This window comes from Furipterus horrens, unplaced genomic scaffold, assembly GCF_987537825.1.
Source record: "Furipterus horrens unplaced genomic scaffold, mFurHor1.1.pri manual_scaffold_3, whole genome shotgun sequence".
Classification (NCBI taxonomy): Eukaryota; Metazoa; Chordata; class Mammalia; order Chiroptera; family Furipteridae; genus Furipterus; species Furipterus horrens.
In genome coordinates this window covers 52,074,546-53,227,978 of record NW_028327173.1, presented here as the reverse complement: position 1 = coordinate 53,227,978, position 1,153,433 = coordinate 52,074,546, and the positions used below count along the sequence as shown (strand labels likewise).

General features: G+C 34.5%; 2 protein-coding genes, 1 long non-coding RNA gene and 2 pseudogenes across 3 annotated transcripts; 3 read left to right on the top strand and 2 right to left on the bottom strand.

The window, feature by feature from the left end:
* Nucleotides 1–221,646: 221,646 nt before the first annotated feature.
* LOC150015096 (uncharacterized) lies at nucleotides 221,647–270,727 on the bottom strand. Its single transcript, XR_016509961.1, has 4 exons — nucleotides 270,668–270,727; nucleotides 224,770–224,856; nucleotides 223,576–223,681; nucleotides 221,647–221,808 (listed from the first exon to the last, which is right to left on the bottom strand). It is a non-coding gene; the product is annotated as an uncharacterized LOC150015096 (long non-coding RNA).
* A 16,922-nt stretch (nucleotides 270,728–287,649) lies between these two features.
* Nucleotides 287,650–1,145,013, top strand: NEGR1 (neuronal growth regulator 1). Its single transcript, XM_090271677.1, has 7 exons — nucleotides 287,650–287,954; nucleotides 638,691–638,923; nucleotides 784,385–784,510; nucleotides 858,238–858,369; nucleotides 941,991–942,111; nucleotides 964,254–964,405; nucleotides 1,144,103–1,145,013. The coding sequence occupies exons 1-7, from the start codon at nucleotides 287,779–287,781 to the stop codon at nucleotides 1,144,225–1,144,227; spliced, it is 1,065 nt and encodes a 354-aa protein (XP_090127803.1). The 5' UTR covers nucleotides 287,650–287,778; the 3' UTR covers nucleotides 1,144,228–1,145,013.
* Nucleotides 388,714–388,889, top strand: LOC150015095 (U2 spliceosomal RNA; annotated as a pseudogene).
* Nucleotides 1,087,972–1,088,448, top strand: LOC150015094 (developmental pluripotency-associated protein 3-like). The gene has a single exon (XM_090271676.1). It carries the CDS (start codon nucleotides 1,087,972–1,087,974, stop codon nucleotides 1,088,446–1,088,448), a length of 477 nt encoding a protein of 158 aa, XP_090127802.1.
* On the bottom strand, nucleotides 1,106,131–1,106,695 carry LOC150015093 (glycine cleavage system H protein, mitochondrial pseudogene; annotated as a pseudogene).
* Nucleotides 1,145,014–1,153,433: the final 8,420 nt, after the last annotated feature.

Below are 1,153,433 nucleotides of genomic sequence, written 5' to 3'. Positions count from 1 at the left end.
AGTGGAAAAAGAACTATAGGTATGGGGAACATACTGGGGGGAGGTCAGCAGGGGGGAATGGGGGAGTGGGAGGGATATAGTACAGAGAGTAAGAAGCATAGTAGGAGGGAATGGAATAGACAGGAAGAGGTTGAGAAGAACTATATGCACAACCAATGGACATGGACTAAAAAGGAGGGACAACTGGAGGGAGGGGGGTCACTGGGTGGAGGGGAGCAGAGGGAAGGGAAATTGGGACAACTGTAACAGTATAATCAGCAAAACATTTAAAAAAAAATTTTATAAGAAGCTAAAATACAAACTACCAAAAAATTCTGGTATTTGAGCTTAATCCTAACATTAATATTCTGAATGTACAGTGCCTTACATTTGGTATACACTCAATAAGTCTCTATTGAAGGAACATAAGAAAAATGCCCATTTAAATACCAGTAAACCTTAAATTTGTATTTATTTTGTTGTCATTGATATTGAGTTTCAGAATACATTTATGCTAACAATTTTATTTTGATATAATCTAATAGAGGTTGAACCTAAGTTTTTATTCATTATAATAGTAAGATATATTAAAATATTGGAGTAATTTTTAAAATGAAAAATATGAAAAAAATTAATCAACAGCTCTGGCCAGTGTAGCTCATTTGGTTGGAGCATCATCCTGTAAAATGAAAGGCTGCGGGTTAAATTCCAGGTCCAGGTACACACCTGGGTTGCAGGTTCAGTCTCTGGTCTGGGTGCATGTGAGAGGCAATCAATTAATGTTTCTCTCACATATTGATGTTTTTCTCCCTCTCTCTCTCTCTCCTCCTTCCCCTCACTCTAAAATCAATAAACATGTCTTCAGGTGAGGATTTAAAACAGTGAAATTTAATCAACATATTTTAAATGTTTTGTTGGAGGTCTTTGAGGTCTAGTGCTGTGTTAAATTTATTTCATTAACTAAAGATAAAATATGGATTAAAACACCAATGGCTATAGGGATAAGAGTTATGTAATGTTTAGATTAATTTAATTACTCATAAATCATAAAAGCATAATTTTTAGAAAAACTTGATATATAATAAATTTTAATAAATTAAAAGATGAATCATTTTAAACAACTTTAACAGAAAATTGTATGATAAAGGGGATAGGAACATAAAATGGAGTAAAAATAGCCTCTTCAATAATTGCTGTTGGGAAATCTGGACAGGTACATGCAAAAAAAATGAAACTAGACCACCAATTTACACCATATATCATAATAAACTCAAGATGGGTAAAAGAGTTAAGTGTAAGCCATGACAATATAATTTCAGATATTTCACTCAGCAATATTTTCACTGATATATCTCCTAGGCCAAGGGAAATAAAGGAAGAATAAATAAACATGACTACAACAACTAAGAAGCTTATGTTATGCTAAAGAATAACAACAGCAAAATGAAAAGGGAACCAACCATATGAGACAACGTATTTTTCAATAATACCTCAGATAAGAGACTGATCTCTAAAGTATATAAAGAACTATACAACTCAATAACAGGAAGACAAATAATCTGATTTAAAATGGGCAAAGTACCTGAACAGACACTTCTGCAAGGAGGACATACAGAAGGCCCATAGATGTATGAGAGGATGCTCAACATCACTAGCCATCAGAGGGATGTAAATAAACACCACAATGAGATACCACCTCATAGTAGTCAGAATGACCATCATCAACAAACAAGTGTTGGCAAAGATGTGGAGAAAAGGGAACCCTAGTGCACTGTTGGTGAGAATGTTGACTGGTGCAGCCACTATGGAAAGCAGTATGGAATTTCCTCAAAAAACTAAAAATGAAACTGTCTTTTAAACCAGCAATTCCACTGCTGGAATTATACCCTAAGAATCCTTCAACAGCAATTCAAAAGAACATATGCACGCCTATGTTCATAGCAGTGCTATTTACAATAGCCAAGTGCTGGAAACAGCCTAAGTGCCCATCTGTAGATGGTGAATCAACCAATTGTGGTACATTTACACAATGGAGTACTAGGTGACAGAAAGAAAGAAGGAAAGTTCTACCTTTCACAACAACATGGATGGAACTGGAGAAACTTATGCTAAGTAAAATAAGCCAGGCAGTGAAAGACAAATACCATACGATCTTACCTAATACAGGAACCTAATGAACAAAAAAACACAAATGAGTGAAATAGAACCAGGGTCATGGAAACAAGGAACAGACTGACAGTGACCAGAGAGGAGAAGGAAGAGATGGAATGGGGAAAAGATGGGGTAGAGTCTAGTCACGGAGCATGTATAAATGACCCACGGACATGGACTACAGGGAGGGAATTGATTGGGAGCAGGGATAAGGGGCAGTAGATAGTAACAGTGAAAAGATTGGGACAACTGTAATAGAAGAGAAAAAAAAAAGAAACAAACAAACAAAAAAAAATTGTAAGCACAACTTCTATCACAAATACTCTGTCCAAAGGAGAGATAATTAACTTTTCTGGAGGGCAAACTTTTTACTAAATAATATTCTAGATATTTTATGAGTTAACTCTTAATTCTTACAACAATCCCAGGCATTTGTTCCATTTTATAAGGAAGGGGAAAACTGTTCTCCATGTTGAACCCCAACCAATCTGACTTCAGTTTCTGTGTAACTACTCTAAACTGTTCCTGGTTATTTAACTTTATAAGGGGCAGGAGAAACGTCAAGGTCTAAACTTCTATATTTTTTGGCAGAGATTGTTTTCACACATTTTAAACTTTTCAGTGGATAAAAACAAAAAGCTATTTTTTTCCCAATGCAATTCCTGTATAATACCTCCATAGTTCAATATTCCTATAATGTATAATTTCAGGCATTTTAGAAAACATTATTAAGTGTTATTACTGTAATTCAGTTTGAGGCACAGTGATATTTTTTGTAGCATCTCTGGGAGATATCATGTGCTCATTAGAAGGGAAATATTCTGACATCAATACCTTTAGGCAGTTTGGTAGAGAAAGAAATGCATTTGAATATAAGTCCCATAATATAGACAATCATAGCTACATTGCAAGTTCAGAAAGAGGAAACGGTGCTGATCCTAAATAAAAATAGATATTTGTTAGAAGGTTTAAAAATTCATTTTCATATAAGCTATAATTTTCAGAAAACTAGAAAAATAACCTGCTATAATACAAATAAAGAACCCTATCTGTCATATAACCTTTAATTATAATATGGCAACTGTAATTTCACCTAATTAGAAAAGGTGAATCCAATTTTAATTGCAAATTATCCTTGTTATGAAAGCTCAGAGTAAAGCATCATCAAACTGACAGACTCAGTCAGTATGGACTTAGGTGCCCTATAATGCAACATTTTTTATTAATTGGTGAGTCATTCCAAAAGGCTCTTACATGAAACCATTCAGTGGTTTTAATGCTAGTAGATATAGCTTTATAATTAAGACTTGTAATATAATATGTGAAAATGAACACTCTACCCTTCTTCAATCTCCTTAAATGTCCATTTTCTAATTTGTAAATGGGGATAAAAATAGCCACAGTCCTATGGAATAACAAGGATTAAATGAGAAAACATGGAAAAAATAAAAGGGCATTTAATGTGTTCAACTGAATTTAACTGCAATTACCTTAGGATTATATACTTTGAGAGATATACAATTCTACAAAGAGTAGAGACAAATATTCATTACAAATAAAATCTTATATCAGGTTCTAGTTTTAGGATCTACAAAGCCGGAAATTCTATTGGTTGACTATGTGATTTAGCTCAATAAAAAAAAAAAGAGAGAGAGAAAGAAGTGTTAAATTTATAAGATATTTAAAATGACCAGATTAATTTTGATTGGACAAAATAATGTGTTAAAATATGTATGTAAATAAAGTGCCAGTGTTCTATTCAGAGTAGAAAGTATGGAACATCTTCAAAAAAGAATTCCCTATAAATTACATACACAATTCTATATACTAAAGAAAAGAGTCTAGGCTTCAGGTTTAAGTCACTCCAAAAATCTATAAAAAAACTAATGTCCTAAAATCAAAATTAGTTATTAAAAATAGTACTAATCAAATTCTTAGAATCTCTGACAAATAACACAAGTCAAGTTATTATAAAAATAATATAAAAGCATCTTTTATAGTCTACCAACACAACATAAAAGAAGGTGAGTTATTTTTTTTTCTCTACTGGTTTAGAAATGACTTTAAACATTTTTAAGTTCTTGGATTTTGATACACCTAAATAACACAGAGAAGTGAATCTCACTAGGAGTTGTTATTTTATAATATATTATGTTTTATGGTTTTATATTTAGTAAGAATGACTTATAATGCAAACAACAAGTTACCAAGCAGAGATCAATTCCAAAGTTTCCTACCAGAGGTCCCAAGAGAATAGAGGGCAGTACTAGAGAAAAAAAACTTTAAGTATTGGTCAGAGTTCTTCATCAATGTATTATTTTAAATATAATTTCAAGAGAATTATATAAAGTTCTCACCAATGTTGTGAAAGGCATCTTGTAGAAAAATTTACCAGCATAGAATGTGCAAAGGAAATTGTGTACATTTTAATATTCAAGGAATGTTTCAACTTTTGGATTTTCTGATTTATAAAGGCTGGAATTTAAACAAATAAAATATATATAGTTTATTTATTCTCTAATGAAATGAGAAAGTTTTAAAAGCTGAAGCTTGAGGAACTACCAAGAGATCCATTAAACTGTAACAGATACATGAATATTACACAGGATGCAAATAATCAAAATAATGTAGGAATCAAGAGTTCTAAATGAGTATAGAATAATAGTAGTTTTACAAATTATAGCTAAGAATTTTAGCAATCTAGGGAAATAGTTGTAATGTGCATAAGAACATGTTTCAAGAGCTACCTATGTGCATGAACTGTTTCTGTTCTTCTAAATATTTACAATGAAACTTTAAAGTACTAAAAGAAGTCAGTTATTATTAAGGTTTTATAACTACAGGATGTATGCATTTAAATCAGATCCAAAAGTGAATGGGAAAATGTAAACTTTTTTTTATAAGTATATTTTATTGATTATATTGTTACAATAGTTCCAATTTTTCCTCTTTGCTCCCCTCTGCCCAGCACCCCCCTCCCTCAGCAATCTCCCCTCCCCAAGTTCATGCCCATGGGTCATACATACAAGCTCTCCTGCCTCATTCTTTCATATATTCTTCTTCTTTTTTAATAATTAATTAATTAATTATTTTAATAATAAAAAATAGCAATCCCTCCCTCTCAGACTTAAGACCATTTATCATCTTATAAAGGACAATGTGCGAAGGTCTCGAGCTCCTCTAGCTGCTTCAAGCTGGACATGGTTGTCGTCCTACCTACCCTTGAGTCCAGAAATCCCTACTAAGAGTGTAGGTGTGGAGCCAGGGGTGGCCTTCCCACATGGGGAAGGATCATGCAGACTCCAGGTCAGTTGGCTGTCCCCAGACAATGGCATGCTTGATTTAACAGGCCGGCATCCTTGTTGTATTCTGGAAGCAACAGACTTGGCAACAGGGTTAAAAGACATCATTCAATCCAAAACCATTAGATGACAAAAGGCAGGTATTAATTTTTCAATGTCCCACATTAGGAAAAAGAAGAACTTCTTTGGAGGAAGGTGTGGCAGGTACATCTCACCTGTCCAAAACCCTTTAGCCCATTATACTTAGTTTGAGCTGAGGGAAATAGTTTAGGTTTCCCCCCTCTCAGACCTCTGGGCTCTTTCTGTCTAAGCCATTAGGACAGAAAAGAGAAACCAGTTTTAAAGTGAAGCCCACAGACCACCTCGTTCTTCACCAACCCAGCCACTTAGTTCAGCCAAACCATTGAGTGTCAGGAGGCAGCGATGCAGACAGGGTTAAGTGAGGCCTATACGTACATACAATCACTCAGGTAGTGAGATCATAGGCTTATGCCCTTTGAAAACAGAAAACACATGTTAATTTATGTAACATAACCCACATACAAGTCTCTAAATCTGTAGGACTGTCTTATCAGAAAGACATCTAGTTGCAAGGCATTTGACATTCTTCTTGCCTGTAAATTAAACGTCTTTGATAATAACACAGACATAGTTTAACTTTCAAATGAAAACAAACTTTAAATGAAGATAAACTTTAAAGATGGTTAGCTGCACTACTTTATAGTCCACCACTGAGCATTGTGATTTTCCTTGAATCACGATTTTACTCCTTAAGATTACCATCCTTGTCATTAAAGGGACTGCACTAAGTCCATTTTTAATTTATCCTGTTCATTTGCATAAACACAACAAGAGAAGAACATTATCACTTGTGATCTTTAGTTCTGCTTTGCTGGAACTTACGCAAAGAATATTTAGGGTGACCTTCAGTCTGCCCTTCAGGGCACAGAAGCAGAACCACATACCTGGCATTCAGCCTTGCCTGTAAACACCTGTCTTTTCCAAGTTCTTCTGGTTTTCATTGTGCCTTAAGGTCCCTTCTAGCCATCTTTCAGGAAAACAATCTTCATTCCTTCCCTGGAAGAATTGCCATGGAACGCACATCCAACCAAGGTACCAGGCCTTTTATCTCGTGGGCTTTTATTACCTTTGAAAGTCAATCCCAGTTCCCTAGGGCATTTTGGTAACAACCAGAGCCCAAGCATGTCTCCTTTATGTATGACAGTCCAGTCAAAGTCTTGGTCAAAAAAACCCTCTATTAACAACTGCTCTTATTAGTTTTATGCAAAGAAACTTATATCATTACTTACTTGTTTAGAATGCCAAACTCTGGAGGGATCAGATAGGGAGAAAAATATATAGTGTGAAGAAAAATCCTTGTCCTTCTAATATTCAGTAAACTGACATTTCCATTCTTTATATTTTCATTTTTCCCCCACTAAAGAATTTTTTTGTTTGTTTTTCCATTACAGTTGTCCCACTTTCTTCCCCCTCTTGCTTCCCTGCATTCTGCCAACCCTTCTCCCACATTCAGTCCCCACCCAGTTGTCCATGTCCGTGGGTCATTTATACATGTTCTTTGACTAGATCCTTCCTCTTATTACTCCCTTCGCTCCCTCCCATCTCTCCCTTTGTTACTGTTAGTTTTTTCCTTGTTTACATACATCTGGTTCAATTTTGCTCATTTGTTTGTGTTGTTCATTAGTTTCCCATAATAGGTGATATAATAAGGTATTTTTCTTTCATTGCCTAGCTTATTTCGCTAAGCATAATTCTCTCTAGTTCCATCCATGTTGTTGCAAATGGTATAAGTTTATTCTCTCTTTCAGTACTTATTCATTGTCATTTTCCCCCTTTGTACTCGTGTTCCTCTCTTTCTCTCTTTGTTTCTTCATCTTCTTAAAGCAGACCCTTTAGGATCTCTTCCAATGCTGGTTTGATGTAGATGTATTCTTTTAGCCTTCTTTTGTCTTGGAAACTCCTTATTTCACTTTCCATTTTGAATGAGAGTCTTGCTGGATAGAGTATTCTTGGTTGTAGGCCTTTGTTTTTCATTGCTTGGAATATTTTTTCCTATTCTCTTCTGGCTTGTAGTGTTTCTGCTGAGAAATCTGATGATAGCCTTATTGGAGCTCCCTTGTATGTTATTAGTTGTTTCTCTCTTGCTGCTTTTAGGATTCTCTCTTTGTCTTTGAATGTTGCCATTTTAATTATGATGTGTCTTGAAGTGGGCCTGTTGGGGTTCATCTTCATTGGGGCCCCCTGTGCTTCCTGGACTTGTGTGACTCTTTCTCTCCTCATGTTAGGGAAGTTCTCTGTCATTAGTTTTTCAAAGAGGTTTTCTATCCCTTGCTCTTCTTCTTCTCCTTCTGGAATTCCTACGATACGGATATTATTATGCTTCATGTTGTCCTCCAACTGTCTTAGAACTTCTTCAGTCTTTTTTCAATTTATTGCACTGTTTGGGAGTTTTTGTATAAGTTGTCCTCCAGCTTGCTGATCCGATCTTCTGCTTCCTCTAGCCTGCTTTTAATTCCTTCTACTGTGTTCTTCAATTCAGAGATCATATTCTTCATTTCCTCCTGGCTCTTATTGATAGCTTCCATGTCTTTTTTCATGCTGGTGTAATTCTCAGTAAGTTCCTTGTAGTTTCCCTGGAGTTCTTTGTAGTTTCCGCTGAGCTCATTGAGCTTCTCCATAATCCATGCTTTCAATTCCTTATGTGATAGTTGGCTCCCCTCTATTTCATTTAGCACTCTTTCTGGGGACTTTACCTTTCCTTTCGATGGGGGGTTGTTTCTCTGTCTCCCCATTTTTGTGACTCCTATTGTTTATTGGAGCTTCTTAGAATGATCTGCACTTCCTGGATCTGGCCCTGGTGGCGTCAGATACTGTACCAGTCTGGGCCTAGGCAGCCTGTTGGAGACTTCCAGGGATCTACTGCCTTTGTTTGACTTCTTTAGTTGTTAATCTATTCAATCTGTGATTAGCCATCAGGCTTAAGGACCATGGGTGTGGCAGCTTAATTCCTGTAGGCAGGGTTTTTGCTTCCCCTCAGGCTGATGCCACTTGGACGGGGTGGGGGGTGGGGGGTGGGGGTGGGAAGGTCTGCCTGCGGTACTGGAGATGAGTCAGCACTGGGACCTGGTCAGCCGTTTTCCCCATTCTCCCCTCTAAGCCACCACACCAAACCCTCCCCAAGCATATCCAGTCCTCTCTGCCTTCCTTCTGCTTGAGCCCAGGGTAAGTGGGGGCCAAAATATTTTTGTATGTGATCCGCTTAAGAGTTCTTTTTCTCCAACTTTTGCTCCCCAGCTAGCAAGAAACCCTGTGGCATTTTGCTTTTCACAGCTGGATATTATTTTACTTTCCACTCTGTTGATGTAGGCTGGGAAACTCAGCTGGGGATTTAGACCCTGCCCTTCTCAGGGGGAACCCCCAGCTGCTGAGCTGTTTCTCAGTCCCTTCAGCTGCCACCTGTGTGAGCCCAGCCAGCCCTTCTGAATCTCTGCACTCCCTACCGGTCACGTTGTGATGTAGCGGCCTTTTCTGTCTCTCTGTGGTTATAAGACTTCTCTCCAGCTAGTGTTCAGTTGCTTATTCCAGATGATTTTTCAAAAATTAAGTTGTAAATCCAGACTAGTTCTGGAAGGAGGTTAGTGTAGCTTCCATTTAACTCTTCCACCATCCTGTTTTCTCCTCACCGAGTCTTATGAGGGTGAAAGTGTTTATAGTAAAATCTAATTTGCAATTCATACAAAGTCACAGTATAAAACTGCATATTGATCCAAACTGTATTTTAAGGTATATAAAGAGCTCAGCAGTCATAACAGTCATGACTTTCATCAGGATCAGTCTGATATTTATTTTAGTTCTGTAAGATACATAATAAATCCACAATGAATTAAACTAGCTAGATGAATGTGTGTGTGTTGTATGTGTATAATGTAATACTAGTACATTTCAAACCAAAGTTATATATCTTTTGTGATGTTCAGATTTCTTCTTTGTAATACTTGTTATTCCTTTTTATCTAACAACATAAGTGTGTGTCTTATCCTAAATCTAGGGTTCTCTGTATCTTGAATAAATCTATACTATAAGAATTTTCAACCTATGATTCAACATATTTGACATAAATTCCAAAACATGGAAATGATCCATTTGGATTCCTCTCCTTGTTTTCAAAATATTATAATTAGGATTTTCAATATTATAGTGTACAGATTAAGTTTATTCATTTCTACACAAACAAATTTTACCCAGTTCCATTTGAGTAGGTCTATGAGATACTGGGTAATGAAAATGGAATATGAAAATAATTACTACTGGGAAAGTTTTGCTTTCACAGTACACAATATAATTGTTCATACATGTCATTCTCTTGCTACTAATATCATAAGAAAACTTTACTGCAGTATAAAAATTCTTGAACAAACTCTTAAAAAATAAAACTACTCTATCTTATTCTGGACTTTAAAAAGTTCTCGGTGAATTAATTATCCAAATATTAAGTGAAATATCAAATATATATGTGGTAAATGAAATGGAAGACAGACTGAAAAATAAAAGAATAAAGAGCAATAACGGTGAAAATAAAATAACTACATTGGAACTTATTAAAATCAGCCTCTACTTTACAAAATTAGTATGTTGGTTATTTCTATAAAGATATTGTGCTACACATTTTTAGGTGAGATAATATATACAACTCTAGTATTTACTTGTTTTAAATCCTCTTTACATGGCATCATCCTTCCAATTGCAAGTGTCTTTTAAATTAATTTACTCAGCATTCTTTTTATGAATAGTTTTAATAGCTATTTGGTGATTTTGCTACCCAGCCTCTATTCACTTTGGGTTCAGTCATATCATTTTAAACACTTTCTGAGAAAATATTTCTTCCCCAATCTATACCTGTATATGTGCTTTGAGAGGGGCTCTAGCCCTCTCTTCATAAATAGAGTATATAACCTACATTCATTCTGGCCACATTTATTGGTTTAGGATGAGCACATAGTAGTTTGTGCCACTAATGCAGTATGGATATATTTGTTTATTTTTTAACTTTAAATATTTCACTTAAAACTAAAAAAGCATTTATTCACCAATAAGCCTATATATGACAAATGCACTACCAAATTGATCTCTCTTGAATACTATTCCTCAAATACACCAAAACTTTTTAAAAATATTTTATTTATTTATTTTAGAGATACGAGAAGAGGGGGAGAAAGGGAGGGGCACACTGATGTGTGAGAGATACATTAGTTGATTGCCTCTTGAGCACCCACAACTGGGGACCTGGCCCACAACCCGGGCATATGCCCTGACTGGGAATCTAACCTGTGACACTTCACAGGCTGGCCCTCAGTCCACTGAGCCACACCAGCCAGGGCACACCAACAATTTTATTTCTTTAAAGTGAAGGAGAAGCAAAGAATACTGTAATTTGATTGAATACATAATTCTTCCACAGTGAATTGATTTTGGTAATGTTCCCGATTTGTTAATGCCTCCTCCATCCTCATGGACTCTGACCTTGGCCATGTGAAGTCCTTCAGCTAGTGGGATAGTAACAAACATGAGAAAAGCATACTTTAAAAGCATACTTAAAAAGCATTTGTACATGAGGTCTTACTCTCATGCTGCTCTTGAAAACTTGCTGTTATGATGGTAAATGGGTCAGCAGCACCTTATAACAAGTCATCACAAATGTATTGGTTTAAGATGATAGAAATGCATTATCTTATACATTTGGGAGAAGTCCCAAATCAGTGTTCCCGGTCAGAAATCAAGGTTTCAACGGGGCTGCAGTCCTCCTGTGGCTCTAGGGAGAATCTGCTTCTTGTTTCTTCTAATTCTGGTGGCTAGAGCACTCCAGTCTCTGACTCTGCATTCACATTGCCTCCTCCTCTCTGGTAGGAAAGTTCCCTCTGTCCTAAAGAATTTATATTTTCATTTAAGGTCCACCCATAAAATCCAGGATAAACTCCCACCTTGAGTTTTATTTATTTTTTTAAACTTAATCACATATGTAAAGTGTCTGACACATAAGATAACATTTACAGGATCCAGGGACTAAGGTGTGGACATTGGTAGGGTTCATTTTAGAGTTTACCACAGCATCCTTCTCCCATTACCAACTTCAAGAAAAAGAAAGGCTTTCATACTATTTGTATACTTGGTATTGCTATATATATATGTAATATACATAGCTATATATATATATGTGTGTGTGTGTGTGTGTGTGTGTGTGTGTATGTGTATATATTTCAAATCTCCATTTTATAATAATTATAAGGTTTCTATTCCCAGTTTGTAAAAAGTTTTTGTCTGAATGGGTTTTGAATTTTATTAAATAATTTTCCACTTCTATTAAGACAATCACTTGATTTTTCACTTTCAATCTATTTTTGTGCTGATCAGCATTGATTGAGTTTCTAATGTTAAGCCACCCTAGCATTCATGGAAAAATACCAATAATTCAAGTTGCACTTTCTTTTATATATGTCTATATTTGATTTGCTAGTATTTTATGTCGGAGTTCTTAATTATTTTGTGAAATACTAGTTCGCAATTCTCCTCTCTTGTAATGTTGGGAAACTTTTGATACCAAGGTCTTGATGTGCATATTAAAAGGATTGAGAAATCCTTTTACTTTGTCTTTTGGAAGAATTTGTGTGAGTTTGGTATGATTGTTTTCCTCAAGTATTTGTAAGATTATACATAAAACCAATATGGAGAATTTTCTCTGTGAAAATCACTTATGATAAAAAATATCAATAACAGACAAATAATTTCAAATATTTAAAAAAATCCATTACTTCTTCTTTTGGTAAATCCAAATAAATTTTCAAAAAAAGTACATATCTCTAAAATTTCAAGTTTAACAAAACATAATTGTTATAAAATGGTCTAATTATCTTCTTAATTCCATATACATATGGAATTTGTATTTTTCTTTTTTTTCTTGTCAAATAACCAACTTTAGCTATAAAGATTTAAAATATGTTCCATTTCCTTGGTTTTTACTCTTATCTTTAATTACTTATTTACTTCTATTTTCTTTAGAATGAGTTTGTACATCTTTTTTATCATATTGAGCTAAAACCTTAGGTCTTTTAGTTTAATTTTTTTTTTTCTAATTCATGCATTTGAAGCCAAACATTTCCATCAAAACACTTTTCTAGCTTTATCCCCTATGTCTGAGATGACATTACCTTATGATCCTTCAGTTCAAAGCATATTCTAATGTATGTTGTGAATTATTAATTACCCAGTTGTTGTTTTTACATTATTGATTTCAGCTTATCTTATTTGGACAGTTAATCTATTTACATTTATTATAACTACATAATTTTTGTTTACCATTTTGTTTTTGTTTAAAATACTGTTCTATATTTTATTTTTTTTTATTTGTTACATTATTTTGGATTTTCCAAATAGTTTTCTAAATTATTTTTCTTTTTCTAACACATTATTTATACATTCTAGCACTTCTAATGGCTATAATAGAGATGGGAACTTAAATCCTCAGTGTATTTCAACTTAGTAAAAATATTTTTAATCAGTGTTCAGATAATATCAGACCTTGGATCTAATTTCCTATCTGTCTTTTATTTTTGACACAATTTAAAAAATATTCATTCTAAATATTTAAACTCCATAAGAAATTATTATTATTACTTAGTATGGTCAACATTTATTTATATTTGTCATACGAATTTGTATCCATTCTTTTACTCTTTAACTTTACTTAAACTTTGTGTTTCCTTTTGGGATTACTGACTTCCTGAACTTTAACATTTCTCTAGTTCTGCTGCTTTAACAGTAATTTCTGTTATGTTTTTAAAATGTCTCCATTTAATCTTCTTTCTCTTAATTATCTTTTATGTAAATTCTATTTTTCAGTTCTCCTCCTCCACTGGCACTTAGATACCATTCCATTGTTTAGTACTCTTCAGAGTTTCTGTTGAAATGTTAGGTATCATTGTCATCGTTGTTACATGAATAAAATGTATCTTTCTTTTCTGACTGCTTTTAAGATAATGTTTTATCTTTGTGTATTATCAGTTTTGCAATAAGATATAAAAATGTATTTGTCTTATATTTATGTTGTTTTTATCCTGCTTTTGTTTTATAGAATTTTAATAGTGAGCTGATTGATATTGTTAATCTATTTTAGTATTCCAGATAACAATCTTGAAATATCAGTTCAGCCTCACTCTCACCTCTTCTTTTCTGGAACTAAATCACACATATTATTAACTTTTAAATGTTTCTCACATGTCCCTTTTCTTCTTCTCTAATTTAAATATTTTTCTGGATTTTAGTTGAAAATATGCAACATAACTACTATGAATAATGCAAAACAAATAAGTGTGAATGCATATAATCCCAACCTGTATTTAGAATTCTAAACTCTCACATTTAATACAATTATGTATTTCTTACCATATTTAAGGCATTTCTATTTAAATAATTTACTATCCCTTCAAACAATTAAAATTATTAATTTTTTTATTTTAATTATTTTTAAAAGGCTGGGTCAAGCCATTTGTAATGCTGGTATAAAGCACCTAGACAGTGTTTAGTCAGAGTGAACATTTTAATTCAGCAGTGAGGAAAGGGAGTCAGTAGAGCAGGATTGTATACCACGTCTGTAGGTTAAGGCAATGGTTTAAATGTGAATTGCCACTATGGGATCTTAAAGTCAGAAAATCTTTTTAGTTTTAACAAATGCTGAGAATAGGAGTGATATTTGGTGTAGATTGTGCTACTTTCCTCCATTTAGAACAAGACTTATGCCAAGGTTATTTCAGTATACATTCTTCTGACATTGACATAGAAATTATATATGTACATAATGTACTCATACATACACACTCAGTCTTACTATATTCTACTACTGTGGATGAGTTTTTCAGGCACATTTCTAAAGGCTGCCCCTCTGTTCGCTCCCTAGATACAAACCCATTTCACTTGTTCTGGAAATTGTCTCTCCTTCCTTCTGCACATCTCCCTTTTTTCTCTCTCCCCTCTCTTCTGTATTATCAGGTTTACACCCCACACTGTATTATTCCTAACCACAAAGAAACATGCAGCTATAGGTTATATTACAAAAAAAAATATTTACTACCATGACTTAATTTTTCTAAATAGTTTCTACTTACAATAAGTTGTCTGGGGTTAAGCATGTGGGAGATTGTGATTAAAAATTAATATCTTGAGAGTTTTCGAGATGAAACTATTTTGCATTTTAATAATAATGAGTTCACAAGTATATATTACACTAAAAGTCATACAGTGCTTACCAAATATTATTTATTGTACATTTATGTAAAACATAAACATTTCAATCAATAATAGCACCACATCAACCATTAGTGTAATCTACTAGATAACAAAGAATGCAAATTATAAATGAAAATCATAAATAGTAGAAGATGTTTTTAAATTCCAAATGTGTTAAGAGGATGTAATGTCTTTCAATCACTGACAGTTAGAGAAATTGGGGTGTTTATACCTTTTATATTTACTGTAATTACTTTCTTATGATTAGGTCAAATCTACTTTGTTATTTACTATAGGTTGCTTTTTCCTTTTACTTTCTTTTGTTGTTGTTGTTGTTCTTCTTCTGACCATTTTGGATTAACTGATTTTTTTTTTTTTATGAAGGAGCTGCTGTAGTTCCTTTGTTGATTTAATAAATGTTACTCTATTTTTGTTTTTGTTCTTTTGAGATCGCTTTAGGATTTATATTATAATTGTACTTATATCTGTCTACTTTAAACAATATCAATTTACTTTATATATTGCATACAACTTCACAATTTCAATTTTTCTACTTTTATATCTGAGCCATTGCTGTCATAAAATTTACATTTGTACACTATAAACTTTGTAATTTATTGCTATATTTTACATTCAATATTCACATCTCTTCTAGAGTAAGTTTTTTAATTAAAAGAAGTCTTACATTTACATCTGGTGTTACTGTTTCTAGAGCTCCTTATTTCTCTGTGGAGATTCAGGTGCCCATTTGTCCTATTGCACTAACACTTTAAGTAATTCCTTTAATATTTCTTGTATTATAAGACATCTGTTGATGAATCCCAGTATTGCACCTGAAAAATTATTTATCTCCCTTTCACTTTTGAAAGAAATTTGTGCCTGCTTTAGCATTCTAGGCTGACATATATTTTTCTCTTTCTGTACTTTAAATGTTATTCTATTTTCCTCTCACTTGCATTGTTTCCAATGAGAAAGATGCTGTCATACTTTGGTTCTATATACATAATGTCTATTACCTGACTTCTTTTAAGATATTCTCTTTATAACTTGTTTTAAGCAATGTGAATATGATGCATTTGCAGTTATTTCCCCTTCTAGTGCTTTGGGGGGTTCGTTTGTTTGTTTGTTCAACTTCTCTGATGGGGTGTTCTGAATTCCATGCAATATGAATTGTCTTCAACCATAATTTCTTCAAATATTTTTAGTTTCACCTTTTACTCCTCTCCTTTAGGGACTACAGTTACAGACTTATTTGGCCTCTTGAAATTGCTCCACAGTTTATTGGGAGTTACTTTTCTGAAGTCTTTTTTTATCTCTACTTCATTTTGAATAATTTCTATTGCTATGTCTTCATGTACACTAATCTTTTCTTCTGCACTGTCAAATCAGCTGACAATGCCATCTACTATGATTTTAATCTCAGGCATTAGAATTTTTATCTCAAAAATTTCCATTTCATAATGCCATGTATATTCCCTGTTTCCTCTCATTATTTTTACCTTACCTCTAGGCTTTTGACCACAAGGGGTAGAGTTACAATAACTTAATTTTCTTCTCTACCAATAGTATCAGTGTCAATTCTGGAACTGTTTTGATTGACTTTTCTCTTCTTTATATATTTTCTTCATACTTAGTAACTTTACTAGATGCCAGTCATTATGAATTACATTTTGTGTCTTGAATATTTTCATGTTCTATATTCTTCTGCTTTGTTTGGGGATGAATATATCTTCAAAATAGTTTGTCCCTTTTAACACTTATTTTCTCAATTTCTTTTTGCCAACTTCCAAGGCACTCAAACCAATCCCTCATGAACTCTGAGGTCTTCCAGTTTGGCTGCAGGGAATGGGCACTCTTTCCAGCCCTCGAGTAGAAAAGCACTGCAGACACAGTTTCCCATAATCATTTCAAGCAGTTCTTTTTAGGCTTAAATAGTTTTTCCACATGCATCAACTGTTTGGTATTCAACTAAATATCAAGAGGAAGCCTCCACAGATCTCCAGAATTTCTCTCTCGGATGTAGTTCTCTTCAGTCTGCTGCTCTGGCCTTCAAACTCGAGTGTCTTTGGTTTCTCAAGAATCCAGATCTATTTCCTCAAATCAAGGGGACTGCTGGGCTCTAACTGGGTTCCTCTTCTTGCACTACAACTAAGAATCTTTCTCCAGGCATTAAAACTGTATCACTCTTATGGCCTTATCTGTCATTTGCTTCTTCACTACCTCACAGCAAACATTTTGAGTACCATTGTTTCACATATACTATAGGTTTTAGAGTTGTTTAAGATGCAAGAATAAAAGTAGTCTCTTTTAGCCTATCAACTAAAATATATGTATATTAACTAGAAACTATATATACATTTTAAGTGATAAAACTATATATAACTTAGAATTAGTTGAGTATAATATATCAACTTTATTTAAAATATAAGTGTGTTTACATGTTTCTGTGTATATATTATACTAATGTTTATAATGCTTATTTAACTTTGGATGGTGGATGATATTTCTTTGTTTTCTTTAATGTTCAGAATTTTCTACAATGAACATATACTATCTTTATGATTATAATGCAACTATATTATGTTTTGATTATAATACCACTATACTATGTTTTACTAATAATTAGAGCTATGAAACTGTTTAGACATAAAGTGCAGTTATAAGAGCAGTTTAAAGAGGTTTTCTTGGCATGTCTTACAATCAAAGTGCTGTCAGCTCATTAGGAATACATGCTGCTAAACAGGTTAAGTAAACTGATGGATCACCTTTCTGCTTATTGTCATTTGTTTTCTTGATTCATTGTTGCATAATGATTTTTAAATATCCATGTATATATTAAAATATGACTGGTGTATTTAGTACACTAAAAGCAATAAAAATCAGTAATAACAAGAAGGATAGTCTGTCTTCTTTACTGATAATTAATATAAATTTGGCTCCATAATTATTTTATTGTTGTTTTCATTTTAACTACTATTAATTTCAATTTCTAAATATTTGAATATCACTTTATGGTCTCAATTATATAAAATGGTCAGTATGACTGCTTTCAAAAATATTACCAATCCATTCAGTCTATTTGAGTGTGTAGCCATCTATTTTCATTACTAAAATCTTCACAGGAAAGATATTAAACCTTGCTCTTATACTTTATCAACTGGAGCTCAGGAATACAATTGGGTTAATATCAACACAACCTCATGGTATCAATGCTTTAACAGATTGGTTTTTCTACATGTAATTTTTCTTCTCACTTTTATATCCATCTTTTAAAATTTTATTTTTAAAAATTAGTCTGTATTCAAACTAGTCAAGGAACTGCAGTTAAAAAGAAAAATAAGACTTATTTTTGTGGCCTAGTAAGGGCCACAAACCCTGGCTGGTTTGGCTCAGTGGATTGAGCGTCGGCCTGCAAGCTAAGTGTCGCTGGTTCGATCTTCCAGTCAGGGCACATCAGAGAAGGAAAACTCTGACTCCAAAAAACCTCCGCTGCCTTGCGGCATACCTCTTCAGGGGAAAGGCTAAGGGAGTAAACCCCGACAGAAAATCCGGAGCCGGAGTCCCTAAGGCGGTTTGACATTGTAGTCAATACCGGCAACTCCTGCGGCGCACCTGAAGCCAAGCTGTATTGACTCCGTCTTTCCCTTGGACCCTTCAGCTGTGAAGAGAGGGGGGGGTCTGCTGCATGGGCAACAGCAGACCCTCCATATCACCCTGCCCAGGCTCTGTAGCTTCAGCTTCACTGGAGAGGACACTCCAGCGTCATCACAAGATGTCGATTCAACACGGGAGGAGAGAGATACCGTGTCACTCCCGAGTCGGACTGCACAGCCATTCTCGGCGGTGCAGATAGACTCTTAAGGAGCTACACCATCGTCTCTCCAGACGGACGGCTGCCGACGAGTAAAGGGAGAGAAAAACTACTAGATTACTAAAAATCAATGTGTTTTATGTTATTATTCCTTTTCAAACTAGTATGGCAGAGTATATTTAATTTTCTTTTTATTTATTAATTTTTATTTATTTTATTGTTTCTCTATTATAGTTGTCCCATTTTCCCCCATTGTTCTCCCCTGCGCCACCCACCTCCCCCATCTCCCACCAAATCCCCATAATCAATTCACATTTATACATAATGGCCTAGTATTAAACAATTCTAAAGGACAGTTGGTCTGCGTCTGTGGTTTACCTAAGGTGGGATTTTCACAGTCTGATCTTACAAAAATTGCAATTTCAGTGGCCGGTTTTCTTTCTAAGGCTGTTACTTGAGATGTACTCTCACACACAAAGTGAAGCGGAAAATTGAGACAATTCTTTAGACAATCAAGGTTGTTATTTAGTATTGTATTACTCAGAAAATTGTCTTAAATCTTTTATTTTTCATGTGTTAACTGGTATAGAAGTTGTGTATGTGTATGTACAGTAAGTAGTCCCTCTCTATATTGTGGTTCACTTATCGTGGTCTCACTGTATAGCAGGATTTTTAAAAATATTATATTTAATTTTTTATCGTGGATTTTTCACTATATCGCAGGATTTTGCGGTACTATATATAGATGTTGTTAAAGTTATGTAAGTTTAAGAGTAGAATAAATGTAAGGTTCCTACTTCATGGGGGGGGGGGTCTGGAACATAATGCCCGTAATAAGTGAGGGAATACTGTACTCATGTGTGTTTAAAATAGTCTGCTAATATGAGATATAAGCTTTGGTAAGCCTGTTTAATGATTTTTAAAACACACAAGAGAGTTTAATCTTGTATCTCATTTTAAATTCTGGTAATGTCATTACCAATGACATATTTGATGTTGACATGTTCAGATCTTCATTCATTTTTTTAAGAACTGACCTATTATTTTCTGTCAAAAAAATCAAATTTTGAAAAAAATAGATTACTAAAAACTAATAATGTTTATATACTGAAAACCTTAACAGTCTATCATTACACTAATTCTGAGTCTCCATTTGAAAGTTATATTATACATGTGAAATATTCCAAAACATACAAATAAAGGACTGCATTATCAAATTAAAGATTAAAAATGAGAGTATTTCCTACAGAAATATTTCTCACCTTGAATCATGCATGAAGTAAAAATCAATGAAATTATGTGAGACAACCGTGCAAGTCTTCTTTTAATAATTGCATCTTAATAGATATTAATTAAAAACCTTCATTCAAATATATACACCTTCACCATGCCACTTTACTCTGATTAGAAAACTTCACTTTACTAAAGCATGAAAAACAAATGTGAGGGGAACAGACTACTAAAATGTTGGTTACTGTCTGTAAATTATATTTTAATTCTGTTTTGTAATATCTAAAAATTAGGGGAATATTTTTGTGGCTTTAAATTTTATTTAGACTTGTTTTAAAATTTTGATTTTGCTTCATGCCCAATAAATATAAATAACAAATATATAACAATATACATGATATAATATCATCAACAATATAAAGTAATAGATATATAATAATATCATATTATGCATATATAAATCTCAACCTTTGAGAGTTCTTCTTTTTTAGGAACTAAATAATAAAAACCATTATCTTATATAAAAGATGTATATATGTACATATTTGTATTGCAATATATCTACATGTGTGTATAGTTTCATTATTTAGTTTTTTACTTGGTTTATTTTGAGATTCTTATGGAGAAAAATAATCTTAGATTATAATAAAATAAGACATTTAATCTCTAGATTCCTGGCTTCCATGTCAGGATATTTTTATTGTTATTTAAAAGTTTTTAAAGCAATAATAGACAAAAATACATTTCTAAATTTCTGAAATAATTGTGCAATTTGCTATTTATTATTGTCAGCAATAAAGAAATTATCTTGCAAAGTGGAAGGCAAAATAAAATCAATTCAAAAACATAAACAATGTATTATTACTAAATTTACAACTCGTCATGGATTTTTATTAATTTTAGGTGATTTTTATAGCAAAATATTTCTTTAAAATAAAAAATATATATGATAGAAAAGATTTACAAAGTGCTGCCATTGCTAAGATTGATTCTCATTTAAAATAAATTCAGATTGTGGTCTTTTAATTTAAAGATTACTCTCGGAGGAATTAAAATTCAAAATCTGCAAGAGACAGAAAACAAATGTAAAAAAAAAAAATTCAGCCATGTAGTATAAGAATAAAAGAAATATAATGATTTAAGTGGAAAATTATAGAATTCAAGCTCTACCTGAAGACATTTAATTTGAGAAAAGAAACAAAACACTCATAAACGTATCAAACCACACCATGAACTTGGCTAATACTCACACAGCAATCCTTGCATCCAACACCTCTAGGGATAAAGAAATTAGGAAAAGATAGAGTAGGGTTGGAATATTAAACTCAGAATTAAAGACTTGTGTTACAACTCCATGGAGTATCATAAAATAGTGCAAAATAGAATTTCCCTGTGCAAATAATTCACAAATAAATAAGCAAACCTTGTATACTAATTAGTTAGGAAAACAGTGAACTCTCTGAACATATTTAATATATTAACTCATTAATAAGTACTTTTTAAAACATTTATATTATTAATAAATAAAATTTCCCTAAATAATGTAATCATTAATGAAGATTCTCCTTGACCTATCACAATACCAAGAAATTATGCTTTTGAAACACTTACTTACAACCTCATGTTTATGTTTTTGTTGGGGTTATGAACAAGCATTGTTACCAAAAAATTAAAGGACTAATTTTTTAAATCTAAAATTATAAATAAAAATAATGATTGGATCTTTTTATAAGTTGTTATGGTTATTTTTTAGAGTATTTCTCATTAATATATTCTATTTATGATTAAATTTAGCTAGTAATTATTTAGAATTAAATTATGCTCTTAGTTCTGAGATAGCACAAAATTTTTTTATGTAGTTACAACAATGCCAAAACAGTAAAAATACAAATATATAAGTAATTAACTTGAGAGGTGCACTAAAGAAATTTATAATAGATAATACATGTTTTTCATTTCTGGTTATTAATTCAACATAAAATATTATACTGAGTATCAATAATAACAGAAGTTAGAAAAATAAGTCAAGACCATGTTCTTAAGGAGCTTCCTAATATTTTAGATGATAAAGAATGTTGTAAAGAAAATAAAACTAGGTAACATTAAGGAGGAAAGAGGTTGTTACTTTAGACTAATTTGTCTGACAAAGTGCTGTTCATAAAGAACAGAATAAAATGAGGAAGATTAAGATGGGATTATTTGGCATGAGATTATTCTAGCCAGAGAGAAAAGTAAATACATTGATGTTTTGCATAATTTTGAAATACTCATATAGCAAGGAGTGTGATTAAGATGTAGTAGAATGAATGACAGGGAGAGTGTTGGAAATATGTTCATAGAGGTAGCCAAGGGTCCACCTATATACTCAGAGAAGCACTCTGACAACTGTGGAAGAAATTACAGAATAACAGTGGAAGCAAAGAGATCAACCAAGAGATAGTTGACATGATCAAAAAGAAAAACGAAGGTCATTTGAACTTATTAAAGTTTATTTTGTGGCCTAACATGTCTGTCTTGGACAAAATTCCTTGAGCAGTAGAGAAGAATGTATATTGTGTTGTTGTTAGGTTTAATTTCTATAAATGTTAGGTGTATTTGATTTATAATGTTGTTCACATGTTCTGTCCTTTGCTGATCTTACGCCTTGTTGTTGTATCCATTATTCAACATAGGTCTTGAAATCCCCAACTATTATTTTCAATTTGACTATCTCTTTTATCTGTTTGCTTTTTCTTCATGTATTATGAACTTTGTTAAGAGCAAATATATTTGCATTTATTACCATCAAGTGCACTTTGTCTCTAGCAACATTTTGTCTTAAATTCTGTTGTCTATTATAGCTACTGCAGATCACTTTTAGTCACTATTTGCATGAAATATATTACCCTATTCTTTTTATTATTTTTTTTATTTTTTTATTTTTCAATTACAGTTGACATACTGTATTATTATTACATTATTTTTAGGTGTACTTCCCAGTAATTAGAAATTAAATAACTTGGTAAGTGATTATCCTGATAAGGCTCACATCCATAAGACACCATATTTAATTAGAATATTGACTATGCTGTACTTTATATCCCCATGACTATTCTGTAATAATCAGTTTGTACATCTTAATCTCTTCACCTTTTTCACTCATTCTCCCAACACCCTTTAATTTAGCAACCATCAATTTACTTTCAACCTATTTGTATGTTTCAATCTAGAGCATGTCTCTTTTACACAAAAAAGCTTTGTTGTTTTTTAACCCATTCCTACAATCTCTCTCTTTTGATTGTAATTTTTAGTCCATTTACATTTATTATAATGAGTGACAATATATTATTGATCTCTTATATTTTGACATATTTATATGTCCTGTCTTCCTTCTGTTTCTCTATTCCTGTAGTGCAGCCTTCTTTAGTGTTAAATAGACATGTTATAGTCACCATTTTAATTTCTGTTGTTTCTTTTCTTTTTTCAGGCATGCTCTTGGCATATTATTTGTATATCATAATGACCATATTAACTAAAAATTACTGCAGAATTATAACATAGTCAATTAAATAAATTATAAATGTTTTCTTCAATATGTGTACATTCACTCCCACCCTTCTATGCTATTATTGTCATATCAATTATATAATTATATCTCTGCATTATAAATTAATCAATTCTGTTTTATGATGACTTTATGCAAGGGTCTTTTAAATAACAAAGAGTAAGAATAGTAGAATGTGTACAGATAAATCACTTTGTATTTATACTACACAGAATTCATTGAGTATTTTGGATGTACAGATTAATGTTTTTCATCAAATTTAGGAATTTATGTTCAATATTTCACCAAATATTTATTCTACTCCTTTCATTCTCTTCTGTTTTAAATTTTCTATTATGTATATATTGATATGCTTGAGGATGACCCACACGTTTTTGAGATTCTGTTCATTTTTGTGCAGTTCTTTCTCTGTTTATTAAACTTGATAATATTCACTAACTTCTCTTCAATATAGAAGTTTTATATGTGTGTCTAGTGCAAACTCTACATATGCTCAGAAAGAGTTTTCTCAATTAAAATTTCAAAAATATTTACTCATACTTTCCAATACAACTTTTGTTATATTTTTACCTTAAATATTTGATCCATTTTGGAATTTAGTTGTATGTGGAATAAGGAAAGGATAAAGTTGTACCTTGTTTTCAAATAAATAATAATGTTTCTATTATGGATCATTGAATAGTTTAACCTCTTCCCCCAGTTTAATGCAAAAAGAAATTAGAATGTGATAGCTAAGTATTTAAAATCTATGTATGACAACAATTTGTAAAATTCATTACCATGGTAATTAAATAAAACATCAATTGGATGTAGTAAAATATAGTAAATAATATAGATAATATTGTTAATTGTTAAACAGTATAGTACTCAAATATCTAATAATGACACTTGTATAATATACATTATATCTAACACTAGAGACTTATTAAATTAGTTATTATAAATCTAATTTTCACTTGATAAAACAGGTATTAAAGAAACTATTAGCTTTCCATAAAACCATTCTCTTCTTTTTAGGCATATAGATTGTATTTTCTAGAATCTCTTTTAGGTAGGTATACTCATGTGACTGCATCCTATTCCACAGTATGTAAGGAGAATTATTATGTAGCATTTTCAGATATGGCCTAGAAAAATTTACCCCGATACTCTTAACCCACACAGCTTATTGAAATAGTGTCAATAATGAAACTACATGTTTAAGGTGGCAGAGATGTCATTAAACCAAGTCTCAACAGAACTTCTAGTAGGAATGTGTTCCCCTTCCACCATGTTCTGGGACTGTCCTTAATTTATGAGGAGGAAATATACTCCTATTTTACTTAACCATTAATTTCATTGTCTGTTTTGAGACTATAAAGTAGAATGCTGATGTAAAACTTATGTAAAATATATGGTATTGCCTTACTATTAAGAAGAAAACAGCAAATAAAAATAAATTACAGGCTACATCTGGAGACCTATTTCATGCAGTGGCAAGGTATTTTGTAAAACTGCCACCTGTGAAAAAATAAATGTCAGTCAATGTACCTAGAGCTCTAGGAAAAATGGTTGGAAAATGCCAATTGTTGATAAGTATTGATACTCTTACTGCTTTTAACATGGTATTACAAGACAGAGATGAGTTCAGGGAAACAATTATTCATTGCTAAAGCTAAGATTAAGGCTATAAAAATGTAGAAAACAATTGATTCTGGACCCTAAAGGGTATAAAATAAAGCTGAAAAAGTCTCTGAACAACAAAGCCCCATAAGACTTTTTAAGGTACATATAGATATAAAATAAAGGATTTATAGTCCCACTTAAGACTAATTTTCTGAGATGATCTCATGGTAGTTATCATTAAGTACAGAGCATGAGAAAGTGATGGGGTCAAGAAAAACTAAAAATAAAGAAGCTTAAAAGCTATGTTTAGGTGAGAACTTTGTGTATAGTTTCCAGTACATGGAACTGCCTACTAAGAAATATAACAGCAGTCTATCATGATTTTTATAATATATATATATATATATATATATATATATATATATTTATTTATTTATTTATTTATTTATTTTTAGAAAGAGGGGTAAAGAGGGAGAAAGAGAGGGAGAGAAGCATCAGTGTGTGAGAGATATATCAATCAGCTGCCTCTCACACACTCCCAACGGGCCCTGACTGGGAATTGAACTGGCAACCTTTTGGTTTGCAGGCCAGCACTCAATCCCCTAAACCACACCAGCCAGGGCATATCATGATTTTTTAGGGAAATTATATTCTCAAGGAAATAAGAAGGTATCCATAATAAATGTCTTCAATTATCTCAGCTGTAAATAAACCCTGGGCTTCCAAGGTTGCACCAGCAGGAAGAGAGAATGAAAGTATACTAGCCCTTATGCAAATCAGATATTCAACATTCACTGCAGAAGTGAGCATGGGGACTAATAAGCAAGGAATAAGTTCCAGAGGGGCAAAGTTGGAGCCAATTGAGAACACCAAGGTTTTCCTTGAAAAAACATTCAGTTTCTAATCAAAGAATTTCCTTTCCTTCATTGCCAGAAAATGATTATTCACAATGCCTCCCTACAGGATACTATTCGTTTTCTTCATCCTTGCAATTTCAATGCTTCCCTTTTCCTACTTTTCCAATTTAACTGGTTTGTATGGATATCTTTTCTCCAATCAACTCTTGTATACCGAGTTCAAAAGTACAGATGACTTGTCTGTTGAGTTTACAGGTTTTAAAACCAGAAGTAACCACACCCTAACCTAACCAGAAGACTATACATCACACAGAGATTTTGCACATTGTGATGGGTGTTGTTCTTTGCTTCCCTCAAAGTTTGCTGCAGTCATTTAAATGATATGTAGTCGCTGAAATGTAATCAGAAGTGATACATGTCATGCAGAAGCTTAGATTGTAAAAAGTTCCTTATGTGCTTGTTTTTCTTGCTGGCTACTTGGAACAGTGATCTCCAGAGCAAGACAAAGTAACTAATTTGAATTTGTAAATTTTTTATATTACTTGAAATAGTCATTTACAGTACTAAATTTACAAATTTTTTTATTAACATTTAGGAAATTTTATTTTGTATTATGAGCTAAGTCCTTCAGAATGGAAAAATAGTTATATGGGAAAATGTTTTTGTTGTTTGTTTTGGTGTGTCTATATTTTAATTATCCTATTTGAGAAAAATGCTATATTAGATGTCTTTAAAATGATACATTTTGGGTTGTCATTATCTGGGCTACAACTGTTTCCTTTTGGAAAATTCACACTAAACTATTGTACTGTTTTTTCACTGATATGTATGACTCTAAAAGGTTTCCTGTGACTATCATTGTGGGCCTTAATTATCATCATGGATATTTTTCTTTCCATGGACTTAAAATATGAGAAATTGGTAGTTAAAATATTAAAACCATAAGAAAAAGTTCTGAAAGGAACATTCAAGTTAACTTATTTCACCTCTTTTCAATGCCTTAAAACATCCTTCTGACCATGAAGTTTTTCAGAGAAGATGAATTTTCAAATCAAATAAACCCTACATTTAAATAGTTTTACATTGTTATTTTACTTCCCTGTCATAAGTAGAGATGCAAGCTGCCTTTTATAACACAATCCTGCATACAGGTAAAAAAATTCTTTATGTGGCTATCTTTAAGAAATTTCACTATGTGAAATAAAATAGATGAGGTGAGCAAAATGTATAGAATCGCAAACACATTATCCTTCTGTAGTATACACAGTTACTTTTTTAGTGGTCTATATTTCTTTATTCCTTTCCTTTCCAATCCTTTTCTGCCGTAATTGTGCAGAGCAAGACTGACAAATATTGGCTAAGAATATTACCAGGTAGATAAATATCCTGATATCTGCCTATTAGGAGGCACAGAATAACAGAGAGAAAATCACTTTTTAATGGCACAATGCAATATAAACCCAACACATTGGAAGTTAAAACTGATGGCCTCTTACTTCCTTGGATAATGTCATTGTTCAGAAATTTTTCCTCAAAGGAACTAAAGTCACCACCATAAGTAATACTTTAATACAATCAAGTAAACCAGATATACACATTTTAGTCATTCATAAAATTCATATTATAGTCTTATCACATAAAATATTAATATATTTAGCATAATAAATTATATCAAGTTTTGGCAAAGGCCTCTTTTGTGTGCATTAGAAACATTATCATTGATGACATTTAAAGCATTCTATGGCAAAATAACTTTCACTTATGTGACTATAACACAAATAAGCTAACTTCATCCCCATTTTATGCATATGTTTGAGTTTTTCCTAAATATCTTAATTCTAACAAGACATTTACAAAATGCTTTACTACTGATTAGGCTGAATTTGTTAAAAGCCAGACTCCTCTTACCCACTTATCTCACAAGATTATTAATGGACCTGAATATTTTTTAAAACTAGATAATAAATTGTATTAAGAATGTGCTACAAATCTTGAATTTTTAAAATAAATTTAACTTATTATTTTTAAACACTTTCTGAAAAACAATACTTTAGGCTAGAAAATTGGATTTATGCAGATAAGTTCTTCCTTGAAAATTATATAACTTTAAAAGGAAAAGAAGAATGAGATTAATTGGTGCTATACACCCCTCACCTCTAAATCCATCAAGAAATACCAAAAATCCCCTAGATGATTTTTAAATTAATAAATCACAATTAGGACATGAATGAATGGCTTTGCCTCTATGTGATATTTTATTTAAATGGAAAACCACATTTCTGATTTAACCCAATCAGTATTTCCTTCTGATTGTAACCATTCTGGTGGAAACTAAATTAAAATAGAAACTCAACTTTTGAAATTAATGTTTCCTGTTCAATACAGTATGAAAGTATTGGAAAGGATGAAATGTATGATGATCTAAAGAGTCATAAAAGACATAAAAAGAGAAAGAAAGAAAAGGGAAGAATTAGAGGAAAGGTCAAGTTTCATAGGTGCTGTGCAAATTCTCTGCCCCAGATATTATACTTAGTGCTTTTCCATAAGCAATCTCAATTAATTCTAACCACCTGAGGCAGGCATGTGTTATTCATACTGTTTTTAAATGGCAGTACTCAGACTAACAGTAATAGAATAGAAGCCCTCTTACGCAAGATCATAAAGGTATTGCTGCTGATAGAAGTCAGCCACAATCATGAAACTAGGATATATAGAATATACATGCATTAAATATTTATTTTAACTGAAAACATAGTAGGGTATATTCATTATTGGGGAAAAAGACTTCTTTAGAGCATTGGTCTACTGATATTAACTTCTTCAAGTTCTGCCTCACAAAGACAATTAGAACACAATGTCATGATTTTTACTTTAGCATTTAAAATTCAGAATCCTGACTTTTCATTATTTGCCTCAAATCTTTTTACTCTTCTTGGTCATATTTAATTCAAAATTAATATTTACAGACATCTCATCTAGGTGCCTTCCAAAGCGTTACTTTCGTAAAACAGTATTTCTTTCCAAAGAAATAATAAATAAATTTACACTAACTTTAAGTAGATTATCCAATTACATGGCATACGAATATTTGGGAAATAAAAAAAGACTCTTGATTTTCTTATAGCTGAGGTTGTGGCAGCAGAGTGAGTGTTTTAGAGAAAAATCTAATATTTTTAAATGTTCAGCATGCAAAAGGCAAGAGTAAATGGAGAAGAACAGTGAAAGTTTGTTATGAGAACTTCTGTGGTAATAATAATAATAGCTATTTATTTACTTACCTAATGAGTGTTAAGTCCTTAATACATATTGTGTTTGTAATAGTCACAACTTTATGGGATAAGTGTATCACACACATTTAAAAGATGTAGGAATGGAAGCAAAAGTATCCTGTCCAGGTTGTTGTCAAATGGCATAGAATGGTTAGGTAATTGCTCAAAGACACACAGGTAGAAAATTGACAGCTAGGATTGAATCACATATCAGTTTGATTCCAAAAATTCATTACTACAACTAAGCAAGGAAAAAGGGTGATTTTTTTTGCCCTGGCTGCTGTGGCTCAGTGGATTGAGTGTCGGCCTGCGAGCCAAGTGTCGCTGGTTCAATTCCCAGTCAGAGCACATAACTAGGTTGCACGTCAGGTTCCCAGTTGGGGGCGTGAGTGTGAGGCAACCACACAGTGATGTTTCTCTTCCTCTCTTTATCCTTTCCCCTCACTCTAAAAATAAATAAATAAACAGACAAATAAATAAATAAATTATTAAAAAAAAAAAAGAGGGTGATTTTTTTTTAATAAACAGGGCATCCTCAGTGAGATGACCACGACATCTACCTCTCAGATTCCCTCACTGAGTTCTGGTACAAGCTGAAACCCATTTCCTAATTTACACCAAAGCCATGCTTTCCCCAGGCTGCTCTCACCCAATGACTATACAGGATACTAGAGAAACTAAGGCAGGCTCATTGTTGGGAGATATAGGACTCACAAAATGGAGGACTTTGATCCTACAACTATTTTTCAAGGTTTGTCCCAACATTCTTAGAGCTGTTCTGTGGTTTCTGATTTTCCACCTTCATGCCTTCCCTTTCTTCTTCACATGATTGTTTTTGCAGACTCATGATTTTCCCAGGCTCCTCCAGCTGCTGCCCCGTTTTCCTGTAGTATATCCTCCAATAAATCTTTTGCATGTATAATTTCATTTTAGTTTTTGTTTCTTGAAAAATCCAGGCTAATATATAGCATAACCCTTACATCTAAGAATGAGGAGAAGACTGCTGTTAGGGTCTCCCAAGATACCTGCCTGTGCTCAGCATGGCCTTCCTTAGGATGAACACCTTTAACCGCTAACACACTCATACAAGTTACTCTATGTAAAGACCAGCATGTAATACATGCTTGCTTTCACTGTGATTCTCATTAAGTCTGGATTACATTGAGCCTAGTTAATTCTGTTCTACTGTATCTTGTTTTTCTGTATCCCACTTTTAGAAGTTGAATTAAATGTGATGCGCCTATTTTATAAAATGGATATTTTAGGTAAAATGATAAAATGGATGCTCTCTGAAAGTGTTTAAAATCAACCATATAAATACTAGTTCATCTGAATGCCTTTGCTACAGTATGTATAGATGCATTCAATGTCTCAGTTCTTCATTAAAATAAGTATACTTTCCAGTAATAAAATATCACTGGAGGAATATAGATGCTTTCCTAAGTGGCAAAATAAGTGAAGAAAAGAATGGTAATATAAGTCCCATATATACAGTTTGGAATTATGTAAACTGCTCTCCAAAGTACAGAATGTATTAGTCTTAAAAATGCATATTGTGAGCAGAGGGAGCCGGGACAGCATGGTGTTGAACAGAGGGGATTTTGAAGTCACATGTTTTTGTTAAAGGGCCAGATTTACCTATTTAGGCATGTGATTTCTCTGTACCTCCATTTCCTCATAAAATGTTTTAATAATAGGATTTACTTTATAGATTTTTTATAATCCTTGAATAACATAACCTATCTAGATTGCTAAAAATGATGTTTACCTTATCAATGGTATTTAATATTATTTCCAATCCCTTGCTCAGGTTAGAGAATAAGAAAAATGGGATGAATCTCAATTACACGTGAAATAGTAAGGATGATAATAGCTGGCATCTTCTTCATGCTATATATAGATGCTTTATAAATGCTGTTCATGTGATTGAAAAAAATATTCTATGTGAATAGCATTATTATCTTGCTTTTGCAGACAAAAAAATCTGAGTGTCATAAAAGTGAAGCCCAGAGTCAATTGACAAATTAACACTGAAGGGGAGTAAAAGTAAAACCTGGTGTAGCTGATTCTGAAGCCCATATTCATAACCTTAACAATATATCTGCTACAGAAGACTGAGGCAGGCTTAGAGAAAGCTATAGAGGCTGTCCTAATTGTGCATTTATTAGAAGTTCTGAAAAAAGAGAGTAAAAATGGAGTATGCTGCCCCACAGGAGCTTTTACAAACCACACACAAGGAGCTAGTGCTCCCCAGGGAGAAGAGTCATCTAAAAATGCTTCCCTTCTGTCCATCAGCCCACAGTTATCATTTGTCAACGTGCTGATTTCTTCACAGCTCAGTGGCTTGGGATAGCTGGACTTCTTATGTTTCAAGCTCTGGCTCCAAGGGCAAATGTACCAAGAACCATGAAATAAAGCTGTTAGTCTAGCCAGGTCTGAGCCAGAAAATCGGCACACTACCACTTCTACTACATTTATTGGTTAAACAATTACAGAGCCAGCCACAATTCCAGAAGAGGGGAACATAGACCCAACCTCTCTGTGAATAGAAATCCAAGAAGAATGTCTAAAAATTTGTGGGTATTTTTAGTCTGCCTATTATACTAAGTATCATTCCATAGATATTTTCTTTGGAATGTGTGAGGATATATTTGGTTATGTTATATGTTTCTTTCAGCAAGTAAATTTCAAAAAAAACCTTAAAGCCACTGAAATCCCACCTTTATATCAATTGTATTCAGTACTCCTCCTTGATTTTACTTTATTCCAAAAATATACAACTTAAGTTATTCTATCTGATTTGTATTCCTCTTCCAAAACAAGCAAATAAAAGTATTACATAGTCCCAAAATGTGTATACAGCATCCATTTAGGTATATTGAAATTTTCTAAATGAGAAATAATGCAATAATTGTTATTCTAAGTGCACTTATTTCATAACATTTCCCGATTCTCTTCAAATGTTATCTAATACTTATACATTAGAGATAAATATTGTAGGTTATATTTTTCTCTTACAAATGTGGGATGTAAAGGGTAGATGGCTAGAATATAAAAACATAAAATGATATATATGAAATAATAAATCAATGCCATTTGTGAAGCAATTACTCTAATAAGTAACTTACTTGCAAATCTCTTTTATATAGATATTAATTATACCCATTTTGCAGAGAAACATAAAGCTTGATAAATGAAATATCTAACTGAAATCACTCAGCTGATCAGTAGAATTGAAAATTTACACAATACAAAATTGAAACAGAGGCATATAAACAAGGAACAGGCTAACAGTTACCAGGGAAGAGGGGTGGAGGGATAAGAGGGGGGTGAGTAGGGGAAGGGTTAGGAAAGGAACTAGTATAAATAACCCATGGACATGGACAACGGGTTGGAGATTGACTATGGGAGAGGGGATGGGCTGGGGGGGAGAGACGGGGGAAAAGGTGAGACAACTGTAATAGAAGAACAGTAAATAAATCAAAATTTAAAAAGAAGAATTTCTACACAACTATATATTATGCCAATGACATGGTCATAAAAAGTATGCTATGTTATATTCTAAAGGATTTTTGAATTTCAGATTAGCAAATTATTTTTCCATCTGAACTTTGTTTAAGATTGTATAGATCAAGCATACAAAACACTATTGATGTTACTAAAAAATTATTGTACTTTTTACATTCTAAAATATTAGAAAAGCATTAGCAGGATGTTTGCAGTGTTCTTACAGAACTAAAAGAGAAATTCCTAAAGCTAAGGGCACACTAAGAGTGTTCATTTAATCACCTCTCTTCAAATTAAATGAATATATGTATTACCAATTTTGCTTTAAATATTTACAGGAGAAATGTCATAAATTTTAGTAATCATTTTAATATCATATGATTTAAAAATGTATTTATACCTAAATTGATTCATTTTTGTAGCTTTTCTTTTAAGTTTAACAGAAGGAAAAATGAGTCAATCTCTTAAGTAGTACTCTTTTGTAGGTAGTATTAATGAATTTCTATTAATGAGAAATAACTTTGACCAAAAACTCCTTAAGGGGGTTTTAGTATTTAATATAAAAGACTGTGTGTGTGTGTGTGTGTGTGTGTGTGTGTAAAACAGATATGCATAAACAAATGTTTTTGTAAAGTAGCTAATATCTATATTGTTCACAGCATTTTATTCAAACTGTAAACATTTAGAACAAGAAACCATGATAATAAGCTTGTGCAGCATACAGGTGAAAAGGATATTTATTTAATGAAAGGTAGCTTAAATAATTAAGTTATTGGCAAAGAATTGAAGTTTATTATCTGTCTCCACTTATTAAAATGGGTTTATCCTTGCGTTAACTTTTTTTACTGATGTTTAGAAATTACAAAATGTAATGGCTTAAAACAATAGCATTTATTATTTCACACTTTTTAAGCATTGGGAGTCGATTAGCTGGGTCTTCAGTTAGAGTCTGACCAGACTGAAATCACCATGTCAACCAGGGATATGACTCTAACCTCGGGCTCAGGGTCTTCTAAGTTTACTGCTTGTAAGCACAATTCATTCCTTTCAAGTTGCTTTCTTGCTGTCTGTTAGTGAATGATTACTCTTGATTCAAACAGGCTGTCCACGTTTCCTTGCCACTAGGCTCCTGTAGGCAGTTCACAGCATGACTATTTTCATTGAGGTCACCTGGAGTGAATCTGTCTTCCTATATCTATCTCTTCAGTCTGCTAAGTCATAGTGTTTGTAATATAATCATGGGAATGATTATCATCATATTCACAAGTTCTACCCATACTCATGGGTACCAGATTATACAAGGGGTATGTAAGAGGGAGTAGAAGTATTGGGGGCCATGTTAGAATTCTGTCCTCTACAATCCTGTATTATTTTGTAATTAGTAAATATTTCTTTGTAACATTTACTAATTATGTGTCATGATTTAACATTTATTAATTTGTTTATAATATGATTGGGCTACATGATAGGCACTCTGGGTGAAAAGTCAAGTAAAATATGATTTATATTCTTCCTAAAGCATTCACTCAAGTGAAGCAGATGACTAAGTTAACTATTAGCCTGATAAATGATATGACTGAGGCATAGTCCAGGTGCACTGAGATCATAAAAGAGAGTTCTATAATTTGGACAGCAGTGTAAGGAAGTCATTATAAATTGATATTTGAATTAAGTTTTAAAGAACTTGTAGGAACTTGATGAGTGAGTATGTGGATTAAAGGAATTCCAGAAAGAGAAAAACCTATGTAAGAAGAATGATAAATACTACATGAAATGTTCAAGAAGTACAAATAGTTTAATATATCTTGAGGTGAGAGTGCCCATCACATGAATGTAGCCTTAGCTATAATCTGAATGCTAACAGAATTTATATTGATATAGTTAGAATTGGGATGAACTATTTTAAATTAATTAGAGCTAGATCACTGATGTAAGAGTTATATTGCAACTAATGTTAATGGCTAAAATCATTAACTCGTACAGTAAACAACTTTAATGTTTCTTAGAATAATTTTTAAAATTTCTTTAAAGTATATTTATAAGGCATAAGATATACTTTACTTCAAACATTGACTATAATAATTTTTATATTATATGATAAACTATTGTAGAGAAATTTCAAGCATTAATATAACATGTAAAAGAAGTTACATAAATAAAGTTGTATTAATCAGATGCTATAGGCAATATTAATCATAAAAATGTCTAATATTCACAGTAAAGTGCAGTATCCAAAAAACAAGAAAATTAATTAATTAAAATAAATTTAAATGCCTTTTAGTCTGTTGAGATCAGGAAACTGCCATTATCACCAAAAGAGTAAATAACTTTGAATGCCTTCCATTATCATAATGAAGTTCCTTTGTCACTTTTCTATTTCAAACAATTATTCCTCTATTTTACCGTTAGTGTTTTTTGGCCCTCTAAAATTACATAATTTGTATTTATATAATGTTATATTCAAAAGCAGAAAAGTCTGGTATAAGTGTCTTTGATATCAGAAAGACAAATTATAAAGATTATGTCTTTATTTCATAGTTAAGGTGAGGCAGTATATCACTGTGGTTAAAAGCTGGAATGCCAGAGGCAGGCTGTTGGAGTTTGAATTCCTTCTTTGTTTCTTATTAGCTAAGTGACCTTGGGATAATTACTTAATCTCTCGATAATAACTCACAAGCTGTTTGTAGGTATTAAATTAGTTAATGTATGTAAAGCACTTGGCACTGAGCCTGGCTCAACAAGTTTTAGCTCTTTGTTACTAGTAGACTGCGGGATGTAACGAAATATCCATATGGAAAACAAAGAAACTGGGAGCCGCTGGCTCTTATGTTGGGTGGGAACTCCCCTGTCAACCTCTGTTAAAGTTTTCTTCAGAGTCAGACCTAGTTCTGAACATGACTGTTTCCCATGGAGCAGAAGCCTCAAATCATGTTGTGGTCAAAACCGAAAAAGTCCATGTTATATCAGATATGGTATATTACACTAGGGCTCTAAGGTGGTAATGACCACTATCGGAACAGGTCTTGGGATTGATAACTTAATGAATATTGGTTAAGGGTGCAGATTAAAAAAAAATTATTAAAATATCTTAGGTATAATAATTTACCTTAAATAAGTGTCTTTGTTGGTGGTGGGGAAGGGGTGGTGGTGGTAATAGATTTTATTTATTTATTTTTTTCTTTTATTTTTTGGTTTTTCAGTTACAGTTGTCCCATTTTTCCCCCATTGCTCCCCCCTACCCAGCCCACCCCTTCTCCCAGAATCATATCCCTCCCCGTTGTCCATGTCCATGAGTCATTTATACACGTTCCTTGACTAGACCCTTCCCTTACTTATCTCCCTTCTCCCCCCCCCCATTGACTGTAATTCTGCTCTTTGTCCTATTCGTTTGTTTGTGTTGTTCTTTAGTTTTCTGTATTAGGTGATATCATATGGTATTTTTCTTTCTTTGCCTGGCTTATTTCACTAAGCATAATTCTCTAGTTCCATTCATGTTGTCTCAATTGGCAGGAGTTCCTTCTTTCTCTCTGCTACAAAGTATTCCATTGTGTAAATGTACCACAGTTTTTTGATCCACTCATCTACAGATGGGCACTTAGGCTGTTTCCAGTACTTAGCTATTGTAAACAGGGCTGCTATGAACATAGGGGTGCATAAGTTTTTTTGAATTAGGGTTTTAGGATCTTTCAGGTATAATCCTAGCAGTGGGATTGCTGGCTCGAAAGGCAGTTCCATTTTTAGTTTTTTTGAGGTAATTCCATACTGTTTTCCATAGTGGCTGCATTAGTCTGCATTCCCACCAACAGTGCAGTAGGGTTCCCATTTCTCTACATCCTCACCAGAATTTGTTGTTTGTTGATTTGTTGATGATGGCCATTCTGACAGGTGTAAAGTGGTATCTCGTTGTGGTTTTAATTTGCATCTCCCTGATGGCCAATGATGTTGAGCATTTTTTCATGTGTCTATGGACCTTCTGTATGTCCTCTTCAGAGAAGTGTTTGTTCAGGTTCTTTGTCCATTTTTTAATTGGGTTGTTTGTTTTCTTGATGTTGAGTCATATAAGCTCTTTGTATATTTTGGAGATCAGTCCCCTGTCTGTGATATCACTGGCAAATATATTTTCCCATATGGTTGGTTTCCTTTTCATCTTGCTGATGTTTTCTTTTGTTGAGCAGAAAGTTTTTAGTTTGATGTAGTCCCATTTGTTTATTTTTTCCTTTATTCCTCTTGCCTTAGGAGATGTATCCATGAAGATATTGTTATGTGGGATATCTGAAATTTTTCTGCCTATGTTTTCCTCTAGGACTTTTATGGTGTCATGGCTTACATTTAAATCTTTGATCCACCTTGAGTTTATTCTTGTGTGTGGTGTATGTTGGTGGTCTAGTTTCATTTTTTTGCACATCCCTATCCAGTTCTCCCAGCACCATTTGTTGAAGAGGCTCTTCTCACTCCATTTTATGTTCCTTCCTCCTTTATCAAATATTAGTTGACCATAGAGGCCTGCTTTTATTTCTGGACTCTCTATTCTATTCCACTGATCTATATGTCTGTTCTTATGCCAGTACCAGACTGTTTTGATCACAGAGGCTTTGTAATATTGTTTGATGTCTGGTATCATGATTCCTTCTGCTATGTTCTTCTGTTTCAAGATTGCTTTTGCTATTGGGGGTCTTTTTTGGTTCCATATGAATTTTTGTAGTATTTGTTCTAGGTCAGTGAAATATGTCATTGCTATTTTAATAAGGATTGCATTGAATCTGTAAATTGCTTTGGGTAGTATGGCCATTTTGATGATGTTGATTCTTCCCATCCAAGAACATGGTATTTGCTTCCATTTATTTGTATCTTCCTTAATTTCTTTCTTCAATGTTGCGTAATTTTCAGTGTACAGGTCTTTTATCTCTTTGGTTAAGTTTATTCCTAGGTACTTTATTTTTCTTGTTGCTATAGTAAATGGTATTTTCTTTTTTGTCTGTCTGTCTCTGATATTTTATTGTTGGTATACAGAAATGCTTTAAATTTCTGTATATTTATTTTGTTCCCTGCTATTTTGCCAAATTCACTCATTATATTGAGTAGTCTTTCAGTGGAGTTTATAGAGTTTTCTAGGTATACTATCATGTCATTTGCATATAATGATAGTTTTATTTCTTCTTTCCCAATTTGGATGCCTTTTATTTCTTTTTCTTGTCTGATTGCCATGGCTAGGACTTCCAACACTATTTTGAATAGGAGTGGAGAGAGTGGACAGCTTTGTCTAGTTCCTGATTTCAGGGGAAATGCTTTCAGTTTTTGTCCATTGAGTATGATGTTGGCTTCAGGCTTCTCATATATAGCCTTAATTATGTTAAGGTATGCTCCCTCTATTCCCATTTTGCTGAGTGTTTTCATCATAAATGGGTGTTGCACTTTATCAAATGCTTTTTCTGCATCTATTAATATGATCATGTGATTTTTGTTTTTCATTTTGTTTAGTGATGTATTATATTTATTGATTTGCGAATATTAAACCATCCTTGCATCCCTGGGATGAATCCCACTTGATCGTGGTGTATGATCTTTTTGGTGTATTGCTGGATCCTGTTTGCCAATATTTTATTAAGGATTTTAGCATCTATGTTCATCAGTGATATTAGCCTGTAGTTTTCTTTCTTTGTTGTGTCTTGACCTGGTTTTCGGATTAGGGTAATACTGGCTTCATCGAAAGAGTTTGGGATCTTTCCCTCTTCACTGATTTTTTGGAATAGTTTGAGGAGGGTAGGAATTAGTTCTTCCCTAAATGTTTTGTAAAATTCGCCTGTGAAGCCATCCGGTCCAGGGCTTTTGTGTGCTGGGAGATTTTTGATTACTGTTTCAATTTCCTTCTTTGTTATTGGTCTGTTGAGACTTTTTACTTCTTGATTCAGTTTTGGAAGGGTATATGTTTCTAGAAATTTGTCCATTTCTTCTAGGTTGTCAAATTGCTTGCCATACAGTTGTTTGTAGTAATTTCTTACTATCGCTTGTATTTCTGTGGTATCAGTCGTGATTTCCCCTCCTTCATTTCTGATTTTGTTTATTTGGGTCTTCTTTCTTTTTTTCTTGATGAACCTGGCTAGAGGCTTGTTGATTTTGTTTATTTTTTCAGAGAACCAGCTCCTAGTTTTGTTCATTTTTTGGATTGTTTGTTTAGTTTCTATGTCATTTAATTCTGCTCTGATCTTGATGATTTCCTTCCTTCTTCTTGCCCTAGGCTTTGTTTGTTGTTGTTCTAGTTCTTGTAGCTTTAGGGTTAGATTTTTTATTTGAGATTCTTCTATCCTTTTCAGATATGCCTGTATTGCTATGAACTTCCCTCTTAGGACTGCTTTTGCTGTGTCCCATAGGTTTTGGGCTGTTGTGTGTTCATTGTCATTAGTTTCTAGAAATTTCTTGATTTCTCTTTGATGTCATGTTAACCCCTTCATTATTTAATAGCATGTTATTCAATCTCCATGAGTTTGGGTGTCTTTGATTTTTTTCTCTGAGGTTGATTTTTAGTTTCAAGGCATTGTGGTATGAAAAGATGCTTGATATGATTTCAATTTTCTTGAATTTGTTGAGGTTTGTTTTGTTTCATATTATGTGGTCTATCTTTGAAAATGTCCCATGTGCATTTGAAAAGAATGTATATTTTGCTTCTTTGGGGTGAAAAGTTCTATATATATCAGTTAAGTCCATGTGGTTTTGTGTGTTGTTCAATTCCTGTATATCCTTGGTGTTTCTTTGCTTCAAAGATCAGTCTATTGTTGATAATGGAGAGTTGAAGTCCCCTACTGTGAGTGTGTTGTTGTTGATATCCTTCTTGTGGTCTTCTAGTATTTGCTTTATGTATTTGGGTGCTCCTATGTTGGGTGCATATATGTTTATCAGTGTTATATCTTCTTAATGGATTGTTCCTTTACATATTATGAAATGTCCTTCTTTGTCTCTTTATATTGCCCTTGCTTTGAAATCCGTTTTGTCTGATATGAGGACTGCTATCTCAGCTTTTTTTTCATGTCCATTTGCTTGGAATATTTTTTTATATCCCTTTATTTTCAGTCTATGTAAATCTTTTGTTTTGAGGTGTGTTTCTTGTAGACAGCAAATATGTGGGTCCTGTTTTATTATCCATTCAGTTACCCTATGTCTTTTAATTGGAGCATTTAATTCATTTACATTTAAGGTTATTATTGACATGTATTTATTCACTTCCCTTTGTACCTCTGTTCCTCTACTCTTTTTTTTTTTTTTTTTCTCTTCTTTTTTCTTAGAAAATTCCCTTTAGCATCTCTTGCAACGCTGGTTTGGTGGAGATGTATTCTTTTAGTCTTCCTTTGTCTGAGAAACTCCTTATTTCACCTTCCATTTTGAATGAGAGCCTTGCTTGGTAGAGTGTTCTTGGTTGGAGGCCTTTGTTTCTCATTGCTGGAAATATTTTTGACCATTCCCTTCTGGCTTGTAGTTTTTCTGTTGAGAAATTCTTCGATAGCTTATCAGAGCTCCCTTGTATGTTATTTCTCTTGCTGCTTTTAGGATTCTCTCTTGTCTTGGAATGTTGCCATTTTAACTATGATGTGCCTTGGAGTGGGTTTTTTGGGGTTCCTCTTTATTGGAACTCTCTGTGCTTCCTGGACTTGCATAACTTTTACTCTCATCAGGTTGGGAAATTTTTCTGTCACTATTTCTCCTATCAGTTTATCTATTCCTTGTTCTTCTGATCCCTCTTTAATTCCAATGACTCTGATATTGTTCTTTCTTATGCTATTCTGTAATTCCCTTACCTCTTCTTCATACTTTTTCAATCTTCTTTCATTTTGCTGTATCATCTGGGAATTTTTTTTCTACATTATCTTCTAACTTACTAATTCAATCCTCTGCTTCATTTAGTCTGCTTTTGACTGATTCTACTGTGTTTTCCAGTTCAGAGACTGCATTCTTCATTTCTTCCTGGTTCTTGTTGATAGTTTCTATGTCTTTTTTTATGCTGGTGTAGTTCTCTGCAAGTTTCTAACAATTTTCTTGGAGCTGTTGGCAACTTCCTTGGAGATTGTCAGAGTTGTTTTTGAGGTTGTCAAGTATTTGGGTTTCTTCACCACCATTGTTTTGTATCCCGTGTCTGACATTTGGGCTATGTCTATTCCATCTACCTCTCTTTCTGGGGATTCCTCTTTTCTTTTCATTGAGAAGTTGTTTCTGCATCTTATGTTCAATTTTTCTTGTTTATGTTTGTTTTTTGGGTTTGTCTTCTTTGACTTCCCACCTTTGTGGTATGAGCTTCTTTATAGGAGATCTGGGAGTTTCAGTGGTGCAGTCTCTTTGATCTCCTGAGCCTGATGTTCTTGGGTTACCCTTTATGTCATCTGTTTATGCTGTCTGGTTATATTTCAGATGCTCTTTGTTAGGATCTTCCTTCTGGCTAGTTGATTGAGAGTCACTCTATCCACTTTGTCTTGAGTTCTTTTGTGGAGATGCTGTTAAAAACATAAACACACAGCCCAGGCAGGAAACCCGCACCCTCAAAAATATCTCCCACCCTCTATCCCGCTATCGTCAGCCAATGAGCCAGTATCAGTATAAATGTAGAGAGATTAGAGCTTTTGTACTATAGGCAGAATAGATAAGAGTTATTTTTAGGGAGGAAAAATATAACGTTTGAGAGCAGGGATGATAGATTAATAATTGTTGAGACTGTGCAAGACAGTAGGTAATATTTACATTATATGTTAATAACTATAAAAGAAAAGGAGGGAACAATATAGTAGGAAAGTGGGATTGTATAGTATTGGATTTATATAGTAGTTGTATTCTATTTATTTAGAGTGAAAGGGAGGCTAAACTAGACACACGAACAAATAAAGAACAATTAAAGAAGAAGGATGAGAAGGAGAAATTGTTGGAGACAAATTAGAGATATAGTTTTTGTTTTTTTTTGTTTTTTCCTCCCATCTTTTCTTTCTCCTCTTCCAACTCTTTTTTTACTCAGTTCAGCCTTTGTGTGTTGTCTTGTTTTTCTGTGTCCACAGCTGATCTAATGAGGATAGTCAGAGGTTCCTGTTCCTTCCAGCAGTGGTGTGTGCCCCCACAGCGTGCTCCTTTGGCGCCTGTTGGAGCTAGCCGAGGTGCCCTTGCACACACGCCTGTGCACCCACAAGGCGGCCCGAGAGCTTGCCTCAGGCCTGCTGCACTGCATTCCAGGAGTTGGTCTCTCGCCTCTTAGGGCGGGGCCCCAGACACTTGGGCACAGTGGAAGTGGGTGATTGGTGCCTATTGAAGCTGGGCCGAGGTGCTTTTATGTTTGTGCACCCGTGCACCCGCAAGGCGGCGTGAGAGCTAGCCTCAGTCCTGCCAAGCCACGCTCTGGGAGTTAGTTTCTCACCTCTTAGGGCAGGGCCCCGGACACTTGTGCTCAGTAGAAGTGAGTGTCTGTGAGTCACTGCTGCCGGCTCTTTCCGTGCAGCAGCTGCCCGCCCACTATTCTGGTGCCGCAGTCACCCACTGTTCCTGCACCCGCCTGGGCGGGCACAAGCAGAGCCTGAACAAGTGCTCTGCACTCCGGCCTGGTGCCCACTGGAGCTGGCCGGGGGCAACTGCATACAGTCTTCTGCGTGTCCAGTGTGCCCTCCCTGCACCAGTTGGGGCACTGATCTTATGTCTGTTGGGGAGTGTCCAAGGGGCACCTGGACTCACGGCCCCATGCACCTGGTCCAGTGAATGAGGGCACTTCCCTATGCGCGCCCGCGTGACCCAAGGGGAGGGTTGGGGAGTGGGTGAGCTCACTTCTGCGCCTGCGCTCCTCAAGAATGTCCTATCACCCCCAAACTTTCTTCCCCTCTCTGCAGTTCACAAGAGATAAATACAAAGGAAAAATTATGTTTTCACTTGCACAGCAGCACGCTGTCTCCCGTCTTCCAGGGCCAATGCCACCTGGTCGAGTCCTGTCTCTGCCAGCAGGTAGAGATCCGCTTTCCTCCTGACTTCCCTCTGGGAAAGCCTGTGGTCACCAAAGAGCCTTTGTGTCCTTCCAGCCACAGCTCAGGCAGCCACCCCAGTTAGGAATCCTGTTTGGTCCCTTTTTCCTCCACTATCCTCACTAAACAGGTTGTTCCCAGATGGATTTTCTCTAATCCAGCAGTGCCAAGGCTCGACTCCTGCCAGTGTCCAGCTGCACACTGAGATGTTCTGTCTGCAATTAGTTCAAACTACAGACGGGTCTCGGGAGCCTGAGAGCACAGTCTCCCCTCACTCTTCTGCCATCTTCCTCTCTCTGGTAATAGATTTTAAATGGTATTGTTACCAGTGAGTCAACTGAGTTAGATTAAGCAGTGAAGAAAAGAAAAATCATAAGAAATAAAATAAAAATTGATGGAAATGATGACATTTCATTCACCTAAGTGTGGACAAAAAAAAAAAAAAAAAAAAAAAAAAAAAAAAAAAAAATTGATTCTATGGAAAGTAACCTCACAGGGTAATATGATCATAAATTTCAAACTGCGCAGGTCCCAGTGGGTATCCATGCCTCTGCATATAACTTTTTTTAGTAAAAGGCTTATCTTTGCCTTAGGCAAGCCCTGTCTATTATTTCTGTGCATATAGATCAATATACCTTTGAAATGTGCCCTTTCAAGACATCCCCTGTAATTAATACCTGATCACCCTTTCAGACCCCTCCTTCTGACACATGCAAGAGGTGATCCAATTTCCACCTCGCTTTCTCCCACCTTCACATTATCATCTTTATTGTCCCCTCATTAGTCTGAAATGCTTAAAAGAGACTGGAAACTGTTACTCTGTAAAGCATTTAACTCATTTTGTTGAGATTATGCTTCTAGGTATATTCTCTGGCTCACAAAGAAATTTATAAAAATTCTCTACAGGTTTGTACATTCTTATGTCAACATCAGGTTAAATTCATAATCCATAGTTTATAACCCCCTTTGGCCAGTAACAATGACAAAAGTCATTATCAGAGCTTTTCACCTTACTTTTCTCAGTGCTCTATGCCTGCTAAGCATGCACAATTGCTTCACACATAGAGTTGCCCTGTATGACATATTCCAGCCTATCCCCCTAATTGAAATGTGTAATAGCTTTAAAAAGGAAGAACACAGAAGTAATGCTCTTTATGGCAGTAAAATGTGGTCTTGATCCTCACAGGTTGCGCTGCCACCCAAAAACTACCCTATGTTTTACAAGCTCATTATAGGGGACAATCCAATGCTATCTCAGTAACAGACAATATTTCACAAGACTGGGGCACCTTTTCTTGTTTTTGCATAAGTCTCCCAAAGCAATTAAAATTTTTGAAATTGTACCTTTAAAAAAAAAGAAAATAAATAGTTTTGAAATATCATTGAAGAGGATTAAAGTGAACTATATCCTCTTTTTCTCATATTTATGTTCAGAATTTTAATGGCAGTTGGTTGACTCTAAAATCATTCCAGTAAAGCGGAAAATTAATATTTTAATATGTCTACCATTCCAGCAAGTAGAAATAAGTAAAATGGAATAAGTAATAGAGAAGGAAATGTTTTAGTATTAACTATATTTATGAATATTTATCACCTCTACCCATCAGGTATCTGCTTTTCGGTATGCCCATTCACTTCTACACACAGTAAATCATTGCAGAACAAACACAGCAATTGTTTTACATTTAGTAAAAAATGGGGGTGACGATTTCCTTTTAATATTTTCGGTTAAATTTTGTCATAATTTCTTACTGAGTGAATCCAAAATAGTGAAGCAGAACTAATATAAAAACATTTTCCAATAAGTTTTTCATAGAATACCATTCTTATCAGTTTTTCTCCAATTAGATGGGGTTGGCAGAGAAACAGGAAGAAATAAAATGTCATAAAATGGCTTTGCTGTCTGTGATACTGTCTGAAAATCTGTTTTGCTTCAAGGACAAGACTTGTAAAAATTTGACCCATATGGCTCTGTTTTGTTTATTATGTGTGTTGGTTTATTTGTGGAAGGATCAGACTGACCAAGTGATTCATTAAATCAAAAAGCAATAAAACAGCAAAAGCAAATTATTACTAGTAAATGAATCTTTATAGTATACAAATGTAATTAGAATTTGTTTTTATCCATGTGCACAATTAGTTATGCCATCAACAGAAGAGTTACCGCGGTATCAATGACCAGATGATCATTCTTATTACAATTTACGTGAAATGCTTCTAAATATTATAAATAAAGACCTCATTGGTATAGGTTTTGACAGGCACCTTTTAGTTATCTATTCTTCCTTGGCAACAACTTTACCCCAAAGAGTGTTGCCATAATTAAAATACAAAACTGACCAAACCTTATCTCCAAGAGAACAACTAGATAATTAATTAAAACATAGTAGATAAGTAAATTAGCAGAATGTGACTTTATTCTCCACCAGATGATTCTGATAAAACATAGAATATATAAGATAATTTATATATTGTACCTAGAGCTACTGCTGCTATGAACTACACATTAAAGAAATATTAGCCTATTTTGATAGTTATATCGTTATCACTGTATTTATCTAGTTTAATTCCAGAGTTACTACCTTTCAAAAATGTAGTCAAAATAGCTCCCACTGCTGCTGAAAGAAATATATACATATGTAGTTAAAGGAAAAATATCTGTACTTTTTATCTTTGAAAACAAAAAGCATGAAAATTCTTATATTTGATGTTAATGCTAGCACTTCATTTTTGTTCTTTTTGGGGGGGGGTTGAAAAGGAGAAGTGCTTCATTCACTATGAATGCAGAAAAGCTGGGCCAAGACACTATAGATTAGAAGCTAGTTTGTCAACATACTCAAATATTAGAACTTTTTATAAATATATTCTTTATAAAAAGCAAAGTTGCCTGTTTATGTCCATAAAATATTCCCTGTTTAAAAGGGCAATCTCTAAATTACTGTGTTCCAAAAGCTGTTGTTTTTTTTTTTTTTTTTTGCAAATGACACCACAGCCAGAAATGACCTCAATTAATGCTAGTTTTGAATCTCATAGAAGTAATACAATTTAAAAAGAGAAACAGTAACTTAGAGATTTAATACTTAGAAAGATTAATTCACAGTTGAAAGTGTAAGATGTCTTTTAAAAAGAAGTTTTTTAGAGATTAATTTAGAAGTGACTACAGGAGGCAGTAAGTGATACTGAAAGATCACAATTCTACATCCTCAGGATGAAAAAATAATGAAGAAATTTTCCTCATGCTATGTAAATGATATCCCATGACTTACTTGGTATAAAATCCCCATTGGTTCAAAAAGTTTTATATCTCAAATAAGCTAGACAGAAATAAAAAAGAGTTTTAAAGTTTGATGGTTATTTACATTTCTAGAGGTCATGAAGACAGCAAGTTTGAAGGTATATGATATGGTTTGAAATCATTATTAATGAGTTGTGAGAGTGAAAAATGTAACTTTTCTTCTTCTTTTTTTTTTAAGCTCATAAGATGTTGTAAATACTTAGACTTATACCAAAAAGACAACCAATGGCATGCAAGGCAAGACCTCTAACATCAAGAAACTTACAACATATTGCAGGTAAGACAAGAGTAAACCACCCATAAAACAACACAGCTTCTAAAGGCTGCAATTAGCTAAAAATGTGATCAGTTAAGAGTGGAAGAGTCACATACAATTTTGTGGAACTCGTAAGATGCGCTTGAACTGAATCCTGACAGGTTGGCAAAGTGTACAGGTAAGAATTTCCAGGCAAGAGCTTCATTATAAACCAAGTCATAGAAAAAGGATTCAGCTTTACATATTTGCAGGAACAATGAGGCCACTAGTTTGAAAAGCATTTTACCAAATATGAGATCTAAAATTGTATATAAATCAGCAAGCTGGTACTTGAGAAAATCTGGTTAAGAAAAATTAGTCTACTTCAAAATGCTAGATGATAAGACTGCAAACAGGAAAAACTTACAGGAGGCTGTAATAACCTATAAAGACAAAGATAATGAGGGACAGAGGGTTTGGGCATGGGTGGTTCCAGAGAAATAAAAATAAAAAAGCAGTAATAAGAGAGTCTGAAAGAAGATGAGCAAGACATATTAATTGCTATGGGAAAACATCAGTGTCTAATGGGGAAAAATGATTCCAAGGTTAAGCCTGGATGCTTGAAAAGAACCATGGGTCCCAACAGAAATGGAGTCCAAAACTATAGAGAATGGTCCAAGAAGAGAGAAGTCAGATGAAAATCACATCAAACAGGTTGAGACATGGGTGTACCTGTGGAAACATTTAGGAACGGAGCAGATGTGAGCACCACCAACCCTGATGTATGTGGAAGCCATCAGAGTAGAAGGCATCTAGAGAGTCAGAGGGCAAGGATAACTTTTCTAAACTAATTTGAAATGTTATATGTAATGCTTATGTAATGCTTATGTAATTAAGTTAGATATTATAAATATATGCTTAAATTATGAAATGTATTTATATAAAATATATCTTTATGGAAAATAGTTTACAGCTAGTGGGGGGAGAGACTAGGGGGTAGAGGGATTGAGCAAAAAGGAAAAAGGACACCTGAACATGGACACAGTGTGATGACTGCTGGGCAAGAGGGTATAAGGAGACTAAACAGTAATGAAAAGAAAAAAAGGAAGTAAGTCAGGCTAAGAAATGTAGACTTTATTTTTCAGGCAAAAGTTTCTGAATCTGGGTTTGTACATAATTTTCAAAAGATCTATAAAACTCCTTAAAATAACATATAAAATATATGTTTATATATCCTTGCTACATAAAATCTATGTTCGGTTGACTAGTCACAATTAGGGATCAGATTATCTTATATATGAGCACATTAAATACTTTAAAGCATATGTAACTAAACTTGACATCAATGACAACATTTAATAGAAATATACTGGAATCCTCCAGTACTTCTATCATAGGCAATCATTTAATTTTCAAAATGATGACCTCTCCTGGTGCCATCACTATTTGGATTATAATCTTGTCATGGTTTGTAAAATGGAAGTAGAATATAGATCTAATTTAATTTTACATCTTCTAAAAAATAGTGAATATATAACATTCTTCAAATACAAAAGAGGGATTCTAGGAATTCTAGGGAAATGAGAAAGGAATAGCCCAAATGTGAATCATTTTTTCCCCTTTTGCTCTACTACTATCCATACTAAACTGTATATATGATATTCTTCTCATATTCCCAAGCAGACACATCAGTCACAGGTCATGGATACACTGTATAAAGGCATTTTCTGATCATAGTTGTTTCGTATACTTACGAAATATTATTGAAGTTTACTACAAGAGCGAAAAGCTTTAAGGCTTGATCATTCTTCTCTCTGGTAGCCAGGAAACTAGACTCTCAAAAAGAGATCTTCCTGATCTATCTGTTAGAGAGTGACAGGTGGAGATACAAGCAGAGATTTTAAAGGTAGAGAGACCTGAATTAAAATATTGTCTCAATCAATTCTCAATGTAACAATGGGTGAGGTATTTAACTTCTTTTATAAAATAATCCAGTAACACCAATGACACATAATTGTGGTGGGAACCAAAGTTAATAAACAAGTATTTATTAAAATATCTACTATTTGTCAGCTACGATGCCTGGTACAAGTAAAATATAACTATAGGGAGAAAAAGAAGAGTAGGTGAGAAGAGAAAAAATGAAAACAAATACAATAGCTACTCATGCAGAGTTTGTAGTCTATTAGGAAGGACAAAGTTGAAACAATGGCATAAAATGTGATAATGTGAAAAGCACTTTTTTAAGGGAACGTCCCTGCATTTTAAAGGGCATTATTTAGAGAACAGTCTTAGATTGGGTTTAGTGAAAGGAGGCAAGGACTTCAGTGCATGCCATTAATTTCAGATGTGATCCCTGTAAGTACACATGAGAAAGTGGGAAAGTAAGCCAGCAAAGCAATAAAGGTTGGGCATTAATGAGAGAGGTACTGCTACAAATAATTGCAGCTCGGTCTCACTGAGGAGTCTTGAGAAACCATGTCAAGACAGACAATAGGAAAGTAAGTGATTTGTCCATTGATTGTTACTCCCCATTGGGTAAAAACTCTTCTCTATTTCCAGGTTGCACCTGGCTTATGACTGGCTGAGCAACTTCCTTAATATCATCTGGTAGAAAATAAATGGAGGTGTCTAAGATTTTTTTCTGTTTACAGGGAACTGTCCTTCACAGCTTTGGAGAATTCAGGTGGGCAAAGGGCTCTTGACTAGAATTTCAATAGCATCTGCTTCAAGATAGTGTTGAGATACTGTATCCATCAAAATTGAGTGTTTCACTCTTTTGTCCCGACAGCTCTCATCATCAAACATATTTCATTTATAATAGTTTGCTTTGATTCTACACCCAACTAAAACAAAACTTGTTACATGCCTTAGGGTCAATGTCCAACTTAGTTGATCATGTAGAGGAGTTTAGGGACAATATAAGCTCTTAGTTTCTCATTCAGGCAGCTTTTGCTCAGCTCTAAACTAGTTCCACCAAATCTATAAGACATTCAACCAGTTTCCTTTCATTCAGCTGTTGTTGTCCATTAGCTTTCACAGAGTTCTGCCGTTAGCCCATCCCACACAGAAAAATAGCTCTCCTATCTTCTCCTGTAGTATCCAAAGACAAGCAAGAACGTTTTTTGTATTTTTAAGGTACTACTGATCACTCAATGAAATGTGAAAAATATATATATTTTTAATGCCCACCTAATAGCAAACATTTACAAAGTCCTTCAGTTTCAGAATGTGAAAAAAAGCAAGGCATTTTGAGTGATATCTATTGTTTTATTTATTTTTAACTTTCTTTACTCCTGCTTTCTCTAAGTATTTTATTCTAAGATATTGACTTATCCCTTATAGACTCAGTAAAATCAGTGAGATTCCAATAACATATCATTGGTAAAATAGAGATACTATCAATTTTCTTTTAGTGATGTAGTAAAAAGTAGTGAAACAACTTACATAAAACTTATGTTCCTACTTTAATGACAAGAATGACAAGTAAATATGACACATTCAATAACAATTATCATTGTTAACAGCAATCATTTAAAAAATAAAGATGACATTGACAAATCCTACTGAAAATTATACATTAGTTAGATGATAAAAACTATTATAATATCCCTGAAACATAAATATAGTTACTTTTACAATTTACTTACAACTCCACACTTCATTTCTTCTATTTATTATGTGTGAACACCATAGGGTTTGAAGAAAGAAAATAATCTTATGTAATACATCATAAGAAATTTAAACAAAACAAAGGGGTCCATATCTAAATTTCAACTGTGGTGGGTATGCTAAAAACAAGTCAACAAATATATATCTTAAATCCACCCAAAAGAAAGTACATTTTTCTGCACAACTAATATATTACTTATTAGTACTTTGTTCTAATATGCTATCACTGTTTTATGCCACTACTTTGAACTTTTAAATATGCATTTTATATCACCACTTTAAATTTTGCATCCTTAAAGTATATTCTGTGGCTAAGAGCAAGAAAAAAACAAGAAATAATATCTAAGCCCCTCTATAGGTGAAACAAGTTCATTTAACTGTTTAAACCAATGTTTCCCTCTCCTTTAGAGTATTTAAAACTCTCTGGTTCCTCTTTAAATACACACATGTGCACTTATCCTCCCTTTAAGATAAACCAGCAGTAACATATTTTTGTTATTGACCATAATTCTGATGATGATAGATATTAATATTTCCCAGTTAAATATTAATATTTCTCAGTTAATATTTCCCAAAACATTACAACTTTATTTACTTCTCATTGATCTACATCCAAAAGAAAAATATTAGAAATAGCACAGGTTTCTTAAAAATCAGTCATATTCTTCATGTCAATTCACAAAGAATGAATATTGGGAAGCATTGCGTCCTCCTTATTTGTGTCCAAGTTATCAAGTTTACTTATAAGAAGTTAGTTAAGATGTTATGCTGCTTGTGCTTCCAAATGTATTCTGAGGTTTTCTTAAGGGCAATAGTCCAGGATATTGATACCTTACTTATAAGGAGCATTTTTTTTCTTACACAAAATCTTGCAGATTGCACACCTGAACTGTATAACAAGAAAGAGGAAAATGATTGATGATTAAGGAAAACATTACCTACAGGCTGACAGTACCAGAGAATAAGACTTTACACTAAATTGGAGTGAAAAATGCCTTACCACTAAGAAAAGATAGCAAGTGGCCTACCTCATACAGCAAAGAGAAGAGATCTTAAGTAATTTGGAAATAAAAGCATAGATTCATGCTATCCTATCATTTATGTGTTAAGAACCTATTATCTAAAAATATTTTTATATGTTGTGAGGATTTAATTGTAAATAAGAAAAGGCTCTTGTTCTATAGGAGAAATCACAAACATATGATGTCTGTCCAGAAAGTATACTGCTATGTACTATGAAAAATGGAGATATTTATTGAAGAAGATACAAGATACAAGAAATATTGTACATAGAATAATGATGCCTCAGTTTCCTTCAAAGTAGGCACCTTGGGACCTCACACAAGTCTCCCAATTGCCATCAGCTGTCCCATCATAATTTTCTGAATCTCACTGATGGTCTGAAATATCTTCCCTTTCAAAGGAGATTTTAGTTTTTTGGGGACAAGCCAGAGGTCACAGGGCACCAAATCTAGGCTGTAGAGGGTCTGAGTCACCTGGGTGATTTGATGTTTCGCCAAAAATTCTGCATGAGACATGATGCATGAGCAGGCACATTGTCATGATGAAGCTGCCAAACACCAGTTGCTCATAGCTGTGGCCTTCTGGATTATCTAAATAATTTTCACAGAGAAATATTCATGCTTAATGCAAAATTTGAAGCAGATTTGTTACTCCACAGAGTAACTCCATGATGTGACTGCCACAGAGTACACATTGCTCACTCAATGGAATCTACTGCCCCACTGATTAATACAGTGAAGTCATCATTGTTCACCCATGTGCATTCTGGTCTACTCCCCTTGGGTTCCAGGTTACATAGATGTTGCACAAACTGTTCTCATTATATAAACAATGGCTGGACTTCTTCTGGACAGATGCTGTGTACATATATCACCATAGATTTTGAGTGAAAAGTTGAAAGCTCCCCACTTTTGACTCATAGTTAAACAGAATTTCTCACTCATTTATAGAATATAAAAAAATTATTTGTAATTTCTCATAGTTTTACTTTTCCTACCAAGTATTTGATGAGTAAAATTAGAAAGTCACATTATTTCTTGGTTCTTTTGAAGTCTAATCACTCTTTATTTTTACCCCTTGTATGTTTTAATATGTCTAATTGTTTGATCTACCCTGGCTGGTTTGGCTCAGTGGATTGAGCGTCGGCCTGCGAGCTAAGTGTCGCTGGTTTGATCTTCCAGTCAGGGCACATCAGAGAAGGAAAACTCTGACTCCAAAAAACCTCCGGTGCCTTGCGGCATACCTCTTCAGGGGAAAGGCTAAGGGAGTAAACCCCGACAGAAAATCCGGAGCCGGAGTCCCTAAGGCGGTTTGACGTTGTAGTCAACACCGGCAACTCCTGCGGCGCACCTGAAGCCAAGCTGTATTGACTCCGTCTTTCCCTTGGACCCTTTAGCTGCGAAGAGAGGGGGGGGGTCTGCTGCATGGGCAACAGCAGACCCTCCATATCACCCTGCCCAGGCTCTGTAGCTTCAGCTTCACTGGAGAGGACACTCCAGCGTCATCACAAGATGTCGATTCAACACGGGAGGAGACAGATACCGTGTCACTCCCGAGTTGGGCTGCACAGCCATTCTTGGCGGTGCAGATAGACTCTTAAGAAGCTACACCATCGTCTCTCGAGACGGACGGCTGCCGACGGACGACGGAATTGTTTGATCAGTATGCACCTCACAATAGATAGTGAAATTCTCCTAATATCTTTGTATGTCTTTACTTCCTCCTTCAAATATATCTATGTTATATATTCCTGGTAGTAACGTAATTTAGGACATAATTATGACATGATTATTTTTAATGCATAATTTGTTGTATATTCCTAACTTTTAGTTCTTAGTGTCAACAATATTGGTGAACAAAATGCCAAAAAAAGAATCTCTACCTACATGGGATGAAAGTGCTAGTAGAAAAGAGTAATTACAAACAAAATATAATTAATATCTAATAATTGGTACATTCTTTGCAATATCGTTTGGTAAGCAACATAAAATTTATATGTAATGTATGACATACTGTCAGGTATATAAAGTGATAATGCTTTGAACAAGAAATATTGCCAAATAAAGGATTTGAAGTTGACTAGATTGGGAGTGCTGGGGACTTACTTTCATAGGTAACATTTGAATAAAATTCAGAATGAAATGAAATAATGAGCCATGCTGATTATTAGGGCAAGAGTGTTCCAGACCAAATGACCAGCTGGTTCAAAGGACCTATTTTATGTGTATACTTATCATATTGAAGAAACAATAAGGAGATAGTTAAAGCCCAGTAAGTCAGAGGGGTACAGAAGATGTGGGAAATACTTAGGACTGTATTTTTTAAATCAGGGGTCCCCAACCCCCAGGGGGTAGGCCTAGGGATCGTACTGTCCATGACATGTTAGGAACACCGCTGTGAGGAAAGCTCACCTGAGCTCTGTTTCCTATCTCTGCCCCCCACACCACCCCCTGCAGGAGGTGGGCAGTTTCGGGCAAGTGAAGCTCACTTGAGCTCTGCCTTCTGCCCCCTCCCCCAGAGCTCCACCATCTGTCCCCTGCCCCCTCGCCCGCCCCATCCCTGGTGCCAAAAATATTAGGGACTGTTGCTTTAAATGTAATAAAAAGCAAAGGATTGCGTTCTTTAAATGTCATGAAAAGCTTCTAGATAGTTTTTGGCACAGAAATGATACACTATCATTTATGTTTGAAAGGGTTCATTGTCTATTGTAGTAAGGAAAAGAGTTAATGCAGAGTGCAAGTTGACAAGGCTATTACTACACATCAGGCCACATGATATTGGCTTAGCTTTTTCTGAGTTTTGTTTAGTTTAGTTTCTAAATAAAGGGAGCTCTTGGAGTGTAAGGAATATGGCATTTATCTATTTTTCTAATGTATAGAAGAGGGCATGCCATAAAGTAGGCACTCAAAAAATGTCTCATATGTGAACAAAACAGTGATGACTTGACTAGAAATTTAGTTCTAGAAAGGAAGAAACTTAAAGAATGCCATTGTCCTTTAATATTTGTGTTTTATTTTGTTTTACAATATAATAGTACCTCAACAATATAATAAACTTTAATGCATAATCTGTAGAGTATTCAATTTTCTCAATAAATCACACCATGTAAAACATGGAAGTTCTTAAAAGTGGAGATCTTACCTCTAATAAACTTTAGTATGTCAGTTAATATTAAGAGTAATAACCAAAGCCAAAAGTATTATTGAGGCAGAATAATTAATATGGACCATATTTTAATTGGTCTTTTATTCATAAGGATCTCTTGTAACGAGGTATGTTACAAGTAGCCCAGAGATAAAGTTAATTTCTAATACTCTATCCAACTGAGTGACCTTCAACAAAAGTTTGAGTTTCCTTAGTTACAGATTGGGACCAACATTTTATTTGTGCTACCTCACTCAGAAGGTTATTATGAGAAACCAATATGGTGAAATATTTAAAAGCAAGGTGATAACTTCAATTTACTATAAATTTATCAAATATTATTATGCTAACAAATTATTTAAAGTTAATTAACACGGCACATGCAAAGGTGAGTTTATTTCACTTTTACCTCCTATTACTTTATTATTGTCCTACATACTGGAACACTAAGTGTATGCATCTGGAGATTATATATATATATATATCCAGTGATTCCCAAACTTGACCATAGATCAGCATCATGTGAAGAACTCAGTCAAACTTAGATTTCTGGGTCTCAAACCCAGAGATCCTGAATTAGTGGTTCTAGATAAAGTCTGAGAATTTTCATAGTAGTGCTACTATTCTGGGAACCAGACTTTGAGAACTACTGCTTATGGAGATAATAACTATTTAATAGAGTCCATGGAAAATACTTATTTTCTTGTATTGAATTGAACAGTCTCAGTCAATACAGAATTTCTTTGAAACTATATAAAAACCAAAAGTTAATAAATAAATAAACACTTCAAATGGGGAAAAAACCTTAAAGTAATCGCAAATTTGAACATTTTGATGATACTCCTAAATGAGCCAAAAGACATGAATCTAAATTTAATGTAGTAGAAGAAAATCTATCTCTTACTAGAGTTGAGTGTCAAAATTACATATCTATTATTCATTATATTAAAATCACTGAGGTGAAAAATTATAGGTGCAGCATCAAGCACTATGTATTATTTCTTTATTCAGAATAGTCAAAACTTTTTGCATGCAACTATATTTTTGATAATAATATTCTTTACTATGTTAGATGTGACCAAAGAATGAATTAATTATTTTTAAAGCAGATGAAGAATCTATTGTAAATATAAGAAATGTTCTACCAAAATGTTTTCAAAGAAGTTTTACAGTCACCATAAAGACAAAAAATAAAAAAACAGAGATACGTACATTATTTCTTTTGGTCCATCCTCTAAATTTTAGAAAATAAAAGTTACTTAATGGAATACAAGTTAAAGTTGAACCAGTTTTTACTTCTAAAACATCTATTCAAATGATATATGCCTTTGTCTCCATCTTTCTTGTGTATTATGTTGCCATAAGTGAGTATTAACAACTACCTTATCTTTACTATATAAACATGAAACTGTCCTTTGCTGGCTTCAAGTGGGTTTTCACATATTCACATGTAAGGGAAAAGTGAGTATTAACAACTACCTTATCTTTACTATATAAACATGAAACTGTCCTTTGCTGGCTTCAAGTGGGTTTTCACATATTCACATGTAAGGGAAAAAAACTATTCTTAACCTACTCCTGAGACAAACTCAGATAAATAAGTAAAGGCCAGTGATATTTTATTTTCTCTGACACCCAAATATGTTTATAGAACTTTTGCCTCTATAAATATGGGTGCTGCATTCCAGAGAAAACTTGACCATTTTTAGCCCCAAATAGTTAATAATTTCCTAAGTTCATTTAATTTTTTATTATGATACAATTATATTGACAGTATACCAAGTTCAAGACTTTAACAAATGAATAGGGAAAAATACAAAATGGTTGAGCAAGGAACAGAAAATTCCATTCCATTGCTAAAGAGGGAAAAATTGAGTTAAATACTGATATGAAAAGTTCTACACTTTCTATGCTTGTTTGTCAATTTGGGGCTATGGGTATTTAGCTTTAGTCTTGAATCAGGATCAAAAGACATTTTAACAGATGACACAATTTTAGATAGAATGTTATTCCTGCTTTAAACACATACATCTCTTTCTTTTGGATGCATTGGTGTTACCTCGATGCTAGGATTTCTTAATGCACATAAAACAGTGAAGTTTCAGAGCCCTCACGATGGCTCCTTAGCTAACTTCCTAAAAGGAATGTTTTAAAAGTATCTTTTTATGAAGAAATTCTTAACATTATGCTCTTCTGGAAATCCTGCATAATAATGAAAAACAGCTTTCATATGCTAGAGTCTCTTTCAGCATGATTTGCTTCAGTGGAGTTGTCATATTAACTTGGGCCTCCTTTGAGAGTCCTCCCCTCAACTGCTAACATCAGGGTTTCCATTCTGGGCATGTCAGTTCCATTCATTCAATTTCATTTTGTGGCCACAGGTATAATGTACAATACTCTGGTGCCTGAAGAGGGGGGAGGGTCTACTGAAGCTTGAACATCCACAATTCAGTAGAGGCCAGAATGACTATTCTCAGTACTACTTATTCAGAGTTAGTTTTCCACAGGAGACAAACTATGTGTCAGCAGAGACTTCAGAGCTCTGATATCTGCTTCTGAATGCTTCACAGACTACTTGTGAATTCATCTATAAAGATGTGCTCACCTACAATAAAAACAAGTTTTATATTTTAAAACTAAGGTAACATTTCCTTAATAAATCTCTAACCATCTACTCACTATTGTTTAAATAAACAACCAGTAAAGAGTAAAGGGGACCAAATATAGGTGATAGAAGATAATTTGACTTTGGATGATGGGTACACAATGTAATATACAGATCATGTATAATAGAAATGTACACTAGAAACTTCTATGACCCTACTAATCAATGTCACCCAATAAATTTAATTTAAAAAGAAACAACCAATAAAGCATAGTACATTCATTAAAGGAGACACTTCTTAAAGTAGTTTAACAATGTGTATGCAAAGAAATATTTGTGAAGAGAATGTGCCAATTGTTTAGCCTCTCCTATCCCAAAATAAGTAAGTTCTATAGTTTTATAAATTGCTATAAAAAGTATCAATATAATGTATGATTTCAAAAGCTTATCCTGGCATCTAAAACTCTATTCACATTTTTAGTAGAAAACAGAAACTTTTATTGATCCAGAGTCTCCTTGGGAAATCCTGAGTTTGTAGACCAAGACTCTTAGCCATTAGCCATGTGTCTGCCCTCTTCCCTCAGAGAAAGAACAAGCTTCATAACTTTTCACTAGTGTTTCTGCATCACTGAAATCATAAGTAGTTTTATTCCAAAAAGATAATTTATACAAGATACAGTAATGAAGAACATGAAAGCACAGACTGTACTAGAAAACTCTTGTATCTCTTTTGCTCTGTATTAAAGTATTGTGCTCACTCACTATTTCATAATAATTCTGTTAAAAACTAGATGGTGAGTTTCTCAGGATCCCAACTAACAAAAAGCATTGTGATTTGATGCCATTCCTGTGTCAACTGCTCAATTTTAAGCCAAAATAGTCAAACAATATTAAATAGCTTGTGCCTATGGATCTTAATAATGGGAAACTTTTTCCTTGTTTTCCCACCAAAAAGTTGGATGGTGTGGGGTGGAGTATGGGATATGGTGCATGCAGTGTGCATGTGCTGAGTGATTAGGCTCCTCTCCTATTAAGATTTCTAAAATAAATGAAAGAAATCTTCATGGTGGTAAATGTTAAGAAAACAGGAGAATTACATTTAAATGCTGCTTAATAAGGAGAAGTTCAAGATATGTAACAGTATCTTGAACACTTTTAAAAATAAAAATTTTTTGACTGTCATTTGAGTTTCATTCTTATACTTGTTCCTTTACATAAAAAAAATAATTAATTTAGGATCCAGCAAAGGTAAGTGTCCATTGTAGTTACTCATGCTGTATAACAAATCACTTGCAAAAGAGTGTCTAAAAATATGAAGCATCATTTATTTTGCTCAAGACTTGGAAATAACTGCTCATCAGTTATTGTTTAGATTCTTCCATGGAGTAATCTTCACACCACTTTAATTGCATACCTGGCACCTGGTCTAGAAAGATTTCAATATGTAGCACTGGAAAAGCTGGGGCTGCTCTGGAACCTCTACCCCCACACCCAGGTGTGTGTGTGTGTGTGTATGTGTGTGTGTGTTTCTGTATGTGTTCTTTCCAAAGACAGCTTTATGGTAACTGGGCCTCCATAATGACTGAAGAAACACACAGAAGCAGTGTTTAAAGAGCTACTGGAAAACTTGCATGGGCTTTACTAACAAAGCCTTAGAAACCATGCAGTGTTATTTCTATGTTCTGTTCATTTAGGTTGTTTCAAAGGCAGGCCCATTTTCAAGGAGGAGAAACATTGAATCCTCTTTTTGAAGGGAAGAGTGTATCAGAATTTATAGACACATGAATAATAAATGGATCAAAAATTTAAAAAAATTAAAAACTTCTTGAGAAAAATGAAAACTGGAACACAAATAACAAGACATGAAATTAAACAAAACTAGTTCTATGAGGGAAGTTTATAGCAAAAAATGCATACATCTAGAAAAATAAAAAAATTATTTCAAATAAATAGTCTAATTTTGTACCTTGAGGAATAGAAAAGAACTAACTAAACCTAAAGTTACCTGAAGAAAATAAATAATAATAATAAGAGCATAAATAAATGAAATAGACTAAAGCAAAACAATAGAGGAGATTAACAAAACCAAGAGTCAGCTAGTTCTCTAAAAAGATAAATAAAATAAATTTTAGCTGGACTAACCAAAAAAGAAAAGAAAAGAAATGAGAACCCAAATAAATTAAATTACAAATGAAAGAGGAGATATTAAAACTGACACCACGGAAATAAAAAGAATCATTGAAAGCTATGATAAACCAAAAAATTGGAAAAACTAGAAGAAATGAATAAATTTCTAGAAACATATATTATACCTAAATTAATCAGAAAGAACTAGAAAATCTGAACAGACCAATTACAAGTAAGAAGATCTAATCAGTAATCAAAAACTTCCCAATGAAGTAAAACCCAGGACCACATAATATTTCTGGTGAATTCTACCAAAGATGTAAAGATAAATCAATGCCAATCCTCCTCAGACACTTCCCAAAAATTGAAGTAGAAGACATACTCCCAAATTCATTTTAGAAGTCCAGCATTACTCTGACCTCAGAGCCAGAAAAGGACAGTACTAGAAGAGAAGTCTATAGCCAATATCCCTCATGAATATAGATGCAAAAATTCTCAAAAAAATGCTAGCAAACTGAAATCAGCAATGCATTAAAGGGATCATATACCATAATTAAGCGGGATTTATTCCTGGGCTATAATGATAGTTCAATAGATGCAAATCAGGAGACATGATAGAGCATATTAATAGAACGAAAGATCAAGATCATGTGACTATCACAATAGAGGGAAAAAAAAACAGTTTAGACAAATTCATGATCCACTCATGATTTAAAAAACTCAACAAATTGGGGATAGAAGGAACATACTTCAACATAATATAGCCCACAGAAAATGTACTCAGTGGTGAAAGGTTGAGAGTTTCCATTTAAGGCCAGGAATGAGACAAGGGTGCTGATTCTCATCATTCTTATTCAACATAGTCCTGGAAATCCTAGCCAAAGAAATCAGGGAAAAACAAAAGAAAATAGAAAATAGAAATAAAGGCATCTGAATCAGAAAGGAAGAAGTAAAATTATCTCTGTTTCAGAAAGCATGATCTTATATATTAAAAAAAATCCCAAAGAGTCCACCAAATAACTGTTGAACTAATTAAAAATTCAGTAATGTTGTAGGATACTGGATCAACATTCAAAAATTAGTTGCATCTATATGTTAACAATGAGGTACTTGAAAAAACAGAGCCTTTTAAATTGAATGTATTAGGTGACATTGGTTAATAAAATTATATAGTCTTTCCAACAAATTGTGCTATAACAACAAGATGTTCAAATATAAATAATAGTTAGACACAGATCATATACCCTTCATAAAAGTTAACACAAATTGGATCACAGACATAAATGTAAAATTTTTAAATTTCCAAATGACCTTTGGTTCAAGAGTGAGTTTTTGGATATAACACCAAATCTATGAAAGAAAGAATTCATAAACTGGACTTCTAAAATTAAAATTTTCTTCCCTGGCTGGGATGACTCAGTGGATTGAGGGCAAACCTATGAAACAAATGGTTACCAGCTCAATTTTCAGTCAGGGCACATGCCTGCCTGGGTTGAGGGCTGGGTTCCCAGTTGGGGGCATGTGAGAGGCAACCAATTGATGTACCTCTCACACATCAATGTTTCTCTCCCTCTCTTTCTCCCTCCCTTCCCCTCTCTCTAAAAATAAATAAATAAAGTCTAAAAAGAATAAATTAAAATGTCTGCCTTACAAAAGTTGCTGTAAAGATAATGCAAAGACAATACAGGGACTGGGAGATAATATTTACAAAAGACATATCTGAAAAACTACTATTATCAAAATATACAAAAAATTCTTCCACTCAACAATAAAAAACCAACAAATTAACAAATGGGTAAAAGACCAGACCTTATACTTTACCAAAAAATGATATACAGATGGTAAATAATCATATGACAGTATGCTTCAAAGTATATGTTATCAGGCAATTCAAAATATAACAGCAGTGAGATACCACTACATACCTATTAGCATGATAAAAATTGAGAACACTGACAACACCAAATGCTGGTGAGGATGTGAAGCAATCAAAGCTCTCGTTTATTACTGGTGGTAATGCAAATGGTACAGCCACTTGGGAAGACAATTACAAAATTAAATAAACATGTACCATAAAATCCAGGAATAACATCCCTCAGTATTGACCCAAATGTGTTAAAAACTTATGTCCAGAGAAAAATTCATGACTTTTATAGCAGTTTCAGTCATAATTGTCAAAACCTAGAAACCTCCACAATGTCCTTCCATTTGTCATTGAATAAATTAACTGTGGCACATCCAGGCAATGGAATATTATTCAGCATTAAAACAAAACCTTGGCAACCCATTAAAAAACATAGAGATAACATAAATGAATTTTTCTAAAGAAAGCCAATCTGAAAAGGCTACATAGTATATGATTTCAACTATATGACATTCTGGAAAAAGAAATATATGGATACAGCAAAAAGATCAGTGGTGGACAGGGATTAGGAAGAGGGAGGGAAAACTGGGTAGAGCATAGATTATTTTTAGGGTAATGAGACTGCTCTGTGTGATTCTGTAATGGTGAAGACATCATTATATATTTTTCCAAACCCTTAGAATATATAGCACCAACAATGAACTGCATTGTTAACTATGAATTTTGAGTGATAATGATGTATTGATACAGGTTTATCAATTGTAACAAATGTACCACCCTGGGGAATGATGATAATTAGGAACACTATATATGTGGTATGGGACAAGAGATTTTATAGGAAATCTCTGAGCCTTATGCTTAATTTTGATGTGAATCTAAAATTGTGCCAATAAAGTCTATCAAAATAATAGTTTTAAATGATTCTAAATTATAATGCATATTAAAATTAATTAATATATGTTTTTGCTTTACTCTTCTTGCATAATCTATCATTAATTATTATATGTTATTGAAATTTATTTTTAAATATACCAAAAATAGACATGGTGGTTTAAAAAAATTGATTAGTTGATCAAAAATTGTGTTATGCATTTTCTAGGATAGACCACATGTAAGGACACGAAACAAGTCTCAATAAACTTAAGAAGACTGAAATTATATCAAACATCTTCTCTGACCACAATGCTATGAAACCTGAAATCAATCACAAGAACACTGTAAAACATGTAAATACATGGAATCTAAATAACATGTTATTAGACAATGAATGGGTCAACAATAAGATCAAAGAAGAAATCAAAATATATCTTGAAACAAGTGAAAATGAGGATTTAACAATCCAAAATCTGAGGGACACAAGGAAAGCAATCCTGAGGGGAAATTTATAGTAATACAGCCTATCTGGAAAAAGAAAGAAAGAAAGAAAAAGAAAAAGCTTAAATAAAGAATCTAACTTGACACTTAAAGAACTTGAAAATGAACAACAAACAAAGCCCTAAGTGAGTAGAAGGAAATAATAAAGATCAGAGCAGAAGTAAGCAAAATAGAGACTACAAAATATACAAAAAATAAATAAATTCAAGAGCAGGTTTTTTTGAAAAGATAAACAAGATTGACAAACCTTTAGCCAGACTCATCAAGAAAAACAAAAAATAAGACCCAAATAAGTAATATCTGAAATGAAAGAGGAAAAATAACAAAGGATTATAAGAAAATATTATGAACAACTATATGCCAACAAACTGGACAACCTGAATGAAAGAGATAAATTCCTAAAAACATACAATCTTCCAAAATTAAATCAGGATGAATCAGAGAATCTGATTAGACAGATTATACCTAGTAAAATTGAAGCAGTAATATAAAAATTACCAACAAGCAAAGGTTTTTTACTGGATGGCTTCACAGGGGAACTTTACCAAACATTCCAAGAAGAACTAATACCTGTCCTTCTCAATCAATTTCAAAAAATTCAAGAGGAGCTCCAAAGCTTATTTTATGAGGCCAGCATTATCCTAATTCCAAACCATAAAAATACTACAAAAAAAGGAAATTATAGGCCAAATATAATGAACAAAGACACTAAAATCCTCAATGAAATATTAGCAAACTGAGTACGACAATGCATCAAAGAAGATCCTACACCATGATCAAGTGGAATTTATTCCAGAAATGCAAGGTTGGCACAACATTTGCAAATCAATAAATGTGATTCACCACATAAACAAAATTAAGGATAAAAACCACATGATCATATCAATAGATGATGAAAAAGCATTTGATAAAATCCAGTATCCATTCATGATAAAAACTCTCAGCAAAGTGAAATTAAGGGAACATACCTAAACATAATAAAGGTTTATATGACAAACCACTGCCAGTATCATACACAATGGACAAAAACTATAAGCATTCCCCTTAAGATCAGGAACAAGACAACACTTCTACTCTCATTCAACATAGTACTGGAAGTCCTAGCCACAGAAATCAGACAAGAAGAAATAAGTGACATTCAAATTGGGAAGGAAGAAGTAAAGCTGTCTTTATTTGTAGATGATGTGACACTGTATATAGAGAACTCTAAAGATTTCAAGACACTACTAAAACTGATAAATAAATTCAGCAAAGTAGTAGTGTGAGGAAAATGGAGTCTAGTCTGGCTTCCTCACCCTGGATGCCCAGGCGTGGGCTTCCTAGAAATAATATTAGATATGTATGTGCAGCACACTCACAGTTATATAAGCATTGATGTCATATTTTGGCTAGTAGCTGGCTTTGTCTATGCATAATATAAAAGGGGCAGGAACCCCCGTGGGAGTGTTCATGTTCAGGTTGGTGCAATGAGCAGGTTCACAGGGAGCATGGCTGGTGGCTGGCTGGTGCTCCAGCACAAGCCCAAGGGCAGAGGGCAAATGTGGATGCTGCAGTGTCTGCAACAAAGGAACTGTCAGAGACCCCAACTTTGCCTTGCATATTCTTTTGATTGCCAGACAAAAAGAAAAAAAGCATTGGGGTTCCCCAACAAGCAGGATACAAAATTAATATCCAGATATCAGTTGCATTTATATATGCCAATAATGAACAGAAAGGAAAATTAAGAAAACAATCCCATTCACAATTGCTTCAAAAAGATTAAAATACCTAAGAATAAACTTACCCAAGGATGTAAAAGACCTATACATGAAAAATTATAAGACACCAAAGAAAGAAATTGAAGAATATACAAATAGGTAGAAACACATACTGTGTTCATGGAAGAATTAATGTCATTAAAACATCTAGGTACCCAAGAAATCTATAAATTCAATGCAATTTCTATTAAGATTCCAATGCTGTATTTCACAGAATTAGAACACTTATTTCAAAAACTTATATGGAACCACAAAAGGCCCCACATAGCAACAGCAATCCTGAGAAAAAAGAACAAAGTTGGTGGAATCGTGCTACCTAATATCAAAATATATTATAAGGCCATAGTAATCAAAACAGCATGGTACTGGCATGAAAACAGACACATATATCAATGTAACAGAATAAAGAGGCCAGTAATAAACCCACACTTTTATAGCCAATTAATATTTGACAGTGGAAGCAAACACATACAAGGGACTAAAGATAGTTTATCAAATAAGTGATGTTGGGAAAATAGGACAGATATGTGCAGAAAAATGAAACTAGACCATATTCTTGTATCACACACAAGAATAAATTCAAAATGAATTAAAGACTTAAATGTGATGCCTGAAACCATAAAAACCCTAGAAGAAAACACAGGCAGCAAAATTTTGGACACTTTTCACAGTAATGTATTATTGGATATATCTCCTCAGGCAAGGGAAGGAAGAGAAAAAAATAAACAAATGGGACTACATCAAACTAAAGTTTTTTGCACAGCAAAGGACAACATGAACAAAATAGAAATACAATTCACAGAATGGGAAATCATATTTGCTGATGCATCTGACATGAGGTTAATATTCAAAATTTATAAAGAACTTACAAAACTCAGCACCAAAAAAACAAATACCCAATTAAAAAATGGACAAAGGGCCTGAATAGACACATCTCCAAAGAGGTCAGACAGATGGCCCATAGACATATGAAAATATATTGGACACCACTTATCATTATAAAAATTCAAATTAAAACCACAATGAGATATCATCAATAAATCAACAGCAAGGGCTAGCGAGGATGTGGAGAAGGGGGAACCTAGGCACTGTTGGTGGGGATGCAGACTGGTGCAGCCACCTGGAAAGCAGCGTGGAGATACCTCAAATAATTAAAAATGGATCTTTCTTTTGACCCAGCAGTTCCACTTCTGGGAATTTTTCTGAAGAAACCCAAAACACTAATTCAAAAGACCATAAGCAAACCCTATGCTCACTGCAGTGTTATTTATAATTGCCAAGATATGGAAGCAGCTCAAATGTCCATCAGTAGATAAGTGGATAAAACAACTATGGGACATTTACACAATGGAATACTACTCAGCTATAAAAAATAAGAAAACTTTACCTTTTATAACAGCATGGATGGATCTGGAGAACATTATGCTAAGTGAAATAAGCCTGTCAGAAAAAGACAAATACCATATGATTTCACTCATATGTGGAACCCAACGAACAAACTGAACCAACAAGAAAACAGAGACAGACTTATAAATAGAGAGCAGGTGACACCTAAGGGGGAGATGTTAGAGGGTGGAGGGAGTGAGTAAAAAGGAGAAAGGACTTGGGTATATGGACAACACTGTGGTGATTGCAGTGGGGGAAAGCAGTATAAGGGGACTAAATGGTAATGGAAGAAATACAATGAAAAAAATTTAAACTGTTCTATAAGCAAAATGAAACTACATGTGTTTGTACTGAAATTTTAATCATGATGCACATTAAATTTATATAAATATATCTAAATACACAAAACATTGTTTTGATAGGAAAAATATCTTAGTTATAAAAGGTTCATAATTGAGTTATTGGAAGTTTACAATTGCTAGATAAAACAAAAATTGCAAAAAAATAAAAGGTAAAAATTTAAGTGAAATATATTTTATATCCAACAAATACTAAAGTGAGATTTTATAACTTAGAGGATATAAATAACTTGGATGCCAAACTCCATATTTATATTGAATACCCTGTAGGAGTGAATATAAACAATAATGAAACTTCAGAGTTTACCACAGAAAACTTTTCTATATTCATACAATTAAGTAGTGTGCCAGAAAATTATATATATATATATATATATATATATATATATATACACACACACACACACATATATATAATTGAATATAAATATGTATAATATTGAATATGATTTGGGTCACTTAAGGGCCTATTTGAACTCTCTATTGCTTCAAAAACAACCATTTATAAATCTAAATTCAAAATCCTTTAAGAAATATATATTTTATAGATTTCTTGTTGATATGATGTGTATTTTCCACTGCAAAAGCCCTGTAAACCTTTATAAACTTATTTTTCAACACTGTTCAGTAAAATAGGCTGCTATGGAATGTGCTAAAATCTTCATTTCTCTTTTCCTGTGCAGTCCTTCACGACTACCAAGTTTCTCTCTGTATTCACCCAACCTGTCAGCACTGCTTATTCAACAACCCCTTGCCCTACACTAATACCAAAATTCAGGTTCTAAAAAATGACTGTGCCTGCAAAACACAGTCCTCTCAAATTGTGGCCCCTCTCTTTCTCATAGCTCCTCTCACAGGGAGAAACCCACACCTGGTATTTTGTTAACTACATTTCTCCACCTTGTTACAGTTCGAGATAGCCCAGGATCACTGTCCTGATTTTTAATATTATATATTAACATTATAAACAAATTTAATAATATTCGATAAATGAATTATGTGTCCTTTGAATTATCAGATTGTTATCTAACATTTTTTAAATCACTGAAGTTAAAAGTTTACCTGTATAAAACTATAATTTATGTAGAATATGCATAGTGTGTTGGATAATTTGTCATCAAACTAAGTGAATGTCATTCTATAAACATACATTTTAAAAAGAATTCGAATATAACCATATGTATAGTAAACCCATGATGCTCACTCAGAGTTTTAAACTCATGTCTTCTTATGAAAATATAAAATCCACATTTTCTCTAATTTTTGTAAGAAAAAAATGGTATATGTATTTTTTCTAATATAAATCATATCCTAATATTTGCATATTATATTCTAATAAGTCTCTGTGGGTGAACTAGGACTTCAGAGGAGAACTTAAATTCTATGTTTAACCTTATTATGAATTGTAGTTTAAAATACACAAAACACTTATATACATATTACTTCATTTGTTCTGAAGCAATGAACCATGTCTTCAAGGAATTACCATATTTTTCCCTCCATAAGATGCCCTTTTTTCCCCCCAAAAGTTGGGGGAAATGTCTGTATGTCTTATGGAGCAAATATTGCATCACAGACTGTGATGTGTATTACCTGACCTGTCAGCGGTGGTAACAGCTGTTAGAAGATGATGCGGTGGGCCCACGTGAAACCCCTGGGGATGCTTAAATGTCCCATTTTACTGCTGAATATCAGGGCATCTGGTCAGTTGCCATCTGCCTCTGCCCATCACCCGGGACCTCAGAGAGTGCAGAGAGCCACCTGATATTCCCGGCTACAACCGCTAACCTGTCGAATCAGCTGAGATTAATAACAGGGTATGAAGCACAGTGCCAATTGCCAATTGTCTTTGACACTGGGTGGGGTTTGTGTCAGTAGAACCGTCTCCAATCACCAACCACTGTGTCTTAAGCTCTGCCAATCACAAGAGGCAGATGGGGGGAGATGAAGTAATATGTGCTCAGCTGGCTCCTGGCTCCATTAGATGCTACAACTCCTTGTCTACCTCCACACTGTTTCCAGTGCACACCAGATTTCTGTGTGAGGAGGCCAGCAGTAACTGGGTGAGCAGCCATAAATGCTGAAGTTTGTAGTATATAAAGGGAGTTACGGTGGGGTCACTATTCTAGTAGTAACACAGGCAATGAGGGGATTAAGGGGTATCACTAGCCATAACAGGCACTGGGGGCAGTCCGCCAGAACCTATAACTAGGACAGTGATACTCTCAGTGACTGTTACAACTGGTGATACTTCTTAACTCCCTCAATGCCTGCTATTAAAAGCCCTCATAAATTCTGACACTAGCAATGATGAGTTCTTTGGTTTCCCAGAAGTCTAGAAGAGTACTTGAACCTTAAAGTCTCTCCTCATTTGTTAATGACAGTCATGATGGTTCTTAATACTGCTGTTGACTGCTGTTCACTTTACATGGTTGAAATGTTATTCTGTTTTATTAAATATTTTAATACACCATTTGGTTCAGAATATTTTTTTTCTTGTTTTTCTCCTCTAAACGTAGGTGTGTCTTAGGGTCAGGTGCATCTTATAGTGCAAAAAATATGGTAAATGGCAATTGCTTAAGTTGACAGAGGTAAAAAAGGTTAAAGTCAGGATTCTTATTCCTAAATGTGTGCACTTTTTATTATTCCTTTAAAAAATGTTCATAAATGTATTCTGACCTTTTTAGTGCATTATACAAAACATCAGAGCAAGTTACCACAACTACCTCTGGGTGCTTCTATTTTTTCATTTAATTTTGGGGAATGAACGGTTTCTAAGAATTTTAATGAAAGTTATTTACACCCAAGTATTGTACCAGCATTTTATATGTTAATATGTTTACTAAGCATACTATTGTTGAGTTTTTTAGGTTTCTTCATCTAGTAAGATAACATACTTTATAGACCATTTTTGTTAGTTTATCTGTTAAATATTTAAGTCCCCATAGTCTCAAATTTATTCTGTATTTTATTAGTCTACAAAATCATTTAATTTAACCTAAAATGTACCTTTTCAAACATCGGCATCTATATTTGAATACACACTTTTCAGTTGGCTGTTAAAACCCAGCATCATTTAATTCATGCAGATCTCACAGAACGTAACAACTAACCAGATATTTTTCCTTTGATAATAGCTATTTTTCTTTGTGTCCTCCTTTGTTATAGGACACCGTACGCAGTTACCTGATCTGTTTATATCAACAATGAAAATGTTCTAACGAAGGTCCTTTTCAATGTAGTGGGGTAATAAGGGAAAACTGGAGCATTGAAATAAATACAATTCTCATAATTTATGACTCCAAACATTTAGATTGACATTATTTTTGGATTCAGATGCCAAAAGTTAGCCAAAAACAAGTGTCAGATCTAACTCAATAAAAAATTGTGTTCCCCAGTGATTGGTATGGAGACATAGCTCTTCCTCTTAACTTATGAGGTAAGATTAATCTGAAAGCTTTTCAAGAAGTTTTTAGTAAGTCTCAATTAGCCATTTCAAGGGAAGAGCAGTCTCATTTTTTGCCTCTCAGTTCAAGAGGCTCTGCTTGACCAGTAAGTTCCCATTGTTACTATACACGACTAGATGCTACCTGCTTCCCTTTCTTATAAATACATAATGATTTAGGAGGATGGGATTTCCAGGCAGGATCCTGTCTTATTCTCAAACATGTTTGGCCTAAGTACACTTCTCTGTGGAATAATGAAAGCTCAGGAGATTGGGTATATTCTATATATTTTTAAAATTAACCCTAGTTTACATTCACACTACATGACAATATGCCAGTTTCATCTCTATAGGACAGTTTAGATGTTGTAAAGCTAAATATCCAGAACAATACATGACATGCCTGCCACATTAAGGAAGTTTGTCTATAAAATAAATTTGAGATAAGAGAACAAAGACAGATGTTATGGACCAAATGTTCATTTTCCTCCTCTCAAATCAGCTGTTAAAGTATTGATCCAAAAGTTAGGGCTTTTAGGGGGTGGCTAGGTTCACATGATGTCATGAGTTTAGAGATCCCATTATGAGATTAGTGTCCTTAAAATAATAAGTTGGGACATTGAGCTTCCTCTTTCCTCCATGTGAGGACATAGCCTCATGATATTGCTCAACTAACTGCAAAAGTCACCCTGAAATAGCAAAGATATCACTGAGAGAAACTTTTCTCCTTTTTCTTCTTTCAGATAATAGCCTCTTTGACCTTTAGTCATATATCCAGAAAAACAGCAAATCTAGAATAACCAACAACAATCAACCTTGTAACTGCAGACAAAAATTTGAGGGGAAAAAATATATAGATAGATATAAATATAGATATAGATATAGCTTTCAATTGTTACAAATATCAACTCAACAAGACTCTTAAAAATCACTTAGAAATTTTAAATTATTTCTAAAATAAATTTGCTTTCCTATTTCCCACAATTACTATCTCGCATTTCCAGGTCCGTCAAATTCCTAATATCACCTGTGCTGTAATTCTCAGATTCTGGCTTTGCCTTTTACTTTAGAAAAATTAAAAACCAAAAGATATGGACTGCGTAATCTCATCAAAACCAAAATACCAAAGTTATTGTTTTTATAATCTTCTCTTTTTCCCAGTCCCATTATAATAATGAAACTGTATCGCTCCTAACAAAATTTGTCTCTCCATCAGCATTGAAACAAATGAGTTCTTACTACTCTTTTTACAAAATTAAATAAAGTCCTAACAATAATGAAAAGAAAAATCCTCTAAAGTCACAACCTTCCTCAATTATAGCTCATCTCTACTTCATTTTTAAAACAAACTTTAAATAGAATTCTCTAACACACTATGTCATTTTGTCTAATCTCTTACCAGCCAATTTAATTAATTTTCCTGTTTCAAATTATTTTTCTTAGAAATAAACTTTAATGGCAAAATCAAAAGCCATTTTTATGCTTTTCCCAATTTCATTGTTTTTTTAACTCTTCTCAGAGGCATCCATTATCCTAACATTTTTGTGGATCACTTCCAGACTATATGTTTATAGTTGCACTACACACCCTACATACACACAAACACATAGCTTTTTACACGTTATTAAAATTTTTATTTATTGTATATTATTATAAGTTTTGGGCAAATTGATTGAAATCTTTTTTAGATCTATCTATGTTGGAGAGTTTACTGACTCCTTACATATTGTCAGCCAGTATCTTGGCTTTTAAATACTATGTATATTCTAAAAATTTGCAAACTTACATTTCCGTTCCCAGTGCCTCCTTGAAATCAACTTGGATACAAACAATTGTGTACTTGACATCTACCTTAAATGTGGAATAAGTCTCTCAAACTTAAATTCAAATATAAAATTTTAATGACCTTTCAAATCTATTGTCCCCTGAGTATTTCCTATGTTTGTAAATGCCAACTCAATTCTTCCATTTATTCAGGTCAGATACCATAGAATCATGGGGACAGGTTTTCTTAAATACTGTATTTTTATTAACTACATGCTCGTTTTCAGGACTACATGTCCTCCACTGGAGTCTCCCTGGTCTCAAGACATGACCTTCTATCCTCCAGCTTCAAGTCTTTTAGTGAACAAAGGCATCTTTTAAAATGTATGCTCGTTCACACCATGTCTCTTCATCCTGCATCAATATCTTGCCCCCAGCCCTCAGGCTACCTAGTGCCTTTCTTCATGCTCTAGACACACCACCAGCTTCTTTTCCAGTCATTTTCTGGACCCAGGAACTTTACACAGATTTCCAGAGAGACATAACTGCTTGTTCCTACAGTCGCACCCGATTCCCTATAATTGTAAAACTTCACATATGACCTTAAATGTTATTTTGAAGGAAATTTGTTGTTACACCCTTATCCTTTATCAGTATCCATGTTATATGTATTCAAAGCATCCCGTACTTTTTTTCTTATACAACTTTTTATATTCTGGCAGTTTTATACATATAGATAGTCACAAGTATATAGTTTGATTAATCACAGTTCTTGGCTCATGAAACTCTTATGAATTTTATCCACACATGACTCTCTTCCATGGGCATATACCTATTTATAATACAAATGAACAAACAAACATTAATCTGACACTAGAGTAAATCCTTATTTTTTAAGAATGAATTATTTTATTTACCTTACATTTATTTAAAATTCCTCCCCCAATTGTTTCTTAAATTTCCCTCTAGAGGCAACTGTTTTCTTAAATTATGTTTAGTATTCTATTTTTTTAATTTTATACATTTAGTTTTAATTTAATTTAATTTTAATTTAACTCAATTTTTTACTCTTCAGTGTTATATTGTTCAAATGCATCCATACTATAGTTTGTAGCTATAGTTCATTAATTTTAAATTCAATATATTTTATTGTGTGAATTTATTTACGTGTGCATTTTATTTCTGTTTAAAACTTTTTTTTGTATATTCTAAATTACAGTTTACATTCAACATTATTTTGTGTTAGTTTCAGGTGCATAACATAGTGGTTAGAGAATCACATTTAGTTAAGTATTTGGGTTGTTTCTAGTTTTTCATTCTTGCCAACAAAGATACCATGAAGATACTTACACAAATGTTCTAGTTTGCATGTGTGTTACGTAGAGTTTGTCTTTAGTGATCTTTGCCCCTTGGTGATAGTCCCATAACATGGGGGGATATGTTGTGTTACTGGCAAAAGGGTTACTAATTAATATTAGTAGTCAGCTGAACTTAAGTTAAAAAGAATATCTTGTGTTATGTGGGTGTGCCTAATGTAATCACATGCACCTTTCAAAGCAGGAATCCTTGGCTGGTAGAAGAAGTCAGAGATTTGAAACACAAGGAGGATTCAATTGTTGTTGGCTTGAAGATAAAGTGGCCATACCATTCCAAATAATTGAATTATTTCAACAGTCTGAATGAGCTTGAAAATGAAATCCTAATCAGAGCTTCCAAAGAAAGGCTCAGCATGCCGATATTTTAATTTTGGTCTGGAAAAGCCCTTAAAAGAGGACTCCATTGAATCAGGTTATGCCTGAACTTGTACCAAACTGTGAGATAATATATGAGTGTTCTAAGTTATTAAATCTGTAATAATATCTTAAAAGAGCAATAGAAAACTAATACAACATGTTTAAGTGTTTCTCTTGAAATGTAATTGCTCCATGGTTGCAGAGGGTACATCTATAATGCTCATTAGTAAATTCTTAGCGTCTAACATAGTGTCTGGTTCATTTTAAAAATTGAATACATGTTAGTGGATTAAATCAATAAACAAAACTGAAGCTTATACATGTTTAAGAACTTAAGAGGCAAGTAGGATATGAAATAGAAACAAAAATTATAAGAATTATCTGCAGTGCCAAAGCTATAAAAATGGTATTTTAAAAGTTTATTGCAAAGACAGGTTTGTTAGCATTCCAACCACATTTTCACAAGGAAATGGTATTATGGGGTGCGAATAGATTTTCATTATCACCTAAAAGCACCAGATTAATCCATAACTCAATCATTTCCATGAATGGTACAAAAGAAAGAATTTTTAAGCCATTTTAATAGTAAAATATATATATATATATATATATATCAGCAAATGGCCAATGTATGCTTGGAGAGTGAAGCCAGAAAATTCAAAGAGGATGATTATATTTGAAACAATTGAAAATTATTGCATTTTGTAAGAGATATTGTTGTAATAAAACAATAGTTTTGTCCGAAAATATTGTAGTGTTTATGGAGTGGACAACAGACCAGAAGCAAGGGCATTATTAAGATTTTTGCATTTAATTCAACCATGAATGAAATAAGAATAGACTTATGTTGTGACAGTCAAAATGGAGATATCTCAAAGATCGCCTGCCTAGAGCTTGATTTTGAATTGGATATAAAGATTGAAAGGTGGAGACATGAAGCTTATTATGAATTTTCATTAGAGGTTAAGGGTATATTGAAGACTTAGAATATTTTTTATCCTAAACTTGTAATTTTCTGAAAAGACCAGGTCATTCTCTATTGTGTTCCACACAAAGTAATCTTGACAGCTTGATTACATGCAAGAATAATTTCACTGATTGTCTAAACATATTTTTAAAATTTTCCCATTATTTCTAGTCTGCAGATTTTTTATTTGAGCTATATAATTCTAGATCAGGTTCATAATTTGTTTTATTTAGTATATTATTCTATGCTGGTATACAATTATTCTGACAAACTGATCAAACTTCATTGTTTTTGCCTTCATTTGGTTAGACAGCTCATATTCCAGTTTGATGGTGACTAAATAGTTTATGTAAACAAGAGCATGGTTTTTGCTGCATGATCAATGGGTGTGTCATTTAAATCCAAAATTTCCCCCAGCTGCTTACTAGGTTAAGCTAACACTGCATTATTCGCAATACCATAATAAAATTAATATTTAATGTAATTATTTTTGTTTCAGCTTGCTTTCTAATTCTAAATAATTACTTTATTTCTTTTCTCTTTCTCTACTTTATATATTCAATTTTGTATTTAAGTAGTTTTTTTTTAATCAGCTTTTATCCACCATTAATAAAACGCAATAGCAGTGGATATTTTGCATTTACACATGAGAATCTAAAGCTTTATATTTTGTCATACTTACATCACAATTAAAAAATAATCTCAAATTCTTTTATTCTTATATGTATTATTTATTCCTTAACTATATATTCTTAAAGAATTTTGACATTTTAATACAATATGGACTTTTCACAAACTATGGTTTCAAATATATATATATAAATTACAGCAGAAAAAAAATTAAAAAGCAGATGTAACGTTTCAAATTCACTGTTTTCTATCTTTTCAATTTAATAGCATTAAATTGATTAAAAATGTGCTTAATTAAGGACGGTCCACCAAACTATTCTCCAGCAGAACAGATATAATTATGACCTCAAAAAAACAATACTGGCTTGCATATGCTCCATTCTAAAGATTGGAAAATACTGCTTATTGCAATCATTTATCATTAAATTTAAACTTCATAGTAACTGTCGTCGCCATCGGCAGCCGTCCATCTCGAGAGACGGTGGTGTAGCTTCTTAAGAGTCTATCTGCACCGCTGAAAATGTCTGTGCAGTCCGACTCGGGAGTGACACGGTATCTGTCTCCTCCCATGTTGAATCGACATCTTGCGATGACGCTGGAGTGTCCTCTCCAGTGAAGCTGAAGCTACAGAGCCTGGGCAGGGTGATATGGAGGGTCTGCTGTTGCCCATGCAGCAGACCCCCCCTCTCTTCGCAGCTGAAGTGTCCAAGGGAAAGACGGAGTCAATACAGCTTGGCTTCAGGTGCGCCGCAGGAGTTGCCAGTGTTGACTACAACGTCAAACCGCCTTAGGGACTCCGGCTCCGGATTTTCTGTCGGGGTTTACTCCCTTAGCCTTTCCCCTGAAGAGGTATGCCGCAAGGCAGCGGAGGTTTTTTGGAGTCAGAGTTTTCCTTCTCTGATGTGCCCTGACTGGAAGATCGAACCAGCGAGACTTAGCTTGCAGGCCGACGCTCAATCCACTGAGCCAAACCAGCCAGGGCAACATAGTAACTGTACATTGTCCATATTATATATAATATATATATCTTTTGCTCCATTATATTCATAAAACCTAATACCAAACCTATATTTTATATACATTTATTTAATGAGTGCATTAAAGGGTCCTAACATAAAATAGTCATTACCTAACTTACTATTTCTCTGCAAGGGCACTACAATACCTGAAGGAAGTGTTTTGAAAGAGACAAATTAAAGTAAGGATAAACTATATTGATAATCTTAGCAATTAGGACTGTTGAAAATTGTTGCTGCCATATTTAAGTGTTACAGTGTTAGAATTTAATAATATTTGCAATAACATCCTCAAGAGAAGAGTAGCAGGGAAATTGTTCTTACATGTTAAATGACTTCAATATGTCTTTTAAAATGGTATTAACTTGGGCCTGGATGGGTGGCTTATTTGGTTGGAGCAACACCCCAATATGTCAAGGTTGCCATTTGGATCTCTGTTCAGGGCACATATTAAAATCAGTAAATGAATGCATAAATGAGTGGAACAACAAGTCTATGTCTTTTCTTTTCTCTTTCCCTCTTCTTCTCTCTCTAAAAAAATTAATTAAAAAATAATATTCATCTGAAAAAAATGAACCCTGGACCTTAAAAGAAGCAATATGTTAGAAATTTAATTAGAAATTGATTGTGGAATTAAGGTAAAATATAATAAGTTAAACTTCTAGAAATGATTATAGGACAATATCCTCATGACTTTGAGGTTGGTACACATTTCTTAAACAGTACACAAAAAAGAATCACTGATCATAAAAGGTTGACAGATATTATTTTATAAAAAATAAAAACTTTTGTTTATTAAAAGATATTTTAAGAGACTCAAAAAGCAAATCCCCAAAAGGAGAAAATATTTGTCATACATATATTCATAAAAGAATTCCTATTCAATGAATCCTATAAATTAATTAGAAAATTAACTTCCTAAAGAAATGAGTAAAAAACTTGAGCAATCTTTTCACAAGAAGATATCAAAATAGCCAATAAGCATATTAAAAATTCCCAATGTTATAAATCTTCAGGGAAATGCACATTATATCCACAATGAGATATGGTTACATGTCTGCCAGAATAGTACAATTTAAAGAAACTCAGAATATCAATTCTGGGCACTTAGATGGGTCAACTGTTCTCTTATACTTCTGGTGGTATAAATTAGTACACATTTGTGAAACTGTTGGCAATATTTTCTGTAAGTAAATGTTTGAATATCCTATGACCAAAGCAATTCATATGCAGCATAGACATGTACAAGAATGTTAATTAAGCACAATTCACTACATGTAAAAAGCCCTGGCTGGTTTGGCTCAGTGGATTGAGCGTCGGCCTGCGAGCTAAGTGTCGCTGGTTCGATCTTCCAGTCAGGGCACATCAGAGAAGGAAAACTCTGATTCCAAAAAACCTCCGCTGCCTTGCGGCATACCTCTTCAGGGGAAAGGCTAAGGGAGTAAACCCCGACAGAAAATCCGGAGCCGGAGTCCCTAAGGCGGTTTGACGTTGTAGTCAACACCGGCAACTCTTGCGGCGCACCTGAAGCCAAGCTGTATTGACTCCGTCTTTCCCTTGGACCCTTCAGCTGCGAAGAGAGGGGGGGTCTGCTGCATGGGCAACAGCAGACCCTCCATATCACCCTGCCCAGGCTCTGTAGCTTCAGCTTCACTGGAGAGGACACTCCAGCGTCATCGCAAGATGTCGATTCAACACGGGAGGAGACAGATACCGTGTCACTCCTGAGTCGGACTGCACAACCATTCTCGGCGGTGCAGATAGACTCTTAAGAAGCTACATCATCGTCTCTCGAGACAGACGGCTGCCGACGACGACTACATGTAAAAATTAAAAACAACCACCATCATAGTAAAATAAAAATATGTGTGTTATATAGTAGAAAAGACAATATTTCAAGCAATTATATATGTAAATGTTATAGACTCACACTGAGCCAAAGAACCTCAAACTCAAATAGCATATACCACCTCATTTCATGTGTAAAAAGCACAGAATCATTTGAAACCAATCTGTAGTGATAAAAGTAGAATAGTGGTTCACTATGGGGGTGCACAATGGCTGGGGAGCAGAAAAAAGAAAGACTTATGCAGTGCTTATAATGCTCTATACCATGAACTTGGCACTGATTACCCTGGTGTGTTCACTTTATAAAAAATTATTAACCTGTAAACTTAAGATTTATGACTTCATTGCATATATTTTGCTCTTCGATAAAAAGTTTTCCAAAATAATTATATAACATAATACAAATATCAGTGCAGGTATATATAATGACTTCTCTTAACTAGATCAAACCACTTTGTAGATGGTTGGTGCAACGTTTAATTCAATAATTAGTGTCCAAATTATTATATTAACCAAGATTGATGCTATATTTTGAAATAGTCAGTTTCAGTTCATAAATAAGACAATTTGTAAAACTCCATCTTCTTAGCTTTCCCTTCATAGTTATAGTAAGTTTATAATCTTAATGAATTTATGCCTTTTTCAATTTTAATAAAGACCCAAATAGTCTTAATATTTGTTTTGTCAGTTGATTTATCTGTATTATTAAGAAAAAAATCTATTAACTACCATATCACTCTTTTATATTTATGTATGTATTTTAAGCTTATGTATTCTTTATAGCTGGTAATAATAATAATAATAATATTAATAATAAAATGCATCTATAGAGAGTTTATTATGGACTGTAAACTATAGTGAACGCTTTATTCAAATATCTCATCTAAAAATCATGACACTCTATAAAACAATTCTATTTTGTCCTATGTATGCATAAGGAAACTGAGTCTTGAAGAAGAACCTTGCCCAGGATGATACATCTGCCAGGTGCTTGTACTTGGGTTCAAACCCAAGCTGTCACTATGGAAGCTCAGGAGCATAACTAATTATCTCAGTGCTAAGGAACTAGTCCTTAGAGTGTCGGCCTTATTGAATTCCAGAGATGTAGCAGTTAAAGATCAATTGTAGCATCTCGATGTTGTCTTTACATAGCTTTCTCCTTATTTACTTAAGTGGTCTCAATTTGTTTCTTATGCATTTAAGTGCTCAATTATGTTAATGGTGTTCCCAGGTGATTTACTCTTCCCTTTTCTGCTTTTCATTCAAGAGATCCCAGAGGCTTCCTTTATTAAAATAGGGGCTAAACTTTTCACCTTGATGAATTTATCATACTAAGTTTGGGGGGGGCTGTATTCTCTAATACTGCTTTTCATTATAACGTCGGCAGCCGTCCGTCTCGAGAGACGATGGCGTAGCTTCTTGAGAGTCTATCTGCACCGCCGAGAATGGCTGTGCAGTCCGACTCGGGAGTGACAATCCCTGCCACACTTGTTACAGGTGAAGGCAGATGGCCGTTGTTGCTGCTGTTGACGCTGCTTCTGCCTCGATCTTTTCTGGACTGCCTCCTCATTGCGCGCAGCCTCCGCACGTGACGTACCTTGCCTGACCGCGAGCCTCCAGGCTAGGCGGTCGTCTGCTTGAACTTCCCACGTGTTGAGATTGATGGAGCATTGTGTCATGTCCTTTTTGCAGATGTCTTTGAACCGCAGTTTTGGGCGCCCTGTCATCCTCTTGCCTTCTGCTAGCTCGCCGTAGAGGAGGTCTTTGGGGATACGGCCTGCATCCATTCTTTTGACATGGCCGAGCCACCTGAGGCGTCTCTCGCTAAGAACTGCATGCAAACTGCTCATATTGACTCGCTTCAGCACCTCGGTGTTGGGAACCTTATCCTGCCAGGCGACATGCAGGACGCGTCGCAGGCACCTCATGTGGAAGCTGTTGAGTTTCCTTTCGTGCCTTGCGTAGGTGGTCCACGTCTCGCTGCCATAGAGGAGAGTGGTGAGTACGCAGGCTTGGTAGATGCACAGTCTGGTTTTCTCAGTGAGGCTGGAATTGTTCCACGCTCGCCGGTTCAGTCTGGCCATAACTGTGGCTGCCCTGGCGATTCTCCGGTTGACCTCCAAGCCGACTGACAGAGAGCTCGAGATGGTGGACCCGAGGTAAGTGAAGTCGTTGACAACCTCCAGGGTGTATCCGTCGATGGTGATGCATGGGGGAGTCCCCGTGCCTTGAGCCATAACATTCGTCTTCGTCAGGCTGATGGCTAGTCCGAACTCCTTGCATGCGTGGGAAAGGCAAGTGACTAGCTGCTGGAGTCCCTCTTCGGAGTGTGATGTCAAAGCTGCGTCGTCGGCGAAGAGCATCTCACGGATGAGCACCTCTTTGACTTTGGTCTTGGCTCGTAGACGGGCCAGGTTGTAGAGCTTGCCATCGGATCTGGTGTGAATGAAGACACCCTCGCTGCAGTCCTTAAAGGCGTATTGGAGGAGCATGGAGAAGAAGATTCCGAACAGCGTAGGCGCGAGGACGCAGCCCTGCTTTACTCCGCTGCTGACTGGGAAGGCCTCAGAAGTTGCGCCGTTGTAGGACACTGTGCTGTGCATGTTGTCGTGAAAGGACATGACCACAGCAAGCAGATGTGGTGGACAGCCAATCTTCCGTAGCAAGCTGAAGAGTCCGCTTCGACTGACCAGATCAAACGCCTTCGTGAGGTCAATAAAGGCGAGGTAGAGTGGTTTATGCTGCTCGTGACACTTCTCCTGCAGCTGGCGTAGGGAGAAGATCATGTCCACTGTTGATCGGCCAGCTCTGAAGCCACACTGGGACTCTGGGTAGACGCGGGAAGCAAGGGTCTGCAGGCGGGCAAGAGCGACCCGGGCGAATACTTTGCCGACGACGCTGAGGAGAGAGATGCCCCGGTAGTTGTTGCAGTTGCTGCGGTCTCCTTTGTTCTTGAACATGGTGATAATGTTGGCGTCTCTCATATCCTGGGGGATGTAACCCTCCTTCCAGCAGAGACAGAGTAGATGGTGGAGCGGCTGTAGCAGGACTGGTTTCCCGCTCTTTAGGATTTCTGGAGGGATTCCGTCGCTTCCTGGTGCTTTCCCGCAAGCGAGGCGGTCGATGGCTTTGCCGAGCTCTGCCGCAGTAGGTGGGGTGTCTAGATCCTCCATGACTGGTAGGTCTGGGATGGCTTTAAGAGCAGTGTCTGTTACGGTGTTCTTCGTTGCGTACAGCTCGAGGTAGTGCTCGGTCCACCGCCGCATTTGCTGTTCCTGGTCAGTGATGACCTCACCTGTCTTGGACTTAAGGGGGGCGATCTTGGAGGGGATTGGGCCTGTTGCCTTCTTGATACCCTCATACATTCCTCGTGCGTTGCCTATATCGGCGGCTTCCTGAATGCTTCTGCACAGGTTTAGCCAATAGGTGTTGGCACAGTGGCGGGCAGTCTTCTGGACTTTGTTCCTGGCAGCCCGTAGAGCTTGAAGTGTACTGGGAGTGGGCGTGACCTTGTAAGCCAGTAGGGCCTTCCTCTTAGCCTCGATCACGGGTTCCATTTCTTCCCAGTGAGCCTCGTACCAGTCAGCGTTCTTCCGCTCTTTCTTCCCGTAAGCAATAATGGCGGAGTTGTATATGGCGTCGCGGAGACGTGGCCAATTGGATTCGATAATGTCATCTGCCGCCACTCCCTCGCCGAGTGCATCTTCCATCTTGTTGATGAATTGCTGGGTCTTAACTGGGTTGCTGGCACAACTGGTGTTGATGCGTGGGCGACCCTTCATCTTGGAGTGGTGCAACCTCTTCGGCATTATGCGCACCTTGCTTACCACGAGGGCATGGTCCGTGTCGCAGTCTGCACTGTGGTAGCTGCGGGTGAGGAGGGTGCTGCCAATATCCGTTCTTCTGGTGATGACGAGGTCAAGCTGGTGCCAATGGCGGGAGCGGGGGTGCCTCCATGACACCTGGTGGATCTCTTTGCACTTGAAGAATGTGTTTGTCACGCACAGACCGTGGTGACACAAAAGCTCAAGCAGTCGCTGACCATTCTCATTGATCTTTCCTCTCCCAAAGTTTCCAAGGCAGGTGGGCCAGGCCATGTGGTCGGCTCCTACTCTTGCGTTGAAGTCTCCAAGGAGATAGAGAGCGTTACTTCTGGGGATCTTGGATAACGCTTCGTCCAGTGCATGGTAGAACTGTTCTTTCTCTTCGGTGGTGGCGCAGAGGGTTGGAGCATACGCGCTAAGAATGCTGACTGGGCCGAAAGTTGTTGACAATCGGAGGGTAAGTAATCTCTCTGTGCCTCCTGTGGGTGGCTCTATGGAGTTAACAAGCGTGTTCTTCACAGCGAACCCAACACCGTGCTGTCTTGGTTGGTCCGGAGACTTCCCTTGCCAGTAGAAGGTGTAGTTGGTTTCTCTGATAGTTCCGTTGTCGGCCAACTGGGTCTCCTGTAGAGCCGCAATGTCGATGTTTAGTCGTGCCAGTTCCCTGTCGATGACAGCGGTTTTCCTGGTAACAGACATTGAGATATAGGTATCTCCACATTTTAGAAAATGTAGTGGTTCATTTACAGAATGCTTAGTAAGCAATGCATCTGGTTGAAAAGAGAAGAATTGAAATGGGGTGCAGAGCGGGGTCCCCTGAAAATAGAAGAAAGTCCCAAAAAACCTGGATTGGGGTAAGTGGAAGTAGACAATATGGCATTTAATGTACTTTGCATAACAATGGCAAGTTAATAGCAGTGTCTTTCCTGAAGGGAAGCAGGATGTTGCCTGGGATGAAAGGTATACCTGACTGTAAGAGCATATAGTGACTGTGACATAGCCAGAGGAGGTGGATGCCCATGTGTCATGGGGAACTCTTGCCCTGACTAAAGATGGCAGCTGAAAGAAGGTAAAAGATATGGGGGAACTGGCAAAAAGCCACATATGAGGTCACATAGGAAGTTCCAGGCCAAACTTTTAAAATAAGGGCAGGCTAAAAGAGAAAGAAGTAGAAGCCACATGGGCTGACAGGGTGAAGATGGGAGTTGGTTACAGAGACTGGAGTAAGCAGGAGAAGATGGTGACAGAGCTGATGGAGCTGTGCAGGGCCCTGCCTAACCAAGCATGGATTTGTGGGAGATGCTTGCAGCTGAACTGGGAATGCTGAAGCTGCAGACTTGTGCTTCTCTGAAGTACAAATGGAGAAGCCACTCTCTTGGTACATGTGCCTCCCTGGACTCCACCATGATCCAGTGTAACATAGCACATGTTTCCCTGAACCACTATATGGAGGCTGAGAACAGCGTACCCCAGATCCTGAAGGAAAGAGCTGCTGTGAGAGGATGGTGACTCTGAAACCCACAAGTACACAGTCAAAGAAGGTGAAGAGCTGTTTGCACAGCTGGCTTAAGAACAGATAAGGATATGGGGAACTTCTGGCTGTGGTTTTGGCTTATAGTCTTTTGAGGAGCAAGGGAAGTGCTGGGTTTCATGAGAGAGAAGATGTCTGAGCAGGAGTGCTCTCAGCCCCCTGAGTTTGGAATCCGGTTAATAAAAACCTGTTCCCCTTCAACACTAATTGTTGGGTCATATGTCAAGGTGCCACTTGGCCAAGCCCCAGTTTGCTCGATTACAGGATGGGTGATGTTGTTGACATATATTGATGGTTTTAACTTTGCTTCTACAGATGTTGCTATAATGTTCAGCCTACTTAAGTCTTTTGAGCAACATATGTCATCAGTATTTAGAAAAACTGTACTACCATTTAGGAAGTGTTCAGTTTCTAAGTTCTCAGGGAAGATTTATCCATTGTTTGTTTCTTATAGTTTAGACTGATAATGTTTGACTGAATTTTAAAATATATAAAATGCTGAAGGTATTTCACACTAAAGAGTTAATGCCAGCCTTGGGTGTCTGACTGCTCACTTGTTTGCACAGCAGGCATGTGCCACCTATTCAGGGTGGATACTCTATCTTTCATATGGGTGTAGTGCTGAAACTGAAAATATAGGTGCCAACTCTGAAAAGAGCAAAGAAACCTTTCTCTTTTTACTCTGCAACTTAAGCAGTGACCATGGAATACACCAGCTTCAAAAATTAAAATAATTACAGATTTGATTATATTTCAAATATTTTATCCCACTCACGATGTCCACTGCCATCCTATATCAATTGCCAAAAATGTTGGTATGTCTTTTTAAAACTAGAGACAATTAGATTCACTCTGTGTCTATAGCTAGAATATAACATCCTCAAAAATAAAAACTATACATTTTAATCTCACCATCATTTCAAATTTAGTTTAGTTTAGGTACATTGTGGATGATATTAACAATAATGTCCCTTAATTAAATGGCAGATGCATAATATGCCCTAGCATGAGGCCCTGTATGGTGAACACAGCTGCTACTTGATATATATCCGTGATTTCTCCTTCCTTCATGCCTTTAAAAACTGTCATTTCTTATTAGCCTGAATATCACAGTGTCACATACTTTAAGCTATGACCCAGTCAAGTGATCCACACTGAGGAGTACCCCGACAGCTAAGTGACTCAGTTTTTTGAGAATATCCGATGAATTAGCACTGGAGTCTGGACAGCCAAGCAAGCAGTTTGTATTAAGGTTCTCCTGGCAGGTGACAGGGACTTAGCCTCTAGTTTAGGTTTTAAATAGTAAAGATGGGTGAGAACTGAGCAGAAAGAGAGCATGTAAAGAAAGATTATATTATTTTGATAATAAAATGACAAGTAGACACTGAGGCAGATCACACAGACAATAGCAAAAGACACAGGAATAATAACTGGAAAAATAAAGTCCTAAGTGGGGCAGAGGAGTCGAGTGGCAGAGAAAAGGCAGAAACAGTCATCAGGATGGGGTACCAGCAGAGAATCAAATCACAATGAGGGTACCTTGATATCATTCCATAAGTGCTGGCGTATATTTTCAAATGACCCTCAAATACAACTCAGGAGAGGTAATACAGCAGGGCAGAGCTAAGTCTAAATGTTAAGGCCAAGAGATCACAGCCCTAGAGAAACTGATTCAGGACTGGGAAAAAGTGCTGAAAAAAGTAAAAAATACTTATTTTCGTTTCTTCCCAAAGACACGTTATTTTCCAAAGTTCCATAAACTCCAAGAAAAAAAAAAAAAAAAAAAAAACCTCAGACATAGAAAAAGACAAAATTTAGAAACTGTAGATTCATTTTATCTTTGATATCAATTTCATATATTAACTAGATGAAAGGTGCTGTACTGTTTCTTATCTATTGACATATTTATCTGGGTCTGATTATAAAGCCAGGGTGAATTCATGTCAGGGCTTTATTACCAACATCTTTAACATTTCCTCACTGTTTCATCTTGCATTCCGAAATCTTGATGGTGCATTTTATTCATATATCAATCATCATACAACCATTTGCTATGTAAAGAGTGATGGCAATCCCAAACTTAAATAATTTGGTATTTTGAGATATTTTATAATATCTGGAGGCTAGATAATCTACCTTCTAATGATATTGCTCTGAAATCTATTTATGAGATATTCCCTACAAAATTTGGCTTTTTAACACTCAACTTTTTAGTGAAAATGTAAACACACTGTCTTAATCTGACAAGTACTAGAGTATTTGAGATTCTAATTGTATGAAATGTTTTATCCTTTACATCTGGAACAATGGGGCAATTGATTAATTAATTTGATTAATTTATAATATTTAAGTATATCAATAACCATAACTTAATTCTTGCTTTATGTCTATTCATTAGACAGTCATTGACAATAATTTAACTATAATAATATGTCATATTTCTGTTATAAGTTTAATTAAGTGACAGCTCTGCACCTCCAAATTTCACTAAATAAAACAAACAAGAATGTGGCCTTACCTAACAGTGTCAAAACCATAGGTGTTGATGAACAACACACTTAAACTCATTGTCACATTCAATTAATTTCTAAATTGCACCAAATTGTTTGAAATATAACAGAAATTTAAAAATTTTGCCCTCATTAAAAATATTCTCGAGTACGTATACTGATGTTGTTGTCTACATCAGCAATTTATAAAAATGAGTTATTAGAAATGTAATGCATGCCATAAATGTAATGTTATAAACCTTATTTAAGTTTTACATCAAATTAATAAATACTGAAATTCTAAATCAGAGCATGCACCACATTTAAATAGTTGTGTGATTATGAATAAATATTAAATGTGTATTTATCAAAACAGTGCCTTTTTTTTGAAGGGATTAAAAGCAATTGGAACTTCCCCAAGAGTATTTTAATTGTCCCTGATATGATACACACTGAAGCTAGGGCAGAAAGATGTGTTTAAAAAAACTAGGAGCAAAGTTTAATACCTTTTACTTGGTTGCCTAAGAATGTAGTCAAACAAGGGTAAAAATGTGTGTAGTATTCCTAGGCTAAAACCTCTTTAAATTTTTCTGTATTAAAGAAGGCCTTAACTATAAGATGTGAGAAGAATCCAGATGCATGTCTCTTGACTGTTAGTTTTCCTTTTATGTATAATTTTATTCAAATAACCTTTCTTACCTTCTAGACATGAGCATAGATACTTTATCAGCTACATTCTAGTTACCAAATATGGGTGATTCATTTTTGCAGTGAATGTGAATTGTTTATTAAGAGACTTGCTGACTGCAAACCCCAATTTTGTGAACAAATTCTACTGATGGCAGTTGTAAACAAACCATTCCATTCCTTAACTATAGGTAATCAACAATTCTGACTGATTGAATTCACTTATTATGTGATTGTTCTGAATGTAATTCAAGGATATAGATTTACAATGGCACACAGCTGCAGTAACCAGTTTCCATGAATTAATAGAACAACTGGTTTATATTTTATGCAATGCAGATATACATTTTTAGTATTTTAAACAAATTCTGAAAACAAAATAATGATAAACTCTAAACCAGTTCCACTTTTTTAAAAAAGTTACAAATTTTCATAGTACAAATTGGTTTGTACCAGCCATACATGTGAGGATGAAGCAAGGATATTAGTATTTAAGAATGTTATTAAAAGTTACAGTATTCAAAATTATGTCTCAATCATAAATAGGTTGCCTAAGTTAGTCATCTGGTTCACATTAATGGTAGGAATTACATCTGTCCCTAGGGATTTCTCAAAGGTTAAAGTTTCCAGAAATGTGTGGGGAAAAGTCTTAAAAAAAGAAACGAATCATTGCTGAACCTTTTGAACTGAAACTTTAGTGAGCACGAGATTGTTCTGGAGGGTTCGAAATAGGCATTTCTTGATTCCACCCCCAAGAGTTTCTTTGTCAGTAAATCAAGAATGTAGTCCAATAATTTGCATTTCTAACAAGTTTCCCAAGGGATATTATACTGCTGTGCTGGACCACAATTTGAGAACCATTGGCTTAAACAAATCAAGATACGCTCTACTCCAAATCCTAGAGTATGATAGAAAAAATATTAGATTTTTAAAAAATCAATAATTTATAACCCACAAAGAAATGAAAGGTATAGATAGGATAACTTTGGGGCTAGACAATTGTGGGTATGGGTAATAATGATGTAATTACTCTGTTTTCTTAATATCAGCAATTTTCCTGGGATGATCTGCTTTTCTTCAAATGGTGATGGGTGTTAATATACATTGTTACAAATTCAGTAGAAATTGCCCTTATATAACAATCTATATTTTGAACTAACATTTTTGAAAAATAAATTTCTACCAAACTGTTTCCATAGATTATAATGTTTCTTTTAATAGAAAAAATAAATAACTTTAAATGTATGAAGTGGGATAATTTTAAGCCAAGACAAAATCATGTAACTGCAAGCATGGTCAGATGGGAAAATCTGCCTCAAAATATCTATCTGGAATCAGCAGGATTTTTAACTGCATGGCTATAATCATTTTATCCATTTGACAAAAGTCCCCACAGCTATTTTCTCAGTTCCTGTGTTGACTTCTCAACAATCACGGTAAGCTACTGAACAGCTATCGGATTAGGGCAGGGAAGAGCCTGCTGAATTATAGAAAATAACATGCATTATGCAATTCCCTATGACGTAAAACCTCAGTGTTGGGTAGTGTGCTTTAAGTTTCTTCCCTATTTCATATTTCTCCATCTCTCCTCATATTTCTTAATATCCTTCTTCCTCCTTTCTCAAAAAGGAAGATGAATACATGCTGCAATCCCCACCCTCCACTAGACAGTTTCTTCAAGTCTCTGCCTTTTCCATGTCGCTGCTTTCTTTCATTATCTTGCTCTCGTCTTTGCATTTCCCAGGGGCCAGCAGCTGTTTCTAAAGAACGTAATGGTTTATCGTACTTTCATGATTGGGCAGTCAATCAACAGAGGCAATTAAAACTCTACTTTGATATTTATCTCTGTATATGTGCCTTTAATGGATTTTCCAAGGGGAAGCTGAATCGCAAAGTGGTGGGTGTGTATGAAAGCATATCTTTATGTGCATTAATATCTTTCAGGATATATATGTGTGTGAGCACTCACACACCTGTGTGCATGCAGCTAACAACCCTTTATTCCCATGATTAGCTAAGTTGCTGATTTTCTTATATTTAGTTTCTTCAAAATAAAGTTAACTTTATTTAAATGTTTTATATGATAAATAAATAAAATATCAGTCATTTGCATTTGTCCTAATTTTATTCTTTATGCTAAAGGATTGGCTTTATGATTTCAAAAACAGTAATAGATGGATGAGACCTGTTATCCCAACTCTTCCAGTTCTTTCAGTGTCCCCTGTCACTAGGTTGGGTATCTACTCTAATTTTTTATTTTCTTTATTTTTTTCTTTTTTCTTCCTTCCCTGTCATACATTCCTTGATACTCAAAGTATAGTCAGTAGAAGGCAACTATTGGCCTCACTTGGAAGTTTGTTAAGAATACAGAATTCTAGGCTCCTCCTCAAACCTAGTGAACAAAAATCTGCATATTACTAAAATCCTCAGGCAACTCCTGTATGCATTGGAGTGGGAGCAGCACTGACCTATTATACAATATCACCCTTGAGCAGACATGCAGAGGTGTTACACAGGCCAGACATGGCCCACAGACAGTGTACCACTTACTTTATACTGTAATTTAAAGCGTTTTCACTATTTGGATACACATAAAAATTATGAAGAGTCAGTTGAAATGTGAATCTCCAGATTCTATTGAAAAACTAGAAGATCTAGCTAACCTAGGCTCACATTTCCACATGAAAAAATCTGTTCAAATATTCAAATTTGTTCCTATTTGATTTTCTACATAAAGTACTGGAAGCCCAGTTTGAGTTTCAGATAAACTAAGAACACTCTTAGTGATATGATATACCCAATATTGCATGCAGCATGCATAAAAATTTTTTAAATATTCAGTTTCTATCTGAAATCCAAATTTGACATCCTCTTTTGTATTTTATTTTGCTTAAATATGGGAACCCTACACTCTATTGATCAGCATATGATCATGAAAGAATATTAAACCACTTGATATACAAGTGGAAATAAATTACCTTGCACATAATAAGAAATTAATAAAGGTTAATTATCTTTCCTTTTCCTATATAGATTTTCTAATATTCAACTTTTGAACATACAAACATCAATTCATATGAGTTGATCTAAGAAATTGAGATACATTCAAGAATCAACTGCAATATGCCATTAATAATACCTTAAAATGTTTACAGAACATGATAAAATGTTTAGATCATACTATTCAACCAGAAAAAATGTAAAAAGAAAAGCTAAATATTTAGGAAGACTTCTATTTTTGTGGTAGGATTCACTGGTGAGTACATTAAATTTGTTCTTTAAAATTTTTGCAACTTTCCACATTTTTATTATTATTTCTTTTGTAATCATAAAAGTAAAAAGTTTTTATTTTTTTATTTTTAAGGGCATATATTTATAGTGGTGACAGCACTGGCTCAAGATCAAAATAAAAGAAAGTAGCCACATACTGCTGGTCTCTGATGGTCTCTGATCATCTCTACCTCATTCCAGAAACAGAGGTTTGCAAAAGATAAGTGTTATTACTTCACATATGGAGAAACTTTAAGAAAAGCCTTTCCAAAAGCCCTGAGGCAAGACCACAGTTTGCTGTACAATGGGCTGAGACTCTTTTGTCCCTTTAAAGTCTATTCGAGTATTAAACACATATGTGAGACTCACAAGGTTTTCCTGATCTGATTCATTTCTAATCTATGTGGAATTCAAGGGGAAATATATGGTTACCCATACAATGTAGTTAGTGGTACAGCAGTTCCTCCTCTTTGTACTTTCATTTCAGAGGAACTTTATAGATGTGTGTACATACTGACAGATCGTGAATAGAGTGTCTAAAAGTCCTATATAAGTTATCTAATAGGGAACTTTATTCTTAGACTCCCCAGTGACCTTATTTTATTATGCGGATTTTACCAAGTAATCTACATCTTTACATGTAAGAGTGTTCTCAAAAAAGAAAATATGATCTTATTTTAGCTCACTCTGAATTCATATAACATCTTTATATCTTCGTATTAACATTCTCATATTTTGTTTTACAGCAATATATTTACATAGAATAATACAACTTTCTCTTGGCATGAATTTCACTCATTATTTAATAGATGTGTTTCTTTTAATATGAATCACTTTACTTTTTAATTTTTTTTATTGTTGTTTTATTACAGTTGCCCCAAATTTCCCCCCATTGCTCTCCCCTGCCCTGTTCCCCTCTCCCACAGTCAATCTCCACCCTGTTGTCCATGCCCTTGGGTCACTTATATTAGTTCCTTGACTAGACCCATTCCCTTCCTTCCCTCTTTTTCCCCTCCTGCCTCCCCTCTGGTCACTGTCAGTCTGTTCCTTGTCTCCATGCCTCTAGTTCTATTTTGCTCATTTGTTTGTTTTTTTCCTTAGGTTTCTGTATCAGGTGAGATCATATGGCATTTGTCTTTCACTGCCTGACTTGTTTCACTAAGCATAATACTCTTCAGTTCCATCCATGTTGTCACAAAGGGTAGGAGTTCCTTCTTTCTTTCTGCTGTGTAGTATTCCATTGCGTAAATGTACCACAATTGGTTGAGCCACTCATCTATAGATGGGCACTTAGGCTGTTTCTAGCACTTGGCTATTGTAAATAGTGCTGCTATGAAAGTAGAGGTATATAGGTTCTTTTGATTGGTGTTTCAGGATTCTTTGGGTATAATCCCAGCAGTAAACTTGCTGGATCAAAAGGCAGTTCCATTTTTAGTTTTTTAAGGAAATTCCACACTGTTTTTCACAATGGATGCACCAGTCTGCATTCCTACAAACAGTGCACTAGAGTTTTTTTGACAGATTTCAGCTTTAAATATTTTATTCTAAATTTTTTTCATTCTTTTTCTTAAATTCTTTTGGAAAAGCTAACACTTCTTCCTTTATTGTTTCTTTTAAATATATTATACCTAGTTAGGTCACTTACTTTTAAATGCTTTGTTTATTTTAAGCTTCAAACAACTCTAAATGTAAGAATACATTGTAAATCTTGTTTTACAACTGGGTAAACTAAGCAATAAAGTGATTTTCTTGAGATTCATATATTAAAAATTTACCACTGTAATCCTAACCTTTGTCTCATTATAGTAAATGCTTAATAAGTAGTTGTTGAATTAATAATGTTATAGTGTACACAAGTCAAAGGTTTTCTATTTCAGGTTGTGTACAATTTAGTATTTTTATTCATTCATTCATTAATTTTATGCAACATTCATTAAATAGGTCTCCAAAAAGTACTCAAGATATAAATCAAACCACAAATTCAAAAATCAACTGCACAGAGCAAACTGTATGCTATCTTTCAAAATGATAATGTTAAGAGAGATGTACAGAGGCAAAAAGTTATGCTTTAATTGAGTAAGTACAATCAAATCAAGAGCAATTTATGAAGGTAGAGATATTGCCAAGGGGTTGACCAAAAAGTTTGTTTTTTTTTTTCATAAGATGACTCTAGTAGTTTTTAGTTGCCTTTAACTTCATTTTAAATAATTTTGCTAGATTGGATTGTGATAGCTGTCACATAAGCTGCATTTAAAAAAATTATCAAAATTGGAAACATTTTTGTAGCTGTTTTAATATTGAAGATGGAAGAAAATAAGCAACATTTTTGTCATAATATGCTTTCTTATTTCAAGAAATGTAAAAACATAACTGAAACGCAAATGTGTGTGCATATATATATGCAATGTATGGAGACATTACTGTGACTCATCAAATATATCAAAAGTGGTCTGTGAAGTTTTGTGCTATAGATTTCTCACTGGACAATGCTCCACATTTGGGTAGACCAGTTGAAGTTTACAGCAATCAAATCAAGACATTAATGAGAAAATCCAACATTACTCCATGTGGGAAATAGCAGATATACTCAAAATACCCAAATGAATAAAGTTATTGGTGAAAATAAAAAATGCATCTTCTATTTTACAGAAAACACTAAACAGACCTTTTGCCCAACCCAATAAAATACAGTCTTACATGGCAAAGTGCTTGAGTGGTATAAAAATAGATAAGAGGCCCAGAAAATTTTTCACTGAAAAGGTATCCAGCGATAAGAACAAACATTAGACTCCAGGCAATGTGGACACTTATTGGAAAACTTCGATAATTAATTAATGGGAAAAAAATTAGTACCTTAATGGAAAATGCATTGTTATTTTTGTTTCTTTTTTATTGTTATTTTTAAGAGAAGATATTTATAAGCCAAGAAAATACACATTACTGATTTTACTCACTGTAATTGAGTCAATTTTACATAAAAGTAGATAGCTTATGAGGAAAATTTAAATCTTTAGTTGTTCTATGAGATTTATCCATAGTAAAATACGGCAGACAAACTTAAACATTTGATCTCAACAGTGACAGGAATAATAAAGAATTATTATGAATATATTTGTGTATTTCAGACACAGAATGAGGATCTAACAAAAATATCACAGTCAAGTGAGAAAGTGCAAAAGAAATTATAACATAGACTGAATGTCCTTAATATATAAAGAGTACTAGTAAATAATTAAATATTAAAACCCCTTTTTAAAATAGATAAATAACACAAGCAGATAATTTTAAAGATATTTAAAATATGAAGATATTTAGCCTCATTTACAACCACTGATATATAAAATAAAATGAGACCGCTTTACTTTTATAATCAAAATATTAATAATTTAACTTTTTAAAAGATTTAATTTTATTTCCAGTTAGTTTGTAGAAAACATTTACTTGTCATTCCCTTTTGAATAATAAGATTTTTTTTATATTTTATTGATTATGCCGTTACAGATGTCCCAATTTCTTTTCCTTTTTCTCCCCTCCACCCTGTGACACTCCCTCCCTTCAGTTGCCTCCCGCCCCCTTAGTCCATGTCCATTGGTTGTGCATATAGTTCTTCTCAACATCTTCCTGTCTACTCCATTCCCTCCTACTAGCTTCTTAATTCCTACATCATCCCCTTCCCTTTTCCCCCTTCCCCCTCCCTGCTGACCTCCCCCCAATATGTTCCCCATACCTATAGTTCTTTTTCCACTCTCATTGCCTATTTAGTTTGCCTTTGTTTGAATTCCCTAGCTTCTGTTGTTGGTTGTTGTGATAGTTTTAATTTTAATAGTCATTGTTTTGATCTTCTTTCTTCTAAACAATTCCCTTTAACATTTCATATAACAGTGGTTTGGATCTAATACACTCCTTCAGTTTTACTTTGTCCTGGAAGCACTTTCTCTGCCCTTCTATTCTGAATGACAGCTTTGCTGGATAGAGTAATTGTGGCTGTAGGTTTTTGATTTTTATTACTTTGGATATTTATTGCCAGTCCCTTCTTGCCTTCAGAGTCTCTTTTGAGAATCAGCTGATAGTCTAATTGGGACCCCTTTGTACATAATTCTTTTCTTCTCTCTTGCTGCTTTTAAGATTCTCTCTTTAGCCTTAATTTTTGACATTTTGATTATAATGTGTCTTGGTGTGGTCCTCCCTGGGTCCAGCCTATCCAGAACTCTCTATGCTTCCTGGACCTGTAAGTCTATTTCCTCCTCCAAGTTAAAAAAGTTCTGCTTCATTATTTTTTCACATACTTTTTCAATTTCTAGTTCTTCTTCTTCACCCTTTGATAATCCTGTAATTCAAATGTTCATTTGCTTATAGCTCTCCCAGAGGTTTCTGAGCCTCTCCTCATATTCCTCGCTTTTTGTTTCCTCTTTCTGCACTGGTTGACTGTTTGTTCCATCCTTATGTTCCAACTTGTTGATTTGATCCCTGGTTTTCCTTTCTTCACCACTTGTCTCGTATATATTTTTGCTTATTTCAGCAGTACTAGCTTTCATTCCTTCCCCATATTGATTAAGTCCTGTGGTTAGGTCTGTAAGCTGCCTTATGACTATAGCTCTGAACTGAGCCTCAGAAAGATTTTCTATTTGTTCATTGGTTAATTCACATATTTGCTTTTTGGTGAGCTGTGTGGTTGGTATTTCAATCACTAATCTTTCCATCCTGACCATTTTCGTTTACCTTTCCTTCTTGGGCAGGGCTGTCACCCCTCCTACGCTATCAGGGGTAGAACCCTGTGTACTTGTCACTACCAGGCAACCCTTCTCACCACACTGTGGCGCTTTGTGTGGGGCAGGTGTCCAAGATGGATTCCTGCCATTTGCTCTCCACTGAGAGACTGGGAGCCTCCTCCTCCATCCCCATGCCCTCTGGACCTCACAGTCCAAGACAATGGGGGTCTGCCTTCGCCAGCATTGGAATCACGAACTGATGGGTCTGGTCTGCAGCCAGGGTTGGTTCCCGGGCATTTCTCTCCTCCCCTTAAATAAGGGTGTCTGTGCTTACTGGGTCCTGCTGCTCATCACTGCAGCTATCGGATCCAGCACGGCTTGATCTTTCTGCTATGGCTTCACCCCTCTTACCCATGCAGATGAGCACCACTTGTTTATAACTTCATACGTTGGACTTCCATGTAGCTTTATTTTCTGGAACTTCTGGTTATTTCTGGTTTTGCAGTATTTGTAGTCCTTCTTAGGTGTGGAAGGTGACGGAGAGTGTTGGTCTAGGCCTCCATCTTGGCCGGAAGTCCAAAAATGTTTTTCAACACAGTCTTATAATAAGCACTCTCCAAAATAATAAATTTACATACACTTATATAATTTTCTGCAGGGAAACTTAACAATATACACCAGTAACAATAAAATATAAATAAATGTTTCTTGTAATAGTTTTCTTCATCTCTATTGCTCTCTGAAAAGAAGTCTGCAAAAATTTATATGCATGGGTGTTCACCACAGTTTTATTTACAAAAAATATGATTAAGTAAAATATGGAATGTCCACATTTTAGAATATGTCCTCTGTATTTGACATATATGTTTTTATATTTTGAATGTCCACTATAAGCATAAAGCAATTTATAAAGACATAGATGTATATTTATTGACATGGAAATAAGAGCACAGTATATTGCTTTGTGAAAAAAATTATATTCAAAGCAATATTTACAATATTTTTCATTTTCATAAAAGCCATCTATACTAGAAAATACATTTGGAAGCACAGACCCCAAGTCATAAGCAATGATTATTTTTAATCATTATTATAAGCATTTTTTCCTATATTCACCTATTTGTTGTGAATTTTTATTAAGATTTTTTTCAATAACTAAGGACAAGCAAGCCTGCTTCCACTTGAGAGAAATGAAAATTAAACTCTCCATTATTTTATAATACTTTCATCAGTATCTTTTATTATCTCTTTTCTATGATCAAAACAAAAAGGTATGATTACCTCTGTAATTCATACAGAACACTCAACATCCATTAAAATAGCTGTGTTGGAATTTGTGAGCAGAAGAATAGTCATGTTACCCTATCATCTCACCTTTGTTAAAGGATTAGTTTATGTATGGGATTGAGTTCTTATTGTTAGAAATAGGATGGTTGATCTTATGGTAATTAATTATTTTCAATAGAGAATTATGAATTGGTAAGAAAATACTGACCCAGTATTGCTCTACTTTAATGTTTATAAATTTTACATTTGCCTGAGATCATTTTCATCAAATTTATTTTGAAAAATTCCTCTTATCCAGTGATGTGTTGCTTAATGATGGGGATACGTTCAGAGAAATATGTCCTTAGGTGATTTCATCATTGTGCTATCATAGAGTGCACGTACACAAAGCTAGATGTAGCCTACTGTACACCTGGGATATATGCTATAGCTTATTGCTTCTAAGCTCCAAGCCTGTACATCAATTGTATTAAATACTGCTTAACACAATGGTATGTATTTGTATGTCTAAGCATACAGAAGATACAGTAAAAATGTGGTATAAAATTTTTTTAAATGGTACATTTGTATAGTGCAGTTATTATGAATAAAACTTGCAGATCTGGAAGTTTCTCTGGGTAAGTCAGTGAGTAGTGAGTGAATATGAAGGCCTAGAACACTGCTGTACATGCCATAAGCTTCATAAACACTGCTGCACAAGCTACTTCCTTCTAACAGAGTCATAAATAGAACATCAAAGCTGTCAATACTGCTCCATGAACAGGGATGTGGGCTAAATTCATTGGAAATATTGAGGAGAAATTGGAAGGGTATGTATAGACCACCATAATAGGGAATGTCTAGAGGGAGTGAAGTGTGGCCAGAGGATCAGTAGGAATAAGAAATTAAGGTGGAGAGATAAAGGAACATAAGGATCATCTTGACAATGTCATTTTAGCTATTGCATGTTGGAGCAGTAGTAAGATTAAGCAACTTTGTGGTATTGATTTTTTTAATGGGGATTTTTAACGTTGAGAGGAGATGGAACTCAGGACTCCATACAGTATTTTGACTTTGGAGATTTGTTTTTGGTTCCATTGATCCTATCTGGTACAAACGGTTTTCTCTGGCATTGAACTGGTAGAAAAAATAAACCTTGTCTATGCGTTACATCATTGAAGCCTGAAAATAGTTCCCAAGTACAGGGACAAGCTGGCTCCATGCTACCACAGAAAGCTTTTACTAAGGTGGCAATGGCTATTAATACCTGCTAAGGTAGCTCCTGCAGACCTGTATCCTTGTACAGGATCTTAGGTCCTCAACAAAGAATTCATAGCCATGAACTCTGAAGACCATCAGGCTAGATCTGGGAGGGCTGTGTCACCCTTGAATATATAGTGCAGGGGGGGCAGGCTCCTCTGTGCTCAACAGGTAAGTGGTGACTGATTGGGATGTAATCTGTGCACTCAAGATTGAGGTGCTGTGAGTGAGAGGGAATCTATTGCAAAATCCCACAGATATTGCTCTCAGCAAATAAAAAAAATTCCTCTTGAACCGCAGAGCCTCCCATTTCTTACAGAAAATTCAACTCCATTATAACCTTAAGGGACTACCATCATATATGTAGTCCATCATTGGCAAAACATCATTATGTGGCACATGACTGTACAGTAACAGTCAATAAGCTGTCACATTTTTGTCTAGAATTACATAAAATGTTATGTTAACATTTCACAATTAATGGCCTTTCAGCAGTCTTATTATGAACAGCTCTAAAGCAAAGCTGTCATAATAAAATAAGTATCACCGGCAAATCATTTAAAAACAGTGTTATTTAGAAGGTTTATAGCAAGACATCTCTTATACATCAGATGACTTTCAAAATGATTAGCTGCATTGTTACTAGCTAATGATGTCTTAGGAGGAAATATTTTTCTTCCTAAATTTACATTTTATTGAGGAGATTTCCACACGACTCTACACATGACAGGATGACTAAGGGTTGAAGTTACATCTTTGGTCTCTCCATCTATACCCATTTACTCACAATTTCCCGAGACAGAATAGCTGATCCACACTTACTAGACATTGGACCACACTTCTAATGCTCAGAACCAGGATTTTCTAGTGCCCTATTGTTGTTGCTGCTTCCTGTGTCACTCTGACCAGGACTCATCAAAATGAGTCAAGTACCTGGGCTTCTAATAGCTGTTCCTAAGCTGCTTCAGCTCCAAGGGAACATATGAGTGTACATATCTCAAGGTTTAGTTTGGGGAAGTAGAGGAAGATCTAACACCAGTCTAGCCTTTTACCCAAGAGCTCTGCTTTTAGAGTGTTGCTAGTTAAGTCACCTATTCTCTCACTGACGTCTTCAAATATCACTCTCTCATCTCTCAGTCCTTGCTAGATCATCAACTTAAAAAAGATGTTTTCAGTGTGGGTAGAGACATTACCAGGATATTCTCATCGTTTGCTTTTCTTTCTGGAGATAAAAAAAAAAGAGGTCTTCTTTGCTCCTTCCCCATCGCTTTCTATTTTCCTTAATTTGCTTTATTACTTTTTTTTATTGAATTTACCATACATGACTCAAAAAAATGTTATATGTACCACAATTCAATTGTTTGTTAAAATATCAATCAAATGAGTTAATGAAGAGATATTGACTCATCATTAATAAATAAGGTAGTTTGTTCTATGTTTGTTCTCTGGCTTATCTATAAGCCCTGTAAGTAGACCTCTGGGAAATTTTTGAAGTCTAGGCTCCAAGGACCATACAGAGGGAAATAAGAAAAAGACTGCAGGCTTCAGTTAGGTACTGGCTTCCTAAAAATATATATTTCTTTATAGAGAACCTCAGGGAAGAGAGATTGAGATGACTAGCAGAAACAGTAGGTGCTTTTGTATTCAGATGTCATAGACTTCACATCTCTTACCTTCCTGTTTCTATATATCTCAAAGGATAGTGCTAAGATATACCTTTTGTTCCAAAAAGCAAAATAGATGAGAAAAGAATTATATGTTTATTAAGCAAATACTGTTTTATAGTGAAGAAGACCAGAAGCTAAACTGTACTATATTTAATTGAGAAGATAAGAAACCAATATGAAAAGCAAATAAAATATTGCAAGTGAATAGCTGGGTTGGCTTAAAAAGAGAATGGAAATGGCGGAGGGTAAAGGAACATGAGAGACCCATATCTAAATGTCCAAGGAAGCAATAATGCCTCAAATGCCATGGATTTCTAAGAACATGATAACATGTTGTAAAAATAAAAATCTTAATTGTAGACTTTTCCAAATAGTTAAGAGGCATGTTCTATAGACATTGCAGAAACTAAAGAGGATCCCGGTAGGGCTAAAACTTTACTTTCAGGATTATTTTTCTCTTTTTTTCCTCATATAATGCTGTTTGTTCCTGGTGTATAAAAGCAATACTGACCCAGCTTGGAAATATAATTTGTTTGGAATATATGATTGTATTTGGAATAATAGATGAACTTAAAAAAAAAGTATTATGATTTTTAAATGTTGTTTGAATGATGAACTTTCTCTGATGTCTTTTTTGCACCCTACCTCTGAAAATTAGAAAACATGGTAATTTAAGGCTGAAGTAATTAAAATTTGGAAGTTGTTAAGGAAACCGTTTTCATTCAATTAGAAAAAAATAATGATTGATCTTTAGTCCCGAGAGGAAAAAATTACATTTGAACTAAAGGGAGAATAAACATTAAGCCACTTACTTATATGCTTATCTATTCAGTAATTCATTTTTTCAAAAAGTATGTTCAAGACAAACAGAGAAGAATGAAACAGGCTCTTAAAGCACATAATCAAGGTTTGTACCTGTGACTTATGGATACAGAACTCCACTGTGAGAAAATGTCTCTTTACTGGTCTTCTAAAAAAGGAATTATCAATGGATAAGAGAGAGACAAAAGGTATAGTAAAAGAAGTCTACATATGACACATCCAAATACAATGACATCTACCAAAGTTGCTGTTGACCTAAAAAGAACAGTAGCCAAGGGGGGTTTATTAGTTTTTCTATGGCTGCTGTAACAAATTACCACAAATCTAGTGGCTTACAGCACCACAAATTTATGATCTTTCTTTTCTACAGTTCAGAATAATTCCAAAATAAGTCTCACTCTGCTAAAATAAAGGTGCTGGAAAGGCTACATTTTTAGACTCTGGAGGAAAATCCATTTCCTTTCCTGTCCAGACTCTAAAGTCTTGCCTGCGTTCCTTGGTTCATGCCCCTGTTCCGCCATCTTCAAAGGCTAGAACGGCTGGTTCAGCCTTTATCGAATTCATTCCGATGCTGTTCCTAGTCACATCTCTTTGACTCCCTCTTGTAATTACACTGGACTCACCTGGATAATACATGACTAACTCCCAAAAGTCAACAGCTAATTACTGATCTTATTTTCATCTGCAATCTTAATTCTACTTTGTCACATAACATGATATAGTCACAGGTTCCAGGGATCAGAATTGTGGTGACAACAGAAAGTTGGTTCATACTGGGGGCAGGGGGGATGTCAAGTGGATTTGTATGCTTATCAGTAAGACCAAGTAGAAATACCTCTTCCTGTTTGCGAGATAATATAATGTCGTTAGGAAAGGAATGAGCTAAGTAAGGCACCCCAGTGATTCAGGCAGGCTTGGAAAAATAATCAGTATTGAATTTTGCTGTAATAAATTACTATGTAAATAACCTTTTGAATTGGCCGGGGAATAAAGAATTATACAGGCTTCTATATTTTTTAGCCTAATAAATTCTTAAACTTGACCTCAGTATTTCAGAATATAATTTAATAAAAGAACCAAAACAGAAAAGAAAAAGCAAATAATGATGCTACAAGACAAACTAGTTTTAAAAAGGAAAAAATACAAAAACATTCTGGAGCATTTAGAGGGTAAGATTGTATTTCAATGGTGGGATCAGCGTGATTAAGAACAATTTTAAAGGGGTAATTCTAAGTAACTTGGTTGTGTCATTTTATTAGTCCAATCAAAGACTGAGACTCAGTATATTTTAGTGGGAAGAGCAGAGACTTTGAAGTCTCGAGGAAAAGTTGAGAACTGAAACCTCAGTTACTTATTCTAGTTTTGCCTAATTTCTAATGACCCTTTATCTCTCCAAGCCTCAATTCACTTTATATAAAATCAGAAAAATAATATCTAATCTCCAGGATTGTTTTTAGATGATATTAAAGATTTGGCATTTACAGCATCTATCATGCTTCTGGCGCCAGAAGAGATTTCCCACTGAGAGGTAACTATTATTTTAAGCTGCAGTCTGAACCAGTTGTAATGGTTTTTAGTCACACACTTTGAAAACATGTATGTCTTCCACAGACACTCTTTATTATTTTATCTTCTAATTTCCATTTTATTAATTACATATGCCTGACATCTTTACTAAAAATATAATATTTTTTAAAACTGAAGTGTTGTTTTAGGTATAAAATCTCAAAAAATACCAGATTCCTTTTAACGGCATATTGCTTTAAGGTTATTTTGTATTTATATGTTCAAGATACAAGTATTCACAGGAAAGCAAAATTATCACTACAGTTGTGACTTTGGAATATTTAACCAGTACAATAATTTTAAATATATGAGGTCATTCCATGTCGATGAACTAATTCTAAAATGTAACATTAAAAAGATTTATATTAGGAGAAAGTAAAAGTGAATGATAACACAGAATTAGAATTGGCACATGCCCAGCTTCAGTAGGGTGGTTGTCTCTGAATCTTCTGGGCTACTGGTAGCGCCTGAAACACCTAGATGCCTAAAAAAATAGGTTTGTGGAATTAAAGCCAGAGTTTCCATCATGTTCATTAGCTTTCCTTATATTGTATTGGCATTAATTGATGTGTGACAAGGATTGTGGGTATTGTAACTAAACTGAGTCAGATTTGATACTTATATTTAACTATTGGCCTTTATACTCTTGTTCACAGCTTGTCTGATTCTAACCCACTAATAATCTTTTATCATTGTTTTTCAACATATATGTTTCGTTAGTATACCTGAAATCCTATGTGGGATTAAACTAATTCCTAAACAAATGAACTTTTGGGTATTTATTAAAGTAAAGCTTAATTTCCATAATGCTTTTGTTAAATAAGAGCATAACAAAATTAATAATATTTTATGTTTTTATGCAACTTTTATGTTCAAATAAGGTGACCCATTTCCTGTAGGCATGAGTATTCTGTCTCTGACACAAAGGAACTAGTAAATAATGATTTAATGGTTTCATTAGCACCATTAATAGGTTGTAGTATCACCTCTATGACTCCGTACTCTTAGTCTTTTTTGACACACTCATGGGAAAAGTGTATGTAGATTCCTCTTAGCTCTTCAGCATCCAAACAAGATTATATGAACAAATAATCTCTTCATGCAATGGAGTATAATTTATGTAGATTTTGGACATTTTCTAATTTTACTTTCTAGTCATGTTTTTTATCCTTGGTTGCTTTTGAATTAGAAGGCTTTCCAATAATTTTCTCTCATCCCCCTATACATAGCTTTGAACCATGTAGTGGCTAATTTGTGGAGCAGGAAAAACAGGTGGCCTATCTGAGTTTGGGCTTTGAAGTGGTTTAGTGAGAAAGAGGGCAAGCCAAACAACTGCATTGAGACTTGGATTGGGAGAAACCAGTTCAGACAAGAAAGCTATCTGCAAAAGTCATTAAGCAGCTCTCTAAAAAGTTCTTTCCATTAAGAGACAGAGTGTTCTTGTTTGTGGCATGTAAACTTAAATTTATATAATTATGTATTATCAAGTTGAATCATGTTTCAAAGCAACTAAGCCTTCGAATTATCATTAATTCATTTATTCATTCAATAATTCACTCAATACATATTTATATACATGATACATATTGTTCTAGCACCTGGGATATCACACAGACTTGCACAAAACAAATATACCTACATCAAGGAAGTTTTTATTCTAGTGGAAAAGCAGAAAATAAGCAAATATAATATAAGTAATAATTAAGGTTATAAGGAAACATAGCACTGGACAAGTAGGTAGAATTTGTGGCTGACATTTTAGATACAGTGGTCAGGAAAGTTTATTGTCTTTTGTATACAACTGAGAAGAAATGTCTAACTTTAATCGTATCTATTTTCCAATGACTACTAATATAATTTCTGTTAATAATTCTTAAGAATTTTGGAAACCTGATAATGTCAATCCTATTATTATGTATTAGCTTACTGGGGAAAATTAGCATTCCTCATACAATTGTGTAGACTATTTGGCATAAAGTACATTATTCTATTTTTCCAGTGGTCCACGGAGTTGGCAATTCAGCAGCTGACTAACAGTGGAGGAGACAGAAGGGATGGTGTTCTTGGAAGGAAACAGGTGGAAAGGTGAAAAAAACTTTGGACTAATTTGGCAAGGGTTTTCAACCTGGTCTTTTGGAGTACCCTAATCTCTTATGTCTTGCCATCCACTCACTGCCTCTGCCTTTCTGAGACTCTCTCGTATTATGAGACACCCCAGTCAGTGAAACTGAATTGTGGGCTTTGGGTTCCCAGTGTCTTGGAAATGTGGGATTGATGAGAAAGAGCATTTTTATCAGGAGCATTGGGTCAGGACATGGTCCTATAATTCCAGATTGGGACTTGGAAACCATATTCCAGTAGAGATACTATTATTAAAGATACTTGAGGTTGTGGTAATAATATGTGCCAACTTTTTATTTGTTTTAATAATTTTATAATTAGTTTATATAATTTCATATATTATTAATTTTTTTTGCCTAGATATGTGTTCTCTTTGGATCCCCAAAACTTAAAAAAATAGTGAAGACCAACCTGGGAAACAACTTTAAACCACTATACATGATCTTATTTACATGGTGAAAGGAGCATTCCATTCCAAACAAGTGATTTAAGAATGTACCCAGAGACTCCAACATATTTGTTAGGCTGGAAACTGCTTTAGAATGAATCTTCTGAATAGAATTATTCTCAGAACTATAAAGAATGTTTAGGAACATAATTACACATAAAGCTCACACAAATACAACATAATTTTTTACAAAGAAGAAACAAGAAAATGACTGAATGATTTCGCTCCAAACAAGTAAAAAATGACAGACCATCAAAAGCTGCTTCCTTACTTTCTACCTTTTTAAAATTTGTTTAAAACTGTAATATCAGGGATAAAATATCTCATAAAAACTTTAATATCATGAGTTAGTTCATATAACGGAAATTAATTCACAGATATTATCAAATGAAAGTCCTGAATGGTAAAGCTCTTTCTGGAAAAGGTTATTTGTAATGACCAAATTTGTCACTGTTTGGAATCTTGTAAAGGTCACAATGGAAGGTTTTTGCTTGTTTTAAATAAAATTCTATATTTTAAAAGTAAATATACTTTCCTTCCATTTCATAGAAATATCAATGTTGTTTGTACTATAATTTACTTTTTGAGCTTTTGACATTTACCCAGCTGACTGTCTTTGGAGAACAATCTCTTGACTCAAAAGCACTCTAGGTAGGAAAACTGTCAATTACAAATTACTGTTTGATGCACTGCAAAGTGCACGAACTCTTCAAATTTAAAAAGTGACCTTGTAAAATATTTTTGTGTCTACTATCTCTAATTTAAATTTTAAGCAGAGCCTTTGTATAAATGCTGAGGAACTTGACTAACAAAGATATCATCAAAAAAGAGGAACAGCTCAATTAAAATAACGATCGTGCTATAATAAAGTATTTCTAAGTTCATAAAATGTTAAATCAGGCTTCAAATATTTCGAAAGCCTCAGTTTTATAGGCTTATTTTTCACCTTGAAGGTGAGAGTAATTAAAAATCATGAATTAGAATAATATGATTTATATATATATATATATATATGTAATTGGAACTAAGAGTGAAACTGATACTATTTTTAATGATGTAACAAGACTGAATACATAATTTATTAAGGTTTATGTTTTATATTTATTCTAAAAATATTTAATACATATGCTACATCAACAAGATATATTATCCAAAAATAAAGTGCATATTTTCTAAGAGTAATTCAAAATAATAGTTCATAAAAAAATGAAGCTAATGAACATAACTTGATTGCCAAAGATGTGTTTTTTTCCTCTTGTAATTGGAAGCAGTCTAAATTATGTACTTACGATGTATGGTATAATATGTAAATTCAATGTGTGCATATAGTATCATGTATACTCATATATACCAAGTACATCTCCAATGTGCTTTCTTCAAAATATTAGATATTTTATATTCAAGATCATAAGTTTTTCTCAAAAAACATCATCTTCAATGTAAGCTCAAGAATGAATGTTCTGCAAATATTTTTATACTCACACAGCAATCCTTTCCAAAGGGGGAAAGAAATTATTTAATCATGGTTAAAGGTAAGTTAAATGGGTTGCTTGGATTAAATAAAATAATAATTTAGTTATAAAATGTGTATCATTTAAGATTTCTATCTTTTATTTTAGAATAAATTAAAATATTGTTCAATGTGTTTTTATTTTTATAGAGTTTATATAAATATAATTTTATTCTGGATGTCTATGTCCAAAAGAATAGATATATCATAAGTCTTTTGAGTATAATAAATGCTAATATTGTGGAGATGTTGATGAAAAAATATTTATAACATATATTGCAAACTATTTACATCATTTATCAGTACCATTTTTGCCTAATTCAATACCACCTACCATCTGCTTCCCATTGCTGCTAATCCCTTACAACCTCATTTAAAAGCCATAAATTATTGGAAGCCTCCTTTAAACCCCCTATATATCTGCCAAGATTTATGGAAAATACAGAAAATAATATGTATATATAAAAAACATAAATATATGTAAGTTTGTATATCCTAAAGAGCTCAACTCATTGTTCCTTTGGCATTTTTATATTCAATGGATGAATGCATTTTGATCAGTTTTTATATAGTCAATTAAATGTTTCTTTTCAACTCTATCACATACCATAAAATAACTTATTAGTTTAGAACTTATTTCAAATATGACTTTACAAATTATGGCTGCTTTGCATAATACATTCAGACATTTATTTATAGACCTTCATTAATATATTCATTCAAAAATGTCACGTTGGGTGATAAACTCAGGCTACAACTTCAGATAGGGCAACAGTTCGGTCCTCTAATAGGCCATAACCTCACTGAGGTAAGCAAGTCAATAGGCAATTTAAATACCACGTAAGAAGTGATTCAGAAAGAAAAGGTGAAGTTAGGGGAGATGGCAGAGATGCAGTTGTAGGGGTTTAAGGAGGCTTCCAATAATGTATGACTTCTAAATTAGACCAGAAATGAAATAAGCATATTATGGGTTAAATTAGACAGAAGTGCTATAGACAGGTGACATTAATAGTCATACAAAAAAAAAGGGGGAGGAAGGGCAAGTCAAATACAAAGAAATATGTCATTTTCACATTTACAATTCTCTCGTTTCCAAAGTATTTCACATTGATAGCTAACCAAGTCTAAAGTTTTTATCTAAAGTTGGTGGATTTTAGACAACACTTTCCATGTCTAGACTTCAATGATTTCTTCAGACTCAGGCATTGGCTTGTTTGTTTCTCCTTGAGCAAGTGAAACTTTTAATAACAGATTTAGTGTTTGGCTTCCCTATTCAAGGAAATAGGAATTCTCAACTAGCATGAAATATTATAAAAAAACAATTCAGGTTATTATTTAAATAACACAAATTCTTAAAATCAAGATGCTGCTTTTTAGTGGTAAGTATATTGTGGTGCTGCTGAGATTAGCAAGTTAAAAATTAGACTTTCTTTTCCTCTGGACCTAGTTTTATATACGGCATCCTGATTCTGAGCACATGACTCATACCTACAATGTGCTGTGATAAAAACTTGGTCTTCTTTCATCAGTTTGTTCTTCCTCGTTATTTCTTGGAACTTTCACTAGCATATAAGGCATCCTTACTAAAATGCTTATCAAACAGATTTCATCACTGCCTATGTTAATAAAAATCATATTAAGCATTCTTTTATAAGCATGACAGGGAACTGCTCATCTACCATGAGTGTTTCACTAAGTGACCCAGAACCATGCGCTCTAGGAACACTGCCAGATATTTTATAAAAATATGGTGTCATGGAGCCACTTTTATTTCAATATCTACTCAGTTTGTAGAGTTACTTGTCTGTGTTTCTTCACAGCATCCCTAGCCACACAAAATTCAGTCACGTTGATTCAGATTCTTTGAATGGATAACTTGAAAAAATGCTCTGTTCAGCAACCTGTCCTTGTCACCCAAAAATAGGCAAAGAGAAAATAAGATAAGTCTCCAAAGTTTCAGTTAAAATACCTTCTACAAGATACTTTATAAGCATTAACTTTTTTCTATTATAATTTGATTTTTAAGCAAATGTTCATATGTTTTTTAAAAAATTTATAAGCCAAAAGGGGTTACTCTGACCAGTTTAACCAAAATCTGTATCTTGAATTATATCAAGTATTAGAAAGGAGTCACTCAGAAGGCCATTAAGACGTGACAAGCAGGAAAAAAGTTTACAGGGAATCAGCAAGCGGGGAGGGAGCCCTGCCATGGGTGATCAGGACTCTACCTTTCTAGGAGAGAAGGAGGTTTTTTTTTATAGAGGGAGAGCATAGAGGGTTTTTTTTTTTTTTTTTTTTTTTTTTTGTGAGGCTTGTTAGCGGTCTGGCCTTCTGGCAGTTGCGGGTGCGACGAGCTTAATAAAGTAGAACGCGGTTTTGTTTATTTTCAGTTTGAAGCACCCTGTTTTCTCGTAGGCAGCTGCAGGCGGGGGGGTGGGGTTGGGAGGTTGGGGGGCATGGGAACCGGGGATGTCATCAAGAGGTCCATTTAAACATCTATGTATTACCTGATGGTAGAGTTACATGAGTTGCACAATGAGATTAATACTATCCTTTTGCTCTTCCATCAGTCTGGCTGATGTTTCAGACTGCATTGGCCACATAATGCTGAAATAGAGTCCTTCTGTTCTGGCTCACCCCAAATTATATGCAGATTGCTTGGCACATCTTTCTCAACCCAAGGAGAAGCAGACAAAAACCTCAAGAATGTCTAATGTTGTCACTTCCTAACGAGATTTTTCTCCCATAAAAAACTTTTCATTCTGGTCTTGGGGTGGGTTCATTCTGGTCTTGGGGTGGGAAGGGGAAAGGTTGAAAAATACTGGCTGTGACTGGTATTGTTATGCACCAGGTAACCTGTATTATTTGGGAACTCAAAATAATAATAATAATCATGATCATCATCATAATAATACAATTTTTAAATAAAGCAAACTGTGTCTATACTCTTAAAAGCAACACTAATCATATCTGTAATTTTTAGAGAATTCTTTTGGGTTGAAATAAATAAAATGTTTTTCCCTCTCCAGTCACTGATGGGAAATTGACCATATTGAACCCACAAGTGAAGCTCACAGCATGTTCCCCATTGGTTTTACTTTAAGTAACAAGATCATCCCTCCCTGCATGTTGCACACCATTTTGGATATGCTCTGGTTGTAACACTACTGTTATTCTGGAGACAAATCCTCATCCTAGGATATCCTGATAGAAAGCTAGTGTTTGAGAGGTAGTTCTTCCATGGACAGAGCAGCTGACAGCACAATCTGAGACAAAAGCAATCTTACTGAAACTATTAAGACATATATGTCACTTGTATCTGCTACTTGCAGGCTTGGAATATGGCCAGGAAAAAGTGTTTCATTTACATCTGGATTAAGTCATTAGCCTGGGCAACATAAAGACATGTTTGTTCCCATCTAGCACCCGTCTCAGCCTCCAACACCAATCCTAAAATTCTCATGAGGGTTCCAAGTTATTTCTAGACCAATGCTTTTGTTTTTGCCTTTAACCTTTCTAGTGCCAGATTAGGAAGGAGATATCAACAAGGTGGCTGGATAAAGCCTGGTCCTTGGAAGCAAATATCCCAGTAAATAAATGTCTCTACTCTTTATCTATGTTTGGACAAAAAAGGGGCACTATTATAAATCTAAACAAAAGTAAACTCACAAGGTGATCTGATAATAAACTACTAATTTATTATAGTAGGTAGTCACACCTCATGTACATAACTTCTTTAGTAAGAGGTTTATTTTTGCCTTAATCGTGCCCTGTCCATTGTTTTCTTGTGTATATAGATTAACACACCTTTGAAATAGTTCCTTTTTTAGACCCTTTGGAAGTATAACCACCCTCGGGTAGAATGAAATCTTATTAACTCTCTTGTAATCTAATCCCTGCCTTGTTTTCTCCCACCTGCACGTGATTTTTCTTATGTTCTCTCCTTAATTCTAAATATGTAACAAATTGCAAACTGTCATTTTCTGGCACATTTGAGATCTTGCTTCCCAGCATGACATCACTGTGACTCAATAAAATCTTATAAAATTTTTCTACAGGTTTCGACATTCTTACATCAGCATGCGGATGATCAATTCCTCAGAGATGGTGGCCATGTGTCTTTAATCTCTGTGTCTGCAGCTCCAAGCTAAGAAACTGGGACATCACACTGGGTATGTAAATACTTAGCAAATAAATGCAGTATGCCAGAGGCCAGCAGATATTCATTTAAAGAAGATTTAGTCTACAAAGTTTATAGTTTTGCCCCAAAGGCAGACAAGTAAACTGATGCTTACAGTTATAAAGTATGTCACTGTGGTTTATTGTCAAGTACTTAGAGAAACTGGGGCACCCAGAATCAGTATTCTGGAGGAGGTGACATTTGAACTGAGAATATTCAGTTTAATTTGGAAATTTTTTTTTGAAAAATAAGCAGGAACTAGGTGAATACAAGGAGGGGCTTTGCCTGGAAGTACAAACAGAATATATGAATGACCAGAGAAAGAAAACAAAAACACATGAAGAATTTGGGATGTGATATGCCATTGCATATAGCTGGAGCGAGAGGTTATGTGTGTGTTTCTGTAAATGGCTTTAACTAAAGTTGAAATGATAGACAGCTCTGCCCAGATCATGAAGAACCAGTTTTTATCTGAAGACATCGGGGGTCTTAATTCTGAATTGCTAAGAGAAAATCAAAGAACCTGAACAAAGAAAAAGACCGAGTCTGATTAACATTTAGAAAAACCACTCTGGCTGCAAAAAAGGATAGAGCTTTGATATAGCCAGACTGGAGGCAACAGGGCCAGTCAGGAGATTAGTGTTACTTTATAGTTATATATGGAATAAGTGCTTTTTGCTCATTTTTCAATTTTGATTGTTTAATATAATTTTAGTGATGTTTTCATTAAAATGTTTATTATAAAATCAACCTGGCATTTTTCTTAGTATTTCCTGGAACCCATCCTGTGATAAGTTCCTTTTTAATTAGTGAAATTTACACTCATTTTTGTCTTAAAGATGCAATGTTATATTTAAAAATTTAGTTAGAAATGCTGAGTAGTATAGTGTACAATTTAGATATTAGATAGACTAAAGGAGATAAAATTTGTGACCTTGACCAGAGCCCTGCCATACTTCTGAATTTTTTTCCAAAGCAAGTGTAAACCTTTCTTTCAAATTTCTCCCATCAGTGACTTTTAATTAGTGATTAGCAGTTATTGCTGGTGGTGTCTGCTTCTCCTCTATTACTAAAAGGTCACAAATTAGTGATTACTTTAAAATGTGTTAAAATAAATCATCCTTAATAAATAACTTTCTGTTACTATTGTATGCATGCTGCTCTCAAAAACAAGACAGGGGTAAGCTAGGAGAGGGAAAAATTTATTTATAAAAGCCAAACCCCAAAGGTATGCCAATACTAGCTTTTCAATTCCAAAAATTTGGGATTTAATAGTGTCAAATGTAAGTAATTAGTCAATTCGGGTCAGTCTAAAAGGGACAACAAAATGACACTGCAATTTCAACAAAACCTTAATCAGATGTTGTAATAAATGAGTTGAAGAAAAATATTTTATATTCCTCAATCCAAAAGAAAATCAGTTCTCATAACTTTGTTCAAAAGGCACAGAAAACAATATGAAAATAATCATGAACACAGTTGAAATGAACATAAATATGTTGTTCTAAGTTACAGATTTTACTCTATCTTTGTTTTTCTTCAAATATAATTCAATAATGAGCAATAATACATATATACATTTTTTAGATAACTTAATATAATTTAACTATTTGTTGAACTCTTACTATGGAGCTCGTCATGTAGTCATTCGTTCACCAAACATTTATTGACTGACTGTTCTGCATGAGGATGTGTTCTAGATAATGGGGATTTATTTCCAAGAAAAGAAAAAACTTGTTACTGCACTTGGGATAAAAGAAAATATTAATGAAACAATCTCAATACAAAAGTAAATTGACAACTCTTTTAAGTTATATGAAAGAAAAGCTATTCCACTCATATATGAGGGTTATTCTAGTAAGAAAGATCAAGGCAATCTTCTTTGAGGAAGTTGTACTTTCATTTGGGGGGGGGTGACATTGGTTGACAAATTATATAGGTTTCATGTGTACAGTTCTATAATACATTATCTGTATATTGCATTTGTGTCTATCACCCAAAATTAAATATCCTTCCATCACCATATATTTGACCACTTTTATCCTTTACTGCCTTCCTTTTCCCAACTTTCTCTCTGGTAATCACTATTCTGTTGTCTTTGCCTATGAGTTTTTATTTGTCTTATTCATTCATTTATTGCTTTCAGTTTTATATCCCAAATATGCGTGAAATCATATGGTTCTTGACTTTTCCTGTCTATTTTGCACTGCAAGATATTCTCAAGATCCATCCACGTTATCACAGTAACAGTATTTCATCTTTTCTTATGTCTGAGTAGTATTCCATTGTATATGTGTACCATGTCTTTATCCAATCATCTATGGAAAGACTCTTCAGTTGTTTTCATGTCTTGGCCATTGTGACTCGTGCTGCCATGAACATAAGAGTACATATAATTTTGCAAACAAATGTTTTCAAATTTTTTAAGAGGAAGTTGTACTTTAATTGACATATGATGCTCGCTGACAACCAAAGTCCCTGAGTTGGACTTAAGTTAAAGAAGTAAGGAAGAGCATCTAAGGCAAATGAAACAGAATTTGTAAATGTCTTGTAGTTAGAAGGAATCATGATGATAGAAGATTACTACGAATCCATAAGGCGATGGTGATTGGAATGATGAGTTCAGACTGGGAAATTCTCAATAGGAAAATATTGAAAAATGTTAAGCATGAGTGGGAGAATTTGGGAGAGAGAGCCTTAAAAGATAATATCAAATTTTTACTTTGAGAATATCTAACTACCATGTGGAAAGTGGAGTAAGACACACAATAGCAGGTCTAACTCAGCAGTGAATCTGAGGTAGAGATGAATATTGGTGGTGATAAAATCCCTTAGGGTGGTTGAAATTACATAGTAAGAGAATATCAAGTGAGAATGGAGAATGTTTTGGACTGAGTCTTGAGAAACTCTAAATGTATTGGCTAGGTAGAGGAGAATGAGAATACAAAAGAGAAAAGGGAGGAGTAGCCAGAGGGTTATAGGGAACTAGGAGAAAGTCATGTCATGAAAATGAAGGGAGGGAGAATGTTTTAAGACAGTGGTTAATTGCACTAAATGCTATAAAAATGGAAAATAAGAAAACAGTTTAAAATATCCATTATTTTTATCAACATGTAGTTATTGGTAATATTGATGAAACTTATGTCACGGAATCATGAGGATTAAAGTTATGCTAGTATGAGTTGAACAATAAGTAGGAGACGTTAGGCGTAGGCCACTTACTGGCTACAAAGGAAAGAAGAGAGGAGAACTTGTAACTGGAGAGGAATGAAGAGGAGAATAAAGCTTGGTTTTGCATTTTTATTTATTTAACTGATTAAAGAAATGTGACAATGTTGAGGATCTCTGGGACAACTAGAAGAAGAAATTTAATATGTAAGAGAAAGGATAGGCTTGTCAGAGAAGAATATAGGGCCCGTGAGCAGAGAAGTAGTTGGGATCCACATACGGGTGAGATTTTCTGTAGAGAGAAGTATTCAGAACAACTCTTCTGGTGGGAGGATATGTGTATATATGCAGATCAGATAGATTCCATTTGGTGGCTTCTAATTTTTTTTTCCCCTAGAGTAGATGAACACAGAAAAGATGTGTTATTTATTCATCGAAGGTTGGATTTAAAATAAAGACAAAAATTCCATAGGGGATATAAAGAATGTGAAGAGTGACACGAAGTTCAAACTAATGAACAGGGAGAGTTGAAAAGATTGAGACGAGGTAGAGGGATGAGTGGAAGGAAAGAAGCAGTGATTAGATTGAAGAATAGCTGTGGTGAGACTAGTTGAGTAAGTGCTCTGCAAGGAGAAAGGTAACAAGGAGCCTGTAACCGTCTATAAACAGAAAATTGTTTCAAAAGATAAAGCAATACTTGCAGAGTTCAAAGGAGAAAAATTTGCAAAAGAAGTCAGTGCAGCATTTATGAAGCTGAAGAATTGTACTTGTGGCGCTTTAATAGCCGGCACCAGTGCTTGAGATGAAGATAAGAGTGAATTGTTAGGGGTGAGGAAAATTCCAGTGAAGGGAAGCTCAGGAAAGAAGAAACAGTAACAAATTTTCTTAGAGAATGATAATCAATTCAGTTGAGCTAAATCAGAAAACATGTGAAGGGAGCAGTAAAATGAAGTTTGGAAAGATAGCTTGGGATGCAGATTGGGTAGGGTTTTCAAGAAAGTTAGAAAGCAAATGTAAATATTGCACTCTAAACGCTTCTATGGTAAAAATCAAAGAAAGCAGGAGTCTCCAAAAAATATGTGAACAACAGTAGACCCAAAATAGAATGTATTTAGCCAGATATTTGCTTGATTAAAAAAGGCCATCTGTGGGTCTGCCAATAAAAAAAATGATCAAGTGCCACAATAAAAATATCAGCATAGCTACACTTTGCTTCATTAAACTCTGATTACCACTGACAAGTGAACCAAAATATTGGCCTTTCCAAATGGCATGTTGTATAAAATTTTTCAAGCAAAATCAGAAATTTGATCTTTAATGCAAAATCAGATATATAAAAGGCATCTGCTAGTTTTAGTATTTTGTCGCAGGAACAGAATAAGGGGCTGTTTTCGAAATAGAAAACTGACATTTGCAAAGTACTTTTAACCATGGAAATTATCGAAGTCCTGAGTGAAATTAGTGATTTTATTTCTCTTTAACATCCAGAGGATGTCAGAAACATGAAAAGGTGAAATGGCTGAAAGTAACTCCAAAATCTTTCAGATTTTGTCCTTAATCTGGATGTAAGGAGAAAGAAATTCAAGTTGCAAATCAGAGCAGGAAACTGCTACTTTTGTTTTCTCTGGCAAAATGCTTTTGAGAAAAGAAATTGAAACCAAGATTAAAATGAGTCCTTGATAATTCTAAATTGACTGTTTCTGACAGGATACAGAAGATGAATTGGCAGAGTAAATGCAAGCCATGTTTTTTTTCCCTCTCCATATCCAGAGAATGCCATTTTATCTCGGGTTTGGAAAGACATTGAAGGTCATATCATATAATAATGGAAGGTGAATCTATCTGTGTTTCATCCTCTTTCATCTAAAATAGTTTCCTTTTAAATGGGCTTTTAAACATGACCATGCTGTAACATCTGTACGGAGGAATCTATTTTCTTTTTATGATTGATATATTATTTATAGAGATATCCCAATAGACTCTAAAGTACAGAAATTTAATTTTTGTAATATTTTTAGAATTCATTACCAAATTTATTTTTGCATTGTCTTTGATAAACTATCTGTGTATTAAATTAACATATATAATAAGCTAGAGCATAAACCTACTTTAAAAAGACATTTCTTTCTAGAGGTTTAGAATTATCATTTACTTATAAACAGAAAAAGTGCTCAGTTCAAATGACCCTTATGCATGTGGTGAAAAAGCGTTTGAAGTACCTTAAATTTGCAATACTTTATTGGTCATTAGCTTGCATCACAGTATGTACTTAAGCATATATCAACTCTTTAAAATCTATTTGTAAAATTTAATTTCAATCTCTTAAAAATGTTTTAGAGTTTATAAATTTAATAAATTCAATATAGCTACACTTCCAAATTAAATTATTTGGTTCATTTTTATTGTATCATACAGCAAAAAATTTATATTCACTAATGTTAACTTCAAAATTTGACTATTCTTTTGAAGTGGCTTATAAAATGACAGCTTTAAAATGATCATTTCAGATGAAGTAATATTCAATGACAATCTTAATTTAATCATTGTACAAAGTCAAATAAATGCTTGAGGTCATTTTATTCCTTTGACCAACATACACATTTAATAAATTGAAATCAAAGTTGGAGTTTAATGAAGGAAGCCATTTACATGTAAACACTAGCTTCATTTTCATGTCTCAGGATCTGAGCAGTAGTCTATCATGCAAAGCCAAGGAAATGCTGAAAACCACATAGCTGTCTGTGGCCCCAAGGAACTGAAATAGTACAGAAACTTGACACAGAAGCCTGCTGCCCAGAGTTGCGAGCAGAGAAAACTGAAATCCACCTTACCTTACAGTACTATCAAACCTTTCAAACGTGTCCTCATGTTGACCAGTTATCTCTGACAGGTATGAGGAGAAAAACTATAAAATCTCATTAACAATTTCACAAATATATAACTATTCAGGAAATGATAAGTAATCTGAACTCATTTACCCACTGGGCATATTTACATCTGAATAGGCCATTCAAAGAATTATGTTTACATCTTCAGCATATGGAAGTTCCTGTCAGAATAAAGCAATTACTACACTATACTTTTTAAAAACCTGCCTTGGGCAACAAAAATAGCATAAGTTAAGGAGAAACAGGCACTGAAAAAAACAAACATACTGAGATTTCTTAGAAAAATTATTCAATATAAAACAAAACATTGAAAAAATTATCTACTTTGCATTTTAGATATTCTGAAAAAATTTAGTCATTTAAAATGTCATGAACATAAGAAATCCTTGCTTTAAAATACTTGATTATTTTTCATTTCTTTTTTCTTTCTTGGATTCTAGAGTCAAATTGCTTTGTAAAACCCAGCTCAAATTTGATGTCAAAGAATACGCCTTCTGAGAAGCAAAAGGGAATTGAGAGAGGAGAATTTAATACATCAAATTGTAGAAGAGACATTTCTGTATACAATACTGAGAAATTAAGATCATAAGGCATACATAAATTATATTAGTCACTAATGCATAGTATGTTCTTATGTATATGAATATTTTTTTCTTCAAATATCTTAGACGACAAGTGTATACAACACACACACACATCCATATACTTATTGTACTTTAGAAAGTGAGATATTGATTATGTTTTTGATTAAAATATAAATTTATTCTATACTGTGATTAAGACCTTTTAATTTTCAACCTTACTTGACCACTCAGAGAATGAAAGCTAGAAAGTCTCAGAGCTTTTGGGTATTAGAGGTAGAGATAGAGAGATGAACATTGAGGGAGAAAAAATGTCTGTATGTTATTTTACTATCTACTGTTCATATCTGTGGAATGCTGCTGAGATGTTAGGTAATACGGAGATGGTGCAAAGTCCTTTAAAATTGAAACATGGTGAAAGCTATTGATAATTTTGAGGCAAATATATTAGGTCTTATCGAGGTTTGAGAGCTTAAGTGGAGAAATTTCTTTAGAGGGAGATGCGGATGGGAGTTAAAGGAGTTTTTGTCTTTTGAATTGGAAGAAATTAATTTGCCTGTGCTTAAATGATGATTGAAATGATGGAGATAAAGATATTAATGACATTAAATATAACTGGAGAATGGAAGAGTTTGTGAAGGAAAGTGTAGGAGGGTTAGGTTAAAACTACAAATGAAAGATCTAGAACATCCATTGTAACAACATAGAAGAAAAAAAATGACAGGATTATAGGTGGAAAGTTGAGGGGAATATTCTGTATTTGATGGCTTCTATTTTCTAAATGATGTATAAAGTTACGGCATTAGCTTAGAATGAAAGGAGAAGGTCCAAAGTGTTTGAGGGAGAAGAGCTTAGTGTTTCCTCCCTGCTTTTATAACCAAAGGGAAGAGTGTGCATGGCTGGCTGACAGCATCCTGTCTCTTCCTACCTCTCCAGCCTCAGCTTACATCAATCTTTCCCAGGACCACAAAGCTCCAGCCACACTGATTTTCCTTCTGTATTTTCTTTCTGTCTTTGGATAGGCATGATTTTCTCCAATTCAAGGCTTTGGAAAACTGATCTTTAAAAAAAAAAAAGTTCTACCAAACTCCACAATTTAGGTCTCAGCAAAAAATGTTTCCTCATCAAGGAGGAATTGTAGAATGTTTATAAATCTCCCCCAACCTGGCTTTCTATATCATTGCCCTACTTTATTATTTTTGTGATGTTATGCCTGACAGATAAGTAAGTGCTCAGTACCTATTTGTTCAGTGAATAAATAAGCCTTTAGTATGATCTTTTATTTCCTGAATGTTTATTTCTTTATTCAAGTTTTTTTCATTCTTTCTAGATCCTAATGGAATATAAGCTACATAAAAACAAAATATGCTTTGACTATTTTACTCATAACTCTAGCAGCTAGGACACCTTCTGGTACATAGTTTACCAATGCATATCCGTTGAATAAATGAGCGATACTTGGAAGAATGCTGGTCCATTTCACAACAGTTATGCTAAATTTAGAGTGATACCAGTTAGTTTAAGCTAATCATGTGATTTTCTCCAACAAAATATAGTTTTCCAGGTGCAAGAGTCATCCAAGACTGGGAAATTACCACATGAGTGAGACAGAGAAGGAGGCAAGTGAGATCATAATATTAGTAGTGAATTCATTATAACGACTGGGATATAGTTATCAAGAGAAAAGTAGCTGGTAAAAAGTGAAAAACAGTGTGGCTAATGTATTGGCAAGGTCAAAGTAAGCAAACAATTGTGTTGTTAAAGGTAATTAAACAGTGACTCAAAGGAATAGAAAAATATTGTTGGAAAGCAAATTATTTAAAATAAATAATTCAGAAGTGGCACAATTTCTGCTAATGATAAGGTCAGAGCATAGCTTGAATCATAGGAAGTGAATGACTGAAACGAAGTTAAAGAAATATCTGTTGGAGGTAAAGAAGTAACAGAATCAAGAATATAAAAATTTGGAAATTTCACTTACCTAAATATTAAAGTCATGAGAATGAAAACAGGAGTAAAGATGCAGAGAGACTATAATTAATAAATTAAAATTTTCACTTAACATAGAGAATGAATAAGAGATCAAAATAAAAAAGTAAAAAAGAGGAAGTAATGGGCAACTAAGGTGAATTACATGAGTTTCAAAACAATAAGACTTGTGCTGCCATTATTGTTTTGATTTTTACAAGTTTATTTCATAAAATGGATAAAATAAATTTGGAAGTTGCATTTGTGAGCAAGCAGGACAAAATACTTGTCTCATTAACTTATGAGAAATAGGAAGTTAGAACAAAAGCATAAATGAAAAACAGCCTCCACAGAAAAGACTGCAGTAGAAATGGCAAGAAGGAGCCATATTAAGACAATACTTGAGAGGAGATGGTGTAGGCAAGATTGCTGTGGAACATAACAGTGTGAGAATTGGGTTTTGAATGAAGACTATCATCACCCATTCTTGGGTGGAGCTAAACTAATTTGCTTTATTTATGAAAGCACTGAACACAAAAGAGAAAGTTGGTGTCCATCAGTATTTGTATACCCTCAAATCTAGACATTACAAGTCAAGAATAGGAGAACAATTGGCATTTCTGAGTCAAAAGTTGGTTACTCTGTTCTTGTTTGCTACCTATCTATGTCCTGCTCAAAGCAGAAAATATGATTGCTAGGCACATGGCCAGGTATCAATAAGTATGTGTTCAATGAATAAATAGCTTTTAACAACTTCTGCTATTTCTTGGTTATTCATTCCTTTACTTTCATATACCACTGGAGGGGAAAAACATGCACATTTTCCCAACTAGTCCCAAAATATAGTTTTTCAGCTATTTTCATACACCAATAACTCCTTATCATGTAACAGATGCTGTTTCTGCTTTGTGATATATCTGCCTAATTCTGCTAAAATTGCTATCCATCATCAATTCTAGCAGCCCCATGGCATCCTGTGACATTTGGAGATCAATTACTACTGGAGTCAATTATGAAAAGCTTTGTTTTAATGGACCTATAATTGATATTGGTATTTTCTATTTTCAGAACTTACTCAGAATACCCATGCTCATGTTTTTCAGTCACAATTTATATGTTAGTCTAGATCTAGTCTCAGAGAACTGTTCAAATGACTATTTTCAAATAATTTTTTCTTTTTTATGATTTGGAAAAATCTGAAAATTGGGAACTATGGATTATTCTTTTGTTGAGTACAAATGGGAAAAAAATCTACTCAGTTCCTTTCTAATGTTTTATCATTTAAAATCTTCTTTCTCATTGAAATAAGCTCCAAGAATGACAGTCCACATTATTATTTAACATTATTTTGTGTCTTTCAAAAAATTGGACTAGTGGAACTTTTGTTCATAGAATGATTCTCTGAATTATATTTGTTGTGCAGAAGTCAATTGAACCCAAAATATAATCATTCAGAGGTCTTGTTATGATACGACATCCTAGTCTTTGTTAAGAACTAAAGAGTATTTTTTTGTATTTAGAATATTCACATTTACTAAATGCAAACTTTGTTTTTTGATTTAGATGCAATATGGCATAGTGAAAAATGGAAGTAGTGAGGTTTGAATATTGATACATGATTTCATTTTTGTATCAAATATTGTTTCACTACCAGGCATTATCTTAAAAGTGTAGTGACACAGTGTAGAAAAATGGAGATATGGTTACTGCCAGGAGGAATTTACAGTTTGTGAAAGGACAAAAATGAATAACAAAGAAATAAAATATCAACTGTAATATAATAAATGATGTGAGTAGGTGTTAAGGTTGCCAGGCATATTATAATATAAGCTTTCCAGTTAAGTTTCAATTTCAGATGAGCAATGAGTATATTTTTTTAGTATAAATATGTCCCAAATATTGTATGGGAGACATACAAAATAGGCTAAATCAGACCAACTTAGTGTATCTGAAAATGGCTCCAAGCTAAACTTCTTATGTAAGGAAGCCTTCACCAAGGGTATGCCATCTAAGTGGAGAAGAAAATAGCCACGCGATGAATGAGAATTGTAAGTAGAGGGAACAGCACAGTGAAAGGCCAGAGGGTAATGAAAGTAGAGTGCATTTGGGGGACTATAATAAGTTCAGTAGAAGTGCGAGGACAGCAGAGAGACAGGAAATTGAACACTAGGATGGGCTCTATCGTGCAGACTAATAACTATGGTAAACGCATTTTTATTCATTCACATATAACTTTTTAAATCTGTTTTCTTACAATTTTACTTGGTGTACAAGGTGTAATATAAGTTTAATTTGGGAGGGTAAGAGAAAAATCTGGAGTCTTTGTATAACACACATAAAAATGATCGTGTAAACAGGAGAGGTAGCAGTAAAATGAGAGTAAACAATAGAGAAGTGAGCAAATTCAGAATCCATTTCAGAGTTATCAATGGGATTTTGTAATTGATAATATGAGGGAATAAGGTTGAGTGAAGAGTTAGGGATAACCCCTAGATTTTTAAGTTTTCATATAGAAATGCTGAGGTTAAATTCTCTGAGCCAGGGAATATATTAGGAAAAATATGCTTCAGTGGGGCATTGTGATGTGGGAAGTTTTTCAAGGTATGAGGAGCATTTGCAACAACCAAGAGGAAATTTCTAGTAGGTAGTTGATTATATGTCAGTGAACCCTAGATGAGAAATATGGGCTTCAGCAATAAATTGGGATACTGTCAGTTTGTAGATAAAATGTTCCTCGAATTGTAGTTGCAAATGACTTGTATCACTATCACCATGGGTTCGTGCTAAAATTCCTGTGCCCCAACCAAACCTACCACATCTAACTTTATCACAGGCACCCAGATGATTCTTACACACAGTGAAGTTTGATAATCCTTGAAAGACATGATGGATGAAGGGGTGCCCCTGGAGGGGATCATCCGAGCAATGTATAATGGATCAAGAGCACATTGTTTAGAATGGTATGGAATACTACCAAAATAAATGGAGTCCCTAGGGAAACTTAGAAGGAGCTACCAGACAAATCGCAAAAAGTCAGATAAAGATAGTGTTAGGAAAACCAAGGTTAAATTGAGTCAGATTTATATGTTTCAAACTAAACCTTATAAAATACAGTGTACTGAAAAGTTGCTTTTTACTTTGGTTTTATGCTACATGTTTCAGGGACTAGTTGTGTAACCTCTAAGTCTGCAGTGCTGAACACTTAAGATGTATTCAATTTTCTTTTTTTGTTTAATGAATACATTAAAATGTTCAAGCTTTAATAATGACAAACTGTACTACTGCCATAAATAATACTCTGCCAGATGGAATCTCTTCTGAGAGAGGAGAACATTATAAAAATAACTTTGTAAAGTTTTATATTAAATGTCTGAGATTAATATCACTGTCTAACTTTAAGTTTTGTTTACATGTAAATATCCTAGAGAAGATGACTTTGTGCATATACACACTTGAACTAAGATTCTCATAGCATTTGGACTGGCAAAAATTGTCATGCATTTTCACTAAAATGGAACAAGTTTCTTTATAATTGAGCACAATAAGAGATTATTTAATTAGATGCTAATATAACTCCTTTAAATGATTTATCTCTACAATTTAGAAATTACCCTCAACTCTTTGATTTCCTCTGTGTTATAAACCTCCACATGGGAGATAAGTGTAGCAGATTTTCAGGTATGCATTCAATGAGTTGCCATACATAACCTGAGGTTCTCTATTTTATAACATCACTTACCATGGTTGAATTTTTAAAGAATAGAAAAAGCATGTATAAAATAGCTCTATATGTTATATCTCTGCCAATATATTAATGCACTTAGCTTTTCAGTATTTTCTATTTTAATTGTGATTTGATCACTCAGTGCCATTTAATTCACCACTTCCATTTTTAAATTTTCACACACCCTTCCAATGCCACTGAAAGTTTAATTTGTATTTATCTTCATTATTTAGCACATAAAATTGTAGCATAAAATGATGAAGCAAATACAAAGAGGTAATAAAATTATTGCAATAAATATTCTAGATATCACAAGAAAAGACCTCCTGTACTGAGATGAAATATTCATGTAAATGAAATGTCCCTATGTATTAGTATTTTAGTCATAAGAAATGACTTCCTCTCCATTCAGGTACAAAGTCTGAATCTGCATTTAAATGAAAAGAAGAATTCTATTTCAGATTTCAGCTACTGGAATCAACTGAAATAAATCAGATGGTGGCTGAAAAGTTGCTTTTAAAGTTGTATTAAATTATACATATATAAACATTTAGATCTAATTAAATATCAAATGCATCAGATTAATTCTCTCAATAAAATTTTTAGCTCATCTCTAATTTAGTCATCAAATACCTATCCCCCCAAATAGCTTAAATGTTCACCTAGTAGTTCAGTCTAGTCTCATTATTAATATTTATTTTTGATTCCATGGTACAAAGAAAACAATGTGTCCTTAAAATAGTCTTCTCTGTGGTATAGAATTTTGGGTATTATTGTATTTTTATAACGCTGTCCACTGAAAAGCCATCTTCTGGAAACCAGTAAAAGAGTAATAAAAATCTACACTTGAAGGGCCCCATATAATATGACCTCATGTCTGTTTGTGCTATCAGTATGCCTATTTCAAACTCAAACCAGCTGTCATCAATTTAGAAATTATCTGCAACTCATGAAACTTCCACAAGCATAAAATTCATGAGAACTGGGATGCCGCCTGTCTTGTGTACCACTTTATCTCTTGTTCCGATAAGAGAATTCAGCATTTCGGAAGCATTCTATCAAACTAAGTTTTGGACAAATAAATTAAGTAATAGCTAGCTCAGAATTTTCCCAGAATTCAAACCGTTGAAATTAACATTGACTGGTAACTCACAATGTATTAGGAAACAAAAAGTAGAAGGAACCTTGAGAATCATATTGGTTGACCAAGTGCCTCTCTCACAAGTATCAGAAGTGTCTTTATAACAGGGGCTATATTTTATTAAACTCCATGTCCTCTCTTCCTCCTACAAAATGCTGAGCGCATGTGTAGTGCTCAATATTTCCTGACTGAATTACAGCGGGCATTAGTGACTGCCTCTTCTGAGCTCCCACTTGTATAACAATATTACATAATGATGCTTTCACAATCTTCCTGCATGCTGTTCCCTCTCTCTGCAATGTCCTGTCCTCTGCTCTTCACTTGGTAAATACCTCATCATCTTATGTCACTCTGTGTCCTTTGGCAGAGACTGTGTGTGTGTGTTGTGTTTGTTTTTTGCCTGGACAGAAATACTTCTTTATTTCAAACGATATTCGTGAGTCCTCACCATGTTCTAGTGATGAATAGGACACAGAGCTTCAGCTGTCACAGTGCCTCCATTCTAGGAGAGAACATTGCAGAACACTGGAAGCGAACACAGTCCATCACTTCAGACAGTGATGAGTGTCATGGAAAACTCAGTTTAGGTAACAGAAAGATGGAGATGGGCGTGGCAGTGTTGGTGTGATGTGGAAGATACCTTTCTAAGGAGCTGGCGTTTGTTCTGAGAAATTACTGAGGAAGAAGAGTCAGCTGGAGAGAGCTGTGGAGGAAGAGCATTCCAGGCAGAGGGAACAGTGTGCAGAGACGATATACAATTGCTGTTCTTTTTTCATAGTGCAGACTTGATGCTAAGAAGGGAATGGCCCCCAGCTTTTACATTTGCCAGCCCCATTTGAATCGATGTTAGGTACTGTGTGACTCATACACAACAGACTGATGATGTCACTTCTTTCTGATGAAGTGCTTAAAGGTGAGGAGATATGCACCCCCACACGTAGGATGCATTTAGAAGATCTGAGCGCTTAGGTAATTGCAAGGCCACAAGAAGAAAGGTTCTCATCTGAGTGTGAGCCACCCACCAATCAGAAAACACCATTTACGTTTTATGTGTTCAAGAAATGTGTTCACTGTGTAAAGTCTTTATACACTTTCATACTGTCATAGCAGCTAGTGCTACCTTAACTGATGAATATGCCTTCTTAGAAAATCGTGTCAAGTCCCTTCTATTAAAGGAAATTGACCTACATAGATCTAGCAGACCCTTAAGCAGAGTGTTAATCTACAAAAGCACTATGCATCACTGGAATTGCCTCAAGTGGAATAAAACCTCCTCTCAGGAAAAGGACTTATGAGAGTGGAAAGAAAATTTTGTTTAAGCGTCTTTGGGTGGAGGTGGCCAAGGGGCGGTAATGGACAGTATGCACAAGTAGTAAAGTACCTAAACCGTCGTCGTCGTCATCGGCAGCCGTCCGTCTCGAGAGACGATGGTGTAGCTTCCCAAGAGTCTATCTGCACCGCCGAGAATGGTTGTGCAGTCCGACTCGGGAGTGACACGGTATCTGTCTCCTCCCGTGTTGAATCGACATCTTACGATGACGCTGGAGTGTCCTCTCCAGTGAAGCTGAAGCTACAGAGCCTGGGCAGGGTGATATGGAGGGTCTGCTGTTGCCCATGCAGCAGACCCCCCCTCTCTTCGCAGCTGAAGGGTCCAAGGGAAAGACGGAGTCAATACAGCTTGGCTTCAGGTGCGCCGCAGGAGTTGCCGGTGTTGACTACAACGTCAAACCGCCTTAGGGACTCCGGCTCCGGATTTTCTGTCGGGGTTTACTCCCTTAGCCTTTCCCCTGAAGAGGTATGCCGCAAGGCAGCGGAGGTTTTTTGGAGTCAGAGTTTTCCTTCTCTGTACCTAAACCAGCCTGTAAGAATAATAGGTCTGCTTGATTTTTTGTTTGTTTTTTTTTTTTTTCTTTTCCTGTTTTGTTGGAGAATGCAAATTTGGGATTAGAGCTGCTCAAGGTAATGCAGAGAACAAATGTTTCTCCAAGCAGTTCTCCCCAGACTGGTCCTGGGTAGCACTCAGTCTCAAAATATAACTTATATACTGAATCAATATTCTGCTATCATCAGTTTGAAGCTGTGTCAATTTTTTTGCCTGGCAAAGGATTCACTTGACTAATTGTGGCCTTAGTTCTGATGTACTATATACTACATCCATCATAATACTATTACACAAACACAAATGCATTTTCTAACTGTGTAAGAAACAAATTTAGAATTAGCATGTAGCACATTTTCTGGAACATAGTGGTTTCTGAAGTAATGTAATATAGGGCTTAAGCAGTTGGCCTTGAGAACAATAGACTTTTTCTTTGCCCTGTTCCCACCTATTGTTATCTGAGACCTTGAGGAAATTGCATACATCCTCATTTTCTTCACTTCATAATAAGAATAATAATACTTGCCTCACAGTGTTTAATAAGATTCAAATGAGGTAATTTAAGTGCTTGACGTATTGAATGCTATTTTATAAACTACTAATAAATATTAGCCATAATTAGTACTATTTTCTGAAGATAACTTATGGATTTAAAATTAAACTGTACATTGAAAAGATTTCTGTAGTTGAAATATACATTTAAAACCCTTAGTCTTTTCCCCTTAGGTGTAATTATATATATTAACATGAAAATGATATAAATTTATAAAATGAGTTTTATTGACCCTCACAATATGTAAACTCAATTTCATTGGTTTTCATGATGTTCTCAAGGTTCTCTTCTGAATAAAATTAGAAATGAAGATAACACTCCTGTTATAGTGACCTATGCTAAAATAGAGGGGCTACAAACTTTTGTCATCGAATTTCTAACCATATTTGGGCAAATTACTTAATCTCCCTGAAGAAGTTTGCACCTCCAAAAAATGGCAATCTGAGAAATAATTCTCCTCAAAATTTGGCTTAAAAGAGAGACTAATATGAATGATTTTATAGTATTTTTTTAATATAAAATGTAATGTTCAGGTATCAAGAAAAGACAACTTTTACAGGTGTATGTTTTGATTTCTAATCATTACCTGCTACAGTGATTATCAAAATATAATTTGATTGATTAATTGATTAATCACTTTCTTACATTAATAAAGTGGGAAAATATGGTCTACTTTATCTCCTAAAAGACATTGCATCAAATCTTCCTTTACTTTACAGTGTAAAGTGTGCTTATATTAAAGTGCCTCATTTATGAATAAAATAGCTCCCTGCCAAAAAAAGAAGTGATGTGACATAATTACTCTTGGCTGGGAAGCCTATTAGTTTATTCAATGACTTTCCCAGATGCTGCTGGGAGAATTTGACACAAACATTTTCGTTAGAAGAAGCATCTTTCACCTTATGTCAAATAGACACAGAAGAAAAATATGAATGGAGAAAATAAGCCTACACATAATAGTGACAAACTACTTGCCATATGTATTAGTTAGGTTTCAAGTTCCTGGTTCTATTTTTGGGTTGCAAGTGGTATACAATACCGCCATACTTTCTTAGATAGAAATCAGTGGATCTCCTCTGCTAAATTATAAAGCCAGTTACCCAGCTATTCAGACCTACTCAACTAGGACAAGAAAAGGGTACCCCCCTCAAGAGAGGAGCATGTTAGGATGTTGAATTAAGTCAACATTTAGAGTGTTGCATTTTCAGTAGAAGATGAGAGTGTGAGAAATGCTCACAATAAAAACCAAGACACAGGACTTGAGCAGCAAAGCAAGGCATTTATTCACGAGTCTACAGAGTCCGGCACACCCTCAACCTGGAGAATGTGTGTGCCAAGTAGACAAAGAAAACTGGTTTATAGTAATGCGATTAGCTTCCCCTCCCCTCTCCTTCCTCCCCGTTTCTTCATTACTGGTTACTCTGGAGTTACAATCTAATGGGATTATCTAAATGCCCCGTTTGTGATTTGTAAATATGCTAATGCTGTCAACTTCCTTCTCAGAGATCCTCTAATTACATTTGCCCTTGAAACCCTCTAATTACATTTGCCCTTAAGACCCTCTAATTACATTTGTCCTTTGTTACTAATGATTTTCTACTGGTTTGGGAATCACTATTTCCTTGTTTTTTACAAGAGTAAAATACCTAAAAACAGTTTCAAAACAGCAAAAGCAAGAAGTATGTCAGCATGAGATTCCTATGGATTCTTGATAGGCAGGAATCTACTAACTTGGAAGTTAATGGTTCATATCTGTGCAAGTTTCATACCCCTTCTTGGAGGCAGTATAAACTAATTAACATTTTAGATTTAGGGATCACATAGTCACCTTCCAATTGGTTTAAATCCTGTTTTATCACTTGCTAATAATGACTTTAAGCAATTGAGTTAACCTCCCCAAGTTGTGTTTTCTTTATCTGTAAAAAAATAATAGAACATCATTCTTGAGTTATGAGAATTAAATGATAAAACTGTCTCATGAGGATGGTATATAGCAATGCTCAACACATCATTTTTACTGATGTATAATCATTTTTATCAGGACAGATAAGACACAGAGCACATACTGGTGGTTGTTCATATAGATGAGTTAATGATAAAGTTCACTGGGACGTCAAATGAAACCTGCAATAGTGCCTTAAAGACTGGCAAGTGCAAAAGAGAACCATTTGGTTTATCAAAGCAGAGACTAGAGTTTGATTGAACACAGCTGAAGGCCAGCTATTGGAGGTGTAGTCATGTTTACAAGGCAGACAAGTGAAAAGCTGATTTACAAGCATAAGATTCCAATGATGTAAGAGGTGCCAAATCTTTATTTCATTTTTCTTTTTTGGACGAAAAAAATAGTATGGTACAGAAATGTAATTGACTTGTCCATAATTATAAAGTAAATATTGGACTCAGGGTTCCCAACTATCCAAAGAATATATTCCTAACTTCTGTGTTATACTGCCCACGATGATTAATGGTAAAACTAAGAAACCATAGTTATGGAAATTAGAGGGATAACACATATAACACAAATTGAGCGTGGGAATAAATGTGACTGTTCAATAATTTCTGCTTGGAGTGGAACATACACTTAAGAGTTTTAGTCATCTGGAAACTCAAAAATTGCAAAGAATGATGTATATTAAACAAGAAAATAGTAACAAAAACTACCTCTACTAGTATTACTACACCTGCAGCAGCAGATTACTAATAATACTAATACTACCAATAACAATGTGACTGGTACATTAATAAAAGTTAATTGCCAAAAACTGGAGGATGTTATTCCTAAGTACTCCAAATTGCATGATGGCTAAAAGTTGATTACCATTATAGTGAAACACATATTATATATTACTTAGAGAAGACAATATGAGCATAATTTTTGAAGCATTGAAAAAATGAACAAGAATTTAACCTGTCTGTTTTACTTCAAGTGGGAAATCTAGGAATAATAGGTCAAAGCTAAGGGAACAAAGTATTGGAATTAGTCTAAATAAGAGTATTCCTTTAATAAAGTGTTTCTGAAAAATATAAATAATAATTTAAAAACTTACTAGTAGTATATAAACTTTGATTTCAGTTTTTCAAATTGACAGTACAAGATCACCTGGCATGCCGATAGTCTTTTGGAGGGGAGGGAGGATGATATAAAGAAGATTCAAACAGATTTCACTTTATGACCTTTTTCTAAATTTGATGATCATTCCCTAATTTAACTAACCTGACTTATCTACCTAAATCGCTAATATTACGGAAACACAAAAGAGCTCATTTTTGCCATCAATTTAAAATGAAACTGATTAGAAAATACATACATATATAATAAATCAGTAATATTGAGACGGGATACTGAGAAGGTAGGAAAATAGAATAGGGAAACTGAGATAGCTGGACACAATGGCTGAGTAATCTACAACCAGGTGCAGAAGGTCACCAGGGCGGAAGTTCCCTGGTGCCTGGCAGGGGACAAAACTGGGAAAACAAGGACCTGGCCTCCAGGGTAACCTTTCTTCCCCTGGCGCTTTCTCCCTGGAGATAACATCTAGACCTCAGTTGTATTTCAGCTCCAGGGCCATAAAATATAATGTGAATTATTTTGCTTACACAGAAAAATATTTTAAAAGATTCTACAAGGTGCCTTACAACAACAGCTTGGAGAAGCACACTGGAGTCCTAGATGATCAATTTCTTGATCAGAATCACTGACTTCAGTTGCTTTCAGGAAGTTATGTGCTCTGGATTATCTTTTTGCTCACTGTCTGCTTCATTTTGTGTCTTTTGCTGGAATCTTTTCCTCTTCCTGAATTCTATATTTTGGGGTCCCCAAAACCTTAATTTTATTTTTATGTCTATATATACCTACCTATACACAAGTGACTTCCTCTGTTCAAAGCTTTAATTTTTATCATGCACGGATGGTTCCAAGCATATGACCAGGTCCCCCTTCTCCTGTGAACCTATTTGACAGTGAGAAAGAAGCATTTCAAAAACAACATTTCCAAAACAGAAACCTTTATTTCTTTTTCCCCAGACCTCGCCATTGTCTCCCAGTTTTTTCCATTCTGAAATGGCTTCACTGTACGCTCAGTTTATCTGGCACAAAAATTCAGGTATTATTCTGTATCCCTCTCTATAATCACTACATCTAATCCACTGACAAGTCCTTTTGACTCTAGCTTCAACTTATACCCTGACAACAAGTACGCCTGACATCTCGATCATCAACCTGGTCAAGTCACTGTCATCTCTCTCACTGATCATTGCAGCAGATTTTTATCTCTTGCTTTAATTTTTAGCCCCTATTGCCAATTTTACAGACAGCAACCAGAATGATCTATAAAAATAAATAGATCAGATTATGTCCATCTCCTGCTCAAAAACTCCCATGACTGAGAAGAGAATCTGAACTCTTTATCACCTGCTATGTATAAGACCCCTTGTGATCTAGTTACTGCTTGTTTCCCTAACCTTTCCCCATGACACTTTTTATCTTATTCTGTCCTCACCACACTTGTCCTTAGTCTGCTCTATCTGCTTGCAACACAGTTCATTCACTTAGACCTTCAAAAGGCTCACTCCTTTCCTTCACTCATACCTTTGCTCTGAGTCACCACTCCAGAGAAGCCATCTGTTGATTCTTTAAAATAACACACCATTACCAAACTCCACGTTGTAGCCCTCTATCACCTTATCCTTCTTTACCTCCTTGATAGCACTTACTATTGCCCAAATGCATTTAGTTATAAGTTGGTTGTTCTCTATCTCTTCCACTGGGACAGTAAAATAGAAACCCCATTAAAACAGAAAGAATTCAAAGAGGGAGGTGGAGACTGTTTGAAAGAAGGTGAAGGGATTAGTCAAAGAACATATATGAAGGACCCATGGATATGGCCAACAGTGTGGGTATTGATTGTGAATGTGGGGGTTGTCTGGGTGAAGAGGGCAGAAGGGGCAAAAATTGGGACAACTCTAACAGCATAAACAATAAAACATTTAAAAAAGAGAAAAAAACAGAAAGAATTTTCTTCTTGTTTGTTTTAAACCCTATTGTATGTCCAAACGTTAGAACAGTATTTGGGATATGGTAAGAATAAACAAAGGAATTAGAAAGTAAAACAAAATTTGATATTACACAGACTCAAAGGGCTTATATTAATAAAAAATTAGGATAGAGAAAGCATCATCTTTACCCATAAGTAGTTTCTTAGCATACTTCAGAGGATTGCATTAGTGTGAGAATTTGAAAAAATAGCCTCTGAGAATCAGAGAAAGTGAAGACCCTTTCTAACAATCAGATAATGCCATTTTCAACAGAACACGAACAATGCTCAGAACATAACACAAGCCCAAACACATGAAAGCCCTTTCCTTGACTTCCCTGAGAGGATCCCAAGATTTCTCTGAGACACACCTTCTCTTGCCCAAGTTGTTTTTTTTTTTTTTTTAGTACAGTATGTTTCTGCTAATCTTTGGATGTTGGGCTTCAACAAAAGTGGAAATTTCACCAAAGCTCAGAAAAGACACCTGTCATTGCACACTAGGGCGTACAACCCAGGAGCAGTGTGCTCATCTAACATTTACATAGAATCTACCTGTTAAAGGCTAAATTGTCTGAGACTCAAAATAATTTTGCAGTGAATTTGATCTACAGAAAATTTTAGTCAGTCCTATAACTTTATATATATTTTTAAACTTTTAGTTATTGAATTTTAAACATGTTTTACTTTTTACCTTGAAAATTTTGACTTAAAACATTCCTTCTACTGTCCATCTGCTTGTACAGTTTCTCAAGTTTTGTTTTTTGTGCAGTAGCCCCACCTTCACCCACAGTTTCTCTTTCTGCAGTTCCAGTTACCCAGTCTTCCACAATCTGAAAATATTAAGTGGAAAATTTCAGAAATAAATAATTCGTAAGTGTTAAATTGTGGGTTGTTCTGAGTAGCATGAGGAAATCTCATATCATCCCACTTGGACTATGAATCATCCCTCTTTCCAGGGTATCCACACTGTATTTGCTACCTACATGTATTTATTACCTACCCATTAATCACTTAGTAGACAACTAAGTTAGCAATAGGTTATGAGAGAGAGAGAGAGAGAGAGAGAGAGAGAGAGAGAGAGAGAGAGAGAGAGGAGCAAGCATATTCAAACAATTTTTATGGCAGTATATTCTTATAGTTGTTCTATTAGTTGTTAATCTCTTACTGGGCCCAATTTAGAAATTAAACTTTATGATATGTGTGTACGTATAGGAAAAACATACTATATATAGAGTGTTTGGTACCATCAGCAGTTTCAGGTATTCAGTGGTGGTGGTGGTGGTGGTGGTGGTGGGTGGGGTCTTGGATGGTATCCTCCACAGATATGAGGGGATTACTGCAAAAAGAAGTCAATAGTAAATGGATAGACATATGGCCAATAAGTTTCATCCTAGAGTTAGATCAGTGCATTTCATTAGAGTGGTGCACTGTACACCAACCTGACCCCTGTGTCATCTTTCAACATCTTCTAAGATCTTTCCTCAGTCTTGCCTTTGTGTCCATTAGAAATACCATGAGTTTTGTTTTGCTAATTCTTGCATTCCTCTCCACTAAATGTGGTAATTTCACTTTAGTGAAAGACAATTTCAAATTCCTGTGGGCACTTTTTGGAACTTTTAAATATTAACAGGAATATTTATTCATTTGGAAGAAACGTTAGAACAAAAAGGAATGAAATCCTGACTATTCAATGGCCTGCATTCCTTAACCAGTAGGAGGTGGCTTTCAAATATGATCTGAACAGAAATATTCCTTCCCTAAAAGACTCCCTAGAAAGGATCGAGGTAAGAGTCAAATTTAGTTCTACCTTTCCTATTTGTATTCCATCTTTCTCTTACCTCCACTTCCTTCAACTACAAATTTAATTCAATCCAATAACTTTTTAATCTTCCATCCTCCCTTTCTTCTGAAATATTCATTAAAAATTTAAGCTGTCACTGAAAAAGATCCCTGGAGCATGGACTTCAAGCCCCAATCATGTGCATATCTCTGTGACATTGTTAAGGACTTCCCATATTTCCAGACAGAAAGAAAAAAAGTTTTATTAAAATGTTTAGACTTGCCTTGAGTCCATACGCTTGAGGCTTCCCTGATTTCTATCCATTAGTGTATCTTTCTGTGGAGCCAGAGGATGCAAAATCTTTCCTCGGAAAGGCTAATTACAGAACACTGAGAAGGACCTGAAGGTTCATGAAGTAGACTTGACTGAAATGGAATATCTAAGGGTCCATAAGTTAGGACAACCTATTTTAAGAACTATACCCAAGGTCTGGCTAAAATAATATAAACCTTAGTTTAATCTTACAAACAGCAAAACAAAGAATCCAAAGAAGACTTCAGAGATAAATTAATTAGTGTCTTTAGATAACATTCAGAATTGGGCCTGACTGCTAACATTTCCACAACCCTTTCCAACACATTTTTATTTAAGATGGCCTGAAACCAGAAATTGCTGATCTGATATGCAAAAAAAGATTAAACAGCAGATCATTCCATTATAAGTCTTTAGCAGAATGCATTGAAGAATAGTTAAACAGAAAAAAAAAAAAAGAACACAAACTAAAAGTATGAATTTTAAAATAAGCAGATGAATGGAGAATTGCCACACCCTTAATAAACATTAAAACGCTTTTAATAAGACATTTATTGGTTTTGTAGACAAAAAGACCAATGCGAAATGGATTGTGCCATCTGAATTTTAAAAAGCAAATAACTAGAGGTCCCTGTTGGTTAGGAAGTGGTTCAGAGGAAGACTATAGCACGCAATTTCCATCAATTCTTTTAAACCATCAAAGGGAAACATATTTAATAGAAGGACAGAAACAAAACCGTCTAAAGGCAGAAAGGCTGTTCTGTCAATGATAAACCCTACCACTATTTGTACACTTCTCTAGGAATCCTCAGCCTTCTAAAGCGGTAGATTTTTCAAGCACCTCTCATACTCTTCCCTAATCCAATATGTAAAAATAATTCTTAGCTTTCTTGTGGGTCAAACTGCTTCTTGGTGAAAACACAAACCAATTTATTATTCAGAGATTCATTTCAAATGTAACTATCAAGTCAATTGTTTTTCAGATGGACTGTTTCCTGAAATACCTTATATCTTTTGTATGCAACATACACTAATAGTTTTCAAATAAATGTTTGTTTTTCAATTGTGTGTACTTAAACCAGTCTCAACCTGGGGAATTACTTGAGGTCCCCAATTGCCCCTAGGTCAAGAAATCTACTGATAACTTAAAAATATTGTGGGCTCATCTATTTAAGTAATAAATAGCTCACCCAAGCCTTTACCCAATCTTGCTCAATATCCTTTAAAGCCATAAAGCAAGATATAGACTGGTACTACTGCAGAATAATTGCCAAAAAGTGTCCCTTTTGTTCCAAGTACTAGCACCTGTAATACTCTTGCATTTCTTTTAAAAATACTAATATGCATAAGTATATATTTGTTAAAGATCTTAGCATTATAAATAAAATGTGATATACTATTTTCTACTAGTTCCAAATCCACATATCACTTTGATCTCAGTACTACTAAAACCATCGAGTTTACTATTGTGTACTTATGCTATTTTCTTTTACTAGTCCTCTAGATGTCAACAGTCAATATTCATTTGTCTTGTCATGGAAAAATCAACAACATGCCAGGACTATTACTACACAGCAATGATTTACAGAAGCCCTCTTCTACTTAAGACCTAAAATTTATAAAATTTCCTATGACTTCCTTTTTATACAATGTGTAGAAAAAAAATTGTAAAGGCCAAAATACAAAGTTTAAAAATTGTTTCTATCTATCTATTAAATGCATTAATCCAGAAGAGATATAAATCCTCCAAAGAGAAATTGCAATTCTACCAACAAGTACATTATTGAGAATATAATATATCCCAAGAAGGTAAATCTCTAAATTTCTATGAGAGTACACATTCTAGAATTTTTCTGGATCAATTCCAAAAGCAACTCTGGAAAATTATAGCATTAGTATTGAAGGTGTTGGGTGCTATTTTTTTCTGAGTTTACATTACAGTCATGTAATTTATAGTTCCAAGCCCTGAATTTTTTCTGGAGAAGGGGACATAAAAAAGCTTTTGGTAAGTGTGTTTTGAATATTGTCAACCATCCTATCAACTTACCATTATATAAAGAGCCTCTCACAGAATTTAATTCAGCTCAAATGGCTGAGTTGATCACTCTTCCTTAGATTTTCCAGCCATATTTTAAAAATATTTATAAGCACTTTACTGACTTACCCTCACACTAATCCCAAGAGAAATCCTAAGATTTTAAGTTAGGAACCTATAGTTTGTCTTATTATTACCACACTCCTTTCATCCACTCCTTTATGCAGTCAACAATATTTCTTGAGCATCTTCTCTGTACCTTTGTTGAAAGCTTCAGAATTTCTATGAAGGGGGAACTTAGGTTTATTTTATTTCCAGACTTAAGACACAAATGAAATGCAACTTTGTATAAGTTTATAGTATGCAGCATAATGATTTGTTATATGTATAGTTTACAACATGATAACCACAGTCAGTTTAGTTAACATCCATCATCTCATATAGTTAGATTTATTTTTTTTGCTTGTGAAGAGAACTTTTAAGAACTTAGAAAATTTTAAACATGCAATACACTATTAACTATAGTCATCATGCTACAATCATATCCCTAGAACTTATTTATCTTAAAACTAGAAATTTGACCATTAAGACAACATTTACCCAATTTCCCTCTCCCACTCCACCTCTGGATCACCAATCTGATCTACATTTCTATGAGTTGGTTTTTCTATTTTCTACATATAAGTGGGATCATACAGTATTTGTTATTATTTCCCTTAGCATAATGCTTTCAAAGTCCACCCATGTTGTCATAAATAGCAGAATTTCTTTTTTTTAATGGATGAATAGTATTCAGTTTTGCATACATAAGTGTATATATATAATATATTTTTTATTATGTTATGTATTTCCTCATTCACCCATCAACAGAAAATTAGGTTATTTCCATATCTTGGTTATTGTAAAGAATGTGCAAAGAAAGAACATGGGGGTATAATATACCTTCAGGACAGTGATTTTGTTTCTTTTAGATGTATACCCAGAAGTGAAATTGCTGTGGAAAATTAGGTTTAACTAACTGTCTTGAAGAAATGTTTGCTTGTCAAAGATGCTAGTTTTACTAAAGAGGTATGTTTATTTGGGTTGGTTGGAATCATCTAATGGCAAATCACTGAGGAGATGATGTAGGTACTAAATTTTATCCCCATTCCACTCATCTTTGCCAACACTATGTGCAATTCTGAAATAAGTTTAGAAAGGTGAACCCATCATAAATGGCACAGGCCCACAGGGAATTTACAGAGATAGTTTCAAGTCTTCAGGAATGTTGACCAACCTGGAGAATATAGGAACTCCCCAATCTGAAAATGATATTGTTATCATAGTACTGGTCAGTACTATCCCCAGCCAGCCTCTTGGCCTTGCTCAGTACACCATGATCAATCATGAGAGCCTGAGTATCAGCTATGTTTTCTGTAAACACCTCAGGATAAATTCTAGATAAAATGCCAATGTTTGTTCATCCCTGGGTATATACCCCAACACTACTCCAGTTACTTTCCATTGGGCCTCTCCTAAGCATAGAATCAATACATCTTCAAGAATATTTCATGAGTACATTTTTACAAATTTATATTTTTCACTATTCTGTGAATTTTACATACTGAATTTTTAGCTAAATAGAAATATTCCTCACTGAACATTAGAAGTGAACAATTAGAGTAAAATAATTACTTAAGAAGTCATTTTGACTTTTAAAAATGTGGTAAGTACACTATTTTACAAGTGCATTTTACATTAATTCTAAATAAAAATGGAATAAAACTGGCTATAATGAATCCAACCTTAATTTAGAACTATCTGCATGTACTTACATTATTCTAGAAGTATCTAATATTAACTGAATGCCAGAATCAAAACAAAGCCTTCATTTGAAACTGAGAAGTGCAATCTGAAGTCCAAAATATTTGCTTATAAAATACACCTTTATAATCATCTAAACAAAGGAGCTGAAGAACATGGTGAAATAAACCTATAGTCGTATGCATGGTATTCTATGAGCATAGTAGGAACTTGCATATTTTCCTTTTTTATTTCCATCTTTGGAAAAAATAACTTTGTCATTTAGTCAGTATCAGTAAAAACAGATCCGTATTAATTTTAATAGAGCCAATAATAAGAACATTTGTACATTTCAGCTATAGGAAATAATTGTTGCTAAAATTTGTTTTAGGATGGGCTGAGCGTCTCCACCAAAGATTGCTTATATTAGGAAGATACTTTTTTGGCATACACTGAGTGACAGATTGCTAAGTGGCTCAAGTATAATCTACATTCAGCATTCAAAGTGTTACTAAAGTTATTATTGAAATTATATATGTAGGAACTTCATGCTAACAAAGAGAATGGAGGAATTTCAATTATCCCAGGACATAAAACAGCAGAGACTGTTTTTTCTTTAATCATCTGTGAAAGCAAAATAAAGAGAAGGATAAGGGATTGAAAATTTTTGCTTAATTGTGTGAGAATTGTATAAAGTTATATGCAATATGAGTAAAAGCATTGAAACAAGTATAGTGTTTAATAGAGGTTAAATGCCTCATTTTCCCTACTTTTGCTGAGAGATTACTAAACTGGGTTTCCAAGATTTTTTTTCTAGTTCAGAATATGATTGTACAGCTTTACCTAATAAAAAGGAAAAAATGAGGTTAAAAAACACCTGTTTTCTTCCCTCAGAGCATAATAGATCTTTAAATGTTTGCAATTTAATATAGTTCTCCCCCTTTCATTTCATAACTAGAGAGTGGCTTGCAGTAGTGTTTAGTCTTATTGGACACAATTTTTCCAAGAAATAGTTAAAATATTATCTGTTTATAAGGACATTTTCAACTACAGATATATTTATGTTAACATATATTTATATCAGACTTCCAGTCAAGATGGAGGCATAAATACATGTGCTGCTTCTCCTTACAACTAAGAAGAAATTTACAACCACTTCAAAACTAAAAAAAAAAAAAAAATCAGAAAATCCAAAAAAATCAAAACTACAGGGAAGTTCAGCAAGAAATAAAGAAGAAGTAATCAACCAGAAAGGTAGGAAGGGTGGAGCTGGGATGGAGAGGAAGAGGAATGGAGCAGCAGCTGCGGGGGCAGTGCTTGGTGGCAGCACGGCACGCCACGGGAGAGCGGCAGGGGGGCCTGGCTAGCAGCAGACCTGACAAAACACACAGTCATACTGTTTAAACCCGAGAAATGATATCAGCCCCAAACTAGAACACACAGCTTGCACTTCCAGAGCCTGGGAAAATAGAGCCGCATTGCTTCTGACTGTGCAAGCAAGTGGGGGCTGAGGCGGAGGAAGAAGCTGCCAGTCTTGAAAAGGAGACAACTTGCTTAGTATGGGAAGGGGAAGAAGTGCCTGGAAAAGTGGCAACAAATGGCACTTTTTCCTCTCAAACCCCTCCCCCACATACAGCACCAAAATGGGGTGAACCGGTTGCTAGCACTAATGAATACCTAAGGCTCTGTCCCCTATAACATAAGGGCTGTGACAGCCCTTGCCCAAATCACAGAGGCAAACACAGAAAGATGAGGAGACAGAGAAGTACAACCCAAAAGTGGGGGCGGGTCAAGGTCCCAGTGGCACAACTAAGCAATGAGCAGATAGCACGCCTAATGGACGAGGAGATAGACAGCTTAACAGATGCACATTTAAGGCACTGGTGATTAGGATGCTCGCAGATTTTACAGCAAAGATTAAATAGAATGGGGAAATAATGAAAGCTATCCTGGCTGAAATAAAGAAAAATCCATATGAAACAAGTGGTGAAAGAAAGGGAACCAGGGTTCAAATCAACAAATTGGAACATAATGAAGAAACAGTCACCCAGTACAGAAGAAGGAAATGAGAATTTTAAAAAATGTAGAGAGGTTTAGAAACCTCTGGGACAGCTATAAACATACCAACATCCAAATTATAGGGTTGCTAGAAGGTGAAGAGGGAGATCAAGAAATTGAAAAATTATGTGAAAAAATAATAAAGGAAAAATTCCCTAATCTGGGGAAGGAAATGGACATACAGGTCCAGGAAGCACAGAGAGTTCCAAACAAACTAGGCCCAGGGAGGACCACAGTGAGACACATCATAATCAAAATGCCAAAGGTTAAGGATAAAGAAAGAATCTTAAAAGAAGCAAGAGAGAAGAGGAGAATTACCTACAAATGGGTGCCTATAAGACTATCAGCTGATTTCTTGAAAGAAACTTTGCAGGCAAAAGGGATTGGCAGGAAATGTTCAAAGTGATGAAAAGCAAGGCCCTACAACCAAGATTGCTCTATCCAGCAAAGCTGTCATTCAGAATGGAAGGGCAGATGAAGTGCTTCCAAGACAAAGTAAAGCTGAAGGAGTTCGTCATCACCAAGCCGTAATTATATGAAATGTTAAAGGGACTTATTTAAGAAAAAGAAGATCAAAACTAAGAACATTAAAATGACAACAGTATCACAACTATCAACAGCAGAAGCTAGGGAATGGAAACAAAGGCAAACTAAGCAGACAACCAGAGTGGGATCAGAATCATAGGTATGGAGACTATGTGGGGGGAGGTCAGCTGGGAGGGGGTTGGGGGGAGAGGGAGGAAAATGGTGCAGGAATTAAGAAGTATAGTAGGAGGGTGCAGAATGGACAGGGGGATGTTGAGAAGAGCTTTATACACAACCCATGGACATGGACTAAGGGTGGGGGACTGCTGGAGGGAGGGGTGTTGCTGGGTGGGGGGCAGCAAAAGGAAAAGAAATCAGGACAACTGTAACAGCATAATCAATAAAACATACCAAAAAAAGAATTAAAAAAACCCATTTATATCAATAGTCCCAACTTTGTAAATGCCTAACTTCCACAGATGTCTACAGTCTCTTTGCTTTCTCAGTTACACAGATATCCCTGGTTAATATTAAAGCCAGATAATTAATTTATAATCTATTTTTCAAAATATGTTGTTGCTCCATAAGCATGGTAAAAATGTATGCTGAACTACTATTGCCCTTCATTTGATGGGAAATTTTTCTTTTACTCTAACTAAATGAGCTTCTTTAGGTAGAAAATTATTTTTCTGTTCATTTAATTTTAAGCGGGACAAAAGTTTACACAGACACATGGCTGTTTTCTCTTGAAGATCACTGTCATATTATAATTCCAAAGATATTTTTCCTCCCTGATGGATTAGTCCAGATGTGCTCCAAACATGTCACAAATCAGAAAAAGGTTAAAGATAATGTAATTTCTGTGTTGGACCCTCTGTCAAGTCATGTTTACTGTCACCAAAAGGTTAGGCTAGAGAAGAAAAAAAATCAGGCTGATGAAGAAGGCAGAATGCGTGTCAGTGAAACGAAGGAGGTACCATGCACCTGTTTTCAGCAGTTTAAAGCCGTCCAGATTTTGCCCTGTCACTTTTAGTTTTTCGGAAGTACACTGCATTTACATCTGGATTCTGAACATGCCTTAGGCACTTGGACCTTAGAAACAGATAATTCATTAATATGTTGCCTCCCAGTTCTTTGCACATGTGGGCCTTTGCTTTTGTTGATACCTCCTCCTCATTTCACTAGATGTTACTTCTCCAAAGGTTTCTGAGTGAGCAGCTACAATTATCTTGGGTTTTTTAAAAAGAAGATGGTAGTAATGGCAAACAGTGACATTTATTAATGTTCATATGTAAATATGCTCTAATATAGAGGTCTTTTAAATACAAACCAACGTACAATCTGACTTTCAGCTTTGTATATCTTGGTTAAGAATTTTTGCAAAACAAAAAGGTAGAAATGCCTACAACAGGAGAACACATTTTTGTTGTACAGTTGTAAGTAAGTACAGAGTGAAATCAGGAATTTAAAGCTATGGAATTTCTGACTGAGCTGAACCCATTCCCATGCGATGAAAGAGAAAATGGATTGTGATGTCTGTACTCCAGTCTTAAGAAAACCTTAAAATGTCTCAATAGTTACAGGTGATTTTGGCCAAAGATAAAGGTTAATTTTCCCTAACCTCTAGGAGTGATCTTAAGTCAATCTGAGTGACTAACAGGTGCAGCAGCAAATAGTGCAGTAGTTAGGAATACAACTTTCTTTTTCCCGCCCTCTAAAGAAATGTGCTTTCCCTCTGAGTGCCTGCCCTTAACTGCATTTCTCTTTATGCTCTTCCTAGGATTTTGGAGACAGTTACATCAAATATCAAGGTATAGATAATATGCACATTTATTTATTTAGGATTTAACCCTTCTCTTGAATTCACTAGACCATATGCCATTCAAAAGTTGTTTTATTTAGCTAGTACAGGTCCTAGTATAGTTCCAGGGTAATAGAGTCTTTGAGTAGGCAACAGATTCTGAGCCAGTGTCCTGCTGAGAGTTTAATCCAAGCTGAAAACAAATGCATGGATAAAATTAAGACCTATCATAAAACTGGAAAATAAAGCAGAGCAGAGATTTTGGCTGATTAGGGATTATAAACAGAACTTCTACTTAATTATCAATAGGCAGGAAGAGGACAGAAGAACAACAAGACTTTGGAAAGGTTTGCTGATAGGGGCTCTTGGGTGTCCCATGCCTTCCAATCATTGGACCAGGGAAGGCACAGTTAATTCACTGAGTTTCTGAGCAAAGTGGTTTTACTATTGAATGTCCACTTTCTCTTTCTGCAAGAGAGGAGTGGCACTCTAAAGAGCTGAAGTAACTTAAAAAGTTTTAAAATACTACCATGTATTATACTGTAGTGAGGATTTTAATGCTAGTATATCTGACCCCAATGTCAATTCAATTTCTTACCATATATAAATAGTCCTCATATACAGTCCTCCGACCATCATCATCACCATCATTACTTAGGAAATTGGAGAAACACAAATTCTCAGACCTCACCTGTCACGGACCTCTGTCCAGCGGGGTGCATGGCGTTGTGGATGAAATGAATAAATGCACACAGACTGCAAGCATCCTGTGGAGAAGAGGGGACAAAACTGGCCACTCTCTAAAGGATAAAGCGCGCTTTGCCCCTGCCTTAACAGGCTTTTATTAACTCTTCAGGTGGATTATATCCAAGAAAGTTATAAATCATTGTGCCAATAATTGCCTTATATGATTACCACTTTTATATAACATAGAAAACAATGTTACACATGCATGCATAGATAACTCATCTAGCCACATCCTGTCCTTGAAAATCAGTCCAGAATAGACCCCGAGAAACTGCTTCAAGGTTACACGCTGAACATCAGTTTTTCTCAGCCCAGGAAGAGGGAATCTTTAGCAGAAAGCAAGCTTTTAAGCTATTATAGAAACAGGCCTGGTTCCCCACAGGGAAACCGGTGTGTGAAGTGGGTCCTGTGTGCCGCCACGCTCCCAGTGGTTTTCCAAATCTGGGGCTGAGCTACTTCTGCCACCAGCAAGCACCCCAGCTTCCCGTGCTCACCACTGACCTACTACTCAAGAAATCTAGGGGCATAACCTAGGGACCTGTTTTTTTAAACAACCTTTCCTGGTGGTTCTATGTATATTGATATTTGAGAACCAAAACATTGAATGGGGCTGCTTCGAATACTCATTGAGGGCCTTCCAGTGCTTAGAATACTAAGATAAATGCCAGGAAGTGTTAGGGGTCATCAAAGAAAGAAAATATAAAATAATAAATTTAATAGTCACTTCCATTAATTGAGTGTTTACTATGTGCCAGTTGTACTTGGGAAATATTATTATAGTCTCATATGATAGATGAGAAAACTAAAGTGCAAGTAGTGTCAAGATAAAAATAAAAATAAATAACTGGTGTGAAGCCGAGCTGAGACTCAAAAAAATAAAAAAAAATAAAAAATGGCAACAAAAAAGAAAACTGAACTGCAATAACAAAATATGCCACCCAGCTTCACAAAAATGGTAATAGAAATCAGAATCCTTATTATTTGTTTCATATTGAAATGGGATTTAAATAGAATCTAACACCAGATCAGGGAACAACTTAAACATCTTTAATATACGTGATAGTTGAAGGTTATGCAACATAAATGTCATATATTGTAACAGGTTTTTACTTCTCCACCACCCCCCACCATTTATTTAGTGCTAATCTGAAGCAATGTTTGATTTCAAAGCTAAGCATTAAAATCAAATTATACTGCCTCTTGTTCAAAAGGATTTGAAAAAGATTTATGGATAACCTAGTGTTTGAAATGAAATTTTTTGTAGGTTAGTTCTTACAAATTTAACATAAGCATTTTTTCATAATTTTCAGATTATTTCATCCACATAAAAGAAAGTTACATTCTTAGAAAAATCAAAGCCTGAATAATTGGGTAAATTCAGGGTCAAGTAAAGTAAAAAATTAATATTATGAATCAGGTTGTGGGTAATTTCAAAGTTGTTAATTCTAAAATGCCATGTAAAAGAAATCTTTTGACTTTTTAAAAAAGTGCATTTATTATGAGAAAAATAATACCGGTTTTGATTTACACTATTTAAATATAAATTCTGTTATACACCCCTTTTAACTATATATGTTAGTTAATATTTTAAAAGATTGTCTATTATTTTAAGTTATTCTATATATACATAAAACAAAAAATATTCTTAGTTATATTTATTATAGACTATAATATTTAGGTGCAATGTAACCCTATTGAGATCTAATTAAAACAACACTTTCAGAGCTTCTTTAATTTGGATATTGTCATATTCACATAAAATTTTATTGGTAATGGATAAATAATAATATATATATATATATATATAAAACATTTCTACATATAGTTATACAAAATGAACTATAAAGGATGTATCCACCTCCTATTTTAAAAGATCCCAATAATTGGGTTGTATTATGACCTTAGAAACACTTCTGAATCTGGATATTCTCCTATATTGTACTGGTGAATCTGATTTCCCTAAAATATCTTCTTTTTTACCCATGGTTCCTGTTTCCTACTAACTGCTCTCTTGGTACTAAGTCTTTACTTACTAATATTTTATGGAAAGATTGGTTCTCCAATAATATAGCCTTAAGTATGCTAGTTATGATTATGTAACATTACTATCCTCTATTTCTATAACTTAGACATTCTATGGCTTTCTTTTTTTTTTTTTTTTTTTTTTTTTGTTCTGATGACTGGATAATTTCGAATGACCTATACTGAAGTTCACTGATTCTTTGGCAGGATTAAGTCTGCTGGTGAAGCTCTATTATAATAGAATTTTCTTCAGTTTTTTATTATATTCTTCAGCTCCAGAATTCTGTTGTTCCTTTTCATATTTTCTCTCTTTTAGTTGATATTCTCATTTTGTTCATGTATCATTTTCCTGAGTTTGTTTACCTGTCTCTCTGTGCTCTCTCAGGGCTGAAGAAGCTTCAGGTTACTCAGCTTCCATGATTTTCATTTTTTTCACTTGTCAAATAGAAAAAAATTGCAAGTCGTCGTGAGGATTCATTGATGTAACCAGTGTGTAATGTCTACTGATAACAACTTCTCACAATCCCTCCCATTTTTATGGCTTCCAGCTTTATAAAGAGATAATCCAAGACCTCTGGAGAGCAACTTCCTAAGGGAGCTATAGCTCTGGAACCAGAATGTCTGGGCATGAATTCCAAGTTCAAGGCCTGCTGGCCTTGTGATTCTGTCCTCATCTCCTATGACTGTATGAGGGTTAATGCAAAAATAAAGGGCTTAGTGCAAAGCTGGCATATATAAAGAGTACTTCGATATTAGCTATTCTTACCATTGCATTATTTGTGTCTTCCCTGAAACATACGCCCGGTCTTGTAGCTTAGGGAAATAGTTATAGTTGCTCTATTATTAGGTGTTTTATTCACAATGTTGACTGTCAAAAGTGTTATGAGTGTCACTGTTAACAAATATAGCTAGCTACACATTAAGTGTATTATTTTCACCTGAAAGAATTACTTGGTGTGTCTTTCAATCTCTCCTTCTCAGAACCCATAGTTTGAAAAGCTAGGTTTTTAAAGTTGTTAGGTATTTGAATGCCTCAATTCACAAAAAAAAAAAAAAAAAATCAGCATGTTATCCGTTGCTATAGATAAAATCTATCCCTTCCTTCCTCTCTTCTTTCTTTCCTTCCTTCCTCCCCCCTTTCCTTCCTTCCTTCCTTCCTTTTTTTCTTTTTCTTCCCTTCTTTATTCACACATCCATTCATTCATATCACAAACTTTTTCATGTGGACTGTGGGGCAGGGGGTGCCCAGGGTTTAAATCCTGGCTCTAACATAATTAATTTTGTGACCCTGAATAAGTTACTTAACCTCTCTAAGCCTCAAGCCTTCCTTTGCCAACTTTAGATAATAGTAGCATCTACCTCTAGGGACTGTTTTAACAACTAACTGAGATAATGTAAATTTCTTCACACAGTGTCTGGCATAAAAAGCTCAAACAATATAAGCTATTGTAATCATTATTTTTATTATTAGATAACTTGATTATTCCTCCTCCTGGCCCACCTTCTCCTCCCATGACTTCGTCTCTAGTTCTACTTGCCAGCACTCTACTAGATGCTGCATCTACACTGCAAAAACAGACAGAAAATAATTGTCCATATCCCAATGGAATGCACATTCTGTGAGTAAACATAATATACAAAGAAATACAATTTTAAACACAGAATTATAATTTTTGAGAATATTGGAAAATACTTTGGGAGGATTATTGATAATAACTGGAGAGGGCTAACTTAGGATGTTTGGGAAGGCCCTCTGTACATTTTGTGGAAGTTGAACTTAAGCCCAAACCTGATGAGAAGCCACAAATATGAAGAACAGATGAACATGGATGTGTGAGGCAGTGAAAGCAAATTCAGTAGGCAGAATGTGAGGTAGAGTGTAGGATCTCAGACAACACAGACTTTGTACTGAGGGAGAAAAGTTGAATTTCATTTGAAGTACTTATTTGAAGTATTTTTCTTTATTCTGAAAGCACTCTGTGTCTGTTGTTGATATTATAGATTTTGTTCTATTTTTATAGTCTTTAAACCTACTGAAGTGTTTATAAGACATTCTACTATACTGAACATGTACAGAATATTATACCTATCCTGAGAAAAGAAAGATAAATATACCAAATAAACAATCTTAAAATCTTCAAATTATGCAGTTAAGATTTTAATTTACTAAAGCTGTCTGCTTAATTCTGTAGGCTTTATTCACAGATGGCAATATTTAAATTATGGAGTTAACAGAAAGTGATAAAAGAAAAAGATCTTGGTGGTGTGATGTAGCCAGTAAACCAGAACTGTGCAAATTCACCAATTAAATCTGACAACTCCTTAAAAGATTTAATCCCACAGATGCAATACGACAGTCCCAAAGTGGGAGCAGTACATGAAATATCACATCCTGCTCATTCACTGAACTGTTCTTAAGTAGGCACAATCCGAATGGCATGTAAGGAGCAGGCAGTGGAAAATGCAGTCAGTACACGGACACCAGATACAAACCTCATCTTTGTCACTCAGAGGATGCACATGAAAATTTTTGGATCTTAGACACTTCCCAGTAGATTGATTTTATTTCTTCTTGCCATTCTTTTGTTCATGCTAACACGTGGCAGCAATAAGATTCTAATCCCTCCAAATGACTTAGCAAATTGTTATATTTCCTTTTTTTCTGGAAATAAGTTCTTAAAATGGAATTAAAAGGAAACATAATTGTGTTTTGCTGTTAATGGACAGTAATCTCTGTATTTGAGAGGCTCCTTAATTTGGCCCTAGGGTTTAAATTAAACTTTCTAATAGCAGTGGTTTTACATTCTTTTCATGTAGACACATTGTTCAGTGCTGTGATTAATTGAGCAAGCCTGATTCCTTATATTTAGAGCCCACTTGTAAGTGGAAGTGAGAAATGAATTGTGCCAAGAGCCTTCAGTTCTATTTTTATTAATAGAGTAGATTACATAGATCATGAAAACAATTTTCTAATTTATAAGTGTCAATCTAATACCATGTTAAACAAGAGTTATTATTATTGAGCTTAAACTATTGAAGTGTGTTATACCAAAGGGCCACTTCCCACACTGAAGAACACTGCTGTGAACACTAGCATGTTAACCACATGCTAATGGGCTCTCGGCCGCCTGATAAATTATTGATTATCTCAGCTGACATAATTCATATCGAAGAGGCAGTGTAGTTAACTGGAATTAAGTTCTTCCTTTTTGCAACTTGAAACAGACTCACATGCTCATCAGTCACTTTATTCAGGGCCATGGTAATAGACAGAAGGCTTTGTCCACAGGTAGATGGTTCTTTCAGAAAGGAGCTGTGCTGAACACCATTAAATTCAGGTCCAGAAAATTTCAACTGCTATTGTACCTATTAATCTAAACAGTAACTGAAATTCCAGATGGAAGAACAGTTCAAAGCCGCTTGGTATTGTTCTCTTGATAATGTGAATGGTAAAATTATACTGAATTTTGTATTTTGTTCATTTTTTCCAAGACTGGTCTGAAATGGGAAAGGATAAAGAGTATATGAGTTTATAAAAGGCTATGTTTTAAAAAAAAGTATTCACCTGGTAACAGTCAGCCGTATTATTTTAAAGCATTTCTATAGAAAAGATTTTCTATTGTAAATTTACTTAAACATATGCAAAATGCAATTGCACAGGAGATTTTTTTTCTCACACAAAGTTGTGTCATTGTGGTTTGTTATGTTCACTGGAAATTGGGACCCTTACAATAAGTGCTTAAGCTGACACTTTTCTCTGCATGTTACTGGTTTTTAAATGAGAAGACAAATGCATGTTAAAAATTGTAAAAGGAAATAAAATAGCTCTTAATTAAAGAAATATCTTGTTTTGAAGTAATGTAAGCATTGTAAACTGGTAAGATTTTATGACACATTGCTATGTCTATTTATTTGTGGAAATGTTTGAGATTGCTCAAAGGGTTTAGTTTCCTGTTTTGGAGGAATGGCCAAGTTTAGTGTGACAGTTTGTTAACAGAGGAATAGAACAGGATTTGTGTTCTCTTGGTAAGTAATTCACCTTTGAATAGTCATTTTTCCCAGACATATTTAAATAATAGAATATTTTACCAAATAGAAGATAAAATTTCAATTGCAGTCACTTATAACAACCAGGTGAGTAAAGTCTCACCTGACATTACTCACTAATATCAGCCAAGAGTGGCTTGGTCAATTGTTTATTAAAGAGAAAAAACACAGGCTCAGTGTGACATCACTTGTGCTAAAGCCCATGATACCAAACCTTGACTTAATTCTTATTTTTTTAATTAATTAATTTGTTGTTAGAGAGCGGGGAAGGGAGAAAGAGGGCAAGAGTAACATCAATGTACGGTTGCCTCTTGCACACCCCCAACTGGGGACCTGGCCTGCAACCTAAGCATGTGCCCTGACTGGGAATCCAACTGGCAACTCTTTTGGTTTGCAGGCAATCCACTGAGTCACACCAGCCAGGGCTGACTTAATTCTTGACCTAATTGCAGTTCCATCTTTTACCAGAAATGTAATCTTTATCAATCAGTCTGGTATTTTCTGGTCAATATCAATAAGGTTATCTGTCACATGGGCTCTGCCTCCACCTATAGAAAGACGCAGCAATCTGTGTAATGAAAACCTTGCCACAATTCCATTCTTCTCAAATGAGATGTCCTAACCTAAAGTAGTCCTTTCTTTTCTTTTGCTAATGGCTCCCTTGCCCTACCCTTCTTCCTATAAAATCCTGCCATTTTGTACAGCCGTTTGAATAGCCCTTCTAGTTGCTAGATGGGATGCTGCCAGGTTCATGATCTGCTTAATAGAGCCAATTAGATCTTCAATTTACTCGGTTGAATTTTATTTTTTAACAGCTTTGATCAAAAACTTCCTTGCTTTCATCTACGTTACTATAATAGCAGTCACAAAAATTATTGTGAAATGTGTAAATTGTTAAAGTGGAAGCCTGTCTGAAATAACAAGCAACTTAAAATAATAAGCATAATGGTTAAGAGTATGGGCTTGGCAGTCAGAAATGTCTGGATGAAATACCTGCAGTATGACCTTCCTTCCTAACTCCTTCCTTCCTTCCTTCCTTCCTTCCTCCCTTCCTTCTTTCCTTCCTTCCTTCCTTCCTTCCTTCCTTCCTTCCTTCCTTCCTTCCTTCCTTCCTTCCTTCCTTCCTTTCTTCCTTTCTTCCTTCCTTTTCCTTCAAAAGACAATTTAAAGGCAGTGAGTAAGTTCTATGATAAAATAATGACATGTAGATAGGTTTCTTAGCCAAGTCTCAGGGGTTTAGGAAAGGTTTCTGGACAAAAAGATCCGTAAAGTAAATTCTGGAAAGTAAGTGGAGGTTTGCCAGTAAGGAGGGGAGGAAGAGAAGAATATTCCAGTAATAAGGGAAAAGTGTGATCACAGAGAACAGCACTCTTCGGAACTTCAGATAGTTCAGTATGTTGGGAACTTTATTAAGTAGAGTGCACAATGATCTAGTTAAACTGATGAGCGGGAGTCAGACAATGCAGGTCCTTATAACCCCTGGTGCATAAAACTAAATTAATTATACAAAAAGTAGTGTGAATGGATGCAGAGAGAGGAGGTTTTCTGCACCAAAGTAAGATATCATATTAGTGATTATAAAGATTATCTAGTAGCAGTTTTAGAAAGTGGATTGAGGCAAACTTTGTGGGCATGGAGATAAGTTAGATGACTGGAATACTTTGAAAAAGTAAAATGATTTTAAACTAAATATTTGTTTAGAATTAGTGGTGGATTTAGGTGTGGTTTCCTAGAGATTTTATGGTATAATACAAAGAGCATGGGAGTCATGAAGTCCTGCATTTCTAAAGAAGCTATAGAGAGAAACAATGTCCAAATGAGAAAAAATACATTATTATTATTAATCATGTTAGCAAAGCACTCATCAACCAGGATACAATATTCTTTAGTCTCACATATTTATTTAGTCAACACATTTTTATTAAATGTTTACCAGGTTTCAGACACCATATTAAATTTGGGGACACAGCAGTGCATGAAACATTGACCCTCTCTTTTCATGAAAACTGTATTGTAGTGGAAGATACAACCAAAATTAAATAAATAAGTGAATATAGAGTTGTGAGTTGTGGTGTGTTCAATTAATTTGTTTCCAGGATTTTGTAAAGCTATCTTATTAACTGTAAAAGTTTGTACATTGATTAGAATTTTCTATGTTCTGAATCACATTATCTGCAAACATGACAAAACTATTTTTAGGTTTTAGAGATTATTCTAAAATTACATTACAATTTTTCAATCTAGTGATTACTACCTTTTTCAAGAAAAATATCAGTTTTTACTTGTTTTTTTCTGAACACAGAACAACAATACTAGGCCCAGAGTCCTTACAGGACATGGAACCATGTGGCTGAGTTTTCTCCAAGGCAATGAGAGTGGAAATTATTCAAGACTGTGGCTAGTAAGTAAATGGTGTGATAAATGTCTTTTTCTCCTTGTGATATCTATATGCAGATAATGATAAATTCTCAGAAGATGGATAATCTTCAAAATAAAAAATAATAATAATTCCGATCCCCTGTACGACCTGATAGAGGAAATCTTCCCCATCTATTTTGGGAACTTCTTTGACTTCTAAGTTATTAAAAAATAAATTTCTATATTATTAGAGATATTATATATTTTGGACAGAGAAGGAAAACTCTGACTCCAAAAAACCTCCGCTGCCTTGCGGCATACCTCTTCAGGGGAAAGGCTAAGGGAGTAAACCCCGACAGAAAATCCGGAGCCGGAGTCCCTAAGGCGGTTTGATGTTGTAGTCAACACCGGCAACTCCTGCGGCGCACCTGAAGCCAAGCTGTATTGACTCTGTCTTTCCCTTGGACCCTTCAGCTGCGAAGAGAGGGGGGGTCTGCTGCATGGGCAACAGCAGACCCTCCATATCACCCTGCCCAGGCTCTGTAGCTTCAGCTTCACTGGAGAGGACACTCCAGCGTCATCACAAGATGTCGATGCAACACGGGAGGAGACAGATACCGTGTCACTCCCGAGTTGGACTGCACAGCCATTCTTGGCGGTGCAGATAGACTCTTAAGAAGCTACACCATCGTCTCTGGAGACAGATGGCTGCCGACGGTATATATTTTGGAATATACTTGTTATAGCAATTTGTTTTACTCTTACTAATAAAATTTTTAAATCTTAAATTGAGTTGTTGCCATAACTAAAGGTAAATATGGTATCTGTGTCATTGTTTCAGCAATTCAACGAAAGACTGTGAAGTAACAAACCAACAGTTAGGAAACTTGGGTATCTGTGATTTTCTAGGAAGTCATTAGGTAAGATTGTAGCACTTCAGGGAAAAATATATCAGACTTAGTATACATTGTTTGCTGTGTAATCAAGGTTTGGAGAGAAACATAGTAAAGGAAAAACAATAATGGCCAGTTTACAGGCAGAAAAAATGCATATATGGAATACTGATTTTTAAATCTATTCTTCTTATATCTCTTACTTCTGTTTACTTTTACCAGTAGCATGATGTTATTTCACTTCTCAATGAATCACACTCCCACTGTTACATGGAGAGTAGACTGGAGGGGTCTAGAGTGGGAAGTAGAGAGATCATTGAAAGAGGATTATAGAAATTAAGATTAGAGAACTTTATCACTTAGAATAATTGGATACAGAGCAGTAAAGAAATCAGTTGATTTGATATATAGGGTGGAGCAAAAGTAAGTTTACAGTTGTGAGTATATAAAACAGTGTTATCCTTGCATTATTATTTATTAATTATTGCATTATTTTCCATACAAACAACTATACACCTGCTTTTGCCCTACCCTGTATACTAAGGGAGTCTATTCTACAATGTAAGGCTCATAGGTGAATTAAATATAAAGAAAAGAGGGAGGGAGCAGGAGATTTAAGATTGTTGCCAAGATTCTTATGAGCAACTGGATTATTAGCAGTATCATTTTCTGAAAAAAATTACAGAAAATATATATACACATAAATGAGGAAGAAAATAAGAGTTCAGTTTTGGTTTACATATGTTCTAAATTCCCTTAAATCTCAAGCCAAATTTTGTTATCATGCCACCTTCTAGCTGTCTGTATGATATGGGAATCCAAATCATGGAATATCATGTTAACACCAATGATATCATTCCTAGCCATGCAGAGGGATTGGGCCCATTAGTGCATAGAAGCCAATCAATAGCCTGGACTCTGCTCCATGGGAATTATGATTTATTTTTGGTGAAGAAAGAAATGATAGAGTTATCTTAAGTGGGTGAGCAGAGAGGCAGGCAGAAATATCTCCTTTGCTATGAAACCTAGAATATTTAGGATAGATTGATTGGATTTTAAGGATAAGAGAAGAAGGGAAGATAGTCAAGTTTCACTCTGGGCCAGTATTTGGGTGAGGGGTGCCAGACTGAAGGGCAGAGGAGGCCAACAGGAAGTATAGTGGCAGGGTGAAGATGAAGGATTTATTTTAGAATAGGCCTCAGGCTATCAAGTGAAACTGTCAATGGACTTCTCAACTGGAACTCTGATCTAGTTCTTAGATATAACTATTTTAGCTCAGCATATAAATAATAATTGAGATCTAATATATTTAAGGGGTGGGAAGAGGGAAAATAACCTGCAAAAAAAGTGAGTTGGTAGAGAAGAAAGATAACAGGGGTCTGTGGTGTCATGACAACAGGGGAATGGAGACTTTGAAGGAGAGATGAGCAACATTTAAATATAAACATCAGAAAAAGGAGAGATTAGCAATTACAATCTTTTTATATTCTGGGTATGATAAACACCATGCAATGCCTTTTGCCTTTAGCAAAGTTAGAATCATATATAGTGACCTTAGTAGAAACAGCTTTAGTGGTGGTCTGGGAGTTACAGCCAGGTTTTAATAGCCTAGTGATTTTAGAGTATCTAAAAAAATTACAAAAACATTACTCTTTGTTCCTCTCTTTTAGGGAGTAATAATGCTTGGAGTTGGTGGGAGAAGAATTTTTCCCATTCACTTTAGCTCCAGACCCTTCCATAACCCAGTGGTTCCAGTTCTGCAGATGAGAGCAAAAGTTTGAAAGGGAAAAACACATGGCTGTTTTCCTCAATACTTAAGTAAGTTTTAATAAAGTGATAACTTTAAAATCACATAACAGATTAAAATTTATTTAAAATATTATATTTTAATCAAAAAATCTCATCCCTTCTTTTGAAATCATTTTGTTAAAAAATATTTGATTCACATTGGAAATCGCATGAGTTACATTTATGTCTATATCTGTTTATTGCTTTCCCACGCAAGCACAAAAATAACCCAGCTGTGATACATATGACTGACTTTATAAGTTGCAAATCTGCTCCCTAAAAATTTCTGGCATAACTCCAAGGAAACATGTATACACTCTGAATTATTTTTATTAAAGACACTTTATATCATACATACAGGCTGTACTAGGGTTAGCTGAGGATGAGAAATTTAAAGTCAGCACAATATGTCTCTAAGGGCTTTATGGAAGATAATAGCTCAAACAACCTTATAGCATTCCATTAACTATATTCTTTGGGATAAATTTTTTAAGCCATCGTGTTTTCTTATAGGCACTTAACATCTACGTAAAAATAAGAAAAAAAACTTCTTTTTTGCTTCATCTGACTATGTATAATTTAATTTTAAGATGCATCTTTTATCATAGAACTTTTTCAGGAAGTAATTTATAAGTCTGAACTAGCTCAAATCAGCACTTTTTATCAATTTACTGGCATTAAAAAAAAATATTTTCATGACTTTATGTTTTCCTGAACTACCTAAGTAGATTTAACATAACATATAATGTGTCCTTTTCTTTTTAAATCTGAATAACAACCATCTGATTTCAAGATGTTCCTTTTTTATGAGGCATATAATCTACTTTTTTTTCTCCTTTAACCTTATTAACACCAGGACACTTAACAGCTTTCCGTGTTGGCAGAACCTTTCAGCTACATAAGGAGAAAATCAGAGCTATCTGCACTTCTTCCAGGGCAATGAGCCTGGAAACACAGGATATATTTTGACTCAGAAAAGCTTTTTGTTTTTTAAATTTATTTAACAACAATGTAAAATTTGACTTCCTAGCTAACTGTAGAACAGATTTGAATGTGACATTTACTTGATGATTCCAAACCTTTTATGCTTTTGCCCATTCACTTATTTTTGCTTTTACTATGGACATTTTGTGACCATTCACTGAAAAATTTGGAACCCTTTAGACATACTGCTTAATTACTCTTACTCTTTCTTGGCACCTATTAATTCTATATGCCAACAGAAGCTCCTGAACTTCTGGTATTTTTATGGAATGTTTTATGAACTAAAACAAAATATATAGATTATATGACCTCTATTGTTAGTTTTCATGACTTTTTCTTATGAGATATGGATTTATCTTAAGCTATTAATAATCAAATGTCTTTTAACACTCTTTATCATTTGGCCACTTGAAACAAGATATGTGGATAAATCTTATTTGAATTTTGGTCTTTATTTATCACTCACTACTTTCTCCTTCTGTCTTCTAACCTTCTGTCCAACCTGTTTCAGTCTTCTGCTTTGTTTTCTCAATAATTTCTAATTAGAGGCATTGTTCAAGAATCTTCACCTAGTCCCCTCCTCATTTTTCTTATATTCTCTATAGATAATTGCATCCACATCAATGATTTGATTGACAATCATTTCTTAATTATAATTCTAGCCTCCCCTCACCCTTTTTTATTTCACATTCTCACTAAAGTACAGGGTACATGGGCTCATCTTAGAATCCTATCTGTACATATCTGCTAAGCCTTCTGTGTTCCTGGTCTATATACTTCAAAACCTTGTAGAAAAAAATATATATTAGAAATGCATTAAGAAGCTATGGAGACATGGTAAGCCTCAATTTTATCTCAAAAATATAACTTTAATGATCTTTCACCTTCAAGTCTCAATTGTTGGCCATGCTTATTATTTTACTGAAAAATAGAAACAGCTTTTAAAAACTATCATTTTCTCACCACTAGATATATCAAAAACCATCTGTATTCATATATCCTGCCATCTTTACTAGTTCAGTGCACCAGTTATCGGAGTTTCTATTTAAGATCAACCCTCTAGCTTGTATTTTGGATTCCATCTGTTATCACCAATTCAGAAACTTTGCCTCTGCTGTTCATTGTATCAGTTCTATCAGTCCATGGAAACATTCACATCTTAGAAAGGATTCAACTCACTTGATACCATGTTACTCTATAACTACCTCCTAATGCTGTCTTCCCCTTTAGAACAGAATTCCAGAGTCGTCCCCTGCGCGCTCCATCGGCTCCCTTGCCTCCAGATCCCCTTTCAGTCAATCACTCCTCTACAGCTTTCACTCCTCCCCATACACGTCATTGATACCCCTTTTTCCAATATGCTAATGAATCCATCCTGTTGAAGCTACCTTTTGAAGAATCCTCTATCCTCATTTTACTTGAACTCTCAACAATTTTCAATGACCAACCCTTCCTTCTCAAAACAACTTTTCTCTGAAAATACAACACAAACTCCTGATTTTGCTGTTTCACTAAGCGCTCCTTTTATTCACTTTTATTGCCTCGTCCATTTTTTTCCTGACTTTGATATATAAGAACTTCCCAGGGTTTTGTGTTCTTTTTTTCTTTCTGTCTATACTTACTATAGTCTCATCTACTCTCATGATTTTAATCATCATTCATCAATAATAATAATAACCACAACAACAATGCCTCAGTGGACATTGTGATAAGAAAATGAATCGATTAACCGATCCTCAGGACAAAATTTCACTTTGCAGGTGATAAAACTGAGTACTAGAGAAGTATAGTGTCTTGGCCGAATTTACACGGCAAGTATGTAGTACTAACAGTTCAGGGATTAAAATTCTGGCAACTTGGCTCCTGAGCTCCTAACACTACCAACTACTCTGACATCTTTGTTGTGCTCCGCAGTCATATTCCCCACTTCTTACACAACATCTACATTTGAAAACTTCACACACACCTAAAAAGTGAACATATAGAAAACTGATCTTTGCTTTGCTCCCAAGTCCACTTCACTCATCTTCCCCATCTGCATGATAGAGCCTGTTTCTCTGAACTCATCTGCTGCTGTTTCCAGGAACAGGAGCCTTCAGACTGTAATTCTGAGTTATTCCCAAATCAGGTTCTTTGTCCCTCCTCTTTCCTTCTCCAGAAATGTTCTTCCTCAAGACCTTTCATAACTTATACTCTCACTTTATCTAGGTTTGTGCTCAAACGCAACTTCCTCCAAATAACACTCCAGGAGTAAAATAGCCATCTTACTTTCCATTTTTACCCAGTCTTTCTCTTCCTGGCTGATTTTATTTTTCTTCATAACAGTTATCACCATCCATAATTAAGCATTTGTATTTAGTTGCTTAATTTTATCTCTCCATTAAAATGAAAGCTTTTCTAAAAAAAGACATCAAGTAATTCTCCTGCTTCTGCAACATGTATTGTTGGCCTGTTTTTAAACCCACTTTACACTTTTTGGCCTCTTTCCTCCACTCTCAAGTTCTTCCTTTCAATATAGTATTTATTTGTGGGGGTCTAACAGAAATGATGTAATGATATTTTTGCTGTGAATCTATCCATAATTCCACCACTTAAAATTTATTATTGTATTTTTAAAAGAATCCTCTTTTTCAACTTCTATCATATTCTGTTTAGTGGTCTACATGCCAATGTTTCTCTCCTTTATGAAATTGTGTTTGATTTCTATACCAATGAACAGACATTTGTTGACACATTCAGGACTACTTTATGTGCCAACAATATCTTATCATTTTTATATCTTCCAAAGGCCTGACATAGTAACTTACATGTGGCAACCACTCAATAAATATTTATGAAATCGGTGAATCTTTACAATCCTGAAAAAAATACATTCATTTAATTTAATTGAATCATACAATATGGTTACTATAAAATTTCATTATTTTGAAAAAATATGCCATTAATATATGAATATATGGCAATACTAATGCTCTCTTTATTTATTTTATATATACATACATATTTTTATATATGCATATCTAATTTATATATAAAATATATTTAATCTGTATTTGCTTTTTCTACAGAAGAAAATGCCTGTAACTCTTGCTAACTTCCTACCATCTGCCTTCTCTACTTTTCCAGGTATATTGCCTATGGTAAATTGAAAACTAGAAGATATGTACTCCCCTCTGAGGTTACATTAGTTGAGTTGAGCTCCTATATTGAGTCGGTCAGATTCACAATTACTGTATAAACCAAGTGACGCCAAGGAAGCAGCTGTCCCTGTGCCTTTAGCACCCCATTTTCCAACCTTCTTTTCTTGTGCAAGGACAGGCAGGCAACCGGGAGATCTTCTTTGTCCTTTGGAGTTGAATTTCTTACACTGACAGATTAGTGTCACAGATTAGTTTGGAATAACTAACAGTTGATTTAGCCTTTTGTGATATAATTTTTAACAAACTATCTGATGTCTTATCTAAGAGTCAGGATGGAGAAAACAACATCAGAAGAAATTTCATTTGTTGAACTAGTAGAATTTAGGAGTTGTGTATAATCTGAAAATATCTGTCAGAAATATAAAGTGTTTGTTTGCTTACAGAAAACAGTAATTTTTTCTTTCTAGATTTATCATATGTAACTAAATCTCAAAAAGGGAACACTACAATTACTATAGTTTATTAAATCTAGATACATACCTTCCATTCTTTGTTTAACACAATAAAAAACAGCTACGGATTCAAAATAACACAACTATTGGTTATACATTTTTATCCAATTATCCAAATTATATCCCTGTCACTGTTTGTTTTGTTGAGAAGTAGATGAAAGAAACTGTAAAATGCCCCAAGTTATTTCTCTATTGAAAAATAAAACTCTTTAGGGTTTTGGTTCTCTGTAATCTGTCACCTCGGGAGGAAGTTCCTCATATTCTATCACTGCAGCTTTAAACGGCAGGTTATTTTGGCAGTGGTGTTGCACTGCTGGCTGTCACTAAAGGTGAGAGCCTGTAAACCCTGGGTGTGCGTGTGTCTTTTTCTTTCAACAGTTGTCCAGTCAGATTTTCATAAATGATTCTTAGGCGATTGATTGTTTTAACCTAAACTCAAGACTCTGCTCAGTTTGGTCTATCATACCAGGCAACCAAAGAATGGTGAAATTTAATATCACCTAATGGAATGGCCATCATTTTATATAACAAGGGTAGCTTCCACTTAGAACTTACAAAATGCAAACGGGGCAGGACACAGGATGTAAGATTTGAGAAACCCTCTGTACTGATAATATGATGATATGTACTTGGATTACTGCAAGGGCAGCCAACAGACTTCCTTGTACCCTGTTCTTGATCCCTTATGGCCTATTTTCAGTCCTGCATCATAGTGACACAGGTATAGTAACAGATCATGGCACTTCTCATTCTTATTAAAATGGTAATGCTTTATCCTACTTAGTTATCTGATCTAGAAGAAATCATTTATGCTTGGTACTGCTTGCTGTTGACCCAGGCTGACTCCCAGTGAATACTTATTGTTTGTTAGTATCTTTGTTTTTAGTTTCCTAGAATCGTAATAAATTTTCCACATTTGTTTATAAAACTTGAAAAATCTAAAAAGTACATGAAAGAGTAAAATGTATTTCTATCTATCAAAATCAATCTAGATATAGTTCTCCCACATCTTTTACATAATATATAGTACAAATGTTGTATAATATATGAGGATATTATAATAATACCATATGTAGTTGACTAAATAGCATCTACTACCAGTAGTGTCCACCTGAACTCATAATGTAACCTTATTCAGAAATAGAGTCTTTTCAGGTATTATTAAAGATCTAGATATAAAGTCATCCTGGATATAGAGTGAATCCTAAATCTAATGACTGGTGTCCTTACTAGGAATGGACACAGAGAGATGAACAACAAAGTCCATGTAAATACAGGACATAGATGGGAGTTATGTTGTCACAAGTCAAGGAATATCTGGGGCTACCAGAAGCTGAAAGAGGCATAAAAACATTTTTCCCTTAAAGCCTTTGGAGGGAGAAGAGCTCTGCTCACACTTTCATTTCAGATTTCTGGACTCCAGTATTCTAAGAGCATAAATTTCTGTTGTTTAAAGCGCCATGTTTACAGTAATTCATTACAGCAGCTCTAGGAAACTAATATATCATAGAAATACTTTTATGTTAAATTATTGTTTTTCATGTGTGCAATATTACGTTCATTTGTGTTATGTTGTGTTGTGTTCTCTAACTTTCATTCCCAAATACATTACTTTCAAAGCCTACAAAGTATTACAAAATATAAAGGTACTAAGTGATTTTAAAACTCAAAATGTAAAAAATTTAAACTGTTTATTTCTTTATTTTTTTATGCTTCAATAACGCTATAATGAACACCTTTGTGAGTCATTTTTCCACATAACATTAGGATAATATCTAGAAGTGAAAATATTGAGCTGATTTAGTCTATTTCTTTTTATTTATCAATTATTTATTGAGTACTAGAGTATAGAATTTTGCTTATGTGATGAAACAAAGTAAAAAAGCAAAACAAAACAAAGCTTGTAGGTAAAGACAATGAATCAAGGAGACTTTAATGAGACATAAGAACAGGAAAGATGAAATAGTATTTTCTTATATAAAACATATTAAAAAACTACCATTTTAATTATATTCATCATCTCTTGTATGAAAACTGTCAAAGCCTTCAAACTAGTCTCCTTGCAAGCACCCTTGCTTCCCAACAATAGATTCTTTTTTTATATAAGATTTTATTTCTTTACTTTTAGAGAGAGAGGAAGGGAGGAAGAAAGAAAGGGAGAGAAACATCAGTGTGTGAGACGTACATCAATAGGTTGCCCTTTACAGTCCCCAACTGGGGACCTGGCCTGCAACTCAGGCACGTGCCCTGATGGGGAATCAAACAGAGACCTTTGAATTGGTCCACAGGTGGGCACTCAGTCTGCTGAGCCACACCAGCCAGGGCCCAATAGATCCTTGACAAAGTAAACAGAAAATTTATGCCAGATAGAAGCCATAAAATACCTTCCATGTACTTAAAATCTCCTTTACTCAGCATTTCATTCAGAGTTAAAGACAAAGTTTCCCCAAGCCCTGCATGACCTAGCCCCTTATTACTTTTATGACCATGTTTTCTACTATTCTCCCTTGCTCATTGTGTTTTAGTGGCCTCCCTGGTATCTGTCAAAGTCGGCCAGCATCGTCCTGCCCTGAGATCTTTGCAGAGGCTCTTTGTTTGGCTGGGGTAATTCTCTTCCATATAGACACCAGTATCATTACATCACCTCCTTCATGGCTCTACTAAAAAAGTCACCTGCACACTGAAGCCTCACTGACAATCTCACCTGAAACAGTAAACACCCCTACCTCAAATAGCCATTCCCCAAAGGGGCAGCCTTTTCCTCCGTTCTTCAGTTCTTATCATTTTAAAGCACACTATATAATTTAGTAATAATTTTAGTGTACCCTCCCATAAAGACAAGGATATTTGTCTACTGTGCTCAATATATATTTCTTTGGCTAAGTGGGATAAATATACGTGAATGAATTCCAGTAATGTTTATAAAATTTTGGAGGTATGGGAGATCACCTCATGTGTCTTATATTTCACTGTTATAAATAGTAACAAAAAATAGCTTGTATTGAGGCTTGTAATATGCCTAGTCTTACACTAAGTTTGTCACGTACATTAACTTTAACCACTGATGGCAAAAACCTATTCGTGAATATTTTCCTTGTTCTGAAGATGCAGAAACAGGCCTGGAGCATGGTTTTATTTTTGTTACTTCCTCAATGTGAATTAACATGCAATAGCTTGCTTATTTTTATAGGTAAATAATTAGGGGCATTTTTTGTGATATATTTATAAGTTAATATTCATGCTTAGCTTTTTTAAAGTAATAATTAAAATATTCAGATAATTTAAGATTATATCAGGACCGGGGATTTGTGGATTATAGATTACAAATCCTTTCCTAGTTGAAAACCATGTTATTGTATTGGAAGCAGATAGATTGATTTAGAAGTTGAGGTTTCCTACTTTATTTTGTGAATTAATATAAAATAAAATGTGAATTATGTTTATTATTTAATACCAAAGCCATTGTCTCTTGATCCTGTGCTCTTCATTTAAGATTTATCACTTTGAAAAAGTAAAAGAAAAATAATGAATTCTGGAAAAATCAAGTGTAGGAGCATCATTTTAGATTTGGTGTGGTCAAATTGAACTATGTAAGTTGCTTCCAGAAAAAAAAAATCTTCTCTGTAAATATATAAGGTAAATGAGTACCCTGTGAGATAATCTATGCAAACATCTTTCATGTTTAAATAACATTGAGAAAATTCTACTGTCTCTCCCCTCTTGAAGGCCCTCAGTACATTCCTATATCCTGGAATAAGTAAACCTGTTTTAGGTTTTATAGTGCAATAACAACCAAAATCTAATAAGTTATTTTATTTTCTTCCCACAGAAAACCTATCTGTAATTCCCCAGAGATAATATTTCTGAGAAATTAGCTTCAGAAAATGCTGGTTTGTCTATGTGAAATCTTCTGACTGAATTTAAAATGCAGGCTAATCTATTTTACATTAAAATCAACGAAAATACGTATATCATTTATTCTTTCAGATTCTAGTTCTACCTTGGGCTTATATGTAATTCATAGGGAGAGTGTTTTAAATATGAGCATGTAAAAGCTGTCACACATGCAGCTTTAGATTTCACCTTTGTATAGACAGTGGTTGCTTCTTCAAAAGGAAAAAAGGAAAGTGTGAACCCTCAAAAAGGTAAATTTCAAATAGTTCCTGGCATGTAATTGACAAAATCCAGCATTTAGCATTTGAACCCTTTTTAGAGTGTATATTTCTTCCTATTATTCACATAGAAATTGTCCAGTTTTCTCAACTTTAAGACAACCAAAAAGTTTAGCAATAATTTTCAGATATCAGAGTATCTTCTCAAATTACCTTGCAGATCCTAAAGAGCTTCTCCCTCAAACCAAAATGAATCAGAACATTGTATAGCTAATACATTACAATGGGCAGCTGTGTAGAAACTACAAAAATAAAATAATGCCTGGACTTTTAGGCATAATTACATTTATATAGAGCAAAGGATTTTAAATCAGGAACCCCAGATGCAGAATCTAGCTCTGCCAAATATTAGCTGACAAAATTTGGACAACTTATCTTTTCAGGGCCTTGATTTTCTAATAAGCAGGATGGGCTGGTAAACAAATAACAATGTGACCATGCTTATGTTTGAGATAAACTTAAAGATGGCATTTAAGAAAAAAAAACTATCAACTATAAAGCTCCATTCAAGTTGAGCTATTTATTATGCATTTATTTTCTTAAGTGGGAAATATTGTTATTTATAAAAGTTAACACATTTTACACCAAAAAAATAAGCCTTTCCATCCTTAATGTTTGACCATATCATTGATTTAATCTATTAGATAAAATCACATTATTTCAATCAAAAATAAAATGTGTTGGAGTCTTTTGTTTCTTACCAAATGAACGATCAAGAGAGAGAGAGAGAGAAAGACAGGCCATTCAACACTATTCAAGTATAAAAGATATATGGTCCTTCTAAGCCTGCCAACATCCATATGTGGCATAATAATCAAAATGAGGAATTCAGGCAAAATAATAGTGCAGAAAGTTTTAAATGATGTGAGGATAATTGCCTAGTACGTAAATATTATTTTCAATCAACAGGGGGTTTATTACTTATTTTTCTGATGTAAATATATTCTGGCTATAAAACAGGTTATTCTAGCAGGAAAGGAATTTATATCTAGCAGTAAAATAGTCTAAAAACACAGGAAGACTGGAAATAAGAAAGGCATCTGATCTAATGGGAACAAAATTAAAATTGCAAGGGTTTAGTGGTTGGTCCTCAAGGATGTTAATTTCTTTTTGTTTAATGTCTTCTGTTTACCAAAGTCATGTAAAATAATTTCATGATCCATCTTTGAGTCTTCATTATAAAAGAATACACTTTGCTTTGTTTCCTCCCTTCAATTAATTTATAATATACATACAAGTAAAGAAAAGTTTCAGTAAAAAGCAAATTATTTACTGAATTGGGCTGGCACATAATTAAAAAAATTATTCAAGAGTTGGTGCAAGAAAAAAAAAGACTTCTAGATTATTTTAACTGTAGCAATCTTAAACCCCAGATTCCTTTTAGAACACTATGCTTCTAAACATTTTACTTTACTCTTTATAAAAATGCACTAATCACCAAATATGAGGTTAATATAATGCGTTCACCAAAGGCAAAAAATAAAATAAAATAAAATAAAGGCTTAACAGTGCTGTTAACTTTATTGTACGACTTTCGGCAAGTCTCTTGACCTTCATTTTTAGCATCTTTAAAATGACAAATATGTTTCATTTTGGGTTCTAGCTCTGATTCCTTGGAGTGTGTCCAGAGTACTGTGTTGAAGAATCCAAGAACTTCCCTAGGAAAAGGCAAAAGTCTGCTGCTATTGTAAGTTCCAGAAAAGAAAAGAAAACAAAAGTAGAGCTGCAGCAGAAATATCACATAATTGCCAAACAAAATGTCTTAAGATGCATGTTACAACAATTTTTACAATGATGAGGTTATGGGTCAATGCATGTTTTTTTCACTTACACATGTATAGTTTATTTCAAGAAAAAATCATAAAGGAAAAATAATTAATGCCCTTCAACAAATTTAATTTTAAAAATCCGTGTTCAAAATTACATCTCTCTTGTGCCACTATCTCTACCAATTTCACCTTTATATGTAAGAGAATAGAGTATTTTAGTTTACATTATACATATTAGGGAAAATATGCCCATTTAGATCCAACCCCAGTTGAATTATCCTTCCCAACATCTCTAAATTACCCAGTTTCTCAAATATCAATTTAAAACTGACCTTTCTATAATTATAATCTATTAGTCAGATATCTTAGTTATTTTACAGGTATTTTTTTGCCTTCTTGCATCCTCCCATCTATTGATTACTTTAACTTTTCTCAATCTTTTAGCCTGGTTCCATATTTTTCATGTACATTTTGCTCTTTGACTCAGGTCAAATCTTAGGCTAGACATTGACCACATTTTCTTCTGTGAAATCCAGGATGCAGGAAAAAAAATCACACAACCATACATGTTAGTCACAATATAACTTTATGCTTTAAACTTCAACTGGGTCTTTTGGCAGGGCCTGTCTCCTTTATCAGTGTGCTTTCTGAACTCTTCTCAAATCCATATGCCATTACTTCACCTCTACCTTTTCTAAGCAGTTGATCACATCTTTCACTTTAAAAATAAAAATAGGAGACATAAGATGGGAAATTATAGGACTTCTAACTACATATATATTTTTTTATCCATGCTTTTCCATCATCACTTTCATTTATTTTCTAAGGCCACTACCTTTATCTAGAATGCACTTCTTAAATCATCACTACTTTTCCCTTAAAACTTGTTAGATACCATCTCATTAGAGATGTACTGAGTATAAAATAATCATCACTATTTTGAACTTCCATAATATCCTGTTTGGCAGGGTAACACTTTCCAAGAACTTGCTGATTGAGTTAGTGTGTGTATGTGTTTGCTTTTGACATATCTCCCAACATGTGCACATGCACACACACACACACACACACACACACACACACACACATTCCTCCCAACATGTGCACATGCACACTCACACACACACACTCCTCCCAACATGTGCACATGCACACACACACACACACACATACACACACACACACACTAGTCTATATTCATTTTGAACATAGGAATTGTGGTTTCATTATCTTCCTTTCCCTTGGACTTAACACAATACCTGCCACATACTAGAAACTTAATAAATATTTGTTAAATGACTAAATGCATGAATTTTTCTCTATGAACATTCTTAATTTCTCCATATCTGAGACAAGCTCAATGTTGTAATGATTATTTTTATAAACAATGTTTAGTTCCTTCTCTTCTTTCAGAGTGTCTTGAAAAGCCGTGCTATTTACACCTTGGTTGTCTTCTCACCTTTGTTGACATTACCTGGGAACTTGTTATAAATGCAGAACATCAACCTCCCTCTTATTTGATCAAATGAATCTCATTTTAATAGACATGATTCATATATACATCAAATATTGAAAAACACTGCTCCAAAATGTATTTGGAAATCAAAGCCACATTGGAATACCTAGAAAACAGGGAGTTTATGAGAGTTGAGTGAAAAGCCAAAACCATTGCTGAGACTATTTATTCAACAATGGCGTTATTTTACAGTATCAGATACTATTTATTAATTAATTTAGTCAGTATATATTTTGCAGAATAGAACAAAAAGTCTGAATAAGAGATAATTTGCTCTTTCTGTCCAACGGTCTTTGAGCTGGGGCATTGGTCTTTCCTGCCTTCAGACTCAGACTTTGACTGAGACTATAATATTGTTCCTCCTGAGTCTTCAGTTTGCCAACTGCAGAATGTGGGACTTCCCAGCCTCCCTTACTACTGCATGAGACAATTATATGGATATAGATATGAATATGGGTATGGAGATAGATAGATATCTTATTGTTTAATTTTTCCCAAAAATCCAGATTAATAATATACCAGGTAACCATGGTTAAGTCGTTTTCACAGAGCATATTGAATTACAATAATAAAAATTTGGTCAGCTAACTATCTGACAACCATTTGAATGATATTAAACTATGAAGACCATTGCCTTTCAGTTCTTTCTGTCACTGTTGCAATGTATCTATGAAATAAAGCAATTCATGGTGAGTGGGACAAAGAAGACTTTATAATCAAATAAACAATGTTGATCACATTATTCAGAGAATTTAAATCTATAATGTCTAATATGGTAGTCATTAAATTTATGTGAACATTCAGATTGGTATTTAAATTAATACAAATCAATAAAATTAAAAATTTAGTACCTTCATTGTACCAGTCACGATTCAAGTGCTCAACAGCTATCTGTGGCCAGTAGCTGTCGTATGGAACACTGGCACTATAAAACATTTCCATCATTGGGTAAAATTCTTCTTAAAAGTTGGGGTCTAAATCATCTATGGGATTATGCACATCAACAGCTTTCTAAGGGAATGTTCTGTGGATTAAAATATGAAGAACAATAAGTACCCCCAAAATTATTCGGTATGTTATATAGGGAAAGTAAAATATCTCTAAATGATTTTCACTTTAAAAACTGAAAAGTAAAAGCAAATTATGTAATTTAAGTTGAACTGTTTTTGAGTGACCTGGTTACTCCTTACCAATTGCTCACGTATTGACATCATTTTTTTTTACAATTGTATCAAAAGTTATTGAAAGAGTAGATATTAAAATTGTAAATATAATTACTAACAATATTACTTATGAATGTGATTTTTTTTCATTGCTTTTAGAGAGAGGCAGAGGGAGAAAGAGAGAGAAAAACACCAATGTGAGAATGGAACACTGGTTACCTCCCATACACACTCTGAGCAGAGATTGAACCCGCAACTTACGTATGTGCCCTGACCAAGGATCAAACCCGCAATCTTTGGTTTGCGGTATGACACTCCCGCCAACTGAACCACACCAGCCAGGACTGTAAGTGGAATATTTAATTATTAAGAAGACTTGGTAGTTTTTAAAGAATTCTTTAAACAATGGTGGTCATTGTGTTTCAATGAACAAAAACAATCTCAATGATCTCTCACCTTTTTTAAATTAAATTTGTTGGGGTGACATTGGTTAATGAAAGTATATAGACTTCATGTGTACAATTCATTAATACATCATTTGTGTGTCCACCACCCAAAGTCAAATCTGCTTTTTTCACCATATATTTGACACCATTTACCTTTTACTACCCCTGCACCCTCCTTTCCTCTGGTAACCATCACAGTGTTGTCTGTGTCAATGAGTTTTTGTGTGGCTATTATCAACAAGACGAGTAATAATGAGTGTTGGAGAGACTGTGCAGAGAAAGGAACCCTCAGTCACTGCTGGTGGGGATGTAAACTGATACAGCAACTATGGAAAACAGTATGGAGGCCTCTCAAAAAATCAAGAATAGAGTAACCAACCATATGGTACAGCAACCCCTCTTCCAGGTATCTACCCCAATACTTTGAAAGTATTTATTTGCAAAGATATACGTCCCTGTGTTCACTGAAGCATTATTCTTGGTGGCCAGAACATGGAAACAACAGACGTGTCTTTTGATAGAAGATTGGGTAAAGAAGAGTGGTACATATATACAATGGAAAACTACTCAGACATAAGAAAAGATGGAATACTACCATTTGGGACAGCATGGATGGATCTTGAGAATATTAAGCTAAAAGAAATAAGTCAGAGAGAAAAAGTCAAAAAGCACCTTAAGAATATAATGTTAAGTGCAGTAAGTCAGACAGAAAAAGTCAAGAACCATTCAAATTCACTCATATATGATGTATAAAGCTGAAAGCAACAAACAGACTAACAAGAAAACGAACAATATTCCCTCCTTTCTTGATCCTGCAGTGCAAATATTAGAATTACCCCCTTCAAACTTCAAGGCTTATAAAGTAAGTTACAGAATTTGGTCAAAGGTAAAACAAAAGAGAACTTGTGTAATAAATTATAATTTTGGAAGGAAAGTTTAAAAGGTCTTTCTTAACTGTAGCATAAGTCCTCCCTAAACTTTGGAAGACATGAATGTAAATACTATATGGACTCTTTAAAAACTATTTGTAAATTATTTTTCTTTTATTGTATTTTAACAAATTCTGATGCTTTATTCTGAAAAATTTAAATGATGCTAGCAGGAAAATGTTTTCTAATTGAAGGTTTGTTAATTTGTGAATACACTGATGATTCATCATTAGAACTTTATTTTTTTAAGTGCAAAGCAATTCAGTGAAACTCCATTTATTCTTTCTTTTTGAGTATGAATAGATATCAACAATTATAATTTTAATAACTTTTTAGTAGTTTCTCTACCTAGGTAGTTCCTATTGCAATTTAGCAGAATTTCTTTCCATAAATTTTGGGTAACAAATTTTCCATTCCCTATTATACAAAGCATAGTTGCAATTCTTAGAGCCATTCATTATAGATTCATTACCATTGGCCTCTATTAGTCTAGACACTTAAATGCTTATGCATTCTTCTGCTGCATTTCTCAAGACATTTAGTACATTTCTTTTATTTGTTTGGTACATTGATTTTGGTTCTGCTCCTCACTTCCAGGTTCTGCTCCTCACTTCCAGGTTCTGCCTTTTTATTATCTAATCTAGCTGGAACAGAAGGAAGACTGACAACTTTCATTTAACTGTCAGGTCCTTCTGGGGGTCCTCTAGCTGCTTAAAATTAATCTACATTTTATTTAATGAACCATGAGGATGGAGAGACCAATTAAAAAAAATTTATGTCCTTAGAGCAAGAGGCTAGTCTAATCTTCTATTAAAGCTGTTTAATAGCCCCAACAACCACCAGACATGGGGGAAAAGGTGGCATGGCCATGCAGCTCAGCTACTCAGCTCCCATAATGAAGCATCTGTTCAAAAAATACAATGCTCTCTCCTTCCAAGAACTCACAAGGAAAGGTGAACCAAGTAGTTAAATAGAGACCGAATCAAATAATACATCTCCAAATTACAATAAGAGAGGAAAAGTAGGTTAGAAAGAAATAGAAAAGTGATGGGAAATATTCAGCAATTTAAATACTGTTCATTTCATTAGTGAGAATAAGAAGAAGTACACAGCCTACCTACTGTTACAGCAATTAAGTTCCACACAATTTGGCAGGAATAATATTAAGCAGTAGATGGATTTTCTGTTTGTTTTGTATACACAATAAAATTCCTGTATTATTTTTACGTGATATTGGAGTTTGACCTCTCTCCCAGAAATTATATTATCTTCCCTATGTTTAAAAACATTGTCTGTTAGTTTAAAAGAGAGAGAAAAATGATTAGTAAGAAAGCAGTTAGCGTGATTGTGCTTTATAAACACAGACATACTCTTTTTTTCCAGAAATACTTCTAATATCTTAGATTCACTTCAAGTTTTCATGGTTTTGTTCACTTCATTTTAAAGCTAAAATAAAGGGGTTATTGATTTCCTTATACCAAAAAATAAAAGGACGAATTAATATATATTCAGCTTTATCTATGTATGTTTTAATAGATACAACAGTAACTGATAACTAGTAACCCTACAGCATCCACAAATCTATAAAAATTGACACATTGACCTACTTTAGTAATTAAATTACACTACTGATAGGGTTGGTTTTTTAGATTATTGAAGTAAGTTTCCAGAAGTCACCTGCTCAAATGCTTCTACTTTCAGGTGATATAATTCATCAATTTAAGCTATCACCACACAAGGATATTTTTCAAAAGTAAATTTCAAAAAATTATGGGGTTTTTATGTAGAAAACAAATGTAAATTATAGAAAAATGTTAAAAAAAAGACCATCATTGACCTGACAAATGGAAGGCTTGGGTGGGGTTCTGGTCATAATTGACATCTTAACCAGGTGCCCAGATGCAGAGCACAACCCACACAACCTGGAATCATAGGTGGTATACCCATGTGAATGGACTGGTTTATAGCTTGAGGTACTTCTAGATAAACCGAATAGAAGTAGAAGAGCTTCAAATAGGGTTACAAAGATGTCAGGCCTTACTAATGACAGGGAACTGGTACTAAAAATCATCTTCTTTCAGTGGAATGCAGAACAACAAATGTGAGAATTAATTTGGTATATAAGGAGATACAAAGGTTGATTTGTTTTGTTTTGTTTTAATTTATGTCAGTTTTGCCTAGACCTCACATTGTGGATAAGTTTTTTGTTTTCCTGTATAGTTTTTACTTGGGGGGATGTAGCTAGAGGAGCTTTAAAGCATATTACCATCTTTTAAAATAATAGTATGCAGAATATGCAGAGCATATAAATACTAACAATAACTTGTTATTAATTTGAGTAAATGCATTTTAATCAAACTAATCAAAGTTTTTCTTTTCATTCTTATAAAAATGCCTGTGAAGTATCTGCTTTTAGCTTGCCAAAACATATGAAAGACATCTGTTAATTTGCTTGTAAGAAAAAAGTTAATGTTTGGGGCTGCATACATCTCTCCATTTGTATTATAAGCTTACATTAAAGGAATTTTCTTCTTGGAGGGTGAGAATTGATTATCACTTAAAAACGGAAAAAAAAAGGTAAATTTGTATGGCCTATAATTAATCTTTTAAATATGTACCCAGAGATTCTGTGGTTTATGCTGTTTGTGACAGGAGTTTATCAATTCATAAAAGATAAGACTGACTGGTGCCTTAATAAAAAGAGATCTGATTCAAAATTCATATAGTCATCTAAAAATCCAGTACACTTAAAATATCCTTTTAGCTTTTGGTTTGTATTATACAAAATGTTTTATTGGCCTCTACCTATATAAATATAGACAATATTATTTGCCTTTAAAATTCTTAACAAGAAAACCATTCATCTACTTTATACTGAATCATTGTACAATAGGCTTAGTATATAATCATTAGCTAGTGCCACGATAAATAGCTACTGTGTATTCATCAGAAGTTATTATTAATCTTCAGTTTCTTATAATGGCAATGCTTATGTCTTTCTAACAGTTTCATTCTGTCAAAGAAGTTATTGTGAACTGAGCTAAGAATTTCATTAAGTGCCAGTTTCTTAGAAGGAAGACTTTTGTGAAGAACATGCAGACATATGCATGTAGGCAACACATAATTGCTTTATTATTTCATTGCCATAATTCTATTTTAGAGCTGGCTTTAGATATACATCTTTTAAATTAACCACACTCCAGAAATCTGGAGGTTTATTCTTTTTTAAAGGGCATCAAAATATTATATTATATAAAAAAATTTTAAAGGCTTATCAGAACACTAATTCTGCTTTAATTTGATTTTCAGTCTTTATCCCTTTTTGTTGTATGCAAGAAGGAAATTGATGGGAAGGATGTGGATGCCTACCAATCATTTTTAACCAGTGAATTAATAAAGCCAATGGAGATAAGATTGTAAAAGAAAAATATGTCTTGTGTATATTAATGGGATAAATTTTGATAGGTACAAATAAGTTTATTTCACTGATTTTAGTCATACCTTTTGGTAAATACAGAAATGGCATTTCAGAAATCACTTCTTGTGTATACTAAATAACAACTATATTCCACATCATGATAAATATTGTTTGAAAGAATGGAAAAGTATATAATCTAAGTTGTTCCTCAAAAACTAATTTTCAACTAAAAATAAGTGTCTAGATAACATAAGAATAAGTTTTTGTTCATTTTCTAAATTTAGAAATAAAGCTAATGGTATGAAATTTTTGAAGAAATGTAAGATCAGTGAGTTTGGAATAATTGGGAATGGTGGGTGTATGGAATAATAGACCATTGATTAATAAATAGCATTTAGATGGATATAATAAAAAGGGCTAGTCACTAGCAAATATTCAGAAATGGGAGTCCTTCTGAGATAAAGTGCTGTGAGGGACAATGAGATGATTGGCCAGATCTAAAAGTAGTTTAGCCATTGCAGACTTATCCTAGGAAGTTGTGGAACTATCACACAAATGGGCAGAATCCACACTACCAAAAAGAAAGGGGAGGGGGAGCATTAAAACCCAAACTCTCTGTGTGTTTAGTCACATCCTAATTTTAAAAATTAATTAAATTAATTAAAAGTAAAATTAATTAAATTAATTAAAAATTATATATATATATATATATATATATATATATATATATAATGAGGGACACTAGTAAGAAAATACTTAATTGACTTTTACTTCTAACAACACATTATTTGAGTCATTTTCCTACTTTTCCAGTGACTTCTTTATTAGTTTCTGACTTCTTCTTTAATAACTTATACAGTTTTTTAAAATTTGATCCTTGATGCTCTTGCTTTTTGTACTCACACTTTCTTCCTAAGACAACCCAACTGTGATTACTCCTTAACTGTTCATTTCTATTCTCTTTTACTTATGATTCTCTACATGTTTTTTGCAATAAAATATTTTTATTTTATATGTTAATGTATGTTTTTTCATTTTTTATAATGAACCTCTAATTACGTATCTTCATTCAAGCTCTAATCTAAATGCTTATTCTCTGGATATTTTAATTGAATAGAATGCTCCCATTTGGATAGGCTAATTTTTTCTGTAATTCACCAGTTACAAAATCAAAATTATTCTATTTCCCAACTAAATTCAGCAGCTCAACCGGTATGTTTTTTTTTTTTAGTGTATTTTATTGATTATGTTGTTACAGTAGTCCCAACTTTTCCCCTTTTGCTCCCCTCTGCCCAGTACCCTCCTTTCCTCTAGCAATCCCACCCCCCTTAGTTCATGTCCACGGGTCGTGCATATAAGTTCTTTGGCTTCACCCTTTCCTATATTATTCTTAACTTCCCCCTGTCTATTTTGTACCAACCGATTATGCTTCCTAATTCCTGCACCATTTCCCCATTTCTCCCTCTTCCCCTTCCCAGCTGATAACCCTCCAAATGATTCCTATACCTATGATTCTGTTCCCATTCTGATTTGTTTAGTTGGATTTTGTTTTTATTTTTTAGATTCAGTTGTTGAGAGTTGTGAGATTGTTGTCATTTTAATGTTCATAATTTTGATCTTCTTTTTCTTAAGTTAGTCCCTTTGACATTTCATATAATAATAGCTTGGTGATGATGAACTCCTTTAGCTTTACATTGTCTGGAAAGCACTTCATCTGCCCTTCCATTCTAAATGACAGCTTTGCTGGATAGAGTAATCTTGGTTGTAAGTCCTTGTTTTTGATTACCTTGAATACTTCTCACCAGTCTCTTCTTGCCTGCAAAGTTTCTTCTGAGAAATCAGCTTATAGTCTTATAGGAACCCTTTTGTAGGTAACTCTGCTTTTCTCTTGCTGCTTTTAAGATTCTTTCTTTGTTTTAATTATCATGTGTCTTGGTGTGGTTCTTTTTGGGTCTAGCTTGTATAGGACTCTCTGTTCTTCCTGGACTTTACATCTATTTCCTTTGCCAAATTTTGGGAGTTTTTTTCCATTATTTTCTCATATAAGTTTTCAATTTCTTGCTCTTCCTCTTCTTTTTCTGGCACCCCTATGACTCGAATGTTGGCATGTTTAAAGTTGTCCCAGAAGTTCCAAAGTCTCTGCCCATTTTTTTCAATTCTTGTTCCTCATTCTGTACTGGTTGACTGCTTATTTCTTCCTTAAGTCCCAAATTATTGATTTGAATCCCAGTTTCCTTCCTTTCACCATTGGTTTTGTGTGGATTTTTCATTTCATTTAGCATAACCTCCACTTCTTCCCTTATGCGTTTCCTATAGTTAAGCATATCTGTCAAGCCTGTGAGCATCTTTATCACCAGTGTTTTGAACTCTGTATCTGTTAGGTTGGCTATCTCCTCGTTTGTTAGGTTGGTTATCTCCTCATTGCTTAGTTCTCTCACTGAAACTTTGATTCTTTTTTTTTTTTTTTTTTTTTTTGTGCCATACTTCTCTGTCTCCTCATCTTGACAGGTTCCTGTGTTTGTCTCTGTGTCTTAGGTAGAGCTGTCACTCCTGTTATGTTGTAAGGGGCAGAGCCTTAGGTATTCATCACTACAGGGCGACCCATTTCACCATGTTGTGGCACTGTGTGTGGGGGAGGGTCCCGAGAGGGAACAATGCTGCCTGCTTAGCACTCGCCTCTTTTTCAGGCACCTCTCCCACTTCCACATGGGACTGGCGCCTCTCTAGCTGTTGCCCTGGCGGTCATTCCCAGAGTGGGTGTGTCTGCGGATGTTCTAGGTCTGTGGGGCCCTTTAAACAAGCAGACTCTGTTGAGAGACTGGCAGTTTCTTCCTCCACCCCAACCCCCACTGTTTTGCACAGTCAGAAGCAATGAGGCTTTATTTTCTCCAGCACTGGGACTGTGAGCTGCACAGTCTGGTCTGGTGCTGGGAGCATTCCCCAGGTATTCCTTCCGACTTTTTATAATGTGTGACTGCACTTTCCACCAGTCTGCTGCTGCCACCGTTGCTGCCACCACCACACTGCATCCTCTGCACCCCAGCTCCATCCCTCCTACTTGTCTAGATGAGTATTGCTTCTTTATATCTTTGTTGGACTTCCATGGAGCTCAATTTTCTGGCACTTCTGGTTGTCTCTAGTTCTGAGGTAGTTGTATTCCTTCTTAGTTGTGGAGGGAGATGCAGTGTGTCTGTCTCAACCTGTATGGTTTTGTAAAATTCTTTGATATTTTATTTTGGTTTTCTCCTTGCATTTGTAGAATCATTTTTTCTTGAGCATTGTGTCACCAGTTAATCAATTATACACATCCTGGTCTAGACCTGCCAAACACTAGTTCTACACCAACAACCGTGCATACTCGCAAGATTGTATATAATAATGGTAATATGACCACTTATTAAACTGTATTAAATTTTTTTATCAACAAGAAAATATAAAAACGTGAGATTAACATTTTTAAAGCTTTTTTTTTTTTTAATGTCAATGACTGGTTTGAATACAAATTGTGATGGAGAAAACAGCTTTGAAAGAAGTCAGATCCCATAACTGACAATGTTACATTCATATAGACTGTCAATTAGAGATACTCATAAATTTTTAAAAAAATTGACTGAAATTAATTTTTTACACTTGGAAAATAGTTTGGTACCTTTTTAGATTATGATATCTACACATTTAAAATATAATTCTCATAGTTGATAAACAGTGGATCAATCATAGTTAATATCACAAACTATTTCAAAATATTAAAACATTTACGTCATGACCAAGTCTCAATACTTTATATGCTTGCAGAAAATCAATTTTCCAAATTTTACCAGACTGTTTTGAGGATATTCCTACACACTAACCAATGTGCTGTCAAAGAAACAGGTGTGAGAGTCATTCAAATTTAGCTTAAGTTACCACCATTTCTTCTTGCATGTAGCACTAACTAATGCGATTTTGTAACACTAGTTCTTAGATTTTGGTCTTATTTTAGATTTGAGTAATTGGTACTCACATTATGTTAATAATTTTCTATGTTTTCAAATCAAAATAGGGTCCCTGCTTAGAGAAAATTGGAGTCTATTAATATATTTTACAATCGCAGGAGAAATTTTAAAAATCAAAAGAAAAAAATATTGATAATTTTTCTTCTCTTCTGTTATTTTTTTTATTTGTTTTGTTTTGTTTTGTTTTATTTGCCAATAAGAATCTCAAATGACACCTAAATAACTTTGCTGTTTGTGACTGTGTGAACACTTTGGCGATTATAAAGAATTATTAACCTATTTTGAAAGTGAAAGTGAAAATTCATCTTGAATTTGCTATGAATCAAACACTACAGCAATTCAAAATGGTATGACTCTTTGAAGGTTCTATAGTTTAAGAGAAAATTTTGGCATATTGTCCATTTTTCTCATGCGATGAAAGTGAGAAAGGATTACTTCATTTTTCCCAGGAGAAAAAACTTAAAGTGGAAGCTGAATACTGAAAAGCATTAGTATACGAAAGGTTAGCCAAGAGCAGAGAAAATATTTGATAATAAAGAAATGAATAGAGACCACAACCAAACAGTTCACTGAAGTAACATGGTTTCCTACTTATGATCATCCAGACTTCTCTCATATTTTCATACACCTGGAAAACACATATGTATACATACAAGTCCTTAATTTCTTTTATGTTGGATATGTTACCTCTTTGAAAAATGACAATTCATAAAACAATATCCACTATAGGTTTTAAAGCTTTGAGGCAAATTAAGCCTTTGGACAAATGTGTACGACTTTACAATGTAAGATACTCCATGAGATAAATGACTTTTTGTTATTACATGATCTAACAAAAGGGTGATAAGTGAGTTTCAGGCCTCAAGTAATCTTAAACCCTTTAACCAAATGTGCACAGTGAACAAATCATATTATATTTTTATCAAAGGACTGGGAAATCCTTAGTAATGAATAGAAACTTGACAGTTTACAAAGCTTATCAGGAAACAATGGCCAATGCCCCAGCGGGAAGAGTAGCCATTTGAACTTAATATAATGTGGGAATAAAGCATCTTCCAAATGAAACAAACTATTCATTTTTTTTTAAGCTGGAGACATGACTCCCTAACCCATGAAACAAGTCTAAACATTAAACTATACATAGAAAACATTTTTATTATAAAATTATTAATATTAAAATACAAAAAAAAGAAGAAACTCAAGGATATGTGATTAGAGAATGTAGCATTTCTGTTAATGGTTTTTTATTTCAATATTTAACAATAGTATTGTGAAAATATTTAGATCATGAAATAGGATACCCTGAAAGAGTATTCACTATTTATTTCCAAATTTAAAAAAGGATTAAATTAATATTCTACAGATAAATAAAGTTAGATTAATTTTTAGATAATTTTTAACATCCCAGAACTTCATTTCGACACTACCCTTGGTGAATACTATTTCCTTGCACATAATTAACTGCCCTCAAAGTAAAGGAGGAGAAAAAATGCAAAGAAAATTCTTGTCCTAACACATTGATTTATTAATCTCTATAACCTCTCCTATCCTTACTTTTGTATAAGTATTACTATAATAGATTATATACTACTTTGTATTCTACTTTTTTATTTTTTCAATTATAGACTTCTTATTATACTATGTTCTGATACATATTTAATACCTACTTATTATATATAATATACAAGACTATACCAATAATTATTAATAGTCTGGGAAGATATCCTCAATTTTTTTCTCTCTCACCATGGCACATAAATCTATCACTTAAGTTTTTCTCCTTTTCTTTCCCCTTTTATTATTGTTCAATTACAGTTGTCCCAAATTTTCCTGCATTGCTCTCCCCTGCCCCACCAACCCTCCATCCCCAACTACTACAGTCAATTCCCACCTTGTTGTCCATGTTTGTGGGTCCTTTATATTTATTCCTTGATTAGACCCTTCCCCTTCTTTCCTTGTTATCTCCCTTACCAGTCTCCTCTGGTGGCTGTCAGTCTGTTCCTTGTTTCCATGTCACTGGTTATATTTTGCTCGTTTATTTGTTTTGTTCATTAGGTTCCTTTTATAAGTGAGATGATGTGGTATTTGTCTTTTGCTGCCTGGCTTATTTCACTTAGCATAATACTCTTCAGTTACATCCATGCTGTCATGAAAGTTAGTAGTCCCATCTTTCTTTCTGCTGCATAGTATTTCATTGTGTAAATGTACCACAATTTTCTGATTCACTTATTTACTGACAGGCACTTAGACTGTTTCCAGCACTTGGCTATTGTATATAGCACTGCTTTGAACATTGGGATGCATAGGCTCCTTTGAACTGGTGTTTCAGGATTATTTTCTATATAGCTCTCTCAGATTTTGCTTGTCCTGTTCATCCTTACCCACAGTTATTCCTATTTAGGCTCATAATAATCTGTCACTAAAAGTATTCCAGGAGTTTCTTAACTGCATTTTCTTTTATCTCCAGTCTCATCAACCCCTCAAAACCATCCTTTGTACAGATACTGAAAATACTGTTTATTTCATAACATCTAAAATGACATAGAGTATAAATAAAAATGTTACCATGAGGAACAAATATAGTTAAAAAATGTTGCTGCTTTTAAATTCTTAAATACTCAAAAATGTTTTTATTAGTGACATTGCTAAAGATTTAGAGATTTATATAGGATACTTGTGCAGACATAAAAGTCTTTGATGGTTTCTCATAAAAATGGTTTAACATATAGAATAGAATAGACTGGTTTATAATACAAAATTAAATAATTAGTGACTCAGTATTAAACCAGATAGCTGCTGAGGTTTTACCATTTCAGTAAAAATTAAAAACTGGAGAAATAAAAATCAACAAATCAAAACTTCATCTTGAAATATTTCTGTAGAATGCTATTTAGTGTTAAGATGTTGGCTCTGTGGCCAACCTATCTAGCTTTGATACTTTGTGTTTTCCATTCTGACTCTAAGAATATTAATGGTCAGACTATGAGTAATAAATGTTAACATGTATTTCTTCCAATTTAGAGGTTATATTAAAAATATTATTTTGCAATTCCTCCTCCACAATTCCACCCACAATGACTCAATAGGCTAATATGCTCATTATTTTTTTCACCATTAAGATATAATTATCTGTAATCATGGAAATCCTGTATTCTCTCCCACATCTTTTCTATCAAATTTTATTTTCAAAATCCTTAAAAAGAAATCTAACTGAGCTATACTAATGACTTAAAATGCTATGTTGTATTAAAATTTGAGAGTTATACTGAGTTTCTCCATTTCCTATCACTTGAAAAAAACCACCCATCAATCATTTCCATTCTAAAAGAAAAAAGGAAAAAAGGAAACTATCACTGTATATTTAAACTATCTTAAATTATAAGTTATTTGACATGTGCCAACAGGTTAAAATTTAAGGATGGTATGTCAGCCTTCTTCACTGTTATGTTTTGCCATTTATAATATAACTGATAGAGATGACATTAAATGAGTATGTCCTTTCTTAATACAAAGGACAAACTTCATCCAGAATAATCACAAATTGGAATCATGACACAGCTTTATTATAAACTCTATATTTTCACATTGTGCTTTTCTTGATCATTTATCATATTATATACTATACTATAATTTTACTGTTCATATGTCTTTGATATTAAATAATTAAATTATTTAAATTATTTTTATCAGTGTGTTATCTTCTGTAAAGTCAATATTTGGTAAATATTTGTTGAAGAAACAAGATATATTATGTTTGTATTAATATAGGATGACAAGTTACAAACTAAACTATTTGTTCCTTGAGCGAGGGAACTGAACATTTATATAATGTAACCCTGGCATCTCAGAGACTGCAACAGAAAGATGTACAATGATTTGTTTTTCAGAATAAATGTTTTGGTGGGAATAAAACAGAGGATAATTTTAAAGTATTCGTGAGAGCTAAAGTTCAATGAGTAATTGGATAAATGTCGAAGAGGTATTTAAATCTCACATAAAGTTTATAAAGTTAGAATTGTAGATACTAATTAATATTTCTGTTATGATGCTTCATGGACATATTAGTATAATAACCACTTCACTTCTATGAGCGTTAATTTTTTCCATTAAAATGAAGACTAAAATAACATGTTTGGCCATATGTTTAAAGTACATAATACCAGAAGTTATTTCTAAATAGGCACCAACCTCAGCATTCAACAGGTTGATTCCACTTTGAGGTTATTGGGCATGTGCTAAGACTAGTGAATACTCTTGGCATGAGTATCTTTACCTATTATCTGGCCTGTAAAGTTTGTTTTCTAATCATATATAATGTATGTGAGATAAAAGACTAGCACTTAAAGGATTATCTAAATCTGTGAAGGTTGGTGTTGATAGATGTGCTTCCGGCTATTCTTATAAGTAAAAAGTGCTGCTTAAGCATGGTGGAAAGTATTAAAAATAATCAACCTTTTCTAAACAGATGCCTGGACTCCTGGAGAATAAATAAGTATCGGGGACTCAGATCAGCTTTATTATTGGGGAAAGTCTATATCATCAAGTGCATATAGTCTCAATCATGGCCATTGTGTTCATGGACTCATTTCATAAGAGATAAGACTTGGGAAAAAACTACTCTGTTTTTCACTGGATGGATCATCTTGTCTACCAAAATGTTGACACTTTCAACCAAATCAAAGATTTTCCTAATGGAAAATTAGATAGAAAATGTATATCTCCATACTATGTCCATTCTAAAAAGTCTTTCTTTTTCTTTTTTCTTCCTTCCTTCCTTCTTCCCTTCCTTCCATTCTCTTTCTTTTTCCTTCCTTCCTTCCTTCCTTCCTTCCTTCCTTCCTTCCTTCCTTCCTTCTTTCCTTTCTTCCTTCTTTTTCTACCTGTTTAAAAGATTCATTAAATTTGTTGGGGTGACATTGGTTAATAAAGTTATATAGGTGTCACATATACAATTCTATACTACATCAATCTGTATATGGTATTGTATGTTCACTATGGAAAATCAAGTCACCTTCTGTCATCACTTATCTTTCCTTTACTCTCTTCTACCTCTCCCCATCCCTGTTTCCCTCTAGTTATCACCATACAGTTGTCTGTGAGGTTATTCTTTTGCTCAATCCCTTCACCTTTTCATCTAGTCCCTAACATCCCTCCCCTCTAAAAACTGTCAATATTTTCTGTGTAAATGACTTTGTTTCAATTTTGTTTGTTTATTTTGATCATTAGATTTCACATATGAGTGAAATCAGATGGTATTTGTCTTTTTCTGACTCACTTATTTCACTTAACATAAAACTCTCCAGGTCCATCCATGTTTTTGCAAAAATGAAAATTTCTTTCTTTCTTTCTTTCTTTCTTTCTTTTTAGCTGAGAAGTATTAACTTGTAAAATGTACCACAGAATTTTATCCACTCACCTATTGATGAGCACTTGGGTTGCTTCCAAATGTTGGTATTGTATATCGTCGGCAGCCGTCTGTCTCGAGAGACGATGGTGTAGCTTCTTAAGAGTCTATCTGCACCGCCGAGAATGGCTGTGCAGTCCAACTCGGGAGTGACGCGGTATCTGTCTCCTCCCGTGTTAAATCGACATCTTGCGATGACGCTGGAGTGTCCTCTCCAGTGAAGCTGAAGCTACAGAGCCTGGGCAGGGTGATATGGAGGGTCTGCTGTTGCCCATGCAGCAGACCCCCCCTCTCTTCGCAGCTGAAGGGTCCAAGGGAAAGACGGAGTCAATACAGCTTGGCTTCAGGTGCGCCGCAGGAGTTGCCGGTGTTGACTACAACGTCAAACCGCCTTAGGGACTCCGGCTCCGGATTTTCTGTCGGGGTTTACTCCCTTAGCCTTTCCCCTGAAGAGGTATGCCGCAAGGCAGCGGAGGTTTTTTGGAGTCAGAGTTTTCCTTCTCTGATGTGCCCTGACTGGAAGATCGAACCAGCGACACTTAGCTCGCAGGCCAACGCTCAATCCACTGAGCCAAACCAGCCAGGGGCGAGTATTGTATATAGTTCTGCAATAAAGAGAGGGGTGCATGTATTTTTTCAAATCAGTGTTTCGGGTTTCTTCAGATATATTCTCAGTAATGGAATTGCTAGGTCATAAGACAGTTCAATTTTTATTCCACATTGATTTCCATAATGGCTACACCAGTCTGCATTCCCACTAACAGTGCATGAGGGTTCCCCTTTTCTTCACATCCTTGTCAGCATTTATTGTTTGTTGATTTATTGATGAGATCATTATAACGGATGTGAGGTGATATCTCTTTGTGGTGTTAATTTTCATTTCTTTAATGATTAGTGATATTGAGGATCTTTTTTCTATGTCTATTGGCCATCTCTATGTCCTCTTTGGAGAAATGTCTATTCAGGTCATTTTCCCATTTTTAAATTAGATTGTGTGTGCGTGTGCGTGTGTGTGTGTATGTGTGTGTGTGTTGAGTTGTGTAATTTCTTTACAGATTTTGGATATTAACACCTTATCAGATGTGTCATTGGCTACTATGATCTCTCATTCAGTGGGTCATCTTTTTATTTTGTTGATGGTTTTCTTTGCTTGAGAAGACAGATTAGGAAAAATACTGCTACAAGAAATGTTGGAGATTTTACTGCCTATATTTTCTTCTAAGAATTTTATTATTTTGAGTCAAACATTTAATTATTTAATACATTTTGAGTTTATACTTGTGTATGGTATAAAAAGGTGGTCATGTTTTTGCACATAACTGTCTAGTTTTCCCAGTACCATTTATTGAATAGATTGTTGTATGTTTCTGCCTTCTTTGTCAATTATTAAAATGTGAGTTTTTTTTTTCTTTTCTTTTTTTACTGGACTCTCTATTCTGTTCAATTGATTTATATATCTGTTTTTATTCCAGTACTTTGCTCTTTTGATCACTGTGGCCTTGTAGTATACTTCGATATCAGATAGGGTGATTTCTCCAACTTCGTTCATATTTATCAAGATTGCTATGTTTATTTGGGGTATTTTGTGGTTCCCTACACAATTTTTGGAATATTTGTTCTAGTTTTCCCCTACAATGACTGTATCACTATCAATCTCTCCCTTTCAGTCCATCAAGATTTACCTTATATATTTAGGTGATCTTATGTTGGGTGAAAATTGTTTAAAATTGTTATATCTTCTTTTTGGATTGATTCCTTTAGCAATATATAGTATGTTTGTCTCTTATCACATTTTTTGAAATCTATTTTGTTTGATATAAGTAGTGCTAACCCCAGCTTGTTTTCCCATTTCTACTTGTATGAAATATATATTTCCATCCCTTTATTTTGCAGATCTTCTTGTAGAATATCCCTGCCTTCTTTTTCCTAGCTAATTCATTAGCCACTCATCATAAATCACTACAAATGCATATTGCTGGCCATCTCTCCTTCTAGCAGAACTGTAACATCAAAAATATTTCATTTCATTTGTGTTTTAAGGGCTGTCACTGAGTGCAACTGTAAGTAGTGGCAGACTACTTTCAGCCAATACAGTATAACTTGGAAATCTAACAACAACAACAACAACAACAAAGACTCATTTTCCTTACTCCATTAACTGTTCATGGGAAACTCCACATGAGGTCATAGTTACAGTTGAGGGAGAGTCAGTGAAGCAGTAGGAGCAAGTACCATGGGACTCTAAGCCATCTGTTTATACAGTTTATTTGTGCCTTCCCAGATCTATGTGGTTAAGTTTAATTTCATTTTACAATAAAATGTACTGTGCACATCCTATTTTATGGTTCAGTGGATCAGATCATACTATTCATGACGTGTAATACAAATTGCATAGCTGTGGTATCCCATGAACAGGTGTTCTCTCTACAAACTCCCACTATCAAGGCAGAGCTACATATTAAGTGGAAAATAGTTATTGGTAGATAAATGTATGGCTTAACAAGTCTATGTTCTTATCTTTCACGATAGCTTTCCATAAATTTTACACAATTGTCCCATCTACCACAATACTTCCAATATGATTGGGTCTGCTAGGTCATAAAGCCCAAGTGACTGGCTATTTTAACTACAACCTAGAATGGGAGCAGAATCTTTTCCTACTTAGAGATCAATTTAGTGCTGAGTCTTATAAGTAAATCAGTAAATGAATCAGAGAACATTCCCAAACATGATATATGTTATATTCAAAATGTGAGGCACATCAGACTTATACCTCTTTTTCTCAGGTGTACAAGGTGCAGCAATGAATTTTGTGATTTAAAGAAGATTTTCCTATTCCAAAATAACTAAACAAGATAACTAGACTAGAAATGTGACCTAAAGTTCTTGCTACTTTCTGTTCAGTAGGTCCTATTAGCATAATGTTATCAGTGTAATGGATGAACATGATGTTTTGTGAGTATTGTGTAGTTTCACATCACCATAGCCTATGTTATGACTTTTACCTTGTACAAGGCAAGACTGTTTTTCCAACCATTACCAGTAATTATCTGTTCTCTTAAGGCTAAGAAGAAACAGCATTGTTTCCAGGTCAGAAACTGGGTAATGAACACGAGGGTCTATGTTTATTTGCTCTTATCAAAACATCACATTTGCAACTGGAGCTGTGATTGGCATTACCATCTGATTGCACTGGGTTATTCCCCAAGACATACTTGGTCTCTTCATGGGCCAAATATAAGGATAAAATGGAAATGAGAGATGGATCACCATGTTTGCATTTTTATTTGATTTTTTTACCCATCCCCTACTCCCTCCCATTTAGCAAACATTAATTGGTTCTCTATATCTAGGTTTTTTTTTTTTACTGTTTTGGTTTGTTTATTCATATATATATATATATATATATATATATATATATTTAGATTTCATGTATAAGTAAAATCATACTGTATTTGTCTTCCTCTGACTTATTTCATTTAACATAATAACCTCTAAGTTTAACATATCTCATAGAAAATATTTTACTTTTTTTTCTGATTAATATTGCATTGTATATTGATGGACACTTACGTTGCTTCCATATTATGCCTACTGTAAATAATATTATGATTAATATAAGGGTATATATATCCTTCTTAATTAGTGGTTTATTTATTTTTTTACTTTAAATATATTTTTTATTTTTTAAATACACTTGACATAGAATATTATATTAGTTTCAGGTGTCCAACACAGGGATTAGGTATTATATAATTTACTAGGTGATCATCCTGATAAATCTTGTACCCATCTGACACCATACATAATTATAACAGTATTATCAACTATACTCTCTAAGTTGTACTTTACATCCTCATGATTATTCTGTAACTACCAATCTGTACTGCTTAGTCTTTTCAACTTTTTCACCCTTCTCCCCAAACCTCCTTCCACCTGGCAACCATTAAAATGTTTTCTTTATCCGTGAGTCTGTTTCCCTTCTGCCTATTTATCTATTTTGTTTTTTAAATGCAATTGTTGAGATAAGTATTTATCGCCATTTTATTATTCATAACTTTTATCATTTGTTTTCTTATTTTTAAAGAAGACTTTTTAACATGTAATGAGATACTGATTGGATGATGATCAACTCATTTAGCTTTTTCTTGTTTGGGGAGTTCTTTATCTATCCTTTGATTCTAAATGATAACTTTGCTGGGTAGAGTACTCTTGTCAGTCCATTCTGGCCTCAAAGTTTTTGTTTAGAAATCAGCTAGAAGTCTTATGGGAGCTCTGCTATAAGTAGCCAACTGCTTTTCTCTTACTGCTTTTAAGATTCTCTTTGTCTTTAACATTTGGCATTTTAATTATTAGTATTTTTATGTGGGTGTTTTTGAGTTTATCTTGTCAGGGACTCCCTACACTTATTTGAATTGTATATCTATTCCCTTCACCAGGTTAGGGAAGTTCTCCATAATAATTTTTGTACATAGGTTTTCAATTCCTTGCTCATTAGTGTCTCTTCTAGCACCTCCTTTATGCAAATGTTGGTATGCTTGAAGTTGTCCCAGTGATTCCTTATACTATTCTCATTTTGGGGGAGATTCTTGCTGTTCTGATTGGGTGTTCTTTGCTTCTTTACCTTCTAAATCTCTGATTTGATCCTGTAGTCCACTGTTGACTTGCTATAATGTATTCTTCATTTATGATTGCCTCTTTTTATGTTTCCTATATCTTTATTGAAGTTCTCATTAGGCTCATATACACTTCCCATAAATTCATTGAGCTTCCTTATAATCAGTGTTTTGAACTGTGCATCTATTAGATTGCTTATCTCCATTTTATTTAGTTCTTTTTCTGGAATTTTATTTTGTTCTTTCATTTGGGACACATTTCCTTGTTTCCTCATTTTGGCTGTTTCCCTCTATTTGTTTCCTGTGTATTAAGTAAAGCTGCTATGTCTCTTGGGCTTGGTAGAATGGAATTATGTAGTAGGTGTTCTGTAGGGTTCATTAGCACAGCCTCCCCATTCACCTGAAATGAGCATTCACCTGTGTGAGCTGTGTACACCTATTGTAGTTGAGGTTTAGTTACTGTTGGTCAGTCAATGGGAGGTATTTACCCCAGGCCAACCAATTGCAAGTACTGGCATGAACTACTACAGAGGATTAGTTGTGCACCAATTACACACACACACAAGCAGAACTTACCTTAGCAAGGCTGTGGTGCCTGCTAGTGTCCCCCTTAATTGTGTTGGTTGTAGACGTAGCTTGGGGATGCTTCAACATAGTCTGAGGTTGTTGCTGGTTGTGCTAGTTCTGGGCATTCTGGGAGGTGCAGGCTAAAGTTGGCAGCTACCTGTACCCTGAGCAGGGCCACCCACAAGACCTACAAAGCAATCTTCAGAAGGCTGCTACTTGTGCTGGGCTTCCAGATTCCCAGGAAAGGCAGTGCTGCAAACAAAGGCCAGATGTCTACTGCTAGGCCTGAGGCCACATAATGAAAAGTACAGGGCATGCTAAGGTCAGATGCAGGTTGTCTGAGAGATTTTAAGAAAGTCTGAAGCATGAGGTAAGACAGGGCTTTCATATGATTTTGTTCACCATGTGATCTGAAGCCATATTAGATCACATTAATATTTGCAAGTTCCATTTGAATTGGTAATCAGATCTTCAGGAGGAGTCACACAGATAAAATAAAGCATTTTTATATAATAGATATCAGGTTGAACACAAAACATAGCATTTTAAAAATAGTTGGGAAAATGAAAGGATTTAGCTTAGGGTGGATTTAAGCATTGTTTTAAAATACTTGAAGAGCTATCTGTTGGACAAAGAAAAATCAGTAATAAATTCAGTAGGCTATGAGTCAGTCAAGGATAGGTACAACTATTTTCTTTTTCCTTACTCTGTCTAATGATATTGTTTCATGTAGTACTTAAATATAACATATTTGCTAAAATATCCTAATTAAATAATTGAGGGGATATATTTGGAATTTAATATAAAATTGAATTTTCAATAATTTTAGCAGCTTGTTGAAACAAACTACTGTTCTCAGAGAGTTGTTCTTGTCACTGTATATTTTCAAGGAAATAATTACTTATTAGAGATATTATGGAATATATGCCTATACTTGGTAATATGTATACTAGATGATGTAAAAGCCCCTATAGATAGTAGACTTTCTACACTGGTACTACTGAAAATTTGTGGGATGATTGTTGGAGGAATCTTATAATGAAAAAATCCTACATGCTTCACATCCCTATTATCTTGTTCACAATCCAGATTATGTGGATGTATGGTCATCCAACCTCATCTGTTTCAATCTTTCTACTGATGTATGTGTTCTATATTCTCACATAACATTACATTGATTACCCAAATATGTCACTAAAATTTCTCTATTCCCTTGACTAAAATAGAACAAATTTTCTATGAAAGTGACAATGAGTTAAATACATAGCATCACCTACACTGTTTCCCAGATGAAATTCTGAATTATTTGATTCATTCATACCCTTTACCAACAAATTAGTCATCAAGTTTTATCTGATTCCTTTCTAAATATCTGTGGATACCATTCTTATCTACCCCCGCCCCCCCAAATCACTAGTTCAGTGCACCATCATTTCTTACTTGAATTTAGTGCAAGATCCTTGGAAGTCATCTCTCTATATCTAGTTTTGCATTAAAAATGGGGGAAAAAAACCTCTAAAGTGTATTTCTTTCAGAAATGACTTAGATATGTATGTCAATTTGACAATGGTTATACTGTAAATTTTTGGTAATCTTACCTATGATAAATTTTAAAAACAAATGCTCTTTAAACAACTGTATGAGGTATAGTTGGTATACAATAAACTGTACATATATAATGTGTACAGTTTGACAACCTGGACATATGTACCATCTCAACTATAAACATTTTACTATATTCATCACACTTAAAATATGCATGCTTCTTTATAACTTTAACCACAAGTACCTCTCTGCTATCACACTCCCACCATGGCATGACAACTACTGATCATTTATGTCATTCTCAATTACTTTGAATTTTCTCAAGTTTTGCATAAGTAATAACATACATCAGTACTTCTATCATAGTGGTATTTTCACAAAAAAGAAATAGTTTGAGATATATGCATGCTGTTATGTATATCCATAGTTTATTCCCTTTTATTGCTGAATGATTGTCCAATGTGTAAATCTATGATGGTTTGCTTGTCCATTCCCCTGTACGTAGGCATTTGAATTGCTGCTGATTTGGGCTATTACAAATAAAGTTTCTGTGGATATTAATGTAGAGCCTTGGTATGAGCATATTCTTTCATTTCTATTAGCTAAATATGTAAGAGTAAAAGGGTGGATCATAGAGTAGAAATTTATTTCTCTCATAAGAATCTGGTCAATTTTTTTCTAAAGTCATATTATCATTTTTATTCTCACCAGCAGTGCATGAGAGTTCCAATGTTCCACATTCTCTCCAACACTTGATATGTTCATACATTTAAAATAAGTCTTGAAATCATGTACTTTTAGTTCTCTCATTGTGCTATTATTTTGTAAAGTTGTTCTGCTTAACCTAATATTTTTGCATATAAATTTTAAAATTTATATTAACATTGTTTTGTAGTTTTGAAAGTGTAAATTTTGCACTTCTTTAATTAAATTTATTCTTATGTATTTTTCTACCTTTGATGCTATTATGAAAGCAATTGCTTTCTTAATTTTATTTTTGGGTTGTTTATATTTTTGTGTACAAAAATATTATTAAATTTTGTAAATTGATCTTGTATGTAGATCATGTATCCTGTAATCTCGTACAACCTATATAAAAATATAAAAGCCTAATGAATTCATTAAAAAATTAATTGATAATAAACAAGTTTCAGCACATTTACTCTGATGTGTCTGCATTTTGATCTCATCCCATTTATCCTAGTTAGAATTTGTTGAAATATTGGAAGTATAGATTAATATTTTTCAACAAATTTAGAAAGTGTTCTATTTTTCTTTTCCTTTCTATTCTCTGTCTGGTACTCCTATTACCTGTATTTTGGTACTCTTAACTGTGCACCACATTTCATTAAGTTCTGCTCATTTTTCATTCTTTTACTTTCTCTAGTCTTTAGGTTGCATAGTTTCAATCTTCAACTTCACTACTTTATCAGCCATTCCAAATCTAGAGCTGAGTCCCTCTAGTGAAATATTTATTCACCATTCAAGTACTTTTGAACTCCAGAATTTCCATTCAGACCTTTTAAATTATTTATCTTTATTGATATTCTTTATTTGATAAGACAATGTCATCATGCCTCCCTTTCCTTCTTCAAGCATGGTTTCCTTTAGTTCTTTGAATAATTTACAATGACTCCTTTGAAATATAAGGGGGGGCCCAGAAAATCTAGAATTATCTTCTAGAGGGTGGACCTGTTGTAGTACAGGTTCCCCCTTCTAGATGAATGTTCTAGGAACTCATCTGTATCAGTGTATGAGCTGGCATTGTTCTTAGATGCTGTGTTCAGCTTAAGTGAATTATTTTTAAGGACTCTTTCAATGGGTTTGCCCATTCATGACGAGTGATTTATGAGCATGCTTACCCACATCTCATCCAGTGTTCCGCAGCTTTTGACGAAAAATGACATGACCCCTGTGCCACCCCCTCCCTATTTACCCAATCACCAAAAGGGATTTTTTTTTTCCCAGATGAGAAAACAGCCCCAAAGGAAAATGTTTTGCTGATGTGGAAGAGGTGAAACAAACAAACAAAACAACTGTAAAAGTACTAAAAAGCATCAAAATTGATGAGTCAAAAACTTTTGAGCAGTGACAAATAGTCTTGATAGGTGTATGTATTGCATCAAATGGAGAATGTTTTGAAAATGAATGAAGTTTAAACATGTAAGAATAAATGCACAATTAAAAAATAAATTCCAGTGTTTTTTTAGGGGGGGTTCTCCACTCATATATTCTAATATCTGGGCCCTCTCACGTTCAGTTTCTATTGCTTTCCTTTTGCCCTGTGCATGGATTACACTTTCTTCTATCTAAAAAGTCACCATCAAATCCAAAGTCACCTAGATGGTCTCTTACACTATCTTTTAGGAGTTTTGTATCTTGCCTTTTTAAATTTAGGTCTATGATTGATTACAAGTAAATTTTTGTAAAGAATGTAAAGTCTGATACTAGTTTCTTTTCTGGGTGGGAGGGGGGAGCATCATGTGGATGTCCAGTTGTTTCAGTGCCATTTCTTGTAAACTTTATTATTTCTCCACTAAATAATTCTGGCTCTGATATAAAAAATTTAGTTTACTATATTTGTGTGAGTCTATTTCTGGGATCCATTTGTCTGTCTTGCATCTCTCAATGATGACTGTCATTCATTATCTAATATCTGATTTCTTAAAAAAACATTGTTTTAAATTTTTTTTTTTATTTACTGATTTGAGAGAGAAAAACATCAGTTTGTTTTTCCACTTGTTTATGCATTCATTGGTTGATACTCATATGTACCCTGACCAGGGATCAAAACTGCAACCTGGTGTATTGGGAGAAGACTCTAACCAACTGAGTAGGTCAGGGCTGTTTCATGTTATCTATTTTTGTTTCAGACAGGAAGATTAATTTAGTCACATCTTGTACAGAAGCAAAAAATGCAAACATTTTAATTGAAATTTTATAGAGTGATAAATTTATTAGTGAACTCATGGAGCCAACTTAACTGCTTGATTAATTTCCTATTAAGTACTATTAATCAATTTTCATTTTTCTTTTTATTTTACCAAAATATACTTTGTTATTTTCTATGGAATCATAATTAAGATTTGATTTATCAATAATTCTATTCTACCCCACATTAGCTATAATAGTTTCTTTCAATATGTTTTATTTTGTGCTATTATTTATATCAAGTCAAATTTTTGGATATTAAATTAGGTTATAAAAATTTAATACCTTAATCACTTTTTTACTTATTACTGAATTTGATTAGTTCTATTATAGCCATTGAGAGATTTTCATTTGTAATTTCAGTAACATGTATCATAATCTAGATTAATGACTGATCATCTATAACTACTCTTTTAACTTATTCATTAGGATACTGTCAACAACTCTTGGGAGAGGAAAAAAAGTGATAAAGGCCAAAAGACAGAGGAACCACGAGGAAGGCACCATAAGAGAGAAAAATAAATATGGAAAGAAAAATTATATTGGATATAGAGTATTCACTGATAAATTCTAAAATGCAAACAGAAGTTATATCTTTGGCCTCAGAGTAGCTGAGGCAACATATCTAGCTTTGGATTAAAATTCTACATTCTTGTCCATTGATCTAAATATAAGGTCCAAATCTTAAAATGATCTGCATCATATTTCCTTCAATCTCTACTCTGATTCCATACTCTTCACCAAATAATTTGAGTATACCTAAATATGATAGCTCACATAGTAGGCCTTGCCTATGGTATATTTTTTACTTAGGACATTCTCTCCTATCTCTCATTTTTTGTTGATGTTTCTGTTTATTCCACATATCTCCATTTAAAGTAATTTCCTCTGGGAAATTACCCTTTACCACTCTCTACTCACAAGACTGGTTTAAATGTCTCCGGTATATGCTGTCACATAACTTGCACTTTCTTATAATATTAGGCACATTATATTGTGTACTAAATGGTTATTTGTTGTTTTCTTTTTTAGATTTTAGGATCTAAAAGGGCATAAACTTTTCATCTTTGTCATAGAACAGTTAGCACCCAATGCAGCAACAAGCCTAGTACAATGTTTTATAATATTTATTTAATTAAAATTGCTTCCCATTCTCACATTCCATGACACCATGATTCTAAGACTAAACTAATATCTCAATACTAGGATAACATTTCATTATCACTCAAGTTCTCCTAATTAAACTAGGTAAAATAACATAAAGATTTGTACACAGAAAATCTGTGTGTCAAAAAAACACCTAACTTGTTAAAGGGAAGAAATAGTTCATGTTGTTTTAATTAGTATGTCTTTTCCAGATAGCAAAGTGATCTATTAGAAGAATATAAAGTATGGATTTGAATCAAACAGCATTTCCAAGGACTCTTCCCTTTGGCACATATTTATTAGGTTAATCACTGTTCCAAAAAACAAAACAAAACAAAACAAAACAAAACATAACAAAAAATGCACGTATCTAAGACTGTGCCATTGCTTTTTCCCCAGAGGTTTTTAACACTAATGAGTATTGATGACATCAATGTATGATTCACAAAGAAGCTGGTAATTTAAGCTCTAAATATACAGAAGGAAAAGCCAATGTGATTAAACAGAAAGATTTTCCAATGTCTCTGAAGCCTTTAAGTATGCTTCCGTTTGTTTCTCAATAAACTTCATTTATACACGCCCATAATTCTGTTACAATTATTCATGAAATAATAGAGATGCAAAATCAGTCTTCTGAATGGAGAATTAGAGAATCAGAAAGTATTTTTTCTTCAGGTATTCAAAGTACATTTAACTGGACTGAATCACAGTATTGCCAACATACATTGAACCCAAGTCCTTAACATGTCAAAGACCTTGGCGTTTCTCTAATACTCTCTGTTGAAAATACCCCTTAAGAAAGAATCTGTGATTAAATATTTACAGCTAAAAGCTGATGATGTGTTGTTTGTTTGTTTTAAATTTGTAGGTATAGTTTCTCTCATTTTCACTTATATGTATGATCAAAACCTTAGTAAACTAAAAATAAAGTTTTGATGAAGGAAGTCCAGGGACCAGTCAACATATAAACATTATTTTGTGAGGGGAAGTGTGGACACTGAAATTTCCTAGTACCCTTAATGCCACTTCTCCAAATCAGTAATAGTCCTTCAATACACATAATACTGGCCTTTCTGGAATTAGCACCATGAACATTTTCTTCTAAATATTGAATTTTATGTTTATCTGTTTTACTTAATGGCTGAGGTCTGACATCTGGAAAATAAAAGCAGTGTTGCTGCATCCTCAATACTTACAAACTATTTTTATTATGATATTTCTGGCAACACACACTGCATGCATATTCATGGATTTGAAAATGCTTCCTATTTCTTTAGATTCCTTCCTCGTTTGCAGGTGTGATTATAGATTCATGAATGCAGAAAATCACTTGTAATATGTACAAAAATCCAGTCACTGCATTGAAATTTCCCTTGATAGTTTGATGAAGCTATGGCCTTGAAGGAAGCTCCATGAATTAAATAGTCCACAGTAGCCTTGAGGAATAGTGAAAGTGGAACATACAAGTTGGTTCATTTGGAGTTTAATACTGATTACATTTGAGAAGGACTCAAGAACTTTCTTTTATACATCCACTGACGTCACCGCACTCAAAGAAGCATATACACCCCTACAATTTCATACCTCCTACATCTCCCTTCTTTAAAAAAAGAAGGGACAGCCCTGTTTCTTCTACCTAAAACTGGTATCTCCTTCATTTGAGGAACAATAGAACATTTTATCTTTCTTGGGTTGACTAAAATTTGGACTCTGTTTCCATAAAGTAAAGTTAAGCCATTACAAGATATGTGTAAAATCATGATCTCAATTTATGTTTATTTCTTAATTTTGTAAAAAAATTGAAATTTACCTTTCTTCTCTCTTCTGATCAATATGGAGAATAAGTTTGATTTGGTGAGAGCATCAATATCAGTATCTCAATAAAGGGGCAGTGCACAGATAATTTTTCCCTTTTCTCCATGTTACACATTAGAATCTTTGAAATATTTTAAACTTTTAGAATAAAATGTACCCCAGCAAGTTAGAAATTGGTGCTCTTGTGTGAAAAGAAAATGAAAGAATCCATGTGATTGTATGACTTTATGACACTACAATGAACCTCCTGTTAGGTACTGGGCAGCATCTCATAGTAATGCTGCCAGAAGAGTCACAGACACCCCAGACTCCAGCCTCATTAAAAGTAGCTTGAAGCAAGATATGTCAGTCTTCATAATTAAATGGCTCCAGTGTTTGCTTCCCAGGTGCAGTTTCCAGTCATCTCACCTGCTCAACCTGGCTTCTGTTTCTGGCTGTTTTTTGACATGTCCCTTGATCAAACCACACACGTCCATGGTTTGTCCTTGCATCTATGCCTTTCAAATTTTAGTGTTTCCTCAATTCTTCTCTGTATACTTGTCTAATTTCAATCTTATCACATCCCATATCATGCCAGACATGACACATCTAATACAAAAATCCCATACAAAGAAACAGAAAGATTATATGCATGGATTTGTAGCCTTTTTTATTTCTCTCTATATAATCCCATCTATTTTGACACAATTGTTGATGTTGTCATTTATGGTGTGATTTTCTCATTTTTCCTATGTTCCTGGCACTTAGAAAAGCCCAAATATTGTTAGTATCATTATTATTGCCATTACTACTATTTTGAGATGAGAAAACTGGAACCAAAAAGGTAATTGCCTCAGAGCAACACAACTAAAAATGACAGAGCCAAGACATGACTCCAAAGACTGATACTACATCTTTTCATTCAATATATTTTTTGTGAACTAAAGTCTGCTGAGTTAGCCAGAGTATGCCAATAAGAAATAAAGGAGTGGATGCTACTTATAAAGGAAGGATGGTAAGCAGGAAGCTCCACCAAACTCTTCCAGCAAGTCATCAGATTCAATCACCAGGCTATAATTACATATCAGAATCATTATTTCTGGGTTGGGGTGCTGGGAAAATTTAAACTAGCTTCTAGTCTGTTGCAATCTACATGCCAAGCAGACCAATAAAGGGACTCATGTACAAAGGGAAAAATGAGGTATATATTAAATTTTCTAAATAAGGATGAGGTAAAGTCTACTCAAGTCAAAAGTCTACTTAGTGATGAGTCCTATAGGTTTGATATAAATTTCTTTGAGCTCTTGTGCCTCAGACCAGGATTTGTCATTGGAACCAGAAAGAATGAGATTGATTGTGGAGAAAGGAGAGTTGAAAACATTATTAACAAAATTATTTTGTACAATGTTAATAGAGATTATCCATAAGTAATACCAGACCTACTAGCTAGAATCTGGGCTCCTTTGAGATAACAACAGTCTCCAATTCACCTTTATATCAGTCAGAACTCTTAGTTCAGAATTTTGTTCATGAGTAGTTTGGAATGATTGAAAACTTGACTAAATGCCCAAAAACCTGTGGCATTAATTTACTTGGCACATTTTTGAAACATATCACAGGATGCATTTTTTGTCCTTTTATTTTGGAAATTGGGAGCATCTTGTAATGCTTATTTCCATGATGTCTAAGTGATAAGATAGAGGTGAAGCACTTAGACCATACATGACTTCTAAAGGCAGATTCACATAGCAGATGTGAGTATGGACTGAAAAAAAATAGATTGCCTGGGTTAAGATCATGGCTTAACATTTATTAACATTAATATGACTTTGGGAAAATTATTTGAGATTGCATCTCCCAGTTTCCACAATTGTAAAGTGGAAGTACTATAAGTATTTACATAATGGGTATTTCTCTGAAGATTAAATACAGTACGTGTCACATAGAAAGAGGTCAGTAAACATCTGTTACTACAATAGGCATAAATAAATATCAGTGTGCTTACAACCTCCCATCTTTGTATGCAAAGATAAGTTGTAGAAAACCTCTATAAATAGACATATACAAATGAAAAGAATAATATTTTCTTGAGGGATAATAAAGTCACTTGTCTTTCTTATGACCATTTAAAATGCTAATTTCTTATGTTGTATATTGAACATCCCCCTGGCTGGTTTGGCTCAGTGGATTGAGCATCGGCCTGCGAGCTAAGTGTCGCTGGTTCGATCTTCCAGTCAGGGCACATCAGAGAAGGAAAACTCTGACTCCAAAAAACCTCCGCTGCCTTGCGGCATACCTCTTCAGGGGAAAGGCTAAGGGAGTAAACCCCGACAGAAAATCCGGAGCCGGAGTCCCTAAGGCGGTTTGACGTTGTAGTCAACACCGGCAACTCCTGCGGCGCACCTGAAGCCAAGCTGTATTGACTCCGTCTTTCCCTTGGACCCTTCAGCTGCGAAGAGAGGGGGGGGTCTGCTGCATGGGCAACAGCAGACCCTCCATATCACCCTGCCCAGGCTCTGTAGCTTCAGCTTCACTGGAGAGGACACTCCAGCGTCATCGCAAGATGTCGATTCAACACGGGAGGAGACAGATACCGTGTCACTCCCGAGTCGGACTGCACAGCCATTCTCGGCGGTGCAGATAGACTCTTAAGAAGCTACACCATCGTCTCTCGAGATGGACGGCTGCCAATGAATGAATATTGAACATGATAGAAGCCTATAGAAAAACAAAAAAATTTCATTTCTTGAGAAAATTGATGAAGATGTCCTCTTTTCTCTGCTGTATGAACAATGCAACCAACTTTTGTAAGATCTCCACAAAAATGGCACTATGGAAAAATAAAACCTTTTACATTGTTTGGCTTTCAATGTAGGGAAGAATAACTATTTAATAAAGTAGCCATGATAGACTTCTGGTCAAGGTAGCGTAGTAAGAAAACACTGTGCTTGCTTCCTCCCACAACCACATCAAAAGTACACTATACTACAGAATAATTGTCACTGAGAACCACCTGAAGTCCAGCTGAATGGGAATTCAATAACTAAGGATGCACAGAAAAAGCCACATCGAGCCTCATAGGAGGGGCAGAGATGCAAAATAGGCTGATCTCATACCTATGTGTAGCAATTGAGAATTCTAAGGCATATCTCAGCTGCAGAAGTCATGCATGAAAAGTGAGGGGCCCTTGCCCACACCAGGCTCCCCAGCAAGAGTTCCAGTGCTTGGGAGAGGATTCCTCATAACTTCTGGCTGAGGGAATTTGTGGCTTAGTGACACAGAGGGCTACTGAAGATTCAGCCATTCTTTTTAAAGCCCATGCAGAGACTTATTTACTCTGAGCTCCAGAGCTGGGTAAGCAGCTCAAAAATTTCTAGGAACATACAGGGAAGAAATGAGTTGTCTGACTTCAGAGCCAGAGTTGGAGGGGCAGCTTTCTCCCAGACAAAGTGCTGGCAGATGCAATGGCTCCTTTGTTGGGCCCTTCTCCCATTCAGCATGCAGGTGAAGGTGGGCTCCAAGTCCAAGTCTCCAACAACCTGTTCAACACCTTTCATCTCAGACTGGGGATTCCTTGAGACCCTATGCCGCTCAAATTGAGGACCCACCCAATACCCTAACAATGTTGTTTTCATACAAAAACATCTTCATTTGTGCTATAGGCTTTCCTAAATTTCTCAAAAGTTTGCAAGCCCCTAACCAGCAACATCTGGCCTTGGCACACACTGTACCTCTTGCTAAGCAGCCTCAAGCCTAGGACAAGTGGTAGCCAGCCTTGGTTTATAGCTTATTTTCTACTAAGCCCCTCTAAGCCCAACACAAGCAGCAACCTTCTGCAGATCATTTTGCAGCAGCTGACCTTCATCTATACCAGAGCCCCTAGCAAAAGGCCTCAGAGCCAACATCTTCAGCTCCCATCAGACCCCACCCAACCACTTCCACAAACAACACACCCAAAGGAATGACTCAGCAGGCTCAGAGCATTGTTAAAGTGAGTCCTGCTCTACAGGGCTAGCCCCTGCACAGCAGACCCTCTATTGTAGACAGGGTCAGTCCTAACAAAATGAAGATCATTCCTGCCTACTGAGGTACCAACAGGCAGAGATACACTTAGACAACCTGGCACATGTGACTATGGGCACTGCGCCACTGGGCCCCACAGGACACCTACTACATAAGGCCACTCAAACAAGACTGGAAGATGTAGCAGCTCTTCCCAATATATAGAACCAAAAACATGTCCCTAGTGAAAAAAACAAAACAGAACAGAACAAAACACCAAAAAATGGACCAAATAAAATGGAGGCAATCTATTAGATGCAGAGTTCAAAACAATGATTATAATGATGCTGAGTAAACTTAGGGGAAGAGTAGATAAACTCAGTGAGAATTTTAATGAAGAGAACAGGAAATATAAAAATTGAAATAGAAAACATAAAAAGAGATGAGTCATAAATGAAAAATAAAGTAAATGAAATAAAAAATAAATTAGAGGGAATCAATAGTAAATATGATGAAGCAGAGGATCAAAGCAGCAATTTGGAATACAAGTGAGCTAAAACACCCAATCAGAATAGAAAAAAAAAAAGAATACAAAAAATGAGGCTATTTTAAGGGTTTTTTATGATACCATAAAACATATAAACAATCACATAATTTAACAGCTATTTCAAGGAATAATAATGGAAAACTTCCCTAAAGTAACTGTGCAGAAACCTTATTTTCATTGATCAGACTTTTTCTTTTTGTTTTTATCCTTAGACTCAAACTGTCCTCACCCAGCACCCTGATTTATTTTTTTTTCCCTTGCCTAATCAGTAAACATTCAGTAGTCTTGGGAACAAGGTTTTTGGTCTACTGACCACAAGGACGGAGTTTTCAATCAAACTAAAAATATATTGGTCTCATTTCCAGACCATGGAAAGCAAAATGAACCAGGTGAAGCAATGCCATGGCTGACATCAGGACCAGATACAATAATAATTACCCTCTAACCTAGCACCAACTCCTTTACTCGTCAAGATTAATGACTCTTTACTTATTTAGTCCACCCCATGGAAGTCGTGGGGAACCAGGTCTTTGAACTAGCTTATCCATGACCCCAGATGAGATACCACTTTCTCAACTAAGAAGCTTCTAGTTTCTTGGTTACAAACTCTTATTCATGTCTTATTGGGCTTTGATTCATGCAGGCTCATGGACCCTTTCACTAAACTGGTGAAGGAAATAGACATACAAGTCCAGGAAGTACAGAGAACCCCAAACAAGATGAACCCAATGAATTCCTCACCAAAACCCATCATAATTGAAATGCCAAAATTAAAGACAAAAAGAAACCTTAAAATCAGCAAGAGAAAAGTCATTAGTTACTTACAAGGGAGGCCCCATAAGACTATCAGCTGATCTCTTAACAGAAACATTGTAGTCTGGAGGGGACTGGCATGAAATATTCAAAGTGATGAGAAGCAATAACCTATAATTAAGATTACTCTACCAAGCAAGACTCATTGGGACAACTGTAATAGCATATTCAATAAAATATAATATAACTTTAAAAAATAATAAATAGATTTGAAGGACAGATAATGAGCTGCCAAGACCAAAAACAAACAAACACAAAATGAGTTCATTACCAAAAAAACATTATTACAGATCATGTTAAGAAGACTTCTTTAAGAAAAAGAATGGAAAAAAATTATCAAACATGAATAATAAAAGGGCAATAACTATATAACTATCAACAATTAAATGTAATTGGATTAAATGATTTGATCAAAAGACATAGGGTGGCTAACTGGATTAAAAAGCAAGACCCATACATATGCTGCCTACAAGAGACTCATTTCAGATTGAAAGACATATACCTTGAAAATAAAAGGATAGAAAAAGATATTCTATGCAAACATACATTTAAAAAAAAGCTAGAGTAGCAATAGTTATATTAGAAAAAAATTGACTTTAAGCAAAGATTATAACAAGACACAAAGAAGGACTTTGCAATTCCACTTCTGGGTATGTATATGTAGAAGCCCAAAACACTAAAGTTCATTGTAGCATTGTCCAATGGCCAACATATGGAAGCAATCTAAGTGTTTCTCAATGGAAAAATGAATAAAGATGAAGTACATACATCAATACATATATACAACGAAATATCACTTAGCCATAAAAAGAATAAATGTTACCATCTGCCACAATGTGGATTGACCTAGAGGGTATTATGCTAAAAAATAATGAGTCAAGTAGAGAAAGACACATGCTATATGATTTCATTTATATGTGAAATCTAAAAAATAAATAAACAAATTAAATGCAAGTAAATTCATAGGTACAAAGAACATTTTGTTGGTTGCTAAATGGGAGGGGAATTGGGGAGATGGATTAAAAGGGGTAAGGGATTAAGACCTGAAAATTTCCAGTTATGAAAACACTCATGGGGATGTAAGATACAAAATGGGAAATACAGTCAATAATATTATAATAAGCATGTATGGTACCAGATGGGTACTAGACTCATCAGGTTGATCATTGCATTGGTTATATAAATGTTTAAGCAATACATTGTATTCTTGAAACTAATATAATATTGTAGGTCAATGGTAATTTAAAAAAATTTAAAAGTTATTGAAAAATGTATCCATATAATTTAAACAAAAGAAAGAGATGATTATTTTAATGTTATAAAACTTGAAGTAATGTTTTTAGAAATATAATACCAACTACATATAATTCCCATATTTCATTCCAGTTTTTCAAAGGCTAAAAATACTATTAACCTCTACAATGTTTATGGATAATTTAATTATTATATTAAATTTTTGACTAAATTTGTTGCTTTGTCTTTCAAACAAATAAATGCCAATCCTTACAAAAGTTTAACAACAAACAAATAAACATAAATTAATTAGTATAAATTAAAATATTTAAAAACAATAAAGTGATCTAGGTAATTCTAAAAATTCAAAGCACATTTTAAACCAACTTTATGAAATAGAAAAATATAAATATCTGTTTGAAATTTAAAACTTCTAATTCAATTTTTTTAAAAATGTGAAACCCCTTCTATGTGCATACCTTTCTGCATTAGTCAAAATGACATGAGCTCCCTCTGCCCAAGCATGTACACATTCTAACTGCTGGAACCTATGAATGTGTTACATTACAGGACAACAGGACCTTTGCAGATGTGATTGATTTAAAAATTCTAAGATGAAGAAATTGCCCTGGGTGAGCCTGATATAATTACAAAGGCCCTCTTGTGACGTAAGAAGGAGGAACAAATTCAGAAAAGGTGATGTCACAGTGGACAATAGACCAAGTGATGCAACAGTTGAAATGGGACCATGAGCAAAAGAATGTGGGCAGCCTCTAGAAGCTGGAAAATGAAAATAATAATAATAATAATAATAATAATAATAATAATTCCCTGGAGTCTCCAAAAGGAGCACAGCTCTCCTGAAAACCTGATTTTACCCCATTTAGACTTTTTGCTCCAGAACTGTTAAGTAAATAAAGTTGTATTTTTAAGCCACCAAGTTTGTGGTAATTTGTTACAGCATTAGGAGAAAACTAACATATTCTCCAATGGCATGGTTCATGTTCATCAGGAACAGATGGTGTGAAAAGAGTTGTGCACATGTGGAATTATAGTACTTACTACAAGGCAGAAAGTGAAAGTCATCTTTATTCAAATTCTAGGAATGGAATGAAATATGTTATAATGGTCAATAAAGGGTAGATCAATCCTGTGTCAAATCACCAAGAAACATTCAAGGTAGATTAAAATGCAATGCAGATATAAAAACTGAATCCCTGAGAACTGGGGATCTCTGTAAAACTTAGATTTATCATTCTAAAATCTAATCCAAAATTTAATAAAACCCTCAGTTTACAAAACTAAAGAATAGCTACTGATTAGTATGTTAATATGCATTTTTCCAAAATTAATTTTAATAATCAAATATGTCCCTTTTATGTTGAAATGTGCATAGTTAGATGCAACTGTCTATGCTATTTCTACCACATATTATAATTAAATTTGTTTAAAACACTCTTGATTGCAATACACTTCTCCAAATCCTTAAACCAATTGACAACTAAAAAATTCACCTTTATTTTAAATAAGATCTTCACACAAACTTACAAAATCTATATTAACTTATTTTCTCAGGAAGGATCCTTTCCAGTCAACTAAGATGATTTGTTGAAAACCAAATCTCTTTGAAAAAAAATCAATTTTTAACTTGTAGTGTGACTGAAACACACACATATATATTTGGCACCAAATTGATTCCTAGTCAGGTAAGATCAATGAGAATACTTGGCAAATTAAACTGGATCATCAATTTGAGTCATTGCATAATTTCTTAACTGATAGATCTGCTCAGTTCATGAATTGTTGACTTGCAGAAAGTACACCATATGAAGTCACTAATAAAACTGATGGTTTGGGCAATGAAAGCACCCACAATAGATGAGAACAGAAAGAAAGAAAAAATGAGTCTGTCCCTGCACCAAAGGGAAATGTACATAAATCAGAGCTGTATATTTAAGATCAGATGTTGGCTACATTTTCTACTCTCATTAGCAGTAGGATTAGGGTTGCAGAGAATACGTTTCTACTACTATCTTCACCCATTTCCAGAAACCTCAACTAAGCATGCTTTAACGAGTCCTTTTGCTTCCTTAGTCTTCAGGACACTGTAAAAAAGTCTGAGCTAAGAGAAGGTTGAAAATAACCTACTCATTTTCTTTATATTAGATAAAGGGTAAAAATCATTAGTTTTCATACTGCCAGAAGTCATGAGATAGCATTCAGCTATGATATAAATGTGGATCAAACACGGATGCTTCCTTGCCCACAAGTTTTGAAAGTAAGCTTTGTTTTCACTCATTCTCTAAAAGGAAATTCCTTTAAACTCATTACTTAGACTTCAATTTTGAATTTTCAGACACTACCCATAGTAATAGTTGTCATCTCTAGTAAATGACTTGCATTGTTGAAGGCCTCACACATTCACATATTGTTGCAGGAGTAAAATACCCAGTGAACATTGAAAACCACCCAAAGTCATGCTTCTGAGACACAGAAAATATCATAGAAATTTTGTAATTCTAAAATTTATTTTCATCAAATTTTGCTTTTTCACTAATAAACTGTGTTTACACTGCCTGATAGAGTTGTGCTTAAAGATAATAAATTACTAACTATAGCTAGTTAGTAGTTCAAGCATAATTCTGTACTGGAAATCCAGACTGCTAAAATGTAAACCACTGGAATTTTCATATGAATAGACCTGGTCATCCTAGATATATATCCTCCAAGCCTTTGCCTAGTTTATATAGATAATCATAACATGAGCTAAATTTTTAAATGGTTTTTCATACATAGTTGTGGATTTTAAATCTCAAAGTTGTATAAGTATCTAGGATACGTTAAGAAACCCAAGGCTAGTAGCTTCTATGATCTTTTAAACTGCAATGTCCTTGACATTTTAATATCCTCAGGTGTCATGAGTAACACCATGGGTATAAAGTCAGTACCTTATTTGTATAACATTTACCATATTTTCATTTACTTCAACATACTCCTAAAATTGGTAGTAAAATATATCCCTTTCCCATAGATATATAAATTATGTAATTTTTACACATAAGAATGAGAGACCAAAATAATGATTGAAATTCAAGATTCTTTGAATTCATTACATTGTTGACGTAAATAACAAGTTGGTGTAACTCATTAAAAAGAATGCAGTCGATCACTAAAAAGAATGCAGTAGATCACTAAAATCCTCCCAACATTTATCCATTTACAGATAGATCCATCTGTACTGACAGTCATTCAGCTACATATTTTTCCATCAACATGTGTAAATGTAACAAGATTTAAATTATTTCTTTACAGTGATAACACAATTTTGTTCTAGTTTCCTAATTATTATCATATTCTTTCTGAAAATTTGTGTCTGGTCCTTGGAGTGGTAATTGGCATTCATCTCTCTTGTGTTGTTTCATCATGTTCCTTTCTCCTGGCACTGAATTTCACTATGGAAATACCAGATTCTTAGCATTCAGTATTCATATTTTGGTGATGATAATCTTGGAGGCATGTTAATTTGAATTTAATATGTATGTCTTATGTCTTGACCTAAGCAGTTATTTGTGTTACCTCAACAGTTAACACAAGAGATTTTTTGAAATTTCTTTGAGATAAGTGAGGATAGCATTATTAATATTGCCATTTAAAGAAGAATACAGCCACATGAAAAGAGAAGGTATCATCACAGGCTAGAAAAAGAAATAGAATAAAATCTGCATTTTTAATGGATGTTATGATTTGACCACAAGACCATTTTGTCCTTGCACAGATGACATAACACAGCAATATCAATCCTCCAGCTTTGCAAATAAATTACGATCAGTGAATGAAAGAATATATTTGTCTGCTTCTAACATGGGAAACAATGAGGTCTGATAGCAGCTCATTATTTAAATAGAAGAGTCAAATTAATTAAAGATAAACATTATGACATATTTTTGAAAAGGAAAAAATAAGTTTTCTCAAGATTTTAATGTTGGCATATATGTGAGAAATGAGGAAACAGAGGACATTAATAAGTAGTCAGTATAGCAAACACAATGGTAACAAAACTACAAGTTATGATGGAAAATCCTAAATTGATATTGAAGGATTATAAACTAACCCTGAACATGATTATCTTGTAAAATTTGAGGAAAAATTTAACTGCTTAGTAGAAAATATATTGGGTAATAAAAGTTAAAATGGTGTCCCTCTCTTCCAAAAACTATGTAATACTTGTAGTTGTATTACACTATGCAGTAGCTCACCTAAGCTTTTGAAAACAAATTCTAAGTATAATTCATTTTTAAAATTTTTTCATGACTTACACTACTGCCTTTAAGAACAGAAGGCACAAGGTATAATTATTGATTAAGTAAATATATGAATAAATAATGTCAAGGAGAAATATTTTCATCCACTATTTATTCCCTAAGTCATAAAATTTCATAATACATTACTCTCTAGTTCACAACTCTCTTATAAACATATTTTTAAAATGTACATGATTGTATTTGCATAGCTAAAAATACTAATTTCCTCTAAGTAGCTATATAGCAAAATGACTAAGTGTATGGCCTCTGGAGAGAGACAAACCTGAATTTAAAGTTACTACTTGAAAGTTGTAGAAATTAGGTATGATGTTTATCCTCTGAGTTTAAGTTTTGTGTTGATAAAATAGAAATTAATATAATAGGAACAGTTTCATATGACAATATGATAATTAAATGAGAATTATTAAGTCAAATGTTTAGTATAATGCCTAGCACACATTAGGCACATAATAAATAGTAATAATTATTGTTTTCACTTGATTTTTTGTTTATTTCACAACTTCCATTCAGCAGTACATTGAGGGTTCAGTGAAGAAGGGAAAAAAATAGAAACAAATATTACCCAGAGTGGAAAGGATGAAAGTAAAACTGTTCTCTTCATACATGTCATTACACTGTAAAAACCTAATCAAAGAATTCCACAGAGAAACTGCTATAACAAATAAACATGTGTAGCCAAATCACATGATAAGGGATCATTGCACATTACTTGAATTTCTACATTTTACCAATAAAATATTTAGAAATATATTTAATGCAAAAGTCAAATTTAATACCTTTAAGACTACCAAACATTACCTGGAAAAAAATTAAAAAGACAAATGAACAGAAATATCACCCATATTCATGAATAGGGAGACAATATTGTTAAGATAGTATTCCCAGTTGATACACAGATTTAGCACAAATGCTGTCGAAATCTCAGTTGACATTTTGAAAATTTTTTTGAAGAAATTGAGAAGTTGATCTTTAAATTTCTATGAAAATTTAAAGTATCCAAGAATATCAAATAGCTCTTGAATAGAAGAACAAAGTTGGAGGACATATAGTTCTCAATTTCAAAACTTACTACAGAACTGTAATAATGAAGAAAGAGAAGTACTGACAAGAATTACCATTGACTCAATGAATAGACCTGAAAACAAAAATTTGTATACAAAAGATAAACTTACCTTTATCTCACACAATGCACAGGACTCATGGTCACGGACAACAGTGATTGGGGAGGGGTGTGTATCAGGGGACTAAATGGTAATGGAAAAAACAATAAAAATAAAAATTAAAAAAGATATATGTCAAAAAAGGATCACAGACTTCAACATAAGAATAAATTTAAAATTCTTGAAAGAAAACATAGAAGTAAATATCGTGACCTTGTGTTTCTTAGATAGTTTTTAGGTATGACTTTTAAATATAGAATAAATTAGACATAAAAATGTAAAATGACCATGGTTTAAAAGAGACCACTAAAAAATGAAAATATAAGTCCAAGATGGGGAGAAAATATTTGTGATTTATATTTTCAGAATATGTTACTCTTACAACTCAATAAGATAAGTACACGACTTTAAAAAGGACAAAGATAAAATAAACATTTTAACAAACAATATACAAATCTCCAATAAACACTTAAAATATGATTAATGGCATTAGTAATTATGGTGATGAATAGAAAAACTAGTGATATACTACTCCATACCTACTAGGAAGTATACAACAAAAAAGACAAGCAATAGGGAGTGCTGGTAAGAATGTGAAGAAACTAGATCACTAATATGTTATTAGTGGGAATAAAAATGGTTCAGTCACTTGGCAAAACAGGTTGGCAATTTCATATATATATATATATAATTTTACTATACTGTATAATCTAGTAATTTAAAAATTCTCTATGAACAAAAGTGAAAGAAACAAGCAATATTTTATATCATGGGTAACTATATAAGTAGATACTAATATTCAAAATTTTGGTAATATTTTGGAAATTTTCAAGTAATATGCATTTTTATCCTGAAATCAATTTTTATAAATTTAAGAACTGCTTTATTTTATGATTCCCTGAATCCTTAAATACTACACATCCCTCGGTACATATTCCATAAATATTAATGTTTTTCTGAAAAAAAGTTATAAAGCCTCATTATAACAATATTGAAAAATAATAAAATGTTAGAAACAACCAAAATGTAAACTAACAGGGGATCAGTTAAATTATACATATACTGCAATATTATACAATCATTAAAATCAATCAGGTGGGTCTATATGTGTGTATGAATTAATGATAAAATCCAGTTGGTATTATAAATTTTCACCTGTTGTCTAATTCAGAAGTCATGAAGGAAACTGTTGAAACAGTTTAAATTTTATTTTATTTTTTAAAGTATATTTTATTGATTATATTGTTACAATAGTTCCAATGTTTTCTCCTTTGCTCCCCTCCGTCCAGCACCCCCCTCCCCCAGCAATCCCCCTCCCCCAAAGTCTATGCCCATGGGTCATACATACAAGCTCTCCCACTTCACCCTTTCATATATTCTTCTTCTTCTTTTTAAAATAAATAAGTAAACAAACAAATAAATAAATAAATAAATATTTTAACAATAAAAAATAACAATTCCTCCCTCTCAGACATTAAGACCCTTTGTAATCTTGTAAAGGACAATGGGCGAAAGTCTCGAGCTCCTCTAGCTGCTTCAAGCTGGACATAGTTGTTGTCCTACCTACCGTTGGGTCCAGAAATCCCTAATAAGAGTGGGAGTGTGGAGGGGAGGGTGGCCTTCCCACATGGGGAAGGATTGTACAGACTCCAGGTCAGTTGGCTGTCCCCGGACAGTGGTGTGCTTGATTTTAAATTTTATTTTTAATTAAATATTTTATTGTTGTTCTGTTACAGTTGTCCCAAAATCCCCACTTTGATTTCCTCCACCCAGACCAATCCTCACTCCCACAGTCAATCTCCATCCTGTGTTCATATCCATGGGTCATTCATACATGTTCCTTCTCTAGTTCCTTCCTCTTCTTTCCACCCTTATCGTCTCTGGTTCTGTTTTGCTCATTTGTTTGTTTTGTTCATTAGGTCCCTCTCATAGGTGATATCATATGTTATTTGTCTTTTGCTGCCTGGCTTATTTCACTAAGCATAATACTCTCCAGTTCCATCCATGCTGTCACAAAAGGTAGGGGGTTCCTTCTTTCTTTCTGCTGCATAGTATTCCACTGTGTAAATGTACCACAGTTTTTTGATCCACTCATCTCCAGACTTGGCCATCGTAAATAGCACTGCTATAAACATTGGGGAGGTTAAGTGCTTTTGAACGGGTGATTCAGGATTCTTAGTGTATAATCCCAGCAGTGGAATCCCTGTGTCAAAAGGCAGTTCCATGTTTAGTTTTTTGAGGAAATTCCATACTGTTTTAAAGAAAGTTTCTCTCTGAATCTCTCCTGGATGGCGCTGGGAAGAGTCCCGCAAAAATCCTATAACAGAGGGTAGTGGTGGGCTCCTCTCGCCACTCCTCCCAGTGACCCTCAGCCTGGTGTGGGCCTGCTTCCGCCATGATGTTTCTGCAGTCGGCGCTGCCCTGGCCGTGTCGTTCTGCCTGCAGAGCTCATGGTTCCTGAGCTGAACCTCAGCCTCCTCAGTCAGATCCTGTCCTGGCTGTGGTTCTCATGGTGCCCGAGGTCAGGGGAGCAACAGCCCCACCCCCAGTACACATGGCAGTTCCGGGTCCTGGCTCCTGACAGCCAAAGAGTGCACAGTCCTGCTGCAGGCAGAGGGAACAGAGACACATGTGGGCTCCGAGGTGTGGGATTCCAGAGGCTTTTCTCTAGGAAGGTATTTTAAAATCCTCAAAATGGCTCCTCCCCCAAATCTGCACAGCCGGAGCGCCAGGTTGGGTAGCGGTGGTGGCAGCTGCTCCGCTAGGAGAGCCAGGTCACCCATCCCCAAGTGTCCTGCAGGCAGGCAGGCTCTTGCCCATTCACACGTATGCCCTGCACGCTCATCCGTGTACACACACACACACACTCTCTCTCTCTCTTTCTCTTGCTCTCTCAGCTGGATTTTTGAAATGATTCCTCTGTGGTTAGGCTGCAAGACCAGTCCAGGCCTGTGAGCAAGTGGACAGAGATTCCGGCTACTTTGCAGCCATACTGGATCCCTTCTGTAGAGTTTAAATTTTAAAATAACATATGACAATAAACATACACATAAACTCAAATATATTCATATATACACCAAATTCTCTCTCTGAAAGAAAAAAACAAAAACATAGGAATAAAACATGAGTAACTAATGGTGATAAACATATATGCAGAAAATATTAAATACTCCGTGTTTACTAACAGTGTTATTTAAAAGCAATAGAACGTGTAGATCCTATCAAGATGACATAAATTTTAGATGTCTGAATTTTTCTTCCCCCTAGTTTGCTAACTTTTCTATTCTTTCTGGTGTGAAACTATCATCTGGACAGGCACAATAGCAGAAACCTGGACAGTTAAATAAACAGGTCTACTACAACTTCAGGGAGACAAATAAATAAAAAAATAGGTTGTCCCCTTCTAATCCTGGTAGGATCTGAGGGTCTTGAAGCAGAGAGGATCCTTATCTAGCTTTGAGACCACAGACAAAGCTATAAACAGGGCCCCTGTTATTGCATGTAGGGTCTTGTTAATTAGAAAAAAGCCAGTTACACTCCTTCCTTCTTGGGTTTGTGGCTTAATCAGAAGAGCATAAGCTTATTTTCAGCCCCTACTCATCCCCAAAGAGGTCATTTTTATTCAGTGTGACTCTAGTATAACCATAGATGGTGCTTCTGGACATGGATTTATTGAAAAAGCTCAGGAGACAACAGAACACTGTCAATTACACTGAAGAGGCCTTACTTGGCTTGTTTCCCTAACATGTTCAAATGTGATTCAGGAACAACCTGTTCCTGATTGTCATGAGCACCCTTGGAGGCTCTCTCAAACCCTTCCTTAGGAAGGAGGTCGCGTTACAGTCTTTCTTATAAGTCACCCGGTCAACCACTTGGCGAGCTGCCTGCGGAGCCACCCAGCACCAAAGAATAAACAAGAGTCACACACAGTAACCATGCTATTCACTCAGCATTTATTAAATGCAGGTTCACTCAAAGTAGAACATCAACATACATTAATATCCTACCCATACTCTAACAATCTAGGAGGAATATAACACACAGCCGTCAATGGCAGAAAACAAACCCAAGCCCGAGTCTCAGCCAAAGGATCCGGGTAAGGCAGGGGAGCCACCAGTGTCTTGCAAGGCAGAGGCTCTCGGAGACTGGTCAGCAGCAGAGCAAACAAAGGCCTCAGTCCAGCAAGAGGAGCCTCAGGTGGCAGGGAAGTCAGGAGATCAGCACAGCATGGAGCAGCACCTCGGTGTGTGGCGCTCAGCTGTCTCAGCAATGGTGTTTGAGGTCCTCACTTCTTATACCCTTGATGGTGGTATACTCTACCCTTCTGAGTCTCTCAACAAATGTCTTGAGACCTCGGAGAATTTGTGGTGGGCTTATCCTGGGGTACTCTATCTCTACAGGTGTGTCTGTTCAGGTCACGGGTACAGATATCTTGAACATTCCATACTACCAGATGTGTCTGTCATGGCTTAGGTAGTTTCATTCTTGAACTGGACTCTACTGCATATGCTCTAAATACAGCCGACTTGGCAGTCATCTTCTTTGACTGGACTGATGCTGATTTAACAGTCTCGCTCTCCATGCCATTGACTTGTGAACACCTGGAGAGGGATCACTGGTAGTCTGAGTTCAGTCTCCATGGTTCATCACCAGCCACCAGCCCACAAGTTTAGAAATTGCTGGCCCCCAATCACTAACAACCTGGCTTTCCAGGTGAGACCACACAAAACATAGGCAAGCAAAGAGAAATGCAGTAACTTCTTAAGACAATAGAGAACCAGAGAAAGGAAGGACAAGTTCAACACAGAATAACTAAATAAAACTGATCGAGGACTTAGGTGAGATTAAAAAGCAGAAAAAGAACTCAAGATTTTCAAGTAAAGAATAAGATGCTTATGATTTTTTAAATCTTCACCCAAGAATATATTTATTGATTTGAGAGAAGGAAAGAGACAGTGATGTGAGAGATAAACACAATTGGCTGCCTCCCATGCTCACCTCAACTGGTGATCAAACTGGCAGCATTTTGGTGTATGAGATGATGCTCCAACCAACTGAGCAACCCAGCCATGGCAAATGATTATGATGTATTTTTAAAATAATTTTATAATATAAAATTTAAACAACAAACTAAAAAAAAAAAGATGATAAATATTGAGAATTACTGGATTAGAATGCTCAGTGCAAAGCCAAAACATATGACCAAGTAAAGGAAAAAAAAAACTTAATAAAGGGAAAGATGAGAAACCTGGATACTAACTTCAAAAGATATATACCTCTATATATATATATATATATCTTGACATTCCAGAATGAACAAAATGAGTAGAATAAAATGTAACAAATAATCAAATAATAAAGGATTATTTATTAAAAATTAAAGCTAGGTTCTTTATAATGAAAGGTATCATTGAGACTCAAGCAAGATTAATTTAAAAAAAAAAGACCTAGACAGATGCTTTTGAAATTCTAAAAAAACAAACAAACAATATAATAAGAAAGTATTACAAACTTCCCAACAGAAAGAACAAGTGTTTTTATAATAAAATAATGATCATATTTTTATGTCTGGTACAGTAGACAAGAAGATAATCAAATAATGTCTAGTCTACTGAGAGAAAATGATTTGCCTTTCAAGAATCCTGTAGCCAGACAAGGTACCATTCACCCATCAAAATAAAGAAAGATAGCATTATGCAAATTTTAGAGATTGTCAGAGCATACTTGATACAGGTTTTTAACAGAGTAAAAAATTGAATAAGAATATGGATCTTAAAAATGGGAAAAATAACAATAAATAAATATATATATATATATATCGGCAGCCGTCCGTCTTGAGAGACGATGGTGTAGCTTCTTAAGAGTCTATCTGCACCGCCGAGAATGGTTGTGCAGTCCGACTCGGGAGTGACACGGTATCTGTCTCCTCCCGTGTTGAATCGACATCTTGCGATGATGCTGGAGTGTCCTCTCCAGTAAAGCTGAAGCTACAGAGCCTGGGCAGGGTAATATGGAGGGTCTGCTGTTGCCCATGCAGCAGACCCCCCCTCTCTTCGCAGCTGAAGGGTCCAAGGGAAAGACGGAGTCAATACAGCTTGGCTCCAGGTGCACTGCAGGAGTTGCCGGTGTTGACTACAACGTCAAACCGCCTTAGGGACTCCAGCTCCGGATTTTCTGTCGGGGTTTACTCCCTTAGCCTTCCCCTGAAGAGGTATGCCGCAAGGCAGCGGAGGTTTTTTGGAGTCAGAGTTTTCCTTCTCTCTCTCTCTCTCTCTATATATATATATACATATGTATGAGTGTGTGTGTGTGTGTGTGTGTGAATAAGATAAGTATTAAAAAATAATTTTTGACTCTCTTTTAAATACTCCATCACCTTAGGATGAGCTCAGTAACCTTAGTGACAGTAAGGAGTAGAGGCAGAATTCAAAGTAGCAAGCAGCCATGTGGCTAACAAAGCAAGTTCAGTCACCAAATCAACTACTCTCAGTCTAGGGTTGTTGTTTTTTGATGTTTGTTTGTTTGTTTTTAATACCTGTAAGTACAGCAGCAGTTGTTCATTTACAATGATTTGAAACATACTATGTGAGATTCAATAATTCTGCAATAATAAGGAAATTTTGAAGCTCCCAGGCTTAAAAAAATCCTATTAGTTATGGTCCCCAAGCACTTCCTGATACATTCCATTGACTGAAGCTCTCCCACACTTTTCAACAGAATTAGTCTTAGGTGGTGGTAAGTGAAATCACCAATTTACCACAATTACAGCCCATGGTGGCTTTTAGTGAAACTTTCCTCAACAAACTATCATTAGCTTAAGAAAGAACTTGCACCCAAGACCACTTGGAGTGGGACCTGCACTTAGACTTCTTGTTCCATTTGCATGAATTCTATGTTCTTGACCCACAGTTTTATGGGTGAAAGATTGTAAACCAGTGCGGTATCCTCCCCATTAAACTCTGTTTTTTCCTAATGTCTCCATATTTACAATATGTAAACCTATTTCTTTTCTCCATAAGAAAAATAACTTATCCTTCTGATTTCTATTTTCTTACAAATATGTTATACAACTATACAGACATGAGATAAATGGAAAATAATATTCCCTGAAGCTAAAACTTTAAAATTATTTCAAGAAATGAAGAATTAAGAAGGGTGGGAAGGTAAAGCAAGCCAGTGTTATGTGTTTCCATCATTTCCTTTGAGCACAAACAAGTAAAGACATTATTTTCCAGACTTCCTTGCAGTAAGGGTGGGGCCATGTGACTAAATCAGGATGGTGGTATGTGACTGGTAGTGAAGGGTATACATGCATTGTTTGAAGCTTCAACTTTCTTTTCCTCTACCACAAACACTGGGGACTATGTGTTGAGATGGTTGAGTCAAGAGATAAAAACACTTTAGATCACTGGATTCCCCACTCAGAGGGAGTATCCCTTCAAAGATGCTAATGCTCCCACAAACACTGCAAAAGTGAAAAACTTTAATGTGCTAAGAAACAAATATTTGGAGATTTTGCCCCACAAAGCACAGCATTCTTTATTCTGAATAATGCAGGAGGCAAAAAAAAAAAAACAAAAAAAAAAACAAGAAGTGGGGAATTTAATGTGTTCTAAAGTTTTTATCTTAGATTGCCAATTGCTTTGATTAATATAACAAAGAAAAAAGATATATTAAATTCTGACTCTTAGAAATGGAAAGTATCACCATATTGAAAAGCATAGTAGAATGTAATTAGCAAGGCAAAAAAGGAAGTAATATAAGTATAATAAAGCCAGCAAAATAATAAAGAAGAAGACAGCAAAGTAAAATAAATAGCCAACATAAAATAAAATGCAAGTAATAAAAACAATTATAGCATTTATAACAATAAATGTGAAATGCTGAATTTTTTGACTAGAGACAGATCGTTGTTAGAATGGGTGAAAAACTAAATCTAAATCTACACATATGTTGTTTAGCAAAAATATTAAAATAAAATAAAGTGATAAAAACAACTTCAGAATAAGGATGAACAAAAGATTCCCAGACAACTATAAACAACAAAAAAGTTTTGGCAGTGTTTCCAGCACAGTGAAATCTATGAAAAAAGTGTTCACAGGGACAAAAGACACAATATATATAACTTCTTAAAGTTTAAATTTTCTAAAACATTCAGTTGACTTAAACCTTCATATATTGAATAAGATAACACACATATATATAAAACAAATTTTATTTTTATCTTTTCAATAATATTTATTATTTACTTATTATAATGTAAAACTATTAGAAATAAACATTGAATAGATATTTTTTATTATGGTAAGAATGTGAGATATATCTTCTTAAGTGCAGTACAGAATTGTTAACTATAGGCACAATGTTGTACAACAGATCTTTAGAATTATTCACCTCATATAACAGACATTTATCCCAATTGAAGATCAGCTCCCCATTTTCCCCTTCTGCTAGCCCCTGGCAACTGCCATTCTAAGTCTCTCTTCCTATAAATTTGACTATTTTAGATACCCTATATAGATAGAATCATGCAGTATTTATCCTTCTATGACTGGTTTATTTTATTTAGCATAGTGTCCACCAGATTCATTCATGATGTCACATATGATACTAGTTCCTTCTTTTTAAAACTATGAATAATATTTCATTTCATGTTTATGACACATAAATTGCAGCATTATTCACAATATCCAAGATATAGGAAACAACCCAAATGTCCTTTAACAGATGGATGAATAAAACAAACTTTTCAAAGATGATTTATTTCTGAAAAAATAATTATAATTGGGAGAGTTTAATGTCTCTTTTAATTCTGATAAATCTTATTTATTAAAATAGAATAGCTATAATGGAGTTGAATATTCTACCAAGAAGCTTAAATATTGTCACAAATGGAACAATTACAAGTACGCATATTTATGGAATAAATTCTTACATCCATGGAAAAATTATGAAAAGTAAATCATCTACTTGACCATGAAAAAGAACTTTATTTTCTTTTAAATAAAGAATTCAAAGGCTATATTCTCTGCTCATCATATATAATATTAAAATGAAATATTAAAATATAACCCCAAAAAGTTTAACTTCTAGAAAATACTGTCCAAGTAACCCTTGTGTGAATATGGTGAAAAATTATGAATTAATTAAAAAGTTCTAAGGAAAAGTACAGATTAAAGCAAAACTTAGGGCTTGCATATTTTATTTATTTAAATAGAAGACTTACAATAATAATAACTAATAAAATCTCTTATTTACTATGTGTCAGGTACTATTCTCAAAACTTACAAGTACTATTAACTTTTACCCAAAACTATTACTGTTCCCATTGTACATGAGGATATTGAGACACAGAGTGGTTAAAAAAGGTATGCAGCATCACAAAGTTAGCAAGTTGCAAAACAAGCATTCAAACCTATGTGATCTGGCTCCAGGTCCATGCTCATAAATATTATGTTACAGTAAATAGTAATCTTGAGAAATTAGGGAGGACCATAGAGAGAAAAAAAATAGACTGATAGAAGGTACATAATGATTTTCAAAACTGAAATTCATAACTGAGACAGAGAAACAAAAAAGCTTACACAACAAAGCTGGGATTTGGGGCAAGAGTGATGAAATAGAGAAACCATTAGAAACCCAAATACCCATCCACATTTTAGAAGGGCATATTTGTGATTAATTAATTATATTCCTAGGCACTGATGATAACTGCATAGTGGAGCAATTTTAGCAATTGTATGCACCTCCAGGATCCTTCATAATTAAAAATACTGGCAACAGTTCAGAATAGCCAAGTGCTGGAAACAGCCTGAGTGCCCATCTGTAGATGAGTGGATTAAAAAAAACTGTGGTATATTTACACAGTGGAATACTATACAGCAGAAAAAAAGAAGGAACTCCTGTCATTTGCGACAACATGGATGGAACTAGAGAGAATTATGTTTAGTGAAATAAGCCAGGCAATGAAAAAAAAAATAACATGATATCATCTCATACAGAAGACTAATGGATAACACAAACAAATGAAAAAAATGGAACAAGGAACAGAATAACAGTTAACAGGGGGAAGGGGAGAGGGTGAGAAGAGGGGTAAGTAGGGTAAGGGTCTAATCAAAGAACATGTATAAATGATGCATGGACATAGACAACGGGTTGGGAATGACTGTGGGAGAAGGAGTGGGCTGGGTGGGGGGGAGCAATGGGCGAAAAATGGGACAACTATAATAGAAAAACAATAAAAATAAAGAAGTAAATAAATAAATAAATAAAAATACTGGCAACAATTTGAATGTCCATAATTTGAAAACTGGTTACAGCAGTGCTATCACAGCAATACAATGGAATACTTGGCACAGATATTACATGATAATATAAAGTTATTGCCATGAAAACGCATCCACAATTTTAAAAATAAATTGATAGGTTACAATCATGTAAAATGTGATCATTTAATAACCCCTATGTTCATCTAAGAAATACCTAAAAGGATTTAGCTGATAGAATTTTTAGTGATTCTGTTTTGCTACTTTAATATTCCATTTAGGATTTAGATTGCTTTCTGTTGTTAATATTGCTTTTACAATGAGAAAAAAAAAACTTTTCACTTTGAAAAAAAATCATGAATTTTGGACATTTTTAGCAAATGAACACACAGAGAAGTCACAAATATTTTGAAATTATATGTTCATCACATTTTTATATAATCAAGCCCTAGGAAATACAGAAAGGCTAAATTTAGACTCGAAATCATTAGATGAGACACTAGACAAAACTTTTTGCTTCATAGCAAGTTTAGCTCATTATCTACCTGTAACAAATGCAAAAAAGAGGCACATACCTGGTTCTTTGCAGAATAACAATTAGTCGTCGTCGGCAGCCGTCCATCTCGAGAGACGATGGTGTAGCTTCTTAAGAGTCTATCTGCACCGCCGAGAATGGTTGTGCAGTCCGACTCGGGAGTGACACGGTATCTGTCTCCTCCTGTGTTGAATCGACATCTTGCGATGACGCTGGAGTGTCCTCTCCAGTGAAGCTGAAGCTTCAGAGCCTGGGCAGGGTGATATGGAGGGTCTGCTGTTGCCCATGCAGCAGACCCCCCCTCTCTTCGCAGCTGAAGGATCCAAGGGAAAGACGGAGTCAATACAGCTTGGCTTCAGGTGCGCCGCAGGAGTTGCCGGTGTTGACTACAACGTCAAACCGCCTTAGGGACTCCAGCTCCGGATTTTCTGTCGGGGTTTACTCCCTTAGCCTTTCCCCTGAAGAGGTATGCCGCAAGGCAGCGGAGGTTTTTTGGAGTCAGAGTTTTCCTTCTCTGATAACAATTAGTAGCTTCCTAATAATTAAGCTTGGCTTACCAAGCAGAGCTTAGAACGTAATTTAACTTTGATTCACTCAGAACTTTTTTCACTTCTTACATATTTCTCACCTTATTTCCATGAGATAAGTTTTAGCACCTTTTAATATTTCATATTAATATGTAGGCATATTTTGCAAAAATAGAATTCATATTAATTCATATTTTAAGCCAATTTATGATTTTAGAAAGATACATTTAAATACAATGAGATTGTCAAGGTAATCTGATGGGTTTAAATATATAGAAACAGTTGGCTGATAGACAAGGCTAATTAAAATTTACTTATCTTCCATATATGGGGACTTCATTTCTGAAGTCATTGTGAGCAAGAGGCACAGTTTTTGCTTTTCCTGATACAAAGATAGCCCTAATTCAGAATGATCTCTATATACTATTTGAAAAACTATTTTAACATTATATATCTCTCAATTAATCTTTAATTTAAACTATTTTGACCTATCCTTAATAAATGTGACAATAAAAACCCTTTCTTGGAGGGAAGACAGTAAAAATCATAAGTAAAAATCTGACTCTCAATTGAATGTTAATCGAGTCAATCTAAATATATTGAGGTCCTAAAAATACCTATCTTTGTCCTGAGCATTGAGAATACAAAAGGCAATAAATTACTGTACCTTTCCTTCAAACAGTCTAGTAGAAACACTAATGTGGAGAATAATGTGGAGAATAATGTGGTATGTATTATTGTAAGAAGAGAGTAGAAAATTTTGTAAAAATATATTTTAATATAAAACTCCAATAAAATGTTATTAAGTGAATATATTTAAAACCGGGATATATGTCTCTGCCAAGCAAAGTATACAATCCATCTGAAATTTAAAACAAACAGTTAACTCATGAAAATGGGGCTTCAGATTCAATAATTGAATAGTTGGCTTCTATCAGACATGGGGGCCTATCACTTTTAAGGATCACTTAGCTCTTCCAGGCATATGTCACATCAGTGGAAGATTTACATATCTCAAATAATTCATTTTATTTTATTTTTTAATGTCTTTTATTGATTATAATGTTACATTTGTCCCAATTTCCCTTCCCTCTGCTCCCCTCCACCCGGTGGCCCCCCTCCCTCCAGTTGTCCCCCCCTTTTTGACCATGTCCATTAGTTGTGCATATAGTTCTTCTCAACCTCTGTCTATTCCATTTCCTCCTACCATGATCCTTAATTCCTATATCATCTCCCTCCCTCTCCCCATTCCCCCTCCCTGTTGACCTCCCCCCAATATGTTCCCCATACCTATAGTTCTTTTTCCACTCTCGTTGCCTGTTTAGTTTGCCTTTGTTTCAATTCCCTAGCTTCTGTTGTTTCTTGTGATGCAGTTTTCATTTTAGATTTCATAGTTTTGATCCTCCTTTTTCTAAACCAGTCCCTTTAACATCTCATATAACAGTGGTTTGGATCTAATGAACTCTTTCAGTTTTGTTTTGTCCTGGAAACACTTTCTCTGCCCTTCTATTCTGAATGACAATTTCGCTGGATAGAGTATTCGTGGTTGTAGGTTTTGGATCTTCATTACTTTGAATATTTCTTGCCAGTCCCTTCTTGCCTGCAGGATCTCCCTTGAGAAGTCAGCTGATAGTCTAATTGGGACCCCTTTGTACATGTTTCTTTTCTTCTCTCTTGCCGCTTTTAAGATTCTCTCTTTATCTTTAATTTTTGACATTTTGATTATAATGTGTCTTGGAGTGGTTCTCCCTGGGTCCAGTTTTTTTGGAACTCTCTGTGCTTCCTGGACCTGTAAGTCTATTTCCTTCCCCAAATCTGGGAAGTTCTCCTTTATTATATTTTCACTCAATTTTTCAAGTTCTAGTTCATCTTCTTCGCCCTCTGGCAAACCAATGATTCTTATGTTGGGCCTTTTATAGCTGTCCCAGAGGTTTCTGATCCTCTCATCCTTGCTTCCCGTTTTTTCTCTCTGCACTGGTTGACTGTTTGTTCCTTCTCTATGTTCTGGTTTGTTGATAGGAACTTTGGATTTTATTTCCTCACCATCTGTCTAGTATGTGGTTTTGTTCCTTTCAGTATGAGTGTTTTTTGATTCTTTCTCATCTTTTTCCAGATCTTTTGTTAATTCTGTAAGCCACCTGATAACAATGGCCCTGAACTGAGCCTCTGACAGGTTTCTTATTTGTTCATCTGTCAGATTCTTCATCTGTTGCCTGGTGAGCTGCGCCACCGGGATTTCTATAGTTGTCTGCCTCATTTTGACAGATGCGTTTTGTTTTCTTGGGCCGGCTGTCGGGGGCAGTGCCTGTGTACTCGTCACGACCCAGCGACCGGCGGCAATCCGCAACCTTTTTCGCTGTGCCGTGGCCCTTTGTAGTCACACAACCCAGCGACCAGCGCCGTTCTGCAACCTATTTCGCAGCCCTGTGGCGCTTTGTGTGGGGGCGGGGTTCCAAGATGGATTCACACAGTTATTCTGCGAGGAGACCGGGATCCGTCCTCCCGCCCTGTGGGCCTCACTGTTCAAGGCAATGTGGTGGCTGCTTTCCCCAGCGTTGGGGTTGCAAGCTGCCGAGGGTTCGACTGCAGCCGGGGGTTCGACTGCAGCCGGGAATGTTCTCCCTGCCGCTGTCCCTGGTGCCACCGCAAACAGCTCCGCCCCCTTTCGCTCTTCCTACCTGCCCAAAGGGCGCCGCTGGTTTATAACTTCATACATTGGGCTTCCATGTAGTTTTATTTTCTGGAATTTCTAGTTATCTTTTGTTTTGAAGTAGTTGTATTCCTCTCTAGTTGTAGAGGAAGACTGAGCGTGTCCGTCTAAGCCTCCATCTTGGCCGGAATTTTCTGTATTAATACATTTTAAGTAATTAATAAATAAGTGTTTTTAAAAAAAGAATAAAAATTCCACCTTCTTGGTTTACAAATTTCTCCTTTCAACTCCTATCATTTACAGGTTAGTGGAGAAGAAGTATATGGAAAACAAATATTATCATGTAGTGTTCACTGTGGTAGTCAGCAAGCCCCAGTCCCCACCCCAAGGAGGTCTAGAACCTCTGAATGCATTGCCTTAGATTATATGGCAAAGGTGAATTTAGCTGACCATAAAACAGAGATATTGTCCTTGATTATTTCAGTAAGCCAATTTGACAGGACTTCTTAAAAGTGGAAAAGGGAGTCAGAAAGGGTGTGTGACAAAGAGATGTGATAAAGGAAAGGAAGGAAGGAGGAAAAGGAAAAAAGGAGGGAGAGAAAGAGGGAAAAAATAAAGCAGAAAGAAGGAAACAGGAAGGGGTAACCACGGATTCTAAAAGCTTTTGCTTTAGACTACCTTCACGTTCCACCTTGATTTATTAGTAATTCATCTTCAGTTCAAGCACAGCACCTAACGTATGGCCACTGTGATTTTATATTTAGGAAGTTGTTTCCTCCTTTAATTAATATGGATGAATAATGGCCACAGCAACAGGAAGGCAAAAGGTGTATATAAAAGGAGATCCTGAATGTTAGAGGAAATGAAGAGCAAATGGAAATTTTAAAGTATACAAAATACTAATATTCCCTTATTTACTTGAATTAGGTCACTGACTAGATTTAAAAATGTGTTTAATCAGATTTGTGTCCCAGTGTTATTTATAGCAATATATTTTAAGTGGTATAAGGAAAAATATTTATAATAGCAAATCTCTTTCTATTTCTCATAATTTTCCCAAACTCACATGGCATTTCTTCTTTTTTTAAGTCCACTTTTGAAGCTATGTTGACTCCTTCTCTGATTTTGTACCATTTTTGGTACAATGGATTGTTAACTGAGACTTTGTATCATTGTGGTACAAAGTCTCAGTTAATCCATTTCATGAATATCAGAATTATGAGCATTAGTTGAAAAAATCAGGGTGCTGAACTGGTTGATACACATTTTACAAAACTTAAATTTTTCCATAGAGCACAAGTTTTCTTAACTTTAAACCCACTGATATTTAGATAAGTCTAAAACATTGTGATAGCTTTGTGAGTTTATTTTCAAAGCATTATTGAGATCATTTCTTTTAAAAAGTGATTTCAATCATTAAAGCACTTTTTGATCTTATATCAAAAATAAAATTTATCAGGTAAAAAATCTTTACAATATACCACTATCACCTTAAAATAACAAATAAATACATACACAATATTCTATACAGTATACTGTATTTAAGTATACTATTTGGTATGTGGCTTGTATATGTATGTAAACTATTTTAAAATAAGTAATGAAATATTAGGGAATCATGATTCTGAAATTATGACATGTGGAAATATCTAAGCAAATCCTTACCTTTACTATAAACTTGTTTGATTGTTTGATGTATTGATCAAAAGTTACTGAATTCATGGTTATTTATGTATAAAATTTTTCAGAATCTAATTATAATAATTAAGTGGCATTTTACTAAAACACTTTTTCTAAATGAGTTGTTGCTGTTTCACATTAACTGGCTCATTTAGATTATTCCATATTATTTGCATCCATGATATCATGCATAGTGGGAATTGTCTTAGGTTCTGAATTTTAATAAGTCCTGTACAGCTGTTCACTGAACACCAAGTACTGATAAACAAACACTAGCTAATGTGGCTTATGAATCAAATATTAAGCTGCATTTTTAAATTACTATTTTCTAAATGCATGTGAACTGCAAATATTAAAGTTAGTCTCTTATATTCAAAAGTAGTTCAGCCTAAATATATTTTAAAATAATAAGTCCCTTTGAAGACTTCAATAATTAATCTTTCATTCTATGATCTTACTTACATGAAATATCTTTCCATATAATCCAAAATCTCCTAATTACTCAGTGCATTGTTATTCCAATTAAATGAGTGTTTGCAACCTCTCTCTTTCCATACTCTCTCTTGAATTAGAAAAACACTTAAAGGATAAATTTTTGATGGTGTTGCTATGGATTTCTCTATTACTGTGTATACACATATGTTGTACACATATAGGTAAATAAACATTTAAGTACATACACATATAGGTAAAAAATATGCAGGTTTTTCACCACTATCCAGAAGTAGAGTTTTTCTATAAAACGTAAACTGGAATGGCATAAAACAAACAAGCAATTACCATTAATTTATATGGAATAAATTTTTGAGCATTCCTACACCTAAAAATCATACCAAATTTGAACTACAAATCACACCAAATAACAAATAAAACCTAAAAACCACTAACATAGAGAAAAAGCAGGAATAATATGCTAATTACACAGCCTATATAAAATTGAAATAATGTATGTCTAGTGTAATTTTAATGATTAAAAAGATTGACTGATTCCTCCTTGAGTATAAGATAACTCAACAGGACACATGACTTTGTACAGTGCACCCTTCATTCCACTGAAGGAACGAATAAGGGGTAGGAATAAAGGAGAAATGTTAAAGAGGTAGTGGTAATCTCAATTAAATAGATATTTAGACCTATTATAAAGAATTTGGTATTTATTAAGTGAAAAAGAAAAAAACTCAGACTTTTCAGCAGAAGAGTGAGATTATCCGATTTTTGTTAGGATGTTTCTTGCATTTTGTGGAGAAAGTTGTGGGATTGAAAAAATATATAAAATGATGAAAAATCAATTAGGATGACTACATGTGAAGAAAATACAAGTTCAGTCAAGAATGGCTTCTAAATCCCTGGCTGGTGTGGCTCAGTGGTTGAGCGCTGGCCTGCAAACAAAGTGTCAGTGGTTTTATTCCCAGTCAGGGAACATAACGAGGTTGCACATCAGGTCCCCCGTTGGGGGCGCGAGTGAGAGGCAACCACACGGTGTGAAAAAAATAAAATAAAAAAGAATGGCTCCTAAGGCTATGACCTGACACTGGAAGAACAGAAATGTTATTTCTTAAAATTGCTAATTATGCAAGAGGAGAAATTGTGGTTGTGCTGGTAGTTGATGAGTGTGGGGAATCAGAAATTCAGAAATTCAATTATGGATGACATTTTCTTTACACATTCAAATGGCGCTTTGAAAGATAATTTAATATGAATCTGAAATCCAGAGGGAAGTTCTAAGATGGTTTTATTTATTTCAAACTCCTCACTGCCATGTATATAAGATACTTGAAGCCATAAGAATAAAGAAGAAAGGGGAGAAGGTATGTGAACTGAACCTTGAAGCATTCTGATCTGGTAAAAGTAAAGGAAAAGAGAGAAAATTAGTCAAGGAGATTACAGGACTTACCCTTTAGTTGGAAGAAAATATATACTGTGGTACCATTGTATCACAAGTATTTGCCTGAGTATCATATTTGTACTTCTTTTTCCCTTAGCTCTCTCACTTCTACTTTTAGGGTCAATTTATTTCCTCAACTCACATGGAAGTAGAAAAAAAATTTTAATGTGAAAAAAGAAGAGATGAAGACTCCTCTTATAGATGCATAATTGTAGGGTTTGGTTGTCTCTTTTTTAAAACAAACTAAGACTTAATCTGGGAAGTAGAAGAGATGAAAGGCTTTTCTACAGAGTACTCCAAATGAAAGCCAAAGGAATACTCAGAACAGAAGGAATTCAAAAAGCTTGTCCTTCAGTAGTCCTGAACATATCTAAGTCCTACAGAATATTTGATAGTAGATCTAGATATACTGTATAAAGATGAGAGAGGAGAGAGACATGAAAAAACAAAATTATTTCATACATGTGGAAAGCATTCATCAATGTGAACTGGAACAGAACTAGAGCTCTATAAGGGAGAAGCAAGGTTAAACCAATTTTAAGAGGCAATCAGAAGACAGATCACATTAAGATACAAAAAAATAAAATAAAATTCTTAATATTTTAGCTCAAGAAGTTTTCCATTCTGGTTAGTGAGTAAAAACCACCCGAAATTTTAGTTGTTTAATTCAGAATATATTACTATCTCTCATGCTCTTATGGATTAGCTGATCTCAGGCTGGAAGTTATTCTTGGGGTCCAATATGCTATTTAAGCCAGATGTCAGTGGTACCTGAAGTTCTTTGACGTTTCAGTTGTGCTGGGCTTTTAACGCCATTCACACATGGTTGATAGTTGATTTTGGCTTTTCGTCTCAAAGTTGCACTGGGGCTATCAACTAGAATGCCTGTACTTGGCCATTCCATGTGGTTTGGGTTTCTCACAGCAAGGACACTGGGTTCTGAAAAGAAACAATTCACAATGGGAAGTCTGAAGCAAGGGTCCCAAAAGGGTCCGGTAGAAGCTGCAAGCTTTTTATGAAATTAACTCTAATGTCACAAAGCATCACTTGTACAACATTGTATTGGTCAAAAGCAAATCACGGAATAAACCCAGATACATGAACAATTAAACTCATTTTAAATTTATCCTTTGATTTATAAATATTGTTTCTCTTATTATGAAAGAATACAAAACCCACATCCTCTAGAAAATTTAGAGAATATTGACAAAAATGAAGAATATAAATTTATTAGTTAAGAATAATTCAGACATAATAAGTGGCTAAAAATGTTCAATTAATAAATTAACAAATTAATTAACACTAGAATTTGTGTAACTTTGAAATCAAGGATGATAATATTTAGACTTTTTAATCTTGTCTTTTTGCTAAAATTATACCATAAGTATATTTTTATTTCATTAAATATTGTACTATACAATCCATTTTAATATTATAGTACATGTATCCCTGCTTTTTTAAAGTTTGTGTTACATCACTTTGCTTTTATGAAAGACCTACATTAATTATTACGTGTTTTCACTAACTGAAAAAAAATTAGAAGACTTTTCCTTTTACAAAAAAAAAAAAAAAAAAAAAAAGGCGAAAAGCAAAAATGACATTCAGCTAATTGCCTCTTCACTTTATGCCACTTTGGCTTACAAAAGTTTTCATATATAGAAATGCTCTACTTTTAGCCCTGGGCAGTGTATCTCAATTGGTTGGAGCTTTGTCTCATAAATGAAAGGCTGTGTGTTTGATTCCCAGTCTGGGCACATATGTAAGTTGCTGGTTTGCTCCCTGGACCAGGGGTGTACAGGAAAGCAACCAATAGATGCTCCTCCTCACATTGATGTTGCCCTCTCCCTTCCTCTCTCCCTCCCCCTCTCTAAAAGTAATGAAAAAATGCCCCTGAGTAAGAATTTAAAAAAACACAAAACTCTACTTTCGGTACTTTAAAATGGGGGACCGGGGGAGGGAGACTGTATTATATTATATGGAGTAGCCCTAATTATTAATTTCTTATTGATACTCAAATTTCAGTGGCCTCCAAAATGTTCCTATTATCTTTTTTTTTCTTTTTAAATAAAGAAACTAACATCCTAGTGGTTAAACTATACTGTTATAATAAATTTCAATTAAAATAAAAGGTGATAATTTTAAGATTTAAAAAAATATGTGCTATGAATTTTTTTCTAAAATGCTAAGACTATTTACACTACCATTAGAACTGTTTGTAGTTTTCATTTCCCCACACCCAACCACCAAAAACACTTTCAATATGGAAATTAGAGGGATTTTATTTTTTACTTGAGATTGGATTTATTTTCAATTTCTCAATTACTTGTTATATTTTACAAATTTCTATCTGCTTAGAGGATTTTTGTGGTTTTTTTGTGATTTTTTTTCTCTTCAGGGCCTTTATTATTTTTCCATTAAAAGATGCATATATAAGAAAGTTTTCGGTACCACATAATATAGTTTTAAATGTCATGAGAAAATGGATAAAATAAAGATTTCTAAGGATTTCTTCAACATTTCCATTTCCATTTCCATACTACGTGGTAATGCTGGTTTTATTACTTACAAGACTGTGAATCAGCGGAAAATGCCAACTTCATCATTTAAGAGACACTCTCATATTTTGTCCTGGCCGGTGTGGCTTGGTTGGAGCATTGTCCTATAAACCGAAAGGTCGTGGGTTTGATTCTCTGTCATGTAACATACCTGGGTTGCGGGCTCTGTTCCTGGTCAGGAGCACGATGTTTCTCTCTCACATGTTTCTCTCCCTCTCTCTTCCTCCCTCCCCTCTCTTACAATCAATAAGCACATCCTTGGGTGAGGATTTAAAAAATAAAAGACAGCATTTTATAACTGGTTTTAACAGACATCTAGTCTCTCTCACTGATTTCTGTCACATACGGAAATTTCTAAATATTATTGTCTGAATTACATTTCTGACTGGCTTCATAAACCAGCACCTAAAAATACTCATAATACTCAGAAATAGACCTAGAGAATAATTATTGTCAGTTTACTTGTGGACCAATTCTTTTTTTCTCCCTTTATCATTTATATATTTTATGGTATAATTATTATCACCAAAACTATTAAAAGACTAGAGAAGTAATTCATATCTTGGATTCCATATAGTGTCTGCTAAACTGCAGGAAAAGTTACATGGTTATAACCAAGCAATTAGATGACAGCTCAGAAGTATGCACTGATTTAATGTGGGAAAAAAATCTACCGACTACACCAATATTACACCCAGAATAAAATAAAGTTTTCAGTTTTCTAATAATCTGTGTTGTGTTTCATGCCAAGCATGGCTCAGTCATTAAATAAATGGCTATAAAAAATGTAATGTTCCTTTAGAACCACTTCATGCCCTGCTTAAAACCAATAGTTATCACTAATGAGAGACATCAGAATTATCATTATCAAAAACTAATACAAAAATATAACTAAATACCATATTATCTAATAAAATAAATGTTCACATTCCATCAATTCACTCTTCAATCACAGCATAAAAATAGAATATAGTTATTATTTCCTAGGGAAGTATTACTGTCATGCCTGTGACTACAGTTCTATGAAGAAATTAAGATAACTGCATCTTTTAGTTACCACATGGTTTTATAAAATACTCTCAAATTTTTCTAACATTCTACATGTTAAAGCCATTTTATGCCCCCCCCATAATTATATAACAAATAATTTCTGCTTCAGAATCTGACAATTCATGTATGTAGCCACCTATATATTACCTAAGGATAAAATTCAATTATAAAGTATATTGTCCTATTATATAATTAGGGAGTGGAGTACAAGTGGTTAAAGAATCAAAGTAGGCAACATATTAGTGAAGAAACCAGAAGCCACAGTATTCTGACCAAGAACAGACACTGTACTCACTCATTTCATGTCAGTTCTAGTCCTTACTTGCTTCTGAGATCTGGTTGCCAAAGCCACAGCAACAATTCCTTGCTCTCCCAAGATGGTCTGTTCAAAGAAACAATAGTTTACACACCTTCTTAAAATGCTCCCCCCAAGACTATAAGATCAGGTATGCTTGTTATAGAGTTATGGACTGCTTCTCTTTATTAATTCTCCCTCTCTACCTGTTTTATTCTTATATTTTCCTTATTCTTTGTTCCTGGGGTGTGTTTGCACATAAGATGTTTGCCTACAGGCTGTCACTAAACTGAGTCTTCTAGAAACTTCAGGCTAAAATAGGTTCACCCAGAAGAGTCCCAAGCTACAAGGGGTTGAAGGGATCCAGAAATACAAAAGGGATATTAAAAAAAAAAAAAAAAAAAAAAGGATTGTGGACCCTCTCTTGACAGAGGATTGCAGTCTTAGGAATAACAGCAACAAAAAATAAAGTGAGTATGTGCTCCCATTCTATGGGTTGTCTTTTTATTTTGTTGATTTTTTTTTTTGCCTGTGCATAAAGTCTTTTAGTTTGATGTAGTCACATTTGTTAATTTTTATTTTTGTTTCCCTTGTCTGGGAAGATGTATTCAATAAAAACTTCTATGAGCAATATCTGAGAATTTACAGCCTATGTTTTCTTCTATGATTTTTATGGTTTTGGGTCTAACATTCAAGTCTTTGATCCACTTGGAATTTATTTTTCTGTGAGGTGTAAGAAGGTGTTCTAGTTGCATTTTTCTGCATGTATCTGTCCATTTTTCCCAACATCATTTATTGAATAAAGTATATTTAGCCTATTGTACATGCTGGCTTCCTCTGTTGAATATTAATTGACTATAAAGTTGTGGGTTTATTTCTGGGCTCTCTATTTTGTTCCATTGATCTACGTGTCCATTTTTATGCCAGTACCAGTACAAGTTGAGATTGTATTACTTTTTTTTGATCCATACTCAACTGATTTTATACATGGGAGTTTAATTTGTACAGTTGATACGGTGTTCCATGCAGTCAAGTGCAAAAAGAGTATGTGTGTAAAAGTCTTCTAAAGGTTTATTAACTACAGTGATGATGTTTCCCCACGGTATACTGTCTGTGGTATTATTATGAGATTCTAATGGTTAAACTTTTTAGTTATTTGAAAATGTTTTTAGTGGCAAGTCATTTCGGTATAGAATTTTAGGGCCCCAGGATAGGCTAGATACAAAGATACAAGTTTAAAATATTTCTCATTAGTGCAACAATTTTCTGTCAGGAGGCTTTATACATACAATATGGCCTGTGGAATCAGGCAGACCAGGATTTGAGTCCAGCTCTACAATTTAATAGCCAGTAACCTCAGCCAGGTTTCTCAGTCTCTCTCTCTCTCTCTCTCTCTCTCTCTCTCTCTCTCTCTCTCTCTATCGTCGTCGTCGTCGGCAGCCGTCCGTCTCGAGAGACGATGGTGTAGCTTCTTAAGAGTCTATCTGCACCGCCGAGAATGGCTGTGCAGTCCGACTCGGGAGTGACACGGTATCTGTCTCCTCCCGTGTTGAATCGACATCTTGCGATGACGCTGGAGTGTCCTCTCCAGTGAAGCTGAAGCTACAGAGCCTGGGCAGGGTGATATGGAGGGTCTGCTGTTGCCCATGCAGCAGACCCCCCCTCTCTTTGCAGCTGAAGGGTCCAAGGGAAAGACGGAGTCAATACAGCTTGGCTTCAGGTGCGCCGCAGGAGTTGCCGGTGTTGACTACAACGTCAAACCGCCTTAGGGACTCCGGCTCCGGATTTTCTGTCGGGGTTTACTCCCTTAGCCTTTCCCCTGAAGAGGTATGCCGCAAGGCAGCGGAGGTTTTTTGGAGTCAGAGTTTCCTTCTCTGATGTGCCCTGACTGGAAGATCGAACCAGCGACACTTAGCTCGCAGGCCGACGCTCAATCCACTGAGCCAAACCAGCCAGGGAGTCTCTCTCTCTCTATATATATGTATATATATGTATATATATGTGTGTGTGTGTGTATATATATATAGTGTGTGTGTGTGTGTATATATATAGTGTGTGTGTGTATTTTTATTTATTTAATTTAGATAGATGTATAGACATTAGTGTGTATACACATGTACATATACATATACACTATATGTGTGTGTATATATACTTACTATATATAGTATATATGCTCTTTTTTTACTATAAAAGGGAGATATAATAGTACTTCTTAGAAATTGTTGTAAAGATTTGGTGAGATGATGATGATGATAGAAAATATTTGTATAGTCTTTACTGTGTGCAAGATACTGATCTACGTACAATACATCTTTAAGTCATCAGCCCCTCACTACTACATTTTGCAGTGTTGGTAACTGTTGTATCTGGCATTAACTATTAGCAAAGAATGCCAACAAGAACTATGACAAAGAAGTCAGAGTGTTCTTAACCACAATCTGGTGATGATAAACTGTATTGAAAATACTACTGTTTTCTGTTAAATCTTAAATTCACATTTGAATTGTAAATTATACTTAAAGATTTTAAAATTGTTTAGCTTTTCTATTTTGCTTTCTGAAAATATTGTTATTTCAATTAAAACTCAGAACGAAAATCTAATGATCATCTGTGAATAAGGCTACACCATTCTTTAGACAAATTAAATTTTATTACATTTTTTAGCCAAAGGTTAAACAGTATAAAAGTATGGCAATAGATGGGCAGACAATTGAAATAACTGACACTCTCATTGGCTATTTGAATTTATCAAGGGCCTGCATTATTCTCTTTGCTTTTGGTGAAGGGAGCATATTTGTAAAAGTAGCTCCGTAGATCCACAGAAGGATAGATTCAGAAACATGAGGAAGCTTGCCTATTATCTAAGCTAAAATAATCAATGTAAAGAAAACATCAGCAAGATGAAAAGGAAACCAACCATATGGGAAAACATATTTGCCAATGACATCACAGACAGGGGACTGATTTCGAAAATATATAAAGAGCTGATACGACTAAACATCAAGAAAACAAACAACCCAATTAAAAAATGGGCAAGGGACCTGAACAAACACTTCTCCGAAGAGGACATACAGAAGGTCCATAGACACATGAAAAAATGCTCAACATCATTAGCCATCAGGGAGATGCAAATAAAAACCACAATGAGATACCACCTTACACCAGTCAGAATGGCCATCATCAACAAATCAACAAGCAACAAGTGCTGGCGAGGATGTGGAGAAACGGGAACCCTACTGCACTGTTGGTGGGAATGCAGACTGGTGCAGCCACTATGGAGAACAGTATGGAATTACCTCAAAAGATTAAAAATGGAACTGCCTTTTGAACCAGCGACTCCACTACTAGGATTATACCCGAAGAATCTTGAAACACCAATTCAAAAGAACTTATGCACTCCTATGTTCATAGCAGCACTGTTTACAATAGCTAAGTGCTGGAAACAACCTAAGTGCCCATCTGTAGATGAGTGGATCAAAAAACTGTGGTACATTTACACAATGGAATACTATGTAGCAGAAAGAAAGAAGGAACTCCTACCATTTGCAACAACATGGATGGAACTAGAGAGAATTATGCTTAGTGAAATAAGCCAGGCAAAGAAAGAAAAATACCATATGATATCACCTAATACAGGAAACTAAAGAACAACACAAACAAAGGAACTAAATAGAACAAAGAGCAGAATAGCAGTAAATAGGGGGGAGGGGAGAGGGAGAGAAGGGGGATAAGTAAGGGAAGGGATTAGTCAAAGAACCTATATAAAAGACTCATGGACATGGACAACGGGGAGGGATATGATTGCGGGAGAGGGGGTGGGTTGGGTGGGGGAGAGAAATTAGGGGAAAAGGGGACAACTGTAATTGAAAAACCAAAATAAAAAAAATAAAAAAAATAAAATAATCAATGTAAGTGACTTTCACTGTTTTTTCTCTCAGCTGAGAGACTGTGAAGCAGAAGACAATGAAAAAGCCTTAGAAAATAGTTATGCTCTTTTTTTCCACCTTAGCCCATAAAATGTATTGCTTTTTTGATTTTTTCAATTTTTATACCAAATACTCCAAACATGCTTTGGGAAAATTCACAAGATAGCTATAAAATATATACAAGCTCTGTGGCTTGGGTACTTGACTTCCAATCTCCCATACCACAATGACAGCTTATACTGGGAGACAAGAAGGAGTTTTGCTAGAGTTCTAGAGAGTGACAGATATTCTCGAAGAGTACTTGAGCTGTTACCAGGCAGAATAAAATACCTGCAGCTTAAGGTAAAAAGAACTTTGTGAAAACTATGAAACATACAAATTTAATATTTGAACCATAATGCCTATGAGTGGGGACCCAAAAAAACTGGAATTATCTTCTGGAAGTTTGGTGCCTTGTAGTACAGCCTTCCCCTGCTAACTGAGTGTTCTAGGAACCCATCTGTATCAGTGTACAAGCTGGTGGTGTTGTGAGAGGCTGCATTCAGCTTCAGTAGATTTTTTTTGAAGACTCTTTCATGATGGGTGTTTTATGAGTGCACCTGCCCACACTGCAGTGAGTGTTCAGCAGTGTTTTACCAAAAACGACATGACCCCTGTGCACCACCCTCCCTGGTCTGTTTCGCCAGATGAACAAGTCCTCAAAGGGAAACGTTTTGCCAGTGTGTAAGAAGTGAAACAAAAAATGGCAGAAGTGCTAAAAGGGACCAAAATCAACAAGTTCAAAAACTGTTTTGAGCAGTGGGAAACACGTCAATAGGTGCATTTCATCAAATGGAGAGTAATTTGAAGGTGACTGACATTAAAACATGTAAGAATAAACACACAATATTTTATAAATAACTTCCAGTCTTTTTGCCCACCCCTTCATATATGTATTAAAACCTAATTATTATAAAACTCTCAAGCCCCCAAATACAATATAGCCTCACTTATCACAGGTATTACATTCTAGATTCCCCCATAGGTGAACATCCACGAAGTAGGAACCTTACATTTATTTTAGTGTTTATATATATTTTAAGGCTTTATAAACCCTTCCCACACACTTATAAACCGTTCCCAGTCCCTTATTAACCTTTTCCACACTTTTATAAACACTACTTATATTCTTAAAACATATTCTACACTCTTAAATCTACGTAACTTTAACAACATACCTATACAGTACAGCAAAATCCCGCGATATAGAGGAAAATCCGCGATAAATAATTAAATATAATATTTTTTTAAATCTCGCGATACAGTGAGGCCACGATAAGTGAACCACGATATAGAGAGGGACTACTGTACTCTAAATGTACAAATGTTAAATATCATATCTAAGGTCAACCAAACAACTAGCAATATTGATAACGATAAAGCTAGACTACATTATTAATATTATTAAATGCAAGAATAGCACCAATGGCCAACTCAATACTAAAGAAGCACTAAAACCTCCCTTCACAAACTAGTAGGAGTTTCAACTATCCATGTATAGTGAGAGCTCTGCAATGAGCCAATGTGGTGGCCAGATCTAGTAGAATACAGAATTAATTGATCCTCAGTAAATATCATACTAAAAAATGTTTAGCATGTAGCATATAAATGACTCCATAACTTGGCAACTTAGTAAGTCATTTAGTAGGTTACTAATAAGGAGCCTTGAAAGTAAAAGTGAAAGTTAATAGCATGGTGCATTATTTGCCAGTAAATATTCCTCATTGACAGAGAAGGAAAACTCTGACTCCCAAAAAAAAAAACCTCCGCTGCCTTGCGGCATACCTCTTCAGGGGAAAGGCTAAGGGAGTAAACCCCGACAGAAAGTCCAGAGCCGGAGTCCCTAAGGCGGTTTGACGTTGTAGTCAACACCGGCAACTCCTGCGGCGCACCTGAAGCCAAGCTGTATTGACTCTGTCTTTCCCTTGGACCCTTCAGCTGCGAAGAGAGGGGGGGTCTGCTGCATGGGCAACAGCAGACCCTCCATATCACCCTGCCCAGGCTCTGTAGCTTCAGCTTCACTGGAGAGAACACTCCAGCGTCATCGTAAGATGTCGATTCAACACGGGAGGAGACAGATACCGTGTCACTCCCGAGTTGGACTGCACAGCCATTCTCGGCGGTGCAGATAGACTCTTAAGAAGCTACACCATCGTCTCTCGAGACGGACGGCTGCCGACGACGACGACCAGACTGTTTTGATTACTATGGCCTTAAAGTGTACTTTGATATTAGGTGGCATGATTCCTCCCATTTTGTTCTTCTTTTTCAGGATTGCTGTTGCTATGTAGGGCCTTTTGTGGTTCCATATAAATTTTTGAAATATTTGTTCTAGTCCTGTGAAATACGTCAATGGAATCTTGATCGGTGTTGTATTGAGTCTATAGATTGCTTTGGGTAATATGGACACATTTGCTGGTACATCTGATAAGGGTTTAACATCGAAAAATTATAAAGTACTTACAAAACTCAACACCCAAAAAACAAACAACCCAACTTAAAAATGGACAAAATACCTGAATAGATACTTCCCCAAAGAAGACATACAGATAGCCAATAGATACATGAAAAGATGCTCAAAGTCACAAATCATCAGAGATATGCAAATGAAAACCACAATGAGATATCATCTCACACCTGTCAGAAAGGCTATCATCAATAAATTAACAAACAAGTGCTGGGGAGGATGTGGAGAAAGGGGAACCCTTTTGCACTGTTGTTGAGAATGCAGACTGGTGCAGACACTGTAGAAAGCAATATGGAGATAAACAGAAAATTTGAAATGAATCTGCCTTATGACCCAGTGATCCCACATCTCAGAACTTACCCAAAGGAACCCAAAACACCAATTTGAAACAACATAAACACTCCTATGTTTATTGCAGCATTATTTACAATTGCCAAGATATGGAAGCAGCTCAAGTGTCCATCAATAGATGAGTGGATAAAACAACTAAGGGACATTTATACAATGGAATTATACTCAGTCATAAAAAGATGAAAATTTTAACCATTTGCAATGGTATGGATGGACCTAGAGAACATTATACCAAGTGAAATAAGCCAGTCAGAGAAGGACATATACCATATGGTTTCACTCTTATGTAGAATCTAAAGAACAAACTGAACTAGTAACAAAACAGAGACAGACTAATAGATGGAGAACAGGATGACAGCTAGTGGGGGAGGTTAGAGGGTGGAGGGGTTGAGAAAAATGGAAAAAGGACTCATGGATATGGACAAAAGTGCAGTGATTGCTGGAGAGAGAGGGTATAAGGGAGCTAAATGGTAATGGAAAAAATACAATAAAGATTAAGTTTTTTAAAAGCAGCAACATCTTTAAAACTATAAGAATAAAAAGTGACTACATGAAATAAAGAAGAAAAGAGCAAGTGAATGGCATATGGTGCAATGGAGGAGAGCTCAGGGGTGAAATTCAATCTTTACCATCAGCTGGCTATGCTATCTAAAGAAAGTCAACAGATTGAGCTTTAAATGCAGTATTATTAGTATAGTCAGTTTAAACTTCCTCTTGGGATTATTGTGATGATCAAATAAAAACACCTAGTCTATGTAAAAATTTTTTTGTTAATAGGAATAATTTTAAAAAATTTGGTCTAAGGAGAAGGCTCATTGTGTTCAGAGTCATACAAGCCTACACAGATATGGCAGGGACACATCTGCTAACAGATCCTGTTTTTTATTTTTTTTTGTAATTATGATGACATTGCTTATGGGTATTTTTTCTATTTCAATATACTAAAGTAATTTGTAAACCATCCAATATTTTCAAAGTGATTGCCATGTTTATATCTGCTTTAAGTTTGGCCAGACATTTCCCTACAATTTAAATTCAAAGATTTATTTTATTTTATTTTATTTTTCTAGTTTGTTACAATTAGAATAGTGTATATTTTCCATATTCAGTTGAAGATGTAATTTACTATATTCTTCCTTTCTATGTATTACTCCTTAACTTTGCACTTTCCCATTGTTCTCTTCAACAACTCTATAGAAAATGTGAAAACATGGCTTATCTGAAAGATATTAATATGAACTCAACATTTTATACTAATATCTTTTTTGTTTGTTTCAAGAGGGGAAATATCCTGATGAACAGGTGCTATAGTATATAAAAATTTTTGGGGGGGGGGATGGTGATGGTGTAAAGTATAATTGCCAAGGACAATTACAGAAAAGAAACACTGTGATCCTTTCCAGTAAGTTAAGTTTCAGTGTGGCATATTATTTACAAGTATGGTTGGTCAGGGTACATCAGAGAAGGAAAACTCTGACTCCAAAAAACCTCTGCTGCCTTGCGGCATACCTCTTCAGGGGAAAGGCTAAGGGAGTAAACCCCGACAGAAAATCCGGAGCCGGAGTCCCTAAGGCGGTTTGATGTTGTGGTCAACACCGGCAACTCCTGCGGCGCACCTGAAGCCAAGCTGTATTGACTCCGTCTTTCCCTTGGATCCTTCAGCTGCGAAGAGAGGGGGGGTCTGCTACATGGGCAACAGCAGACCCTCCATATTACCCTGCCCAGGCTCTGTAGCTTCAGCGTCATCGCAAGATGTCGATTCAACACGGGAGGGGACAGATACCATGTCACTCCCGAGTCGGACTGCACAGCCATTCTCGGCGGTGCAGATGGACTCTTAAGAAGCTACACCATCATCTCTCGAGACGGACGGCTGCCGACGACATGAAATAAATCATGTAGTAATTGTTAGTATTGCTCCATCTTGGTTTTATTCCTACAACAAATTCTGGTCAAATTTGTGATTGTTGTTTTGCAAACTGGCACACAACCACAGAGAGCAGCAAGAGGCTGAAAAAAGAGGGAGACGATGCCAGATTGGTAGGTGGTAGGCTTAATAAGCATGGGAACTTACATATGGAGTTTGTCAGAGGTATTCACAGGACAAGTAAATCTCTGCACCTGCCTTTCAAAATGTTAAAAGTTTATATGATGGGCTTAACTGAGTTCAGCCATGTATTTGGTTCAGATCGTCTCAACAACACCTGACTCTTTCAAGGCTGCATTTTTGAAAATGGCTTCAACTTGGCAATGGTGCTCTAAACTTACATTAAAAGAACAGGGGAGGGGAGAAAAGCCTCCCATTACCTAGGTTAAGGTCATGGGCCAACTCACAGTGACAACATCTGATTACCTCCTCAAACACAGTTAAATCCTTGCTTTAAAACTGTGGCCTGAGTGCTACAGTTTTGACTTTACCTGGGAAGTACAGAATCTCAGGCCCCTCCTCAAACATGCTGAATCCGTCCTGCATTTTGTTAAGATTTGCCGGTGATTCATATGCACACTGAAGTTTGGAGAACGTTGCATTACACAGAGAAGGTTAACTTTGAGCACTGCACATAAACAAGTTAATTTCTTAAACGGTGCTATGGTTATTGTCTCCAAGGAGCAAAACGTTGGTTGAGTAAGGAGTTCGGGGGGTGGGGGGGAACTAATACTGAGTACTTACACTAGGTTAGGTATTTTGTGAACTTGAGGAGTTCACAAATGTTTTTATCTTTAATATTACCACAAAAATTCAATGGTGCAATATTACAACCCTTACTTCGCTGATAAGTAAACCAAGGTTAAATGACTTATCAGAGATTACACACTTAAGCTCTGGCTGGTGTGGTTTAGTGGACTGAGTACCAGCCTGCAAACCACAGGGTCTCCTGATTGATTCCCAGTCAGGACACATGCCTGGGTTGTCGGCCAGGTCCCCAGTAGGCGGTGTGTGAGAGGCAACCACACACTCTTGTTTCTCTCCCTCTCTTTCTCCCACCCTTCCCCTCTTTCTAAAAATAAATAAAAAACATTTTTTTAAAAGAATTATACACTTAATAAATCTTGGCCAAGTATTTCTGCACCCAGAAGTTATCACAGTCTTCTATAACTAAAGTTCAGAGCACATGAAAAAGTTAAAAACAATTTATGAGAAAACTGAGGTACATGTGGCAGAGCTTTTGAATTATAAAAGTGATTATAAGAGAGTATTATTATTGTGTGTTTGTCTACTAAAAATAAAATTCATGGAGGGTTGGATTAAAAAATGGTAAAAGGTTTTGGATAATGAAAAAATAAGAGTAAAAATGTATTTTATTTAAGAACATGAGCTATATATCTAGCACCATGCTTAGCATTTTACACCCATTATCTGATTCTTATGCCAGCCTCATTAAGTACAAAATATTTTTCAATTTAGAGACGAAAAACTAGAAACTCAATGAGCTTAAGAAATAAAACCTAGTTCATAGGTCAAATAAGGAACAGTGTTGTGAACTCAGAATATAAACCTTTGATTTTCAAAAATACCATTGGGAGTAAAAACAAATGTTTATTTTAAGGTGGCAGAGGACTCAACTTTTAGCTTTATTTTAGATTGTAATAGTTTTAACAGGTAATCATAAGCAACACACATTAATCTTATTGATATTACATTAAGGTATTTCTAAATAGAAAGTCCATTTTTCTTACAAATTTCAGTCTTCTCCCTACTCTTGCTTCCATTAAATTGGAACTGATGACTTTAAATATTTCCTTTCTTTCAAATAATTTTCTGGTTCTTTCTGAGATAGAAAAAAGAAATAATAATTGAATACAAAAAAAGATATAACCTTTAAAATCACATGTAACTTATCTTCCAAGTATAAAATTATATTATCGCATGCTTAATAACATGGGAAAAATAAAATAAGTACAGCTTCCTTAGGGATAAATCAACATTACTATAAAGTTACATTATTTTTTCCATTATGTCAAAGAGTATCACACTGGTCTTCAAAATAGTATCATTTTCTTGCTGTTTAATAATACCAGGCAACTAGTAATCCAATAAAAAACAAATCAGCAGGGCTATTTGATGTCACATACAACTCCAAGAGAGACCATTTCAATGAATCTACAACCTACACTCTAAGGAATAAGAATGTTTCATTGTATTTTTCAGTACCTTGCAGAGTCCCATTAAATATTTACTGAAAAGAATTTAATTGGTAACAATGCCAGAAGTCTGTTAGTAAATGTGCATATGTAGATGTATTAATTTCTACATAATTTATCTCTGCACTCTCTATTCTATTTTTACAGCAACAAAGATAAAATTATTGATTGATATATAGCACCTGTGAGAAGCAATGGAGAGAATGCTAAAAAAAGAAATTCAAGGAGTGATGATAAATATATATAATTGTTTTATTAAACATTGATATATAGCTTATATTCATAGACATAGGATATAAAGCTCTTATGTTCATACACAGAATATCATATATTATCCAGCCCAACTTCCCATTTATACATTCATTTATCCATGTTTACTTACTAATTAAGCTATATATTTATTTATACATGCATTCATTTAAAATCCCTAATGCTTATTTTCCTTGATGAAAGTAGCTATAAATAGTACTTTCCTTATAGAGTTTTCATAAATATTCAATGAAATAATCAATGCTAAGGTTACAACATATTGTCTGATAAATGGTGTACATTAATATTACTATAACTAAATTAAGGACATTTATGAGAGTCTGTTATGAGCAAGGCTTTGTGATGCAATACAACAAATGAAGCATGTAACCAACACTGTAGTTACATCTTGTAGATAAATTAAGAAATATTCACATATAATATTTAACAAGGAATATGATGTTAGGTTCAGGAAGAAAACGTTCTGTGAGGTGGCAGAGATTTCCAAAGACAGAAGTCCTCCCTTCTACAGTAAATGTGACAAGAGCTTTAAAATTTCTTTTGGCAGTTTTTTACTTGCTCACTAGGCAGACACTCTATTTTTGGAGATATTTAATTATTAACAATTATATTCACTTATTCCATTAGGAAATTTACTTCAGTACATATCAAAATATTTTTTCATTTTATTTCTAATCTCCATCAGGTGAATGTCAAGCAAATGCAAATCAAATGGGGAGAATGCAAAATAATTTTCTTCAATTTTTTTTTTTTACACAGAAACTAGTGAGCGGTGAGTGAATTATTCTATATACAATGCTATTGTTTTATTTCTGCTGACTTTTAAATAAACTTGCCTAGCCAAAAGGATGAATAACAGACTGACCAGGCCACATGTTGCCAATATATTCTTAAAGTGTGCTGTATTTCCTTTGGGAAGAAATTACCCTGCTCTTTCCTTTACATATTTTATATCAATAGATGTCTGAATTTCACTGGAGCCACAGGAGAGAGCTAAAAGAATAAAACTTGACAAAGCAGGGTTCAACTAATGAGAGGTAAGGGAGCTCAGAGAGGCTTGAGTTTTGCCATGAACTCTGGTTTTCATGATAGTATTTGGGGAAGCAGGATATATCAAGGAGAGGGAATAAATTGGATGGGAAAGAAAGGGTGAACACGAACAGATTTTACGTATAAAAAGATGCATTGGAAAATATGCTGTCAAAATCTGACACGTTCGGTTTTTCAATTTAGGCAATACTGTTTCCTCAAATAAGATCTTTTTAAAGTATTTATCAGTTTGTATTTTCCAATTTGAGCAAAATAATTGAACTGGTTGTTGACATTATTTGTTACTAGGAATGAGAGATATAAATATGATATCTGCCTTCGAATGTTCATTCTCATATTTTGCTCTTGTGATGTCACAATTTACCTGCCTACATTTGGTGCTGCTTATTACTGCAGGCAGTAAGAGACATGCCCATGTCAAACTGCCTCTATCTAGCAAATATATTGCTGGGAGACATAATGTTTTAAACAGGAAACACAGGGCAATCTGTCGACAACTGATAAAATATTTATACTGTACCTCCAGCACAAGAAGTTGAAAAGAAAGTCCTTGCTAGTTACACTCTGCTGCATGTATTAAAAAACTAATAATCACACACAAAAACAGTCCTTAGTTTTCTAAAACCAAGTTTAACAAAGATTTAGGTTAAAGGCAAATGTGTTGTCAAAATTATTAAATGTGAATTTAAATCTCCTTTTTGTCAGTCAATGAATGTTTTAATACATATATAATATGTAGTTAATATTATTTCCATTATAGACTCGTCATCGTCGGCAGCCGTCCGTCTCGAGAGACGATGGTGTAGCTTCTTAAGAGTCTATCTGCACCGCCGAGAATGGCTGTGCAGTCCGACTCGGGAGTGACACGGTATCTGTCTCCTCCCGTGTTGAATCGACATTTTACGATGACGCTGGAGTGTCCTCTCCAGTGAAGCTGAAGCTACAGAGCCTGGGCAGGGTGATATGGAGGGTCTGCTGTTGCCCATGCAGCAGACCCCCCCCCCCTCTCTTCGCAGCTGAAGGGTCCAAGGGAAAGACGGAGTCAATACAGCTTGGCTTCAGGTGCGCCGCAGGAGTTGCCGGTGTTGACTACAACGTCAAACCGCTTTAGGGACTCCGGCTCCGGATTTTCTGTCGGGGTTTACTCCCTTAGCCTTTCCCCTGAAGAGGTATGCCGCAAGGCAGCGGAGGTTTTTTGGAGTCAGAGTTTTCCTTCTCTGATGTGCCCTGACTGGAAGATCGAACCAGCGACACTTAGCTCGCAGGCCGACGCTCAATCCACTGAGCCAAACCAGCCAGGGCTTTGGATTGGAGTATCAGAAGCATAACCCATGATCAAGGAAATATGGGAAATAAAAGCTCCTGGCATTGTGAATAACTTTCTATTAACACCAGTATAGTCTATAATGACCCTGGCTGGTTTGGCTCAGTGGATTGAGCGTCGGCCTCCGAGCTAAGTGTCGCTGGTTCGATCTTCCAGTCAGGGCACATCAGAGAAGGAAAACTCTGACTCCAAAAAACCTCCGCTGCCTTGCGGCATACCCCTTCAGGGGAAAGGCTAAGGGAGTAAACCCCGACAGAAAATCCGGAGCCGGAGTCCCTAAGGCGGTTTGACGTTGTAGTCAACACTGGCAACTCCTGCGGCGCACCTGAAGCCAAGCTGTATTGACTCCGTCTTTCCCTTGGACCCTTCAGCTGCGAAGAGAGGGGGGGGGGTCTGCTGCATGGGCAACAGCAGACCCTCCATATCACCCTGCCCAGGCTCTGTAGCTTCAGCTTCACCGGAGAGGACACTCCAGCGTCATCGCAAGATGTCGATTCAACACGGGAGGAGACAGATACCGTGTCACTCCCGAGTCGGACTGCACAACCATTCTTGGCGGTGCAGATAGACACTTAAGAAGCTACACCATCGTCTCTCGAGATGGACGGCTGCCGCCGCCGACGAGGACGACGACTCCAATCCAAAAAAGAAAAATAAAAAAGAAAAATAACTATCAAAGAACTTGTTTACAATGACTTCCAATTTAAATTAATAACATCTTAACTACACTCAAAATGTAACCTAATTTAAAACTCTCAAGAACCAATGATATTAAATGGTATTTGAAATAGAAACATTTTACAAGCAGTATTCTTAAATGTGAATGAGATTTCCCTACTAAGATAGGTAACTATCACTTTGTGCATAGCAAAGTCAGTTATCCTGCTAGGATGACAATTTCTAGCTGATAACCTAAATTAGAAATTATATGTTCTAGTTTAACTTGAAGAAAGTATAGAACAACAAGTATTAAGATGTACATTGCATGTATTTATACTTTAATAATATTAGTAATAAGAGTACTTGTTTAAGTTTAAGAGAGAATATATGATTTTCCTACTATATCTCTTTATTTTAGACTATCTGATGAAGATGTACTTACAACTTTTAAAATAAAGAATGACAAATTTTGTATATGGAAGCTTTGTCTAAGCTCCAATTGTAAAATGGCACTGAAAGAGAACCAAGTATGTTAAGTTGGGTTCCCCAGAAACAGACCTTGAGACAAATATTTGAAGCAATCCCAGAAAGCTATCACTAGGGTAGTGGTGTTAGAAGACCAAAATATAAATAAATAAAACTAATATAAGGTCTTAATAAGCAAGGTATTACTTTCAGCAACTAAGGCTCAGTCCAACTGGGAACATCTGGGAGATTGTATATAACATACCCTTCTCGAGTTAAGAGTTATTCCACTTTAGTGCCCAGGAAGTAGGCGTATCTATTTGCCAACTCTCATTCAGCATGGTTTGAGAGCTGCTCCTGGGTGTATTCTATCCCTGTACTTTCACATGCTCTATGCCAAGGGCTGAGCACACTCCTGCTATAAGAGAAGGCAGTATGGTACCCACTAATGGTGTGCCAAGGTAACATGGGTGAAGCGTGGACTGTGTCTGCTTCTGAAGGAAGTAAAAATCACATTCTACCTTGCTGAATTTACTAACTAGTCATACAACTGGAGATCCAGAAATAAGAATAAAGATAAAAGCAGCCCTTAATCCAGGGAACTATAATTCTATGGTTGTACATTGGAATAGTTAATGTTAAGTTAAAACAAACAAGCACAAGTCTCAATCTAAAGGACCAGGACTTTGGAACTGTAAGAATGTAAATGAAATGAGCAGAGCAAACAGAGTTAGCCAGCTAGCCTCTCCTGAGCTTTGGTATGCATTACATGTGTTTGCAGAAACAATGCTATAAGACCTACGCAATGGTGAAGGAGCAAATGGAGAAGTTTTATTAGCTGAGATCTTAAAATTATAATGAAATAGTGATGCAGAAGTTAATTCATATAAAGGGATTTATTATAAAGCTACATGAAAGAAAAGGAACCCAAGCAAGTATCTTGGCAGGAAAATTAGATCAGTAGGCTCTGCCACTCAGGACGCAGCAGTATATCTGAAGCACCAATATTAGCCTTAGTGGCTTTGTTCGTCTTGTCTTTCCCTCAACAGAGAACATCTAGTAGCCCTACTCTAGGGACTCTGCAACACAATTTCCCTTCTTTCTGCACTTATGTCTCTATAGCTACTGTTTCCTTCTGTTGACTCTTACTATGAGTCCCTCTTTCTCTCGCCATTCATTGGTCACTCTCTAGTTTGAGGCAACACTATGGAGCAGCACAGGAATGATTGTCTCTGCTAGTGTGCAGGTCCCAGGCCAATACCTTCCATCATGGGAGTCCAGTTGGGAGACAAAAAACCTGACCACTTGTGAAAAGGACCCTGTTTCTGTGTATTTGGTCACTTTTCTCAAAAGAGGAATTGAGTATTCCAGGTACTTAGTTTTTCCCGAAATCTACCAGGGAAAGGAGAACATATGGTTAGGTTTCCACTGAACACTCAAAGAATAAATACTGGTTCTTGAAATGGGTTAATAGATTTATGTGTGAAACCATCAGGTAATGTTTATTACATTAGATAGTTTCTTAATAGAGAAAACTCTGAACAGGTAAGACACAAATAGGGTAACCTTGATAGTGATATGCAAATTAGATGCAAATATGACACAGGAACCAGAGACTGGCCCAAGGAGAGAAACAATTAGGGCTTGTACCTGAGAACAAATGCATATGTTTCCATAGTGGCAACTGGAGCCTTTTGGCCTTTCTAGTCAGTTCACAATTTTGCTTAAGGCAAGCCCTAACAGTTAGAAATATTAATTCCTTGTTATTTATTCAATATTCAGGACATCATTTTCCTATTTTAAAATGAAATAGTAAGGCAATGTTTTCAAAAAGATACTCTTCATGCAAATTAATGATACAGGTTTTTTACATAGGCAGATTTTAAAGTAATTCCAGATTTAGTTGTGTTTTATAAATGAAAAACAAAAGGTCTTATGACATTATCATTATCTGTGGTTTAACTAACGTAATTGAAAGTGACCATGTACCAACTCATCACAATGAATACATTTTAAACACCTTGAATTGGCATAGAACCTATGATTAGTTTGCTTAATAAAGCTTCAAAAGAAAGCCACAGCAAATTTTTTTTAAAAATTAAGACATGGCTTCAGCTACAAGGCAACTCTGATTTAAGGGAAACTTTAATTGTTAATATTTCTGATAAGTATATAAACTTCCTTTCATTTGGCCCTCAATAACAAAAGCTCCTACGGCAAATGTATTTGTTAATACTCTAATTACTTTATCTGTTAGCAGTTTGTTTTAAAAAACTGACAATGTCACAGCTAATAATGGAGTTGGCTGGTGAATCATAATGCTGTATGTCTTGACATGGAGCATGGATGTCTCAATAATTGGCTTTGGATGAGTACAGAAGAGTGAAGAGATTTCACAGAAGATAATTCTTCCATATCATGTCAGAAAGCTGAAGGGAAATACAAATATTTCAAATAAAAATATATAGTTAGCATTCTCTCTCCTGGCCTTGTGCCAGGGGCTGTGGGTAAAACACAAGGAAAAATAAAACACAGTTCCTGATTCCTGATACATTAAAATGTATGGGAAGTTAAGTAACTTTCAATAACAGTTAAGATAACAAAAGAAATTGACATAGTGGCTCACGATTAATATAATCTACATAGAGAATGATTGCATTAAGTGCTTTGTACATGATGACTTCACATTAGTAAAGTTAAATTGAAAAGCACACTGAATATGCTTAAGTTTAGATTAAATTGAGATATAGATATAAGCTATTTTTTAAAATTTTGGTTTGAATAGATATTGACTTAGAAAAAATTTTATACTCAGAATACACATGAAAATATTTAAATCTCTAATATTGATGAACCAAATCAGTTAAAATAAGAACTAACAAACCCAATCAAACTCTAACAGAGAATTATCTGTGACCACCAGAACTACTTGTGGTGAACAGAAGCAAAGAGATTCAAAGATGTACGTAAAGAGGACTAAGGTAAGACTGAAGCCTTGACAAAATGTGGGGATACTTGCTTATCTGTGTATAACTTGCTTATCTGGATGATACTCCATGACAATATACCCTGTCTGTGATATTCACAAACTACTAGAAAACACTACAGCCATCAAGTCATGGTCCAACGTGGCCATTATAGGTTGTCTGTCCACTGCATCCATCATGAGGGACAGATGTTACCATCTGCTTCTTTTCATTTTTTTCTCAATTATACTTAATGAACTTCTTTCCCATTATTTTCAGTGTCTCCTATAGTATGCTCAAATTGGCCTGTTGTGCATGGGGAAGGAGAGGAGAGTGGGTAAGTAGAAATGTTATCTCTTGTTATGCCCTAATTGTTTAGGTTGTTCTCAATCAAGGTCATTTGGAAATGTGGGGGCAATTTAAGTTATCACTGGCCTGCACTGAGCGGGAGATATAGATGTTAAGTGTCCTACAATATTTGTGAGAGCCTTGCACGGTAAAGAATTTTCACACATAGTGTGCTCACAGAGACTTAGATTGAGTTTGAAAGAGAAAACCACTGCTTTAAATTTAATAGGTATTTGGGAAAGTAGATTTGCTTACTGTCTATAATATATATGACCCTAAGCTAGCCTACATTTTGTACCTTGGGAGTCCTAGTGAACATATATAAATTTTTTTTTAAATGTAGTAAACTCTGCTCTGACTGGTGTGGCTCAATGGGTTTGGGCAATAGTCCCACTAACCAAAAGGTCAACAGTTCAATTCCCAGTCAGGGCCTGGGTTGCTGCCAAGTTCACAATTTAGGGGCATGAAAGAGGCACCTGATTGGTATTTCTCTCTCACACCAATATTTCTCTCCCTATCTTTCTTCCTCCCTCCCTCTCTCTCTAAAAATTAATAAATACAATTTTTAAAATTGTAGTAAACTCTGTTGGGGATTCCAATATTTTCTCACTGCTATTTCAGTCTCGCCAAATTACTATAGTAAAATTTATTCACCAAAACTATTTGCAAAGATTGTTTTCCATCTAATCAGGAGATAAGATTCCAAGGAAATTACTATATATTATTTACAATCATTAAATCATAATAAAAATGCTCATTTATATGATTTCAAAGCATGCAAGCTGCATGTTCTTGCTAAGGAGGGAGATTTATAGGCATGATCATGAAAATTTATCTGATACGATGTGAAAAACTATGAACATTTCAAATAGAGAGAACATATTTTTGTGACACCAATTAAATAATCCTGTTCACATTTTGTGTACAGAATGTGTGTGTGTGTTGTTGTTGTTGTTTCATGCATTATCCAGCTGAGGCAGTTTTAGGATGAGATTAAGAATACAGTTTAGGAAACAGAATGCTTGGGTTTTCAAATTCCAGTTCTGCTACTTGCTAGTGGAATGAGCTTGAGCAAATTAATTAGACCCTTTCTACCTTTGCTTCTTCATTTTTAAATTAGATGTGAATAGTGCTCTTATAAATGTTAGATATTTTAATATTTTGTGCTAAACCTAAAAAGTGTATTTTTACTTTTGATTGTTTTAAATTATTTTTTAAAAATAACTATGGCCATGCTGTTCAAACCATTTTTTTCATCCTCATTCTTAATGTAGCTCAAAACAGGAAAGCCTTGTGGAGGAAAGTTCATTAAATGTGCAATATTATTAATAATTTTAGCTCACAAAAGATGGAAGCCACAAAGGAGTTTCCATTAATTAAATAAAAACTATCAGGATAAAATTGGCAAACAATTAAAATAATTAAAAGGGCACTCTTAGGAAAATTGACCTTATATTTGTTTTTAAAAACTAAGAAAACCATAGGAATAATCTACTCAGGACTGCTTTTGACCAGATGAAACATGCTTTTCCAAGTAGGGAGTTATTACACAACAGAAAGATAAGGGGTATAATAACAATAGGAGGTAGAAATTTTGGGGGGTATAACAAGATTTTTTTTTTACAATTTTAACTTGAAGTGACCAAATGCAAGCCTTTGACCTTCCTTTCTAACCATGCATATTTCTTTCCCAAATACCACCAACGACCATTATGCTTTTCAAGCTAGAAACTGAAGTCATCATTCTGGTTTCTTCCTTTTCCTCATTCCTCACAAAAACTCATCAGAAAATACTGTCTCAAAAATATATCTTTATTTGTTTCCTTCCCATCATTTCTGCACCCATCACCTTATCTGAAATATTCTTCATATCTCATCTAGACAAGTCCTTCATAAATTCTAATGGGTATGCAAACAATCTGAGGATCTTGTTAAAATATATTATATATTATATATTTTGTTTTACTAGTTTCATGTAAGGCCTAAGATTTGTCATTTTTTACAAGTGCCTGGGAGAATTAATTCTGCTACTTTCATGGACCACCCATTAAATAGCAAGGCCTAGATTACCCGCAGGGCCACCTGACTTGTCTTGTGGGTTTAATCTCATTTTGTTGTCATCTATTCTTCACCAAGTAGAGTGATCTTTAGAAAATATAAATCTGGTCACGTTCCTTCTCAAATAAAAAAGTAATTTGTACCAGGATTTTAAATGATAAATTTACTCTTAAGTTACAGTAGAATCTCCAAATCTTAGAAAATAGGTAGCAAGTATCCCAACAGTTTCTAGAAATAATTTCCTTCATTTTTACAACATCCTTTTTCAATACCTAAGTCCAGTTTATGTAAGAGAAAGCTAGAGGTTAACAAGAATTCCTCCTGGCTTTCTCCTCCTTTTTGCATGGGAAAGAGTAAGAAATTCTACATTTCCTGGTAAGGTGAAGGGGATCCAAAACAATTATTCACAGAAATTGAAGGTGCATCTGAAATGTTGTAATATTTATATATAAAAAATGACCAAAATTTCTCAGATATATTTGGTCTTCCATAACAGTTCCTGGCTCACAGCTCCCAAATCCCTTGAAATTCCCCAAGTGATGTGAATAAGGATGCTATTTCTTGTTATTTTAATGAACTAATTTTGGGACCCAATAGGAGCCAACAATGTCATTAAAGCAGCAATTTTCAACCTTTTTGATCTCATGGCACACATAAACTAATCACTAAAATGCTTCAGCACACTAAAAAATAAATTATACTTTTTCCTGATGTGACAAAAAATAGCTTTAATTGTGATGGATTTACAAAAATAATAATGATGATGATAGTAATTACTTACCCTTTTTGCTCCAAAGTGACTTTAAAAATAATAAAGTGGCTATACATGTACATAAGGATTTCTGGTACCAAGAGTTGACCAATCAGACACAACATTATTATGTTGTCATGACCAATAAGATGTAACTCTACTATATAATCTCTCTGTCTATGGTTCAAGACAGGGCATTCATACGAGAAGGCTATTTTTGTGGCTGTTGTCATTTTATTTTTATTTGACGATGGAAGGGAAAAGAAATCAGTGCCTCTGACTAAACAGTCAGGTATTGCATGTTTTAAAAATTCTTGATGATCATTGTTTGAAAATTGCTGAGTTAAAGGATTGGAACCTTCAGTCTCAACCCAATTTCCAAGGGGAGAAGAGGGGCTTGAAGTTGAATTAATCACCAACCGATGACTTAATCTATCATCAATGTGTAATGAAGCCTCTATAAAAACATAAAAGATCAGCTCATAAAGCCTTTTTGTGGCGTTCCCATGCTGGGGAACCGGAACACTTCCACATGCCACCTAGCCGCACCCCAAGCTCCAAGAGAATGTAAGGTCCTTTGTTCAGAACCTTGCTCTATGTCGCTTTTCATCTAGTGATTTTTATAATTTAATATCACATTATAGTAAATTGGTAATCTAGTGAGTAAACAGGTTTTCTTGAATTCTGTGAACAGTTCTACCAAATAATCACATTCATGGAGGGAATCGTGAGGAACTCTGATTGATAGCCACTTGGTCAGAGGCATAGGTAACAACCTGGGCTTTCAACTGGTGTCTGAAGTGAAGGGCAGTCTTGTGGACTAGGCCCTTTAACTGTGAAATCTAATTCTATCAAGGGGCAGGTAGTGCCAGAAGTGAGTTGAATTGTTACATCCCCTGCTAGTGTCTAAAAATTGCTTGTTAAACTGGGGAAGCCTCCACACACACATTGGAATTTGGTCAAGGGAAACTTTTCAGCCTCTGAGCAGAAAACACAACCTCCACATTCTTATTTACATTAGGGTATACTCAGAGTATAGAATAGTGAGACAATTCCTAGAAATGTTGTCATGTGTCCTCTGGAGTTTGTAGCATTCATGATCACAAAAAAAAAAAAAAAAAAAAAAAAAAAAAAAGATGGCTGCTTCTCATCTGGATAAATCAGAAGGTAGAGATTACATCATCTTTCAAACTAATATTACCATTTGGCAGAAAAAGAATGCTTTCTTACCCATGAGCTTGGAAAGGCAAGTAGACTTGGGTCACTTAAAAACACCTCATCTTCACTCTCAAATCTACCTGCCTTTATCCCCAGCCTAATACTTAGAGGACCCAGAAGTAGCTTACTCAGAGGAGAATGTGGATAGAAAGATCAAGGTGAAGCAAGGCCATGCTTTGTGCTTTCTATTCACAAATAGTAAATTACTACAAATTTAACAGCTTAAAGCAATACCTATTTATTAATTTAAGGCATTGTGGGTCAAAAGGCTGACATGAAATACATTTGTCTCTGCTTAAGGTATCACAAGGCTGAAATAAGTGTGTTAGCAGGACTTAGTTCTCATTTGGAGGCTCTGGAAAAAACTCTCCTCATGCTTAGTTCATTTTTGTCGCAAGAATTCATTGTCTTGTAGTTTTAGGACTGAGGTCCCTATTTACTTCATGGCTATTGAGTGTGAATTCCTCCTAACTCCTAGGTGTCACTCTGAAATCCTTTTCATATGCCCCCTTCCACAGTCAAGCCATCAAGGCGCACTGAATGCCCCTCCATGCTTCAAACCTCTGATTTTATTTCATGAAATCAGCCAAAGAAAAATATTTCTTAAAAGGCATATTCGATAAGCTCAGACCCACACAAATAATCTCCCTATCTCAAAGTCTTAAATTACATTTGAAAAACCCCTTGATAGCAGGATCTACATTAATGTTAGTGAACAATCAGGGGCTGAGAATCTTAAGGGGCCATCTTAGAATTCTGCCTAGCACACTGCTTTTACGGTAGGAAATTGTGAAAAGGAATGGATCATCATGGTTTACTGTGTCTCTCACAAAGTTCTCTGTTTTGTCCTTTCAGGTACTTAACTTTGCTGCTCCATCGAGATCATTCAGGGTTTTAGCTATTTTTCTCTCAATAAACGGCCACCCTTGAGCCCTCCATAAATTGTCTGACACTTGCCTTTAATTCTTTTATTTTTCCAACCAGCCAAATGAAATGTGATGATTCAATAATTTACACTGACATTTTTTAAGTGCCCATAAATACATATCCCTTTACTAGAGAAATATTTATAATACTTTAGTAATGTCTGCATATCTCTTAGCATCTTTCTTCCTAGATCATAGATTGAAACATACTAAGAAAGGTTATACCATTCCCTGTATGCAGAGACATGACTATTTGGCCTGCCTGCCTTCCTTTATCAGTAACTCACCCAAAAATAAATAACTAAAAAGCAATATTTGAAAAAAAGTATTTCAACATTCTCCAACTTTATACTAGGTATTGTTGAGAGGATTTTGTTGTAGTTGTTGTTTTTGGTAGGGGTGACAGAAATAGTGGTCTGTAAGGTAACTGCTAACCTTATATGAAGTAAATGCTTTATCTCAGAACTCTAAAAGTGAATATGTTAAAGCCAGTGAAAGTTAGCTCATAAATCTGAGTAGTCCAACAAGTACTATGTCAAACTTTATACATGTACATGTACTGTCATTTGCTTGGATTCTTAAACTAGAAGACAGCTTAAGGATACGACCAAGGTTAACTGTAAATTCTCCTTCAAGGATCATTTTTATATTTGAACCAGGGAAAAATTCATAAAATGTTTCAGATATGTATACAATTCTAGCCAGGTTCAGTGTAAAATGGTTTGCTAGAAACATGTTAGCTCTTGTAGCTAATAACATATCTACTTACTACATATAGAAAATAAACATAAAAAGAAGAGCAACCCTAACTTCAGATGACAACAAAAATAGAGGGCATTTGTATTGTGTTTTGTTTTCCAAAACTTTGTTTATTTTGATATTTACATCTTCTCATTTAGAGTAGAATAGTTATTTCTAAATTAGGACCTGACAGTTTACTTCTTTGTGTTTAATTTTTCTTTGCAGGAGTTAATGTTGGAATATAAATAGCTGTCCTAATTCTTATTTGTATTTATCACATTCAATATAACACAAATATAGAAGGGAAATTTTTTAAAATTCAGGAATGTTGATTTGAAAAATCCTACCACAGGCAAATTTCTATTCATCATGTATTTAATTATCCTGTTCTGCCTTGTGCAGTTAGTCCAACTGTGGTATGTAGTTCACCAAAAATGCTATGCAGATATAGATGGAACAAACTATTTTAATGAGAAATCCTTCACGACATACTCATAGCAATGCATGTCCCTATTTAATACTCTATGTAAGCAGTGGGGGAAAGCTGCCCTTTTCTCCATCGTGGCCAAATCTCACAATACTTTATGCAAAGACATGCAGTGTTTTAAAGAACTTTACTTACTATCAGCAGTATTAAATACTATTCATAAAAATGCCACTATTTCTAGGCTATTATGGTTTTCCCCATTGATAGTAAAGCCTAATGGTAATAACATTGCCTTTGAAATCAGACTGACTAGATTTGAATCTTAATCTTGTGAATTACTACTAGATATACAAAGTTACCAATGTTATTTAATTTCTGGGAGTTTCAATTTCTTCTTCTGTAGAATGCCGGTAACTATTCCATTAATTCAAAACCATGATGCTTAAATAAAGGGAGTGTGCCATGTCTAAGAGCATGTCCTGTGCATTATATACACTGCCAATAAAGGTGTTGTCATGACTATATCAATGTTTATGCTGAACATTTATTGATTATTTCCCTAAGCAGTATCTCCATTTTCTCTTATATCATATCAATTTCCAAAAGAAAGAAAGAAAAAGGAAGGACTAAAGGAAGGAAAGAAAGAAGGAAATTAAGGAGCAGATAGCTGGTAAACTATTATATTAGTTAGCATTATTAGTTTGAAGTCACAAAAATCCAATTCAATTTACCTTAAGCAAAAATAAGGAAAATTTATTGTCTCCTTAATGTCAAAGGGGTAGAATTGGCTAAAGGAATATTCAACCAATGTCCTGGGGATTCGTCTGTATATCACTCTGCTCTGTGTTCTCTATGTTAAGTACCATCTCAAAAGATCTTCCACTGTGGACAAATACCATGTTTTCACAGTATTTACAACCGTAGAAGGAGAGACTCCCAAAACCTACTTTTAGTTTGATGTTGTCCTACATGTGTATTTCTGCATTTTCTGTTTTTGCTTTTGGTGTCAATTTTTAAAAAGTCATTGCTTGGACTGGTGTCAGGGAGCATAGCCCTAATGTTTTCTTTTAGCAGTTCTATCATAAAGTCTTATAACCAAGTCTTCAATCCATTTTGAGTGATTTTTTTGCATATAGAACAAAATAGGGGGTCCAGTTTATTCTTTGGGATGTGGTTCTCCTGTTTTTCCAACACCATTTATTAAAGAAATTATCCTTTCCTCACATATATTATTAACTCCTTTGTTATAAATTAAATGATCATATATTGTGGGTTTATTCATGGGCTCTCTATTGTGTTCCATTGATTTCTGTGTTAATGTTTATGCCAATATACTGTTTTGATTACTATAGACTTGGAATATAGTTTTACATCAGAAAATGTTATGACTCTTATTTGTTCTCTTTCTCAAGATTGCTTTGGCTATTTGAGGTCTTTGTGGTTGTATACAACTCTTGGTATTGTTTGTTCAATATCTGTAAAAAAATCACTGGAATATTAAGGAGGTTTGCGTTAAATCTGTAGATAACTTTCAGTAGCATAGGCATTTTAATAACATTAATTATTCCAGTCCATGAGCATGGAACATCTTTCCATTTATTTTTATTTCCCCAATTTCTTTAATTAATATTTTATAGTTTTAGGACACAGGTTTTTCAATTGCTTAGTTAAACTTATTCCTAGGTATTTTATTTTTTTTTAATGTAAATGTGATTGTTTTGTAAATTTTTCTTTCTGATAGTTTGTTGTTAGTGTATAGAAACATAATTGATTTTTGTACACTAATTTCATATCCTGAAAATTTACTGAATTTCCTTAGTAGTTCTAACAGTTTTTTAGACATTAAGGTTTCTTATATAGAACACCATGCCAGCAGCAAATAGAGACAGTTTTACTTCTTCCCTTCTGATTTAGATGTATTTCATTTATTTTTCCTACTGAATTGCTCTGTCTAGGACTTCTAGTACTTTGTTGAGTAAAAATGGTAACAGTAGGCATGTTGTCTTCTTCCTGGTCTTAGGGCAAAAGATCAAGAACAAGATCCACTTCCCACCATTGAGTATATCAGCTCTGAGCTTGTTATATATGGCTTTTATTATGTTGAAGTAATTTTCTTTATGACTAGTTTGTTAAGAATTTTATCATGAATGGATACTAAATTTTGTGAAATGCTTTTCTGTATGTATTATCATATGACTTTTATTCTTCATATTGTTATATGATATATCACAGTGCTTGATATGAGAATGTTGAACCATCCTTTCATCCCTTGAATAAATCACCCTTTTGTCAGGCTTATGATTCTTTTAGTGTTTTAATTGATCTTTTTAATTGTTGAATTCAGTTTGCTAATATTTGAGGATTTTCACATCTATATTATGAGGAATATTGTCCTGTAATTTTTCTCTTCATTGAGTGCCTTTGTTTAGTTTTGGTATCAGGTAATGTTAGCTGCATAAAATGAGTTTGGAAATATTCCTTCCTTATCTACTATTTTGAAAGAGTTTGATAAGAATTGGAAATACTTCTTCTTCAAATTTTTGATAGAATTCACCAGTGAAGGCATTTGGTTTTATAATTTTGTTTGTTGGGAGGTTTTTGATTACTGATTCAATCTCCTTACTAGTAATTGGTCTGTTCAGATTTTCTTTCTTTTTTTCTTTTTGTGATTCAGTCTTGGTAGGTTGTATGTTTCTAGAAATTATCCAATGTGTTAGTGTATAATTGTTTAAAGTACAGTTTACCTTTAACCAATGTGAGAGTAAGGAGTACTAAGCCCCTTACAGTCAAAAATCCATATATAACTTTGCACTCCTCTAAAACTTAGATTGTCCTACAATATCCATGGGCCATTGATTCCAAGATTCCCCAGGGGCACCAAAATCTGTGGATGCTCAATTCTTTTATATAAAATGGCAAAGATAAACGTATAGAGTCAGTCCTGTGCATCTGTGGACTCCCAACTATAGATCAAAAACAATACAGGTATTTATTGAAAAATATCCCACCTGTGTTGTTCAAGGGTTAACTGTAGTCTTCAATAATTTATTGTATTTCTGTAGCATCAGTTCAAGTGTCTCCTCTTTTGTTTCTGAATGTATTTGATTCCTCTCTTTCTTTCTAACGAGTTTAAATAGTTATGAATTTTGTTTATCTTTAAAAAAAAGCTTTAAGTTTAATTGATTTTTTCTCTTTTCTTTTTGATTTCTATGTCATTTATTTCCACTTTTATTTTTAATATTTCCTCTGTATACTATATTTAGACTTCGTTTATTCTTTTATCCTAATTTCATGAGGTCTCAAGTTAGGTTGTTTATTTAAGATCTCATTTTTCTTAATGTAGGCCTTCATTGCTATGAATTTTCCTCCGAGAACTGCCTTATCTGCATTTCATAAATTTTGGTACATTTCTACTTTTATTTCTCTTAAGTTTATTTATTTCTCTTTTGATTTCTTATTTGATACAGTTGGTCAGTAGCATGTTGTTTAATTTCCACATATTTGTGAAATTTACAGTTTTCTTCTTCTAATTAATATAGTTTCATATCATTGTGGTAAAATTTTTTGATATGATTTTAATATTCTTAAATTTAGGAACACTTTTTTGGGGCCTAATACATGTTTTATATTGTAGAATGTTTCATATGGGTTTGAGAAGAATGTGCATTCTGATGCTGTTAAAGTCTATTATATCCATTTGGCCTAGTATGTAATTTAAGTCCAATGTTTCCTTATTTATTTTCCTTCTGGATGAACCATTCATTGTTGTCAGTGGGGTATTGAATTTCCCTACTATAAATTATTGCCCTTTATTTCCCCTTTCAGATCTGTTAATATCTGCCCTTAATCTTTCTCTACTCTTTTTCATTCTTTTTCTTTTTGCTCCTCTAATTGGATGAATGCCACTGCCCTATCTTCAAGTTTTTTTTATCTTTTCTTCCCTTTTATCTAGTGTTATTTAACTTATTTATTGACTTTTTTAGTTGTTATTATATTCCTCAGCTATATGATTTTTGTTAGTTATTTTAAAAATATTTTTATCTCTTTGTTGAAATCATTACTTGTTCATACATTGTTCTCCTGTCTTCTGTGACCATCTTTATGACATAATTTTTAACTGTTATTAGGTATGTCATATATGCCATTTAGTTATGGTCTTAGTCATTTCCAGTTCATGTTGTTCCCTATGTCCTTAAAGGAAAGAAAAAAGAGAGAGAGAGTTTATTTTCATCCTTCCTACGGCATTTTCTTTTTTCTTTACTTTCTTCTTTCACTGTTTTATAAAACAATATTTTAGGTGAATTTTAAATTTCTTCCACATGTGAATATCAGTTTTAATATAGTATTTTTATGCATAGGTTAAAATATTGTTTGATCTTTTCCCCCAGAAATCTTGAGGCTTATATAAGTCCAAATTTATTTATTGCTATTCTTGCATTGTGGTAATTTCATGAAAAGTCTTTAGGGTAAATATACTGTGTTCAAAAGGTGACTTTTTGTTGTTTCCTTGTTTAGTCAACCTACTAGCATTACTATTAACAAAAGATAAATGTGCTTAGTTCAAATTCTAGACAAATTCAATGCATTGGTAAAATAATCAGCTTAATTTGGGATGAGAGGTGGGCAATGAAATGTATTTAGAAATGAATATAGTTACTGAAATAGTATCGCCCTCTTTCTAAAATGCATCATTTCTTTCTTGTTTGTATTATTACTGGTAGTATTATGAACTTATAAATAATTATTAGTAAATACTATCTTAATTGTTATATTATCACTATAATCATTACCAAAGCTATTAGTGGACATAGACAACAGGGTGGGGATTGAATGTGGGCGAAGGGTGGGGTCGACGGGGCAGAGGAGATCAACAGGGGGAAATGGGGCAAATATAACAACAATAAAAAAAGAAAATTAAAAAATAATAATACAAAATACATAGGGTCCTTCATTTTTTAAAGCTATATACTAAATATTTTAAGTTCTCACAAAACTCTATTTTCCACTTTACAAATAAAAAGAACTAATGCAAAGAAATTATAACAGAAAATAGAACTAAGAGTAGAAACCTAAGCTCTAACCATTACACTGTTACAAATTTCTACTATAAATCTTCATTACAATTTTTGCTGAATAGATTTATGTACTAAGAAAAATAAATAAGACTACTAATTTTTGTTTAGAAAAGATATAGATATGTGTGTGTATATATATGTATACTCATATATATACACACAAAACTTATGAATCTGATTCTATGAATAAGTAAAATTAATCACTTGAATAAAAAAAAAACCCTCCCATAAAATTAGCCTTGCTATAATGATAGGCACACTATTAAAGAACATGACTTAGTTTTTAATATAAAACTTTTTTTTAGGTAACATTGTATGTAGATTTTAAGGCTCACAGAATCATTACATAGGAAAATAAAAGCTTACAGACTTAAAAAGTATCTACCATTTGCTGGGGCTTTATTTTTCCTGAAAAGTATTTTAGTGTTCTCTTTAGCAATAATATTTGCATCCATAAACAAGCACTCTAATGGGAATGGATAAATCAGAAGTGAACATATTGAGTCAACCAGGGTCAGCAAACCTTGCAAGTCATTATCATAAATGCCTGTCAGCAAGCATACATAAAAGTGTAGATGTCATTGCTCTGCAGTTAATAGAGAGGCATCTATACCACTGTCTCACTTTCACTACAGCTGGCACCCCTGACTTCACTTCGCAATGGCAAATATGTGCTGACCTCAGCAAAGGCAAAGACAAGATGGAACCAGCATGGAATTACACAGGGTGCAAATATTATTAAAACATTATTGTTTACTGAGCTCCCATCTGTCAGGAAAGCTCAAGTGATTACACACAAGTTATCTTCCTGGACATGCTCTTTGCTCTTCCCTTGTCTAGCCCAAATTTACTTTACTTCTGTAAAATGATTCTATGTTTTCATACAGAAAATGATCCAGCTGCTGTTTAAAGCAACATACTCCACTTTTGCAAAATGAAGCAAAACAATTTCTATATCATTAAAATGTACACACATACACACTTTGAAAAAAAATAGCTAAGGATGCAAGCAGATTTTTGGATCTAGGACAGGTTTTCTTAAATAATCTTTAAATCTTAGGCTCTGAATGGTTAATGAGCTGTCTGAAATTACAGCAAAGTATTTGATATGTACATATGTTGTAGAGAAGTTAGATTGCTATTTTCATAAAAGATGTCTTCTCCCGTTCCAATAAAGCATTCCCCTTCCTACAAGAACAAGTCCTACATGTTTTGTTTGTATAACCTCAGGCATGGCTAGAGTTGTTTGCATCATGACTGAATTCTTTATCTGAACTGGAACTGTTCAGATTCTCTTTATCAGTAATTTGGAATTAGGATTTAGTGACAGCAAGTAAGTGGCTATAGATATATATGTTACAAAATGCAACATATATACATATGTACTTTATACAACCAAATTTCACAAAGTGAATAAAAAGAGAAATCTATTCCACCATATCAAAGAGGCTGAGATAGAGTGGATTTATGTATACTTTTCATATCCTAATTGAGTCCCTCTGGTTGCATTCTGGCTTCATTCCAGTGCTTCATTTCTGTGAGATACCCCAATATATAATTTACAAATTCTTCATATTCTTAAGCTGCTTCAGTTATGTACAGAAAGTCATAAAATGTGCATCATTATAAAAGAAAAACCGTTTGTGACAGGCCATTGTTTTTAGTCCATAAGCCATTTTTAAAACTCTACAAGGATAAAGGTCTGGCTTTGGGATATTGCATTACTCTCAGTCAACTAGGCAAACCCTGGTACACAGCCTCCTTAGCCTTGCAAAATGCAGTGATTCTCTTGTGTTCCTCTATAGAGAAAATAAGATAATGCTTCACTATGAAAATAAACACATGCTCTTAAAATAAGATATTAAAAATAAAAAAAAAATTTAGCCCTGGCTGCTGTGGCTCAGTGGATTGAGCGTCGGCCTGCGAGCCAAGTGTCGCTGGTTCAATTCCCAGTCAGGGTACATTACTAGGTTGCACGTCAGGTCCCCAGTCAGGGGCATGAGTGAGAGGTAACCACACAGTGATGTTTCTCTCCTGTTTCTCCTTTCTCCTCTCTCTAACAAACAAACAAACAAATAAATTTAAAAATAAATAAATAAATTTACTTGGGTAAAACCTACTTTGGGAATTTGGACCAGATCTGCCTTTCACCATTTCTTTTTTTTTTCTTTTTGCTGCCGTCTAGGCAGGAAGCAATCAGTTCCCCTAGATTTATCATTCCTGAGACAGATGTTTCAGAATTAGAGGAAAATCCAGTTAATCCAAGGTATAGAAGTCAGCATGTCACGTGTAAAGAGAATACATTTTTTGAGTTAGATGGCTCCGGATTCAAATTCCAAATATTTCATTAACTACATGCATGATATTGGACAAGTTAATTTATCACTCTGAGTTATACTTTTCTCCTCTGAAAAACAGGACAAATGGGGCAGTCTGAGAAATTAATTAAATGAGATAGCACTTGTCATGTAGCTTGAATCGTGCCTGATACAATATATAGTAAGTGCACAGAGCTTTTAATTCACTTCCCTTCCACCCACATTTGACAACCCTTAGTTTTAATTCAGGATATGACACTAATACACAATCAACTTCATAGGGCCCATCAGTGGTGACATGAGTCCCACATGTTAACATTCCTTAATATTCTGTTACCATAAATCCCATTGGTGCTATTACCACCAAATGAAGAGCCATTTTATTCATTCTAGAATCAATTTTCAATATGTATCTATGTATAAAATTCCTGAAAACAATAATAAATGTTAGTTATTGATATAATTAGGTAGTAATCAACTATGCATTCTATGATTTACCACATTAAGTATTCACACCAATACTCTGAGTTAGCAATTGCTATCCATATTTTAATACTATGAAATCTGAGGTTTATAGAGGTTAACTTTCTTGCAAAATAATTCAAAACCAACTTTGTTTGGTTCCAAAGTAAATATTATATCCAGCTTCTTTTATATTCAGCTCATTAAAGTAATTGTTGCTGATTCTTCAGAATTTGACGGGAACCCAGGAGAGTAATAGGTTTAAAAAATAAAGCTGGAAATTCTACCAACCAGTATTTGAATAAAAAAAAGTTACAGTTTATATGCCTACTTTTTTTCTCTCATCTGTTACTTCATAATGTCAACTTGTGATAGTTTCCAATTTCAAAATTGTATCAGCAGTTATTTTATTTAGATTTTGCTAAGCTATTCTTTTTGTTTTATATTGTTTCCTTCCTTCATTCTTTCCTTCCTTTCTTTAGCAACTCCAACACATTTGAATAAAGAAAATAGTTACATATGAGCTAGCATTACTTTTTAACACTTTACTATTTTAGTCTTTGTATTAACATAAAAAGGTAGAAAGCAATTTAGGTTATTGTGTTTAAAATTTATTCAAATGTTTGAATATTGAAAGGTTACAAAATTATTCATTTGCTCAGCAAATATTTATTAAATGTCTACCTTGTGGCAAGCTCTGTTATATACTGGAAATGCAGTAGTAAACAAAATAAAGTCCCTGCTCTAAGGGCAAAATAAACAATAAACAAATCTATAATCATATTAAGGAATGATCAATGTTACTTAAAAAGTAAATCATGCTGCTTCTCTATAGAGGCTGGATCTAAGGGATGATCTGACTAGCTCCATATCTGTTTGGTCTTCTTAAATTCAGGTCCTTTTAATCAATCTGGCCTACTCTGTCAAAATTACCACAATGTTCTGGGAGGGCCCCTGATGTCTTTCTATTTTGATCTCTTGTTTGTTTTGTTCATTAGGCTCCTTTTATAGGTGAGGTCATATGGTATTTGTCTTTTGCTGCCTGGATTATTTCACTTAGCATAATATTTTCCAATTTCATTCAACCTGGATAGTTTTCCTCCATTGTTACAAACCCTTTCCCTTTTATTTTTTGAATCTCTCCAACCTACCACACACCTATCACTTACTATAAAATATATAGCCTTGGTTGGAGAATCTAGCATTGTAAAATTGCTCCTGAAAACATACTGCCACATGTCAGTTTATGTTGTTTCACCATTTCCTACAAGGTATATATCAATTACCATACTTACAGTCAATTTTCTAATTCCGTGAGTTGAAGTATTTGCAATTTATCAGAAATGTACAGTTTTCTGTGCAATGTTTTCTTCCTTTGCTGGATTTTTCTCACTTCACTGTACCCTCTGTTTTCTTCTTTTCTACTTTACAATCTCTCATGCTAATACCACATAGTTCCTTAGCAAAATACTTTACTTTCAGGTGATTCAAATTTTCAGAAAAATAAAATATAGGCATGGGCTGCAGTTTTCTATGCACCATCTGAGAGATGGCTCACCAACAAAATCACCAATATTTATATTCCAAGATTTTGTGTGATGTAACGTTTGTTTTCTCCATTTTTTTTACTCAGTCTTTTCTTTCCAGTTCAAAAAAAAAAAAAAAAAAAGAATCTCAAAACATTTTCTAAAATAGTTTCAATCTAAGTGTCATTTAGCCATTTGTTTATCGGTGTTTTATGCTTTACATCAACATTTGCAAGCCTGTCTCCTACGGTGTTTCCCGTGCAATAAGCCATGGTAGAGATTGCCATATCCTATGGTTTCAGCAGCAGTTTGTTAAGCTGTTTAGTAAACATAACTCAGCATGTTTAAATCACTAGTTAAGTTTTTTTGTTTTTATTAATATTATGTTAATAATGCAATTAATATAAAATTATAATAATTATTACTGTATTTAATATTTTGTTGAATTTGAAATCAAAAACAAATTAAGACTCTGAATCATTTCATTTGTAAAGATTGAGTTGCTCCAATATTATTTAGGGTCAATCTGAAAACAAAAGTTAAAGACTTCAGAAATTTCTCTATTTTCCACTAATACCACTGCTCCCCATACCTTCCACAAACAGAAACAGCACATATGTGCTCCAGAAACACTATCACAGTTCACATGGGAATAACTAAAAAGGGAGAAGGAAGATGACTCAGGAAGTAGAAAGTATATAATAATGCTGTTTCTTGGACAGAATGTGTATTTGTTCTGAATATTCTTAAATAAGCCTGAGAAATCTGATGGGCCTCATTGGTAGATACTAAACCAAATAAGTGAATAGTTTGGTGAAATCAGAGGTCATTATTATCCCCTTTGCTTCACTTGGGAGTTAATCAACCAAGGTCTTTAATTCTAATTTGTGTTTATTTTGATATACGATATAATAGCTGAGAGCCTAGATTCTCTATCCCAGGTTTACAAATCTACAACCAGGGTACAGATCCTGTTATCTACTCCCTAGATTTGGTGTCTCTCCACCATTCTTCTTTATTCTCTGAGTTGACAACCTTAACATATTTTTGTTTTTGTTGTTCAGTTTGGAAAATTTTTTTGCAGGTTTTCTGCCACCTAAACTTAACATTTTGAGCTAACATTTTCCTCTATAAATGACCTCAGGGAGATTACATAAGTGATTACACATACACATATAATCTACATATGTATATGTGATGTGATTTATAATAAATACATATTTGGTATTTGTCTTTGTTTCTGGCACAGAGTTTCTATAACTTTTGGAATTTTATAAGTGATAAGAGCTATATGGGTATATTTGATATTCTTAGCAAGCCCTTTTCAACCACTCCTGAGTATATGTTAATGAGGTGACTTTTGGAATGCCTCTTAAGTGGAGGCTTGTTGCCAGGGGAAGCAATAACAACATGATTTATAATTTTATTCCCATTCCTCTAACCTTTAAGTAGGAGAGGAGCCTGAATGTTGAATTAGTAGTCAATGACCAATGTGTAAATCAATCATACTGATGTAATAAATCCTCCATAAAAAGCCAAAGGGACTGCATTCAGAAAGCTTCGAAGTTGGTGAACACATTGAAATTTGGCGAGAATGGTGTCAGAACAAGGAGGCAGTTGGAATGCACACCTGGACTTTTGGTATATGCAAATCAACCTGACCTTGGACATAGCCACTCCCAAAGGATATGCTGATGGATTTAGCTGTTTCCAAAGGATATGTTGATGGACTAAACCAGTTCCCAGGGGAAATGGTAATGGACCTAGCCCATGGTGTGGGAGGGGAAGCAATGAGATGTAAATGATCTACCATATATGTTGATAAGAAACTCACCTTCACCAAAATGTGTGGTTGACAAGTACAAAAAAGGTGCCTGCAGAAGTGCAAGTGGGACTTCTACGGGCCCATGAGGAGGACTGGGAGTCCCCATTCCCCATTCTCTTGCTCCCTATTCCACTTGCTCCTATAGATGCTTCAGTTGTTTGAGGAGTTGCCTCTACCCTCCACCCCCTCCCCCTTTTACCCTCAATAAACCCATTGCATAATCCCACAGTGGTCTCTGGGTGATTTCTCAGAGCAAGGCTGCCCTGAAAAATGGCACATACTGAAAACATTGAAGCTCCACACCCCTTTCAATTATTCTTTGCCCTAGGCATCTCTCTCATATGGCTATCCCTGAGTTACATCCTTTCATAATAAACTAGTAATCTAGTGGACTTCCGGCCAAGATGGAGGCTTAGACGGACATGCTCGGCCTCCCTCTACAACTAGAGAGGAATACAACTACTTCAAAATGAAAGATAACTAGAAATTCCAGAAAATAAAACTACACAGAAGCTCAACGTATGAAGTTATAAACCAGTGGCGCTCTTTGGGCAGGTAGGAAGAGCGAAAGTGGGTGGTGCTGTTTGCGGTCGCACCAGGGACAGCGGCAGGGAGAACAATCCCAGTGGCAGGGAGGACAATCCTGGCTGCAGTCAAACCCTGGCGGCTCATGACCCCAACGCTGGGAGAAGCAGCCACCACATCGCCTCGAACAGTGAGGCCCAGGGGGCGGGAGGATGGATCCCGGTCTCCTAGCAGAATAACTGTGTGAATCCATCTTGAACCCCCGCCCCCACACAAAGCGCCACAGGGCTGCGAAATAGGTTGCGGACAGGCGCCGGTCGCTGGGCAGTGACAACAAAGCGCCGGCGAGAAAGGCTGCAGATCAGCGCCGGTCGCTGGGTTGTGACAAGTACACAGGCACTGCCCCCTACAGCCGGCCCAAGAAAACAAAACGCATCTGTCAAAATGAGGCAGACAACCATAGAAATCCCGGTGGCACAGCTCACCAGGCAACAGATGAAGAATCTGACAGATGAACAAATAAGAAACCTGTCAGAGGCTCAGTTCAGGGCCATTGTTATCAGGTGGCTTACAGAATTAACAAAAGATCTGGAAAAAGATGAGAAAGAATCGAAAAACACTCATACTGAAAGGAACAAAACCACATACGAGACAGATGGTGAGGAAATAAAATCCAGAGTTCAAATCAACAAACCAGAACACAGAGAAGGAACAAACAGTCAACCAGTGCAGAGAGAAAAAACGGGAAGCAAGGAAAATGATGAGAGGATCAGAAACCTCTGGGACAGCTATAAAAGGCCCAACATAAGAATCATTGGTTTGCCAGAGGGCGAAGATGAACTAGAAATTGAAAAATTAAGTGAAAATATAATAAAGCAGGACTTCCCAAACTTGGGGAAGGAAATAGACTTACAGGTCCAGGAAGCACAGAGAATTCAAAAAAAAAAAAAAAAACTGGACCCAGGGAAAACCACTCCAAGACACATTATAATCAAAATGTCAAAAGTTAAAGATAAAGAGAGAATCTTAAAAGCAGCAAGAGAGAAGAAAAGAATCATGTACAAAGGGGTCCCAATTAGACTATCAGCTGACTTCTCAAGGGAGACCCTGCAGGCAAGAAGGGACTGGCAAGAAATATTCAAAGTAATGAAAATCCAAAACCTACAACCACAAATACTCTATCCAGTGAAACTGTCATTCAGAATAGAAGGGCAGAGAAAGTGTTTCCAGGACAAAATAAAACTGAAAGAGTTCATTATATCCAAACCACTGTTATATGAGATGTTAAAGGGACTGGTTTAGAAAAAGGAGGATCAAAACTATGAACACTAAAATGAAAACTGCATCACAAGAACCAACAACAGAAGCTAGGGAATTGAAACAAAGGCAAACTAAACAGGCAACGAGAGTGGAAAAAGAACTATAGGTATGGGGAGCATATTGGGGGGAGATCAGCAGGGAGGGGGAAGGGGGAGAGGGAGGGAGATGATATAGGAATTAAGGAGCATGGTAGGAGGGAATGGAATAGACAGAGATAGGTTGAGAAGAACTATATGCACAACTAATGGACATGGTCAAAAAGGGGGGGACAACTGGAGGAAGGGGGGCCACCGGGTGGAGGGAGAAGAGGGAAGGGAAATTGGGACGAATGTAACATTACAATCAATAAAACACATTTAAAAAAATAAATAAACCAGTAATCTAGTAAGGAGAATGGTACTCCAAATTCTGTGAGCCCTTCTAGAAAATTAATACTAGCCATGGGGTTGGGGTAATGGGAACCTCTGATCTATAGCAGGTTGGTGAGAAGCACAGGTGATAATCTGGACTTGAGATTGGAGTCTCAAGTGGAAGTGCAGGCAGTTTTGTGGGACTAAGTGCCTAACCTTTGAGACAGGTAATAGTGTCCCATGTAGATAATGTCAGAATTGAGTTGAATTGTAGGACACCAGCTGGTATAGGGATTACTTGGTGTGGAAAAAATATACAGTAGTCCCTCTCTATATTGGGGTCCACTTATTGCGGCCTCACTGTATCATGGGATTTTAAAAAATATTATATTTAATTATTTATCATGAATTTTTCCCTATATCGTGGGATTTTGAGGTACTGTATACATATGTTGTTAAAGTTATGTAGGTTTTAAGAGTGTAGAATATGTTTAAGAACATAAATAAGTGGGAAAGGTTAATAAGGGACTGGGAATGGTTTATAAGTGTGTTGAAAGGGTTTATAAAGCCTTAAAATATATATAAACACTAAAATAAATGTAAGGTTTCTACTTTGTGGATTTTCACTTATCATAGGGGTGTCTAGAATGTAATACCAGTGATAAGTGAGAGAATACTGTAGACATATTGGAGTACAGTTACAAATAATTTTTTCACTTCATGATTATCCCATAAAATAGTCCAACCCCACAAATAATAATGTTGCCTAGTTTTTAAATAAGAGGGAACTTTATTAGAGAGTGTTGTGGATAGAAGTTATGTGAAGGTATGGAGGGGCTCCAACAAGCTAAGAATTTTTCCCTCTAGTCTTTCATTACCCTTTTACTTTTCTATCCAAACAGAAAAATCATATCACTAATTACTTATAAAACTAGGCATTTTTACATAAATTATTCAATTTTAGTGCTCATAAAAACCTTATAAATTTTATTATAAAATTTTACAAATGAAGAGCATAAGTATCATAAGCTATTACAAACTGACCAAGGACTTCAGTTCAGAAACAGGATTCTATACTCTGTCTGACTTTAGAAAGAATGATATAATTGGGAAATATTTTAATTACAATATATTTTCATGCAACATTTCCAAAGGGGAATTTCAATTTGTATTCTTTCTCACTAAACTAACAAACAAAAGAAAAAATGAAGTCATGCCCCAGTGATAAAGAATGGACAAGACAGAGAAGGGCATGATTTCAAAGATTTTTGAAATTTTTCATTTAAATAATTTAAAAAATATGTCAGTATACCTGGAGGTTTTCATATTTCATTTATATTTAGACAGCCTGGGTTTCTGCCATGGCTCCTCACATACTAGCTATGTGACCTAAGAATAATTACTTTACAACACTCTAATCATAGGTGTTCCATATTTGTAAAATGGGACTAGTAGTTGTTTGTCTTTACTGAGTTGTGCTGAGAATTAAATAAGGTGATGTATGTGAATTGCTGGCATAGTGCTTCTCCCAAAATAAATAACAAATATTACTTATTGATATTTTGCTGCATACTAAAGCCATTATTATTTTACTAATCCATCATTTTTATTACCAAAGCAAGTGAAAGAGCATTTTCATGACCACTTGAGCATTCTATAGAAGACATACACTTTGTTTTAAACCCCTCTAGCCAGTCTAGTATTTTCAGAGTGGGAGGGAATTCGTTTTTGATTCACACTTCTAGATTGAGTTCTTTCTTGTGATTCCTGAATCTTGCCTTATACTTCTAGTGTGAAGAATTGTATATGATTTCTTGAATCTTAATCTCTCATAAATTGGTAATTTTTTCATTATTAGCATATTTTACAGTCAGTCCATATAGTTTGGTAGTACATGTAATAGGGAAGTTTATAAAGATTCTTTTTGTTCAGTTTTTGTTAATTTAAGGAAACTTTCCCATTCTACTTATATATTTATTATTAAAAACTGCAAAATTAAATATAAAGGTGGGATGCAAAAGATAGAGTTTGTATTACTACCACTCACATTTAAATATTATTAGCATTAGACTGTATTTTCTAAGGTTATTGCTTTACATTTTATACAAGTGTTATAATAAATATAAAATATATACATCCTTCTTTCTTTTAAAATGTTTTTCTAGCATTCAACATATATCATGCACACTCAAAACCTAATCTATTTTTAGACAATTTTTATTATGAGAACACAGAGAAAAGTAAATAGTTTAAATAAACATTATAAGTTCAACATCAACTGAACTACTCCTCAGGTGAAGGAGCAGAACACTGGCCATGCACCAAAAACTTCACTGAGTACTTCCTCCTCACCAAATCCTTCTTGATTTCCTCTTCCAGAGACAGCCTCATATTGAATTTTGTGCTAGACACTTTCTTGATTTTCCTTATATTTTTATTTCCTTACATGTATGCAACAAGGACAGTGCCAGGAATAGAGAACTATCTTCTTAATTTTTTTTCATTTCTTGCAAGTTAAGATAGAATGTCATATTTGCATGGATGCTGGCAAATGACATGAATGCTGTGTCAGAGAACAGTACAGCTTACTAATCACAGCAATAGCCTTAGCCAGAGAATTGGCATGTGTATGTTTCCCAAATGCCCTTTCCGAAAGGGAAATTTGAAAGGGGCCAAATGACATCCACAATGCAAACGAGTCCATTATAAGAGAGGAACTCTCAGCTTCAAGAATCTATATTTGTTATAATGAGAAGGAAGTACACTTAGATTTAGTCCCATAAGACATTATGTTAATATATGGGGCAGTAAAGAAACCTGTCTTTCATGGGGTGTTAGGAATTAGTTAAAAGTTGTCTCTAACTTTCAACTCGGTTATACAAAATTCCTTGAAAAGGTAGCCTAAACCAAAGGCAGACAGTGATTCTGTGTAAAAGACAGGCAGAAAAATATGAAAGACTTGTAGATAATTGCCACCCAATAGCCAGCACCATTGATGAAAAGTCAACGCTTTCTTTAACTTCTTGTAAGTATATGAAGGCCATATATCAAGCATCTATCTGTCTTGCATATCTTCTTGGATCAATTTTGTGCTGTTGTTTTATTTATCTATCCCACAGAATTATCACACTATCTTAATTATTACATCTTTTTCAAAACAATCAATTTTTAACAATGGCCTGTTTGTTTTAAGAGATATTTATTACATTTTATAAGGTAGCACCTTATCAACTTCATTATTCTTACATTTAATTTTTAAGATTTTTTTTAGAGAACTTTAGGGTTAAAACAAAATTGAGAGAAAGGTACAGAGATTTCCATTATACCCTCTGTCTTCACACAGGCACAGCCCTCACAAGTATCAATATCACTCACCAAAGTGGAAATTTTCTACTAAGAATGAACCTACATTGGCACATCATAATCACCCAAGTTCCATAGTTTACCTTACGGTTTACTCTTGGTGTCATAAATTCATTTGTTTTGACATACATAACAAAGTATTTACCTATATACATGAGATTTGTGCACTTGCTGTATGTAACATACACCTCAAAATTAGAGAATTGACAGGAAGTAGATAATTAGAGAAAACCTAAATAGGTCATTTTCTGAAAATGAAATGCTTTAATCAATAAAATTATAATACCTTTAATTAATTTATATTTTGTGCTAATAGGTAGTTACTAGCCATGTGTAGCTCTTTAAATTTAAATTATATAAAAGTAAAATTATTTCCTAAGTTACTCTTGCCATAAATTAAGTGTTCAGTAATCACATGTGGCTAACAAACAAGAATTTAAGTAACATAGATTTTAAAATACTTTTATCCTTGAAGAAAGTGAAATTTAGACATTTGCCTACAGCCTTTGTGATCCTTGATATGCAGGAGAGGAAACAAAAACACCTGTATTTCTGTATACATGTGAGCTATGCATTGAAATAAATTAATGAATAATGATTTCTTAATTTTCTGAACTTACAATAAATAAAATAACTATATCATTTTATTCTATGTTCTGGAAGAGTGTTTTCATTTGGTCCTCAATGTTACCAAACTACTCTTAGACTTTATTGGTTTTAACATATAACTTCTTAAATGTAAATTTAAATATTAATGCTTTCTTATTTGTTTCCTTGCAATTCTTCAGAATAGTTATCTTTTTGCTGTCTTTTGTAATCCTGCTTTATTTTATTTTTATATAATCCTGCTTTGTTTTGTTTACTTTTATCTCAACCTATTCTTTCATTATGGAATTCTGATTCTATTTCATGTAAGTATTGATATCTTCCACTTCTATTTAATTGAAGAAAGCCTATAGTATTCAAAAATTTTCTCCGGATCCAGCAGCAGTTTTGTTATTGTTGTTCATTTGTTTAAATGTATGTTTTTCTATCAGTAGGTTTTCAGAATATTTTATCATTGCTATCTAGTCTCCTTAAATTTACAAACAAGCATTGATTTGTAAGAATAATTACCAAGCCAATTCCACTTTTCTACTTGACATTCACCTGATAACAGCCACTGTTATGTACTGAGGCATCTCAATACTTAACTTTTTGGAACGCTCAGAATATATAAAATTACCTTTTCCAGGAAGCACTTCTATGATATTATTCCTTTTGTGAATATCACTTCAAACATCAAATCTTTAATCTAGTAGGCTATATAATCAGAATATATTGATTTGTAAGTTTCTACTCAGTCTTCTCCAATCCTCCCTTCCATCAACATACTCACCCAAGTCCAGAAATCAATACAATAGAATGGATATAAAATTTGTGATTGATTGAGAGAGTCAGAGATTTTGAGGAGAGACATAATTTTACTGACTCACGTATAAAGTAATACTGTTGGGCTCTTAACATTCTAACTGGACTTCATAAAATTAGGCAATGATATTTTAGCCCTGGCTGGTGGGGCTCATTGGGTTGGGTGTCATTCACATACCGAAAGGTCACCTGTTCAGTTTCCAGTTGAGGCAAATACCTGATTTGTGGGCCAGGTCTCTGGTTGGAGACACGAGAAAGGCAACTGATCAACGTTGTCTCTCACATCGATGTTTCTTTCTCCTTCTCCCTCACTTCCCCTCTCTATAAAAATAAACATAGATCTTCCAAACAAAGAATTAATAAGGATATTGTGGCACTGAATGACACTCTAGATCAAATGGCCTTAATTGATAGATGCAGGACCTTCCACCCCAAAGAAGCAAAATATAGATTCTCTTCAAATGCACATGGAACATTTTCAAAAATAGACTACATGGCAGGACACAAAATAAGCTTCAACAAATTCAAGAAAACTGAAATCATATCGAGCATCTACTTGGATCACAACAGCTTGAAACTCAAAAACAACATCAAGGAAAAATTTCAAAAGCATTCAAAGACATGAAGACTCAATAACATGTTATTAAATGAAGACTGGGTTGACAATAAGATCAAGGAAAAATAAAACAGTATCTTAAACAAATGAAAATGAACATACAACAACCCCAAACCTATGGACACAGTGAAGGCAGTACTGAGAGGGAAGTTCATAGCAATACAGTCTTACCTAAAAAAAGAAAGAAAAATATCAAATAAACAATGTAACCCTACATCTAAAAGAACTAGAGGAACAACAATGAACAATGCCCATAGCAAGTAAAAGGAGGGAATTAATCAAGATCAGGGCAGATTTAAATGACGTAGAGACTAAAAAAACAATTCAAAGGATTAATGAATCCAGGATCTGGCTCTTTGAAAAGATAAACAAAAATACAAAGCTTTAACCAGACTCATCAAGAAAAAAAGAGAAGGGACATAAATAAAATCAGAAACAAAAGAGGAGAAGTTACAACCAATATCACAGAAATACAAAGGATTGTAAGAAATTACTATGAACATCTATATGCCAAGACATTGGACAACCTGGGTGAAATGGACAAATTACTAGAAACATACAATCTTCCAAAACTAAATCAAGAAGAAACAGAAAGCCTGAATAGACTGATAACAACTAATAAAATTGAAGCAGTAATCAAAAAACCTCCTGGCACAGAAAAGCCCTGGACTGGATCACTTCACAGGTGAACTTTACCAAGCATTTAAAGAAGAACTAACTGCTATCCTTTTCAAACTATTCCGAAAAATACAAGAAGAGGGAAGACTCTTTTTACGAGGCCAGTATTATCCTAATTCCAAAACCCAGATAAAGACACAGCAAAAAAGGAAACTACAGGCCAATATCGCTGATGAACAGAGATGTTAAAATTGCCAACAAAATAATGGTAATTCAGGTTCATAAATACATTAAAAAGATCATACACCATGATCAAGTGGGATCCATCCCAAGGTTGCCAGGATGGTATAATATTTGCAAATCAATAAACATAATATACCAAATAAACAAAATGGACAAAAATCACATGATCACATCAATAGATGCATAAAAAACATTTGATAAAATCCAGTACCCATTTATGATAAAAACACTAAGCAAAGTGAGAATAGTGGAAGTGTACCTCAATATAAAAAAAGCCATATACAAGAAACCTACAACCAACATTATACTCAATGGACAAAAGCTAAAAGCTTTCCCCTTAAGATCAGGAACAAGACAAGGGTGTCTGCTTTCACTACTCTTATTCAACATAGTACTGGGAGTTCTAGCCACAGTGATCAAACACAAAAATAAATAAATAAAGGGCATCCAAATTATAAATGAGGAAGTAAAACTGTCATTATTCGCAGACATGATAGTGTACATAGAAAACTCTATAGTCTCCACCAAAAAATTGCTCAACCTAGTAAGTGAATTTGGCAAAATAGTGGGATACAAAGTCAATATTCAGAAATGGATGGCAATTCTGTACACCAACAAGAAACACCAGAATGAGAAACTAGGGGGGAAATTCCCATTTACTATAGCAGCAAGAAAAATAAAGTACCTAGGAATAAATTTAACCAAGGAGTTAAAAGATCTGTATTCAGAAAACTACAGAACACTGAAGAAAGAAATAAATGAAGATACAAGTAAATGGAAGCTTATATCATGTCCATGGATTGGAAGAATTAACATCATTAAAATGTCCATATTACTCAAAGCAATCTGTAGAGTCAACACAATTCCTATTAAATACCAATGGAATATTTCACAGATCTAGAACAAATATTTCAAAAATTTATATGGAACCAAAAGAGACCCCAAATAGCCTCAGAAATCTTGAGAAAGAAGAACAAAGTAGGAGGGATCACAATACCTACTATCAAACTATACTACAAGGCCACTGTCATCAAAACAGTCTGGTACTGGCATAAGAACAGACACATAGATCAATGGAAGAATATATAGTTCAGAAATAAACCAAAGTCTCTACAGTCAATTAATATTTGACAAAGAGGATGTGAGCATAAAATGGAGTAAAGATAGCCTCTTCAATAAATGGTATTGGGAGAAATGGACTACTACATTCAAAAAAAAAGAACAAGAAACTAGATTATCAACTTACACCACACACTAGAATAAACTCAAAAGGGATAAAATATTTAAATATAATTCATGAGACCATAAAAGTCCTAGAGGAAAACATAGGCAGGAAAATTTCAGATATTCCACATAGCAATATTTTTGCCAATATATCTCCTAGGGCAAGGGAAATAAAGGAAAACAAAAACAAAAAACAAATAGGACTACTTCAAAATAAAATGCTCCTGCAGAGCTAAAGAAACCATCATCAAAATGAAAAGGGAACTGACTATATGAGAGAACAGATTTGCCAATGATACATCGGACAAGGGTTCGATCTCCAAAGTATTTAAAGAACTCATACAACTCAACACCAGGATCATTTTTTTAATGAACCAATTAAAAAACATGCAAAAGACCTGGATAGACACTTCTCTGAGGAAGGCATACAAAGGGTCCATAGACATATGAAAAGATGTTCAAGATTACTAGCCATCAGGGATATGCAAATTAAAACCACAATAAGAAACCACCTCACATGGGTCAGAATGGCCATCATTAAATCAACAAACAAGAGCTGATGAGGAGGCAGAGAAAAGGGAATCCTAGTGTACTGTTGGTGGGAATGCAGACTGGTGCAGCAATTGTGGAAAACAGTAAGGACTTCCCTTAAAAAACTAAAAATAGAACTGCCTTTTGATGCAGCCATTCTGCTCTTCAGAATATACCCTAAGAATCCCAAATTACCAATTCAAAAGAACCTCTTCACCCCTATGTTCATAGCAGCACTATTTATAATAGCCAAGTGCTGTAAATAGCCTAATTACCCATCAGTAAATAAGTGGATCAAAAAACATTGGCACTTTTACTAAATGGAATACTACGCAGCAGAAAAAAGAAGGAACACCTACCTTTTGTAACAGCATAGATGGAACTGGAGAATATTATGCTAAGTGAAATAAGCCAGCCTGTGAAAGACAAATACCATATGATTTCAACTATAAGAGGAATCTAATGAACGAAATAGAACCATAGGCATGGAAACAGGGAACAGACCGAAAGTGACAGAGGAGAGTGAGGAGAGGGATAATGGTGTAAAGAAAGAGAGAGGACTAGACAAAGAACATGTATGAATGACACACGGACATGAACACAGTATGGAAATTGTGGGAGTCGGGTGTGAGATGGGCAAAGGAGGGCACAGGGGGAAAAATTGGGACAATTTTAATAGAATAATAATAAAAATTATTTGATTAATAAAAATAAATAAATAAGTAAAATATTTTAAAAATAATAGTATTTTAGATATACTAGTAATGACAAGATATCAGTCATGAATAAACTTCAGAAAATATTTAAAGCCGTATCTGTTGGGGAGTATGTGGGTGATATGGAAGGATTAAGCCAATAAAAAAGAAAAGAAACAAACAAACAAAAAACCTCATGGACATGAACAACAGTATGGTAATAGCCAGGGGGAGAGAAGGTGGAGGGAACTTTAGGAGGGTATGAGGGGATAACTCTTTTAACCAGTTTCATCCCAATAATTCAATTAAAAATTATGATACACTGGTACAGTGTTAGAAAGGGAAATGAAGACATATCTAGGTGTGTAAAAACTAGTATTTTAGGTCAATACTTGACAAATAGGAATTTATAAAAGAGAATGGAGCAAAACCAAAAAGATTAATTCCTTCATGTCATTGAAAATCACCAAAAAGCTTCATGCATTCATATATTAAGAGATCCAAAATCAAACTATAGTAATATAAATTATAATGCAAATTTCTATTCATATATTATTTCATGAGCTAAAGACAAAAATACTATTTTTTATATTCAATGTCAATGGAATGGAAGATGCATTACTGTTAATTGACAGGTCTCTCAAAATTAATTTATACCTTCAATAAATTGCAATAAAAACCCTATCAAATTATTTTGTTGATATTGCCAAACTGATTCTCAAGTTTAGATTAAAAGTAAAGACATACAGTGGTTAGCACAATACTGAAAAATGGAACAAAATTGGAGGATTCACACTACCTGATTCCATGACTTACTATAAGGCTATAGTTAACAAGACAGGGTGGTATTGTTAAAAAAAGTATATATATATATATATATATATATATATATATATATATATATATATATATCAATGAAGCAAAAATAGATTCCAGAAATAGACCCACACTGGTCTTTGACAAATGGGCAAAGGCAATTCAATGAAGAAAAAAGGCCTTTTCAACAAATGGTGCTGGAACAATCAGACATTATATATAGTAAAAAGAAAGAATGAAAGAAATTAAACTCAACCCCTATATCTATCACAAAAATGAATTCAAAATAGATCATACACCTAAATACAAAATGGAAGATTATACAAGTTTAGAAGATAATATAGAAAATCTAAGTGACCATGTGTTTGGTCGTGGATTTTCAAATAAAGCTGAAAGCATAATCCATAAAAGAAAAAATTAAAGTTAGACTTTATTAATTTTTTTTGCTCTGCCAAATACACTATATAGAGAATAAAAACATAAGTCTTAAGATGTGAGAAAATGTTTATGAAACACTTATATGATAAAGTGGTTATATCTAAATTAAATGAAAGTCACTAACACTCAACAATAAGAAAATAAACAACCGAATTCAAATAGGGCAAAAATGTCTGACTAGACATCCCACCAGAGAGATCAACAGATAAAAAATAATCATATGAAAATATGTTCAACACCACTTGTAACTAGGGAATTAGAAATTTAAACAATGAGATACCACTTTATACCTATCCGAATGGCTAAAATCCAAAGAAATTAACAATGCCATATGCTGGCAAGGATGCAGAGCCACAGGAACTCTAATTCATTGCTGGTGGAAATACAAAATGGTACAACAGCTTCAGAAGACAGCTTGGCAGTTTCTTACAAAGCTAAACATAGTCTTAAATACCAACCAGCAATCCTGCTTCTAAATATTTACTCATTGAATTAAAAGTTTATGTTCACGTGGAAACCTGCACACAGTTTATAAAGATTTATATAAAATCACTTACAAGCAACAAAAATGTCCTTCAATAGGTAAATGGATAAACTGTGGTGTATCCATATAATGCCATATTATAATAAGAAATGAGTTATTCAACCATAAGAAGACATGCATCAACCTTCAAAACACGTTGCTACATGGAACAAGCAGTATGATAAAGCTATATACTATAAGACTCCAATTACATAACATTTTGGAGATAGAAAAACTACAGAGACAGTGAACAGATCAATGGTGGCGAGGGGTTTGGGAGTGGGTTAAATAGGTGACATATGGGAATTTTTAGAGGAATAAAACTGTTCTGCATGATACTATAATTGTGGATATATGACATTATGCATTGGTCAAGATCTATGAGCTTTACAGCACAAAAAGTGAAAGTTAATGTATGCAAATTTTATTTTTAAATCTCATTTAAGATATCAAAGGATCCCAGAATCAAAAGTAGACAGTAATGAAAGACTTTGCTCTTTCAAATGTATGAAACAACCTTACTGAAGTGGGTGGGCAGAAAATATGCTGACCTAAGTAACTGGAAATTAGTAAAATTATAAGACTAAAGTCAAAAGTACCATACATAACCCCCATATTCCAGTTAATAAAGTAGTTTTCCATGGAGAAATGGGCTAACAATTCTGATACTACTATACATATAAAATTGAATAATTAAGTAGCTGGATGGCATATAGTTGGAAATAGATTTCTCACTATTAGGAGTGGAAATTACAAGATAATTAAGAGGAATAGGTTAGAATGATCCATTTTTTAATATATTACAGTTGGAAATATCAACATTAACTCATGTTTAGCTTAATACAGATACAGACAATTAAATGTAGGAATATTTATACATGTATATCATACACAGGTTAGCATATACATATATTTCTTTGCTCCACCAGCTGACAGGGTCTAGAAACAATGATGCCCTGGTAGAAATAAACAAACATACCTAGTATTCATATTTTGGTTCCTCATACCATTATCTAATTACAAAAAGAATTTGAAAAGTTACCATGGAGAATTCCTGTCTCTAGAACTGATGCAGAAAATGCAGAAGATAAACATGGAGGTCTGGAGCTTCACGTAGTGCCAAAATGTAAGGAAATTAAACACAAAAGCTACAAAAAAACAGAGATTGACAGGGACATATCAAAGGATCCACTGAAAGAGCCTCCCAATGTCCTAAGTTCAAACAACTTGAGTAATCAATTAAGTACTATTGGATAGTACTATAACACACATATCAATGTGCCCACAATAATATAAATTAAAATGATTGAATAAATAAAAAATATGGGAGATAAATCAAATCTCCCATGCAGAGGATTTACAAAACTTCAATGTAGATATTTCACCTTCAAGGAAAGGAGGTATAACTCCTCATTGTTAACATGTGGGCTGCACAAAGTAAAAAAAGAGAGAGAAACTTTATGGTGGAGAATCCTAAAAAACATCACTTTGCCAGGTGATCAGGGGCAACATCCACAGTAATAAATCATTTTGATAGCATGTATCCTTGACATGGTGCAATGAAAATAGCACTTTGTCTATGAAGTCTTTTTCTTAAAAACCTATAACCCCACCTAACCATAAAAGAGACATCAGAAGAATTCCAATAAAAGAACATTCTACAAAATACCTGATCAGTACTCCTGAAAACTGAACAGGTCATCAAAAACAAGGAAAAGCTGAGAAACTGTCACAGCCAAGAGGATCCTTAGATGTGACAACTAAAGGTAATGTGGATCCTAACAGGATTCTGCAACAGAAAAAGGACATGAGGTCAACACTGAAGAAATATGACTAAAGTATGGACTTTAATGATAATGCATTAACAATGATTCATTAATTATAACAAATGTATCATACAAATGTAAGGTTTTAATATAGGGGAAACATTCTCAATATTCTGTAAAGCTAACTGTTCCAATAATGAAGTCTGTTAGAAAACAATATTTATAGTTTTAACATAATGTACTCTTAAAATTCATTGAAAAAGAAAAAAAATAAATCTATGCATAGATATACCTATCTATGCAGGGTGGGGCAAAAGTAGAGTCTACAGTTGTTTGTATGAAAAATAATATAATAATTAATAAATAATAGTACAAGAATAAACTGTTTCATGTACTCACAACTGCAAATGTACTTTGCCCCACCCTGTATATAGCCATATGCAAGTTCTAAAATATGAATCACCAATGAGGTTATAAATGAATTTCAGCAGAATTAGTAATCATAGACACATTAATTAAATCCAAAGCAAGACTATTAATTGATTTTCAAATTAAAAAACATACACAATACACAATTCTCTGCTAATAGAAAAAAATTGAAAATTATTTTGAGACCTATTTTCAATAAATCCACGCTTATCATTTAGGCTTGTGCCATTGGAAAAATTCCAATACATTTTAAAGATCCATATTAATCTCTGTGTAAAGATTTAGTACTAAATTTTAAACTAAAACTAAATTTTCTCATTGGTCATTTTAACATGGCAAAAATAAAATAACCTAAATGTTCCAATAGGAGATGTGTTTAAAAAAATTATAGCTACACAATTGCACATAGCTACACAATGAGATATTATTTTTGAATTAAATATGTTTAGAAGTATATTAATTACCTAAAAGTGGGCCAAATTAAAATATATTTACATATTTAAAAAACATTTGTAATATGATCTTAATATTATAAAGTCAAATAAATGTATAGAGTTGTCAGCCTCTATGATGGCTCTCAGAATGATCTGGGACTTCCAGCCAAGATGGAGGCGTAGACAGACACGCTGTGTCTTCCTCCACAACTAAGAAGGAATACAACTACCTCAAAACTAGAAAGAACCAGAAGTTCCAGAAAATCAAACTGCATGAAAGTCCAGCAAACAAAGATATAAAGAAGAAATATTCATCCAGACAGGTAGGAGGAACACAGCTGGGACAGAGAGGATGTGGTGTGGTGGCGGCAGCAGCAGGCAAGCAGAAAGCACAGTCACACGTTTTAAAGGCAGGAGGGACACCTGGGGAGCGTTGCCAGCACCTCACAGGACCTCGTAGCTCACAGTCCCAGCACTGGGGAAAATCAAGCCTCATTGCTTATGACTATGCAGACCAGTGGGGGTTGGGGTGGGAGCTGAAACTGGTGGTTTCTCAGCAGAATCTGCTTGTTTAAGGGCCCCCACGGTCCTAGAACATCCGTAGACCCACCCACTCTGGGAACGATGGCCAGGGCAGCAGCTAGAGGGGCACCAGTCCGGTGCAGAAATGGGAGAGGTGCCTGGAAAAGGAGTGAGTGCTGGGCAGGCGGCATTGTTCCCTCTTGTACCCCTCCCCCCCATACAGTGCCATAATGTGATGAAACAGGTCGCCTTGTACTAATGAATCCCTAAGGCCCTGCCCTTTACAATGTAACAGGAACGACAGCTCTACTTGGGATGCGGAGGCAAGCACACACAGGAGCTGTCAGAATGAGGAGACAGAGAAGTATGGCCCAAAAGGGGAAACGGATCAAGGTTCCAGTGGGGTAACTCAGTGACGAGGAGATAGACAACCTAACAGATGAGGAGATAGACAACCTAACAGACACAGAATTCAAAACACTGGTGATAAAGATGTTCATAGGCTTGACAGATATGCTTGAGTATGGCAAACACCTAAGAGAAGAAGTGAAGGCTATGCTAAGTGAAACTAAGAAAAATTCACATAAAACCAATGATGAAGGGAAGGAAACCAGGGTTCAAATCAATGATTTGAACATAAGGTAGAAAAAAAGTCAATCAGTGCAGAATGAGGAAGCAAGAATTGAAATAAATGAGGAAACCTTCCCAAATTTTGTGAAGGAGATGGACATACAGGTCTGGGAACCACGGAGGGTTCCAAGTGAGCTGGACCCAGAGGGGACCACACCAGGACTCATCATGATTGAGATACCGAGAGTTCTGGGGGCAGCAAGAGAGAGGCAGAGAGTTGCCTACAGGGGGTGCCTATAGGACTATCAGCTGATTTCTCAGAGGACACTTTGCAGGCAGGAAGAGACTAGCAAGTAGTATTCAACATGATGAAACCTTCAACCAGGACTACTCTATCCAGCAAGGCTATCAGTTGGAATGGAAGGGCATATGAAGTGCTTCCCAGACAAGGTAAAGCTGAAGGAGTTCATCATAACCAAGCCATTATTATATGAAATGTCAAAGGGACTTACTTAAGAAAAAGATCAAAACTATGAACACTAAAATGACAACAAACTCACAACTATCAACAACTGAACCTAAAAAATAAAAACAAAATCCAACTATGCAAACCAGAATAGGAACAGAATCATAGGTATGGGATCATTTGGAGGGTTATCAGCTGGGAGGGGAGAGAGGGAGAAATGGGGAAGTGGTGCAGGGATTAAGAAGCATAATCAGTTGGTACAAAATAGACAGGGGAATGTTAGGAATAATATAGGAAAGGGTGAAGCTGAAGAACTATATGCATGACCCATGGACACAAACTAAAGGGGATGGGATTGCTGGAGGGAAGTGGGTATTGGGCAGAGGGGAGCAAAAGAGAAAAAAATTGGAATTACTGTAACAACATAATCCATAAAATATACTTAAAAAAAAAAGATCCATCTCTTGGTGTTCAAAGAGTACCCTCACACACTGCATCATCACAGATAGATTGTACGACAGTTTGTATATGACAGCATTATGATGCATGACTTCCAAGGCTAGGTCATAGAAGGAGAGAAACTAGTTCATGTACCCTACAGACTGTATTAAGGATTTGGTTATTTTCCACATGACAATGTGAAGCCATAAAATAGTATAAGAAGAGCGGTGACATGTTAATTTTTTGGTGTTTTAGAAAAATTATTCTGAAATATGAGGTTGTAGGTGAGCAAAGAGAATGTTGGAGACCAGTTATTTAGTAAGAAATTATTATCATTTTATTGTGAGAAGATATGAAGAATTTTCAATTATATTTTGCTGATAAATGGCAAACAATGGATAAAATGTTTTATTCCTCTAAGTAAATATATAGGCTCAATAAAAGCAATTTTAAGTAATATTTTGGTCTTAAATATTAATTTGGAGATATAGCAAGGGTTTTAATGATGAAAAATATAATGATGACTAATTTATTATACTTACCTAAAATAAAGAGAAAAGAGTATTGTTATAAAAAGATATTGGAACAAAAAATTCTGTTGCTTGATTTATATATTAATGATTTAATATCATTAACAAATATTTTAAAGTAAATGTATGTACATCTGTTTTTATATTCAGTTTGTTTTCTAAAGTAATATACATATAATAAAAAATATATACCAAATAATAAATAAAATGAGATAATGAAAAAAACATTGCATTTGGCAAGTAAGTTCTCAGTGAATGTTTGTGGTGGGTTTTATATTATGATTTTTTCAGACATTATACCTGTTTTGTCTTAAATTTTTTGACTTGGCTGCTGGATTGCTTCTTAAACTTGACAGTAATACTGGTTCCCAAGTCAGAGGATAATTTGGAGAATTCACTAATCATCTGGAACAAAAATAGTTTTGAAATAAATACATTTGTAAGGTGGAATCATGATAAATATAAGTAGCAATTATTTGAGAATATGAGAAATATTAATCCACTATCATTCCATACTGCTGCTTCCATTTTGCAGTGAAAATTGTGTGGAAGTTAGAAAATCAGTCCTAATGAAATAAAGTTGGTTTCAGTTTCCAAAGCTATGTGATCCTGCACTGAAAAATAACATACTCATTATATATAAATAATCCAGATAAATTAGTCACTTGGGAATGCCAAAATTGGATTCTGAATGGAGATATGGCTAACAGAAAAAGCATTTGGAAAAAATGAGCTAATCAGACTATAAGAAATTTTGCTACTGTCTGGCCACAATCCTTCTCTTCTTTCTCAAAGGAGTCAGGACTGTATATTATTAAGAGTTCCAGACAGTATGTAGGTTTGCTTTTTGGATTATGGAGTATTAGATCATAAATGTGATCACAAACAAATCTAATCTTATAAATCTCATTAAAATTGACAAGTGTAAATGTAGTCCCTAGATTATAATTCAGAAACAGAGCATCATTTTATTTATTCTAAGACAAAATTATTTACATGCCTCATGTAGAAATTGTGGGGAGGTGGGCAAATATTCTCTAAACAGAAGAGCTGTCTCGGTTATAAGACTACTTCCATGAGTTCTATTAAAGTGTTCTTAAAATCAATGTCAATCTCTTAAATATATTGCATTATTAATAGTGTTTGTGCACCTGCTCTTGAATGTGCACACCATGAAGGTATATGTACCAAGATAAAATGACAGCATTTACTTTCCTACCAAAATTACATGCCTAGAGAAATTCTACTTCCTTCAAACCTGTAAGTCCAGCTTTGACTCTGTATCCATTATTCATTACTCTTTTTGTGTACAAGTCCCCACGTCATAGTACAAATAAATTCATCTCTTGCACTCCAAGAAACAAATAACTTAATTGAGTTTATATGTCACTTTTATTTAGTGATGCATTTTAAAAATTATATTATTAAAATAACAATAAAACAGAAACTAATTGTCTGGACAGCTCTTGTTAGTCATCATATCTAGAGGAACTGAAAGATGGAATGTAAGCATTAAGTGCACAGGGGGACTGAGATGCCCTGTGATCAGGTGGCATTACCTACACTGGTCAATCAGAACACATACATAGTTGATCACATTATTCTGGAAGGAACCTTAGAGATTACACATTATTCCAACCCCTCTGCCTTTCAGGAGCTGGAATGGAGTCCAAGAAAAGATTTGTCTTTCATTCTTCACCACCTAGTGGCTAAAACTTGACAAAAATTAAGGTGTCTATTTCAGTTTTCTCTCCAGTTATAATTATTATGTAACTTAAAAATACTGATTTAAGATTAGCTACATCCATAACAACTTTGACTTTCTTTTATTTTATACCATAAGGTCTTTCTACTATATATAAACATCTTCACATTTACTTACATTGTCATAAAGTTTTATATAGACAATCAACAATGGGGAAAGAACCACAAAATATAGATTGATAGAAACAGCCATTTCAGTGGTATTGTATAAACACAGCATGTATGTCTTGAAATATTTACTTAGTCAGTGAAGTTCTGTTATTAAGAAAGTTTATTATACACTAAAGCCTTCTTTAAAATTTTATGTTTCCCTAGTAGACATTAGTTACATTATATTCTATAGTAGTAATAAACAAACCCAGTTCAAGTAGCATTCTAAGAAGAAATGAAAACCTAGGTTGAGGTTACCAGAAAAATCAAATTTATAATTCAAAAAAAATTAAAAGCATTATGTATTGGGAAAGATGGATTAGATGCACTTTTCTGTGTTCTTTCCACCAAGTGTACTAAAAACACTGATACTCTATTATATGTAAAACAAACACAAGATAACTCAGACTGGCTGGGGACCTGAGGACCTGGGGAGCGACATGGCTACATGTTCCCTGGGTTTTCCTTTTACTTCACGTAGTATGCCAGACTGAATGCTAGAGAAACTGGCAACTCAGAAATACCAACAGGCATAGACCAAAAAAAAAAAAAAAAAAAAAAAAAATCCCCACCCAAAGCCTGTTCTTTCTAGCCAAAGTACCAGAGAAGGGCCATCCTAGCAAGAAGAAAACTTTTTGAAGATAATTGCTCTGTCCAGCCAAATATCACCAAAAAAATTGCAGCCACACCTCACCTTCACAAGCAAAGACCCATTTGGAAACTGAACTTCTATTCTCACTAGGCTGCACAAAGCTTCCCAAACCTCCTTTCCTACTAGGGTTAGGGGTGCAGGTGAGGGACAGTGTGGTGGTATTAAAAAGATTAAGTTGAATTGACAGGATTTTCATCCTTATCAGGCATTGATGACACCCTGCTATGTCAAATGAGGTTTAATGGTGAATCAGAAATTTCATTACCACTTATAAGTAAGACCACTCCTCCCACAATTGTGTCCATAGAGACCATGTGGGGAGCAATAAGGTATTGCTCCACTCCCAGCCAGGGTAGTATCAATAGAGACCTACTGGAAATCTGAATTTTTATACCAGCCTATCAATGACATGAAACCATCCCTCCATGAGTGGGAACATAGACTTTTATCCTGGTATGGCACCAGAGAGGTGTTATACACTTCCCCAGCAGAAAGCTGTGAGATGAATACTACTAAGACAGATGATTTAAATAATTTCCAGAGTCTCATAAGATAATACCAAAATAAATAATCTTTAATAAAATATTCATTCATCATATCATGAACTAGTAAAATTTCAACCTGAATTAGAACATGACATCCACAGATATCAACACCAAGATGACACAGATGTTAGAATTATCTGAAAAGGATTTTAAAGCAGCTATCATAGAAATGTTTCACTGACCAATGAAGAACATGCTGGAAACAAATTTTAAAAAAGGTTCCAAACAAAGTATTAGCAAAGAAAAAGTCTCAACAAAAAAATTAATAGAAGACATAAAAAAAAATACAAAAATTTAGAACAGAAAAATAGAATAATCAAAAAAACTCAAAAAATGTGATCAACAATAGAATGGAGAGGACAGAATAAAGAATCAGTAAATGCAAAGATAGAATAGAAAGCACATAGTCTAAACAACAGAGAAAATAGACTGTAAAACAAATCAGATCTTCAGAGACTTGTGAGACTAACAAAAGACCTAACATTTATGCCATTGGAATCTCAGAAGGAAAAAATAAAGAGAGTGGGACCGAAAAAGCATTTGAAAGCAATGACCAATAATATCCCAGATATGTTTGCTGAGCTCTCACCCAGGCAACAGTTTAGGGAGAAGCTTGAATTAAGCTGCCTGCCTCCTGCACGAAACTTAACTGCCTGTCTGCACTTTATTCCTGCAGTCTGAGCCAGTCCTGATAAACAATCTCCTGAGATTCTATTTTAAGCAATAGGAGGGAGACTTACCATGTCTAACGAGAGTTGTGTAGTTATGTCCCGTTAGCATCTTCACCAGCCAATCAGAGTGGTTCAATTTTGACCAATCAAAAGAATGCTTATTGGGCTAATCGAACTGTGAGGATTTGGCGTCTCATTTGCATGAGGGTGGACCAATGAGGGACAAAGGGTGGGGACCTCTCTATATATAAATCAATTCTCCTATGGCTCAGAGAGTGCACTTCCACCAAAACCTAAAGACTGTTTCCTGGGCTCGACCTAAAACAGAAACACCAAATATGTCTAGCAGAACCAGAGAGGAACAGAAAAGACAGGACTAGGAAAGAGCAGAGCAGAGCATGTAGGCAGATCAAATTGGAGCAGTACAAAGCAAAGTAGTCCACATTGTAGCAAAGCACAGTTGTCCGACTGCATAGGCAACTCACCCAAGGGAGACCTCCCTGAGATCCACCTATCCCAGGGCCGCTTTTCCCCAGGGTTGCTTCATAACCATACTGTTCCAAAGCCCTTCTGATCTATAGCTGTGCTGTCTCGTAAGGGAGCTGTAACACTATCGAGTTGTTCCTCAGTAGTGCTGCTCTGCAACTGTGCTGTACCATACATAATTAAGCTTTTGCACTGAATCAGGTTTATTTCTTCACCATTCCTCAAATTAGGAATTCCTGTTGGTGTTAAATTGGCACCAATAACCTTTCGTTGACGGACCTTAACAGACTCCTCATGAAAGACGTTGTACAGATGGCAAGTAAGCATAAGAAAATATTCTCCACATCACAGGTCATCAGAGAAATGTAAAGGAAAACAACAGGATAGTGCATATATATTAGAATGCTCAAAATTCAGCATTGATGATACCAAATGCTGGTGAAGATGTGGAACAACAAGAACTCTCTAATACATTGCTGAGGTAAATGCAAAATAATACAGCCACTTTGGAAGACTATTTGGCAGTTTCTTACAAAACTTAATGTACTCTTACCATATGATCTAGCATCAGGTTTCTTGGTATTTAACAAAAAGTTGAAAACTTACATTCACACAAAAACCTGCATATGGATGTTTGAGGGAGCTTTATTCATAATTGCCAAAGCTTGGAAACAACCACTCACATTTATTACAAGACTTCTCTTTCTGTTTGAAATTTTTAGGGCCATTGTATGAAATGGTTTGAATAGCTTTGAAAATAACATAGATATCCCTGTACCCTGTCCACCTCCAAAACAAAACAAACAAACAAAAAACTTCTTACTTCTTTGCATATTATCTACATTTAATAGATGCGGTGATATATTCAAAAATGGTAAATGAATGAGTATATGATTTTTACATAGAGTTATTTAACAGGGAAATGACTTTATTTTCCCTCTCTTTATTTAACAGTTATTTCCTGACTGTGTACCTTGTAGCTGTCACTATATAAAGATACAAAGGTTTACCTTCTTGCCAGAAAGCTCATCATCGACTTACACTTTTATTCAAACAACCACAACATAACAATTTCATTTAAAATGAAGACTGTTACTTCCATCTGGCTTAAATAAAAGAACTCCCACAGATAAATCATAGAAAAACATTTATGATCAGCCATTAAATTCATAACATCCTTGTTAACCTGGGTCAATAATCACATGGCAGGTAAATGTAGATATTTAATTGGTGATGATGAGGAGCTACTTTTGTAGTTATAGAATTCAAATAAAACTTTCTATTTTACTACAAATCTATTTTATTATTTTATTTGAAACGCACAAGATGGTATATTTTTAGAAATGTAATCTATAATAGAGTAGTTTTCAACCTTAGGCAATTTGGACCTCTCTCCCCTAATCCATAGACATTTAGCCAACATCTGGTGAAATTCTGGTTATAACAACTATTAGTATCTACTAGTACTATTGCCATCTAGTGAGTAAAGGCATGGGATGCTGCTAAACATTTTCCAATACACGAGGAAGTACGGTCCCAAAATGTCTCAAGTGCATGGGTTGAAAAGCTTTTCTATAAAGGAAATTTTCCACCACCAACAAATTCCCTGGATTTCTTGGTTCTCACAGTGACCTGCAAATCATCACTATAGCTCAGTTAAATTTGATAAGGTGCTCCAAGCTTAAAGTAGCTTGATTCAAATAGAGGATCAATGATGACCCAAGTTAGGGAACTATTATTATTCATATGTCCTGTTTATAAGAGCATTCTCACTGACTCAGGAATTACAACGTTATATCATTAACCCTTTCCATTAGATCCTAGGACCTATTTTGCCTAAAATTTTTCATGCCTAGACAGTAATAGCATGAAACATGTATCAGAAGACAAGTGTGAATTTACATTCTATAATTTCCCTAATAATAATCTTATTTACACTGTCAAATAAAAATCAAACTTATTAAACTAAGGAAGTTTAAGAAGCATCCTTATAACATTATCTTTCCAAGAACCCTGAGGTGATAGGGCATGAAAAACAAGGGTGTAAACCAATCTACATAATATCATAATCAGTTACCACAGTCAAGCTCCATCTTTCTCCTTCCCATCACATTTCCTCAGATATTAGAAGTCAAGCTTTGAAAACAAAATAAAGTACATTTTGACCAAGGTATTATCCTATTACACCCACTAAAAAGTTCAATGTTGTCACCTATTCTTGATACTTAAACACAACTTCTCCTAAGAAACTATGCGCTGTCTGAGTTATGAATAATCCTTTTCTTTCATTTTTTGGTTTTTTTTTTTTTTTTTCATTCTGGTTTTCCCCTAGGAGACAAGATTACCAGGATTTAAGTCTGCTGGGAAAAAAATCTAGAACCTCAAAAACATGGGAAACCCTGTAAAATCCTCTCAAATATATGCCCTTAGAAAGGTTGAGGGGAAAGGAAATCATAAAAGTTTTTAAAATAATCTTCCTTCCTAGTCAAAAGAACAGCAAAAGTACTGTAGTTATAGGAGTTGCTCCATGTATATGTAAATAATATCTCCAACAGTCCACACATCTATAAACTAGGGTTAGTTATTGCTTCCTTTTGGATGGGTTTTGTGAAAGTTAAGTACTTTGTGATTGGTGAATGGGAGTTGAGATGAAAACCAGAAATAAAGAAAATAAACTCTTTGCCTTTAAATAGAAGTGGTTCCAGTTTCCTTTTACCAGCCTGAGGGGTTGTAGTACATATTAAAACTGCTGCATAGCTCCATCCCTGGTCACAGAAACCCCACTTCCCTCCTCCCCTCCTCACTGAAGATGTCAGATCTCTGGGAAACAGCAGTTACAAAAGGATGCTTTTCATGGCTTGTACTAGCAAATGCTGGTACCCCATCCCTGCATAAAATAGCGTTAAACTGAGTCACAGTTCTGAAGCTGTGCCTTCTGCTTCTCCTCAAATGGAACTAGATCATTTCTAGAGAAAATGATAAATAACGCTGTATAGAGTTTTGTCCATGTATATGACATGTCGGTTTTTTTCTAATCCCCGGTTTGCCCTAGATAATTTTAAGGTTTATCCATCAGTATACCATACGAGAAAGAAAAACACAGTTAACAAGATGACGGTGTTATCTAGGTATTTGGCATCAATATTACCAGGAGTCTGTCATTTGACGAGTATTTCCTAGCATACCAGACGGTAAAGAAAATGTTTTCATTCATCCACAAATGACTAACATTTTATTGATGTTTCAAAACGCGGTTGAATACTATTACACTCTCAATTTCCAAGCCGGGTTTGAGAGTTAGGCTTGAATACTAATACCACCAGTAACTCCTGCTGCAAACGTCTCAGTTAATTGCCAAGCCTTGGAGTGTCAGTTCAGCAGCGAGGTGACGCTGGTTACGGGCTCTTCGATCAGTCAGTGTGGTTGTCACAGGTGATGGGAACCCTCCGCTTTCACCACATATCCTCACGAAGGGCGATAAAAATCACTCTGAGCACCGCTACCGCCAAGCAAAACGACTCCCCGCCTGCCTCGTAAAGAGCTCAGTCTGGGGAGGCAGCCGGATGCTGACCCCTGCAGAGATTATTGCTTCTGCGCGCTTTGCCAAAGGACCCTGCTAGCATTACGGAAAACGAGTTTAGGATGTATGAGGTTTTGTTTTATTTATTTCCTCCAAGGGAAGGACTGGGGTCAGGCGAAGAAAATCTTTATAAAGACTGCTTGAGGAGGGTAGGGGTGGAGGAAGGGAAGAATGAATGGAAGTGGTGAGCATATTTTTAAATTACTGTACTTGCTTCTCCTTCACTTCCCGGCTTTGCTTTCCAAACTCCTCACTGAACAACATTGATTGGCATAACTGCTATTGACTCCAGCCTCGGTTCTTGCATTGATCTGCAAACGGCCCGGAATATCTAAAGGTTCTTAAATCTGGAAATGAGTTTAAGAAGCAGAAGATGAAGGGGGCGGCCCTACGCCCAGCACCCAGCTCTGCAAGGGGCCAAGAGAGCGGCTTGCAGCCGCGGGGCAAGCAGCTAAGAGGCTGCGGCATGGGAGGCAGGGTAGCGGTTTTGCACCACCGAGCAGGAAGGAAGCCTGTCCACCCTGGTTTGGAGACTGTTAAAAAATATAACACTGTGACTCGTTGACCCCGATAACCCTGCCTTGCCTAAACACGGATGCGCTGATCATTCAGCCTAATAGGCTCAAATGGGTTAAAGTGCCTCTTACATAACAGGACGGCCTGGCTCTACACAATTAAAACACTTGATTGCAGTCTCTCCGACTCTGCACCCGGCACTGCCCGCCCCATCCCTCCCAGTGCGCCTGCGTGCGGCGCGCACGGTCGCGCGCATGCACGTGCGCGCGCATACTATATACTCTCACGTGCGTTCACGCACGCTGCACTTTGACCATACCTCACACACATACACCGCCCCCACCCCAAACAATTTTGTGTCAACACGCACGGGGAAGGGAGGCGCCCTCTTAAGTCATACTGACTGATCCTATAGACACTCCAGCTGCTCTCCTGCAAGGCCTTGTATGCACTCCCCCGTTCTGGCCCCTAAAAAAGCAGCCTCAGCCACTGTCCCTACCTATTCCCCCCCAAAAAGGTAAATAGTGAACTAGTTGGCCGCTGGTTAACTGTAGCACAACCACCCAGGAGAGAATGTAAGCAGATAAAAAAATAGGCAACAAAACCTCACAGTCCCCGGCATCACGATGGCGCCGACCACAATTTGGAGTACTTAAAGTTACGGTGCCTCAAGAGGTAAAGCTCACGGGAGAGGGAAAGCAAAGCGACCCTCTGCTCTCTTTACCTCAGCCCGACTCGGAGACTTTTCTAGCAAAGCATCACTCCAGTGCCCATGACAGGAAGGGAAGCGTTCTGTTTACGATGCATCTCTCTTTCCTCCGCAGTTTGCATAATTGCGATATACCTCCTCCTGATATATATTTTTCGTTTTCTTTCTTTTCTTTCTTTTCTTTCCCCTTCATTTACCCCCTCCCTGCTGCATCCCCATTCCCCGGGCAGGGTTGCTAAGGAAACGGCCGCTTGGCAACGCGCGCGAGCCCCGGGCCGCCGCTGCGCCCCGCGCTGCTTCTGTTGCTGCTGCTGCGGCTGCTGCTGCTGCTGTTGCGATTGCAGCCGCCGCTGCTGCTGCTCGCCCTGCCTCCGCCACCGCGCCTCCTCCCTCACTCGCCGGCGCGCTCGCCTTCTCGCTAGATGGTGTGCTAGCCGCCCGAGAATTAGACACACTCCGGACTCGGCCAAAAGCAACCGAGAGGAGGTGTAGTGTGGTGCCAGGGGGTGGGAGGGGAGGGAGGGAGGGACAGTACAGAGGAGGAGGAGGGGAGGCCAAAAAAGAGAGAGAAACAACATCCAACAACTAGGAGGGAAAAAAAGAAAGAAAGAAAAGAAACCCACCCACCCACCAAAAAAAAAGGGGAAAAAAAAAATAAAAAAAGAAATCCTGTGGCGCGCCGCCTGGTTCCCGGGAAGACTCGCCAGCACCAGGGGGTGGGGGAGTGCGAGCTGAAAGCTTCTGGAGAGTGAGCAGCCCTAGCAGGGATGGACATGATGCTGTTGGTGCAGGGCGCTTGTTGCTCGAACCAGTGGCTGGCAGCGGTGCTGCTCAGCCTTTGCTGCCTGCTGCCCTCCTGCCTCCCGGCTGGACAGAGTGTGGACTTCCCCTGGGCGGCCGTGGACAACATGATGGTCAGAAAAGGGGACACGGCGGTGCTTAGGTAGGAAGAACGGCGTGCCTTTCCTACTTGTCTGTCTATCGTTCCGTCTGTCTTTCCACTTTTTTTTTTCTTTCTTTCTCTTTAAACCGAGTAATGATGCTGGTGGCGATCACTGTCCAAAGACCACGTCTCAAGACATCCAGGTGCTGATTCCGCCCCAGCCCTGATCCCTTTATGCTGGGGCAGGTAGCAAGCTGGACTCGTGATGCTAAAGCACTTTGCCCGAACGCCAAGTAGCCCCGGGATGAGTGAAGTGTGCGGGTTAGGAGGGGCAGGTGGCACTTTGAAACTCAATTCACAAGGTCTCTGTTTTACTGTCATTGGGTACTCTTGGAGAGTCTGACAAGTTGATCAGGTTTGTTTCCGTTTTACTCTAGTCTAACTGACTTTTTCAAACTGCTGGCTCCCTGCTCCCATTTCTTTTCCCTCTCAGTTGGACACTTAGGCTCAATTCCTTCCCTTCAGCTTTCTTTCTTTCCTCTATCGCTTTCCCCCTTTCCTCCCTTCTCTTTCTTTTCCCCCATCCCCCCTTCTTACTCTCTTTTCCGTCCATTGCCTCTTTCCCCTCCTTTACTATTTTCTATTCTTTCTTCTCTTTTCTATTTTATCCTCGATTTTCTTTTTTTAAATCACCACCACTTTAATTTTTGACCCTCTTATGTAAACCCCTTTCCTCCACTCTTCACTCCTCACTTTTGTTCCTCATTAATGTCCCTATTCTGTGGTCTTTCCATCCCTTTTTTATTTTTTGCTGTCACGTTCAGCATCTCTCTCCCTATCCCTGTCACATACACATGCATGTTCCCTCGCACACCCTTCTATACCGTTTTTCCACACTCACTAATCTCTTTCTTAAACACACTCCTGCACATGCCCTGTGTCACATCCTCACGCATGTTGGATCTTCCGTGCTCTCACACCCACTTTCACATTCAGATTCTCTTTTACTGTTTCAAAGGCACACACTTCTTCACTGTTCCACACACTGTCACTCACACATGTGTCCAGGATCCAGCTCTCCCCCTCTCCCTGCCCTGCTCTGTTTTCTCTGTTCCCCCTTTCTTCCCACCTCCCTCCCTCTTCCATCTTCAGTTTTACTTCTTTTTTTCACTCTCCTTTCTTCCCCTTTCCACCCTAAGCGTGAGCATTGACACGTTTTGTCATTAGTGAATATCCATAGCCTGATGTTACCCCTGAGTAGCACTGCAGAGTGAGCTTCTGGAAACATTTTCTCTCCCTTGAAAATATAAATTGATGATCAGCGTACTTAGATCTAAACAAGACTAAATGCCCTTATTCTTTTATTTTCCATTGCCCTTCCTTTTCCCCATGACACCTCCACCTGATGTACACCTCAAATTTCCCTGAAAGATCTTCTTTCTCTCCACTGGGTGGTAGTTGGCTTATAAGTGTGGATTGAACAAAATCGGTACACATGGCATGTCTAAGCTGAAGGAGCGAGATATGTTTCTGTTTAGATCACATAACATTTTAAATTGAATGATCTGAGATCTGGGTGTGGTATATGACTTATACCTTCTGAAACATGCTTATGAGCCCAAATGTGTGGGGAATATACTTGCAGTATCTAATATACACTAATGGTATGTTTTTATAATATACTTTGTTATTTTTTGCTGTAATCACAAATGCCACTGGATGTATACAAAAATAATGAATAATTGTTATAACTTAGTAAAATACCTTTTTATTGTTGCCCAAAGTGATGAACTCTTTGTCACACAGAGGCTATAAATTAAGACCACGTTTATGTTCTTTATATTAAGTTTGTTTTAAAAGTTTGAACAATGATGGTAAGGATGAAGCACTATTTTCAGAGGCTGTAAACAAATATCATGGGAAGTGCAATCTATTATATGTTTGTGGCAGCATATTGCTTATTTGTAATGAGCATTAATATTTTCAATCTGAAGGATTGATAGACTGCTTGTCTTTTTATGATATATCTTGACATTTTGTTTCTAATGGACAATCTAATTAATATAATAGCTAATTGAAATAGCTGAACCCACATTTTGCTTCTAGGAGACCTACGGATAGTTCACTCATTGCTTTCAATACTAAAGCCCTACTAACTAGTGGGGACAGTATTTCCAGTGTTGGTTTGGTGTTGTCCTTGTATACTTGTATGCACTGTACCTCACTTTTTTTTTTTTTTTTTTTTTGCTATATTCTGAGTTTTGTAATATCTTATTTTAAGGGGCTTTTGACTTAAAAAAATTTTAAATAGAATAGAATTTCTGTCTCTTCTAAATGATCTTTCTAACCATTTACAATGTTTTTATAATAAAGAAATCTTTTGTCATATGCAAGAGAAATCTGATATGTATTACTTTTTACTCTAAGTAATTTGCTGATAATAATTCAAGAATTTCATAGAGAGTAGCCCACTTTTTGCCTTAATACAAATTATCTACGGGTTTCTAACTATTTTAACACACACACACACACACATACACACACACACACAGAGGAAATTTTCAGTTATTTTTCTTAACTCTTGTCCTACAACTGCTATTAACTCTGTATACATAGAACAGTACAGACAGAACTTAAAAACTAATTGAATATGACTCAAGTGACATTTTTTTGTCAAAAGAAATGTCACAGAGTTGTATTTTATGTTTTTGCTTTGGATATTTAGAATTATATTTGATGTATTTTGTAACTCGTTAGAAAACAAAACAAATTTACCCTTAACCTTACCCTGCCTCATTAAAGTACCTAAATCTGGTGTGAATACTTTACTGATTATTTATTAAGCTCTACACAATATACTCTACTTTTAATTTAACACATTCCTCAGGGTGTCTAATAAAGAGCAAATAGTAGCATAACAGTTATCAAATAACTTTAAGTGCTAAAGGCCTGAAAGTAACTTGTGGTTACATTAATGAAACAGAAGTTTAAAGGTCAAATGATACTTTTTTTATCTCTTATGTGCTACAATGTTTGTTTTATAGAAAATAATAAAAAAACTGGTTTATAATACAAAAGAAAAATGTATTCTATGATCTACTAACTATATCTCTCATTTGTAAACCATCTTCTTTGTTTAACTTAAATAGAGGACTTATCATGAAATTTCATTTTATAATTTCAACATTCTTACCATTTTAACTTTGTCTTTTAAGGTTAGTGAAGCAATATATTAAATGTCAAAATATTCCTTTCTTCTAATAATGTTATTCACTGATAAATCTCTGAAGGATTCACTTGAGCTATTTGGACCTTCTTGATAAAGTATTTAAAGATGCATCTACTCAATAAAGTAACATTTGGTACTTCCCCTACTTAAACTTTGGATTCATATAAGTGCATGAATGTCTAGTATATTGTAATTTGATACAAACACGGACTAACATAATCATGAAATTATTAAAAAGTGATGATTGTAACTACATTTAATATGTACTAATATTTTATACTTAACAAAACTTGTTAAACTGTATATGGAGGAATTAACTTTTTCTCAAGTCTTCAAATTGCATTTTGCATTATGTGGAAGGTCTGAGTCAATGTTTCATGAATGATGTAGCAAAGAACAGGAGATGCTAGAACCACATCGATAACACTTCAGGACCTGGCATTTCTAGATGTGGAAAATCAAGGGGAACATAACTCAGTTCTGATCAATACATAAATTTCAGATGAATTTTTAAAATATAGTTTTAGTGACTTTAAGGTGAATCAATTGTTTTATTCTTACCTTATTAACAAACACAGTTGTGTTAACATGTCCAAAATGTCTATAATGTTCTCTGGAAACAATACAAGGAATATCCTCATTTCCACCCTCCCAATATCTGAACATTTTTAAAAACACATTTTATTTTTATGCTAATTATTTCAATCTGTTTCTAATTCGACTCTTCTGCATACATTTTGTATACTTTAAGCCACCTTCCTGATACAAATTCAAAATATTCTATTCTATGTTTGTCATGCTTTCATCAAAGGAAGGGAGATTCTTTTCTTGTAGATGATATCTTTTACCTTAACAAAGTTGAACACAACTCTGTTATTTTAATACAGTAGATTTGAATGGAACTTATATGATATTGTAATAAGAAGACTTTTGATTGAAACATAAAACATAGAGCATATTGCCACAGAATATATTTTCATTGGAAGACACAAAACTTGTTTAAGTGGATTTATAAATGGATATGACAAGTATTTATTACTTCTCAGCCCATTTGTCCAATACATTTGCCTTCTGATTAGACTACATCAATTAGTTAAGTTTGAATACAAGAGAGTAAATGATTTATTTATGAGAATGAAGAATTACCAGTAGCAATAGAAATCAGTTATGCTACACTTCAGGAATATAATTAAAGAGTCTTATATTGTCTGTTGAGTCATTTCTACACAGCGATGCATCTCAGATCCCAGATAAACTGTTCAGGTGTATAGATATTTTCAATTTTGAACATTAAGACACTATTTAAAAACTTGTATGTTTATTATATAGTGCCATTGAACAAATATATTTATAATTCTGATTTTTACCTTTCTTTAAAAAAGAGAGGGTGATAGATTGTTATGCTGAGTCAATTTGGAAAAATGTGTTTCAAAATATGGAATAAAATGCTACAATATTACCTGTAGTGATTTTCTCAAGCTGTTCTTAGCATAACTTACTATATGGTATATTAATGTTCAATTATTTATTATATTGAAGAACAATAGTATTTTTTAAATTCATAGATAAATCTTCTCTTGCCCAGTCTTTTTAGATAGGAAGAATGTGTAAGTGGATGTGGTTGTATAAACCTTTGAACACAAACATTAAAGAAGTGCTTATTTTAAATAAATTGGCTTTGCAATTAAACAGCTCCATGAAATAAGTTAATTCTGTAACACCAATTTCTGAAGAGTTTAGATAGATGTACACATTCTATATGCAACTGTTCCAGGTCTGATGGTATTGGAGGTAGATGGAGGAACTAACCCCTCAGCCTCATTTCCCAGTCAGCCATGACTTTAGGCTGTGGTTGGCCAATAATAGGTAGTTTTGAAGAATGGAGGAGTTAGAGGCCAGGTGTTTGTTTCTTCCCTCCTTCATTGCTTTGGGTAATATCCAGCAGTGTCTCCATCTCCCAAGGATCCTCTTTGTTCTATTTTCCACCCCATAACTGGCTCTTGGTTCTGTTTATGCTTCATCCATTTGTTCTTTCATCCTAGGAGCAGTAATGCTTTCCTGCTGTTCTAATTGCTGGGTTTGACTCTCAGCTTTCCCATCCCTTTGTAATCAGTTCCCTCCATTAAATTCCCTCTCTTTCAAATATCCAGAATATTTTAAGATTTGCTGGTAGAGTCCTAATTAATACAAGGTGAAAAGTAATAGTTTCAGTGATTTTAACGATATTTGATTAAATTACTACTCTGCCCACGGCACCATAATGTTGCTTGTTAGCATTGGAAAGCAACATTGGGGGATGTTGCAAACAAGAAATATAGATATCCAAAGAGTTTTCAGTTTCTTATGAACTATATGACCATAACAATGTTCATTTTTTCAGGTGTTGAAGTATTTAACTGTAGAAATTAGTGTCCCAAACCATTTGAATCTCTTGATTAGAAATCAAATCACTGGAATACTACTCGGTCATAAAAAATATAAAATAAATAAATAAATAAATAAAGGAAGAAGAAGAAGAACATTTTACCTTTTGGGACAGCATGAATTGACCTAGAGAACATTATGAAAGCCAGTCAGAGAAAGATAAGTACCATATGATTTCACTTTTATGTTGCATCTAATAAACAAACTGAACTAACAAGCAAAATAGAGACAGACTCATAGAGAACAGGATGATAGCTATAGAAAGGGAGGGGCAGTTAGAGGGTAGAGGGTTTTAGCATAAAAGGAAAAAATCTTGTGGACATGCAAAACAGGGTGGTGATTGTGGGTGGAGGGATGCATAAGGGAGATAAATAATAATGGAAAATACAATAAAAATAAGTAAAAAACAAATTATTTTTATCATATCTGTTCAAATTAGCATAAATTAAGATATTATGGCACCACATACATAGAATAGTTAAGGGAATCTTCATTAGTAAGTATTGTTTGTTTGTATGCTTTCAATTTACTCTTTCTCTTAACTGACTATTAGATGATGTAGTGACCTTCCCTCTAATTTCTTCAAAAAACTTTCTGAGAGACATTTGTTTAAGTGTCTGGCTTCTGTATAAATGAGCAGTCATCATAAAGTCCTACTTTTGGTACATTTCTCCACATGTTCACAGGAAAGATGTTAATTTAAGAACCATTAATGAACTGGCCCTCAAAGATGATCAAGAGAGGATTTCTGAATTGGGAGGGCAGTTGCTTGTTAATCTCTGCCATTCTGTGTTTCTTAAAGTTTTGTTGATCTATTACAGATTGTCATTGATGCTTTACTTTATAAGAAAAAGTAAAAATTTAGTGTTGTATTTTCCCCTCAGAGCATAACATTACCTGCCTTTTAGCTTTTGTAAAGGAAATTTTAAACTGGGTTATATGCTCTTTTATCAGGTATTTTATGTGTTTCAAATTCACCAGTAGAAACAAGAACCTCCCAGACTCCTAGGGAATAAAATATAAGATTTTTCTATATGGCTATAATCATTATCAGATTGGATTTTAATTAAGTCACCATTATCTAAAAATGTGGTTAATGATATTGAAGAAATTTAATAATAGTACTACTTTTGAACCTTTGTTAAAGTGTGCTTGTGCTTTCTGTTCTTTGCTGTATTAATTTTTATTGGCAAAACACCTGGGTTTGTAAGCTCCACAACTGTTGTTCTTCTATCCCTATGGCCTTAACAAAAACTCTATATATCTCAGGCTAACATCCACTATTTTTTATTAATGAATCCACAGGAGGATAAACAAAAAATAAATATATTTGTTCTTTAGTTTATTGTTTCAGATTTTAATAATTGTAATATCTTTTATACTCTGTTGGATCTACATGCTTACAGTGATTAAGTACTTTTTTATTAAATCTATATGAATAGCCCTGGCATAAAGTAATTCCTGCAAAGTCCTAATGGGTTAAGATACATTGGAATCATTTAGTGTCATTAAATTGCAGGATACAACTTACAGTGTGTCTTGAAGAAAAAGTATTGGATACTAAAAGTATTTTTTAAATAAAGAGTATTATAATAGGGTGGAAGACATACATAAGAAAGGTAAGTAAAGTATTGTTTGATTAAACTTTTATTGTGTGTGTACTATGTCAAGATTTTAGATATGTTTCTTACTGTGGGTTTCAGAAGAAAAAGTTTGAAGTGCAATGGTATACTTACTGTAAGATTTTGAGATGTAGTTATAATTTTAAGAAGACCCAAGATTTTAAATTACATAGGAAGGCTTTTGCTATGTACAATTATAATCAGCAGATAACAGGAACAGTTCAAAATAGCAAACTTTTTTTTCTGTCTCTACCTCAGCTCCTGGAGCCTCCTCTTCCTTTCTCCAAAGGTTTCAATTAAATAAAATCAATAAAAGTAAAGAGGTAGAGAGAATTGGCTATTTGCTATGGATGAATAACTCTCAATTGTGAAAAGTATTGTAGCTACACAACCCAAACCAGGGCAGAACTTTAGTATCATTCTAAATGTCTTCCAGAGTTAGGTCAACAGTACTTTATAAACCACAGGGTATTGATACAACTGATAGAATTTTAATGTGGTCATCTGTCTTTGATTTATAATGCTGGGGAGGTTATCTATTAGCATTGCGGTTTCTAAGCCATATCAAGTTCTGAATCCTGAGAGAGGACCTTTGATGCTCTTATGCATCCAGCTGGCATGGGGACTGGTGTTTTAATCACTTTTTCTAGGAAAAGGGGAATATAAGAAAGCAGGAATTTGGCAGTGTTGCCAACATTAAGTGTTGTTCTTTTGAACAGAAGCCAATATATTATACTTTCCGGATAGCTGGTAATTTGTTCAATTTAAGAGAGATGTTTATAACCCTTTTCAGTCTAGGACTAAATTATTCTTTACTGTATTTTACTAAGTCATTTGGACACAGGTCCAGGGCCTATGCTCATGCTACAAAATAGGGTTTCTTTAAAGCTATAGCTCCTGCCATAAAGTATTGAAAGGTTTTGGCTGATTTAAAGGGCTATGGGAAAAATGTGTTCTGTTGTCTTCAGAAACTCTTTTCCTTTCCTGAACTAAATTAAATTTAGAGATATTAAAAGGATTTAGGAGATATTGTGAACATAAGAGCTGTAATCAGAAGGTAAGAGAGTAATGCCTGTATTTTCTCTCTAGTAACATTACATACTATTGCATTGGGATATTAAGTAAATAAATCAAATGGATCATAAGGTTTTTCTAATCTTATAGATATAATATTTCTTATAGGAGACCATACTTAGATATGTTTGATTTGTGAAAAACCTATTTTCAAATTAATGTCTTGGTAATTGATCAACTGGCTAGAAAATGACATCCATACTGCTTGACATAGTGCTTGACACATTAGTGCTCGAAACCTGAATGTTGAGTGTAGGAATTGAAGACAAGAAGGAAGAAAGGAAAAAGGGAGGAAGAAAGAGATAAAGGTATGTTATGCTGTATGAGTAATTTCTAATAAAATTACCTAAAATTTTAGATTACTGGGATGACATAAATTAAAGCCCACAAATTTTACTATATGAAAGAATCATAATAGAAAGTAATGAATTTCCATTTATATAATTCATTAAATAATTGGAATAATGTTAAACCTACATCCTTCCCATGATGAAGTAATATACATTGCACAAATCAAAGTTTTGAGATCATATTTTACACTCACGTGTATGTCTGCCTCCCAGATTACTAGTGCATTTATGTTTATGTTAAAAGATAATAGCTCTGTACTTTGGAATGCACTGGGGTCAGAGACCAACGAATGTTTTGTAATATGTTCATAAAATGAAATTATATATAAATCTTGGAATAGCTCATTTGTCTTCATGAGAATATGCCATTGATTGATTTTTTGCTCATACATCATTAATATGAAATAGATATAAAGAATTACTTTTGCTTACACACAGAGCTTATCTTTTATTTTAATTGTTTAGTTGCATTGAAAAAACCCATCATGCTTTGAGGTATCTAGAATAAGAGTGATGAGAGTTTGAGTTTCTATTTCTCTATTTACTGGCTATGTAGCCTTACCCTCACTTAGTACCTCATAGCAAAATGACATGGATGATATGAGATAATGCTTATAAAATGCTAACACAATATCTACTATATAGTAAACATTAAGTTTATATTAGCTAGCAATTTTTTGCAGGCTTTTCCTGATATCAGTCTGAATTTGTTGACACTATTTAATTACTGACATGCATATATTTTCCCCCAATTAAATTGCTGTGCCAATTCTATGTTAAAACATTATACAGTATTTGTTGAATATATATGTTTTTGTGATTTTTTTGAAATAATATCTGATACCTTGGGGGTATCAGATATTGAGCCCTGGTTCAATACAAGACTACAAAAGAAATTGAAGTAGAGAAGTTTACTATTTACAGGTCCTGGAAGAGGTCAATTTCATGCCTCCTGGGGCCACACGGGGAGTTCTAGGCAAGATGTACGCAGAGAAAGCGACAAGACCTGAAACATGTGCCTTTTAAGGTCCCTGGGTAGGGTGCTTTAAGCTGGATTTAACCAAGGATGAATTGGTCAATTCAAACCATAAAGAATGTATTTGGAAGATGATTATCTAAGAGAAGAACAAAAAGACGCAGGGAGGTTACTCACACGGACTGCTAGGGAAGTGATAACAGGAACTTAAATTTAGTTGTGACTCATCAGGCTATTATCTAGGGTACAGACTGAAGGAGGGGCTGATGTCAGTTCAAAGTCCCTGCTTGCCTTTTGGCCACACACAGTGGATGCTAAGGCAGCAACAGCATTGTAATAATTTAGCTAAACTCATGACATTTTATATTTTAAAGGTACTATTTAATGAACAACTTGTATTCAATAAGCAAGTTGAATGACTTTAAATCTGAAAATCAAAATACACCAAAAGAGGTTTAAGTTACTAAGGTACAGACCCAGAGCACTCAATAGCACTAGAACCATACATGTTATGCTCAACAGACTGATGATTTGATTCACTTACTAAAAGTAAAAGATCACTTTAACTGGATGGCCCCATGAAATATCAAGGACAGATGAATAAATGAGAACAGACAGAAGAGAAGATATAAGAAGGGTTAGAAAATATAATGTGATAGCAGTGGAGGATTTAGAGGGTGAAGATTAACATTTGTGAGAGTTTAGAAATGGAAGAGGTGACAACATTGGAATGGCCAATTAAAGGGCTAGATTTTTTTTTTTTAACAGCCAACTGTGTATTCTTGATGGAGAACCAAATAGTTAATCAGGGTTAAATATGCCTTTGTGGATCCTTACCACATCTACGTATTATGCTGAAGGCAGTACAGTTTAGAAGCAGTCCGTATGGGCAAGAATTTTCTGTCTATATTGTTATTTTATCCATAGACATTAAAATCACAAGAATCTCAAAAAATATGAATGCTTACTCTAATTCAGCATATTTGCTAAATGTACAGCAGAATGATTTAAGTTCATAATAATAATAGAACCATCAACATCATGATTCAGATTCACCTCTCACTGGGTACCTACTATGTATGACATACTATCACAACAGTATGCAGTAAAGTATTGCTTTCCTGGTTTTGTAGTCAAGTAAACACAAGCTGAGAAAAATAAGGTAATCTCCTCTGGTAAAAAAGGTAATTGCTGAGCCAGAATTCAAATCTAGGTTCTTTTATCCCAAGCCTCCTGAATTTTCTACTATCTGTGTCTCTCACGAAAACTAGATCAAAACAAAGGGTAAATTTATTGTTTATTTAGTTATTAACATTTATTAAGCACCCACTGAATTTTAACTACTGCTGAGTTGACAGTGATAAAAAAAAATCAAGAAGATGTATTATATATTTGAGGAAACATGTTAAATTATTTTAAACGAGAAAGTACTTAGCATGTATTAGATACTAAAAAGAATTTACCAAGAATATTACTTTATCCAAAATTATTTCATTCCTAATGAAAGTTACTGATAATATTAGAGAAAAATAAACAACTTTTGAACATCATTTATAGTTAGGCATTTTACATTGGTTACTTCACTGAATTCTCACAGCAACCTACAATTTCTTGCTACTTTTTAAGTGGAGAAACAAACTCATAGAAGATGAATAACTTTCTGAACTTTAATACAGGTAATAAACAATATAACCAGGATTTGGTCCCAGGCCTATGTGTCTCCAAAGCCCATGCTTATTTGTTTTTTAAGGCACAGTATTTCCTGGGGCTTTCTGCATACTCTAATCCTTAATAAAAAGGAAAAGCTGTAGTTGCTTGTTGTAGTTTTCCAAGTCTTCACTTTAATCATTTGAATGCTAATTCTGGTGTAACTTTAAAGAGTGAATCAAACTAATTTAGAACTCTCTTTAAAAAGGAAATGAAACATATTGAAATTAGATAGTTGCCTTTTTCCACTAGCTGGTAGAAGAGGATATAAATACATATACTTGATAGCCTAATCAAATGAAAACTTGTTCTATGTAATTTAAGAATCTTCCTTCATGTGTTTTCATTGTCACCTTCTACAGATTTTTACACTTACCCTAAAAGATGGGTAAGTGTCCTGATGTTTTATTCCTTGGTTATCTAAAGCTTTCCTAATCTGAAGTCCTATTTTTGTCTCATATCATACAAGAATTTTTCAACACTCTCTAGTCCAATTCTAACTCCTATTTCCTCAATTTTGATTTCTACACCTTTCCATTTTATAATGTTTATCCTATCAATTTTATATTACAATATATTGTTATCTATTTTTATTCTACAAAGAAATATAACAGGCATTATCTTATATAAAAGTATTTCACTTAAATTATCGCATATCATTCACAGAACTTTACATATTGATATTTGTATAGGATTTGTTTATTGAATTCTAGAATACTTAAATTTATTTTTCATTTTTTCCTTCATTTCAGGAATTTATTTTATATTTTTATCTCATTGTGTAGCCCCCTCCTCTAACACAGGGAATGTGTTCTAAAAGAGCTTCACCATTTTTCAGCATATATATATATTGAGTCATTGTCATATACTAGGCACTTTTTATAAGTTTGAGACACAACAATAGTAAGAGATAAGGTCCTTTCTATTGAATGTATATTGTAGTTCAATCTGTGTTCTTAAACAGTGTTGTACAGAGTAAGGAACAACTTAGGTTTAACATTCTACTTTACCATCTATTAGCTCTTTGGTCACAAGCAAGCTATTTGGTTTTTCTGAGACTCAGTTTTATTGTTGGTAAAATAGATATACTGATAGCTACTCCTATACTATACTTATTGTGAATCCTGGTAATAACATATGAGAATATGTCCTAAGCATTATTCACCGCACAGCTGACTCTCATGTCAGTGTCTTTTCTCTCTACCTTCCTCATTCTTCCTTGCACATAGCTGTAATTTATGGCCAGAACTACCTGGTTAAAGGACTAAAAGCATTCAAATTCTAGAGTGAATGGTGCTGTAGTGTTTTTCCTCTATTCCTTATTTAAGTAGAGGATATACAATAGTATATCATAAGTTGGGAGGGATAATTCAGTACCAATCTGATAGGGCCAATCAAATAAATTTCACAGTTATAGAATTGTGATGAATATTGAATCAGGACAATGAAGATAGTGCTTATGATTTTTATAGCCTGATAAGAAAATAATTTTTAAATTTATAAAATTAAGGATGCAGCTCATTGGAAGTTTTCTGAAAATCATATAAGTCTCTAATGGGTATAATTAATATTATATGCCTTATGAATTTAAAAAGTGTCCTTAGTTTGGTTTTAAAGGTAAAGGACTTTTGGTTTCCAATGCCTGCTGTATATATTACCAAACATTTAGTGGGACATTCAATAAATAATCAACTGATTGTTTGGCATTTCTTTAAATTAATTTAAGCATTGACATGTTATTTCTTAGTAAATTAGAGATATTCTTTAGAATCGAAATTAATTCCTAATTGTTAAATTAAATTGCAGTGTTTTATGTCAATTATTTTCTGTATAGAAAATTCAAAAGAGGAAATTTGGTACATTCTAATAATACATGGCAATATGAAAACTGATGGATGTTAATGCCACAAAGTTAAAATTAAAGGCTAACAAAAACTATCCTTTTAAACAGAGTTAATTTATTATCTATTTTATATTATTTTCATTTGGAAGTAGCAGGTGTGTTGGTGTTCAAAGAGGCAAACAACTATCATTAGTCATGCATACCTGAAATAAAAAAAACTATCTAAAAGTTTCAAGTTAATATAGCACAGCAAAAAATGTGATTATAGAGTGTACATAAATTGGTAGTAATAGAGTTATACAATATCTGATCAAGAAAAATGTTATATTATGTACAGTTATTGAACTATTTAATGAATAAATGATGACTACATATTTCCAGTTCATTTGGTAAAATAATATAAATTATAAATTTATTATATTAACATATATAATCTTAAAATAGACAAATATATAAAATACATTTTTGTAATGGTTTTCCATCTATAGAAAAATTAGACTTTGTTATATTTTCTTTCAATTATTCTTCATGTTTAGAAAGAGAGTTAGTTTTCTAATAAGAAATAAAATATTGGCATTTTGAATGATGGTTATGTCATCATCAAATAAATCCATACATTATTAAATGTTTTATGGATGTCATTAATGGCTATAATTTATTAAAATAAGTCATAAAAGTTATAAAAATTAAATAGTTTGAAAAATTTAAACAACAACATAAAACAACTTGGTCCCAATATATATTATCTTACTTTGAAAATAAACAATAAAGGACATGTAGGAAAATGGAAATCAAAAACAAAAATGACAATTTATAAAATATAATTAATCATTTTTATTATTAATTATTCTGTACTTAAAAGCCTTCAATAGAGTCTCTTGCTATTTACTAATAGGCTTAAGTAATTCCACTAAAGTAGAAATCAAGGTATGTTATAAATGTATCTTATAAATATTGAATTAAATTTAAATTTATATTTCTTTTATAATTACAAAATTATAATTATATCTTAAATACATTGTTTATGTCATCTTACTTAAATATCACACTATTCTTATGAGGAAAGCAGAACAAATGTTGAAATTCCAATTTTTCAAACAAATAAGCACAGGCTTAAATTTATAAATGAACCTTAGACTGGAACTTAGTTTGAGTTCTTGTTTAATACACTTTTCTTTGTGTAACTGATTATAAAGCCATAAACTTCTCAGAGTGACAGATTTTATTTTATTTTCCAGGAGCTTTAGAACAGTTGGTTTCATTTTGGTCTCCATATTGAATATACCTCTCATAACCAGTGATACCTCTGATTTCCAGGGCCACTGTATCTTATTTGGTGCTTCATTTGTCATCACACTTTACCCATTTCCCCTGAATAAATGTGCATAGAGTAAATAGTGGAAAAATCTAAGAAGAAAGGAAGTCACTAAAGAAAACGAACATTAGGAAAGCAATAATGAAGTGAAAATTACTTAATCTTTTCTCACTGTTACACTATTGCCATTTTTTTTCATTGACATTTTTTTTTCCTTTTTTGCCTTAGTGCATTTTTTATTTCACTCTCTATCTCAAAACAAGGAATTACCAGGCAGGATGAATATCTATTAATGCTGTTTTTTAGTCAATAACACAATGGAGAAGTTATGTTACCACCTCAGTTAGGAAGTCAGAAGGAGAGAATTCTTTGCAGAAAGGAGAACTTACATAGCAGTCATGGAGAAATATAGAAGAATATTCAAGTAAATACAACTTTGTTTTGTTTTGACTGGCTATAGTCATCAAAAGTTTTAATTGAAAAATATTTAAGGTTTTTTTTATTAGCATATAATATTTAACTTTGGTGACATATTTTTCTTCTCTTTTCTATTAAAAAAAAAAACTATTTAAATGTAAAAAACACCAAACATCCCCTTTGGAAAAATAAAACTTTAAATTTGTGTAATTTCCACTAATAAAATAATAAAGCATTTGGATCACTCTTGATCAGCATTTTCCCAAATGGTGTTATGGTGTTAATCTATACAACGTTAATACAAAAGAAGCTCTTTTAACTGACCTATATTTTAAAAGCATTTATCTTTAAATCTTTTCTTTAAAATAAATTTAAACTGGTGCCCATATCCTGCAATACATTTCTCTTTTAAATGTACATGACATTTCTTCCTGTCAGTTGAATTTTGAAATGAGCAGAATCAGTTAAAATATGCACTTTATAAAAAAGAAATTAGTTTCTACAAAAACACCGTTGAAGGCTTGAAATGTTGATAAAGGTAATCATTAAAAGTAATTATGTTTAATTAAACGTAGATGAAGTAACTGTAAAATAGTTGTAGGAAACTAAAATCTAGATGTATTCTACACTTGGAATGCTCCACAAATGTTTTAAAATTCTCATTCCACTTCGAAGAACTAGAAACTAAAAATCTGGTAATCTTAATTGGAGCATTATATGGTACAAGAAAGACAGAATGGAACTTTAGTCAGTAGTCATATTTGTTAACAACAGAAGTTACCTCAATTTTTAAGACTGGCATATGAATACATGTTTAAGTCAAAAAAATATTTGGGGTTTACACAGTTTTTATTATTTATTTATTTTTGTTGTTTTTCTATTGTGGTTGTCCCATTGCTCTCTCTTACCCTGCCCACCCTGCTCCTACAGTCAATCCCTACCCTGTTGTCCATGTCCATGAGTCATTTATACTCACTATAATTTACTTTTTGATTAAATGCCCAATATGATCATTATCTTATTAGGTGTTCCTAAAGAGCATACTATGGAGAAATTTTTAGAAAGCTAATGCCTTCAGATAATGTACCTCTATCTACTAAGCACCTTTACTCCACATTCATAGAGAACACTTAAAATTACATTTAAAACTACTAGTTATAAAGGGTAGAAGAAACTACACTTTGCTCTTTGAAGCAGGTGACATTTATTTATTAATACTTGTTGAATACTTAATATATAAGGGCATTATTCTAGGTTCTTGGTTGCCAATAAGACAAAAATAAAAATTCCCTGTTCTCAAGGAGTTTATAATCTGACAGGTAAATCTATACAGGTAGGAAAACAAAATAACTAGAGATGAAATCAAGGTTCCTACTATGGAAGCAGGTAACTATTCTTTGCCCAGAATGTTCCATCTGGATGTTTCCTCAGGCTACAAAAATGTAAATGAAATTTTGCCTGACAGGACTACAAAAAAAGAACAGTTTTATTTGTACTTCATTGTGGTCAAAGAACATTTATTGGGCTTGCTCATGTTTGCCCTCTTGAAGAGGTCCATTAAATAGACAAAATACATACCCTTTAGAAGGATATAATGAGATGTATTCTATGAATAAGTTACATTTCTATAATAGGTTTGCTATGTTGAAAAATTGCACCATGTTCCAGTGGAATATAATAAAATAGTAAACCTTTCTCCTCTTATTACAGATGAGATGAAACTCTCCCTCTATTGCAAACTTCAGCTTGATTTGGCCTAGTCATGAAACAATGTATTTTGTCTTGTCATGTTTCAGATCACATGATGCAAACCCAGAATATTTATATTTATATAAAAACAGTGGTGATAATGTTACCTTTTATTGTTTACTATTTGTAATGAACTGTGTAAATCAACTTAAAGATATATTTATTCTTTCATTTACTACTTACCCAACCTTGTAAGTTAAGAAATGTTATTATGATCTTATCCATTTGTCTAAAGAAAATACAGTTAAAGAAATTAAACCACAGAATTCAGTTTATGTTTAAATAAGGATTTGGTTTACTCTAGAATGTATTGTGTTAACTACTTCAATGCATAGATTTTATATGCATTCCACTTTCATTATATTCATTTTTAATATAAATTGAAATTTCATAGTTAAGCTATATTATCAAGCTAATTAAGTAAACAAAATATGATTAAACTAGTAAACAACACTAAAATTTTTGTTTATGCACAGAATATATATTTTAGTTTTTACATAAAACTTAGCTCATTATTTCTTTTCTTCTTCTGTGAACTGCAATAATGAAATAGATGTTAGGGAACAAGTACCACTATATTTGATATGTACAAAGTAATGTAGTTGCATGGTTAGAGTACTTGTAATTCATAATTCAATTTTAATTTTAAATGAATATTTTTACCTCTTCATCAATTTAAACTAGATAAATTAGATAAACAAACAAGCGAAAAGCAAAGTCTTGTTTTCTTCTGTTTAAAGTGGTAAAGAAAAGGATCTGAACAGCTGGTGCAGAGTTGAAATTTACAGTGAGTGGCAGTGAAAACAGACTTGTTTGGAATCTCCAGCTGTATGAACATTGTGTCAACACTTTTGTGATATTTCTTGATGATATCATGTTAGCCTGAAGAGCATTTAGCAGATACTAATTATTATCTGGTGAACACTTGTCAGTTGAAAAGGTGAAAATCTATTCAGTATGCACAATGCATGCTCAATTGTTACCCTAACCTGCAAATTACTAAGACCTAATGTTTTGACAATAGTATAGGTGAAAACAAAATAGACACTGTGCATTATTTTATAAAATATTTTTTTCACTCATTGCGTTTCAATTTATATTATTTTTATTAATGAGTGGGTTAACCACCATATAAACTCCTAGACTGCTCTCCAGTATAGTTTTCAGATACTATTTAATTTGATGAAAAAAGTTATAAGTATTCACTAAATAAGCATGCAAATTTAATGTTTTCAAATTAATATGTATTTTTTGATAAATCATAGTAGATATTCAAAAATGAGCAAATTTTAAATACCATACATGAATCAGATGGTACATTCACATCCACAGCAAGTTAAGATGGTGTCCTGATGTTTTTATTATATTCTGGAAAGTAATGTATTCATTCAAAAAATATATATAATACCTACTATGTACCAGCCATTTAACTGTCATTTTTCTGAATATAAAACAATGTATTTTCATTAATTTGATGGAATTACCATTTGTGCTATTTTATTCAAATCATCTGTAAGTGAATTCAATTACTTCAACCTTAACTAAAATTCTATTCATAATGATGTGCATGTCAGATTAGTGCACAAGGGGAGCATTCAACTTACCTGTTCTTTCTAGGCAAAAATGAACCTGATCACAAGTTTTTCATATAATTGTGATGAATCATAAACAGAATGAACACATATAGTGAAAGATAGTTTGAGCATTTGAGAAAATAGAAAACCTAATGTGGATCATGAGAAAAGATAAAAATATATAAAATGTTGCTAGCAATATAAGCATTTTACTGAATTTACGGGTTTGGATATATAAGTCTTCTAAGGAGTTGTTTTAAGAAACAAGAATGGCCCATATTTGTGAGAAAATTCACTAGGAAAAGTATTTTAAAAAATAGTTCAATGGAAAAATAAAACAACACTTTATATAAAATGTTTCAACATTTTAATGGCTATTAAAACATGGTGATCCATATGTTAAATAAATTTTTTTTTATGTATACAAGAAGTAGGAGCCAACATATCATTTTTGAAAACACAAAAGCTTTCAGAACTTTAACTTTTTAAATTTAATCTTTATTGTACTTTCTTTGCATTACCATTTAGTCCCTTTATATCCCCTCCCCCTAGCAATCACCACATGGCTTGAAAGACAGCAGTGTTCCTTCTTCATTCATCTCATCCAAGCTGCAAGCATTTTTAAAGTGCCTCCTAAATACACACAGTTCTACTAAGTATTAAGGGAACATTATAAAGATATTGTCTATTGGAAGAATATTTTTAAAAATTGATTGATTGATTTGAGAGAGAAAGAGAGATCTAATTGTCTTTCTGCTTATTTATGCATTTATTGGTCGATTCTTGTATGTGCCTTAACCAGGGATTGAACCCATAATCTTGGCATAGAGGGACAATGCTTTAACCAACTAAGCTACTTGGCCAAGGCCATTAGGAGAAGCTTTGATTGTAGCAATAAGAAATTACATCCATGAAAGCCTACATAGCAAATAAAAAATAATACATGATACTTAAATTGAGAGAAAAGGGAGGATATGTGTTATTAGAAACCTAGAAGTGAAGTGGTACACAATTTGGGTTAGGAAAGAACATAGATTAGTCTTCGTTCTGTTAGAAAATGTCATCTAATTCTTAATTGGGAAATATATTTGGTTTAGAGAAATTCAGGTTTTCATTTATCTTTAAAATGACACAGTTATAAATTCTATCATTCAATATTTCCATAATGATGATATTGTGTCTATTGCTAATATCCTGATCCCAAATAATATTTCTGTTGATTGCAACTAAAGATATATATGAGTATATTGAATGAACTGTCCTGTATTTATTTTTTATATCTGTTCAATTTAGACTGATTTTGAAATCTGTTATAGATATCTTCTTTTTATTTGTACTGGTAACACAATGTTCTAGCCTTTGTTTCTTCCTTTGTGAACACTTTTTTATTCCTGCGTGAACACTTCCTGTATACCACTTCTTCCTATGTTATTATTATTATTATTATTATTTTGTCTCCATGCTAGCTGAATGGAAGAGACCTGTGCTTGGCTATGTCTCAAGATATGGCAGAAAGAATAATGTATTGGAGTGAAGATGAGCGTTGCTTTATTATTTAATCCCTCTTCAGTCTTATTGTCACTCCATAAAAGTATTCTGATTTTATGACTTGATCTGAAATATATTGTATGATTTCATTTCTAAATGTCTGGGCACCAAGCCTAATGAGATGTAAGGATTTCCTAGAGAGTCCTCAAAGCATCCTAACATGAACTTTTCAATTCTTCAAGTATTCTCAAAAGAGATAGAATGAAAATGGAACTATTAGAGATTCTTTGTTGACAATGAGAAAAAGATGATGGATGTGGTAGTGGAGAATTATAGCTCAATATCTTAAACAAAACAAACAAGCAAACAAACAAAAACCACTGTCCAACAAATTCAGTATAAATTCTAAATGTACATTTTCAGGTAATTTAAAAAATCTCCACAATTTGGTCCTGTAAGAGTCAATGCACCCAATTACATAAAACTTCCCCAGTATTTATGCTTGCCTAACTATTGCTTGAGGTTAAAAAAAAAAAAAAGGATCCTTTAGAACAAAAACAAGCATAACAGCAACAATGAAAGAACTGCAAATGTATACCCATTTTAGGCCAGCACTGCTAATTTACTGTTTCTTAGCAATTAATTGAATTCTAAATTTAGAAAAAAATATTTTGCCCTAAATGCAACCATTTATAATCAAAGGTCTGAACTCTATGGCATAAGGTTATATACTATATATCAGCAATTTTCAACTGATGTGCTGCAAGAATTTTTAAAACATGCAATACCTGATTATTAAGTCAGGGGCACTGATCTCTTTACCTTTAGATTGTCAAATTTTAAAAAACTGACAACAGACAAGACAACAATAGCTGTATATCTGTCCATTATGAATGAATCAAAATTATATGTATTTTTTGTTAGATTGCCAAAAAACGTGGTATATTTTTGATGTGCTGCAGAATTCTAATAATTAGTTTATGTGTGCATGAAATGAAAGAGGTTGGAAATTCTTGTTATATATTATAGATTTTATACTACCTTTAGAGAGTTCTATCTGTAGGGTCCCAAATGAGTATTCATTATGATTAATTTGGAGTACCTAAAGAAACGCTATATTAAAACCATGTTCTCTCTCTCCCCTCTCACGCACACACATAAACACACACACACACACAAACACACAGACACACACTCCTCACAATTTTTTAAAGGTAATTTAATAATATTATTTAAATTATAGAGTTAATTTTACATGGGAATTTTAAAGTAACAGAACTTAATTATGGAAGAAAAGAAATCAACAAATGTATTACAGGCATGTGCTAGAATTGCTGAGACTTGAGTTTATAAAACCCAAGTCATGGCTCTAGAGTTTGGTACACTAATGTTCAAAATGGCTTTTGAACCCTGGGAGAGACTTGTCATAAGACTACAGTGGTAAAAGAATTCTTGAATAAATTCACTGGCTTTCTTAGACAAACAGCTTAAGAGTTTAGGGTGCACATTTTTATGTAAAAATTCACAAGTGGATGCTCTGGGAAGACAAAATGAGAAAATATGCTGTTATACTTAGTCAAATATATGTAGCCAAAAACCATGATATCTACAAAATACAAAATAATGTGGTGAAACTTTTCTAAATAAAACTTTCTTCTGTAATCAATTTGTTGAGGAAATAATAAGTTCAGCCAGATTGTATTTTCTAGGGCAAAGGAAAAAAAATTTGAATATATATTTTAAGAAAATGTTTCATTGTAAGGATATAATTATATCATTCAAACAAATAGTAGGTATTTTTATTAGTCCTTTATTTTTGTGTTATTTTTGAATATATATGTCTGTGAAGTAAATATTTTACAATTATTATCTATTAATATATTGCTAATCAGACCTTTATGAAAAAATAATTCATAGGTAGAATAAGATCTACATAATGCATAAAGATTCTTTAGTTTAAAATAATTCCTTGCTTCAAAAAACCAACGTAAAACTGATAAAGAAAAGGTACAGTGTTCAGCGATACATTATATGCCCCCTTTTAAGATATAGTACAACCTAGCAAGATACAATATGGTCCTGGACTACTCTTTGTTGTACACATTCACAAGAGAATTTCTAGTAAATAGGAGTCAATTTTAATGTCCCATTACTCTTTCTACATATTTCCTATTTTACCAAAGGATCCTCATGTAGGCATATGAAATCCTCTGGTGAATTTGGGGTTCCATAAAGGAAAAGAATTCATGAGTTCATAAATCTTTCAGTCCCTTCAATTTATCTGGAGAGTTATAGATAGCATGCTGAGTAGCAGTCATGAAACAGATCATCTTGAAAAATAATGCTATCTCCATAACAAGGAGGTTGTTATTGCCCAGTGTGGGTGAATTGTTTTGACTGTATTGATATGGCCCTATTGTAGATTGCTGCTGGTAGGGAAAATTATGTTCTTGGTTTCCATATTGCTTTGAATATATTTCAGCACCTGAGACTTCAATTATGTAAAAAAACATATGTAATCACTGTAAAAGTTCTGAAAAAGAGGACAGAATAAAGGAATTTCAGAGTTAACTTTATTTTTCTATTATTTAAGCTCCCCAATGTGTAAAGATATTACAGGATTTTGAGTTTATTAAAGAATATTTTATGCTAGATTTACTGTATCTTTAGATACAATGACAAGTACAGAAGTTGATAGTCTTCATTGACTTGTATTTCATATTTCCTTTTAATTTGATTATTTGTTATTTAAAGGTGTGGATTTGTTTTATTGTCCCTAATTAAACAAAATATCAGCTACATTTCTAAACAAGCATTTGTTTCTAGCAAGCAATCATTTCTCTCGTATGAATGTCACAATATGCATATGTATGTCAAGTCTTAAAAATAATTTTCTTCTTTCTAGTTTGAGAAAAAAATAATTACTTTCAAATTAAAGGTAGTTTGTTAGAGTTCTACAGAGGAAAAGAATCAATAGGATGCACATATATGTGTATATCCTCTTTCTGTGTGTATACTCTGTGTATCTATCATCTATCCATTTACCTACCTATCATCTATCCATCCATCTATTCATTTATCCATCAGATGAGGGAAAGAAGGGGGGGCAAGCTTGATTTATTTTCAGGAATTGTCTTATGGGATTGTGAGGGTTGGCAAGTCAGAAATTTGTAATGCAACCTGGCAGGCTAGAGACTCAGGTAGGGTTTCTGTGTTGCAGTTTTGAGAACAATTCTTTCTTCTTTGTGAAACTGCAACCTTTGCTCTTAATGCCTTCAACTAATTGGATGAGGACCACTCTTGTTATGGGGGGGTCATCTGCTTTAATTAAAGTCTATTGATTTAAATGTTAATCACACCTGAAAAGTACCTTCACAGAAAATCTAGACTGGTATTTGAATGACTGGGAACAATAGCTTAGCCAAGGGGACACATAAAATTAAGCAATACAGGTAGTATTAATAAGAACCAAGTTTTTGTCATTTCTGATATCAATATGTATTCCCCCAGATTCTGGATAGAAAATTTGGGGCATTTGTAACAAAAAGGAATCGCATATCAAAATAAAACTGAGTCTTTTTAAAGCAGTGTGGTATATTATTCCATTTTTTTAAACTTATTATTTTCCTGCAACCACATTTCTCCTCTCCTTTCTCTTCCCCTATTTAAACTGAATCTACATTAAACATTTTGGTCCTTACCTGCTGTCCATTTAAAAAAATAGTATATCTTGTATTTCACATGATATTGTATAAACTTCTTTGGATGAGAGGCTCTGCTTTACATTTCTTTTATAGAATTTAGACTGCCTCACTCGATCGATCGGCAGCCGTCCGTCTTGAGAGACGATGGTGTAGCTTCTTAAGAGTCTATCTGCACCGCCGAGAATGGCTGTGCAGTCCGACTCGGGAGTGACACGGTATCTGTCTCCTCCCGTGTTGAATCGACATCTTGCGATGACGCTGGAGTGTCCTCTCCAGTGAAGCTGAAGCTACAGAGCCTGAGCAGGGTGATATGGAGGGTCTGCTGTTGCCCATGCAGCAGACCCCCCCCTCTCTTCGCAGCTGAAGGATCCAAGGGAAAGACGGAGTCAATACAGCTTGGCTTCAGGTGCGCCGCAAGAGTTGCCGGTGTTGACTACAACGTCAAACCGCCTTAGGGACTCCGGCTCCGGATTTTCTGTCGGGGTTTACTCCCTTAGCCTTTCCCCTGAAGAGGTATGCCGCAAGGCAGCGGAGGTTTTTTGGAGTCAGAGTTTTCCTTCTCTGATGTGCCCTGACTGGAAGATCGAACCAGCGACACTTAGCTCGCAGGCCGACGCTCAATCCACTGAGCCAAACCAGCCAGGGTCAACTGCCTCACTAATATTAAGCTTCTAATTAGCTATCAGTAAATATGTGTGAAGATACTGAGTTCATACCATATTTTCACCTTTTAAGGATGGTAGGACATATCATAAGAATATTCATCGCATTGAATCTGTTCTTTCTTTTTTTCTCTTAAAGAAATAATCAAGTGAATTTAATGTCTTTCCAGATAGAAAATGTGATTTTGATTCTATTCCATACTTAAATAATGAACCATCTTGGTTCTATTCTAATTTCCAACATTATGTGCCAATACTACCAAAACAAAGCATTGTCTTCAGGATATTTCCATACATATTTCCTAATTCTTATCTTTCATTTTCTCTACATGTGTCTTAGAATCCATATCATGCCTCACTCTCTTTCAAGAAACTTCCACTTCATGCTCCAGCTCACACTACTATTTCCCTCACATTTGTTCTTACAGCAATTCCACATTGTTTTATTTTTAAAATTCCATAATACATCCTCTGTATATTGTGTTGTGTGTTCACCACCCTCTCTTACCTCCCCCACTCTCCTTCCTCTTTGGTAATCACCATATTGTTTTTGGTCTCTGAGGTTTTTCTTCTCTTTTATTTTCTTTATTTAATCTCATTACTTTTTTCACTCTGTCCCTCCTACAGCTGTCAGTCTGTTCTCTGTGTCATGAGTCTGTTTCCATTTTGTTTGTTAGTTTTTTTGTTCATTTGATTGCACATATAAGTGAAATCATATGGTTATTTGTCTTAGACTGGCTTATTTAACTTAGCATGCTTCCCTCCAGGTCCATCCATATTTTAATACTATTCTGTTGTGTAAATTTAATGAATCACAGCTTTCTTTCTTTCTTTCTTTCTTTCTTTTAAATCTACTCATCTACTGGTGGACACTTGGGCTGCTTCCAAATCTTAGATATTGTAAATAATGCTGCAATGAACATAGGGATGCATATATTCTTTTGACTTAGTGATTCAGGTCTCTTCAAATATATCTGTAGAAGTGGAATCACTGGATCATAAAGCAGTTCTACTTTTAATTTTATAAGGTAACTCCATACTGCTTTCCATAGTGGCTGTGAAACAGAACCCATGGGCTGCTCAGATTGAAATAGAACCCACAGGCTGTTCAGTTATGAGGGGCTCAATTGCCCACCACTAAAAAGCATAACTTTTAATACCAGAGTTTTGTGAAAAGGAAAGGAATCATTTATTTAAAGGTTATAAAGATTTAGATTAATAGTGGATTTATGCCATTAAGTCTTACTTTCTTTAAAACACCCACAAACACATAGTTCTGCCCCCCCCCATGTAGAATTTTATGCATGCTCCATTAGCTTTTTGTCACCATTCTACAGTCAAAGCCCTTTCCATCTCCTTGGTGTGTGGAATGACCATAGCTCTTTATATATTAAGAAACTAATTATCTCTCAGGAAAATGGCTGTGCTCCACTGAATCTCATCTTCCATTTCCCAAACTACAGTTGTACCAATCTGCATTCCCACCAACATTGTACAAGAGAATTGACATTCTCAACAGAACTAGTTCTTTGTTGATTTATTGATGCTAGTCATTTTGACAGGTGTGAGGTGATATCTCATTATGATTTTAATTTGCATTTCTCTGATGATTAGTGACATTGAACATCTTTTTATATGTCTATTGGCCATCTGTATGTTCTCTTTGGAGAAGTGTCTATTTAGGTCCTTTTTCCATTTTTAATTAGATTGTTTTTTTTTTGTTATTAATTTTACTCATATGCGGGATATAAAATTGAAACCCATATACACAGACAACAGTATGGTGGTTACAAGAAGAAAGGGAGGTGAGGGATTAGTAAAGGGTGAAAGGAGCCAAATACATGGTGATGGAGGATGGTTTGACTGGGTGGTGGGCACACAATGCAATATATGGATAATGTATCACAGAAATCTATACTTGAAACTTATATAATTTTATTAACTAATGTCACCTTACTAAATTTAATAAAATAAAAATAAAGCTGGAAATAAAAAAGAGCATGAGTCCTGGAGTGGAGCCACTTGATTTGATTCTGGCTCTGCAGATACTGGCCAAGTAATTTTGGGAAAGTATTTTATTTATTTATTTTTTAACTTCTGTGTCTTCATTTTATTTGTTTGTAGTAAGGATGGAAAAAATAACACCTATATTGTTTCATGCCATTAAGATTAAATGAATCAATACAGAAAATATGTAGAAGCGTGCCCAGCTAATAAAAGCATCCTTTGTTAGCTGTAATCTACTCTATATTTGAATGCAATTAATTTCTACTTTAACACAATGTTTCAAGTCTTTTCAAAGTAAATGATATATAAATTAAATTTTTTAAAAAGTTTGAGATATTTTAGTTAGTAATATTTAATGAACGTCTCATTAAATGTTTAATACTTTCAATTTGAGTTGATAATATGTTTAATAAAAATATTTCCCTATTTTCTTTTATTACTAATAAATCTTTATTGAGTGAAGAGTTATCACACTACTGTTGTATTCTGTATTAAGCCAGATTGACAGTGAATGTGAAGTTGACAAGGGTCTTTTAAGTTTCATTTTGTCATTCTGCATATATTTATTAATCATCTACTTTGTGATAAGCACTGTGCTAGTATTCAAGTTATAAAATAAATAATACAAAATAAATAATATTAAATAATAACACCCTTAAGTCTTTTGGAAACTTACTTCTGTATGATAAAGACAACAACAAATAGATATGAAGTGTTCTAAAGTGAAAAATGATCAACACATTTCTCAAGGTGGTCGGGTAAAGATTCAGAGTGAAAGCAGTGCTTGAGCTGATTTTTAAATAAGAATTCTTTAGGTAGCATAAAGGAAAATGAATTCTAAGACAAGGATGAAAGGCATGGAGACATAAAACAGTGTGGTTTGTAGTGAATTAAAGCTATTGCATTATTGTTAGTGATAATATGCAGAGGAAACATAGCAAGAGGTGGTACTTAAAAACCACACAAGGAGTTCTGACTGGTGTGACTCAGTTGTTTGGGCATTGTCCCTCAAGTGAAAGGTCACCAGTTTGATTCCCAGTCAGGGCGTATGCCTGGTTAGTGGGCTGATGTGCGAGAGGCAACCGATTGATGTTTCTCTCACACATTAATGTATTTCTTCCTTTTTTTCTCCCTCCTTTCCCCTCTCTCTAAAAATAATTAAATAAAATCTTAAGAAACTAGACCTGGACATTATTATAGAGTGATTTTTTAAACTGGCAATCATATGGATTTTATTTTGTTGTCTATGAATTGTTTCAAGCATCTGAATGGTCTAGTCAGGATTATATTTTAGAAAAGTAATTGATAGAAGAGAGCAAAAGACTGAAAGTAGGATCAGTTTAGGTTACTGCAAATAGGCAATGGATAGATCAAATCAATTTGATTTTGTTGAATGGGATTAAATACTTTTATGATAAGATAATTAACTGTAATTCATTTCATTGTAAAAATGGAATTTAATAATTCAAGGGAGCACTTTATGACAAATACTGGTAACAATATTCATAGGGTATTGAATAATTAATATTTTTATTTCTAGTTTTAAAACTTGTATTTAATTTGCATAAACTATAAATTTACCTCAATTCGGGATTTAGTTTTTATACATAGTTATGTGTCAATAATATTTTGAAACTTAGGTTGAGAGTATTAAGTTTTAAAAACTTAGTTTTCAAAACATGTATTAGAAGTCTAGAATTTAAGGCTTGTTTTTAGATTAATGAAATTTGTACTTAGCAATTTTGTTTAAATGAAATATCAATGATATATTCCATCACTGTATATGCAGAGAACTTTATGCCAAGTTAAAATGTTTCATTCATTTGTATGTATTTCTTCTATATTTAAAATTAATGTTTGAGTCTTCTAAATGAGTAGCAAAAAATATTTTCTTTTCTAAGAGATAATAATATTATTCTTTCATATTAATTTTAAATTATATGATTTAAAAGATAATGCCTATTTGACTTTTTGAAAAATCTGTCTAAACTGTTAAAGTATAAACTTATGCCATATCACATTAAAATGTGCTGCAATCTTCCATGAATTATTAATGCTGCCATGACTGTACTGTTGACTCAAAAGTTGAGTAGTACTTGTGACATTGAAGAATCTCCTTTCCTGATGGAACTCTGAATATTTCAATCAAAATAGTATTATAAGCCCTTTAGTCCTATATATTGCTCTAATAAATTTTGGTTGATTTACTAAATACACTATTTAAAATCTGTTCTAATCACTTCTTAATTAGAAAATGTTTTTTGGCTAGAGGACTCAGCATGAAAATTCTAACATACAGTTGATTCTCATTATTTGCAGATTACATATTTGCAAATTTGTTATGATTTATTTGCAAACCCAAATCAATATTGGAGCATTTTACAGTCATTTGTGCATATGCATAGAGTAGCAAAAAAATTGAGTGGTGTCAGATAGGTGATACTATCACTTTCTTCAGCTCATACTGTAAATATCTTAAACAAGTCATTTTTGCAGTATATTTAAGGCTACATTTTTTGCTCTTTTTGCTTTCTGTTTGTGATTTCACTGTTTAAAATAGTACCCGTGCATAGTGCTGAAGTGCTGCATAGTTTTCCTTACTACAAAGACTGGGATGTGTCTTAAGGAGAAAACACATGGGTTAGGTAAGTTTTATTATGGCATGAGTTATAGCACTGTTGGCTTTGAGTTCAATGAGTTAATGAGGCCTTAACTCATGTTGACATCATGATTTTTAATGTCTTAAAGGTTAAGGCAATTTTAAACAGAAACACACATAAAACAAGGTTATGTATTGATCAGGTGACAAAAATATTGTAACCAGAGGCTCCCAAGAACCTAATTCTTTCTTTCCCCCAGGAGCAATGGTTCAGTATTTGCTGATTCGGTGGTTGCAGCAACTTAATAGAACATAAGTACCTCACATAAAGAGAATTGACTGTATTTGCAGTTCCCACGTGGTAACTTGGCAACATGAGATAGAAGATACATAGACAAGAGTTGAAAATGTGTATAATTCATGTTTTTGGGTAGAAAATTCTTGAATTACATATCTTGTTGTACAAAGTAGATAAAACAGATTTATAAAATCTAACATCTAAAATTTCTTACTCTCTTGGATATTTAGAAAATGTTATGTCAGAGACAGAAAGTTCTTAAAAGGTATACATCTTGAAATTAATACCAAAATGCTAAGGCATTTGTAATAGCCTGGATACAGTAACCCTCTCTGGCATTCTGGAATATATATTCTGATTATGAGTAAATAAGGAATTCACCCACATGTACATGGAAAGCTCCATACTACATATTCTTAGCAAAACAAAAGAATGCTAAATAAAAAATTGTTAATGAGATGGAGATTTAACTTGGGATCAGGGACTAAATATGGTGTACTGGAAAATCAGATTAAAATGCTATACTTAGATAAATCTGAAAGGATAAATCTAGCTTTCTCTATAAATCTCTTATTAACCTAAAACAAAGAAAATTTAATTTTTAAATCAGATTTAAATTAAAACCTTTGAGCAAGTATATACTATCAGACAATGGGTATTTATCTAGACTTCATGTCACACAGAAGTTAATATAATTATTTTTAGAAATAATATCAAGTGGCATAAAAGAGCACTATAACTAATGTAATATTTAAAATACTTAGTGCATGTAATGGTCATAGTGGATATAATCCACTAAATATACACACTTCACACACCTTGTTGTTATTATTACTATAATAATTGTAGTCAATCTTTGGGGTTTGAATTTTGTATCACTTATAGGAAAAATAAGTTATATTTTTAACATAAGAAAAGTACCTAGTATCAAGTGTGCTTGAACAGCAACACAGATAGATGACTTTGATAGACTGTCTCAGATCCCAGTGGTGAAAACAGATGGATAAACCATTCTTAAAATTCTGGATTATTTACCATTTAATCTTCAAACAACCGCATAAGACATATACCATTTTTCTCTTACTAAATTAAAGCTATCCATCCTCCTAAGATACTTATTCCTCTAAAGAACGAAGTATGCTTTTTAATTTTATCATCTGTAAGGACATGTTCAGCATCTATATGGACATTTTATTGGCTAAAGGTATAATTTTTTTGGTGTAGAAATAATTTAATATAATTTGTATGACATCTTGAATAATAAGCTGAATCATTCTCCATCATTCTTAATATTATTACAGTCATATTAGAGATCTAGAACATGTTATTGAAAATTATTTTAAGATATGTAAATAAAACATTTTATTTATTTTTTATTCTTTTCATTGTACTTTTAATTTGTAACTCAACACCTTGACCTGTTATAATGGCATGATGAATATGAGTATAATTAACATTACTTGTAGTAATATTACATGGTGATCTTTGATTATAATAATATAAAGCAATCTTGTTTTTGTAGAGATTTTTTCTTACTTTATATAAGCATAACATGATATTCTGTGAACTTAATAACATGCTATAGGAATATTTACATACATTTTTAAAAAAAGTTTGCCCCTAGGCCTTCTATCATTTTGGGTTAGAGGGACACCAAAAAGGGGTAAAATTTACTTGTATTCAGCAAAACAAAACATAACAGAATAAAAAGTTTAATGAGGAAAGTCTGACTTTTTCTCTCTATAATCCACAAAAGTGTTACAACAAAAGAATTGAGATGAAAACTCAGCTATGTTAATTTTATAAAAATCTCAGGATAGCAGAGATTATATAGGTTCTGTTTTTAGCACTATCTCTAGGGCTAAGTCACACATAGTATTCATTAATTATCTCTTGACTAATTTTATGTCCATTTGATAAGAACTTTCACTCATTTATTAAATATCTCTTTAGTAAACCTCTCATGGATTTATTAATATCTGTTAATATTAGCTAATCATTTTCTAATTATACTGTATATAAAATATACTTATAATAAGCATTCTTCATATTATACAAGCATTTATATACAAGACTGTTTTAGTATATTGAATGGATTCTTTAATTTAATCTCTACCACAAAACTATAAAATACTTTATTTCCATTTTTCTGATGAGAAAAATCAAAGAACAGATGGGTTAGTTGCATTGTCCAAGGGTTCTAAATTAGTAAATGATAAAGGTGAGATTCCAACTCAATTTTATTTCTGTACCTTCTGTACCTTATTACAAAGAGAAGGCTATTGGGAAATTTTCCCCTTTAATTTATTTTTTGTCATTGATTTTGAGGAACTTTGCAAATATTATTGAAGAAAAATTATGTAGCTTCACTTCAGATTTTCTTTTCAGATTTTAATGTTGAAATAGTACTTATCTACTCAAAATAATAGAAATTTGTGCAAACAAGAAAATTAAGTAGCACAAAAAATTGATAAATCACTGTTGAAATACTTACAAGGTGATTTATCTCTTAAGTTTTTCTAAATTCAAACAAAACAAACTAAAGTACCATCAAAATAAGCATAAGAGGTCACTGTTTTCAGGTTGAATTTTAGGAAATAATTTTGACTGAAAATAAATTATTCAGTGGTTAATCATTGAACATTATGTCATTGTCCTGAGTGCAGAATTGACTGCTTTCATTTGCATTTTGATATACTTAAGGGTAAAACATCATTTATTATGGAAAAGGGTTAAATATTAGGAGTATATTCTCCTCATATCAAAATTAAGTTTCCATAAAATAGAATGACCGGTTAACATTGCTGTATTTCAATTTGTTACCTTTCTTCTTAGTTGAGAATTAGAGTAATTATTTCTAGAAAGATTATTTCCTAGACTTGAAAGTCCAGGTGAAGCAAATTTTTTCTCAATTGCTCAGAGAACTTTATAATAAGGTACATTACACCCATGAACAATGTAAAGGAAGAGAATGTAATGTAGATCTTTTAGGAAAAGTGTTTTACTGAGAAGTGTCTTTTTTCTCTAAATCACCAAGATCCATGATACGAAGTACACTAAATTATTCTTCTGCCCCATGGGCTTTATGTCATGCATTTTGTGTATGTTTTGGAAGACAGGAAACTTGCTGTACTGTACCATGTCAGGCGTTTATGAAGAGTGAAAGGAGGACATACTGAAGCCTATGAGTGATTATCCCAGATGAAATGTATAAGATTACATCATCGAAGGAATGAGGACTGTGGGACTCAGGGCTCTCTATCATAAGTCACAATGCTAAATCAGGAGTACTCTACTGATAGTTCTGTGTTGGGAGCTGCTTGACTTTCATTATGGTTCCTGAAACTACTTGTTCTTGTAGTTCCCTTAATTTGTTTTCTTAATTTTATTAGCTTAACAAATAGCAGGTAATAAGCAAATCAATTTGATATGGATATTTAGCATGGTTTAAAGAATACACAGTAAAATTAAAGAGTGGGGTTAAATTCTTCATGCATTTAAATGTTTATTTATTCAATTATATTTTAACTATTTGTTTAAATGTCTATACCTCCTACTGGAGGCTGAGATTCTTAAGGGAAGGGACCATATGCTGTTTATCTTAATTGTGTTGACATCTACCACAGTGCCAAGGAAATGATGGTTGTTTGATAAAGGAGGACAGAGGATGTGAGGGATTCCTCATTGAGTCCTTGCTGAATGGGTTGCACAATAAAGGTAGAGGCTTTATGTTTGTCAGAGCTTTTGACAGAAATTAACAAATTACAAATTATCTGGCATATAAAACATAAATAAAAACTAATTTTACATAGTAAGGCAAGAAATGAACTATGGTTTTCAATGTGGGAGAGAAGAAAGTAGTAAGGAAAACAACAACTATTGAGCACCTACTGTAAACCAGGTGCTGTACTGGAACTTTCCTGAATTATCATTTAATGCTTACAGCAACCCCACATAAAGAAACTATTAACTTCATCACACATATTATTTGTATGTAATTTGCCTATGGCTGTGTTACTAGTATATACCATATCAGAATGAGAACACAGGACTTTAAGCCTTCCAAATTTATCTGTAGCATCCAGCCTCCTTAATAAAGTACTTTGGAAAGAAAGGTCTAACATAAGAACATTGAACACATTTCACTTTCACACTTTTAATAATTGCAAACTCAGTAAAATGCCTCCAATTTTATAGTATTTTGCAACATTTGATAATCAAGTTTCTTTAACCTGGCTGATATTTAATTGGTATTGATTTTATTTATTATTCTCTACAGGAAGGATTTCTTTAATTACTTCACTTTAGAATAAAGTATTAAGGTTAAAAATGACATTAAAAAAGTTTTAGAAATGTTTTAAAATTTTGTTAAATTTATTGGGGTGACAGTGGTTAATAAAATTACATAAGTTTTAAATCTAATATTCTATAATATATCATCTGTATATATTACATTTTGTACTTACCACGAAAAACTCAAATATCCTTTGATTCTCTCAGTTTAGAATCCCCACCAGTTCACAGCTAATCTATAAACAAATCTTCATATATAATATAGTATCGTTCACTTCTTAGAGAAAGCATGGATCCCATAGTAGATTATCAAATCACACTTGCCTTAAATGATTTATAATTCTGTAATTTACATTGGTTTTGCATATGTAGACCTTGTCTGTTAGAAATTAAGGTATACGTTATAACTTTCTTTAACATTCATGTGTATCTATTCTTTATATTCTCACATACCTTCTTTTTGGGTATGGCATAGGACTCTGATGAATCTATATGCTGCTAAGACTTTTCCTCATTTTAACATTCATAATTTTTGAAAACAGAAGAAAGGTGATACATTAAATATGATAAAATATAAATAATAAGGTTGGAATATTTTATTTTCTAATTAAAGTCAGAAATGTATATTTTATTAGGAAAAATTAGCATGGCATGGAGACATCTTTTAACTATCTTGAGCAACAAAAACTGGAATTATAAGAAAATATTTTAATTCTGGGTTAGAATCCCCAGCTGCATAGCACACAGTGTCACTTGAATCTTAATAGTTCTTTGTTCATAACGTAAATCTTTCTAGATTATTTTGTATATAAAAGATAGTACTTTGAAATATTAGAGTAAAACTTATCATATCAGAAAAGGCCTAAGCAAGCTGAAAGTGACTTATTCAGATATCCAGTGAAAAGAGAACCCAAAGAGGAACTTGTTGATATCCCTCATTCCTTAGTTCTCTTTTACTACATGGAGAGCACCTTTTCAGAGAGAAAAAGCCATAATAGTTGATATTGAAATTCTAAAATTATAACATGTGTATGATTGAACACACAAAAGAGATTCAATTATTGATTATTTTCAATGATGGACTAGGTGCTAGTATAAGTATTTCAAAATTGTATTTAATTCAAAACTTCAAAAAAAATTTTAATTCTCCATAATCTTGCTTCAAAATATTGATCTTCATAAATATGTTTTGCTTTAAGATTATTCCCTGGTGTTAATTGTTTCAGTGGTTGTTACTCAACATGTAATCATGTCACTTCATGTACAGGAAGTGGCTTCCTGTTATCAGTGAAATTTGTAGTGGATGTCATGAGCATATATTCATGATATAGTCTTTCCTATGAGTCAGCTGAGCATCTGCTCAGCTACCTGCCTGCTGAGCAGCCCAGCACCAAGGAATAGACAAGAGTCACACACAGTAACTATACTATTAACTCAGTTTTTATTGAATTCAGGTTCACTCAAAGTAGAACATCGACATGCATTAATATCTTACACTGTAACAATCTAAGAGAATTATAATACACACATGCACACACACACACACACACACACACACACACACACACACACACAGAAATCAGTGGGCAATAATGAACCCAAGTCCTAGAGTCTCAGTCTGCAGTCTGCAGGTCCAGGAGACGCACAGTGGACAGAGGAGTTGTCAGCATCTTGGAAGAAAGGACCTCTGGAACCAGGTGGGCAGCAGGGCAGACAAAGTCCTCAGTCCAGCAGGGCAGAGCCTCTGGCGGCTGATGCCAAAGGAGATCAGCATGACATGGAGCAGCACTGGTGTGTGGAGCTCAGCTATCTCAGTAATGGTCTGGAACATGCCTCAGTTATATGTGGAAAGTGGAGCACTCCACCCTTCTGGGTCTTTTCAATAAATGTTTTGGCACCCTGATGCCAAATGTGAAATTGGTCCAGGAGCCTATGGGTGGTACATGGCTGTTCTGCTTGACACCCCTGCTGGCAAGTGTGGAATTTCCCCAGGAGCCTATCTGTAGGTCGTCCTGCTCTGCAGACATGGCTGTTCTCATCACATGTGCTGATACCTTAGCCATGTCTTCTTGTCAGACACATGTCTGCTCTGACCATGTGGGCAGATGTCTTAAGTATGTCCCTTTGCCAGATGTGTCTAGAGTGATTTAGAAAGTTTCCTTCTTGAATCAAAGTGCCATGGTTGACTGACAGCCATTTTGGTTGACAGGAGTGACTCCACTTTGTTTTATATACTTTATGCTATCTTGACTGGACCTATGCCATTTTATGGGTCCTGCTCTCCACAGTGAACTCGTTAGAGCTTTATTCACCTTCCCCATTATTCCTTATTAAGAATGACATTCTATTCTTAATAAAAGATTATCTTTAATATTCAAAATACTATATTTTCTGTCTTCATATTTCAGACTTTTTGCTCCTTCATGAAAATAATAATACTATTTTTCATGTGCTTTGTATTTCATATTTTACTAATTGTTTTTAAAATATGATTGTTTCATATCTCTTTGTTATTCTTTAATTTATTCTTCATGTACCAACCTTCACTTGATATTTCAACCACCCTATATGCTGATATACACCAAGTACATCTTATGTTTTCCCAATCTGCACCTAGCCCACAATTTTCTGCTGAACTCTACAAAATACCTTTCTTTCTCCATCCTGTTCCCATGATATTTATATTCAATACATTCTTTAAGGCCACAAAGAAACATGACTTTCTTCCTATGTAAAAGTTTCCCTGATAAGGACAACAATAACATATTGCTACTTCTTCCTTGAGACTGTCTTTGCTTTAATACTTTGCTTTAAACAGGAAATGCACCTTGATATATATTTATGTATGTGCCAATATCTCTTCATAGATTTTCAAATTTTTGAAGATAGAAGCTATATTATATATCCCAATATTTTAGTATATGTATATTCTTCTGTATATAGTTTTATTATAAATGCATGTTAAATTTAGTGAAAACAAATGGAAATATGTTTACCCCATAACTATCTGGATTGAGAAATGAAAGCCTAGCTACATAACCAGCGAGCTATTTTTCAAGACTGTTGTGTACACCTTTTAATTTAATTTTTTCTCCCTTGCTCAGCCCCAAAGAATGAAGTGTATTTTCTTTATCCTTCTAGATATACAAAAACACTTCATAAAAGTAAAAAAATAAATTAAATAGGGCCCTATGATACAATTGAAACCATTTTCTTTTACTCTGAGGGAAAAAAAGTATTACTTAAAAATATATCACAGCACAGTTTTACAGTCATTGTTTTTCAAGACCAGGCTATAACACAGTTATGGCCATGGTAATGGTTGGTAGCACAGCTCATTCAGCTACCTAAAGAGGTTCTTCTCTCTCACCTTTTAAGGAAGCTGAATGTTCTTACCCAAATGAACTAAAATGTAGCATGGGCACAATTTATGTACTTGTCTGTGAATTAAAATTACCTTAAAAGCTTGTTAAAATATTGACTCTAAGGCCACTATAAGAGATCTTGATCGGTAGCTGTTAGTATGTTCTATTTATAGTTTTAAAAAATGCCCTTTCCTCATATGATCCAAATACAGGTGACTCACGGAGCAATGTTTAGTAAATTTCTTCTGCATCTGTATGAATGAGGCTGTGGATTGGTGAATTATCTCAGGACCTTACCAAGTTTATGCTATAAAGCAAGACCAAAATTTTATCTTTTTTACAAAGTTTTTCCCTATTTATTCCTTCATTTGTTTTAATTGCCAGTCTTCCTTAAAATAAAATTAATTATTTAAGGATTAACTATGTTCAGAAGATCACCTCATTAATGTAACATGGCTCCTGCTCTCTAGTTATTCACAGGATAGGTAGAGAACAACACAAATTAACAAGCAAAATTATTACAATGTTATAGTAGATATATGCAAAGCCATTTGGGAAGAAACATGATAAAGTAGTAAGTTCTGTGAAGGTGGACAAAACTCACATAACATCAATGATTTTAACAAGAATAACAATAGCAAACACTCACATACTATTTATAATAGTTGTAAGTCCTTTTTATACATTAACTTATTTAATTTTTAGAACAATTCAGAGATTATTTCCATGTCAAGTGTGAGGAAATTAATGCAAAACGGTTTAATGTACTTGTCCAAGATCTCAATCTTGAATGATGGAGCAAAAACAATATCCAAGCAATCTTGATTCAGAACTTGTGCTTTTAATCAAAATGATTTATGGAAGAGGCAATGTTTCAGCACATAGTACTGGAAATGAAAATCACTTTACAAAAAGAAAAGAAAGACAGAAGGGTAATATGAAAAGAAGCTCTGGAAGTTGTTGGCAGGACAGTACCAGAGTTAGTCTGAATTGTGAGACGTGAAATGGGTATAAATATAGTGACTACTAATCACTTTTATCACCCTACTCTCCTTGTTTTTCCCCTAACCCACAGTTTCATGCATTTATTCAAAATGACTTGCTGTTGTTATTCCGGTCAGAGCATGACTCAGGAATGAGGATCCCAAGTTCTTTAGAGATCACAGAAAAAACTTTTAGAAATACTAATGATTATTAGCAAAATGCACATGGTTTAGAATAACTTAGCAATGTATATTTGTGAATGTCTCAGTGTTGACCTGGAAGTCTATATAAATCTTAGATGGTAGGATGTAATTCCAGGATCAGTATTATTTCATATAACTTACTACTCAGTAGGCTAAAATAATAACATGCTAATTAAGTTTCAGATGACAGGAAGTGGGGCACAGCTGATAGAATCTAGATACTGTAAGATTAGAATTTGAGTTAACTTTGAAAATTAAAGAAATATTTAGCTTTATAGTAGATGAATAGGACTAATTCAGATTGGATATAAGATAAAAAAGATTGAAAATGAACAGGTAAGAGTAATATTTTATAAAGAAATTGGAGATTCAAGGACCAGCCATGGACTGTTATTGCTTTGATTATAATAATTCAGCAGAAGTCTAGATTTTTGTTTGTAATAAAGAACACTTTAATTTGATTCACATATTTGATGACATATAAAATGCATTTGAAACATGTCTGGGATTATCTTAAATTACCAAATCAGTTTTATCAATAAAGCTATACAAATAGCTTTGCTTGACATTTGGACCAATTAATACTACATTATTTTTAAAAGTTAGGTATATACAAATAATTTTTCAAATCAAATATATCACTATGCCAAGAAATACTTATGAAGAAGGAAGGCAACTTCGTTCTTAAAGTGCAGATTTTAACTTTTGGTGGAAACTTTCGATTGCTTGCTTTCCTAGAATTAGTTTCACAAATAATTTATCTATGAGATTTCCAGCAGTGAAATCTGTAAAGTATTCTACCCAATGTGGTTGCTTAAACAGTTAACTCCTCTGCAATCAGCAAATTCCCACTAAACTAGTGATTATCTGTATGATTTATTCTAATATACTGAGCAACTGTGTAAAGATCATATGGATTGATTGTTCATTTTACTAACTTCTTAAAGGGATTGAGCGGAAAAAATTACACAGTGTACTCTTCATTGTACAAAATCTGCTTTTGATAAAAGCAGAATGTTTTAGAAGAATGTGGAATTTAGAAATGTAATTTTCATTACATGTTGGAACAGATTTTATTATTTGGGAAAACATTTTTGAAATCAGAGGGCGAATCTAATCCTCTAAACAAATTTTAATTTACAGGCATCTTGGAATACATTAGATACTGTCATCATTAGTTCTCTTTAAAAATCAACCTTAAAAATAAAAGAATAAAATATATTGATTAACATGATATAACACTAAAGAATTTAACAATTAGTTTAAGTATATCTTCTAGATTGTAATTTTACTTTTCTCAGATTTCACTACTGCTTTTGCAATGACTAATTAAAACTCTCAATGGATAAATATATCTGTGAAAATATAGGTTTTTTACTTTGGAAAATATGAAACGCATTACATAATTCTGGACTCTTTAAAAATATTAAATGATAGAGCCTACTCTTGATAACTAAAATGTCATTTACAATCAGAATAACTGTAATGTATATGTGTGTGTAATTATCTGACTATAAAGTAAAAATTCCAATAAGAGCTAATGCTGTAGATTCTAGTATTGACTTGTTTAAGGATTGTAATAGCATGGGACGATACTATTTATGTCAAGACTCTATGAGTTTTCTTACAAATGGAGCTTGAAAAATAGTTTTGGTAATGAATTTTTAAAACTATAGTTGATGATTTAATGACCTACACAGATGGAAATGTAAGCCTCAACATTTGTTCATTCAATTAGAAGTTTAATTTTACTGAATGCCTGCATTGTACTTGGGAGAGGGAGAGATGGATTAAAGCTGAATACTAATCAGACCCTTATTTGAAAAACTTTTTAAAAATTCTGGTAGTGGAGACATATTAACAATAAATTGTGACAACTGTAATAGAATAACAATAAAAAATAAATTAAAAAAAACAATACAGTGGCAACAGTGAAATTTTGTGATAATTTCCTTACTGTTTTATTTTTTGTCATCCTAATTATGACCTTCATTTTAAAATGCTAAATTGTGAGGCACAAAACTTTATTAAAATGCCATAGAATAGACTGTTTCATTTTCCTCAAAGGAATACAGCTAAATGAAGACATGAGAGCTTTACTATTTAAAAGTCTGATCAACTTTTGGTCCATAGGTGTCTCAAGCCTTTGTCTTGGGAACCTTAAATGTCTTTATATCATTCAGCATATTTTACATCATAATATTATAATAATACTTACTGATGGAAAGTCAGTTGGCCCTTTCTTCCTAACAGTAGCCTGTATTTAAAGCCAAGCATTATTTTAAGAGCATGACATGTTAACCCATTAATGACTACAATATAATTAGTCAGGCACTGCTATAGTTGCTATCATTACAGTGCGGAAAGTGAGGCACAGAGAGGTTTAGTAACCTGCCCACGCACACAAAATAGTAAGAGAAGCCAATGTTCTAACGTAAGCAGTTTGTCTGCTTTGTCTGGAATCTTATTCACTTGTGTTCTGGATAATGCTGGATGAAATTACAGGTTCATATACTATAAAATTCAAAACTTTCCTCGATACTCTGTGAATTCACAATAATAGTCTTGTTTAATACTCACTTCTTATTTGAAAATATGCAATCACTTATTTATACCACATTAATAAGTGTCTCTTCCTTGATTCCCACAAGGGAAAGACCCCTATTTATAACAAAGGATTTGTTTTGCTAAAGGAAAGGACTAAACATAATTTAGCAAAGCAAACATTTCAAATGTAACATAAATATTCACATTCTCAGAAGCTTTTAAAAAAGTGTTCTTTCACTACAAGACATGTTCAGTGCCTGTTCTCTGACAGTCTCCAGATTCGTTATACCCTGATTTTCTTGGCCCTTTCCTCTTGGAAGTAAAATGATTCTTCCTGTTTTGTGCAAACAGGTTTCTTCCCAACCTTTCCATTCATGCTCTCTGTTGTTGCCTTGCCTCCAGATGGCACTTTTTACCTCAATCCGTCGAACTTTAAGATATTTCTCCATACAAGTACTTCACATCCTTAGAGGACTCTGGTAATAGCAGTCATAATGATATAATTTAAAAACCTTTCTCTATCATTTATTAGGTGCTCATTATTTATGAGGCACTGTTTTATAATATTGCTTCTCATTCTTTTGACTTTCCCAAGAGGTAAGCTTTCATCATTCTCATTTTAGATATGAAGAAACTAAGTTCCAACAAAATTAATCACTTGCCCAAAGTTTTGAAACCATTAAGTGCAACAGTGTGTGTCCCAACTGATTTCAAAGTTAAAACTCTTTCCAAGGCTCTCTTTCCTCAGGTCATGAACATTATTAAATACATTATTTGACCATAGTATATTGTGATTAAATGTTTTGCATGCATATATGTTATATTTTCCTCTGAAGAAGATCAATTTGGTAGCTATTCCATGAAAATAAATGGATGGTCACTTTGCCTACTCTAATATAGCAATAACTGTGCCCTCATAGTTCTTAGTATTGTTTTTAAAGTTACAAAATAGGAGTGATAGAAAGGGTGCTTCATTTTGTTTCCTTTCTTTTTTTTTTATTTTTTTCTTTTATTTTTTGGTTTTTCAATTACAGTTGTCCCATTTTTCCCCCATTGCTCCCCCCACCCAGCCCATCCCTTCTCCCACAATCATATCCCTCCCCATTGTCCATGTCCATGAGTCATTCATACACGTTCCTTGACTAGACCCTTCCCTTACTTATCCCCCTTCTCTCCCTCCCCCTTCCCCCCTACTGACTACTATTGTTTCCTTTCTATAGAACTCATACATATAATATAAAAGTAAGTACACATAAAAAAGATAATTTAGTTTCTGAATCACTCTCTTACCTGAATTTCAAAAGGCATTATGAATATAAATATCATGATTTTATAAAGAAATAAAGAACATTTTAAGGATATATTGTGAACATATTGGTAAATATTTGTTTATAATAGCTATATATAAGTGATAAATATAATTGGTTATGATCAAAGGCCAAATCAATCTTCCAATGTAACTTGAGAATTTCTGAATATATGAATTTATGTATGGAGTCAACTGTAAACTCTCTCTAGAAAATTGGGAATAAAAGGTCATAACATTTACAATTCAGAAGATAATTATTGTCTATCTATTCAATAAAGTCTATGCTATGTGACACTGATGATTCATAAAGCAGGTATATTCCCTCTATAATGTGTATTAGAACACAAAGGGGGGCCATATGTGTCACTTATAAAATGTAAGTTTTTGATACTTATGTTTCTGACTGCTCTCACATTTGTATAGGCTTTTATTACTGCTATTCTTTTTTTCAAAATCTGATAGTAAAATAACATTTTGTAATAGGTGTGCAACTTTCTGTTTTAACAATAAAGTTGCCTTTTAAATAAAAATTTCATAATTTGTAATTACATTTTAGTGATATCTAGATAAATATACATTCTATAAAAGTCTATGTTTCATTAATCCAGTAGACATTTTGAAGATTTTTTATTCTTTCATTGACACTCAAGCAATTACTATGACTATTTAGATTATGATACATTTAATCCATAAATGTTTTCTAAACTTCACTTTCTTATATCTTTTATTAAACAATATAATTTTTCTTCCTAAGTCAGTTCCTTGAAATATGTACTTATATTTTAATATACCTTTATAAATCTTAATATATTATCTTTCATAGTAATTAATATTTAAGCAGAACTGGGAATAATCAGGGTTAAATTTGCTACCAATTATTGTGAAGAGTAATTGTATTACTTAAGAGAGTTTAATTTAATTTTCTCCTGTGTCTTACTAACTACCTGAAGCTTTTTTAGAAATAATAAATTCTAAAATAAATATAAATTACTAACAATAAGAGACTATTTATTAAAATTTATCTAGACCATTTCAATAAAAAACAAATTCTATATGCCCATTAATGATTTTATAAATGACAAATACTTATGATTAGTCTTAGTTTTATAGTTATATACTTTTCTTAGTATTAGTCCCTATTAACTATTTCTATTTAAAGAAATAATCTGCATAGCACAGAGTTTTAATACTAAGAGAAGTTTGGCGAAGAAGTTCTTTTATAAATTCTATATTTCATAAGAGATTGAAAACCAATTTTTATTGTTAAGAAATATAAAAACTACCAAGATAATTGTCATATATAGTACTATTACAAAACTCATTTAAATAAAATTATGTGCTTTACAGTTTAGATGTGACAATTATAAATTAACTTTATTATTAAAAACATGCTTAATTTAACCCAGCTTTGAAAAGAAATGAGAGACAGTGTGATGTGGGTATTATTTCAGTCTCTTGAATCAGATAATTGTGAGTTCAAATAAAGTTCTGTCACTTACTCATGAGGGAACTTTTAGTAAGTTACTTTTCTGGTCTTCAGTTTACTCATCTATAAATAATAATAAACACTTCCATAAGTTTGTTGTGAGAATTATATAAAGTATATACATGGCACCTGGCAATTTTAATAATATTGAATCAGTAATTCTAACATAGCTAATTTTTTGAGATATTATCTTAATAAAAACCCATTTATTTTCTTCTTAAATTATTTTAATGAATAGTTTTTAAAATGTATTGTCAATTTACTTAGTAAACAAAATATATTAAAATATTTTTAAATTTCTGGACATAGAATTATTACCAAGAATATTATTGACTCTTATATTTATCTCATGAACAAGAGCAGAAAAGAGAATTCTTAAAAAAGAATGAATAATGCTCTTCTTGTTTAAATTGTAAGCAGTAGTTTTCTTGACTATAAGGTATAGATTCTAGATTGAAGGCCTCAGCCAGTACCACCGGTATGTGTTTAAGAGCATGGGGATTCACTGAGTGCATATCTGTTAGATTTCTGCTGTCTAGTAGAGAGAAAAACAAAGGAAAATATGATTCAGATTGTAATCAAATTTTTTCTTGATATTCAGATGTCTTCATTTACTCCCTTATACAAGATTATTAAGAAGATGCAATATAAATTGATGAAGTTTAAAAGCCATTAACAAAAGTATAGCCTAGAACATAAACTATGATGTTAATTAAATTAATAGTTATAATAATCATTTATGTCTTTGCATATGCTGTTTACTTAACTAATCTTGGATATATTAACTCAAACCTAGAAACAAACCATCTTTAGACCATACCAGAAGAAAATAAATTATCAAGTGTATTTCCAATGTACTCTTGAGCTGTTCTGTCTCTGTCTCTATTTCTCTCTGTCCATCTTGTCTCTCTCTGTCAACTATTAGAGGAAACATAGTTTTGTGGTTAATAGTATGAGCACTCTAAAAAGAAACATCTTTAAATTCAGATTGCAGTAGACTACCTATATAATATTAGGCAAGTTGCAAGTTACTTAATTGTGTAAGTATGAATTTATTCATACATTGAATAACAATAATAATAGGACCTACCTCATACGGAGGTTATAAGAATGATATAAAATATACATGTAAAGCTTACATAATTCAATATATTTGCATTTCTGTATTCCCTGCATGGAACTGTTTTTATAGGAATTCAAGGTACTTCAATAGAAAAACTTTAAATAGCATCCTCTACTTTTCCACCTCCTTTTATTACATCTTAAATAACCTGGCCATAAATTAGGAAAAAAAGGTCAATGAATTTGATGGTTTCCGAACCAGTTTTCTTTACAGGGCCATCTACTTACACAGTTGTCAAGATAAACGTTATTAAAGAGGAAACTCCTTTTCAAAACTTAGAAAATGTTGAATGCATACAACAAACACTAAAAGCCAGAGTCCTTGGGATACAGAAACTTTGGTAGTCCATACAATAGTCTTATCTGTATCAAAAATACTTGTAAGTAAAGCAGTATCAGCCTAATGAGTTTTAACTGAAGGCCCACTCTTACTGGGAGAATGAACTTATTAAGTGATGGGTCTGTACTGGTAAAAGTTAGTCAGAAAAGTGCAGTGGTGTAAATTGGTATCTTGGTCTTGAGACTGTCCTTGGGGAATCTAAACCATAGCAAAGTTTTCAAGGGGCTGGGGAATGGATATATTGCTGATTTGTGTTTCTAATTTATTCTGGTACTTTACCTTATATACTGAATACACCAGAAATGAAAAAGATATTTTACTTACTAAATTATATTGAAGTATTAATTAGTAAGCTAATCGTGTCATTTGTTGAGGGATGGAAACTCCCAACAAATGAATGCCCTGTACCAGATGGCTACCAGGTGAATTTTACCAAACATTCCAAGAAGAACTAACATTCCTCCTTCTCAAACTGTTTGATAAAATTCAAGAAGGGGGAAGGTTCCCAAAATCATTTTACAAGGACACTATTATCCTAATTCCAAAACCAGATAAAGACACTACAGAGAAAGAAAATTATAGGCGAATATCCCTGATGAACATAGATGCTAAAATCCTCAACAAAATATTAGCAAATCAAATATAACAATGCATCAAAAAGATCATACACCATGATCAAGTGGGATTTATTCAAGAATACAATGATGGTACAACATTCACAAATCAATAAATGTGATTCACCACACAAACACAATGAAGGATAAAAATCACATAAACATATCAATAAATGCAGAAAAAGCATTTAATTAAATCCAGCACCCATTTATACTCAAAACTCTCAGCAAAGTGGAAATAGAGGGAACATACCTAAATATAATAAAGCCCATATATGACAAACCCACTACCAGCATCATACTCAATGGGCAAAAACTATAAGCATTCCCCTTATGATTGGGAACAAGACAGAGATATCCATTTTCACGTCTCCTATTCAACATAGTATTGGAAGTCCAAGCCATAGCAATAAGACCAGAAAAAATAAAAGACATTAAAAATGGAAAGGAAAAGTAAATTGCCTTTATTTGCAGATGACATGATACATAGAGAACCCCAAAGATTTCACCAAGAAACTACTAGAATGACAAATGAATTCAGCAGTGTAATAGGTACAAAATTATTATCCAGAAATTAGTTGTATTTTTATATGCCAATAATGAACTAACAGAAAGGGAAATTAAGGAAACAATCCCATTCACAACTGCTTCAAAAAGAATAAAATACCTAGGAATAAACCTATTCAAGGATGTAAAATACCTGTACACAGAAAATTATAAGGCACTGAGGAAAGAAATTGAAGAAGATACAGATACAAATAAATGGAAGTGTATACCATGTTCATGAACAGAAAAAAATAACATTATTAAAATGTCCATACCCTCCAAAGCAATCTACAGAGTCAATACAATCCCTATTACAATACCAACAGCATATTTCACAGTACTAGAAAAAATATTTCAAAAATTTATATGGATCCAGAAAAGACTCCTAATAGCCTCAGTCATCTTGAGAAAGAAGAACAAAGTAGGAAGAATCACAATATCTATTGTCAAACTATACTATAAGGCTACTGTAACCAAAACAGTCTGGTACTGGCATAAGAACACGCACATAGATCAATGAAACTGAGTAGAGAGTCCAAAAATAAACCCACCCCTTTATAGTCAATTAATACTTAACAGAGGAAACAAATACATACAATGGGCTAAAGATAGTTTTTTCAATAAATGGTGTTGGAAAAATTGGAAAGATATGTGCAGAAAAATGAACAACTTAAATGTTAGACCTGAAAAAATAAAAATCCTAGAAGAAAACATAGGCAGCAAAATCTCAGATATTGTTCATAAGATTTTTTTATCAGATATATCTCCCCACAGTGAAACAAAAGAAAAAATAAACAAATGGAACTATATCAAACTTAAAAGATTTTTGCATAGCAAAGGAAATCTTCAACAAAATAAAAAGACAATCCACAGAATTGGAGAATATATTCACCAATATATCTGACACAGAGTTAATATCCAAAATTTACATAGCACTTACAACATTCAACACCAAAAAACCAAACAACTCAATTAAAAAAGTGGGCAAAATACCTGAATAGACACTTCTCCAAAGAGGCATATAAATGGTCAATAGCCGTATGAAAAGATACTCAATGTCACTAATCATCAGAGACATGCAAATTAAAACCACAGTGAGATACCATTTTAGGCCTGTCAGAATGATTATCATCAATAAATAAACAAACAACTAGGGCTGGCAAGGATGTGGAGAAAGGGGAACCCTTCTACACTGTTTGTGCGAACAGATTGGTGCAGCCACTGTGGAAAGCAGTATGGAGATACCTTAAAAAATTAAAAATAGAACTGACTTTTAACCTAATGATTCCACTTCTGGTACCATATCCAAAGGAACCCAAAACACAAATTCAAAAGAACATAAGTGTCCCTATGTGCATTGCAGTGTTTTTTACAATGCTTGAGATATGGAAGTGGCCCAAGCGTCCATCAATAGATAAGTGGATAAAACAACTGATACATTTACACAATGGAATACTACTCAGCATTAAAAAAGAACAACTTTACCTTTTGCAACAGTATGGATGGGCATGGAGAACATTATGCTAAGTGAAATAAGTCATTCAGAGAAAGACAAGTACCATATGATTTCACTCATATGTGGAATCTAATGAACAAACTGAACTAACAAGCAAAACAGAGACAGACTCATAGATGGAGAGCACATGACAGCTAGTGAAGGGGGTGTTTAGAGGGTGGAGGGATTGAGCAAAATGGAAAAGAGACCCATGGAAATGGATTATAGTATGGTGATTGCTGGGGGATGGGGGTATAAGTGAACTAAATGTTAATGGAAATAATACAATAAAGATTAAACAAACAAAAAAGAAAATATTTGGGAAATAACAAGATATCCTTGGTACCATAATGTAAAATAAATTACTATATATAACATTACTGTTATATATGAAGAATTAGATAAAATACATTGTATAATATGACAATTATAATAAATATCACTTTTAGTTAACAGTTTAAAACATAGAAAAATGCTATCATTGGCCATAAGTATTTATTAACTCTGGCAAGAAATACAAGCTAGACATATTTTATTTGTTTGAAGATTTTTTTTGGTAATGATTTTACAGCCCTGGCAAGTCACTATTCACTCAATAAAAAAGTTGTTGGATACCTACTGCCAACCCCCGATCTGAATGCAATCCTCAAGGGCATCACAGTATATGAAAATAAGTACTTGTGCAACTTCAATCTAGTATGATAAGCTCTGTATTAGAGATAAGCAAGGGTGCTTTGTGAGTGTGAGGAAGACATTGGGTGTGAAGAAGATGAGGCTTCACTCAGGAGACTGCTATCTCCAGTCCTGATGTTTGTATTTATTTATGTGCATTTGTGAATTTGATACGTCATTACAATTGGATTTCCTCTTTGTGGTGACAGGGACATTTCTTTATCTGTAGAATTGTAGAAGTTTGTGAAAATACAAATTACTTCATGATTAGGTTTTATTAGGAACTATTTGTCTCTTTGAAAATTAACATTTTTCATATAACATGAGAACACATATTTTTATTTTATTAAGTAAAATATGGCATTATATAAACAATATTTGAAAATTTCTGGATTAGTACTCTTTATTGCTGTTTGGACTATTTCTTTTTCAGTATTTCTTCCCCCCTGTATTATAATCTAACTGGATACTTTCTGATAGAAAGATGATTTAGTAGGTGATACTACTGATGTGATTATAAATAAAAGTATTTCCTTTATAAATTATATGCATGGATGTCTTAATGCCTAATATAAAATTTTTATTAAAGACTTTTATAAACTGAAAAATTTATCACCATGTCAGATCCATGTGCTTTTTTTGTTCTTGGAAAGAACAGAAATAACAACAAAATGATCTTAGAAGCATATGGGAAGACTGAGTCAACCTTGCAAATGTTTTACAAAAATAAACAGGAAAAACGTTTCTGGTTTCATAAATACTGAATTTGGCTTCATTCATTCTTGTTAATTACACCTTGCTTCTACAAATGCTCAGCCTGTCTTCTGTTTCCCCATTAAATTACCTGAAAAGAATACAAATATTTTCCTGAATTTAGTAGCTTTAGAATTTTAAAACATCATTGAAGTAAATAGTATGGTCAAAAAGATGCAAAGTGTATATCTTTTTATCAGAATTATTCTTATTTCTATGCCTTTGGCTATGCCTCGCAAGTGTAAACCTCCTTTTGCCCCATCCTGTATTAATTTCCTTCCACACAGTTTCCAAGTGGACATTGACTATTTTAATCATCATCTCATTTTTGTTTTACCTGCTTAGAGAAAAATTATAAACGAATGTTCAGAATGTAAGTGATACTTATAGGTGAGTGTTATATAGTGATCTAGATTACAACAATCTCTTCAGAAATTGAACATTTGTGTCTTTTGACTAATTTTGTTTGGATTGCAGTTGGGTTTTTGATAATTTTGGTGTCCAGCTGCCTACCACAAAGCTTGGCTCCCTGAGAAAAGTTCGAGCCAAATGTTTTAATTCGGTCCTGTCCATTTCAGGCACCTAACCTAGGAGCCATCTGCCACACTGGGTATAAGAATTACTGAGAAAAATTATTTCAAATCACAACATGATGGAAAGGCAACAATAGCTTTTGGTGTATTATTTGGGAAAAATTATCATTTAATAAAGCTAAAATTATTCTGAAAAAAACTTTCTTTATGACCCTGCTACAAAAATCAAACATGAAGTTATTGTTTGTGGTATACATTTATTTTCAGAAAATTAATTAATCCAAAAAATATTTTGGAGTTTTATTATAAGATATTATAAACCTAATGTAAAATAAAATTACGCATATCAAAAGTACTTAGAATACGGGTTCTTTGACTAATCCCTTCCCTTACTTATTCCCCTTCTCTCCCTCTCCCCTCCCCCCTATTTACTGCTATTCTGCTCTTCGTTCTATTTAGTTCCTTTGTTTGTGTTGTTCTTTAGTTTCCTGTATTAGGTGATATCATATGGTATTTTTCTTTCTTTGCCTGGCTTATTTCACTAAGCATAATTCTCTCTAGTTCCATCCATGTTGTTGCAAATGGCAGGACTTCCTTCTTTCTTTCTGCTGCGACAACTGTAATTGAAAAACCAAAAAAAAAAAAAAACTACTTAGAATAGAAAAAAGATACTTTTTATGTGGGTTATGTCTATCACTTTATCATATAAAAATTAAAGTTGAGAAATTTAAACATATTTATCATAAGTTCATTTATAACAACCAAAACCATTACATGTTAATGCAAATATATATGAAATGAGTGACACTGTCTTACATTTTTCACATATCTCATTATTATCTGCCTTAATAGAAGACATATCTTCTCATTCTGATTCTGCATTCAGTCTGTGACAATACAATATTTAAATGAGCATTGGAAGAAAATTAACCTCATCAAATATAGAGTTGAAAGAGGATCAGTACATTAATAGCCTTTACAGAAAGTTGTGGTATTCTTCTTTATACTACACCAAAACTCAATGAGTGGTGTTTTCAAAATGATTAATTGCAATGTGAAATTTCAAACCACACCAATAAAACTTTGTGCACTGTTACTTTAAAAGCCATTAGTTTTTTCCTGCACATTAATACATCTTTACCCATGTTTGAATTTGTAAGGTTATTCATTGATAAATTAGAATAAATTGGCTCACTGAATTAATATATTATATAATAATATATTCTCCAGTTATATTAAATAATCTCAGAAAAAGAATCATATTTGTTAATACTGCCACCATTACCAACTAAAAAATAGTACAAGAACTGGAAAACTCCCAGGCTCTTGGTGGCAGAATCATGATGTCAGAAATTTTTAATTTTGCTGGTTTACAACTTGTAACACAAACTTTCATGAAGGACAGTGCTTTATTTCCAAACAACTGTCTGTCAAAACTTGACTCTGAATAACTTTAATTTTGTTCATCATTTATTCCTTCAAATAAAAATGGTGTTCCCTGAATAATGTGACTAATTCAGTTTGCATCTCTTTCACCCAAGTGCTTTTTTTGAGACAACCCTTGTAATTCAAAATGCAATGGAAGTCCTGTGTGTGTTTGTTATATTTTATTACTAGAAAAACAAAAACATGTGTACTCAAGGTTTTAGGATTTTCTTCAGTTTAGCACCACACACCATGTCACTGAGTTAATTATTGTTAAAGTTCCAGGTGTTTTATCAACCATGGATTTTGCAACATCATTGCAAACATCAACATAGCAAAACAGGCAACCAATATCTCATAATTACTATAAAAATAGTTTTTAATTATAAAATAAATGAGACTGGGGGACTTCTAGTTGTCTGGGAACCATAGTTTGAGAACTGTTACACTAAAGAACAAAAAAATACACTCTTCTTGTTACTGTAAATTTAGGAATGCCTTCCAAAGTCTAGTTCATTCTTCTGTCACCTCAAATTTTTTATATTGAATAATGGGCCTAAATGATCAAATGTAAATCAGTAAATATTAAATTTCTGTAGTTTGATTAGTACAAAGAAATGCCATAAAATAATAATTGTCATTCTTTTAATTATACCTACCATTTATTAAATACTTAGTATATGTCTGACACATAGATCTAGTTGTTATAAAATACAGTAATTTCTTACAATAACCTATCAAGTTAGTACTAACATTATTTTTCTTTTATAAGTAAGAAAACTGAGGCAGAAGACATGAAAAATTTGCCTTTAACTTTAGTGCTTTCAATATTTACTTAGAAAACCATTAAAAAAAGAAAAGGTACTAAATAAGAGAAAAATATTTCTAAATCCCCGTTTGTATTGAACAGATATATCTTCACAAACTTGCCGGAAAATAAGAGTGCCCAATTACTTAAAAATAAGTGCATCTATTTTATATTTGATTTTCTATCTTCACAAGATAAATGCAAAGGTAAAATTTTCAAATTTATTAGAAACAGTATACTTATAATCGTGTTGTGGGGGTAAAGAAGATAATTAACTTACACTTTTTTTTCTGTTGTTGCTAATTGATATTTTTAACTGATGAATCAATCATTGTTTTTAAAATTCCAGCAATCTGCTTTATAAAAGTAAGAACTTGACTGCTTAATTTTCTATCTTGTAATCAATCATACACAGTGAATTATTTTTTAGTGTCATTGCATTATAAAATTGCTCTATTTTGTTAGAATGTATAAACAATTAAAATAGCCTAAATAAAAAAAAAAACTTTCAAACCATTACATAATTGTCAAAAGAAAATAATGATACATTTCTACTTGAAATAAGGTTGACTCAGGTAGCTGGTATAGACTATAAGGAAAAAAATGTTTTCTCATTACTGAATTGCCATATTTTATAGGTGGTTCTCTTTAATTATTAATATACTTTATTGTTATATGCCTATCATTTTATTTTATTTTAATAATTCTTATTTTTCAATTACAGTTGATTTACATTAATTAATTAATTAATAGTTAATTTATATTAATTTCAGGTTACAACCCAGTGATTAGACATTTATATAACTGACAAAGTGATCACCCCTATGAAGCTAGTACTTATGGCTGTTATTTTAAAATACCCAATTCTTGTCTTTCTATATAAGTCTTATTAAAGATTAGATTTTCAAGTCTTTCTACACAAACATTATGTGGGAAGAAAGAAGATCTGCAAATTTCTGTGGAACTGTAAAATGCCTTTAAAATATTTGTACAAGTACTACAAATAGTGTATCAATTTAATATAAATGAATTCTTAATTTGTCTAGTTTATAAATGATAAGCTTTATAAAAATGTGTTTACTATTTCTGATTGCTTTATCCATAAAAGCTCTTCTAAATCTTTATTCTCTAGCTTTCCTAAATTTTCCCCATTTCTTTTCTCTTAAAAAAACGACTTCAATTGTTATTTTAATTAGAAAATCAATGCCTTCAACCTCTTTACTATATGTTTCATCTCTGTCCTAGTCCTTTTCTTCTATTTTCTGGTGTACTCTGTGAGTGTGTACTTCATTTTATTTGCTTCTTGATTCATTTAAGTTTTCTTATTTACTTTATTATAAGCATGCTCAAGGAGTCTATATAATGACTTTAATATAGTTGTTTTGGTTTGCCTTTTGCTCTCTTGAAACTTACAGCATTTTTCTTTTGTCTTTTGCATCCACTTATATCATATTTTCAACCATTGTCTTTGTTCTTCATCTTTTGGTTCTGAACACCTTCTAATAACATGTGATCTAATTCTTCACAGACCTGACACTTACTAGGAATAACTGGTTTTTCTTACCCTAACATATACATGTAATATCTAGATTTTTATATATAAATATATTTATACATTATGAGGTCTGTCCAGAAGACGTCTACCCACTGTTAATATAATGAGAACTGTTTACATGACACTGATGTAAACCAGAAGCCAAGGAGTGTGGACTGGAATACTCATGTGTGAACAATGATGACTTCACTGTACTACTCAGTGGGGGAGGTAGATGCTGTTGAGTGAGCATGTGTACTGTGTGGCCATCACATTCAAAGTGAGTGAGTGAGTAGAGCAAAAGATCTGCATCAAATTTTGCGTTAAGCTTGAACATACCTCCATGGAAACTACTTGGGTGATTCAGAAGGCCACAGCTATAGGCAAATGGTAATTGGCAGCTTCATCATGACAACATGCCTGCTCATGCATCATGTCCCCTGCAGAGTTTTTTGACAAAACATCAAATCTCCTAGGTGACTCAGGCCCCCAACAATCCAGATTTGCAGCCCTATGACTTCTGGTTTTTCCCAAAACTAAAATCACCTTTGAAAGGGAAGAAATTTCAGACCATCAGTAGTATTGAGGAAAATACGACAATGTAGCTGATGGCAATTGAGAGAACTATATGAGGTCCCGAGGTGCCTACTTTGAATGGGGCTGAGGTGTCATTGTCCTATGTACAATGCTTCTTGTATCTTGTATCTTTTTCAATAAATGTCTCTATTGGACAGATATATGTGTGTGTGTTTCTATATATCCTTTGTTAGTATTTATGATTCATTTTTCCACTTCTATCTATTTTCCAACTTGAATCTTTTTGTTGTTGTTTTCCATTTATGCTGTTGGTTGTTTTTCTGTTCCTCACATATTAAAATACTCAATACATCTCCAAATTTCCTTCCTTAGATTTCTTTTGACCTCTCAGAAATTTTAGTACTTTAAAGTTCACTTTTGTATAGAAGTTTAGCAAATCTTCATCTCCAGCCATTATCTTTTTGGGATTCCAATGCTTAATTCCAAGTGAATGGTATCCTAACAACTTAATTGCAAATACCAATTATGTAATTAAATTGACTTATTTGTGGAAGTATTTAATTGCTTACTAATGAGTTAAAGGTTTATATTAAAATATAAATATAAAACATTTCTTAATATTATATATAAGAGAATGAAAGCAAGTGCAACTTTTCCATAATCTTAGTGGTATATATGTACAACCTAAAACTGGCATTGAATTTAAACATTTTTTAAAAGATTTTATAGATACATTCACTTAGAAATATATACTTTTTGAATTTTTTGTTTTGGCTTTAGAACTTCTGGTTAATATAAATGGGGCCTATTTGTATGTTATTCTTTGTTAATTATTGAAATTATTGTATTTATATATTGTTATTAAAGCATTAGTGTCTTTAAAATATTTCTTTAATGTTTTCTATATAGTTACAATTTTTGAAATAATGTACATAAATGTAAATATAATGTGCATTTCATGATTTTATTTTTTTAGTTATTAATTTTCAACCTGTGTGAAGCTCACTTTACATTATAATGTATATGCCTATTTTTACACCTGATCTAATATATTAAAATATTTAAAAATGGGTGAGGACACTATACATCATCAGGAAAGAGGACTAATAAGATTTATCCTGAGATCTTCATGCAATTAAAAGGGGGACAAATTCAGAAGCAAATATTTTAAGTTCTTTGTACTGACAACAAGATAAAGATAAGCTACTTTTAAATGCTAGCTGTAGTATTATGCCCTCATGAATGAAAATGAAAATTAGATTTTATGTCATAAAATGTAGCATAACTTGTTTCCCCTCTTCTCTTTTAATGGTTGTTTAAACTGTGAGGACCCAGCCTCTTTGGTCTCTAACTCATTACTCATCCCCATGTATGGAAATACATCAATTTGCAGAGTGAGAGCAAAGTAAAATGTCAAGGTTAGTTCATTGAAAGGTATGGCTCTATAATAAGTTCAAGATTATAAATGCAAAAAGATAGCAAGTCATGTAAACAGCAGCATCAAATTATAAGGCACTGTAACAGCCCCTACTAATTTAGTGTTATTGTGTACTTGTGTGTAATGTACTTTAGGACACTGGTATTTCTTAAATATTCAGTGTTACTATTGGTTCAGATAATTTAATAAATCTTGAAGTTATTTGTGTTTTATTTTTATATCATGCCACGTTTTCAAAAATAGAATTGCACCAAGACTCAAGTATAAGCATCCTGTAATAATATGCATTAGATGCTTTTAAAAATAGCATTTCCCATACACACTCAAAAGTTACCTGACCTTCCTCCTCTGCAGAATTACCGGTAATCATGCCACCTGTACTCACAATGTACTTAATCATACTTCTAATATAATATTTTACACATCATATTATATGGGTTATGTGTTATCTTTTTGTCTTTTCTACCAAGCAATGTGCTCAGGGGAATAGAGCTATCCCATTCATCTCCGTATTCCCAGCATCTGGCATCATGTCTCATACATACTGGATATTCAATAGGAAATATTTGCATTGTTTTGAAAAGTAATGAATGAAAGTACTTTCTAATTAAGAAAAATCACCTGTTACATAGCACTCCTGGGTATAAGCTTAAATTGTTAAAAAGTAACAAAGGATTGTGAATGTAAAAAACATTAGATCAGGAACATTCATGTTCTGATTCCAGTTTAGTAGAAATATAACTAGGATTGAACATGCCCTTTTATCATTTGCTTGATCCAATGTCATCTTCAATGCAATTATCTAAGTAGATGAAGGCTAAAGAGGTGACTGTCCCTCATTCTTCTGGCTTTTAGAGTTTTGCTGTGAATGTAAACTCAATGTGGTTTTCTCATACCTGGAAATTCAAATAGGTAGTAATTTTAGTGTGAGAGAACTTTTGATATCAATATGTGGGTTCTGTTAGAACGGCAAAATAATACAAAGTCAAAGAACCTGGTCACTAGAAGTTGAGCCATAGAATTTTAATTTAAAAGCACTTTCAGATTACATATTCACAATTTAATTTGATGATTTTTTCTCCTAAAGCATATTTTTGTTTTCTTTCCATTTATGACCCTATGAGATGAAAATCCTATATTCTCATTATGATAAGAGTTTCTCTACACTCCAGACACTTTGCTTTACCTACAATCAATACTCTTATATTTGCTTGTTTTATTTTATATTCCACAAGGGCATACATTTTTATTTTAAGCATTGTCACATGTCCCTACAGATATGACAACTTGATTTTAATTTGACATGACAAGTTATATAAGGGACATTGGAAACATTTTTAGAGTTTCTCACAAATCAAAATTAGGGGTTATAACCTAATATCTTTAATTACATAACATTTTATTCTCAGTATAAAATTAAATATAAGTTAATTATTCTACATAATGACTTTAAAGTAGGAATGAGAATCGGTATATATATATATATATATATATATATATATATATATATATATATGTGTGTGTGTGTGTGTGTGTGTGTGTTTGTGTGTGTGTGTATATATGTATATATATAGTCATTGACTCTGATTCAATTATTTTTATAAAGATTTGTTTGTGTGCATGTGTGCTTATAACCCAAACTGAAACAATACTGGAAAGAAGTCAGCCTGTAATTAGTTTGGATATATGAAAAACAGATTGCATTGTTTTGCATGCTGTGAATTGGGAGTGACTCACCAAGCTGCAAAAGATAGCAAGGATCAACAGTTTCCTGGTGCCTGAAATCTCAACATTCTTGACTTCTTTACACATCACTGCTTGGGGAACTGAAAAAAAACATAGGGTCTACTGATATGATGGCTATTGACTGAGATGGCTAGATTGGTTAGCATTTATTGGCTTGTGGCTTACTTCTCTAAAGATTATTTTATTCTTAAAATCGATTTTGACCTTATTTGGAGCTTGCATGTCTGTGGGGGAATAAAATGGTGAAGAAGGAGGAAAGATGATGTTTTTTTCTTATTAAATGGCAAGTTTAAATGATTTAAATATCTTTTACAAGTAACCTATTGAATGATCTTTGTGATAACAGTCAAGAAAAACATTAAGTGGTCATTTACATCATTCAAACTGTCACAAAGTTATTGCTCTGTAACTTTTTTTTTAATGCTCTTTTAGCCTTCTGGTATTTTTAGTTGGTGTCCTGATACTTCTTTGGTAGAATTAGGCCAGAATCATAGTAAGTGGAGTCCTTGGTGGTTATAATTAGCCAATTTTAATTTACCATGCTTTTCTACTAAGAGTAAATGTTTAAGAGGAATTTAATCGATGTTTAAGCATAAAGTAACAATTTAGTAAATATACATACCCTGCAGTTCACTGATTCTAAGATACTTCCTTCACCTCTCCCATGTTTCAATATCATTGAAATCATGATACATTTCAAAATCCTCAGAATCTTATACTTGTGGTCCATCAGGAAGTAGTAATGACATAGTTGTTCTTGTATGTGCATGTACATACTTCATCCAAGAGATTCATATTTTTATGATTTCATGTGAGTTATGTGCTTTGTTAAGAGTACAAGGTTGGAGTTTAGTTGACACTTAAAATGTCTTTAACTATTGCACTAATGTGTAATTTAAAGTGAAAGTATGAATATTATTTTCTCAGAAGGCATGGAAAAAGAACAAAGGGTATACATTTGATATTATTGGAACAAACATTCAAAGTAGAGAAATTAATATGCTTTCTTTCAAAGCTATAACTAAGTATTTTATAAGATCTAACAAAGGAAGATATAATTAATGAAAGATGTGTTGTTACTGAAATATCTATAATAAAATTGTCATTCCCCTCAGTATAAATGAAGGCAATGGACATTGGCAGATTCTTTGTAGAGCTACTATTAAAAACATATATTAATTATAACGATTATCAAATCATTTTATAATGGGACATAGAAAGACTTTTTATCAGTAGTAGTATATAAAGGATGTTTCCATCCAAGATTAAAGGGAACTTTGAATTGGTGGACTATGTAAGTGCTAAAATAAAGCACACTCTACATGAACAAATTCTTTATTGAAAAATTAGTTTGAAAGACTATGTAAGTCAAAGTAGTAGTCTTTTAATTTTACAATTATGTCAAAATTCTCAGCTGCTTTTAACTTCCAAATATTTGTATTTTGTACTTAATATTACATCCTTGATTAAGTATAAGTCGACAATGTCATTCATCACTTCTGTTGCACTTGCTGACCAGCAGTTCCCTGAAGTTGGAAAAATTATTTTCTCAGCTGATATTATCTGTTTAACCTTTCTAGTTGTTTTTCTAGTCAAAGACAAGCTAAGTTAGAAAAAGATAAAAGAAGAAAATGATAAACCAGAAAACAATCAAATTGAGTATTCCCTTTTGAGTCAGGAGTAGACTTGAATAGAAGTGATAGAAAACACTAAATAATAATTGTTAAACAAATGAGAACTGATTTCTGTCACACATTAATTTCCAGTGGTAGGTAGTTCAGAGCTAGTGTAGTGTTCCTGATTATCACAGAACCAGGCTGTTTCTGTCTGTTAGTAAGGATTGCATCTTCTCTATCCCCAGAGAGGCTTAGAGTCTCTAAAGTTCCATATCACATCTCATTCCAGCCAGCAGTAAAAAGGACAGGAAAGGAGAAAGTCATTCATTCACTTTCACAGTTTGCCAGACAAATTATCATTTTCCTTTCCCCCACTTCCAGTTTTTAGGCCAGAACTTAAACAGATACATACCCCTAGTTACAAAAGGAGGCTGAGAATTGTCCTTATTTTGGTCAGCCATCTAAAAAGTGTAGGTACTTTATAGCTAAAGAATAGAACTGCTAGGAAAATGCCAGCAGCCTCTGCCTCATCCTACCACCAGTTACAGGAGATCTTTGGGGAACCAGTAGAGCAATGGCACATTATATACTCTCCAAAGACAGGTGAACTTTTGTCTTATTTTGCCAAAATTATTTGTGATAAATAAAATATCAATTTACCACCAGAGCCTAGTTATTCCTTACATGTTTTTATTGTTTTTTTAATTTAATAAATATTTACGAGTTATAAATTTTGTGTTTGATACTTAAAATACCACTTTTTAAACAGTCCCTGAGTTACCATTCAAATTGAATGTAATATGAATGATCGACATAGAGCTGTGCAATGCAGTGGCCTTACCACTTTAAAACAAAGAAGGCAAATCTAAATACTAAACTGAATTTTAACTGCTTTCATCTAAATGTTCTTTTGATATAAATAATCTAAATTTACTCTTTTTAAATCTGTAGCTATGGAAACTTTTATTTTGTTTTTAGGTCATAGACTCTTAGCAAATGTAGAAGTGTCTCACATCGCTTTTTAAGAAAAAAAAAATATTTTCTTTTTTCCACTACCATTTACCCCCTTATATCCCCCTCCCTGCTGTAATCACCACATGGCTGAGCACTACATTTAAACTTACTCCTTTGCTGTGGGCTTTTATTCTTAGATCTGTAGGTTGGGAATCCAAATGATTTTCCTTGCTGGAAAGTTCTGTAAAAGACAATTTTTCTTATAGATGAAACTAGAGAAAGTTTTAGCATTTAGAAGATAACATTGCCAAGTGTTGGACTGTGGGCTGACTCTGTTCCAGTGAATGAAGTGGCATGTTTATAACTACATATTGTTAATCAGTGTATGGATAATTACTATGAAGAAGCTCATCTAAAAGAATTTAATCTTCAGTCTACAATAATCAATTCTCATGAACATGGCTGAGTTAAATGATTGATTAAAACATTATTTTAAAGTTCAATATGTAAAATATGCTATTTTGAACCTTAAAGGCAAAATAGTTAAAGTAGTACTTCTATTGATTAAGGTTTTATTTTTAATCATACAATTTTGCAAAATAAGATTCAATAAATTAAGATGCTATATGCAATTTTCTGGTATTGTTTTTAAGGTTTTTTAATCTCTGGTTGTTATTTTTATTATTATAATAATTGAACTTAATTTGAGAACTTTTTTTTGTATCTTGGCATTATATCATTTTGAGAGGAGCAATACAATATTGATGGTTGGTGGAACATGAAAGACCCATATTGTGTAGATTTTTTAATACTCTTCAAGTTTCTATGACTCAGCTAACATTACTAAAAATTTTAGACAATTTTAATTGCAAAAACTAAGCAATGTCTTGTAATATCTTACTGAGAAATAAATTTGATGGTAACTAATTTCTATGATAATTGTTCCAAATTCTATGTTGTTTTAAAATCTACTTGCTTCTGCTGTATAGAACACAATGAGTTAATAAAAAGTTATTAAATTTTAATTTTAATCTGTTTTTACAATGACTTCATATGTAACTATGTCTCATTATCTTAATTTTCTAGAGCTGTTTATTATATTAGTTACAAGTATGTCATTTTCTCTCCTTCAGTGATTATTTGTCTAAATACATTTTACTTTTTCCTTTAATTTTCATATAGGTGCATACTTTAGCCAGTAGTTCAGCATTTATTGAGATAAATAAATAAATAAATAAATAATATATATATATATATAACATTATTAAGAATTTTCTATGGTATCCTTAACTGCCTTCTTAAATGCATCCTTCATTGGCATAACAAAAACATTTAGATTATATTTTGCTCTTAGTAACCACCTATTTTATATTATTGGAAGAAGGAAAAGGAGGGAGTAGGGGAACCTAAAGAGGGGAAACAATACTAATTTACTGAAAGCTAATGAAGAAAATACTTTTGGCTTTTACCTACATAACTGCTCTTAGTTTTTCTCAAACTTAAATCATCACAATAATAATAATAAAAAGGACATAGTATGTAACACCTTATAATTTAATGCCCACATAAGATATGCAATATTTTACAATTTATAGATGAAAGGAATCAGTCATTATAAATTCTATTTGCATTTCTTATAATTTTAATTATTATGATACAGTTATAAAACTGTGTGGGTATTAGGCCTCCCTTCTTCCACCAGAAAAGGGAAGTTCTTTGACTATATTTTGCAGGACATCTCCAAAACATACAATCAAATATTTTGTAGGATTTTGTTCATTTTTTCCTATAATTACATTATTTTTTTCTCTAAAACTTAAGTACTCGTGTCTCTTTGGTTGCTAGTTCTTAACTAATAAGAGAAAAATTTAATTATTACATCATAGAAGAATAATTTTAATTACATTTAACATATATTTTTAAATAATTTTATGCTTGGAAACTTCTACTAAAATGTAGAATCAGTTTATTAGGCCTAGCATCCCCTAGAAAAATAAATTTTTCTGAATTGTGTACTGGAAATTAGAAATGGGTTGTTAAAGTCAAAAGTAGTAAAATTTGAAATTATTAGGAAATAATGAATAAACAGAACTGAGAGAAGTAACTGTTCACTCTCAAAACATATATATTCACATCTCTAAAGTACCTTTGTAGTGGCTGTTTCACAATGTTATAATGAGCTTCCTTCAATTAGGTCATTAGCTTATTACAAAGATTAAGCTTGGATATTAAAGGAGTACTACAAATGTATCCTTGATAAATCCCTGTGGCTTATTGTCATGATGGAACAGTGATATATTTAACAGAAGGATGCCATCAAATACTTGCACGGGAAAGAGGTCCCTTTACATTCAAGATACAACAAACTGTGTCACTGCACCTATGTCATATGCCCATGTAGATCACTCCACACGGCAGATGACATACAGGCATTTTCCCCATTGGTGACCCATCTGCATGCCCATCCACAACATGGGAAAGAGCTGGGACCAATTAAAACATATGATAGAACATGAAGATCCAATTAGGAACTCTGGGAAACTCTTGTTACCATTCTCATGACATGTAGTCATGAAACCAGATTTTTTTTCCACAAGAAAGAGAACCAAGTAAAATTTAAAAAAAAAAAAAAGAAAAGAAAAGAAAGAAAGAACCTTTGTGTGAAAGGTATGGGGAGATTAATGGTCAATTTTTCTGTTTACTATCACCCTGGATGGCCAGTGTGTAAGCCTGCTTGTTGTCTATTTCTGAGACTTATAATTGATTTTTGTGCTTTTGAGAGAACCAGCTAGGGAATCTTGAAAACTTCCCTGAACATCTTTGCTCTGGACTTTGATTCTAACAGGGATTACTTCTTGATAATTGCTTTCTCTACTTTTGAGATGTGAAGTTAAATGGCAATAAAATATTTATTTAGGATAGCGTGTTACCACTAAGAATAAAAACTTCTCATTTACTTCTTCCTGTTGCTTAGTACTTTATACAAAATAAGCATACAAAACTATTTAGCTCTCTTCCCTTTATCATTCTGATATATGTGCATGTGTGTGTGTGTGTGTGTGTGTATACACATGTATGCACATAGTAAGAGCAAGGCTTTGTACCTCTGTAAAATTTACCTTCATCTAGTAAAGAAATAGGTCCTTGTTCTCATACATATGGAAACATTGTAAGAGAAATAAACTTTTGGAAAAATATTAATGCCTTTTATTTTGCTCAAATACTTCTTTTTGTAAGTTAAAGTGATGGCTTGAAATCCTGGTGATTTTAATAGATTTGCCAGTTCTGCACTGTTCAAATTTTTATAATATTAAAATGTATATTTTATGTATTATTTTATGTTGTATAGGGGTGATTGTCATTGAATTAGTGTAATAAAGTAATACCTTAGACAAATATCATTAATAAATTTGATATGATCTTTATATATTTTTATTTCCTAGGTATGACATTATATTATGATGATAATATAATCATAATTGATATATAGGGCTAGTCTCAAAGAATTAAAATGGTATGGTAGATATGCTTTCAGGGTTATAATTTAACCTGGAATGTATTTGTGTATGATACAAAAAAATTGATTTTACAAATATACATATAGTTTCCTATAATAAAAGAGTAGCATATAGTCTAAGAATAAAGTGATGTATAACATGAAAAAAATCATAACCCTGAGACTGAGTCAGAGATTGAATTAAATGACATCTCTGGCCTTAAAACATGTTTTTACCTTTTAACCATTTTGTGTGTATAATTCTTTGCTGCCAATAATCTCAACAATATGAATGTTCAGGAAGAGTGACAGAATAATAGAGTTCCTAACATTTCTTTCTTTCATTTTTTTTTTTTGAGTCACAAAGATACCAATACTGAAGAGATATTATAGATTGCATGCATGTTTTACTGACACTTCATGTCGCATTATGTTTGTATTGATTTTTAGAACTTTGATGTACTGTAACTTTTATGACTATTCTGTATGAAATTATTGCAAATATGGACAAGGAAAATGAGTTTTGTTTTGCTTTTCAATTATAAGGCATCTAATATCAGTGTTACCTTGGTGACACAGACAAATTAAAACCTATTCATGTTCAGAGATCTGAAAAATCAGATAAAAATTAATATATCTGTTTTCTTATAGAAGTTCTTGCTTCTTTTAGCGAAGGCACAGAAAGTTTATGTATATACTTAAAGCCCAAAGTTAGAAAGTGGTTCTATCATTCATTAGCTCCATGACTTTAGAGAAAAAGATATTTCTCACCCTCTATATAGAGTTCGAAAGCCATAGCCTAAAAATGAATGCACTTTTCCTTAAAAAATGTGTTAATTATTATTGATGTACTGAATAAGAATAATAAGCAAGAAAGACATAATCAGGTCATCATCAATAACATTACACATAGAAAAAGAGTATAAAGATCAGGATCTCAAGCTGAGGAGAAACTACCCTACCATCCAATGCTAGTGTCACCAGACATTTATTAAAATCTGGACATGCTAAACCCTATAATCCATAAACTATAACCTGGTAAGTCAAAGTAGCATTCAAAAAACCCATAATTCTAATCTGTCAATACTCAATTTGATTTAATAGTGGTAATACATGGAATGTTTGAAGCTTAATTACCATTTTAGTTACATAAGTGAAATATATTCCTTTTACTAATTCATTGCTAAGAATATGTCTCACAAACACGTATGCACATGGCCTGCTAGACTGTAATTTACATTTTTAATATTTGTAATTAAGACTATACTTTCAGGGATCATTTCATCATTTCTATAATTTACAATTAACACTCTCATTTTCTTTTTGTTTGGGAACATATACTGAATCAGTACTCTTTAAATTTTAAGAAAAAAATTCATGTTTTTTAATGTTCTTTCTAGAGTATATTATACTGTGATGTATTTTACTATCTGCCAAAACTGCTCCTTTTTACAGCAGAAGATAAATTGTTCTTTATCTCTAAACACTGCCTTTTCACCATAGCCAGTGGGATTCAGTACCACTGATTCTTTTTACAATCTTGGTTTAGAAGATTAAAGAACCTCAAGTAGCACTGCTGCAATTCATTTATGGCTAATACATCTTGTCTCGCATGACTGAGGACAAGTGCCCTCCAGATTAAATTTTGCTGCTCAGCATTCTGCATTTTCATAAAATATAGTCCTCACATAGCTCTATGAATTTACCAAGCATGTGGTTTAATTTAAACCAACATGTTTGAGTCACCCATTTAAATAAAATGTTTGTAACGTTCCAAAACTATTTTATAAATGCACCTTTTAAAATTAGAACAAGCAAACACTATAATTTCAAGTGAGATAAAATATCTATACTTAGTGGTAAGCAGAAAGATCTTCAGGGAGGATTACCTGAGTAACCTTAGGGACTGGACACTTGTTTCTAAATATTTATTTGTGAAAGAGGAAAGTCACACTGCAAGCTGGTGCTGCAAGGCACTGTATGTAAGTGCTGGATCCACTCACCCTGCTTCCCTATCCCCTGACCAAAGGAACAGAGATAAAGTTAACATGAATGGCCTAGCAAAATGTTACCCTTTCCTGCAGTGTCCTGTTTAAGCTGTATGCTGCTCCATTTTTAATCACAGTTGAAAAGTGGTTTTTGATATGAATTTTGATACAATTAACTTATAAAATGATTATGTATGTGAGTTTGGTAAGGGTAAATATGAGAAAAAGTGATTTGAGAATGTACCAAACAGTCTCCATTAGGAAATTATTTATTGTGTTCTACACGCATGCCATTGAGATGGTTTTTATTTTAAGAAACATAGCTTGAAGCCTAAGGAAACATTTTGGGTTTTGATGTGCTTATAAAAACAAAAAAACAATTGAAGTAAGCAGCTGATGCTACACGTTTCTCTTCCATGTGTGTGCACATGTGTGGGTTTTCTGGTTTCAACTTAATTCACTTAATCCATCAGATGAAGCCTCAAAATACTAAAAATTAACTTTAGGAACCACCCATGTGACTTTTAACACCGTGGAAACAATGACAAGATCAAAGGAACCTAAACTTTTAAAGAGAACCAGTTTACGTTCTAAAGATATGTGTACACATTTACTAATATTCTATAACTCAGTTGTAGGGACAATGTGATCTCTAATTATTGAGAGTATGTTCATGCATTAGTTTTCACCCGTGTGCCACAAAAAATTTTAAAACATCCAGCTATCTGACTATTTAGTCAGGTGTACTAACCTCTTTCCTCTTAGGTTGTCAAATAAAATATTACAAGAGCCAACAAAACAATAGCTGTCTAGTATGAATGAATTAAAAGTATACCTATTTTTTTTGTCAGATCAAAAAATGTATTTTTTGGTGTTCTGCAGAATTTTAATCATTAGTTTATGCATGCCATGAGATTGATAAGTGTAATATCACATACAGTTACCTGTATGTGTGGTGGTAGTTTTAGTAAATCACATTGAATTATTTGTATGAATAGGAATTCATAGTTACTGAATATCATGTAAATCTTTAAGTAAACCTTTTACTAACATGGAAAAAAAACCTATAAAACTAATTGATTTACTGTTTGCACATATAAGAATATCAAAAGCCAGCAAATTGAAAAAGAACAATAGGTGGCAGAATCTATATGACATAAAATCTAACAAATAAATGCAGAATAATTTAATGGGTTAAAGTGCTTTAATCATTGTCTGTTGTGTATTGTCATATATCAGTATTTTAAATGAATTTTTATAAAAATAACAAGAACAATTAAGGAGTTATATTGCACATGAAAGGATTGGCAGGTAATTTATATCCAAAGAGCAGTTTGGTGACTCTAGCTATTTTCATTATTAATCATTATTGGCTATTCAGTTACATTAGCAGACATATACTTTCTTTCCTGTATAAAATTTTAACTAAAATGTTAATTGTATGACACAAAATTTTATTGATATGTTATATTAACATAATAGGAAACAAAATTAAACAGAAACAAATGTTTAAGAACACTTTTTTTTGTTGGCAAGAAGTCAAAATATGTGATTATTTTGCATGTGAATTACCAAAACTGTTTTTTAAACTTCAATACAATAAAAATAAGTATCTGAATAAATATTCAGAAATGTAAGGCCATATTTCTATTTAAGTTGCTCAGGTCAACATAATTCATTAGTAACTATGCAAGAATTTTTTTTTATATTTAGCATTTATCAAGTCGTTTCATGTAAATGATATCCAAATTCTCACAAAAACCTGTATACAGTTATTATATTCTATAGAACTGAACATACACAAACACATGCACACACCCCCACATATACATTGCTGAAATTAAAAGGGTTTAATTAACTTTATCAAAATGTACGTGATGATACTTGGCATACCTACATCATGTGTTTATATATTCTGACTCTACTTCTATATTATACTTAATATAGCTATATATGACCAGTTAAACTAACATTTCCCAATCATGTATGATTTATATTGGCTAAAGCATCAATATTTTTCTTTATTAATAAAAAATTTAAAAATTTTATTAATTTGAGACAAAAGTTCTAAGTCAATGACTTATTAATGCTGTGAATTAAAGAAATTAGTAAATGAGGGTTGAGAAAAGGAAAAAAAAGGAAAAAAGAAATGAAAACACAGGCATTGTATATTATCACTTGACAGTAAAGACCAATATCGTGTTTGAAAATCAGACAGATCTGACCGAATTCTTTCTGTACTTCTTAATAACTATATGTTTTTCAGCAGGTGACCTCTGGAATATAGTCTTGTGTTATGAATATCATAATGACAGTTGTTCTTACTAAATGACTTTTATTATTGTATTTATTTATGTTGTAGAAAGAAAATATATAAAACATAAAATTATTGGGTTGGCCAAAATGTTCCTTTATTTTATCTGTAAGATGTCTCTAGTAGTGTTTAGTTGTCTTTAACTTCATTCAAATCAGTTTTGTTAGATTGTATTGCGAAAGCTATCATATCAGCGTGCGTTTAAAAAAAAAAAAAAACATCAAAACTGGTGAATTTTTATGTAGCTATTTTAATATTGTAAATGGAAGAAAATACACAGAATTTTCAGAATGTTATGCTTTATTATTTCAAGAAAGGTAAAAACCACAACTGATATGCAAAAAAAAAAAAAAAAAGAATTGTGCGGTGTATAGAGAACGTGTTGTGACTGATAGAGGAAAGTGTCAAAAGTGGTTTGCAAAGTTTCATTCAGGAGGTTTCTTGGTGGATGATGCTCCAAGGTTGGGTAGATCAGTTGAAGTTGATAGCGATCAAATCAAGACATTACTTGAGAACAATCAATATTTTACCATTTAGGAGATAGCCAACATATTCAAACCAAGTCAAAAAATTTATTGGTGAAAATGAAAACATGTCTTTTATTTTACAGAAAAATTAAATGAATATTTTGACCAACCCAATATATATCTGTCAAGCAATGTAACATCTACTTATACAGGTTATAGTTTATGGTTTCACTAATTCAATCACTGAACAAACATCACTTCTCCAAGGCTTGTTTGGACTTCAATATACTAATCGCTCAAGATACAAAGATAAATAAAATGCATTTAAGCATTTGAGAGCGCATTGTCAAGAGTGAAAAGCATGTACACAGTGAGGGAAGTATAAGATGACACTGTTTTGAGAGTCCGGAACAGGGGTACATACTACAGCATAGGAGAGCCAAGACAACTTTAAAATTATGATTACTGATTTGAGCTTTAAAAGATAAATTGAAACTCTTTGATGCTGAGGGAAGGAGTATGAGATTAGTATGAGAAAATCTAACGTGGTGAGAAATAGCCTGATATTTCAAGCACATCAGTTATATTTTATAGTAAATGAAGTGTAAGGGAGAAGTAAGGGAAGAATCACTACATTGAGCAGCTTTTGGGAAAGAACATTCCAAGAATGAGTATATAGCTCAAAAACATAAATATGTAGTTAAAGGAAAGATACACAAATAGAATTCTAAAATGTGGCAAAAAGAACAATTTATCATTTGAACACAGATACTGTTTTTTGGAGCTAAAAAAATGAGATAGTGGAAATCAAGCTTGCAGTTGGCAAACTATTAAAAGTGCATTTGCAAATGTGTTACATTTATAAAATATTATATTTTCATGTTGGAAATTTTGTGGAGAACATTCTTTGCCTGATGACATATATTTATGGATCTAAGAGCAGATATTGAAGAAAGAGTATGTGTTAAGAATTAATTCCTTTCTAGTTTTGTTTCTGACTGTTATCTGGGGCTAGCACTAAACCCTTCAAGACTGAACTGCCTATCCTGACTTGATGGACTATTATTTAAACAAAATAAAAATAATCAGTTAATTCTGATTGTAACAGTAGAAATATGGAGTTCAGAAAATAATTAATAAAGCAAAATTTAATACCACTATGAAGCAGAAGCAGGTGACAGCTAAGTTTAATACATCAATGGCTGTTCTTTGTGATTTTTGTGTCTCATGTGCAAACAGTGTACGATTTGCAAGCATTTCCTAGGATGATGTGTAATAATAATTGTATAAGGCTCCTCTTGTTTAGGCAGGAAGCTACAAACATTCTCTCAGATATTCAATAGAATTCAATTCCATTGACTTTGAAGCAGCTAGAGGAGCTTGAGACCTTCGCCCATTGTCCTTTACAAGATTACAAAGGGTCCTAATATTTGAGAGGGGGGGATAGTTAATTTTTATGAACCAGGGGTATGGACTTGGGGGGGATTGCTGGGGGAGGGGGTGCTGGGTGGAGGGGAGCAAGGGGGAGAAAATTGGAACTGTTGTAACAATATAATCAATAAAAAACATTAAAAAAAAAAAGAAAGTCAATGAAAAACCCGTTTTTTAAAGCACAGGATCTAAAAGGAAGAATATGATTCATTTTACTCCATTTAATGAACTATTGCCAAGCATTAAGCAATGCCAAGTCCATAAGAGAAGAAACATGGAGACAGCTAAAGTATTAAATATAAAGAGTGTGGAGTTTTAAAGGAGATGTGCCATTGCTGATCACATTGAAAGAGACATTTATGTCCAGAATAATGAAGAAAAATTCCAAACTTTTTGATCCCTCTAAGTTCATAATTTACTAAATAAACCAAACATTTTGGAAGATTCATCTTTATAAAATAGTTTAGCTTTGAAATTTATGCTATTTTAAGCACAGGTAAAGCTACAGCTAGAGAATAACATAAAGCAGCTACTATGAGTCTCTTCATAATCATTCCTAAGAGAAAATATATGAGCATTTAGCATCAATTTAACTTTTCTTTGGCTCCAGAAACCAAACTGTTCTAAGCCTTAGAATGATTCTTAAACGCTTGGTAGTATTAAACTCTTCTGTATGCATTGTTAAAAATACTACTTAACCTAACAGGATTGTGATGAAAATTAAATATAATCATGCATGGAAAGCTCTTAGTGTTCTACCTGGCCTGTGGTTCAGTAAATGTTAGTTGTTGTTGTTGTTCTTCTTTTTAAATAAACTAGCTTTGTGTGATGTGGGGCTAAAAAATATTAATACTTTTCCCCCCATCTTCTAAGTTCTTCTGGCTGAGCTAATTTCCAAATTAACAGAGACAGATTGACAGGAGAAAAATAAAAGTTTAACACATGTACACATATGAAAGTTTCCAAAGACAGTGAGGCAACATTGGGCATATAAGACATTTTAGACAAAGGAGAAAGAGGGGATAATAAAGTATTAGATTTCAGAAGTGAGAATGGGTGATTTACAGGTCGCTGAGGAAGAGTTGAATACACATGGCAGAAAAATCTTTCCATGTGACTCAGAACAATGAGACACAGGGAGTATCTAGCTAACAGACACCTGCCTGAAGCACTCTACTTACTTACCAAACTTAATTCAATTTAGGCTAAGGCAGCCGTTCTTAAATATCTTTCCTGAAGCAGGTTTCTCAGTCTGAATGTCTTGGGCAAAAAACTAGGAGGGTCAAGGTTTCGTAGTCTTTTGTTTCTTTTTTTGTTTGTTTTTTTTTTAGTCTTCATTGAGGATATGTTTATTGATTTTAGAGACAGAGGAAGGAAGAGAAAGAGATGGGGTGGGGGTGAGGGGAGAGAAGGGGAGAAAGAAACATCCATGTAAGAGAGAAACATTGAAAAGTTGCTTCCCATACATGCCACAACCAGAGATCAAACCTGCAACCTAGGTAGGTGTCATGACAAGGGATTGAACCCAAACTTTTGGTGTACAGGACGTTGCTCCAACCAACTGAGCCAGGACATCCTTTGTTTGTTAAGAGCTTAAAAATAATATCCTAACAAGCAGATTCAGACTGGCAGTGTTATCAGTGGAAGTAGAGCTCTTGTAGTGTCTCGAGGAAAAGAATTTCCTGAGACCCACAAGAGGTTCTGTGGTAAACTTTATTGATGATGTGAAATTAAGGGGGTTCCCCTCCTGACTTCCCAATGTCCCATCTCTGTTTGTTTCACCATGGAAAAGGTTCAGTGTTGTCATCAGTAGGGCAAGAATAAAGGCCACTGCCTAGATTTTCTGCTCCGTTGTAAAGTACCGTCAGTCCAGCGTCTGGCCAGCTTAGTGTGTGTTTCCAGCTGAAGTCCATTGCTGTGCTTCTGTATTCAGGCTCCCTCCTGGAGCCTGTGTTTGGAGTCCACTTGGCCATTGGCCATGGATTTGCATGGGTCTGCAAATCCATGCAAGGTGTGAGTGCAGGGAGAGAGAGAGAGAGACAGAGAGAGAGAGAGAGAGAGAGAGAGAGATTTGTTGTTCCCCTGGGATTATATATTACTTAGGGTTTGGAGAAGACCAGAAGCTTTTTCAAACTCGCCAATGAACTTCCCAAGTTTTTGTGGATTTTTGATTGGCCCAGCTCTTACTTAGACTGACAGATTCTTTGGTCAAGCACCTCTTCCTTTATCCCCCCCAAAATTTGGTACCAGAGTGGGTGAATGGGGAAGTGTTAATCCCTTTGGTGGAGAAATGCTGTAATCCCCTCAGGTGTGAAACTGGAGCTTCCTGGTGAAGCAAACAGGCTCAGGCTCTTGAGTTTATTAAACCCAATGTCTAACTCCCTGTTACGCCCATTTTCTATCAATAATTAACAAAATATCAATGGTAGCAATAGGATTTTGAGCCCTTCAATTGTGGTTACATGACATGTTTTAAAAAATAATATTTGGGGTATTTTTTTGTCCTGGACATTAAATAAAGAATAAGAAGTAGAAGAAGCAGCTGAAAACCTTACAGCCTAAACCCAGGAAAACATAGTAAAACCTAGAATAGTTTGTATGATCAGTTGTAAGCTATGAGTACAACATTTGAAAAAGTTAATTGGTCAAGTCAAATAAATTGAGAATAAATTTCATTAATAAATTTTGAGTACTTGAGATGTTTTGAATACTGTGCTAAAAACTCTCCTATATTATTTTAATGAGTATTTTCTAGAAAAAAAATCTAATACAGATTAAACAAAAGTTACTTTCTCTTTTTAGACAAAAACTGTAGAGCTTGCTGATAAACTTCTAAAGGGTAAGAAACTTTATTATTAAAGGATGAGCTTTATAAAGGGGAGAAATCTCAACTGGTAAATTGCTAAGGGTGAGGATAAACCTCAAATAAAGAAAGCCTTCCTCCAGCTGAAGGGAAAAGCACTGGGAACCAGAACACCACTTCACTGGTCAAACGGAAAAATATATTTTCAGTGCATTGAGAACAGCCTTAAAATGACAGCATCCTAAGTCCAGAGTACTAAGCCACAATAGTGGTTGCCTTCAAAGCAATGAAAGAAAATAAAATCAGCCTAGATTTTTATTTTCCCTGTTGAGGAAAGTTGGCAAGCACTTGACCTACAAGAGAGAAAGAGGAGGAAAAATACTAATATGGGTAGCATTTCTCTCTAGTGGTGAATGAAGATCCCATAAAGTTATAAAGCACACCCCAAGCAGTACACCACTAGAGGATCCATGGCATTCTTTTGCAAAACATTTTACATTTTTCAAAGTTCTCAAATTTTATCTTATTGAATTCTCAAAAAAACCCTCCATGGTTTTATCATTCCTACTGTAAAGACGAGGAAGCAGATTATTAAGACAGAACCAGATGGAATTCTGAGAGTCGTCGGCAGCCGTCCGTCTCGAGAGATGATGGTGTAGCTTCTTAAGAGTCTATCTGCACCGCCGAGAATGGCTGTGCAGTCTGACTCGGGAGTGACACGGTATCTGTCTCCTCCCGTGTTGAATCGACATCTTGCGATGACGCTGGAGTGTCCTCTCCAGTGAAGCTGAAGCTACACAGCCTGGGCAGGGTGATATGGAGGGTCTGCTGTTGCCCATGCAGCAGACCCAATTCTGAGAGTAAAACATTGAAAATTGGGAAGTCAGATTAAGACCAGATTCTTACCACTAGTTCATTTTTTTGAGTTTCTTGAGTTTATGCAAATTAAGTGGAAGAGCCTCAGTAGTATTTTACAGCCCATTGTAGTGATAATATTACTTCAGCTTGTCTCAGTTCTCTGTGTAGTAAGTAGCTAAATTGAGACTTTAACTTTGGGAGAGTGTCATTCTGCCCAGTCCCTTCCATTCCGTGTTACTGATCTTCTTGAATGGCTTCAGACATATGTTATTTTAGTCAGGAATGAAAGCAATAGCTAAGATATACCATTCTTAAGGATACAAGCTCTCCAATAAAAGTCACTTGAATTCATTAGGGAAGAGAACAGAATGAGTGGGAAAGAGATTAATATTCAAGAATTCTCTTGAAAAGCATTTATAAATACTTTTCTATGACTAGGGAGAAACTTGTAGTAGAATTTGATTCTACTTAACTTTTCCCAAATCATGTAGGACATTGAAAAAATGATATGCTAAACTTTAACTAGCCTGGGACAGATCAACAGGTGGCAGAATGATCTAAACTTTGTTAGATGAGGGGTTCCAAGTTAGCTGTGAAGAAGAACAGCTCCTTCTAGAGAGATGTTATATTGCTGGGTGGATATAGATCTGTTATTTATTTATTTATTTTACTAAGACAAATCTCTGGGTTGACAAGTTACAGAATGAGTAATAACTAACCACATCTGATTATCTGGAAAGTGTAGCTAGCATTTATTAAAATTTTTAATCTAAAACTTCAATTTATATGAATTTCTGCATTTTGCATGCCTTCAGATCTAAGAATGAAAACATAGCATGCTCAAGTAGACCGCTAATTTTCTTATTTGTGTGTCTATGGTGGGTGTTAGCTGTTAAAATAATACAAAGATTTTACTACTTATCTCAGTAGGTTTGGGTACAGGACTTACCGTGAATGTGGGTTCTTCAGCATTTCTACATTTATTGTACAGTTGAGCAATATATTGGGAAGCACCCAAATATTATTTTAAGAATAATTTCCACCAGATGTGCTTTTCATCTCAGGTTTTAACTTAATAAAATATTAGGTTGTTTTTTATTATTATTATTATTTTTGTTTTCATATACTATTGCCCTTTCCCCAACCATGTTGGTGACATTAAATAGAAAATATAATGTTAATGGGTAGAAGGCCTTGTTTTAGTGCATGGAAACATCTCAGTGAATTCATTTCCTCCTGTAGTTTTTTTTCTACTTATTGTTCAGCCATTCTGTAGCTCTCCTGGGAAAATGGAGTTCTCAGACCCTGAGCAAGTAATTGCTAAGTTTATGAAGTCAGTCACAAGAGGTATATTCATATTTGATTGATTGCTTTGGAGAATTCAGCTCTCGGAATATACCATATTTTGTTGAACTATTATGTAGGGAAACTGACTTTCCCTAAAAGCTCCTTTCATCATCATCAGAAAACTGCCTTCTCTGTAAAGCCTGAGGTTCTTTCCTTAACCTGTTATGCAGAAGGAAGTATCTAAGATAATTAAGGGGAAGTTTAAGGAAATTCAATTAATTAAAATTTGCCTTTGATTTATCATATATGTGGTTTTTCATTATAGCTCAGTTTTTATCTTCTGAGAAGTAGCCATCAACCCAGGACTGGAAGCATATGCTTATAGAGGCAACACTGGAGAAGGGTAAAAGGGATTGGGTGGAAAAAGACCAAGAGAACCTTCAGACACTGACATAATTCCGACATTATTGGGAGGGGAAACAGAAGGAAGAGAGATCCAGGAAGAAGAGCCTCAGAGTATAGCACATGACCTTGCTAATGTGAAGTCCCTGAGTCAAGGTCAAAGCAGATCTCCAAGAGTAAGAAGTGGCCTAGCTTTAGTACCCCAACGCTTGGTCATTGACTGGAAGAACCTTGGGAAGTCTCAGTCTTAAATAAATACCATGTTGCATCTGAAGGTGCACAACTGGGATTTGTCAATTAACTAAACTCCCTGAAGCAGAATCTCTTAATGGGAGGTTTAAGTGCTTACCCTTTCCACCACCATGCAGTGCTTTAATAAGAACATTTATTTTTCAATCTCATTAATGGTTTAATGTATTAGAGGAGGTGGCATCTACCTTTAAAATAATTATGCCAATAATACTGAATGATGAAACAGAAGACCTAAATTTTGATCTTGCTTTCAAGTAATTAGTTGCATGACCACTATACCCTTGTATGCCAGAAACAACTTCTGTATAATATTGTATGAACATGCTTTGTTTCCATTTTGAGATAAAAATAAAGTGCCACAAAGAGGACTATTCTTTTCAACCACAGCAAGTTCCCTATTGGTATGACTGTTATTCTCAAAGTCATTCCAGTTCAGATCTTACACAACAAGATGTTAGTCTGAAAGCGTGTGTGGTACATTTAGAAATTGGGGTATAGATTCCTCTTGGGAAGTTGCTTCATTAGAAGTGCATTCTTCACTAGAATATTCAATTTATAAATAGAAATTATAATCTTACCTGTTGAGTGAAAATTAGAATGAATTATATAAATTATGTATCCCTTTGTACTTAACCAATTTCCAGAATTTTTATTAAATTTTATTGAATTTTTTGTGAAAACACCACTTTTATATTCTGGAAGGATACATGCAATGGATTAAATAATGAGTTCATACTTATTGAGCATATACTATGTACTAGGCTATTCTGAACATTTCACCAAGCATTTTACTCCCAACTATCCTGTTATGGTTAGTTATTGCCACAAAAGTTCAGTGTAGAAATTAACTGCAGAATCTCAGTGGAATTCAAGAATAAGTATATGTTTAGGCTGCACATCTCCAGAACAGTTTTTAATTTGTGACTACAGAGTCTTTTGATATATGAACCATTGTTTGGGTGTCATTTTGACTCATTCACAGAGCAGTGGTGGTTTAGAGGACACCTCTGATTCATGCACCTTTTAGTTTACTTCTGGGATCAGTGGTCTGGCCTGCACAAGATCTTCTCTTGGTTTCAAGTAGGTAAATGATTTGACTGAAGGTATTAGAACATCTAGTCTCAGAACTAGCACACTATAAACCTCATTTTATTGGTCAGCATAAGCCCAAAGTAGTCAAGACACAGGGAAGTAAGGCATGTCCACAGTGGGAGTGTTCTGCAATGTTACATTGTGGAGTATGTGACTACAGGGAGGAATGAATTCTTGAGACCAATAATGTGATATAATAAATATGCTAAGAGACAAACAATTGTCTTGTTACCATTTTACAGGTGAGACAAGTGAGGCAAAAAATGTTAAGAGCCTTCCTTAAATTTCAGGAAGCCTGTATCTGGTTGAAGGCATGACAGAAGTATAAACTCACATAAACAGAGCATGCAAGTACTATATAACTTTAAAAAAATAGAATTTTCAATTTGTTATTAAGCTGGTATTGTGGGATATAGAGTTTGAAGCAGGTTGTAAAACATGGCTAGAATTTGAATAATCTGAGAAAGTGGAAGGTGGAATTTGACATAAGATATATTGGGGCATAGACATGTATTATGCCATATCTTTGTAAGACAATGAATGTACCAGAGCCAATAATGTTTTGAAAAAGAGACAGAATATTTGATTGTAGAAATCAGAGCCAGTTATTAATCTGGCCTCTTGGAAAACATTGATTTTTGTGGCTTTAATTTTGAGAACCACCTTGATAGCTATTATTTTGCATAACCATAGTGCTAAGAAGCCCAAATTTAGGTTTTATTTTTAAAAATAAAAGAATTGTGTGGGACATATTGGGAATGAAGAGTAAATGGACTTTATTAACTTATCCCAGACCTGGAAAAATTCCTGGTCATAACTAAGTTTAACCACAAGGTTTTGTTCCTAAGCATAATGACACTATGCACACAAACAGGAATATTCGGGTGAGGGTCTGGGCTGGTGGGGAAAAAGATGTGAGTGTGGGTTTGGATATGTTGAGTTTTGATAATAATAGGATGATATAAAAATAGATTTGTCTAGCAGAGATTTAGAAATTATGATCTAGAGTTCATAAAGAGAGAAGGGTAGAAGATTCAGACATCATTTGCCATCAGGTGAGAATTAAAACTCAGATATAAATAGTGGAGGTTTGATATGTAGAAAAGAGATCTGGACATCAGGAACTAAGGCTTGAGAAACATCTGTATTTGGAAGAATAAGATAAAAAAGAATGACCCTAAAAGGAGCAGAGATATGATTCTCAGGAAACCAGGAACAGGATGATGCAGGAAACAGAAACTAAGAGCAAATAAAATATCTAAATATGTAATTGCCTATAATACTGCAAATACATCTGAAAAAATGTTTTGATTGACTTTTTGAGGGTATTGTTGACCTAAAATTTCATTGTTTCCAATAAATTCTAGATGTCTGTTTTGAAAGAATAAAAAAATAAATAGTGGCTGTGGAGGATATAAAGAAAAATAAAATAAACTATTCAGAAGTATAGAAATACATAAACTAGCACAGTGGTTTCCAGCATGAAGACTGGGGTCAGTAGTGTGTTCCAAGGGGAATGAGCATTTGAGCTTTTGCCCTGCTTTTACATCATTTGACATTGTTTTTGTGGTGAATGTATGTCAAAAATATTCAATTTTGTTCATTATAATCTTGTGCAAAAGAAAAGTTACCTTAACATATTATAATATGTATCATTATAGTGATAACAGAGAATGGATTTTAAATTTAATTGGGTCACATTTTATATCATGTATATTGGTTATCTTATCAAAAACTTTAAATATATTTCAGATAGTAATATGTCACAATGTTAATATTAAAATGGAATAAGTCAAGATTTCTTAAATTATATATAAAATGACCAGAAAAATATTCATGCAAATATTTTGCAGTTTTTATTAGTTTGCCTTTCAGTTATTCTTTACATAATTGAATCAATAAATATTGTCAAGTCCTGTTGTGGGTGCTGGAAATAAAACTGTGTATGAACCATCTCTTCCCCATGATTATTACATATGTGAAATATGTTTTACATACACACAAACAGATATAACTAGATATGCAAGTGATATTTTATTTAATTAATAGTGTTTATAATTTAAGTCACAGAATTATCTGCATACCATTTCATTGACTATATGTACAATGAATATATTTGAAGTAGATTAGTACTTGCAGAAGTTGTACCTTGCAATCTTTATGTGCATTTTGTCATTTAATTCTTGATACATTTTAAATAGTGAGGCAGCAGTCATTTCAACAACTAAAATGCTTTTAACTCAGCTCATGCATTATTAGTATGTAGACTTTCTGTTTTTTAACTTTTGAGCTAATACAGTTGAGATAATGATGATGATGATTGTAAAATACAATGCTAGACCCTTTCAGAAAATTTTATTTCGGATGCATTTTGACAGCATTCTCTGGTCTATTTTATGAGGTGTCTGAGTAACTCTTAAGCAGAATTTCAGTATATCTTGTCTCTGGCATGATAATAAAAAAAATGTAACCAACACATCTAATAAGCTGATAATTTTTAGCACTAGGAACTCTCCTAACACACAGCAGAAAATAAGTGTTACAAGGTTGGTAGACACAGTCTAAGCAAGAAGAGCTGTTAAGAGGCCTCAAGCCTCTGTGAGTCATTGGTGTCCTTATTTAGCCTACTTGTTCATGCAATCTGTCAAGTGGAATCTGCAGAGGGCAAGAGAAGTGCTGTGACAAGGTGCCACGAGAGGAGGGCTAATTGGGATTCCACAAGCTAATGATGTGTGAGGATCAGAGAAGTGGACTAGCTAATGAAATACTCAATCTGGAGGGACTGACCATGAAAATCAGAAACTACAATTGGCTATTGATCACAAATTCAATATCTTTAATTGTTTTAAATAAAATTAACTGTTGAGGATAAAACAGTAGAGAAATAAGTGGTCACTGTTTTAATTAACCTTGATAAATTGTCCCCTTTAAAAACCTGCCCTAAAATATGAACAAAAACAAAGTAGGAAATAGAAAATATGTGTCCAATATCCTTGACTCTAGTTTTATTCTATTAAATAAATCCTTTGTTGTCATAAAATAAACTCTTCTTTTGAAGTCTTCTGAGAACTAGGTCAATAATGTCCTCTTCATGTTTAAGATGCTGTTTCTAGAAAGGTATGGGCTTCTCAAAGCCCACAGTTAGGATCTAAAGAGCAGTAAGCTAAGCTTCACCTCAATGTCATGGCACGCTTCCCAACAGAGAGCTCCACGTCCCTCCTTGTACTCTATGTATTGTAGGTGTTCCCTAGTGATTGGAAAGTAACTGTGAATGCACTGACATTTTTAGAAGGCTTGGACAAAAAAAATAAAAGCTATGCTACAATTACATTAAAAGAGTGTTTTTGTGTGTGTGGGGGTGTGTGAAGAAATTATTTTTATACAATATATTATAGGTATTAAGAAGAAAATTGTAATTAATTTCAGTAAAGAAAATAATGTTTTTCATGTTTTATTTTATTTTATTATTATTTTTTTTATTATTGATTATGCTGTTACAGTTGTCTCAATTTCTTTCCCCCCTGCTCTCGCCTTCCCTCCAGTTGTCCCCCCTCTTAGTCCATGCCCATTGGTTGTGCATATAGTTCTTCTCGACATCTTCCTGCCTACTCCACTCCCTCCTATTATGCTTAATTCCTTTGAAAAATCCGCTGATAGTCTAATTGGGGCACCTTTGTAGATGATTCTTCTTTTCTCTCTTGCTGCTTTTAAGATTCTCTCTTTATCTTTAATTTTTGACATTCTGATGGTAATGTGTCTTGGTGTGGCCCTCCCTGGGTCCAGTCTATCTGGAACTCTCTGTGCTTCCTGGACCTATAAGTTCATTTCTTTTCCCAAGTTAGGGAAGTTCTGCTTCATTATTTTTTCACATAATTTTTGAATTTCTAGTTCTCCTTCTTCACCCTCTGGCAATCCGATAATTTGAGTGTTCAATTGCTTATAGCTGCCCCAGAGGTTTCTGAGCCTCTCATCATATTTCTCACTTTTTGCTTCCTCTTTCTGCACCCTTGACTGTTTTTTCCCTCCCTATGTTCTGATTTGTTAATTTGATCCATGGCTTTCCCTTCTTCACCACTTGTCTCGTATATATTTTTGTTCATTTCAACAGGACTAGTCTTCATTTCTTCCCTATCTTGATTCAGCCCTGCTGTTAGGTCTGTAAGTGGCCTTATGACTATAGCTCTGAACTGAGCCTCAGAAAGATTCTCTATTTGTTCATCGGTCAAGGCTTTTATTTGTTTTTTCATTAGCTGTGTGATTGGTATTTCAATCATTAATTCTGCCATTCTGACCGTTTTGTTTATCGTTCCTTCATGTGCGGGGCGCTGTCACACCTCCTACGCCATATTGGACAGAGCCCCGTGTGCTCGTCACAGCCTGGCGACCTTTCTCACCACACTGTGGCGCTTTGCGTGGGGGCGGGGGTCCAACATGGATTCCTGATGTTACTCTCTGCTGAGGAACAGGGCCACCTCCCAGTGGGGTCTGCCTTCCCGGGCGTTGGAATCTCGAGCCGGCGGATCTGGTCTGCAGCCGGGACCAGCTCCTAAGCACTTCTCTCCTCCCCCCAAAAACAGGTGTCTGCTTACTAGGTCCCGCTGTTTGCTGCTGCGGCTGCCACCTCCAGCACAGTTTGATCTTTCTCAGCCGCGGTTTTGCACTTCCTACCTGTCAGGACGGGCACCACTTGTTTATTACTTCATACGTTGGACTTCCATGTAGCTTTATTTTCAGGAACTTCATATTATTTTTAGTTTTGCAGTAGTTGTAATCCTTCTTAGTTGTAGAGGGAGACAGAGCATGTCAGTCTATGCCTCCATCTTGGCTGGAAGTCCAAGAAAATAATTCAACTCTGTAATCATGTATGTATAATGATATTCAATCTAGTATTATTTATAGTAATAAAATACAGAAAATAAATGAGGTGATATAAAATGGTTGAAGTGTGATATACACTAAAACACTAAAATGAGCTTCTCTCATTGCTTTTCAACTTTATTTGGAGGTCCTCATTCTAGTAAATTTAGCTAGAAACTAGGAGTTACGATTGACAGTTCTTATTTTCTTATCATATCATATCATATGTGCCTGGGTCTAAATCTTGACTCTGCCTGTTGTTAACTGTGTGTCATGAATATAAATGTATGTCCTCCATATCTCAGTTTCTTCTTTTATGAAATAAAAGGAGTACCTAACTCATTAGGTTAACCAAGATCATATAACTGTAGCACTTTAATCAGTGTGTAACAGACAATACTTCCTCAATAAATACATTTTCTCTATTGTGGAGATGATAAAATACTTTCTTTAGTCATTCTACTTTATATGCAGGATATTCATGAAATCCATCTTGAACTCACTTTTAACTATTCCCAAATTTTATTCTTTTCCCATTGAAATTCAGCTCCTATTTGTAGCCACTATACTATCTAAGTTCGAATATTTTATTACCCCGCTTAAAATTTATCAGTGGTCTTCCCTGTCCTATATGTCAAGGATGTAGGCTTCCCATGATTGTCCCTGCTTACACCTGCAAACTCATTTATTGTCACTATTCCTCCTATTTCATGTTTGAGCCACAATAAAGAGTTTATTCCCAGTTTAAACACCTATTTGAACAAAACCCTAGTTTTAATTCTTCAACATATTTTATCTCAGCAGTTGTGAATAATGGGACTACTTCCTAGCAAATTCCAACTAATCATGATGCTATCGCAGTAACAATTTCACACATTTACAAAGAGCAGAAGTAAACATTTTGCCACCTAGGCGACTTTAGGAAACCACAACTGTAAGCCCAGTTAGACTAGTCACTACCTAAACAGAGGCAAGAACAGGACAGACAAAGCATTGGTTAGAATCAGGAGGGCACGGGTAACTTCTAGATATCACTTCTCTCCTCTGTAGGTTAACTTTGGATAATAACTAGTTTCTGATCCAACTGTGTGCATTGCCTGAGTCAACTCATAGGCTGTTTCCATCTAATAATTACAATGGCTCATTATATTTAAAAGGACTTTATAATTTACTAAAGGATTTTAAATGCACCAACTTTGGACCTAGTCTACAGAGTTCTTAATGATTGAAAATATTATACGCACATTGCAGATAAGTTCTCAGAAAGTTTTAAAATCTTGCCAAAGCTGAATGAATTTTTGCTTTCTCACCTTATGCTTCTTTATTCAGTGTACCACAGCTCCCTCCTCTGCATCATGGCAATGCAATAACACATAGGTTTAAAGCTATAAAAGACTTTTTTTTCTATATGCTTTACATTTTAAGTAAAATTATTTCCTGGACTTTTGATTCATTGACATTAAGGTATGAACTTATTACATCATTTGGAAAGAGTAATATGTTTAAAATAAACTCACTTAACTTGGTAGGTTCAAAAGATCTTTGTTCTAATTTTATTCTAGACACTTGACTCCCTAGGTGGCTTGAGGCATGGCAGGGAATCTACATTCTGTTAATTCACCTTTAATATAATTTTAAAATGTTCAGTGGAGCAAAACAATGGGGGCAGTAAAAAGATCAATGGTTGCCAGGTGGTAAGGAGGGATGGAGAAATAAATAAGCAGAACAGAGAGAATATTTAGAACAGTGGAACTATTCTGAATGATATTGTAATGGTGGATACATATTATACACTTGCTAAAGCTCATAGAATGTATAACACTAAGAATTAGTTGTAATGTAAACTGGACTTTGAATGATAATGATGACTCTATGTATGATAATTCTTTATAACAAATGTACCACCTTGGTGCAGGATTTTCACAGTAGGAAGGCTCTATGTACTTAGAGTCAGGAAATGCATAGGAAACCTCCATGCTTAAGTTTTCTGGTGAACTTAAAACTGTTTTTAAAAAGTAAATTATGTGTTAAAAAATCAGAATTATAAATTTATACCAGTAAATGTAAAACCATAAATAAAATTGAAAATTTTCTTTAAAATAATGCTTAATGGGCCTATGTCAGAGGATTATTGTGAAATTGAATAAGAAAAAGAGAAAGTGCTTTGATAATTATAAAAAACTCCAGAAAGGTATAATTTCACTATCTATATTATTTTCAGTCAAAAAGATATAATGTGGTATGTAGCCAACATTTAAACGGAGGATAAAACCATTAGAAATTAGGTAGTCTAAACACTGAGGGAGAAGGGGAAAAAAAGGTGAATTAATTACTGTAGAAATATTTTTAAATTAACTTTCAATATCATACTTTAAGGAACATGTTCATGATATTCCCCTGAAAATTGGTAATAAAACATTAAATTGCATTGCATTAAAGTGAATTTAATACCCAGAATATGTGACTACATTAGTTTATGTGACAAAAGGGAGTTTTTAATATCAGATGGAACTAAAATAGTTAAATGGTTAACATTTTCAATAAAAAGATTATTTTGGATTATACCCATTATAATTAATATATTATTTATATTCAGGTATGAAATTTTGGTTATATATAGTTGGATATGAAGTTTTTAGTGTCTTTACCAGTTTCATTTTGGTATGCTAATTAGTGCTATCTTTTGTTCCCTTGAAAAAAGTAGTGCATTTTGGCAAATGGAAGTAAACACGATGATGGCATTTGAATACAACGACAAAACTATTTAAATGCTTCGTGGAAAAAGAACTAGTATAGTGATTTCATATACCTTTGTGATGTGGATTTAATGTGGAAAATAGTATTTAGAGTTATTTTATTGAAAAAAGTTATATTAGGGTCTATAAAAAAAATTGTTAACATTCTATAATCCTGGTGACTTCTCTACTCTGCCAACCACTGCTGATAATTATTTCACAATAATAAAATGCTTTGTTTCAAATACAACAGCTTTTCCCTTTAGTTTCCTAAGGTAACTTTACTTTCCAATATGGTCAGAATTTTCTTTCTAGAAGAGTTGATTGACATTACAAAAGTTTATTTATAAGAAATACTGGATTCAGAAGCAGATCGAATATTTAGTGACTTGATAAAAATATGTTTAGCTGTTGAAAAAAGTTTGGTATTTTAATATGCATTTCTCATATTTTAATATATTTTCTAAAACTTCACAAGAATATTAATATTCATAGGATAGTTCTTGGAAATACGTTATTTTCTTCTCTTTATTAGTTAGGAAGGCTGAAGTTGTTACTAAATACAAGTTTAGCAAAATTCAAGTGTTGAGGTTTTAATGAATAACTTCTTTTATCCTTTCAAAGTAGAATGCTTCTAGTGTTTTTCAAGAGTAAATTACAACAATAATCTATTTATGGTAAAAAAAAAATTACAATGCTTGGAAAGAAATAACTTAAAGTAATAACAGATAAAAAAATTGGAAGCAAACAGTAACTTCATTAATTTTCAGAAACTCCTACAGTCTCAGCCTACTTTTCTCGTAGGCAAACATTTAACTACCAATCCAATTTCTATCTGTCAGCGGCTTTTAAATTTGACTGTACTCAATGTTTCTTTGATAGAATAATTCTCATTGGATGCTAAAAAGGGCAGAGGATATATTTCAGTGTTTTTATACCCATGAACCACTGTAGGTTTTTGATACTCAGTGAGTACACCTAGATTTAGAGACATATAGCAGTTTAATAACTTTATACTGAAATTTTTGTAACTGAAGAAAATTTGTAGCAACTATTAGAGCCTGCTCTTGAATGGGCATATATTTTCTTTTAATATTATTCTTCCACATCAAATTATCTTTGAAAAAAAAAGCCCCCATTCTCTGGCAGGGGGAGAGGAACATAGCCATTTTGAAAAATACCCAGATGACTCTGCTCTTAACAATGCCTTCACTCAATGGAAACTATTTTGCCAGAGCTAACTGCGTGGGTTTTTACCAGAGCCTAACAGACCGGTGGGAATGGAAATATCCAACTTCTGTCCTCTCTAGTCTCTTTCTCATCTAAGGGTGGATACGGGGAGCAGAGGAATAAAAAGCACTTGCTAAGGTCACTGCCCTGGGGTGCAAGCTCATTAAAAGACTGAGACCTAATCATAGGAATATTGATTATTGTGTTTTATTTCCCAACCGCATCTCACCACCACATCAATAGGGCTCCTGTACAACAGCAGCTGAATAGAACTGAAAGAACTGCATATCTCAGATCTTTCTCAAGAATTCTCTATAAAATCTCAAAGATAACAGGTAATGCATAAACAAGGACACCAGAGGAAAGGTTAGCCTTCCATACCTACAACTATAGCACAGTAAATATCACAAATTGGTGAACTTGGGTAATTAACTGTAAAATTATAAACAATGAATCTTTTCTGTTGGCCATGAAAAGTAAACATATGACTATAAGAACTCAGTTTTAAAAAAGGTTACGTATTTTACTGGCTTTCTCACCTTTTAAAAGTTTCTAAGTTCCAAAAATTATCAAAGTTGTATTTATTGGCTTATTTCACATTTCATCTTGAAATCTTAGTGTGGGCTAAACTCTGGCATAGTTGTGGAGATCATAAGAGCTCAATACCTTGTCCTCAAAGAGCTTACGTTATAGCAGGGGAGAAAATTAATAGACAAATAAATGAGTAGATGGAAATAAGTTCTAAAAAATAAATTGGGGAGGAAATGAATGAGTTTGCAATTTCAAATAAGATATCCAAAAAAGAAAAAGGTCTTTAAAAAGTGTTATTTAAGAACAGATTTGGAATATAGATTCATATCAACTAAAAGTTACACATATATAGATGGAAATTTTATTTTTCAATTAAAAATTTTTTGAGTTAGACCCTGAGTACTTTGGGCAAGCACAGAATTACCAATGGCAGGAGAAACTCTTTCTAAACCCTTGGAGGGCTTATAACCTGTTAAGACATATACTTAGAATATTGCAATAAAAGTTTTAAAAAGGGTAGAAATAAAGGGATTTTGTATGAGTCTAAATAAAGTAACAGATAGATTATAAGAAAATGTAGATTTGAATTTTCTGATTAGCTACAAACTCCTAAAACTAGTATTAATGGTCCCACACTGTCATTACTTTTCAGAATGGTGATCTCAAGAGGTAGTGCTTATTCCTTTTCTGTTGGACATTTGTGTGTTGAGCCATTTGTTTTCCTATTCACCTCCAATTTGTCAGTGAACTTTTAGCTGACATTTGTTAAAGTTCACTAAATTTGGAAGAGATTCTCAAGGATTAGAAAGTGTCAGATATAATTCTACATTAAAATCAGTAGGTCAGAAGAAAAGCCTCATTAGTATAGATCTATTTAATGGAGAATTTGGCGTAAATTCCAGATCACATAAAAACCCTTGTAGAAAAAAAAAGCATATTTGCATAAGAATAAGCATTAGAGAGTTTATACTTTATTAACCTGTTGAATCTTGTAAAAGGTCAAAAGCAGAAATAATATTAAAAACTATAAAGAAGAATTCAGTAGAGGAAATATGCTTAATTCCTAAATTATAAAATTAGATATAAAGCCCAGGCCTGAACAAACTATTATATCTTAGAATATATAATTTATTTAAAAATCAGCATTAAAATGCTATGTAGTCATTTATCAATTATTAAATTAATATATAAAGTAAGTTGTTTATTAAGGACATTTTAAGCCATTTTGAGGTCCAATGGGATGAAGTTTAATAGAATATCCTAAAAGGTGCACCATGCTGATTTTCAGGGAAAATGTTTTTAAAGGTGATACAAAAATATGAATATGATTTTTGAAGGTCTGATTTACATTTAACACTTTGCTAATATAGATGTTATAAGAAATTTTTTCAACAACACTTAATATATTTTATATTAAGAGTTGATGATGTATGAATATCTGACTCTTTGCAACTTCTTACTAATTATATTGATTTTTTTGTTGTAAGGAATAACTAGTATATTTTTCTTATGACATTAAAAAAATTCAAAAACATTGTCATGTCTCTCTTTTTTTTTTTTCATTTCCCATTACTCTCAGTGCCACCCTAATTATTTCAGATACTATGCATTTGATAAAATTTCCAAACTTTCACCAAATTTATAACACTTTCTATACATCACCATTTCTGAAGATGGACGTTCCTTCTTGGCTATTACCTGGTAGAGCAGGATGCTTTCCTCCCCTGACCTGAAAAGATAATCACAAGAATTCTGCCTCAATCAGTGTTAACTCTTTTTGGCAGCCACAATGTTCAGATTCAAAAAAGTTCTTAAAAAGGAAGAAAATACCTCAATATACCTCCCTCAAAATTGTTTCTATATGTATACTTCTGTGTGTGCTTGGACAGAGAGAAAAAGAACAGAGGAGGTCCAGGAAGAAAAAAAGAGACTGACTTTGCTTATTACTTCATCAGTCTCTCTACAGTATCTCATGTAAACAGCTTCTGAATAATGGCTTTGTTTCTCTATTCCTTGCATAGAAGTCAGTGAGGAAAAGTGAGACAACTGTAATAGAAAAACAATAAATAAATTTTAAAAAAGTTTTTTAAAAACTTCATTTGTAAATTTGAAACAGTACATTAGAGATGAATTTATATAAACAAACCAGTATAGAATGACAAATTAAAGGGAAGCAATTGATTCAAAAGTGAGAGTAACATGGAATGCTTAAATTTCTTATAAGTATATTAAGCACAACTTTATCAAGGTTTATTTGTACTTTATTTTATAGATATCAGGTAAAACAAAGTATTTATGTGGCAAATAGAAGTTTTCTTGAAAAGATACAAGGAACCTTGAGTTAGAGACCATATTTACATTGACAATGAGAAGCACTAGAAAAAAATGTAATCGATCTTTCCCCCTTTTGCTTTAGATATTAATTTAATCATTTAACATACTAATTGTTATATATTGTATATCACTATATATGTAGCTTTTAACAATTTTATTTGGATGATTATAATTTAACTTAGAAAATACAGTAATATTATGTAAAATTATTTAATTTTCAATTGCTCATTTACTGACAATTTAATCATTTTTTTACTTAACTTTCCGGTATTATAAATAAGTGTGATTAAAATTTTTTCTCTATTTTGTGAGATTTTAATTACCCTTCCTACCATAAAGAGTGAAGCCTAAGGAAATCATACTCATAGAAAAGACTAAAAGGAGGCTTTATTTGTGATACAGTGATATAGTAAAAAAACATTGTAGTTTTGCCAGACAGAATTCCTTTCTTATTGTTTTGAATAACATCTTCTTGTTTTACTACCAGTATTGAGGAATGGCTTCCCACCTCAGGCTCACTATTGTCTCCTCTCTCTAGCCCAGGGATTGCCCAAGGGATTAGCTCCTGACATAGGGGAGGTCAGTCATAGCACCTGACCATTTCTGGCCATAAAGATAAATTCAGATGATAGTGATTTGAACCAAGTTATTCAAATTCTTATTTGGGATTTAACCTTTTTAACTTCACATTGGATAGTAAAAATCCCTTTCTTTTTTAGTGACGAAACTCAAGATGTGAGCCCAAAAGTTCCTTGACTCCCAATTTAAGAAGAAATCTCCATTTTGAGATTTTAAGTTTAAGAGAATAAGGCACACAGAGAAAAGGAGAGAAAAGAGAGAAGAAAGTGCCACTCTCGAATTCAGTCAACTCTAACTATATCATTATCCTTCCTAATTATACACTCTTTTGTCTAAGGTTGGTGAAGTTGAATTTCTGACTTTGGAAGCCATAAAAGTTCTGAATAAGACAGTTAAACAAACAAAAATATCATTTATTCACTCATATCTAATCAGAAGTTAATGTGATAGTTGGAAGGGGAGACAGATATTTAGAAATTACCCATAGTCTCTTTAAATAAAATTGTGTTTCACCATAACTCTATTTTCTCAACGTAAATGACCTTTCTAATTAAAATTTCTAAGGTTATATTTTATATAAAAGCTGGAGATAACTGTTCACATTCTGCTACTCCCCTTTTCAGTATTTTTATTTGTTAATAGTAATTTACCATAAGATACTATTATGATAAATCATAATTATTTACTATAATACCAATAATGATACATTAATATCATGAAATATATCAAGGCTCATACCTGCTGCTTCAACAATTCTATAGATGAGGAAATGGTAATGTTAATTAAGTTAAAATAAAATACCAAGAGTATGATTTTAAAGGTTGTTTGTGAGAACAAAGATAACTTCAGCTTTTTTTTTTTAGGAAGTTATTCAGAATGATACTTAGCATAAGCAAATAACATTTTAAAATATTCTGCTTCCCTATCAGAATTTTCAGTGATACATCCATTATTAGTCTAACCACAGCATTAGTTTAAATATCCCAAATACATGCACTTTGCCCTCTACATTGATTTTCTTTCTATAATGGTAAAGGAGGTAAGGGGGGGAAAACGGAGCAACAAAACAAAAACAGAGATCTGTGAATAAGAATACTTGAGACATTGACAATTTTGAAGATAATAAGCATTAGATTCTCTACAGAAAAGGTGCAAATTATAAAAACAAAGAAAATATTTAAATAGACCAAATTTCATGAGGTTTCAGTTGAATCTTAAAATATTTGTATAAATAAAACGACAAACATTTGGAAGCTGAAAAAGATAGATATCCTTAAAAAATCAGTTTACAAAATACAAAGTAGAATATGGGGGAAATATTTGAGCTGGTCTCAGATGCTTCTAAGACAGTGCTTGAGACATGCTGATCTCAAGAGTGAAGACAGCAGAAGGAGTCGATAAATATGGATGATAAACAGGTAACGATGCCTGGCCATAGATCACTCAAGGATACAGTATTCCTGTTTCTATCACACGCACACACCACACACATACATAGTTTTCAAGTCAGCCAGTTACATTCTTTTTTTAATTTTATTTTTTGGTTTTTCAATTACAGTTGTCGCATTTTTCCCCCATTGCTCCCCCTCCCAGCCCATCCCTTCTCCCACAATCATATCCCTCCCTGTTGTCCATGTCCATGAGTCATTCATATAGGTTCCTTGACTAGACCCTTCCCTTACTTATCCCCCTTCTCTTTCTCCCCCCTCCCACCTACTGACTACTATTCTAGTCTTTGCCTATTTAGTTCGTTTGTTTGTGTTGCTCTTTCGTTTCCTGTATTAGGTGATATCACATGGTATTTTGCTTTCTTTGTCTGGCTTATTTCACTAAGCATAATTCTCTCTAGTTCCATCCATGTTGTCACAAATGGCAGGAGTTCCTTCTTTCTCTCTGCTACAAAGTATTCCATTGTGTAAATGTACCACAGTTTTTTGATCCACTCATCTACAGTTGGGCACTTAGGCTGTTTCCAGTACTTAGCTATTGTAAACAGGGCTGCTATGAACATAGGGGTGCATAGGTTTTTCTGAATTAGGGTTTTAGGATTTTTTGGGTATAATCCTAGCAGTGGAATCGCTGGTTCAAAAGGCAGTTCCATTTTTAGTTTTTTGAGGTAATTCCATACTGCTTTCCACAGTGGCTGCGCCAGTCTGCATTCCCACCAACAGTGCAATAGGGTTCCCGTTTCTCCACATCCTCGCCAGCACTTGTTGCTTGTTGATTTGTTGATGGCCATTCTGACACGTGTAAGGTGATATCTCATTGTGGTTTTTATTTGCATCTCTCTGATGGCTAGTGATGTTAAGCATTTTTTCATGTGCCTATGGACCTCCTGTATGTCTTCTTCGGAGAAGTGTTTGTTCAGGTCCTTTGCCCATTTTTTAATTGGGTTGTTTGTTTTCTTGATGTTGAGTCATATAAGCTCTTTATATATTTTGGAGATCAGTCCCCTGTCTGTGATATCATTGGCAAATATGTTTTCCCATATGGTTGGTTTCCTTTTCATCTTGCTGATGTTTTCTTTTGCTGAACAGAAAGTTTTTAGTTTGATGTAGTCCCATTTGTTTATTTTTTCCTTTATTTCTCTTGCCTTAGGAGATGTATCCATGAAGATATTGTTACGTGGGATATCTGAAATTTTCCTGCCTATGTTTTCCTCTAGGACTTTTATGGTGTCACGGCTTATATTTAAGTCTTTAATCCATCTTGAGTTTATTCTCGTGTGTGGTGTAAGTTGGTGGTCTAGTTTCATTTTTTTGCACGTCCCCGTCCAGTTCTCACGGCACCATTTGTTAAAGAGGTTCTTCTCATTCCATTTTATGTTCCTTCCTCCTTTATCAAAGATTAGTTGGCCATAGAGGCCTGGGTTTATTTCTGGGCTTTCAATTCTGTTCCACTGATCTATATGTCTGTTCTTATGCCAGTACCAGACTGTTTTGATTACAGTGGCTTTGTAGTATTGTTTGATGTCTGGTATCGTGATTCCTCCTGCTGTGTTCTTCTGTTTCAAGATTGCTTTTGCTATTCGGGGTCTTTTTTGGTTCCATGTGAATTTTTGGAGGATTTGTTCTAGGTCAGTGAAATATGTCATTGGTATTTTAATAGGGATTGCATTGAATCTGTAAATTGCTTCAGGTAGTATGGCCATTTTGATGATGTTGATTCTTCCCATCCAAGAACATGGTATTTGCTTCCATTTATTTGTATCTTCCTTAATTTCTTTCTTCAATGTTGCATAATTTTCAGTGTACAGGTCTTTTGTCTCTTTGGTTAAGTTTATTTCTAGGTACTTTATTTTTCTTGTTGCTGTAGTAAATGGTATTTTCTTTTTTGCCTCTGTCTCTGATTTTTTATTGTTGGTGTACAGAAATGCCTTAGATTTCTGTATATTTATTTTGTACCCTGCTATTTTGCCAAATTCACTTATTATATCGAGTAGTCTTTTAGTGGAGTTTATAGGGTTTTCTAGGTATACTATCATGTCGTCTGCAAATAGTGATAGTTTTACTTCTTCTTTCCCAATTTGGATTCCTTTTATTTCTTTGTCTTGTCTGATTGCTGTGGCTAGGACTTCCAACACTATGTTGAATAGAAGTGGGGAGAGTGGACAGCCTTGTCTAGTTCCTGATTTCAGGGGGAATGCTTTCAGTTTTTGTCCATTGAGTATGATGTTGGCTTCAGGCTTCTCATACATAGCCTTAATTATGTTAAGGTATGCTCCCTCTATTCCCATTTTGCTGAGTGTTTTCATCATAAATGAGTGTTGTACTTTATCAAATGCTTTTTCTGCATCTATAGATATGATCATGTGATTTTTGTCTTTCATTTTGTTTAGGTGATGTATTATATTTATTGATTTGCAAATATTAAACCATCCTTGCATCCCTTGGATGAATCCCACTTGATCATGGTGTATGATCTTTTTGATGTATTGCTGGATCCTGTTTGCCAAAATTTCATTGAGGATTTTAGTATCTATGTTAATCAGTGATATTAGCCTGTAGTTTTCTTTCTTTACTGTGTCTTGACCTGGTTTTGGGATTAGGGTAATACTGGCTTCATAGAAAGGGTTTGGGATTTTACCCTCTTCTTGGATTTTTTGGAATAGTTTGTGGAGAGTAGGAGTTAGTTCTTCCCTAAATGTTTTGTAAAATTCGTCTTAAGCCATCCGGTCCGGGGCTTTTGTGTGCAGGGAGATTTTTGATTACTGTTTCAATTTCCTTCTTTGTTACTGGTCTGTTGAGACTTTCCACTTCTTCTTGATTCAGTTTTGGAAGGTTGTATGTTTCTAGAAATTTGTCCATTTGTTCTAGATTGTCAAATTTCTTGCCATACAGTTGTCTGTAGTAATTTCTAACTATCATTTGTATTTCTGTGGTATCAGTCGTGATTTCTCCTCTTTCATTTCTGATTTTGTTTATTTGGGTCGTCTCTCTTTTTTTCTTGATGAGCCTGGCTAGAGGCTTGTCAATTTTGTTTATTTTTTCAAAAAACCAGCTCCTAGTTTTGTTGATATTTTGGATTGTTCGTTTAGTTTCTATGTTGTTTAATTCTGTTTTGATCTTGATGATTTCCTTTCTTCTTTTTGCCCTAGGCTTTGTTTGTTGTTGTTGTTCTAGTTTTTGTAGCTTTAGGGTTAGATTTTTTATTTGAGATTCTTCTAGTCTTTTCAGATATGCCTGTATTGCTATGAACTTCCCTCTTAGGACTGCTTTTGCTGTGTCCTATAGGTTTTCCCCTGGCTGGTTTGGCTCAGTGGATTGAGCGTCGGCCTGCGAGCTAAGTGTCGCTGGTTCAATCTTCCAGTCAGGGCACATCAGAGAAGGAAAACTCTGATTCCAAAAAACCTCCGCTGCCTTGCGGCATACCTCTTCAGGGGAAAGGCTAAGGGAGTAAACCCCGACAGAAAATCGGGAGCCGGAGTCCCTAAGGCGGTTTGACGTTGTAGTCAACACTGGCAACTCCTGCGGCGCACCTGAAGCCAAGCTGTATTAACTCCATCTTTCCCTTGGACCCTTCAGCTGCGAAGAGAGGGGGGGTCTGCTGCATGGGCAACAGCAGACCCTCCATATCACCCTGCCCAGGCTGTGTAGCTTCAGCTTCACTGGAGAGGACACTCCAGCGTCATCGCAAGATGTCGATTCAACACGGGAGGAGACAGATACCGTGTCACTCCCGAGTCGGACTGCACAGCCATTCTCGGCGGTGCAGATAGACTCTTAAGAAGCTACACCATCGTTTCTCGAGGCTCTGTAGCTTCAGCTTCACTGGAGAGGACACTCCAGCGTCATCGTAAGATGTCGATTCAACACGGGAGGAGACAGATACCGTGTCACTCCCGAGTCGGACTGCACAACCATTCTCGGCGGTGCAGACAGACACTTAAGAAGCTACACCATCATCTCTCGAGACGGACGGCTGCCGACCGACCGATAGGTTTTAGGCTGTTGTGTGTTCATTGTCATTAGTTTCTAGAAATTTCTTGATTTCTTTTTTGATGTCATTGTTAACCCATTCATTATTTAATAGCGTGTTATTCATTCTCCATGAGTTTGTATGTCTTTGATTTTTTTCCCTGAAGTTGATTTTTAGTTTCAAGGCACTGTGGTCTGAAAAGATGCTTGATATGATTTCAATTTTCTTGAATTTGTTGAGGCTTGTTTTGTGTCCTATTATGTGGTCTATCTTTGAAAATGTCCCATGTGCCTTTGAAAAGAATGTATACTTTGCTTCTTTGGGGTGAAAAGTTCTATATATATCAGTTAAGTCCATGTGGTTTAGTGTGTTGTTCAATGCCTGTATATCTTTGGTGTTTCTTTGCTTGGATGATCTTGTCTATTGTTGATAATGGAGTGTTGAAGTCCCCTACTATGAGTGTGTTGTTGTTGATATCCTTCTTGTGGTCTTCTAGTATTTGCTTTATGTATTTGGGTGCTCCTATGTTGGGTGCATATATGTTTATCAGTGTTATATCTTCCTGGTGAATTGTTCCTTTAAGTATTATGAAATGTCCTTCTTTGTCTCTTTTTATTGCCCTTGCTTTGAAATCCGTTTTGCCTGATATGAGGATTGCTACCCCAGCTTTTTTTTCAGGTCCATTTCCTTGGAATATTTTTTTATATCCCTTTACTTTTAGTCTATGTAAATCTTTTGTTTTGAGGTGTGTTTCTTGTAGACAGCAAATATGTGGGTCCTGTTTTCTTATCCATTCCGTTACCCTATGTCTTTTAATGGGAGCATTTAATCCATTTACATTTGAGGTTATTATTGACATGTATTTATTCATTTCCCTTTTGTATCTCTGTTCCTCTACTCTTTTTTTTTTTTGTTTTTTCTCTTCTTTTTTTCTTAGAATATTCCCTTTAGCGTCTCTTGCAATGCTGGTTTGGTGGAGATGTATTCTTTTAATCTTCCTTTGTCTGAGAAACTCCTTATTTCACCTTCTATTTTGAATGAGAGCCTTGCTGGGTAGAGTATTCTTGGTTGTAGGCCTTTGTTTTTCATTGCTTGAAATATTTTTGACCATTCCCTTCTGGCTTGTAATGTTTCTGTTGAGAAATCGGTCGATAACCTTATCGGAGCTCCCTTGTAAGTTATTTGCTTTTTTTCTCTTGCTGCTTTTAGGATTCTCTCTTTGTCTTGGAATGTTGCCATTTTAACTATGATGTGCCTTGGAGTGGGTTTTTGGGGGTTCCTCTTGATTGGAACTCTCAGTGCTTCTTGGACTTGCATAGCTTTTTCTCTCATCAGGTTCGGAAAATTTTCTGTCTCTATTTCTCCTATCAGATTTTCAATTCCATGCTCCTTTTCTTCCCCCTCTCGTATTCCGATGATCCTTAAATTATTTTTTCTAATGCTATCCTGTAATTCCCTTACATCTTGTTCATATTTTTTCAATCTTTTTTCATTTTGCTGTATCGTTTGAGAATTATTTCCTACATTATACTCTAACTCACTAATATGATCCTCAGCTTCATTTAGTCTGCTTTTGACTGATTCTACTGTGTTTTTCAGTTCAGAGATTGCATTCTTCATTTTTTCCTGGTTCTTGTTGATAGTTTCTATGTCTTTTTTTATGCTGGTGTAGTTCTCTGCAAGTTCCCTGTAATTTTCTTGGAGCTGTTGGTAACTTCCTTAGAGGTTGTCATAGTTGTTTCTGAGGTTTTTGAGCATATTGAGCTTCTTCACCACCATTGTTTTGAATTCTGTGTCTGACATTTGGGCTATGTCTATTCCATCTACCTCTCTTTCTGGGGATTCCTCTTTTCTTTTCATTGAGAGGTTGTTTCTGCATCTTACCATGTTGGATTCTTCTTGTTTGTTTTTGTTATTTGGATTTGTCTGCTTTGCCTTCCCACCTTTGTGGTATGAGATTCTTTATGGTAGATCTGGGGGTTTCAGTGGTGCAGTCTCTTTGATCTCCTGAGCCTGATGTTCTTGGGGTAACTTTTATATCGTTTGTTTATGCTGTTTGGTTATATTTCAGATGCTTTTTGTTAGAATCTTTCTTCTGGCTAGTTGATTGAGAGTCACTCTATCCACTTTATCTTGAATTCTTTTGTGGAGATGTCACTTCAGCCTTTGTGTGTTGTCTTGTTTTTCTGTATCCACAGCTGGTCTAATGAGGTGGGTCAGAGGTTCCTGTTCCTTGCAGCAGTGGGCCCCCACACTGCGCTCTCCTTCAGTGTCTGTTGGAGCTAGCCAAGGTGTCCTTGCTGGCACGGCTGTGAGCGGGTAAGGTGGCCTGAGAGCCCGCCTCAGGCCTGTCCTGTAGCGCTCCGGGAGTTTCCCAAGGTGGCCAGGGAGTTATCCTCAGGTCTGCCGGACTGTGATGCAGGAGATGGTCTCTCGCCTGACAGTGCTGGACCCTATACAATCGTGTACAGTGGAAGTGAGCGGTTGGTGCCTATTGATGTCAGCGAGGTATTTTGGCACTCGCACGCCCCTGCTTGCCCAAGGCAGCTGGAGAGCTAGCCTCCATGCTGCACTCCGGGTGAGTGTCTTTGAGTCGCTGCTGCCTGCTGTTCCGGCGCCACAGCCACCCACCGTTCTGGCACCCGCCTGGGCGGGTACCCGCCAAGCCCAAGAGAATGCTCTGCATTCCGGCCTGGCACTCAGGCCTGGCTCCCACTGGAGCTGGCCAGGGGCAACTGTGCACAGTCTTCTGTGTATCCAGAGGTCCCTCCCTGCGACCATTTGGGCACTGACCTTATGTCTGTTGTGGTGTGTCCGAGGGGCCCCTGGACTCTCGGCCCTGTGCACCTGGGCCAGTGAATGATGGCACTTTCCTATGAGCGCCCGCGACCCAAGGGGAAGGTTGGGGAGTGAGCGCGTGCACCTCTGTGCCTGCGCTCCTCAAGAATGTACTTTCACCCCCAAACTTTCCCCCCTCTCCGTAGTTCACAAGAGAAAAATATAAAGAAAAAAATCACGATTTCACTTGTTCAGCAGCACGCTGTCTCCCGTCTTTCAGCGCCTATACCACCTGGTCGAGTCCTGTCTCTGCCGGCCGGCAGAGATCTGCTTTCCTCCTGACTTCCCTCTGGGGAAGCCTGTTGTCCCCAAAAAGCCTTTGTGTCCTTTCAGCCACGGCTCGGGCAGCCACCCCAGTTAGGAATCCCGTTTCGTCCCTTTTTCTTCTTTCACTATCTTCACTAAACAGGTTGTTTCCAGATGGTTTTTCTCTAATGCAGCAGTGCCAAGGCTCGACTCCTGCCAGTGTCCAGCTGCTCACTGAGATCGAGTTACATTCTTAATGTAAGCTATATTCTTACAGAAATCCATCAGGTCTTTAAAATGGTTCTTTAGGATGTCAGGGCAGCAATTCAATAAAAAGTAAGCTGTAGCTTGAGGGAAATCATAGGCTCCATGCAAGGCTCAAAGCGCCCTTAGGTCAGTGGTCTGCACACTTGTTGAACCTAACGGCAGCCTACCCTCACATCTGCCCTTTTGGTTTCTGGTTTTTAATGGTTTTATTTTTATTTATTTTAAAAAATGCTTGCCTGAAGATTTATATAAGTTACAATTATTTTATACTCTTCATGTCCTATGAGTATTTACTCCAGTGATATCTCCGAATGCCAAGCATAAACTTGTATTATAAGAATATATTCACTGTCCATGGTGCTGTTATTTTGCCTTTGTAATTGTTTATTTTTCAAAAATTCCTAGTAGGAAATATTACTCACAGAGCAATAATCAAACAGCACACTCTATTTATACTTTTTTTATGTTAAGAACTGAAAAAATAGTACATGTTTGAGTCAATTAGTATGGTGTATTATTTGCCTTGACATTTTTAAGAGAAGGACAAAAATTCATTTTGAGAAGTTTTGACTTGGATTTTATGAAGTATTTTATATTTTATAAATCAGACAAAATGATGTAACTACCTGAATCCTAGCTTAGAAACAAAATTATCCTAAAAAGACATCCTCATATTTCCATTTGGTTTATGTGGTCTTCAGGCTTCTAACTTGACTGTTTTTAGTAGCCTTTCTTTTTATTCATGTTTGTATTTTGTGGCATGGGAATGGTAGAAGGAAAGCAAGTAAAAGAAAAATTAGCATAGAAATTGACAAGAACATTTTTAAAGCATATAGTTATTAAACAAAGGCTAATGTTTCACTTTATGTCACAGGTTAGCAGTAGAGGCTCTTCAGGCTAAGGTAGGGCCTGGGCCTCATAAATTACTAGAAGATGACCTAAGGCAAGTTATATATGCTGAGTTTTTTCTGATATGTAAAGCAGGAAAAATAATAGTATCTGTTACAGGGATTAAATGACGATGTAATGATTGTTCAATATCTGTAATTATCTTCATATATTGATTGTAAAAGAAATATCCAGTAAACTGAACAGCATGGTAAAACTAGGTTGACACGATGATAGAATATGATAAGTACATTGCGATATTTTCGGTGAATCTTGTAAAATTGTTCTAATCCTGTTCCCAAGAAAAAGTGGTGTTTATACAATCTTATTATCTGGTTTTATGTCATAAATTGAAAATAAGTGAAAGATTATATAAATCTATATTTTCTAAACATCAATAATCTGTAACATTCATGAAAAATTGTCTAAGACATGGCATTCCTATCTTATTAGAAAACTGTACCTGCTCCCAAAAATATTTTCATTGATGATATTCTAATTAAATAGGGTCTACATTTTGAAATTGCTTTTTAATGTTACTTTCAAGGGCTTTTTAATATCACCTTCCAGGACATTTCTGTTTCAAACTGCTATATTTTTAGGGCTCAGGAATTGCTTATTATAGATATAGGTTCATAAGTATTTTTTATTGAATGAAAAATCACTTAAATGCTTCTAGTCTTTGCAGATTATATGAGGTCATGGAATGAGATCATAATAGCCCTTAGTGCCTAAATTATTAGTATTCAAGGCTCCACTGGTCTAACTGCTTCGAATTATCTCCTGGTGATTTATGGAGTGTCCCAGGGCTTATTTCATGTTTTTCTAAGAACAAATTTTTCATGTTGTTCTGATCTGGACTCCCATTTTCTTGCCTATGCTGCTGTGTTTGCTGTCACACAAGATATCATTGCTTTGCCAGACATAGCAGTTTTCATTGATGACTGTCTCTCTGGATGGGGCAGTGAGTGGAGCAATGTCTTTCCTTTATTTATCATTTTCTCGTGCACTCAGTATATATTAGTTTAACTGAGTTTAATTGTCTAAAACTAGTTGTGGTTATTAACTTTTCCATAATTTCTGACAGCACAATTAAGCCTAAACTGTAACTTTTAACATCAGTTTAAAGAACATTTAAGAGAAAGTACAAAACACAGAGCAGCATAACACCTGACCTGCATCTCGGGCTGGGTTTCACGACAGCTGGGGTATTGACATTTTGGACTGGATATCCTTTTAATATGTGGCTATCCTGTGTACAGTAGGGCATCTAGCAGCATCCCTGGCCTCAAAGTGATTAGTATTCTTCCAAGTCAGGGCAATAAAAAATGTCTCTATAGATTGCCAAATACCCACCCTGGGGCAGAACCCTTGGTTGAGATCCACTAATCTAGGGTTTGTGGACCAGCTTGCTACCTACCAAACCTAGAAATATACCAATTCATCACATATCTAAGAATCCAGACCTGAACTTCCACAAAGGATGTTGGAGAGGTTCCTCAAATAAGACTAATGACTACCACCTGGTTAAGTTCTTTGCTGCCCAGTTAATGGCCTCTTTCCAAAACACGGAGCCTTGTGCTCTCCAAGTCAATCTCTTTTCGAAATCTGTTCCAGAATATGGTAAAGGAATTCTCAGGGCCGCAGAACCCTTTGGCAGTGACTCTTTTCATTCTAACTCTGAATTTCCTGAAACAACTGCTCAAGGTAACAATTTACAGCTCAGTAAATATGTAATAAAAGTATTCACCTAATTACGTTACTAAACACAGCAGTTCTCTTTTTTTTTTTCTTCAGAGAATTCAATCTGCCATGAAACGTGGATAAATTCTTGATATGGAGTTCCTTAAATAATAGTTTGAACTGGGTGTTTTTGTTTGTTTGTTTGTTATCTAAGAACCAAAGGACTGACAAAAATAAAAATAAAAATTCAAGCCTTAGCATTAGGAGGCAGCAGCTACTTGCACATTTTTATATGGTGTTATACTACCTACAGGTAGTCTCAAACTCTAGCCTCAAAAGGAAAACTTGGATACATAAAGGACACTTTTTAACATTTTGAGAAAGCACCATTTATTTACAAGATTTTTTAACGACCTCCTCAGAAAAACAACACAAAATTTCAGTGTCATGATAGAATCAATGTATATATCATTGTAAATTGGGTTTATTTTTAATGTTCCAAATTTAGATTTTAATGCTTGGACTATCTGACTTATATTTGCTGCTTTGGAGGCATTTTTACTTTTGAAATTGATTTTTTTAATTTAAAAAATATCTTCATGTAAAGTGATAAGAAAAATAAAATTCCTGAAATGTAATATTCTTTTTAAAGTTGTAGTTCTCATAATTGCATATTGGATTTGTAAGGGGAAGGAGAGCTAATGAAACCACTGAGATGTTTTTAGACTTTTAAAATTTAATTTTCCTTCCCACTGGGGCACTTTAAGGAATTTAAAAGTATTTTGATATAATATTCCAGTGAGAAAAGTCATCACCAAACAGTCTGTTCTTTTTAGAGCTAATATTGTTCATGCATCAACACCTGCTTCTTCAGAGATGGTAGCAGCTGTTTGAGTTAGGAAAAGGAATGAAACCTTGATAGTTTCACACTCAGTACTGCTGTGTAATGAGCTAAGCCAGCTTTTGAAAATCAAACTTCTCTTTTGCAGGAAAGTGAGACATCGCTTGCAGGAACACTGGTTACTCACTCAAAAATGAATAGCGATAAAAAATATGAAGACAAGTTTCTAAAAATATATATTTTAGAAATAAATTGCATGAAGTCTATTGAATTTAACTAAGATTACACATTATTTTAGTGTCAAAGAGGCAGTAAAGTTGGAAGTTAGAGTACACCGTAATTAGGTTAGTTGATAGTAGGGATAGTTTGAGTTTGTTTTTATTCAAAAGCTAAATTAATTCAAATATATAAAATGTAAAGCCAAAAATCTTCCATCCATAATATCTGAGCATTTGCTCATCTGTGTCTTTCTTACAGTATCTCATTTAAATATAAATAATCTTCCCCAACCCCAAATATTCAAAACTTCTTAGAAAATATCCACAGCACCTAATAGCAAATTTTGTCAAATAAAACTGTGGCATCATGCACCAAAAAAGTTACAATATATAATACCTAAGTGAAATCGCTTCTTGGCCTTTTGGCTAAGATCAAGTTCATATACTTTTGATTAAGTATATATACTTAAGCAAAGCCCTACATTCTTTTGTTTTTTAAATTCACTGAGACCAAATTATTCAATTTGCGGAGCATGGGTATGTGACACTGCTTGCAGTATTTAATGTTTGAAGTTAGCCAGCAATTGTTTGTCTTACTGAAGTAGTCCTGGATTACTTTATACTTGGAGTTGTCCTTGAAGACCATGGGGAAGTTTTGTGTTGTGCAGAATTCAGTGATCCATTTACTTTAAAATGTGAACCCAATATTGCACTCATGCTTTGCAGTGCCTGTTTTACCCCTGAGTGATATTCAAGGTATTGTGTTTAATCAACCAAGACCTATATGGTTTGGTCTATTGTTTTCATATATATAAGTGTTTCTTCACACTTATGAAAGTTAGGAGCTATGGAAAAATGAAGAGACTATTGGAAAGAAAAACTCTTCTTAATCTTAAATACTCTGATTCACTGCCAGAAATAAGAGTTTACAGTTGGGAATATAACCTAAGTGATATTTTAAACCAAAGTATCAAACTTGGAAAGGCAGAAGAAAATGCTCAGTCTCACCTTTAGTAGACATTTAGGATCTATTACACTAATTTCACATTATCTAAGCAAAGTACTTACCACCTGCAGCCTCAGCAGATGTATTAGTCAGACTCATAAGGACGTTCTACCTGTGTTTGATTTCATTTTAGGTTCAGTTTAACATGCTGAATTAGATCCTTTTAGGTCTCATTTTTATTAACTGAATTCTTAGACAATTCATACCACAGAGTATTTACGATTTAGGGAAAAAGCTTTGTCTTCATTTCAATTCTGGTCATTATATTTTTAAAACTCAACCAAAGTATGACCTTGGGAAACTTGATCAACTAATATATAATGTAGATAAGTTTTGAGAATTCATTTTATATAATATCTCAGTTTATTGCACAAATGGTCTCCAATCTGGAATGTGGTGACCTAGAAAAAGGGCCTTCTTTTCATTTCTGCAGAGATAGCTCTATTTCAGTTCTATCTGATTTAAAATTACAATAAAAAATGTTATAAGTAAAAGCATCAGACAGGCAAAAACTATAGGGGAATATGGAACAGAAAAGGGCAGGGCTCATTAACTATGATGTCTATAAACTAATGGTACTAGCTGGGTCACTGTACCACCGTGCCAAATAAAAAGTATAAAACTATTTTCCACACTAGCTCCTTCAATGACGTCAGTGGCCCAGTGGGCCCTGCTGCCTGGGCCTACCAATTGGGCAGCTGGGCAAGAACTACACCAGAATTGGGAAGAGATTTTGCAGAATATCCTGCTTTCTGTACTACATCGTCTTTAAATCCTGCCAATAGTACAGAGATGTTAATAGAATATTTCCTCAGGATGTCTTTTGATCCTGGGCCAGCACCTCAGAGACTTTAAGTGCCCATTTTTCATCGATGAAAACATAGACATTCATTCTCTCATGTGGCAAAGAATGCCTGGCGCTAGTGTAGAGCTTTTCAAATGTGCTATTGGAGGAACCTTATAGAATTCTTGTTCCCTCCATAATCTCTGCATGCGTTTTCATGGGTTGGCCTATACTATGGCTTCAGGGAGCCCGTGTTCTATCTTCCATTTACTTGTGTGGATCATATGGTAAAATTATGAGAAATTTTCTCAAGCAACTAGTGTCAGATATTTGCTCTGAACAAGGTTACTTTCTCTCCTCTTAGATAGGGTAACATGTCTATGGCTTTGGTCTTAAGTAGGTTTGTGATAATGATAGCTTTGTCAGGTTGGCTTCTGTTCTTGACCTATAAAAGGGAATGGAAAAGTCTTCAGAGGGAGTCAAATAGCATGTATGTCCATGTTGATGATTGGCAGTCCTTGCAGTTGTTTTACATGAGATGTGGTGGTGCTGCCACATGATATGTTTTTATTATGGTGACCCAGCTGACATCATCATATCTGATAGAATGTTTAACCTAGTTTTGAAAATTTAACAAATACCCTTTTCACATGAAGAAGAGTGCTTTTATAATTGTGTACCTTCTGTAAGTGTAAAGAGCACAACCTTACATATGTACCTGTGTATAAGAAGTATACATGAATGTCATAACATGCAGAATCTGGACTTCATTGTCACAAAAGTAATCAAAATGCTAAAAATTCGGTTTTGAAATAGTATTTAGTGTTTTTGCAAAAATTATCATTTTTATGAATGAAAATATCTTTGTAGTTTGGAAGTGTGAGACACCGTTTGGAATAAAACAAGTAATCTAGAATCATATCACATAAAGTATAATATGTATAATGTATTTGTTCTCATCAAATTTTCAAAAAGGAGACAATATCAGACAAAATATTTTTTGTATTCAGAATAAAAAAGGAAATCGTTTGTCATTGTGTGTCTTCATTTTTGTGAAATTTTAACTTTTCATTTTTTTCTAGTCTATTACTGCTGCTAAATGGTCTATATTAGATGGAATTTATGAAGTGAAAGCAGGATATTTCAGAAACACTGTAGTGTCTTCGTTTAAAAAAATGTATAATAATAACAACAATGACAAAAACAGTAAAAAATGTAACTTTTGTAGTTATTAAAGAAATAGTCTCTGTGTAGAATCTGCCATAGATGTGGTACAAATCTGTCAAGAAAACTGTCTTTCACTGTGGGAAAGGAAGACTATTTTACTTAATAGCAAGTCCATTTGAAAGGTAAAACAATTTATATAAAAGGAATGAGATTATATTTTCCATTGCTTGCACTAATAATGGCTTTTGTTTTTATTTAACACCTATGTTGAGTAATTCCTTTGAAACCTCAAAAGAAAGTTGTTAGATAACTTTTTGTTCCCAAAGCCCCAATATATTGCTAAGTGCTGAAAAATGATTTTATATCAATTGGATATTTACTACAGGATCTGAAATATTGTTCATAATATAACAGTAAATATGAAAAAGAAAACTGAAACAGGTAAAGTCAGAATACATAACACATGAAAGTTTTTATTAAGTTGGCCAAAATCCATCTTTTTTTCCATAAAATAAAAGACACATTTTTTATTTTCACCAATGACTATTCATTTTGATATTTTGAGTATTTTGGCTACCTCCCATATGGTATAACATTGATTATCAATTGATATCTCAATTTCATCACTAGAAGTTGATACTTCAACTTTTCTGTCTGGCTGTGGAGCATGATTTAGCTAGAAATCTCCAGCACAAAGCTTCGTAAACCACTTTTGACATGTTTGATGAGTCACAGCACCTTCTCCATACACTACACAAATCTTTTTTTTTTTGCATTTCATTTACATTTTTACCTTCATTGCAATAATAATATGCCAAAAATGTTGCTTATTTTTTTCCCTCTTCAATATTAAAATGGCTACACAAAAATTCACCAATTTTGATAAGATTTTTTTTAACACACTCTGATTTGACAACTATTACAATACAATCTAACAAAATTGTTTCCAATGAAGTTAAAGACAACTAATCACTGTTAGAGACATCTTATGGGGAAAAAATAAAAAGCAAATGAACTTATTAGTCAACCAAAAAAATTGTATGTTAATTCATAAAACTACAGTATCATACCTTTCTCCCAGAAGGTTTATGTTATCTTCTTATGGGGGTAGCAGATCTTTTCCAAGGTTTGTTCAGATAATTTTCTTATGTGTGAAATTTCTTTATAAACAGGACCACCCTTATATCTAGACCTAGTAACCTGCAAAGGCTTTCTGTTTGTTTCTTTCACTTTACTTTGATTGCCTTACTTTGGCTTGGCTTGATTTGGTTATCTTGGTTTGTTTTGACAAGGATATGAACATTCCTTAGCACCAACAAAATAATTATCTTTTAAAGTTGTAAGAGCCATAGAGTCAAGGACTGTGTGTGTGTTGATAACAATTAGCACTATAAGCTTGACATAAAATAGGTATTTAAAATATATTTGTAAATGTTATTTAGTCCCTGTATCCCCATTGTATTTTTTGGAGGGGCCGGGCACGAGAACTCTATAGTTAATTGTCCAAGGGATATCACAATGGCCAGGAATAGCTAGAAGAAGTAAAATGGGAAATAGAGAAATATCAAAAGTAATTTAATGTTTGATGTTTCATATTAATAGATGCACACTATTGAATATTTTCTATGTATCAGGCATCAATGTTACATTACTTTCATTATCTTAACAGTGTCTATAAAATACTTGTTAATATTCTCATTTTACAGGTAAGGACTCTGAGTTTCAGATTTGATAAATAATTTATCCAAGTTCTATGCTTTTATTTCAACACAGTATTCTGACTATAAAGAACCCGAAAGCCTAAACTGGCTATATGAATACTAAAATAAATTATTACTGGCTCAGCAAATATGTTAAAATTATAGGAGAATAGAGACTTCCAGCCAAGATGGAGATGTAGACAGATACCCTGCATCTCCCTCCACAACTAAGAAGGAATACAACTACCTCAAAACTAGAAACAACCAGAAATTTCAAAAAATAAAAGTACATAGAAGTCCAGCAAACAAATATATAAAGAAATACTCATCCAAACAGGTAGGAGGGGTGGAGCCGGGGCAGAGAGGATGCTGTGTAGTGGTGGCAGCAGTGGCAGCAAAGACGGGCTGGCAGAAAGCACAGTCACACATTTTAAAAAGTCAGGAGGGACACCTGGGGAGTGTTTCCAGCTCCTCACTGGACCTTGCAGCCCACGGTCCCAGCACAGGGGAAAATCAAGCCTCATTGCTTCTGACTGTGCAGACCAGTGGGGGTTGGGGAGAAGTAGAAACTGCCAGTGTCAGCAGAGTTCGCTTGTTTAAAGGGCCCCATGGTCCTAGAACGTCCGCAGATGCAGCCACTCTGGGAACAACAACCAGGCAGCAGCTAGAGAGGCACCATTCGAGTGCAGAAGTGGGAGAAGTGCCTGGAAAAGGGGTGAGTGCTGGGCAGACAGCATTGTTCCCTCTCGGACCCCTCCCCCACATACAGTGCCACAAAGTGGTGAAACAGGTTGCCCCATACTGACGAATCCCTAAAGCTCCACCCCTTACAATGTAACAGGAGTGACAGCTCTACCTGGGATGTGGAGGCAAACAAACATAGGAGGCTGTCACAATGAGGAGACAGAGAAGTATGGCCCAAAAGGAGAAACAGATCAAGGTTCCAGTGGGAGGACTCCGTGACGAGGAGATAGCCAACCTAACTGATGAGGATTTAGACCAGATCAAGGTTCCAGTGGGAGGACTCCGTGACGAGGAGATAGCCAACCTAACTGATGAGGATTTAGACAACCTGACAGATGTAGAATTCAAAACACTGGTGATGAAGATGCTCACAGGCTTGACAGATATGCTTGAGTATGGCAAATGTGTAAGAGAAGAAGTGAAGGCTATGCTATGTGAAACAAAGGAAAATCCACACAAAACCAATGGTGAAGGGAAGAAAACCGGAGTTCAAATCAGTGATTTGGAACATAAGGAAGAAAAAAAAGTCAACCAATGAAGAATGAGGAAGCAAGAATTGAAAAAAATGAGGAAAACTTCCCTAATTTTGCGAAGGAGATGAACATACAGGTCTGGGAATACAGAGGATCCCAGGCAAGCTGGATTCAGAGAGGACAAAACCTGGACACATCATGACTGAGATGCCAAAGGTGAAAGATAAAGACAGAGTCCTGGGGGCAGCAAGAGAGAGCTGGAGAGTTGCCTACAGGGGTGTGCCTATAGGACTATTAGCTGATTTCTCAGAGGACACTTTGCAGGCAGGAAGGGACTGGCAAGTAGTATTCAATGTGATGAAAGGCAACCTGCAATCAGGATTACTCTATCAAGCAAAGCTATCATTTGGAATGGAAGGGCAGATGAAGTGCTTCCCAGACAAGGTGAAGCTAAAGGAACTCATCATCACCAAGCCATTATTGCATGAAATGTCAAAGGAACTTAGTTAAGAAAAAGAAGATCAAAACTATGAACATTAAAATGACAACAAACTCACAAGTATCAACAACTGAATCTAAAAAATAAAAATAAAATCCACCTAAGCAAACCAGAATAGGAACAGAATCATAAGTATGGGGATCATTTGGAGGATTATCAGTTGGGAGTGGGGAGGGGGTGAAATGGGGAAATGGTGCAGGGACTAAGAAGCATAATTAGTTGGTACAAAGTAGACAGGGGATGTTAAGAATAATATAGGAAAAGGTGAAGCCAAAGAACTTATATGCATGACCCATGGATATGAACTAAGGGGGCGTGGAATTGCTGGAGGGAAAAGGGTTACTAGGCAGAGGAGAGCAAAGCGGAAAAAATTGGGACTACTGTAACAACATAATCAATAAAATCGTCGGCAGCCGTCCGTCTTGAGAGACGATGGTGTAGCTTCTTCAGAGTCTATCTGCACCGCCAAGAATGGCTGTGCAGTCCGACTCGGGAGTGACATGGTATCTGTCTCCTCCCGTGTTGAATCGACATCTTGCAATGACGCTGAAGCTACAGAGCCTGGGCAGGGTAATATGGAGGGTCTGCTGTTGCCCATGCAGCAGACCCCCCCTCTCTTCGCAGCTGAAGGGTCCAAGGGAAAGACGGAGTCGATACAGCTTGGGTTCAGGTGCGCCGCAGGAGTTGCCGGTGTTGACTACAACGTCAAACCGCCTTAGGGACTCCGGCTCCGGATTTTCTGTCGGGGTTTACTCCCTTAGCCTTTCCCCTGAAGAGGTATGCCGCAAGGCAGCGGAGGTTTTTTGGAGTCAGAGTTTTCCTTCTCTGATGTACCCTGACTGGAAGATCGAACCAGCGACACTTAGCTCGCAGGCCGACGCTCAATCCACTGAGCTAAACCAGCCAGGGCAATCAATAAAATATACTTACAAATAAAATAACAAAATTATAGGAGAATTAAAATAAATATTTTATTTTCAATTAATAATCTTAGTAGATGAAAATACTCAAATCTTATGAATCACAATGTAGTTATCAATTTTTAAGAATTTGAGTTATGATAAAATGACTAACTATAAAGAATACTGTTCCTGCTAAACTGTTAATGATTTCAATATGGAAATCTGATGGTCGTTAGGATAATTGTCTAGGCCACCAGGTACGTGATTTATCTGCTTATGATATTTCTTTCCTTAAATTGTGATTTGGAAATATTACAAAGGATGGTCATTTTCCGCTGAACTTGAGAGTTAAATTTTCAGTGTCCTTTAACTGCTAACATTTGAAGGGAGCATTTTTATTACTAAAGATGCTCTGGGAAGCGCTGCTGGAATAAGAGTCATAGTGGTTGTTTCATCAATGATGAAAAGGTTAGAACAATTAGAAAGTACTCATGGCATAATTAAGATGTATGAATTTCTTGTACATTATGAAACTATTTTAATTGAAGAAAAAGTAAAGTTAAAGTAATAAAATTAAAGAACTACAAAGTTTATATAAGCATTGTTATTTTATACCATGTTTTATTTTTTCCTTAGGGGACAAATTTTCAGTGTTCTTCCCTAATATTTATTATTATTTATGTTATGTTTTATTTGTATTATATTCAAATAATAAAATTATAGCCATTCCTCTAAGAATAGTCTCATCTTCCATCTATTCTGTTGAAATATGGCATGCTGACATTCACTCTGAAGGATAATTTATTAATGTATTAATGTACCCAGTGACCTGTGGACATCTAATAACTTTCAAAACAGCAGGGCTTAGATTTTCCCTGTGAATCATGTGCAAAAGATACTACCCTAATGTTATGTACAATCTTAGGATATAACTCTGAGATATCATTATGAAGCTCTATATGTACATTTATATTCTGAGTGAAGAAAAACTTTCCTGAGGTTCCCAATTTCTGGCATTCTGTTAATGTTTGAACCAGTGCAAAATATTTCAGATTTGGTGAGTTTCTCCTTGAGTTGGGCATTCCTGTAATCTTCTCTGGTAGGAAGATATTTGTCATGCCCCTGCTTTAGAAATTAAAATAACCTCATTTAGACTTGAAGGAAACAGCTTTCTGAGCTAACTTGATGACAGAAATGCATTATGTGTAAGGCTCTGGAAAGATTGGCTTCAACAGCAATGAACTGATCATGGACTGAAGATAAGAAAATATTATTTGGGTCCTGAGTTTCAGTGTCAGTGAATTTGATTGAAACAAAATCCTTGCTTCTCAATGACTATGTCATTCCTTAAAATGTTTAATTCTGTCTTGAACCTCTACTTCTTTATTGCTTCATATTTATTGCTTCATATTCATTAGTATATATACATGCTCACCTCTTGTCAAACATTGAAAACAAGTAAATTCATCCACCAATCTCTCAAGCTAAATCAATTCTAGCTACTACAGTACCTCTGTCCACACATCTGGAAAGCTGTTTACACTTTTCCAGAACATCTGTTGACATCATTTATCTATTCTGCTGTGTCATTGTTACCAATTTCATGAATTATTTCTTTATAGCCTCATTTTTCTGACTGTTTAGTTTTCTTAGGTAAATGCTACTATGTGTTCTCACTTCTAAAGTTGGATATTCACGTTTATGTCTGTCATTCTTCTTTACTGAAATATTTATTTAAAGTTATGAATGTCCCTTTAAGTAATGCTTTCACTTCATTCTCCAACATTTAATATGTAGTATTTTTGTTATCATACAATTCTAAATATTTCAAAAATCACATTACGGTTTATTTTTTTTATTATACATTGCTCACATGTATATTGATTTCCAATCGTACAATTGTAATATTCTTTTATTTTTTTTAATTTAATTAAATTATGGTTACAGAACATAATTATTTGTCATTTCTTTAGATCAGTTCTATGCTTCATTCCTAGTATGTGGACTTTTTTGAAGTTGTCATATATAAGCTTGAGAAGGATGGGCATGCTCTATCTGATTCATATATGTCCATTAAACCTATGTTATTATGTTACTAAATTGTGTATATCTGTATTGCTTTTTTAACATGATGTATAAGTATTGGAAGAAGCACATTGACACCTCCTATTTTGGTGATTACTATATACATTTTCTTCTGGTTCTATAAATTTTTGCGTATAAAATTATTTTATTAAGTGTATGCATCCTTGGGATTATTATCTTACCAATGAATTAACCTTTTTTTGTTGTTGTTATATAATGCTGTGTTGTAATGTAACTTCATAATATTTTTATGATTTGACAGTTTTTCTTTTTAAAGAAATCAACACTTTCTGAGATCACAGTAACATTTTTCAATATTATCTAAGATGTGGCAATAGTGTTTATTTTTCTTTTGTAATTATTATACCTCCCATTTGATTCTTTAAAAAATAATAATTTATTTGTTTATTTTATTTTTAGAGGGAGGGGAAAGGAGAAAGAGAGGGAGAGAAATATCACTGTGTGGTTTCCTCTCACTTGCACCCCCAACTGGGGACCTGACGTGCAACCTAGTCATGTGCCATGAATGGGAATTGAACCAGCGACGCTTGGCTCACAGGCCGATGCTCAATCCACTGAGCCACAGCAGCCAGGGCTTCTCCCATTTGACTCTTAAGTTTTATTGTATTGACTGAAACTTCAACTATACTTTGTATAGTGGTAATAATAATAATGAATATTTTAAAATGTTGAACGTTAACTACAAAGTTTTTTCCATATTTTAACATAAAGTATCACACATATCTGAGTATATATGTGTATGTATGGTGTATGTGTTTATATATAGCTTTATGTACTGTGTTATTATTTCCTATTTATTTGTCCAAAAACCCACTGAGCTGTAAATTCTTTCAGGAGTATCTCCTTTGTTTTGGTAACCATTATAACTTTATTGTCTAACATAATGCTTAAAAAATGGTACATATTAAATATTAATTAAAAATGAGTAAATATATATAGTTAGAATCAAGTGTTCACGTACCAAAAAATTAATAATCAGAGAACCATTGTGCAAACCTCTGATCACTATTCTTTAGGGTATTTTTTTATCTTAATAAAATATTTCTCTGATATTTTATTTTTTAATTATATTTTATTGATTATGCTATTCTAGTTGTCCCAATTTTTTCACCTTTGCCCTTCTCCACCCAGCTCCCCTCCCCCATTAGTTGATGTCCATGGGTCATGCATACAAGTTCTTTGGCTACTCCATTTCCTATATTCTACCTTACATCCCCATGGTTATTCTGTAACTACCTATTTGTACCTCGTAATCCCCTCACTTTCTCATCCATTTCCCCCACACACTCCTCCCATCTGGCAGATATCAAAATGCTCTCTGTACTCATGATTCTGTCTCTGTTCTTGTTTGCTTAATTTATTTTTTAGAGTCAATTGTTGATAGATATGTATTTTTTGCCATTTTATTGTTCACAGTTTTGATCTTTTTCTTAAATAATTCCCATTAACATTTCATATAGTAATGATTTGGTGATGATGAAATCCTTTAGATTTTTTTCTCTGGGAAGCTCTTTATCTGACCTTTGATTCTAAATGATAGTTTTGTTGGGTAGAGCAATCTTGTCTGTAGGGCTCTGCCTTTTATAACTTTGAATATTTCTTGCCAATCCCTTCCAGTCTGCAAAGTTTCTATTGAGAAATCAGCTGACACTATAATGGGAACTCCCCTGTAGGTAACTAATGTTTTTCTCTTGCTGCTTTTAAGATTCTCTCTTTATCTTTAACCTTTGGCATTTTAATAATGATGTGTCTTGGAGTGGGCCTCTTTGCATCCCTCTTGTTTAGAACTCTCTGTGTTTTCTGGACCTGCATCTCTTATTTTCTTCACCAAATTAGGAAAGTTTCCTTTCATTACTTTTTTAAATAGATTTCCAATGTCTTGCTCTTCCTCTTTTCCTTCTGGCATCACTATGATACAAATGCTGGAAGGCTTGAAGTTGTCTCAGAGGCTGGTTACATTATTCACATTTTTTTTTATTTTATTTTTTTTTTCTTCTTCTTGTTCTGATTGCTTGCTTTTTGCTTCCTTATGTTCCAAATCATTTATTTGATTCTTGGCTTCATCCACTTTACTGTTGATTCCCTATAAATTGTTTTTATTTCAATTTCTGTATCCTTCATTTCTGACTAGATCTTTTATATGTTGTTGATTTTCTCACAGTTCCTTGAGCATCCTTACAACCATTATTTTTATCTCTGCATCTGATAGATTGCTTATTTCCATCTTGTTTAGTTCTTTTTACAGGAGTTTTGATCTGTTCTTTCATTTGGGCCATGTTTCCTTGTCTCCTTGTTTGGCATCCTCCATATTCTTGTCAGAGCTGCTTTGATTCCATGTCTTGGTAGTGTGGCCTAATATAGTAGGTGTCCTGTAGGGTCTAGAGGCACAGTCTTCCCTAACATGAAAGCTTGCTACTCAAAGTGCACTCTCTCGTAGCTGAACTTGATTGCTCTTAGCAAATCCATGGGAGAGATTTACCCAGACCATTCAGCAACGGGGAGTAGTTGTGACATTGACCACCAACCTCCTCCCACTGTGGAGGATCACTGCACAGGGGCATGGTAGTGGTGCTCTGACATGGTCTGTAGCTGTCCACTGGGTGTGCAAGCTCTGGGGTTTCCCTGGTGGTTCAGGCCAAGGTCAGCCCCGACCTGTGTTCTGCCTGGAGCTACCCAGCATGAGGCACAAAACATTATGCAGATGACTGCTACTTGTGCTGGTTTTGGAGGTTTTTGTTTGTTTGTTTGTTTGTTTGTTTTTTTTTAAACAAATATAATCTTTATTTTAATGAATATGAACATTTTAATAAATTCCAAGTATATCCGTTAGTTTCTAAAAATCACAGAGTGCATACAAATAAAATCAAGAAAAAGGTAAACTACTAATCAATGGCAGACATAGTCTTTAGAGAAGGCTATGCTTTTAGGTTTTTCAGTAATTAGGGTTTCATCTCCACAAGTACTTTAGAGGGGTCAATCTTAAAACAGACTTGTTCACTGTCCCACTTGCAAAAAGTTTTTATTAAAACAGATTTCATAAATTCTTAAAGCAATGCCAGGCTTTAGGCTGTAAACCTAGGCTTGCTATAACCAGTGCCTGACTGGGACCATTTATCAAGATATATGAGGCCTGGGGGCTAACTGAGGCTTGTTGTTGCTTGTTTGAAGGGATTTAGGAAGATGTGAAGAATGAACCAGGACCAGCTATTAATATGGAAAAGCCACTGTTAACAGTTTGGGTGGGCACATAAATCGAGTGGGATGGAACCTCAGGGAAACACCAGGGCAAGACAAACAATGTGAGCCAGTTTCTTGAAGTCTCAGATATGGCTCCCACCTCCTGGCTCTGTGGTTCTGGGTGGGGGGTGGGTGTGGGGTTCAGAAAAGAAATAATGGCCTCTGCCTGCTCTTCTGTCCAGAAAAAAGCTGTTTCCCAGCTCTCACTCCTGAGTACCTCTTTGTATGCCACTGGTGCACTTCAAGCAACCTCCACTGTGCTTGAGCTCAGACAAAGTGAATCTGAGTAAGTACATATGCAGGTCTTTAGAGAGAAACTGCTTGGAAATCCAGCAGTTTCTTCCATGAACTCAATCTCCACAGATTTTTAGAGTCAGAATTTATGGGGACTTATCTTCTTGGCACTGGACCCTGGGTTCTGGGTCCTGGTGTGGAACTGGGACCCCTCACACCTGAGATATCTCTCCTGAATTTTTATCTACCACACGTGTGTGTGGCCAGCCCATTCTGCATCTCCCTGACTCCTACTAGTGAGAAGCAGCCTGCATTTGTTTGTTTATTTCTGTAGTTGTCAGATTTCATTAAACTTTATTTCTGATGGTTCAGAGTAATGGTCATTTTATAATTTAGTTGTACTTTTGATGTGGTTGTGTGAGGAGGTGAGCCATGTTTACCTAGGCCTTAATCTTGACTGGAAGTCTCCCAGAAGGGTTTTTTCTGAATTTTTAGAAATAATTCTTTTACAAGAGAGATATTTACCTGTTTAGTAGTTTGTTCTTTTTATTTTATTTTTTTCCAATAACATTTGCTAAAGAGTCAGAGGACTTTTGATGGACCAAGAAATAAACTAAGCAACAAAAAGCAAGTGAGTCAGGAAGATGTCGATTATGTAAACTTTGTGTTGTTACTATATTTTTGTTGTTCAGATTATAGAGCAGCATTGCAAAAATTATCTAAATAATTAACATTCCCATTTTGGTCTCTATACACCCTCTAGAATTTTGTTTTGTGGCATAGACTTTAATGTGAATGTGCCTGTTATATTTTTTTTATTTTTTTTACAGAACCATGCTGCATTTGTTTTTTATTTATTTTATATTTTAATAGTTTATTTTTACTGTATTTTTTTCCATTTTCATTTATCCCCCTTATGTCCTCTTCTACCTCCATTCACCACCTTCCTACCCCCAATCACTACACCGTTGTCCATGTCCATGAATCCTTTTTGATTTTTGGCTCTATCCTTCCACCTACCAGCACCCCCCACCCTGAGCTGTCATCCTGTTCTCTATGAGTCTGTCTCTTATTTGCTTATTACTTCAGTTTGTTTAGATTCCACATATGAATAAAATCATATGGTTTTTGCCTTTCATTGATTGGTTTGTTTCCCTTTACATAATGTTCTCCAGGACCAACCATGCTGTTGCAAAGGGAAATATTTTCTCATTTTTTACAGCTGAGTCATATTCCATTGTATATAAGTACTCTAGTTGTTTTATCCACTCATTGCTTGATGGATACTTCAGCTGCTTCCAAGTCTTGGCTATAGTAAATAACACTGCAGTGAACATAGAGGTGCTTATATTCTTTCAAATTAGTGTTTTGGGTTTCTTCAGATAAATTCCCCAAAGTGGAATCACTCGGTCATAAGGCCATAATATGAAAACAGCAAGGCACTGGCATAAAAACAGACACATAGGTCAATGGAACAGAGTAGAGAGCCCAGGAATAAATGCATGATTTTATAGTCAATTAATATTTGACAAAGCAAGCAAGCACATACAATGGGCTAATGATAGTTTATTTGTTAAATGGTGTTGGGAAAATTGAACAGATGTGTGCAGAAAAATGAACTAAACCATGTTCTTATGACACACACAAGAATATTTTCAAAATGGATTTAAGACATAAATGTTATACTCGAAACAATAAAAATCCTGATAGAAAACAAAGGTAATAAAAACTTGGACATTGCTCATAGCATTTTTTCCCTGATATATCTCCTCAGTCAAGGGAAACAAATGGGTCTACATCAAACTAAAAAGTTTTTGCACAGCAAAAGAAACCATCAACAAAATAAAAAGACAACTCACTGAATGAGAGAACATATTTGCTGATACATCGAATAAAGGGTTAATATCCAAAATGTATAAAGAACTTATAAAACTCAACACCAAAAAATCCAATTTAAAAATATGGACAAAGACCTAAATAGACATTTCTCCAAAGAGAGCACACACACGGCCAATAGACATATGAAAAGATGCTCAATGTCACTAATCATCAGGGAGATGCAAATTAAAACCCCAATGATATATTACATCACACCTGTCAGAATGGCTATCATCAATGAATCAACAAACCACAGTGCTGGAGAGGATGTGGAGAAAGGGAACCTTTTTGTACTGTTGGTGGGAATGCAGACTGATGCAGCCACTATTGAGAGCCATATGGAGTTACCTCAAAAAATTAAAAGTGAATGTGCCTATTTTAAAAATATAAAGGGCATCATAAAATCTAAACTTGTTACCATTTTTTTTGGCCAGTTGTGGCTACAGAAGTCAAGGCTCATCCACAAAATCTAATCAACTATATTATAGAACGATTCATTTCACAAAGTGACTGCTAGCCAAATACCACAAAAAATATCTCTGTTCCAAAACGTAAGGTTTGAAATAGACATACTGAACTTTGATATATTGTCTTTGACATTGCTAAGGTTCCAAGTAAACTTACTTGGTTTTGTTTTATTTGCAATCATTAAATAATTTTTAGAAATGTTATCTTCAAATCTATGTCAGCTTATTTTTTAAATGATCATATTTACTCATGGTAGAAGCAAAAATTTCTATCATAGTCTTAAATTTAAGAAATCTCAACCAAGCTTCCTGCTTTAGTACACATTCCTTTTATTATTTTTTTTTTAAAGAAACAGTGAATGGCTTTTCCTTTCAAGTCAATGCATGTCAGTTACACATTCATAGCACCTTTGTAGTTTGAAACGCTTGTGCTTCATGACAGGTGTCAAGGCTGCTGGTGATTCAAATTAATGTTAGAGTGTAATAAATGAATAGTAGAAAATCTTCTCTGTGTAAGGCTCTCAGCTTTGGGACTTCAATGTCTATAAAAATGAGTTGCTCCTAGGCAGATTATGAGAGGATTCAGAGCAGTGATATGTGAAGAAAACAACACAAAGATATGTATGATAGCTTTCTCAATATAAATCTGATATTCAATTTATAAAATGGTCTTATAATTATTATATAAGGATATTAGTTCTTGGTATATTTTAAAATAACAATTTTGTAGGTAGAGTTAACTGTGTAATTATTTATTTTAAATTTAGTATATAAATAGCATATGGTCTAAACTCCCAAAGATATCAAAAACTTTTTGTGTTTTGCTTTATAATATTTTAGAAATCCTTTTAGTAAATATTGTATCAACAAAGATTCTTTTATTGAATTGATATATGTATGGCTAAAGGTGGACTTCTAAAAGAGTGTTTTTAGGCCCTGGCTGGGTAGTTCAGTCAGTTATAACATCCTCCCTGATACGTTATGGTTGTGGGTTTGATCTTTGGTCCAGTCACATACAAGAAAAAACCAATGGATGCATAAATAAGTGGAGCAACAAATCTCTCTCTCTCTCTCTCTCTCTTTCTCTCTGTCTCTCTCTGTCTCTCTCTCACCCTCTCTCTCAGAATCAATAAAAAAGAATGTTTTTATTGCCTAAATACAACATGCATTATGTATACAAGCATAAACATGCACAAAGTGCACATGCACAAACATACACACACACATTGGATGGCTTAGCTAAGTTAGCCATGACAAAATGCATCAATGAGAAGTAAAAGTCAATGAAGAGAGGACAATAAGTCCTTGTGGATTTGAAAGAAATTGCACATCATCATGTAGTAGGAAATTCTACTTTTCCCAGAATTTCACCATAGATTCTACTTATAAATGTAGTCTCTGAATTGTGCCACCTACCCGCTAGAGTTAAAATGGCAAATTAAACAGCTTTACAGATATAGTATTGCTATTGACACCATGAAAGAACTTGCTCTCTTATGAATAAAAATAGATTTGTGAAGACCTTTTATCCCACTCCCCAACACTAGCCAATAGAAAAAAGAAATGATGGGAATCACATAGCATCTAAAAAAACAAACAAACAAACCTCAGAACATTATAGTTCTTTAACTTTCAAATAAAGACATAAGTACTTCAATTTGAGAATGATAATATAAGTCATAGCAGGTGAATTTTTTTGTATTTCAGTAGAAAATAAAATTAGATATGAAAAATGGGTGGAATTAGTAAAAATAATCCCTAATTGATGTACCAATTACTAAGGAGAAAAATTCTTTAAAAGAAAAAATAGAATTATATTTTAGCAGAAAATAAATAAAGAAAAATAATGAGGGCGAAGAATAAAGATGTGAATGGAATCACATAGAAAAACACAAATGTGAAACAAAATATTCCTATGATTATCTATATCTTGTGAATTGTGTCTCATACCACCAAATGCGCATTTACCTAAGGAGAGACATAAAAGCAATTTTTATCTACTTAGCTCATAAAAACTGACCAATAAAACATCCTACTCCATAGGACAGGCAAACACAACATATATTTTAGACAAACATGATGCATGCATGCTCACCTGTCAACTTCAAGTTTGCACATGGTTGCTTCAGTGCCCTGTCCAAAACTCTGTTTCATACTACCTTGCAGACTCTATTTTCTGCTATCACATTTAGTGTTTACAGCTGACAAAAATGTTGCTCAACAACTTGATTCACTTGAAATGAACTCTCAAGGATGAATGTACCTTGAATGAAAATAAAACTACCTGGGCGTACCTTAATGAAAGTCAGAAGAACACACTAAATATAAATTTAAGTAGATGACTCTAGAGATGCCTTTTACTGAGCATGTCTTTACTTGAGAAGTATTAGTATTGTCTTACCCTAGATATTTAAAGAGGTTGTTAGGATAAGTTCTCAGGAATTTTTTGTTTTCTTCTTCTGAAGATCATGTAGACATTATTTTACTCACGCTTAATAAAACCCAAGATTCACTATTGTGAATTCTAAAATCTTCCATATAGGATCTTTGTTAAAAATAACAACAGCATAACTCTGATGTGCTTTAATAAAAAATCATTTAGGAGATACATGGGTGATATATACAGATTACATAAGGACAGTTCAAATTCTGGGGTTTAAGCTGCATACGTAGATTTGAAGACAGGACCAAGGTCAGGTTTTCCCTTGTGACTTTCTAAGTTAAGACAAATAAACAAATCAGAAAAAAAATAAATAACACTGCTTTTAAGGGTTGTGAGGGAACAGTCAGAGAAAGAAGAATATGTTTTAAAAGAAGGTAAATTCCTTCCTTCTAAAGTGTATGAATCAACAGGCCCTGTTCAATGATCTTACATCTGAAATATATATACATATTCTTATCAGAGGGGTGAGAAGCTGTCTGGGAGAAGCATTCAAACCTATGGGTTTTGGCTATCAATAGTGGAGTATTGAGGAGTACCAACTGTGGTAAACTCTAAAATATAATTATGTTGCTTCTTTTACATGTGAACTATGTGGATATATGATTGTTAAAAGAGTATGCTCCGTGCATAGACACTCTATGTCCTGAATTTCTAGTTTATATCCTATAGCAATCATACTTTATGTGCATATGTGTGGTTCAGTACTTAAACCATTTATAGCAGTGTTTCTTATAATTTTATGATTACATTCTCTTCACATTAGTAAAACATATCTCAAGTGCAAATAGTATTGAAAAATATAAGAATTATGTCTTTTCACTCACCATGGTACTCGCAGTTGAAGCCTCCTCATATCTTAGCACATGTCTGGATGTTCAATAATATATGTTTAATAAAAACAAATGAATGGAGTCCTGGCTGCTGTGGCTCAGTGGATTGAGCATCGGCGTGAGAGCCAAGTGTCGCTGGTTCGATTCCCAGTCAGGGCACATGACTAGGTTGCATGTCAGGTCCCCAGTTGGGGGTGTGAGTGAGAGGAAACCACACAGTGATGCTTCTCTCCCTCTCTTTCTCCTCTCTCTAAAAATAAATAAATAAATAAACGAATAAATAAATAAATTATAAAAATAAATTAAAAAAATATGAATGGATTAGATATAATTTATAATGAATTCAAGTCATATAGTTTGTATAAGTTAGAGTGAGCAGAAACATCATGTATGTTTGGAATTCTGGGCTCAGAATTAGTTATGTTCTTGTTTTTCAAAATCTTATGTACTTAATCAATGCTTTTTCTTTCTTTTTATAAAATTCTACTCCAAAACCTGAGAGATACAACACTTCTCCATTAAAAATGGAATTGATGCAAAAGCTAAAAGACATAGAGAAAATCCCAAGTTATTCTGATAAGTCCCTCACCTATTAAAAAAACACTAAATTGATGAATATGTGTATGTAAAACCATTTCCTTTGTTTTCAGTGCATTTTCATGGAATAAAACATGAGTGACCTCAATTTACAAAATAATGATACTAAAACATTGTCAATATTGCGGAAAATATGTACCTAGGACAATATTTTTTATTGAGGAAAATATGTACCTAGGAGAATATTTTTCTATTGCTTTTCATAATTATTTAGAATGTATTCACTCTTGGGTAGAAAAAAATGGCAGCTTTAAAATCACATTCTTTTGTGAATCAGAAAAAGTGAATATTTAATCATTAAATTTGTATCAGCATAATGCTTGCCTCATAAAATAAGTCAAGAAGTCTCTCCTCTTTTTAATTTTTTTAAAAGAATTCGAGGATTAGCATTAATTCTTTAAATGTTTGGTAGACTTCACCAGTGAAAACATCTGGTCCTGGTTGCGAGGGATGATATTCCATCTAGCTGTCTGAATGCTTATAACAATAAAATGTTTACTTTTATACAACCACCTGGTTTTACACCTCACCAAGTCACTCTCTCTTTATCATAAATGTAGCTAACTGACAGTATATATTTTCATTGTGTTATTATTTGGTAGAACTGATAAAACATCTGCAAATTGTATTCAACAAATACTGACAGAATGCCTTGTATATTCCGGACAAATGATATCCTTTCTATACTCATCTACTGAATTAATGAGTGTATTAACAAAACAAACTTTTAAACTATGAGATATCTATGAACACTTAAATGTGAGGTGCAAATAAACTAATTTCAATACCAATTTGAAAAACCTATCTCAGTGTTTGCTTATCACTACATTTAAGTGTGAGAAAAGTTTAGTTAGACTAAAATCTATATGTCACTAAAAAGTTTCAAAAAATCAAAGAAATGTAGTAAGTTTCATAGCATTGTGGATCCATAATTAGCTCTATATTTTTTCTGTTTATCAGTTGCTACTTGGAGATTAATAGTTTACAAGTGGAAATATATAATTTGAACCTTTTTGGACATACATTACCTTATTTTGTATGTACTGTGATTAAGTATTTATTTATTTGGCTGAATGTAAATTCTGCATAATAATGTAATCCTCACTACAATTATAAAATAGACTCTTTTACAAACCTCACTTTACACAGGAGAAATGGAGACACAAAATATGTTAATTAATTGGCATATATTACACCAGTTTTAGTGCTGGGTTATGAATCCAGTCAGTATGGTTATGGAGTCTCTAATCTTAACAAATATAATATTGCTTCTCAGTAAAACCTTTGTAAATAGTCATGGTAATGAATGATAATGATTTCCATCATTTTACTTCCTAGTCAATCTATGGTCTTTTACCCCATTCCCTAATAGATAATGAGGAAGTATTTGTTTCCAAATAATGAGCAGTATGTTAATGTTTTAGCACTTATATTCCTTAGATTGTATTTGTTCATGTACTTTTTACTAACTCACCAAGTGCTTCCAGCATAGTTGCCTCTGTGCTAAGCATTGAGCAGAACTGGAAGTTGCCTGAGTTTGATTATGTGAAGAGTGAGGAAAGGCTAAGGTTTATATAGAGAATTAGTTACTCATTTATTATTAAAAGCTAACAAAATTAAAATGATGTCATTTGTGGAATCTCATTTGATGTGGTACAGAAATAGCAAAATTTGTTAAATTTGTCTATTGTAGTGACCTCCATTCTGATTTCCCATAAATCATTACACAAATAGTTATGGAACACTTACTCTCCAGTCCCTGTACCAGGTGTAGAAATAAAACACATAAAAGATGTACATGCATTCCCACCAGCCATCTCTATCACCTGTCAACCATTCATTCTCCCCTGCCAGTGTTCTCTTTGACATGCATTGCTTTCTACACACACACTTATACACACATGCACACTCAGAGTGTATGAACCACTTTACATATCCCTTCATGACAGGGCAAAATCTACCTTCTGCGGGAATAGTAATTAATTTGAATGTGTTACTATAACTGTGCAAACTGAGGTTTGGCTATTTGGAGCCTTCATTCTACATGACTCAACAATTAGTGTTGAAGGAAAGAGGTTTTTATTAATAGGGTACCAATCTTGGGGGAGCTAAGTACACTTCTGCTCAGAGCCCACCTCTCCCATGAGACCCAGAACTTCCCTTGCTTCCCAAAAGACTGCAAGCTAAACCTATGCCCAGAAGTTCCCCATATCCTTATATATCAGCCAGTCATGCTAACAAATCTCCATCTTTTCTGCAGTGTACTTGTGGGTTTCAGAGTTGCTATCCTCTCTCAGCAGTTCTCTACTTTGGGATCTGGGGTGTACTGTTCTCAGCCTCCATGTAGAAGTTCAGGAAACCATGTGTTATGTTACACTGTTCCAGAGGGTGGTGCCCAGGGAGGGACACGTCTTTGGGAGGAACCCTGCCTGTAGGAGTGGGATCCCATCCTCTGCAGGGTCTAAGTCCCTGCTGGGCCCTGCATCTCCTGGTCCCACAAGTGCTCCCGTTTGTGCAAGGAGCTGGGCCAGAAGCCTTTAACATTCAAATGCCAAAGCCCAGAGGGAGAGAGCTTACACCAAGCTCTAAAAGTCCTGTACCAAAAATCATTGTACCAAGAGAGTGACTTCTCCATATGTCCTTCAGAGAACCAGAAGTCTGCAACTCAGCATTGCCAGTCAAAGTTCAGCTCCAAGCACCTCTCACATGCCTGTGTGCTTGGCCTGGCAGGTCCCTGCAGCTCCGTCAGCTCTGCCGCCATATTCCCAAGGCAGACCTCCTCTTCTCCCGTGGTCCCCTAATGTTTATATGCTCATCTCGGAACTTCCTATGTGACCTCATATCTGGCTCTTCCTATGGTGTATTAGTGTTCATCATTTTTGTCAACTTCACAGTGTCTTTGTCCACTTTTGGCTGCCATCTTTAGTCAGGGCAAGAGTTCCCAGTGACATACAGGCATCTGGGAGGGCATCTGCCCCCCATGGCTACATCACAAGTCACTGAACATTCTCACAGTCATGCACATAATTCGCCCTGAGCAGCAGCTTCTTCCTTTCAGGAGGCACAACTGTTAATTTGCCTTTGTTATGCAATGTGTCTTAAATGCTGTACTTCCTGCTCTGTGGACACCCTGACCCCAATCCTGGCAAAAGACAGGATTGTGGGGGTGGTTCCCCTATTTTCAGGGGACCTATGCTCTGTACCACATTACACTAGTGAGAAATATTCTTTGATATTGGATCCTCTCTTTTCTAGGTAACATGCATTTTAACTAACAGAACATGGTTTCATATAAAGATGATTGGACCCAAAATACCAAGCTTAAGGCTGAATGAGTGCTTGAGTCATGGATATTGTGATGTTGTTAGAATTAAATTAGATTGCATGTGTAAGGTTCTTGGTTCTTTTGTTTAAATGAGCCAAAATATATTAATCTATTTTTTAACAAAAAAAAACTCCCATCGTCTCTATTTCTCTAACTTTCCTTCCTTTCTTTCTTTTATCAGATTATTGTCATTAGTAATTGGCCTGTCTTGTTGCATAATTAAAATGACTCTGGTAAGGGGAAAATTTGTCTTTTATGATGAATCGTCAACATCATAGCAGGTTGTAGACCAAATGATTTGGTAGCATGAACTTCATTGTGTTCTAAAATTATATTCAATAAATGAAAATTGGGTCACTTATGTTGAAGATCAGTCTTACATTTTTCATATCTATGTGTCTGTTTCCGTGTGTCTCTGATAATCATTCAGAATTACCTTTTGCTTAGTAGGAAATTAAAAAATCACACTCTGACAGTGTGGAGCCTTCCTAACAAAGCATTAAATTATAAAATCTAAGTACCAATTACCTCCTGGGTCAGAAGAGCATGGAGTTGGAGTCATGAGAAGTAGAATGAATAATGAACTGTGGTCCCCTCCAGTTTCTGCTCTTTGATTTTCTGATATACAATTGCTTTGTTAAAGGGATTTATATATGATGATTGCATGGGTATAGTGTTAATGCAGTTACATCATTCCTTTTCTTTACTAGCTTCTGACTTTTTAATTATCATGCTTTTCCTTTTTGCTATAATAATTGTTAATTATTACTATGATAGCACTGGATAAAACTTCTATTAACTGTCATTGTTTGACCAGCAGTTATGGAGATTTACTTTTGTTACACATCTGCCATACTACTCAGCCATAAACCAAGGGTGACAGGGCATTAAAGAAAAGCTCTTCTCCTTTTGTAGGCCTCAGCCTAAGGGACTGTGTATGCTTCCAGGTTTATAAAACAACTATTTAATGAGGACCAATTGAGTTTGTCAAAGAGGTCTAGTTACCATCATTTAAAGAGTTCCACTAATCAAATCTAGAGAAGTATCTTGTAATTAATGTTACCCTTTGACTGATATTATTATCATTGATTTGCTAAAATAAAGATTAATAAAATTTCCTAATAAATTTAGTGGTGAGTCCGTTGCTTCCAGAATATTTTAACAAAGAATGACATATTCAAATTTTAATAAACAATTTCCAAATAAATTCAGGATAATGCATATCATAAGGGTAAATGGATAATTGTATTTATTGGATATATTACATTTTTAATCTTTTAATAGAATTCCCTGACATAAATTTATACGTCAATACTAGAAGATCTGGATAAAAATGTATGATTTCTATTTCCAGAATTTTTTGGAAATTACATATACAGAAATCTGCTTATTTCATGAAGTGTTCTTATATCTCCAAAAGATTGTTCCATGTGTTTCCAGTTGCATCTTTGGCATTAATGGCCTGAGCTTCTGTAGTATCGAACTTTTTGGATACATGAATTACATATAGACTACGTACTTGATCCCCTTTCCCTGGAAGGCCCCTCTTCTTACCCTTTTCCAATATATCATGATTAATTTAATAAGCTCTCAATCACTTTTTGAATTCTTCTGTGCTAGGATATATAACATTTATGTGCTATACATATAAATGGTATATATAATGGTATTGTCTATATATTTAATCTTTATATCCATATCATGAAGCAAATTATCGAGCACATATTAGGCATTCAACATTTCTTTGTTAAAAAAAATAAAAACTTTAACTTCCTCTCAAATCTAAATAGAAGCCCTCTTTAAAAGTTATACTGAAAAAATGAATAAGTGAAAAATGTTTTCTAACCATATCATATTAGTTATTAATAATGTCACATATAATTGATGATGCCCCAAAACTACAGTGTACCTTTGAACAACATGTATTTAAACTCCATGGGTCCATATAACATATAAAATATGTGTTAATAGATTTTCATATCATCCTTAAGGCTTCCAGCAATAGTAAGCTATTACTAGTTAAGTTTTGAGGTAATCAGAATTTACATGTGGATTTTTGACTGCTTGGGGATTATTAGCACACCTAACCTCCACATTGTTCAAGGGTTGACAATAATCGGTTATCATTTTTGTATCTATTGCATTGCATACATAGAATTTTGGTGATTTTTTTTACTAAAATTTAATAGAATATATTTTATTTTTCATGAGAGAAAATTAATTTAGATTGGAAATAATTGTCTAAGGAAAAGCAATTCTTATATTGTTCTATTAATTGGTATAAAACTAACACATCTATATTAAATTTACATGTATTTTAGAATGTCTCTAAAAATTTATTACTAAAAATATTTCTTTTTGGAATTAAAGTTATGTTTCTGTCTTAAAATTTAAGTCTGCCCAACTTTCTACTGAACTCATTTATTTTACCATAGGTTATATATGAAGTTCTTGAAAACAAAATAACAATCTAATCATTTATCACTTAAACAAGAGAAAATTTATTATTTTTAAGCAAAAATGTGCTTTTTAATAATTACCGTATAAACAAACTTTCAAAATATTAAAAATTTCCAGTTTCTTGATAAAGACAATAAACGGGTTCCTCAATAACTCCCTCTTCTAATTTTTTTAAAAAATACATTGTTGAAGTTATTTGAAGCTCAGACTACAGCTACATAAATAAATCAAGACTGGGAAATTCATAGGGTTACACATGCATTCAGATATTAAATCCTTCCTCCACAATTAGTTTATCTGTGTAGATCACTTCTTCATCACTTCTTTGGAACTACAGTGTCTCTCTCAAAATAATCTGACAATATTCACTTTAATAATTGGATACTTTGATAATGTGATGCTTCAAGAGACTCAAAAGGGAAAATGAGGTGGTTAAGTTAGCTATTGACTGGACTTCTTCAAGTATGAGGGGAAGTGTAAGACCAATTGTTACTACCAACACCAAACATCTAAAACAGGTTAGTGAAAGTTATAGGTTCAAACCTAGCTACTGTCAAAGAGGCATGGAAAACAGGAAAAATAATAATGTAATTGAGTTTACCTGATATATAATATATAACAAAGATAGGTTCTAAGGATATAAATACTCTTGTTTCATAATTTTTACTAGTACCAACTTTGCAGCTTTTATAATGTTTAAGCTCTATTACCTAAGATTGAAATGTTTATGAGAAAATAAAATATTAATTAAAAATATAAAAAATAGCATAAACATTCTACCCACCAAATATATTTAACAACTGCTGACACCTTGCAATATTTATTTTACATTCTTTGTTTTAAAAGAAATAAAATATAATACAGCAAAAAAAAAGTTATAAAGAATAAAATACTGTAAAGAAAACTAGGAACATTTCACTTCATCTAATTTTCTTTTCTCCTAACCTTGAGCAACTTGAAGTTAGAGTGCATCTGTGCCTTCTATATTTTTATATAGTTTATAACAAGAACTGTTTAATGCACATTTAAAAATAAATTGTACCATAAGGTATCTAAATTTTGGTCAGTTGCTTTTTTTCACTAACATGCCATTTTGGTCACTTATGCATACTTAAAATATGTATTTATTTCATTTATATGATCTGCTTTAAAGTATCATATGTTTTCCAGGCTCTTTTTTTTAATGAATGCTTTAATGTTTTGTTGTTGCCGTTGTGCCTTCAATCTAGTAAATTATTATTATCCTCTTCCTTTTCTCACAACAGTATTCAAAGGTGCATATTTCTGGTTTTATAGTAGTTATTCTTGGATTTTAAACAAGTATTCTCAACTTGACAATGCACAAAAGAGGTCAACAGCTCCATTCCCCCACCAAACATTCCAGGATATAGGAATGCTTGAATAGCGACAAGCCTTACATGAAATCCCTGTTATTATTCTATATTGTTTTGATTCTACCTGGTTTTAACTCACCATGGGAAATTATTGCTGTGATGCTTCTACAGATGATGCTTTCCATTGGTTTTTCTATCTCCCTCCCTCCTTCAGAATTGAACTTATTTCTTTGTTTTTGCATCCTTTATGGTACATTTGGCAAGAATATATAAAGAACATTTTATTTTATCAGAACATATCTTCACTTTGCCTTAAATTTTGAATGATGGTTCAGCTGGGTCTAGAGTTAAAGGTTCATAAATATTTGCCCTAGTCACTTTACACGTGCCCTTATTACATTATTTATTAATGTTGCTTAAAAGTCACTTATTAATCTAATTGTTGTTTCTCTACAAGTATTCTGAATCTTCTCTCTCTTTGTCTTTGGTGTTCTGCTATTTTTAGACTAGATGTTGTCTAGACGTAGATTTTTTTAAGTCTAGGTTTTGATTGATTATGCCTCTTCAATCTGAAAATTTAAACTTTAATCCTGGAAGATTCTCACTCATTAGCATTTCAGTATTGCCTTTCTCCATTCTGTCTTCACAATAATATACATAAATAGGGGCATTTCATCCTTTCTCTTACTTCTTAACTGTCCCTTTAATTTTTGCTGCTTCTTTACATGTATTTGCTGGAACATGGGTGATATCAGATAATTTCCAGATGACTAATCTTCCAGATTATTAATGTTGATCTACTGTTTAGTGGTTGTTTTTTTGTTTGTTTGTTTTTAGTTTTAAATATAGTGAATAAACTCATGTGAAACTTAAGGATGGGGATACATTCTGAGTAATTTGTCATTGTGCTAATATGATAATGTGTATTTGCATGAACTAGATGATATAGCATAGCAGCTATGGGGACACAGTAGGTTTATTTACAACAGCATCATTCCAAACACTTGAATAATTGTAGCTCAAACCCTGACACTTGGATGCTTTCTGTTTTTTGTTTTGTTTTGTTTTATTACCATATTGATGTCTCTTCGTCTTCTTACTCATTTTAAACATGACTCCTACCAGATTGTCACATTGTTTGATACTCAAGGTGCAAATTCTTCTAATTACTGTTTCTTGTCTTTTCCTCTTGCTAATTTGTTGACTCTTCTAACTTATAATTGTAGATTGTAACTGCATTGTAACCAGTATTTTGTTTTGTTTTGTTTTCATTTGCTTATTTCTTCACTTGTGTAATAAGAAAACTAATTTTAGACTGTATTAAAGGATAAAAAGCATTTATTTCAGCAAAATGGAGTTGCAGCCTAAGGCACACAGATTCAGGTAGCAACTTGGATTGTGCTCCAATTTGGCAAAGGGTAGGCAGTTATTTATAGCAAAAATTCCCATCCAAGTTATCAGTTAGGTCCATTTATATAAATGAGGTATGCAAATTGGGCATATCTGCACAGGGCAGGTCTCAGTCCAAGCTGAAACCAGGAATTCACTGCAGTGGCTGAGTCAGACTGAGATGCTATAAACAAGCAGGACATAGTGCAGGAAGCTAAGAGTTCAATCTGAGGTTCTTCCAGGCATATGGCATAAATGGTATATGGCCCCCGTCAGCAAATGGGAGCTGGACTCTTATTATTCATAAAGTTTGGGCCTTTGGTTGATCATAGAGAATCCATCTAAGCAGCTAAGTTCCATCTCAGAGTTCACATCTTCTCAGGGTTCACAATTGTGAGGACAGAGGAATTTTGAAGTATGTTTCAGAGACATTTGCAATGTAATTGTCCTCACACAGTGCCTACGTAGAAGAAAATGTCATAAATCCTTCTCTGGATAGGTAGAAGGAGCTTTTCTTGTTGCTTTCCTTTCCAAATGGAATAGTACTCTAACCCTGTCATCTTTAGAGAGTGGTCTCCATTCTAGCTCCACATCTTCGGACTACAGTAGTTCTTGCCTCCCATTCTTTGATGGGAATTACAAGTTAGTGGTCTATCCTTAGCATGTATATGCAGTTCCAGTACTCCATTAGCCCCTGCAAGTTAAGCACAATTTGAAAATTTTGCTCTAAATTGCGTTTTTGGCTTTAGGTAATTATCTTTTTTTATGTCTAATTTTTGGAAATTCTGTTGCTAAATTGTTTTATAAAACATGTATTTTAACTATTCTATATTTTTATAATATAGAAGGGCTCAATTTCAACTAAGCCGCTTTGTTGTCAGACGTGCTTGATAACATACTTAAGTTTTAATGTTGCTATTAGAAGCTGGGCTCTTGCACGAGGTTGTGACAAAAACATTTACATGGACCCACACATGGGAGATTGTGATGTGGCATAGTTGGGTGGAAATAGAAGGCTTCCCCTGTGTCCCACCTCTCTTCATCCTGCCATGGAAGAAGTCCATCTGTGTCTTCAGCAAGGCCAAAACAAAAGCCAGTGTCCAGAGTTCTGTTTCATATTAAATCTTGGTCCTTTGGAGCCCAGACAGCTGCTGAGTGGTCTCAGTCTACATCCAGGTAGCTTAGTGTTGTACCTAGCTGTTCTGCTACATTCAGGTCACTCGATTTGTTATATGGTAGGCTCATTCATGTAGATCTAAGCAATATAAAGCATATGTGATATTTCTAGTTCTGTCAACTAATTCTGTTAATATTCTAAGCTTGTCTTTAAAATCAGTTTATTAGATATGTGTGCTTTCTAATTTAAATAGTTTCTCTGGAAACAATAGGCCACTAAAAATCCCTATGATATTTCTTTTTGATGTTATAAAAATGAATTAATGTTATTTCTACAATTACTATTACTTTTCAAGTTAGCATTAAATTTAAAAGTACTTTATTTGAGAATGAAATTTTGCTGAGACTATTGCATGCTGGGCCATCTTTGTTTAGAAACTCCTAACCCCACTCAGTTGGAGTTTACTTCTTTATCTTAATTTTCCATTCTTACCTTGTATTCTATCTTCACTTATGTGTGCCTGTCTTGCTCCTCAATTATACTTTAGGATCCCAGGAGGAGGGTTTTCTTTCTCTTCTTGATTCATTTCTCTATATTAGACTGTCTGATATATCATAATAAATATATAATGCATATTTGTCAAATGTATATTATTAACTATATTCAATAATAAATGTATAAAGTAGATAAATTCTAAATATTAAAGTATACAGTTAATCTTATCAAGGAGCTTGATCAAGATTAAAGGGAAATATTTTAATAAGTTAATTAGGAGACTCAGGATACAGGATTTCTAATGTAAAAGTGTTTGCCGGTTAGATGGATATTAACATGCCCTAACAAATAGAGCAATAAAAAAATTGTTTTATGAAAATTAGATTCTTGTAAACAGATGATTCCCTATCAATAATTTCTTGTTATTTTAATTAATTAATTAATATATGTATGTATTTTTTTTCTTTCTCCTATTTCCCATCCATACAGCCAGTAAATATATATATTAAGAATATACTGATTGTTAGAAACTATTTTATGTGCTAAAGAGATAAATACTCCTGCCTTTTTGGAGTTCATATTCTATGAGGGGTGTGAGGCAGGGGCTTAGGTGTATTAAATCACCACTGAGATCAGAATAGCTGGAATAAACAAGAGGTTAATAGAAGATCAGGTCTCAGGTAATGAGGATGGAGGAGCATAGGCTTTGTCCACCATTGTAAGGAAATGTCTTTGTATCCAAATAAAATGAGAAGTACTGGATATTTTGAGCAGAGAATTTATAACAACTGGGTTACTTTTTAACGGAATCATTTTGGCAGCTGGATTGAGAAGAGGCTTTCAGGGTGAAACTATCAAAGCAAGGTACCAAATTTCAGGCAACTGCTGGAATCCAAGCAAGAGGAAATGGTTAATTGTTCCAGAGTGTTAGCAGTTCAGAAAGTGAAAAGGCATTACATTGTGAATATATTTTGAAGGCAGGGGTAGAAGTATTTTTTGAAAAATTGGATATGGGATGTGAGAACGAAAGGAAAGCTATTTTTTTCTGAGAAACTTGAGGTGGAATAGAACTGCCATTAACTGAGAGAGCAGTCAATATTATTAATATGTCCTTTGCTTTACATTTATTCTCTTAGACTTTGCAATTTGGTTGTACTCCAAACACTGAAAATGAATAGGACCTCCAAATGTTTTTCTGTTTGCTTACACTGCAGCATTTTACTACTCTAATCTCTCAGAAAATTATTTTACCCTTAACTTGTTAATTATCCTTGTTTGGCCAAAAAGGCTTTGCTCTACATTTCTTTCTCACTCCCTATTTGTGACCCAATTCCACTGATTTTGGTATACAAAAAGTAATTGACAAACCTATGTACTTATTAGTGAATAAGAATGCATTATAACTTAAATAGTAACTGGATGTGCTTTACTTTATTTTGCTATAATATACATTGTCATTAGCATAATTAAATATAGAAAAATAGATACATCCTGGTCAAACGACTAAATTATATATTAATCAAGAAATATAAATGGGACTTTAGAAATTCTTAGCCTTATACAAGAGGTGCAACAACAGCATTCAAAAGCATTGAACATACCAAAATCAGAGCAAATTAATAGAAAATGCTTACCACCTTTTTGTAAAATAATTTTACTTAAAACTATATAGAATTTTTAAAACTATTTCAGATTTAGCATGAATGGTCACATATATGATTACCATATGCACTCACATATATAAAAATCTTGTTTTATACAACATATGAATACTGTCTGTTATTGTTTCAATTTAAAGTTATTACTGATGGTTATGCTACTTTATGGCACCTCTCTTTATTAAACTTCACACTCAGGGAGCAGCTATTCATTTCTCAGATATACACTTTTTATTATTTATTGCTGCACTTTAGTAATACTTTCTGTCTCAATTGCCCAAATGTTTCACAGTTGTTCTTTGTAAATAATGTGTTTCTCTTAAAGCGAGTTAACACCATTGCAAACCCTTAATGTAATGCTTTACCATGATCCAATATGATTATATTGTATAATGCAATATTAGCTTGTTATATTTTTACACTTCTTGAGCTCTTAACAACCTATTTCCTGTAGCAAATGAAAAATATTTCATGGTTATTTGGTGTAGTCAACAAAGAGATAAAATTTTTATCCAGATAATTGTAGGCCGTATTAAATGTCTGTAAGATTCTGCTAAGCATGTATAAGATCACACTATTCCTGGAAATTATTTATATTCATTTGACTAATATAAATGCATGTTCTCATACCATTTGCTTTCTTCCTAAAATACCTCTTTAAAGCATGTTTGTTAGTTATTTTGTTTCTTGTTTTGTTTTGTTTTGTTTTTGTCCTTCAACCAGTTAGTGGTAACAACGTTTACTTTCTTTTTCTCTTTTGGGTTTTGAAAAAGATGATATAAGAATGTAATTTGTAATTGCATATAAATATATTTTCTTTGCTTTTTAGAATTACATACATTGTGAGTCAATTATTCCCTGATTGTTATTAATTATGTGTCTTTCAGATGCTGTTTTATCAGAGACTTGGGTGCACTAAAGATTGTCAACTGCTAATTGTTGATCTATTTATTTTATAGACGGTGCACTAAAGATCGTCAACTGCTAATTGTTTATCTATTTATTTTATAGACAAAATGCATACATTCAAAGTGCCAAGCTTTATTGAGGATTACTTTTAAAATCTGACTGTTTTATCTCCTTCAGAAGCTTTTAATTTTCAGCACTTCACTACACAAAAACTATTTTCAAAGAAAATTCCTAGTGGTGAAAACTAACATTATATAGCAAATTGCAATTTTTACATTTTTGAGTACCATTATTCATACATTATGGCTGGCAATAGTCACGGAGATGATATTACTTGTTGAGGGCTAATTCTCCATGGTATTTCTACACATTTTGTGACAACTTTTGTCCTGGACTCTCTTTCCATCGAAATTTCTGAAGCAAACACACTTGAAGGAGAGAAGTGGTATCTCCCTCCAGGGTAAAAGGTAGATTTGTTTGATTTCAAGAGCTCTGTCTGGGGTGAACACTGGGTGGGCTTGCTGGGAGCCTTTTTATAAGATTGGGGATTTCCTAAATTCAGAGAACTTCCACTGTGACATAAGCCCACTCTGCATCCTTCTCCTGGGGAATTTAACATTGCCCCATGTTTCTTGGGATGGAAAAGGAACTGATGAGAATATAAAGCTCAGAAAATGCGTGATAAAGTTTTCTTTTCTTTGACCCAAGAGTTTCATGTCTACTGCTAGCCTTTATGAAAGTGTGGGAGGCTGACATATTAGCTCACAAGTAGAATAAAATCTCTGCTCTTTGACAGTTGTTAACAATACCATTATTTTACAAAAAAAAAAAAAAAAGACTCAGGGTGGGTAAAAAAAAAAGATAACTTATGGCCTTAGAAACCGTTAGTGACAGGTAAACTTGAACTCTGTCCAGGCTTGTGTCATAACATGATGCTGTTTCTAGCAAATGGACGTTCAGCCCACATTTATTTATTTATTTATCTATCTATCTATCTATCTATCTGTCTATCTATCTATTTATTTTCACATCTTCTTTGTATTTTATTTCATTTTTATGGTTGAACAATAAATTCATTTACTTATTTTAATTGAATTTATTGGGGACATTGGTTAATAAAATTATAAAGTTTCAGGTGTACGATTCTGTAATACATCATCTGTGTATTGAATTGTGTGTTCACCACCCCGAGCCAAGTCCCCTTCCATTACCACTTATTTCCCCTGTACTTCTTCTGCCTCCCACCTCCCTTTCCCTCTGGTGATTTAAATTTATGATCTCTTGGGAAATAACTAAATCTAAATACAGTCAAGACTCATTCTGGAAGTACATTAAAATAGTGAAAACTTAATCAAGCATAAATAAAATAATATGTATTCATTACAATTCAGTTACATCTTCAATAAAGCTAACATTATAAGAACATTTAAACATCTAGTAACTATTGTCTCAGATTTTTGTAACTTTGGTTTTAAAACTGTAGCTTGACTTTTAAAAATATATTTTTGGAATGTGCAAAGATTAGGGACAGTGGAGATAGATATTAAACACTTTAATTTCCACCACTGCCTTTTTTTCACAAAATGCTCTCTTTCGCACACTCACATTCTCTCTCTCTCTCTCTCTCTCTCTCTCTCACACACACACACACACACACACATACACACTCAATTGCATTTTCTGTTGGCTTACAGGAGGGAATCACATCACATAGTACACTAACCCTAGTAGTTTTTCTGTAGGACTTACTCATTCACCATCATAAATTAGAATTATTTCAATCTTACCATCATGAATTAGAATTATTTCATTGTTGGGAAAACTCACTTTGGTGAACATCAAATGTAATTAAAATTCTGGATCCAAAGTCTGGACAGCGAGTTGTATTCTCACCTATGTCACCACCTGTATGATTATTGTTATGCCATTTAATTTTGATGCTACTTATTTTGTTGTGCTGTGGATAAAAGGTAGATTACTTTCATTAAGTTTGATAGGACTGTTTAATTATAACAGATAAAATTTCTTAATTCTGTGTGAGAAGTATAAAAGTTTTCAAAAGTGACATAGGTATATTATTCTAATATATTATTTCATACACGTTTGAATACAATAAGCATTCACTACTATATTTGGTCCTTTTAATACACTATCTGTGATCTGCGTATATCAACAATAGTAATATTTCATTGCTATTTTCATAAAATATAATAAAATGTCATTATATTTTAATACTGAAATTTTATAATTGATTTACAAATAATAGAAATTCAGTGTATACAATTCAACATACAGTGTATGGACTAAATTTAAATTTTATTTGGCTACACTTTGCATTGGGCTCTATGTCAGTACCTTTTTAAACATAAATATTAATGACAGCATATGGAAATGTATCATTATTATTGCTGTCTTAGAGGCCATGAATAAATATTAAAATAAAATATTTTAATCTTAAAATTAAGGTAACTGAAATATATATGCCTCTTATGTTCCCTTGTAGCCCTCTGTTTTGAACATTCAATTGTTCCTTGTAAGAATGAAGGCTTTTTATATTTTTTACACAATATTTCCTTTGCTTTGTTAGAGCAATAGAATATGAAATTTGAATGAGATGTAATCACAGGAATTCATTTAGCAATACCTGTTTTATACAGATGACACTCATATTAACCGGAAAGTTTACAGAGGTTGGGTTGTTACTGACATTTTACTGAGTGACATGTAAGAAATTAGAGTAACTTCTGACTTTAATATCAACCTTATATATTTTATCATCAATTATAAATATTTTAGTTAAGGAAAAATTAATACTTTAAAAAAATTAACTTATGTTAATCAACGAGGATATTGTAGTCCCTTAACCATTTAGTTGACTTTGTATTTTCAAATCAAATTATATGTCAATAATTTTATCAGTAAAAATGCTTGTTTGAGATTAATTCCATATTAAACCTCATATATTAGTAATTATTTTAAAAATCCAATGTAATTCTAAAAATAATCTGATGTCAAGAATGAGCTAACACTTATTATATTTAACACTTTCACAAAGGCAGTTATTAATATGCCATACTAGGTCCAATAGAAATAAGTTTATGATAATTTTTATATTGGTTCAGGAACCAGATTCATTTTAGTTAAAGTAATCCCAAATTGGTGAGCCATTTGGTTCCTTCCACTTACATAGACCTACTGTACCTGAATTTCCAGGTAAATGTATTTATCTTTTCTATCTCTCAAGATTTTATTGCTGTCATTTTGTTGTTTTATTTTATGTGTTTTTTTTTTCTATCCTGAATGTAAGGCTTAGGTCTTGCTCTAGCTACTCTTTTTTCTCCATTCTTTTTAACAGTACTCCAACAGTTACCCCAGAATTTGGGGGGTATCAAGCAGGGAAATTAGGATGACCATAATGACAAAAGGAAGTAATATAGAGAATTTATCTTGAAACTGTAGTTAGAATAGAAGGCACCAAATGCATAATTATTTAGGGCTGGGGAGGGTCATGGAAGTGATGGGGGAACTAAACCTCCTTCGTGATAGCTTAGAAATATTCCTATTTTTTTCTTTTGTCCTGTTATTTATCAATAAATCTAAAGGCAAGAAATTTGAAAGCCAGCAGTTTCTTTGGTTGAATATGAATGATGTTTCATTTCCTTTCCAATTCCTCAAGCATTACATCTCAGATTATATAAATATATAAATGATAAATTCCTAGTTTCAATAAAAGATCATTAATACAGAACATTAAAAGAACATGTATTTCTTAAAGTGGCTGAAGCAGTACTAATTGAGGCTGAAACATTCCCTTGGGCCAATGTTTGTATTTCACTTCCGTAATTTTGCATGTGCAGATAATACAAAATAAATCCATCTTCCCCTTATGTTTTTATGAGTGTGCAATTACTCACAACCTCATATGCAGTCATTAAAATAATCTTTTAAATCAATTATATTAAAAAAGTAACCTCCTCCTATTAGATAATGATTTGATTATATTTAAGCCTAATTTATTAGGCTGAGAATACAACCAAGATATGATTTCTTTGCCTTCATCATGTTCCTCTACAAGACTTTTTCTGTTGCTTGAAAGTTGTGAGAAGCTCTTTGCATATTTTAAATTTTACCTTTTTTTCTTAAACTTTGAGAAACTTAATATATTGTCTAGTGTTGAAGTCTTCATCCTTGCCCAAAACCTTTGCCTTTACTTCCACATGCATGTCTGCCTATAGTTAAAGTTGATCATTGCTATGATCCTAGAGTATTTTTAAAGCTCTTAATATTAGGTGACATGAAGCAAAAATATATTTTGGGGCCTGCTTACATGCTTCTAGGGAAATTTGGCCTTATTACTTGTTATATACACCTATATGAATTATACAAGAGAATTTCAGGATTATATAAAATAAATGTACTGTATGAATGGTTTTATTCATGATAAATTATTTGCTTATATGGCCAAAATCAGCTTGAAAAATAAAACACCCTTTTACTCTAACTGAAGATGCATGGAAATTTATAGGCAAATATAGAAGCAATTAAAACAAGTAGTAGGGTCTAAGATTCCAATTAAATATATCTTTTGTTTGTTTGTTTTGGGAGGAGTAATATTGAACAGAACTTTATTGAGATTTTGAAACAACTAAGTTTACCATAGATAATCTTAAAGTTTGAACAGACCAGATTGTGCTTGGAATAGGGTTTATATAATTTTGAGAATCTTTATAAGAAAAAGAATACAAAAAATATTTTACTTCTTCAGTTTTAAAAACATGTGACCACATATATATATATAGAATGTCAAGCCTCCTCAAGGCCTTACAAAGTCAGGATCCTGATATTTAAGCTTCATTAGCATTATGGTGAATCCACTTTGGGTCCCAGAAGTTTCTGGACTCAAACTTTGATACTTTGATTACTTGCATAGCTCCATAAAGAAATACTTGTTTATGTAAGGACTTTTGCATGAGATTGAATAATGCTTCAAAATAAACTTCTGACATAAGGCTTATTTCATATCATATACAATTAACAGGTCTTTTAAAAAATATTCTAGGATGTGTCATCTGTTTTCAAAGTATGTCTCACCTTTTTTAGATGTACTCAGAAAATGTCTAGAACCAACAAGTTGCCAGATTATTTTAAGATAATGCATTTCAGTGTAATCACAGTTTAATATTGGTACTGGAATTCATTATTTTCTCTTAGGGTAGTTATGGAATTACAGAGAAAAAGTGCACTCCAACAGGTTAAGGGTTAATGACATTTACTTCTGTAAATAGCTTCTGATTTTTATAATAGTACTTAAACCATCATGTCCTTTGAAAATTGCTTTAATATCAATGGACCACTCTACCCAATATAGTTCCACTCCATTTCATGGCATCCTAATATTTTCTACAATTAAAGAGCTCATTGTACAAGCCCTAGTACAAGTACTAGGTTATATATAATATATGATATATATATGCATAATGATATATAATCTATATATGTATTTATGTATAGTTACACACATATATGTATGTGTAGGTATACTTTTTTTCATAAACATGCCCAAGGTCACAAGTTTGTGTATGTTTGTTTATGTGAAAATGCATAAAGTTACTAAATGCATTGGGAATAATATTCAAAACTTTTCTGTCAAATATCAAACTACACGTTTGTGCATGTTCTTGCAAAGGCCATTTCTTTACAAATTGGGTCCCGGGGAATTGTAAACACTAGATGAAGCTTCCTGTTTGTTCAACAGCTCTGGGATTTCCCATTTGCCATCAGTACAAATGCATTGTATTATAAATTAGAACTGCTTGTTGAGAGTAGTAGTTTAATGTTTTCTGGAAATAGATGAAGACAGCATGTTCTGATATATTTGTAGTATAATTCAGTTAGGAGCTTATTCAGTATAGGGAGAATTTTTTTGAACAAGCATAGGAATATGTTCTTGTGGTGGCATTATTGATAATTATAAATTCTTCCTAAAGAAAGTAATTATTCATGCTTTAGAGGAAGCTTTCTTTTTAGGAAAGCAATTGGTATTCAACTTAGTATCTAGGTAAACAATATTTATATAAAATACTGAAAAGTTATTTGGATATGTATCTTAAGAATTCTGTGCATTGCCCCACAAAAAGAAGATAAAATAGTAATAATCTTTTAATAATCACAGATCAATTGGCAAACTATCCTTGTTCCTATTTATCTATCTTAGTAAATATCTAAATAATAATCTAAATAATAATCATTTAAATGCAAAATAGAGGGATGATATATGTCAACTATAGTTGATAAATAAATTAAAAATGGGGGAGGATAAAACAAAGTCCACTCAAACTGCCTACCAACATATTTTTCTTTCATATTTTTGCTTGTTTTACAATCCTAACCTGCACGTTTAGTGCTTAAGAGACATTTATTCACATCTTTAAGGAAAACTTAAGTTATAGTTTTTCTCCATTTTCTCATCGATAAAGATTATCTAGATGCTTAGATATAATATTTATTATAGTTATTAATCTATATCTTAAGTAGAAGCATGAATATGCTATGGAACACTTACACTTGTAGTACTGCCTTAAAAATTTGGGCTCAGTGTTTTATGTTATTATTGTTTTATTTTTAGCCATTTAAAAAATATCACATAAGTTTTGTTAGTTAATATTTTATAATATTTACCTTTGCTTTATGGTGTGTGGGTGTGTAGGTGTGTATGTGATTTGGGTGAGTGTGTATGGCTGTATGTGTGTGCGTGTGTGTGTAGTTGCAAATGCCAATTTAAGAGGTATATTGCAACACAATAATGAAATTATGGTTATGTCAGCACAAACCTGAACGTATTCAGTTTTAAATGGGACAAAGATCTGATTTATCCCAAATAATAGCAACATGTAATGAAAATATATAAAGAAATGTTTGAAAATAACTGTAATATGAAAAATTACTTTTTTGAACACCCCAAAATTTAAAATTTAAAAAGATAAGCCTAATCTTGGTATAGATGTGCACACATTTATTCTTTCCCAGTGAATTCTGTTTTGTCAAGTATAGTTGCCCCCATTATGTACATTTTTACAAAAGCATTGTGTGTTAATGTAACTATAGAGATATTTAAAATCATATAGCTTCAAAATGATATATGGATCACTGTAAATTACAAAGGGTAAGAAAAAATGGAATGCATTTTTAGTAAACATAATTTCTGCTTTTCTAGAATAGGTATTGTTAAACAAGCATCTTAACAAGTATTAAATTACGCAGAGATATATAAAACATTAATAGGATACTTGTATTGGGTAGCTTATTTCATCCCTAATTGCTGAGTTTATTTACAGGATTCATGATACCTTTCCAGTTTCTTATCTTTTCAGTCATACTCTTGAATCACATACACATTTTTCCTACGTGATTCAGCTTCATCGTCAAATTATTCCTTCTATCCATAAAATATATTGTGCAAATTGACCTTATCCTTTTGCAGTGCAGTCAAACTACATTTTGGATATTAATAAAATGTGTTTTTCTCTCCGTTTCTAATATTCTTTTTACTGTAATATACAGGAGTTGGCAAAAGTAGTTTTTCAATTGTATGTGAAACAGTTTACTTTTGTATTATTATTATTAGTGTACTAATTTTTGTATTATTTTCCATACAAACAACTGTATACATACTTTTGCTTTCCCCTATATTTATGTACAATATTAATTACTTTAAAGTTTAGCATTTTTAAATTATATCTAAAATACATATGAGATGGGAAAGTATACAAATCTGAAGTGTACAGCTTTGCAACTTTGTACATATAAGTATGAGCAACCAACACCTAGATTAAGATGCAAAATGCTTCTATCACCTCAGAAAATTCTCTTCTGACACGTTACCCACCCACCCAAGCATAAACACTCTTTCAATTCTATCAACATCAATTCATTTGCTTGTTCTAAATTTACTATAAATCAAATAAACATTTTTAAAATTTATTCCTTTGCTCAATACAATGTGCGTACCAGTAGTGCATTCTTTTTAAATAATTGTTTTGTATTCCACTATAGAAATGCATGATATATTAGTACATTACTCTCTTGATGATGGACATTTGAGTTGTTTTTAATTTTTGACTATAATGAATAAAGCTGCTAGAACATTCTTGTACATGTGTTCCCTCGGATATATATACTCATTTCTCTTGGCCAAATACATGAGGAATTGCTGAGTCAGAGTAGGTATTATGTCTAACTTCAATAGATACTGCCTAATAGTTTTCCACATTAAATTTGCACCAGTAATTGTATGAGAATCCCAGAATATGTGCCATATCCTTCCCAATATTCAGTATTTCCATTCTTTAAATTTTAGATTTCCAGTTGATATATAATAGTGTCTTGTAATTTTAATTTTCTTTTCCTAATGAACAATGATGATAACCACCTTTTCACATACTTATTAGTCATTTGGAGAGTTTCTTTTGTGTGGTACTTATCCAAGCCCTTTGACTTTAAAAACTTTGTTTCCTGTCTTTGATTTGTATGAGTTCTTAATGCATTCTGGGTATGAATCTTTGTTAGGTAAATACATACAGATAGATAGATAGATAGATTATAGATAGATAAATGAAAATATCCTAGTCCATGACATTCCTTTTCACTCTAATACTGATATTGTTAATAAACAAAAGTTTTTCATTTCAATAAAGCTTAATTATGTTATTATTCTTTTATGGTTATTGTCTTTCTACCTTGTTTAAGAAAATCTTTGCCTACTCCAAGATCATGAAGATATTCTTCTATATTTTTTGAAGTTTGATTATTTTAATTTTACATTTATATTTATAAGCCATCTTTAATTAATTTTTGTATATAGTGTTAGTGTAAGGTAAAAGTCAAATTTATGGGATTTTTACACACACACACACATATATATATATATATATATAAATAGTTCCAGACTTATATGTTGAAAAACAAACTCTCTTCCACAAATTGCATTGTCACCTTAGAGGGAGAATATTCGATATTTTACTAATAAATAAGTCAGCTGTAGTTTTTGGTTTTGTAGATATATTTTCTCCCCATTTTATTGATATGTAGTTGACATATAGAATTGTATTATCTTAAGATATATAACATAATAATTTGATATATGTATATATTGCAAAGTAATTAGCCCATTAAGTTTACTTAACATTCATCACTAAAAGATAATTTTTAAGATCAATCTCTTAGCACTTTCAGATATACAATACAGTTAATGGGTCTATTTGATTTAAATTATGTATAACCCTAAGGTTCTCACCTTGTGAGGTTATGACTCTGGATCATATTCATTTGAGTAATGTTTATTAATCATTTGTACATATTTATTTTAAACTCACCATAAGACCCAGTTAGCTAAGTTATTCTTCTCTAGCATATTTAACCATTTTAGTAGATGACCAGCTGAGACATTTTTCTGCATATTCACTATGAAAAGCCCTCTTTGAAGATATTCCATGGTTTCTCTGGGAACTGTATATTTAACAGCATTCACATCCTATACCCATTACATGCTGGCTGACAACACAAAATATCTCCAGATATTGCCAAACGTCCACTCTAAAGAGGGCAACGCAGAGAGGATGAAGTCATCCCTCACTGAGAACCACGGAGATATTTACAATACAAGTTCCACCTTTTGACTTATTTATCCCAATATGAGAACCGGAGCAGTTTTTTGTTTTGTTTTGTTTTGTTTGTTTGTTTGTTTGTTTGTTTTTGGTATCACACAAACAACATGGTTTTCTTCTCCCTCACTTGCTTTTTACCTTCATGACCCCTCCCCCTTTTTAATACTAAAGCATTCAAGTCTTACAATATTTCCATATATTTTTTATATTTTAAGGTAGGGTGGGTAGGCTTCTATCACATCTTAAATAAAATCTTGGAAGGTATTCATAAATTTTAATCTAAAGACCTTTAGTAATAAGCCTTTGTAATTTTTTGCCTGCTTAATAAATTTAGACAAGTTTTATTCTTACCAAAACAATGAATAATGGTACTTACTGAGAACATTAAATTTACTTGATATATATCTATTTCCATTTGTTCTGCATTCATTGCACTGTGAAGTTATAGTATGCAATATTATGCTGTTCCTTTAATTTGACATTTATACTCATAGCTTTTTTTATTCATGTGTGAAACCTCTATTCATCCTTCTAAACCCCATTGCTGTTCATTCTGATGAAGGCTTTCAAAACCCATTTTAGGGATAGAGATATGCTCCTAGAGCACTTTGTTCAAACATTTACAATTGCATTCATCACATAACATTGTGATTTATTACTCTCTACTAGGTGACTGTAATTATTATATACTAGAATGAAATATATCCTCACCATCTATTTATTCATTTAATAAAATAATTCATATATAATGTTCACTTTTCAACTGAAGATTAAATAATGTCAAATGGCAAATATCAAGCTTAATACCCTACATGACAGTTGTGTAAGGAATATCAACATCATTCTTGTAGCTGAAGTATGAAATCTGATGGATAGGATTATAGAGAAAAATCAAATAACCTTTATTTTTTTAAACTTTAGGACTATTTGAAATTTTGAGTAAATTAGCTATAATAAAAAATGAATAGGATCCCAAAATATAAACTCTAAATTAAGACTTTCACCAAGATTCATAAAAATTCAATTTTGTTTATTATGTAGGCTCTGATTTCGTATAAGTTGCTTAAGAAATAAATGTTTAATCATCACAACTACATTTATTTAAAATTTACTTTGAAATGGTTTCCAACACAGAAACAGAAATATAGAAATGTATGCACATGTGTATATATAATATATAATGTATATATTACATTTTATTTATACATTATGATTTAAGTAAATTTATATTAATAAATACGTATTTGTCAGGGTTCAGCTAAGGTTACAGAAACCACTATAGTCATTTTCAACTGAAAGGAATTCAGTTTAGTAACTCAGGTAATATAAATTGCTAGGACTTGAGAAAGAGGTTTAAGCTGATTCTGCTATAATGACTCACCGGGTAACATAACAGAATTCTTAGTTTACCACAATTATAAAGTAGGATAATCAGGATACAGATCTCCTGACTACCTACTCCAAGAAGATACCACCTAGCTACTGCCAGGATTACTGTCACCTGAGCCACAAAATACCTGCTCAGCCTCACTACTGAAATGAGTACAGGATGGCCAACCACCGTTCTTTCCACTTTCTGATTGACAGAACCTGTCACTGCTGGAGTCTAGTTGAAAAGGAGTACCAGAAATACTGTTTTTTAACTCAACATCCTCTGCGGTACAAAATGGCGCAAAAAATAAGAGGTTAGAAGAAAGACAGATGAAACCAATCTGGGTTCACCGTAGTTTGTAAGTGGCGGAGTAAGGATTCAACCACAAACAGTGCGATCCGAGGACCAGTGTTTTATAGTTCGACCTATTAAGGGGTTTAAAATACTATGCTGTGTTTTTAAATAAATTCCACACATTATTAAGTACACGCCACTGAGCTTAGAGTTGTAAAGACACAAGTCTTGGGGCTCCATGCCCTCACAAATTGTACCTAGCTCTGAGAAGCAGGAGGAGGAAACGGGTTTGCTCCTGAAGAGAATTCTCGGCAGTGCCCCAGGCTTCTCTGTCTGTCTCATCTCCAGCAGAGTGGTGCGGGGGACTTTCTATAGTTAGTAGCTGCAGTGTTTATATAGTCCTCTGTAGTCACAAGATTTCTTTGCCATACTTCATGCCACTTCTCTTAGATAACATTTGGCTGCAGTTTTCTAGAGCAGGTGGCACTTGAGAATTAAAAATACCCCGAGGCAAGTGAAAATCCCTCTGCTTACAGCCTGGCTTATATAAAGACTGTTAAACTAACAGGTGTCCACCCCGCGGAAGTATTCTGCTCACAAACCATTGTGGAATATATTTCAGGCTTTACAGCATTGGGGAACAGAGGAAAACTCCTGAAAGACTAACAGTGTTAGGGACACAGTGCGTGGAAGTTGACAGGCTGTTCCAAATTCCACTGTCCTCCTGCAGAGATGATATCTATCTAAGCACCATGGAATTTTCTTTTTATTCCCCCAGAAAACAAAGTCAGAAATGTCTTGCTAAATTGTTTTCTTTGTGCCTAGAATGTTAGCAGATTAAAGCACAGAAATATGTCATTGTTGCTAAATTCTGGGTAACATTAAAGCTATATTCTCAAACAGGTAATTTGCTGCTGTTTTCCGAATGATGTTAATATTAATAGAGTAACAAAATAGCCACTAAGTCTTGTTGTTGTTGCTTTTTGTTTGTTTATTTTTAGGGATCACTGAGGACAAAAGGAAGCCATTCAAAACATCTCTAGGTCTAATAAAAGTAACAAAAATAATTAGACACATCTTTAAAAACTACATAAATTATTCCAGGAATGTGCATTATAGAATGTGAAGAGAATGGAACTTCATTATTCCACACATTTTAATATTTGTTAGTAAAACTCATTAAGTAGATGAGAAGGTAGAATAGATTGATCTCAGCATAGTTTGCAATACCATCAATTGTTTTTTGAGTCAGCATTCACAAAAAACTGCTAAGCTTTCACTTGAGCTTTCTTTCACACCAGCAATAATAAGCTGGAATAAAATGCATTCTCAGAGGCATATGGAACTAAGTGATGAGTGAACTATTTAAATGTGCCCCTTATTAAAACATTTCAATTAATAATCTTATTATCAAGATCAGTGAATTAGTCTTTCTAAAACTTCCAATGAATGTAGACATTGGAAGCTGTGTTAGTGTTAGCAAATTGTTTCTAAAGAAATGCGTGGAAATAACTAATAAACATTTTCACAGACTTAATCAAATAAAGATTTATATTAATCTTTATTTATATAATTTAAATGTTTTAAGTGTTAATCTGCTATTTGAAAATATATTCTACTTAAAGCAAACCAATTAAAATATACTTTTATTGTAAATACACATTATTACCAAATAAAATGTGTGTAAGGAGGATGGCAGTCATGTTGGGATATTTTGTTTCTATGACATAGGGATTAAGTTAACTATAATTAAAACCACTTCTGACTTTTTATTTAATAAATATTTGTTGATTATCTTCTATATATACAAGAATATGCTAATGATTATCTACCTTAATTGTTAAGGCTGCATATGGCTTTAAGGAAAGCCAAAATGCTAAATCTGTGGTTGTAAATGAGATGTTATCATTCACAATTCAAAAAGATATGTGTTTTGCAAAGTAATTATTTTAAAATGCTATCACTAATGCACTTGCTGCTTTACAGATCATAGTTATTTTTGAAAGAGATTTGATGTATAGATGGATATATTTAAACTTAAAGTTTATGGCTTTATCTTCTTTCTGGATATCTTTTAATGTGCACAAAGTTATAAAAATAATGTATAGAATGGTATTACACATATTAAAAAATTAAAGTCTTTCAGCAACACACCTTCACTTCCACTGCATTCTCCAGAATGGAGTTTTAATTTACTATATGTTTTGAAAATGGAAATCTCTATTATCCTTCTACTAACCCTCCAAACTTAGTTGAGAATCATAATATAATACTGTCCAGAGTTATTTCTTTGATTTCTAGGTTTCTTATGTTTTAAAGAGGCTGATCAATATTTGCTTAATTTCAAATGTAGGCTACACATAAAAGACCATCTAAACTGTAACCCAAATCTTCTTAAATAACGTCCTATTACTGGTTGAACCCTTATTTCTGACTTGGTTTCAAGGGCCTATGTTTGTGTTTTCCAAACTCCTTTGCCACTCATCCCATCTTTGGGATGGCATGGCAGAAGGAGTTAGACCTGTACCTTCAATGCTCATAATCCAAATTTAGTTTCCTTTCCCTTCAGTGTGTACCCCGTAATTGATTTTAGGTTAGTCAGTGGTACTTGCTACCTATAGCAGGAGTAATTCTACTGCTGGCATGCCCATTAAATGCCTGGAGGCAGCCTTCTCCAGCTAAGTCGATCAAAAACACTACCCTTCCTTACCTCCCACACATGCACTTTCCAGGAGTTGTTCTCATTAGATATCCATGTACTTAGCCTACTTTATCAGGCTGCAATCTGCTCATGCCTGCTGTGTCCACAAGCCATGGAGTGCATCAGATTTTTTGGCACCAGTAATATTTCTTGCATCTCTGGTGTTAATGCCCCACTGGCCTTAGTAAGATTGCAGACCACATTACTGAAGCCAGGCTGAAACTTTGAATAAAACTTCTCATACAATTGAAGGGAAGAGAAGACAGTTCTAATGTGAATATATGTAAAACTTGCTCTTAGATATCATTATGAAACTTATTAGCAGCCACATTTTCTTGGGTCTATTCAGTATATCTGTCTCCCTAATTTATTTTTATTTTCATTGTTTATGCTGTCACAACTGTTCCCCACCTTCATCCAGCCTCACCCACTCCCCTCCCCAAGTGAATCCCATATTGTTGTCTGAGTTCATGGGCTGTGCATAAATGCTCTTGGTTAATCCCTTCCCCATCTTTCATCCTGTGTCCCCTGCCCTACCACCACCTTCTTTTCGGCAGCTGCCTGACTCTTTTTGATTTATGATTTATGGTGGGAATTCCCATTCTTTTCAACCCAGAGAAGTGTGAAATTATCTTATTTGCTCAATGAAAAAAAAATCATATAAAAATATAAAAGGCAAAAACCAATGCATTGTTCACAGCTTCTCAAGGACTCCTATCCCTGAGGAAGTTCTCTGATTAACAGAGCAAAACTCTGAACCAAAGGAATGCTCAGTCTCTATCTTCCATAAAACAAAAGCAGCTTCCAGGTTTGGAAAGCCAGCTTTTCAAAGATGCTACTGATCCCCCAAAACAATAGTGACATATATGATTCTACATTTTCTTACAAAAATTAACTTGGTCAAGCACTCAAACTTTGCATGAGTACTCTAACTTCTCTTTACTAAGAAACTACCAGTTTAGTGAATTAAAATGCAGCTCTTATAGGTAACCAGTTTGCTCTAAAAGAATATGTTTCTGTACCTGAGGATGGTGGGAAATAGACTAAACAGAATAAATAATGTTTTCATTTCTTTAAAAAACAAAAAAGAGCAAGATATTCTAGAATGCTTTCTCACAATTTTAAATATTATGAGGAACTGAAAAGATTCTTTCCAAAGAAGAATCAATTTTTGTTTATGTAACTATTCCAAGTCCTACTTTTAATGTTTTTAATGTTTACTGCATTACGACTATTGAGAGAACAAAATCAATAGGAGAGATCTATATATATTTCTACATCTCTATCAATATATCATATATAGATGTATGATATAAATATATCATAAATATATCTGGTCTGTCTTGGGGTGTGGAGGGTCCAGAATGCAGTTAAGAAGCTTGAAGGGCTGTAGGTGAAGTGTGAGTCCTGCTGAGTCCTGCAGTGGACTTCATCTGCACTTGTCTCTGTGTGTTCCTTGTGGCTCGGGGCATAGGTTCAGGAGGGAAATGGACCTCCTGCTGACTTGGGAAGCATGGAGCCCTGCTCTGGCCTAAATGACTCTTTCTACTTGTATGCTATATTGAAGTGATGGAGACTGGGTAACTGGACCAAATAATTTGTATATGTATGTGTGTGTATGTGAGAGAGAGAGAGAGAGAGAGAGAGAGAGAGAGAGAGAGAGAGAAGAGGGGGAGATGGCAAGAGAGAGGGAAGGAGAGAGTGGAGAGGAGGGAAAGAGAGACAGAGACAGAGAGAGATGGAGTTATTTTGATTTTAAGGAATTAGCGCACATGCTTGTCAGGGTTTGGCAGGTTTCAAATCTGCAGTCGGCCCAGGGAAAAGTTGAAGTTTGAGTCCAAAGTTAGTTTGCTGGAGAATTCCTTCTTATTCTTTGTTCTCTTAAGGTCTTCAGCTGATTGGATGGTGCATATCCATATTACAGAGGATAATCTGCTTTATTCAAAGTCAACTAATTTAAATGTTAATTTCATTTAAAAAATGCCTTCACAGCAAATTCTAAAATAATGTTTAACTAAATATCTGGGTACTATGGCCCAAGCAAATTGACACATAAAATTAACCATTGTACTTAATGTGTTGATCAATTCTGAAACTTTCAAGTATAAAATTACAACTCACATTGGGTTATAATTATTACATGATAACATGATATTATACAAATATTTTTACAAAGAAAAAAATAAAATAGAGGATATCACTAAATGGTCAAGGTATAAGCACAATATGACAGCAATAGTGCCCTGATAGATAAAGCAATCTATGTGATGCTGTCATACACAAGAGTTATATTCAGTTTTAAGTATTGGCAGAGGTTGTGCTGACTGTGAAACTGATTGACAGACTAATGGTATTTGAGGAAAATTAAAGCATCTAACTTTGAGAGGGTAGAAAATCCAGGATTAAGGAAAGATTACAGTCTGAATCTTCTCAGAAAAACTAATTTGAAATACCTCATTAAAGTAGATATGATTCCTCTGCTTTACTCATCTTTTACCACACTTTCCCCAAGCTCTTGCTTACTTTTCTACTTACTATTTTCTTTTTCTTTGACATCGCTTCATCTATTCATCCTTTTCTGAATACACACATACACTCACACACACACATTTTTCCTGTAACATCCTATTCCCACTTTCGCCTCTACTCACTAAAGATCGCAGCTATAAATCTGACTCCACCAATTCAGATTTGCATCAAATAAGTCTTGTTCACTTTCTCCATTTCCTATATGAATTTCTGATTTTGAGTCGCCATTCATTTGAGTTGGCTGTGAACTCAGTTTTGCTTCTGGCTTTCCAAACTCTGAAGCTGAGTCACAGCTTCAATCTTGTATAGCACTCTGACTTCAGCCATTGGCTCACACAGTTTGCTGGTAATGGTAAGTCCATAATCCTGGTGATCATGAAATCCTTGCAACTAGTGGCTCTCTGTGCCTCTCATACGCCAGGCTGGCAACATCACTGCATGCTTCCCTGGGGTCCAATCTTACTAGATGCTTCATGGGGCAAGGCTGAATATGTAATATTGACTTCCCAGTTTGCTAAAGAATAAATACATTCAAATTCAAATCACTTAGTGAAGTAGGTCAGAGACTCATTCTAAGACATTAACTTAGATGGCTTTTTGCCAAAAAAGAATGAAGTATTAGAGAAAATGTTGGTGGGTGGCATGGGGGTGATGCTAAAAAAAGAACTTGAGAAAGAAATAGGAAAGCAACACTAGAAAAAAGTAGGGATACAGAAGGTTTGGAGGAACCCCAAATCATTCAAAATAAAATTATTTAAGAGGTGAGCTGAAAGGATTACAAGCTATACCTTTGCCAAGGATGGTAGTGAGAGAGATGGTTGGAATAGGATGCTGATTCTCAATGAGGACATTACTTAAGTCCTAACAAATATATCACCCAAATGTACTAGAAGTAGTCTCAAAAGCTAAGATCCAATACCATTACACCTTTTCCAAAAAAAACATTCCTAGTTGGAAGACTTTTTTCAGATGGAGGACAGAGGAGGAAACAGGGGAGTGGATAAGAAAGGGAATGGGTCCCAGGATGTATAATTGACAATAAATTGAGAATTAGATATATTTTTTCATGGTTGTGACATTGCTCATTGCCATTTCTAATTCTGGGAAGATTCATTCTTTTTGATAACTTACAGACTACTTTCCCTTTGTCTTCTTTTCCCTCCAGCATGTCACTTAATCTATGTATGTCACTACATGTATGTATGTGGCCATTCTTATTGAATTACTCAATAGGCAGACCTCAAAATTATTACTAATTATCTCTGTCCAGATATAAATTAGACCTTACAAAACTAATGTTTTTTTGGATGCTCTTCTGTATATAGCTACCCTTTGATTACTTAAATGACAGAATTAGATGTTCTCAGAAGAAGAACTAAATTGGATTCCAACCAGTACAATTGAGGTGGTAGAGCCCCTGTTTTTTATGTACAGACATATCGTTGTTACTGTTTTTTATATCTGTAGTATTTTTTTCATTTCCTTTGCCACAGCCCTAGTTCAGGTTTTTAATTATTTAATTTAATAGTGTCCTTTTAAATAGATTACAAGTGTCTCCTTAGTTTATATTGTGATATTATTGGTATGTAACATATGTAAGTGTAATGTGTACAACATGCTGATTTAATACACGTATGTACTACAGTTACCTCAGTAAGTTAGTTAACATCTCTTTCCCTTCACAATATTGGCTTTGTGTGTGTGTAAGTGTGCTGATAACATGTAAGATCTCTGCTGACAACTTTCAGGTATATAATATGGCATTTTAAATTACAGTCACCATGCTATACAGTAAATCCTAAGAATTAATTAATATTATAGCTTAAAATTTAGGGGGAATTATTTTCAGGTCAGTAAATATTATCTCCCTTAATGTTTATGACCAAGACCCATGCTCCTTTAAATCAATGGCTTTCTGTTTTAAATAGTTATTAGCCACACCATACGAATAATATGTCAACTCCAATTAATTAACATTTGGATAACCCTGAGGGACTTTAGAAGGAAAAAAAAACCCAAAACACCTAGCATCTTGAACAATAAAACATAAAAACAGTGATTATATTATAAAAAGAAGTGATGAATTATGGACAAGATAATTAATATATTAACTAGAATGAAGATGTATTGAGAACACTCATTGTCACTTTGTATTTTCAGATAATTATGAGAAAAAAAGACAAAGAGATAGATTAAAAAGAGGTAATAAGATTCAGAGCCATTAATATTCTTAACATAAATAAAAATTGAAGAATTAGGTCTATTTTGTTAGTGTTCAAGTTGGAGAATGAAAATGGAAAAATAAAATAGACTTCCTTGTGTTATGGATAGACCATGAGATGTGGATAAAACAATTAATTTTAAATTTCACTTTGCTACTTAGCCACTCTGTGGCATTCTTCATATTAACAACTCTGAATCTCATTACCTTGTCTGTAAATAGTGCCTGTTCACTGAATTATTATTAAAATGTAATGATAATTATCAAAATGAAAGCAAAGAAGCATGTGGTAAGTGCTCAAGAAATACCTATTACCTTCTTGTGCTTAGCTCTTGTAGGAAGCCCAGGGATGTAAGTATGTGCAAGTTCCTTTCACAAACATCACAGGAACTTGGACAATAATTTTTACCATTCTCTGCATATCTTTGCTTGACTCTCAGAAGCTCCATTGCAAAGTCAGTTATTCTTTTATTCATATCAGTAAGGGGTTTATATGGAACAAAGGTCTTTCATGACTGCAAACTATGAGAACTTCCATAATTTTGATTACAAAAGAAAATGAGTTTTTTATGTTTATCATTACTCATGTGTTATGAGCATTCTTTATCTTTTAGTCTGCATTAAACTCTGATGTTGTGGCACATCCATGTTTTATCTTACTCATCTTTTCATACTGTACTATGTTTAATGCTGTGGCTAATATTAAAATAAGTTGACTTAATAACAGTACTTCTTACATGTTGTGTAATTATATTAATGAATCATTTTTCTCATAATATTAGGTTCATATTCTTCTATGCTTTGAGAAGTGAGAAAAAAATTGGAGCCAAATGGTTAATTTCTAGAAAACCTAGTATGGGAAGACAATGTAAATCTAATAATTGTAATTATAATAGCTAATATTTTTTAGCTCCATCTGTATACCAGAGATACTGTTCTATCTGCTTTTCATGGGTTACCTGATTTAATCCTCACAATGATTCAATAAGATAGGCACTGCTGTTACCCTCATCATAGAGATGAGAAAACTGAATCTTAAAAAGTTGAATAACCAATCCAAGGCCATGCAACTTGTGTTCAATATACACAGGAGCCTGAAAAGTCTGCATGTTGCTCTATACAATTATTAAATTTGTGGGACTAACTTTGACTTCTACTCAATAAGTCAAAACTAATCCAGAAAAACAAATAATGTATGCAACATAGTAGAATAACTTATTCATACATTGTATTTATATTTATTTTCAGATTTACAAAGATAATATCTATATTTCATTGACTATCTCTTGATTATGAAAATTACAAATAATAAATTATTGGAGGTAACATATGTAATGAAAAATCATGGATCAATACTTGCAATAAAAATGAAAACAAAATTAAAAGTTGTGAAAACCAAGTATGCAGTGTCTTATTTCTTAACATATTTATTGATAGATTAAACAGTAACATTATGTTTCCAAATTTATTGAAAAGTACTTTGAAGTAAATAATAGTTGATTATATAGCTTTTGATTGGTGGGAAAAAAAGCTGTTTCTGGTTTAGCATAGTTTTAAATTTTGCATCAACTGAATTTTTAAAAACAGTAAGGTCCAAAAAGTCGTTAATGATCAAAAATAACTTCTTCCCAGAGAGAGTATGGTTATCATAATAAAAAGTTAAACAAAACAGAAATATTCCCTTAATTTTCCACCCCTTTAATATCTTGCTTGCATGTTAGACCTAACAGTTTATCAAGTGCATTTAATTTAATGACTAGACATCTGTAATTATTCCAAGTGTCACAAGGTAGACATGTGAAATCTTTCTCACCACAGAAAACAAAGTTCTTGTGCTTTGTGTATAATTTTTATACACATGGGTCTTAAAACTGCTAAAGGAAATTATGTGCATAAAATATCACATTGTTATCCTCACACCAAAGTGAAAATTAATCTTCTAGTTTTTAGGGTTGCATTATCTCACTTGTTTCCCCAGCCAGAGAATGGACAAGTTCTGGAAGTATTCATTTTTTAAATCTTTGCATTCCTATCAGTTGATATAATGGAAATTCCATATGGTGGATTTCTAAGCAATAACATCAGTGTTTTCTTTCTTTTATATATTAGGTTGATAGGAAAATAATTGGGAAGAAATGGCTTTCTAATTACAATTTTAAGAATTTCTAATAATATATACTGGCTTTTATATATAGGCATAACACAGTCCAAAATGTTCTTCTTGTCCTAATTGTCGTATTTTCTTGTTTCAAAAACATGAAAACCATTATGTTTTTTAATGCAAATTTTAGGTGGGTTGTTTAAGCTAGTTAGGAGCTGACCACTTAAGTCAGTGTGTTTTCATTTTCTTTTTGTGGATCTTATCTTAGGAAAGAATTAAAGACATTTCTTCGTTTGCCACCTTCATACTAAGAACAATGAAATTTCCAAAGCAAATAGAAATGAAGAATAATATACATTTTTAATTTTGGAAGATAAAGAATTTGCAAGACAAACAGTGATTATAATACTTGTATCAAAATGACTTCATAGAGTCAATTGAAGGTTAATAAGTTTCTGTAGCCACTTATCAAGAAAAATTTTTATTAATAAAACTAATCTCTGTGAGTGTTAAAAAAAGAATTGGGTATGAGTGCATTGTACTTATCACATGTTGAAAATTAGATGAAGTATTTGTATTTATAACTTCCTTTTTTCCCTCTGATTCATTAACCTCACTCTTCCTTGAAATAAAAGACAAGATTCAAATGAAACAGTGAGTGAAATAATAACATAGATTATGAATTTTTTATCTTTTTGGAATAGTGTTTTAATATTTAACACAATTTAAAATATGTATTTAATATTATTACTCCTTTTTTAATAAACTTGTTATTCTGAGCTTGCTGCTGTAATATTAAGAAATTTGTCCAATCGGGTTATTAAATTGATTTGCGAGTTGTTTAGTTAGAAATATGTTTATGTAAAAATTATATGAAAGTAATAGAATGCCACCTGTTTTCTACACCATAATAATATTCTATTCTAGTTCTCATCTCTCATAATTATGCTTTTTTTTTGGAAAATAACTCTGTATATATTCTTGATTTCATAAAGCATTTTCTCTAAATTATCATGTATTTCTTCTTATAAACAACCCTTATATCTTTGCAATAATATTAAATACTTCTATTGCTAAAATTCTATAGGTAAAAATGAATTATATTGAATTATTCAATATATCCTCAGACTCTAGTCTTAACTTATAAACTGTAAATAGTACATTCTTTATCTAGTTCTAGAATGGTTCATCATATTGCATATAGATCATATTTACCAGTGTAATGGTATATTTCTGGAAGTATTTAAATGACTATAAGATGAAGTGTGGTAAATTACAAGTAGAAGGAAGACCTCACTGCGAATGCCTCTAATGAAATTAAGGAAGAATGTTAACCATTCATGGTATTAAAATAGTACTTAAATAAAGAATGAACACAATGATTAGTTGTAAAATTGAGGATAATCTTTCTGAATGTTTGTCATAATATCTGATATTTTGAGTGAATGTGTGTATGAAGGAGAAATATTATTTGGAATTAACCATTCAATTATTTTACTTACCTGTTAAGATACCTTAGCAATTATTTGGCTATAAAATTAATTATTTTTTCTTCAAAATTTTGGATTTTACTGATATTATTTCTTTTCTAGAAATCCCTATTGCACTTTTAAAAATTATGAGACTTATAATATTAGACATATCTAGCAGACTTGACCACAGATTTCAGGAAAAGAATGAAATATAATAGTATAATGGCTCAGCCTAATGCTACCATTGAGGAAAAAATGGCCTATAATTAGATGTGTGTGTTGATATAATTATATATTTAAATAAACTAAGTAAAATAGTTTTAGAGTAGAAAGACTAGTTTTAGAGAATGCTGTCAATAAGTAAACATGTTTTAAGTCCAAAGCACAATGAATATGACATCTTTTTGCCTAAAAAATATTAAATTTAGCTCTACTTTGGAATGAAAACAGAAACCCAGCCAAAGGAACCATATTACTCTTGGGCTTAAGTAGGTAAGAGTATTTAGCGTATTTTAAATTTTAATGTAAAAAGTTCTGAAAAATTACATTTATGTATCATACTTTTCACAGGCCAATTTTTTTTCACATTTTTCAATACAATATTTTTTCCAAACGGTAAGACTTGTTCTCTAGCAGTTCGATATGCTGAAATGTGTGTAGAATTTAAGTTTCTGAAAGATACCATTCAATTTCTAAGTATGGTTTCATAAATCTTTAGTATGGTAATTTTATGTAATGAAATTTATAATAGTCTTAATATAATTAGCTTCCTATGTTATCATTGAAAAGCAGTTCGCAATCAGTTGATTCATTGTAACCTATTTTTAAGATGCATGATTATTTCCCACCTTAATGATAATTCACTCAAATCATTGACCTAAAAGAAATTTTCTTATCTAAAAAAAATATTTCTTGAAGAAGTTGTATAAATCAAGCTTGAATCTTTTATAATTTGAATTTTCTTAGGTTGTTATACAAAGTGGTTGAATATTTCTTACTGAGACTATGATAGGAAATGGGAACAGTTGATATATCTAACTCCATATTTATATCTCTATTTTAATGACACTTTTGATTTTGATAGAAAGGGCACATTGAAAATACTGACTCCTAATTACACTTCATTCACAACTGTGTGTAAAGATTTATCCAAAATTTAGAATGTCAAAGTAGTAAAATTAATCTCTAAACTGCCATTGCTCTTGGTCATTTAATTTTTCTTTGTCAGAAAGTTTGATGAGCTTCTTATTCTAAGTGCATTGCTGTCTTCCTTAGTCATATTGTTATTTTACTTTTACTTTCAAAACAATGGAAATAAATTTGTAACCTGCCATTTAAGAGACAAAATCCAATCATTGTAGAAATCAAACCTTATTATCCAAGTCCACTTTTATCTCTTCTTAACTCCCATTTCATAATTGCATACCTGAAATTTAACATGAGTAACTTAAACTAACACAGTTAGTAATATCTTTCGAATTTTTCTGACATAATTAGGCATGCCTGTGAGCAAAGAACTTGGGGGAAGTAAGCAGTGAAATGTTCACACTGCGTGTTCCCGAGGTCACTGCCCCCTCAGATTGAATTTGAGTGCTCCAAGAACTCTCAACTTTTCATGCTCCAGAAAAGGTAACTGTGGGACTTCTGGCCAAGATGAAGACTTAGACTGACACGCTCGGTCACCCTCTACAACTGAGTAGGAATACAACTACCTCAAAACAAAAGATAACAAGAAATTCCAGAAAATAAAATCACATGGAAGTCCAATGTATGAAGTTATAAACCAGCGGTAGGAGGGGCGAGAAAATGCAGTGCTGTTCACGGTAGCAGCGGGGATAGTGGCAGGACTGAGAGAAATGTCAGAGGAGCAATTCTGGCTGCAGTCAAGTCCCAGCAGCTCGTGATCCCGATGCTGGGGAGGGCAGACCCCCATTGCCTCAGACAGAGAGGCACAGAGGGCGGGAGGCCAGATCCTGATCTCTCAGCAGAGAGTAACAGCAGGAATCCATCTTGGACTCCTGCCCCCACACAAAGCGCCACAGTGCAGGGAAAAAGCTCACCGATCACTGCCAGTCACCGGGTAGTGATGAGTGCACGGGGCTCTGCCCCTTATAGTCTGCCCAGGAAGCAAAGCTAAACACAAATCTGTCAGAATGAAGCAGACAACAATTGAAATCCTGGTGATGCAGCTCATCAGGCAGCAAATGCAGAACCTGACAGACGAACAAATAGGAAACCTTTCTGAGGCTTAGTTCAGAGCTATAGTTATAAGGTGGCTTACAGCATTAACAGAAGATTTGAAACAAGACAGGGAAGAAACAAAAGCCACTCATACTGAAACAAATGAAAACACATATAAGACAAGTGGTGAGGAAATAAAATCCAGAGATCAAATCAACAAACCGAAACATAGGGAAGGAACAGTCAACCAGTGCAGAAAGAGGAAACAAAAAGTAAGGAAAGTGAGGAGAGGATCAGAAACCTCTGGGACAGCTATAAGAGAATGAACATTCAAATTATAGGATTGCCAGAGGGTGAAGAAGAACTAGAAACTGAAAAATGATGTGAAAAAATAATGAAGCAGAACTTCCCAACTTGGGGAAGGAAATAGACATACAGGTCCAGGAAGCACAGAGAGTTCCAAAAAAACTGGACCCAGGGAGAACCACTCTAAGACACATTATAATCAAATTGTCAAAAATTAAAGATAAAGAGAGAATCTTAAAAGCAGCAAGAGAGAAGAAAAGATTCATGTACAAAGGAGTCCCAGTAAGACTATCAGCAGATTTCTCAAAGGAGACCCTGCAGGCAAGAAGGGATTGGCAAGAAATATACAAATTAATGGAAATCAAAAATCTACAACCATGAATACTCTATTCAGCACAGCTGTCATTCAGAATAGAAGGGCAGAGAAAGTGTTTCCAGGACAAAATAAAACTGAAGGAGTTCATTAGATTCAACCACTATTATATGAGATGTTACATGGACTGGTTTAGAAGGGGAATCAAAACCATGAACATTAAAATGAAAACTGCATCACAACAACCAACAACAGAAGCTAGGGAATCAAATCAAAGGCAAACTAAATAGGCAGCAAGAGTGGAAAAAGAACTATGGGTATGGGGAACATATTGGGGGGAGGTCAGCAGGGAGGGGGAAGGGGGAAAGGGAGGAAAATGGTACAGGAATTAAGAAGCATAGTGGGAGGGAATGGAGTAGACAGGAGGAGGTTGAGAAGAACTATATGCACAACCAATGAACATGGACTAAAGGGGGGGCAACTGGATGGAGGGGGTCCACCAAGTGGAGGGGAGCAGAGGGAAAAAAACTGGGACAACTGTAACAGCATAATCAATAAAACATATTTAAAAAAAGAAAAGGTAACTGTGAAATTTTAAATCTACCACTGAGATCAAATTCTTATTCCTTTTGTCTAGTGACTTTTTGATATTGTTTATAAGTAGGGAGTCTTTTTTACTCTGCTATTGTTACCTTTGTTAAATGTTCCTTAATTTTTCCATTACTGTTTCTTATAGCTTAAACTCGAAGTATTATCTAGTACTTATCTATACAGTTCTTTACATTTTTCTCAATAGAATGCAATAATTCTAAAACAGATCTAATTCTATTTCTGCTCAAAAACTGTATTTAGATCCTATTTTTCAAGGGTAGATACATTTTATCTTAGTTATTTCTGGATTTTCACTGTTTTCTGGAATATTTTATGTACCTCTCATTTTTTTCCATTAATTATTTCCAAAAATTTTCTACTCTCAGTCAACTTAACACTGCCTTTTCTTAGTTATTAAAGCAACTTTCTCTACTAAGGTAAAGTCCTTTAAAATGAACTTGATCAACTTTCTCCTTTCTTGGCTATGCTTTACCTCCATCCTCCCTCATTTTTCCAGTCCATACTTTCACCTATGTCCTAGTCCTTTATAGCTATTATTACTGTGTAATTTTCTATGTCTCTCTTTATGCTCATAAATAATCCCAAGTATTTTTACATCCCGAGGAAGATGTCAGCAAACCCTACTGATTCTTACATTTGTTTTTATTTTTCTATCAGTTTTTTTCTTCACTTCAAAACATCCTTGATGAAATAATCTGTCTTCTGCCAAAGTTTTCTCATTACTCATTCCTTGCAGTCAAACTCCTGCCTTGCTTTGAGATTGTTCTCAGAAATATCAGTGGTGACTTCATGATCACCACATACATCCAACCATCATCTTCAAAACATGTAACATTGATTGTGATTTTCTTCTGCTTAAAAATCTTTACCATTTAATTCTGTGACTTGTATGTAATACACTATTCTTCAGGACAAGTTAAATATAGTTTTAACAAAAGTTTACTTTGTACTCCCTCTATACTCAGTTGGCAGGCCTCTGCTATCCATAGTTATTAAACTACCCAGGTAATGGAGACTTCACACCTGGAACACAGAAGTACCATTGTGGTTCAGAGGAATGGACACTGAAGGTTGACTACTACCATTTTAATGCTGTAAACCAGGAAAATTACATGTCCCTTCTTACATAGTGCATTATCCAGAACAAGTCATGTGATACTATCTTTAAGGAAAAGTTTGGAAAGGCAGAGGAATGTTGATTGAGTCTCCCTGTTTCTGCCACACCTATGCCTTCTCTAAGGTTGCCCTCTTGACTCTTATTCATAATCTAAATCATTTAACTACCAATTCTATGGAGTAGACTTCCACCTTTTTATATCCAACTTTACCTCTTCAATATTTACTTGCTGAATGTATAGAACTCCTTCACCCCTTCAGTAAATTATGATTAATGGAATGATTCTTATCTTAGACATACCACTATATAAATACAAAATAATTTCTTGAATTTCACTTTTTTCTTGTTTCTTTATTGTCTGCAATAATTGTCCACTTTACTTCCTTTTTGATTTCTTCTGTCCACAACATAATTTAAGGATTTATTACTACTTGGTTGAACTATTAAGTGACCCAAAATATGTTTTTATTCCTTAAAAATCTCTTGACATCTTTTTGTCCTATAGAACAATGTCAACTTAATTATCTTAATACATATATATATATGCAAATGTGTATATATAGGTATATACATTTATATGTATATATATTAAAATTCTGTGTTGCTTCATTTTTCAATGAAAATATATAATTTTAAACTATCTATTAAATACTGTTTTAGTGTTGTTATAAGAAGACATTTATGAATATCCTGCTCATTCTTTACATCTAGGGAATATGTTTCTAAGTTAATTGCTTGATTGAAAACAAGGGTTTTTATTGTACTAATCTTACCAATTCTTGGTGCAATTCCAAATTCTGTTATATATTAGCCATAAATAAATAAAAAGAGTGAAACGACAAAAACTAAGAAAGGCACAATTGACAATATGAGTTCATAAGATTGTAATGTAAATTCAAATTGATAAAATATTTTTTTTGGTTCGAAAGTTAAAATTATATTGTGGAAGACCTATATACTCACATAGTCACTATATCTATCTCAAAAGAAGGAAATGTACACATAAGAGTTCTCAGTAATATAATAAGTGTTTTGTTGTTGTTTTTTAATAATTCAGTATATTATGTCTTAAGTGCATTGAGTTGGGCTAATTTTCCTATAAGATGAAATAAATCAAATCTGGACAAAAATGTTTTGTTTGTTCCCATGATTGAGATACCTTGGCTTTTGAGCTTATCTCACTTGAGTGCATAACATATCTTGAAAAGTAAATATTTTTAGGCAAAGAAACTACTACACATAATTTTAAAAATTTGTGCAGTAGTACATATTAAGTCTTGTGTAACCTATAATGAGCATGTATTTTTACAAGTAATACAATAATATTAATTAATACTAGTTCAGGGAGAAGTTAATATTGTCAGTTCAAAATGTACCTTTTTCTTATCTGGAAACTAAATATGAAGTGATAAAAATTAAATATACCTGTATTGAGAAGGTGTATAATTTTAAAATATCAGGAGCTATAATGATGATTTTCATTAATAAGTCTGTCTAACGTGTATATTTATTTAGGTTAACAGATTTTAATGAAATTTATCAAATATTTAGGTTAAATTAATCTAAATGTATTCATATTAACATATTTCTTGAAGAATATTGAGTGGTAAACACTTGAATAGACCCTGAGGGAAAATGTAAACAAAGCACAATTTCCAGCCTCAAGAACTCACTGTTTCTTTGAACATGAGAGGAAGTTCAGGAATACTGTGAAGTTAATAATGGACAATGATAGAAATGATTATAAAGTCGATACTTGCTAATGGTTCTAGGAGTAATCAGAGATATTCCCTGAAAAAGTGATGTCTAATATGAATTTTAAGTGGTAAGATATTAGCCTTAGAAATTTGTGAAATTAAAGGAAAAGGTAAATCAAGATATTCTTGGAAACACCAGAAATTGAGTAAGGCTGAAGCATACAGTGTTGGCAAGGGGTGGAGGTGGGGAGCTAGAGATGGGCTAAATGAGACGGAAGGACCACATCCTAAAAATCCATGCATGCTGATGCCAAGCAATCCAGTTTTTACTCTCAAAGTAGACTAGATGAATTTAAAGATGGAAATGACATAAAATCAAATATGGTTCTGGGGGTATGTAATATGGAAAATAGATCAGAGGTGAGAAAGATTGAATTCATTGTCTTTGGACATTATGGTAAAAAGTTAAAAAATGGAGAGATATGTACAACTTTGAATCTTCTTTATCATTATGCACTTATAACAAAAAGTATTGCAATAAACTTCCATTTACTCTATCCCTTGTATGAATGGAAGGGGTATAAGGGGCCTAAATGGTAATGAAAAAAATACAATAAATATTTAAAAATCAATTAAAAAACATACTGAGTAATGCCAAAGTAAAACAAAAGCCCACTCTGATAAGCTACTGAGATACAACTAGAACTTTTTATTCCTACTTGCTATCCTTAACTGTTTTTGTAATTAGGAAACTTAGTTTAATACTGTATTAAGCAATGCAATTGAAGGCAGATCTCAGAGGGGAGGGAGTGGGAGAGACTGGAGGAGGTTAGCCAAAGAAAATAGATGCATATATGTATACAGAACCCATAAACATAGAGAGCAATGTGCTGAGTTGGGGGGGGTGGCAGTTTGCAGGGGCTTGGTGGAGTGGGGTAATGTGAGACATCCCTAAGAGTGTCAACAATAAAAAATATTTTTTAATTAAATATTTTACTTCTTTATTTTTTTCTTTTATTTTTTGGTTTTTCAATTACAGTTCTCCCATTTTTCCCCCATTGCTCCCCCCACCCAGCCCACCCCTTCTCCCACAATCATATCCCTCCCCGTTGTCCATGTCCATGAGTCATTCATACACATTCCATGACTAGACCCTTCCTTTACTTATCCCCCTTCTCTCCCTGCCCCCTCCCCCCTACTAACTACTATTCTAGTCTTTGCCTATTTAGTTCATTTGTTTTTTGTTGCTCTTTAGTTTCCTATATTAGGTGATACCATATGGTATTTTGCTTTCTTTGCCTGGCTTATTTCACTAAGCATAATTCTTTCTAGTTCCATCCATGTTGTCGCAAATGGCAGGAGTTCCTTCTTTCTTTCTGCTACATAGTATTCCATTGTGTAAATGTACTACAGTTTTTTGATCCACTCATCTACAGGTGGGCACTTAGGCTGTTTCCAGCACTTAGCTATTGTAAACAGGGCTGCTATGAACATAGGGGTGCATAGGTTTTTTTGAATTAGGGTTTTAGGATTTTTCAGGTATAATCCTAGCAGTGGAATCGCTGGTTCAAAAGGCAGTTCCATTTTTAGTTTTTTGAGGTAATTCCATACTGTTTTCCATAGTGGCTGCACCAGTCTGCATTCCCACCAACAGTGCAGTAGGGTTCCCATTTCTCTACATCCTCACCAGAATTTGTTGTTTGTTGATTTGTTGGTGATGGCCATTCTGACAGGTGTAAAGTGGTATCTCATTGTGGTTTTTACTTGCATCTCTCTGATGGCTAGTGATGTTGAGCATTTTTTCATGTGCCTATGGACCTTCTGTATGTCCTTTTCAGATAAGTGTTTGTTCAGGTCCTTTGCCCATTTTTTAATTGGGTTGTTTGTTTTCTTGATGTTGAGTCATATAAGCTCTTTATATATTTTGGAGATCAGTCCCCTGTCTGTGATATCATTGGCAAATATGTTTTCCCATATGGTTGGTTTCCTTTTCTTCTTGCTGATGTTTTCTTTTGCTGAGCAGAAAGTTTTTAGTTTGATGTAGTCCCATTTGTTTATTTTTTCCTTTATTTCTCTTGCCTTAGGAGATGTATCCATGAAGATATTGTTACGTGGGATATCTGAAATTTTCCTGCCTATGTTTTCCTCTAGGACTTTTATGGTGTCATGGCTTAATAAAACTAAATGGAGTGAGGAATGCAAGGCTTTTAAAAGATCCTTTCGAATTAGGTGGGAATATGATAATTGTAGAAGAGTTTGTAAGAAAGAAATGTATTAATTTCCTAGTGTTGCCAAATGATATTACCAAAAATTAGTAACTTTAACCAAAATAAATGTATTATTTTACAGTTGTGGAGGTCAGAAGTCCATAATCAGTCTCAGTAGGCTACAGTGAGATTGTCAGCTTCAGAAAGCTCAAGGGTAGAATCTATGACTTGCCTTTTCCAAGTTTCAAAAGTTATCTATGTTCCTTGACTTATGGCCCTATTCCATCTTCATTTGGCAACATTTGGAACTCTGCTTCTATACTCACATCTCCTTCTCTGATTCTGAACTTCCTGTCCCCCTGTGATAAAGACCCTTTTAATTATATTGAGCACAATAAGATAAACCAAGATTATCTTCTAATCTCAAGATGCTTAATTTAGTTACATCTGAGAACTGTTCTTGTCATGTTAGGTAATATTATTAGGTTCTGGTGATTAACACATAAACATCTGTAAGGGAGGAACTGTTATTCAGTTTACCAGGGGAATACAGTCAAAATATATAAGTATTCTGCAGTCACAATCATATGTTCTCCCTAGAGGAATTCAAATGGCTAAAACAAAAGAGAGGCATATGGATGTGGTTTATAGAAAGGAAGGAAGGAAACAAAGGAAAGAAAAGAGAAAGGGAGGGAGGCCAGGAAGACCCAAAGTGATATCTTGTAGCATGGTCATAAGTCTCAAAAGCCTTGGTCCTCTACCACAACACACAAACAGGGGTGGGCAAAAGAAGGTTTACAGTTATGAGTATGCAAAGCATGAAACGTTTTTTTGTATTATTATTTATTATCATATTACTTAATGTTATTTTTGGCCTGCATTTGCCTGTTCCTATAGGTTGTAACTTAGAATCAAATGTATCACTTTAAATATATATTCCTGATTTTTTAAACTAACTCACAATGTCATCGTTTTAGCACCATTCCCTGTTGACTTATAATCATCTACTATATCTACAGAGAGTAAACTGTCTCAAAAAATAGTCCCCTGGAAGTAAACATGTTGCATTGTCACTCCTCTCCACATGCCACCTCCCTACCAGAGGGCTGCAGCAAAGGTTTTCAAGGGGTGACATGCAGTGTGAGCATAAGAGGAGGAGCATTAATCTAAAAAATAGTGAGAAGCTAACCATTCTCACATCCCACCACAAAATTCCAGCTTGAAGCAGCTTTGAGTCAAGGGAGGTCACTTAACAGTAATCCAGAATATTGAATAATATTTTGGACTTGACATTCTTAGCGATTTGAGATGGTGGCTCAATGATTGTCTATTATCCCTTCATTAGCAGAAAGTTATGAAGCATTCCGGATATTTCATCCACAAACAGGGAAAGATTTTTTCCATAAGTAAAGCATAAAGGATTTGGTGGGAACCAGAACGTAAAAGCCGTATTTTGATTACATAGTTCATTGTTTTTCAATTATGTCATTAGATCTGCTCTGTCAGAATACCATATTAGGAAAGGAGGGTCGGACCAAAAGAGAAATGAAGACTGTGTATTTAAAGTTTTTTTTCATTGAGTATCTTTACTCAAGGGATGCAATAGGGCATTAGTACAAAATGGGAAACAAGCTCATGGAGTTTCAATACCTAATAGTTAAGTGTCCATGATCAGTGGAGCTATTTAAACAACTTCATTTTACTTTGTAGGAAACATAAAAGACATAGTTTGATGTTGTATACTTAAAGAAGAGCATTTTCCATAAGGGAAAGACAAAAATAAATAAAAAATAACAATAATAGCAAGCAATAAATGGTAAGCACCATATAATGAGAAACAAGAGAGGATTAAGGAGTGGTCACTTATGTACCTTTTTACCTTTCTCTGATCAGTTTATTTTGATTGAAAGCAATTCTCACTCATCAAACATAGTGAAATCTTTTGGAAAAATTATTTCATATAGTGGGTCTGCTGCTGAAGTGGCTTGCCTTTTAATATTTCCAGTATTTATGCAGATGTGGATTTATTTGATTTCTTATATTATTGCTTCACCAATAAAATGAGCAATAATTAGGAAAAATCACTATAAGTGAGGGTAAATATATTCATAATTTTAAATATCAATGTAAAAATATATGTGTGCATATATATTAGTACATAACATTTTATTGCTTTGTGGAATAATGAGATGTGACACTTCAGTTTGCTATGGTAAGGATTCAGCTAGCAAAAACCTCGCTTTAAAAGCTTTTCAGTTACAGATTCATTAGAAGAAAGTTATATAGCTACCTTGTTTATACACCTGGGCTGTTTTTAGTATCTTCCAAATGTATATAGTTTGTTGCACTTAAATGCTATTTCCTTCCATTTTATGGGTGCAAGGTTACAGTTATAGCATAAAGTATTGCCTATAGCCAAGTTCCTTATAAAATAGCAAGAATGCAACTTTTATGAAAATTGGCACTTTTTTAAAATTTAGCATTTTAATTTTAAAGGTCACACTCGTAAAGACTATGGAAGCTTCTTCCCATGAGGCTTCTGAATTTTTTAGAGCATAATTGAATTATCTGAATGGTAGGGTAGAAGGGACACTGAAATACCATCTACATCATCTAACTCATCATATTCCACAAATATTTTTCATCATACTAATGGAACTTCTTGCAAGTATGCTATTTTCTTGAATTAGCTATATTGTTCTTTGTAAGGCACACTTTACTGAGAGTTGTTGAGTTACCTAAGTGTGTCTATTTTTCTCTCAAATAATTCATTTTTGCTGACTGTTGTCCCTAGTGATCAAATGTTGCTGTTAGAGATGCAGCCAGCATGGCATTTTTAGGTATGAGCCTTAGGAATAGATAAAAATGAAGAAATAGATGGACAGATGGTCAGATGACTGTTGAAACATATGTAAACATCTACCCTATATTTAAAATAGCAATATAGTGTTGTTAAACCTCAATGAATTAATTAATACAAAAATAGGCCTTTGAGAGGCAATGGATTGAATTAGGTCAAGAGAGTGGGGCTCTGGTGTGATGGTATTAGAGTCCTTACAAAAAGAGAGGGAGATACTGGAGCTCTCTCTGTAGGTGCACAGAGGAAAGGCCTTATGAAGGCACAGAGAGCAGGCGGCCAGCTGCAAGTCAGGAAGAGAGCCTTTAACAGAAACTGAATTTGCCAGCTCCTTGATCATAGATTTCTAGCCTCTATAACTGAGAAGAATAAATTCTGTTGCTTGAGTGACCCAGTCTGTACTGTATTGTTATGGCAGTTCAGGCAGCCTAATAAAAACATACAGTAGGATTATAATTATTATAATTGTAAAAATTTGGTGTTTAAGCCTTAGCTCATTTTGTACTCAGTAGATGAGGTTCCATGTCATAGAAACACAAAGGAAGCAATGCTAAATAAAAACAGATAATTTAAAATTGTTTATATATGTATATGATGGAAACCTGGCCATATACTTCCACAACTGGAGAGTATCAGTAAATAGCACTTAAAATTAATGTGGTTACAATAAGTCAAATTTAACCGTATACTAAAGTGACTGAGTTCTAGATAGGTACAAAAACTTTCAATTCTGCAGTACACTGTATAAATATGTAATTAATAAGATTCGGTGCTGGTATTTTATATAAGCAGAGAGATATAATGAGTTAATGGTTTGGGGTGATTTTAGTGTTAAAAAAGGGAAGAAGTACTGAAATCAGGTAAAATCGATTTTAAGTAAAAACAAGCACATTCATGGATGTGATTTTCTGCAGGAACTAGTATAGGAAGTTTTACTGCATTTCTAAAACTTTCCTTGTGGATGTTTTAAAATTAAGTATTGATTTGATTTCAAGTTATGCTTTTGGGCCCTTGGTGATAACAATAGTTCCACATTTGTCTCTTTATTCCTCAAAAATAGGGAATCAGTCAGGAAAAATATATAAATATATTTTAGCCTTTAGAAGACAATCAAAATATTTTATTTTTTCATGATAGTATTTAAATTTCAATTTAATCACTATTGATGTTTTATTTACATTTCAGTGGTCATACCATATTGAACATGAGAATATTTACCACTTAAGATCCAGTTCTACACTGTTACAGCTATAAAAATTTTAATTTTAATTTGTTTAAAATTATATCAATTAAAAGTATTTAATGATCAGTTGGCAGCAGACAAAATGAATTTGCATGTATAGTATTTAAAAGTAACATAGATGTTTTAGTTGTTCATCTGTAAAACAGCTTAGATGCTAACTATATATCAGCAAGAATTAATTCGGTGAGTAAAATTAAAGTTATAATGTATGAATGGCCAAATCATTGTGAAAAATAAGTGAAATATTAGACCTGTAAGGAGAAAGGTTTTTCACAAAGTTTACATACCAGGCCCAGCATCATTTTATGCATACTGTTAAAGAAGAAAATTCATGAATGTAAATAGTTTTATTTATTTGATAATGTTTCTTATCAACCATCTTTTATAGGTATGTTAATTTATTTATTTGAAACAACTTTTATTTTGTCATTTCCACTTAAGGAGAAAAAGAAATCACAACCTGAAAAATTTTACAAGTTCTAGTAGTGAATAAGACATGTTCTTTTTAGCATCTCATCACATTTAAGAAACAAAATACACTAAAATATACAATAAATGTTTGCTAGGTTAGAAGAAAACATTTTTAAGACTAAGCTGGACAATAAACCATTATGGTCCAGATATGATCAATCAGGATTTATCCAGTTGTTCGATTTGTTATGATCATAGGTAGATTTTTGAGGGAAAATGTTCTACATTCTCGTTCCTTTTGTTAAAAGATTGAGTATTCAACCATTTTGCAGGATACCTGCTGTGCAGAAGAATTTAAAAGTCAAGAGGTCACATTTGATCCTGCAACACAAACAAATACTAAAAGGATTATATTCAAATTTTTAAGCCAGGAGCCAAAATTTGCCCCAAATAAACCAAGAGGACAGATCACATTGTTAATGAAAATAGCCCACAGAAAGTGATGTGGGAGTGTTAGAAAAATTACCTGTATTCTTAATTCCTTTGAGAATCATTTTCGGTATGAACCTAATGATCTCAGACATCTCTCTGTAGCATGTGAGTATGACATTTCTCCCCTAAGAACGAGCTAGCTCATGAGGCCAGTATTATGAGCTCTGTCAAGAAATAGTCCAGCCATTGTTAATATGAGAATGGTTTGTGCGACATCTCGTGGACTGGAATAAGCATATGTGAACAATGATGACTTCATTGTACTTGTCAGTGGGGCAGTAGATTCCCTTGAGAGAACATGTGTACTGTGTGGCATTCAGAATTCAAAATGACTGAGCAATAGAATCATGAATCTGCATCAGATTTTGCATTTAGCTTGAACATTCCTCCATGAAAACTATTCGGGTGATTCAGAAGGCTTTTGGGATGATGCAATGAGTACAACACAAATATAAGTGTGGCACAAAAACTTCAAAGATGTTGAGAATATGTTGAAAGTGTTCCACGTTCTGGAAGGACTGCAACAAGCAGAACAGGATGTGAACATGTACGGGCTACAGTCAACAAAGATCAGTGACTGACAGTATGACAACTAGAAGCTGATCTAGGGATTCCAAAAACTATTGTGTCTGAGATTTTGATGCAGAATCTTGGCATGAAATGTGTCATGGCAAAATTTGTTCTGCAGCTTCTGCTACCAAAGGAGAAAGAACATCATGCTGAAGTTGATAATGACTTGATTCAGACTGCTACCAGACTTCCTCAAGAAGGCCATAATCAGAGATGAATCATAGGTCCATGGCTATAACCCAGAAATGAAGGGCCAGTCATCCCAGTGCAAGTTGCCTGGTTCTCCATGCCCAAAGAAGGTGTGGCAAAGTCACAGCAAGATCAAGGCCATGTTGACTCTGTTTTTTGATTGGGAAGGTGTTGTCTATCACAAGTACACTCCCTTAGACCAAACAATTAATAAGGAGTGTTACCTCAATGTTCCTCATTGGTTGAGAGATGCAATATAATGAAAACAGCCACAGTTATGGGCAACTGGTGATTGGCAGCTTCATCACAACAATGAGCCCATTCATGCATCACTTCTCCTGCAGAGATTTTTTGTAAAACATCAAATCACCCAGGGAACTCAGCCTTCCTACAGCCCAGATTTGCTGCCCTGTGACTTCTGGCTTTTCCAAAAACTAATATCAACTTTGAAAAGGAAGAGATATTGACCATCAATGAGATTCAGGAAAATACAACAGGGCAGCTGATGAAGAGTCCAAAAAAGGCTTTTGCAGAGTATTTTGAACAGTGGAAAAGACTCTGGGAGAACTGTGTGAGGTCCCAAGGTGCCTACTTTGAAAGGGACAGAGGCATTATGGTCCTATGTACAATGTTTCTTGTATTTTCTTGAATAAATTTCTCCATTTTTCATATTACATGACTGGATACTTTCCAGACAGACCTTATATATGTAAAGTAACTTTTTCAATTTCGTGGAACTCTCAGGCAAGACATTCTCTGGTCTAAGTGAAACTATCTGATTCTTCAACTATCCTCTGAACCAAAGCTTGTAAGACTCTTCCCCACTCTCTAGGGCTTTTCTAAAGCATTAAATGGGAATGTTTGGAGACAGAAAAAATAAAGTCCAAAATTTCCCTTCAGTGGCTAAAATTTTTTACTCAAATAAAGGTCCAGTTTACCTTTATTTTTATTAAACTGTTAAAGATTTCTTTGTTTAAAAAGGGAAACTGGTGGGCTGAACTGGACTCTGGAATAATTGGAGCCCCATGTAAAAAAGCAAAATAATGAGGCAGGGCAGAGTAAGCCTGGTGGTCCTATCACCATCTACATTATTAAATAATTTAGATAGCTTGATAATAATAGTTAATACTTATACTTAGTGTGGGTGTCTGACATAATAGCCATTTTTCATATATTACTTGATCCCCACAACAGCACTAAGATAAGGGCACTGTTATAATTCCCACCTTGCTGAGACAGAGTGAGGTTAAATCACTTCCAAATATCTGTTAGCTTAGTAAATGATGATGGTGGTGGTGGGTTTCAAATCCATCCTGAAGAGTCTTTAGTTCTAACCATTGTATAATACCACCTTTCAGATAATGGATGTGTTAATTAACTCATTTGGGAATCCTTTTACATTGCATATGTGCATCAGATCATCACATTTTTAGATTTTAAATTTATTACCATTTGATTTGTCACTTATACATCAATACAGTTAAAAAATAAAATGAAATAAAATGCCACCTCTTGTAAGACTTTAAGAGAAACTGAAAAAACTAAACAACCTATGCAAGATTTTATAAAATCTTATTTTACCTGAATATTCCATAGAAAGTATCTTAAAATATTTATCTAGTATTATGGATTTTTTTGAGATATATTAAAAGAAAACCTGAATTTTATGTTTACACATGAATGTGTTACTTTTCTAAATGAAGTAAACTCTAAAAATGTAACAAAGTGTTATTAATAGGTTATTTAGCAACTGAGTTTATGAATTTCTGATCTACATAAAAACTATATTTTAATATGATATTTTATATTAGGACACATTTAACTCCAATGTAAAGATTTTTTAAAGCTAGACAACACTTTACAGTTAACTTTTAAATTAGTCAGACCAAATTTTATTGAATTATCCAATTAATTCAATGAGTTATTCATATAGTGATATTCTATATTGATGTTTTATTATATAGGGAAATTATTTTAAATAATCTTTTGCTTCATTATCTTATCTGCTCAAGATTTTATTTACTCAAGTTCTGAGGGCTCCAGAAACCAAAGAATGAAATAAATGAAGCATTTGCCTTTCCAAGAACATTTAAAATGAAGTTCAGGTTCACCTTGAAACATCAAACATCATTTCTAATTATTTGGTGTTTTTTCATCCTTAATTGGAAAATTGATCATATAAGACTTGTAATTGAACTGTAGAGAAATGTGATCCATAGAGAAAAGAACAGTACTAAAAACTGGGCTTTAGGCCTTGTGAAAATCTTAGTAAGATGCTTAGTCATATTCTAAGAACATATAATTTGGATGAAAGTTTAAAGAAAAACAAATTTCTAATCCACTAATTTTATTATTGAAAGTAAACATCAGAGTGGGAGAAACAGAGATATGAGGTGGAAGGCAGAATTGAAAAAAAAAAAAAGAAAACTTTGATGGCTAACTTGGAAGAAAGAACAGTTTTATTGTTATTACAAATAAACCCTATAAACATTTATTTATGACCTGAGCTTCTCTTGGATAAAGTTTTGCTATAAAATGTCAGCAGCTTTGGAGTTTGTGGATTCTAAATTTTACAATCTATTGAATAATTATATTAGAAATATTTAAACAATATTTAGATAAAAAGGTAAAATAATTTCCTTTTTAAGTTTTAGATAAACAAATAATAATGTAAAACATTGACTTTGAGAACAGTGTGCTGAACTTGGCATTCACAAAAGAAAAGAAGTTAATCTAAATAAGTGTTTCTATCACAAGGAGCAACAAAGGCATTCAAGGAAAATTTACCACACTAATCAATTAACAGAAGTGTTCCTAAATCTTCACTTGATTCCTACAGTAAAAGATTTATACTGTTACAAATAGTATAATTTTGCTCAAAAACAAAAAGAATACCAAACAATTTCTTGGCAAAGTAAGAAGAATATGACTGTATTTTTTTAGACATCATATAATAGATTTAAAAAATATTTCAAAGTGATATTCATGTTTGAGTGGAAAATAAACATATGAATTATTACTGAGCTATTTGAAACATAGTATTCTAACCCAAAGTCATCATGAATCTATGTATTATGCTAATATGGAAGTTTTAATGGAGATTTATATAAATAATATAAAAGGCAAGCTTAAAAATTAGATGTTATTACATTTAATCTTATGTTTAGATAATACATCTCCTCTGATAGAATAATTTCTTTTGTGTATCGTGGTTGCTGGGAGAATGCTGAAATTTGTTATACTGAAATAGGAAAATCACAAGGTGAAGTTATATTTGACATTCATAGAGAATAATTTATTCATTTATTCAACTTATTTTGGGAGTTGTGATGCACTACCTACTTAAAATATTTTAAGGCACATATGCCCAATATTTTGCTTATTTTATCAATTTACTCATATTATTTTGGGCCCACTATATGTGACTATAAATATTTTTTATATTTCCTGCTAATAAGTTTCCAAACATTAGTTTTCTTTAAACGGTGGTCCTTTTCAAAGTATTAAAAGCTCAGAAATAATATAAGTAGAATCAATGAATCACCAAGGTAGCAATTAGTAAATGTTCATTGTTCACATACCAGAAAGACAGTTTGCAAACCAGGAGAAATTTAACCAAAACATGGAACAGGGCTCAGGGGTATATTGTTATAAAGCTCCTATATCATGAGAAAGCATTCTTTACAGCAACTGGTTATAGTATCATAATTTTCAGTGGTTACCTTATGTCAATCTTGGAAAATAGCTTTCAGTTTTGTTTATGATTTCCAGAGACATAAGCAAGAAATGACACAGACAGAACTAGTCTTGCAAAATAAGCTAATTTAAGATTTGTGTGACCAAACTGTTATTTCCCCTCAGGGAGTTTTCAAGGGTTGTCTTTGTTTTTGATTTTAACAAATGTTGTGCTTGATGAGGTAGTCATTCCTATGAAGACATTGCTATTTAATGTTTAGGCTCTATGGTTTGATTGGTTCCATTGATTTTTAAGTGTTTAGGCATACTCAGAAGAAACAAATAACTCCAAGTCCTTTTCAGAAGAAGCCCATTGGTTTTTTGGTTTTTTTTTTCTAATGTAAAAGTACTGAGAACATTAACTTGAATAAAGTGAATTTGTATGATTATTAAGCTACTTATGGAAAAATATTTGTGCTGAAAGGTGCAGGGGTGGGAAACCTAGGTGAGGAATATAACATTCTGTGAGGATTAGAAAAAAGTCGTTTTTGGAGTTACTCACTGCAATAGCTTGAAATCAAACAGTGGATATGTGTCCTAAGTGTGTCAGGTCTGAGGGAGAACCCTCTTTGGTTTTGATAGACAAGAAGAAAATATAAGAAAGGGAAGCACAGATAGCCATCCAAGAAACAGATGCTAAAATAAGTAGACAATTATGTACATAGAGTGAGTGCTAGGCACTTAACTACCACCTGATGATTAAATGCTCACAGCACAGATATTTTGGAAGAAGGGTAAGGATCCAGCTAGGAGGAAGCATAGAATTTGTTAGGAAGATGTATTGTTTCCTAGACTAGACTGCTGAGTTATCTGTGTCAGACAGCATTCCTCCAAGATTGAGTCCCAGTAGTCAATAAATATACCTGTCTTTCTAGGAAGCCTTAGGTTATTAATAATCACTTTCAGAACAGATTGTTTTAATGGAGAAAATGGGATTGGAAAACAGCCAATGACTTTCAGAGCTTCAATGGCAAAATATTTTTTTCTGGAGAAATTTTAAAACTGGAGGTATTCTGTGGCTAAAATGAGCAAGACGATTTAATTATTGAGAAAATCCAATATTTGATTAGCTTTAGCTTCTGCTCAAGTGCAACGGTCTTTCTTTTCTTCCCACCACTGAGTCAGCATTCTATCAGGTCCTCTTTTCTTAAAATTCATATCACCGATAAACAAACAACAAACCACCCAGGCAAAGTAATTGTGATGCCAGCCTAATAAATGTTGTCTGGGGCTTTCAGTTGTTGTAAACAAGGGTTACAACATACTTTCATAATGAAAATCGAGCTCCATAATTAATCAGTCCAGTTACTGCCGATTCACATTATGACAACGTACAGTGTATGTAAAGCTTCTGTACTCATTGAGAGAGAAAGAGCAGGAACATCATTTCTGATTCAGCTCAGGGCCTTTGTACAAGTTATTCCCTCTGCCTGGCATACTGTTTCGCATTCATTCCATGGATATACCTATTAATCCTTGAAATCTTATACTTTTTGGCACAATCCCCCACCAAGCATAAATTAATTCTCTCTTGCTATTTTCTCTTTTAACATGACCCTCTATTATTTTCCTTCATAAGGCTTTCCATATTTGTAATAATGAATTTGTGAGCTTATATTTTAAGTCAGTTCTTCCTATTTTTAAGCACTAGCAGAATATCAGACTTATGAATACTATTTTAAATTATATAAGGAATGTCTGATCTTTTAAGTGAGAAGTGACACTATTAATTATTAAATAGTAAGTAAATGGTAGGAAAAAGTCATAATTTTTATACCTGGATACCTACTGTTACTGACTTTTAAGCAACAAAATTCTTCAAAATTTATTATATTGTTCAATATTTTTAAAAAGATGAATTAATAGTATTTATGATTCCTTTTCTATTTTAAAGCTAGATGGTTGTCTTCTCAGAAATGCTAGAACATACGCTGGTTAAACAACAGCACAATAATTATCTAACATTTTCTATGATAAGAAGTTCATTAAGAAATCAGAACATTAAGTTGAGAATACTTACTGACAAGATTTATAAATTTGATCTAACCAAGCTGTGGTTTTAGTAAAATGCTGATCTATAAGTAATGATCTAAATGAGCTTCACTATTTTACAAATGTCTTTTTAGGTAGAGAAGCATATTACCAATATAATGCAATGTTGTTGTGTTCTCATATCTCATTAGGTTTTGAAATGTAAATATAGCTTTCCTTTAGAATAATAAATCCCTGACATCAGGAAAACATAATAGCCACAGGATAATATTGGCCATACACAATTTGTAAACTACTAGTAAGTGTGAATATTACTTTCAAATATTTTCTTCTTCAAATATATGAAGGATCAATTTTAAAAGTTTACTACGAGAGCATATATAATGTGAAATTGTTACACTCATTCCTAAAATATTTTACTTTTCAGGTTACCATTGGAGTCTTTTATTTTTAAGGAACTTTTTAGTAGATACAAGGCTTTCAGAATAGCCAAAATAAAATTAAAGACTCACAGTAATAATACACATTTGAGGAAATTATACACTGACGTCTAAGTAGTAGAAGAGCTCTGTTCTAATGTGCTCATTAGGGATTGGCGTTAAGGAAAAAGCATCATCGAATTTTACTTGTCAATTATGTCCTCTGTATTAAACAAAGTAGCATTTGATAAATTAAAATTACAAGGCAACACAGTTTTTAAAGTATCTTTATTTAAGAAAAACAACAATATATAATAAGTAAATATATTTCCGGTTCAGCTAGACATCTGCCCCAAATCCGTCTCCACCTGACAGTGTGTTATTAACAAGAATTGAAGTACATTGAGTCAGAAAACCTTTGCACTGGTTAGAGAGACAAAACAGACCAGACTGAAATTAGTTGGAAAACTTTGCTGAGGATCTTAACATAGTCCTATATTATGCCTCACTAATTAAGGGTTCCCTCCAGCCTGTTGAGGAGGGTTTTACAAACTAGTCTCTACCTCTCCTGTCTTTTTCCTCTAAATTCCATACATACTACTTCTACCCTAGTTGTATTGAACTTTTTATATTTCCCAGAACACAGAACCCCTTCTCACTCCACCACCCCAGTGGACATTGATGCAAAGTCCACCTTCTTGTTCATCATTGATATGGACTGAATGTGTCCTCCCAACATCTGTATGTTGAAACCCTAATCTCCAGTGTAACTGTATTTGGAGATAGGGGCTATAAGAAAATAGCTAAGGTTAAATGAGGTCATGAATGTGGGGACCCTCATATGATAGGATTGGTGTCCTTTTAAGAAAAACAGACCAGAGAGCCCCATCTGCCTGCTGGCATACATAGGAGAGGTCCTGGGAGCACACATCAAGATGGCAACTACCTACAGGCCAAGAGAAAAAAAACCAGCATGAAACCTACCTTGCCAGCACTATGATTTTGGATTTCTCAGCCTTTGTAACTATGAGAAAAATACATTTCTATTATCTGGACTACCCAGTCTATGTATTTTCAATGGCATCCCCAGCAGACTAATATAATGGACCTAATTATGTCTTTAGGGCTAAAATAAACTTTCTCAATAAAGCTTTGGAGTCTTTCCTATCTTCCCTACCATCCTGCCTGCTTCCCTTCACCCTGGGTAAACCAGAGAGCTCTGGGGCTTTGGGTAAAGTCACCTAGCTCTTCCCTGCTCTGTACTCTCATGAGTCTTGCATAAAGCTATAATATGAATCTATTATCTATTGTTGCAATTATTTATTTATTCTTGCCTGTCGCATGAGGTTGTGATGTCCTTGAATATGTCAAGCTCAGTCTCACATGGATGAAGGAAGGAAGGAGGATAGGATGGCATGAAAGAAGGGAAAAGGAAGAAAATAAAGAAAGGGGAAAAAAAGAAAGAAGAGAGGAGGGAAGGAAAAAGAAGAGATGGACGGAGGAAAAGAAAGAGGTGAAGAAAAATGAGAGGCATAATCTGGGAAATGGAAGCCTATGACATCATTGTCCTCATAGATATATAATAAGCGTTACAATGGATTCTTTAGTGTACCTGAGAGAATATGATTTTAAACATATAATATTCTTTTATTTGGGCAGGCTGTAGCTTTCCGCTATTTCTAATGAACCTTCTCTAGATTTCTAGAAGGATGGAAAAAAAGACAGTTGAAACCATCTTTTACAATTTTGGGGGTGGAGGATTATTCAGTTAATTTTGAATATTTTAATGTATCAGAGGCAGGTAATAATACATGTTTTTTAGTTTCCCAAAAAGCTCCATGGCTGGGTATTAAATTATTATAGATACTGAAAAACATTTAAATTATCTCCAAGAAAATTCTTGATTTTTTTAGGGATACGATGACATTTAATGATATATCAGCTTGATAGCATCTTGGAGAATAGCTCATTTCCTTATTTCTCACATGTGAAAACTAGAGCTAGGATGTTAGAAGACTTAACCACAACCCCACAGCTCTCTGGCTCACCAGGGAGAAGAAGGCAGGAAGGTAGGTGTTCTGACTTCCTGTGAGTGGGCCTGTTGCCCACTGCGAATGTGCTCATTTTAATTTTCATGAATCTGAAGTTGTTAGGCAAGCTTAGCAGCTTTGTTCAGTGAGCAAACTTGCTTCTTGTTAAAAAAAAAATATCCAAATTATCAGGTAGATGATCCTGGAGTTATTTTAATTAAAAGCAATGGAGATAAAAATTAGGCACTTAGATAGGTTTCTTGGACTCATAAAATTAAAGAGCCTCTTCTGTCAATATGTAGGTTAGAGGTAATTCCTGTAAATGTGAATGTAAATTAACTGTGTAAATTCCATGCATATTAATTACAAAATAAACTCACTAAACTATCCTTTATTTCCATGGTAGAAACCCTTATGTTTTAAGGAAAAAAAAAATTCTTCTGTAAACTGAAGTTGGAATATTTTCTATCTCTTTTTCTTTTGATCTTTTCTGCCTCCAGATATGCAGAACTATAATTACTCTTTGATGCACTTTTTGCCTGAGGTATTTTATTAATATAATGATTATGTACCTAAAGGACTCTAAGTGGCAACATCCTGGGGGAATGATTAAATCTCTAGGGACTCCTATTCCTATGTATATTTAAAGAAAAAATGCACACTAACCTCTTAGTATGAAAATGTGAGTTAGCTGAAGGCAGAAAATGCATCACATGTAACCCACAGAAAAATACACATTACATAAAGACCATATATATGAAGACTGAGCACATAAAGACTATTTACACATAATGTGAATTACTAATTTTTGTAGAGAAAATATAGGATTTGTCTTATTTACTTTTGACAACTTTTAAGAAGACAGAAAAGCAAGAAGACCTGTTGAGACTCTCAATAAAAGCTTTAAGGACTGTTAAAAAAAGAAAAGAATGTGAGAGATAGTTATTCAGAGCAGTCAGAAATGACTTTACATTTTTATTCATTTTTTTTTTTGATAGAGGTAAAGTCTAATGTTAAGCTATCGGTCATCTGGCAAATACGTAACTTCCACTTTTTAATTCCAATTTGACCATTTACATGATTAAAAAGACTCATAAAGTATAATAGTAAACATTCTTCTATTTAAGAAATTAGGAGAATCTCCAACTACAAATCCCTGAAGCTGGGTATGATTCAGGGTTTCTTATCTCAACTAAATTTGAAGTTAATCACTGGGTAATTAGTATATATATTTAATAGCCCTTGATTTAATCTTCTGTCTTCAGGTAAGAATTTATTTAAAGTGCCCCAAGTGGACATAGGCTGTAACTAATAAGATGGAATTAAAGAACAGAAAGGAAAAAAAAAAGACTAAGAAAAAAGAAACGTTTAGGTAGAAGTTATTGATACTGTCTTTGATGGGAACACTTTGATATGTAAACATCAAGAGTATATAACCTGAGCTAGCAGTCGAACAGTGTTTAATGAGAAATAAAACATTATTATTCTACTATTTTAAAAATTAGACTTCCGGCCAAGATGGAGGCCTAGACAGACATGCTGGGCCTCCCTCCACAACTAAGAAGGAATACAACTATCTCAGAACTAGAGACAACCAGAAGTTCCATAAAATCAAGCTGCATGGAAGTTCAACAAACAAAGATATAAAGAAGAAATACTCATCCAGACAGGTAGGAGGAGTGGAGCCGGGGCAGAGAGGACGCAGTGTGGTGGCGGCAGCAGTGGTGGCAGCAGCAGGCCAGTGGAAAGAGTAGTTACACATTTTAAAAGGTCGGGAGGGACACCTGGGGAACGTTACCAGCTCCTGACCAGACCCCGAAGCTCACAGTCTCAGCACCAAGGAAAATCAAGCCTCATTGCTTCTGACTGTGCAAACCAGTGGGGGTTGGGGTGGAGGAAAAAACTGCTGGTCTCTCAGCAAAGTCTGCTTGTTTAAAGGGCCCCCACAATCCTAGAACATCTACAGACCCACCCACTCTGGGAGCGACAGCCAGGGCAGCAGCTAGAGAGGAACCAGTCCCATACGAAAGTGGGAAAAGTGCCTGGAAAAGGGGCAAGTGCTGTGCAAGTGACATTGTTCCCTCTCTGACCCCTCCTCCACATATCGTGCCACAACATGGTGAAACAGGTCACCCTGTACTAATGAATACCTAAGGCTCTGCCACCTATAACATAAGTGGTGCGATAGCCCTCGCCCAAATCACAGAGGTAAACACAGAAAGATGAGGAGACAGAGAAGTACGACCCAGAAGAGGGGACAGATCAAGGTCCCAGTGGCACAACTAAACAATGAACAGACAAAATGCCTAACGGATGAGGAGATAGACAACTTAAGAGATGCATAGTTTAAGGCATTGGTGATTAGGATGCTCACAACTCTGACAACAAAGATTAAACAGGATGGGGAAATAATGAAGGCTATCCTGGCTGAAATGAAGGAAAATCCATATGAAACAAGTGGTGAAGGAAAGGAAACCAGGGTTCAGATCAACAAATTGGAACACAATGAAGAAACAAACAGTCACCCAGTATGGAAGGAAGAAACGAGAATTTTAAAAAATGAGGAGAGGCTTAGAAACATTGGGACAGCCATAAGCGTGCCAACAGCTGAATCATAAGGTTGCCGGAAGGTGAAGAGGGAGAGCAAGAAATTGAAAAAATATGTGAAAAAATAATGAAGGAAAACTTCCCTAATTTGGGGAAGGAAACAAATATACAAGTCCAGGAAGCACGGAGTCCCAAACAAACTAGACCCAGGGAGGACCACACCAAGACACATCATAATGCAAATGCCAAAGGTTAAGGTAAAGAGAGAATCTTAAAAGCAGCAATAGAGAAGAGGAGAATTACTTACAAAGGAGTACCTATAAGACTGTCAGCTGATTTCTCGAAAGAAACTTTTCAGGCAAGAAGGGACTGGCAGGAAATATTCAAAGTGATGAAAAGCAAGGACCTACAACCAAGATTACTCTATCCAGTAAAGATATCATTTAGAATGAAAGGGCAGATAAAGTGCCTACCAGACAAAGTAAAGGTGAAGGAGTTCATCATCACCAAGTCATTATTATATGAAATGTTAAAGGGACTTATTTAAGAAAAAGGATATCAAAACTATGAACATTAAAATGAAAACAGTATCACAACAACCAACAACAGGAGCTAGGGAATGGAACAAAGGTAAACTAAGCAGACAACTAGGATGGGAACAGAATCATAGGTATGGGAAGCATGTAGGAAGAGGGAAGCTGGGAGAGGGAAGGGGGAAAGGGAGGGAAATGGTGCAGGAATTAAGAAGCATGGCAAGGGGGAGGGGAATAGAGAGGGGGATGTTGAGAAGATCTTTATGCACAACCCATGGACATGGACTAAGAGTTGGAGAATACTGGAGGGAGAGGGGCTTCTGGGCAGAGGGGAGCAAAGGGAAAAAAAATTGAACAACTGTAACAGCATAATCAATAAAACATACAAAAAATTAGTCAATTTTTGTGAGATTGGCTGTTTCAAAAGCAATATTTATATCAAAACTATGAACATTAAAATGGCAAGAAACTCACAACTGTCAACAACTGAATCTTAAAAAACAAAAAGAAAATCCAACATAAGAAAGCAAACCAGAATAAGAAAAGAATCATAGGTATGGGAATCATTTGGAGGGCTAACAGCTGGGAGGCAGGAGGGGGAGAAATGGGGAAATGGTACAAGGACTAAGAAGCATAATCGGTTGGTACAAAATAGACAGGGGGATGTTAAGAATAATATAGGAAAGGGTGAAGCCAAAGAACTTATATGCATGACCCATGAACATGAAATGAGGGGGGGTGGGATTGCTGGAGGGAAGTGGGGTACTGGGCAGAGGGGAACAAAGGGGAAAAAATTGGAACTACTGTAACAACATAATCAATAAAATATACTTAAAAAACATATTTAAGAACTATATTATCTATTATTTTATATTCTTAACTGATAATTTATGTTTCATTATTTTAAAAGAAATTCAAGTTTCTTGGGATCAGCATCCTTAAAACAGTATGTAAATTCAAAGCTAACTTTTAAGTTATTGAACTTGGAATTATTACTTCAATATTCTTAATCTTGCTTTTTTAAAAGAAGGAATAGAGGTTATACATTTGGACAGTTTAAGGCATTCCTGGCTTCAACTAGTTCAGTTGTTGCTTGTTGATTGACAGCAGATTAACTAATCTTTTTTGTTTATTTCTTTCTTTTTTTATTTTTGCCTTTTTTAGAATTGTTATTTTATGGTTTTCCCAATTTTTCCCCATTGCTCTCCCTTGCCCTCCCTCCCACATTTACTCCCCACCCTGTTAAGATGAATCAGGCCAAATATATCTGAAATACACCATCTAAGCAGCTGCCTTCTTCATCTTCATAATGCCAGCCCACTCTGATAGCCTAAGTCTGTAATTCTTATAGTTTAGTGTTTATTAGAATCACTTTGTTACTTGTTGAACCTGAGTGTTGCTTCACTCTCCCAAAGTTTTGGATTTCAGGAGATCTGGGATGAAATATGAGATTCTGCATTTCTAACAAATTCAGAAGGGATGCTCTTACTACTGGTCTTGGGACCACACTAACACGTCCCTTTTCCTTCCCTCTGAGTTTGTTTATGTTGATTAACAACAGTTTCCCAAGTTAATTTAAGTAGCCATTAAAGAAGGCTATAGACCACACTAATCCCATTCTACACAAAACAGCTCTCAGTCTAGAAATTAGTCAATGAAGTGATTATTCCAAACTGGATAGTTTTATAACCCACTTAGTAAAAACTTCTTAGAAATTTGAGGAATACCTACTGTTTTGGACATAGATATTTTTTCTTTTTCTATTCAGTCAATTATTTTATTTATTCTGCCACAGAGGCCATTTCTTCCATAGTAAGTAAAAAGGTTCTTATAAGGTGGTAATTGTTTCTGCAAATAAGGTTCTGATTATTAAATACCATTCTCTTATTAATGTTTTGACTATAACACCTCTTCATGCATATGGCATTTCTTAATCTGAAGGTAAGCCAAATATTCAAAGTATTTGTAGAGTCAGAATGTTGAGACCTTTAGAATGTATATGTCCTGACCATTCATTTTAAAGGTGGATAAAATTTAGAGAGTCTTACCAACAACCACACAGCTCATCATAATATTGAATTATAATGAAATATAATTAAAAGAGATTTCTGAAACCCTAACCATGTGTTTTTATCATGTTATTATTTACTGTACTGAATAACAACTTATTTTCATTGCCATAAAAACTGTAACTATTTTTAGTTTAAAAGTTATTAAATATGCATAGAAATAACAATTACAATGTTACTATAGACTGGTTGACTGATAAAAGTTAAAAACAAATGAAAATATAATAAAAAGTGTTCATAATAAATATAACATAATCTTACATCAAAAATGGCTCTTATAAGTTCAAATGGGCCTGTGAACATATTCAAGTTTCCCTGAACAGACCTAATTATAAAGGAAACCAAGCCATCTAAAGTTATAGTAAAGAAAAAGAAAAGGAAAAAAATGTTTGTAGCACAAGTAGTGATAGCAATAAATCTGATAGACTATCTGAATTTATGCAGTAAACAAAATGTTCATGTTATTAAAAAAATTGGGTACTCTAGTCTAGAAAACAAGGAAGTGGTCTGGGAAAAAACTGAGCCCTCTTTTACTCTCTCTTTCTAATCAATACATCATTATTAAGCAAATATTATGTTCCAGATGATAATATAGACAAGTATCCTGGCCCTCACAGAACTCGCTTTCTAGTTAGTACAGGAATACAGATTATTTTAAAAAATAAGTAAATCATGTAGTATTTTTGTTAATGATAATTACAGTTTAAAATGATAAAGAAACAACACTAAGGCTTCTGAAAAGTGGTTTACAATTTCAGATAGAATGTCCAGAGAAAAACTCAACAATAAGATTTAAGTGAAGCACTGAGGAGGGAGCCATGTTGATATGTGCAAGTGTGAAAGTATGCCGAAAGCATGTGATGAACTCATTTACCTACAACATCAGGAGCTATCTTTAAAGATGGAAGTGGAAGTCAGTTCTTTCTATATCCAATGACTAAAATTTGGGATGGGTTAATTTCTCAAAGGAAACTAGAAATATTGTTGAAAAGGCTATAGACTGTATGATTCCAACTATACAGCATTCTGTAAAAGGTAAAACTATGAAGATACTAAAATGATAAGGTTTGGGGGGCGTAATAAATAGACCATATAGATAATTTTTATGGCAATGAAAATAATTTGTATGATATTAAAAGTGATAGATGTATGTCATCACACATTTGTCAAAACTTGTGCAACATACAAGACCAAGAGTAGACCCTCACATAAACTACAGACTTTTGGTGATAATGATGTATGGGTTCATCCATTATAACCAGTGTACAACTCTGGTGGTGTGTATTGAATGAAGGGAGCTAGGAATTCATAGGAAAAGATAATACGTGGAAACTCTGTACTTTGCATTCAATTTTGCTATGGATCTAAAATTGCTCTAAAAAATGAAATCTGTTTTTTTTAGGAAGTGTATCATAGCAAAACCCCTTCCTCCAAAAAATAATGCTAGAGAGAAAGGAGGGAACATTTGGCGGGAGACAATTAACAAGTTCTCTATTGATATTTACTATTACGAAAATAAAAATAGATATTTTTTTTAAAATCTGATTCTAATAGTTCCTTTTCTATACCTAACTTTTTAAATTTAAATTTTTAAAGACAAACATAGACTATATCACTTTCTTAATTTTTTCCTTGATTATAAATGATACTAAATGTTTTAATTATAAGCAGATATTATTGGAAGAGTTATCAATTAATTTTTATGATGCAGAAATATTGATTCAATATTTTAAAATTCTGAGGTAATTAATATTTTAATTGATTTTAACTCAATTTTTAAAGAAATTCATAACATACTTTGTTTTTGCATATATTGGTTGCTAAGTTACACATATGACTGACTTCTTATACTAGTAATAAACATATAATCTATAATTCCATATTCCAATATTAATGTATACATTTAAATCTTTAGCTAGTAGCTTGATTTCAAATGCCATTTCTATTGTTTTGAATGATAAAAATTAAGCTTTAAATGTATACAAAAACTGGTTAAAATTTTTTTAATTAAGCAATGTTTTATATGGCATTATAGCAACAAGGCACTAAATAAGATGTGAAGTCTTCCTTGGTATGATCCATTAGTTTTTTGTGTTGTTTTAGTTTTTGTTGTGTAAGCATAAAAATTTGTTATATACAGTAATGGTATTCATTCTTTTTAGTAAATAATCCAGGGAGACTTATTGCTAAGAAAACAAAATACCTGCTCCTGTGTTGTGGTAGAAACACCAGCATAACATATTGAAGGTTTCCTTTTATTTTTTATAGTTTTTTCTTTTGTGTGTCTTCAGACAATGCTGTGTTTTCTATTTGCAAGATAAAATTGTAGTTAAAAAGAATAACTAATATCTGTAGGTGGAATACTCATTCGTTTTTTTAGAGATTTTATTTATTTTTAGAGAGAGTGGAAGGGAGGGAGAAATAGAGGGAGAGAAACATCAATGTGCGGTTGCCTCTCACATGCCTCCAACTGGGGACCTGGCCCACAACCCAGGCACATGCCCTGATTGGGAATCAAACCAGCAACGCTTTGATTCACAGGCCAGCACTCAATCCACTGAGCCACACCAGACAGGGTGGAATACTCATTCTTATATGGACACAAGGAATAATAAATAACTTCTTGTACATAAGTTAATATATTCAACAAATGAAATTTGTATTACAATAACATTATTATTCCATCTGAATTTTTCATCCTCACCCAAGGATGTGTTTATTGATTTGAGAGTGAGAGAAAAAGAGAGAGGCAGGGAAAGAGAGAGAGAGAGAGAGAGAGAGAGAGAGAGAGAGAGAGAGAGAGAGAGAGAGAGAGAGAGAGAGAGAGAGAGAGAGAGAGAAACATCAGTGTGAAAAAGAAACATACTAGTAGATCAGGTAGATCAGTTAGTTGCCTCTTGTATGCGCCTGGACTGGGGATGGCCCAGCAACCTAAGTATGTGCCTTGACCTGGGATCAAACTCATAACCTTTTGGTGTATAAGACAATGCTTCAACCAACTAAGTCACCAGGCCAGGCCAGGGCTATCCCATTTCATTTTAGTATTATACTTTACTGTCATTTACTTAAGAATTATCAAATAGTTACTGAATAGTGAGCATGATATATCTGTCAATTTCCAAAGGGAAGACAACTAAGGATCTCTTTCCCTTCTTGTTTCTTGTTTTCCCTCTGTCAATTTATATTCTAGTCCTTGCTGTTTAGAGAACTCCTGTCCTGGAAGAATCAAAAAGTCTTGTGGGGTCTCATTCTCTAACTTTTATTTAGAAAATGGGTTCACATATTTATTTTATTTTTTATGATTACAGGATGGAGAATCTGAATGTAGTTCTAGGCAAAATTGTGAAATGGACCAAGGTGGGATTTAATACTGTCTTTCACCATTTACACTACTATACCCCTTATTAAAATCTCCAGATTCTAAGCTTCTGAGTCTGTCTGTTCTAAGGTAGAAAAACAGATTGGTACACTCATTCACACTAAGGTTTTAAAGAGACACCATAAGGTATTTTGAAGAAATACTTATTGCTAAAGAGGTATCAGGGAGAGGATATGGTAAACACTTGTAATGAAAGTAGGAGAGGGAAGTAGAATAGGAGTGAAGAGAGCTGCTTGTAAGTACAAATTCTATGTTAACAAGGGCAAAGCACCAAAACTCCCTTGGTATCAGTTTCCTGACCTATAATGCCTTTGTTCATTTATTCAGTCAATGGATTAATATTCACCTTCATGTGTCTGGCACTGTGCTTATTTCTTGGGATACAATGCTGAGCAAAAAGAACACATCACTTGTCTTATAATGATTATAGTTTAGTCAGAAGAGACAAGTAATTATACAGATACATAACTTTAAAATGTGTTAAGTGAAATGAAGAGAATTTACAGGGATCTATAACTGAAATTTTAGTGCAGTTTAGGGCTATATAACTTCTGAGGTGTCTATCAGATATAATTTCTTTTTTGGAATAATAATTGTAGAATTCTGGATTCAACGGGAGAGATATTTGAATGGTGTGTGGAGGAAGGGAAGCTTCATCGAGGTCCTCTTATTCCAGTCTAAAGTCAACCTTATTTTCTGCATTAAGGAAGGGTAAGGCTTGAGGAAGCCATCTTGTCTCAATTATTCTATAGTTTTCTTTGGCTTCTCCAGAATGTCCTAAATTTAGGGCTAATGATGACATTAATTTAGAACTAAGTCTTCTTCTTTAGATTCCCAGGAGAGACTTCCAATTTGAGCCCAAGTCCTGCCTATGTTTTTCTGAACAGTACAGCTGGAAACATCTGAGTAGCTAGAAACCTATCAACAGTGGATCTTTTCCTCTATGCTATATTAAAGCTTCATGCAACTACTATTGTTTCTTTGAAGCTGCTCTTTTATGTCTCTTTCCTTTTTGGTTTAACTAGTGTCTCAGTCTGAAATACTACCTCTCCCATTTAGATATCCATTTATTCTTTCATGTATACATTTATACATTTCTTTCAGGTATCATGCTGAGTGCCAGAGCCCAGGTTATTTACTAAAACTTCCTTGATTTTACTGGTGGAATTATTGAGTACTTTCTATGTATCAGCCTCTGTGCTAAGCATTCTTCATCCTTTCATTGACACCTCCCAACAAACCTATAAGGTACAACGCTATGAAGTGATTTTTTTCACTATTGTTTTTATTTCACAAATGAGGAAAATACAGCCTGTAGCTGGTACATGACCAGAGAAGAATATGACTCCAAGCGTATAATTCCAGAAGCTCAACAGTTAACCACCACACTATCCTTCTTCATTTCACAGCACTTGGTTTACCTCAGTGTAGTTCTTAATTTTAAATTCATTATAATTTCTAAATTTAAATATTTAGTCTTCACATTTAAATATAAAATCCTTTTAAGCAGGCTACCTTTTTTTTTTTTTTTTTAGTTTATTTTTCGATTACAGTTTTCCCAACTTTTCCCCTGTTGCTCTCCTCTGGCCCACTCACCACCCTGTTCCTACAGTCAATTCCCACCTTGATGTCCATGTCCATGCGTCCTTTATACTTATTCCTTAACTAGGCCCTTCCCTTTCTTTCCCCCATAACCCCCTTCTACCCTCCCCTCTGGTTACTGTCAGTCTTTTCCTTGTTTCCATGCCTCTGGTTCTATTTTGCTTGTTTCTTTGTTTTGTGCATTAGGTTCCTCTTATAGGTGAGATCTTATGATAGTTGTCTTTTGCCACTTGGCTTATTTCACTTAACATAATATTCTCCAGTTCTATCCATGTTGTCATGAAAGGTAGGAGTTCTTTCACTTTTTCTGCTGCATAGCATTCCACTATGTAAATATACCAGTTTTTTAATCCACTAATTTACTAATGGGCACTAAGGCTGTTTCCAGTACTTGGCTAGTAAATAACACTGCTATGAACATAGCAGTGCTTTGGTTCTTTTGAACTGGTGTCTCTGTGTATCATTTTTAATTATCCACAGCACTAAGGAGAGTGTATTTTATATGTACATAAATTAATTAATCATGTATGATATCTAAGAATCTGAAAATATGTTTAATCAATGCAATAAATTCTGAAAACATAATACTAGAATGAATCTTTATCTCAATAAGAAACTATCAGGTTGTTTGTACATAAATAGTTAATACATTCAAATACTGACCATTTATAAAGATACAAGCTTACTTTCAATGTGTCATGATATTAAACATTTTATTTAAATTTCAAAAACTTCTGAGGTTAGAACCTAGAAGAATTTCAACAAAATATATTTGTACCATCAAATCTTAGTTTTGAAGATTGACAATAATGGCACCAACATATAAATATTATAGACTTTAAACACTGTCAATAAATATCTTATTGGTACCTGTTAAAGTAGTTGGAAAGTTATTTACTCAAACAAGCTAATGGTCTCCATCTGGTTAAAAAAAAATCCATAGTAATTTTGGGGAGATATTTCTTCAAACTGACAAATACAGTCTTGGATGCTATTAAGACATCTGTGAGGTGAAATAGAGATCAAAAGCTTAGGTTTCTGATTCAGTGATCTTCAGTTTTTTAAAAAATAGTTCAAAGATAGGTACATAGATACACAGATATAGCTATGTAGATGGATGTAGATATATTTAAATGAAATCAAACAATTTCATTTTGAAACTATCAAAGATCGCTTTTAAAATACATGGGCATATATTTTCATGTTCAAAGCAGAGTTTGGGATTCTTTTTATACAGATGGAAAATTGTTGAAGTATATTTAGATATTTATTTTGTTTCTTAATTTCTCTAAATTCAAAAGTAATTTTATTGGCCCCAATTTTAATTATTTTGAAATAATTCATACATGTCCCATTTTATTTATATCTGCATCAACTGAATATTGAATGTTAAATACAAGTAAACACATATTTCTCAGAATGACTAGCATTATTTTAGTCATAAAGTTCTTAAGAAAAAATATGTATTTATCTGTAGTCAATTCTTTCTTTGCTTTTGTACTAAGATTTTTAAATAGCACTGATTTATGAGGTCTGTCCAGAAGGTATCTAGCCATGTAATATAAAACATAGAGACAGTTATTGAAGAAGATACAGGACACAAGAAACATTGTACATAAGACAAAGACACCTCAGTCCCCTTCAAAGCACGCACCTTGGGACCTCACGCAGTTCTCCCAAAGGCCATTGGCTGCCCCATCATATTTCCCCACAACTCATCAATGGTCTGAAATCTATTCTTTTTCAAATGTGATTTTAGTCTTGGGAAAAGCCAGAAGTTTCAGGGAGCCAAATCTGGGCTGTAGGGGGGCTGAGTCACCTGGGTGATTTAATGTTTTGCCTAAAAACTCTGCATGGGATGTGATATATTAACAGGATATTGTCCTGATGAAGTTGCTATGAAGTTGCCCATAGCTTCAGCCTTCTGAATTATCTGAATAGTTTCCATGGTGGAATGTTTAAGCTTAACACAAAATTTGATGCAGATTTGTTGCTCTTCTTGCTCATTTTGAATGCAATGACCACATGATACACGTGCTCACTCAACAGTGTCTACTGGCCCCACTGACTAGGACAGTGAAGTTGGCATTGTTCATGCATGAGCATTCTAGTCCACTCTCATTGGCTGCCATGTCACATCAGTGTTGCACAAACCATTCTTGTTATATTAATAATGGTTGGACTTTTCCCAGATAGACTTCAGATTTTTAATTCTGATGCTGTTTTTAATATTAAAAAATCAGGAAAAAATGTTTACCAGCTAGTTTAATATTTTCCTATGGGATTTTTATAACTAGGACAATGACTTAATTGGTATATTTCTGTTCCCACTGGTATACTGATTAGGTGAGATTTGCTGTAAATTAGAAGTGATGTGATGTTGTAGAATTATTTAAGAAAATAAAATATGATTATCAAGCAACCACGGCACTAAAAAATCACGTAGGGAGGTATATTATTGAATGAACAAACGAGTGTTAGGAACGCTGAAATTACTGTCATATTTTAACTTGAATTTGTATTACTTTAGTCATATGCATGTATACATCACACATGACATTTAACTTGGCAACATATTTTGTTAAAATATGTAATTGTATATGACATATATTAAACATGTTAATATGATTTAAATAATTACATAATTAACTTGTTCTAATTTATATGCATAATCATAACCTTATTTATAATTTGATATAATGTTATATTTAGAAACAAGAGTTGCAGATTGAATAGAAAATAAAATTAATATAATTATATAAATATGTGATGAAATAATACATGCATAGAAATATTTATATCTTTTTAATTTTAGTTTATAGTGACAGTAAATTTCACACTTATATAAGTTTATATTCATTCTACTAACATCACCAGAATTTATGAACACATATTCAGTGGAAAAATGAGATATATAGAATATCTAGTCTTCAAGGTTATGGTTTTTATATGTGTGTGAGTTTTTATACATGTGCTTTCCAGAGAACACTGAGTGAATTTTAATAAACTGTACTTAGCTCAAAAGTAAATGGTTGGAAGATATCAGTGGTGTTCAGATTACTTTGTCTAATTTTTGTGGTCTATATTAAACTCATTGAGGAATGGAAATGCTACAGCTGCATTCCAGTAAACTACATTTAATATCTTTGCTGTGTTTCATTTTGCTGTGACAGGGCTAGCTCTTTGGGTTAAATTAAGGAGTAATAAATTAGTACTCATAGTTGATTATGGATGAAAAGACAGGCTGTCCAGTGGACGAGATGTTAGAATTATACTCTTTTGAACCAAGACATTGTTAGTTCCAAGCTAATCAACAAAGAATATGCATCTTTTCATCAGGGTAGTCATTAGTTGTGCCAAATTTCCACTGTGTTCTGATTATTTATAATTATTTACTACAGTGTAATAAAGAAAGTCTGCAGAAAATGACTTAAATTATTAGATAATTTGTACTAATTTCTGGGGACTGTCTGCTGTTCATTTCTAGCATTTTATCTTTTAATTATTTGTGCTTGGTTTGAAAAAAGATCAGTTCTAAGAATAATCCTTCAATAAATGAGATTTAGCCTGAGATGGCAAGGGTTTGAATGTTGTTGTTGTTGTTGTTGTTGTTTGACTCTTTTTAGTAGAGGATTTATGTGGAGAAAATGAGACTTTAAGTGATGTAGTTTAATTAGCATCAGATAAAACTCCCTTCAGAACAGTGGCTCGTTCTTTTTTGTTTCACCATCTTCAACATATCTGACATCCCATTGTCCAATGTGGCAGCTCCAATTACAGACATCACATTCGTGTTCCATTAACAGGAGTAAAGGGTATGAAAAAAAAATCACACACTTCCTTTTATTTAACATTTGTGGAAGTTGAATACCAGTTGTGTGTATCTCACTCACCAGACTTTTGTTATATGACTACATTTAACTGCAAGGTATCCTGGGAAGTGTGGATGATATTTCAAAAATGAAAATCAGAAGTTTTTTGTTTTGTTTTGTTTTGTTTTTGTACTGTAGAAAAGGGGGGGGGATAAATAGTGGGAGGAAACTAGCAGTTTCTTCCACAGGGTATTATCGCTAGTGTCAAAAAGAAAACAAATCAGGAATTCGGTAAGGAGAAACTTTATTCAAAGGGATTATTTTGAGAAGGGTGAAAGGCACTATAGCAAAAAGGGGATGGGAACTTCTGCAATACATTTCAACCATGAGATCTGTAAGCATCTTAAAAGTTAGATAAAAATGGGCTTTTCTTTAGTAGGGAGGAGTCAACCAAGCTAGAGAAACTGAGCTGGGGAAGTGGGATGAAGGAGGATGGTGTGATAAAAACAGTAGAGGAGAGAATGTTTTACCTTTAGATCAGCCTATTCTCTGGAGTTTTAAGCTGGCTTGGGTTGAGGGTAGTCCAGAGTACAACACTCTGGGGGCGGTTTGCTTAACAAGGATTTTGTTCTTAATTATAGATCAGTGGGAACAATATGCTGGTAGTTCATGTAATTATTTGAGGCAAAGAATGAGAATTCTTCAGAGACTGTGTCCAGCCCTGTCATAGGTACACAAGGAGAACATCTGTGAGTCTTATCTAAATCGTGTGGGGAAAGATGTTTATTTGCAGTAAGCCTTTTTCTGGAGCACAGAAGTGGGGCAGGGGAGAGAGGTAATGGGGATGGTGGCAGATTTCTTTAACCCTCTCAGCTGACCTGAGATCACAAGTGTTAAGTAAAAAACAACACTGTCATGCAAATGAGAACAAAGGTAGCTCTGATTTGTAAATTTACTGACTTAGGAAAGGAAGTATCTTCACAGTGAGGATGTGTACCCAGTGATATTTCTCCTGAAAGCCACTGGTTCAGTCAATTCTTCTGAGGTACACTGGTATGGATTGTTGCCTAAATGGGGAAGACTTGTTATTCATGAAGTTGACAGGCATCAGCTTCAGACAAGGAAACTATATTTTTGAAGACAGAACTTGGGCATGAGTGGGAACTGTTTTCTCTCATTTTTATTACTCTTTCGTGTTTGGACATTCAGTTTAGACATTAACCTTTAGTAAAATTTAGATATGGTCTCACACTATAAATGCATGAGGAGGGGTAAGCCAAGCATGCTTAAATGAGCTTAATTTGAAACTGAATTAACCAGTAACACATTGCTTTCTCTGTGTATTGCTTTTTGTTACTTCCATACATAGTAAAGCTTTTTAAATGCACAAACCAATTTACCATGTTTAAGCTGCCACTGATATAATAAAGAGGTTACCATCGTGACAATTTTAGTAGTTTGGAAAGAACTTCAGCCATGATATCAAGCTGCTTTTCCCAACTGAAAGCTACCTCTGCTTTGTCATTATTGCTGATGAGGTAGGCTGTGGGTGAAAAGTTAGCTGCCTTACATGAGAATATTTTATTCATAGTGCTTAGCCAAAACATACTGATAGAATATATGATGGAGTCCAATAAGTATATTTTTAACCAATTGAAAAATGAAATGAAAACTAAAGTAAATGGAGTTCAAAATTACTGCCATGACCTAGGTTGTAGGACATAGTTTAGTGTGGATCAGAATAGGCTTGCTAACTCTTTATCTCCTTGGAACATTACTCAGGGATCTAGATGAAAGGGAAAAGGGAAGAATGAAATCCTCCATTGTTAGAAGTTTTAATAAATAAGGTTCACATAATCAAGGATGTGTAAGAATGTGTACCAATGGTTATTGGCCACCAACTTACTCTATCTCCATAATCAGAAAGGGCAGGGTCCTGCCCTTTTATCACACAACCCAAGTGCTCTCATAGTCACCTTGCTTTCTCACACAATGAAAGGTGATAGGTTGCATTATATACATTTTTTTGGACCCAGACCCTGGAACAAGCCATTATGTCCAAGGAATGCTGATTTCTCATAGTAAGAATTAAATTTAGAAATTATAACAGGATACTTGGGGTGGGTTTCTTTTTATGATTTATTTTATTCTTAATTTAAGTGTTCATGAATGAATGATACTTCAAGCTATGATTATATTTTTCTTGTTAGAAATTACTTTACTTTTAAATTATGTAACCATTTAAATAAATAAATGAGTAGCCATTATATAGCAGGCACATAACTCAAAATTGAATAAATGTTAATATTTGTCTTACCTGCTTTATATTTTATAGATAGAGTAAGATGTACAAAGTTAACCATTTGGACATTGATATGAATTATATATAATAGAATATGTGTCGGTGTGCTTTATATTTAAAATGTAGAGAAGTGGCATGATGAGGTGTGCATATTTTCTCAACTTCCCTTTTTAGTCAATATGTTATTTTTGAGACTTTCCTATGTTAATATGAAAATGTAGTTTGATTGCTTTATACTATTACATTGAATGGATATACAACAGATTAATTATTTACAATACTGTAACAAAGCATTCTACCTCATGTTCCCTTGTGATCAAGTACACAATTTTCTCTAGGCAAGATATCTACAAAAGGAGTTGCTGCCTTGGGAGATATCTATATATCCAGTGTTACTAAGTATTAATGAATTTCCTCTCCAAATTGGTTGCAAAAACTTACACTTCACCAGTATAGGTGTTTATATTACCTCAAGTCCTTATTAATATTTGGAATGATTAAACATTAATACCTATGGAGTAATAATATTTTATTTATATTTTCCTGAAAACCAGTAAAATTCTGTAGTTTTTCAGAAATCTATTTTGGTTTCTTTAGTTTTATTTATATTTGGCTCAGTGGATTGAGCGTCGGCCTGCGAGCTAAGTGTCGCTGGTTCGATCTTCCAGTCAGGGCACATCAGAGAAGGAAAACTCTGACTCCAAAAAACCTCCGCTGCCTTGCGGGCATACCTCTTCAGGGGAAAGGCTAAGGGAGTAAACCCTGACAGAAAATCCGGAGCCGGAGTCCCTAAGGCGGTTTGACGTTGTAGTCAACACCGGCAACTCCTGCGGCGCACCTGAAGCCAAGCTGTATTGACTCCGTCTTTCCCTTGGACCCTTCAGCTGCGAAGAGAGTGGGGGTCTGCTGCATGGGCAACAGCAGACCCTCCATATCACCCTGCCCAGGCTCTGTAGCTTCAGCTCCACTGGAGAGGACACTCCAGCGTCATCGCAAGATGTCGATTCAACACGGGAGGAGACAGATACCGTGTCACTCCCGAGTTGGACTGCACAGCCATTCTCGGCGGTGCAGATAGACTCTTGAGAAGCTACACCATCGTCTCTCGAGACGGACGGCTGCCGCCGCCGCCGACGACAATATTACATATATTGATAACATTTTTTTCAAGAGTATTGCCTAATTCATCTAACATTTTAGATTTTTCTTGCATAAATTAGTCCCATCCATTGTTTATGCCTTTTGAATATGGAAGTATTTTATGCATTTTTTCTGAATTTCTCTATTTTCTTTTTTCCAGCTTTTTTATTTTTTAGTATATTTTATTGAATATGCTATTACAGTTGTCCTAATTTTGTTCCCCTTTGCCCTCCTCTGGCCAGTATCTCCTTTCCTTCAAGCAACACCCACCCCCTTAGTTCATGTCCATGGGTCGTGCATATGAATTCTTTGGCTTCTCTATTTCCTTTACTATTCTTAATTACCTCCTGTCTATTTTGTAACTACCAGTTATGTTTCTAGATTCCTGTACCCTCTCTCCCATGCACCCCTTCCCCCCTCCCACTGATAACCCTCCATATAATCTCCATAACTATGGTTCTGTGCCTATTCTAATTGTTTGCTTAAGTTTCATTTTTGTTTGTTTGTTTTAAATTCATTTGTAGATTGTTGTGAGTTTGTTGTCATTTTACTCTTCACAGTTTTGATCTTCTTTTTCTTAAATGTGTCCCTTTAACATTTCATATAAAAAGGGCTTGGTGATGATGAACTTCTTTAGCTTTACTTTGTTTGGGAAGCACTTTATCTGCCTTTCCATTCTAAATGATAGCTTTGCTGGATAGAACAATCTTGGTTGTAGGTCCTCGCCTTTCATCACTTTGAATACTTCTTTCCAGTCCCTTCTTACCAGCAAAGTGTTTTTTAAGATATCAGCTGACAGTGTTATAGGAACTCCTTTGTAGGTAACTCTCTTCTTTTCTCTTGCTGCTTTTAAGATTCTTTATCTTTAACCTTTGACATTTTAATTATGATGTGTCTTCTTTGGGACTCCCTGTGCTTCCTGGTCTTGTATGTCTATTTCCTTTGCCAAATTAGCGAGGTTTTCTTTCATTATTTTTTCAAATAAGTTTTCAATTTCTTGCTCTCCCTCTTTTCCTTCTGGCATCCCTATGATTCAGATGATGGTATGTTTAAAGTTGTCCCAGAGGTTCCTAAGCCATTCCTCATTTTTTAAAATTCTCGTTCCCTCCTTCTGTACTGGTTGATTGTTTATTTCTTACTTATGTCCCAAACTGTTGATTTGAACCCTGGGTTCATTCCCTTGTCTATTGGTTTCACGTGGATTTTTCTTCATTTCACTTAGTATAGTAGTCCCTCTCTATATCGCAGTTCACTTACCGCAGCCTCACTGTACCACGGAAATTTTTAAAATATTATATTTAATTATTTATTGTGGATATTTTGCTATATCACAGGATTTTGCAGTACTGTATACAGATGTTGTTAAAGTTACGTAGGTTTAAGAGTGTAGAATAGATGTAAGGTTCCTACTTCATGGGGGTGGGGGGGTCTGGAACGTAATACCTGTGATAAATGAGGGAATACTGTATAGTCTGGCTGGTTTGGCTCAGTGGATTGAGCGTCGGCCTGCGAGCTAAGTGTCGCTGGTTCGATCTTCCAGTCAGGGCACATCAGAGAAGGAAAACTCTGACTCCAAAAAACCTCCGCTGCCTTGCGGCATACCTCTTCAGGGGAAAGGCTAAGGGAGTAAACCCCGACAGAAAATCCGGAGCCGGAGTCCCTAAGGCGGTTTGACATTGTAGTCAACACCGGCAACTCCTGCGGCGCACCTGAAGCCAAGCTGTATTGACTCCGTCTTTCCCTTGGACCCTTCAGCTGCAAAGAGAGGGGGGGTCTGCTGCATGGGCAACAGCAGACCCTCCATATCACCCTGCCCAGGCTCTGTAGCTTCAGCTTCACTGGAGAGGACACTCCAGCGCTATCGCAAGATGTCGATTCAACACGGGAGGAGACAGATACCGTGTCACTCCCGAGTCGGACTGCACAGCCATTCTCGGCGGTGCAGATAGACTCTTAAGAAGCTACACCATCGTCTCTCGAGACGGACGGCTGCCGCCGCCACCGACGACTGTATAGTCTTCACTTTTTCTTTATGTATTTGCCATACTCAAAGATATCTGTCAAGACTGTGAGTATCTTTATCACCAGTGTTTTGAATTCTTTATCTGTTAGGTTGGCTATCTCCTTGTCACTTAGTTCTCCCTCTGGAGCCTAGATATGCCACCTGTTTTGGGCCATACTTCTCTGTCTCCTCATCTTGACAGTCCCCTGTCTTTGGCTCTGTATTAGGTAGAGCTGTCACACCTGTTATGGTTATAAGGGGCGGAGCCTTAGGTATTCATTAGTGCTGGGCAACTGGTTTCACAGCCTTGTAGCACTGTACATAGGATGGGGGTCAGCGAGGGAACAATGCCATTTTCTCATTCCTCACCCCTTGTCCGGTCACTTCACTCACTTTCCATTTGTAACTGGTGCTCCTCCAGTGTTGCCCTGGTTGTGTTACCCAGAGTGAGTGGTTTTGTGTATGTTCTAGGACCATGAGGGCCCTCTAAACAGATTCTCCTGAGAAACTGGCAGTTTCTTCTGCCACTCCAACCCCTACTGTTTTTCACATTCAGAAGCAATGAGGCTTTATTTTCCTGGCACTAACACTGTGAGTTGCATGGTCTGGCCTGGGACTGGGATCACTCCCCAGGTGTCCCTCCAGGTTTTTATAATGTGTCACTGTTTGTTCCACTGGCCGGCTACAGGCAGTACCTTGCCACCGCTGCTGCCACACCACATCCTCTCCACCCAGGATCCCTGTCTCTTCCCCTCCTCCCTGTTTAGATGAGTATTACTTCTTCATGTCTTTGTTTGATGGGTTTCCATGCAGTTAGATTTTCTGGTAGTTCTGGTTGTTTTGTGTTTCGAGGTAGACGTAATCCTTCTTATGGTTGTACAAGGAGGCAAAACATGTCTACTTATGCCTCCATCTTGGCCAGAAGTTCTTCCAGCTTTTTTGAGATGTAACTGATGAATCTAGGTATTTTCACCATAAGCATTTTGCTTCCCATGTTTGCCGCGAGCATTGTTGCTGCTAACATTTTCAGAGCACAAATAAATGACTGTAAGATACTTTCTTCATAAAAAATAAAATAATGAAAAATAAAAAGAAGACACTAAAAGGGACATAATTAATCATAGAAAACCTATAAAAATTAAATACTATTGCAAAATATGAAAGACATTGTCTACAAAGTTATTCATTCATAGTATGAGACATCTTTTTGTTTATAGATTAATCTCCTTGTTCATCATTGCACCTTTTCTCTTTGTTTCAATTTCTTCTTTCGTTAAAAGAGGTATCAAGGGTTGAACAAGAAGGAAAAAGAAAACTCTTGGACATGGACAACAGTGTGGTGATTGATGGGGGGAGGAGGACGTAAGGGACTAAATGGTAATGAAAAAATACAATAAAGATTACATTTTAAAAAGAGAAGTATCAGTTTCTAACTACAGATTTGGTAATTAAACCTCTCCAAGACTGTTGTAAATTAGTAGCCACCTTTTTTGTATTTGTCATAGCTTGGTAAACTGGGTTTTGACAGGTGGGAGGGATGACTGCTCACTTAAGCATTTGTGAACTAATATGCTAGCATTTTCTAGTATAGTATGCAATATGGCTTTACATGAAAATTTGCAATCTGGCATTATACAGAGTTGTCATCATTCACTATTTTAAGACTACCACATTAACTCAACACTGCATAGACCATTATGAGGGCTAAGATTTGTGTAATATAAAATAGGAGTACTGCCAGAACTTTGTTAATGGAGAAATGAAACCAAACTGGTAACTAACTTAAATAAATTAAGTCTGCCCAATGAAGACAAAACTGCCAACCAGTTATTTTATCTTTTATGGCAAAATAGCTTTATAAACAATTAGTTTTTCAGTGAAAATGTTTGCTGTAAAAAAAATGCTTGCCACAACGATGTTTATAGAAAAGATGTTTATGGCAGATACCAGACTCAACAATCAACAAGACAGTGTATAAGTTTAAGGTATATAATGTGATGATTTAATACACATATGCATTGTAGAACCATTACCACAATAAGGTTAGTTGATGCACCATCACATCACAAAATATTTTTATTTTGTATTTATTTTTTGTTTTGTGGAAACATTTAGGATCTGTTGTCTTAGCAACCTTTGAGTATATAATACAGTAATGTTAACTATCGTCATCATGCTGACTATTAGATCCTCACAGCTATTTATTTTCTAACTGGACGTTGTACCCTTGGGCCAACATCTCACCATATCCCTCACTCTCTGGTCCCTGGCAACTACCACTTACTCTGTTCATATGAGTTTGGCTTTTTTCCTTACCCACTCACATATTCTTTATTCATTCATCCAACAATGGACACTTGTTTTCATGTCTTGGCTATTGTAATTAATGCTTCAGTGAACTTGAGTATATATGTATCTCTTTGAGACAGCTATTTCATTTTCTTCAGGTAAATACCCAGAAGTGAGATTGCTGGGTCATATGACAGTTCTATTTTTAACTTCTTGAGAAACCTGCATTCTGTTTTCCATAGTGGTTGCAGCAATTTACATTCCCACCAACATTGTACAAGGATTCCTTTTTCTCCATATTCGCAACAACATTTATTTTCTTTGCCTTTTTTTATATTAACCATTCTAACAGGTGTGAGGCATTATACCATTGTGGTTTGGATTTACATTTCCCTGATGATTAGAGTTGTTGAGCACTGATTTTGTGTACTTGGTGGCCATTTGTATGCCTTCCTCAGGAAAATAAAATATCTATTTGGGCCTTCTGCCCCATTTTTATTTAGATTTTTTGCTATTGAACTGTATAAGTTATTTATATATTTAGATATTAACCCATTATATGATAGATGGTTTGTAAATATTTTCTTTATTTTTCATAGGTTGCCACTTCATTTTGTTAATCATTCATGCTGATGAGCAGAAGCCTTTTCTTTAATGTATTCCCACTTGTTGATTCTTGCTTCTATTGCTTGTGCTTTTGGTGTTATATCCAAAATGATCATTTCCAAAACCAATGTCAGCAAGCTTTTTTGCTTTTTTCCTAGTTTTATGGTTTCAGATAGGCATTCTTTATTTTTTTAAATTAATCTTACAAAAGTATTTCAATGTTACTAGTCTTTATAACTAAACAGCTTCTGCTTCTATTTTATTGTGTTGTTTGAGTCAATTTTTATAACAGTTTGTCAAATTTGTTAACTGTGTATTATTATCTTATTAAAAGGTGAAGACCCTAAAGTTCAGATAGTTTGATATTTGCCATACACAATAATAAATGAACACAGAAAACAATGTTAAATTCTAACTCAAACCCAAATACTTTGAATCCAATCTTAGGTCTTTAAACTCTTTACCCATAACCAGGAGCTGACACTCTTTTTCATAGAATTTACAAAAACATAAGTTAATATGCAGAAAATAAATTTTATACAGAACAAACCCAGGCACATTTTCACTTTCCAGCATGTTGACAAATGACTTCCTAAGGATCAACCAAAATATATTTTTCTATAGCAGCAGGCATAACTTTAGCTTCTGTTGAAAGGACCTGGGTAGTCATCTGTAGTACTCATTCATCCAGATGGTCAGAACCATAAAAATTTGGATGAAAATTAGTATATGCAGATGAGCTGTAGATGCTTCACAGCTTGACACTGCAGAAATGATTTTTTTTAAATGTGCCTGAAAGCTCAGAGTTTTTTCTTAGTTTAAAAAAACAGCGAGAAAAATTATTTTTACACATCAATTGCTTTAATTCCATTATATCTTAATAATCATATTATTAGAGAATTATTGTTTTAAGCTTTTTTGTAACTCAGAATTTAGACTGAGTAATCTATCTTTATCAGACTGACTTGCCTATTTTCTGTAACTCTATAAACAACATGACAGAAAACAAAGTTCCTTGAAGAATTCATCAAACTTATACCACTTATTTGCTACCTAGGTAATTTTCTACTTTAATATTAATATCATGTGTTTCTTATTTAAAAAAATAAAATAGTTGCTAAGTCTCTGTATATCTATTTGGTAGCTTGAAATATTGTAATGTTTTCAAAAATTTTAAAAATTCTTTAAAAGTAACAGAAAAAAAATCTTAACTCATTTTATTCCATGATTCAAGTGTCATATCTGTGAGAGATAAAATTAATTAAAGCTACAATATTTCTAGTTTGAGATGATCTATATTTATATCCTTAAAGTTAAATTTTAAAATTCCAGGTAAAATATGTACTATATATACCTCTGAAAGATTTCCCACCTATTTAAGTTAGAAACATTAAGAAGAAGAAAGAGACTTGTTTAAAATAATTAAATCATACATTCAGAATAAAATATAGCAAAGCCAAAAAGGGAAAAGCATTGTTTTTTATAGTTTTAAAATATGATAATGGTAATCTATCTTATGTAACTACTACACTGCAGGAAAGCCGTTTGAAAATACAGAATGAAATAACAATAAATAAAATATTTCTTTATTCACAATTTTGTATAGATATTATAGAAGTTTATCATACCAATCTCAAATAAGAAAAATCAAATGTAGACCTTCCCTTTTATCAGAAAGCTGTTGCTCTTTTAATGTCATAAGGGTAGGGACATGGAAGTTCCTTTTCACTGTCAAAACCCAGAGGAAAGAATGATAGAGAAAGCCTTCCAGAACCTGGAACAGCAGTAGATGGGAATATGACTTTTTCTTTTCCCCACAATGTAGGTAATATATTTGCATATAAAATAATAATAATGTATTAATGGTAGTATAGTTAAACTACATAAATATATATGGGGCATATGGAAAACATAACAATTATTTCATATTAATTCAATGGAGGAAAATACCTTAAGTTATAATGAACTGGCCAACAAATAAACTTCAGGACTATAAGTTCAGTCATTCATAAATTTATTATTACCATTCAATTTATTATATTTATTTTTATCTTCCTGGAGCTAATACCATATTTTATCAAATATAAGATATCCTCTCTTGTAAGACATATTATTTTATATATCCCTATGAAATATGAAATCTAATTAAATGGCTTTCTATTCTAAATTTAATCCAAGTTTGAGAGGTGATAAAATGTGAAAGAATATATCTTAGAAGTGAGCATATATGATATCTTGTTTTAATATGCTGCCTGTTATGTTTAATCTTCAATATATCAGCCTCAAATCTTTTAAACACCTATATTTCAACATCAAATATTATGTCATTTTATGATATTAGTTTGTATATTTTGCAGTTTTGTATCATAAAATTCTACAATTATGCCATGATTTTCCATTTGGCCTTTTCATATTACTTCTTAGTTAATAAAATAAAGAATATATATATATATATATATATATGCATATATATATATATATATATAATTTTGTAACAGAAGCCATTTATTGATTCTTAAGGACATCTATTTCTGAAGTGTAACTTAGTAAAGTCTTAGTTGTATTAGCTATATTTAACAAAAACTTGGACCATTAATGACTTTATCTTGTAATAGTTTAAGAATGTTTAAGGTCTGTCTGAAAAAAAATCCATCCATTGTTAATATAACAAGAATAGTTTGTGCAACATTGATGTGACCTGGCAGTCAAGGAGAGTGGACTTGAATGCACATGCATGAATAATGACGACTCCACTGTACCAGTCAGTATGGGTGGTAGACACTGTTGAGTGAGCATGTGTACTGTGTGGCCATCACATTCAAAATGGCTGGGCAAGTAGAACAACAAATCTGCATCAAAATTTGTGTTAGACTTGAACATTCCTCTGTGGAAACTACTTGAATGATTCAGAAAGCCACAGCTATGGGCAACTGGTAATTGACAGCTTCATCACAACACACTCACTCATACATCTCATCTCGTGCAGTTTCCTGGTGAAACATCAAATCACCTGGGTGACTCAGCCCCCTGACAGCCCAGATTTGGTGCCCTGTTTCTTCTGGCTTTTCCCAAAACTTTGAAAGGGAAGAGATTTCAGACTGCCAATGAGATTCAGGAAATTATGATGGGCAGCTGATGGCAATTGGGAGAACTGGGTGAGGTCCCAAGGTGCCTACTTTGAAGGGGACTGGGGCTTCATTGTCATATATACAATGTCCCTTGTATCTTGTATCTTTTTCAATAAATGTCTATCTTTTATAGTACATGACTGGATACTCATATCCTTGTTATATTGAACATGGAATGTGTGCTGTTTGGTTAATTACTTAAGTGTCATTTAAGTTGATATGTACACCTCTTTTTCAAAGTCTTTATAATATTTCTAAGATTTTTAGCTATATATGTCTTCTTATATTGTGTTAATACTTTAAAACTGATAGTAACATAGATAGAAACATAGATACACTGAAAATGGGAGAAATAGGAACAGCATGAAAGTAAGTCAAAATTTAAAAGCTGGTTGATATACCACCCAGATCATTTTTAGGAATGAAAATTACTTTCCTAACTCCTGGAAATGCTGTTAAAGAAGTTGAGACATCCTTCTGTTGAAGCTGGAAACCAGTGATTGATCAGCACAGGACATATCAAGGGTTGATGCCCTTGACCCAATTGGGAAGCCCTATCACAGCTCCAGAGCTCTCAGTGGGGTTGTGTGATGTGTTCTTTGGAACTTATCACTGCTCAACACTGCCACCCACCCTTAGGTGTTTAATTCCAGGAGCACTTGCTAATAAATCTTTATCTAGGAGTCTGCTCCTTGGGAAGACTAGCCCAGATAACAAGTTGATGTAAATTTTACAATGAAATACATAAACATTTCTTTTCATCCAGGAGTACAAAACACAAGGTGGGCATATTTTGTTATTATTGGCTGCAAATGAAAGAAGAATCCAGGCATAGTTCTGCACAAGCTATGCAACAATATTTGAATGGCGCTGCTCTGGTAGGTCATGTCATTTGTAACTCCAGGGAATTCTCTTCATAAACTAGGGAATGAGGATTGCTGAGAAGTGAGCTCAGGTCAGTGCATTTGAGAACCAGATGAATAAAGGATTCAAGTGAAAACACAAAGTGAAGACACTCAGCCTTTGTTTTACCCAGAGACTGAAATCCAGTACCTTAGAAGCTAGATCAAACTCATTATTTCTTCTTAGTTTTTATTTTGAGGGGAGGATTATATGCATAGACAATGTTTGCTGTGAAAATGCTTCCAGCAAGTATGTTTATGACAAAGGTGCTAATGGTAAAAATACCTAGAACCATCAATTTTATCTCAGTAGAACTGGGAAAAAAGGATGGATACATAGATAAAAACATATCTGTATATATAAGATAAAAGTAACAAAAAATAAGTCATGAAGAAGGACATATAAAACATGAAAATTAATAAGAGAAGTCAATTTCCATGCTATGTAACTGAGATTAGTAAAAAAAATATGTTCATATAAAGGAGTTTGCTGTAAAGCTTCCTGGATGGGACTAACGAGAATAATAAGACAAGCTGAGGAGTATGGAATTTATTCTGAAATCCATAATAATCATCAAAAGTTTTTTTTAATAGTTTACTTTTTATTGTATATTTTCATTACCTTTTATTCCCTTGATATCCTATTCCACCTCCTCCCAACCCCTCTCCCTAGAATCACCACACTGTTGTCAGTTCCATGAGTTTTTTTCTTTTTTGCTCAATTTCTTTTACCCTCCAACGCCACACCCCTGCACTGCCAGAGCTGTCAGCCTGCTCTCTATCTATGAATCTGTCTCTATTTTGCTTATTAGTTCAGCTTATTCATTAGATTTCACATGAGTGAAATCATATAGTACTTGTATTTCTCTGACTGGCTTACTTCACTTAACACAATGTTCTCCAGGTCCATCCATGCTGTGACACAGTGTGAAATTTTCTTTTCTATGACTGAGTAATATTCCTTTGTGTAAATGTACCATAGCTGGTTATCCATTCATCTACCGATGGGCCATTTATAACATTGGTTGTAGAGAGAGGATTAACATTTCTAACTAGGAAAGTGATTGTGGAAATAGGAACAGACCCCTTTCAAAAAATATTTCAGTGGAAGATTGAAAAGGAATAGGAGACTAATTGAAATTAGACATAGTGAAAATAAAGAGAAAGAAGCAAATCGAAAGTGGTACTAAAGTGTTGTGTTGGGTTGACAGAGAATAATAGGGATCATCATCATAGGCAATGTGGGCACACAGAGTCTAATGGGGATGCTGAGACATAGGCAAAAAGAACAGCTAATTCAGCTTTTTTGCCTGAACTACATTGATTTGCAGCCTTAGATTATTGATATCTAAAACATGATTATTGAAATAAATAAATATATACTTATATACACACATCATCATCATCATCACACTAAGAAGAGTCATGTATAGCTATGTGAAAGATTAAATGCAGCCTATTTTAATAGAACCAAAAATAAATAAAGACCAAGATATTTGAAATTATCATCTGGATTTTGGAATCCCATAAAGAAAGAATTACATTGTCAAACTGCCAAGTTACATATCATGCAATTCTGAAAAGCCTTCCTCATTAGCGTGCCACAAGCATTCCTGCAGGTATGATCAGGGAGCGTTCAGAAATTCTTCCCAGAGCCGTTGCAGTGTTCACATTGTAGGATTTGATTACAGCTACAAAAGAAATTTATTTTAATAGGATATCATTTTCCTTGCCCTACAGAGTGTTATTTTAGTGGGAAATAGTTAGAAAGAGTACTGGAGAGAGAGAGAAAGAAAAAATAAGACAGAAAAATAGTGTGTGTGTGTGTGTGTGTGTGTGTGTGTGTGAGAGTGTGAGGGGTGGATTGAGAGAGGATGTTATTTATTTGGTAGGTAACAACAGTAGATTTATGACATGCATACATGTGATATAATCTTAAGATCCTTTCTTATAAAATAATAAGTTAGTTACTTTAATTGACTCAAAATATATATAATATATAGAAATTATTTTTGGTTAATTATTTAATTTTAAATTATTTAATTTTTAATTAAACTCTGAAAGTTTCTCTATTAGCTAAGACATGAATGAGAAAGCACGATGATTTTGCTAGGAAAAACAATAATGTTTTCAAGTGTTAATTGAACAACATATAACAGATTTAATATATTTTCCTAATAAGTATATATATTATTGACAATCAATTTTTAAAATGTGAATAGTTAAATATTCAGACACTAGTATATGCTTATCTATAAAAAATTACTCAAAAATAACTCCAGGTTGGAGTTTGAAGATGAGTAATTTAATAAAATTATTTTATAATTGCTAACAATAACTATAAATGTTACTTCAGGTATTTTCAGTCTATTCTATTAAAAGTTTGATTTTATAAAGTTGTATTTACTTTGAGAAGCTATGTTGCCTTATGCAACCTTTTCAAAAGCACTGACATAGAAGTGCACATGCTCAAATTATGAACTCCCCCTTCCTTCATTCTCTTACCCATTCATCTAACCATTCAAACTATGTAGTGTATTAAACAATAATCAGTGAAACTCTATTTATATTTTGTGAAGTAACTTAGAAGAGATTATCCTCTCTTGTAGTGCTGATTTTCCTGTGCACTGTGGTGCTAAAGAAAAACTTGTCAATAAGCATTTCACAGCTTAGATGTCAAAGCCTATACATATGATACAAAGTAACAATAATTTGGTTCGTTCTAGTTGGCATGTGTCTATCAAGTATTTTGTAATGAATACAGTCTTCAATAATAATGGATATTATACCCATTTCAACCTACTTTGAGAACAGATACCAGCTATTTCTTTCCATGTCTTAATAAGATAATAAATCCATTAAACATTTTAATTCCAATGATATATGTTTAATCTAAATATATATATAAATATAACTCACACACACACACACACACACACACACACACACATATATATTTACAAGTTTTCTCCCTGATTGCCATGTCTATTCAGAGCCACAAACCTGATATTATTATGCATCACTGACTATGTTTCTTGTTAGAGTGGACAACAAAATTGACAAGCTAGAACACAGATTAGGAAAATCAGTCAGTGTAAAACTACAGTTCAAGCAGGATTTGGAGCAAGTAAATTGTCTGTAAATTATAGTACTTTATCTTCAAAGTTTTATAAATTGAATAACTTGTACTTCCTAAAATTGGAATAGACACCCAGTCAATTTTTTGCTGTAGTAAGAAATGGTTGTGGTGTTAAAATATGCATTTTATCTTCTATTTGGTGCTTGACATATGTCAAGATGAATCTCTTCTTTATATAAAATCAAAATGCATTTCACACTGTGAACTTTTTGCAAACCTGTTTGAGCAGAACGCTCATTAAGAGTAATGGGAATTGAACATATACAGACACTGTTACACCACAACAAAATTTAAATCTCTAATGTACAGGATATTACCAAGCATGAAAGATTCATGAGTTGGGATGTTAAAATTAAAAGGTATATAATTTGGTTTACAAATCAAATCAATCTTTCCCATGTTTGCAGAACTTGTTATTTTGTCACCAATGTTGCTACAACTAGAAGGCTAGTTTTTTACTTCTTTAACTAGGTGCAATACACCTATTATGAAACACACATAAGGTAAATGAATATATGTGTGATCATGTTGGAACTTTATGGCAAGAATTAGAATGAGTACTGGGAAGGCTTAAAATGTATTTTTTCCTGCTTTGTGGCAGTAGCATGCTATCAAGTTTTTAAAATTCTTTTTCAGACCTTTTCTCTAATATCTAAGTGTTCTTTAGTTACCAGATTTACACAAGGCATTGACCACATCTTAGTCAGCTAGGGCTGCGATAATAAAATACCACAGACTGGGTGGCTAAGTAACTGGAATTTATTTCTTCATAGTTCTGGAGGCTGGAAGGCCAAGATCAAGGTGCCAGTAGGTTTGGCTTCTCTTGAGGCCTTTCAGCTTTGAAACAGAAATATTCTCACTGTATCCTCACAAGACCTTTCTTTGGCACATGCACCTCTCTTGTATTTCTTTCTCTTTCTTCTTATAAGGCCACCAGGCCTCTTGGGTTTATGACCTCATTTAACCTTAATTACCTTCCTAAAGGCCCCTTCTTCAATTATGGTCACACGGAGGGTTGGGCCTTCAACATGTGAATTGCAAAGGGACACAATTCAGTCAATAACATTCTATCACTTTTTTTCTTTTTCTTGTTACTCTAAAAGTTAAGATTTGGTTTCAGGTATGGGCTCCTGTGTGTATTAAACTAATTCTGCATATTTTGACCTTATTTTACACAATGATTTTCCTCATAGGAAATGAATAAATGAAAATAAATGTTATTGAGAAACAGTATGGTATGGTAGATATGCCCGCAGATCCAGGCCAGGCTGCCTGGGTTTAGGTTGTAGCCTCACCATGTATCAGCTGAGAGACCTTGGGCAAATGATATAACCTAAGTCTTCTTATGTGTAAAACTAGCATAAACAGTGTTTTAAAAGTAATTCACAAAGTATTAGAGAAACTCTGACAAATATAAATGTCTTATAAATATTATCTATTTTTATTATTGAAAATATTTTTCTATACATCCTGGTGTTTAAATGAATACTTTTATTATTTTTTAAAGTGAAGGAAAATTGCTTAAAAACTTCTTAATTGCAAGTTGATGACGTGTATTGGCTCTAGTGTCAGGTTCCCTTGGTTTGTCTCCTGGCTCTATCACTTCCTAGCATGATGTCCTCTGAGGAGAAGTCACTTAACCTCTTTAAGCATAATTTTTCTTGTGGGTGAAATGGTAGTTAAAAGGGGCACTTTATGGGAGTGTTGTGAGCATTAATTGCAGTAATATAGATAAGACATTTAGAGCATTGCTTGGCACAAAATAAGAATTAATTACTCTTATGATTTTTCACATACATAAATATTAATATAAAGATGAACATCTTAACCATTTACTAAAGGGGTGCTTCAAACTTTTTTCTTTTTAATTCACCCAAACCTGAATAATAGCCATTTTTTCCCAGTTGACAATTCAGTATTTTTCTTCTACGTTTGAAGACATTTCTGAGAAGGCAAATGGAGAAGGTGCTCAGCTTCCAAAGGGGTCTCTGCAAATTGATACTGTTTGTTCATTTGTTTGTCTGTGTGGTGTTTGGGTAGATAATGAGCAATGTCAGTGTTTTCTGTCTGAACTGGTAGGAAAGAACTAGTTAATTCACCCCATTTAGGGCTGTCCATTAAATGATGGGTACAGTAGAAGAAGTATCTCAGAGAAAATATAAAATTTTAAAGAAAAAATGGCAGGTCAACAGGCTGATTAGAATCCTTCTAATTGTACCCCTTCTTTGACTCAAAAGTTATACATCGTGTAACATAGCCCTTTAAAGTAATAGAACAAGGCTTAAAAATGTAAGTATGAAGATATCCATAAAAAGTGAAAAATATTGTTTATAACCTTGTATGATGATAGTTGTTTGTATGCTTGCTTTTACTGTGTATGCATATGAAAAATATACACATGTATACATCTACATCTTTATATACCAAAATAACATTGATTATCTTGGAATGCTTGGAATTTGTTTTCCTCTGGATGTTTGATATTTTTTATTTGATATGCAATTATACGTACAATCTTATAATACTAATAATGGTAAACAAGACCTGGAGTTAGCAGTAACTTACAATTCAGGTGCTGCAAGTCAATGCTGTAAGCCTAGATGAAGTGACATGCTCTGTTTCTCGGTTTCCTCGTTTATTTAAAGGATACAAGAAAACAGACCTCCAACTCATACGGTTGCTGTAGGACTAATACAAGATGAAAAGCATAAAGATGTTTTGCAATGTTGAAAGAACAACTTACACATCAGGAATTAGGGTTAGTGGTGGTAATAACTATATTGATGATTCGCATCCCAGATGAGTAAGGGATGCAGAGCATGTTTTACTTTTCCTGTAAAAATATATTCCTTGGAAATACAGATTGCATTATAAAGCTCATTCTGGGCAGACATTTAAACCGAATGTATCATCACTTGACATGAATGACTGTATTTGGACACCGCTAATAAAAGAACAGGGCCAGCAGAACAGAGGCCGTGGTGCTCAGGGCCACCGTGCTCTGGTTTGATCCCAGCTGGCTGAACCGCGGGGCTTTTGCACAGACACTATCGACATATTGCTTGTTCAAGGAGAGTTTATCTTGCTTCAGTTATTGGGGCACTAACAAAGCTGCAGAAGTAAAGGAGCCTCAGCTCCCCTACATGCCTGGAGAGAGGATTAGAGGGTTTCTTTTCTTTAGGTAACTGTGTCTGGTTTCTGTATTTGGAGGGCTTATTTTTAATAACTGAAGAGAAAAAGGTGAAGTGAATGTATTCTTTCTGAGAGACTGGAAAGGCAATACAATCCCTGATGAAAGCGTCCTTCTGTAAAATAAATGACACAAACTTAATTGCCTATCACTCCTCTGCATCCAATTTAAACCCTTGTTCTCTTGGCTAGCACAATTTTGAGTTTAATAAAATGCAAAAAGAAAGGAATTTCTTCTTTTTAAAATTTTTATATATTTATTTTTGCTCCAATATAGAAAAATTTATAAAATGCACCTCTTGAATTGTTCTTTAAGATGAACTTGAGTCTGAAACCATTTCATCACTGGGTATTATTTTACAGGATGGTGGCTGACAAAAAACTACATTAAACTTAACACATTGCACACTGCATCTTCAAAGGAGATTCTATGAGTGAGTAAAAGTCTTAGGAGGAGCATAGAGCCAGTGTAATTAATGCTGAAATCTCAGTTTTGTAGCTGGTTACTACATTGAGATCTAGCATTCATGATTCAAATTATGCATTTAGATTCATAGCGGGTTACTCCCTGGGTGCTACTTTTAGGATGGCATGAGAGATAGTTTTGTGTACTGCATGTTTAATCTACATATTTAAATCTACCTTGTTATACTTAGAAATCACATCATACATTCATTGTGTGCTAGAAATAAAAGTGGTTTTATAACATGTGACCCAAGTTCAGATTCTAGTTCTGTCATTTACCAAATATGACCTAGGATAAGTCAGTTAAATTATGTGAGTCCCAGAGTCCTTGTCTTACCCTCTCGGGAATTTTAAAGGATTAGAGAATATATATGAAAAACACAGTACCTATTAGCTGATTGGAATATTCAATTATTTGGAGAGAATATTTAGATTCAATACTTACAAATTTACCATATAAAATGATTTTTACTGATCCAGGTTAGGGACTTAACAGGTCTTAGTTGTTTCAAAATAAATATTGTACCCGTATTTATTATAGATTTCCAAAATAAATACATATTTAAAACTACAACATATGGAAAGGATTTTCTTGTTTGCCTTTCCTCCCACTCTTTAGTACCACTGATTAATAGTGTTCTGCTCCATTTATATACCAATGTGTGTATTTATGAATAGAGAAAGAAGAATGGAGTTCGAGATAAATTCTCTTTGGAAGTGGTTACCTATTTTTAATCTATTAATAAGATTCTGTGGATAGACCCTGGTTTCTCTTCCCAAAATAGTGCAAGCTATGTTAGGAAAACATACCCACTTGAGGCCAGATAGACCGAGACACCATGGTCATCTAAGTTAACAAGTTAGCTCCTGCTCCAGGTGTTGGAGAAACAGTTAGTCTGCATTCACTTTAAATGAAAACAGCTATATGCCAGCAAAGGGCTACTGAGACTAGTGCAGAGCCTCCATTTCCTGACACTTGGAATAAAAGATTACAAGAAGCCACACATGTCTGTTGGGAGTTAATCAGTTTAGTCACTAAGAAAAATATATGTATCCCCAATGTCCTTTGTAACCACTTTGTTTCATGCTCTACTTTTATTTATTGAACTCATTCTGCATCTTCACACTATTCTAAAAGCTAGGCATTTGAAGATGAATAAGTAGGGCCTTATCCCTTTCAGAAGAAGGAGACATAAATGCATGTAGTACAAGATATAATACCTAATAAATACTGCTAATATTGAATCTTCTTGGTGCTGTCATACAAAAACATAGCAAATATTATGGTACCACAGAATAAGGAGTGATTAATTCTGCCTGGAGGATTATGGAATGCTTCAAAGAATGGGTAATATTGGAGCTGGGCTTGCCAACTGAATACAGAGGACTGGAAACGTGGAAACATTTTGTAGACAGAAGAAACAAAATAAACAAAGGCTGAGAGAAAGGAAAATTTGTAATTCTTTGGAATACTCTTACGGGCAGACAGAAAGTATATGTTTTTAGAGTTGTAATTCAAGAAGATAAAGTTGGACTCATTTGGGAAAGGTCTTGAATGATGTGCTGAGTTGCTTGGACTTCATTCCTGAAACAATGATATGCTGGCTATTTAAAACTGTCATTAAGGAAAGGCATGGAGAAAACCATGTCACAGAAAATTATCTCCAGTAGCAATGTGGGATACAGCCTGGGGTTAGGGATTGGGCTAGGAAGATATGACAGGCAAGGAGTCCATTATAAGAATCATGAAATAATCTGACAAAGGAACACATAGGTCAGACATAGCTCACAATTCTCTGTCAGAGTGATGCAGTTCCTGCTTCATAAATGTGATCGTATTGACTGCAGAACATTAATTTAAGAATTTCCTGGAGACAAGAAAATTTATTTCAATAATGGAAATAATTTTAGGTAAGTTACTTGGATGAGACTAAAATTTCTGTTGAAAGTTTTTTAATGAAAGTTATGCATTTAAAAGTTATTCTCCTTTCCTTCTTGCTCTAGGTATATACATATTGGTGAGTGAGTAAAAGTTTTTTCATTCAACCACATGTTGCCTTCATTGATAAATCATTGTAGATTGCTTTCTTCTGTTAGATACTATGATAGGCACAGGATATTGAATGAAACACAACCTTTTTCTATGGGAATCTCACCATTAAGAGACTGATAAAAAAAAAATGATGTTAAAGAGACTGACAAAAAATGATGTTATCTGTTAGGAGATATCATAATGATTCTATGATTTGAAATTGTATGTGTGATGTGGGGGTTCTGCAAAAAATTCTCATTGAATGTCCAGAATAAATATTTGGGGACATGATTTCTCCATTCCATTTTTAGAAAATAATTGCACACTGTTGGTAGTGAAAAAAGATGACATTGTGCTAAATCATCGATACTGTGAGGGGTTAATCAGTTTACTGTGTTTCTGTATCTTAGACAGTTCAGTTCTGAACCAGAGAAAATATTTTTATTTTTACCTCTATAGTTCAATATGGATATGGTGGGTATTGATATACTTTTTCTTTCCTGTATTATTTTTTTAACATAAATCCTTCCTACAAGATAAAACTAGAGTGTCCACAGTAGTTATCAAACATTTCATTTTGGGTAAGGGAGTAGCTATGTCATCGATTCTAGCCCAGAGTGAGGGAATCCACAGTGATCATTTATTTCCATTTGAGACAGGGCATATTTACCATACCAAAGCCTTTGCTCAGCAGAACATATAGTTTAGGAGAAAGTGAGCATTTGAGATTGTGCTATGGAGAACATATAAGGTACACTTAATATAAAAGTTACAACAGTTCTGTTGCTGAGGGAAAAACAGAAACAAAACAAAACACCCTACCTTTAAAGGACTATTTATTAAATTAATTGTTTTTTTCCTCCAGTTTGTCAAAGAGGCTCTGCTTAATGGTCAGGAGTCTGGAGTTTACAGAATGGAATATAATAGACGACATTAATGTATCCATCTTAGCTAATTACATGGAAACTTTTGGGACTTGAATAATATTTATTGTTGATGTCCATCTCCTGCTGAGTGCTGCTTCAATTGAATGTCACAGAATTTTATTTATGCTCAATTTTAAAAGAATGTTCTGCAAGCTAGGAACTTATCATATTAACTCCTCCTCCAAACAAGGGCAGAGATGCAAATAAAGAGGTTATTAAAATCTCTTGTAAAAGGCATAGATCTTTCATTAAAAGTTTCTAGACAAGCAGAAACATATAAGCTTAACTCAAGGAGATTAACATGGTTAGGTTAGAGGCTAATTGTGTTTTGCATCTGAAATGTAATAAAAGTTTGTACCCTTCGGGGGCAAATACAGCTAAGGTTCATCAATTATTACCATCTTTAATTCTGCAAACCCTGGAAAACTAATTCAGAGCAATAGTACAGCTAGTTAAGATGATAAATCTCTAATTAAACAAAGAACTATCTTCTTAAGTGAATAATCTGTATCTAGATCTCAGTGTGTCCTAGCACATTTAACTGTGTGTGGGGGAGAAAAATCAAAGCAGGTTTATAATTTTCAAGGTAGAGAGCTTGAGGTATTTGAAAATGCTATTGACATGAGTGTAAATTATTAATAACATAATTTCCTAAAAGCAATTTTTGTCACTTCATGAATAGGAACTTTATGAAAATTTTATTATAATTTTTCCAGCCAATTACTTTGTCAGAGGACTGCAAGATGGATTCTTTAAAGCCTGAGTTTCCATCTAAATAATGTTGAAATCTGAAATGCTTCAGGCATTGTCATGGAAGGGACATATGTCTTATGTGTGAAACAAGAATTACAAATCAAGGAGGAATGTTTTGTTTTCCAAATGTAATTTTTCCTGTTTGCTTTTGTTCTTAAAATAGCCACTAGTAAACTGACATAAGATTTAACATGCATGATATATGAATTTATTAGAAGTACTTAATTTTATAATTATTAAAACATGTTTGTCATTATACCTCTTACATGAGCATCACCAACCAGAAGGGAAGATATTATTGTTTTACCATTACTTGTATATATTATGATTCAAGATATCTATTAAAATCCACGCATTATCAAAAAATAAGGTAGGCAAAGCTGCCACATACTTAAAATTGTGTATTGGATTTATAAAGTCAATAATGCTGAAAAATAAACAATTTTAAGCTTTAAACAGTTATTACTTTAAGGTGAAATGATTAAATCATATTTTATTTGAAAGAATATCTGATAAGCAGCAACGTGACCTGTTAAGGCAAAGAAACTTCTACCTCCTTGCCCTCCAAAAAGAATGAACGCTTGTGGGTCTAGAGATGAAAGGGGCTAAAAAAAGTGTAAGTCTACAATGTTACTGATGATTAGACCACTTATTGTGGAATTGCACTTTAGCAGAACTTAGTGGCTTTACGTGCATATAATCCTTACCCCCAGGCTTAAAATTTAAAAAATTGAAGACCCTAATAGAGAAGGCTTGAGTTGAAACTAAATGCTGTCCTCTACGTGGTTGCTTTGATGACACCTTGTCATGGTAAATTTACTAAAAACTTGAAGTGAGAGTAATGCAATAGGAAAAATGGGGGAAAAAATAAATGTATTGCAATAGGTCTTGGACCAATCTAAAAGACAACCTTCAGTTGTATTTCCAATGTGCCTTTTTCATTTTGTGATGCTGTAAAAGTAAGATCTTCATTAGTTACCTCTGGTGTTTACAGTCCCCACAATAGAAATAAAAAGGAAATGAGATGTTTCATTTTTAATATTGCACATACGATCATTTTAGAGTGTGGAGGTTAGTTCTCCCCACTAAAGTGCATGAAAGAAATTAAAGGAAACAATTTGAACATTTTAATTCTTTTTGTTCATTTCAAGGAGATGAATTAGACACCAAAGCACAAAACAACTATATGCGTAATTTAAAACACATATTGATATTTTTCTGAGCAATAGATAGACGATGACACTAAATATAAAGGTTACTTTACATAAATTAAACATTTCCCTACCTAATAACTCAAAACTAAAATGATATGTATAGCAGATGCCTAACACACCAAGATAATATTTGTAAAATAAAATGAATCCTAGTCATTGTTATTATAAGGAATGCATGAAACAAACCAGACATAGATGACAAAACTACTGCTTAACATTTCCTTCTAACCCCCTACTATTATATGAAATTTATCACTTTACTTCTAGACTACTTGAATTCTGAGACACCTTCAAAAGAATCAAGAGCCCCGAACCAAACCCTTCAACTTGTTGTTAATCAGATAGCATGCCAGATATCAGAGAATCTAATGGGAGCATGACCTGAATTCTAAAGTTAAATTATGAAGGAAACCTTTCTTTTGGTAATCTTTGCCAAGTTCCTCTAATGTTGGCACTCTCAAGTGCAAAAAGTTTGTGAACTCCATTTGTGATGATTCCTTCATTTCTTTCCAAGTTTCCAAACTGAGTCTGATTACATGCAAGGATCCATCATCTTATAGGGAGCAGGGTGCAGTTGTATGTGAAGGGAATGCCCAGATCCAGAAACCCAAAGGCAAATGTATTTTAAAAGAAAAATTGGATGTATGTCCTGTTATTTCAGTTGTGTTAAGCTGTGTCTGATTAAGTCAAGAAGTACTAGGGAAAGAAATGTAGAAGAAAGCCAGAAAGTGTATATGTGTTATGGACAGAATTGTGTCCTCCCAAATTCACATATTGAAGCCCCAAACCCCAAACTATAGACCCCCCAATGTGACTGTATTTGGTGATAGGACCTTTAGGAGGTAGTAATTGAGGCTAAATGAGGTGATAAGAGTGGGGCTCTAATCAGATCGAGCTAGTGCCTTTACAAGGAGAGGCAGAGATACCTGAGTGCTCTTTCTGCTGTGTGAGAAGACAGTAAGGAGGTAGCTGTCCATGAGCCAAGGAGAGCACATTTACAAGGCACTGACCCTACCGGCATCCTGATCTTTGGCTTTCAGTCTACAGAACATGAGAAAGTAAATTTCTGTTTTTTAGTCACCCAGTCTATAGTATTTTATTGTGGCAGACCGTGCTGACTACTGCAGTATATATTAGGGGGCAGGGGATTCCTATTCTAGAGTTGTGCAGAACTGAGGATTACATCTCATGCTTGTTCAGTCCAGATTTTCAGCCATATGCAGAAGCCAGGAAGTGAAGAATGTAGATCCCTACTTTTATCTGTTTGCCAAATCTTAAGCTAAGTGAATTTGGAAAATGTTCCTTACTTGTACCCATGACCTAAAAAAACTGTGAAACTATAATAACTATGACATTTGAATGTTTTTGTAGACCCCCACTACCTAGACTAGTAGAGAGTATTATCCATGGCAATTAAGGGTGTAGCAAACAAAATAAAGTCTTAAATATTGCTTGAATTTAATTGCATGAGTACTTCTATAATGTACAACCTGCAGTTTGTAGCCAGGAATTTAACAAGAGATTTATTTTTTCTAAAATTTAGACTCTGATAAGCAACTTTTGTAATATATTATTTTATCCACCTATTCTTCCACCCATTTAATAAATTATAACATGTATCAGCAATAATACTAAACACTTAGAGAACTGTTAAGACACTGCCACCAATTCAAGGAACTCTTAGCAAAGGGGATGGTAGTGGGAGGTAGAGTGGGGGGAGAGGATGCGGCTTTAAGAGAAAAGTGAAAACTGCTGAGATAGAAACTAAAATTAAGGGCTATGAGAGCACAAAGCAGAGAAGACTGGCTTTGCCTCCGTACAGGGTGGCATGACAAAGAATGTAACAACACGATCAAGTGTTAATAGACATGGAAGAACGTGTAATTTACCTGTGAGGAATCAGAAATATTGTTCAGAGGCAGTGTAAACAGAAACGGGTGGCTAAATGGACCTATTAGCATACAAGTAGAGTAAATATGGTTCAAACAGACTTCAAAACAAAGTTAACTTTTACACCCTTTTAGTTCTCACTTCAAACACTGCTATGTGTAATGAAAAGGAACTAATTCAATAAAAATGAATTACCGGCTACTCTTCTAGATTTTTAATGTAATCAGGGACATAGATCAGTGAAAACAGTATTATTAGTGAGCATTAGGGGACATTTGTTTCTTAAAATAGTAACAGTGAGAATCAATGATATTCTTATCACTTTGACTAGCTTCTTAAGCAACTCACTGTAATTTCAGCAAGAATTTCACTTGCCAGATAGATTATTGTAGTTTCAATTTCCGCCATAGAATCTAGAAGGGCATTGACAATACTAATTCTGAGAGGTTTTAAAGAAAAAGCTGTTCTCATATACTTATCCAGATCCAGTCAAGACTCTCACTTTTATCCTCTATGTCATTATTAACAAAGTAACTCTCGTACAACTGTCAGAAAGAAATTAATAAATGAATAATAAATTAATTACTCCTATTTTTGGCATGTACAAAATTGAGGTCTCTCTCAACTCAGTCTCCTCCTGAACCAAACAAGACCCATAAAAACAGAAAAATAAAGATTTGTTAACTCCTTAAGAGTAGTAGCTTATTAACCAAGATAAGAGCATCAGGAAGTATTATTGACTCATTATATGTCATGACATTTTTGGAAATGAGAGGTATTCAAATAATACATAATACATATTCAAATACCTCAAAGAGATAACGGACCTACCAGTGTGTTAAGAATAATAAATAAGAAGTAAATCAAGAAGAAAATATGCATTCACATCATAAAATCATAGAATTAACTAGTGTGTAAATAATAAAATCGGAAGCCAGAAAGATTAAGCAATTGACTCAATGTCACACAGCTCATTATTTATTGAACTAGTATTAGAAGCCAGATTTATAGGTATGAATTCTTCTTTTCTGTTTTTTTATGCTTTATATTTCCAAAGGGTTGAATAAGTGGGTTGTACAGATGACATGAATAATATGAATTTTATTTTACAAAATGATTTTTACCAAATAATACTTCATATTTTTCAAAATATATGTGAATTAATATTTATTTTTCCAAATCATTATATCTTTGTTCTAAGCATTTTACACATTGGGGAATAGGCTAGTATCTTATTTTCAAATAAATTTGTCAGTAAATACTATTTGGTATTTCTACTTGTTGAAATCAATGCATAATCTGTGTACCTGCATATTCACACATATTTTATTTTCCACTACAGCACTCCCTCACTTATCGCAGGTATTGCATTCTGAACGCCCCCGCAATAGGTGAAAATCCACATAGTAGGAACCTTACACTTATTTTAGTATTTATATATATTTTAAGGCTTTATAAACCCTTCCCACACACTTATTAACCATTCACAGTCCCGTATTAACCTTTCCCACTCCCTTATTAACCTCTTCCACACTTTTATAAACACTACTTATGTTCTTAAACATATTCTACACACTTAAACCTACGTAACTTTAACAACATATGTATACAGTACCGCAAAATCTTGTGATATAGAAAAAAATCTGCGATAAATAATTAAATGTAATATTTTAAAAATCCTGCAATACAGTGAGGCTGCGATAAGTGAACCGCGGTATAGAGAGGGACTACTGTATTTTGTTAATGAAGTTAAAATTTTTTATCTTCAAAGAATCAAAAGAAAGTGCACATTAAAAAAGCAGGGACTTCTATAATGGGCCAATGAATCAGCACTGATAATTACAGCAGTGACTATAGAGACAACAATAGAAGAAAGTAATTATTTGCTCAACGAAGGGTAAAAGAATTCAGTCCCATTGCGTTAAATGAAACTAACTGTAAATGCTTTGTTCAAAAGTCATGGTCTATGTCATTAAGGACAAAGATAATGTAAGCTTCATCTTTAATGTAAGTCTTTGTTAAGTGTTCTTATGTTCACAATGAGTAGAACAGATTAAAAATATATAGTATTTGTATCAGTGAGAAAATATGTACCCAGTTTACCATAAACAAGTCGTAATTTAAAAAAAGGAAAAAACGTGGTCCACATGTCATCTATTGAATGTGTAATCTTGCTAATACTTAATATTTGGAACAAAACTTTGAAGATGAAAAGTACCATATGTGTTAATATTATTTGATTACTAAAGCCTCCACAAATTAAATGTATTTGCAAATGAAATACCATTTCTTTGATCTCTAGGGATAATTAGTGGTTTCTGCCCTCTTCTAATTTTGTAAATTATAGCTTCTCAAATTTATATTATAATTCCAATTGCTAATATATAGAAAGAACTTTTTAAACTATGAATATTGAAGAGAAAGTTTTTATTTTATGTACAGATAAGGAAATGATGATGTATTCAAAGGTGATAAGCGGTATTTTAATTGTATGAATAGCATATATAGAAAGTCAAATACTGGGTGAACTCTTACAGAAAATTACTAATGAGAAACTTATGGTCAATACTACCCTGACATAGAAGAGACTGGAAGACTAATATTACAAAATAAATCTGTCATCAAAACAATTAAATAGATATTTATTGCTAAACAAGGTACCACAGTATTTGTAGATATGTTTGGGGGCACAGTTTTATTTTTAAAATAACATTTATTTTCAAAAATAAGTTTGAAATTATGTACCTTAGCTTGTAGAATTGAGCCAGTCAGGTTGAATAATAAACTATTTCAAAGAATCTATGGTCTAAAATTGAAGGTTCAAGAAAGGGTTCCAAAACAGTAAAACAAACAAAAAGCAGAGAAAGAACCCAAGCAGATGAAAAGTGCTATGAATAGGTAAATATTCAGAAAGTCAAATGCATCAGTCATTTGCTCAGTGATTGGGTTTCCCTGAACACTGGAGAGTTTCTGGCTTAACATGAAAAGCTCTGATTTACTTTACACTAGGTTAGAAAAGACATTTGCCTTACAATTTTATTTTTGCCACATATTCTATTTTTTATGCAGGAGTTATTTTGCTGTAATTTTCTCTAGCTAATGTACCTATTGTTTTAAAATTATTCCCCAGAGCTAATTAACTTCAACAGGTTTAGTTCTTATCATCTTACCTTATGGCTTTATATTCTCTTAATTGCTTGAACAAACCATTCTGTCAGAAGAGATAGTTTCATTCAGAATATTTAGAGTATTAATTAGCATCAACAAACATTTAATTGAGGTTCTAATATGTGTAAGTTAAAAATACCTTAAAGAAAATTAAAATATAAAAAGATGGTTGTACTGATTTTAGAGATAGAAATATTCTGTCTTTTGAATTAATATCATACTGAAAACTTTTGGTATGAAATTCTGTATAAACACAAAATATGAAATACTAGTATGGCACAAAGGGATTGAATACAAGTGTAGTATCTAAATAATTCAACATTTCTCATTTTCCCCTAAATTATATGAGTAATTTAGCTAATTACAAGTAGAATTTGGCTGGAGATATGTGCCCTTTGAGTTTAATGTTAATTACTTTACTGTGGTTTCTGTCAATTAATTTTAAAGAATGGATTAAATGAATTGCATCTAGAACAGCTTGTAATGTGAAAAAATGAAAGGTGATTTTTAAAAAATCTTCATGCTATAGAAAATTTTAATTTAATGGCAAAAGTTTAATCACTAAATTTTCATGTATAGATATTGTGTAAAGTTTTTTTTTAAATAACAGCTGGTATATATATACCAGAGAAGGAAAACTCTGATTCCAAAAAACCTCCGCTGCCTTGCGGCATACCTCTTCAGGGGAAAGGCTAAGGGAGTAAACCCCGACAGAAAATCCGGAGCCGGAGTCCCTAAGGCGGTTTGACGTTGTAGTCAACACCGGCAACTCCTGCGGCGCACCTGAAGCCAAGCTGTATTGACTCCGTCTTTCCCTTGGATCCTTCAGCTGCGAAGAGAGGGGGGGTCTGCTGCATGGGCAACAGCAGACCCTCCATATCACCCTGCCCAGGCTCTGTAGCTTCAGCTTCACTGGAGAGGACACTCCAGCGTCATCGCAAGATGTCGATTCAACACGGGAGGAGACAGATACCGTGTCACTCCCGAGTCGGACTGCACAACCATTCTCGGCGGTGCAGATAGACACTTAAGAAGCTACACCATCGTCTCTCGAGACGGACGGCTGCCGACGGATATATATATATAAAACCATCACGTAATTTGCTTATATGTGTTTGATCTTACCTAGTTATTGGGTGAATTTTCTTTACTAATAGTATAGAAGATGAAAATATCTTCCCATATAAAATCATTTGCCTTAAATACACAGGCTCCCAGGAGCGGGAAAAATCAAAAGAAAGGAAAAGTTGTATTTAGTTACATTTATTTGCTCATGAAATATTTTTGAGCACCTATCATTTGCAAGGCCATACTAATTAATGTGCACTGATGCAAATATGAATATATACTTCTTGTCCTGATAATATCACAATCTAGTGATTAAAAAAAAACTACAATAAAACATGATGGGCACCAAATAAGAACAAGAGTGTGATGTGACAAAAGTGAGTGGGAATGCTAACTCTGCCTAGAAAAGTCAAAGTAACCTCTGCCTGCTAGGTGACACTCATGGCTTTTCATTGCCGTGCTCATCAAATTCATTGAGAATATGATGAAATTAATGGCGGTCCGACACTGGAAAAGACAGATATAACCTAACTGCAAAATTGTTTATAAAATTTATGTAATTCACTCTTATGTACTTTATTCGTTTATCAAGCTAAATTATTCAAAAAATACAGCATTAGTTTTATATAAATGTTAATGGCACAATTCTATACATAGGAAAAAAAGAAAGAAATAAAAATTGTGTGCATTAAAAATAAACTAAACTTAACTCTGCTCGAAATTAATTTCCTTGACAAGGAGCTGCATGAATAACCTGAATATTCACTTAAGAAAATATTTTGTAAAACATGGTTATGTACACATCTTCTTTGATGTCCAGTGAGATTGCTCTTTCTATTGGAAATGTTTCAAACCTTGCCAGTAATATAAAAGAAGTCACAGCTCCTATAGTTAGCACAGTCCATTGAAGGTAAGCTATTTTTAATAATACCAGAGATCACCAGGATTTTTAATTTGATTCCATATGAACAAGTTGCTGGGGTAAGATTTGAACACATCTGCTTCTCTAATATTTTTAAAATCAATATCAGAATTATTCAATCTATGCTAAATTTAAAAGACATTTCAGCAAAACCAGTAAGCAAGAGTTCTCTTGTGATTCCAGAGAAATCTATTTCCTGGAGGAATTTTACAAGGTTTGGTCACTACCAAGTTAATCATAAATAAGTGCTTTTTATAACATTTAGAACTTTAGGTAGCTGTTCACCTCAAACTTCTCTTCTCTCCCCAATTGAACAAAATAATGTGCTTTATCATCACCATCAAAAACCATGTTACAAGGCCCTACATGAAAACGTTTATTCATTCTTATGGCGCTAAATAACCCCTAAGTAAGCCAAGCCATCAAGAAGCTCTGGAAAACTGTTGTAAGGATGAACTATCATTCTCTTGAACTTTTTACTCAAAGTTCAATCAAGGGCTTTGGAACGTGTGCTCTGAAAAGCTGGCAAACTTCAGTGTACTAGAGATGAACTTCGTCTTCTCTTTCCATCTTCCTGACATATTTCTTAAAAAGGCAGTAATTCAAGCCCCTGGCTCTGGTAAAGTTGACAACTTTTAGGACAGTAGACAAAAATTCTCTCAAGATTGCTGGCAGTGTGTTATTGCCAGTGTATGCCAACTGAGAAAGCAGTGAGTCACAGTCATGTGCGGAGCTCCTCTCTTCACCCAGGCAGCACAGCTGAGGATGCTGCCAAGCTGCACAGGTGCTCCGTCTGTGCTACAAGTTACCAGCTCTTCCTTTTCCCAAGCTAAGTTTATCTTGGCAAAGAAACTTCTCACATTTTCGAGGATGTCAGTGGCCCTTGTAATTTTCAAAGGGGGCCTAGGCCATAGGCAATTTTCTTTAATACTATAAAAAGTGTACATCACAATACAAATGCCAACAATTTTGTAGATATGGTGAAATACTTAATTTTGTTCCAAATCACAAATGAGCTAGATTTTTTTCCAGGGTTCACAGTATCATTCTGGTGAATCCAAAAGAAGCTTTTCTTGTTATGCTTGGCAATGTAATATTAAAACAAAGTTTTTTATATTGGAAAAATCCAGATTCAGTACAAACGCATCCTTTTCATATTAAGTTGTCCTCTCATGACAGTAATTTTGATCATACTGTGTATTTTCATGATGGACAAATGTAAGATGCTTCACCAAAACTTTTGGCCTCACACTTTCACTATAATTTTTTTGTGCATTAAACACTCATTATATGTTTTATGAAATTTTATGATGAATGCGTAGGCCTTAGCCAATCAGAGAAAGATGGGGCTTAAAATGCAACATGAATGTCACATGTAAAGGCAAAAAGCATAAAATGCCTCTGAGATTTTAAGGATAGTGGGTACTTTAATGGGGTGGAAACTTAGCTTATTCAGGTAATGAGGAGAGAATAATTCAGAATATGAGACTTAAGGGTCAATGAACAAGCACCCAAATTCCATGAACCAAGTACAAAAAAAGTATTTTTTTCTATTTCCTTATTTAACTAGGAAAAATAGTTTTTATGTGAAATGAAGACACATTTTGTATCACTATAAACAAATTTAGAATACCACAAATTGTTATTATTTAAGGTTAGATCTGAAGGACTGATTGGAAATGAAGGATATGATTCCAAGATGACTCACACAGGTGGGCAGCAAATTGTTGCTGGCTCTTGGAGACTTGACTTCTTCTCTGTGTAAGCCTCTTCATACTGCTGCTGGTGTGTCCACACAACACTAGTTTCCTCCAGAGTAGGCAATTCAAAAGAGCACAAGACAGAGCCCAGAATGTCTTCTATGACCCGGCCTCAGAAGTCACATATTGTCCTTTCCTAATAGTCTGTTGGTAATGCAGTCAAGTTTATACAGTGAGGGAAGGAACAGAGTATGAACACCAGGAGACCATAAATACCAGGAGGCAGATTATTGAAAGCTATTTTGGAAGCTGACTGTACCATCCAATAATAGACAGTCACTGTCATCATACAAATGAAATATCTGGAATAGTTATCAAGTGATAAGAGCAAAAATATCATTTATTTCTCTATGTCAGTTAGAATTGAAGTGGACAAAATAGTTAAAAGAATAACCCAGTTCTTTAAGAGAGTGGAGTAAGTCAACAAATGGACCCAGCAACTTAACTTTCAATTAAATGTGTACAGCCAGAACAAAACTAATTATTCATCCATTAGTTTGAAATTATATGGATCACACAATTTTGAGGCAATTATTTGTTCCAACTTGAGATTTTAAATCAATTTAAATAAAAAGCTATTTTTATAAAGAAATAAAAACCACCCTGATGTGTATGGCTCAGTGGGTTGGGCTCGTTCCACAAACAGGAAGTTCACTGGTTTGATTCCTGTCCAGGTACCTGGTTGGGGGTTTGTGAGAGGCAAATGATCGATCGCTGTTTCTCTCACACATTGATGTTTCTCTACATCTCTTTCTCCCTCCCCTCTGCTCTCTCTAAAAATAAATAAAAAAAATCTTTAAAATATAATGCCTTTCAATATCAGTGAGTCATTGTATATCAATTAATTTTTCTTAATATAATTTTAAGATTAATCATTATATATTTATATACTATGTTAGTTATTTTTAAATGTTCAGAATTTACTTTTTTACCTTTCCCTTTTTAGAATATATATATGTATATATATTTATATATGTATATATATTTATATATATTATATATATTTATATATATATATAAATCTTATCTAGTAAAGGACAATACTTCAACAAATTCAAATACTATAATGTAATTGAAATTTATTTTTACCCTATATTAGTATATATTTTTCTTCACAAAAATAGTCAATTATCAACACAATGTCTTTTTATCAAAAGTAGTACCAAAATATGTAAGTACTACTTTCCTTCACATTAGTGAAAGGCCAATTATATATTTATTTATATTGCTGTTATACTTGTTTTTAGGAAAGTTCAGCCATTTTGCACTATAGCCTAATAATTTATCAAGTCCAATAAAATGTAATACACCCACAATTTTGTTTTTATTAATTTCCTTCAATATGTTAATAATTGGAATACAGAGATGACTAAGAGACTGTTTTACCCACAAAAAAGTTGACCTGTTAGTAGAGGAAACTGACACGTCCATATTTAGCCTCCTCCCTGGTTCAAGTTGTGTGTATCATCCATGTGCACAATGATTGTGGGAGCAAAGGAGTGAGCTTGAGGCTAAATACTCTGTGCTGCGATGCTCTGCATCCAAATTGAAAATATGTGCAAACTGCCCTCTATTCTACGACTTTACGTGGTTATTTTGTTTTGTTTGAAACTATGGAGAAATTCAGTTTCTGATAGCTACAACTTGCTACCACCCAACATTATGTAAATCTATCTTTGCACTTACTATTTCCTCAGCTTTAAACTTCCTCAGATTCTTCCTGAGCTTGGTTCACGTTTTTTCCCATTCTCAATTTAAATGTTACCTTCTCAGGTAAATCTTAATGACCAGTTTATCTAAAGTGGGCTTCCAAATTATTTTCTATTTTATTATCTTATATGATTCCTCAGTAAAATTGCATTATCTTAATTTTCTCTTATTTCTGATTACTTTGCTGGCTCCATTATTAGCATAGAAGATCAGCATATGTAATTTGGGGCAGATGGTAAAGTGTACTGAGGAGAATCTGTAGTCTGAGAAGTTCTTTCTTGTTTATTTAAGATTGTTCAATTGTTTGATTTAATTTTTCAGAATGTCTCAAGAGTATGGTAAAGGCAGGAAAGAACTAACCTTCTGAATATACTTTCACTTTGGAGATGTCACAGGGTACAACACTGCAGTTTGGAGAAAAGACTAGAAAAGCATCTTTGAAATATTATTCCTCATCAGGTCCCTAGTACAATCAAGACTTATTCATGCCTGCCCTCCCCATTCCACCCCAATCATTAATTATTTAATGGTTGCCCTCTATAGAAAAGTTGCTGTGTAAATATATATTAATAAAATATGAAACTTGAAGGAGTTTTCAAATTTAAAGGAGTGATGAACTACATACAAATTATTCAAAATACAAGGTAGAAAGGGAGGTGAGCAAGTAGAAGGAATACAGTCCTTTTTTATTTTTTCCTCAATGATGTGCTCTTAAGCGATTCATTAAATAGACTTCAATTTTCCGATGTGCAAATAAAAAAGAACATGAGTCATGGGTGAAATGACACCTAAAGTTGCTTTAACTTTAACATACTATATAATAATATGAATTATAACAAAGAATAAGTCCCATGGGAATTCAGTGCTATTCATACCACTTCTGTCAGGATATCATAAAAATAAAACTTTGAGGGAAAAAAAAAAAGATGTGCTTAAGTGGAGTTCTCAAGGATGCATAAGTGGCTAGATTTTGAACACAGAGAGAAATGGAAGATGACAGATAAGGAAGGACATTGAAGGTAGATGGAAGCAACCAGCCAGGAAAAGCAGAAACCAGTCAAAGTAAAAACAAGTAGTTGTTCTATTCTGGCTGCCTCATAGGTTACATATAAGGCTGGATTCTGGAGGGCTTTGAGTACCTGGCTGAACACATTTTATTTTGTTTCCTTGCAAATGAAGAGTACGTATACACTTGTATACACTTGGTAGGTGTGCTATCTTTTTCTCTGAAAAATATTTCATCTGATCCAGGGGAGGAAAACCTAATGGTTATGATTAAATAATAAAAGTTAAAAAACATTGAATGTCAGTTGATAAAATGCTTATTTGGGTATTCATGGTAACCTTAGTTATTAAATTTCTCAAGTTGAAATTTTGATTTCTGTTTTTTCTGTCTTTAATAAGGATTGAATGATTACTTATAATAAGAATATTCTGTGTGCACTTAAAATAAGTACTGATCAAACTCAACTTATCAAAAATAATTCTGGAATCTATTTTTTGAGTCATACATTATTATGAAAGACTGGAAAGCTTTTATTGAGTTATAGAAAATTACTGACAATTTATGACATTCATATTTACTGTTATCTGAATGATGCATAATATCAAGCTATCATATTAATTATTCTGTATTAAAATGCCCATATTTCTTTTCGTTTTTCTTTTTTCTTTTTGGTTTTTCAATTACAGTTGTCCCCTTTTCTCCCAATTTCTCTCCCCCACGCAACCCACCCCCTCTCCCACAATCATATCTCTCCCCGTTGTCCATGTCCATGAGTCATTTATATACGTTCTTTGACTAAACCCTTCCCTTACTTATCCCCCTTCTCTCCCCCTCCCCTCCCCCCTATTGACTGCTATTCTGCTCTTTGTTCTATTTAGTTCTTTTGTTTGTGTTGTTCTTTAGTTTCCTGTATTAGGTGATATCATATGGTATTTTTCTTTCTTTGCCTGGCTTATTTCACTAAGCAAAATTCTTTCTAGTTCCATCCATGTTGTTGCAAATGGCAGGAGTTCCTTCTTTCTTTCTGCTACATAGTATTCCATTGCGTAAATGTACCACAGTTTTTTGATCCACTCATCTACAGATGGGCACTTAGGTTGTTTCCAGCACTTAGCTATTGTAAACAGGGCTGCTATGAACATAGGGGTGCATAAATTCTTTTGAATTGGTGTTCCAAGATTCTTCGAGTATAACCCTAGTAGTGGAGTCGCTGGTTCAAAAGGCAGTTCCATTTTTAATCTTCTGAGGTAATTCCATACTGTTCTCCATAGTGGCTGCACCAGTCTGCATTCCCACCAACAGTGCAGTAGTGTTCCCGTTTCTCCACATCCTCGCCAGCACTTGTTGTTTGTTGATTTGTTAATGATGGCCATAAAATGCCCATATTTCTTTATTTATCAATATATGTTATTTAAAAACCATGGATTAGATTTATTTAGGAAATAGGATTATCTAGCATAATTACTCATTAAAATCAAATGAACTTCCTTTAGATTTTTAACTCTACTTCTGCTTCAATTTTTTATTTACTTATATACTGGGTTACTCAATATATAAGAGGTACTCAGAGATAAATATTGAAATTGTTTTTGAGAGATTTAACTTTGAATATCTTATTAATATTAAATGTCACCTTTCCTCTGTGTGTTTGAAATGCTTGCTGAAATGGTTCAGTAGATATTTAGAAGGCTAAGAACAGATTGCTGGTATGTAGTGGAAAAAGAGAAAACAGCAAAAACTAATCTTTAAAATGGACTTGGACAGAGTCCAGAAATATGAGAATGCTCACTTTAAAGTTTTCAGAGCTTTTTTGATAGTAAGTGTGGGAGGGTGGTAAATCTTTTCTTGCAATCTGTCTACCATTCTGCCTATTTATACATTAGAAAGGGACGGATGTTTGTAGGTCACAGACAGCATGCCAGCTAGTCTGTCAAAGAACATTCCTATATTTTGCGTGAAACATTTTTCTTTGTTTCTCATTGTAAATCTTCTGATATATTTATTAGAATTCATTTGTTTAATATTGAGTTTATTTCTGGAATTTTTTTAAAATTGATATTTCCATTATCTAATGTCTGACATATTTGAACTGTTTTTATTCTGGTAAAATAAACCATACTACATATAAAACTGTTAAAGTTATAAAACTACTTATCTTTACCATTGGGGAAAGGTTTACCAAATGGTCAAAAGTTTTAAACAACTAAGGATTATTTTATTTACTGTTGAATAAATTGAATCATTTACATGCTTTAATCTATCCTAAAATAGATGCCTATTGCTTCAGGTAATTTTTCTGGCTATAATTTAGAATATATCATTTATTTATTATTTTTAAAGGTTGCAATGATCTAAACTCAATGTCATCAAATTAAATAAAATAATCATCTTTTCCTGAAGTCAGTTTATTGTTCCTTTTATATTTTTCCTCAAAAATTTCTTAAAATTGTAAAGATATATACTTACTCTCCTCAATACTTTGTTCTCCTGGCTTTTTCTCTTGATGCACCTCCAAAATATTCAATTTTCATCCTTTTACCATTTATCAAATTTATTTTCCTACAATTTCATTATTTATTTCCTTTCAAACTTTACTTTGTTCATTTATAAGGTATTTATATTTTTTGACTAAGACTAATAGTTATATATGTAGGAATGGACTTTGGGGTTGAATGACTTGTTTGACATTCAGAAATACAGATTTTTTCCACATTAATCTTCCATTTTTAAGACACTTTGAATCTTTCTGTCTCCATTTGCCCTATTAGATCATTATATTTTCCATTTATGCTTCTCTTTATAATCAAGTGTTTATTTCAGAATTGAACAGGTTTTATTATTTACCAAAGGAATTCATATTTAATGAAATCATATTTCCTCAAAGTTCTACAAAACACACTTGGACTTATGTTGTGATTGTAAGATACTACTTCACATCCTTTGTAGGTAGTTCCATACAGAAGTATATAAATTCCCTTCTAATCTTTGCTACACTACTCTCCTCTGAATCTTCCATTTGGGATATTGAATTTTACATGTTGCTGATAATAGAGAAACTTATGAAATATTAAATATTTGAATGTCTTAAAATTGACATGAAGATAGATGCTGACTTATCAATCATGTTCATTTCCAGTTTTAGATAGATTATTTGATGTAATATTAAGCACTTTTTCATAATAGTGTTTATCTCTATTCTACCAGGATGGACTATCAAGTAGTCAATAATACATTTTATTCTAAACCAATAGAGAGATTTTGAAAAGCTTCTTGTACCAATTATGAAAAGAATAGGAAATTTCAATTTTGCAGAATTCTAATGTAGTTATGATATGCTGTACAAGGTCAGAATTAGGTTAAAGTAAAAATTTTTTCAAATAGCATGTGATTGCAAACATGTAACAGTGTGGTTCAAAACAATGCTAACATAACTATGGTAACATTTTTGTTTTATAATATACAGTTCATTTTAGAGGGTTCTGTGTTTAGTTTTACCTTTATTTTTTTCTACTTGTGATAAATTGATATTTGATATTCATTATGAAGTTTTTTAAAAATTATAGTGTACGAGGAAACTCTACATTTACTTCAACTTTTTCCTTTAACATTTATATTTATATTATTATGTTTGTATATATTATGTAATTCAACGTTGTTGGGTGTATTGGTCAGGGCCCAGTCAGAAACAGAAGATTTGATTAAAGAAATAATTTACAATAGTATTGGAAAGACTTGAAAATCAAAATGGGGAATATGAGATAATCTAGAGATTACTAATTCCAGGGGGAAAACCTTGTGAAGAAAGCTCAGGAGTGAACTCAGGGCAGCTGTGCCCACTGACAGGCTGCAGAGGAGGACCATTTGTGACCTCAGCCAGGTTTGGTAATGTAGTGGACTGGACAGCTGATACTTGTTCTTAGAGATATGTCACCTGGTAGCTTGACCCTAATAAGAAGTGAGTGCAGATTCCTCTGTATATGATTATATATGCCTTGAAAAAATGAAACTCTCCAGAATACAGCACAAAACATTTTTATCCCCAACCCTATCCCTCATGCTGGTTTGAAACTGCTACAAGGACCAGGCATGTTTGGTGACACCCAGGATTGATTTTTTTTGTGTGTGTGTGTGTGAATTTTCTGGAATGTCTAAAGTAATAAAGTGTCCTGGTCATATTTAGTCAAAAATCATGTGTATTTTAGGACCTAATATGTCCACTACTAGACAAGTGACTTGGGCAAATATCCATATTTTATTTCTCTACTTTGGCCTGACTTGAACTTGTAGCCTACAGTGGGAAAGAGCATGTCAGGATTGACAGATGAATTTTATTTACTCTATTTTCTTGTCTAGTGCTTATGTGATTTCTGAACTTTCCAGAGTTGATGAGGAAGAGGGTGGGCTGAGGAGAGATAAGAAGCAAAAAAAGTTATTTTTTGACCTGTGCCATTGTGATCTGATATCAGCGTTCTCTGTTTTTGGCAGATGTTCAAAATTAATATTTTCTTGAATTTTTTTTTTCTGGCATATCTGCACTGGGAATATCCAACTGCATTTCCTCTTATGTGGATATGTGTTCTCTGGCTGGCTTTTTTAGACTTTCCCCCTCTTCTATAGTTTGTAGGTTCACCATGGCCCAAGAAGAAGTTTCCTTATGGAGAATGCTTCTAAGTCATCCCAGGCTTGCTTGTTCTGTATTATCATCTACAAATGGACAAAATAAGCATGCCCCCTGCTCTGACAAACCCAGGAAGTGTGAGAATTCCTTACATGGCCACCTAACCTTCCCCTGCTCTTTGAAGAACAAGGTAGACATAATATCTTGTCTTAGTGTCTATGGCTCAAAGCTACCACATACTATGAGCATTGAAGACTCTTTCACTTAATATGAGGTGAAGGAATATATCCATAGACCTGAATTCATTTCTAAAAAACAAATCCTCTACCAGACACTTCAACATCAGTCATATTATACCCTTAAGGAGGAATTGGTCTGGAATCACCGAATCAGTATTTGATTTCTCTCGGAAGCAATAGCATAGAGGTGACATTGGGATACTTTGCTATTCATATTTTAATTCTTCATCTTTGAATATGCACACAATTCAAGAAGGAAAACATCCCATTTTAATAGAATGTGCAATTTCGGGAGACAAAAAGAAAACTGTAGAAGAAATAGAAAATGTGGATTAGAAATAACAAATATTTGTAATGAAGAAAAAAATACTACAGGTATATATTAACTGTGTATTAAATATATAAAGAAGAAATCTAAATATTTGCAAAACTGCTGAAAGAGTACCTAAAGAGACACATGAAAAATATAAAGGACAAATGATTGGGACAATGGGGTTGGGATTCAATCTATTAGAAAAAAAAGTTTAAAAAATTGATGGCCAAACCTTAATTTATAAACTTGGAGTATGTTTTAAATTATTTTAATCTTAATTTAACTTTTGGGTTAAATATGTGCCACTTTGTAGTAAGAAATTAAAATTCTATGGTAAATGTCCCTTTTGTAGCAAATTCTGATAACTGGATGTTGACTACTTGAAACATACTGACATATGAATGAATCTAAACAGAAACCAGATTAATAGATTGATGGCCAGAGAATGGATAGACTGCTCTGAGTGGTTCATTAGTGGAGAGAAGAATGTTGGAGATTATAAAAATGATGTCTTGGAAATAGTTGCATAATGGTATCTGGGTTGGATTAAATATTTAACCAAAATCCAAGCGCTGCTCTTGACAGCTTCAATTGATGTTTTATTTTATATTTACTCAAACCTGCATGTATTTAGTCACATATTTTATTTGTTACAAGAACAGTCATCAGGTCTTTCTTCTTTCTTGCATGCATATGCACACACACACACACACACACACACACACACACACACACACACACACACACAATACTTTTCCTTTGAATAAGGTTCAGAGTTGATGGACCTGTTCTCTGCTTTTTTTGTCAGTGCTCTTACTGCATTTGCCAATTTAACTGCCGAGCGTTAGCAGGCTGACAAGTTCATCATAATCAGCATCTATTCCATTTCCATTTTATACTCAAGGTCTATTGTTGCCAATTCATTCAAGAAGGTGTTTTTATTTAAGTGGTGCTTAAGTGCTGGCTTCTGTGCACTGTGAATGCTGTACTCATAGGGAATGATTCTGTAGCATAGTTCAGTCTATGTGATTCTAGGCTACTGTGATGCTCTTGTCTATTTCAGATTCATGTGAGAACTTTCCCTCTAATGTAACAAGTATTTCTCTAGCTTGTATTATCCTCTAGCACTTTGTGAGCCTCTACGTGGATTTCAGAGGGAGACTTTGACAAAGCCTTTGCCAGGAAGGAGTTCCAAATATATTTTAGTCTTGACAATTATAATATGTTAAAGTGAATGTATAGATAAAAAATAGTTAAGTGTAAAAATATGTGGTATAAATTGTTAATTTTTCAGGAAATAAAATTATTGAAGGTCTTTGTGTGTATCTTCATACTTTATCTCTTTGCTGCTGCATATGTGTCTAACAATTATATCTCAGAGCTGTGTATATCGAATCCTTCTTTTCTTACCTCATGATATGCATTTCTGAGTTAAATGCTTACAGCCAGCATTTTATCTCACTGGAAACAATTCTTAAATATATTGCCAGGATTACCAACAATGATCTGTGTAAGTAAAAACTGAATAATTCTTTTCCCCTCTGATCATAAAAAATTCCATATTTCTGTGAATCTGAAGATCTCCTCTCTACATTCTCAAAATGCTGTTGGTGTTTGCACTTAACGTGAGAAGATAGTCCTTGAGTATTTATTCTTTGATATCATATTCATTCCTCTTATCAAGTTACTGAGAGTTTCTATTATGTTTTATATCCTTCAGGGATTCTGCATAGTAGAAAACCTAAAATCCTCTTTGTCCTCTTGATCACAATATTAAGCTGGTATCCGGGAACACAACGAATTTTGTTGTCATCATGGTTGTTAACTCTTTAACACTTACAAGAGTTATAACTGTTAAATGCAAAATACAATAATGTTGGAAAATTAGAAGCCAGAGTAATGTAATTTTTTATTATATAGTTTTAATAAGTTCCTACCTTTGAAGTATCTCATATTTTCTCTTGCTTAAGTTCCTGTTGTTTCTAGCATGATCTCTTACCTGGGCATCTGTGATAGCTACTCTGCATCCCTTAATCCACCCTTTATATTGCTTGTATGGTGTTCTCTTTGAAATGAAGAAATGCCCATGTCAGTTCCCTGATCAGAAACCTCCATGGCTTATTATTTGTACAGGAAAGAAGTTATCCTCCTTAGCATAACATTTACATTTCTTCAACATCAGACAATCACTGGTATCATCTACTGTCATATTAACATATACTGAACTATTATTCCATTGCACACTTTGAGGTTTTCTGAACTTTTCACAGTCTATTCTACCTCCATAGCTTAATTCATTCTGTTCTTCTTACCTACAATGGCTATTTTCTAGGTTGTTTTCTGATAATGTCTTAATTTTACAAAGCCTACATCAAATTCAACTGCCATCATTCCTTGGGAAAATTTCCTTTTCACATACTCACGCTTTATTTTATTTTAGTCATATTACAGAATTTTTTATAATCTAACTCATATGCTGGTTAAATCCACTATTCTTCTCCTCTGTTCAGTAGTGGAATCCTTGATGACCTGAATGTTGGATCTCTCAAAACTTAGCAGTGTCTTATATTCAGTGTTACATCTTTTTATTTTATTATAATATGTTGATCCATGGAGCATCTATATTTTTCTAGTGTTTCTTGGAACACAAAGATCTTTGCATGCTTTACTTCAATTATCATTGGTGTTCACCAATAAAGTGATTTTTTAAAAAAAGATTACAAGATTTTTGAAGACAGATATGATATTTTTGTTTTTGTACCCCAATGTTCTTTTTTTAGCAGAAATTATCTGCAGATGAATATATTTTGTGAAAGAGATTTTTAAAAAATATGCCTGAGTGTGTATACTCACAACACAGTATCTCAGCAAAGACTTCTGACTTATTGAATAGTTTTCTTGACCTTGAAAACTACCTTTTATTGAACCATCAAGGTATGCTGGAAGGAATATGAACTTCCCATGGAAAATTCCCAGCTCCAATCTCAGCTTAAAACTATTAATATATAACTTATTATTTAAATAAGTGTAATCAATTATGTATATAATGTTTTGTGACCTATTTTTATTTTTAAACACTGTTTCATAAGTATTTATTCTTCCCAGTATATGTAGAAGTAGCTCATCCTTATTTACAACCGTAGAACATTCAATACTATGGATGTAACAGATCTATTTAAAGATTTTTCTCAGGAGGTAGCCACTATAGTATAGTGGTTAACAGCTTTGGTTAGATTTAATTCATACATTAAACCTTTCAAATCTTGCTATATTTCTTACTAGTTATGTGACACCTTTGCCAAGTTCTGACTTGTGAGGACATGTTATTTAGAAAATGGCTAAGTATTACTAATGCTAGAAAATATTCTTAGCCAAAGGAGCTTTACCTCTTTCATAATGTGGTGGCAGCAACTTTGAGTGGTAATATAAACACCAAAAAATGAGGCTTTATTAGTTATAGATGATTCAGAGAGCTCCTAACAATAATAAATGACCTGAAAAATACTACATCCTGGAAGGACACCTATAATAGAATTGTGTTGTATTTTTATATATTCTATAGTATTATATAAAATGAATTCATATCTGTGCCACATATGATGAAAATACTTTCAGGTATTTGCAGTTGTCCAGATAGAATCAGCCTTTAAAACAGATAGGCATGAAATAGTTTATAGCTACATTTTAAATATAAAACCATTTTTCTGTGTATGATAATAAAGGTAGTTGAAAATGACAAATTATAACCATGGCAATTATAGTTGAAGCTTGAAAAGCAGAATGCTTTCCAAAAAACTCCTACAGCTTGGTTGCTTAACAAAGGGTCAAAAGATCCCTGATTCTGACATCTAATTATCTAGGCATATTCTCTGGCTCTTTCACTTATTAGACACATGACTTGAGTAAATGTAAGTTTTCTCACTGTGAAGTAAGAGTAACAATAATATTGACTTCATCATATTGTAAGGATTCAATGAGATCATTATAAAGTAAATTGTTAGTAGTACCGGAAATATAGTAAGTGCTCAATAAAACATAGCAGTTATCTTTTTCAAATATGATCTTAAACAGTTCTTTTCTATTAAATATCTAGCCTTAAGTCTTGGTAAAATCTGTTGTTCTCAAGTGAGTCTCAATGTTTTCTGCATTATTTTATGTTTAACATATCAGAGGTTATATATATAAAGAACACAAAGTCCAAGCACTCACATGTTCTATCAAATAGATCTAATGTGTGTCTGGAAAAGTAGCAATTTTCTTAGTGTGTAAAAAAAAAAAAAAAAACAAGATCTACATCACCCATTTTAAAGGCTCTAGTTTTATTGTTTTCCTCTAGCATGTTGCTACACACTTAAATTAATATATACTTAATTATGCCCCTCCTTTAAAAAAAATAGAACATTAACTGTTGTTGGTTATTTGCAGTTCTTGGGCCCATTTACATAATCCTTTAAAAATTTTATTGTATTTTCCATAACCACTTAGTCCCCTTACACCATGCTCTCCACCACAATCACCACACTGTTGTCCATGTCCGTGAGTCCTTTTTCCTTTTTGCTCAATCCCTCCACCCCTACCCCACCCCCCTTAGCTGTTAACCTGCTCTCTGGGAGTCTGTCTCTATTTTGCTTGTTATTTCAGTTTGTTCATTAGATTTCAGCATTTGAGTGAAATCATATGGTAGTTGTCTTTCTCTGATTGGCTTATTTCACTCAGCATAATGTCCTCCAGGTCCATCCATACCATCACAAAGGGTAAAACTTTCTTCTTTTTTATGGCAGAGTAGTATTCCACTGTGTAAATGTACCATAATGGTTTTATCCACTGATGGACACTTGGGCTGCTTCCATACCATGGCAATTGTAAATAATGTTGCAATGAACACAGAGGCGCTTATGTTCTTACAAATTAGTGTTTTGAGTTCCTTCAGATATATTCCCAGAAATGGGATTGCTGGTTTAAAAGGAAGATTCATTTTTAATTTTTTGAGATATCTCCATACTGCTTTCCACAGTGGCTGTACCAGTCTGCATACCCACCAACTGTGCACTAGGATTCCCCTTTCTCCACATCCTGCGTCCTCACCAGCTCTTGTTGTTTGTTGATTTATTGACAGTAATCATTCTGACAGGTGTGAGATGGTATCTCTTTGTGGTTTTAATTTGCATTTCTCTGAAGATTAGTGACTGAGCATCTTTTCATATATCAATTGGTCATTTGTATGTCCTCTATGGAGAATGTCTATTCAGGTCCTTTGTACATTTTTTAGTTGGGTTGTTTGTTTTTATGTGTGTTGAGTTTTGTAAGTTCTTTATAAATTTCGGATATTAACCTTTTATGCTATGTATCAGCCAATATGGCCTCTCATCCTGTGGCTTGCCTTTTTACTTCGTTGGTGATTTCCTTTGCTGTGCAAAAAAAACTTTTTTATTTTGATGTAGTCCCATTTGTTTAATTTTTCTTTTGTTTCCTTTGCCTGGGGAGATATGTGTGATAAAATATTGTTATTACTCAATATATGGTGTTGGGAAAATTGGACAGATACATGCAGAAAAATGAAACTATATCTCCTTTTTAAACTACAAACAATAATAAATTCAAAATGGATTAAAGTTAGACCCAAAACCATAAAAGTCATAGAAGAAAACACAGGCAGCAAAATCTTGGATATTGCTCATAGCAATATTTCATCAGATACATTATCCTTAATTTTCATGTTCTTATACTAAGCTTTATAGCCAAGAGAAACAGTTTAGAAATATATTTTCCTTTTGAACATCCTAATATAATAGAATAATAGAACACCAATTTAAATGAATATAAATATTTAATTTTCCATCTGTGTATTTTAATACAGTTTTTAATTGTCAATCTGCAGATGTGAATATTTTAATCTACCATAGCCTGGGAGGACACAGAACCATAGAAACATTTGTGACATTCACAAATATTAAATTATTATTTGGGAATGCTTTATACTTTCTGTTGATTTCCAGACAGCTCATTTCTATATAAATAAATACTTTATATAGGATATATTGTATAAATAATCAGTCTAGGAAGATAGATCTCTGTAAACAATTCTAACAGCATTGCATCAGGGTTCTATAAAATGTCCTTACACTAAATCAGAGTGTCATTTTAGAATCTGTGAATTGTTGACTAGGAATCTGAAAGAATCAAATATTTACACTATTTCAGAGAACCACTTTTGAATCATGCACCTTAATAAATTTCAACTCTAATGTAATTCCTTACATTTAAAGTTATTCCCAAATCTTCCCTTCTGTAATGTGTGAAGCTATTAAACAAACACTATTAAGACCCTGAGTGAGAAATTAGAGAAATATGAAACTATCCCAATTCTACTCAAGGACCATATGAGCTTTCTCATATTACTTGAACTTTCTGATAACTGTTTTCTTAATGTAAAATATGGGTTGTAAAAGGAACAAAGCTAATATAAGGTTTTAGTGGCAATTTAATGGAATAATAAAGTGCCAAGCACAGGATCCGGCTCAGACACCTTATTAATTTGTGGCAATGATTTTCATTTTTATATAATGCTTCAAATCTTCATATATTTTCTTTCTGACTACCCTTTTGCAACATTGCCACTGATATCCCTGCCACTCTCACCCACATATGTACAAAAGTAACTGTAGATGTAAATTCTAAAAAATAGGCTTTGGAGTCTGAACTTCCTGATTTATCAGTTGTATTCATTTAAGGAAAACGTTCAAACTTCCTGACCCTGTCTATATCTGTAAACAAAGTGAAATGATACTTCGTCCAGTGAGAGAGGGGGAGATGCAAATTTCAGTCCTGGTAATGTTGAGAAAACCATTTATAAGCTATCATCAGCTCTATGATTTCTTATCGTCATTCTACAAAATAAGGACTAGAAAAGGTAAACACTTTTCCTCCCCGATTAAGAGACCTTTGATTCAGGGAGGTAGCAGCAAATGTCCACCGATATTTCAGTTTCTTATGAACAAAAAACATTCCTTAACTGCTCTATGTAGTTGAAATTATGTTGAATAGAATAAGGATTTGTAAATGAGAAAGGAGAGGAATATATTACGCAGAAGAGAGAAACTGATAGGTAGAGGTTGAGATTTTTTCAAAATGGACCAACCAAGTTAATTAGTGGTGAGACAGGAAGTAAATTCTCAAAACACTTTTCCCTTTCCTTTCCTGCTCATCTAAAAGGAGTTACAATATATACCCCACAGTAGGTGAGCATACCTGTGTGCACAATAGAAACCCCTTCTGGTGTTTTGCAAAGGCTAAAGAAATAAAATGATACTACAAGGAAGTAACATGCCCATGTGCTTTTGGCTAGCACCACTGCATATTGTTAACTCACCAAATGTTCTCAAATAATTGTACTTTGTAGCTAATTTTTATGTGAAAAACCAAAAATAGTGTCATTTCTTTCTGCATGTGTTCAAGGGTGCCTCTGTTACTTGGCTGCAGTGCTATTTTCATTTTAAGAATGGAAACAGGAAAATAATATTGCTCAGGTTTGTTCCACCACCCAGGAACACATGAGTAGTTGAGATTTGCATTCTTTTACAAAAGGACAGCATTTTGTTGCTTTTCTCGTTCAAAGTCGTCGTCGGCAGCCGTCCGTCTCGAGAGACGATGGTGTAGCTTCTCAAGAGTCTATCTGCACCGCCGAGAATGGCTGTGCAGTCCGACTCGGGAGTGACACGGTATCTGTCTCCTCCCGTGTTGAATCGACATCTTGCGATGACGCTGGAGTGTCCTCTCCAGTGAAGCTGAAGCTACAGAGCCTGGGCAGGGTGATATGGAGGGTCTGCTGTTGCCCATGCAGCAGACCCCCCCTCTCTTCGCAGCTGAAGGGTCCAAGGGAAAGACGGAGTCAATACAGCTTGGCTTCAGGTGCGCCGCAGGAGTTGCCGGTGTTGACTACAACGTCAAACCGCCTTAGGGACTCCGGCTCTGGATTTTCTGTCGGGGTTTACTCCCTTAGCCTTTCCCCTGAAGAGGTATGCCGCAAGGCAGCGGAGGTTTTTTGGAGTCAGAGTTTTCCTTCTCTGATGTGCCCTGACTGGAAGATCGAACCAGCGACACTTAGCTCGCAGGCCGACGCTCAATCCACTGAGCCAAACCAGCCAGGGGAGGACATTAAATTACAAGTATGATAAATAAGAAAAGAATACATTAACTTAGAGTTATATATGAGGGGTGGGTGACAGAAAAGTATTCCAGGGGAAGGGAATGGTGTGTGTCAATAACTTGAGATGAGAGCCTATAGTGGGGGGGGGGGGGGCGAGAAAAAAAAAAAGGAGACAAGAGCCTGGAAAAAATAAAAAGACCAATGTGGTTGGAGTGCCGAGGGCTAGCGAAGCTGGGGAAAATGACAAGCCTGTGGAGGGTCTGGTCTCCGTGATAAGGAGCTTAAACTGTACTAAGTAAGCAAAGGGAAGCCACTGAAGGCATTCAAGCAGGGTAGCAACTTGCTCAGATTTTTATTTTAAAAATTACTGGGGTTGCAGTTTGGCAAATGAATCGGAATGAGCCAAGAACAGTTTTGTAGGACCTGGACGGTCGTTATTTGCAGTATTTCAAGCAAGAGATGAAGGTGGCTTAGAGTGAAGTGGGATGTGGAAAAGTGGCCGTAGGGATGGAAAGTGGCCACAATCCAACTTTTTAAGGCACACAGGTCTAGGTGATTCTGATGTGTGTCGGAGGCACGCTAGGTTTCTGGTTTAAACTGAGTAAATGAACAGGATGCCCTTTACTGACCCCAGGGCAATGGGAGGAAGGTTTTGGAGGGAATACAATATACAGTTTGAGTTTGACATGCCCGCCATCCAAATGATACTGTAGCAATGGCAGTTAGAAATATGAATCTAGAGTTCAAGAACAAGATCTAGATTTGAGTATGGGATGGAAGGTCTTCAGCAAAGGATACATGAAGTTACTGGAAGAGGATGAGACCACCTAGGAGAGTGTATATGGTGGGATTCAAGAAGAGGGCTCACCTCAGTGGGATTCCAATATTTAAGAGCTGCGTAAAGGAGGAGAAGCTGGTTGCTGAAGAGCAACCAGAGCCCTGGCCAGTGTGGCTCAGTTGGTTGGAGCATCCTTCCCTGGACCGAAAAGTTGTGGATTTCATTCCTGGTAGGGGCATATACCAGGGTTTCTGGTTCAATACTTGCAGGGAAGAAGGCAACCAATCAATGTCTGTCTGTGTGTCTGTCTGTCTCTCCCCCCCACCCCCCTTCTCTAAAAAGCAATGAAAATAAATGTCCTTGGGAGAAGATTTAGAACTTTGATATAAGAGCAGAGGGAAGAGCATATTTAGATGAGGGTGTGGCTAATAGTGTCAAATGCTAGAATAAAGTCTTATGATGACTGAAGTTTGCCTGTGACAAATGAGAGCTGCTTCAGGTGAATGGTAGCAACAGAAGCTAGACTGGAGAGGGTTAAGAAGTGCGACGTGAGAGAATGTCCATTGTGTAAGAGACAACTGGAATCACAGTTGGAGAGGGCTTTAAGGAGCGAAATCTTTTTAAAGAAATGAGAGACGTGTGTTAAAACACTAGACGGGAAAACCTGTAGAGTCGGAAAGGTTGAAAGTAACAGAAAGAAAGGTGGATATCCTTCAGCCCAAAGTCCGTTCAAAGTAAAAATGTAAAAATTAGTCAATAAATCATGGTAGGCCACTGTTTCGGCGTCATCACAGCATACCTTAGGGGGTATTGTAAAGAGTGAAACCTATGGCTTTGTCCTCTTCAGGGAAGTGTAATAATCCCCCGGGAAATCACTGTCTGGAATGTTGTATTAATATTATGAAATACCATTTATATATAAAAAGAAAACCATGTGAATCTATGCTTTTACTAGGTAGCATACACAGGGCAAGCATTAACAGAGTATAAAAATGCAGGTTCTAAATAGCTGTTTTGTTCATAAACCTAATTAGATGTCTCATACTGTTGGTGTCTCAAAAATTTGGTGAATTTCTTTAAAATAAATTAAATGATTAAAATTAGACAACCGATCATAAGATGATTGCCTATGTTACTATGGTTAAAATTAAAGGTGTATTAATTTATTTGAAAGTGAAATAGTGTAAAAGTTGATGATAAACGTTATATACTTTAAGAAATGGCAGCATTTATGGAACTATTTACATGGTATCAGAATAAAATTCTGACCTGTAAAATCCTCCCTTTTGACAGTGCTTTAAAAAGTCTTTCCTTATTGCCATCTAATAGCTTGACTGTAATGTTTGCTATTAAAGAGCAAGGGCCTGTACAAATATTAATCTTACATTATTACTGCTAAATATTCAACTGATTTGAATATTAAAATAGCCCAAAGGCTCTTCAATAAAATATGTGATTACTGAACTAGTGCAGACCCTTTTATCATGCCAGGCATATCCCATACATATATTAATAGATTTCATAATTGCTTAAGTAAATATATTAATTTATAATAGTGGCAAAACGTGAAGTTTAATTTTTTGCTTTCATAATGCTCTTTCCATTGTATTTAAACTTATCTAGTACATTGCATTAAACTTTTGATGCTGTGTGTAATAAAGTAGTTGAAATTTTGTACTATATATTTTTTTATTTTAGGAAACTTTTTAAGAATATCTTTTTAAATAATAATAATAATATCAAACACATTAGCAATTATTATATGCCAGGATGTGTCCTAAATACATGAGTTATTACATTTTTTAATCCTTGTAACAAACCTATAAGGTATTTATTTACTCTTTAAATGACAAAATTGAGTCTGAGAGTGTTTAAATAAACTGCACAAGGCCACACAGATAAGAAGTTATTCTGGTTAATGTGGTCAGATTTCACAGCCTGTGCCTTTACTTACTGAAATGTATTTAATGAAGAACATTAAATGAGCAAGATGCTTTTTAAAAAAATTAAAATATACAAATGTGAAAAATTCCTGGGTGAATAATAACATTTTGAAAACATTTTGTGCGTGTGAAATGACCTTTCCATTTTGAATGTGAATAAAGTGAAAGAAACTGATGAAAGTCAACTATGAACGTGAGTGTCGGTGTCCTATTTTAGAACATGCACATTATAGTCCAGACATGACTCATTAGTGCTAAGGAGAGCACATAAAGGCTGAAGAATTTACCAAAAGTCCTTTATCGCTAGCTTTCCCTCTGCCATTGCAAAACTAGAGAAACTATAAGCAAGGACAGATCAAGTATAATTTTGAAGCTGGAAAATATCGCTCTCAGTTTCTACTCTGGTCCTTCTTCTGTGCATTAAATTCTCCTCTGTTCTTTCTTTCTCTGTTCTGCAGCTTCTAGTCTTATGCAGTTGCATCACAATTATTTAGAATTTTTATGATGGCTTGATAGAAATTAACCCATACCCACAGAATCTAGATTTTAAGGTTTTAATGTTATCAAGCTCAGCTATCTTAAAATACTTGAATCTGTTATGAAAAACATATTTGAGAAACATGTAGTCTTCTGTATGCAGGGTATTGCTTAATGTAGATGAACAAGTGTTCTGAATTCAGACAATTCTGAGTTTACTTTCCAGTTCTGTTACCTTTTAGCTCTGTGATTTTGGATGAGTTACTTCATCAAGCTAAATCTGTTTTCTTATTTTTGTAATCAGAGGAAATAATATTTATCTCATTGTGCTATGGGGATTGACTTTTTTTTTTAAGTATATTTTATTGATTATGTTTTTACAGTTGTTCCAATTTTTCTCCCTTTACTCCCCTCTGCCCAGTACCCTCCTTCCCTCCAGGAATCCCACCCCCCCTTAGTTCATGACCATGGATTATGCATATAAGTTCTTTGGCTTCACCCTTTCCTATATTATTCCTAACATCCCCCTGTCTATTTTGTACCAACTGATTATGCTTCTTAGTCCCTGCACCATTTCCCCATTTCTCCCCCTCCCCCCTCCCAGCTGATAACCCTTGAAATATCACCATACCTATGATTCTGTTTCTATTCTGGTTTGCCTAGTTGGATTTTGTATTTACTTTTTTAGATTCAGTTGTTGATAGTTGTGAGTTTGTTGTCATTTTAGTGTTCACAGTTTTGATCTTCTTTTTCTTAAGTCCCTTTGACATTTCATATAATAATGGCTTGGTGATGATGAACTCCTTTAGCTTTACCTTGTCTGGGAAGCACTTCATCTGCCCTTCCATTCCAAATGATAACTTTGCTGGATAGAGTAATCCTGGTTGCAGGTTGCCTTTCATCACATTGAATACAGATTGCCAGTCCCTTCTTGCCTGCAAAGTGTCCTCTGAGAAATCAGCTAATAGTCCTATAGGCACACCCCTGTAGACAACTCTCCACCTATCTCTTGCTGATGCCAGGACTCTGTCTTTATCTTTCACCTTTGGCATCTCAATCATGATGCATCCTGGTGTGGTCCCCTCTGGGTCCAGCTCACCTGGGACCCTCCATGCTTCCCAGACCTGTATGTCCATCTCCTTTGCAACATTTGGGAAGTTTTTGTCATTTTTTTCAATTCTTGCTTCCTCATTCTGCCCTGGTTGACAGTTTTTTTCTTCCTTATGTTCCAAATCATTGATTTGAACCTCGGTTTCCTTCCCTTCACCATTGGTTTTGTGTGGATTTTCCTTAATTTCACTTAGCATAGCCTTCACTTCTTCTCTTATGCATTTGCCATACTCAAGCATATCTGTCAAGCCTGTGAACATCTTTACCACCAGTGTTTTGAATTCTGAGTCTGTTAGGTTGTCTATCTCCTCATCAGTTAGGCTGAATATCTCCTCCTTGCTTAGTTCTCCCACTGAAAATTTGATCCATTCTCCTTTTTGGGCCATACTTCTCTATCTCCTCACTCTGACAGGCTCCTGTGTTTGTTTGCCTCCGTGTCCCAGGTAGAGCTGTCACTGCTGTTACATTGTAAGGGGCGGAGCCTGAGGGATTCGTCAGTACAGGGCGACCTGTTTTACCATGTTGTGGCGCTGTATGTGGGGGAGTGTTCCGCGAGGGAACAATGCTGCCTGTCCAGCACTCACCCCTTTTCCAGGCACCTCTCCCACTTCCACACTGGACTGGTACCCCTCCAACTGCTGCCCTGGCTGTTGTTTCCAGAGTGGGTGGGTCTGCAGACATTCTAGAACCATGGGGGCCCTTTAAACAAGCATACTGTGCTGAGACCGACAGTTTCTGCCTCCACCCTAAACCTCACTGGTTTGCATAGTCAAAAGCAATGAGGCTTGATTTTCCCCAGAGCTGGGACCGTGAGCTGTGAGGTCCAGTGAGGAGCTGGGATCGCTCCCCAGGTGTCCCTCCTGACTTTTTAAAACGTGTGACTGTGCTTTGTGCTGGCCTCCTGCTGCCACCACTGCTGCCGCTGCTGCTGCTGCTGCTACCACACTGCATTCTCTCCGCCCTGGCTGTGCCGCTCCTACCTGTCTGATGAGTGTTTCTTCTTTATATTTTTCTTTGCTGAACTTCCATGTACTTTGATTTTCTGAAACTTCTGGTTGTTTCTAGTTTTGAGGTAGTTGTATTCCTTCTTAGTTGTGGAAGAAGACACAGCGTGTCTGTCCACACTTCATTTTATTTTTTTTTAATGCACACAAAGCATTTATCACATGGCAGGTACTCTATAAACAATGTTCCCCTTCCTCTTCTTGAATATTCCCAGTGGTAGAGAACATAAGATATTATGACACAATTCACTCTAAAGAATGCCCTTATATTGGGCTTCAGCCCTCCTCCCTTCAAACTATATCTGCCCTTTCCTGGTTCACTTTGGGATCCTGGGGAGTTTCTGACTCTTATACCTAATGCAATCCCCTAATCTCCCTGGACCTCAGCATTCTCACCTGAAAATGGAAGGATTTTATATAAGACATTTCAGCCTCTTCCCATCTAGAAAATTTGACAATACTTTGGTACTCTCAGGTTTAAGCTTTTCCCATTTTGCTACTCAATAACTATAAAGGTAGTGACAGTGTAAATATAACTTTCCTTCCCTCTAACTTGCCATTTTGGGGGCATAATTCTAAGGAGAGAATTCTGATAATAATGTTTAAGGCAGGAAATTTATTTTATTTTCAAGCAAATACTTACACTGAATTTTAATACCCGATACAATTACAAATGGAATAGTTCCTGAATAAAGTAGGGCTGAGTATAGCATGGACCTGCCTGCTTGGCCCCCTTGCCTTCTTGAGGTCAGATTTTTCTCACCACCACAAGTTCCCCTTCACCAGTGGCTGTGCAAGTAGTTCCACTGAGATGAGACTTTGAATTTTATGAAGCATAATTTTTAAACTACTTTTTTAAGTCAAGTGGCAGTTCCTTTGGTGGGTCTTTCAAGCACTCTGGCAAGTTGATGTAAGCTACCAATTCAACTGGGGCTTAAGATCCAGGAAAGATTTAATTTCCGAACACATCAAACTGCTGTTTTGTTTTGTTTTGTTTTTCTTTCTCCTATTTTATTTCTTAAAGGACTAGTTATCTTAATAGTTAATAGAAAAGCCTTTTAGAATAAATAGTCCAACTGCAATTGCTCCATTAAAATAACAAAGAAAACACCACTTAGAAAAATTTAGGACTCAATTTTAAAAACCAGTGCACAAAACCTGATTATTTCATGGGTGCTATGTGGAGAGTTTCTTTTCTTCGTTTGGTTTTTGTCCTGTGTCTGAGTTCATTGTCTTCTTTCCCAGGAATGTATGTAGAATCTTCAGCCATTGTTTGTGGTTCTTTTGACCATTCAAATATTTCTGTCAACCTTTCCAAGGGTATGGGATGTTAACCCCAAACACTTAAAAATGTCAATTATTCTAAATGCATTAATTGGTTGATCTGCTCTTCTCTTTAACCAGTCATTTGACACAATTTTCTTTGTCCTTGAATAATTTAAAGATATTCATGCTGTTTGATATTCTTAAACTTTAATTTTTATAAATGTTCAATTTTTGCATCTTTTACTTTATTTTCTTCATTTATTAAACATTTTTTTTGGTCATCTGACCCGAAGTTTGGAGTATAAAGCATGGTTCTTGCCTTCCAAGAGCTCATGACCTAATAAGGGAAATAAACATCACCCTTTCCAAGGGTATGGGGTGTTAACCCCAAACACTTGAAAATATTAATTATCCTAAGTGCATTTACTTTAGTTAATGTTCCCATGTGGTTTCAATTATATATACTATATATATAATTATATAATATATATATCTCTTTTAAAATTAAAATCTTTTTGTATTTATCATGTGTTGATTAAATTCGACAAGAACCCAAGTTGTTTTCTTTTATAGTTGGTAGGATTACTTTATCATGCCCTAAATAAAGCACCATAGATCATATACTATTGTACCTTTTAAATGACAAAATCATGTTTCTTCTAATAAGGCTCTTGTACACTAAGTATTAGTGTATGGTATTCTATCTGAAACATGCTTCCCCATAGACTACTGTCTGTAATATCCCTAGTTGTGACTTGACATGTGAGAACTTTTCAATGTAGATTTTCACTTATGCCAATGAGCTTTAAAAATATGGATTTGACATTTTTGCAGTTATATGAGGACTGGTTTTATATTTTCTACTATCTTTGCAAAGCTATAAGCATTTCTCCACATTGCAGCTCCTTTTTAACATTTCTTAAAACTTAGAATTTGTGGAAAGGAGAAAATTCAGTAACAATTTTTACAGCAGGACTATATTTTTTCAGTAAGAATATAATCTATTATATTCACATACTTTTTATACATAAATCTACTTCAATTGCCAAATTAGAGAAGACATAAAACTGAATATTGTCACTATATTGTGACTGTCTGACTTATTTATCTTTTAGATAGTATCATTCCCTTAATTAATCATGCATAAACATAATTTTCTGCATGTTATTGATGATCTCTTGAAATATGCTGTCATCCTTAAAATTATTCCATGCTATTCAAATACTTTCTCTTCCGTTTTGTTGCATATAACATTTATAACACAGAATATAAAATTTGATTTTTTTAAACTTGGCACATTGTTTTCTATTTAAAAACCCATATTTTTTCAATGACGTATGCTTAACATTCCATAGGAGATAGCATTACTTGTCAATAAACACATCGAAATGACTCTGTTATAGGCACACAATGCTTGATAGACTGTTAATGACCCATTCTATGAGTGACACAAACTTAATGATCCAGAAGCACCTGCTCATACAGTCATTCCAGTTGCTAACTAACCATGCTCCTTGCTTGCTTTTTTTTATATCTTCATTATCATACCAAGCAATACTAAAGTTACTTCCCTTTTCTTCCTTCTCTCTAAATAAACGCCTTTCTCATTTTGCTCCCGTTTTCTTTTACATTAGTTTATTTTCTATATCTTCAAATTATTTTTATGGAATCAATCTATGCACATCAATCTAAATAATTGGTTGATCTGCTATTCTCTTTAACCAGTCATTTGACACAATTTTCTTTGTCCTTTAACAATTTAAAGATATTCATGGTGTTTAATATTCTTAAATTTTCATTTTTATATTCAATTTTTTGCACTTTTTATTTTATTTCCTTCATTTATTAAACATTTTATTGATCATCTGACCCAAAGTTTGGAATGTAAAGCATGGTTCACGCCTTCCAAGAGCTCATGACTTAATAAAGGAAATAAACATTGAAACTTGCAATTTTCAATCTGTCATAATAAAGAGATATGTATGTTACAGAGGGGCTACAGATAACAGAACACAATAAAGTTTATTTGGAGAAGGTCAGAATTATTGACAAAGATAAAAATACTTGAGGACTCTTGAAGGTTGAAATAGGGGTATTATCAATTTAAAAGGGTGGGGCAAAGGCGTTCTACATAAATGTATAGATGTTTACAAAGACAGTGACATGAATAACTTAATGCTTCAGACCCAGTGTGACATGCTCAGGAAACTGCAATTTGTGCATGAAATGGTCAGTAGTTGTTTTTCTTTATTACACATAGTTATTTATTATACATTCACTTATCAGATCTCCTGATCAATAACATATTTTCATGTGGATTCTACTTATGCTTATGTGAAAATGGACATATTTGTGTGAAAGCCCTTAATCAGAGGAGTATAAATAAAATTCATGCCTTTGAAACACAATTCTAATATGGTGTGACAGACAGATTAGAACAGGATGACAGAGTTCATTTGAAAGCTTGAGATAGCTGAAATAACAGATGATGAAGGCTTAGATTGTTGCCATGCTGTGGTCAAGGAGGAAGAAAATGTTTGAGGACTGTTTAAGCTTTAAATAAATAGGATTCAAAAGATTAGATGTGTAGGGTGAAGAAGTCTCTGAGATAACAGGTTTGATTAGTTTAGTGGATTTGTGGAGCCAATTATTAGAAGAAAAACTTTAGGAGACAGAGTTGAAATCAGGTCAGGGAAAGAAATGTTGAATATATTGGAGGGACAGCTTTAAGAGTATGAAGTGTTGATAGAAAATTTAAGTACAATGCTTCTCAAAATTTAATATACACACAAATCACAGGGGAATCCTCTACACATGCAGGTTCTCGTTCAGTGGACCTGGGGTACGGCCTGAGATTTTGCAATTCTGACAAGCACCTGGGAGATGGCCATGATGTCTTTCTATGGAACATACTTTATACAGCAAGGATCTAGCAGATAGTTGGATTTAACACTCAACTAAGAGATATGAGCTAGAGATATAAACTCATAAGGCCTGAGCATATTGGTGGCAGATGAAGCCTGATAAAATCTTTAATAAATATGATAAAAATTAATTGGCAAGTGAGGGAACCCAAACTTTTAGACCAATAGTACTTGAATCTAAGAAGTATACATAAAATGAGAAGAGAAATGAAGACTAAGACTGATATCTGTTGAGCAAGAACATTTGAGGAGTGAGTAGAGAAAGAGAAACCAGCTAAGCAAATGAGGGGTTACTGGAGAAGAAATAAGGTCAGGAATTCTTCAGGTTCCTACAGTCAAAAGAAAAGTGGGTTTTGGGGAAGAATGGGTCAGCAATGTCATAAGCCATAGTCAATGAAATTAAGTAGGTTATAAATAACGTTCGTTATATTTAGAATATTTTCAGTTATACAGTTGGTGGTCATTTCCACCCAATTTCGGTAGAGCAGAAGTCAGAAGAAGCCAGATAACTGTGGTTCGAAGGTTGAATTGAGAGGTAAGGAATTATAAGGAATAAAGAGAAACTATTTTTTGTTTGCTTGCTTAAGAAATCTAATTGGGAACAGTATATTAAAAAATAGTTGATAAAATTTCATATATATATATATATATATATATATATATATATATATATAAGGTGATATTTTAATTTCAACATTCAACTTTGCTGGTGACTAGTTTTACTCCTTTTCTTTTCAGAGAATGCTGATACCTTAGGAAAATAAATAGGTTAGAAGTAGAGACAAGGGTATAAGTTGTAGTTTGCCATTAACAATCCACTTAATAGAACTGGAAAAATGACAGCTTAAGTCTATCAGTCCAAATTCCGTATTCCCATATCTTCACCCATCTTTCAATTTTTACTAGTAAATCAGTCACAATGAAAATGACTTCGTAGTGGAACAAAGATAATATTTTATTTGATCAATTGAACCATCTGCTTTAATTATGTCACTTCTGGGAAGTGGGGCTCTCTTCTCTAGGACTGCAACTTAGTTTTTGGCAGAAAGTTTAAAGAAGGACAAAAATTAACCTGCCTCTCATCAGCAATGCATCTAAATGCCGCTAAATGAAAATCAGAATTAATACATGATTCCAGGCAGATCTAGAAATTAAAACTTTGCTTTATTTTCTCAGTTTAAATATGAGCTTGTTTATCTTCTTCAGTTAGCTATTCTGTCTTGGTGCTACTCGCTAACTGGTTTGGGATTGATCATGAGCTGAAAGAATTTGGATGGTATTTTAACTTTTGATTCCCAGGGATTAGCACAGTGGCTGAAAACTTGAAAGATCTTCTCCAGATGTTTACTGAATCAATCAGTATATTTTATTACTTAATAAGAGCTTTAAAAACCATGATAAGCTAGGATCAAGCTAGTTAGAATACCCATTCTAATTTTAAGCATAGTGTAGCCAAAAGGCATTTTGGAAATACCTTATCTCCATTATGGTGAGAAAATTTTAAAGTTTAGTATCTATAAAATCCTTCTTATTTTTTAAATGTAGAAATGTAGTAAACAGAATTTGAGCAGCTTCTGACTTTTTTTGGAGGGTGGGGTAAATGTGAAGTTTCTACTATAAGAGATATAAAAACTTAGCAATATATCTTAAGAGTTATGTTTTGGTGTTTAGACTGAAAAGTGTTTCTTAGAAGTTTAATAGACTTTCTTGAATTTTGGGTCATAATTCATTTGTAGAAAAGTGAAATTGGATTGTTTCTATAACTCCCAAGTGGCAAATCATTTCAAGAGCTCTATAAATAGGTGCATGTGCACAATCTGATTGGCTACCCTAAAGGCAGAAGCAATTATATTATGCTAATGTGCATATTATGCTCAGAAATCTGAATTTACCGTTCTAATACATCAATGCATATTGTCTTTTTAAAGAGGTAAGCTTATAGTTGTCAAGTGTTGTGAAAAGAAATGTTTTAAAGCAATCGTCATGTTCAGGGAGCTTGAAGCATTCTTACATTTCATGATAATGATCAAATCTTTCCTTTGACAGTAAATAAAGAGCTGAAAATAGTGATAACCTTTATTAAGTACAACATGGCTGTGCGAACATCCTATAAAAGGCGTTTTACATCTTTATGTGGAGTTCATAACAACCTGAGGAAAATTATTTGGAAATTTGCTCATTAAGAGCTTGGCAGAAAAGCATTTTGTTTGCATTGCCTAATAAAATGGACCAGTGGATACATAATTTTTCTTAGGGTATGTAGTTTATGGTTGAAAATGTTATGATGCTTTTGTAACACCATTTACCATCAAGTTTTATTTATTTTATTTTATAGCTCATCAGAAGTTTTAATAGGAAGAATTTCCTATAAAATTGAGTTGCTTCAACTAAGAAACATGAGCTGATGCATACTACATACAGATTTTTAAAATCTTTATTTTAGATGGAGATAAAAATATAGTATGTAGAATTTTTCTCAAATAATTTCTGATATGTTCTTCAGTAATAAGTCATGTAGTCAGGTGGCTTCACATGAAAAATGACCTGTATAAGTCAAATATTTTATTCTAAATTTTAACAAGGGTGATTCTATGAATTAAAGAGAATTAATAACTTTTATATTGGATCTGGGTTATAAAAGCTTATTTTCTTTGAAATATGATTGTTCCTTTAAAGGTTATTACTAATATAATGAAGGTAAGAGTTGTAAGCAACCCACTGAGTTCACTGTCTTTGTCTATGACTATGATTATTCTTTTGTTTAAACAATACAGTATACCAAGACAAGAGAGCCTGACCTAATTTCACAGGAAAATATAATAAAATATAATGACATTTACTAGTCTCTAATTCTCCTACTATGTTATTTTGTTGGTTCATTAAACGGTTTTCTCTTTCACTTTAATGTTCATTGATCTCCAGTGAATATGAAAGCCTTTATATAGCTCAGCTCTTTAATTTGTTATTTGAGTAATTATTGTTCTTGTGTTTTTTGTTATAATCTATTTTTATGAAAATGTTTTAAATATGGAATGTAATCTATCAGGGAAGCATTATATTAACTTTAAAAATCCCTTGCTTTAATTTACAAAATATTTTCTAATCTCATTATGAGGGATTTAGCAACATAACTCTCATCATTTACACAAGAACAGGCCAATTGGCCTCTCTATGTGGGGAAATTTGTTTCTGCATTTTAAAACACTAAGCCTTTTTAATATCCCCTTGATAAATCAGCTTTTATGATTCATCCAGCAAATAGGTGTTGCAGAAACTGTAAACACTTAGCTAAGTGGTTACAGATATGCAAGCAATTAAAATGAGGTAATTTTATTCATGTAAGGGTTTGGACTTAATTTGAATCAGACAAGTGTCAAGAACTCTGCTCAGGTTCCAATATCACCACTGCCACTGTCACCACAAAAACTGTATAAACCCAATATCCTTTGCCCCGGGCAGACACAGGAAAAGAAAAAGTTAGGAGTTATGTCAGCTTTCTTTTCAAAAACTTCTACCACAAAAATGATAATGCTGATGACACTAAAATGCAATGAATTGAGGAAATGAAATACTCTTTAATAAAAGAAGTTGGATACAAACAAATGTTATTCTTCTTTTTGTGTTTTTGTTACTTCAGGGTATATTGTTTTACTGAAATGCAATTATTTGTGGAAATAAAATATCATTTAATAAAAGGAGTGAGATAACAAAAGTTTTATTGTTTCTGATTTGAGTCATTCTATCGTTTTATATTATGAGTCTTTGGCACCTAAAAAAAAATACAGTAAAATAAAGACCTTAACAATTGTCATTGTCTTTTAAGAACTTTTCAAAATCCAGTGGATTTATTATATTTGTTTTATCCTATTTAAAATATTAACTTTTAAATGTTAGCTTGTCAAATTTTAGTGGATACCTTATATTTTTGTTGTATATATTTTTAACGTTAAATATTCTAAATATGTACTTGTTACTACTTACAAAAAAGCAATTGTTTTCTATTATTTTGACTTTATATACACCAACCTTGCCAAACAATTACTAAGTTTAATTATGAATTTGTAAATTCTTTGTTGTCTCCATGTAGATAATTGTATCATTTGTCAATAATGACTAGTTATGCCACTTATTTTTTCAACTTGTCATATTGTACTGGCTAAAATACTTGTTAGATTTTAAAATGAAGTGATGATACAAAATATGTGTCCAGTTCTAAAAGAAATGCATTTAGCTTTTCACTATTGACAATACCTATTGTTGTCTTTACTATATACTCTTAATGAATTTAAAATTTCTTTGTATACATCCTTTTTCAGTTTTTAAAGCTTATTTTCTGATACTAACTTTAATGTATTTTTGGCATTGGCAACACAGTTCATTTATGACCATTATGCTAGTGTTAATTATAACTTTTTTACACCATCTGTACACTTTTCTAATATTTTTTTAAGTCTGAATGATCTAACCATTTCCAAAAGGTTGTTGTTAACAACACCTGCCACATTATAAAGATATGTTTATCATTTTCTTCTATTAACATGTCAAATATTTATTTAATTATTTTGTAGCTATAAGGCCACTTAAAATTAAACATTTATATATTTTGCTAAATTAAAACATATCAAATTGTGTGACTCATTATCTCTTTTTTTTTCCCACTGGTTTGTTTTAAGACTTTACCTTATGATTTGCTTTGCTATTAATATAATTATATCAGATCTCTTTTGTTTAGAATTTGCCTGATATACCTTTTTCTGTCCTTTGACTTTTAATTTCCAGTGTATTTATGTTTTACACATTTTGCTTGTAAATAGCATAAAGCTAAGCTATGTTTTCTTTTATCTAGTTTAACAATTTTTATCTGGTGTAAACTAGCAATTTTTCATACTTTTTGTTTTTTTTCTGGGAGGATTGCTTTTCCTGTTTTACTTACCAAGAGCGTTGCTTGTCAGAAGTCTCTTATTATGGGAGCTAATTATTTCAATCTTCCACCTTTTCTGGGCCCAGTGTTAGTCTATCACCTCCAAGAGTGTCCTAAGATATTCAAACGCGACCACTCATGATAAGAGAGTTTTTATGATTTACTTCTCTTTCTTCTTGCATATTTGTAATTTTTGCCCCTGAGGATTTTCTTTCCCTGAATTACCTGACACCTATATTTTTAGGTGGTCTGAATTGGGAAGATTTTCCTTGAAATCTATTATGCTTCATTGCAAGAAACAAAGGGAATTAAAAAAAAATAAAATATGCAGATTCAAAATCTTGGACAGCAGCCCGGCCCAATGTGGCTCAGTTTGTTGGGTGCTGTCCCACAAAGAGAAGGGTCACCAGTTGGATTCCCAGTCAGGGAGGCTGTGGCAAGTGTCAGAGGCATTTTATCACATTTTTATCTCTCTCCCTCTCTCCTTCCCTTCCCCTCTCTCTATAAATACATTTTTTAAAGTTTTTAAATGTATCATACCTAAAGCAAAATCTATCATAAGCAATGAAAAATAACAACAACAACCTTAGCAAAGAAAACTTTAGAAGTGCCCTAGCCAACTTTTTATTTATTTACTTCCTCAGTTTTATCATCTGAAAAACAGGAACTCTAATAAATGCTTTATAGTCTTATCTATTTTATTTATTTATTTTTTGAGATTTTATTTATTTTTCGAGAGCAGGGAAGGAAGGTAGAAAATAAGGGAGAGAAACATCAATGTGAGAGAGAAACATCGATCGGTTGCCTCTTGATCAGTTGCCTCTTGATTGGTTAACTCTTGCACGTGCCCATACTGGGGACTGAACCCACAACCTAGGCATGTGCCCTGACTGGCAATCGAACCAGTGACCTTTTGCTTTGTAGGATGACACCCAACTAACTGAGCCATGCACTGGTCAGGGCAGCATTAGTTCTTTTATTAAGAACTAGGATATATGAAACCCATGGCTCATTGATAACCACATACTCAGTAAATGGTAATTAATATTAATAGTCAAAGATTTATGTTAAAAAAGAGTATTTAAATGAGGCAAGCCTTTTAAAAGGAACTGGAGGTAATAAAATATGAATGGCTAATGACACTTGGAATGATTTGAGGTTAAAGCGTATAGCTTCAAATTTACAGTGATGCATGAGACATGAGGAAATATGATGTGGTATGGTAAATTAAGCGCAGTAATGAAGCTTTAACCATTATTCAGCTTTTATCAAATAAAAGTGGCAACTTCAAAATTAAGACAAAAGCAATTTCAAAATGCCTTTACTGTCTCAAGGTTTCTACTTGTTTGAAATGTATTTATTGATCCAATCAAGGTTTTATATATGTCATTGATGGTTCTTTCATTTTATTGGTTCTTCCTAGCTTTTAGGAACTCTTAAAGAGTTTTCAGATTCATAATGATTGAACCAGGGTACAGTCCAGCTGCATTATACTACAACATTGTCTTCTATTTTCTGTTATTCTGTCCTGTTTTCTAATGTGGAACAAGAAAAGGCTCCTTAGACTTAAGAGCATTTTACAGTTGTGCGTGTCTTATGCAAAAATGTACATTTTCTGTGTCTATGTGATTGGGACTATATACCTGTGGCATGGGATATATTATTTCACCATCCAATTTTAAGACATCAAGACCCATCTTTATCTTCTCAGTTGAATAGTAATAACTACACATAAGACTGCTGTTCACTTATTTGCTTGAGCTAAAAACCCTGGAATCATCCTTGACTTCCTCACACCATGTTCAATCCATGAAGGATATTCTCATTTCTAGCATGAACATCCATATTGAATCATATATCCTGATTCCCTGTGCTACCACCCACCCTAAAGCCACCATCATTTCTTGTGCTTCCTGACTTGTTCTCACCCTTCCACAGCATATTCTCTACAGAGTAGCCTGAAGGATGGCTGTGAAACCTACTCTCGATCATGTTACTTTTCACTAAGATTCCTCCAGTGTCCTTCCATCACACTTAAATGAAAGCATAGAATCCCCGAAGTGGCCTGTGACTATTCCCTTGACAAAAATTTATAATGCTTCTCTTTGCTTCAGTGCAGCAGACTGGCCTTCCTGTGGTTCCTGAAATGTTATTCCTTAAACATGTACATGGATTTCTGGAGAGCAGTCCCTACGGTTTTTTTCTTCGGCCTGCACTATTTCACTTCATAGCACTTATCACTGCCTGGCATTACATTTTATGTCTGTTTGTTTTGGATGTTCTTTACCCTAGCTGCATATCAACATTTTCTGAAAAGTTATCAACATTACAAATTACACATTAAAAATGCCAGACTTACCTAAAAGTGTTATATATATGAATCTCTTGGTGGGGTGGAAAAGGGGACACACCCTAGGCATTGGTAACTTTTAAAAACTACAGCCAAATGACTATCACTGTACATTCCTTTTGTTTTCTCTCCTCTCAGTAGACTATAAGCTCAAGAAAAGCAAGGATGTTATCTATTTTTTTCACTCTCCTTTTTTCTAGCTCTCAGAATAATACCTGGTGTGTAGTAAGCTTTCAATAAATATTTGTTCATAAACTAAAAAAAAAAAACTTTAGCTAGTCCTTTTTATCTAGAATATACAAGCAGATATGCAACACTGGCTCTAATTCAGTAAACTCTATACTCCACATTTCTTTATCAGTTTGTTCACTCCATTAAGAAATACTTATTCAGTTTGTTTAATGAAACAGATAGTATTCTAGGCTCTCCAATCAAGAGTAAAATAAATATATATTTCTGCCCTAGTGGAGCTTATATTCTCCTCAAGGAGTTACATTCTATAGATAATTGTAGTTTTAGAAATAAGAAAGTCTATGTTCTTTTAAAGAATTTTTCATTATCCAATGCATTTCCTTGAAAAAGCCCCTTAACTTCTTTGGGACTAGTCATAACATTATTTAAGGAATCCTTCTCCTTTAAGTCAATGTAATTGAAACTGTTATTTTTGTGCTGCTGTTTAAAACATCTTTCCAAAGTAATTTTAGAAGATTCTTTCTTTCTTAAACTATGACTAATTAAAAGAAAACCAGTTCTCTGCTAAAGAAAATAATTGGATTGTAACAGATTTACCAGACCTGCTCCATCTGTCTTAAGAAAAGCTCTTAGTTTTCAGAACAAAGCCAGCTAGAGTGATAGCTTTGGGATATCCTGGATGGCATAAGTGTTGGAATCATTTAAAAGTTCTTTTGAGTTTTGTACACACTGATCATTCATTTAATTTTTTATCCATCGATTCAACAAACATCTTCAGGTGCTAAATATTACTAGGTGGTTTGCCAAGTTATAAAGTTATAATACATGTACTTTGCTCTTAAGAAGCTCATTTTATCATACTACTTTTCTAAAGAAATAATAGCAAATACTATGTCAAAGACAATATAAAACAAGTAGTGCACATTGCAAGGAAGAACACAGAACTAAGCTTAGACCCTGTCTTCAGCTTGTTTGAGCCTGCCTTTATTTTAGTCCTTCATCTACTCATGTTGTAACAGAACCCCTGGGCTCTCCGATTGAAACAGAACCCACAGGCTGTTTTGTTAGAGGCCCGATTGCCCCGCCACCAGAATTATAACTCTCAATACCAGAGTTTAGTGAAAAGAAAAAATAATTGTTTATTTAATAGTTATATAGATTTATATTATTTGCGGATTTCTGCCGTTAAGTCTGGTTTTCTTTAAAACACCCGCAAACACATAGTTCTGCCTCCCCTTACCAAACCAGGCTAGTTTTAGAAAAGTTAAAGATACCATTTCCCTACTTCCTAAACATAGTTCAGCTTTACCGATAGCTGCCAATCATTTGATTCTGATTGGGGAGGCCTTATCTGTGTTATGGTGCCCGCCAACTTTTAATCCAGAACCACATGGATTTCCCAGCCTCCTTGTAAACTGCATGGAGTTCTCCCTTCTCAAAGTCGCATGGTGTACCTAGTTAAAATGTCTGCCACTTATTTTTAAATCCCTGATTGCGTCCTGTGACACAGTGGGCATGGTACCCAGTTCTGACCATTCACAGAACCTCACGCAGGCTCTATGTGCTCTTTCCATACCATCACATGGTCCAAGACCCCTCCCATCTTCTTGAGGCCTTGTAAGCTCAAAGCCATTTGTGTAACAAAGACACCAGCCACCAGTCACAGGCATGTGAAGGCATCCTGAAAGATGCTTCCTTTTCCCCATCCCCCAGCCTGCAGGCTCTGGGGACCCCCAAGCACCCCTGTTCTGTAACAATGTTACCCATTCTTTTAACTCCCTCCCTTTGGTTTATACATGTATGTTATACTTGCTTATGTGCATATTCCCATTGTATTGCAATCACTCTCTCTATATATATATTTTTTTAAATCAAATTATATAGAATGAATTAAAAGAATTGTAAGAGTTAGAGTCATAAAAGTCTAGAAAAAAGTCCAGTAAATCCAAAGGTACATCATACTCACAGGCTTTCGAAAGAGCTAAGTAACTGTGCTCAGGTATAAGACAAAAGAACCAGATGTTATAATTAACTGGATGCAAAACCAGAATCTCCAGAAAGATCAAAATGTTTATAGCATTGTAATGATTGTATATTGAACACACCTTGGTGACCATGTGCTGTCCCTCTGAGATAAGGGCAGAACGGTGGCTCTTAGAAGGAACACAAGCACCTGAGCGCTGGGAATGTGGGCTTTTATGAATGGCTGTGCATCTTCTTCCAGGCTTACAGGTTGGCATTTTTTCGTACACCTAGAAGAATGATCTCAACACTCAAGAGGGAAACATCTTGGGTTCAATTCTGTTAATTTCATCATAGAAATGTTTGAAGGAAATTCCAGGAATTTTATAAGTTTTTAAATTTATTGTGTACCTTTTTAACTCGGGTGGTTTTCTGGTCATTTTTATTTTCGGAGGCAGGTGAGTGTAGGAGACAGTATGTGGGCTCCAGAGTCATACAGGCCTGAATTTCCAAACTGGTTCACAATGACATCACATTGGAAAAATTAACTCTCTAATCCTCAGTTTCTCTGTCTGTAAAATAGTAACAGATTATAACTCACAGGTATTTTTGAATGATTACATTAGAAACTCTTTGTAAAGGATGGTAGGTAACAAATGTTAATTTATTCTAGCATCTTTCTTGCATGTTAAATCAATAACTTTGAGTTTAATCTCTTGTTCTCACTTGGGCCAGTCTTTATTATTGCTCCTCTAAGATTGGGTTCAAACCTATCAGTGATACAAGAAATTTATTTAATAAATAAAGGTCACTGAAATACAAAAAGTAAGATGACATTTCAGAATGACACAGTTTTTTATAAATGAGAAAATTTAGTTTTATATAAAAGTCACTGCAGTATTCTTGTTTTTCTCATTTATCTGTGGAGCAAAAAAAATGTCAGCCTAGATTTGTATTCAGTTTTAGAACTGACTGGATAACTTTTGGAAGCCTGTTTCTACTCTGATATTCTTTTTTTTTTTTTTTTTTTTTAGCAATTTGCTTGTTTTAAAAAAAGATTTTATTTATTTGTTTTTAGAGAGAGGGAAAAGAGAGGGAGAGAAACATCGATGAGTGGTTGCATCTCATGAGCTCCCAAAGGGGGCCTGGCACACAACCTAGGCATGTGCCCTGACTGGGAATTGAACCAGTGACAATTGGTTTGCAGGCCGACGCTCAATCCACTGAGCCACAACAGCCAGGCTACTCTGATATTCTTTGATATGATTTTGGCTATGGACACTGGAGTTAGTAGCAATTTACCTAAAGAACATTAATGGTCATTTTATCCATGGTAAAAATCTAAAAGGAAAAGACTCCAGATGACTTATAAGTTAACTATTTGTCTTCATAACAACTTTAATAGAATAGCATAGATGGATGCTCAAGTCCACAGGTCAATAATATGTGCATTTTTGTGACTGCAAAATTCTAATGTCTAAATAAATTTGCTTTTGAAGAAGATAAAAGGGCACACTATATACTCTGCATTAAAAAAATCATACAAGGCAGAATGGAGTAACCAATTTCCTTTATACTCATAAAATCACAAAGTGAAAAAGGCCTTTCATTCAGTATGTTTATTCTCTGTTTATATGGCAAATTCAAGGAGTTATTTTAATAAAGTATTTACTTTTTTCTAAATTTTGTTTTATAGTTTTATTCATATTAGTGTGCTCTCTAAAATGTTTCCTGGATGTTAGTAGTAATTGGAACAAATGAGATGTTAGCTGTAGCATTAAATGCAACACAGCTTTATTTACTTGCATTTCTTAAAATAGATCCTTAGAAAACAACACTGTGAAAAATAATAACATGTAATATAATATAATGACAACCAAATACCTGAACTTTTGGTGTATTACTTTATGATGAAATACCTTTATTTGGCATATTTCAGAGAACTCTTAATTGTTTCATTTCTGCTCACACTAAGAGCTGTGAATAATTGTTAGGAAAGAGACTGTCTTTGTTGTAATAAATAAATAAATAAGTATATCTGGCTTGATTTGGACATTGTAGTTAAATAAAGATCTTTAAATATTCAATATCTAAGCTGGTTTAATGAGAGTATAATATGTTTTATTGCATTTATAAGCTGGAAATAATTATTTAAACATTATTTAACTAAATCTTGGTATGTGAATATTATATTGCTAATATACTTTCTGGAAGTTCATTATTTTAAAGGTTTCAAAAATATTTAATTTTTATATATTATTCTACATACATGAATACATGCTGACTAATATAACTTAAAAATTTATTAAATAGCCTGAATTTTAAAGTGAGGATAGTAGTACCAGTACAACTGATAGTATTGGGAAATGTTATACCAAGTATCTCAGAAATAATTTTTCAAGTGAGTTTGGGTCGGGTCGGCAGCCGTCCGTCTCAAGAGACGATGGTGTAGCTTCTTAAGAGTCTGTCTGCACCGCTGAGAATGGCTGTGCAGTCCGACTCGGGAGTGACACGGTATCTGTCTCCTCCCGTGTTGAATCGACATCTTGCGATGACGCTGGAGTGTCCTCTCCAGTGAAGCTGAAGCTACAGAGCCTGGGCAGGGTGATATGGAGGGTCTGCTGTTGCCCATGCAGCAGACCCCCCCTCTCTTCGCAGCTGAAGGGTCCAAGGGAAAGACGGAGTCAATACAGCTTGGCTTCAGGTGCGCCGCAGGAGTTGCCGGTGTTGACTACAACGTCAAACCGCCTTAGGGACTCCGGCTCTGGATTTTCTGTCAGGGTTTACTCCCTTAGCCTTTCCCCTGAAGAGGTATGCCGCAAGGCAGCGGAGGTTTATTGGAGTCAGAGTTTTCCTTCTCTGATGTGCCATGACTAGAAGATCGAACCAGCGACACTTAGCTCGCAGGCCAACGCTCAATCCACTGAGCCAAACCAGCCAGGGTAAATTTTAAAAGTACATCTTCAAAAAACATATAAATATGCCCAATATAATTATGCTTCCAATTATTAAAATTTATCTGTTCTATAGACCAAACAGAAAATTACAAGAAAACATTTAAAAATTTTTATTCAAGCTAAAGAAATCATCTCATCCATTTTTAAGAAATTTAACATGTTCTCTTGTGAAGATTTTAAAAATTATATAAGGAAACTAGCACAGAGCCAGGCATGTAGCAACACATTAGACCCTTCTGGCTATTTTCTCTGGCTACTCAAAATTTTAAAACAAGGAATGTGGCGGTGTTAATCAAGTCTTTTTGTTCAAGGAACAAAATTTCTAAAAAAATGTTTAAATGTCAAGGCCTCCCAAAGTAAGACATTAGAACAGCATACTATCATCAGATGCTACAGTATTCCTTTACAAGTAACCAATTTGGGTTTATTTGAACAGGTGTTCTCATAAAATCCACATGCTTATCAAAATTCCTTCCATCCCAACCTGTGTCATATAGCTGTCCCAGGCTGGAAAATAATTTATTACTAATCCAATACAGTGATACACAGATCGTGCCATTCCAGTGACAGTACAGAACTATAGTCTGTACTGTCAAGTGAGTTTAAAAAACAAGTTTTTTGTACTAATGTGGTAATACATGATGTTTAAGCATATGACTTGTGGAACTCAACTCTTAAATTTAAGCTCTGTTCTGCCACCACTCCTCGGACTTCAGGCCGATTCCTCATGTTTGGGTTCCACATATTAGATAAGGTACAATAACCCCTAAATGACATTTGTAGTGTAAAATCTTGACAAAGAGTAAGAATTCAATAAATAATAGTACTATGATGATAATGTTAATAAGTATCACTTAATGTAAAAGGAGTTATATTGTTAAAGAAATTTTGGAAATGTTTCATACAAAAAGGTGAACAGCATTTTTAGCATTTCTTAGGGCTTTTAAGATGCTAATGTGCATTGCAAATCTCTTAAAATTTTACAGTTCCCAAGTTTAATTAACTATGAAGTCACATATTTTTTCCCCCACAGAGCATCTCCTGGGACTAGTGTTCTTCCCACACACTTTCCTAAATGATATCTTAGATAAACACCTACCTATTAATCTTAATTCATGTAAAATTCATATTTTTTAGGTCTTCAACTACTGCCTGCATTAAAAAAATTTAAATATTAAATGTCAAATGTCAGAATAGAGAATGTTTAAAAAACTTCTTTCATGAACTTGACAGTCTAATAACCAGAATTCTAAGAATAAAGTTTTCAACTGTACAAAAATTCGTCTTTTCATTTTACAATGCCCATAACCACCAAAGCATAGTATCCAAATAACACCTTCCATCATTAATAATTATTTATTGTTTGTGATATTATTTATTTAGTTATTTATGTTAGCATAACTATTACAGTGCTTGATATCATTTACTGTCACAATTCTATTTAAATTTCAACAACTTCCATTTTAAAGAAACAGATCATAAAAACAAAGAAGTGAAATGAGTATTATCTTCCTTTCAAAAAACTTCATAGGTGTCATATATAGTTTACTAAAAAAAAAAAACATGTTGGTTAAAAAGGTCAATAGTAATAAATAGACTTGACATTTGAGCCTTAGAAAGTGAAATGAGGTCTTAACCTTGTGTTACATTTATTTTAATTAGTCTGCCTCTCTACAGTTTGGAAAATGCAGCTTCTGTATTGTACCAGAGGGATACACTTTAACAAAAAACTGACTTGACTTTGCTTTCAGGATAACTCCCAGTACTTGAACATAGCACAAGACTCTCCAGCCTTGCACATGCCTGCTCCTCATCCCCACCGGAACACCTGCCATGCACTTCATCAATGTATGCTCTCTCACTACTTAGGTGTTTATAGGTTCCTGCATACTTTACCCTATTTTGTTTGTGTTCATGTTTGATTCTCTGCCTTTGTGTATATTTTCCTTATTGGCAGATAACCCCAACTCATTAAGATTCTACTTAAACATCACCAATTCTGGAAGCCATCTATAACCTCTCAATCAAAAACTGAATTTAATGCCAATTAAGTATATTCCCATTTCACACTATTACTATTATGTTTGCAGTATTTTAAAAACTTATTTGAATTCTTTTTTGTTTCTAAAAAATGTCACTTTTTGAAGGCTGATAGTGTGACTTATTAATTTCTAGCATCTCTATAATATTTTCTTCTGTCTGTGTTGTCATGTGTGATTGATCTGAGTATTAGAAAATGTTTCCATTTGACAAAATAACCTTAAAAATTTGTGAATCCCTCCAAATTTTCCATCTAGTATTTGGGAGTGTGTGATTTGCTAAGTCAGTATTTCCATGTGAATGCTATTTATTGTATAACATTGAAAAATTGTCCTTTCAAGTCCTAAACTTTCCTTTCCCAGAGATATCAGCTCACCCACTGATTTTCTGAATTATTCTAATACCAACTGCATCTTATTCAGGCACTCACTGCTAATGAACTTCTCAGACATGCTGAGCCCAGTAATATCCTTTGAATTCTCATGTTCTCTCTCAGCCCCGTCTCAGGGTAGAGTCTCAGAGTTCATCAGCCCCCATGGTGCCAAATTGGTCTTCATTGACATGACCAAAATCATGCAGAAGGTACTATATTAGATAATTTTTTAAAAAACAGGACCTTGAAAGGAATATTAGTTTTAAATACATACTTTTTTTTTCTCCTGTTACTTTATTCTTTAGCTTAAGTCAGTCATTCTCAGGGCATCATCTTTCTATTCTCTACTGTCAATGGCACCAAAATACTATATCTAGGGCCTCTGAGAACAAGAAATATCAGGACAAAGATACCAATGAAGGTTAAGGCACACACTGTTATAGTTGCCATGTGTATCTATTTTAAATTATCTTTAAAAATCTAACTGTGGTCATGATGACCTCCTATGCTCAAAGAACCGGCTCCCACCCACCCAATTTTCTCCCAAATTTTCATCAGCAAATGCATTCTTACCCTTGTGCCAACATGACCTCTCAGAGTTGTAGCCAAAGGCAAGTTTCCTTTCAGTTTCACACGTTTTTGCTCACAGAGAATGAATCCTTTCTTTCCATTGTCCCGGTGTGAGTGGGAGAGTGGGGAAGGGGGGGGGGGAGCAATATAAATATCCAGGAAAAAATACCTCAAAGCTTTAGTTGAACCTGGCAGTTATATAGAATTGTATACTGCACATAAGGCAAATGTTTCATTTTTAACCATTGTCATCCTATTTCTTTTGTGAACATAAGGAGGAAAAAGAAAGAGTGTGACTTTGTACTAATTAGAAGAGCAAAAATAAAAATGGACATTTTGAAATCGGGCACTTTATAAGCACCATTTTTCTCCCTTCTTTTTTATCCAGCACGGCTTTTCTTCTGCCTTCTTCCCCTACCTGTATCCTCACCTCATTTTATCATCTGTCTAGAGCTGCTTCCAATCTATCTCATGAGTATGGAATGTGGCAACCACAGGTATCAGCAGCTCTTCACAGCCTGCACAGCCATGCATGCACTTGATTTTCCCCCATTAAGAAGAAAAAGCCAAACCTTGCTTTTGACTCATTTCCCATATTTTCTCCAATTTCAAATTAAACTGACAAGCTGGCTGGACAGTGGCAGAGGGGACTTGATTTTTGGTCAAATTATTTTTCTCTTTTTTGCCAATATATTCTCTTTCTGTCGTTTCTTCCATGTGTTTTTGACAGCTGAAATTATGTTCATTGTACACCCCAGTCTCTGCATTTAATAGCTAGGACTTTTTTTCACTTCCCAGATTTAACTAGCTTAGAATGGCTGTCTGACTCCCATATTGAGCTATGTCCCCAAAGTTACAAATATCTACCCTGGTTTTCAATCATTTTCTAAGAACATGAATGCCTATGATATGCCACAGCTGCCAGGTATTGAGGCCAAAGATAAGAATAACATATGGTTTCTGTTATTGAATAGCTCAGCATGCAGTGGCCACTTTGATACTGAACATGTAAATACTGTATACTGCCAAGCTGTAGGGAGACAAACCTGGAATTCCTGAATGGGTAACCCCTTAGGTTACATGAAAACTGTCACAGAATAGTTGCTTCCCTAAACATGTTACTCGTATGTTTGTAGGTGGTAGTAGGATCTTTGAGGATGACTTAGTCCAAAGTATATATTTATCTAGAGGTCGTGCTTTTTATAAACAAACAAAAACCTTGCATTTAAAAGTAAAATGATTTATGAAACAAGGAAGAAAAACATAAGTTTGGAAAACTATGCTAATTGTGGATTTAAATGAAATCAAAATTAGAATATATAAGTATCCGTGAGGAACAGTCCCTGAAATGTAGAGGGAAATGGATGATTTGGGGAAAGTCCGGGGCAGTTTCTGCAGCTGACAAGAAAGAACCTCTGCTTATGTATGTTATAAAAGACAAAGAGGATACAGGAAGGAAATATCTGATTTATTGGCCATCTGCTATATAACATACTTTGACAAAAATATCATCAATCCATATTATACCATACCTTTTGCTCCAAGAGATGTACTTTTTTTCCTCAAAGTGGGGGAAATGTCTGTGCATCTTATGGAGAAAATATTGCATCACAGACCATGATGTATATTACCTGACCTGTCAGTGGTGATGACAGCTCTTTGCAGAGGAAGTGGTGGGCCCACATGAAACGCCTGGGCAATCCTTAAATTCCCACTTTATTGCTGAACCTCAGGCCATCTGGTCAGTTGCTGTCCACCTCTGTCCATCACCCAGGACATGGAAGAGTGCAGAGAGCCGCCTGACACTCCCAGCTACAACCGGTGACCTGTTGAATCAGCTGAGGCTAATAACGGGTATGAGACACAGTGCCAATTGCCAATTGTCTTTGACACTGGGTGGGGTCTGTGTCAGTAGAACCGCCTCCAATCACCAATCACTGTGTCTTAAGCTCTGCCAATCACAAGAGGCAGATGGGTGGAGCTGAAGTAACATGTGCTCAGCTGGTTACTGGCTCGGTTAGATGCTACAGCTGTCTCATCTACTTCCATACTGTTTCCAGTGCACACCAGATTTCTGTGTGAGGAGGCCAGCAGTAACTGGGTGAGCAGCCACAAATGCTGAATTTGTAGTATATAAAGGGAGTTATGGTGGGGTCACTATTCTAGTAGTAACACAGGCACTGAGGGGATTAAGGGGTATCACTAGCCATCACAGGGACTGGGGCTAGTCCGCCAGAATCTATAACTAGGATAATGATACTCTCAATGACTGTTACAACTAGTGATACCTCTTAACTCTCTCAATGCCTGTTATTAAATGCCCCCATAAATTATGACACTAGCAATGATGAGTTCTTGGGGTTCCCAGAAAACTAGAAGAGTACTTGAACCTTAAAGTCTCTCTTCATATGTTAATGACAGTGATGATAGTCCTTAATACCGCTGTTGACTGCTGTTCACTTTACATGGTTGAAATATTATTCTGTTATATTTTATTAATTATTTTAGTACACCTTTTGGTTCAGTTTTTTTTTTTTTTTCTTGTTTTCCTCCAAACGTAGGTGTGTCTTATGGTCAGGTGCATCTTATAGTGTGAAAAATATGATAATTCTATGAGGATTATATTATTAACACTATCACCCCTTTTTTCCCTTTTATCCCCCCCCCCTTTTTTTTAGATGAGAAGTTATTCGGATAGATTTAATGATTCTTAGCTCTGGTCTGTGCTAGGACCAGGTTTTAATGCAGATATATCTGACCTTACTTTCTTCACTAACATGGGTTCTGGAGAGGTTTCTGAAACATCAGTAGTATAACTCAAGAATGTGCATTTAACAGAGACTATAGGCAATTGTAAAGAAGATGGTATACAGTTGAAATACTGCTTGCACAATTTTGACTTATGTTTTGTATTACCATCACTTGTCATTCTGGACAAGGTATATTAAGCACTGCCTTGATCATGGGACTGTAAAAAAAGAATTATATAAATCAAGCCTCAAATTTCAGTGAGTGTATTATCAGATGTGATTGTGGAGATTCAGAATAATAACGTTTAGAATGTATGAGCATTTCATGTGTGTCAGGCGCTAGAGTGTTTCTCAAAGACTATCTCTTAATTCTTAAAACAGCCCAGTGATGTAGTTACTATTTCTATTCCCATTTGCAGATGAGAAATTTGAGCTTGGTATAGTAACACAACTTACACTGTATCTAGACTTGTGTATGGGAAAATCTAAATTTAGACTAGGGAAGTGAAATGATGCATACTGGTAGATTACAAATGGATGCAATGAATGCATTATTAGAGTAAAAATAAATTTCTTTATAGAAACAAAAACAGAGGCTTTTTAAAAGTAGATGTCTGGATTGGGGATCCTGGAAGCGAATGTCTAACCCTTCTTTGATTTATCTATTTATTAACTATGTGTCTTTGAGTACATCGTGTCTACTAAACTCAATTCTCTAATCTATTAAAATGTGGATAATAATCATTGACACCAATAAAAACCTCCAATGAATTGTATATTCACCTCATCATCATTTCTTCATCTTTCCAAAATAATGTTTATGTTTTCAAGTAAAATTATCCCCCAATATTTATCTAAACAAAATGTAATATTGAGATACACAGACTTACTATTTTAAAAATTCAAAATATTATCATAGCTCTTCTAATTCTACTTTATAGCTCAGAACCAGTCTCTCCTCATCAAATGCTTAATTATTACCCAATCATGAAATGACTCACTTGACATACTTTATTATTATTATTATTTTTTTTTTGAGAAACAAAGAAGATATAAGAATCAGTCCTTGGACAAAGTACTAATGTACTTAATGAAAAAATAAATAGTATTAATATATAGTAGAAAATGGTATTTATCAGGTATATTTTGAAGACTTAACTTATGTTTTCTTTAATCTTCTGAACTTAAAATGTGTAGCTTTGAATAAAACAAAATGATAGTAAATGCATTTTATCTAGTTCACTTTTACGTAGAAAACTGTAGTTTTGATTCTATAATCTTCTTTTTATACTAGCATCAATATTTGACTTTTGTATTGTCCCTTTCAGTATTTTGTTTTATTTTATTGTATTTTCCACTTATCCCTCCATAACCTCTTCTACTTCTACCCATCCCTCCCATCACCACTCTGTTGTCTATGTCGATAAGTTCTTTCTCTCCTTTTTTTCTTGTGTGGTTGATTTTTCTATGCCTTTTTCCAACTGATAGGCATAAGACAATTAGTGAGTTAGCATAGTAGCATAGTAGAGTCAGAAAAAAGTCACAGCCAGTGGAGCCCCTGTGCTTCACCTTCTGTCAATCAACTGAGCTCACAATGAGTTTGACCCAGAAAATTGGTCAAGTTAGATAGGAAAGGAGAAAATTTCTCCTTCTTCTTTTGCCTTATTGATTTTATTTTTATCCCCTTGAGTTCTAAAGAAAGAAGTTTTGAAAGAATTTAATGCCTGAATTCACTGGGGTGCTAATTTTAAAAATCACAGAAATGTGTGAGCAGTTATGAAAGAAATGGTCAGTCTTGTAAATGAGCCCAAAGACATTTATGATTGCAAGTGAATTCCTATCATCTTGTTTGCATCTAGGGAAAGCCCAAAATAGTTAGGTGACACCCTATTCTTATTTTTTAATTACCCTAATGTTAACCTTAACTCTTCTTTGTCATAAACAGAAGCAATTATTTATTTTTAGATAGAGAATTTTGACCTCTGAAAGGAAAAGACTTAGACCTCACTAATAGTAGAGATACGTGGAGAAAATCAGGTGTATTAAGACATACAAAAACAAACAAAAAATTTTACATCAACTTTGACCTTGATCCCTCCATTTACACTCATCAAAAAGTAGCTAACAATGTACTTAATCCCCCTGTGCTCTATAAGGGAGGTAAGGAAAAGGACTTGTTAAAGGCAGTCTAACCTTGTCTCTTTGCAAGTCATTTTATTTTTACTTAGCTTCTATTGCAGAAAATCATGACAATATTTAGAAATGGAGATTCTCCTCCACATTAGTTGGGTTGCTAGTATTATTATTTTTAGTGCAACCTTTTTGAAACACTTTTATTCTGATTTAATTGTCATGTCCTCCCTTATCATATTATGCAGTTAGGTACTTGGCTAATTGCTAGGTGCTTACTGTCAAAATTCATGATGTACCTGACTGAATTCATCTCTTCCCTTTCCAAAACTCTCAGCACCATTACACTGTGTACTGACGAGGAGATAATGTGAGTAGGACAGTTGGTTTGGTGGCACTGATACTTATAGAGGAAAATAATTATTCTGATAGAACACATATTACATTTTGTGGTGGAGAATTATGATTATAGACATTTAAAATGCATGGAATGTTTCTGCTATATCTCCGCGGTCTGGAAGGCCTTTTCTACACAAGGCTTATTTACTCTCAGAACTCTGAATTTACCATGTCGTTTTAACACATTCTTGGGGGCTGACAGAACTGGAGTTACTTTCATAGGCAAATGTAAGTGGACATACAGGAGTGCCAAAGTGCATTAGGAAAATGAAAATCCATTCTGCTTCACGGTTGAATTTACCCTTCTCCAGAGACTGAATTTATTTGCATATTTTATTTCAAATATATGTGAGTTACACCAAAGAAGATTTGAAATTAAATAAAGCCACGACTAAATGACAGACACAGCAATGGCAAACCTGGTAGCCAATCACAAATTTTTCTTTTCGTAAGAATTTAAGCCTGTGTTACTTTTTCATAAAAAATGATATCTCTTGAAAAAATGAGTAAAATTTTATTTAAAAAGATTAAGCACTGAAAGGTATATTTCATACTTATCATTTGTATTACTAATACGTGAATAGAATTAAAGGATGAATTGAATCAAAATACTGGTGATCATATAGTTGTTTTTCCTAAGTGGTTCCTTCTTCTAAATACTCTTTCCTGAATCATTGCTTGATTGCCTGCTGCTGAATATTTAAAATTATTGAAGTCACTGGAAACATTTTACAGATGATCAACTTACTACTCAAATAAAAGAAATATGGAAGCTGGATTTATTTTTTAAAAAACCTTAATGATCTTGTATTTGTTGTAACTCAACAAAACTCTTTAAGGCAATTTGAATCCAAGCTTCTAAAATTATCTTTTATACATTTTAAATAAATACACATCTAGATATGTTTAAATATAAAATGTACATGCTTAATTGAAAAATAACAGTTTTAATAGCTTATCATATTTTTAATAGTTATAACTTATAAGGATGTATATATACACATACAGGGTTGGGCAAAAGTAGGTTTACATTATTCATATTGAAAATAATAATTAATAAATAATAATACAAGAAAAATTTGTTTCATGTACTCAAAACTGTAATCCTCCTTTTGCTCACCCTGCATGTTTGTGTGTGTGTGTGTATTCTTGACTTGGGAAACAGGAAAGGAAGAATGAAATTGTGGCTTAAAGCAGAGGTTGATCATGGGAAATTTATTTACCCCTATTGCTGTGGATCAAATGTTTGCGTTCTACCCAAATCCATATTGAAGCCCTAATCCCTAATGTAATGATATTTGGAAGTGGGACTTTTGAGAGGTCTTTAGGTCATGACTATGGAGCCCTTAGATAGGATTAGTGCTTTTATAAGAAGAGACAAGAGAGAGCTTTCTTACTCTCCAAGTGAGAACACAACAAGGCGGCTTTTTGCAAACCAGGAAGAGAGCTCTCCCCAGACCCTGATGGTGCTGGCACCCTGATCTAAGACTTCTCAACCTCAAGGACTGGGAGAAATACGTTTCTGTTATTTAAGCTAACTCATCTATGATATTTGTTACAGCACCAGAACTAAGATACCTATTTTTTCTAAACTTCTTTCCTCTTCAACTAACAGAGCATGCTGATTGCACAACTAAAAGAAATGGCAGGAAAGTGTACCTTTATTTTTCCACCCATAAATCTCTCGATCATTTATCTATTAATCTCTCCTTTACTACATGGAAATGGCTCATGTAAATAAACTGTAATCCCTGGTATTATATTCACTATACAAAGCTATGGTTGCCAGTGGAAATGTGGTTCTTCCATGAGATCACAAGAAAAGCATTTTGGAGACCCATGCATGGGAGCATGAGGTGTAGTGGTGCAATATATTGGAGCTGGCGCAAACCCAGATGACTGTGCAGAGGTGCCCAGTGTCTCATCCACAACCAACTGCTTTGCTCAGTCCCACCGTGGAAGAAGCCCAGCTTGTCTTCCCAAGCCCAGAAGAAAGGCCAGGGTCCATAGATAGTGCACCATTATTCAGCACTGGCAGGCCATGTGAAGATGCCATAGTTCATTTTAGTCCATGTCAGAACTTAGTCCAGCTTAGTCTTTGTCCTTACCTGGCTAGTTTAATGTCTACCCTGGCTGTGCTCTGCCTGGCACTGCTCTGTATCACTCATACCCATACGTGGTGCCAAGCTTGGGCCTGTGCTACTGCCAGGCCAGCATGGCTGCTACAGAGAGAGAACACATGATTGGTGAACGTGTGCTACTGAGAGGGGCCTTTGTTAAGTTTTGATTATATCACCTCAAGCTTGGGAAAGGTAAGCTTTATTTTAAACTAACCAATCTCCTTGCTGATCCTTCCTGGACTTGTGCTGGGTCCTCCCCTATCCAATCCAGTCTTTTTATCAGCAGAGAAATATCCTCTTTATTGTTTTATCTCTCCCTCAGTAAGCCTGAATAATGTCCCATTGTCCCCTGGCAAGCCCACTTTGGGAATTAAGTCCCCACAGCAGAAGATGCGGTGGTCCCTGGAGAGCCTGTGAATTTTAGAGCTTCCTGGTAAGTCAGATTTAATGTCCAAGTTAGCCCCCGAGTTTATTAGAATTAATGTCTGATTCCATTTGCTCCCTTCTCTTGTTAGTATTAATGACCTACACTAACGCTATAACACAAATAAATAAATTATATACTTTATAAGGATTCTGAATTGAAATAACACATTTTAGTTCTGTTCATTCTGATCTACCAGGTTTACTTGTACTGAATTGGTCTACCAGAATAAATTCACTGTGTATTCCTTGAACTTGATGATTTCTAGTGAGATTTTATATCACTTTTTGTACCATATTTATTTATATAAGCACAATACAATATGAAAAGTCTATCAGGATAATTAATTTCAATTAACATGGTCTAAAAACAAGATTTAATCTTATTTTCCAATACTTTTATGCCTTTTTTCACGGCCTCCCACCTCCCACCCCCCAGGCCCATGTTTCCCATTTTCTACCTCATTGAAGTATGTGAATATTAGCTTTTTAGTTTTTTTAATGTCTTTGCTTTTGTAATGTCTTTCTTCTCCTCTTTCCTGTGTTTTCCTTTTCCACCAATATTTCCTCCTTGCTTATCTCACTTTCTAACTGATTTCTGCCAAGACCCTTTTAGAGTGACATGGAATGTTTGCTAGCAGGTTGTTTTTTTGCTGTGCTATTTCAGCCTAAGTGCAGGTACAAAAATGTTGATATTTACGAAGCATCATATAAAAATCAGTATTTTACCAAACAGAGTAGAACAGCAGCTGGGTTGTAAAGCCTACTGTGTAGTTCCAGCATTTTAGGTAGGGTTTCAAAGCATCAAAGTTAAAAAGATACCTTATGCATTTTAATAAGCCTAAGTGTCTATGGAGGTAAATACCTGCACATAGAATTGAATTCCTTTCTAGCTTTTCTCTAAATCTCTGTTTTTCAATTGTAATTTGCTGACCTTGAAAGTGTCCATCTGAATGTTGCCTAGCTTTAAATGCTACTTTCAAGCCACTTTACAGGTTAATAACAGGTGTAACCTCTCAAAACACTTTTACTCATAGGCTATTTAAATTGTAGCCCATTAGCAGAAATTATTTTTAGTAAGCTTGGAAACATGGAGCATTTTACATTTGATGGGTCCTTTGCATTGATCTAAAGAAAACCATGAAAGATCTCTGGTCAACTCTGGTGCAGTGTGTAAAGAATAATTAATGAATTGCTGAATTGCATTTTTGAAAGTTAGTATTGATTTACATTTAAGAGTTAGACAATCCATATGACAATATTGATTAGCAATAGGAATGCTAAGTTTTTTTTTAATATCATTTCCTCATGCTATATGGTTCCATTATTCCAACACTCTTCCACCCAATTTTTTAAACTCCAATTGAACATTTACCATATAGGCTATATAATAAGATTTTAAAAACAATTACATGCTCTCTTTTGTTGGCCTCTAAAGTTTATATCTATTATTCTATTGGACTGTAAGATCCTTGAGGCTGTGGGTTCTATCACACTGCTACTTTACACCAGGTGTTGAGCAGTTCCTGTTAGTTAGCTGACATTAGAGTCATCATTTTATTTGCCCAGGTAGCACTGTTGAGTTGCCATTTGCCCATTCTCTCTAGTGTGCTGTGTGCATGTGTGTGTGTGCGTGGTGGGGAGGGGGAAGTTTAAGGAAGTCAATGGAGTGAACTAAAGAAAAAATGTAGTTAGGAAAAAGGTAATACTATCACATTGCTGTACATCAAAAATTCTATTTTGTATTTTTCTGATTTTATAGAAATTTTCCACAGCCTTGTATGAAACTTTATCTAAAGTAAGAATACTAATAAGAATTAAAAGTGACTCCATTACTGACTCTTCACTTTTGCTTTTTACCCCCTATTTCATTATAGTACAAGTTAATGACAGAATGGTGTCAAATTAAGTTTTTTCTAAAGCATTTTAACAATTTTTACATATGATTAAAAACTGCTTATATTAAACTTTGAGATGGAGTGTGAAAAAGAAAAAAAAAAAGTCCAGAATTTTATTAATACCTCAGTTTCAAAGAAAGAAAAATATTGGATTAATATGGCTGCAAATTTATTTTAAATCCTAGGAAAACTCTACGATGAATTATCAAGTTAATTTTTGGGGATGCACTAAGGAAAAAAATATATGTTCATAGTTTATGTAGCACAAGAGGACAGTTTCCTTGAACCAAGATTGTAAGTGAATCAAGAATATATTCCTTTTAGGATAACCACTATGGAGTTGAAATCCTGTTACATTTTATTGGTAATCATTTTTCATTCTCTTCATCCCTCTGAAGTTCTGGCTAGTTTTTCTAACTACTATCCATAGAATTGCATGCAGTGTTTATAATGCTCTTCTTAATATCCCAGGGCTTGACTAATGCCTAGTTGTCTATTCATCACTCACTTGGTTTCTTTCTGTCTTTCTGGTTGGTGTCTGATGTTAATGCTTATATTTTAATTATCACCGAATGGTTATCTTGAGGCTGTGCCTGGAAAAGGCAAGTGAAATACATGTTCCAAGGACAGGGGAGGGGATGAGTAGCTTCCAATTGCCTGGGTCCAGCTCTCAGATTAGCTGGCATTCTTTTCTTCTAATGACTTCTCCCAAGATGTTATTATAAGAACTGAACAAAACCAGGTATACTTAGCTCACAATACAGTGACCAACAGAAAATAGAGGCTTATTATGGACACTACATTTATATTCCACATGTTTTCAGAGAACCAGGACCACTAGAACAAAGAGAAAATGAAGGAAGTTTACTTGGTGATAAAGTAAGCAAAACACTACAGCTAGCAAGGGCTAGGCTATAAGGCTGACACACTCAAAGCTCAAAAAGTATCATCAATAGTCTATGAACAAAACTAAAATACATATTTTCAGTGATTAAAAGTGATTGCATGGAAAACCAAAGCCCAGACATTAAAGGGGAAAAAAGTTGCCTTGGTGAAAATAGAAATACACTATTCCTTCACTTATCACAGGTATTCTATTCTAGACACCCCTGTGATAGGTGAAAATCTGAGAAGTAGGAACCTTACATGTATTTTAGTATTTATATATATTTTAAGGCTTTATAAACTGTTCCCACACACTTATGAACTGTTCCCAGTCCCTTATTAACCTTTCCCACGCCCTTATTAATGTTTTCCACACTTTTATAAACACTACTTATGTTCTTAGACCCTGGCTGGTTTAGCTCAGTGGATTGAGCGTCGGCCTGCGAGCTAAGTGTCGCTGGTTCGATCTTCCAGTCAGGGTACATCAGAGAAGGAAAACTCTGACTCCAAAAAACCTCCGCTGCCTTGCGGCATACCTCTTCAGGGGAAAGGCTAAGGGAGTAAACCCCGACAGAAAATCCGGAGCCGGAGTCCCTAAGGCGGTTCGACGTTGTAGTCAACACCGGCAACTCCTGCGGCGCACCTGAACCCAAGCTGTATTGACTCCGTCTTTCCCTTGGATCCTTCAGCTGCGAAGAGAGGGGGGGTCTGCTGCATGGGCAACAGCTGGCCCTCCATATCACCCTGCCCAGGCTCTGTAGCTTCAGCGTCATCGCAAGATGTCGATTCAACACGGGAGGAGACAGATACCATGTCACTCCCGAGTCGGACTGCACAGCCATTCTCGGCCGTGCAGATAGACTCTTAAGAAGCTACACCATCGTCTCTCGAGACGGACGGCTGCCGACGATGACGACGACTTATGTTCTTAAACATATTCTACACTCTTAAACCTACGTAACTTTAACAACATACATATACAGTACTGCAAAATCCTGTGATATAGAGAAAAATCTACAATAAATAATTAAATATAATATTTTTAAAAATCCCGTGATACAATAAGGCCGCGATAAGTAAACCACGATAGGGAGGGACTACTGTACATCAAATTTTTGGTATGGGAAAGAATGTATCTTAGAAGGAATTTTTCAGAAAGCAGAATCAACAATCCCAAATAAAAATAGATACTTGTAAATAAATGAGAAGCTTTAGTTCTGAAGCTAAGATCCACCTGTCATAGTTCTCACAATGTTATATTTAACTTTTTTCAAAATCTTCTGATGTTCTATCACCTTCTCAAACAGTAACAAAAAGAAATAGAGAAAACACAGTAATGCTTTAATTACCTTGAAAAGCAATCTCAAAACTATTTGTAAGAATTAATAGTGGACATTATTGCCCTGACTGGCATGGCTCAGTGGATTTGGGCATCATCCTGCAAACTGAATGGTCACTAGGTTGCAGGCCATGTCCCCAATCATTTTGATGTTTCTCTCCTTCTATTTCTCCCTCCCTCCTTTTCTCTTTAAAAATAAATAAGTAAAATCTTTTTTAGAAAAATAGTGGACATTTTTAAACATGAAAAGCTTTTTTGAAAAGGACAGGCTATGAAATCTTATTCAGTGCTGAAGTCTTTTAAAATAGAAGATATTTTCCTAAGTAATGATACCCTCATCAAAGCCTGGAGTGGGCATTGTTATATTCCTTTTCAGTCCTATAATTTTCTGATGTCGAATAATTGGGACTCAGAAAGTACATTTTAGAAATTGATATCTATCAGTGAGGCATTACTGAAAACCATTGTAAAACCTAGAGTTTGTATGTTTCACAGATCATAAAACAAAAATAACTCATTCAATTACACATTCACACATTTAAGAAAACTATATTGATCATTTAATATGCACCAGACACTGTGCTAAGGTACATGCCTCACAGAGCTTATAGAAAAGAAAATTATGTATCTGAATTATACTTCCAAATATGTGTTATATAAATTTGTTCATATATAACATATGTATACACACTTAAAATATATGTAGCCTTATATGTATATTTATATATTATTTTATATGTATATCTATATTTTTTCTAAAGACATCATATACAAAAATATATATGCAGATCTATGGGATTATAGCATCTAAAAATGTTGTGGAGAATTTAATATTCTTTTAAGCAGTATGTTTGGTTATAATAAGAATCTGTATAGAAACAGGAAGGGCATTGTAAGGAGAAGAAAAAACATAAGACTTAAAAGTATGTAAAATGCCTTTTCTTTGGCCTTAATATACTATGTGTGAGATAAGCAATGGAATTATAGGCTGCAATGATAGATTAGACCTCTACAATGGAAGGCACTGGATTCTCTTCCAGAAATTTTGGATTTTATTTTCTGAGTAGTGGGAAGCTATGTGAATTTTCTAAGTAGTAGAGAGCCATGATCATGACTGTGTATTAAAAGATTAATATGGCAACAATGAGAAGAGGTAAGATTGAAGTATTTAGAAAGTTATTTCAATAGTCCAGGTTAGAGATGAGAAGAGCCTTTATTGAGGTATTAGCAATAGAAATGGGAAACTGAGAGCTCAGTCATGGAAGCTCTCTTGAGTTTTAATAGAGATCTCTTCCCTTTAAAAATGAACGTTTGTTAAGCACAAGAAATAACAAAGTTTAAAGGAAACCATGTAGTTATTCTGACAGCTTTAGCTTATTTCGCTCATTAATACTATAATGACATACTATAAAAATGAGGGCTTTACTTAAATGACAAACCCAGAAGAAATTGCCAAAAAATAATTCCAGGGTATTCTTTGAAATTGGATTTTTATGAACTGGTCTATTTTATAGGTACATCATAAAATTATTTTTAATGAAACAGCCTCCTGCCTAGAAGATGAGGAGTAAGATGAAATTAATGAATAAAATATGAGTCAATTATTGAATTGTATGCCAACAATCATTGAAAACAATGTTTATGTATTATTTTGTTTTATCTATTAAAAAAAAGATTTTGTTTATTTATTTTTAGAGAGTGGGGAAAGGAGGGAGAAAGAAAGGAAGAGAAACATTGATGTGCAGGAGATACATGAACTGTTTGCCTCTTACACGGCCCCAACTGGGGACCTGGCCCATAATCCAGGCATGTGCCCTGACCACGAATCAAACCAGTGACCTTTCTGTTTGAAGGTAGACACTCAATCTACTGAGCACCAGCCAGGGTTGTTTTAAAAAAAGTTGTGATAAGTATTAATATTAGACCCATTTAGCAGATGAGTTCTTAGAAATTTAAAGAACTTAAGTAAAATATAAACACATGTTGTTTATTTAAAAGTCCTAGTGTTTTATCCCTTGTGTAGAGCCTTTTTGCCTTACTGTTTAAAATTATAACTCCTGAGAATTTTCTTTTTAGTTGGGGAAAAATTTCAAAAATACTTCAAAATTATTTATTTTTATAAACAAAAGATAAATACATTAAAGTTAAGAAATATAATGCTAAGATGACATTAATTATACCTGTATTAAAGAACAAAATTCAACAGAGTAAATTTGAATATATATTTGGGTCTTTAATGTATTCAAGGCACTATAATGGATTTTCAGGAAGGAACAAAAATCACATGGCTTCTGTCCTCAGGAAGTTCACAGGAGAGAACGTCAGGCTTATAACAGAAGATATAAAGTGGTGGACACAATTTATTAATTAAAAACAGTATTATTTCATGTATTAGACAATAATGCACAGGGAAAGAATATTTTTATTTAAATAATGAATAAGATTTGTACTGTAATTGGAGATATGTCGTCGTCGGCAGCCGTCCGTCTCGAGAGACGATGGTGTAGCTTCTTAAGTGTCTATCTGCACCGCCGAGAATGGCTGTGCAGTCCGACTCGGGAGTGACACGGTATCTGTCTCCTCCCGTGTTGGAGATATGACCTTAAACAAAATGCTTATAGTTTGGAATACAGAAATTGTTCAATTGTGTCTATAATTTAAGAAAAATAATGGGATGGTAGCAGTGGAATTTAGACTTGGGAAGGCAAATTGAAGTTAGATTACATAAAAACTGAAATAATATCTTAAGGAGTTTTGATTTTACCCCATTAAATAGTTTGACTGCATGGATTCATAGAAAATCATTAAATTCAGAGACACCAGATCAATGGCTTTGAAGATTAAGCTGTCAGTAGAAAGGGGATTCTTAATATGGGAGTAAATATTGGAGTTGGAAGAATTTTACATTAATTTAAGAAAGAAGTGACGAGATCCTAAAGTACAGATATAATGGGAAAATATAACAACAAAATATGTTATCTAACCGGTGTGTGGAATAGAAATCAGGAAAATTTCGAAGTTTTGAGGCTGGGTGGCTAGGATAATTGTGTTGATATTTAGAGACCCAGAACCATTAACTGTTGGAGAGGAAAAAAATCTTTTTCTACTATTCTAGGTTTTTGTCAAATTAACAGGAGAAAACACAGAATTTAATTAACATATGTACCTCATTTATACATGTAAGATACTGAGGGAAATTAACTCCCCAAAATCGCCCAAGCCATCATCTTAAATATTATCTCCACTTAAAGACAAAAGAAGATGTTGAGGGTGGGGGAGCCAGTTGTGGGAGGCTGGGGAGAGCTTGGGATAAACACAGTAAACTAAGGTAAGGTTTCTGTGCAGATGTAGATCCTTGCCTTCTTCATTTATAAGTTTCTAAAGATTTAGTCATTATTCTCTTCCAGTTACATAGAGGGACAAACCCCACTTACAATATTTCCCTTATAAATGTTAAATGTCCCTTACAAAAGGGTAAGTTCTACTCAATTTTCAGAGCTTCTCCCATGTCTATTTCTTTACCAAAATATATCTATTCGTATAAAAGAGGTATATTTTGGGTGGACAAATTTTGTTCCCCTTCAGAATCAAAAAAAATTTAAGGATAAAAGGAGAACATCACTTTTAGCCATGTGAAGTTTTAAATAATGGCAGTTTATTCAATAGGTAGTTTGAGTTCTAAGACTGAAGCTGAGACTAGAAATGAGGACTGGATATTTAATTTTAAGAGACATTAAATGATGTTGACATTAATGCCCTGAAATTTGTTGCTTATACATTGAGCTCATGAATTATGTTTCACTTTAGGTAGACATTTTAAAAATAAAACCATGCATATTTTTGGAGGATTCCTTAAGCAAGAAGCTGTTTATTCTTATGATTTGGAGGACATAGGACTCCTCAATGCCTATACGATGCTGCTGTAACCCCTGTCACACTGATGCCTGACAGGAAGGGTTAGGTTAAGAAAGGCTCAGTTACCAATGCTACCATGGAATTCAAGGTAAGGTGAAAGAAATGAGTTGTCATGCTTTCTGTCTCTGGAAGACTTTGACACTCTCAAAATAGGAACTTCACAGGGGAGTACCATGACTCTAGGTATTAAGCATTGAGATAAACACCCAGTCTAAGTTTACATGGTGTTGGGACTTCATTGACTGAGTCTCTGTCTTCCCTCCAAGGTTTCCAGGTGAAGCACATCTGGGAAATAAATAATGGTCCCCAAAATTTTATAAAAATTCTAATAATCTTTTACAACCTAACTTCTTGTCTCTGAAGAAGTAATACAATGATGAAGTTTAATTAATAAGTTATTGGCATTTGGATGTTTATTATGAATTTTTACAATATATTTTATGTCTTGTGACCTTTAGGCTCATAAGTCTAAAAGAAATGGTCGCTGTCTCATACATTTAATCTCTCTACATTAGCAAACTGAAGCCTGCCATTTTTGGAAGTAGTTTATAATACTTTAAATGGAAGGCCTCATTCATGTATTCATATAAGCCTTTAATGACAGAATCATGCTGGATGTTCTATCAGCTATTGGGAATATGAAGGCTATCTTTCTACTTCTTATAGACTTTTTAACATTGTAGGTAGTAGAAAGAATAGAGGAATTATTATGGGTAGTCCTGAGGGCCAAATTGAAGATGCCAAGATAGAAAAGAAGGGCTCCTAAGAAAGAGTTGGATTTGGAAAATGCTCTAAGTGACTATGGGTAGCTCTCAAATGCTAACTGTGGTTGACAGTATGGCATTGGCACTAGAGAGCTTACATTCCAAATCTACACTTAATAACTGCATGCCATGGAGGAAATTTCTTCTTCTTTTATCTCAGTTTATATATCTATAAATAGGTACAATAATAATGCCTGCTTTGTAGTGTAGCTTATGAAGAATAATTCAGATAATACATTTAGTACATTTTGTGGCACGTAGAAAGCACTTAACATGTGACTATTATCATTATTGTATTATTATTATTATTATTATTATTATTGGTATTGGTATTATTTCTTAAATGGTCTTCAATTTCCATTATTTGTTAGCAGAGACTGTCCATGCTTATCTTAATAAAACAATCAATTTTAATATAAAACTCTTTAGAGACATGAGCCTTATAGTTTACTTCTTTTCCAAGTAAATTCTGTCAGGGAAATAGATGAGGTGTTTTTTTCCCAAGGTTAGCCACGTGTAGAGTGAGGCACAGGGAGGGTAAACAGCTTACCTACACTGCCAGTCAGTAGGCCACTTGAGCCAGAAATGGGCTCCATTTACTCTCTTCTTTGTTTTCTGACCATTGTCTCATTCCCACTTGCTTAAAAGAATTATTTTGCTTCCTAAAAATTCTTTTCAACATCCTAAGAAAGTTGTTAGGGGAATATATAATATTCTAATAATTTGGAACTTGACTTAGGTCTATGACTAAGGAATGGGAACTATGAATCTTCATCCTCAGTTGAGAAGAGTGTGAACTGCCAACATTAGCCACACCAAATTGGGCCGTAAAGTAACCTGCTGAACAATTTTCTTCATATAATAAACCATGTAGTACTAGATTAAAAACTGCCTCAGGAAACCTCTGACAGAGGAAGCTGGCCCTCCGTAAGTTGCTTTCAAGTCTGCAATCAGTATGTTTTGTTCATTTGGTGGCTCTTATGGTAGTAACAGGGAAAGCCCAACTACCATGTCCTAAATCATTGTTATTTTCTAAGGGAAATATCTCTCCAGATTAATTCTTTGAAAGTAATTTAAACTTTAGTTCAGTCATAGTTATTCCTCAAAAAAACAAAACAAACAACAACAACAACAAAAAAAAAAGAAAAAAAAAGAAAACTAAGGTTTCTAGACTACTTCAGATTTTATTCGGAGCTGTAGATTGATTTCTCATGGAGTGAATTTAACCTCATAGCCCTGATAGGTTTAACAATACACTGGACACTAGGCATATGTGACTATTAAACACTTAGGTTGTGGCTATTTTGAATCAAAATGTGCTATAACTATAAAATTCACAACCTATTTTGAGAATTAGCATAAAATATTTGTATAATATCTCATCAAAGATTTTATACTGATTTCATTTAGAAATAATTTTTGATACATTAAACTAAATAAACTCTTAATACAAATAATTTCACATGTTTCCTTTCACTGTTTTCTTAAAGTGGCTACTATTGCTATTGGTCAGTGCTATTCTAGCGTGTAATTATAGATACCTTAAGAATAACATGCATTAATTATTTTTTCAAATATTTAAGTTTTTAGTAGTTCAAGATTTGGAGTTTTATAGTGTGTTGCATTTAAAGTATACTTTTTCTTTTTATATTTATTTTTATATATTCCTGAAATGTTGCTAGTAATTTAATTTCTATAGTAAATAAATGTATATATAATTCTAAATATTAATATTCATGATATTAATAACATTCTTTAAAAATAACACTTGTTATATTTATTGGTAATAGAAATAATATTAAACATTTAATAGTACCATACACTCATTTGTTTGTTGACTGACATCCCATGAAGACCTATAATATGTTACATTTGGAACATCAAGTTTGGTAATACTTGGTTCTTGTCCTCAAATAATTTATATTCTAGTAGATTAAAAAGGCAGATAAATACCAGTGTGTGTGGAAAGAAATGCATTTTGATATAAGTAAACTGAGTTGCTGTGAGAGTGCAGAAGGAAGAAAAGTGTCCCCAGAGTAGTAGCAGCTGTGTTGTAGAAGCTTTGTGGACCAATTAGTATTCAACAGATAAGAGGTAAGAACATTCCAGGAACAGCTTTAGCAAGGTACAGTGGTATGAAATGTGATCTATTTAGGAGATAAGTGTATTTTCTATGGCTTAAACAAAGGGTGTGTTTGTTATTGGTGGGAGGGGCTGAACGGGAAGTGAGTAGTGGCAAGGACTGAGATGGGGACAGATGATGCTAAAATATGTGACTCTAAAAATAAGAGATCCATTGTACAATAATAATGACTATGGATGAGGGGACATGGCAACCTGTGAGCTAACTCTGACAGAATGCCAGAAGATAGATTTCTGGTGGATAAAAATGAAGGTGAGGAAGTCAACTAGGAGGTTATTGCAAATAACCAGGCAAGAATTTATGATATGTAGAACAGGGAAATAAGATACAGACATCTAGGATATCACTCAGGTTTCTATCTTGGATTATAGGATATCATTTTCATTTTCAAAGGTAGGAACTACAAGGAAACATGCAAAATTGATACAGAGAAAAATTGTTCAGTTTTGAGCACATTGAATTTGAGGCATCTATGAACATCTAGTAATTCATTGTACATAGGGGCCTGGAGATATGAGAGTCATTACTTAAGAAATAGTTCTGTTAATGTGTTTGTGAGTTGAGCTTTCTCAGAAATGAAATGAGGAGAGACAAGGAAAGAGGCCCAGGGATTAGTTAAATCTTTTGATGAAAATTGAGAGATGCTAGAGATGATGCTAGAGAATATATATTATGTATTTTTCAAAATTAGTAATTTAATCAATGAATTTTATAGGCCAAGGCTATTCTAAAAGACAGATGTTTTATAATTTTACTGAATTATCATTTTACAGTGATAAATACGGGTACCCACACTATTATTCCTAATTATGTAAATAAAACATAAAAATATATTCCTTGGCATGCATTTTATAGTTAAGACCCACAATTTTTTCAACATAATGTGATTGATAGTAACATCACGTATTTAAGATGCACCTTAAAGCTGATTGTGAAGAGAAGATAGAATCATGGAAAGGGTATAAAAATATATAACCCTTGATTTTAATTGTCCCTTATAAAAATATTAATAAAAATTATATATATGTATACTGTAGAAAAGGGCAGTGATTTTGTTTACCAATATTAAATAATAATGAGAAGTTTCAGCAAATAAAACATTCTAAGGAATAGGAGGCTGTGGGAGATGGAATTCAACTTCTCTGTATAAGATCAATAACTTTTATAAATCTGACTTGATCTTTGTAGATTAAGTTATTGAAACTATTATATGACAAGCATTTGGATTCTTTGATGAAAGCGGTACTGCAGATACTGAAGACAATTTTCTACTGCTTTTCAATAGTTAATAAAAGTTCTCTTAGCACAAAGAAAAGGAGAATCTTTAATAATAAAATGACATAATGACTCCTGATCAAATGATGCATTCTCAGTGTACATTGTCCAAGTTAGATTATTTCATTTTAAGGCATAGTAGAGATCAAAAAGTTCAGTGAAAACAGCCAAGATATTTAGAAGTACATTAAGATTTACATATGATGAGTGATTTGAAAACAACAATTGCAATGATATATAAATGACAAAATCTAGACAAGTTTTGGTTGAGAGAGTTAGAAATGTGAAAGCTATAATAGTAAATTATCCCAATGTCTTTCTTTATTCCACTTTATATTTTTATAAAAGAAAAATAGAGGACTTTAGTTATTAAATTTGTTAGGAATATACTGACCAATACAATTTAACAGAAATATTTAGTACTAATTTCAATAATATACTTACTGATGTCACTTATGATGAGGCTTTATTTTCCCCAAATTTGCAGAACAAGTATACTGGAAGGATTTTTTAAAGATGGATTAAAATCACTAATAATGTTTGCAGTTATATAAGCTCATGCCATAAAACACCATTATCCATTTGTTCTCCTTAGGCAACACAAAATGCAGTCGCTTGATTGATCATGTCTGCAGCTGGATCACTTACTGGCTCATTCATTTTTATCATATATTGAGTATTCTGACCTGTTACATCAACTTTGAAAATAGCCACTTGTTTTCCTCTTTCCCTGGGCAAATAGCTACTGGATGCATTTTAAAAATGTTGATCTAATTTATTTTGTTCTCATTGAACATTTATGGGCGAGGACAGCTGGTAAACATGTTTTAGGTTTACATGTACTTTGGGATTCATATCACCTTTATATACAGTCCTGGAGAATCAGCTAGGCAAATTTGTTTCAATGCAAACAGGTCTTCAAGCATTTCACATATTTTCATTCCATTCTCCCTTCTCTTTCAGCATCCACCTCTAGGCGTTTAGATTTTACTCTTCCTGACATTTGGTGGTCCTAAGGATACAAAGTAATTTGGATGCTTGACATGAAAAAAACTTTGTAATGACATCCTTTTGCCTTCTTAGTCTTATGTACCTCCCCAAATCTTCCCCAGTGCATGGAAGGCTTTATTCTACTCAGTGTGATAGAGCCCAATGTCTTGTATTATGAATCTCCATCCCATATGTTCAGTCCCTCCTCCTTGAAAAGTCACAGGACAAAGAATGACAATTCTGTGTATATTGGGAACTCAAACTCCCTTATGGAGCATTTTTTTTTTCATGCTATTCCAGCCACTTCTATACTATTTTCCTTCCCAACCCCCATATTTTGTTTCTATTTCCCAAAGTAATTCACACTGAGTTGTACGTTCCTTAATATATGTGACAAGACTCTTAAGGAGTCCAAAGCATAACTCCAAAAAGGGCAGGGCTTAGCACAAAGAGATGACAGATGTGATTTCCAGTATCATTGAGAATCTGAGAGTAAGACGTGGATATGTGGATTTTCCTTGCATTCCAAATCATGTGTGTTCATATATGTTATAATTGCCATTTTATTTTTATCAAGCCACATAAAACCAAGCAATTTTTATTCTTTGTGATTTATCTAAGCCACATGGTTTTTTAAAACAAATGTTTAATTTATTAACTTATTGATTTTTTAAAATTTATTGACTTAGAACAGTTCTGGCCTTCAAAATCCATTGGTTATATTACTAATGTTGAAAAACACATAATATGTGTTTTGTAATGTCTCCCAATTTTCATCAAAAGACTTAACTAATACTTGGGCCTCTGTTCTTGTTACTCTGTGGTGGTTGATTCTTGTATGTATCCTGAATGGGGGTTGAACTTGCAACCTTGGTGTATTAAGATGGCACTCTAACCATTTGAGCTACTTAGCCAGAGCAAGCCATGTGGTTCTTTATAATAGACTTCCTTTCTTTCTTTGTGTGTATGCTATTGTAAAATCTCTGTTTCTGTCTCTCTCTTACTTTATCTATCTATCTATCTATCTATCTATCTATCTATCTATCTATCTATCTATCTATCTACCTATCTATCTATTATCTATATAATGATATATATATACATATACATATCGTCGGCAGCCGTCCGTCTTGAGAGATGATGGTGTAGCTTCTTAAGAGTCTATCTGCACCGCCGAGAATGGCTGTGCAGTCCGACTCGGGAGTGACACGGTATCTGTCTCCTCCCGTGTTGAATCGACATCTTGCGATGACGCTGGAGTGTCCTCTCCAGTGAAGCTGAAGCTACAGAGCCTGGGCAGGGTGATATGGAGGGTCTGCTGTTGCCCATGCAGCAGACCCCCCCCTCTCTTCGCAGCTGAAGGGTCCAAGGGAAAGACGGAGTCAATACAGCTTGGCTTCAGGTGCGCCGCAGGAGTTGCCGGTGTTGACTACAACGTCAAACCGCCTTAGGGACTCCGGCTCCGGATTTTCTGTCGGGGTTTACTCCCTTAGCCTTTCCCCTGAAGAGGTATGCCGCAAGGCAGCGGAGGTTTATTGGAGTCAGAGTTTTCCTTCTCTGATGTGCCCTGACTGGAAGATCGAACCAGCGACACTTAGCTCGCAGGCCGACGCTCAATCCACTGAGCCAAACCAGCCAGGGTAACATATACATATATATATATATACTGCTTCCTCTTTTATTTTATCTTCTTTAATTTTTGTACCTTCTTCCATTTTATAGTTTCCTCACCTGAAAAATGTATAACTCCCTCTTTCCTCTTTTTTTTTTTTCTTCTCTTACTCTTCATACCATCCCATGACTCCTTATTTTTTTATTCCTTTATTCTATGTCACTGGCTTCATCCTTTATGTGTATGTGTGTTTGGAGGGCAGACTCATCTCTCTTAGGGAATTTAGTGACCAGGAAGAACCTGACACACAGCGTGACTGCCATGGTGTGTCAGCGGTATCATGAACTCCCCAAGTATGAAAAGGGTAGTGGGCATAAGAGTCCAAGACCCCTCCTCTACATGCCCATCTGTGGCCTCAGTGTGGTCTTAGGGAATAAAAGACAGTATTTTTCTTTATTAGAGACTTAAAGCAGGGGAAGAATTTCCAAATGAGGTTTATATTAGCCCCCAAAGCATCATTTACGAATGACTGCTTTTTCAAATTCCATGTGGCAATGTTGTTTTACACTTACACATGTCCTTTCAGTGAGTTAATTGTATACAAAAAGAATTAAGAAGAGACTAAGAAATAAATGGCTTTAATAAAGCAGATTTTATAAAAATCTGATTTCCTCAATTTATAATAATATTCTAGAGATTCTCCTCTGGCCGTGTATAGATGTAATTTTCCCGATTGTGCCATAAATGGGGGTGTTTATTTTCTTGTTGCTCGACAGTAGCTGAACTGCCTTGGGGGGTGTGCTTCGGTGCTGTCTTCTCCAATGTGCTCTACCCCGTGCAGTCAAATAAATTGGATCATTGAAAACCATGAGGTACATTCCTGTTTCAGCCACAGTAAGTGCCAGGGTCAGCGTCTTGCATTCTGTTTCTGCCCCTGTCTTTCTTTACTCAGCAGTGTACTCTTTGGTCGACATTATTCAGTTTTATTTCTGCGCTGTCTCCCTGTTTGCCTACTCTTCCCATAGATCGCTGCCATGCCAGGGGTCTGTATTTCTCCCTGGTAGCTGGTGTTTCCCACTCTCTCTCCTGCCTGTCTCTTTATCTCTTTTCTGTGTGCAAGACCTGTAGCTGACACCAGGACTTGATTTAAACATTTGAGTAGCTCTTTCGCCACTTGCTGTTCCTACATCTTGTTTTTTATTTTATTTTTATCTGGATGCAGTATATGAAGGTTATAGAACATACAACATTAAGTAATTCTGGGATGGAAGTGGACGTTGACTCCTTAGGAATTCTACTGTCTGATAAGGCCATCCTGTTGAAAAAGCATGGTAGTTACTTTCTAAGTAGATGGATTCCCGAGGCAGCAAATAAATACCCCTTCCAAAAAAACTCTTGCTCATCAGACACTCGAAATCCTGTTTTTAAAGCACTGAACCCTTGAGTTAAATGCCTCTGCCTTAGGATATTAACATCAAGGTAGACATTGCAATTTTTGGCTTTCATAGGTCATTGTAATGATCTTAAGTTTTTGTAATTCCCTCCTGCAGAATTATCCTTTCCTTTCTGGTCTCAAGAACATTGCAATGGGAAAATGTCAAAGGACAGGAGGACTCTGAATAATCTCCAGCAGGGGAATTACTACAAAGCAGCATTTTAAAGACACTGGTGAGAGTGGGGTCTGAAAACCTGCAAATCTGACACAGTCTAACAAAGCTACCTGTGAAGGTCATGGTGTCAAGGGAGGGCCTATCATACAGTAGGTAACCCAGGGAGACCAGGCACTTAGAAATTATTTTGAAACATCAGTCTTCCTCTTAGATGACTTTTATTGCAGTGATCAATGTCATGAACCTTTGAATGTTTCTAAAATTTGGAATCCCTTCATGGTATATGTTCTTGGAGGAGAGAATAAAAGGTGTATGGGGACAATGAAGAGGACCAAGTGGGAAAGGCAGGAAAGTTGCAGAAAAGAATAGGGAAGAAGCATAGGATGAGGGATAGTCTGTAGGGCCAGGCCAGATGTGGCAGGGCATCTTAGCGTTACTGGGTTGCAGGGCCCCCAAAAAACTGGAAAATCAAGCTTTTAAACATTCACTCAGCCAAGAAAAATGTTTTTTTTTTAAATCTCATAATGCACCATCATACGAAATATATCTGGTAGATGAATTACCAGCTGTGGTTAATTTCTGGAGCTCAGTTTTAAGCTAGTGATAAATATATTGGATATGGAGGTTTAAATGTTTTTTAGTAGATGAGATTTATTTTATAAAATGATAAAAACAATTACTCTATCATGTACAGAATTCTCACACACTGAAAACAAATGTAATTAGCTATATCTTTTCAGATGAGGTTGGAGGACACATAAGTACAAATATAGATGAGCATTTTCAGTTTTATGTGTACTAAAGATTTTTGCCCCCATTTCTTTTTTACAATATTTTCTCAGCTAACATATTTCAAGTGCTCACTTTTACAATTTTCTTCTCATGAGCAAAGTTATCCTCATTTCAAACATGAGAAACCCTGGTGATTGAAGAAAATGATTTCATCAAGTTTAATGCATTTCCAAGTATGGTGAAGAAATGCAAGTTGTCTATCAATTAGGGAATGAATAAACAAGTCTATCAAATACCCTAATCTTATAGGTAGTCTGGAGAGTCACTGATGTAAAATAAATGGAATACATAATGGATGCAAATAGATAAAGTACTTTTGCTTCTTTTCTATGCATTACTCTATGGTATCATATATAGAAACCATAAAACTGTAGACATGTGTAATTTTATATATTTGTACATACATTTTCAAAGTTATTACATTAAAACCTAGGGCATGAATATGCTCTCTCCATTTCCTATAGAAACTGTAAAAAATAACATTTGGTTATGTGAACTCTAGTGTTAGGCTTCCCATCTTAAATCTTAATTGAGAGACTTATCTGTGACAACCTTGGGCAAGTAATTTAATCTCTCTCTATAATCCAGTTTCCTTGTATACAACAACCTTATGAAGATTAAAAGAATTATAACACATAAAGTGTTTACCACAATACTCTGAATAGTTTTATTATATAGAATTTTAGGGAAATGTTTTCATGACTTGAACGGTACAATAAAGGGAGAAGGTTGAAGAGAAATCCAGCCAATTTTCCTATGTTTACAGTATTCCAAAGACTTTAGCATATGTGATATTTCACAAATTATTATGAGTTATGTTGTTTTGTATTTAAGATTATGATTTTGACTATGAGGGAGAGATAATTTTTCTTAAAACATAAAAGAGTAATCTGAAGCTCACAGACATTAATGCAGTGCGACACAGAAGTTCAAAAGCTAGATCCTGGAGATAAATTGCCTGGTTCAAATTCTGGCACATGGTGCCATGTTCTGTCTGAGTAATCTCAGGTGATTAACCTCTCTGTGCCTCAGGTTTGTCATCTGTAAAATGGGGATAATAACAGTACTTTTTGCCAATGGTTGTTATGAGGACTAATTTAGATATAGATGTAGATATAGATATAGATATAGATGCCTTATAAAGTGCTTTTCTCCAATTAAGTTCTCTATATAATTTATCTTATTTTAATATCATTAGTGTTGTTATTAAAAAGTATACTTAAGTTTATACAACTAGAAAGAAATAAAGACTGACCAAGAATCTTGGTTTTGCAATTGACAATATTTGTTATTAGAACATCAATAATTTCTCTGAAAAATAATAATAAGACATTTACTGGGCTCTTACTATAGGCCAGGCATTCTTATATTCACTTTACATGATTCTGTCAATTATTTCTCACCATGACTATATGAAGTAAAACTTATTATACTGATTTAGTACATGATCCAGCTGAGAATAAGAGAAGTTAAATTATTTGCCAAAGGCCACTAGAATTAAAAAAAGAAAATGTAACTCTAAGCCTGAATAACATTATGCAAATTTTAATTTTATTATTTTTCTCTATGGTATCCAAATTTCAATAATAGACATGTTAGTTTTACAAGCAGAAAAATGGATATTTAAAGTTAATTCAACAGAATAACTATTCTGTTGAACAGTAGAACCCTGGGGGAATTGTACACAATAGGAGATGACTAAGTCATAGAACTAGTGGAAGTTAGGGTCACAGGCCATGCCTGAGCAAGAGGCGGTAAAAAGGAAAGAAATGGAGAGAGAGGAGAGATCCAAAATGTGGCATGGAGGTAACTAAATTCTCAAAGCTTTTATTCAGGGCTAAATTTGTATGGATAGAATGCAATGGCAAAAAGGTTTCAAAGCGACGCATTTTATCACACTTGGATTAATGGAAACATTGACACTCCCTTGACATCATGGTTTAATGACTCATAGAATTTCATGAATGTTTTAAATCATAATCATTAAAAGAACACTTGGCTATTTTTAGTGTAAAAAATGTGCTGAGTACATTTTAAAGTTATTGGTAAAAAACTAAACTAATGAATTATAATAAAAGTGAAGTTCACTCCAAATTCCTTTTTGTAAGCATGCTTACTATTGGAACCAGCTGGCTTCGTATTTGTGGACTCATTTGCTCCACTTGCACATGTATATACATATCCCTTTCTCTGACCTTCATTTATGAAACTCAGTCGTTTATTCTTCATAGGTCTTTTCTTTCTGTGATCTGGTTGTCCACAAAGCTGTCTGAAGAGAATTTGGAGAGGCATAAAGTGCATTTAATTTGATTCTACTTACTTAAAGTAAGACTGATGGAAGTTCAGCTCCTGTGGAGGGTGCAGAAATATTTGGAAGGTGGTGAACTATGCTGTGCTCTGCAAATGCAGGAAGTCACCCCTTTACATGGCCCAAAGGAGTAAGTTACGGTAGTTTAAAAAATCCCTTTTTATTTGTTATTGCCACTAGATTAAAAAATAATTACTTACTCTGATCTTTATCTTGGGGAAAGAAATGTGTTTTTATTATTTCATTTTTCATTATCATTATGTAAAATTATTCATATCATTAATACATATAAGTAAAATTGCTATATTAAATAGCAATTTTAATAAATTTTATAAGTTTTACAACTATTAATAATTTTAATAATTTGAGTTTAATTCTGAATCAGTGCTTTTTCTTAGCCTTTTTGGATATTGCTTACAATAGGCAAAATAATTTCCATTGCAAAGTGATTTTACTCATTGGCAAATGATTATGATTCATGCTGGTTTCTCTATGACAAAACTATTAAATATAATTTAAAATGGTTATTATTTTAAACTTAACTCCAGCTAGCATGTGCAGGGTTTTGTTTTATGTATTTACAGGATTCGTAAGAACTACAAAGATACAAAGTCACAGGAACATCAAAGAGAGCTCCTGAAGGAGAAATATTCCCAGAGAACTGTGCATATGTGACAGAATGCATTTGTCTTTCCATCTGTGCTGATACAAGGAAGATCATCACTTTCTTGATCTTGGGTGTTTAACCTTTAAGGATTTTTCTCCTTAGAACTAGACTTTTGCTTTCATTTGTAGTTTTGATATCCTCCTTAATTAATCTTTGTGACAGATACTATCTAATTGAACTCAGTTTAATGAAATAATTTTGCTTTGTCTGTTCCTCTGTCTGAGTATTGGAATCCAATTTAAGTTTTAAATATATCCAACACTGAAGCTTGCTTCAAGTTAATCAATCAGCATTTATTGAATCCCTGTTATATCTATTGCAATGAAAAAGGTATTGTGTAGTTGTTTTAAGGAAGTAATAGATGCAGTTTTTTACTTCATGAAACTGGGAAAGGACCTAGAAAACAGAACTCAGACATTTCTAAATGATTTGTTTCTTTGTGAGGAGTGATTTGAACTAAAATTGAAGGGGTGGTATTCTAGGTTGGCTGCACCGAGCCATCACAATGCTGTGTTTTTTGTGCTATGCCACCTATCAGGATAAATTAATCTTACCATTTGGAGCTGGGAGTTGGTAAAAACGAATGAGAGATTATTTTTTTGTGTGTGTGATATGTCAAAAGTGCTTAAAAGAGCCATGTAAATTCACATTACTATTCAATTAATATTGAACTTAGATGTTTAAGGGATTAAAATAAAGCCATATTTACATGTAGACTTTATTTTGATTATGTAAAGCCTAAAGAAAAATAGATTTTATTTTTGAAAATTAGGTTATTATACACTATTGTATCCTTTTACTAATTTATCTTTAAATTCTCATTTCTTCTATAAATTAAAAGAACCAGATAGTAACAATGTGACAAAGTGCTTGTTAATGGGACATTGCTCATTAGATGAAAAAAAAAAAAATAAAGTCATTAAACATTATTGTTACCTTCACAATGTATATAAGCCTCATATACTTGATATATTACTTCCAATGACAGCTGAATGGTTTTAATCTAGGTGTATATTTAAAATCCTTAAACAGTTCACATTATGCAAATAAACTGCAGAGCAAGTTTCATTTATTTCACTGTAAAACATGAAGCCTCTTATCTTCTCTAACTCTCCCACATCAGTAGATAATCTATTGATAATCTATCTCACTTCCTACTGACTGGGAATGCTGGAGACATCAAAGGTAAACCATACTCTTGTTATTCTTCACATGAAGAGATTGAAAACTTTGGACCCATAGTGACATCTCCTTCTCACTGACTTTGCATTTCCCACCTTGCAGAGCCTGTCACCTAATAGGTCTTCCATAATATTTCTTTGTTTTTCTCCACTGGTTTACATTGATACTTGCATAAATACATTTTAATAGTCTTATTTCCACCCCCCACTCCATTCACATAAACTGCACAGATATCATATACTTCTTCAAATACCAAGTTCTGCTCATGATATTCAAGTTCTTCCAAGCTCTGAAACTAAACCTCCACTCTGCACATTCATAAAAAGAGTTAATCTTTCTTGAAAGGAGACTTATATTTTCTGCTGTCATTGCTTAAGCCCTTCTGTTGTCCTCCACTGGGCATTTCATCCTCTGCTTTAATTATGTAATGAGCTTAACCAAAGCTTTTCTTTGGGGGGGTGGGGGGGCGGCGGCTCTGTAATATCTTCTTTATCCAAACTTTCAAAAACTGTTACTCATTTTTCATAGTAACTTTCAAGGTCTGTATAGAATTATAGCTTTCCAGGTAATTTTTCTATTTGTAACATTAGATTATGGGTTATTTTCGGTAGGAAATATTGTCATCCCTCCTCCTTTTGGAGATACAATGATGAACATGGAAAAATTTTTCTTACAGACAAAATATTAGGCATCTTCTGTGTAAGTGGTGAATTAGATAAGGATACTCTTCTTACAGATACACAGAAAGACATATACCTCAGATATATAACTCAACCTAGGAGGTTTGGAAAGCTTCTCGGAAAGGATTACAGGTAGTACACTGGATTATAAAGAATGAAAGAGATCGAACCAAATAAAAAATGATGAGAAAATGTTTTAGGCAGTGGGGATAACATGGGAAAACTGGAGCATTAAGACATGATTTCCCAGTAGAGACTACTTGGTATTAACAGAGCTGAGTATATAGGAGGTGGCAAACAACAAGCTAGAGAGTTTGAGCCTTGAGTTGATAGTATGTGGTCATAAGATTGCATATCTGTGATATTGAGATTGAGCCTTAGGTGATGTATGATATACTAAGGTGCTTAGACTTCATTTTGTAGATAAGAAGAAGCTATTGAAAGTTTTAAGGTGAAGATTGGTTATGATAAAAAGGCATTTAAAACAGATGCATTTTTATCCCATTTTTGCCACATGCTATGTGCTAGTGGGGACAGGATGGGGTGTTCCTTATCTGTAAAATGTATAGAATCCTATTTAACTTATTGTTGAAAGAATTAAATGAAATATTGTAGATACAACATCTTATGGAATACTACTTAGATACTTTTTTTTTTTTTTTTTTTTGCCAATTGCCTAGAATAAATCCTAGCACATGGAAAATTAAAAATCTTTACTGAATGAACTATAATGCTGTGCATAAGACAAAGGGTCTTATGTTGACACTGTTGCCAACTATTAATGGCTTCCATTAGAATTTTCTTAGTTGTGGTTTTAGATTAAATTTTATTTTTATTTATGTATTCATATTCATAGTATAAAATAAAAAAGTAATAGGGGGCTTCCCACTTCTGTTGGCTCCTAAGAAGCAACATCTTATAACCCTTGTAGCTATCTTCCAGCACCTACTTCCATTTTCTAAATAATATATGTATTCTGTTATTTGAGGGTTAGGGATATAAATAAGAAAAGTAAAATTTTAGCTTTCTTACATTCTTCTCACTTGTAGGTATTCTCTGATTTTTTTTTCACTTCCTTATAGTTGTATCACATATTGAGGTTTAATGAATAATCATTGATCACATAGCATGCATATAAAGATTGTTTACACCTGAACTACATAGTGTAACATGATTACTCCTTTTTTATTTACAGCTCAAAAAAAACACTGTATTAAATAAATGCATTTTTCCACTTGCATAATATTTTACATACTTATGTTTAAGCTGACAAAACACTCTCCATATTTAAACTAAGTGGTGGTTGTTGCTAACTCTCATATATTATTCAGGCATCACTTAGTTTGACCTACATCTCTCTCACTATCATAAAGAAGCCCTTCATTATGAAAGAAAAAACTCATAATTTACTAAATGGTATTACTCATATAAAAGAGACTTCATTGTCTCTTAAACACACCTTTAAAAACGTAGAGTTAGCCACTTGAGAAATGTTCATCACCAATAAGTTTAGTTTAGGAAGCTCTCTGGGCTAAATTCTTGGTACCCATTCCTCAAACTTGTCCTATCTTACTTGAAAAAAGAATTGTAGCAAGTGAGGAGGCACTGCTAGCAGCAGATTTATTCTGGTAGGTAGTAAAATTAAATATTGAATTGTAACTTTTAAGGATGGTGCTATCTCCTTTTTTTGACTGCTTCTTTCCTCTTTGTTCTGTTACATTTTTTACTTGTACCTGGTTACTATTTACCCTAGTATATTATGCATTATGATTTTTAGCAAAAAATGTCCTTGTAAAATTTTTAATAATTGCAATAATAAAATTATGCAACTGAGTTTATTCTTGCATTATTATTCATTATTTATTATTTTTCCACGAACAACTCTAAAGCTACTTTTCCCACCCCTGCATTTGTATATATGTATACATAGCATATCGTCGGCAGCCGTCCGTCTCGAGAGACGATGGTGTAGCTTCTTAAGAGTCTATCTGCACCGCCGAGAATGGCTGTGCAGTCCGACTCGGGAGTGACACGGTATCTGTCTCCTCCCGTGTTGAATCGACATCTTGTGATGACGCTGGAGTGTCCTCTCCAGTGATGCTGAAGCTACAGAGCCTGGGCAGGGTGATATGGAGGGTCTGCTGTTGCCCATGCAGCAGACCCCCCCCTCTTCGCAGCTGAAGGGTCCAAGGGAAAGATGGAGTCAATACAGCTTGGCTTCAGGTGCGCCACAGGAGTTGCCGGTGTTGACTACAAGGTCAAACCGCCTTAGGGACTCCGGCTCCGGATTTTCTGTTGGGGTTTACTCCCCTAGCCTTTCCCCTGAAGAGGTATGCCGCAAGGCAGCGGAGGTTTTTTGGAGTCAGAGTTTTCCTTCTCTGATGTGCCCTGACTGGAAGATCGAACCAGCGACACTTAGCTCGCAGGCCGACGCTCAATCCACTGAGCCAAACCAGCCAGGGAAGCATAGCATATATATATATATGTGTGTGTGTGTGTGTGTGTGTGTGTGTGTGTGTATGTATATGTATATATATACACACAGAGATGTCTGTATGTGTGTGCATATTTACAACATATGTATATATGCACACTATATATATTGCCATATATACACATACACATGTGTGTGTATTATATGATATTTAGTAAAGGGAGCTAAATAAAAATGAAAGTTACCTAGATTCAGGTCTTACAGAGTCTTTTAAGTGGTCATCAAATTAATTTTGAGGTAGACTCTTTGAATATTTTGAAAGTGCCTAGATTCCCTTCAGGTAGTGAAAGCATCTCAATGATAGCAAATAATAGCTTTAATATTTTAAAATCTTTGAAATCCAGGAATTAAATTAGTATTGTCTAGTTTTATCCTTTATACTGCATAATAATCAGCATTCTATAACAATTACACAAATTTTTCATATTTAATTTAACTTTAAAAATCTCTAAATAGTTTAAATACAGTAAAATGACAATAAGAAACAAAACTATCTGGATTAAATGTTTTCTTACTATTTTTAAACAATCTATGTGAGCTCTGCAATTAAGTCCACTGAAGAATATAATGAAAATATTTGTTTTTTTCTTGCTGACATTTTACTCATAACATATCTGTTGATTTTAAAGGCAGTGAGATTAAAGTGTTTAGAAAAAAACAGTTCTGCTCAAAAAGCCTTAGTGCAGAGACAAAAAACAAGTTGTAAAAAATAAATCTGAACAATAAAATTTCTTTTTGTTTTTATTACAAACTCAAAGTATTTTTAAGTAGCCTTTTAAAATGTTGTAATAACTCTCAAAAACTTAGAGATAATTGTCTACAGTTGAGATCACTCAAAGAAAATTCTACCAGTTCTTATAGCCACCAGCCAGTCTCCCTCAATCAGATTCACTTATTACATGTTAATATTAAATGGAATGGAAACTCTGTGGCTGAATCCAATATATTCCAAATTCACAGGAAATTTTTCAGTAAATCATAAAATAACACACTAGCACTGAAATTTCAGAGTAGTGTCAAAGGCACTCCCCTTATTACTCTTTCATCTCTTGGTTCATACACATATTACATAAACGATGAGATTGCCATTGCATCAGTGATTTACATTTAGGTAGAATCACATAACTGTGCTTCAAAGTTATGCTGTGATAATGTGAGTTCTTGAAGTAAAGAAAAAAACAAAAGCAAAACACATGAAAATATAAACTTTTCTTTGGGTAGTCTTATGTTGACATATTCTAGTTTGTATGCTTATGCATGAGTCTTAGATGTAAGCTACTTTATTTTTATAATGAGTAAGTGTGGTTATGGAGCCCAATGCTGCGACACTAGTAGGGACTCAATTTGTTAGGAACATATTTCTTGATCATCTATTGTATGCCAAACTTTGAGCAGGATGGTAACCACACAAGATAGTCAAAAACTATGCAAATATCAGGTAATTAAATTTATTGATATTCTCTTCCCAAAATGATAGGTGAATTTGGCTGTATAATAAAATGAATCTAATAATTAAAAGCTTTGAACTGGAAAGAATCTTAGAGATAAGCTATTCCAACTAAAGTCCTAGTTTTTTAGAGAAGTTGAGCCACAGAAAACATAAGGGACTTGCCTTCAGTCACTTGGCTAATAGGGATCTTCAATTAGGACTCACCCTAGTAAAGTGAAAAAGACCAGGCTCAGGGTCAGGCATATTTTCTTCTGCATAAAATATGTTACTTACCTAATATTATATCATGTCTGTGTTGATTTCATTGTACAGATCAAGGAGTTTTTGCAAAAACACTGTCAGACTTCACTTTAAAAATACTACTGATTTCTGAATTTTTCATTAAAAAGAGGACAGGAGAGCAGTTGAGAGTAATGATCTTTTGGTTAATACCATACTATTGCTCCTATTCCACATTCTTCTTATTCTAATTATCTGCATTTTACTAAATTGCAATAATTTTAAATTCTAAGACATAGCCTCAGTATATTAGACATGCTGTGAAGAATGGCAAAATAAATGTAAGAAGGCAAAATTAATGAGAAGAAATGTGCCAGAAATAACATAGCCACTTTCAACTATCCAACACCTCCCAAAAAATAAGCTTACATTGTTTTTTGTACTTCTACAATTACGGTGACTATATTCTGCCCTACTATATAAGTTCATTTAAAATCCTTCTTTATAGGGTTCTTAGACAAAGTATGAATTCCTCTTTGAAATGTGTAACAGTTGTTTAGTAAGTGATTCAACATGCACATAATGGAATATGTGCTTCTAAAATTCAGAACAACGACTGAAAAAGAGTTGATGAGCCCCCTCATAAAGTTAAGCTTTCCCACTAGACTCCTTTTAACATGATGTCTTTTTTTGTGAGTGCCAAACTGATCATGTAAGAACATTAGTGAAGGAAACATGGACAAAGGGTGAAACATTCAGTCTCAGTCTTGTGTTATTCTCAGGCTAATTAAAGCTTCTGTTAATATTAGTGGGAACATGAATAAAAGATGGTAGATAATCATGGTTAAGATATACCTGTATTATTTATTATGTCATATTTATGGAATAAGCAAGAGGGGATAATCTTTGATGTTGAGTAACTGAATTCAGATGTAGACATTGGCAAAAAATTAATATTTCATTATAAAATAGACTAATTTTAAAATAAAGAGAAGTATTAATCATATCCAATTCATAAACACCTTGCCCTTAAATATTTTAAAATATTTTTAGCAAATCAGGAGATATAATTATTACTATCATTAATTTTTAATGATTATTTCAATTAGCACTCAATTCAAAACTAGTGAGTGGTATATTTAATTATAATTTTATGCATCATAATTTATACCATATTTTATATTAAATAATTCTGATAAAATAGCTTAATTTAATAATCTATGAAAATCCCAAAGAAAGAAACCTCACATTTAATAATATATTCTAAAAACTGTAAAGAAATTTAATATCCCCACAGTGTAGAACCATGATTATTATTTTATTCATTTTATTTACTCAGATAAGAATACATATTATTAATCAGGGTGGAATCTATTTTGGCTGAACTATTATTAGTGTGAAAATAGATAGTGACCAATTTTATAGAGAAAATCAGCATGTCACAATCAATAGTGCTGAATATCCTGAGGCCATGCAGTTAATGCTCATGGATTTCTGAGGCAGTGGTTTGAGTATCTGCAGTGAGAAGATAAAGAGCTCCAGGTGAGTGGAGTTGACAGTTTTGCTAAGTAGCCTACTTCCTTGACCACTTTCTGCAAAAAATCAAATTCCTCTATTAAAATTGTCTTTACACAATGAAGGAACAGATGGAAATACAGAATGAACATGAGAATGGCCTCCCAAGGTACTCAAAACGTACGTAAATAAATAAAAGGAAAGAAAGAAGGAAATGAAGGAAAGAAGAAGGGAAGGAGGGAAGGAAGGAAGGAAGGAAGGAGGAAAGAAGAAAGAAGGAAAAAAGAAAAGGAAATGAAAAAAGAGAAAAAAAGGTCGTGCAGTTAACAGTGCAGGCACACGAAGCAACAGGCAATGCATCAGCCCTGGATCCAGGCAGTGTCTTTGGGCCATCCGTTTAGTTTCCAATACCTGTTCTTATGCTCTGTGCATATCTTACCAAAGAAAGGTGAAAATTGTGTAATTCATATTTTAACACATATTCAGCCTTATATTATCTGTGATATGCATTTTTTTAGCAATGGGAAAAAAGATAATGATCATTCCCATTTTTCCCCAAGTAATTTTATTTTTTTAATGTTTTACTTCTTTTTTTAAGTATATTTTATCGATTATATTGTTACAATAGTTCCAATTTTTTTCCTTTTTGATCCCCTCTGCCCAGCACCCCCCTGACAATCCCCCCCGAAGTCCATGCCCATGGGTCATACATACAAGCTCTCCTGCCTCACCCTTTCATATATTCTTCTTCTTCTTCTTTTAAATAAACAAATAATTAATTTAACAATAAAAAAGAACAATCCCTCCCTCTCAGATATTAAGACCCTTTGTAATCTTGTAAAGGACAATGGGCTAAGGTCTCTGGCTCCTCTAGCTGCTTCAAGCTGGACATGGTTGTCGTCCTACCTACCCGTGGGTCAAGAAATCCCTAATAAGAGTGGGGGTGTGGAGGGGAGGGTGGCCTTCCCACATGGGGAAGGATCGTGCAGACTCCAGGTCAGTTGGCTGTCCCCGGACAATGGCGTGCTTGGTTTAACAGGCTGGAATCCTTGTTGTATTCTGGGGGCAACAGATTTGGCAGCAGGGTTAAAGGACATCATTCAATCCATAACCACTAGATGACAAAAGACAGGCATTAATTTTTCAATGTACCACATTAGGGAAAAGAGGGGCTTCTTTGGAGGAAGGTATGCCAGGTACATCTCACCTGTCCAAAACCCTTTTGCCCATTATACTTAGTTTGGGCTGAGGAAAATATTTTAGGTTTTCCCCCTCTCAGGCCTCTGGGCTCTTTCTGTCCCATCCATTAGGACAGAAAAGAGAAACCAGTTTTAAAGTGAAGCCTACAGACCACCCTATATTTAACCACCCAGCCACTTAGTTCAGCCAAACCATTGAGTCTCAGGAGGCAGCAATGCAGACAGAATTAAGTGAGGCCTATACGTACAGACAATCACTCAGGTAATGAGATCATAGGCTTATGCCCTCTGAAAACAGAAAACACATGTTAATTTATCTAACATAACCCACATACAAGTCTCTAAATCTGTAGGACTGTCTTATCGGAAAGACATCCACTTGCAAGGCATTTGACATTCTTCTTGCCTATAAATTAAACATCTTTGATAATGCCAGAGACATAGTTTAACTTTCCAATGAAAACAAATTTTAAATGAAAAGAAACTTTAAAGACGGTTAGCTGCACTACTGTATAGTCTACCACTGGGCATTGTGATCTTCCTTGAATCTTGATTTTTCTCCCTAAGATTACCCTCCTTGTCATTAAAGGGACTGCATTAAGTCCATTTTTAATTTATCCTGTTCATTTGCATAAACACAACAAGAGCAGAAAATGATCACTTATGATTTTTAGTTCTGCTTTGCTGGAACTTACGCAAGGAACATTTAGGGTGACCTTCAGTCTGCCCTTCAGGGCACAGAAGCAGAACCACATACCTGGCATTCAGCCTTGCCTGTAAACACCTGTCTTTTCCAAGTCCTCCTGGTTTTCCATTGTGCCTTAAGGTCCTTTCTAGCTATCTTTCAGGAAAACAACTTTCATTCCTTCCCTGGAAAGATTGCCATGGACCGCACATTCAACCAAGGTACTAGGCTTTTTATCTTGTGGGCTTTTATTACCTTTGAAAGTCAATCCCAGTTCCTCAGGGATTTTTGGTAACAACCAGAGCCCAAGCATGTCTCCTTTAGGCATGACATTCCAGTCAAAGTCTTAAGTCAAAAAAAACCTCTATTAACAACTGCTCTTATTAGTTTTATGCAAAGAAACTTATGTCATTACTCACTTCTTTAGAATGCCAAACTCTGGAGGAATCAGATAGGGAGAAAAATATACAGTGTGAAGGAAAATTCTTGTCCTTCTAATATTCACTTAACTTGCTTTCTGTTCTTTATATTTTCATTTTTTCCCCAACTAAAAAATTTTTTGTTTATTTTTCCATTACAGTTGTCCCACTTTTTTCCCTATTGCTTCCCTGCACCCTGCCCCCCCTTCTCCCACATTCAGTCCCCACTCAGTTGTCCATGTCCATGGGTCATTTATACTTGTTCTTTGACTAGACTCTTTCCCTTCTTACCCCCTTCTCTCCCTCCCATCTCCCCCTTTGTTACTGTTAGTTTATCCCTTGTTTACATACCTCTGGTTCAATTTTGCTCATTTGTTTGTGTTGTTCATTAGTTTCTTGTAATAGGTGACAGCATAAGTATTTTTTGTTGTTGCCTAGCTTATTCCGCTAGGCATAATTCTCTCTAGTTCCATCCATGTTGTTGCAAATGGTAGACGTTCCTTCTTTCTTTCAGTACTTATTCATTTTCATTTTCCCCCTTTGTACTCGTGTTCCTCTCTGTCTCTCTCTGTTTCTTCATCTTCTTAAAACAGACCCTTTAGCATCTCTTGCAATGCTAGTTTGGTAGAGATGTATTCTTTTAGCCTTCTTTTGTCTTGGAAACTCCTTATTTCACCTTCCATTTTGAATGAAAGTCTTGCTGGGTAGAGTATTCTTGGTTGTAAGCCTTTGTTTTTCATTGCTTGGAATATTTTTTTGCCATTCCCTTCTGGCTTGTAGTGTTTCTGCTGAGAAATCTGATGATAGCCTTATTGGAGCTCCCTTGTATGTTATTAGTTGTTTCTCTCTTACTGCTTTTAGGATTCTCTCTTTGTCCTTGAATGTTACCACTTTAATTGTGATGTGTCTTGAAGTGGGCCTGTTGGGGTTCATCTTCATTGGGACCCTTTGTGCTTCCTAGACTTGCATGACCCTTTCTCTCCTCATGTTAGGGAAGTTTTCTGTCATTAGTTTTTAAATAGGTTTTCTATCCCTTGCTCTTCTTCTTCTCCTTCTGGAATTCTTATGTTATGGATATTATTATGTTTCATGTTGTCCTGCAGCTGTCTTAGAGTCTCTTCAGTCTTGTTCAGTCCTTTTTCATTTTGTTGCACTGTCTGGGAGTTTTTGTCTACATTGTCCTCCAGCTCGCTGATCTGATTTTCTGCTTCCTCTAGCCTGTTTTTAATTCCTTCTACTGTGTTCTTCAATTCAGAGATCGTATTCTTCATTTCCTCCTGGCTCTTATTGATAGCTTCCATGTCCTTTTTGATGCTGGTATAATTCTCAGTAAGTTCCTTATAGTTCTTCTGGAGTTCACTGTAGTTTTTCTGGAGTTCTTTGTAGTTTCCGCTGAGCTCATTGAGCTTCTCCATAGTACATGCTTTCAATTCCATATCTGATAGTTGGCTCCCCTCTATTTCATTTAGCACTCTTTCTGGGGACTCTACCTTCCCTTTCGATGGGGGGTTGTTTCTCTTTCTCCCCATTTTTGTGACTCCTGTTGTTTGTTGGTGCTTCTTAGAATGATCTGCACTTCATGGATCTGCCCCTGGTGGCATCAGATCCTGTACCAGTCTTGGCCTAGGCAGCCTGTTGGAGACTTCTAGGGATCTACAGCCTTTGTCTGTCTTCTTTAGTTGTTAATCTATTCAATCTGTGATTAGCCTTCAGGCTTAAGGACCATGGGTGTGGCAACTTAATTCCTGTAGGCAGGGCTTTTGCTTCCCCTCAGGCTGACGCCACTTGGCCGGGAATGGTCTGCCTGCAGTGTGGGGATGAGTCAGCACTGGGACTCAGTCGGCTGCCTCCCCAGTTCTCCCCTCAAAGCCGCCACACCAAACTCTCCCCAAGCGTCTCTAGTCCTCTCTACCTTCTCTCCACTAGAGCCCAGGGTAAGTGGAGGCCAAAATATTTTTGTATGTGATCTGCTTAAGAGCTCTTTTTCTCCTGTTGTTTCTCTCTGGCTAGCAGAAACCCTGTGGCTTTTTGCTTTTCACAACTGGATACTCTGTTGCTGTATGCTGGGAAGCCCAGCTGGGGGTTTAGACCCTGCCCTTCTTAGGGGGAACCTCTGGCTGCTGAGCTGTTTCTCAGTCCCTTCAGCTGCCACCCGTGTGAACCCAGCCAGCCCTTCAGCATCTCCGCACTCCCTACCACTCACGTTGTGATGTAGCGGCCTTTTCTGTCTCTCCGTAGTTATAAGACTTCTCTCCAGCTAGTGTTCGGTTGGTTATTCCAGATGATTTCTCCAAAATTAAGTTGTAAATCCAGACTATTTCTGGGAAGAGGTTAGTGCAGCTTCCACTTACTCTTCCGCCATCTTGTTTCTCTCCCCCAAGTAATTTTCAAACATTGCTTAAAGATAAATGTTTTAAATAAGTTAACTTTGTCCTTTTTGTTCTGTGTGGTAGATTAAAAAAAAAAAGGTACCCGGATTAAAATTAAAATCTACATTAATTGTCCAATTTAGTGGTTTAAAACAACAGAAATTTATTGCTCACAGCCTGGAGGCTGAAAGTCCAAGATGAAGGTGCAGAAGTCCGTACCTCTTCCCAAGGCTCTAAGGGAAATTTTGTCTCTTGTTGTTCCCAGATCTTGGTGCCTTCAGGTATTCCTTGGCTTGTGGAAGCACCACTCCAATTTCTGTGTTCATTATTACTCACCTCATCCTCCTCTGTCTGTCAAATCCCTTGTGTTTCACACTTATACTGACCATCATCCTTGGATTTAGGACCCCCTTGGATAATCCAGGATGATATCTTCATTTCAAAGTATGTTATTTAAGTATATCTGCAAGGAATTTTTTTCTCTAAATAATATAACATTATCAGATTCCAAGAATTAGGATATGAACATATTTGTGGAAGAATAGATTTTCTTTTGGTTATTTAAAAATCTTTACTTTGGTATGCAGTCCAATGAGATGCAATCAATATAACCATAGAAAACTAAAATGAAAGTACTGAGAAGATAAATTTCAGAGCCAGACAGACCTGAGTTTGAATTATAGCATCCATCACTTAGTAGCTATGTGACATTAGGTGACTATTTCAACAGTAGAAAAATATGTAGAAAATTCCAGGTGTCATGACAGTAGTTTGAAGGTTTCAAATATGGTACAAATATCCTTAGGGTGCATGATGACATTCTAAGGGTTAGGCAGGAGCATATAGTTTCCAGCAATTTCTTGTTCTTAAATATTCCTATGTACGGTATTGTTTCCTAAAAGTGTCCTGCCTGTGACTAGGCCAATGGTTGAGCTGATTCCAGGTCCTATCTCATGAAACTGTTTTTAAAATTTAAAAAGATAATGTAAAGAATTCTGGTTACCATATCTAAACACTAAAAGTAGTCAGTAAAATACACTTATAGCAGTTTTATAGTGCTAAAGACATATTATTAATATTTGAATTTATATGGACCCATTCAAATAGCTCAGTTTCTAATTTTGAGTGTATACCACTAGTATAACATAACTATTTATATTCTTTCACATGTAGTTTTGTAATTAGTTGATTATCAGTTTACAACAACAGCCATCTGCCTTCACCTGTAACAAGTGCGGCAGGGATTGTCACTCCCGAGTCGGACTGCACAGCCATTCTCGGCGGTGCAGATAGACTCTCAAGAAGCTACGCCATCGTCTCTCGAGACGGACGGCTGCCGATGATGAATCAAGTATTTAAAACTTGAAGATAATAAACCAATCAGCTGGGCAGTGTAGTTATGATACATATTTCTGCCTCTTGAAATGTTGGATTTTGCCAAGTGGGTTTTGTTATATGTTATATATTAAGTGATTTACTTTGTAAATATTTATAAAACACTATTCAAGGTATTATTTTAAATCCGTGCAAGATAGAAATGTAGATGAGACATATTCCCTTCTCTCAAGGAACTTATGAAAGATAATATGCATTAATACTGAGTAAAACAAAGTATGATTAGTGACAAAGAAGTACTACAGACATTAAATTACAAAAAGCTTTTTTTTTCAGTAGTTTATAGATTCTCAGAAAACTGACAGGCAGGAACAAAGATTTCCTGTGTACTTCTTGCCTCAGACATACATAATCGCTATTATCAACAAACCCCCCACTAGAGTGATCCATTTGTTATAACTGATGGACCTACATCGACATATTATTATCACCTAGTCTTTTGTTTGCATTAGAGTTCACTCTTTGCATTGTCATTCATGGGGTTTGGTCATGGTGTATTAATTCTTTTTATACATTATTGGATTTAATTTGCTAATACTTGGTTTAGGATTTGTGCATCTATTTTTATGAGAGATACGTTGTGCAGCTTTATTTTCTTGTACTGTCTTTTTCTGTTTTTGGTATTAAGATAATGCTGGCCTCATAAAATGAGTTAAGAAGTAGTTCCTCTAGTTTCTCCTTCTGAAAGAAACTAGGTAATTGCTATAACTTCCTAAATTTTTGGTAAAATTCAGCAGTGAATACATCTGAGCCCAATGTTTTATGTTTTGGGAGATTATTAATTATTTATTCTTTTACATTAATAGATGTAGCTTATTCATATTGTTATTTCTTTCTGTGTTTTGACATACTGTGTCTTTCAAACAGTTGGTCCATTTCATCTAAGTTATCAAATTTGTAGGCACAGAATTGTTTATAAAAATCTTTTATTATTCTTTTAACATTCCTGGGACCTGTAGTGATGGGCCCTCTTTTAGTTCTGATATTAGTAATTTGTTTTCTTTCTCTGCTTTTCTGAGTTAGCCTGGCTGATAAATTTTGTCAATATTTTTAAAGAACCAACTTTAGGTTTTATTGATTTTTGCTATTGATTTACTGTTTTCAATTATATTATTTCTGCTTTAATTGTTATTATTTTGATTCTTTTATTTATTTTAGGTTTAATTTGCTCTTCCTTTTCCAGTGCTTAAGGTGGAAACAAATTTTTTTTTAAATTTTTCTTTTTCTCATATATGATTTTAATGCTATACATTTCCCTCTAAACATTGCTTTTGCAGCATCTCACAGATTTTTATTAAGTTGTGTTATTTTCATTTAATTGAAACTATTTTAAATTTCTCTTTAGGTTTCTTCTTTGACTCATATAATATTTAGAAGTATATTGTTTAATCACTATGTATTTGGGGATGTTCCAGTTACCTTTCTTTACTAATTTTTATTTGAATACTATGGTGGTCTAAAAGCAGACATTGTAATATTTAAAAATAATTTTTTCTTAAAGTGTAATTTGTGTTTTAGAGTGTGATCTCTCTTGGTGAATGTTTTGTGTGAGCTTGAGAATGCGTATTCTACTTTTTGTTGGATGAAGTAGTCTTTAGATATTAATTATAACCAGGTATTGTTGGTACTGTTGAATTTAACTGTTATTACTGATTTTCTGCCTGCTGGATGTGTTCATTTCTGAGAAAGAGGTATTGACATTTCCAACAATGAGAGTGGATTTACCTATTTCTCCTTGCAGTTTTATCAGTTTTTCCTGCATGTAGTTTGTCGCTGTGTTGTTAAGCATACACGGAATAAGAACTGTTATGCCTTCTTGGAGAACTAATCCCTTTATCATTATGTAATGTCATCCTTTATTCTTTAAAAATTCCCCCTGTTTTTCACTATCCTGTTTGGTATTCTCTAAACTGTGGTTTTGTGTTAGAAATTCTCAAGTCATTACTGTTTCAAATAATTTTCTGTTCCTTTCTATATTTCTTTTTATTTTGTTATTTCAAATATGAAGATGTTCTACCTTTGCAGTTTTCCCATAACAATTTGGATATTCTGTTCTTTTTTTATCAGCTTTTGTTCTCTTTTTTGTTTTGTTTTAGAGATTTTTATTGATAGATCTTCAGGCTCAGGGATTCTTTCCTCAACCATGTTTACTCAACTAATGAGCCCATCAAAAGCATTCCTCATTTTGTCACAATTATATACTTTTATCTATAGCAGTCCTTTTTGGTTCTTCCATAGGACTTTCATCTCTCTGCTTACATTGTCCTTTTGTTCTTGCATGCTGCTGACCTTATCCATTAGATCCATGAGCATATTAAACACTGCCATTTTAAATTCCCTTTTTGATCATTTCTACACTGCTGTCATATCTGGATCTGATGCTTGTTCTACTCTTCAAAGTTTTTTTGGCTTTTAGTATTCCATATATACTCATATATAATCCAACATGGTGTACTGGGTAAAAGGAACTGCTTTAAGTAGGCTTTTAGTAATGTGGTGATGACATGTTGCTGGGCTGGGAAGTGTTCTCTAGTTCAAGAATTATGCCTGTTTTTTGTAGTAAACTTATGCCGCTGGACTTTAAATTTCACAGGTGCTCCTCAGTGTCTCCCTGTGTTCCTCCACCTCAGACAAGTGGGGCAGAATATCTAGAGTGACATGGAATCGAGTGTTTACTTTTTGCCATATAGAAGGCCAGAGTAGGAGACAACTGGGTATTTCCCTTCTCCTCTGTGGAAGACGAGGGCTAGTGGAGTTCCGTGTTTCCCTTACCCCAGCTCAGTCCGACTCTCATAGCACCACAGCAGGTTTTGTTCTGGCTAAATAATGTCTCCTGAGCGCAGACTTTGTTAAGAGTAGAGTGCTCAGGTGTACTGCAAAATGGTTCTTTTTTTTCTCTTCTCTTATTAAAGAAGCACAATGTTCTTTTTCTCTCCATATTTACTATGAGAATCTGGTTGGGGTTCTAGAGATAAGGTTCATAAAGGTGTGGGGAACACTCTATGACTGCATATTCCTGAAATTTTTAAGTGTCAGACTTGTCCACACTGAGCCTCTAGCAAATTCTGAAATATAGGTCAGGTTTCCCCACCTCAGTGATGGTTTCCACTCATGAGTTTTTGTTCTGGTAAATTGTGAATCGAGGGTTTTTGTTTTTTATTTTTGTCTTTCTAATCTTTGGAGAATCACTTTCCCCTATGTCCTCACTTCTCTTCCAGATCAAAGAATTGTTGATTTTCAGTCTGCTCAGCTTTTTATTCATTGTTATAATGGCATGGTGACTTCCAAACTCGTTACATGCAGAATTGGAGATTGGAAGTTCTACTAGAACACATTTTACATTTTTAAGCAAAGAAATATTAAATTCACTTAAAGGAAATATACTTAAATTTTATTTTAATTAAAGGTAATAATTTTAAAAAGTATTTTTGGAAAAAACACCTTTAATCCGTCGGCAGCCGTCTGTCTCGAGAGACGATGGTGTAGCTTCTTAAGAGTCTATCTGCACCGCCGAGAATGGCTGTGCAGTCCGACTCGGGAGTGACACGGTATCTGTCTCCTCCCGTGTTGAATCAACATCTTGCGATGACGCTGGGGTGTCCTCTCCAGTGAAGCTGAAGCTACAGAGCCTGGGCAGGGTGATATGGAGGGTCTGCTGTTGCCCATGCAGCAGACCCCCCCTCTCTTCACAGCTGAAGGGTCCAAGGGAAAGACAGAGTCAATACAGCTTGGCTTCAGGTGCGCCGCAGGAGTTGCCGGTGTTGACTACAACGTCAAACCGCCTTAGGGACTCTGGCTCCGGATTTTCTGTCGGGGTTTACTCCCTTAGCCTTTCCCCTGAAGAGGTATGCCGCAAGACAGCAGAGGTTTTTTGGAGTCAGAGTTTTCCTTCTCTGATTGTTGTCACCAAACACAGAGAAATTAAATTAAAACACCTTTAATATGTGATAGCTTTTGTGCCAACACTTGATTTATTAAAAATAAAAGTTTTGATGTTAATTTTCATAAATAAAACCTTTTCCAGAAGAAGCCACTTTTATTTTGGCACATAATTACTTATTTTTGTCCAAATAATAATCTAGTCAGAGGAATGAAATAGAAAGACAGTTTATAAGCAACCATGTAAGGACTATAGGGCAAAGTTAGGCAAACAAAATTAGTTAAAATGTTAACTTTGTGAATTTTTCACATTTTTTAATAATTTGAGAGAAAATTTATAATTTTTTAAATTTCCACTTATCTCTATTCTTAATACTTAAATCAAAGTGCTCCACTTTTATTTTATTTAAAAAATTTTTGTTTAATGATTTTAAAGGTGGGGAAGAGAGTCAATTTGTTGTTGCACTTATTTATATACTGATTGGTTGCTTCTTATATGTGCCCTGATTGGGGACTAAGCCCACAACTTTGGCATATGAGATGTTACTCTAATCAACTGAGTTACTTAGTCAGTGCTAGGTTACCTCTATTCTTTAATGTGTATGTATCTGTTCACTGACCTCTGCAAGTGAATCTTACATGAACTCCTAAAATGAAACTTTAGGGGAAACATCATGATTTAGTTTTACAATTTAAAAATGAGTTTCTATTTCCAACCAAATCACAACAATATAGTATAAAATGTATTTTAAAGTGAAGAAATATTACTGAAATCATCTATATTCAGTTCTATCTCATAAATTAGCTTTGAGTTATGCTGTGTCAATTAGAAATTTTATAGCATCTCAATCATAAATAAGGACTACTTGAATATACAGGGTGGGGCAAAAGTAGGTCTACAGTTGTTCATATGAAAAATAATATAATAATTAATAAATAACACAAAAATAAACTGTTTTACATACTCATAATTGTAAACTTACTTTTGCCCTGCCATGTATAGTAGTAGCTACAAAGCAGGAATAAGATTGTAGCTGTTTTGTAGAATTTTGAAGTTCCCTCTAGAGAGACAAATACTAATACTACCAGCCATTGGAGAGTGACCTTTTTCACATATTAAATAAGCAGCTCAATAAAACTTAAGATGTAAAAGAAGAGAAAAAACATATAGCTCGACTTAGGAATGCCCATATTTTTTCCTAAAGTGATATAAAATGAATTTAATCTGATAAAAGTATTTTTGGAAAATATAAGCAGAAAGATTTATTTTGTTTTTAGTTTCTGCTTTTCCTTTCTCTCTCTCTCTCTCTCTCTCTCTCTCTCTCCCTCTCTCCCTCTCTCCCTCTCTCTCTCCCTCCCTCTCTCTCTCTCTCTCTCTCTCTCGGAGGCAGGGATGGTAAATATCTACATCTTTATATATTTTATACTGTAATAAAGTGCTTCAGCATGGTGTCTATTTATATAACTGCCAGTCCTAATTGATAAGCTTTGTAATACACCAGTAATAAATGCATTCATACCACATCTTCTCTAATCACTATAGTGCCTGCACTGCTATTTGGCACTCATTAGCTGAAACTGCCGTTCACCTATAATTTATGACTAACACCCAATTATGTGTTATCGGTACTCCAAGTGATTACTACACTGCATTTCCTCAAATATGGTATGTAACACTCCATGATAAATTATACTGCAGTGCATAGTTCATTTCTGTCATTTACTCTATTATTTCTTTAAAACTATATTGAAATAATTATATTGAAATGTGAGTACCATCTTAAAGTAAGAATATTGGGTCAATGCTCTTTTTACATGAAAAGGAAAAACTGAATTCAGGGAAGGAAGCAGATTTAGTGTTAACAAAAAACATTTGAAAATATTTTGATAGAAATGAAATATGCAACTCTAAGGACAGGGATTAAAGTTTTTATAAAATGCACAATTTTTTGTGATTAAAGACAAAATGAGTAATTTGACAGCATTAGTAACCATTTTAATATAAAATATTATGGACTGTGGCATGGATAATTGAACAAAATCACAATGTAATTATCAATTAAGACATGATACTTTATGACTCAAAATATTTTAAACATTTCTGTTTTTGTAATAGTTTTAAGAACTAATATTCATTATTTAGTATGTGTCAAGAAAAAATCTGCTCTAAGTATTCCACAGGTATAATCTCATACAACCCACATAACAACCCTATAAATTAGGAAATGAGACAGTTGTGTAGTTTAGTCATTAGCACATCAAGAGTTCATGGTTATATTGTTTTCTAGGAATGCCATAACAAAATATCACAAACTGGGTTTCTTGAAAAAAGTTAAAAACAAAATTTATTATTCTTACAAAGTTCTGGAGCCTGGAAGTCCCAAATCTAATTACTGACAGGGCCAAGCTACCTTGGAAGTTTTGAAGAATACTTTCTTATTTCTTTTAGCTTTTAGTGGCCCCAAGCATTCCTGGGCTTCTAGTGACATAACTTCGAACTCTGCTCCTTTCCAATAGGTGCTACCCTGTGTATCTTTCTGTTCTTTCCTCTCCTAATAAGGACTCCAGTTGTTAGATTTAGCACACACACCCCCCCCATCTCCTCCACACACAGCAGTTCCAGATGATTTTATCTCTAGATCCTTAACTAATTACATCTGCAAGTCTCTATTTCCAAATAAGGTTACGTTCTGAAGTTTGAGTAGAACTGATCTTGGTGGTGGCAGGGGAAGGGAATCTAGGGAAGAAACTATTCACCTCACTCTGGTGGTGGATCCAGAGGCTCTATTTAAACATAAATATACTCGAGAGTCTTCTTCCATGTGTAAGGGTGTGCCAGGAACTGTGTTTGGTGCATAGTTTTAAAATACGTATTCTAATACTCTGGGTAGTTCTAGTATTCCTTTTACATGTAAGGATACCAAGGTCATGTGTCACAGAGCAGCAGCATTTAAATTTGGGGTGATATTTCTGAAACACAGATTATGCCATTACCCTGTGTGAAAATTCATTTTTACATTCTTATTAACTTTAGCATAAAAGCTGCATTCTTTAAAGCAATATTTAGAGTCCACCAGCATCTGGCCCCTGCCTTCTTCTTCAGCTCATGTTTACATCTCCCCTCCGAATACCCCATCTGGCCTTCAAGGTTTCCCCTATTGTTCCTTCCACCTGCAACTCTTTCTGCCACCCTTTTCCTTCTGCATGACCTTCTGGTATCACTTTGCCACTTCTGATGGGCTGTCCCTTCTGACACCCTAAAGGAAGTTTGAAGAATCTGCCCCAGGCTTGCATAGCCACAGAAGCAGCACCTCCCTACCCTGTTATGCCTGCTGTGCTTGCTTTTTTAGTTATCTGTGAGTTTGTGAGGGCAAGCCACACCACTGTATATTTTCAACTGCATCTTGAATATACTGACTGACACTTAAATGTTGTTGAAAAAAATAAATGAATGCAATATATGAAAAATTGTAAGCAGAACATCTTTATGCATGGGATAAAGCAGAGGCAGAAAACTGGCCTAGCAATTTATGACTCAATGTCTTCATCTTGTTCCAAAAAGGCTTATTCTGCCTTTTTGGTGAACTGCTCCTCAAGAAGGAAACACATCTGGGCTTCCAGAGAACAGATGACTCTTAAACAATGTGTCTGTAGTGTCATCACTCCTGCTCTTTCATCATGAATCTAGAACTTTCTGATCATCATCTAAGAATTCAAACAGAATATTTACATGTGTTATTTCATTTGCCCCCACTTCAATGGTGTTAAAATACACTGAGAAATGTATGAAACCAAGTAATGATTTTCATGATAGGACAGTAATGACTGGAAAGGCAATTGTGTTAGATGCGTGGTCATGGCCCTGCCTGTTGCCTGGGGTTGTACAAGCCTAGTGGAAATATATGCTTCCTCCAAAGTTCACCAGCCGCACAATGACGCAGGCAGTGAAATGCTGTATGATAGGATTTCACCTGAGGAATCTCAGTTGTTAGAATGTGATGGTATGTGTATATATATATATATATATATATATATATATATATATATATATATATACACGACCTACAGTATTAAACTAAGGTGGTAACATTTATATAGAATTCATGCAAAACATTTACCAGGAAGCCACCTCTTCTGATGACAGAGTGCACTATTTTGAAATCTCATAATATATGCAGTTCAGAAAGTAGTTTTCTATGAGAAAAACATTACCACCCACAAACATGGTCTCTGATCAATTTATTTCTTGCCAAAAAGAAAATAGCTTGCCATTACGTGGAGTGTCTCTACATCTATTATGTAATTTTATGCATAATACAACATAGATATTTTCAAAGAAAAAATAAAAGGTAATATCTATAAAAGGGGGACCTACCATTCTTTAAAAGAAAAAAAAAAAACTTTAGAATATTCAATCTTCATTTACCACTTCACTTTTGTAAAAGTTTTCCTATGCAAAATGTCGTAAATCCTATCTTCCTAGTAGCATTGTTAAAGCTCAGTAGAGCTTATTCTTCCTCTAATGAAAATTGAGAATTTGTAAACTGAATGTCAGTTTCATATGATTGTTATCTATTCTCTTCGCATAAGCACCACTTATCCCCAGTGTCTAAAACTCAGTGTTTCAATTAGGAATTCAATAAATATTTAAATAAACACACATATTTAGAAGAAATGCATTGTAGCTTTTACTCATTCACTTACCACACATATCTTATACCCCAAGATCATTTTATTACTTCTTAATTGTTCATGTTAAATTCAGAATCTATTGTTTATCATTTAAGTTAATCATTATGTATATCATTGTGGCTTAGTGTCTCATATGGCCTGAGGAGTGAGTCCCTTCCAAAGTTTTCCCTGCAGTGAAGGACCAAACGGCATATTGAAGTTACAATTCCATGTTTCCTTTTTCCATACAACTTGTACATTTTATTATAATTGTAGAAATTTAACTTCTAAAGGGAAAGTTGATAATGTTTCAGAATTGTTAGAGAGAGCAGAGAGTTGAAATAATTTGTTAGCAGGCTGAGGAGTGAATGTGATATCCTTTAAAGCATATCTGTTTAAAACATGACAATCTGAGAAATTTGCTTGGCTTCCTGGATGCTGTTCTCAGTAGTTACAATGAGGTGCAGTCTGGCTACTTGTCAAATCTTCTGTGTGACTAATCACCATACATTACTACAAAATGGTGCCCTACTTCAGCACATGAAACCATGAATAAAAAGATAGTTACTATGGAATATGAAGAATGTTGCACATAAGCATTGGACATACGCTTATGTAACTATTTCTTCTCTCCTATGGTTTTAAAAAATATACTATGTCACCATATATTTGCCTAACTCATATTATAAACAAATGTAGTACATATGGATTATTTTGAAGCAAAACATGAAAATGGAGAAGAAATAATGGCTAATACTATCCCCTGGGTACATTCATTCATTTTTATTTTATCTTGTTTTTGTCTCTTTTAGAATTTGCCAAACCAGATTTGTTGATTACATGGAAATACTCTTAATTTATTTTCTGTATAATTGTGATGGCAGATACATTTGCTTTGAGAAAAAAACTCTACATTTAAAAATTATAATAATGCATAATATTCAGCTATACAACTTGTTCATGTTGTTAAAAGATTCCCAAGTTAGATAGGATGATATTTCCTTAAAATTCAAGCTTACAATTTCTTCTTCTCTACAAAGGCCTGTGATGATATAAAATTTAAATGTACCATTGTCTGGGAGTACCACAGAAGAAAAATTAGTAGTGGCTTTGTATTGAATTGCTCTATTTTCTTTCCCTGCCAGCTTACTGTGAGTACAACACCCAGCATGGATTTTCCTCACTGTCATAATCCATTTATTACAGAGTTGTGGCATTTATTTGAATTTTGCAAGAATAATATCAGTTCTCCATTCATTATTTTTCCATAAGTGCATCTTAGTGTAATAATCCTCTGCTCTCTGCTCTCGTGTTTTTGTCAGAACCTATTACATCAGTGAAGAAATCTGTTTCTTTCTCAGCCTTAAACATATTAAGAGCTCATTTAGGCTTTCTAAAACTGAAACAAATGCAGCTAATTAGTCCCTGACCTGTATTAACAACCCAGCTGGTGGAACCCAGATTTAGCCTACTGAATATAAAATTATAATAAAATTGACTTGCACCCTTCTCCCAAGTTGTGAGCATGTTAAATATTATGAAGCGTTTTAAAAGCTGCTTATTTTCTTGTCCTTTAGGCATGATCAACCACTTCTCTATGGTCTCAAACCGTATGTTGCTTTTTTAACTCCTTTCAGAGCTGTTCCTCTGCCACAGAGCAGAAAATCAGAGGGGAGATGTTACCATCTGCATTGGCTGTCATCACCTGCAGGAATTTTTGACTTGCCTGCTGATATGACTGAGGCATGGTTGATTATCAGCTTTCTACAAAGGATGCCTTTTTGTTTCTGGGTTTTTTTTTTGTTTGTTTGTTTGTTTTTTTCACTGAAAACTCAGTATGTGGGATATTGTATGCACTTTAACTCTTTCAAAGGCCATTTATAACTCTTTTATATGTTAGTAACAATTAAAACCTTATCTTTGCTGTTTTCAAGAACACATAGAAAACCAAGTATAAGACCTATTTTAAAACCTGATTTTGAGAAATTTTGCAGAGGGCAAACTTCAATAGGCATAGGAAAAGAATATAGCTCCAATATGTATGGGTCACGCAAGCAGCTATCTACAAAGTTTGGTAGAAGAAACACTAGGGCTTAATCCACATTTTTGCCATGGTATGTGAAATGTTAATACTTAACACATTTTTGATCCATGGACATATTAAGAGAAAATTGTTGCTTTGGACAAAAGACATGTTAATTAGTTAATCTTAAAGACTTAACGTGAATGAGTTTGTCAGATTAACTAGCTGTCATTTGAAGAGTTAGTTATGCTATAATGAAATGAGGGATAATCTGCATTTGATGAACTGCTAAGAATCATGGGGTACAGTTATTTTTCAACTAAAAAAAGCATAGATATACTTTTAAATTTTGAGTCTGTGACATTATTACTAATAGCAAATGTTATAAAAATGAATGAGGGAATTATTGAACTTTTGGTGGCATAGTTATTAGCATTCTACATCAGTATTTTTGCACATGATTATTAAATCAATGAATGAATTAACAGACTCAATCATGTAATTGTTTCTAGATTGGCCACTTTTATGACATGCCATACTATACAAACCCAGAAAAAAATTGACATATTTATAACCTCTTAATCTCTAAATGTGCAAAATGAAAATTAGAGTTTTTTCCTCTTTATTGTTATTACCAGGATCAAATGAAGCTGATGTCTAAAAGGGAGAGAAATATTATTCTCCCCAAAATCTTTCCCAGGTGATTTAGATCTGAGTTCAATATTCATTTCCCAAGTGTAACTTTATAAATTCTAACTTATTATATTGGCTTCTATTAGAAAGGTTATTTTATTAATCAAAAATGAACCATTACATTCTAACATAAGAAATTATATATAAAATTACAAAATACAAGAGAGAATGAGTAGATGGCCAACCTAGGTTTTCTTTAACACTTTTTCATGAATAAATAATGCACATCACCTTGATCCTCACCAAATTTCTTCATAGCAGAAATCCTAGGTATAAGGATATATAATTGGTTGGGAAGAGCTTACAGAAAATTAGACACTCCTTTAGATGCTAAGAAAGAGACTCCCACGCTGTTTCCCAAAAGACATTTTTCAGACTACAATGTCTCTCTAAAAGAAAAATGTTGGGGGTTGGCAGTTAAATTAGCTTTGGAAACCCTGAAATACTTTATCCCCCAAGAAAGGTTTAGAATGCACATTGACAGGGTCACTCCACTACACAAATCCAATAGTATCATTCACATCATAGGTTATGAAGAATTCCCTAAGTGGCCACATGGGGCAGTAATTTTATCTAAACCCAGGGTAACATTCACAATACACTCACCTGCAGGCATAGAAAAACTTCACTTAAGTGGTTAAATTATACAGGCATATATTGTATTGCTTGAAATGGGAGATACATGATTCTAGGTTTTGTTTGGTGGATCGGTGATGCCATACCTATGCTTTGGTTCAAAACTTTTATAATTCCCCAGGCCTTAGCCTTATGTTTAGAAAATAGCCACCACTGCTTCCAGCATCAAGGCTCAAATCTTCATATAACAAAATTAAAAAGCACTAAGTTGGTGATTACACAGTGATCACAGCAGTACAATGAGCAGAACATGGACAAACAATTTTATGTATATCTTCTTGATTATTTTATCAGGGAAGGAAAATATTTCCCAGAACCCCTCCATTGGGTCTGATGGTCTCATTGGCCAAAATTTGGACACAGGCCCACTGCTAATCCAGTAACTAGCAAAGAAAATACAATTACCATGTTTGATTTAGACCAGTTATTTATAACCAACCAGGACTGTTGGGTAGACAAATTAGTCTAACAGTGTCCACTGCACTCAGTATTGTTTCAAACTGAGGAAAAACTTCTTTCACAAACTCCCAATCACAAAACATGCTTTAGAGAATATTTTATTTTGTTTTTATGTGAGTATATGTAAATGCAATAGGTACATATTTTTTTCTAACATTTACAACTATAAAAGAGCCGTTTGGTAATGTAGCTGTCTATTACTGCATAACAATACCACCCCAAATAGTAGCATAAAATAGCAACAATTGTAATTTGCCAACAGATTCTGAGAATCATGAATTTAGTCAGTTCGCGATGCGGTTGTTTATGTCTGCTCATAAATGTTTGGGTCCTTAGCTGGGAAGAACTGAATAGCTGGGTGTGACCTGAGTGACTGGAGGCTAGAATTATCTGGAGGCCTTTTCATTCATATGTCTGGCATCACTATTGGTAGTAATCGTAAGGTAGGTGCACCCAGGACCAGGTCATTTATGCATGACTTTTCCCTAGCAAATGGGAAACAAAACCAAAACACAACAAGACACAACAAAATAAAACATTCTAAGAGGAATAATCTAAGTCAGAATTATAAAATAATAGTAGAAACAATATGGCTTTCTTTGATATAGCCTCAAATTTCTTGACTCATCATTTCCACCACATTCTATTAATTAGTAGTTAATTACTAAGGCTAACACAATGTATGAGCAGGGGAGTTAGACTCCAATGGTTTATCAGAAATTGGCAGGCCTTAATGCAAATGAATACGTGAGGTGGAAAAAACTGTTTCTATCTTTGGAAAATACAATCTGCCACAAGTAGTATGAGGAAGGTGTAGAGAAATTAGGTAGAATTGGTAAAGACCCTATGATTGATCCTATTTTAAACTTTTCAGGTATAAACTTTGTACAATTTGAACTTTCAAGTCAAGGTAAACCTTGAGAAGAGAAGAAGGGAAACCACCCCTCATCATGTTGATATTTAATGAATCAGACTGTAGAATGAAGTCTGATGTAATATATAACCATAATTCCTGAACAACGTGACTATACAAATCACCAGAGAAATATATTGAATGTTATTTCATGGATCTCGGTTTCTACTTAACTACATCACAAATTCTAGTGATAAATTTCCACAAGTAACATTTGTGTAAAATATATAATATGGGTAATAAAAAGAGGAAATGATTACTAGATATGAGTAATCAGTAGTATTATGTTTGGATGCTTATAAGAAAAACATCTTAGATTTTTGAAATCATAGGTTCAACTAACCCAAAGAAAAAATATTTGGGAAAAATGGTATGTTGACAAGTACCAATAATGGTGATGTCTGTACTGAACATGCACAAACTTTTTTTTCTTGCTATTATTCTTTAAACAATAGAATATAGCAACTATTTACATAATGTTTACATTGTATTAAGTATTATAAGTAATGTATAGATTATTTAAAGTATATAGGAGAATGTACATAGGCTACATGCAAATACTAGGTCATTTTATATAAAGGACTTGAGCATCCATGGGAATTGCAGTCCACAAAGGTCCTGGAAGCAATCACCCATGAATACCAGGGGATGACTTGTATAAATCTTCAGACCCAGTCATGGAAATTCTAATTATTTTGGTTGGCAGTGCCCGGTCTCTCTCCCTCTACACACACAAACACATATATGTCGTCGTCGTCGGCAGCCGTCCGTCTCGAGAGACGATGGTGTAGCTTCTTAAGAGTCTATCTGCACCGCCGAGAATGGCTGTGCAGTCCGACTCGGGAGTGACACGGTATCTGTCTCCTCCCGTGTTGAATCGACATCTTGCGATGACGCTGGAGTGTCCTCTCCAGTGAAGCTGAAGCTACAGAGCCTGGGCAGGGTGATATGGAGGATCTGCTGTTGCCCATGCAGCAGACCCCCCCTCTCTTCGCAGCTGAAGGGTCCAAGGGAAAGACGGAGTCAATACAGCTTGGCTTCAGGTGCGCCGCAGGAGTTGCCGGTGTTGACTACAACGTCAAACCGCCTTAGGGACTCCGGCTCCGGATTTTCTGTCGGGGTTTACTCCCTTAGCCTTTCCCCTGAAGAGGTATGCCGCAAGGCAGCGGAGGTTTTTTGGAGTCAGAGTTTTCCTTCTCTAATGTACCCTGACTGGAAGATCGAACCAGCGACACTTAGCTCCCAGGCCGACGCTCAATCCACTGAGCCAAACCAGCCAGGGTGTGTGTGTATATATATATATATATGTATACATATATAAATATATATGTATACATATATATATGAATATATTCATTATAATATAAAAATATATAAAATATACCCACCAAAACAAGGATGATGGAAGTATTAACACAATATTTGAGAAGACAGTTTGGCAAAATTTAAGATTCATGTTGCCTTGAACATTTCTGTGAATTTGTGCTTTAGCTATAATTACATTGTTAATGTGAAAAGTCTATTTATTGCACCATTGGACTTGCAAAATATCTACTGGGAGATACTTAACAAAGCTTTACCTAAAACACATGAAAGTTAATGGTGCTTTGCATTTTCTTTGTAAAACAGAATGACTGTTTATGACCTCTCAAAGCTAGTAGGTTGCTTTCTCCTTAGTATCCCCCTCACTTTGATAAATAAAACTTCCAGAGCCTTTGCCTTTAAGTAGTTTGTGGGTAAATCTTCAAGCACTTATAAGGAGAATACATCTACATGTAGGCATTATATAAAAATATTTTAGATATACTGTAAAGGTAAGCAAAGTACTTATAGTATATTACATATAAGATGAACTTATACACGTATACAACAAGGCAGGGATAGACTGTGGGAGAAGGGGTTGGTGGGGTGGGGCAGAGCAATGGAGGAAAAAGTGGGACAACTGTAATAGAAAAAAAAACAGTAAATAAATTATTTAAAAATGTAGATTATAATAGTACTTACTTCATAGGATTGTTGTGAAGATCAAATAAAACAATTCATATAAAAAAAGATGAACTTAAGTTAAAAATTTTATAACACATATAGCCATAGGAAAATACTCTTATTTATATAATTCTGGAAAGACATGCAATAAGTAGTTAACAATTCCTTGAGAGAGTGATACTAAAACTTTTAGAATAAGCAGTGGCTCTTCCTATGTGAGTTTAAAAGAAATCATGGGCATTTGTTGTTTTTAAAATAAATGCTGGTATATTTTTGTTTAAAGTGATACAGAGGTGATTTTAATGTCCCTGTGGGGTTAAGAACAATGTCATTAATGTGACTCACTTTTTAGGTCAGAACAAGGAGAAAAAAATGTATACTTACAGAAAAATACTTTTAAATTTAGAAGAAATAGAGTAAAGGTCCAAGATTTTTGAATATAATCAATAGGAGACATTTTTGTTCTTCTAAATCAGCATTTGTAAATGTAATAATAAGATATGTTTTAACATGTCATTATCTAAAAGATAGGTGCATCTTAATTTATAAAGGATTTTTAAGTATATATTGTAGAAAAGAAGCAATAGGACAGATTTTCATTATAAAGTGATATTATACCAATGATTGCAGGCTAATTCCCCACTTATACCATCTAACCACTGACTATGCTAGTTCAAGAAGATTTAATTTCCTTTGTACACATTCATTCCTGCTCATTTTACTTGAGAGCAAGTAAAATGGTAGTTTAATAAGGGAAGAAATCATTTTTAAAGAGAGAAAATACAAAAGTAAAGGCTGTGGATTTTTGTCACAATAATTATACAGTTCCCTTTATTATCATTTCTGACATATCTCTGTAAAACCAAAAAGAAATCATGTTTTTGATTTGTTTCAAATGCTTTTTAAATGATGTTCACAAATGTATTGACCTCTGGGGTTGACAAGAGCACATTGAACTGTTGTCTTCAGAAATAGGTTGTAATAATATATTCCTTTCCTTTTGTCTTATCTGACATTTTGACATTCATCACTTTTTAAGAATGCATTGGATTTTTTTCATGAAAGCTTTATTTTATACTTGCCAACAATTGAATTTGTCTTTTGGTTTTCTCCATTCCTAAGAATTTCTTCAGAAGATTAATATTACCAAAATAGCAAATTTAGATACAGTATTCCCTCACTTATCATGGGTATTATGTTCTAGACCCCCCCGTGAAGTAGGAGCCTTACATTTATTCTACACTCTTAAACCTACGTAACTTTTAACAACACACATATACAGTACCGCAAAATCCTACAATATAGCAAAAAATCTGCGATAAATAATTAAATATAATATTTTAAAAAATCCCATGATACAGTGAGGCCACGATAAGTGAACCGCGATATAGAGAGGGACTATTGTATTGCCCCCTACCCCCCAGTTTAAGGTTATTTCATTGATTCTTTTAAATTAATGGATTCAGAGTTCTTTTACAGGCAAAAATAATTGGAGCTAAGAAAAGTTATGTAACTTTCCCAGCTCGCATAACTATTAAGTAGAAAAAGTGGTACTCTAACCTAGGTCTGTCTGACTCCAGATCTCTGCTGTGATCCACATTATACTTATAAAGATAATATCGTGGCAAAGTTGTTTACAATTTACCAAGTATTTTTATAGATGTCAACTCATTTGGTCATACAACACGCCAAAGCTCATTTTTAATATTCAAATGTTGCAGAAGTACAAAATGAAGGGTTGAGCGATGAAATGAGTGTCCAAGATAACAGAATTATTAAGTGACACTCCTGGAATTTGAATCCTGGCCTTTGATTCCCATGACTCTTTCCAGTGGGAATCACATGGCTTAATGATTTTATACCCATTATATCACCTAATTTAAGCCTCAGTATCACCTGTGTGGTCAGTAAATTTGTAATTTTGATTTTACAGGTGAGAATCCTGATATTCTTGGAGGTTAACTGACTAGAAATAGAAAGTGGCAGTGACAAGGGCTGGGTCTCATACCCACTGACTCCAAAGTCATTTCTCACAAGAATGCCTCTTATTTAAGCCTTATACTTTTGGGCTTTTACATAGTGAACAAAATTAGTGTTATCTATAAATGTAGAATTTTACTTTCAACCTTTGCTTTCAGTTAGGGACAAATAATATTCAATAGAATATGTATCAGACTTGATTCCAACATTCTACTTCAAGAGATAGAAAGGGAAAATGTGAGACTTGTTATTAGACACAAACTTTAATGATGAAATTAGTAAATAATGAGCACTTACTGGATTTGAGCATAGCCTTCTGATCACCCATAACTTAAGTTCAGCTCAATTTGTGGACTTCATAAAAGTTTAGTTCCTTTGGGATGCTATAACAAGAATAACATAGATTGAGTTGTTAATAAAGAAAACCCAGAAACTTCTCACAATGCTGGAAGTTGGGGAAATCCCAGATCAAGGTGTTGGAATAGTTGGTGTCTGATGAGCATCTATGTCCTAGTTCATAAATAGCCATCTTTTCATTGTGTCCTGACATGATAGAAAGAGTAAGCTCTCTAGGGGCTCTGTTATAAGGGAAGTCAATAATCACATTTTCTAAAGCCTTCACCTTCCAACACCATTACATGGGGAATTAGATTTTAACATATAAATTTTGGGGAGACATAAACATCCAGTCTATTGCAATGAGTGAATTATGCTTCTCAGTGAACTTAAATTTTAACATGGAATTTCTTAGGCAAAATGAGAATATGATAAAGTCCTCCCTTGTACGTGTTTGACAAAAGTCTGATATATGGGTAATGTTATAATTTGTTTATGGAAGAGTTGGGAGTCATCAAATTATACAAACCATGGAGTTAATATTATACCAGATGATACTTAAAAAATGTGTAATTTTATTTTTTATCCTAGCATTTAAGAAATTTTGTCTCCATAGGAACATTTTTGCATTTCCATAAAACATATAGTGTATTTTAATAAAAGGTAATTTTATGAGTTGTTTCCAGAATGAGTTGAATTTATTACTATGACCTAGGGAATAAAACTAACCAAAATTAGATTTTTGCTTATTTATAAGTCTGGGAAAAGCAGACCTTAATGATAGAACAAATGTTTAGCTCTGTGGATTAAATCTGAGCCTCCTAATGAGCCACTAATGTTATGGGAATGCTGGACAGAGTTTAGGAGGATACAAGAAATGAATGCCTAATAACAGTAAAATAATTAATTTGAGAATCTGCTCTGCCCATTAAAAATTCAACTGTAATAGGAAATGAAAGAAACTTACATTTTTATTTTATGCTATGATAATTTGCTAGACAGTATAAAATTCTTGTAAAATTATATCTAGTTTCTTTTTTATCAGATTCAGATTTGTGTGGCAATAAGTATTTCTTTAAAGGACCTACTTTATGAACAAATGCCATCTTGTAACTTTGACCATGTAATATAAAACAAAGTACAAAGAAACTATTAACATTATTTATATTAGGACAATTAGAAGAATATTTTTATTCAAAAACCAGTTTCAAAAGAAATTTGATAGAGCAAGCACAATGTTTTCTATATAGGAGGTAGTCAGTAAATGTCACTGAGTTAATTCAAAAGAGATGTTTGAGTTTTTTCAACATTTATATAAACATAAAAACATACTATAGAGTTTGTTGGAAAAATGTTTTAAAGTCTGTTTTGTTAATTTGAAATTATACCATCCATGAAAGTTAATGTCATCTTTTGATACATGTAAGAGTGATACATACTTGCCTTAGTCCTTACTTATGAAAATTATTTATTTGAGATTTGAGGAATAGAGGAATGTCTATATAAATTAACATTGTTATCATTTTTATGATGTGCAATTTTTGATATAGCTGGTAGAAAAAATATATAATGTAATTAATCTGGGCTAAATTTTTACCTCTTGATGATGCACTCTTTGGGGTTCTTATTTATCAAAATTACTTGTGGAACATATTGGGGAAAATGTTTTCATATGTGTAAAGATTTTCAATTCACAAAGTGTCAGTTAAAAATCAACAAACAACAAGTGCTGGCGAGGATGTGGAGAAAACGGAACCCTAGTGCACTGTTGGCGGGAATACAGACTGTTGCATCCACTATGGAAACAGTATGGAATTTCCTCAAAAAACTAAAAAGGGAACTACCTTTTGATCCAGTGATTCCATTGCTAAGAATACACCTGAATAATCCTGAAACATGAATTCAAAAGAACCTATGCACCCCTATGTTCACAGCAGCACTATTTACTATAGCCAAGTGCTGAAAACAGCCTAACTACCCATCAGTTGATGAGTGGATCAAAAAACTGGTACATTTACACAATAGAATACTGTGCAGCAGAAAGAAAGATGGAACTCCTACCCTTTGCAACAACATGGATGAAACTGGAGAGTATTATGCTTAGTGAAATAAGCCAGGGAGCGAAAGGTAAATACCATATAATATCACCTAACACAGGACACTAATGAACAACACAAACAAACAAGCAAAATAGAACCAGAGATGTGTAAACAAGGAACAGATTGACAGTGACCAAGGGGGAGGAGGGAATAGGAGAAAGAGGGTAAGAAGGGGAAAGGTCTAGTAAAAGAACTAATGTGAATGACTCATGGACATGAACAACAGGGTGGAGATTGAATGTGGGAGGAGTGTGGGAAGAGTAGCGGGGAGCCATGGTGGAAAAGTGGGAATACTGTAATAGAAAAACAATTTAAAAAATCTGCGCACCTGCATACATTGTTAAAAAGATGTTTTTGCTTGTAAAAATGTACGTATTGGATGACTTAAAGGAATACTGCTATAAAAATAATTAAAATAGAATTAGATATAAAGAAATAATTACGAGACTTAAAAGTACTGGGGTAACCTGAAAAACAAATTTTTGACAGTTAAGTTATTAGAAAATGCATATGTTCACAAAAGGATAAAATACTAAATATTCCTAGCCCTGGCTGCTGTGGTTCAGTGGATTGAGCGTCGGCCTAAGAGCCAAGTGTTGCTGGTTTGATTCCCAGTCAGGGCACATTACTAGGTTGCAGGTCAGGTCCCCACTTGGGGGCACGAGTGAGAGGCAACCACATAGAGAGATGTTTCTCTCCCTCTCTTTCTCCTTTCCCCTCTCTCTAAAAATAAACAAATAAACAAACAAGTAAATAGATAAATTATTTTTTTTAAATTAAATATTCCTTTAAATGTATTTAGGCTCAAAATAAATCAGACTCCAGAGGCACAAAAAACTGCATCTAACATGCCTTTATGTGAATATTGTACTTAAAATACTTTACTATGCATGTGTGTAAAACATTTCCTCAGCCAGTAAGAAACATTGACAAAGGGGGAGATATGTTGGGAAACAAAGATATTTTAAAAGTTTAGATTGACTAAAGCTTGTGATTTTTTTGATGTATACCAGAAAAAAAAAAAAAGTATTGTTTAACAGGGTGGATAGTGGTACCAGTTTGAAAAACAGTGAAAATAGGAAGAGATATAGGAAATAGGATAATAATTAGTTAATTTTAAACAAATTCAGTTTGAGATGTGGGTGCTTCACTCCAAAGGTCTGGAGTTTAAGGGAGAGATCTTGGATATATAAACAGATTTGGGAACCATCATGTTATAAAAGTGATAATGAAAGAGTGAAAGTGAGCTACATTACCCAGTGGAAGAAAATCAGTTATTTGTTTTTTTTTCATTCACATAATAAATGGATTGTAATAATGTAATAAAAATGATGAAGATAATATTAACCAAATATTAATATAACTAACAAATCTTTTTAGAAATATTTTAAATTTTATTTTTATTTACTATTTGTTTTAAAAGATTAATTAGATCTTATAGCTAATTTATCAAAATTATCTGATGGTACTAAAAGGAGAGAGATATTACCTGAGTTGGAGCCTCTGAAATTTTTGAGACTAATACTCTACTCATCAAAATTTTAAAATAATAAATTGATATGATATTCAAAGTTGGTCTTGGGAGTAGTTACGATTCCTGGAACTATAAGAAGTCTCATTTTCGTTGTTTTTTCTTTTTTTAAATCTCTTTTATTTCAGTGTTTTTACTTACATAGCATTATTAACATGAAAATGTCTGGTTAAGTTATAATATACTAATGCCTATAAATAAATAAATACATACACACACACACACACACACACACACAGGTATATATCCTTTTCTATTTTAGGGAACAGGGTTAGAAAATTGGAAGGTGTGGATGCTAAACAACAGATTGTCCTGAAGAGGGAAATGTAATAGAAATAGAAGGCTGGAGGCAGTAAATTTCATCTCACATGCTTTGTCATGAAAATGCTATAGTTATACTCAGGAGATGTGGACAAACAAAAAACTTTTAAAAAGTCCTTCATGACTTATGCTAACTGCACACATTTTAGTGAAAACTTTATTCATGTGACATGATAAGAAAAGAGAATTTCAAAGAGGAAAATTGTAATGTACAGTAAAGGATGAAAGAGGTTCTAAAATGAGTAAATGACATTTCAGACAAATTTATTGTTAATGGTGCAGTGTAATAAAATTATTTGTGGAAGAGAAAAGGAACTATGTTGTCTATAACACAATGCTTATATGGGAAGCTTCTAGGAGAATGGCTGAAAAGTAAATACATGTTATATTATAAAATATCTTTGGTTCCAGAATAATGGCTTTGGTCTTGATTCTGTGGTCAATGAAGAATTATTTGATGGTATCAAAGTTGCATAATCAAAAGTAGAATTTAAGGACAATTAATCAAATAATAGTGAACAGAATGGTCATAAGGTGGAAAGTTTATTCTATTAAGTTCATTGAGTCTCCCCTTGTACTTAGTAGTGTCAATTATAATTTTTCTCCATTTATTGATTTGTCAGCAATAATTTTTTTGTTTCTATGGACAGTCTATGTTAAACAGTTTTATAATACCAATAGATGGATAGATATGTTGAATTATTTCCAAAACTCTATTGACATAATAATATGATTATTATTTAAGAGTGATGTGATTGTTGAGAAGCATTTTGGTCTCAAAAGAAGACAAGATTTTACAAAAGAACTTACTTAGTATATACTTTATTCTTCTCAAATGCAGAGACTTAAGCATTCTCTTTATATAAATCTTCAAAAATTTATATTTACTGCTTAGGAATTATTATATTGATTTGTATTTATCTAAAAATTTCAATTAAATGCCTATTTGTTTTGATCAATTTTTATAGAGTGGACTACTTCTTTGTCTAGAATTGATTTGATGTAACTTTGATGTTTATAAACCTGGATTTTAGAGCTTCAGATTGCCCGAGTAGAGCAAACTATCTGAAGATATCATGCTTACTCTTGAATTTAATCTTAGTACTATGGCTTTTGACATTTAGTCTTCTGTTCTGTAGACTGAATTTCTAAATGAACAGAATAGGCAAAGTAAAACTTGTTGAAGTATGTCATCTTTTTCCCTCTGTGAAACATTAATTCTGTAAGATTAATCTTGGACAAGGTGTTAAGAAACAAATCAGTTTGGGAATACCTATGTAGGCTCTCTTTTTTGGACAGTCCTCATGGACATTAATATACTAAATGTTCTGAGAATTCTTGTAATAAATAAAAGTATTTTAATTTATTTATATGCACACAGAATGACATTTTGATGTTAACATCTCAAGAGAGTAGTTCCATGGAACCCACTTTGGAAAACACTAATCTCAATTCACAGATAAGGCAACCTGGGTCTACAGAGACTAATTTCTGAATAACAGATAGTTGTTAGCACAATATACCTAGAGTCAGAGTCTTCATATTCTATTTTTTATCCCTTTATGCTAGGTTGTGTTACCAAGAAGCCCACGTACTCTGCAGTTAGAATTTAGAGCAAGTGTATTTACGTGATCATTAAAATTTACAGAAAGTAAAATAGTAATATTTCTTGCTGTTATAACTGGCATACATTGACAGAAAATTTCACATTGTGTAGCTTTTAACATATCAGTTAAAAAATTGATTTTTCATTTCTCATTTTTACTTTAATGTTTTTATTAATCAAGCCGTAGGTTCATTATTTCTTATTACTTTGATTACATATGGAAAGCATTCTCCCACCTCCACTACTCCTGCAGCATTAGCAATGTATATATTTAAAAGAGAAACTTGAAAGTTAAGAATTTCATTTTTTAAGAATATGCTATTTCACCCTTATTTACTTTGGATGATTATGTGTTTTTTAAAAATCTCCTTTAATAAATGTGGATATGATATATTTTCATTTTATCATGCTGAAAGATGATTTGTTTAATACTTTATTAAAGAAATATTTGTTGAGCAGTTGGTAGATTTCAGACACTGTGCTAGGCTCTGAATCTATTAGCAGTAAGAAAATCCTTGAACTTAAGAAGTTGGTAATCAACTTTATGTATTGAAGCTATGTTTAGTGTTAAAATAAATCAGAGCAAATATATGTATTTGTTGGAGTATCCTTTGGTTGCCCAAACTACTCAATATTTGCTCTGCCTTCTTAAAATATTTACTTATATCTTGAGATATACCTGGTTTACAAGTAAAATCCAATGAAAAGAAATTGAATTTATCCATTTAATGCTGTTCAGCACATCTTCATCTTGAAAACAGAGTGTTCTTTATAGACAACATGTGAACATAAGGCTCCACACAGAAGTGTGATTTGTTTATAAGCCCATTCTCTGCTTGTCAACAGCATAGTGAACTGAACCCTGCTGAACTGTGGAAACTAAATTTCAAGGACTCAAGCCCAAAATCATGAAAGAGACTGACATCAAAAATGTGTATCATGATATGGGACACTGCTGACCTACAGCTGAGTTTTGGAGATTTTAGTAAACCTTCCACAAATAACTTTTAGTGCTAAACTTTTTTGGAAGAAAGTGAATGCAAAATTACAATCAATAGAACTAATAAAATGTCTTCATTTAATACTAAAACAGAAGACTGATCTAGAGCAACTCACAAATGACTGATATTGGTATATTGGAAAGAGGAGGAGTTGTGCTCTGTCCATGGTCCCTGGAGTACCAAAGTGAGAAAATAGCCTAAAGATTAATAAGACATAAGTGTAAGAGAATAGAGTCATTCTACTATTTCTTCCTTTGTTCTGCAAGGTGGCTTGCTTGACATTTGCTGCTCAAGTCTGTTTTTAAGGAGTTAGCAATCTGTCCTTTCAGAGGAAACCAGAGCCCTGAGTTCACTGCCTTTTATATCTGAATGCTAGGAAAAGAACAATATTAATATTCAAAATTTTAGCCACAACCCCTTAAGAGAATTACTTCCTGCACAATATCATTTGCCATTCTGTTCTGTTACTCTGTCATTGGGCCCACACAAGGTTTGACATAGGCCTACCAAAAAATATTATTTCCTGGACTCATGCAGATAGTATTCAGTAACATGCTGAGATGAAAAAGATTGCTCTCTGGCATATGGGTAAGTTGAAGTGTGCCTATGAAAACTGTAGATTTGTAATAGTTCAGCAAATGTGGTAGAATAGGTCAGGTATTTGGATTCAGTTGGACCTTGAGTTCAAAGTTCAACTCTATTTCTAGTTTGTAGCTTTGTACTATTAATTTCCTTGAGACAATATATTTTTACGTAAAATATAGGAACAGCAGCAGCTTTATAAAGTGTGTTACATGTGCCATTGAGTCATCTCTGACCTTTGGGGTCCCTATGAATGTGTGATATCCACAAGTCCTGTCCTCAACAGCTCTACTCTGCTCCTGATTACTCATGCCTATGTCTTCTTTATGGAGTCAAATCATCTCATACTTGGCTTTTCCTCTTTTCCTGCTGCCTGCATTTTTTCCAGCATTATTGTCTTTTCCAAAGAACCCTCCTGTCTCATGATATGCTTGAAGTAGCACAGCTTCAGTTTTGTCATTTTTGTCTCTAGTGATGTTTCAGGCTTCATTTGTTCTAGGACTCATTTGTTCATCTCTCTGCTGGCCAAGGGTATTTGTAGAGCTCGCCTCCAAAATAATATTTCAAATGAATTATTTTTCCCTTATTAGTCTTGTTCACTTTTCAACTTTAACATCCATACATAGTAATTAGGAATATGAGGGTGTGGATGATCTTTGCCTTGGTCTCTGATGACACGTCTTTGCCCTTAGTTTTTTTCCTAATCTTTCCATTGCTGCTCCTCCAAGTGTCAGCCTTTATAAAGTACTTTTGTACAGTAGATTAGTGGTTAATATATTACTAATGATGAAATTATGATAATCATTATTTGATTATTTACTGTGTGTGGTTGATAGATATAGGACTGCGATGCTTTTTATGAGGATTGATTTTATGTTTGGACTTTGTGTATTCTGCAATGTGCTTGTATGGATTTTTGTTTTGAATATTTTGATTCCTCCAATATCCTTTTGGGAAGACAGAAAAGCATGGGTCATTGGAAATGATGATGATTATTTTAACACTTTCCTCATCCTTAATTTAATGTTCATTAATTCTAGATTTATTATCTATGTGAAATATCATGGTAATTGCTTATGTCAGCAAGATTTTTGAGTTTTTCATTTTATTAAAGCTTATATCCAGCCAACTTTAAAATACCACTTTTAATTTTTCAAAGCCCAAATTTATGAACTGTAGTGTATGATCTTTCAGTAAGATAAGCTGGATTTATTATAATCAATATATAGAATATCAATTTATATGAAAGCCCTTTTCCTTAAAATTTCTCCCTTCCTTGGTTTGTCTTTGTTTAACAAAAATACTGAAGATAGTTGGCTATTAAATAATCATTTTTTATATCAACAAGAAACACAGACATATATTTTTAAGGATTAAAAATACTCCTCCACACACACTAATTGAAAATGTAATAATGAGAAAGAAATAAACAATCTAAGCATTATTCTTTTCTAAGGTCCTAAGTGAGTAACAAATGGTGTCAGACACTGTCTGGCATCTATACATTTAAAATTATTCAATAAGTCAAATGAAATGAAATAAAATATACAATAATTATATTATTTTGAGGACAGAAATATTGACTAGGCTCTAAAGAAAGTTGTACAAAAATGTTACTAGGCTGAAGAGAGACTTCGAATAAAATGTTTAAAATAGTATTGTTGGTAATTACATGATGCTTTTCAACTCAACAAGACCCATATATGAGTTTGAGATTTACGGTTTCAAAGACTACATGTAAGAGATGCCTTCTAATTAGTCAGATTTTCTCTAATTAAAGCTTGTTGTATATAAGTAATAAGTGAAATAAGAACACAGAGTGACATTAAAATGTACTATTTACAATAGCCAAGTGTTGGAAACAGCCTAAATGCCCATCTGTAGATGAGTGGATCAAAAAACTGTGGTACATTTACACAATGGAATACTATGCAGCAGAAAGAAAGAAGGAATAACTACCATTTGTGACAACATGGATGGAACTAGAGAGAATTATGCTTAGTGAAATAAGCCAGGTAAAGAAAGAAAAATACCATATGATATCACCTAATACAGGAGACTAATGAACAACACAAACAAATGAGCAAAACTGAACCAGAGGCACATAAACAAGGAGCAGACTAAGTTACCAAGGTGTGTGGTGGGAGGGAGAAGAGGGTAAGTAAGGGAAGGGTCTAGTCAAGGAACTAGTATAAATGACCCATGGACATAGACACCAGGGTGGGGATTGACTGTGGAAGAAGGGATGAGGTGGGGTTGGGGGGGAAGCAATGGGGGAAAAAGTGGGACAATTTAATAAAAAAACAATAAATAAATAATAGTGCAATGAGATTGAAAGGGAAGAGGCTTGAGAGAACTATCAAAAGTTTCTATTTTACATGTATCTAGTTTTTATAAGATAACTTATAGGTTTTTTTTTTTTTAGTTTTCTGTTGATCCTCCACTCCGTTAAAACCTGTTAAAATGCTTATGTCGTTACACTTTCACTCCACTGAAACTTCTCCTAATAATTGTCTAGTTAATGACATGCTTTCAGTCCTGCTGTGACTTCTCTGTGGTATTAGACATGTAAGGACATCTCTTCTTGTTAAAACTTCATCGTTTTCTTTTTTTTATTTTTTATTTTTCTACTATTCTTAATACCAAAATTAGTGGGATCTCTATGTTTCTGTTCTTGACACTCCTTTTTTATTTATAATGCCCAACAGCATGGTCATACTTACATCTATAGTGAATAATTTCCATATATGCCTATTTAGTAATGATTGCATTTATAATTACCTGTTGACCATCTCTTCCTGGTGATGCAACCTGTGCTTCAAATACAAAATGTTAAACAAAGAAACAAAAAACAAGTAATTAGTATCTCTGCCCTCAAATAAAGTCCTCTTTCTAATTTCCCAAAATTTAGGGAGTACTTGTATATTTCCAGATCTCCACATTCAAACAATTGAAAAAAAACTGCCATTTGTTCACTCTTGTTTGTACTAGACCACTTATCTCTTTTTGGACTGACAATTCCCCCTTGATCATGACTCTCCCATCTATCTTCTCCTTTGAATTTTCTCTGTTCACAAGCTAGACTAGGCTTTCATGAATGTCAGTGAAGATAATAGCTTCTAATTGAACATTTTGCCTGTTTTAAGAATCCTTACTATCTTAGCCAGTTAGCTCAGTTGGGGAGAACATCGTCCTGATATGCCAAGGTTGAGGGTTTGATCCCCAGTCAGGGCACATACAAGAAATAGCCAATGAATGCATAAATAGGTGGAACAAAAAAATCAGTACTTTTCTCTCTCTTCCTCTCTCTTACTAAAATCAACCAATTAAAAATAGAAAAATAAAAAACCTCACTTCAAGTCAGACTACACACGGATGATGTATGCTTTTCTTCCTTTATCTTTTCTTTGGGCTTTTTACCTACATACATCCCATATTTTTAGTCATTTTCCTAATTCTTCTAATGCAATGAAATATGTTCTCACTTTCACAAAGTTCTATAAACCAGTCTGTCTCTAATGGCAATTCTATCATGCGTAAATATTTTACACATCCTCCATTCATGACTGTAAACTTATTGAAAGTGAGGGAATTATTTTATTTGTCTTAATTTTCTAGTATACTTGCATAGATAGAACTCAGAAGAAAATTTCTTTAGGGGAATTGAAGTGGGAATTGACCTAGACTCTATCTCAAAATAACAATCTTGAATTTATTTTGAAGTATGATTATTTCTCAATGAGATTAGACAGATACCTTGTTTTCTGTATTTAAATACAAACTGGAGTTTAATTAGTAATACTATTGGTGATTTTTCTGCTACAGTTGCATGCCCATTAATAGCTTATAGAGATGACCAGCTCATTTCACAAGGGTCACTGAGCATCTGTTAGATAATGATGAGTTTCAGCCATTGCTAAAGATGAAAGATAAATGTTTCTCATTATTTGTAAGACAATATGAGCTTTGGCAAAATCAAAAGTATACATTGCCAAAAATGATTTTCTTTAATTATTGCACCAGTGTGTATTTCAAAGGAAATTTAATCCATTCATTTACTTGTAACTCAATAAAATGTCACCCTAAAGTCTATTAGCTCTTCATAAAAACCCATATTTATTTTTAAACTCATTTTTTTCCTTTTGTATTAAGTATATGAAAACTAACCTATGCTTTCAATGAATTATACAGTGTTGAATTAAAATCCTGAAATATACATATGATAAACTAAAGCTTTAGAGAAAACAAAAAGAAATATGATAGCTTTTTTTCAAGGATTCATAATTAGAAAGACCAATTAAAGAGAAAAAAGATGCATGTGTATATACAGTATGACATCCATGAAGTCCTTTTGAATCAGAAGTGAGTCATGAATTAAGGAGCTCAGGAGACAAGCAAGCCAGGAAACAATAGCCCTGTGTGTTCAGTATTGATTGCAAAGACTATTGTGAAATATTGGTAACAGAATAAAAGCTGAGGAAAGCGTGGCTGTATTTCTAACATGAATTTTACAAGGCAGTTTGTGCTTAACTAACTTGCTGGCCTGCTTGAAAATAATGCACTGTGAAAGATAAGAAAAGTGGATATAGCACACTTCGATTTTCATAAAAGATTTTGACAGCTTTCACGTGAGAGATTAATGGCTGAGGTAGAGAATTGTAGAGTAAATGGTAAAGAGTTCCTTACATAGGTAAGCAGCTCAGGAATAAAACAGAGTCTTTGAGAAGGAAAATATTTCAAGTAAAAAAAATTCAAATGTAATAACTCTTAGAATTTCAGGGGCACAACATTTTATAAGTTCTAATTTCAAAAAGCATTCAATTTCCATTCTTACTATTTTCTTCTCTAATTTACTATTACCATACATTTATTATGTTTAATTATGTTATCCAAATATGTATTATGTTAACTACAATTTACACTAAAATTAATTACTAGTGTGTTCAGCAAGAAAATGCAAATATTTTAAAGGCAATGAATTACAAATCTCTCTTTTGCTAAGAAATGAAGAACTTACTGTCACAAAGTATGAACTATGACCTAAATGACATAAATATTGATAATATTTTACCATGAACATGTTTGTACATTAACAAAAAAGTAATAACCTAAAAATATCATATTGTTCCAAATAAATTAAAACCAAATGAGGAAGGTTTTACATTTTTAAACAATATATTTATTCATTTATCAAGTAAGTTATTTTATGACTTTCTCTCCCACTCCTCATCTATTTATACTAGCTCTTGAGTTTTTCTTACATGTTCTAGAAATTTAGGAAAGCAAATACCACTTTTGTTTGTTTTTTTGAAATGAGTGGAGTTTGTTCTACTTTCAGTGCACCAAAGCTAGAATTTCACACCACTAAATTATTTTTTATAGTAAAACAAACAAGCAAACTCTGGAGAGAGTGGGCATACCCATTTGTTCCAAATGCTATATTCCAGTTTTTGAACCATGAAGGAAATCCAGTGATTTGTGGGTGTTCTTCAACTAAGGATAATCGGAAGTGAAGTACAATGGGAGTAAGGCTGAATGTCAGTGTTAACTCTGAGCTAAACCTACCGTGATCTGTTCCTACCCTATTCTTGTTTTTAACAGTTTGTAATTTCTTTTATGCGCCATTCTCATAGTACTTTATTTAGAGTTCTCATAGCATTAAAAATATTTTTAAGCACTATGTGACAGATAATGCACTCTTTACTGGGCATCACAATGAATACGTAAACAGTTAGGGTCATTTACAGTTTAGCATAGTTGATAAATGATCAAATAAATGATTTTGCAATGTGGGGTAATAAAGCATGATAGTTAATGTGCTGGGGCAATGCTGGCTGCAAGAAAGGTCCATTGAACCTGTCTAGGGGCACAGAAAAGAGATGTCAGGAAGAGCTTCACAAAGCAATGATATAACTAAGGTCTTAGTTCTTGTGCTTAGATCTTGCCTCATGTACATTTCAGTTAATCCTCAAAATAGCCCTTCAAGAACATATTACTTTCCTCATTTTAAAGAATCAAATGTGAAGACTTAGGAAAATTAAATAGTCCATAAATGTCTAAACCTAGTAAGAGTCAGAAAGAGTTGTGATTCAACCCCCTATTTTCTGAATTCTGGGTACACTTATCCTTGGAGAAACCACATCAACATTTCCCCAGATTCCAGTTCACCTAATTTTAGAGAACATTATAGTGATGATTTTCTTCTTTACTCTTCAGGATAACTTTTTTGAATGACTCAAGGAAATAACGACTAATATCACAGAATTCTGACCTTGAGAATTCAGCCATGGAGATAGGAAAATAAGCAACAATCTAGTAAGCAGAGGTCCAGCCAGAAATTCGCAGCTGAAATTTCAGCTTTTCATAAATCACAGTGGAATTTTACATCCCTTGGAGACACTTTCCTTCCCCAGCCAGCCAGGCACTGAGATATGACAGGTCCAGCTGTCCACTAGAGACTGCTGCTAGATGGTCCTCTAGCAAGAGATGCATTAGTGTTTGTGGAGGTTCTGGTACTTTCTGTGGGAAAGAACTCAGATATAATTAATATAAATTAAATGCATATTCAAGTTTTCCATCCTAGGAATTATATTCATTTTACTTCTTGTCAATTTTTGCATTTAATGTCTTCTCTCTCTCTCGCACCCACACAAACAGCTCTTGAAACCCACATATATCTGGAGACAGCAGAGATTTAACAATAACAAAAGAGTTGATCATATAGAAAAGGTGTGAATTTTAGATTTCTCACAGAGAAAAGAAAGTCAAGAGACTACCAATACATGTATTTAAAAATAAGTATTTAAAATCCATGGGTAAAGGCTTAAAATATTTGTGTTTAAATATTGAGTAAAAACAAATGAATATTCAGCTTATGGGATTTAGCAAAATTAAAATATTATTATTATTACTTTTAAGAGAGGAGATAATTATTTTTAATTTACATATATATGGACAATTATTATACAGCCTGTCTCACATAAGTTTTATTTTGTTTTTAACAAACTTGCAGCAACTTTAAACATAATCTTAAAACACAGTAGGAAGTGAAAAGACTTTTTGAAACAGCTGTTATTAAAAAGTACCCAATCTTTATATAAAGTATCTTTAGGGCACTAAAATTAATCTGTAAACTAATATTCTAATAATTCTTACACAAATTCAGTCTTTTCTTTTCCTTAGTTCTAGACAGAAGCTGACAGTTAAAAAGGTGAAAAATTGGAGACAAATATGCTGATAACTTTAAATAAAGAGTTCAATAGCTGAACAATAGAAAAAGTATTCCAGGTATCAAAAAGTTTTAAACTGTGTTATAAATACCTTAGGGGGTACAATGTCTTTCCAAAGCCTGTGCAGAAACAGAAAGTTTTTAAAAAGTCCTTGATCTTAAATTTTCATGTGTTCTTCCCTAAAAATGACCCGCCTGAGAGTAGAACTGTGGTTGGATTGGTTCCAGTTCATACCTGCTGCTTTTACAATCATCTTTCTCACAATCTTTGGGACGTGCAGAATCATGCTACAGATCATAGCCCAAAATATAAAACTTTCCCATAACAAAACATGGAGACTATTTCAAATATTGGTTTTGATGTTGAGACAATGAATAGACAATTTATGGCTTGCTTTCAACACATCTACAGGAAGTTATAGTAGGATTATAAATTGACAGAGCATTAGGAATGATTTCTTGGTGATAGACTACTGTATTTTCATAATTCTGATGGAGTTAAAGACTTGTGTAGTATCTCTATAACAGGACTCCCTTCATTTCTGCAGTCTAATGTAAGAAAGTTAGGTTTCTCAGACGTAATTCTGGACTCTATTTCATGTAAGCAAATAGTATAGTTAAGTGAACGAGAAAGTTTGTGTATCTAGATAAAACCACCTCATTAAGTCATCCAGCATTAATTATGTGAAATAAAATATGCATTTAATAATATTTATCAAAATATAACATATATAATTTAATCAATTGTATACCATTAAATTTGTAAAAAACTTTATCCAGAATATGTTTACACTTAAATTTCTATAATCACAATAGTTTTTATAGACAATTTATATATTTAATTTTATTTGCAAAGAAAGTAATGTATGAAGAAGAGATTTTAAATATAGAAGTTATATTAGAATGAAAATATATGGTGGAAATGGAATAAAAATATGAGTTTGTGGAGAAAAAGAAACAATATAGCATTTCCTTTAAAGTTTGTTCATGTTTTTTTTAAGTGGATGATAGTGAATATCAAATCACTATGTATTAGACATCATGGACATGTTTAAAAGTGAGAACTGACAGGTTTATTTTTAAATAACCATATGTATTAATAGTAACCATAAATTATAATTTTTCAAATAGCTTATAATAAACATTTTAGGTGGAAAATTAAAAAGTAGAAGGGTTTACACAGTGTAGAAAATCATTTCATTGGTTCCAAAAACAAAAGGAAACAAACTGATAACTGTTTACCTCATCCCACTGAGTTTGGGAAGATCACAGTGCTTATGCAATCTCCAAATGAAGATACAGAACCATGTCCTAGAGTTATGAGTAAAGTGAACTCATAAAACATTACACTACTTATAAATTTTTACATTTATATTTTGTTTTATAAGTTTACAAATATATCTCCTATGAACAGTCTCATTTGATCTTATCCCCAAAAAAGAGTTATTTAGTGCAGGTGATGCTATCTTCATTTTGCAAAATAAGTAACTAAAGCTTCAATAGAGATTGTTACTTGCCTCCCCCCCCCCCAAATTTCTACTAAATCAGGGATTTGGTTTCTAAACTTAAGTTCTTAGTATTGATACAAGTTTTACTAAGTTAGAAGTAATTTTAAATTTAAAATTTTTCAATTAGAGTTGACATACAATACTTGATTTATTTCAGATGAACAACATAGTGATTAGGCATTTATATAAAATTACAAAAAGCTCTCTTTTTCTACGTGTTCTGCTTATATGATAGGGAAGTAGAGAGGGGAAAAAAGCTTTTTTGGAAGTGATATCTCATTTATCTGCAAAATCATTTCTTATGAACCAGTCCTATGCTATGAAAATGTAGATAAAGAGTCTACAAATGTCTCACTTACTTTCTTCCAATTACATTTTATAGCACAGACCTTTTTTGTTGTTATGGGTGGTGGTGGTAGTTTGTTTTGTTTTGTTCTTAACAAAGTCAACCATAAGAAGGTAGGTTAATATCAGTTAACTTTAATTGCACACTTACTGGTACCTGGCACCATCCTGAACATGTTAAACCATTTTAATTTTCATAATAATATTATTAGGTTAATAATTTTATTAATTACATTACAGAGGTGAGAAAACTAAGTGAATTAAGTTGCTCCAGGTCCAAGGTATATAGTACAAAAGAAAGCTGACATTTGTACTCCAATATTAACTATAATTAGTTGTTACACTATGCTACCTCTCAAAGACAACTAAGTTGTCCATTTGATCTAGCTAAGAGTTAAATTTGAGACTATTTTTAACTTTTAACATGTTTTGAGAAAATATAATCAGTTCAAAATTTGTTTGTGGGAAGCACTTGAAAAACAAAACTGCATTATTTTATTCCCTCTGGGGTATGTTCCCCAATATATTTTAAGGCATAGCTCATATTGAAATATTGTTTAGTCAATTTTATCAGGAGGGAATAGATAAATATGGATTAATGGCTACTTTAATTGTAAGTCTGGCTTTAATTAATTGTACTATCCAGCCATTTTTTATTTATAAAATATTTTTTTATATTTTATTAGGGAAAATTGAAAGAAATATACATCTGTGGCCAGCAGAAAGTTTAAAGACCAATATAACTGGAGAGATAATAATTCCTATAATTTGTTTTTAAAATGCCGGTATTCACTGATGCTGTGAAGAAGTATATATTTTTCTGTATATCTATTTTTATATATCTTAGTTTATCATCTGTACATGTATGCAGATAGAATACTTTCTAATGACAAACACACTGATGGTTGATGTAAGGGAGTAGAGTTGCTGATATTATCTTACGTATAGAATTCCATGTTGTTTTTCCCCTTCTTTTGAGAACAAGGTGTCTGTACCTGGCTTCATCCCAAAGAGGACAGAACAGAGATGTTTGCCTGGAGTTTAGAGCTTTATCTCAGATCCTTTTCTGGGTCTGATTGTATTTTCCTTCTCTGATACGGTTATTTTAAACAACTCCATGCATTTTGAATGTACTTCTCATTCCCTTTATAGCTCCTGAGGTGAAAGTCCAACTTCTCTAGGAAGCATCTGCCAGGGATACAGCACTGCAGACAGAATTCTTCCCACAGCAGTTCCGAGCACCTGCTAGTTAACAGAAATCTTGAAGCCCTTCCAGATAGATCCACATATCTCACATTTAAGTTTATGTGGGAGAAAGCTAGCTGGTTTAGCTGAATTCAAAAACTAAAAAGTAGAAATGACAATAAATTTCCAATTTGATATTTTTTCCAATTTGATTCCTGATTAAAGTCAGTTGGACAAAACTAGTCCTAAACTGACTTCTTAAATATGGAACACCTCATCCTTTTTACAATCTCTGCCTCATTCATCAAGCTTGCATTCATGCATGCAACACTCTTAATGTGAAGACAATACCTACCTACCTCTTTAAAGGCTTTTGTGAGTGTGAAATGAGATCATATATTAAAGTGTTTCCTATTTCTCTTAACCCATGGTCATCATTCAGCAAATAAAATTTATTATTATTATCAAGAAAAAATGATAATTAGACTTCAGTAACAGGCCAAAAACAAAGTTATTTTACTATTCAGAATTTCCTATTTTCTTTGGTTATAATGTACCAGCTTTCTTTCATTCTATCCGTACTTATTTTTTTTATTAAATGCTAATTTATATGTTGAATAAGTTACAAATATTATTCATCCTAAATGTACAAATTCCTTGATTCTGCCCTTTCTAATTACAGATATTTTGCTTACAGAGAAGCTTAACTTAAATGAGCCCATGAAAAGAGTAACTTGTAGGATTCTAGAAAAGCATGGTTTAATTACAAGTTGAAATAAGTGATTTTGATGTTTGAAATTTAGTGATTAATCCAAAACCAAATATTAATAATTTTAAGGCTTTGAAAATGTTAGATTATAAATGTGATTTTTAATAAAGACTTACAGAATTTAAATTGTGCAATAAAGTAAGACTAAAATGTTTAAATTTACATAATCACTTGATTGTATTAACGTTTCTATCTTTTAGGAATTAGGTTTAGTTTTCATTTTAAAAAAGCAAGAAAAAATTATTGTTTTTAGGGTTTTTTTCACCTGATTTATAATATTAAAATAATTCAATTGTATGGGGATTTGTTCTTACAATTAGATAGCAGCTGATAGCTTTCAATCTCTTATCCAAGATATTTTTAATATAGCTTTATTATTTAAAGAAGTGCTAGAAGAAAATATACAGGAAATACATTTTATTCTCTTGGAAAATAAGAAATCTTTTTTTTTTTTTTGATACTACATGAGAAGTAACATATGACTAGCATACCATAATTTCCATTCTAAAAATAAGTGAACATGTGTCATTAATATTACTTAGGTACTTACACCTGGAGATTTAATTCAATTTTTTCATAATAAAGTTATTTTCATGCATTAGAAATTTCAATAAGAAAGTCATCTGTAAGTTACTTAGCCTCTTTGTACCTCAGTTTTCTTTCTATAAAATGGTCATTGTGATAATACTTGACAGTACCTATCTCAAAGGGTTGTTGTGAAGATTGAATGAGAAATATATGTAATGTCCATACAATAGCAATACAATAAATAATATTAGTATTATTTTCTACACAACAGTATTTAACTGTTATCTGCACAAGTGCATTTTTACATAGCTATTTTAAAAAATATAATTCTCATTATTTATGGGGCATGAGTACTTCATTAAGTAACTAAAACTCATTGGACAAATTGTTGATTGTGAGGTTTTCCTTGACAAAGTCTTATACCTCTTACACCTGCCAAAATAGAAAGATGATAATTGTTTCTACCACAGGTAAGCTTTTGACAAAGTAGTAGTAAAAGAAAACTTAAAATAGTAAATCAACTATAATATTACCTATAATTACATTATGATCTGTCAAACATTAAATATATAATCATAAAATTTATGTATGCCTATATACGTGTACACATGTCTATCTATATTTATATCCATACATATATCTATATCTATCTGTGATGGTATATAATGAAATATCAACATGAACAATATTAAAAAGGGAGTGACTTAAAAACAAATACAAGTGGTAGAGAGACAGAATTTTTGTTCCATTTAATCTTTGCTTTACTTCCCTTCCTTCACTGGGGCCTGGAAGTCAGGATATCAAAGCTCTCTTTGTGTGCAGAATTAACCTGAAGGTTGTATGGGGTTCTGAGTTTTTTTTTTTTTTTTTTTTTTTTTTTTTTTATGTGTTCTTTTGAAATTTCTGTCAAATTTAGAACTTTATGCTACAATGAAAAGAGAGCTGTGAAGGTAGCTAGCCAATTCCTTCACAGGAATATTGTTTTCACATGGTTTAGTTTTGAATACAGGGAAATTACACTTTTCTTCTTTTATTCATTAGTACCTTTAATAGAAACTTTCATTAATCAACATGTCTTGAGAAAAGCTGGTCTCTTTCCATAAAGCTGAATAAATCCTGCAGTGTGGGATATTGGTAATGGTACTAAGGTTTATATTTTTGGAAAGTGTTATAGGGCATTAGAGATAGGAAAGTGAAACAAATCATTCCCCAGTAGGCACAGGCTTCTTTTTACTAGTATAGCTTTAGAAAATAATAAATAACCTAAATATGCCAATTTCTACTAAACCCTCTGATGTTCAACTTTCATATTTAATCACCACAAGGAGAGTATTACAGATAGTGTCCGTTAAAATTATTCCAACATTAGTTTGATCAACTAGCATTTCACCAAATAGGATCTATACCCCCAAAATAGGGACCTGCCTAAAATGTTGTAATTCCGTTTATAAAGGAGCCCTTAAGAGAGTTCAGAAGTAAATGTAATCCTTATTAGAAAAGCGTTAACTATCTTAAGCCAAGGTTGATATAATTAACAACTGTGAAACACAATGGAATATTCAGGCTATTTTCTATATATCTCCAACAGCCAGATGTTTGGAATTCTGTATACAAAACATCCAGTGATCAACTGAAAATTGAAATATTTGTCATATATTTATCATTATATTAATAAAACTTATGCTAAGGAGGTGTATTTTTGAACTGCTTCACTCATCTCCTTATAAAGTAGGTAGTTTACCAGATTTTTTAAGAAAAATATAAAGACAACATTTTCAAGGTAACACATGGCATACTCAATTGAAGGATACATTCATTATTGAATCCCTCCTCACCATCCCTCACCCCTTCTCCTCTAGCAGCTGTCAGTCTGCTCCCTGTTTCCATGTCTCTGGTTCGGTTTTGTTCATTATTTTATTTTGTTCATTAAATTCCTCTTATAAGTTATATCATATGGTATTTGTCTTTCAGCAACTGGCTTATTTCACTTTGCATAATACTCTCCCGTTTCCATCTAGGTTGTCACAAAGGGTAGGAGTTCCGTCTTTCTTTCTGCTGCGTAGAATTCCATTGTGTGAATGTACCACAGATTTCTAATTCATTCATCTACTGATGGTACTTAGGCTGTTTCCAACACTTGGTTATTATAAATAGTGCTGCTATAACATCAGGGTGCATAAGTTTTTTTTAAATTCGTGTTTCAGGATATTGGGTATATTCCCAGCAGTGGAATCACTGGATCAAAAGGGATAGGCTGGGACGGGGGAGCAATGGAGGAAAAATGGGACAACTGTATTTGAAAAACCAAAAAAAAAAAAAATGGCAGATCCATTTTTAGCTTTCTGAGGAAATTCCATACTGTTTCAATAGTGGCTGCACCAGTCTGCATTCCCACCAACAGTGCAGTAGAGTTCCCTTTTCTCCGCATCCTCACCAGCACTTGTTGTTTGTTGATTTATTGATGATAGCTATTATGGCAGGTGTGAGGTGGTATCTCACTGTGGTTTTAATTAGCATCTCTCTCATGACTAGAGATGTTGAGCATTGTTTTCATATGTCTATGGGCCATCTGTAAGTCCTACTTGGAGAGGTGTCTCTTCAGGTCCTTTGTCCATTTTTTGATTGGATTATTTGTCTTTCTGGTGTTGAGTGTTGTGAGTTTTTTATATATTTTGGAGATCGAACCCTTGTCTGAGGTATCATTGGCAAATATGTTTTCCCATAAGGTCAGTTCTCTTTTCATTTTGATGATGGTTTCTTTAGCTATGCAGAAGATTTTTCATTTGATACCATACCATTTGTTTATTTTTTTCCTTCATTTCCCTTGCACTAGGAGATGTATTGTCAAAAATATTGCTATGTGGGATATCTGAAATTTTACTGTGTATGTTTTCCTCTAGGACTTTTATAGTGTCACAACTTATATTTAAGTTTTAAACATTTTGAGTTTATTCTGGCATATCATGTGCATTGGTGGTCTAGTTTCATTTTTTGCATAAACCATTCTGGTTTTCCCAACACCATTTATTAAAGACATTATTTTTACTCCATTATATGTTCATGCTTTCTTTGTCAAATATTAATTGACCATAGAGACCTGGGTTTACTTATGAGCTCTCCATTCTCTTCCATTGATCTGTGTGTCTGTTGGAAGTTCTAGGCACAGCGATTAGACAAGAAGAAGAAACAGAAAGCATCCAAATTGGAAAAGAGGAAGTAAAACTGTCATTATTTGCAGATGATATGATAGTCTACATGGAAAATTCTATAGGCTCCACCAAAAAGTACTTACCTAATAAGTGAATTAGGCAAAGTAGCAGGATATAAAGTTAATAGTCAGAAATCAATGGCATTTTTGTACACCAACTAAGAAAAAAATATGCCAGTTACAATACTAACAATAACAACAACAAGAAAAATAAAGTATCTAGGAATAACCATAATGAAGAGGATAAAAAACCTGTACTTAGAAAACTATCAAACTCTGAAGAAAGAAATTGAGGAAGATACAAATAAATGGAAGCATATATTCTGTTCATGGCTTGGAAGAATTAACATCATTACAATGTCCATCCTACCCAAAGCAATCTATAGATTTAATGCAATGCTCATTAAAATGCCAATGGCATATTTCATAGATCTAGAATAAATACCCCAAAAATTTATATGGAAACAAAAAAGACATGGAAGAGCTGCAGCAATCTTGAGAAAGAAGAACAAAGTTGGAGGGATCACAGTACCTAATATCTAACTATACTACAAGCCCACTGTAATCAAAACAATCTGGTACTGATTATTTTATTGTCTATACTTCCAGGGGATATAAGCTAGTAGCTCTTAAAATGTTCCATGTTGAAATCTAGAGGGGAAAAAAATCTTCGTTTGTTACCATAGAATTATTACTTCATTTTGCTCCCTTTAATGGCCTAATGTCTTGGCTTCACCAACCTCTCCCTTACACATGAATTCCCCCATCCTAAACAGAGAGAACTCCTCACCCTTGTGATTGTCTGATTTTAAGAGTGCATAACATAGTCTAGCACCATATTTAAAAGTTCAGGTTGACTGGCTTTGTTCAAGATACAATCTCAGTACCTTCATTTTTTCATCAGTAAATTGAAGATTACAGGTTCCAGCTCATAGGGTTATTGGAAGGTCTGTGTAAAGTGTCTAACAAAGTGTGTAGTACACAGTGAGCAGAATATTTAATATTTTTTTTAGAATATTTAATATTTTAAAGTGAGTCCTGAAGTATAGAGTTAAATGTTATAGTTTTTTGTTTTTTGTTTTTCTTATTTCAAGTAGCTCTGAGCCCAATCCCCCTCTCCCCACACTTACCACTTTACTCTGCTTGCTGAGCTTGGTCTACTGACTCAGAGCACTTATTTAGTTTACACTCTGTCTTATACAGCAGTTTTTGTTTGTGCCACAGATTTTTGCATTAAATTGTGTCTTAACATAATACAGACCTGACTTTGCCTTCCCAGCTAGGTTGCACTTTGGAATTTTGATATACTTTACCACATTATCCCTTCTTCCAAAAATGTCTTAACTTTTTGTCTTCACTTACCCATTCAACAAATATTTATATTTATTGTCCCTTAGGTGTAGGCCCTTGGAATATATAGAAGTAACCAAATAAACAGTCACTAGATCTTACTTTTAACAGGGAGAAACACAAAATAATCAATCAGGTAAATAGAAAAATGTCTAATTGAAGTGTTGAGAACATTTTTTGCTATTTAATACATTGCTAGGTAATTCAGTGAAGATGTAGAACAATAGGAAGAATTAATGCAGAATTCTGGGGGATGAGACTTTCACGTGGAAAAAACAGCAAGTACAAACTTTCTAGGGCAAAAGAATGCATGATTTGTTGGAAGCACAGCTAAAGGAACACTATGGAGAGTAGAGCACATACAGTCAGAAAAGCATCAAAGGACCAGATGACATAGGCTTATTGGTCATTTTCAGGAATTGAGTGTTTCTTATGGTGAAACAGGAAGGCTTGGAGTTGATGATCTGATTGAAACTCTAAAAAGTTTATTCTATTTGTTGTGGGGAGAATGGCCCTGGCTTAAGGGTCATGGGAAGAAGTTACAATAATCCAAGTATAACAATAACTTAATTATATTGACTAACTTCTGCATGATGGCTATTCATTTACATACTCTATCAACTTAGCTAAATTGTAAATTCTGTATGGGCCAGGATTACAAGAGATTTATATATTTAGACATTTAAGTTCTTATACACAGAAAAATGAATTTTTGTGCCTAAAGAGTACAAAATTAAATTATCACCACTTCTCATCCTTCTTCTACCTCCACCCCCATCCCATGATTACCTTCCTTCCCTCCAGAATTCCTTCTTAATACAGCTTACTCATGTAAGGCAGAATCCCTTTGTATTGTAAAGGGAAACCATAGGGTAAATGTGGAGGTAGAGACAGAGAAGACATAGGTCTTATTCTCAAAGAACCACAATTGTGTGTTGGCCTATTTTATATGATTATCTTATAGTTGACCTTACAATACATATACTCTATAAAAGTATTTTTTTTTTTTTTTTACAAAATAGAACACCTTGATACTCCTAATTTGTAAAATTCCATGTATGGCGTTTTGAGCTATTTAAGGTCTAACTTAGTAGTGTAAATTAAGAATAATTTTACACCAATTCAGGGAAATTAAAATACAAGGAAATAATACCAAAAAAGTTTTTTTTTTTTCTCTCTTGAGTCTCATTCAGGGATTTTCTAATGTATGTCTTAAAAAGCTTTGTGTTGGGACCAATACCAATTGTGAAGGATCATTATCTAACCCCAGAGAACATAAAAGGCTCTTTCTTTTTAAAAATTTTTATTTTATTTTCACAATACAGAAGTTAACGTCTGTTCTTCCTTGATGGTCCCTGATATGCCAGAACAGAGGAATGGTGCTTATGTTAAGACTAGACACTATAATCCAGATCAGATTTATGAAAGCTCTAGTGTCTAAAGGCTAATTAATCTCTGTGGTTCTCAAATACCTCCCTTCTGCCCCTCAACACTGCCAAACATACACATAAAGGGAAAGCTGCTTCTGCCTCTAAGGAAAGGGAAATACCAGGCAGAGTGTTTAAAATCAGACTTTCATGGTAAAATATCCATTAATAATTAATTTTCTGCTTCCTTTAGAATAGGACAGGTTAAGCAGTTGGTCACATTCAGTAAATAAGAAATTACTTGCAGTAATTTCTGCAACATTCTAATCATCTTCCTATTTCTGAAACCTATTTTAGAAGTATTTGATCTGCATTATGGTGTAAAGGACATTGGATGTAGAAATATTAAACTTGATTATAAAATCAACTATGCTACTCGCTACTAGTGTGGCTAGGGCAAGTCATGTAGCCTAAACATTCTGGTTATTTTCTGGTGGTGAGTTGGACATAGCAATCCATACCCCACAAGGTTGTTATAAGCACCAGATAGGATAACGTGTGAATACCATGAATTCAGAGGTCACACAAATAAACACTTCATGAATCCAGATAGTAAATGAGAACATCAGAATTATCTCAGCCCTAGTAGTGGTATTTTAGTGTTCTACCCTAATGTGATGTTGTGAAATGGTAAATGTCTCTCCTCAATCTTCTTTCTGCATATTATTAAGAATGGTGATATGATAAATTATTTAATTATATCATTAAAGTTGGTTTTATTTTCTTCATTAAATACATAAGGAAAATCTTTTCAATTAACAGTGACCTTCGTGACTTCTAGTTTGGATTCTGTAGATGGTGTAGCTGATTACAAATTAGATTCTGCAGTGTACCCTGTTCCTTATTTTTTTCACTCACTGATGAGTTTCATACAGTTGGCAGGAGCCTACCCTGTTGTATTCAGCTTGCAATTTTGCAGCAATCTCAAACACTGTGTTCAATCCCCCAAGGTGTTCTGTAGAAATGCTGTCAAACTATTTCGATGTATGTGTATTTTCATTCTGTAGCTGTGCTTTGTACTCATTTAAGAGAACCAGTCTTTAATTTGTATCAGAACATTTTCAAGATGAAAGAGAATTCTGGGTCTCAGCAAAATCACTGACATATGACCTCAGCTTTCTGTTTTAAAGCTTGAGTTGCCTAACTTCTATTAGATACAAAGCTATATTTTGAATCTTGTTATAGCATATAACTTTGAATAATGGCTTCAAATTTGGCCTTAAAATCTTCTAAATGTCATTATGCTTACCATCATCATCTGTTTCCAGTTTACCTTTCCAATTTCATCTTTCATCCCTCCCCCATTTCCATTCCTTGGAATGCCTGGTTCTTTCTCTCTCAACTTTCTCTGGTGTTGCCCACATATAATAGCTGTGTCTAGGAAGCCATGTCTTCCACTTCTCACCACTTTTTCTCAGGAATTTCCTATCCTATCCTAGAGATTTTTTTCTATACCCAAACACCCGTTCTGAGTCAAGTAACCCTCTTTTGTCTCTTATGAACCTTTAGTTTGAGTTAATAAAATTATTTTTCTCCATGTATGGTATTAAATGCATTACTTGGATGTTTTTGCTACTAGACTAAAAGTTTAGAAGAGCAAAGAAAATACTTTTTGAATTCCTAAGTAGTAGATGTTTCATCAATGTTTATTGGATAAATGAATGCTACCTGGAAAAATGTTAGTCAGTTTATTGAAAAGGCAGCAAGAATCTGCTACTAAAATTATTATATTAAATTTGCCACATTTAATTACAACAGCAATATTAACAATGAAATGCAGTTTATAGTTTCAGTGTGCAAACTTACCACTCTGCAAAGGCAGGTGATTTTAAAGATAACAGGTATATACTATGCTATGTTTTCCGCATCTGGTACATTATATTCAGGATCCGATTAGATTGAACAAGGCTGGCTCAGACTTTTCCTACTACTTATAATTTCAAAGAACAAAATGCGTTTTCATGTCGAAAATTTTATATGAACTAATTTAACCTTATTTTAATTTACTTGTCATCCAGAAAAGTGAAAACTGATTTTGACTGGGTTTGAATTAAAACACACAAACAAAACAAAACAAAACAAAACAACTGTATGCCGGTATTGTTTCACATTTGTATTGGGACTGGGAGATGTACCAGTGTATTCATGTCTCCTGTTTATGTCTAATGTTTGCATTTGATGAAGTGCTATAATTCAGCATATGAAAATACAGTCAGAACAAAAGTAATGTCTCTCATTTTCATTTTGATTAATAGTGTTCTGTCTCTGGTAATTTGTAGGTGTTATTTGGAAGACGGAGGTTCAAAGGGTGCCTGGCTGAACCGGTCAAGTATTATTTTTGCTGGAGGGGATAAGTGGTCAGTGGATCCTCGAGTTTCAATTTCAACATTGAATAAAAGGGACTACAGTCTCCAAATACAGAACGTAGATGTGACAGATGATGGCCCATACACGTGTTCTGTTCAGACTCAGCATACGCCGAGAACAATGCAGGTGCATCTAACTGTGCAAGGTACGCATTTCCATAACCGTTTTATTGTGAAGGACTATGGTTAGAAATGTTCAATATTTAGATATAAGAATGATTCAGAAGTAACTGACAATGTTGAAAGATACGTTGTCATTGTCTTCAGGGATTTATGTTCCTACATTCCATTAAGTGTAATGGCTATTATAATCATACAAATCTCCACTTACTAATATCAAAAATTGTTCATTAACACCACATTAAAATATTTTGTGTCTTATTCACTTTGTATCTTCATTTGATTTTCCCTTTCAATAAATCTTTGAGAACCCATGATTGATACATTAAAATAAATATTTGATAACCCATGACAGATACATTAAAATATTAGAACTTTTTGAAATATTGATAGTAACTCTTTAGAAGTGATTCTCCAGCTTTCCAACCCTCTGTCTCAATCCGGCTTCTGCAGTCACAATGAAAAGAAGCAGCCTTCTATAAATACTTAATTTAAATATAGAGTAATTGAAAAAACATGCTACACAATGTTTTATACTTTGATGTACTTTCAGTGGATCATTAATCATCTTAGCTAACTTGCAATCTCCAAATACAAAGAGAATCATTAAATTGTATTATTTTTTCTTGCATACTAAAATGTAAGAGCATATTTATCTTGAACACAAATACTTTTCAAGAAAATGAAATTAGAATGCTAATAGAATGGGAAATGTATATTTTTAGCCCTTTACATCATTTTCTTGTACATTTTAGATTAATCATGTGTTCATTGCATAGAAATATTATGCTGTAGAACTCAAAATGACATTGCAGCATTTCTATGAAAAATTAATAACAAATTATATGATAATATGGTGCAAGCGAATGCATGTTTTATTCTTAACTAGAATGCTGAGTAAGCAAGTAATTTGCATTACCTCTGAGTTTACCCTTCAAATAATTAACACTAAATGATAATTTATGTACATGGCTTATACCTGGAAAATATTGTTAATCTATACTTTTTTCATTGAGATTTATTTCCTTATAGAAATGCAAATCTGAAGTACAGCTTCAGTTATTAGTAAATATTTTAACTTTGTGATAAAAATTAAACTTATTAATTAAATAATTGATTTTATGGAAGAAAATATAAATTGAGGATTATATCAGTGAATTTCCTCAATGGCTTTTCTTATTGTAGATCACTGCAGACTGTAAAATGTCCCTCATTTAAAAGTATAGGAGAATATACTAGTTTTCACCAATGTCTCTCTTTATTTAGAGATTATCCAGAGATTCCAGAAGGCAGGAGTTTGTCCAGTTTCAAAAACTGACGTGATGTTACAAGTCCAAAACACATTTATTTTGTTATCCAGGCCTAATTCTAATCTATTGTTTAGTTCAGTGCCTTTTTACTTGAGTTTCTGCTCAGAGATTACAAAAAAATTTATTACATAAGAAAAAGTAAACTTGGACAATAATATATTTGAGTGATTTGAGATGCAGACTTTTTGCTTCTTGTAGAAGCACTCTAGACACTAAATATATACTTGTTTTCTTTTTTCTATTCTTTTTTGTTCCATGTTAGGCCCATATTTTTAAACCAGACTATGGATATATAAACCCTGGCCAGGCACTGTTTAATTTCCATAAGACTTCTTTTTTAACTTTATGTTACATAGATTGTTTTAACATTGTACACATTTTTAAAGCCATTACATGCCTTTCACTGGCACTTTTTGCTTGCTATTTGATGATGGTGAACTTTTGGGCACTATTTCATGGAATGCATGTTAGGAATCCACCTATTCAATGTTTTATCATATAATATTTTCTTCCTCTAGAAAAAGAAAATTATTTCTGTTAATGTTTTCAAAGTATGTAGTGGGGTCAAATTAAAAGCTAATTATTTTACAGTATTTATGAACATAATTACATATTAGAAGTTGATTGGCATGTGAGCAGTTTTCCAATTACATAAATAAAGTTCAGGAAATACATTAATAGGCTTGTCAGTCAATTCAAGAACTAAATAAATGTCATAAAAAGTCACCACCATTTAAGCTACATTTCCTCTCAAAGAACAAAAATAAACTGATAGGTTCATGTCTTCTGTCTCTAAATTTGTTCAGTTGTCTGGTACTCAGATGCACCAGGATAGTTTTGAAGTATATGTTCATTGCCTAACAATTTGTTAAGACTTTACTCATCAAGATAAAGAAACTTAGCAAATGAAAGAAGAGTATTAATCACTGATGCCAAACAAACATTGGCTGATAAAAATAAAGCTCATCTTTAATTGTTGCAACTATGTACTCGAAGGAGATACTTAAAAATAAAATCATTTTAGAAATGGGATAATAAAAAGGATATCGTGTCAAGGAAGACACTGTATGAGGGAAATATGTTGGTGCTCTCATTTTCTTAGCATTATTAATATCAATGATTAGAGCTATGAGGAAGAAAAAACAGTGGAATATGAGTTGGAAAACCTGGGTTCTAATTCTGAGATTTTCCTCATGAAATGAGTAATTATCAACTTTCTATATAAACTCAAATTTTCTCATTTGAAAGATGAAGACTCTTAAGGTTCACAGCAGTCAAAATAAAAAAAATAGATGATAAAGAAAAATCCACTGTGATATTCTGCTTTTGATTTGAAATGGTAAAAGTCATTTAAATTTAAAAATGGAAAAAATATTCCATAGCACTTGTATAACACATGTATTGTTCACTGTGAAAACTAGTTTTTACACAGTAGTGTCATCTATTTCCTCTGCAAATATGCTTTATTTATCTCCATGTTTTTCTTTCACCAACTGAGCAGAACAATGTATGTACTCAAGGAATTTGAAGAACCTGGTGAATTGAAGTTTTGCTTCAAGGGGATGGAAATTGGTTAATAGATTCATTGAAAAAATAACTTATATATAATATAATGCTGATAAATCAAGTTACCTAATTGTTCACTGTTTCAAACCATGTTGTCCAACATTACTCAGAGCAATCTTTCTTGTTCGTGGGTATAGTAATGTACAAGGCTGTAGCACTTGTTATGAAGTCAGAGATTTCTATTACAATATTGTAATAATCAGAAGCATGAAATGTAAATACTACCCACTCAAATATATGACAGGGATGGTTCTTATTTTGAATCCAGGTTTAAAGTCTAGGTTGTTTGCAGCACATACTAGACTCTGGTAGGTGGTGTATAATAACTAAACATATACACAACAGCCCCAGACAACACCTTGATGCAGCCCCTGAGACTATGAATGAGGACTTAGCTAAGACGTGACTGGACTGAAACTGAGATAATCAATATATGTTGTCTTAATATCCACCCATCCTGCAATACACAATATGTTAACTGTTCATCACTCAACTTGTGCCTTTTCAGGGAGATATATTTTAATTTTCTCTAGGTAGAGAGGAAGATTTGACTAGCACATAATTCTCTGGCCAAAATAACTTCTCAAGTATATTTAACTTCCCATGATTCACTAATTACTTCAGGGTATGTGACTTACATTGAATATTTGTAATAGATGGGGTGCTATGGGGTGCCGTGCTTTTCCAAGGATGGGCTTGTGAAGTGTCATCAGCAGACAGTATTTAGTGGTCAGCCCTTTCAAAAATAACCTGAGCTCTAGTCAACTCTGCCTAGAGCAACCAACAACTGATGACTGATTGAGGCAGGGATTCTAAAGGCCCCTCTGTTTCAGCCTAAGAAGGTAACTCTGATGGGACATTTGAGAGAGCTGAAGCTGTTAGCTTACCTTCTTGCTGTGTTCAAACTTATTTTCTTCTTTTTCCAGAGATTTATCATAAGGATATTTCATAATAAATATCTTACACTGTAAACTCCATCTTGTTTCAATGTTTGCTTCCCCAAAATCCTAAACTATGACAATGTTAGATCCTTGCCTCTGGCTTACTCATTGTTTTGAGAAAATCTCTGTAATGTAGAAAGACAACACATTCAACCACTATTTATTATATATTTTTATTTTTTTATTTATTTTGTTATTCAATTATAATTGTTCCAATTGTTCCCCCATTGTTCTGCCCTGCAACCACCATTTATTATTAACAGTATGTTTTATAATAGGAGGGACTTAAAGAAGTGTTTAGTACACTGAGATAAATAGGAGAATTCTGAAGAACCCATAGGTAAGAATAGTTGGATGGCATCAGAGGTGAGGTTAGATCATTAAATTTGTGACATGATTTCTATATGTGTTTTTAAATTAAATTTTATTGCTTATGCTATTACAGTTGTCCTAATTTTCCCCCATTTGCCCCCTCTATACAGCACCCCTGAATCCCTCAGGCAATGTCCATAAGTCATGCATCTATGTTCTTTGGCTACTCCATTTTCTATACTGTACTGTACATCCCCATGGCTATTCTGTAACTGCCTATTTGTACTGCTTAATCCCCTCACTTCCTCATCCATTCCTGCACACTCCCCTCCCATCTGGCAAACATCAAAATGCTCTCAGTATCCATGATTCTACTTCTGTTCTTCTTGTTTGCTTAGTTGTATATATATATTTTTTATTTAATTGTTGGTAGATATGTATTTTTTGCCATTTTATTGTTCATACTTTTGACCTTCTTATTTTCTTAAATAAGTTCCTTTAACATTCCATGCAATAATGGTTTGATGATAATGAACCCCTTTAGTTTTTTTCTTGCCTGGGAAGCTATTTATCTCCCCTTTGATTCTAAATGATAGCTTTGCTGGTAGAGCAGTCTTGGCTGTAGGTGCCTGCTTTTCATGACTTTGATTATTTCTTGCCAGTCCCTTCTAGCCTGCAAAGTTTCTTCTGAAAAATCAGCTAAGCCTTATGGGAACTCCCCTGTAGATAACTAGGTTATTTTCTCTTGCTGCCTTTAAGGTTCTTTTTGTCTTTAACCTTTGGCCTTTTAATTATGCTATGTCTTGGAGTGGGCCTGTTTGTATCTATCTTGTTTAGGACTCTGTGCTTGCAGGACTTGCATGTCTATTTCCCTCACCAAATTAGGAAAGTTTTCTTTCATTATTTTTTCAAATAAATTTTCAATTTCTTGCTCTTTCCCTTCTCTGTTTGGCACCCCTATGATGCAAATGTTGGACCTCTTAAAGTTGTCCCAGAAGCTGCTTATATTAATCTTGTTTTTTAAAAATTATTTTTTCTTCTTGTTTTTGTGATTGGTTGTTTTTGCTTCCTTATGTTCCATATCATTGATCTGATTCTCAGCTTCATCCACTCTACTGTTGTTTTTCTGTAAATTGTTCTTTATTTCAATTAGTGTATCCCTCATTTCTGACTGGGTCTTTTTTATGCTGTTGAGTTCCTCACTAACTTTCTTGAACATTATTATAACCAGTGTTTTGAACTCTGCACTAATAGATTGCTTATCTTTTTTGTTGTTGTTTTGTTTAGTTCCTTTACTGGAGTTTGATCTTTTCTTTCATTTGGGCCATGATTCTTTGTCTCCTCATTTAGGCAGCCTCCCTGTGTTTGTTTTTATGTATTAGACAGAGGTACTATGACTCCGTGTCTTGGTAACATGGCCTAATGTTAGTAGTCTTGTAGGGCTCAGTGGCACAGCCTCCCCTATCACCCCAGCTGGGTGGACTGAATGCATCTTCCTCTTGTAGTTGAACCTTGATATCTGTTAGTGGGTCAATGGAAGGAATTTATCCAGGGCAGTCAGCTTCAGGGACCAGTTGTGATCACTGACAATCAACCTCCACCCTCCATGGAGTATCATCTGTGCAGGAGCAGGGTGGTGGTGCTCTGACATGGTCTGTAGCTGTCCACTAGGTGTGCAGGCTCTGCAGTTCCCAGGTGGTGCAGGCCAAAGTCACCTCACACCTGTGTTCTGTTTAGGGTCATATATGCTTTTGAAACTTGGTAAAAAAATTGCTTCTACAATTTCTAGCAGCCAACATAGCAAGAAAAACAGGATCAGTTACTCATTTCATGGTCCATAAGGTTAAAACTTGTAGTTCTTATTACTTTGATCCTGTTACTCAGAGTGGAGAAGCACTTCTATGGAGCCATCTTAGAATATCACTGTGAGCTGTAAGGAACAGCTCAACAGTAAGTGTATAGCTCTCACAGCACTCATTCATAATATTGTTCCTTATAACACATTTCAATATAACCTGAACTTCAGGGAAGCTGAAAAAATAATTTAAAATTTAAAAATAAATGAAATAAGATACTAGTTCAATAATAACATAATAGATTTTTGATTATTACTTAATCTGTGAGTAAATTTTAGAACCTGTTTTTCCTGACTCAAATTTTTACAAATATTATTTCCCACAGTGGGTCTTTAAATAGAAATTTAGGTACAGATATTTCATAATTATACTTACCAATGAATATCTGGGGATTAACTATTCCATATGGCCACAGTAAAGAGCCGTATTCTTTAAAAAGAAACATATCTTAATATAAAGTTAACATCTTTATCATGAACACTAACACCATACTAAAAGAGGAAGACACTGTACTTTTGCTCCAAGTTGATCTTATGAGCAGTAACCCAGCATCACAAGACATAGGCCTGCCTTCCTCACCTAAAGAAGAAAAAAGCTATAACGCTCAGAAAAGCATGTCAAAATGCCACAAACCTTAGAAAATTCAACTCATTTTTCTGCAACAGTAAATATTTCAGACCTCCAACAAGCTACAAAATAAAATCAAAGAAAAATTATCAGCACTAAGAAAAGTTTTACAGAGATCATAGATGTCAAAATAGTCATTGCCTGAATGCAATGATGGCTCAGGTCTAGGCCCTTGGACTAGCTCCCCACTCTTCTTTATTCAATTTTTACTGTAGCTGTGGAGTGATTAAGATTATATGTAGAGACCCAATTCTGGACACGTTTTAAAACACAAAGAAATGGTAAAGACCCAAAACATATATCTTTAAATATTTTTAGCATGGAAACAAACAATAGCTCACCTAAAATGAATATGGTCCCTTATCATAATGCTATTTAATTAACCCAACCAAATAGCCTTTACCTGTAAGGAATGTAACTTTAGAGTATACCTATAGAATAAAATAGTTATAAAGTATATACTTTTAAAAATATTATTATTGAAATATAATTGACATATAACGTATTAGTTTCATGTGTACAATATAATAGTTTGATATTTGTATACACAGGGGTGGGAAAAAGTAGGTTTGTAGTTATAATACAAATATATTACACAATAATTAATAAGTAATAATATAAGAATAAATTCTGTGTTTTGCATACTCACAACTATAAAACTACTTTTTCCCACCCCTGTATTGTGAAATGATCAATAAGTCTAGTTAATACCCATCACCTTACATAGTTTAAATTTTGTTTTCTTGTGTTTAGAACTTTTATGATTAATTCTCTTAGCTATTATCAAATGTACACTACAATATTACTAACTGTAGTCACTGTTGCTTTGAAAGCTAGGGAGTTCCCCAGGTGAAATCTGAAACTGGCCTCAGTATGCAGTAGAAAATAAAAGACAAAAAAATAAATAAATAAAAGAGGCAGATCATTCCAGATTGGTAGGTAGCGGTTTAATAAGCAATGGGACTTACACACAAGGCTTGAGCTGGGCTGCAGCAAGACAAATAGCTTTCTACATCCATTTGCCATAATATTAAAAGTTTATATAGAGGTTCAGTTAAGAATGTTAATAAGCTTCAGTCATGTATTAAGTGCAGAGAGTCTCAATAACACCTTGTAAGAGCTCCTAGAATAGGAACAGTGAGTAGAACCAACATTCCAAGGACAGCAGAGGGGAAATGACCCTCAGATTGCCCAGGTCCAGCATGAAGGTCAATCTGTCATCACGTTCGCTGGATGACCTCCTCCAACAGTCACCATGCTGTATATTACATTCTTGCGACTTATTTATTTTGTAACTGTAAGTTTGTATTTTTAATACCTTTCATCCATTTCTACCCACTTCACATCTGGCAAATACATATCTGTTCTCTGTATTCATAAATTCAGTCTTTGTTTTTGTTTTAGAAAAAATGAAGAAGAACCTCTCCTAAAAGTGACTTAGTTTTCTGTATGATCTGTATCTTTATTATATTAACTTGATAACAGAGGTCAATTTCACCTTATATGGGACAATACACATATAGTACATCATTTACTCTCTAAAATTAGGTTGTAAAGGATATCAAATAATTGAGATAAAAATTACATGGATAAGGGTATACATACACATTATCATTCCCTCTTCAGGGATTTCCTACTTATTTTTCTATAAATAACTCTTTACTTACTACAATTCAATGAGGGCCGAAATATATTGAGCTCATACAGATTAACCAATACCTGAATATTGATTAGTGGGTCAAAGACCAGTTGAATACATTAAATGATGCAAATATGGTTGTTTAGTCCTACAAATTTTCCCCACAATGGTGTAGTAATAACACTGGAACCATACCTATAACCTCCCATTTTTCTATTTTTTTAAATCTTAAATGTCCATATTTTCAAGTAAGAAAGAAAGGAATATATAAAGCCCTTGGGGCATATGCCTCATTAACTAATAGAACTCTCATTGTATTCTCTAAATGCTTTATCCAATGGGAAACATTTAATCTGTTGAAATATATGAGGTAGTATTATTGACATCCAGACAAATAAAGGTCTGGCATATAAATAGTTTAGAACAATTTTGCCTAATTTGTGAAACCTGGGAAAAATAAGTTCTTCAGGATTTTTTTTTTTTTTTTTTTTGTAATCTAGACATCAATAAAATAATTTCCTCAAACATACCCTCACAACAAACTCAGGTCCACTAATTTGAACTTATATGAGATAGGCTTTCTTAAGCAGTGAAATATTGCATAATAATTTTTTTAAATTAATGCATTTTTTAGGTGCATTAAGTCAGTTATTTTCCCCCCGAAGATCTCAGACTAGCTACAATTGTCACAATAAGCTGTCAGGTTGGCTTCCAGGAAACCATTACTTTATTTTTATATGTGAGCTTGTTGACATTGATCAGGTTATTGATTTAGTTACTAGGAGCCGTGAGAAGTAAGGTTAATTGAACTAATTTTCAGCAAAATTCTCATTTTAATATTGGTACTTTTTCCAGGATAGACATTTTTCTTCCCTTCTAAATATTCTTGCTTTTAAAAAAATAATATAGCCATTAGAAAAGGCTGTAAGCCATTATACTTATGTGATTGAGATAAAAGCAGTAGCAGAAAGAGAAGTTAGATTTCAATGAATAGTATTTTATATAGAAAAAGATATTTTTAGGTGTAGTGATCATCTTTTCCTAACCAAAATTAGTATATGAAGTTTTAATACAGTCTAACGTAAGATCTTATATTAGAAAAGCACAGCACATCAAAACTATATAAAAATCCATAATGTACTGCCTCTATACACAGAGAGAATGAATAAGTTGATGGTATTTTCCTAACAACTTTCAATATGCTGTTATTTGCAAATAAAAGAGAGGTGGGAAAGAGCAAGAAAAATAATATTGACAGATACTGAAGTAATTATTCTTTTAAACAAAATTTGCTATCCTTTAAACATCCCTTCAGTGATTAATTAATACTTATTCTAGTTCTTGAAGCATTTAGTTTGATAAGTATCTCAAAGCTTAGACTGATCACATTTCTATTTTCTTGGTAGTTATTCTGAGTTTTGTTTTGTGTGTTGCATTTCAAAATAGTTGTATTTGTTGCTTGTCTTATGGTATCCTTATTTTTTCCTGAAAACAAACAAACAAACAAACAAAGAAAATAACTGTGTGAGTAATATATGTAAAATCCCAATGCAATGTACACTATCAGTATGAAAAATCTCTCTATAAATAAAAGATTACTAAGTTTTAGCTGGTCCACTTATTTTGAGAAACCCTACAAATATAATCTAAATCTGGTGAAATAATTTGTCTTCTCCGTGGAAATCATTGCAATAACATTTGATCTATAATATGTTTTTTCTCTTTTCTTCCCCAAGTTATATGTGTAGTTAAGAAATTAAAGCAATACAATTAAGATTTTGTGTTTTAATTAATTAAATTCCAAATGGCATGACTCTTGTAACTTTTATGTAAAGAAAAATATCAAATTTAGCAGAGGAAAAAATTTTTTAATCTGCTAATGATATTGTTTATCTTATGATTTATAGTAGAACAATAAGAATTATTATGTGTAGTGTCAAGTGGGAAATGGGCATAATTAAGATTGGTGGCAACGATAAATTTGCAGAAACAGAGTGACTCTATGTCCCAACATCTCTCTGCCCCATACCACTTCATTTCTCATACCTTCAGCATCTTCTAGCCAGTGATCTAGAGAGAGTGGTGGAGAGACTCAGGAAAGGTGGCCCATGCACCTGCATTTAGCTGTCAGAGCCTTCTAACATATATTGGTAGGTTTTCATCTAGACCAATGGTTCTTAAATATTTTGTGGTCATGAACCCATTTGAAAACCTGATGTAACTGGTAGACTTGGTCTCTAGAAAAATACATACACCCTTAACATTTTACAACATTTGTTTTTTTCATGTGAGCATAATGATCGTGAACTCCCTAAATCTATGCTTGGACTCCAAATAGGAACCCCACTGAACTCCTTTTAAATAAGACCTGGGTGTTAATGCTTTTTTGATTCCCAAACATCCAGGAAAGTTATTGACAATTGTTAGGGAGTCAGTAGAGGCTTATAGGTTGTATATATGTGCATAATTTTTCCTGGCATCATGCCAATCACTTTTGCTTAAGCTGTGACTTAATATATTGATGTTATCTTTAGGGCATAACACCAGGAATGCTGAAATAACAGGAAAATTTTTTTAATTAAAAAGATTAGTTTGGCATTCATGACTTAGGTTGCTTATTTTCATTTCAGGTCATAGCGTCCTTATCCTCTGCTAATCCCCATGTTTTCACAAATGCAGAGTAGTGATTGCATGCTGTAGTAAGGAAGTAATAGATGAAATACCAGAATTTTGCAAAAAAGTTTTTTCCTAGCAATTTTTTAGAGGAAATACACACACACACACACACACACACACACATATATATGTATATATGGGACAGTGTTAGCTACAAAGATCATGATCAATGGTTACTAATGCCCACACAAATAAAGGGTTACTATTTTTAAAAAGCCAGATACAATGCCATTTGAATTTTCTCTCACTATTATACTATTTCTTTCAGATTTTGATTTGAAAAAGTTAGTGAATGGGCTCATTTTAAAATGGCATGTTGAAAACTTAAGAAGGAATATATTTCCCAGCTCTTTATAAGTGCAGAGTAAGGCAAGACATATGTATTGTTTTTCCTGTGCTTATGACTCTTTCATTTAAAGAAGTAAATTTTAAAAGGAAACCTAAGATGAATTCAGTTTAATCCAAGAAATACCATGTAGGTATACTTTAATTCAGTATCTACCCTGTGCACATAACTTTGCTAAAAATTGCAGATGCATTCCATCTTGTAGTAAGCAGAATACCAGTATCCAAGGATGACTGTGGAACCCTATGTATATATTAAATTACATGGCAAAGGGGAATTAAGACTACAAATCACCTAATGTTATCAAGGGGCTAGCATTTTGGATTATTCAGGTGGGCCAATGAAATCACAAGGGAGATTAACAGTGGAAGAGAGAGCCAGAAGAAGGTAATCAGAGGGAGATATGGCTATGGAAGTAGGTCAGAGTGATGTAATGTAAGAAGACTCAATCCCCGATTAAACACAGAGGAAGGGGATCAAGAGCCAAGAGATATGAGTAGTCTTTACAGGATGAAAATGGTAAGAAAAAGAATTCTCTACTAGAGACATCAGAAGGGAACACAGGCCTGGAAACACTTCAGTTTTCAATGAGAGCTTATATTGGACACCTAACCTACAGACCATAAGATAAATTTGTGTTGTCTTAAGCTGCTAAATTTATAGCAATTTACGGCAACAAATAGAAAACTAATACATGCACACTCAAAAATAAAGATATTTTCATATACACCTAGGACAGGCATTCTCAACCTTGACACTATTGACATTTTGGACCATATAATCATTGTATATATCTGTGTGTGTTATAGAAGGGGAGGAAATGTCTTATATATTATAAGATGTTTAGGAGCATCTTTGACTGCTATAGGTTGAATGTTTGTGCCCCCCCCCCAATAATACATAGGTTGAAACATAACTCTCAATGTGATGGTGTTATAAGTTAGGGCCTTTGAGAAGTGCTTAGGTTGTGAGGGAAGAGCCCTCCTGAATGGGACTAGTGCTCTTATAAAAGAGATCCCACAAAGATTCCTCCCCCTTTCTATCATGTGAGCTTGTAAGAGTGAAAAAATGGCCATCTAAGAGTGGGTCTATACCAGATACAGAATCTGTGGGTGCCATGATCTTGGTCCTCCCAGGTTCCATAACTGTGAGAAATTAATACTTGTTCTTTATAATTCACCCAGTTTATGATATTTTGTGATAGCAGCCCAAATGAACTCAACATTATAGACACGAGTAGCATTTCTTGGATGTGACATCCCCAGGTATCTCTAGACACTGTCAAATGTCTGCTGGGGTAAATATCACCACAGGCTGAGAAGCACAGAACTAGTAGAAAAGATAGAGACATGTTTTAATGTGCCAGTGCATGGCAGGTTGTGACATGCACCACGAAAATATGGATCTTATCTGTCTTATTCCCCTGCCCTTAGTGAGTAGAACAAGGGCTGGCATGTAATAGGGAATAAAGTAAATATTTAATAAATGATACAATGAATGAATGAATGAAGTACCTTGAGAGTACAAGCTAGCCAATGACCAGATAAAATTCTTCTGCCTTTTTCTCATTTAATAATGAGCTGGGCATTTTCCCTTTGAAACTAATTAATACCACTGTTTTCCTTAGTAGTTTAGTATGATATGGGCATTGGATTGAGCTCAGGTGACTTCTAGCTCTGTTATTTATAAAAGACTATAAACTCAGTTAAGTATCTCTATTTCCTTAATGCTAATTTCCATTCTCCGAAAAGCAAAAAGTTATACTCAATTCTCTGGATTGCTGTGAAAACTTAGAAGAAAAATAGGTACATGAAAAATTTCTCCAAGTGTCTGATTCAGAGTAGGTATTCAGCAGATGTTATTATCTGTCTTTTCCTTGTGAGCTAATAATACACAGATAGATCCTTTCCTCTTTCTCTGTTTGAATTAAAATATGATGGAGATTGCGCTTATCGATTCTATTTTAGAATATAGATGATACAGATAATAGTAAAATATTAATAAAAGTAATTATTCTGCATGTAGAAAAGTTCCATGTGAAAAGATATAATAAATTTAGAGCAGTGTTAAGGTTTTAAGCTACAATAATTGAAAACACTTCTACATTTTTGGAAAACCAATTACTACGTAAAATTAAGGAGAAGATATAGGGGTAATTTGTTTGCCTATTGAATCTCAGAGCCATTCTTTGTACCTCTCTTACTATACTTTACATCATGGGACTGGCTCACCCCCTTGGGTGTGTTCCCAGGCTGCTGTGTTTTCTGGTTTCTGGCAGGATTCACCCAGTGGGAGACACTGGAAAAAGATCAGGGATAGAAGGGAAGGAGAAATCAGGCTATTTCCCCTTCCTTATTGCTACAGATAATGGCTCCTGCAATGACTTTCTTTCCATGCCTCTAGCTTCCCCTGGACAGCCCATCCTCTCTATGACCAGCTTACATTGGGCAGTGTCACGCTGCGGATATAGTTCCTCATGAACAGTCCCAACCTTTGGGCTCTGGTAATGATACCTCCTTGTAGGAGTTAGTGGCTCCTTGTCATTACAAATGTCTTCACTTTCACCATGTTTTGCCTTCTTGCCCTGGAGTACTTGGGCAAACAAGTCCCTGCTAAATCCCCTTTATTTGAAATACTTAAATTGGTTTCTATTTTCTAGACTGGATTCTGACTGTACAGCTTTTCTCCCCCTAAAATTTCAAGTGTTTTCTTGTTGTAGGTATTCAAAAGAAGTATGTTTTAAGCTCCCTCTCCCATATTGGTAACCATTTTATAAAATGATAATTCTCTGTTTATATTCTGGAAATATATATATCATTCCTGAATATATATCCTGAGTATAAAAATCAAATTTAAAAACAAATTTTAAAATTAATTACACATATATTGGGATCTCAGATTTACTAAACTAATTACCAGAAAGTAAGATAAATTCAAGACAAAAGATAAAAGTATGCATAATCATTAAATGCTGGCATTTATGTGAGCCCTGGGCTTCTCTTTATTAGCTATTTGAGTGCAATTATCATTAGCATTTCAGTTGCATCTTTAATGAATATTAGAGCTACACATACACAATGGCATGAGTGGAAACAGTAGTCTTTCATAATCCACACAGACTGTAACTTTAAGAGAAATAGCATACAAAGAGGCTGTGGAGTGCTGTTGTATGTTTATCCTTGAAACTGGGAACTGTCCAGCAATATCTGGACCTTGGTTTTTATAGCTGCACCTGTGCCTTGTGAGAAAACAAATAAAAAGCAATTTGGGACTCTTCTCCAATAAACCAGTTACCTGACTTTAAATCCACTAATAAGAATTAGCTTTTCCCTTTAAGGAATTTATAAACCAGTGGGGCAATACTGGCATGAGGCAAATAAGTGCACTCAAATTAGGTAGAATCTAGGACAGATGTCTATGCAGGGTAAGTACAGAGGAAGTAGTCCTCTTTTTATGGAGGGACATGCCCAACTTTTGCAGTAGAGTAATTGATTGGGAGAGGGGCTTGAGGTTTGCATACAAAGCAGGGACTACTTAGCAATAGGAAACTGCTTGGAAGTTACTGTTGTGTTCATAATAAATCATTTAGAGCTGAATGAGGAACTACTTCAAGATCCAGTGAGTGCTGAAGGAGCAGTTAGAAATATGATGTCACATTGTCTTGTTCTATCAAGTCGAATGAGGATTGGGGGTTGGGTGATTTGGGAACAGGACCAGCTCTTCAGATTGGGGTAATGGCTCCATTAGAACATTGCCATGGGGCATCTTTTAGAAGCGGTGCTGACAAAGATATGTTCAAATGTGCAACTCCTGAGAGATGAAGATGCTGTTGGAGGTTGCGGAGCAGCTGTGGGAGCTTGTAATTGCTGGGCTCAAGTGCTGAAGGGAGTCATTCATTGCTGAGCGGAGCAGCTGAGGAGAGTTGAAGCGGGGAGCCCTGAGGAGCTTCCTCAGACTAAGAAGCTGCCATGGAAGCAGTAGTCATGAGTATCATCGTATGGAAACTTCAGAGTTAGTCATCCAGCTCCATCATCTTGGCAGGAGGCAACGTTGGAAACATAGTCTTACATGTGTAAAAAATGATGAACAGTGGACAAGACAGACAAAAATCTTGTTTAAGATTTTTAACAAGTTTTCTCAAACTCTTTTTTGGCTAATAAAAAGCATGTTTTGTTTGTTTATTGAGGAACATTTTTATCCTAAAGAATGGCTGTTATACTAGCCAATACAAGGTGACTTTAAATTGATGAATAATTTAATCCTAAAACTCATGAGGGTATATATAAAATTTGGTATATTTTGATATTTCCTATGGGAAGAATGACTAAAATTTTTATTCTGTTATCAAAGTTCCCGATACTAAAACACTATGACATTTTCATTAAGAAGCCAGAAAAGGAGGTCAACCAATGGAAAACGTGGTAACATCTATCAACAATTTATCCACAAAAGGCATTGTTGTTTAACTAATGAATCTGTAATAACAATGTTAAGGACTATTGAGCATTACTATGAAACTGTCTTATTAAAATATAATGTGAAAAAATATATTTTATATGCATTAGTAATTTAATTTGGATCTTTTTGGATCAGCATAGGCTCAATTAAAAGGGAAGATAGAAGCAAAATAACAGATGACTTTTTTTCTTATTTGGGTGAAACAAAATATAATATAAGAACTTGCTAAAAAAAATCCAATTGGAAGAGTATTGTCATAATTCACACTTGAATGAGGCTGAGAACTAGTGTGGATACTGTGAAAATGGAAGAAATGGTGTGAAGGTAGAGATGTTGAACTTGTGAATGTGAGCACTTTAAGTTTTAAATTATAATATAACTAGTAATACTTTTGTTCTGCTTAAATATTATAATGTTGCTGATCTCTGTGAAAAATCACTCCATGTACAAAAATTCCATGTGGATTAAGCCAGATGAGAGTCAGTTACCCTGGCTTAATAGATACTTCATTGTTTTAATCGATAAACTTGACCTTCAATCTTTGTCTGTTATACAATCTGTGCTGAGCAAACAATGAAATAAAGTGAAGGGAGTCTGGTTTAGAGTATATTAGTGAATTGGGGTTTGAGTGACCAAGAATGAAACGTCAAAATAGCAACACAAATGAGAAGATTCAAAGTTTTAGGGTTGGCATGCGCATTGGTTTTTGGTTTTTGTTTTTTTAGATATAGCATATCATACTCTTTTAAAAAGACCATTTTAAATAGAAATTACTATGTGTATTTTTCAAAGTAACATAAATGTGCCCTTGAAGCTACTGACCTTCTAAAGACTCCTGGAGTTACTTTAAGTCTGTTCTAGACAAATAAAAATTGCTCTCAGAGGTATTTATTTAGCTAATGAAAATGCCTTGCAGAGCATTTGAGCAATTATTTGAAGGCAGAAAATATTCCACGGCTCATCCATCTCTCATGGAGAGTTGTGGGCTTTGCATACCTTGAAGTGTTTTTTTCCCATCTCCAAAGGAGACGCTGCCCCACTTTCTGAGACTTGGCGTGTGGCTGGGATTACTGCGAGGCTTTTGAGCTCGCAGTTCACACAGCCCACTTGTCTTTGACAGAATGATATGTTCCTCTTTTAAATTCTCAGTGCGCAGCAGTGAGGTCTCCCTTAAAGGCCAACCTAACTCAATCTCCACTTTGTGAAGTATGGTTTGTTATCCACTTTGGCTGCTGCCAAAATATGGTATGACTTACTTTTTGCATTTGCATGTAGTTAAAAAATCAGCACGGCCTTATGAAGATCAAAGGAAGGGAACATATGAGTCCCTGGTCCCTTGAATTCATATGTAAAGTTTAAAATACAGAGTTAATCAAATAGGAACAGCTATATATATCAGAAGCAAAATTATCTCCTGTCTTGTCCCTTTAAGATAAGTGAAGGGGTCAGCCTTCTGGTTCATCACATTCTGAAAGAATGGGAGTTATTTGTTCTACGTGTTACTAAAATATTATATTACTGTTCAAAGATAAGTAAATATACCAGTTTGATTTAATATGCTCCATAAATTTTCAGTTCTCTCCTTGTCCCACTGCAGTACTTAACATTCCAGATCATCACCACCATGATATTTATGAGCAGCCATAGGCATCAAGTGCTGTACAGTGCATTCTGCCAAGTGTGGCCTCAGTCCTCTCTTGACTACTACATAAAATAAAGAACACTGACACAGCTAGAGATGTAGAGGGCATATGCGTATATGTGAAATACCGAGAAGAAAATGTTACACCAACCTCTACCTTTCTCCCTTTCTCAGACTCCTATCATCGATCAAATATTCAAAAATTGCCCATCATATACAGCCCTATGGGAGCCCTTTGTTTGAGCCCAAACTGAAAATCTTGCAGGTGGCTGAATACAACACTCGGCATTTCTTCAGCATATGGAAATGTCTTGCACAGCATTTGAATGATTATTTGAAGGCAGAAAGCACTCCCTGGCTTATCCATCTCTCATGGAGGGTTGTCGGCTTTGAATACCTTGAAGTGTTTTTTCCCATCTCCAAAAGAGATGCTGCCCCACTTTCTGAGACTTGGTATGGAATAGTCTAATATAAAGAATATTATGTATTTGAAATTGAAAAATCTCTAGGATTTGGTATTTTGACCTGATGGTGGCTCTACATGTATCTTTACATTTTCAGTGTTTCATGATTAATGGGAAAATTTTAAAGGCTCTCCATACCACCTGGAACTCAGCCACAAGTTTGACTCTTACCTGACATCCTGGTGGTTAGTAAGAAAATGAAAAGGCATTTGTTGATAGTAAGATTCATTTTGATTTTTGCTTTGTACTTTATCTGATTTTTTAAATTATAATAAAAACCTATAGAATATCAAATAGTATATAATAGGCTTTTAAATAAATGATTAGAGTTTGAATCTCTCTCTATAAAAAGCAGCCTAGATAGAATGGCAAACAAACCCTTCACTGTCTGCTCCCTACCCTGTGCACAATCCTGCTTCCCTCTTCTCTGCTTTGCCCAACCTTTCCCTGTGGATGTACTGAACATAGTGCTGTTCCCTTAAAGAATCCTGGTGTTTCACATCTCTGCATTTTTGTTTTTTCTTGGACCCTCTCCTTTCTCTACTTAAAAATAATCACCTCTTCTCTGAGTCCTCTTTGGCCTTTCCACCCTTTTATCATAGTCCATTATTGGTTAACATATCTCTGTTTCAGGCTAAAATGTAAACCACATGAGTACAGGCAACATGTTGTACTTATACCTAATAAGTATTTTCATAATGAATTAACTTATTCTGGCATATAGTTACTATAAGTCAGCTAATAGAATCAAGTTTTGTAGAGAAAATGGCCTCTCTGAAATGATGATACCATTACACAGTTTACAGAGGTGAAAGAGCTAAAATATTATGCTAAGATACATCTGGACCTGGCTTTGGTTCTCCCACTGAGTAACTTTGTGAATTTGGGTTTGAGATACTTCATTGCTTTAGAGAATGTGGATAATGAAACCTATTTTATAGAATTACTTTTAAAATTAAGAGATGAAATGTTTTAAATAGTGGATACAGAGTCAGGACTTAATAAATGGTGCTATTATTATGTATAATGAAAGTGTTTTAATACATTTGTATGTATGTTCATAATCGTTGAAAAAAATCAGCAATTAATTTCAACACCTCAATTTCTTCTCTCCTTTGTCACCCTAACTTCTTATTTAATAAATATACTGAAGAGTACCTGTACAAATATTAAATGCTTGTTTCTTTAACTTTCAGTTAATTGTTTATTTATTTATTGGAGCAATGATGATAACATAACATAGAAAAATAAGTATGCCAAGCCAGTTTTCCACTTTGTAATGACAAAAAGATTTTTGTCAAACCTAATTTTGTTTAAATGCCACCCAGTAACTTTATTAGAAGTGATGAGATTTTTTTTTTTAATTTTGGTTTTTCAATTACAGTTGTCCCCTGTTCCCCTAATTTCTCTCCCCCACCCAACCCACCCCCTCTCCCGCAATCATATCCCTCCCCGTTGTCCATGTCCATGAGTCTTTTATATGGGTTCTTTGACTAAACCCTTCCCTTACTTATCCCCCTTCTCTCCCTCCCCCTCCCCCCTATTGACTGCTATTCTGCTCTTTGTTCTATTTAGTTCCTTTGTTTGTGTTGTTCTTTAGTTTCCTGTATTAGGTGATATCATATGGTATTTTTCTTTCTTTGCCTGGCTTATTTCACTAAGCATAATTCTCTCTAGTTCCATCCATGTTGTTGCAAATGGCAGGAGTTCCTTCTTTCTTTCTGCTACATAGTATTCCATTGTGTAAATGTACCACAGTTTTTTGATCCACTCATCTACAGATGGGCACTTAGGTTGTTTCCAGCACTTAGCTATTGTAAACAGTGCTGCAATGAACATAGGGGTGCATAAGTTCTTTTGAATTGGTGTTTCAAGATTCTTCGGGTATAATCCTAGTAGTGGAGTCGCTGGTTCAAAAGGCAGTTCCATTTTTAATCTTTTGAGGTAATTCCATACTGTTCTCCATAGTGGCTGCACCAGTCTGCATTCCCACCAACAGTGCAGTAGGGTTCCCGTTTCTCCACATCCTCGCCAGCACTTGTTGCTTGTTGATTTGTTGATGATGGCCATTCTGACTGGTGTGAGGTGGTATCTCATTGTGGTTTTTATTTGCATCTCCCTGATGGCTAATGATGTTGAGCATTTTTTCATGTGTCTATGGACCTTCTGTATGTCCTCTTCAGAGAAGTGTTTGTTCAGGTCCTTTGCCCATTTTTTAATTGAGTTGTTTGTTTTCTTGATGTTGAGTCGTATAAGCTCTTTATATATTTTGGAAATCAGTCCCCTGTCTGTGATGTCATTGGCAAATATGTTTTCCCATATGGTTGGTTTCCTTTTCTTCTTGCTGATGTTTTCTTTTGCTGAGCAGAAACTCTTTAGTTTGATGTAATCCCATTTATTTATTTTTTCCTTTATTTCTCTTGCTTTAGGAGATGTATCCATGAAAAGATTGTTACGTGAGATATCTGATATTTTCTTGCCTATGTTTTCCTCTAGGACTTTTATGCTGTCACAGCTTACATTTAAGTCTTTGATCCATCTTGAGTTTATTCTCGTGTGTGGTGTAAGTTGGTGGTCTAGTTTCATTTTTTTGCAGGTCCCTATCCAGTTCTCCCAGCACCATTTGTTAAAGAGGCTCTTCTCACTCCATTTTATGTTCCTTCCTCCTTTATCAAATATTAGTTGACCATAAAGGTCTGGGTTTATTTCTGGACTCTCTATTCTGTTCCACTGATCTATATGTCTGTTCTTATGCCAGTACCAGACTGTTTTGATTACAGTGGCTTTGTAGTATTGTTTGATATCTGGTGTTGTGATTCCTCCTGCTGTGTTCTTCTGTCTCAAGATTGCTTTTGCTATTCGGGGTCTTTTTTGGTTCCATATGAATTTATGGAGTATTTGTTCTAGGTCTGTGAAATATGTCATTGGTATTTTAATAGGGATTGCATTGAATCTGTAAATTGCTTTGGGTAGTATGGCCATTTTGATGATGTTGATTCTTCCCATCCAAGAACATGGTATTTGCTTCCATTTATTTGTTTCTTCCTTAATTTCTTTCTTCAATGTTATGTAATTTTCAGAGTACATGTCTTTTATCTCTTTGGTTAAGTTCACTCCTAGGTACTTTATTTTTCTTGTTGCTATAGTAAATGGTATTTTCTTTTTTGTCTCTGTCTCTGCTATTTTATTGTTGGTGTACAGAAATGCCTTAGATTTCTGTATATTTATTTTGTACCCTGTGATTTTGCCAAATTCACTTATTATATCGAGTAGTCTTTTAGTGGAGTTTATAGGATTTTCTAGGTACACTATCATGTCATCTACATATAATGAAAGTTTTACTTCCTCTTTCCCAATTTGGATGCCTTTTATTTCTTTTTCTTGTCTGATTGCTGTGGCTAGGACTTCCAACACTGTGATGAGATTTTTGCCAACCCTTTTATTTTAAACCAGTCATCTCGCAGCCTGACAAAACAATAAAATAAAAAAAAAAATAGATTTAATAATGTGGTCTCTAACTTCTGTAATAACATAGTAATTACAGATCATATTGTCAGAAGTACTTCTGATGCCAACTAAATGAGGAGAGAATACTTAATAGCAGCCAAAAGATTTTTATATACAAAATGGTAGTCACTACCAATAGCCAAAATAAACATGGAAGCAAATAAATCCACCTGTTAAAATAGGTAATAATAGGCTCAGAGTTTATACTAAAATGATGGCAGTGTGGGTCTCTATGTGGAGCTACTCAAACAGGAAGCAAACTATTTTCTTATTTTTTTTTTTTGATATTATGACATATATAACAAATAAAGAGAAAAAGAATGATAGTGAAAGAAAGAGAGACGGAGCCAATTACATGTGGTATTTCTGGCACCTATCTCCCATCAGAAGGCTATTTTCAAGGAAGAACCATATTTTTAAGCAGGACCAAATCCTGAAGTGCTGTAGTACTTGGTACTTGTGGGAAAATATAGGAGAAATCAAGTGACACCATGTGTTTCTATAGGAAAGACAGAGGGGGGTTAAGAGGCAGCACCAAATTAAAAATCATATGGAAGTTGGCATGATCAGATGAATGGTAATGATTTAAAGCATCTGGTCTTCGTTGCCGGGGCCTCTTCCATATCATTAGAGATGTCCCACATTCTTTGAGGGAGGGAGTTAATAGGGAAGAATGGAGCATAAAACCACAGTATAGTATTTTATTAATAGATATTTACTTAATTTATAATGATTCTGACCCTCTGTAGATTCATTCTGCATGAATTTCCAAAATTTTTGATTAGTGGGGAAATATATGTGACTTTATTTTTATGTTGGCTTGTTTGCTTGTTTTTTTAATTGTCATATTTTTTGTAAGTATTAATTTTATGTTCTTATCCCTCCTGAGAGCTAAACAACAGAAATGTTATGACTTTGTTGGCATGCTTTGAAATCCAGGAACAAGTGGTATTTCTGGTTAATCTATTCATTTACAGCAATAATGCTGTGCCTCATTCACCTCTTCTGTGAAATATGAACAGAAGTAAAAAATAAGGTTGATAATTCATTAATGTAAAAATTACTGACATTTTGATTGTTGAAGTAAAAGATGGATAAAGTCCATCTACACCGTAATTTGCCCCAGGGTCCTATGCTCATGGGTTCCCTGCCAGTGTCTTCTTATATCACAATACATAGATGATGTTGCAGATTGGTTCAGAAAGAGTTAAATCTCACTCAGGTTTGGTGTCTCAGTATTTTATTCTAGATTGACCATAACTTCTGGTCTCAAGGGTCAGAAATATCTCACAGTCTTTCACACTGTTGGAAGCGAAAGGTTTTTGTTTCAAAGTTAGCATTTGTTATGTTAATGAGAGAGGATGTTGATATTGTGATCAGCTCTTCACAGATTTTATGCCACAGAGTAATTAGAGACTTGCCCTAAAAATATTTGTCTTGCATATAACAAGGGTATACTTAGTTATGAGGTTTTCTTTTTCCTTTTTCCCTTTCCTTCAGAAGAAACACTTTATGTTACTAGAGTTTACAACCATGTGTTAATGACTGTAAAATAATGAAATTTGGGAATGGCAGCGTTATTTTTTTTGTGTGTGTGTACGTGCCATCCATTCCTTTGTTATAAAAGATTAAAAAGTGCTGAACAACTAGAAAGAAAATAATTGGAAACAAAATCAGGGTGAAATGAATAGAAAAAAAATTCTAATCAGCTGATGAAGGCATGTCATTTGGCATTGGTTCATTTTTCAGTTTCCACACATTGTCCCATTCTTCAGAATCTACTAATACTGAGAAATCCAAAAATAAGAACAACCTGGGAATAGTGCACAAAAATTTGGGTTTAGAAGTGAAAACATACAGGCTTCTTTTCTTTTCTTGTTCACTCTAAACAAGAGCAGATAGTGTAAAGAATGAATGGATTGTTTTCATATTTTAGTAAATATGTGAGACTAGAAATATATAAATTTAACATCTAATGTATACTTTTAAAATTCTTCAAACTGATAAGGATATCCTCCAGAGAATTGCATTGAATCACATGTATCAAATAATTATAATGACTGCTAAAGATAGTCAGATAAAAAAGAAATTATTTTAGATAGTGAAATTGGGAATTATTATAAGGCATATGAAAATAATCCGGTAATAAATTCATATATGTAAGTGAAATGTATACATATATTCATATATAAAATCATAGTTCATTATTAACAAATTTATTGGAGGAAATATGGTAGAATATATCATTTCTTAAAGTGTATAATTTGGAGCAATAGTTTTGAAAAATGATCTGCAATAAATGGGTCTCAAATAAGCTTAAAAACCTTGAGTACTATACTACTGTCCAAAATATACACATAGTAAATGCATATAAGATTTTTTAAAAGCCGTTATTTTAAATCATAGCATCTGTGGTAGTCAGAATAATGATCTCCAAAGATGTCCATCTCCTGACCCCTAGAGTCTGTGAATATGTTACTTTACTTGCAAAGGGAATTAAGGTTGCTTATTAGCTGAACTTAAAGTAGAAAGATTGTCCTACATTATCTGTGTAAGTTCAATGAAATGATAAAGACCCATATACATGGAAGGCAAAGATTGAAAGCGAGGTCAAAATGATGAGATATGAAGACTGGTCCAACATTGTACATGAAGAAAGAGACCATGAGCCAATGACTGCAGCCAGCCTCTAAAAGTTGGAAAAGGCAAGGAAGTACATTTACTCCTAGGGTTTCCTGAAAGGCACTTTGCTTTTATACCCATAAGAACAGTCTTGGACTTCTAAACTACAGAACTGTAAGATAATACTTTTTTGGTTATCTGAAACCACAGTTTCTGGTAATTTGTTGCAGTAGCTACAGATAACTAATGTCAGTTGTGTCTGTTTAAGTAATATGCCAGTAATATGCTAGATACCATGCAAAGAGCTTAATGTCCATTATATTATATTTAATCAACACAAATTGCAATAAAATGTAAATATTTTAATTGCTGCTATTTTATGGACAAGGAAATTTGGCAAAGGGAGCTCATGTAGGTTTAACAAAATAGGCAAAATAACACAAATAAGAGATATCAGAGCCAGGACGCAAATTATGACTACAAAATGTATGCTTAAATTTCTTATTTTCCAATTTAGCTTTTACCAAGCTTACCTGGCACTATTTTTTTCATTTCTATCCAAATTTACCTGCTTATTTTTTAGATTCAGTAGTATAGTGGAAAGAGACTATACTTAAGATTCTAACTCCAAATTTGGTACTAAATACCGATATAACCTGGCTAAACAATCTTGTGTTTCTTACCTTCAGTTCCTTCAGGTATGTATGTCCCCTGAATAGTCTCTGGTCTCATGGGACTTAGAGTCCATTTCCTAGGCTTATTCATGCCTAAAGTTAGTGTTTTGCATTTATGATTTAATTTGCATTATTTATAGCAATCCCCTAAGTTTCAATGAATGGATATTATTATTCCCATTTTATGCATATGAAAATTGAAGTGCAGGGATGTTTAGTTTTTTTTCTGTAAGTCAACGAGATAGTAAATAACAGTGCCAGGTCTTTAAAGGATGTCATCTACCTCTGAAGTAAACAGTACAATACAAAAATCTTACAAAATGCTTTATTTTTTTTCAAATCTAAGAATTGATAAAATTAATATATTGCCAATGTAGTAAAAACAAAAATGAAAGAACGTTATTGATTAATACACTGTCTTAGTTTCCTTTGTAATGTTTGATATATTTGTATATGGAAAGGACTTTCAATAAAAGAAAAACAGTAGAATGATATTTCTCTTACTAGGGTGGTACTAATACTTGGATATATTTTTTAAAACTTTACAGGGAATTCTGGCTGGAAGCGAAGGCTCTAGAAGAGCCTTAGACACAGTCACTTAAGCTATTCCAGTTTGTCGAATAAACTGAACATAAGTTTGAATGTAATTTCACTTATTAACTGATTAGAATGGTAGGCAAAGCTGTAAAACAGAAATAGAATAGAATTTTTGAGTCAAATAACATGAACTTCAGTTCCCACTCTACGGCGATTAACGTTGTTACCTTTAGCAAACAATTTCAAGTTATATAATCAGTAAGGGTCAGTTTAATCACCTTTAAAATGAGGACAATCAGCCCTGTCTTGTGGGGTTCTGGGTACCTAATAGGTATCCAAGTATTTAATTTCACTTTCCATACACCTTTAAAACTGGTTTGGACTAAGAGAATTTCTAAAGCATTCCAGTATTTAAATTCTCACACTTCAATTTTAGTTGTTTATTTGCTTATATATCCACTGGGTTCTCAGTGTCTTAAAGGTTGAGATGATGTGTTATTTAAAGTTTATCATCAGCATTTAGCATGGGGTCTGGCCTCCAATAGACACTTGTTAAATATTTGCTGAATGAATGAGAATCATTACAAAAAGTCCCTTGGCTAAATTATAATGTCTGATTTTGTGGGGTTACTTTTAAAATCAGTGGGGATGAAAGAACCTTTAAAAATAAAACTGAGATGAGCCCTGGTTGCTGTGGCTCAGTGGATTGAGTGTCGGCCTGTGAGCCAACTGTCGCTGGTTCGATTCCCAGTCAGGGCACATATCTAGGTTGCACGTCAGGTCCACAGTTGGGGGCACGAGTGAGAGGCAACCACACAGTGATGTTTCTCCTACTCTCTTTCTCCTTTCCCCTCTCTCTAAAAATAAATAAATAAATAAGTTATTAAAATAAAAATAAAAATAAAACTGAGAAGCATTGTCCTATTCCATCTGTCAATTTTAATTTTAAGTTTTTCTCTTTGCATCTAATCATATGACAGACTCTACTGAATCTGTAACATATTGAAGTAAATCTGTACACTATTTATGGAGTCTGCATAACTACAATTGATGACTTTGATTAAATATATTTAATATTTTTGGTGTAATATGTGCTGTCCTTTTGTGGCTAATATATCTTTCAAACACTTCATCAATATTAATATATTGATTCAGTATTTGTAATGTTTGTAAAGTCTAATTTATTTTTCAAATATGACCAAGAGAGACATACAGTTGGAACTAACAAGATAAATCTTACACAGATTTGTGTAAAGTGGAAAAAATAAATATTCAAAAGACTTCTAAAATCACATAAAAAACCCCTTTCCAGTTAAAACTGACAATGTATTACTCTTTTACATTTGGGTACTTGAGTGCAATGTCAGTTTTGGTTATAAAATTAATTCACTAATGTCAGCCACTGTTATCATCTTGTCCTAGTGCAGAACAAAAAGAGAAAGACAGAAGAAGAAAAAATTTTTTTAATTTAGAAGTGGTTTGGTGAGATTAATGAAACAATAACAAAGCAATCAAGTTCAAAAAACACAAAGAATGTTAAAAAGCTATGCTTTATTCCTGGATATATCTTTGAAGAAATATAACATTGTATCTTCAAAACCATGCCCAGGTTCTTCATACTCTTCCAATTCCAGTTCTATTTTGCCTGATCTTTGAAATACTTTATGAAAGAAAAATTAAAAGCCATTACAAATCGACTCCTGCCCTTGAACCATGTACAAGGCAGCATGAAGAAATGCCTTCTCTAAAGCCTACTATATGTAAATTGGTCATTGACTATTTCATCTTTAGGACTGTGACCACAGGGCTCTGTAGCATCGACTTAATTGTTTTGGAAACCTCACAAGCAATCCAAAGGGAATTCTATATGTATCTTGGTGGTAAGAGTCTTTAAACTTCAAATAATACTATTGGGAGTTTCAGATTTAAAAACTGGAGTGCTTCCAAATGATTTTCCCTTTGTCAACACTGTTAAACTTTGCACTACTTAAAAATATGTATGTATTTAACAAATAAGAGAACATAAGTTATTTTCTTAGATTTGAGAAAAAAAGGAAATAGAAATAGCCCAGAAATTATTTGGTGCCCACATTGGTTACAACAACAAAAATAACAAACGAATTAGGTTGGGATAGAGAAAAGTAATGATATATATGCTTTTCTGAGTAATTAATAACTGAGACAATTGATTACACAGACTTAAAATAACAGATTTTATACATATCTGTCTCAACTCCCAGATACAGCCACTAAGATCCACTGGAGGTGAATGATTTTTCTAGCTCATAGGGTAACACAAAGTCAAGTAGACCTAAATTTAAAATCTGTTTATGTTCCTTCCTATTTGGAGGACCTCTTGGAGCCTCCTTTCTTTAACCTTTTCAGGTGCATTGTCTATCTTCTGAGGATATTATATGAGTTCCAAAAACTTGAAGACACTTAAGTAGCTGACTGGGTTCCTGTCACACATGAAGTGTTCAACTCATGTTGACTCCTTTCCCTTTCTGCTCTTCTTTTTGTCTAGAGTTCTTTCAACTGTAGCAGATTTGCTAGGACTGGTATATGTTTGGATTAAGCTTTGCCATAATTCAGATTTATAATTGTGGTTAAACTTTTGGAAATGTTTGTATTAAGTTAGAATAAAAACTGTGCTACAAAATATTGTTGTACATAAGAGATCCAGGGTCTATTTAATATGGACATAACTGGTGTCTGTTTGTTTTTGTTTTTTTCAAATTCTCTGCCTGATAATTTTGCAACTATTCCAAATCATGTATTTTACGTGTATAACAATGGTTAATTCAATGTTTTGGCCAATTAAATTATCACAAATTGGAACCAATAAGTGCCATGTAGATTCCAGCCAACTATTACGGAGATATAGTAATGAAAACAGAGGTTATAACTATAAATTACTTTTAAATCTTAATAAAAGTGCTCTTTGGACCATGTTTTAAATCTGCATAAAATTAGAATGGTATTTACTTCTATAGATATTGATCATTACTTTTAGTTTAAACTTTCTTTTCACATAAAGTCAAGTGCAGGTGAAAAGTAAGAGGACTAACTATGACAGTCAACAGTCAAGACAAAATGATTGATCCATAATGCTTTTCCCCAGCTCTAACCAGAGTTAACCAGTAGACTGGTGGCAGTAACAACTAAAGCAAGAAAATTGTAGAGGTGAAAACAAAAGGATACTCTTCTGATTTGCAACTGACTTCCTTTACTAATTGTTTCTTAGGGCTAGGTAAGAGTTAAGTATAGCTAAGAGATCAAGGCTAGGTTTAGCTCTAGAAATTTCTTCTGAAATCCAAGTTACAGGATACAAAGTATAGATTTCACCTTATACTGTATTATGTTATTTAGTTAGTTTTTATTTTGGCAGAGGGAAAACGTTAATAGACCATATATATTTCTAGTGAGCCTCTAAAATGTCATTTTAACAAATTTGAAGTATATTTTAATTTCCCTGGTCTATTTGCCCAAAGGATAATGTGTTAAACCTCTTATCATATGTGGCTTCATTTCTTTGGAAAGCAATTATGACTGGATTCTTTTTTAACCATATTCTTTTTTTGTTAACTTTCTAATTCTTCCTATATTAGAGAAACTATCTCAAACTTATAATTAATGTGTCTCATATTATAAAACTTGATAAGTAGTCTTCATGATTTTGATTCTTATTGATTATATTTATATTGTTCTAAGAATTAGATTTTGGATATAAGGAAAATTACCACTACATAATCATTTTTTTGTATGAAAACTATATAAATGTAAATAAAATCATTTATCTAAAAATATAAGATACATTGGATTCATCAAGATATTATTTTAAAATGAATGAGCTATATCTAAACATAGCTTTTTAAGAAAAAGAGTTAACTTTATTTGTGTCTTTAGACAAGTAAGCATTAAAGACTGAATTGAAAAACAATCAAATAATAACATTATAATTGACATTGAGTATTTTTTCAAATATCTCAACCAGATTATTGGATCAAGTATCTTTATTCTTAAGACAGAGTTACACAATGAGAAAAAATAATTATATTATACAAAGATACCCCGATTAAAGAAGAAAAATATTTCACAATCCTTTGAAAGCATTCTAATTATTCAGAGAACTAAGGTGGCTCCTGTAGCATTCATTCAAAAGCTGTATTAGAGATGGATTGAATTACTATCTCTGTATTGGTAGCAAGGGCTCACATACAAGCCACAGTCTTGGTTATAACATGTACTGGAATCCACACTGCTGATTATAGGATCACACAATCTTGTTCCTTTGTGCAGATGTGTGTATTGATAGCAAAATTGTCAGATGCCACCATCTGTCTACATTTTGAGTTCTTTCTGGATACCAGATTGAGTGGATAGATACCAAAGGGCAAAAATACTAATAGACATGACCATTCTTTAGTGAATTTGCTTGCAGAAACAGGCAATTGTATAGGATTGGCTTATGCAAACACTAGTAAATTTGTTTCCAGCCACCTTTATGGAGACAGACATTACTTCTCTTTTTAAGAAGAGACTGCTGGTCTTGCCAAGTCCTATATTGGAAGAGACATAGAGATAAATCTTGAATGACAGTCTTTGAAAGCTTAAGGCACATTGCTACTACATTAAGTTTATATTATTTTATTAGACTTTATGTCTTGAGCATGGCGATTATATTATCTTTCATTTAAGAATGATAGAATTGTGTAGTATCATAAAGCAAACCTGATTATTTTTTAGAGATCACACCACAATTATCAAACATTGTTGTCCATTTATCCAGGATTGGCACATAAAAGTTATTAATCATGCTGTTATAAAATGTATATTTTCTTCATCAATATTATAAATTAACATTAGAAAGTAGTATTTATTTGAAATCACATTATTAATAAACATGCCCAAGCCCCCTCTTTCTCTCTTTGTGTAAAGTGCTGATAATACAGTTGCTGTCCTTAGCAATGGCATCACAGTTGCTTTTGTCCCCTGAGGCATTGCTTCTTACTGGATTTCATTTTGGGTAAATAAAAGATAGACTAAAGGATTTTAATATAATACAAAACAGAATGATGACATGGACTCATCACTATAAGCTCTTATATCATATAAATAGGAAAGCAAGGTAATAAATCAATTGTTATTAAATGAACAAATAAGATTGATACAAATTATAAGGCCAGAAATCTGTTTCTGCACATTAGCATTAAACTTAATAAATGATAGCATACCTATCATATGTCTGCCTAGTTATAGGAAAAGAAAATAATTATATCTATACATATATGCAATATATATATATATATATACATATATATATATATATACACACACACACACACACACACACACACATACATATATGGCATCCCTCAAAAAAGAGATAAATATATAATGGATATGTATTAAGATACATAACAAAATCCATAGACAATCACTCTTGTCATATGACTAAATATATCACCTTAGTCATGGTACTTTTAGGACATCTCTAGCTGAAAGATTGAGGTCACAATGGTGCTCTTTGACTGATTTAAAACTAACAAATTCTGACATATTAAATATCTTACTTGAAATGCTATCATCATATAAATTTTTTTTTGTCAAGTTTGGTTAATGCTTTATAGAGTGAAGTGCATAAAAATGGTATTGAAGATAAAAACTCTGCTTTAATATTTCAGGAGAGCAAAATAATTTTAAGCTAAATAAAATTTATTTCTTATTTAGTAAAATACTGAAGATATGAGAAGACATAAAAATGGTTAGCTATCATCACAGTGGTATCAAAAGTCAGTTGGTGTACAAAGGTGAATGAGGGCTTATGTAATAGCAATGTGAAGATAACTCAGTTTTCTAATTTTTCACCCATGGTCTCTGGAATCTTACATATTTTGTATTGTTTCTTCCTTTTTATTTGATCTAAAAATTCCAATGCTTAAGTGAAAAAAAATTCATAGATAAAAATAAGAATTCAAAAATGAATAAAACAATCATAATATTTCAATAATTTATTAGTGTATCCTAGTTTCAATAGATTTTTTCTGTTCCAATAACATAACTAATAAGTTTTATCATGAAAACACATGAAAATATAATATACAGATGAAGCTCACCCAGAAAAATAACTTTTTATATTTCAATATATATTTTAAAATACATTTTAGAATAAGCAATAACATCTTCTGTCCATATTATACATATAGACCAAATCATTTTATTTATTAATACAATGTGAAAATTGTATATTTTCTGGTAGAGCAGTTAACAATATTTTTAAAATCATTTGAGTTGTGAGGAAGACCTTATAAATATTGCATTAGAACATGAAAAGGAAAAATTTAATCTCTGAAGTGACAGATTTATATCTGAGGTAAAATAACAGGTTATAGTGTTTATTTGAAATGGGAACTGAAAAAAAAATGGATAGCTCTTAAATAGTACCAAATTTCTGAGCAGAAAAATATTGACTGTATTTGACTAAGCAAATCATTATATAGAATACCAATGCTACAAATATAGTAACAATGGTTTAATTTCTCATAAGACTGAATATTTCTGAATATGTAATATCATGTGAATTGAAATAAAATATATTTAGACCTATATATTCAAGTGTTGTTAATGTCTAGTTTTGGGGAGCAAGGACAGCAGTAAAATGCATAAACTGATAAATGCCTTTGTATTAAACAAGGCTTAATGAGTGCATGTCTTTGGATTCTTCAGAATTTATTAAATTTAAAAGCACATTGATCACATAATGCACATATATGTTATCATCTAGTAAACAAGTACTGGGACAATGGGTTCTGGGGCTATAATATCCCATCTCATCATTACCTTTGGATCCTTAAACTTCTGTGTGCTCTACACCTGCCTCTTCCAATTTCTACATCTGTAAAATAGAACTAAGAAGGCCTTTACTTTCTTAACTTCCCTGGGCATGCAAAATCTAAATATTTATGGATTTTGAAGAAAAATAAACACCATTTCTATTATATTTCCTTTCTATTTTTTGTGATAGTATTGTTAAAAATCAAGTATAAGTTGTATGTATCTTATTTCTAGGAAAAATGACTTTCAAAAGATACTCATCCAGTACTACAATGTTCACTGTGGTTAGGTGACAACTTTAACTGCACAGTCCCATCATGGTAGTGTTTTCATCTTCTGTAAACCAATTGCCTACACTATAAATCAATGAAATTGATTGTTCATTCAATATCAGTGTTCCCAGCACTTGGTTTGTACCATATACAATGCAGGAGCTGAGATTTGGCGGTATACAATACAGCCTCAGGAGACTTCTCTCATGGAGCCTGCCTTATAGTGAAGGAAGATGCACCATAAATAAGAAATGTATCAGATATTAATAATACTATCAATATGTAAAAAGTAGTTGATAAATGATACCTGCTATTATTAGTAGCAGCAGTCATAGCAGTAGTAATGATAGGCTCTTAGGGAAATATATATAAAAGTTATTCTTTGTTTTTGATCATTTTGTTTCTTCTTACTGCATCTCAAATTCAAACCTAATTTTCAGACTTTAGTTATGTATTGATAAAATGCTTTGGCCAAATCCTAAAATCAAAATATGGCTGCTTCACTGTTACCTCAACAAATACAGATTACAAAACTAAGATTAATGTCACCATAGATGATTTTAGTATAGAAAAAAATCAGCTTTAAGGTCAGGTGCATCTGTGTTGAAATAATTTACTTGTACATTATATAAACATTAATCAGGAAATATTTTATTGCTTTAATAGTATTTAGCTATGATGATGATGATAATGATGATGATGTTGATGATATATTTTCTTTCACCATTCTTTTTATTTATTTATTTATTTTAAATTAATTAATTATTTTGTTTGTTTATTTATTTGCCTCTCACTCGCGCCCCCAACTGAGGACCTGATGTGCAACCTAGTTATGTGCCCTGACTGGGAATTGAACCAGCGACACTTGGTTCGCATGCCGAGGCTTCTTTCACCATTCTTTATTTTGTACCTAAGCACAACTATAGCCTAATAACAAATCTTATTTCTGTTTCAAAGTCTCTTCACTTCAATGTATCTTTCCCCACACAAATTAATAGTAATTTAACACCTACATTTTGTATGGAATAATTCATACATATTGAGAGAAAAGGTAAGCAAATAAATGTGCTTTCCATCTTTAGCTTCTATAATTGTGTTTACAGCTTAAATCTTATGTTTCCTCTTAAAAGTTATTAAAACATGCAAACATTCTTTCCTCACATTAATTGCAGTCCTGCCCTCATTTTCCAGTACATAGTTGGCTACCCTGAAAGTTAAATAATTCTAATTATTAAGATTCAAAACATTACATGTATCAGTGAAGGCAATTAAGATGATTTGAATATTATTAAATGAAAATGAACTATTTCTATTTCAAGAAACTAAATAAATATGCTAGGGATTTTTACATTGTTAAATTGCCTCAAAAATAATTATACAATTCAATATAATAAAGTGAATGCAATAAATAATTTTAATTCATAACAATAAGTAATGTGCTTATTTGCATGACTGGGATAAAGAATGTATTGTACAAATACTAAACAGAGACTAATAGGGGAAAGCATAGGTTATTATACTTCGAAACCTCTAGTTCATAATTTATGACATTTTATAGTGATTAAATTTGGTCTAACACCACTGTGGAATCTCATATAAGAGTTCTTAATCCCTTTCCATTTATCATGTGAGGAAATCCCCATAAATCAGGTCAAAGAAACTGCATAGGACTTTCCTTAAGCAGGATTTCACACTCAATAGTATACTGTAATATTTGGTTGGAAATAGAGAAATGGAAAACTACCTCAGCAGATAATGCAATGGCAGGGTTTTTTGGTTGCATATAACTCAAATGTTTTCCTTCATTAGCTCTGTTTTCTCTGTAGCCCTTTCAAAAGACCTCAAGTACTCCAATAAACATCCAGAAAAGAATTAGCACCTGTGAGAGAGGATCCTCCATCAATGATATTGACATATGGACACTTGGTGAAAAAAAAAACAAACAACAAAAAAAAAAAACCCACAATAGTACATGTTTGATGACTCAGGAGGAAACTAAAAGGGAAATATATGGGAAATTTCAGACAAACATGAAGTCAGAAGAAATATGATGGTTTCTGCTCAGAATAGAGTAGTTCTAACTATGAATAATATGACCTTGAATTAAAGACATTCAAACACTAATAAAAATGTTTATACACATTAAATTAGATTATATTTAATTGAAATATAAATATTGCTTTTAATTTGGATAAATGAGACTATAGACAAGTACTGTAAAACTAAAATGAAATTGTGTCACTTTTTAACCGATTCAAGGAGTTGGAGGTCTTAGTATATTTGTGCTCTCAACAGTTTCTTCCAGCTCAGAGAATCTCAGGCTTTAATCCATGCCTTCTTTCCTTAACCTTTTTCTGTGGCCTAGTATCCAAGAATCTCTGTCCAGTATTTATTGACCAGGCCAGCCCCCATAGACTGTCTTGTTCTCACTATCTTCCTATTCACTCTCTCTTGGATCATCCTTTATACCCTGAAATTCGCAGGTCAGCTTAAATGAACATTGACTCCTCCCCTTTCCCAGCGTCTCAGTCTAAGATCTACATTCTGAACTATTATAGATCTATGTAGGCAGTTCAGAAAATGGTGACAAACAGTGATTTGACTATTTAGCAGGTGTCAATGCAGGAGACAATGATTTAATTTCTCAAACATCTTTACCACGGTAGTCCTAGACATATACGTAAAAGGTTTTCACTCAAGCAGAACTTTTGGATCTCATTTTTTCAAGGTGTGTTTTAAACTTCTAAAGTTTATTTAACCATTATATGAAATAAGCAAACTGTATGGGAGGATTATTTTTTCATTTTAATATACTGTTGATTTTGATATTTTAAATATTTTATGAGATAAATCCTTCTTAGCTAGAGGATAAAATGTATTAAAATGAGAAAGTAAAAAGACACAACCATACCACTGAGAAAGAACATACTAAGCTCTCTAAAGACCGCTATTACAAACACCAATCAGACTGACTTCAAGCTGTCATTGAGTGCCTTTAGCCAAATTTTAGAAGATAAATTATGTACTATTTACAAATTCTAGGTTATTCCTAGTTAATCGGTCTTCTTCCTTTATTAACCATGGCACACCAGTAATTATGGCATTTGAGAACTAAAAATTTATCAGTTCCAAAGAAAGAAAAACAATTCTAAGCTAAAAACCTCTACTGACTTTCTAAAAGAGCCAAAACTAATATTTTAAAATTTCTAAATTAGGAATGTTTTTCTTTTTCTGAGTTCATAAACATATTGTATTTTTTTCTTCTTTAAAATTCAATATAGATCAAAATTATTAGATAAATATATTGTACATTGAAACCTATAATTATAGATCAGAGCTCCCCAAATTTTTTACAGGTATCTAGTGGGACCAGGGAGATTGAGCAAATTCAGGATAATTTTTTAACCCTCAAGTTTTTATGACTTATCTTGTAGAATTACATTTTTTTTAAAATTGTAGAATCACCACATAACCCAGAAATTCTACTTTTAGGTATATATGCAAAAGAATAAAAACATACATCCAAATGCAAACTTGTACATAAATGTCCTTAACAGTCTTATTAATGATAACCAGAAAGCAAAAACAACCCACATGTCCATTAATTGAAAAAGAGATAAACAAATGTGATATATACATAGAATGGAATATTATTTGGCCACAAAAAGGAATAATTTACTGATAAGATATTATATCAGTACATTATATAATACTAAGTGAAAGAAGCCAGACACCAAAGACCTCATATAGGAAAGGTTCAGAATAGATAAATCCATGAAAGTGAAAAATAGTGGTTACTATGGGCTAGAAGGAAGGGAAAATGGGGAATGAATACTAATGGTCATGATATTTCTATGGGGGGATGACGAAAATATGGTGATGGTTGCATCATTTTGTGAATATATTTAAAACAACTCAAGTGTACATACAAAAGGGTGTCTTTTGTGGTATATTGATTGTCTTTTAATAGAAATGAAAGCAGTCCACTCAAAAGGATTATTGTGAGAATAAATGAGATAATATATGAAAAGTATCTACCAGATATTAAGTATTCATTAAGGTTAGATGGTAATGATGATGATAGTAATGACAAAAATTTAGTCCAATTGAGGAATATAAGTAGGAAGCACATTAGGACCCATAGTAAAACCTAACCGTGCTATTAGCCAAGTCTCTCCTATCCTTTGGCTTACAAAATGTGCTCTTGAGTTCACAATAGCAGTTAACTCCAGAATCTGGCAATAGGAGTACCTGAAAACTATTTATAGATCTTTATATATTTTAGTAAATTGTATATGATCTTTTTTCTAGTGTAGCTTCCTTTTTAAAATAAACCTAAGTAAATGACTTCAGGTTTTATTAAGAAAAGACATTTGCCATTAACCACTTAGCTAACTTAGTATCAGGACCCTCTAGTACAGGTTGAATGTCAAGCAGCATCTCAATAGGTATTTAACTTGTTTGATCTTATTTTCCTTATATGTAAACTGGGTATAGTAATTTATATATCTCAGTGTTGTTTTAAGAGAAAGTGGTACTTTGCATTCAACAAATTTATTACAGTGTTTTTTTCATGGTAACTGCTCAATAGATGGAAAATATTGTCATCATTGTTACTCATTCTAGAAAGATGCTTCAAAGAGCTCCTATTTCTATTTGAATGTACCTCCTCTTATTCTAGAACTATAAAGGATGCTTTAGTTCTGAACTTATTGTAGTGCTCAAGAAAATAGCAAAGATCTTATGTTCTGGACTTCCTCTTTCTTTTTCTAACCAGAGATGATTCTGATTTAAAACAATCAAATACTTGGGGCTAACCTCTACTCTGCGCCAATGGCAAAAGAAATTATGGGACTGTCAAGCTATTCAGATATATGTTTTCCATCCTTATATTATTGTTATTATTCATTTTAAAGTGGAAGAAGGGAAGGCAGAGAGAGAGAAACTGTGATTTGTTGTTCCTCTTATTTATGCATTCATTGGTTGAGTCTCATATGTGCCCTGACAGGGCATTAAACTCACACCTTGGTGTATTGGGACCATGCTCTAACCAGCTGAGCTACCCAGCCAGGGCTTTGCTTGTCATTCTTGAGGAGTGTAAATGGGTGGCCTTTCAAAAGTTAGAACTGCCCTGGCATTCACTGGTACTATCCAATGCAGCAAGATTGCAGCAACAAGTAACAAGTGAATTGGACTCCAGGTAAGGTTGGGGTCAGTTAGACTCTAAGGATTTCATGTAAAGAAGGTCATTTTCCACTTGACTTATACTTAGGTAACAAAGAAAAATACAGGGGAGCAAAAACCATGGCAATAAAAAAAGGGGTAGTAATAAAAAAAAGTTTTAAATTTTTAAAAGCTGTTACGTTTTTAGATAAATAAGTTAATATTTTGAATCCTGAATGGAATTTTGTTCTTAGCACTGGTCATTAAAAAAAGATAAATAAATGATAAGAGTAGTAAACACAACCTCTCCTATCTGCTCCCATCTTCACATGCTAGCACTGCTCTCTTCTCTGTTTCAGAAAACTATTAAATGTAAAAAATGTAAAAATATATTTACCCTTTGAGACAACATGGATGGACCTGGAGAATATTATGATGAGTGAAATAAGCCAGTCAGAGAAGGATAAATACCATGTGATTTCACTCATATGTGAAATCTAATGAACTGAACTAATAAGCAAAATAGAGACACACTCAAACAGAGGGCAGACTGACAGAAGGCGGAGGGATGGAGCCAAAAAGAAAAATGACTCATGGGCACGGACAGCAGTGTGGTGATTACTGGAGTAGGGGTTGGGTGGAGGTGAAAGAGAGTATAAGGGGAATAAATGGTAATGGAAAAATACAATAAAAATTTTAAAATATATACGTGGAAGAGGGTATGGGGGGATATATGGTGATGGAAAAAATAAAATAAAAATTCAAAAAACATACATGCAATAAGAGCCTCTCAAATAACACTGTATCTGATTTATGTTTACTGAAGATATTTCTCTTTTTTTTTTTTAAGGTAAGTTGAGGAGTAGGCGAATGATAAGAAGCTTTAGTGTGCCTCATACCATCTATATTACCATTTTAGAAGCTGGCTGATGTTAAAAAGTGAGGGTAAATCTATCACCCAAGACAGAACTAATTAGATGTGAAAAACTAAGGAATAATTTATTTGTACCCCCTATAATTCCTGCTTCCATCTGTCTCTTCCTTTCTTTATTTGTTCTATAAGCCTTGACTAAGTACGTACTCTACACAGACCTTGTAGTATGACCTGAGGCCACAAGGACACATAATATAATACACAGTAACCATGGGTTAATACCATGGAAGAAGAATGCAATATAAACTATAGGTCTTACTGTCCTTAGATTATTACTGCTAAAATAAACTCTAACATTTCACTTTACTATTTCTATTAATTTATAACGAATAATTATAATTCTCAAGGGAGAAGATGTTTTATAGGTTTTGACTTCACAAAACTTCCCTGGACTAGTCTAGACCCTTTTGCTACTATTTATAAACACCTGTTGTTCCTCTGTGTATTATTAGCAGCTCCTTTGAAAGCTTGCAAACATTAGTGTGTAAGCTTGTCATTAGGCCTATTAATGGCTGATAGTCTTGTCCCAGAAGTGAGTAAGTGAAAGAGCTGTTGTCTTTTTATATAGAAACTTCATCTCAAGATTTAATTAGCATGTTAAATATAAATCTTTTCAACTAAGTCTTCTGCCTACTTATTAAAAGCATGTCCATATCTTATTCATTTTATAAATTAAAGTATTTCTGTGAAAAAACATATAAATTTCCATGCTGTGTGTAAAGACCCCTTTGTTTTGTTATGAAAAATATCAGGTGAACCTAGAACAGATAAAAATTCAAAGAGAAACATACAGTATGTTACCAGATAGTTGGATAAATCATAATACTAATGTGTATAATCGAGGAAAAAATAATTCCCTACAATAGTGAATACAGTACTTCCATATTCTCTAGTGTTTCTGTGTTTATTAAAAACCATCTTCAGCATGATTAATTAATGGCTTGTGAGCTATTTCCTAGGAAGTTTTGAGGTTTTATTGCATATTTCATCTTTTATATGTAAATTTCATGTGTTTTTTTATCCTCTGGATCCTCTTCCTTATAGTTGCATTGTTAATGTTGTTCTTTACTATAGAAGTTTAAAAAAAGCTAATGTGAAATATGTTCCTTGTAATAAAAAATATGGTAAAAAAAATTATAAACACGTAGATTTTCTGCGAGTAACATTGCTGTGTGAGTCAGGTCTTCTGGGAGAATTGTAAGCTGGCGTTCTGCCCACTTGTACAGGGAGTCTTAATTTGTTCTACTATAAAATAATGTGAGTGTTCTCCCTAGCCATAAGTACCTCACTGGTTTGAAATGCAGAAAGTGTAATTAGACTTGAAGCTGAAAAGGAAGTTACCTTGGAGAGTCCTGGCCTCTTATTAGCTTTAGAGCTAGGGCCAAACAGATGCCACAGACTATATGAGGGCTGTTTCTTGGATGATACTAATTGTTTACTGTGCTCATTATTCTGTGACACCCTTAGAATCACCCAGGTGAGGAGATGTTGGGCTGAAATTACCAGTATCTGTACTAAGATAAACTCACCCTTCCACCATTGAACTCCATTTTGACCAAGGCTGAGGGATTCAAGAGCCATTGAAGTTTATGAATCAGTTTAAGAAAGCAGTTGACACTGGTCTTAGCTTGTCAAAGTGGGACTCAGTAAATTGTTTCAGATTCTTTCAATTCCTAGCTCAAATATATAGACAAAAAGGTTTACAAAGATAAATTATATCAAGATCAAGCCCAGCCTTTCTCCATGCGAATTTAAACCACCAACCAGGCAATTGCTTTGAATCATTGTATGTGATTGCCTATTGACATGCCTTCCAGTTTCATTCTGAATAATCATTAAATACTTCTTTAATATAACTTTGCTTTGTACTTATTAAGTGTATCATGTTGTTCTCAATTTTCCACATGCCAAGTATAGGTTTTTGCATACCATAGATGTAGAATGAGAAATACAATCCTCTTCTTGGGGAGAGAGACATGATGAAATTTTAGTTGGATCTAGAAGAATTTTTAGTTATATTTCAGTTTTCAAATTCTGTGATTTTAATCATGTGTTGATTTGGTTTGGTTGTTTAACTTACCACATAGAAGTGTTTATAGATTAATTGATTAAATATACTAATATTTGAATGATTTGCATGTGTAGTGGTTAGTTATGGTATACATTTAGCTGTGGGTGAGAGGGAGTGTGTGGGTAGGTGGGTGAGGATGAATAATAGGTGACTTGCAAAACAATTGAAATTCTTTGAAAACATTCATACCCCACTCTCGCAATTAATGAGGCAAACTCGTCGTCGTCGGCAGCCGTCCGTCTCGAGAGACGATGAAGAAAGACCCAACAATGAAATGCAAGATAAAAGCTTCTCACCACCCCAAGAGGGAAACAATAGCCGATTAAAGACAATGTTAAGAAAGATAGTGTTAGGAGGGGATGAATGAGATTATTTTAAGTAGACTTTAAGGGGCCCCATGGAGAGAAATTGCACATTTGATTGCACTGATTGAAGTTAAGCATAAAGACAGAACGGCATTATGCTAAGGACACAAGAGTCATAATACTAAAGAAAGTAAAGAAAATTATTTTAATTAGGCTGTTGTTAACTCTTCTGTTTACTCTTTACAGAAAAATTATCTCATTTAAACCTTTATTGTTTCTAACAATAGCACATAACTTGTGTCATGTGTGGTCATCAACTGAGTCAATTTTATCTTTAAGAAAAATATCTTCTTTGTTTTACTGAAAACTATATTTCAGTGTAATAATCTCTAATTATCACTGCTAGACAAAATTTATTTTTTGGGGAGTTTATCAAATGGTCAGATTTCTGTGTTGAATTATCTTTCTGTAATACAACTTCTAGTTGAATAAAAAGATAAGCCTTTTGATTTTTCTTTTATCTAACAAAAATTCTAAAGTTAGGCAACATTATAGCATATCAAATAACAGAAGTTAATGTATATAATGATTATATAGTTAATCAGATATTTCAATGAAGAGGAAGTTATGAAAATTACTTTCTTATTGCATATAATGTACAACATAAAATGAAGGTGGCAGTTTGAGATTCTAAATGGAATATCATTAAGGAAATATACTCTTGTGATGAATAAATCCTACCATAGTAGTATGATGAGGTATATTAATATGCGTAATTACATTTGTTAAAGTAATGCTTTATATATAGAAAACAACTGAGGGCCTCCAAAATTAATGTTCCAAGTCCAAACATCAACAAAGCTGAAGTTATACTTTTTGAGTTTACACATATTGAATTGAGTTAAACAGAAATAAATATTTTAGCATTTAACAAATGGGTATAAATTATTCAGTTAAGTACCTATCATATGTTAGGTATTTTAGATAAATTTTCTCTAATCTTTACAACCCTGTAAAGTAGATAATATGGCTCTCAGGTGAAATAACAGAGCATCAGAAGCAATCCAGCAATCACAGTTCTCGGTATCTACCCTCAGGAGTTGAAACCTGTGTAACTCGTGTCTACACAAAACCTGAACACAAATGTTTATCGCAGCTTTACTCATAATTGCCAAAACTCGGAAGCAACCAAGACATTCTTCAGTAAGTGATGGGTACAGAAACTGTGGTCCGTCCAGATAATGGAATATCATTCAGCGCTAAAAAAGAAATGAGCTCTCACACCATAAAGACATGGAAGACTCTTAAATGCATTTTACTAAGTAAAAGAAGTCAATCTGAAAAGGCTACCAACTGTATGCTCCCAGCTCTTTGACATTCTGGAAAAGGCAGAATTATGAAGACAATGAAAAGATCAGTGGTTGCCAAAGGCTAGAGTTTGAAGGAGGATGAACAGAGCGCAGAGGATTCTTAGGGTGGTGAAAATATTCTGTATGTTACTATAAAGGTGGACACATGTCATTACATATTTGTCCAGCCTCACAGAATGTATACCACCAAGACTGAACCCTAAGGTAAGCTATGGACTTTGGGTGACAATGATGTGCCAACGTAGGTTCATCAGTTGTAATGAATGTGCAACTCTGGTGCCAGATGTTGATAACCGGTAAGTCTATGTACATGTAGAAGCAGGAGGGATATGGGAAATCTCTATACCTTCCCTTCAATTTTGCTGTAAACCTAAAATTGCTCCAAGAAATAAATTATATTTTTAAAATTAAAAAAAAAAAGAAGGCAAAGAAAATTATCACATAGTAAAAGGTAGCAAAATGTATTCTTGTAACCTCTTCCATATCAAGACTGGGAACCATTGAAATTGAATTCTTGGGAAGTATTCGTTTCTTTTACCCTTAAAGAAGATGATTTTTTTTTAAATATGTGAGGCTGATAACCTGTTATGACAAGAAAACAGGGATACTAAAGATATATTCCTTTTTAGCCTTAATAAATTTTAGTGTCTGCTAATTTTTAAGGAACTAAAAACTTTACACATTGTGTTTGCAAGAATGTCAGCCATGAGAGATTCAGTGTTCTTATGGGAAACAGTCTCTTCCCTAAATGAAAAAATAAATTCTCTGGTAACTCTCCTGAAAGGTCTTCTAATTGAGGAAGTCCATTCTTTCTTCCAAGCACCTGGCCAGCTCCCATTAATAATAAAGCCTGTAGGGGGGAAAATAATTCCCTAAGATGCTATAAACTGCTCAAATAGGATGAAATCTTCTGCCAACGTTTATAATGACTCTCAGTTTTGATATAAGCAATTGACTGTGCCTTTCCCAGGACTTAGGAAATTTTTATCACCAGTTATACAACTAACTGAATTAAATGGAAAAGAGCAAATGTGAAAGTCAACAGATTTAAATTGCACCCTTTAACTATAAAACAAGTTTTGCATCTGTTTATTTACATGACAGTCCATCTTGGTGCCAGGCTTTAGGATTCAAGAACCTAGGAAAATGAGATAACAGTGCTCTTGAATTCCACAGGAAGGCAACATTTTAAGAGAGTATTTCCAAGTTGTATTTATATGAAAACATCTGTCAGTTACAGATTACTTTTCTTCACAGATTTTCTACCTTTGGAAACATCTGCAGCTGAAATGTATTTCTCTAAAAATGTAGATTATAGAGGTCAACTGGTTTATCAGCCATTCTAAGAACTGGCTGCTTTCTATACTACACCGATATAGCTGAAATGGCAAGATTAAGTGCATACCTTTAAAACTACAAGAGAAAAGCAGTTGGATGAAGAGGAAATACTTTCAAAAAGAAAATGCTAGTACTAAAATAATTCAGTTGGGAACTCACTTGTGGTCTGCCACATTGTTCAGTAGCTGGAAGTCACATTATACTCATTATAATCAAGAAATATTTGCACAGATCTTCTTTCCCACATACATTTTTATAGTAAAAACACATTCTTTCACATTTAATAATCAATAATCAAATGAAAATAGTGAAAACAAAAGCACTTTGCAGCATCTTTCTTTAAAATCATTTATTTATAGCTTTATACTTAAATAGTCTGTACACTTTAAAATACACATGCATTATAACAAGCTAGAAAAATGTAAATGTAGAAATCTGTGCAAAGGCCTAATTAAGGTGAACCTTGCCAAAAACTTAAGAGTTGTGATTTATTTTAGACTAAGATTTAAAACGCTTTAGGGAACTTGGATGCAAGCACCAGAAGGCTTGGTGATGTCACCAGAATGTAAGGAAGAAACTTTCAGTATTCTTATTAAAAAGATGAATTTGCTATAAAGTAAGTAGTTGCCTCTTTTAATAATCCTCCTTATCGTACTTCTTTTTTTTTTTTTTTATTCCATTCTACATCAGATTCTTATTGTCCCAAACAAAAGCTTTTCATAAAATATCTGCATATTTGGGGATCCTATTATCTACATAATTGTTACAGGAGAAATTCCCTTGAAGCTTGAAACATGCTGCACTGTAGGAAGGATCCTCATTGAACAGAACTCTCCTGAGAATTCTTTATAGGTAAAAAGTGTGAGTGAGATACTAAGGGGAGATAAGTCCATAAAATAAATTTCTTATGTCTGAGAGCACTATCTCTGTTTCACTATTTTGAGTACTTGTCATTGATATTATATTTACTGGATATGTTGCCTGTCACTCTAACAGAATTCCAAGAAGTTTAATTTCAGCTGGAAATCTAATATAAATTTTCATCAATATTAATAATTAAACATTAGTCCTCCTTCACTATTTATTCTTTATTGTGGCAAGGAGATGTGAGGTCTTAAGGAAAATTCTAGCAGCCAGAAGCATAGAGCCTTTGTCCAATGTTCTTAACCTTTTTTTTTATTTTTATTTTTTTTGATGTGATACACTTCTGGGTAAGAAGAAAAATATTTATGCATACAGCCAAAATTGAAGGCAGTTGCTTATCTTGGTAGGAAGCTGCAAAATAATATTTTACCAGAGGGCAGAAAAGTACTTAGAAAAACATTATTGAAACTTTAAGGTTTTCTATCTGTATCTAAGTGCTTGGAGCTCATTTCAAAGAGTACAAGAAGAAAAATCATTGTTTTCAAAAATAAAACTTATCTAGAACCAAAGATTGTCTTAAATTTGAACAGAAAACAACAAAAAACAAAAAAATCAGCAAAGAATCTCTTTGCTCTGCAAAACACTAGTTTGCCTGTGTTTTTAAAGAATTCACTTGGGTAATTAGGAACATCATTATTTTTATCTCTAGAAATGTACTTTTAACTAGATTAAAGTGATAGTTTTATTAACCTTGAAGATGGTACAAAATACACTCCAAAAACAACCATTTTTCTTTGAAATATGAACAATAAGTATTAGGAAAATATTGATAAAAATTAAATATTGTAAGATTCTCTGTATATAAAATAACATTATCAAAACATATTTTAAAAGCTTTCCACCTTGACACCTGGGGGTGTTTTGAAATATAAGGCCTTAAATGTCAATCTATTATGAAACTTTAAGGTTAAAAGTCAGAACAATATATTTCTAAAAATATTACTGGAAAGGAAATGAATTTTATACTATTAGCTATCTTGGTAATCTTGAAATATTTCAAAACAAGATACACTAAACATATTTGGCGGCTATGAAAAGATATAGCTTTCTACAGAACTTATATGAAAGTTTCTATTTCTGAAGCAAGTGCTGGAAATAATTTTATACTGAGGTGTATAGTCATCCATTTAATGTTTCTAAATTGGGCCATCAGAAAAGAAAATTGAATTTTAGTCTTTTTATACTTTGTCTTTGAATCAAACATTTTTATTTGAAAAAACATCTGAAAGTTTATTTAATACTCCATCTGAAGTTGAGGGGAAATTATATTGCCCCCCAAAATGTTGTGAATGCCATGCTAAAAACTTTGCATATCTAAGCTATCTGTGAAATGCTTTAGTAAAGAGAAAGTTAGGGTATTTTTCATAAAGAGAAAATTTTTTCAAAACCTTTGATAAACTAGAACTTTTTGCATGTTTAGGGATCTTAAACTCTTGAGCTAGAGGATTCGTTGTGTAATTATCATTTAATTTTCTCTCCATCCATAGTGTCAGCAGACACAGCATCAGAAAAGTCTACAATTCTGTAAATTCCTTCTGTGGTTGATTGGCCTCCCTAAAAATAGCTGGGCCTGATCCAACTAGCTGGTAAATCTTATCTTCTTAAAGGCAACCTTAGTTTCTTAAAACAATTATCTTGTCCTAGATACTAACTCCTCAAGGCTGTCAAAATATCTCCTTTCAGTACTCTTTTTATATTGATAAATGGGGTTGGTGAGAGCATCTTTAATCCTCACTGTGGCCCTTAGCTTCAATTTAAGCATGATAAGAAACAAGAGATACCTCACACCACTCATCATACTTTACCGTTATAACTTATTTGATGGCTAGTAGATATGACACGCTTATATTATAGCTGTAGCTGTTTCTAAGCTGCAGCATTGTGTTCTAAATCTTATACACTGTTATCTGGTAATGGAGACATTTATTTCATTGGCCTATCTATATATCTTAATATAGAAATACACTGAGAGTTATGAGATCAATCTTTTGCCATTTTCTTTTGTTGTTGTCCTCACATTAATGTGGCTGAGACCAAGGTGACACGTGGTCAAGCAACAAACATTTTAAATACGCACTGACTTCTTAGAGTTGTTCATCTCTTAAATTGGTTCTCTGTGGTGATAGCAGCAATTAATTTCATATCCTCTCAGATACCATGCATTTCATGATTATTTACATCAATTTCTCATCATTCATATTGGAGACTTAAATGATTTAATTTAATTAAAACTATATATTTTCATAATGGAAAATACTTTTTAAAAGTAAAATGACATAATTTGATTTTATAGTTACAAACATTACTGTAGAGCAGAGGTTTCCACAGAGTGGTTCCTGGGACCAGCAGTATTAAGATTATTGAGAACTTACTAAAAATGAAAAATTTCAGGCTCCACCACAGACTATAAGAAACTCAGGGTGGGACCCAGCAATCTGGTTTAACAAGACCTCCAAGTGATTCTAATCTTTACCAAAGTGAAGACCACTGCTGGGAAGCATAACGTAAGCTTCCCCAAAATTGAAAAAAAAAAAAAGCTTTATCCAGAAATTGATTATCTTTGCTGGGTACTTTATAGAGGAAGCAAATATAAATGTATATGTTCTAATTTTTTTTTTTTTTTTTGGTTTTTCAATTACAGTTGTCCCCTTTCCCCCCAATTTGTTCTAATATTTTTTTAAGTTAAAGAATACATTAATTACTGAAGATGTTCAGAATAGATTTTAGATTACTTATCAAATTTTAAAAATCACTCAACTATTTTTTTATCCTCTATCCACCAAATAAAAACAAAATTATAAGAGTAGACATTTTCTGTTGTTTAAAATTTTTATCAGGAGAGGATGATTTTGGAGTCTCTTCTAATATGAAACAGGAAAACCAAAACAGTAAGTTGTTACTGTGACATAACTATATGAAGTCTCAATAAAGTTCAGAGCATGATACTCTTTGTTATTCTTTAGTTATAGTGTGAAACTTATAAGATCACCTTCATCAAGGACTAAGAAGTTAGTCCTTATACCTTGGGCAGCTCAACAGAACATTCACATTATGTATGGACTATCTGCAGGGGCAAATACTTCCCTCTTTTTTATGATTTTCTTCTTATAAAAGTAATGCATAATATTGTAAAATGTATAGATATTAAACTAATATCACAGACAATTCCACTCTTGTATCTATTTTACTTTATTGGTTGTTAAGAGGAAATTGTGTTCCTTAACCAAACAATTATATGTTGAAGTCCTAAACCACTGTCTCTCTGTATCTCAAAATGTAACACCACAAGTTTGGTTCCAGACCACCGTAAATAAATAAATAAATAAATAAATAAATAAATAGAGCATGTATTGCAATCAGGAGAGTTAATCTTTTTTCTGGTGGAGAGTCTTGCTTTCCATTTGTCAAACATGCAACACATATGAAGTGCAATAAAGCATAGTGCAATAAAAGGAGGTATGTCCATATTTGGATCATTAAAATGGTAATTCAGGTTAAATGATGTTATGAGGGTGGGAAGTGCAATAAAGCATAGTGCAATAAAAGGAGGTATGTCCATATTTGGATCATTAAAATGGTAATTCAGGTTAAATGATGTTATGAGGGTGGACTCTAATCTCATATAACTGGTGTCCTTCAAAGAAAGAGATGATTAGGACCAGCACAAATATAGAGGAGAGACTGTGTAATGAGTGGAGATAGAAGATGACCATGTACAAGCCAAGAAAAGAGGCTTCCAAGGACCCCTTGCAAACCTGCTGGCACCTTGATCTCCACATTTCACCCTCCAGAATTGTGAGAGAGTTAATTTCTGTTATTTAAGCTATCCAATTGGTGGTGCTTAGTTTGGCAGCCATATCAAACTCATATAGTCAGTATTGATTGTTGTCCTTACTCCTTCTATGGCCATAGGTAGCTATTTCTGCTTCCCTGCTGGACTTTTCCCCATGTGAGCTGCTCCTTTTCCTTACTAGCAGAGTCTTTATTTGTTAGTTGTTTTTTCTGTCATGCTAGCATTGTTTTATGAGTGTTCTGATTCTTTTATCACTTGTCACCCTCACACTCTATCCCTTAACCTGCACTATCATTGTTGCTGGAGTTTTCTGTATTTCTATCATCATCATTACAGCTACAGTTCATTATCTCTTTTCTGAATTATTGCAAAATTCTTCCTATAAGGTAAACTTCTTTAAGTCTCTTCTCAATCTCTTCTGACCTCCAAAATGCAGGTACCATGTGTGTGTTAAAGCAGATGTCTGATTTATCCTATTCAATACCTCATTATCTCTATTTTCAAGCTTGTTTGGTTTAAAAGCAGTGCTTTATTCCCCATTTATACATGATAAATCCCAAATGTCCTCATGTGGAACTCTGACCTATAGCAATTTCATCGTTTTGCATTCCTTTGCATACTATGTATGGTCATGCAATTCAAATCTTGGAGCTTCTCGCTCCAGCTGGAATACACTCCTCATTCTTATTGTCTTTCCATGTAACTTTCAGACATCTCTAGGGCCCCTATATCAAGAGCTATGAATGAATAAATGGTCATCTCTACAAAATATAAAAGTAAAACTGTAGTGAAATACCCTTTAAAGTATAATTCAAGTTCCACTTTCTCCTAAGACCTTTCTTACCCACTGTTGCCTATGCTCCATCTTCTGAAATTCATTTAATATGTATTATTAACTTAGCAGTGGAAAGTGAATTTACTTGTGTCTCATGTTGCTAGCTTAGAATCAGAGAATACTAGCAGTATGGAATAGTGCTGGTCTTGTTCAAAGAAAAAAAAATTGTATTATATGGAAGAACTGCTTGCTTTTTAGGGTTACAATGCTTTTTAGGGTTACTCTGTTTAAGGATATTCTCCAGGCTTCTTGTTGCCTTTATTAGCTTAAATAATTGAGAACCATAGAGAATACCAACCTCTGGGGAGAAGAAGAGTATGACAGCCAAGGTGAGGAGAGATTGGGAAAAAATAGAAATATCTAATAGTAGTGTAACTATATTCACTTGATGGACAAGACTTCTGTATCAGGACATGTTCATGAAGATAATACAGAATGGTCTCATTAATGGTCTAAAGCAGAGACCTACTATTCAGCACAATTAAAGCAAATAAACACAGTAGAGAAGAGATGACAACTTCGGGCTAGGATTCATTTTTCTCCAGACTAATTATAAAATGGTATCTATTAGACTGTCATTTTAAAGGCTTACTGATTTATTCATATTTGTCTTTGTGCTTTAATAAAAGCTTATTTTATATAATAAATCAATGATATGGAAACCAAAAAGTTTCCTTGGTAATCAACATCTGGAGAACATTTTCCTGTGCAATTATGGTAATGAAAAAAAACCCAAGTTTTCTAGTGTTAACCGTCTTTCAGTTGAATACGCTTGGACCTGGCAGCTTCGACCCATTTCAGTAAAAGTAATATACATGCATTCAATCTTTTTTAGAACAAGTGAATTATAATATTAGGTTGGTGTATTTAAAAGGCATGGAATAATAATAAATAAGATATACCATAAGGCGGAAGAATCAGACAATGTTGGCTTGTAAGTATGAGACTGGCCAACAAGGTTGTGGTTAAAGAAAAAAGATCCACAAACCTAGCAGACAGGGAGATAAAATGAGAAACTGGTGGCTATAGAAGATAAAGATAATAATTATTTTACACTAAAACATAAAGATAAACTTATTTTATTTCCTACCTGGCACATCATTCCTGAACACAGTGTTCAAGTCTTCTATTTTACTCCATTAAAAATGTATTTCATAAAGTGCTTTGAGATTGTTATATGAGAGGTACTAGTTAAATTAATGTAATCTAAAAGCTATTTTAATGACTTCATATACAATAGTGGGATGGCTTGCAATTTAGTTCTAAATAGGTGTAAATCATTTCACATGAACAACCAAGTGAATTAATTGCAGAAGAATAGTTCAGCATGCACCAAATCTATTAAGCTACTTGAACACAGCTGCAACTCAGGATAAACTAGATTAGAATACTATTTGCAGAAAATAGCAAATAGAAGCACCCTTTGAGGCAATTAACAAAATTAGAACATCCTTTGAAGCAAATAACCATGAAAAATGCCTTTTTTACTCTGATTTTTCCAATTGCCTAATTTTGCTACTGTCTTGAGTGTCTTGGACTATGTTCAAAGCCCAACACAACAGCTTCTGTCATACAGATGAGATTTTGTTTTGATGTGAACTATTCAACCACAGCTGAATGCACATTTTCAACCACAGCAATGATGAATGTGAACAATTACAGTATCATCATTATGGCTTGACTCACTGGTGACATTACCCATCATATTCAACTTATATTTTTCCATCAATTGGGGGTAGAAGCATGAGAATATTGAGGAAATAATTAAAAAAAGTTATTACCAAAACAATAATAAAATATGATAATATTTGAATACATATTATGCACATTATTTGAAATACACACAATGTATTTATATATTTTATCTTAATTTTATATAACTACCACATGAATTAGTAAGGTTGGTGTCATTTTTCCATATGTTAAGGAGAAGGAAATTAACAGATGTGTGATCATATAGTGAGACAGTTGTATATCAGGGACTTAAAATTTTTATTCCCAAACTTTTCCACTAACCCATGCTACAATATAATTTCTCCTTCTAAACATCGTATAGTTATTTTTTCTTTGCAAAACAAATTTAAAATAATGTTTTACTATGGGTTATATATATTTTATATATTTATTTCCATATTTAAATGTACTTTCAAATCTGAAGCTCAAATTACTTTACAAATATAAATGCTATACTGTAGAGGTAGGTAAATGACTATTTACCTAAAACCAAACAAATAAAAACATTGAAATAGCCTATTTGGCTTTTCTACCTCTTCAGAAATGCATAAAGAATTGAAGGACAGGGCAAAAAAGATATGTCTGAGTCATAAAATGCTGGTAATTTTGTCTTTGAGTGTGAAAACTTGGTGAAGCCTAAGCATAGCCCAGCTTCCACTAGTCTTGTAAAACATTTTCAGGAAGAAAAATAAAGAAGAAATAAATTAGAAAAAGAGAAGCAACCATGTTCACATAGGAACAAGCAGGAATGAGGGCTAGTGGCAGTGTTGGTTTATTGTACTTTCAAAATTTTACATAGCATAACTTGTTGCCTACATTTGTTCCAGGTTCTGTACAAACTGCTTTCTCAGTATGTTACAGAAATTTGAACTGGATACAGCCTATATCTGTCAAAATAGGCTAAATAAATTACACTGCAATATTTTAACACTTTTAATTTTCAGTAGCTTAAAATAACTGCGTTCTATTTTTTTTATTCATATTCTATGTATGCTGTGCTAGATAGAGTAGTATTGTTCATAATAGACATTGAGAGATCCAGGGAAACAGAGGAGCCACCATCTTGAACACCACACTATGCTGGAGGGATAAGAGGATGCTTTGGAGGGTCTCCAACCAACTAGAAGGTGACACATATCATCTCTGGTGATAACACTTCCCTCTTGTGTTCATTATGCATCCTGGGCCCCTATAACTTACTTGCCACAGAAGTATTTGGTGAACAGCTCTAATGTCTGTAACACAACAAGTTTAGTTGTTAAAACAGTTCATAGAATCATGTCTTAGACAACCATAGAGCTTAAAATCACAAGTAGTTAATTTAGCAGACTGCATCAAAACCATCTCAGAAAATCACAATCTACCAGTTAAGCATAGCTATAAAGAAATATCATTGGATTGAGCATTGGCCTGCGAGCCAAGTGTCGCTGGTTCAATTCCTAGTCAGGGCACATTACTAGGTTGCATGTCACGTCCCCAGTCAGGGGCGCGAGTGAGAGGCAACCACACAGTGATGTTTCTCTCCCTCTCTTTCTCCTTTCCCCTCTCTCTAAAAATAAAATAAACCAAATAAATTATTTAAAAAAAAAAAAAAGAAATATCATTGTTTTTCTACATGTCACACATCTTCAAAGCAAGTTTTAGGCAATATTATATAATTACGATAATATTAATTCAGAAACTCTAACAGCTGAATATACTATAGTTTTTCACAAGTTTTGTGACACTTGCTATGATTGCCACCATTTATTTAAATTTATTTATTGTTTTTCTATTACAGTTGTCCCAATTTTTCCCCCATTGCTCCCCCCAACACTACCCACCCCTTTTCCCATGGTCAATCCCCATCCTGTTGCCCATGTCCATGGATTACTTATATGTTTCTTGACTAGACTCTTCTCCTTCTTTCCCCCCTTTCCTCCTCCCCCTGCCCCATGCCCACTGTCAATATAGAATCAGAGGCATGTTAACAAGCCACCATATATTTTTATTTCCACTGTATTATTTAGTTTGCCAGAGTACTAAAATTTTTAGGTTCCATACACAAAAGGTCCAAGGTTAATACCATGAAAATGTTTAATTCTGTGCAAGGAATATTAAGAGAATCTGCCATTACTAATATTTCACATAATTCTTTCCAGAAAGGATAAACTGATATCTAATTCTCAAACACAGATAGAACATTAGAGATCAAGTTAATGCAAAACTCAATTCATGAGTGAAACCTAGTGAAAATAAGAACTCTCAGTGGGTAGTATAGAAAATAAGTTCCCTCTAAAACAAATAAAAGCAACATATATCTAAATCTAAATTTAAAAAATAATTCTATTACCAGGAAAGAAGATAATGTGATTTAAAGTTTTTATTACAGGTTTCAAAGTCTGTTAGGTTCTTATTTGCCTATTACAAATCAGTTTAACTTGTCATGCACTGGCATTCCAATATAAAGCATATTGTTCAACAGCTGACAACAAATGTACAAGGTGTGTAAAATGTATGCCACTGAGAGGGCTGCTTAATATGTGTTTTGGACTTGGAATGAACCTAAGCAATGATAAAAAACAAACACCACATGAAAAAGTGTATAGTCCTAAATCAGTCACTTTTATTTTGACCTTTCTCATGATACTTAAAATGGTACCATTAGAGGTGACCTGACAAACCAAAATTATCTCAAAACATTGTAGTCCACATGTATAATCTACCAGAACTACTGTTCTATCAATTTAAAGTCTTAAGAACTTTTGGAATTTTTAGAGATCTAAAATTTAGATAAGACCTCCAAAAATTACTAGGTCACTCACTTCTGAGTCCATTCCTAGGGCTATCTGTCTTATGTCTCAGCATACTGTCACTACTTTCATAAGCCTATATAAGTAACACTTTACAAGATAGACTCTATACTCCCAAGTCACTGAAACATTGATGATAAATAGTAAAGTACTTGATATTCTTGACACATGTTGGAGAAAAAGCTCTAAGACAAAGGAGAACGTCTGTGTGACTCTTCTTAATGCAATTCTGCCATGGAGTTTAACTTCTATTAGATTTGCTTCTCACAGCGCTCTTATCCCCAGGTGTTCATATGAAAGCTGAGATTCTTACAAACAAAATATTCCAGGCTTCAGGGTGAATTTTTCAAGACCCTGCTTAGGCAAGGCACATACAGAATCTATTAGTTTATTGCATTTTGGTGAATGTTAGTTCTGCAGTGTTTTGAACATTCACCCCTTCAGGTTACCACATTCATTAAAAAAACATCACATGAGCGTGATATAAACTCAAATTTGAGCACACAGATTTGAATGAATAAAAAGGTACTTATAGAGCCAGGTAATAGTCACATTCATAGGCCTGTGATTTTTCAACCTAGCTCTAGGCCTACATAATTTCACAAGTGTAACAGAATGAACAGTAAAATTTTTACCTAATCTTTAAGACAGTACAATACCAAGTTCTGGATTTAAAAATATCAGGCAGCTATACTTAATTGCTATCTCCCCCTAGCAAAACTTTAATCATGGTACAAATAAAGCATGAATTTAGTTCAGGCCATTTTAATATATATGTATATATCTTTATCCAATTTCTGAATTTTAAGATGATTTTCTTTGACCACTGGTGATTTATGAAATCCAATATTTGCTCTTTTACCAAACTACAGGAGAAGACCTGTTGAATGTTTCTTTAACTATTAATTACAAAAGACCCTAATATAACTATGCATGAACTATTTTCATTTCTCATATTTAAATTAAACTTTTAGAATTGTAGCTTTTTGTAGTAGGTCTTTGTTAACATTTCATTTATGTGTCTGAAAATATTGTATTTTTCAGTTCTGATACATTCAGGATGCTCAATTTATGACAAATACTTTATAAAATTATACAAACAAGGCTAGGGAATCCATTAGTATATATTAAGACTACTGCTACAAATCATAGATTTTTGGGAAAAATGCTAATATTTCCTGCATATTAAATAAAATGGAAGAAAAAGGAAATTAAAATACTTTAGAGCTATTATATTCTTACAACTTCCATATATTCCTTATTTTTCAAATCATGTTTCAATATTTACCTATACAAATATTGTCCAGGAAAATCCCCTACCTATACTTTGTTTAGCTATTTTTTTAGACAATACTACTCTATTATCTGAAAATAATAAGTCTTACCTAGTGCTGTCAATGGTATCTAGCAGCCAGTACCATAATATTAAATAAATGTGAGACTAATTGCATTTCCCTTATGGACTGTCTGTCTTCCAGAATTTTGGTAAGGTTATCACTTTTGCCTGATACATTTTCCAGTAAGATTTATTTTTAGTCATAGTGCTATATTCTAGGACTTTTCTCTCTATTTCACAGATACTAATTTCTTCATCTTAAAATATCATCTGTATCACTTTCTCTATATATAAGTTCAAGATTTGCAGGACTTGTATCAATTGACTTAAATAATTAGTTTATCTAATTTCATCTAGAATTCTTCCTCTCTTCTATTTAGTCATTCATGAAATATTTACTTAACCACTATTTTGATCTGGAAACTCTTATTTGATACTAAATATTAATCTATAAACAAGACATAGATCCTGCCTTCATAAAAAGTAAAAATTGATGAAGGATACAAGTGATGAGGAAAGTTAATATCTATGCTAAAACATGGAGGCTGAGGAGGAATAAACCAGACAAAAGGCTGCCTTTTTGTGTGTGAGCATGTGTGTGTGAAAGAGAGAGAACACATGTGCATGTGTGGTAGGGTACAGGAGAGCAGAGAGGAGTGCAAAGTGAAGGTGGCTGTGGAAGGAAAGAGTAAAAGTGTTTTAGAAATAAGATATATACCTGGCTCAGTTGGTTGGAGCAGATTTGATCCCCAGTCAGAGCACATACCTAGATTGTGGGTTCCATCCCAGTTGGGACCCATGAAAGACAACACTGATCGATATTCTCTCTCACAATGATGACTCTCTCTCACTCTCTCTCTCTCTCTCTCTCTCTCTCATCTTTCTCTCCTTCAAATTAATAAAAACATATCTTCAGGTGAGGATTAAAAAATTATTAAAACATGCAAGTAGAATATAGTTTTCACTGAACTAGGAGCAGTTTGATACAGCTAAGATAATATTAGAAAATACCTACAACATTTCTTGGCAACAAAAGTAGATTTTCTGTGAAGATAGTGGAAGCTAAGCTTCAGGGGACCTGTTTTATAGAAGTGTCTTATAAGGCCGTGGGATAGTCTGTAGCCATGTGTTTACATATACATGAAACTTGTGAAGTTAAGCTATTTTACTTCAATTGACTAAGACCACTGTATATTTCTGCACTTTCCCCTGTGTCAGGAAACATTGGAATAACATCCAAAAGAAAATTAATTTGGGGATTTATTTTATTGAGGTATAGTGACATATTTTTATGTTATTCATGATCACTTCTGTTTAGTAGTTAATTTTAATTCTTCCCAGGAGAATATCCTCCAGGAATACTCTTACTAAGTAATGATGAGGAATGAATTAAAAATATACTTTGGTAAATATTTATCTTGCTGTTTAGAATTGAAATGATTGCATTGACAAAGATAATATAAAACTTTAAAATGAGGACATGGACCACTAATTCAAAGACCAAAGGCTTGATATCAAACAAATTATATGTAGTATAAAATCAATAGAGATTTTTATTTGATAACAATACTAAAACATTTTTAGTACAAAACCATTAATGAATTTGTATGCTGAAATGTATTTTCTTAAACTAATAATAATAAAATCGGTATTTAACACTTTTACTAAGGAGAAATTGCAAATAATATTTCTCTTCTCTTTATAAAAAATCATATTACAAAGGAATTGTCATTAAGAGGCAAAAATATCTAGTTACTTTGTAAAAAAATTTTGTAGAGGTGAGTCAGACAATTAAATAATAAAATTTAATTTTTCTGGGTTTGGATGTTTCTAATATTTGTCAGGTTGTTTTAATTTTGTAATTAACTTCTGTCTGAAATTTATTCTTCTAATTTTTTATTATTTTTCTTACAGAGGGACACAATATTGTATAAAGCTCTTCAAAATTCTGGATCTTTTCCTACCTAGCAAAAAATTGTGCTCAAACAGTGGTAGCTTTTACAAATTGAAGACCAGGACAATTTACCAAACCCATGAATTCTTTCCTCAGTATCTCAGCTTCAATGTCCTCTCCTTACTGAATTTCTATGCTATTTGTCTTTTATGTCACTAGTTTTGGCACTTACCTCTACCAATTTCTCATTGATGAATGATTGTGGCCTGTATGAACCTTGCACTTGTTAAATTATTTATTGACAGTAATAAACTTATAAACACAAATCTGGACTCTCTAAATAAAACAAAATTTGTATAACTCAAAATTTGCTTTCCTCACCACTGCTTTCTAATCTGACATTTCTCTGCTTAAAATTCTATTTCAGATTGGACTTCACCATCATTTATTTTCAAAGGGAATCTAAGCACTTCAGTTAACTTCAAATTCTCTTCTTATCTCTGCCTCATACTTCCAATAGACCACTGTTAACTGATGTAGAATTTTACTGCTTAAAGATGACATTTAGTTGGATTTTGGAAACCATATCTTCTAAGTCAAGGGTAGTGGTTTGTTTTGTTTAATTTTGTTTGGTTATATTTGTTTTTCAGTTTGTAAAGAGAGAATAGGCCTACCCAAATTATGTTTCTTTAAATCAATCTGTATGCTTTCCTTTATTTGCTTGTATGGAAAATAATTAATTGAAACTAAGATACAGAGTCTTGTGAAAAATTGAACAAATATTGCTATTTTGATACTATGTGTACATATTTGAAGATATCATACACTTTTAGAGTTGGAAGGAGGCTTAAATGTCCATACCTAATGGAATAATTCTTTCTTTTAAGCATGTGTGGCAGTTCCCCATTAACTGCTAATATGTCTTCATGGGTGGAAAGAGTATGACAGTTCTGATCAGGAGCTTCTTAATTAATGTATCAGCTCTGAAACACCAAAAGAGAAGTCTACCCCTTATTCTCTTTTACCAACTTTCAAATATTTTAAAGTAGTGATTAAATCACTCTTTAGTATTTTTTTCCTCTAATTTAAATGACCCCAATTTCTTCATCATTCTTCATATGACATAATAGTCAAACAATTTAGGATAATTCTATCCATTTCAGTAAATTTAAGTCCCTTTAAGGATAAGGATAATGTACCTCTCATTTTACTATTCTTACTTTCCAAAGTACAATAAAACTGATAGTTATCATTTATATGACACTTACGCCTCACAAATAACTTACACTTACACTGTCTTGTTTAATCATCATCATAAAAAGGAATTAGATAGATTCTCATTTTTCAGAGATGGAAACTGCAATTCAGAAAGGTTAAATAGTTTAGTAAATTCATAATTCTAGGTACAGAATTTTGATGAATCTTCTGACACTGCATCCAGAAAGCGTCCCATTATATTATCTCTCCTCAGCAAATTTATCTTTAAAATATACTATAGTTGTTAAAATATACTAAATTTTCTTCCATAAGTATTGTTTACTGACCATAAAATCAAGCACAAGCTAAGCATAAAAGTAACCCTCCCCTCTTGAGATGAATCTATAACCTACTAGTAACATTGGTGATGATTACTAGAGTACGGAATATTTAAAGAGTAAAAATATTGGAAGAGAATTTTTATGAAACAATTTAACATCTTAGCCATTTTAATTAAAATATGCAAAACTTGGTAGAGTCAGATATTTGTGTCATTATTTAAAGTACAGCTTACATTATTCGCAATAGCTATGGCCTTTTATCATTTTTTGAATATTGAATTATTAAAAGAATTAAATGGTTGGAAAAGTGTCTGTTCTTCATTATTATTTGATTAGCCTATTCTTACTGACATTATAATGGATGAACATGATATGTTGTAGAACATCATGTCAAAAACAATTCCAACTCTGCTTCTGAAGCCAAAATTTATTTTTCTAATAACTTCTAATGGTATAGTTAGCAGATATTTTACTGTTCTTCTCAATTTTTAAATTATTCAATTAGAGATTTTTTACATTATTCAAATAGATTTTTTTTACTCAGGAGAAATTACCATTGGCATTAAACTCACCTCCTTTCTCTCCTCATCATCTTTCCCTTTAAGTGAGGGGAGAGATTTCTGTTTGTAGCCTCATTTTTGTATGATCAAATGATAGAAAAGGAAAGTATTTCAAACTTGGGTCAGAAAAATTGTGGTATGTTTTAAATGTTGGTATTTTTAGAATAACAGCTTCAATACAAAAGAAGAACAATGGAATATAATACTATTATTCATAAGACACCTTTAACAGGTATATCTCTTTTTGTTCAGTACAGAAAACACTCAAACTATTTTAAACCCAATGGAATTTTTATGCAGGAGATGATCTAGTTATGTAATTGCTGGAGAAATGCTATCCCGAGCTTCCAGAAGTGGCTAGAAAAACATTTCAGATCTGATCTACCAGGAGACCGATGCTGAAAACATGGATCAGCAAGTGACCACTGGAAAACTCTGGTCATTTTATTCAACCTACTACTTTCCATGTTTTAATTCACCATGTTGCAGATTGTCAACGTTATGCAAGTATCCAAATCAGACCTGACCTTGAACTTCTTTGCAAAACCTACTAGAAACTGTACTTTCTAAGAAGAGGCCCACTAAACTGTTTTTATATAGTATATTGCTTTTCTTCATATGAAAGAGCCTATGCATTTCTCCTAAGTCAGAAGTCCTACAGGATACTTATTTATTTATTTATTTATTTATTTATTTATTTATTTATTGCTGTTATTCAACATAGGATATTAAGTCATGTGCACCTAGAGCACCATATAAATAATAAATAATAATATTTATATCCTTCAGGGAAGACTGAAACTTTTCTACTCTAATTGACTTCTTCTGTTTGTGCTTTTGATGTTTTATTTATTGTGTGCTTTGTAGGAGGTATTTTTCTGTTTATTGTTGTGGTTCCTCTTCTATTTCAGCATTGGAAATAGCTCCTGTCTTGTGTTGCCCTTTTCTTTGAAATTTTGTTTAATTTCTGTCAGATGAAGGTTCTTTGGAGGCTGGAGGGCACTTCTGTCGATAAATTAAGGAAATAAAAAATGCCATCTGCCACTTTTTCACCTCCTATACAACATTTATCAATGCATCAAGAAAAATTGCTTAAGTCACAATTTCCTCACAGAGAAATTTATTTTCTTGCTTTTCTCTGATGACCTTCTAATTTTTAGGTGTAATCAAATTGTCGTAAAATCCAGTACATTATACACATATCATTCCTACATTTAAATTCTATCCACTGCTACAACATTCAGGCCCTGCCATAGAAGGCATGAAGTGAGGATGGGACAAAACCTCCCTTTCTCAGTACTTCTCTGACCAAGAACTGCATGTAAGTATCCTTAATAATACATGCAGTCTCAATAATTGGAGATCACTTAGCATGAGTAATGCCATGGAATCTATGGACCAGGAGGCCTTTTGCTATTATAGCCCCCTGCCAAACATGTGAGCAATCCATTGGTGAATGCTGCTCACCATAACTGAGGGAAAAACCAGAAAGGAAATATAATTTAGTGTCATGTGAACAAACTTTCTTGTCAGAGAGCTATGAGGTAGTATCTGAGTTCTACTGTGTGACTTTGGTGATTTATTTACTTTATTAAGTTTCAGTTTCCTCATCTATAAAAGCATGAAAAAATACCATTTCAAAATGCTGTGTGGAGGACTGAGTAAGATAACATTAATAATGCGATTAGCACATAGTAATTGATAAGAAATTATATTTTGATATCCTATTAATAATGAACAGTTTTCTTGTTCATTATGTATAATAGTCATGTTGGTTAGGTGCCAGACCAAAGTTATACTCCCTGAAGGGACTGTAGAAGACATTTCATCTGCTTTGGGTACTTAATAAACATGATAGAACCTCTATTTGAAAAACAAACAAAAAGAAAAAGTATAGCCATTATTTTCTCAATCACCTATGTATTTAAATGCATCTATTGAGGATGTATCATATACTTAGCATTGTGCTACCTGTTGTGTACCTAAAGATGAAAAAAGGCACACTCCTCTTTTGAGCAACACACAGATATGTTATAGATTGATTTCAGTGCAATAAAATAAAAATTGTATGGGAAACTACACAGAATAGAGAAGAAAGCCACTGATCTTGAATAGAAGTGCAGAGCAGAGGAAACTATGGGCCACGCCAAGATTTTCCTCAGGATGCAGGTTGAGATGTTTTTGTAAAACCACTAGGTTAGAATGGTTCTGGGTAGGAGACATCTAGAAAAGAGAAAGTGAGGAAGGGAGAATAAGTTATCTCATGCTAATTTTTTAAAATGGGTGAATTATGACACATTAGGAATGAGAGTGAAATGGGAACTTAAGCAATATAAAGTTAGGAGTGTGAGGTATGAAGTCAGCACTTCTAGATTTGATTCTCTCTTTTGCCCTTTTCTAGCTGTGTCCTTAATCTCTTATTGTTCTTTATCTAATAAATTTGGCAGGGGCATTGTGAAAATTTTAAAAAGTGATTTTTTCATGGTCAACAGATGACTTACATATAATCATCATTCCAAAAAGCTGTTTTTCATATTGAAAAAAAAATTAAGCAAATTTTATGAATCACACATAATGAAGGAAAAACACAGAAAATGGTAAAAAAAAAAAAACACTAAAATATTAAAATAGGTTCTGTCTTTTAAGTAACTAAATTATTTCTCAGATTGTCACCTCTGTATGTGTAAAACCTACATTGTGTTGTAGAAAAGCTGGTAGGACTTTCATAAATGATGTCGTGGTAGAGACTACTTTATCAAAATACACAGTTTCACTTTTCATGGCATGAACTCTATTTCATTCAGTTCAACTCTGCTGAGTCAGACCTCTTAAATGGTTAAAAAGAAAAATGGAAACAGTGATAATTAATCACTAACTTGAATTAATGTGCCTACATTATGCCCTAATAACTGTAGTTTACTCATGTCTCCCCTGTAATAATCCAAAATTAATTTCATTTTATGCTTGCAAATAAGTTTATTTATAAATTTATAAAGGTCAGCCATCTTTCTTAGCAAAGCTATCCCTTTCTCATTACTTACTAGACTGTGCAAATTATCCAAGGCTAGAGATGCAGGCAGGTCTATTTCTCCTGCCCTTCAATGGCAAAAGGGGAAGGAAATATGTCTGCAGATAACTGAATTTGGGGCCTGGAAATCTGATTCCAGTCTCAGCTATTTTCAGTGCTGGTAGGCACTTCAGTGTTTCCTAGCATCACCAATGCAGGAGACCAAAAGAGTCCCTAGGGAAAAAGTAGGTAAGCACTCTGAACACTCCCAAGCAGCCATGTAGTCCACCCCCTTAGATTGCAATTAAGAGTGAATGGTCGGTCGCTATTGTACGATCGGCACTCTTCTAAGTGTTTTACCTTTAATTCTCACAATGACTCTAGGAAGTAGGTGCTGTTATCATCCTCATCTTATAGGTGGAGAAACTGAGTCACAAAGAGATTAAGAAGCCTGCTCGAGATCATGCAGATACTGGGTATTGAAACTAGTTCAAAGCCAAGTTGCTGGCTCCAGAGTCTGTGATCAGAAGCACTATGCTTTGTGGCTCCTCTAGTCATCTCTTTCCCTATTGTAAAGTGAATATAAACCATCGTTAAGAAGAGAGGAACCTCTTAGCTTTTAGTGGTTAGCAAACTAGCAATTGTGCTCTCTATGGCCTCTTCTTAATTTTGGTTTTATTACATGCTCCATTATTCTACTTTAAATTGATTATGCAAATATGCTATTCTATAAAATAACCTCCATGTCTTTTTAAAGTCCCTGTGTTCCTTTTTCCCAACCACAGAAATTCTTTATGACTTGTGAGATTGCTTATCCTTTCTGAGGCTCATTTTCTTCAACTGTACATGGAAGACAAAGGTGCCATTCAAACCTCTAAAGACTTTTCAACTCTAAAATGTTATCCTTCTGTAGTTATATAAGAATGTGATTGAAGCTGCATTTTGTTTTGCTTTGGGTACTTATCCATCCCTTCAAAACACATTCATTTTTTTGCATACAGTAAATTATAGTAAATCTTACTGTCCCACATTGTATTTGGTGATCATCTAAATTGTAATACGTGAGTTTAAAAAGAATTTTCAATCACAGTCTTATATTAACTACAGAAGGATAACATTTTAGAGTTGAAAAGTCTTTAGAGTTTAGTCAAGGAACTAATATAAATGACCGATGGACATTGGCATCAAGGTGGGGACTGACTGTGGGAGGGTAGGAGAGAGCAATGTGGGGAGGGTTGGGACAACTGTAATAGAAAAACAGTTAAGGAAAAATAATTCTATTCTCTTTAAAAAATAAAAATAAAAATTTTAATTAAATACTGGTGTTTAAGAATTACTCTAATATATCCACACAGTAAAGCTGAATTATAAGCCCTTAAATGTCAAGTATTCTAAAACGACCTGCCATTATGTTTAGACAATATTAGATGGTCTACAAGAGGCACTGGACAAAGACTGTGAATAGGCTGCCTAAGAAAGCACTATAAAGAGCAAGTAATAAAAAGAATGGTTGTACAATGAAATGATCTACCTTCTAAGAGATTTGTGAAGTCTTGTTTTCAAAAGTAAGTGTTAAAAAGAAAGAGATCAAAAGTCTATTGTCTCTCACAAACTCCCCCTCCCTGGATAGCTTATGAGTGAGTCGTTTTCTCCCCTAGCTACCCAGGAATATATATATACATATATATATATATATATATATATCCTAGGGCTACAAGCTTCTTGGTACACCCGTAATAAGAATAACAGGGTATTTTTGACCTGGATTGGCAGAATTTAGAAGGGAATACTCAGGCATATTGCAAGAATTTGCAGAGCAGTAGGGATCTGGAAACAGGCTGTTGGCAACCCTTCTTCCTTTATTAATCATTGTGAGGATGGCAGATGGTCCTTGTGTTATTTTCCATAAGAATTAGGAACATGGGTATAAAAAGAAAAGTCCTCCTATTCTACTGTCCTCATTTAAAATATGAGTTGTCACCTTAAGATTTAGGTGCATGAGTGAAAAACTTCTATTGAACAGTTCATTTGAGCATCACCTATGTTCTAAGTACTACCGTGGCGGTGGTGGTAGAGCAATGAACTAAACCCTTGTCCTCATGGGGTTTACATCCTAAATGTGGTAAAAAAAACAGATGATAGATAAAATAAGTAAAATATATATCATATTAAAGTTTAGCTAATTAGAGTCTATGAGCCAAATCTGCCCTACCTCTTGCTTTTGTAAATAAAGATTTATTAGAACACAGTCATGCTCTTTCATTTACCTGCTTCTGTGTGAGCATAGCATAGTTGCAACAAAAACAATATATATGTCCTGCATCTGTCCCTTAACAGAAAATGTCTATTAACCCTTGAATTCAATTCTAGTAAGTAGTATGGATAAAAATAAATCCAGAAAGGAGAAAAAAAAGAATAGGGTATCCTTTAGATAGAGTTATCAGAAGACAAGTAACTGATTAGATAAATCCATGGAAAGCACTGAGGATGTGAGAGAGGAAGCCATGCAGCTTTTAAGGAAGAGGCATACTGGGGTGAAACAACAGCAAGTTCATAGGCTCTGAATAAAAGGGTATTTGGATTCTAGAAAGAGCAGAAAGGCCAAGGTTGCTGGAGTGGAGTGAGAAAGGGAGGGAGAGCTAAGAGATCAAGTATTGGGGCAAAAAGGTGTCAAGTAAATCACGTAAAGTCTTGTAGGCCATCATAAGTCCTTCAGTTGTAGTCTGGGTGATTTTGGAAACCTTTGGAGGGTTTTGACCAGGTGACATCTGACAACCTTTTAACAGGATTTTCTCTGGCTGCCAAGGTGAAAGCACACTGATAGAAAATAAAGCCAGAGCAGGGAGAACTTACAGAAAATGTTGTAAGAACCAAGCATGAGAAGAGGGTGTCTGGGAAAATACATGAAGAGAGGAGGTGATAAAAAAAAGCAATTATAATAATAGAGACTTAATTTCCAATTAAATGTCATATTTATTTTTATTAGGGAAATAAAATGATGTCATTTTCAGTTTGAAAACAATAGTATTTCTTACTTTCATCCAAGTATGTTTGTGGCATATAAGTTTTCGTCCATATACATCTGTTAAGCTAGCCATAAGGTGTTTACTAATTAGGATTTAAAAGTGTTTTTGTTTGTTCATTTGTTTTCCATGAGGACGCTATAATTTGAATGTCCCATGTGAATATGCAGGCAGTCTGAAACAAGAGGAAAATATCATCTAAGGTCCTTTAGGTTCTCTTTCCTTTACTTTTCTTTAATTATCATTGAGAAATTAAGCTATCTAAAATAGGACCCTTTATCACCAACATGAATTACAAGGTCCCACTGTAATAATTTCCCATTAAAATCCATGAAGTTCAGGTTTTACAGAATGAGTTCAGAGATGGTTACACAGATGCATTGCTCCACAGGCAGTCTGTTTAATCTAATGTAAAAGCCATCATGGCTTTTTAAATTTACCTGCAAAAATAGCTGGAAACTTCAGTGTGAGCAACAGAATCCTAAGCTTTAGAAGAGCATTTTAAAAGAATAAAAACAAGAAGAGCATACTTCATTGTGAGCTTTAGATAAGTGTGTGAGAAGGAATCTGAATAGTAGCTCTCTAGGTTGTTGACCCAAAGGATCGACTAGTTAAAAATGTTTGTGCTGCTGCACAGTGACCATTGATGATTGCCACTTTGGCAAAACACTGGGGAAAATATGTTTAGAAAAATGGAAACTAGGATAAAAGAAAACGAAAGTCAAATTACAACACTTGGTTTTAGAGAGTGGAAGGGAAAAATGAAGCCTGACAAATTCAATGCCCTAGAGAATATTTTGAGGGAAAGGAAGTCCTGTAAGAATCTTTAGTTTTTCAAGAAAAAAAAAGAAAAAAATAAAATAAAAAGACTACAACAAGTTTTTAAGAATATTTGAGATAGATGGAAAATGTATATTTCGTTGAAACTAAGCTGGATAAAATTAATTTATCATAGCCAAGAGATAAGTAACAACACCATATATTTCTATAGAGTTTAACAATTCATAAAGCTTTTCCATATACATCCTCACACAAAACCAGGAAGGTCTGTAGGTCAGAATCTTTTTCAGGTGAGAAAAGTGTGGCTCAGTAAAAAATAAATGACAAAGAGTTTTGGAACCAGGATTTTAACCCAGTATTCAAAAAATTCTAACACAAGACATTTTAAAATACTCATGTTCTTTTTCACATCAACGTATTCTATATTGTTTTCAAAAACAATAATGGAATTTCATAATCACTGAAAAGTCGGATTAAATAATCATGACCCACCACCATTTGTAATGCACTTTCCTGTTTGCAAGCCCTGCCTGTACTCTTATTTGTTCTCAATTTTCAGATGAGAAAACTAAGTCTTAGATACATGCCCAAGTTCAAAACAGAAGTAATAATGGAAACCCAACTTTTTTTACTCCAAAGCAAGCTGATATGCAATAAATATGTAAATGTACAAAAGACCAAATGGATGGAAAGATGAATGATAGCTACAATAAGTCTGAAATTCCATTTATCTCACTATTGCTTCACTTCCACTTTGAAACCTTTTTATGCACTGCCCTGCCTAAGCCAAGAGCTGTTAGGTGCAAAACCTATCTGCATCCAAAATACAAGGTATATTATGTTGTGAGTTCCTCTAAACAGGAACTAAACCTTGCTAACCGCTGTACCTGGCACATGACAGAGAATACATATTTGTTCATGAAAGAGTAGTTCTATCTGGGATCATGTGCCTCCTCAGAAGAGAACTTCCTCTTTCATCAAGTTTTCCCTCACACTCACTTTCCCAAGCAGAGCTTTTTTCTTGTGATCTCTCAAGACTGCAGAGACGGCTCTTTACGAACCTGTGGCTCTTCATGTGTATATTACCTGTTTGGGCACTCAACTGGGTAGTTTCCTATCTTTTTATTAGACCACTTCCTCCTTGAAAACAGGCATTATTTCTTACTAATTATTTTGACCTCACTATTGTGGACACGTACTTTGTAAATATTTGCCTTTTTCTGCCTCATCCGTACTCTCACCCAAAGGGGCTTGTAAGGGTCGGCATATGAGAAAGTATAATCGTAACAAATACACCATCTGAAGACAGGCTTGTAAAAAGGCATCTTTGGGGTCAGGTGGGGGGGGGGTTCATGTGGAATGGCTAAAGACTAGAATGCACTGATATTTTTCTACTGGAATCATGATCCATAATTATATCTTTAAGAATGAAATATCCAACATAAGATAGTTTGAATACTTTGAATGTATTTTTGTTTTTGTATATTCAGAATTTTCTAATAGAATTAATTTTACCTTATTGCTACCCCAATCATCTATCAAAACAATGATTTTTTTCATCATAGCAAATATTAGCTATGTTCTCCAAAGTACTTTGAATATCTTGAAAAAAAGTATACTGCTAATTTAAAATAGCATTATTAATTTTAATATTTTGTTAAAAATATATAATTCAAAGCTATGGTTACTATGCCACAAGGACGGTTAAGCATAATCAAAATGAATTCATTTTCCTTAATACATTCTAAGTCTCAGTAGTAAACATTGTTCAGTTATTTTTCAACATCTTCTAAATGGCAATACCTTATAAAGGACTTACTACACTTCCTCTAGAGTTAAGTTGCTATGGCAGATTCCTCCAGAATTGGTTGCCCGTTTCTGCTTCATAAATCAACTGTTTCTCTCCTAGGATTGAGGGGGCCCTCAGATTCATTTATTCCATTTTAAAGGAAAACATATATCTATTATTAAGGGTCTTCTAAATGACCTCACTAATGGAAAAAAAAATGAAGTTTTTCAAGGTCCATCAGGGAAAACCAGAGATTATACAAATGTTATTTGTCAGCAAATCCATATTGATTGAATAAAAGTTGTTTTGCCTTCCAATTGCCATGTTTTGTTACCAGGAACTTGGCAGGTCAGGGATTTGAGTTTATTGAAAAAAAAAAAAAAAAAGAAAGAAACAGGTTGCCGTTTGACCTGACAGACTGCATATGGGGAAATATACAACATAGATACATTTTTTAGAAAGGGACTTGGGGCAATGAAAGTGATTTATAGAACTTCTACATGACTAAATGTGATATTCACGGGGGAGTATTTAATGATAAAAAGTGTGAAAGAGCTTAAATTCAAGAATAAAAACTCATAGGTCCAGAAAAGAGTAAACTCAAAGACTTATATAACAGACCTTGTTCTCTTGTAATATCCCACAGTTGCTTAGCTCCTATTTCAAAAGATAATGATTGTTACAACTCTTGGTTTGATACCTAAGATTTATGGTATTGAGATAAATCAACTTTTATTAAATCTTTCCTAAGTATCAGAGGATGTATTAGATATTGATGGTACTAAATATGCTCTTATTTTGTCATTCATTTACTCAACATGCATTTATTGAGAGCCTACTGTATTCTAAGCTATACTAGGAATATAGAGATAAATATGACTTGGGCCTGAAATATGTTAGGGGAAGTAATTCTACAGCTCACAGGGCAAGTATTTTCTAGTCAGCATGCTAAATGTAGATATAAAGGTATGTGAAAGCTACCCAATAAATTATTAGAAAGCGATTAAGGAAAGTGCAAAAAGAATATAGGACCTGTTATGGACTCCTTTGTTACTATTGTTGTTTGTTTGTCTGTTTCTTTTAGTATATTTTATTGAGTATGCTATCCACCAATCCCATCCCCCTTAGTTCATGTTCATGGGTCATTTATATAAGTTTTTTGGCTTCACTCTTTCCTGTGCTATTCTTAACATCTCACTGTCTATTTTGAGCTTACCAATTATGCTTCTTAATCCCTGCACCTTTTCCCCATTTCTTTCTCTTCCTCTCCCAGCTGATTACCCTCCAAATGATCTCCACATCTATGATTCTGTTCCTATTCTGATCTTTTGTTCAATTTAATTTTTGTTTCTATTTTTTAAATTCTGTTGTTGATAGTTGTGAGTTTGTTGTCATTTCAAAGTTTATAGTTTTGATCTTTTTCTTAAATGAGTCACTTTAACATTTCATATAAGGGATTGGGGACGATGAAGTTTTTTCACTTTTTCTTGTCCGGGAAGTACTTTTTTTCTGCCATTTCATTCTAAATGATAGCTTTGCTGGATAGAGTAGTCTTGGTTGTAGGTCCATGCTTTTTATCATTTAGAATACTTCTTGCCAGTCCCTTCTTGCCTGCAAAGTTTCTTTTGAAAAATCTGCTGGTAATCTTATAGGCACCCCTTTGTAGGTAACTCTCTTCTTTTGCTGCTTTTAAGATTCTCTCTATATCTTCAAACTTTAGCATTTTACTTATGATGTGTCTTGGTGTGGTCCTCTTGGGATCTAGCTTGTTTGGGACTCTCTGTGCTTCCTAGACTTGTATGGCTATTTCCTTTGCCAAATTAAGAAAGTTTTCCTTCATTTTTTTTTCCGCATACTTTATCATTTTCTTGCCCTTCCTCTTCTCCTTCTGACAATGCCTATGATTTGGATGTTGGCACATTTAAAGCTTTCCTAGAAGTTCCTAAGCCTCTCCTCATTTTTTTTTTTTTTTTCAATTCTTGTTTCCTCATCCTGTACTGGTTGACTGTTTATTTCTTCCTTATGTTTCAAATCATTTATTTGAACCCTGGTTTTCTTCCTTTCACCACTGGTTTTCTGGGGATTTTCCTTTGTTTCATTTAGTATAGCCTTTATCTCTTTCCTATCATACTTAATCTTGTCTGTCAAGTCTGTGAACATCATTATCACCAGCGTTTTGAACTGTGCATCAGTTAGGTTCACTATCTCTTCATCACTCAGTTCTCCCATTGGAACCTTGATCTGCTTCCTCTTGGGCCATACTTCTCTGTCTCTTCAACTTGACAGCCTCTTGTGTTTGCCTCTGTGTCTTAGGTAGAGCTGTCACACTTGTTACATTGTAAGGGGTGGAGCCTTAGGTATTTGTCAGTGTGCGGTGACCTGTTTCCCCATGTTGTGGCACTGTATGTAGGTGAGGAGTATGAGAGGAAACAATTCCCCCTGCTCAGCACTTGCCCCTTTTCGCTAAACACACAGACTCTGCTGAGGGACCAGCAGCTCCCTCTGCCAACCCAACTCCCACTGGTTTTCAAAGTCAGAAATAATGTGGCTTTATTTTCCTCCAGCAGTGGCACCATGAGCTTCCCAGTCTGCTCTGAGGCTGTGATAGTTCCTCAGGATTATTTTCTGACATTTTAAATGTGTTACTGCACTTCCCACTGACCAGCCTCAGTCACTGTGCTGCCACTGCCACCAGTGGCTCTGGTGCAGTTGCTATAGCTGCTGTTGGTGCTGCTCTGGATGTCATCAACCCAGTTCTGCTGCTGCTGGTGTCACCTCCCCAGCACTGCCAGCACTGCTATCAGTGTCGCCACCCAGGTGCCACCAGTACTGCCGCCACCACTGCCAGAGTGCCTCCCCACTTCCTCTCTGTCCTGACTCCACTTCTCCTGCCTGTCCAGATGAGTATTTCTTTTTTATTTCTTAGTTGGACTTCCCTTCTGTTTGATTTTATGGAACTTTTCATTAATTTTTATAGTTTTTGAGGTAGATGTAGTCCTTCTTGGTTGTGTAAGGAGATGCAGTGTGTCTATCTATGCCTTCATCTTGGCCAGAAATCCCTGTGATGGGATTTAATGAGAGAATAATATTCCAGATTGACAAGTAATAGGACAAAGCAGAATGAACAAATATCTAAAGGTGAAGAGATAAAATATTAGATTATTTTTTCAGAGAAAGCATTCTCAGTAAATAATCAAATTCTCAATAAAACAGAATACTGAATTAACAACTTCAGCTGGAAACTATTCTACCCTTTGGACTGAGGTCTAAAAAACACCAACCTCATCTCAAGTGTAGTAATTCATTTTGTACATTTCAAAACTACTCCATTTTGCAATTAGCTAAGCACATTTATATTTAAAAGAGCAATGCTAATAACAAAATGAGTACTGTTTCATAAATGTAATCCTTTCCCAGAGAAAGCACAAATTTTGATTTTTTTTTTTGTAAATAAATGTTGGTTTGTGATAACAAAAATCTTCTTTATTCTTCTGTCTACTTTCTTCCTCTATATCTTGACCCTTTTTGTATCAAGCCATTGTGAACAGAAAGCCTATAAATTTAGAGGCACAGAAGAGTAAACCAAAGAGAATCAAGATATATCTGTTCAGTTAGCCCTCAATTTTCTCTAGTGGGAACTTCTCATTTCTGCCTCTTTTCACTACTCTGAATGAATCAAGTCCATCGTGTACTCATAGAATTCTCAAGACAAAGACACAATTTGGTGGATTCTACTCCATTATACATGACACAATTGTCTCTGGAAATTTTAACATCTATCTTTTAATGGACTTCTAAACATAGCTTGGGATTCTTATAATTATCATTCAGCAAAGTCACATTAAATTTCTATACTTTACATGAAATAATTAACAAGAGCACTGTTATATCTGAGAATTCATTATGCTATGGATTTGAAAATAGCAAATTATTTTTTAATTGTTCAAAATTTATTAGCAGAGTCTCTGAAAATATGCCAGCATTCTAAAGGTTGATAAAATTTTTACATATAATCTCTATAATTTAATTTTAATAAACATTGAGGGCATACATACTCTTTGTGAAATGCTGGGATTAATTTCATCCTTGCCCTACAAGTTCACAGACTATTGTCACTGATTAGGATCTGCAAATATATCTGAAGGTCAGCATTCACTTTTACTGTGACTCATGAGAACTGGAAATTTCCTTACATTTAAAAATCCGAATTCAATATTATGTTCCAAATTGAAATCTCTGTGATCTCTAGTCATAATCTGATTTATCCCTTATCTCTTAAGTACACCAGTCATTCTTTAGTAACACAAATCTTTCTTTTTTCTTCTTTTCCTGATCAGTTATCAAAGTCCTCTTCATTATATTTTTGGAATAGCTTTCACATCAACTCTTTTCTGGCCATTTGTGCATTAACTTGACACTTTTTTACCTCTCACCTGTACTACTAAAAACTTTCTTTTTATATATTCCCAATCTTGTTCTTTCTTTGGTCAAATCTGCAAAATTCAGATATATAATAGTTCTAAAAACACATGTACCAACCCCTTACCTCATTAAAATACAACCAATAGTGACCCATTGTCCATAGAAGTCACAAATCCAAATGCCTAAAAGGGCCAGGTAGGTAACAAACTAAGTGGAGTGGGTAGAATAAATAGCAGGGAGTTATAAAAACTCAGGAATGGAGAGGCTCCCAATGAGAGACAGAACTAGTTGATTGTTTTCACTAGAAGAGCTCATCTCCACTGTGCTCTCATATCACTGCACCTGTATTTTTCTTATCTACCTTATGTTAAAATGCGCATACTGATATTACCTCTTTTACTAAGGAAAATCAGCATATTGTGATTATGCAAAGCCCCTTACTCCGAGTTGGAGTTTTATAAAATTGTCTTGAGTAAAATTAGAAATGCATGAACTGCAGGGTTTTTTTAATCCATTTCCTGACACAAAGAATGAGCTATGCCTAAATGTGAAGTAAAATTAAAAATTAAAAAGAAAGTGTTGTTTAAAAGAAAATTCATCTCTTGCTGGAAATGAATGGAAATCTTAGTTCAGTATAAGCTGTCAAAACCATTTATTAAATTATATAAAATTAGATCTAGGAGGCATTTGCTAAATATTAGGAGGAAAAACTCATTTGGTCAGGAAGTAAATTGCGGCTTCCGTGTGGGCGATAGTGTCAACATGTAAACCAATTCCCCTGGTAACACAGTGCATAAAAACATTTTGTTCAAACCATGGTGTCCTGCTGTGTTGTGTAGTTTCCTGCCAAAATATTCCTTTGCTGTCATGTAGATAGCCAAAGCTATTTGTTAGGAAAACTCCCTTCTCTACTCAAACAGCCCAGCTCAGCACTTTCAAAGGTTCGCAGGAAACACGCTACTCTCGGAACCATTAGATAAATACAGGTAGCCTGAAGTGACATAGTCCATGAGCCTAATCTCTCCTAAATAATGATTCAAAAGTGATTTCGAACTATAATCTTAGTTCTCAGGGAAGTCTCAGTCTGGAGTGCTTCAGCATTGAGCATTTAGGTATAATTTAATGAGGAAATTTACTAAAACAGTGTTGGTATCTTTGTAGGTAATTATGACATGCAGAGACAGTAATCTAGATCCCATTCTCTAGAAGCCCTATAATTTAATTAGAGCATCAACATGTATGACTTGATGCCAAGTGTTTCGTGCTTCACTGCTCTTTTTGCTGTGTTGACATGAAAAAATATATTATAAAATAAAAAATACTTAAGTAGTTAGAAATAATTTCTCATCATTCCACCCCAAAATAAATAAGATTTAAAAAAATAACATGTAAACACTCATATATACAGATTCACTGAGCAGGAATTATGATTGGTATGGCAGGAAATATTCCCAATAGGACTCTGTAGGACTATTTTGCACTACAATTAAGAAATTCTCAGTAACAGTTCAAATACTTAATACCAGCAGACTAAAGGAGATGTGATGAGACCTTATTCCCCACTGTAGTAAAATATTCTTAACCTTGATGTTATGATATTGAATTTGCAGTAGCCTTGGGTCAAACAGTTTATACTGAGGGATGAGAGGTTTTTCTTGGCAATATTTGTGAAGAGATGTAGTAATATGAAAAAAAAGGAAGAAGAATTCATTTTTTAAATTAAGGTATAGTCTAATAAGACATCATTGCATAAGATGTTTGAATTTATGCGGTGGTAAAAAAAAGAGTGGACAGCTAATGAGTAATATACATCGAATTGCTGAGTTCCTTTGGGTTGCAGAATGTAATGAGGCAGAAAAGAAGGTAGAATGTGGCCAATGACCAACTTTACTCTTTGCTCACTTTTCTTGTCCCAGAAAACTTACTCCAGAAACATGTTGGCTTTTAAATACTATGACCTACATTAGTGTGTCTGTGGGTGTGTATTTGAAGCTAGGAAGACCAATGGAGATAAACACATACAAGTAGTTAAGCCCTCTGGTTATTTTAGGTAGACATGACTAATAGTACTTTCTGGTACTTGGTGTTAAAAAAGCAATCAAATTTATACACTTCGGTATAAGATAAGCCTTGTTTAGCTGAGAGGGGACACTTGTCTTTCATTTATCCAAATTGTAAGGTCAACCTGACATCAGAGAAGACGGACATTTCTAGTTCCCAGATCCGTAGCAGAGAGAGTGGGACCCAGGGGTCAAACTACCTGGTGTGATTCTGGCTCTGCTGTCTTTTTGCTGTGTAAATTGGGTCAACTTTCACAATAATATCACCTATATATAAGATTGTTGAGAAAGTTGAGTTGATTGTTCAAGTGTATAGAATGAGGGGTAAAAGAGAGTAAGTGCTCAATATATATGATTATTCATTATCACTTTATTTTGTTACTTAGCTTTAGTGCTATTTGTGAAGAAAGTGAGAGGCCTTGCTCCCCGGGGTTAGAGAACAAAGTCTTTATGGAGTTCATTAGGTGAGACTTTATCTTTTCTCTTCTCCTCCTCTTCATTCTGGTTTTCTAAGTATAATAATTTCCATTTTAACTATTTATTAAACTGATTATTTTTTTTGCTTATACACTACAATTAATATTTTGTAAGTCATTGTTTATTATGAATAATTTCCACACAAAAATTTAGTGATGTCACTGACTGGTTTGAACACAAAAGGTTTATTTACATTATTCCTAACTTAAAAAAACAAACGAACAAACAAAAAACAACTCTAGTCTGACTTCAGATTGACATGTCAACTTTAGTTTAAATCTAGTAAAAGTTAAAGTAAACTTTTTAATAGATATTTCTCAAACCTCCAAAACTGGAAAACCATTTATGTCTGCAAATGTAAACTCTTACAGAAATATAATTTCTTGAGTTTCTTGAATATATCATGAATTTTTACCTCTGGCAGTCCTTCCCATTCTAAGAAATCCAGACAGTCTCTGTCCACCACCTGGCCATGTTATTGTTCTGACTTTGCTCATTGCTTTCATCTCCCAACTCTGCTGCCTTCTTCTATTAGGCTGAACTATTGGAAATTTCTGATGAGGGACTTTTTACTTGTTTTCAGGCCTGCAGACATAAATCCTGACTTGCATGCCGTTCTTGCTAGTCTACATTTAACAGTAAGGCAGAAAACTCAGAGTAGTTCAGAGATGTAAAAAGAATCAAGAACAGACCCCATTTACCACTGATTACAGGATCAGATTTCCCTAAAATACATCCTCTCACTTTAGCAGCTTCTTCAAAACCTGAAGGATCACCAACAAGGCTGAGATCATTAAGAAGGATTTCAAAATGCCTTATCACTGCAAAGCAAATGTGATTTTTTTTTCTTTCTTAATCATAAGTGGAACTGATTTTGATTCAGTCATTTAGTGTTCTCCTTTGGGGAACATTAAACTGATGTTGGGATCCGGATGCCCTGATTTGCACACTGTGGTGTGACTCAAACTCAGGTGTTTATGAGGAAAGACATACTTCGTAACATTCTTCCATTCAACTCCTCTCCCCATTGAGGCATTATGACTTTGTTAAGGGATGGTTACAGCCATAGTTCTCATTAGTTTGATTAATGGTATACCTCTAATAGAGGCCGCCGCCTGACATTTGGGAAAAAAGTACATGGCAGGTAATTTTTAAAAATGCAGAACCTGTCCTCTTAACCTAGTTTCATTCCCTCTGTTAAGGGTAGCAATTGGATGTGACACTCATCAGTGGGAGAGGTGTGATCTCCTCTCTTCCCTCCCTCTCCAGTTCAATGAAAAGAAAGATAGCCTGACTTTCTGAAGAAATGGAAGCAAATTTGGGGAGAGAGCTGTTAAATATCCTCAGCACAGTAAGTGCAGCCTATCACATCCACAAATTTTAAACTTTACATTTCCGGTCAACTAGACATGTTAAGATTTCACTAGAACACTGAATTAATGGAGTGATTCTTTCCCTAATAGATAATGGATCTCATGTGCCTTGCTTGTCTTTTCAATTAGAAAAACAATGCAGTGTAAAAATAGGCCAATTTCAAAGTTTTCAAATGCTGAACTAAAATTTATATTCAAAAATCTTTGCTCTGGAGTTGGCTATTGGTCTCACTAATGATATCACTTTCTTCTCTTTTGGTCTTTAGAATTATTACAATTGTTTCTCTAGTCTTGATCATTATTGACCATCCCTTCTAATAATGAATGTGACATTAATTTTATTCTAAGAGAAAGCATTCTTAACATTAGGAACATATATAGAGGCTACTAAACTGGCCTTTGACAAACCCTTGCCTAGTAGGCTTGCCTCCATCAACATGTAACCAAAAAAATCACTATTTTGACTTCCATTTCAGTGTACAAGAATCAATACTCCCAATTTCTGTTTTCTTATGGCTTAATGGGAAGTGGATTTATTTAAATTTGTCCAAACAAATTTGTTGTTTTTATTGGTTTGCTTTTCTAATTAATACTCTATTTCTATATCCATGTCTATTTCCCTCCAAAGATTACAGAGCCTGTTTTTCTGAGCCATTGTGAAGCCCTTCCCTGTCCCCTGTGCCACAAGCAGGGTGGTGCCTGGAAACTGATGACAGTGTCTCTCCTGGGGCATGGATGTTCTCTTTAATCTGAGTGTGTTCCCTAATGGGTGCTATACTTTGTTTGCCATTTAGATGTCCCTGATGTGCCCCTTGAGGCAATGTCTTGATTACTTTCCCTTAAAAAATGTAAAATAATTTTGCAAAATCAAAAAGGTATAAATATTGTCTAAAGAAGTTCAGTTTTAAAAAATAGCAATATTATCATGGATTTGCAAAAGTGCTGTAAGTTTTTATCTCACAAATAGAATGATTTTACATTTAACTTGGTAACAAAATTCTGTATTTGAGACTAACAGATCTATTGGTTACAAAAATCAGTCCATAGACTTCATAGCAGAGTTTCCCCAGTTAAGGAATAACAATTGTAATTTACTGATAACATTGTTAGGCAGATGTTAGAAATCAAATGTTTTACTCTCTTGAATTTGAAAAGTGTGTGATAATGAAGGAAATCCCTCTATCCTAGAGCTATGTTTAGATTACTCTTTTCAAGGTTTCTATTTACATGAGATTTCTAATACTACTATAACTAAAATGCACACAGGAAAGTACTCCATGAAAAGTTGAAACACATGTTAAACAATGTAGATGGGAACATCTCTGCATATTAGTAAAGTATTTATTAGCCATAATGGAAAACACTTTTTTTTTTTTTTTTAAAAGGGTTTTTTGTTGTTGTTGTTGTTGTTAAGATCACTGACCTGGAGCTCCGCAAGAATCTTCAAAACATACAAAACACGAATCTTTAGCCTCCTGGAATGAGGCATTGAAAGATAGATGCTGTTCATGACAAGTTTTGTATCTTGTCCAAGCATGATGAATGTAAAAATTAAGCTCAATAGATAGTGTATTTTCCCCTCAAAAAGAATCACCAGGGAAGATGCTTTCATAACTTTCTTTTTCACTCAGTTCCACTGTCTAACAAGCCATAACAGCCAGACTTCTAGCTCCCAAAGTGTGACAGAGCCAGATCATCAAGCAGTTTAAAAAGGAAATAAAAGGACAGATATTGTGATCAATGACAACTTCCCATGAGATTTGGGAACTAACAAATGCCTATTACCAATCATCTAATTGGCAGTGACAGTGAGTTGCAAAGCACAGTGAGCACAGTTCTGATTTAGACCTAAATTAAATGCTAACTCTACTGGTAAGTAGCTGTCTGTGATCTCCAGACTTACTGCTCACTGTGCCCTGGCTTTCTCATCCAAAAAAATGGGGAAAAGAATACCTGCTTTGAAGGAATTTTGTGAGAATTCTTTAAAAATATTTTAATATACCATAAACACACAATAATTAGTAAATATTATCTTCAGTCAGTTGACCACATTGAAAGTGCGAGCCAGGAGATGTGATGGGTGGGTTGGAACGTATACAAGCTACTGTTCTTGCTACTTAAAGAGGCTACAAGCAAGAATTGGATCCTGCATTGCAATGTCATCCTCGTGTTGGCCCTGTGAAGTAGGTATTGTTATTTGCTTTCTATAGATGAAGAACCAAAGGGTTTGACAGGTTACCTGACTTTCCATCACTGTGACCCCAGGATGGGTGCTCATAACCACATTATACTGAGTCACATGATAGTGTATTGTCTAAAGGAGCAAAGATATGTACAGATGTGTCTGTGAAAGAGAGTAAGTGGGGCATTGTTGTTACTAGACATAGGTAAGTGCTTGTCAGTCTCAGTCTTTCAAATTTGGGATTCGTCATCCCTTTTGTAAACTTAATTCTTGAATACTAGAATTATGAAAGCAGCCATACCATTTTTCTCATAAAAGCCTCAATATTTTTCCTGAAAATAAGGGTCAAATTTATATTTATATTTGAAATTTACATTTCCATACAACCCTGGCTGGTTTGGCTCAGTGGATTGAGCGTCGGCCTGAGAGCTAAGTGTTGCTGGTTCAATCTTCCAGTCAGGGCACATCAGAGAAGGAAAACTCTGATTCCAAAAAACCTCCGCTGCCTTGCGGCATACCTCTTCAGGGGAAAGGCTAAGGGAGTAAACCCCGACAGAAAATCCGGAGCCGGAGTCCCTAAGGCGGTTTGACGTTGTAGTCAACACCGGCAACTCCTGCGGCGCACCTGAAGCCAAGCTGTATTGACTCCGTCTTTCCCTTGGATCCTTCAGCTGCGAAGAGAGGAGGGGTCTGCTGCATGGGCAACAGCAGACCCTCCATATCACCCTGCCCAGGCTCTGTAGCTTCAGCTTCACTGGAGAGGACACTCCAGCGTCATCGCAAGATGTCGATTCAACACGGGAGGAGACAGATACCGTGTCACTCCCGAGTTGGACTGCACAGCCATTCTCGGCGGTGCAGATAGACTCTTAAGAAGCTACACCATCGTCTCTCAAGACGGACGGCTGCCGACGACGACATTTCCATACAGAAGCTAAAAAGACATTTATGTTTTTTATAATCCTCTTTGCCAAGGTTTTCTCATATAACCCTTGTTCCTTCTAGTGTGTGGGTACCTGATGGTCATACCTTCTGTTTGTGTTATCAAAGATTCCTCAGAGAAACAAAATTAATATGATGTATGCACTGTTGACCTTTAAACATACCAGTTTGAACCACATGGGTCTGCTCATATGGGGATTTTCTGAGTATGAATAGAGGGATGACTTAAGTTCTACATGGATTTTCCACTGCATGGATGACCAGCACCCCTCCTCCTCTGCCTTGTGTTGTTCAAGGGTCAACTGTACTATAGAGAGAGAGATTTATTTTAAGGAACTGGCAAATCCCAAATTTGCAGAGTAGGCCAGCAGGCTGGAGACCCAGGGAAAAATTCATATTGCAGTTCAAGTTGAAAGGCCTTCTGTTGTCAGAATTCTTTCTTGCTGAAAGAGGTCTGTCTTCTGTTTTGTTCAGACCTTCAACTGATTGGAGGAAGTTCATCTACATTATGGAGACCAATCTGCTTCACTCAAAGTCCACCAATTTTAATGTTAATCTCATTCCAAAGCAACCTAACTGAAATATGCTGAACAATGTTTGACAGAATATCTGAGTACTGGGACCAAGTCCAGTCGATACATAACACTGGGGAACACATTTTTTGTTGAGTTAGATCCAACATTTGTGTTTGACTAACTTTTGGCATCTGAATCCAAAAGTGACCCAGTTTTTCTCTATTACGTCAACTTTTTAAGGTACAGGATATCCTCTCTTTGTCCCAAAAACCATACAAAATGTACATACAAAGGAAAATTAAAAAAAAAAATTACCTGAATATACTATTTATTTAGAGTTATTTTATTCCTATAAAGTCTATATATTGTTACTGTAAGTCAAATTGTGTGAAAGTAGTAAAGTTCTGCTACCAAACATACATATTAAGGTATTTTATCTTTTCTAACAACAAGCTAGGAAATGCCAAAATGAGGTACTTGAAACAGTCTCTTTCAGCTGGCAAAGCTTTAACAAATTGCTTCATGAGACCCAGTTTTATGTGCAGAGGTGAGAATATAATGTTCTTTCTGCCAACAAGTGGTTTGTGTAGAATGTTTGGATCACCAGGCTTGAGGTCAGATCTTGGAGGCCAATTTGACTCCACCCAATGCTTCTCACGAGCTCTCCTGTCCCACATACACAGAAAACAGGGATACTTGGTGTATCCACATTGCTGACCAAGAAGGAAGCAGACCATTTTAAGGTCAACACAGATGATCCAATTGTGTTTATGATATTGCAACAGATCAATGACTCTCTTTATTTCTTCATATTCTTCACAAAAACAAACTGAATGGCCAATTGGGACTACACCAAATAAATTGCCATCATGGAGGAGGACACACATAAAGCTCCACTTTGAGCTGTCGATGAATAGTTGTCATTCAGTTGCATTATAGATAGGAATTCCCATTTGCTCCATTAAATCACATATGTTATGGCAATATACAAAACCACCATCATTTTGAATGTACTGCAGAAATGCACTTTCTCTTGATCAAAAGTAAGATACCTTTGCTCCTTTTTCAAGCAAGTTTTTCTCATGAAGTCTTTTTTTTAAATTATTTATTTATTTATTTGTTTGTTTATTTATTTATTTGTAGAGAGATGGAAAAGGAGAAAGAGAGGGAGAGAAACATCACTGTGTGGTTGCCTCTCACTTGTCCCCCCAACTGGGAATCTGACGTGCAACCTAGTAATGTACCCTGATTGGGAATCGAACCAGCGACACTTGGCTCGCAGGACAACACTCAATCCACTGAGCCACAGCAGCCAGGGCTTCTCATGCAGTCTTGATGCTAGGAGTTCTGAAACATTTTTGGATAGTCCCAAATCTCATGCCAAATTATTCAACTCACGCTGATCAAATGCCTTACGAACTAAGTCATCATCAATTTCAAAATCTTCATCGTTTCTGTCACTTAGTTCTTCACCATACTCCTGTTTTTCAAAAGAGGGTAGTTCAATGAAAACTGGCACTGGGATGTCAGCTGAATGAGGCACTGGGCATATAGCTGATGGTAGACTAGGATACTCTATGCTACATTTATTTTTCTTGTTATATCCTGACGTTTTCACCAGACAAAAGTAACAGTCACTTGAATGATCTCTGGGCTCTCGCCAAACCATAGGTATACCAAATGGCAATTTATCACGTGTTCCCTTCGTCCACATCCATAAACTCTTGACATGCTGCTTTCACACCTGTGAGGGGCCCAAGACTTACCTTGATCACCAAGTTTTACTTTAAAATATGCAAAATAGGCTTGCCCGACAAATGCGCTGATGTTTGTCCTTTGACTGGGAATAGTGAAACTGCCACGGATATAACAAAACAAATCAGGGTAGTTTAGGCACTTACGGTGACAAATAGCAGGGGCAGACATGATCTGAAGGAAAGGAAATAAGTACTTATGTAAATAAAATAATAAATTCTGCTAACTCTTTGTATACAGACAAGAACTTGGACTACACTGCAGAATACAATTCACTCTATAGAGTGGCACACAAGCTCTTACCACACTGTCTCATGTGTAACTGAATAGCCTAGACAAGTATGAACCTGTTTCTGGTCACCAAGGTCATCCCCCACCCCTCCCTATTCAAGGGAAGTTTGCTCTCAGCCAATAGGAGAGCACTAGTGCTTCTCTTGATCCAGGCTCAATCCAGTGTAGTGTGGTATCATTAAGATAAGCTGTACAGAAAAAACCTTGACGTAATAGAAGGAAACTAACTGCAGTTTTGAAATCAGTATGCCTATTTAAGCCTAAAGCAGCTGAAAAGTTGAACTCAACAGGAATTACGTTAAAAATTGTTCCCCTGTGTAATATAAATGATAAGAGGTTTTGTTGTGGCACAAACCTACCTATACCATTCCAAATGCCCCACTCGAGTTTTTTAGGTTATTGTTAGTATCATAAACTATTTTTAATAGAGTGAGGTTTACATGTTTAAAGTAAAAAATCGAACTAGGCATACCAGCTCATTCATTTTTCATTATAACAGTGGAAAAATAGATTAGTTAAAGCTTTTGTTTTTATATCTGGAAAGTCACAGAAACTTATTAATATCAATAAAAAAGGACTCGGTCTTTTGAATGGACCCCAGTAAAATAGTTAATCTACTTAATTGAAATTTTATTATATTTTAAATTTTGAGAGCAAATAAAAATTACTTTGGAACATATGAAAATACTTATGCATAACAATCTGATGACATGATAATTCTGAACATTTTAGAGTGTTTATTATATATAGCAAACTTCTATGCATGCTTGCAGTAATTGAGTGGTATTTTATTTACTGTGCATAATCCGACAGATGTTGATGTACAATGTTGCCTGATTCACTTAAATCAGGTATGAAAGAGAAACTCAAAAGAGTCCACTTTCATAGTTCTTCCACAGAGCAAACTCTTCCAGGAATTATTTTACAGAAAAGGAGAAATTCTGGTCTGGAGAGAATGCATATGATCTCATTTGCTAAAAATGTAAAAACCTTATTACAGTCTTATTTGGTATCTATTTTACATCAACACCTGCAGCTATGTTCTGTTGCCATTATTCTAATACTAGTAAGAAGAAATTACCACTAAGAACCTCAAAATAGAGGATTTACTTTGTAACTAACATAAATTGAGTTTCAGCATCTCCTTAAAGTAATAACAATATGAAGGCTCTGAAGACTATTGCAAAAGAAGCACTTTGAGGAACACTTTGTGAACATGTTTTTTATCAAAATCTATTTGAATATTTGCATCAAAAGGGTAAAGGTTCTATTATGGAGAAGAGTTTAAATGCCTATGTTAAAATAAAATCCTCTGCAATATTTGTAAATGATGTGTCCAGTTCTGCTAAAGAAGAAGCAGCCTATTTTATCACAATCAAAATTGTATCTCTAACAAAGGCATATCTTTCTGTTTATCTTGATTTTTTCCCATGATTTTAATGTTTGAAACTTCTTTAGAAAAGTTTGATCCCTTTGAAGAGTTTGCAGAATATTGTCATAAAAAATCTGATGTCTTTCAATCCAGCTTTTTCAATTTTCTTCTCCAAAGGTTCTTTGTGGGACCCTGTGTTCCTTCTGCTGGTTAAGTGTCTGACGGTCATAAACGTTCTGTTACAGCACAAATTATCCATAACATTTCAACTTTCCCAGTGTGGTCACCCAGCCACTGGAATTTTTATGAAGATTTCATATTCATTTGATTTTAAAAACATATTGCATTTTCTCAAAGCCCATTACAGAATATCAAATCATCTTTATATTAACTATTGGTAATATCTCTTTATTGAAAACAATTTTTAATTTTACTTCAACTTTTATTGGATCTATTTTTTAATCAAATATTGGCCTCTACAATTCAAGATTAAATCTCATTTGATTAATTTTATACAATTTTTTCTAGGTTTTTTTGTACTATTATATGATATCTTATCACTTGATACCCTCTCTCATCTGAGAGTTTAATTAATGTCATTAAAAACCAACTGCAGATCATTTATGAAGATGTTTAACAGACTAGAGTTCAGGACTACCCTGAATGAAACAAAACACTCCATACTCACTTTTAAAGACTCATAATATGCCTTTATATTTTTCATCAGCTCATCAGTAAGCTAAATAGCCTTTTATTATTACCTAAATACTTCCCAATAAAGTTCTGAATTTCTTAACATCTCAATGATTTTATCTGCATCAGAATGAGGAAATCTTTAGTTGGCATGAATAAAGATTTCCCCTAATAGTTTTGTATATAGGCATAAACACATTTTTCTGTAGAAAGAGTTCACTCATGGTCTTACAATTAATTCTCCAAAGAGTACATAGCTCCCAAAGTATATAAAATTTTGTGCTTTCTTATAGGGTTGTATTTAAAAACAACTTATGATGCAATTCACCTATGTGGTAGATAGAACATTACTATTTCCTCATTGGTGTCTAACCTCTGAGTTATTTGTATTATCCATATTCATTTTCTTGAGAAGCATTTTCTCAAATGTATTATACATATATTTATGATTTTCCAGATAACTTTTCAAAATGCATATTTTGAGTATATACTATTTCAGATGAAAAAAGAAAGACTAAACTGTAGAAATTGAATAAGATCATTTTTTAAATAAATACTTATTTTAATGTGAATAAATGTGATATTATCCAGGAATTATAAAACTTTTAGAAAAATAAATACTGTCAGTCTTACTTAATGGATTTTTTCTGACATTAATATATTTAGAACATCAAGGAGATTCCAAACTCATCTTGCTTTTAAAGTGTTCTTCCTATTGATTATTCTGGAAAAGAAATGAGAGAACTAGATTATATCTTTCAGTATTTTTCTAATTAGATGAGTATCCAAATATGAATTATTAACACTAATTAATATCTATTTCATGGACCTTCCTTACTATTTTAAAGTGGTGTTAATAAAGGCTTTGGAAATGCGGGGGGAATTGCAGTGGCATATTCAAGAATATTAAAAGAACATTCCATGTGGAAAACATGAGGTTATAAAACTCTTTACTATAGGGTAAGTAGAATTCTGGGTTCAATTGGAACCCACTATTAAAAGAGAGCTATAGAGACTAAGGAGAGTGTTAATAAGAGGACAACAAAAATGAGTAAATGCTCTGGAAAAGATAAAGAATTAATGTGTCTCAAGTAAAAAGCATGAAGAGAAACATAATGTTTGTGTTCAAATATTTTTACCATAAGAACATAAAGTCATATTTGAATCCAAGTCCTACTCTTGTCAGCTGGCCAACTCTGAGCCTCTCCTTTATGTAAAGTATAGAATAATACCTGCTTTGGAGACTATTGTTAGGAATAAGGATAAATATAAGTAACATGCTTAGAATAGTGAGTATCAGGCATATATAGAAGTCTTTCTATAAATGATAGTTGATATTTGTTTAATTTTTATGTATTTATTTTTATTTTTTAATTGTACATTCCATTACCATTTAGTCCCCTTATACACTTTCCCCTCCACAATCACCATATTGTTGTTCATGTTCATGAGTTCTTTTTCCTTTTTGCTTGACCTCTCCACCCCCTAATCGCCTCCAGAGTTGCTATTATTTCCACTTTTTTTATTGGATACACCTTGTAAGTAATGCCAAAGACACAGAGGACCTCTGAATTGCTAATCATAGAGTTGCTTGAGAGTAGGCCAATATTGGTGGAGGTTGGAAAATAGAGGAAGAGTATGCTTGATCATGGATGACACTAGATCAGTCAATTCTTTACTTAATGTACTAATACGTGGATGAGTTTGACATAATTCAAATTTTGTCGAATACTAAGAGGCACAACTTTTCTTTGTTTTTTTTTTTGTATGTTTTATTGATTATGCAATTTCTTTTCCCTTTGCTCCCCTCCACCCAGCAACCCCCCTCCCTCCAGCAGTCCCCCACCCTTAGTCCATGTCCATAGGTTGTGCATAGAGCTCTTCTCAACATCCCCCTGTCGATTCCCCACTTTCCTACTATGCTTTTTAATTCCTACACCATTTCCCTCCTTCTCCCCCTTTCCCCTCCCAACTGACCTCCCTCCACATGCTCCCCATATCTATGATTCTGTTCCTACTCAAGTTGTCTGCTTAGTTTACCTTTGCTTCCATTTCCTAGCTTCTGTTGTGGATAGTTGTGATACTGTTTTCATTTTAATGTTCATAGTTTTGATCTCCTTTTTTTAAAATAAGTCCCTTTAACATTTCATATAATAATGGCTTGGTGATGATGAACTCCTTCAGCTTTATTTTGGAAAGCACTTACTCTGCCCTTCCATTCTGAATGGTAGCTTTGCTGGATAAAGTAGTCTTGGTTGTAGAACCTCATTTTTCATCACTTTGAATATTTCTTGCCAGCCCCTTCTTGCCTGCAAAGTTCTTACTGAGAAATCAGCTGACAGTCTTATAGGTACCCATTTGTAGATAATTCTCTTTTCTCTTGCTGCTTTTAAAAGTCTCTCTTTATTTCTTTGTTTGTTTTTCTTCCCCTTTACCCTCTTTCCTTTCTTTCTTTCTTAGAAATGTGGCTAAATACAGCTATGTGCTTCTGCAGGGAATTTAATAATCAGGTCTGATTTTGCCATCATCCTGTGGAAGGTAATAATGTATGGCAGAGAAGAAATTTAGCATTGGTTAGATTTTGTTTCTTGTTCTATTTAAAAATAGAAGCAAGTACCATATACGCATGTTGCATATTAATATATATTAAAATACTGACAACAATATAGGTGTAATATTGTTTAGATAAGAATGTTTTCAAACAGAAATTTTCCTTTTTTTCTTCTTTTAAAATTAGATCTCTGTAGTCCCATTTTAAAATTTTTTAGGTAGTCTTGCTACACAATGGAAGCAATAATGTTTCATGAACTTGCACTGTTTTCCAAAATTCTGCCTGTGCTAAAAGTATTGAATTAAGATAATTTGGCTGATGTATATTACTACTGGATGATTAATTTCTCAAATAGACTTATGTCATCAAATCAGATATATATACACAACTACTATATGATTGTATGCAGTTAATGCTTTTCTGTGGCTTCCCAGAGAAGAATTTTATAAGAAAATTAAAATAGAAAGTAGAACTTTGTGAACAACAAAACCAAAGAAAATAACTTATAATACAAATGATAAAAATAAACTATAATTGCATGCCTGGAATCTTCTTCAAAATAGCATATGTAGGTTTAATATTCATGGATTTTGTCTACATGGCTTTAGCTCAAAAGTCAGTAACATGTCACACATAGTCAGAGATTAGGAGTTGGGGCAGTGTGAGAAAATGAGTGGACATAGTCCGCCAAGCACACAACACTAGTTTTGCCTTTTCTGCTTGAGGCCAGACTCTTATGATTTTATACCTCACTGAAATAAATTAATTAAGTGTAATACACAAACACATATATACACATAGGCACATCAGGGTCACTATATGCCATATATATATATATATATATATATATATATATATATATATGAATATAAATTGTATTTAAACTCAGTAACTCAATAACTTTATTTTAGACATAAGAAAACTAAGTATAAAGAAATTAACTAGTACAAGATCACATAGATGTAAATTGGCAGTCATGATTCAAAACAAAGTAGCCTAACTTTCAGACTATCGCTTAACCTTTATGTCATTGATGCCTCACTCGAATTCAACAGTGAATTAGATGGTTGAGAAACAGGAGCCATCTCTTGTAGCTATAGGTTGTCCTGTAATTAATTCTTGGTTATGTTGAAGAACTGGCAGAGGGGATAACCAAAGTGGCTTCTTTAACCAACCATTCTTTCTTATTAGAACCATGGAATTGAACACATAAAAGGAATTTCATGACAACGAAAGAAAAAGGTAAACAGGAAGCTAGACTGGTGATCAATAACAATAAATGCTATCTATTAAATGCATATATATGCAGGTGCTATGGTAATATTTTTGATTGACTGCAAAAATGGTCATAGTCTCCTACTGTCCTCTCTGTTCTTAACTTTTTGCAATGTGACTTCACAGTTATTCACATTAAAAGATAGAATCTATTGTCCCAACCCTTGACTTTGGCTGCCCCTGTGACTTTCTTTGACCAATAGAATGTGTCTGCGGTGACATTATGCTGCTTCTGAGTTTTGGTTTCAAAAGTACTGAAGGTCTTTACTTTTCCTCTGTCTTGAACTTCTGCAATTCCATGAGAAAATGTTGATGGGAAGGCATGGCCCAGTTACCCTCACTGCCATAACTGGAACTGGCAGCTAGCCAACTAGGCAAAGACCATTATTCAGCCTCTCTAAAACTAACCAAGATAGTTCTAAATCAGCAGAACTGCCCAAATGTTCTATAAACGTATGAATGAAAAAGAAATAAGTCCCTACATTTGGGATATTTTTTATGCAGCAGTAAGTGATAAATATTATCTCTAAAAATTTTACAACAAACTGTTTGGTAGGTATTATTAACATTTCAGAGATAACAAAGCTCTGGTGTAGGAACAGTTATGGTGGGATCCAGTATTTTCTCTCAGGTTGTATGACATTATGCTGAGGTCTTGTCCTACTCAAAAGGAAACAAGTTAAGTAATTGACAGTTAATGAAGATCTAGATATACATTTCTTCTTATTTCCAAATCAAAATTTTAAGCTATGAATCAAGACAAGTTTTATGAAGTAAATTCCAATATCCATAGATTTGGCTTCACTTCAACACAAGCCAGTTTATTTGGTTAACATTATAAAAAGATAGGCCAAAATCCAACATGGAAGCAAACTCATTTATTTATTTAACAAACATTTATTAAGTGCCTACCATATGATTGGTCCTGTGTTTGGTATTATAAAGAATCTGTGATTTTAGAAAGAACTCTCAGCTAAATAATTTAATCAGAACAAGACAAGTTATTAGTAAGGATACAGACTAATTGGACATTTCTCAGTTTAAATTCTATGCTTATACTGCAGTGAGAGTGCTAGGAATCTAAAGGGAAATGCACATAAGTTTCGAAATAATTTTTCAGAATAGTTAAGCATATTAAGAATGGAACTTGGAACCAATTTTTTTCAACCTGCTCTGTAGAGAACACAGTATAAATTTAGTGCAACTTGTTTATAACACCAATTCTACTACAGCCATAAACCCAAGTCAAATACTGATTATTGATCCAGCTTTATATATTGCCAGAGACAGAATAGGGAATCACACCAAGTACCAGCATGAGAGAGCCACCAACTCAAAATGACATTTGCCATTTATTTTTTATGCAGCTATTCTTTCTTCTGCATTACTTCCATCTCATAAAAAACATTGGTTTCTTTCAGAAAGATTCTCTCTGTAATGAATTCTAGGCTTGATCAACCATTGAGAAATAAATTTTCTTTTCTCCCATAGTGTATAATTTTCTCTTTCTAACTCTTAAGAGGAAACTGTTGATAGGAATTAATGGTATTTGTCTTAGAAAACAATAGGGTCTGACTTAGAATCGCACAAGATCTATTTTATTTTCATATTGCAAAGAAAAGGTCTAACCACTTTGTCACTGCCAGGTTCAAGGAGTACTTTTCTCAGGTAAAAATTTTCTACTGTATTTGACTTATATTATTGTGAATAAATATATAATAAGCAATAAGAATTCTATTTTATGGTAATCTCAAAAATTGTAGCCTACATCAAGGAAAATAGATATTTTTTTCTCTATATGTTGAATGAAAATGCATTCCCTCTCTATCACGTCTCTGAGTCTATTTTTTATGATGCTTTTATCTCCATGTATCAAATGTGACCTCAGAGCCCAAGGAATGATCAATTCTTTCCACTTTGAGTTCACAAATATATAGATACCCAGTTATCTGAGAACACTATATGTTCATAACATGTTTGTAGTCAAAGCCAAACATTTCAATAGAGAAGGAAACACATTGCAGGTATCATAGTCTTCCTGATTGAAATTCTCCATGTACTCATTGCAATGTAGTTAGCACTTGAGTTTAGGGAGTGACCATTCCATTTTACCTAAGTGGATGATGTAGTTTGTTAAAACTCTTCTTTCTCTACTCTCCTTACATGGTGCACTATGTTAAAGAGTTAGACCTACTCTCCATTGACTTATTGTTAACTCCCTTAACCTAAGTCCAGTTCAACAAATCTTTATTGAAGACATACAAAGTGTTATCCGATGTTTTATTGTAGTTTATAGGTGACCAGGATGAAAGTTCATAAAGGGAATGTGATGTCTATTTTGAATTGTATAGACATCAGAGCTGACTCTCATTGTGTGCACCTTTAATTTGGTTTGACACATGAGGTCACATTAGCTAGTGTTTCACAGGAACTTTCATTTTGTTTTTTCTATGTTTTTTTTTTTTTTTTTGTAAGGTTCATCATTTATCCATATACTCCAGAGCAGGAAAAATCTAGAGACAAGTTGCCTTTCAGCTTTGTATCTCTGGTAAAGAGCTTTCAGACATATGGCTGTAGTAGTATGTCACTTTGATCATCTGGCTGTCAGTTTGTAGAGCTATGTTGATTCTGTCACTGGTATTACTATTCTCCCAGACTGTCTTTTACTCTTCTCTCTCATTCAAACCTGGTATTCACTCTGTCATGGCATCCTGTCATTTTCTCTTTTGAACTGTCTGTCAGCTTCTGCCCTCCTCTCCTTTTCCATTACCACCACAGTAATCTAGGCTTGTTGTTATTGCAAGGATGTGCTCAGTTGATTTTTCTCACTCCAGTCTTTACCATCTCTAACCCATCATTCATAATTATACCACTCTAATGTTCCTAAAGCTCTATTTTTCTTCTGTTATTCCCTGTTGTATAATCTAGAGTCATTCTCTCTTACCATTTTATAAACACATTCTAACTGGTACATCTTATTCCATTCAAACTGAGGCTCCCACTTATCCCAATACACCTGGATACTACACAAAAGGGCATGCTTATTCCTGCCTCATTGCCTTTAAAATGCTTCTCTCCCAACCCAAAATTTCCTCATATCCCCTCCCTTATCGAAATCCTAGTAATGTTCTCAGGAACCAACACAAGTTTCATTTCTCCCAGCATCTTCTCTAATAGCTTCAGCCCACACTCAAACCCTCTGAGCTTCCATGGCACTCATGAATACTCTGGAATAGCACCTGTCACCATTGCTCTAATGGTCTATTCTAATGACTGTGTCTCATACTCACTAATGAGCCCTCTGATGACTGAAAGCAGTCTTCTTGTCTAATTTTGTAACCCTCTGTACCCTGAAATATTTGACTCATAGTAGCTTCTCATTGAAAACCTGTCAAAGTATTTAAAACTCTCCCCTTTCTAAATGCTTAACTCTGAACCAGAAGAGAAGTTTAGCAACATACCTTGTGTCTAAAGATGAATGTAGTGATTAACATGCATACCTAGGGATGAAGGAACTTTCATGAACTCAAGTAATCTTTTCTTCTTTGTAACTGTTTTCTTCTCAAAGCTCCTTAATTATTAAACCTTTGATCTGTTGATAGTCTCTAGCACAGTTATGGTTACTGAGAGTCTGGTGATTTGAATGTTTAGGCTTCTAGAGCACACGATTCTCAGTTTGTATCACAGCAACTACTGACTGAACTAAAACACCGTCCTAAAAGACAAACAACTGATTTTCTGTTTACATCTTTATGTATGAACCTATCAAATCAAAGAAAACTACTCTATGTTTTATTTGTGTTAGTCCATGTAATGTGCTCATGTAAAACGCTGCTTTCAAAATGTAGAGTCAGTCTTTGGAAATGCTTCCTAATTTTACACGTTAAAATATCTCCAGAACTCCTAGATCCAGAGGATGCTAGTGGTACATAATTTTTTTTCTGGTAACTATGGTGGGATCTTCTTAACAACAGAAAATTTGACTTATATAATTATGCTTTTCCACAACACATGACCTCCTGCACACAGTAAATACTAAGTGAATACTTGTTGACTGAATGACTGGATTATAACAACTAAGAGTAAAACTTAGTAGTGGCTCAGAGAAGGAAATATAAATATGGAATAAACTAGAGAGTTACCCTGTGGAATGGTATTTCAAATCTTTCCATAAAAACATTCTCTATCCTTCTTTGTGTTTTATTGAATAAAGCCACTCCCAATAGCTTACATACTATCTATGGCTATTTTGAGTTTTTGGTTTTTTTTGTGCTACAATAAGCAGAATGCAATAGTTGGAATAGAAACTTTATGTCCTGCAAAGCTAAAAATATTAAGTATTAGGCCCTTTACAAAAAAGGCTTTCTTTTCTTTTTAGGGCTGGAATTATTATTCTATTGATTTATACATTTATGAAAATGTTAAAAACATAGATTAAACTTAAAAGTGTGTCTTGTCTGTGGCTATTATACTTCAAATAGCATAAAAAAACTAGAATGTTTCTTTATGTTGAAAACTATTATCAAATTCAGCAAAGACATCACTTATAACCTAGACAGATGAAAGAAGTTTCATCATACAACTTAATTGTTTATATTTGTCTTACTCCTTAATATCAGTTAAAAGATCAACTAACATTCACATAGCAGCTATATCAGAATGCCAAAAACATTACCAGCATACCACTGCCTCCGAAATATTAGTGAGTCTCAACCCTGAGCCCTGCTCCAGACCTGGAGTGAGGGCAACAGAAATCTAAAGGAGAGACAGTTTCTGCCCTTGGTGCTGCACACTGTTCAGCCAGAGGGAATGCCTCCCCCTACCCTTGTGCCTGTGTAATTATTTTCCTCCACAGACCACAGGTGGCACTTCGTACCTCCCATCAGCAAGAGGAAGACCTTGAAAATAGGACTAGAAAAAGTTATTAGATTTTCATTTTTCCCCTTCATGCTATTAAACTATGTTCTGTCTTCATATATATGACTCTTCAGCAATATAAGATCTGTATAATCAAAGAAGCATTGAGGCCATTTCAAAATTTCTGATGAAAACACATTTTGAAAAGAAGCTTTAAACAAGTGTTAAAACAAACAAACACCCCCTAAAAAATGTTTTTAACTCTCAGTCTAGAGTAATGCCTAACACCCATTAATAAGTGCCTGTTATATGAATTAATTAAATAGTAAGTACATGAGTCAGAGATAAAACTGAGATAATACTTCCCCTTGCTTTTAGAGATCTTTTGTGTGTCTTGAACTGTTTAAAGACCCTGAAATTGATGTCCAGCTATATCCCTTAGTCTATAGGAAACCCACAGTGCTGTAGAAGAGAATTTGAACTGAGCCCCAATTAGCAGAGATTTATGTAAACATTTTTTGATGGTCTATGTCTTTAAAGTTGATTAGAGAGAAAAACAAATAAGATTACTGAAAGAAAATTCTCATTGAAAAATAAATCTGATAATGTTGGGTAGGCTATGTTGGAAACTACTAGGGCAAAGTAGTTATTCTGGATAATAAAAGGTTGTACCTGACATTTTCCTGGCCCTAACACCTTGAGAAGGGTTGTGGTGTAATATCAAGAATAAAACAAAACAATTCACTGTCGACCCCACTGTGAAATCTCTAGAGACTATGAGATTCCTCTTCTTGACAAGAGCATGCTAAAGAGAGCTGCCACCCACAAAGGAGGGAAATCCTTATATCTTAGTAAGTTTAGGCTGCTATAAGCTAGTTAGCTTATAAACAACATAAATTTATTTCTCAGAGATTTGGAATCTGAAAGTTTAAGATCAAGACACCAGCATGGTCAGATTCTGGTGACAACTCTCTTCCCAATGTGTAGGTGGCCATCTTTCTTGTTGCAGTCACACATGGGAGAGAGAGAGAGCTCTTTTTTGCCTCTTCTAATAGGGACACTAATCCCATTCATAAAGGCTCCACTTTCAAGACTTAATTATCTCCCAAAGGTGCCACATCCTAATACCATCACATTTGGGGGTTAAGATTTTAACATATGAATTTTGGGGGAACACAAACATTTGAGTCCTAACACATGGTAGTTCATCTTTTGTAGGAAATGAGAATATAATTATGAGTCAGACTGTAATGGTCGAGAAACTAAGGGTATTTGGAACCTCAGAATCCAGAGCTGAGGTATTTCTTTAGCAGCAGCTCTGATTATAGATCAGATCCCCCTCCCTGAAATAATTGGAGTGTGGTATCTGGAAAGGGTGAGCTATCTGCCTCATCAGGTTGATAGAAGCTTACTGCACTGAGATTTTCAGTGTTGCCAGCAATGCAGAGTCTGACTTAGTGATTAGTGATGCCAGAGATATGTTGGGTTCAATATCTCCTCAACCTCAGAAGACATGATGATTTTAGTTTAATTTTTTACAGAAAAGAAACTGAAAATAACTTATGATACCACAAAAAAAAAAGAACCTCTGGGAATTGAATTCTAATTGATTTCAGTTTGTTTACATAATAACCAAATCCAGACAAATTTCAGCATCCTCCAAACTCAACGATCTTATTTTTTAATCACAAAATACATTGAAGACTTTTTCCAACTTAATTTGAATTCAGACTTCAGATAATAGCAATAGACTGAGATAATGAGATGAGATAGGAGGGTTAAACTATACTATGTTATACAATTTTAAAATATGATTGCATTTCCCTTCTCCCTCTCTGTGATTGGAAGCTGTCCTGAAACTCAGACACAGGCCCTTGACCCTCAGGATTCAACCTCATCGCATCACTGAGCCATCAGCAGCATTTATTGTTCATTGATTGGGAGGAAAACATAAGCCAATCGTTTTTTGTTTTGTTTTGTTTTGTTTTTTTCCTTGAGGGAGCACAGCTTACGCTGCAGGCAATAAATAATGACACAGAATCAGAGCAAAGAGCAGCTCCTGTGGAGTGAAGGACAGCAGGTGTACATTACTAGAAAGTTAGAAACTCAAGAATTTGGTCTCTAATGGCAATAGGCCAAGGTTACTGGGAAACAGGAAGCAATGTGGACTTGTATTCCACAGACATGACCAACATATTCATTAGAAGAGTAAAAAGGCAGAGTACAATTGTGGGCAGCTGTGTGGATTGTATACATGAACATTTGAAAAATATAAAATAAAATAAAAAAGAAAAGGAAAGTAATTGGAGTTGGAGAAAAAGTAAAGGTCAGAAGCCCATGTAAAAACAACAGGGCGTGTTTCTGAATTGTTCCCTGGAAGAACAATCTCTCTTGTTCTCTTTATCATGTCCCTTTTTTTGTTTTCTATTCCTAGCCCTGCTTTCCAGATGAAGGAGTAAAAAATAGAACTAATTCAGGACTAAAGAAAAATTTTAAACATTTATTGAGTACTAACAATAACCATAGAAATGAATTAAACATATTGGATACACACACACACACAATCTTGTCCTGAAATTTAGCCTAATTGGAGAGTAAGAGAGGTGAAGAATTATGATACAGAGTAATAACAATCAATTACCTATTTGATTTCAATTACCAGGAAATATTTAGTCCATCTCTTTATAATAGCACTTATTCATGGTATTATAATGACATAATCCAAAATTTGGATATTCCTCTGTTCTTTATCTTACTGTGAGACTTTAGCTATATTAGAAAGAAATTGTTGAATTCTTATGGAAATTGTCAGAAATGTAATATCTATTTGCTGAACATCTGACATGACCTTACATTTGGTTTCACATTTTTTTAACTTATTTATCATGGACGTGGAATTCGTATTTGTATCTGAATCTATTGAGACTGTTATGCTGGTATTTTTTTTAATGCAAGTTTATCTCAGTATAGTTACATAACAATTCTGATCTAAGAAGGAAATAGTTTTGGACAGACAACTGTAAGGTTGTGTGTTGCTTGTTTTTCTCTTCAGATAGTTTCCTCTGAAAACTAATGTTTTAGAGAAGAGTCCTGTGCTGCCATTTGTTTTTAATATCTGTGCTTTCTGGATGATGTAAGTAGTAAAAATATTTATAAATAAGAGACTTCAGCAAATCCTGGCACTAGTCATTTTTCTCTCTGTCTGTCTCTGTCTCTCTGTTGGCATTTACCATGAAACCAAAAACACTGAGTCACAAATTGTAGCAGAAAAATCTATGGTGCAAAGAACAAAAGAATGGTCACCTACTGTCAGTCTTTCGGCCCCTCTATTGATTGAACAGGGTTGCATAATGAAATAACTGTTGGTAGGAGATGTAGACCCTTCAATTTAGTCAGCAATGGAAAGCTAGGCATTCTTGTGAGAGATTTCAGTAGCCCATCAAACTTCACCCATCAAGGGTAAAGCTGTGATTGTTTCTATTGCTCAGGAGTGAAACACTTTATGTATTTTTACAGCAAAATCTTTCCTTTTTCCTCTTCTCCATTTTTGAACAAGTAAAATAGAAAACAAAAATAAGACTTTATTATTTTTCTATGTAAGTATTGGATATTTACTGAACAGTCATACCAATCTGAATTTCACCATTAGTCTCATGTGTTTGGAAACCACTGTCAAAGAAGAAAAGCCAAAAATGAAAACTGTTCTGAGCAGACGTGTGAGCTTAAAAGCAGTAACATGCTAAAGGCCCTAATAAAACTTAGCCGTTTTCACCTTTCTTCACTGAAGGGATGTTGACTACCATTATAATAAAATGTTATTTATAGACAAATTTCCATTTAGTTTATTACCCCTAGGTTTCATTAATGTATTAAAAATTTCTCCATAAAAAGAATAATTTTATTTTTATATTGTAGAAATACAGTTATATAGGATACTAGCTAGCCCTGCTCACATAAATAAGGAGGAAATTTTAATAGCTCAAAAATTATTTCATTTTGAGGCTGTATACTTTTAATACAAATAAGTAACAGACAACTCTCTTAACTCTCATATGCAATTGAAACCAAGACATAACATCCTCCCTTTCACAGAGAAAAAGGGTGGAAAAAATCTTGCTTCTTCTTCTTTTTTTTTTTTTACTTATATAGGCTCATATATAATCTTAAGGAAATGAATATCTACCTATATCTTCTTTTAGAAAATGTATGTCATGCTGATTACAAATTATTCAGATAAAGGAAGGAAAGCCCATTTACAAAGGAAGTGTCAGATGAGTTTACAGGTGAGTTTATTCGGGACTAGCAGAGGGATTACAATTTGGGACATGCAAACCATGTCAAACCACAGGCAAATCCAAAGAGACAAAAGGAAACAGCTTTTATTGGCTTTCAGGAGAAAATTGAGGATGGTTGTATTTCACAGGATCCTGTTGGTGGGGAACAAAAGTTTAGGTTTGGGATGGTTACTTACTGGTAATGAGCAGGAGACAGTGGCTGCTGCTAAGGCGGGCTGGGAAGAAATCTTCCCTCTTGCCGGTTATATAAGATGCAATGAGTATAGTGTGTGAGATCTCTCTCTTCATGGTTTCCTGCCTCGTTTTGATGAGGTTTCCTTCATTCATTTTTCACAAAAACTGCAGCTGATTGGAAAACAAAACAAAGCAAAACAAACAAAAAGCCAGTAGCAGAAAGAATCTTAAGTGTGTAAAGCAGATGTTTTCATTTAAAAGGAGAGAGTAGATTTAGTAAATGGCGTGACTTGTAGGTAGAATCATGGTTGCTGTGATAGGAAAGGGAAACTTTATGTTACTAATTTAAAAGTATCATCATGGGAGTGCTAATGGAGTGGAGATATACGGAGACTAGATGGAAACAATAGAGAAAGAGAGAGAGCATGCTTGATTTTATAGTTTCATTTACTGTATGGAGGGAAGAGAAAAAGAAGTTGAGAATCCATGAACAAGGACCAAAGCATTTTGGACTGGAACATCATATGGCAACAGATGCAGTGGAAACCAGAGGTCATCTGTGAGACCTTGCACTGGTACAGTAAACAGCTCAACCAAAGCACACATCTACCACTCAGCACATAAGAAGTTTATGAAAATTGAGAGTGCCAAGACGTGGGACAGTGCTTCAATCTACAAAATGCTATCGGTGAAAGAAAGATGAAAGAAAAGGAAGAAACGTTTTCAGAAATATCTAAAGTTTATAATCACATTAAATAATACTAGTAAAAGGCATATATTAAAACATTGATGTTAGATTTTCTGATTTGTTTAGCTTCTTCAAAATATTTTCATTTTTTTCTTCTTTTCTTCTAATGCATATTGAGCATTTATTATGAGTTTAACACAATGGTAATCATTTTACATGCATCATCACATTTAATCCCTATGAGGTATTATAATTACCTTCAATTTATAGATAAAGAATATGAAATTTAGAGAGAGTATGTAACTTGTCCAAAATCATACACTCAGTAAGTGGGAACTAGGATCTGAAAGCTAGTCTTATTTATTTTAAAGTCTATGCTTTAAAATTTTACTTCATAGTCCCTTTCTTTATGAGGAAATAATGAACAAGTTAGTAGTATTAGTCACATACCTGCAACATAATCTAGTGGTTTATTTTTGAATCAAGATCATATTTCTAGGTCTTATGCCATATATTCTGAATTAAAATGTTTGCAAGTAGGGGTAAAGTACGTGCCATTATCAAAATTTACATAGCTGAGTTATAAAATAACAAGGAAGACAAGGAAAGAATCTTTAAATTAGACTTTCCTGGAGGGAATTTAGACTATATGTAACTTATATGTGATTTACATATGAAGAAAATCTCAACCTTACTATTCATCTAGAAAATGCAATTTAAAATAATGAGATATCATTTATGCCCACTAGAGCTGCTAAAATAAAAAGACTGATAATACCAAGTGCTGACAAAGATGTGAAACAACTAGAATTTCTGTTGGGCATATAAAATGGTACCACTGTTTTGGAAAACTGTTTTGGCAGTTTCTTATAAAATTAAATACATATATATCCTATGTTGTAGAAATTTCACATCTAGACATGTACACAAGAGAAATAAAAGCATATATCCACAAAAGACTTGTACATGAATGTCCATAGGAAACTCACTCATGCAAATCAAAAATTAAAAATAACCCAAATATCCATAAACAGAAAAATGGATGAACAGATTGTAGTATATTTATATATTGGAATACACTCAGCAATAATAAAGAACAAATGAATGATACATGCAACATAGACAAATATTACAGACATTTTAGTGAGCAAAAGAAACTACATAATTCTATTTATATGAAGTGCAAGACTAGTCAGAACTAATTTATGGTAACAGAAGTCAGTAGTTTCTTCTGTGTGTTGAGGGGGCCAGGGATAAATACACTGAAAAGGAGCATGATAAAGTTTTTTGGGATGATGAAAATATTCTATCTTTTTTTAGATGATAGTTGCACAGAAGTATACAGATGTCAGAATTCATTTTTTGAAAACTTGAGATCTGTACACGTAAGTTATACTTCAATTTTAAAAATCATGTAGTTTCTATTATCACACTCTTCCTCAACTTACAAATGAGAAAACTGAGGTTCAGGGAGGATAAGGTAAGATTTTAGGTCTCAAGTTATAGGATTTACATCAGCATGTGGGGGTCTTAATTCTTTCTATTTTTTACATTTATATTGAATTTATTTGAATGTCCATAGGGAAAAAATTATATAGGCTTCAGGTGTATAATTCTATAATACATCATCTGTATATTGCATTGTGTGTTCCCCACCCAAAATCAAGTCTCCTTCTGTCACTTTTTACCCCCTTTAACCTCTTCCACTTCCCCAACTCCCATTTCCCTCTGGGAATCACCACACTGTTGTCTGTGTCTGTGAGTTTTTGTTTGTTTATTTGTTTAGCTTAGTCCCTTTACCTTTTTCAGTTTTTTCACCCCATGTGTCCTTATTTCAAGTCTCATGCTTTTTCCTTTCTCCAAAAGCTCCTGTATAATCATTAGGTTCTCCCTTACAGTGCATCTACATAACTGTAAAAAATACACCAAATAGACCAAAATATCTTTTTCAATAATAAAAATGTTAAAATGAGAAAATTGCAAAAACTAAAATATCAAAATTAACTAGTTGTGGTGCTTTTTTGGACAGATGGCCAGACCAACTCTAAAAATCTCTTTGTACAGATGACAAAAGCCTTAATGTCCAAGAGCAGTCTTTTTTTTTTTTTTTTCTTTTTTAGTACCAAAGTCTATACCTCTGGAAACAACCAAGGAAGATAACTTCACTCCTTTTTTAGGATTACATTTAATGATAAAGGAGTTCCTCTCACACTGGTAAACTTAATGAATAGAGTACATTCCATTTCCTCAAATCACTTCTGTAGACATTCACAAAAGATCAGTTTCTGTGCACTTCAGTCAGACGCACAGTTATGAAAGTGCCATAAAACCTGTATAATCACCACCTGCATATAAAAAATGCCAGCAATAACTTACCAAAATATTTCCAGTGAAAATATGACTTTGACCCAGATGGCGACATAGGCTGCATTGGCCATAAATCTGCAGGCAGTAAATGGGCAGGTGGTAAATCTGCTATCATTGCTTGTGTTTTCCCAACACTTCATCTGCACAGACTTTTCCTAAGGAAATAAAAATTCTGGAAATATGGAAGAAGAACAAAATACTGACTGAAAATTCTGGTGTGAGACTGTACATTTCTTGAAATTTAGGAAACAGGTTCTTAGATTTATAGGCTCAGATATGAGATACTGGGAAGTGGGGGAAAAAGTGTGCAGATGGTGGATAAAATATACAAAAAGCCTTAAGTTTATTTTCTATAACGTTTTTATTTCAGTCATTAGTTTTTTCTTTTTTTCTTTTTAAATATATATTATATTATTTTATTGTTGTTAAATTAGTTGTCTCAACGTTTTCTCTGTTCTTCTCCCCTGACCCACCTACATCCCTTCACCCACAGTCTATCCCCATCCTGTTGTCCATGTCTGCGGGTCATTTAAACTTGTTCCTTGACTACACCCCGCCCTTTATTCCCCTAGTTATATTTTCTTTTGTGTGTGTCAACCAGTACATTTCTAGGTATAGAATAAATATGTTCCCTTTTAGAACCAGAAAAGACCCAGTATGACATTATACTTCCTTCTTTGTGTTACTTGATACAAGATGCAATTATTTGTCCATTACTTAGAGGCCTTTACATTGTTTTGGACGTGACAGATCCCTTCATTTTTACTGGTTTGATCTCTCACCCTATGAAATGCATTTGTTCTACCAAGGCTTCCAGAATGCCAACTACCTCTTGCTCATCTGGCATAATCAATATAATATCATTGATGTAATGGATTAATGTGAAGTATTATGAGTTGTCCAGATGGTCCAGATCTTTTCAGACTATATTATGACAGAAGGTGGACAAATTAACATAGCTGTGAGCAAAACAGTAAATTAATATTGTTGTTCGATCCAGGTGAATGTGAACTGTTTCTAAATGTCTATTCTGATTGAGATAGAAAAGCATGCATATTCCAGAATAATGGCTTCATACCAAGTGCCTGAGGCCATGTTAATATGGTCTAGCAAGTATACCACATCTGGTGTGACAGCTGCAAAGGGACTATTACTGGGTTAAGCTTGCAGTTATCTTTTAGGATCCATCTTGCTTCTCTTATGTTCAGACTAGTAAATTCAATAATGATGTTATGAGAACAAATATTCTTGCATCCTTTAGATTCATTAAAGCAGTACTAATCTCCACTTTCTGCCCCAACTCAGGATTCAAAAATGTTTTTGACTTCCTGTTGACTATGGAGTGAAAGAAACAACTTCAGAGGCTTTTCCTTGACCTTACCCAGTATTATAGCTATTACCCAAGTGGCTAAAGATCCCATAAGTGTTTCATCACACTTCTAAGTGCCACCCTTGATTATACATTGAAGGACTAGAGAAATGATCATCATTGGCCATAACTCAATTTATTTGCTTATCACCTGACCCATACGTATACTCACTCTAACAGAAAGACCAATATGCTGGTTTCTGGAAAGCAATATCTACCCAAAACCCTGTGTGCAACAGTTGTCAAAATATTTATATCTAGGTGTTTGCTTGCCCCAAGTAAATTACCACAGTCTTTTGGGGGAAGGACTGGAGTCATTATTACCATGTATATTTACCATACAATAGTGAGGACCTTTTACCTGGAGGCCCTGTCACAATTTCAGTAAATGGATCTTCTGTCTGAAAACTACCTCAGTTTTAAAAACTGGGCAGATCATGAATTTTTATCAGGATGGCTGCCCTTATCCTCCTGGTCATCTAATTTTGAGTTATTTGCTGGTACAAACTGAGTAGTTATTCTATTGACAGTTTGTCTATTTTTCCCCTGAGGGTGCCTTGTTATATAAACAACTCTATGACCTGTACTGATATTATTGACTTAAGATTTGTAACATTGTTCTTCATCTAGCCTTGTCCATACAGCCACCAATGAACTATTACTGATGCTGGTGGCATCCCGTAAGCACATTCCTCACAGCTTTAGCAAATGGTATGCCCTGTGGTTTTGATGTGGAGTGTCAATACTTACTGAGTGTTCCAGCTGTACAGTGAACATACAGTGAATATTCATTTCAGCATTTTCCTGAGCATTTTACACCCTTCTTCCAGAGCCTGCTATCACAATTCTGGCATTTCAACTTTGCTCATTGTCTGCTATCACTTTTCCCTTGTTTCTAGGTGTCATCCTAATAGGAAGTGCACAACATTTTCTGGGGAGCTTTGCTGGTTAAATCCTGCACCTTGGGAAGGCACACCCAAGTCAATAAACCTTTCGTTATCCAATTTTATATTGCAGATCCTTTGAATAACCATCCTTGGAGTCCTGTCCCACATGCATGTACCTAACCCCAGTTAGGACATGTTGGCTTGGTCTGGCAGCACCTTTGGGGTACAGATCAATTCATTCTACCTGGTTATTCTCTGACTCAGTCATAGTTTTTGGCCTAGTGCCATGGAAGAGAAGGGCACGTCTTGAGGTAGGTACATATCGCCTTGGTTTAGAGAGGACTTTAAACTATCTTTCAACAGAGTTGGCAGCAGGTATAAGCTTTAAATACAGTGGGTAGGTCCTGTCACAGGTTCACAAAACTCAGAGAACCTAAGGAGTAATAAATTTTAGAGACATGTACCCAGATGTCTTCATCTTAACCTTTGGCCTTAGTTGGTGTTTAAACTTGTTTCATGTGTGTGCAATCTGACTATTAAATCCAGAATCGGGCCCTCAGCTTTCTCCAACCTCTCACTAGAGACAATGCTAGCTTCTTTGTATAAATTCAAGAGGCCCACGGGCTTCTGTATCTAGCTTTTAACTGCCTGTTACTCAATCTCAACTGTTTTTCTTTTCCTATAGAGCAGTATTGTACAACAGAATATAATGCAAGTCACATATATTCTTTAAAATATTTCTAGTAGTCACATTTTTCTAAAACTTTTATTTTTTAATTTAATTTAAATCACCTTTTATTTTTCAATTACAGTTGACATACAATATTATATTAATTTCAGGTGTACACCCCAGTGATTAGACATTAGATAGCTTACTAAGTGGTCACCCTGATTAATCTCATTTCCTTCTGATATCATATATTAAAATATTACTGACTATATTCCCTGTGCTGTACTTTACATCCCCTGACTATTCTGTAACTACCAACTGGTACTATTAATTCCTTCACCTTGTTCACCCACCTCTCTGGCCCTCTTCCAACTAAACAAAATAAAACAAAATATGAAATTATTATATATATTTATTTAATTCAATAGAAGGGTTGGCAAAAGTAGGTTCACAGTTGTTTGTATGGACAAACATGCAAGTTACGATTATTATAATAGCTTTATTAACTTAAGAGAATAAACTCTGTTTCATGTATTTACTTTTGCCAACCCTGTATAACTAAAATAGTATTTCTACGTGTAATGAGTATGACAAATCAATGAGGTCTTATAATCTGATGTGTTCTTTACACATATAGTGCATCTTGGTTTGGACTAGCCAGATTTTCAGGTACATAATAGCCATGAATACTAGTGACTGCTATATTAGGCTGTATAGTTATAGAGCACCTTGTTGCTTAGCAATAGCCAAGTAATCATGTTATTTGCGTATAGAGTATTTTCTCCATTCATTTCAATAGCAGCAGTGTCATCATCTGCTAGTATATGCCCATCTATGAATATATCCTCATGATCTACCAAATTACCAAAGTTGAAATTTTTTAGTTGAATGGCTACTTTGTCCAAGGCGCCATCTGTGTTCATTCTTGCTAGTGATGGGTTGCCATTGATGCCTAGTACCTTGTAATCCAGCTCCCAAGACCAAAACCCATCTTACAGCCCTCATATCCCTCCTCATACTAATTGTCACAGGTTGTATCCTCAGGAAGCAGATACTGACTTGGGGCTGTAGGATGTTTACTAGGAAACAACACCTGTGAAACTAATGAAGGAAGAACAAAGCAGCACTTGGTAGAGGAAAATGTCAAACTGCAATAGATATCTAGAAAATATTAGGTTGGCCTAAAAAGTCTTATTAGTTTTTCCCATAAAAGACACATTTTTCATTTTCACCAATAAGTTTATTGATTTGGATATTTTGAGTATGTTGGCTATCTCCTGTGTGGCATAACATTGAATGTTCTCAGTTAATATCTCGATTTGATCGCTATCTACTTCAACTTGTCTACCTGACCATGGAGCATTGTCCAGCTTGAAATATCCCACATGAAACTTCACAAGCCACTTTTGACACATTCCATCAGTCACAGTATCTTCTCCACATTCTGAACAAATATTTCTTCATCTTCCAGTTACATTTTTACCTTTCTTGAAGTAATAAAGCATAACATGCCAAAAATGTTGCATATTTTCTTCCATCTTCAATATTAAAATGGCTGCACAAAACTTTACCAATTTTGATGGTTTTTTTAAATGCACACTGATAAGACATCTGTCACAATACAATTTAATGTTTTGAATGAAGTTAAAAACAACTAAGTGCTACTAGAGCCATCTTATTGAATAAAAACAAAAAAACTTTTTAGCCAATTCAATATTAGGCCAACTTAGGGTGGGGAGGTTAGAGCTAAAATGGCGACCAGAATTATCCCATGTCGGTGAAAGGGCTGAGAATTTGTAAGCCTGCCTTGCCCAGCCATCTAATGTCAGCTGTTCAGAACAGGCATGTCTCTGCAGCTAATGCCAGCCATGAAAAAGCTGACAGCTGAGGCAGCCTTCTCACAACACCCCCTGGCCACTGCATAGCAGTTCCTTTCTCAGAGAGGAATGAGGCAGCACACTCCACATCTACACAGAGGCCATTGGTAACCTTCTGATGTAGAGTCTCTGCTAGAGTGGTGGAGCAAAAATGTACCTAGAGTGGCTTAAGGAGAAAAGGCAACTGTAAAAACTTGAAAACTAGGTTTATAATGAAGGCAAATAAAAGAATGGAGGCTAGATGGAGGGGGTCAAGAAGACTGTTGTTTTCTAAATAAGAGATAACAAAAGATAACTCTAAAAAAATAAGAAATGATACTGTTGATTTAAAAAGGGAGAATTTAAAAAGGAAAGGTTTTTTATTTATTTATTTATTTTAATATGTTTTATTGATTATACTGTTATAGTTGTCCCAATTTCCCTTTGCTCCCCTCCACCCAGTGACCTCCCCCCCTCCAGTTGTCCCCCCCTTTTAGTCCATGTCCATTGGTTGTGCATATAGTTCTTCTCAGCCTCTTCCTGTCTACTCCATTCCCTCCTACTATGCTCCTTAATTCCTGCACCATCTCCCTCCCTTTCCCCCTTACCCCTCCCTGCTGACCTCCCCCCAATATGTTCCCCATACCTATAGTTCTTTTTCCACTCTCGTTGCCTGTTTAGTTTGCCTTTGTTTCAGTTCCCTAGCTTCTGTTGTTGGTTCTTGTGATGCAGTTTTCATTTTAGTGTTCATAGTTTTGATCCTCCTTCTTCTAAACCAGTCCCTTTAACATCTCATATAACAGTGGTTTGGATCTGATGAACTCCTTCAGTTTTATTTTGTCCTGGAAGCACTTTCTCTGCCCTTCTATTCTGAATAAAAATTTTGCTGGATAGAGTATTTGTGGTTGTAGGTTTTGGATTTTCATTAGTTTGAATATTTCTTGCCAGTCCCTTCTTGCCTGCAGGGTCTCCCTTGAGAAATCAGCTGATAGTCTAATTGGGACCCCTTTGTATATAATTCTTTTCTTCTCTCTTGCTGCTTTTAAGATTCTCTCTTTAACTTTTGACATTTTGATTATAGTGTGTCTTGGAGTGGTTCTCCCTGGGTCCAGTTTTTCTGGAACTCTCTGAGCTTCCTGGACCTGTAAGTCTATTTTCTTTCCCAAGTTTGGAAAGTTCTGCTTTATTATATTTTCACTTAATTTTTCAATTTCTAGTTCTTCTTCTTTGCCCTTTGGCAATCTTATTATTCTTATGTTCCGTCTCTTATAGCTGTCCCAGAGGTTTCTGATCCTCTCCTCATTTTCCTTGCTTCCTGTTTCCTCTCTCCGTACTGGTTGACAGTTTGTTGATTTGAACTCTAGATTTTATTTTCTCACTATCTCTCTCGTATGTGGTTTTGTTCTTTTCAGTATGAGTGTTTTTCAATCCTTTCTCATCTTTTTCCAAATCTTTTGTTAATTCTGTAAGCCACCTGATAACAATGGCCCTGAACTGAGCCTCTGACAGGTTTCTCATTTGTTCATCTGTCAGATTCTTCATCTGTTGCCTCGTGAGCTGCGCCACTGGGATTTCTATAGTCATCTGCCTCATTTTGACAGATGCGTTTTGTTTTCTTGGGCCGGCTATAGGGGGCAGTGCCTGTGTACTCGTCAGGACCCAGCGACCGGCGCCGATCCGCAACCTTTCTCACCGGCCCTTTGTTGTCACTGCCCAGCGACCAGCGGCAATCCGCAATCTTTTTTGCTGTGCTATGGCCCTTTGTCATCACTACCCAGTGACCGGTGGCTGTCTAGCAATCTATTTCGTGGCACTGTGGCGCTTTGTGTGGGGGCAGGGGTCCAAGATGAATTCCTGCCATTACTCTCCGCTGGGAAACTGGGACCCGTCCTCCCACCCTCTGGGCCTCATGGTTGTAGGCAACGCAGTGGCTGCTTTTCCCAGCATTGGGTTCGGGAGCTGCTGTGGCTCGACTGCAGCCAGGACTATTCTCCCTGCCGCTGTCCCTGGTGCGACCGCAAACAGCACCGCCCACCTTCACTCCTCTTACCTGCCCAATGAGTGCTGCTGGTTTATAACTTCATACATTGGGCTTCTGTGTAGTTTTATTTTCTGGAATTTCTAGTTATCTTTTGTTTTGAAGTAGTTGTATTCCTCTCTAGTTGTAGAGGGAGACCAAGCATGTCCGTCTAAGCCTCCATCTTGGCCGGAAGTGAAAAGGAAAGCTTTTAAAATGAGCCATAATGGATATAAAACAGGTACCATTTGAAAGGCTGGCCTTTGATAAGAGTCGGGAATATTTTATTCATGGTCATAGTCAAGAAGGGACAGTGTGAATACATATCCAGACTTAAGTGATAAGTTTGAGGGTAAGAGAGAAGAGATTTCCTACAAGTTTTTCACTAAAGGCATGTAATTTGGGAGGAGGGGTGAGAACAAATGGGAATCATAGGCTATTTGAAGCAAGAGATGCTATGAATTTGTTGAGCACTGGAAAGCCAGCATAGTGTGGAAGTAATATGGATTGTACACATTTTGTTCTCATCTGAGTTTTGTGGTCATAAATTTGAATTCAGAATAGACAGCAAGTATTGAGGCAAACACTTTGATTTAACTGGGTTTTCTGAGTTTTCTAAATGAGTGTTGTAAAGGATAATTTAGGTGAGAAAATTAGGGTGTTTTAAAGTGTTGATGCACTTTGAAATCCAGTTTTAGTAAAAAGAAAATTAAGGACATAAGGGTGGTGTTGAATGATCATGAAAAATAAGTCAAATTCCAAATTGACGAATAGATCAAGCCTTTTACAACCTTTAAGTATGATCTAGTGTGTTAGAGATCACTGGCTGACTTAAGTGGAAAGAGAAACTGATAGATATAAAAAGAGGAGGAGGAGGGCACTGATAACAGATTTTATCAGTAGCATATTGGGCTGAAGAACTGTTTCCTTTCTAAAATGCAACAAACATAGACACTGATTGGAATCCTCACATTTAGAGTATCTGCAGACAATGCGATACAGTTAAAGAACATTAGATATTGACTCAAAGAACCTGGACCTGAAACTTGGCTCTGTTATTTTATTCATTCACTCAATCATTCTTTCATACATTTATTCAACAAATATTAACTTAACAACTACTAAGTTCTAGGAACTTTTCAAAAGGCTGAGAAACAACAATAAACAAATTGAGAAATTCTCCTTTCACAGACTTACATTCTAGGGGCAAGGTAGAGAGGGAGAAAGATGATGATAGCTAGCTAGTTAGATGATAGATAGATGATAATTCGAGATAGATGCATATGTACATAAGATCATTTCAAACAGTAAGTACATTAGTCCCTCTCTATATCATGGTTCACTTATCGTTGCCTCTCTGTATCACGGGATTTTTAAAAATATTATATTTGATTATTTATCACGGATTTTTTGCTATATCACGTAATTTTGCGGTACTGTATATGTATCTTGTTAAAATTACGTAGGTTTAAGAATGTAGAATATGTTTAAGAACATAAGTAGTGTTTACAAAAGTGTGGAAAAGGTTGATAAGGGAGTGGGAAAGGTTAATAAGGGACTGGGAATGGTTTATAAGTGTGTATGGGGAGGGTTTATAAAGCCTTAAAATATATATAAATACTAAAATAAATGTAAGGTTCCTACTTTGCAGATTTTCACCTATCGCAGGGGGATCTAGAATGTAATACCCACAATAAGTGAAGGAACACTGTACTGTAAAAAAATAAAGTGAAGTAATGAGACAGCCACTAACTTTGGCTGGGAGATGCAGCTGCTATTTAATAAGATGGTCTGCCAAGGCCTCTCCAAGGAGTTGACATTGATGCTCAGATATGAATGACAAGAAGGAACCACTTACACAAAAGAATATTCTAGTCAGAAGGGAAATTAGCTCTGTCATCTGAGATAATGAACTTGAGTTTTTTGAGCTTTAGTTCCTTCGTTAATAAATGGTGATAATATTCTCTTAGAGATTGCTAGAAAAATAAATAATATATTGCACAGTGCCTAGGAGATAGTAAGTAATTATTAAAATGGGATTTGCCTTCAGTATTTTTTCACAGTGAAGGTACAGTTTCCAGAAAATTTTAAGGGTAACTATCATCTACCTTTTGTGCTGATTTCTTTGGTTCACAAATGGAGTTCCCATGAAAGTATTTCACAGAGGCTATAGCAGAATATTTTGCTACTGTACCTCTCATTAAAAATGACCATAATTTTAATGGAAGTTTTTCTCAATATTTAAGCCTAGCAATGTCCCTTTAATAGAAAAGCAAATTTGAAAATTATATATCTTCATAAATAAGGATTAACAAATTTTATATCTTGTACAATATTGCTATTTCTGTAAACTCATTAAAAAACTTTCAATGCATTTCAATATTGCATTTTTATTCAGTTTTAATACTGTTCCAATTCTATCCATGAGGGTGATTAGATTACCTGACTGGAAAATTGCAAAATTAACTATAAGGTGTGTGGCTCAAAGGTATACTACATATTCTGGAGGGATAGCACACCAGGCTGTTAATTCCATTCTCTGTGTAGAAGAAACACTATGACTTAAAAATTATTATTATAATGTTATTTGAAATGACTTTGTTTAAATTTAAAACAAAAAAGAGAGCCAACATCAGGTTCTAGAATACAAAGGGAAGCTGAACTTGAGTGGAGAAGGCCTCTTCCTTCCCCCAAACTTCTCTCTTCACCATTGCCATTTGAGTCAGAGTTTTCATAAGTATTAAAAGTGCAGATTGCTAGCCTGAGTAAATGAAAATGTATTACAGTGATACCTCAGTTAATGAAGATAATTCGTTCCGGAATCACATTCGTTAGCCAAAATCTTCATTAGCCAAAATGTGATTTCCCGTAGGTGTCTATAGAAAATCATTTAATTTGCTCTGGATGTTGCCCACTATTTAAAGATAAGTTTTATAAAATAGTAAAAAGCACACTCTAAAAGGGCGAAAACTCACCAAAGGTTGAGATGAACAGCTACTCAAATGGATGAAGGAGAATGGAAAGCAGAATGAAAAACTGATGATCTTTACACCATTACAGTACAGTCATCTAACCTGAAGCAGCTTATGTTATCAGGCGTCTCACTCCTCACTGTCTCCAACGTGGACAGCCCAGTTGGGTTGGTGGGTCTCCCCTATGTGATGCGGTCAGCTCATTTCTCTGCCACACACATACAGGTGGAAAAGATAAGCTCCTGGAATGACCCGACCGTTCATGTTTGCTGCTTTATGTTAGCTCACGCATCCACTAAAACATTTGTTAGCCGAGTCTGAAAACAGTGAAAAAAATATCCATTAGCCAAAAAATTTGTTAGCAAGGTCACTTGTTATCCGAGGTATCACTATATTTCTTCTAACACAAAGCAGCTCATGGCTCATAATCAGCTTCATTTAGATCAACCATCACAGTTTACTGACAATAAAACCTTCTATAAAATATTTTTACAGAGAATTACTGTTGTTTGTCTGAGGTGGTTTAATAGCCCTTCATACAAAAACTTATTTTATTCTTTATTTCACGTTTTCCCTTGACTTGCTTATAGAAATTCTTTCTAAACTACAAATGTTTTATGATCACATTATATTTTTAAAAAATATTTAAGTAGTCATATTATATTTTTGTATCTGAAGAGACACTGGAGTCCTTTTAAAGTATTATCTACATACACATTCACGCACATGCACACTTCTACTGCCTAACTGGATATATCAGCTTCACGTTAGCCGAAAGCTATATGCCGTTTATAACAATGATGTCACTATAAACTCAGAGAATAGTTAATAGAATAATTATTTATTTTATCCATTATTGCTATGAATAGCTTTGGTAAAGGGAATAATTTTTAGATTCTGGATGTTTAATTAGTATTTTTTGATTATCTGGATCCATTACATTGCAAAGGACTTGGAAAGCACACTTTATTTATCTTCATAGCCCCAACTCCTAGGACAGAGCCTGAGAAATGGATGATGCACAAGAAATACTATGTGAATGAATGAATGATTAGGGCAACTTAGTTTACTATTGTTGCACCATGTGGATGACACGTAAATCACTCTTCAAAAAGTGAGGTAAATGAGAAAGCTAGCTGAATATCCATGACAATAAATTTGTAGAGACAAAACCAACACCTATTATATCTATTTAACTGCTTTGTGAAATAGTGATGGGAGAGGTGCGATGGTACAGGTTAACCAAAATCTCAGAAAAGCACAACTTTCTAAAAGGGCCCATATGCTTCTACAATACCAATAAATTGGAAGCAAACACTGAACAGAGGCATTGTCATTTTCCTTCCCTGTGTAGCCATCGCTTATCCTGTCCGTCCCCCTGCTGCTGCTGCTGCTTTTGACTACATGGAGATGTGTGTTTAATAAGCAATAGGTAGACATCTTTAAAAGGATGCTTTTTCATCACAATTCTGTTTAGGATCTAATCATGTAAATGGCAAAAAAAAAAAAAAAAAAAACCCACCACACATATGCATTCTTATTAGGTTTTGCTAGCCAGTAACCAATTGCCATATATAGAAAACAAACCGCACGTAGGTGGATATTGTTATTGTCGTTTTTATTTGCCTTGAGCCAGTTTGGTGGGCAATGATTTAAAAGCTTTAGATAATTTACACTCTATGGGAAAAAAAAAGACATATATCCTTTTTGGGTGTTTACCACTTTGTGAAATATCTCTCATTTCCCCCTATTGTTCTCTCTTTTTTCTAAAACAGCTTGATATAACTGGGAGTTGGAGTATGTAATTATGTATGCAAAAGATGCTGTTCATTTTTACTTTAATGCTTTAAGAGCTAGTATGACCTTGGATTCAAAGCAGATGAAGTACATTCTCTTGTTTATACTAAAATCATGTTATTGTGGTTTGTATTTACATATCCCTAATAGCTAATGAAGTTGAGCATTGTTTCATGTATCTGTTGGAGATTTGTGTGTCTTCTTGGGAGAAGTGTTTGCTTAGGCCCACTGTCCAGTTTTTAATTGGATTGTTTGTTTGATGTTGAATTGTATGAGTTCTTTTTAAAAAATCTTTGTTTTTATTGTTCACACTATTACAGATGTCTCCCATTCCCCCTACCCTTTGTTGCCTTCCACCCAGCACCTGCCCTCCCCTACTCCCCCTGCCTTCACCGCATCGTTATTTTTGTCCATGGGCTATGCATATATGCATATATTTTTTTGGATATTAACCCCTTTTCAGAGTTACTGTTTGCAAATATCTTCTCCCATTCAGTTTGTTGCTTCCTTGTTTTGTTAGTGGTTTCTTTTGCTGTGCAGGTTTTTAGTTTGTTCTAGTTCATTTTTGCCTTTACTTCCCTTGCCTTTGGGGTCAAATTCATAAAATCCTTTCTGAGGCCAAGGTCCACAAATTTATTACCTATGTTTGATTCTATATAATTAATTGTTTCAGGTCTTATATTTAGGTCTTGGATCAATTTTGAGTTAATGTTTATGCACAGGGTAAAATAGTAGTCTGGTTTCATTCTTTTGTATGTGGCTTTTCAATTTTCCTGGCACCTTTTATTGAAGAGGCTTTCTTTTCTCCATGTATTTTTAATACTCATTTTGGTCTCCTTGGTTGAAATGTTGATTTAGAAAAATTTTAAATATGTTCTTAGCTTATACTTTGTAAATTAAAAAAAAAAAAAAGAAGCATAAACTGATACTAAACCTATACCATGGAACAAGAATCACATGAAATAACATACACAGTTAAACATGGAAGTTTCTATTAACTTCAGTTCCTCTTTACTATTTAATCATTGCATTTTTAATGTAGTATATCTGTCCTTATTTCTATTTTTATCCATTGTTACTTCTATTTATATCTACTATTGAATTTTTTTTCATTACATTTTGTTGTTGTTTGTTTGATTTATATTGTTTCAACTATTACAGAAAATATTCAATTTCTCTCTTCCTAAATGTTCAAAGTTTAAGTTTTAAATTGAAGGTCTTTATTAGCCAAATTACACAAATTCAATGTGGTATGCTTTCCAGTAACTCTTCAAAACATCCCATAGAACATTTATTTCAAAAGTAGATGAACATATCTGTGTGGTACTTAAATTTGTGCAATACACTAAAATTATAGAATGGTGATTATAAGCAAAGATTTTAATGCCAAAAGACACTTAAACTTTAACCTATCTCTGACATATACCTATCTCATAACTATGGCAGATTACTTAAGTACTCATTTTAAAAAAAGATCTGTGCAATAGAGATATTAAGAATATTACTTATGAACTTCTGGCCAAGATGGAGGCCTAGAGAACATGTTCCATCTCCCTCCACAACTAAGGAATACAACTACCGCAAAACCAGAAATAACCAGAAGTTCCAGAAAACAAAGCTACATGGAAGTCCAACATATGAAGTTATAAAGAAGTGGTGCTCTTCTGGATGGATAGGAGGAGTGAAGCTGGGGTGGAAGATCAAGCTGTGCTGATGGCAGCAGCTGCAGTGAGAGCGATGGGACAGCAGTAAGCACGGACACCTGTATTTAAGAGGAGGCAAGAAGCACCTGGGGAGCACCCCAGGCTTCAGACAAGACCCATCAGCTTGTGATTCCAACGCTGGGGAAGGTGGACCCCCATTGCCTTGGAGTGTTAAACCCAGAGGGGGTGGGGAAGGAGGAGGAGGCTTCCAGTCTTTCAGTGGAGAGTGAATGGCAGGAATCCATCTTGGACCTCTGTCCCCACGGAAAACACCACAGCATGGTGAGAAGGGTTGCCAGGTTGTGACAAGTGCATGGGGCTCCACCCCCTATAGCATAGGAGGTGTGAAAGCCCCAACCAGGAAGCAAAGGCAAACACAAAACTGTCAGGATGGCACAGAACATGATAGAGATCCCGGTGATGCAGCTGACCAGACAGCAAATGTCTAATCTAATGAAGCAGCAGATAGTAAATCTTTCTGAGGCACAGTTCAGAGCTTTGGTTATAAGAATGCTTACAGACCTAACAGCAGATCTTAAACAAGACAGGGAGGGAATGAAGGCTAGTACTGCTGAAACTAACAAAAACACATACAAAACAAGTGGTGAGGGAAAGAAAACCAGGGATCAAGTCAACAAATCAGAACACAGGGAAGGGACAAATAGTCAACCAGTGCAGAAAGAGGAAACAAAAAGTGAGGAAAATGAGGAGAGGCTCAGAAACCTATGGGACAGCTATAAGCAGGCCAACATCTGAATCATAGGGTTGCCAGAAGGTGAAGAAGAAGAAGAAATTGAAAAAATTATGTGAAGAAATAATGAAACAGAACTTCCCTGACTTGGGAAGGAAATAGACTTACAGGTCAAGGAAGCACAGAGAGTTCCAAAAAACTGGACCCAGGGAGAACCACACCAAGACACGTTAAAATCAAAATGTCAAAAATAAAGGATAAAGAGAGAATCTTAAAAGCAGCATCAGAAAAGAAGAGAATTATGTACAAAGGGATCTCAATTAGACTCTCAGCTGATTTCTCAAAAAGAACTATGCAGGCAAGAAGAGACTGGAAAGAAATATTCAAAGTAATGAAAAGCAGAAACCTATAGCCATGATTACTCTATCCAGCAAAGTTGTCATTCAGAACAGAAGTGAAGAGAAAGTGCTTCCAGGACAAAGTAGAACTGAAGGAGTTCATCAGATCCAAACCACTGTTATATGAAATGTTAAAGGAACTTATTTAGGAGAAAGAGGATCAAAACTATGAACATTAAAATGAAAACTAGTGAACCCTCCCCTCCACACCCCCACTCTTATTAGGGATTTCTTGACCCAAGGGTAGGTAGGATGACGACCATGTCCAGCTTGAAGCAGCTGAGGAGCTCGAGACCTTCGTCCATTGTCCTTTATAAGATTGTAAAGGGTCTTAAGTCTGAGAGGGAGGGATTGTTATTTTTTTATTGTTAAAATATTTAACTAATTAATTAATTATTTAAAAAAAAAGAAGAGGAATATATGAAAGGGTGAGGCAGGAGAGCTCGTATGTACGACCCATGGGCATGGACGTGGGGAGGGGATTGTTGGGGAAGGGGGGTGCTGGGCGGAGGGGAGCAAAGGGGAAAAATTGGAACTATTGTAACAATATAATCAATAAAATATACTTTAAAATAAATAAATAAATAAATAAATGATTAAATGATTAAAAAAAAATGAAAACTAGTGAGCCAAGTGTCACTGGTTCGATTCCCAGTCAGGGCACATGACTAGGTTGCACATCAGGTCCTGAGTTGGGGGCGCAAGTGAGAGGCAATGACACAGTGATGTTTCTCTCCCTCTCTTTCTCCTTCCCCCCTCTCTAAAAATAAAAACAAACAAACAAACAAATAAATTATTATTTTTTTAATTAAAACTGTATTACAACAACCAACAAAAGAAGCTAGGGAATTGAAACAAAGGCAAACTAAGTAGGCAACAACAGTGGGAAAAGGTATGGGGAACATTATGGGGGGAAGTCGACAGGGAGGGGGAAGTGGGGAAAGGGAGGGAGATGGTACAGGAATTAAGAGGCATTGGAGGGAGTGGAGTAGACAGGAAGAGGTTGAGAAGAACTATATGCACAACCAATGGGCATGGACTAATTGGTGGGGGACAACTGGAGGGAGGGGGCACTCTGGGCAGAGGGGAACAAAGGGAAAAGAAATTGGGACAACTGTAACAGCATAATCAATAAAGCACTTTTTTAAAAGGCCAAATATTGTATGATTCTACCTATATGGTATTCTGGAAAAGGCAAAAATGGAAAATAGTATAAAGATAACTGGTTGCCAAGGGGATAGGGATAGAAAAGTGGGATGAATAAGCAGAGAAAAGAGGATGTTTAGGGCAGGGAAAATACTCCGCATGATATTGTCATGGTGGATACATGGGTTTATCCATTTTTCCAAACCCATAGAATGCACAACACTAAGACTGAACCATAAATAAGCTATGGACTTTGGGTGTTTATGATGTGTGTTAGGTTCATCAGCTTTAAAAAATATTTCACTCTAGAGGAAACTATTAATAATGAGGGAGGCTGTGCACATGTGAGAGCCGGGAGTATATGGATAATCTTTTTATTATCTCTTCAATTTTTCTGTGACCCTAAAACTGCTCTAAAAAATAGTCTTAATAAAAATTTATATATATATTAATTTTATAAATTTTAACTGTAATAAATGTTCAATAGGAAAAGCACAAATTGGGAAAGAATTATGGAGTATGAAGTGAACTATTTATGAAATTACTTAAAATGCATAAAAATATTTTCTAAAGTATAATGGTTACATATATATTATAAAAATATTGAAACAAATTTTTAAAAAGTTAATATTTATACAAAATATAGATTAAAAGGGTCCTTATTTCATGAGGTGTAAACCTGGAAATGGGATGTGATGTTTAAATGAAGAAACAGCTTTGTAAAGTAAATGCTATATAGGTATTAGTTGTCATTATTAATAAGAAGAAAATCACAATGATTAACTGTAATTGCTAGTAAACATGAAATCCATATCAAAGGAACCAAAATCATTCATCATTTTTTAGGCTTTTCTTTCTGTTTATTTTATAATTACTTGCTTACTGCTTTTGTATATAATTTATTCAGTAGTTGCTTCCTCTATTTTCTTATATTTTTTTCCTATTTTTCTCATCCCATTATGTGTGTGATATACAGCTATTACACAAGTAAATTATCACATAGTTTTAATAATGAATTTCTACATAGGAAAGATTAAGTGTATTCAACTTAACAGAATTGATGTTATGATAAAATTAAATTATTTAAAACTAACAAACTAATATAAACAAAAATACTACAACATCAATGAAAAACATTAATTAATGTTTTGTTAGTTTCATTTTCAGGAAGGAAATGTTTGACGTATGTCAACAAATATAAAGCAAAGGTGGCATTAAAATGATATACTTTCCCAAAACTATTTAGAAGCTGAAAGTTCATATTGGTCAGGAAGGGAGCAATGTTTTGTTGGAAAGTATACTGTCAAAGAAAGAACAGCTATAATTTGGACCAGAATGGCCTTTGGGGACTATTTCAAAAGCCTCAGTCAATCCCGGAAAAATGGTTCATTTTTGTGTGCAAACATAGTTGTAGAATAAGCAGACTTTTGGTCATGAAAATCTAGCTTTTGCAGCAATGCTGATGCTAAACTTGCTCTCCTGACTGCATAGCAACACAGTTCTATTTCTAATTACTAAACATTCAGTTAGCCTGAATTTCCATTCAATATCTTGCCCCCGGCCACGGCAGACAATATCACAATTTGCCTTCCAAGTACATGGCTGCCACCTCTGTGTGCTCTCTAACCCTGCCTCCAGAGGCATTGCAGAGCCTGGGCCACACCTTAGATGGTGCTGAATGAGTCCTGTTATTTACACATTTCTTGCTTGCAGGTGCTTTTGAGAAAGATCTTCTCCCAGTGTATGGCATTATCATCAAATACATTTTCCCCTTTTTTTGGAGGCAATGATAAAGTTATTGCTCCTTTTCAACCGATTCAAAAACAATGCTGATTGTGTGCTTTTTCATCATGTGTAAATAACCTAGAAAATGGAGTGAGATTAGGAGCCAGAGGAGAGGTTCAAGCAATCTGGATGTAGCAAAACCTGCCGTGACTGAGTTGTTTAATACAATAAAAAATGGCACATAATTATTTGAAAGAATTTTTCACAATGAATTCCAGAGTAAACAGTACTTTCGTAATTTTATCCATCAGAAAGTTGGTAAATACCTATCACACACAAGGCACTGTTCTCCCTTAAGGCAGATGTCTCACCTCCGAACAATCTCCTTGTGAGCCAGTAACCAGGCAAATCCAGAGATATCGCCAGAGAGGAAGTAAGTTTCTCAGTACTAAATAATGGAGTAACAATTGCGTTCTGGAAGAGTTGAGAAGCACTTTTGCCAGGAGTGCTAGGGAAGACTTTTTAAAGGCTATATGTTTCACATAGGAGCCTGATATATATAGTATTAGGGCTGAAAGGTAGAGGCTATGGGTTAGTTTTACAAAAGACACTTATATCATTGAGGCTTATTAAATATTTGTCAGACGGTGTAAGAAATTATTTGTATCACTAAAGAGGAAAAGAAACTACAAGCAAGCCAGCATGATTTGTAGAAAGACAGATGGGAATACTAAAAGAGAAAAGAAAATCTTGGATCATTTATTTAGTTGTCTTTATTTACTTCTAAATTACATCCTCTGTGTGCAGACTTCTCTTGTATGATTGGGTTCTGCCACATAAACTTGTCATAAATTTTCTATTTATACTCATCATCTTTATGGAATATTTTCAGAGAAATATAAACAGCTTTTTGTTTAACCTGAATTGCTATTGTATCCAGATTTAGAATTTGCCCAAGTATAAAATCTCTATGGTTTTTCTCATTAGGCATCTTTTCATATCTATATCTATATCTATACCTATACCTAGTATTTAACATTGACCAATCAATCACTGTTGTTAAATTACAAAAGAGCCAGTGAAGCTCCTTTCAGACACAGGTGCTCTCTCTTCATACAAAGCAAACAGAGCTCAGCTGAGTGGGAGCAAGAGCCACAGAGAAGCCAGCCTCTTGAAGCTCTGAATGGCTTTTTGATATTGTCAATGACTCTAGCCCATTTAGATGATAGAATCAGGCTTGGTGAAGCAGAGAGTACCCAGTTAGCAACTGAAAAAAAAATCATGAATAGTCATAATGAACAGTTCATGATGAGGAAGCATCTTAAATGAGAAATAAAAGATATAATAAAATCCAGCTCCTACTAAACAACAAGAAAAATATTATAAAAAGGAAAGGTGACAAAGCTAAGACACTGGGTAGGTCATATAAAATAAAATAAAATGCAATAAAAGAGTAAGCTATATTATCTCACTTGATAGCATATACACTGTAAGCCAGACACTCTTCTAGGCACTTCTACATATTAAAGAATTCCATCTTCACTATATATATATATATATATATATATATATATATATATATATATGACATTGTTATTTCCATGATGGTGATACAGACACTGAGGCAAGTTCATTAACTTGCTCATATCACTTAGCTGTTAACTAGGAATCTAGGATTAAAGTTGAGCTGTTTTGACTCAGTCATGATTTTGACTCCAAGGTTATACAGTAGAAAAAAAAAAATTAGATATTTATAAAACAAAGTCTGAAGGGAAGCATATTACATAGTGAAACCTTAAAAGCTCACAGGGCTAAGAAAGAATATCAGTATCTCGCCTTTATAATCCTTTTTGACCTATTTTGTGAGTGTGCCCATGGATGTATTCATGACAGGGATGTGGGTATACTTTATGTAAGTAGCTTAATCTACTATATTAAGACATTTACTACTCTACATTATTAAATCTATATTTTTATTTGTCTGCCTTACCAGACTGTGGGCCTCTTGAGGGTAGGGGAAAAGACCTTGTATTGATTTGTGTTCGTAATCTTTGAGAGAATGTCATATATTGCAGATGTGCAAAAATCCTAGTTTGCTCCTCTCCTCATCTCTGTTCCTTAGCCCCATAGCACACCATTTATATACTCATATTCCACTTTCAAAATTGTTTGCTTTCTTTCCACATGCAATTCTCCATGCCCTTATTCACTGTCCTGCCCTCTTCCTTGTTAACAGAGATGTCCCTCTGTTCTCATACATGCCTAGCCCTCCACTAAGCATGGAGCCCATTACTTGCAACCACTCAAGGAATTCATTGCCTTAATTCTCCTGCTGCCTCCTATATCATCCAGTATTTCACCTTTATTTGGTCATTCATAACACATATCATAATTTCTGCAATATTGAAAAAAAGATAGAAACAGAAAACAACATAAAACTTCATGACCATGCTTCCTCCTCCAAATATTACAACATGTTTACAATGAAACTCTTTAACATACTGCATATACCCATCATCCCAATTGCCTTTATATCCTTCTCTCTTGAGTTCATTTTAATTAAACTTCTAGCACCACTACTTCTCTATATTTTCTTCTCTCTTATTACTCCACAATGATACTTGTTGTTTCATCCTGTGGCCAGTTCTCCATCCTCATTTTACTTAATCTATTACCCACCATTTGATATAGTTAACCATATATTTTTCCTTGAAACACTTTCTTCATTTTTTCATTTTGCTTCTAGGATATCACACTTTCCTGGGGTTTGTTTGTTTGTTTGTTTGTTTGTTTTGTTTTTCCCAGTGGCCTCGCTTCCCGGTCAGCTCTGCTAGTCCCATCTTACTGGCCTCCGAATGTTAGAGAGCCACAGAATTGAATCTTTGGAACTCTTCTGTATGTGCATTACTCTGTTAGTGAGCCCATAAAATTTCATGGTTTTAAATACCAAGTCAGTAGCAGAAAGCTCTTCCCAGAATTATAGACATAGGTCTTTTTGCTGAATAATAGACACGAATATACAACTGCTTGCTCAGCATCTCTGCTTGGATGTCTAACATGAACCTTGACCTTAAGGTGTCTAATAAGAACTTTTGTTATGCTCACTAAATGATCTATGCTGTCAGCCTTCCTTATCTCACTAATAACAGCTGGTGCCTCCAAAGTGCTCTGACTAAAATCCTTGAAGTCATAATTCGATTCTCCCTTTTTCTTGCACTTTACATCCCCTGTCAGAAAAAGTTTTTTATGATGTCTTCAGAGCTTCATAACTGTTTTTCCTGTTGCCATTCTTGTCCTCTGCTATCAATTCTCAATGGAGATGCCACAGTAATTTTAATAAAATAAATCTGATCACATTGCTGTTCTTCAGAAAACATTCCAAAGTTTTCATCTCTTGTGGACTGCATTATGTTGTTGGTCAAATCTGGTGAAAGCTCAGAAAGAAAAGAGAAGAAGCTATGCAGAAAGCTTCTGTAATCTCAGAAAATACATATGTCATCAGGAACAAAGACTATTAGAAATATGAACAGATGCAGCCCAAGTGTCCATCAGTAGATGAGTGGATAAAACAACTATGGCACATTTAGACAATGGAATACTACTCAGCTATAAAAAGAAGAAAATTTTACCCTTTGCAACGGCATGGATGGACCTGGAGAACATTATGCTAAGTGAAATAAGCCAGTCAGAGAAAGACAAATACCATATGATTTCACTCATATGTGGCATCTAGTGAACAAACTGAACTAACAAGCAAAATAGAGACAGATTCACAGATGGAGAGCAGAATGACAGCTCTGGGGTAGGGACATGGGTGGAAGGATCAAGCAAAAAGAATAAGTACTCATGGACACAGACAGGTGTGTGGTGATTGAAGGGGCAGGGAGGGAGGGGGCAGAGGTGGAAGAGGGTATAAGGGGGGTAAATGGAAAAAAATACAATGAAAAATAAAACCATCACAAAAGGATGTCTATGTAAAAAAAGGAAAAAGGTGCCTCTGATGAGGTATCAGGTGGAATTGAGGAATATGCTACTGGAAATGAGCGGATGGACTTTGTTATAAAGTGGCAAAAAGCATGTCTGAATTACAATCTATTGTTTTGTGGAAGGTATAACTTGTAAGCAGTGAAATTGGATATTTAGAAAACAGTTTCTAAACAAAATGTTGAAGACGCAGCTAGGTTCTCCTTACTACTTATCATAAAGTACGAGAGGAGAGAGATGTACTGAAAAAGGAGCTATTAAGCAAAAAGAAACCAGAACTTAAAGATCTGAGAAATTCTCAGCCTATCTATATTGTCAAGAGGAGAAAGTGTGTTCAGGAAAGAACGCCAAGGATGGGGCTGGATGATCACTTCATAAATCCGTTTCCCATGGATTTGATCAGCCATCTCAGCAGAAACCAGGAAGGGACAATAGTGCTATTCAGGCACCAATCTGCCTTACTATTCAAGAAAAGGGAAGCTATGACATCAGAGATCACCAGGGATGGCATTCCCAGCCCAGGCCCAAAGCATACAGGCACAGAGTGCAAGGCTGTTTCCTCCTGTTCCAGAGGGTAAGGTCAACTACTGGGTTTTAATGTGTCAGGACAACTCTGCAAAGAACCACAGTGCAGGGCCCTCGCACAAAGCTAAGGGGTTGGTGCAGAAGCCTAGGGCTGTGAAGGAGACGTTGCAACCCCCATGGGCCCAGAGAGCAGAGCAGCCAGTCAGAGAGGCTCCTTCTTAAGCATTAAGATCTAGCAGAATTTGTATTGCTAGGTTTTAATCTTGTTTGAGACCAGTTAACCCTTCTATCTGAGTTCTTCCTTTTGAAGTAAGAATGTTTAACACATCTCACCACTGGATTCTGTAAACACAACAGTTGTCTGATATCACAAATTCACAGCTGAAGAGAAATTTTGCCTCAGGGTGAAGCACACCTGGTGTCTCACCCATACCCAATTTAGAAGATATTTAGATGAAACTTTGGACTTAGAATTCATGTTGAAATAGGTTAGGTCTTTTGGGCTGTTGTTTGGGGTGAATGTATTATCTATGTGAGAAGGACATAAATTTTGGGGAGAAACAAAGGGTGGACTATTATGGACTGACTTGTGTATCTGTGAAATTCATGTTAAAGCCCAAACCCCCAGACTGTATCTGGAAATAGGACCTTTAGTGATGTAATTAAGGTTAAATGATGTCATAAGGTCAGGGTCCTAATCTAATAGGACTGGGGTCCTTATAAGAAGACAAAGGTGCACCAGAGCTTTCTCTTCCTCTGTGTATGCACAGAGGAAAGGCCATGTGAGGATAGAGGAAGAGGTGGCTGTCTGCAAATCAGGAAGAGAGGCTTCACCAGAAACCAATTCTGATTGCCCTTGATCTTGGATTTCCAGCCTCCATAACTATGAGAAAAAACAAACATCTGTTCTTTAAGTCATCTAATCTGTGATATATCATTATGGTAGCCCTAGGAGACCATCACACCCAGAAGAAAAGACCAAGTCCTTACAGTGCTAACAAGTCCTTCTCCTCCTCTTCTCATTCCTTTTCCAGTGGCATATATTTCTCTGTTCCACTCTGCTCTAGACCCACTTTCTGGCCTTCTCTTGCCTCAAGGACTGTAACTTGCAGGTCCCCATATCCAGACTCTTCCTTCACATATGTGCATAATTTTCTCCTGTAAATCTTTAAGTCTTTGGTCAAATGTCACCTTATCAAAAATCTTTTCCCTGATCATTGTATTTATAAGTTTTACATTTCTACCTTCCCCAATAAAAATTACTCCAGAGAACTTAGACCTTCTAACATACCGTCTAGACTATTTACGCACTTTGTTTTGTCCACTCCCACAAAAACAAAATTTCCATGATACCAGATTTTTATCAGTATTTGTCTCTGTTAAATGTTATTACCTAACAAAGATTCTTTTACATTGTAGATGCTCAATAAACATTTATTAAATTAATTGAAACGTATTTAGATTTTCTTCCCTGAGAGTCAAAGAATAATTACTTTCATCTTTGAATTTCTAGTTCCTACATGGTAAATATAAATAATAAATTTTATGTCAAAATAATTTACATTTTCTTAAATAATAGAATAAAAATAAAGCAATAAATCCAATATATCAGTTTTAAGTGAAAGAGCAAATAACTGATGATATTAAAGAGAAGACTCAGAAAACTAAAATTACAATCCTACAATTTCTGTCATTTCTGATATTTATATGAACATTTTATGTATTATTTGAAAATTATTACTAAAATGTAACATTCATTTTAGACTGTGTTTGTTTACTCATGTGTTATAAACTTGATAAAAAACAGCAATCAAATGCCTTGTTGTCTATCTTCCCAACCACTTTGCATGTTGCTAGGTGAATTAATTAGTAAGAACAGATGTAATGCATTTCTAAGAGATCTTCTGGCCATGGTCCAGTAGCTGGCCTCCCAGCACAGTGTAAGTAAAGTACATATTCCTATGTAGACACCATTTAATTTATATTCACATGTGAAATCACAGAGATGGCTTTATATACTCTTTTTGATATCACTTTCAATTATAATAATACACTAGCACAATTTTAGAGATAATTAGAATGTTGTGTTTAGCTTAAGATTTCATTGCAAGCTCATTACAGTTTATAAACAATATTTACAATTTCTTATGTTCTTTTTGTAAAATGCTTAACTACTTGCCTACTGTAATGTGTAATAGGAGGAGGATTGAAATTCATCCGCCCCTGGTTTATTTAAATGACAAACTTTAATTCATGTTCTTAGTAATAGGCATTAGCAAAGCAAAGTGAGATTAAGTGGTTAATGAAAAAATAATGGCTAGAAAATTTGCTTTTGCAAATTTCTCAAGCTCTCATTATCAAAATAAAAATTACTGAAAATAACCCCCAAACAATATATGAGGTCTGGCTGGAAAAGTCCAGCCATTGTTAATATAACAAAAATCTTTTGCATGACATCAATATAACCTTGTAGCCAAGGAGAGTGGACTAGAATGCACATGCATGAACAATGGCCACTTCACTGTACTCGTCAGTGGGGGTGGTGGATGCCATTGAGTGAGCATGTGTAAGGACTGTATGGCCATTGCATTCAGAATGACTGAGTGAGTAGAGCAATGAATCTTCATCAAATTTTGCATTAAGCTTGAACATTCCTTCACGGAAACTATTTAGATGATTCTGAATGCTTTTGGGGATGATGCAATGAGTGCAGCACAAATAAAAGTGTGGTACAAATGCTTCAAACATGGTCAAGGATATGTTGAAAGTGATCCATGCTCTGAAAGGCCTTCAACAAGCGGAACAAATGAGACTATTGAACCTGTACAGGCTGCAATCAAGAAAGACTGGTAACTGACAGTGTGAGAACTAGAAGCTGATTTGGGGATTCCCTAAACTACTGTATCCAAGATTTTGATGCAGGATCTTGGCATGAAATATGTCATGGCAAAAGTTGTTCCACAGCTTTTGCTACCAGAGTAGAAGGAACATTGTGCTGCAGTTGGGAGAACTGTGTGAGGCCCAAGAGTGCCTACTTTGAAGGGGACTGAGGCATCATTGTCTTATGTACAATGTTTCCTTTATCTTATATGTTCTTCAATAAATGTCTCTATTTTTCACAGTACATGGCTGGATACTTTCTGGACAGGCCTTCATATATGAGATACCACAAATAAATTTAAGTGAAGCTGAAAATTTATAGGAGTTACTGATAATAAATTTAAACAAACAAAAAGATTAGTGTCCTGTATATATGAAGAATTTCAACAATAAGGCAACAAAAAGAAAAAAAGTAGAAAGAACAGGTTAATTAAAATTGGTAACCAATTTAAATAGAAATTCACAAAAGGGGAAAATTTAATGAATGAATATTTAACAAAAAGTTGAGCTTCATTAATAGTTCAGAAAATTTAAATTAAAACAATGCAGTATCAAGTCCATGTTAGATAATATTGAGGTGATAAAGATGTCAGGAAATTTAAATTAGATAATATTTAAGATATTATCTTAAAAATTAGATAATATTAAAATGATAAAGATGTTAGAAAATGAAATGTCATACAATGATGGAAACCATTTAAATTTGAAAATAGCTAATTAAAATGAAGATGCTCATATATCCATACAATTTTATTTCTAAGTATTTACATGTCCCAGAGCCTTGTTACTTTAGAGTGTGGTCCTCTATCACCTGGGAGCTTGTTACAAATGTAGATCTCAGGTCCACCCAGATCTACAAAATCGAAAGCTGTGATTTAATGAGATCTCTAGGTAATTTATATGTATACTAAAATTTGAGAAGCACTTCCCTAGACAAGAGTAGTGTTCTTAAAATTGTATGCACATTAGGAAAACCTGAGATGTTAATAAAATATTCTAATGCATGAACTCTGGTCTAGACAAACTGAATTGCCAACTATATATTATACTCAAAAGCTTCCCAGATAATTTCATTGAGCATCCATGTTTGACAACCTCTGTACTAGATAAAATCTCACATATGTACAAGAAAGTTTATCAAAGATTAGAGAGTTTGAAAAAGCAAAAATCGTAAATCCTAGATGTTCACAAATTTATACACTATTGGGTTATGCAACAATATCCTGAACTGCAGAAAAAATTCACTAACTGGGTCTACGTATGCCAGAATTGAAAACTATAAAAAAAAAAAAAAAATTAAATGTTGTGTACAAAAAGAAAATTGGTGGAAAGTAGACCAATGGATAGAATTAAGAGCCCAGAAATAAAATTACATAGAAATGCTCAACTGATCTTTGACACAGGAGCAAAGGCAGTAGAATGGAGCAAATAGTCTTTTCAACAAATGATGCGGAAACATCTGAACAACCACAAGCACAACCATACACCCTTCACAAAAGAATAACTCAAAAGAGGACTTCCAGACAAGATGGAGGCCTAAACTGACACGCTCCATCTCCCTCCACAACTAAGAAGGACTACAACTACATCAAAACTAGAAACAACCAGAAGTTCCAGAAAATAAAACTGCATGGAAGTCCAACAAACAAAGATATAAAGAAGAAATACTCAACCAGGCAGGTAGGAGGGGTGGAGCCAGGGCAGAGAGGACACAGTGTGGTGGTGGTAGCAGTGGCGGCAGCGGCAGGCTGGCGGAAAGCACAGCTACACATTTTTAAAAGTCAGGAGGAAAACCTGCGGAGTCTTCCCCACTCCTCACCAGACCATGCAGCTCATGGTCCCAGCACTGGGGAAAATCGAGCCTCATTGCTTTTGAATGTGCAAACCAGTGGAGGTTGGGGTGGAGGCAGAAACTGCTGGTCTCTCGGCAGAGTCTGCTTGTTTAAAGGGCCCCCACAGCCCTAGACTGTCTGTTCTGGGAACGACAGCCAGGACAACAGCTAGAGAGGCCCCAGTTCCATAGAGAAGTGAGAGAAGTACCTGGAAAAGGGGCTAGTGCTTGGCAAGCGACATTGTTCCTTCTCAAACACCCCCCCCCCACATACAGCATCAAAACATGGTGAAACAGGTCACCCTGTACTGATGAATACCTAAGGCTTTGCCCTTTACAATGTAACAGTAGCAACACCTCTACCTAAGACACAGAGGCAAACATACATGGGAGACTTCTGGCCATGATGGAGGCCTAGACTGACATGCTCCATCTCCCTCCACAACTAATAAGGAATACAACTACTGCAAAACAAGAAATAACTAGAAGTTCCAAAAAATAAATGGAAGTCAAACACATGAAGTTATAAAGAAGTGGTGCTTGGCCGGACGGGTAGGAGGGATGAAGCCAGGGTGAAGAGGTCAAGCTGTGCTGGCAGCGGCAGCAGCAGTGGCAGAAACAGCGGTGATGGCGGCAGGATGGCGGTAAGAGCAGACACCCATATTTAAGGGGAGGCGAGAAGCACTTGGGGAGCACCCCCGGCTACAAACCAGATCCATCAGCTTACGATTCCAATGCAGGGAAGGCACACCCCCATTGCCTTGGACTGTGCAGCCTAGAAGGGGTGGGGATGAAGGAGGAGGCTCCCAGTCTCTTAGCAGAGAGTGAGCGGCAGGAATCCATCTTGGACTCACACCCTCACAGAAAATGTCACAGCGTGGTGAGAAGGGTCCCCCAGTTGTGACGAGTGCACAGGGCTCCACCCCATATAGCATAGAAGGTGTGACAGCCCCCTCCAGGAAGCAAAGGTGAACACAAAATTCTCCAGATGACACAGATCATGATAGAGGTCCCAGTGATGCAGCTGACCAGACAGCAAATATCTAATCTAATGAAGCAGCAGATAATAAATCTTTCTGAGACACAGTTCAGAGCTTTGGTTATAAAAATGCTTACAGACCTAACAGCAGATCTTAAACAAGACAGGGAAAGAATGAAGGCTAGTACTGCTGAAACTAACAAAAACAAATACAAAACTAGTGGTGAAGGCAAGAAAACTGGGGATCAAATCAACAAATTGAAACACAGGGGAGGAACAAACAGTCAACCAGTACAGAAAGAGGAAACGAAAAATGAGGAAAATGAGGAGAGGCTCAGAAACCTACAGGACAGCTATAAGCAGACCAACAGCTGAATCATAGGGCTGCCAGAAGGTGAAGAAGAAAAACTAGGAATTGAAAAATTATGTCAAAACATAATGAGGCAGAACTTCCCTAACTTGAAGAAGGAAATAGACTTACAGGTCCAGGAAGCACAGAGAGTTCCACAAAAGCTGGACCCAGGGAGAACCACACCAAGACACGTTATAATCAAAATGTCAAAAAGTAAAGGATAAAGAGAGAATCTTAAAAGCAGTGAGAGAAGAAGAGAATTATGTACAAAGGGGTCCCAATAAGACTATCAGCTGGTTTCTCAAAAGGAACTCTGTGGGCCAGAAGGGGCTGGCAAGAAATATTCAAAGTAATGAAAAGCAAAAACCTACAACCATGATTACTCTATCCAGCGGAGCTGTCATTCGGAATAGAAGGTCAGAGAAAGTGTTTCCAGAATAAAGTAAAATGGAAGGAGTTCATCAGATCCAAATCATTGTTATATGAAATGTTAAAGGGACTTGTTTAGGAGAAAGAGGATCAAAACTATGAACATTAAAATGAAAACTATCACAACAATCAACAACAGAAGCTAGGGAACTGAAACAAAGGCCAACTAAGTAGGCAATGATAATCGAAAAAGAATTATAGGTATGGGGAACATTATGGGGGGAGGTCATCAGGGAGGAGGGAGGGTAATGGAAGGAGATGGTTCAGAAATTATGAAGCATAGTTGGAGGGAATGGGATAGACAGGAAGAGGTTGAGAACTATATGCACAACCAATGGGCATGGACTAAGTGGGGGAGACTACTGGGAGGGTGTCAATGGGTGGAGGGGAACAAAGGGAAAAGAAATTGGGACAACTGTAACAGCATATCAATAAATCATATTTTAAAAAAAGAATGACTCAAAAGAAATTATAGACCTATATATGAAATACAAAACTGTAGAACTCCTAGAAGATAATACACCAGAAAACTTAGATGACCTTGGTTGGCTATTAAGATGACTTTTTAGTTACAACATCAAAGGCACAATCCATAAAATAAATAATCGATAAACTGGTCTGAATTAAAATTAAAAACTTCTCTGCAAAAGACAATGCCAAAAGAACAAGAGCACAAGCCACAGACTGAAAGTATTTGCAAAGGACACATTTGATAAAGGACTGTTATCCAAAATATACAAAGAACTTATAAACCTCAACAATAAGAAAACAGACAACTTGATTAAAAAATGGGCCAAACACCTGAATATATCAGTATGCACATGTATACATGTTGTTAAATTTAACATGGTTACTTAGCGTCGGCCTGCGAGCTAAGTGTCGCTGGTTCGATCTTCCAGTCAGGGCACATCAGAGAAGGAAAACTCTGACTCCAAAAAACCTCCGCTGCCTTGTGGCATACCTCTTCAGGGGAAAGGCTAAGGGAGTAAACCCCAACAGAAAATCCGGAGCCGGAGTCCCTAAGGCGGTTTGACGTTGTAGTCAACACCGGCAACTCCTGCGGCGCACCTGAAGCCAAGCTGTATTGACTCCGTCTTTCCCTTGGACCCTTCAGCTGCGAAGAGAGGGGGGGTCTGCTGCATGGGCAACAGCAGACCCTCCATATCACCCTGCCCAGGCTCTGTAGCTTCAGCTTCACTGGAGAGGACACTCCAGCGTCATCGTAAGATGTCGATTCAACACGGGAGGAGACAGATACCGTGTCACTCCCGAGTCGGACTGCACAGCCATTCTCGGCTGTGCAGATAGACTCTTAAGAAGCTACACCATCGTCTCTCGAGACGGATGGCTGCCGACGACTTTTAATGATTTTTTCATTATGATGTGTGTTTTATGTCTTACTCCTCAATTTTAATACAATAAAGTTATTTGATATTTTTAAACATTTAAGTATTTTGCTAAGCTTGAATGTTTGTCCTTCTAATTGCTATGTATGATGTGAGGCCAGAATCTATTTTGTTACTTTTCCTAAGGTAGTCAACTTTCCTAATACCACTGATGGAATTGTATATTCTTTTTTCCTGATTTGTACCACTTAACCATCAAAACTTCTGTGTGTATTAGTTCTGGGCATATTACATTTGTTGTCTGTGTCAGTTTTATTTCGGTCAATGTTTTTTCCCCAGTTTTATAATTTTTTTAAGAGTATGATAGAATAAATTTCTCTTTTGTTCCTTAATCAATTTTGTCTTGGCTAATCTTTGTCTCTTACTCTTCATACTCTTCAGTGTTAATACTAGGTAAACCTTGATGAATTCTGTGAATGAACATGGATGTTTTAATTTAATTTTTAAAATTGTGTGGATCTATTGTGGAAAAGTCGGATATTTTATTGACATTAAACTAAATTCTCACCAATTTTATCAGTTTCAATAATATTTAATTTATCTCAAATATCTTACAAAGGAAATTATATTATATATGATCAATGACTCTTTAGACCTTTATTTCCAAACACTTATATTTCTAACTTATTTCCTAATCTTCTTGAGCTGGTTAGGCACTCCAGTACCGTGTAAAATAGGAGCAGTGAAAATGGGCTTTCTAACCTTGTTTCAGATTTTATGAAATATATCTAACACTTCAGAGTGAAAGATAAGGGTAATTGGGAATTATTAGTAGATAATTTTGATTAGGTTATGAAAGTCTAACCCTTGTTTGCAACATTTTTGTTATAAATTATATAGTGTTTTTTTTTCTTATGCATGGTTTATATAAAGCTATTGACATGATTATATACAAGTAAATATTTCTCCTTCAATTTGTTTCTGTGAAGTAGTAAGTTGATAAATTGTTAATATCCTCAGTCCTGGAATAATGCATGGTTTTTATATACATTGCTAGATTCACTTGATGGATTCAGTATTATAATTAAAATTTTTCTTTGTGCATAGTAAAACTACTTTTCTTGGACAGTCTTTGCTCATATTTAATGCCATCTAATATTGGTCTCATAAAATAAATTGGTGAGGTTTTTCTTTTTTTTTATTTTTGTGAATTGTCTTATAACAATTATTTATTTCTGCTTTTCAAATCTTGTTTTGAATGGGTTATAAAACATAGAGATAACGCCCTTAAACACTGGTAGATCTATAAAACTGTTTGGGCATATTATTTACTTTTTGCTAGTAGAACATCAAAATCAATTGTTCCTTACAGGCAGGCTACATTTGCTATAGACCATTGTCTATCTTGTATTTCTGTCCTCTTCAATATGTGATTTTCAATTTCTAAAGTTATGTACATAGCTGTGTAGGGGAAATAACATGGGAGACCATGAAAATAAAGTTTCTGTGGGACAAAACTAGAAGCCACACACATCATTTCTGCTCAGATTCCATTGTTTAAAATTGAGCTGTAAGTAACTCCAAGATATTCTGGGTAGCAGAATCTAGCCCCCTGTCAAGAAGAGAAAATGAATTTGATGATCAGTTGGTACCCTTATTGCACCCAGAAAGGAACAGATTACAGTTCTCTACTACAAAAGTTTATTTTTATTCTCCTGATAATTTTGTTTGATTCAACTTTTTAAAAAATGTACCATATTCAGCATCAAGCACACAATGCAGTTTCTTAAGGGACCATTTGAGTGTTGCATTTCTCAGCCTGAGAGAAATAGTTTGATATTACAATCACAGCACAATTGTGCTGACACTCTACCAAAAGCACCATGTTATATACATAATATTTTTTGCCCTCAGCTGATGACTGCTATCATTTCGTACATGTTTTCTTCAGTAAAATAACTGGCTGGCAAAAATGAGCCATAGTCACTGCTGTTCTTACAATATGCTTGAAAGCAGGTGGTCATCCTGTCTCTAAAGATTAAAGGCAATTCAGAGATAAATACAAAACAAAAGAGAAACCAGGGCAGACAGTATGTGGGTTTAGGTGTTTGGTGAAACAGGATAAGAAGGGCTCTTATGTTACTCATTACCTGAGATATATTTCCATCTGCTTATGCTAACACATTGATCTGAATGTATACACTGTGACTGCTGAAATGCATAAAAACTCACAAAACTCTGCTTAGGTATAAACACTTGATGTAATATTCATATTATGTTTGGAAAGGCAAATATAAAATTGGCCAATGCAATTTTCCGATAGCAGAGAATAATCTTTTTTCTCCCCAAAGATAGCAATCAAATATTCTCTCCATTCCAGAAATTCAATAGAACTCATTTGGACCTATTATGTTTTAAGCACTCAGAGAAAGCATAGTAAATAACCATTTACCCAGACACTTTATCATGTTCATTTGCTTTACTCTGATGTGCTTCCTCATGTACCCATATACCATGCAGCAAAGAATAAAGAACCCAACAGCTGAAAAATCCTAAGAGCATTTTTGACCCAAGCACCCACTCAGTGTAGTAATCCCTTCCCTAATCCTACTGGTTTTCCACATTCTCGGATAATTTTGATGACAGGGAGCTTACATTCTTATAAAATAATTTCATTCTAAGGATACCTCTTGTTAGGATACTTTATTATAATGATCAGAAATCTACCATTATTCTGTCCACTAGAACAACCCAGAATAAATCCACAGATCAATCCAAAATTTTTCCTTTCTTATTTTTCTTATCTTTATGTAAACGCGTCTAGCTTCCAGAGCTGTGTCTTTACATTGTATTGTGTCTGGTCACTTGACTATTCTGATTGCTCACTGACTGTGAAATAACATATCTGTGTTTCACTCTTAAATTGTAATGATTATAAATGAACACATGATCCCTGCTATGATTTTATCAATAAGCATGTCTCCAAGAGTTTCATCCTAGTTATTTAACACTGAGGAAAGGAGAAGGCAAAACACAGATTCCTATGGCACATCTCTAATGCTCTCCTTTCATACTGACATGAATCCACCTGACAACACTAGTTACAGTCCCTTAATCAGACAGGATTCTTCCTGGCTCAGAAAGTTAGTTGTCCACATTTCTCCATTCTGTTGTTTAAACTATCATTAACAACTGTCAATGACTTCTGAGATTTTTATACACTCAGTGTGTTCATAGACATCCTTGTATCTACTAAGCTATGTAACCTATCCAAAACGTAAATTTAGTTATTTTGACAGGGCTAAACCTTGTCCTTTTTTTTTCCTCAACCCTCAAACCAAAAATTTAGGTATATTTTCTACCCTCCCATTATAGTAGTAGCTGTGATAAAAGAATAAATAATTATGATAGGTAAAGGCAAAAATATAGAACAACAAAGAGCTAATGCTTATAAGGTAGACTATTTGAGTGTTCTAACTTTCAGACAGAAGAGAGGATTTGGCTTATTTTGGGGGATTTTGCCATGGGATGAGACTGGAGTGTTCAAAACAAGAAAGTTCTACAGGCAGCAGAGGTAATTATAGAACACATACCCAAGAGAATATAATTTTCAGTCTTATCTGCATTTTTAAGTCTTAAAATGTAATATATTATCTGGAAAGCCAAACTAAAAGTACATGGTAATTTTCAACTGGGATATGAAAATGCTACACACCTCATACCTTGGAGAAACTAAAATAGCAAATGTCTCTTTCTTAATAATAACCCAGGGAGTAGTTTACTCACAATTTTTTTTTAATTCAAAAGGGGAAAATGGTAAAATATTTGTTACTCAGAATGTAGTAATTAATATGAGGAAGAATGACTTTTCAATGAACATGTTAAATATTAACTCTTCAAATAAGGAAAATTTAGAACTGATGAAAACATTCTGGTTCAACACTTTCTGAGCACTTACTGTGTACTAAGTATGAATGTGTAAAGTACTCATGGATTAACATATAATAGTTCCTACAGTTATATGAGATCTCCAGAAATATGTAGGAGAAATTAATTTGTTCATAGCTTGGAAGTGAGTAGAGGAAATAATTTTGGCTGTTACCAGCTAAAGTAGTTCAGTCAACTGTTGCAACCACAATGATGAATGTGTACATGGTCTACAGCTGAGTCCTAATGTTCCCAACTCTATACCTTCACATAAATCACTCTTCCTGGAATGCACTTCTCTGTTTAGATACTTACAACATATTACTCCAGCATTCATCTCTGTATCTCCATCACCATCTTTTCAAGTTCATCTGGGTTGGGTGATTTTCCTTTAGATTTAATATTTTATGTATTTGTCTCTTTTATAACTATATAATTATATTTTTAATTCATTTCAATCTTTGCTTCCTTCCATAATATATAAGCTACTAAGAAGAAGTGGTTCTATTTTATTAGTTTTTAAATAACTAGCACCTATCTTATTTCCTGGTGCATAGGAAGTGATAAAGATCTTCTGACCGAATAAATCACTTATAAACTCATACAGAGAGATTTTTTAAGGTTAGCCTTCTTTAACTATATTTGCACCTTTATTACCATATTCCAGCATTAACAAAGAACACAATGATGTTAAAAGATACACACTCACATCCAACATAATATATATCAACTCTATAACATATGCATCTATGTGTATATTCATACATATGTATATGTATAGTATATGTGTGTTTGCATATGAAATTAATTAGTTATATAGTTTTGTATTGTACTTAAAAATCCTGAATAAATACTGTCACCAAATTTTAGTATTTTTATAAAAATCCTCTGTATCGTTTTATCATGACTTAAATTACCTATGATTGCTTTTTATACTAATGAAATGCTCATTACTATCACACCTAGATACAAGACAATATATAATATTGAACCCACTTTATGGAAATCAATGAGTTAAAAAGATAAACCTCTTAGTTAAAGCAAGATAATTATGAGTATATGAAATTTTCAGAGTTTTTGTGATTCACATTTAAATGTAAGTCCCAGAAGCTAACCCTAGTATAAAACAATTTCTGGCAAGAGACTGATTTTTTTTCCAGTGAATGAATAATTAAAAAGCAACTTTTTTCCATGTGAACCATCTTATATCTTGGCAGTAGTCATAGTAGTATTTCAATAATTTATACAATTTTGAATATAATATAGTTAATGTCATAAAAGCAATTTCTTTGATATTGAATTATAAGAGAATGCACTTAGGCCACTGTGACTAATGATCTAAGGGCCAGCAACATGACAAATTATCTTTTAACTCAATTTTAGAGATAATTGTGCATGTAAACATAGGACTCTACTGAGATCCCCTGACATATAGTTGCATGGTAACATTTGGTTATTGTATTCAGAAAAGATATATAAAGCATTTTCTTGGAGAAAGCAAATAAAGAAATATGATTTTTAAAATATAGATAATAATTATTTTGTGGGGTGTAGAATATTAATGGGAATCATGGTTTTATTATTTAAATGCCTAAATAAATGCTATTAGAATACTTCCTAGTAACTGGAAACTTAAAGATGATTATTCTATGACAGGTGAGCAACTATGCATTAGTATGAAAAGGCAGAGCTTTTATGAGAAAGTGGATTCCTTGGATCTTACAAGGCAAAAGAACAGTCTGAGGGCTTTCCAGCACAATGAAATTAAGACTGACTGAACCAGACCACACAGGGTTTGGAGCATATGGTGAGGGTTTTGTACACACATAAATCTATAGGCTCTGTTTACTTTCATAGATCATGTGGGTTTTTATATTATGACAGTTTCCCAGTATGTGAAGAGCAAATGTCTTCAGTAAGTGGCAAATTTTTCTAATTCCCATAGTGGTACCATGTGGTTTGGAGCCAGCATAAGTCACAGATATTTGGGTGAGTTTATATGGTACAAAAAATGGAAAAGTTTATGTTTTAAAGAGTGGCAAACCTGGACATCCAGTTCCCAAATGAAAATTATCAGTGGTAGCTGCCCTCTTTAGAATGGAGCTTTCCACCAAGCCCTACCACTTACAATGTACACGTGAACATTTTGTCTTCACCTACATTAGTCATATGTGTTACTTATGCATTGCTTTAGGTATTGTACTTTTTAATTTAAGCAACTAGGGCTGTGAGCCTCATGGGAAGTTTTCTCATCTATTTTGGAGTCTCTATTTTGATGCCAATGAAACTTTCTTTTTTGTACCTTTATAATAATGTCATGAAGTCAGTATAAGTCCTCAAACTTTCATTATTCTTTTTCAAACTATGCCCAAAGTTGGTCATTTTAAACCATTAAAATTATGTATTATACTCACAATACTGGGATATGTACACAATACTTGGAGTCTCACTGGGATGACTTCAACAGTTAGGTCCTAGAAGAGTTGAGGTGCTGCCTAAGCTCCCTTTTCATTCCATTGTTTCAGAACTTTATCACATGGGGTCTACATGTGGTGTCTCCACATGTTTTCTCCAGCATGGTGGATCCATGGCAGTTAGGCTAGTTGTATGACAACTCAGACCTCCAAGAGTCAGTGTCCTCAGAAAACAAGGCAGATGACAAATGACATTTTATGATCCAGCCTTGGAAGTCACATAGCTTTTCTTCTCAACTCTATTATTTGAAGCATCCAGAAGCCTTCTCAAATTCCACAGAGGATAGGGCAGGGAGAGTACAAAGATTACATTTATGATGGGTGAAGAGTTTGAGGTCATATTATAAAACTGTTCCATAAGCCAACTAGCGAAGAAGCTAGTGGGTGGGTGGAAGAAGAAATTGAGAACTGAATATATAGAATTTTGCCCCCATGACAGACCCCACCTCTGCCAACAAAAGAAAAACTGTTAAGCTTTCACTACATTATACGTAGTAATGTCCAACAAATATTAACCTTTGCTGTAGGTATCCTTGTATTAGACATGTGTCCAAAGAGAAAAAGAAGAGAACTAAAATGCTGTATTTTGATTCCTTCTCCTACTCCCTTCTAGCTCATTTTCTAGAGGACATATGTCTTAGAGAAAGGGACACTATATTTTCAGCCAAAACTTATGCACAATTTTCTGGTTAGGATATTGGGTCTCATGGAAATCTCTTGGATCTATGTAAAAATGCATGCATAAAATATAAAATGAAATATAATTATTTTATAACAATAGTGATTTTCTCTGAATGGCAGGATTATACTAAATGAAATCACATGAAATTATCAGTAGCCATCTGTTTTTAATCTGCTTAAAGATTATTTTAGATGTTTTAACCTAATAGGTGCTTTTGGCTTTTTCATCCTCATTCTTTATATGTATTTTCACATTCTATTAAATAGGTAGATACTGCCTTCATAATAGGGAAAATAAATATTATGTTCAAAGAACAAAGGAACCGGACTACTTCAAAGAAGGCGAGATTTTTCTGATTGTGCTGCAATGAGACATTATCTCTGCAAGTACAAAAAACAGCCATTAGATATAAAAATCTGCTAAAATACATTTACAGAAACCTGAGCCTATCGATGAGAACTCATATTTAACCAAAACAGGCTTATGTCATGAAAGGAGAAACCAGGTGTTATATTATAATTCTATGAGTCCAAGAATTGACATTGGACTCGTGTTTCAAAAAATACTAAAGCAAGCTTTTAGAGATGGGAAATGTTTGCAAAGAAGGCAGCTGGGTTCTAGTATGACACAGCTGGGCTGTTTCCTTTGGTTTATGTGAAGAAGAGTTAATGCCAAGGATGAGGCAAGAAAAGTTCACCCAGGCCACTCCATAGGGTGTTTAGTGGCACGTTTCCAAACAGAACAGTGAAGCTGCCACCAGGTTTATGGGAGAGTGACTGTACTGAAAAAAAAGGCACCTGTTTTCCTAGGGAGAAATTCCTGGAAGGAGAAATTCCTGGAAGGAGAAATCATTGGCTCACTGGGTTGAAATTTTTTTAAGTTCTTAAAAGTATCCTGCCAAATAGTTTCCAGGAAACAGCTCATTATTGATTCTTAATAAAATGTTAATCATCACTTTAGGTTGTAGAGAAACATAGAGTTGGTTCCTTAAGAATCCGGCCTCCCTGGGCATGGGCGGCTGCATTTGCGTGCTCTACCGTATTTCAGTTGTGGCTCTCTTCCTGTGCATTTTGTATCTGCTCTCTACTAGGGAGAAGAGTGAATTAAGCAGGTATTGTAGTTCCCTCTGATACATAGCAGGCTGTAATTGTGCTCTAGCCTTGCTGCTGCTGCTGTTGCTGCCTGAGGGGATAGCTGCTGTTATAGTACTGATTTTAAGCAGCATTTTATGTCTTTGAATCATCCAATCAGTGAAGCAGAAGCTAGCCTGAGGTGCAGCAGGGATTTGAACTCTGGTATATAAACACTCATGAGTAGAGCCCACCTATTGATCCTCTAGCCAACAAGAAGCAAATGAAAACCCTTTATAGTTTTAATATTGAAACTCTTATATAACAATGTTGTATTTTTCTCTTCAAAACGTTTATATCGCAAGTAAAAAATGATGCTTCCAATCAAAAATGTTAAAATCATTAAATAAACCTTAAGCTACCAAAACCTATCCTTTCTAAACCAGTAGCCTCATTAGATTGTGTGTGTATGTGTGTCTTTGCCCCTGAAAATCTATCTACCAATAACCTGCAGTTTCCTTCAATGAGAAAATCTGTCTTAAAATTTAGGAAGTACTTGCTTGATGAATAATATATGTATTAGGCAATCAAACTAAGATGGAGGAAAAGAAAAGAGGGATACTATCCCCACTTTGATTTTTCCATAACTACATATCCTGCAGGTTGTATTTTCCTTAGATGCTTGCTTACTTTCTTCTCTGTATTGCTGATTTTTTGCTCACTTTTACCAAAACCAAGTCTGGATTTTCCCAAGGGAAACTAATTCAGTGGGGAAAAGTTGTCCATGACACCTTTCTACCTCTCCACATCTACCACGTTGCTCTCAGAAAGTATGAAAATAAATGCAAGCTATTAAATTATCATCTTTTATACAGATAGTTACATTTTCATACTAGGCCCTTAAAGGCAAACAACTGCTTGAAGAATGTGAAGGAAAGCCTCTCTAATTAGAGTGAAGATTTTAAATAATTAAGAGAGGGATGTGTATGCAGCAGTCCTTCTGGTACCTTGGAATCAGTTTCCAAACCTGTAGATTTTGGAAATTTACTCTCTATCTATTGGTCTAGGATTTCCTGGCTGAGTTAGTGCACCTCCCATTCCTGGGTTTGAAAATGCCTCATCAGTTTAGCCTCATGATCATCTAGATACAGAAAACTATTATTTTTGACCATCAGATTCCACACAAAGCCATCTGTTTCATAAAGCCCTTTCTATTATCAGTATCTCATCCAATTCTGACTCCATTGGCAGTGTTAGATTTACTACTCTGTGTTCCTAAAACACCTTGTAGTTACAAGATCCTCTTTGCAGGATGTATGACTCCATATTGTAATTAATAGTGTTAGGTCTTTCTGACTCTTTAGACATTTATTTAAAATCAGTCAGCCTAATTGAGCTGGTGCTCAATAAATATTTGGATGGATGGAGAGATGGATGGATTAAAAGAAGTCATTGACTATTTTCTATTTTATATAGCTGAAAGACATAGTAGATTGAGAAAAATGTGCACATAGGTTTTCTAATAATAGAAAACCACAAAGCAACATGATTCAAAGTTTGAACCAAAGTCTGAAAGATACATTTTTCTCAAATATATTCTTTGTCCTCAGAAGTAGTTCTGCTATATTTCATCAGAAGGTAATCCACAAAACTGGTAAATTTGCATTTACAAGTCATGCTTGGATATTCTGTCCTCCTACCACTATCGGAGTGATGGAATGAGGGGAGAAGCTATAGAAGTCTCTGAAATATCATAATCTCTAAAAAGTCAGTTATAGTCTATGAGCTGGACAAAACAATGTCGCTAGTTAGATTCAGGCCAGGGAATCATCAAGCACCCACACTGCATTAACCAATTAAGAAAAATCATGAAAAAAATTTCTTCTCTCAGTTTGAGAAAATCACTTTTTCTGGGAGGTTTTCTGGGTAACATAAATCTGCTTTCCCTTTCTGGGTGCTGGCCAAAACTGGAAAGGGAAGTGCCAGCCTAGGGAAAGGAAGACTGTTCCTTTGCTATTGCCAGCCATTTGCAAATATGGGAGCACAAAAAAAAATAAATAAATAAAAAAACCCGATTCTCCCAAGATTTATAGCTATGTCTAGCTTGTTCACTCAAGCTCTTTGAAAAATCTTGAAAGTATGACTGAGATACGGTTTATTCGAACTAAACCAGATTCTAAGTCTGTGGAGAGGGAAGAAAAATAAAGCAGAAATAATATGTAGCCCTGGCCAGGTAGCTCAGTTGGTTAGAAAAGCATCATCTGGATACACCAAAGTTGTGGATTCGATTCTCAGTTAGGGAATACAAGAATCAACAAACGAGCCTATAAATAAGTGGAATGACAAATCAATGTCTCTCCTCTCTCTCTCTCTCTTTCTGTGTGTTTTTCTGTCTGCCTCCCTTTCTTGCTCTCTCTAAAAACAATAAATTTAAAAAGAGAAATAGCATGTGAATACTCTTAAAGTCAAATCCTTTTGACCCTGAATTTGCATAATTTCTCAAGTAAAAATAACCAAATGCATACAGTGCTGCCTAAAATATCACAGCCCATTGTGTTCAAAATAAATTTATATGATTATTCTCCAATCATTTCTCTGTGTCTGCATGACAAGAACTATAGTAAATAATGAAATTTTAAAATACCATTATATTAAATGTGTTTAAAGGAATACTGAATTTCCAAACTCAGAAGATTCTTGAAAAAAAAAAAAAAAAGTCACACAGGACCCATGGCATTATAATTATATTTCACCATGTTCTCAGAATTTTTATCATCTTTGCCAAGGTATGAAATGTTATGGGAACTCTTTACTAAGTTGAAGAAATATTATCCCAGCACATGAAAGAAAAATAAAACAGATACTTGTTGAATATCCATATGCTTTATGCCTTTTTGTAGGTGCTGGTGATATATATGCTGTTGAATAAAGCAAGCAATGTTTCTATGACAAGGGCTTTATTTACGTGCTTTGAAGAGAAGACAGGCAATAAAGTTATAAAAAAATAAAAACCAATGACAATGACAGATTATAAAGAATACTATAACAAAGAAACTATAAGAAAAAGAGGAGTGAGGAGGGACAGAGGGTTGTGGGAACAAATGATTATTTCAATAAGACATACACCCAGAAAAATTGATCATACTTTTAGATGATCAATGTCATCAGTGACACAATGTTTTAAAATGAAATTTTAACCTTTTAGTATTCACTCCCAAATTGATTTCAGTGTTTCTTCTTTCTGGTGAGTTTTGAGGGTGAAGGAATTCACTGTGAAGAGGTCGTCCAAGCAGGATGCCAAAAAGACAGAATCACTTTTATTTTCATTTCTTGCTTGGCCCAGAAAACATATTTGAAGAACAGACCTAGTGATTGTGTGCATAGTTCAAGTAGATATATTAAAACCTTTAAAATTTTTTTGGTAATGAGCCTATCACTCAGAGAATGAATGGGAGTACATCAGTGCACTTATAAACACCAATTTTACATTGTGGAATATTGTAGTTACAATAAATGCTGAACTGATTTACCAAGTTTTTCCATAATCTGTGAGTGTGTAACCAAATAAATATTATATATTTTGGGTTAAATAAATACATCATCCAGCTTCTAGCCCTGGCAGCCTGAAGAATCCCTCCAAATTAATTGGTATCATTGGCGTTTCATGGATTATTACAACTTAAGAACTCGATGGGGCATTTAATTGATACCAGGAGCCAATGTAAATTTACAAATCCAAATAGTCAATGTCTTGAATTTGTAGTTAAAATAACCATCAAATACATTCTCTGATTCTCAGTATCATGTGTGACCCAGCCTTGCATCTCCTGATACTTAGTATAGGTGTAAATTATTTTTTTTTATTATTTCTGAAATGTTTGGCTGAGTGGAAATCACTAGGATTTGGTTTGAATATGTATTCTAAGATTTTCCTTGTTGATACTGCTTTATACCCTTCCTGAGTATTCTATCCCAGCATTCTCAGGACTAATACAAACAAAAGATTTACATTGCCTTTAGTGAATTTAAATCTATAGATACATTTAAATATGCATCATTATCTCATCTTGAAATCAAATAAATAGGAGTTGAGGACATTATATATATTAAGTAGCAGTTGAATTTGAGACCCTTAAATGATTGAAGTCAAAGTAGTTTATTAAATTGAGGGATCAAGGGTAAGTTCTTTAAAAGTGTATAGGAATTTCATAAAACATTTAATCTCAACACAACTTTTAAATTTACATTCAATCTCTGTTTCTCTGAGAGCTTTGATATTTACAATCTCTTTAACTGGTGATACACAACAAATAATTATAAATTCAGTTGTAAAGTCCTGTATATCCTTAATTACACTCTCATTAGGAGAGAGATTATTCTGTGACTTAATATGAAATCTAGAACTTCTGTCCTTTACTGTTTTTATTTATGGTGCCATGTTGATAATGACAGTAATGATAATGTAATAATAATTATATTCTGCAAATTAAACAAGTTTCTTTATTACTCTGCTCTGGTCAAAAATGCAAAAACAATTATTAAAATTTATAGATACTTAGTGAGTTAAAACATTTGAATTGATTGAACATATTTGCTCATTTTTAAAGACATTATTTAAATTAAATTTCTTTAGAAAGGGGGTTTGAGAAAGTTTGGATTAAGGTATATAGAGAAGGAACATGCACCGAGACGAGTACGTTATTTTCACTCTCCTCATTTTTCTGGTTTTCTATGCTAGACACACTGCTTTGTCATTCATAAAGCTCAGTAGAGTCCCTCCTATCTGTGTGCGTCCCTCATTTGCACGCAAACTGTAACCCAAGAGGAGCTACAAGAACTGGGTGGTCTTAAGACTCCTGAGATATTACTATTCTTCCCTGCTTCTGTCACCCAGTGAAGAAGCATCTCTTTTCTGTTTTCCCTTAGCCTGATGCTCCCTGGAACCATCCCAAACCCTTCCCCACTACCATACTTATTCTGGAGGTAGAGTTAAAAATACTTCTGTTTATATTGCCCTGCATTGAAGTTATCGATAGTTTTTTTTCCATTATAAACAGTAATGCACTGAATAGCTTTGTGCATAAGATATCCTACATGTTTCACATTAAAAGAAAACAATATGAAACTCATCTCTGCCAATTTGAACCCAGAAGGCATACCTATTAGATATGTTACTCATGTAAAAAAATAAAGGGAAATGTGGAAAGTATTAATTGTATCATAGTCACATATCTTTCTGCCTCCTTCTTTTAGTTTTAAGTTCTTTGAGGGCAAGAATTATACTTTGAAATTTTTACATTTTTTTGTGTGTCCAGAATTAACCTTTTGTAATACTCTATAGAAGTCTTAAACTGAGTATGCTGTGGCTTTGAATATTCAGTAAAGCAACATCTGTTTTTGCCTTCACAAACTACAATGCATGTAAAGGATTTCATTGCCTGCCCCCTCCCCCTTACACACAGTATCTGCTGTCAACAGGTGATGCATTCTGGAGAGAAGAGGCTTGCCAAAGGGATTTTCCCTTACTAACCTCCTCTTTCCATATGTTCCTTCCCTGTACCATATCCTCAGTTATGAGGCCCCGAGAGGTGTTTGCAATCACTGAGATGACATGTCACACCTGGAATGCAACACTCTTTCCCACACCACACAATTTCCTGTAGTTAAATGTCAAATCTAAGTTTATGACTAGGGAACTTTTTTGTGTGTATGCGTGAAGTCAAATATTGTGCTTAATGTTAGTCTACCACTTATGATTACTGCTTAAACTATAAGTAAATGTTCAAAGATGAAACTGAACTATTTTAGGATCAGATATAATTGACAAAATGATGTAATTGAGAGGACAGAATGCATGGTCTTATGATACTCCATCACTTCTTTTAAATATACACACACCTCTGTCTAAAATTGAATCTGTTTTATGTTTAAAATATCCAGGGAAACTAGCCAAGCTCTGCTGATCCCTGTGTACTATATTCTATATAAAAGATAAAATGCTCTGTAATTTTTTATTTTATTTTCTTAATAGTGTGCATTGCTATGTATGTGTTTGTGTATATATGTGTTTGTGTATGTGTGACACAAATATTATATTTCATAGTTTACTATGTCAAACCTATACTTACATTCACATAGCCAAGGATACCCCAGTTTAATGTCGTAAGTTTATTTTTATTAACTCTTGTGTTCACCAGTAGTATATCATTCACATGTTTCTCTCCTTTTTTACTATGGTGTTTTAATGTCTGTATTTATGTTCTGCTTTGAATAAGCTAAAAGAAGTCTCTGTTTGGAATGGTTTTTGTTTTTTATTTTTGCCCAAGAAGAGCTCACTGAAGAGTTTAATGATAATATGTTCCAAGTGCCAATTAAAATGTCATTTAGAAACAGTTACAATTGTATATCACTTTGGAGTAAGCCTTTTATTCAATCATAGCAACAGTCACATACAATCAAATTCTTTATATTTGAAATAATTATCCTAGGTTTTCTTGTATCAGAGTTATGGTTTCATAACCAATCAAAGATGATATTCAAAGTATGGGTGATTTAATTTATCCTTATGACAGATTTTAGTTACTGTTTTTTTTTTCTTAACTGTGAAAACATCTCTTGCATAAAGAAACTCTAAGAACTTAACAATTAAAATATCTTATTTCTATTATGATTATCAAGGTATCTAATTGTCATTTGTTTAGTTTTAACTGGGAACTTCAGCATAGTATAATTTTTATACAGTAAACCAAAATTTATGGCAAGTCATACACTACCAAAATTATGAAGTGCTGAGAGCCATTTTAAAGCATGGGAGAAAGACAGTACTGAAAGTAATGCAATAGAAATATGGATTAAGAAGGTATCTAATAAAAAGAAGTAACAACTGCTGCCAGATTCTTTTCTAAGTCCTGTACCATATATTGACTTGCTTAATTCTCACAGCAGCTGTATGAAATTTGTACTGTTACCTCCAGCTTTCAGGTGGAGGAACTGAGATTGAGATACATTATGTATCCTGCCCTGGATAATACACTATTCAGTAGAGGGCCCAGGATTCATATCCATGGTGTTTGAGGTTTAAGTGACATTATTTGGTATTTGAGAAATAGTGAGCATTTTAATCTAAGAAGTTAATGTAAGGATTTTTCTTATTCAACATGCCTAAAGTGTATTTCATGATCAGTAGCTTCACCAGATGTGCTGGGATATAAAAGTTTCCATAGTCTAATACTTCAGGGAAAATTAAAAACACAATATAACATTTTCCCCCTTTACTCCTGGAGACGTACATTGGGCATAACACAGGTTCTCAAAAATCCTTAAGTGAGGAAACTTGTTTCAACCACTGCTTTGCAGCCATTACTGACAAGAAACCTTGTAGAACATGTTTCCCAGACCTTAGTAATAGTTTTGTAGAAGATAAATGCTGAGACTCTCCAGCCCTACTACTTGGCAGATAGAAAATTGAGGCCGAAAATGCCTTTGGGACCCTGAAATCTTACCTCCCAATCCTGTACACATTTTAATCTCACTCAGCTCTTAAATCAGCCTGTAGGCATAACTATTCTGCTCTTTTAAGCTTCTTCCAGATTTCCATTTTTATTTAATCTTTTCAACAGGAAAGCCATCTTTATAGTGAAGATACATGGATGGAACAGACAGAATGACTATGTTCTATTTTACTTAATAAAAAGTATCTACAATCAAATTTTAATTTAAGCAATGTTTAAACATTTTTGTCATTAAATACTTCATTTATCCTGAAATATTACATATCTAAAAATTAGAGAAAATAAAATTAATCAACAAGCAAAAATAACAAACAAACAAACAAACAAAACTCTAGGAGGGTCCTGAGAATCTAGAGAATTTATGAATCTATTTTGGGGCTAATGGTCATAGGTCATGGGTACATTTCACCACCACAGCGTTACTGCATGTTATCATGGAATTGCCATATACAGCTCAACAGATTTATATATTTTTTTTTCCTGACCACTGCATGTTTTACCATTTCAGTTCCTCCGAAGATATATGACATCTCAAGTGATATGACCATCAATGAAGGAACCAATGTCACCCTTATTTGTTTGGCCACTGGGAAACCAGAGCCTTCCATTTCTTGGCGGCACATCTCCCCGTCAGGTAAAACAGAAATATGTCAGTGTTGTTTGTGCTGTTCAGTATTCTCCTGTAACCTCGCTTGTTCCAAGCTTAAGAGTCAACCTATTCTCTTTACGTCTTATTCATGAGGAAGGCAGGATGCATATTTTTATATTTATTCTTTATACTAAAAGACACTGTAGTTCACAAAGTTAAGTGAACATTTTCTGTCAGAGCCCAGAATAGAATGTATGTCTCTTGATTCTTAATCAAGATTATTTTCATTTGACTATACTGGCAAATCACAAATCAACAAACAAAAGAGCCAAATGGAAATATTATAAGAGAAATATTTTCATTTAAATGGTGTAAGGCATTCACATGTTAATAGACTGGCATGAATGGCTAACGTAATCAGGGGAGAATCACATTATACAAATTATGAAGTTGTAGTGTCTAATTTGAAAATCCAGTTCATAATCAAGGATCTGGTAGTTAGAGTTAAATTTGGACTGATGAGGGGTCTAAAGACCAAAGAGTTTAAGTGACTTGTACAAGATCATGTAACTACATGGAATTGAGGGATACAACATGTGTGTATGGGTTTCAGTGCTCATCCTCCTACCAAGAAAGGTTAAGTCTGCTTTGGGAAGCTGAGGATAATCATCAAGACACTTCTGTTTCGCAGCAACAACTCTTAACAGAATGAACTTGTGTAAAATTTTAAAATTTCAACTATATAGCTTTGAATGTACCATGAAAGTGAAGGTGGTGTTTTTAATGAGCAGGTTGCCACAACATTTCAGGTAATGAAAATTGGTTCTATTTGTTTTACATTTTTAGTGGAAATAGCTTCAACAAGGCTGTTGTGATGAAAACGCTTTTAAAGAAATAAAAAGGACACATTTTATGTAGCCATAGCAAGGATATAACTGGAATGTCTCTTTGGTCTGCAAATGCTTTCTTTAATATCACTTATCCTTAAGTGTCTTTCAATTTCCTCAGTTACGCAGTAGGTCTAATAAGACTTATTCACATCATATGCTTAGTATTGCTGTTAATATGAAAAAAAATCAATATAGCAGCAGTATACACTTATATAATATGCATTATGGCCTCTATAGTATTTCTGAAGCATGAGTGTACTCTTGACTGCCAACACTTCACTCTCGAGAGTGACTATGGGACCATAAATGCTGGTTTGTGAGCACTAAATTAGTGGCAGGACTCTGTGGGACATGAGACAATCCCAGGACTAACAGGACACATGTGCTTCTACCTTAATGTCCCTATTCATCTGTTCAGCCAATCCTAGTGCAAATCTCTTAGCCTCCATTATTCTCAGCTAGCTTCCTATTTTCCAAAAATCAAATGATAATAATCCCTGGCTATTGTGAGACTCAAAATAGATAATAGGCAGAAATGTGCTGTAAAAAGTATAAGATGCTATGCAAATGTATGAGTGATTCTTAATGATCTTTCCAGGGATTTAAATCTGATATGGTAATATATTTTTTCTAAGAATGAAGCACATAGTTTCCAACTTTATATCATTTAAGATTAATATGTTGGATTTAACTCTCCTGCTTTGCAGTGCTTTTTGTTATGCGTATTTTTAAAGTGCTTGGATACATTTTAGTTTAATTAAATAGCATGAATGTTGGTTAGTGAAGTTATTAGAATAATGATAATGGATAACGTCATGAAACTGAAAGAAGACAGCTTGGGTTTATGAGTTAAACTGTGCATAGATTTGTTTTCCTCATCCTGCCATACAGAGAAAATTAGTAAAATTAGCATAAATATTAGCTATTATTCAATGAATAGCCAGACATGGCTTATATTCTTACAAATGCTTCCAATAATGACAAATTATAATTTGTTAATGATCTATATTCAAATGCACAGCACTGTGGCATTTCTGCTTTAAGTAACGTCTTATAATCCTATTAGTTTTGCCAACTTAGATATTTATACTTGAATTCAAATTTATAAAATTCACTGATATGTTTGTATTTTACCTAAGAAGTGTCAATATTTTGTGTTCTTCTCTTTTCTTTTGCTATTTCATAAAATGATGTGGCTCAGAACAGCAATCACCATAAAAACAATGTTTGGTGTTAAAAATAGATACAGATATATATTTGACACTTGAATAATGCAGGAGTTAGAGGTGCTGACCTAGCACATTCTAAAATCTGCTTATAAATTTTGACTCCCTCAAAACTTAACTTGTTCCTTGGTATCTAAGGGCTATTGGTTCCAGAACCCCCCACAAACACCAAAATTTGCAGATACGCAAGTCCCCTGTATAAAATGGCTTTGATCAATGCATACAAGGATTCTAAACTGCAAGTCAAAATTAGTACAGGTACTTATTGAAAAAACTCTACATATAAGTGGATCTGTGCATTGCAATCCCTTGCTGTTCCAGGATCAACTGTACTTCCTGTCAACCTGAGAAGTGATGGCTAGTTTTTGTACATGTGTGATTTGTTTAGATCTTTTTACCAACACCTTTGAAAATTTCTGCCGGCTCAGTTCATGGTCTGTTCTAGTTTTAAAAATCAATAAGAAATCTGTGGTCACAGAATGATAGCTCAACAGACCTTTCCCCTAAAATACAGAAAGCTTAGGTTGTGGTTCAGCCACATCACAGATATCACCTGAGCCATTTGGAGTTGTTATTTCATTTCTTAGTTCAAACAACTCAGTGCATTTTCCCTAGAAACAGTTCTCCTAAGAAGTTTCAGGATACATGACATTCCTTGGAGTTTACTTATCATATCAATGATTTTTTTTTATTTTTTTATTTTATATTTAGGAATTAATTTCAAATTTATATTTAAACATTATTGCAATGATCATTTAAAGAACACACTGTATTTGTTACTCAGTTTCAATCATGATCATTTTTCTATTTTGCTTTACCTTTACTGTGCATAGAGTATATAGAAAAATATGTGTGTATATATGTATATTTTTTTCATTGAATCATTTGAGAGCAACCTGTAAACTCCAAGCTCTTTTCTCCCTAGTTATTTCATTATGTTATTCTGAAGAATTAGGACATTCTCCGACATAACAACTACACAGTTTTCAACTTTTATATATCTAATATTGTTATTATATTTTTTCTACTACTGTTGATCTTCCAATTCTGATCAAATGGTGTCCTTTATAAAATTATTTTTTCTCTAGTACAGAATCTAGTATTTTATTTAGCTGTCATATCACTTTACTCATATTTAGTTTGTGGACTAATTTTTTAGTCTTTCTTTTTCATTACTGAACATTGACATTTTTCAATAAGCATGTACCTCCTGTTTAAAATAGAGTATCTCTCATTTTGGGTTTGACTCATGTTTCTTCATTAAATTCTAGTTATGCCCATCTGGAAATATATAAATGAAGTTGTAACCTTCTCAAGGAATGATAGCCAGAGGCATAGGATATCCATCTGTTCCTCCTTTGTGGTGCTAATTTCTATTACCAGTAGAGATGTTTTCTGAATTCTGCCCTGTGCAGTTACTTTTTTTCTTCCCCCAATGTTATCAATAAGCAGTAGGGAAAGATTTTAAGAACATAACATAAAAATATCTGCTACTTGTCAAATTCACCCTTAGATTTAGCATTATCAGTTATTCTTTTTTAACCAGTCTTTATTTTAATAATTCCAAAAGATTATTGCTCTTTTCCTAGCTGAAGCAATCCTTTAACTTTTACCCATTAGCACTTGACATTCTGCAGTAATCAAGAGTCTCATTTTCCCCTATATGTGATTTAATTTTTATCTACTTATTATGACACAGACTTATGAATTCCTAACTTTTAAAAATTGTTATAATTCATTAATATTTTAATTATTTTGATGCTCAAACAATCCCTGACTGGGCCAGTGGGAGAAACTTCATTATGACTCTTGTGTCACTGTAATATGCCAGGTAAATTTTTTTTAGCATTTGCATATTTTCCTGTGTGACAATATATACACCAGGACCATCTTGTGTCTCTCCTACCCCAGCTCTGAAATAAACTATTTCATTTTACTACAAATTATTAGACATCATACACTTGGGATTAGTATCATTATATGTTGTTTTTAAATAGATAACAGTTGGTCTGCCTTATATCAAAATTACCCGAGACTCAGAGACCTAGGCTACTTCCTGTGATATTCTAATAACCACAAGTCCTTAAAAAACCTCAGTGCAAAGGATAAATCATATTTTATTTGGTTTTATCTAAAAACAAGCATGGAACAGGGCCAGCAATGTTATATATGCAAATGTAAATTAATAGTAAAAAGATTTACATTAAGAAATATATAAGGAGAAATCTGTTCTATTGCTGAACGTTTAGATAGGTTCATACATATCTGTTTCCAATAGATCAAATTGGTTTGCCTAATCGCTGACTAGTTCCTTATATATTCGAAAATTTCCAAGGTTTTAAAAAATTCCTAAAATAAAAAGTATATGATTTATATATATTCTTGACAGTAATTTATTTTGCATCACATGGTACCAGAACAGCACAGTGATTAAGATCATGAACATTGATGTCAATCATAATTTGATTTAAGACCCAAGTCTATCTCTTAACAAGTGTAAGATCTCATACAAAAGCATTAACCTCTTTAATTTCAAACATAAAATGATGATAATAATTATACCCAATTCACAGAAGTGTTATGAAGATTCAATAGAATATATAGAATATTGAAAAAATTCATGACTTATGGCAAATATTCCATAATGGTAACTATTAATGTGCTACTCAAATGTGTTTAAGTTTTGACCTGATAGAATGTCCAACTCTGTTTCTGAAATTGAGGGGCCTATTTACAGCTTTTAAATGCAATTTACATAGCTGTTCTCAAATGAGGGTGTTAAGAAACTAAAAATCAATTCAAACTTCTGGAGAACATTGACAAGTTTACATAAGTCACTTGCTTTTGAATAAAAAGACAAAATAAAAATTTAATCACATATCATTTTATCAATAAATCTAGATTCAGTTAGAAAAAAATAGAAAATGTTAAAAGATAAAATTTTAAAGTATAGAATACAGGTAACAACTATGAGACATTTCAAAAGCCTCTGTCAAATTTTTACTTATTATTAGTTGCTGTTTATCTTAATCTCTGTGTCCTAGTTTATTCCTATTCTTTGATAACTCAAATCTCCAGAAATGTTCTTACTCTATCCTGCTGGTATTTTTTATCTGACAAAGATATTATTTTGGCTCTGAAACTAAAAGATTAGATAAACAATGGCTGTATGTCTCAAATCTTGGCGGTCTGATTTCCATATGCCTAGTGCCTTTTGGCAGGATATTCCCATTCTAATTATCCCCAGAAGTTAAGACTATTACTTAATTCAATATAACGTCTGTTCAGTTAAGTCGCCTTTCTCCTGTTATATTCTGGATTCCATCCCTTACCATTGTTTTAGATTTTTGTTTCATTTAATAGCCTCTTTAATTCCTTCCTTTCTATTGATTCCTAATGTCCACATTTAAAGAAGTTTAAGTCACTCTTTTTTGAAATCAGTCCTTTGACACATCACTATTGTTTAATGAAGTATTTGGGGGCATTTATAAAGGATAATACAAAGAAATGGTCAGAAATGTAAGAATACAAACAGAAAGTCATAATTTCAAGAAGCCAAAGGAGTAAAAAGTTCCCTGAAGCAGTGCACAGTGAATAGTGTTTATCAGGTCAAATAAGAACCAGACTGTTACCTTTGCATTAGGCTATTTGGTGATCATGTGATAATTCAGTGACAATGGATCAGAAACTCAACTGTTGAGGATTAAAAGTGAATGAACAGAGAAGAACTAGATGTGGCAGCAAAACTATGCATTCAGTTATTCTAGGTGGAAATTCAATTTCTGTAATTTTACACACATTGTTTTGCTGTTAGCAATATCCTTTGTCCCTTTATCCAATCAACAAACTCCTAGTTATCCTTCAATGTTTTATGAAACCATTCTAAAACATCCCAGGAAAAGTTAAGTGCTTTTTTTTCTTCCATAGTTGCATAGCACCTTATGCCACCACTTGAGTGAAACTAATTCTCAGAATTGTAGTCATTGGCTTTGTTTGTCTAAGGCTTATGGTCAAGGGATTCCTTATGTTAGGAAACTGTCTGTTTATATCCCATTGCTCAACACTGGGCAGGGCACAAATTAGAGTCCATATGTATTGCTAAGTTAAAGAATGCTGCTTTCTATCCTTGCATTCCACATGACTTTTTAGAACTAGAAATTAAAATTTGATAAGACGTAACATGGTAGTCACACAAGCAAGTACTTTCTTTCTGAGATTTACCCCTTAGTATGAATAAGTCTTTTGCTTTCCATTTAGCTTCAATATGGCTTCATCCCTGTGAGGTTGTGATTTGTAATAAGAAATATGTGTTTGGTTGCTAACCTTACACAGAGCTCCTTGGAATTTTCTAAATGATGAGAGCAGTAAAGATGTCTTTTGTTATTGTAACGAGGTGAATTTTGAACACATAAGGACTGGAGCTGGTTGCCAAGACTGTAAACCATGCACTTGGAGGGTTGGAATATTTACTTCTACTCCCCTGATCTCTGGGGAGAGAAGAGGGGCTAGAGGTTGGATCAGTTGCCATTGGCCAATGATTTAACCAATTATGCCTATGTAATAAAGCCTCCATAAAAAAGCATGGTTCAGAGAGCTTCTGGGTTGGTAAACATGTGGATTCGTAAAGAATGACAAGCTTAGAGAGAGCATGGACACTCCATGCCCTTTTTTCATATACTGCCCTCATACAAAGTCTGACCGGAAAAAGTCTAGCCATTGTTAATATAAATGAGAACAATTTGTGCAACATTGATGTAACCTGGCAGCCAAGGAGACTGTACAAGAATGTGCATGTGTGAACAATGATGACTTCACTGTACTAGTCCATGGGGATGGTAGATGCCATTGAGTGAGCATGTGTACTGTGTGGCCATTCCACTTAAAATGTCTGAGTGAGTAGAGAAGAGAATTTGCCTCAAATTTTGCATTAATCTTGAACATTTCCTCCATGAAAACTAGTTAGATGATTCAGAAGGCTTTCAGGGATAACACAATGACTGCAGTGCCAATAAAAGTGTGGCATAAAAGCTTCAAAGATGGCCGAGAATATGTTGAAAGTGATCCGCATTCTGGAAGGCCTGCAACAAGCAGAGACCCTGAGAATGTAGAATGTGTATGAGCTGCAATCAACAAAGACCTACAAATGACAGTGCAAGAACTAGAAGCAAATATGGGGATTCCAAAAACTACTGTATCCAAAATTTTGACACAGAATCTTTGCATGAAACATGTGATGGCAAAAATTTGTTCTGTGACTTCTGCTACCAGAGCAGAAGGAACACCGTGCTGCAGTTGCTAATGACTTGATTCAAACAGCTACTAATAAACCAGGTTTCCTCAAGAAGGTCATAACCGGAGATGAATCATGAGTCTATAGCTATGATCTAGAAATGAAGGCCTGGTCATCTCAATGGAAGTCTCCTGGTTCTCCACACGCAAAGAAGACATGGCAAAGTCACAGCAAGAGCAAGACCATGTTAACTGTTTTTTGATTGAGAAGGCACCATCCATCATGAGTACATCCCTCCAGGCCAAACAATTAATTAGGAGTATTACCTCAATGTTCCCCATTGGTTGAGAAATACAATACAACACAAAGGGCCACAGCTATGGGCAATTGGTTATTGGCAGCTTCATCACAACAACATACCCACTCAGGCATCACTTCTCATTCAGAGTTTTTTAACAAAACACCAAATCACCCAGGTGACTCAGCCCTCCTACTGTCCAGATTTGGTGCCCTGTAATATCTGGCTTTTAGCAAGACTAAAATCACCTTAAAAGGGAAGAAATTCAGACTGTTGAGATTCAGGAAAATGTGATAGGAAAACCAATGGAGATTCCAACAAAGGATTTTGCAGTGTTTTTGAACAGTAGAAGAGATGCTGGGAGAACAGCATGAGGTCCCAAGGTGCCTACTTTAAAGGGGACTGAGGCATCATTGTACTGTGTACAATGTTTCTTGTATCATCTTCTTCAGTAAATGTCTCTTTTTTTCATAGTACATGGCTGGATACTTTCTGGACAGACCTCGTATATTGCGCTATGTATCTCTTCCATCTGGCTGTTACTGAGTACATCCTATTTTAATAAACTGGAAATCTGGTAAAAAAAAAAAAAAGTGTTTCTCTGAGTTCTACAATCCACTCCAGGAAATAAATCAAACCCAAGTAAAGTGTCATTAGAACTTCCCAATTATAGCCAGTGGGTCAGAAGCACAGGGGATGACCTGGGCTTGACTGTAATCTGAAGGAAAGAGAGGCCGCCTTGTGGGACTGAGCCCTGAACCTGTGGAATCTGGTGCTATCTCTAGGTAGATAGTGTCAGAAATGGATGGAAGTATAGGATACTCAACTAGTATCAGAAAGTTGATTTGTGGTTTGAGAAACTACCCCTTCCACGTTGAAATTGGATTCAGAACCTTAACCCCAATAACACAAAGAGCAGCTTGCTCTAATGCAATTTTAGCTAATATGGTTCAACTATAATTTATCCATGACCTTGTATGCTCCAGGTAGAGTATAAGGTATTTGCACACACTTGCTCATGTAAGCCTCAAAAGTAAATTTAAAGGTGTGTATCTATCATTATCCTCTATGGGTAGATGAACATGGTACTCAGAGTGTTTAAATAAATTGCCCCAATTACTATGAATATTTTTCACATTTTGTTTGAAATAACAGTTTTAGTGTTTCTCTTTGCATAGATTTTTTTAGTAGTTTTTTATGTATTATATTATACATATATTTAAGGCATAATCTAAGGGTATCCATATTTTATAGTTCCAATGAACTATAGAAACCTATTTCCCTTTATTTTCCAGCTTTTATAATAAAATTATCTTAAATACAGGACAACTACATCAAATGGTGTTATAACTTTTGTTTCAACTATCAAATGTATTTCTGAAAACTCAAGAGAAGTATTTTGTATTTATCTATCTTTACTTTTACCATTGTTCTTTTTTTCTTCCTGATGTTCTAAGATTCCTTCTTTTGTTGTTTTATTTCCATTTAGAAAACATTCTTTAGCCATTATTTTATGGTAGGTCCACTGAAGACAAATTCCCTTAGCAGTCTTCACCCATTTGTGTTTTGTTTTGCCTTTATTCCTGAAGTATATTTTTGCTTGGGATAGAATACTGAGTTTGCTAAAACATGTCAGTCATTATTTAACATTGAAGTAGCCATAGAATGACCATAGACAATATTTGGAAATCATGTGAATTAAAGTATAGAAACTTTGAAAGATAAGAAGCAGTATTTTCTATGCTTTCTGTAAGTATTGCTATGGGTTTACCTCAACTATAAGATAAATAACATAAATTGTCAACCAAGAGTACAACAAAGTATTCCAAATTAAGAGATTTGAAGGACTTTAAAATTATTAAATGATAGTTATTTCAGGATAACAGAGTAAACAAGGTGAAATATTTATTAGATTATGGGTCATCAGCCTAAGGCCTATGAGCGAAAATGGCCTACAGTCTATTTTCGTAAATGAAGTTTTAGTGGTTGTTATAACATGATCACACGGACTCCTTTACATGTTGTCTATGACTGCTTTCATATTATAGCAGATTGAGCAATTATAGTAGAAACCAAATGGTTTATAAACTATTTACTATCTAAACCTTTAAGAATAAGTTTGCTTAACCCTGCATTAGCTTTCTAAAAGAAGTTTGGGTTTTAAATTTTGTTTTACAGCTGCAAGACATACAAGTTTAATGTTAGCACATTAAAGCTTCTATAGTCTTTAAATATAATGAAATATAATCTTAAAACAAAAAATGCCAATTACTAATTATAAAAAAATAAGACTGTAAAAAATGAAAATTATTATCTAAAAACCATACATGGCTGAAATCTACTGTGAAAAAATAATTCTAATAATAGTTCAAATCATCACAGGTACAAACTGGAAAGTATTACTTACTATTATTGATCTTGATTCTATGACCATTCCCTTTTGTGAAGGAAAGGCTTCAAAACACCTGTGCTGGGCCAATACCAAAAGTCTTATGATGAAGAGGTTGTATGTGGTTTTTTTTGCAAGCTGGCAGCCTGTCACCCACCCTAACACTTAATTCTTTGAGTCTTTTTTCAGGTTTGCAGTCCTGACTTTGCTATTTAATGTTAGGAAGGAAAAAAAAAAGAAGTAAATCCATCAATTTATTCTCATTATATTTCAACAATACCAGATCTTCAGATTACAAGTTATGCTTCTATTTCCATTGTAAGTTGCACTCTATGTAGAACTTTGGTGAATTTCCATAATGACTTTACATAATGGGTAATTTATAATGAATGAAACTAAGTATATGATGATGGCAAGTTAAAATTTTACCATAAGATTGCACAACAGTAATTTATATAAGCAGTTACAATTGCCTCTGTTATGATCTTTCTAGTATTATTTTTAACTTTCATTTGTCTATTTCTGAAGTCTCTTCTACTTTTATTCAGTTAGTGGTGGGCTATATGTATTCAGAACTGTTTATGCCTACTATTTGACTATGGAAAGCAGGAAAATATTCAGTGTTTTAAGACATATCTAAAGCTAAATAATGGGCCTGATGATATGATGCATTAATAGAGAAAATAATCCACTATTCTCAGAGGAAAGTACTTACTTACCCATATAAAACAGAAAGCAGGAACCCATCAAGCATCTCAAAGCATTTCATAATACATCTAGACTTTATCTCCCCTTAATGGACTAACTTTAAGGCTAAAGATTGATATTTGGGTATTCATATTTTAGGGATTAGATTTTTGTAGCTTCTCTTCTCTAAATGATTTCAATGGCATGTTACATATATTAGGAAAAGGTCTTACATAAATTGCTATGTCTAAATAAGTTATGGGCCTGCTTAAAGGTATGATCTTAGAACATACAGCTTTAATTTGGTTGTAAATTTCATGCTAATTCATCTCAGGTGGGACTATATGGGTAAAAATTATATTCATAATACTTAAATAGATCCTAAAAGTATCCAGAGAGCGTACCAATAGGTACTGTGAAAGTATAAAATGAAGCCAAGTGTGTTCCCCCCACTGTTCTAACATATCTTAGGTCTACATGTAAAGTATTATAACTTCATGTATCACATTCATGAGGAAAAGTGCATGATGTTCATTGGAACTCAGGGCAGTCAGTGAAGACAGAACTTAGTTTTACTTCCCCTTAAATGTAAGATAATATTTATCAAGACTATATATTTATACAAACAAGACCAACTGGAATTTAAGTGTTGTTACTTAAATATACATAAATAATTAAAAATATGGTAATAATGATTTTGTTTTAAATCAAGACTCTTAAAGTGTCCTTGAAAGTTATAGATATGAGCATATATTTGGCTTGCAATGGATTATTTATAGAAGAGTTATGACCTCTAGTGTAGACAAGGGACATGCATGAATGACCCACAAACATGGACAATAACATGGGAATTGAATGTGGAAGCAGGGCGTGGGATGGGCAGAGGAGGGCAAAGGGGGAACAGTTGGGACAACTGTAATAGAAAAACGAATAAAAAATGATTTAATTAAAAAAAGAATCTGTCAAACTTCTGTTTTATCCCTTTAGTTTTTGCTAGAAATATTTAAAATAACATAAAAATATATTGTACTTTTAAATACTTTAAATATATATACTAATTTTATGACTTTAAAAAATCTTGTATTTTATATTCATAATATACCAAAGAGATGGAAAGAAAATAGACAAAATTTTATAGATGGCATAACTGTCATAGAAAAAAGTTCAAAACTTGTTTAAGTTGGTATGTTATAATGTCATATATGGATGCCTCTGGTAAGAAATGTAATTTACATTATAATAACATGAAAAGTTTTATGATAAATTTTAAAAAATACTGTATCCATTTTCTTCGTGTAAAATGATATATTACTATTGAATTTTAATTATACACCTGCTTGCTTTAAAATTATATTTTTTATTATCTTGACCCATAATTAAGAAAATTATCACAATGAAAAATTAGAATAATTTTAATACTATTGAATGATAGATCAATAAAACTATGAAAGGCACTTATTCCTTTCAATATTTGTGTGCTATAAAATCCATAATCCAGCCCTGGCTGGTGTGGCTCAGTGGATTAAGCACCAGCCTATAAACCAAAGTGTCGCTGGTTCGATTTCCAGTCAGGGCACATGCCTGGGTTGCAGGCCAGGTCCCCAGTTGGGGGCACCCGAGAGGCAAGCACACATTGATGTTTTTCTCCCTCTCTTTCTCTCTCCTTCACCTCTCTCTAAAAATCAATAAATAAAATACTTTTAAAAATCCATAATTCAGGCAAATAAAGCTGTATAGTAAGTGGTCAATAAATAAATGTTAGTAACTATTTTAGAATACTATAAATTCTTTACATGATCAGTAAATTTATATTAACTGATTAATATTTTAAAAATCAGTATTACCATCTATTTTTTTTTCATTTATAATACTTATGAATTGATTATTCCCCAAAGGGGTTATAGAAAAAAACTAATAACATTTTTACAATTATCAAACTCTTATTAAATAAGGCAATATAGTATAGTACTTAAAAGGACACGGTTAGTACTTGGACTACTTGGTTGCAAATCCCTGCTCTGCCACTCACTATGTGTGTTAACCTGGTACATTTCTTAAGCTCTCAGTGCCTCAGTTTCTTCATATGCAAAATAGAGATGATGATGATGATAATAATAATAATATCACAGAGCTATCATATAAAAGAGATAGTGCATGTAAAAATTTTAAAACACAAAAATTAAGACCTTCGAATTCTTAGGTATTATTAAAATTTATTCCACTGTTTTGTCTTTATGTAAAAGTTGCTCGAAGACAGATAATAAAAGATTGCAACAATAAATACTGTGTTCTTATGTGATTAAAACCAGATAAGTGCAATGTAATAATTGTAATTCTAAACTAGTAAGATGTTATTTTGCATTTAGTTGTTTCTACATATAAAGTAGATGAGAGATTGTTTACTGAACAACTACAAGAATGACTTCTAGAAACAAAAGTTTGAATTGTTGGTGAGGCAGAAGGACAAGAAGTACAATGCATCAGAGGGATATATTTGGAGTTTCCTAATTTTATTTTTTGTTATAGAAAAAAATGTGTATATATATATAGCAATCTTTTAAACAACTATATATTACTAAGGGGTTGCTCTCATAATAAATGAATGGGTTTCTCAAGACTTTGGTATGATTACTAACCCAAACTAAGCCAAGGTAAAGGATATAAAGGATACTGTGACCAGGATTACATGAATAATAGTGTCTTGTTATTCTTTTTTTTTATTAATGTTATTATTATTATTATCTATAAATTCTCTAATCCAAGTACTATGAAACCCAATTTCAGCCTGTTAAACTTTCAGAAGACATTATTTTCACCCTTTTTGGAAATGTTACAAAGAGAATTTTGTCATAAGAGAAGAGGTTCAACATTTATAAAATGTCTTGTAGTTTAATGCATAGTGAAAATATCTCCTGAATGTTGAGACTAATTTTGCCAGCCTGACAAAAGAGGCAAAATGAAACATTTATTGAATGTAAATGTTGTCTGTACACTTTGCTGGAGAGATTGAAGCTAAAAAACTAGATTTATTGTGTATTCTTGCCTAACTCAGGCTATATTTCATTGTAATATTCAGAAAGTTACAGAGAATAGTCTTGCATATTACTTACAAGTTAATAATAAGCCATGCTAAAGTCTTGAAAACTTGCCTTTAAAGTATACAGGATTATGAAGTTCAATCAAATAACTTTCTATTTAGGGTTTGGTTTGTTTTTTAACCTTCCTTGTTAGCCAGAATTTTTTTTTTTTTTTTTTTTTTTATGTTTCCTTTTGCATTAGGCTTAAATTTAATCAAGTGCCAGCTGTATTGTTTGTGGACAGTGCTGGAGCTCTGAAGATGTATTACACCCATGCATCATCACAGCATTGTCATTCTGACGATATATTAGTGTAATACATCTTCAGAGCCCTCAAATGAGAAGCTGTCTAGAAGGAATGGGGTGAGGAGCAAATTTAATTCAATTATAGGACAAAGGAACCAGCTGAAGAGAAGGAGAGACCTCTCAGAGCAAGACTCTCCGTGGAGTTGATTACAACTGGGTATTTCATAGAAATATAATCCATTTTTCCATTTGTGGCATGATAAGGAATAATTATGGATTTTGAAAACACATCTGTAACGATAAAATGGCTTCTTAACCCTGTGTTTGACTCAGTAGGGGCCTGATGGTTTTGGCGGAGGCATTTAGTTGATTTGGGGGAAAGTCTTATACGCCTTGCTATTCATTTAAGATATAAACTTACAGCATACAATTAACCTATAAAACAGTTTATTAGAAGGTGATAGGTATAAACGAACATTTACCTTTCAAACAAAGCCTTAGTTGGCGCTTTTTAAATTTAAAGACACAGATAAAGATATACAATAGCTGACTGAAAAGTGATTAGCAGGCAATAAATGAGAAAATCAACAACTCTTCTTAGCCAATTCCTAATTATTTCCATTGGATTCAGCTGCCAGGAGTGATCAATAAATTCTATTTCTAGGGTGAATTTTTCTAGATATTCCTCACGTGTTAAAAAAAGCAGAGAAACTCTTAATTTCATCATAGTGCAAGTACCTCCAGGGTTTCAAGTGTTCAGCCTGGCTTGCATGTTTTGCAAAAAGAGATTGCTTGAGCAAAACATCCCTAGCGCATTACATAATGGTTATATTATGAATATTTATTTCATATGTATTTTCTTCAAATATCATCTATTGAACACTTACGTACTTACATGTCAGACAGTTTGCTGAACATCGAGCATATAGATGTAGGAGGAACACATACTGTGTTTGATCCTTTTGGAAGAGACTTGTGAAGAGGGAAACAATTGCATATTAACTAAAGACTGCAAATACAATGAGACCTTTTTGAGAAGTCATCTTCTAAACAGAGCCTTGAAGTTGAATGAAGGGAGGCTGCTGGGTGCAGTGCTGTGGAGAGCATAGTATTTGAAAATTCTCTAAAACGGAAAGTCTGGAACCAGGTGATAAAAGTGAAAGAGTGGCTTAAGGTGAGGTTGAAGATTAGAATTGTTGCCCATCGTGAGATCATATTTTTTTTCCTAAATGCAAAAAGAAGCCATGGGGAATTTTGGAGCACCAGAGTGACATGACTTGATGTTAATGTGCAGGAGTTTGTGTTTCTGTGTAGACAATGAGTTGCACAGAGCTTGAAGCAGAAGCGGGAAGACCATTTTTAAAAACTGCGGTAGCAGAGGAGGTGGGAGATGATGTTGACTTTAAGAAGGGTGATTGCAGTGGAGATAAAGAAAGTGGGTGAATCCCATATTATACAGGTAAAACCAGAGGACTCTGAGAGATAGGAGTTGTGCAATAGCTTTTAGGTTTTGGCTTTACTAACTTGGGAGTGTGGGCATGTTGTCAACTGAAGTGAAGCAAACGAGGAGAAAATATGTTTTGGAAAAAAATTAAAATTTTTATTTTTTAAATTTATTTAATTGTTTGTTCATTTATTTTATTTTTAGAGAGAGGGGAAAGAAGAAAGAGAGGGAGAGAAACATCACTGTGTGGTTGCCTCTCACTCGCGCCCCAACTGAGAACCTGACGTGTAACCTAGTCATGTGCCCTGACTGGGAATCGAACCAGTGACACTTCACTCACAGGCCAATGCTCAATCCACTGAGCCACAACAGCCAGGACAAAATTTCTATTTTGACCATGTTAAGTTGTAAAGCATATTAGACATTCAAATTGAAATGCTGATGAATAATTGGGTATACGAAACTTAATCTCAAGGAGAAGCCAGATCAGGAATGAGACTTGTAATGAGTATAAGTCTGTACTACAGAGGCAAGTAGAGAGACACAAGATGATCCATGATCAATGTTTAAGGATTTAGAAAGAAGAGAGCAGTAAGACTTAAGGACAGATGCTAATGTGAAGAAAGAAGACCTAGAAGAATAAAGCTCAGAGGAGAAATTGTTTTAATAATTATAAAATGATTTTATGAATTGAAATGTAGTGAGAGGCATAATAAGATATGTACAGAAAAACATCTACTGTGTTTGTAAATATGGGGATCATTTTGACGTGGATAAAACTATGACACTATGGGAAACTTAGCCAAACTGGTTGGGGTTAATAAGGGTTGTAGGATGAAGGGTGGAGAACCAGTGCCTAAATCTGGTCTCTTTCAAGAAATTTTATAGTGATGGGAGGAGAGAAATGGGATCTTTGCTCAACTGTTGTGTAAGGTTCAACAGAGGAATGCTTTTTTTAAGAGAAAGAGAATAATATAACAAACCCAATTATCATCTGGCTTCAACAATTATCAATACATGGCTAATTTTGTTCATCTATGCTGCCTCCTTCAACTTAAAGGAAGATATTTTAACCGCAAAAATGTTTATGTTAAAATAATCACTAGCAACATTAATTGCAGAATGTTTAAACAGTTCATAAAACAAAACAGAAGCGTAGTAGCAATTGTAAAAGTGATGTCCCCTTCTCTCTTGGATTATTCCTCAACCCAAGAATTACAGACATCTGTCTGATCTATACAGAGTGTATTAAGAGCTAAGACACCCCAAGCTCCATTCCCTCAGCTGTCATTGCAACATGCCTGTCACTTTTGAGGAACATCAAGTTTCTCAGTTCCAGACTTTCAGGAAAGCTTCTATTCTCCTCTTCCTGATGGTATCCTCTATCTCTTACTCTGCTCCATTGCTTTGTCCTGAAATGGTGTGCTTTATTCCCAATTTATCCCCCCATGCATCTGTTGCTCTCACTGGCACCAGCCTGAAAATGTCACCTGGCTGTTTATTGCTCAAAGGAATCACTATCTTTTCCTCTCCTTGTTTTCTGTAACAGGAGGTGCAGTTTTTGAAAAAGTCAGTCTTGCTCTTCCCAGGTGTTCTCTTGCTCTGTAGCCACCACATCCTGCCAATTGCTCCTATCACCATTCTGAAATGTCACAAAGCATATGTTGGATCCACAGAGCTAAATCAGGAAGAAGGAAGAAAGTAATTTGGTGTAGTTTCCAGACAGAAAAAAAAAAAAATGTTGCCATCTACACACCTGCTGAATCTGACCTGTGCAATAGTAGGTATACTGGCTCACGTTTGATAAGAAAAATAATCAAATAAAATTTGAGCCTATAGCAAAACAATAAATTTTAAAACATGATAAGCTTGATGAACTTGATAGATTCTGAAATTTATGTTGACTCTTTCAAATGTTGCTTGTGATACATGGAATTGATGTTCATTGGAGGACTATTATCTGAAAGGGTTAAGGTGGAGTTAAAATTCTGACTTCAGTAGTTTGGTAATGGAGTTGTATCTCCACCTGTATTCGGCTTCAGTATGCATATTCATCCTCTCTAGGATTTCTTTACACAGATGGTGTGGTAATCAGGTGTAAGGGGGTTGACTAGAATATGATTTCTCCAGACCCCACTAAGGCAAATAAGGATACATGATGAGCTTCTTAAGGTCCTGACATAATCATCTTAATCATGATCTCTAGACTAAACGTGCCTGGATAAAGATAGGCAATTCAGATGGTCTTTCAGCATCAGTTGTATTATGCAATGCCTTTCAATTTTATTTTTAAATTATTCTTAATAATTTTATATCTCCAAAACATTCACAATTTTGAAACTTATCTATGAAAGGCGATACGAACCTACCAAGTATGTTATAGCAGCCTATCCTCAGAATACAAAGAAAGGTATATATAATCACTAGGAAATCAGAGAAGGAATCTTATTAAAAATTGAGAGGCAAAGACAGTATTGGCATCAGTGATTCCATATAATGAATGATGAAAGGGGCAGGATGTATCTCTATGATTGCTAATACAGATGCATATTATTATTCTGGAAGTATTCAGATATGGGAAAAAGGGTCCTGAGATTTAACAAACCCACTGACCGTGACCCATGTTTGAGGATTCATGTGGGTGTACACACACCATTTTTTATCCTTGCTAGGGTATAAGATTCATTAGAGCTGAATCCACTTCTATGCTTATCTTCATTGTGCTTTCAATACAGTAGGTGCCTAAAAACATTTTTAGATGAGTGATAAGCCTGAAATATGCTTCTGGTGACTTTGGGTAATAATTTTATCTCTTCTATTCCTGTTGGCAACAAAAATGATAACAGCAGTATTCTTTACAGTGAGCACTTACTCTCTGCCATGTAATTTATATTCAAATTCTTAAGTAAACCTCAAAAAAGACCTTATATTATAGGTGGTGTTATGTGCATCTACAAGCTAAAGAAATTGAGACTGAGCATTTAGTATTTTTCCCAAGAATAACAGCTAGTAGGTTTAAAAGTTAGAATTCACAATCAGTTTCAATAGACCCCAAATTCCAAGCTATTAACCATCACTAAATGGAACATACGTGGTGTGAAGTATTGGCTACATAGAGTTGCTACTAGTAGAATTATGATTTCTGTTTATGAGCTTACTGTTACAAAATAATGTTAATCTAAAAATGGCCAATATTTTCTGAAACAATTTCTAATAATGAGAGCTATTGTAAAACAGAATTGAGACCCAATTAGGTAGTAAATTCCCTATTACTGGAATAGTAATAAAGACTGTATAATCTCTTATAAAGAATACTGCCTAAGGGAACTCTGGCACTTATGAAAGTGAGAGTTTGCACTAATGATTGATACCATGGTATTTTATTTATAGATCGTGTATAACCTAAGGTTATCCAGAGAGACAGATAAAGTTATAATTATATATATATATATATGTGTGTGTGTGTGTGTGTAATTAGTGTTATCTTTTATTCTAAATTAATGTCCTGTTTTCTTTTTTATTAACATATCTTTTATGAAATAAAAGTAAGACCAAATGGCAAAACATATATATATATATATATATATATATATATATATATATATATATCACAGATACATTAAAAATATAAAAGTTTTTTTAATGTGCTGTATATATGAGGTCTGTCCAGAAGGTGTCCAGCCATGTAATATGACAAATAGAGACATTTATTGAAGAAGATACAAGATATAAGAAACATTGTACATAGGACAATGACACCTCAGTCCCCTTCAAAGTAGCCACCTTGGGACCTCACACAGTTCTCCCCATCATATCAGCTGCCCCATTGTATTTTCCTGAATATCATTGATGCTCCAAAACGTCTTCCTTTTCAAAGGTTATTTTAGTTTTGGGAAAAGCCAGAAGTCAATGGGCACCAAATCTGGGCTGTAGGAGGCCTGAGTCACCCTGGTGATTTGATGTTTTATCAAAAAACTCTGTATGAGACATGATGCATGAGCAGGCGCATTGTTGTGATGAAGCTGCCAATCACCAGTTGGCCACAGCTGCAGCCTTCTGAATCATCCAAATAGTTTCCGTGGAGGAATGTTCAGCCTTAATGCAAAATATGATGCAGATTTGTTGCGGTACTCAGTCATTTTGAATGTGATGGCCACACAGTACACATGCTCACTCAATGGCATCTACCATTGACTGGTACAGTGAAGTCGTCATTGTTTCCTCATGCACATTCCAGTCCACTTTCCTTACATCAATGTCATGCAAACCGTTTTCCTTATATTACTAATGGCTGGACTTTTTCTGGACAGATCGTGTGTGTGTGTGTGTGTGTGTGTGTGTGTGTGTGTTTACATTTTAATAAAATAATGATGACACCAAGTGGCAAAATTGTATTTAATATATATATGATATTATAATATGTATTATATATTAAAATCATAAATTTTATTAATTTATAAAATTATAAAAATTTATTTAGTGTATAATTAGTTTTATATTTATTATACTAAACAAGCTTGCTGTTCAATCTCATTATTTTTTCATTAAAAAATATGTTAACACACAAAAAAAGAAAAGACATACATTTAAAGTAAAACAAAGTGCTATGTAAAAATAGTTGCTAGCCCTGACTGGTATGGCTCAGTGGTTTGAACATCATCCCACAAATCAAAATGTTGCTGGTTCAATTCCCAATCAGGGCATATACCTGGATTGTAGACCAGGTCCCCATTTGCGGGCATGTGAAAGGCAATCAATTGATATTTCTCTCACACATATTTCTCTCCCTCTCTTTCTCCCTCCTTTCCTCTCTCTCTAAAAATAAATACATAAAATCTTTAAAAATTAAAAATAATTGATAATCTTATATTAGATATGCTTCTTGTCTGTTTGTCTATCTATTCAATAAAAGCAAAATTTTATATTCCCTGTAGATTAATATTCAACAAACTACAACCTGTAGAACAAAGTCCTTCTTATGTCTGTTTCTGTAAGTAAAGTTTTATTGGAACACATCTATACCCATTTATTTTTGTATTCTCTATGATTTCTTCCATGCTACAACAGAAAAATTAAGTTACTGCAACAGAAACCATTTGGTCTGCAAATCTGAAAATATTTACTATCTGCTCCTCCTCAGAATAAAGTTTCTGACCTCTGCTGTACAGTATAAAAAGATTCAATTTCCTATTTTTAGTACATATTTTCTCATCAGTATTACACAGAATATGGACTGCTGCTGAATCTTTAGTGGACCAATATTTTATTTTATGGTTAGTACTTCTTAGATGTAATATAACTCCACTAGAGGAATATCGCTCAATTTTTTCAACTAATTCTTTAAATGCATCAATTTTTTTCTTTATTTTGCCAAGTTTTAGTCAATCAGTGAACCAAATGACCATTAATTTTTTTTCAAATTCTTAAAGTTTAAAATGTCAAATTTTTATGTTTTTATAGATACTACTCTCACACAATTTCCCTCATATCTATGCCAAGAATGATTTTTGTTACTGAATTTGCAAGTGATGGAGCTGGGATTACATTGTTCTTGAGACAGAGAAAACGTGTCTCTAGAATTGTCTCCAGAAAGAATGTTGTTTCTAGCCAATTTTTGTGGCCATTTTTGAGTGAGACAGAAATTTTTTTTGGAAAAGGAGCTGGCACACTATACCAGGAGGCCTATGGGGATTTATTGAGTGACAGCCATAGAAGCAGCTTTGGGCTAAATAGCTCCCCCGTGGTAAGATAAAAGTCACTGTTTGATCAACATCCAGTGGGTAGAGAAAGCACAAGAAACAAACAGTGAGGGGAAAAGTTGTCAAGTAAAATCAATAAGCCCTCTGTCTGAGATTTGGGAAGTCAAACAATGGGAAAATGTGTGATTTAATAATATTGATCTTCAGAGACATCCCCAGCAGAGCCTCTTATGCCCTTAATGAGGACTCATTGTGTTAAATGTTGGTCATTCACGGTTCCAAGAGTCAAATACATATCTTAATATGTTCAAATTATACCGCAACCTAAACTATAATAAGTACTATCTGCACACTTTAGAAGTGAAATAAATAAACTGTGTAAATAAATTTGAAATGGCAAATTAAAATAACAGATCTGGGGATACTCCTTACTGACCTTCTCTAAGAGTTCATCATTTATTGAAGAGGAGATAAAACCTGAAACCATTGAATTTCTTAATCACATTGGATATTATTCTATGTTAAAAGATGCAAGCTAAAAGAGAAAACAAAAACCACACAACAGGAAATATTTTATACTTTTCTCATTTGACTGGATTATTTTTTTAAACCAAGAGAGCATGGTTAATGAAAAGAGAAAAATCAATAAATGTAAGCCCTGCCACCTTACTATGGGATCTTGGGCAAGCCCCTAAACTTTTTAAAAATGCAATTTTCTTACCCCTGAAATGAAGGTATATGAGAATTGCTAAGGTATTTCTTGCCCCAAAGTCCTTTAATTCTGTGACTCTAATTATAAACTAAGTTCTATAGATGGGGCATATAACATTCTGTCACATTACTTTGTCCTAAAATACAGATATGTGGAATTTAAATACAAGTGCATATATAACAGAGTCATGATCTATGAAATAAAAACACTTTATCACACAATCACACCAAAGCTCCTTATCAAAATGTAAAAGATAAAAATTGACCTGACTGGTGTGGTTCAGTTGGTTGGAGTGTTATCCTATAAATGGAAATGTCCAAGTTTTGATTCATGGTCAGGGCACATACCTAGCTAGGTTCAGGTTCAATACCCAGTTGGGTGCATATGAGAGACAAATGATGGTTGTATCTCTCACACATCAATGTTGTTCTTTCTCTCTCTCCCTCCCTTCTCCTGTCTCTAAAATCAGTAAGCATGTCCTTGGGTGAGAACAAAAAAAAAAAAAAGATAAAATTTAGTAACAGACATACTTTCTAGGAAAACAAACAGCAGCTCAGTAAAAATTAATCTCTGGGCTTATTAACACACACAGGGTAAAGAGATGAATACAGCAGCTTATATAAAGTTTGCTGTTCAAAAGATGGGAGCAAAATATTTAATCAGGTGATTGAATTTTTGTGAGCTTTGAGAAGAATTTTTACATATGACTGTAGTGTCTATAACTATGGGCCACTAAACAGTCAACAGGGCTCTCCAGTGTCTGTCTCTGTCTTAATCCATGGTAGATATTAAAAGTGAGCAGCTATTTGGGAAGGGCAGAGTGATATTGTTCAAGGGTGTTACTTTACCATGGTCTGGCTTAATAAAGAGATACAACATTGAAGTGCTGGATGGGAAACGGTTCAACACACCACTTGTCTCTTAAATTTGGAACAGGGCCTGCTCTCTAGAAACGTGAATGTGAAAATGGAACTCTCTTACTAGGTTCTGGGAGACAGACATAGAGCAGGAGTAGAAAATTTCTTTCCAACAAGAGAAAGAGAAGAGAGAGAGAAAGACAGACAGACAGAGAGAGAATTAGCTGCAGCCGGTTGGAAAGTCCAATATAGTTCAATGACAAAAGATTTGAATTCAAATTCAAGGGCATAAGCAGCAAGCAGTGAAAGATAGTGTGTCAGAGAGAAGAGCTTGAAAGTATGAATAGCTATCCTTCCTTTAGTATTATATTACGCCAGATACAATACTATGTGCTCTAAGTGTGCTATATTATATATTTTTGTAATAATGTAAAGAAAAAGTGCAGCTATTATCATGTTTCTTTTACTCACAAACAAACTGAGGTTTAGTTAATTAAATGAAACTACTAAATGAAGAGACACTGTTGCTATGTAGTTGACTCATAAAGTATGAGTACTTTTACATTAAGGTAATAGTGTACTCAGTGTTTTGTTCAAAATAAAATTTGCCAGATGATGGTTCAGTGAATAATTGTGATATCTTGATAACAGTAATAAGAGGGAGAATTGTTTTCTTAATTAAATATCCCCCTCCATATTACATCAGAATATTTCATTCTGGATGTTGTTATTATAAATAACTTTTTCTTGCTTTTGGAGCACATAAGTATATTTTTATAGCACATAGTAAAAACATGCTTCTATTTTAAGTTAGTAACTTCTCATTGTTTTCAAGAAAAATAATAGTATTATTAATGTGTAATAGTTTTTATAGTGAGCCCTTTTTCTAGTTTGCCTCCATTCTCATTGTGCAGTCTTTTGATTTCATTTTCTTCAGATAGTTTATTTTTTAATCACTCTCTAAATGACTTCTCCCCTCTCCTCTTGTGTGAACCATAAAAAACATATGAGATCTGTCCAGAAAGTATGAAACCATGCACTATGAAAAAAAAGACATTTACTGAAGAAGATACAAGATACAAGAAACATTGCACATAGGTCAGTTCCCTTCAAAGTAGGTGCCTTAGGTTATCACACAGTTCTCCCAGTCACCATCAGCTGCCCCACTGTATTTTCCTGAATTCCATTGATGATCTGAAATCTCTGCCCTTTCAAAGGTGATTTTAGTTTTGAGAAAAGCCAGAAGTCGCAGGGCACCAAATCTGGGCTGTAGTGGGCTGAGTCACCTGGGTGATTTGATGGTTCACCAGAAAACTTTGTGGGGGACATGATGCATGAGCAGGCATATTGTCATGATGAAGTTGCCAGTCACCAGTTGCCCATAGCAACCTTCCAAATAATCCAAATAGTTTACACTGAAAAATGTTCAAGCTTAATGCAAAATTTGATGCAGATTCATTGCTGTACTTGTTCAGTCATTTTGCATGCATAGGACACACAGTATACATGCTCACTCAGTGGGGTCTACCACCCCCACTGACTGGTACAGTGAAGTCATCATTATTCATGCATGTGCATTCCAGTCCACTCTCCTTGACTGCCAGGTTACATCAATGTCGTGCAAACCATTTTGGTTATATTAACAATGGCTGGGATTTTTCTGGACAGACTTCATATCATAGTCCTTTAAAGAACTCAGTCCCTCCAAATATTAGAAACACTTCCCATTTTTATATCAAAGTAAAGTTGTATTTGTTTTAAATTATGCCATTATGTAAGAACCAAATGGTTCCAGGATTTTTTTTTCCTGAAAATGAAAATTAGAAAAGCAGGAAAAAGGCATTTCATTGGGATTATTCAACTCAAAAGTAATAAATACACTCAAATATATAAATATACTAAGTTAAAAGCCATAACCTTTAAACTTTTCATCTGTTTTTCCAGAATAAAGGTATCCAGAGTCACTGATAAGGTCTCAATATGTCATCATATCTCTCCCTTTATTTGTTTCAAACATACCAAAATAAAGCAGTCTTCTTTTTAATTAAAAAAATAAAAATAAAATAAAAACAAGATTGGAGGACTTCCAGCCAAGATGGAGACCTAGACAGACATACTGAGTATTCCTCCACAACTAAGAAGGGATACAACTACCTCAAAACTAGAGACAACCAGAAGTTCCAGAAAATCAAGTTGCATGCAAGTCCAGCAAACAAAGATATTAAAAAAAAAAAAAAAAAAAAAAAAAAAAAAAACTCATCCAGACAGGTAGGAGGAGCGGAGCCAGGGTGGGGAGGATGCGGTGTGGTGGCGGCAGCAGGCCAGCAGAAAGTGCGCAGTCACACATTTTAAAAGGGCAGGAGGGACACCTGGGGAGCAGCACTCCCAGCACAAGACCAGACAGTGCAGGTCATGGTCCCAGCACCAGGGAAAATCAAGCCTCATTGCTCTTGACTGTGCACACCAGTGGGGGTTGGGGTGGATAAAGAAACTGCCAGTCTCTCATCAGAGTCCACTTGTTTAAATAGCCCCCATGGTCCTGGAACATCCGCAGACCCACCCACTCTGAGAACGATGGCCAGGGCAACAGCCAGAGAGGTGCCAGTCCCATACGGAAGTGGGAGAAGTGCCTGGAAAAGGAGCAAGTGCTGAGCAAGCAGCATTTTTCCCTCTCATACCCCTCTTCCACAAAGAGTGCCACAATGTGGTGAAACTAGTCACCCTCTATGATGAACACCTAAGGCTCCACCCCTCGTAATGTAACAAGAGCGACAGTTCTACCCAAGACACAGAGGCAAACAAAGAAGCCCATCAAGATGAAGAGACAGAGAAGTATGGCCCAAAATGGGGAACGGATCAAGGTTCCAGTGTGAGAACTAAGCGACAAGGAGATAGCCAACCTAACAAATGAGAAGATAGACAACCTAATATACACAGAGTTCAAAACACTGGTGATAAAGATGCTCACAGACTTGACAGATATTCTTAAGTATGGCAAATGCATTAGGGAAAAAGTGAAGGCTATGCTAAATGAAACAAAGGAAAATCCACACAAAACCAATGGTGAAGGGAGGAAACCAGGGTTCAAGTCGATGATTTGGAACATAAGGCAGGAAAAAAGAAAAAGTCAACCAGTACAGAATGAGGAAACAAGAACTGAAAAAAATGAAGAGAGGTTTAGGAACCCCTGGGACAACTTTAATTGTGCCACAATCTGAACCATAGGGGTGCCAGAAGGAGAAGAGGAAGAGCAAGAAATTGGAAAATTATGTGAGAAAATAACGAATGAAAACTCTCCAAATGTGGTGAAGAAAATAGACATACAAGTCTAGGAAGCACAGAGAGTCCCAAACAAGATATACCCAAAAAGGACCACACCAAAACACATCATAATTAAAATGTCAAAGGTTAAAGATAAAGAGAGAATGTTAAAAGCAGCAAGAGAAAAGCAGAGAGTTTCCTACAAAGGGGTGCCTATAAGACTATCAGCTGATTTTTCAATAGGAAATTTGCAGGCAAGAAGGGACTGGTAAGAAGTATTCAATGTGATGAAAAGCAAGGAATTACAACCAAGACTACTCTATCCAGCAAAGCTATCATTTAGAAAGGAAGGGCAGATAAAGTGCCTACCAGATGAAGTAAAGCTAAAAGAGCTCATCATCACCAAGCCATTATTATATGAAATGTCAAAGGGACTTAGTTAAGAAAAAGAAGATCAAAATTATGAACATTAAAATGACAACAAACTCACAACTATCAACAACTGAATCTAAAAAATAAAAACAAAATCCGACTAAGCAAACCAGAATAGGAATAGAATTGTAGGTATCGGGATCATTTGGTGGGTTATCAGCTAGGAGGGGGGAAGAGGGAGAAATGGGGAAATGGTGCAGGGACTAAGAAGCATAATTGTTTGGTACAAAATAGACAGGGGGAAGTTAAGACTAATATTTAGGAAAGGGTGAAGCCAAAGAACTGATATGCATGGCCCGTGAACATAAACTAAGGAGGGTAGGATTGCTGAAGGGACGGGGGGTACTGGGCAGAGGGGAGCAAAGGGGAAAAAATTGGGACTACTGTAACAAGATAATCAATAAAATCGTCGGCAGCCGTCCGTCTTGAGAGACGATGGTGTAGCTTCTTAAGAGTCTATCTGCACCGCCGAGAATGGCTGTGCAGTCCGACTCGGGAGTGACACGGTATCTGTCTCCTCCCGTGTTGAATCGACATCTTGCGATGACGCTGGAGTGTCCTCTCCAGTGAAGCTGAAGCTACAGAGCCTGGGCAGGGTGATATGGAGGGTCTGCTGTTGCCCATGCAGCAGATCCCCCCTCTCTTCGCAGCTGAAGGGTCCAAGGGATAGACGGAGTCAATACAGCTTGGCTTCAGGTGCGCCGCAGGAGTTGCCGGTGTTGACTACAACGTCAAACCGCCTTAGGGACTCCGGCTCCGGATTTTCTGTTGGGGTTTACTCCCTTAGCCTTTCCCCTGAAGAGGTATGCCACAAGGCAGCGGAGGTTTTTTGGAATCAGAGTTTTCCTTCTCTGATGTGCCCTGACTGGAAGATCGAACCAGCGACACAGCTCGCAGGCCAACGCTCAATCCACTGAGCCAAACCAGCCAGGGTTAATCAATAAAATATACTTTAAAAAAAAAGAGTGAAGATACTTACATTCGCTCAATGAGTGAATGAAGGCCTCTGGCACTTCCTATTTACCCACAGGGAACTACTTTGTAAACCAACATAATCTACAATCAAGGAATTTGTAACACTTACTTACATTGAAGAGAAAGGTTCTCCTTTAAATGCTGATTATACACTTTGATGTATTCTGTACAGTAAAATAAGGAAAATGGAAGGAGCACTGGACTGCGGTCAAAAGAACTGTTTTCTCTAAAAACACTGCTAACTCTGCCTTGTTCCAATAACCAAGATGTTTAACCTCTTTGAATTTAATTTTCTTGTAGCAGAATGGAGAGAGTTACATTTGTCCAGCTGGCTGTTTTTGAAGACAAGATGAAATAATCAATATGAAAGCATTTCCAAAATGAGTCTTAAGCAAACATAAATAAGATATTAGCAGACTTACTTTGTCCTGAAAAATTGAATTTGAAAGGTTCTTAAAGGTAGGAAGTAGTTTCAATTTTCCCACATCTTTCTGTTTTCTTTCCTAAAACTTTGTAATCTAGATTTCTCTAATAAAACTTGAACGTAGAACTCCAGAATGAAGTTTGAGGTATGAGTGGGATAGGATTAAAACCAATATTATAAAAATGAGATATCAACCCTTCCAAACTCTTCTGTTAAGGTTTCTTTTATTACATAAAGATGAGGAAGGAAAATTTCCCCAGGCCTTTGTTTTCACTCAGAAGTGACACTAAGTGATTCCAACATTTATATTTATATGTTTTAATATTGATTCTATGTGCTTTACTGAGGTGGATTTAATGGGAGGAGGTTCACTGACTTATTTGCCTAAGTAAGATCCCTTCTGGTAAATATCTATACAGGAAATACTCCACTTTTTTAAAATGAGATTTATATGCCTGATTCAGAATAGCTCTCTACAAGTATGTCTATTTGTCACTAAGTCAATTGCCACTTTATATGATAAAAAGCTGATGTATTTTACTACTCACTAGAGGAAATAGTCTTAAAGAAGATAGCCTCCCTCCTACACTCAATTTAATTGTCATTTGAAAGCCAGTAATGCAGCGGAATAATTTACACTAGCTATATCCTTTATTTTCGGAAGAGGGTTGAAAACTTTAGTGACCCTTACAATCAGATAAGCGTCGTATATAATTGAGACAAGCACTATTCCATTTTTAATGGCTAATATCCAGGTGGGCTGAGAGGCATTCTAGAGAGGTAATATGCCTTGTGATGAAAGGAGGAATGGAACTGCAGAAAGCAGCCATGAATTTCCTTTTGGAAAATTTAGAAATGTGCAAACATGTAAGAATAAATTTTTAGGTAAGGTGATGCTGTGTAAATGTTGTGACAGAAGTGGCAGAATAGAGAACATACTTTGAGGAAAATTAATTTTTCTGTGAATTTAGAAGCAAACTTCCAGGGACACTTAATAAGAAAAGGAAGTTCTTGAATGGTAGTCAATTAAGGATTTAGATAATGAGAAGTTGAAGATATCTGACTCTTCCTTGCTTAAAAAATAGGAATTTAAGCTACCTAATAGCTTTCAGATGTAATGAGATAATTTAGACAAAAGAGAATTTCAAATTTGCTGAAACAGCCTGTCCTGGTTTTTTATCTTCTGTTACATATCCCGCTTCTTGTTCCAGGTAACCTTTAACACTTTAATGTTGTAGCCCTAAACAATAAACTTAATAACTTTTTGTATTCATTAAGTACACAATTATATAATGGCTGATACAAAGTACTATGCTAAGTTACAGGCAAAAACATCATAGATGGCATATCATGTGTAGCAGTTGCCTTGTGTTTCTTTTTCTCTTGATTCAAATTCCAACCTATATAAACCAAGGTAACATTATGTCTAGTGTACTATTTTCTTCTCTTTACTCATCAACATCATTTTCTGTGACTTATTAAAGATTTTGAATCCTAGAGGCTAGCCTATTCACTCATTTTTTGCCGCTTTTGGTCAATCCAAATATATTAATATATTGTAAACCCCAGATTCTTTATGAATTTTCTGCTCCATTTCTTATCTTGTCTCTAAAATTATTAACTTTTTGAAATCAAAGACTATATCTTCCATATAATCTGGCTTTGAATGTATCACAGCATCTCTTGAAGTATTCTGTCAGCAATATTACACTCTAATGATTGGAGTTGAACTCACAAATGAGTAAGTCAACTAGGAAACCAAAATATAAGTAGTTTTCTTTCTTCCTCAAGCTACTCTTGATATTAAGTTTTTAATGGGGCATATTGGTTCTGCAAAATGTCCTTGTAGAATTCTAAGTAAATCTGTTTCTTACTGGTTCAGAAGTTTTAATGCAAATTGTTGGCACGTGCTTCTTTTTAAAAACTTAATTCTACATGCATTTTATAATTAAATATTCTTGGATTATTTAAAGTTTGCATCAAATCTACCACAATTCCATTTGGTATTATTATTATTTAATTTTTAAAATCCCCAGTGTACAACATGAAGATAATATTCTTCAGTTCACAACACACTGACGTTGGTTTGTTCATACATAGCCCCTTTCACTTTACTTTTAGTTTTCATTCTTTATTTTCAATCTCTTTCCCTCTTCTGCCTCACTATGTTTACTACAGATTTACAAATGTGAATGTATTCTTATAATGCCTTTTGAACTATTTGGGGGTTTTAAATTCATAAAAATCCTACTGCTTTAAATGTGTGTATTTCCCCAAATTCTTGCCGAAACTTGGTGTTATACAAGTTTGTGATTTTGCCCATCTTATGACTATAAAGTGATATTTCAATTTGAAGTTTGAATTTTCTGATTACTAGTGATTTTGATCATCTATTTATAGATAGTATTAATTATTCATATTTTATATTTTGAGGATTTTCTTTTAAAATATTTAACTATTTTTCTATTTTTAGTTTTAGTGTTTTTAATTAATGATTAAATAATATTCTTTTTAATTTTTGATATTAACCTTGTTTGTCTTAGACACTTTAAAAAATCTCTTCCAGTTAATGTTAATTTTGTTTAAACTTTTATTTGTTTAAAAACCCATTTTTTGTGTTAGATATTTTATTTTATATTATTTTATTTTATTTTTAAAGATTTTATTTATTTATTTTTAGAGAGGGGGGAAGGGAGGGTAAAAGAGAGGGAGAGAAACATCAGTTGAGAGAGAAACATCAATTGGTTGCCTCTTGTATGCACCCCAGCCAGACACCAAACCCTCAACCCAGGCATTTGCCCTGACCAAGATTGGAACAGGCAACTTTTCTCTTTGTGGCACGATGTCCAAATGCCTGAGCTACAGCTGCCACACCAGTCAGGGCTGTCTGAGGCATTTAAAATAATCCTCCCAGTATGTCACCTGTATCTTAATTTTGCTTAAATTTTCTTTTACTGAACACAGACTCTTAATTCTGATTTGGATAAACCATTAATTTCTTATCTTACAGGTTTTTAAAAAAATTCTTACATAACAAATATCTGTTATACATTTTTCTACTAGCTTCATATTTTTATATATCATATTTAGGAATTTAATCCATTAAGATCTTGAATATAGCTTAAAGTAAGGGTTAAAATGATAATTTTCTCCATGTGGTGAACCAGCTTCTCCATCTTGTGAGAATTTTTTTCTTTCTCAAACTAAGGGGTGCTACCTTATTCTAAGCAAATGATTCTCCTCCTTTAATATAGTTGTCTGCCCTTTTGCCATACTTGTTATTAAAATGGCTTTATAGCATACTTGACTGTAATGTGATGATCACTCCTCACAGTTTTTGAAAGTTGGCGTAGGTCTTTTTGGACTTTTATTCTTTTATATAAATAAGTGTGAAAGTTTTGAAATGTTCCTTAACAATAACAACAAATAATCCAGAGAAATTTAAGGATCCAATAGGGAGAACTGGCATGTTTTCAAAATTAAGTCATTTATCTATGAACATGATATATTCCTTCTTTTATAACAACCTTAACTTATCATCTTAATGAATGTTAAAATTTTCAATATAATGATTATAGAGATACAAATTCTGATAAACATGTGTATTTGAGGATCAAAGCTGATATTTCTTATATGATTCCTTGTATTATATCAATGAAATTGCAAAGCAAATTTATCAACTAAGAGTGAAGATAAGAAATTGGTATTGGAGACTAAAATATTAAAAATACTGAAAAAAAGTTTTATATCTTTAAGTAGAAGAAAGTTTTTCTTGTTCTGTTTTATTTTATTTTGTGGATAAGAGCCGTTTCCAAATATGAAAAGGACATTATATGATAAGACTTTCAATTGTTCATGCATGATTCTGGAAGGTAGACAAAGGTCCATCTATATTCTGAAAGTTACAGGAAGAGAAATTTTTACTTTTATGTAAAAAGAGAATTTTCTCCAATGGAGCTTTAAAAATAAAGCAAACTTGCATTTAAATTGTGAGATTACAAGTGTTCAAAGAGGGCCTTTCACATGTTTGGAATATGTAGGTTATGCTAGAGTAACAGTTTTTGTGTATAGGCTAAGGATTGGGGAAAAAAGTCCTTAAAAACCTTATTTAACTTAGAAATATAATTTTACCAACTAATAATGAAGCATTTTTCAGAAATTAAAACAATAATTTCACATTACCTTTGATGGCCATGCAATTTCTATTGTTTGGTCAACAGTGGTAATATTGTAGATAAAGCAAGCATTTTATATGATCAAATAAAATAATTTAAAAATAACTTGCATCATCTGTCACACTCAATTCCTCAATTACATGTTTTAATAAAGAGAAGGAAGATAGTCAAAATAAAGAAAATTGCTTTAATGTATTCTTCACTTGTCTTCTGAAAAACTCATTGTGTACCCTCATTTCTCTGTAAAACTTTATCATAGACAAATATTCATTATTTTACCAGTTGGACATAAGAATGTTACATTAAAGAGATGTAGACTGAAGATATTTTGTGAAAAAATCTTCTGATTTACAATAGAGATAGTGTCTTCGTCTGCCCTGACTGCCATTAAAAAAAAAAAAAAAAGAAAAGAAAAAAATTAGACTGTGTTGCTGAAACAACTAACATTTACCTTGCACAGTTTTGAAGGGTACAAAGTCCAAGATCAAGGCACTGACATATTCAGTGTCTGGTGAGAGCCAACTTCTTGGTTCATAAACAGCAGTCTTCTCATTATCTCCTAACATGGTGGCAAGAGGGTGAAAGAGCTCTCTGGTGTTTCTTTTTTTCTCTTTATTTAAATAATTTATTTTTTATAGCAGTATTAGTTTTACAATAAAATTAAGAGCAAGATACAGAGATTTCCCATATACCCCCCTGCCTCTACACATGCAGAGCCTCGCCCACTATTAATATCACTCACCAGAGTGGTACATCTGTTACCAAAACCGAACCTACTCTGACACATCATAATCAGCCAAACGCCGTAGTTTACCTTAGGGTTCACTCTTGGTGTTCATTTTATGGGTCTGGAAAAATATGTGACATGTATCTATCATTAAAATATCATACAGAGTATTTTCACTGCCTTAAAAATCCTCAGTGCTCTAGGCATCTCTCTGCCATCTCCCTAAATCCCGGCAACCACTTATCCTTTTATTGTCCCCATATTTTTGGCTTTTTTAGAATGCGTATAGGTGGGGTAATACAGTGTGTAGCCTTTTCAGATATGCTTCTTTCACTTAGTAATATTCATTTAATGTTCCTTCATTTATTTTTCATAACTTGATAACTCATTTCTATTTTAGCACTAAATAGTATTTCATCATCAGGAAGTGACACTGTTAATTCAGCCATTTACCAGCTAAAAAATATCTGAGTTGCTTCCAAGTTTTGACAATTATGATTAAAACTACAATAAATATTTGTGTGCATGTTTTCATGTGGACATGAGTTTTCAGCTTCTTTGGGTAAATGCCAAGGAGCATGATAGCTAGATCATAAGGTAAGAGTCTATTTTGTTTTGTAAAAAAAAAACAGACAACTTCCTTTCAAAGTGGATGTGTACAATTTTGCTTTCCACTGGTAGTGTATGAGAGTTCCTATATGCTGCCTATCCTCTCCAGCACTTAGTATTGTCAGTGTTCCAGTTTGGGCCATTTTACTAGGTGTGTAATGGTATTTCATTGTTTTTAATTTACATTTTCCTAATGATATATGATGTGAAGAATCATTTCATATGTTTATTTGCCAATCTCACATCTTCTTTGGTGAAGTGTATGTCCAGATGTTTCATCCATGGGTTGTTTCCTTGTTATTGTTGAGTTTTAAGCATTCTTTGTATATTTTGGATAACAATCTTTTACCAGATGTGTCTTTTGCAAATATTTCCCCCAGGCTATGACTTGTTTTGATATTGTATTTCACAGACAAGAGGCCTTTTAATTTAATTAAATCTAGTTTACCAATTATTTTTTTTCAGGAGTCATGTCTTTGGTGTTGCATGGGGCTCTCTTTTATAAGGGCACTAATCCAACTTATGAGTTTCACCCTTTTGACCTAATCACCTCCCAAAGGCCTCACTTCCAAATACCATCACATTGGGAATTAAGTTTTAACATTTGAATTTGTGGAGGACACAAACATTCAATCCACAGCATTAAACAAACTATATCCAGCTTTAGCTCTGTGACCAAATCCAGCCTCCTGACTGTAAGTAAAGCATCACTGGCACATAGTCACACCTACCATTTACCTATTGTTTATGGCTACGTTTGCCCTATAACAACACAGTTGGGTGGTTGCAAGAGAGACAGTATGTCCCAGGAAACATCAAATAATTATTATCTCTCTTTTTCTAGTAAAAGTTTCCTGAGTCCTGTTTTGAAAAGAAGAGATGATAAGATGAGCATATACATACTAATTAAAACTGCATGTCATGGATAGGGATATGTGGGTGATGTTGATTCATGTGTTTTAACCTTACATGACCTATTATCACTATTGCTACTATTTATGGAGTACTTACTACATTAGACAAGTACTTTATATCATTTTTTTATTATCATAAACATTCTATTATCATCCTTTCTTTATTGAGGAGAAGTTAAGGTCAGAAAGTAGAGTTATATCTTGGAACCCAAACTTCATAATTATAAAATCTATGCTCTTATTCTTTATGTAATATTCTGAGGCCTAAAGTAATAATAATAATGATAGTAATAATAATATCCAGATGTAATCTTCCCATGCTTAGTTGACAACTTTTGCTCCCTAGATATAGCACTACATTAGCATTACCTTTTTGATAGTTAATTCTAAGATCATCTAAGCCACCAGAGAGAAAGGACTGCAGGATTAACCAGAAAGAAAGGATAAATAATTGCAATTGCAATTTGTTTTCTTTTTTGCCTCTTTGTTATTGCTGTTCTTTTACAGCTGTCCCGATTTTCCCCTGTTGCTCTCCCCTGACCGACCCCTCACTCCCAGAGTCAATCCCCACCCTGTTGTCCATGTCCATTTATACATGTTCCTTGGCAGAGGAGATATTTATTTCATATGCAGTTTCCAGTGGTGAGATAATTCATGAATGAAGAGAAGCTAAAAGTAGAGCCTATTATTGCAATCATCTGACTAAGAAAGGACAATTCAATTCTTAAGCCCTAAGTGACAGATAAACGAGAAACTCAAGCATGATACCAGCTTCAGGGTAGAAAGATGCTCAGGAGGGCAGCCGAGCTCTGCAGCTGCAGTCTGATCTCAACACACAAACACTCCATTGAAGATCATTTTGCAGGCCTGAGTAGGGAGCCTAAGGAAACAATAACATTTAAACGGAGTCTCTAAATAAGGTTTCATTTTAAACATGAATGAGATTATTTTAATAATTCCATACTGAAAGACATTTTCAGATTAAACGTATTAAATATTAGTTAAAATTAAAATTCATTGTTAACAAAGAGGCTGATCCAGTTATGAAATTATTCTCAGACCAAAGAAAGTAATGACAGCTGAATTATAAATTATTCAAATCAAAATCTTACTGAGAAAACCAAGGAACTGCAATTCTGTACTATCTGAACATCTGTAAAACTTATCTTGTGTGTATGTTCAATGACATCTTGCTTTCCTTTAGAAAGGTAATTCTGTATTACATATTTTGATCCTCCATAGTTCCTCACTTAAGAAGCAATGCATGTGGTTAGTACTTGGCAAATATGGGGAGAATGATGACTATTTGGGAAGATTAATGAGTTTTCCTAGGAAGATGAGTCTGGATGCACTAAAGAATGTGTGTCTGCTTTTGAAAAAGAAAGGAATAGGAGAGGTAGAGTTATATAAGAAAGCAACTATCACATGATTTAAAAATAAATTGATCAGTAGTGAAAAAAGATGATAAACATGAATGTGATGTTCCCAGTCATTGCTATTATTTTTGCAATGTTCATAGATGCACAAAGCACCATATGATTAGAAAGGCTTGAAGATATTTTCTGTGTCCTAATTTTAGTGCAACTTTGTACTATGTTCTGTGACTACAGTTGTGGAACCTCCAGCCCAAAAGGGATCCACATAAAGAATTAACAGATCAACCCAAGACTCTGGGTGTCTCCTCTTTAGAGCAGTAATGAATGTGTTGAAATTTAGTATACAATGAAATCAAATGGTTGAGTGCCTACTTGGGACACAGTAAATGGAAGATATCATTAGGTCAGGTTCTTTTTGTGAGTAATTTAGTTCCCATTTTCTGATGGTTATTGGGGCATTTGAGGAAACCTCTGCAGGGTGTCTCAGTACACTGCATCACACTGGAGGAAAGTAGTGGGTTTACAAAATAATTCCTGAAAATAATATTTTACTTGTCAACTCTGAGACATCCAATAGCCTAACTTGACTGTTGAATTATTTTTTAAAACATCGCCATCATTTGTTCATGAAGGTAATGAAAGGATAATAAGAAAATATATCTGCCTTCTGGTTGCAAAAGACACATAAAATGTAGTCCCCTGAAATTTGCCAAGGGTGATATTTTAGTGATATACCTTATAAATTATATTTTGAATAAATGTAAATCTCAGTTGGTCAAGCATTTATTTTATTAATTTATTTTATGTTATTTTTCTGCATACAGCAGAGAAGCCCTTCCATTATTGACCCAAGAAGCATCGTTGTGGCATGAAAAATCCCATTTCCTTAGGGTTCCAACCTTGTTTCTGGGATGTGAGTTATCCATGAGGAAAATTAGGCTTCATGTCTTTAGGTGAACTAGATATTTAACTGAATTTCATTGCTTTATGTATTCCTCTCTTAAACCATACTTATATTGATCTCTATATCTGGAATCTACATGTGGTACAGAGTAGCAAGCCTAAAAAATAACACTAATATTATATAACAATAATGGAATAATTTATTCACAATTTGATGAGAACTATCTATATGTTATGCTTTATTAGAGGCCCAAATGATGAAGAATGGATGAAAAATTAAACAAACCAGGCTGACTGCCTTTATATTTTATAGTGTATTAGAAAGACAGAGTTATACATAGCTATATTACAGGAATGAATGATATAAATTCTCTATGTGAAATAGTTAATAAAATTCTAGGGAAGGCAGAGTGGGATATACCATATCGAGATGGCACACATATAATTCTGACATCATGAAGTATTTGAATTTAGTAATAATCTCCCAATAGTAGAGGTCATGGGAGAGAAGGGGATGTCTGGAGTTGGGTGTCATGAAATGGTCATATTCAGGGATTGTTTGGGAATGGCATGAGGATACTTTGGACAAATGGTGGGGATCTTAAGACTATTTTTTACTTGGTAAAAATTGAAAGTCATTAAATATTTTTGAGCAGTGAAATAACATAAGTTGAGTCACATTTAGAAAGATGTAAACAAGATATAAACAATAGGGATGTGGAGGCAGAAAAACAAAAATCTATTGGCTCCATGAAAGTAATGATTTTTAATCTTTTGGTTCACTACTATACTCCCATCACCTAGATCTTAATATGTGCTTAATAAATTTTTTTATTGAATAAATAAATCCATTTTCTGTTTCTGTGAAGGTCATGAAAGAAAAGTAAACTTTTATTTGAAATACTCCTAGAATGCTTTGGAACAAAAGTGCAATTGCAAGAGGTAGAATATGAGAGAAATATCCAGTTTTTTTGAAAGAGTAAGAATAATTTAAGAGGGTTTTTTATTTTGGTTTCTGATTTTTTTTTATTTTAATTTGCTTGTGTTTTGTTATGTTGTCTTTGGCCTCTCTTTAGTCCCCAATAATAAACAGAGAGATCATAATTTGAATTAAATAAGGAAAGCAGGGAGCTCATATCATGCTATTCTATATATCCTCGATAACTGAAAAAAGACCCTGAAGTTCCTAAAAGGTTTTTCATAGAGGTCAAATGAAGTCTGCAGATTTTTTAGAGTTCAATTTTGGGAAAATAGATGGGATAATAGGGATCTAGATGGGAGAGAAAAGAGGGATTATAAAACTTTGTAACTCCGGTATGGCCTGCTCCCTCCTCTAGTTGGTGGATGGAAGTCATCTGATGTAGGAGTCATCATTGATTGACTCTGGCAGAGGCACGGTTGCCTAAAAGGATTGTTACCCCTGCCAGCCATGGGGGCTATAAGCCGATCTGAGCAATTCCAAAAATCAGTCAGGAGGAAGTGGGTGTGTTTATTAACTGTTGTCAATACCTGTTGATCAAAAGTCAGCTACTGGAGTCATGACTGGTGTGACTCAGTGGGTTGGGTATTGTCCTGCAAACCAAAAAGGTTGCCAGTTTGATTCCCAGTCAGGGCACATGCCTGGGTTGTGGTCCAGGTGCCTACTGGATGCATGAGAGGCAAATGAGTGATGTTTCTCTTCAGCATCAATGTTTCTGTCCCTCTCTTCCTCCCTCCCTTCCCTTGTCCCTAAAAATAAATAAATGAAATCTTAAAAAAAAATCAGCTATTGGATCTAACTCTTAACATCTTAGTAAATGGCAGTGTAGGAAAATTAGCTATCATATACTTTGCCGGGGGGGGGGGGGGCGGGAGGGCTTTCTTTGAAGGAAGAATGAAAAAGCATAAAATATATTTGACTCTCCACTTTGTTTGTCATGTTTATACTCAAAAAGCCTTAAAACTAATGGTAAGATAAGTGACCAACTTGCTTTATGAGAGTGTTTTCTTACCACTTTATCACTTTCTTATCTTTGTTGTTGTAACAATAACATTTCTTTACCTTTATCTTCATTTTGAGAAATGGAACAAACTAAGGCCTAGGCTTTCAGCTAGATTAGCATTCCTCTACAAGAGAAAAGGTTATTTTCTTATAGCCATCCCTAGAGGTGATTGAATGGGAAATAATTGGAAAAATGAGGGCCAGAATTTGTAATTTCAGAGCTTTTAAAAAACTAGTTGACTAAAAGGTCACATTTTTAACAGACATTTTGAATATAATATGATTGAGCCTATTTCATTTCCTTTTCATAAGTTGAAAAATCAAAAGAATTTATTTTAAAATTCAGGTTAATCTCTACTTCTGCTTGGAGTCTATTATAGCTGGAAGACTGTTTTTTGTTTTTGTTTTTTCATATATATGTATTTTGCTTAAGACATGCATGAATGGTTTCTGATTTCTTCTCATCCAGATATTAGAGAACAATTTTACAAAGTACCCAACTTTACTGCAATCTTGTGTTCCTTCCTGTCTCCTCCTACAGAGCCCATCTGTAATGTGCCTTCACAATGTTAAATGCCACTTGGCATTTTCAGTGTGCATGGACTAGAATTGCAGAATTTTGGTTTTCTTACTTGTGAGAGAAGCAGATAGTTATCCACATTTTCCCCCCATTTCTAAAAATGCATTCAATTCTTTAGCAAATATTTAGTGCTATTAATACAGATACTGGAAGGTATGATTGCAGAGGAGGTTCTTGGTTGGGAAAACTCTGGTCTAGAAGGATAAACCTGACTCCATTCAAATGATGTCCTAGAGGCAACCATCTGACAACTCTGATAGGCTTAGGTAAGCACTGTACCTTTCCTAGAAACTGGACTCTGTGCCAATTGTAAAACCATATACCAATTATGAATTATATCAAGGCAGTTTGATTTTCTGCAATGTTGCTGCCCAACCTTAGAAAGGAAATGTGCATTTCAAATGGTAATTTAATGATGAACTGTAATATTGGATATCTAAAATCAAATATATTGTTTGTATTTTCATAATCTCTGATTATATACATACAAAAGAAGGATGTGTTTGTAAAGATACACGTGTGTGTATATATTCTTTGACAAATTCATTTTTAAAATTTTTTAAAATTGTTTTTCTATTACAGTTGCCCCATTTTTTCCTCCATTGCTCCCCCCCTACCCTGCCTATCCCTCATCTCCTACATTCAATCCCCACTCTGTTTTCCATGTCCATGGATCATTCATACTAGTTCCTTGACAAGACGCTTCCGCTTTTCCCCCTTTCTCTCCCTCTACCCTTCCCACCTGGTCACTATTAGTCTGCTCCTTGTTTCTATGCCTCTGGTTCAATTTTGTTCATTTGTTTGTGTTGTTCATTAGTTTCCTTTATTATGTGATATTATATGGTATTTGTTTTGCTGTCTGGCTTATTTCACTAAGCATAACACTATTCAGTTCCAACCATGTTGTCACAAAAGGTAGGAGTCCCTTCTTTCTGCTGCATAGTACTCTGTTGTGTAAATGTACCACAGTTTTTTGATCCACTCATCCACAGATGGCCACTTAGGCTATTTCCAGCACTTGGCTATTGTAAATAGCGCTGCTATGAAAATAGGAGTGCATAGGTTCTTTTGAATTGGTGTTTCAGGATTCTTCAGGTATATTCCTAGCAGTGGAATAGTTGGATCAAAAGACAGTTCCATTTTTAGTTTTCTGAGGAAGTTCCGGGCTAGTTTTTACAGTGGCTGCACCAGTCTGCATTCCCACCAACAATGCATTAGAGTTCCTTTTTCTATGTATCCTCTCCAGCACTTGTTGTTTGTTGATGTGTTGATGATGGCCATTCTGACTGATGTGAAGTGGTATCTCATTGTGGTTTTTATTTGCATCTCTCTGATGGCTAATGATGTTGAACATTCTTTCATATGCCTATGGACCCTCTGTATATCCTCCTTTGAGAAGTATTTATTCAGATCCTTTGCCCATTTTTTAATTGGGTTGTCTGTCTTCTTGGTGTTGAATTGTATGAGTTCTTTATATATTTTGAATATCAAACCCTTGTCTGAGGAGGCATCATTGGCAAATATGTTTTCTGATATGGTTGGTTCCCTTTTCATCTTACTAATATTTTCTTTCCCTGAGAAGAAATTCTTTACTTTGATTTAGCCCCATTTGTTTATACTTTCCTTTATTTCCCTTGTCCTAGGAGATATATAAGTTGAAAATATTGCTACATGAATATCTAAAATTTTACTGCCTGTATTTTCCTCTATAATTTATGTACCCAACATAGGAGCACCCAACTATATTGACAAATTCTTAAACATCAAAGCCCAGATTCTATTTTGGAAATAAAATTCATCAAAATATTTTTAAATATACAAAAAACAGAGATTTTAATATGATAATATGAAGATTTAAATGTAAAAACAAACAATAATTATTAAGCAACTTATTCTCTTAATTTCAAAATTTAGAAACTAGGATTTTCTTTTATAACAATGAGATATTTTATCATTAGCTAATCTGACTTTGGCCAACACCCCAGATAATTTTGAGCTTTTTATACCTAGAATAATGAAAATATTGAAACAGTAACAATCTAGGGAGATTGTGAATCACATTGTTAGGAACTCTATGAATATTCTCTTTCACTGAATATTAACTGATCATTTTAATAGGATGTAAAAACTTTAAACCCTTTATACCCCTGAGGCAGGGATATAAAATAGATGACTTTCTCAGTCCTTTCTAGCCTTTTGATTCATATGTAACAATTTAAATATAATTTTTCTCAAATGCCCTTGAGCACATAATATTATTCTAGGAGGACTCATCTTCAGTGATTGCCTTCTAGTACCTATCATTATGAAAAGAGCGGAAGTAATGGCATGTCTGAAATATCATGAAAAAATGTTTTATATATTGCACACATTTATGTGTAAAATTAATTTTATGCTTTTAAAATTATATATATTTAATTGTATGTACACACATCATATACAAAAATCTATAGCTAAAAATTCATTTTGGCTGTTCTCAACATAGTCATTAGAATCTCCTTTATTTTCTTGCTCTAGTGTTTGTAACTGTATTATGCTCACATATATTTTTGTGCAAACCATGCAATTACTCTATCTCATTTACCATTTTAACAGAGAATACCTCCTTTTACATTCAACATTTGAATTTAGCAACCATTCATTAAATATAAGATTTTTGTTCATTCTGTCATTTTTTGAATTTTGAAAATTATAGTGATATTTTGGGCTCTCAGCAGCTTATAGTCAGTAGTGGGTTAAAAAATGAATTATATATATGTAAAAATAACCATAACTAGGAAAGAGATTCAAAAAGAGTGGAGTTCTGATAAAATTTAACTTCGAGTTCTTAGAAGGCTCTGTATAGGAAGTGCTATTTGAAGTATGCATTGCAAGATGAATACTAAATCTGGCAGCACTATAATGGATGAATCAGAGGATTAAGAAATGGGAAAACTCAGCCTGAGTTAGGAGTGCAGATGGTGCAGCCATGTGAAAATATCAATGTAACTAGTAACTTAAAATCAAGAAATAGGCCACATCTAGTGAAGAAAATGTGTAAGTTAGCTACATATAACTGAAAGGATAAAAGAGATTCCCAGGTAGAAAGTATGTAGATTGAAATTAAAGATGCTGAGGACACAGGCTTAGGAGGATGACTACATTTAGTGACAAGGAGAGGGGAGAACCACTTAAGTGACTGAAGAGGAACAGGCACCCATAAGGAGGATAAGAAGGCATTTAAGTCCATCAAAGACAATGATGGCAAGACTATGCAGGAGCTCAGTGCATTCAGAACTAAGAGGCCATTGGTGAGTTTAGTGAAAGCTGTTTCAGTGGTGCACCAGTGATAAGATGACAGAGGTTTAAGGACAGACTGTGTTTGGGAGGAATGAAACTTTAATGACATGTGACAGTAAGAGACAGAGAAAGATGGGATGGTAGATTAAGTTAGAAGCATAGCTCAAGGAACATTTATTTTTACCTTGGGGAAATCAGACTAAAAGGGAGAAGGCAGTGAAGAGAGATTGACATAGAAGAAAAGGGATAATTGATGGAGAAAAATTACTTAAACTAATCAAAATGATGATGAAAATAATTATTTATTGAACTGTTACTAATTCTAGGCAGTACTGAAAGAAGCACTGTGTATAAAATAAATTAGTATATACTTCAACAATTTTATAAGGTCTGTGTACTATTATTATACCCATTTTTACATGTAAGGACATTGAAGCTAGGCTAAGAGTGGTTAACAAACTTTCCCAAAGTCACTGTGATAGGAAAGGATAGAGAGGTTTAACTTGGACTGAGGCCATGGATTCAGAGCCCCAGCTCTGCAAATACACCACATGCATCTCTGTTTATTCTGTAATGGGTTCCTTTCTTAGGGTCCTAGGTAAGGTTTGGAATGTGTCAATCCAACACTGCAATGAGAAAATCAGTGGCTCTCAGTAATATGAGAAAGCCTAGGATCTTTTATGAGAACCTCATAAATGTATACAAATATGAAAATGAACTAGATTTTCTGGGTGTTAGTTGTGTTGAAAGACTTAATACTTTCCAATTTAAAAAGTTTCAATATAATGGTTGAAAATGAATGAATAAGTTGTCCACTATGAAGGCGCACAACATATAACTCATTGTTTCTTGTTTATAAGAGTCTGTCACTGGCATGTTCTGTCCTTTTGTAATTGATACTATACACACAACTGGAAGATACATCTAGTTCTGTGCCACTTAATTTTACATATTATATTACTATTAGTTTATACTCTGGTATTTTAATAAATGAATGTTGAATTATTTGTCAGTATTTACTCTTACTCTTCCTAGATCCCTCATTCTCACTCTTTCCTGATCCTAGCACCTCCTCTCTCCTACTAAATTCTATTATTTTTGCTTTATTGAAAAGTTCTTAAAGTTTTGGGCTCTTCAGCCAAAAGTGTTATTTGAGGCTGAAATATAAATAATGCATCAAATCTACTTTACTAATTTCCACTCAGTCTGAGTGGGCAAGTGACATTTATAGTTTTAATAAACTGGAGGCATGGTGGTGAATAAAAGAAATTTGGAGCAGGTTAACCTGCAGTTATAAAACAAACTAAAATTTCTAAGAAAGTTTTTCAACTAATTTGGGAGGAACCACAAAACATAAAATTTATTAAAAATTGTGTATTTATTCTTACATGTTTAAACTCTAGTGATCTTCAAAGTAATCTCCATTGAATGTAATAACACCTATAAAGACATTCTTCCCACTGCTTAAAACAGTTTTTGAACTCATTAATTTTGATGCCTTTTAGTGCTTCTCCCATTTTTTGTTTGACCTCTTCTACAGCGGCAAAATGTTTCCGTTTGAGGACTGCTTTCATCAGTGTAAACAAAAAATAAAAGCCTCTTGGAGTGAGATCAAGTGAATAAGATGGTAGGGCATGGGGGTCATGCTGTTTCGGGTCAAAAACTACTGAGCATTCAGTGCGGTCTAGGCAGGTGCACTTGTAAATCACCCATCATGAAATAGGTAAATTCGCTGAGTCTTTAAAATAATTCACTGAAACTCAATACAGCTTCTCCCAATGCCAGCTGATACACGGATACAAATGGCTTCCTAGAACACTCACCTAGTTGGGGAAGCCTGTACTATAAGGAGCCTACTCTCCAGAAGATAATTCTGTTTTCTGGGTCCTCCCTTATATATAATTCAAGTTCACTGAAGGAATTTTGCCTCTTAATTGTTAAAAGGCACATCTGCAAACTGTCCCCACAAACAATTTGAGTGACTGCCACACTCAGAACCCTCACTGATTCTCATCATTTGCTACAAACACAATGTACTTTCATCCAAACATCAGTAGATCTATCAGATATTTCAGTATTAAAATGTAGATACGCTTGCCTTTTACATCTCAGTCTAATCTCTGAAGCTAATCAGCAAACTGTGCAGCTTTCCTAAACTGTTTTCTTTGGAACAACAATTCCAGTAGATAATCTATAAAAAAAAAAAAAAAGAAAGAAAAAAGAACTGTCCTGTAACCAAATGGACTTGAGGAAGGCTGCTGCACATCTGTCTTGAAGAGTTACAATGCACATTAGCATATTAAAGGCTCTAAGAAGTCCAGGAATACTGTTTAATGCAGTATTTCCCAAGCTTATTTTGAAAATGGGGAACATTTTTCTCCATTTTCCATAATCTTATCAAGAGAATGTCCTATAAAATGTTTGTTTGTTTGTTTATAAAATAAAGGTGGTTGTTTTGTGGTCTCATTTACTTCCCTTTGGTCATTTGTGATTGGAAGCAGATATCAAGTTTTCATAGAAGTACTTCAAGCTACCTTAAAATTAAATCCCAACCACTATGTACCAGTTTCATGTAATGGTTATGTGCTAGCAAAGCACTAGATTTCAGACAATGCTATATACGAAAACAGTATGTCAGTTTTTGTATCTTCTCCTGCAGTAGAATGTAACAGTAACCATCATTTAATGTAAATCCAATTTTGCCTCCTCCACTAGTGGGGAGTCAAGAAAAAGCAATGTGCATTTTAAATGAAATTTGTACAACAAAAAAGGAACTTTGTCTCTATAATCTATATTGAAGAAATTGTCTTTTTCCACTTGTATTACTGCTCCTACCCATCCCCCCCAAAAATATCTCTAATTAACAATATTTCTGTTACCACTTTAAAAAATAATAATCACATGAATTTTAGAAAGAATAATTTGAGATATTATAGTGAGTGGTCCTCACTCTAAGGGATAATCGCAAAAGCTGAAATCCACCATTATGTAATCATACAATGGTGGCCATTGGACAATTGTGCCATTCAGAGTAAAGGGAGTTCCTCCAAGGGCAATGCTGAGAGTTGAGTTCTATGTATTTTTTTCTACAAAATATAATACGTTGGTTTAAAAAAATGAGAGAGGTTGTAGAATACATACTGCATAAAATTTATCTTATAATATTTACCTTCCTTACTTACATTGTCTTGTTAATAAGAATAATCTCCTTAAATTGCTGAATCACTAATCCATGTAAGAACAAAATCTGACAATATTGTTTTCTTGCTGTCTGAGCCTCAGTGCTTATTAGAAAAAGAAAAAAGAGTAAAAAACCCACTAATGACAAAATTAAGTTATTTCTTACCTGCTATTATGCTTTCACTTTTTAAATTAAATTTACTGGGGTGGCATTGGTTAATAAGATCATATAGGTTTCAGATGTACATTTATGTGATTCATGAGCTGTATATTGCATTGTGTGCCCACCATGCAAAGTCAAACCATCTTCTGTCACCATATATTTGCCCCCTTTACTACTTCCTGCCCCCTTCCCTCTTATAACCAACATACTATTGTCTGTGTCTATGAGTTTCAGTTTATATCCCACATATGAGTGAAATCACCTGGTTCTTACCTTTTTCTAATTGACTTATTTAGCTTAGCATAGTATTCTTGAGGCTCATTCATGTTGTTGCAAGAGCATTTTATCCTTCCTTATGGCTGAGTAATATTCCCTTGTACATATATACCACATCTTCTTTATCTAATCCTCTACTGAAGGACACTTTGGTTGTCTCCATGTCTTGACCACTGTGAATAATGCTTCAGTGAACATAGGGGTGCATATATTTTTGTGAATAAACGTTTTTGAGTGTTTTTTAGGTAGATATCCGGAAGAGGAATTCCTGGGTCATACGGTAACTCTATTCTTAATAGTGGGAGGAACCACTGTAGTATTTTCCATGGTAGCTGTACCAGTTTACATTCCCACGAGCAGTGAATAAGGGTTCCTTTTTCTCCAAAACTTCTCTAACATTTGTTATTACCTATCTTGTTTTTTTTTCTACTAGAAGTTTTATTTTATTTTTAAGTATATTTTATTGATTATGTTGTTATAGTGGTCCCAATCCATTCTTTTGACATGGCCGAGCCACCTGAGGTGTCTCTCGCTAAGAACTGCATGCAAACTGCTCATATTGGCTCGCTTCAGCACCTCGGTGTTGGGGACCTTATCCTGCCAGGCGACATGCAGGACGCGTCGCAGGCACCTCATGTGGAAGCTGTTGAGTTTCCTTTCGTGCCTTGCGTAGGTGGTCCACGTCTCGCTGCCATAGAGGAGAGTGCTGAGTACGCAGGCTTGGTAGATGCGCAGTCTGGTTTTCTCAGTGAGGCTGGAATTGTTCCACGCTCGCCGGTTCAGTCTGGCCATAACTGTGGCTGCCCTGGCGATTCTCCGGTTGACCTCTAAGTCGACTGACAGAGAGCTCGAGATGGTGGACCCGAGGTAAGTGAAGTCGTTGACAACCTCCAGGGTGTATCCGTTGATGGTGATGCATGGGGGAGTCCCTGTGCCTTGAGCCATAACATTCGTCTTCGTCAGGCTGATGGCTAGTCCGAACTCCTTGCATGCGTGGGAAAGGCAAGTGACTAGCTGCTGAAGTCCCTCTTCGGAGTGTGATGTCAAAGCTGCGTCATCGGCGAAGAGCATCTCACGGATGAGCACCTCTTTGGGGATGCAGGCCGTATCCCCAAAGACCTCCTCTACGGCGAGCTAGCAGAAGGCCAGAGGATGACAGGGCGCCCAAAACTGCGGTTCAAAGACATCTGCAAAAAGGACATGACACAATGCTCCATCAATCTCAACACATGGGAAGTTCAAGCAGACGACCGCCTAGCCTGGAGGCTCGCGGTCAGGCAAGGTACGTCACGTGCAGAGGCTGCGCGCAACGAGGAGGCGGTCCAGAAAAGATCGAGGCGGAAGCAGCGTCAACAGCAGCAACAACGGCCATCTGCCTTCACCTGTAACAAGTGTGGCAGGGATTGTCACTCCCGAGTCGGACTGCACAGCCATTCTCAGCGGTGCAGATAGACTCTCAAGAAGCTACGCCATCGTCTCTCGAGATGGACGGCTGCCAACGACGACGAGTGGTCCCAATGTTTTTCCTCTTTGCTCCCCTCTGCCCAGTACCCACCTCCCCTCCAGCAATCCCACCCCCCTTAGTTCATGTCCATGGGTCATGCATATAAGTTCTTTGGCTTCACCCTTTTCTATATTATTCTTAACATCACCCTGTCTATTTTGTACTGACTGATTGTGCTTCCTAGTCCCTGCACCATTTCCCCATTTCTCCCCCTCCTCCCTCCCAGCTGATAACCCTCCAAATGATCCCCGTACCTATGAGTCTATTCCTATTCTGGTTTGCTTAGTTGGATTTTCTTTTTATTTTTTAGATTCAGTTGTTGATACTTGTGAGTTTGTTGTCATTTTAGTGTTCATAGTTTTGACCTTCTTTTTCTTAAGTAAGTCCCTTTGACATTTCATATAATAATGGCTTGGTGATGATGAGCTTCTTTAGCTTCACCTTGTCTGGAAAGCACTTCATCTGCCCTTCCCTTCCAAATGATAGCTTTGTTGGATACAGTAATCCTGGTTGCAGGTTGCCTTTCATCACATTGAATATGGCTTGCCAGTCCCTTCCTGCCTGCAAAGTGTCCTCTGAGAAATCAGCTGATAGTCCTATAGGCACCCCCTGTAGACAACTCTCTGCCTCTCTCTTGCTGTCCCCAGGACTCTGTCTTTATCTTTCACCTTTGGCATCTCAGTCATGATGTGTCCTGGTGTGGTCTCCTCTGGGTCCATCTCCCCCGGGACGCTCCGTGCTTCTTGTCTGTCCATCTCCTTCACAAAATTTGGGATTTTTTCCCCATTTTTTTCAATTCTTGCTTCCTCATTCTGCACTGATTGACTGTTTTTTTTTTCTTCCTTATGTTCCAAATTATTGACTTGTATCCCAGTTTCCTTCCCTTCACCATTGGTTTTGTGTGGCTTTTCCTTTGTTTCACTTAACATAGCCTTCACTTCTTTTCTTATGCATTTGCCATACTCAAGCATATCTGTCAAGCCTGTGAGCAACTTTGGCATCAGTGTTTTGAATTCTGCATCTATCAGGTTATCTATCTCATCTGTTAAGTTGGCTAGTTCCTCATTGCTTAGTTCTCCCACTGGAACCTTGATCTGTTTCCCCATTTGAGCCATACTTCTCTGTCTCCTCATTCTGACAGGCTCCCGTGTTTGTTTGCCTCTGAGTCCCAGGTAGAGCTGTTGCTCCTGTTATGTTTAAGGGGCGGAGCCTTAGGGATTCGTCGGTACAGGGCGACCTGTTTCACCACGTTGTGGCACTGTATGTGGGGGAGGGGTCCGAGAGGGAACAATGCTACCAGCACAGTACTCACTCCTTTTCCAGGCACCTCTCCCTCTTCCACCCAGACTGGCTTCCCCCTAGCTGCTGCCCTGGCCATTGTTCCCAGAGTGCGTGGGTCTGCCGATGTTCTAGGACCTTGGGGACCCTTTAAAAAGTGGACTCTGCTGAGATCGGCATTTTCTGCTTCCACCCCAACCCCCACTGGTCTGCACAGTTAGAAGCAATGAGGCTTGATTTTCCCCGGTGCTGGGACTGTGAGCTGTGAGGTCTTGTGAGGAGCTGGGAACATTCCCCAGGTATCCCTCCTGACTTTTTAAAATGTGTGACTGAGCTTTCTGCCGGCCTGCCGCTGCTGCTGCCACCACACCACATCCTCTCTGCCCTGGCTCCACCCCTCCTACCTCTCTGAATGAGAGGTATCTTTGTTTGCTGGACTTCCATGCAGTTTGATTTTCTGGAACTTCTGGTTGTTTATAGTTTTGAGGTAGTTGTATTCCTTCTTAGTTGTGGAGGGAGATGCAGCGTGTCTGTCTACACCTGCATCTTGGCCAGAAGTATCTATCTTGTTGATGATAGCCATTCTAACAGGTGTGTGCTGGTATCTCATTGTAGTTTTGATTTGCATTTTCCTAAGTTGAATGTTTTTTCATAAATCTGTTGGTCATTTATATGTCTTCTTGGGATAAGTGCCTATTCAGGTCTTCTGCCCATTTTTTAAATTGGATTGTTTGTTTGGTGTTAAATTGAGTGAGTTATGTATATAGTTTGGATATTAATACTTTGTCAGAGCTGCTGTTTACAACTGTCACCTCACATTCAGTTGGTTGCCTTTTTTTTGGTTACTGGATCACTTTATTTTCTAAGCTCATTTCTTTATAAAAGCAAATACACATACGTACACATGTATGCACACATATATCATACGCAAACAGAAAGAAAAATGCCAGTGCTTCTCTATACCATCAGCCTATGTGCCTACAAAATCTGTTTGTATGGGTGAATCAAGAAGATTTAAATGCCAAACAATTTGGCTAATAAAGCCAAATAAAATTATTATGGCTTTTGAAAAAATGTTTTATTTATATGTTGTAATTTTTCATTATAATTATCATGTTCATAAGCTATTTAATAATATATTTTGGAAATTAAGCAATGAATTAAAATGATTTTCAGAAATGTATTTTCAGAATTTGGAAGGTCACATGAACTTTCCAGATAAATTTTATATGCATGTAAGAAATTATTATAGTGTGATGTGTTCATCACATAGGACTTCATTTTGAAAATTGTCTTTCACAGAATTTGGTTAAGCAAGACATAAAACTTTTACAAAAATAATACTTAAAAAAAAAAAAACACCATGGGCATCATTACTATCATCTCAGCATAAATTGCAGGTTAGACATAACGGCTGATATCTAAACTTTCTGAATTTTATCTATTTCTCTAAGTCATTTCCTGGTTCTTCACTATTGCTGTTATCAACATTTTCCTTTATCAGAATGAAAAAGAAGAACTTCGGCAGCAACCTCTGATGTTCTGGTTGTCACCATCCCCTTCCTGAAATATTTATTCCAAAGAAACCTGTACACTTGCTTTTTACTTCTCTAGTTTCTCTACCCTGGGCTGTCTGTATCTTTTTATTGTAAAAAGACATTTTTTAAGGAAGCATCCCATGTCCATAAGCATTAAAATTTGTGTCCATCTCAGAATTCATCTTCCTGATCCCTATCACAATTACCAGATTGAACAGAAATTTTCCTGTTTTCAAATTACTTTGAGTGGTTTTTATCTGATTTATTTCATAGTCAATTTTGGACTCTCATAAGTTTGCTGATCAAAGAAAACAATCTTAATTATTTTCTCATTAAAACTATTCAGTAATATCACTTAATGAGTTTTGTTAAGGTACTAATGTAAATCACTCAAATTCATTTTGTAAAATACAACTTTTATTAATTTGGCAAGTATTTATTAAAAGTTTACACTGTGCCAGAACTTGGGAGAGAGTAACACAGAACAGGGAAAAAAAAAAAAAAAAAAACCTAATTTTTTTGTAGCGAGTTTATTTCAATAAGGAATTTGGAAAATAAATAATAAATATTGAATCAATGTAGTATGTTAGAGGATGACTAAATTGGATGGGGGTAGGGGGAGTAAAGCCTGATGAAATGAATTGGGAATGCTAGAGCAATGAGGAATATGTCACAATTTAATATGGTTAAAAGTGCCACCTCATGGGGAAGGTGACAGTGGAGGCAGAGATGGTGGAAAAAGCATGCCCAGCAGAGTAGCAGACAGTGCAAAGCCCCTGATGCAGGAGAGTCTCATGTTTGAAAAAAGGTGAGGTTGCCAGTGTGGTTAAAACAGAGAAAAAAAGGAGAGAGGTTAGAAACTCAAATCTGAGAGATTAGAGAGCAGGTCAGATCCCAAATAGCTTTTAGGCCATTGTGAAGATTTTACATTTCTTCTTTTATCAGGTTCTCCTGTAGAGTTGGGTAGTGGTTCTCTACCATTACATCAAGACCACAGAAAATGCCTAGTTCTCAGCTCCTTAATCTTTCTTCTCCTATCAGACTTCTCTCAGGGTAGAATATCACAATGGAAAGAATAAGTTGGTTTTGCTACTTATTGCTTTCTGAAATCCCAAATCTTTCATCACATGAAAGTGTGAAATTGAAAAAAAAAAAAAAGCAGGAAGAAAGGAGGGAGTGAAAAACTGAAGAAAACACGCAATAATGAACATGTACTTGGAACATCTCTATGCTGTTTACTAGACCATATTTTATATCATTAAACCTTCACAACTCTAAGAACCAGTCTTTATTGTTTTTATTTTTAAAGAAGAGTATAATGAAATTCAGAGAGGTTGAGTGAAGTGCCTAGAATCATATAGCCAGTAAAGCCCACTTAAAAATCCAAGAAGAAAGAAATTCTGATGAAATTTTTATAAGGTATCAATAAAATATATGTTTAGAACATGCAAGAAAAGAGAAAAATCAGAACATAGAACTAGTCAATGTGTTCATTCTGCCCTCTTCATCACAGAGGGAAGTAAATAAGAAAGATAAATCTTACCAGTAGTTTTCTCAATAGTAAGTTCAGTCCTGCTTCTTGCTTCCTTCTTATTACAACTCATTCATCCAGGACCCCAATCTGTTAGTTTATCCTTCCTTGCCTCCAGATTTTTGCACAAGTCTCTTACTTCCAGCATCTGGTTGTATATTTGTTTAATTGAATTGAAATGACCAACATCTCACCCTTCAGTGGTTTCTTGGACCCTTGCCTATGTGAGGGGGAATCCAAAAACCCCAGAATTATCTTCTAGAGGGCAGGCCCTTTGCAGAACAGCTTTTTTCCAGTAGGTGAGTGTTCTAGGAACCCATCTGTATCAGTGTACCAGCTGTTGGTGTCGTGAGAGGTTGTGGTCAGCTTCAGTGAATTTTTTGTGAGGACTCTTTCAGCGTGTTTGCCCATTTCATGATGGGTGATTTATAAGTGCACCTACTCACACCACACTGAGTGTTAAGCAGTTTTTGAATGGTATGACTCCCATTTCCCACCCTCCCTATTCACCCGATCTCACCCCAATAATTCTTTTGGTTCCTTGGATGAAAAAAGTCCTCAAAGAGAAGTGTTTTGCAAATGTAGAAGAGGTGAAACAAACAAACAAACAAAAATGGCAGAAGCACTCAAAGACATCAAAACTGATGAGTTCAAAAATGGTTTTGAGCAGTGGAAAGAATGTCTCTATAGGTGTATTACATCAAATGGAGAGTACTTTGAAGGTGATTGAAGTTTAAATATGTAAGGGAAAATACACAATTTTTCATAAATAAATTCCAGTTTTTATTGCCCCCCCTTCACCACATATAATTAACCCACTTCAGTCAGTGCCCACCATTCTGACTGGACATTGCAGTCATGGTCTTTCTGCTCATAGTAGGAACTTTTTCTGTGTTCTTTGGTATTTGAACCCTGACCTGCATGCTGACAAGATTGTATGGTTTTCATACACCTATCCTCATATTGAATGGTTCAGGGTTATGACACCCTGCTTCACTACACTGTGCCAAACTCTGTTTGTGTCTTTCTAATATCTAATCCTGGCCTGTGTTATGCTTCCCAACTTTTTGTACTGATAAGACCTCATAATCCACCAGCAATTCTCAGGGTTTCTCACTGTTCTTTATCATAAACCCAATATTCTGCTCAAGCAGACTTAGGACGATTCTTGCTACATGTGACATATGATCATTCTTGCCTATTAACCTTTTTTCTTTGCCATTAACTGGAAATGCCTTTCATGAACACAGCTCATTTATTTCAGACTGTACAGGTCTTTCCTTTCCCTCAAAGTCTTCACTGAGTGCTTCACTAGGAGAGTTTTTGTTGTTTTATAAATTTTTATTATGTGTGATGCTTCCATCACAGTACAAAAAAATCTGTTATTTCTTATATTTGTACTTATTTTGAGGCTTGTGCATCCTCTATATTAGATTGTGACCTCTTTGTGAACTACATGAGTGATATATACTCCTCCTGAAATTTTGTCTTTGCTGTCTAACAATATATTGGGACCCTAGTAAAATTTTAATGTCTGAAGTGTAACTAATAGCAAAATCCCATGTCAAAGTAGTAGTCACTCACCTCACCACATTCTTTGATATTTTAGCATATCCTGAATTTATTTTATTGATGTTAACTCAAAATTGTTATTATTTATTTATCTCTCTAGATGACATATTAAACATATATGCACTTAGAAATTACCTTAAAATTTTACCAGCAAAACAAAAGTAAGTTAGAAGAAATAACAACAGCATTAAGATATAAAACTGTAAGGAAGTGGGTAGAAATACTGTATTTTTCACTCCATATGACACATCCCCCCCCCCCAAAGTTGAGGGGAAATGTCTGTGTGTCTTATGGAGTGAATATTGCATCACAGACCATGATGTGTATTACCTGACCTGTCAGCGGTGGTAACAGCTGTTAGAAGATGAAGCGGTGGGCCCATGTGAAAACCCTGGGGTTGCTAAAATGTCCCACATCACTGCTGAATCTTAGGGCATCTGGTCAGTTGCTGTCCACCTCAGCCCATCACCTGGGACCTGGGAGAGTGCACAGAGCCACCTGACATTCCGAGTTACAGTGGCTGACCTGTCGAATCAGCCTAGGCTAATAACACATATGAGGCACAGTGCCAATTGCCAATTGTCTTTGACACTGGGTGGGGCCTCCAATCACCAATCACTGTGTCTTAAGCTCTGCCAATCAATAGAGGCAGATGGGTGGAGCTGAAGTAACATGTTCTTGGCTGGCTACTGGCTCTGTTAGATGCTACAACTGTCTCATCTAGCTCCATACTCTTTCCAGTGCGCATGAGATTTCTGTGTGAGGAGGTCAGCAGTAACTGGGTGAGCAGCCATAAATGCTGAAGTTTGTAGTATATAAAGGAAATTATGGTGGGGTCATTACTGTATTGATAACACAGGCACTGAGGGGATTAAGGGGTATCACTAGCCATAACAGGCACTGGGGCTAGTCCGCCAGAACCTGTAACTAGCATAGTGATACTCTCAGTAACTGTTACAACTAGTGATACCACTTAACTCCCTCTATGCCTGTTATTAAAGGCCCCCAAAAATTCTGACAGTAATGATGATGAGTTCTTGAGGTTCCCAGAAAACTAGAAGAGTACTTGAAACTTAAAGTCTCTCCTCATTTATTAATGACAGTCATAATGGTTCTTAATAGCGCTGTTGACTGCTGTTCACTTTACATGGATGAAATATTATTCTGTTATATTTTATTAAATATTTTAGTACAACATTTGGTTCAGAATATTTTTTCTTGTTTTCATCCTCTAAACCTAGGTGTGTGTTATGGTCAGGTGTTACTTATAGAGCAAAAAATATAGTACATAGGGAAAAAAAATTACAAAGTTTGACCATAGTGATATAGAAACTAAAATTTAAGTTCCTCTAGGAAATGGTGCCTAGTTGGATTACTGATGATTAATAAGGGACAAAAACAAATAAGATGTCAGAAAATTCAGCATCTTGCTAATGTCAAAACCCTCAGTCATGTGCCAACCATAATAAAGAAGTCATATTTTTTTAACATAAGAAGACTCAGTCTACACACTCGAACCAGAGGTGGTAAACAGTGAGACCTGAAATAGAGGCATACCTCAGGTGTTAATAGTAGATGTTCATGACAACTGTGTGCTAAGCATTTCTTGTATCTTTTTTGGTAATGGAAGACAATATTTTGGAAGAGAAACTCTTCAAGGTGGTATGATACACTGGTTCACTATATTGCCTCCAGAATTATAATGGGATGGAAGCTTCAACAGTCCTATTCCATCATTCCCTCCCCTACACTTATTGCTCCAGAGATGGATACATGACCACATCAGGGCTTATCAGAGATTTTAGGGTTGATTTGATTGGATACTGGAAAGAAAGGGACTCAATCCTTTTGAGATTAAAGACATTAAGGACAATGTAAACATTGGAGTATGCAGGGGTCTATCTCTCCTATCATATAGAGGAACCTATCTAAGAATAAAAATAACAGAAAAGGAAGTATTACCAAGAAATGTACATCTTGTGAATTCTAACGAAGAATGTCTGAGTGCAATCAACTAGCCTTAATTTTGGACTCTGCAATTACCTGAGACAGTAAATTCTTTGTTCTGTTTAACTAGTTTAAACTGAATTTCTGTCATTTTGAAAGAAAAGAATCATGACAATTGCAGTGATCATGTGATACACTGAAGAGCAAAATTAGAAAACTATTTTACAATTTCTCTTTTTCTTCTATTCATTTCATAACTGGATAAAGGTAAAAATTCAAACTTTATTTTACTTGCAAAAGCATAAAGGAAACATTCAGTTTGGATTCTATAAACAAAAAAGATTCCAGCTAATACTTGACAGTAACAGCTGTACTCTAAATAAGGATCATGTCAGTACTTTTAAAGTTTTCTAAACTAACTCCAATAACTCACAAGAGCAGCAATTTGTCATTCAACATCCTTTATGGGTGTCAGTAGTAAGAAGCTATCTTTGCTCAGTTCTTCAGGACATGTCCATTTCCTGATGATAGCATATTCATTAATCTGTTTGTTTGTTTTTTCAACCAACTTGTGACAGACACAAAGACAAATATGGAAGTAAAGAGATGTGGAGCAGATAAGTCAATTCTTCCATCACTGAGGAGAAGCAGTGATACTGACCTCATTTGACATAGAATATTATCCTAATTGAACTTCAGAATAAATTGTAGAAACTGTGCCATAATCTGAGATGTATAAAGAGGTGTATCAAGGAAGAAAAAAAGAAGGGAAGTAAGGCAGATTTAGATCTCTCAGGGTATTCTCAAAGAGAATAATAACAATAAGAACAAAAGCCCTGCCTGCAGAGATTTTCTGAGGGTGGACCCTGGAAATAAATTCTCTAGAGCAAAAAGCTAACATTATATCTTGAACAGGTTTTTTAACTTGAAGATACAGCTATTTAAAATAGAAAATGATTCATCTTAAAGTTCCCTTCACTTGTGATGAAACTACATGCTCTTAACAAAAGATTACATAGAAAAGTAAAAAGGACCACAGAATTAACTGGTGATAAGTAGCTAACCCATTTTCTTAACCTTCATCAGCATGCATGAGATTTAAATCCCAAGGCTATACTCAAATAACTATCAATGTGAATGGAGTATAATCATAAAACTTCCCAATGAATAAGTGATGTGAAGAGGGTCATGGAGAGAAAATACCATGTACATAAAGGACCTAGGATAGGTTCTTAAATACCTATACTACCAAATATAGTACATTTTAGCTGTTATTATTGCTGAGATCGTTTTGTGGACCAGATATTTTGAAAGCATCTTGACTTTCATTTTCAGCCAAGGAATAATAGAGACCAGATTTCTTCTCCCTGATGACACACAAGAAAATGGCAAAATATATGAAACAATTGCTTGGAAGATAATGAACGTTGAGTAATGGGGAACAATGAATTCTCGGAGACAGAAAATAAAGAAGGAAAGCTGTAGTTACTCCAGCTTACTGCTTTCAGAGAGTAACCAGGCTACAGTCCAGAGAGATAAAACCCAAGCAGAGCCTGGCCCACACACTGAGATGAGAAGATGAAGCTTTAGTCCAGGGAAAACAACATGTGGTTAGACGCCACAGGACAGCCTGCCATAAAGTAAAAAGGTGGAAAGAAAGGTAGGGAGAGAGGAAAGAAGAGGGAAAGGGGCAAGAAGAGGGAGAAGAAAGAACAAGAACCCTGGAGATCTGTAGAATGTCTTGGCATGGCTATTAGCACATTTAGCACATATATGTGAAGAAGCTGCAGAGTGTGGAAACAATGGAAAGCAATAGTGTCTAAAGTAGTGGGAGATAATTATCCCTAGATTGAGTACTGTGCTGGTCCCAACTTGAAAATATTAAAAGTAAAAGTGGAAAAGATTAAGCTGTTTTCAAGTTACTTAAGTGCACACAAGAGCAAGGCTCAAGAACCATAGGAATACAAAAGTATCCAATGATCAATCAAATAAAATTGGCAATGTATATAACCCAAAGAAAAATTAGCAGGCATGCATATAAGCAGAAAAATACAACCTATAATAAAATTACTAATTTCATGAAATTATAAAAACTGATCCCAAACTGACACAGATGTTAGAATTAGTAGATAAGGCATTAAAACAGTTTTCATACCTGTATTTCATATATATAATTAAGTAGAGGTATGGAATATCTATTTTTCTGTCTATCCATCATCTCTCTATCTATCTGAAAGATCCTAAATAAAATTTTAAAGATGAAAACTATAATGTATGATGTGAAAAATTCTCTGAATGCAATTAAAGGTAGATTACATTTTATAAGAAAATATTAATAAACTTTAATATATAGCCATAAGAGCAATCTATGATCAAACAAAGAAAATAATTTTAAGTGAACATATAAGATCAGTAAGCAGTGGAACAACTTCAAACTGTGTAACCATAGTCTCCAAATAGTAGGAGAGAGGAATAAGTTAAGAGATTGAGGACCTTATGATGGAAACTGTAAACCTAATGAGAATTTTTTCCTGCCTGACACCAAATAAGTGGTGTCTTTTCCAACAACAACTTCTCCAATGCTATGAGTGAATGCCCAAATATTCAAATCAATTCTGACATGATCTTCCTGAAATTTTATCTACTTGAAGTTAGCATCATACCCGCAAGTTAAGGGCTCTGTTTCACAAGACTAACCCTCACTTCATATGCTAATCAAGCCTGAGGCCACCAGTACTTCTGAATGGCCTGCTATAAATTAAGAATTTCTGTGATTTTCCCAGATTCAATAATTTGCTTGAACAGCTTGTAAACTTTGAAAGGAACTTTACTTATGTGTACTGGCTTATTATACAAGCTACAAATAAACAGCCAGATGAAGAGATATATGTAGCAAAGTCCAGAAGCTTCTGTCCCCATAAAGTTGCAAAGCACAACCCCCCCACCCCACCCCCCGGCATATGGATGCATTCACTAATGCAGAAGCTCTCTGACCCCCATCATTTAGGTTTTCATAATGAAAGTTTTATTATATAGGCACGATTGATTAAATTATTGGCCACTAGTAATTAACTCAATCTTTAGCCTCTATTTCCTCCCTGGAAGTTGGGTGAGGGGAGAGCTTGAAAGTTCCAAATTCTTATCAGTGTTTAGACTTTCTGATGACCAACTTCTACCCTCAAGAGAGTCAAGGGCCCACCAAAGGCACTTCATTAGAAAAAAGGCTATTTCTATTTTTCCTGTCACTCAGGAAATACCAAGCATTTTAGAAGTTCTGGGCCAGTAACTGGGGACAAGGACCCCAAATATCTTTCTATATACCAAGGCCAAATATGTTCAATGCAATCCAAGCCCAAGAAAGATGGAAGGAGAAAAAAAAAACAACTACAACAAGGCACATCACAAACTAATTGCGAAAAAAACAGGGCAAATTGGGAACAATCTTAATAGCAGCCAGAGAAAGTAGACACAATATAGTGGAACAAATGTAAGAATGGCAGCAGATTTTATATCAAAAACTATGACAGCAGATTTTATGTCAGAAACTATGTAAGGAAAAGTGTTATTCTAATTATGTAAAAACATTAGGAAATACAAACTGATGTATGATGAGAGGAGAAACAGTGTTGCCTGGATGTGAAGTGCAGGGCAGAGCAAGAAGGAGGGATGGCGAAGATGCATGAGGCAACTACTGAGGACAATGGTTATGTTCATCATGTTGATCATGGTGATAGTTTAGTGGTTGTATTCATGTGTTAAAACATAAAATTGTAGTTAAATGTAGTTATATTTTATTGTATGTCAGTATTATCTAAGTGAAACTGTTACAAAGAAAATCAAAATATGCATTAAATGGCCAAATTTTTTTCTTCTAATCTACAAAAAACATTGCAAAATATATAGGTTTTATGTTTTTTAGATAATAAATAATTCAAGCAATGTTAGAAGGGCTTGTCCCTGGGTTAAGAAAACAACAAACATCTCTAACTCTAATGGTCATTTATTTATTCCCATATTCCTTGTTGTCATACAGACAAAAATGAGAACAATCTAAAAGATCATTCTGACTGTAAAAAACAAAAATTGTGAACATAATGTATTATCATATGAAACAAAATTCTCAGTGAAAACTTCACTTTTAATGACAGAGATCATGTTTTATCTCTAACATCCCTTAATGTGGCTTAATTTCATCCAGTACATAAATCAATTTATTAAATAAATAAATACATAAATGAATTAATAAAATAATTAATGGTGTATATTGTATTGATGAAATAGGAATATGTACTGTATTTCTGGGGATAGGAAAGAGAGGAAGCGGCCTATGCACCAAGCAGGGTTTGGGAAGAAAAGAAGCATGTGCAATAGGTAAATGTCAATTATTGCTTCCTGAGAGTGAACATATATTTGCAGATCATTGAGACTGTCACCATTTTACTGTTTCTGCAGTATTGCCTCTGAATTAGTCTTCCATTTTCTGTTTATACTTCCTCAGTTCATTCTCCAGACAGAACCCAGAGTGATTGTTTCAAAACATAAGGCAGGTCATACTACTTCATTGATGAAAATTCTCAATAACATCTCATTACATTTAGGATAAAATAAAACTCCTTTATCTGGTGGAAAACCATATATGAACCGACTTTTTCACACTCCTGTCACACCTCTTTTCCTCTTACTGGTCTTTCTGTTTCTCAAACTTGCCACACTTGTTCCTGCCTTGGAGCCATTGCACTATTTTCTTTGACTGGATCATTCACTCTCAAGTCTTTACATGATGGCTCTTCCATGACACTGGGAGCTCAGCTAAAAGGGCCTTTTGTGATCATCAAATCCTGCTCATCCAGTGACTATTGACTCATTCTTTTTCTTCTCACATTACTTTATTAGTTCTCAACTGGAGACACCAATATGGTCCCCCTAAGGGACATTTGGAAATGTGTGGGAAAGGTTTTGAGATGGGAATGACTGTACTAGCATCTAGTGAGTAGAAGCCAGAGAGATGCTAAACATTGTATAGTGTACAGAACAGCACCCACACAAAAATCATATGGCTAAAATATCAATACTGCCAATTTTCATAAAACTTGCCCATTGTGTATAATTATCTGGTATTCTCTTTTGTGTTTACATTTTTCTTTTTTTTAATTATATTTTATTAAATGTTGTTAGTAGTTCCAAATATTTTTCCCCTTTTCTCCCCTCTGCCCAGTACCCACCTTCCCTCCAGCAATCCCACCCCCCTTAGTTCATGTCCATGGGTCGTGCATATAAGTTTTTTTGGTTCGCCCTTTATTATATTATTCTTAACTTCACCCTGTCTATTTTGTACCAACTGATTATGCTTCTTAGTCCTTGCACCATTTCCCCATTTCTCCCCCTCCCCCCTCCCAGCTGATAACCCTCCAAATGATCCCCATACCTATGATTTTGTTCCTATTCTGGTTTGCTTAGTTGGATTTTGATTTTTACTTTTTAGATTCAGTTGTTGATAGTTATGAGTTTGTTGTATTTTAGTGTTCATAGTTTTGATCTTCTTTTCTTAAGTAAGTCCCTTTGACATTTCATATAACAATGGCTTGGTGATGATAAATATTTTTCGCTTTACTTTGTCTGGGAAGCACTTCATCTGTCCTTCCATTCTAAATAATAACTTTGCTAGATAGAGTAATCTTGGTTGTAGGTTGCTTTTCATTACATTAAATATGGCTTGCCAGTCCCTTCTTGCCTGCAAAGTGTCCTCTGAGAAATCAGCTGATAGTCCTATAGGCACCCCCCTGTAAGCAACTCTCTGCCTCTCTCTTGATGCCCCCAGGACTCTGTCTTTATCTTTCACCTTTGGCATCTCAGTCATGATGTGTCCTGGTGTGGTCTCCTCTGGGTCCAGCTCCCCCAGGACCCTCCGTGCTTCCTGGACCTATATATGTCCATCTCTTTTGCAGAATTTGGGAAGTTTCCCTCATATTTTTCAATTCTTGCTTCCTCATTCTGCACTGATTGACTGTTTTGTTTTTGTTTCCTTATGTTCCAAATCATGAATTTGAACCCCGGTTTCCTTCCTTTCACCATTGGTTTTGTGTGGATTTTCCTTCATTTAACTTAGCATAGCCTTCACTTCTTCTCTTATTCACTTGCCATACTTAAGCATATTGTCAAGCCTGTGAGCATCTTCATCACCAGTGTTTTGAATTCTACATCTGTTAGGTTGGCTATCTCCTCATCGCTTAGTTCTCCCACTGGAACCTTGATTCTTTTCCCCATTTGAGCCATACTTCTCTGTCTCCTCATTCTGACAGGTTCCCATGTTTGTTTGCCTCTGAGTCCCAGGTAGAGTTGTCGCTCCTGTTAAGTTGTAAGGGGTGGAGCCTTAGGGATTCATCAGTACAGGGCGACCTGTTTCACCATGTTGTGTGCTGTATGTGGGGGAGGGGTCTAAGAGGGAACAATGCCGCCTGCCCAGCACTCACCCCTTTTCCAGCACCTCTTTCACTTCCACGCTGGATTTGCGTCCCTCTAGCTGTTGCCCTGGTCATCATTCCCAGAGTGGGTGTGTCTGTGTATGTTCTAGGACCATGGGGGCCCTTTAAACAAGCACCCTCTGCTGAGACCAGTAGTTTCTTTCTCCATCCCAACCCCCACTGATCTGCATAGTCAGAAGCAATGAGGCTTGATTTTCCCTGGTACTAGGACCATGAGCTGTTAGGTCCAGTGAGGAGCTGGGAATGCTTCCCAGGTGTCCCTGCTGACTTTAAAAATGTGTGACTGCACTTTCCAGCAGCCTGCTGCCGCTGCTGCCGTTACCACACCGCATCCTCTCCACCCCAGCTCCGCCACTCCTACCTGTCTGGGTGAATATTTCTTCTTTATATCTCTGTTTTATGGACTTCCATGCAGTTTGATAATCTGAAATTTCTGGTTGTTTCTAGTTTTGAGGTAGTTGTATTCCTTCTTCTATGTGGAGGGAGACACAGCATGTCTGTCTACACCTCAATCTTGGCTGGAAGTCAGAGTTTATATTTTTCTTTCATTTATTTTTTATTCTTTGACAGACTGAAAGTGATGGGAACAAGGGCATTAGGTGTGTTATACATGCTTACATTCCTAGCTTTTAAAGTAATGACTGGTATAGGATGTTTTGTCAATAGTATTTACTGAAGGACTGAATAACACGCACGTTTTCCTGCAAAGGCAATATAAATTTATTATATAAGTATTTGTTGAATATTTATGCAACTGACCACCATCATCAGCTAAAGAAATGTTTTCTCAGAGTGTGATTTGAAACTAAAGGACAGGGAAATCAACATTCAACAAGTTTAAAGAAAGAAAAGTGGTGTGAATACCAGAAATCTCCTGGGAAGGAAGATTGCCAAGCTCACACCATTTTTGAGTAAGATTCTTTTCATAGCTCATGAAATAAATTGACTTGCCTAAATCTCTGGCAGGGTCAATGATTTGTGTTTAAATGTGCAAACACATTGCACATCTGAGTTTTGCTCTGCTGTGCCATAAATACATTAACACTTATCTAATCTGACTTTCTTCCACCTGTTATATTTGAAAGGATATTGCAATGCTAGCTAATGTTTTCTCTAGAGAAATAACAATTTGCCTCCTTGTTCCAAGTAAAAGTAATAGTTTTAACTGTTGATTTCCTGTAGGGAAATAACATAGAGGAAGCAGTAGTTAATAGTTATTGAGAACCTATTACTTCCCGACATTTTGCATATATTATCCTTCTTAATGTGCATAACAACCCCTGTGAGGGAGGTAGACATAGCCTGGTTTAAAGGATGATCCAGTCATGGCTGATGTGGCTCCGTGGATTGAGCTCTGGCCTGCAAACCAAAGGGTCACCAGTTTAATTCTCAGTCAGGGCACATGCCTGGGTTGCAGGCCAGGTCCCCAGTTGGGGAAGCATGAGATGGCAACCACACATTGATGTTTCTCTTCCTCTCTTTCTCCCTCCCTTCCCCTCTCTCTAAAAATAAATAAATAAATACAATTTTTAATAAAATAAAAGGATGATTCCAGATTCAGAGTGGTTAAGAAATATGCCCCAATATAATGTGAATAACGGTGAATAATTGTGAACATGAATAAATGTGAATAATGGTGAGCACATTTGGGCCGATTATGATGAAACTGAAAGTTTGGAGGTCATAAAGCATTTCTCTAAAAACCCACATAAAATACTTAGTTCTACTCTTTTGTCCATTATGTTTTTTTCTCCTTAGTAGCCACTTTGGTATGACAAATTTATCAAAGAGAGAAATCATGTTGTTGGAAAATAAATCAAATAATTCTCTTTGGCTCACAGAGTGGTAGAGCTAGGACTTCAGTAGGGTACTACTAGGTTTATATGTTTTACTTTTTAGATAATACATTTACATTTTCAGCAAGATTTTCTAGGGAAAAATGCCTTTAACTAAAAAAATAATAATTAATGATGACAGGAATTTTAGGCACAAGAAAAGCCACTAGTCGAGATAGTTGGCAAAGATTCTGATACACATTATATCACATCAGCCATGCATATGTGTTGATTATTTGTACACTGCTTCTGTTTCAATTATATAGAGAAAGACAATTATGGCTACAAAAGATTTTGCTTTTTTTTCCGTCCCGTTGCATAGTGGTGGCATTGATAGAGTCTATAGATTGTATCACTTTTATTGAACCAACATATCTCTGCCATCTATTTTATATCACAATATATTTCTTTGTTTACTGTCACAATATTGTAAAATGGAAATACTTGCTTTACTTGTTTAAAATTTTAATTGCTGTTGGATATCTATCATCTCTGTATTCATCTGTTTCTTCAATATCATTGTCATTTTCTTATTTCCTCTTGTAATAATAAAGTAATATCTATTCAAAAAAGAATGATTATATTCAATTGTATACTTTTTATCACAACTGCCTTTTCATGTTAGCTTTCTTTTTCTTAGTGAACAGGCACTGTAGGTGAAATAGCTATCATTTTGAATACATGCTTCTTTATGAGTTCATAAAATTATATTTGTAAACAATTGTTTTTAATTCTAAATGGTCTAAAGTTTCTCTCTTTCTTGTTTTGCTCTTGAAATAGTTGGATCTATCTAGTCTGTCTAGAAATGTTTGAAAGATCTGAGAATGTAATAACGATGGAAGATTTTTCTATTACTGCTAGCATGTGATGATAATAATAGTAGTGTTGGCTCCAATTTAGATATCAGTTCCAGTTCCACCAAGAAGAGGGCACAATATATTGAATATATGGGGAGGGGGATAAGGTGCATTACTAGTGAAACTTTGGAAAGACCAGGCAACTCATTACTTAGTAAATTTATTCTTGTTTTATTCTATTATTCTTTCAGTGACATAGAATACAAAAATCAACAGATAATAAGAGGCAATATATCAAATTTCAGGTATTTTAAATATAAGGAATGTGTTCTAATGTACAGTATTTGCCTTTACTGTCTTCACATAGCATCTGTACTAGTTTACTAGGACTACAATAACAATGTACCTCTGACTGGGTGGCTGAAACAACAGGCATGTATATTCTCACAGCTCTAGAGGCTAAAAGTCCAAGATCAATATGCTGACAAACTGGTTCCCTCTACAGGCTATGAGAAAAGGCTCTCTCCCTGACTTGTGGATTGCCGTCTTCTCCCTGTGTCTTCACATAATCTCCTCTGTTCGAGTTGGTGCCCACATACCCTCTTTTTGTTAAGGACACCAGCCATACTGGTTAAGGCCCACCATGATGGCATCATTTTAACTTAATTAACAATCATATCTGAAAACATGATCACATTCTGTAACACCAGAGATTACAACTTCTGCATATGAATTTTAGGATTGCTCAATTTGGCCCATAACATTCAGCAGTTAGTAAAAAATTACTTATTGAAGGATTATATCTTTTTCTTAAACCAAAGCACTGTTAGATATTAACTGTCACTTAAATGTTTTTGTATATAATTAAGATCAGCTCTACAGATCTATGTAGGCACTGGGTTATTTCAAATGACCATGAAGAGGAACATCTCTGACTAGGGTTAAAACAAGAAAAGTAACACTAGGAACAAAACAATTTCTATTTTGCATATGCAAAAATAAGAAACAAATATGCCAAGAGACATTTAAAGCCATAGAGTGAGTTATAAGCATAGGGGAAGTGTAAATAATATTTTCTTATACCCAGTTGAACCATCTATAACTGAAACTACTGTTACTTGGAGAAGATAACTTTATTAGTCTAGAGCAAATGTAGACTAGTGCTTTCAGATAAGTTACAATATTTTCAAATAGAACATAATAGAAGCTTCACATAGTGCAGACCAATAACATATGGCTTTGTTCAGAGAGACAGTAAATATTACATTGCTAGTAATGGATTCAACCTGGTCTGAACAGAACTTAACTGCAAACAAGCATATAAACAGTAACAGCCGGTTTCTCTCTCTGCAGGCACTTTCTTATTATAATTTATGCCTCTTGAGCAAGGTGTGTGTGTTAGGGACAGAGCAGGAAGGGAGGAGGAGGGAGAAATTCTTCCCCAATACAATGTACAATGTGTTATCTAAATAACTAAAATTGCCATTACAGATTAAGTGACTAATTTTACAGAAAAAAATTGAGTCTCAGACCACGAAATGTAGAGAGGCCAGAAAAACAGCCACAAAACCCAAAAAGGGTGATGGCAGGTAAAAGGAATCTGTTAGAGCAATATTGAGTGAATAGCATCCCTACCTGATAACAATAAGCATCTGTGTTTTTTCTTCCACATCAAACTACTAATCTGCTTCCCTAGCTCTGTAGGTTTTGGTTAACAAAATCAAATGTTATGAGATCTTACAACACAATTATTACCTCTTAAATACAAATACTATAGGCAGTAAACCACATGTCATAATTTCAATGTTATTTTTATTAATAAATTTTTATCAATACAAATTTTTATTTTATTGGGATTTTACACATTATGTGTATTCTCACATTTAATGCTTATAATAGTCCTATGACATTAGTATTGTTTTCATTGTTCATATGAGAAAACTGATTCCTAGAAAGGTTTAAAATGTTTCCCCAAATCACACGAAACCCAGTGAATCTAGGCTGAAGCCCATGTTTCTAATTTTATTTTCTCTATTATTGTTATAAAATAATCTCTCTTTTTCTTCTTTTTGTAAAGGACCACATTTCTCAAAACTTTCCATATAAACACATTTTGAGTTAACTACTACTCTCTCAACATGCTAAATGACCTTTAGAGGCCTCCCTCACTTGGTAGGTGTTCTAAGAACCCAGACTACCAACTGGCATTGTTGTGATAAGCTGTGTTTGGCTTCAGTGAATGTTTTTTGAAGATTCTTTCAGCACATCATCCCATTTCATGATGGGTGATTTAAAGTGCACCTGTTCACACTGCCCTGCGTGCTCAGCAGTTTTTGACCACCAGCAGCATGACCACCCATGCCCTACCCTCCCTATTCATGGATCTTGCCCCAAGCAACATTGTTTATTATTGTTGTTGTTTCCCTGGATGAAAAAAAGTCCTCAAAAGGAAATGTTTTTTTTAATATGAAAGAAGTGAAACAAAAAATGGCAGAAACACTAAAAGACATAAAAATCCATGAGGTCAAAGAGTGTTTTGAGCAGTGGGAAAAAAGTCTCAATAGGGGTATTGCATCAAACAGAGTACTTCGAAGGTGACTAAAGTTTAAACATGTAAGAGTAAATACATCATTTTTTATAAATTCCATTTGTGGAGTCTCCCTTCATATTAGACACCATGCTTCTTTTCTGTCCGCTCAGCAAATATTTCTGCCTGTAAACAAAGCACGATCCAATAGGAAACCATCTATTTGATTTTAACACATTTCTCCTCCATTACCATTACATGTAATATAGGTATTTTCCAAATAGTTTTGCTTTATAATCTTATTTATGATGTCCTGATCTATCATATATTACTTAATGATCCTCAAAATACCACTAGGTATAGAAACAACAAAAGTATATTTTTCTTTATCTTGGCTTTAAATTTTCTATTGCCCTGGTGGGGTGATGGGGGGTGGTTTATAAGATCATGGATCATACTATCAAAGAAAATTAGCATGTCAAAGGTAGAGCCTTTCATGGTCCTAAGATGCACAAAGAATTTCTCTTATGGGCCTATAGTAAGAAGACACATTAATTACAGCAATAGGACTGCAATAACTTTTGTGATAAAAGTGTAATAAAAATTCCATATGGCTTTTCTTATTATGTCCCTCAGTGGAAGTCCAGTAAAGGGAATTTTAATACAAACCAAAATATGGTAGTAAAAGGGAACAGTTTTGTGGATAATTCTGAAATTTTAAAAAAATTAAATAGCTGAAGAAATAAATAAATTTTCTTCATAAAATTTTATATAAAGTCTTTTTCTCTACATTAAATTGTGATAATAATTAAAAACCAGAGAAGTCGAAGTTCTACTCTCTAACCAGGCCCTGGAGTACAGAGAGTGTAATTCACAGAGAGCCCTGGCTCACAAAGCTAATATATATAATAGGATGCTAAAGTGAGGCCTTCAGCTGAAATCCTAAGGCATCATATAGCAAATCACATAGTAATTCACATTACTTCTATGGAACTGCTAAAATGTGATTGGCCAAGAACCAATTAGAATACTCCTAAAATTTCTTCCTATAGAACTGAAAGGATCAGGAAGGGATTTGCATTCTTAGGAGAGAGCTGTGCTGAGCACTCCATCTTCTGTCTTACACTTGTTATTTAAATCTTTTAAATTGTGGCCATTTTAGTGGCTGTGAAGTAGTATACACATATGTTTTGTCTTTAAATTTATGTAAAGTAAATAATTTCTATCTGTAGTGTAAAGCTCTATGGATTTTGACAAACACATCCTTATGTCCACCATCACATCAACATACAGAACAGTTTCATCACTCTAAGAATTAATTTCCTATGCTGCTCTTTTGCAGTCAACCAGCCTCCCCTCCCCAACCCTGGACAGAAAACTGACCTATTCTTTACCTCTATAGTTTTGCTCTTTCCAGAATGTCACATAAGTAGCCTTTTGGGTATACTTTCTTTCATTTAGTAACATGTATTTGAGATTCATTTATGTTATGCCTATATTAATGATTTTATTGGCCAGTGTTATTTCATTATCTGGATGTACCACAATTTGTTTATTCATTCATTGATTAAAGGGCATTTGGGTTGTTTCCAGTTTTAGTTCTTATCAATAAAGTGAATATAAACATTTATATACAGATTTTTGTATAAATGTAAGTTTTTATTTCTCTAGGAGTGAGATTGCTAGGTAATATTGCAAATGCATGTTTAATTTTATGAGAAACTTATAAACAGTTTTCCAAAGGGAGCATACTATTTTACATTCCTGCCAGCAATATTGGAGAGCTCCAGGTGTCCTGCTTCTAACCAGCACTAATCAGTGGAGGTTTTTTCTTTTCTTTTCTCTTCTTTTATTTTATTTTTTAAAATGCAGTATGATAAGGGCTACAATGTTCTGTGGATTGTGTCTTTTTTTAAGTATATTTTATTGATTATATGGTTACAATAGTTCCAATTTTTTCCCCTTTGCTCCCCTCCGCCCAGCACCCCCCCTCCCCCAACAACTGGGTGATGGTCAAAGCATTCAGTCTTATAACACAGGAAGAGTTGCAGGTATGGCAGGGAAGGTACTTTGTTTTGGTGTGTTGACTTTGAGACCGTGAATCTCCCAAATGGAGATCTTCAGTTGAATATGTGTTTAAGTTTCAAGATATAGATATGCACTAAGTAGATCAATCAGGTATGTGTCAATATATAAATAGTAATAAAATGTAAATGAATGACCACAATGCCCTGAAACAGTGTCTTCAGTGAGAAAAAAAGAGATCATAAGACAGAAACAATATTTGAGGGATGTGAAAAGGTGAAAGGAAATGGCCAGAGAGTTAAGAGAAAAACTAGTGAAGGAAATTAAGAAAATTGAGATTGATTTTGTCAAATATTTTTCTGAAACTCTTGTAGAAATTTGATGTTGTTGCTAACATTGTTTATATGTAATATAAAGTATGGTTCATATCCCTTATCAAATCATGAAGCCAAATCTAGATATGATTTTAGTGGCCACCACATAAAATAAATCTTTTTGGCATGTCCTTATAAATCTTGTGAGAGAAAGTTCATAAAGCATAGCTACATCCTATTTTTTTCAGCTTTCTCTTTGAAGATGGTGATAGTAGTGGCATTATTGAAAGAATGTGAAATCTCTTCAGTTCTTCAGTTTTTAAGAAAAGTCTACCTGTGTCTGGAAGAGACTAAACACAAAAGGAAACCATTGTTTAGAGTATAGAAAGTCCTTTTTTTTTTCTTCAAATCATATTGAAAGATTTTTTAGTCTTTAAAATTTTTCAAAGGATCTATGAAAACTGTAGTCTATTTTCACCACTGCCATCATCTATTACTTCAGGATGTCAGTGAAGATGAGAATTCTTTTATAACTTTTTCCCCTTTTCATGACTCTGAAAGAGAATTGGCAACTTCTTTGAATGTAAGTGTTTAGTTGGTTCTCTGTCCTCTATCTTTATTGAACTTTATTAAGTTATTTATAGATGTACTTGTTTATTCAATAAATATTTACCAAGGGTATGATGTTTCAGACATTATGCTAGAGCTAAGGGCACAGAGATGAACAAACCAGAAACTGTTGCCACACTCACAGACAACGGTAAAACCTGTGACCAGAAGAGGAATGTCATATCACAATATGTTTATCTCTCGTCAACATTTATTTATATTGGTACCCTAAAAGATACATGTTATATAATGTTCACAATGATTTTCTTTTCCATCTAGATTTATAAGGAGGGCCCTAAGGTAGGACAGATCCTCATAAACATTCTAAAGGCTCAGCTTGGGTGATGGTCCTCATGTCTTTAGCTCCTTATATCCCTTCAGCCCTGGTCTCTCCCCTCCAGTTGAGGAGATTAGTTGGTTATAGTGCATAAACTAAAATGTCCTTTGCATTTTAATGTATATGTCCAAATCCTCTCCCCTTGTGAGGGGGTGATAAGAAAAGAGGGCAACCCAGCCATGTATTAAAGAGGATTGCTTTCCTTGGCTGCAAGACTGAGATGAAGAATTACTATTAGGGAAACAGACACCAGCAAAATACAGAGGCAGCCACGCCAATTGTGGGCAACTAGAAAACTTCAGGGTTTAGAAGCCTGGTGAGATCAGACTGAGAAGAGAGCCAGGAGGAGTCCACGATGGATACAGAGCTATCTGTGTGAAAACAGGAGAATCCTTAGGGCATAGGTTTGGGGATAGCTGATGCATAGTGAACGTAAGTGACAGGCTGGCATACAGTACCAGGGATCCAGTGGGGAAAATGAAGTTAGTTATGAATTTATTATTTTTTCTAAGAGTTTTTAGATTAGTTTTGTATCACAGATAGTGTTGGCGATACCATTTATTCACTGGTTCTAGAGCTGTTGAGTTACGAAATGCATAAACATTTACTGCTAATTCTGGTAGTTGGAAATAGGAACATTGTCCTATGATAGAGTTGAGAAGGATACTGAAATATTGTTTGGTAGATTGTGTAGTGAATCCCTGGAATACACATATTCAACAGAAATGAAAGGTGCTCTCTGGAGTTAAGTGACATAGTGGTTCTGATATTGGTGACATTTTTTTCATACAGCTTACTGTAGTTCCTGTCAATCTTTCAGAGCCTGCCCTTTAGCCATTTAAGAGAGAGGATGTAGTCTCCCTCTTGTCCTTATACTATGGTTCCTGGTAGACATGCATATCTAGTGTGCATCTTCCTATCCTTCAATAATTTAAGAGCAATTGCTTATATATATCTCCAATGTTTAAACAGCAAAAAAGTAACATAAACTCACACACACCATATTTAATGATTCATTAAGAATTAGATAATAGTTGATTATTTGAACAGGTATAATATGTACTTTTTTAAAAAAATGCATTTTGAGGAACATAATTTTAAGAGTAACTTCAGTACACAAAAATAGGAAAACTCAAGTAACATTTTAATATTAAAAGTAAGTTAAGCTCTAATAACTTTGTTTTTACAACGTTTCACAATAATATACATTTTACCTTTACCCCTGGCTGGTTTGGCTCAGTGGATTGAGCGTCGGCCTGCGAGCTAAGTGTCGCTGGTTCGATCTTCCAGTCAGGGCACATCAGAGAAGAAAAACTCTGACTCCAAAAAACCTCCGCTGCCTTGCGGCATACCTCTTCAGGGGAAAGGCTAAGGGAGTAAACCCCGACAGAAAATCCGGAGCCGGAATCCCTAAGGCGGTTTGACGTTGTAGTCAACACCGGCAACTCCTGCGGCGCACCTGAAGCCAAGCTGTATTGACTCCGTCTTTCCCTTGGGCCCTTCAGCTGCAAAGAGAGGGGGGGTCTGCTGCATGGGCAACAGCAGACCCTCCATATCACCCTGCCCAGGCTCTGTAGCTTCAGCTTCACTGGAGAGGACACTCCAGTGTCATCACAAGATGTCGATTTAACACGGGAGGAGACAGATACCGTGTCACTCCCGAGTCGGACTGCACAGCCATTCTTGGCGGTGCAGATAGACTCTTAAGAAGCTACACCATCGTCTCTCGAGACGGACGGCTGCCGACGACGATGACATTTTACCTTGTGATTGGCTTTATTTTTTCTGCTCAGATAGGTTATTTAATTGAAATGCTGATATGGTATATCAGTTCTCCCATGTTTTAATTTCCACTTAATATCATCCTTATTTTATAATTCAAGTTATACTTTAAAATTATAGGATGTGAATAGGGGTTCTGTCTTCTCTATATTTTAGTAGTTTTTATAGATACATTCAAGACTATATTTTTATTATAAGGCTGAAAATAAGAGAAATAGAAGGGAACAATAGAAAATCAATGTTTTCTTTGTATATTGGAGTCAGATAAGAACACTGGGATGAACTAAGAAAATAATTATAAAATCAGATTTAAGACTGTGCACTTTGAAGACAACTACTGCTTTTTAAAGTTACTTCTCATATGTAAATAGCTTATCAACCAATCACCACTTGAGAAATATAACTCTCCCCTATCTATAACTTGTGATTAGCCAGCAAAAAAGAGAATTGATTTAATTATATGTATTCTAAACACTCCAGGTTGCAACTAGCAAAGTCATAGTTACCTGGAAGGCAGACAGAGCAGCAATTTATTTAGACCCAGGCAACGGAGCCCACAGGAAAAAAATTTTTTTTCATTTAAATTGACATGGATTTTAGATTGTATTACTATAACTAATTTTTAATTCATATAAAATGAATTCTTCTTACTACTTTTATAACATGCATTATCATAATACTTTTGGTGACAGAGTAAGAGGAAAACAAACATAAGGTTGATTTGGAAAACAGATAATTTAGTGGAATCATTGTTTCATTTTTCAGTTCTCTTTGGTATGCCTTGAAATGTGAGTTTTAAAGATTGCTTGTGCAAGGGGGACAAAGAGTGTTGCCTCTTGAAATTTGCATAGGTCCATTCTTGCTTTGCTATGAGTCTCTGCTTTCAAATCAATAAAAATTCCATTATTTCAAAAGAACTCTTTATTTTTCCCAAACCTAACTCATTTGGGGATGTTCTTTCATTTATTATTATGTCTTTATATTTTTAACCTATTGCCAGTTTTAGTCAAATAGTATGTTTTCCCTGAAATATTAAAAATAAAGATAATTTAGCATGTTTTTATGACCATTTAACTTTGAGAGCAATAAAGATTTTTTTAGGTTTATTGTGTGGGTTATATATAGTACAGAAAGTGTGTCTCTCTTGAAAAAGTTAATAATTTTTGAAACTGAAACATGACAATAGTTTATTATACCTCTATACACTTACCAAACCATCTGGCTTGAAATCTTGAGAATGAGTATGAGATTTCCCCAAAAGAAAAGTAACATTTAGTTAGGTTAAGTGTCAAGTTGCTAGCATACAGTGTATAAAAGTCAATATGTACCAGGTGATATTAGTGAATTTCATCTACACTGCTAGGAGGTTGTTGAACTCAATTACAGAAATGTGCAGAGCCCTGTTTGATGTGTGACAAGGTTAGGAGACCACAATCAATTAAAAAGAACACATGTATATCCTATTCTGGGGAAACAGCTGTTATAGTATCCCTTGTTCAGTTTCTGCTTTTTTTCTCTTAAATTTTCCTCTGAACATAGGAGAACAAAGGTTCTTATAATTCCCCAGGTTCATTTGGAATTGTCATGTCAGCAACATCTAATAGGAATACATAAGTTTGTTGTTTTACTTGAATGAAGCTTCAGGCGGCAACAATTAAACATGCTGTATTTTTTTTCCTTGTAGCAAAACCTTTTGAAAATGGACAGTATTTGGATATTTATGGAATTACCAGGGACCAGGCTGGAGAATATGAATGCAGTGCAGAAAATGATGTGTCATTCCCAGATGTAAAGAAAGTAAAAGTTGTCGTAAACTGTAAGTCCCATCACCTTTTATCAAAATAACCTCAGAGGGAAAAAAAGAAACCTGAAAAATGCTGTCTGAAATGAATGTTGCTGTTTTTTAAGAGGTGGTCTATTGATAAAGATCACATATTGACTGTCAAAATGTGTATATGTTAAAATATAGGTCAAAATGGTTTATGTAACACCAGTTATTCCAAATACCCCATCATAATTCAGTTTAATGTGCAGATGGAAATGTTTCCAATATCGTCCTAGTCTCCGGCCTTCTAAATTGTGGTATCCTTATCTCTAAAGCACTGTAGACACACGGTGTTTTCTTCATTCTCATAGGTTTCACCTACAGTGTTTTTTGACTCAATATAAATGTGAAACTTCTAATCCAACCTGGTGGAAATGAGTTGTATTGGTTGGTACTTTAAAAAAAAAAAAAGAGCCATTACTGTACTTTTTCTATTAGTTATGTTATTTAAATATATTTGGCTTGAAAAATATTGAGAAAAATAAATTTTCTCATAATTATTAGGAAGTCAGAATAGTAAGAGATATCTAAAGAACTATCAATACCATCATGTTATATCCTTTCTCTAAATGCATCCAAAACACTGATGCAAGACATTTTTTCATTAATGTCCTATTTTGTATCTTATGATTTCAATAGGCATGACTACAACAGCTTTTACTTTTCAAAAATACCCCCATAGTCTTTCTCTAAAAAATTTTTACATTCTTTAACTTACTCAAATAAAGTACTTTTGGAGTAATACCATTTTGCAAAGTGTTTACAAGCTACAGCTTTTGATTTTTTTCATTCCATTTATACATCTTCCTATAGAGGGCCATTGCTAATAATTCATACATAATATCACACTATAGGTTAGAAGGAATTGTTCCAAATATATGCCAAAATTCTAAAACAAAGCAGTTTTTTTATATTAATATGAATCTTTCAGTTTCATGGTCCAAAAATAACTACCTAAATATCCTTGGCAGCTGAGTCTCTGCCAGGACAAATCACTGCCAACAGCTAAGACTTTTCTGTGCCTAATCTATACATTTGAACTAACTCTGTGAGATTGAGCAAATGTGCATAATACAAAATCAAGAGGCACAATGTCTCATAAAATCTGCAAGCTTTAGGTTCACCCAAGAAGCTCACTAAAAATTAAAAAATGTGTATTTCCCACATCAACCATACTGAATCAAAATCTTTGGAGGCTATGGTCTGGAAATCTGGATTTATAATAAGTAGCCTTTGAGTGTCTCAGGACTCCTGTTGCAGAGGGCCATTGCTCATCCTTCTGTAACTGTCTGAAACTAGAGGTAAATAATTATGATTATTTTATCACTAACCATGTATGAATTCACTGATTTTATTATTGATGTTGTGGGAAGGAAGGTAAGAAATGAAACTACTAAGGAAGTAATAATTTTAGCAGTGAGCACAAAGAAGTGAAAATGTAGAATCTAACTGTCAAATTAGCAAGGCACGCAGCCCAGCATTGCATCCCATATAAAACCCCCAGATCCAGCACTGCTGTCTCCAGTGGGGATGAAATTGAAAATCCAGCTACTGTAAGGATTGTCATGGACACATACTCCATGGATAATCCAGATTTCCCTTTGTATTCACACTTCCTTATCCTTTTTTTATTCCTCTGACTTCAGTTGATTGTCACTTATTATTTAATCTGATTTTTATGTCTCGACAAGTGGGGACCTTATACTAAGGAGGCATAAATTTAGAGAGAAGCTGAATTGAAAGAAGATTTAGATCATCAACCAATGAGTCACCATCTACTGGATGTGGGTGAAGAAGAGAATCCTTAGATATGTAAGACAGGACAGAAACTGGAGAAACAAGATGCCAAGTACTGTGAAAGATCTGCCAGTTTCATGTGTGCTGGCAGGAGACAGAGACAAAGGGCCGCTCATTACTCACAGCAATAGCAGTAGCCAGAGTATTGTCATTTTCTTGCATTGGTCCCCCAAGCCCCAATTACTACAGGGTGATACGATGAAGGGCTAAGTGACACCTACATGCCCAGTGGGTTTATGCCATAGTGGAGGCTCTCTGAGCTTAGGAAATTCGATTTTTCTTATAATGGCAGCAAGCAAACCTGCCCTTTACCACAGAGGGAGGAATTATCTTTATTATGCTGGGCTGTAAACAAACCTGCCCTTTGCTCCGTAGGGAGATCAACTTCTATCTTCCCAGGCTGTTCGCCATACACACATCCTTGAAAAGGTAGTTGGGAACAAAAGCTGTCAGTGTCTCTGCTCACAGATGTGCGGAAACACGGGAGACCCATGGGGGATTGTTTTCCAGCACAGGATGGGAGCAGGAAAGTTTGAAACAACTGAAAAACATTTCTTTAGCTGAAAAGTGTGCTTCAGTGGCTTTGGTAGGGTAGAAAAGAAGACTTTGTTAATCAACTTTAACTTAAAAAGAGAAACAAAATAAAAGGGAAAAGATTTTTTACATGTTAAGGAGGTTGCTTTTTAAAAAAATTAGAACACAGAAAACATTTTTTAACAACTAATTTCAGTTTAAGGACAGTCCTAAGTGCAAGTTGTGACACACACATAATATTGACACAGCTCTCACTAACATATGGACCCAACAGAATTTTTAATGCTTTTGAGCAATCAGTTTTGTCTTCTCCTCATTCCCCAATTATACCTAAGATAACTTACCTTTTCTTAACTGTGCCATGAAAAATTGTGCTTAGTACTAATTAATCCATTGCATTCACATCTCTTGAATTAGTATTTCATGTAAGATATGAGTGCTGTTTAGACTCCTAGTCAAGACCTGAGTTTTGCCTTTGTTTGAAATAGTTATGTCACGCATACACCAACGATACCTAAGTCATGTAGGTGCGCGAGTGTATGCGTATACATGTTCCCAGTTAGGAGGAGGTTTGAAAAGTATTAATTTTGTGAACTTATAAGTTTAAAAATGAGCATTACTATGGATTTTACTGAGCTCATTTCCCAAAGGAAATTAGCCAAACTCTAATGAGCAAATTTTATCTTGTCAAAGCTTAACATTGAGCACAGTGGTCTATGTTTCCAGCACAGAACTGCACATCCCCTGCCAATCTGAAGATTCTCTGATGGTAGAATCGTGCCAGGTTTAAGGCAGCTCTCCATTTCATTGTTATTAATCAGTATTGATTCTGCTTACAGAACTGCAGTAGCTTTGTGACTTATAATTTAAAGAGAAACTCCATCCTTTTTCCCAAATGGGGTCCAAGAAAAAGATGTAATACATTTTTATAAGCTCTAATAGATTTAGAAAGAGATTTGGGTTTCCTGCAAGTTAGAGATGTTTAATGTTTACTATTTATTTAATACATCTGCCACATTCACTATATACATAAAACACACACATGCAATAAAAACAACATCATATTTGTCATATACAGTACTTTATACTTATAGCACTGTTATGGGAATTTCTATTCAATTTTATCAAACAGCAGTGTAGTGAAACGATTGGTATCATTAACTTATTTTATATAGATTGGACTAGTTGGTTGATTTAATAAATCAGTTCCTTTTGAGTTGTTTACAGATTTTTTAGGTAACTATTCTCTGTCTTTATCTGCATTTTCTTTCATTAATTTATATATAAAATTACATATATATAAATTTATTGTATATATGTATACACATTTAAACTAAATATGTAAATATAAGTATATGTGTTTCATGTAAAATTGAAAAAACTAAAATAATAAAAAGGAATTATGACAGTCATTATACTTGGACCTCAAGAGATCAATACTCATGCACATAAAAATAGAGAAGAAAAATATTTGGACCAATTGGTTAGCTAAGCCAGAGAGAGCTAGTAAGTTAGAGTTGGACAGAGTTTGTTTTATTTGCATTTGTATTTCATCCTTAGAAACAGCCTAGAGAATACTAGTAAAATAATTTTCATTCTTAATTTTAAAAAAACAAAACAGAAAAATCAATGATTTCCAGAAAACCCATGCGTACAATTGAAATGGGAAAAACAGGAACAATGAAAGTCTGGTTAGGGAAGGAGAGAGCAGAGTCTATAAAATCAGCAAAATAAACTTATTTGAAGATAGATCTGGGAAATTTAGAAAATATAGTAAACTAATCAAGTAATGTAGATCTCTATAGGAAAGCAGAATCCCAGATATGTGACATAGGAAAACCTGCAAGACCTAGCCCTTCAAAATGAATGCTTTCCAGAAAGGCAGGGTGCTCCAATCTTGGGACAGGGGCGTCCTCCACCCTGTGTATGTGTATTCTTTCAGTTAAGGGTAACTGTTTTAGAAATGTGGGCCTTATAGTCAGAAATAACTTATTTGAATCCTGGTTCTATAATTTATTGGGCTTTGAGACCTTAGGACATCACTTTACCTTTCTGAGTCTCAATTTCCAGTTCTGTACACTGAGGGCAATAATACATAAATTTCAGGGTTTGGGTAAGTATTAAATGACACGATATACATACAACACCTGTAGTGCCTGGGTTTTTGTAAGCAACTGAATGAAATCCATCTCTCTCTCTCTCTTTCTCTCTCTCTCTCTCTCTCTCTCTCTCTCTCTCTCTCTCTCTCTCTCTCTCTCCATATATATGTGTGTGTGTGTGTGTGTGTAGATAGATAGATACTCTAGTATTTGAGCTGTATGCAGTAAGGGATTTTCCTTTCCTTTGTATAGTAATGTGTCCCTGTCACATAGAGCAGCACCTGGACCAGGGGGCAGCCCCAAAATACTAATTAAATGAATTAATTATTTAAAAGATTAGTATTCTTTAAATAAATCATTCTACTAGACAGAAGAGGAAAAAGATATTATATCTGCTCCACAATTTCATCTTTTTCTCCCAAAATAATATGTAAATGGTATGTTGACTGATGTACTTCTGATATCATTTTTTTTTTTTTACCTAATTGTTCAGGTGAATTCAATAAAAGTCACATAACATTTAGATGGTGCTTTTACCCAAAGAGAGGAAGCACTAATTTCATGTTTTTTTATAGATAAGGAAATTGAGGTTCAGGGAGATTAAAACATTTAATAACCTCCCTGATTTTCAAGAATGAAACATACATGAATAATGGAAAGTATTAATTAAGCAGAAAAAATATAGAGCCAACCAGATTAGGGTAAAAATAGGTCTAGACATTATTTCAGTTTTCACTCATGACAGTCAGATTTATTTATTGCTCATTTTATTTAGTATGAGAAAACTTTTGTGCACACAATTCCTAGTAAAATAAAATTGAGTAATTCTTCATATCATCAGTGAAGATATGTTTGGGTGCAATGTGTACTAAGATTTTATGCAATAAATTACAGGCATATATTTGTGCATTATTATGTATCTGATATGTATTTATTTATGCAAATATGCACTTTCTTTTTCAATATAACTGGATCCAAACATGTGGAATAGAATGTACAAATTTGTATAACTTAGTACAATTTTATCATATCTGAAAATAGGGACCACCAAGGAAAAGAAGGATGAGGGTGACTCTTCTAGGGAAATTAGTCTTTTCATAAAGTTTTCTCCAAAACCCTGTGCAGGTTAGAGAGGCATGTCAGACTTAAGACTAGAAAAAATTGCAATGACAAATAGATATCATTTAAATAAAGAGAAAATCTCTACATTCAGAGTTAGAATGGAACAAAGATACTATCATGGGACCAGAGGAAAATGATTTTTATGTGAATTTACAGTTATCACCTCAGTTTTTATTTCTGACTTCATTTTATGCCCCTACTGTCACTTTCGATTTACCTCATCTTTCCTATCTGCTTAAAATTTAGCCTCCTCTTCTGTATTTTGTATTTTTTTATAAGCTAATTGACACTTCTTTGGAACAACTCAGAGCACAAATAATGCATATAGCTGTCTTCTAAATAAAGTACTACTTTATATGTCATTTCTAGAGTAATAATGAAGCACTGGTTTAGCTCAGTGGATTGAGCGTCGGCCTGCGAGCTAAGTGTCGCTGGTTCGATCTTCCAGTCAGGGTACATCAGAGAAGGAAAACTCTGACTCCAAAAAACCTCCGCTGCCTTGCGGCATACCTCTTCAGGGAAAGGCTAAGGGAGTAAACCCCGACAGAAAATCCGGAGCCGGAGTCCCTAAGGCGGTTTGACGTTGTAGTCAACACCGGCAACTCCTGCGGTGTACCTGAAGCCAAGCTGTATTGACTCCGTCTTTCCCTTGGACCCTTCAGCTGCGAAGAGAGGGGGGGTCTGCTGCATGGGCAACAGCAGACCCTCCATATCACCCTGCCCAGGCTCTGTAGCTTCAGCTTCACTGGAGAGGACACTCCAGCGTCATCGCAAGATGTCGATTCAACACGGGAGGAGACAGATACCGTGTCACTCCCGAGTCGGACTGCACAACCATTCTCGGCGGTGCAGATAGACTCTTAAGAAGCTACACCATCGTCTCTCGAGACGGACGGCTGCCGCCGACGACGACGACGACGAATGAAGCACTTCAGTAAATCTATATTTTATATATGCATTTATTTACTTATTTACTTATTGGTTATCATGATACTATCAAGGTCTTAGGGCCTGGTTTTCAATTACACCATCAAGGAAAGGAAAAGGCAAAAGAAATGCATAGTTATAATGCGGTACACACCTGCTTTGATAAACCAATCACGAGGTGCTGCTCAGGCTATCAAAACAGCACCAGACATAGCCTTGGGTTATCATGGAAAGCTTCTGGGAGGCCTTGACCTTGATGGTGTCTGAAAGAAAAAATTTAATTTGACATATATTTTTATTTTTTAAAGGATTGGGGGTGGGGAAAGGAAGAGCAGTCGCCCAGACAGAAGCAGCAGTATTCACTTGGCCCCATAGAAATCAGAAAACAAGGCACAGTTTGATCTATCAGACTGCACTGAGCTGGAGAAGACCAAAAAGGGAAACAGAAAGAAAGGTGGGTGCTGTAGAGAAAAGTGGGGCCAGATTAGATGGGAGTTCATGAGTTTTCATTGGCAGGCATAGATCCAGTGCTTCTCAATCAAACAATTAGTTTGAGATGATAGAACTATTCAGAGACGCATCTGAATATTAAGGATATGTATTTAAATATTTTGGTGGGGATTGACTGTGGGAGTCGGGGGGCAGGGCAAGCAAGAGCAGCAGGGGAAAAGTTGGAATAACTGTAATTGAACAACAATAAAATAAAATAATATATTTTAAAAATTAAAAAATAGATATTTTACTTTCTCTACTCATGGTATACGCTGGAAAAATTTTGTTTTGTCCTGCCAAGGGCACAGGAAAGAATTACAGTTATAATATTAAGAACAATTAATCAAGTTAAAAGAAATATGAAGGAAAATCCCTATAGGTATTGAACATTAAATATTACAAACATATGGATAATTAACTAGAAAATATAGTTTTTAATAAAACATTTTCTTGCAATAGAACAACATAAAAATCTAAGAGTTAAACCTTTTCACCTTGATACTTCATGGTTTAAAAAGTTCAGATTTAATTTGATGGTTTATATAATCCCTCAGTTGAAGTAAAACTGTGTTATTAAACATGAAGTTAAGGAATATGTGATTTTTTTCTATTGAGGGAGACATAATTGGTCCTTTGTTTTAAATTTTAGACCTATACTTCAATTAATGACTACATATTGCACCAAGGCTATTTTTACTTAATGAGTCTGCTACCCAATTTAACTTAAATGTATTCTCCCATACTTTGATCTAGGTTTTGAGAGTAGTTTCAGAGTTAAAGATCTATGAGTAATTTTTCATCCTTTTGTTCATGGAAAATCAAAATGCATCTGTAGTTACCATATGTGCATATTTCTATTATTCTACTATTTTTTAAATTGGAATATGAAATAATTTTCTTGCTTTAATATATGATCAAAACTGTTTGCTAGAGTCCTGGCTGGTGTGGCTCAGTTGATTGGGTTCGATCCCTGACCGGGGAACATATAAAAAGCCAGAGGAGTAGTCGAGTGTCTCTCTCTCTCTCTCAAAGCAATGAAAACAATGCCTTGTGTGAGAATAAAAGACTGTTTGCTAAATGAGTTTAGTTTGTTTTGTTAATAATTCTTTCTAGGTTGGCATTTATCACTTAGAAAATATACATATATATTCATGTAAATTATGTGTAATATATATAAATTAATAGTATGATAGAGTCCGATATTACCTATCACTAATAAAGCAATTTCTAACAGGGTAAAATGCTCTGGACTATAAATTACTTCATGCCAAACTAAAGAAAAGGGGTAAAGTTAGAAAAGAAAGAACAAGTATATAGTCACTCACTTATATGTGCGTTTCTCTGATGGTATACTCATCTAGATTCACACTCTAGTAAGATGTAAAAGTGTCAGACTCTGAAAACTTCAGGGTGGCTTCTTATGAATCTTTTTTTCAAGTTCATTGAAAGTTCAAACCTTACACAAACATACAGTTCATAAACATATATTTACTAAAGTCCAACTTTATCAGCATATTTCTTCAGTAAGCATGTATAGCTAGCAAGATAATTTATGGAACTGAATTCATTTTAACTGAACACTTAAGAGCTAGTCTCAGAATGGAAGCAATGCTGAATTAATCTTGGATCTCTTCCATGTCCTTCAGATTAGACTTCACAGGAACTGTCAAGTATTCTGAGGTCTGCTGCTGTGCATATTTCTATGTTTTGTATATAGGCATGCATGTGTGTGAAGGGAGTGAATGAAGGTGAAGTGATTAGGGGGAAAATATGGTAGAAATGGTATGAATAAAGGCAGTATGTAAAAGAGTTGTGGTAGATAAATTTGGAACAAAAGGGTCTAAATTTTGGGTAACTCCCTTTGCACATCCAAGCTCACTTTGACTCTCTCCGTTTATTCCTTCTTTCATTTGTGTTCATTCTCTCTTTCTCGCCCATTAGTACTCTTCCTCTTTATATTTTCCTCCCTTTACCTCCCCTTATTTCTACCCACACATATAATAATACTAAGCCAATTTTTGAAAGATGTGTATATAATGAGAGTTAACAACGAATTTTATTGTCATCTTGGAAACATTTTAAATATACATATTCCTGAATAACCCCTCATTATACTGAATTAGTCCATATTATATTTACTTATAAACAAATGGATAAAACTTTTTGAATATTTTCTAGGTGGTAATAATAAACATTTATGTTTGGAGATTACTGGATAATGAGTATGAGAGACAAGAGCTAAATTCTATTTTCAACTTAATTATAAAATTTTGGGCAAAGAACTCAACTTCTAGGTATCAATACCCTTATTTATAAAATGAGAAAAGCATCTCTATGTTACTCCCTAATTCTGAGATTTTGATGTGTTTCTCTGATCCAAGTTTCGAGTTTTTTTAGGAAATGCATGACTTCATTCCCAGGAGACAAGAAGCAAAAATTCAAGTCAACTCTTTGGCTTCAGTGTCTAAAGACTCTAGGTAATCTAATTCTTTACTTTGTGAACCCTTTCAGACATTCTTAAGGATGATAAATTTGTTTTTCATGCATTGTTGACAAATATTGGCAATTTCTTTTTACTTTAAAATTTTAATATCATGGAAAGAATAAGTACAACAATGGAAAAATAAATTTCAGATAATTTCAAAGTAGGAATGCTATGCATGCGATACAGTGTGACTACAGGGTAACAAAACGGAATTTGGAATCTGACGAACATGATTTTTAATCCCAGCTCAGTCACTTATTAACTACAGACTATCAGCAAAATTAGTTAGCTTCTTAAGGGCTTAGTTTTCTTACACTAAAAAAAAAAACAAAAAAACCTGGAGATAATGATACTCACCTTGAAACTTTGTTCTGAGGATTAAGTGTTATAACATGTGTAAAACAACTGAGTGACTGGAACAAGCAAAGCAAACGACTTTTTATAATGGAAGTATTAGTATGTAGCATTTGTCATTTCACCCTCTTTGTTTGCATGTATGCCTTCCTCTGTGGCCTATGAGATTTTTCAAGAAGGTCACTCCTCTTACCTTTCTGCTTTAGGCAGTGTAAGACAGTGGTTATAAAGGGCAGGCAGTGGAGCTGGTCATTCTGGCTTTGAATCCTAGCTCTGCTACTTGCTACTGTGAGAGACTGGTCACATTGTTAAGCTTTGTATGGGTGGGTTTCTTCAATGATCAGGTGTGGAGTATGAGGATTCACTAAGTTATTAGATGAAAAGGCTTAGTGCAGATTATTATTACTCCCAATACCTAGCACTGTGCCTGGTAATGAATGTCTATTGGTTGAATGAATGGATAGATGAATGAATGAATGAGTGAATGAATGAATGAGTGAATGAATGAATATAAAATAAGAACACATGGAATTCTATAGTTAATGATTGTAAAATCACCCAGATTTCTTCATTTTATGGACATATGCATTTGGGTTCTTCAGCTAGTTTTAAAAATTAGATCATAGATTTCACAGAAGTACTCAGAATGGAATCCTGAAATCCTGATTCTTAATTGAAGTCTATTTCATTATACCAGCCTGCCTCCATGTAAATAAAAAATGGAATGTAATTATTTTCAATAAACTTTGTAAACTCCAAAGGCTTTATGAAAAAGAGTATATAGTTTAAAGGGTAAGAAGACAGGATCATTTTGTGTGATGAGGGAAAAAAATTAAATAACCAGAACATACACCAGTGCTGGCTATCAGAATAGCAGCCACTGAAAGAAAGTGAAAAACCAAGAATATTAGGATTCTAAGTGAATAGATAAAACAATCACAATGAATAGTCATTAGGAATAATGCTGTTCTCAAAATTGGTATGTTCACATATTGTCTGAAATAAGAGCTTTTGTTTAATAGTGAGCATAATGGTGTCACTGTCAGGCAGCCAGCCTGCTCACTGTAAACAGTGATGTTTACAGCAGAAAAATGAAAGAAAGAAAATAGAAACAAACAAATAGCCTATTCTGCTTTGGACATTAAACAGTTAACTTTTTGTAGGTACAATGAAAGATGATCATTTTTATTTAGAACACTGTATCTGCTTCATGTTTAAGATTCACTACTCTGCTCTCATTGCTATGAGGTCACAGTCCACTCTAATGAAATAAGCACTCACACTTAGTGTTCACTGCTGGGAGCTACATCACTATACATACAGGACCTCGTGTTTCACACGACAGCATAGATTTCTCATGCTGTTCATCTCATTACCCTTTACATTCCTAAAAATTATTGAGAGCCCTGAAGACCTATTGATTGTGCAGATTACATCTCTTCATATTTTCTATATTAAAAATCAAAAATTAAAATATAAAAACCACAAAATGGATTACATCATACTATGCAGTTTTAAATTAAAACTTAAAAAATATAAAATAAACACAAAAGCAGATTACATTATTGGTCAGGGCAAAGAAGTCTTCACACATCATGTAGCATCTGAACATGCATGAGAGAGAATGAAAATTCAAATTTCAACTTAAAATGAAAATAGTTTTCTAAAAAAGTAAAATATAGTTTTCTTAAAGGATGTCAAGTAATATGAGAAATCCTTACATGACTAAGTGTATGATATTGAACACCAGCTATATGCCAGGAAATGCTATATTCTACTCATATAATCTACTTATTAGGCTTTAAAAAACTATTTTCATATAACATATAGACAATTGAGCCTTAATGAGTTAAAAGCCATTTGTCTAAGGTAAGTTTAGTTATAAGAAAAAAAGGGGTTCAAAGCCAGATTAATCTGCATTCAGAATCCATTTTCCAGGTACATAAATATTATGCCAAATAGCATTCATTCAAATGGTATTTATCTAGAGATAATAATGTCAATTACATTAGAAAAGATGTTCCTACTGTAAGATCTCTAAAGTGTTTTTTTTCATATACTTTCTCTTGATTTTATATATGTGCTCAATAATAGCTGCAATGGAAAAATCAATAAATAGCTGGCATCTGGAAATCACATCCTTAGTTCTATCTAATTAATGGTAATTTGCATATGAGAAGAATTTCTGGGGAAGTTTCTTTAAATTTAACTTATTTTTGTGACATATCTTTATCTCTTATAGAGCCTTTTGTCAGCACTCCTAAATTGAAAACCGTGTGTGTGTTTGTGTGTGTGTATGTGTGTGTGTGTGTCTGTAGGCTTAAAAATTCAAGTGAGGAAAAATAAGTGCAAAATTTTCTCTGAAATGTTGACAATAATACCACAGACTAATATTAATGTTGATAATAATATCAATGGCCCTTGGCTGGTTTGGCTCAGTGGATTGAGCGTCGGCCTGCGAGCTAAGTGTCGCTGGTTCGATCTTCCAGTCAGGGCACATCAGAGAAGGAAAACTCTGACTCCAAAAAACCTCCACTGCCTTGCGGCATACCTCTTTAGGGGAAAGGCTAAGGGAGTAAACCCCGACAGAAAATCCGGAGCCGGAGTCCCTAAGGCGGTTTGACGTTGTAGTCAACACCGGCAACTCCTGCGGCGCACCTGAAGCCAAGCTGTATTGACTCCGTCTTTCCCTTGGACCCTTCAGCTGCGAAGAGAGGGGGGATCTGCTGCATGGGCAACAGCAGATCCTCCATATCACCCTGCCCAGGCTCTGTAGCTTCAGCTTCACTGGAGAGGACACTCCAGCGTCATCGCAAGATGTCGATTCAACACGGGAGGAGACAGATACCGTGTCACTCCCGAGTCGGACTGCACAGCCATTCTCGGCGGTGCAGATAGACTCTTAAGAAGCTACACCATCGTCTCTCGAGACGGACGGCTGCCGACGACGACGACGACGACGACGAATAATATCAATAAGACTAATCACATACAAATAAAATATATATCCTAAAAACAATATCTAATAAAACTTGTTTTGAACCAGAAGAAAACAAACAAAACAAAACAAAAGGATCCAATACTCTGCTCATATCACCATAATTTCATGATTTATTCAGTTTATCAAAGCCTGAAAAGTGTTTTGGTAGCAATTTATATCTCATACCCATCCACAATGTTTTAGAGTTAGAGTTAGGAATTTGATAAAATTTCTAGTGCTTAAATAAAATAATGGGACATATTAGCTAATGCATATAATTTTTTCTGCAGTAAATCATGCTTTTTTCTAATTTAAATGAATCAGCATCTGTAGCCTGGAACAGATGTTGAGGATGTTTCTGCATTTAGCACAACTAGCTGGTATACATTTACATTATTGGATGGATGAGGTATATCAGTAATGAGCTGAAGTTCACAAATGCTACTTTCATTAATGCTGTTTCATATTTGTGAGCATATTGGTTTTGCAAACCCTTCTATTTTCCTCCGTGGATGTCAAAAGGACATTGAATTCAGTGTAATTCACATGCAGTCTTTGGTTAATGCCTCTCATGAGCTGTTCTGCACAGCCCAACAGGAAACAGATGAATCTGATGATTTGTGAATTCTTTAAGAGCCAAGTTGCATAACTTTGACTAAGACTTAAGTGTCCTGATAGAATTTTCTAGATTATCCTGTGTGGTAGATTTTTTGAGTTGTTTATCAAAATCTATTTTTAGCTCATTTTTGTCTGCATAAGAGTTCGTTTTGGCTCAATGCTAAAACAAAACAAACAAAAAATCCAATTAAAATATGAGCAGAGGGCCTGAATAGACACTTATCCAACGAGGACATACAGATGGCCAATAGGCTTATAAAAAAAAGGCCAATGTCGCTTATCATCAGAGAAATACAAATTAAAACCACAATGAGTAAGGATAAATGGTGATGGAAGGAGGTGCAATTTGGGGTGGTAAACAAAATACAATATACAGATGAAGTATTATAGAATTGTGTACCTGAAACCTATATAATTTTATTAACCAGTTTTATCCCAATAAATTCAATTTAAAAGGAAGAAAAGCACCAGAAAGCAGGTTCAACATAAGCACACCACAATTTGATCAACAATAATCAATGGTCTTGATCAGACAACAGCCATGAGGAACATGCTTCAGTGTTAATAAACCCCATTTGTTATAACAAACAAACAAACAAAAATCCCACAATGAGATATTACTTTGTACCTCTCAGAATGGCTATCATCAATAAGTCAAAAACCAAGTGCTGGTAGAGATGTGGAGAAAAAGAACCCCCGTGCCCTGTTAGTGGGAATGTACATTGTGGCAGCCACTTTGGAAAACAGGATGACGGTTCCTAAAAAAATAAAAAATGAAACCGCCTTATGACCCATCAATTCCTCTTCTGGGTATATATCTTAAGAATTCAAAAACACTAACTCAAAAGAATATAGGCATCCCTATGTTCATTGAGCTTTATTTACAATACCCAAGATATGGAAGCAACCCAAGTGCCCATAAGTGGACAAGTGGGTAAAGAAGTTTTAGTATATTTACACAATGGAATGCTACTGGCCATAAAAAAAGAATGAAATATTACCATTTGAGACAGCATGGATGAACCTAGAATATATTATGCTAAATGAGAAAAGTCAGTCAAAGAAAGACAAATACCATATGATTTTACTTATATGTTCAATCTAAAGAACAAAATAAATGAACAAACAACAAAATAGAAACAGATTTATAGAGATAAGACTGATAGTTGCCAGAGAGAAGGGAGGTTGAGGTGGGGTTAAAAAGGTGAAGGAATTAAGAAGTACAAGTTGATAGTCACAGGGGTAGAAAGTACAGCATAAGGAATATAGTCAATTATATTGTAAAACTATGTACAGTACCATGTGGATACTTGAAAATCAGGGGGAGACCACTTTATAAAGTATATGATTATCTAAGTACAAAGCTGTATACCTGAAGCTAATACAAAATAATATTGAATATAAACTGCAATTGGAAATTAAAGTTCAATCAAATAAATAAATGAATGAAAGAGTTTTGACACTATGAATGAATTCCAGCAAACAAAATGTGAGCAGAAATGACTGGGTCTCTTCCAGGCCCATGCACATTTCCATGCTTGTGTCCCTTACTAGTAATGGATAGCAAGCTGTAGTGTGGCCTTGAAAGTTACATGTTGAAGGGAATACAGCTACCATTATCTTGTGCCCTTCAGTGATTGTATGTAGAAGAACGCCCTATATGCTTACCTCATTCTACTCCTAACCATTCAATGATATGAAACATTACAGTCTATTAAGTGTGTGAGAATTAATCTTCTTTTTTGTTTACTTATTGCATGTTTGGATCTATTTGTTACCATAGGTTAGTCACTCCTGATCAGTACAATCAATTATAAAGACTCAAATCTTTTATATAAAGTAAACATTTTTGCTTCATATCATTCTTTAAAAAAATATAGCCCAGAAGCAATGATTAAAAGCTTCCTGAGAAGAGAAAGGATATAATAGATCTCTTTTTCCTCCAAGGTGAAAACATAGCCTACTGAATTTATTAGCAAAATTTTAAATTCATGGTGAAGGGATAATCTAGGACTATCATGCCTTTGAGGCTTCATATGATTTGACTCAAAAATACAATTGGATTCAAAACAGCATCTGGCCATCAACCTCTGACATAAACTTTCCTGACAAAATATGACTTGAAGACAAAGAAAAAGAAACAATGGTTGCAAACTGTCAAAACCTAAAACTAATCCAAAGCCAGTAGTATTCAGATGGAATTTCAACAAAATAAAAGGCTACAAGGATTCTCTCTCTCTCTCTCTCTCTCTCTCTCTCTCTCTCTCTCTCTCTCTCTCTCTCTCTCTCTCTCTCTCTCTCTCTCTCTCTCTAAAATGCCCTGCATAGCCTCATGGAAGAAACAGCTCTGCCTTCCTGCTTCTTGGCTTTGAAACTTCCACCCTGTGTCAGAGACAACACTGGACAATCTCCTCTCCGTATATGGTTGCAGCCTTTGAAGACATTCAGAGTATTATTCCCTTGCTTTCACCCTACCCTTTATCCATTGGTCCATTGCATTTCAATGGATATGTTTTCACAATTTAAAATTTTATATGTGGGGAGAGAAAGGTGAGAAGACTACAAAAACCAGACCACTTTGGGGATTATAGCTTTCCATTAGTCCCAAGTACTATGTATGGTATCAGGACTACAGACAGAAAAGGAACTCAAGTTGACCCTGAAAATTGTATTTGAATCATCCTGGTAGACACCAGAAAGGAGAGAATAGTTGTGACTGTAAACATGTTCTGCACTTTGGCATGGGAAATACATCCAACCAGAAATCAGGAAGACAGTGCAGGGGTATTTACTAAATACTAAATACTTGTGTTCTGTGAAGCATCAGTTCAAATTAGAACTCTGCACACTAAGAGATGAGGGTGGGGGAATCCTAAGAAAATATGCAAAAACACACTAGAATAAGAAAAAAAAACACATTTTTAAAACTTAAAAATAAATGTAGTATTTAAATGGTTGACTATAGCAAAAGAGGGAAAATATTTTCAATATACTTAATATGACACCAGACAACATTTCTGCCACACAAAAAATGTTATCACAAAACCATAAAGGAGGAAAGGAGGTAAATAAGGACAAAACTAAAAGCTCAACTTACTTATCCCTATTTTAATACAGGATGATGGGGCAAGAGAAGGGGATTACAGGGAAGAAAATTATGCTTTGAGAATTTCAAGTCACAAGGTTTGCTAATGTAAATTTGGAGCTGGCTTCATACTCTAGTGCTTGAGAAATGCCAAGTAGAAAATTTAGTTTAAGTGGTGCTGGAGTTACTGGCCCTTTAGACACCTACAGAGAAAAAAGCAATACTTACTGTGGAAAACATTTTAAACACAAGTCTCAATTTTCCAGAAGCACAAATTCTCAAACAAACAAAAATCCAGTGCACAAAAGAGAAAGCAAGCCAGCAGTGGAAATATAAACAAACTTCAAAATAAGATAATTATTGGAAATATTCCAAATAGAATATTAATAAGATGTTAATGTGCTTAAAGAAATAAAAAGGGAATCAAGCTATTATACAAGAATATGATGCTATCCAAACTGATTAATATTTCACAAAATCTCTTCGCTAAGTAAAAAGCTATAGCAAGTAATAAGTATCATACACATGCATAAAATATAAATAATTTCCTTTAAAATTAACTAAGACAAGAATGACCCCTTTCAATACTTTTTATAGCCAGGCTAGGACAATAAGAAAGAATTAGAGGTAAAAGTATTTGAAAATAAAATTAAAATTGACATTATTCCAAGATAATGTGATTTTTCTACATACAAAACCCAGAAGGATGTGCTGATAAATTAACAAGTAAATATTTATTGTTATGATTGATAGATATAAAAACAATCTTCCAGGTTAAATTGTATTGCTATAAGCCAAGAAAAAGAGCAAGCCCAATTGTGAAAAATAATACTTAGAATATCAACAAAATATAGATGCACTGAGGGTAAATCTAACAAAAATATATACATATATATATAATAATTTATATACCTAAGCAAGACCTAATTAAAGAGATAAGTATAACATACTCAGAGATGTTTTGGAGATGGTATTACCCTAAAAACAAAATACAGATCCATTAGAATTCAAGTTAAAAAATCAAACTTGGTTTTCATGAAACTTGACAAGTTACTTCTAAAATTTTTATTAATAATGTAAGAAATGTCTAAATAAAGTCAAGTGGGCAAGTTACCCTAACAAATATCAAATTTTATTATAACTCTACAGTGATTTAAAAGTGTGATATCAGTACAAAAGATAAATATACAACCAGAGCAGAGCAGAGAGCACCTAAACAAATCCATGCATATATAGAATTCTGATACATGAAAAAGAAGATATTATAGATCAGTAGGGAAAAAACAAACCGCTAAATAAATGGTTTTGAAGCAATTCATTTTCATAAATTAAAAAAAAAGGAAATAAAACTCCACAACATAAACAAAATCAATCCAGATAAATTGAGAATGTAACTGTGGAAGGCAAATTATTAAAAACCTCTAAAAGACAATATAAGAGACTATCTTTCCAATACTGGTAGGGAAAATTTTCTTAAACTAAACAAGAAAATGAAAACTATTAAAACAATGATGTATATTATACCACAATAAAATTCACAACTTCTTTTATGAAACAGAACAAAAAGAAAAAACATAAATTGGGAAAAATATTGAAACGCATAAAGTCAACAAAGATTAAATATACAGAAAATATAAAGAACATCTATTTTTAAAAAAAGCTATGGAAACCCATAATGTATTGCAGCAGAAAGTCTAGTGGATCCTATATAAATATGTCCATTCTCATTTTTGTTATTATGAAAATACAAATTAAAAACATAATCACATATCATTTCACATGAATAGCTTAAAAACACTGTAAATCTTAGAATATTATATTTTTGTGAGTATGTAGTACAAAAAGAACTCTCATATACTGTTGAGCAGAATGTTAATTGAAACAATAACTTAGGGAAGCAACTTTATATCACCTAGTAAAACTGAACATCTGCATACCCTACAACCTGGCAATTTCTTTCCCAGATATATGTATATGTATGAACTAGAGGGTGTATATAAGAATGTTTATAAAAACATTTTTATAGTATCAATAAGACTAAAAACAACCCAATTGTTCATCAACACTAAACTGGGTATATAGTAGACATCTATACAGAAATGAAAGCATATATATATATATATATATATATATATATATATATATAATATTTTACATGAATCAGTCTGGGTGAATCTCAAAAATATAATATTAAATTAAGGAGAAAATAGAAAAATACATATAACATGACATTGTTTACATAAAGTCCAAAAATAAACAAAACAATATACTGTTTGGGGATGACTGCAGAGGTAGTAAAGCTAAGAAGGAGTGCTTCCAGAATATAAATGAAAATGTCAAACAAATGAAAACTGTGAAAGAGATGACAAATTATTTGGAGGACACTGAACGCCTATCCAATATATGTGTGTTTCTATGAAGAAATAAGGACGTTAAATGTGCTACCTTAAATGGCCTTGAAACACTTACAGTTACCCTATAGTTGGACAAAATCATCTCGCTGCTGCTGCCCAGCATTATGAGAGACTATTGTACTACATATCACCAGTCCAGGAAAACATCAAAATTTAAAATTCAAAATATTACTGAATATTGCTTTGCACCATCATAAAGTTATAAGTCAAATGATCATTAAGTTGGAAATCAGTTGAATAGTCTTCTTAGAAAAGACATAGGAAATATTTTCAAATTTATAAATGCTTAGAAAAAGTTTTATTTAAAACACTCATCCTTTGCTGGATCAAGTAGAAGCAAATAAGAAAATAAAGAATTTTTAATAATATTAGTGATTATATATCTATATCTGTATCTATCTATATATGTGTCTATATATAATTTTGCACCCTTAAAGAACAAACTATGTTTCAGGGCAGCCACAGAATTTTTATAAATGGTGTTTATCTACAAAATCACAAAAAATATCTCAAAACATTCCTCAAAGCAGAAATTATATGAGCCATATTTTCTGATATAACTTTAATAACAGATGTTTAATTCCCCGAAGCACAATGACAAGATTCCAAATCTCTGGGAAAAATAAATCTTAGGTAACTTATCAGGTGCCTTTTGAGAAATAGCAGGAGCAAGTACACTACACAACAAAGCAGACCAGATTCAGGGAAAATTATACTCAAGAGTAACTTTATAAGTTTAATTGTGTTTTATTAGGAAAAGAAACAGAATACTAGAAGTTAAGTAAGTCATCATCATTAGAAGTGAAAAAGCAAAACCTGAGGGAGGTGTTTCCTGTTAGAAACACATTGGGTTAGAAAGCCAGGAACATCCCTCTAGGGCACAACTTCAACTGCTGGATAAAATTTCAAAGGGATGTTTTAAAATGCATCACTCAAGGGGATCCAATATGGCAATGGGGTAGGTAAAAGATACCTTAACCACCTCCCACGGCCAAACTGAAATTACAACAAATTATAGAATAATCATGCTGAATAACCAACTGAAGACTAGCTGCAGAGAAGCATTTATAGAAGCCACATCGAGACTGGTAGGAAGGACAGAGACATGAAAAGTGTTGGCCCTGCTCGCAAAGGCAGCAAGCAAGATGCTGGAGGATTATATCAACTACAAAATTCCCCCCTGAGAAAAGTGGGGTCTCAACCCAAGCCAAGAATCCCCAGCCCAGAGCACCAAAGCCAGGAAGAAGCACTCATATAACACGACTAAAAATTAGTGGGGATTCTGTCTGCCAGGGAAAGACAAGGGTCTGCTAGAGACCCAGGTGCCCTCTTAAAGGGCCAACAAACAAAATCTCATTTGCAGCCACTCACTATGGGCTCTGGCAAAGGGAGGGCAGAATGGACTAGAGTCATGTGAAGATTGACCAGGATTTGTAACTCTGAGGAAAGAGCTGAAAGGACAGCTACCGAGATCCTTGTTCTTAGGCATTCTCCCACACCACAGATACCATCTTTCTCGTGTGGAGCATCCCCTCCATATGGCACCAGCATGGGGGGAATGCAATAGCCCACCCTCTAGATTTCCTGTAACCCCACACTGTGGAGTCTGCACTCTGCTGAAGAATCAGCTGCTCAGCTAGAGGTGTAGAGGTCTGGAAGACTCAGGGGGTATCAGTGACTGACTAGTGTGGTTTTAGGGAGGGAGTCATTTCTCCCACTTTTCTGAGAACATGACTAGTACCTCCCCCTCATGGGAAATCTGCTATCCCCACTCTCGGGGCTCCCAGCAACCTCACCCTCCTAACTTTGTGGCTCTGCCCTTCCAGGTCTGGACAGAATAGAGGAAAGGCTGAATTGTGTGGCCCTGGGATGAAGGCAGTTCCTCTCACCTTCACTCAAGCCTGACCAGCATCCCCCACCCCCTGTTATGAGAGATCTACTAGCCCCACTCTGTCAACTCCCAGTGGCCCTCCTTTACTGAGATCAAACTCCTGGTAGAATCTGAGAGAGACTGAGTTATGTATCTCCAGGATGGGGGCCAATTTTTCCTCACAGTCCCTACTGGTGCAGAGTCCACCCTTCACATGGTGAAATCTTGGTCTGTTTTGACCTGATAAAATCTACTGCCCTCACCTAATGACTCCCTGTGACTCTGTCCCACCATAAAGGTGTGCAAGTACTCAGCAGGTGGCAGCTAGACAGGCTATACCCAAAGATATTAGCTGAGGAACCTAAGTTCCAGCACAGGCAAGGAGTTTGAACTTGTATCATTCTAGTGAACACCACTCGCCCCTACCTGGTGACTCACTGTGAGCCTACCTCATGCAACCTGAATACCACAAGAGGTTCTTTTGGTCACTCACCCTAATAGGCAGCTGGTAAGTGAAAGTAGATCCTAGGGTGCCTTTGTTCCTTAGCTAACCTATCCCTGAGCTTGGGGTTGGTAAAAGCTAACCTTTTCCTGTTGGAAGCATATTGGGTTAGAGAGCCAGGAACATCCTGTGCATCCTTATGCAAACCCACACTCAGCAGAGGCAGCCATACACTGTGGATTGATTTGTAGCTCCAAACAGGTTGCCCAGGACTAGACACCGGCTGGGTCTGACATTGGCCTGTCACATAGTCCAGCGTTGGCCCCAGAGTCCCTCACGAGAGACCTCAGAACTGACACCAAGTGTACAGCTTCCAAAAATGTCATAAGACTCAATGAGCTTCACAAGTAGCACATTCAAAGGGAGATATCAGCAGGCACCTGACCCTGCAGAGGCAAATTCTGCTTTGTGTGGTCAGCACCCGTACAGCAGTTTGTATATTGTGGTCTGGGTTGATCCTCGCAGTCAGCCAGCCTGAGGGTCAACCCCACACATGAACAGACCAACAGCAATCAAGACTTCATATAACAGGAGAGCCCACATAACCCATACAAGGGACATTACTGAAGCACCTTGCTCTGGTGATCAAGGTGACCCACAGGACACCTACTACATAAGGCACCTTACCAAGACTGGAAGTCACACCAGATCTATCTAATATATAGAAACAAACACAAGGAGGTAGTCAAAATAGGGAGACAAGGAAACAGACCCCAAATGACATAACAGGAGAAATATTCAGAAACAGGGCTAAATGAACTGAATACAGTCAATTTATCGCATATAAAATTCAAAAAAGTTGTTATAAGGATGCTCAAGGTACTTAGTGAGAACTTCAACAGCATGAAAAACGACGTAGAAACCATGAGAAAGAATGAGTCAGAAACAAGGAACATAATATCTGAAATGAAGGATACACTAGAGAAATACTTAACAGTAGGGTGGATGAAGTGAGGACTGAAGCAGCAATATGGAGGACATGGTAGCAGAAAACACCATATGAGAGCAGCAAAAAGAAAAAAGAACATTAAAAATGAAGATAGTTGAAGAGAACTCTGGGACAACATGCAGTATAATAACATCCACATCATGAATCTTAAAATCAGCAAGAGAAAAAGCTGGATACCTACAGGTGGGTGCCTATAAGACCATCAGCAGATTTCTCAACAGAAACATTTCAGGCCAGAAGTGATTGGCGTGAAATATCCAAAGTGATGAAGAGCAAGGACCTGCAACCAAGATTACTTTACCCAGCAATGCTATTATTTAAAATTGAAAAAGAAATAAAGAGTTTCCCAGGTTAAAAAATATCTAGGTCTATAATATAAGAATTAACAAAACTATATCATGTCATATGTCTCTAAAGGAGACTCAAATGTTTCTTTTTTGTCACTAACCTGGCTGTAATATCATGAAAGAAAATTGTCCTGAGAATTTGTAATCTCAACTAATCCACAAATATGTTTGCAGCCACAATCAGTTTTAGTTAAATACTTAAAGTGGTTAATTGAATTTATTTTTGTCCAAAATAGCTGAAACCCACAGAAAACTGGCAAAAAATTTTTTGAAAAGCAATAAAACAAAAACAAAACGCCATAAAACAATAGTCTTTTCTGAAGAATTACAACTTCATTCTAGGCCTAAGCATATCTCTATAGGTAAAATGTCAGAGAAATTTAAAAGCTCAGAGACAAGAATAATAAATTACAATGAATCAATGAGATATGAAGGACAGTTAGAAAAGTAAACTTACCAAAGCTTCAGATACTAAATTTCAGAAATATAAGCTTAAATAAGCAAGTATGAGCTTAAATATGAGCTAGGAATAAGCAGTTTTGAATAAAAATATTACAAACTTCCAGATGTGAAAGTTAAAATAATTAAATATAAAAACACCATGACCAAAAACCTGGGATAGATATAACTAAAGAGAAAATTAGTGCATTGAAAGAAAGATCTGGAGAAATTATTAGAATACTATTCATAGATATGGAAAGATTGAATTTAAGAAAGAGGCATAAATAATAGAGTGCAAATGTTGAAAACATATAAAAAATGTTACAATGAATGGGTAAATGGGCAATAAGCAATATTCAAGAAACATAGCTCAGAACTCTTCATAATTATTGAAAAATATTTTTAAACTAGTAATTTTAATAGATGCAATAAAAAATTTAATAACATTTAAATATATGTATTATGTAAACTCTTAGTAAACTATGAAGAGAAGGACACTTAGTTAATCTTATAAGAGGCATGTACAAAATTTTTACATCAAGTATCTTACCTAACACTGAAAACTTATATGCTTTCCCTTTCAGATCAGGAAAACAATTGGACCATTAACACCCTTGCTTAATATTTCAGTAGAGGAATTCTAACCATTGCAGTACAAAAAGACAAAGAAATAAAAGATTAAAGAACTTAAAAAAACTACCAAGTTATTTTTAGTTGTGAATAACTATGTAAAGCCAAAAAGTTCTGTATCAAACGTATTTTTTATCAAAAAACTCTGTATTGTAAATACAGTGAACATTGTTAATTGTCCAGAAATTGATTTATAAATTAAATGCAATTTTAATTAAGATTCGAACAGATACTTTTGTGAAACTTGATCAACTAATTTTAAAATTGACATGAAGAAAGAAGCTGAGACAACTCAAGACAGTCCTAAAGAAGGAAAACATTGGAAGTATACATGTATCATCGCTCTGATAGTGTGATGTATATGGAACAATCAATAGAACACTAAATAAATTAGAGAGACCAGAAACAAAGTGGGGGCAAAAACTACAGCTGAAATTTAAGTTCAGATTTATTTTATTTCCAAGATCCTCCAGAGAAATCTTTGCAAAATGCAAATCTGATACTGTCACTATCCTGCTTAAAAATCTGTGACTTCCCATCCCTTCAGGGTTATGTCAATCTTTTGAAATAGTATACTAGCCTCTTCTTCTGGCTTCTGCCTGTTGGCTGAGTATTCTTCCAGACTCCCCTTTTCTTTTTTACTTTTCTTAGAATATTTTATTTATTTATTTTTAGAGAGAGGGGAAAGGAGAGAGAATGAGAGGGAAGAGAAACGTCAATGTGTGGTTGTGTCTCACACGCCCCAAACTGGGGGCCTGGCCCACAAGCAGGCATGTGCCCCAACCAGAAATTGAAACATTGACCCTCTGGTTCATAGGACGGTGCCCAATCCTCTTAGCCACACCAACCAGGGCCAGACTCCCCTTTTCTTATTCTTAGTATTGTGTCCCACCCTTTCAGAGGTACTCAGTTTTCTGAATTCATTGTGGTTTCTTAACTCTGAGCGTTTGAACACACCATCCTGAAGTTCACTTCTTTTCCTGTCATCCTAATTAATACTGGTTTAATTTTACTCTACCCTAAATTCTGTACCTGGCACCTAATAAATAACTGTTGAATGAAATGTTCAAAAAATAAGACAAAAGATGGCACATTCCTGGCAGCCTGTTCACAGTAGAAGGAAATTTCCACAGACAAGTGTTAGATGCATATACAATTGAATTATTTGATGTGGCTGTTACATTAGATTTGCTTGGAACCAACCTGACAGGCAGTTTGTAAGGGGATAATATTAAATTTGTTGGTGGTCGGTCACTCAGAATGTGCCCATTTAAGGTAAGTTTTGAATGAACACTTCATTAGTTCCTGTATTATATCAATTTTGTTATAAAATAAATCACATTCTAACTATGCCATGTAATTGACTGATAAAATAAATGCTAAGTTTCAATGTAATAGAGAAAAGCTTTTAATATGAATATTAATTTTACCATATATCATAGCTACTCAGTGTTTCAAATACACATAAGAAAACTATCTAGCTTAAATTACCTTTATCACCTTTTGATTACTTCCAGCTAGACATAAAGAGCCAAGTTCCTATCTTTCCTCATAGTATAAATAGAACAAGGCATACACTTTTCATTTCTTGTTTACATAACTTGTTTTAAAGGTGTGTACATTCCTTTCCTTTTATTACTGTATTTTACAAATTTATCACTATGTATCTGCACATGCTCAGTAAAAGAAAAACAAAAGAAAGAAAAGTAAAATTAAGAATCTGGGGCTCAATCCACATCAGGACATATATTTTGAGGCCAATTTACAAATTGACTTAAAATAGATGTTATAATTCAATTTCCTGTTACCAGTAAATCTTATTAGCATTTTTCCATTACATTTTATAAGGCAAATGCTGATGTATGCTTGATAAACTTGACTTTGTTCTTTACAACTTGAGTTTCAGATTAACAGGATTTTAATGTATTAGGAATGCAAGTTATCCATGCATTACTCCAACACCACTAACTTTCTCATTTGTAAGTGGTGTTTAAAGACATTACTAAACACCAGAATCAGTGTGGTCATGCTGAGACAGTGAAGAATGAGACACACGCTCCATGAAACAAGCTTTTATTTTAATTTGTTAAGTTTCCAAATCCTAAATTAATGAGTAGCAAATGTGAACCTCCAAATGGGCTCATGTGGAAATATTTCTGTTTGTGGCTATCTTTTAAATTATATTAAGGATTTGCTCTTTTGTGGCAGTAAAATAAATGTGATAACTTCACACCAGAACCCAGTGCTCACTCAATGAGAGTACAGCACATTTCAAATAAAAGCAGCCATGCAACTAAAATGAAAGTTCAATACCATTAATTTAATTATATACATGATTATTTGACAGTGCTACAGATTAGATTTAAAGGATGATACTGTCATTGATTGTTAATCATTAAAAAGCATGCAGTAATGGTAATGCTGCATGGGTGGTGGTGAGTTAAGAGTTTTTCCTACTCAGGGACCAGATTGTGGGGACAAATGGCTCCTGTCACCATCAATGAATCATGGAGGATGGCAGTTGAAACAGAGGGCTGCCTGTGAGCATTTAGGGCAGAATAATGACCACCATCATTAGAGGACTAACAATGTGCCAGCTTGTAGCTAAACACATTATCTCATTTAATATTTACAATAATCCAAGGGGATAGATAAAGTCATCTCCATTTTACAAATAAAGGAAATGAAATTCTGAGCCCAAGTAACCCACACACAGTCATATTCTGCATAATGAGGAGTGTGATCTATCTGATTGGAAAGCTGAAGCTTCGAACAGCTACTTACACTCTCTCCAGTGAAAATCTGCAAAGTAAGCCACCTGCCATTTTAATGTTCTTGGTGTTTGCCACTCATGACGTTTATAATTTACATTCTAATTGCTGTTTGCTAGGCACGTTCTTCTCTCTTCTGCATTCTTTCAACTCTCTCTCTTCCCCCTTTCTTTGTTCCAGGATTTGTAGGGGGTACTTAGTGAGTAAACTCTTTCATTTTTCATCTATTTTGTCAGATGGCTCTATCTTGCAAGAAAGAAAAAAAAAAGAAAGGTCCTATGATTCACCCTTCTGGTTATACTTGAAAGAGATAGTAGTTATCAAGGCAGTAGAGACCATTGGCAGGAATATTTTTATCAAGCAAGGGACCCAACAAGGATTGAAGAAAGTTCTGAGAGAGAAGAAATATTCTCCTTCATGGGGGACCACTCAGAGTTTGTTATTGTTTTTCCTTGTCTTCCAGCAATCTTTACATTGTAAGTTCACTTTTATTTACATTGATTATAGCTCATTGGAACTTGGGGCTCAGAGAAAGTATGATAGGAGGCCAAAAGATTTTTTTTCTTACCAGCTGCTAATAATCTTTCAGTTGAGATATAAAACTTAGAACGTAATGACCTCCCTTATTTTCATTATTAAACCACAATACTTTTAAATCATAAAGAATAAAAATTATCCTTTCTTTTCATTTAAAAAAAATCTATTTTATTGATTATGCTATTACAGTTGTCCTAAATTTCCCCCTATTGCCCCCTCTACCCAGCACCTCTCACTCCATCAGGCAATCCCCACACCATTGTTCATGTCCATGGGTCATGCATGTAAGTCCTTTGGCTACTCCATTTCCTGTATTATTTTTAACATTCCCCTGTCTATTTTGTATCAGCCTATGTGTACTTTTTATCCCCTCACCTCTCCACACTTACCCCCCAGCCCCTCCTATCTGGCGACCATCAAAACCCCTCTGTATCCATGATCCTGTCTCTGTTCTTGTTTGCTTAGTATGTTTTTTAGATTCAGTTGTTGATAGATATGCATTGTTGCCATTTTATTGTTCATAGTTTTGATCTTCTTTTTCCAAAATAAGTCCCTTTAACCTTTCATATAGTAAGGGTTTGGTGATGGTGAACTCCATTTTTTTTTTTTTTCCTTGTCTAAGAAGCTCTTTATCTGCCCTTCAATTTGAAATAATATCTTTGCTCAATCTTGGCTGTAGGTATCTGTTTTTCATTACTTTGATTATGTCTTGCCAATCCCTTTTAGCCAGCAAAGTTTCTTTTGAGAAATCAGCTCACAGGTCTTATGGGAATACCCCTGTAGGTAACTAACTTCTTTTCTCTTGCTGCTTTTAAGATTCTTTCTTTACCTTTAACCTCTGGCATGTTAAATATGATCTGTCTTGGAGTGGGCCTCTTTGCATCCATTTTGTTTGGGACTCTGTCCTTCCTGGACTTGTGTGTCTATTTCCTTCACCAAATTAAGGAAGCCTTCTTGAATTATTTTTCAAATAGGTTTTGAATTTATTGCCCTTTCTCTTTTCCTTCAGGAACCCCTATGATGCTAATGCTGGACCTCTTAAAGTTGTCCCAGAGGCTGCTTATACTATCCTCATTCCTTTGGATTCTTTTTTCTTCTCATTGTTCTGCTTAGTAATTTTTTTGCTTCCTTATCTCCCAAATCATTGAATTGATTCTTGGCTTCATCCTCTCTACTGTTGTTTCCCTGTAAATTGTTCTTTATTTCAATTAGTACATCCTTCATTTCTGACTGGTTTTCTTTCTTCTTTTTTATTTTTTCATGCTGTTGAGGTCCTCCCTAAGTTTCATGAGCATACTAATAACCAATGTTTTGAACTCTGTGTCTGATAATTGCTTATCTCCATTTTGATTAGTTCTTTTTCTGGAGTTTTGATATATTCTTTCATTTGGGCCATATTTATTTGTCTCCTCACTTTGGCAGCCTCCCTGTGTTTGTTTCTGTGTATTAGATAGAACTGCTTTGACTCCATGTCTTGGTAGCGTGGCTTAATGTAGTAGGTGTCCTATAGGGACCAGTGGCACAGTCTCCCATATCACCCAAGCTGGATACTCGAGGTACGCCCTTTGTGTGGGCTGAGTACAACCTCCTCTTATAGTTGAGACTTGGTTGCTGTTGCCAGATCAATGAGAGGGATTTACCCAGGCCAATCAGCCTCAAGGATTTACTGTGACACTTACTACCAACCTCTCTCTTCTATGAAGAATCAGCCGTGCAGGGGCAGAGTGTTGGTGCTCTGGCATGGTTTGTAGCTATCCACTGAGTGCACTACCCTGGGATTTCCTGGGGCAGTGAAGGCCAAGGTCAGCACCCACCTGTGTTCTGCCTGAGGTCACACTGCCTGAGCTATAAAGCAATTTGAGATGGCTGCTACTTGAGCTAGGCTTGGAGATCCTCAAGTAAAGCCAAGCCATGAATCTAGGCTAACTGCTGCTAGTGCTGGGCCTGGGGCTCACTGAGGCCAGTTGTTGCTTATTTGATAGAATTTAGGAAGTTGTGAAGCATTAGCCAAAACAAGCCATTCACATGAAAAAGCAGCCTGGGTGAGCCAATAAGTTGAGTGGGGCAGAGTGTTTGGGTACCCTCAAGGCAGGTCAAAGAGTGTTAGCCAGGTTGATTAAGTCTCAGATATGGCACCAACTTGCCAGTTGTGTGGCTCAGTGGAGGGAGGGTTTAGAAAAGAAACAATAACCTCTGCTTGCATTGATGACAGACACTTCAGTTTCTCCCTGTATGTTACTGGTGCTTTTCAAGCTGCTACTGTGGTGTGGGTTCTTTAAGAGGAACTGCTTAGAGCTCCAGCAGTTTCTTCCCCTGACTGATCCCCGCTGGTTTTTGCAGCCAGAAGTTGTGGGAGTTATCTTCCTGTCATGGTACCCTGGGTTGGCGGTCATGGTGGGGGCTGGGACCCCTTGCTCCTGAAATATCTGTCCTGAAATTTTATCCACCACACATGGATGAGGGACTAGCTCATTCTGTGTCTGTGCCCCTCCTACCGGTCTGGATGGATGTGGTTTCTTTAATTCCATAGTTGTCAGACTTCCATTCAATTCCATGTGAGTGTGGTTGTTCTGTATTTTAGCTGTAATTTTGATGTAGTTGTTTGAAGATGTGAGCCATGTCTACCTATGCTGCCATCTTGACAGGAAGTGAGAAAATTGTTCTTAACAGTAACTTAAATAATAACGATGGTCCACAATTTACAATGTGTTTTCCCCAAAATGTCCTTAGGGGGCTTGGAACATTTTTCCAAAATAAAAAGTAAGAGCAATTAAAATTTAGACATAAATTTAAAAACACTTTCAAATAAACTATCACATTTTAACTCTCACAACTATTCTATATTGCAAATAGAATTATCCTATTTTAAAGATAGAATAATTGACTTTTATATATGTTCAGTAATGTGCTGGAAGTCAAATCTCTCATTATTATCAGTATCAAGATTGAAATACTGTTTTATAGGAACATTCGTTCCTCATACTATGTGTCTCATGCATATTTGGTTACCAGCTGGCCACAGAAACTACTTTATGGCAACTGAACTAGATGTCTGGTAATATTAGAATTGAAGAGAAATTTAAACCCAATATGGTTTAAGAGGCTGTGCCCTTAACCATTTCACTATACAAAAGTCAAAGATAAAGCTGAGTTTTAGTAAAACCTTCATCAAACAACGCACTGTTGAGCCATATTACCTGGCTCCTCTTAACAAAATTATAAAGTGAAGAAAATTTTCTTTAAAATCTTCCCATGATTCTCCTGTACTATATTTCTTCCCATTTAGACAACTCTCTCGATCAGAAATCCAGGCATAAAATTTCAGCTAGAACCCACATCTCCTGACCCCATCTGGACCTCTGTCTATCATGTCACTAGATTGTAACACTAATTTTTCCATCTGCATGACATTTCTGGAATTATTATTCACATTCTAACTTGTGTGTTTTTCACAGACTTTGGTTTTATTACATAGTTACACAGAAAAGCTTAATTCATTACAATGTCTTAGAAACCAGCTTTTACTGTCACTGTGGCAGTCTGCATTGATTGGTCAAAACATTTGGAATTGACTTTTTAACTGACTTAGAACACTCACATTGAGAACTAAACCTCTGTAATTTTAGCCTTATACTTGCCAAGGAATAAATTATTCTGTTTTGGCATTAGGTAAGATTCTATTTATTCGACATATGTTTTCCTCCTACTTAGGGAGCAAAACATTGGTCAAATGCACTGCCTTCTCTGTATAGCCTGCTCTGTTTTCTTTTTTTCTATGGACTTCAATTTATGACCATACATAATAATTAATATTTTCCCATAGGAAGGTACATTATAATAATATTATAGATGTTAATGCCTAACCAGATATTTGTTAATGCCCACAGACAGATGCTTTCAGAATACTGACAATTGGTTTGTTAAATATGAGGTCATGAGACATTTTTCTATAGACTCTTGTAGTTAGGAAATAATAGAATGACTTTGGTAGCAAAATAAATCTTGGCTTGGAATGAGGTTTGCATTACAACTTAAAAATCATTGTTCAAAATTATGTTTTAAAGAATGATGAAATGCAAAAGTTATTTAGCCCTGGCTGCAGAACTTTCTCTGGTATGTAAAACCTTTGAAATAATACAAGAATTATACTTTGGCATACATTTACTGAACAAAAAGAGAGAAAGCTTTTACTATTGAGTAGGTATATTGCTAGATGGAGAATTTGTAGTAAACCCCAACATAATTGAAGTTTGGGCTTGAAATATTTCACCATGAATGTGGTTATTTTTCCTGTGAAAGGCTTGAATGGCATTTCCAAAGATAAACACTGCCTATTCTATGCCCCGAGTGAAATAAAAATTCTGCAGTAACAGATCCAGAATGGATGTTAGTATGTTTCATTTTTAATGCTGACTGAGTGCCCATGCTTTGGCTTCTAAAAGAACTGAGTGTTCTATTCCATGGTGGGTCTTTATTCCACACTTTGCAATCAAAGGTAGACAAATGAAACCCCCTCAAGGGCTTTCTTAGCATGTGGCTTCCATAAAGAAATTATTCCTGCTTTGAGACCCATGCTTTTTAATGCAAATGAGTATTGTCAGGAGTGGTCTTGGGTATCCTAAAGTTTTTGAAAAATTTTTAGAACAAAGAAATGGTGTAACAGATAAGACCATTATTTGGAAGTAGATCATAAATAATGTACTTCAGTGACTAAGAGGCTTAGATAATCAGGTTCTCTGATGCATTTAGTGCATTCACATTGCAAAGCAGTGTCTGTTTCATGTAAGTGGAGAATAAGATGAAATGAGACTGATGACAAAACTGTTAACTTCTTGAAGGCAAGGGCTATCTCTAGTTTATCATTGTGTCCCAAATGCCCAACAAAGAATCTGTCAAAAAAGCATATTTAATATTTTATGAATGTGTGAGCCCTGTATTAGGATTTGGACTCTATCATATAGGTACTAAAGAGCCCATAGAATTTCAGAAAATAAAAATAAAATACATATCTTCAAGGGTAGATAGGATGTTAAAAGCTCTGGAACATGTGTTTTATAGACAATTGAAATACTGGTACTATATTACCCAGAAAAACAAAAACTTAGGAAGCTATAATTAGTCTCAAAATATATGAAGTTCTGCTCAATGGAAAACAGAACAAATATCTGTGAAGTTCCAAAGAAAAGAATCAGAACTGGTGGATGACAGTTTAATTGAAAGACAATGGGGCTCAATTTAAAGGAAAAAAATTATTTAACATGGGAACAAACTACATACCGTCAGCATGTGCTATATCACTGCAAATATTCAAGCAAACTTGAATGTGAGTTCCTAAAAAGCAAGAAGCATGCCTATCCCTTGCATCTATAATCATACCCATCACATGGTAAGATTCAATACATGTTTATACAATTAATATAGCACAGGTTCAATACAAATTTCTCAGGGATAGTGTAGTCCTGCTCATTTCCCCCTGTTTAACCTATATGACATTGTGTTTGTAGAAGCCCCTCTAGCTCCTATAATTTAAAGCCAATAAGAAGTACATTTAACTTAAATTTTGAACTGAAATAATATGTAATTTGTCCTTAGCCAAGATGAATGAAAATTGTGTCTAAAGGAAACTATAGTTTTAGAAAAATTAGTTTTATTATTATATAATATTATACTTTTACTTCCTAAGTATTTCTCATTTGTCATACGAAAGTTAGTTTAATATATTTTCATGAATGATTTAACTTTGCAGATAGCTTTGGTAAATATTTGATATGGTGTTATTAAATTTTCTTTTGCTGACTTAACCTTTTGACAATTATTTTACTTTGGCCTGATCTTGTCAGATTTAAGTCATTTCCACATTTGGATAGTCATTCCAAAGAAAGATTTGATAGAAAATGTATGTTTATACCTTATTATTAAAGGTTATCTAGCCTAGAAACTTACATTTTTCTTGATAAAGTAAGTCCAAATGGCAGGCTACTATTCTGCTGCTATTCTGCTGCAATAATAGGATCAACTTAAACAGATCAAGAGAAAAAGAGTGTCAGAAACACAAAGAGATATTTTGTACAATATATCCTAACCTTGCCAGAGAGATGTGATCTTTTTTTCCCTCTAAGAGGCCAAATAACACAAAGCAAGGCTTTGATTGATGGCTGGAAAAAGAAAGTTGTTGAAAGCCCACAAGGTTTCATTTTAAATTATGTTCAAAAACAAATTTAATAGATTTACTATTACTTATTTCAGCACAAAATAACAGATTTGACATATTATCTACCTTTCTTATCTTCCAAATTTTCACTGAAATTACAAAAAAAGTGTGTGTGTGTGTGTGTGTGTGTGTGTGTGTGTGTGCATGCAGGAAGAAGTTGGGAAAATATCAAACTGGAAATTCTGAAGAAGTCTTAGAAGACAAAATATTAAACAAAATAAAATTGAAGTAGAAAACAGTGAAATAGGAAATACAAGGATAAAAGCCATCTTTCCTAAGTTCAGAAACATCATGTGCCAATTTCATCAAGGTAACTAATGAAAGAACTACTAGAACAGGTGGGACTCTTACTTAATCCTACTTGCTTTCACTCAACATATAGATAAAATCCAACTATTGTGCTCTAAGAAGATAATTTTCTGCATATTGTGAACTTATGATGTGGATTTGGAAATTTAAGAAAGTGGTAATAGTTTTTGGAAATGTTAGATATTAAACAAAAATAAGAAGAGCACAAGTTAAAGAAGGAAAAAAAGAAGTCAATTGTACTTCAGAGGGAAATGAACTAGAGTTCTTTATTACCGAACCAAAATGGACTTTTTTTTAACAAGTAAAAGTCTCAGCATGTAGAAGAGCTTCACCCTCATGTATTCTAAAATGGAAGTGGTCAGGCAGCATACAGCCAGTATTCCCATCATATATACAACATAATTATCTCTCAAGGGAGTTACTTACCTTTTTAACATGGAAGTCTAATAGAGAAACAGATGACTTATCTTTAGAGAAAACCTAAGACTGCTACCCAGATAAATAAACTTAGTACTTTAATAATATGCATATAAAACTAAAGCAGTACTTTGGCCCTAGAATTCCACACAAGCCACATCATCCATCATGTAGGAAAGCAAAATAAAGACATTTTCAAATAGGCAAAGACAGAGCGTAGCTCAACTTCTCAATAGGGATCACCAGTAAAATTTTAAAAGGCTACAAGAAATAAGATGGCATAAGACAAATTAAAAAGTGACAGCTGATTGAACTGGCAAAAGCAAAGAAAATGCAAAAGTAATTAAATGGGATTCCAGTAGACTTTGGCATTTTGGAATTTCTTCTTTTAGTAGTAAGAGTTTAATGACATAACAAACCACAATTATCTTTTGTAATTAAGAATATTTATCTATTCATAAATTGAAAAGATGGATTTTGTTGAGTTTAAATTACTAGGTTCAAGACATAGATGAAGAAGACAATAATAGATAATAATAGAATAAATATGTTGTAAACATTGATGATATAAAAAACATGTCATGAATTAAGACATAGGAAAGTGAGAAGAAAGAAGGATTAATTCCTAATCTATTCATCTTTCATCCCCTGGAGTGAATATATGTAATTTTAATATGATCAATAGAAATAATGCACTATTTTAAATAATACAAGTAACAACTATAAATACTAAAACTCAAAACTATTAAAAGTAAATAATTCCATAAAGTTAGTAGATAGTAAAACTGATATTTTGGTGGTGTTTCTATATGTTTTCATATACAGATATTATTTTAATAAACTTGAACTAGTTTCAATTATATTTTTAAATTATTATATAGATACTGAGGAGTTTCAGATGAATACAATTTTTATATAAATCATTTAGATATATACAAGACCTATTGAGAATGTATACATCCATATAATATGAAAAATAGAAACATTTATTGAAGAAGATACAAGATACAAGAAACATTGTACATGGGACAATGACATCTCAGTTCCCTTCAAAGTAGAGACATTGGGACCTCACACAATTCGCTGAATTGCCATCAGTTGCCCCGCTATATTTTTTCTGAATCTCACTGATGATCTGAAATCTCTTCCCTTTCAAAGGTGATCTTAGTTTTGGGTAATGCAAGAAGTTACAGGGCACCAAATCTGTGCTCTAAAGGGGTCTGACTCACCCAGGTGATTTGATGTTTTGCCAAAAAACTCTGCATGAGACATGATGCACAAATAGGTGTGTTGTCCTGATGAAGCTACCCATCATCAGTTGCATGAGAGAGTGGTGCAAAAGCCACCATTTGCCATCATAAACAATTCTACAGCTCTTTAACATATGGCACATAGTAAATGATTGAGAAGTTTGGCACATTTACAAGGCATTTGGCAGACTTGAATATCAGATTTCTGAATCCTTGGTGCAAAGAAAAAATAATGTAGCTATTCCTGCCCACATAAAATTGTAATTATTGTCAAATTAATGAATAATCATAAAGCATGTGACAACAAAAATAAGTTCATTTAATTAAGGATTTAATTATATAACTGGTTATCCTTAAAAATAAGTTTTTAAAAATCTTAGCATGGTAATCTCTATGCATCAAACACTGTGCTAAATATTGCGGATCTATCTAATGATAAATGAAAAATTCTTGCTCCTAAGGAGCTCACTCTCTAAAGTAAACCATATAGGAGTATTCATTTAATAGTATGGATGCATAGAACAATTAATTATGTTTTGGATAGAGATAAATGAAATTTGAAATGTCACCAAAAAGATTACAGTATTCCCTCACAATATTGCGGTTCACTTATTGCAACCAGACTGTATTGCAGGATTTTTTAAAATATTATATTTAATTATTTATTGTGGGTTTTTTGCTATATCGCAGAATTTTGCGGTACTATATACGTATGTTGTTAAAATTACATAGGTTTAAGAATGTAGAATAAGTGTAAGGTTCCTGCTTCGCGGGGGAGTCTGGAATGTAATACCCTCAATAAGTGAGGGAATACTGTAGTCATTTGGGAGACAAAGAAAGAATGTCTAGTCAAGGGACTTTGAACAAGTCACTGAACCTCTTTGGGTTAATGTTATTACACGAGAATACAAAAATATTGGATTTCAGCCATCATGCTGTAGTTATTATTTTAGTTGTAAATCTACAGATTTAAAAAACATTTCTTTTGTCTATTATAAAAACACTTATTAAGCATTCTCAATGGTTCATGGTAACGAACTTCCTCCTTATTATCTATTACCAACGGAGGTAAGCCACCAGGGACATAGAAACTGTCATATGTAAAGTTCACACCCCTGGGTCCCCAGACTGCCCTTTGCAAGCTTGTTTTCTCAGTTTTGGGCATCTGCTCCCCTCTGCTGCCAGACCTCAAGTTCGCCTTTCTTTTTTTTCCTTGCCTTTACTAAAATCCTCTTTCTAGAAAGATCTTGTTTCTAAATTAGTTTCTTCATGTTGGACATTTAGAAAGAAACTGAATGAAACTGAATGTCCCTTTCTAAATACAGTAACAAAATGTTGGGATACCTTTTGTGACTCACTATTTGGTTTTATAGTAATATAAAGCAATAAATAAATTGATGTACATATGATGTTTACCAGTGTAATGTTTAGAGCTAATGTGAGTATTTAATTCACTAAGAACACATATTTGGCAGAGAATTCCATTTATTCTTGATCTTTAGACATTTCCCAACACTCATTGCAGTTTTTGTAAAGGTCAAGATAGAATCCCTTTGAACCATTGTTAGAGTCCATTCTCAGGGATGATTCCTGTGAAGAAACATAAGGTTTTGTTTGCCTTTTAAAGAATTCACTAGTTCTTTATACTATTGTGCTTCACTGTTTGAATGTAAAGCTATTTCAAGACATGTCTTTGTGGACTGCTGTTTATCTCCTTATCAAACTACAGTGGCCCATGGGGTTCCTTGCTCAATACTCTTACACAATTCTATATTTTGTGTGACAATTCCTAGTTATTATTTTTGAAGTGAACAGTATTATTAGATATCTACGTTTCAATATTATGGCCTTAGAGCCAATTTTAGGGACACCCATTTCATGCACTAATAAATGAATTAGAGACACACTACAACTATTTGGAAAATCCAGGTCAAAGCCTTCTCCAAGAACCTAACTAGATATATCTAGATAACTGAGAATCAGAAGGTTTTACTTAAGTTATCGATAGAGATAAATCACAAAATTCTCTCCCTATGAGGAAAATTTCCCTCATGTCAAGGCTATAGAAGCTAATTAACAAAAGCTTTCATAATTTCAATGATAAAAAGAGCCTAAGAGATATCTAGGCCAACCTCTCATCTGAGAGGTAAACAAAGTCTCAGGAAATAATAGGATATCCTGCCTTTTCACTATACCATGAAGGGTTAATGATAATCACTTAATATTTACATAAACACACTGGATTTTTGAAACAGGCAATGCACTTGATTAGGGGTATGGAGGGCACATTGGGACTGACTTTTGGGTCACTCAGGCTCAGTGAGAGTTCAGTTCTGGTTCTTGAGTACTCTGAAGGTGCACAAGCTTTATTCACTTTGTTCACTTTTAAAATGGGAAAAATTAAATGGGGTTGTATGCTTCTAGCTTAGAATTCTGCATAAGATATGCACTTCAAAAAGATAATAATGCCAATATGTATACATAATAATACTTAATGTGGCTAAACTGAAGCTTGCTAGGGTAACTGCTCTGGATATCTTCGGATAAGAATTGTAACAGTGCTTCGTAACAGACTATTATGGCATTTTTTCCTTTTCTCTTCTGGTGCTTTTTACAACTCTAATTAAATTATCATTTGTGTAATAATTCCCTCAGTGCCTTCTACATTGATAGATAGGCAAGGACTTGTCTATTTTGCCTACCAGTCTACACCTCAAGTAGCACAGTGCCTGGCAAACAGGCAATATGTGTAGTATTACTGTCCTGTTTTCTAACTTTGAAATAGCAGAGGACATGTGGAGCTGGGAAGGATAATAGAGGGAAGTGGGTGTTCAGAAACCCATGATCTGGATCACACTGCCAGGCTATGGATTATTTATGAGGCAAATTGAGGAGAGAAATTTGAATCCGATTTTGTGAGACCTTCCCAAGCACCTGAAAAAGCAATAATTGGTACTTCACCAGATACCCGCATCCTTTAGGGCTGCAAGACTGCTTTGTGATGCAGATATACTGCTTGCTGTTTCTGCAAAATGTATATTGTGTGTTCGTATACATTCATGCTAGGAGATTCCTAATACTGAAGAATCATTCACTGCAGAAGGAATGGGAGTTTGCAAATTTCCTGAATTTGGATGCAAATGTATTTGTGTGAATGTTGCAATGCAATTTTTATTCAAGAAACCTATTGTTTTTAATACTACCATAAGCTTTAGGCTACAAATGGTGTCATTTTCATATCTATTCCTGAGTGTTTAATACATTTGGTGTGATCACTCTCTTCTTCAGACATGTCAGCACACAGGGCCCTAAAATTCGTCTTCCCAGTATTGTAACAGTAGAAAATTGTAATGGTGGGAAATTGTAATCCACCTCATCATTCTTTTGATGTTGTTTCTGTAAGTTCTGACTCTAACTAATATGTAGCTTGTAGATGAACAGCATGTTTGTATAAGAAGCCTAGGAACTGTCTTCAAAAGACTCGGACCTTTAAGCATCTCAGCTCCCAGAGGTTCTCTGACCTTCATCCATGGAGTCAGGATGACGTGAAACCAAAATGGCATGAAGCCAGAATGACTAAACAGGATGATGCACACTGGACCATCACTTGCATTATCGGAATGGACTGTGCCTGCATGCACATAGAGAACTTTGTAATCCCCTCCCTTGATCAATTTGTTCTGTTCCCCTCTCCCTCCTTATAAAATCCTCTGTCTCCACTGAGAGGTGGAGATAGGCTTTGAAACATGAATCCCCCATGTTCCCAAGAGATGGGCTTTATGAAATAACTCCTCCATCTTCCAGATGGCTGGCATCTGAATAAAACCACTTTCCTTTACATGAGCACCTGCCTCTTGAGTATTGGCTTTTGTAGCAGCGGGCAGCTGGACCTATGTTTAATTACAGTATATGCTATTAATTCCTTTGCTTAAGCTATTCTTCAACATTTTGTAAGATCCTTAAATGTTCAGAACATCACTATAATTTTTTAAACCTCCCACCTCAGTAATGAGTCCTGACCTTGGCCAAAATGAAAATACTTAATCAAAACTTCTTAAATAAGTAAATACAAGCACATGTAAAAAATTCTCTTCTGAACAGAATTAAAACTGTGCAGTTTTGACTCCAAAGGAGGAGTTTCAATTGGATGAAGCCAAATGCAGATCTGAAAACCCCACTGACAAATATGCAGATTCAAACGTATACAGACTAGCTACAACCTCAACACTAAACCTCATGATATAAAATATGTTATATTTTTGTCATCAGCATTTATCTTGGGAACTTTTTGTCACTGGGAAAATACTTAGTATTCCATTACTGAACTCATGTGTTAAAAAACTTCTCGCAAATTTATGTATTCATTGAAAAACCAGAACCCCATAATGTCAAAACTTTATTTATGTTTAGAATATATTCACTTACATTAATAGTATCACTTGTCATTTCTGTCAGAATGAGTTCAGAAATTATCTATCACTTGACCTATTTGATATTAACCGACAATAAATCTTGCCTCTTACCTCACAGCTGGCGCTGCCTTTCCATACCCTACTGAATATGTTCTGAGTACAGAATATGCACTTTCAAAAATAGATCATGGGTGAAGAAAAGGAGTTAGTTATGAGAGAAGTCACAACTGTATCTTGATTTATTTATTTTATTTCTTAGCAGAATTTATTTTTGAAAATGTTTGAGAGCAGTTTTAGGTTTACAGCATAACTGAGAGGAGATTTCTCATATACTTGCTACCTGAACACAATGTATCTCTCTCTGTTACCAACATCACTCACCAGAATGGCAATTTTTTTTTTTTTTTTTACTAAGGATGAACCTTATAATGGCACATGAAAATCAACAAAAACCCATAGTTTACCTTAAGATTTACTTTTGCTGTTGTGTATTTTATGGTTCTGGACCAAGGTATAAGGACATATATTCATAATTATAATATCATACAAAGTACTTTCCCTGCTCTAAAAATCCTCTGTGCTCTGCCTATTCATCTTTACACTCCCCTAGTCCCAACCCCAGGAAACCACTGATCTTTTTATTGTCTCCATGGTTTTGTTACCAGGGAGATCTGAGTCAGGGGGCTGCCTCTCCTCGGTTCTTGTCTTGCTAACAAGAGAATTCAGACGAGAGACAAACACATATAATAGAATGAGGTAACAAGTTTATTTATGAAATATATAAAGGAAATAAGGTAGTAAGTGTGTTAGTGAATTTATTCTATACATTTGAGCCAAGGGTACAAGTGGGCATTCAACTAATCTGAGTGCCTCGACTATTGGAGTTCAGAGGTTATATATTTTAGCCAGCTTCTAGGTTCCCCCTCCTCCCAACCTCCTCTAGACCTTGGGTCAATACCCAGTTCCAAAGGCTTTCTTTCCCAGCTAGTGGACATGATACACACAGACTTTCAAGGGCTGCCCTCCTCCTGCTATTATAGTTTTGCTCATGATATTCCGAGTGCCTGGCAATCTTATCAGACCAGGTTCAGGACTGCCGGATTAAGAGGTGAGACATGTCTCCCTTTTGTTACTAGCCTCCTGTTTTAAGTTTTTTTATTAGATTGTAATGATGGGAGCCCTGTTTTATTTCCCCCCTGGATGCTCACTCCTATCTGCTTCCTAAATTTGGTTTTGCCTCTTCCCAAATGACATACAGTTGACCCTTGAACAACATGGTTTGAAATGCATGAGTTTCTACCTCTCCCAATAAATATATAGTCAGTCCGCTGTATCCCTAGTTTACATTCCTCAGATCCATGGGTATTGGTGGATTGGGTACCCCTAGCCATACCCCCCAGGTTGTTCAAAGGTCAACTGTAGTTGAAACCATACAGCCTTTTTAGATTGGCTTCTTTCACTTAGTGAAATATGTATTTAAGGTTTCTCTATGTCTTTTCATGGCTTGATAGCTCATCTCTTTTTAGCATTGAATAACATTCCATCATCTGGGTGTACCATAGTTTACTTATCCATTCACCTACTAAAGAACTTGGTTGCTTCCAATTATTAGCAATTACGAATCGTCGTCGTCGTCGTCGTCGTCGTCGTCGTCGGCAGCCGTCCGTCTCGAGAGACGATGGTGTAGCTTCTTAAGAGTATATCTGCACCGCCGAGAATGGCTGTGCAGTCCAACTCGGGAGTGACACGGTATCTGTCTCCTCCCGTGTTGAATCGACATCTTGTGATGACGCTGGAGTGTCCTCTCCAGTGAAGCTGAAGCTACAGAGCCTGGGCAGGGTGATATGGAGGGTCTGCTGTTGCCCGTGCAGCAGACCCCCCCTCTCTTCGCAGCTGAAGGGTCCAAGGGAAAGACGGAGTCAATACAGCTTGGCTTCAGGTGCGCCGCAGGAGTTGCCGGTGTTGACTACAACGTCAAACCGCCTTAGGGACTCCGGCTCCGGATTTTCTGTCGGGGTTTACTCCCTTAGCCTTTCCCCTGAAGAGGTATGCCGCAAGGCAGCGGAGGTTTTTTGGAGTCAGAGTTTTCCTTCTCTGATGTGCAATTACGAATAAAGCTGCTATAAATGTCCATGTGCAAGTTTTTTTTGTGTAGATATGGATTTTCAGTTACTTTAGGTAAGTACCAAGGAACTTGAGTACTGGATCTTATGGTAAGAGTAAGTTTAATTTAGTAAGAAACTATCAGACTGCCTTCCAAAGTGGCTATATGATTGTGCTTTCCCATCAAAGATGTATGAAAGTTGCTGTTCGTTGCTCTACAGCCTCACCAGCATTTGAAGTTGTCAGTGTGCTGGATGTTGGCCATCGTAATAGGTGTATAATGGTATCTCCTGTTTAAATTTGCATTTCCCTGACACATATGATGTGGGACATCTTTTTCATATGCTTATTTGCTATCTGCAAATCTTCTTTGGTGAGGTCTCGCCTAAGGCGTTTTTTTAAGTATATTTTATTGATTATATTGTTACAATAGTTCCAGTTTTTCCCCGTTGCTCCCCTCTGCCCAGCACCCCCCTCCCCCAGCAGCCGCCCCCCAAGTCCATCTCCATGGGTCATACATACAAGATCTCCCACTTCACCCTTTTATATATTCTTCTTCTTTTTTAAAAATAATTAATTATGTTAACAATAAAAGATAACAATCTCTCCCTCTCAGACTTAAGACCCTTTATAATCTTATAAAGGACAGTGGGCGACAGTCTCCTGCTCTTCTAGCTGCTTCAGGCTGAGCGTGGTCATCGTCCTACCTACCCTTGGGGCCAGAAATCCCTAATAAAAGTAGGGGTATGGAGGGGAGGGTGGCCTTCCCACATGGGGAAGGATCATGCAGACTCCAGGTCAGTTGGCTGTCCCCAGACAACGGCGTACTTGGTTTAACAGGCTGGCATCCTTGTATTCTGGGGGCAACAGATTTGGCAACAGGGTTAAAAGACATCATTCAATCCATAACCATTAGATGACAAAAGGCAGGCATTAATTTTTCAATGTCCCACATTAGGGAATAAAAGGACTTCTTTGGAGGAAGGTGTGCCAGGCACATCTCACCTGTCCAAAACCCTTTTGCCCATTATACTTAGTTTGGGCTGAGGGAAATATTTTAGGTATTCCCCCTCTCAGACCTCTGGGCTCTTTCTGTCCAAGCCATTATCACCTAAGGCTTTTTTAAACCCATTTTTTAATTAGGTTATTTGCTTTCTTATTTTTTAATTTTAAGAGTCTTTATATTTGGATTACAGTCCTTTTTCAAACATGCTCTTTGCAAATATTTTTCTCCCAGTCTGTGGCTTGCCCTCCCCTTCTCTTAACACTGTCTTTCACATAGCTTAATTATTATTATTTTTTTAATTTGGTAAGTCCAGTTTACCAATTCTTTCTTGCATGGATTGTGTCTTTGGTGTTGTGTCTAAAAAGATACCACCGTAGATAAGGTCACATAGATTTACTCCTGTGTTATCTTCTAAGAGTTTTGTAGTTTTACAATTTACATTTAGGTCTATGATCTGTTTGGAGTTAATTTTGTGAAGGGCATTAAGATCTGTGTCTTTATTACATGAGAATGTCCACTTATGCCTATATCATTTGTTGAAAAGACTATTTGTTCCATTGCATAGCTTCTGCTTCTTTGTCAAAGATCAGTTGATTATATTTATGGGATCTCTTTCCAGGTTCTCTATCTATTCCATTCATCTATTTGTTTATTTTTTCTCCAGTATCACACTATCTTGATCACTGTCATTTTATAATAAGTCTTGAAGTCAGGTGGTGTTAGTCTTCCAACTTTGCTCTTTTTCTGCAATATTGTGTTGGCTATACTGAGTCTTTTATTGATATCAATAAAATAACCAGCTTGGATTTTGATAGGGGTTGAATTAAACATATAGATCAACTTGGCAGGAACTGACATCTTGAAAATATGGAGTCTTCCTATTCATAAATATGGAATATCTCTCTGTATATTTAGTCCTTTGATTTTATTCATCAGAGATTTTTGTAGTTTCTTTATATATATATGTATATATATATATACATATATAATATATTTTTATTAGATTCATAACTTTAATTTTGTAAATAGTATTGTGTTTTTAATTTCAAATTCCATCTGCTCGTTGTTGGTATGTAGAAAAGCAATTGACTTTTCTATATTGACTTTGTATCCTACAATTTTGCTATAATTGCTTGCTAGTTCCAGTAGTTCTTTAAATCAATTCTTTTGGTTTGTCCACATGATAATTTTCATTTGTGAATAAAGGCAGTTTTGTGTCTTTCTTCTCAATGAGTGTACTTGCCTTATTACATTAGCAGGGACTTCCAAATGATATTCGAAGGAGTGCTGTGAAAGAACATCTTTGTCTTCACCTGATCTTACTGGGAAAGCTTTGACTTTCTCATCATTAATTATGATGTTAGCTGTAGCATGTTTGTGGATAGTCTTCATCAAGTTGAGGATTTTCCCCTCTATATCTGGTTGAATTGGTGTTAGAGTCTGTCAAATGCTTTTTTTCTCCATTATTGATATAATCATTTGATTTTTCTTTTTCAGTCTGTTGATATCATGCATTATATTGATTGATTTTCTAATGTTGAACCACTCTCAAACACCTAGGATAATGATGTGTAATTCTTTCTATATATTTTTGAACTCAATTTGCTAACATTTTGATGAGGATTTTTACATCAATGTTCATGAGAGATATTAGTATGTAATGCTTTTCCTTATAATGTCTTAGTTTGGTTTTGGTACTAGGGCCATATAGAATGAGTTAAGAAGTGTTACTTCTGCTTCAATCCTCTGAAAGGAATTGCAGAGAAGTCATACCATTTATTCCTTAAATGTTTGGTAGATTCACCAGTGAACCCATTTGGATCTGGAGAATTTTGTTTTGGAAGATGATTAATTATTGATTCAACTGCTTTCATTGATATAGATCTATTAAGATTTTTTTTTCTTTCTTTGTGTGTTTTATCAGGTTTTGTTTTTCAAAGAATTGGTCTATTTTGTCTAGATTATCAAATGTGTGGGCATCGAGTTGTTCATAGTATTCCTTTATGATCCTTTTAACTTCCATGGGATCTGTAGTGATATCCCCTTTACCCCATTTTTTTTTTTTATTTCTGATATTATTAATCTGTGTCTTCTCTCTTTTTTTCCTCTGTTATTCTGGCTAAAGACTTAATTAATTTTGTGGATTTTTTTAAAGGACCGGCTTTTGGTTTTATTGATTTATCTCTATGCTCTTTTTAATTTCATTGATGTATTCTATAATTCTTACTTTTTTTCTCTTCTGTTTTTCTAACAGACTTTTGATTCAATTTGCTCTTTTTTTTCTAGCTTCCTAAGGTGGAAACTTAGATTATTGAAGTTAGATCTTCCTTCTTTTCTAATATATGCATTCAACAACACAAATTTCCCTCTAAATCTGCCTCTCGCAGATTTTGATAAGTTGTGTTTTTATTTTCACTCAATTCAAAATATTTTAAAATTTCTTGAGACTTCTTTTGACCATTATATTATTTAGGAGTGTGTTGTTTAACCTCTATATATTAAGAGGCTTTCATTTACCTTTCTGCTATTGATTTCTAGTTTAATTCTGTTGTTGTATGGGAACAAACATTGTATGATTTCTGTTTTTAAGTTTGTTAAGGTATATTTTATGGCCCCAAATGTGGTATACCTTGGTGAAGGTTCAATGTAATCTTGAAAAAAATGTAATTTTTGCTGTTGTTAAATAAAGTAGTCTTAGATGTCAATTACATGAGGTTTATTGATGCTTCTTTTGAATTCAACCATATCCTTACTGGTTTTCTGACTGCTGGATCTGTCCATTTCTGTGAGAGTGGTGTTGCAGTCTTCTACTATGGCAGTGGATTTATCTATTTCTCCTTGCAGTTTTATCAGTTTTTGCGTCATGTAGTTTCATAATCTGTCATTAGGTGCATATGCTTTAAGGATCATATGTATCATTCAATATCCTCTTTTATCCCTAATAACTTTTCTTATTTTGAAGTTTGTTTTGTCTGAAATTAATAGACCTACTTCTGCTTTCTTTTGATTAGAGTTAGCATTATATATTTTTCTACATCTATTTACTTTTAATCTCTATGTTCTTTGTATTTAAAATGGGTTTCATATATTACAAAAAGAGTTGTGTTTTGTGATTCATTCTGACAATCTATGTGTTTTAATTGCTGTATTTAGAACATTGATTTTTAGAGTGGTTTTTGATATACTTAGTTAGATTAACATCTATCACAATCAGAACTATTTTCAATTTATTGCAATTTTGTTTTTATTATTGTCTTTCACTCTTTTTTTCTGCCTTTTAGATTTCAATTGAGCATTTCATGTGATTGCATATTATTTCTTTTTTAGCATATCAGTTATACTTCTTTTTCTTTGTTGCTTCTTTACGTGATTGCCCTAGATTTGCAATATACATTTCCATCTAATCCAAGTCCACTTTTAAATAACACTATCACTTCAATTCAAGGGTAGTGGTATAATAACAAAATAATTGCAATTTCTTCTTCTCATTTCTTGTTTTATTGCGGCAATTCATTTTACTTACATATAAGCATATATAAGCATAAATGTATATATAAACATTTATATACATATATCATACATAGCTTAATCAAATACATTGTTGATGTTATTATGAACAAACTGTTTTATCAATTAAAAATAATAAAAATAAATGTTGCCATTATACTTTCATTTATTCCTTTTTTATGTAGGTCCAAGTTTCTGACCTGTATTATTTTCCTTCTCTCTAAAGATTTTAACATCCTTGAAAGCAGATCTACTGACATCAAATTCTCTCAATTTTCATTTGTTTGAGAAAGTCTTTACTTCTCTTATATTTCTTAAGCATAATTTCAAACAGCACATAATTCTAGGTTGCTTTTTTCTCTTAACATTTTAATATTTCACTCTGTTCTTTTCTTGCTTGCATGGTTTATTAATAGAAGTCATAAATAATTTGTATCTGTGTTTCTCTGTAGGTAATGTGTATTTTTCCCCTATCATATTTTTTTGGATTTAATCTTTATGGTATTTTTTTTCCATTATCATTTAGTCCCTTATACTTCCTCCTCCCTGCCCCCCCGCCCTGCAATCACCACACTGTGGTCCATGTCCATGAGACCTTCTTCCTTTTTGCTCAGATCCTCTACCCCTCGCCTCCCCCCACAGCTATCACCCTGCTCTCCATCTATGAGTCTGTCCTCATTTCCCTTGTTAGTTCACTTCGTTCATTAGATTCCTGAGTGAAATTATATGGTATTTGTCAATTAGGCTCTGATAATACCCCAGCAGGTTAGGCTTCACTTAACTAGTTTCACCTGAGGAAAGGCAGGCCGTGTTAAAAGAAAAAAAAAAAAAAAAGATTACTCTGGTGCATTTCAAATGGTTCCTTTCTGCTTTCCCTGCTGGAATCCTGAGGGAATTTTTCTGAGATGTTTACTATAGGAATCTGGTCAAACTCCTGAAGGTAAATACACAGATATTTATATAATAATTGTTTTCAGTAACAAAGGGGGTTATCTGGGGTGTCATGTAGTGCAAAGGATAGAACTTTGGAGTCTTACAATCATGGGTTTTAAAAGGAGCTTTGCCATGCTTTAACTGTGAGCTTGGACATTTACCGAAGATCTTAGAGCTGCAGTTTTGTCATCTCTCAACTGGAAATATTATCCACCTTGAAATGGTCATGATAAGAGAATCACACATGAAGCCTTAGCACAGGGCCTGATCACACTGACCACAACAGAGGCAGCATCTGTGTTCACCTGGAAGTAGGAGTAACATGCCTGGCATACAAGGACATGGTCTTTTCAGTAATAAATATCTGCTTTTAATAAATATCACTTCATAAATACAAATAAACTAGTATAGTAACTACCAGCAATCAGACAATGCTGTTCAGTCTATTGACCAAAAGTAAAATAAATAAAAATAAAATGCTTTAAGCTAATTATTATAAATAAATATGAAAGCAAAATAGAAGGTGAGTGATGTGGGAAAAGAATCCCTTTTAATACACCTAACTCAGTAAAAATTTCTGAATAGAAAGTGTTTTAAGTAGTTAGTATAATTTTAAGTTTCAGGAAAGAAAAGTTGGAGCAGCACATGGATATTAGGCAATTCTGAAATATTTAAAGTTGCTTCACATTTACTAAGTATACTCCAAAGAATGTTTTAGTGAGATCAAAGACAGTAGATGCGAATCAAGAGTTACAGATTCATAGATTATGTCTACAGTCACCATTGCCACTTTTATTCTTTCAGCCTATTATTGAGATTATAATAATTTAGGATACTGAAAATATTTGAGATTTTAAAACAGAAAAATTGGATAAAGCAGATTGTGTTTAGCATTGATATTGGTTATACTTTGTATTTGAAATCCCTAATACAGAGCTGTGATCTGGCATCAATGAATTTACTTTGTGGTAGGGGAGTGAGAGTCAAGGATTTAATAAATTCCTACATCTGCCAAGATGGTTTAAAATATTGAGTAAAAGAAATGAGATAATACTATAATATAGAGCACATAATGATTTAGAACATGACCTGGCAAATTGTCTCTGCAAAGGGCTAACTAGTAAGTATTTTAGGCTCTGTGGGCCCTATGATCTCTGTGGCAACTATTCAACTCTGTATTGTAATGTGTAAGTAGCCACAGGCAATATGTAAACAAATGGTTATCTTACGGTATAATAAAACTTTATTCATAAATATAGTCTGATGGCTGGATTTGACTGTGGTTTGCTCACTTCAGGGTTAGAAAATGAGAAAAAGAATGGAAACAACCTTGAAACATTTTATTCAGATTATAAGCTAAAATGACTAATGAAACTATTTTTTTATGAATGACTGACAAATTTTGTAAAGAATGACAAGGCGAATAATGAATAATTACGTGTGTTAGAAGATATATAGGATTCTTTAAAAGTATTTCTTGAGCACTTGGTAGAGATAATATGCTCTTGTTTGTTAGTGGAAGAATGAAGGTTTTGGATTTGGAGTTAGACATACCTAATTTTAATTTTAACTGTCATTTGTGTTTAAATAATTTTGATTTTGTTACTTAACTTTTTGTTCTTTAGTTTCCCTACTTGTAAAATATAGATGTATCCTATATCATATAATTGTTTTATGCGATAAGCAAAAGAGTTTTAAAAAACACATACTATAATTCCTAGATTGAAGTAGGTGCACCCACGGAACTTACAGGTAAGTTTTTACATGTTAGGTAACTTTAACACAGAACACTGAAGAAAAGTAATAAAAGTGCCTTATGTAAAGCTTTGAGGATTAAATAAGATATTGAGTGAAAAGTACTTAAACAGCACAGTGCTTGACACCAAGTAAATATTCAATTGATATTAGTTGCTGCTGCTGTTTTTACTATTATGACTAAATACAGTAATGTATAATACATATGCATTCAAAAATGAGTGCAAAATATGCAGATAGAATGTGATAAATGCTATGACAAAGATGTAAAAATTAAATCTGAGGACTCAGAGAAGGATTTATAGAGAAATCACATTTGAACTGTCTGGGTAGAATGAATTATATTTTAGTTAGTGGAGCTGAAAGTTATTAAAGATAAAACAAAGGATGAGAAGGTAAAAGAGAAGCGGGGATCTGACAGGCATGTTCAATGAGCAGTAACTTAATATGATACTATTTATAGAATCTACACATTTTCTTATTCAGACCTCAAAGCAACCTTGTGTGCTGGACATTATTATACATACTTTGTAGAAAAGCAATCTGGATTCAAAAGATTTAATGACTTTTCTAAGGTTATACATGCTCATCATGGAATTGAACTCATATCATTCCCTCAGCCACCAAGTCAGTATTATTATCAACTCGCTATACAAACTCTCTAAAGCAAGTGGAGCTTAGTGGAAGTTTAATCCCCCATATGCAGGTCAATTGTTATTCTTCGATGTAAATATTTTTTATATTGCACATTTTCTTCATTAATCAAAAATATTTATATCCTTGAGTTTCATATACTTACTCATTCAAAAAATATTTTTAAGTGCTTCCTGTGTGCCAGGCACTATTCTAGAGAATGACATGCATCACTAAGAAAACAGGTAAAGGTATTTGCCACATAGTAATAAGGTTTTGTTGGTTTGTTTTCTATTTTTACTTTTTGAAAATTATTTTTAAGATTGAGCTAAAAAGGTATTATCAAAACACTATTAGTATTTCTCTCAGAGAAGAGCACAAAGTGATTTGTAATCTAATCATTCTATTTCCCTAGATAAAGGTATGAAAAAGCTGATGCCTCAAAGCCACTGGAAAGCAAAATGATATCTCTGTATAGTTGACATTAGCTGATACTTACTTTTAAATTTTTTCTTTTTACACTAAAAATCAGAACTTTTAATAAATATGGTAATGACTGTGTACATATTAATAAAAGCTTTAAAATATAACTAAAAGAGTAAAGCTTTACTGAAAGAAAGTTTTCTTCTGAGGAAATAGACAAGGCCATAGGACAAGAGAGAAAGGTATTCTCATAAGGAAGCTGCAGATAGAAAGCTTGTGTGATCTTTTCTCGATAACAACATAGAAACCCAGGATTCATTTATGATAAGAAAGATACAGGTCTACATTTCAAAATTTGCTATTTCTGCATTTATATCTTCACAGGTTCCAAATGCTCTTTAAAATGTGAAACTCATGCTTACTAGTTTTAAGGCGTAGAGATGAAGATTCAACTTCCATAGAACAGCTGGATCTAATTAGAACCCAAAGTTCTGATTCCACTTGATCTGATTTCCCCATCTGTATGGAATCATTGCACCATAAATAGTGTAAGCTATAACTTCCAGTTCAAACCAGAAAGAAACTGGCAATCACGGCTCCTATTATGCAAGGGTCACCAAAATGTCTATTTAACATCACAGCATTTCTGTATAGGCTGACTCGATTGTTTAGAACTTTTCCACCAATAAGTGAATAAAAGAGAAATAAAATTTTTCTTTCAGACACTTATTCACTATTTTTATATGGGGGTACTTAAAAATCTGAAGTGTCAGACTTAGTAATAAAATGTTCTCTATTATCAGCAACTCCTTATCATATACTTTGATGTGTACTCATTTTTGTTTTATGTTTTGTATACAAGAATGTAACATTGTCTCTCTCTTTGTTTTATAAATTGACTATTTAATGGACTTATAAAATAAACAAATATTAAAGATATAAAAAGGATCACCTTTTCCCAATCACATCATTTTAGAAGGGTGGAGGCTGAAGATAAAAAAGTTGTCTGATTTGTCTTCACATTTACGCCACAGACCTCTCACTTCCCTCCTAGGTATTCAAACTGACTGGACTAGGAGACCCTGCCACAAAAATTCATAATTTTGCATCTTCTTATGTAGTAGTAGTACATCCTAGGTTTTACAAATTGGGGAATAAAATTAAAAATAATATTCATTCAAAAACAATCACTGTTAAAATTTTGAATTTTACATTTCCATACATTTTGTGCACATAGTTTGTGCCTTTCCCATTTTAATATGTTTTATTCTATCCTCAGGAAATTATTCTTCATGAACATGCTTTTTAATGACTAAATGGTGTCTTCTACTGGCATACCACAATTTAAAACAGCATTGTTGTTGTTTGATAGGTTGTTTTCAATTTGGTTATATAATAATAGTATGATGATAATCCCTGTACTTGCCCTTTTGAAAATCTTTGTTTCTTTTCTGAGGATAGATTCTTTGGATTGGAATCTTTAGGTCATAAGATACGCTTTTTAAGCCTTCTGCTATGTATTGCCAACTTATACTTCTGAAAAGGCTGTGCCAATTTAAAATTATACTCTTGGAATATTAAACTTTTATTTTTCTGTTCATACAGCACTGAATGTCATCATTAAGTAATATTCATGTTTTATATGTAAAATATAACATCCAATTTTATATTTGCATTAAGAGTAAAATAGGACATTTTTCACATGATTCTTGGACATTTCTACATATATACAAATAACTAGAGAGTGGTAAAATTAAGAAACTGTAGACAAGGAATTCAATTTTAGCTGAGAGGATCATAGAAAGCCTTTAGCTGTAATCTAAAAAGAGTCATTGGAAAATCATCTGAGTTGTGGAACTGAACAGAAAAAATAAATAAATTGAAGAAGTAAAAAGATGATTTAGGTGACATTAGGGAATCATAACAATGAAAATAAAACATGGTGGAGCTATATCATGAACAAGTCCGAGAAAGGCAAGCGAAAGTTTCTGTATCCAGTCCGCTGAGATACTGCCAGGAAGGATTTGTGGTCAGGGCCCCATTAAAGGCTCATAGAAAAGCAAACTAAAAGAGAAAGAATCTAGCATTTTCTGCTATTGAATCGTGGCTCTTCAGAGTTGGAAGAGTCCTCTGGAGATACTCTAGCTCAACTGTGCAGTTTCCACATGAGAAAACGGAGCAGCTAAGTGCCTTGCCTGGAGTCTCATCTTGTTAGAAGAGCTAGAAATAGAATTCAGACCTTCTAATTCCCAGTTGAATGATCTCTGCGCAATTTTTAGGACTAAAACATCTTCAAGCAAACAGTTGTAATGTTATGTTTAGGCCTCGAATGAATTATTTAAGTTCCCTGAAACTCAGTTTCCTCATCTTTAAAATGAGAAAACAGAAACAAATAGACATGAATATTTTTTGCTTTTAGCAAAATTATTGTATTTCATCTGCTTATAGCTGACACTCAAGTTCTTTGTGTTTCTGGGCCATGCTAATATTACACACACAAAAAAATGTGTGTTTCTCTGCATATACACTTTTAATAGCTGAACGGCTTTCTTCCCTGTGGTCAGGTAATTCAGAAACTGTTCTAGTTTTTGTTTTAAATTGAATTTTCCGAAAAAAAATTGTTTCTTGGCCAAGATGACTTATAATGTATTTGAGCCCCAAAGTGTTATTTTAAGAAAGTTATAAACAACCGTGAATGGGGACAGTGCCAGTTGACTACATATTTTTTCTGGCTCAAGAAAAACTAGTAGAATATAATAAGCATTCTTTTTTATGGAAATGATGGAGTCATCCATGGCTTTCATGTATACATATATGAAAGATATATATATCTTTCCCTACTGTATATACTTTTATAAATACTTGAAGTCATCATGACATGATTTGATTTTATAGAACTATGTTAGTGTCATAGTCACATGCATAGTGTGTTACAGGTAGACACTGTCACAAGGTAGACGGTTTGACATTTGTAGGTATCAGTGTATGGTCCTAATAAGGCTGAGATCATACATTCAATTCCTGTCCTTTTGTTCTCCTTCACTTCTAGCTGTACGAAGTAACATTATTTGTTAAGGTAAATAAAGGAAAATGTGTACAAGACAGTGTAAATCTATCACTAAAACAGAGAAAATAGAAAGTAAACTAAAGCTCACTCCTGAATCATTGAGTGGTCATTGAAGTTTGTCAGGAGGGAGGGGGAAGAAAAAACAAAAATGGCTTATGGGTAGTTCATCTAGTAGCACAGACTCAAAGTAGTACTTATGTGTGGCCTCAAATTTTTATTGGAAGCAAATGACTATTTCTTCACCAATAAGGATGTAAATAAGAGTTTGAAAAGATGTAGGACTCTCTTTCCATACCAGAGATGAAGCCAATGCAAATTCTGTGGATCCAGTGGGATTTTGGCTGGTCAAACGTCTGAAAGTTGTTCTTAAGTGTAGGTTAATGGAGCTCTGAATTAGAAAATAAATTACTGCATGCAAGCATTTAGACACCCTACCAAATGAATAAGGGTTCCCAAGTGGTTTCCAAAGATAGAAAATGGTGGGAAAAAAAGTTACTATGGCTTAGACTTGGGACTGGAAATAGCATATGAAAAATGACTGGAGTCCTAAATCCGTTTGGTACAATATAAAGAATTCTGTTAGTTTTTCTTTTACTGGATAAAAAAAGTTATTCTGTTGACATATCTTTTAAATAAATGTGACATGATTGGAGTCAACATATTGTAAACATAAAGATTATTTTTCCTTAAAGTGAAATACCATATCCATAGCTAAATTGCTCCTTAACGTATTCACTCACAGTCAACATCTGCAATAAAAATTAGTAAGCATTAAGTTATAGAGGGACAATATTTTAAGTTAAAAATATTAGTTGAAGTAAATGTAAGTTGTTCTGTTTTTGTCTCATTCACAATGTTTCACTATATCTGTTGAAAAGTCCTGAAGATCTGTCTCAGTAATGCACAAGCAAAGTAGATCAGTTTTCTCTCTGAGACTCAGATATTATTTCTGGTCAAGGACAAATAGACTTCAGTATGCCTTACTTTGAAATAATATATGTATTTTTAAACATGAAGAGAGAAGCCATTTTTCAAATGCATAGTGCTTATTAATAATTCTCTCATACATACCATGAACAGATTGCCTTATTCTATCCTCCACATTCTACTTCTGAGAGCCAGGATGAACCAATGTGTTAGGTCTGCCCTAAGATCAATTTTTCTCTTAATTGTTATGTACTATATAGTTCTCAGGGAAAAAAATCAGTTAAGTTCTGTACATTTCTGGCATATTTTCCTTTGTAATGAGGGCTCAGGTCAGTTATATTATAGTTAAATTCCAAGGCTATGCTCTTTTTCTAGTACAAATACTATGCCAGTTCAGGGTAACCTACCAATTTAGGTTTACTATCTCTTAGGAAACTACAGAGAAAAACTGAAATGCTGCTGAAAATATCAGTGTATATGAGCCATTATAGAACACACACACACACACACACACACACACACATATGTATACATACAAATGTACACCCATACACATTGTTGGAAATGGCAAAAAATCCATGTCTCAAAAGACCAAGATATTATAATGCTAAACTTTCACATTTTGGGCAAAGTGCCAATACTATTTCCACTTCTGTAAGATAACGGGAACAGTAAAAGAACATGATAACATTCCGAGAAGTGATTTTTCTTTCCTAAGAATGTTACGATCCAAAAACACCTGTCTAGAGTTTATGACCTATGCCGAGCAAGTTGGGCAACCAGTGATTAAATATGGAACTTCCAATCATTACTCATATTCTCACTAACCCAATATGTATCCACTGGTTAACCCTGATTTAAATTTAATATCCATTTTTCCTATTTTACCTAACCTGTCAAAGAACTATAGACAATGTGGAGATAAGCGTTAGCCCCTTACTGCTTTCTCAAATGTCCAGGAACTTCAGGCTTAGTCATTTTCTGTGAAAGAAATTAAATCTTACCATGGGCTTCAAAAATGGTCCTGCTAAACATTTCATAAGCATAAAAATCCTAAGGTAATGATCTACTTCATTCATTTGTTACTTTATTATAAAAATTTATTAAGTATTAATATATAAAGGGACAATATTTTAAGTTAATAATATTAATTCAATTAAATGTAAGTTGTTCTGTCTTTGTCTACTATTGTTTGACTACTATTGTTTGCTTCTGCAGGAACTTAAAAAATACCTAATTCAGGAACATGTTGTATTTCTAAAGCTATGTTAAGTAAATAACACTTAATATGTAATAAATAGTACATATTACTCACATTACTTTCTGCATTCAAGGATTAAGTTGTTTGCGGGGACGCTGCTGTCCTGAATATTTACTATAGAGCTGTTCTGCTCAAAATGTATCACAAAGCTTGATTTACCTACTATTCGATGAATGTGTATTCCATGCATACTATGTGCAAAGACCTCTAAAAGTGCTTGCATTTTTCAAAAGTCAGAAAATGCGAGGTTGTTTTAAAAAGTCACTCTAAACTGGAGCATAATCTAAGATTTCTGCTCAAATTCAAAAATGTAAAAATGAAAGGGCGTGGTGTAAACCTGACTTATTGCATATGTTGGTTCCTAATTTGGGTTTGAGGAATGGAGTGCATAAGAGAGTGTCTTAATATAGGCTTGTCAAGGTAGCAGCATTGTGTAAGACACAGACTTGAATAAATGATATGAGAACAGCCTATAGGAAAAACCAGTAAGAAAACAACTGAAGAGGAAAATTAATTGTGTGATGGGGAAAAAATAGTTCTTTCTATGAAACTTCAGAATCCTTCCTTAATAATATATGAACAGAGACTAGTCTGGGAAAATTACCAGACTCAGGATAAGGATCTCCCTTGTCCTGTAAGTAACACAAAAGGATGTAAAAGATCCTTTCCATTTTAATAATAAGAATGTTATGAGCCCCGGCTGCTGTGGCTCAGTGGATTGAGCGTCGGCCTGGGAGCTAAGTGTCACCGGTTCAATTCCCAGTCAGGGCACATAACTAGGTTGCACATCAGGTCCCCAGTTGGGGATGTGAGTAAGAGGCAACCACACAGTGATGTTTCTCTCCCTCTCTTTCTCCTTTCCCCTCTATCTAAAAATAAAATAAACAAACCAATAAATAAATTAAAAAAATAAAAAAAGAATGTTATGGATGTTGTGCCAGGCTTGATGGTAAGCACTTGATACCTCTCCTATTTAATCCTCATTACATTGATATCATTTCCACTTTAAAGCTGTAGGAGTTGAGATATGTGTTTTAAGTACCTTTCCCAAGATTTCACAACTACTATGTTCATTCAACAACTATTTATTGAGTCCTTACCAAATGTCAGACACTTTCTTAGAGTCTTGGGATACATGGATAAATATAATAGAAGGTGGCTTCATGGAGCTTTCACTTTAGCAAAAAAAAGACAACCAATATATGACCGGCATGTAAGACAAAACAACAAATTAGTAAATTATATATTAGAATGTTATAGCATTATGCCAAAAAAAAAGTAGAGAAGATGAAGAAAATCTGAGGGTTGGGAAATACATTTTTAATGGAGTTCTTCCAGTAGTCCTCTTTGAAAAGATGACATTTGAGCAGGGACTCGAAGGAAATACAGAAGATGTCTAAGTGGCTATCTAGAGAAGAATATTTTCAGCTCCAGGGAAAACTAGTGCTGAGGCATGAAGGTGAGGCTAATGCAGTTGGCAAGAAATGAAATCAGTCAGAGAACAGAAGAAGCAGTCAGAGTGACAAGGGTCAAAATAGGGGAGAATGAGGGCCATGGTAGTGGTTTTGGCTTTTGCTCCCAGTGGAATGAGAAGCTCCCTTGGGCTGCCAAGGTCTCTGCCATTGTTAGCCCCATGGAAGCAGCTCTAACTGAGCAAGAAAAAAATGTTCTGTTACCTTATGTTCACTTCCCTTTAGCAGGTTCATGTTTTTCCACAGCAAACATTTTCTATAAATAATAAAAACTGCTATAAATTGTTTATTGTTCACTTAAATAACTCATTTTTTTATCAAAATACATGAAAAAAGCTAATTAATAATTTCTATTGACTGTTTATGATTTCAAGTCATATCAAATACCAGTTCTGAAGGCATTCTATTTACCACTAAATGAGTCTGGATTGTTTTAGATGTCCTATTGAATTTAGGAAAATTACAATATATCTGAACCAGAATTCAAAGAAGCTTGGGGTTTACAAATTATAGCAACCACCCACATGCCCATATATCTGTGTTTGAATTATGATTGGAGTAGTATCCATTTAAAAAATAACAATATCCAGCCCTGGCTGCTGTGGCTCAGTGGATTGAGTGTCGGCCTGGGAGCCAAGTGTCGCTGGTTCAATTCCCAGTCAGGGCACATAACTAGGTTGCACATCAGGTCCCCAGTTGGGGGCGTGAGTGAGAGGCAACCATACAGTGATGTTTCTCTCCCTCTCTTTCTCCTTTCCCCCTCTCTAAAAATAAATAAATAAACAAATAAATAAATAACAAATTATTTTTAAAAATAATAACAATATTCTCATCCCTCTTTCCTAAACACTGATTCTTTCCTCATCTATCTAGCTTCCTAGTAGTGGATCTTAGGACATTACAGAGACAACATAATAGGCTAATAAGTTTAGCCCAGTACAATCGAAGAGTCAATGAAACATGTTTACAACATCACCTTTGCAGCTTGACTTTATAATATATTCCAAATTTTAACCACCAATTTTCCAATAGTTCAATTTTCTCTGGCATAAGATACTTCTACAGTAATCACAATATCACCAACAACCACCATGATTACTCAAAAGATATGTTGCTTAAAACATAAGGTCTCTTCTGTCCAAAGGTTGCACTAATATTCTTCGGCAATTGTATTCTGTAGACTTGTTGACAAGCCTAACACCATGGGAAGAATGGGGGAAAGTTCAGGTCATGTCTGGGGAGAGCAAAGGAAAATATTTCGGGGTCCATGTAGTTTCACAACGCCTTATATCACACTAAAAATAGGCTGCCTATGTCACCAGGCTGACCTGGTTACCCAAAATACAAGAGCAATTATCTTCATTGAAAGAAATTGGCAATGCCAAATTTAGGGTTTTACTACTTTATCTGATCTCTTTTACTTTTCTTTTTTTAATTTCTTATTTTTCTTATTCACTTCCGAGTATATTTAGTACTGCTAAAAGTCCCCATGATACTCACAAGCCCAAGCCTAGATATAACAGTGACTATTTATCTGCCTGGAACTCATGCTGTTACAGGAAAAAAGAAACATCAGAAGAGATGAGGAAGAAACTCATTCAACTTTTATAAAATAGATATTTATATATTGCCTACCATAAACTAGAATAAATATTTATAGATTCCCTACTGCATACTAAATACTAAAGCAAGAATAATCTACTTTATTAATTCTAGTGACTCTAGTGAATGAATGAACAAATGTATGAATGAATGAATGAACAAATTAAACAAAACAAAAACCTTTCTGCCTTAACTTATTTGTGATCTCCTTAATCATTTAAAAGTATTTTGTTTATACACACATGATCTCTTTCTTATTTTTCCTTTCTCTCCCTTTTTCTCGTTCTCTCACTCTTCTCTCTCTCTTTTTCCTTTCTCTCTCTCTCCCTTCCTTCTTCCTTTTTCCCTTATCCGTTCCCTCCCTCCGTTTCTCCTTTCTTTCCTTCATTCCTTCCTTCTTTCTTTCCTTCCTTCCTTCCTTCCTTCCTTCCTTTCTTCCTTCCTTCTCTTTTTTCCTTCCTTCTTTTTCTTTCTTTCTGCACAGTCACCAATTACAATTTAGTGTCCCTCTCCTTCATTTTTAAACATGATCTGCTTTATACTTTATCTTTTTTCCATGGTTTAAACATTTTATAATTGGTTCATTTTAAATATTTTATAATTGGTTCAGATGTATTTTCTAGCCATGTTGCCACTCCTTATTAGCAGCACCTGCACCAAAAACAGTCAGGTTTGCCTGTAGTGAGAGGTACAGCCCTGCCAGCCTACCCTAATCAATGTCTGAGTGTAGCTGCTCTGCTCCCCTGACCTGCAGGCATGCTGGTTATTCTGATCCTCTCTCTCATTTGTATAGAGGCCAGAAACTCTGCCAAATTATGTGATGATGACAAATGAGAACTGGGACAAAGTGATCAGGTAACTGCATTAACTCACCATACTTCCTAAGGCCCCAAGCATATGGATCATTCTAAAGCAGAGCTTAGTGACATAAATTAGTGAACCTTACAGAGAAGTTCAAATGTATGAATCTGGTTGGTACTTCCTGTTCCAGCGAGATGTCATTCCCGTCACTTTTCAAGTAACCCCAGAATACATGAACTATTCTTACCTCTACATCTCTACTCTAGCAGTTGCCCTGTGCTGTTGAAACTGAAGCTTTTCAGCATTAAAGTACATTGTCAAGTTTGTGCTAGGTAGTGCACACCACACTTACTTGCTTCATTTGTGACTGGTTCTGCTTACTGATGTCATCCCCACTCTGCTCATGGTACTTCTGCTATGCCAAGTTCATATCTAAAAAGGGAACTCTGCCTCTGACATTTATCCTGTGACAATCCCAAGATTTAAGAAGTAGAATGAGTAGGCTTCTCCCCAAGGTTCTGTTTTCACTTTGGTCTCATTTGACTGCAAATAAAATTTCTATAAGAGAAAGGCTAATTTAGACAATGCACAAAAGAGCTACCTACCACTGGGTCACCCATCATTGCTTTCATGTACACTCTTGTTAGTGTCTATTTTTCAGTAAGCAAGATGTTTTTATATACTAATAGACCTACTTTGTAAGAATTTTATTTTTTTTAATGGAGTTCATAGAGCTATAGCTTCTCACCCTTTCATGAGTATTCAGCAACTGTCTCATTTTGCATGAGATACATATGTGTTTCAGCTATAACACACTGTTGGTGAACAGTGATTTTCAATCAAATAGGCTGTCAGTAAAGCTGATTCACTAACAAGAAAGCCATCAAGCTGTGACAGCTGCTGTCTTTGCTACCCAAACAATCTGTTCTGTGCTAATGGTGACTTGTGCACTCCCATTTATTATACAGTCATAATGAGCAGTGTCCTCAGAAATACCATCTGAGTTAGTGGATTTACATACTTTGTTGTGTGGGTGCTGAAAAATCAACACCAGCAGAATTAGCATCTGGTTTTAGACAAAGATGGTGAGAAGTTATCCACCATCTATTCCATAATTAGCCATTGAGTTTTTACTATGTGTCCAGCACTCTTAAATATTGGCAACACACAAAAAAGTAAGAATAATGTGTTCTTTTTACCCCCTCACCTCAATCTATTAATAAAGCAGATGTATTGTCACTCCAGGTTAGAGTAGTTAGACTTTGTGTTGTAGTCAGAAGCTGTCAACTTTAGTAAATAATAAATGACTGCTTAATTTTCCAAACTGAGGTTGAATATTTAAGCTTTTATACATTCAGCTCTTGAAATAATTTCCTCTAGTTGATACTGAATTATTAACAAAGAAGTTTACTTTTCAAGTAAGTGTCTCCTTGGGAGAGATTTAGATTGGTGGGAATACTAAATTCCAAAGAATTAAATTTACCAACCACTTCTCACACTCTATCACTTTTGTTAAGACAGGAACTTCCTACCATTAATAGGAGCCAGGATTTTCCATTTATGTTTCTGGTTTGAATCACTAGGGGTGACTAGGCAACAGTATGAAGGCAAATAATTCACTCTGACACTCTAAGACATCTTCTCCTCTGCAACCTGAACATCATTTCAGGTTCAGGAACGCTTCATGTTCCAGGAAGATTAGAGGCCTGAACTTGATGTGTCTCTACAGAGCCAATTTTGCATACGCACCGCTCTCTCCACAGCCAAGGATTCTGCTCCTTTTGTGATAGCAGTGTGGCCACAAATCAACCAAGAGAGAATGCCATGCTGAATTGCATTGAGCCATAATCTGTTCCTGCATGAGGTAACCTATAGTGGAAACTGTTGACTAGACAGCAGTTCATTCACATTGCAAGCCTTTAGAGAATAAGAATGGCGGCCACATAGTTGGCCCATAATTGTGGAAATGAAATTATGACTTACAAAGGCAGACAATACATCAAGCTGGAATTGAGCATTTCAGAAAAGAAGCGGAGCAGTTCTGTTTTGATCCATGGATGTCTGTTTGCAAACAACACCACCAAAAAGTAGAAATCATCCTTAGAACTGAAGTAAGAAATGTGTGTTGATGGATCTAATTATTCTCTTTGGAGCATCCTTGTTGATTTGGTTTTCAATCCCCTCCCTCAACCCTCTGCTAATACATCATGAAGAAACTATAGATGAAATGTACATTTCTATTAATGCTGACTCTGGTACTCAAGTGCATGAATGACACATGCCTATTGGGCCCATCCCACATTACTTGGCAGGTCACAAATGCCAGGAGCCCAAACACAAGTGAGTGATGGTTGGTGACTGATTTTCCTCCTCACCAGCAGTAAAGTATTTGTTCTGAGAAAAGGTTTTAAAATAATAGTGTGACCTTCCATCTTCCTACACAAACACACATTCTTCTACCACACTGCCAGACCATCATACACACCAACCTTCATACCATCTGAAACAGAGAGACTGAGAAAATATTGATGAAATGTCTTCAGCAAGAGCAACAAAAGAAATAGGAGCATAAACCTGTGTGATGGAAAGGGGTTTTGTTGAACCAGCTCTTTGTAACCGCATGTTGAAGAGTTGTGAAAATGCTCACTAATTACAACTCTTTTCTTCTGCTCATGAAAATGATAAAGCATAAACTCACCTAATTGACAAAGCCACTTGCTTTGTTCCCCATTTTCTTCCCCCTGTACCTCTATCTACCCTCAAATATGCAGAAGCGTTCCATGCAAAATGGTCTATTTTTCTGTTTACTCACACAGTACTCTGAGCAGAGAAAATGAATGTCCCTTTGACACAGTGGTCCCTGCATATGAGAGGCTTCAGCTTTCATGTGAGGGTGTGAATTTGGGGTGCAAATTTATTCTGACTGATTATATCTTCATTTTATTCCTTCCCCTTGTAACAGGTGAAATGAATATGAGTATAACTATTAAAATCTACTAGCCATTTTTCCCTCAGTATTCAGACACTGTGGTATTATTCATTGACAGATTCTGAATATGTTGTACATGGTTTTTTTTAAAGGATTTAGAAAATACTAACAGCTAGTATTATGGTCACATGTGGAAACATTATGGGAAATGTCACAGTATATTAATAATAGTCCTCTCAGAATATAAAGGGTTTTTAAATGCATAGGTTACTACCCATAGATAGTAGTAGTTAAGAGTGTGATCTCAGACACTTTGCTTCTCTTTGTATCAGCTGTGAAATGAAAATCATAATAGTACTTACAGAATTGTGAAGGTTAAATGAGTTGGCATATGAACTGTGTGTACTTAGAGTAGTTCTGGCATAAAATAAATGCTCAGTCTATGCTGCCTTTTGTCATGTACCTTGTCCTTCATTGGGATGAGATATAATAGACTAAATTTTAATTTTCTGCACTCATATGTGTTGAGTCTTCTGGTTAATTTTAAGGATATGAATGAAAAATAACAATGTTCTTATCACTAACTCACATCCTATTTTGAGAATCAAATATGAGACAAAAATTATTGTTTTTGAGTTCCTTTCTGAGTTTCCTTTCCTAATAAGAACTTTATTTTTATAATCTAATTTTTTATGAAAACTCTACAATTAAGTGTATTCCTATTTTACCAAGGAGTAAACAGGATTATGAGGTTAAATAACTTTCTCAATGGCCCATACAGAATTTAAATCCATTCTAAAGCTGTACTGTGCTGCCATGCAAACAGGTCCCAATTGATCCACAAGATGAGAACCCACTGGAAGGAAGGATGATGTCTTTCTGCAAGGATTTACCTGGGCTTCAAGGAAGAGGTGGCATTGTCATTGAGATTAAAAGAATATTCTCTCATGGCAAAATTAATTGAGAAGAGTTAGCCATATCCAAACAGCTTGTAGAATACCTTACGTTTACCTGTGTAATGAAAATTTATGAATGAGAAAGATCTGGATTTGAATCTAATTTGTCAGATGAGTAAACTTGGGAGGTTATTCAACCTCTCTAATTTCAACTTTTTCATCTTTAAGAGAAAAATAAAATAGCTTCAGACACATGTGTTCTTAAGAAAATATCTTTAAAGAACTTTGCTGTTTCCGACACTTAATCTATGATTAATTTAGATTAATTCTCATTATAAGTACTTAGCTAGAGACTGAATGAATGAGCACAGATTGGGTTTATGATACCTGTAGATGGCATCATGGGTTGAGTGACTTATGAAAGCATTTACTAACCCTATTATACAGATGATCCTTCTTCTTCTTTCTCTTCTCCTTCATTCCCTTCCTTTTCTTCCTTTCCTTATTGTCTTCTCCTTTACCTCCTAGGGATAAACTTAGTAAATATTGATTAACCATAATAACATCAGTGTGACTCCTTTCCTATTCTACCTTCATTATGATTATAATTACATAGCATATGAATGTTTTATATATTTTTTATATATTTTTATATAATTTCTATAAGCAGCAAACAGGCATTTTTCTTTCATTACTACCTTGCTTTCTATAGAAATTAGATTGCTCAATACCAAATTATATACCTAAAAATAATCATCACTGTAAAGTCCATCTTAAACCAACCACTCCTTCAATCTTTTCCCCTTAATTTTATATTAAGATGGTTTATTTTTGTATGATCACATAAAATTGAATATGTAATAAAAGAGTATCATGAAAAAAGCCTAACTCTTTGAAATGAGAGGAATTTATTTTATTCATCTGTAAATGCCCTAAATTTCTAGGACATATAAGTTACTTGATGAATTTTTTTTTCCTAAAAAACTTGGAGCTTGACCATATGTAACAGTGTTCTAGCTTATTTGTTTGTTTAAACCTATGCATATGAAGGGATGGAATATCAAAACAGTTCAAATCAATGATATGTGTTGAGATACATACACTATATTATTAGAACCCCATAACTCTGGTAAATGTTGTTAAAACTAATTTTTTTTTCTCTCTGTCATAAAGTGAGAAACAAAGAACAAATCTCTATTAGTAGTCTTCATACCATACATTTCCTACAATAAATTTCTCCTTATTTACCCTACTCCTGGCCCCCACATAAATACTTGTAAGCATGTGCACTTACATTTATGTTAGTCCTCTCACTGACTTCGAAGACCTGGACTACTATTATAGAAACAGGACCTGAGGTATACAGTAAAAGATTCCTCTAAAGAACTCCAAGTACATTTACAAATACTATCTAGATTGTTGCTTACTGGAACACATATTTTATGGGTATAACTAAAGTTTCTATTGAATAACATTCAGGTATTAAAGCAGTTGTTTTACCAATTTTAAAAAAATGACAAACAATATGATAACCAACTCAAAATAGTACAGGCATTCTATAAAATCAAATACCAAAATACCAAGAATGTCTCTTAGAAAACATTAGAATCTGATAGAATCTTATGGAACCTTCTCTCCAAATGGAGAAGCTTGCCTTTGATGGCAATGATTCAGTGCTATTTCTTGTGGAGCCATCACTCCATGATAAACCTGATCCTGACAGTACTTCTAATCTCTTCTAGTTTTACTTATCACATGAAAGTCTATTTACCTTTGCCTTTCTGAAAAGCATTTCCACCATTTTGATAATACAAAATAAAAAATAAAAGATATAAAAATGAAATGGTTTAACAAAAACTAGAAAGGCATGAAACATACATAGAACTTCTAGATCATGAATTTCCCTGAAACCTGTTATAAATAGAACTTTTTTTTTCATATCTCCTGGTTTCTTTTATTTCTTTCTTTATTTACTTTCTCTTTGACAAGGCAAACAATATTTTTTTCTCAGAACTTATTTTAATACATTTTTAAACAAAATGTTTAGTTGTTTCTGGGTCTACCATACACTACAATTATGAGAATTTCTATTCAGAAAATGTTTAATCGGTATGAAAATTTTATCTATATATATGAAATAAGATTAAAGCACTTTATAAATAATTTCTGTCTTTGATTTACTTTATCTTCAAATGTTTGTTTTGTGTTTAACATCCTCTGCTTTTATACAATGTTATTTCTCCTGGAACAAGATTATATATATAATCTTTTATATGAGTAGCATGACAAAGACAATATGGAAGTAATAAAATAGGAGACACTAGTTTTTGAAAAGCTCTCTCTCAATTCTGCAATCTCGTGCCTACCCATAACATCAATTAACACCTTTGCACATGTGAGATTCAAACCTTCATAACCCAAACTAGGCTTCTCCTCTGGCCCCTAGGCTTTTCTATCCATGTCTTCATCTGATATTGACTCTTGTTATCTCAGGAACATTTTAAACTCACTATGTTTCCAAGTCAAACTGAGGATTCTCAACACCTTTCTATCATCAGCCACTTACATTGTTCTCTACTGTTGTGATATACATCTTATTGTATATCACAACAATTCAGGAGTAATTTTAACATCCTCATCTTCTTTCCACTCATAGCCAATCTATAACCAACCCTATCCATTTTGCCTCCTAAATATTTCTCTCATCTTGCATCTCTACCGCTATAACTCTACTTTTGTACATTAACCTTGATTGCTGCAATATGTTCCTGACCATTCTCTCTTAGTCTGTCTGTCTCTCATCCAAATTAGACTCACTCCACAGCCACAGTATTGGTTGGTTTATCTTGTTTATTTGGGGGGGTGGGAATGATGTTTGTTTTGAGCTAATAATAACTAATGCATATCTTCCTTTTCCGATACTATAAGAGCAGTCAAAAGTGCATATTTTTTTCTCCTATATCTTTAGGCTTTTATTATGTTTGTTCCCCTTAATAACTATCTGAACTGGCTGCCACAAGTTCAACTATTTTGCTGAGAACCCCTCTTTTACCATTTAATTAGTCTGGATGCATTTTTTTCTATTTCCCATAATGTATTGCCCCCCATTTATGACTAAAACAAGTGTTTGTATCCCTCCATTTCTTCCTTAACTTCCTGAGAAAACCTGATTTATTTTTTGCCCAAGCCTTTCATATACTACTTTTTTATTGTTTGAATCTGAAGCAATATTATTAAATTATATTTCTACCTACATCAAAGAAGATGGAACATTCTTTTTTTATAATAATAAGGTTCCTCATTCCTCTTTACTTATTAATAAAGTCTAAGGCTCCTCTATGAATAACGCTTTGAATCTCAGCAATCAAAAGCCATTTCCGGAGTCTATGGAATTAGTAAATTCAGACACAATAGTGAGGAATGATTCTTAAGAGCCTCATGTCTCTAAGGTTAGGTCCTTCAGAGTCTCCTTTTTTAGTCTTGATATAAATTCAAAACATAAAAGAGAAATAGAATTTTAGTAACTAAAATAGCAGTTTCTACCTATTTGGGAACTCAAGATCTCAGTAGTTTAAGGGATCTGGCCTTCTATCCTCTTGACATCATTGAAAATCACCATGAAATTATGAAAAAGTCCCACTTCATCTACATGACCAGGCTACATGTGACTGTAGAGTTTAAAGTTAAGTTTCAGCCATCTACATGTTAAAGTTAGTGTTGCTGTTTCCCGACACAATCCCTGTCACTGCCTGTTTTCCACCGTTGTCCTGGCTCATTATTCTATCATTTTGCTGAGGTCATCCAGTGGGCCCAACTGCTATTTGCTTAAGGTCAGACATGGCCCACCAGGTTGTTCAGGCCACACCTGTTAAATTGACTCTTTATGTGTAATATTTCTGCTCATCTGTATCAAAGAAGTCATTCTTTATGACAAAGACCCATAAGCTAGTGTGAAAATCCCATATGCTGCACAGCTAAGACCTAAAGCTGCATTCTTGGTCAGAGCAGTGCAAGACAGCTATACAATTATAAAAATCATTCACAGAGTACTTAATACCCCAAGTTCAAAATAACCTAGCCCTTCCAAAACCTCTATCTCTGGATGCTTATTTTGCCTCTTAAATTCTTCTCTGTCTATTCCTCAGGGTTTCCACCCCAGTGCACTGGATTGTAACACAAAGGAGAAGTGAACTCACTTTCCAGTCAGAGACATACTGGGAGACAACAGGCCTCCCCTAATAAGTTGGATGGTTTAATAAAACTCTTCCATGTCCTGCTAAGAGCTAGCTACTTAAAACTAAAAGGAGAGATGTGGTCAATTTGTAAATGACCATGCCTCTCCACTAGTGGGTATCATTTTTTCTCCCTTCTTTGGATGGGAGTGAGCAAGTGGATAGAGGGAAGCCAAACACATTAAGTTAAAGTCCCTCCTCTCTCCTTGACTTTCCATGAGAATGGATGTTTCTCCCCAACTCCCACATTCAGTTCATCCTTTCCCCCAGGACTTTTCCAATTCTGTTGAAACTTCCCTAGTTCAGCCCTTAAAGAAGAACCAACTCAATTGAGCCAATTTTCACCCTTTTAGAGTCAAACTACTCCAGTCCACACCCCCCCACACACACAATTTAATTATACAAGATTCAACTTTGCACCACAGGAAAATACAAACAGTACAAGTAATGAGCCTTTGAAATCACTCAGGGAAAGTTAAGTAGTGTAAATATTAGGATCGACTGCCAAAGGACTATAATATGTAATCACAGAAGACATGGCAGAGAACTCCTGTTGGCAAGAGCTCCAGGCATAGAAAAGGTACAGACGGTTTAGTTATGAAAGTAGTAAGATTAGGCATGTTCAATCAGATGCATGTATGATAGAGAAATGGGTAGAAAAACATTTTTATTTGTTCCAGTATTGTATATTAAATTACCATGAAAAATATACAATTTGGCACAAACTCAATTTCAAAGTAACTTAAGCTTTTAGAATTAAACCTTTAAAAGTCTTATGCAATTATGTATATTTATTTAAAAAGTACTCTGCTAATTAATTTATGAAATTAAAAAAATATTCAGAGACTCTTGCCATGAAAATACTTACTGGATTGGGAAAAACTTTTTTTCTATCACTTTGTTATTTTCTTGTCACCCATAGACTCAGACTAGTAAACAACAACAACAAAATCATCATCATCATCATCTTGAAAAAGCTTTCCCAAAAGTTAACAGACACTATAATAGGAAAACTGAATTTATTCATTTATTCACTCAAAGTATAAAATTTATTATGTACAAAGCATAAATCTAGCTGCTAAAGCCATAGTAATTTATAAGTAATAAATGCTCAATAAATGTTTGTTATTTACAGAAAAAAAATGATAACTAAGAAATAAACCCTACCTTAGAGACTATAATATACTAAAGGAGATTAATAATATTATTATTATAGTGGTACTATACTAATAATATGCTATATTAATATACAGCTGTATGTGTTTTCTATGTATAATTAAATGTCATAATTTGCATAAAATGACAAAATGGTTATGTATAATGATTTTATTATTAATAATACTGCTATCTAGAAATTAAACAATATCAATTAATATATATATAAATAGCATATGTCTATGATGCTTGTTTTAATAAAAGTAATGTAAAAGGTGAACTAGAAATCTAAGTAAATAGCAAAAAAATGGAATAGTATATGAGATTATTATAACTATATCCTAAATGGTCAACTAATGACAAGCTAGTGATTTTAAAATATGCATATATGTATATACATACATATATTTATATACATATACATATATCAATAAATATAAATACATGTATGCATACATATCAAATTCATCAATGGATAAATGACACTGGAGGATTTGAGGGGGATGAATGTTAATTAACCATATTGCTCTGGAAAATAAGCAAACTAACTGAATCAGGGTGGCGATAGTATTTGTGTGATAGCACCTCACCGTTTCAAGTGTTCATTACATGCTGGCCTTCCTTGTACTCATTCTTTATATACTTTATGCATTCATTCTTTGTATAAAAACCTTAAAATTGTTAAAATGTTACTATATTTGTATGGTACTCCGCAACTATTAACTGATCGAATTCCTAATGCAGAGCTCTTATATCTAGGAATTTTTCAGATAAAAACCTCCCTGCTGATTCTTGTATGACCTTTGTCTTTCATACACTCCCTTGTTCACTGAAGGAAAATATTATCCAGATCAAGAATAAGATTATCTGAAATCCAAAAACATAGACCTCATCTGACAAAGTAATGGCTTTATTAGCATTCAAGTTCTGGTAATTTTTATTTCTAAGTGAATATACATTTTTCCAAGGAAATCTTATTACCATCCTAATAATCAATTAACATGTATTGATTGCTCACTTGATGCAGACCCTGAACTAAATTTCAAGAATAGCAGATGAATCTGGAGCAATTAGTATTTTTAAAATATGAACAAGTTGGCAAAGTCTTATGGAAATGCATTATGACAAATGGGAAGACAAATTCTGTTGATAAAAGTCAAGTATTCTTATCATTTATTAAATATGAAAATTATAATTTTTAATTGCATACCTCTGTGTTTGGTATGTAAATGAGCTAACATGTCAGCAAAATACTCAGCATTACCTATCATAGCAGAAAACTTCCAATCATCTGACATTGGACGTCCTGTTAAAATGTCTTAACAAGTCTACAATCGATAAACAATTAAGAAAATTAATACTTTAATATTTTGAAATGAGCTTTTCACTTAATGACCAAGCTAAGAAAACTAAAAATAAAATATGATGAAAATTGGCAAATAACAACAACAATATAAAAAGGGGAAACTGATGTTGACATTTACAATTAATTCCTCACAAATATTTATTTAATTATACAATATGGTTAATCACCAAGGTGAAACTGGAAATTACCAAAACTGAGTGCTGGTATAAAAATTAATAAATTCAGTTCATAATCATTATGCACATGCTAGTTAGTTATAATAATTTACTGCTCATACCAAATCTTTATAAGCATTGTAATTAAATATAAAATGCATATTAGAATTATAATGAGTAATTAGGGCAACATAACTAATGGGCATGAAATTCCCAAAACTCATTAAAATGTTAAAAGACAAAACCTGTTCTACCTAGTATTTTTGCATATTTTCTATAACGAAATGAATGCCAAAAGAGTCTGTCTATTTCTTTATCATTTTTGGTTTCATAAATAATGCATTTGAAAGGCCCTGCAAACATTTGGTTTAGTTATCAACTATAGGCTTCTTTTCAATTTGGAAGTAACAGAGCTAAAACATACATACACACACCACATGCACACACAACCACATTAAAATAATTTATGTTGATGCTGCTAGTAGGGCATCTTAAAAGATTTACCTCAATAAAAAAAAAACCTACAGCTCATTTCAGACACTCCATTTCCTTAGCAGAAAATAAACTTTCCTTTTCAAGGCAAACCCATAGCACTTTCTTTGACTTTAGTATGAAAGAGACTTTCAGCCTGAATGACTCATTGACGACCAAATGACTGCATTGACTAATGGGCATTACAGATATGACAGAGAGTTGTCACTTGAGTGATAAATAGATGTTGACAGTCATGTGTCACTAAAAGTAGTGGTTATTTGTTACACACTATGATTGTAGCAATAGCTGACTAAAACATGGCATAAGCCCAAAGGTCATCTGTGATTGCTATCTGAGTCACAAGATATTAGAGGAAGCCATAGACACACACTGCTTGAATTTTTTCTAGAGTTCTGCTCTCCAGATATATAGTATTTTAATGCTAAGTCATAGAGCATTACACGTGATATTGTATTACATATAAAAATAAAACGCTGAGGATAACCATTTACTTTTAGATGTTTTGTTCCAAATAATATTTAAGTACTCTAAAGGATACATTAAAATAATTACATATACAAATAGGTATAATATATTTGTATATAATATATAATTAATATATAAAACATCAGTTGATGAATAGATTAAAAACTGTACATTTACACAATGGAATAGTACATGAACATAAAAAAAGAAGGAAATCTTACCTTTTGTGACAGCATAGATGGACCTGGAGATTATTATACTAAGTGAAATAAGCCAGTCAGAGGAAGACAAATACCATATTATCTCATTTATATGTGGTATCTAATAAACAAAATAAACTGTTGAACATAATAGAAACAATGGCATAAATGCATGGAACAGACTGACAGCTGTCAGAGGGGAGGGTGGAAGGAGGAACTGAAAGAAGGTGAAGGGATTAGCATTTTAAAGATGCATTTTAAAGGCAAAATCTACAAAATTATAAAGTCTCAAGACTTGGAAATGTTTCGTAGTGATATTTATGAACTGGTAATAGGAACTGTTCATCAAATGCACACATAAGCTTTGCAGGATGAATACAGTATATAGAGAAGAATCTCAGGATTTTTGATTTAAGGAGCACTAAATAAGATTGAGATTCTAAGGAGGATATCAGCTGAAGTTTAGGCATATATATATACATATATATACATAGAGAGAGAAAGAGAGAAACATAAACATGAAATTTACTTATAAAAAATTGTGTATTTATTCTTACATATTTAAACTTCCACCACCTTCATAGTACCCGTCATTTGATGCAACATACTGATCAAGACTTTTTTTCCACTGCTCAAAACAGTAGAACACATTGATTTTGATGCCTTTTAGTGCTTCTGCCGTTTTTTGTTTCTACTCTTCCACATCGACAAAATGTTTCCCTTTGAGGACTTTTTCATCAAGGGAAACAAAAAAAAAGTTGCTCAGGGTGAGATTGAGTGAATAGAGAAAGTGGCACACAGGGGTCATGCCATTTTTGGTCAAAACCTGATGAACACTCAGCAGAGTGTGGGCAGGTGTGCTCGTAAATCACCCATCATGAAATGGGCAAACACGTTGAAAGATTCCTCAAAAAAAAATTCTCTGAAGCTGAATGCAGTCTCTCACAAAACCAGTTGGTACACTGATACAGATGGGTTCCTAGAACACTCACTTAGTGGAGGAAAGCTGTTCTGCAAGGGTATAGATTTACCATTAGGTCCAGAAAATAATTCTCATGTATTTTGGGATATATATATATATATATATATATATATATTCTTTCTGAGCAGAAAAGAGTCAAAATATTTTATTTTCTTTAATAACTTATTCATACAATGCTATTGCTGACATGGAATTTCTTATTTGTCAGTCAGACCTCCTTTCTTGACATACCCTTTAGTTGTCAAATTACTTTGGCTATTAGGCAGTTTTCTCATACTTGTTTCACTTAATCTTTTTAGGAAGGATGGCAGTTTTACCCCTTGTTAAACATTCTTAGTCCCAAATAAATTGTACTACTGTTTATCAAAATGACATTCTTTCTACTGCCCTTCCTTCCACATCTTTTGATTTCTTTAAGATACACTACTTGTAGGTAAAAGTTCTCTTCTAACTCATCTTCTTATTCATTTGCTCTTAGTTACTACTTCCTATGTTTGCTGTGATTTAGCTTTCTCCATAAATAGAAGTGTACAAAACTGTGTTTTTCTAAGGCAAAGAAAAAGTACCTCTCAATTCTACATATGATATCACTTTCTGTTCTGTTGTTTTTCTTCTTGTTCATAAGTTCATGGCAAGTTTTGCAGTCATGATCCCTGTTGCTGTACTCTTTAAGTCATATAGAAATACTATAACAATGCAACTTCCACAATGCAGGTCTAAGGACACATCTGGTTGCCACCACAAAATAGATAAAGAGGTAGAAGTGGTTCAGTTTAATGTTCATTTTCTTACTAGGGAAACTTTGCTGATAGTTTTGAAAAATGTCATTCAGTTAACACATTCTTATATTCCTGGTACACTTCTAACATTCTCCTTCATGCATTTCAGGATGGTGGTCAGGGAGAAAAGAGTAGTTTACAACTATATTTCTATAATATAAATCTAATTTTTTTCTTTACATTTAAAAAAATTTTTTCCACCTGTTCAAAGTCTTCCTTTTCTTCAAGACTGTGTTTGCAAAGTCACTGTTTAGACTATGTCATGTGAATTATTCCTTTTTAAGAATTAAACAATTTTAGTAACTGAATTTTAATCAACTTTTAAAATGTGCTATTTTAAGATTATTGAAGGCCACAGACGCAAAAAAAGAAATGAAGGCCATTTAGCCAACTGAAAAATCTGGCCCAGTGAATATTCTGAATAGGACAAAAGTCACACCAGCTCAAGGCTTCCTGTGCCTTCAGGTTTACCATTAGGTCCTTGGAGAAGTTGGTCTTGAGGCCAGAGAGAAACATGATCTGGTGAGAAATTAACCTAAGAAAAGATCCCACCAGTGCTATTCCCTCCTATTACCAAGTATATCTTTATTGCTATCATTTTTATGTGAATTGACTGCAAAAGTCATACATTGATATATGACTAATTTGTTTTGATATTTGGAAATGTATCATGACTTAAAACATAAAAATAAACAGAATAGAAGCTTAAATAACACATCTTAACTGATTAATACAACTAGAAAAGTTTCACCATGAGAAAAATTTCCCAGAAATATTTTCACATCTTATAGGTAATTTAAAGAAAGCACTTGAATTCTTTTAATCTTTATTTTGGGGGGAGGGATTCACTAAAAAGTAACTTTACATCAGGACATGTATAATAGCTTTGTTATGAAAAGAATACATTCGGATATTTAAGGATTCAGAAGGTTTGGACTGATGGACAACTTTTGTTACAGGACAGTCAAGATAGCACATCCTGAGAATAGAGATGCCTTTGGAGAATCCCAACTTCACAATTCCTGCAAATACGTTCACTGTATCCAAATCAATCATGTACAGCTATAATTTCAGCATGACTGATAACAGAGAAGAGATCAAATCATGAGTGAAGTCTAAAGAAAGAAAGCTTGGCTTCACCAAATAGGAAAACAGTGAACCATTTAATTCCTATTGATAAAACTGGTGGCCCAATAAATTTCAGACATTTTACAGTGGATGCATCACTGGCGTGAGCATTGCTGACTCTAAGGGGGCAGCTACTTCAAGCTATAATTTCACTAGTGCTGACCCTTGCCAAAAGCATTACGTGAATTAATTCTGCCTATGCATCAAGAAACTCATTATATAACCTTTCTCTCCTTACTGTTCTTTTACCAGCTTCTTCATGAATCACAGATAACCTAACCATTTCATTCTTCAATGGCTTCTAGCAGGTATACATTAATAATCAACACATCTGATCCATTCACACCACAATATAACTGGTTAATGAAAGCTTAAGTATATTTAACCCCTGTGAAAGGGTTAATTATTAGAGCATTAAACCATGAAGTTAGGAAAAGAATCCCTTTTGTTTTAGTTTTTAAAATTCACAGATTTTTTTATTTTGAGTGTTTAGGGCACCAGTTTAAGGGCCTTCAACAATGCCCCTTAAATCACGTAATTTGTGTATCTTAAGTTGCATATCTTAGCTCTAAAGTGTTTTACAAAGTAATTTGCTTTTTATGTACCTGTGAGAACATAAGGAAATTAGAGATCACAGCTTAATACACTGTCATATTGGATACTAATGTTTAATAAAACCATTGAAGTCAAGTTTATATGTGAAATTCCACTTATTATTGTCTTTCTCTTAAAAAAGAAAATGATCGCATCACATGCTTAACTGAATCAATACATTGATCTTTTATGTGTCCTGACACATAATGAACCTCCACAATTGCATGCTTTTCATGAAAGGACACCTTTGTGTCCCATACAATCTTTATTTTGTATCACATTTATGAACCCAAGCTACTTACTTCTTGGTCAACAAGAAATAAGACAATATTTGCCACAAATATCTTTCAGAGAGAATTTTCTTGGTTAACTACATTAAAAAAAGCAGAATATGAATAGAATTTGGAGAGAGTAAAAGTGATATACTAGTCCAGTTTTTAATTAAATTAATCACATGCTTGCAGTACCTAGACAATGAATTTTTTAATTGCTTTTACAAATTTTTTATTGATTTTTTTTAGAGAGAGGAGAGAGAGACATCGATTTGTTGTTCCACTTATTTATGCACTCATTTGTTGATTCTCGTATGTGCCCTGGCCAGGGACCCAACCTGCAACGTTGGCATATTGGGATGATGCTCTAACCAACTGAGCTATTTGGCCAAGGAGAAAATGAGTTAAAAAAATTAGTTCTCCTTTCTATCCGTATTTTCTCATGATTCCATGATTTTAAAGGAAGAATAGCTGTGATACCTTACTCACTTATAATAATTCCTGTTTAATAATAGCTAGTGTTTCCTTCTAACTCAGTGAACAGCACTGTTGGATAAGAATGCTCCATGAAGTGTTTTATGCTGTCTATAGAGCAATCCTATGAAGTAGGCATTACTTATTTTCCATGTGAAAAAAACTAAGGCTTAGATGAGTTAAGTAAGTTTAGTGAATGTTAGAACCACTTTTTTTTTTTCTTTTTTTTTTTTTTTTACTGCAAAGCAGACCCCTTTTACTCCACTACTTTGTCACTGTGTAAATGTTTAAGGTCTTGGGAAAGCTGGGGGTACATTATAAACTGGATTATTTTCATCTCCTGTGAAAACAGACCAGGGGTGTAATTTAATGTGAAAGTTCTTTATGTCATGAATATTATAATTCTACCGTATTTCAGTAGTGTGATTTAAAAAAATCTTACTAAATATTTTTAATGTTTCTCAGCAATAACATGGAGCTATCTATAAGAGCAAGTTATTGCATAATGCAAGGGTATATTTACTTCATGGGAAATGTTTATTGACCTTGCAGTCCATTTCTGTGGGATCTATGATAACTTTTGAAAGATGTAAAATTTTGCAACTATCATTAATCTCATCTGTAATAAAAGTTTATTGAACATGTCCTATATGATGTGTTTTCTGGTAGGTACTGGAAATCTTAAATTTTTTTTCTAAGAACTGTCCATTTGATCAAGGCTGCTTCAGTGTGGTCTAGAATCTAGACCAACGTCCACATGCTTTTTTACCACAGTATTTTTTTTTTATGTAGCTTCTATAGGATGAATTTCTTCATGAATTATTTTTCTTTACTATTTCTCATTCTTCTTTATTGTTGTAATTATTTACCATGATACTTTCATCATTGTCCATTATTCTGAGAAGGCATGGTGGTGTTCAAATTCTTTTGTAATTGAAGCTCTAAAGTTTCATTTCAGCTACCTCACTTCATTAAGGTTATTAAAGTAATGTTTGGATTCACTTTTTTTTATAATAAGGTTTTGTACAAAACCAAAGCTCCTATTGAGGATGGCAAGAAAAAAAGGAGGTCTTTGTGGCTACTGTCATATAACTAAGTAAACTTGAATCTCAGTTAGACTTGTTGGGTGCCAAATGCTGAGGTTCTGTTGCTTGCACCTGCAAAGCCTGGAGTTTTAGATGAAGAACCTTCAATTATTTTCATCCTGAAATGACTGACTAAACAATGAAGGGAAATAATCCCACTGAGTAAATGAAAAGTAAAGAATACTTTCTTATGAGCATCTAATCACAGAGGTGTTAAATATTCCTTCCTTCACTGCTGGCTTTTTCCAACATCTGTTCTTTGCTGTTCCCCACATCTGTCTAATAACATTCTTTTAAAAATTATTTTTTGCTCTCCAGTTGCTTCAGTTCGTAGTTATATGCAGTTGACATAAGAGGAGTAGGCCTCAATTTCAGCAATGCACATAAATCAGTTAATTTCAAATGATGCCATTTGTACTCATGAATTTAAGGGGCCTATGATGTAATTGAAAGGCATTACATCTAAGCAGAACAAAAAGCTATCTCCATGGAAAGAAAAACAGATCAAGAAACCCAAACTCATGTAGAAGCAGACATGTACACTCCCACTGCCTGTAAACACAGCTTACATTCTTGGGCCAAGGCCAAAACTCACAGAGCAATGAACTGTGATGGTAGAAGAAAGAGGCTCTAGGAGCAATCACTCTGGTAGTACTGTTTGATTGTCTTTTCCAGGAAGGGCCTGATTTGATATCTTAAGACATGGAACATTTTGGTGGAAGATGAGTGTTTAGCCAAGCATGCTTATAATTCACTATTATAACTCCTGTTGTAGAATTAGTTAGTCATAAGTGTTGTGAGATATATATTTCTGGCAAGTAAGTGACCATATCCTTTTGATGTAAATAATTGAGGCCTTTTCCTCACTTAAAACTCATAAATACATTATAGGTCTTGAGCCTTTTGAATCAGTGATGATTTTTGACCTGTAAAGTCATGGATTACACAACATAGCATGTGGAATAGACCTTGGACACCTACTAGTCCCATTGTCAGGCATACCAAGAATATGTCCCAGGAAATATAGGCCCAAAAGAACTCAAATGTAAAAACTTCTACAATTTTTTGGTCTCATACATTTGGAGAAAGCACCATATGATAAGAAATTCACAAGGCATACATAAATATCACAGTTGATGAGATGTGTTTTAGAAAAGAAACTGGCTGCATATAACCAGACGTTTCTGTGGTCACAGAATTCTGTTACTTATACAAAGTAACAGGGTTCAGAATGGTGTAAACTTGGAAGTTCCACTGTAAATGTCCTGTTCTGCCAGTTAACTAAAGTGAGTTGACTCAGGTCAAATGTGATTAGTGATTTAATAAATTAAAATTTATCTCAATTCCTGCCTTTCCTATGGGTTGGCCAATGACTGTCTCATCACCCAAAAGTTTACTACACTAGTCTCCTGGCCGCTCTGCCTATTTCCTCACCTGCCTCTCTGCAAATCCTGTTTAACGCAGCCGCTAAGGAATCTTTCTAAAATGTTTATCAAACAATGTCACTCCTCTACTACAAACCTCTAAAACCTCATCTCCTTAGACTGAAACTCAAAGACCATGTTGTTCCTCCTTTAATCTGTTAAGCATGTTTTCACCTGAAACATGCTCCCTTTCAATTCAGACCTTGACTTCTCTGTTACCTCTTCTTTTAATAATTTTCTACAGATAACCACACGATCCTTTTTCTCATTCAATTCTCTACTTAATTATTGCCTTATCAATGAGGGGCTTTTCTTTAACCCCGCTCAATTTTTATTTTTAGTTCATACCAATCCCTTACTACTTATTTAAATTATGTTTTATTTACTGTTTGCACATGCATGTACCCTACCCCTAAAATAACAACAACAAAAAAAGCCAAAATTCAAAATATTAGCCCTATGAGGCCAGAAATACTATTTTTTAATTAATGTGGTCCCTAATAAATGTATTCGTTGAATTAATGAAGGCATTAAAAACAAATACTTGGATTAATCATCTTCCTCTTAAGCAGTCATTTTCAAAAGAGACAGAATAATATGAGTAAGGGCTTATTCATGTTTTGAAGAAAAATCAATAGAACCTTCAAGTTCAAGTTTAGAATTTTAGCCTCAAAATTAAATCCACATGAGACTCTCCCCTCCATACTGATTACTCATAGCTCATAATCCTTTAATTTTGTAACAAAACAAACAAACAAAAAATTCTCTTGGGACTTTTTACTATATTCAATTTTAATTTTTGATTCATTTTTATATGCTTCCATATGGCATTTTAGGTATCTTTCCATTTTTAGTTTTCATTACAGCAACCCATGAACCCTAGACAACAAGATCATGTTCCTTTAACGTGTGGTAAAGCGCCAGTGCTCAGCCATATGCAAACTCTTACTGCATAAAAGCCTTTTAATGACAAATTAGATTTTTATTTCAGTTCATTACACCTGGGTTTTCAGGCAATGTTCCAGATTTCATGGTTTTGTTTGTAATGAGTCATGGCCCCCTTGACAAGCAGGAGACTAATTAAACTAACCAGGTTATCAATAGAAGCTTGTGATGGGTCTCCTATCGCATATGGTTATTTCATCTTCAATAACAGTTGGATATCACAAAAGAGTATGGCCTCTTAGTGTGACAGGGAGAAAGAGAGGTGAAAACTTATGAGAACAAGGGTGAAAATGCAATCTTTTCTATACCTCTCACAAGCAAAACAGTGTCATAATAATAGAAAAAATATGTGGGTTTTATTTATATGTGTCTTCTGTATATATTATTGCCTTTTGGAGAAAAACATGAGGGTTTAACACAGAAATAATCATTAAATGATTCCTTATATGGCCATGTTTGTATTTGTGTGTGTATGTGTGTGTATATAAACTATATACATATATTCATATATAAAATTGTGTGTAGGTATTTTATTTCAAAACTTTTTTTTATTCAAACTGTTTTGTAAACTTTTTTCATTATTTTTTACCATTATTTCCAAGCACTTTAATCAAAATATTTCTTTGGAAATGTTTTCCCAGAAATATAAGTTAAACATTTACTATTAACAATAACAATACCAGAGATGTATGGAGATGCCATAATTTCAAAGTGAAGTATCGCCCTTAACAGAAAATAATGAATTTGCAAGGACATTTTTAAAAGGAAAGGTAATGTTCTGTTGTAAGAGTGTTTACAGTTTTTATATTCACCACATACTGAAAAATCATTAAACTCTGTACTTTTTTATTGCTTTCTAGAGGAACCTGAAATAGACGCCAAGTGCACATTTATTCAGGTTATTTGTCTAAAGGAATTAGTATTTGCATCTTCAAGGTTCCTTTTATATTGAACTTTTTCTCATAGTGTTATTTGAAATATGTACTATGTTAAAAAGTTTGGTAGAAAAGAAAATACTTATGAAACAAGACATGTTTATAAAACTTCTGGAATGTAACACAGAAGAAAATCTATTGACCTTGGTATTGGTGATGACTTTTTAGACATAACACCTAAAGGCACGATCCCTGGAAGAAATCTTTGATAAGCTGGACTTTATTAAAATTAGAAATTTGACTCTGTGTAACACACTATCAAGAAAATGGAAAGACACGTCACTGGTAGAAAATATTTTTAAAAGGCACATCTGATAAGTAACTGTTATTTAAAATATAAAAAGAACTCTTAAAACTCAACATAAAAATATAAACAACCCAATTTAAAAATGGGACAAAGACCTTAACAGACACCTCACTAAAAAGATACATACATAGATGGCAAACAAACGTATTAAAAAATCACTCCACATCATATGTCATTAGTGAAAGGCAAAATTTTTCAAAATGAGATACTACTACACACCTGTTAGAATGACTAAAATATGAAACACTGACAACTCCAAATGATCGCAGGGATGTGGAGCAATAAGAACTCTCATACATTGTTGGTGGTAATGCATAATTTTATAACCACTTACGAAGACAGTTTGGTAGTTTCTTACAAAACTAAACATAACTCTTACCATATGATCCAATTGCCCTCCTTGGTATTTACTCAAAGGACCTGAAAACTTATGTCTACACAAAAACCTTCACACAGATGTTTATATAAGCTTTATTTATAATTGCCAGTACTTGGAAGCAATCAAGAAGTTATTCAGTAGGTGAATGAATAAACTGTGGTATACCCAGACAGTACAATATTATTACCCAGTGCTAAGAAGAAAAGAGTGATCAAACCATGAAAAGACATGGAGTAACTTTAAATGCACGTACCTGAGTGAAGAAGCCAATCTGAAAAGGCTACATATTATATTATTTAAACTTATAACATTTTGGAATAGGCAAAACCATGGATACAGTAAAAAGATCAATGGTTGCTAGAAGTGATAGACTTGAATAAGCAGAGTACAGAAAAATTTTAGGGCAGTGAAAATACTTTGTATGATATTATAATGATTGATACATGTCATTATGCTTTTTTACAAACTTTTAGGAGGTAAAACACTAAGAGCGACCCCTAATGTAAACTATGGGTTTTGGTTATAATGATGGTCAATGTAGGTTTTTCAATTATAATAAATGTACCACTTGGTAGGGGATCTGCGTAATGGAGAGGATATACATGTGTTAGGGCAAGGACTATATGGGAAATTTCTGTACATTCTGCTCAGTTTTGTGTGAACTTAAAACTGCTCTTAAAAATTCTATTAAAAACGACAGACACATGTTTACAACTCAAAATATTTCCATTAAAACTCTTCTACTTACAGTCTTCTTCATCTTAGTATTCTAAGTTTCCACTTAAGTCAAATGAAGTCACCTTAATTCCTTTCTTTGTTTCATATCTGTCAAGAAATCCCATTGGCTCCAACTTTACAACAGACTCCAAAGTCAATCACTTTCCACTACCTCTAGTGCTGGATTAAGCAAAACAACAAAAAAAACAAACACAGTGTGGTGATTGCCAGAGGGAATGTGGGGTGGGTGGGGGAGGCAGAAGAGGGCAAAAGTAGAATAAACGGTGGCAGAAAGAGACTTGACTTTGGGTGGTGAGCATACAATCCAGTATGCAGATAATGTATTATAGAGTTGTACACCTGAAACCTATATATTTTGATTAACCAATGTCACCCCAATAAATTCAATTAAAAAAGAGAAAAATGTATGGATGTAAAAATCTTAAGAAAGAAAATACATTTACACTACTGTATTCTTGATATCATAAGTTCACATCATTTGTTTATAAGATGAATCAGCTGTCTGTCAGTACCGACAAGAGCATTGTCTTATATAATAGAAAACATGGCAGATGGTATACATATTACTATTACTTTCATCAAAAATGAAAAAATAATATGAAAAAGAAATTCATATTTATTTACAGGTGTAATTATTCATACACTGAAAATAAAGAAGCAGGAATATGATTGCTTGATGGTAGCTTCGTGTGAGTTATGTTTGCTTCACAGTACTAAGGAAATCTCAAAAAAATGTTCCAATATATTTATTGAACAAAATCTGTATATAAGGGGATGCATGTAGTTCATACCTGTAGTGTTCAAGGGTCATATGCATACACACACACACACACACACACACACACATATATATATATGTATATCTGTATATAAATAGATTATGTTATGAGAAATGACTCATGTGATTACATAGGCTGAGAAGTCCCCCAATCTGATGTGTATGAGCTGGGGACCCAGGAAAGCCAGTGGTGTAGCTCAGACCCAGTCTGAAAGTCTGAGAACCAGGGGGACTAATGGTGTAATGCCTATTCGGAGGATGTGTTAGCTCAGCAGTCTGGCAGAGAAAGGCTGATTTCACCCTTCCTCTGCTTTTCGTTCTCTTCAGTCCCTTAAGGGATTCTGTGATGTGAACCCACAAGGGAGAGGGCAATATGCTTTACTGAGTCCACTGATTCAAATGCTAATATTTCATGGGCACACAGAGAAATAGTGTATAGCAAATAAATGGACACTCTGTGACCCAGTCCAGTTGACACAGAATTACCTGTCATACTCCATCTCCTGCGACTCTTTCCGTTTCTCTTTGCTTCAGCCACACTGACCCTCTTGGTATATCTTAAACAAGTCAGGCTTGCTTCATTCAGTCTCAGGGTCTTACTACAAGCTGGTTCCTTCTTCCTGGAAGAATTTCTCCAGATATCTGAATTGTGAAGTCACTCACTTACATCTGTATTTCTTAAATCTTACCTTCTCAATGCATCCTAATCAAACTACGTTACATAAATTTACAGTCCATTCTTTGCTCTAATTTTGCTTACCTTGCTGTATTTTTACCATATTTAAATTATTTATATTACTTACTGCTTATACTCTGTCTTCTCATCCCCCACCTCATATAGAATATAAGCTTCATCATGTCAGAAAGTTTCACTGCTTTGTGCCCTGAGAAATACCTGAGAGTTATTTATGGCTCAATAACTATTTGATAAATAAAGGAATGGCTATATTATAAAAATACTTTTCAAGCATCAGTTTGTGCTGGGCTTTGAGCTCTGATCTCTGAATATGCAAAATGAATCAGCTCTGTACCTGCCTTCAGGAAGCTAACAAGGAAACCTGAGCTATTCATAAATAATTACAAGAAATAAATAGTTTGGTATGAGAGATTTATAAAAACTATTCAGAGAAAGTAAACCTGTTTCCAGCCAGAGCAACAGGGGAGAATTTGAAGATGGCAACATCTAAATTGGTTCTTGGACTGTAGAAATGAGGAAAAATGGTATCCAGGTAGAAGACACCACATTTTAAAAAATCACTAAAGAGCTAACACATGGGGGATAGACAGAAAAAACACAGAATACAGTATTGAAAGAGCTCAGGCTTTGAGTCAACCTGCCTGACTTCAAATCCAAATTCTACAACCAAGCAACTGTGTGACCTTAGACAGATTATTTAACCTCTCTGAGTTTCAGTTTTTACATTTGTAAAATTGGGATAACACCATCTAGCTTAGAGTATTACTGTGAGGAAATCATGAACAAAAATCACCTAACTCAGCGACTGGCTCCAGTGATCGCTCAGTAAATGAGAGCTATTATTGGCGTGTAATTTGACTGGAGAACATATGAAGTATTTCCCTTATCAATGCCATTTTCCAATAGGAAGCAAGGCCAAAATGTATTGCATGTACTCTACACTTCCTGGGAACATTCATCTATTGTCCAACTTGAAAAATGAGGCTGAAAGTGACTGGCTAGTGTTGTATTAGAAGCATAAAACACTGAAGAAAATGTGAGGCATTGGCCCATCAGGCATAAGATTACTCTGAATATAGAAGGAATGGAAATACACGTGTGTTATATTTCTGCTGAAGATTATTTTTACTTACCCACAGTTTATCTGTTTCTTTTTCAGTTGCTCCAACGATTCAGGAAATTAAATCTGGCACCGTGGCCCCCGGACGCAGCGGATTGATAAGATGCGAAGGTGCAGGTGTGCCGCCTCCGGCCTTCGAATGGTACAAAGGAGAAAAGAAGTAAGGCCTCTGTGATTGTTATTGTGTTCCAAGCACTTTGAGCTAATGTTTGTGTTTCAGATACTTACTTTAAGCAATTTCTTTAACTGGCTTGAATGATTCTCAACAGCCTCCTCGAAGGCAAGCAAACTGAAGGGGCCCACATGGGAAGCAAGACTAGCTAATAGCATCTAGAAGAAATGTCCACTTTGGTTTTATATGATCTCAGAAATGCTTGCAAATCCCTAATCACTCATTGTTTTATTTTTTTCTCCTGCCTTCCGAATCAGCACACCATTGCTCTTGCTGGCAACAATGTTTAATTGGGAAGTAAACCAGTTCTTAAAGGACATGGGCACAGATTCCGTGAGAGCACTCCAAAAGCAATTGGAGCTGCTGTTTCTGCCTGGCTTCCTTGATAAACCTCAACCCTTTCACCTGCCTTATTCTCCCTCAAGACTTTCTAACATGTTGTTTTTTAGCTCACAGTGTTTTAGATATTTTGTCACTAACATAGAGCAAATAAAATACATGGTTAAAGGACTATCCAACGTAATTTTAAGGCTACTCTAACTTCAGTTCTGTATGATTGTCCCCTTGAGAAGCCTCGGAAGGCCTTGGCAAGAGCTATTGAATAAGAGTAGTCAGGACTCGACTACCTTCTCTTTGTTTTCAACCAGTAAGCTCATTCAAACCTCTTTAGCTGGTCTTATCAGCCATCAAAGAGTGGTATTCCTGGGGATTAACTGGAAGATGGAATGCAGAGGGAAAGGTTTTATTTTCTTTTTTTTCTTTATTTTTATTTTATTTTGGTTTTTCACTTACAGTTGTCCCCTTTTCCCCTAATTTCTCTCCCCCACCCAACCCACCCCCTCTCCCGCAATCATATCCCTCCCCGTTGTCCATGTCCATGAGTCATTTATACGGGTTCTTTGACTAAACCCTTCCCTTACTTATCCCCCTTCTCTCCCTCCCCCTCCCCCCTATTGACTGCTATTCTGCTCTTTGTTCTATTTAGTTCCTTTGTTTGTGTTGTTCTTTAGTTTCCTGTATTAGGTGATATCATACGGTATTTTGCTTTCTTTGCCTGGCTTATTTCACTAAGCATAATTCTCTCTAGTTCCATCCATGTTGTTGCAAATGGCAGGAGTTCCTTCTTTCTTTCTGCTGCATAGTATTCCATTGTGTAAATGTACCACAGTTTTTTGATCCACTCATCTACAGATGGGCACTTAGGTTGTTTCCAGCACTTAGCTATTGTAAACAGTGCTGCAATGAACATAGGAGTGCATAAGTTCTTTTGAATTGGTGTTTCAAGATTCTTCGGGTATAATCCTAGTAGTGGAGTCGCTGGTTCAAAAGGCAGTTCCATTTTTAATCTTTTGAGGTAATTCCATACTGTTCTCCATAGTGGCTGCACCAGTCTGCATTCCCACCAACAGTGCAGTAGGGTTCCCGTTTCTCCACATCCTCGCCAGCACTTGTTGCTTGTTGATTTGTTGATGATGGCCATTCTGACTGGTGTAAAATGGTATCTCATTGTGGTTTTTATTTGCATCTCCCTGATGGCTAATGATGTTGAGCATTTTTTCATGTGTCTATGGACCTTCTGTATGTCCTCTTCGGAGAAGTGTTTGTTCAGGTCCCTTGCCCATTTTTTAATTGGGTTGTTTGTTTTCTTGATGTTGAGTCGTATCAGCTCTTTATATATTTTGGAAATCAGTCCCCTGTCTGTGATGTCATTGGCAAATATGTTTTCCCATATGGTTGGTTTCCTTTTCATCTTGCTGATGTTTTCTTTTGCTGAGCAGAAACTCTTCAGTTTGATGTAATCCCATTTATTTATTTTTTCCTTTATTTCTCTTGCTTTAGGAGATGTATCCATGAAGAGATTGTTATGTGAGATATCTGATATTTTCTTGCCTATGTTTTCCTCTAGGACTTTTATGGTGTCACGGCTTACATTTAAGTCTTTGATCCATCTTGACTTTATTCTCGTGTGTGGTGTAAGTTGGTGGTCTAGTTTCATTTTTTTGCAGGTCCCTATCCAGTTCTCCCAGCACCATTTGTTAAAGAGGCTCTTCTCACTCCATTTTATGTTCCTTCCTCCTTTATCAAAGATTAGTTGACCATAAAGGCCTGGGTTTATTTCTGGACTCTCTATTCTGTTCCACTGATCTATATGTCTGTTCTTATGCCAGTACCATACTGTTTTGATTACAGTGGCTTTGTAGTATTGTTTGATATCTGGTGTTGTGATTCCTCCTGCTGTGTTCTTCCGTCTCAAGATTGCTTTTGCTATTCGGGGTCTTTTTTGGTTCCATATGAATTTATGGAGTATTTGTTCTAGGTCTGTGAAATATGTCATTGGTATTTTAATAGGAATTGCATTGAATCTGTAAATTGCTTTGCGTAGTATGGCCATTTTGATGATGTTGATTCTTCCCATCCAAGAACATGGTATTTGCTTCCATTTATTTGTTTCTTTCTTAATTTCTTTCTTCAATGTTATGTAATTTTCAGAATACAGGTCTTTTATCTCTTTGGTTAAGTTTACTCCTAGGTACTTTATTTTTCTTGTTGCTATAGTAAATGGTATTTTCTTTTTTGTCTCTGTCTCTGCTATTTTATTGTTGGTGTACAGAAATGCCTTAGATTTCTGTATATTTATTTTGTACCCTGCGATTTTGCCAAATTCACTTATTATATCGATTAGTCTTTTAGTGGAGTTTATAGGATTTTCTAGGTATACTATCACGTCATCTGCATATAATGAAAGTTTTACTTCCTCTTTCCCAATTTGGATGCCTTTTATTTCTTTTTCTTGTCTGATTGCTGTAGCTAGGACTTCCAACACTATGTTGAAAAGGAGTGGAGAGAGTGGACAACCTTGTCTAGTTCCTGAGTTCAGGGGTTATTTTTTTTTCTTTAAAACTAGGGAGAGATGTATTTAAAAATATGTTAGATTGAACCATGACTGTGGTTTTACCTAAAATTATTTTGCAATTATCTTGTTTGAAACCTCTTCTACAGTTTGGGATATTCAGCTTTTCATTCTTTTTACTAATTAATGCTGTTACTAATTCTGAATCTAACTATTTGTGGCTTCATGGAAGCCCCCATATTTTTGTATATTTAGAATAAGATAAACCTCTCTGGGGTCACTTTGTCACACCATATAAAATTATATATCTATTAGTATAACCTTTCTCAGATTCTGATTATCCAGGTTGAGATGTTTTCAGTTTGTGATTATCTTTATGGACAATCACCTAGAAGAGTGATTCTCAATCCTTTGAAAGTTATTAAATCCTTTATTCAAATGCAATCTTATTTTGAAGCCCAAAAGGTAATATCTATAAAGTAACACTTCTCTGGTAGGTATGGAGAGGGTGACTAGAACAATTTCACCTGTTTAGAAATCTCCCTTTTATAGGACATCCCTGCACCTTCCTGTACAACCCTGGTTCTCCACAAGAAATTTTTGAGAATTTTTAAATAGTGAGAAACTACTTTATATATCTTTCAAAGTCACTTTTTTTAGTTTATATCATTCCTTTCTTAAAAGCTGACAATAACAATTATTTCCAGTAGTGCAAGTGAGAGCTCATTTGTTAAAGTACATTTTGCTTCCAGAATTTTGTGAGATGATGTCCTGAATTTTTTTGTTTGGTTGGTTCTTCTTCTTCTTCTTCTTCTTTTTCTTCTTCTTCTTCTTCTTCTTCTTCTTCTTCTTCTTCTTCTTCTTCTTCTTCTTCTTCTTCTTCTTCTCCTTCTCCTTCTCCTTCTCCTTCTCCTCCTTCTTCTTCCTCTCTTTCTCTCTCTCTCTCTCTCTCTCTCTCCCTCTCTCTCTCTCTCTCTCTCTCTCTCTCTCTCTCTCTCTCTCTGTCTCTCTCTCTCTCTCTCTCTCCTTTTCCTAAATATAGCAATCATTTTTTTAAAAAAAGACTATAATAATTCTTACTCCACTTTTCTGGCCCATAGAAAATATAGCAAAATGCCAATTGATACTCAAGTCATAATTTCCGTGATTTTTTTTTTCCTACTGAGATGGACTATAGCTTTTTTTAGATTTTCAAAGAAATTTAAAGTCACCCCTATAAAAGGTACATGAATTCCCCCCAATGTTCCTCTGCAACACACTCACATGCCTAGAGAAAATCTAGGAGTTGTAAAAAATTAAACGTACTCATAAAAGGCAAACATATTTTCATTTCAGCAAAAAGTATGTATTTATCATTTGTTAGCATTATAGTTGAGTAAATATTCAAATTCTCAAACACCATTAGAATATGTAAATTCCCCTCAATATTATAGTAGAGCACATCTGAATATTTGTAGGAGTTCATCCAAAGAAGGCTTCTGGTTGCTGAATGGTTGTCGTTAGGCCCTCTAAGTGGATCTGCCATGCTAGTTTCAGAGCCCAGACCATTAAACTATTTACCTCACCAAAATGAAAAACTAACAAGCACCTGCTATCTGATAAGTAGTGTTCTGAATTGTTAATAAATATTAACCAGTTTATTTTTTATAAGAATTTTTAAGTAATTTGCACAAGTTGATACAGTTAGTGGCAGCGTTACAGAATGGGGGAGTCCAAAAAAACAAACAAACAAACAAACAAAAAAAACCCAGAGCTTGCGGCTGGGGGATGGGGGAAAAGAAACAGCTTTTAGGATGCCTTTGCATGCCTGGGGCTAGTGGCTGGTAACTTTGTTGCACAAATGGCTTTGATGCTTCCAGGGCACAGGAAGATGAGAGGGGTCTTGGACCATGGGATGGTATTTAAAGAGCTTATAGAGCCTGCATAAGGTTCTGTGAATGGTCAGAACTGGTTACCACACCCACTGCGTCAGAGGATGCAGTCGGGGATTTAAAAAGCAGCTGTAAACATTTTAGCGAGGCTCTCCATACTGCTTTAAGAAGGACGCTCTCCATGCGGCTTGGTGAAGAGGTTCTCGATGGGGTTTTTAGAAGGTTCTCCATGCTGTTTTGAGAGGGAAACACCATGTGGCTTTGAGAAGGCAGTTTACAAGGAGGCTGAGGATCCATGCAGTTCTGCATTGAAAGCTGGTGGACACCACAACACACAAAGACCTCCCCAATCAGAATTGAATGATTGGCAGCTACCAGTAAAGCTGAACTGTGTCTAGGAAGTAGGGAAACAGTATTTCTAACTTTTCTAAAACTAGCCTGGTTTGGCAGGGTAAGGCAGAACTATGTGTTTGTGGGTGTTTTAAAGAACATAAGATTTAATGGCAGAAATACGCAAATAATCTAAATCTAAATAGCTATTAAATAAACAATTCTTTTTCTTTTCACTAAACTCTGGTATTGAGAGTTATAATTCTGGTGGCGGGCAATCGGGCCCCTAACTAAACAGCCCGTGGGTTCTGTTTCAGTTGGAGCAGCCCGTGGGTTCTGTTACAGCAGCGCTGGGATTTGAACCCAAGAAGTCTTGCAAACCTTCAAAAAGAGTCCATGAATTTAACCCCTACATGATGGCACCTAGTTTAAGTCCCACCCCCTCAGAATCTATTAAAAAACAATCAAAATGTCAGTGTTAAATGCCAACAGTAAAGAAACTGCAGGTTACTTATGACAGAGCAAAATGAAAGACTGTACATAAACACTCACTTATAATTTTCCAATTTATTTAGTCAAAGACACAAAAATAGTGGAATCTAGGTAGACACACAAAGAAGAGACAGATACAGCATGTTTCCAACTTCTTCTCTTGACCTTAAGGTGTCTAACTGGAGCATGAAGTTGTCAGAGACCTTGACAAAACAGAGAAGAGTTTTTGCAAGATCTGGAGTTTTATTTCCTAGAGATCTTTTATACTTGGGGCTTACAAAAATATTCAGAAATAACATATACTTTCTTCACTTCTGCTTGATAAATCCATCTCCCTTAAATTAATATCTTCAAAGTCACATCTTCATTAAAATAAATATAAACAAATAAACACAAACAAATAAAAATAGGGCCAGTACCTGAACGTCCATAGTCTTTTTTTCTGCATACAACTCTGTATCCTGTAAAATCCATCTCTATGTAGTGGGAATAATCCACTGAGCACCTTTAAAAAAAGTCTTGTCAAATTAAGCACAATTTAAAGAACGGGGAAAAAAAGCAAATACTTACTGAGGACAAATCACTTTCCAGGCTCTTTAAACACTTTTATCTCATTTATTCATCAAACTTCTGTGAGGTCCAATTTATTATTTTCAATTTACTGATGTCACCTGGAAATGGTCTTCTGAAGGACTGAGGAGTGCTGGTAGATCTGCTTCCAAGACAGCTCACTCACCTGCTGGTTTACTAGTGCTAGGTATTGACTGAAGGCTCAGTCAATTACCACGTGGACTTCTTCATAGGACTGCTTGACTGTCAACATGACATGGCAGTTGACTTACCCCAAAACTAGTGATCCAAGAGAAAGCAAGTTAGAAGCCACCATATCTTTTATGACCAAGTCTCAGATGTCACGCTCTGTCACTTCTGCAATACTTGATTGATGACACAGGGTAACCCTAATCAGTGTGTGTGTGTGTGTGTGTGTGTGTGTGTGTGTAGGAGCAACACAGGGGTATGAGAATCATCAGATTCTTCAAAGATGGCTCCCACACTGTCTCCTCCATGTATAATAGAATTAATTTTATTAGAAATACTAGCCACTTGACCTTAATTTATTGCATTGTTTAGATAAGTATCATGAAGATGACTCAAGTTTTAATATGTAGAATTAGAACAGTATCTCTTGCTATAAAATGGTCACTTTTTAAACACAGTAGTCTCTTTCAGCATACCTGGCAGGGACAGTCCAATTATATTTAATTTTACTTCATATACATTTACATATTGGGAAAATTAGAGTTGTGTTCAATTATATAGAGAATCATAAATTTAAATGTTTTTATTTTACTCATTATAGAGAAGACTAATAAGAGAAAAAACATATACTCCTGTAGTGAAAAGACATTTTTGGAACTGGCAAAGTACTATCAAGCAAATGACATTTTTAAAATATGTTTTATTGATTATGCTGTTACAGTTGTCCCAATTTCTTTTCCCTCTTCTCCCTTCCACCCAGTGACCCCCCTCCCTCCAGTTGCCACCCCCCCTGAGTCCATGCTCATTTGTTCTGCATATAGTTCTTTTCAACATCTTCCTGTCTACTCCACTCCCTCCTACTATGCTTCTTAATTCCTGCATCATCTTCCTCCATTTCCCCTTCCCCCTTCCTGCTGATCTCCCCCCAATATGTTCCCCATACCTATAATTATTTTTCCACTCTCGTTGCCTACTTAGTTTGCCTTTGTTTTGATTTCCTAGCTTCTGTTGTTGGTTGTTGTAATACAGTTTTCATTTTAATGTTCATAGTTTTGATCCTCCTTCTTCTAAACAAGTCCCTTTAACATCTCATATAACAGTGGTTTGGATCTAATAAACTCCTTCAGTTTTACTTTGTCCTGGAAGCACTTTTACTGCCCTTCTATTCGAATGACAGCTTCACTGGATAGAGTAATCATGGCTGTAGGTTTTTCTTTTCATTACTTTGAACATTTCTTGCCAGTCCCTTCTTGTCTGCAGAGTCTTCTTTGAGAAATCAGCTGATACTCTAATTGGGATCCCTTTGTACATAATTCTCTTCTTCTCTCTTGCTGCTTTTAAGATTCTCACTTTATCCTTAATTTTTGACATTTTGATTATAATGTGTCTTGGTGTGGTTCTCCCTGGGTCCAGCTTTTTTGGAACTCTCTGTGCTTCCTGGACCTGTAAGTCTATTTCCTTCCCAATGTTAGGGAAGTTCTGCTTCATTATTTTTTCACATAATTTTTCAATTTCTAGTTGTTCTTCTTCACCTATAATTTGGATATTCACTTTCTTATAGTTGTCCCAGAGGTTTCTGAGCTTCTCCTCATTTTCCTCACTTTTTGTTTCCTCTTTCTGCACTGGTTGACTGTTTGTTCCTTCCCTATGTTCCAATTTGTTGATTTGATCCCTGGTTTTCCTTCCTTCACCACTAGTTTCATATGTGTTTTTGTTCATTTCAGCAGGACTAGCCTTCATTTTTTCCCCATCTTGATTAAGTCCCACTGTTATTTCTGTAGGGTGTCTTATAACTATAGCTCTGAACTGAGACTCAGAAAGATTATTTATCCGTTCATCCATTAATTCGTGTATTTGCTTTCTGGTCAGCTGCGTGACTGGTATCTCTATCATTGTCCCTGCCATCCTGACAGGTTTGTTTACTTTTCCTTTGTGGGCAGGGCTGTCACACCTCCTATGCTATAGGGGGTGGAACCCCATGCACTCATCACTACTGGGCAACCCTTCTCACCACGCTGTGGTGCTTTGTGTGGGGGCGGGGATCCAAGATGGATTCCTGCCATTCACTCTCCACTGAGAGACCGAGAGCCTCCTCCTCCGTCCCCACACCCTCTGGGCCTCAGAGTCCGAGGTAATGGGGGTCTGCCTTCCCCAGTGTTGGAATCGCAAGCTAAAGGGTCTGGACTTCAGCCACGGGTGCTCCCCTGGCATTTCTTGCCTCTCCTTAAATATGGGTGTCTGTGCTTACCGCCGTCCCGCCACTTGTCGCTGCAGCCACCAGCACAGCTTGATCCCTCTGCCCCAGCTTCGCCCCTCCTCCCCGTCTGGACGTGCACCACTTGTTTATAACTTTATAGGTTGGATCTCCATGTAGCTTTGTTTTCTGGAACTTCTGATTATTTCTGGTTTTTCAGTAGTTGTATTCCTTCTTAGTTGTGGAGGGAGACTGAACTTGTCAGTCTAGGCCTCCATCTTGGCCAGAACTTGCAAATCAAATTTTTGATGACATGAAATTAAGTTAATGTATGGCTTAAGAAGAGGACATTCATTTATGATTAAGACTATAAACATTAATTAAATTTTAATGAACTAACATTTAAATAGGTATTTCAAAAACATGGGGTTTATATCACTTTGTGAGGATATCATTATCCTCTCTCTTATTCAGAATTTTGTGATTTGCTTGCTTGTGTGAATTCTCTTTTCTTTTCTTTTTTTAAAAATATCTTCAAATCCCAGCCTGAAGCCTAAAAAGACATGCCTACTGACTTCTAAAGACATTTAACTGTTTCAGGCTTTTAAAATGGTATTTTATTTGCTTTGCCCATATTCAGGCAAATGACTAATAGTAGCACTTCTTTCTGGACTGCTTTAATAACAACAAGTTCCTTTCTTAATCCTCCATCATAATTTAAGATAGGGCTACAAAAGTTGCCAATGAGGTAAATACAACTTAACTCTATGAATGAAAGGCAAATATATATTAAAACATTAAAAGTTATCAGCATATCAGTTTTTAAAAAAGTTTATCTAAGAACTTGAATATTTTGTATTTGATGAGTAGCTATAATATTTTGACATTTTAAGCAATAAATTTCAAGTTTAATCTATGCACTTTTAAATCATCTATACAACCAATATTATGTCAGTATATCTCTCATTTTAGAATCCTGTTTATTGTTCAGCCTATACCCCTACCTTAGAGGAAATGTGATAAACATTACCATTTGCTTTGGATCAGTTATCTATGTACCTAAACATGCAGGCACAGATATTTACAAAATCTATTCAGGTACCATTGAACAGATAGAAAAATGTCTAAAATCAACCATGTAAACTGTAGAGTACACAGAGGTAGGATGACCTTCTTCGGTCAGATTAGGTTTTCGCTTTTGAGAATGATGATTTTTCATTCTTGGTTTTACAGAGGTGAGATGAACTTGAGAAATTATAATGAAGGGAAGTGACCTTTCCTCTCCTTTTTTCTTATTCTACATATATACCACCCCATCATTTAGACAGGCCATAAATCTGAGTATTCACTTTAATAAAGGAATATGAGAGAGTGGGTCTTCTTCCCTTCTTTTACTTTCAAGGAAACCAGAAAATAGGTTAAATATTTCTCTATATCTTCAGTGTTGCTCTTTCTTTGCTCATTTTTTATGTAAGTTATTTATGTCAAAGGTAGTAATAAATTACATTTGTATAACACATTGTGATATTCAAAGCATTTTCATGCATGGTAGTTTTGCCAAATGTGCACATTTTTACATTTCACTTAGTTACAGTCAACTCTTTCAATCTTGGCATGCTGCATGAGACGTATAGAAAAAAAAAAGATATAAGCATACAATAATAATGATTCAAAAGGTGTAGATTTGCATACCATTCAACCTATAAGTTTCAGAAAGAAATAAAATGGGACACTTTCTTGTTCCTTCAATTGGTCTTCATTACCATATACTTCTGACAGTGTATCTCTCCATGCTAAGTTATAGTCTCATGTTAAAGATGTGTATTCAATATAACATACTTCTAAAACTACTGTTTTATGTGGTGCTCACCCATGGGCAGTGCTATAAAAACAATAGTCTACAATACTTTGAAATATATATCCCTGAGTAAAGTTTAAGCGTTAGCAGAAACTACTGATATATGCATACTTATTTACAAATTATGTATATGAATTTCTGAACTAGTATATTGCATACATTAAATGATGTAGAACATATAAAATTTGAAATATGAGATACTAATGGACATAAATGAACATTCTTAGATGAACTTTTTGTCATTTTCTTCCCACACTCCAACAGGCTACTTTGTACCCACCTTGGGGTACTTGCCTTCCATTTTGGAGACTCTTGTAAAGTATGGTAGTTTAAAGTAAGGAAGTTTAAGGAATTTTCAAGGCCAATTTTAGTGGCGTGCAACGTGTAACTTTTACCCTACATGCTGACTTTTATTTATTTATTTTTGTTAAGTATATTTTATTGATTATATTGATACAATAGTTCTAATTTTTCCCCTTTGCTCCCCTCCACCCAGCACCCCCCCCTCCCCCAGCAATCCCCCTCCAAGTCCATGCCCATGGTTTGTATATACAAGCTCTCCCGCTTCACCCTTTCATATATTCTTCTTTTTTTTAAATAAATAAATGATTAATTAATTACTTTAACAATAAAAAATAACAATCCCTCCCTCTCAGATATTAAGACCCTTTATAATATTATAAAGGACAGTGGGCGAAGGTCTTGAGCTCCTCTAGCTGCTTCAAGCTGGACATGGTCGTAGTCCTACCTACACTTGGGTCCAGAAATCCCTAATAAGAGTAGGGGTGTGGAGGGGACTTTTAAATCTTACTTTATATATTTCATAACTCTATACAATCTTACCCATTCCTTTCATCATTTTAACTGGATTACATTTGAGGTGGAAAAAAACTGTCTCATAAAGGTTAAACAACTTGTTGAAAGAAAGTACCTAAAGAAGGGGTAAAATCTAATTTCAAGGAAACCTTGGTACACGATTAATATATTTATAGCCTTGGTGGTGATGGTTTCACAGTTGTATATGTATGCCTAATATATATACATCTTTGTATATACCATGTGTACAAAGTGGGCAACAGTAGGTTTACAGTTGTGAGTACACGAAACAGAGTTTATTTTCATATTATTATATTACATGTTGTATTATTTTCCATAAGAACAACTGTAAACCTACATTTGCCAAACCCTGTATAAATATGTACAGTTTTGTATACATCAGTCACACCCTCAATAAAATGATTCTTTTTAAAACAACAAAAAACAAGAAAAACTCTTAACTTCCTGATTCTTGTGAAATAATTTGAAAATTTTGAAAGGAAATAAGTTCCTGCATTGAAGGAATTTAAATTGCTAATGTTATCACAATATTATTTTTGTGTTAATTAATTAATTTATTTATTTATTAATTTATTAATTCCATTCTGTTGATATTTCACTTCTTAAATGGATCACCTTCTGTAGTGTCAATAATAAAAAAAAATTAAAAAAACAAAAAAACTGAATCTTATTAGTACAACTCCATCACTTCTGCGATGACTTTGTTATCCGAGGCCAAGAAGGTAAAAGGAAATATGTGAAACAAAGTGGGAGCATTTCAGCTACTGAGAACTAGAGAGCGCATATCTATGTAAGACATACATTCATGTTATTATATTTAAAACTCAGGTCTAGTCAAACAGCGCTGAAAGTGGGCTATCTCTGGTATGCATCCCCTGGCTTTAGAGTTTATGATATGTCATAAAAATCACCACAGTAAACTAAGTCAGAAAATCCTAAGGGAACTCTAAATCGAATCTGGTAAAAGTGTACAGCAAGAGTCCATTCAATTCAAATCAGAATGTTAACAAATGCTTCAGGGAAAGGTAGTTTTTGTGCGGGACACCAAATGGTGAACAATCTTTCCAAACATTACAAGAGATCAAAAATAATCACAGGCAAGGAAAGGCTGTAGGCAATGTCATGTAAGCATTATTTGGAGAGGGGTTTTTTGTTGTTGTTGTTATTGTTTTGTTTTGTTTTGTTTTTAATGCCTTTTGGTACAGGATATGAAGAGAGGTAAGTTTCAAGAGGCACTTAGGGTAAGAATTGGAAGGTCTTAAATGTCTTGGTAAGACATTTAGACTTGATTCCACAGGCATAGGGAAGACATTGAAGAGCTTTTCACAAGTGATAAAATGATCTTCTCCCTGTCTCACAAAATGTTTCTTGGAGCAGCTGGGAGAAATGGAAAAGAAAAACATGTAATTGGTTGAAATTAGGGTATTGGTCATGCATTTAAAAGGAAGAAAAAACACCAAGGGAGAAAAGGTGGTATTTGTATATTTCAGTGACTGATTAGATACAAAGAAATGACTAGTTGGAGGTAATTCCAAGTTTTCTATCTCAAATGCAAGGTGAATGGAGCCAACAGCTGAGGCTGGGAACACAGGAAAAGAGATTTGGGAGGGATCAGGCTGAGTCTGGTGTGGGACACACTGAAAAAAGAGATGTTAACACTTATCATGAACAAGGGAGTGCCTGCAAAGGAGTCACATGCATTTGTGCCTTTCCACAATGCCAGGCTTATTAGGGGAGACCTCCCCAATAAGGCAATAGATTCGTACACAAGTTACACACAGAGGGGGGGAGCTTACACCATAGAAATGAGCAGAGTGAGCACAGCGCAAGTCCTAGTCACTGGCTGTGTCTGCAGGTGGACAGATGGGCCTCAGTCTCAAGGTAGGTGGCTACGGTGGCAGCACATGTCCGGTGTAGTGGAAGTCCAGCAGGGAACTGAGCGATACCTTCGTATAGCCAGGCTTGAGCATTGGGTGGTCGGAGCTCTGATTTCTCATAGCCACCAGGGTGGAGGTCCCACTCATGTTGGTGTCCAGATGGAGTCCTTATCCAAGTGTCCAGATTTGTGGTTTGGGGATTTCTGGGCAACTATTAAGGTTGTTCCTGTTATGCTGCATTACCTCAGTCTTGACATAGCACTTGACATATAACTGTCATGACTGACAGTGACTCCATATCGGATTGTCATTGGTGTCCAAAAAATCTGCTCTGCTCTTGCTGCTCTATACAATATTGCTTGCACAGTTCCACCAATACAGGTGAAATATGTTTGTGTCCTTAAATTTACAGTTATATTTTTAAAATAAATACCTGATCATATCGCTTTACTGTATATTTGAATCCCTTCAGTGGTTCTTCATTGTGCCAAAATAAAGTCCCTAACACCACATTATGGTACAGTAGGCCTGTCTTCATGTACTGGCCCCTGTTTACCTCTCTGGCTATGAATCTCACCATTTACCATCTCACGATAGGAATGATAGTCATCTGAAATATTTTAATTCCCAAACTGTGACATGATCTTTGTCTTTCAGGCCTTTTCATATGTTGATCCCTTCCACCACACACTCATGCCTGGTTACCTTTGACTGGCTTTGTTCCACTAGTCCTTAAGTCTCAATTGAGATACTGCTTTCTCCAGAAAAACTTTTTTCTTTTTTTTCTTTTTTTTTACTATTGGAGGACGCTCTCCAAAAATACTCCCATGAAGTTAACTCTATCAAAGCACTTATTAAGCCATACTCACCCTTTTTACCCTTCTATCACTCCTTCTAAAATATGGTCTACGTGATAGTGAGGATTCTGCTGTTCACCATTGTATGAATACATTCTGTTGTAAGAAGACATTGTGTTGCCTTGTAATAGTAATAAAGTAGAACCACTCCTATTTTAATGCACTTTTAAATTGATAAGAGGATATTAGTTCAAATGCATCCTGCCACCCTAAGTTGAGGGATGCTGGAAGCAGGTTCCCATTGCTCAAGTCTGACTTCCCAGGATTTCTTTTTTTGTGAATGTGGTCTCTGCATAATGGCTGTGTTGTTATATCATAGGATGAAATCTGACATTAAAATCATGGACACATTGATGTTAGAAAGGCAGTTCAAGCCAAAGGCAGAAATCTAGTCAGAGGCCAGGTTGTCAGGGATACAAGATTCACTGCCGTCAGGAGAGGATTGACACCTGCACTGTAGACTTAGTTTATTTGATGTAGGGTTAAAAGGCAATAGCTTTCCCATACTGATTCAAACTATCACAAGAGAGGCAGCCCAAAGGTCTCCCATCTAAAATTATTGATTTCATTAGAATTGATAAAGTAAATAAGACATGCATTTTAAAAAGCCTAATAAAGTCTAAATCATTAAAGTATCCTAATATATTATAATAACATTAATTTATTCAAATGTGCAACTAAAGATAGATACCCTTTGGGGCTAAGACAATGATGCATGATCTTCAGTCTGTTTCTAGGAATAACGGATATCATATTGTTTTTGAGCCTTGAGTACCAAGGAACACGAAAAACCAATAGGTTGCTATAGCAGCATGTTCACATAAATTTTCATTTCTCTCTAGTTTCTTACTGCTTTTAACTTTTTTTTATCTTCCCTGCACATCTGTGAAAAGTCTAGATGAGGTTGATAATGCGCATGTAATTGATACTGAGTTTGGCACATCTTAAAATCATGATGCCATGATCTTTTCAGTCACCCTCCTACATCTTTTCTTTAAAAATAATTTCCTGTGTGCTCCATATTTAATATTGTGCTGCCATCTGAGAGAAAATGTATCTGTTCTGTCTAATAAACAGACTCTATCATTAAACAATAATAACACCTATCGTATATCTAGTGCCTACTTCATTTGATATATATGTGCATAGATATTACATTTTACATACTTAAAAACATTATTATATCAATACTTTGCGTTTGGGTTTGGCTTTATTTTTCCCATTTCACAGATAAAATAACTAAAATTTATTAAAATGTGAAAACAAAATTTATTCAGTCAAGCATATAACAGCTACTTACTGTGCACCTACTAAGTACCCAGCACTAAGCTACATGCTTGGAATACAATGAATAACAATACCAACCAGGGACCTTGCCCTAATGGAGTTTCATTCTAATGGGGAATATGAACAGCAATCAATAATCACACTAATATAGGAAACTTATAACTGAAGTGCTGTCACCAAGAGAAGCATTTTATGTTATGACGATGATTTGACCAAGTCTCTGAGGAAACAATAACTCTGTAGCCTGATTAGTGTTTGAACTTTAGATACCACTTTTGGAATTACCTAAAAATATTGCATTCTTGTCACTTTTTTAGGTTGTGTTTTTCTGCCGTTCTCGTTACATGTTGCATTTACACTACAGGGAGAAATTTATGACCACCCAAATATTTAGTAAACCTAGGGGAAGAAAACAAAGAATAATTACTTCTAAAGATTGGTGTGCTCATTTCTTGCTTCTCACTTGGGGACTGAAAGTAGCCTGAAAGGTTGATGACATTAAAGGTGGAAAACAGTCTCTGTAAGAAGCTACACTGATTGGCATGACTAGCACCAAATAGTCAAGAGTTCAGAGAAATCTCCGGATAGCTCTCTGAACTGAACCCTACACTTTTCTTTGAATTTCTACCGCATTAGATTCACCCCATGGATTGAACTTGGCTTTTCCTGGCATGGATGCTACATAACACATTTTTTAGCTCTATTCCACCTGCCCCCCCCCCCACTGGTTTTACCTGACTTCCTTGAACCAAGATGATTTCTGACTTGTCTCTCCAAAGACAAGTATGATACTCTCTTTTATACTTGCTGATTTGAATACCAATAGGTGTTTTGGGAGAATACCAGTAGTAAGAAGACCAGCATTTGAAATTTAGTTCTGCCACTTATATGGTGTGAGATGAATTAAGTTAATTTTTTAAAATCTCTTTTCTCTCATCTGTAAAATGGTCTAATATGCTTACCTCCTAGGCTTTTTATGAAGTTTAGTTGATATGCATTTGAAAATGCTTAAACAATTTCTGAATGTCAGCTTCCCATACTCTTCACATCAACACTTTTTTGTACAATGTTAAAATTTTTGTTAGATTACTTTAGTCATAATGTATTAAGAACAGCTAATACTCTCCCACACAAAAAGTATTCGTACTCACAATGAAAAGACTAGAAGTACAGCTAGGATTTATAAGCAAAATATATGTAAGCAAGAACACAATCATTGAGAGAGGCATGATGAGGTGTATTCTGCAAGGACCTATATGCCATCTTGATCTCATCTTCAGATCTTCAGGATGAGCTAAGGTCCTTGAGATAGTAACTATGTCATACATTGTTTGTTTGTTTGTTTCCTTTGGTGTCAAAATTAGTGTCTCATGCATAGAAGGCACTTAATCATCATTTGAGGACCAAATTGAACTTCATTTCCATTAAGACCTTATCAGAGTTTTATCATTGTTACCAGACTGCTTCGGCATTGCAGGCTGGCCCTGCTCCTGCATAGTCTCACCCTTTTGTATGTCAGGCAAGCTCCAGGTTCTTGATTCGTGCAGGGAAAATTTCAGGACACAAGTCCAGGTGAAATTGAGAGTAAGTTATTGAAGCTCAGGACAGTGAGGCAGAGGAAGGGCGCCTGGAGACAGAATCAGGGGGTAAGTCCAGGACAAGCTGCCACTGCCCATCACTCCCCTAGATGCAGGTCTCATTGAGAATCCTAGAGCCTGGGATAGAAGAAGCAAAGTACACCCCTGAGGACAGGGGGGCAAGGGCATGCTCAAAGAAGAGTGTGAGCTGACATCCTTCATCCCGAGGGTCTTATGTATTTTCTATAGATGGGAATTGTAGGGGAGGTCCCAGGGAGAATCCCAACAGAATATTCATTAGATTTCTTGGTGTGTCATTTAATATGCTCATATATCAAAATGAGTGTATAATGGAGTTAAGAGTCATTCTCTGGTTAGTTTCACTTCTTTCTTGGATTAGTATGGCTATAATTATGTTTCTTTCTTTTCTTTCTTTCTTTCTTTCTTTCTTTCTTTCTTTCTTTCTTTCTTTCTTGTTGTTGTTTGTTTGTTATCTATCTCCCTGGCTAAGGAGATTTATACCAGCCTGTTCTTAGGCCTCTTTGGTTAAGGAGAATAGAGTCTTGAGATTTATCAAGTGGCTGTAATTGCTTGGCTGTTCCAGACATTTGTTCAGCAATTTGTCTAAGTTTTCTTATTCTACTTACCAGGGAATTTTCCTATTTTTTTACTAACCTGCCTCACCATCACCCATGATTTTTTTCTAAATCTGTTTTTTTTGAGTTATATTTTTAGCTCATACTACCTCTATGAACTCCACAAACCTACACTCCATTGCTGGAAGTTACATTTCTTTCTGTAAAAATGACCCATATGATTCAAGAACTACCTCCTTCTTGTACTGTCTTTCATCTATGCTATGCTAACACCCAAATTAATAAGACCATATTAACTTTATCCAGTTATATAACATATTATTATAAAATTCTCTTAGAATTCTAGTCTTATGGAAGGTCTATCATTATTTGAAAAACACCTCTTCCACTTCTATTCCAAATTATCTTAATATTGTAAATGTTGCTATCTGATTCTCTCATATATGTTTCTTATATTAGCAATGGAGTTTTTCTGTGACTATTTGAACCTGAAAGTTTGATCTCTGGAATACTTACAGTTACTGTTGACATGAAAAGGCAGGTAATAAATAAAAGTCCCAAAATGTGTAGGGAGGCTGAATTTATAAAAATAAAGTGGATGAGGTCTGGTGGAGCTGTTCCACTTGTTTTTACAATCTTAGCGATCACTGCCAATGGCTATGTGGTCACATTTGCTACTGTGATGTTGCTAAGTACTCTCCTGGCCATCCTCAATAGCCACTGACTGAGAGAGGTTATGACTGTAAAGTTCATGAGCACTGCATGAGTCAGAAATATATTTTCCATGACACTTGAAGACCTAAGCAGCTACTCTAATTCAGAACTAGTGAGTTGGTCAGGCTGTGTCACTTATGAGTTAGCAAAGCAAATAGCCTGCAGTTCACAGATTTGAGGTGTTAGAAAAAGGCAGAGGAAGAAGATCAAGGGCAATGGTCTTCAGTGCATGTCTTAGTCCATTTGAGTTGCTATAACACAGTAGCACAGACCGCATAGCTTAGAAACAGCAGAAAATTATTTCACAGTTCTGGAGGCTGGAAGTCTGAGATCAAGGCGTCATCATATCTGGTGAGGGTCCTCTTCTGCATCACAAAGTTTCTATTATATCCTTATAGAACAGAAAACTCTAGGAATCTCTGGGCCCTCTTTATAAGGTATTAATCCCATTAATGGGTCTGCTTTCATGACTTTTAAGCACCTCTCAAAGACCCCACCTACTAATACCACCACATTTGGTGGTTAGGGTTTCAACATATGAATTTTGGAGGACACAAACATTTAGATTATAGAGATATAGAACAAACTCCTATCAGTGGTAGAGGGTAGGAGAACACAATAATAAAAGAATCTTATAGTAACGAGTTCCATTGATGGTAAAAATGGGAGAAAGTAAAAATGGCCACGTTTCTTAGCAAGCACCACATGCTGCTGATATATTGCAGAGAAATGAAATGTTATATTTAACCCCTAGCTCAACAAAATTAGTTTCTCCTACTTTTGGTGGTGGGGGAGAATATAAGAAAAAATCTCTCATTTTATAATCTAAGTCAATACAAGAATGGTCCCTTAGAACACAAAAGAATTAAATTTTTAAGGAAAAAAGATACAGAACTCCAAATAAGGCAATATTCTGAATTTAGTACTCTGGATTTATTGAAAGATATATTATAAACTATTGCTCAAGTTGTCACTTTAGATGTCACATCATTGAGGCAAAGAAATCTGGTTTCAAACAACTTTAAAATGGAGATGAAAATCTATGGGGCCAGGATCATCTGTGAACAAGCTCATATGTGCATGCTTGAAACTGATCAAGGATTTTCTTTAACACAGAATAACAATTCACTTTGCCAACTATATGCTTTTATTAATAGAAAAGGATGATTATATTTGTTCCAATCATATTGGAATAAATTTGTTTTATAAAGGATAAAGTGCCATCAATTAAATAACTCTTTTATTATTTGTTTTTAGTCAAGAGGTAAAATTACATTAGGACCATACTGATAGGACTTCTTGGTGTGGCTCAAATTTCTATATCAAATAACTAAGAGTAGATGTGTTCACATTAACAGGGTCTCCATTGTAACTAAAATACTTTCTGTTTTAAATACTTGTTTATATGTCTGATTCTTATCTTCAGCTTTGACCTTCTCAAGGGCCTTCAAAAATCTTCAAAGATCATTTATTGCCCAACCTAGACCCTAATCACATAGCACAGAACTCATCTTTGTAGCAATTTAAATGACTATTTTAAGAATTGATATAGCTGAGAAAGTCCTGTATTCCCCCAGGATACCTGCAGCAAAAGCATAGAAATAAACTCCTAAGAGATATATTCTACCTCAGAAGTCACGCTCCCTCAAGGTCAGCTTGGCAAAGGCTGTCCCAGCCATCTAGCAGGCAAAGATAGGTTCTGAACTGGTGTTTGAGGAGTCAACATTTCTGAAACTCCCAACTCTATTAGAAAGGAAGCTTTAGATTCTCCAGTAATCTCAGAGACCCAGCTTCCCCTGGAGGGAAGAAAATAACCCCAGTGATAATACTTTTCTTTTTTTATGGGCCACAGTCACCTGCCAAGCTGATCAGAGCAGCAGGGGTTAAAGCACTAATGTGCACTGCTGGCCAGATTCCAAAATGGGCCCAGAAATGCAGTGCATGGATACAAAGCATGACTTAGGAACATCTGTGGTTTAGACATCAGATACATTAAAGGGCAGAGAATTGGAAGCCTGCATAGAAAGACAGCCATAGGAACATAAGTGCACAGTGCCATGAAGTAACTGAATATCCTCCAGTGAAATTTTGTCCCAAGAGTCTAGCCAGATGAAGATACTGACTTTTTTCACAGTTCTCTAGCAACGAAATGAATCTTGGTGTGGGAGATGAGGCACAACAAGGATTTAGTAGCCTAGGGAGTTGTTGAGTCCTCTGGAGAATGTGTGCATAGTATATAAGTGAACAAATTGATTTGAGCTATAATGCTTATGCTCTTAGGACAATAAAACTGTGATTTTAAAATATATAACAAACTAATTGGTTTAAAATCAAGTTATTAATGTAATACAGAAGACTATGCATTAATCACTATGGGAATTCAGCATAACTTTTGATAGATTTGCAGTTTGAGACAGATGAGTAGATGCTGCCATAGCCTTAATATTTTATACCTTAATTTCTGTGTCACAGTTCGAGATCATTAGGTTAATTGCTCAAGTTTAACTTTTTCAACATTTTTTCAACTAAAAGTTTTATTAATCTGATAAAATTTGAGTTTTAGGTAAGCCAAATCCAGCTAGTATATAAAATATAAGTAGTTCCCAGAGTAATCAAGCATGAGCTGCTTATTTTATTCTGAATTTAACCGCAGTATATTTTATCTAAATTCAGATGCAAGTCACATAACATAATGCAAAGGATTTCAACCTAAACTCTCAAGAGAATGCCATTATTAGCATCTTTGAAATTAAATATGTACGTAGTACTAAAACTTGAACACATTAAAGAGGTAGGACTAACATGCCTTTGGGGTTACAAACCTACATAGCCCTTATTGTGATCAGCACATATTTTTTTACAATAAACATAGGAGTTAGTTGAGTAGAAGTTATTACCTGTTTGGTATCCTCCTTATAGCAGAATTCATAATGAGAGAGAAAATCTCTTGAAGGAGCCACCGAAAGGAGTTTACTAATCCCTGTATGTTGGGATATCACCCAGACTCCATTGACCTAGGAACTACTTATTGTTTACTTAAAATACCATTTTTAAGTGCAATGTAAGATCCAAATATAAAATAAAGAACAATTCAAGAATTTTTTTTGCTTTATAAATCCCACAACAATTTGGAAAGAAACATGCAAAGAGAAAAAGAGGAGTGTCATTTAAGGAACATCAGAGACAGAGAGGGTGATGGGAAGGGGACTAGGTAAGGCCTAAATGAGGAGGAAAGGCCCCAGATGGCAGAGATAAAAGTGATGAGTATTGAGTGCAGATCCAGGAAAAGAGTGAAGCAGGTGTGGGCATGGCCAAAACTTGGAACAGTAAAGCTATACCAGCTGAAGTGAAAGTGAGAACCTCTTCTGGTAGTCTGGAGAGAAATTATTGGATAGTCCGGCTGGAATCCTATAAAATTGAATCCTATATTAAGGCCCAGAATAGTTAAAGGACTTTCCCAGGCACATTCCCAAAATATGGCAGAATGAGACTCAACTTTGAATACTGTCCTCAATACTACACCCTGTCTGGGTTATACAGAGCAGCAGTAAAGTGACATTGGCCCTGAACTCAGAACCACCTAATCTCAGTTGTAGGGTTAACTTTAATGGGAGTTATCCAGTAATATCATATGAAATGGCCTAGACATATCCCAGTCAGTTTACTTAGAAACCATCAGTTTGTGCTTTTAATAAACTCTTTATAGTTAATTTGTTTTGATCTTTTTGCCATTGTTGTGGTGTGTTTAATTTTCTAAAATACGAAACAATGTATAAATAGGACATGTATATATTAGCTCAGTTTCTTAAATAGTGCAAATAATCCTATAAAACAGTCTACAGCTATCATATAGCCTCTCCTGCCAATATCTACTGAATAAAAGAAAAATATAATTGCAACATTGTCACACTATATACTAACACCCATGGACAAAACTGTTTATATAGGTTGCCATTACAATCCCATCTAAGACAAAAATGAAAATTATATTTATAATACATATTTACTTAGAGTGTATTTTATATTCTAGGCTCTTCAATGGCCAACAAGGAATTGTTATTCAGAATTTTAGCACAAGATCCATTCTCACAGTTACCAACGTGACACAGGAGCACTTCGGCAACTATACCTGCGTGGCTGCCAACAAGCTAGGCACAACCAATGCGAGTCTGCCTCTCAGCCGTAAGTAATGCAGTGTCGCCAGAATGCCCCCATGGGCCCCTTGGCTCCTCTCCATCAGGAGAGATAAAACATAACAGAGTATATTCACTTTAGGAATCAGCCTGATGTGACATGTTCCTTACACAGAGGAACTTGGCCACAGAACAATATGGATGTTTAGAATTTTACAATCTCTATAGAAGTCTGCATGTGCTTAGAAAAAAAATGTCTTTAAGCTGAAAAAAGAAAAATATTGCATATACAATAGAACTCATTGAAAAATGTCTTTTGGATAAAGATAATTGGCTGGGTGAGGTTTTATTTTTTGTTTTGTTTTGTTTTTAAAAAATGTGTTATTTTGAACATGGATTAATTTGGGTTGAATTTACTCTTGATTGGTTTTCTTTAGACACTCATCTTGGAATAACAAGAATTTCACATGCCATATATAAAATGAAATAGTAAGTAAATGATCATGGACAAAATATTTTATCCATATAGAGAACATTTTTACTCAAAACTATATTTCAGAATAAAACTTAAGTCTTTACTAAAATAAAGACTACATTCATAATGTACCTTAGTTCCTACGGACTAAAAATGTAAAAAGGAGATCCAACACAAGGAAGAGTTGAGGGGACAGCAACCTGTTGTAATGCTTCTTCCTGCAATTCATTTTAGTGCGTTTTAGAAGCTGAATCAGCAACAAATATTATAATCACTAAATAGTCCTGATTTTGAAATGGAGTGTTCCTCAACATGTTCAAAGAAGATGACAGAGAATACACTGTCTTTACAGTTTCACAAAGCAGCTGAATCATCCTCATCTCATATATTTTTATAGAAACCTGATATATGTATTTATGCTATCATCCTGTGATTGTGAGCTGTCACTGAGAAACACAAATATTGTGGAGTTAATCACAGACATGATCATTTCCATTTCACAGAAATGAGGATGGGATATATAACAGTCCTACTACTTAAAATACACTACAAGAAGTTTTACGATTGGTGAACTATGAACCATCATGATTTAGGAACCTCTGATGTTAAAGAAAATATAACAATTTGTTGTTAATAAAAAATACTCACTTGAAGATAATTTTTCTATATATATTTTTCAAACATTACCTTATTTATTTTTTAAGCTTAATATTACTTAATTTTTTTAGTATATCCACTCTGAAAGAAAAACATTGCTTACCATGAGTTAGGAATATATATTTGCTCTATTTTCTGCCATGAGGATGATTTATTTAATATAATTATAAATAACATAAACCATTGAAAATATTATAGAGCACTGTGAATTTCAATTTAATATAAATATTGATATTTCTTTGGTAGGTTATTGATATTTTAAATGGTTTACATTCTCAAGAATCTGGAAGAAAAACTGAATTAATAAGCCAAAGTAAATTTGAGTTAATAACACTTTTTTTGCTATTTAAATTTCTAAGTAACATTTTAACATTAAAAACTGAAGCTTTAATGAATGCAACAAATTAAGAGCAAATGTCACTTTTAAGTGTTTATTTTACTCTGGCAACCTTAGCACAGTCATCTGGAAGTGAAGCACTGCTCAAAAGACTTTTAAACGTGGTACCTTCAGGATGGACTTCAATGATTTCTCTCTCTTTGCTACTGGCTTCCTATTTATAGAGGTGCTAAGAAATACTAGTGGAACCTGATTTACTTGTTAATAAACACATAATGTATAAATATTGTCTATAATTATGAACATAGCCCTGGAAATTTGAATATATATCCATACGTAAGAACTCTTGTATGACCTCATCTGAAGATCGTATTGAATTAAGCCTTTCACATACAATAATTACTTTTATATTTTTCATCTCTTCACCAAATTGTATTTGTTAAGAAGACATATAAACAGTAGATATCATATATCAAATTTAAGTATGTAAACGGTGAATGTGATCAATGTTTAACTGAAAACATATACAAAAATGAGACTTGGGGCATTTAAACGTATTTTTATGGTATTTTAACTCTCCTTGGATTGGTGTAATTATCAAACACAGACACGGTGAGTCTGAAACTTTATATGGGGAAAGGCAGCTTTCTTTAAATACATACAGTGCTCCTGGAGGAAAGCAATGTGTCCCTTGATACGAACTCCTGTCACATCTTTACAAAGTCTATGAATGGAAGGCTCTTCAATTTCTGAACTGATCCAAGACTAAAAGCCAGCATAAGATGATCTAATATTGGCCTGTGACCTCTTAAATATATATATATTTAAAAATCTGTTACTGAAGATCAAGCCTTTCTATAGTGTGTGAAGTAAACTCACCCATCTTCTTATCTAGGAGAAAGTACGCTCCAGAGTCCACACCAGCATACATGGTGATATTTGGAACATGCCATGAATAAACAAATATTCATGCTTTCAGGGTTTGTATTTCTGGGCAGTTAATATGCTCGAAGGCTGGGTAATTAAAAAATGGGAGTTACCAAGCATAGTGCTTATACATAGCAAACACATAAACTGGTTGATGATAGAATTTCAACAGAGCCTTAGCCACTGGGAATCAGTTCCCCACCCAGAGTTATTTAAGGTAAATCCCGAGGCTGTTACAATCTACTCCTAGTTTGTAATAACCTACATTTTCCAGATCACCAAGAAGACAAAAAGCAATAAACTATAATTTAGAGCTTTGCCATAGCGATGGCCATCCAAAATTGAATGTAGCATTTTTTATTGTGTAAATGTTATAGTGTGTATGCCTCACATAAAGGTAGTCAAGGAAGTCTTTGTTTGAACCAGTTTTACCATATCAATTATGTGTGACTTTGAGTAAATTACTTAAATGCCAAAGCCTCAGCTAATTCATTTATAACATAAAGGCAATGATATCTCCCACCAGGATATAATTAAATGAAATGATGCATGTAAAGCGTTTATCACTCATCTCGTTTCAAAGTAAACATTCAGTAAAAGTTAACCATTGTTATGTCATATCCCCCAAGATCACTCACTCTTTTTCAAAAAGCTGTACATAGATGGCTGACTATATTTGATGGCTGACTGCTAGTACTTTACCAAGTGTTTAGATGGTAGCTTCAGCGTCATCGCAAGATGTCGATTCAACACGGGAGGAGACAGATACTACCATGTCACTCCCGAGTCGGACTGCACAGCCATTCTCGGCGGTGCAGATGGACTCTTAAGAAGCTACACCATCGTCTCTCGAGACGGACGGCTGCCGACGACGATGAGATGGTAAACTCTTATTGGAAAGCCAGATAGAAAGTGTGCAAATTTGAAATACTATCCCAACTTTAGCTTATAACCTCATTCCTTGCTCAGTGCATGAACCAGACTATGCGGTACTAATTCCAGTTTAGATGTGATATTTGTAGTCTAGAAGTTTAGACATCTAGGGGACTCAAAGAATAAAGGCAGAACTCAAACAATTGTTCTATTTTGAGGTTCAGACAATTCATTTAATAGCAGCATTCACTCTTCAAATATATATATTGACTGCCTACAATATGCAAAGCACTGTCCTAGGTGCTAGATGTTGGAAAGAAAAGGATTAAGAGAATTGGAACTGATCCTCAATAATTCTTAGATAAATTAGATAATTGGGATGATAATACAGGCAACTGTAATGTGGTACAGTCAACAGTACTGCATTAGGGCAGAGAAGAGGCTGATAATTCAGTCTCGGGAGTTATGAAAGTACTATCTTCTAATGCAGGTAATATCACTATATGCATTATAACTGAGACAACTCAAATACCATTTTAGTCACCACTGTCTTGTGTTTTGAGGCAGAACTTTGCAGAATTTATTCAACAACAACCATGAGCACAATGAGAGAATGATCAAGTCAGCCTCAGTGACTCAGGGAAAGCTATAAAGGAGATGACTCTTGAACTAAGGATGTGATTGGATTGAGCCTGGATGGGGGAATGGTGATGACAGAGAGAGGGAGAAAAAGAGGGAGAGAGAGAAAGAGAAGTTATCTAGTAAGGGACAGCTCTGGCATGAAACTCTGACACACGTGAAGACATGGTTAGAGTAAAAGGTGAAAGAAGGGAGTGTTGAGGGATGAAGCGGGACAAGTTCCTGGAATGAGGACAGGAAGGGGTGCAAATGATTTTGGACTTTATCCTTCTGGTTTGGGAAAACCAAAAAGGAAAGAATATAAACCAACTTAGTGTCTGAAAGATGTTCTTAGGTAATATGGAGGGCTAAATCCAACTTATCAGGTTTGCAATATTAAAGGCAAAAGAAGATTATTGCACAAAAAAAGAGAAGCTGGAATGAGGGAATTGAAATATAATTAGGAGAAAAGAGTTAATGAATAGAGACTAGGAAGGAAATTGTACGACTCTTGATGACTCCCACATCTGAAGAGAATAAAAGGAAATTGTAGGAATCTAGGTAACTCCCAACATTTGGTTTGGATGACATTAACCAAGACAGAACATAATAGGAAGATTAGCATTTTTAGATTTGGGGAGAAGGTAGAGATTGAAAGAAGAGAAATAAGTTTAATTTCAGGCATATACAGTTGGCAGTGATGTTCAGTAGGTAGCTAGCTATGAAGTACAGAAAGGAGATATGATTCAGAAGCTATTACAATATTGGTGGCAATTTCAGTTATGAGAATAAATATTTCTCATAAAGGCCATGTAGAGTGAAGAGATGAGCAAGAACCAAAATCCAAACAAAATCAACATCAAGAACATCAAGGAGGAGTGAGTGGAGCAAGAGAAGAGAAGCCTCCTGCAGGAGCCCCTGTTGATGTAGAGGCAGAAGAAGATTAGTAGTGTGGAACCCATTGAAGGAGACCAGAGTGAGAAGAGGGAAGGTCAGCAGTGTCAACGCTGCATCAGATCAGAGAAAGTCTGAAAATCAACCACTGTCTCTGACAATTAACTGTTATTGGTGATCTTCGCCAGACCAGTTTCTGTAGAAAACTGGGACTAGATGCCATATTGCTATGGATTAAGGTTAAGTAAGTAGATGAGGAAGCAGAGACACAGGCAGTAAACTCCTCTTTCCACGTGCTAGGCTAGGAAAGGAAGAACACAGGCTGAAGATCTGCCTACATGCCTCATCAGCCAGTCTGATTGGGGCTTCTTAAGGCCCAATCGCTGTATGTCAATCAAGTCCCTAACCTAAAAAGATGCAGAAATCCCTGTCTTTGGTGAACTATGTTTGCCAGGATTCTTGCTGTTTTTTTGCAAGCTTCCCTCATTCCAGTTTGCCTCCTTTTTCACATCTTTCTTGGGTCCTTGAGAAACAGGAAAGGGTTTGATTTAATATGAAGTTATCTTCAATGCCTTTGCATTCCATGGCCTGCCTGTAAGCCTTAGACTACAATTATAGGAGGGACTGTAGTGCAAGTACAGAAGCTAGTAACTCCATCCATATAATTTCTTCAGGTAATTTCTTCAGGCAGAGTATATACTTTGTCAAGTAAGGGGAAAACAAAGTGTATGGTGAAAAAAGTAGAGCAACGCTAGTATACAATGAATCCCCCATCATCTAGATTATCTGTCCAGAAATTTCTGAAATATGTTTGCATTTAAAAAGTCTCTTTGTGTGTGTGTGAAAGAGAGAGAGAGAGTAAGAATATTTTTGAGTCTCAGGGAAGAAGTGCTTTAACAGAATTAATAATGAATACAATATGCCAACTATTCGTAGAAAAAAATTAAGTAAAAAATTAGGATTTGCAATTATTTGGGATTTTATTGTCACTTTCAACTGTGTTTTTTGCTTTCTGAATCTAAGCAACTGAAAGAGATGATTCCTCTAAGTGTTCTCCTTAAAGAATGTGAACTGAATGGTCCCATCCTGCCATCTATGGGTCCAGTTCATCAAATGTACACCACCTTTTGATCAGTAATGTAATAACCAATAAAAGTCATACATGTAAGTAAGACATTCTGTATATGTTTCATATCCCACTTTAAAAAAAGAACAGATAATTATTATAGAACATTAAAAGACTCACAATCTATAGGGAAATTTAAAAAAAAATACCTTTAGTTAGAAGGAGGAAATCTTAGCTACATAGAGCAAGTGCTTAAAGCTTGCATAGCTTTAGTTTAATACAATCTTCTCCTGAGACCCAATATATGAAAATATTTGGGACAATTCAAGCTTTAATACTAACAGAGTGTCAATAATCTCAAATAGATAATAATGATATTAATATAATGTGTGAAAACCAACCCCCTCTTTAATGTGTTTCCAAAAGCATGGTGTCAAATTTTTTGCTACAAGTCTTAGTGATGCTATATGGATTTCTTTTCTTGAGTGTGTGTGTGTTTGCACATGTTATTCCAATAACAAAGCATTTGTCTCAGAAATATTACACATAAACTATTCAAAGGACCCACCAAAACTGTTTCTTCCCTGCCTTAGCAACCCAGTGGAGACAATAATGAGGTTCCAGTTTTAAATGCTTTATACAATTAGTACTATTGAACTTTCTGGAAAATCTCCTCTCAGGTTAGAAAATATTTCTTAGTCTGTTTAATTTGATGGACACCTCTTCTTTGAGATTTATATATATATATATATACATACATATGTGTGTGTGTGTGTGCGTGTGTGTGTGTGTGTGTGTATCAGTGACTTGTATCCAAAAGAAAAATGGAAGAGACTATCGGAGAAAGCAAGAATGTGGGTAGCATAACAGTGTTCCCCTCTTTAGAACTGACTGATGCAGGCAAACATTATTTTTTGACTGATTAGTTCAAAATAGCCAGCTGTGCCCTTGCAAGTAATATTTCATCTTTCTGCTTGCTTCAAAGGCCCCACATGCCAGTTAGCAATTGTATGGGCTCTGTTATTTTTGACTATTATAATGAACCTTGATTTCATGTGAAAGGTGATACCACAAATCTGAATGATTCATGTTTTAGATTGAAGTTGATCTCCCCACCTGGAACTTTAAAGATATGGTGGTCATAAATTTAGACTTGGTGATTGTTGAATACAGCATGCTGTTTGAGGCAACTTGCTTTATCCTCACAGCTTTATGCTAATGGGAAGACTTTTGTGGGTGTTCTAGTAATAAATGTTTGACAAAAATTAGGTTTGCCATTGTAGGTAGATTTTGATATAGCTAAATTGGCTATTCGAACGGCACACTGCTGGACAGAAATACACAGGCACCGACGTAGTTGTGAGACCAATCAAGAGCCGACGCGAACACATGTGCTGAAATGGAGTCTGAGTAAAACAAGAGGATTTTCTTTCTCCCCCAACCTTAAACCTGGAACTTGTGTGTATTCTCAAGAAGCAAGACACAAAATGGCCATTCAGTGCCACTGGTGAGTAATCCGACAGATTGAAACAGAATAACTTTGGAACCTGTGGTGGCCCAGCTCACCAGACAGCCACCAGTGAGAAGCAGATACAAATACTCAGAGAGCTTTAGTTACCCATGTCAATAGTCAGAATTTTAGAGCTGGGGTAGGTCTCAGATATTACCTAGTGATTTTTTTGTCCAAACTTTTTAAAGCAATGAATTCCTTTCCTTCCCTAAATAAAACCTTATGCAAACCTTTTTATATAACAAATATAAAATTGAAGTTACTTTGGTTGATTTGAAGGTAAACCTGGAAATTTTTCTCCTTTTTCCTTTTGTATCAAATAACAATATTGCTCTAAAGCCTGTCAAAGAGTTATAAAGTTCCAGAAAATTTGGTTTTAAAAATATTGGCCTAGACCAATCTTTTCACTTTGTTGCTGAGATATCTGAGTCCCGAAGTAGGTGAGTCAAAAACTCAAAGCCACACGTTGTCACAGTGGATCTAGGGCTAGAACTTCACTATTTTTTCCCTCTTCCATGGTCTTTCCACTGTAGAGAACAACCCCTGAATGCTTCGGGATCTAACAGACCCGACCTGAAACCGTAATCCCACACTGCAGGATGTTGACAGCTCTTTCAACCTCAGTCTTTAAACCTAAGAAATAGGGAAGATAACTTATTCTATAGGATTTTTTGTGAAGATTAAATGAGAAAGGATATATAAAATGACTAATATATAGTGCCTAATCCAAAGCAAGTGCTATTTAATAGTTTCCTTTTCTTTTCTCTCTGTTATGTATAATCCAAAGATTGAAGGGTAAACCAAAAGAAGTTCAGATCTATATAACCTTAATGACTGTGTAACTTTATCTCACTAAATATTCCAGAACAGCACTGGTTCTTTGATTCATTTATTAATGCATTTATGTATATCACTATGATATTATCTCTTTATTAGAATTATTAATTAAATCGGCCATGGACATAAGCATTCACTTGCACTGATGGAAAAAGGTTTTCAGGTTGATAGAGAGGGTTGTCTAAGATTAATTACTCTAGTAATGTATTTCTCTCAGGTTAAGAGGTGATTTGACAGCTGCATCCTCAAGCTTTTAAGACTGTACATATGTCCCTTTAGCTGAAAAAAGTCAGTAAATGCCAAAGAGAGAAGAGAGCTTTTGGTGTTTGCCACTGTCATTGATCAGCCTTGAAATGTATCAGCTTTGTGGGAATTAGGTATCAAAAAATATATTAAAAAATTAAAATGAGATTCAAATTTAACCATAACATTTTATTGGGAGCCCTAACTTAAGAGTTAGACAGTTTAAGCTGGTCTTTACTTGTAGATACTTAGGTAAAACACTTACTTTCTGGCCTTAGTTTCCTCGTCCATAAAACAGGAGAATAGAATAACGAATCTTTAAGTCCTCTTTTTAGCTATAATGCTTTAAGGTTCTAAGAAATCCATATGTTTTAAAATAGCATTTATTGATTGATTGTTATTAAAAAACACTTACATTTACTCCTTAACTAAGTAGAAATGCTGCCAATATTTTCCCTTCTGTACATTTTTGTTGTTGAACTCGAAATTATTTTTTATTGACAGAAAAATTGTATTTTAATGTGTTTTGGTCTGTGGTGAGTTTCCATAAGGTTTAGCTCAATAGCACTGCTGGCCTAATCATGTTGTCATCTCTGCAAAGAATTTTACTCTTCAGGGAAATTTCCTTTATGTTCACAGTTTCAATTCTCTTGGCAAGTAACCTATGAAAAGGCACCAGAATAGATCTTTTGCTCACTATTTTATTTCACAAAGCTCTAACCCTATAACAAATTAGGCCAAAACGTGACCCTGTATATATGGGAGTTGTGGCTGTTAAGACTTTGAAAAAATAAAAGTATGCCAACTTTTCCAGCCTTTAAAAACTTATATAACAAGCCTCAATTTCAACAGTGTCTTTCCTAGTCTTTATCCTGACAGAGTGTATTAAGAGGTTGTTGAAAGATTCCCCTTCTGTTATTTCTAAGAAGTCTCTTAAAGAACATTTACCCAGCATGCACTGTTTTCTCTGCAGCTGTGACTAGATATGAAGTATGATCTAATGGCTTGATCATACGATAATGTCTGAGCTATGCTCCCACCTCCACTCCTGTGCTGTAATTCTTTTTCTGAAAAATGAAAATGTGGCCCTTAATATAAAACCCAAGAATATGTGTGAATAAAATGACTATTATAAAATGCTAAGTGACATTACTATAAAACTCTCCATTTCTCCTTAGGCAATGTGAAGCATAATTAATAGGGATCACCAAAAGAGAAATTAGAGTAAAATTGGCTTTTTTTTGTTTTGTTTTGATGTTCCAGATTTAAGAAAAAAGAGAAAGAATTAATTGTGAAAGCAATGATATTTCAATGGGCTTTTTTCCCAAGGCCTGTAAATTCCATTTCAGTGGCCATAAAACTGTTGGGGAAGCTGCTGAAAAGGCCATGTACTTATTGAATGTGTCCATGCAGCATGGACTGGATTTCCTTACTTATAAATATAATTCATTTGAGATTTCTCTCCAGAGAGACAAACTAGATATCTGCCATGTATATATTTAAGATTTGAACAAATCAAGCAAGATTTGCTTGCATAGAAATGTTATTTCACTATGGCATGGCCATATACTTTTAGTAGGTTGGGTTTTTCCAATTCTATCCTTCTTCATTTTTTTTACAAGTTTTCTCTTTCAACTGTTTTAAGGAAAAGAGGTAACCTTCGCTACTCAGCTCTAAAATGTGTTATTAGACCGTCACATGCTCTTCAGTTCCTTTCTTTAATTTTTTAATCAATCAAATTAGTGCATATGTGGAGCAGCCTAATTAGTGAGGCAGATCAGATTTCTTGTCAAAGAACCATTAGAGTACTCCTCAGTCAATTTATAAGGAATCACAGGTTTTCTACAGTACTTCATAAGAGAAGCTATTACAACGTATTTTCCTAAAACTTGCAGAATAATAGCTTACATTTTAAGAATCAGTGGCCAAACCTACAGGGAAATTTATATTTTCTCAAAAAAAAAAAAATCATAACATCTTGGGAGCTCTGTAGTTTATGATCTAATAATATGCCTACCCAAATGTAGATAATATCTATAATCAAACTATTTAACTGAGTCAATACATTTTGCAGAAGACTTGTGTAAGCTATAGTTGCACAACAGCTCTGCAGGATTGACTCTGCTGGAAGAAGATAAATTGAAAGGGTTTATTTCTCTCAAGCTAGGGTATTGCCTGTTGGAGTTCGCATTTGACACTCTTTGTTACACCCATTTCGCTTCACACTTCAGAACCACCTGTATTTCCCCAACATCCCTCCTGCCAGCAGCACCTGAAATCATGGGTCTTGTATGCCAAAATATTCTTAGACTGCCATGTATCATTATCATGAAAATCTTCTATGTATTATTTACTTTTCCTTGTTAGCATATGCCCTGATTCTTTTTTCCCTCTATTCTTGCCATCGTTATCTATATCTCAAAAAGACAAAAACCATTATTGACTCACATACTATTCGAGAGAGGCACTCTCATCTGCTATTTATGTTCTGCTTTTTGAATTATTTCCTCTTGTTTTCTTTCTCTCATTTTTCCTCAACTCCAGGACTTAATCATTACCAGAAGAGATAGGTAGATGCTTCTCTAACCAGGAGTATAGATTTGAGATGGAACTGAACAGTTCCTGAATAGGCAAGCTCAAAATTGCTTTTGAAAGCTTCATCACTGAAAATGTAATCAAACTTAGCTTACCCAAAATTGATTTAAGCTGCAGCCCAAGGGCCAACCTTTGACCAGGGCGGCGTTCACACTTGCATTGATTCTGCCTGCAATTGAATTACTCAGGCAATTCTGTGCACTTTCAGCTTCAGCCCCGGAGTGCAAATGGCCAATTTGGGAAGCAACTTGGTTGTGCTGGAAATGTGCAGGAAGATTTTCTCATACGCTCCTGGGGAAAAATCAGGCTTACTTTAAAAAATATTCCCTCAGTCACAGAATTGGGTGCTTAAGGATATTTCGTTTATTTTTACGTTTGTTTAGATTTGAGAAATGTTGCTTCTCCCAAAGAATCTCTTCTGACTTAGAAGAAGAGTTCTAATCCTTTGATACATATACTAAAATTTAGGGAAAATGAAAATTAATGAGAGAAAACTAAGGCAATGTAATATTGTGCTATTAGATAAAGAAAAAGCTCAGAAACACGTTGAATTTTATAGTTCTAGAAGCAGAAATTTAAAAAAGAATATGTTGACTGTAGTGGAAAAAAAAAGAACCTTCTATAGGTCTCCATATCATTGCATTTATGAAAACACCTCCTTCCCTTTCTTTCCAAAACATTTTGTAAGACTGGCACAAAGAAAATTACAAGTACTTTTTGGGGCATAACAGGCTTTCATTATGCATTTCTACTTTTTTATATGTACCTCCTTATACTACATATTAATTGTACAGCATCTACCCTCCTCACAAAACTACTTCTATTTTCACACAGAACTCAATATTTTTATGTAATTATTTTACATAGTTATAATTAAGATTAATTATAAGATTATATAATTATTAGGAAGTTTTATGCTGTTATTACATCTGTTTTTTCTTTGCTCACCTAGAGGTGGAAGGAGCTTATACTGAACAGAATATATATGTAAAACACTGGTGCCTAGTAGGGATTAATTAGTTCTTTCCTTTCTCTCTTACATAGCTTTAACCTGCCTTGTTATAGCTATACTTCCTTGAACTTTATTGTAAAGTAGGGATAAATTGATTTAGTCTCTTCACCCCATATAATGGCCCTTGATACAATTGAGATTCTATTCTATCTTCACGATAAACTTATGCATACCTAAGTGTTTACACATGTACACACCATTCCCTGTTTACATTTGCTGCAACACAAAATATATCCTCTTAAAAAAGGACTCTACTTCTATGCCTCATTCCACCTCCACATTTATTTTTAAGCAACAGTTTAGATTAAAGTTGTGAAACCTTGAGGGATGTTTATTTTATAATGTTTTAATCCTATGAAACCAGAGAGAGAAAAATATATTACCTGGTCATTAAAAGCATTTGAGGTCTCACATTAACATCACAATATATTTCAGATCCAGTGTTATCTCTCCTCTAATCTGTTCTGAGTCAGGGGAGCAAGAATACATATTAAGTTGCTTTTTGACTTAGGTGGAATCAGTTTTTTTTTATATCACCTCCTCTCAAAAATTAAATTATTGTTTTCACATTCTTCTTACTTGTTTACAATAAGAAAACTAATTTAAAGGCTGCATACCATGAGACTTAGTCATAATTTAAAAATTTTAATATATATTCACTTACTCAGTTTCTTGACCATTTAAATGCCTAGTCTTGTGCTATATTTGGGATACAACGGTGAGCTAATAAGAATTGATTCCTAACCTTTGAAGACTGCTATGTCTGAAGGGGAGGTTGGGGACATAAGTAGTTACCACAAAATAGAGAGAGAAAGGGAGAGAGAGGGGGAGAATGAGATAAATTATTAATGAATAAGAGAAATTCCATATGGATGGAGCACTGAGGATAACTAAAGGAAACATAGAAAAATGAGGATGGGGAGAAAGGCAGATGATAGCTCATGAAAGGCCTTGTAAGCAGTAAGTAAATGATACCTTCTTTAACATGTCATAGAAGTGCCATCAGCCAAAATCTTTTTTTATATACTACTGATAGTTTTTAAAATGTTAATGACAAAAAAGACAAATAACTATTTATTGGAATATTGTAATACTTTAGTTCTGAAGTGTCCCATGTATACTAAAACAACTCCAGGTACCAGGACAAGGGCCACTTTTGGTCTGAGCCTAAATTCCTCTGCCACTTTGGCCTTCCTCAGATACATATGCCCATAACTTACCTTCTTATATATTTCTAGAAACCATAAAAACTTGTGGCAATTATTACTTAAAGGAAGAACATTTAGTTCACTCTGTTGATCTATTATGCTGATAAATAGTGAAACAATTAGTACTGAACTATTTAATGAGATTATCAACCTTTTCAAACCATATCCCCCAATTTCTATTCTAGTACACTATTCATCTGTTAATCTATTCACTAATGCACACTATAATTGTGTGGTCTCATCTCTTTTTCCTTCAAATTATACAGAATGCTAAAAGAAGCTCTCCAAAGATGCTTTGGAGCAGAATCTTTAATATCTACATACCATAATCAAGTTAAATACTCTTTCTCCTGAAGGAACCCTTAGAAAACATCCCTATATACATTTATAACACATTGTCTATACACACACACACACACACACATATACACACATATACATATATACATTTATAATACACTGTTTTCTGGTTAGAGAATCACGTGATTAGTATTATCACAGTAACAGCTGAGAGCTAACCTTAAAATTGTTTTCATTTCTTGGAAAACAGCCCATAAAGATAGTTTTACCAATTTAGTTATGGTCTCTTCTTTCCACTGAAATATCTGGCATAGTATGTACTTTCCTCGGGTGAGAAAGCTAAAATGGTTTAGGATAAATCCAGCCCCTCTGTTAATCTGCAAGTAAATGTAAAAGCCTATGCATATCACACTCTACTAATGGCTGAACAGTAGTGTGGGGAAACTGAAACATAGGAGAAACATATAGCAGCCTCTTTTCAGTATGGCAGGTTGTAAGATCAGACTTAGTATCTAGGCTCAATTAGAGAATGAGGAAAGGCAAAATGTATTGCAGTGTTCTACATAGATAAGCTAATCATGGCTTCAGGAGTTTAGAGAGAGTATTGGTACTAAAAAAAGAAAAAGAAAAGAAAAAGAAGCTAGCTCCTAGCCAGTATTCTGCTGATAGTGATTCAGAATCATTCTCTTCAAATACAAAGGACATCATTTTTATCCTTTGTGATTATAATAGTTGAGTGCAATGACAGGTAGGCCTAAATTTTAACAGTTTTGAAACATACAATGCTATGTTGTTATTATTGTAGTTGTTTATAGAGGAAAATGCAGCAAAGTGACAACTTTATACAGAACAATTTCAGACTAAAAATAGAGCTGATTACCACATATATGGAAAACAATAAACTGGAACCTATTATGTTTGGAGATGATTAACTTAACAATGTGTGTGTGTGTGTGTGTGTGTGTAAAGCCAAATTAAAAACCAGCTAAAACTGATTTCAGTTCTTTTTTTTAAGTGTATTTTATTGATTATGTTGCAATAGTAGTCCCAATTGTTTCCCCTTTGCTCCGCTCTGCCCAGTACCTCCCTTCCCTCCAGCAATTCCACCCCCCTTAGTTCATGTCCATGGATCGTGCATATGAGTTCTTTGGCTTCACCCTTTCCTATATTATTCTTAACTTCCCCCTGTTTATTTTGTACCAACCAATTATGCCTCTTTATCCCTACACCATTTCCTCATTTCTTCTCTTCCCCCTCCCAGCTGATAACCCTACAAATGATCCCCAAACCTATGATTTTGTTCCTATTCTGGTTTGCTTAGTTAGGTTTTGTTTTTATTTTTTAGATTCAGGTGTTGATAGTTGTGAGTTTGGTGTCATTTTAATGTTCATAATTTTGATCTTCTTTTTCTTAAGTAAGTCCCTTTGACATTGCATATAATAATAGCTTGGTGATGATGAACTTTTTTAGCTTTACCTTGTCTGGCAAGCACTTTATCTGCCCTTCTACTCCAAATGATAGCTTTGCTGGATAGAGTAATCTTGATTGTAAGTCCTTGCTTTTCATCACTTTAAATACTTTTGCCAGTTGCTTCTTGCCTGCAAAGTTTCTATTGAGGAATCAGCTGATAGTCTTATAGGCACTCCTTTGTAGGTAACTCTCTGCTTTTCTCTTGCTGCTTTATCTTTCACCTTTGGCATTTTAATTATGACACTGTCTTGGTGTGGTCCTTTTAGGGTCTAGTTTGTTTGGAACTCTCTGTGCTTCCTGGACTTCTATGTCTATTTCATTCACTAAATTTGGGAAGTTTTCCTTCATTATTTTTTCACATAAGCTTTCAATTTCTTGCTCTTTCTCTTCTCCTTCTGGAACCCCTATGGTTCAGATTGTGGCATGTTTAAAGTTGTCCCAGAGGTTCCTAAGCCTCTCTTAATTTTTTTCAATTACTGTTTCCTCATTCTGTACTGGTTGACTGTTTTTTTTCTTCCTTATATTCTAAATCATTGATTTGAACCCCAGTTTCCTTCCCTTCACCACTGGTTTTCTGTGGATTTTTCTTCATTTCATTTAGCATAGCCTTCACTTCTTCCCTTATGCATTTGCCATACTCAAGCATATCTGTCAAGCCTGTGAGCATCTTTACCACCAGTGTTTTGAATGCTGTGTATGTTAGGTTGCCTATCTCCTCGTTTGTTAGGTTGGCTATCTCCTTTTCTGTTAGGTTGGCTCTCTCCTCGTCGCTTAGATCTCCCATTGGAACCTTGATCTGGTTCCCCTTTTGGGCCATACTTCTCTTTCTCCTCATCTTGACAGGCTCCTGTGTTTTTTTGCCTCAGTGTCTTAGGCAGAGTTGTCGCTCCTGTTATGTTGTAAGGGGCGGAGCCTTACGTATTCATCAGTACAGAGCGACCTGTTTCACCATGTTGTGGCACCGTGTGTGGAGGAGGGGTTTGAGAGGGAACAGTGCCGCTTGCTCAGCACTCACCCCTTTTCCAGGCACCTCTCCCACTTTTGTATGGGACCGGCACCTCTCTAGCAACAGCCCTTTCCAGAGTTGGTGGGTCTGCAGATGTTCTAGGACCACGAGGCATGGGGGGGGGGGGAGTCCTTTAAACAAGCAGACTCTGCTGAGAGACTGGCAGTTTCTTCCTCCGCCCCAACCCCCACTGGTTTGCACAGTCAAAATCAATGAGGCTTAATTTTCCTTGGCGCTGGGACGGTGAGCTGTGACATCTGGTCTGGTGCTGGGAGCACTTCCCAGGTGTCCCTCCTTACTTTTTAAAACATGTAACTGCACTTTGTGCTGGCCCACTGCTGCCACTGCTGCTGCTGCTGCCACCACACCACGCCCTCTTCAACCCTGGCTCTGCCCCTCCCACCCGTCCAGATGAGTATTTCTTCTTTATATCTTTGTTTGCTAGACTTCCATACAGCTCAGTTTTCTGGAACTTCTGGTTGTCTCTAGTTTTGAGGTAACTGTATTCCTTCTTAGTCGTGGAGGGAGATGCAGCATGTTCATCTAGGCCTCCATCTTGGCCAGAAGTCTCAATTTCAGTTCTTCATGACCATTATTCTATATAGAGTTTATAATTGTTATAGTCCATTGCAAAACACCATCATATAATGGTTATTTAAGTACATATTTATGTGTGTTTCCTCCCAACTGTTGTTCATCCTTTAAAGCTATAAAATTTAAAATGACCTTTGAAACTAAATGTCTAGAAACAAAAGCAAGTAATTTTATCTACATTCTATTTTACCATTAAAGATATATGGAACCAAAGTGCTTAGAAACTCTCCATCAGAAGGCAGGGAGTATTTTATGAACTACATTATCATTTTTATTCACTAATATTGAAATCCTGTGAATAAGTTGCTAGATAATGTTTCTAAAGCATCAGTTTTAGGGTTAGGAATAGCAGTGAGTGACAAAACCCAAAGTAATGACTTAAACAAAATAAAACTTCATTTCTCCCATGTTTAAGCCTGCAATAGAGAGTCCAGAGCTGAAATGGCCACATAATAGCAAGGATATAGCCACCTTGAATGATTTTGTTTCACTTTAGCATCTGTTCCCAAGTTCCTTCGTGGTCAAAGGTATGCCCTCCAATTCAAAGCATCATATCTATACTTCAGGCTGCAGGAAGAAGAACAGAGGGAAGGAGGTCTCAGCATTTTTTCCTTTTTTTTGTAAATACTTCCCGAAGTCTGTATACCACTTATACTTCTTTTTCAGATAAAACTGCTTCTTTTTACACTTTTAATAAAAAATAATATATATATACCTATATATATACATATATATATGACATACAGCATGATGATTTTGCATGCACACACATAGTGAAATGATTACTACAGTCAAGCTAATTATATCTTCCACATAGTTATATATTTTTCTGTATAATGAGAGCAGCAAATTTCCAGCATTTAAAACAGTCTTATTAAAAGTAGTTATCATACTGTACATTAGATCTCTAGACCTAATCATTTTGCATAACTTCAGCTTTGACCAACATCTTCCTATTTCTTTCCCAAGTATGAGTAAGGAAAATAATTTAATAAAGTTTTCTGAAAGATTCACAAGTACCTTGAGCTGAGATAGGGCATATATTTATTGATATTTCCAACATTGGAAAAAAGTTCTGAATTTTAGTGGGGGGAAAAGTAACAAAGACTTCTTAAGATATATACCCTGTTATTAAGGAACTAAGCATCTATAAACTCTCATCAACTCCTTCATGCTTCTCTCCCACTCCTCATTTTATACATGAACAAATCCTTCCATAGAGAAGAGATAATAACTATTTTTGGTATAACTAGTTAATTGTAGAACCTACATAACAAATCAGATTTTCTAACACTTTGCTTTTGGCAACTATGCTTAAAAAAGGCTAAGGAAATCTGTGTCAATGTCTATGAAGTGTCTGAGATTTTACCCTACTTATAAGCTAATGTTAACATGACAGTTTCAAAGATGTTGACAGGAAATGCAAGACTCCAGGATCAGAGATGTAAGATTTTATTACTCACAGTAGCCAGAGAGTCACCATGTTTGCATCTGTTCCCTGAGCCACAGATTCCCACAGAAGCAACATGAATGGCCTACATGGATGTTGTAGACACCATGGGTTCTGTTAAAGAAGAAGATCACTGAACTTTGATAAGCCTGCTCAGAGGGGGACATTACCTCATTCTACAAGAAGTGGCTTGAACAAAGAGCATTTACTCTTTACTGAGGCCTCACATTCCTGGCATTCCCAACAAAACATGTAGCAGTGTGAAAGACCCATGAGGGAGTCTCACCCTACTACCTGGAGAGGTGGGAGAAAAACATGGTGGATGTACCCTCTAAAGTAGCTCCTCCCAAGGTGCACTAGGCACAATAATATATTGAGGACATTGGTAAATGCACAAATTCAATAACTGAAGCAGAAATTGAGATTCTAAGTTCCTGCAACTTCCCAGAGATTCTGATGCTGCAAGTCCAAGGAACACCCTTCATTAACTAATAAGGCTCTAAGGGAAGTTTGATTAGGTCTGAGAATGCCTTATTTCAGTCACCATATTCTAGATTCTGAATCTCTATCTCAAAGGCTCAGAGAGTCTCTGTAGTCTAGTAGTCAGAATTTAGTAGACTATGAGAAACTGATATTGACTAAAAATATAAGTCCACAACATAAATCTGAATAGACCCCAGAATACTGCTTTATTAATTTACAGTAAGAGAGTGACTTGGATTACAATGTTTATATTATCATGATCAGATCATTCTGTTCCTAAAATAAAGCTATATGAAAGCCACATTATAATCAGAAGTCATTTTATTAATTCATCATAAGATATCACTGTGTGAACAGAGAAAGTACTTGAAGTCTATCTATAGGATTAGCCACTCACTCTCTGTAGCCAGCTCTGCATAGGACACCAAATCATAATTAGCGGGTTGTTTGGTGAGCATAGAATCAAACAAGAGTATATAAGTAAATCAGATATTTAATGGAATCAGTGTAAAATCAACATTGTTTCATTCTTCTCAAAAAAAAAAAAAAAAAAAAGACAGTTTTACCCATGGGAACAAAATATGCATAAAGTTCAGTAAGTCTGGCTCTCTTTTCTCTCAGTGGCATATATATCACATCCATCTCTACACTTCTCCTCTTTCCAGATTTTCCTCTGTGTTTTTTTGTTTTTTGTTTTTTGATCTATGTATACAGCTGACCAGATCCTAGATCTGTTCCTTTCCCTTAGGAATAGCATATTCTTTGTTTAAATGTGTTCATATAGTCAAACAAGTTTCTGACAAGTTCTGTTTGCTATAGAATCTTTTTTGTCTTTAAAAAGTGATTTTCATATATGTGTTCTGATTTGTTGCTTTCATAATTTAACTTTCAGAGGGCAAGCTAATTTTCATCATTTTCAATGCTGCAAGTGAGGTGGGGCATAACACCTCCAAAGGGCATTCAATCAAACACCAGCTAATTAGCTCACTGCTTATTTCTTCAACTGATTATTTGAGTTCCCTGTAAAAATAATTTTTTTTAAAAAGCTCTCAAATAAAAATTTTTTAATGAGTTTTTTTTTTATTTTCCTTGAAATAGTTTTAGGAAAGATGCCATTGAGGACCACATTTAGGAATTACACTATCACTGTTCAAACCACATCAAGTATTGTGTAATGTTTCTATTAATTTCTATTACTTATCTGGTCAGAACCTGTATGTACTTAGATAATGTCTCTAAAACTTAATATTATGAAAAAGGCATATACACATATGAGGTCTGCCCAAATGGTATCCAGCCATGTAACATGAAAAATAGAGACATTTATGTTTAAATCCCTGTGGCAAAAGGGACTATTTCCCAGACAGGTCCATAAAATTCTGTTTAATCCAAAATAAAGTTAAAGTGGAATCACAAATTGATTAAGATAAGTGGAAGAAAAAATATCTCGTCATTAGATCTTAGGTCTAAAGACCATAGAATTCTAAAACAGTCATCTTATATAACCCTAATATTCAGGATGGGAAGACTGCAGCTCAATAATGAGTCAAACATATCAGGAGAGCTAGCGTCAGAGCCCAGACCAGAAGCTAAGCCACCAGATTCTCCCTGCAATCACGGCCCAGTGATAGAAATAATTATACAATGGAATATGCCTACAACTATACAATTGTATTCAGAGTTCCAATTTAAGATATCATGCATTCATAGTGTTACATGTTAGACTCAGAGACTTTAATTGACATGTTCTTATATGAACACCTATGTTTATATATGTCAGTTATGTGTGTGTGTGTATCAGTTAGGGATTAAGTTTTATTGCTAGTAAAAGATGTCTGATAGTGTCTTTAAAAATGTGCTGTTTTGCTTTTCTTGTGCAACTAAAAATCTAGCGATAAAAATATGCTCTGTCATGTTGGCACCACAGTGTCAACAAAGACCAACAACTTACTCCTTCAACCTTGGTTGTCTCATTTGCACAAGATGGCAGACAGCACTCTAACATCACAGCCATGCCCCAAGTAAGAAGAAGGGAAGGACATAGGCTGGGTGTATCTGCTATCTTTTTAAGAACTTTCCAAGAAACTCCACCTAGTGATCTCTACTTATAGTTCTTTACCCGAACTGTGTCATTTACCACTCTTTTTGTAAGAAAGGCTAGAAAATATAGTTTGTTTATTCAATTGGGTCCATTGCTGTCCTGATAGAATCAACAGTTATGGTATAAATCAAGAATCTCTTTAGGGACTCAGAATAGGTTGCTTCTTTTCCCAGTTTGGCCATTTTCTTAATCTTTGAGCAGGTCACTCCATGTCTGTAAAATGTGTTTCCCTTGTTTTTGATATGGAAGGGGATTAAATAAATATATTTAGTTTTGAAAATTCCAATAAACTAAATAGGTTTCTTGATCTTTATTGTAGCTAAGCCATTTTACCAAGAGGATTGTCAGAAAGAAACAAAAAATAAAAAGTATGCTCAGACCCCTAAGTGGATGGTTTGCTCTCTCCTGTAATGCTTATATCTTTACCCGGGAGAGACTGTGGGGCAGAGTTCAGGGACACAGAGTCAGATAAAAACAGATTGGTCTGGCAAGCTCACTGGTTTACACGATACATCTCACAGCCCTGGATGTCATTGGCTGATGAACAGATAGCTATAAAGGCCTTAAAGAAATCTTTTAACCTTTCAAATTGCTATCAGGAAAATAAGGAGCATGAATACGCCAATGTCCAAGCTCCTTTCCCTCCATGTGGTGGTTCTATCTGTTCACATAATCATATCTATTTGGATTTCATTTAATGAAGACCATTGTTTCTTTCTAGATAGAGCTGCCTTTACAGTTTTTTAGGTGGCGTGTGAAAATTAAACTCATATTTTATTTCTTATACATATGTTAGTAAAACAAACTTCCTTAGTTCAATTTCAAACTCCTTATATGCTTGGTACACAACAACTCATACCCATATTAAGCAAACTCACTGTGCTCTTAAACCAGAGGCAGTGATACCATGGGACTTCAGATATGGGAGAGGAAGGCTGCCAACAATGAGGAATCGGAATCTCCTCAGAACCCTTATTTGCCATAAGAACTCAGTCTCTGGAGGTTTTATTTAGCCCTGAGCTCCTCCAGGGACACTTCCTTTACCAGTCATCTCAGGAACTGAAAATTGCTTAAAGATAATATTAGCAAACCAATCTAAAATGACCATCCTTTTTCAACTGTTCATTGATTACTCCTCTAGGGGTTCCTATGAGGATGTAGCAAACCAGAAGCCAAGGTGCCACGTCTATTCATTTATTAGTGTCTAGCACAATGATATGTGCACTCAGGCATTTATTACCTAGTGTTGTTTCCATAGCAATGACTCTAACCCCGAGTAGGTTAATACACTTGCATATTTGCAAGCCTAATGGGCACTTTTCGTGGTTGTGATTAAGAATAAGAAATGGAGGCGATCTTTGAGGTCACAAATGTTTCAATGGCTTGTTAGAGTTTTAAACTCTAATGAACAACTTGCAACAGAGCTAAATAAAGCCTAATTAAACCCAGAAATCATCCATGTTCTACTATAAAAGAGAAAGGCTGATTCTCAAAGTTAACTTGAAAAATTAGAGCACAAAAATATGGCTTGAAAAAGTTATAAATTTACAATACGAAAAGTTGACTGCCTCATTGTAGGCTTATACTGGATACTGTATGAAAAATAGCTTATGATGTAGGCAACACATATTTGTGCCAGTTTTACACTATTGACTCTTGAAAAATGCATGTTACAAAAAGTGTACTTTGAAGATATCAGCTTTCTGTATAACCATCTCACAATTCAGATTCTAAAGTTTTTATTGTTTTTGTTACTCTTTTGCACATTTTGGCCAATTCTTTTGTTTGACCTGGAACATGGCAAAATCAATTTGGTTAATCATACAGAAAACTACGACTTGTTTGTTAAAATAGGAAATTCATGATGCTGACTCAGATCGTGATTAACAAGAGCTGTTTCTGTGCCCCAGGGAATTAAGAGAATAGTCCTGCAGTGATTAAATAATGTGACAGCGCTCTCTTAAATATGCCTTGTGAGGCAACTAACATCTGTGGCTCCTTCATCTTGACTTTCAGAAAACTTTAAATAAATCTGTCCCCAAATATATTCATCACTAAGGAGGAAGTAATAATAAAATGCTATTTTTGACTAAAATGTGTACCACTTTCTAATATGAATTTTCTCACATGGTACATGAGCTCTTCCCTCATTAATGTATTCATTTTCTGAAAATATTTTACTTCTTGAAACATCATCAGTTTAATTGCACAATTAGCCAACATATGTTATATGTTATATGCCACTTTCCAATTTATAAATGTAGGTAATTTTAGTATCGAAAAGAGACATCAGTAAACTGTCTTTTTTTATGAACATAAAACCAACCAACAAACAAACAAAAACCACACAAACAAACAACAACACATAATTACAAAAGCTTTGGAATAAGGTATCAACTACAAACAAAATGTTTTATTAACTGTAACCTTTCAATTTGGTTAAAACTTATAAACACATCAGCTAGTTATCCTCTGGCATCTATGATGATATGGTCTATAAAATGTGTTCATTATCCCTTTATGTATTAAATAAAAAGAGGTGTCTAGAATCATACAATAATAATTCAGAACATTTTTCTTTAAAGGTAATAATAAGTACCCAGTATAAAAAAAGCTTATAAGTATTGTTAAAGAACAATTTTACTACACAACATATAATAATTTGACCACTGAAGATATGTCTTTACAAGTAAGGGAAGTTTTATAATATATAAATTGCATATAATATCTTTTACTAAGAAAGATAGTGGGTAGTAGTTATATGTCACTTTCCAATTTGTAAATGTAGTTAATTTTAGTACTTATAAAGCCATAAAGACCCAGTATATTACTCAGGTTAATGTACTAAAGCTAGTGGGGGAAAAAGGTATACATATTCAGGCCCCAAATGAGCTATATAATCTCTGGTAGGGAGGGCAAATATAAAATTCTGTGACATTCTGGTAAATGTCCCACTTGTCAAAGAAAAGACCATGTACAAAAAAGTCCAAGCCTATAATAACAACAAATTAAAAACAGCTTCTTGCTATAAAAATTATTAAGCTTATCCCTCCCCAAATCCTTTTAAAACATGGCTCCCCTTGGAAAACTCCTATGTGTGAAACAAGATTGTGAAAAACAGCAATACAGGTATCCCCCATATAACATGGTACTTCTATAACATGGTTTTGTCTAACACAGTTAGAGAATTGGGGAAAACTCCCATATGACATGAAATTAGGGAAATCCCCGTACAATACTGAATGTAATAAAAGTTTTTAAAAGCAAAGGATAACTCATTTAAAATTTTTTATCCAAGCAGGTACATCGTATCAGTTTATTCTTGAAAACATAAAGAAAGGCCTAGACATAGCTGAACAGTTAGAGTCATATACCTTAAATAAAAATCCTTGCACTGAGAGGAGCACAAAGTTTAAGAGAGAACTTCAAAAGTGCTTAGCACCATATAATGAAATTTATCAAGATCTCTCAGCTAAAAGCAAGCAATCTAAAATAACAGATTTTTTGCAAAAAGTAGAGCATAGAAATCAAGATAATGCTGAAGAAAGTTCAGAGGATGAAGATTCCTTGTCAAAAAGAAAATGCATTTGGTTAATGGAGTTTAGTAGTGATTACAAAGAAAACATTACTTAATTCATATTAACATGTTATACTTTTGATGAAAATTGCTTTAATAAAGATATTTCTCTTAATTATAAAAATATAATAGTGTTTTCTTTTTTTTAATTTTGGAAACTAACCCCCCTTTTTGTACTAGTTCTTTGTTTTTTTATAACACAGATTCATATAACATGGCATTTGTTAGGAACCTAACAACCTTGTTATATGTTACCTGAGACTCCAGGAGACTTTGTCTCACTCAGCCACAATCCCTTGGTTTTTACAGCAAGAAGTTATGGGGACTCCCCTCTTGACACTGGAATCTTGAGCTTGGGGGCCTGGTGTGGAACTGGGACCCCTGGCTCCTCAAGGGGAACCTGTGCAGTCGAGATATACCTCTTGGTTTTATCCTCCACACGTGAGTGTGGGATCAATCAGTTCAGCATCTCTGCCCAGTCTTGATATGGCTTCTTCTTTATGTCCATAGCTGTAGGATTTCTGTTCTAAATGCTGATTATTCTGTAGTTTAGTTGTAATTCTGATGTTGCTGTGGGAGGTTCTGAGCACTGCATTTATATATCTGCCATCTTGACTGAAGCTGGTGTAGCAGACAGTGTGCTGGTTCACGTTCTCTCTCTCCTTTCCTTCCTCTCAACCTCTCCTTCCACCCCCAGATTATTAATTTTTTCTTTATTGATTTCTTATGTTAAGTGACATTATTTATCTAAGATTCTAAAATTTACATATTACATATCCCTAACAACAAATAATGAAAGATCCTTGCCCACATGAAACTTTATATGTATGTATACATATATATGCATATATGCACACATACACATATACACACATATACACATTAAATATATATAATTCTTATATTTTATATATACTACACATACATATATAGATGTATAGTACATGCAATATATAGACAAACTACATATAAATATATATAAACAATCCTTATAATTTTATTTTGGTGTATTTATTAACATCCTCACTAATACATATATATATATTTTTTATGCTCACCTAAAGATTTTTTATTGACTTTATTGACTTTTAGAGAGAGAGAGGAACATTGATATGAGAGAGAAACATTGATCGAGTGCCTCCCATATGTGCCTTGACAGGGGATTGAATCCACAACCTAGGTAAGAACTGTGACCAGGAATAGAACCCACAACCTTTTGGTGTATAGGGAGATGCTCCAACCAACTGAGCTATCTGGCCATGGCCCCACTAATTTTTTTCTTTAAACCAATGTCCAATACAGAATTCATTACATAGTAATTTCAATAAATACTTAAGTGGCTAATAATTAACAAATTACTCCAAAAAACCTCCACTGCCTTGCGGCATACCTCTTCAGGGGAAAGGCTAAGGAAGTAAACCCCGACAGAAAATCTGGAGCCGGAGTCCCTAAGGCGGTTTGACGTTGTAGTCAACACCGGCAACTCCTGCGGCGCACCTGAAGCCAAGCTGTATTGACTCCGTCTTTCCCTTGGATCCTTCAGCTGCGAAGAGGGGGGGTCTGCTGCATGGGCAACAGCAGACCCTCCATATCACCCTGCCCAGGCTCTGTAGCTTCAGCTTCACTGGAGAGGACACTCCAGCGTCATCACAAGATGTCAATTCAACACGGGAGGAGACACATACCGTGTCACTCCCGAGTCGGACTGCACAGCCATTCTCGGCGGTGCAGATAGACTCTTAAGAAGCTACACCATCGTCTCCCGAGACGGACGGCTGCCGACGACGACGACGACGACGACGACGACGACGACGACTTATTTTTGAGTTTGTACATTGACATATAACCTCTAAATTCCTCGGGGACTCCTGGATGTCTAGCCTCATTCCTAGCCTTCCAAATTTTCTCCCTAGGTCTCTAGATTACATCTCAGGGATAAAATAACAGAATCAGCAGCACAAGGACTAAATATTTGGCAGAAATTATTCTTTCTAGAGCTCATCATACTCTGAGGTCCTATGGCTCTTGGGTGTAGAATGCATATTCCCTTTCAAGGAAGCCAGAAAAGGCCTCTAATCTGCCCACTTCATAAACAGGTTAATACAATCATTTCCCTAAAACAGTCAAGGAAATCAACAATCTATCTGACAACAAACAGAAGTGCCTTTTCTCTTGATACAGAGTGTGATTGAATGGGTAAAATGGAAATGCTATCATTTTATGTATCTTTGAACTTACACATTGCATATGCTGATATAGTTTATTGTGAGATGAACAATGACAAATCAATTACAATGTGAAATCTGGAATGAATAACAGAGAACTGTGAATTTCTACATGTCTCTATTATGTGGAAATTAAGAAATAGAGCAATTGCATGGTTTACCTGAATTTTATCCTAAGTATCAAGAAAACAGAAAAGCAGCTGCATGTAAACAATCATTGCTAGAAAATATAAATAACTATTCAAAAAAGCACAAATGATTAAAGTATAGATAATAGCAAATGCTTATCAATTCTATATTATTTCTGCCTTTTGCTGGAAATATTATTTTTAGAACAATCTTCTCTCAAGTCATTTTTCTAATACTCAGCTGCTATATTCATAGCAGAATCTATATTAAAAATGCTTTTTTGAAACTTTCCCAAGATCTGCAATATTTAATAAATTCTATCTCAAGTAGATAGTTTTGAAATATTATAGAAATAGGGATAAAAGAAGGAAAACTCAACAAAAAGCAAAGAAAATAATTTTGTTGTGTTTGCATTTCTCTAAATAAAATTGAGAACATAGTCTTTTCTCTGTTGATTCTCAAGTTGTCCTGAGGGAATCAGAACACTTCTTTTTGTTTCTTAATGCGTAATCTTTCGATTCCATATTTCACTGTATTCTGTACTTCTGAACCAGTGTCAATTATAAAGGTTTTAAGTGATAGTAGATTATCTTACATTTAAAATTTTAAATGTGATCAACAAGAGAGAGAGCAATGAAGGCTAAACTACAGATTTAGAATATTAACAAGAGGCACCACTTATTTTCTCAGCTCAGGGGTGTCAGGTTTGTGCGTTCTGCCTCCCATAACATCAGATGTGCAAGGCTGAGGCCATGGTCCCCTATGATCTTGCCAGATGGCCTGTCAGGATAGTGATGTGGTATCCACGTGGGTAAAAGGAGTCAAAAAGGGACAAAGACATCTTTTACTCATCTAGGATCAATTGTCAGTACAGTCAACTGATGAGTCTCAGAAAAAACAATTGTGGAGTTCCCTCCTGTAGGTAAAATTAGGTTATACGTGAACTGTAAGTATTTTGAAGGCAAAAAGGCGAGAGGCAGAATGGCTCCTTGTCCCTCTAAAATTGTCCTCTACAGTTTTATTCCAGGGTCCACTCATTTTTTAAAGCTACTTCCTCTCCATTCTCCATGGCCATTCTTTGACAACTCCCTCTGGATTAGGGCCCAAGTAACATAGGACTTAGTGTAATATTCTCTCTTGTTTCTCCTCAATATGAGCAAATTCTTCCTCATTCTGGCCTCTGCCACACCTGCTTTGTGTTTCTATGAAAAACTTATTCAGTTTTCTTTCACAGAAGACCTCACTGGCCAGTTAAACCTGACTCTAACATTAGTATGGAGAACAGAGGAAACCTTTCATTCTGTGCTATAAAAGAGGTGCCCTACTTAAATTTTTGTTTTTCTTGAGAAAAAAAAAAGCCAAGTTTATTTGTTCACTTCCTCTGTAAAATCTTTTGCCTGAGACTCTCCCATATTCCTTAACCACCATACAACTGCAACTAAGCACTTGATGGGTTTTTTAATTCTTTTTTTGAATTCTTGCAATGCAGCAAAGAAAAATAATTGAAATAAAATATTTGTTTTCAAATTCAATGATGTAAAATCTTTGTATCCCTATTAGAGTGTACTTGTACTTTTACTTCCCAGGACTTTTTCATGTCTGGCCCCTTTGTCCTGTTATAGTTTAAGCAGAGATCTGCAAATACTACCACAGAACAAATTCAGCCACTACCCATTTCTGTATGGCCCATAAACTAAAAATGATTTTTGCCTTTATTGATAATTGGAGAAGTCAACTGAATCATAAATCAGGGCAAGTGTAAAATCACATGAAATTCAAATTTAAAACTCAATAAAGTTTCTTTTTGGGCATACAGCCTTGTCCATTTGCTTATGTATTGTCTGTAGCTACAAAGTAAAACCAGAGTTGAGAAGTTGCTAAGGAGGTCATTTAGCCTGTGTAGCCACAGTGTTTGCTATCTCATTCTTTACAGACAAAGTTTGCTGACCCCTGTTTCAAAACATGAACTTAGACTAAAGAGACATGAGTTTAAATCCAACTCTGTTATCTACTAACATATTACTTAATTTGGAAGATATAATATCCAAATCACAGAGAGTATGGTTTCTAGGAATAAATGAGAAGATGCACAAAGACCACCCCAGCAAATTATCTGATGAAGAATAATATTAAATAAATTCTTTTTAAAAAGTTGCCTATAACTTTTATTACTAATTGTTATGTACTCTGTGCCTCAGTTTCCTATCTATAAAATAGAGAAAATACTATAAAATATTTTGTTCTACCTTGTCAACACATTTTCCTAATGACAAAATAACATTAAGAATCCCGTTGCTTTGAAAGTTCAATGTATTATTCAAAACTTATTTACCTAAATCTCTCTATTAGTTTCTAGGGCTGTCATTACAAATGCCCACAAATTGGTTGGCTTAAAACAACAGAAATGTATTCTTTCACAATTCTGGAGGCCTTGGGTCCAAAATCAAAATGTTGGCAGGGATGGTTCTTTCTGGAGTCTCTGTGCCCTACTCCTAGCTTCTGGTGATTGCCAACAATCTTTGATGTCCTTTGGCTGGTGGCAGCATACATTTCATCTCTGCCTGACTTTAATGACCTCTTACCTGTGTGCCAGATGTTGTGTTAAATCACGGCATATATTTTTATGATTTGACTTAACTGTGGACATAGATCAGCAGGAAAATATGATCAAACTATGCATAATAAAAACAGGAATTTATAAAATTTTAAATAATTATATAAGTCCCTTAAAAAGGACGTTCCTACCCAAAATGTTTCTAAGAATATTATCTTCTCCAGCCAAAGCACTCCCTCACTACCCCCATTAGTATTGTCTCTTTTTCAATATCTACAACTTCCACTTTATTTATTGTATTTAGTCCATGTTCCTTTCCTTCACTCAAGTTTATTTGCTATTTCCTTTTTCTGTGTCTCTCGGTACCTGCTGAAGAAACTGAATAGTCAGCTGGTACTCTGTGTGTTCCTGTCTGCATGCCAATAGTTGTTGCTTTGCCCTATTTAGCGGGCCTGAGTTCTTGATGAGAAAATATGCTCTGCACAGAGACCAGTACAATGTTGGCAATCATATGGAGAGACACTTATTTTCCCTGCTAAGCAAATAGCTTATTACTGAAAACCACTAAGAACTGAGATGAAGTCTGTGTACAAGAAATGACATAAATCATAAATGTCTTAGTCAGGCTTAAACCATTGTGTATATATACTCAGAAGCATGCATAAACAGACAAATTCCAGCTGTTTATTTTTTTCCTTTCTTTTCCTCTTGAATATGCCTTAATTCTCTTGTAACCCCAAGCCAAGGATTAAGTGAAGTTAAGATCTCAGTGGTAATCTGATCCTACCCTGTTTCTAGGTAGAATTCAGAGAAAGGCTCATAACAGTGGAAGGATGGCCTCCTCCCAGAAACCACCAGGGAGTGTTTTGTTTAATACCAGTTTATTCTAACTGGTTACCTCTCATTAAATGGGTCATTGGCTGATGTGAGGAGAGGATCTCAGCACTAGTTATTTACCTGAAAATCCTTGCAAAACTTGTTTGCTTTTTTAATGATTTCTGATTGACAGGTACTCTTAGCCTCCTTTTAGTGTGATGTGTAGTAGAAATAGATGAACCCCAAGATGGGGATCAGAACACCTGTATTCTGCAAGAGGTGAGCTTCAAAAGTCCGCTAAGGTATCAAGACATGAGATAAGATTCTCTCTAAATCATTTTCTAGCTATGAATCTATAATTATATGATCTTTGAGTTCCATTTTTACCTTTATGGGACATAACTGGTCAACCATGGCCACATAGTTCTTGTTGCCTTGGCAATTTTATGAAAACCTTCAGTATCCAGAAATAATAAAATATTGATATTGATTAAAAAATTATTTCTCTGAACTACAAAAGGAAATTATGCTTTTGAGGGTTTTTTTAAGTGCCTACCGTATATCATTATACTTGTGAACACTAAGGGAGGGGTGGGAGATAAGAGAGAAAACATGAATAGAGGGGCACTGGGTTTTGAATTATATAAAAATGGAGGTGTTAAAGAAACAGAGTTTTTACTTTTCAGTACTCAGAGCAAAAAAAAATAAAGTGAGAGTAATGGACTAGTGGATTCACTGGTTACCATGTATGTGATCTTGCCAAAGTTAGAACCCTGTGACGACAATTATGTTAAATGATGTCCATACATTCCCTAGCAAGGAGCTGGTAATCCTAAAGAAGTATTTCTCTAACTTTAAAGTTCACGTGAATCACCTCGGAATCTTGTTAAAATGCAGATTCTGATTCAGTAGGTCTGAGCTGGGGCCTAAGATTCTGAATTTCTAACAAGCTCCTAGGTAATTAATACCAACATGGTGAGTAGTAAGGGAACAGGTATTTAATAAATGTAGTGCCTTGTCCTTCTTCTTTCCCCATCCAAGCATAAGTACATGTTTACTTTGAAATGGTAGATTGGAAAGCTGTTTTTTTGTTTTGTTTTGTTTTGTTTTATTCTGATCAGTATGCCTGCTCTGTCAAAGTCATCTATCACTTATAGTGAGGACAAAGCACACCAACAGTGTATTATTTTCAAGTCATCTTATGTCAACCTGCTGGGACAAGTCCCCAAACTTTCATTCAGCACTGTGACTCTTCCTCTTTCAAAGCCACCACTGTCAATTCTCAAGTGCTAAAAATTATTGATTAAAGTTGTCATCCTCCTTTACACTGGAAAGGCAGTGTTCCCAGTAAAATTTTATTCTTTGCTTGTTTCAGTCTTACATCTGTTCAGCAAATGTAACACAAAAATAAACAAATCTCCAGGCTCATGGTTTTACCATTTTTGATAGTCTTCTATTTCTTCAAGTGAAACTGTTTACTTGCCTATCTACTTTTTTCTGTAAATAATAGAACATAATTTATGCTCCCTCTGTATGACTGAAGCATATTTTTAATTATACATTTAAGCATGGTCTGTAATTAAAATTATGTGAGATTTAGGATATTATTCTTCAAAAATTCTCTGTGGCTTTCTCCAAACTATCTCATAGAGTCCAGGTGCAAAGTAGCATAAACACAGTGAGGGAAAAATCAGCCATATCTTGGGTTCATGCACTGGCCATTTATCTATCCGATGTCTTTCCAGGAGATTAAGTATCTCCCAGAGTCAGCAGGAAACCTGAAATCTTCTCTCACTGCATTTAAATAGAAGGCAGTTCAATCTATTTCTGTTCCAATATGTTGCATGGAGCAATACCTGTCTTAAAAATAACAACAACAAACAAGGAAATATATGCCTCTGGGAGATTCTATTTTTCATAAATACTTCCCTCCCTGTAACATGGTTATTCATCTTTACCAGCTTCTAAATGGTGTGCAAGGCCTCCCTCAGCATCAGTGCTTACTGCATCCAAACAGAAGCCCTGAGAACTATTAGTAGTCTGCGTCAGACTTTTCCTCTGTCATGAGAAGGGTATTAGCCAGGTAAGAGATATGCCTTAGACTGGCCTTGGAAGAAAAAAAGACACATGAAGGAGTGGAATTACAGTTCACCTACTTTCAACAAGTTACTTGGGCAAGAAGTACATTTTTTGTTGGAGTCCCTGAGAATTTAGGACAGTTACCACAGCATAACCAGCAAAAGATGACCTATGCAAATGATTTAAAGGAAAGGAGAAGGAAATCCCGCAACTATAGAGTAAGATATAATCTAAATAGCCCAGTAATTTTCTGCCTCACTTAAAGGTAAATGAGAATTAAAAGGTCACATTATGCCTTGTGCCTTAGTAAATCTGTATTAAGGAAGGTATATAGATTTTGTGTGGATTCTAGTGCTCCTTACTTGCAAGAGCCTGCCTTAAAGGCTGGGGTAAAAATGACTTTGAGGTGTGTGAAAAAGAAACAGGTTATTAATATTTGCAGGTGATGTGTGATGGGAGTAATGGTAAGCATAAGACTATATTTTCTAACCTTGTTCTAGAACCAGGAGGAAAACCAAGGTAAACCTACAGATTTATATGCAGTATTTTAAAGAAGGAAATAATATTTCTCTAGGTTCTAGGGACAATTTATGCTTTTAAATGAATGTCAAGATAAACACAGAAAAGGTAACTTAATAGAGTAAGTTCTATTAAGAAAGTTTACTTTTTTCACTCAACATCATCGTTTTACAATTGGAGAATATTATGCTAAGCAAAATAAGCCAGTCTTTGAAAGACAAGTGCCATATGATGTCACTTATAAGAGGAATCTAATGAACAAAGTAGGATAACAGAAAGGGAAACATGGAACAGACGGACAGTGACCAGAGGGGATGGAGGAGGGAGTTAATGGTGGAAAGAAGGGGAAGAGACTAGACAAAGAACATATATAAATGACCCACAAACATGGACAACAGTGTGGGAATCGACTGTAGGAGTTGGAGGTGGGGTGGGTGGAGGGGGGCAAAAGGCAAAAAATTGGGACAATTGTAATAGAATAACAATAAAAAATAAATAATTTTAAAAATTAAAATAAAAATATTATTTTGCCAAATATTCTATATGATTTATTCATAATAATCTGAATCAAATCTTTGGCACCTACTTTGAGACTAGAAAGCTTTTAGCCATAAGGAAGTACTAACTTTAATAATTTATCATCGCTGTATTTTTATGCTTTCATTTCACTTAAGCCCAAAACCAGCAGTGAAACAGATTTTTTTTAAATGACCTCTAAATAAGTAAGTGTAATTACTCAGAGTCAAAAGTATGGTTAATCATATGAGGATTTTTTTTTAACTCTAGCAAAAGTGCAATTTAACAGCCTCCTACATCTCAATGATTCATGAATGCTATATTTATGCATATTCATGAAAGAAAGACCTAAAAAGAATATTTTGGCACTTTTTCTCTCTTTGATGTAGGCACAGCAAATACTAAAATGACACCTAAGCCATCTGTTCAACTCTTAAAACTTTAGAACTCAACATGATTGGCCACTCAGGATTTCAGGTGTCTGTGCATTCACAGTATATGCCTATTGTCAGCTATTTGGACACCAAAATGTATGGAGAAACAGTGTTATTAAAATATTGGGCCCCTAAACACTTCTATTTCATATGACCATTTGCTTTAATAAGTGCTTTATTTTCATTCCCCGAAATGTTTAGGATTATTAGTTGAGGTTTGGTTTGAGATTGGTATTTTATAAATTCAAGTGAGCACATAATGTTATCCAGTTCAGTAAGCCTCTTTTGTTTCTCTTTAAGGAACAAAAGACAATGGAACTAGTGAATGCATAATTAAAAACATAATAGATAGTGTGGTATTATGGTTTTGCATCCATATTGGAAAACTTTTGAGAGTAAAAGAGGACCCATTAATAAGTATGTAAGGACTATCTTAGGCAACCTAGGACATATAATTACACTGGCTGTGTGAACATTTGGAACCTAAATGCTAAATCTAAATTAATAGGATCATTGATCTTTATTAGGGGCTTGCTTTAATTATGTTCCAGGTAAACTCTTCAAACTCACTCAATCACTTTGTTGGCTAAAGGAAGGTGGGGCTGTTGCTGCCTGCCCTAATACCTGCTCTCGTGATCATTGACAGGATGTGCTAAGGACTGTATACACAGCATATTACTTAGATGTCACTGCAACATTATGTCATAGTTTCCCAGTTTTACAGAAAATAAAATTGAGTCTCAAAGACATTAAATAATTTGCCCAACTCCACATAGCTGATGTATAATGAAACCTGATTCAAAACTAGTTCTAGCTAGCTAGCAAAAGCTACATTATCTTTAAAAGCTCTTGAGAACTTTTTCCTTAGATGCAGCCTTCAGAGGACTAGGAGACAAAAGTAAGGAGAATCTTCTTTATCCCAGAAAAGAGAATGGATATAAAGTTCATTATTTTATATAGCATCAAACCCTATCTTGTTTAGCGACTATTGGAGCTGTGACTGGTCCTTCATGAGATCCAAAATGTTCACCTTCATGGGACACAAAACACTGGGTTTCAGAGCTGAGGGTAATTCTAATCACCTTAACAAAATCCTAGTGTGATCTAGTGGGAAAAAATGGAATTTATGCTTAAACAATCTGTTATTCAATCCGGTGGGTGACGTGGGATTTTTTTCTGCCTCTCCTAGTCCTAGTGTCCTCATCTAGTGATATTTACCTTACAGAATTGAAGAATTACAGTAAACTGAATAAAATATATAATAGAAAATTATTCAATGTCTGGTTCATATTAAGATCATATGTATTGAAACTTGACTTTATTACTTCTTCCCTCCCTGCCCTCTGTTGCACTGAAGGGATTCACCACAGATAATGAAAAGGGTAAGAAATTTGAAAAAAAATCTGAGTTTAAGTCCTAGATCTGTTATTTATTAGCTTTTTAGCCTGAAGATAATCTCTGAGACTCAATTACCTCATCTTTAAATGGATATTGTAATAATAGGTGCACTTGATATCTCTCAAAAGCACTGTAAGTTGCATTTAGAAGTTCTTTATAAAAGAGTATGTAAATGTTCTGTATAAATAATATATGTAGTTATCATCAGGATCATGATCATCATCATCATATTTATCATCAATACAGACTTTCTGTTACTAGGGCAATATCTATGCAAGTGATAACCATAGACATTGGACTTCAAGTTAAGGTGAGGCAGCTGATCTTCACACGATGCTTTGAGAACATTGGGTAGAATAAATTAGGTAAAGATGGAATGGTAAAATATAAGGTTGAAAAAGCAGGTCCAAGCTGAAATCTTGGTAGTCTTTTAAAGACCATGAAATATGCACAGCATTTGCAATCCCTAAAGATTGTTTTTGCCAAATGGTAACTTGAACTATATTGTGATTTAAGCGATATTAGTATGAAAAAGTGTGTCTACTTAATGGTGTTTTGCTGAGTATTAAGTTCCTGCAAATAGTAGTACTTGTCCAGAGCTAATCACAGTCCAACTTGGGAGGCATGTCAAAAAACAATTTAAAGTATTATATTTAAAGCTTAAAGTGCTGTTATTATTTGTTTTGTGTGTTTATTTCAAAATAGTTTGGTGGGAACTTTTGGGATGGTGAAAGTATTCTGCATGGTACTGTGGTAGTAATTATATGACACTATGCCTTTGTCAAACAAAAGCTATAGAAATATGCATCACAAGAAATGAACTTTATTTTATGCAACTTAAAAAGAAATTAATCAGGATGTCAGGGAAGCCCAAGATGAAATGCAGACTGTGACAAATGAATCGAACGGTGTGATAAATGAATCACATAGCCACACTAAAATTAGTGTGGAAGAGTAGAGCTAATTTAAAGAAATTTGTAAAATTGTCTTTTGATTTGATACTGTAAGGCTAAAGATAAAAATAAACTGTACTCTAGTTAGTATATTATTTCTCACAGAATTATGGTTAGCAATTCTGAAATCAATATTATACATATACTGGATTGAACAAATAATTAAGTATTTTATAGATATTGAGAGCCAGCTTTCCCACTGTCTAAGAAAGACATTACAAATGAGCAAAGACAAAATGCTAGAATTAACTATGTGGTGCTTGATTAGGGTTGGAAATAGCAATCTGAACTCATGTTGATTTTAATATAGATTCAGACAGACATATAAAAGTTAGATATGTGTGTTTACATGGGTAAATGTACATACATAAATTCTCTAACATGATTTGCTGAGAGGTCTAGAAGCACTGACACCTCAGTAATGATGAACACATCTCACAGCCAGATCTTTATTTCTAATACCATTCTCTAATAACAGAAACAAGGTTTTCTCGGAGAAAGAAATGATTCTAAAACTGGACAGGGAGAATGCAAGGTGGGCCTAGAACAGTTTGTGGTGACAATAGGTAAGAAAGTGCTTTAAAAAATGGTTGAGGAGTGGTAGAAAGAACACAGGATCTACCCAAAAGAGCTCAAAATGACCAAAACTGGAACAATGTAAGCTACAAAATAAATAGCACTAGTATTGAATTATAACTCAAAGAATAAAATAAATATGAATCCATACTGACATAAATAAATTATGTAATACATATACAAGGGGAAAAGAACAATTCTTCCTTACTGAAGAATTCTAGTTAATAAATGTAGAAATGGGGGAAATACAGAACACCATAGTAATAAATGCTGCAGCTAAGAGCTGATGTCTATCGAATGGGAAATTTTTAAACAGAAACAGGATATTTGCATATCCTCAAAGTATCATCCCCAAAATACACATTAATTTGTGGTGAGTTAACAAATGTTCACAAATTCTTTGATATTCCACCCTCTAGAGGTGGAGTTTAATTCTTTCCTCCTTTGGTATGGACTGGACTAAATGACTCACTGCTAATATACAGAGCATGACTAATAAACAGAGTATGAAAGAAGAAAAAAAGTAACTTTACAGTGGGAAAACTTAACAAAAACTACTATTGTAACTAAGCAATTATGGCTAGCATCACCAATAATATACATATTAGTATAATGTACCCTATATAGAAGAAAGACAAGGGCAAGGCACATCATCTCTCTGGTATCTTTCCCCAAAATATAATTCAATTTAACTTAATTATGAGAAAACATCAGGGAAATTCAAATTGAATAACAGTCTGTAAAATATCAACCAATACTCTTCAAAGTGTCAAGGCAGTGAAAGACACCAAGGAAATATCATCAACTATCTTTAGAAAGAGACTAAAGAGACATGATAGCTAAATGCAACATAGTCTCCTTGATTGGATGCTAAAATAGAAAAAGCTCATTAGTGGAAAAACAAGGGAAATCTCAAAAATATATATATAGTTTAGCTAGTGATATTGTACCAATGTTAATTTCTTAGTATTGATAATTGTATTGATTATAGATAACTCTTACTTGGCTACAGTCTCGTGGCTACATAAGATTTTACCTTAGGGGAAGCTGGGAGAAAGGTATAAGTGGACTGTCTGTTCTATTTATTGGAACTCTTTAATAAGCCTAAAATTACTTCAAAAAAAAAGGTAAAGAAAAACATGAAAGTAAAGACTTTGCTTTATTAAAGTGATGACCAAATTAATTTAGTCTAATGGAATCAAACAATTAGAAAAACTAGAAATATTTCATCAATATTTGATTTCTCCATCATTTTGATGTATTTCCTCCAAATACTTCATGTAATTGTCAAAGCATTTTGAACTTGACATTCCCCTTGTCTCATATGACTTCTAGCTAACACTTGTGTGGAACAGAGCCAAATTTTTCAGTCTTCACCATACGTAAAAGTCAGCAATTCAAAGCCTTCACATACTGACTTAGGATTTAAGATTCTGTTCCTTCCAGTCTCTCCACCATCTCTTCCCGTTATTTTGCACAGTCATCAAGGTGGTTGTTTCTCAAATGTGCCCTCCCAAAGATATTTGTGTTTTCAGAAAAGAAATATGGGAGATGAACTACATATACCTCAAAGGACTAATTCTTTCACTACAAACTATCAAGCCTCATAGTAATTGGGTTTATGCAATGAAAAAGATCTTTAAATCAATTCACAGAATGCTTCTAAAATCATTCCAACTCATAGCCTTCCTAATTTAAGGACTCTTCACACTTGGCAAAGTGTGTTCTCCACACTCCTATATTTTTCATGCAAACTAAAAATTATACATCTGTTGAGGTGTTTTTGTGTTGCTATTTTACACACCTATTGTTCTGTAAATCTTCTTATTTGGAATATTTGCCACCATATGTTGTCATTAAAAAGACATGAGAAATTAGTTAATTAAACATTTATGTCTACCTTCAGAACAGAATATATATTTCTCCCCCCTTCTCATTTAAACTTTGGGGCTATACCTCTCACTCTCTTTCTTTGCGTTTTGTTTTCCCTGAGTGTGGTTTTGTATGTGAGTTTGTGTGTGTGTGTATTCACCTGTGTGTATAATTATGAAATAGGAAAATTTATTTTAAAACACTAAGAGGATACAATGATAAAATGTTGCATGTTGATTATTTTTCTTAGAATTTTATGTATATCCAAGGATTTACACATTATCATAGTAAATGCTTCTGGAGTTGCTAAGTAAACAATAACATTAAATTTTACATAATGGCCATATTACATTAATTCTTCGGATAGTCAAGAAATTCTTCCCCATTAACTAATAGGGCTACATGTTCCTCTCCTTTCAGCAAACACTTCCCACTTTCTGTTTGGCTAATCTCTTGACTAGATAACAAGCAGAATGCATAAAACATATAAGGAAAAAAAGATTTTTTTCAGACATATTACATGGAAATATGAGTTCTATGCTTCAAATGCTAAAATCCAGCAGGGAAACCCTAAGTTTCAATGCAATATAAGACTGCTATTGTGCATTACAGTTTGATAAATCTGAGCTATCAGAATTCATCTAAAAACTATTTGATTTTCATTTCAAGAGAAGAGGTCTGGTAAATGATATTTTATAGTACATTAAATAATAATCTCTAAGTAGGTATGTCAAGTTCAGAACTTCGTACCATCTTTTGTGATCTAGTACTATCAAATATGAGAGGGTCTATAGTCATATTTTCTTGGATTACATAACATAAAAGTACCTTTTACTAACTTTATAGGCTGATACATTAGAACATTATTGGATAGAAACCCAACAGAAATCTGAAAGAATTCCTCAAGGATCCTTTCCTCAAACCTATGTACTACTAATAACCCAGTGAGGGTGAAGGACATTTGAAGATATTCTCAGCTCCTAGGGTTACAGAAAGCAACAATGGAGTATCAGAAAGCGACTTTCATCCATTCAAAGATAGAGTGTATGTCATCTTACTAGAGAATATTCATTTTATTTAATGAATTTTTGTTTACCTCGCTTTTTAAAGTTACCTACAAAATGAATAGAACTTGGCAAAATATTAAACTTCACACATTGAGAATAGCTAGTCCTCTGCTCTGTACATATGCAGCAGCACTCTTGCCAAGTCACTTTTTAGAGTAATAGGTTCATTTTCTCCTTCATTGCGGACAGAGAACACATATAGGCTACCTTAACCTATATATCTTTTGCAAGTAATAAACATTCTATTTTTATATGGCAAGATTTTTAAAAACAAGATTCAGAAAGGAAATGATCTCTATTTATGGTAGGGAGAGTAACATGGCATGTGGACATCTTCTCTCTCCTCTTCGCTAGCAGACGTTGCTAATCGGCCTTAACCCTTTTCTCTGCTCAACCATTTGCAGCTCCCAAACTTGCACTACCAGTAATGAGAATCGGCATGCAAGAAATACTCATCGGTGAAAATATATTTGAAAATGACTAGCTGTCTAAGAACATATATGCATAACTCATAGACACAAACAACAGTGTGGTGAAGACCAGAGGGAAGTGGGGGGAGAGGGCAGAGGGAAGGTGGGCAAGAGGTGGGGGGGGTGATGAGGACATCTGTAAACAATAAAAATAAGTTTAAAAAATCTAATTCTCCTTGGAAGTCTGGCTTAAGACAGGTGCAAAACAAAACGACAACAATAAAATCATAAACTGTGTCAGATAAAACAACTAGCAGTTTAAACTGGATATGATACAAAATATATAATATGTGTAATGTGAGAGTGAGGAAGGTTCAGGGCAGCAATATCCAACTAGGGCTTCTCAATTTAGTGCTCGAAAGACTAGTGAATCTTGCCTCTCATTGAATTCCAGGTAGCTGCTCCCCTGCTTTTGAAGAAAAAAAAGACAAAAGATTCTTTGAAAAACTTACTTTCAGGAAGGATGTCAAAACAAAACTATTAAGTACTTAGGGTACTTACTGGTGTCTTTCACCTGAGATACTGGAAATATCTTGATTTTAAGGTTCTAGATTTCCTGGGACTTTAGTGCTCTGAAGCTTCTCCTTTAAATACTTGAATGCTTTAATTTCAACCTTCTAGCCAGCTCTACAGCCAGGCATCTTTGATTCTGGCAACCTAATTGGTGAAATCTAGAGAAGAAAAATTCCAGGAGCTCCATGCTCAAAATCTATTCTCTAATTAAACAAAACAATAAATCGGACCTCAAGTTTTTATTTAATATTATCCAAATATTTTTACCAGGAAAAGGAGGAGAGTAGGGTAAAGAAATCCTATCCAAGAACAGAGATTTAATACTCTATATTGTGTGTTTTGGACCTTGAGGTCAATAATAGAATTCAGAAGGGTGAGAAACCCCAGTATCTCTGCTAACTGAACTATTAAGACAATAATAAAATTTTTTTTTATTTTTTACATTAGTATTAAATTCTTTAAATATATTGTCCATAATTAGCAATACAATATTGTTCAATTAGAAAAATAATATGATCTGTAATTAGTACTTGATTGATACTTGTTTCATTTATAATTGATTAATGCCCCATTTTTCAATAATAGAAAAAAATTAATGCTCAAAAAACGTATTTTAGGGCTAAAAACGCTAAGTAAATATATTTATATAATGATAAATCATTTCATTTGCCTACTCTATTATCTAATATATCTGAAATGCATAAGATAAAATCCAAATGTCAAAATTATTTTTTTAATTCTCAGCTGTATTAATTAAAGCAATAAATCTTCATTTAGAATGCTGACTTGGTTATTAAAATAAAATGTTATTTTCTGAAAGCCCAATTTACTATTAAAATTTACTTTTAAAATGTTCTATGACAAAAATCTTTTATACTAACAAAAGGAAACACATTAAACAATGAGAGGAATTTTGTACCTTAATTATATGTAATTATTAGGAGTATGTTACTAGTATAACTTGGGCTATATCTACAGACTCAAATTTGAGTTGTCAAATAACAAGTTATTTTGAAAGCTATCAGTATAAAAATTTGTTTTCAGATTGCCTTGTGTGTAAAACAATAGTCTCAGGTAAAATTTTTTAAAACGGTGCACAAACAACATGAATTCTCATCTGTGTTTAGTTTCTAGAAAAAGATGAAACCTGTTATAGAAATATATTGCAGATAATTATGTCTCATTTCTGACTTAAAAATATCTCCATCATATCCTCTAAATCTTTTCATCTGAAAGATTTATCTTTGGGTCAGATTTCTCCACTTATGACACATTCTGATAGTGTCTGGCCTACTTCTACAGCTTAAAGAGTGCTCATTAAAATGAAATACATTAACATATAAGCTACAGACAACGAAGATGAAATTGCCTTAAATAACTACCAAGGAACTAGGTGTAAATGAAAACAGTTATAAGTTGAAAATTAATTCAGGCATTAATACTTTGATACCAGACAGATTCTAAGCTGGGCAATTAATTACTCATTCTGAAATGCTTAAAATAGCCTCATTATTTAAGCATACATGAAAATTTAGATATAAGGCTGATCACTCAAAATGAAGGTAAGTATAAAATAAAAAGTAGTATGGTATATACTAAGAAACATATCCTATGGAAACAATATAGTTCAAAATGTGACCTTATTTCTAGAAAGTATATACTCAGTAGAATTTTTAATATTAGGAGAAAAAAAGAAAGAAGCAGGAAATTGAACTATACACATATGTAATTTTTACAAGCTGACTCAATTCTTTTGTGGAAGGATATAGATTGTAAATAGATTAATACTGTGGTGCAGAAAGTTAAGAATAAAAATATTGGTGTGTGTCCCTATATTTAGGTCAAATGCAAAGAAACATCTTTTTCTGACAATGTCAATTTTTTATATAGTCAAAGAATCGGGGAGTTTCAATTGCTGAATTCTCCTGAGAATACACGGTAAAGTAAAATGTATTTTCGCCTATTTATACACCATGTATTCGAGGAATGAGAAAAAGAATAAAATAATATCTGTAATTAAAGATATAGAAGTTTTTATATTCTTAGCACTTGTTTTATTTACTATTATGCTCATGACTGTGAGTGAGTTATTACCAGTATCCAAATTCTTTCAATATGAAAGAAGGTAAGTATTTTCTTAATTTATTTTTTCATTGTTTTTCTATTACAGTTGTCGCATTTTTTCCCCATTACTCTCCCCTGACCAGCCCACCTCCCTCCTCTCCCACAGTCAATCCCCCCCTGTTGTTCATGTCCATGGGTCATTTATACTAGTTCCTTTAGTAGACCCTTACCTTTCTTTCCCCACTTCTCCCTACCCTTACCCCTCTGGTCACTGTCAGTCTGATCCTTGTTTCCGTGCCTCTGGTTCTATTTTGCTGGTTTGTTTTGTTCATTAGTTTCCTGTATTAAGTGAGATCATATGGTATCTGTCTTTTGCTCCCTGGTTTATTTCACCAAGCATAATACTCTACGGTTCCATCCATGTTGTCACAAAAGATAGGAGGTATGTATTTTTTTAATGAAACATTTAAAGTCATCTGCCCAGGATGACCAATGGACTTTATATCAGGTGTAAAATCAAATCAATTGGAGGAGCTGCCTGCAGTCTGGTGCTAAAAAGGGTTTGAAATTGCCATCCTGGCCAGCAGAAATGAGTGCCCTGATCAATTAGCAATGTCTATGACATGTGGGAGAGTGGAAACTAGCATACGTTCTTTGTTCTGATTAAAATGTTTTTTTGTCTTTAAAATTTATTTTTTATTATTATTATTTTTTACTGTATGTTGTTTATTTTTTTATTTTATTTTTTTTATTTTTGGTTTTTCAATTACAGTTGTCCCCTTTTCTCGCAATTCCTCTCCCCCACCCAACCCACCCCCTCTCCCGCAATCATATCCCTCCCCGTTGTCCATGTCCATGAGTCATTTATACACGTTCTTTGACTAAACACTTCCCTTACTTATCCCCCTTCTCTCCCTCCCCCCTCCCCCCTATTGACTGCTATTCTGCTCTTTGTTCTATTTAGTTCTTTTGTTTGTGTTGTTCTTTAGTTTCCTGTATTAGGTGATATCATATGGTATTTTTCTTTCTTTGCCTGGCTTATTTCACTAAGCAAAATTCTTTCAAGTTCCATTCATGTTGTTGCAAATGGCAGGAGTTCCTTCTTTCTTTCTGCTACATATTATTCCATTGTGTAAATGTACCACAGTTTTTTGATCCACTCATCTACAGATGGGCACTTAGGCTGTTTCCAGCACTTACCTATTGTAAACAGTGCTACAATGAACATAGGGGTGCATAAGTTCTTTTGAATTGGTGTTTTAAGATTCTTCAGGTATAATCCTAGTAGTGGAGTCGCTGGTTCAAAAGGCAGTTCCATTTTTAATCTTTTGAGGTAACTCCATACTGTTCTCCATAGTGGCTGCACCAGTCTGCATTCCCACCAACAGTGCAGTAGGGTTCCCGTTTCTCCACATCCTCACCAGCACTTGTTGTTTGTTGATTTGTTGGTGATGGCCATTCTGACTGGTGTAAAATGGTATCTCATTGTGGTTTTTATTTGCATCTCCTTGATGGCTAATGATGTTGAGCATTTTTTCATGTGTCTATGGACCTTCTGTATGTCCTCTTCAGAGAAGTGTTTGTTCAGGTCCTTTGCCCATTTTTTAATTGGGTTGTTTGTTTTCTTGATGTTGAGTCGTATAAGCTCTTTATATATTTTAGAAATCAGTCCCCTGTCTGTGATGGCAAATATGTTTTCCCATATGGTTGGTTTCCTTTTCATCTTGCTAATGCTTTCTTTTGCTGAGCAGAAACTCTTTAGTTTGATGTAATCCCATTTATTTATTTTTTTCTTTTATTTCTCTTGCTTTAGGAGATGTATCCATGAAGAAATTGTTACATGAGATATCTGATATTTTCTTGCCTATGTTTTCCACTAGGACTTTTATGGTGTCACGGCTTACATTTAAGTCTTTGATCCATCTTGACTTTATTCTCGTGTGTGGTGTAAGTTGGTGGTCTAGTTTCATTTTTTTGCAGGTCCCTATCCAGTTCTCCCAGCACCATTTGTTAAAGAGGCTCTTCTCACTCCATTTTATGTTCCTTCCTCCTTTATCAAATATTAGTTGACCATAGAGGCCTGGGTTTATTTCTGGACTCTCTATTCTGTTCCACTGATCTATATGTCTGTTCTTATGCCAGTACCAGACTGTTTTGATTACAGTGGCTTTGTAGTATTGTTTGATATCTGGTTTTGTGATTCCTCCTACTGTGTTCTTCCGTCTCAAGATTGCTTTTGCTATTCGGAGTCTTTTTTTGGTTCCATATGAATTTATGGAGTATTTGTTCTAGGTCTGTGAAATATGTCATTGGTATTTTAATAGGGATTGCATTGAATCTGTAAATTGCTTTGGGTAGTATGGACATTTTGATGATGTTGATTCTTCCCATCCAAGAACATGGTATTTGCTTCCATTTATTTGTATCTTCCTTAATTTCTTTCTTCAATGTTATGTAATTTTCAGAGTACAGGTCTTTTATCTCTTTGGTTAAGTTTATTTCTAGGTACTTTATTTTTCTTGTTGCTATAGTAAATGGTATTTTCTTTTTTGTCTCTGTCTCTGCTATTTTATTATTGGTGTACAGAAATGCCTTAGATTTCTGTATATTTATTTTGTACCCTGCGATTTTGCCAAATTCACTTATTATATCGATTAGTCTTTTAGTGGAGTTTATAGGATTTTCTAGGTATGCTATCATGTCATCTACATATAATGAAAGTTTTACTTCCTCTTTCCCAATTTGGATGCCTTTTATTTCTCTTTCTTGTCTGATTGTGGTGGCTAGAACTTCCAAGACTATGTTGAATAGGAGTGGAGAGAGCGGACATCCTTGTCTTGTTCCTGATTTCAGGGGGAATGCTCTCAGTTTTTGCCCGTTGAGTATGATGTTGGCTTCAGGTTTCTCATATATGGCCTTTATTATGTTGAGGTATGCTCCCTCTATTCCCATTTTGCTGAGTGTTTTCATCATAAATGGGTGTTGTACTTTATCAAATGCTTTTTCTGCATCTATTGATATAATCATGTGATTTTTGTCTTTCATTTTGTTTAGGTGATGTATTATATTTATTGATTTGTGAATATTAAACCATCCTTGCATCCCTGGAATGAAGCCCACTTGATCGTGATGTATGATCTTTTTGATGTATTGCTGGATCCTGTTTGCCAATATTTTATTGAGGATTTTAGCATCTATGTTCATCAGTGATATTGGCCTGTAGTTTTCTTTCTTTGTTGTGTCTTGACCTGGTTTGGTGATTAGAATAATACTGGCTTCATAGAAAGAGTTTGGGATTTTTCCCTCTTCTGGATTTTTTGGAATAGTTTGAGGAGGGTAGGAGTTAGTTCTTCCCTGAATGTTTTGTAGAATTCACCTGTGAAGCCATCCTGTCCAAGGCTTTTGTGTGCTGGGAGATTTCTGATTACTGTTTCAATTTCCTTCTTTGTTATTGGTCTGTTGAGACTTTCCACTTCTTCTTGATTCAGTTTTGGAAGGTTGTATGTTTCTAGAAATTTGTCCTTTTGTTCTAGATTGTCAAATTTCTTGCCATACAGTTGTCTGTAGTAATTTCTAACTATCATTTGTATTTCTGTGGTATCAGTCATGATTTCTCCTCTTTCATTTCTGATTTTGTTTATTTGGGTCTTCTCTCTTTTTTTTCTTGATTAGACTGGCTAGAGGCTCGTCGATTTTGTTTATTTTTTCGAAGAACCAGCTGCTAGTTTTGTTGATCTTTTGGATTGTTTGTTTAGTCTCTATGTCATTTAGTTCTGCCCTGATCTTGATGATTTCGTTCCTTCTTCTTGCCCTAGGCTTTGTTTGTTGTTGTTGTTCTAGTTCTTGTAGCTTTATGGTGAGGTTTTTTATTTGAGATTCTTCTAGCCTTTTCAGATATGCCTGTATTGCTATGAACTTCCCTCTCAGCACTGCTTTTGTGTGTCCCACAGGTTTTGGGCTGTTGTGTGCTCATTATCATTAGTTTATAGAAATTTCTTGATTTCTTTTTTGATGTCATTGTTAATCCATTCATTATTTAATAGCATGTTATTCAATCTCCATGAGTTTGGGTGTCTTTGATTTTTTTCTCTGAGGTTGATTTCTAGTTTCAAGGCATTGTGATCTGAAAAGATGCTTGATATGATTTCAATTTTCTTGAATTTGTTGAGGCTTGTTTTGTGTCCTATCATGTGGTCTATCTTTGAAACGTCCCATGTGCATTTGAAAATAATGTATATTTTGCTTCTTTGGGGTGGAAAGTTCTATATATATCAGTTAGGTCCATGTGGTTTAGTGTGTTGTTCAATGCCTGTATATCCTTGGTGTTTCTTTGCTTTGATGATCTGTCTATTGTTGATAATGGAGTGTTGAAGTCCCCTACTATGAGTGTGTTGTTGTTGATATCCTTATTGTGGTCTTCTAGTATTTGCTTTATGTATTTGGGTGCTCCTATGTTGGGTGTATATATGTTTATCAATGTCATATCTTCTTTATGGATTGTTCCTTTAAGTATTATGAAATGTCCTTCTTTGTCTCTTTTTACTGCCCTTGCTTTGAAATCCGTTTTGTCTGATATGAGGACTGCTACCCCGGCTTTTTTTTCCGGTCCGTTTGCTTGGAATATTTTTTTATATCCCTTTACTTTCAGTCTGTGTAAATCTTTTGTTTTGAGGTGTGTTTCTTGTAGACAGCAAATATGTGGGTCCTGTTTTCTTATCCATTCCGTTACCCTATGTCTTTTAATTGGAGCATTTAATCCATTTACATTTAAGGTTATTATTGATGTGTATTTATTCATTGCCCTTTGTACCTCTGTTCCTCTCCTCTCTTGTTCTTTTCTTCTTTTTTCTTAGAACACACCCTTTAGCATCTTTTGCAATGCTGGTTTGGTAGAGATGTATTCTTTCAGTCTTCCTTTGTCTGACAAACTCCTTATTTCACCTTCTATTTTGAATGAGAGCCTTGCTGGGTAGAGTATTCTTGGTTGTAGGCCTTTATTTTTCATTGCTTGAGATATTTTTGACCATTCCCTTCTGGCTTATAATGTTTCTGTTGATAAATCAGTTGATAGCCTTATCGGAGCTCCCTTGTATGTTATTTGCTGTTTTTCTCTTGCTGCTTTTAGGATTCTCTCTTTGTCTTGAAATGTTGCCATTTTATTTATGATATGCCTTGGAGTGGGTTTTGGGGGGGTTCCTCTTCATTGGAACTCTCTGTGCTTCCTGAACTTGTATAACTTTTTCTCTCATCAGAAAATTTTCTGTCACTATTTCTCCTATCAGTTTTTCAATTCCATGCTCCTTTTCTTCTCCCTCTCTAATTCCGATGATCCTGATATTATTTTTTATCATGCTATCCTGTAATTCCCTTACATCTTGTTCATATTTTTTTAATCTTTTTTCATTTTGCTGTATTGTCTGGGCGTTTTTCTCTACATTATCTTCTAACTCACTAATCTGATCCTATGCTTCGTTTACTCTGCTTTTGTCTGATTCTACTGTGTTTTTCAGTTCAGAGATTGAATTCTTCAATTCTTCCTGGTTCTTGTTAACATTTTCTATGTCTTTTTTTATGCTGGTGTAGTTCTCTGCAAGTTCTCTGTAATTTTCTTGGAGCTGCTGGTAACTTCCTTGGAGGTTGTCATAGTTGTTTTTAACGATGTCGAGTATATTGAGCTTCTTTACCACCATTGTTTTGAATTTCATGTCTGACATTTGGGCTATGTCTATTTCATCTATCTCTCTTTCTGAGGATTCCTCTTTCAAAATTTTTTATTCTATAGCTGGCTAAACAAAGTTAAGTAATTTAACTAAGATCTAAAACATGAATAAGTGAAGAAAAGAACAAGACCTCAGCTCTTGATTTCTAGTCTTCTTTTTTTATATATATTACACTGAATATAGCCGAAAATGTTTTCTGTGTACATATTCACATGCTGTAAGCATGCTTGTGTGTGTACATGTGGGTATGGCTGCCTGAAATGTCTTTGAAACACATAATTATATATGAGTAGTCCATCAAGCGATATATTTTTCAACTTCTCTTTCTTATTATTTATTTAAAATGTTTAAATTTCCTCAAATTAAATTATGATTGACTTTTTCATCATGATTGTCTGTAATGGAATGTGATCTATTTCCAAAAACTTTCAATATTTATATTTTTGAAAAAGTAAATATCCCTATGAAAGAGTAATGTTTGCATATTGTAAACAAGTGATAATGTTTGCATTTTTATGTTAAAGTAAGAGACATTACTTGGCAATCCTGGTGGAGTATGCAATATCATTTAACTAAGTACTTATAAACAATGCCCATAAAAATTCTTCATAAAAGCATAAAATGTAGAGTACCACACTATGGTCTAGTAAATTCCTTTTATAATGCTGGTGTCTGTGACCACATAATGCCCATGATGTAGGAGTTCTAAGTTACACTCAGAGAGATTTATTATATACTTAAAGCAGTGAGTATATAGGTAGGACTGATTTCATAGCTTGCCTGAGTGGTATATTTCAAGGAACAGGAGAGGGAACAAAATTTCCCAAATCCCTTCCCACAAGCTGATGGTTTCTCAACCTAAGTACAAGTAGATTTTTTCTCTACCATCAAAAAATATGGTCCAAGCTCTCCTGTCAAGTGATTTTGATAAGGAGCAGAAAGTGAATGGTGGAGGGAAGCCCTCAGACATTAGCTCAGGCTATGATCTTGGGAGCTAGAGCAGAAGCTGACCATAACTACTGGACATAATAGAGAAGGGAATAAGAATTTGTTAGCCAAGTGTCTCAGGATTAGGCGAGAGTATGGATGCCCTGTATCTGTGGTCACAGTGTTCCAGCCTGAAGGGCTGGATTCAAGAAAAGTCCTGTTCACTGAAATAGACAGAGAAATTGTGTCAGCAGCAAAAAGTCAGCTTCAGGATTCTGACAGGAGCAAGTGAGTTAGAGCGTGAATGGATTTTAAAAACAATTGTGCTTTTTGGAAATGGCAAGTCCAGGACCTAGGAGAGGAAGGAGCTCTTAAGAAATAGTACAGCAAGTTCCAGACAGTTTCAACTTTAAAATGCCATTTATAGATGAACAATAGTGAAAAAAATAGCCCATGAGGGGCTTGAAAGGCAATATGACAATGAGAAGGAGAATGGAAATGGCCATAGATAGAGAAGGTAATATGTGCTGAACTTGGGAGCTCCAATCAAGACATGTGTGCGGCAAAGAAAAAAGCAGCCAAAATAACTCAAAAACGAACTGACTACCTAACCATTTGGCCTAAGAGAGTAGAAATGTTTGTCCTGTAATGCTTTTAAATTCATGGAGGAGAGAGAAATTTAAAATAGAGTTTAATTTTGCTGTTCTACTATCTAAATGAGGGAGGAAATATAGATCATTGGAAACTTTCTTGTTCCTCCTAAAGCAGCGCTGAGTGTGCTCTTCAGATGCTGGTATATATAGTACTATATAATGCATTGTCACAAGTTAGGTATCCAGTCAATAGATTTCAATCAAAAATTATTGAACACTCACTCTTCAGTATAGTGCCTGGCACTAGGAACTTGAACTCTCAGTGGTGACATGGTCCCTGGCATCACTCACTTAGGGAATATGAAATAAACATCTGAAAAACTCCATGAAAGAATGTTATGCAGGCAGATGGGTATATTATGACCTTCCCTTGTCCCTCCATTTAGTGCTGCTATAGGCCAGGAATTCTTTCCTCCATATTGTAACCAAATGCAGGTCTGGCTGCCTGCTGCTTCGAAAGCCAGTACTTGAGAGGCAGGTGCTGATGTAAAGGAAAGTGGTTTTATTAAGGAGCCAGAAACCTGGAAGATGGGGGCCTCTTGTCTCAAAGGCCATCTTAGCATCTCAAGCATCAGGCTAATTTGTATAGAACTGTGGGAAGAGGGAACTAAAGAATTTCTGGCAATGTGAAGTTTCTCAGTTCTGCTCTTAGGTGGTTTCAATGTTATCTCCTGCATGCTTCACCATGTAGTTCCATCCCTCTGTCCATAGTTTCACTGCTGATATCTGGGAACAGGACATGTAGGCAGCATTTCTGCTGGTTCTGACATGAGTCACTAACACTTGCCCAGTTTCTTGTGGTCAGGGTCATTCCTTAGTTAAGCAGGAGCTGCAACTGCTGACGTCTACCAAATACTTATAAGGAAACTTTTAATACATGAATCTTCCATGAGTTTGCTAATAGAGCCTTTTCTATAATTACCACCTGATTAGAATATTATGCTTACTTCAATCATTGTTACAGTATAGAGTGCTGAAGATCATAAGCTTTGGGTTTTAACAGACCCAGGTTTAAATGTACCCAGTTCCATCACTTATTAGATAAAAGACTTTAAAAAATTATTTTATCCCTCTGTATTATGGTTTTTCCACATATAAAATATGCCTGTTTAAATAAATTATTTTAGAGATGTCTAGTCAAGAACCTAGATCTGGCTCTCCTTTCCTTCCAGACAGTTAGGAAGATTCTAGGCAAGATCATGTGATTTTGTCCAACCAATGAGATTTTGAGCAATCATGACATGTGGGGCTTCCATACCAAACTCTAGAAGAGCCAGTGCACAACACTGTCTCTCCCTCACAGGTTGATAAAGGAGATCTTTTATTCTTCCCAAATGGTACAATAACAAGAAAATTACTTCATCTCTGTACGATATATATATATGCATGTAGCAAGATAACAGTCAATATTTTTAAATCTAATTCCTTGATATTTTAAAGTTGCTTATTACTGCAGAATTTTCTAATTTATTCTGGCTCAAATAAAGCATTTGAAGTGGCTTAGCACAATGCCTGTGATATAGTAAGCACTCGATAAATGCTAGTCTTGTTCAAGACACAGATGTTCTCCTTGAAAATTTTTATTTTCCTGGTGTCCAGGAGTTTGAAGTTTTAGACATTTGCTTAGCATTAAAACTTTCCTATTCTCAGTATAGAGAAGCTATCAACCTCTCTCCACACACACTTACATGAAATGACTAGCTCCTTCTTTTATTTACATCACTATACGTTGACAATATTTGCTGTACCAAAGGGGCTCATGTTATTCAGTGTTACAAAGTCGCAAATAATATATATTTGAAAACAAGTGGTAGCTGATGTAAGCACCAGATGGCTCAAACATAAAATCAAGGGAGCTGCTTTTAGCTCTACCCCAGGGCTCTTACAGCCGCCTCCTCGTGCTCCTTTCTGTGTTGTAGTTTATTTCTGAAGTGACAATAAAATTGGGAACAGCAGAATGGAAAGGAGCACCACAGCCTCAGCATGTTTTAACAATCTGCTCTGCATATGAGATGAAATGTTGCCATCGCTAGCATCAACAACATCTTGACACATGATTCAAACGTCAAGAATATCCAAGAATCTAAGACGTCTTTGAAACCACAATGAAAAACTGAAGTCAAGTCTAGACTGGCGCCTAATGCCTGAAAGTATCTTGTTTTCTCTTTTCTGGAAGTTGAGAAATTTGGAGGGCATCGTTTTGGCCTGGAGAGCTGAGGACCTGTGAAATCCATTATTACAAAGCCTTGTATTTAATGGTGGCATAAGGGTACCAAACTTAGTATGAAGGTGTGTCAGAGACCTGTTCTGCCCAAAGCAGCAGGAAGATTGCTGCTGAGAAAAGCCGCCAGCTGTTTGAAGGCAAACCATGATCTCAGAATAAGTCTCATCTCAAGAAGAGAGGTAGTTGGACTGTTCTGGTTGTTTTCTTACATAATAAATCACCCCAACCTCATTAGCTTAAGACAACAAGAATGTGTTATCTCACTGTCTGTGGGCCAGGATTTCAGGACTGGTTCATCTGGATGGTTCTAGCTCAGGGTCTCTCATAAGACTGCAATCAAAGCTCAGCTGAGCCCTGACTGGTGAGGCTCAGTTGGCTGGGCATTTTCCCACAAGCGAAAGGTCACCAGTTTGATTCCCAGTTAGGGAACATGCCTGGGTTGCGGGTTCAACCCTGGGTAAGGGAGTGAACTGATTGATGTTTTTCTCTCATATCAATGTTTCTCTCCCTCCCTTCCCCTCTCTCTAAAAATAAATAAATAAAATCTTTTTTAAAAAGTGACAGCTGAAGCTGTAGTTATCTGAGGTTTGAAGAGTCTTATGGATTTGCTTCTAAGATCACTCAGAGTGGTTGTTGACAGATCTCAGTTATTTCCATGTGAAATTTTGAATAGAGCTGCTCATAGCATGCCTTTGCCCAAGCTATTGATCAAAGAGAGTGGGCAGTGCATTAAGCACTCAAAACAAAAGCTGCATTGGTACTTTTAATCCAGACCAAAGTGACATACCATCATTTCTGTCACATGCTGTTGGTCAAACACACCAACTTCAGTTCGAAGAAGTGACAAGCAGAAGGCCAAGAACATTGCAAGCCATCTCAAAGACTGGCTGTAGCAGAACCAGGAAAGCAATGCTCTTCCCTTTTCTTTTGCTGGGTCAGTTTTCTAAGACATGAATGCAATTCACACTTCTGTTTGGGACCACATGGAGATGGAAGAATGTCCTACTTTTAATGTCTCATGTTTATTTTTAAATTTTTGTACAGTTCTAAGTATCTTTCACTTTATATCCTCTTTCTATGGTGGAACATTCTTGTTTGATTTGTATCAAAGAGTTATTGAACTGCAGAGTTATGGGTCCAGTTTTTAGAAGAACTCTTCTCAAATAGGAAAAACACAACAAAAGACTATGAGTGGCAGACACAGCCTATCCTCTTGCCACTCCAGTGACTTTGTTAAATGGCAAAATACACGTTCTCTCATTTCTAATTAATTATCCCAAACCAATACTCTTTAGTCTATTGTCTCTGTCTCTTGACAGATGAACAAATTAGATGGACAGTATCAGACAATAAGGGAAGGAACTGTTGCTTTGAAGTGGCAGTGAAATGAGGATTCAAAGAAACTTCAAGGAGAAAAATAGGAGACCTATTCATGAAAGATTTTCCCACCTCTTACTTTAATTATATGAAAACATCAAAAACATCAAAACATTATGGAAGAAAAGGAAATTGGTAGGCACAGTCATTAGCTGTAATAGCAGAAAAGATGTTGTAAAGATTTTTTTAAGCCACTTTTATAGTGATTAGGGTGTCAAACCAACTTGCCAGCTACCCTCTAGTTTTTTGTTTGTTTGTTTGTTTTTACTTTATTACTTACCATCTGAACTTGTGGCTCATTCAGCTAGTAGTTAGAAAAGATTTACAGAGGCATCAACCAATAGAGCATTTCTTCATATGTAAAATAATAATTGGTAATGCAGGTTTTAACTATTCTTCCTTAAGTCCTATAGACTATCTTTTCTAGCCAGTTATACTGAGAGGCACTCTTTATCCAATACCTTCAAAGAACTATGATACCTTCTAAGGCTCAAGAATTAAACACACAGGCTAGTGAATCCAGACACTCTGAACTTGAATTATATCTAGGCTACTTACTTTCTATGTCACCTTGGACAGGTGACTCAATTTATTTATGCATAGTTTTCTCCTATTTAATAATGGGATAATAATTGTGTCTACTTCCCTGAATTGTGATGATTAAAAGGGTTAATGTGTTTAAAGCATTTGGAACATTGTCCGGAATGTACTCAATACATATATACTACTAAAATCACCACCTTTGAAAACACATTTGCCTTCTGTATTATTTCATAGCAATATATGTTTTATGTTATATTATATAAATTTTTTATTTTTATTATTTTTCCTGCACTTGAAAATAAGTGTTATCTTATTTATCCTTGTACCTTCATCACATAGTGTAGTACTTGGCACACAGTAGGTGCTCAGTCAACTTCTGAATAGAATGAGTAATTAATTAATTAATTAATAGATAAATCAAGTGATTTTATTTTTCACTGTCAAATGTTTATGTTATCTATTGAGTGAATGAGCATTTTAAAAAAATGTGTATGCCATAAGCATTCCTTATTGATCTGGATTAAAGGAAAGTTTGGTGAATTCATCATTATTCTGACTATAACAAACCCTAGTTAAATAACTTGGTAGAGTGGCTGAAGAGCTGTTGTGTTAATTTATCTTAAACCTTACAGAAAAGATTACTTTTCCTTTTGCTAGAGTACCTCTTATCACATCCTTGTTAACACTAAAGCGATGCCTTATGGGCCACCTCACACACAGCCTGAGTTTCTCCCAACAAGTCTGATTCTTTCTATAATGGCAGCTACCAGGGCTGCCTGCTGCTGCTCATCAAATCCACAGGAAATGGAAATATTGGGAAACTTGTCACAAAATGAATCATTTACAAAAGTGCACAGCCCACATGCCATTAAAGCAGGAGTTCCCAACCTCTGGGCTGCAGACCAGTACTGATCTGGGCCTGTTAAGAACCAGGCTGCACAGCAGGAGAAGCTTAAATGCAATGCATTTGATTCATTCCAAAACCATTCTCCCTGCCCCCGCTCCATGGAAAAAATTGTCTTCCATGAAACCAATCCGTGCTGCATTAAAAGACAAAGGAAAAAACAAAGGAGAAAAGTTAAGGCAGGGTTATGTCAGGGGAGAGAAAGAGACAAAAAGAAGAAAAGAGGAAAGAAGATGCAGAAGACAGTGGACTCTCCACAAAATCAGTATTAAAGGGACACATGAGACATGAAAGCAACACAGGGCACTGCCTTCCAAAGGAATCTAATCACCTCCAACCCGGGATAGTTCAGGAGAGATTTTCTTTTCCACAAAACTTGTTAGCTGCCATGGAAGCCAGCAAAACTGAAAGTGAAACTCTAAAATGTAAGGTACAATGGCATTGTAAACTAATTCATTGATACTAACCAAAGCTACTCAGGCTGCCTTTTATCCACCTCCCCAACAATCTTCCATCCTGGGCTATCATTAGATAGAATATAAGAATAATTGTAATAATTATTATATAACATGTATGTAATCTATTTATATTATGTTAGTAATAATTACTTTCATGTATGATGTACTATGCTAAAATCTTTACTGAAATTATTTAATTTTTACAATCACCTTATGAGGGAAGTTATTATTTTCCCTATTCTACCGCTGGGTAAACTGAAGACTAGAGAAAGTTATTTTTCCAAGTGACACAGTGGACTCAAAGCATTTATGACTTACTCCAAAATTATTAAACTAGTAAATGACACTACCTGAACTTAAGTATTTAGTGAGCAGGAAGGGAAAGAAGAGCCTTTGCTCTGGAGGAAGGTTGGGGGGTTTCTGAATTTGTCAAGGCAATATACTGCAGGCCCTCCTTAGTCATGATGTCCGTTTCTGTGGTTTCAGTTATTCAGAAATTCCAGCAATTAACAACTTATCTCTTTTAAATGATACACCATTCTGAGTAGTCATGAAATCTACACCTTCCAGGTCTATGCCACCCAGGATGTGAAATATCCCTTTGTCCAGTGTCTCCAGGTTGTATTATGCTCCCTGCCCACACTTCGGTCACTTAATAGCTGTCTTGGTTATCAGATTGACTGTTGTGGTATCTCAGTACTTCTCTTGAAGTAACCCTTATTTTACTTAGTAATGGCTCCAAAGCACAAGAGTAGTGATGCTGGCAATTTGAGTACGTCAAAGAGAAGCCATAAAGTGCTTCCATTAAGTATGTATGTATAGGGAAAATATAATATGTTATATATGCATATAATTATGTATATGTATAATTATATGAGATCTGTCCAGAAAAAGTCCAGCCATTGTTAATATAATGAGAACTGTTTGAGTGACATTGTTGTAACCTGGCCGCCAAGAAGAGTGGACAGAAATATTCATGCATGAACAATGATGACTTACTTCACTGTACTAGTCTGTGGGGGCAGTAGATACTGTTCAGTGAGCATGTGTATTGTGTGGTCATATAATTCAAAATGACTGAGCAAGTAGGGCAACGAATCTGCATCAAATTTTCCATTAAGTTTGAACATTTCTCCACGAAAACTACTGGGATGATTCAGAAGGCTGAAGCTATGAGAAACTGGTGATTGGCAGCTTCATCACAACAACATGCCTGTTTATGCATCATGTCTCATTCAGTTTTTTTGCATATATATGTATATATGTACATACTGAGGTCTGTCCAAAAAGTTTCCAGCCATGTAATAAAAAAATAGAGCCATTTATTGAAGAAGATACCAGATACAAGAAACATTGTACGTAGGACAATGACGCCTCAGTCGCCTTCAAAGGAGGCACCTTGACAACGCACACAGTTCTCCCAATCACTGTCAGCTGTCCTGTCGTATTTTCCTGAATCTCTTATTCCCTTTCAAAGGTGACTTTAGTTTGGGAAAAAGCCAGAAGTCACAGGGCACCAAATCTGGGCTATAGGGGAACTGAGTCACCTGGGTGATTTTTTTCATCAAAAAGCTCTGCACCAGATATGATGCATGAGCAAGCATATTGTCATGATGAACCTGCCAATCACGAGTTGCCCATAGCCACAGCCTCTGAATCACCCAAATAGTTTCTGTGGAGAAGCGTTTAAGCTTTACACAAAATTTGATGCAGATTGTTGCTCCACTCACTCAGTCATTTTGAATTCAATGGGCACACAGTACTCAGGATCAGTCAATGGTGTCTACTGCCCCCACTTGACTAGTACAGTGAAGTCATCATTGTTAAGGTTGAGCATTTGAGAAAGACCTTGTGTACACACACACACACACACACATACACACACATTTTCAATTCATATTAAGTCTAAAACTTAACATGATTTTAATGGATAAACATTCTATCTACCTTAACCAGTTGGTGCTATACCCTGGATTCATTTCATAAGAGTTTAGTTTGGTGTGCCTAAGAATAACATGCTTCACTAAAATATATAATTTGGGGTAAAAATCAGTCATAACAGATATTCTGCTCAAATTTTTAAACAAATCATTCAAGTCTGTTAACACCTACTGGAATATGCAGGCCAAGTTATCAGTAGATGTATTGAGCTTGAAAAAGTCTATTCCTTAAAACTAAACTCGACTTAAATCATATGTCTCTTTTATGTATGTATAGTAGTTTGTGCAGTTAGGACACATTTAAGTTTAATTCATTATGCCCTCCCGCATTATCTATTTTTTCTTTCTTTGTGATAATAAAACATTTTGGAATTAAATGGCAGGAGAACAAAATATAGAAAAGTTATTATATGGTCAGGGTAGCAAGTATCTTGGTCAGACTTTACTATTTCATTTTGCTTAATAGTAACTGCTTCAAACCTGCCTAATTAATGAGAAAATTTTTTTTTTGTTAAAAAAAAAGCTTTATATGCAAGCAACATTGAAACTTCCATTTGGAATTCATAATAGAATTCTTCTCATCTTGGAAATCTATTTAAACTGTGTTTTTAAGATGTTTGGTTGGATTCTGTGCATCATGAATCCTCCTGTTTCAGTAGATTTTGTGGAGTTATCACATGTGCATGACATGTCTGAATGAATAAATGTCCACATCACAATATTCACACATGAGCATATGCACCCACATATATACTTGAACTTGTACACATGTCCTTTCACTCATCTACATCATATTTATTGAGTATCTACCCTGTGCCAGGCAATGTTTCAGGCATTGAGAATACAATAACAATACAAAGCCCCTGACTTTATTATGCTTATTTTATAATTATAAAGATAGAAAATAAATAAACAAAAATGTTTATCATGATATGTATATTCATATAATGTAATAGACATATATGCATACATATATACACATATGTATGACTGTGTATAACATTATATACACCCTCATGTTACATGCCATTACATCCTCCTTACAGTCTATTTATATACATATGCACATTTGCACTTTTTCAAGTCAATTTGAGGCAAAGTAGAAAATTTTTCCAATTTGAATGTGCTCCAGAATTGGTTGGGTCAGACTTGGATGCCAAGTAAAATTGCTTGTGGAGGTCTTGATCTTCAGTCACTTGCTCTCTGCACTTTACAGAGTTAGGAGGAACATATGTTCTGACAGGAGTACAATTATGATAACGCCTACACTGGCACATTACTAAGGAGACTTGTCTCTCTTTGATTGCCATTTTTAGACTAATGCTGTTGGGTAGAGCATTGCAAAGGTTCCTGTCTTCTCTTCCTTGTCAGTGGGTCTGTAGTGAAAAGAGCTCCTAATTCCATCTTTGTATTTTACTGGCTGTACGATTTGGGCACATCACTGTATCTGTCTGGGACTCATTTTTCTCATCTGTTAGATAAACTGGGGGTATCAGGATAGCCTTGAAGACTTCTTCAGGCTGCAACATCCTCTGCTGCTAACTGGGATTATTTACTCAGTACATTGCTATTCAAAGAGCACATCATGTCATGCCCTCTGAACATCTCAGAGTCTCAAGAGCAATGCCCAGTACAGACTATGCAGTAGCTAGACTTGTTAGCAGGCTTGCACTGACAGTGAATCCATCCTACATCCCTTCCTGTTATTGTTTGTTACCAGCCCAGACAAAGCACATAATTCAAATATGGAAGCTAAAGTTTAGTGTATTGGCTCTCAGAGAGATTTTCCCTAACCATGCATCGTGGTTACATGATAGATTCCCTTGCTATGGGCTCCTAAAGCACCCTGTGCTTATTTCCCATAGTTCTTACCACAGTGCAAATTATGTAATTATTTTGTTATTTTATTTATTGTTAATCTCTCATGTAATATACTTTAAAGAGAAATGAATTTGTCTTATCTTTATTGCATTCACACACTAGCATAATGTCAGGAAAATAGAATATATACAAAAGGTGTGTTAAAACAAGAATTAACAACTTCAAGATAATCTGATTTGTCAGTGTGATAGTGATCAGGCACCTCTTCTCTAAGAAACCCTCTGATCATCTCTCAAGGATTTGCCCTTGGCCTTTGGTTTTGTTTGTTTGTTTTTCTTAACTGAGCCAGTATTATAGCTCTTCCTTATCAGGCCTCATTTTCTGCTTCCATTGATAACCAAAAAGTCGTATCATTCACATATGGCTTCAAACAGAGCAATGGAGTGACTCTAGGAATACATGTTCTGCCAGCATTTTCTGTTTCTGCTGACCTGTGTTGCACCTGTCCTTACTGACCTGGCTCACAGAAGCTGCACATGAGTGTGACTTCCTTCAGTGCCTGTTAAAAATATTCCACAGTGTCTTTCTTTGTCAGTGTTTGCCATTGTAATCCATCTCACACTGACCAACATGTGGGCTCATTTTACATATCTTTGGTAAAGCAAATATTCCAGGGACATTTGTCACCATTCTCAAACTGCCTTTTTTTATTACTAGTTTTCAAATTTTTCTTTATTGCCCAGTGTTTACAAATATATTGCCCAAATAAGGCCTTGGAATAGCTAGAGATTAAAAGCTTTCTTCCACAATATCAGAAATTGTGGTTCTCAATCAGAAAGGAAAGGGGCATATTATATTCTAGTCACTATGTTAGGTATCCCATTTTGCTTATTCATCTTGAAAGACCCATGTTACCTAGAGTCTTTAACTTATAAAAGATCCCACTGCTAGTATACAGAAGATTTAAATCCATTTCTGTCTGACTCCAACTGTATTAAAAGCATACCTCACATAGCTAAGTCTTAGTAATAGTGTTGATTTAAATTCACCAAACTACCTTTTAGATCCAATGTGTCCAATGGATAAGTAATGTGCTAATTCGGTGAAATGGGTACCAGAAAGCATCTGGCCATTTGCCAACACATTGGGGATCCCTGTGCCAATGAAACCCAGAGGCAATCACAAAAAGCCATTCTTCTGTACAGTCACATGTGGGGAAGAATTGGAAAGGACTCACATGTTGTAATGCAGTCCTTGAAAGCAATTAGGATTTTGTAGGTTGAAGACAATAAATAGTCCAAGTATTAATTACCAGCTGTCTAGTCTCTGCATTTCCTTGTATGACATCTATACAATGGACTTTTAAATATATTTGAGTGGACATGGACAAGGGCGTGTGGATTGACTGTGGGAGAAGGGGTGGGCAGGGCGGGGGGAGCAATGGGGGAAAAAGTGGGACAATTGTAATAGAAAAACAATAATAGACTTTTTAAGTATATTATGTTGATTATGTTGTTACAGTAGTCCCAATTTTTTCCCCTTTGTTCCCCTCTGACCAGTATTTGCCTTTCCCCAGCAATCCCACCCCCCTTAGTTTATGTCCATGGGTCGTGCATATAAGTTCTTTGGCTTCATCCTTTCCTATATTATTCTTAATTTTCCCCTGTCTATTTTGTAGCAACAAATTATGCTTCTTAATCCCTACACCATTTCCCCATTTCTTCCCCTTTCCCCCTCCCAGCTGATAATCCTTCAAATGACCCCTATACCTATGATTCTGTTCCTATTCTGGTTTGCTTAGTTAGATTTTGTTTTTATTTTTTATGTTCAGTTATTGATAGTTGTGGGTTTGTTGTCATTTTAGTGTTCATGATTTTGATCCTCTTTTTCTTAAGTAAGTCCCTTTAACATTGCATATAATAATGGCTTGGTGATAATGAACTCTTTTAGCTTTACCTTGTCTGGCAAGCACTTCATCTACTCTTCCATTCTAAATGATAGCTTTGCTGGATAGAGTAATCTTGGTTGTAGGTCCTTGCTTTTCATCACATTGATTACTTCTTGCCAGTCCCTTCTTGCCTGCAAAGTTCCTACTGAGAAATCAGCTGATAGTCTTATAGGCACTCCTTTGTAGGTAACTCTCTGCTTTTCTCTTGCTGCTTTATCTTTCACCTTTGGCATTTTAATTATGACACTGTCTTGGTGTGATCCTCTTTGGGTTTAGCTTCTTTGGGACTCTCTGTGCTTCCTGGACTTGCATGTCAATTTCCTTCACCAAATTTGGGAAGTTTTCCTTCATTATTTTTTCACATAAGCTTTCAATTTCTTGCTCTTCCTCTTCTCCTTCTGGTGCCCCTATGGTTCAGATTGTGGCATGTTTAAAGTTGTCCCAGAGGTTCCTAAGCCTCTCTTAATTTTTTTCAATTACTGTTTCCTCATTCTGTACTGGTTGACTGTTTTTTTCTTCCTTATATTCTAAATCATTGATTTGAACCCCAGTTTCCTTCCCTTCACCACTGGTTTTCTGTGGATTTTTCTTCATTTCATTTAGCATAGCCTTCACTTCTTCCCTTATGCATTTGCCATACTTAAGCATATCTGTCAAGCCTGTGAGCATCTTTATCTCCAGTTTTTTGAATTCTGTTTCTATTAGGTTGTCTATCTCCTCATGTGTTAGGTTGGCTATCTCCTTTTCTGTTAGGTTGGATATCTCCTCGTCGCTTAGTTCTCCCACTGGAACCTTGATCCATTCTGCCTTTTGGGCCATGCCTCTCTGTCTCCTCACTCTGACAGGCTCCTGTGTTTGTTTGCCTCTGTGTCTTAGGTAGAGCTGTCACTCCTGTTACATTTAAGGAGCGGAGCCTTAGGTATTCATCAGTACAAGGTGACCAGTTTCACCATGTTGTGGCGCTGTATGTGGGGGAGGGGTCAGGGAGGAAGCAATGCCACTTGCTCAGCACTCACCCCTTTTCCAGGCACTTGTCCCACTTTCCTACGGGACTGGCACCTCTCTAGTTGTTGCCCTGGCCATTGTTCTCAGAGTGGGTGGGTCTGCAGACATTCTAGGACTGTGGGGGGCCCTTTGAACAAGCAAACTCTGCTGAGAGACCAGCAGTTTCTTCCTCCACCCAAACCCCCCTGGTCTGCACAGTCAGAAGCAATGAGGGCTTGATTTTCCCCAGTGCTGGGACTGTGAGCTGCACAGTCTGGTCTGGTCTGGTGCTGAGAGTGCTTCTCAGGTGTCCCTCCCCACTTTTTAAAACATGTGACTGCACCTTGTGGCGGCCCGCCGCCGCTGCCGCCCCCACCACATTGCATCCTCTCCACCCCAGCTCCGCACCTCCCACCTGTCTGCATGAGTATTTCTTCTTTATATCTTTGTTTACTGGATTTCCATATAGTTTGATTTTCTGGAATTTCTGGTTGTCTCTGGTTTTGAGGTAGTTGTATTCCTTCTTAGTTGTGGAGGGAGACCCGGTGTGTCTGTCTAGGTCTCTATCTTGGCCGGGAGTCCTAAATATATGTATTTTAAAGAATATTTAGTTTAGCCCAGAAAATAAATAAATAAATAAATAAAATATATCAATGGTTAATACTCCTCTTTTAAAACCATGTTTACATCTTTAACTACATTCTTTTGATATCACTGTTTATTCTAATTGTATTAGACAGGAAGATAGGTGTGTTTGCTGAAATCTGAGACATTTTTTGTTCTGTGTTATTGAGAGGTATGTTTCAGAAATAACACCCCACTCAGGTCTGTCCTAGAGATTAGCTATAGAATAACATCAGAGAGCTATTGAAATATTTGCTAATACCTAAAGGTTTTCAATGGGCTTTTGAGTCAGTTTTATATTTACTGAAAGCTGGTAGTTTATTTAAAAGAAGTCTGGAATAAACATTTCAATCCATAGTAATCCATAGCATGAACCAAAACTCTTCAAAATTGTTCTCTCAAAATCTGACCCAGTAAAGAAATATATTAAAATAATCGTAATATGTCTGTACTGTTATTTTATTAATATGATTATGCAATATGAGTATATCATTTATTATTAATTCCCTTTGTCACTATAGAAACTGTTTTCCTCACTCAGAACTAGCTTGGGGTGGACTTAGAAAATATTTTATATTCAAAGAAGTCATTTTAACCAAGATTAAGTATAGCAACATTTGTACTGCCTCAAGATATTTACCAGGATGATAACAGACATCCTTATTTTAGTTTTGACATAGAACTTTTTCTTCAAATGGATGCTGGAGGTATACACACATGTAGAGATACTTAATGGAACACTCTAATTCTTATGCCTCTGTGAATTCTCCTTTACCCTATTACATACACACTCAAACATCTGCAAATAATAGTTACATGTAGCACATTCCTTTCACTAGGCACAAAAGCTTCTTCAAAATAAATGCAGAAAAATCTTGTGCTTTTGTAAAGTTACAGTGAATTTTTGCCAGGTGAGTGCAGCTAATGTTGACATATAAGCTCTCCTTTATAAAAATTTAGAAATACTTTTGCAATTTTTGTATTATAGAACTGGTTTTCTTGAGAAAAATATATTTACTTTTAAGGTTGAATTATATGATAGTCACTTATAATAAAGTGTTGGGGGTACTGTAATGGTTTTAAAGGTCATTCATCATCATTTCAATTAAAAACAATCTAACTTTTATAGAGCCATGATTAATTATTTGCCAGGTAGTGACTGTGTGAAGTGAGTTATATGCATTATCTCATTTACCTTTACTATAGAGTTGAATGATAGTTATTATTATTATCTTCATTTTCTTAAATGCACAAACTTAGAGAAGGTGAGTAGCTTATAAGCATTGGACCCAGGGTTTTGTGGTAAGTTTCCTTTAGAGGCACTATTATTAACCACTGTATGAAACCATCTTTTAAACAACAACCATGTGATGGAAACAAAAATACTCAGTGAAGTTTGTGGGCCAACTATTGTAGTTTCCGAATTATGTATCAGATAGATGATCTTGAGTTAGAATGACACACTTAAGGTTAGCAGATAGAGTAGAACCTAACTCAGTCTTCTGATTGCCAGGCCAGTACTGCCTGCATGAGACCGTAATACTGTGTACTCCCTGGTGTTCAGCAACAACCCCGTGATTAAAAGTGTGATGTCCAAACTGTCCTCACTGCACAAAGTTTCTGCTATTCCAGTGCCCTGCAAGGCCCAACACACATTTTATTGGCCTCCCCATAAAGGTAAAAGGAAGGGTCACTTTTTCTGCCTTCTGTGTCCAACCTAGCTCGCAGTCTGTCTTCTGTGGCTTCTGTCAGCTCTAACCTTGGCCATTCCCAGGGCAACATCCTCTTTATTCTACTGTGAAATGACATTGCTTTCACTCCACAAATATTGGGAGTCAGAGTGTTCAGATGAAACCATGGCAACCAAAAGGATTAATTTCTGCAATGTCTCAATACACAATCATGCTCTCTCTCAACAGTCTAAAAGATATTTCACACACATCACCGCTGTGTAATAACATAAATATAAAATAACAACCTAGAAACCAAATATGAGTTTCCAAAATACATAGAAATAAAGGGGTTTGATACTGGACAATTCTAACACTATAGTGTATGTGCAGAGTTAAAAGAAATTCTAAGGAATAGTTACTGAGACTATAGAAAGGGTCATTACAATGACTTCTTCTTATAATAAACCCTGTTTCCTCAACATCTTGTTTTAATAGCATTTCCTCCTATCCTGGTCAAAATCACATTTACTGACAGAGTAAAATCTTGTTTTTCACGACACCTCATTTTTCTACATAACTGCAGAAAATGCCCATCTTGGTGAACTTCTCTTCACCTCTTATGCACAATTAAAACCATCTCTTTGCTGAGGCCATTCCCTACAGTAATACAATTGCCTACAATGATATAAGTCTGCCATTAACCCTGGAGCGTTCACTCTGATTCTCCACATAATGAGACTCATGAGAAAGTCTCACTGAGAACATTTACTGTTGTTTGTCAGGAAAGCCCACTTGGCACCTCCTGAAGAATATTTCACTGCTTACAAGTTGATTACTAGATGAAACAACAGCTCAAATCTGATCCATATAAAAACAACCAATGTTCTTGAAAGCTAAGCAGTATCGGGTCAAACTACTGTGCTAACAATGTGGGAGTTTACAAGTTCAAGATTCTTATTTGATCATGTAATCCAGTTATGGTAATGTTCTCTGAGGTATTTGCAGAATTGTCCCTCATTGGCATTAAGGCTTATACAGATGCAAACAACTATATTTAGTATTGACTTGCAATATGAAAACACAATTTGAAAATCATGTGTTACAAACCATTTTCTCCCTGCAAAGTCCTTTATTATAGAAGCCTCCAAAATTAACATTGTATTTGTCTCTCTTCCAACTTTGGTGACAGAAGCCACTCATATATTAGCTACCTCTATAGAATGACCGACCCTATTACTGGGAAAGCTAGTAGGAGTTGAAGAGTTATAAGAAGCCTTGTATAGGAATGTCCCATTTAAGTAATTATAGATATAACAAAAAGTCATCCTGGTATTTCTTCTGGAAGATGAGAAAGTGGAATTCTAAGACACTCTATAGTATTATAGATCTCTCCCATTTCTATTCTTTATTAGCTGTGTGACTATAAGCAAGATAGTTAACCTCTTTGTGCTCCATTATATTGCCTGTAAAGGGGGAATTAATAATAGTATGTACCTCATAGAGTCTTTGGGATAAGGAAATGAGTTAATGTATAGTTAATATTTATAACTGTTCCTGGAAAATATTAACAGTTTAACAAATGTCAGTAATTTTAATTACTGTAATAATAATTACTGTTATTATAACAGCTGTTCAAAAAGTAGTTCCTGAAAAATTGAATCAATACCTGAAAAGTATAAGGAAATCTATAGCAGATTTATTGGATCTAGTGACCTTCAAGTATTGTCCACAATGTATTTTCGGAGTAATAAAAGATTTTATTAAAAAGAACTTGGCTATATTGATTTAGTGCGATCATTATACTTTATTTAAAGATATAAGGGGAAAATTATTTTAAAATACTCTGTATATCTTAACAATGCATGCTTATAATTTAGCACAAAAGCTGCTTTTTAAAATTAAAGTGCATTTCTCTCTCACAAAACTTGTAAGAACTTGATCTATAAATTCCTACTCTTAAAATCAGAATTGTTGAATACCTTGAATTCTATAGTTATTTTCCAAGAGCCAATATGACTCCTAAATAATTACCCCAAAGCATAATATATTAACCATATTAACTGGGAAAAAGTCAATGTTCACATTCTATGTGGAATTGTGTTATTTATATAGCTTCACCCACTCACGATGTTCTCTGTCTTCCTCTACTTAGTTAACCTAAACCTCCCCAAATCCTAACACTTTACTTTTCTTGTCATTGATTCAGATATTAATTTTCTCATTCATTTGTATAAGTAATAACCAAAACCACTTCTGCTACTCACTCTCACTTGATTGTTTATATAAAGTATCTATAATCCTATCAACAACCCTCCTAAGGGGAGTTATTATTTAAATTCCATGAAGGAGGACACTGGAAGTTTGGAGAGGTTTGTTAAGTTGATCACCATCGTATCTAAATAATGGCAGGTTTGAGAGTTAATCCCCATTTTATCCAGGTCCTTTCTAACTCACCCAACTGTCTCATCCACAGCCCTCAGAAACAGCTTTTCCTATTCTTGGTGCTTTGACCTTACTTTCTCTGGTTTCTCATCTGTTCATTGCTTAACCAGCCCCATGTGTGACCTCCAGTTTTTTCTAACATGAATCTTTGACTCAACCAACTTGTCTGGTCACAATTCCTATTTTACATACCTTACTGGGAATTCTACTGTATCTTGGCCTATGTGGGAAAAAATATCTTGGATTGACTATGAAACTAAATTACACATTGAGTATGAAACTAAACTAAATTATGAAAGGGATCCTACGTACAACATAATTTTTATGCACTGAAATTTTGTATTCTTTTAAAAGACCTTTCTATGAGACAATGTGGCTTTGCATAAGCAATTTAGTTCTACACAAGCAAGTATAATAAAGAGCTTGGTTCAAAGAGATAGCTATTTGTTTCTACCATCCTTGCATTAAGATGAAGTTGCAGTTGTATGTCACACCATCTTTTTCAATGAACACTCAAATAGGCATTAAAAATTCAAAACAATGGATATCAAACAATTGAAGAAATTAAAGTGAAAATGTCTAAATTACTAAACATAGAAAACTCTATTAACTGTCCAAATGAATTTAGTTTTCCCCTGAATAAATATTCTGATTAAGTTTCTACCTTTCAAGCCACTTTATAATTTCATTTTTCTTTGGATTATAAAATATTTCATTTGAGTACACTGTTAATGTATATTAATGAGATTCACTGTGTAGCATTAAACTGAGTTTAACATAAATTTTAATTTTTTGAAGTAGCTTTTAAAAAGAAAAATTAAAACCATAAGTGCATAAAAATAGTTGAGGGTTTATGTCAACACAACAAAAGAGCAATTTTTAAATTAGAGCAGCATTTCTCTATGATATTCTATTTTTAAATTTAACTTTTTAGTAAATAATGGAATTTTGATGTAAAAATTAAATGTCCTAATATTTTAAAACCCAACATTATACAATCCATAAGCTCCATGAGAGCAGACATTTTTAACTGTTTTATTAGTTGCTATAATCCTAGCATCTAAAATATTGCTTAACACACAGAAGGAATTAAAATATTAATTGCGATACATTAAAACATATAGCTGTCCTTGGCAAAGAAAATTAGAAAAATTCCCACTTTTTTCAAGTATCTAATGCAGAGTTGTCTTAGTAAGTTGTCACTTCCTAATGACATGAAATTACACTGCCAGATGTAGGATGAGACTTTTGAATTTTGAATTGTAGCATGTTATCTAATTATTTGGAAATGTCTCTCTTCAAATGTTATATCCCTCCTGGCCAGATCTATTGAAACTTAAGCCACAATCCTATTCAGCTGTCCTCAATCATCTTAGTGCATCCATTGGCCCAGAATATTCAGGAAATGACCCAGGGAATCAGCCCTGCAGACTGGGACACACACAAATTTAAGCACCCCTCCCAAAGCTGACCTCCAGAAATGTTTTAGGAACTTCCACTTTATAATTTTTGCTAAATTAGGGTTTTATTCAAACCAATAGTTAAACTAGACTATTAGAGAAGGAGTTTGAGTTCACAATTGAATGTCATGGTCCTTCCAGTGGAAGAACCCATGAAAGACAGCAAGACCCCCAAAGAAGTTAGCAAACTTGATCTATGAGGTCTCTTGTGGGCCATGGGAACATAGCTGAGCAAGGAGGCAAGTCTTGATTGCAGGAAAAATTTTCATGAACATCTCTGCTTTTATCTTCATAGCCATACTCACTCTCTTTGGTTCTACACATCTAGACTGGTTTTGTACCGTTGTAGGACATGCTTGTTAACTAGGTTAAAAAAGGAGTAGATTACCTGTGTATAATTACTACTGTGGTATTTCAGGACAATGCATTATTAGAGTGTATCAGAAATGCCATGTTTTCCTGATATTTACATTCTCCCTCAATAAAAATTGTTCATATCCTTTAGGACTACCAATAATGGTGTTTAATCATTGTTCAAAAGAAACCATTCTTTTAAGAAAGTTAAAAAGGTAAATCTTAAAGTATATACATGAGTTAAAGTGCCATAAGGTTTATTATTTGCTAACTACTTGCTGGAAAATTAAATTTATAAGCCAGTGGCATATTTACTTTTTAATTATGTCTAGACTACATCCATAAGTGCCTTGTAGTCATACATGTATTTTAGCAACTCAAAATGTGTGCATGTTTCTATATATGTGTGTGTGTGGACGGGGGAGGGTGTTTTCTTTTTACACAGGGACATGAAGGAAGACATAACTGGTCCTCTATGTGGTCAAATTCTGTCAGTATGCTCATAAAATATGATTTTGAGTTCATTTGAATTTTACCCCTTTTTAATTTTTAGTACATATTAAGAAGCAACACCTGACTGGATGACTATAGGAACTGGCATCAGCTCTCTCAGATAAGGCATTGTACATACAGATTTTAGTGTTTTTCTATAAGTAAGTTTAGAAAACTGTTACTTGAAAACTCTAATGGTCAGTCCTTAATCTTAGCACAGCATAATATGATGCTATGGATTGGAATATGGAAAGGACTCCTAAATGTTAGCTCAGTAGGAAAGACAACTTAGTATCAAACACACTGACTGGGGTTTTGTGTAACCTCAGAGATTGCATTTTGTTCAGTGGTTTCCAAGGTCCAGGAAGCCTTCTTCAAATAAAACACCACCTGTGTATATGTTGCATGATCGTTGATTGTCTCGTGAGTGTTTGTCTTTTATGTGTGATTAATGCACAAAATGTTTTTCTTTTCTTTCCTTTTCCCTTTTTGTAGAAATTATTGAGCCTACTACCTCTAGTCCTGTCACAAGTCCAGGTCAGTATCCACATACATTCACAAAGTATGTCTGGGTACTTTCTCCATTAAACAAGACCTCTTCATTGTTATAGAAAGAAACTCAGTTGAACATGGACCACACGCTTGAGGTGCTGGTCTAATGTCTGTTACTTGTCCTCGTCTATCTGTGATTTTTCCTCCCTTTGGACTTTGTCATCTGACTCTAATTTGAGACTAATATGTTTTACTTTATTCTTTAGGGCTCATGCGGTAAATCTGTGTCACATTGTGTAAGAGCTACAAGGTGATTAGCTTCTGCAATATCTTTGCAAACAGATCTGTAGGGAGTTTACAATGCTTCCTGAGTAGCTACTAAAAAAACTATTTACTTTGGTTTAGTATTTCATTATTATGAAATCATTACAAAACAGAATAGCACTTGTATGTCTAAAGGGAACAATAGCTGGAGGAAAACCTATGTTTCTACTGTTGGAATATAGTGGAAGATTTTGGTCTCTTTAAACTGACAAATCAAAGGACTTATTTCAGTTGTGTTTTACTTTCACATCGTTCTTAATTCAACAAAAATACTCAGTCTGAAAAGATAGGCCATTGGTGTAAGTGTGTTGTTAAACTTGTTTTTGTGAACATTTCTGGGTGACATGAAATAAAGTCAAAAGCTATTGATATAAGATGCAACCTTTATCTTGTTATATAAGAATTTAGCAGTTCATTTTGAACATTGGTCACTGGCTCTTTAAAAAAGAAAATGGAACCACTTAAGTTATTTAACTTCGGAAAGTTCATAGGAATTTCTTGTAACTGCTGAGTAAAAGAATTCGTTGATGCTGCCACCCCACGAGGAGGTAGAAGTTGGTTAAATAGTTGTTTCTCCTCTCATTCCAGAAATGGCTGTAAATTTTAGTCTAAAACAAGATTTGCTGATCTGAGGAATTGAGTGTTTTAGACATGAAAAAAGATCTCAAATTGTAATCAATCAAAAATGCTTAAAATTACTTTAGATGATTATGAATTACCCCCACCCACCAAATGAAACAAGTTTGAGTAAGTCTATGATTATGTATTTAAAGAATCTCATAATATAACACTTTCTGGTCAAATTATAGAATACATTTCATAATCCCTCAAACTGAAGCATATTTGAATAGTCTATTTTAAATGACTTTATAGTCAATACAAGGTTTATGTTATGTAATCAATAACATTTTTCTATTTTAGAGGTAGAGTTGATAGCTTCCTGAATTTGAGTGCCTTGTTAATATAATTAGAACTATTAGTTCCTTGAATATGATTTTTCTTTTAACTTATAAAAAGACTCACTAAGCCTGATGGCTATGAATACCTATGGCTTCCACAGAATTATATAATTTCAGACTCATAGAAGACTGTAGAGTTGTTACTCTTGCTTGTCTAATCTCTTTTTCTCCATCAACTTTAAAGAGGATATTAAGTAAATTTCATTTCACTATGTCACCTTGTGCAATGAAGATTAGATAAGTACTTTCTTTCTTAAGCCATCGCCCTAATTATTGAGGGAGTCCTGATAAATTAAAAGGAAAGATTACCTTCCTTATTTATTCAAATAAAGAAAGTGAAATGCAAAATATTTTAAGGAGAGGTGTTTGGAGGCATTTAGTAGCATAGTATTTGCTGACAGTGATTTTGGAGAAAGTTTAATTAAAGTTTAAAAGGACTTTTTCAGTAGGCCATCTGCATCAAAAGCTTTAGGACTCTTACCAAAAAAATTCACATGTCATAAAGCAAACAAAAAACTGCTCTTGCCTCTGCAAAGATTCGTATTTCCTCAAATAATGCATAACATAAGGTTTAAGTACATGGATTTTGCAATCAGCTATCTGGGTTTAATTTCTAGGTCTGCTACTGTTCAGCTGTATAAACTTAATCAAGTTGTTTAACTTTTAATGCTTCAGATTCTTCTTTGTAAAATGGGAGGGAATGGGATAATAATAGTACATACATGTAGAGCTATAATGAAAATTGTGTATGTCAATGTTGGTAAAGCACCTACAAAAGTGTCTAGTATATAAGAAGTATGAATAAATTATAGATTAAATTTCAGAAGAAAATATAATATATATGTTTATTAAATGTACGTATATAACATATATGCATATAAAATATACACATACATAATATATACATATAGATATGTTGGATTAAATATAAATAGGACTATATAGTGTCTCAGGTACTCTGATGCCTTAAAATTATTGCCACTGCCTATAGAATGTTAAAGCAACAGACATTCAAATGGTCAAATAGCCATTGACCTCAAATTTGTCAATTCATTGCTAAGATTCAATGTTTCAAAACTATGAACACATGAAAATAGCATAAAACTAAATTCCTTGCCACTGCAATCATTGAAGAAGATAATGTAAGCTCTAAACAAAAATATTATTGTAGAATGATTAATAAATGTATGTTGAAATGAAATAAATTGAAGGATGGGAAAACAAACCCAGCTTTCAGTGAAATTCATCCTTCATTCACTGTGAATTTTAAAAGGCCTCCAGTTTCATTTGCTTCATCAGGGATTTGAAGAGCATGTGGTTATAGCAGGATTTAAAGAGTGGTATAAATGATAAACAAAAGCTTTTAAAAATATGTGCAGTCTGCTGTGCAAGATACAAAAAAAGAAAAGAAAAGAAAAGAAAAAAGAATTTGGCAGTATATAACTCTAAGCAAAAGATCATTAAAGGTAGATAGGAAAATAATTTACTCTGTGAAAAAAGACTAACTGTTAAAGGGCCCAGTCATTTAGAGCAAAGCTTTAAAAGCATTTTATCCAAATAAAAATAGTAAATGAAAATTCTCACAGAAGTATTCAAAGGATAAGAAACATCAGATTTTTTAACTAGTTAATTTACTACTTTTAAATAAGTGGGAAAAGAGAATATAAAATAACTCAAGACAGATCATATTTTGTAATATTACTGTCCAAGAATTAAAGCAGAGATAAAGTAGATATAGTTATAAAAATATGAAACACATTGAAAATATATTGAAGAAAGTGGATTTATATCATTTATCTCCATGAGTTCTAAAGAAATGAAGGTCCCGAAGTCATAACTTATATTTTTATATATTCTTGACAAGTCAGAATCTGTTCCAATTGATGGGAATGAAAATTGAATTATTAAAATCATTATTCACGAAAAGGCCATGAAATATATTAAGTAATAAGAACAAAAGAACTCTTCTTTGATCAGTCTCAGAGTCTAAAAGTTTGAAATGTACAGGGCATTTTTTACAATGAATGAGATATGCAGTGAATTTGAAAATTTATACTACTTTTATTATAATTGCCATGCTACATGTTATTCTGGGTAATGGTCTTAAAATGCCTACCTTTAGGCCAGTAACAACAGCATCCTATAAAAGCAACTTAACAGTTTTTATTTAACTTTTATTTTTAATTATTTTATTTTATTTTTGAAAACCACATATTCATTTAATAATTCAAACACTATTGAGCCCCTACATAGGCTACAGGTGAGAAATAGCTTTCATTGCCACATCATCTGCCATCATGTTGTGGACAAGGATGCTAGGTGAACTTGATACAGCTGTTTGTTATGATAAAGAAGAATGAAGAAGTTTTTTCACATATTTGTCTCTCCTGCAAAATAGTGCCTCTGCATAGTTAATAATGATTTTGATGGAAGTTAATTTTCCTTTTTATTGAATTTATTGAGTGACACTGATTAACAAGATTATACAGGTTTCTGGTGCACAATTCTACAACACATCGCCTGTATACTGTATTATGTGTTCACCACCCCAAGTCAAGTCTCCATCCATCACCGTTAATCCTCCCATAATGACTCACCCCAGCAATCACCGAACTGTTTCATGTGTACATGAGTTTCTCTCTCTCTTTTTTTTTTTTTTTTGCATCAATCTCACCACCTCACCCCATCCAGCCACCCCACCCCCACCAATGGCTGTCATCTGCTCTATATCTATGAGTCTGTCTCTATAGTGCTTGTTAGTTCATTTTGTTCATTAGATACCACATATGAGTGAAATTCTATGGTACTTGTCTCTGACTGATTTATTTCTCTTAGCATAATGCTCTTCAAGGCCCATCCATGTTGTTGCTAAGAGTAAGATTTCTTGCATTTTATAGTCGAATAGTATTCCTTTGTGTAAATATGCCACTGCTTCTTCATCCACTTATCTACTGATGGACACTTAGCTGCTTCCAAATTTTGACTATTGTAAATATCACTGCAATGAATATAGAAATGCATATATTCTTTTGAAACAGTATTCCAGGTTTCTTCAGATGAATTCCCAGAAGTGGAATCACTTGGTCATAAAGCAGCTCCATTTTTAATTTTTTGAGGTAACTTCTTACTGCTTTCCACAGTGGCTGCACCAGTCTGTATTCCCACCAACAATGCAGTAGGGTTCCCCTTTGTCCAAATCCTCTTCAGCCCTTGTTGTTCGCTGATTTATTGATGATAATCATTATGACAGCTGTAAGGTAATATCTCACTGTGGTTTTAACTTGCATTTCTCTGATGATTAGTGATATTAAGCATCTTTTCATATGTCTATTGACCATCCTTATTTCCTCTTTGGAGAAGTGTCTATTCTGATCCTTTGCACATTTTTAGTTGGATTGTTTGTTTGTTTGTTTTTTGGTGTTGAGTTGTTTTTTTTTTTTGGTTGTTTTGTTTTTTTTTTAGGTGCCTTTCTTTGATGTGCAAAACCTTTTTAGCTTGATGTAGTCCCATTTGTTTATTTTGTATTTGTTTCCCTTGCCTGAGAAAATATATCAGAAAAATATTGCAATGAGAAATGTTCAAGAATTCACAGTCTATGTTGTCTTCAAGAATTTATATGGTTTTGAGTGGTTTCAAGTCTAACATGTAAGCCTTTAATCCATTTTGAGTTTATTCTTGTGTATGGTGTAAGGATGTGGTCTAGTTTAATTTAAACATATATGTCCAATATTCCAAAAATCATTTATTGAATAGAATATCTTTACCACATTATGTGTTTTGCCATCATATTCTTTTTGAAGTAATTGTGAATGGTATCATTTTCTTACTTTCCCTTTAATATAGTTCTTTATTGGTGTATAAAAATACAACTGTTATCTGAATATATTTATATATATTTGAATATATTTATATACTTTACTGAATTCATTTATCATTTCTAGTAGTTTCTTGGTGGAATCTTCAGGGTTCTCTATATACAGTATCATATCATCTGCAAATAATAACAGTTTTACTTCTTTTCCTATTTTGATTCCATTTGTTTCTTCTTCTTGTCTGATAGCTGTAGCTAAGACATCCAATATTTTGTTGAATAAGAATGGTGAAAGTAGAATTCACTGTCTTGTTCCAGATCATGAGAGAAATGCTATAGTTTTGGCCCATTGAGTATGATGTTGGCTGTATGCTTGTCATATATGACTTTTATTATGTTGAAGGACGTTCCCTTTGTTATTGCTTTGCTGAGATATTTTTTTATCATAAATGGGTGCTGACTTTTTAAAATGCTTTTTCTGCATCTGTTGATATGATAATGTGGTTTTTATCCTTTGTTTATGTGGTGGATCACTTTTATTGACTTGCAGATATTGTATCAACTTTGCATCCCTGAATATAAGTCTCACTTGATCAGAGTGTGTGACCTGTTCAATGTTTTGCTGGATCCAGTTTACTAATATTTTGTTGAGGATTTAAGCATCTATGTTCATGAGGGATATTGGCCTATAATTTTCTTTCTTTGTAGTGTCTTTATCTGGTTTTGGAATTAGAATAATGCTGGCCTCATAAAAAAGAACATGGTAATCTTCTATCCTTTTGAAATTCTTGAAATAGTTTGAGAAAGAGAGGTGTTTGTTCTTTGACTATTTGGTAAAATTCACCTGTGAAGCTGTCTGGTCCAGGACTTTTGTATGTTTGGGTTTTATTTTTAAATTACTGCCTCACTTTCACTCATTGTAATCTGTCTATTCAGATTCTCTTATTCTTCCTTATTCAGTTTTGGAAGATTGTATGTTTGTAGGAATTACCCATTTCTCCCAGATTGTCCAATTTGTTGGCATATAGTTGTTCATAATATTTTATTAAAATTCTCTATATTTCTTTGGTGTCTGTTACTTCTCTTTATTTCTGATTTTTATTTATTTGGGTCCTCTCTCTTTTTATCTTGATGAGACTGTTTAAAGGTTTGTCAATCTTATTTATTTTTTCAAGGAACTGACTCTTGATTTCATTTACCTTTTGTATATTTTAAGTCTCTATGTCACTTATTTCCACTTAAATCTTCTCTCTCCTTGCATCTAATCACTTTTGGCTTTGATCATTTTTCTTTTCCAAGTTTCTTTAAGTGTAAGGTTAGATTGTTTATTTGAAAATTTTTGTTTGTTTCTTGACATAGGCATGTAATGCTATGAATTTGCCTCTCAGGGCTGCGTTTGCTGTGTCCCATAGATTTTGAGTTGTTGTGGTCTCACTTTATTTGTTTTAAGGTATTTTTCTATTTTTTCTTTGATCTCATTGTTAAACCATTCATTGTTTAGTAACATGTTATTTAGCCTCCATATCTTTGTGTGTTTTCAGGGTTTTTGTTTGTTTGTTTGTTTGTTTGTTTTGTTTTGTGTGATTGATACCTGGCTTCATGGCATTATGGTCAGAGAAGATGCATGATATGATTTTAGTCTTCTTAAAATATTGAGATTTATTTTTTGTCCTAACATGTGGTCTATCAAAGAAAATGTTCCATGTGCATTTGAAAAGAATGTATATTCTGCTGATTTGGGATGAAATGCTCTGAAGATATCAAATAAATTCATCTGAATTAGTGTGTCATTTAAGGCCAACATTTATTTTTGGATTTTTCTGTCTGGAATATCTAGTCATTGATGTCAATGGCATGTTAAAATCCCCTACTATTACTGCGTTACTGTCAATATCTTTTTGTATGCCAATCAAGATTTGCTTTACATATACATAGGTGCTTTTATTTTGAATGCATATATGTTTATAAGGTTTATATTCTTTTTTTTAGCAATATGTAGTGTCCTTCCTTGTCTCTCACTATAGTCTTTGTTTTAAAGTCTGTTTTATCAGTTGTAAGTTTTGTTATCCCAGCTTTCTTTCATTTTCATTTGCATGAGATATCTTTTTCCATCTGTTTATTTTGTTTATATATATCATTTATTCTGAGGTGGGTCTATTGTATACAGCATATATATGGGTTTCATTTTTTATCCATTCAGCTACACTATGACTTTTGATAGGAGCATTTAAGCCATTTACATTTAAAATGATTATTGATAGATACATATTTATTTCTATTTTATTCTTTAATTATGTTCCTATGACAAATTATTTATCTTCTCCTCATCCTTCTTCTCCTCCCCTCCTCTTCTTCCTTCTATTCCTTCTCTTTCTCCTCCTCCTACTCCTCCTCTTCCTCCACCTCCTTCCTTCCTTGTTCTTCTCTGGAAAATGTTCGATATATCTTGTAATATTGGTTTGGTGGTAACAAACTTCTTTAGGTTTTTATTTTCTAGGAAGCTCTTTATTTCCCCTTCAATTTCAAATGATAACCTAGCTAGATAAAGTAGTCTTGATTGTATGTCCTTTTCATCTCATTGATTATTTCATGCCAATCTTTTCTGGCCTGAAATGTTTCTGTTAAGAAATCAGCTAACAGTCTTATGGGAGTTTCCTTTTAGGCAACTGTCTTTCTCTTGAGGCTTTTAAGACTCTCTTTTTGTCATTAATCTTTGCCATTTTAATTATGATGTGTCTTGTGAACTTCTTTGGGCCCATTTTGTTTGGGACTCTCTTCACTTTCTGTCCTTATATGTCCTTTTCCTTCACAATTTCAGAAAGTTTTCAGTCATTATGTCTTCAAATAGGTTTTCTATTCCTTCCTTTCTCTCTTCTTTTTCTAGTACCCCAAGATGCAAATGTTGTTATGCTTCATGTTGTCCCAAAGGTCCCTTAAATTATCATCATTTTTTTTCTTTTTGTTGCTTCAAGTGTGTGTGTTTTGTTTTTTTTACCTTGTCTTCCAAATTGCTGATTCAATCCTCTGCTTCATCCATTTATTTCTTCTAGCGTATGTCACTTCATATATTGTATTCTTCATTTCTGATTTGTATTATTTATTATTTCTATGGTTTTTTTTTCATACTTTTGAACATTCTTATAACCATTAATTTGAACTCTACATCTGATAAATGGCTTATCTCCATTTCATTTAGCTCTTCATTCTGGAGATTTCTCCTGTTCTTTCCTTTGTAGCCTGTTTCTTGGTCTCCCCATTTTGGCTGCCTCTTTGTGTTTTTTCTATGTATTAGATATATTTGCTATGACTTCTAGTCTCTGTGGGGTGGCCCAATGTATAGTAGGTATCCTATGGAGCCCAATGATGCAGTCTCTTTTATCACCTGAGCTGAGTACTCCAGAAATATCCCTTGCTTATGTCATGTAGGCCCTCCTGCTGTAATTGAGTCTTCATTGCTATTGGCTCATTTGAGCATGGGATTGACCCTCAAACTGGCAGCACATGAGGTTCAACCCCATCCATGGCATGTGAGCTGCTGTTTGGGTGCTAACCACAAAAAGCAGAATTTTTCCTCACAGGTTTTTGTGCCTTCCAAGATCTCCCTTTGGATATGCTTCCTGTGAGGCTTAATGAATCCTGCTCTGATGTTGTTTAAAGCTGGCCACTAGATTTGTTGGTTCTGGGTCTCTTGAGAGGGACTCTGGTGCATGTCAATGTAAAAAGCTCCCTGTGACTGGCCTTCAGCAACCTGTTTGGTGCTACAAGTGATCCACAGTTTGTGACTGCTTCTGCTGGGCCTGGGTGCTGTCTATAAGGACCAAGCTGTACACCAGCACTGGGCCCAGAGACAGGTCCAAAAAGTCTCAAGGCAACCCAATGAGATCTGCCTTTGCCTGCCATCTACCTGGTGGGCTAATCACTGAAAGACCATCTGGCTGACTTCCTCAGCAGTGCATAAGATTCACAGGATATGACAAGAGGGAGTAAAGAGGGTAGGGCTGTTGCTTTCCCCAGGCGGATGACACGTAGAGAAAAGTGCTCTACTCAAGAAAAATTGTGCCTGCAATTTGGGAGAATGAGTCAGCACAGAGATCCTGACAACTGACTCTTCAGCTGTTTTCTAGAGCCACAAACCCCAAACTCTCCTCAAACAATTCTAGTCTGCCCTGCTCTCCCTGCCAGAGCCCAGGGTGAGTGGCTGCAAATGAAATTTTACAGGTTGGCCCTTTAAGAGTGTGCCTGTGTCTTCAGCAAACTCCTGCCTCTTGCTGGTAGACAGAATGCTACTTTTCACAGTGAGATGTTATGTGGGCACCTCCTCCCATCTCTGGTGCTCTGGGCTAGGGAGCCTTGCTTGCAGTTTAGACCCCACACTTTTTAGGGAGAATCCTTCAGAGTTCAGATATATTTCTGGAACCTCAGCTTCTGCCCGTAGGAGTGGTGTCAGCTTTCCCCATGTCTCTGCCCTTCCTGCCAATCTCAATGTGGTTTCTTATGTCTGTCTTTGGTTATGAGACTTCTCTCCAGCTAATCTTCAGTTGGTTATTCATGATGATTGTTCTATAATTTAGTTACAATTCTAGTTTGGTCTTGGGAGGAGATGAGTGAAACTTCCACCTACTCCACTCCCATCTTGGATTGGGAAAGTCTTTCTCATATTACATCACTACGACACTGACTCCCCTGCCTTCCACTGGCACATTTAAGGACCCTTGTGATTACATTTGACCCACTCAGATAATAAAAAAATAATGTGCCTATTTTAAGGTCAGTTGATTAGCAGCCATAATTTGATCTACTACCTTAATTTCCCTTTGCCATGCAATGTAATAAATTCACAAGTTCCAGTAATTAGTACATGGACATCTTTGGGAGGTCATTTATCTGTTTACACATCAGGCAATCAAATAACTCCTTTTCTCTAGATCTAATATTTTCCCTCAGGATCCAAACCTGTTTGGATTTTTCCAATATGCAGGTAATGAGTTTTTGAAAATACAGGCTATTATAGCATTGGATTTTATGTTAAGTATTTAAAATCATGTTTTTCATTGTAGAAAAGGTAAAACTATCTTATAAAAGAGATCGTATTTGCCAGGCCACATTATTGTCAACAATATTACAATATTTTATAAAACAAATGAGTTGATGTTATATATACTCCCCCTACCACATACACACACAAAGAAAACCCCCAAAATATTAATGTTAGAGATAAATCCCAACTGGCCCACTTGTCAATTAGAGAAAGATCTATACAGGAAGAAATCAGAAATGCTAGTAAATCTTGAAACAATTGGAGTTAATGACCTTTGATGTAATTAAGTGATTAGTCTTTCAATAATACTTGCAGGAAACACTTCCTTTGTTTTTCAATGCAGGATTCTGTGAAAGCCAAAAAGCAAATGCTTGTTTGTAGTTATTCTAAATATAAATATATAACATATATATATATATATATATATATATATGTGTGTGTGTGTGTGTGTGTGTGTGTAGCTTTTATTATGAAATACTAAAAAACAAACAAAAAAGGAAAAGGTGTGTTTTAATGAAGATTTTGCACTTTAGGAGCAAAGGATAAAATTGCTTAGAAATAAGTTTTCTGATTTCTGCTGTTCTCAACAACCTTTGGAGAACAGAAGGCCCCTTGACTCCCATATAACATCTATATCCTAAGTTGGTCTTCACAGCCAGGACTTCTTGCTATACTAGAAATCCAGGACAATACCTACAGTTCAAAATGAACAAATTCAGCCAGTTGTTATTAGTGGATAAGTTGTTAAACCAGTGTATGCTGTTGTGATTGTCTTAATGACAACCTCAATTATCCACCTAGCTAGGGGTATCTGTGTTTTAAAAGAAGCTACCAATTTAACTCTAAATAATTTATTTCTAATGGTGTAGATTTCAAAGTTAATCATGCACACTGAGGGACTATTTTAGGCAGACGAGCCTTTCTGTTGCCATGTAAATCACCAGGAATACAGGTCCTAGGCCTCTGCCTGACCATCTGGTCAGCTGCAGGAGCCAACTTTGCATCTTTCTCCCATTGCTTACCTTTAAGCAGACTAAATAGAGACCTTGCAAGTAGAAACTAACAAGGTTGTTTTGTGCTTTGTTTGAGAATGGTGATATACCTAACCCAAATTCCAATGTGAATTACAGCTTTAAAAATTATTTTCAACAAACACCTACTTCTCAAAATAATCTTGTGGTATGTGAATTATTTGTATCAGCATTTTACAAATATGAAACCTGACGTTTAGAGAGGTTAAAGTGGTTAACCCAAGGAAAGAACCACAGAATCAGCAAATATTTTCCTTGAAAGGATTTTCCTGCAGTGTCACAACAGTCTAGTAACCAAAACTCAACTGCTGATTGGCTTCTTGATGATGATCACAAATCTGAGCCATTATAGATTGGGAGCTCCCTGTTTGAGCATTTTTTTCCTAATAATGTGCCAGCTAGTTTTCTTCTTAAAGTGAACTAAATATCTTTTGTGCATCTAAAAACAAAAACAAAAAATAAATGAATGTCACCCTTTAACATCACATCTTGTCTCTTAGAGGTTTTGAAGAGAAATGATGTCAGTGATTTTCAAAAAACCATTGATCGGTTCATGGGCACATGGATTTTCTGCTCCTGATCATGCAGCTTGGCAATCAAAATTTTATCAATTCATGAACTTCCCATTACATCTATTACATTTACTTACTGCTTTTTATTGTATCAGAGTAGCACTAATCAATTCAGCAGAGTGTATAATTTATATAGTTGTTAGGAAACCACACATATGAGTATATAAGCCTGCATCTTTACTGTTAGGCTTGATTTTTTTAAACCATTGTCTGTGTGTGTGTGTGTGTGTGAGAGAGAGAGAGAGAGAGAGAGAGAGAGATGAAGAAGAAGAAGGAGGAGGAGGAGGAGAGGGAGGAGGAGAAGAAGGGAAGAAGAGAGACATCTTGTATACACATCTTACAATTGATAATGACAACTTGACTAGGTCCACACCATAAATGAATATGTCCTATTAGAAGTGATTTATGCTGTCACATCTCAGCAATTTTCAAATCATATTTTATTCATGTATTTTTTTTTTTGGCCCTTTTCTAGTTTTACGTCTTCATCTGCCACTTTCTTCAACTTGAACCACAAAAATCCCTTAATTTCAGGATTTCTCTCAGATTTCAAAATGAGATTATACCCAATACCCAGATGGTAATCTCACTACTGGTCATCTAGACAGTGAGGACAAATTATACCTGTTCATATTCAAAGGTATTGTCATCTCTTAAAGTTCCTTAAATTCAAATAGTCATATAGTTATCCACTCATAAATGCATTCACCCATTAAACATCCTTTATCAAGTATTTATTATGTAGTATAGAGTGTGCAGGCATGTGTTCTATCCTTTTTATCATGTCACATGTTAAAAACTCTGCTTATTGGATTTATTTACAACTGAGACTATGTACACTCATAAGGAGTAAAGCACTTTAATAGATATCTTACACTGGTTTGCCCTTGTGACTTTCAAAGGCTCACAAAACATTACTCAGCTTATCTTCTGCATTTGGCAGAGCAGAGCAAATTATGAATAGACATTTTGTATTATAATGTATGTAAAGATGGCCTGAAATATATTCAAATCTTATTCTGCATGCTAACAAATCTGTGCTTTTCACAACCAGAAATATGCAGTCACTAGGTGGCACCTCTTTGCTGTATTCTCTACAGAAGACTCACAAGTGTCCTTTCCATATACTGACTTGTGTTGAAATTTTGTAACATCGTCTTTTCTCTCACAGTAATCTTCCTCAGAGTATGATCTGCACTAACCCCTTGAGAAAGAGTTGATCCTATAGACTTAATAATAACATATTGTAATTACTCATACCCACTGCCAATTGAAAAGTTAAATGCAATCCTATTGCCTGGTTCTTAAGGTGCACAATACCACACCATCTATTTGCATTTAATATTGTATTTGTTTGGGACTGAGTGTTACAGGATAATCTAATTAGGCAATATATTACAATGTTTAAAATACAGTTATCTGAAGCGCATAAAATCAAGTCAATAACTAGTTAGTTTAGGGTTTCGGGAGTGTCTCAACTTATTCATGTCCATTGATGATTAAGATGTGGCCATTGTCCTCAAGGAACTCTCATTTCCTGGAATACAGACTCTATAAAAATAGAATGATTGAACTAGGTGATCTTAAAGTATGCTTTCAACTTTTAAATTCCATGGCTTTCCTACAAAAAGGGTCTAAAAGGTCTATAGGTCTAAGTCAGCTATGAAATTACTAAGGTGTTTCTTGTGAGCCTCATTAAATTGATTGTTTCCTAGTCAGAGGTTCATAGCACTTTTGAGAATATAGTTTATTCTGAACTATCTGAATTAAATCTGGGAATTTAGAATGAGAAAGATTCAACTCAGACATAAATCTCTGCCCAAGGTTAGAGCCCATAGAACTAACCTCAAGTGAGAAAAAAACAACCCTACAAATTCTTGAATTATTAGATTACTAATTAAAATTCCCAAGAGTGGCAAACGACAGCTAACTTGTCCTTTACCCTGGCAGGAAGCAAAGACCATGGGTCTTGTGCAAATGCAAAAACTATCCAGTGAGCACCTCTAACCACAAGTCAATGAACCCATCCAAGCCTACTACACTGGATGGGGTGACAGAAAGCTCAATGTGGCAAATTAAAGCAGTGTACCTTGTACCTTCTTTGGGTACATTTAAAATTACCTTCCCGTTTTCTCCATCTGCTCTCCCCTATTGCCTATTGCCTTTCCCTGCCCCAGTCATGACTGTGACACCAGAGAAGAACTGTGGATTAGTTGATTTTACATATTTGTCACACAAGACACTATTCATAGTAGGTAGTGCACAGGAACCAAAATGATGTGCTGCTTCAAGAACTTGGAAATAAATCTGCTTTCCAAAAATAAAGAACTGAGGCTTAAACATTACCTCGAATAAGCAAACAAACAACAAACAAACAAAAAGGGGTGTTCGGGTCTTTGACTATTTGTACACAATTTACAGATCTTAACAGACTGTAGGGTGTGTATTTGTAACCTGACAAGGGAATCATTGAAACTCTAAATATTGTCTCTCTAAGCCCTGTGCAGAAGAGATTTCTCTGGCAGACAAATGCAACTGGATCAGCCTAGCAGGATGCCATGGATGCTTGGGGCTGAATCTGATTCCAAACTTAATGAGCAACATTATAATAACTGGAAGGGATGTCAGTATGTGTTAGTAGACAGTACTGGGGTGGAAATCCAAATCACAGACATTACCATTGATTAAGCAATTACTCTGTAGCCAACACTGTGTTAACTAATTTTAAATACATCATCTCAGTTAACCTTTGTGACAGCCCTAAGAGTAGATGTTTTTATCCCGGTTTACAGAAGAAACTTAAGCCAGAAGAGATAATAAGTTAGTCATTGTACTCAGGGTTTATCTGACTCCAAATTCTGTGATCTTAAAAAGTAAGCCTGTTTCTCAACTGAGATTCTCACACATATCCTCAAGGGTCCACATATTTTATGAGAATTTTAAATTTTTTATTTTCATTTTAATGACAATCCTTAGAGAATAGTTTTGCCAGATATAAGAAAAAGATGATTCCCTAAGTGGTGAAAAATAATCAAGTTTTACAAATCTCAGGTCCACACACATAGTCTCAGGTCCACAAGAGCATATTACCTCTTTAAAAGGAATTTATACACATCTCAGTTTGAGAAAAATTGCATCAAAATAACCTGGAATCTGATTTGGTGAATTACCAGATGTGTGATCTTAAAAAGGCTACTTAACTTTCCTGAACATCAGTTTCATGAGGTAAAAACATACCTATTAAGGTTTTGAGATATTTTAAGGAAAATGTGTATAAACTCTAATGTATTTAATAAAGGTAGATATCAGTGCTAATGTTGGCTTTGCCTTCAGAAGAAAGATGCTGATAAACCAAAGTTTTTATTATACATTTAGAAATTGGCATACCTTCTTCAGTTTCTTTTCTTTCTGAATTTATGCTGCAAGAGCCCTTTACCTGTTTTATAAAACTAAAGAATATAGAAGAAATTGGTTCCGTTCTCACAAAACTGAGAGCCCGACCCTAAATAGTGGTAGATTTTCCAAGATAAAATCCACTGTGTACTTTTCCTCACAGCTCATTTTTGAGAGGTGGAGGTGAAGAGAAATCTCTGTATCAGAAGGAAAATAAGAAGGAAAATACATTCAGCAACCTAGTGATCTTAATATGCCTAATCGACGCACAAAAAATACCCCAGACTTTAACTTTCTGTGCTATTATATAAAGTCAATTATAAAGTAATAAAACATATTTCAATGAGATTTGCCTGAATTCAGCCTTTCTAAATCACATATATATATAATTGTATAATTGTATCTATAACTCTTCTATCAGGGAAAATTACTTAATCTGTCATAATCATTAGTTTACTTGTGTATGTATTTTTCTTGTCTATGTCACACATATAGCAAAACTGTTAGTTGCTTAATAATCATAGATTCAATTGCATCTTATGCCTATAGTTTATTTTACTTACACAAATTCTTAAAATTTTATTAGTATTTGTTTCCTCCTAAGTACAACTTAACTTAGGAATCTCATACATCATTTTCCTGTGAACAGATATTATACAAATTTTGTGTCACTGACAGTCCTTGCATATTATATAGTGTGTAAGTATAAGGAGGGGGAGGACTACTTTTACATTTAATAATTATAACAGAAAGTATTTAATATTAGAGAAGATTTTTCAATGTAATTGACAATTATTTTAAAAACATAACACTTGATTCTACAAAAAGAAAAAGTATTTCTATTTTGAGAAGAAAATATCAGTTTTGGTTTTAGAATCAAGAATAGTAAAGGCACTCTAATTAAGTAAACTATTATCACTTTCCTCATTTATCATTTTCTTGCATCTAAAAATATCAGTAATTCTAATTTTTAAACATTTTCAATGTGTCCAGCTATGTGACGATATAAGCATACTGAGATGTTATAATATGAACCCTAAATTAGATACATTATTAGAGGATTAATTTTTCTGAAATCCTGATGGTGATTCGGCCAATTTAAGTTTAGATGTTAAAGAAGATGTACCTTATATATGTTTAACCTATAGGGTTATTCATTTCAGTTACATTGAATATTGGTTCTGTATGTTTTTTCGTCAATCATTTCAGTGCAAATATAGATGCTAATAGTTTGTGGCAATTAAGAATATTAATAAATGGGCACATCTTTTTAAAATTCAGCTTATCTCAACAGAACCAAAAGAAACATTTCTTATCAGATTAGTTATTTCATAACACCCTGGCATTGATCTACATAGACTCAATAAGTGAAAATAGTACTTCAACTCTGTGGAACTTCTGTGGAAGTCTTTGGGCTCTCAAGAGCTAAACACTTTCCACTTTGGTTAAGTCTCTGATGAACAATAAATGTGATACACATGATGTATAATCATGAAATAAAGGCTTTTGAAGAGGGAGGGAAATTATGTACTTGACCACAAATACTAGTCTTGTGGCATATTTTAAGACAAAATTGTATTGTTGGTCAAATAGTTTTGGAGACTCTGCATATCATATCATTGTCTTGGAGAATCAAGTCATACATTAAACACACTAGAGATTCTGAGAGATCCTGCAATAAAGAAGCCTGGTAAACTACTGGAATACTCCTCTTTTGTTAACCAACACCTAGCTTTGTAAGGCTTTGTATCAATTGCAGTTAAGGTGCCTGAAAAGCAGACAAAATGTTCTGCTTTCATTTTGCTTCATTTTCCCAAGTCACACTCCAAAACTTCTAGATGGACTGAATCTGCAAAGTCATCAAGCCAATCCCAGAATTCAGCTCTAGACTTTGGGGGCATTTTAACCATGTTTCAAACCACAGGAGTTTTACAGACTAAATTATGCCTTAGGAAACATTTCATAGCCTGGAAGAATTGTGAGTACACTCCATGTACTAACACCTTCAGGTATGAGTATATTTTCCTTTTTCAAAAGATTTTGTCTTTGAGCAAATAACCATAGGGCATACCTAATCATATATTTTTCAAATGTACAATAAACCTGAAGTCGAGATAGAACTACTTCAATTTCATCCTTGAGTATGTTGACATATTTTGCCTTCTGAAAGTGGAAGAAAACAGTCAGTAGAACTCTCTACACATGGCAAGAATCTGATCAATGTTTAACTTTTGGATATATAAAAAAAGAACAAATATGCTTTATGTTAACAAAACATTTTAATGTAATTTTCAATAGCTATAATAAACATTTAAGGGCAGATACGTAAATATCCCTAATATATTTTTCTTTTCACCTGTACTTATGAAATTTCTTACTATTTGTATTTTTATAATTATTATAATCCTTTTATTCTCATGTTGTATATTTTGGCTTTCTTTGTAGTGTTACCAAGGAGTGCACATATTCGGATTAATATAGAATATTAGTTTTTTTATTTGTAAAGGGTCATGAAAATCTTTTCTAGAGTCATACAACTTTTACAAGCAAAGTCAAATGATAAGTCCTATTTCAATGTTTCTAAATTCATGGCCCATCCATTTAACAGCCCAGAAAACTGATGCTTGAGGCATTCAGCAATATTACAAGCTATGGAATCTTTTAGATCCTAAATTACATTAAAAATTGTGATGAAAATCTTTACTTCATCCTAAGGTTAATGTTCATCTTATTCATTGAATCATCATTAGTGAATCTCAAATGCTTTATTAATTTTTTAAAAAATATGTCATTGTTTTCTTAGGACTGTAAGTCAATTATATACATATGTGAAGTGATTAAATATTGTGTCTTTATCATATATCAACTTATTAGGTCCCAAATAGAACTGTGTGTGTGTACATGCTTACACATGTGCATATAGAATAAATAAATAATAAATATGTGGACCAATAATAAATGCCTAGAAAACCTAATATTCCTCTTTGGTACCATTTGCATACTAAAATCCTTCCCATTAGGGAGAACAAAATTTGTCACAATTTTAAAATACCACATAAGAAAGTTACAACATAATCTTTCAAATTAGCCTATTTAAATATGCTATTATTCTTACAAATATTAAGTGTGGATAGATATTAGAGAACAGTGTATTACAGTGGGCTGAAATGATAAAGAAAAACTTTGAAGATAAGATTGTACTTTATCTGCTCTTTGGAAATTGTAAAAGATTTACACAAGCAAAGAAAAAAAGACCTCTTCATGTAGCAGATGTGAAGCAATTGATCAATTCCAAAAGCAAAACATTACCCTTCTCAAATATTAAGTTTTTACTTTAAAAATCTAGATTTAAAAAATAAAACTGGGTTCCTGGTGGATAGTTCAGAGTAAGATAAAGTGGGAAAAAAAGTGATTATTGTCCTTTCCTCATATAGATTAATTCTATGAGTCATTAACTTGTCCATACATGATTGTATTTATTCTGTCTCATCTGACCCTAATCACTGAGATTAGAACTTGCTCAAACCAAAGTGTCATTGACAATAATATATTCAACACAATTACAGTCATATTAACCCATGATGTAGTGAGTTAAGTAAAACTTAACTACAGAATTTTTTTTGAAATATGTTTATAATTACAGAAGAACCATGAAGAAACTATACAACTGATTTTTTGGTATTATATTCGGTTTGGGGGTTGATAAAAATTCCTGTTAACAATTTGTTAACAAATACACTTCTTAGGATGTGTTTCTAAAATTGAAATTTCATTCAATAAACAGAATCACATTTTAGGCAATTCAGTAAGACTCAGTGTTGAGAAAGTGTGTGGCTTAAATAGTAAAGGGCGCATACATTAATCTGGTATTTATTATGGTGTAAATATATTGATTCGGGTATTTCAGTACAATGTGGTGTGGACTTTGTTTTGTGGCTGAGCTATTTCTCCATCACTAATAGACTACACTAGAACATAGATGTCCAATAGTCTCATTCTATTGCATGTTTACTCTTGTTCTTAATAGTGACTATCCAGAGCAAAGGTTGACAAGGGTGCCTCGGCTCTGTCAGGGCTCAGGAAAAAATGATGCTCTAACAATGTCCTAATGTTTCTATCCCTGATAGGATGTAGTAAGTGCCATGAGGGTGGGAACACTGTCATTTTTTTTCTCTTTTGCATCCTGAGTGCCCATAACAGTAACCGGCATCAGACAGTCATACTTATAACATGCACATTATAATATATACATAAATATATTGCTAAAATATGATAATCTAACCCATTAAAAAATTTTAATATAAAAATGTCAAACAGTGATCTGAGAGGGATCACAGCCCAGTAAGTGCCAATAAGAGGTCTGATTTTTAGAAGACCATTCTGTTAAATACCTGTTTGTAGCAATTCTGTTCATTTATTTTGCTATTTAGAATAAAATTCTTGCTTAAAACTAACATTACTATTTTTTAAAAGTAAAACACAAAAAGCTTGAATGCCCAAGTGTCCTTAAAGTCTGTGTTTATCCTGCTGCTTCAGAAGTCACTGGTCAGCAGACAGTCTCCCCCTGACAGAGAATATTTGCCTTTGAAGTGACTTTGGACAGAATTGGCTGCATCTTAGAGATGAAAATAGTGGAAGCCAGGATACCTGGCAAGCAGCTGTGAAATGGGCGCCCTCACAGCTATCTCCACTGAATATATTCCCTATGTGGAGTAATGACCTAGAGTCTCCTATGATTAAGGCAAATAATCTTATGAGTGGTCCTGAATATGCACATTGATTGGGTCTAGCAGATTGCATAATCAACTGAAAATTAGCTTTTGGAAATGACTGCCTATACCCAGTGGGCAAAAGAAATGGAAGCAAGGGGATCTGGCAGACAGGAGATGCCCATAGCAGCTGTATGAATTACATTCCCATAATTTACTGATGGAGAGAGTCAAGCTGGACCTTTCAGAGCTCTGCTTTTCATTTCTGCTTTTTGGAGGGATTGCAGGAGGTTGCTGTACACTCAGGCAATTTATCTTCAGGTTGGTAGTAAGGCAGAGTGAGAATGTCCTACTTCTATTGGTACAGCTCTTGGAGCATGATAAGCACATCTCTTTTCTTTATACCCAGCAGAAAAGCACAACATCTGCTCTACTGATAATTGGATACCAGCCTTGTCTGATGAAAGGATATTAATTTTCACTTCATAGATTAAGAGACCTTGGGAAGTCAACTAGTCCATCCCACTATCTTATTGCAGTATACTTTCTAACCCAGAAGGAAATGTTTGAGAGAGATAAAGGCATATTTTACGATGTTATGATTTTGAATGTGACAAACTTCATCTTAATATATAAAGAGAAATTATAAGCCGTTCCAAGGAAAGGGGCCACTAGATAACCCCACTATCTCTCAGTTGTGAGAACAGCTCATGTTTTCACTTTATATGCGTTTTTTAGACAGACCGAGGCCCAGACTTAGAGAAACAATGTCTATTTCAATAATAATTAATGAACTCATGTTGAGTTTTTAGTGTTCCGCTAGGGATCATGGGGATTATTAGTTCATAAGTTTTAATTCAGTATACACTTGTTTCTGATCAAAAAAGATAGAGATTACTTATTTCATTTAGCATCTTGTCCTAACTAAAACATAGAAATTATATAATTTAACATTTTATCCTGATTGAAACAGATATTAACAAATGAAAAACACAGTCCCAATCACAGAAAACATTAGCATTAGGTTTTATTTACCTGGGATTTTTTGTTGAATCTATCTTCATCTTTACTATGCCACGTGTTTTTATATCTGTATATTTTGCTCTTACATTTTTTTCTCCATGCTTTTTACTTAGCTTCTTAAAGAAGTAGAAATTATATATTGAAGAAAAATGTGTTCTTAAACTATCACAATTTAGAGAAACAACAAACCAGTTCTACCCCAGGGAATCAGCTACCTTGAAGTAATTTATTCATTTGATTTCATAAAAGAGATTGAAATCCCTTAGTTTTAAAAAGGTTCGAAAATTGTGTTGAGAAAAGCATATTTGGAAATTTTTTTTAACTATGGGATAAGAGTAAATGTTTTTGTTTAAAAAAAATACACACTTTAAACAATTTTCAGGGTAAACTGATATTTCCATATATATTTATAATACACATACACATGTGGTATTTCAGAACACAGACAATCATAAAAATATACATTGTTTGCTGGATAAATTCATCTCTCATATCTTTCAATCAGAAAGAAATCTCTTGTTACATAAGAACAGCATTATGTGTCAATTGATCAGTACTTACTGGCCCAGTATGTAAAGTACCAGCTAGTATCACTTAACTAAACATGCATTTCTTATTGGGAAATTCAATATTAATAAGTTTGTCTCCCAATTGTTTCTAGTATATTGGAATCAGATAGCATTATAGAAACTGGACACAGTATGCTTTGCTTATCTAATTCATAAAGCTAGTGTTTCAAACAGAAACCAGATTAAGCACATCAAAATCTAATGCATTATTTTGATCAATCAATTTTCCGGTATTGAGGATGGATGTTAGCAAAGCTGCAGGTGGCTTACGTATCTATGAAGGGGTCTAGAAATGTGGAGACTGCCTATAAAGAAGGATTTACACATTTATTCCATTGATAGTTTATCATAGGACTTTAGTAGGTAAATAATGAATTCTTGCCTTGTTACCAATCTACGACCCTTCCCCCTAGCTCAGCCAGGGTCTGTAGTGTTATTTGAACAGTACATGCAGATAATCAAACTTTCTGTTTTTACAAATTTTCCCAATTTAGGTTGCTTTAGGACCCACCAGGAAGCCTATTTAAGATGACTTTTTTTTCTGAAAAGCGTTACCTTGGAATAAAAAAAAAGAAAAAGAAAAAAGACTGTAGTCTGTCATAATCTTAGCCCAAGGAAACATAAATCCTGGTCCCTTACATTTCTAAGTAAAACATAAGACCAGGAAAACAAGATGTCGTCGTCGGCAGCCGTCCGTCTCGAGAGACGATGGTGTAGCTTCTTAAGAGTCTATCTGCACCGCCGAGAACGGTTGTGCAGTCCGACTCGGGAGTGACACGGTATCTGTCTCCTCCCGTGTTGAATCGACATCTTGCGATGACGCTGGAGTGTCCTCTCCAGTGAAGCTGAAGCTACAGAGCCTGGGCAGGGTGATATGGAGGGTCTGCTGTTGCCCATGCAGCAGACCCCCCCTCTCTTCACAGCTGAAGGATCCAAGGGAAAGACGGAGTCAATACAGCTTGGCTTCAGGTGCGCCGCAGGAGTTGCTGGTGTTGACTACAACGTCGAACCGCCTTAGGGACTCCGGCTCCAGATTTTCTGTCGGGGTTTACTCCCTTAGCCTTTCCGCTGAAGAGGTATGCCGCAAGGCAGCGGAGGTTTTTTGGAATCAGAGTTTTCCTTCTCTGAAAACAAGATGTATTATACAAGAAAAAGTATATCAAACTTCAGGCCAATGAGTACTTTCAGTCTTGCCATCACCTCTCCCACCACCTGCTGCTGTCCCCAAACCAAGAATCAAGCGATCACTATTTCCAATTTCAGGACTTTTCTAAGTTTCCATGGGTATCTTCCCCAAACTAGTTGCAGATGGCAATGGGAGCCCACTTCTAACCCTTTAACTCCTTTATTCCTTCTGGTTTCTTATGCCTTATTTCTACCTGTGTATTTACTTATAAGCTCTATTTATGTGCTGGTCATTACTACTCTTTCTATTTTGTAGTGTCTTATATTACTTAAAATTATCCCTTTCTGTTAGATGGGACAAGAGCCCCGCACTGACCACTGGTATTTTTATATGAAAAGGAAGTAGAAAAAAGTTATAATTAAGGGGTTAACTACCAGTCAGAGGTAGTGAGCATGTATGGTAGACAGTCTTACTCAGCTGAAATTTAAGATCTAAGGAAGACAGATCTAGATTGATTCCTAAAACATGAAGCCTCAAAAATAATTTTCTGTCAAAAACTTATAATAACTATCAGGTACCTTCATCAAATATTGGTGGCATATTTTTAATGCCTAGAATATGCTCAATGAATGTTGATAGAATTGTTGGACTATTTCTTTAATGAAATGGTTCCTTAGAAAAATACCTAATGTCTTCTAGCCAGTATTATTATCATCGTCTTTTTTCCCCCATTTTTTGTAGCCTTATCTATAGTCTTTTTTTATTTCCCTTCCCCCTTTTTTACTTCTTTCTGATCTTAGAAGTTACCAGAGTACTAAATTCTGTGCTTAACAAAATACAAATGTTTGCTGGTACTTGTCCGTTTAATAATCGACCTACAATGTTATATGTTCATGACAGATTTTGTAATACTCAGTTTAAATACTATAGCTATTGAGGGCAAGAAGATATCATTGAGGAAGATAGTAATTAAAGGATTCTTCAAGAAGTAAGTGGGTTTTGCAGTGAGTTTAACCAACTGTACAGTTTGAAGGAACAGTCCCTGCAAGACTGCCTTCACTTTAGACATAAGATATGTTTGCGGGTCCCCAGGACCACCTTCACTTTGCACCAGATGACTACAAATTCAGGGATCCCAACAATCATCCTCAGGTTTCACTAGAAGGACTCAAAAACTCATTGAAAGCTATTGTAATTATGATCAGGAAGGAAAGGAAAACAGAGCCATGGCCAGTGGCTCAGTTAATTAGAACACTGTCCTGATATGCCAAGGTTGTCGGCTCCACCTCCAGTCAGGGCACATAAAAAATCAGCCAATGAATGCATAAATAAGTGGAACAACAAAATTGGTCTCCTCTCTCTCTCTCTCTCTCTCTCTCTCTCTCTCTCTCTCTCTCTCTCTCTCTCTCATCAATTAATTAAAAAAGAAAAAGATACAGAAATATGGTCAAGGAAGAAAGGCCTAGCACAGAGTCTGGGAGGGGTCCAAATCACAGCTTCTGACTGTCTTCTCCCTGCAGAGTCATGAATGACATTACCTCCCCCTGGACACCATGTGTGATGATACACACAGTGTACTGCCAACCAGGGAAGTTCACTGGAATCTCTGGTGTCCAGTTTTTATTAGGGCTCAATCACAGACTGCTTGTGTGGCCGCCTTTTAGTCTCCAGCCATTCACAGAAGTCAAGCTATCTTTATTCATCTGTTCTTTTGTAGGTCAGAACTGATACAGCATGATGTCAAAGTCCTTGTTGTACGTCACATTACTAGACTGTCTGGTAGTGGCCAGAGCCCCCAGGAAAACAAAGACATGCCTATCAGACAGTATATTCCAAAGGCCTAGAGATCTTCTCCAAAAGTCCAGGGATAAAACCAGACTTCTCTTTTGGCAAGATTGGATTCCTTGCAACATAGTCTAGAACTGAGTGTTAAAGGAAAGAGAAGATTAAGATAGATAGAGAGGAGATAAGTCATTGCAGGTAAAAAGACAAGCATAAGGAAAGGCTTAGAAGTATAAGTGAATGAATGAAAGGGAACGCTAAAGTGAGGAGCCCATCTAGCTAAGGCAGAAGGTACTTTAGGAAGCTGAGATAAAGAAATTGGGCTAAACTGAGGACATCAATTTAGGAGTTGTGCTTTGGACCTAAAAAGAATGAGAATATTTAAGATTCTTGACTTTGTGGGATGAACACAATGATGAAAATTCTATGTAAAGAAATTTCAAAGTATTTTATTTCTGGACACTACATTTTAAATAATGCCGTAATTGTAAAGTACTAACAGGAGGGCAGTCAAAATGGTAAGGCATAAAATTTATATCGGGCACAATTATGGGAACAGTGTATGTTTAGACAGTTTTTTTTAATAGCTCTTAAAATGACAAAATATTTTCTTTAAAGGCTTGATGAAATTTTATATGTCAAGTAAGCAAAAATAGGATTCAATGAAGAAAAATAGAGCAAGGAAGATATAAACTTAGCAATATAAGAAATGTTATTATTAATTAAAATAACCTATAAAATAAAATTTTTGAGGAATTGGGCTTCTATTACTAAATATTCAGATAGTAAATAATTATTCATGCACATTTTCAAATTAATGTGTAGAGATTTTTGCTTTGGAGAGAAATGTCTCTTCCTATTTTAGACATCTTTGGTTTTTTGAAGTACACAAGGTGATTTAGGTGAGGGAAGGCCTGAATCCATAGACATGTGCTAGGAAATTGCAGGAAAATAGGTATAAAGTGATTCAATTTTGAACTAGGGAGGTGGTAATGACTATAGAATAGAAGGATGAAAGAGACATTTCAAAGAAAAATGAACACAACTTGGTGAATGGCTAGATGGGGAGCATGAATCTGAGGAAAATGCAAAGAATACCCATCTTTCAAGCCTGAGTGACTAGGTGAAGTGTGAAACCGCTAGTAGAAACAGTCATCACAATGGAGAACAATTTTTGCAGGAAAGATGGTAAATTTTTTCCTTAAGCATGAGTTTGAAATGAAGAAAGAGGTTCAGTAGGCAGTAAGCAGGAAACAGTTTACATTTAGACTCCAGTGGGAGGCCAGTCACTGCTATTTTCATTGCTTAAAGATTTTTTGTTATGACATCTATCACGGCATGTTTTATATTATTAGGACTATATAAGTATCTGTCTCCTAAACTTGATTCTACAATTCTTGAGAGTAAGGTCAAACTTTTATGCAATTCTTTTTTAAATTTTACCAAACCAGTTTTCTGTCTTGAATATTTCCAGTAAATAGTTCTATATTAAATTACTTAGATAAAATGCTGAGAGAAATCCATAAATATAAAAACTGTAAATGAACATAAAGAAAAATAGAAAGGGGGTACTGACTAATTGCAGAGGGAGGGGAAATTGCTGAAGTAAGAGCCCTCTAGTTGGAGAAAGATCAGAGTAGTAGTACATTGTATGGAAACTTGAAGGCTAGAGCTACAAGATCAAAGGCTTGGCTAACTGTGAGATTTTTATAATGAGGATGGGGAAAAAGCCTTAATGTTTCTTCAATTAAGGTTTAATTGATAATTTTCAAGAGGTACTGACTCTACTGTAAATGGTTTAGAACTTCTCATTAGAAGGAAAATATCTCGTGCTGAAGGGACATTGACAGATGTGGGCAGGCTCTTTCCCTCTGAGTCACATATGTTATCTTCAGTGTTGTCTCTACCTTTCTCCCTCAAATAAAACTCTTTCTTCCATTTTAGTTTATATTTTCCCCTTGCCCAATAAAATGAGCCTTCAAAGATGAGTTTCTGTCTCCTCGAATGCTGATAGAAAAGCCAATAAGCACATACTTCTGTTTTATATTTTACACATTTGGTGGCTGTCTGATTTTCCATCGTGAAAATGTAGCCTTTGGGAATGGGAGAATGTTTGCTAGTGTAGTGTCTGTAGTCTGGAAATGTGGAAGGGCCAGCCTTTGCCATGACAGGGTCGAATGACATTCACACTAGGCTAACTGGTGAGAAAGAGAAAACACTCTGCTGTGAGTTCATGTTTTCACTTCAAGGAAAAAAAAAAGGGTCACCAGAGATTCTAAAATGTGCCTTTTTCTGCATTTTCCCTCATCATATTACTTGTATCAGTTATTTCCTTATAGTTACCCTCTATTATTGCCATCCTTAGTCCAAATAAATGTTTCCTCAAGTCTGTAAGTTCCAAATGATGTTAACCTTCTGACATTCATTATTTACTTAACAAATACTACTTGAACACTCACTATGGACCAGTCATTGTGCTAAGATCTTCCTGTGAAATACTTGCTTTATGTATTAAGATACTTTGGGCTGCACATAACAGAAAACCCAAAGAAAAAAATAAAACAATATTTCACATAACAATAAAATGATTCCAGAGTTAGTTAATTCAGTGACTCCAGAAGTCAGCCCTTTCCATTAATATAGCTCTGTGTTCTGCTAATGACCTTTAAAATCACAAATTGACTGCAATAGTTCCAGGCTTTCCCTGCAGACACATCAGTGTCCAAAGAAAGAAAAGGAGGCCCTTCTTCTTTCCTATTTCCTCTTATCAATGAGGAAACATTCCCCAGAATTCCTCAGTAGTGTTCTCTTCACATGTTATTACTTAGTTGTAAACTGATTGACAAGACTGAGTCACATGTTCTTTCCTCAAGCAATGGGGGTTTGGGGGTGGGAGATAATATTACCTATTTATTTAGACTAATGGTGTTTTACCCCAGAGTCACTAGACTCTGCCAACAAGGCAACAAGGAAGAATAGATCTGCTATATTGTATGTCTAAAATATTCTGTTAGAAGATAAAACAAAACAATGAAAAGTTGGATAAACACTCATTTAGATCACACTCTCTGTCTTATGTGATTTTTTTTTTAAATAATGTCATTAGCCATGAGCATTGTATCCTATTGTTATAAGCACTATTTGAATAAGATTATTGAAGTTTCATATAAGTTAAGAGGGTAAAATGTATATTAGTTCTAAATTTGTACTGCAAAATTGAAACAAATATATAAGTTATTGTCACCTTTGGCTGAATTTCATACAGTCTTGGTATAAACAAACAACCAAAAAAGCAGTCCTACAAAAAATTTAGAAAATAACAGTTTTTTTTATTTAAGAACAAGTGTCTGCTATAAAGATTACAATGACAGTTCAAAGATTATTTTATAATGTAAAGAATAATACATAGAATTAATCTATTCAAATTATGAATCATACATTTAAATATCAAGTGAGTTATATAGATTAGCACCTAAATGATAATTAGGTACTATATAGATTATTACCTAAGCAATTAACATAAACTTATTCCTTCATTTTGGGGGTAAAGCGCTATTTTCTCTCTCCAGTAAGTTCAATCATTTCAATTTTTATCTCATTTTAGTGCTGAAGTATAATAAGTTGAAAAAAATGTAACAAATCCTCCTCCTTTACAAGTACATGAGCTTTTGTTTTCTGTCCTACCTATTCCACAGTAACTCAAACTGGCTTGAATAGAAGCTTCCTAGGTACACTCCAGGGAAATGAAACAGGTTAGACAAATTTGGGCTTAGAGAGACAGCTCTCTTTAAGCAGCAAAACAGCTTTTATTGGGGTTTTGCAGTCAGAAAGACCCACTTTTAAATTATGGCTTTACTACTGAGTAGCTGTGTGGCTTTGGATTAGTAACTACACCTTCCTGTGGCTTAGTTTCTCCTTTTAGGGAGTAGAAAAATAAATATCAATCAGTGTTCTTTATAGGAAACAACAGAAACCAACTAGGAAGAACTTAAATGAGAAGTAATTTATTGGAAAGATGGGTTAGGAGCTAACAACATCCAGAGACTGGGAAACCAGGCCTGAGAATGGACAGGGAGCAAGGGAGTGCTCAAAGGACAAGAATTAGAAAACTGGACGCTCAGCATAAAATCATCTGGGCAGGACTCCAGTACTGCTCTCTTGATATCTGTAATGAATGAACTCCATATATTATACCTGGAAGATTTCAAATCTTGGAAAAGAGCTCTCAGTCCACTATATTTAGGTCATTGTTCCTGTTGTCTTTGTGGCCTGACACAAACAAGGAAATACTTAACCTCTTTTGGCTTCTGCTGTAGAACCTGTTTATCTTTACCTCATCGTACAATGGAGAAGAAGTAATTCTCCAACAGGAAAAACATGGGTTATATTCATGTGAATATATTAGCTCATTTAATCTGTATAAGAACTCCATAAGGTACTTAAATCTTCACAAATTCAAAAATGTTAGTTATTGCAAGTCATACCAATAATAAGAAAAATGGTAAAACCAATTTTCAAGTCCATATTTTTCTTGTTTCCAAATTTTACAATCATTTCATTATACAACACCATCATTCTGGGGAAAAAATATCTCTAATTTTATTGAATCTTGAATCATATCATCTTTCTGATACATTAGTGGTTGTAAGCACCAGACACTAAAAAATAGAGTAATCTGGGATGTCTTATCTAAATGGTTTATATCTGAAGTCGGGAAAATTTGTTTATAATACAAAAAAGATTACACGTAGTTTATAGTACATGGTGGCCTAAATGGCAAGAATATTTGGTTAAGTTAGCCAAAAATTGGATGACGTGTCTGCTTCTGTGAGTTACTGAATAACAACATGGGTAGGAAATTACGGCATGCTTTGGGAAAAGAGTGGACTCCGAGGAATGCAATTATTATGTTGGAGAAGATTCAAAACCACTCAGCTCCTCAAACCCTAGTTTCAGGACCTCAAGCTTGAGTCAGTGAGAGTTGCGAAAACCTCTATAGAATCATAAGCAGAAAGTGACTTTTTTCAGACAATTATGCTGACAAATTGTTTGAGAAGGCTGCAATAATAGACTCTAGGCTGGCCTCCAGGATTGACTTTAGAACAACATTTCATACCTTCCCACCAAGGAAACTACTACATTAGCCCATGTCAGAAAGCTGGAGAATTCAGGAAATCCATCACAAAAATTATTGCCTCTGGAAAAACCCTGCCTTAACAGGGAGCAAAAGGGACCCACATACAACTGTCTCCCTGTCTGTTAAACAAAGTTCTGAATTTAAGTCATTATACATCTGATTTGTGAATTATAAATCACATCTGGAAACCTAACTCTAAGGGAGTCAGTGAATGTTATTTTTAGCTTTCCATTCTCTGCAGTATAAGAAGACCCATCAGAAGGATGTTGCAAAAAATGCGAATTAAGCTAATCTGTTCTATTTACCACATCATTGACATGTTTTATAAAATGTGCATATCAAATAGAAAAAACAAAGGATGTATTTTATTCTAGAGAAAATTAATCAACAAATAAAAATTCTTAAATTTCAAGGAAGAATGCATTCGCTTACAAAGGAACTTACTCATTTTTTTAAAAAAATGTTTTTGTTTTTGTGTTACCGGATGCTAGGATATCTGGGCAACATACATCACTTATGCCATAAGCAAAACTTTGTCAGGCTATAGGTCAGTAGTATTTACTTCTCAGCTAGCCTATTATTTTCATTTTGAACCATCCTGGCAGCTTTCATATTAGTAAATTTGTCTAATGTTACAAAAATAGGGGCAAATAATGTGGAACAAATTGTGCAAACTCAGAGGGATTTGAAAGACCTGGACTATGAGCAGATAAGTGACTTGTGGGATTTAGAGTAACAAAGTGCAAAAGCTATGAAACTCTGGGACCAAAAAAATCAGAGGGTCTAGAGCTAAAAAGGGTTTGGAGAATAAAGCACATTTCTTGAGTAGTTACAGATATTATACTAAAATCATCCATCTGCCTTGGAGGCAGCAGTGAGGAAAAGAAAGCAGTCCCTCAGTAGCTGGAGAGGAGAGTGAATCTTCAGATGTTATTATGACTTCAGACAAAGCATTAGTAGGTAGGACTGTGCCATCAAGAACATTCTTGATTCTTCTCTTCTGGGCTCTCACAATAATTGTTAGGGATTGCTTCCTAAAAATGAGGTATGGTCTTATGAAAGAGAGACTGGCTGAGTTTAGGATAGATCTTTCATTTATAAATAACTTAGAAGTGTAGACATCTCTATGTATTCTGTTTCTCTTAGTTTTTTCTCTCTAGATGATGTAGAAGTGGTCAAGACCCTTCCAACTGCTCTATACCCTTGTTGTTTTGCAGTCAAGTATATACTGTCCTTCACCTGACCAATGTCTCAAGACTAGCATACAAAACATTGCAGGGGAAAAATAGCTAGTGATGCTAGAGATTATATTACTTTACATAATACAAAGAAAAACAATGGCATTGCTTTCACTTATAATTGAAAGTATTGTAAATATTATTATTAATAGCATTGATTGACTTGTTACTGTTGCCAGAAACTGTGCTAATTTAGCATATATGTTTTTATCTCCAGCTCCTAAACTTGGTTTGACTTCAGGGGGAAAAAATATGCTGAAATGTCAGTGTCAGACTCATATAACATATCCTTAAGAAAATAGTTCATTGAAAACCAACCTTTCAACAGTGGAAAAGCTGAATTTGCTGTAGGACGGTTCCAGAGACTAAAAAGGCAAGACCTGTTTTGTGCCAATGGTGCTATGTTTGAGTCTGAATGTCCTTTTGTTTGAGGATGTACTAATGATAATTGAAGCATCAGCTGAGTTATTGGAAAGGTTCCGCTCAATCCTTTTATATTTTTCTCAAGCCTAGACAGATAGGTTGAATTTTGTCTTCTTTTATTTTACCATGAAAATTATAGGATAAAGAATATGGCCAAAAGGGAGGGGGGCAAGAGATGGTGTAAATTTGCCAGTCTTCCTTTCTCCATCTCCTCCCCCCACACCTCCTGCTTTGCCTTCTCTCCTTTCTCCATCAACTCCCACATTTATCTACTATTATAACTAAACAAAGATTAAAATGACCAAGCTCAGAATACTGTTCCTCATCTTACTAAAATAACTCAAACTTGGTGATGATTATTTAATTAATAATTTTTGGGCTGATACTAGAAAATGGTCTGTAAATATTTTTATTAGCCAAAATTTTTATAGCGAAGTTATCACCTCCAAATATTAAAGATTTATTATGTTCTATTTGATGACAAGGACGTTGGAGACAGAGTTTTACATAAGAAAAATTTGGATCAAGTTAGTGTCATGAAGAGGTCTTACTGAGTTAAAATAAGTAGTTTCTTGTCCGTTGCTCACTAACTGTTGTTAACTCTCTGGACCTCAATTTCTCCATCCCTAAAAAGAGGATGTTGGACTGAAAGACTTCAATTTGTACCATCCTATGTCCATTTTCTCAGCTCTGAAAAGATAGATGATTATTAGTACTATTGGACTGAGGCTGATAATATATTTCTAAAGGAAAGGCTTCATTGAGAATTCCACAATAAATTGTTGTCTTAGAACATTTGAGTTGCACACACTTTCTGGTAATATTCAATATATTAAAGACCATTTGTAAAGTCTCCATATCTTGATTTATTTTAGTCTGGGATTGCTTTCTGAAGAGATAATCTCATTTATGATATTGCCTTTTTAAGATGTAGCAGCATTATACAGAAAGATAAATTTGCACTGCCTGCTAAATGCAAATGATTGCTATTTTGAAGAAATCATTTCAAGGCTCTATTTTATACACATGTATATGGAGATTCATATGTATTCTTTAAGGGTTACAGGCAGTAGCAATAAATAAAATTATCTGTCCCTGGGGATGAAAAATATAACATTATGTGAAGGGGGATATTACCCCAATAGTACTAGAGGGTAACATCTAACTTGTATTTCATCCATGTGCCCGAATGGAGTCACTTTCAGAATTTTCAAATTGCTATGAAAATTGGTATACATGAAGCCTATTTCAAAAGCTGAAATAGAATGGAAAGCTGATATTAGCAAAGCTAGTTATCAGTCAAGGCTCAAAGTCCATAGTCATATCAGGGAGAACATGGTAATAATTAGTTTACCTAAATAAAACCTATATGCTTTTCAAGTTTATACTCTACGAACACACCAGTTATTTTCCAGAGAGTATAGAAAATGAGATACATTTTTGCTACTTGGTACTAAGGAATAGATACCTTCGTGAAGAAAATTCTTAGTGAAAGTGCCATTTTCAAAACCACTTTAGATATTGCTATTGTAGAAATTATGGTTAAATGCTAGCCACTTTCATTTATTTTATGTATTTTACCAAAAGAAAGAAAGTCTTCACTATTTAAAATCTACTAGTGACAGTTGCTTTTGTACAGAGACTGAACATACTTGATATCACTGCCATGCCATCTCACACAATTATGAGACTATTTTCCTCTGAACCTAATCATGGCCTCAGACTCTTTCTCGTCCCAGCACACCTGGCAGTCACTTCCAATGGATGAGAGTTGACACTGAAGATAAAACCTATGAGCCATGCCACCTTAAAGGTTTGATACATTTGTATAGTTCTACACACACACATATGCACACACACACAAATGCCTCATTGGAGTCCAATCATCTCTGCAGGGGAAGCTGTAAAATGCTGATATCATCATTTCTGTCATGGATTATTGCAACATCTTTTAAATGGGCCCCATGCTACTGCAATTGCTCCCCTATAGTCTATTCTCAACTTTCAAAACATGATATATCATCTCATTTCTCTTCTCAAAATTCTCCATAGATTCCCCTTCCACTTAGAATAAAAGCCCAGGACCACGTAACAATCTACATAAACCTACATCATCTGGCACTCTGCATCACTTGATTTTGTTTCCTAATTCTCTCTCTTTTGGCCAATCTGGGGTAATCCGACTAACCTCTGTGCTACTTATAGAAGGGGCCGTGCTAAATGGACTCTGTCTCACAGTCATTACACTGTTGCCCTACCTGGAATACACTTCTTGCAGATATCCATATGCCCTTTCAATGACTTCTTCAAGTCTTGAATCAGATGCCACCTCTGGGTGTGCCCTACCCTGGCCAGACTCTTTCTAAATGCACCCCACCCAACCATTCTTAATTTATCTTCCCTGATTAATTTATTTCTTTATCTTCCTTACAGTAAATAATTTTTGCATTTCAAGTTTACATTTCCCCTACTCAACTGGAATGTAAATTCCATCAGGACCATGCTTTATTCGTGAGTTTATCCCCGTCACCCATTGCGGATGGTATATAGTTATCTGCCAATTATTTCTCAAATTAATGCCTACAAGACCCGATGAGTAAATGTTATTCCCACCCACAAGGACTAAGCAAAGTACAGATATGAAGTAGATATTGAGATAATCCTCATAAGCACAATTTCTATTTGCCATGTCCAGTTAAGACATTCAGTACTTGTGGCTTAAAAATGTAGATATTACTTCTTGTCAGGATAATGGCTCACCTCTCTGCACAACCACATCAAAATTACAACTATCACTCAGAACTATCATAAATCAAGTTGAATGGAAGTCTGACAACTACAGAATTAATGAAACCACATCCATTGAGACTGGTAGGAGGGGTGTAGATGCAGAATGGGCCAACTCCTCACCCATGTGTGGTGAATAAGAATTTGGGAAGGCTATCTTGGGACCAAGAAGTCACAGCCCCACATCAGGCCCCCCAGCCCAGATTTCTAGTACCAAGAAGGTAAGTCCCCAACTTATGGCTGCAAAAATCAGTGGTGATTGAGTCAGTGGAAGAAACTTATGGAAACCCAAGAAATTCCTCTTAAATAACCCACACATGAACTCACCTACTCAGACTCACTCTCTCTGAGCTTCAGCACTGGGGTAGCAGCTTGAAAGGCACCAGTGGTATACAAAGAGAAACTCAAGCATCTGTCATCAAGGCAAGCAGAGGCCATTGTCCCTTTTCTAAACCCTCCCCCCACAGAACCAGCAAGCTGGTGCTGTATCTGAGACTCCATCAACCTGGCTAACACTGTTTGACCCACCTTGGAGATCCCCGAAGACTCCATTCCACCCAACTTTCAGATCCACCCAAGCTGCTTTTCCATATGAAGGCCTGGTCTTTGGTCATGCTTCAAGACTTCCTAAATCCTATCAAACAAGGAACAGCTGGCCTCAGTGAGCCCCAGGCCCAGCACTAGCAACCGTCAGCATAAATTCATATCTTGGCTTCACCTGGGAATCTCAAAGCTCAGCACAAGTAGCAGGAATCTCCGAAAGCTTTATAGCTCCGAAAGAGTGGCCCCAGGCAAAACACAAGTGGGGGCTGACCTTGGCCTATACACCTGGGAAACACCAGGGTCAATGCACCCAGTGAACAGCCAAGGGCCATGTCAGAACACCACTACCCTGCCCCTGCACAGCTGATCCTCTACAGAGGGCAAAGGTTGGTGGTAAGTGGTCACAGCCAATCCTTGCAGCTGATTGGCCTGAATAAGTCCCTCCCATTAATCTGCCAAGAGAAACCGAAGCTCAACTACAAGAGGAGGGTGTACTCAGATCACACAAAGGGTGAATCTCAAGTACCCACCTTAGGTGATAGGGAAAGCTGTGCTACTGGACCCTACAGGACACCTACTACATTAGGCCACACTACCAAGACACAGTGTCAGAGCAGCTCTACTTAATACATAAAAAACAAACACAGGGAGGCTATCAAAATGAAGGGACAAAGAAACATGGCCCAAATGAAAGAACAGATCAAAACTCCAGAAAAATAACTAATCAAAATGGAGATAAGCAATTATCAGATGCAGAGTTCAAACACACTGGTTATAAGGATGCTCAAGAAATTTAGTGAGGACTCTGGAAGCATAAAAAAAGATCCAGTCAGAAACTAAGGATACACTAATTGAAATAAAGAATAATTTATAGGAAAACAATAGTAGAGTGATGAAGCTGTGTATCAAATTAATGATTTGGAACATAAAGAAGCAAAAAGCAACTAATCAGAGCAACAAGAAGAAAAATGAATCCAAAAAAAGGAAAGTATAAGAAGCCTCTGGGACAACTTCAAGAGACCCAACATTTGCATCATAGGGGTGACAGGAGAAGAGAAATGACAAAAAACTAGAAATCTATTTGAAAAAATAATGAAAGAAAACTTCCCTTATTTGATGAGGGAACTAGACACTCATGTCCAGGAAGCACAGAGAGTCCCAAACAAGATGGATGCAAAGAGGCCCACTCCAAGATACATCATAATTAAAATGTTAAAGGTTAAAGATAAAGAGAGAATCTTAAAAACAGCAAGAGAATAGAAGTTAGTTACTTACATGGGAGTTCCCATAAGACTGCAGGCTAATTTCTCAAAAGAAATTTTGCAGGCTAGAAGGGTTTGGCAAGAAGTATTCAAAGTCATGAAAATCAGGGACCTGTAGCCAAGATTGCTCTACCCAGCAAAGATATCAGTTAGAATTGAAGGACAGATAAAGAGCTTCCCAGACAAGAAAATCTAAAGGAATTCATCATCATCAAACCATTATTACATGAAATGTTAAAGGGACTTTTTTAAGAAAAAGAAGATCAAACTATGAACAATAGAATGACAAAAAAATACAAATCTATGTACAAGTGAATCTAAAAAGCAAGCTAAGCAAGCAAGAATAACAAAGACAGATCATGAATACAGAGAGTGCTTATGATTGCCACATAGGAGGGGGGTGTAGAGAAATGGGTGAAGAGGTGAGGGGATTAAGAAGTACAAAGAGGTAGTTACAGAATAGCCATGGGGATGTAAAGTACAGCATAGGAAATGCAGTAGCCAAAGAATTTATACACATGGTCATAGACATGAACAATGATGTGGGGGATTGCCTGAGGGAGTGGGGCATGCTGGGTGGAGTTGGAGGCAAAGGGGCATTGAGCAGGACAATTGTAATATCATAATCGATATAATATAATTGAAAGTGGAGATATGAAAACATTTTTATTTAATAATAAACAATCTCAAAATCCTCTCCTGCCACTAATTCCTATGAGAAACTTGAGAAATAAGAATTAAAAATGGAAGGGCAGAATAAAAATGTCTTAGTTACATTCTTTGATCCTGGAGTTTGTTTAAAATAATGATTGCTTTCTTGACAAATATAGCTATAAATATTTTTAATTTGGGAAAAAGTTTTGTTAATTAGGCTACTATATTTCTCACTATTTCCACCACCTAATAGTTTGTTGTATTTTGTTTAGAAAGATGAGCTGTGGCAGGTGTTTTTTTCTCCCATGTTGAAAAACAAAATTCTATAAATGCAATATATTTCTCAGTGATTCTTTCCAAAATACCTTTTTTGCTACTGTTTCAAAAACTAGTTATTTAATATTAATGTGTTTCTGCTTTGGCAGCAACCAAGATGAATAGCTACTTGTAGAGTGGGTTTGTTTTTGTCTTTTGGCTACTTAGTGTATAGAGGTATCATTAAAAAGAGCTAATAGCACTTTAAAAAATAAGCAGGGATTTAATCTTCATTGCTTTTGATTCAGTGTTTCATCAATATCAAAAGACCTAGTGCTTGAAATGAGATGGTACATTAGTCCCAAAGCTCAATTGCTTGTAATTCGCTCCAGGAATTGGACTTCTGGTCTTCAGAATTGGGCTAGTGTCCAGGAAAAAAAAAAAAGGTACATGGAAAATGAAGCTCAGAGAAAGAATAATGAATTTTAAACCAAAAGCATGACTGTAACTTTTACCTACAACATGACTAAAAAACATCTCTTCACCAGACAAATGAATAAAAGAGGCAAACAACTTAGGTAAAATTTTATACTTATAAAAGCAATCAGTCTCTCAAATAAACACTTAAAAGGTAAAGAACAGTCAGGGAGAGGAGGATCAGAAAACTTAGCCTAAGATTATACATTATCTCATCAATACATTTTACCAATTGCCCTGGCTGGTTTAGCTCAGTGGATTGAGCGTCGGCCTGCGAGCTAAGTGTCGCTGGTTCGATCTTCCAGTCAGGGTACATCAGAGAAGGAAAACTCTGACTCCAAAAAACCTCCGCTGCCTTGCGGCATACCTCTTCTGGGGAAAGGCTAAGGGAGTAAACCCCGACAGAAAATCCGGAGCCGGAGTCCCTAAGGCGGTTTGACGTTGTAGTCAACACCGGCAACTCCTGCGGCGCACCTGAAGCCAAGCTGTATCGACTCCGTCTTTCCCTTGGACCCTTCAGCTGCGAAGAGAGGGGGGGTCTGCTGCACGGGCAACAGCAGACCCTCCATATCACCCTGCCCAGGCTCTGTAGCTTCAGCTCCACTGGAGAGGACACTCCAGCGTCATCGCAAGATGTCAATTCAACACGGGAGGAGACAGATGCCGTGTCACTCCCGTGTCGGACTGCACAGCCATTCTCGGCGGTGCAGATAGACACTTAAGAAGCTACACCATCGTCTCTCGAGACGGACGGCTGCCGACGACGACATTTTACCAAGTGGTTTTATTTTAAAGGAACATACAGTGAATAATTTCAATAGTTCCTAAAGGCTTCATGATAGAAATACCTAAGGACTACTCATATAAAATCATGCTCCAAGGAGCACCAGTCAACTCAAATTTTTTGTTTTATTTTGATATTCATTAGATACTGTTCATTTTTTGCCATTTTGGAAAAAAATACAATGAAGCAAAGTGAGTCACAAAACTAAGAATAGAGTGACAGGTATTCAAGTGATTGTGGTCCCAAAAGTCATTGCATGCAGATGGTTATAGTAAAGAGAAAAATTTCAGTTGGCTAAAATATTTGTTTATAGAAGGTAACAATTTTTTTTCAATTCTGTCATTTTTTAATTTCTTTCAGTTACATATATATTTTCAGTTCCTTCAAGAGGGTGAGTGTGGACTGAGCACCCACTGTGCCGGGCTCTAGCAGGGACACTCAGAAGAAGGGAATACAGGACAGTGTGGGATGGCCTGGGCTTGGGTTTTCGGAGGTGCTTTTCTCCCTGACCAGCTATGTGACCCCAATCAAGTGCTGCATCCATTTCCTTGCCTAATGAAGGCTTAATAATAATGCCTGCATTATAAAGTTATGAAACAAAATTTATTACATGAAATAAGCTTGCAAAACAGTTATAATGATGTTTATCTGTTAATAAGGATTAGCTGTCATTATTTTAGAAAACAAAGGAATTGGAGTTTAATAGAAGGAACCTAATATTTGAATGTGAAAAGAGCAAATCAGGTTCAGGCTTCAATCTTTACTAGTCATATAATTTTTAAGTAAGTCATTTGACCTCTCTGAGCCCATTTCATGAATTCTAAACTAGAAATAAGTATTCCTCCTATAGTGTTCTTTGAAAGAATTATAGGTGAGGGATATAAGAGGCCCAGTTCCTGTTGTGGCCATGGTCCATAAGTTACTACTTTAAATATTTCTTATTTTTCTAGAGGACACAGTTCTTTTTGTGGCCAGTTGGTTCTGGGGCAGGATAGTGTTGTGGATAAAAGCAAGGACTCTGATGCTGGTGCTACAACTTCATTTATTCATTCAGCAAATAAGCATTGCCTACCCACTGTGTGCCCTCACTGTTCCAGCCCTGGAGTACATTAGGAAACAAAGATTCATGCCCTCATGGAACTTCCCTTCTAACAGGGGGAGACACACAATAAGCATAATAAGTCGGTGAACTGTACAGTATATTAGAAAAATGTTATCTAAGAAAAAGAGAGGAGGAAGGGAGAGAGGAAGTGTGAACAGAAAGAAAGAGAGAACAGAGATTTGCAGTTCTACTTATTAGTTTACTTATTACTTTAAAGCTCTAAGCAAGTTACCTAATCTTTCTGGCCTTATTTCTTTCATCTGTAAATTGGGGAAAATAATATTGCCATTAATAGGATTGTTTTGATGCTTAAATGAATTAATCCCTATAAAGATCTTAGAAGAATGCGTGGTACATAGTAAACATTCAGTAGGTATTGGCTATTATTATTATTATTATTATTATTATTATTAGTTAGGAAAATATGGCCACTGTAATTATGTGGGTTGATTGAAATGAACACTATTAATTTTATTGTTTTCAGGCTATTCTAATTATGCTATTTTCAATGTTTTTAAAGCCTGAAACTATTTAGTGAGCCATCCTTTAAAATTTCATAGCCAAGTAAAATTTAGATAAAACATGTTAAAAAAGTATAAATATTCAAAGCATACTGAACAATTGTGTAGTTGTAATTTATTTACATGCAAGCAATCCCAGAGCTACAAAGAATCTTTAATAAGCAACAACACCACCGTAAATAACAAAATCAATGACAATATTAATTGCATATTGGCAGAGAAAAAAAGATTTGCTACCAATCAGAGTCTCTGATTTTCTCATGAATAAACGAATACAAATAGTTTAAAGTACGTCTACTACCTATAAATAAAGATTTCAAGCAACAGATATTTAAACCATAACTCAGTTTGACTGGGATTGGTGTAAAAATAGTTTCCCAGAAGCAGAGTTCTCTCCATAAGCATATATTTACCTTAATTGCCCATCACAATGTAGGATTGGGTGTCAGAAGAACCTAATAAAAATGAATAAATAACACCTGGATTCCTATTAAATATTTAGCCTGTCTAGAAGAGAAAACAAGCAAGACATACTTTTATAATGATTTTTTGTCTACTGATTGATTCTACTGAATAGTGAATTTATTTGGTTTACATCCAACCTGCTAAAATGGGAGGATGGTTTTCTGATTGGTTTTTCATTCTATGTCAGGGTATTGTAGTAGTGCGTAAGTGCATCAGAGAGATGAAGCAGGTAAAGAGGAGCAAGCAAAAATAAGAACAGGAAGCAAATCCAGGTCAGCTAAAGCAGCACAGTGAATTTTATTAGAGGAGATTCAACCAACTGGCACAGCTAATCAGAACCTAGGATAAGTAGAGTTAAGATTTGAAAACTTAGGGTTTCTTGATCTATATTACTTTTATGTTTGTAAAGTAAAATTATTAGTTCTGCCTAATTGATATGGAAAATATTTTATCAATGAGGAAACTTTTATACTTAGAGCATACTTTTTATATGTTTTAAGCAGTCATTAATAAGACTATTGGCTATATTTTAAAGTGTCAGACAAAAACTTAAAATGGCTTCATATAACTAAAAATGTAAGAGATACTGGCTTCAGATACAGTTTAATCTATAGTGTAAATATTTTTCAACATCTAAGTTTATCACATCAACACATTGTACACCTTAAACGTATGCAATGTAAGCTAAGGAAAAAAAAATGTAGGCTTGGGTAGGGTTTTATCTAGCTGCTCATAGTGTCACTGAGAAATATTTTTCCTCTTTGTCTGTCTACTCATAATCCATGACATCAGCTTTATCCTCACAGCCTCTACTAACATCCAACAAATCAAGGTCTCTCTCCGCAGTAGCAAAATGATAGACAGTTTTAGACCTCTGATTCTCAACAGCACCTTTGACTGGTGGAGGGTGAGGGGCGGAAATATAGTGAAAACGTGACTTCTGGTTGCTCCTACATATATTCTGCAACTTGCTTTCACTCTGTGGCCCAATTTGGTTCATTAACTATTTATTATATCCAGAGGAACAGGATATGCTGATATGTTGAGTCAAGTAGGAAATTCATGCTACTCGAATTGAGACTAGAAGAGGGCAATTTCCAAATAAATACCAGCTGACTACAGGCAAAAGAGAAGGATAGAGACACTGAGAAGGCAATAAAAAATCCTTTCAGAGGCTCAGCCTATTTACTATGAAAAATGTTTATGAAAGTGAGGGGTGCCATATTTACAAATAATCATGGTCACTGTGAATAATTTTTCATAAAGCTGGAAAAAATATTTATGGACCAGATCATGAAATGCTTTAAATGCCACGCTAAGGAATTTGAGATTTTTTCCTTGCTATTGAGGATTTTGAAGGGTTTTAATCAGGGAAATAACATGTTCAGCCTGTACCATCTTAGAATGGTCAGAGTATCTTTATGCCGTAGATACATGTGCACAAGCATACACATCTTGATTTGCCACAGCCATTGTCTTTTAGTAGCAAAAGAAATCAGTGATATAAGAGAGGATCAGTTCCTGGAGAACAAAGTAGAGTAAGAAAAAGGATAAAGGCTTACATTTGTCTTATGAGGAACCTATGAAAAAGCACCCCAAATCAACAGAAGCAATCTTTGGTTTATTTGAAAGCACTGATTAAGTGACACAGGGACAGGATCGTTGTGAGGTTGTTGTTTTTTTTTAATTCCAGAGTGAAATATCATTATCTGTTTATTGGGCTATCTCCTCATTCTCTCTGTGAGACATCTGAGATCAAAACCCAAGATGTGCACTGAAAATCAGTATAACGAAGCACTATAATCTAAAATGAACAAAATGCCTCCATCAGAAGGGCCGTGCACTTTCAAGCAAGGGCCTCACCTCCCACTAACCCTGCTTCTCCTTAAAATCACCCGTCTGCCCATCTAGCTCAGTCGCAGCTAAGTAAAGTAACTGGACACTTTCTCCCATAAATTCAGTAGACAGGCGTAAGTAAAAGGTAAAAGAGGAAGTGCCAGCAGTGCAGGGAGGGTGGCAGCCAGCCACGCTGCAGGCGTAAACAGTGCTATTAGAGGCAAGAAGCATGGACTCCAAAGCAGCAAAAGTCAGGAAAGGCTAACTTGCCTACAGCGCTCTGGCAGCCTCAAGGGAGACAATTAACTCAGTGTCACCAAAAGCAAACCTCAGCCTTTGACCAGTCCCTGTGAAAGGCAAAAATAGCTTTTCATGCACGTTGTCAAGAAAGTTGCTGAATAAAAACATCTGCCAAATTCTCTGCCCTAAAGAGGGGTTTCCAGTGAAAGTCAACAAAATGTGCTGCTAAAACACACATAAAAGCAGTCTGTGAAATATCTGTCTCATGAAATCAATATTAAAGCAAAGCTGATTGATGGTTGTTGTTTTTTAACACTTTAAAACTGCAGACATTAAACAATTTTTAATATAAAGATGCCACCAAGTAGCCTTGTTTAGAATTGACTCATAGACAGTATTCTTCTTCATATACATATCAAGCTGATAGTCAACAATACTGTATGCTTATTGTTGAATAGCCATAGTGAAGGAAATAAACTTCTCATACATTAACTATTTTTATTGTACCTAGTATTATTTTGGTGGGTTCCCGAAACCAAGGACTCACAAAATTTACTGAAAGCTGTTGTACTTGTGATTACTCTTCATTATAGCTAAAGAAGGCACATCAAATCAGCCAAGGGAAGAGCATGGGGCAGAGTCCAGGAAGAGTTCCCAACGTGGAGTTTCCATTGTTCTCTACCCATAGTCAAGACTTGCTTTCCTGGCATTGATATGTGAAACCTACACAGAGTATTTGCACCCAGGGAAGCGCACCTGAACCTGGGTGCCCAAAGCTTTTACTGTGGCTCTATCAGATAAACACTGTTGATCAATCACAGGGTGGATATCAGTTTCCAGCCATTCAGAAGATACAGTTGATATCATGTGACCTAAAGCCCCACCTTCAATCACATTTTTAATGTGGTTCAAAGGCTCCAGGTCACATTGTTACATTGCCCAAGACCAGCAACCAAACAAAGACTGTCTTATCAAGTATAACATTCCAAGGTCTTAGATGTTACTTCTGGGAAGCCAAGACCAAAGGACAGACTTGTCTTTGAGCAAGGTTAAATTCCCTGACACCCCTGATAAAATATGAGTGGCTCTCTATTGTTTTTATTTTTCTTTTAAATATTTTATTTATTTAATTTTAGAGAGAGGAGAAGAGAGGGAGAAAGAGAGGAAAAGAAACATTAATGTATGAGAGATAGTGAGATACAATGATAGGTTGCCTCTCACATGGCCCCAACTGGGGACCTGGCCCACAACCCAGGCATGTGCCCTAATTGAGAATCAACCATCCACCTTTCGGTTCACAGGCCAGCATTCAATCCACTGAGCCACACTTATCTGGGCTGTTTTTCAAATTTTTTTAAAATTTTGATTTGTATTGTCATATGTGACATTTGAATGGTAGATAAAAATATGTGGGTCAAGAGTTGACTCTACAATCTATTAAAGCTATTAAAGATCAGTATGATCTTCCTGTCTTTTATTTTTTTTCTTTCCTGCCATTCAACTGTAAACCAATCAAGTAGCTTACATTATCTCTAGACAGATCAGATTGATATAAAGAAAAAACATGAGAGATTATACAAAACATGACACACACACGGAGTCATGCTCACTGTTTCAGTCAATGGTAGACTTCATATGTGACAGCGGTATATACCTTATAGTGTAGTAGCCTATACCATTTCATTTGCATAAGTGAACTCTATGATGTTTTCACAATAACAAATTGACTAATAATGCATTTCTAAGAATGTATCCCCATTGTAAAGTGACACATGACTACACACTCACTGATTTTGTTATGTTTTCTTTCTTCAACAGTTTATTAACTTTACCAAAATATACCACTTTCTGTATTCAGCACTGTTTCTTTTGTAAACTTTTCTTTTTGCTAAAGTACATTTTTTTAGTTCTTCCAGTGCAAGTCTGTGGGTGGCAAGCTTTCTTACTCTCGGTATGCTTGAAAATTTGCTCAAGATTTTTGGATGATAGCTGTGTTAACCCAAAGGGTAGAATTGCCAAAGAACATCCCTGCACATTATAGACCTTAGCCCATACCAAATCTTATTAATGATTCAAAGGACACTGGCAAACAGTAGGTTCAGGCAAAACATTCATTTCCTTCAATAACTCAAAATGAACATATGCAGCTTCTAAAAATGTTTCTTTTCGTATATTAGGATGCATTTCTATTTCAGATAAATAGAGTAACGTTGACCAATATACAGGGGTTGGCAACAGTAGGTTTACATTGGTAAAATAAATAAATCATACAGTAATCAATAAATACTAATACAAGAATAAACTCCATGTTTCATGAACTCATAACTGTAAACCTGTTTTTGCCCTCACCTATATGCTAAATTTTTCATAAAATAAACCCTCAAGGATTTGGAGCTCATTCATTTTAAACCCTGATAATTACACAGATAAGAGAGTGCTTAGATGACTATCCTCCACTCTCCAGCAAGTCATTCCTCATACATCCATGAAGTCCAGGTTCATTTACAAGAAACAACCTAGTTACACCAAGTATAAACTATGAAAAATATTTTCTAGATAGCCTTTGCTGGGTCACTCAGTTGGTTAGAGCATCATCTTGTACACCAAAAAGGTTGCAGCTTTACTCTCCAGTCAGGGCACATACCTGGGTTTCAGATAAGGTCCTCTGTTGGGGAGTGTATGGGAGGCAACTGATCAATGTTTCTCTCTCATCTCTCTCTCTCTCTCTCTCTCTCTCTCTCTCTCTCTCTCTCTCTCCCCCCCACACACACACACACACACACACACAAAATCAATCAATAAACATATCCATTGGTGAAGATTTTAAAAAGAGTTTTCTAAAGCCCTGGCCGCTGGGCTTAGTGGATTGAGTGTCGGCCTGCAAGCCAAGGGTTGCTAGTTTGATTCCCAGTCAGGGCACATGACTAGGTTGCACATCAGGTCTCCAGTTGGAGGTGCAAGTGAGAGGCAACCACACAGTGATGTTTCTCTCCCTCTCTTTCTCCTTTTCCCTCTCTCTAAAAATAAGTAAATCAATAAACAAACAAATAAATAATTTTTTAAAGTGTTTTCTAGATAAAGACTGACTTTCTGTAGTAAATACCATTATCATACTGCAAAGAGGTCTACTCAAGGTCATTGACATTTTATAAGGAAGTAAGCCGAAGATCATTCTTTCACCCCTAATTGCCAACCAGGTCCCCAGTAGAGAATGAGAGAATCACAGATCCAGTGTTAACATTTTGCCTCCCAATTGTTTTATAGGATGTCTATTTCTGAGTTGACAGTTCATTTTTTTATTTTGTTTTAATCCTCAGTACTCTGTGAAGCTGTTGTTCCTTATCCCCTGACATTTACTATTAGTGAGAAATTTTCTCTCAGTCTAATTGTTGTTCCTTTGTAGACCATCTAGCCCCTCTATCTGGTGACTTTTCAGATATTCTACCTATTTTCATCTTTTGCAAGTTCATTATAATGTTATCGTGTGTCTGAGTATATATTTAACTTCATTTACCTTGTTGGCATTCAATCAGCACCTTTAATCTTAGGACTCACATGTTTATTTAATTCTGGAAATTTCTCATCTATTTTCTTATCAAGGATTGCATCCTTATTATTCCCTCTTTTCTTCTGCAAAAATTCATTTCAGATCATTGTTGGAGTCCTTCAATCTACATTCTGTTTTTCTAATCTAAACATCTATTTTATGTACACACATTTTAAAATCATTTTATCACTCTTCTTGTGAATTTCTTTTATGGTTCATATTTTTTCTGTTCCATCATCCCAAAGAAAAGTTTACCGTATCTTTATTATTTTATTTTAATTCTTTACTTTTAGAAGATCTATTTTCCATATTTATCTTTTTATTTCATTTCTACCTGATTTTTGTTTTATATTTTTTAGTGGATGTCTAAATGTATAAGTGATACTTCCTAAATGTCTTCTGAATTCTCAGTGAATATAAATATACTGTCTTGCCTTTTCATGACTCAGAATAAAACAAAAATATCTTTTTCCAACATCAACTCCCAATCTAAGGGAAAATTTCCAATGTACCATTCTTTCTAAACAAATAGAAATCAAGAGAAGTTCAGATCCGTCAGCTTGGATATACTGCCTCGGATGATAACAGAGCTTCAGATAAATCATGATACACCCAATTTTCAAGTCCCTAAAAGATCTTAGACCACTAAAAATCAAATATCTCACTAATCTAATTGAATTACATATTTTTACACTATAACTGTGATCCTGGAGGATCAAGAATCAAAAACTTCATCTATTTAGATTTCACTAATGCTATATTTAGGCTGACATTAACAAACAGTGGAAGAAGGTAAAGTGAAAGTCAAGTGTGTAAATAACTTTAAATTAGAAAAATATAATAGCCAGTCTGGATTTTGTGGTAGATATATTATTAGTCAACATCATTCCATCTTTTTAGCCAATATCCCTCTGTCTCTCACTCCTAATAACACTACTGGTACAGACTCAAGGATAGATGTTAATGTAAAAAGATTCAAAGGGAACTTAAAGATCATCTAACCCTAATTGTTTAATTGTAGTATAAATTTCCCACAAACGTTAGTTCAGGTGAAAACTAAACTGAAGACAGATTTTAGTATGAGGGAACAGCATGTAATTAAAAGTGTTGAGACATCTGAAGAGAGTAGGAGTTCACCCAGATGGTCTGGAACATAAAGTAGGTAGAGGAGAATTGTAAGTGATAAGGTAAGAAAAATCACTGAGGTTCCACTTTGGGAAGGTCTGGAATGCCAGGCTGAGAAGGAATGCTGGGACACAGTTCTGTTAGAACTGAAGAAGTGTAGAAAACTGGCTTTCAAAATGTCACTAACACAACATGTTGATAAGGCAGTGCTGAGTTTGTTGTTCAGGTAGGTAACTGAGAAGATGACCTTGAAAAATTTGGTTAGTGCCCCAGAGGCAGAAGCCAAAGTTAGATTTTATTGAGAACCTAACATTAGTTTAAGGCAGGTCTTTCAACATGGGCCTTGGTTAGAATTAGGTAAGGATCCCAAATACAATAGTTTAGAGTTGGTGGACAAAGCAAGGATAGGATATTGAGAATTTTGAAGTGAGGGGTTCAAAAAGTCTCAACGTATAAACTATTGATGCTTTTTAATGAAGAATTGATGTGTCTCTCAGAAAGCCCCTGTAATGAACAATTTTATTTATTTATTAGGCAAGAATCTCCTTTGATAATAAAGACGATGGAATAGTAATGCCATATTAATGTCACTAGTAAATGAGATAAAGATAGGTGTTTTCAGTTGTCAAAGCCTTTAGAGGTTTCCGAGTAGGGGCATAATATAATAAGCATTGTATTTTACAACGATTTTTTAAGCATTTATAATGGAATTAAAAGATACGTGATAGACAGAAAACAGCATTAACTGGGGAAAGGTTTTTGCAATTGCAATAAGTAAATGTGTCTGAATATATGGAACAAAATGAGGAGAGGGGAAAAAATTGAAATCGAAGAAAAATCAACTGTCGGTAGGCTGGTAGTGGTGGGATGAGGAAAGATTAAAGGGTGTTAAGAAGAAATAGAAGTTCAAGATAGTGCTAAATTTTAAATGTACATGACTATGGGGTCACTTATCCTACTAATAGAAACAGGCCTTTGTCACATCTTGTGTGAAGATTGCTCCATTCATGGCACATTTTTTTGAATGCTGCCTATGTTAGCTCAGTGCTTCTTAACCCTGGCTGCAAATTGGAATACCAGTGCCCTTCTCCAGGACAATTGAACCTGCATATATGGAAATAGGGTCTAGGCATTAGAATTAGAAAAAAAAAAGGTATGAGAAAATTTTAATGCAGTTTAAATCTATAGACCCTGAAGGGGAATATTTACATTTAATGCTTGGTCCTTGACCTCAGGGAGCTCTCTAGACATTAGCTGGAAGGAGATAGTACAGGTAAGGTCCAATTTATTTCAGACAAGCTTGTGATATCACCAAAACTTTCAGGACTTTCTGAGGCTAATTTGACTAAAGAGACTTTTCTATTCAATTTCAAGAGAAATGTACCTGTGAACATGTTTTGTAACTTTGGCTGACATATCTGTCCCCTGTTGGGTAATGTCACCACTGCGTCAGTGTGAAAAAAAGCCAACTACAGTTATTATTGGCTTTAGCTTATTCGACTTCATCACTTAAACATACATACATGAACTTTTTAGGAATTCTTGGATACTAAATAATATATTTAATACCTTCCTTTCTGCCAAATATACTCTTCTTTAGAGAAGGGTTTTATGATCTCTGCTACCTCAGCAATTAGTCATTTGTCCCTTTCCCTCTGTCCCAGGCAATCTCTGATCATATTAACCAGGCTGCAGACATGGTCTCAGCTGCGTCTACAATACTTCTGATGAATGGGTTTTTTTTCCCTAAGATAATTTTAATTCAACTTACAATTTTTCATTTGCAGCCCTAAATTTTTATGTAGATACTAAATACAACTGGAGAATTTTCTCTTCTCAGAAAGTTAAACATCTGCTAATGAAAAATGACCAGAAGTAAAGTACTTATTAGAATTTAATTATAGAGCAAATAAGGTTTTTTTAATAGTTTACAATGGAATCCTGCTTGCTAAAAGCAGTGCACTCTATTTTACGAATTTTCAACTTTATTCCTATGCAACAACCAAATTATCTTAATGGGTGCCCAAGTGACAAATTAGATGAATGCCTTCCCCCTGAGTCATTTTCTGATAAAGACACATCGTTTAGTTGCAAGATGACAAACTATGTGTTCAAAGAGACAAATCATTTAATTAAAATTTACAAGCGGTTAAATACTGTTTGACCCAAGTGGAGGCTGTTATCATGAGTCAATTTCAGAGGAGGAACACACTTTTCAGAAAAATCAATTCCAAATAACAATAGCACTTTGAACATATGGTATAATCACTTTATGGTATTTTTGAATACCTCTTCAGGTTAGTGGCAGTTTTTACCTAGTTCAAAAAGAATTTCAATCTAGTTGAAAAGAATTTGAGTTTTACTTGGCACTTTAACTCTATTCAGTTTCATGAATATTTAATATCACGTTCAATGTTTAAGCAAAATGCTCTTCTATCTTAAGAGAAAATAGCTAAAATTTTGATGAGTTACGGTTTTTCATTGCATATATAGGCCAATGGAAATTGCAATCATCTTTCATGAAAAGGCTGGGTAGTTTTTATTGTTTGAGAATAAGGGTGGCCATTGCATTTACTTACTAGTACAGTAAATGTAAAATTGCTTAAGTAACATGCTTTATTATTTATGCTGCCAACCACATAATGTGAGGATAGTTTCATAAAAAATATAAATTAGAGAAATTTTACATGCCAGCAGGCTGTAGATCTGTTTTATGGCTCTGACTTAGCAGGTGCCCTTCCATTTTAGTTGTGCCCTTTAATGAAGTACATATTTAAGCAGTATTGAAATGCAGATAAAAATATGACGCATATAAGGCAAGCTGGTTCCTTTCTCCAGAGATGTACTTTACAAGCTCCATCATTAGTAGTTAATGACTTGGGATACTTTTCATCAGTTCAATTCAGCTTTTTGCTCATCTGTTCCATGTCAAGGTTGATAAGGTCTTAGGAAATGTGTTTGCTCAGTTTTGGAAGTTAAGACTTTTAACACTGATGGATTCATCATATGTGGAAGATTCATTTGTGGGTAAGAAAATCCATTAATATTCAGGGTTAGACATAGTCCATACACTGTCTAAACTAACATAATAAATAGAAATAATCAAGGAAGCATAAAGTAGTCATCTAAAATACATACACCATTTCTTTCCTCCAAGTCATCAATGTGATTATGAGAAAAAGACAAATGATAACTGCTGGATTATTTTAAGTTGTTAATATTATACTTGTGTATGTGTAATCTATTTTGCTTTCTTGTCTGTAGGACAAGAAACAAGTTTTTCACCCTTAAATATATTAAGAGGAATAATAATTAAACATGTTGACAGCATGAAATTTTTATTAGACGATAACAATTTATTATTTGTAATATATGACTCCATTTAAAATTTTCAAAACCAATGAAGTTTATGAGGACAATTATCAATGGTTACCACCAAATATCTAGATTTAAATGTCTTATATGTAAGTCAAGAGAGTGTTTACCATGCCAGATATCAATTGGAAAGATAGCTATAATTTTGACAAGCAATTTTTCAAATAGGGAATATTTTTTTAAAGGTCAAAAGTATAGTGTTTCATACTTCATTGAAATTAATGGTTCAGCTAATGTTTTTAATACTGTTTACAGTATTCTAAAAAAACACACAACCTTAATTATCTGTAGTAGACATAAATAATTGTCAAAATACAAATAAAAAGAAATTCTATCAAATCAAAATAATTAGTTCATTAGTTAAAATTTTCTCTCCTATTAAAAACCTTTTACTTTTTAAAATATAGCAATAAAGAATGAAGGAGTCCTTTAGCATACTGTTACCAACGCATTGTTTAAATTGGACTCTGCAATACAAGTGCAAATAACAGACAAGAGCAATGCAGATTATATAATCCTCTGGGCATTCATTTATTGCTGTTCTCTATTTTTACATTATGACACCTACTTTAACAAATACCTTAAACACCAACATATCCTCAGGGTCCATTCATATAATTCCAGTTCTAAATTTAACCTACTGATTAACCTAAGGCAAGTTTTTGGCCTTAAGCTTTATGCCAAAATGCATGACTTCTGAGGAGACCTGGGTCAATTTTATTTTATTTTCCTTTTTTAAAATTAATTTTACAAGGTATATTTTATGAAGACCTGTTTTAGTATTACTGCAGAAACACTGACCATGGACAGGGACTAAATCTTCTGGCTATGATATGTAAAACAAAAATCATTAAAGTTGTGAAAAAGAGCTTTCCAGATTTGTTTAAGAGCTGGTTCAATGGCAACCCACAGTTTGCGGTGCAGGTTGGACCACCTTGTGTGAAAGGCTATGAAACTATCACTCCGCAGGACTAAATGCGGATTCTCCTCTTCTCCACTCTGTAAGCTAGATCTCAACAGTGGCTGAAGTATGGTCGGTGGACGCATGTAGTTTCCCACCCATGCTGTTATCTCGGTGACTTACCTCTCACCCGACCCCCTTGCTCACTTTATGCCATGGACACTGGTCTCCCTGCTGTCCTTACTATGCATTAGACATGCCCCACCTCAGGATTTTATGTTCCCTCTGTTTGCAACATCCTTCCCCCAGATAGCAAATGAGTCTCTCCCCAATTCCTTTCAAATCTTTCTTCAATTATCACCTTCTGAAGGAGGTCAACTCTGACAATGCAAGTATATTGGTTGGACTTCACAGAATGCCCCGTCTCTTTTACCATGCTCTATTTTTTTTATAGTACATGTCACATTCTATTTATAATTTAACTATTATGTTTATATTTTATAATCTCTCTGCTCCAACTAGAATGTAAACTCTGAGAGGGCAGAAATTTGGGGGGTATTTTGTTAAGTAAGTGTGTTCCTGGGTCCCAGAGCAAGAAAAACCTGTCAGAAAGCAAGTAATCAGTAAGTATTTTTTAAATCAATGGGTTGAAAATAGTGAACATATACCTCAAGCCCTGGACATTGATTGATTATATGTAGGTATAGAACATTTTAATAGTACTATTGCTACAGCTACTGCTGTTACTTATTTTACTAAGGGCTCTCATTTGGTCTCTATACAATGTATGCCAGGCACCATTAACTGTTTCACACAAGTCATCACATTTCTTTTCAATGCCCGTGTTACTTGCATATTATTAGCACCACTTTATAGATCAGAAGGTTGAGATTCAAAGAGTTTAAGTTTTTTTACAGCTAGGAAATGGGAGAATTAGGAGTAAAATTTGGATCTGTCAATCTCCGAAGATTTTACTATTAAGCTTTTGACAACACATCAAATGCTCATCTGACATCAACTTGGCAAAAGCTATTCATAATAATAATTTTCCCTCAATGTTCTTTATATATATGATGGTGGCCCTCCAAAAAATATGGAATTATATTCTTGGGCAGCCATTGTAGTACAGGCTTCCCTGCTAGGTGAGTGTTCTAGGAGCCCATCTGTATCAGTGTACCAGCTGGCATTGTTGTAAGAGGCTGTGTTGGGCTTCAGTCGAAATTTTTTGAAGACTCTTTCAATGGGTTTGCCCATTTCATGATGGGTGATTTACGAGCACCCCTTTCCACACCACAATAAATGTTCAGCAGTTTATAACCAAAAAAAAGATGGCATGACCCCTGTGCCCCACCTTCCCTATCACCCAATTTTGCCCCAAATGGCATTTTTGTTTGTTTCCCCAGATGAAAAAAGTCCTCAATGGGAAATGTTTTGTTGATGTGAAAGAAGTGAAACAAAAAACAGCAGAAGCACTAAAAGGCTTCAAAATTGATGAGTTCAAAAATGTTTTGAGCTGTTGAAAAAAGTCTTGATAGGTGTATTGCATCAAATGAAGAATACTCTGAAGATGATTAAAGTTTAAACATGTAAGAATGAATATACACATTTTAATAAATAAATGCTGGATTTGGGAGGAGTTTCCCCTCATATACTCTATTTCAAGAACTTATTATTTGTTACATAAATCAAGATAATTTCCCAACTAATATTCATTTCTATTCCTATCCATTCTATAACCTGTGTTAGTTAAATCTGCATAAAGTATAACAGTAATAATGATATTAATCTGATCAGATGCCTCCAATGGGTCCTTATTAAGTTCATATTCTCTTTATTATTTGACTCCAGTTTACTTATCTGCTGATTCAACTGTCTCTCCCCAATACTCACCCCAGTAAGAAAGGTAGACTTAAAGAAACTAGTAATAAAATGAGAAAGACAGCTCTACAAAATTGACTTCTATGTATAACTTAATGGTTCATAAATATACAAGTTTAAATAGGTTGCAACCCTGGTATCATCATTGTCTTCAAAAAGATAATCACTCCTTTTTTCCAAATCAGCATTTATGCATGCTGTTAAAACAATTTACAGAGACTAGATGTAGATCCAGTACCCAAATCGTAACCACCTTAATGATGACCACAAAGACTGGGGACTAGTGGTCAGAAGTTTGCAGCACCACCCAGCTCCTGAAATAATTCAATGATTAACTTACAGATTGTGTTGGCAGCCACACAGGACGACGAACTGCAAACCCCATGAATGCAGAAACTGTCCTACTCATTGCTGTATCCTCAGCATCTATTGCGGTGGCAGGCACAAAAACAATAATTTTATTGTTTTTGTGCCTGTTGTTCTCATCAAACTTCTGTTTTGTTTTTTTCATGATGTGTACTTGTAATTGCAGTGACATTGCAGGAGGTGCAGGAACTGGAGATCTTGAATGAGATCAATGGTATAAATTCTAAGGTCTGAAACAGCATCAAAGTATTCCCAGACTGATCTTTTCCCAATGAGGAAAAGACAACGAAGTGCATTTCTTTGCCCTGAAACCTTAATCTTCTCCCTGAAGATAATTGATTTGGATATTCCTTGAGTGAACGGAGAAGCAGGCTCCATTCTCTCCTGAGGAACTGTACACCACCACGCTGCCTTTGGTGGTGTTTCAATCGCTGGAGATCAAGTTTCAGTTTGTTATTACGTTAGATCTCCTTGTGCGGACCCTCAACAAGTTCCCCAAGTGAAGCGCTCTGTCTAGTCGACAACATATAAACGATTGAGGCAGCATGCTTTTATTTAATTATAGAAGGCATATTTTCCCAGGTGAATTGGCTTGTGAATGTGCTTCTTTTTCTGTATTTTGTGGAGAAAGCTCTTTAATTTATGTTACATCTAAGTTTTATATGGACTTAAATCTGTAACTGTACCCTTGGGAGGACTTGGTACTCTATAATAAAAATTCTGTCTTGACCAAAACATTTTAGATTTGCTCTTTCTTTCACATTTGGTTGGAGTTTGGGATTTTCTAGCGGTTTCTGGGCTATAGGGTTCTTTCTGAGCTACTTTGTAGCAATTCGAGAGTTTTGAGTATCACCTTATACTGAACCCTTTGGAGAATCTAGGAGTTTCAGGCTGTGGCTAGACAGCCAATGGACTCCCCAAAGAATCTTAACCAAACCTGGACCCCCGAGTCTCTTCAGATGCCCCGTGAAGAATATTCGGCTGACACTCAAGCTGTCTCAGAACTACTAGCAAAGAACCTTGGTAACTTGATACTCAACCCTAGTACCAAACTCCCTTCCCTTCTACTGGAATCTTCACCCCAACAGCAGGACGGAGAAAAACCCTTACAGGGGCTGGGCCTGGGGCTGAGTCAAGGCGAGCTCTACCAGAGGAGACGTGGGGTGAGGACATTGGCGACTGCTCGGAAAGAAAGGATGCGAAGGATGCTGCAAGTTATTAGGTACCGCACCCTGTCTCTGCTTCAGAAAGACCCACAAGAGAGGAAACTTGAGATTGAATCAAGATCCAGAAAATTTAGATGTGGCTGTCGTTACTGCCTATATCATGGAGATCCTTCTGATACTATTGGCATGGAGAATAATTATGACATGGAGTCAATTTAGCCATAAAACTTACCCTTTTTCTTTTTGTTTCTTGCTGGTAATGTTAAGGCCATTATGCAGCAGCTTGGGAAAGTGACTATTCTAGGATAGACTGTAGACCAATATTTTGATTACCTATGATAGAAGTTCTGTGATATCTTCTTCTTCTTCTTTTTTTTTTGTGCATCTTTTTCTTGTCTACATTGATGCTAGTGACTTATAGGGAATCTGTGTAGCCTGCATTTGAATGACTTCAGTTCCTTTTTTATTTGACCCAAAGAAGTCCTAATAGGTCTTGAGTGTTATCGTTGTATTGTAGAAGCCTAGTTGGTAAGATGAAACTGAACGTCAAGAATTAGAAGCAAGTAACTTGTGCAGAAAGAATGTAATAAAACAAAAACAAAAACAAAAACAAAAACATTGGGTGGTTTGGTGAGCATCGTTAGTCCTGGTATGATTAGTCCTGGTTTGTAGAACATGATTAACTAGATTCTCTGGTTTTCAAAAATTTGAATTATAACAAATTTTTATGTGCTATTTCAATTTTCAGTATCTTCTTAAAATTTGAGACCTTTTAAAAATAAAAAAATAAAAATTCTATCTTTAGTGTTACACTTTTGATAAACTTTTTTAAAAAAAATACTGATTTAGTTAATTTGGCCAAGTTAAAATGGAAATGGCACTAACATGGATAAAGCCCAAGTCAGCATTGGCTATCCACAGGTTTACATCTGTGTAAACTGAGGATCAAATACATTCAGAAAAAAATTGTTTAATTGTTGCAGAGATGTACTACATAGTTAGGCCTATGATGGATGTGTCTATACGGAATATGTACAGACTTTTTTCCTTGCCATTATTCCCTCAACAATATAGTATAACAACTACTTACATAACATTTGCATTATATTAGGTATTATAAGTAATCTAAAAGTGATTTAAAGTATACAGCAGGATGTGGTAGGTTGTATACAAATATTACACCATTTTATGTAAGGGACTTGAGCATCCATGGATGTTTGTATTTGCATTGGTTGGGTTGGGGGTCATGGATCCTAATTTGATTAATTATTCATTGCCTTTTCTATATCTTTTCCGCAGCCCATTCTTTTGGTATATGCGTTTTAGTTATATTTATTTTTAGTTCATTTTTCTTACCCTTTTAAACTTAACTGTGTTGCTAGTGATAACTAAAAGCCATTTAATCTTTCCCAATCCAACAGATCTCCTATATTCCTTAATCATTCTCAAGCAAACTTAAACAAAATCAGAGTAGTATATGGTATAGTATGTCTACTGGGTACAGTAATATGTAGCTTAGTAATAGTAATATGTAGTAGTTTTGCAACCCTGACTGGATGATAAAATACTGCGTCAACTTTGACCTGATAATCTGTTTTGTTTATTCGGGGTTTTTTGTTTGTTTGTTTGTTTTTGTTTCATAATGAAGAGGCTACATAAACAAGCTGTTGACAGAGGATAAAAACTTGACTTTAATCTACTTCTATTAACTACATGGAGCCTTTGCAGATGTCTCAAAATTCAACTGGGGTTTAAAAGCAACAACAGCGGCCCAGAAGAGAAATGAGTCTAACTCTGACCTTCTCGAAGAGAACATGCCCCACTCTGACTGATGAATTCTCTCTTGGGTTCCTGGCTATACAATTCATCTAACATGAGCCCCATCTATTTCATTTTAGTATTCTTGGGGCCTTTTCACTCTAATTAGAGTGTAAATTTCTTGAGAGTTAAAGCAAGAGTCTACAAATAGCCTTGTACAAAAACACATAGTGGCATTATTTTGTCCCAGTGTAGAATTGCTTTTAATGAACTATGAATTTACTTTCAATATGCCAATGAAAAGCAAATAAGAAGATCTCCTAGTGCATTTGTTTACTACATTTCCTAGGTTCTTCTGTTAGGCGAGCTATGGGAAAAAAAATTATATACAAGAGTTCTCATGCCCAGGATGAGCTACTCCACATTTTCTAAGCAATGATATGAGCCATGTGACTGCTATAATGCAAGGTTCAGCACAGTTTTTCTCCAGAGGGCCTAATTGTGTTTTAGGCTTTGCAATCGCAACTCAACTACAAGCTCTGCTGTTGTAGCAAGAAAGCAGCCATTAGCATTACATTATGAATGATGTGGCTGTGTTTCAATAAAATTTTATTTATAGGCACTAAAATTTGAATTCTATATAATTTTCATGAGTTGCAAAATAAGATTTATCTTTTTTTTTAAATCACTTAAAAATGTAAAAGTTAATTTTAACTTGCAGACCATACCAAACAGGTGGTGGGTCACATTTGACCAGAACTTGACCAGCCCATCCTGGAAAGCATCCCATTGTTTAACACCGTCTGCTGGTGGCCTGAGGAACAAATTAGCAGCAACTATTTAAAATGGACTCAGACCACTCATGCTACTCAGGATGGGTGTCATAGTGAAATAATAAATAACTGTCAAGTGTGCTTGTTTCTTGCTCACATTGCATGACCGTCGGGTCAGCAGAGAGCACTGCTTCTGGTGGCCTTTCCCCTGGGCTCGGGAACCTCTACCATCTACTCAGTGACTGATTGCCACACAAGGAGGAAGAAAACTTGGAGAATCATGAACTTCTTTTACAGATGTCTGTTCAAATGTGACACAGATACTTTCTGTTCCTATTCCATTGGACAAAGTGAGTCACATGACTGCCAAAATTCAACAGGGCAGAAGAGTGCAGTCCCATCATAGTTCTGTAAGCAGGTAAACAAGAACACAGTGCATCTCCCTAATGATTGTACACCACCCTGCTTAAAATTTCATGTCCCTTTCTTGGTGGTCCCCAGTTGCCTCCTTTCACTGCTTAATTTTGTTCCATAGGTTTTGTCACTTTTTTGTGTATAATATATGTAATTTATTGAGGTATTATCCTTATCCATTTCCTCATTCCCATTCAACCTGAACTATAATTTACATGAGGGCAGAAATGCTTATCTTATTTGTTCCCTGCAAACTCCCAGTGTCTGGAGAAAACTCAGGTTCAAAAGGAGCACTCAATAAATATTTGCTAAGTAAATGAATGATCCAATAAAGAAAAAGAACTTACAGCATGCCTACACCTAGTCTCATCTTATTTTCTCACCATTGTTTTCCTCTCTTTCATAATATATACTATCTAGTGTGACTATACACACACACACAAACATGCACACACACAAACACACATCTTTGTAAGTCTTCTCAAGTTGGGCACTGTGAATGAATTCTTTCTTTTAAAAATCACAATGATAAATGCAATTTGGTACCAAGATTTGTTTACCAATTAATCCATTGACTGACTGTTTTTAAATAAGCTGTACTAAAAAAAGTGAAAATATGCTCCTTATATTTTCTTATAAAAGAATTGTTGGGGTTTTTGTTTTTATCTGAATGTCTTCTCTAACTATTCTTCTTAATGCAATCTCTACCTTAAAAAAAAAAACTTATTGTGGTGACAACGGTTAATAAAATTATATAGGTTTCAGATGTACAATTCTGTAATGTAGCGTCTGTACACTGTATTGTGTGTTCACTGCTCCAAGTCAGGTCTCCTTCCATCACTACTTATTCCCACTTTCTGGTCTCTTCTACCTCCCTCCACTCCCTTTCTTTCTGGTAATCACATACTATTGTCTGTGTCTATGAGATTTCTTTTTCCTTAATTCACTCAACTTTCTCATGCAGCCCTCCAACCGCTGTCCCCTCTGACACCTGTCAGTATGGTCTCTGTATCTATGAGCCTGTTTCTATTTTGTTCGTTACTCTATTTTGATCATCAGATTTCACCATTTTCTGGCTTTTAATACAAAAGCCTCTTTCACTACACTCCCATAGTAAAAATGATTTGAAGTATCTTCTATGATTGGCCTGATGCTCACAGTCACCAGACAGTTAGAGGGGGTCATCCTGCTGGGCACAGCCTTGATTTGCAAGGTCTGTTTTGCACTACAGAAGGAAAGTACCTTGAGAGCACCTATTAGTGCTTGATTTTCCTCTTTGCATTTCTAACTGGCACACTAGCATGAAAGGGCTCTTTTTCTAAAAGAATCTGTTGAATTTCCCAAATACCAGCTATTAAATCTTTACTTGATCTTAAAAGACTTTTCCTATCCTGAAAGAAAGATAAAAGGCATCCCTAGAAAATTTAGGCTATTCCTACTTAAGGATCAATGATGGGTTTCAGGCTACAGCTTCTGAGTTGTTTTTCCCCTCAGTGCACTAGGTTACATCATTGATTTTACCGATAAGTGAATTTTATTTACAATTGTCTACTACTCCAGTAATGCTACCTGTTCTATAAGACCTGGTTTTAAAGAATGAAGGTTAATAGGTTAATGTACCCAAACCCATGTATGATTGGTGATTAAGCTCATAAACTCAGGAATAAGACAGACCAGCATTTGAATCCTCTTCTGCCATTTGTTCTGCCACTGACAACTTGGGCTGTTATTTGACCTATTTAAGATCCCATTTCCTCATACGCTAAGAAGACTATAAAGATTAAATAAGAAGAGTTATACAAAGCCTCTAAAACAATGCCTAGCACATGGTATTCAAAGAGAAAATGTCATTGACTCTATTTTCACAATATCTTTACTTAATATATTTCTGAACACAAACTCTCCTTTAAAGCTCTCTCCATACTTTTATACCCTCCATCACCTCCATACCTCAATAATCAGTTTCTTTCAAGCTAAAAATACCTCTTCTTTAATCAGTCTTTAAATGTAGATTTCCACTTCTCAGGGACGTCTTATGGATATTTGACATTGGGCATGTGTCTAAGTTTCATTTGTGACATTTATGTAAGTCAGATGGGAAGATTAGACATAAGCAAACAGTGTGTCCCTCTATCAACATTTGTTCAGCCTTCTGTGGGAAATACCAGGAGAACTTATTAGAGTAGTTTGCAAATTTTTTCTGGGCCAGTTTGCTTATTCAGATTAGAAACTGATTATGCATTTTAACTTTATGGGAGAATAAATTAATTCAAAATTCTTCAACAAAAGTGGATGTAAGACCTTCAAATTTGGCAATCATGACCAAGTTCACGATGTTAATTTAGTTTAGCTAATTATGCAAATCTTAAAGACAATCATTTAGAAGTGATATGTCTTGTTTTAAAAAGTATGCATTAGTATAATGTACAATTTTGGGGGGAAATCTTTGTAACGTGATTGGCAAGAAAAAAATGTTATGATGTTTTTTGCTAATTTTGCCACAGACATGAACAGCTACCTTTTTTGAGAATAGCAATAGACAATAATGGTTTTTACACATTAAGGAATTTTATGGTTGAAGTAAATAGGTAACATTGGATAAACATCTATTGGTTGAAAATAAAGGAGCTGTTTTTCTATTAAAAAGAAGACAAGTAAGGCCCTGGCCAGTGTGGTTCAGTTTTTTGGAGTGTTGTCCCCTAAACCAAAGAATCACAGGTTTGATTTCTGTTCAGGGCACATGCCTAGGTTGCAGATTCATCCCCAGTTGGGATGAGTACAAGAGGCAACCGATCAATATTTCTCACATTGATGTTTCTTTTTTTTAAAGATTTTACTTATTTATTTGTAGAGAGATTGAGAGGGAGAAAGAAAGAGAGGGAGAATAACATTAATGTGAGGTTGCCTTTAGCACACCCCCAACTGGGGACCTGGCCTGCAATCCAGGCATGTGCCCTGACTGAGAATTGAACCAGTGATCCTTTGGTTCACAGGCCGGTGCTCCAGTGCTCAATCCACTGAGCCACACCAGCCAGGGTTCACATTAATGTTTCTCTTCCTCTCTTCTCCTCCCTTCCCCTCCCTTTAAAATCAGTGAGCATGTTCTCAGGTGAGGATAACACAATAAAAATAAAATAAGAAGACAAGTAAGCACTGAGTGGAAAGTTCATTATCCATGACAAGGCAACAGAAGATGATGTCAGGTGTAGACACCAGTCACTCTCAAAAAATATTTTATTTGGCAATAATATAGAATATGTATTTTTTAAATTATACAACTGAAAATAAAACAAAAAAATCAATACTTATTTTTATGGTTAGTATAAAATTGTTCAGACCTAGGAAACTTGTGAGGTAAACAAATGAATTTGCTTTTAGCATTTTCCTACTACTCTTTCTTTCATACTTGCTATTCATGTATTTCATCTAATTATCCAGAATGCCTTCTAACATTTTTCTCCAGATAACATCAAAATTCTCTTCTTTTTCATGCTATCTAAACCTACCTTGAGCCCATTATCTCAAGACCTGTCTTTAATCTTAGTGACAATAGGTAATAAAGCTAATATCCATTGACAAGTCCTATACACCAGGTACACTAACATTTTATCTCATAATATATTAAAAACAACCTTATATGGTAGATGAAATATTTTTAAATCCTCGTTATATAACTGAGAAAACCAGGGTTGACAGAGGTTAAGGAAAACAAGCTGGAGTGAAGGAAGTCAGGTACCCAGGATGTAAAATTTAGTGTGGAATTCACTCTCTGAGATGTAAGAACCTACTTACATTTTATACCCTAGCCCTGGATGCCTTGCTTGTCCCACTGTAGCCCAGACCCCGTTGCCCATGGTCACACAAATATTCAGAAGAACGGAAGCAATCTAACTCACAGCCTATGCATTCATCAGCACTCTCCAACTCAGAAATACTGCTGGTATTGATCAGTTGATGAATCACTTTAATATGTGATTCTTTCCAGGAAACATTACCCATGGCCTAAAAATATATGTTTTATTCAATCATTTATTCAACTAATATTAAGTACCTATACAATCCAAATACTGCATCTAGTTAGAAATATGCAAATTGACAGGAAAAAGAGACATGGTGGCATGGTTGCTTGCTTTTATGGCACTAACAGGTCTAGAGGGAGAGGCAGATATTTAATGAAATAACCACTCAAATGAAAGTAAATTGCAGCTGTGATAAGTGTCATGAACAGGTACACAGTGTTATGAATGACAATAACACTGATATTTGACCTTCTCAGGTAATTCTTAGATGGATTTTAAGAAAGTGATGATTGAGTTGTTATCCCAAAATTTAATAAATTATTATGAGAAGAGAAGAGTAAGGAAATTCTACCATGGTAGCATGTAGAGAAAGACACATGCATAAGTAATTCATATACAATACAGAACATAATCGATTATGCAAAGAAATCACGATGAGTGCTCAGGTGGGAGTTCTGGCTAAGGTAATTAGGAGAAGGCCTGTGGAGGAATTGGCACTTAGCCTGTGTGTTAGTGAATTGGCAGGATTTGGACATGCAGACATGGGGAAAGGGGAACGTGCTAGGCTGAGGAATTTATTAAAGACAAAGGAACCAAGGGAGGAAAAATTAGCGATACAAAACAAAATTTTCTAGAATAGTGGAATGGTAGGTAAGATAGAAAGCAACTTAGGACTTTAAATCAATCATCAAGGACTTTAAATGTAAGCCAAATTTGATGGGCAGCAGAAAGTCTTTGAAGGGTATTAAATAGGAAAGTTACATATTTAAAGGTATAAATTTAATTATACAGCCTCATGTTGGAGAAAAATAAAAATTGAGATGCAAACACTAATCTCAGATTTGTAAACCACTTGAGAGATAAATTTGGTACCTATAGGGAGATTTTGTAGAAGTGTTTTTTGGGGTTTTTGTTTTTCTTTCTTTTTTTTTTTTTTTCTTGTTTCTCTTTCTTTTTTTTCTTAGAAGAGGGTCAGAGAAGACTTTCTGAAAAAGAAAATATCAGAATTTTTTTTAAGTTAATAGTGGCTATAATGGAAAGGAAGGGTATTTTATCTCTGAGTTTGAGTAGTATTTTTCAAAATATTGACTAAAAAATAGAAGGCAGAGAGTTTAATTTTTACTTAAAGTAAAAAGATGCTTAAAGCAATGGAAAGAAATGAGACAAGAAGAAGAAAAAAAATACCCATGACTGATAAAGTACTTGAAGCTTGCAGTCTGTAAGTTGGTTTGGTTTTGTGCATCAGGGGAGGGTTCTGAGGCCTGGGATGACATGATCAAAGAGGCAGAGGGGAGATAACTTTGTCAGAGACATATGAGACTGATGGAAACTGGGAGATACTGAAGCATGAGAGCTGTTAAAGAGAAAGTTAAAGTCATTTAGGTAACAAATAACCAAGTTCTAGATCCCAATTCTGTGTCAAAGACATATTTGATGAACATGTGGAGAAGGACCTGGAAAGTGTATCCCTTGTTACCATGAGGAAGTCAGAGTCCTAATTCAGTCATTCATTCATTTAGGGTGTGCGTTGTGTCACACGCACCAGATCCCATGATGGGAATTAAATTCACAAGAGTAAGTAAGACATAGTTCCAACATTCAAGATTCTCATGGCCTACTGGTGTGGTTAAAGCCATAGCAAAACTGAGCTGTAAAGAGACAATCTGAAAGAATTATCAAAAACATGGCAATGCAATTTGACAATAAAAAATAAATGTTTAATGAGGAGCTGCTATGTGTGAAGAACTACTATGGTGGGCATTACAGAGGCTATTGCAAAATAAACAACTCGATCCCTGTCATCAAAGAGCTCACAATCTATCTGAGACACAAATACAATACATTAAGACAAGACAATGTTTAATCTAATGACAAAGGACTGGTACAGATAATAAGAGTTTGTGGGACTTTAGGGACTATGATGACAGTAAGGGAGGACTTGATAGAGCAGTCAGGTCTTCAGCTCCATGTTGATGGATCAGGTGGATTTTCATGCAGCTTACTCAAGGGTCTCATATTATCGAGGAATGAATAAATGAGCTCCTCAGAATAGCTATGTGACCCAAGGAAAAGAACACAAGCTTTGCAGTTAAATAGATCTAAGATGAAGCAGTTATGTATCTGTGTGATGTGTTGTTTTGGGTAGTAATATGAAAAATAATAAGAGGTCTTATTTCACATAATTTTTGTGAAAACTAAAGGAAATAATATATGTAAATTCAAGTTTAAATATATATGTCTCCAATGTTAGTTTCTCACTAAAATGGCAATAAGAAAAACTTGCTAGACAACAATATACATAAGGGCAGAGACCTTCTTGCTCTTCTCCTCTTTGCCCTAGGACAGTGATTTTTAATCACTGTGCTGCAAGAATTTTTAAAACATGAAATACCTGACTATTTAGTCAGGAGAACTGACCTTTTTATCTCTTTGGTTGTCAAATTAAAAAAATGACAACAGCCAACACAACAATGACCATCAGATGTGAATGAATCAAAATCATATCTAATTTTTGTCAGAGCAGAAAAAACATATAATATATTCTTTGGTGTGCCACGGAATTTTAGTAATTAATTAGTTTATGGGTGCCATGAGATGAAAAAGGTCAAAAATCATTGCCCTAGGACATAGCACAATTTCTGGGTCATACAGGGACTATAATAAACATGAGGTGAATGATTGTAAATAAATGAAAAGTAGATTTAGGTGTCACATGCATATCTGTTTGTGTTGCAGAGTCCATGATGGAAAGAACTGAAAGGAAATACTAGAATGTGAAGTCAGAGGCTGATCCTGATCTTTGGATCCTAGCTTTATCTTTTAGGCAGTGAAGCATTGTTAAAAGGCCTTGAGAAGAGGAGTGATGTGATGAGATGGTACATTACAAATAGTATCCTGGTGTCCTGTAGTGGGGGGAAATCAGGAGGACTTAGACCACAAGAGTGGGAGAATGGAGAGAGGTATATATGAGGCCTTGTGAAAGAAGAACTCTAGGACCTAGAGACCAAATGAAGAAAGAGAGAAGGAAGGAAGAGACATGGGGACTCCCAGAAACCAGAGGAAGGTTGTAGTGCTTCCAATACAAACCAATCAGGGAAGAGGATGTGGTGACCAACCATCTGGTTTGTCTAGGTCAAGGAGCTCCCCAAGACAGGCAACTTCAGTGCTGAAACTAATGAAGTCCGAGCTACATTGGGATGAGTTGGTCATCCATTCCATTTCATGGAGGTACATCAAATTACTGGAATGTTAAACTGAAGCATTTTAGAATTAGGAAAAGTAGGCATAGAAAGAGGGAGAAATATAAGAAAAGAAAGGAATGGAATTTATCTGTACAGAGGTATATAGAAAAACTGTCATGACATGTTCACTGATGCTTATAGTTATTTGTGTGTCTTCTAAGAAATCTTTCAGAATCTCCTTTAGCTCTCAACTTGCCACAGAGTTTTGTGTAATAACAGCCTAGATAGTTCCTATAAATATCTTTCCATGAGCCAGCCACTGTGAGGATGAAAAATGATTAAGGCACACTTACTACCTTCCAAAATAATTAAGGCCCTCAGAGTATGAGCAGATCTGTGCATGCCTCATTACACCAGACAACATATTCTCTACCTACTTGGGAACAAAATGGAACGAAGCACTAAGATTCTTCACTCTACTAAAAATGCCCTTACTGAAACCTAACAATGATTCCTTTCTGTGGGTCAGATTTTTCACAGGGCTCTGTTTAGAGTCCCTTGAGATATTGTACTTAAGCAAGTGCCAAACATGTCTTTAAACCTTAAAAATCTTAGAAATCTTATTTGACTCCAGTTTTAAATTTTGGTTATATCACTTTATATAATTTTTATTCCCATTTATTGAGAACTAATTACAAAGGTATATATGCCTTTGTTGAAAAAGTGCTTGTTATGATTAAGAGAACTTTCCCATATTTTGAAATTCTGAATCAACTGGAATTTTTGAGGAGCAACACATGATACTTTATCATCTAGTGGTGATATATGCACATACTATATTCTCAAGTTTCATATCTTTGGGCTTATGAGTCACAGAAAATTGAAAGGAAATATGAAAATAAGTGTATGATTTGACAGTAATAAGAACTTAAAACTTTCATTTTAAAACTTGAAAAGATAACAAAGAAAATGCAAGTATCTTAATTCTCTAGAGAAGGCAATGGAAAGGAGTGATTTGTCCAAGCTTTCATAGTGAGTGGCAGACCAAAATCTGAAGGTGGCTCATCTGGTCACAAAAGTTATTCTGTTTTCCCATGCTCCTCTTGATAATTTTCTACCCAACTTAGGATTTTGGGGTCCACACTGTAAGAATTAAAGATAAACAAAAGAAATTCCAAAGAAGTAATATTATTAGATGTTAGAAGATGAGAAATATGTCAGAGAGTAGAGGTAATAGGTGCAGAAAGTATCTATGTGCAAGGTATTATAAATGTCTAAGACTCTTGCTATCAAGTCATGGGATTACAAGCTGTATCAAACAAGAAAAAACAGTTGGATTTAGAATTAATGACAACAGACAGTATTGTAAGCTCTAAAAGAAAGAAAAGCAGGCAATCCCTCTAGTAAGAATTTCTTAAACATAAAATGTACAGGAGATGCTTGAATTTGGTGAAAAATATGAGTCATTTAAGTTGTCATTTGATGCTGATTGGCAGAGTTGCTGCTAAGTGATGGGAGGGTGGATAATAAATTAAGAGTATGGATATTCTCCAAAAATGGAGAAATCAAGTCTAGGGAATGCGATATAAGTTCAACAATAAGAAAATGAGCTCTTGAATTAGGGCTGAAGAAAAAGAAGTGAAAAAAAAAGTGGGACAGTTAGCCACCAGTTTTTGTGGGTAAATGTGAGACTAACATTTGCAGCATAATTGTAAAGGGCAGAAGTTATTTCTTCTATGTACAATTCTGAGTTCTAACCTTTCGACTACTGAGTGTGAGACTTTTTCCATTTAGTCCTGTTCCCTGTCAGTGAACAATCTGCTCAGAACCAGTCCAGATTTCTTGTTGATCCTTATTAGTTTTTCATTTCCCTGGGAGTTCTCTCTGACATGAACAATACTTTCCAGTTACAAACAGTTCTGCGATATAAAATACCATGAAGGGCAATAGCACTTGTTTTCATTTCTTTTCCCCACATCTTATTGAAAAAGTTGCTTGAGTTATTTCAGCTCTTTCTCCAGCCTGGCAACAATTATAAAACCAGCACACAATGAGTTGATCTGTCTCCTTTCTCCCCAGTTCTTGACCATCTTGGCATAAAACTTGGTTTGTCACTGTTGTCCTCCCATAAAACTAAATGCAACTTTATTCATATCCTGGGCATTGACTGGCATTTCACACTAAATAGGTTTATACCACATGTGATGATTCACTCATCACAGGGCCAGATATTTGATGATTTCACATCCTACAACCAAAGTTCATCTAATATTGCAACCCCATCCCTGCAATCCAGGGACAAGTTACTTTGGTTAAAACAGCCTCTGCACTAAAGTCACACTGAATGTCCTTGGTTGCAGTTCAGACAGAACATAAAGATGACACAAAACTTGTAAAGAATGAGTGGGAGAATATATCCTGTTCCCTAAATCCATAAAGCAAATCTCTGAATCCAAGCCTGTATCATCTGTCCTTAAATGCATAATAGCTTCTTCAGTTTCCAATTGTCACTGCATTTCTGTACTTTAAAAAAGCTATTGAGATACTTCGGATATGAGAGATGCTATATAAAACCAAATTTAATTCCATACTATTCCAGTAATTTGCCTCATAAATACTTCTTGAAGGAGTGAAATACTTTTGGTTATAGAAATAAAGCTTATGTATTCATGACCTACGAATTATTTCATCTTCTTGGAAGTCAAAGGACTCTTCCAGTGTTTATGCTACTGAAATAAATCTGCTATAGATACTTTCATAAAGGAAGTTAGTACAAGTGGCATTGCTGGAGCTAGAACTATTATCTGCTGTGTACTCTTTGCAATTATTTTTTTACTTACCTTTCTTAGCTGATTTAAATAAATAGGCTTCAACTTCCCTCATTAATAACTACTTTCATTTATCTAAAACTTCATAATTTGATAGATGGCAGGGAGTGTTAGCATGATCTGATGGCCAATAAAAAAGCATGAGGGGGGTGTCAGTCAAGATATGCCTTAAAGTCACTAACTGAAGAGATAGTATGAACCCTATTATGAGATAAGGGACATGGATTTAATGATCACTCTAGTCCATAAGTCCCCCAATGAACTGTGCCTTCACAAGTATTTTCTCCTACTCTGAACATGTCTAAAAGCACTCCTTTTATCTTGGCCCTGTGGAAACCCCTGATGTATCTGAAACACTAAATGAAAAATTTCAATACCTCACTTATAAAAGGCAGAAATTATTTTCAAAACTTGTAGTAATGTAGATTACTACTTTAACAGGAAATCTTATTAAAATGTAAAAATTAAGTCATTTTGTGGTACTTAATGTGTAGTAAAATCATTAAGGATTATCTTTGCATCTCTGCACTAAGAAAATCTAATAGGATGAGAACTAGCCACCCCAATACATACTCAAAAGAATAAAATAAAATAAAAGGAGGTTTGTGGTAATCATGAGTGTATGTGTGAGTGTGTATATATGCATTGGGAGTGGCTTATAAATGGGCACAATTTATCAGTTATTAGGAACTACTATTTTCCCCACAGTAAAATTACAACTATTTTCAGTGTATCATGAAAGATGCCTTATAATGTTTGAGTGGAATTTATTTATCCAATTCAGCTGATAATTTTCAGTCACTACTGATGCTGCGGAATAGGGTATGGGTATAAAGATACATAAGATATGGACACTTCCCTGAAAGAACTTACAGTTTAAGGATTATGTACCAGAATATAGAATAGGATTCTTGAATATTTTTAATGGGCATAATCAAATGTTAAAGTATCCTTTTTTGAAGGAATTTTAAGTACTTGCTTCTACAAACCAGTAACATAGTTTTCACACAGTCTCCTCAAGGACAAAGACAGAGCATAGTGTTGGCCTCAAGATGAATAGTCGAACTGAAAAATGAGTGAGTAGTGATTCCACCTCCTATGAAATCTGTAGCACGTACTGGTCACCTGTTGGTTCCACTGGTTCTTTCCTAAAACCAGTTTTTCTCTGTAGAATAAGATAAAGAGAAGAAACTCAGACATTGTTATAACAGTCTTGATTCAATTTAAGAACTTCTATTTAAAGCTTATTTTGAACAAGCAGATCTGACCTACCTGAGGGAACTCTGAAGGACTCTGGGGTTGAAAGAAGCATTTTCCAAGTGCCCAACTCATTAATTGATGTGAGAGGTAATTCCTGGTCTGGAGGAGAGAAATTGGACTGCTCTCTGAATTCTAAGACACTAGAAGTTAGACTAGATCAAATTTATAAAATATTGAAGACTATGAGGAGACTAAACACTTTCTTTTAAAACATATTTTTCAGTGCTACTAGTATTACATAGCATCAAAGATTATCTGGAAAGTATAGAAACAAAAAAGAAAAAAACTCACCCATATTTTCAACATCCAAAGATAATCACTACATATACTTTCTAGTATAATATAATTTTCCTCTAGAAAAATGTTCCTCATATTTTAATTTAGTACAGTACTTATTTAAATGCTACATCATATCCTCCTTGATATGCACTGAACTAATGACAGATGTATTGTTGGTAAAAAAAATATATATATTGTATATAAAGTTCTAAGTTCTAAAAATTTTTTTAAATAAGAACTAAATATAAAAAATAAACTTCTTTATTTTTTAAAATGTTATATTCCAGGTTTATATTACTTAATAGAAATACAAAGGAAAAAAAGACAGTCCAGGCTAAGATGACAATGTTCAACAATGTGGTTTAGGATTCTGAGTTCTGAGACATAGGTTTGAGTCCTGAGTCCATTTAATGACTATCGAATCCTGAGCACATCAATGAATCCCCTTGAACCTCAGTCCTAGCATCTATAAAAAGGGAGAAAATAAAACTCACCTAAAACTTATGAGCATTAAGTGATATAGCATACACGGACTTGTATTATAAACTTCAAGTTGCTACTCAAACAATACTAGCATATAATTTAATTAAGTTAAATTTAAAATTTAGCTCTTAAATTCAAGTCCTAAAATTTAATTATAGTTCTTTATATGTGTCATTGCATAATGATTCACAGAATCTAACTTAACATTAATACTACCAACAAAGTCTGTCTTCTAAGTTAGAAATTCAGAGATGATTTTGATGCTCAGATCTGAACATCATAATGTAACTCTTGTATGCAAATAACAACCTTAAATGCAGTTTTGTTTTATTTTTTCCATAAAGTGATTGTTCAAAATTTGGAAAACTTTAAATGCAAGTTCCATTGAATATAATTTTAGTCAACATAAATAGTGACAAAGTAATAAATGTTAACAATTTCTAATCAGGCTAGCTTATATTGTGAAACAATAAAATGTCTTTATGGATGACTGAATTTTTACATTAACTCCTCCTCATGCCTCTCCCAGCCTTGATATTGCAATAGTCAATATGAATTCTGCTATGCTCAGGTTGAGGGAGTCACTGACTGTGTGAAGTATCTAATACCTGCATCTCATGGGTAGTGTAGGTAATGGCATGATGCCTCCATCTGAATACTACCTCTGTGACATTCTCACATTACTCTTTGACAACTTAAATAAATTTGACAAAGACATCACATCAAAACATAAACCTCTTGAAAAGGAAAAAAAAAGGAATGAGATCTTTATCTTGTGCCCCCTTTTATTGTGCAATTGTCACTGTAATTAATGTTTACTACGATGCACTTGCAGCCAACTGTATAAGTTACATCTAAGCCTGAGAGCACCTTAACCTTCTCTGTGCTTTTGTCAGACTGTGTTTGTTGTAAGCCTGCCCCGCATCCATTGGGAGGCCTTGCCCTACCACCTACTTTCAAAGTTTTCTGCTTCTGGAATGTTACATCATCTTCTCTAATCTCTCTCAGCCTCTTCTAACCAAGGATTTCTCTTATCTGACAGGGTATAAGGAACAATGGCTTTTTTTTTCTCAGCAGGCACTGCAAGCCATTTCTTTCTTCTTTCTAAGCTCTGTTAAGCCTCACTTCTATCCTTTCAACACTTCTATCTTTCAATACTGACTAAAAGCACAAATACTAAAAATTCTAAATAACCTTTCAATGACGTGTAAACAGGGTCAGGTAGACAAAAAGAAAACGTTTGTACTGTGCTTCAGTAGGGTCATATTTTTTCTTTCCCATAGGGTTCTTATTCAGCTCTGTGAAAGTATCAAAAACGTAAGTTTATTGAATAATTTCCTCTTTTAGTCCTCATGTACAGATATGCCTTTACCTTTATTTTTAATCATTTCTTGTGATAGGAGACATCATTTCTGTGGTCAAATTTTACTGATATTTTTGTAGTATTTTGAAAAGGAAATAACCTTACAGAAAAGACTGCTTCATTCATTTATTCACTTAATAAACTTATATCAGTCACTTTGTTGGGCCAATTCTAGGCATTTTGAACAGAAAAAAATGAGTAAGGCAGCCTCTGCCTGAAATTTCAGTCAATTAGGGAGAAAAAATGTATAAACAGGGAGATAAATATGACTTGTGTTCAAATATTTGGGGAGCCTGGATGGTGGAATTAACTGTGTTTAGAAAGGTTAGGGAAGGCTTTTCAAAGTTGTGTGAATAGAAATTTATAGGAGTCAGAGTTGCACTGGAAGAAAAAAATAGAAATAAATTTATTCTAATTCAGACGGGCGCTACCCACTGGCTGTCCAAGGAACTGCAAATAATGCCAGGTGGAGAAAATAGCAACCTTATTATTCATGAAGGTTTATATTGGACTAAAGGTTTTGAATTTTCTCCTGAGACCTTAGAATGTGTCTACTGGGAAGTGTCGATGTACATTTGTAAAGATACCACTGGTAATAGGGAAGAGGGCATATTTCATGGAGGTGGAGCAGACATTGCAGGGATATTAGTCAAGAGGATAATGCAATATAAAACAGACTCCAAGGAGTCACATGCAGTGAAAGAAGAGGTTGTGGTGTAGAAATACTATATATAAAGCACTTATACTCATAAAGTTTGTGAAATATAATTATTTTTATTTTCAAAGAGCTTCAGGTCTTTTGAGCATTTATCTTTTGAGCATGATCTTTTGACCATGTTTTAACTACATGAATTTAAATAATTAATTACAAACAGAAACACTAGGATCCAATTGATAATTAAAAAGGTAGAACACATATTATATAGCCTTATTTTTTAATTACACCTTTGGAACAAAATTTCTAAATGGAATTTTGCAGTATGGGACAAGCTTGAATATGCTGATTAAAAGATCCTTCTGTTTGGGACTTTGTAAGACTCAGACACATGACATATTTTACTATGATGGGTAGGTAAATAAATAAGTAACTAAATAATTAAAGATAATATTTAAAAGATAATATCAAAATATTAAAAAGATAATATGTCATATTCAATAATATGACAGAATATAATAAAAAGTAAAAACAAACCACAGCTTTGGAGAAGGTATTTGTAATGCATATGCTCAACAAAGGACTTATATCTCAAATATATTAAAAATTATTATAAACAATAAGACTACGGATGACCACGCAAGAAGAAAAATGGGTAAAAAGATGTGAATAAGTACTTGACAAAGAGCATATCCAAATAATCAATAAATGTTTCAAAAGGCATTTAATGTCATTAGTCATTAGTCAATAAAAATTAAAGCCACAATTTGAAACCTCTCCAGACCTAACAGAATTACTAAAATGAAAAAGGCAGAAAGTACAATTGTTGGCTAGGATCAACAAACAGGATTCTTTTTTTTTTTTTTTTTTTTTTTTTTTTTTTTAAGTTATTTCATACTATTTTATTTAGGGGGGAGTTCCATTTTCACTCTTCAATAGATTTTATGTATTTCTCATATGCTTCTTCACTCATTAGCTCATCTAGTTCTGAAGGGTTACTCAGTGTCATCTTGATCAGCCAACCATCTTCATAACAAGATTTGTTGACAAGTCCTGGGTTTTCTGCAAGAGCTTCATTAATTTCAGTTACTTCTCCTGTTAGAGGAGAATAGAGTTCACTAGCAGCTTTACACTTTCCAGAGCACCAAACTCATCTTGTTTGTTCAATTTTGTCCCAACTTCAGGCAGACTACAGTAAACAACATCTCCCAATGTTTCCTGTGCAAAATTGCTGATTCCCACTGTTCCAATACCATTTTCTGTTGTTATCCATTCATGTTTCTCTGTGAATTTACGCACTGAGAGCAGATTAGGGCCGGTGCGCAGCGTCCGGACTGCCCCAGCCCTCAGGCGCCAGGGCCGCGGTGCGCAGGGCGCAGTGGGCACCGACACAGCGCGCAGGCTGCAGGCCGCGGCCCGCACGCCCCGCGCTACTCGGAGCGCCATTTTCATAGAAGTCAACAAACAGGATTCTTAAGCACTTCTCTAAGATAATAAACTGGAAGAGCCATTTGGAAAAACTATTAGGAAAAATTAATTTAAATTGAGCATACTCCTACCTTATGACCTACCAAATCTACTTATAGATAAATCTATAGGAATGAAGGACATATGTTCCTCAAAAGCTGTATACAAGAATGTGCAGAATAGTGTTAGTCATAATAACTCAAATCTAAAAAGAATGCAAATGTTCATCAACAGAATAGATAAACAAGCTTTGTATTATTTTCATACAATGAATCATATATACAAATGAAAATGAATGAAATACAATCACACACAATATCATGCATGAATTTTGCAAACATAATATTGAATGAAAATCAGTCAAACATAAAAGAGTATATATTGTTTGATTCTGCTTATTTAAAGTTAAAATATAACCAAAATTAGAAGTCAATATAGTAATTACTCTTAAAAACTTGTATACTTACCAGAAAGGGACATAGTGGCTTCAGGGGTGCTTCTTAATCTGGATGCTGGTTACATGAATATATTTTCTTTGTAAAAATTTTTCAAGCTACACAGTTATAATTTATGCACATTTCTGTTCTATTTCAATTAAAAGTTTACATTAAAAATAAAATAACATGATTAACCAGCTTCTATTATGAACAAACAACAACCTAATACTGTCATATTTAATTAAAATCAAAACATACTGACTAAATTTATAATCACTGAAATGGGTCATAGAGACACAATCCATGTAAAACATGTCAGGTTTGAATTATTTCCCTTTCTCAATAGTGTTGTGTACAATTCTTAAAACTCAATCTTATAAAAAATAATTCATTTTAGCTTTTCAAAATAATGAGCACATTGCAGAGGCTCGCTTCCCTATTTTATGAAACTATCACTGTTTGATGACATTTAAGAAACCTCCCCCGTTTTGTTTTCTGAGATGGTTGTCTCGGGACAAACAAAATAGAAATCTATTTGGAACACAACTGATTTGAAATGCCTCCTATTTCCTCTTCCTCACGGTTTTCTGTGGAATGATTTTGAATGAGTTCATCTCAAGCGAGGCAGTTTGGCTTCCGGTAGAAGGAGAATGTCTTCGAACATGGCTGTCTTTATAGGCCACATAAAGTCTTCTGTACTCATAACTCTTTACAGCAATATGACTTAAATTTTATTTTCTGAGCTGTCTTGTTTATTTTTAAAGCAATAGTAGTGGTAATTTTAGTGCTATTTTGACAATTCCTTACAAAAGGATACTCTAATAAGTAAGGTAAAAATATGAGTGAGGACTTGAAAATAAATATACAATGTAATCTCTTTTCCTTCTTTTTCTTTCTTTTTAATTCTTATACACAAAGCTAAGAAATTCAGAGACAGAGGTCACTGAATCACATTTCATAGAGCATTTACTAAATGTCCTTGGGGATATCCAGTAGGTCATATAAGCATGACAGAAACATTGTATTTAACCATTGGACTTATCCCATGCAGGCTCCCATCAGGAAGCCAGCTACTTGCTTAAACATAAAAATAAGCATATTGAGGCATTCTTTTTTTATTTGAAGCCATGCATATTTCTACTCTTATTCTCCCAGTATCATAAATTGAATTTTTCTTAGCCATCCACAGTTTAAATTGAAGTTTCTTGCTTTGAGAACTTTACTAAAGTCAGAACACTCAGGAGTCAATGTGTCGGACTCCAAGCAGATTGCTTACCCTATCCAGTCATAACTTCTAATTCAGTTTTATAGTCCATCAATCTGCTCCTCTATAACCATAAATCCTCAACTGACTTCAAGTGCAATAATATTTAGAAATATTTATTTCTAGAGATCCACAGAGAATTCCAAATTTCTCTAATTTTGTTTTTCTATTATCTAAAAATCTTTGCTTTAAGACAGTTTTGATTGCCTAAGCTCATTTTTAAAAAAATACATTGAGCTTCTGTCTTAACCTTGAGCTTATTGTTCTCCTTGATTTATTGCAGTTTCTGAGAAGACAAGGTTCAAGCTTTTCCTCATGATAAGTCATTAATCCCAACTAGAGTTTAATGGGCAGCTGTTAGCATCAAGCTTGGACAATCCTAAAAGAAGATTGTCAGTACTGTTTCTGTCATTTCCACTTTTGCTCAGAATCCAAGAATATTTGTGGAAATTATTTTGACTGTACATTACTTTTATGCACTGTGCTTGTGCGTGTTTATTTGTTATTACGTAGCTCTCATTCAAAAAGGTGGACTGCATAAGGGCAGAGATGATGCCCATTTATTTCCTTGGGCTGTGGTAACTGGTGCCTAGAACACTACTCAGCATATCGTAGTTCCTCAAAATATGTTACGTGAGTTCATCAATATTATTGTGTTAGCATATGTCCTGCTTTGGGAACAAATACCATGTCTTACATTATGATTCGTACAGCATGTCATTTGAATACTTACTGCTTTTTGATGGAAATATATTACAGTCTAAAGCAAGGATTGGCAAACTCTGTTTGAAGGGCTTTGTCTTTGTGGGTTTATGTTCTTTCTCACAAGTACTCAGCTCTGCTGCAAGGACTTAACTCTGCAGTAGTAGCAAAAAAAGTGGTTATAGACAACATGAAAATGAATAAATAGTCAGCCAGTCTACCCACCTCCTGTTTTTGTATCATGCTCCAGCTAAAAATGGTTTTTAGATTTTTAAGTAATTTTTTAAATCAAAAGTCATGACTGTTGAAAATTATCTAAAATTAAAATTTCAGTGTTCAGAAATAATGTGTTATTGAACATAGCCATAACCCATTATTTCATATTGTCTATGAATGTGTTTGTGTTCTAATAATAGAGCTGAGTAGCTGCAACTATTAAATAGACTATACAGCAGAACATTTGAAGAGGAGGACTCCAAATGATAAGGAGTTTGTGCTTACATTCTCTGATTATAATAATTTCCATATCTTAAGACATGTAAAAAAATGTTGAAAACTTTAGGTTTAAGTAGCTGAGATTCCTGTAATTGAAACTTAGTAATGATACAAGGAGAAAGAGTAAGATGTGTCTCCATACCTGCTGGTGAGAATCTGTAAGCACAGAACACAATTCTAAGTAACTAACAATTATCGATTCAAGAACCAAATGCATAAATGATGTCCACAGCTGATGCTAAAGAGTCACTAAAATCAATAAGGTTAGGACTCTCATCACTCTATAAATTTACATTTTTTCCAACAAAAACTGAATTTAACTTTTCATTTTAATATTCTAACACAGTTGAATGTGCTAATAAAAAACCTAGAAAATCTGGACATCAGATAATCAAGAATTGGCTATAGAGTACCATCTTCTGTAAATTAAATAAACATCAAATGAATATTATTTATGTCTATTTTTAAAAGTAAGCTAATGTATGTTTCTTACAAATTATAAAATACTATTAGCATTAGGTGAAATACATCCAATTGATAAAAAAACAAGGATGCAATCTTTTCCCAATTAAAATATGAGCTTCATAAGAACAGGCACTATGTAATTTCATTAAAAAATTAATGAATGATGATCACAAAACCACTCATTTATTCAACATGCATTCAATCAACAAATATTTATCGATGTCTATTCTGCAGTAAGTGCTGTGGGAACGCAAAGATGTATGAGAAACGCCCTCTGCCCTTCAGCAACACTTTATACTTGGGGAGATAACATATAACTAATAAAAGTGGATCTAATGGAAGATTTTAATATAATTATAAGATAAAAGGCACTTGAAGTTAATGTCTTTTTAAATGCCAAATAAGTATTGCAAGAAATATGGGCTAGAACGGTTGTGGGGAGGAAGGAAGCATTAAGATCTAGAATGACCAGCAAAGGCTTCCTGGTAGAGAATTACAAAGGAATCTCAATGGTGAATAAACACCCAGAAAATATTTGATGCATAAATAAATATGTATGTTTGCATAGCTGAAGAGAAAGAAGGACCAGTAAGTAAAATTGTCGGCTATCTGGACTCTGATTCTAGATCCGCCAGAAGGTTCAAAGTAAACAAGTATCCACTCTGTGGGGAAAATCATCAATTCTGCCCTTTTTCCACCTGCTGTCTGAGCATTTCGGTGTACAGATAACAGTTTAATTTGAGCTCTACAGGGTCCTAAATAGAAGGAAGAAAGGAAGAGAATTGTTTCTGTTAAAGACCCTTTAACATCAAAGAAGATGATCGTCTATAGTAACCCTCAACTTTTTCTGACAAAAGGTCAGAGTCAGCCATAACCTCCTATCAAAACAAGACCCAGCAGATGGATTCCTAGTGTTGTCTCAAAATTGTCCCAAATGTTTGTTTTAAACTTTCCAACTGTGACTAATTCCCATTACCCTGGCCTACTGTCACTGCGGTTGCAAAAGGTTAAAATGTCTATTCAATAACAGCAAGTTGTTTATGTGTTTATAAAAGAAATTTAAAATTACTTTAGAGTATTTTCAAATGCTTCATATTTGAATGTTTAACACATGGAGTTACTATTTGCTAAACATTCAGATAGATGTGATATTTTATTTAAGGTAAAACATGGAAATGTGTTTCCTAACATGGTAAATGTACACCTATACTTTATGTGTTTCAGTTTCTTTTATAAAATATCAGCATTAACAATTTTTTTTGAAATATCGACTTACAGATGACATGGACCTATTTAAATTACCACTTGACATATTTACCAAATATCAACCTTGTGCTAAGCATAGAGAGTATTCATTGTTGGATCATTTAGATTTCCATCTTCAAGGACCAAAAAGTATTAAAGATGTGGGCAGTATAAAACAATATTTTATAATTTTTCAGGGTTTCTCCCCATCTCATTATAATCTTTCTTTGTAAATCCTTGTCCAATGGTGTTTTTGGTACCACCTAACCATTTTAATTACTACTTGACATATTTACAAAACTCCCACCTTGTGATTACATGGAAGAACTCAGTGATAGATCATATAGATTTCCATCATCAAGGGGCAAAAAAATCTAGTAAAGGTATTCATATAGTTATGCTACAGAACAGAATGGGATCTCTTAAAAATCCATCATCACTAAAAACAAAATCAAAGGCTATTACTATTGCCTACAGGACTCCGAGTGCTGTGACTTCTGCTCCTCTCCCCCAGCTTCACATAATGCACTCTTGCTCATCATAGTTCACCAAGTTCCTTTGATGCCTAGGGTCAGACCTGGCACAGTGTCATTTCTATTTCATGTCATTTACTATGACAAGTAACATGGCTGAACCAAAGTACATACTACCCACAATGGGAGACTCTGAAAAGTACTTGACAAAGGTCATGCATACAGGGAGGGCTAACGGATTGGGGTCAATAACACAACCCACCACACTGGGTTATGTGAAAATGTATATAATTTTATGTTTCACTGATTCCTTACTCTTTTTTGTACCCGATCACACTGACTTCAAAGTAGTTGATATCCTCACTTTACTTCTGAATTATTGTTGATACATAGCACGTTGATTGACCACAGTCTCAGACATGGCCATGCATTTTGCTTTGGAAAAATATATTTTGGAATAATTAATATAATAATAATTTTGAACATATGTCTCCTAGATTCAACTGTACATATCTTGAAACAAATATGTCATCCAAAAAAACAATATAATAATTTGTAACGCCCTAGAGAGCCTCAACTAAATTTTTGCACACGGTGAGCACCTTTTATAAATGATGCCTTTTAACTGATTGCTTTATCCCATTTCAAAATATAGGTAACCACTATATTTATGTGATTCTGATCATATGGAAGTATAAATATTCAAAACCTTAGTAGGCTTCCCACCTGCATAAACTAAGCTGTTTGAGATTGTAGGACTAATCAAAAACAGGTGTAACAAGACTTTATTATTTCAGTTTTATAAATATGACATTTCTAATTTCCTTGATAGAAATAAAGACCTAATGTTGTGCCTCTCAAACTTGAATGTGCATTTGAATCACCTGGGGATCTTGTTAAAATGCATATTATAATTCAGTAGTCTGGACTGAGGCCTCATAGTCTATATTTCTAACAAGGTCCAGTAGATGTTGATGCTATTGGTACTTAAAGCACACTGAAATGACAGAGGTCTAAAGGATTCAGTGGTATGTGTTTCTGAATAAAATTCCATGAGTCTTGTAACTGCACCTAAAGCAATGAGAAGTGAACTAACATGTAGACTATTGTAGGACTGTTTTTCATATATCAGAGATCAGCTGTACTTTTGTATGCTGACCAATAACAACTACTTAATGCTCTATTGCAGGCTATGGTGTTGGCAATGAATGCAGAATTACACCAAGACAAGTAAATTAGATCAATGCTCATGAGAATTTACTGATAATTCAGTATTTCTCATTTCAGAGTATACCATCAGTTGTGTTGATCAACAACAAAATGTTTTGATTTACTTGTAAATTAAGGTACAACATATTTTGGATGAAGACACATTTAATTTGTCAGAAATATTTAGTCCCTACTAGAACATGACATAGGTACTTCAGGCAAAACAGTGATAGATGACATGTGGCACCTATTCTCAATGGGCTTACAAAAAAGGGAACAAAAATGGATAATCAAATAACAATAAAACAGAAATGCTAAGGAAGTCTATACAAGAAAAAATAAGACTCTCTCAGCCAGAGTCCTGTTTAGGATCTTCAATGTACCTTGGGGAGGGAAGGACATATGGTATCAGTGGATGTACCCAGTATATTTTAAAATGTATTGAAAGGAAGGTAATATGGTAATATTTCATTCAAACCTAAAAACCCAACCAATCAATTATAGTCAAAGTTTACACTTTTGCTCCTATATGAATACTTACATTTCTCACTCACCTTTCTCAGTTTTTGCTTCTGTGATATGAGTTGATCTTCTAATCCACAGAAAGCTCTAATACTCAAAATTGATTGCAGTACTGTACAGTGAGCAGTTCCTTAAATAACTGTCATTTCATTCAGTCATTTCAGTATAATACTGATGAGAAAAAAATTTAAAAATCAATTCCTGGCTGAGGTCATTTTTTTATGTGGAGTTTGCACTATCTCCTCATGTCTGCATGCAGTTCCTGAGGGTATTCCAGTTTCCTCCCACACCCCAAAGATGTGTACGTGAGGTAACTTAACATGTGTACATTGTCCCAGTCTGAGTGATTTTGGGTGTGGGGATGAGTGCACCCTGTGATGGAAACATGTCCTGCCCAGGATGGGTTCCCTCTAAGCACCTGGAGCTGCTGGGACAGTCTCTGGCCAATCACAACCCTGAACTGGAATAACTGGGTTGAGAAAGAATTCTCTTACTTGGTTTTACTGATCTTTCTTAAATGTTTGAATAGCTCACATTTATTCCAATGTTTTATATTAGAAGTGTTTTGAGTCTTTATTATGAGTTTGGTGATGTATTTGTGACCAGACATATGCCATAAGAACTTGATTCTTGTTTATATAAATTAGCTTATTGTAAAATTGGCTTCCTTATACAGTGTTTTGACTAAAGTTGCAGTTCTAAGAACCTTGACAAATTAAGTAAAGACTTACTGCATAGTAGCTTGGAAGACAGAATTAATTAGGGTAGTTTGGAGAATAAAAACAGTGATAGAAAATGAAATCAGGAGTAAAGATGAAAGAAAATGGGATTTGGGGATTTGTTCATTCGGAAAATTCTGTGGGGGAACAGCTAGCTGTCTGCTGGTCAGCACAGGACAAAAAGAAATATAATCCAGCCAAACATATAAGTAAGCATCTCTTCTGTTTCAGACCCATGCAACCTGCTCTTCCTGTGAACAGCAAAGAATAGGCAGGTTCCCACTGCTCTTTCACTGACCAGGGACAGTCACCAGTCTTTCAGAACAGCACATTCAGGTTCTGTCTGTAATAACACCAAATGGAGCATCTGACCTCATTTACTCATGTATTCTGTGTGAGATGTCTAGATTCCTTTGACAACCAGAATTATGAGCTTGGATCAAGACCAGTTCATCACAGCACCCTAAGGCAGGGCCATCTTTTGCGTGGTGCTCAAAACCAGTACAAAATGCTATTTATTGTGCCTACGTACTTGTTCACCCTAAAAAATATAAATAAATAGATAGATAGATAGATAGATAGATAGATAGATAGATAGATAGATAGATAATATTTTCTAGCTGCCCTGGAAGTGTTTCTTCATCTCTCTTTTCAGTGGGACAAGAAGGCAATTATGTTTGTTTATATAGTTTATTATTATGAAAAGTAATTTTCCAGCATGACACAAAATGAAGTTCTCAGATTCATCACATTTGCAGCATCATTATAATCTCATAGAAATGCTTCACAATACGGAAATAGCTGGATAAAGCTACAGGTACGTATTTTTACAAGAAGCTGTTGTAAGTGCGGCGCACATTCTCCTGGCTGTGAGGGTGCGCCCGGCTCTGCAGACTCGTGAATAAAGGCCTCGTTTTACTGCTCAAGTCCTGTGTCCCAGTTTTTATTGTGAGCGTTTCTCACAATTTGGGGGCTCGTCCGGGATCCTCCGCCTGTGTGCGGGAAGGGCTCTGAGCCAAGGTGGGGAGACGCGTCCTACCCGCTTTTGGGTGGCCCGCTTGACCCAGGGCCCACCCGCCTCAGTGTCCGGAAACGACCCGAAACTTCTTGTTGGGACAGCAGTGGATCGACGCAGGGGGAAACAAAACCAAACACCGCGGCAACCAGGCAACCTCGTGCACGGGCCAAGGTAGGAAAATTGGACTTAAGTACTGCTTTGGTGGTTGGGCATCCTCGGGAAGCTGATTGTGTGTGTGGCTGGTACGAGTTGTGTGTGTGGCTGGTACGAGTTGTGTGTGTGGCTGGTACGAGTGTGGAGTGCCTCTCCGCTGGGTCCGCTGTCCCATGAGGGAGACGGCCGGAGTGCACCTCCGCTGGGTCCGTTGTCCCGTGAAGGGAAACGGCCGGAGTGCACCTCCGCTGGGTCCGTTGTCCCGTGAAGGAAACGGCCGGAGTGCCACCTCCGCTGGGTCCGTTGTCCCGTGAAGGGAAGCGGCCGGAGTGCCCCTCCGCTGGGTCCGTTAGATTGAGAACACAACCGGATTCAGCCACGGGAATCAGCTGAGGATGGGAAATAGAAATTCTAGGCCTAGGGGTGGGGCCAAGGAAGGCCCCACAAACATTCCATCAAACAGTCCATTAGGGAGAATGTTAGAGCATTGGGAAGAGGATCCCCGGACCAAAAGTAAGGAAAAACAGACAATGGTAAAATACTGTTGTCTCCTTTGGCCAAAGGAACCCATTAAGGGGAGATCTGTTTTCTGGCCCCAGTTTGGGTCTGATGAATGTTGGGTTTGTCAAGCCCTGGTTTTTTTTTATTTGAATGATCGGGCATCAGCTTCTAGGGAAGAGAAAGAATATGCTCTCTGCTGGTTGCAACGTACCAGCTGGTCTACGGGCCTCTTCCCCGTAAACGAAAAGGAAAAAAAAGAGAATAAAGCCTGGGACCCTCTGTCATGTCTTCCGCCACCTTACGGCCCTGGCCAGCCGGCAGCCAACTGGGCGGAGGCAGCGCGGACAGACAGTACAGACGGAAGAGGCCAGGAACGCCTAGCAGATACCCCACCAGTATGCGCCCCCACGACACCTACAGCGCCGGTGGGAATCTATCCTAGATTAAGAAAGGAATTAGAACAATGTAAGAAAGACCTAAGGAACTTCCCCATTCCCTCAGAGCAGCCGATGTTTCCTCTCAGAGAGGTCCCTATAGGTCCGGGGCAAATTGGATATGTTAATGCTCCTCTAATACCCCTGGCTGGTTTAGCTCAGTGGATTGAGCGTCGGCCTGCGAGCTAAGTGTCGCTGGTTCGATCTTCCAGTCAGGGTACATCAGAGAAGGAAAACTCTGACTCCAAAAAACCTCCGCTGCCTTGCGGCATACCTCTTCAGGGGAAAGGCTAAGGGAGTAAACCCCGATAGAAAATCCGGAGCCGGAGTCCCTAAGGCGGTTTGACGTTGTAGTCAACACCGGCAACTCCTGCGGCGCGCCTGAAGCCAAGCTGTATCGACTCTGTCTTTCCCTTGGACCCTTCAGCTGCGAAGAGAGGGGGGGTCTGCTGCATGGGCAACAGCAGACCGTCCATATCACCCTGCCCAGGCTCTGTAGCTTCAGCTTCACTGGAGAGGACACTCCAGCGTCATTGCAAGATGTCGATTCAACACGGGAGGAGACAGATACCGTGTCACTCCTGAGTCGGACTGCACAGCCATTCTCGGCGGTGCAGATAGACTCTTGTGAAGCTACACCATCGTCTCTCGAGACGGACGGCTGCCGACGATGTTGTAAGTGCCTCTGCATAAGATTCATTAATTCTTAGTGCAAAATTGAAGCATAACCCAGACATCAGAACACTTGTTATTTTGTCATATATATACCACCAACCTCAGCAACCTTTGTCTAAGGGCTCATAAGGAATATTTATGCATCCTCGGGTCTTTTCATACAGTTTACATGGATTGATCTCATTACAATAAAAACTATCAATGAGCATTGTAATTTGGTAGGTAGCTAGTTTGAACCATGATTGGCAGCTATTGCTAATAGAAATAGATGTAAGAATCACGTCTATCAGGGATGCAGCCCCTGTGAGAAAGCATCTGCAAATGAAAAAAATATTGCTAATAATGAAAGTTCTTAAGAGTCTCTGAAAGGCAATGTTACTTTTGGAAGAACATATTCACTATAAATCTCCTTCCTTTGACTTAAAGAAAGTTATGTTTCTTTTTCTCAATGGCTGACCCAATACATTCTCCTTGCCTGAAATTTACCATAAACACAAAGGATACTTCAAACAAGTCTTCTAGACATGTATTAGACAAACACAAATTCAGGCACTAAATTTCTATGGAGCAGTTAATTAATGATAAATATAGTCAATTGATGATTAATGTACTTTTTCTCCGAGTTCTTGCTCAACCTGACTACCCCTCTCTGCAATTTTCCCAAATAGAGAATATAAAATACATAGACAGATGTAACCATTCATACATGCAAAGTGGACAAAAAGTTTTTAAGCAATCTCATAAAAATTTAGCTTAGAAGCACTTTAATTTCTTTACTCACTGATATGTTTGATTTTTTTAAAACATAAATTTATATGGCCATTGCTTTACATGGGTAAGACTTTATCCATCAGTTTCATCATCATGGGGGGGCGGGTAACAGCTTTATTGAGGTCTAATTTACATACCATATAATTCACCCATATAAATGGTTTATAGTATATTCAGAGTTGTGAAACCTCAGCCAAAATCAATTTTAAAACATTTTTATCACCTATAAAAGAAATCTTGTACCCTCTAGCCATCATGGCCCCAAACCTCCCATCCCTCTCAGCCTTAAGTACCACTAATCTTTCTGTCTCTCTATATTTGGATATTCTGGATATTTCATATAATTGGGCTTATAGGATCTTATAATGATTTTTACTAATTATCTTTATGAAGATATATTTCATACTCTTAAAAAATATGTTTTTGAGCGATATATTTATAATGTCATATAACCACAAAGTTTGTAGGACTACTGTTATAGCTTATATGTAAAGCTCTAAAAATGAACATATAGTTGAGAACATATATAAATACACTTTGAAACAAGACTTATTTCTAACTTGTTAGCTCATTAGTGATTCAACAATCAATATAATTTTAACTTAAAAAATGTTTTTGATTAAAAATGTTGTTTCTGTTTGCTTTTGAAGTTGTTTTGAAATATAGGGAATGGCCATGTTTATATCAGTAACAACAAACCTTTGAGCTTGCAGAGAAGGACTGTCTCTCTGTCTCACATTCACACTAGGACCAGGGAAGTTATGGGGCAGTGTGGAACACAGAAATTGCTGTCTACTTGGAAGAGTCCTTAAAAACAATTGCTAAAACACATGTATCACTTGGACTGTGCCTCTACACTCCTGATTTTTCTCCCTAGCTTCTCACATTGCCTGACCTTAATCTACTCTTTACCACAAATAACCCAAGTGATATAATTAAAGTTTGTCACTCCTCTGCTCAAAACCATGTAATAACTTCCTGTCTCACTGAAAGTAAAATCCAAACACTTCACTGTAGCTTCTATGTAGTCCCGAGTTCTATAACCTCATCTCTTACAAATTACTCTCTCACTGATCTCTCCTACTGTATTCCAACTATTCTCATTTTATTTCTGTTTTCACTTTATTTTATTATTTTGAAGTTTTTATCCAATCCTGTTTTTATTATTTTTATTGCATTTTTCTATTACTATTTATCCCCATTATACCTCCCTCCCTTCACAATCACCACACTGTTATCCACATCCATGAGTCCTTTTTCCTTTTTGCTCCATCCCCCCCCACCCCCTGACCTCCCCCTGCATATCTGTCATCCTGCTTCTATCTGAGTCTGTCTCTACTTTGCTTGTTAGGTCAGTTTGTTCATTAGATTCCACATATGAGTAAAATCATATGGTATTTGTCTTTCTCTGACTGATTTCATTTAGCATAATGTTCTCCAGGTCCATTCATGCTATCACAAATAGTAAAATTTTCTTATTTTTTTATAGCTGAGTAGTATTCCATTGTGTAAATGAGCCATAATTGTTTTATCCACTCATCTACCGATAGACACTCCAGCTGCTTCCATATCTTGGCAACTAAAATTACACTGCAATGAACATATGAGTGCCTATGTTCTTTTGAATTATTGTTTCAGGTTTCTTCAGATAAATTCTCAAGAGTGGAATTACTTGGCTAAAAGGCAGTTCCCTTTTTAATTTTTTTTCCACAATGGCTACACCAATCTGCATTTCCATCAATAGTGGAAAAGGGTTCCCCTTTCTCCACATCCTTGCTAGCACTTGTTTGTGGTTTTATTGATGATATTCATTCTGACAGGTATGAGATGATATCTCATAGTTTTAATTTACATTTCTCTGATGGGTAGTGCCACTATCTTTCCTTTCTTTCTTTTTTTCTTTTTTTTTTTATTTGTTTGTTTTGTATTTTTGTTTGTTTGTTTGTTTGTTTTTGGTCTATGTCCTCTTTGGAGAAGTGTTTATTCGGATCCTTTGCCCATTTTTTAATGGATTGTTTGTCCTTTGGTGTTGAGTTTCATAATATTTTTATGAATTTTGTATATTAACCCCTTATCAAATATATTGGAAAATATGTTCTCCCATTCAGTGGGCTGTCTTTTAGTGTTCTTGTTGGTTTCCTTTGCTCTGCAAATACTTTTTAGATTGATGCATTCTCATTTGTTTATTTTTCTTTTGTTTCCCTGGCCTAAGGAGATATAACAAAAAAATTTTGCTATAAGCAATGTCCAAGATTTTTTTAAATTTTGTTTTATTGATTACACTATTACAGTTGTCCCAATTTTTCTCCCTTTGCCCTCCCTCCACCAACACCCCTGATTTCCTCAGGCAATCCCCATATCATTGTTCATGTTCACGGGTCATGTGTATAAGTTCTTTGGCTACTCCATTTCCTATACTGTACTTTTACATCCCCATGACTGTTCTGTAACTACTTATTTGTACTTCTTAGTCCCCTCACCTCTTCACTCATTCTGCCATCACCCCTTCCATCTGGCAACCATCAAAATGCTCCCCATATCCATGATTCTGTCTTTGTTCTCCTTGTTTGCTTAGTTTGATTTTTAGATTCAATTGTTGATAGATATGTATTTATTGCCATTTTATTGTTCACAGTTTTGATCTTTTTTTCTTAAATAAGTCCCTTTATTATTTCATATAATAATAATTGGGTGATAATAAACCCCTTAAGTTTTTTCTTGCCTGGGGAGCTATCTGCCCTTTGATTCTAAGTGATATATTTGCCAGCAATTTTGGCTGTAGGTCCTTGCTTTTTGTGACTTCAAACATTTCTTGCCAATCCCTTTTAGCCTGAAATGTTTCGTTTGAGAAATCAGCTCACAGTCTTATGGGAACTCCCCTGTAGGTAACTAACTTTTTTTCTTTTGCTGCTTTTAAGATTCTCTCTTTATCTTTAACTTTTGCATTTTAATTATGATGTGTCTTGGAGTGGGCCTCTTTGCACGCATCTTGTTTGGGACTCTCTGTGTTTCCTGGATTTGCATGTCTATTTCCTTCACCAAATTAGGGAAGTTTTCTTTCAATATTTTTTCAAATAATTTCCAATTTCTTGCTCTTTCTCTTCTCCTTCTAGCACCCCTATGATGCAAATGTTGGAATGCCTGAAGTTGCTGCAGAAGCTGCTTATACTATCCTTGCTTTTTTGGATTTTTTTTTCTTCTTTTTGTTCTGATTGGTTGGGTTTTTTGTTTGTTTGTTTGTTTGTTTTGACTTCCTTATGTTTTAAATCATTGATTTGATTCTCAGCTTCATCCACTCTGCTGTTGTTTCCCTGTAAATTGTTTTTATTTCAATTGATGTATCCTTTATTTCTGACTGGAACTTTTTTATGCTATTGAAGTCCTCACTAAGTTTCTTGAGTATCCTTATAACCAGTATTTTGAAACCTGCATCTGATGAATTGCTTATCTCCATTTCATTTAGCTCTTTGTCTGGAGTTTTGATCTATTCTTTCATTTGAGCCATGTTTCTTTGTCTGCTCATTTTGGCAGCCTCCCTGTGTTTGTTTCTATGGATTAGGTAGAGTTTATAGCTATTTTTTACTTTATCCAAACTATACTTTTTGTGTATTTTAATATTAAATACTGAATTCGTGACTTATAGCTACATCATATTTCTAGATGCTTTTGCTTTAAATCAGTATCTATGCGTTTTTCATAAATCTAAACAATGCCAGGGAATGTGTATTTATTGCCTGAAAGTAAAAACAATTGCTCCAACTTTATTCTTTTTGTTTTTTCTATTATTCCAACTTTATTCTTATGTGGAGAGTCACAGCTATAATATATATATATATATATATATATATATATATATATATATATATATATATATGACATACCACCCCTGAAAATTTAATAATGTGTATGAATTATATACTTTTTGTATTACCAACCTAAAATTTAAGTGGTTTATAAGCAAGTTGGTGCTATAAGGGCTTTGGCGCATCGGAATGATAAAGAGTTTTAGAGTGAAAATACAGTATGATTGCTTTAACTACAAAATATTTAATTTTATTTTTAAAAATCTAAAACACAAAACTAATTTTAAATAAAAATGGCCCATTATATCTCACAGTTACCTAGTTGAGCCTCAAGACAAAACAGGAAAGAGATGCAGATAAAGGGTGTATTAGAGCAAAAACCAGGAAGTGAGGTCAGGTCAAGAAAGCAGCTGAAGTCCAAAGGAAACTGAAGGAACTCATAGGTATCTTCCAATTAATGGCCAAAATTTGCCAAAAGGTGCAAAAAAAAAAAAAAAAACCCCAAAAAACTCAGAGATGAGTGTCCCAAATAGTTTAAAGGGTCATTGTCTCCTTTTGATACTGTAGCAGCAGGCCATGAACAGTGTGGCCCAGTAGTGGTGGGTAGGTGGGACTTAGCACTTTTGTAACATTTTCCTGGGCATTTGCTTTACCTGCCCTACCAGGCAGTTGGCATTCTGAGAAGACAGACCACACACACACCATTGAATCCTTCATAAATTAACACAAGTAGTCCACAAGATGTATTTTTCACTTTAAAACAAAATGTATCTCTTAAATACTTCTCTTACAAAATCACTTTGAACTGAAAGCAAGCACCAAGTTTCCATCAGAGGACTATTTGGGGAAAGTTTTAAGTATCACAAAGCAATGTGGGCCGTTGCTTGCTTGCTTTCTTTCTTTTCTTTTTCTTTTTTTAATGGAAGGGCCTTCTCAACCATACCATAGCATGTCGTCCCTACCATGATGTTATAATCACCGCCATTTCTCAGGCTGCAGAATAATGAGGTATGTACGGGTCTGGGACTGGCTAGAGAGCTCCCAGAACAAAATGGCCTGCACTCTACAGTGGACCTAACAGATGGAGAAAGCCTCCAATGTCTGGCTCTCTGTTCAGATTGCCTCAGAGGCTAGTGGCTCTGGGTGATTTGGCTCAGGTTTATTAACAAAAGGATGTTTTACTCAGCCAGTTTTTCATCAGTAAGGATTTTATCGTGTAATTCTCTGAGCATTTGCGTTAAAAATGAAATGCAATTTAGACTTTGCTTACTCTCTGACTTATTTGTTTTAATTTTACCTTAAAAATAGAAACTGCTGTGGTACAGAGCAATGTATATCCCTGACTTGTAAAACAATTCATTTAAATACTGGGTGGTAGTTAGTTCCTTCTTTAGAGATAGATTGTTCACAGAATGAAAGTTCATTGAAAATAACATGGCTATGCTTGCCAGTATCAGCGGTTCTAGTCAATGTGCCTTATAAAAAGTATCCTGAAATTACCCAGATGTTACCTCTTAACCATAGAACCAGAAAATTATGTGTTGATTATACCAAGGTTTCTCCTTACTTCATACTGGTTTGTTTATAAAAGAAGTCTTAAAAAGGCCATATCTGTCACCTACGCTGTAGGTGCTAAAGATCTTTAAAGGGCCCTTTTCTTTTTCTTTATTTGAAAAACTCCTAAGGTAGTTTTGTTTGTTTTCTTGCCTTCAATGGTAGATCTTATTTTAATTTTTTTACCTTTATATCTTTCCTTACGTTTGAGGGTTAGCATAATAAAGTGCTTAATGCAAAGATCTCAAAACCACTTAGACTGGGTTAAAACTCCGCAGCACTTACATGTATCAGTTTGCCCCATCTATAAAATAGGGAAAATATAGACCATTGCGATGAGTAAATTTATAAATGCAAAGTTTCTAGAACAACATTTAAACATAGTAAGTCAATGTAAGAATCAGCTATTCTTGTTTTATTCAAAGTTCCAGATGTCCCCAAACATGCAAATTTGTTTTCTTAGCTCTATATTTTCTGACACTATGTTCTCAGCATTTATAATCAGTGCCTTAACAGTGTAGCTGTCTTATAGATAAAAAGACAAGCCATTTTTATTTTTGTGAGGCTTTGATTTGGTTACTACATGTGTGCTATTTAGGGTGGTACTTAAGACAGACTACCTTGGTAGCAGATGTGAACACATTCAGCCCATAGGCTAAACGTGAACCTCAGCTTAATGTTATCTAGGCAGAAGGGCACACACAAGAGCTGGCGCTGTCATTCATACTTTCTGCTGTGAAAATGCAGGAGGACACTAGAAGCCTTTTGGAGGATTATCCTATAAATACATATACTGTGGCTGCCCCCGCCCCATAATTATAATTCTCAGTCTTCCTTTGCCCTTTTGTTAAGTGTCTAGGTGTGTCTCTGAAACAGTTATACATATGAGGAGTATGTGTGTATGTTGTTGGTCTGTGTGTTCTTATGTATGGCTACATAGTTCCATTTGAGCACATCTCTCATTACTGTTTTTCCTACACTTTTTGTTGGGTATTCTTTTTGTGTGGCTCATACCATATTAAAGTGCAGCATTACTCTCTTCATGCCATTGTCTTAGTCTATCACTTAAAATTCTAGACAGTTAGAATGGAGTATTGACCTATTTTACAATCGACACAATTCTTTAATATAAAACTAAAATTTATATTTTATTGCTTACTGAATTTATTGAATTCAACTCACTTATTCAACAAATGCTTACACCTACTATATGCCAGGATCTGGAAATAGCTTGTTTTTAAAATCCTCATTTTTAAAAGGTACATGAAATATTATACATTTCTATTAACTAAAACATAGCTAGTAATTTAAATGTCTTATAACCTATTGATTTATTTCCACTGGTCAACTCTTCATAGAAAAAGTAAAGGATTTTGTCTCTTGACCTAAGCACAAAATAAGAAATTATTGGTGAAAGAATACATAAGATTACATATATATTTACAAAAAAATTAAGCTATGTTAACACAAATAAATGTAAACCCATAATAGGAATGAACTTAACTAATTAACCTTAACATCAAAAGGTTTTCTTTTCTAAAACAAAGGAAAAATTAGTATAGTTCATCCTATTGGCATGATTGTTGACTTGAGATCCTTGTGCAGTCTTGCTCACAAGGGTTTGTCTTCCTTCACATAGACAAAGCACATTGTAATCTGGGCCATACAGTGGCTTGTGTGTCTATGAGGAAGACAATCTCTGACTTCGGGCTCAAATAAATACCCAACTACCTGCATGTGCCTCCATTCCCTTGAAGTTTAAAAGTTTGGACATACAGGTACAGGCATTTTTAGGTCAATTTATAAAGTAAACACCAGTTACTCAGACAATCAACCTAAATAAGCCAAAAGGAGAGAGGATAAGGAGTAGTGCAAACTATGAAACCGATAAAGAACTTCAACATGGCTGCCAGTTAGGCTTCCTGCTCCTCACTGGAATTTCTTTGATATGTGATTTTCAAAGCAGGTACTATTTTTATTGCAATCACATTGTCACACTCCATTATGAGGAAGCAATTAAGCCCATAATAAGTAAAGAGGTGATGTTTGGTTGTTTTTTTTTTTATTTCACACAATCGTTGATTTGTTAGCTTTTGAAAACAGATAGGAAATTTTCAATTACACCCTGCAAAATACCTTTTTTTTTTTTTTTTTTCATTCTGAGTGTTTGAAAAGCAAATGTATCTTGGATCCAGTGCTTTTGTGTTTACAAATCTGGATATGATTTAGTAAGCTTTAAAGAGATAGCAAATGCATAGTAAGGAAATCAGATTTACATAATTTTCTGCTTGCTTACAGAACACTGCAGTTGAGATTATCTTTTACATTTGGGAAGACTGTTTTAATATGATAAGATAAAATACCACCTACAGTATACTTTCTCTTGCTAGTGTGACTTCTTAAAATAAATTATGGGCTGATTTGTCACAGTGACTTTTAACATAAATTGCTATTATAACCTAAAGAAGCAATTCTAAAGGAGACTGCTTTTCACCTCATCTACATAAAAAGATTTAGGTTGTTTTTCCATGTATTCTTTTCTCTGTGCAATTTATTTGCTGTAACTTTACATGGCAGGAACAACAAAAATCCATGCTTTGTTCATCCCATCCATTCTTCTATTCATGCATGATAAGTAGCAAAAAGCAGCTTAAATGTAGAAATTGTACCAGTGAAAAAATGTCAGCTTCGCTTTTTGTATATTAAAAATGTGTTTTTAGAGGAGTGTGTATGTGCCTTTTTCCTCACTGGAAACACAATTAGATTGACACCTTGGGGGAATAAGATGAGCCCAGAGCTTTACTCTTCATCTTTTATTTATTTATTTATTTGTCTGTTTGTTTATTTATTTATTCTTGCAGCTTCGGTAGCTACTGTAAATAATGAGTGTTATACTCCAATCTCTTTTAGCTGTAAGAGTGTGATTGCTAGAAAAAAAGAGGATGCCACTCTAAACCAAAGGACTCCAGAGGCAGACCCACTTATGCAATCATATGCCTCTGGGGACTGTTTGATGTTTTTGGTCCTGATTTTTGCTTTATGTTTGTTAGCATTATGCTTGACTAAGCTTTCTGTCACTGAGTCTAAATTCTAGTTATCCAAATTTGCCATGATGCCCATTTTCTGTAGCATCTGTATTTATTATTTGACCATAAAGGAGTTAGAAAATGAGCATGGTTATGTGCTTACTAGGATTAGTTATTCATTGATAAGTATTCAGTTGCAGGCATTCTACATTTAAAAGGTGTGAGTGAAATGCATGCACAGCTTCTGGTCAAATTTTCTTGCAATACTCTTGGTAGAGATTACAAAAATGTAAATATTATCTCCTTCAGAGCTCAGTGAGAATTGGAATAATCTTGAACTTATAAGTGGCCCATGATTATAATATTTCCTTTCAACTCAATGGGACAATAGTACTGGCCTCTGTAGTCTCCGATCACGACCTTTGTTTTTATTGTTTGCAAAACTGAGGAAAGTTGTAGAAAACACAAACAACAGATATAGCACAGGTTTATGGAATGTCATCTAAACAAAAACCTGAATTAAAGATAGACATATTGGTTCAATGGGAGATTTATTTGAACTAATTAGAGAAATTCTGCCCTGCCTAACATTCGCATGCTTTATGCCCCCAGCCCTGGTTTAGAAAGACCTCAAAAAAGGCCAGCCTGCTGTGAAACTGCTTTTTGGGGACTAAAAACACTGCTCATCTGATGCTCAGTCATCCTACCCTGACATGTCTTTTGGTTTTCTATTTCTAACTTTTGTCTCTTTAACCCTTGCATTGCTTTCAACAGTTTATGTGAAGTGTCCCAGTGTGAAAGGAGATTAAAATCATTGGTTGCACTGGTCTTCTGTTGCTAGGAAATACTTACCGTAAATGCAGTGGTTTAAAACAACACAAGTTTATTAGCTCACAGTTCTGTAGGACTGAAGTGCAATACGACTCAACTGGGTTCTCCCTGTATAATTTGGCAAGGTGTCCACAGGCTTTAGGAAAGAATCCACTTTCAGATTCATTCAGATTGTTGTCAGGCTCCAGTTCCTTTTGATTATGGGACTGAGGTCTTCATTTCCTTGCTGACTATCATGCTGAGGCCGCTCTCTGCTTCTAAGGGTCACCTGCATTCCTGAACATTAAGAGCCTCTCTGTCCTCAAGCCAGCAACAGCAAATTGAATATCCCTTTGGGTTTTAGTCTTTGACTTCTTCTGCCACCCATGGAGAACATTGCCTACTTTTAAAGGGGCTCACGATACTAAGGCCCACCCAGATCATCTCGTATTTTTAAGTCAGCTGACTTGAGACTTTAATTACGTTTGTAAAATCCTTTCACAGCAGTACTTTTAATAGTGTTTGTTTCATCCACCAGGGAATGGGAATCTTGGAAGAGAGGGTTGACCTGTTACACCCAGACAATTCTGTGTAGAGCTGGTACTAAATAAATATTTCATAAATGAAACCACAAAGGCATGAACAAATAAATAATAGAAGAGACACTTTCAGAAGTCAGACACCTCTTCACACCAATTACTAAAAGATAAAACTGAGCCTCTAAGTAAAAGAACTTGATGGCCATCACACTTTATGGCCTTGAGTGAATTGATCACCTGAAGAGTACCCTTTATTGTTTAACAAATGACAACAGATTTAAAAGGGACTTTCTTTTCTTTAAAGACCCAATTGTCAGCAACTGAGAATTATGACCTGGAATCAGATTGTTCTTATAAACTGACTTATGGACTACGAATGTACCTCCTCTAATGCTCACAATAAGCCACGGTTATTAACAACCCATCCTACAGACAGAAAACTGATGCTCACAGAACTTCAGTATTTTGCTTAAGGTCTTAATTCTTTATACTAAAAACTTTCTAAAACCAGTTAACTTTGCAAAAAAATGGAGGGGGTAGTCATATGATGTAATCAAAGAATTAAATGAAGACTTTAAAAAACACTCTGGGCAGTCCTTTACATCCTTATCCAATATTTAATAAATATAATAAAATTGTTATTCCACTCAATATTTAACCCTGAAAGTATGTTTCCTCTGGATTTAAAATAGTAAGTTATTTATATCAAGTAGAAGAGTCTAGTTTTTTCCAGCATGAGGTCTTATCAGCTGGAAAAGGACCTGTGATCATTACCTACCAATGAAGTGATGAAAAGGCAATCTCTTCAAACGAACAGCAGGTAATAAAATATGTCTTAAATTGACACCTAATAAATATTGACATTCAATTTATTTTTATCTAGGATTTTATAATTTTCTCTTTTTAAGAAATAGCTTTTTGAATCTATACTCATGATTTGGTGATCTGGAGATCAAATTATATTTACTGACTTAAGATTTCTTTTTCTTAACATTCACTTTGCTTCATTCCCTTTCACTTAAAAATTATTTTCAGGAAATGTCCACATTACATTGTATTTTATTTCATTACCAGCAAACAACAAACTAAGGCTTTCCCCGTTTTTGTTTTTTGTTTGTTCGTTTGTTTATTTGTTTTTTGTAGCTGGTAAGTCCAGATCAAGTCTGATGTAGTTCTCATAGTCCAATAAGTGACTTTGAGCTTGACCTAGGACTCTACCTTTAGGAGTGGACTGTGAAATTTCACAAGAATTGTCACCTTGTTCCTTATGAAATAAAAATGAAAGTTTGGCTATCTTAAAGAAGAAAAACTTCACCCAAAAAACATTATGACAAATTGGGGAATACTCACCTGTTCGATTTGAGCATTTCATTGAACATTCTGAACAATACAAATTTGAATGAAGCTTTGAATACACAAATAAACCAGTTCTGTAACAATAGACACTGCCATTGTGTATCAGACATTGTGCACAGTGCATCCAGCTGCATTAGAGAGATGGGAATTGGGATTTGTTTTCAATGTCAAGTTGAAATCTTAAAATAAATTGTTATTATTGTTCTGTAATAAACAGTAATGCTGTTTAATGAAAAATTCTATTTGTACTATTGGTGAGTTTCTTGGTTCTAATTCAGACATGTAGACAAAGTTGCTCTATTATTTTTTATAATTTGGTATCTGCCATAATGCTTAAACAATGAATAATCTTGTTCGTAGGTGAAGGATATCAGAAGAACATTTTAAATAGGGTAGACAAGAAATAGTTTAATATAAAAGGGGATTCTGTTAAGATTTGTAGAAACATGCACAGTGCTTACTGTAACCTTTTTATACCCATTTTTTTCAGGAAAAAATAAAGTGTAACAATTTGATATTAACATTTAGTATATTTTCCCTTTTTGGTGAAAGGAGAAAATAGTCATCTTTTTTTTCTAATTTTAAGATTAAAAAATGTACATCTATGTTCAGTTACACACCCAAATACTTTTATTATAAGAGATATCTCTAAGAGTATACAAGAAAGGAAATGGCTTTATGGTTGTTTTCCTTAAATATTGCACAGAAATGTACAGGGAATTTTAGAAAGTCTTTTTAGCCATTAGAATGATACTAAATTTTCTTATTAATTGTGATGATAATTAAATTAGGATAAAGTAGAAAATATATATTAGAATACATGTCATGTATATAAATATGGCTTTTTTCCTTCATTAGCAATGACTTACTTAGAAATCAGTATACCAGAAAGGTAAGAACTATTAATACAATAAAACCAAATTGACAAATGTATTGTTTTTAAAGTAGACTTTGCTCTCTAGGAGTCTGTTTCCCTTAATTCCTTTCTCATTTTTCACGTTTTCAAGTCCTGACCTCAAGCATGAATAATATAACGAAGCTGGTTCTTTACCTTTTAAAAAAAAATGCATTTTATGCAAAGATATTCTGAATGTTAACTTTCTGATTTCATGTGTGCCTTTGAGAAAATGAAGAATCAACACATAGTCTAGACATATGCAGAATTTTACAGATACCTCTTCTTTTGATTCTAGGCAATATTCTTGTTCTTCTTTCTTTTTTAATTATTTATTTATTTGTTTGTTTGTTTGTTTTTAGAGAGAGGGAAAAGGAGAAAGAGAGGGAGAGAAACATCACTGTGTGGTTGCCTCTCACTTGCGCCCCCAACTGGGTATCTGATGTGCAACCTAGTCATGTGCCCTGACTGGGAATTGAACCAGCGACACTTGGCTTGTAGGCTGACGCTCAATCCACTGAACCATAGTAGCCAGGGCTGTTCTTTATATAAATAAAGCATACATATTAGATCTCTAATATGGCAGTTATTCATATACCACTAATATTTATTTGATTAAGAAATATCATGCTCTTCAATATGCTTGGATGCATTAAAAAGTCCAAGTTGAACACATCATGAGATGTGTAAAGGCATACATTGACTATAAGTCTTGGAAATTATTTCAAACATTTGATATTTCAAAAAATAATGATCACTTCTACCATGAATATAGAACAAACTCATTTTGTGTTTTATTGCTTGAAATTACTAAATAAATTAATGTGTAACTGGTAGACAATTTATTAGATTATAAAATAATTTCGATCATATTTTATTAAAAACAGTTTGTATTTGCTTCACTCAATATTAATAAGCAATAAGAGTTATACAAACCTGAAAAAAATACTAAATAAATTAATGTAGGCAGTGCAGTGTGCTGGGAAGGACACAAAACTCAGTCTGGAGAAATGGATTAATTCTCCGTGCAGCTCTTCACTCTCTAGGCTTTAGTCCTTCTGGCTTTATAATGACATAACTCTAAAATGCCTTTTTCTAACTAGATTTCTGATTTGATTATACTTTGACAAGTATAATCAAATCAGAACCCTGGAATTTTAATAATACATGATTTGGTTAACAAAAATTCATCCCTTTTCTTCCAGAGTAGAATATTTTGTTTCTACTTGACTATAAAACTTCCTTAACTCCAAGGACTAAGTCTTGTTCATCTTGGTGTATTCAGCACTGAGCACAATGACTAACACAAAGCAGGTGCTCAGTATGCATTTAACAAATAATGTGATTACTATTATAAAAATCAGTTTTCCCTAAGTTATTCATTTTCTGACTTATCCAAGTCTAAGATTAATTTTTCGGTTTGAGGTTTTTTTAATGAATATACAGCCGACCCTTGAACAACACTGGGGTTAGGGGACCAATAACCCCACGCAATCAAAAATTCATGTCTAATTTTTAACCCTCCGAAAATGTAACTACTAATATTCTACTGTTTACTTAATTTTTACTGATAACATGAACAGTCAATTAAAATATATTCATTTGTAATATGTATTATATACTTTATTATTATAATAAAAGAAACTAGAGAAAAGACAAATGTTAAGAAAATCATTAAAAAGAAAAATATATTTGCAGTATTTATTGAAAAAAGTCCATAAACTAGTATAAGTGGACCTGTGCAGTTCAAACCTGTATTGGCCAAGGAGCAACTGTATTTTGGTTAAGGATCATTGAGAATACTGCTAAAGTAGTGGCTTCTATTAATAAATTAAAGGGTTTGTCTTATAAAATGACAAGGTTTCTCCTCATGATTTGTGAGTGAAGGAACTGTGGATATATCAGATGATAGACTGAAAAACCTATTAATGTATTTCCAGGAAGCCTTACTTCAGTTATATCAAAAAACTATTTCAAACAATAATGTAAGTGACCAAATTTGCAATAGCTATCAAAAATGAAGTAGAAGGTTTTCCAATGTAATAGTTTGAATGCCCCCCACCCCTTTTTAAAAATATCTTGACTAGTGATATCTCATATCTGATGAGATGAGCATTATATCATCTCTATTTAGGGGGAAGAAAGTTACTAAACATCCTTAAAGATCAATATTAATCCATAGTGCATATTGTATTCAGTTCTAGAACCACTGTGCAAATGTATTGATCTCTTTTCTCTACTTGTCCTTGGATAGACCATCTTTGGACCAAACTTTCCTAATTTTTAAATTTCTAATTTTTGTGTACACATCCCCAAGTTCCTTTCATAGTAGCTGTACTTCCCATTTTCCCATCTTGGTCAGAAACTGAAGTCAGGCTGAAGCTTGAAAAAGGAGCATTTCAAAATTGTAAGGAGTAGGTATTTTATAGTTGAAATCATTATAGAAATATAAGAGCCATGAGTGCTTTTAAATATTTAAGAAATATAATAGGAGACAGAAATTTCATTAGGCAGTGTTGCTGGTATAGCAGAAATCAAAATGATGATGGTGTGAAACAGTGGATAATATTCCTGGGATAAAATCTACAAGGAAAAAATATCAGATTTAATTGATTTTAAGACCCTTTTTACATTATTAAAGGCATGTGCCTGCTAAAAATTATTACAGACCTCATAAAATCAAAGCAAATTAATTATTAGCCAAAAATAATTGAGATGAAGAGAAAGGACAATTGTTTACTTTCAATCAATTTATCCAAAATTAATTTATTGCACATCTACTATGTGCAAAGCACCATGCACTGTGGGGGAATATGAAATTGCACTAGAGACAGTACTTATAACCTGTTGTTCTTCTCTGCTTCATTCAAGAATATTATCTTTGTCTGGGTCTTCCCAAAATGAGCAGCACATTTATAGGTGATTATTTTGGAAAGGAATTTCAAGGAACACTGGTGGGAGATTGGAACAAGTTAAACAGAGAAGGAGGAAAAGCCAGTCCAAGAACATATTATTGAGCTGGTTTTGCTGTGGGTCACTGGGCCACATCCTCCTGGGGACCCTCTGAGGAATCATGTGGATTGTATCTCAGAATTGTTTGCCTTGCACACAGCTGGTTATCATAGCAGCTGCTAAAGTAAAAGGGTGGTAAGAGGATGTAAGCCAAAACAACAAAGATCTATGAAACAAATATATTTTGCAAATTTATTTTATCTGGAACTAAAAGAAGCAGTTATTTATTAAACCATTGTTATGTACATCATTATGTTAGCCACTAGAAAAGAAGAAAAAGAGAAGTAAAGACAGATGAAAAAATCAAGATCCCTGCGGAGGCAAGTCAGTGAGCAAGACCATAGGGAGGGCTTTGAATTGCTATGGGGCCTCAAGGGCAGGAACAAGCAATAGTTAAAGGACCAAGTAAGTTATCATAGTGATAACTCTTGAATTAGGTCCTTGAAGAGAAGTAAAAGTATGCCATATGGAGGCTGAAGATATGGGAAGAAGTAATAGAAGGTGATTCCAAGGAGAAGAAACACGGATTGCAACCCGAGAGGTTAATGGGTATGGTTTGCTCAGAGCATTTTGATCTTCTTAGAAGAATTATCTATGAAGACTGTATCCCAGTGCACAGAACAGTATTTGGAGCACAATAACTACTCAGTATGTATTTTCAGATACTCAAGCATTATTTGTTTAATGACAGAGTTTTCTGATCTTCATTTTTAGAGCTGTGCTTTAGAAAGAACATATTGTTGGTGAGATTGTTACTGTTTCAAATTATAGGATTTTGAGGTACATGTGACCTCATTCCAACAACTGAATATTTTTTTCTTGGGCCAAAGTAGGGGTTGACATGGGTCTTCTATAAATACTAATGCATCTTAAAAGCTGATATCTAATGAACACCTAAATGAGCACTAGCTAAACACTTACTAAACAGCACAGTGAGAAAGATACTTTTTATCCCCTATGTTCAGCTGAGAAAAGTGAAGTTTAAAGGTGCTAAGGTAGTACATGATGTACTTGATACTAACATAGTCTCCATCCATAACTAATGCATTCAAATAAAAGTCACAGATAATAGTGATTCTTCAACAGTTCTCTCCGTGTGTGTATGTGTGCGTGTGTGTGCGCGTATAACTGTTTTTAGCATGATGTCTGCCAAGACATCTAATAATACAAGATTGTTCTTTTCAGTAAAATAAAGCCAGTCTTCTACAATGGTTATCAATGTTTCCAAATCCTGAATTCTTGATTGATGATATTACCTTCCTAATAGTATGTCTTTCTTTTTCTTGAGCTTTAAAGTAAAATCACATTAAACTACAGAAATTAAAACAATTTATCTACAGTTCTCTGAAATAAATATTTTGTGGTGCCAATCACTTGAACAAATCTATGAGTGATACAAAATTAAACTGAATATGATTTTTGTTTTCAAGAAACTTAAGACTCTACTAAAAGAGGTAAACATGGGAAAGATAAAGTATAGGTAAAAGCAAATGGCTATAAGAGAAAAGAGGAAATGGCAGATTAATTCCAACTAGAGTTAGGTAGCAAATCAGAGGGGCTACACAGAAATAAAAACACAGAATGTCAGCATATTTGAGTTCTAGTCTTATTTTTGCCTCTAACTTAAGCACATCATTCAATCACCACCAGCCTCATGTCTTCATCTATAAAACTGAAGAGTTGCCCTAGACTCTCCCCAATAACCTTTAGAGTTCAAATAGATCCTAATTTTGTGAGAAGTTTGCATCTGAGATGGGCATTGAAAGATGGGTTCTATTTCAACATGTGGGGTGAGGAAATCCATCCCAGAAGAAGACAGAACGTGAGCAAGTACACAAAGGCCTGGGTATTCCTGAGAACGGAGAGCCTTCCTGTCTGCTGTACTAGCAGACCCTCTCAGAGAGTAGTCGGTGGTGGGGCTAGAAAGGTAGCTTTGGAGAATTTTACAAAGAATCTTGAATTCCAAACAAGGTCATTGATATTTTATTAATGTTTTTTTAATAGCCAAAATATAATGGAAATAATTATAGAATCATCGAGAGTAACTGAAAACCAACCTGGAGTATAACAAGTGCAACAATTTAAGTGAATCAGAACAAGGCTAGATAATCACTGGCCATTAGTGCATTTGAAAGCTAAGGAAAAAAAAGGGAAGATAAATGGAGTATTCAAAAAAAAATGGAAGAGATAAACCTGAAATGTTTTGCCTTAATACTAAAAGACAAATGTTGCAGAATAACATAAAAGAAGCTAGTCTAGGATAACTTTCTTAACACAACAGAGATAAAGAATAAAATAATAAATAAGAGAATTTGATCATTAAAACTCTAAGATTAAACACTAAAAAAACAAATAATTTCATACTCACATAGCCACACATATAGAACCTTAAAAATTCCTTCAACTTGCAAAAATGTTTACCGGTTTGCAACTTCTATTTTTTACCACACCAGCAATGTCACACTGATGATACAGCTGATGGCAGTGACTATTAGTGACCTTAAGAACACAGCTGGGTTTCTATTTTTATTTCTGTGAAAACCTCTTTTCTTCAGCTAGATGATGCCTTAAAGGCCCAAACTAAAATCTATGTAGTCAAGGCAGTTTTCATTGTATGTTTCTGTATATATTTCACACAACAAAGCCAACTTTTAAAATACACATACACACTCACACACACATAGACATACCAAAATATGTAATAACACATATATGAAAATCCATTTGCAAACCCACCTGGACTGAAAAACTGTACTTTGCTCAAGTTCAAAGAACCAGTTAGGGTTATACAAAATTACTTCTTTTGGCAACACACTTCTTATGAAGATCTGCTTTGATTCGTGTAAATAACTTCAGATTTTTTCTAAATAGGTAAACAAAAAATCCAACACATTTAAAAGATATCAATGAACAATTCAGGCTTTAAAACTTTCTCAAAGACTATGAAGGACAGAAAAGAAGCAGCAAGTTTATTTTTATTTGGGTGATTGCATACTTAACTCAATTTAGCTCAAATTAAAGGTAATAGCCTTGACAATTGTATCTGGCTATTTGCAGATAAAAGTACCCACAAATAGGCAGATTTCTGAATATGGGTAATAACAGAGACAAACATATATTTAATATTTATAATGTAGTTGATATTAAATAAAGAGGATTGTGTACCATGAACTTTGGCAAAATGGCTATTCAGCAAGCTGAAAAGGATTCAAGGAAAAGGGTCTGCCAGATGAATAGCTTGGTAGTGGCTAAGAACAAGCTGACAGGGAAATTCCGCAAGTCATAAAGAGAAAAGAATGGCGTGATTTCTCTAGCTATTCACCTCATTGTTCATAACACAAAATGGAGATACTTTCTGTGGAAATAATTATTTTATATTTTTATATTGGTGAAGGCTTGTCTGTAAAGGATGTTGGAACTTCTATAGGCATTCATTTTATGACCAAATGAAAAAGTAAAATAATGTGAAATATTAGAATAAGTACTAAATATAGATTTTCTATAACCTTAGGCTTCTAATTTGAGAAAAGTGCACCAATGTGCACTGGTTAGCCTGATTTCTTTTAAAGATGATGAAAATGAAAGCTGACTGACAAGAATTCAAAATCCTTTATACAATTCTTACTTTCCCTCCCTCTATATGAGTAGAGCTAGCTATGAGAGAGGCTCATAAATTAAACCCTGCTCTATCAGACTCAGAGCTGTTTGGAAAGGGGACCATGCAATGTTAATCTCTATATTTGAGGAAGCAATGGTATAGTACAATAAATGGGTCTTTGTTAAAAAGTCTGTAAACATTTACATTGGTGCCCCAACCACATGACCACTACGCTACTCAAGCATTCCTCAAACCCAAAATCAAAGGGAAGAAGAAGATCTTGAGGGTCTAAGTACAGGAGTTTGCACAATGTCCACACAAACAAAGCCTTTCCCTTGGAAGTCACTGAGCTGCAGATGTGAAATGTACATGAGAAGACTCGGTTTGCCTGTGCTGTGTTTTTAACACAACACATCCCATCTTAGGGCCTGGGTCATCTGATTGTCCAAGAACAATGGGATGATGTCATCTATGCTGAGACTTGCCTGATTCTTCCAGACACCATAATTAAGAATTGTACATCCAGTTGTAAAGCATATACCATTCCAGCGCTTTTCAAAGCCCCTAATCTCCACCAGGTGTTTAGGCAGAATTAAGTGATACAAAAAATCTGGGCATGATCTGAGCTCTGAATAGCTTCTCCACCTGCTCATGGTTCTAAGGGGTAGATATTGCTAATGAGAAAGCTAAAATATCTTTTAAGCAAACTTTCTCCACAGTATGCAATGAAACAGAGTTGCGCTGTTTTTTTTTTTAATTATATCAATGGTGCATAATTTCTGAGTAAACTAATGTGCATTCTATTTTGAATCCACATTAATCACTCACTTTTATATGATCTAATCTAATTTAGGTGTAAATCATTCACTTTTCATTAAGCCATAAGCTTCCTCTGTAGAATGTAAGTTGAGGCCAGTTTTTTCTTATGGAAGTAGAGTTAATGTAGCTTAAAAAACTCTACCTAAGTTTGCAACAAAAATCTCAAAACTATGACTCAAAGCTAGTTTAGATAAAGCTTGAGTAATTTAAGGAAATTGCCTAGGCAAGTAATTGGTATTATACCAAAACTAAATATTTCGCAGTTCCATTTGCTTTTGCCTAAAAATAAAAACTGGAGCAATACAAGGGCAAACTGCCAACACTGAAAATAATATGCAGCAGCTGTAAGTAATTGGGAGTAATAATCATAATTAGACAAGATGTAAGATATGTGTAAAAGCCCAGATTGGATCTTCCTGTTGACAACTGGGAGAGATCCCAGAGGACTGGACACCACACCTAGCCCAGGTGCTTTTGCTCCAGGCCTGGGAGCCCTGCCAAAACCAAACTCAGCACTAGGTCAGCCATGAAGCCACTCTCTAAAGGCTGTGCTCCACACTGTTCTCCAACGGAAAAGAGGGGAAAAAGGGAAAAAGGAAGTGGTCATACCTGTGTCTTCAAGGAGCCTGTAAACCAGGAGACTGGCCAATAATATATCAGTAAATAGCATTAAATAAAAGAAGCCCAGAACACAAAGAGAATAAATATTTTTGAAAGATAACATGGAGGACAGCTTTGTACAACCAGAGAAATATTGATTTCTTAACCAAGTGTAGGTTATGAATGAAGTAAAATATCCTTGTTCCATGAAAAAGATCTTAAGCTGAAGAGAAAGCTCAATGGGGGGTAGGGGCCATTTCTATTTTGCAGAGAATGCCTAGCACATAGCAAGCACTGAATTTGCTAAATGAATGAGCAAATGAGGAGGGCTTATATTCTGTTAGATGCTGTACTCAGTGCCTTAAATGTATCGACATATTTATTCTTTATGATAACTTCTGAGATACTACCAATCCTTAATTGCAGGTGAAGATACAGAAGTAAGCACAGTTAGGAAATGCCTAGGTTAGTCCAGTTAGAAAGAAGTGAAGTTGGACTTCGAGCCAATGTCATCTCAATCTATAGTTCATATATTATGCACATTATATTTAAAAACTAAAATGCCTTTAGCTCTACAAGAAAGTGGGAAGAATAAAAACCAGCCTTTTCTGTTGTTTGTTTTAAAGTAGGATCCCTGACATAGTCTATTTCATTTCTTCTTTCTCTTCCTTTTTCTTAAAATGGTAAACATAAAAGCATCTAGCACATTGCTTAAGAGGTAGGCATTTCTCTCTCTCTCTCTCTCTCTCTCTCTCTCTCTCTCTCTCTCTCTCTCTCTCTCTCTCTCTCCTCCCTCCCTCCCTCCTTCACTCCCTTCCTCCCTCCCTCCCTCCCTCCCTCTCAAATCTTCCCCCTTTTGTGCTCTGGCTCCTTTGTCTCTTTTTATTTTCCCTTTCCTACACAATTTAAACTTAAACTTCCTCTCCTCTCTTTATTCTCCTCAAAACCAAGGACAATTAAATAGGTAGTAGGAGAGAAACAGAACACTTTCCCTCTCACACACTTTGCCTTAAGATCAAAAATCATGGGACTAATTACTGAAATAAAGTATTTTATCAAAGTTGTCTTGAATTAGACAAATGCATATTTAAGAATATTTTTCGTATTCAATTCCACACACAGCTGTTGAACACAATTATATAAGCTACAGATGCACACATTTTAAGGAGAAATGTTCCATAACTTCCATATGCTCATAAACCAGTCAAGGAGAAAGATATACATATATATGTTATTATAAATTCAAAAAAAAACTATTTCTGAAATCAGAAATGAGCAGGAAAGTAACACTTCTTATTAGAGAGATTAGGGAGGCCCCATGGAGGAAGTAGTATATTAGATCTTTAAGAATGACTAGTTGATTATGTAGAGAAGGAAAATAGGAAAAAAATATTTAGGCTTAAGGATATAGAATGTGCAAATGACAAGGTGTAATAAAAACTATGCTTTCAGAAAGTGATTCATGTGACTGGAGTTAAGAGTGTGGATACATTTGTATAAGTTGACTGGAGCCATGTAACAGAGGTCCTGAATGCTGAGCAAGAGAGCCTTAGCTTTCCTCAATAGTCAATGGAGGCCCAGAGGTTTCAGGCTAACATAGGCAACATAGGCTTCTACTCTTGCCTCTTCTAGTACAATCTATTGATCACAGAAAACTCAATCAGTTTTAAATGTCAGCTAACCTCCTCTGCTCAAAATTCTATTATGTCTTCCCATATCACTCAGAATGAACCTGAATCCCTCACGTGTCCTTTCTCTCCTAATTTTACTTAGGATGAGAAGCAGTATGTTATTCATAGGCAACTAAAAACATGGCAGAGAACATACAAAAGATCTGGCCATCCCAAAGGCACAACTGAATGTCTCCTCTAAAATTCAAAAGTATATCTCGAGCCATGGGTTATTCTACACTACCCATATTATGCTGCAAGAGGATGGTGCTACAAAGCTTGATGAATGCTCTTCAATTATATCAGCTGCCCCACAATCTATCTTCTTGCTCAAATGCTGAAGGAGTGTATTCTGACTCTGTACGGGTCTTAGAAATTAAAATATCAATGGTGAAAGACATTATTCTGTTGAGAAAAATACTCAAGGCATATGTCCCCTTATGTATTTATGGTTACAGTATAGGAAATAGATATAAAACTTATCATCATTCAATGAATATTACTGAACATTTACTAAGCACCAGACTTTTTTCTATATCAACAATAAAGATACATATACTAAACTTGGCTTGTAGACATTCTTGGTCTAATGAGGAAAAAATAATATGTAAATGTGATGTGACAGATATGTAAATAAGATATCCAATATGATGCCAAATTAATTTGGCAAGTGGGATTTTATAAGAAGTTTTCTCTTTTAAAGGCAAGGATACTTGAACTGAGTCTTGAAGCTAATTTCTAATAGCTAATTATTAATAGCTAACAGTTATTTTCTATAATTTCTTATATAGCTGATTAGCATTTAACATCCCAAGCAAATCTAATTAGTCCAACTGGTACTGAGACTCTTAAGTTTAGTACAATTAGGAGTGTTCTCTAAATCACTGAGTTAACAAGTCATAACAAATAAATATATCAGTCAATGAGACTAAGGTTATATAGTAATAGGATACCCCAGGCCAATGAATCACAATGCCACCATTTAGTAGAGTAAGATATATATGTACTAAAATGTGTATATCATTGCATTGTATTAAAAAATAATAATAATGATTATATTTGTATCTGCTGAATGGAGTACTTACCTACCATGACTCTTTGGAGAGCCTTCTCATGCTTGTTCACTGTATATATTCTAATGTTCTATATTTGCCTTTTTATTTATATATCCAACTAAAATGAAACTTTCCTAAGAGAGGAGTTTTATTCATCTTTACCTGTGTTCAATCCCCAGTGTGTAAAAGACATTCAATATATGCTTAAGGAGTATAAATCATGATATATGATTTAGCATTAGATATTTGACCTCACATTTCCTTGACTACATCTACTCTTTGCTTTTTGGCCTACTAATGTCAATAGCTATTCTACAGTTCATTTCTTATACTAATTGCATCTAACAATGTGGCAGCAGGATCCTACTTTATTTTAGGACTAATGGAAACATTGCATTCACAAAACTGAAAAGTATATCAATTTGAGACATCAATAGATAAATATATATACTGTTAATTGCAAAGTAGTATTAAGTTTTTAAATATATTGTTAATATACCTTTGCCATGTCTAAGACAATAGGAGTCTGAGTAGAAGATAAAGGCACATAGGGAAAAAAGAAAGCATTGAAGGTATATGAGGTATGATAAAAAGGAATATATATGGCCATATATGGAATTAAGTAACAAAAGGATCATATTCATCATATTAGCTATTGTATTCCCAGTACTTACTACAGTGTCTGGTACCTAGCTCAGTACATATTTGCTGAATGAATGAAAAAAATATATTGAAGATTCTCTAGCCAATAGACAAGTGGCTGACTTCAGAAGAAATTCTTTTTATAAGAGAGAAATATCCTTTTTAGTTCTGACCTATTTATTTATTTACTTGAATTGTTCATTCAACAGACATTTCTTAAGCATGTACTATATGCCAGACTTCACTAAATTTTGTGTATGGAAACACCAAGATAAATAAAACATTAACTAGGAGAGTTTACAGTCTGGTAAATAGGTATGTATAGAAATATTTGCAATGCAGTATTATAGTTGTATAAGAAGGAATATATAATGGTGGCCTAATGCCCCACCAGGGTAATCTGCTCAGCTCGTTGGAGAAGATGTAGGAAAGATTGCCCTGATAATGCATTTTAAAGTATGAATATGGAGTTTTGAGGGTCTTCCATACTCTATCCACTTAATGTACTATTTAATTAGTCAAGATAATAAAATGTTATCTTTGCTTTGTGAGCTTGGCTTTTAAGATTTATTTCCTATTTATGAAATCATTGTATATAATTTGTTTATTATTAGTTCTTTGCTATTTTACCGGTTTTATTGCACTAAGTTTCTTTAAAAACAAAAGCAGAAACAACTCTGAAATAGCTATCATTAAGAAGGCAACAGGCCAATTAAATTATATATTTTTAAATACATCTTTCTAGGTCTCAAACAAGAAAATATAATTTGAGTTTTGTGGTTTGATATTAGACTTGTTATATATCAAAACTTGAAAAGCTGTCTGTTCAATGATATAAACTTATTTTCTACCCAATCTTTTTATTTTTTATTAAATCGTTTATTTTATTGTTATTCTATTACAGTTGTCCCAACTTTTCCCCCTTTTCTCTTCTCCACCCATGCCCCGCCCCCCAGTTAATTCTCACACTGTTGTTCATGTCCGTGGGTCATTCGTTCTTTAGGACTTATTTTTGATGCAAATAGAAACATTATAAATAGTTGATTTTGCTCTGTGTGTACTAAATAGTAATAGTCTCAGTCCTTAAATCTCATTCACCTGGAACCAACAATTGTACTGTTAAGAAAACTTTCCACTGGCAGGGATCAATGCATCTTTCATCCCCTCTAATTTCTTAGAAGTATAAACAAGGCAATTTATTCTTCTAGTAACATGGATATATAGTCATTGGTGAAAGTTCCATTAAAAACCAAGTGTTGGTAATTCAAATTCAGTGACTAAAACTGCTCCTGGATTTGAGTTACGGATTTGGGCATGAAATAATACATTTTTATATTACATTATTTATTTTATATTAGAAAACAGTGCTTGAAATCCAGGTTTCATTAAGAAAAAGTGGTTAAAAGTATGTTAGTGAGGGTTTTTTTATTGTTATTGTTATAATTACTATGGTAAATGAGAATCAGTCTCAGGCAAGGCTAAGCATTCAATTTCTAGAACAAAGTATAATTCACATTCAAAGAGACAACCATCCTCTTGTGAAATTAAGTGGAATTCATTGAGTAGACTCCCACAATATCCCAAGTTTTGTGAGTCTCTAGATGAAATCGCTCAGTGAAAATTCAACATATCTGTTAGCCAGTACCACATGAGCTTCTCATGTATAAAACTGTGATCTTTATAATGTGTAAATGTGATCATACAATTCACCAGCTCCAAATTCTTTAAAATTTCCTTTATTATAAAAAGCTAAACTCTTTTTTATAATAAGCAAGATCATTGTATCTGCCAAGAGTCCCTATTTCAGTTCCCACTACTTCAGGCCTTAATCTTCATGGTCCAGCAAGACTAATCTACTTTTAGAACCTAGAATATATGTTGTGCTCTCTCCTCTCCTCATGCCTTTGAATATATCCTTTCCTCTACCCAAATGACAGCCTCCTTTGGTAAAATTATCTGTTAAATCATCCCTTTCTTGCCTGGGCAGATTTAATTAGACATGATTTTCTGTGTCATTGTAATTTGCACATTCAACTCTGATATTTCTAAGATAGTATTACATTTTTTGAATATCTTTCCTCACCTCCAAAAAATTGTTGGAAGAGAGGATCTTTTGTTTATTTTACAGCATTTAGCACAATATTTGACCAATAACAAAGATTCATAAACATATGCATGTATATATGTATAATGTCACTTACATAGTCAATCAAAAAAGAAGCTGAACTTAGAAAAATGAAGACAGAATGCTTACCAGATGCTGGAGAATGGGGGAGTTGAGAATTATTATTTAAGGATACAAACATAGAACTAGCAGATAAATAAGTCCTGGATACTTAATGCAGAGCATAGTAGTCAACAATAATGTATTGTTTACTTCAAAGTTGCTAAGAGACTAGATCTTAATTATTCCCATCACAGGAAAGAAATGATAATTACATTATGTAATAGAGGTGCTAGCTTACACTATGGTGGTAATAATATTGCAATATATAAGTTATGAAATCAATACCATTGTACACCTTAAACTTACACAATGTCATACATCAATTTTATCTCAATAAAAATAATTTTTTACTAATACAAATATTTACAATGCATATAAGAGAAATAATGTTAGCTGTGATATATTAAGTCCTTAGCATGTGTTCAGCCCGTGCAATGTGTCGTATGGGCTTCATCTCTTGTTCTCACTGCAACCCTGCCAAATGGATTATGTTATCTCTGCTTTTCCCATAAAAGAAATGAAGCTCAGAAATGTTAGTCAAATAGGCCACACATTGTCCTACAGCAGAACCAGATGTGACCCTATGTCTGTCTGACTCCGATGCCATTGCTCTCCTCAATATATCCAGCTTCCTTTTGATTACCCTTAAGATCCTGAAAGACACAAATTAGATTTTGATTTAGTCTTTTCCGTTTCTTTTCAGCTCCAAGTACAGCCCAATATGGAATTACCGGGAGCGCCGACATTCTTTTCTCCTGCTGGTACCTTGTGTTGACACTGTCCTCTTTCACCAGCATATTCTACCTGAAGAATGCCATTCTACAATAAATTTAAAGACCCATAAAAGGCTTTTAAGGATTCTCTGAAAGTGCTGATGGCTGGATCCAATCTGGTACAGTTTGTTAAAAGCAGCGTGGGATATAATCAGCAGTGCTTACATGGGGATGATCGCCTTCTGTAGAATTGCTCATTATGTAAATACTTTAATTCTACTCTTTTTCTGATTAGCTACATTACCTTGTGAAGCAGTACACATTGTCCTTTTTTTAAGATGTGAAGGCTCTGAAATTACTTTTAGAGGATATTAATTGTGATTTCATGTTTGTAATCTACAACTTTTCAAAAGCATTCAGTCATGGTCTGCTAGGTTGCAGGCTGTAGTTTACAAAAACGAATATTGCAGTGAATATGTGGTTCTTTAAGGCTGCAATACAAGCATTCATTTCCCTGTTTCAATATAAATCAGTCCACATTTACAAAGATGCATTTTTCTCTTTTGATAAAAAAGCAAATAATATTGCCTTCAGATCATTTCTTCAAAATAAACACATATCTAGATTTTTCTGCTCGCATGATATTCAGGTTTCAGGAATGAGCCTTGTAATATAAACTGGCTGTGCAGCTCTGCTTCTCTTTCCTGTAAGTTCAGCATGGGTGTGCCTTCATGACATAATAGTTTCCTCTTCATCTTCAACTAATAAAAACGTGTTGCCAAATCCTACAATTGAAAGCAAAAATAAACTACAGTGATAAAGTTAACCGTATCCTATCTCTAAAGAGCAAAGTAGTTATAGAACTGTAAAATTCTCTTCAGTATCAGTGGGATTTGAGAATTTTACCCCACAATAATTCAACTTTGTGATGAAAAACAATTTAACTAACATAGTACAGGTAAATTTACCATGATTTCTTTAGTTGTAGCTAAATGTTAGATCCATTTTGGGAAATAATTCCCTTTAAAATAACAACACAGTTCTGCAAAGAGATTGCCTAGGAATCCAGCATCTTTTCCTTTCACTATTCCAAGCAAAAAATTTAAGATGGTTTTTCAGAAAAGAAAAAAGTCCAATCAATAGTTATATGAGTTGCTAAGCACTCAAAATTGATTTGATTCTGAGGCAGGTAAGTTGGTATGATAAGATGCTCCTGTGGACAGGAGTATTTTGCGTATTTTCCATCTGAAAACATCATTCAGTTGATAGTTTAGAATGCATGTTATAGATTTTTTTTTCAAAATATATTATAACAAATATTTCATGCTGGTGTGCAGTACATAAATCCCTGAAATAATTAATTCTATAATAAAATCTTTCTCTATAGCCATGTCATTTCAAACAACTAAGGCCAAAAAAAAAAAAAAGTTACCACACTTTATTTCTTCTTACATGGTATATGTAAGATATGATTAACTGAAGACAAGATCAGTGATGAGTATGTTAAGATATATTAACTATTAAATTATCATGAATATTAAATTTCTATCATAAAGAGTGAAAACTACATTTATGAAGAAAAATGCTGTTACTTTAAGAAGTATTATATTACAGGAATAGTTCGATGATTTTACTATATACTAAAGAAAGACCATTGCCTTGAAAGTCATTTTGACAAAGTTACCAATTTTGCTATACTTGGAAAGATTTCCACAAATAATCATCCCCTTTTACAAAAAACTTACTAATAAAGTTAAATGCAAGAAATTTCACAGAACTTATACATATTTAAGATATCTAATATTTTGCCTAGAAAGAGATACAGTAACTTGAGAACTGCGATTTCTTTTCAAGTAAAATTTAATCTCAAAGTGTACCATAAATCTATTTTAATTTTTAAAAAATGAATCCTAAATGAGGAGGCATAAATATACAATGTTTTCACAAAATGACATAATGCTTTTAAATTTACTCACTGTAATAATTTATTACATTATTTTGAATGATGTATTAAAAATGTTTTTAACGCATATGGCATTTTAACTTAATGATTACACTGCGAAACGTAATTTTCGTTGAGTTAGATCTGACACTTGTTTTTCACTAAATTTGGCATCTGAATCCAAAAATGACCCCAGTTTTTCTCTATCACGTCAAGATTTTAAGGTACAGGATACCCCCCCTTTGTCCCAAAAATCATACAAAATGTACATGCAAAGGAAAATAAAGAAAAAGTTACCTGAATATACTGTTTGTTTAGAATTATTTTAATCATATAAAACCTATATATTGTTACTGTAAGTCAAATTATGTACAAGTAGTAAAGTTCTGCTACCAAACATACATATTAAGGTATTTTATCTTTTCAAAAGACAGGCTAGGAAATGCCAAAATGAGATACTGGAAACAGTCTCCTACAGTTGGCACAGCTTTAACAAATTGCTTCATGAAACCCAGTTTTATGTGCAGAAGTGGGAATATAATTTTCTTTCTATCAACAAGTGGCTCATGTAGAACGTTTGGATCACCAAGTTTGAGGTCTGATCTTGAAGGCCAATTCAACGCCATCCAATGCTTCTCACGAGCTCTGCTGTCCCACATACACAAAAAACAGGGATACTTGATGTATCTGTGTTGCTGACCAAGAAGGAAGCAGACCATTTTAGGAACAACACAGATGATCCAATTGTGCCTGTGATATTGCAACAGATCAATGACTCTCTTTATATCTTCATATTCTTCACAAAAACAAGCTGAATGGCAATTGGGACTGCACCAAATAAATTGCCATTATGGAGGAGGACATACTTCAAACTCTGCTTTGAGCTATCTATGAATAGTCGGCATTCAGTTACGTTATAGATTGGAATTCCCAATTCCTCCATTAAACCATGTATGTTATGGCAATACACAAAGCCACCATCACTTCAAAAGTACTACAGAGATGCACTTTCTCTTGATCGAAAGTAGGATGCCTTCTCTCCTTTTTCAAGCAAGTTTTCCTCATACAGTCTTGATGCTAGAAGTTCTGAAGCCTTTTTGGATAGTCCCAAATCTCATGCCAAATCATTCAAGTCATGCTGATTAAATATCTTATGAACTGAGTCATCTTCAATTTCAAAATCTTCATTGTTGCTGTCACTTAGTTCTTCACCATACTCCTGTTTATCGGAAGAGGGTAGTTCAATGAAAACTGGTGCTGAGATTCCAGCTGAATGAAGCACTGGGCATAGAGCTGATAGTAGACTAGGATACTCTATTTTGCATTTATTTTTCTTGTTATATCCTGATGTTTTTACTATACAAAAGGAACAGTCACTTGAATGATCTCTGGGCTCTTGCCAAACCATAGGTATACCAAATGGCAATTTATCACATGTTCCCTTCATCCACATCCATAAACTCTCAATACACTGCTTGCACACCTTGTGAGGGGCCCAAGACTTATCTTGATCACCATGTTTTACTTTAAAATATGCAAAATAGGCTTGCCTGACAAATGTGCCGGTGTGTGTCCTTTGATTGGCAATGGTAAAACTGCCATAGATATAACAAAACGAATCAGGGTTGTTTAGGCACTTACTATGAGAAATAGCAGAGGCAGACATGCTCTGAAGGAAAGGAAATAAGTATATATGTAAATTAAAAAATAAATTCTGCTAACTCCTTGTATACAGACAAGAACTCAGACTACACTTCGGAATACGATTCACTCTATAGAGTGGCACACAACCTCTCACCACACTGTCTCGTGTGTAACTGAATAGCCTAGACAAGTATGAACCTGACGCTGGTCTCCAAGGTCATCCCCCACCCCTCCCCACTCGAGGGAGATTTGCTCTCAGCTAATAAGAGAGCACTAGTGCTTCCCTCGATCCAGGCTCGATCCAGCCTAGAGTAGTCACATTAAGGTAAGCTGTACAGAAAAAACTTGACGTGATAAAAGAAAACTAACTGCAGTTTTGAAATCAGCATGCCTATTTAAGTCTAAAACAGGTGAAAAATCAAACTCACCAGGAATTATGTTAAAAATTTTCCCCTGTGTTATTATTGACTTGCTTCTTAAAAATATTCTTTGTGAAATTTGTGAGTAAATTATAAAATATTATTTTGTATTGCAGCTTTAAAGTGGCACACTCCATAATAATCTACTTACTAGAAATAGTGGTGCTACCACAAAAGTGTTAACCATCAGTACCATTGACTGGGAGAAAGAAACAGATTAAGAATGCATATTATACAGTGACCACTTTCCTAGAGTTAAAAATACCTCCTCTTTGTAAGGTTTGTAGGGTAAATGTGAGGTAAATTGAGATATAAACTATGGATGAACCAAATAATTAGTTCAAAGTGTTGTCATGATTCCGAATTTGTGGAGTCTGGTGTTATTACCATAGAATGTGACAGAAGTACAGTCATAGCTCAGTAGCTATAAGTATTTGCCTTTATGTTAGAAGAGACGTTCTTGAGTGACATTTTTAAATAAAGGAGGTATTCACTATGTTTTTCTGTATCACAGCAGCATTCCTAGTCCTTAGGCCCCTGGACAGAGTGAAATCATGAGTATTTATGAGTTCAATATTGTTCAAATAAGGCTACAGTATTTGCTTTTTTGTGTGAATGTATTGCATATAATGTTCAAGTAGATGATTTTACATTTATGGACATATGAAATGTCTGATTACTTCATTTTATCAGTCCTGACTGTACAAGATTGTTGCAATTTCAGAATAACAGTTTTATGAAATTGATTTATCTTTTGATATATAATAATGTTTTCTAGTTATTCATTTCAGCATTATATTTCCACAAGTTACATTTGTGGAATTCTTTTTGTTGCCCCTAAAGTTTTTCAAAGATTGAAGAAAGAAAAAGAAAAAGCACTTGATAAAAGAGAGTAGCAAGAAAAGAAAAAAGGCAGAAAAGAGGAAGAGGTACAGATGGGAAAAAGAAAAGAAGGGAGGGAGGGAGAGATAAAGAACTAGAGAGAGGGAGAGAGAAAGAAAGGATAAAAGGAAGGAGGAAGGAAAGAAAGAAGGATGGGAGGGAGGGAGGAAGAACCAGAATATTAGGGTAGTTAACTTAATTCTTTACATTCTTGGTTTAACTGCAAGTGGTGTATGTTTTACAGAGATTGCATTCAAAACATGTCCTGTTACATCATAGAGTTCCCACTATGCAGCAATTACATAAAGAAATGTACTACTGAAATTATAATATTGTGTACTTTGGGGGACTCTAAAAGATTTGAGAGAGTGAATGTCAAACTTAAAGCCACTTTTGGAGGGTTTAAAACTTAACTGAAAAATTAATGCTTCATCATAACATTTAAACTATATCTAGAAAGTAGACTGGAGAACTGAGAAAATCACCCAAATAATGCAGGACAAAATATATATCTATAAATACCCCAATGTGTAAACTCAGAAAACTCTGAAAAATTTATCAAAGCCAATCATCTATATTGATCAAATTTACTGAATTGTTAATTTATCCATTGTGCTTAGCTTTGTGACACAGCCAAAAGTTACCTATTTAATCTTTTCAATAAAAATTGTTTTTTGGAATTCATAAATGATTTAAAAAGAGGTCAGGTTTTTAACTATTTATTGAAGTATGTGGATGTACAGTATTTCAATAGATATGAATATGAATAAATGGTATGCCTTAAGATCCTTTGAATATGTATTTACTTTAAAGACTGGAAAAACTCTTCCTGTCTTTTAGTAAAACATCCATATTTCATAATCTTATGTAAAATATGTTGTACTGTTTCCAATAGGTGAATATAAAGTCAGTTTATCAATTAAAATATGTATTTGATTTATTTTGAAGCTCAATTAGTTTAAGAGAAAAAAGGAAGAAATAATAGTTTAAAGATATTTATGCTATTCTCTTCTTTATTTTGTGTTTCACCCACTGTACCACACTTACATCTTTCAGGTACTCCAAAGCAATACAGGAGGAAAATGTGGGATTCCACAGTATCAAAGGGCTCCATGTTTGTAGTCTTTCTGTTGTTGATTTCTAAAAGGTTGACGACCTGAACGACATCTAGCCTAAAGAAGAAGTTTTCTGGAAAGATTTTATTACCAATATTTAGAACTTCTACCTGCTGGAAGCAGTAGAGTTAGCAACAGGGACTGATGGTAAAATTCTGTTGTTTTTATGGGCAAAGCATCTGAAAACTCATATGCCTGTAGGACTCATACAGACAGCATCATTTTATAAGACAGGTGGGTATAAAACAGGGAGCATTTACTCCACATCAAGGCATTCATACAGTTTTCTCCAAAACTTTGCTTTCCAAGCAAAAGATGATTTGTCTGGGAGTTCTTAGTTTGTGGGTTTAAATCATTCATTTGGGGTGGACCTCATTTGCAGAATGATTTAAGCCCTCTTCTCCAAATCTGTCCATCTATGATGGTCAACCAAATAAAAAGAAACAACGTGGCATGCAAACAAATCAGCAAACCATGAAAAAGATTCATGTTTGGTGAAATAAGCTATTTTGAAATATGGGCATCATTGCAATTCTGGGAAAGCCATTTTACCAAACCCCTTCCCCACCATATAAATGCGAACACACTAATAAACTTCTGATTTTCCCACTGGCTCATTATTTCTCTCTTTGTAAATCATTTATTGACATGAAAGCAGAAGCTCTCATTTATTGGCACAGAAGCAGAAGCATCAAGTCTCAGACCCTGCAAGCTAGCATGTGGGGCAAAGTTATTTTTCCTCTGAACACTGCAGTTCAGAACACAGATACTGCAAAATGACACCCAGATATTTGGAAAACAGTTAGTTGCTTCAGCCTGTCAGGCAGAAATTTAAGAATTTTAAGAGAGAAATTTCCAACAGTAATTCATTTAAGTTACTGGAATTTGATCCAAACAAAAGTCAATGTACTCCCCATCCCTGAACTTCCCAAGGTGTGTGTACTTTCACATTCATATCGACTTTTTTCTAATAATTCCAAATTTACTGAAAATATTTAGGAATTCAAAGCTCTAGTGGAAAGAAAATCAATTGACAAATGAATCAAATAAATTTTCAATCTCCCTGGAGAGAAAGAAAGGAGGAACACTTTTCAGTCTTCTCCCTAAAAACTCTGCCCACAGTCATATTAAGGCTAGCACAACTCTCCAGTCTTCAGTCTGAGAAACATGCTTCCCCTCAGAGACAGATGTGGCAGCTAGAATTACTCCTGAAGAATCACATCCATTGCTACCATACATTTTACAATGGCAAAGCACTTTAGCAGACATTGCTACTTTGACTTTCACAGTACGTTAAAACATTACTATTATTGCCACATATTGATGGTGGAAATGAGATTCAGAAATTTTAAGTCACTTGCTAAAGATTATACTTTTCTGAGTGACAGATTTGAGAGAACTGTGCAATGCAAAATACTCCCAATGTGTTTCTATTTCCATTAGTCTCCTTAGGAACAGAAAAAGGATGTGATTACATCTCTAGCTTCAAAAACAGCTATAAGCATATTTATATTTATATATATGTAAGTAACTTTGTTTGTACATTTTTTTTTACTTTAATGCCATTCCCTTATTTTCCAATGTCTCCAGATGGTATGAGGTTTAAAGGCAAATCATGTTTTACATCTCATCTAAAACTTTTGGGGTATGGAACATGCAGTGCGATTGCCTTTGGACACACAGCCCTTGTAATGTTAGACCCATCACACTAAATGGAGGATCTTCTCATAATTATGTATATCTTTCTAACATAGCATTTTGAAAAGACCTGCCAACTTTCGGATAATCCACTAAGACTATTTCCCAGGCATCTGCAATCAACAGAATTCTTAGGGAAATGGAGATCAGAAAACATGCACACATTTTTTTAAATTCACAATAGAATACTGATTTTAATCTTGAGTGATATTTGAGATAATTTATGTCAAAATACTAATTATATGCACATCTGCTTATGCTAGGGCAGTAGAACAACAAGGAGATTCTAATTTTAGAAATTAAATTATATACAACCTAAGAAATACATTCGTATTTTGTTGTCAAAATTCAGATCTTGTGGACATAACTCTTTAGTTTGAAAAAAAGTGTGATTTTCCTATACATATAAAACAAACACAATTCATAATGAAGAAAAGAGTAAGATGTTACAACTAGATAAAAGAACGATCCAAATAACAGACATATTTATAGATTTAGAATATTGAAATTAATATGCTAATGCAGAAAAACAGGTTTTTTTCCAGAGAAGGAAGAGTTCAATGGAATCTTTAACCAACAGAATTTATTTACATGTCCACAGACAAGATACAAGGTGGGGCAAAAGTAGGTTTACAGTTGTGAGTAGGTGAAACAAGAGTTTATTCTTGCATTATTATTTATTAATTATTGTATTATTTTCCATACGAAAACATTTGCCCCCCCCATATATTTTGCCTTAGTAACACTTATCTACAACTTGAAAAATAGGTCAAATGCAACAAAAGGTAAAACCCTCATAGAATTAGAATCAGGTAACCTGGAAGAATATGATCTAAATAATGCATGGGTTTTTCACCGTAACTCAAAATCTTGCTTAAAGTTGTGAGATGTAAAAATTTTTAAAGGGGTTGAATTGAATGAATTGCTGATATTTTGATAATTAGCCTCTATTGTAATGACTCAGGGAAAAAAAAAAAAAAAAACCCCAAGTTATCTATATACCTAATAGTCTACATTCTGTATATTTTAATTACTAATTTTCTTCCTTATTTAGTTTGGCACATATAAAAGGAAAAGTAAACAATTAAACTAAGCAAGAACCAACTTGCTTCAAGAATCTACTTCGTTGAAAAAAATGAATATATTTAGACACATTAAAAGAAAAAGTATTTTTGTCATTTGGAGAAAGGGGCATTCAACTTAAGGGTTTTTAAATCAACATTTTACTTTTACATTAACAACAATAAGAAACATAAAGTAACAGCTGAAAAAGCAATATTTCATCAACCGAATATAAGGGTAATGGTGAAAACATTGCAGGAAGCTTTTACAACAGCTGAATGGTCTGTTTCCACTTAATGCTAATGAGCCCAGTGCCTGCACAAATTTTGGTTTGGTAGAAACTACAGGAGGTAGTATGGCTCATTAAGCTTTCAAAGCTTTCAAATGTTAAAAGGGTGGTTTTCCTCCTTCATTTCAAGTGAATTGCTAAAAGCATTGGTCTGTTCCTCAGTGGAACTTTGAATTTTCTGGTTTCTTTATTAATTTTGACCTTTTCACATTACAAAAAAAGTTAACTTTACACTTAACCACAGTAGACTTATACTTCCTACAGTTTTGA

Bases quoted from the DNA above. Each gene is read 5' to 3' on its own strand.
- NEGR1 (XM_090271677.1), top strand. From the start codon at position 287,779: ATGGACATGATGCTGTTGGTGCAGGGCGCTTGTTGCTCGAACCAGTGG. The intron at 858,370-941,990 runs GTAAGTCCCATC...TTTCTTTTTCAG, and splicing joins AGTAAAAGTTGTCGTAAACT to TTGCTCCAACGATTCAGGAA. The intron at 942,112-964,253 runs GTAAGGCCTCTG...TTTATATTCTAG, and splicing joins TGGTACAAAGGAGAAAAGAA to GCTCTTCAATGGCCAACAAG.
- LOC150015094 (XM_090271676.1), top strand. From the start codon at position 1,087,972: ATGGACTCCCCAAAGAATCTTAACCAAACCTGGACCCCCGAGTCTCTT.